Raw genomic sequence first — 961,506 nt, 5'->3', positions numbered from 1 at the left:
CCTGGACCTGCTTCTCTCTCAGATTATGGTTCTGTCTGCTCATTGTTTCTTATTGGCCAGGAATGCTGCTCAAGGTTGTTTTCTCCAGCTGCAGGTTCTGGCTACGTGAGTACCCCACTTGACCACTGACCACAGTGATAGGGGTACCCAGCAGGAGATCATCTGAGGGGCACAGGACTATAAGATCAGGCTATTTATTCCCCTGGTTCCCTTCCTGTGAGGTAACCCAGGGTGAAACTCTGCTTGCTTCTTCTTGTCTCTTTGGGCCTATACATGGTGACTATTCTACTATTCCCTGGATTCCTCTTCTATTCCCTATGTTCCCCTATACCTCAAACCTCCTTAAATGACCCTATCTTCAAAAGGGTTTCCTATTGGAATGCTGACTGAGACACCCATAAAGAAGGTTTGTGGAAGGAGGAGGAATAATATCAGAAAAATCTCTAAGGTCTCCCCTCAATTTGAAAGAGAGAGAACTAACAATTATTGTATGACTTCAATAAGATCAGACACTTGGCCTACATTATCTCATTAAACCCTTAAAACTGCCTCATTAGGTAGTTGTTTTCACTTTACAGGTGAAAAAACTGTGGTTCAAAAGGGTGAAGAGAGTTACACTAGGCCAAACAGAAAATCTGCACTGTACCCCAGGCCTTTACAACTGCAATACCAAGCCTTATTCCACTGTAAGTCAGTCAGTAAATATTTACTGAATACTTATGTATGCTGTTCTAGGTACTGGGGATTCATCAGTAAAGAAAATAGATACAAATTCATGCCCTCATGAGGTTTATATTCTGGGTGGGGAAACATAATAAGGTAAATAAGTAACTAATCAATAATATTAGGTACTAAAAACTGGGGAGGAAGAAAAATAAAATATGGAAAGGAAATATAAAGTGGAGGGGAAGGGATGAAATTTAGGTAGGGTGGCTAGGGAAGGCCTTAATGAGAGGGCAACTAAAGAAATTCAGGGGAGAGCCATACAGATTGCTATAAGAAGAGACTGTGAAGCCAAAGGAAGTACTAAGGCCCCAAGGCCAGTGTGCCTGCAATGTCATGTGTTACTGAATAAAAGGAATTGTTTTTTTCCTGAGTTACTCAGAAAAAAAAAAAAGGCTCAAGTCCTTGTTTTAATTTGCCTATAGGAAGCAGCCTGAAGATTCCAAGAAACAAAGCATAGAAATCGTCATTCAACCTAAGAATAAGAGGCAGCAGCCTTCATGAACACAGGAAAATTTGAGATTCAGATAAGGGTCACTCAGCTTCACTTAACTGTGAAAGTAGGGTAATCTGTTTCTGCTTCCAACCATTCCAATTAGAATCAAGATTAAGTACACGCTTTAATTATACTAGAAAACAGCTCACCAGAATTCTCAACAGAGTGCTCTAGGAGAAATCTGAGAAAAATCTGCAATTTGGGACCCAGTTCCTTTTGAATAAAAAAATGCATTCGTTGTCACAGAATACCTACGTCACCATGTTTTATGAGGAGAAAAATATTAAGATAAAATAAGTTTTTCCTTGTTATACTAATTGCTGCTGTTTATTAAAACTACACGTTTTTTGGTGGCTGGGTGGCTCAGGTCGTTGGAGCACTGTGCTCCTAACACCAAGGTGGCTGGTTTGATTCCCACATGGTCCAGTGAGCTGCGCCCTCTACAGCTAGATTGTGAACAACAGCTCCATCTGGAGCTGGCCTGCCATGGGCAGCCATGAGTGGCCATGATCTGCCGTGAGCAGCCAGTCTGCAGCCAGCCAGCAGCCAGCGACCAGCTGGCTCAGCCAGGTAGAACACAATGCTCATAACACCAACGTGGGCCAGTGAACTGCGTCCTCCCCAATTAGACTGAGAACAATGGCCCCAATCGGAGTTTGGAGGGGGGAGGAGGAAAAGGGAAAAAAAACCAAACTACCTTTTTTCTCATTTTTAAATTTGAAAACTAATACTAATTAACAACTGTCAATCTTTTCTACTATTACCAGGAAGAGTTTGGGACAAAGAGAAAACTCTGGTCTAATATATTACATTATGTGACTTTATTTCCAGGGAAAATCAGAACTATTCCTTTCAACAGGTGAGTTTACAAAGCATTTTCTCTAGATTTGTTTCTTTTTTCCAACATAATTTTATAGTTAGCCTGAAATTGGCATGTTGCTTTTGAATTCAACCACTATCCTCTTTTATCATAGCAATTTAAAAGTTTTATTTTATTTATTTGTTTCTCTAACAAAACTGTAAGCTTCTTAGCAATAAGGATAGTATCTTAGTCATATTTGTCATCACAAAAGTCTCGCATATCAGTTAACTACAAGTAACAACTCAAAATGATTTTTAAAACAAGAAGCCTAGAAGTGGTGTTTGTAGGTTTGATTCTTTGATTTGCTTTCATTTCCTGCTCTACTGTGTACAGCAGTTTCTCTTCATGCTATCTCCCTGTCCTCAAACAATGACCACCAAAGTTCCAGGCATCACATGGAGACATGAGAATGTCCAGCAACAGAAGAGGGTCATTTCTTTATGAATCCTACCATTTAAGATGGTGGGGAAAAACGATTCTAAAAGACTTCTGCAGGTGACCCTTCATATCCTATTGTCTAGAACTATGTCACAGACCCATCTCTGAAAAAGGAAATGGTGTCACAAAAACCTGCTTAAACCAATTGTGATTTACCACCATGTAGTTGGGCTTGAAGTTGAGGCTGAGACCAGCCTTCCCTGAAGTTTATGGCCAGGAGAAGCATGAGAGAAGGACAAAATTAAAATCTACTATTAAGAAATAATGGAAAAATTGTTATTAGGCAACAGCCTATAATGTCTGCTAAATATACGTACCTAGAATATTACAGTCATTGAATAAATGTTTGTTGAATGAATGAATGGATTTCCATACAAAGAAAACATCAAGACATTTAGAAACATAGACAATTCATAAACTACGTGTTAAGTGAAAGTGAGTGTACCATTGGTCATTTGCCATTTATTTTCTCTCAGTTCCAACTTCATCCTTCATTGCCTGCTCTGTTTAAATGGAGGTAGGTCCTCCTAGCTGAACAGAAATTCTATAACTAGGGACATACAGAAGAAGCAACATTGAAACCAGTAGGAGAGTCAGAGATGTGGAACAGGCTGGTCCCACACCCACGTGTGGCAGTTAAAAATTGGGATGGATATCTCGGCTACAGAGGTCACTTCTGAGAAAAGAGGGGCCCCAGCCATACCCCAGGCTTCCCAGCCCAGGGTTCCAGTGCCAGGAAGAGAAATCCCCACAACTTCTAGCTGTGAAAACCAGCAGAGATGGTGGCTAAGTGAGACAGAGGGTGGTTAGAGTCCCAGGTATTCCTCTAAAATGGTCCACGCATGGACTTACTTGCTGACTGACTGACTCACTCAGAGATCTAGCACTAGAGCATCAGCTCAAAAGGTGCCAGGGACATATAGAGAGTAAATGAATTGTCTGGTTTCAAGGTGAGAGCTGGAGAAACAGCTTTCTTCCAGACAGAAGTGCTGCTGGAAGGCATTGTTCTTTTCCTAAGCCTCCCCCACTCCCAGCATGCAGATGTAACCCAGTGCCATATCTGAGTCTCCATCAACCTGGCTAATACTCTTCATCCCACCCTGGTGATTCCCTGAGACCTTGCCCCACCCAACTTGCAGGTCCACCGAAGCAGATTTCAGTGGGTTATTCATAAAAATGGCCTGTCTTGGCTCATGCTTCAAACTTCCCTGAAATCTCTCAAAGGTTCACAAAGCCCAAACAAGGAACATCTGGCCTAGGCATGCCCTGTACCACTTACTAGGCAGCCCCAAGCCTGAAACTAGCAGCAGTTGAACTTGGTTTGCACCTTAGTCTCTCCCAGGCACCTTCAAGTCCAGCTCGGGTTGCTTTGGAGCCGAGATGGCCATCTGCAGATTGCTTTGTGGTTCATTCTGAGTGGCCTCAATGAGGCCACACACTGCAGCTGAACTTGGTGAGGCCACTCCCAGGAAACCCTGTGGCTGGCACACCGAGTGGCTGGCTCTGGACTGCACTGGACCACCACCTTGCTGTCTCCGAGGACAACACAACCCAAGGGCAGACTGTGAAAGTACCAGATACCTGCTAAAGTGAATCCTGCTCCACAGGGTCAACCCCTGTACAACAGCTGCTCCAGTGTAGTCATTCCTAGTCCTCAAAACCAATCTGCCCGAGGGTCAATCCCTCCCATTAATGTGCAAACAGCTACCAAGCCTCAACTACAACAGGGGGGCACACACAATCCACACAAGGGACACACCTGGAGCACCCAGCTAAGGTGACCAGGGAGATTGGGCCACTGGGCCCCCAGAACACCTACTACATAAGGCCACTCTAAGACCAGGAGACATAGCATCTCTACCTAATACATAAAAACAAACACAGGGAAGCACCCAAAGAAACATGTCCCACATGAAAGAACAGAACAAAACTCCAGAAAAAGAACTAAACAAAATGGAGATAAGCAACCTATCAGAAACAGAGTTCCAAACAGTGGTTATAGGGGTGCTCAATGATCTCAGGGAGAACTTCAACAAAGAGATAGGAAACATAAAAATGGAGAAAGAAAACATAAAGAAGAACCTGTCAGAAATGAAGAATATAATAAATGAAATAAAGAATACATTAGAGGGAATCAATAGTGATAAGATGAAGCAGAGGGTCAAATCAGTGATTTGGAAGATAAGGTAGCAGAAAACACCCAATCAGAACAACAACAAAAAAGAGTCCAAAAAAATGAGGATAGTGTAAGGGACCTTGGGGACAACATCAAGAATACCAACATTCGCATCATAGGGGTACAAAGGAGAAGAAAAAGAAAAAGGAATTGAAAACCTATTTGAAGAAATAATGATGGAAAATTTCCTTAACCTGGCAAAGGAAATAGACATATAAGCAAGGACATAGACTTATAATAGGAAATAGACATGTAAGCACAGAGTCCCACACAAGATGAACTCAAACAAACCCGCACCAAGACACATCATAATTAAAATGCCAAAGCTTAAAGACAAAGAAAGAATCTTAAAAAGCAGCAAGAGAAAAGCAATTAGCTACTTATAAGGGAGCTCCCATTAGACTGTCAGATGATTTCTCAACAGAAACTTTACCGGCCAGAAGGGATTGGCATAAAATATTGAAAGTGATGAAAAGCAAGGAACTACAACTAAGATTGCTTACTCAGCAAAGTTATCATATAGAATCAAAGGGCAGATAAAGAGCTTTCCAGACAAGAAAAAGCTAAAGGAATTCATAACCACAAAACCAGTATTACAAGAAATGTTAAAGGTTGTGCTCACTTCGGCAGCACATATACAAGAAATGGTAAAGGAACTTCTTTGACAACAAGAAGAAAAAAGATAAAAAATATGAATAATAAAATGGCAATAACTATATATCTATCAACCATTACTTTAAATGTAAATGGATTAAATGCTCCAATCAAAAGATAGGGTGGCTCAATGGATAAGAAAACAAGACCCTTACGTATACTCCCTACCAGAGACTCACTTCAGATCCAAAGACACACACAGACTGAAAATTAAAGGGATGAAAAAGATATTTCATGAAAATGGAAATGAAAACAAAAAGCTGGGTTAGCAATACTTACACCAGATAAAATAGACTTTAAAATAAAAGCTATACGAAGAGACAAAGAAAGACACAGTAATCCCACTTTGGGGTAATGACCCAAAGAAACCCAAAACACTACTTCCAAGGGACATGTGTACCCACATGTTCATTGCAGCATTATTTACAGTATCCAAAATATGAAGGCAACCTGAGTGTCCATCAGTGGATCTATGGATAAAGAAGAGGTGGCACATACGTACAATGGAATACTACTCAGCTGTAAAAAAGAATGAAATCTTACCATCTGCAAAAACATGGATGGCATTGGAGGGTATTATGATGAGTGGAGTAAGTCAGCCAGAGAAAGACAAATGCGATATGATTTCACTTATATGTGGAATCTAAAGAAGAAGATAAATGAACAAACAGAAACAAACCTATAGATACAAAGAACATTTTGAGGGTTTCCCGATGGGAGGTTTGGGGGAATGCGTGAAAAGGGGGAAAGGATTAAGAAGTATAAATTGGTAGTTACAAAGTAGTCATGGGGATGTAAGGTATAGCATAAGGAATATAGTCAATAATATTGGAATAACTATGTATGATGTCAGATGGGTTCTAGATTTATCAGGATAATCACCTTGTAAGTTATATAAATGTCTAGTCACTGTGTTGTACACCTGAAACTAATATAATATTGTATAGCAACCATAATTGAAAAAAAAAAATTATTAAATAAATATATAAATAAAATAAAATGGAGCTAGGTCCTTTTTTTTTTTTTTTTAATTAGGTAGTAGGATGTTAAGCTATGTCAATAAGGGACCATGGAAAGACATTGCAAAAGAAAAGTGTTTTCCTTCCTGGTTTCTGTGGGTTCCGTTGGCAGGCTCCAGCACGAGGGGCTGCTTCTTTGGCTCCTGCAACATGTGCGGTGTCTTTATTAGTTGAGTCCTGCAGTGCAAAGTGGCAACAGAACTCAGGGGCCAATAGTTTCCCTTCCCACCATACCTTGTCCTTCCCTTGAGTAGTTCTGCTGCAGAGTGCCTCCAGTAAGACACCTCATCACGACCAGCTTTCTCAGGGAACCTAAAAGGAAGAGTTTCAGAAAGTTCCAGAGGGCAGATTTCCAGCAAGTTCCACCAGCATGGCACCACAGCAACTTCTCTGCCTTTCAGTGAGACATAGCTATGGCCTCTCCAACAAGATCTGCATCTCATCCCTGGGGAGCTACTTCTTTGGGTGCTTCATCACAGCCGCAGGGGGATTACTCCTGATTTCTGCTATTCCTATCTTCTTTAGAGTTCTCTTGGTTTCTTACTAGCCAATCCCTTGTTACTCCAATCCCCTGTGAGAGTTAATAATTCTTTATATTAAACTTTCTTTATTCAAATAACTGTGGTCTCTGTCTCTTGTGGTTTCTGTATCAGATTGGACCTTGACTGATACAGAAAATATTAGCAAAGAGTCTCAGGCCCCACTGTAAATTCAGAAATAGGATTGATAAGATCAGACTGATTCCATTTTTAGTTCAATACATAATTATCTATACCAACAGTTCTCAAACTTTGGTCTCAGGCTTACTTTGCACTCTCAAAAATTATGGAGAACCTTAAGGAGCTTTTTTTTAATGTGGATTATGTCTACAGATATTAAGAAATTAAAACAGAAAAATTTAAAACACAAGTGTACATATTCCATTAGCTATCAGAACAATGACATCATCATCAAATGTCACATGGCATCTGGAAAATTCCATCACACATTCATGAGAGAATGAAAGTGAAAAAGGCAAATTTATTTTAGTATTGTTTTTAAATAGTTTTGACCTTGAGGACCCCCTGAAAGCATCTTGGGTACCCCCAGAGGCGCCCAGATCACACTTTGAAAACCACTGATCTATGCTAACTTTATGCAAACACAATGACGAAGACCTGTGGGGGGAAAGACACAGAATATGTGGTCCTTGCTCTCTCAGAATACAGTGGAAAATACAGAATATATATTCACATAAGAGTAAAATGACGATTCAAGCCTGTATGTAATAAAATATCAATACATTCTGTTATTCAGAAAAGTGCTGTAGTTCAAATTAATATGGGCTGGAGCTCGGCAAAACAAAAATGCCTTCTCTTTTACAAAATCCACTCTCCTTATACATCAGTTATAAGGAGAAAATTAGTTTCTGTTATATACAGAGATAAGTTCCAGAACAGTATCTCTCAAAACACATCAATGATTGGTTAAGACACTGAACACAGGACAGAGCTAAGGAAAAGAAAGAAATCAATACTAAGAGCCTGGTTAATTCCACCAGTTAAAGTTTTTCCATGGCTGATCCTTAATAATATTAATAAAAGCATCTTAAGTTCTATAAAGTAATCTATGCTATGCTTTCACAATTTCTCTCTCCATAGTTTTGTCTTTTTAAATTTCTTTTTATTCTGGCCTATGGTCTCTGAATAATTTCTAATTTGTCTTGACTAAACTAAGCAGAAAGAAAATTGTTTACTTCTAGGCCAAGAAAGTTAGGGAAATAAGAATACCTCTGGACAGATCTATAGTGATGACAGCAGTTAACTGCTGGAAAACTGGACAATGAGACCTAGGGTAATAGGGGGGAAAGTGTGGTGGTGGTATATAATTAATACTCAGATTGAAGCTGGAATAAAATTGAGCCACCCTTAAGTCAGTTGTAGCATGGGATACATTCAAATCAAACTCAAATCCAACTTCAAAAAGCTTGGAAAGTTGTAAATTTTCACTAACAGTCTCATGGAAATGGCATATGGACAAAGCACAACTTCCTAAAAATCATCTTTACCTGTCTTTCTCTCTTAAGTTTTCATGAGAGCTATCCATATTGCTTCTCCCTTGTTCACCAAACTCACCCTGCTTCTCTCTTGTCCTACTCACTCACCCTTCCTTCCCCGCCGTCCTGCAGTTTACCTCCCTTTGCTGTTATTTCAAGCCCTTTCCCCCAGAGAGAGTACATGACCTCCTTCTCTTTGTTTCTGTAGCTCTTCTAGCTCTACTTGTCTTCCTCAACGCAATATAGTTCTGGGAGACAGGAAATGAAGGATACTTCCTTAATGGGGAGGAGGAAGCAGGAGGGGAAAAGACTGAATAGTCAAACTAATATTTTCATCCTTATAAAACATTCTTTCTATCAACATTCATTTATTATGTTGCCAGAAACAGAAAATGAGGTATGGCCCCTACCCTGAAACTATGGGGTTTTTCCCTGCTCTTTCTTTTGGATTTCTTTCCAAAGGGAGTGATTCCCTTACAAAAGGTAATTTTTTGCATAATGAACTGATTATTTTACAGAAGAAAAAAATGAGCTACTTAATAAAAAAAATTACCTATGGCATACTTTTACATGATTAATTTCCCTCAAGCAATTAAACTATGATTTCAATTCAGTCTTCACTGGAAAAGAGAGTAAGATGACCATGCTTTATATAATTTCTTTTGAAGCAAATAGTCACAGGTATTAGAAAAAGTTGTCTTAAGAACACCTTGCTAATAAATCACCATTGACAAAGGGCTGTTGGATTTCCCTGCATATTTAGCTACAAATGAAGGGGGGCAGGTAGCAATACAGAAGCTTCTGAACACCATAGATTTATGCTTGATAAACTGAAATTTTTTAAAATTTTGAATCAAGAGTTAGAGCACTGAAAACATACATAAACACAATTTATTAATTTCTGTCTGTATTAGTGATATATTGCTGCATAACGAATTACTCCAAAACTTACCTACTTAAAACAGCACATATATTATCTCATAGTTTCTATAAGTCAGGAATCAGGGCCTTCCAGCCCAGGGTCTCTCAAAAGTCTATAGTCAAGGTGTTGACCAAGGTCACAGTCACCTCCAGATTTAATTTGTAAATTTAAGGTAATCCCAATTTTTGAAAACTCTCAAAGGAATTTTTTATGGAATTTAACAAGCTATCTGTCAAAAGAAGAGAAAGTACATGAAAAGCAATTATAGTTTTTTTTAAAAAGAACAATGAAGAGAGACTTGCCCTACCAGACGTGAAAACATATGATAAAATTGTGATATTTAAAAGTATGGAATGAATTCAGAAATAGATAAATTAATATATATAATGAATGTCAAAGACTAACAGAACCATTTTTATGTGCAAATGTTGTTTATGATAAAGTGACATTTTACATCACAGAAGAAAAAACGAGCCACTTAATAAATTGTAGTGGGACTGACTATTTGGGATAATAAATAAATAACATTAGATCTCTGTTTATATACCCCTGTAACAGGCTTCTTTATATTGCAGGCAATCGAAGACCCAGCCCAAACTGCCTTACACAACAAAAGGTTAATTTAACTGCAAGAGCCAGATATAGAGCAGACTACAGTGTTGTTTTGACTTAGTGGCTCAATACCGACATGAATGATACTGGGGGTTCTATTATTTATTTGTTTGTTTGTTTTCTTTTTCTGTCTCTGGGTTCTGACTTTTGCAATGTCAGTTTCATCCTAAGGCTGAATGGCTGCCGAAATGCTAAGCTTCATATCTGTACACCAGATTGCCCAAAAGGAGAAAAAGCACTGTCTTTTGGTAGCTCCCTTGAAAGGAGAAACCTTCTCCCAGAGTGCTTCTACAATCTCCGTTCTTGTCTCATTGGCTTAAGCTGTCATCTTGACTGTCCCTCAGCATGCAATGATTTGGCTTATGCCTGAAAAACTGATTGGCTTACTTGAATAAATCAGTGTGGGAAGATGGATGAGAATTCCCTGTTGGGTCTAAAATAGCAGGGCCCTCTCTTAGAGACAGGAATGGTGTCAATTTCCTTGACGCCAACCCCAAATGAAAGAAATCCTTATTATACAAAAGAAAAAAGGAAGAAACAGCCTCAATGTCCACTATGACAATATATTAGAGTGAATTCCAAATGCATTCAAGATCCAAATGGTTAAAAACAAACAGGATGCTCTACATTCAAGAAAGTAGAACAGGAACTCCTCATGCCATAAGTGTGGCCTGCGCATAGTAGCTTCCTTCCAAAGAGGACAGTATTAGAACTGGGGAAGCAGAGAAATTTTCAGTAGAGAAACATGACCTCAGTCAGGTGGTCAAGGTCAACATCAACAGTGATAAGTCATATTGGTTGTATGTACCCTTGATATGATATGATGAAAAGGGTCCTTTACCTCTGTGGTTTTCCTCCTCCAAACACAAAACTTCAGTCTCATTATAAGTAAAACATCAAGCAAATCCCAACTGAGGGACATTCTATAAAACATCTGACCAGTACTCCTCAAAACTCTCAAGGTAACCATCATAAACAAGGAAAGTCTAAGAAACTGCAATAGACCCAATGAGGCTAAAGAAACATAAGATCTAAATGTAATGAGGTATTCAAAATGTATTGGGAGTCCTGGTACAGAAAAAGACATTAGGTAAAAACTTAAGGAAATATGAATAAAGTCTAGACTTTAGTTAATAACAATATCAATAATGGCTCATAAGTTGTGAAAATATACCATGCTAATATAAGACATTAATAATGGGAAATTGAGTTGGGGTATATGGAAACTCACCGTAGTAACTTCACAACTTTTTTTGTAAACCTAAAACTATTCCAAAACTAAAAGTTTATTTTTTTAAAATGTAAACACTTTTAAGATATGTTTTAGAAAAGTGTAAGATAATATTTTTTATATTCATGAGATAGAAGAAAATCTGATAAGCAAAATGCAAAACACAAAAGCAAAAAGGAAATGTTGAACAGATTTGACTACATAAGAATTAAAAACTATCTTAAGAAGACGATAACTAAAGTTAATAGGTATACAACAATGAAAATAAAAGTATCTGTAACCTGCATTTTAAAGGATTCGTATCTATAATACATAGAGAGATAAAGAAACTAATTAGGAAAAGACAGTCTAAATAGACAAATGGGTAAAACAGCTACATTGACAAAGTCCCAGAAGAAACTCAAATGATTAGCAAACATGAAAAGATGCTCAACTTCACCAAAAATCAGGAAAATGCAAATGAAGCAACAACAATGTGTTTAAGACGTCAGACTGGGAAAGAGAAGACAGCCGTAGACAGAGTATATGACTGACATTGAGAACAACTTATGTTTATAAATTTTAAAAGTGTAAAATTAAAACATGTATAGCTTCTTAGACTTCAGAAAGCCTATGAAAGACAACCTGTAAACTGTGCTGTAAAGCTTAATAGAAAACTTGGTGAGGTAGAATGAAATTTCTACCTTTGTTTAGAAAAATATCTTGTAAGTGTTTTTGCAGTTGGGAAGGTGGCACCCAAAGTCTTGTTCTAAAATGAGGCAAAGTGTAGACAAAGAAAGCTGGAATCAGAGTTGGAAATGTATATAAATTCCTAATGTCTTTGAACTTTAGGACGAGATTTAGTGAAGTGCTAAAATAGAATTAGATTTGACTTCCATACCCTTGAAAGTATTCAGGAAGACACTAAATGGCTTTAAGGTTAGGCATATTTTTAAACTTGTGTTAAATTTCTTATCTTCCCTTAAAACTTAAGTGATGGTAATTAGTAACTAGCTAATATTTATTTTAAGTTTAGGGTGTGGCTATTTTAATAGAAAAAAAAATAGAGTTGTGCAAAAGTTTAGGCTTCAAGTCAGTTTTCCACAGCTGGAGGAAGCCTAGCTTTTAGCATTTAGCCATGGCCAACCATTTACCTGGAGGCACCAAATCCTAGGCATGGTGCCTAGGAGGAAATAAATAGCCTCATATGTTTTAACTTATAAAGTCCTGGCATGCATCAAATATGGATAGGGTTAATTTAAATTTATTCCACAAATGTAAGAATATTAGCAGAAGAGGATGCCCCTTCAAGCTTCAAGAGGCAATATTACTATTACTAAAACAAAATGTCTTATAACAGGAATTCACTAACCCATGCAATCACATATAGATTGAGAATATAAACAGATTTAAGAAGGGTTTGAGTATTATTTTCATCATAGTTATCGATAGTGTTATCACAGATCATGGGTCCATCATAATCTCTTTTTATTTAAGGAGAAGGAAATTCCAGGCATACTCTAAATATGTTGAAAGTGTCATAATGGAGAATAATCACTTTTTCCCTAAAAGCCCCATTTTACTCTGAAGACTTCTTCTCCATGGTCAGTAGCATCATCCTTTTCACCACTATCATCATTACGAATACTTACTGAACACTCATTCTGTGCTAAGAGCTTTACATTAATTTTCTTATTTTTATATGTCAGATTTTTAAAATATGCAAATAACTCTGGATGCTATTACTAGTTTACACAGTGGCAGCGATCATAAAGCAAGATCCTTAGAGAACAGAACACAGAACATAAACCCTGAGAGTTGAAGGGAAGGTAGCTTAAACAGTGGAAAACAAAAATTAATTTTTCTTCCTTTACAATTTTGCTTAGAATGAGAACTATATGTATGCATAACGCTAGGATGAACCCAAGATGTTTGTTATATTGTATTTTTAATTGGCTCTTTTTCATAAAATGCCTCAAGGATAGTCATCAGAGTACCTATTGAATACAATACCTGTCAAGTGCAGAACACTTTCTTAAGTGCTATAATTACTAATTTTTTCAATTAGAAAATTATAATCTTCAGTTAAGAAAATCTGGGAAACATAGAAAGCGAGAAGCTTTGCAGCAGTTTACAAATTGTCTTTCATAGGCTTCCTGAAGTCTAAGAAGTTATACGTTTTAATTTTATGCTTTTCAAACTGAAAAGAAAGTAGCATCAACAGGTATACATTTACAACACAATTGTTTTAAACATTTTGATTAAACTTTTAATTAAATCTTTCAATTTTCAAGTAACATTTTATCATAAGCATTTTTATGTTATTAAACAGTCTTTGTAATTATCTTTATAATAAAGGTTTTATAATAATTTACTTGCTCCATTTTTAAAATTTAGGTTGTATCTAGTTTTTAACTATAATATTATACTGTATATATTTGTTAGAATTTATTTTGTGTTTTAGAAGTATTTTCTGAAATAATGTCTGTAAACAAAATTAATGGGACAAGAAGCATGGACAGTGTAAGGCTTTTGAAATGTTACTGTCAAAAATTACTTTCCAGGGGCCGGCCAGGTGGCTCAGGCTGTTGTTGCTTCGGGCGCCTAACTCCGAAGTCTGCCGGTTCGATTCCCATATGGGCCAGTGGGCTCTCAACCACGAGGTTCCTAGTTCAATTCCTCGAGTCCCACAATGGATGGTGGGCTGCGCCCCATGCAACTAAGATTGAACATGGCTCCCTGAGCTGAGCTGCCGCTGAGCTCCCAGATGACTCAGTTTGTTGCAGTGCGTCCTCTCAACCACAAGGTTGCAGGTTCGACTCCCACAAGGGATGGTGGGCTGTGCCCCCTGCAACTAGCAATGGCAACTGGACCTGGAGCTGAGCTGCGCCCTCCACAAGTAAGACTGAAAGGACAACAACTTGAAGCTGAACAGCACCCTCCACAACTAAGATTGAAAAGACAACAACTTGACTTGGGAAAAAGTCCTGGAAGCACACACTGTTCCCCAATAAAGTCCTGTTCCCCTTCCCCAATAAAAATCTTTAAAAAAAATTGCTTTCCAAAAGATAGTTTCATATACTCGCTTGGAAATATGAATTATTAAAGGCTTTTTGGATGGTAATTTTATAGTATCTTTTGAAATAAAAATGCATATAGACTTTAAACCAGCAATCCCACTTCTAGAAATATTTCCAACAAAAATAGTGTACATATATTGAAATATAGATGTAAGGGGGTTTGTTTTAGCATTGTTTGATTTAGAAAAAAAAATGAAAATAAGCTAAGGGGAAATGGTCAAATAAGTTGTGTTATGGCCATATTGTGGGAAATATAAAGCTGTTAAGAATTTATTGGCTGTAATTTATTGACATGAAAAGATCTCTTAGAGAGTTAAGTGAAGAACAAAAGCTAATACATGAACTAATCATATAACTAATACATGAGCTATTATGAACCATTTTAAAGATGTCAGCACTTCCCAAACTAATTTATAGATTTATTTCCAGTTTGCTTTCTTATTTGTTGTTATTAATTTGTTGTTAATGTATCATAAGGAATGATTTCATTTGTAAAAAATAAGTAATTATATATGTTTGAAAATACATTAAAAAATCAATGACTGATGATTGTACAACATTGTGAATGTAGTTAATACCACTGAACTGTACACTTAAAAATGGGTAAGATGGTAAATTTTATATTATGTGTATTTTACCCTAAGTAAGAAAAATCAATAGGGATTATACACCTGTAGCTGAGACTTTCAGCTGTCCCACCAAATCCATTTTCCCCTTCTTCCATAGTAATGTTATATCAAATTTAGCTGGGCAGATTTCCCAGCCTCCCTTGTGGTTAGAATTGACCATATGACTAAATTCTGGCCAATAAGGTGCAAGCAAAAGTGTTCATGGCACTTTCTGAGAATCTTCCTTAGGAAACAACTCAAATGTTTTATTGGCTAATTCTCAATAGCTTAAGACAGAAATTATTTATTTTCATTGATCTCTGTTGCAGTTGGGGCAGCTATGTTCTACATTCATTTACCCTGGGGCCCAGGACAAAAGGGCAGTAGGTCACTAGAGGAAGTTCTCTTGGAGGCAGCAGGAGTACAAGAGATCAAGCAGCCCTGTGGAGGCTTCTTAAGGCCTAGGCTTGTTACTTCCACCTACATACCACTGACCAAACCAACGCACAAGGCCAAGCTCAAAGCCAAGAGACAGGGAAGTATACTGTGCACACAACGGGGATATAAAGTACAGCATGGTGACTATACTTGATAATACAGTATTGAATATTTGAAAGCTGCTAATAGAATGGATCTTAAAAGTTCTCATCAGAAGAAAAAAACAATATTTGTAACTATGTATGGTGATGGACGTTAACTAGACTTATTTTGGTGATCCTTTCATAACATATACAAATATCAAATCATTATGTTGTACACCTAAAACTAATATAATGTTATACATCAATTATATATCAAATTTTAAATAGACGATAAATTAACAACAAATAAGAAAGCAAACTGGAAATAAACCTGTAAATTAGTTTGGGAAGTGCTGACATCTTTAAAATGGTTCATTTTCCCTAAAAGGATTACTGTGCGAACATTATTATCAATTTTATTTATGTAGACCTATCTTGTTATTCACAATCCTTTTGGATCTCCTAGATATTCAATCATTTTACCTACAATATTAAAAATGTTGTCACTTTCTAACATTTACAATTCTTATTTCTGTTTTCTGCGTTTTTATGTTGGATACAATTTCCAGAAAAAAGTTATTGGAGACAAAAAGTATAATGATGATATTTAAATTTTTTTAAAAAATCACAGTAGAGAAGTGCTCTTCTTTTATACTTTTAAAGAAGTTTGTTTGTTTGTTTGTTTTTTGAGACTGAAGAAAGAAATTGAAGAAGATACAAATAAATGGAAGCATATACTGTGCTCATGTATAGTAAGAATTAACATCGTTAAAATGTCCACATTATCTAAAGCAGTCTATAGATTCAATGTAATCCCTATTAAAATATCAATAGCATTTTTTACAGAACTAGAGCAAATAATTCTAAAATTTATATGGAGCCATAAACTATCCCAAAGAGCCATAGCAATCTTGAGAAAAAAGAACAAAGTTGGAGGTATCATGCTACCTGATTTCAAACTACACTACAAGGTCATGGTAATCAAAATAGCGTGGTACTGGCATAAAAACAGACACATAGATCAATGGAATACAACAGAGAGCCCAGAAATAAACCCACACCTTTGTGGTCATTTAATCTATGACAAAGGAGGCAAGAATACACAATGGAGTAAAGGCAATGTATTTAATAAATTGTGTTGGGAAATTGGACAGATGCATTAAAAAATATGAAACTAAACCACCTTCTTATATCATATACAAGAATAAACTCAAAATGGATTAAAGACTTAAATATAAGACCCAAACCCATAAAACTCCTAGAATAAAACATAGGCAGTAAACCTCTGATACGTTCTTAGTAATATTTTTTCTGATATGTCACCTCAGACAAGGGAAACAAAAGAAAAAAATAAACAAATGGGACTACATCAAACTAAAAAGTTTTTGCACAGCAAAGGAAACCATCAACAAAACCAAAAGAAAACCTACCAAATAGGAGAAAATATTTGCCAATAATACATCGGATAAGGGGTTAATATCCAAAATTTATAAAGAACTTACACAACTTAACATCAAAAATACTAACAATCCAATCTAAAAATGGGCAGAGGACCTGAACAGACATTTCTGAGGACATACAGGTGGCCAATGTCATTAATTATCAGAGAAATGCAAATTAAAACCACAATGAGATACCACCTCACACCTGTCAGAATGGCCATCATCAATAAATGAACAAACAGCACATGTTTGCAAGGATGTGGAGAAAAGGGAACCATCATGTACAGTTGATGGGATTGCAAATTAGTGCAGCCACTATGGAAAACAGTATGGAGATTCCTCAAAAAATTAATATGACCCTTATGACCCAGCAATTCCACTTCTGGGTATTAATCTAAAAAAATCCAAAATTTGAAAAGATATATGCACCTCTATGTTAATTGCAGTATTATTTACAAGAGCCAAGATATGGAAGCAATCTAAGTGACCATCAATAGACGACTAGATAAAGAAAAAGTAATACATATATACAATGGAATATTACTCGGCCATGAAAAAGATTGAAATTTGACCATTTGTGACAACTTGGGTGTACCTGGGAGGTATTACGCTAAGTGAAATAAGACAGACAGAGAAAGACAAATATCATATGATCTCACTTATATGTGGAATCTAAAGAACAAAATAAATGAACAAACCAGAAACAGATCCATAGATACAGAGAACAAACTGATGGTTACTACATGGGAGGGGTGTTGAGGGGCTAGGTAAAAAAGATGAAGGGACTAAGAAGTACAAATTGGTAGTTACAAGGGAGTCACAGGGATATAAAGTACAGTATGGGGAATATGGTCAATAATATTGTAAAAATTATTTGTAGTGTCAGATGGGTAGTAGACTTATTGGGGGGATCATTTCATAAATTATGTAACTGTCTAACCACTATGCTATATACCTGAAATTAATATAAAATAATATTGAATGTCAACTGTAATTGAAAATTTAAAAGGATGGGGAAAGATGAAGAGGAATGAGTTTCAAATTTCCGGGTAGAAAACAAATCAGTCATGGGGATGTAATGAAGAGCATAGGGAATATAGTCAATAATATTGTGATAGCGTGGTATGGTGTCAGATGGTCGCTGGACTTATCATGGTGATCACTTCTTTAGGTATATAAATGTTGAATAACTACACCTGAAACTAATATAATATTATATGTTAACTGTATTTTAATAAAAGTCTTTTAAAAAATAAAAATAAGTAAAGAGGTGTTTCTTTCTTAAAAGAACTAAGTATTTATCAGATGTCATTCAGCAATCATTTAGTGGTCATTAGGTGGTTTTTTAAATTATCCTTAAGATATCCTTATAACTTTCCTAATACCGAATCACTCTTAGATTCTTGGGATAAGTATGATTATTATTTTAGTGTGTAGTTAGAATTAATCTACTAACATTTATTTAGGACTTTCAAATCTAGGCTTTAAAATCTGGAAAATATTGTTTCAAATGCCCACTACTTGGTTTGTGTGTGTAAAACCCTCCTTATAATTTCTTACATTTCCATGGTCTCCTCAAACTTCAAGGTCCTGCTTTTGCTCAATTGGATCAATTGGATGGATGAGCTTGGCATGCTGTTTCTTGCTCCTTCTTTCTGTTCTGGACAATTAATCCAAATGTGGAACTTAATTGTATTCTTAGATTTTCATCAAAAACACTCACACATGGCATGTAGATGTAGTATACTTAACTAAAAGGGAAAAAACATAAAATTCCAAGTTAGGTACACCTGGTCGAAAATCCTTTAACAATTTTTGGAGCTCTAGTCTCCTGCTCCATTTTTTAGACTTCTGCTTTCTCCATTTTATTTCCCTGGCCAATCCCCCTTCACCCAGATAAAACAAAGCTTTCCCACTTTATTATACAGAGAAAATTAACTCTCTCTAATTCATACCCCCAAACTCAAGGTTTGACATCACTTTAAATACCTAACCAAACCCACCAGGGTGCTCACCACTCCAAAAACATCCTTTTGTGTACGTTAGATTTGCTGCAGCAACAACTTAAAATCTCTATAGCTTCCAAAAGAAGCATTTACTTATCGTTCATGATATTTGTCAGTGGCTATAACTGTTCTCTGGGTCTTCTCATTCTGGGAACCAGGCTGAAGGAGTAGCTGCCATCAGGAACATGCCATTCTCTGGGTAGTGGAAAAGCAAACAAGTTGGCAGAAATACACACTACCTCTTAACTCTGTTTAGAACTAATATAATACATTGTGGCATCCTCTCCTCCCCCATTGATCCAAGTCACATTGCTAACTCAGAAGATGGAGAGGGTAAATACACTTCATCTGTTCTTTTATAGAGAAGAGATTAGCTGGAAACATTAACACAATTTATCACAATGTAAGAAGAGTCACCCTCCTTATAATTAATTGTAAACAACAATTTTATTCCTTCCCTTATGCTATTAGGTTGGTGCAAAAGTAATTGCGGTTTAAATGGCTAAAAATAATTGCAAAAACTTCAATTACTTTTGTACCAATCTAATATATTCATGATTAAGATGTATGTGTAGTAGTGGTGGTTCTGGGGGTAATGAATTATAAGTGTAGGCAGAATGCACGATCTCTCTGCCCTAACCCCCACCACCTTCTGACTTGGCCCTGGGGGTAGGGGTAGCTATGTACATTTTGCAAGGGATCTTCAAGTGATTTCAATACTTCCTACCCTGAACCCTTTTGAGAAACACTAGAAAATGAGTTTTGGGAAATGCTGTTATCATATTTGGTCCCCACCATTCCTGGCATTTTAAATACAATGAGTCCTCCAATTCTCCATGTTGCAGCTAACACATAAAAGACACGCACAGGCAATAACATCAGCCTCAGATATTTGGCCAGGACTCTCCTTTTGCCAAGAGAAGATTTTTACTTTGCAAGGGTTGCAGGGATTTGCTACTTTAAATAAGGGAACTATTGGTGACATTTTTATGGGAATATATTTTGAAAACACTCAACCAAGAAGAGTGGACATAATTTTAGAGTGGGCTGAATTTGTCAACGTGGATGCACTTACCAGAAATGCTGCATTCAAAGTGCTGGCTTAAGCAGTTGGGTGTCTAATGGGGTTGGATGGATAAGACAAATCAGGCTCCAACACTGGCCCTCATTAGAGAAAGCGGAGATGCCAAAAATCCCTTGGCATATATACAGGAAGGAAATAAAGACTTCTTGAGATAGGAATGCTGGAAGAGATCCATTGTGAGTGTCCTGCTTCTATACCCATAACTGTTGCCCCAAGAAGGACTGGAATGACTATCCCTTCCTCAAGGCCTTGAGACCCGCACCGCTGAGGGAAATTCCAGCATCTTTAAAAAAAAAAAAAAAGCAGCTTCACTATTTTCTGAGTGTTGGAAATTGCTGGTGGGAAATGTTGCAATTGAAATGTGTTCCCTAGTTGCAATTAGGAAAGGAGAATCTTGGGATCATAGGGGTGTGGTTATAATAGGCAGGAATACCAGGTTGGTTATCAGATGACCTCACTCTAAGGTCTCTGGCTCTGCCTATTTAAACATAGGGTTCCCACTAAAGTCTTATGAAATTTGTGTAACTAAAATACCCTCGGTGTGATGCATAGAGATCTGACCTGAGTCAAGAAAGTAGAGAGTCATGACTCCTCATCCAATTTTCAGAGCTCAATCCACAGATCCACAACATGTTGCTTCAAGGGGAGACTAGGTACCATATTTTAACAGCAAAATTTCAGTTTTTACTGTTACTTTTTAAATGTTTAATAGGATATTTTTAAATGTTTAATAGGATAACTGTATCCTAGGATGAGAGGAATAATTAAGGTTTTTTGGAAACTTTTAGATACTTGCTCTGAGATAATATAATTTCTGGCGCACAGAAATTCACTGAGACCTATCAGAGCAAGGACATACCTAAGTCAGGTAACAAAGTTTGACCCAGTCAAACTCTAAATCCATTCATTCTGTGGATTTTATTTTCCAGTTCCTCTGTTGAATAGAATATTGTCAGCAACTGGAGAATTCCCGCTTTTTTCCCTATTATGGTAGGAAGAACCAAGTGGAGGACACTGGAGTTTCCTCTCCCTATTAAAAGAGTAAATCAAAGGCATTGTTCTATCCCTGGGGGAATTTCAGATATTAAAGCCACTGCTTGTGGTCTACCCAACAGCTGTTTTTACTTGGCCAACACAACACTTTTTTTATTTTAAAGATGTAAGACAACCACGTGCCTCTAGAAGACTGAACTACTTCCCAGTACCCAAGGGTGAGTCTTAATTAGACTAAGCCCAAATCTAAATAATTCCGTTCTCTTTGCATTAATTGGTTTAGAAATGGAAATGTAATGCCATTCTGGCCAACGATGTGTGAGGGAAAGCCTGTTAGGGGACTGAAAGTATCCCACACAGTTTTGAAGAATGACAATGGATTGCTGCAAGCATGATTACAGGCGATTCTAGTTGCAATTCTGTTTAGCATATGTATGGGGGAAAATACAATGCCTGGGACATTAGTTACAGCTACAGAGCTAGAAAGAGCTTCTTTCTACATTCTAATGAACAGAGGAAATCAGAAGCCCTTTGCTTCAACTGACAAAAAACATTTTGGTAAACAGAGCATCCCAGTGGCAATGACTTAAAATAGTCCAATAGTTCCTTTTGGATCTCTGGACTTGCCCTGGGTCCTACCCTTTTTGAGACTTGATTCTTTAGTTTATGTTAGGATTCTGTGGCTACCCCATAGCTCCTGGATAAATTCAATTTTTTGCTTAGAGTTAATTTCTATTGCTTACAAAGAGTCTTAATAGATTATATATATATATATATATATATATATATATATATATATATATATATATCTTCCTATAAAAAACTTACATATTTCTTTGACAATTGTTTTTGTGTTGCATAGAGTTTTATGAACTATTTATGAATTTTACTTTTATATGTTATTTGGATTTGTTGTATATCCACAGTTATTTTCAGCTACAAATTCCAATTTTTTAATTCTTTAGTTTTAACAAATTTCTCAATGTAATAGAAACCATGTTTGAGAAATTTTTCAGACAGGACACATAGCTTGTCTGATTCTGAGATCATATTTTATACCTGAGAATGCTGTTCTTTTGACATTACACATAAATGATGGCATTCCCACCCTCAAGGCTCTTTGGATCTTGTTTTATTGTTTTATGGTATTTGATTTTACATAGATCTGAGGCCAGTTTGATATTTTCCACTGAAAATACCATTTTTCTGTATTTATATATTTGGAAGTTTTCTCATAGTTTAATTATTTCTCTTTTGTTGTTTTTACCTTCAGAATTTCTACAAAGTTAGTCTGGACTCTTGCAGTATTGATAGAAATTCCACTTAAATTATTTATATTGGTCAGAGTTCAGTCGTAGACAACAGAATTCACACTAATCAGCTTAAGCAGAGACATACATACTAAAGAGTATTAACTTACTACAGAATGATTGAAAGACTTGTAGTAGTGGGTTGGACTTTCAGAACAACTCTGGAAGCCACAACTAAAATCTGGGTAAACAAAGCTGTCGCCGCTGCACCATAGCTGACATAAATAAACACCATGCTGCCCCTGCCATGTTCACAAAAGCTGCCAGACCAAGAAGTTGTTGCCATCATTGCTGGTCACACAGAGCTAGAGATTGACAAGACCTCCAGGCTTCTGACATAGCTGCTGCAGAGTACCAAAATGGCTCTGCCACTGTGCTGCTGGAAGAGCCACTCCATAATGCTCATAACCCCTTTCAAGTCTCCTGCAGATGTGTGTTTGGTGGACGCCACACCACATGCAGAAATCCTCACTGCAATGGCATCTGGCTAATATAGACTTTAGGTTTCCAGCCTCGGGTATACACAGAGTTATGTTAGTATGGGTCTGGATTCTTACTGAGTGAGCCAATTTTCAATATCTGTTACACTAACTAAAAGAATAAAGGGAACTTACTGACTAATGTACTTGGGAATTCCAAGGGGTAGAGCTGGCTCTAGACACGACTAGAGCCAGAAGTTCAAACCATGTTACCAGCATTCTCTGTCTTCTTGTTTTTTAGTTCTGATTTTATTAATTCAATAAACATTTATTGAGCACCTACTATATACCAGGCACTGCTGTTAGTGCTGGGGATGCCATCGTGAGCAAAACACACATAAATCTTTGCCTTCTTGACATTTTCTTCTGGGTTAGCTTTGTTCTCTAGCAAGTTCTCTGAAAATGACACCAAAAGTAGTTCCCAGTAGCTGAAAACTTATAGGTTACTTGAGATATCACAAGGTGAAAGGAATTTTCTTCTCCAGAACCCAGGTAAATTTTATAAAAGAATGATTCTAATAATTGGCTTTAATATGTGAGGCACCTACCGTGTTTCCCTGAAAATAAGACCTAGCCAGACAATCAACTCTAATGCGTCTGTTGGAGCAAAACAGACGCGTTAGAGTTGATTGTCCAGCTAGGTGTTATTTTCGGGGAAACACAGTATAAGCAATCAGGGTATGGAGGGAAATGTGTCATATGCCCACCAGATGTTGGTCAGGTTGTTCCCAAACAGAAAAGGTATGTTCTATTCCTAATCTACCCAGCATCCTACACACACACACACACACACACACACACACACACACACATTTCTGTACATTCATTTTAAAGTGTTCCTTCCTATGACAATATAAATTTCTCTTACACAAATGAATACACACTCTCTTCCTCCCCAAAAGAAGAAATTCCAAAACTCATCCAATTACCACTTTGTACTCTAAAATCCAGGACTTCAGGTCCAGATACAACTGATCATCAAGCAACCTATTGCTGAAAAAGAAATCTAACCACCCTCAACAAAGTCAATATTTCAGTACATGAGGTAAAACAGGAAACTACAAAAAAATTCTTATTTGAAAATGGAAAATCAGCTTCCAGTGGCCAACAATCTATAGCATATACCAACCTGCTGGAAGAAAGAACAAAAGCTTGCTCTGGCCACAACGTGAATTCTTGTACCTTGTCAACTCCATGCGATACGACATAGTAACCAAAGCCGGAAATCTGACAGGCTCCTGATTCTTGACCTAAACCCCCAGCCCAACGGCTTTTTCTCTTTGCCACAGACTTTGCTGTTCTGTTCATCCCCCCAAGTCCTCAGTTTAACTGTATTCTTCCTGGCTTCTGTCCCTAAATGTGACCCAGCACCCCAAGACCCATAATCTTTTTCTGGACTACAGAGAAATAGAAACCACTACAATCTAGGGGCTGTCTTTTAATAGTGGAATTACTCTTATCTTTGTCAGGCAAAAGAGTAACAGCAGGAGGTGTGTCTACGTGAGGCTAGGGAATCAAGCTGCTACCCTTGCCATCTTATCTTCCCCTGCCCTTCCCATCTCTATGTCTTTACTCTCAGTATCTTTAGCTTCAGCTTCAAGTGGACAACACCATTCTTAGACTTCTCCAAACGCACATGATTAGCTGACTCTTGAGTACCTTAAACTGCCAGTTACAGGCAGAAAGAGCCTCGCAGCAGAACCATATGCTTCTGCTTTCTGCTTGCTCCTTAAGCTAGAGTTTGCATTTTTTTAAAAATAGCTTTATTGAGATATAATTTCCATACCATACAATTCACCCATTTTAAGTATACAAATCAGTGGTTTTTTAGTATATTCACATAGTTTTGCATTCATCACCATAATCAATTTTAGAACATTTCATTGCTCCAAAAAGAGATGTCACTACCCTTAGACGTCACCTCCCAATTCTCCCATTCCTCCCAACCTCTGCCAATTACTAATCTACATTCTGCATAGATTTGCTGATTTTGGATAATTCATATAAATGCAATCACATGGTTTTGGTGATTGGCTCCTTACACTTAGCATAATGTTTTCAAGGTTCATCCATGTTGTTGTATGTGTTAGTACTTCATTTCATTTGATTGATGAATAATACTTCATTGTATGGATGTATCACAGTTTTTATACATTCATCAGTTGATGGACATTTGGGTTGTTCTCACATCTTAGCCATTATGAATAATGTTGCTTTGCTATAAACATTCACGAACAAGTTTTTATGTTGGTATATGTTTTCCTTTCTGTTAGGGTATCTAGGAATGGAATTGCTGAAGCATGTGCTAACTGCTTAACTGTTTGATGAAACCTATGATTTTCCTGATATTTTTAAAAGCATCAAAAAGTCATTAAGTTACTCCAATATCTTGACATTTTCTACAAGCTGCTAAACCAGTAGGCGCCTGAGGCACATGATCAGATTTCCAAAATACAACAGGTGACAGTCTAATTTGTGCCCACCCTATGATCCAGATGTCCACTTCTCAGGTGGGGACAGATAAGTCCTCATTACTACTTACTATACCTCAACTCAGCTGATTCTACATTTTAGAAACTGACACTTGCTATATTCTACTTCCATTCACCAAAATTTATCTTACGATTGCCAGTGAACAGAACAATTAGGTCTCATATAATTGGAGAGTGTGATTGTGAGATCTGACATCAGATACAACTGGATGCATGGGTTCAAAATCTGTAAATTAGATGCCATCTCTCTACTTTCAGCAAGATTTTTTCTACTTTGGCTTAATTCTCAGGTGGGCTTGTTCCACTCAACAGCAGAAGTGCGCCTAGAAGCTCCTGACTCGAGATTCAAAAAGGGATGCATGTTCATCCCTTCATACAGGTGCTAATTGGTCCTGCTGGGGATGGGGAGCATTCCTATTCCTGGTTCAATTTCCACATGTGAGGGAATAGGGTGGTCAGTCAGTCTGGGTTACATACTCATTCCTGCTGCAGGCATGGTGGGTCAAATGATTGAAACCCACACAAGGCGTGGGACCAGCGGTTTCTAAAAGGAAAAATATACCTGGAAGACAGAAAAGAAACAACTGTCCAACACACTTTCTATATCTATTTATTCAATCTCTCATTTTCATTTTTATTACTCTATCATTCTTTTCTGTGTTCTATGACATATTTTTCAAATTTGTCCCACAAATCATTTATTCAGTTTTCTGAAAGGTTAACTCTGTAATTAGTCTCCTATAATTTGCTTTCTGTGTAGTTTTAAAAATATCATTTATTTGTTTTAAATATTTGTCATGGGTCTCTTCTGCCCTGAATGTTTGGCCAGGAGAAGGACACTGTCTTCAGAGAGATTACTGCCTAGTAGAAGAGAATGCAAATAAACAGAAATTTACAATAAGGTGATGTGATTTAAGGTAAGCTCAGAGGCTTGGAAGTGCATAGCACAAGCATCCAATCCAACCCAGGAGGATTTCAGAGGTTTCCTAAAGGGGAGAGAATCTTTAAAGAATGAGTATTTATTGGATAGGGAATGGGGACCAAAGGAAGAAGGGGATTTCAAGTCAAGGCACAGTATGTGCAATGGCACGAAGATGCAAAAGGGCATGTCATGAGAGAGGAACACCAATTAGTCCCGTACATGCAATGTAAGGCGAGGGGCAAGACTAAAGCTGGTGAGGTACACAGGGCCCAGGTCATAAATAACACTGCAGCTGTGTGCCTGGGGGTTGGATTTTATCCTGAGAGCAATGGAAGTGTTGAAACAGAAGAGTGTCATGATCAGAGTTGCATTTTAGAACAGCAATTCTAGTGGTAATGTGGAACAGACCCTAGAGAATTCAAGAAGATTGCTGAAAATAAATGTTATTGCAGCCACAATAGTGAGAGATGGTGAGAGCCTCAGTTTGGGGTGTGTGACCTTCACAAGCCAGATGAGCTGCTGCCTTTCTATGATTAAGGCAGAAACTCATCTGGCACTTCCACAAAGATTTTCTCAGCCCTCCTGGAAAGTGATCTGCATACTTGGCTAAATCCTCATCTTTAAGCTGGTGGTTCACATGTCACCTTCTCAAAAAAGACTTTTCTGGACACATTATCTAAACAACCAAAACACCCCCCACACACATACCTACTAAAATGTGATTTCCACAAGAACAAGGACCTCATCTGTCTTATTGACCTGTGTACCCCAAAGGCCACATATAGTAAGAGCTTAAGAACATGTTTTGAGTGAATGGACTAAAGCCTTCCTTACGCTCAGGCAATGAGCAGAAGACCCTTGGGCCCAGGCCAGTGGGGAGAAAGGCTCTTATATGCTGAAGTCATGATAGAAAGGACAGAAGTCACAGTCAGAGGGGTCTCCAGGGATGGCCTTTCTCTGGGCCCCTCATCTTGCCTTCCATGTTACTACAGCTCGGGACTGAAGTCTGTGTTCATCAGTTCTTTAACTTAATCAACAATTAGCTCAAAACAGTATGAAAACCAATTTTTGTCAGAAGCTACTTTCCCCAACTACATGGAAGAATCCATCTGAATAATAAAGCAACTTGGGGGGAAAGAAGAAGAGGAGGAGATAATGAATAAGGACGGGAAGGGAGAAGAAGAAGGAAAGGGAGGAAGACGAAAAGGCAGAGCCAAGAGGTGGAAAGAGCAATAGAGAGATGGATGGTATCCAACTATATCTCGTCCCTTAGGCTTTGCTGTTGTGTGAACCAACAAGATACCTTTGGAGTTAAGCTCATTTGTATTGTTTTTTGGACTTTCAACTGAAAGAGACTTGCCTCAGTTAATAACAAATGTTATCATCTCTTTATCTGTATACCTATCTATTAATGGTTTTTGAGGAAATAGTTTACAAATTCACTTGTCCAATTCTTTTCTTTATCATTTTCTACTCTTCTAAGAGTTCTTACCCTTTCCTTCAGATTTTAAAAGAGCCAGAGGGTGGAAAAAACTTTGTAGGAGTGATTCTCACAGTTTATTTTTGTTGTGTTTCTCTCAAATCTCCTTACATGTTTATGTTAGATACTACTGTGGGTCTCATGTTATCCACAGAATCTTAAAAGGGATTATTAGCATAGCTGTGGCTTTCTCCCTTTAAAATAAACCCCATCTTACTTGGAATTTGTATTCCTCAAGGGATTATCTTTTTCCAGATACACAATACTAAATATTTTAATCAAATATGTGATCAAAAATATTTTCCATTTTACTTCTTTTATTTATTTAATGGACTCATGTTACCCATGCTTTTTGGATGAGAATTAATTTGGAATAAAAGCTCAGCTTTTATATTCCAAAATATGAGAAAATAATTTCTTGTTTCTGGGACATGTAAAATGTCCATCTAATTGTGCATTGTGTAGTATAGTCATGTATAGCTCAAGAATGGATTTTAAATTCTACATATTAATATTAAATTAAGTTAATTGTTCTCTTTAGGAAACGTCTGTCATGGTTAAGGGGTTGTGTTTTAGGGTAAGTCTTGAGCAGGTATAGAGCTCTCTTTAGGATTCTCCCACTGTTTTATCTCTCCTCTTCTCTCTATCCCCAGTGTGGTCAGATAGTCCCACATCTCTGCATATTTTAATCCCAGGGCACCAAGCTAAGGGAGTGGTTACTGCATTCACCACAAGTTCAGAGAAGTTCCTGGGTTGAAGTAGAGGTTGGTTCAGTACCAGGCATTAAGCTCTGTTCTCACTGTTAAGTGTCTCTTCCTAAGTGTCAGTCTGCCTTCTATTCTATTGCTGTTTTCCCTTCCCAGATTTGCATACCTCCTGGTTCTTACCCTCCCTCTGGGGTCTGGTCTCCATTGACTCTGTTTCATGGCTGGTCCTGACTTCCCTGCTAATGCACATTCTGGCTTCTATTGATTCACAGATTGCTGACCCTTGACTGATTTTTATTCCTTCCAAGTCTTGCAGCCAGCCACACTCATTTGTGGTCCACAATCCTGGTACCGATTCATCATATCTGCTGCCAACACTTAGACATTCAAGCTCAGCCAGAGAATCGGTAACCAAAAGAAAGACACAAACTACCAAAACTGCCTCAAGAAGAAATAGCGATTGGAATAGAACTATCACAAGTGAGAAAATTGAATCAGTAATCAAAAAAAAAAAAGTGCCCACAAAAAGATCCCATACCCAGATGTCATCACCACTGAATTCTATCAAACATTCAATGAAGAATGAATATCAATTATTCACAGACTTGTCCAAGAAACAGAAGAGGAGAGAACACTTACCAAATCATTCTATGAGGACAATTTTACCCTGATATTCAAAGCAGACAAACATATCACAAGAAAACCATCTCTTATTAATATGGATGAAGCTAGGCAAGAAAAGAAAAAATACAAAAGACATCCAGATCAGAAAGGAAAGAATAAAAGTATATTCACAGATGACATAACTTTGTATATAGAAAATCCTAAGGAATCCACTAAAAATGATTAGAACTAATAAATGAGTTCGTCAAATTTGCAGGATACAAGATCAATGTATAAAAATTAATTGAAAACAAGAAAAGAAAAAATCAATTGAATTTCTATACTTGTAATGCTCAATACAAAAGTGAAATTAAGAAGACAATCCGTTTAGGCAGCCGGATGGCTCAGTTGGTTAGAGCACAAGCTCTTAACAACAAGGTGCTGGTTCAATTCCCACATGGGATGATGGTTTGAGCTCACTGCAACTAAGATTGTGAAAATAGTTACTGGACTTGGAGCTGAGCTGCACCCTCCACAGCTAGATTGAAGGACCACGACTTGGAGCTGATGGGCCCTGGAAAAACACACTGTTCCCCAATAAAAACAAAAAACAAAAAACAATCCATTTATGATAGCATAAGAAAGAATAACATACTTAGGAATAAATAAATTAACAGAAGAATTGTAAAACTAATACTCTATAAACTAAAAATATTCCTGAAAGAAATTAAAGAAGATCTAAATAAGTGCAAAATCATTTCCATATTTATGGATCAGAAAACTTAACATTGTTAAGATGTCAATAATCTCCAAACCGATCTATAGATTCAATGCAACTCCTATCAGAATTCCAGATGACTTCTCTGTACAAATCAACAAGCTGATTCTAAAATTCATATGGAATTGACAGGGACCCAGAATAGCCAAACTATTTTGTAAAGAAAAAATAAAATTGGAGGAATCACATTCTCAATTTCAAAATGGAATAGAACTGAGGTTCTACAAAAGACACTCATCTATGGTCAACTGATTTCCAACAAGGGTGCCAAGACTTTCAATGGGAAAAGAAAAGTCTTTTCAACAAATGATGCTGGGAAAACTGGATAGCCATATGCAAAAGAATAAATTTGGACCCTTCACACCATAAACAAAAATTAACTCAAGATGGATCAAAGATATAAATGTAAGAGAAAAAAACTGAAAACTCTTAGAAGAAAACACATTGGCATATGTTCATGAACTTAGATTTAGCCATGGTTTCTTATACGTGAAACCAAAAGCAAAAACAACAAAAGAAATACATAAATTGCACATCATCAAAATAAAAACTTTAGTTGTAAAGTTTCTAGAACAACTCAAAATAAAAAAACAAGTAACTCAAGATTGGGCAAAGAATCGGAATTGGCATTTATGCAATATTGGCCAATAATACAGTTCAAAGTAAAGAAAACAATAGAAACAAAAGTGGATTAGTTGTTGCTTAAGGCGGGAGGTAGGAGTGGGGTGAAGGTGGAGTGGGTTTGGGGAATCAGGAGTGATAGCTAAAGAATAGAGGGTTTCTTCTTGAGGTGATGAAAATGTTCTAAAATTGACAGTGGTGACGGTTGCACATATCTGTGAGTGTCCTAAAAAAACATTGAATTGAATGCTTTAAAGACTAAATTGTATGGTATGTAAATTCTATCTCAATAAAGTTGTTTAAGAAAAACAATAATCAAATCTACTCAAGGGTGACTTTTCAAAACATTAAAAAGCTTTGATCATCTAGTACAGAGTCCTAAAGTTTTAGCTTCATGGATCTGTTTATTTTGCAATTAATGAAGGGTAAAGGAGCGTACTCAAAAATTGTTACTTGGGAGCTTAGAATTTCTAGTTCTGACTCTAAGCACAAGTACAACACCCATGATGTCTTTCAAAGGAGGATTTATTTCCTTATTAACAAATCAAGGGTACTGAGTTTCTACTAAAGAGAGCAGAATAAAGAAAAAAAGATTAAATGTTTTATTTGCTCAGATTATTTAGAGAAGTATGCTAGAGGATAATAGATGGGTTTAAACTTCTTTAAGAGTTACTAGCATTTCAAGTTCTTAAAAAAGGAAAATGCATTAAAGTCCATTTAAAACTTGTAAGAGTGACATCAATGACCATAAAGTACAGGCTGAAGGAGTATTTCAAGTTAAAATTTATTACTAGACCAACTACTGGCTATAAGCAATGAAACTAAATACAAAGTTATTGAGTTAGGGATAAAAGGAAAAAAATATATAAAGCCTGAGAAGGAGCTGTAACAATATCTGGACTGGAGGATAACAGAATTAATTAGCAAGCAAAACTAGAGAAAAAGAGAAATGGAGAAGAAAAAGACATTTAGAACTATTTAAACGGGGACTGGAAAGCATGATTATTTTGATCAGATCATTTTTTACTAATTTTCCCACATGTTTACCAATGGATGAATGTGCACATGGACAACCATTTTTATCACATAATAAAATATATTTTAAATAATAAAGTAGACCTGGTGGTTTTTTAAAAATGCTCTCATGTACCTGCTTCCTATGTCAGCAAAGAAAAGCTGAAAATTGAGGTTCTATACTTAATCATTTTTTGCCTAGTCTGAAGGAATAGTGGGAGGAGACGCAGTCTCTAAAAGAGAGATACCTATATTTAGTGAAAATATTAATGAAAATAGGATCATTGAATATATGTCCATTAGAGAAAAGCCAACTCAGTTTCTCTAAGAAGAAAACATGTTGACCAATCTATGAAATACTTTCAGAAGGAAAACGAATTTGTGGAGAAAGGAGAAATCATGAATTCTTGGAAAAATCTTTGAAATTTTTTTACACTAATTTGTTTCCTCACTGAGTTACCCTTGCATTATGTTGTGGTTTTTTATTATGGATAAAGAATTAATGTCATAATATATTAAGGTAACAGCAGAAACATTATTAAAGGGAGAAATGGAAATTATGTTATTTCCCAAGGAATTAATCCCAGGCCAATCTGATTTAATAGTTTATTGTGTTTTGTAAAAGAGGGGACACAGTAAAATCTCTAAATTTGAAAATGATACTAAATTTTTATAGGGAATGACATGCCAAAATGACAGGGATAAACTATGCCAAGTAAAAATGGCAGATGAATTTTATCCTAAGTTAACAAACACATTAACTGGAAAATAATCCAAGCTGTAGTTATAGATGGATTTGATTGCTAAGTCACAATGGGGCACAGGGATCTTGGCATCACTGAGGCTGTTCTTTAAAGATATGAGGTTCAAAATGGCAATACCAGGTTACTGGAAACAAAACAACTGGCGTTGTTTATTCTACCCATAAACAAGCTGCTGTTGTGACTACTCTCAGGACACTTGGTTCTGAGACCCAGAAGTGTGATTAGAAGGAGCTGGCCATCAGGATATGCTTTGCCACCTGTGCAATGGTTATCACATGGCATGAGCATGCTTACCCATAAAGACAGAATGCCAGGTTGTTCGCATCATTGGTAAGAACCCAAATGGCATTTCTTGGGCTCTGTTAGACATCAGAAAATGGAAGGACTCAGGCATTTACTACTGAGCAACTACAATGTAAAAGACACTCTCTTGGGTGCTAGGGAAGTTACACAGATAAATTTGATACGGTCCCTGCCTATTTGAGATCCAAGTCCACCAGATAAATAAGACAACTGCAATGTGAAGGAGATAGCAATTATGCCACATGAAAAATATGGATGTGAGAGAAACCAAACACAGACATTCATTTATTCATTCACTCAACTAATATTTATTGAGTACTGCTCTTCATTTATGTATTACATCAATGTTTATTTATTGTTTACTATGTACTAGCCACCATTCTAAGTGCTAAGGATATAGCAGTGCACAACACAAGGTCCCTGATCTCATGCAGTTAAGATAGATTTTTTGTTTTTAGGGGATCAAAATAAACATGATAACATCAGGTAGATAAGTGCTATGAGGAAAACAAAACAAACAAATGTGATGGAGTGGCTGGAGATTAGTGGCTTCTTTATATGGGATGTCAAAAAATATCTCTTGAGAGGTGAGAACTGTTGATGAGAATGAGATTGCCATGTGAAAAGGCAGAGGAAGAGCCTTCTAAGCAGAGGGAACAGCAAGTGCAAAAGGAGCCAGAAAAAAAGACCAGTTCAGTGAGTCTGAAGAAGTTAGACAGACAAAGCTAGGGAAAGATCTGGTTCTTCCTTTTGAGGATCTCCCAGAGTCCAATGACAGAAAGAGAACATGTTAGCAATTACGATAACTTGAGGAGTACACAGATATATGAAAGACATTGATGTTATCTCAAATGTGAAGCAGGAGTTAAAAATGATAGGTTCTGAATTATATTTTCAGAAAGAGCTAGGAATATAAACCTGAGGAAGAGAGACTATGGGCAAGGATACTACAAACAAACAAAAGTCCAGACCTAAGGCCAAGATCAGCTGCACCGTAAAGATAGAAGCAGCAGCAAGGGTGGGCTGGAGCTACTGTCCGGGGCTTAGAGGCTAAGCTTCCTACACAGCAGGATTTGAGCGCTCAATCAAGACCACCCAGTTTTCCACGGGAAACCTCTCAGGACTCACTGAGGTCTCAGAGTTTTATTCACTTGACTTAAGTTTTCATCCAATTAAAATGCAAAGAGCCCTGGGAGGAGAAACACATTATACTTAATTACCTGGCAGTGTATTATTAGTGCTCCATTTCTTAGGGTATTTACCCTTCAAGAGATCTCTTAAGAGGAAGTGGTAGCACCTTGGTATGAATTTGTGTAGATGATTATAGCTCTTCCATCTTTATAATGAAGCAGGAGATAATAATGAGGCACTTGAATCTTTTGGATCAGAACAAACTGATAGTTTTAGGGAGACAGCAGACTAGGCTATATGAACCCAGGTTCAAAGTCTATGGACTGGCTTCACTGTGAGATCTGGGGAAAATTACTTAATTATTTGTTGTCCCAGTTGCCTTATCTGAAAAAAAATGCCTGCCCAAGAGATTTGTTGTGGAGATTTAATTGGATAGTTAAAGTAAAAGTGCCTGCTTGACTTGATACATGTTTAATGGTCTTTCTGTCCCACTAAAATCTGTGGCCCAAATTCAAGGGCATGGCTGAGTATTTGGGGAAGACAAAGGGCATCCATAGGCCCTGAGGAGAAAGAACAAAGAAACGTCACGAGGAGAATCTAGTACTTGTTACTAGGCAACAGGGAGAAGATACGTGAAAAATGAAATTTAGCTTTATGCCCAAAAGGATTCTGAGTAGAAAATTACAGAACCACTGAAGTAATGAATCTCCCCCCTTCTTAAAGCAGGAAACTAACACAGACATTTATTTCAAGGGTGTTAGACTATAACAGAGCTAAAATAATTTGTTGCCAGGATTTTCATAACAAAATCCAACCATAAGAACCACCAACCCTGCTTGCCAGAATTTAAACCAAGCAACCTCACATCAATCCACAGTAAATGAGAGATTTACACAAACATTTACACTGCCTGACCTGAGATTCTAGCAAACAAACTTTAGCTATGTAAATTCCTAGGCCTCTTTAATAACACATTAGTCTAGGTTCACATCAATTGTTTCTTACCAGGAAAATGGGTTTTTAAATGGGTTTCCATTTGGAGATGGCTCAATGCCAGACTGAACACGGCTTTTTGGAGGCATTGGAACACTCAAATGTCACCAGTTACAGTCAATGCAATTTCAGCTCATGTGATTCTATTTAATGCAATTATTTAAAGAAACAAGAAGGCAGAAATAAGGATACTGGTATCAGAGGGACCGCAAAATCCATTGAAATGGCATCTACTGAAGAAGGAGTCAGGTGACCTATGTTAGGCTTTTAGTTCTATTAATAAACTAAATGTAGGACTTAATTGGATGAAGTGACAGATGTCTAATATTTTTCATTCTTATGTACACGGAACAGGTTCAAACCAGCCTAGCATAGATTCAGGCACTCACCCTCTAGATTGACCAATTTATTTTGAGGCAAGGAGGCACTCCCAAACATACCAGACTCCTTGGAAATATGTTAAGTGGTATTGATGATGGCCGAGCTGCCAAGGGTGTCAAATGCATTTAAAAGTGAGCAGAGTCCAGGCCTGCTGCCCCCTGGGTGGGGACATAGTTGATTTCAAGAGGGCACGGTTCCTTTTCAGTGGTGTATGCAGGAGGCCCCCAGACCAGGATTTCACCTGACACAGAGCATTTCAAGATAATATGAAGGATGCTGGACTTGCAGCTCCTGTCTTTGTAGAAATAGTGAGAAAGGTGTTATCATTATCAGCAGCATTGGATTTCTCTTTTTATCCTCTTTCTTTAATTTTCTTTTAGAAAAGGCAGTACAACGTCAGGTGAGACTCTCAGCTAGATTCCCTGGATTTGAACAGTGGCTCCACTACTTGCTAAATGGGTGACACTGGGCAAGTCACTTAATCTCCCTGTGCCTCAGTTTCCCCATATATATAATAGAGATAACAGTAGCACCAACCTCAAAGATTTGCTTTGAGGAATAAATAAAATATAGACTGGTTATAGAAGGCTAAGCCTGTGGTAGATAATCAATAGTTAGCTATTATTATATTTCTGTGTGGGTGATTAGAAAAATAACATGTTTACTATAAAACAATTAGTACACACAAAAAAAAATTTTAATGAAAACCACTCATTACCATCCATATTCCCACTATCCACAGGCAATCTAAACATTTTGGGAAGGAAGTATGAGGTAACAGTAGTAGAGACAGTTATCTGCCTATACAATATTTATTCTTCCTTTTTTCCTTAGTAACAGCATCCTGATTTTTTTGTAGGTAAAAATTATATTTTCTAGCTTTCTTTACAAATAAGGTTCATCATGTGACTAATTTATGGCCAATGATATGAAAATTCCCCTTACCAGTAAAATGGATAAATAAGTTGTGGAATGGAATACTATGCAATGATAAGAATGGACAAACTATAACTAACTCAACAACATGAATGAATTTCACAAATATAACGTTGAGAAAACAAATTCAGACACTACTGAGTATACCCTATATAATTCCATTCACATAAAGAACAAAAAAAGAAAACAGTCAAAATAATCCATGCTTTTAGTAATCAGGGTAGTGGTTATTTTTAAAGGGGTAAAGACTGGGGATGGAAGACATGGGGGAGGCTTCTGGGATGCTGATAATTTTCTGTTTCTCTTTTAAATATTGGGGTAACATTAATTACAAACATAAATTTCAGGTGTACAAAACTTTATAATAAGACATCTGTAATACTCTATTGTGTGCTCAATTTTCTGCTTCTTAATTTGAGTAATGACTACCTGAGTGTGTTCAGTTTGTGGAAATTCATTGAATCACACACATTTCAATTCATTGAATCACTCACACACACACACACACACACATTTCTGCATATATATTCTATTTAAATAAATTTTTTTAATATGTGAAGCTCTGATGGTAAAATTCCAAACATCAGCCATTAGGTGAAGAAAGATTGGTGGACCATCAAGTACATTAGCGATTAGAGATCCTGTACACAGAAGAGCTGAAGCTAGTGATTCAGCAATCCTGAGGAAAAGCTTTAGTCAGCAAGTTTGCTCCAGAGGGTAACCAGGAATTCAAGATGATAGTAGCTGTTTTCCCCAAAGTAAGAAACATCTATATGAAGTCAAGTAGCCTCATAAATCCAATCCAGAGTCACCATGCCCAATGCAGCATAGCTAATATTTTATGAACTCTGAAGAAGGAATTACACATATGTTATCTCATTGACTTTACAAGAGCTTTGAGAAGTAAATATTATTTTCTTCTTTTTATGGGTAAGGAAACAGAGACTCCTTGGAAAACCATGGATATTATTGGTGCCAGTCCCTAACTTATTACTAAGTCCTGTATTATTCAGGACTCTGCTTATTGCAAGTGAGAATCACCCAATTCAAACAACTTAAGAGAAAGGGAGAATTATTTTGGTTCCCATGTCTGGGAAGTGTAGGGATATAGCCAGCTTCTAACATGGCTGGATCCAGGAACTCAAGTTTTGGTCTCACCACCTCTTAGATGGCCTGCTCTGTGTGGCGGGATGTTCTCCAGCATCAGCTTTACACCCTACCAATCTGGCAATCTAGCAAAAACTAATAGTCTTTCCCAGTAGTGACAGAAAAGTCTGGAGAAGGCTCTGATCGACCAAAATAGGGTAATGTGTTCAGCCCTGGACCGATTGATGTGGCCAGGGAGAAGGACAGTTATGTTCTAACCCTTTGTGACTAGAGATTTGCCATGGAAATCACATAGAAATGAATTTCCCACAGGGAAGAGGGTTCTGTTATCCAAAGATTGGCCAAACATAGACTTCCACTATAATGCCTAAGGAAGATTTCCTGGGAATTCAAACACTGTTGACCAGTGAATGTTTAAATATCGCTATTTTCATGCAATATATGAATACCTTTCATTTGGGTGGCATTTCACAACAAAGAGCTTTGAGATGAATATTCTCATTTAAGCCTTACAACAAACACTGGGAAGAAAAATTATTTTCATTTCACAGATAAAGGAACAAGTACATGAGGTTAGTAACTTACAAGGTTATACAGCTGGTAAGTGGACCCAATTTAAAATCAGGTCAATCTTGCACAAGACCTTGTGTTCTTTTCCCCATACTTCTCAGCCCCCCAACGTACGCAATACCAACTGGCCTTTCTATACCATATTAGGTGTGGTTTTTTTTTTAGTTATTTTTATGAGTTACTTTTAAAGCATAGGTCATTGCTCAGGAATACTTCCCAATAAAGGTATACCACAATGCCTTTAAAATAATGGCAAGTCAGTGACATTGGCTATAGAGCACCTTTCTAGAAATCAAAGCCCATCTTCACATTACCTTGCAATGCAGTGGAGCATCAAGGCCACTCTTGTACTGTTACTGCCCTGCAGTGACCATCATGCAACAACCCACTAGCTTTTCTGCAAGGCCCACAGCCTGCCCACAGGACAATGCACAGGGCTGCCTCAAACTGTGTCTCCCACCTGGCCACACAGTCCCCCAGAGGGTCTGCAAGCAATGTTCCCAGGGTGTACCCACTAGCTGCGTGTTGCTGCCGCTCCCTGCTTTATCTATACCCTGTAACTTTTAGGCCATAGTGCTCAGATTTCTCAGGCATGTTGCAGAAATTCCAAATGTTATAAAGTTCTCGAAGTGTTTACTGTTGAGACTCTATCTTTTGAACTCCATCTATTTGGAATTCTGAAAATTGAGTATCCATTCTTCAGGCTCAGTAGTGGCCTTACAGCATCAACAACAAACATTCACTGAAAGTCTTATATGTCTGGGGCTCTGAGCAGCTACCCACCAAGCTCACCATGTGACAACTTAATGCAGTCTAGGAAGTTACATGCCCCCAATCCAGGTGAAAAGAGACACTGAACCATTACAGTTTTTGATAAGGTGCTCTTCCAAGGCACTAAGATGTAAGATGGCTAAGTTTCGATGAGACAAAGGTCATCAGGGGCACAACAAGCTCTCAGGTGGTAAGGCATTACTGTAGGATGTACATGAGGTGAGTAAGAACCCTGGAAAGAATTTATTGAGTGTGCACTATGTGTCAGACATTGTACAAACATTAACTATCGCAAATCATGTTCCCCAGGAAACAGACTCTGGGATGGAAGTTCAATGGGATGTGATCTCTTCACCAACACCTGAGAAGGATGAAGGACGCAGGACTGGTCAGAGGAAGAAGTGGAGTGATGATGCAGTTTCAACAGAGGCCTCAGCCAGTTCTCCTATGGGAAGCCTCCTGAGCTGATGGTCCTTCAGAGTTGTCCTAAATTGAGGTACGGGGGCAGGCCTTTGTGCCCTCCCCACACACAACTGATGTTATTACATGCCAGCTGACCCTGAGGAGAGGACATAATTTGGGGTGACTGACTCCCTTCAACTGAAGGCAGTTTCTGGAACAGGCTCAGCTGTGAATGGTCGGTCAACAGGCAACATCCTGGCAGTATGGGAGGGAGGTGGGAATTACCTTGGTCCTGAAAGGATGATCTGGGTAACATATCACAGCATCCTTTACATTATTTAACCCATGTGACAATCCTGTGATATAGTTATTATAATCATCATTTTCAAATGAGGAAACTGAGGCTCAGAGAGTTCATCTAGCCTATCTAGGTTCACATAGCCAGGATTTGAACCCAGGACAGACTGCTGAAAATACCCATATGTTTTCTACCACACCACCCTGCCTCAGGAAGGAAGCAAAAGGAAAAGCAGAGACAATGGAGGCAACCGCACCCCCTTCACAATTTTGTCAAAAACAGATTCAGAGATGCAGATAAAGTGACTAAGAGCACAGAGTCTAGAGGTATCCTGGCTGGCTTTGAATGTCACCTGTGCAGCTCACCACTTAACTTCTCTGTGCCTCAGCTTCCTCATTTGTAAAGTGGAGATAATACTAGTACGTGCCTCAAGGGTTATTATAAAGTTTAAGCAGCACTCTGCTGGGTCTATACTAAGCACCTGCTAAACGTTAACTATTATTGTAACATTCCCATTTATGGTAACTGTTTTGACAGTGCAGGAAATATTCTCTTTAGGTTTCTGCTGAGTCTTGCCTAGTATCAGATCCAAAAATGATGCCTCTCTTTGGGCATCATACACACAGCCTCATCACCAACGAAGGCTCTCGATTGCTCCATGGACCTGGATATTTTAAGAATCCCATTTTTAGATGGTCAGGGTAACTCCAGAAATCTGAAAAGGAACCAAGTGCCAACCACACCTAACCCTTCAATACATAATCCTTGAAGCCAAAAAAATAAAAATAAATAAAACAGAACTGTTAAAAGAGCTCTCTCTTCTCTGCCAAACAAAATACCTTTTATGGAAGTTAGCTTTTTAGAAATCTTGGACAGTGTATGAGTGGAGGTTGGTCAGCTCCCAAAGAAGCCTCAGTTGAGTTTTGTAATCCATATCCCACAGCCTGGGGAGGGAGATCATTAACCTTCTTGCTACAATTTTACCACTGCTTCCTCTGGATAGCAAAGCGCAGGGAGGTAAACCCTCAGTGCATGATTCTTAGGTGTGTGGCCAGTATTTTATTACCACATACCTCCCTGGAGCTACTTAATGACTCAAAGTGAATTCTGTCCTCAGCTCAGTTCTGCCCACCATGTAGCCAAATAAAAAAGCACCCAGAAGGTTAAGTTGACCACTCTTTTTAAAAAATAATTTTAAGGAGAAAATTATTTATCCAAGTATAGTGGGTTAAATGGTGCCCCTAAAATGACATGTCTACCTGGAACATATAAATGAGACTTTATGTGGAAAAAGTGTTTTGCAGATGTAATTAAGTTACGGATCTCAAGACAAGATCATCCTGAAATATCTGGGTGGGTTTTAAATCCAGTGTCAGGTGTCCTTATAAGAGAATGGCAGAGGGAGAGTTGAGATGCCCAGAGAAGGCTGGTGAAGACAGAGGGTGAGATTGCAGTTGTTATGCATCCATAGCCAAGGAACACCTGCCGCCACCAAAAGTTAGAAGAGGCAAGGGAGGATTCTCCCTTAAGGCCTTCAGCGAAGGTACAGCCCTGCCTACACTTTGATTTCAACTTCTGGTCTCCAGAACTACAAAAGAATAAAATTCTGTTCTTTTAAGCCACCAACTTGGTTGTCATGTGTTACAGCAGCCACAGGAAACTAATATACCAACTGTTTCCTGTATAACCCATAAGTATATCTGTACTATCCATAAAGATGTTTGTAAGTCTTTTATATATTCAATAAATTAAAAATACCTGTTTTAAATGACATGATTTTTATTTTTATTTTTTTAACTTTGTTTTTTATTTGGGAATATGGGGAACAGTGTGTTTTTCCAGGACCCGTCAGCTCCATGTCAAGTCATTGTTTTCAATCTAGTTGTGGAGGGCGCAGCTCATTGGCCCAAGTGGGAATTGAACCAGCAACCTTGTGTTATGAGCACTGTGCTCTAACCACTGAACAAACCGGCCGCCCCATGATTTTTATTTTAAAACACAACAGAGCAGCTATCCATTGCCCAATGAGTGTTTGCTCTACATATTTTTTCAGAATAAAGACTTAGAAGGTTTTATACCCAAACATGCACCTATGGATAGGACACGGATCCTGTATTCTTGTCCAGATTTGAGGAAGTCACTTCTGGGATTGGGCCCGTCTCCCTTACTGATCTAGAAATGTCCAGTTCTTTCCCCCTCAATAGACCCAGACCAGAGATCAAAAAATTCAAATGTCCATAGGAGCCAGGCAGGTGTATTCTTTTTTTAATTATTATTTTTTATTTAAGTACAGTTGGTATACAATCTTACATGGGTTATGCTAGCTGCAGGTGTACAATATAGTAATTCGACATTTTTATAGCTCACATTGTGATCACGCCATTAATTCTGGTGATCATCTGTCACCGTGCAAACTTAATGCGACATTATTGACTATGTTCCCCCTCCCCTTTCAATGAAGTGAACCCATAGGAGATATTCAGATCTATTGGGTACTTTGGCAAATCAGGAAGAGTATCCTTGTCTCAAGTTGCAGCTACAATTCAGCTCCAACTGCTTGCTGTCATATAGAAGTCAGGCTGAAATTTCCCAAATCTTCTGATTTTGAAGAGACACTGGAAATTTGGACTTTTTTTTTTTTTTTTTTTTACATAAAATCTCTGTTTCTCAAATGTGTGCATCTAATTTAAATTATCTTAAAACATTTTTCAGGCCAAACAAAACATGGAAGCTCAGACCTCTAGGTTTCCACTTGTGATTCAGACCACAAAGTTTCCACTTGTGATCTATAAATAAGAGCCATTTGACTCTTCCCAGAGGGTAAAAGAAATCTAGGCGTCATAACACAATGCCTGGGCTCTTTGTTGGACGCGATATGGAAAAATTCCTCTCATTCTTTGCTGATGAAACTACAGCCTTGAACATGAGATATAGTTAATTTTGTAATCAAGTTATTCTGCCACATGAAATGTTTTAATAAATTACTCTTCTAGGTAATCACTGTGCCAGTCATATGGTAAATGCTCAATGAATGGTAGCTATCATCTTTGATATGATGGGTACAAATTTTTTACTCCTCCTCTAGATAGTCCAAGAGTTGGGATGGGGTTGGACAAGTGATTCCCAGACAATGGTGGGAGTGCCCCTATTCCTCAGGCCATCATGGTGGCAGATATTAATTTACCAAGCCCATAGGATCTGTTCAAAGGCAAGTGACCTTATTCCTAGGGTACTAGGACCCTAGTACCTAGGGTACTAGGTGCCAAGCAGAGCCATAGGAAACTTCCACTTTGGTACCAAAGACAACAGCTTTTAGTGTTCAGTCTGGTCCCCAGCACTGCTGCTCCCTCCCCATCCCCATCAAAAGACTTGGAAGCAGCTGCTCTACTTGGACCTTTCCGCCCTTGGGGACACTCTGCCTCTTAGACAACCCAGCTCTAACGCCTCTAGGAGGCTAGGGTTTGGGGGGGTTGGGAGAGGAAAGGGCTTTTAATTCCCCCAAGGAACAAAAGCAGGATCACCACCCAGGCAGCTAGGAGGAGTGGGTCAATGATCAAGAGGGAGAAATTCCACCTTTTTTTCTTACAGCAGGAAACATAACAAATGAATCTCAATGGCTCAAGCTACCACATTATCATAGTAGGGAGAAGTGCTCCTTATATCCAGACTCTGGAGTCTGTGCAGGGATCAGAAATCACTGATCTCTAGCATCCATTAACAAAGCTAACAAGCCAAGTAGTGTCCAGGAAGGTCAACAGCAGAGCAAAGGCACAGGCAAGAGAGACAGAGAGGCATTTACTTTGGGAAGAACTATGAAAACACTTTCACTGGGCTACTCAAAATTTTGGTCTCCTGAGTCTAGAGGAAAGTCTCTTGGGGCCAGGGTATACAGCTTCCAGGCCTAGGACAATGACTTGCTCTCAGTGGGGCCCATTCAAGTTCATTGCTCAGTCACCTCTAAGAAGCTGTGTGAATGAGAGAAAGCCTCTATCTCTCTCTGTTTCAGCTTCTTCTCTAAAATATGACTAACACCAGCACCCCAGTTATTGTAGAGAACTGTTGTACAGATCAAAAGAGAAAAATACATGTATTAAATGTAAGCAATGTGCTTGAAAATTTGGCTTTTGAAAAATTAGAAATGCCCTTGAGTAAACTGCCAACTCTTCACAGAACAGATAAAGGAACTTTTATTTTGCCCAGAACACAAAGATCCTGGCTGTTCCATTAAAACTCTAACATAGCCTTGCAGTGTTATCTAAGAATTTGTTACACATTTCATAAACAGCTAGGATGACTCTGATTAGATAGATAACTGTGATTTAAGATTATGACATTTATTCCAAAAGGCTTTTGAAACAACATGAATTACCATATAACTAGAGGGTCAAACTAAACAGTTCTTTTAAAGTTTATATAGGCTATGTAATGACCTGTATTTTGATAACAAAGCAGTATTAGGTCAGCACTTACAGGGCAATTATAATTCTATTAACTGTGAGTCTGGAATTTAAAATAATAGACAGGCTGATGGCCTCCATACTGTCTCTGTTTTAGCTCAGGAGACTGTATAGTCTACTTTTCAAATTTCAGAGCTTACGATATTAGAACAGTGGTCTCAACTGATTTTTTAGACTTTTGATTCAGGCTCGCTTTTCTAAACTAGCAATAATACTATGTTAACAAATGCAGTCATTCCATGTTTTATGGAGAAAATAAGTTGGAAGATATTGAAATAATTGCTACCTACTATTTTTAAGTGTTTTCCAAATACTTTAAACACACATTAATAAAACAAAAGAATTATAGAACTTGAGGGGACCTAAGAGAACTAGTGGATTTTCTAATTTTACAGATAAAGAAACTGGGCCCAGAGGTCTGGATGAACTGACCTGAATAAACTGGTGTTATTACATATTACATTATAGCCAAACCTACTGCAAAAAAAAAAAAAAGCCTATTGATAGAGAATCATTTTAGAAAGATGGGTATTATAAGCTAGTGTATTTGTGAAAGCACACCCCTCCTCTTATTGTGGATAGGTTAATTGTCAGAAGGGTCTACACAATATAATTTAGGAATTGATGCATTTTGAACATACAATAGTTGAACATGGAAGTCTGTTCCCTGAGTGTATCAAGTGAAACAAAGGGAACCTAATAAGAAGGGGTCATCATGGAATACCCAGAAATGGGTGGACCTGTCCTAAGAACCAGTCTATGGTCATCCATATCCAAATCACCTAGAACAGTGGTATTCAAAGTTGTTTTGTTTGCTTGTTTGTTTGTTTGCTCACAACACCTTGAAATAATCTTTTTTTTGACTTGAAGTTTTATTTCAAAGGGAAAGTTTGTAACTTTACAGTTGAAGTGTCTGTCAGCATCACCTTCACCAAATGATCAAAGTTAACATCACTCATAATGAGACACGTCAACATCACATACTTCCTGATATAAGGCACTGAGAAGGACACAGTATCACCTTTGTGGCATTCTTGCCCAAAATCCATAACCTGAGTTTAATCCAGGAGAAACATTCAATAAACCCAAAGTAAGAGACATTTTATAAAACAACTCTTCCAAAGTATCAAACCATGAAACACAAAGATAGATTGAGGAACTGTCCCATATTGGAGGCACAAAGGATATATGCAATAAATGCAATTTGGGTTACTGGACCTGTAAAAGAATAATGGTGGGACAATAGATAATGATATGTACGTAGTATTTTTTTCAAGTTAATTTCCTGGTTTTGATAATTGTGCTATGGTCATTTCAAATCTTAACATTCAGAGAAGCTGAGTGAAGGGTATATGAGAACTATTTGTAGTATTTGAGAAACTTGTTTCTATATCTGAAATTTAAAATAATTTTTTATCACAAGTTTATGTAGTTCAAAACAAATGTGATTTCTGACATATTGTAAATATAGACATTCTAAAATAAAATGCTCACATCAAATTTAAATTTATCTAAAATATTATCAGTATCACAATGATTGGTTGGTATTATATATCACGCAGTTAAAAAAAAAAAAAAAGCCTGAACAATCCCTTCTTTGACATTTGAAAAGTTCACCTCTTTCTTTCCCTGCAATTCTTCCACAAAATTTTATCCTATTTTAATCTTTTTTATCCTGTTTAAAAGTCTTTTATTAATCACCCTATCATAATTCTCTGTAACAAAAATATTAATATAAATTGAATTTGTAAATTTCATCTTTTTGGTAACTATAATTCTCCGGTATTAAAATTATTTTTCTGATTTAACTTATCATTATAAATCCTATTAATATACAATAACATAAAGCAATATTTTATTAAAAGTCACTAAACATATGTCAATTATTCCTCAATTTAAAAACTCATGGGGCGCAGGGCAGTTGGTTAGCTTAGTTGGTTAGAGCGTGGTGCTCTTAACAACAAGGTTGCCGGTTCAATCCCCACATGTGCTGTGCCCTCCCAAACCAGATTGAAACAACTACTTGAATTGGAGCTGATGGGTCCTGGAAAAACACGCTTAAAACAAATAAAAGTTAAAAAAAAAAACAACTCACAGAACATAAAAAGTAATTTTTTACTAGAAATGTCTCTTTTTAAATGAAATTGATGGGACTTTCTTTTTTCAATTAGTTCATGATCCATGGTTTAATATGACTTATTGCTAGAACAAAACAGTGTTTCATATCACTTTTATTACTTTTTTTTCCCAAATAAATGTATACACTGAGAAATCTTGTCATATTTTAAAAGCAGTTAGTAACAAAAGGAATTTTGTTATTACAATGACAGTCAAGTTTTGGATTCTTTCTAGGTTGTATTTTGAAAAACAAAAAATGATACGTCAACTAAAATGTTTAATGATCTATCAACTAAACTAGACTCGCCTTCAGATTGGTGAAAGCATTGCTTTGGAAGCCTCTTAATTTATAAAAGTGCTTGTTACTCAGTCACTAGATCCACTCACTTTCTCTATTTCTGGAAAGTCTACCAAAAAGATTTTACTAAGGCTCATTAAATAATCATTCATTATACTTGTTACTCTTGCACTTTGAAGTATCATGTTTAATTCTTTAGACTGAGGGTCAGGAAAACAGTATCAATCTTAATTTCATTAAACTTTAGCCAATTCAATTATTTTTCAGTAAAATATTCTTTTTTTAAATTTTCAACTTTATTGAGGTATAACTGACAAATAAGAATTGTTTATATTTAAGGTGTACAACTTAATATTTTGATATATTATATGCATTGTGAAATAATGACCACAGTCCAGCTTATTAACATATCCATAAACTCACATAGTTACCATATTTTTTCCTTCCCTTCCTATCTCCTTCCCCTGTCCCTTCCCCTCTCTTTTTATTAAACATTTTTATTTTCAATTACAGTTGACATACATTATATTAGTTTTAGGTGTACGACACAGTAATTAGACATTTATATAACTTATGAGGTGATCACCCTGATAAATCCGGTATGCATCTGACACCATACATAGTTATTACAATACTACTGACTATATTCTCCATGCTGTACTCTACATCCCCATTACTATCTTGTAACTACCATTTTGTACCTCTTAATCCCCTCCTCCCTTTACTCATCCCCCCAACTCCCCTCCCATCTGGCAACCCTCAAAATGTTCTCTGTATCTATAAGTTTGTTTTTGTTTTCATTGTTCACTTATCCTGTTCTCTAGATTCCACATGTAAGTGAAATGATATGACATTTATCTTTCTCTGTCTAACTTACTTAACTCAGCACAATACCCTATAAGTCCATTCATATTGTTGCAGATGGCAAGATTTCATTCTTTTTCATGTCTGAGTAATATTCCATTGTATATGAGACATGATCAAAAGAATAAGGTGATGTTTAAATTTAAAAAAAGACGCATTGGGCAGCTGGATCCCTCAGCTGCTTAGAGCTCAAGCTCTTAACAAGAGGGCTGCCAGTTCAATTCCCACATGGGCCAGTGAGCTGTGCCCTCCACAACTAGATTGAAGACAATGAGCTGCCGCTGAGCTGCCGTGGGGTGGCTGGATGGCTCAGGTGGTTAGAACATGAGCTCTTAACAACAAGGTTGCTGGTTCAATTCGCGCATGGAATGGTGGGCTGAGCTCCCCGCAACTAAGATTGAAAACAGCAACTGGACTTGGAGCTGAGCTGTGCCCTCCACAACTAGATTGAAGGACAACAACTGATGGGCCCTGGAAAAACACACTGTTCCCCAATATTCCCCAATAAAAAAAATTAAAAATTAAATAAATCAATAAAGACACATTGCCATTAATCCCCTTCAAAATACTCCCCCTCTCTTTGAACTCACTTACCCCATCATTCTTGCCACTTTCTGAAGCAGTTCTAGAAGTCCTCTTTTGTGAGTGTATTATTTCATCCTCCATCATAACAAAGCTTTGTGTCATACATTGCTTCTGGTATGGTAATTTCTGTCAAATAAAACATTACAGTGTGTCCTCATCCACCTTATTCACTGGATCTGGCTCTGTGCAACTCCTGGCTCTTCCCCAAAGTCAAAATGACAATGAAAGGAAAATGTTTTAAATCGATTCAGGACATTGAGGCAGCCATGACAGTGCAACTAAAGTACTTCCAGAACTGCTTCAGAAAGTGGCAAGAATGATGGAATAAGTGTGTTCAAAGCAAGGGAGAGTAGTTTGAGGGGGATTAATGACAATGTGTCTTTTACTGTAATAATTTTTTTTATTTAAACATTCACCCTATCTTTTGATCACACCTCATACATGTGCCACCGCTTTACCCATTCATCTATTGATGGACACCCAGGTTGCTTCCATTTCTTGCTATCATAAATAATGCTGCAATGAACATATGGATGCACATGTCCCTTTGAAGCAGTGTTTTGGGTTTCTTCGGATAAATACCAAGAAATGGGATTACTGGTCCTTTTTTGGTCTCTTCTTATTACAGCTTTGTTTTAAAGTCTTTTCTTTTTTTTTTTTTTTTTGCCTGGTGTAAGTATTGCTACCCCAGCTTTTTGTTTTCATTTCCATTTTCATGAAATATCTTTTTCCATCCCTTTATTTTCAGTCTGTGTGTGTTTTTGGATCTCAAATGAGTCTCTTGTAAGGAGTATATGTAAGGGTCTTGTTTTCTTATCCATTTAGCTCTCCCATCTTGGCTGTAATGGGTGCATCGGTGTTACTGAAACATGAATCCTAAAATGAGAAACAGTTCCTTGGACAATATTGAAATAAATTCTGTTGCAAAAAAGAAAAACTAATATATTTGAAATGTTCTACTTTTTGTATAAAAGAAATCAATGTGGAGACCGTTTAGTCTTTTCCAAATAAATGATTCATCGGAACAAAAATGATTTTATGATTTTCCATTTCCACCATTCCTTCTATGTTTATTAATGGTAATTCTGCTATTTAGAAGAGCTTTCCCTTCTCCCTATTTATTCAGTTATCTAGTTATTTCAGTATAGAATAATGAATTATTACTGTATTCTATGGGTTACAATTTATTTCTATTATTATTTATTTTGATGCTCAAATTGTTCCAGATTTGGGTTTTGAGAGTCCCTTCAAGTTCCTTTTGACATGTCCTGATCATTTGTAAGGGCTTCCTTGCTTTGTGTCAGAACAGATGTTTCAGAACTGAGTTTGTACTTTCCTTTTCCCAGTCTTGAATCAAGGCACTCTTATAGTTTGGAAATTCATGTTCTGCATTCATGGCAGATTTTTTTGAATTATTTATTTTATAATTTCTTTTCCCTTATTTTTTTTCTGCTCTCACTTTCTTAAATTCATATTAGTAAGATGTTTGACTTTCATCTAATCCTCTAATTTTCTTTTCTCTTTAAAAAACCTTTTTTATAAAAGACATTATAAAACTGCACAAAAGTAGAGAGAATAGTAAAGCAAATCCCCATATGCCCATTACCTAGTTTCAGTGATTAACATTTTACCTTTTTAAAAAAGTATAATCCCAGATATTACATCACTTCATCCATTAATACTTCAGCATACATCTTAATAAGGGCTTTGGTTTACATAACTACACACACCATTGTCACATTAACAATATTACCAAGAAGTTCTTCATATGTAATACCCAGTCTGCGTTCACATTTCTCTGATTATTTTTTACAATGTCTACAATTGGCTTGAAGTTCAAGACAGGATTCCATCAAGGCTCACATTGCATTTGGTTGTTAGTTCTCTTAATTTGTAACATATCTTCCACCACCATCATCCTCTTTCTGTTTACATCATATATTTGTTAAAGAACCGAATCATGTGAGGCCCTCTGGTTTTCTTACCTCTCTCCAATTTCGATTTCTTTGTCTCTTTTATTCTACTTGCTCAGAGAGTTTCTCAACTTATCTTCCAATCTTTTCACTAAATATTTTTTGGGTGAAGACATTTAAATTTCATGTTTTCTCAATATTTGTTTTTCATAGCAACCTGTTCTTTTTTCATGATACACTATCTTCTCTTGTCTCCCCAAAGATATTATTTTTCGTTGTTGTTTAATTTTTTTTTCTGTCCCCCTGCATTATCTCCAGTTTCTCTGTTTTGTTGTTTTTGTTGTTGTTTTCTCTATTTATTTGAGTTAGTGTTTGTCTTGTTAGAAGTTGTCCTCAAATGTCTGGTGAGCCATGGCTATCTGTCTTCCATATTTAAAAATGAGACTCTCAAAAGCTGATTATGCATGGGCAGGTCTTGATGACTAGTGTGCTCACCATATAGTGAGTTGGCTGAGATCTACCCTTTTTTGTTGAGGGACAATAAACTATCAGTAGCTCTAGGACTTTTTAATTGAGCTGCTGAATTTCCCCCAGAGAGGAGCTCTCCGATCTCCCACCTGGGATATTTAAGTTCAGCTGCCATTACTTGAGGAGTTGTCTCACTGCCTAATATGTTGTCTTTACTTTGGACTCTTATTTTCAGCATGGCACCTCAGCTGTGCCTGACCTCTCTGGGACTAAAGCCTCTGTAGGTCAACTTCTCCAAGGGGTGAATCTCCTACCTTCTGCAGGAAGGTGGTAGGAAGAGGCTGTCCACTGGCCATTAGGGCTGGGGAGGCCATCTGGAGGTCTAATTCCTCCTCTGCAGATTTTCAACTACACCCCACTGTTTTTCAGGCCCTCTCTGCCCTGAGAGATGTCTGGTATCTTTTATTCCGGAAATTTTCAGAGGATCAGGGGAAGGAATCTACTTATTTCTTACTGACTTTCCTCCTTATAACCACTTATGTTTCAGCATTCTCTGTGAATAGTTCGCTGTTGTCCATCTGTTTTCCAGTTTCTAAATTGTTACTGTCATTTCGTGATTTCTATGGTGTCGTGTGTGTGTGTTTGTGTGTGTGTGTGTGTGTGTGTGTACTTCCAGGTTTATGCATTTTTTATTCCTTTACTATCAATTTATTGGGATTTTAAAAAGAAATGCAGGCAAACATGTATGTTGAATCTGTTGTTTTCTATAAATCCCTTGTATTTCTAAACAAACAATAACAACAACTTTATTTTGAAGTAATTGTAGGTTCACAGGAAGTTGCAATAGTAGAGAGGTTTTGTGTACACTTTACCCAGCTTCTCCCAATGGTAAAAATCTTACTTGAGTACAATATAAAATCAGGAAATTGACATTGATACTATCCACAGACCTTATTCAAATTTCACCGGTTTTATGTGCAGTCATGTGTGTGCATGTGTGTATTATTTTATGCAATTTTATCACATGTGTAGTTTCATGTAACTACCACCACATTCAAGATGCAGAACTGTTCTAGCACCACAAATCCTTCATGCTACCCCTTTATAATCATGCTCATCCCCCTCACCTTACTCCCAATTCCTAGAAATGACTAATATGGTCTCCATCTCTATAATTTTGTCCTTTACAGAGGTTATATAAATGAAATCATACAATATATAACCTGTTGACATTGGCTTACTTTTGCTTAGCATAATTCCCTTGAGATCCATCTAAGCTGTTGTGTACACCAATCGTTTTTCCTTTTTATTGCTAAGTTGTATTCCATGGTGTGGGTGGACAACAGTTTGTCTGACCAGTCACCCTACCGAAACAATTTTAATTGTTTCCAATTTCTGGCTATTACAAATAAACATATTGCTTTTCTAATAAATAAAAAAATCTAAAACATAAAATCAAAGAAGCACCACAAATGTTGAAGATGATACCATCTTTACTCTTAAAATAGAGGGGAAAGTTTGGCTGCACCATTCCAAGTCACTGGTAAGTTTTTGGTCTAAAGCCCCCTTTACTCACCATTAAACATGACCTGTGTCCTCCTGAAACCAGAGCACATCTGTGCTGGGGCACAGAGGTAAGCCTGGTCTTGGTTCAGTTAATTAACCAGTGATTTTACACCATTGGCAATTTACACCATTTGAGATGTTTGTTTAAGTCCCTAAGGCCATTCTCCGTAATAATGTGGTCAGTTACAACTGAATTATAGTTGATTTGTCCAACAAATTTCTCATTGTTAATAGGGTAGTTCAATTGTTTGAGATTTATTTAATCTCTTTTACAAAGCCTCACTCAACCACACAGAGAACAAGGTAGATGGTATTACAGTATTCATTGTGGTTTTAGGTAAAAAAAACAATTCTTTGAACATTGTGTCCCAGCATTAGAAAACTTTTTGAAGGGACTCATTTATTCACTGAGCACATAATAAGTGCTAGATACTATTTTAGGTACTGGAAAAATAACAGTGACCCCTCCCCCCAAAAAAAGATATGGTTACTGCCCTCATTAAGCTTATATTCTAATGGCGGGTACCAATTAATTAAATAGTCACAGATGAATGTGAAGTTAGAACTAGGATAAATTCTACACAGGGGAGGTACACGTGCCATGAATATAATGAGAGACTTGATCTAGTTGCTGTTGGTTGTGGGAAAAGAAGGCGAGGTCAGGAAAGGCTTCCTGAAAACATGAAAGCTCGACTGAGATTCAAAGGATGAATGGGTATTTTATCAGCAGGATTCAGAGAAGAAAACAAAGTCCATACCAAGCAGTTCAGTGGAGGGATTTAATTTAGGAGATGAATTATGAGTTACTAGGTTGTGAAGAGCAAACAGGATAGTGAGATAACTCAACAAGAAGCTGCAGCCACCTCAGGGCTGGGGCTGACATAGTATAGCACCCAGGAACCAGGGCGAGTGGTGAGAGCTGGGAACACAGATGAAGAGGCTGCCTGCAGATTCTGGAACCATAGAGGTGATATAGGCACTGCCAGGAGAAGCTTCACAAGTTGGGGAAGGAGAGTTACCCAGTTTTCTACCTTCCTCCTGCTCTTTAATTTCCTGCCAGTGCTTTCTACTGGCCAAATATAGCTAGAAGCCAATTGGAAAGTAAGCCTGGAAAAATGAAATTTGCATGGGGCAGTCCCCTACTATATGGAGCAGAAGAGAGGTGGGAAATATATCTGAGCAAATAAATGGGGCAAAGTCAGTGAGGGAAAGAGGTGGCGGGAGCAAGCAGGCGACAGCATTCTAGGCAGAGGGGTCACATGTACAGAGGCCCTACGGTTAGAAGGGACACTGTATGCTTGAGAGACATGACAGAAGGCAGAGAGCAAGATGAAGCTGAGAGAAAGGTAGGAGCAGACCATGCAGGTCCAGCAGGCCGTGTTAAATTACGGACTTTAATGGAAAAGCAATGAGATGCCAATAAAGTTTTTAAAGCAAGGAGTCATTGTAACTGACAGCTGTACTTGAAATTAAAAAGAAAAATAATTGTCAGCTATTCTGCACAGATGAGGCTACATATTAACAACAGGAAAATTTTATGAACATTAAGGACTGGTAAGACAAAACAAAGCTCCAGTGAACCCCTGGATCACCATAGTGAAAAACCAAATCAAATTGGCATATAGACGAAGAATGAGGACCACAGACTAAGATTCTCCAGATCTAACTGAAGGTCTCTGCAACACATTGAGCACTTTTGATCACCTATATGTGCAATGGAAGGGTTTCAGGAAAGAGAGAAGAAAAACATTTTTTTAATGCTTCTGTGTGCTGAGTGATACTAGGACACACACACACACACACACATTCTCTTTTAATTTTACAGTGATCCTATGAAATAGGTATTGTCTATTATCTATCTGCAAGTTACAGATGAGCAACCAGAGACTCTGCAGGAGTGTTCTAGGTCACCCAGCTAGGAAATGATGAAATCAGGATAAGAACTCAAGTCTTCCTAATTTCAAAGCCTAACTTTTTGCTGTTAATGGCAAACCCAAACCTTCTCAGATTCCAGTTTCTTAGGCAATCCATAAGTAGCATACAGGAACCATCCTTAATGCTATTCAGGTTGAGGTGATAAAATGTGGTTTCCTACATTACAGCAACGCTTCCTGCTGTACTGTTTCCCTGGGCCAGGCATGGTGGGCCTGGATACCCAAGGGGTTGCCATTTCCTTATTTAAAATGGGACAACCATAAAACTGATGGGAATGAAACATCTAAGGCCCTAATGACTCAATTCTGGTAGAAGACTGGCAATTGGCTTCTCTGAAAATGTGGTAGTGGAGATGAATCCAGGGCAAGGAGCAGGGGTGACTCCACCCTGGACAAGGCCACTAAAAAGAATACCAAATTATATAGGCTTAGACAAATTACCACAAAGAAAGCAATTATGGAGAATTTATGGCTCAAGAGGACTCTTGTGTTTGAGGGAGGCAATCTGACTAGATGATGGACAGCCGGAGACCAGAGTGAGGTGGGGGAAGCCTTTAACAGCAAAACGAACTGAGTATCCACATGCTGGGGGTGATCAGAGCGACGGCTGAATCTGGAGCTAGAGGTGGACTTGAAGTCTGAGCTGGTGGGCAAAAGCAAGAAGAGAGCCCAGTGGCTGATGAGGGGTGGTCACCAGGGCCTTCAGTATTTGAGGCTTGCTTTGAGGGTGTGGGGACAGAGCCAGGAGAGCAGTTTCCAGGCTCTCGGCCTCACGTGGAAAGGTCCTGGCTCAGGTAGTAGATGGCCGTCAACTGTGACTAGTTGGTCATCAGCTATAACCAGTTAGCCATTAGCCACTAATATAATTGCCGTGGCTGGGGTAGCAGGCGCGGATTGCAGCTAGCAAGTGGCGTTGGTTGGTTGGCAGAGAAGCGAATGGCAGATTGCAGATCGTGTTGATCCTACTTCCTGTGTCTCGCCTGGCCGCCAGAAAGACTGGGGTGCAGGAAGACCCCCTGTTGGGGTACTGACGGATGTTTGCTTTTGTGTCTTGTCCAGCCGTCATCGAAAATATAGTGGTATGACTCCCCTATCTATGGCTCCGTTGGCATTCCTTTTTGGCCTCACCATATTCTGTGTCCATCCACCGAGAGTGGGACCAGAGACCCTGTATTACACATAGCCCAGTGAGCAGGGTATGGTGCCAGCCAAAGCTCTCTGAAGGCGGTGGAGCAGTTTATACATATGAGCACTCAGTCTCAGGAATCCCATGAGGAGCAGCGTCAGGAGCAAGAAACGATCTGTCTGGGAGAAACGTGACCCCTCAGTGAATTGGTGGTCCTCTCGAGCCTCTAGACGGCACACCACCCTATTGGTCATAGTAAGCATCTCCTGCCTTTTGGTGGTCTGCTGCTGCTGTGGGCTCCTAGAGTTGTGGACATCTTGCCCCGGGGCCACCACCCACTCGGATGCCTGGTGCGGCAAGCAGGATTCCGACAAGGTAGGAATGATGTCTGACTCTGGGCAGGAGGACGTGTGGCCCCCACACAGTGTGTGGTACCCGGTGGCCACTGTTCTCAGGAGTTGGACCCCCGAGGAGGGGTGGGAAGACGTGGCTGCTTCTCCAACCAGCATAGAAAAAGCTGTGCAGCTGCCAGAGAGCTGAACCCCCATGGAGGGGTGGGAAGCCGTGGTCAGTTCTCCAACCATCATAGGCCAGAGAAGGTGAAGGTCGTTGCGGCCCTGTGAGCTGGGAAGTGCTTGCTGAGGCTGCCCACGTGCAGGACTTATAGTCCCAGGAGGAAACGCTTGCTGAGTCCCCAGTGGAGGATATGGGTGAAGTCAAGGTCATCCCTCACCCCAGGTTGGGGAGGACTTGGAGTCCTTGCCCTGTGGAGAGGGTACATATTGTGAGGCCAATGCACAGCCCTGGCAAATGACTGTGGACTATGCGGAATTGCCTTCCATCCCTGATTTGATGGACCACTTGACTGTTTGCTTAGGAATGTACCACCATGTAGTGGAACTGGCGGATGTTTACTTCCTGTGTCTCGCTGGGCCGCCAGCAAGACTGTGGTGCAGGAAGACACCTAGTTAGGGTGCAGCTGGATGGTTGCTTCCTGTGTCTCCACTGGCCACCAGTGAGAATATGTATGCTCCTTGGCTATGAGCCACTATTGTTCCAGCATGGTACTCTGAGAACCTTGGCTGTGCCCAGGAAGTAGATGGAAATCAAGGGACACCCCCCTGGGACATTACTTGAACTTAACTAAAAGCTTTTCTCGTGGGCTGCGTTCCTCACACAGGGCCCCTCACGGAAGATGCTTGTCGCTTGGATTGTGAGGCAAGACCCTGAAGGGGTGGACTGTGGGGACAGAGCCAGGAGAGCAGTTTCCAAGGTCTTGACCTCACGTGAAAAGGTGCTGGCTCAGGTAGTAGATGGCTATCAGCTGTGACTAGTTGGCCATGAGCTGTAACCAGTTAGCCATTAGCCACTAATATAACCGCTGTGGCTGCACCAGCAGGTGCTGATTGCAGCTAGCAAGTGGGGTTGGTTGGTTAGCAAAGAAGTGGATGGCAGATTGCAGATCGTGTTGATCCTACTTCCTGTGTCTCGCCTGGCCGCCAGAAAGACTGGGGTGCAGGAAGACCCCCTGTTGAGGTACTGGCGGATGTTTGCTTTTGTGTCTTGACCAGCTGCCATCGAGAATATAGTGGTATGACTTCCCTATCCATGGCTCTGTTGGTGTTCCTTTTTGGTCTCACCATATTGTGTCCACCTGCTGAGAGCGGGACCAGAGACCCCGCATTACAGAGGGATAGCAGGTGGACTCACTTGATTTATAGGGCAAGGGTTGGGCTGGACACTTCTAGGCTAAACCAGTGGTTTTCAAACTTTTTAAAGCAGTGAAACATTTTCTCCAAAAGAAATCTTAAGTGGAAATGTAAACAACCAAAACAAATAAAGTAGAGTTCCTCTTGGAGTTCTTTTTGGAAACTGGAGGCGGGGATCCAAGGTCCCGCCAGGTTGAACCTGCTTTTCTCTTCCCAGGCCTCCTGATGGTCCCACACCGAGATGTTGAAGCAAAAATTATTCACAAATTGTAGGGATGGAGTCCCAGAGACCAGTTTCCAGGCTCTTGACCTCACATGAAAAGGTGCTGGCTCGGGTAGTAGATGGCCGTCAGCTGTGATCAGATGGCCATCAGCTGTAACTAGTTGGTCATCAGCTATAACCAGTTAGCTATTAGCCTCTAATGTAACTGCCATGGCTATGCTAGCAAGCATGGATTGTGGCTAGCAAGTGCGTTTGGCGGAGAAGCAGGTGGCAGATTGCGGATTGTGTGGATCCTGCTTCCTGTATCTCCAACCCAGCTGCCAGCGAGAATATAGTGGTATGAACCCCGATCTATGGCTCCGTTCGTGTTCCTTTTCAGCCTCACCATATTCTATGTCCACCTGCTGAGAGCAAGACCAGAGACCCTGCATTACACAAATGCAGTCATAATGTTCTCTATTAAGAAGTTAGATTTGGGGGCGGCCGGAGGGTTCAGTTGGTTAGAGCATGAGCTCTGGGCATCGGGGCTGCTGGTTCAATTCCCACATGGGCCAGCGAGCTGCACCCTCCGCAACTAGAATGAAGTCAGTGTGCTGCTGCTCAGCTCCCGTGTGGCCAGGTGGCTCAGTTGGTTGGAGCGCATCCTCTCAACGACCAGGTTGCCGGTTCAACTCCCGCAAGGGATGATGGGCTGCGCCCCCTGGAACTAACAATGGCAACTGGACCTGGAGCTGAGCTTCGCCCTCCACAACTAAGATTGAAAGGACAACAACTTGACCCAGAAAAGTCCTGGAAGTACACACTGTTCCCCAATAAAGTCCTGTTCCCCTTCCCCAATAAGAGAAAAAAAAAAAAGGTTGCTGGTTCAATTCCCACATGGGATGGTGGGCTGCACCCTCTGCAACTAAAGATTGAAAACGGCAACTGGACTTGGAGCTGAGCTGTGCCCCCTACAACTAGGTTGAAGGACAACATCTTGGAGCTGATGGGCCCTGGAGAAACACATTGTTCCCCAATATTTCCCAATAAAATCTTTAAAAAAAAGATTTGAACCCCAATTCTAAGTATATAAATTAACTAGAATGTCTCAGGTCTCTGTTGGATGGGATTCAAAAAGGGAAATTTGAATTAGTATACCAATAATCGTTTTCAGTCTGCTCTCTAGGAAGTCCCCTATGGCTCCTGTAATTTAGCTGGTTAAACCTTTTCCTCGGGGCCAAACAGCTAAACTTGAGCCAGGTGGGCTTAAACGCGTGAACCAATTCAGAGATCACTGTCCAAAGATGAAAGAGAGAAGTCTGCCAGCATCTTCTGCTCATCCACATAAGTTTCCCAAGAGCAGAACTCAGCCCTCATCCTCTCTCACTGGAAATACACAGAGAGGCCCACCCACTATAACTTCAAACAGAGAGACCCTGCAGCCTTCTCAGACAAATTACACCAAAACAAGCCACAGCGAACACAACTGTCTTTACCAGTTTCATAAGGAATTGCCTGGGAACCATTCCTTTTCAGGCCTAATTATAGAGTCAGTTTTGAATTACAGAACAAGATGGTATGAAAGCCAGTGTTCAACAAGCAGAACAAACATGCAAAGATAAAATGCAGTGGGCTTTAACCCGGGGGCTGCTGCCAGCGACAGCAGAAATGGTTCTCTTTCACCAAGTCTGGGGTGCCCTGGAAAACTTCATACTTCTCCGAGGAGACAGTTCCCACCTCCCACCCCACCCCCCCACACACACCCTTTACAAAGCACTCCTGTAATAAATAAACAAACTACATTTCCCACAATTCTCTTTGCTCATGCCTGGGGCTATGTTTTAAACCACTCTGTAACTGTAAAAAAAAAAAAAGTAGAAATGTTTAAATGTGACAACCTTTTGACATACAGAGTTGACTCAGCTCATTTCAAATTTCATCTTATCATCAGTGCCCCTGGGCATGTTTTTAAAGATAAAAATACCAAACTATTAGACTATGCTAGGATCAGCAAAGCGTAACAGAATAACACTCCAATGTTTTTACAATCAGTATGTACATTATGCTTCTTTCAAACATGAGCAAGCATCAGAATCACCTGAAAGCCTTGGCAAAACACAAATTGCTGGACCTCACCCCCACAATCTCTGAGTCAACAGGTCTGGAGGGGGTTACAAAGAATGAGCATTTGTAACAGGTTCCCAGGTGAGGCCACGCTGTTGGTCCCAAATCACGTTTTAAGACTCATTGATTTAAACAATCTGCATGGCCTGTTTGGAATCTGTGGGAAAAGAAGGCACACCGTTACTGATTTCTACAAGCTTTCAACTAGCAGGATCTATGGAAATGAAGACTCGAGCCTTCCCGGGCAGTGTTGGGTCAGGATGATCCAGAAACTGACATTATCTGGTCCAACACTTTCATTTTTCCCAGAGAGAAAATTTAGGCTTAGAGAAAATCCATTTGTGCAGTCTCCCAGTGAGTCTGTGGTTGTGCTAAGACAACGAACCCAGATCTCATGGCCCTTGCCAGCTCGCAAGTGAAACGGGACAAGTGGACCTGGCAAGGAGCGGGGAAGCCAACATGCTCCTGACTAATACGGATTTCTCCATTGGTTCCTACCTTGCCATTTTCCCCTGCACTGGCAAAGGTTTAATTCCTCTCCTCAAATCCCCAACCCAGAAATTCCTTCCTTCTCTTTCTTTTGTATTTAGCTCCTTTGTAGACTAAGACAGACAGTCAAAGTTGGGCAGCCAAGTAGCCACGGCAGCCTACAATGTTGGGAGGATGAATTAATGAATACAGAGACATCTAGTCACTTTTCTATCTACCTCACCTATATACCAACAAGCAACGATAGAATCTTTAGAAACACCAACTAGATTCTAAATCAATCTGCTATTCTGTTATTATAAAGAAATCAGCCCTTAAGAAAATTGTTTGGGCACACCAATCACTCCCACCAGCCACCAGAGGTCACATAAATAGAAGTTTTCAGTAGACCTTGCTAATGCACAAACCTACCCTCTTCCTCCACAGTCCTTGGTTAGAACACATAATTCAGCAACTAGGATCCCTTAAAGAAGAAAAGAAAACACCTATAAAACTAGTCTTTTTCTAATTCAAAAGACATGGAACCCTTTAGGAGTTCAGGTCAGGGTTCACAACAATCCATTATCTGAAAACACAGATCTACAGATAAACCATTATTTTGGTAAAGATACATCTTCTAAACACCACTCAGCTGGGCACTGCATTTGTCCTTGAATTGAAAAACGGTCACATTTTATTGTCTTAGCCTTGAGCATGGTTATCAAGAGGCTTAATGTGAAAGCTGTCCAACTTGTAAATGCCTTTCATTTGGTTACCAGGGACTGCTGAAAGCACATGGGCTTATACAGGAATGAAGAAATCTGACTTCCCTATAGTTCTTAAAGGTGCGAACTAAGAGCCTCTGCAGGCCAGCCTGCCAGGCTGGGGCCACAACCACAGCTCCTGCTGGGTGTTTTGCAGCTCAGCACTGCCTGCTGCAGCTGTTGTATTGCCCAAAGAAAGTGCTGGCAGCCCCTGGAGAAAGACAGGCTTAATTCACTTACAGGAACTTTCCTGAAAGAGTCTTTTAAAAAGCATTTAAGGCAGACCAGCTGCACTTATTTTCTTTTTAAATTTCATTGCTCTGTCAGATATTCCCTTTTATGGCTTTAATACTCTTTATGTGCAAGATTAACCATCCTTTGTTGCATTATAAATTAGAACACTTTAAAACATGCTTAATGATAATTAATGATTTCTAGGTGGATTCCTTTAGATGCATAACATCTAAATATCTATGCCATAGCTCTCTCTCTCTCTCTCTGTCTGTCTCTCTCTCTCTCTCTGTCTCTCTCCATATATATATATATATATTAATATTATTATTATTATTCCAGGCAACCTAAATAGCAATATATATATATATATATATATATATATATATATATATATATATATATGGCACGGGTTGCTATTTAGGTTGCCTGGAATTTTATTAAAAGTTTTGTAAGCCATGCATACTGTTGTTGTTTTTAACAAAGCCCTTTGTGTGTGTGTGTGTGAGAGAGAGAGAGAGAGAGAGAGAGAGAGAGAGAGAGAGACATTGCTCAGATATAAACAGTAAAAGAAAGCTGATTCAAATCAGTATGTCATTCTGTTAAAAGGCTTCCAGCTGTCAACTGCTTCCACCATAAACAGGAGGTGGGAAGAATGGGATCCAGAGGGAAAAGAGATTGCACACAGGTGACACTTCATAATGGGAGACTGGGGAGGTTGGGCTGAAATCATCTTGTAGGTGAAAATTGCCAATAATCTGAATAATTCTAGGAAATACTCTCTGTGGTCCTTCACTACACTTTGAAACCATTCAGGCCGCACTCTAGTCCTAGCACGACAAAAGACCTCCCTATACCAGCAAGTAAACATGAATGCCAGATCTATCCTTAAAGGTAAATATTTGGAGTAGGCAGCTGTTTGCGTAATGTGATTTTAAGTGTCACAAGCACCCCACCCAAAAAACAGCTATGCTACAGACCCAGGTCACGGATGCTTGCAAATCTGCCATTAAGGAGTGTTTCCATCCCAAAAACTTAGGACTCATCCTTGACTCCTCACTCTCCTTCTCTGACCCCACTCAATGAATCACAAATTCCTCTTTACTCTGTCCCTTTATCTTCATTCCCTCTGACAGTATACTAGTTCAGGGCACCAGTCAATCCTGCCAGGGTGACTGTATTGACTCCTGATTTGTCTCTGTGCCTTAAGTCTGTTCTCCACACAGCAACTAATGTGATCTTTTAAGATGCAAATCTGATTATGACAATCCCCAGCTTAAAACCATTAGCTGGCTCCTCACAGCCCTCAGGATGAAGCCCAAATTCCTTAACGGGGCTTACAAGGTCCTCATGGTCCAGCCACTGCTGGCTGCTCTGGCTTCATCTTTTGCCACCGCCTTCCGTCAGCACATTTACCTCTTCTTGGTCCCTCATTCTTGATTCCAGGGCTTTGTGCACGTTGTTTCCTTTGCTTAGAACACTCTTTCCTACTTTCTACTCTTCTCTCCAAACTGAGCCTAAATTTATCCCTATTTTAGCACGTTCTTACTGTGTAAGCTTTACCCATGTCAAAATTTTTCCCAATTAGACTACGCATTGCATGAACACCGGAACAGTCACTTATTCCCTACTATATTTCCAGGACCTGGCACAGTGCTTGTTGCATAATAGTCACTAAATAAATATTTGTTAAACAGATAAGCAAATGAATTCTAATGAAGGTCTTATGTTCTATTGATATATGAATGTTGGGAATTTACACATCAGTGTGAATTAGTTCTGAAGAACCAGTGGACAATCATTATCCAAGACAGAAAGGCACTGGGAAGGAAGGAAAGAACAGAAAGTAAAGAACTGAAGAGGTTAGAATGACCCTTCATAAGTGTAAAGAAAATAGCAACCCAAAACTGGAGTTTGGTGCTTGATCTCCTCCTTGAGGCCACCACTAATGAAAGGTCAGTTCCACAGCATGAGTCGAACATCAAGGTACCTGCACACGGCCCCATGGCTTCACCCCAGGCTAGCCAGATGACCGTGCCCTCATCCAGGCCTACATCATAGAGAAGCTGCAAGGGCAAGACAAACAGGACTGGACAGACAGACTTTCATCCTGGCCAATTTGACTGAACTTGTCTAAATACAGATGGCTATGACTAACTTTTTGCTTATCACAGCCCTTCAGAGAAGTATTAAAATTTCACCAACCCATACTTTATCTATTTCTCTCTCCAACTATGCTCAGCTCATTTATCTACGTATGATCAGTGTAGAAGAAAGATAATATGTCAAATTAGTTTGTTTATTTTACTACTGACTTCAATCAATTACTCAGTGATGTTTCTGGGCAAGGGAGAAAACAACTTCTGCCTTCTATTCCGTGATTAGGGACCTTCTCCAAGGCTGAGCCACGAGCTCCTGAATGTTTTTCCCTCTGGATTCTCTCCTTGGTGAACCAGTTCTATATCGTGGCTTTTACTTTTAGATTTAGGTACTATACTAATGATTCCTAAATCTAAATAGTCACCCTGATCATACAAGCAGACCCCAGACCCACTTTTTCATGGTCTATAGGACATTTTCCTTTGAATAGCTCACCAAAAGCTCTAGCTCAACAAGTCCAAACTAAGTCATAATCTTACCCCCTCAAAAAAAGAAAAAAAATTGACCCACAGCTGCAATGTCCTTAGTTTTGCCAGTGGTACCACCGATCTCAAAGTCACATGAATACTTCACTCCTCCCACTAGAATATAAACTGCCATCTCCTCAGTGAGACCCACCTTGACTACTCGATTTAAAACTGCAACTCCATGGCCCCAGCATTCTTGATTCTCCCCCACCTGCTCCATTTGTTTGATAGCTGTGGGGACAGAGCCAGGAATGCAGTTTCCAGGCTCTCAGCCTCACATGGAAAGGTGTTGGCTCAGGTAGAAAATGGCCATCAACTGTAATTGGATGGCCATTAGCTGTGGCTAGTTGGCTGTCAGGTATAACCAGTGAGCCATTGGCCACTAATATAACTTCTGTGGCTACACTAGCAGAAAATGGGGGCTAGCAAGAAGATGGTGGCTGAGCTAGCAAGGCTGGATTGCAGTTAGCACTGTGGATTGCAGCTAGCAAGTGAGGTTGGTTGGCAAAGAGAAGTGGACGGCAGGTTGCAGATAGTATGGCTCCTGCTTCCTGTGTCTCTGACCCAGCCGCCAGTGAGAAGATAGTGGTATGACTCCCCTATCTATGGCTCCGTGGGTGTTCCTTTTTGGCCTCACCATGTCCTGTGTTCTTATGTGGGGAGTGGGACCGGAGACCCCACCTGACATCCCGCATGATAACAGCACTTATCACTTTCTATCATACTACATAATTTACTTACCTATTTATTATTTATCAGTGTGGGGACAGAGCCAGGAGTGCAGTTTCCAAGCTCTTGGCCTCACATAGAAAGGTGCTGGCTCAGGTAGTAAATGGCCATCAACTGTGATTGCATGGTCATCAGCTGTGGCTAGTTGGCCGTCAGCTGTAACAAGTGAGCCATTGGCCACTAATATAACTACTGTGGCTATACTAGCAAAAAAATGGGGGCTAGCCAGAAGATGGTGGCTGACCTAGCAAGAGCAGATTGCAGAGAGGCGGATGCTGCCAGTGAGACTATAGTGGTATGACTCCCCTACTTATGGCTCTGTGGGTGTTCCTTTTTGGCCTCACCCTATCCTGCATTCTTATGTGGGGAGCGGGAGCAGAGACCCCACCGGATGCTCCGCACGACAAATGGCACAGCGAGCAGGGTCTCCTGCATGACGCCCTGCACGACAATCAGTCTCTCCCCAAACCCCACTAGATTGTAAGCATCACTGAAAATAGGGGTTTGTGTCTGTTTTTATTCACCGATGTCATCCAGTGCCTAGAACATGGCCTAACACACAGCAGTGCTCAATAAATATTTGTTGAGTTAATTAATTCACTCCACAAGTATACATAGCAAAGAATATATTTTAAAATACCTCTCTCCTCTAACTAGAACTTAAGCTCCATAAACCAGGGGACTTTATTTTGTTCATTGTTGTGTCCCCAGAATCTAGAATAGTGCCAGTTATCACAGGTATTCAATAAAAATTTGTTGAATGAATGAATGGATAGGAACTCACTTTTAGCACCTTTTGAGGTACTTTTAGTACCAAGTACACTTTGAGTTCCTTTTAGTACCAAGTACTAAGCTAGGTGCTTGGGGATCCAAAGATAATTTAAACAACTAATTATAACACGCTGGGATGAAGATATATGATAAAGTTAGGAATAAAATGTCATGGGAGCTATCATGCAGGGTCTCAGCTCCCGCTACCCTCACAAGAACGCAGGACATGGTGAGGCCAAAAAGGAACACCCATGGAGCCATAGATAGGGGCGTCATGCCACTATATTCTTGCTGGTGGCTGGTCGAGACACAGGAAGCAGGAGCCAGATGATCTGCAACCCACCGTCTGCTTCTCTGTCAACCCACCCCACTTGCTAACTGCAATGCGAGCTTTCCAGCTTAGCCACAGCAATTACATCAGTGGCTAGTGGCTAACCGGTAACAGCTGATGGCCAACTAGTCACAGCTGATGGCCATCTACTACCTGAGCCAGCACCTTTCCATGTGAGGCCAAGAACCTGGAAACTGCTCTCCTGGTTCTGTCCCCACAGGAGCTGAGAAGTAACAACACTGATGATAATTCACAGCTGGGTGTGGGGACAGAGCCCCAGAGAACAGTTTCCAGGCTCTCCACCTCACGTAGAAAGGTGCTGGCTCGGGTAGTAGATGGCTGTCAGCTGTGGCTAGCTGGCCATCAGCTGTAACCAGTTAGCCAATTAGCCACTGATATAACTGTCGTGGCTGCGCTGGTTGGTCAGTCGAGTCGGTCAGTTGGCAGGAAAGCAGACAGCAGGTTGCAGGTCGTGTGAATCCAGCCTCCAGTGAGACTATAATAGTATGACTCCCCTACCTATGGCTCCATGGGTGTTCCTTTTTGGCCTTACCATATCCTGCGTTCTTATGTGGGGAGCGGGACTAGAGGCCCCGCAGGCCGCCTCGCATGACAAATGGCACAGTAAGCAGGGTCCCCCGCACAACACTGGGTCTTGAAGAAGTTCATCTCATCTCTATGCCCGGCAAAAGCCCTGGAAGAGATTAAACTGTAGGGTAAGGGGCAATGCTTCTCAAATGTTACTTGCATATGAATCACCTGTTAAAACACAGACTCTGGTTCAGTGGGCCTGAGGTGAGCCCTCCGATTTTACGTTTCTAACTGGGTCCCAGGTGATGCTGAGGCTGCTTGTCCTCACACCTCACAATGAATAGCAAGTACACTCAACTCAGCATCCGTTCTCTCATTGTCATTTTTTTTTTAGTAGACTCCAATTTTGTTCATGTATCTAATCCTTCTCCCAGGACTCAGAGGAAGTGATCCTAGCCCCAGCCCCAGGGTTAGACTGGGATTGAGCTCAAAGCCAATTAGTATAAGGCATTCTTCTGGCTGATTACTGGGAGAGAGTGGGGATGGGAACTAAGGATTTAGTCTATGTTTAGGGGAACGGTTTCTTTTTCCCTTCTGTTGTCCTTAAACAAGGAAATACGTGGTTTGACCGCTACAGACAGCCATCCTACAACATGAGGCCCAGCAGTCTTAAGGTGAAGCCAATGCCCAGAGCACTGGGTGGAGAGAGGGAGAGAACCTGTGTCTTTAATGATATCACTGAGCAGCTGACTGCACTTAGCCTAGAATTTATTCTACCTCTGATCTGATCTAATAACTGTATTAACTGTTTAAGTCAATTTGAGGTCAAGACCTCTTATTTGCAGCAGAAAATCATCCTAATGGTTATATATATGACTACTGTTAGGAAATAAATATTTATTGAACACTTACTATGTCCCAGGCACCATCCTAAGGAAACAAGACATATAATTCCTACCCTCATAAAGTTTAGGAGATAAAATAATTTGATAGAGTCCAAGTTAATGAGATTAACACAATTTCGTTTTATGTATTATTTATTTCCTTGGATGGAAACTACTTCTCCCTCCCTTGCTCTGCTTCTGAAGTGGTTCTTATTAATCAACTGTTGCCCTGGTACAACTGCCCTATCCTGAATCAGAGCTTTGTCTCCCCACGCTTGAAAATTGCAACAGTACCCTAATACCCCTCTCAGATCCAATATGCAAACTAGTACCCCATCAATTTTCCTGAAGCATCAAATTCATGGAACAAAACCCTCTAAGGACCCTCCTTGCTTACAGCAACGATTTTCAAGCTTGTTTTATTAAACCAAAAAACAGTTTCTTCAAAGGCAACAATTTCTTACACAAAGTCCCAGTGTGTAAAACGGATAAATGAGTGTTGTGCTGTGGAAGTAGGGAAGGGTGAGGGGCAGCCAAAGTCTCACCTGCCCTACTACCTACCACTACCCCACCCTCCATACCTCTCAACTTCACCCTCCCAACACACCCCACCCCTGAGGAGTTGTGGAGTTCAGCTGGTGCCTTCATTTCACAGTTTCACAACCACTGGTCTTGTCATAGGGTAAAATCAAACACTGTCACTTGTCATTCTATTACTATCTGCTTCTATTATCCGCCCCATTCTTGATTCACTTAGGTAAGTTTTTCCACAAAACTTCCAACACATACACTCATTCTCAAGTCTCTTCTCAGACTATTTCTTACATCAGGAATGTTGTGTGTCCACTTCCATGTAAAACTAATCCATCTTCACAAGAAATCTGACAACACAGTACATGCACTCCCTACACCCACAGAGCAGGCATTACCAATCAATCCCAATTCATCAGGGAGTCTGGTAGCTTCACAATCCTTTTCCATGCATCAGATCAGTCAACCACTATCAACCCCCCAAAAAGCAAAAAAAAAATTAAATAAGAGAATTTTTAATTAAACATTATTCTTTAAAAAAAAGTCTTTTTTTAAATCCCTGGTATATATGGTATATATAGCAAAATAATTGTTATTATTTATACTTATATCACTTAACTATAAAAGAGTTTGATGTGTCACTCCTCAGTTAGATTATAAATAACTGGAGGGTAAGGTCTATATTTTCTCTTTCTTTCTCTTGAATTCCTAACTCAATTCTAGCCACCTAGTAGCTACTCAATAAATATACACTAGATGAATGAATATTAAAGTCAATGTTAATTTCTCTTGTAAAGCATGCTTATATGATCACCACAGAGTATCAAGACATGAGGCAGTGCTATAGCCTGAAAAAGAACATAAGGAATTGAGAAACCTGAGCTCCTGTTCCATGAGCACCAATTAACCATGTGGCCATTTTGTCTTCCAGGCCTCAGTTTTCCCTCTTCTGTAAGAAGGGACTTGATTAAATGACTTCTTTCTGAGTGATGCTGTTAGGTATGGTCTTCAAGTTTGCTGGGAGAAGAAGCACTCACATTACCAGTTTGCTGTGTGGAAGTGGGGTCCATCGGAAGGATGTAGGGCCTTGTCCATGTACTTGGCTGTATTCTGGGTACCTGGACTCCCAAGCCATAGCCATACGTCAGGCTTTGTGGAGAACTATAACAATAGATGCTGACATGGAGCACGACTGACTACCTTTCTTTGTGGAAACTCATCATCAGTTTATCCTTATCCAACAGAGTCTGTCGAGTTTCACGCAAACACTGTCAAAGGCAGTTCTCCTCCTGCCTGTCCAGTTTACACATGATTGTCTTTGGCTTAGACACCAATCACTGGTCTAATCAGCTGGGGCCAAGGTGCCAGGGTTGGTTTCACTCAGGGAATACTCCAGCAACTTTATGAAGGAAAGAACTGGTTTGGGCCACTGTTTTCAGAAGAGAGGGCTACATGTATGGCACAAAACTAGTGCTCTGTAAACTCTTCTCTTTTTCCAAAATATTTTATGTTATTTAAACAAATACTGCCAATCCTCATAAAAAGCATTAAGAAATATGCATTATAAATGAAAGATTACATTATTCACTTAATAGTAATTTAATCTTTCTGCATAGTAGAAGGGTATACAGGAAGTAGACCTAGAGAAGAAGGAAACTACACAAATGCATAAAAGCAACTCTCTTAAAGACTTTCTGGGATCCAGGGACCTTAAACATAATACAGTATTCCTTCCGTACTCAAAAAAATATACATTTTAAAGAGTACACAGAGTATGAAAGTGTTTTATAAACTTCTAATGTGTAGCTAATTCAAAAACAGCCTGCAATGTATGCTAATTACAAATAGGTGGACTATTTTTCTCTCGACCTCATTGTCATGAGTGGGTGTAGCATGGTGATGAAGTTTGGACTCTGTGTGAGAAAAACCTAGAACAGAATCCTCAGCTCCACCATTTAATCGCCATTTGACGTTAAGAAACTTTCTAAACTCTCTAAGCCTGTTTATTTATTTGTAAAATGGGGATAATGATTCCCACATCATAAGATTATTATAAGGATTAAGTGAGATAATGCATTAATAAAGCCCCTCTGCTTTTATTATTAACTATGGCTATTCCTAACTCTAACCTTCCTCTTCTTCCCTACCAAAACAACATTGCTTCACATGCTCAGTTAATCAATGGTTTTACTGAAATATGCTTAGAGGTTATATAGGTTTGAGAGAGAAAGAGGAGAAAAGGGAGAGAAAAAGGAGAGAGCATGGTTGCTGGGAGACCACACCAGGCCCTCTGACGGCACATCAGGCCTGCTCAGCAGGAGCAGCAGGGGTCCCCTAGCTGACATTCCATTCCCAGGTAGCTCACAGGGCAGATCTGGTCACTGCTGGGATATGTGCGCTGTGCCCACCTGCTCCCTCATGGCAGCCTCATTCCACGCTGGCTCTCTCGGGATGACCAGAGCCCCTGCGGCCTGGGAGAGAGGCAGCTGGGAAGGGCGGGGCAGCTTTATATATTCTGTGAGAGCTTCTCAGTTGTCAGAAATCCACAGCTTTTCAAAGTAGGGCTGATCCCTACATAGAAATGTGACACTACTATGAGGCAAATAAATCACTAATAGGCAAGCTGGGAAAAAGTGGGCAGTAAAGAGGACAAAAGGTCAATCCAAGTTCTTCTCAAAAGGATTGACTTCACATGTGTTCTCCATTTCCTTATTCCATTCACCCTTCAACTCATAAGGTGATTTTTGCTCTTCCAAGGGGCTGTGCCAGGAAGAATTACAGTAGCATTCCACCCAGTTGAGCTATTGGAGTCTCCCTGGTTCTTGAAACTCTATTCTCTTGGCTTCCATGACATCATCCTCTCCTGGGCTTTCTCTTCCTTCTCCAACTCCTCCTGTCAGCCTTTTCTCCTCTACTTGACCTCTAACCATCACAGTTCCTTAGGGCATCGCTCTAAGCCCTGTCCTCTTTTTGAGCTTTCCTTCTCCCTAGGTGACCTCATCCATTTTTATGATTTGAAATATCATCTACATCCTGATGACTCCTAAATTTTTATCTCAAGCTCAGATCTCTTCTGAGCTCTACACCTATATATCCAATACCCTGGACATACAAATCTCCACTTTGATGCCTCAGAAATCTTCTGTATCTTAACTGGTCTAAAATGTAACTCCCCCAAATTGTCTCTTCCTCTCTCATTAAATACTCAGTAGTTCGTGCATACCTGAGACAGAGAAGTAATTCTTGATTCCCCCCACTTCCCTCACCAACCCCATCCAATTTATCACAAATCCCTCTCAATTCCTCCTCTACAATATTTTTTGCATCCTTCTACTGTCACCATCCTGGTCCAAGCCTTCTCTTCTGATAAACAGCTAGCTAATCTCCCTGAGCCCTCCATGTGGCAACCAGGGATCATTTAAAAACACAATAACTGGGATTATGTCACTATTCTACACAAAAGACTTCAGCAGCTTCCCATTGCATTTAATGTATCTGGCCCTGAGCAAAGAATCTTACATGCATTATCTCAATTAATGCTCACAATTCTTCAATTACCATTCTGGTTTACAAATAAGGAAACTGAGACTTGGAGAGATTAAGCAATTTGCCTCAAATGATGGAAATAGAACAAGGTGGAGTTAGGATTTGAACTCAGTCAATCAGATCCCGAAATCCAGACTCTAAAATGACTGCTATCCTGCATTTCACTTAACTCAAACTTCCTAAAAGACCCTGTGTGACCAGGTCTCTGTCCACCCCTTCATTACCATCTCCTTCATCATCTCCATTGCTATTTGTGTTCCAGCCATACCTTCCCACTTTCAGTTACTCTAATACCCTCAGCTCTTTCCTGCCTCAGGGACTTTGCACATATGATTCCCTCTGTCTACAATACTTATCCCTATGTATGGCCTAACTCCTCATCATTTGGGACTCAGCTTTACTGTTACTTTCTCACTAAGAGAGCTTTTCATAATTTGTTATCTAAATTATTTTCTTACGTTATGTTTTCTTATTGCATCCAGTACTTTTCCTTCATAGAACTTAACAAAAATAATTATATGTGTGTATATATACAATTATTTATTGTTTGTATCATCTATAAACATAAGCTCCATGAGAATAGAGACCACAATCAGTTTTTTCATCACTATATCCCCTGAACTTAGCACAGTTGTAGCTGCTTAATTAATATTAGTTAAATAAATACATTTATTTATATTTATGGGATAAATAATTTATGTACTTCAATAAGAAAAATACTACATTCTGCTGTAAATAGGTAAAAGATATTAATCGATAATTAACAAAATTGGAATAAAAAAGATGTTCATCTTATTAAGTAATCAGATAAATTGAAACAGAAATGAGATAGACTTTTTCATTGATTTCAATAGTTAAAAAGAAAAAAATAAACAAAACTGTTAACGGTGATGCTGAAATTAGCCCTTTAATATTTTGATGATGAAAGCATTAATTGGAACTTTCTGGTCAAGATGGCACAGTAGGTAAATGTTGTGCTTACCTTCTCTTAAGACCACATCAAAATTACAACTAAACTACAAAACAACACCAACAACAACAACAGAACAGTCATTGAGAATTGCCTGAAATCTGGCTGAAACAAAGCCCTACAACTAAGGACATGCAGAAGAAGCCACCTTGAGACTGGTAGGAGGAGCAGAGATGTGAAATGGGCTGGCACCACACCGATGTGTGACCATTAAAAATCAGGAGGGATATCTCAGTTGTGGAGATTCCCTCCCCCCCCCCCAGAGGAGCAAGAAGTCCCAGCCCCACCCCAGCCCAGGGTTCCAGTGCCCGGGAGAGAAGTCCCCATAATTTCTGGTTGTGAAAACCAGCAGAGATTGTGACTGAGTGAGATAGTGGATAGCTGGAGTCCCAGGTGCTCCTCTTAAAGGGACTGGGTACAGACTTACTCACTGAAAGAGTCACTTGCTCTAAGATCCAGCACTAGGGCAGCAACTGGAAAGGCAGCAGGGACATATGGTGGGGAACTAAGTTGTCTGGCTTGGGACGGGGGCTGGAGGGGCAGCTTTATCTTAGACAGAGGAGCTGGCAGAGGCCATTGTTTCTTTGTTGAGCCCTCCCTACTCCTAGCATGCAGATGCAGGTGGCCACTATATCTGAGTCTCCATCAAGCTGGCTGACACCATTTGTTCACCACACCCTGGTGATTCAAGACCCTACCCCACCCAACTTTCGAGCATAATCAAGTCGCTTCCAGTGGCTTTTACATACAAACTGCCTGCCTTAGCTCAAGCAGACTTACGTAGGGTCTCTCAAAGCTTTTGGGAACCCAGAGAAGCAACATCTAGCTTTAGCATGTCCTGTACCTCTGGCTGAGGAGCCCTAAGCCTGGCACTAGTGACAGCCAACCTTGGTTTGCAAGTTGGCCTCTTGAGGCACTTCAAGCACAGCACAGGCAGCAGCCATCTGTGATTACTTTATGGCTCCTGCCAGGTGGCCCTGGGGCACGAGCTGCAGCTGAACTTGACCTGCAGTGGATCCCCTCCAAGGTGGTCCTGGGGATGGCACCCCCAGTGGGCAGTTTCTAAACTAACTGGAGCATCACCCAGCCACCTCCAAGAATGACTCATACAAAGAGCAGATTGGGCAGGCACCAGATTCCTGCTGAGGCAGATCCTGCTCCATAGGGTCAGCCCCTGCACCACAACTCCTCCACTGTAGTCAAAACCAGTCCTCACAACAAATGAGTTTGAGGGTCAATCCCTCCCATTAATGTACAAATAGCAACCAAGGCTCAACCAGAAAAGGTCAGCACACATAACCCACACAAGGGACACAACTGGAGTGCATGGCTCAAGTGACAAGGAACACGGCACCAATGAAACCCGCAGGACACCTAGTCTACATAAGGCCATTCTACTAAGACCAGAAGAAATAGCATCCCTACCTAATACATAGAAACAAACACAGAGGGGCAGCCAAAATGGGGAGACAAAGAAATATGTCCCAAATAAAAGAACAGAACAAAGCGCCAGAAAAGGAATTAAACAAAATGGAGACAAGCAACTTACCAGACCAGAGTTCCAAACACTGGTAATAAGAATACTCAATGATCTCAGGGAGGATGGTACATATATACAATGGAATATTACTCAGCTGTAAAAAAGAAAGAAACCTTTCCATCTATGATGATATGGATGGACCTAGAGGGTACTGTGCTTAGTGTAATAAATCAGACAGTCAAAGACAAATGTCATATGATTTCACTTATAAGTGGAATCTACAGAATAAAACAAACAAACAAACAAAACAGAACAAACTCATAAATACAGAGAACATTTTGATGGTTGCCAGATGGGAGGAGTGTTGGGAGAGGGTGAAAGGGGGAACGGATTAAGAAGTACAAATTGGTTGTTACACAGTAGTCATGGGGATATAGGGTATAGCATAAGGAATATAGTCAATAATATTGTAAAGACTATATATGGTGTCAGATGGGTACTAGATCTATCAGGGTGATATATGGGGGGGTTGAGGGCAGAGTGATAAAGGTGAAAGGATTAAGAAATACAAATTGGTAGTTACAAAATAGTCCTGGGGATGTAAAGTACAGTATAAGGAATATAATAATAGTATTGTAATAACTATATATAGTGCCAGGTGGTACTAGTCGGGGAATCATTTCCCAAATTACATAAGTGTCTAACCACAATGCTATACACTTGAAACTAATATAAAATAATATTGAATGTCAACTCTAATTGAAAAAGGGGGGAAAAGCAATAATATTTTGATAGCATGGTACAGTATCAGATGGTTGCTGGACTTACCGTGGTGATCACTTCTGTAGCATAGGGAATATAATCAATAATATCGTAATAACTCTGTATAGTGCTAGATGGGCACTGTTGAATAACTATGATGTATACCTGAAACTAATATAATATTGTATGTTAGCTATATTTTAATAAAAATCTTTTTTAAAAAAGAGTTAACTGGCTTTTTTAAAAAAGAAAACCTTACCAAAAAACAATTTAACAAGTTTCAAGAATCTTAAAATATTTATATCTTTTATCCTATAATTCTACTTCATAATTCTACTTCAAGAACTGTATTGCAGGAAGATAATACAAGCATACCTTGTTTTATGGCACTTCACAGATGTTGCATTTTTTACAAATTGAAGGCAAGACCAGCAAAAAGATTACAACTCACTGTAACGCAATACTGGCTTAATTGCTGTGACCTGGAACCGAAGCAGCAATATCACCTAGGTATGCTTGTATTAAGATAGAACTTACTTTAAATAAAAATACTTTATCTCAGAATTATTTATAATAGTGAAAAGCAAGGTACAGTCAAATGTCTCACAATAAATTCTAGTATATCCACTGTATTATGCAGTCATTAAAATTATGTTTATCACAGCTTTATAAAAGCATAGGGAAATGGCAAAGCTGAAATATTGACTGCATTGGATAAAATGTGTAATTGCTTATATTATATATACCTGAATATAAAGCAACATTGACTATTACACAATCCCAAATAATCCTAATGAAAATTTTAAAACAATTGAGGTTTTAGGGGCAGGGGGCAGAAAACTTTGAGCAATGAAAGTGAAGTATTTAAATATCTTCTTATAGGATTTAATTTATTAATTTAGTTTAAAATACATATGCAAAATCACATGCGTAGAAAATATACTGATGGAAAAACTTTTTTTCCACCCTTATTTCATGAAAAAATGTTATTCAAATTCTTCAGGGGCATATCTGACATCAGTGTCTTCATTATCTCTAAAGAAATATCTACCAATTTTCCAGGCCACCTCTTCTTTACTGCTTTCTAAATTGTTTGCAACATAGTACTTTTTCACTTTTTGTAAAAAAAAAAAAATTATTACAAAAAATTCCAAACATAAACAGAAGCGTGTAGAAATCTCAACAATTATCAACACCCTTTTTCCTGGATTGTTTTTAAGGAAATCCCAGACCATCACACCATTGTATCCAAAAATATTACAATATGTATCCTAAGATAAAGATCATTTTAAAAATATAACTGCAACACTATAGTAGCACCTAAAAAATTTAATAATTCCTTTGCATCATCAAATATTTAGTAAGTGTTCAAATATCTTTGTCTCATAAAGTTGTTTAAATCAGGATCCAGTTTAGGTGCAGACATTTCATTTGGTTCATAGAGTTTTAAAATTTTCTGTTAAGCCATATGTGTCCCCCTCCTTTCTCTCTTATTTTTCCCCTTTTCATATGATGTATTTATTGATTTTTACTTTAGAGTTTCCCACATCTGGATTTTGCTCATTTCATCCCCACAGTATCACATAATACATTTCTCTGCTCCCTGTTATCTCTGGAAACTAGTAGTTAGCTCTAAAGGCTTTATCATATTCACATTCTATTTGTTTAGTGGCAAGAATATTTCACAGGTGCCACTGAGTCCTTTCCCCAGGAGGTATGTTATGCTTCATTGTCTTTTCTTTTGTGGTACTATTGCCACTGACCATCATTGCCTACATCCACTATGCCATTAGGGGTGTAAAATGGTCATGTTTAACTCTAACATTCCTTCCTCATTTATTAGCTGGAATGCTACTATAAGGAAGGTGCAATCTACAAGAAAGGCAGGATAAATGCTTGATTCTTTCTCTTTATTTGTTTTCAGAGTAATGAATTTGTTCTATAGCATCCATTAACAGTGACCTACAAGGTTTGTATGTCTGTTACTGAGTTTTGTTTTGTTTTATCTGTGATATACTACTTTTTTATTCTATGTAGGCTCCTGGTCTTGAAAATTTTATTGCAAGGTACAAATAGCCAATAATAAATTATTAGAACAGTTGAATTTTCTCAGTAGATAAGTATATTTTATTAACAGTCAGTGTTGAATTCACTTACTTTTTCATTTTGTTCACTTACTTTTTTGTAGCTAGAATTCTCATACCATGCAATTAACCAATAAAAAGTGAGCCATCCAATGGTTTTTAGCATATTCACTAATTTAGAATATTTTCATCATTTCAAAAAGAAATCCATAACCTTTAGCTATTACCCCCGTTATGTCACCACCTCCTCCCCCTAGGCAACCACTAATTTACTTTCTGTTCTACAGATTTCTCTGCTCTGGACTTACACACAAATGGAATCATTTAATATGTGGTTCTTTGTGACTGGCTTCTTTCACTTAGCATAATAGTTTCAAGGCTCATCCGTGCTGTAGCAGAAATCGGTACTTTGTTCCTTTCTGTAGTCAAATAATATTCCACTGTATGGATATACAACATCTTGTTTATCCATTCATCAGTTGATGGACATTTGGGTTGTTTCCACCTTTTGGCTATTATGAATTACACTTCTATTAACATGTACAAGTACCTGTGTGCAAGGACATATGTTTTCATTTCTCTTTGGTATAGACCTAGAAGTAGAATTGCTAGGTCATATGGAAACTCTATATTTAATCATTTGAGGAACTGCCAGACTGTTTTCCAAAGCAGCTGCACTATTTTTCATTCCCATTAACAGTGTATGAGTGTTCCAATTTCTCCATATCCTCACCAACATTTGTTATCTGACTTTTTGATTCTATCCACCCTAGTGGGTATGACACGTATCTCATTTTCTTTGATTTGGATTTCCCTGATGACAAGTCATGCCAAGCCTCTTTTCATGTGCTTATTGGCCATTTGTACATATTCCTTGGAGAAATGTCTATTCAGATCCTTTGCCAATTTTTAATTGGGTTATTTGTCATTTTATTATTGAGTTATAGGATAGTTGATTTTCGCAATGATTTTTTTTTTTTTTTTTCTTAAGGAAGGCGCAGCTCACAGTGGCCCATGCAGGGATAGAACCAGCAACCTTGGCATTATTAGCACCATGCTCTAACCAACTGAGCTAACCAGCCACCCCAGATAGTTGATTTTTAAATTTGTCATATATGTATGTATTTTAATATCCACTAATATAACTACTTCTACTTTCTTTACATAATCCTTGAAAGGATTACTTGCAAATATAACCAGTACTTACAATTGTACAGTCATGATCTCAGTGTATTAGTCAGGGTTCTCCAGAGAAACAGAAACAATAGAATATAAGAGGAGATTTATTATAAGGAATTGGCTCATGTGATTATGGAGGCAGACAAATCCCATGATTGACTGCAAGCTGGAGACCCAGAAAAGCCAGTGATATAATTAAGTTAGAGTATGAAAGACTGAGAACCAGGGAAGCCCGTCAGTTGTGTAAATCCCATTCTGAGAGCAGGAGAAGATAATACTAGAAGTCCCAACTCAAGGAGTCAGGCGGTAACAAAAGTGGTGAATCCTTCCTTCTTCCATTTTTTTCTCCTATTCAGACCCTCAAAGGATTGGACGATGCTCACCCATGTTAGGGACAGTGATCTATTTTACTGAGCCTACCAATTAAAATGCTAGTCTCATCCAAAAAACACCCTCACAGGTGCACCCAGAAACAATGCTTACTCTGGGCACCCCACGGCCAGTCAAGTTGACACATAAAATTAACCATCACAGAAATGAGTTATTGGGAGGACAGATGGCTCAGTTGGTTAGAGCCAGTGAGCTCTGCCGTCCACAACTAGAATGAAGTCAATGAGTTGCCACTGAGCTCCCAGATGGCTCAGTTGGTTAGAGTGAGTCTTCTCAACCACAAGGTTGCCGGTTGGACTCCCACAAGGGATGGTGGGCTGCGCTCCCTGCAACTAACAACAGCAACTGGACCTGGAACTGAGCTGTACCCTCCACAACTAAGATTGAAAGGACAACTTGACTTGGAAATGTCCTGGAAGTACACACTGTTCCCCAATAAAGTCCTGTTCCCCTTCCCCAATTAAAAAAAAAAAAAAGGAAAGAAATGAGTTACCAAATTAGTACTAAGTTTTTTACTAACGTAAGATTTCAGTAGGTGGCCTCAATAAACATGGAAAAGTAGCACTGAAAAATATTTTAAGCTAACATATCTTCCCAAAATAATACAGTTATAAAACAAAATAATTGAAAAAGAGCTTCCTATAATACGATAGACATTGTAAAGACCTGAACATATGGTGACTGTCTTTTCTGAGGAATACTTTTTAGGAAACCTTATCGTTTATTGGATACGTATAGCCCATATTTAACAACTGTGTTTTTAAATAAAGCTTTATCCCCATCATTGGATAATTAATCATTAGTCCCTCTCAGTTGCTGCTGGGTTGCAGGAGATTGCAATGTTAAATGGTATTACACAGAAAGTGTTACTGAAGTCTATATTCTGTCTGCAAGGGTATCCTTCTTCAATTCAGAATCCAGAGGTAATGAGTCTTTCCACCAAAAGGCATTTAAGATGTCCCTCCCATGGTTACAGTGCTCAAGAGAAACCAGTGGGACAGAAAGATTGCAGCCCCAAGGGAAGCATGAGTGCACAGCCCAGTAGAAAAGGCTTAGCCAGTGCATTCAGCAAGGGAAACAGACAACAACAGCATCACAGAGCTCCTGGTGATGCCCACACACACAGCAAGGCAGCCGGCAGCCAGCAATTTTGTGGACTGCTGGAGGGAGCACGCACCGGAAAAGGTTATCACTCGTTCTTTGGGGAAGAACTAGTGACTGGAGTTAGATTCCACCATTTATTTTCTGTAGTTTGTTGTACAAAATCTTTAAGCAAACTAGTTCTCTTTACAAAGAGTGGATTTTCAACAAATTGCTCTGTTGTCTTCCTGGAGTTGTAAATTAAAGAAACTCTCTTGGTACAGACAAGTTAAGTGGACCACAACTAATAATTAAGTTGAGATTCTGCCCTTAGGGTGATCAATATAATACAGCAACAGCCTCCCTTACAAAGTGACTAAGGCAGCTACAAGGGTGTGTTACTCACAGAAAATATTCTGAAAGGAAATATTCTTTTTTTTCTTTATTAGTTTCAGGTGTACAAAACAATGTAATAGCTAGACATTTATCATTTATATCCCTCACACAGTTATAACCCCCGTCCCCTCATCTACTACCCCTCTGATATCGCACACAGCCATTACATTTCCACTGTCTCTATTCCTAATGCTGAACTCCACTTCTTGTAACTATATATATATATATATATATATATATATATATATATATATGTATAATATATGTATAATATATATAATTATAAATATATATATAATTGTAGTTGACGTTATTATTGTTCAGCTTCAGCTTCAGGTGTACAGTGCAGTGATCAGGCATCTACATCATCCCTGAGGTGGTCTCCCTAATGATACAAGTGTCCATTGGATACCCTACAAAATCTTTACAACATTTTTTATTATATTCCCCAAATTGACTTTCATATCCCCATGGCAATCTTGTGGTTACCAATTGTGCTTTCTAATCCCTTCACCTTCTCCCTCATCCCTACCCCACCTCTCATCTAGCAACCCTCAGTTTTTCCTCTATGTCTCTGAGACTATTTCTGATTAATTCATTCATTTATTCTTTTCTTTAGATTCCACATATAAGTGAGATCATATGGTATTTGTCTTCCTTTGTCTGACTTATTTCACTTAACATAATGTTCTTTAGGTCCATCCATATTGTTGCAAATGGTAAGATTTCATTCTTCTTTATGGCTGCGTAGTACTCCATTGTATAAATGTACCACAGTTTCTTAATCCAGTCTTCTATAGATGGGTATTTCAGTTGTTTCCATGTCTTGGCTATTGTGTATAGTACTGCAATAAACATAGAGGTGCATACATTTTTTCAAATTAGAGTTTCGGATTTCTCCGGATAGACACCAAGGAGAGCAATTGCTGGGTCATAAGGTAGTTCCGTTTTCAGATTTTTGAGATACCTCTCTACTGTTTTCCATGTTGGCTGCACCAATCTGCAATCCCACCAACAGTGCACAAGTGTTCCCTTTTCTCCACATCCTCTCCAGCACTTGTTTGTTGATTTATTGGTGACAACCATTTTGACTGGGGTGAGGCGGTATCTCATTGTGGTTTTTATTTGCATTTTTCTAGTGATTAGTGAGGTTGAGCATTTTTTCATATGTCTGTTTGCCATCTGTGTCCTCTTTAGAAAAATGTCTCTTCATGTTCTCTGCCCATTTTTTAATTGGGTTGTTTGTTTTTTTGGAGTTGAGTTGAGTGAGTTTTTTATAAATTTTGGATATTAACTGAAAGGAAATATTCTAAACATTGGTTTCAGTATATTGTGAGTGGAGGTCCTTATAAAAGTAATTATACTATGCTTTTTTTATATTTTCCAAATTGTATTTAATGGGCATGTATTTTTTTAATGAAAACTAATAAAATAAACAAAAAAATAAAGACCATGGTTTAATCTTAAATGATTCATATTTGATACATTTTATATATAGTGCTATCTAACCTTGAAATATTGATAAAAATTATTCCCAGTCCAAAAAAGATGGGTTATAGAAAAATATTAACCAAGAATCTGCCTACATGACCTCATATCTGTTGAGGTTTTAGAGAGTTTAAAACCAACTGATTAGACACAAGAGTTAGACAGTTTAAGATCAAAATTTTATCTTGATTACTGGTAAAAGGGATCAGACAGAGAAAGTGGCTTTAAGTCTGTGACCACGACAGACTTACTCACACTTTGCCCCAACATTAAACTTATCTGTCACAGGAAGAGCTGGAAAACCAAAAGCTTTCCTGACAAGGCTGGACCAGGCCCTGCTAACAATACTACATGGAGAGCAGTCCAGAGAACATGCTCTCTGTAGGCGGCTGCGGCACACATGCCCAGTTCTTAGTCCGAAATACAAATCAGAGGTAGAGGGGTAGAGAGAGATCAGGAATGTTACTCAAAGGAAAGTCTTCTATAGAAAACTATGAGACCAGGGGAAAAGAAGAATCCCAACCAACCTGCAAAATAAAAATTTTTATTCAGATAACTGAGGCTATATGATCCTAAGAAATAGTTTTGACTACTTTTTAAATTAAATTAATAAAAATTTTGGTGTTAAGTAAATGCAAAAAAAAATCTGAAGAATGTCTTGTATTTTGAAAACAAATAATACCTTGTTTTTAAAATGTGCAGCAGTATATTTAATTTATTTATTTCATTTTCCATAAATTAAAAGTGTCTTGCCAATTAAATCTAAAATTAGAAAAACATTGTGCCGAGTAGAATTCTCTCTCCCTTCCCTAAATACTACTTAGCCAGAAACAAAGAAATAAAAACTTCTGAAAAATTGAGTAGAAAATTGGTTGTTTGTTTTTCAAAAGTTAATCCAGGGTATAAATCTGGTAAGGAAAGCCCAGTGTGGGGACAGAGCCCCAGAAAGTAGTTTACAGGCTCTCGGCTCATGTGGAAGGGTGCTGGCTCGGGTAGTAGATGGCCGTCAGCTGAGGGTGGTTGGCCGTCAGCTGTGGCCAGCTGGCCAATTGGCCGCTGCTGTAACTGCTGCGGCTACGGAGGAGAGCCGAGCAGAGTCGAGGAGAGTGGAGGAGAGTCGTCGGTCGGTTGGCAGAAAAACGGACAGCAGGTCGCACGTCCAGTGAACCCAGCCTCCAGTGAGACCACAGTGGTATGACTCCCCTACCTATGGCTCCGTGGGTGTTCCTTTTTGGCCTCACCATATCCTGCGTTCTTGTGTGGGGAGCGGGAGCAGAGATCCCGCCGGGTCTCCTGCACAACACCCATCCTCTTAGCTAAAGTTGCATAATCTTTATAAAGAGTCATCCCTGGAGAGTCATAACCAGGTATGCTGATTCAACACCCACACTTTCTGTGCAAGACTTCTGGCCTTCATCCAGACTCCTTGGGACAAGATGTCCACATGCGTTTGAGTGCCACCAAGGAGATGGCAGGTAAGGAGATTTTCACGTAGGTATTTAAGTGTTTGAGACTCTTGCACCACATTTGCCCACTCAAGTATTAAATTAAACCCCTTTTCACACCAAAATGTGACTGAACCTGAGAAAAAGAATCTTCCATATCAGACTCAAACGAGTATCTCTGCTTAGGAGCAAACAGATGTCCAGGAGTGAAAACTATCCTCCATGGCAATTGCCGCAGGCAGCCACAGGATGTTACCAGGGGCCTCTCTTTACTGAGAAACCTTGAGCCTCTTCCAGCCTCTGTTTCCTTATCTCAAAAATACCAAGGCTGGATTTCTAAGGCTGCATTGAAATTCTGTGATTCTTCAGTTTCTTTCCATCTAAATATTCTTAGCAATCCAATAAATTAAGATGAAAATGATCTCAGCAACTGATTACTCAGCTAAGGCCAATTTTTAAAAAAAATTGTAAGGTAGGCTCACTCACACACACACACACACACACACACACACACACACACACCAGTCACAAAGTAAGGAGCTTGAATTATTTCAATTGTTTGTTCACACAGGCCCAAATTACACAACTTTGCCCTTCATGGCTGCTATTGACATGCTAATTGTGCCAGGTTGTTTTCAGTCCTTTCCAACTGTCTTCATCTCTCTTTAAGTGGAATAGGTTTCTAAATGTGGGTCCTCAAAACAGGATGGTTGAGCTAGCACTATGTGCTCCTGGGCATGTAAGCGCTAAATGTACTGTTATGCTGAATATGTGCCTGAAAGATGGGTATATGACACAAGGACAATAACTAGTGGTTGATTGAAGGAAAATGTCCTGAAAAATTGAAAGTGAATAAATCTTTCATTAAGTGGAATCATATTTGATGTGTTGGAGGACAATTCCCTATTTAGGACTATATTTTACAAACACTGGATTTAAGTCCCAATTTATTTCTGTCACTTACTGTATGACGTTAGTCAAGGTCCTTAAACCCTTTGTCTGAGCTTTAGTTTCCCCTCTGAATAGTGTAGATAAAACACCCACCTCAAAGGGGGGTTGTGAGGATTGAAGTAGAGATTGGATGTATAAGTGCCTGGCATGGTATGTAATATGTGTATGTACAAAAGTTATTCTTATATTGAAATAATTATTTTATCATTTAAGGAATCCTTTTGAAATGCAAATAATAATCAACACTTATTTGTGTGTGTGTGTGTGTTTTTGTGTGTGTGATTTTAAAAACAGAGTCTTATAAAAAATATCCTCAGGTAAGACATATTCATTATTCTGTCCCACAGGGCACCCACCACTGAGAGAAAACATCCTCCAACCCACCCCCCCACACCCCAACACATATACACCCAGGTCTTCTCCAAGGAGCAGTTTCCTTCCCTTCCCCCATCACCCCTTACTCCCCACACCCAATGCCAACATGGTATCTCCTACCTCCTTTACTAGTGACAGAAATCAAGTACTAAAGAGACATTTTACCCCTCCATCTACTTTAGAATCGCTTTTTCAGAGACCATGAAAGGCAAAAGAACTCTTCCTGGTTCAAAGCTCTACAAAGGAGCAGCAGATTCAACACCCCATGATGGAAGCTCTCAAGGAGGCTTCATTTATTGTTTCAATTGTACTTTTATTTTCCTGCTGTGGCATAACCTGCACAAGCTCCAGAGGGACAGTTTCCTCAAAATAAAGGGAATGTTAACCCCCATCTTCCAGCTTAGTGGTGGACATGCAGGGAAGGATGCAAAGCATTTAAAAAGGCAAATAGGGAACAAGTACCATGGTTAGAGTCAGTCTCCACAACTGAGATTCAGTTTCTCGCTCTGTAACATAAGTATCGTTGTTCTCCCTGTCCCCCCTGACTACTGGGAGGACCACATGACTCTGTGGCAGCAAAGCATTATCCAAATGGAATGCATTATTATTAACCATCATGTGTGCAACAAATATTAACTGAGATCACTGTTCTAGGCTTAGAGGATACAGCATTAAATCTGCCCCTTGTGCAGCTTCCCAGTGATTGTATGATGATTTCAGTTTTGGATTAGTACTAGGTGGGAAATAAACGGAGTAATGTAATTTTACAAAAAGCAGAGGAGAGACGGGAGTGGTTCTAGGTTAGCGAGGCCTCCTGAGGATGGGGATTTTGGAGCTGAGACCTGAGCAATGGGAAGGAGACAGCCATGAGCAGATCTGCGGGAGGAGCATTCCAGGCTAGGAAGAAAATTTGCACAGGTCTTCAGCTGGAGATGACCTTGATGTGTCAGTGGAATAGGAAGACAGCCAGTGTGGCTGGAGCATGGTGAGCAAACAGGAGGGGGACAGAGATGAAGTCAGAAAATAGATGGAAGCCAGAGCATTTAGGTCACGGTAAGGATTATTTCAGAGACCTGCCAAAATGTGCACATTTCTGACAACCTGTTTAATTGCTTCAATACATAATAGGCACTTAATATTCAGATTAGTATTTAAAGATGTATTATAAATAAATAATAAACATTTAGATTAACTGATTTCCTACACATAATGCCTCGGACAAATCTGTGATTAACAGCCATCTGATTGACCAGGACTCTCAGCAACCGGCAGGTACAACGGCGTAGCCTTTTTAGGGAGGACAACAAAGCAGACTACATTCCATGGAACAGAATCCGGAGATGGGCTTTTCATCCATCTTGGCAGAAACCTCTCCTATCCTAATGTGACTCTGTGGCAGCAAAGCATTATCCAAATGGAATGCATTATTATTAACCATCATGAGTGCAACAAATATTAACTGAGATCACTGTTCTAGGCTTAGAGGATACAGCCTTAAATCCGCCCCTTGTGCAGCTTAAGTTTGCAAACTTCGTTACAATGATGTTGCTAACCTTTTTTGATATCAGAGGGATTATTCATTATGAATTTGTACCAACTGGACAGTTAACCAAATTTACTATTTGGAAGTGCTGAAAAGGCTGCGTGAAAAAGTTAGACGACCTGAACTTTTCACAAACAATTATTGGATCTTGCATCACAACAATACACAGCATTATCTGTGAGAGAGTTTTAAGCCAGTAAACAAATAAATGTATTGGAACACCCTCCCTACTCACCTGATCTGGCCCCCAATGACTTCTTTCTTTACCCAAAGATAAAAGGAAATATTGAAAGGAAGACATTTTGATGATATTCAGGACATCAAGGGTAATATGACAATAGCTCTGATAGCCATTCCAGAAAAAGAGTTCCAAAATTGCTTTGAAGGGTGGACTAGGTGCTGGTGTCAGTGCATAGCTTCCCAAGGGGAGTACTTTGAAGGTGACTGTAGTGATATTCAGCAGTGAGGCATGTAGCACTTTTTCTAGGATGAGTTCGCGAACTTAATCGTCAGATCTCACATATGTAGATTCCAGATGTCACCAACCCCTTGCCAAATACCAGGAAATGAGCCCAAGTTTAAGGCCATGTATTCTGGGTCTGAGGACTCAGAAACCAGTCCAGGAGAAGTGTGGCAGGGGAAAGACCTTTTTTTTGCCCTTTACTAGCTATGCAACCTTGAGTAAGTTAGTTACCTAATAATAATAAAAGTAAATATGTATGTAGTGTTTTCTATGGATCAAGCACTGTTCTAAGGACCTTACTTGTATTATTAACTCATTTAACCTTCAGTTTCACCATCTGTAAAGAGGGGACAATCATAGTACTTACTTCATTAGCTGGTATGTCAGGTGTAAAATTAATATACAATAAATGTTTGTCCCCTTGACCCTTTTCTCTAAAGACTAAAACAGATGCCTTCAAAAGCACTAGTAGAGATAATGTATATAAAGCCCATAGTGGGAGATCAATGTATTATAGCTGTAATGATAGCAATGTTATCAAGTCCTCCCAGTGAAGCCATGCCCTAGTTTATCTGAAAGATCAAAGCTCTGTTGAGTGACTTACAAAAACCTGCTATTTGGGGCACATCTTGCTGTGAAATTATCCTAGAAGCTGACTGACAGCCTGGCACATAGTAGATGCTCCACAAATATTCTTTCCTCTCTGAGGTTTTACTATCAGGTCAGGAACATTAAAAGGTAGCTATTTTACCTCAGAGAAGACAACTTAATATCTATCAACTGTAGAAAAAAAAAATCTGACTGTTTTGGGTGGCATTCTTCAATGTTCAAACTCATGCCTCAGCAGAGAGGTTGACAAGTAGAATGTGAGAAGGGGACATGGTGCCTCTGTCATCCATATCAGGACCAGCCTCAGAGTAAGAGGGAGTAGAAGATATAGCAAAATAGAAGAAAAGGTCAGGGGAGCTTGGCTCAGGCAGATGGGCCCAAAACAGTGAGAATAAACCCTGGTAATGATGGAAGGACTTCTCAAGCAAGATGTGCCTGTGTATTGGTGTACAAATTCTATATTCTGTCCTGGCTAGCATCATATACAACAGGCCCTAGGGGATAACAGTTGAGGGGACCCTCATAGGTTTCCCCAACCCCAGCTGGACACAGAACTCACCTTGGAAGAGGGACCTTTTGGGTCTAATATGTACATCAAGTCAAATGACAAGATTGGACTTGAGATAGGTATCAGCACCTCTATTAGCACCTATAGTAAATGAGGGTGTATTGTTTAGCCCTTAAGCTGACTCTTGTCTTAGGGAACTGAGAGCAGAGTTCAGAGATAGGACACAGATCAGAAAGATCTTTCTCAGTTCTAAAACAGGCTCTTCCCTCAAAAAATAATTATCTGAGATTTAAAAACTCAGAACAATGGTTGCCTGGGGGAGATTAACTGGGAAGGTACATGAGGGAACTTTCTGGGGACATGGAAATTTTATATCGTGATGGGGTGTAAGTTACATGGGTGGTATGTCCATTTGTCAAAATTGTACAGCTAATAGCTGTGCATTTCAATGTATATAACGCTTACCTTAAAAAGCTGTGAAAAAAATAAGAATGGCGTGGAAAGGGAGAATACAGGTATAGATGACATAGAAATGACAGCACGTGACTGGCACATGAGGGTTCATTACAGTATTTAATTTCCTTTGTATGTATTTAGAACTTACCATAATAAAAAACTACGTACGTCTTTGTCAGAAGCAGAGGAAGGTATGACCAGGGGCCAGGAAGAGTCTCCGTAGGATGAGGACCCATACACTTAAAGAGCAGCCTGTGGAATGGACCAGAAGTACCCAGGCGAGGGGAGCCCTTTGTCTCCTGCATATTCCTCTTCGAATTTAAATTTTATGTATTTTGTGTTTTGTTAATCTGATCCTTTTCTGTTGAATTTTCTAGCTATATAAGAGAGAGCTAATACTTTTATGTATTTGCACAGGCCACTGTCTCAATAGTCCAAGCACTCTAAGGGAAGGGAAAGTAGAAGGTAAATGACGTTGTTTAAACGTGACCCAGACCAGGCCTGTTCATAACCAGTGAGAGAATTCAGAAGCAAGGGACCCACAAACCCAAACTTAAATTGCTTAAGGAACTTCCACATGAAGATTACTGTATTCCCAGAAACGATTCTCGTCAAACAAAAAATTGGAGGTGGGGATCGGTTAGTGAATAGACTTCAAGTGTGGATAGATTTCTCCACCAGAGATGGGGTTGACAGAACAAGGCCTGCAAACTCATGGAAATTAGCAGTAATGAGACATAAACAGTCAAACCTCAAAATAACATCTCTGGCCTTTAAAATCAACACAGCTCTCCTGTCAGCCTGCACCTGGCCTGTCCGGCTGGGTCTGGGAGCCAGTGAGGTTTTAGGCAGCCTTTTAACAGCTGCCAAGAGCACATTACTCATGGCCGGGATGGCGGCCTTTTATGTTGCCACAAGTGGCCCAGCCGTTGTTTGGGCCGGGCGAAGTCCATTGACAGTTTTTCCCAGGGCTGGGGCTTTGCTCTCTGATTTTTCCAGCAGTGCCGGTTTGTCCAAATTTTACCAGTGTACATTGAGCAAGCCCCCCAGGCTCCTGTGCTGGTCTGCAGCCCTGCTCACTGCCTGGCCACATCCTCTGGTCCCTGGAGAGACAGGTAAAGAGGCTGAAGTTAGAACAGCAAAGGGCTCCAACCTCGCTAGACAAACTGATCTGCCTTGTCAGTGCCTGGGTTCCTAACAGTGTAAATAGCTGGTAGGTGCCAGTTGAATACAAAATACCCACCTAGAGCATACCTGTAAAATTGCAAAAAAGCTGAACTGTAATACTTGTGTTTGAAATATACCATTGAAATGTGTTGGTCAGTTGAGTTAAAAGAGTCCCATATGTACAAGTTAATAAGTTCTTTCCTGGATCGGTAGGGCCTGCTGACATTGGATTTGGGGTTAAATCCTAATGGGGTTATAGTATGTGATTATGACAAACTCATATTTATTGCAGTTATTTGTTCACCATCTATTTTCTCTTCTTTAAGGGCAGGAGTTGTGTCTGTCTTCACTACTGCTATATCTGCAGGGTCTGGCTGAGAGAAAACCCTCAAATAAATCTTTATAGAATGAAGAAATATGTTGAATCTTAAATCTTCAGGTTGCTACAGCCTATGAAGGCCTGGAGGTATCTAATAATACACTGGGTTCCTTGCAGCAGACATTGTTAACTGGGTGTCCAGAGACATCCCCAAGCCCTTTCTCGCTTTCTCTCTCCCACTATAGTGGTTAGAAAGTCTCCCTGCAGCTAAGGGTCTGGCCAATAACGCATAAGAGGGTATCTGCTGGGGTACGTCTGGGGTACCTGCTTCCTGATTAAAAAAAAAAAAAAGTTAGACAAAAGAGAACTTGCTGGTATCGCCCTTTCTCCCTTCTTTGTGATCTGCATGTAGACTGTAAAGCCAGACACCGTGACAGTCGTCTTGCAACCAGTGTGATAAGCATGGGGAGGAAAATGCAACATCCAAGGATTGTAGTGCAGAAACACAAAAATAACCTGGGTCCTTGGGCTTTCCAGAGTCACCAAAACATTCCTGGAACCACCAACACCTAGCCGCCTTATAAGTGAGACACTGTAAACATTTGTAATGTCTGAGCCACAGTTAGTCTCATTCTATTGTCTATTACCTACATTCAAAAACCAAAACTGGCACTTTTCTAACTTCCACATTTGATGAATAAGACAGAGACTGTATGTTCGTCAGCTTGTATTCCCTAGCACGTAGTTCATAACCTGCTACATAGTGAGAGGTCAGTAATTATTGAATAAATGACTGAACTAACAAATCAGGAAATGAATAAAAGGTGATTCAGGAATTCATTTCTTGAACTTCTACGATATACAAGGCACTACTGGTTGCTGAGTGAGGGGAGTTAGAATTGATTATTTAGCTAAATATTTTAGAACTGCAGTATTCATAAGGTATTGATTATAAACTATGGTGATACTTGGTTCTTGCTCTTTGATTTATACAAATTATGGTTTATCAAAGTGCATGTTGTTTGCTTATTTTCTTAATGCACACATACTCATTGGTTCTTGAAGCTTGAGGAAAAGTAATTCTTCTTCTATTGTTTATTAGTGGAATCCTGTCTATGAAATATGGAAACTATTTTTCTTCTTTGAAATTAGCTAAAATTGGTTCCACTGAGGATTGACAAACTCTGGCTGTTTGCTGACATCATTTCATTTAGAGCACTAGGATATGTACTATCCATGGGTTTTCAAAATGTTTGATGTTTAGTACTTTTAAATTAAAAAAAAATGTGGAGCCTTGATCAATGGAAAGGTTTTAAATATATCTATGCAAATTGTAATGAAGCAAAATTTGTATAGCTTACAATCAATGACCCATGTTAGAAGAAGGTCTAAAATAACAAAAAGAGCAGAAAAAATGCAAATGTTATGTTAATAAGTCTGGGGATTAAGTTTGTGGGAATTATAATAAAATTTCTCTTTCCTTTCATGCTGTTCCTTAGCAGGACCCAAGTGAAACAAGTGTAATAAGTTTTCCATCAACAGGTGGCAACACTTGTATTCTTAGCTTTTTAGAGTGAAACTTGATTGCATTTCAAAACAAATTCACTAATAAATGGTGAAGATGAATATGATATTTGTTTAAAGCAACCATATCCAGAAATAACATCTTCATGAAAACACAAAATGAGAACTATGACAGAAGAAATAATAAAAACAAGCAAACAAACGAGCCTAAAGCCTAGCACTATTTGCAAAAATGGCCCAAGAAACCCTAGGGACATATACTCAAACAAAGGTAGATTCTCTTCTTTTCAAGTTACTAGGTGTGTCAATGAATAAACAGACATTTTAATTACTCTTTTAAAAAAAGACAGATTCTCCCTGAGCTGAAACTACCTAGGGTCATGTAGTAGGAAGATGAATGATCATGCAGCTTGAGGTCTATGAACAAAATGGAATACTCTATAGCCATTAAAAATGTTAAGTCCAAACCACCAGCAAAGTCATGGAACTGAATACATGGAATAAAGTTAAGTTAAAAAAGCAGAACATGAAACTGTGAGTACATAGAGAATACAGCTTTGCAAAAACACGTGTGTATGTTGACAGTGATGGGGGAGAATTTGGAGGCATGTCAGGGGTTTTATGTTGACCAGCCAGGTCTTTTCATTTTTCTTTCCTTTGGCATTTGTTTAGATTCATGATATAAGAAGAAAGGAAAACCTTAGCACTAAAATCATCCATGGTACCTGAAAGAGTTGTCACACCCTCTTAAGGGGCTCATGGAGTCTCTTAATAGAGTTAATAATAAGGTCTAGAGAGTTCATGGCAAGAAAGCAGGGAAGCATAAGACAGGATGCTGTTGTTGCCCTGACAACTTCGAGGAGACTGTTTCCCTCCCTTGGCAGGCCTCCCACCTCTTGTTTCTTCAGACTACAGTTTGGACAGCAGGGAGAACTCTTGTCTGTTTAATAAGTTTGTGAACAAAGGCTGATTGCTTCCCTTGTCAATAAACAAACATTATCTGCTTCTGTTTCTCTGCTAAGTTGAATTTTTGCTTACCCTAACTAGTTATATGAAGACTTTCTGTACACAGGAAAAAGAAATGACAAGGTTGTGTAAGCAGGCAGCCCTGGGTAGAGCTATGAAGTCAGTACAGCTTATTTCTTGGGAATACTTGCTTATCTGTTATGTTACTTTTCCCGCTTTCCAAGCCCCAGATGGCTTATGAAACCACTATTTTCATCTTGCATCAACCTATTAAGGGACCAGTGGATTCCCCCCCCCGCCCCCCGGATTCTTTAAATTAAAAAAAAAAAAAAAAAAAAAAAAAAAAAACAAAAAAAAAACATGAGAAAGTGCACAGACAAAATGAACGAATCACTATAGACTGAATCGGGGGCATAGAGGTAGGATTTATATTTGGAAATGAGAAACTTAAATCAAACCGCATACGCAACAGTCCCTGTAAAAACCAGAATTGAGAAACAAAAAGTTTAATTTTCTAGCTCAAGGTCAAATAACTAAAAAGAGGGAAAGCTGGTATTAGAAGTTAGGTCTGCAGAAAGCAGTAGGTGCAATGAGAGACTGTAAGAATTCAGAGGAATAGGGATAAGCTGGCTTTCTCTTCCTATAGAGGTATGGAGTCTGGGACAGATTCCCCCAAAGGATGGGCCCTGTGACCATAAAATGCCTCAGGATTGTCGCTGGTGTGTGACACAGTATGATGCCAATCAGAAGGAAGAGGACGAAATTGTCTGATTTTGACAAGGCAGGGAGGGACATGGAGGAGACCAGGAGATAAACTACTCATACCAATTATCCAAAGCTGGGTTTCCTCTGGAAGGTTGTCCTGCCAAGAGCGTGGTGTTGCTAAAGCCCAAACCTTCTCCAGGGTAGCCACCAGAAGGTCCGATTGGCTAGACAGAGTGGGGACTCTCCAAGGTCATCCATCAGATTCTGATTGCATCTCTCTCTATACACCAGACTGCCACAGCTCTCCTGACAATCCCTAAGACAAAATCCTGATCCATCTTTTGGCTCATCACCCTAATTTTTGGTTCAATCATCCTAATTTTTCTGGCAGGCTTAGTGATAGTCGTTCTTTACTTCTCAGTTAAAAACTACAAAATAAGGCATCCAGACTTGTAGTATCACATGACATGAAAAGACACTTATTGGAAACTTAAAGAGAAATACATGAATATTCTGCAAAAAAAAATTCATTAGCTCTTTCATAGAACAGATTGTCAGCACAACCAGAGAGAAAACTGTATTCTGTAGCGTATGCTTCACTCACTCATTTAAATGAGGGGCACAGATTTTGAGGAAATAGTGATATAAAATCTTTAGCATTTTACAGCATACAAGACAGAGCCTTCAATGTCAAAAATCTAAGCCTAGTCAAATGCCTCTAATTATAAGGACTTTTTTTAGCCTCTCTTTCCATTTGAAATTTGTATTGTTGTTGGCCCAAACACCATTTTTTGATTGCCCTTGCTGCTTGCTGAGAATGCAACCTCTAAAGCACTCTGTCTAATCTTTGAATCAACTCAGGAAGATGGAATTACCATCCCTGGAAAACTACAGTTTAGTTTCAAGGAACTTAGTGCAGCTGCAACAGTAAGATGGAAATGTGACTGGTTTGGAGGAGGCAAGGATTAAAGGTATGGAATTAAGAAAGACTTGTTGCCCCAGTGAAGAGAATGACCACATAAATCACAGGCTAACCTTGGCTCCACTTAGCTCAGATTAAAGTATGCAGTGTCACAGCCTCCCCACAATTAGGATTTGTCATCTTGAGCATCAGGATGGAAGACACAGCTGCCAAAGAGGGGCCAGAGGGAGAACAGAGGATAAGGAGGAAATGAATAAATTTGGTGACAGTGACTACTATTTTGATAGGAACCAGAAAGTCTGCAATATTTCAAGAACCATGTATAAGGGCAAGGGCTGTTGGAAATGTGCCTTCCAACTTAAAAATGTGCCTGACCATAAGAACGCTGATAAGCATTAGAAGAGCAGCTGGAATTCTGCGGGCTGCTTGTGTTTCCTTTCTTGATATTTATTCTGAGATCACATTTGCAGCTGCTTTTATCTGCTCCTTAGAAGTTCTTGTATTTGGGGAATCATTAATTGTAAAATAAATACCTACTCGCTGACATGGAAATGTAATTTATTAGTCAGCTACAAAACTGGTTGTCTGTTAATGGAATATATTGAATCTGGAACTTTCCACTCTACTCAAGATGCCATTTATGGGGACTCAAGTTTATCGCACCTCATGTTGCCTGGGCTAAGACATTAAAAATAATGCTCTCTTCAAGAGAAAGTTTTTAAAATTATGTATCCAGCAATATGGATGGGACATGGGAAGAGTTTTTTGAATAAGAGCCAGAGCTCTGAAAGAATGACCAGAAGAGAAGAGACAGCATGCAAATACACTCGTAAGAGCAAGATGGTTGAGAAATAAGGTATAGTCTAATCTTGTTAAAATGGGCCCAACACATGTTGGGATCTGGGGCAACACAGGAAGGAGTGCAGGGCAGAGGTGAAACCATGAGGAGCCTGACCCCAGGACATGTAAGGCACAGTGTCTTAGGATACAGAAAGCTTAGGTGTGGTTCGTATCAGCTGGTCCATACCAGTGGGTAAGGTGCTGAGAGGTTCCAGGCAGCAGTCGTGGGTAGTAGTGTGGGTGTCAGAACTAAAGGGGTCATGGGACCAGAATCCAGACCAGGTTTGTAAGGGCCACAGCCAAGCAAAATGAAGTTCACGGTGTGTTCCAGTTATATACAAGGCAAAGAGTTTGAGGCTGGGTAACTAAGTAGCTATCAAGCTCGAATCATTACATCTAGATGGGCCAAGTTCTGAGAAAGTAATAAGTAAGGGTGATGATGCTTCCACTTTAGAGCTACATAAGGTCCAGGGCTCAGCCTGTGAATGTGTGATCATGTGGGCAATCCACCTTCATTCCGAATCACACTGGAGGTCAGGGCTGAGGCTCCTGGTTTCTTTCCTGTCCTAGTAAGGACTGGCTCTGTAGTGGACATATGTTGTCCGCCCCGCAGTCCTTCCTTTGGGAATGAGTTCTCTGTGATTTAATGTGATTTGGGTATTGCCCTCCCAGTGCACAAGTGAGAATGTGACTCAGGTCTGGCCAATCAGATTACATCATTCCCCCTCCCACAACACTTTATCCAAGGTAGGCATATAGCGCAAGCTGAGCAACTCTTCTATTGAAAGTCTTCTACTACTAGCATTTATTGTGTGCTTACTATGTGCCAGGGACTGTTCTAAATGCTTCAGATGCATTATCTTGTTTAATTCTCATATCAATTCAATAAGGTAAAGCTATTATTATCTCCCTTTACAGATAAAGGATTGGAGACCAAAATAGAGTAATTTGTCTAAGATCACACAGCCATGTAGTAGAAACAGAAAGAGTAACTAGGCAGTTTTTTACCAAAGCTTGGGTTATTGGTGTGCAAGGAAAGACACACTGGCTTCCTCTGGGATTGCACACTATAAGGGTTATATAAACTGGAGATACAAATGACCATCTTCCCAGGCCTCAGGGTGGGCATTGTCTTCTGCAGTAGTGGAGCATGAGGCCACATATTATAAAAAGGAGATAGAGAGAGAGAGAGAGAGGAGGGAGAGACTCTCATAATATGGCAGCTCTCATAAAAAGGCTTGAGTTCCTGGATCTAGGTGTGCCTGAAGCCATTCAATCCATGGACTTTTCAGTTACATGGGCCAGTAAATTCGCTTTATTGCTTAAGCTAGTTAGAGTTTGTTTTTTGGCATTTGCAAATAAGAGTCCTGACTAATATAGGCTTGTCTGTAGGTTCTTCAACATGCACTGGGAGAATTGGGGAAGGTGAGAGCAGAAGAAACGAGTCAGGACGTTAAAAACAGGTTGGCATTCTGTGACATGCATACAATCGTTATGGCAATCCACAGTTCCAGTTGTCCTCACATTAGCAGTGTGCACTGACTGTCCCTCTACAGATACAGCCAACTGGCCTCTGGAGAAAAGTCTAAAGTTAAAGCAATACAGGGCTATTACCTCACAGAGAAAAAATGTTGGATATGCCTTTTCAATGCCTGGGTTTACAGCACACTGAAAATAACCTGTAGCTGGTTGAACACAAAAGGGCCATACCTGTGAAACTGTGAAAAGCAGGACAATTACAATGCTTGTGCTTTGAAATACACCTACATGCCCCCTTTTAAAGGTTGGGAGATTGGGTGATTGGTTGGTTGGTTGGTCCCTCAGGAATAGCTAGGTAAAATTAATACTTGTTCCACCTCTGACTAATTAAAAGTGTCCTTTCTAGGTTCCTGGCTTGCAGAGCAGTGGGCCTTGGTGTGGTCTGGCCTTGGTATTATTATGAGTGAAGCTCTTAGAACAGTGACTAGCACGTCGTTAGTACTCATTAACCAAACACCATTCTTTCCTTCTCTTCTTGGTTTTCCAAAGATTCTTGTATAACTGGTATCACTTTTCTAATGAACAGAATCTGTGGTAGAATGAGTGGTGAAGGGTTTAACAACTGGATGAACTATTGCAAGACTCTCTAATCAATATTCCTGCACATGGACAAATGTTAGGCCCAGAACAGATTTTTAATTCAAAGAGCAAAACTGGAAAAACCGAGGCTAAGTGAATCTCCAGGGTCACGACACAGCTGAGGAATAACAACGTTGCTATTAAAAAAAACAGGTTGGTACAAATAAATTGTCCCAGCCTCTTGGTATGCATTGACAATGAATAATTAAATCCCTATACTTTTGTATTGTCTTATAATCTGATTTTTAAAATCTGAATTAATTATCACAATTTTCTCTGTCATCCAATGAACTCGCTTGAAAAGCACAAAGTGCTTTGTTAGCAAGAACCTGTAGACCTTTGTAGCTGAAAGGAACTTTAGAAATCAAATAGGGGTGGAAAAGAATGGATTAAACAGATGTCTTTACTGTAGAACTTCTTAGAGCTTTGATTGTGCTAAAATGAATTTTGATTTTCCAATAAGCTATCTAGTAGTACACAACCGCTCTCAAACATAGCTGACAATGGAACGTTCCTCGGCAAAATGATTAAAATTTTTAGGTGTCCTGAGCACCGTCTAGGAACGGATGAGTACATCTCTGAAGTCCCCACATAGGCTCACATTTTATTCTATAAATGCTAATTATTTTCCTGCTAGCTAAGGCCCAGAGTGACAGATGCTTCCTTTTTCTGCTCAGTACACCTCGCCTCCCCTCACTACTGGGGTTCCTGCTAGAACCTCCAGTTTCCAGTTCTCTACCATGCTTCGGTGTGTGAGGGAGAGGCCAGAATCTGTAGCTGCGGCCCCAGGCACCCACACTCCACTCCCAGCACTGCAGCTTTGAATCCCTCTGTGTGTAATTATAAAGTATGTGTTCAGTAATTTACTTTGTCTATTCCATGAAGTGTGTTACCAAATAATACAGCTCACAAGTAAACCCAGCTTTTCTGCTGTGAGATCTGAATTTAAAAGATTACAACCCTTTATTATTCCAGTTTAAAAAGAAACCACTACTTATGTAGCTTAAAAAAAAAAGAAAGAAAGAAACAATGATTCTCTGTCCTCTCAGAAATGCAAGCAAAATTGTAGAATTAAGACATTTACATGAACTTTGTTGTTTCTGACCACATTAAATTGCCTCATTTAGAAAGGTAGAAAATAAAATGCCTATGTTTCTTGAATTTCCAGGAACCTAGTCTGGCAGCTGGTTCACTGTTGTCTTTTAGAGTTTGAAGCAAGAAAAATTACAACCAAAGTGGTGTCAATTTGCTCTATTTATCTTGGGAATTAACTTTAAAGCTTAATTGTCAAAAACAATGACCTCTATGCTCATGAAAATCCCCCAGGAATTACAAAAGCAGACTTGAGTGGAATGTGAAAGTCATCCTGGGGTGAACTGGCCTGCATAGCGCCTGAAGAAAACCACTCAGCCCAAAACGGAAGGAGCTGACCCTTACACGTTTTCGTACTTTTCTTCTCATCACTCAGATCTGGTTCCGAACCTACTGCTTCTATCTGACCCAGGTTTCTGCTGCTGAGCTGGTCGCAGAATTGCCTGTGGATGTGTCTTGTCACAGAGACTAGGTATCTTGAAATAGCTGTGCTGGGGTCCAATTATTGACCCTATTCAGCTCCTAAAGGCCCCCGAGGAGATAGTGCAGTGGCAAAGGGATGGCTTGAAGAAGTTCTGTTTGCTTAGGAAGGCCCTTGGGCAGGGTTTTGCCTAGAAACTTGCCCTCATTCTGGCAGAATTTGGAACAAATGTCTGGCTGAAACCATATGCTATCAAATTAGTAGAACAATCATAGGATAGAGAACAATAAGCCAGAAAGCAAAAATGCATACAGCTCATAAAGCCTGCCTTATAGTAGTCCAATGCTGAGAAAAAGATACATTGTAGTCAGTGGAATAACCATCCCCACGGCACCCTACCCCAGCCTGATGAATTTTGCACATATTTAACTTAAAAAAAAAAAAAAAAAAAAAAGGAGAAGGAGGAGAAAATCATTTGAGCAAATAGTGCCGCAGCCTCTGTTGTGGTCAGTTTAAGTCCAGATACTCAGCAGATAGCATCACCATTGTATTGAGGTAACAGTGAACAGCCAGGATTGGTATGGGTTTGGGTAGCAGCCTTTAATAGGTACAGAAAACTTCGTTCACTGGCTCCACCCTAAGTCATTGCCTTATAAGAGAGGAGCCCATCAAAACAAAAACAACAATACTGAATTAGATTACATTCTACTATACACAGCAATCCTCTTTCCTAGAATCTGTTAGTGCAAGTTCAGAACCATGTACTGGGAACCATGGCTAAGTGCTTTCTTTTACTCTACAAAATGGAGCTCATTAATTGATTTAGCCTTGACTCACTCTGGGAATGTTGTTCCCTTTGACCAAAAGCACAATTTCAAGAGGGACTTTAATGGAATGGTGAGGTAAGTGGAGACTTGCACTTAGCCAACCAGAGTATCCAAATCAACCCTGGTGATCACTGGAACATCAGATACGACAACCAGCCCAACCCCATGACTGGGTCTCAGAGTGAGCTAAATAGGCCTTGGGATTGTTGGCTCCTGTTAGGAATAATGATTAACAGGAGAAAGTGGGAGAGGAAATTTGGGAATCGAGCAGAGTTTATCTTCTCAAATTGGGAGCAAGTGAGAAGCCAATGAAAAGAAAAGAGAAAATATAGGCAAGTAGGAAAAATAGCCTTTGTGATTTTATACCTGAGAAAAACAAGGTAGCATAGAGAAGCACTTGCTGGCTTCCACCGTTTACCTACTTAGTCTAAATTATTCCAAAGCAACATCTTGGATTAGTTGTTCTCAAACAATTTAAGGACGTATTACAAGCTAGTCACCTGGAAGAGATCTTTAAACATCTACGTTCCCAAATCCACCTATAGAGAAAAGTCTAGTCTACAACCAAGGAAACTGTACTTCCAGGTTTGGTAGATAGACAAAGACTGGACTTTTAAAACATTTATATAGGAACAGATAAGCAATAGGAAGCCATTACACGTTCTTAATGCATCAGAGGAAAATGATTAAACAGGTCTTTAAGGAAACAATCTGGCAGTAGAGGCAAATCACCTAGGGATCTGGTTAAAATGCAGATTCTGATTCAGTAGGTCTGGTGGTCATTTCTAACCAGCCCCCAGGTGAAGCAAAAGCTGCCAGTTGTCCCACTGTACTTTGAAAAGCTAAGTCCTGGAGATGGCTGAGGCTGGAGCTCTGATGCTCCTGGCTCTCAGTAAGACACAACAGGCTGCTGAGTTCAAGTCAACATGTTTTCCTGGAGGGAAATTCCAGTTTCAGTCTAGATGAGATTGTGAGGTATTACAGAGTCCTCTCTTGAAATCAGGAGTCCAGCTCTGGGCTGTGAAAAAGTAAGCGAGCTTGAGAAAATTACTTTCCTCCTGAGCTTCTGTGGCCACATTCGGTAAAATGACTCAACTAGATTATATTGTCTCTAAAATACTTTCTCAATCCATATTCCCAAATTCTCTAGCTCCAGCACGTAGAATGGGGTCAAACCCACATAGGTGGACTTTTCTAATTCTGCAGGTTATTAGTTACTACATTTTAAAGAATCAACATGAGTATCTTACATCCTTTTGTTATGTTTTCTGTAAAGCATATATGTCCTCCCTATACATCAATTGTATACATTACGATTTAGACATGTAATTACACCCTGAAGGAAGGAAATATGTTTGTATGTGGGGGGTTGATAAAAGAAATGCTATTGTATACAGACTGAAAAACATTATACTTTATTTTTAAAATATTGAAAGGGCTGGTATAAACAAGTCATAGCTTACAGATGTGTGTAAAAGCCGTACAAACTGTGCACATTTACTATTTGGAGGGAAAAACTTGGTTTTAAAAATTGTTTGGACTGTATGTTCTTTTCCTTTTTAGCAGGGTGGGGAGCCAAAGGAATTGAATTACAGGGTAGAATATAAAATACCTCCTTTAAGGAAATAAATGTGTAATAGGAACTATCTAGCCAGTTCTCTCAGGCATGGGAATCCCCCGGGGCTCGTGTAAATGTGTATAAGTATGTCCTCAGTGTCACTCCAGATGTTTCTGCAGGGAAAGAATCCTTTTCCCGACACACTGGCATTAACACTCTGCATGTAACTTCTATGCTCAGCCTTGCTCCAAGCCAAGCAGCATCCTGAAGGGGGACCCTAGGTGAGACTGGGGATCCATAGGCCCTTCCGCCCCTGACCCTGTATACCTGGAAGGTTATGTGTGTTGCTAAGTATCCTCCTAGGCTTGGAGGGGAGAATGGAGCATGTAAGTATTAACACAGGATAAGGCTCAGAAGCAAAGTTGACCAGGCAGAGCGGTCAGGCCAGAACAACTTTAAATAGTAATTAAGTCTCTGTACACTTATCTCAGGAGATTGTCCTTGGGCTCTAGTTGAGCAGGGTCTTCTCTGCTATGTGGGGGGTCTGCTCGTAGTTTTGACTCTGCCCCTCAGGGGCAACCTGAGCTGCACATTTTTCTTTTCTTTTTTCTGTAGCCTCCGGCTGCTGAAGATATAAAGAGGCAGATCATGGTTTCTGCAGTTGCCCTCCACCCCCCCAGGCTGCTTTACATGGTAAGAAGGCCAGGAAGAATCCAGGGCTTCCACTTTTCCTCTAGTATGTCCTGTCTCATTCTCATCCCATGTTCCAAGGGGAAAAATGAAGTTTTCCTGCAGAAGACCCACTGAAGTGGCCTGCCTGACGTGCCAGGACCCATCCCACAAAGGGAATGCTGCCATGTGGTACCTGTGGTATTCTCCACAATCAACAGCAAAATCTTCCCCAGGCATTCTCCTGACACCTCTTGTCTCCCCACCTCACCCACCTTTTTTATTCACACTCCCCACCCTAAGCAGAAAGTCACATACTAGCAGCCACGACTGAGAGTGAGTAAGCGGTGGTGATATGCTAAGTGGATCCAAAACAGAATCCTGCCGCTGCATATCGTGCTTAAAACCATAAAAGCAGCAAAGGGGACAATGAACACTACCCAGAACCAATGACAGTGAGTATGGTGCCAACACATATACGATAACATACACAGAGAATGAAGCCAGGCCTAGACATCCTGTGGCAGACACTGATCACCCCCCGTCTACATTCTCAATTCTGCTTTAGTAACAGAAGCCTGAGTTTTAGCTGGGCATGTGGCACCGGAGTAAAGACTACATCCAGCCTTCCTTGCAGGGGGGTACATCTATGTGACTAGTTTTCATTTCTGTGGAGTCTCCTTGAAGAGAAGGTTCTTGCCCTTCTTCATGCCTTCCTTCTTGAGGTTGGCTAGAATGTAGCCATCTTGGACTATAAGGTGAAAGTAATTTTTTGAAGTTGGTAGAACAATAAAATAGAAGGAGCAGAAGTTCCTGATATCCAGGGACCCAGCCGCCATATTGACTCTGGAGGGCCTATGTTTATGTGACAGATAAATAACTTCTCTATTGTTTAAACCCATGCTATTTTGGATTTTCTGATATCAGAGCTCAGTTGTATTCTAACTGATACTATTTCCTTCTGCTTAACAACTGGTATATCAATGACATCTCCAAATTAATTGCTTTGTTGTTTCATTGGAGAGTAACATCCAAAACAATAGCTTTGAAGCCTAAAACATCTATTCATCATAGATCCACTCCATGCGTTCTCTAATTGAAATAAAACAAAATAACAAGCGTACAACAAAATGTGGTACACAGTACAGAATTCCTACTTTTCAATAAACAGTGAAAATGTAGACATTTTCTCTTGATAAAAGGCAGGTGACTTCTTCTCTAGAAATACTTGTTGCAGCGACTTAATTTCTATACTCTTGACCACTGGATACTAGGCACTGGGTCAGATTTCTTCCCCTTGGCCACCTCTCCAAGTCGTTGGAAGGGTGGGAAGAATAATTTTATGCTGATGAGGTCAGCTCATGTTAATTGGTAAGAAAAAAATCATAACTACTGATAGCATTGATATGCACCCATGTCATTTAACTCTCAGAATATCCTTAATTTGCAGATTCAGAAACTGAGGCTCCAACAAGTGGCATGACTTGCCCAAGGTAATAAACTATTAATTAGGGACCTTGGATCCAGGTTTTCTGATTCATAATTGCCTATTTACTTATCTGTCTCCCCACTAGACTGTAGCTTCTTGTTCATTGTTATATCCCCAGCACCTACCACAGGACCTAACATACTAAACATCCTCAATAAATACATGTTAAATGAGTTAACAAGCCTAAAATCCCACTCTGCCGTTGCTCCCTGGCTTTGCAAGGGTTCTACAAGCCAACGCTCTTAATATATTCCAGGTCACTCCCAGGCCATATGGCCTGTCAAGAGAATGTGGTCAAGGATGAGACAGAGGGGAGCAGGAGTGGTGAACACACCCATATGACACACTTGTGTTCTCCTCCACCATCTCCTGGGCCTGGGTGGGCCCACCACGTAGGGCATTTGGAAATGTGCCTCACGGCCTGGGAGACAACTTGCGCTTTGTGTACTTTTCCAGGGAGAGGAAAAGGCAACCATGGTCTAACACATGTTAGAAATGCTGCTGCCCGGTGTCCTGACATCATAGCATCCACCCAGTATGATTCCTGGAGGCAGGCCCACTTCCAGGCATGGCTCGGGAGGGTGTAGAGGGAAAGCACATGGGAAGAGGGGTTAGGCACTGTAAAAGGAAGTATGTGGCTAAGACATGCAGTGTGATCAGGCATTATGACCCAGCACATGGGGTAAGAGAATGGGGCCTCTCAGCTTCTCATGATCTGTGTGTCTGCAGATTCATTGAGTAGTCTGTGTTTGGGTCTTAGAGGCAAAGATAATAGAACTCATCATTCCTTGTAAGACCTGGATTCTCTGAAGCCAACTGGATCTGAGCTGGTCCTACTCCAAGTTCTCCCAAGGAACAACGAGGAGGATGAGACCAGACTAACTGTCTGCCACTGCCTTTACCCCTCGTTCCAGCAAGGGTGCCAGAGGAAGGTTTTTGGTATTTTGGGTTGTTTTTTTTTTCTTCCTTTCTGTGGCTCCCTACAGAGACGGGGGTGAAAAAAAGGCTTGAGTGAGCTATGGTCACCAATCATAAGGAATCTACAGCTAAATTATCACCTGGCATGATGGAAATAACATTATTGTAAAATGTTGTCATGATACTAAGGTCTTCCAGTTGGAAAGCCAAAAGTTAAGCCGGTGCTGGCATTCATTTTCCAATAAATGAGCTGGCTTCAACACTGACTTTCTCTCCTTGACTTGTAAAAATGACCTAAAAATGTAACAGAGAGTTCAATAAATGTTTTAAAGATTTGCTATTAAGTACAAATATTGTAACAATTTTACAAAACCAGAGGAAAACAACCTTAAAATCGCAACTTCCTTGCCCTTGCCCCACCCCCCAAGTCAGGATGAAAATTCAGGGTCTCAAACAATAACACATTTGCCTAGTACCTAGTACGTAGTAGACACTCAAATATATTTGGTGACAAGGAATTCTATGTGCCTTATGAGTTGGTACCTCACACGTTTTTTAGACAGTTTGCTGACTTGGATTAGATTCAAGAATAGTATATTAATCCTCTGGGGATATTCCCGGGCAAACAGCTACAGGGATATGCATTTTCCTTTGTTAAAACTTGTATCTGCATTCAAATATTGGCCTTGGCATTTCCTGAGTGCTGGCTGCTTTGAATGTTATTATGTCAAACCATTTGCGCTGGAAAGCAAAAATCCTGTTAAGAGATATGATCACAGGTTGTAAAGAGATGATCATGTTCCTGACCATTATACATTTTATATTTTGAAAATCCCCATAAGAAAAGGTCATATTAAGACAGCAACTCTTTGTAAAAGTGGAGTTGAGTACTTTTATACAATTTACGAGTAGGGGCAACATGAAAATTCATTTTTGTTTGTATGCGTTTTGCAGTGGCTTCCCTGCTTTGGCTCACTAAAATGAAACCTTTCTTTCAGAATCTGAAACTAGATGACAAGAGGCTTCTAGTTAGACCTGATTTTTGAGGGACTCAGCTCTGCCTGCGACGCCAAGTACCCCTACTGCTCTCACTGCCCACAAGCAGAAAATCTCGCAGTGAAGAAAATGGTCCAGGGGAGGTGGCTCTTTACATGACTGAGGACAGGAGTTCAAGTCAAAGTTCTGGAGAGAAAGTACAAAGCCAAAGGTTAAGGGAGATTGATCTGGCATTAGAAAAATAGAAAGTGCAGTTTCATTTGGATTTTTAGATACTCTGGGAGGGGGAAAATAGACTCTTCTTGTACTTCCAAGCGAAAGGTAGGGGTATTTGACACAATCTTAAGGTGACAGATCCACAGGTCGAGGATCATAGCATCAAGGCCTGGGTGCACCTGACCTCGGGAAGCTGGGCAGTTCAGGGCAACAGAACGCAAGATGGGAGCCGGTGGGAGCCCGGCGCTCAGAGTACGCGAGCCGATCATGCATGTCAGTTTCCACTGTCCTTAAGAGTATCCTGTGCAGCTTCAGAGAAATCCAAGGGCACACAGGTTTCGAACTCCGGTCCAAACACGTTCCCACGGATTGTGACACTCCCTCACCCCCGCCACTCCGCGCCACGCACTCTGACCCAGTTCATAGAGGGCAGGGAGTGAGCAGTGTGTATCAAGGTGGAAGTGTACGCAGCAAACACACAGCATCCCGAGAATGTGATGAAAAGAGGAAGAGAATTAACATCAGCCTGGGCGAGAAGAAAGTTTAGTTCCCGAGAAACTATAAGATGAGGTGCGATGCTTCTGTTCAGTCCCTAATAGGAGCATTTTCTGAAATCAGATCAAATGTAGTATTAGATTATAATAATAAACAAACAAGCAACTGACCGTGAATGGGAAGGCACCCTTACTACTTTCTCTCTCTCTCTCTTCCCCTTACATTGCAACCCCACTCCTTGAAAGGAGGGGTCGCCCCCTGTTCACCTGGGGATCCCCAGCACGTCTCCAAAGATTTGGGAAGTGCCTCGGGAAGTCAGATGAATGAGAGAGCCAATGAATGAATGAATGAGCGAATGAATGAATTACCTGCCCTAAGCAGATCTTTTCGCGTGAGTTCTCTGGTGGGAAAGGAAAGGAGGAGGGAGGGAGAGAGCCGAAAAGATAAATCGCGCTTGTATGCGGTTGCCCCCAAATGTCAATATGACCTAGGTCAGTGGCTTTCAAACTTTAGCGTGCCTCAGAATCACCTGGAGGGCTTGTTCAAACACAAATCGCGGGACCCCACTCCCAGAGTGTCTGACTCAGTAGGTGGGGCCAAAGAATCTGCATTTCTAACAACTTCCAGACGTCCCTGATGTTATTGGACCACACTTTAAGAACTGCTGCTCTGGTGAGTAACTCCGGACCCATCCCAGAGAAACTCCCAGCATCCCAGAGAAACGACCTCTGCTGCGAGAATTGCAAGGCCCGGCATTTTGAAAACAGACCGCAGAGCACAGTGAGCAGAGCTGCTGAGCTGCGGCTCATTCACAGCCGTATAGGACTGGGAGCTCATTGGAAATCAAGATTTTCGTTTGAATTTTCCCAATGGTTAGGCGTTGGCAAGTTTTTGTGGGTTTTTTTTTTTTTTTAAGTTGAAAGCGTAATAAAAATAGGTTAGCAGACTCTGCCCTAGTCTTTTCTGAGGATGAGCCTTTTGGAGCGCGAGGGCTGGGACAGTTCCACACTGGGCAGGTGGAGCTGCCCCAGCGAGGCACCATCTGCTGGGCTCTCCCTCCTGGGAGGCACCTGGGTCTTGTCCTCCGCTGCCAATGTCTTCTGTAAACCCAATCTTCCTAGTCACTGATACCAACGGGCTCCGTTAGAAAAACACCTGGAATTCGAAGCTGTTCTTTGCCACGGGAGCCTAGGAGTTGACCTAGCTCTCTCTGGTGAGGCAAACGATACCTGCTCCCCTAGAGGCACTGAAGGTGAAAGCGCGCCCTGTCCTGGCGCACCCTGGGACCAGCGTCCACACCCTCTGCAGGTGGCGCGGGCCTCGGGGCCGCTGAGTCCCGCCGCCGCCCAGCACGTGCCAGAGCCAGCCCGCAGCCCGAGACCTGCTAGGGGCTGACGGTCGCTGGAGGCTTCGAGTTGGCTCTGGGCCTTGCTACTGCGGTGGCTGATGACCTCACCCGGGAAAGCCAAATTCTGACAGGACCCGGGCTTACCGGAGGGTCGCCTCCAGGCTTGCCCACCCGGCCTATGGCCACATAGTTAACCTTCAGTCCCGGTCTTCGGCCTCCACAGGCAGCTCCCCTACCGGTGACAACGTGCCCGCAAACTGGTGGCTGGAAGGCGCCCGCTACGGCATCCAGTGGAATGAAGGGGAGCGAGGGGCGCAGGCACAGGGAGAACGCCACTGGGCCTAGCACGTCCTCCTCACACTCTCCCTTTCTCCAGGGAACAGACAACCAGGCGAGGCCGGCCTCGGGCGCATGAGGCTGTAGAGCCAGGTCAGCCCCAGGAGGTGGCTGGCCGGGAATTGGACGGCTGGAGGCGGCATAGTCCTCAGGACCCCCAGCCCGCGGAATGCTCCGGAGCGATCCGCGCGCCTGGCGGCGCGCCTCTTCCCACTTTCTGGCTTAAGGAGAGCACGTCGGTTCGAGGGATCCCTTCCCAACCGGCTTTCAATTGCTGGAGTGAGGCGAGGGGTAAGGCGTGGGGAGTGGAACAGCCTCTCAGAATGCGGTCCCCTGAGAAACCTCTCCTGCCTCTTCCGCAGGAATAATGTCCGAGGCCTTGGAATCTGCTAGTATCTGGGCAGATCGGAACTGGATGGCCACGAACTCCCTGCGCTGGGGTCAGAACTAGTGTCTTTCCCTGCCCTGGGTTAGAGCTTCCCGGGACCGTGTGGTGAGTCGGCTAATCCGTTTTAGAAAAACCTGCCAGGAGAGGAGTCACTGGGTGGGGGGGGAGGGGGGGCACCGCGTGCGTTGCTCAGCAAGGCCCTAGCGGAGGGGTTAGAGCAGCCCTGACAATAGGACCAGGCCCTCTCCCAGCAACCCTGCCATGCACATGACTCATCCTCCGCAGCAAAGGGGCCCAGGTGGAGGTGAAAACGGTCCCGCGGCCAGATCGGACGCTGGCGGCCCAGCATTCACACTAGGGAGCCAGCTGTCTGAGTGACCGCCCGCAGCGCCCGCTCCACGTAGTGCTTGGCCTGTGCCTCCAGGGGGCGCTGGGGCTCTTCTCGCAGGCCGCTGAGATCCCGCCCCCGCTGCGCTTTCCCATCCCATCCCGGCGTAGCGCGCCAACTAGAACATACTTTTTCAAAAGATAAAATTCTTAGTTTTCTAGCCCCTACCTCCGCACCCTCAGTTCTGAGCCCACAACCAACGATCCTCCTCTAGGTTTTCGCGAGCCTCCTCACTGTTCCGGGACTTGAGTGCACACGCCCAGAGAATAGCTGGGTTCCCAACTCCTCCGGGCTCCAGCGAAAGCAGCAAAGAGTGCGGGAAGTTCAAATGCAAAAGGTCCCCGCCCTGCAGAGACAGGGGAAGGCCGGGGAGAAGGGAGGCGAGTCCTCAGAGGTAATGGCACTGGGATCCCTGGGAAAAGATGGGGTTTCCACAATTTGTGTCTTAAAGGGTAAACGTTTTTAGGGTATCCGCAGCGCGTGGTCAAAGTGGGAAGGCTCGGCGTCGACTCGAGGGATGTCTGTCTGACACCTGCTCGCTGCTTAACTGGCAGATCCTCCTGGGTGGGCTGGGGGTGGGGAACAGGCCTGCACCGCCGGCCCCCTCCTCCTCCTACTGCTCCGCGCTTCCTCTCGCCCGCCTTCATTCCGTTCTCAAAGGGAGTAAACTTTCGTCGGTTCGGGTTTGGGCTGCAACTGCTCGCGCGCCCCCTCGTCAGTCTGTTAGCCATTTCCCTGGAAGCTTCCTTGGTGTCGAAAGCCCAGAGCCGCGAGGACAGCAGATGACCGAGTCGGCGGCAATGTCAGAGTGAACCCGACGCGCAGCTGGCTCTTGGAGGGCATAGGGGGAGTGGGACCGCTGCGCAGAGACTCAGCGCCCGGTGCGCAGCTGGGCAGCTCTAGGTTCCGGTACGTCCCTCCTGGCACACCCAGACCCCACAATAAGCCGGGACCCTGAGGCCTATTTTCAGTGCCGCGCATTGTCGCCAGGAAAGTCCTGTAGAGGAGCCTGTTCCTGGGTGGGCCCCACAATGCCTGCGCTCTAGACGCCGGCGTGGGCAAAGGGCTTACCCGGACTGAGCGTGGAGAAACTCCAGGGCCCACCGCGGGTGGTCGCGGAGGTGGCCCGAGGGAGCCCTGCATACAGTGTGGCGCTGCGCTCAGCCTCTGGCTCTCCCTGGGCTTGGGGCGCGCACCTGCCCATTGCGGTGGCCCGGCCTGGAAGCTGCCCAGGCGCTGCTGGGCCACGCGGCTTACCCCCAAGTCGGGAGCTCGCCGACTCCTCCCTACCTTTCAAGATTCCGCAGTGCTCAGGGCCCGCATGGCCCAGACTCCATTGTGGAACTTCGGAGGCTGGGGTGGGCGAGGTAAACACGTTTATGGAAAAACCTGGCCTCGGGAGGTTTGCAGAAAGAGGGCGCAGCTCGTGGGTGGTTGGAAATTCTGTCTACTTCGCGGGAAAAGCAAGTGGTTCCGCACCACACACACACACACACACACACACACACACACACACACACACGCACGGTGGGAAGGTGTGAAGCCCGCCGCTGGGGTATTACCTCCACTTTGGTGGAAAGGAAATAAAAAGCATTGGAACACTCTTCAGGTCACCACCCCTGGAGTGTGTGTCCTGGGGATCTCAAAGAAGAGAAAGTTCCCTTCAAATCTTCCAAATTGAGAAAAGCTGCGGAAAGAATGAGGCGGTTAGAGAGAGGGGACCGCAGGCATCTCGGTAGCTGGGGCTCAGTACTGAGTACTAAAATGAAAGCACCCCTATAGAAGCCACCAGGGAAAATATTAAAAAAAAAAAAAAAGAAAGAAAAACCTGAACTCAGGCATTTTACTAGTTACACGCTGTTTGTCAAATCTACTTTGAAGCAGTTAAATACTAAAGGATATTGAACACTCGGGTCTGCGTTCCAAGCTCACTTTTTAACCTTTGCAAATTTGAGTTAGAAAGAAAGCAAAAAAGCTCTTCTATCCCTGAATTATGTTTACCAAAGGAACGAAAAATTCTGTCCACCTCGGCATAAATAAAGTGGAAGGAATTTTATCTTAATAAAATAACATCTCGTTGCTTCTGCCTGGGTCCGCAATCACTGGTTCACCTTTGGACAGTTTTTCGTTTTCTGTTTATATGTGTCCACTTCCCCGCACGATTGAGATTGTTGTCTGAGGCGACACATCCAAAACCATGTTTTGGTAGAACACTTTTGATTTTTACAGGCTGATGTCTTGGAGATCTGTGTTCCCCAAAAGCAGATTTACCCGGAGCTAAGGCAGATCTCCTCTGGCGACTCGTCTAATCTAGGACGAAGGGCATTTTGCTCAGTTTCGGTCAGGCAGATCTAATCTGGAAAGAGGACGTTTAAAATGAGTGTGTATCATTCCCTCTCTGTCACTGGGTCACCCTACTTCCAGAGTAGTTGAAGTGCGTTCTCCACTTAACTCTTACACAAGACCAAACCTTTAGAAGAACCTGGAAAACGTATCACTACACTTCAAATTCGATTAAGTTTCCTGGCGACTGAACAATGAACTCTTTTTTTTTTTGGCTGGGAATGAAGATGTACATGTTATGAGAAGCCACAATATTATTTCCCTACATTTTAAAAATGATTGTTCTTCAGTCATTCTAGATGAATTCTTTATTATTTGCCAGTATGTTACAGAAGCCTTCCTCTTTAACTAAGTTGGTTAACTACTTATGAAATGAACATTGGCTAATTAAAGCTTAAATATTGGAAGAAATTTCTCCTGGGACATTCCACGTGTCTTTGCAGTAATTACAAAATTAGTCAATTGTCACCTCTATAAACAAACTTCGTTTTAAAAACAGACGAAAGCAGACTACACATGTAGTCATAATTGAACAAAAATATATACAAAACTGTATTTTAAATTGGGGGGAGGGTGATATATGCTAGAGAATACAATCTAGAACTGATTGATTTTGCCCTACAGAGAAGATGGGTATGTTAAACGTGTTAAGATGTGGAAATTAACCCAGCGAGCGCACCAAGTAAAACTACAAAATGCCCTTTGGATTTCTCTGCGGGGTCTTCCGGAGGCAGAAGACCAGTTGTTCAGTTTCTAACAATATAAGAAAGTGGCACCGAGAAGGAAGGTGGTCACGAGCGTTCTGTTTGTGTGTGAGTTTTGAACTGAGTCACCTTCGGCTCTGTCTCTATAACTGGGAAACCTGGAGCAAACCTGTGCCTTTAAGACTCAGTTGCTATCCAAACACAAGTAAACAGAGTGGACCATTAGCGGGCGCCGGGCGGGGAGGCGGAGCCAGGGCTCAGTGGGCCCCGCGCGGCAGCGGGACGCCCGCCCGAAGGGGAGGCGGGGCCGCTACTAAAGCCCTGGACTCCCGGCTGCGAGCAGCCTGGCGAGGGACGCGGGCGGGGACGGAGCTCGGAGCGCTCGCTGCTGGAGGGTGATGGCCCTGCGAGACTGCAGGGTCCGACCTTACCCGGAGTCGGCGAGAAGCTCGCGTAGGTGCGGGATTCCTGGCGAGCGCTGAGCGGAGGCTCCAAGCACCCGGGGTCTTTACGCATTCCACGTCCACAGACTCGGACGAAGGCGAAGATCCGCTCTCGTTTTAGCGGCTTGTGGTGCTCCAGATCATGTCCGCGGCTCCCGGGACTCCGCGCGGAAAAAGAAGTTTGCGGGGCGTGGACCCAATGACCTTTCCAAGCTGTGTGCCTCACTGCCTGGACCAGGTCTGAGAGGCGCTGCCCAGGCGGACCTTTCTGCGGGAGGTGAGTGTCCGCTCTGGGAAGGGACTGCAGCCTCCTTAAGCAAGGGTGAAGGGGATTCAGGGGGCGCTCAGATTTTCTGTTCGGCGTGCCACAAGTTCAGAAATGGTGAAAAGAGATCGGATGGATGCAATCCCGGGGCATTGTTTCTCACTTTATCGGATCCCAGGCACGCCACTCCCAGCTAACACCCAACGACACACACTTTTAAGTACTGTTTTTAGTTTTGGTTTGCGACATTTAATCTAAGCATGCAGCAAGATTTGTTATAAAAGCTGATCGACGTACGCTGAGATAAAATCCCATTACCCCAGGCTGTTTCTGACCCTGCCCCGGTATTCCCGGTGCACCCGTCCGGGGGCAGCCGCGGCGGCGCAGCGCGGACAGGCCGGGACATAATGCCAGTCTAGCCAGCGCGTTTCAAGAGGGAAGTAATAGTTCAGCCCTAGGTAATTCTCCAACCGTGTGTTGGCCTTTTGATTTTCCTCCCATCCTCCAGTCCTGGAGGAGGGCAAATTTCCCCCGGGCTTATACGCTTGGATTCTTGAGAAATAGCAACAGAGGAAGGAGTTGCGGTGGGAGAAATGAGGGAGAAAAAGGTGTTTGTGGAGGGAGCGCTGCATCTGTCTCCCTACCTGTTACGTAGCAGAGAACAAAAGAGGGCTGGCGTTTCCCGGAGCGAAACGCCGCAGACAGCCACTTTCTCTGCTAAACAAACTGCAGTCCTGAGCAGAACAAGAAAATTACTCACGCAGGGGGAGCGAGGGAGCAGAGAGAAACAACCCAGATTATGCGGAAGGCGTCTTAATTTAATTAACTCCTTTGGAAGGCAGAGGCGCTGCACCGGGGCAGGAACTTCACCGCCGTTTTTCTCTGTTCACCTGATCCAGTCGGGCCATTTTAATTTTATTTTTAAACATTATCTCCTTAGATCCACTTGGTCTATAGCTTTCTGATTTATGTAGAATTCCGTTGTGGTTTAGGCTGAAATTCAGCGAGCCTATCTATCAGTCATTTCTCTCAGTCACCAACGCACAGGTTTTAGCAGATGACCCTTGACGGTATATTATTTTTAGATAATTCAGTGTAATAACATCATTACCAAAAAGCAAGACTCCTTATCAAATTACCACGTACCTTTTTTCCTCCAGTGTTTTGAAAGCTTCACTGAACTTAGCATGTACACATCTCACTTGTTGACAGCCAATGAACTAAATTTTACAAACCTTCTGTACATTCCTGGAAATTCCTGTGAAGACGACTGATGAAAGAAAACTAGCCTCAGCTCTACTGAAATATTTATGTATTTTCATTGGTTTAAATTTCTTTTCTTGCAAAATTTAAAGTAACCAATGGTCCGAAACGGCTTGCTGGAGAAATGACAGCAAACGATGAGAGCTGTTATTGCCTGAAACTGAGTGTGGGAACTACTACATGCTCAACTCCAGATAAAGCGAAAGTACTTTAGATCTTTGCATTGACTTAAAATATCTTTTGACAAACATTTCCAGCAACTCAACGGGAGAATGGAAGTCTAAACTCCCTAATTATTTATGGCAAAAGTGTTTGATGGATATTTAGGGTTGTTTTGTTTGTAAAAGGGTTTCAGAAGTCACCATTGGTCTACTGTTCTGTGAAGAAACCATTTGTCCTGCAAATTAAAATGAACATATACTATGAAACAGCACCTTTGTGCCACCAGGAAGATGAATTATAATAGAGTCATGAATTTTTGTGTTATAAACCATTGGGAGAAAAGGGGAGGAAGATGGCACTCAACTTTCGGCTAGCAGAATTAACATTTAACCTTTATGGAAGAGTTTACTTCTTGCATTTGGAATCGAAACCACAAGTTGTAGTAGTCCTTCAATTGACAACACCCCCCCACACACACACACAATCACACACAACCAAATATACACACGTAGAACATGGTGGGAGTTGTACTTGCCTCCTGTATTTATTTCTAAGAAATCTACTCTGGGAATACACCCAAATAATAATTTTGGTTTCCTCTCTATGGGGGAGGCTACTTTTTAATACTAGGGGAAAAATAATATTTTGAATCTCTGGAAAATCCTCATTATGCGAAAAGAAGGAAATAAAAGTGTAATTTATTATTTTTAATGGAGGAGGAAATAATCAGGTAGATTGCCAGGGAGGTTAATAGAATTCTTTTTTTCTACCTCTCTAGGAGAGGGTTTGAGGGATTGCCACTGAACAAAAACGAATCGTGATTTGTGATGGGAAAGTTTATTCTGAATGGAGGTTTACAGTTTCGGTTGAATGGTATGACTGAGACCCTCTGACTGTTTCACACCTCTCATTAACTCTGGGCCTAAACTCCCAGTCCGTGTGACACCAGGTAGAAGCGGTTCATTAATAAATCCCTGTCTCGGAGCCTTTCCAAATAGAGGAGGGAGGGAAGGTGTGGGCCTCATGAAGGCAGCCGGATTCTGCCTTGCTAGAGCGCTGTGTGATTAGCGCAGCGCCCTGAGTCTGCCCTCAGAGCCACTGGCAAGACAACACACTAGAGAAGAAACTTCAGGCGTAGAAAGGGGTGGGTCGGGAGGGGGAGACTGAACAAACTCTCCCATCATTCCGCAGGGTTCAAAAGCCAGGTGTAAAGGGTGATGGCTTAGACGGGCCTGCCTGTTCCTCTCCAGGGAAGGTGTTTAGCTGTGAGTCGCGCACCTGGGGGGGGGGGGGGGAGCTGCCCTCAGAGGCTAAGGCCCAGGCCCGCCAAGCTGGCAGAACCCTCTGCTATAAAGGGGCTGGCAGTGGGAGAAGGTAGGCCCACCCTGAATGCAGCTGAGGTACCCCTGGGAACCTGGGTCTGAAAGTAAACCTCTGCGTTGCCCTCCAGGCGCAGGGAAAGCGGAGCGCGTGCTGTAGACCCAGGCCCGCAGACTCCCGGATGGGTTTCTGGGTGGCAGGCGAGCCGCTGCACACATCTCTAGGAGGATAAACAAACTTCCTCCAGGCTGGCAAGGCCTCACTGTACCCGGCCGCTGGGGCTCCGCTGCTGCTCCGTCCCTTTCCCTCCCCAGGGAGCCTTTTCTACCCTCTTCTCCCGTGGCCTCCGGGGTAGAGGAGCCCCTCTTGGTGACAGGTCGGGAAGCCGCTACGGCCTCCCGAGAGCTTGGCGCTCAAGCTGGGATAAGGGGTTTCGGCCTCAGGGACATTCTCCGCCCACCCCCAACCACTCCCCGGGAGCCGAACCATCTGGAAGGGATCTTGGTCGGGAGTGGGAGGAGACGGCCCCTGGGAAGGAGGAGGGGGCGATTCCAGGTCGTACCCGGCCCCCGAGGTGTCACTTTTCTTTCCTGCGGGCCGTCACCGCTGATAAATGGGACCGAGGCAGAGGAAGGAAAAAGAAAACCACCGAGGTCAGCGCGGGGCGAGGCGGGCCCCTTCGAGGCCCGAGGGCCCAGGAGAACCAAGTACGCTCCGGGTGCGCTTCTGCACCCCAGCGTGGCCCGGGTAAAGGCGGGAAAGGCGGCAGCGCGGGCAGAGCAGCCCACGCTGGGCGCAGCGCAGGGATCTCCCGCACCGGCCCGAGTCGAACCCTTAAGCCCCGGGAGGGACCCACAACCAGTCGTTCCCCGGGGAGCTCCGAGGCGCCGCGGCGACAGAGGCTCAGGCCCGGGCCTGGAGGCGTTGGCGTCGCAGGTCGTCGCGGTGGACAGAGTTTTGCCCGACAGGGTGAGGGTGGGAGCTGGACTGGGTGCTGCCTCTGCTGGAGTGCTCCTACCCATATTTCTTTCTCCTCGGGCCTAGGTCTTCCTCTCCGTGTGTGCTGGAATCCGACCTTTCTATGGGTGCCAAGAAGGGCCGCCAGGGCATCCAGCTCGCCAGGGGACTTTTCTGCTCTGACACCCTGGCCCTGGGACTGAGCTCCGCGGCCTCACTGGGGAGGCGGGGACGGGGAGGGGAAGGAGGGAGGGCGCGCTACATTTCCCTCACCACACTTGGGGGCCCTCAAGTAGGATGTGTGTGTGTGTGTGGGGGGGGGACTTAGAAGGAAGGTGTGGTAACCCGCGCCGGCACCAAAGGTCAGGCCGAGCTGGCTTGTTGGATAATAGTCACGACTCTCCCTCTCTCCCCCTGTCATTTTTAGGGTTTCTCTTCGTGCTGTTGTCTCTCTGAGTTTTTGCCGGAGTCCCACGCCCACCCGCCTCCGAGTCCTGGAAGAAAGGGGCGGCTCCCTCAGCCCCCCAGCATCCCGGAAAATGGGGAGCAAGGCCCTACCGGCGCCCATCCCGCTCCACCCGTCGCTGCAGCTCACCAATTACTCCTTCCTGCAGGCGGTGAACACTTTCCCCGCCGCAGTGGACCACCTGCAGGGCCTGTACGGTCTCAGCGCCGTGCAGACCATGCACATGAACCACTGGACGCTGGGATACCCCAACGTGCACGAGATCACCCGCTCCACCATCACCGAGATGGCGGCGGCTCAAGGCCTCGTGGACGCGCGCTTCCCCTTTCCGGCTCTGCCCTTTACTACCCACCTCTTCCACCCCAAGCAGGGAGCCATTGCCCACGTCCTCCCAGCACTGCATAAGGACCGGCCCCGTTTTGACTTTGCCAACTTGGCAGTGGCCGCCACGCAAGAGGACCCCCCTAAGATGGGAGAGCTGACCAAGCTGAGCCCTGGGCTGGGTAGCCCAATCTCTGGCCTCAGTAAATTGACTCCGGACAGAAAGCCCTCCCGAGGGAGGTTGCCCTCCAAGACAAAAAAAGAGTTTATCTGCAAGTTTTGCGGCAGACACTTTACCAAATCCTACAACTTGCTCATCCACGAGAGGACCCACACAGATGAGAGGCCATACACGTGTGACATCTGCCACAAGGCCTTCCGGAGGCAAGATCATCTACGGGACCACAGGTGAGGTGGGGAGGGAGGTTGGCCCGGGAAGGGACGGCGAATTTGTCCAGAATACCAAAGCCTCACAGACATCCCAAGTGTCACTGAAATACCCTCGGAACTAGAATATATCCCCAAAGCCCTCCCCCGCCAGCCACAGCTAACCCCCCACGTTTACCATTTTTCCTCACCAGGCTCCTGCCGCGTTCTTGTTTGAGATGCCGGGAGGACTTTCCCTGTCTTTAGCAGTTAAATCTAATGGGTTGGCCTTAGTGCTGGGATCGGTTTCCCAGTTTCCTCCCTGTAGCCCTTGGGGTGGGGCAGGTAAAACCGAAGGACCCCCGAAGACCTTCCCACGGTGGCTGCCGTCAGACCATTTCTGGAAATCTACTTGGGCCACTTCCAATGGTTTGCCTCCCTTCCCTACCTCCCACCCCAGAGTGCACTCCAGAGCCTGACACGGTGACCTTCCTTTTAAACTTATTTAATCTTGGTCACTGAATTTAAACACAGCTCTCCACCCCCCTCTCCCTGACCTTAAAGTCTGCATCAATAAACGGCAATTGGAGAAATACTATAACATAAGTGTTTTCATCGGTAAAAACTTCCCAGGGGTGGAGGAGGGGTAGCCCTCTCCCGACTCTACTAGCTGTTCCCCAAGGTGGGACTTCTGAAGAATCCTCTGCCACTGTTCAGGGATTCGCTGAAATCAGTCCCCCGGAAACTCAGCCTTGACCTATATCCTGATTTGGCCAGTTTAAATCCCAGAGAAAACTGTAGAGGCCAAAAAGGACTCATTCGGCAGGATTTCGAGCTCCAGAATACGCCAGAGAGGGCGATCAAGTGTAGATGAAGCCGGTGTCCAGTGCATATTTTGAGTCTGTTAGTTGAGGTTAACCATAAACAGAGTTACACAGGGGAAAAAATACAATCTAAAAACATAAAAATGGGAATCATGTTTCTTTTGTCCTTTCACTACTTCGATTTCAGTAACTGTCAGAAGAAACTCGTCACTGCGGTGGTAAAGCCATTTCACTGAAACCTTATATTGATTTTCAGGTATATTCATTCCAAAGAAAAACCCTTCAAATGTCAGGAGTGTGGGAAAGGATTTTGTCAATCTAGAACTCTAGCAGTTCACAAAACTTTACATATGCAGGTAAGTTTGTTTTCTTGTTTAAAAACAGTGACTGGTTCCACTTTATCATGTTTACTCTACAAAAGGTGCTCAGTGGCAGAATCTTTCTCTTAAAAGACTGCATTAGTTTTCTAGGTAGGGAAAGCAACACTCATTTTTTTCATACATAAAATTATTCCTATTTAACATAAAACATTTTAACATTATTTTTAAAGGACAGGCCAGTCTATTCTAAATCCTGATTTTAGAATTATTATTTTTTTGATCATATCTGCCCTGCGTTTAAAGCTTTCGTGTTTGGGAGGAAATAAAGGTAATTTTGATAATGGAGGCATGGTGAAATCCCATCCGAGCTCTCTCCCAGGGGCCTCATAATTTGTAGTTTTCAGAACATTGAGGAATAGTTTAATTTTCCAGCAAAGAGGAGCCTTATTACCCGGGAGAATGTCTTTCCTTAAGAGAGGATTAGAGTTTTTCCTTCCCCCTTTTCCTGTCTATGACATGGTGATGAAATGTAAAGAGCTGGAAATCACAAAGCCCACCGCAGTGGCCACCGGCAGTTATCAGTGTAATCGGCCTCTGTGTGTGCCTGAGCGTGTGTTTTCGTGATTGGAGGATTAGGAGCACAGATTTGTTCCTGCAAGTCCCCTCTTTTGTTGTCGTGCGCGTGTTATGTTAACGCTTGTGATACCGATAAGACAGAAACTATTGAGAAGGGTGCGGTGGTGGTGTGAAGGATTAATCCTTTGCTTGCTTCACATCTGAACAGGAATCTCCACACAAATGTCCCACATGTGGAAGAACCTTTAATCAGAGAAGTAATCTGAAAACTCACCTTCTCACCCATACAGACATCAAGCCCTACAGCTGCGAGCAGTGCGGCAAAGTGTTCAGGCGAAACTGTGATCTGCGGCGGCACAGCCTGACTCACACCCCGCGGCAGGACTTCTAGAGAAGCCCAGGATCTGTCCCGTGCCGCTGCTCCCCTCCCCAGACACTTCTCCACGCCTCCCACGGTGGGGGGGTGTCCCACCCCCAACCCTTCACTGACCCAAGCTCTCCCCTTGCTGCAGCCGCACCTGCAGCTCCAGGGACTTTACTTCTCAGAGGACTGAGAACTGTAGAAAGCCACACATGTACCGGTACATCCTTTCACAAAGAGCATATGCTAGTTTCTTGTAGATATTCACAGCTCATTTTAGAGCTCTGTACATAATGTCGTGGGTCTTTGTTTTGTTGTTTTGTTTTGTTTGTTTTTGTATCTTGTTGGATGCACCTAGATATGGAAAATGGAAGTCAAATTTATCTTTAAAGACTGTATTTTCAAAATAAAACCTTTTCTTGTTTGTTTCAACACCCCTGCAAAAGTGTCTTGCTATTTAACTTCTGTTTTCCCTCTGGCTTCTGGGAGAGTGGGCTGCCTCTAAAATAGTCAATATTGAAGGGTTTTCTTTATACCTAGGTTTTGAAATAAGACTCTCACAATTCTCTTCCTGAAACTTCAGCCCTTCCCTTTTGGTGCTGTGGCAGCTGTGCTATCTTTTTGTTTTTCAAAGATATTAAAATTGATAAAACCTGAGGTTTTATCCCCTTTTGTTTATTCTAATTCCTTCAGATAAAAGCAATATAATAATCATTATTAATAACTTGCAACTCCAATGATTGACCTACTTGAAAGCATAAGGTAGGAAGAACTGTAAGGAAAAAGAAGAGAAAGGAGCTTCTCACCACCTCATTTTAAAAAAGTCCTTGACCTACTGTCAAAGTTTATGATGGGCAACTTCTCTTACCAGTAGACTTTGAACACTATGATTTAGCACAATAGACAGAGACTTTTACCCTGCCTTCAGGGGAGAAGTCTAACATCCTCCTATAGAAGAGTGCAGGTAAGTACAACCTTCAGAAGAAGATGGAGGACAAGAGGAGAAAGGAGAAATTACTTAGCTATGTTTGCACAAAATATTTCTTTCCAAGGGTGGAGATCCTTTCTTCTACAAGGTTTGGATTTCTCAGCAAAGCAAACTGAGTTAGGTCACTAGCAAGGTTTCTATCACTAGTTGGCCTTTTGTCCCTGGGAAAATTCCAGAAGTACAGGTTACTCTGTGTATAGAACTCATGGCAAATATGTAATCACCTTCTAAGGCATTTCAACCTTTCCCAAAAGGTTCCTGGGGAATATGACACTAGTATAATGACAACCCTGTGTAGGATTTAAGTGGAGAGCTATGGATGCAGATAAACAGTAATACTATGCAGAGACTGGGAAGTAAAATAAATATGAACTTAAAGTGAGAACATCAGAGGAATCCGTGACCCAGTGGCCCAGCAGGTTCCACAAACTTTATACTGAACAACGGTGAATTAAGTACTCTCGGATTTTTTTTCGTGTGGGGGGATGGCATGTTTCACCGTCAGGGTGATACTAGGCAACACGTACTGTTTGTAGCTGAGAATCCTCCAGCAGGGTAGATAGGGATTCGAGGACCAGATTCAAAATTTCTCACCAGTGCCTTGTTCACTATGACATAAAAGGAGGTTTCAAAAAGTGTTCCAGAATCACTGCTTACTCTGTTCTCAGGGCGCCTGGCTGGAAGTCACTTCTGCTTCTCACAAGACATCAGTTCTCTTCACAAACTGTCCACTCACCAGCCTGTGTATCTAATGTTCACACAAATGTATTTCCCAACATGGGATAGGCCTAAAGGCTTCACTGAGGAGAGGGCACAGGGATGTAGTGTAGTATGCCCTTGTGTGTGTGTGTGTGTGTGTGTGTGTGTGTGTGTGTGTGTTTGGTATTTAGGGGAGTGAAACTGTTTGTTTTCTTTTGTTTGTACAGAATTAACTCAGTGACCTCCCTACCCCTACTCTCTCAAGATCCTGCCCACCTTGGCACAGAAGATTTTAACACTTTAGAGCAAGGTTACACATTGACTGTCACTAGTGTTCCTCTAATCCTGTAGGCATTTTCCATGTAGTCAATCTCACTGCCCCACCCACCTCAACTGACTACAAGCTTCAATAGTTCCATTGCACAGGGTTCAGTCAAATTATCAAAGAATGACCCTTGTTCACTATCAAGCTCAGTTATATCTTTGAGTCCCTGTCACAGGGATATATAGATAGGTGTAACCAGAATACTGTTCCTCTTCATTGATTTTGGTTGAACAAATTGGAATCAGAAATGAATGAGGGAAAACAGACAAGAATGTGGAGCAAGCAGTTCCCCTTCCAATGTACACACTATTTCAAAAGTTAAAGTGAAGTTATTTATAATTTAATTATGTAGTCAATAATTTTACAAATGCTTATTATATGATTTTCATTTGCCAAGCCCTGTGCTAGGTTCCAATGATTTTCATGCATTCTCTGCCTTTCCATATCTAGTGGCACACTTTTGCCACTACTACTTAGATAATTTTTAAATCTATACTTTTAATTTTACAGCTACCTTCTATCTGCACTCTTAAATCCAGCATCCATCTAGACTCAGAAAGGACCTAGACTCTGAGTAAACTATCCACACTCTTCATGATCTCAGGTGAACTTTTGAACAGTGGGTTCCTCTCCAAGTTCTGAGTTGTTTTCTTCTTCTTTAGAATGTCCAATTATGCAGGAAATGAATCTTACGTGAGACAAACTTATGAGGCATCATAGGGAAAATGATATCTTGTATCTTATGAAAGCCATCTGCAGGGTTTTTTTGTTTTGTTTTGTTTTTTGGTTTAGAGAAGAGTCATTATTTGAGTTTTAGATTAGCCCGTGTTTTTCTTACAACCTCTACCATAGTCAACTCGTGAATCAATACTCCTGGCCAGAGACCAGGAGTGAGAAGTATCACGAGTCACAACCACAGTGCTGAAAAACTTCATGAGCAATAGTTAAGTATTGAGCTATGACTTTAATCTCATTTTGTAATCTTTGTGTGGGGTTTCAAAAACAATTTCTAAATATGAATTACATTGTAACCAATTGTTAATATAAAATTATGAGTATGGGTTAAGTCCACATAACACTGCTAATATTGACCTGCAGGTCATCGTAGTACTAGTGCTTTATAATTGTAGTAATTAAGGTTGCTATTGTGCTTAGGCACATCCTCTTTTACATGAGGAGGCCCTTCCAAAATTTGACTCTAGGATAACTAAATACTTAAAAAGTAAACAAATCTAAAATCTGAAACTATAAATAGGCCTAACTAGTGATGAAATCAAGAGGCAGTTACTGCGACTTTTTTCCTGCTGTTCATTTGTTAGATGCTAGCATGGACATTTAGACCTCTTCACTGCAATCACTGCCCCAGTACTGATTCTGGAGGGGCAGCTTATCCCTGGAAGGCAGTTGGTAAAAATTAGTTCTTGAATATTGTCAATGACAGATTAGATGCATTTGGATTAAATACAGTGCAGACTATACAGAAAATTTTAATACAAGAAGGGTATTACCATGGCATAATGTGTTGCCTTTCTTATTACCACAGTAATTTTAATATTGTTATAATAAATATAAAAAGTGGATGAAATCATATAACACATTACGACAGGAATGGCTTTGTATATGGGCGGATTGTGTTCACCACCTTTATTTGTATGTTATATTGAGACTGTATTTCCCAATTTTTCCTTCTGAAATGTAATTTGCCACTGGTAACAACCTCTGCCGCCAGCGATGAGCAATAAAGGGAGTGGAGATTCAGAATAATTCAGCTTTGATGACCTGAGATATTTCATGTTCATTCCTGTTTCTTTTCTTTACTGTTTTTTAGTCCCCAGTCAGCACCAATTATATTATTATCTAAGCTACGTAACTTTTTAAATTGAAACTATTCAAGGCAAAAACTGATAGTGAAAAACTGTAAGTAACATAAATACACCACAAGAGGAAAATTTTTAGGTAAATTATAATGCTACTTAGGATATTTTCTACTGCAAGAAACAGAAAACCTGAAAAAAAAAAGGGACTTAAACAACAGAGGATTTATTTCATTACATAAAAAAAAGTTTCAAGGTAGGGTCCAGGGATGCATAATTAATTGGAGTGACAAGATCATCCAAAACCCAGTTCTTACTTTTCTCTTCTGCCATCTTCAGTGTCTAGACTTGCTCCCTTATGGCCACAAGATGGCTGCAAAGGCTCCAACCATCATCAGCTCTAGTGCTTCCTTCTCACACACATTGCATAGGCAGAAAAGGGGGTTAGAGACTCTCCTCCATAAATCCAACCTGTAGACTTGCACTCATATATTATTGGCCAGAATTAGTTCACTTGTGTCTTCTTCAGCCAATCACTGACAAGGAGAAGAAAATTATACCATGATTGACTTAGACTAAATAAAATTCACCTTCTATGCTTGGAAATGAAGCCAACGTTCCCTGGAGCCCTTGACTGCCTGAAAACACCCGAGTCCTGTTAGCTAGGAAGAAAGTAGAACTGTCTGTTGTGAATATTAAGCAGATGTTAAAAATGAAGTTTCCATTAATAACCTTGTGTTAGGAGATGCTTATGTTATAAAAGCAAGATATTTAATGGCATATACAGTATTAGCCAAACTATATAAACAAACAAAACCTTCAAAAAACTAAGCAGAAATAAAGACTAGCAGAAAATATACCAAAATGTTAACAGCAGCTATTCGTGAGTAATAAACTATGGGTACATTTTTCTTTTCCTTTTCTTATTTTTCAACTCTTCCACAATGAGCATGTGTTACTTTTATAATGGAAAAAGTTAATAAACATTATTTTTAAAATCCAAGATAAAGCCTTAATTTCCTCAATAGTTTTGTTTTTTCATCTTGCTTTATTGCCTCTAACTAGTCTTGCCTCTCTCCATGGACATTCACATATATTTCTTCGAAACCATTCTTTTAATTTAGTTACATCTTTACTTTCTAGTTTCCTTTCTTTTTTCCTTGATTTCTAGTCAAACCTTCCTTCCCTATCTTTTTCTCTTCTCTATGTTTCCGTGTCCTGATTCTTTGTTTTCTCCCTTTTAAGAACTTCAATAAGTCTAACTCAGTGTTCCTCTAGGTGTGATCATTAGAATTATCCAGGTTACTTATTTCTGGGTCCTTCCTAATCCAGTGGGTTGATTGAAATTTCTGGTGATAAAGACTCAGGACTCTGTATTTTAAACAAACACTTCAGGTAGTTCTTATGTGTATTACAGACTGAGAACTTCTGCATTAGCCTTTGACACCATCATTCCCTTTATCTTATCCATCAGCCATTTATTATGTGCCTACCGTAATAAACATAAAACAAATCTCAACCCCCTTTTCTTTACTTATTTACCCACTGTCCTTGAAGTTGTCAAATTTCCCCCACCTTGGTTCTTACTGCTCTTCCCTTGTCTCTGCATCTACTCCCCCCCAACGCCAACCCCCCCCCACATTGTTGCTGTTCCCAAATTCCATGTTTTCTTTTCACATTAATAGACGTCTTTGGATTTAATATTTTATTTATTTGGTTTTCTTTGTTACCTTAATCCACTTACTAATTTAAAGAGGCAGGAGAAGAGAAGAGAGAGAATGTAATAATTGATTAAGATGAGGTAAAATTTTTCTTTAAAATTTTTAAATTAAAATATCATTACCAAATGATTTGTTACTTTGACTTCTATATGAAGAATATTAATTTGCTATGAACAATGCTTTATGCATTGAGGTGTGGGTGTATGCTTGTCTTAAGATCAGAGCTAAGTGAAATTGTTTTTAAGATTATTTATACTATTATCTCACTAAAATTTCACAGCAGGCTATTTTGTTTTGGAAAGAACTATGGTGTGAAGTTAGAAGATGTATTTCATTTTTTTTAAATAGTAGGACTCAGTTTTTCATCTGTAAAATGAGAATTTGTACTACATAATAATGTCTTCTCTAACTTGTAAGATTTATGGTTCTCATTGAGGTAAGCATAAATGCATTGTTAGATAAGTATTATTGACTACACAAAGGCTAGAAAATACCAAGAAATCATATCACTTCACTCCCATAAAATTTGTTATTAACTCAGTAAAAATAAATGTGTGTTTACAAATTAATCTCTAGTAGTATACTGTCATATCATCTGTTTTCCTAAAACTGTTGAAATCTTAGGGGCTTTTGAGAATATTGTGGATTGAAAGTAATGTTTTTAAATTGAAAATAAATGTATTTCTTTATTATTTTTCAGTGATAAAAACAATCATGCTTATTGTAGAAAATCCAAACAACATAAAAGTGTATAGAGTAAAAGTCTCTACTTCTCTCTCCCGCACTAATGACCCTCTTAATTCCATTCTCAGAGGTAGCCCCTATTAACACTTTGGGTATATCTTTCTAGACATTTTACTGTGGGTTTGCAAATGTAAGTGGACACTTAAAAATATGCATATACAAATAACATAATACTATAATACTATTTTGCAACTTGCTTTCCCCCCAACCCCACTTAACAATAAAACAGTATATATTGAGTCTATTTTTGCATATCAGTATAAGATAATGGAAAAAAAACTCTAAAGACTTTTAAACTTGAAGATTCATTCTTTTCTTCAGAATTAATGGAGAAATAGGAAAATCATTCTGTCACTGAATTTATTTACCAAATGCCATCTCCTTAACTGACAACCTTTAGTTCCCTATCTTCATGAGGGTAGCTGAGAGTGCCTGAGGGTTTTGAAGAGTCTTCAAAGTGTGTCATATTATGGTTCACATCAATGCACACTGATATACCTTTCTGGCAAAAAGTGAAGGATACAGTTCTTAAATCCCCTGGTGACCCATTATCCATGGATCATTGACGAGATAGAATGTAATAGCTCCTGTCTTTTTACGAAGGTAAACTTCACAGTGAAACTGTACTGTTCATGCCCTACATCTTTTGTCTAAACAAGAAAAATAATCTAGGAAAAAGAAACTACATTAAGTAGTATTACTAATATTCTTTATTATATTTTAATATTTAGTGAATGAGGAAATATCTGTTGAAGTATAGTAGCTATTTAATTGCAGAGACTGAGACTGAGACTGAGACTGAGAAACTTGTCCCAGAATCTACCTTTCCAAATAGATCATCTGAAATTCAAGGCTAAATGAATTGCCCAAGATGCAGCATTTAGAACATCAAGTTAAACTAATAGATGTTTTTCCTATTTAAGGACAATATTAAAGTAGAAGTTCAATTGATATTATGGGTCAGAATTTAACGTTTTCCATTATTTTGCTGTGGTCTAAACAGGCAGTTTTACTCTATCCTAAAAATTATTTCACTTGTGAACTGGGTCATAGTCATAAACTCTCAGAGGGACTTATTCACAGGCCTCTGCAATATTTGCCATGTGGCACTGTGTTTTGCAACATCACATAGTGACAGTGCTGTGTTGTAAATATCATAATGTGATGACAGGACATGGCCCTGTTTTTATGTGGTTCTGATCTAGGTCCATCTGAAAGCTCCTTATTTTATGCTAATCTTCTTGATTTCTATAAGGATTCTGCCCCATTTCTATCGATTTAGAGATAGAAAAGTTTAGAAATAGAAAGATGATGTCCTTGTCAACTTAATTAACACTTTATTTCCTGCCCAGGTTAAAAACATAAAAGAAGAAGAAAAATAGAAATAATTTAAACAACTATCACCATAGAAATATAGGCAACTAGATATTGTGCTCTATCTAGACTAGTGAAGTTGAAGATATATATCCCTTCTACCCAGCAAGTCCACTAGAGAAACTCAAGCATGTCTACAGAAAAAGATATGGGCAAGAATATTATCTGAAATATTATTTACAGTGGATAAAAACTCAAAAGAATATAAATATTCACTAACAGGAGAATGGATAAATACATCATGAATATTCACATAATGAAATATCAAATAGTTAAAATAAATTAGCAGTACATTTATCAGCATGGCTTAATCTCAAGCACATAACGTGAAAAAAAAGCAAGTTGCAGAATGATGAGTATATATCATTCATGTAAAGTTTGAAGATATAATATGCAGTAAAAGTATAAATTGTTCTTAAAAATAATAAACACCAAATTCTGCATAGTAGTTGCCTTTGGGGAAAAAGAGGAAATAAATTAGGGACTGGTGCATATTGGGGAGTTCAACTGTATTTATAATATTTTATTTCTTTAAGAAAAGTCTGAAACATACAGAAGTTGTTACGACTTGACAAAACTGAGTGATGCATGTAAGGGTATTTATCGTATTAGTCTCCATACTTCCTATATGCTTGAAACTTTTCATAGTAAACTTTCTTTTCAAAAAAGTATTAGATTTTAGAGCTGAAAGTGATGTCAGGAACCATCTAATATTGCATATTTAATGAGCAGCTACTCTGTGATGTTAGAGACACATTGATATACCGGAGAAACAAGATCTCTATGCCTTTGGAGCTTACATTCTACTGGAAAGAGGCCAAATGAAAAAATACGTACAAAAACAGACATTAATAAGGATAACACAGAGGATTTCGTTTCATTTGAGGAGGAAGACATGGAGGCACAGAAAAGCTAAGTGATTTTCTCAGGATGCAAGCCAATTCTAGAAACTTGCCTTCTCTCCCTGCCTTCCTACAAGTCTATTTTCCCCTGGTCACTCCCTTGCTTAATATTATTCTAATTGTTGATGGTGTTGGCACAAACACAATGACAGTGCCTCAGTTGTTTTGTAGCCATCTCTAATTGAAGATGTAAAGCAAAAGGTACAAATGTATGAAACACTAAAACCTAACTATATAAGTTTTAAAATTATTGGAATATTTTGAACATGACACTAAATTTACACAACTGTCTTAATAGATAGGTCAGCATTATCTTCATTTCATGGGCAAAGAAAGATGAACAGGGGAGCAGCAGTAGGGTGAGGCAAATTGCCTAAGCCTTTGTAGGAAATAAGAGTGACAGCTTCTGGATCAGAATTCAGAACTCTGACTAATCTAGTGCAAAATCTTGAGTACCTTTCTTTCTGATCTTTCCTTTCAGGTTAATGTGCCTCACTTCCACACATTCCTGTAAAGCAACACTACTTTTTTGAAAATTGTAAGAAAATGGCCTGTAACACTAATATCTTGTCAGAAAGACTGAGTATTCTTTCACATTCAAAGTTGCAAATTCATTGGTAAAAATGTTTAATATAAGTTTTTATGTTCACCTAAGTGAGCAAACACTTCTCTCCAGATGGTCTCAAAGAATGTTCAAGGAAATAATTTCCCAGACTGCAACTATTCTATTCAGAGCTTTGAAGACAGATTTCAGGTGAGCTTTTATTCACTGCTGGCAAGTAAAGGGAACAGAAGAAGAGAATAATTATGGTGACTTAATCCACCTAGATGGTGTATGATATCCATGCTACTTATAAAATTCTAACATTCATAAAATTTCTATTCAAGTAATTGTCTTCATTTCTATTAGAATAATTATTTTAATATTATGATAGCCAAAGGTAATTGTTTTAGCTTCTTTCCTTTTTAAGAAAAATTGTCACTTGTAGAAAAGAAGCCCTTATGGGGAAAATTATTCTGGGCAGAATTTAAATATCCAACATCAGAAGGTAGTATGGTCTAACACTATTGCTCCCCAGGAGCCTATCAGCAGACCTTATCCATGTGCACTATACACTTCCCTACAAACTGATTATAGGTTTATGTTGTAAGTGTCCAATATTGACTGGTAAAGGAACACTCCAGAATTACTTATGATCTTAATTTTCCAATGAATTCTTTCTTCCCTTGGCTGATGTGTGAAGCTAGGCTTCTAAGGACTTCTTCAGTGTCCTTATTGAGAACATCTGTAAAGAGCATCAGAATGAAGTGTTGAATTTCACCCATTTGGATTTCATTAAAGTGTCTATAGTTGTCAAGCATTTAGAAAGTCAAGACACTAAGAGTTTGGGGTTTGACCCAAAGGAAATTGGTCCTCATTTTAAGGCTAAACAGGAGAGATAACTGAGCCAAAGTTTTTTAGGGAGATTTTTTTTTTTCTAAATCATTCCTTTCAGATACATGCCCTTAAAGAATGAAAGCTTAAACAGTCCCACTTTCTAATGGTAAGTTTTCCATCTTGCCAAAGCAAAGTGTGGGTTTATTGCAGAGGTTCTTAACCCAGAGTTCATGGACTCCTAGTAGGTCCATAGGCAGACCTCAGAGAGTCCATAAACTCTGTGAAATTGTAAGCAAAATTTCATGTGCATATACACATATGTATTTGTTTTTCTGGGAAGAGGAAGCTATAGCTTTCATCAAATTTTCAGAGACATCTGTAATTCAAAAAGGTTAAGAAATGTTGGTTTATTTTCTTACATATTTAGTGATGCTGAAATTTTCAAAGTATCTGAATAAGCAGTTTTTAATTTTTCCTTTTACTAAGAGTACACAATACACATAAATGTACATAATGTTTAAAATGCTAAGGTATACTAATTTTTAAATATTAACAAATGATCAGAATTTTAGTAATTTGTGAAATCTCCATTATAACTAAATTCACCTACACATACTCTCTGACTCAACCAGTTTTAACAAAAGTAATTTGACTGATCATTTGGAATAAATAACATAAAAAGAATAATTTGGTTGAAAGTGAAAATATGTTGTATTGGCAGTACAAAGTGGTAAAAAAACAAAGCAGCTTCAAAACTTTTTATTACATTTAGTAGTAGTAATTAATAAAAATGTTTGTTAATTGATTAATTATGCTCTAATTATAGTAAAGTGGCATGAATTAATTTACATTGTGACATAAATCCACTTTGAGGAAAAATAGCAATTTCATTTAATAAAGAATACTAAGTGAAATAAATTCTGATGTGAGAAATTTACCAGGTATTTTTAAGTTTTGTAACATTTAAAATGAATACCAAATAATCTGAACATCATTACATTAATTCTAGCTGCATTTATATTTGGAACATTTGCTGAAATTTAAGAGGTCATATATATTTTTTTTATTAAATTTATTGGGGTGACAATTGTTAGTAAGATTACATAGATTTCAGGTGTACAATTCTGTATTACATCATCTATAAATCCCATTGTGTGTTCATCACCCAGAGTCAGTTCTCCTTCCATCACCATATATTCGATCTCCCTTACCCTCATCTCCCACCCCCCACCCCCACCCCCCTTACCCTCTGGCAACCACTAAACTATTATCTGTGTAAGAGGTCATATTTTAAGTTCAAATATAATATGTGATTTCTTCTCTGCATGTGACTTTAAAAAAGTGTTGTTTTAACTGGATCCTATAATTACATTTTGCTTTTAAAATAGATTTTTTAGTATACATTGAACTAAACATTTTTTCAAGGTGGTTTTTCTCATGAATCATCCACTTTAGGCTGGAATCAAAACACAAAATGCAGAAACATAGCACAAACCTTTGATTAATAGGCTATCTGCCACTTGTCTTTGTTTTTTATTGAGAAAAATATATGTTATTTACCCCTTGAATTAAACTTCAGACATCAGTCTATTTTGATTTATCTTTGCTCCTTATGCAGCAAGACTTCTTTAGCCACCTTCTTGAATTACCTATCCTCTCAGACAGTTCTTTAGCTTATTATATGTGAACCTGGCTTGTTTCCAAATTAATTTGGCTAGCCTCTTAATCTTTCCCATCCTCTCTCAAAAGCCCTGATCAGCCTTCTTGATATTCACCAAACCAAACTTAATTTCCAGGCATAGTTTCCACTCTCCTGTTCCCCTGCAGCCCCTATATATACTATACATCATTAACCTTTCTTTTTCAGATGCCTTTATTCTCTCCTCTTGTCTTTCTCTCTAACTTTGCCTGAAAATATTTTCTTCCTTTTGATCTGTTTTATAACATCCTTAAATTTAAGTGTTAGTGAAACATGGACTCCAAAAGAGTTCCTTATTTCTTTTAATGTTAAGGTTTTTTTCTGTTCCTCAGCACCAAGTTTCCCTCTTACTATTTAAATAAAGTTAAAAATCAGTAAAGGTTATATAGTATATGAATTACATCTCAACAAAACTATTATTAAAAAACAAACAATGAAGCAAAGGAAAAAAGAATAAAGTAAAAGAATTTAGGTGAAAGTGTTTTGAAAAATATAAACTGAAATATGGACCCTAGATTTATCATTATTTTAATTACTATTACATGCACTATATAGCTTTACAAATTCTGTAAAGCCTTCCCATAAACTAATAATTTAAACTCCTCTGCTAACTCACTGTCATAGAATGATTTATCCAAATACAAATTATGTAAAAGCTTCTAGCACAATGTCTGGCATATAAATAGGTGTCCAATACATATTAAATAAAAACAAAAAAAAGTTAAAGTACAATTTATAAATTCAAGTCATATCCATTAATATAGGGATTAATGACTAGAAGAACTTAACCTTTGCCTAAAATAATCAGGAGCCAATTTAAAGTTATTTTAAAATTTTTATTCTTTGATATTAGAAATAATATATGCTGCTACACAAGTATCAGGGTTGGAAATATCATATTAAAAATTCATTTTTTAGGCCTTTCTTAGAAAACTATTATTAAATAGCAATTGAAAATTGATTTCGTAGAGTGATATGATGACTGCCAATCATTATGGGGAACTCACAGTTCTGGTGACTAAAGAGTACTTATTCCAACACGGTTCTTCCCTTTGGAAACAGAGAGCAACTTTTTAAATTTTCTGTTAAAATATTCAACAGCAAATGAGTAGTTCAAGATGTTTTAGTTGCTCATGAGGTGTTTTATTATTATTTTTCTATATTAACCCCACCTCCCTCTCATGTTCTCAGAACAAATGAAGAAGGAAACATTATTTATCATAGAAGGTGAGGCCCAGAGTTGATGGGACATTGGTTGCTAGGCAGAAGAGCTAGCATATTTTCAAAGTTATGATCTTCATTATGTTTCAAGAATCGTAATGTCTTTGGATTGGAAGGAAGTTTAGAAAATGTCTTTGTTCAATGCTCATATAGCATTACTAATAGAAGAGCAGTCACTATTTTCTGAAGCTGCAGGTTCTATTGTTAGAGAACTCTGAATGTTAGAAAAGTTTTATGTTCAAAAACCCACTTCGTTGCACCTTTTAGTGATTGGTCCCAGTCCTGCCCTCTACTTTCTCTAAGCTGTAAAGTTGGGGGAGGAGGAGAATTCCTCTTATATAGACAGATGAGATATTTGAGTTGAACTTAGTAAAATGTTTAGAATTGTTAAGAAATGGTGTCACCACACAATCAGGTCCCCAGAAAAATACATTGCTTATTCTTTATTTAGATTCTACACTAGGAAGTTTTCATCTTGAGTCCAAATATGCCAGTAAATTGAGCAAACTTTCAGTCTTCCTGGGAGATCTGCCAACAATTACCAGTGAATCAGTGTTAGCACACCTCATGGGAGGAGGAAGAAGGAATTAGAAGCTTCATAGTTTTATTTCCTCCTCTGGTGGTATGGTAGGAATTAGGATTAACTGGTTAGAGCTGAAGCCTTACTGGGTATGAATCTTTTAAATCCGTGGGCCAGATTAACTGAATGATCCCAGCGTTGAGCACACAGGTTGTCAAGAGTACTTGTATCATAGTGATTTACTTAATAACTAATCTAACCTCCCCCACATCTAACGAGGAGGTTCTATTGTCCTCCTCTTGCAAGTTCTAACATGCTATATTCCTATCTTGATTAAAAAGGGCCTGAATTGCATGATAGCGTCTCAAGCTGCCAAAGGCCACAGCTTCTTCATTTAAAAAAAAGGTTGGGGGTGGTATTATTACAGATCAGGAAGCAGGACTCTTAGAGTCTACACCTGGCTGGCCCAGGTTTGATTTTTCCTCATCTATTTATTCATCCAAATAATAACTTCAAAAAAAGTAAGAAAAAAAAAATGAGTCACCCTGGTACCAAGCCTGAGATAATGTGTATCGGCTTTGATCACATGCTCTGAGGTTTGGGAAAATGAATTATTATAAACCGGGTGTCATCCTCAGCTCTTCCCTGGAAACACTTTTCTTAAATATTGCTTTTGATCATATTTTTAAAGATGTAATTAAGGATTCCTTTTCCCTAGTCATGTTTTCTCTCTTGAGTTAAAACCTTATGGAAACAATCCAATGGAATTATACAGCTATGGTTCCACTCATAGGAGCTCTTGGTAATGATTAAGGTTGCCTGGACAAAAGAATATGAAATAGGTGTTTGCCTCGTGGGTGTGTCAATGGAGGGTGGGTGTACTTTTATCTTTCTATAACCTGAGGTCCTATGAAGAACCCCAAACCATATCTGCAACCAAGAAATTCCTCTGATTGAATTTGTATTTTTCCCCCGATGCTTCTCATTCATTTGACAGCCATTCAACAAACATTTGAGTATCAACATGTGTTAGGCACTGTATTAATCCAGTATGAGAAACAAATAAAAAGTAAAACATGAATAAAGAAAAAATTATGTTATCACCCAGGTATGTGTTGGCTTCTGTGACAGCAAGTAGAAGGTTCTCTCGTCAGTGAGGAAGACTTGCTGGAGGAGGTGAATGTGATTTCAATGATGACAGCATCGAAATGACTTTCTCCAATGGAAGTACTCTATCCCAGGAATGGTCAGATAGCAATGGCAAATAGTTTTCCTTAAAGCATAATGCATGACAAAAAAGTCTTTTTAGACTCTGAGACAAAAAGGATTTTGTAGTCAAATACATGTGAAACTTCACAACGCACATTACAGTTAAAGAGACCTGATTGACAAAGTATAACCCAGCATTTCCCATACTGTCCTGACCACAACTCTCCTCTTTTTTGTTGGAGGGAGACACATTGCCTTCCTGACAGATTCTGTTAAAATTATTTACCTAAAGAGGGTAATTTCCTATGAAGAATAGATGCGGTGGGTCAATGAAATATACATTTCAACTTTTCTGTTTCACAGATAACTATTACCATAAAAATGGTTAATGAAGATGGCTTTTAAAATGGGCAAATTGGGCCACGACTTGGGAGACTCTTGCTTACTGAAGCTTATGCTGAGCCCTCAAAAAATCTGCATAGGATCCTCACCTTAGAGGTAAACAGACTGGAGCCCTGGGGCAGAATATGTTTCACATTCCTTGAAACAAGTATGAAGAAACAAATAAAAGAACTGCTATTATGAATTGTACTAAAGCCATGATCAAAAGTCTCTATACTTTGAAATACCTAATCATATTACAGGATTAAAAATACATGCATGAACACTAATCAATTTATTCATTTCTATATCTACTACCTCTTTTAATTTTGAAAACATAAATTTGTGGTTCTTTCTCAATTATACGGACAAAAGTCTCTTATTTTCAGTCTGGTAGGTCCCTTTTTCTATGTCTTGTTGTACTTAGACTATAGTCAGTTTCTGGCTTTATCCAAACTCACTTTCAGAGTGACTTTTGAGTAGAAGAAAACTTAAGGGTCTTTAAAGATTAGAGTTCATACAAGAAGTCTCATCTTTTTCTAGGAATAATGAAAAGTGTGTAACCCCTATATGAATGTGGGGCTTATTTTGTTGTGTTCTAATACGGCTCCACAGTTGAGGACATAATGGAAGGCCACCTGACAATCTCTGAAGAAAGTGGGTATCCCCTGTATCAGTAATCTGGAAGGGGGCAGTTCCTCAGACTGCTTATCAGGATGTTGGACAGTGGATTCTGGATTTGAGCGACAACTCCTGACTCCCTGTGGGATCATACCTTTTCTGGAGTTTTAAAGTGTCCTGGGGATATTGGAAAAATAACTTCTCTAGGTTTTAGGCAGGAAGGTGGTACCTCTGTAGGGGTCATAAGATGAAGTGATACAGTTTCACAGTATCTAGCTTTATGCTTCTCTCTGGGTTCACTCCTGTCTGGCTATGCCCAAGTCTTCAGTGAAGGCTTCTCGTAATATGTTAGCCTGGGCACAATTCTCAGTTGTGCACTAAGGACCTCAGGAAAGAGAATATGGAGTTCACGTTTGGGTCAAAGAGCTAAAGAAGGTACAGTAACCACTTAAGTTAACATAATGATATGTGGTTACTCTTATGGTTAATGATAATAACTATCAGATTTTGAGTACCCACTCTGTACCAGCCACTTTAAATATGCTATCTCAGCTAATCTTTACACCAGTCCTCAGATGTAGGCTCTATTTTGTCCTATTTTGTGGATGAGGAAATCGAGAGTCGGAGGTGGGATTTCAATCTAGGTTTCACTTGACTCCAGAGGTTGAACATACTCTAGTCAAGTTACTTAACTTCTCAGAACTTAAGTTTTTCTATCTGAAAACATCAATCTTCTAGGGCTGCTATAAGGATTCAATGAAATAATGTATATAAAGATCCCAGGCCATTAACTAGAAGATAACAGGTATCCCCAAAATGGTGCTTAGTCTTATGTTTTCCCTCTGCCTTTCTGGCCATTCCTTCTTAATATGCTTCAAATCTTCCCACTTCCTCTGTTGGCCAGTTAAATTGGTGTTCCCTAATTTTTTTCTTTTAACACTCTCCTTGAGTGATTTACCAAATCCGGAGCTTCAACTATTTTTATGCTGGTGACTTCTAAATCTTTACCTTCAGTCGAGATCACTGCTGAACTCCGGACCCAAATATCCATTCATCTGACATCTCTACTTGGATGTCTCACAGACACACTAAACTCAACAGGTCCCAAACTGAACACATCATCTTTTTGTTCAAATCCTGGCTTCTCTCTCTGTAAGTGGCATCATAAATGTCCAGATACCTAAGCTAGAAGCCTGGGAATCTTTCTCTATTCCTCATTCTCACTCATCCCTCACGTTCAATTAGTCATCAAGTTCTCTCAAGTCTCCTTTTTTATTATCTCTTGTATCAGTCCCTCCCCCTCACTCCCTATCCTCCCTCAATATCATTACTGCAGCTACTATCACTGCCTAACTTCAGACTCTCATCACTTCTATCAGTCATTTTTGCAATAGTCTCCCAACTGGTTTCCCTACAATCTACCCAATCCTCCTATGTGTTCTCAACATTACTGTCAAAAAATGATCTTTCAAAAAAGCAAATTGTATTATATATTTCCCACTTAAAATGTTTCAAGAGCTTCCCATAGCTTTCAGGATAAAGTTCAAATTCAGCACACAAGGACTTTCAAGATATCGCCTCCTTCCTTATTTTTCATTTTTACTATTTGTTACTTAAACTTTTCTAAAGGAAGCTATCTCTAGCCTTGGGCCTATAGGCATGTCCTTTGGATGCCTACCCATGCTCTCCCACCCCCCTCTCCCCAACTGCTTCCTTTCAAATCTTTCCTTAAAACTCAGCTTAAGAGGCACTCCTCTGGAGAGCTTTTTCTTGATCTTGACTCTGGTGTTTCTCCTTAATGCTCCCATGACACCCATGTGTTGCTACCATGTTTCCCCCAAAATAAGACCTAGCTGACAATCAGCTCTAGTACATCTTTTAGAGCAAAAATTAATATAAGACCTGGTCTTATTTTACTATAATGTAAGACTCGGTCTTTATAATATAATATAATATAATATAATATAATATAATATAATATAATATAATATAATACCGGGTCTTATGTTAATTTTTGCTCCAAAGGATGTATTAGAGCTGATTGTCTGGCTAGGTCTTATTTTCGGGGAAACACGGTATGTAACAGTACTTTTCATACTACCCATCTCTCTCACTAGTCTGTAAACTGGATCGCAAAGTTTGTTCAATATGGCATCCTTAGCACCTAACTGCCTAGCTCATAATAGGTGCAGACTGTTAGTTAATGAAGAATTCAGGAAGAGAGTTTTTAAGCCTTGGTTATGTTGTGTGTAAACCTAAAGAACTAAAGGAAAGGCGGGGCTCTAAGTTAAGGTGGCATATTGCACGAGAGTTCCTTAAACCTCATTTCTTTCTTACCCACCCAGTCCTTTCTTCTCCATTTTACAACGTGGCCAGGTTCCACCATTCACCCTAGGAACAATAAGACACAACAGCTTTTAGACACACCTGATGTAACAAGCAATTAAGACCCAGAGTATTCCATTTGGCAGCCTAGGGAGATGAGATAGAGTGATTGGGACCTACCAAGCCAATATACACCCTGACCTCTACAAACTTGAACTTCATTGCTCCTTTGTAAACCTGGACCAGAGGCTGATCTCTGAAGGGCTCTGTTTGGTTTTGTTTTCACTGGGGAAATTGGATACTTCAGAAAAAAAAATTATGTCAATTGATCTCTCCACTTTCTCTTTCTCCATTTTCAGACTTCCTTTTAAATTTTAAGCTGTGTAATGCAGGGTTTCAGCTCCCGCTCACTGCACAAGAACGCAGGATACGATGAGGCCAAAATGGAACAACAATGGAGCCATAGATAGGGGAGTCATACCACTATATTCTCCATAGTGGCTGGTCGAGACACAAAAGCAAACATCCAATACCCCAAGGAGGGTTCTTCCTGTACCCCATCTCGCTGGCGGCTGGGCGAGACACAGGAAGTAGGATCAACACGATCTGCAATCCACAATCCGCTTGGTAACCCCACTTGCTAGGCACAATCCGCACTTGCTAACCATGTCATCTGCAATCCGCGCCTGCTAGTGCAGCCACAGTAGCTATATCAGTGGCTAATAGCTAACTGGTAACCGCTGATGGCCACCCAGCCACAGCGGATGGCCATCTGATTACAGCTGATGGCCATCTAATAACCAAGCCAGCACCTTTCCACATGAGGCCGAGAGCCTGGAAACTGCTCTCTGGGACTCTGTCCCCACACTCTACCCCTCCAGCGTCTTGCCTCACAATCTACACAACAAGCATCTTCTGCAAGGGGCCCTGTGTGAGGAACCCAGCCCACGAGAAAAAGTTTCAGTCCAGTTCAAGTAATGTCCCAGGGAGTGTCCCTCGATGTCCACCTACTTTCTGGGCACAGAAAGGGTTTCTCAGGGTGCCACCAGTCTTTCTGGGCACAGCCAAACTTCCTGATCACAGCTAAGGTTCTCAGGGTACCGCGTTTTTCTGGGCATAGCCAGACTTCCTGGGGACAGCCAGAGTTTCTCAGGGTACTGTGCTGGAACAATAGGGGCTCACAGTCAAGGTGCTTACATATCCTCGATGGCAGCTAGTTGAGACACAGGAAGCAAATAACTTCCTGTACCCCAATGAGGGGTCTTCCTGCACCACAGTCTCGCTGGCAGCCAGGTGAGACACAGGAAGCAAACATCCCCCAGTTCCACTATATGGTGGTATGTTCCCAAGCAAACAGTCAAGCGGTCCATCAAATCAGGGATGGAAGGCACTGCAATGTGCACAGGTGGCATCACTTTATTCAATTCTCCATAGTCCACAATCATTCGCCAGAGCTATGTGTTGGCATCACAACGTGTGTGCTCTCCGCAGGGCGATGGCTCCAATTCCTCCCCAACCTGGCGGTGAGGGCCTCAGCAAGCACTTCCCAGCCCAGAGGGCCACAAAGACCCTCACTTTCTCCGGCCTATGCTGGTTGGAGAACTATCCATGTCTTCCCACTCCTCCATGGGGGTCCAGCTGTCTGGCAGCTACACAGCTTTTCCTGTGCTGGTGAAGAGCTGTCTACATCTTTGCACCCCTCCATGGGGGTCCAGCTCTCCAGCAGCTGCTCCTCATGGGCTTCCTGAGTGTCCATACACATAAACTGCCCCACTGCCCTTCGGAGAGCTTTGGCCAGCACCATACCCTGCTCGCTGCGCCATGTGTAATACAGAGTCTCAGCTCCCGCTCCCCACACAAGAACGCAGGACATGGTGAGGCCAAAAAGGAACACCCACGGAGCTATAGGTAGGGGAGTCATACCACTATAGTCTCACTGGTGGCTGAGTTGGAGACACAGGAAACAGGAGCCACACAATCCGCAATCTGCCGGCAGCTTCTCTGCCAACCAACCTTGCTAGCCGCAATCCCCTTGCTAACCATACTTGCTAACCGTGTAATCCACAATCCGCATTTGCTAGTGCAGCCATGGCAGCTATATCAGTGGCTAATGGCTAACCGGTAACAGCTGATGGACACTCAGCCACAGCGGATGGATATCTGATTACAGCAGATGGTCATCTAATAACCCAGCCAGCACCTTTCCACGTGAGGCTGAGAGCCTGGAAACTGCTCTCCTGGCTGTCCCCACAGCTGTTTCCCACTTCTCCTTCTCTGAATGTAATAGAGATTAAAAGAGTTAAAATGAAGAAAAGTAAATGCAATTAATTGAAAATCTAACAGAATTTTTAAAAAAGCCTCTTTTGGGGTGTGTGTGAGAGAGAGCCTCTGAGTTGGAAAAAGACCATAGGAAGCATACAGGTTACCCAATAACTTTATTTAGTGAATGATGAAAGAAGGGCAAGAGGGAGTTAGTGACTTGCCCATAGCCACTTAACCAGTTGAGAGCAAGAGCAGTATTATGGCCCCCAAGCCCCCAAATTCCAGTCTTGGCAATCTTTTGTTTCCCTTGAAGACTCTCTACTTGTTCCCACAACTAATATATTTCTGTTTATGCAAGCCCAGGTAATCGGTAAGAATATATTATATATAAGATGTATTTATATAACTTATAAAAAACATACAAGGTTAACAACAGCAGAAAGAAGCCACGAGGTCGACGCACAGGGCTCAGATGTGGCTCTACATTTTGCCCCTGGGAGAGTTAGAAAGGGTGACAGAGCCACTGTTCCTCTCCAGCCTTGCTCCAAAGAACAAACTGACTCGTAGAGGGAAAGCCGGGCCGCGTCTGCAGGGGCAGAACTGTCTGAGTAATCTGGAGGCGCACCCTTCTCCGGTACCTGGTGCGAGACAACTTCCAGGAAGTGGTCAGAAGCAAGAGTCTGCGAAAAGCTGGGCTGGCCTCACTGTCCCACGCCAGCTCTCAGCTTCCGGGCCACAGCTTCGGGGTTAAGGCGGGATGCTGGGCGCTGGTCCTCCTGGGAGGTCCCCCTGCACGTCCTGCTCGGGAGTGGGGCATTTTACAAGCCTCGATCCCTGCCTCCAGGTTCTCACCGCCCCATGCGCCCCTTCGAACAGGCAGTTCCGACCCTGTCTTTGAACTCGAGAGCCCGGGCAGTACCTGGGTCAGAGGGCAGAAGAACGTACGGTCTCGTTTTATAACCAATGTAGAACTCTCCTATGTCACGGATGAACAAGGACCTTCGACTTGGCCAACGCAGGAAAACCGCTTGTGGAGATCCATTTCCTTTCCTTGCAATTAAGAGTTTATTCGATATTTATACAGCACCTCTTGTATACCATCAGCTGTATTATGTACTACAGGTAAAAGGATGAAATTAGCTTCATATCGAGGGACAGTTTATTTCCATATAAACTAAGAAACAATTAGGTATAAGGTGGTGAGTGCTCAAATAGATCTTAGAGAGTGCAGGGGAGGGGCACTGGGGAGAAGCAGGCACGTGGAGAGCAAGAGGGGACAAGGGGAGAGACAGGAGAAGAATGGAGAGGGTTGGGGGGATGAGATGAGGGGAGAGGGGAGAAGGTTGGGGGGACAGATAGGAGAGGGAGAGGAGAGGCGCAGGGGTGAGCAGGGCGGGGTGGGGGAAGGACACAGAAGAGAAGTAGACCCTCGTGGTGGGCGGAGGTAGACGGGGATAAGAAGGGCAGGAAGTGGCCCAGCTTGGGTTCAGGTGACCTCTCCTCATTGCGCTCTTCTATTAGAAAAGCCTCTCAAGGCCCCACATACGCTCCCGACAAGCCCCCAGCCTCGCCAAGCGCGGTCTTGACACCTAGACCCCGCTCGCCGCGCGGCCTGAGAGCTGCAGCGTGCACAGGTCGCCCTCGCCAGCCCCGCCCAGTCGGCCCGACGGCCTCCCTCCCGAACCAGCGGCCGGCCTTTGGCAACGGCCTTCCTACGAGGCCCCGCGCGTGTGCGGGGATGCTCGTGCTCGCGTCTCGGGCGCCGGGAACAGCCCGGCCCGGTGAAGGAAGCCGCTGCGACGACGCTAGGCGCAGGCCCTAGACCTGGGAGAAACGCTGGAACCCTGCGGACCAGCCGGCGGGAGACAGGGCCCGGGCTGGCTTCCGTTCAGCTAATGCGTATTTGAGCTACTTCTGTGTGTTTACTCGTTAATAAGCACTTTGGGGGGGGGGGGTTCCAAACTGGAACGCGACCGGCAATGCCCCCGAGGAGGTTGCGGAAAAGTAGAGGAGATAAGGAATATGGATTGCTTGCGGCCCGCGCAGGGAGCAGGCTGTGGCGAGGGGCTGGGGGCCGGTGCAGCGCCCCTCAGCTCTGCCCTCGCGTCAGGCCGGGAGCCGTGGCGCGCGGCCCATTGAGTGTCGCGGAGCTGGTGGGAGCGCGGGTCGGATGTGGACAGCAAGCCCTCGGTGAGGCGAGTGTGTAGAGCGGCCCCCGGCGACTGGCCTGATGTCGGTGGGCGCAGCTGAGGCCACGCCCAGGCCATTGCATCCCTATCCTCGCCCTAGACGGAGCGGAGGCCTGTCGGGGTAACGGGCGCAGATGGGCATTTAGGGTCCCCGCTCCTCCTCTAGGTGGGAGTCCGGCCATCCGGCCCATCGTCTGGCCGTTGCTCCGGGTACTGGGCGGCTGGCGCCGAGGCCGCTCGTATTTTCCCGCTTTCCGCGCGGAGCCGGCGCCCGAGCGCGCACTGCGGACCCGCAGGAGGAGGGTGGCGTCTGGGCGGACCGCGGAGTCCCGGAAGGCTGCCCTTCTCGGCGCTCTCCATACCCGCTGCGAGCGGCAGGAGGCGCTGTGCGGACGAATTAAAAACGAATAAGATTTTAGGGCTGGCGGTTTCGCGTCCTAGGACAGGACTGCTTTATTGAGTGGCCGGATTCAAACCTCCTCCATCAACTCCTCCCTCTCCTCTTAAAAAAAATGTGTCTGTGTGTGTGTGTGTGTGTGTGTGTGTGTGTGGGGCTAGTCAGAAGGATGAAATGTCAAGCGAAAGGGGTTGAAAGTAGAAAGTCAAAATTTCAGATTTCGCTGTTTTAAAAGGAAGATGTAAGACAGAAATTCTTGACTTTATAAATGGCTCGCCTATTATTGCCATTTGCTGTAGCTCCTACTGATTCAAAGCATTTGGTTCAAATTCTTTTACTTAAAGGTTTATACAAGACTGTTTCTGTTAATTGCTTTATGAAAGATGACATAGTAACGGTAACAAGAAGTAGTTCCAATATATGTAACTGAAATTCCAATATAATTATACAAATACCGTATTTGTGATGGCCTTTATCAAACTATAAAAATCCTATTTTTTGAGAATATATGGTGGTCTGTAAATCATAAGTGAATCCATTGGAACTGAAGCAGTTATATGCAGAAATGAAACGTATTATTTAATTTATCATCGTACTTAAATGTAGGACCAAATTATACCAGTGATTATCTTCTGAAAACTGTCAGCAATAAAGGGAAATCCCTGATCATCCCATGTATGGCCAATTTAGACTCGAGTTCTATTTAAATGGTGGGGCTATGAAGGAATTAAATGGTGCTGCCTCAATCTGTGTGTTCAGCCTCAGAGAGATTGGCTTCCTGGTGGAATCTGACATTTTTGGACTTTGGTTTTCATAAGTGATTGATGCCATTTTGGAAATTATTCAGCAGTAATTATAAATGCAACATGATTAAAATATATGGAATATAAGGAGGCATTTTATTCTGTTAATGATTAGTCTAATATATGGAAGAACTAATTTCCAAACAAAGCTTCTATTTTAAAAGAACCTCATTTGTTTTATGGTAGTGTGATTTGGAAGTGATGCTGTTCTAGCTAACAAGTAACTATTTCAGGAGCTCAGGATATTAAACTTAAAATCTATACGAATTTTTGGGAAAAGGAGGAGTGTGTGGTTTAAACAGATGCCAGTTGTACCAAGCTAGATAGTTCTTCACAGCTTTGCTCAAATACAGTGCTTCAAGCTGATGGGCAAGCTTCTGATAATGTGATTCTACTTCTTTGAACAGGTTAACCTCAAAGTAGGTAAAAAGTAAACCCCGGTTAAATACAATAATTCTTTTTTATTTGGTAAAGAATAGGTTAGATAGGTAAGTAGTAAAATTACATAGGAAGTTAAATATATGGTAATCATATTAGCTTACCTTTGTGTAGCATTTTGTAATAAAGTGGTTTAACATACACCTATCTCATTTAATTCTCACAATAAACTTTCTGAAGTAGATGCTGTTTTGTTGGTTTTATAATTGGGGAAACAGTCTCACAGTGGTGGCCTCAAGTTCACGTAGCTAGTTCACAGCAGAGCTGGGACTCAAACCCCAGATATGGGAGATTTTATATATATGTACTTTTTAAATGGTACATTTTAAACATGTGTTTTTAAACTTTGTAATCAAAGTTTTTTTCAAATTACTCAATCTAGATTACTGGATGATCTATTTCACTTCAGTAAAGACAACATGGAGGTGTGTCAGTGATTGAAATGTAGCAAAAATTCAGTGTCAAATAGATTAACCAACACTTAAATGCCCTCTACATTAAATAGGCATAATTCTGCAATACCCCTCCTGATATTTTCATGTTTTTTTGGTTTTATATAAGTTAGAGTATTATTTTTGTTTATTATTTGGAATACATTTTTCATGAGTTCAGAGAATATGTTTATCCATCTTGTTAACAGATGTATATATATCCTCAGTATCTTGCCTGTGTTTGGAATTTAGTGGATATAATAAATACTGATAAATGAATGATGCTCGTACCCTCCTTCATTTCATCTTTTGGGAAATTCTACCCATCCTTCAAAGCCTGATTCAGATGCTACATTCTCTGTGAAATTCTCTGATCTTTCCCGCTTTTAAATTCTCATGGTGCTTTGTGTGTCTCTCGTTTATAGCATTCATCTATTCCAATTGCTTTCTATTTATGTAAATGTTTTTATCTTGCCTCCTAGAATGTAGACTTCTGTGGGTAAAGACACCTTACCTAGCATTATGCCTTGTACTGTATATTAATTAATGTTAACTAAGTGAATAAAACCAAAACTGTCTACAGTTTTGAATTTATATATGAATTTATATAACTTGATTATAAGTGTTACAGTAAAATTTATAAGCAAAATAAGTAGCGTGGGATATTGGTCATAATCATTTTCATTAGGGGTAGTCTATAATTTTTTACTTCAAGATATAAAACCAGCATTTAGCATGATATTTACTGCAACTTTTAACATTAACCATATATCTAGAGCAAACGTTATAGGGATTTTCAGTATACCTTTTTATGACTAATAGAATTCATTTACCAAATTACATACTACTTCTTCAGATTATAAATAAAAAAAATGTATGCTATAACAATACTATTGCATACATTTTTCAGAGATGACGACTGATTAACGTTTGGTGCTTTTATAGTAATTTTTTTTAACTCTAGCAATAAATTAGCAGTTTAATGGCAAGATTTTTTTTAAAAAAAAACCTGAGTCACAAGCAGCTAGTATTTTTGTTCTTTTCACCTCTAGAACACAACCTGAGGCAAAAAGAGCTTCCTAGCTTCATTTATTCTGCTTCCAAAGTTGGAAATGATTTGGTCTCAATGGGAACATATAATTTGGTCTCAGTGGAAAATTCTTGCTTTTCACACTAGTAATTTTACATATACACTACTACCAAAAATGTACTGGATAGATATACTTATTGACTGAAATGTATTCCATATCCTTGCAGAATGAGCTATAAGCCAGCTCTTCCTGATAGTATTTTATAGTAAGTTTGTTGGGACACTTGATTCCTACATGAATTCAATTTAACTCTGCCGTGCAACTGGAGTATCCAGCAACCAGTAATATCTTGATTTTCAAGTTGTATGGAAGACTTGGTGTTCCTGAACTAAGTAGATAGGTTTTGACCTAAAGAATGCAAAAGCAAAGTTGTGATATAATTTTGAAGTGGGAAGTGTGTGTGTGTGTGTAGGGGGGGATGGTGTTTCTAGTCTAAGATTTAATATATAAAGGTACAAATTGTGAGTCCTTAAAAGCAGTGGTGTAGTAGGTTTACAGCTGAAATAGTACCCCTTGCTTAAAAAGAAAGGAAAAAAGACCTATGCAGCTCAAAATTTAAAGTTGCAATCCTACAATGCATTTCTTGGTTAATTTAACTAAACGAAAGTTACTTTTAAAAGTTATTTCCTTAAACTTTGAAATGTAATATATTTTGGCCAAGTGACTTGAAATAGGAGACAGATAAAGATGACTTACTGGTTAGTGAAACACCAGTGTAAAACAGACAGCTTACTTTCCACCCCCTCTTTATTTCCCCTGGACCAGCTGTTAATGTTTAACCTTCATTTATTACTTCAAGAGTCATATTTACACTTTTCCAGCAACACTTTATCCATATGTTCTTTGGCCTTATACAATATATAAGGCTCTTTTAGGGCAACTTCCTAATCTTCACATTAAGAAAATGTCACACTCACCCCAAATAACCCTATAGAAGATGTCATCTGATATCACTTATTGACTTCCTTTCATTTTTACCAATAATAGCCTTTGCCACGTTGTACTTCCCATTTAGACAGCTAGGATGTTTCCTTTTCTTTATTCAATTGATGGGAAAAAATCTTCTAAAATTCTTCACAATTCATTTGATTTCAGATAATGAATTCAACTTCTTTAAGAGGATCATCTCAAACAAGTGATCATGTGGTTCATAAATTTCACACTGGAATGCTACTGCTTTAAAACCATGTAGGAGCTATGACAAGAAAGACCAGAATGGACTTTACCTCCTGTTTGATAACTTGCTTATTCCTAGTTTTTCTTTATGTTCCAGAGTTGAAAGAATTAACAAGTAAGCTTTAGGAAGTGTTTTTATGAACAAATCAATTTCATTATTTTGACTACTTAAGGTAATTATATACATTAGGGAAAATGTCAGGTCAATGAATATTCGAATTGCTTTGTCTAGGTTTGGTTATTGGTAGGTGATGGTTAATTCAGTGAGGTTGGAGTTAAGATTCTTGTATTTAAAATTTACTATAGTGTACTGATTATCTAATTGACCTTTAGTCATTCAATATCACCAGATTCAAGGTTTTCATCTGTAAAATAGATATAATCATATTTATCTCCTCTGAGGAATATTTAACATTTTGGTTTAACTGATGCCAGATAAGTTCCATCATAAAATAAATTTACTATATTACAACCAATTATTAGATCACATATCTTTAAAGTTGCTTAGTGATTTACAAATAATGTGTGATCTGAGTGAATGTCTTGTTCCTCTCTGATTTATTCTGTCACAAGAAGATACTAACTTTTACCAGAATCTACCACTCCTTTCAAAGTAGACCCTACTGGAAAAAAAAGTTGAATTAAAACTTCATTTTGTAAAAAAAAAAAAAATTTCCTCTTTGCATAGAATTGGGTTGTGTCATCTAAGGCAGTTCTGTGTAGTGGTATGGTGCTGATTCTCCACTATCTTACACTCCTCATTGTTAAGTCTATAGAGTCATTCCTATGAATGTCCATTTCTGGAGTCAGTGTGAATGAAACTCTGCCTGAAAATCCATATATTTAAAGCAGAAGTTATAGTGACTGTCTATATAATCTTTAGTTACTAGTAGAATTCTCTTACCAAATTATACGCTGCTTTCTCTACAGACTATAAATCATTATGGCAACTTTGACAGTTGTGAGTTGATAGCTTGTGTTAAACTAAATTACAATTTTTACATTTAAACTTATTACTTCCAATCCAATTTTGATATCCTTATCGCCTGAATCACTAATTTTGGTGCTTAATCACTGACTTGCCTTTTTTTTTGTATTAGTTTCAAATATACAAAACAATGCAATAGTTAGACATTTATCATTTATATCCCTCACAAAGTGATAACCCTTCTCCCCCCATCCACTACCCCTCTGACATGCATTTTAACATTTGTCTAAACTTTGTTCTTCTTGAGAATGTAATGCCCATGAGGGTTGGTTTTATGTATTGTAAGATTTTTTAATACCTCACAACTCCTGAGTATTATTTTGGTATGTGGTATGCACTCAGTGAAGAATTCTTCAAATAAACATGAAGTGTTTTTACTGAGTCTTGTGCAAGGCACTTTTCTAGAAATATGAAGAATTAAAAATACTATCTCTACTCCTGTGATATATGCAGTCGTAATAAGGTCCACATAATTTATTAGATCCACAGTCATCTATGTGTATTTCTGAAATCCAAAAATCCCTGAAAACTTATTTTGTTATTTTTTTGGTAATGTATTTGGCAGTAAAATCTAACCAAAAATTAACTCATTTGGCAGAAAAATCTGACTTGAACTGATGTGAAGCTATTTATAGTCTTCATTTATTCCACTTAAGAATATTCATGTTTCACTTCAGAAATATTAATGCTTTAAAATATGGTGGTGTTATGTTTTACATGGTATATGTGCTGTATTATCTTTTGAAATCTGAAAAATTCTGACTTCCAAAATACATCTAACCTTAAGGGTTTTGGGGATTGTGGATCTATACAATATACAGAAAGTTAAATGATAAAATATTTAAATAACAACTAACAATAATAGTAGAATCTCAAATCAGTAATTGGAAAACTGCCTGAAGAGTTGTGGTGTCTCTCTTGAGTGTCCCTGCAAATGAGCAGGTATTCAGTCTTGGATCTCAGGGGCCAGAGGCAGATGACTTGGCAGTATTTTCCTGACATGTTCAGGCATAAGAAGAGCCAGAGGGTCTGTGCAAACCAAGTCCTTTAGAGAGCACTGAGAATCAAAACCAGAGAAACCAAGTTCAGTCACCAATGGGTATGAGATGGCCTGAAAAAGGAACGAGAGAGACACTGGAATTGAAGGAGGAATTAAGGGTAAGGTGAGAGTCCTGGACAGTTGTCACAACCAAGGATGATAGATCTGTAACCCTATGCTACATAAGTGCATGACTTTGATGTAAAGTGTTGAGTTGGAATTGGCTGTACAGACGACTGTTGCTTGGATCTGAAAGGGGCCTTTAAAGATCTCTTACCCCTGCACCCTCCCCCGTTTTACAAGTAATCTGAAGTTCAATAATTATTTTCAAACATCTAGTTAGAGGTTGAACCACAACACAAATTCAGGTTTCATGTTGCCCATCTAGTGCTCTTTCTACCACCACAGGGAGATAGTATTTCAGTCTGGAATGGTCATGAATGACTTTCCAGAGGATATGAGATTTGAATTGAATTATCAGAGTAGTTTGCCAAAACTTAATTCCCCGTAAATCTCTGAATGTATTTTGTGTATAGTTTTTGCATTTTAAAGTATCTTGATGCCAAGGACTATCTTAATTTTTTAAATTTCTAGATTACACAGGAAGTATTTTGCACAGTGTAAAATAAAAAATAAAAAAAAGATTACAGTGGAGACAGACCAAAAATAAGTGCGTTATAATGGAAAGAATACCACCGGGAATCATAAGACCTGAGTTCTATTCATAAGACCTGAGTTCTATTCTAGCCCTGCGCAGATTATCTGGGTAGCCTTCTGCAAATCCAATGATTTGCAGACCCAGTTTCCATCTTTAAAAAGGGTAGGATTAAGTGACCTTTAAATTCTTCTATTCTGTAATTTAGCTCTGTGTCTGTATGTGCTGGGACAAAATAATTGCCATGAACACTTACTGGATTTGATTGTTTAACTAGTACAAAGGCATAGGTCATGTGGATTTAGATTTTCCAGGGACTCTCTCTAGAGACACTATATCTGGACTATGAATATATCTGGACTATTGATTCAGATAGTTTGATAAAATGAAAATACAAAATAACTTAATATCAGCAATAATCATTTAACATTCACTGTGTATACAAAGCATTGAATAAGATGTGTTCTCTGACTTGAAGTTGTTTAGGATTTAGCAAGAGTTTACTTTAAATAGTTAAATAACAAAGTAAGTAAACACAACAAGCTCTGTGGAGCTCAGATATGCCTAGCTGGAATGAATCAGCCTCTCAAAGTGTGGTATGACTGGCTATTCAACCTTTTGTTGGAACTGTTTAAATTACTTAGCATTTCATAATGTAAATATTTTGATACTGTGCACTCCTTGATTAATATGAAGGTGGTTTATCATCTTAAAAGAAAACTTGTAACTCTTACAAATCAACTCAGAGTATAATGTTTCTAATTGAACATCATCAGGGATAATATAACTATATTCCCAAACCCTGTCTTCTGAGTCCTAGGCGCTTCAGAGAAGTATCATATTCGTTTCACTTTATGTTGTATTAACTAATGGTAAAAGTATTTGGTTGGAACTGCATAGCATTGTGATTGACTGGTGAACATTTTACTAAGGGAGATCTAAATAAAGATAACATTTTTCAAAAGAAGGACATTGCTGGTGCTTGACTACCTGTTCTGTAAGACATTTATTCAGTCTTGCCAGTTAATTTAGATTAGAACATTTGAAGTTACCAGTGTGTGACCATCTTTACACAATGAACAATTTTGTGAAAGTTTCTTATAGATATTTTCCTAAACAAAGTTTTTTTCAAACTCTTGACTGGGATCCACAGATTGAAATAAATTTTACATTGTGACGCAGTACACATATACATATATAGGTAACTAAAACAAAACTTTCATGAAACATGCCTACCTTACTATGTGGGATTCACAGTGAGTTTTTAATTCTGTTCTAATCTATTTTATTCTTTTGAAGTAGTTGGTCAGAAACCCACTAAATTGACTCATGATTCTCTAAAAGGTCATAACCTGCAGTTTGGAAAGCTTGAGCTAAACTCTTTTTCTGAGGGCAGTTATTATGTCCTATTTAACTTTTATTCAGACCCAGTGTTCTGGGTCTGTGTTCAGCACATAGACGGTACTCAAATCATGCTTGTTGAATGCTTTGTTCTTGATCTAGTTTCAGAGATGTTACTGTATCAGTGAAGCTTATCTATGGCAGCTGCATGAAACTGTTGAAACAGATTAGAAAAAAATTATTAGTAATTAGAAGATGAAGGTAAAACATATACGAGAAGAGGCAAAAATCACCATACACTTAAATAAAACCACGATAACAATGTGTTGGTTCTTTAAGGTGTTATAGAATCAAGTGCTCACTTATACTTTTCTTCAGATGCCACTCTTTAAAACTCACTATTCATGTCAAAATAGTAATTCATTTAAAAATAATTTAATCTTGAAACTTACCATCTCACAACCATATAGTGACTGTCTGCTAACTGTGTGTCTGTGTGTATGTGTGTGTGTGTGTGTGTTTGAGAAGCTTAACTTTGATTAGGTGTCATTTTTCTAAAAAATAAAATCTACATCTTGTAAATTTTGCTTAATTTATTCTTTATTACCATTTTTCAAACAACGCTCTGAGCCAAATACTATTTGTGCATTATTCACTTTTTTTTGTCATCTAATAGTACAAAGTTTTTCTCCTGTAGTAATGCTTAGTTACTTTTTAAGTATGATCATTAATTAATAATTTAAAGTTTTCCATTCTTACTCATTAACAACTTTTAGAGGGGGATTTTGACAAATATTTTGGTACCTTATATGTTCAACTCAAATAAAATTCTATTGTCACAAAAATTATTAGAACAGAATTTCTGAAAGATTTCTTGGTATTTTCCAGCTGTTAACCTTTTTTCTTTGTAGCAATAATTTGTATAATAGGGTTTCTGTTTAGCCAAAGAATTAAGTTAGTTCAATAAAATTTTCTGGGATTTGATTAATCCAATAAATAAAAGACATAATTTATTAGGTCTTTTTGATTTGAACAGGGTTAAATCACATCAATAAGTCAGGTAATTTTCACAACTATTATTTTGTACTTAATGATATATTGTTTTACAATTATTCTAAAAATTAATGTTTTCTTCTCAGCCAGATACTAAGCTATTCAATGGAAACTTCTCTTTCTCCCTTTTTTTCTGTCTCCATTTTTTCTATTTCTCTTTGTATCACACAAATACTTCTGTGCTTCATACAAGGTAGAATCTCATTGAATACTTGCTGATTAACTTTAAGTGAAGTTATTTCCCAAAATATTTAGGATCAGTAAGGTTCTCTGACATTAATGTTATCTAGTAGATAATGAATTGGGGTTAGAAGCCAGAAAACTAAGTCCTTAATTGTATTTTCTTCTAATCTGTGAGTTTAATCTCTATGTTCTTTTATATTCTTATCTGTAATTTACATAGGGCTAATAATTCCTGTAATTTTTCTATTTCATAGCATAATATGAAGATTGTAGGAGAAAATTATAAGAAGGTTCTTTGAAAATTTAAAAGCACTCTACGTGTATATATGGTTAGTGTGGCCCTTCCTGCATGGTTGTGATTAAATGAATTTATGCATGTAAAATAACCAGGACAGTGCTTAACGCAGGGTAAACACTTAATAGTGGTGGCTGCTGTTAATATTATTTAACTTGCATATGTACTTATAAATTTCAATATTTTATATTTCACATTTTAAAATTTCATAGAGTCTAATAATACAATTTTTTTTGTAAATCAGTTTTTCATGCTTCTCATTTTCTGTGGTTCTCTTAACTGGACTCTACCCCCCTCCCCCAAATTTGGTCTTTTTATACCTATTTGCCATTTTATAAGTTTTTACCTATAAAATAGTTAAAATTATTAGATAATTGAAAATAAAAACTTCAAAGTAATTATTTAATTTGACAGTTATTCTATGGGATTGAATATTTGGAATTCCATATTTTGAATTATGACAATTAGAATTATTCAATATAAAATCATGTAATAAAAGGACACTTAGTTATTTGAGTAAAGCAGTTGCTTTGAATGATACCGTTTTGATTAACTATATGTTGTCCTAGATTCGATAAATAAAATTTATACTTCATTATTTTTTATAAGCAACAAATATTTTACCCAAAAGGAGAAATTTCTCCAGTTGAAGACAAAATAGTACAAAAGGAATTTAAAGTGAATAATTTAGATCTCATACAGATAATTATATTTTACTTATTTATAATATTGCTATAGCTTCCTTCATATTTTGCCCTCAAATTATTTGTTTTATTGTTTTCCATATCAAAATATGTGATCCCATTATAGTGACTAGAGCCCTCTTTCTTTAAACAGTAAAGATAATTTATGGTTTTGCAATTCAAAATTATATAAATGGGAGTTATTCAAATAGTTTAACTCTTCCTAAAATGGGGGAAAAAGTGGGTTGGTGTGTGTGTGTGCATGCACGCGTGCGATTTAATTAAGATTCTTTTTTTTTTCCCTTTCAGGAACCTTTCCCAAAATGTTAGAAGAGAAATAAAAAAACATTTGCAACTTTTGTTTCACTTGGTGAACGAGTCAGGAACTGTTTGTGCACAGTAATCCAACATCAGCTAAAGTTTTTTGGCTGTATTTTCTCAAGAGCAAGAAAAGATTTTGCTTCCAATTTCTGCACATTATTTTTTTTTATTGTTGGTTGGTTGGATTTCCTATTTAGCACGAATTTACTTTCATTCTTTTGGTCATTAATGTGCTCATTTTGGAAGAATAAGTAATTAAAACAGTTTTAAATGTGGTTTTTTTGGTGCGGGTGTATGTGATATTTTGTTGGAGCATCTACAAAAGCAATAAAAGTACTTGTCCAAACCCTCAAGATGCAGATGGTGTCATGAATGTTTTGAAGGCAGGAAACCGTACAGTCCTATTTTAAGAAATTCTATTTATTTTTAAGTCAAATAAATTTTTTCCCTCCTCTTTAAAGTACCTGACTGGCAAGAGAATTTTTATGGCATCCATTTACAGAATTTTTATGGCATCCATTTACAAAAAAAAAAAAAAAAAAATCTAATCTTCTAGTAGATTGGGGTTTGAAAACCACAGTTCTTGGAGACATAGAGATCTTGGCCTTAATTTGGAGTTAACTTATGTTTTCACCTGCTTATTTTGTGATTTCTTAAAAATGTGTTAATTTTTAATCTGTTTTTCTATTTCCCTGAATATAATTACATCATCTTCTTAACCAAGAGAATTGCTGTCTGCGCCTCAGCTCTGTATCATTAATGAAGATCTTTGACTGTATGTTGGGTTTCCTTAGTACAGGTTAGTACTTGACTTTTGGTTTGCTCAGATTCATTATCAGGATTTTTCTGACTGTACTATCAGTGCTTTATTTCTTTATTTTTCATGTGATCATTTCTGTTCTAAAATGTTTGTATTTTCCCATTTCTGTTTTCTAGTTACTTTATCTTTTATAGAAGTTCCAGTAAAAACTGACCAACCACACAAGTGAAACAAAACAAAGAAAAAGCCTTCCTACCTCCTGAAAATCTTGACTCTCTCCATATTTAGTTGCCCTTTTATTTCATGCCACAATTATTACTACTATTAAAAATTACTCGGAGAGTCTGTTAATTAATCCCACTAGGTCATGCTCTCTTTGTTCCTAGCATTTCTCAAATCTGCTCCTTCCACATCACTATCAGTATGGTTTCCAGAATCTAATAGTGATCCATCTAAAACACAAACATGAACAGATCATTTCTCCTTAAAAACTATGTAATAACTCCCCATCACCTACAGAGGAAAATTAATATTAGCATTGAATACAATGATCTAACCCTTGACTACCTCCTTGATACTCGTATTTTGGCAATCCGAGGCTACATGTAATTCCCAGAATTTACTAGTATACTGTTTTCTCAACTTTGTGCTCTGGCTTACGTTTTTCCTTGCCTAAAACTTTTTCTCTTTCTCACCTCTTCCTTGCCTTGCTAAGAAGGCTTTCATCTTTCAAACCTTCGCTTGGATATCATTACTTCCAGAAAGTCAGAAAGTCTTACTGGCTGGTCATGTGACTGTCTCTGATTTTTTTTTTTTTCCCTTTGAAGTTTTTGCTTAACTCTGTCATAGCATTGTTTATCTATTGGTATCATTCATTAGACAATGAGCTCCTTGAGGGCAGGGGACAAATTGTAGTTGGCTTTGTGAATGAAAGTATTTTAAAACTAACTGCAGAATTGAACTTTTCTTAACTCTATGTTAAAAAGTTTAATGTGCTGTGAAAGGTGCTGATAAAAAAAAATGCTATGCCAAACCAAAAGAACATTATAGGTTACTGATAGCTTTATTGATAGAAGGCAACTGATCCAAAAGCCCAAACTTCTAACTCTGTCCTATTCTAAATCTATTCATGATGAGAGATTGAGCCACAGCGTAACACCCTGAAAATTCTGAATCAAGGGAATTGTTTGCTTTGTGAAACTGTCTGACTTGGACAGCTTTGGGTATGAGTAATAAACTCTCAGATCATTTTAGAAATGATATGTTCTGTGTAGCAGGTGTATTTCCCAGTGATGCTGACAACAGAAGGAAAAATCAGCTAACTGATTCCAGCTCCAGAGCAACCTCAGTCTGTAGTCATTCTCCAAAAGCCTTTGGCAGGAGATATATTGGAATGCTCTGACTGTCCACGTTCTTGGAAAGATAGCAATAGGAAAAAAAGTTGCTTTCATCAAGCCAGTTTTCTACATTTCTACAGTTCATGAAGTTTAACCTCTCAAAGAATTTTAAAAAGACAGCAGAATTTAAACACATTCAATAAAGCATATTAATGTTAATCTCTACTTCCATCCACTTTCATAGAACTTGACTCATTCCACATATATTTTTGGGAGAAGAATTTCCCTAGAATTCATAGGAAGTAAACATTTTTAAAGCAATAAGGCTCATATACATTTTGAAAGGTACACATACACTTGTGAATTTATAACAGGAAGGATGAAAGTAAGAAATGTTTTATAGTTTATGTCAGTTAAAACAGATCTCCACTGCATTTTCACTAAATTGTTCAATTAACACTAATTATTAAGCTACTAAATTAGGAGTATACGAAGTATATGACATCTTAAAAGAATACTATCAGTGTTCTCAAGGGATCTATAATTTAGATACAAAAAAGACAATGAATGTTACTATCTCTGAATTAAGAATTTTAGTACAGGGCGGCTGGGTGGCTCAGTTTGTTACAGCGCAGTGCTCATAACACCAAAGGTTGCCGGTTTGATTCCCACATGAGCCACTGAGCTGTGCCCTCCACAACTAGACTGAAAACAACAATTTGACTTGGAGCTGATGGGTCCTGGAAAAACACACTATTCCCCAATAAAAGTTAAAAAAAAGAGAGAATTTTAGTATTGGCTAACCAGCACCTTTTGTAAGATTCTTTTATTATATTTGCTGAGACTCTCTAAAACCTGGTTAATATTTTTGGAAAACAGAGAGCCAGAAAATTTACATACTAATTACCATCTAAGAATTTCATTATTATGAAGATGTAATCAAACTATTTTGTTAAATTGAAGTCTGTATATTGGGGTTAAGAGTAGAGAGAATTACCAAAGGAAGGAATGAGGTGAATAAACTAATTTGACTTAGGAACGAGAAATGATCTAGAATATGCGCACAGATTTTTAACTAGGCTGTGTTATCATCCCCAATGACTTCAGAGTTCTGGGAAGATGGATATTAGGAAAATGAGAAGACAAGAAAAAAATTGCCTGGAAGATTTTGTTGCTGAGTGGGGAAGATGAGATTAATGGATAACCTGAGCAGTCCAGAATATTCAGAGGTGTGGTCTAACCCCACTTGTGCTTCTGTTAGATTAGAATTAAAATTATCTTTAATCATCACCCATTCTTGTTTTCAACTGGTTATTTATTCTTCCATTTTGCAGAAGATTGCTGTCTTCAACAAGTATGATATGTTTGCCATATAATATTTTAATGTTTCTTGGTAGGTGCCTAAAGAAATTTTGTTATGTGAAAAGCCAAGTATTACATTTACCTGTAGTACTCTCCTCTAGGAGGAGTCAAATAAGGAAACCCAGTAGAATGAGTTTTCGAGCACCTATAGAGGTGAGTGCCCCACCAATCTGAAACTACTAAGTTAGCCATTAAAAACTGTAGGAATGCACAACAAAGTAAATAAAAACTGATTCAAGTCTTTACTCTTAATTAAAATAAAATTCATTTAGGATTTGATTAACTTTCTTTCTGAGTCATATTAAAATTTTGGTGATGTGCTTTTACCTCTGAGCAGGCAGGTTTTATTTAGATTTTTCAAGTGGAAAAGCCAACTAAAATGTCTCAAGACATTCTTGGCACAGTTAGAAGCATGAAGTGCCAAAAAATTTCATGAGAAAAAGACAACCTGTTTTCTCAAGGTTTCTAGTCCAGCTAGGGAAATTCAAGAAAGGAGATTCTTACTCCTAGTATTATCTTTAGTTTGTGGAACAGAAACCAAAGACCAGAAGTGAAGTGGCAGAAAGCAAAGTGGTAAAAGGGTGTTGCCACCTACCTCTTTGCTTGATAAGAGAGAAAGATACAGTATGTACATATGTGTGAGAAAATCCAAGCATTATTTGTAGTTTTGAAAAATTAGAATAATTTCAATGCCTAATAGTAGGGTTAAACATAGGTTAAATAAATCCTAGAAGATATATTATACAATGGGCTAGGCTATTATGGAGGTAAGGTAATGAATACTTTTAATGACATAGAAAAATGTTCATCATATATTATTTAAAAAATTAATTTATTATGCAAACTCATTTATTATAAAATTATCCTTCAAATAAGAGAATTAAAATGTATATATTTAAAGAAAAAGATGAGTACCTATGTATCTACAATCCACTTATTAAAATGAATATATTAGTTTCTATAAATCCCGTTATGTGACACCATATGATGGTAAATGTAAGAAACAAAAGAGCATTTTAGAAAACAGTATATAAAAATGATAATAGTATGTTCAGCATAACTTTTCACTATATTTAGTGAAAAATATGTGTATAATAGAAGACAGATATATACAGTAAAATGTTAGCAGTTGTTACCTTAGGTTGATGGTGTGGGTAAATTTAATTTTTTTAATTTCTAATTTTTTGTTTCATTCTTTTTCAATGAACACTTATTGGTTTTATAATAAAACCACATAACAAATGTTTTATGTATACATGTAACTTTATTATTATTGTCTTCTTTAGTGAAAATAGTAGACTGAAAAGTCAAAAAAAATTCTCTCTTCCTTTGAGGCTGGGAAGACTATCATCAGAGACTGGAAAGTAAAAGGATTGTTTATGATTCACCATCAAACATGAGGTCTTTAAATATCATTCTTAATCAGTATAACAATATTAATTCCTTTTTGGCACAAGGTCTGTCCTAGTTGAATGGTGCAAAAGAACCATAAATATGTAAGTGCCCTACCCTGTTTCCCCGAAAATAAGATCTAGCCAGACAATCAGCTCTAATGCATCTTTTGGAGCAAAAATTAATATAAGACCCAGTATTATATTATATTATATTATATTATATTATATTATATTATATTATATTAGACTGGGTCTTATGTTACATTATATAAGACCGGGTCTTATATTATAATAAAATAAGAGCGGGTCTTATATTAATTTTTACTCCAAAAGACACATTAGAGCTGATTGTCTGGCTACGTCTTAGTTTTGGGGAAACACCGTAGGTATTCAGAGTAGACAGAGGAGATCCTCTCCACTTGCAGTGATCAAAGAGCTTATCAAAGAGGAGGACTTTCATTTGGATTTTAAGGGCTACAGAAGATTTCGATCAGCATTGTCAAACTCTTTGGCCTCAGGACCCCTTTATAATACTCTTCCAAATTATTGAAGACCTCAAAGAGCATTTGTTCATTGGGTTATATCCATATTTACCATTTATTAGAAATTAAATCAAGACAATTTAAAAATATTTACTATAAAATGAATTACATAACATAAAATTTATGAAAAATAACTATGTTCCCAAACAAAATCATTTAATGAGGAAAATGGTATTGTTTTACATTTTGCATTATATATATGGTTTAATAGAAGACAGCTGTATTTTCATATCTGCTTCTGGTGATATCATATGTCATATAGCCTCTGGAAAACTCCACTGTACACTTGTGAGAGAAAGAGAGTGAAAAGGCAAATAGCATCTTAGTATTATCATGAACATAGAATTAATGTCGTGGGCCTCCTGAGAACCATTTTGAGAATTACTGATTAAAATAGACTGAGGGCAAAATACAGGGACGGCATAACCTCAGGTGGGAAAGCATAAGGCATATTAGAGTGAACAGACCAGTCTGGTAGTTGTGAAAAATTCAAATGGTGGGAGGTGGGAAAGGTATGGCTAGAAATGTAGGTTGTGGGAATCGTATTATGTCAGTTAGAAAAATACCAGCTTTCTTAATTATGACTATAGTTACTGACCTCTAATTTTGCCTTCAGAAAGTTTCAGGGTAGGAGTGATAGAAAAGTAATGCATACTTAGTTCCAGGAAATACTAAATTATGTGCTGGCAGTATTTTTATAGATTTATTGATTGCTTTTATTAATTTAATTTATTTAGTGTCTACTACACTCCAAGCATCAAGGTAAGAACCAGTGATCCAAAGATAATAATGACAATCTCTATGGGAGATTCAGATATTAGAAGATAAGTAACAACTTTAGTTTTTAATTTTTTATTTTTCAATTACAGATGACATGCAATATTATATTAGTTTCAGGTGTACAACATAGTGATTAGACAATGATATAACTTAGGAAGTGATCACCCCAATAAGTAATACCTTCTTTAAACTGGAGGAACAAAGAGAAGGTAGCTGACTCTGGCTGGGTGGTGATGAAAAGGTTGTAAGGTAGCCAGGAAGTCTTAAATGTTGAAGACCCAAATATCAACAAGTCATATCTAACCATCGTGAGAAATACTAGAAGTATGGGGATAACAAACACAGTACTCGAGTTAATACAGTAGATCTGGGGAGATAGATAGTACCAAAGAATAATTTCCTTTACATAGGTTCTGTTTTTGAAAGTACAAGTATACAAAGTCTCGTTCCCCTGAAACCCTACAGCATCTCTCCACTGCCAGGCCTGGGAGACACCATCAATTATCTATGTCTCTCTTCTCTTCACTTGGATCACCATTTTCAGTCTTTTTGTTGTCTTTTGTGACTCAATAACTATAGAGAAAGGGAGGAAGAAATTTAGGTAACTACAACAGCTTTAAATCAAGTACAAGGAACACCTTTACTGGCCCAAATAATTATGATTAAATAAGTAAATAAATAAAGAACCTGTCTCCCAGCACCACCTGCAGGGGATGAAGAAGTCTGCAACATGATTTAATTCTTTCTTTGCCAGAATATCTTCAATGCAACATTGCTTTATTGAGTAAAGAGCCTAATTTTAGTAGCTGAGGAGAATGCAAAGATCAGTAAGAGACCATTCACCCATACTCTAAGGAACATTTTTAGAACTAGAGGATTTCGTAGTTATTAGGGTAACTTGCAAGGAACTGATTAAATCTAAGAGAATCAGGTTTCTTTGGTGAAGAATGAATAGTAAAACAGCTACTGCATTGCCTTTTTATATTCTGTATTAAGACCAAAGGTGAGTTCACAATTTTAAGTAGTGAAGTAATGAAGTCTGTTTTTGAGGCTTCACATCTGTTGAGCTTGAAACATGGTGAGAAAGGCCTGTGTTGCATACAATTTTATGTGGGCCAGTTAAGGTTGTTCCTTTCCTAATTTAAGGCCATCCGCAGACAACTGTGTTATGGAATAACTCTCTGCTGGTCATAAGAGGGATCAGATGGCAGAAGATACATAGCTTAGTATTAATCCATAAACATCTATTTGAAATAAACTGAAAGTGTATTCTAGTAAGAGCCTTTTATTTTCCTTATCAAATCATGTCCTAGAAGCTAGGAAGAATGAGATTTCCAAAAGTACCTAGCCTTTTATAAACTTGCAAACAAGTACAGAATATTTTCTAATTTCTAGCATTTAAAATAGAAGCAAAATGCACCAGATAGACAAGAAGCAAAATAAATGAAACAAGCATTCATTACAACACCCTTAGAAGAAAGAGTTCTGCTGGGTGAGTGATAAAGAATGTGAATAAAGCTGATCTGCAGGATGGCTTTCTATGTTTTTCTTTGTCTAGATTTAGAACACACACACACACACACACACACACACACACACACACACACGTAAGATTTTTAGCGGTAGCAGCCAGTCAGCTAGCACCACTGTCACCCAGCCCACAACCCCAGGCAAACGTTTACATGACTTTGGGTAGTCATGTTCTGGTGTTTTCAGTCTTTTCCACTAGATATTTTGAACTACCTAATGTGATTAAGTCCTGAATCAACACTCCCAATTATACCTCTTTCCAAAATCATACCACAAGTTATAAAAGCAATGACATGGACTGCTAAGTGTCAGAGGTAAGGGGAATCTTAGGTATCATGTAGTGCAGTATTTCTCAAAGTGTGGGTCCTCTATCTGCAGAATTTCTTGCTCATTACAAATGGAGACTCAGGCTCCACATCAAACCTAATCAATTTCAATCCCTAACGGTGGCGTCAAGAACCTACATTTTAAACAAACTCCTTAAATTGATACGTGCATTAAGGTTTTGGGAACCACACATCTAGTCAGACTGCTTCAGATGACAGATGAGGAAATAACATCAGAGAAGCCAAGTGATTTGGCCAAAGTGACAAAGCCAGTCAGAGTCAGAAACCGGACTCAGACTCAAATATTTTGACTCCCAGGTTAGACTTTTTTCAACTATTAAGTAGTTGGTATTTATTCGTAAATTCCCACTTGATCTCAATGAAAAGGGAGTTTGAGTTGTTTGTCCTTTGACATTCTCCTCAAATTTAAACAATAATTTACCATTAGTGGGTTCCCAGTACTTGCTACGTAAGCTGTTCCCTTAAATATACGGAGTATCAACTAAAGAAGCTTGTGAACAAAGGTATTTTCTTATCACCATTCCATTCCCCTTCACAATAAGACAAGCAAGAGCATTTATCAACAAGAGCATATACTCATTTTTCTCAAATTGCAAGAGACAACAATAAAAAGTAAATGGCAAACCCTGCTACTAGTGTTAAACAAGAATATCCCACCCTTCATAATAACACACCATATGGTATTTCCCTACCTTGTTCAGTATTTAACCTAACAATTTATTGCTAGGCGTCTTGGCAGCAAGCTGTGCAAGTTGAAGTGGAATCTGATTGAGGTGAGTTAATTAATGTGGTGGCAGCTTGGAATGTTGTCCAGCTGCCAGTGAGAATTATGTTTGTTTGTCTTTGGCCCAAGTGTGAAATGGTTGGCTGTTGATTTCAGAAGTGTGAGTGTACATTTTTATATCTCACACGAATGAATACATTTTTTGTATCCTACATATTTGGGGAAATGCTAAAATTTATTGGGTAATGTTATTTACCACTTGTGTGGCAGAAAGAGAAAGGTGGAATTTTGTCCCAGAGGTTGACTTTGCATCTGTAGAAAAAGCAAAAGCAGGTGGCATATAAATCTATGAGCAGGTAAATAAGCCATCCAAAATTAGCTCATCTAGGCTAATGTGTTCAGGAATAACTTTAAAAAGGAGGAAAGCAAGATTTAAATCAGAAAAGGATAACTCTTGTAATGATGAAAGAATTCTGAAAGTAAAAAACATAATGTCAAACTTTCCTTGAAAGGAATGGCTTTTGGATTCTATTAACTTACATTTAGAATTTCAATTTTCTTTTCATTAAACACAATCCTCTATAAAAGATATCGTCTTTCTGTGCAGGCTTCCTTCCTGCCTACTGATGATAGTGATTCCTGTGATGGGCTTTAGATGTTAAAGTTACCATATAGTTTGGACTGATTGTTACTGGTATGGGCAGGGGTTGTCTAACTCAAGTAGTCAATAAATGACGCTAAACCAACACAGTTCAAAGCACACTTGAAAGGTGTCAGATATTGTTCCCCTACTATTTTTTTCTACACAAAATACTAGTAATATAAAATGCCTTGACAAAAAGTTTACTTTAGTAGATTAAGGAGATGGATACTTTAAATTTTAATGTTTACACACATTTCTTTCTTTTATTCTACCATTTTGAAGAAATTTAAAATACACTAAAACTAAAGGAAATGGCAGGCAGGAGAAGTAAGAGCAAATAATATGAAAAGTTTGCAAACCTATACAACAAGTATTACCAGAAAATCTTTTTGATGATAAAAATAATTTCCTTAAATTTTGATGTGCTATGAGACTATTAACAAAACTTTAAAAAAGAAGTGTTTACACTTTGGAAGATACTAAATAAAATTAGTTTGTCAGGTGAAAATCTAGCAATAATAGTATTTTAAATATAGAAGTATACAGAAAAAACATAATGCAGTTCTTACCTCCTAAAAGCTGTTAATCTAAGGAAATATGATAATAGCTGTAAAACTTTTATTCAGATAGGTGAATAAACCTCAGTACCTGAGGTTTGTACTTCATTTTATTGGAAATTGGACAAAGGTACTTTTTTTGGTCACATGCTAAATAATAGGATATGATGATGTTTCCTTTCTCCCCAAGGCTATTTGCTATAGTTTTATTTATGATACTTTATCTATGCTAAAATTTTTAAATAATATAAGAAATTATTATAATTGTATATAAAGGTTATAGTTATCCCTGGTTACTTTATTATTTTCCTCCATTAGATATAGCAATTTAAAATTTTTATTTATTTATTGGGGTGACAATTGTTAGTAAAATTACATAGATTTCCGGTGTACAATTCTGTATTACATCATCTATAAATCCCATTGTGTGTTCACCACCCAGAGTCAGTTCTCCTTCCATCACCATATACTTGATCCCCCTTTACCCTCATCTCCCCCCCCCCGAACCCCCTTACCCTCTGGTAACCACTAAACTATTGTCTGTGTCTATGAGTTTTTGATTCTCATTTGTTTGCCTTTTTCTTTTGTTGTTTTTGGTTTATATAGCACATATCAGTGAAATCATATGGTTCTCTGCATTTCCTGTCTGACTTATTTTGCTTAGCATTATACTCTCAAGATCCATCCATGTTGTCACAAATGTTCCTATATCATCTTTTCTTACCGCCGAATAGTATTCCATTGTGTATATATGCCACAACTTCTTTATCCATTCATCTATCGAAGGACATTTTGGTTGTTTCCATGTCTTGGCCACCGTAAACAAAGCTGCAATGAACATTGGAGCACACGTGTCTTTATGTATAAACGTTTTCAGATTTTTTGGGTAGATACCCAGGAGAGGGATTGTTGGGTCATACGGTAATTCGTAATTTTTTGAGGAACCTCCACACTGCCTTCCATAACGGCTGCACTAGTCTGCATTCCCACCAACAGTGTATGAGGGTTCCTTTTTCTCCACAGCCTCTCCAACACTTGTTACTATTTGTCTTGTTGATGATAGCCATTCTGACTGGGGTGAGGTGATATCTCATTGTGGTTTTTATTTGCATTTCTCTGATGATTAGTGGTGTTGAGCATTTTTTCATATGTCTATTTGCCATTTGTATGTCCTCTTTGGAGAAATGTCTCTGCGGTCCTCTGCCCATTTTTCAATTGGGTTGTTTGTTTTTTTTGTTGTTGAGTTGCATGAGTTCCTTATATATTTTGGATATTAGCCCCTTATCGGAGGCATTGTTTCCAAAAATCTTCTCCCGTTCAGTTGGTTGCCTCTTTATTTTGTCGATGGTTTTTCTTTTGCTGTGCAGAAGCTTTTAAGTTTCATATAGTCCCATTTGTTTATTTTAGCTTTTACTTCCATTGCCTTTGGAGTCAAATTCATAAAATGCTCTTTGAACCCAAGGTCCATAAGTTTAGTATCTATGTTTTCTTCTATGCAGTTTATTGCTTCTGGTCTTATGCTTAAGTCTTTGATTCATTTTGAATTAATTTTGGTACATGGTGACAGATAGCAGTCCGGTTTCATTCTTTTGCTGGAGTCTTTAGGGTTTTCTATATATAGCATCATGTCATCTGCAAAGAGTGACAGTTTAACTTCTTCATTCCCAATTTGGATGCCTTTTATTTCTTTCTCTTGCCTGACTGCTCTGGCAAGGACTTCCAACACTATGTTGAAAAGCAGAGGTGATAGGGGCAGCCCTGTCATCTTCCTGAACGTAGACACAGGGCTTCAGTTTTTCACCATTAATTATGAGATTAGCTGAGGGTTTGTCATATATGGCCTTTATTATGTTAAGGTATTTTCCTTCTATATTTATTTTATTAAGTGTTTTAATCATAAATGGATGTTGTATCATTGTATCTTGTCAAATGCTTTTTCTGCATCAATTGATATAATCATATGATTTTTGTTCTTTATTTTGTTAAGGTGATGTATCACATTGTTGGATTTGCGGATGTTGAACCATCCTTGTGCCCCAGGGATGAACCCCACTTGGTCATGATGAATAATCTTTTTAATGAATTGTTGTATTCGATTTGCTAGAATTTTGTTTAGGATTTTTGCATCTGTATTCATCAGAGATATTGGTCTGTAGTTTTCTTTTTTTGTGTTGTCATTACCAGGTTTTGGTATCAGGATAATGTTGGCCTCATAAAATGAGATAGGAAGTGTTGTCTCTTCTTCAATTTTTTGGAAGAGTTTGAGCAGGATTGGTATTAGATCCTTTTGAAGGTTTGTTAGAATTTACTAGTGAAGCCATCTGGTTCCGGACTTTCGCTTTTGGGAAGGTTTTGGATGACTGATTCAATTGCGTTACTGGTGATCGGTCTGTTTAGATTTTCCAGTTCTTCATGGTTCAGCCTAGGAAGGCTATATGTTTGCAAGAACTTGTCCATTTTTTCTAGGTTATTGAATTTGGTGGCATATAGTCCTTCATAGTATTCTTGGATGATCCTTTGTATTTCTGTGGTGTCCGTGATAACTTCCCCTTTTTCATTTCTGATTTTGTTAATTAGTGTCTTCTCTTTTTATCTAGTGAGTCTAGCCAAGGGTTTGTCAATTTTGTTAATCTTTTCAAAGAACCAGCTCTTTGTGACATTAATTTTTTCTATTGTCTTCTTGTTCTGTATTTCATTTAGTTCTGCTCTGATTTTTGTTATTTCCTTCCTTCTGCTGACCCTGGGTTTCACTTGTTCTTCTTTTTCTAGTTCTTTAAGGTGTAACATGAGGTTATTTATTTGGGATTTTTCTTGTTTCTTGAGATAGGCGTGTAATGAGATAAATTCCCTCTTAAAACTGCTTTCGCTGCATCCCAAAAATTTGGTAGGATGTATTTTCATTGTCATTTGTTTCTAATTTCCCTCTTAAAACTGCTTTCCCTGCATCCCAAAAATTTGGTAGGATGTATTTTCATTGTCATTTGTTTCTATGTATCTTTTGATCTCTCCTCTAATTTCTTCTTTGACCTGGTCGTTCTTTAAAAGAATGTTGTTTAATCTCAATGTATTTGTGTTTTTTCCTGCTTTCCTTTTGCAGTTGATATCCAATTTCAAAGCCTTGTGATCAGAGAATATGCTTGGTATGATTTCAATCTTCTTAAATTTTCTGAGGCTGATTTTATGTCCCAATATATGGTCTATCCTTGAGAATGTTCCATGTACACTAGAAAACAATGTATAGTCTGATGTTTTAGGTTGAAGTGCTCCATATATGTCAATTATGTCCATTTCATCTAATGTGTCATTTAGGGCTGCTGTTTCGTTATTTATTTTCTGTTTGGATGATTTATCCATAGCTGTCAATGATGTATTTAAGTCCCCTAGTATAACTGTGTTTTGGTGAATTTCTCCCTTTAGTTCTGTTAGTAGTTGCTTGGTATATTTCGGTGCTCCCTGATTGGGGACATAAAGATTGATGACTGTTATGTCTTCTTGTTGTATAGTCCCCTTTATCATTATGAAATGTCCATCTTTGTCTCTTGTTACCTTTTTCACACTGAAGTCTGTTTCATCTGATATCAGTCTGGCTACACGTGATTTTCTCTGGATACCATTTGCTTGGAGTGTCAATTTCCACCCTTTCACTTTGAGTCTATGCTTGTCCTTGTAACTGAGATGTGTCTCTTGGAGACAGCATATGGTTGGGTTTAGTTTTTCGATCCAATCTGCTCCTTTGTGCCTTTTTATTGGTGAGTTCAGTCCATTTACATTTAGGGTGATTATTGATATGTGAGGATTTCCTGTCATTCTATCTTTAGTTTTCTGGTAAGGCTGTGTCTCCATTGTTTCTTTGCCTTTTTGTTGTTGTCTATTATTTCTGTGTGGTGGTATTCTATGATGTTTCCCTCTGTTTCTTCTTTCATTACAGTATATATTTCAGTTCTGGATTTTTTTTGAGTGGTTACCCTTAAGTTGATGTAAAAGAAAGTTTGATATTTAGAGTATTCCATTTTCTTCAGCACGCTTACTTTCTCCATTCCCATATTCCGGTTCAGGCCTTTACTCTCCCCCTTTTTATGTTTTGGTTGCCACAAATTGTCCCTGTTGATGGTGGTCGAATAGCCTCCTTTAGTATTTCTTGTAGGGCAGGTCGTGTATTAGAAAATTCCCTCAGCTTCTGTATGTTTGGAAAGGTCTTTATTCCTTCTTCATATCTAAAGGATATTTTTGCTGGATATATTATTCTTGGCTCATAATTTCTCTCTTTCAATAGTTTTAATATTTGGTTCCACTCCCTCCTGGCTTGTAGAGTTTCTGCTGAAAAATCTGATGATAATCTAATGGGCTTTCCTTTGTAGGTTACCGTCTTCTTTTCCCTGGCTGCCTTGAGGATTCTTTCTTTGTCGTTGATTTTAGACAGCTTCAATACAATGTGCCTTGGAGAAGGCCTGTTGGGATTGAGGTAATTAGGTGTTCTATTTGCTTCTTGGATTCGAGGATCCAGTTCTGTCCACAAGTTGGGAAGTTCTCATCGACAATTTGTTTGAATGTATTCTCTGTTCCTCTCTCTCTTTCTTCTCCTTCTGGTATGCCCATTATTCTTATATTGCTCTTTCTGATGGAGTCAGAAAGTTCTTGTAGAGTTCTTTCATTTCTTTTAAGTCTCAAGTCTCTTTCTTCTTCCATCTGTGTCATTTCCAGGTTTCTATCTTCGATGTCACTGATTCTTTCCTCCATCTGGTCAACTCTACTACCTAAGCTGGTTATTTCATTCTTAATTTCTTCTATTCAGTTCTTAATCTTCAGAAATTCTATTTGGTTCTTTTTTAAAATTTCAATCTCTTTCGTAAAATGCTCATGTTGTTCTTTGATTGTGTTTCTGAGTTCATTAAACAGCCTTTCTGTGTTTTCTTGCATCTTGTTGAGTTTTACAGAACTGCAATCTTGAATTCTCTGTCATTTACGTCACATATATCCATATCTTTAAGTTCCTTTTCTGGAGACTTTTCACTTTCTTTCTGAGCTGTCTTGTTGCCTTGGTTATTCATGGCAATTACTGATTTATTATTTCTCTTCCTAGACATCTACTGGAGTGGCTTCTGCAACAGGTTGATAGGAAGAGGTCTCTTTTGTTTTCCAGTACTAGTTGGTAGAATGTTTTATTTTCTCTCCAACTGCAGCCTTTTTCTTTCTCTCTTACTTGGTAGTGCTATGTTTTCTCTGCATTATTCCAGCTTCTCACACAATGGGTGATTCCCTAGGAGATGGGTTTCTCCTCTGTTAATAGTTCTCCTGGGTCACAAGGTGCAGTGTCTGTGTGGGTATGTGGAGAGCTTTTGAAGTTCCAAAGGTCTTCCTGCACCTGATTCAGAGCTCGTATATTTCAGCAGTTCTGTTTACTCCTGCAGGGATCCGCCCAGATAGGTGGGGCCAGGGGCAGGGTGAGTTGTGAGAGGTGGCCCAGAGCAATGGCGGCAAGCACCACCACAACCAGTCCTGTTTCCACAGCTCCCTTCCCTTTGCCAGAACTAGTTTGGCTGCGAATCTGTGTCTGTGGACCACAGTTTCAGAACTGCAAATATTCTGTTCTTTTGATCTGACACTGCTACTGTTGCGCTTCTAGCACTGGGCAGGTGGGGGCAGGGAGAGCTCTGGGAGAGTCCGGGGGGTCGGGGTGGGGTGGGGTGGGGTGCGGCTAGTCTCAGTGCCTAAGAGTTCCGTTCTCTGCGGCAGTGAGGGCTTAAACTACCGTTTTCAGCCTTCTTCCCTCAGTCTTTGCTCTGAGGTCTCTGCTGTGAACATTGGGTTCAGCTGTGTTATATGCTGTCCCCTCAGCCCTGTGGGCCATAAGTGGGGCTCAGCAGTTTGAGTTCTTCCCTCTCCCTCAGCTGCGGTAGGATGCAGCGAGCTCGGAGCACTGAGCTAGGTCTGCGTCCTGCGCGTGCGTGGCTCCGTCTCTGCACTTCTCCCTTTCCTCCTCCCCGGCTTGCGCGATTCACCCACCTGTAGGTGATTTCAGTAGTGAGACTCTTCATCTTGCCTGTCTGCTGTGCAGGGAGTCCTCTGTGGAGTTATAGTTGTTCGATTTGTTGTAAATTCCGGGGGAGATTTCCAGAGACTCACCTCAAGTCGCCATTTTGATGACGTCTCCTATGTTAGTTTCAAAAAAAACTTACCATACTGTTTTCCACAGCAGCAGCACCACTTTACATTCCTACGAGGGTTCCAGTTTCTCCATAGCCTCACCAATACTTGTTATTCTCTGTTAAAAAAAAAAAAAAATTGTAACTATCTTACTTGGTGTGAAGTGGTGTCTTATTATGGTTTTGATTTGCATCACCCTAATGACCAATGATATTGGACATCATTTTCATGTGCTTGTTGGCCATTTTATATTTTCTTTGGAGTAATGTCTAGTCAGTCCTTTGCCCACTTTTTAAATTGGGTTGTCTTTTTGTTGTTGAGTTGTAAAAGTTCTTTATTTATTCTGGACGTTAAACCCTTATCAGTCACAATTCAAATTTTATCTGCAAATATTTTCTCCGATTTTTGTGGATTATCTTTTCACTCTCTTGATACTGTTTTTTATGCATAAAAGTATAAATTTTAATGAAATCCTATCTATGTATTTTTTTCTTCTTTTTGCCTGTACTTTCAGTGTCATATTTAAGAAACCATTGTCAAATCCAAGGCCATGGAGATTTCTCTCTATGTTTTGTTCTATGATTTTAATACTTTAGTATGTGCTATGAAATAGGGGTCTAACTCCTTTAGTTTGATGAGGATACCCAGTTTTCTGAGCACTGTTTGTTGAAGAGATTATTGTTTCCCCATTTGAGTGGTCTTGGTATCTTTGTTGAAAATCTACTAGCCATACATTTGAGGGTTTATTTTTGGCCTCTCAGTTCTATTCCATTGGTCTTTATGTTTATCCTTATGACATACCACACTCTTTTGATTACTGTAGCTTTGTAGTAAGTTTTGAAATCAGGAAGTAAGAGACCTCCAACTTGTTCTTTTTCAAGATTGTTTTGGCCATTCTGGGTACCTTGAATTTTCATAAGAATTTGAGGATGGGTTTTACCATTTCTACAAAATTGCCATTGAGGTCTTGATAGGTATTATACTGATAGGTATATTGCTTTGGGTGGTATTGTCATCTTGACAGTATTAACAATATTAAACATTCCATTCATAAACACTTGTTTTTGCTTTTTACAGGGATGTAATTATTAAATCAATTGACCCTTGTATTAATATATAATGTGTACCTTTGTCTTTTGTAAAAATTTTGACTTAAAGTCTATTAGTATAGCCAAAGAAGCTCTCTTTTAGTTATTATTTGCATGGAATATCTTTTTCTATCGTTTTATTTTCAATCTTTGTTTCTGTGGATTTAAAGTGAGTCTCTTATAGACAGCTTATAGGTGAATCTTACTTTTCTTTATTATTATTTTTAACTTTTATTAAATTTATTTGGGTGACATTAGTTAATAAAATTATATAGCTTTCATTAGTACAATTGTATAATACATCATCTATATATTGCCTTGTGTGTTCACCATCCAGAGTTAGTTCTCCTTCCGTCACCATATTATTTGACCCCCTTTACCCTCTTCTACCATTTCCCCTCCCCACTTACCCTCTGGTAACCACTAAATTGTTGTCTGTGTCTATGAGTTTTTGTTTGTTTGTCTTGTTCATTTGTTGCTTTCAGTTTTGTATTCTATATATGAGTGAAATCATATGGTTCTGGACTTTTTCTGTTTGACTTATTTCACTTAGTATGATAATCTCAGGAAACATCCATGTTGTCACAAATGGCAAAAGTTCACCTTTTCTTATGGCTGAGTAATATTTCATTGTATATGTGTACCACATCTTCTCTATCCAAACATCTATTGAAGGACACTTTGGTTGTTTCCATGTGTTGGTCACTGAAGAATGCTGGCAAGACATACACTGGAGAAAAGAAAACCTCTTCAATAAATGGTGCTGGGAAAATTGGAAAGCTACATGCAAAAGAATGAAACTAGATGGCTTTCTGTCACCAAATACCAAAATTAACTCAAAATGGATCAAAGACCTAAATATAAGACCTGAAACAATAACTTGCATAGAAGAAAGCATAGGTATTACACTAGTGGATCTTGGGTTCAGGGAGGATTTTATTAATTTGACCTCAAAGGCAAAGGAAGTAAAAGCAAAAATAAATAAATGGGACTAAGTTAAACTAAAAAGCTTCTGCACAGCAAAGAAACCATCAACAAAAGAAAGAGGGAACTAACTGAATGGAGAAAATATTTGCAAACAATACCTCTGAAAAGGGGCCAATATCCAAAATATATCTTCATACAACTTAACAACAAAAAAATAAACAATTCAATTAAAAAATGGGCAGAGGATCTGAACAGACTTCTCCCAAGAAGACATACAAACGGCCAACGGTTATATGAAAAAAATGCTCCACTTCATTATCTATTAGGGAAATGTATATCAAAACCACAATGAGCTATCACCTAACGCCTGTTAAAATGGCTATTATCAATAAGACAAGTAATAACAAGTGTTGGAGAGGTTGTGGAGAAAAAGTAACCCTCATACACTGCTGGTGGGGATCTAGATTGGTATAGCCACTATGGAAAACAGTATGGAGGTTCCTCAAAAAATTAAGGATCATGCTTTTCTTATAAACCTACTCTCCCAATCTGTCTTCTAATTTGTAAATTTAATTCAGTTACATTTAAGGTTGTTACTGCTTAAGATGAACTTACTTCAGCCATTTTGTTGTTTTCTTTATGTCATATATTTTTTGTTCCTTAATTCCTCTAATACTGCCTTCATTTGTGTTTAATTAATTTTTTCTTGTATCTTTTTATTCCTTCCCATTTCTCTTTTATTATATTTTTTGTTTATTTTCTTAGTAGTTATCATGGAAATTACATTTAATATTTTAAATTTAGAACAATCTAGTTTGAATTCACATAAACACCTTCAATGACATACAAAACTTTGCTCCTATACAGCTTTGTCTCCCTGCTTTATGTTGTTACTGTCACAAATTATCTTTATTAACTGTTGCCCAATAACATATAGTTATATTGTCTCATGCATTTATCTTTTAAATCATTAAAGAAACAAAAAGAATAGTTACAAGCCAAAAATATCATAATACTAGCTTATTCATTTACCTATGTAGTTAACACCACTGCCAGTCTTTCTTGCTTCATATGGCCTTGAATTATTGTCTAGTGTCATTTCGTTTCAGCCTGAAGGAGTCCCATTAGCATTTCTTAATGGGTTGGTCTCATAGCCAAAACCCCCTCAGCTTTCATTTGCTGGGTAATGTCATTATTCCACCTTCGTTTTTTGAAGGTTAGTTTTGGCAGATATAGAATTCTTAGTTGACAGGTTTTTTTCCCTTTCAGCATTTTAAATATGTTTTCCCAAAGCCTTCAGGCCTTCATAATTTCTAATAAGAAATAGGGTGTTAATCTTACAGAGGAGCCCTTGTGCATGTCAATTCACTTTTCTCTCACTGCTTTTTCGGTCTCTCTTTGCTTTTTAACAGTTTTAATACACTGTGTCCTGGTATGAATCTATTTGAATATATCCTACTCGTAGTTTGTTGAGCTTCTTGGATGTGTAGATTCATGTCTTTTGTTAAAATTGGAATGTTTACAGTCATATTCTTTCTGTCCCATTCTCTCTCTCTCTCTTTCTGAGACTCCCACAATTATGAGATACTTACTTGTGTCCCACAATTTTTTTTTGTCTTTGTTTTTATCCCCATTATTTTTCCTTTCTGCTCCTCAGATTGGATTTCAGTTGTCCTAGCTTCAAGTTTCCTGATCTTTCTTCCACCTATTCAAGTCTGCTCTTGAACCTCTCTAGTGATTTTTTAATTATAGCTATTTACTTTTCTAGCTCCAGAATTCCTACTTGGTTTCTTTTCATAATGTCTGTCTCTGTACTGATTTTCTCTATTTATTCATATAGTATTCTCCTGCTTTTCTTTAGTTTTTGTCCACAGTTTTCTTAAGTTCTTTGAGTATATTTAAGACAGTTGATTTAAAGTCTTTGCCTAGTATGTCCCATGTCTGAGCTTTCTCAAGGATGTTTTCTTTCACTTTTTCCCCCTGTGAATGGGCCATACTTTCCTGTTTCTTTGTATACCTTGTGATTTAAAAAACAACCCCCCCAAAAAAAAACAAAACAAAACTGGACAGTTTTGAATTTTATAATTCTGGAAATTAGAACCACCCTCCTACCCTCAGTTTGCTGTGTTGTATGTTGAGGGTTGTAGTCATCCATTTTGTAGTGACTTTCCTATACTCGTTTTGCAAAGACTGTATTTCTTATTTGTGTGTGGTCTTCTAAGTCTCTGTTGCATTATCTCAGTGGTCAGCCAGTGACCTGAGAGATTAAATCCCTTGAGCCAAAAAGAAAAAAAAGCATCTCACTTTTTTCAGATTGGCTTTGAACAGAGGCAATTCTTCAATGCTTGGACAGACCATCTATAAGTCTGCCTTAGCTTTCATTGCCTGCTTCTACAGACCCTAAAGATCAGCCAGAGATGGAAGCTTAGGGTCCACTCAAATCCTTTCTGAGCATGCATCAAGCTCTGGGCATGCATGTTACATGTATCAGTATTCCATTACTTTTATTGCTAAATAGTGTTCCATTGTATGTATATACTATATTTTATTTTCATCTCTCAGTTGATGGACATGTGGATTGTTTCCACTTCTTGGCTCTTATGAATAATGCTGCTATGATATTGTGAACTCTTTCTAGGCTAGTATATGTAGATCTAACTCATTTCTATTTTAAAAAGACCTATTTAGATATACTTGATATACAATGAACTGCATATATATATTTAACATTTATGATTTGATAGGTTTTGAAATAAGTATAATTCTATGAATTCATCACAGTTAAGAAAATATACATTTTCATCACCTTCAAAAGTTTCTACATGCCTCTATAATCCTATGCAACTGTACAACCCTGTCTGCCTGTACCCACTGATCATCTTTCTGTCAGTAAATATTGATTTGCATTTTCTTGTATTTTATATTAATACAATAATATAGTATTGCTCTTTTTGTCTGGTTTCTTTCATTCAGCATAATTATTTTGATTTTCTTCCATGTAGTTACATGTATCAATATTTCCTTATTTTATTGCAGTGTAGTATTTCATTGCCTGTCTAGATCACAACTCATTTATCCATCCACCCATTGATGGATATTTGGATTTTTTTCTACCATTTTTGATATTACAAATGGTCTTGTTTGAACATTTTTGTACAAATCTTTTTGTGGACTTTTTTCATTTCTCTTTGGTATATACTTAGGAGTAGAATGTCTGGGTTGTATGGTAGGTGTATGTTTAACTTTTTAGAAAACTGCCAAACTGTTTTCAACAGTGAAAAACATGGTTAACTACTGTATCATTTTACTACTAGTAGTAGTGTTTGAGAGTTCCAGTTTTTATCAATCATTTTGTACATATATAAAAACACAAAAACAGCTATACCATTACCAAACTCGTCAAATACTAATATTTTGCCTTATTTTAAAAGAAATAAAACACTACAGATACAATTGAAGTACCTTGTATTCCCTTCCCTCATTTTATTCTTCCCTCTCTTCTTCTTTAGAGTTAATTACTATCCTGACTTTGGTATTTATCTTTGTCATAAAAGTATTTAATATGATTTCTAAATATGCATGTAGTTATCACAATATATAGCATTTCTGGGAATTTGTGTATATGCATGATGAGGTGTGATCGAAAAATACGGTGTATGTGTAAAGTAAAAAAAAATATTGCAGTAAAAGACACATTGCCATTTATCACCCTCAAAATACTCCCCCTTGCTTCAAACACACTTTTCCCATCATTCTTGCCACTTTCTGAAGCAGTTCTGGAAATCCTCTTTCGTGAGTGTCTTTAGTTGTGCTGTTGTAGCTGCCTCAATGTCCTGATTCAGGTGCATGATACACTGTAATGTTTTTGACAGAAATTGCCATACCAGAAGCAATGTGTGACACAGAGCATTGTCATGATGGAGGGTGAAATTGTTTTCCCATTTCATGTTAATGCATTTTTCGTGATCTATGATTTATGGCACACTTTAAAACACACCTTCTCTCAACCATAGCTTACACTGACTGCACCAAACAAGTTGAAACTTGTCACACACTGTTACTACGGTTTGATGCGCTGCCTTTCTGTTGGATGGCACTTGGTAGCAGTATTCACCGTATGTTTTGATCATAACAGAAAGACTCCGTGTCACACATAGCTTCTGGTATGCAATTTCTGTCAAAAACATTACAATGTGTCCTCATCCACCTTATTCACCGGATCTGGCACTGTGCAACTTCTGGCTCTTCCCGAAAGTCAAACAACCATGAAAGGTAAACGTTTTGAGTAGATTCAGGACATTGAGGCAGCCATGACAACACTAACTAAAGATCCTCATGAAAGTTGACTTCCAGAACTGCTTCAGGAAGTGGCAAGAACAATGGGATAAGTGTGTTCGAAGTGAGGGGGAAAATGGCAATGAGTCTTTTATTGTAATAATTTTTTTTCATGTGTTGGCATTATTATTTATTGTTTTAATTAAAGTTTATTAGGGTGACTTTTTTATTAGTTTCAAATAATGTACAAAACAATGTAATAGATCTTTATCATTTGTATCCCTCACAAAGTGATAAACCCTCTCCCCCAATCTACTACCCCTGTGACATCGCATACTGCCGTTACATTTCCAGTCTCTATTCCTAATGCTGTACTCCACTTCTTGTAAATATATATATATATTAAAATTATATATATATATAAAATTATAGTTGACATTTATTACTGTTCAGCTTCAGCTTCAGGTGTACACGGCCGTAATCAGGCATCTACACCATCCCTTAAGTGGTCTCCCTAATAAGACACTGTCCATCGGTGATACATTTTTTTTTTTAAAACTATTTGAAAGTTCATCTCTTTTTCTTTCTTTCCTTTTTTTAAAGATGCTTATTGGGGAAGGTGAACAGGACTTTATTGGGGAACAATGTGTACTTCCAGGACTTTTTCCAAGTCGTTTCCTTTCAATCTTAGTTGCAGGGGGCGCAGCCCACCATCCCTTGCAGGAGTCGAACAGGCAACCTTGTGGTTGAGAGGATGCGCTCCAACCGACTGAGCCATCTGGGAGCTCAGCGGCAGCTCAGCTCAAGGTGCTGTGTTTAATCTTAGTTGCAGGGGGTACAGCCCACCATCCCTTGTGGGAGTTGAGGAATCAAACTGGCAACCTTGTGGTTGAGAGCCCACTGGCCCATGTGGGAATCGAATTGGCAGCTTTCGGCGTTAGGAGCATGGAGCTCCAACCACCAGAGCCACCGGGCCGGGCCGGTAATACATTTTTAAAAATTTAAACATTTACCGTATTGTTTGATCACACCTTATATATGTAGGGAAGATGTTGAAGAAAATTTGTCTTCATTGGTTGGTGAGCTTTTGTCTATTAGCTTTTGTCTGTCCCTGTATGGGAGGTGATTTCTGTGCTGTGATCAGGAGTTGAGTAAATTCCCTCTTTGGTCTCATTCTCCCAAGCAGGGGAGATATGGGATGAGGTTGCATTTCTGTCCCCCTTTGGTCTCATTCTCCCGAGCAGGGGAGACATGAGATGATGTTTGTTGTTCTGTCCGTGTTGTGAGGTGATAGTTAGCTTAGTGTTAAAGAAATTCTTGATCAGGGGTTGAGAGAACTCCTCCTTTGTTCTATCTGTTTCACCCACATCAGAAGATGAAGTAAAGAAGTAGCTAAGTTATATCAGGATGACGTGATAGGAACGTTGCCAGGCTTTGGAAGACCTTGGGCTGATTGTCCCAAGCAAGAACAGTAAACATCGCTTAGCTGGATGAATTGGCCCTTTGGCCGGACCGGCAACATTCATTTCAGTAACTGCTGAATCCTCCTGGAACTGGCCATTCCCAAAAAGGGAGGCAGGAACAAGAAACTTGGCTTTAAGGTACATTTGAAAAAATATGTAAGACAGACCTCAGTTGGCAGTGTAATTCATTATTATTATTTCATCATTTTGTCATTTGTCATTGGTTATTTCTCATCATTCTAGCATTTTGAAGACTTCCAGCGATATGCAGCTTACAATACCAGGGGATGTCCTTACTTTCAGCCACGAACCTGGTGAGGTCTGGCTGGTTCCCGGCCTCTCTAGTGTTGTTCCCCAGGGTTAGCCTTCTTGAGAACTTGTTAGCATCTAGAAAACTTGTATGCAGCTTGCAGCTTACAACATCAGAAGACATCCTAACTTCTAACAATAAGGGCGACAACAGCAGCAAGAGTCTTCAGATTGTTAACATGTTGAAAACTTATGTGCAGCATCAGAAGACGCCTTGACTTCTAACAACAACAACAACAACAGCAGCAGCAGCATTCTTGGGAACTAACAAGCAGCTGTGTGGGAGACGCCTGACTTTCTCTCAGCTACAGACCTGACAAGGTTTTGATTTATGACTTTTTCAGTGCTGTTCTTCCCCAGTTTGATGAGCTTTTGACATCTACTGTAATAGTTACTATCCTGTACAGCTCAGTACTGCTTTTGGATACTCCTTACTGATGTTATTTGTGTATTTAGCCAAGTGATTTTTGATCAATAGTAACACATATGTTGGGATTTCTTAAACTTATGTGTACTCCTTTGATGTGACATTGGTATCAATGTATAGTTTAGTCTTAACCACTTTAATTTCTGTCATTAGCATATTCTATTGTCTTTGTCTTTTGCTATTGAAAATTGCTAAATTGATTAGATATTGATAAATTAATTGGCCGCATTCTAGCCTGTGTCCCTTCTTTTCCCCGCTCGTCATTACAGTATATCATAAATACTATATAGCATATCACATATACTTTATACTATAGCGTATACTCATATATGATATGCTATACTTACGGTTTTTTCTCAGTGTTATATATTTTTAGATTTATTAATGTTGATAAATATACAACTTTGTTCAGTTTTTCAGATTGAGTTGCAATAGTATCATAGTATCTCATAGTAGCTCATAGTATCAATTTAGAAGGTCATGAAACTATTTAGAAAAAAATAGTAACAAAATAGAACGCATCACATGTACTCAATTATAGTTTTGTGAGAGTTCTCAATGCATATACTATACAAGTATTGAGCCATGGTGTAAACTGTATTTTTAACTGTAGGTAAAACATTTGAAAGTCAGAGCTCTCTTTCATTTTAACTAATATATTTAATTATATGAATGAGGTCTGACAATTAAGTTTGTGAGCTTGTTGTAATGATGTTGCTAACCTTTTTTGATATCAGACGGATTATTCATTATAAGTTTGTACCAACTGGACAAACAGATAACCAAGTTTACTATTTGGAAGTGCTGAAAAGGATGCATGAAAAAGTTAGACGACCTGAACTTTTCGCCAACAATCATGACTCTTTCATCACGACAATGCTCACATGGCACTGTCTGTGAGGGAGTTTTTAGCCAAACAAATAACTGTATTGGAACGCCCTCCCTACTCACCTGATCTGGCCCCCAATGACTTCTTCCTTTACCCAAAGATAAATATTGGAAGGAAGACATTTTGATGACATTTAGGACATCAAGGATAATATGACGACAGCTCTGATGGCCATTCCAGAAAGAATTCCAAAATTGCTTTGAAGGGTGGATTAAGTGCTGGTGTCAGTGCATAGCTTCCCAAGGGCAGTACTTTGAAAGTGTAGTGATATTCAGCAATGAGATATGTAGCACTTTTTCTAGGATGAGTTCATGAACTTAATTTTAGTGAGAATTCCAGGGACTTTCCTGATTTTCTTTGAAAGACTTAGGTCAGTGGAAAAAGTACATTGTTTTATAGTTGGTTAGAAGTTGAATCATGTCCTCACACAGTGCTAAATGAGTTTTTCCCATCACATAGCACTTTGTATATATTTCACTTAATCATATTTTTATTTTTAAAATTTCATTAAATTTATTGGGATGACATTGGTTAGTAAAATTATACAGGTTTCAAGTGTACATTTCTATAGTACATCATCTATCTTTTACATTGTGAATTCCCGACTCCGTCAGTTCTCCTTCCATCACCATATTTTACCCCCTTCTACCACAATCCCTCTCCCCTTACCCTCTGGTAATCACTAAACTGTTGTCTGTGTCTATGACTTTTGTTTGTCTTGCTCGTTTGTTGCTTTCAGTTTTATATTCCACATGAGTGAAGTCATATGGTTCTCAACTTTTTCTGACTTATTTCGCTTAGAATGATACATTTCAAGATCTATCCTTGTTGTCGTAAATGGCAGTAGTTCACCTTTTCTTATGGCTGAGTATTATTCCATTGTATATATATGTTAATTAGTCATTTATTTCTGTCATTCCAATGAAACTGATCTCTTTCTATGTAGGCATGCCTCAGTGCATAGTATGGTATATCCCACATAGTGGACATTCAAAAAATGTCTTTGAGTTCATGAGTGAATTCAGAATACCAAACTAATATATTTAAATAACTTGAAGCAACCATGATTGTTATTGATTTCCTACCAATTGGACTTCTTATGAACTATACTATATCCAGCTTTCATAGTGAGATAATACCTATAGGACTTGGACAGATACTTGTTTACAGTTAACTCTGAAGCTACATTATAAATTTTTATGTGTTGTAACTCTTTAGGAATCTATTCAGAAATGTTTTGTGAAGCTACTTAGTATTACTCTACGTCCAGAAAACTTCCTTTATTATTCTATGATTATAATAATTAAAGCTTTTTAATTTTCTGTTTCCTGTTTTCTTTCTCATGGAGACTTGAAGTCCTAAGAGTTGGGTTGATTGACTGTGACCACAGGTAGTTCACTTTTCCATGTCTGAGTTTCCTCATCATGCCATAATTTTGTTATAAAAGGAACAAGGTATTAGGTTGATGCAAAAGTAATTGCAGTTTAAAAGGTTAAAAATAATTTCAAAAACTGCAATTACTTTTGCACCAACCTAATATAACATGCAAAGAATACTCAATGAGTAACAGTGATTGTCTAGGTAAGTATATTTTAAAATTTAATTAAACACTAATTTCATGAGTAAATTAAGTTACAATTTTAATGTTCTTGAAGATAAAAAGTTGAATAGATTAAGTTCAGCTCATGTCTATTATCTATTTACCTATGTGTTACTTAAAATAACATTTCCTATAACAGCAAAAACCTTAAATCTCAGTAATGTAAACAGCAGTTTATTTCTCAATCATGCAAAAAATTCTAATGGATATTACTAATTAGCAGCTTGTGTTCCCCTAGGCAATGATTCACAGAGTCAGCCTCCTATTTTTTTTGTCCTTGGTATCTTCTTGCTGGACCCTGGAATCCTCTGTTACATCCCATTTATCTAGTTTGATGATGGGGAAAGAGTAAAACTGTTATATGGAAGGTTTTGAGCCAGGCCTGTATCTACACTTCTACCCCACATTCAGGTGGTCAGAACTCAGTTACTTTCCAACACCTGACTGTAACAGAGCCCTAATAATAATCTAGCCATGTGCACAGGAGGAAAAGGAAAACAGATTTATTGAATAATTGTTAAATCAATTACTGCCATATAACCTATTAAGAATCACATAATATGCAACGTGCAAGGGATACAAGTTCCTGTACTTGAAGATCTCATACATACACTACACATAATAGAAAAATAAATTATAAAGGTGTCTTTTTCTACCTTTTTTAAACATTGCTCAAATATTTAAGAACTTCACCTGAGAGTTTTGATTTCTGGTCCAGTATGTAAGTAGCTTAGAAGTTATCACTCCATCTAACAAGTAAAAAGCTGAATAAAATGAAGTATCACCAACTCTTAGATTCACCAGAGAAGTGAGGTCACAGGGAAACCACTGTTCCACAAATTGGAGAGAGATGGGTGAATACAGAGAATCACAACTTAACACAGCAGAAACCTATGAGCAGAAATCTTCTAGGGAAGCAGTGTCAGGGTAGGAAAACCTAAATCGTAAATGACAAATAGCTGAAGGCTCAGTATAGACAAGTCTGACAATTAAAAACTCCAGGGAGACCCATTCATAGGGAGGTCTCCACATTTTTGTGAGTTTTACCGGCAGGAGCTCTATCAGGTCCTCACAGTGAATAGAGAAAAATTCCCTTGTGTTTCTGGCAGGGGGAGAGGAAAAGGAGCCATTTTGAAATACACCAGAGCATTCTGGTCTTCTGAACAAGGCCAGCACTCAGGAGAAACTATTTTACCAGAGTGTAACCTACCAAAGGGAAAATAAATACACTCCAGCTCCCTCTGGCCCTCAATGTTCTGGCTAATGTTTATTAAAACACCATTCTTTTTAAATTAAATTGCCACACAAATAAGACTAGGCCCTTTTTCTTTCTCTAGAAAAATAAGATTTGCTGCTCCTGTTCTAGACCACCTATGGCTTTCATACAACTTTTCTTTATAGTGAAACTTCTGAGTCATGACTTCAACCTGTTTGCTTTCCAGGTGAGGCAGATAACTAAGAAATTACTTAGATAATTTACTTATTAATTTAGTCGGTTTTAATTAAGATTGAAATTACTTGGGTTATTCCTCAAGGCTTATGAGGGGACAGTTACTCTAAATTAGCAATTAACTGCTTCTCTTTATCTTTTTAAACTTAGTTCATTAACAAAATTAAAATCTAGATACTTTGGCATCCTCACTTAGGCCTGTTTGCTTTTGCAGTTTCTAAAACTTTCAAGAAATCATAACTTGAATTGCAGTAAAGAGCTTTAGGAATTTACTTATTAAATATTTTCAATTAAATGCAATGGAAACATGGATGGGTATTTTAATAACTTTATACGTCGTCTATTCAAAATGCAGTGGTAGGTGTTTTTTTCATAGGTTACCAAACATAAGAAACACTGGTTAAAAATTAGGCAGCATGTCCTATTGAGCCATTCCTTTAAGCTTAGTTTATATTTTTCCGAGTTAGGTGTTTGAGTTTCTTGACTTTGTTACCTTGCAGGTACTAGAAGGAAAGATAATATTTCATAGATTCATTTCAGCCTAATAAAACCAAGTGACTCTTAAAACTCTGAGTTCATTCCTTATCTGCTATTTCTTTTCACTTGTCTCTAGGAGTCTCATTTCCTTCTTCCTTCCGATATTCCCACTCACTTTCCGAAATCCCATTAGTCTGCAATCCAATGGTTCTTCACAACCTTCTTTGACCATTTCTTCCGTGTCCCGTATCAGCAAATTTAGCGAAACCACTGCTTCGCTAAAGTAAAAGAACGAGAGAGCTTGTTTACACCTGTGGCCAAAACGGATTACCGTAAATTGCACAGTCGACTTCTTTCAATTTTTTTACCACAGCCACCCTTCCTCCATCAAACGAATCTCGGATCTACTTTTAAATTTGCCCCCCACCACCCGTTTCTCCTACCTTCCGCCGTATTGCTATTGCCCTGCCCACTGAACCCACGTTCCTCTTCTCAGGCCTTCCATTACCAGAGAGAAAGAATAGCTCTCTCTTTCAGGGATTTAAACACTAGAACCCGCTTTCTTCCTCCTCATCGGACCCCTGGCAGTGCGTACTTCCCAATCCGGACTCGGCATCCAGCTCCCGCGGCCTCTCTGTCTCTCTGTCTCTGTCTCTGTCTCTCTGTCTCTGTCTCTGTCTCTCTGTCTCTGTCTCTGTCTCTGTCTCTGTCTCTCTGTCTCTGTCTCTGTCTCTGTCTCTGTCTCTGTCTCTGTCTCTGTCTCTCTCGCGCGCGCGCGCGCGCCACTTCCGGATCGGGTGTCTCCACTTTACGGGTCCGCCCACCTCCCTAGGGCACTTCCTAGAGCATTTTCCTGATCACTGGCGGGGTCGTAGTGGGGATGCAGGCTAGCCCAGCGTAAGAGGTCTCCTCCTAGAAGACGTACTGAATGGATTTTCCAGCCTGAGAAGTCGGGTCATGCTGTGGAGTCGAGTTTTGGCGGTGGAGGGACAATTTGTTTTGAGCACCGAGTGGGGCACACCCGGAAGTGGAGCCATACAGAAGCTGCGCCGCCGCCGGGGGCGGGTGCCAGGTACCAGGAGGTGGAGAGGTCCGCACCTTACGCTTTGGCGTGAGTGTCATGCGAGGGTGCAGTAGGGTGGAAGATGGCTTCCTTCTGGCTCTGGTTCTATGGTGTTAGATCCTGCTGGGTTCTGGGAAGCAAGGGCCTCTTGTCTGGTGAAGCGGTGCGGCTGCCGTAGAGGAGCCGCTCGCACTTCATTCTCCTACTTCAAGGGACTCCCTATCTTCAAGTCGCCACCTCTCCTCTCACTCCTCGCCCCTCGAGTTGAGGGGAGTTGCATTGGGGAGGAAGTCACAGCTGGAGCACCGAGTCCACTCGAGTACTCTGCTTCTGGGAGGAGGCGTGCGGCCACTTTGGTGGGGACTGTTGCTTTTCGGCCTCTTGAACCCCTCCTGAAAAGTGCTTTTTCCTTCGTTGTACCACCGACTCATTACTTATAATATTTCTGTCTTTACCTCCTTCAGCTTCTGACTTTGACTCCTCTGAACCTTAAAGGATGCTGGAGTCATACGTGACTCCAATTTTAATGAGCTATGTGAATCGCTACATCAAGAACTTAAAGCCTTCAGATCTACAGCTTTCACTATGGGGTGGAGACGTGGTTCTCAGCAAGCTCGAGTTAAAGTTGGATGTGTTGGAACAGGTAAATTATATCTGTCATTGACTGGAAATATTTTCAGCTTGTTTATAAGTAAAACATTGTTTCCTACACTTTGACTTTATGCTTTAAAAACTTAATTTTTATGCTAATATATTTTGGGCTCCCCTGAAACTAGAGACCTTCCTTTACAGAATTTTTTTTTATGGTTTATTAACTGGTTTGATGGTTTGTTACAATCGGCTTCCCAAAAGTTGCCTCAGCAAATAGGAAAACCATAGAATTGTTCTTGTTGTCAGAATTGCCCAGCCTGTTTACTCAATTCTCAAGCCTTACTGAATATGCTAATTTACATTGTAAGGTTCTGTATGATACTAGAGAGTGATACATTCCTGTTCTCTGTTTTGGGGAATGGGGGAGTCCAAAAGAGACCAAGCTCTTGAGGAAAGTTCTATCTCTTAGTAGGAAAGATGACATTACCCATGGCGCCCTCAGAGTGTCAAGTAGACACAGATTGAGAATGCCAGCAAAATCCAAAACGTCTTTGTTAATCACTTCTTTTTAATTTTCTTTTAACCTGAGAATGCTCTGATGCAAATGAACTGTAACTTCAAAGTTCATATACTTATTACTTCGTTTAGTACATCATTACTAACGTGTGCCAGGCAATTCTGTTAGTCTTGAGGATAAAAAATTGTCTGTGGAAACTCAGAAGAGTCAGAGACCAACAGCTTTTTTAGGAGATAAAGAAAGACTTATCTGAGGGTGGTAGTAATCAACAATTTTTAGTTATATTTCACTGCTTCCTGTATTATTGAATAATTTAGAGTTAACATTAAGAAATAATACTCTTGGCTCCTTCCCCTTTCTTTCTCCAAGGTTAATTATTTTTATATATGTGGTATACATAGGTATACAGCTCAGTTTTTACATATGTATATACCTGTGTAACCACTATCTAGATCAAGAAATAGACTGTTTCCTACAGCCCAAATGACTCCCCTGTGCCTCTTTGTAATCAGTACCCCCACCCCTAAAACAGGTGACTGCTAGTCTGACTTCTATCAACAGAGGTAAGTATTATTTGTTCTTGAACCTTAAATAAATTGGAATTACTTGTGTCTGGCTTCTTTTGTTCAACATTAAGGCTAAGGTTAACCCATGTTGTTGCATGAGTGGTAGTTTTTTCTTTGTATTGGCTTATTGTATCCATTGTGTAAAGAGTCACAATTTACTAATTTATGTTTGTATTGATGTACATTTGGATTGTTTCTGGTTTTGGCTCTTATGAACATTCTTATATGTGTATTTTGGTGTATTATATGTGTATTTAATAAAGATATTAATTTCCATTAGGTGTATACCATGTTTAACTTTAATGGTTATTGCCAAATAGTTTTCTGGAGTGGTTGTACCAATTTACATTCTCACCAACAATGTATAAGGGTTCCAGTTACTTCACATTTTTGTTATTATTTGGTATGTTCGCTATTTTAATTTTAGCCTTTGTGGTGGGTGTGTAGTGGTATCTTGTAATTTAAAATTGCATTTCCGTAGTGATTAATGATGTTGAGCATGTACATGTGCTGTTCATTGGCTATTTGGATATCCTCTTTTGTAAAGTTTCTAATTCTTTTGCCTCTTTAAAAATAGTTGTGTCTTTTTCTTATTGATGTGTAGGAGTTCTTTATGTATTTTGGAAATGAGTACTTTGTCAGATACTTGTTTTGCAGTATCTTCTCCCAGTATGTGGCTTGTCTTTTGGCTCTGTTAAGCGATGGCCGGTTAGCTCACTTGGTCAAAGTGTGGTGCTCTTAACACCAAGGTTGCCGGTTCGATCCCAGAATGGGCCACTGTGAGCTGTGCCCTCCTTAAAAAAAAAAAAAAAAAAAGAATAAAATAAAAGTATGTAAAAAAAGTGCCTTTTGATGAATAGAGTTCATGTTATTGAAGTCTAGTTTATCAGTTTTTTTCCTTTATAGTTAGCACTTTTCATGTCTTATTTAAGAAATCTTTGCTCATTCCACGCTCGTGAAGATACTCTCCTGTTTTCTTTTAGAAGCTTTATTGTACTATATGATTCATTTAAAAATAATTTTCTGCAATTGAGAAATAGAGATCAAGATTCATTTTTTTCCATTGATAATTAATCCACACCATTTATTGAACCATTCTTTCCCTACTGAATTGTAGTCTTTGTTGTAAATCAGGTTGTCATATGTGTGGATTTATTTCTGAATTCTTTATCTGTTCAGTGACCTATTGTCTATTCTTGTGTCACTACCATATTGTTTTTCACAGTAAGTCTTGATATCTCATGGTATAATTTCTACAACTTTGTTCTTTTTTCCTTCAAGATTGTAAAAACTATTACAGGTCCTTTGCATTTCCATATACACTTTAATTTCAGCTTGTATATTTTAGAATTTCCCTCAAATAGGGAAACCCGTTGACCTTTTTAATTGAGGTTACATTGAATCAATAGATTAACTTGGGAGGAAATATTAATAACATCTTATTAACATGTACTGTCATTGTATTGAGTTTTTAACTCATGTACAGGAATTACTTTCTATATTTTAAGGTCTTTAATTTCAGCAATTATTTGAAAGTTTTCAGAGAGGTTTTGCACATATTTCATTAATTTTTATCTCTATTGGTGTTATAAGCAGCAATTTTTTAAAAAAATTTTGTTTCCTAAATATTTGTTACGAGTGTTTAGAAATACAGTTTATTTTAGTACAATTGATCTTCTATCCAGTGGCCTTTCTAACTTGTCTAATACTTTTTGGTGGGTTCTTTTGGATTATCTCTGTACACAATCATGTTGTCTGCAAATAATGACAGTTTTTCATCTCTCTTTCCAGTGCTCAGACCTTTACATTCTTTTTCTTCGTTATTGTACTGTGCAGTAGAGATCTTGAGAACATTCTTTTTTGTTCTCAACCTCAGTGGGAAAGTGTTTAATATTTTACCGTTAAGTATGTTGTTAGGTATAAATGTTCTTTATTGGTTTAAGGAAATGCTATTCTGTTCCTAGTTTTCCTATAATTTTTTAGAATCATGAATGGATGTTGACTTTTATCAGCTATTGCATTTAATGAGTTGATATCTGAGTTTTCTATTTTGTTAATGTGGTGAATTATAGTAATTGAATACACAGATGGAGTTTGCATTCCTGGAATAAACCCCACTTACGGTGTACTATCTTCTTTATATGTGATTGGATTGGATTTGTTAAATTTTTAGTTTTATTGCATCTATGTTTATAAGTGATACTGGCCTGTGATTTTCTTCTCTTGTAAAGTCCTTATCAAGCTTTGATTATCCTAAATATGTTGCCTTCATTAAATTATTTGGGGAGTATTTCCTCTTTTTATAAAGGAAGAGTTTAGTATTTCATTGTATATATGTACCTCATCTTCTTTATCCAATCTTCTATTGAAGGACACTTGGATTGTTTCCATGTCTTTATCGCTGTGAATAATGCTGCAGTGAACATAGGGGTACATATATCTTTACAAATAAATGTTTTCAAATTTTTTTCGGGTAGAAAGCCATGATAAAAGATGAAGTACTGCCATTTTCGACAACATGGATGGAACTTGAGAATATCATGCTTAACGAAATAAGTCAGATGGAAAAAGTCAGGAACCATATGATTTCAGTCATGTGGGATGTACAACTGAAAGCCGCAAACGAACAAACAAGACAAGCAAAAACTCTTAGACACAGACAGTAGTATAGTGGTTACCAGAGGGAAAGGAGGTTGGGGGTATGTAGAAGAGGGTAAAGGTGGTCAAATATACGGTGATGGAAGGAGACTTGACTTTAGATGGTGAACACGCTATGCGCTATACAGATGATGTATTACAGAATTGTATGCTTGAAACCCATATAATTTTATTAACCAATGTCACTTCAGTAAGTTTACTAAAATTTGAAAAGAAGAGTTTGCATAAGATTGGTATTATTAGTTTTTTCTTATTTGATAAAATATACATTACAAAATTTACTGTTTTAACCATTTTTGATTGTACAGTCTGGCATTTATTATATTTATATTGTGTAACCATCACTATCATCCATCTCCAGAACCTTTTCAATTTCCCATCTTGAACCTTTACACCCATTAAGTAGTAACTCCCCATTCTTTTCTCCCAGCTCATGGCAACTACCATTTTACTTTGTCTCTGACTACTCTCCGTACCTCATATAAGTGGAAACATACAATATTTATCTTTTTGTGACTCGATTATTTCAGTTAGCACAATGTCTTTAAGGTTCATCCACGTTGTAACATGTGCCAGAACTTCTTTACTTTTTAAGACTGAATAATAATAGTCCATTGTGTGTATATATGACATTTTGTTTATCCATTCATCTGTCGATGCACATTTGGATTGCTTTTACTTTTTGGCTGTCGTGAATAATGCTGCTGTGAACATGGGTGTACAAATATCTGTTTGAGTCCCTGATTTTAGGTTTTTTTTGGGTATATACCCAAAATTAGAATTGCTAGATTTTATGGTAATGGTATGCTTAACTTTTGAGGCATTGCCATACCACAGTGGCTGTACCCTTTTATATCCCTACCAGTAATGTACAAGCGTTCCAATTGCAACATATCCTCGCCAAACTTGTTATTTTTTTTTTTTATTATAGCCATCCTGAGCATTGTAAAATGTGGTTTTAATTTGCATTTGCGGTTTTAATTTGCATTTCCCTAATGATTGGTGATTTTGAGTATCTTTTCATGTGCTTATTGGCCATTTGTAGATCATCTTTGAAGAAATGTCTATTTAAGTCCTTTGCACATTTTTTTTTATTTGGGTTGTTTTTCTGTAATTGAGTTGTAGGAGCTATTTATATATTTTGGATGCGAGTTGTAGGAGTTATTTATAAATTCTGGATATCAGTCCCTTATCAGATATGTGATTTCCAAATATTTTCTTCCATTGTGGGTTGTCTTTTGACTTTGTTGATCGTGTCCTTTGGTGCATGAAAGTTTTAAATTTTGAGATCTACTTTACCAATTTTTTTCTTTTGGTGCCTGGGCTTTTGTTGTCGTATCTAAGAAATGATTGCCAAATCCAATGCCATGAAGCTTTCCCCGTATGTTTTCATCTAAGAGTTTTATAGTTTTAGCGCTTGTGTTTAGGTCTTTGATGTAGTTTGAGTTAATTTTTGTATGTGGTGTAAGCATCCAACTTCATTTGTTTTTGCATATGGAGATCCAGTTTTCTCAACATCATTTGTTAAAGACTGTCCTTTCCCTGTTGAATGGTCTTGGCATCCTTCTCTAAAATCAATTGGCTATAGATGTGAGGGTTTACTTCTGGGCTCTTAATACTCTTCCGTTGGTTTTTATGTCTTTCTTTATGTCTGAATCATGTTGTTTTGATTACTATAGCTTGTAGTAAGTTTTGAAATCAGGAAGTGTGAAATCTCCACCTTTCTTGTTTTATTAGTTTTTTAAATATTGGGTAAAATTAATCAAGTCATGTGTGTCAGGAGTTTCGTTTATTGTTGGAAAGTTTTTAATAACTGATTTAAATTCTTAAATAGATGTAGGACTATTTAGGTTTTTATATCTACTTTTGTTAGTGGTTAGTTATGTTTTCCAAGGAATTTCTCAATTTCCTCAAAATCAGGGATTAGAAACAATGGCCTGGGCATACTAGTAAAATAGTGCTGGACTTTGAGCGCAGCTATCGTCATTCATTTACATGTTGTCTATGGCTGCTTTTGCAAACTAAAACCGCAGAGTTGAGTAGCTGGGACAGAGACTGCATGGCTTGCAAAAGCCTAAAATATTTACTGTCTGGCCCTTATTGAAAAAGGTTGCCTGCCTCTTCTCCTAATTGTCATATTTAAAGCCATAAAGTTGTTTTTTTTGTTGTTGTTCAATTTAAAGTTGACTAATTTAAATAAAATATATATACGATGTGTTGTGATATCCTTTTTTTATTCCTGATATTGGTAATTTATGTTTTCCTCATCAATATTGCTAGGGTTTTATTAATTTTATTAATATTTGCAAATAATCAACTTTATTTTTCCTTCTATTGTATTTTTGCTTTCTTTGCCCTGTATTTTTTGCTCTTGTTGTCATTTCTTTCCTTCCACCTCTTTGGATTTGATTTTCTGTTGTTTTTTTCCTAGCTTTCTTAGGTGAATGCTTAGGTCATTGATGTTTTTCAACTTTTTCCTACTCAAATATATGAATTTAATGCTATAAATTTCTCTCTAATAATCTATTTAACTCTATCACAGAGTTTTATATTTTTTCATTCAGTTTGAAAAAAATTTTCTTTTTCACTTTGACTTCTTCTTTGATCTATAAGTTATTTAGAAGTGTGTAGCTTAATTTCTAGACGTTTGGGGGGAATTGCTAATTATCTTTCTGTTATTGATTTCTAATTTAATTCCACAGTGCTCAGCACAATTCTCTGTATGATTTCAATCCATTATAATGTATTACTCAGTATTTGGTCTTTTTTTGTAAATGTTGCAAATGCAATTTATTAAAAAATGTGTATTTTGCAGTTGCCATATTTTTCCATGTTAATTGCTTTAAATTGGTTAATGGACTTTTTCAGGTTTTATAAATCCAGATGGATTTGCATTGTCTGTTTGTTCTGTCTGTTACCAAGAGAAATATGTTAATGTCTGCAACTATAATTATTGTGGATCTGTCTACTTTTTTTAGTTTTGTCAATTCTCATTTTATATATCTTGAAGTTATGTTATTAAATGCATGCAAATTGAGTATTGTGATATCTTACTCTTGAATATACTTAACAGAATAACTGTGAAATGTGCCTCTCTTTCACTCTAGTAGTTCTTCTTTCCTTGAAGTATTTTTTAAATTAAATTGGGGTGGACATTGGTTAGTAAAATTGTATAGGTTTCAAGTATACAATTCTATAATACACCATCTGTATATTGCATTGTGTGTTCAACACCCAAAGTCAATTCTCGCCTTGAAGTCTTTTTAATTGTACTCTTTTTAAAAATTATTTTACTTGCTTACTTTAAAGATTACAAAATGCATATTTGACTTATTAGTGTTTACCTTAAATTAGTACTTTCACCATTTCCTGAATAATCTTACAAGAGTTTAACTGCATATAGTCTCCTCCTTCCCTACCTTTTCTTGGTATTGCGGTCCCTAGTTTTTTTAGCAATGAATTATCTCAGCATTTGTTTATTTGGGTATGACTTTATTTTGCCTTCATTTTTGAAGGCTTATTATGCTGGATATAGAATTCTTAGTTGGCAGTTATTTTCTTTTGTTATTTGAATATGTCATCTCACTACCTTCTTGCCTTTATTTTTTGTAATGAGAAGTTAGCTGTTAACTTACAAAGAGTTTCTTTGTATATGACAAGTTGCTTTTATTTTTCTGTTATCAAGATTTTCTTTTGATCCTGTCTTTTAATATTTTTACTATGATGTGTCTGGTTGTGGATTTGCTGATTCTTCTTCCAGCTCACATCTGATGTTGAACTTTTTTAGTGAATTCTTCATTTCATTTATGGTACTTTTCAACCCCCAAATTTCCCTTTGGTTCTTTTTTTGTAATTTCTATTTCATTATGAATATTTTCTGTTTGATGAAGCACCGTTGTTATATTTCATTTAATTATTTCTTTCTTTTATTTCTTTGAACATAATTATAATAGGTGTTTTGAAGTCTTTGTGTGCTAAGTCCTACATTTGAACACCCTCAGTTGGGTTCTCTTGACTACTTTGTATGCTTTTAATGTTTTGTAATTTTTTGTTGGAAACTGGACATTTTGGATATGTTATAGCAACTCTGATTTCTGATTTCCTCCCTGCAGAGGATGGTTGTTATTGCTCTGGGTTTATTTGTTTAGTGACCTGTCTGGACTGAATGTGTGGTGTCTGTTTCCCTTGCAGTGTGTAGCCTCTGATGTCTGTGCTGATTCCCCCTCCAACTCCCTTTCTCCCCCCTCCCCCCGCATTCTTTCTAGTTTTAGTACTGGCTTCCTATGGATTACCCATGGGTCACTATAACTTAGTTGTCAACCACTGATTGGTTACAGGTTGTTTAAGCAGTAAGGCTTTTGCTCTTTGGCATGGTATATATGTGTATATATTGGATAATGCTTTTAAAGTTCAGGGAGTTTACAAGTTTGATTCGTTTTTTTCAGTTACTGTGTTTACAAGGCCTCTTGGTCAATAATGAACAAGTAGCTTGTTAGGGCTCTCCATTGTCTTCTCAGTAAGCGCATCTTGGCATATGCATGTATCTTTCCAGACTACCAGGGCTATGTGAAATAATAGCAAGGCTATCTTTAGCTGTCTTGTTCTCTGGATCTTTCTTGTTAATTTTCTGGCTGGCCTGCTATTTTGTTGCATGTACCAAGTAATAATGTGACCTCACTCTAGCCTTTCCTTATTATTCCTGAGATTTTGGTTGTTTTGACAACTATGTCCAGTTTTGTCATTGCTTTTTGTGGAGAGGATTCGCCAAGCTCATAACTCAGAATTCCTGAAATTATCTTATATTCTTCTTGTTTGTGGTGGTAAAAACCACATAACATAAAATTAATCTTCTTAACTATTTTTAAATGTAGAGTAGTGTTAACTATTTGCACATTGTGGCTCAACAGATCTCTAGAACTTTTTCATCTTCCAAACCTAAACTCTGTACCCATTGGACAACTCCCTTTTCCAGCTTCTTTCAGTCTCTGACAACCACCATTCTATTTTTTGTTTCTGAGAATTTGGCTACTTTACATACCTCATACAAGTGACCTCATACATATTTGTCTTTTTGTGACTTGCCTGTTTCACTTAGCAAAATCCGTGTTGTAGCATGTAACAGAATCTACTTTTTTTTGTGTATGTATGTACCACATTTTCATTATCCATTTATCTTTTGATGGTCATTTAGGTTACTTCCACCTCTTGGGTATTGTGAATAGTGCTGTAATAAACATGGCTGTGCAAATATCTCTTTGAGAGATACTGCTTTCAGTTCTTTTTGGTATATACACAGAACTGAGGTTGCTGTATCATATGGTAATTTTATTTTTAATTTTTTGAGGACTGTGCAATACAATTTTCTATAACAGCTGCACCATTTTACATTTTCACCAGTAGTGCACAAGAGTTTCAATTTCTTTACATCCTTGCCAACACTTGTAACTTTTCCTTTTCCTTTTTTTTGATAGTGCCATCCTAATAGGTAAGAGATGATATGTCATTTTGGTTTTGATTTGTATTTCCCTGATGATTAGTGATGTTGAACATCTTTTCATATACTTGGTCATTTGTATGTGTCTTTTTTTATTTTTTATTAAAAAAAAATTTTTTTGGGGGGACTATTGGGGGAAAGTGTGTTTCTTCAGGACCCATCAGCTTCAAGTAGTTTGTGGAGGGCGCAGCTCAGCTACAAGTCCAGTCACCGTTTTCAATCTTCAGTTGCAGGGGGCGCAGCCCACTATCCATGTGGGAATTGAACCGGCAACCTTGTTGTTGAGATCTCGTGCTCTAAGCACCTGAGCCATCCGGACGCCCCTCCAGGAGCTCAGCAGCAGCTTGTTGTCTTCAATCTGGTTGTGGAGGGCGCACTCACTGGCCCATGTGGGAATTGAACCGTCAACTCTGTTGTTCAGAGCTCGCGCTCTAACCAACTGAGCCATCAGGCCGCCCTATATATGTTCTTTTGAGAAATGTCTATTCAGGTCTTTTATCCATTTTAAAATTGGATTTTTTGTTGTTGTTGAGTTGTAGTTCCTTAGATAGTCTAGATATTAACATCTTATTAGATATATAGTTTGCAAATATTTTCTCCCATTCCATAGGTTGCCTTTTTACTCTTTTGAAAATTTTTTTTTCTGTGTGGAATGCCTTAGGTTCTATGTAGTCCTATTTGTCTGTTTTTGCTTTTGTTATCTGCTGTGTTCATTTTTAAAGTATCCCTTCATTCCATGTTGGAATGTTTTCTAATAGCCTACCTAGAATTCGATTTTTGAGAGTTCTTCAACCCTCTTCTTAAATTCTTTGCTACTACCCTGTTTCCTCGAAAATAAGACCTAGCCGGACAATCAGTTCTAATGCGTCTTTTGGAGCAAAAATTAATATAAGACCCAGTGTTATATTATATTATATTATATTATATTATATTATATTATATTATATTACGTTGTACCTACTCTAACATTATAGTAAAATAAGACTAGGTCTTATAGTAAAATAAGACTAGGTCTTATATTAATTTTTGTTCCAAAAGATGCGTTAGAGCTGATTATCTGGCTAGGTCTTATTTTCAGGGAAACACGGTGATGTCCTTTGTATAGTCATAGATGTTTTGGTTTTAGGGATACATTTTCAGTGTATTTCTGAATAGTTACTAATGAATAAAATATTTTTAAGTTGTAGATTGTATTTTGAGAAGAAAATAATTTGTGGTTATCTTAGGTTAGGGATGGTCTGTCATTTTGGGGATGACCTATTATAATAATCAACATTTGCGTTTTGCCTTTTGTAAGGCATACATGTGTTCTCATTTGGTATCACAACAAGTCTATGATGAGGAAATGGAAACAGTCTTGTTTATAGTCAGATGATTAATAAGTGTTGAACTTCAACTGGATTTCCCACATGGGCAATGTGGTTCAAAATTCCATGTTGTAATATAGAGTCCAGCCTCTGGTGTCAGTGTTTTGTTAGTACCATGTTTCCCCCAAAATAAGAGTTAACCGGATAATAAGCCATAGCAGATTTTTCAGGATGACATCCCCTGAACGTAAGCTCTAATGTGTCTTTTGGAGCTAAACTTAATATAAGACCTTAATATAAGATCTAGAGATCTGTTGAGCAATATGTTCTTATTTTCGGGGAAACACGGTAGTTCAGTTGATTAGTAGCACTCTGATGGTATTAAGGTCTTGAATTTGATTCTGGTGTCTTTTAACTTCTCCCTGAGAAAATCCAGTTTGGTCTATGGACTGTAACTTTGCTAGCCATTTTACAAATTATCATTGTTACACAAATCAGGGAGTGGTAGAGGTGGAAATATTATTAGCTCATTGTCCAGATAGATGCATTTAGAAAGGCTTGCAGGGCTCATAATGGAAGTATAGATGCAGTATAATTGTGGTTAAGAGCAAGGACTTAGCATCATATTTTCCAATTTTGAGTCCTGGCTCTCGTAGATGGGTCGTGTTGGGAAGTTACTTGACCTTTTCATGCCTTATATTCAATTTTTTTTTTTTTTTAAGATTTTATCGGGGAAGGGGAACAGGACTTTATTGGGGAACAGTGTGTACTTCCAGGACTTTTTTTTCCCAAGTCAAGTTGTTGTCCCTTCAATCTTAATTGTGGAGGGTGCCGTTCAGTTTCAAGTTGGTGTCCTTTCAGTCTTAGTTGTGGAGGGCGCAGCTCAGCTCCAGGTCCAGTTGCCGTTGCTAGTTGCAGGGGGCGCAGCCCACCATCCCTTGCGGGAGTTGAGGAGTTGAACCGGCAGTCTTGTGGTTGAGAGCCCACTGGCCCATGTGGGAATCCAACCGGCAGCCTTTGGAGTTAGGAGCATGGAGCTCCAACCTCCTGAGCCACCAGGCTGGCCCATGCCTTATATTCTTTGTCTGTACGTACCTTTTGGGGTTCTTATAAGGATTGAATAGTTCCATACAGGTAAAGTTCGTAGAACAGTGTCGGTACAGAGTATATACTCAGTAAACATTGTCTTTGTTATTGACACAGAACAAAATAATCTGTACCAGTTGATTCAGTACTTGAAATTATTGTATCTATAATGTAATAATGAGAAATATTTAAAAATTGTGATATTTGATTATAATAGAGGAGTAGAAATAGATTTTTAGTATTCTACCCTTTAAGAAAACTTGTGAAAACCTACATTAAGGCCATACATCTGTAATAATAATAATAACATCTAGTCTAAGCTAAGCACATTTTACAAATTAGTTTATTCCTCAAAGATACTATTCTTATACAAATTTTACAGATAAAGAAACTGAGGCACAGATATGTTATACAAGTTGCCCACTGTCATTGGGCTATTAAGTAGCAGAGGTAGGATTTAAATCCATGTCTGCTGGCTCCAGAGTTACTATTGGTCTTAACCACTTTGCCATATTGCCTATATATAGTTAGCTATATTGCTACTATTTTGCTAAACCAAGTAGGTGGGCAATTGTTGGATGAATGAATAAGTGTAACATTTATCTTAACTTTCACAGAGTTACAATAACAAAAAAATGTTATTGAAATACAATTTAAATACACTTTATTTTTTTCTTCCTTGGTTGACTTGTAACAAAAATTTTACTGGGAGGTGAAACAAATTGGTATAAAGTGATTATAGTGACAGTTATGTTTTCATTTTAAATCTTCTTTTGAATAATAATGGAAACCAAACCAGTCAGAAAACATTTCAAATTTATGACCAAATTATATCCAGGTGCAATCTTTACTTAGGTAAAGCTTAATTTTCTTTTATTTAAGGTTGGTCAATTTTTATTTAGTCAGGTCATTCTTTTCTACTTTAACCCCCCTTTCAAGTTACCTTACAATCCTATTCTAGCTGTAGTTTAAAACACATTTTGAAGTCATATTTTTGGGTGGAGATTTTAAATAATATACTATTGTAGTTATCTCAATACTACTGCTATACACTGTGACTACTACCACCACTACCATATATGAGCCTTTGTCATGTATTAGGTATTGAATATTTTTTCCTTTCGGCAGAATAAGAAACTGAGGACTAGACAGGTTAAGTAGCTTGTTGAATATAACTTGCACAATCAGTTTTGTAGGTTACCAAGTCATTTGATACTACGTTTTGATGAACAATAATTCCCAAACTATGTATCTGTTGGAAATTTTCTTTTAAAGAATTTGAATATTAGAATGAAAAAATATTAAGCACTTACTAATTTTTATTTAATATTTTGTGTTTTAAGGAATTGAAATTACCATTCACCTTTTTAAGTGGACATATTCATGAATTGAGGATCCATGTACCATGGACGAAACTGGGTTCGGAATCAGTGGTAATTACCATCAATACAATGGAATGCATTTTGAAACTTAAAGATGGAATGCAGGTATGAAATTATTGAACCTAGTTGTTTATTTGAACCAATTTTATTGTTATTAGTGTTTGATATTTCTTTAACTTTTGGGATATGTCAACTTTCACATAAATAAATCTTAGCTTATATACTTATTTTTTTACATGGCTATTAAAGTAATAATTGAAAAAGGGTGTTCTTAAATGTGGATAAAATATCCTCAGGGATATTTTTGTACTGATTTCACTTATCTCATCATGGCCCTAATAGAGATCACGTAGATTGCTTATAACCCATATCCACTAGAAGTGGGGCCTGATTGTGTCCAACTTTCAGGTGAAGATTTTTGAATTTTTGCAAAGGAACTGCATGATATTTAATTTACATGACATTTCTAAATGAGGTGAAAATTTCTCACTTTATTTTTTTTGGAATATAGAAATATATTGAATCTGCCTTTATATACCAAATTGCATTGTTGTCTTTGAAGTTTTGGCATCAGAAACTAATTTTTTTCTGACTTATTTACTTCTTTGACTCATCTTACATTTTTTTAGTGTCTTTTTTTTTTTTTTTTTTTTTTTTTTTAAATAAAGGTGTAATATTGAACTTAAGGAGTTTCTACCTAAATTTTCTAATCTAAGAAGTGAATAAGTATGGACAGCAGCATAATTGTGATGAATTTTTTTACTTTCATCTTGGGGAAAAGTAGTGTCTCTGTCATTTCACTTTTATTACTTTTTCCTTAACCCGCATTTAACTTTCAGTTTTAAGGGAGGCTTTCTGGAGCCAGATGAATTGAGGAGAATTAGTAAGTTGATTATTTTCATAAGTACCTTAAGGCAATATTAGGGTATCCTAAATACACGTATAACTTAAATTTATGTGAGATTAACTAAGGTTATTTATAAATTGTTAAAATCATTCGCTATTTTAAGTAGATGCTTTGAGTGTCATATCAATCCACAGGGCTCAAATCTCTTCTTCCTTTTATGAAATCTTTGATTCAAACCTGTATTATCCCATTTAACTTAACTAATGTGGTTCCTGGAAGTAAGTAGACCAATGCTATATAGTACTGCCATGAAAATTTATTTTGTGAACCTTAAATATTTGGGGGATTGAGTTAGAAATCTATAGATAGTTGTATCGCAACCACGTTTTATTTTACATTTATATTTGGTAATACTTAATGGTTCTGAATAATCACCTGTTCTTGGAATTTAATTTAAAAAAAAAAGTCTGGACTTGGTTATGCCACCCATGCAGTGCTCCATATTACAAGGAAAAAAAAGATCCAGACACTAAGTAGTTTTTCAATGGGAAGGTGGAATTTTCAAGGCCAGATGTCCCCATAAGAAACACATTTTAGAAAAAGCAAATTGCAACTAATTATAGAGGTTGCAGAAAAAGATTTGTAACACATGATTTAGTGCCACCTAGAACTAATATTTGATATTGGACCATGCAGATGGCTACTGCAGGAATGATCAGATTTCCTGCTTGCATGGTATTTGAGACTTGAATTTCGTGGTGTGTACAGCAAAAGGTCAAAGTGTCATGATTGTAAACCTCTCTCACAACAACTATTTTTTACAGATGTTTAAAATTTTGAGGTAGAAAGGATTTTTGAGAATTGCAGTTGACATTTGGACAAATTATTCAGCAGTGTACACCCCTGGAGAGTAACACTTGCGTTCATGCTAGTGATTGGAATTAATTCTTTAATAAGAACATTACAGATGAAACACATTTTTAAAGTTTATTTTCCTATTTTAAGCATTGATTAGTAAAGTAGGAAATTAAGTTAAAAAATTATAAATGTATTGGTAAAACTGAATAAATTTTTTCAAGTTATTACATTGTAGAATCATAATGAAAAGACTTATTTTCTAAATAAAATTAGTTTGGGATGGTAGGTTAAATGAAAGGGGCTTTTAGCGTTATAGATACTAATCTGTTAAAAGTAATACTATTAATGTATAAGAATGTAATAAAATAGAATTTAAAAGTTAGAAATCTGAGGTTTAATTCAGAAAAGATCATAGCAAAAATATAATATTGCTAAATGTCTTGATAGAAGGCATGTTTAATTTGTAAAGTTTAATTTAATTCTGCCAGCATTTACTGATTTCCTACTCTTCAGTGAACTTCAAAAGCATTGCTAAGATTTTTATGTAATTTTCTCTGCAAAAGACAGTTAGGGAGATAATTTATAATGACTTGAGTGTGACTCTAGTGAAAATAGTTATAATATGTTGCCTTCACGTATCTTTGCAATCAGTTTTAATTATAGAGTATTTTTTCAATGAGGTGACCAAGTTGTTGTTTTAGGTTAAATAAAGGCCACCTAGATGTTCACTCTGAATTATTTTTAATACAATGATATTTCACTCAGAATATATTTACGAACTTTTAGCTCTTGACTCTGACATATCTGTTGTCAGTTCGTAGTGCAGATTTAGATCCTATAGAATTGTGACTTGTGAACTGTTGTTTTTTTCCCTTTGGACTTCACCTACAGAGTTTGATTTATGACATATATCACCAATGGTCCAGGTCTGACTTGTTTGTTTATGTAGCCAGTTTAGTCTGCTCTAGCATAATTGAATAAATACTTGTGGACTCAAAACACAGCTCAAGAATGAAAACATTACCAGTAACTCTCCTTTTGCATATTCTTGGCTTGCTCAGCCTCTGGGTGTTTCATTTGTAAAATAGGGCAAGACTTGCTACAAAAATCTTTTATTCCATGATTGTGTATGCTTTGTCTGCTCACTGTGTTTAACAAGTCTTGCGAAAAGCTTCTTCAACCTAAAGAGAGTAGTAAATTTATTTTTAAAGTACTTATTCTGGTCTTTGTACCACCTAGAAAGTAAACTAAAAATCTTTCAGCCTAATAATTATAATCATTTGCAAGGCTATTTATACAAGTAATTTATTATTCATTAAAAAAATTTTAAAAAAACCTTTTGCACCTAAACCAAAACTTTAAAATACCATTAAAAATTTGAGATAAAGAACCAAGCTTTTTGTTTATGTATGTGCTTTTAAGCCCTGGTTAATGCTTAGAGTTACAGGAAAATCTTGCCTGACCTATTTCCTTGCATGTTTTGGTGCTATGGAAATCCGATACTGGTTTAGGTAATCTAGTCTCAAAGGGAATATAGAAGTATTGAAGCCTGTTGTTGAAGCTCAAATTGGAGGAAGTGTTGGTAGGTCTATTAACAATATTTTATGCCCCCCGCCCTCTTTTTAACACTTTAATTCTCTTAAATGAGGCTGGATTAATCTAATTGATTACTGCTGTGGTTTGAATGTGTCCCCTTAAATTCATATGTTGAAATTCTAACTCCCAAAGTGGGGTCTTGGGAGATGCTGAAGTCATGAGAGTGGAGCCCTCACAAATGGGATTAGTGCCTTATAAAAGAGGCTGTAGAGAGATCCCTATTCTTTCTGTCATATGAAGGAGTGACAGCATATGAAGTTGTTAACCAAGAAGAGGGCCCTCACTAGACCATGTTGGCATCTTTGATCTTGGACTTCAGCCTCCAGAACTGTAAGGAATTTCTGTTGTTTATAGGCTACATTGTTTGTAGTAGTTTGTTAAAGCAGCCCAGTCAGACTAAAACAACTACCTTTTCAGAAATTCAAATGTGGTTCAGAAATGCTGACTTAGGCTGTGGAATTTATTGTACTGTTATTGATTCCCTTACTTTTACTGTTATAGGTTAATGATGGAGGTGAGATAATAGCGATAACATAGTCTGTAGCCTCCTTACATAAAAAGTGAGAACTAGAGTTCCCTATAATTATGGGTAATGTCTTTACTCCCAGTAAGGAACCACTTTACGTTGTGAAGGGGATGAGTACTGGTACTTTTCCTGAGTAACAGCTCAAAAAAGCTATATAATTGTTAATAACATTAATTATAATAATTTCACATTATTTTGATGTAGTGGAAGAATGTCTTACAGATAAGAGTGTGTGGCTAAATAATTTTCAGCCATTGGCTGGATTTGCTGTCTATAAATTTTAGGCCTTGGGTTTGAGTTCTTATTTCTGGTGGTATAACTCCAATGATGAAGTAGGGTTGGCAAATGGGGCATCTGACCTTTTGTGTAAAGAAGGTGAATGGAGGATTCAGCAGAGGATGAGCTAGAAGTCCCTGAGAGTGTTTAGTAAGTAATCTGCCCTGGTAATGGACCAGATAGAAGAGTGAAGAAGTTGTGCAGTCCCAAACCCAAGTAACATAGAGCAGTAGAGGATGAATAGTAGTAGCTGTAAATATCCCTTTACATCCTCAGCTGAGAGAAGGATAAACCAATAACCATGTCTGCGTGACATAACATTTTGTGCCTTGGTGAAGAAGTTTTGAATTTATGAATCTGATCTAGGGATTTGTACCAAGCAATTCTAAAAAGTGAAGTATTCAGTTAATACTCAAGTACAGCAACATTAGGTTGTTCAGAGCCCTTTCTACTTTTACTGTGTATCTTGAATTTTCCAAAATATATTTAAATTTAAAAATATCTGATATTATCTTCTAAGTCTGTTTTGAGATGTTGTATAAGGAAATAGATACCTTTGGGTTTCACTGTGAGTGCAACATTTTATTTACTTTTTTTTTTTTTTGGTTATTGGTTATATTTCTTTTTAAATTTATTTTTCCCAGCTTTATTGAGGTATAATTAACAAATTGTACGTATTTAAAGTGTATAACATGATTTAAGTATACATTGTGATAAACCAATAACTTCATTATTGTGAAAGGATTCATACCATTAAGTTGATTAATACATCCATCGTTGCAAATAGTTATCTTTTTATTCTTTCTGTTTTTGGTGAGAAGGCTACTCTCAGCAAATTTCAAGTATACAATACAGTATCAATAATTGTAGTCACCATGCTGTACATTAAATCCTCAGAATTTATTCATCTCAGAACTGAGAGTTTGTGCCCTTTGACCAATTTTGCAGATTTCCCCTAGGCCCTGGAACCCATGATTCTACTCTGTTTCTATGTGTTTGACTTTCTTTTTTTTAAAAAAGATTTCACATATAAGTAATATAATAAATATTTTTCTTTGGCTGTTTTCACTCACCATAATGCCCTCTGGGTTCATCAGTGTTGACACCAATGGCAGGATTTCTTAATCATAGCTTAATAATATTCCTCTGTGTGTGTGTGTGTGTGTGTGTGTGTGTGTGTGTGTGTGTATGTATGTATGTATGTGTGTATGAGTATATACACCACGTTTTCTTTATCCATTTTGTCCATTGCTGGATACTTACATTGTTTCCGTATCTGGGCTATTGTGAGTAATGCTGCAATGAGCATGGCAGTGCAGTTATCTCTTTGAGATAGTGATATTGTTTCCCGTACATTCATATACCCATAAGTGGGATAATATGCTGGATAATATGGTAATTCTATTTAAAAATTTTTGAGGAACCTCCATACTGTTTTCCATAATGACAGTAGCGATTTATATTATCACCAAGAGTATATAAGAGTTCCCTTTATTCAACATTTGTTATCTCTTATTTGCTAGGTTGGTGCAAAAGTAATTGTGGTTTAAAAGGTTAAAAATGATTGCAAAAACCGCAATTACTTTTGCACCTACCTAATATTTGGTAATAGCCATCCTAACAGTATGAGGTGATAGCTCACTGTTTTTTTAAAAAAAATTATCTTTTTAATTAAAATTTATTGGGGTGACAATGGTCAACAAAACTACATAGGTTTCAAGTGTACAATTCTGTAATACATCATCTATATCATGCATTATGTGTTCACCACCCAGAATCAGTTCTCCTTCCATCACCATATATCCGACTCCCTTTACCCTCTTCTACCATTTCCCCTCCCCCCTTACCCTCTGGTAACCACTGAACTGTTGTCTGTGTCTATGAGTTTTGGTTTCTTTATTTGCTTGTCTTGTTCTTTTGTTGCCTTCAGATTTGCATTTCCCTGAGGATTAGTGATGTTCAGTACCTTTTTTGGTACCTGTTGGCCATTTGTATATCTTCTAGAAAAGTGTTTAGTTAGTTCCTTTGCTCATTTTAAAGTTGGATTTTCTTTTTGCTGTTGAGTTGTATGAGTTTATTTTATATTTTTAGATACTAACTCCTTATCAAGATGGTTTACAAATATATTCCCCCATTCATAGATTAACTATTCACCTGTCAAGAAGCTTTTCCCATTTTCTTCTAGTAATTTTCAAGTTTTAGATCTTACATATAAGCTTTAATCAATTTCAAGTTAATTTTTGTGAGTGGTGTTAATATAGGAGTCCATTTTCATTATTTTTACATGTGGATATCCAGTTTTCCTAGCACCGTTTATTGAAGATGCTATTCTTTCTCTATTGTGTGTTCTTGGTGCCTTTGTCAAAGATCAGTTGACCATACACGTATGGTTTTATTTCTGGACTCTCAATTCTGTTTCTTTGATCCATGTGTCTGTTTTTATGCCAGTGACATACTGTTTTGGTTACTATAGCTTTGGAATATAGTTTGAAGTCAGGAAATGTGATGCCTCCCGCTTTGCTCTTCTTTCTAAAGATTATTTTGCTATTCGAGAGCTTTTGTGGTTCCACACAAATTTTACAATTGTTTTTCCTATTTATGTGAAAATGCCATTGAAATTTTAATAGGGATTGCATTGAAACTGTAAATAACATTGGGTTGTATGGGCAATTTAATACTCTTTCAATGCAAGAATATGAGATACCTTTCCATTACTTTGCGTCTTCTTTAACTTATTTCACCAATGTCTTACAGTTTTTAGTGTAGAGGTATTTTACCTTTTTGGTTAAATTTATTCCTGTTTTATTGTTTTTGATGCTATTGTAAATGAGAATGCTTTCTTACTATCATTTTCTGCTAGTTTGTTGTTAGTGTATAGAAATATAACTGATTATTTTAAACAAACGGGACTTGGTCAAACTAAAAAGGTTTTGCACAGCAAGGGATACCATTAACAGAATGAAAAGACATCCTGCCGAATGGAAGATATTTGCCAATGATAAAAGTGATAAAGGGTTAATATCCAAAATTTATAAAGAACTCATACAACTCAACACCAATAAAACACAATCCAATTAAAAAAGGGGCAGAGGGCATGAGTAGACATTTCTCCAAATAGGACATACAGATGGCCAATAGACATGAAAAAATGCTCACTAATCATCAGAGAAATACAGATTAAAACTACAATGAGATATCACCTCACACCCATCAGAATGGGTATCATCAATAAATCAAAAAACAAGTGTTGACGAGGATGTGTAGAAAAGGGAACCCTGGTGCACTGTTGGTGGGACTGCAGATTAGTACAGTAACTATGAAAAACAGTTCGGAAGTTCCTCAAAAAATTATAAATAGAACTACCATATGCCCCAGCAATTCCACTTCTGGGTGTCTATTTGAAGAAATCCAAAACACTAATTTGAAAAGATATATATATATATATATATTTATATATATATCTTTATAAAATATATATATATATATTTTTTATCTGTGCACCCCTATATTCACTTTAGCGCTGTTTACAATAACCAAGATATATGGCAGCAATGTAAGTGCCCATCAATAGATGATTGGATAAAGATGTGATACATATACCGTGTTTCCCCAAAAATAAGATCTAGCCGGACCATCAGCTCTAATGCATCTTTTGGAGCAAAAATTAGTATAAGACTCGGTCTTATTTTAATATAAGATCGGGTCTAATATAATACAATATAAGACCCAGTCTTAGATTATATAAGATTATATAAGACTGGGTCTAATATAATATAATATAATATAATATAATATAATATAATATAATATAATATAGTATAATACTGGGTATAATATAATACAATACCAGATATAATATAATATATAATATAATATAATATAATATAATATAATATAATATAATACCAGATCTTAACTTTTGCTTCAAAAGATGCATTAGAGCTGATGGTCCGACTAGGTCTTATTTTCGGGGAAACACGGTATACAGTGGAATATTAATCAGCCATAAAAAGAATGAAATCTTAAACATTGGTGGCAGCATGGATGGACCTAAGAGGGTAATATGCTAAGTGAAATAAATCAGTGTGAGACAAATACCATATGATCTTACTTATATGTAGAATCCAAAGAACAAAATAAACAAAACAGACTCATAGATACAGAGAACAAATTGATGGTTACCATATGGGAGGGGTTGGGGAGCTGGATGAAGGGATTAAGAAGTAAAAATTGGTAGTTACAGAACAGTCATGGGGAATTGAGGTACAGCATAGGGAATATAGTCAGTAATAGTATAATAACTATGTACAGTGCCAGGTGGGTATTAGACTTATTGGGGGATCACTTCATAAGTTATATAAATGTCTAAACACTGTGCTGTACATCTGAAACTAATATAAAATAATATTGATTGTCAACTGTAATTGAAAAATAAAAAAGAAATGCAACTGATTTGAGTGTATTTGTATTCTATAACTTTACCGAATTTGTTTATTCTAAGTTTATTTTTGTAGTTTTTAGTGTTACCTATATGTAAGATAATGTCATCTGCAAACAAAGATAATTTTACTTCTTTCCAAGTGGGATGCCTTTTAGTTCTTTTTCTTGCCTAATTGTTCTAGCTAAGACTTTCAATACTACATTGAATAAAAGTGGTGAGAGTAGACATCCTTGTCTTATTCGTGATCTTCGAGGAAAAGCTTTCAGCTTTTCACTGTTGTGTATGACATTAGCTGTGAGCTTGTTCTGTATGGCCTTTATTATGTTGAAGTACGTTCTTTATGTACCCACTTTGCTGAGAGTTTCTATCACAAATGGATGTTGAATTTTGTCACATGCTTTTTCTGTATATTGAGATGATCATGTGATTTTTATCCTTCATTTTGTTTATTTGGTGTATCACACTGATTGATTTGTATATGTTGAATCATCTTCGCATCCCTGGAATAAATCCCGCTTGGTTAAGGTATATGATCTTTTAAATGTATTGTTGAATTTGGTTTGCAAATATTTAGTTGAGGATTTTTGCATCTGTATTCATCAGGGATATTGGCCTATAATTTTCTTGTGGTGTCCTTTACTGGTTTTGGTATTATGTAATGCTGGTCATGTAAAATGAGTTTGGAAGTATCTTCTCTTCTATTTTTTTGGAAGCATTTGAGAAGGATTAGTATTAATTCTTTGAATGTTTGGTAGAATTCATCATTGAAGCCGTCTGGTCCTGGACTTTTGATTATTGGAAGATTTTTGATTACCGATTTAATCTCCTTACTAGTAATTTGTACATTTAATTTTGATTTGCCTAAAAAGTCTTTATTTTACTCTTAGTCTTCATTGATAGTTTATTTGGTTACGTCATGTTGGCAGTTATTTTCTCTCAGTACATATATATTTTTCTAGTTGTACTTGAGATCTTATTTACTTATTTATTTACTTGTCTTTGATGTTCTTTAGTTTCACAACAGTGCCTCTGGACTAAATTTCTTTTTTGTTATCCTTCTTGGGATTTATTGTATTTCCTGTATCTACAGATTTATATTTTTTATTACTTCTGAATAATTACCACTTTATATTTTTTGAATATTAACTCCTTATTCTTGCTGTTTTTGCCTTCTGAAACTCCATTTACACATATTAGACGTTCTCATTTTTATCCTTTGCATCTTAACCTTTCATGTTTTTTTATCTCTTGGTCTCTCTGTGCTGCACTATGGGTAATTTCCTTAAATCTGTTTTTTATCTAGTTCAATGAATCTCTCAGACCATGAACTTTTGTGCAACTCATAAGAGAATTTGAAATTTAATGTGATCTAGTGGTTCTCAAAGTGTGATCTGAAGACCGCCAGGGATTCCCAAGTTTTTTCAGGGTATACATAAGTTTAAAATTACTTTTATAATAATACTAAGACATGATTTACTTTTTTCCATCATCATTCTCTTATGAAGATAGAGTGGAAATTTCCAGCGGTTACTCGATGTATCATATTACAACAGATTGAAGGCAGAAGCAGATATGAAAATCCAGCTATCTTCTATTAGGCCAGATTTTTTAAAATTTAAAATAATTTTACTCTGTTTACTAATTTTCTTGTTTTGGAAAATACAACTACTTTTCATAAAACACAGAAACTTAAAATTGTATAATTTATGATTATTAGTAATGTGATGGATTTATTTAAAAATAATTATGAGAGTATATATATATATATATATATATATATATATATACATACATACATACAGAGGGTACCAAAAAAATGTATACACACTTTAAGAAAGGAAAAAAAACTATTAAAATAGTAATACTCAATATATACCGATAACAAAAGATGAATACAAGGCACGTTTGACTTCTGCAATTACACATTGCTACCATAATTCAATTCAACTTTGAAAAGTAATACATAGATAACATCTCTTAAAATGTGTATACATATTTTTAGTATCCCCGGTATATACATATATAATGTATATTTAAACTTTTTCTTCTTTTTCATTTCTCATATGGTAAATATGGGTAGATATAATCCACATTAGAAAAGGTATTTGGGGCAAGAGGGTAAAAGGTTCTGAGATCAAAACAGTTGAGGATCACTGGTGTAGAGAGGAGAGAGTAGGGAGCTACTGAATTATTTTAAGCTAGTAAGCAGCTTGATTGAATTTTAGGAAGTTGACTGGTTTTTCACAGTGGAGGAATAGATTGGAGGAGGTGATTTCAGATAATTAGGTTCCTTTTGTCATATTCTAGGAGAAAAATGATGGGACTAGATGGAACTAAGTCATTGGCTGTGGGCAGAGTGAACTGGGGACAGATTTTGGAGGGAAATGTAGAGAAGATGTTGAAGTTCTAAGATGACTGCTGGAATTTTGGTTCTGGATGATTGGAGTGGATTATGGTGCTGTTAATTTAGATGCTTTCTAGAGATTAAAGACTTGACTGGCAAGCTTGTCATATACTAACATAATTAGTAATTAGATGTCACTGAAGATTAATGTAAGTGGGCATCATTCATTGTGGGTAAGCCATGTACTAAAATTATCATTTTAGTATCATTTTATTTGAAGGAAAAGTTTAAAAGTTTATTAAGCTAATCTTTATTGAATGCTGTACAAATACAGACGATATCGTGGCTAATGAGAGAGACAGAACCTTTCTCTCCTTTTGAATGTTTTAAGGAAAAATTGACAGATCTTGAGTGGTTTATGATTTTAATTTTAGCATAGAAAATTTGTAGTGTTAGAACCATCAGAGTGTGAAAAATATTTTGCTTTAGATTTAGGTTTGTTTTTGAGATGAAATGAGTGATTTAAAAACATGATTGAAAAGGAATAAAAAACCCAAACCACAAACAGATAACTTGTAGATGGATGAAAATGAAGATAAATTTGTTTCAAACTCTGTTAGGTGCTTTAAAAGTTTGAGAACAGAAGAAATTATTTCTTGAACTTCTCCCTTTGTCTGCAGCTGCCCGGAAATAAGAAGTAGTAGAAAGATGACTCTTTTTAGTTGGCTATTTGGAAGGTAACATTGTTACAAAGACCTGTTTTTCTAAAAAATACATATATTGATTTATTCATAGAATCTTTCATTATATCATATATAAGCTTGAAATTTCTGCCACATGAAAATCAAACTTGGCATAAAGTGCATTTTTGGTTAAATAAACAAATTTTTTTTGTTTACTTAGAAAGTTATAATTCTTTTTGAATGTTTCTGAGGGGTTCCACTGCACTTGTTTTATCCTTGGAAAGATTTTTCTTTTTTGAGCTTGGGTGGTTTTATTCTCTCATAGCTCTTCTATTTTAGGAAGATGAAAAGTCACATTTAGATTGAGACAAGTAAGGAAGTCTGTTTCATGAAGGACTTTCTAAGAATGTTATGAATGAATTAAAATATGGGACTGTAGTAGAAATGCCAGCACAACTTTAATTATAGTGTTCAGTGTTGTGGACACCACAATTTATGTCTAAATGCTGCAAAAAGAACAAAAAATGGTGGTTTGAGACTTTGCAGCTTGCTGGTAGTTACAAGTTCTCTTTTCCTCTTTAGCCTTGAACCATTCCGATGTGTTATCAGGAATTAAAGATAATGAAGAGCACAGACTGCCGTTTCTGGTGTTTATTTCTGTTTGGTTCACAAGTTCTATAGGTTTCCTTTCTATCTATAAAACTCAATGGTTCTGTGATTTTTGTTTTGATGATTAGATACTACTAATTTTATTTTTTCTTGAACACGGTCATTTTGCTAAGATTTTCTTTTCGAAACTTGGATGTCTAGTATTTAGAAACTGTACTGAGTCCACATCTGAACCAAGGTGGGTTTTACTAGTCTGACCATTTCTGCCTATTAATTGGGAGTATTTTAGGGTTGTTCCGTTTTTATATAATTTTTAATATGGTTAGGTTTAAGTCTGATGTCTTTTTGTTTTCTATTGGCCTGTCTAATTTTTGTTCCTTTTTTCCTTCTTTTTCTGCCTTTTTTTTGGATCAGCTGAGTGTATTTTACCATTCAATTTTATCTTCATTATTGGTTTATTCCCTGTATCTCCTTATTTAATTTTTTAGGGTTGTTTTAGGTTGATATGTATGTTTAACTTCACCTAATTTTAACCAACATACCACTTCATGGATAATGTACTGTCCTTTAGTATGCTTACAACTTCTTATCCCCCGCCATCATTTGTGCTATTGTTCAAATTCTTAGTTCTGTACGTTACCAACCAATAATATGTTGTTTTTATTTTTATTATTGCTTTGAACAGTCAATTTCTAAGAAATTGAAAACAAGAAAGTGTCTTTGTATTTACCCACATAGTTATTTTTGGCAGTCTTCATTCTTTTATGCAGATCAAAGTTTTCATTTAGCAGCATTTTACTTCAGCTTGAAGAACTTCCTTTAATATTTTTTGTAGTCCATTTCATCTTGCTACAAATTTTTTCAGCTTTTGTTTGTTTGAAAAAGTCTTTGCTGCTTTCTTGGTTTAAAAACTCTGATTTCTGGATTTAACCTTTGGTATAATTCCTACTTGTCTGGTTATTGCTAGGGCTTTTCTCATAGCAGCTGTACCTACTTTGTATTCGAAAGAAATAGCAGAAGTTGGAATGAGAGAAAGAAGGCCAACTGTTAGAAGATGAAAGAATGTTAGTGAGAGTAATAGGAATAACTTAAAGTAATTGCTTCTGTCTACCTCAAAAATAAAATGGCCAGTTATTTTACCAGCAAAATGAGTTTATTTGGGATTAGCAGAGAATTACAATTCGGAACAAGCAAGTTATGGCAAATCATATGCAAGTCTGAGGAGACAAAGGGAAGGTAAGCTTGTATTAGGTTTTAGAAGGAAATTGGAGAGGGTTGTTTTGGACAAAAGTTCACTGGAGAAGAACAAGCGTTCGAGGTCATGGCGGTTTCTCATTGGCTGTAAGCAGTGGTTAGTGCATTGTTGATGGGGCAGGGAGGGATCTTTGTTTCCTTAAAAGCAGGAGATGAAATTCCTATGTCAAAAATGCCCTCCCTTGTCAAAATAATTCTTATTTTCCTTCTTCCTGTCGGCTATGTAGGCTACAAGGAGTGGAACGTGTGTGGAAGCTCTTCCTTAAGGAATTCTTGACTCCTTTTTAAATGAGGTTTCCTTTATTTATTTTTACACTTCCTTTTCTGAACTCTTTCAACACTTAGCTAACAAACTCTCTAATATTATTCGTCAAAAATTTTCACTTTAGATAAGCTATTTATCTCCATGAACTTTATTTTCCTCATTTGCTAAATGAGAAGGACAGTATCTTACAGGATGTTTGTGATGATTGTGAACAATATAAAGCTTCTTGAATTGCTTGTACCAGTAATAATTACTCAGAATATTTTATAGTATGACATATTTATTCACTTAAAAATATTCCTTTATAAATAATATTCTGAAGTCGAGGATTTTTCATTTTCCAATGTTACCAACTTTTATTTCCTGCATTGCATCAGGCACAGTATCCTGAATGTAGTGGGTCCTTTCTTTACCATGTACCACCTTCATTCTACTTCACCATTGTTTAAAGTATCTGTGAATTAGGTGGACACTCAAGTATGGGGTGGATGTTAGGAGATTTCAGCTATAAAATAAACAAGTGTTTTTTATTCAAACAGGAAAAAGTAAACTATTTTCCTTTTTTATTTTTACTTTTAGCAGTGCACTCATCATGATAGCTCTTTTCTAGAAGCCAACATCTCCTTCATACATAGCTAAAGTGAAATGAATCATTGTAATCTGAATACTTAAGAATTTGTAAAGTTTATGTTTTGTAATATTGTAGTATATAATTTAACTCTTTTAATCTTTATTTCGATTCTTTAAAGTCTTTAAAATTCTTTAAAATCTCAATTGGCTTCAGTAGTAATATTGAGAAATGGTACTATTGAGAAAATTCTAATGTGCTTTACTGAAAAATTATCTGAAATGCATTCTTATGTACTGAATACTTCTTGAGTTTCTCTTTTTTTTGGAATTTTACGTGATTGGAAGATGCTCTCAGTCCCCCCCCCCCAACATATTTATATATCTTTTTCCCAAGTTGCTTTTCAGTCTTATTTTCTTTATCATGTTGGCCAAATTTTAGCTTTTGTATGTTTAGAATATGCTGTTTTGATAATATGCAGCAGTTGCATATACTATTTCTTTCCAGGAAGGTTTATAGTTTTCTTTGCCTTCGGTCCTCTAGGATTTTCTTTGCCCTGTGTTCTTACTGACACTTTCCTTTCTCTTTTTAAACCTTTACTGTTTTATTAGAAGTTAGTTAAAGGGATAACTGAAGAAATGCCTTGTCTTCTTGGGATGACTTTTGCCAAGCAAAAAATTTGTGCTTTCAACCACCTCCTGAGCTGTCTTATAGATTCCTGCATAATTTAGAGATATTTGTGGTCTGATTTTTCTTGTGTTAAATGAAGGAAACACTGGGTTACAGAGCAATTTCAGGTTGAATTATTGTTTATGCTGTACATTTTTATTAAAATATATGGCTTAAAGCAGGAATCATCCAACAGTGGCCGATGGGCTTACTGCTTGTTTTTGTAAATAAAGGTTTTTTTTGAAACAGCCCCTCTTATTTGTTTACATATTGTCTGTGGCTGTTTTCATGTTTTAGTGTAGGCAGTGGCAGAACTGAGTAGTTGAGACAGAGTTTATATGGTTTATAATATTTATTGTCTGGACCTTTAGAGAAAAACTTTGCCTTCCCCTGTTTTAATACAATTTTAAGACGGCCATTTTAAAATGTCATTTTAAAATTGACATTTAATTCCATAAAAATTAAACGCATAAAATAAAAAAAAAATGATATTGTCTTTTCTAGATTGATTATTATAATAGGAATTTGCATGTTGGTGATTACTAAAAATTTAGAGAGCCTTAAGTCATTTATGTTGAGTAGACATTTTTAGTGTAAACAATATAATTATTTTGTGTGTGTGTGTAAAATCTTTATGTAGAAATAGATAATTTAGAAAAGTAAAGTATTACTTAGTTTTAAATGACCAGATAAAATACCTTAATTAAGTAATGCCCAAATAATTTGAGCCCTTAAATAAATGAAGTAATTTTCTTTATTTAGAGACATGAAGAAAATGTTATTAATGAACGGTTAAAAATTAAATTACTAGAATATATGTGTGTATGTATGTATGTGTTTGTGAGTGTGTTTTTTTTTCATGTGTAGTGTGAGGCAGATGTATGGCTCAGCAGTTCTCCCTGTACCATTTGAATGGTCTCCCTTTCCCAATGATTCATAATGCCATGTCCATCATATTTCAAGTATTCATATATACATATGTATCTGTATCTGTTTCTAGGCTCTCTTCTGTTGCATTGGTTTATTTGTTTAAATTACTATAGTTCTATAATAAATCATAATGCTGTAGGAGGGGCAATCTCTACTTTCTTTATATGTTATATGTGTATATGTAAATATTATTCATTCATATCTCTCTGAGGATCTCATACATTTATTTTAAAATCTTTTAAGGCTGATCTAGAGGATGAGTTTTATTGTGACTGAATTTCATTGATTTCTTGGCTATCCTGGCATTAGATTTATTTATGTGCCTTAGAATAGGGTGGTTTGTCAGGTATCTTGCATAGGAGGGTCACTGTCTGTTCCACCGTCTTTTCTCTCTCAGGCCCTTCTTTTGCTCATCTCTTCTTATCTAGTAGTTTTACAGTTACTTCCTCTGGTTTCTAGTCTAGAATCAGGTCTTATTTTGGCAGTTCAGGCCTCCTGCTGTGTTGATACTGGATGATATAGAGTTACTTGTCTCAGTATTTATTTGCAAGGTTTGCCTCGGACTCCCTTGCCATGCAGCTCATGATAAGTCCAGGCAGCAGTCGGCAGCAGCTCTTTTTTGGCCTCCTTTCAAGGATTGGGGGTTTTACTGCGTTACTGGTTTTAAGTGCTGAGCCTTGTTATGGGCTCCTGCCTTACATGGGCTATTTTGAGTCTTCTTTATTTCTCACCTGCCTCTGCCAGCTTTTGCAACCGGAGCATAGACGTTTCTCTTCTTCAGTCTGACTCACTGCTTTGAGCTAGTCAAATTTTCTTTTTTCACTTTATTGTTAGCATTACCCTCTCCCAATGTTTCCAGCTACCTAGTCCGCCATATTTTCGGAAGCATAAATCCTTGTTTCTTTTCATTGGAAGTCTAGTGACTTCAGTGATCACTTCTGTTTGGATGAGTCCCATATCTTTATCTAAATGATTGTTGTTTCGATCGTTACTAGTACACGTTCTTTTCCTTTGTGACCATATATGTTGGTATGATGTGCCACATATCCAAATATGAATCCACTATTTTACTTGAAAAATCAGATTGAAAAAAATCAGTTGGTTATTTCCTAGGTAGTTTCCTGTATGGTTCACGGTCAAGCATCTCTCTTTCTACCCTGCACTTTTCAAAGCTCATTAGCGAAGTTAGAGCAGATATAAAAGAGCATGTTTTATTTTCTTAGGAGACTGAGAAGATGGTTGTGTCATTGACTGAATTGGGATGTGAAGGACAGACAATTTTTTTTGATGAATGGGGGTAAGGGAGAAGGAACAGAGTTGCAGAGTTTGAGTTTTGTTTTAAACATGTTGAATTTGAGGTCCTAGCATTTAAAAAAATTCTCTACTTCCCTCATCACTTAATTTCTAAACTTTTATAATAATCTGTCAGTTGTTGGTATCTCTTCTTTTACTTTCTATCACATAACCAGAAGATTCTTTTTTCTGAATGAAGTACTTCATGTTGTTAGTCTCCCACTTATAAGTTTCATTTTTTTGCCACTATGTAGAATAAAGGTTAAGTCTTGGAAGGTAAGAGGAAATGGTAGAGACCATTTGCTCTAGTTTCTTTTTACAGCCTAATATTTCGTTGCTGTCTAATTTTACCTAAATTGGACTACTTACTCTCTTTTCAATAAGACACATGGTTTCTTCCTTCCTACGTTTCTTTGTTCAAACTCTTTTTTTTTTGCAGGGCACAGTTTTTTCAAACCTCTTGTTCTTTGAGATGGTTTCCTGACTGCTCAAGCTCACTGTGATCTCTTCCTTCTCAGAATACATGTTACTTTGTACTGTACTGTTTAGGTGGGCTTTTCTCATAGGATGGCAATAGAGAAACGTGGTTAGAATTATACTGTTTAATAACAGTGTGATTTTGAACTGTTTACTTAATCTCTTTATGCCTTAGTTTCCTCATCTTTAAATGGTGACACTCTTGCAAGGGGAATGGTGTCTAATTCATAGGGTTGTTAAGAGGATTAAGAGATAGGAATGTAATGTGATTGTTAGCAGTAGGTGACATGTTGGAAGTGTTATAAATAAAAAATTTTGTTCCTTTTGTCTCTTTTTCTCTTTCCTTGCCTTCTTCCGTCCCTTTCTCCCTGCTTTCACATCTTTCTTTCAAGTTTAGTGGTTACAGGAAGAACTTTTTGGTTAGACAAATCTGGGTGTTCATCCCAAGTCTCATTTCCTGTCTTTTTGGCTTTGGAAATTGTTAAGCCTTAATTTCCTCATCAAAATTACTTGAGACCTGGCACAGATAAGTGCTCAATAAAGGTCAATGTTGTTTCTTTGTGACATATATAATTGTTGACTAGCTTAAATTGCCCTTTAATCTTTTTATGAATATAAGTGTCATTCCTCAAGTAGGTACGTGAACTACGTGGATAAGGGCACCAACTATTTATACTACTTATTTTCTTCCAAAGTTCCTAACACATACTTTTCTTTGATCAGATAGTCCTTGTTGAGGGAAGTTATATATAAGAAAACAAAGTACAGCTTTATTAGTCTGTTCAAGCACCCAATTCACTCTAGTGAATCATGCTTAAAATTAGATGGTAGAATGTGGCTTAGACCAGAATGCTTCAGTGTATACTTTTGTTCTTCCTTAATTTCAGCCTGTTCGTCACCTTCCAAATCTCAGAGTGGATCTGGCCACTTTAATCCAATAGTTAGAAAAGAGGGGAGGAGGAGAGGTTAGCAATGTGATGTACAGCTACTGATGCGAAGGAAAGGGATGTCATAGGCAATAATAAAGAACAAATTTTCCCTAACGTGTTGCTGTGAACTGGCATAGCTTGGTTATTCTCTGCCTGGACAAGTGTCCTGGGTCAGGTGGCTGTGTGTGTAACAAGAAGCCAGGGGAGGGATGGCTAATGATTGCATCATCTGGGGAAAATGGCTCTGGTCCTATTACTGAGATAGAAGAGTGGCCCTTCTACACAGGTGTTTACAGTTAGTACAGTGATCTTTTTCATTATTAAAATGTAGGTTAGCCTGTCAGGTTAGCTAGTCCTCCTTTTGGGAGGATCAAGTTAAAGAATGCAAGGGAGTGTCCACTCTCTTCTTCTCCAGGCTGTCATAACCCTTAACCTCACCCTTGATGGGTGAGAAGATGGAAGCAGCCTCTGTGGGCTAACGTTGATGTGTTAAGAGATTGGGGCATACACAGTCCTCTTTTACTTATGTGTACTTGGCATTTTCTTAATGACTAAAATTAAGTTTATTAATATTGCTGTCAGGATAGAGGTGAGCCAGGGATTCCCATTTTTATCGTGAAAGCAAGTAAATGTGTTTTCCCTGGCTCTCTCTTGTGTTCTCCAAGTGTGTACCTCTGTTTTTGGTGACTTTATTTGGCACTGATTCCCTGAACTACAGTTTATCTTAGGCATTTTTTATTGCATCTGACAATTGTTAATGCACTTGCTACTGGCCAGGCTAGAGGTGAATGTCCCTAAGAGCTTTGTAGCAGTTCATTTCCTAGGCACTTACACTCTATTTCGGGAACTTTTGGTGACCAGAGCTGCCAGGTGAGCCTTAGTCCTTTTCTGTTTTAGGCTGAAGAGCATAAAGCACATTGTTTTTTAGTTCCACCTTCAACCCTTTCTTGCATTTTAACCTCTGTTTTTAAACAAGGGCTTGGACTGATTCATTCACCTGTTTGAAGTTTTGTCCTCAATCTTATTCATAGCACTGTGAATCTGGGAATTTGAATTGACTGGCCCTGTGAAGGCTAAGGTGAAAAGTATGGTACATGATCTGTCAGAATGAAAGTAATGGATCTATTTACATACAGTGTTTGCCACATTTTCCCTCTCTTAGGAACTTTTTGTAAGGAAATGACATTCTTGCTTGTTTCATGAGGAGCAAAGGGCAGTATTTTCAGAAATAGCTATGTGGTCCCCAAGAGAAAACATTCTTTTGCCATGAAATATACTTCCAGACATTTTGGAAAAATTGCAACCTAAATAAGAAAGATATTAACTGTAATGTGTTTGGGGTTAAAAATTATCTCAAAACATTTGAGTTAGTATATTTGAGAACAGAGTTTCTTTTATTAGAATTAGAGACTTTCAATGAAGTAAAATGTGGAATAATCTAAAGTGATGCACACTGGTTAAAAGCAGATGAACTCAAACTAATGATGGAAGTAATTCCAGTTTTAGTAGTAAATGTTGTGATTCTTGTTTTGCTTTATTTTTTATTTAGTTTAGTTGGGTCAGGATTGAATAGAAGCTAACTTGTAATTGATACAATTAAAATGTAATTGAAATGAAAACAAGTTCAAATTATCAAAAGGATTATTTTCTAATTATACTGTGTATGCAAGCATAATTTCCTAACCATAGTTAAGAAAGAAGTGTTTACACATTTGGTGATGTTTGTTTCATAGTATATATTCTTATGAGTACCACTATTAATGCTCATTTTTAAAGCACACTAAGATTTCAGGTTTATTGTAATTTTGTTTAAACAGAGTTTTTCTTTTTGAATAATAAAAACATGTAGTTTGCAGGGAAGCTTTATTCACTACGTGTCTTTTTAAAACTATTTGAAAACTCATATTTAGCCTATGTACCCTTTTTTGCTGCTAATAATTTTTTAAAAATAAAATAAAAATAACTTGTTCTTTCTTTTGCTTTGAAATGTTTGTCATCTTGTGCATGCCAGATTTATTGGACTGCAGTAGTTTTAGTGCATTTTGGCTGCAATGTTTATTATGACATCACTGTAATCTATATACAGTATGTGATTTCAGATGGTTTTAGTGTTAAATATTTTCATAATTATGCTAGTTTTGGCAGTTCACTTGGAACTTTTTCACATCTCTTTAATGAACATGTTTTACTTCTGGGCTTTTGAGACAACCATATGTTTCAAAAATTAATAGTCTGCTTTTAATGTTAACATTGTGCAGAAGTGTATGACTGCAGACATTTTTAAGGATGTAAGTTGAACTAAAAGTAATTATGGTAAAGTTTTATTCACAGTAGTAGTCTTTTAGTATTTAGAGACTATAACATCCCCCCAAATAACAGAAGATATCCTTATAAAGATTGAATAGTGAAGTTGTTTTGTGCAATGAAACACTGTAAAGTTTGTTTTGCATTAACTTAAAATGAGTGTAAGTTCATGAGAAAATTTTCTTTGTTGTTTATGATAGCAGATTTTTACTTTTTGGTTGTATTGAAGTTTCAAACAAATTTTTTCTTTTGCTAATATATCACTGGCATCTGAAGCTGTGCTATCTTGTAAAAGATTAATCTTTTATCATTGTATCATTCTCTTTGTAAGCTATTGAATAAGAATTTTTGTTTTCTAAAGGTGGTCTTACTGTTCTTATTTGCCTCTTTCTTTTACATAAATATAGGATGACCATGAGAGCTGTGGGTCTAATTCTACCAACCGTAGTACTACTGAGAACACAAAATCATCAGTAAAACCTCGAAGAATTCAGCAGGCTGCTCCCACAGATCCTGATTTACCACCAGGTAATTTCCAATGGGATTGATAAAGCCAAAATTTCAATTGCTATTAATTTGTTATAACCCTTTGTAGAACATATACTTTCAGTATTCTTTAGTGCCATAAAATATTCACACTGTGTGTGCATGTGCATTTACTGCATGAATTCAACAGATTGAGTCTAGAGCCCTCACAAATGTCTTTCATTCAAATTTTGATCTCTTTTGTAGCAGGTTGTTCCTTCAGTTTCTTTTTTACATTCTCTCCAAGCAAAAACTTGCCTCTGATTTCCCACTCATAGTCTCTTTGTTCCCCTCGCTTCTTGATAAACAGAAGAAAGACACTAGATTGTTCTGACTTTCTAGAAACTATAAAATTCACAACAGAATCACAGAATTTTGTAACTGGGAGAGACCGTCTCTTCTATTTTCTGAAATTTTGTTTACCTGGAACAGTAGTGACTTATACATAAACGTTCGTTGATAAGTATATAATGAAGAAGAAAAAAACAGTAATCATTACATGTTAGCTCTGTGGCCAAAGTGTATTGCCTTTTTATAGTTAGATGTTATAAGTCACTTCTCTTTTGATTCTATTTATCAGTCACTTCTTTTTTCCTGAGGTGAAGGTGACATTGGTATACACTTGTTTGTTTTTTTGTGCCAAAGGTTTGTAGGCTTTCTGCTGGTTTTAACCTAGTTGTTTATTATTATTATTATTATTATTATTACAATAATAATTATTATTTAAATTTTCATTGGGGAGTACTGGGGAACAGTGTGTTTCTTCAGGGACCATCAGCTTCAAGTTGTTGACCTTCAGTCTAGTTGCGGAGGGCGCAGCCCAGCTCCAAGTCCAGTCGCTGTTTTTCAATCTTAGTTGTGGGGGACACAGCTCACCATCCCACGTGGGAATTGAACCAGCAACCTTGGGTATTGAACCAGCAACCTTGTTATTCAGATCTTGTGCTCTAACCAAGTGAGCCATCCAGCTGCACCTCGGGAAGCTCAGCGGCAGCTCGTTGTCTTCAATCTAGTTGTGGAGGGTACAGCTCACTGGCCCATGTGGGAATCGGGCAACCCTGTTGTTCAGAGCTTGCCTTTAACCAATTGAGCCGTCCCGCTGCCCCCCTAGTTAATTTTTGACAGTCTTTTGACAACATTTGCATTACCTTTAAGAGGCTGAAGTAAAGTACACCATTTCGTAGCCCTCCTTACATTTGAATTGAACGTATTTAACTAGTGTTATAGTGCTGCTATTGCTGATGCTTTGTAGTCTTCAGAACTCTCTCTTCCTAACAGTCTTCGGTAATCTCTCTGGCTTCAGAATAGATTCATTTCTATAGCTGGAGAAGGTGCCAGAAGATATTTTACTACTGAACATTTCTGATTGTACTTAGAGTAATCTCATGGTTGTGGAACTTTCTAAATTTTTTCCTACTAATTAGCTCCTTGCAAAAAATCCCTGGTGTATTAAATTAACCTGTAAATTAAATTGGTTTGTTCTTACTAATTGGGCAACACCTTTACTCCTCCAAATTTCTGATTACATATCCCCTCAAAACTTTTTTTTTTAAAATTAATGTTTATTGGTGTGTCAATTGTTAGTAAAGTTACATAGATTTCAGGCGTACAATTCTGTATTATATCATCTATATATCACATTGTGTGTTCACCACCCAGAGTCAGATCTCTTTCCATCACCATATATTTGATCCCCTTTACCCTCATCTCCCACCCCTTTTCCCCCTTTCCCTCTGGTAAACACTAAACTATTGTCTGTGTCTGTGAATTTCTGTTTCTTCATTTGTCTTGTTCTTTTGTTGTTTTTGGTTTATATACCACATATCAGTGAAATCATGTGGTTGTCTACTTTTTCTGTCTGACTTATTTCGCTTAGCATTATATTCTCAAGATCCATCCATGTTGTCACAAATGTTCCTATATCATCTTTTCTTACTGCCGAATAGTATTCCATTGTGTATATATACCACAACTTCTTCATCCGTTCATCTATCAAAGGACATTTTGGTTGTTTCCATGTTTTGGCCACCGTAAATAAAACTGCAATGAACATTGGAGCACACGTGTCTTTGTGGATAAATGTTTTGAGATTTTTTTGGTAGATACCCAGGAGAGGGATTGCTGTGTCATAGGGGAATTCTATTCTTAATTTTTTGAGGAACCTTTACACTGCCTTCCATAGTGCTGCACCAGTCAGCATTCCCACCTACAGTGTATTTTTCTCCACAGCCTTTCCAACACTTGTTACTATTTGTCTTGTTGATGATAGCCATTCTAAGTGGTGTGAGATGATATCTCATTATGGTTTTTATTTGCATTTCTCTGATGATTAGTGGTGTTGAGCATTTTTTCATATGTCTATTTGCCATTTGTATGTCCTCTTTGGAGAAATGTCTCTGCGGTCCTCTGCCCATTTTTCAATTGGGTTGTTTGTTTTTTTGTTGTTGAGTTGCATGAGTTCCTTGTATATTCTGGATACTAGCCCCTTATTGGAGGCACTGTTTGCAAAAATCTTCTCCCATTCAGTTGGTGGCCTCTTTATTTTGTCAATGGTTTCTTTTGCTGTGCAGAAGCTTTTTAGTTTGATATAGTCCCATTCATTTATTTTGGCTTTTACTTCCTTTGTCTTTGGAGTCAAATTCATAAAATGCTCTTTGAACCCAAGTTCCATAAGATTAGTACCTATGTTTTTGTCTATGCAGTTTACTTTTTCAGGTCTAATGTTTAGGTCTTTGATTCATTTTGAGTTAATCTTGATACATGGTGACAGATAGCAGTCTAGTTTCATTCCTTTGCATGTGGCTTTCCAATTTTTCCAACACCATTTATTGAAGAGGCTGTCTTTTCTCCATTGTATGTTTTTGTCTTCTTTGTCAAAAATTATCTGTCCATATTTATGTGGTTTTATTTCTGGGTTCTCAGTTCTATTTCATTGGTCTGTGTGTCTGTTTTTCTGCCAATACTGTACTGTTATGATTATTGTTGCCCTGTAGTACAAGCTGAAGTCAGGGAGTGTGATACCTCCAGCATTGTTCTTTTTTCTTAGGGTTGCTTTGGCTATTCAGGATCTTCTGTGGTTCTATACAAATCTGATGATTTTTTGTTCTATTTCTTTAAAAAATGCCATTGGGATTTTGATGGGGAATGCATTAAATCTATATATTGCTTTGGATAATATGGCCATTTTAACTATGTTTATTCTTCCAATCCATGAGCATGGAATGTCTTTCCATTTCTTTGTGTCTTCTTCGATTTCTTGTAAAATTATCTTACAGTTTTCAGTTTATAGGTCTTTCACATCCTTGGTTGTGTTTATTCCTATGTATTTTTTGTTGTTGTTGCAGTTGCAATAGAAATTGTTTCTTTTTCTGAGATTTCGTTGTTAGTGTATAGGAAAGCAGTGGATTTCTGTGTGTTGATTTTGTAGCTGGCAACTTTACTGTATTCGTGTATTGTTTCTAATAGCTTTTTGGTGGATTCTTTAGGGCTTTTTATACCATGTTTCCCCAAAAAGACAACCTAACCAGAAAACAAGCCCTACCATCAGTTTTCAGGATGACATCCCCTGTAATAAGCCATACTTCATCTTTTGGAATAAAAATTAATATAAGAGCCGGTGTTATTTTCGGGTAAACACAGTATATAGCACCATGTCGTCTGCAAAAAGTGACAGTGCAACTTCTTCATTCCCATTTTGGATGCCTTTTATTTCTTTCTCTTGTCTGATTGCTCTGGCTAGGACCTCCAGTACTGTGTTGACAAGCAGAGGTGATAGGGACAGCCCTGTCATGTTCCTGAACATAGAATAAAGGGCTTCAGTTTTTCACTGTTAATTATGTTAGCTGAGGGTTTGTCATATATGGCTTTTATTATGTTAAGGTATTTTCCTTCTATATCATTTTATTAAGTGTCTTAATCATAAATGGATGTTGTATCTTGTCAAACGCTTTTTTTCCATCTGTTGATATAAACATATGATTTTTGTCCATTATTTTCTTTATATGGTGTATCACACTGTTTGATTTGTGTAAGTTAAACTGTCCTTGTGCTCCTGGAATGCACCCCACTTGGTCGTAATGTATAATCTTTTAAATGCATTGTTGCATTCGATTTGCTAGAATATTTTTAAGATTTTTGCATCTGTATTCATCAGAGATATTGGTCTGTAGTTTTCTTTTTTTGTGTTATCCTTACTAGGTTTTGGTATCAGGGTAATTTTGGCCTCATAAAATGAGTTAGAGAGTATTGTCTCTCCTTCAATTTTTTGAAAGAGTTTGAGTAGGAAGGTATTAGATCCTCTTTGAATGTTTGGTAGAATCCATTAGTAAAGGCATCTGGTCCCGGACTTTTGCTTTTGGGAAGGTTTTGGATGGATGATTCAATTTCCTTAGTGGTGATCAGTCTATTTAGATTTTCCAATTCTTTTGATTCAACCTGGGAAGACTATATGTTTCTAAGAACTTGTCCATTTCTTCTAGGTTATTGAATTTGGTGGCATATAGTCCTTCATAGTATTCTTGGATGATCCTTTGTATTTCTGTGGTGTCTGTGATAACTTCCCCTTTTTCATTTCTGATTTTGTTAATTAGTGTCTTCTCTCTTTTTATCTTAGTGAGTCTAGCTAAGGGTTTGTCAATTTTGTTAATCTTTTCAAAGAACCAACTTCTTGTCGCATTAATTTTTTCTGTTGTCTTTATTTCTCTATTTCATTTAGTTCTGCTCTGAGTTTTTTCATTTCCTTCCTTCTGCTGACTTTGGGTTTATTTGTTCTTCTTTTTCTAGTTCTTTAAAGTGTACCATGAGGTTATTTATCTGGGCTCTTTTTGTTTCTTGAGATAGACCTGTAATGATATAAATTTACCTCTTAGAACTGCTTTTGCTGCATCCACAAAATTTTGGTAGGATGTATTTTCATTGTCATTTGTTCCTATGTACCTTTTGCTCTCTCCTCTTATTTCTTCTTTGACCCAGTCGTTCTTTAAAAGCATGTTGTTGTTTAATCATCATGTATTTGTGGTTTTCCCTGCTTTCTTTTTGCAGTTCATGTCAAATTTTAAAGCCTTGTGATCAGAGAATATGCTTGGTATGATTTCAGTCTTCTTAAATTTGCTGAGGCTAGTTTTAACTCCCCAAAATAGTCTATCGTTGAGAATGTTCCATGTACACTAGAAAATAATGTATAGTTTGATGTTCTAGGATGAAATGATCTATAAATGTCAATTATGTCCATTTCATCGAGTGTGTCAATTAGGGTTGATATTTATTTATTTATTTTCTCTCTGGAGGATCTGTCCATCGCTGTCAATGATGTATTTAGGTCCCCTACTATAATTGTGTTTTGGTCAATTTCTCTCTTTAATTTTGTTAGTAGTTGGTCGGTATATTCCAGTTCTCCCTGATTGGGGGCATAAATATTGATGACTGTTGTTTCTTCTTGTTGTATAGTCCTCTTTACCATTATGAAATGTCCATCTTTGTCTCTTGTAACCTTTTTTATCCTGAAGTCTGTTTCATCTGATATCAGTATGGATATTCCTGCTTTTTCTGTATAGTATTTGGTTGCAGTGTCAATTTCTACCCTTTCACTTTGAGTCTGTGTTTGTCATTTTAGCTGAGATGTGTGTCTTGGAGGCAGCATGTGGTTGGGTTTAGTTGTTTGATCCAATCTGCTCCTCTGTGCCTTTTTATTGGTGAGTTCAGTGCATTTACATTTAGGGTGATTATTGATATATGATGATTTCCTATCATTCTTTCTTTGGTTTTCTGGTAGGAACTGTGTCTCCATTGTTTCTTTGCCTTTTTTTGCTGTCTGTTATTTCAGTATGGTGGTATTGTGTGATTTGTCTCTGTGTTTCTTCTTTTCTTATGTTACATATTTCAGTTCTGGATTTTTTCTTTTGGAGTGGTTGCCCTTAAGTTTATGTAAAAGAAAGTTTGATGTTTAGAGTATTCCATTTTCTTCAGCACACTTACTTTTCCCACATTCTGGTTCAGGCCTTTACTCTCCCCCTTTATATGTTTTTGTTGTCACAAATTATCCCTATTTATGCTGGTCAGGTGACCTCCTTCAGTATTTCTTGTAGTGCAGGTCATGTGTTAGAAAATTCCCTCAGCTTCCATATATCTGGAAAGGTCTTTATTCCTGTCTCATATCTAAAGGATATCTTTGCTGGATTTATTATTCTTTGCTCATAATTTCTCTCTCTCAATAGTTTGAATATTTGGGTCCACTCCCTCCCGGCCTATAGAGTTTATGCTGAAAAATCCCATGATAACCTAATGGGCTTTCCTTTATAGGTTCCGTCTTCTTTTCCATGGCTACCTTGAGGATTCTTTCTTTGTCGTTAATTTTTGACAGCTTCAATACAATGTGCCTTGGGGAAGGCCTGTTGGGGTTGAGGTAATTAGGTGTTCTGGTTTCTTCTTGGAGTTGAGGATTTAGTACTTTCCACAAGTTTGGGAAGTTCTCGTTGACTATTTGTTTGAATATGCTCTTTGTTCCCTTCTCCCTTTATTCTCCTTCTGTTATGCCCATTGTTCTTATATTGCTCTTTCTGATGGAGTCAGAAAGTTCTTGCAGAGTTCTTTAATTTCTTTTAAGTCTCAAGTGTCTTTCTTCCATCCGTGTCATTTCCATGTTTCTATTTTTGATGTTACTGATTCTTTCCTCCACCTGGTCAGCTCTGTTACCTAAGCTGGCTGTTTCATTCTTCATTTCTTCTATTGAGTTCTTAATCTCCAGAAATTCTATTTGGTTGTTTTCTCAGAATTTCAGTCTGTTTGGTAAAATGTTCACTTTGTTCTTTGATTGTGTTTCTGAGTTCAATAAACTGCCTTTCTGTGCTTTTTTGCATCTCGTTGAGTTTTTCAAAACTGCAATCTTGAATTCTCTGTCATTTAAGTGACATATTTCCATAGCTTTAAGTTCATTTTGTAGAGACTTTTCATTTTCTTTTTGAGCTGCCTTGTTAACTTGGTTATTCATGGCAATTAGTGAATTATTTTTCTCTTCCTAGGCATCTACAAGAATGGGTTCTGCAATAGGTTGATAGGAAGAGGTCTTTCCTTTGCTTTCCAGTAGGTGTTGGTAGAGTGCTTTATTTTCTTTCCAACTGCAGCCTCTAATTCTCTCTGACACTGTAGTGTTATATTTTCTCTGTACTTTCCAGCTTCTCAGACAATGAGGGGATTCCCTGTAAGGTGGGCTTCTCCTCTGTGAGCAGGTTGCCTGGGGCTCAGGGTACCTCATCTGTTGGTGGATTTGGAGAGCTTTTGATGTTTTGAAGCTCTTTCTGCACCGGATTGAGGGCCTGTGTGTTTCAGCAGCTCTGTTTACCCCTGCAGGGATCTGCCCAGATAGGTGAAGACAGGGGCAGGGTGGGTTCTGAGAGGTGGCCTAGAGCAATGGCAGTGACCACCAGCATAACCCACAGGTATTAATGGCAATGTGTCTTTTACTGTAATAAATTTTTTTTAAAACATTTACAGTATTGTCTGATCACACCTCATATATGTGTTTCTTTTGCCAGGTTAGGGAAGTTTTCCATTATTATTTCTTCAAATAGGTTTTCAGTTTCTTGTTCTCTCTCTTCTTCTGGTACCTCTAGATTGTGAAAGTTTGTATAGTTGATGTTGTTCCAGAGGCCCCTTGAACTTTTCTCATATTTTTGGATTCTTTTTGCTGTTCTAACTGGGTAGTTTTCTGCTACCTTATCTTCTACATCACTGATTTGATCCTCTGTTTCATCTAATCTGTTTATTCCCTGTAATGTAATCTTCATTTCCATTATTATATTCCTTATTGCTGACTAGTTCTTTTTTACGTTTTCTATCTCCATTTTTAAGTTTCTTATCACTTTGTTGAAGTTCTCCCTGAGATCATTAAGCATCCTCATAACCACTGTTTTGTAACTGCATCTGGTAGATTGCTTGTCTCCATTTTGTTTAGTTCTTTTCCTGGAGCCCTGTTCTGTTCTTTTATTTGGGACATTTTTCTTTGTCTCCCCATTTTGGCTGCCTCCCTGTGTGTGTTTTTGTGTATTAGGTAGTGCTACTGTGTCTTCTGGTCTTAACTGAGTGATTTCATTTAGTGGGTGTGCTGTGGGGCTCAGTGGAGCAGTCTTCCTGGTCACCTGAGGTGCACACTCCTTGTGTGAGTTGTGTGTGTCCTCCTCTTGTAGTTGAGCCTTAGTTGCTATTTGCATGTCAGTGGGAGGGATTGACCCTCGGGCTTATTGGTTATGACGACTGGCTGTGACCGCAGTGGAGGAGTTGTGGTGAAGGTGCTGACACTGAAGAGCGTGATTTGCCTCAGTAGGGCTCTGGTGCCTGCCCAATACCCCACTTGAGTGTATCGTCCTTGAGGGTGGCTGGGTGATGCTTTGTCTCTTTTTGAAGGTGTCCCCCTGGGAGGGAACCCACTGAAGATGAAGTTCAGCTGCAGCCCTTCCCCTTCCAGGGCCACTTGGCAGGAGCTACAAAGCAATCCGTAGATGGCTGCTGCTCATGTCATGCTTGGAAATGCCTTCAGAGGCCAAGCAGCGAACCAAGGCCCGCTTCTGCTATTGCTGGGTTTAGGACTGTTCAGCCAGAGGTGCGGGACATGCTCAAGCCAGATGCTGCTTGTCTGCATTACATGAACCTTTGAAAGGCCCTAGGAAAGTTTCCAGCATGATCCAAGGCAGGTAGTTTGTAAGAAAAAGTCGCTGGAAATGGCTTGGGTGCGGCCGAAAGTTGGGTGGGGTGGGGTCTTGAATCACCAGGGCATGGTGAACAAATGGTGTCAGCCAGCTTAATGGAGACTCAGATATGGCAGCCGCCTGGGTCTGGAGGCTGGGCATGGGAAGAGCTCAACAAAGAAACAATGGTTTCTGCCATCTCCTTTGTCTGGGATAAAGCTACCCCTCCAGCCCCCATCCTGAATCCAAACAACTCAGTGCCCCCTATATGTCCCTGTCACCTCTCTACTTGTTGTCTCTGTGCTGGAGCTCAGAGCCAGTGATTTCATCAGTGAGTAAGTCTGGGGCCATGTCTTTAAGAGGAGCAGCTGACACTGTAGCCTCTCTTTGTCTCACTCAGCCATAGTCTCCGCTGGTTCTCACAACGAGAAGTTATGGCGTCTTAAATCTCTGACACTGGAGCCCTGTGTTGGGGAAGGGCTTGGGACACCTTGCTCCTCAGGGGGGGACCTCTGCATCCGAGATATCCCTCCTGATTTTTAATGGTCACATGCGTGTGTGTGACCAGCCCGTTTTGCATCTCTGCCCCTTTTACCAGGGTCAAGGTGGTGTCTTGTGCTTGTCCTTAGTTGTAGGGCTTCAGTTGAGCAAGATTTCAGGCGATTCTGAATGATGGTTGTTTTGTAGTTTAGTTCTGATTTTGATGTGGTTGTGAGAAAAGGTATGCGCAGCATTTACCTATTGCAACATCTTGACTGGAACCCTGATGTATGCTTTTTGAATTCATGTTTTATTAAACCTTTCGACAGTGTTGACAATAAAGAATCCTGTTTTTTATTTAGCGTTTTAAAAAAGTTTTATCTAGAAATAATTTCAACCTTCCAAAAGGCAAGAACATTACTAAGAACTTCCTCTCCCTTTAACCATTTGAGCATAAGTTGTGTATATGATTCTGTATAACCTCCAGATAAATTTTATACCAAAAACTAGACCAAGATGTTTTTAGGTACTGCAACTAAGTCATCAATCATGGCACATTTCTGACTTGAGCAAGTTGGCTTTCCATTGACCACATTAGGATAAACTGATTGCAAATGTTGTCTGTTTTAACCAAAATTATTTGAACACGCCACTTAATTTAGAATATCAGAGAAATAAATAGATATACTCTTTGCCTTCTCAGATTTTATTGTTTAACAGAAAAGGTAAATATACATAAACATACACAAATGGCAGTAGTAACATAAGCCCAGGAAAAGTGGTAGAGACAGCCTGCTTAATGTTGATGTGTAGGGTGGGGGACTTTAGAGAAGAGGATATATGAGAGGGGACATTCATACTGGGTCTGCACAAGAAGGGAGAATGGACAAAGAGTATTCTAAACAGAAGAAAGAACATGAGCAAAGTCAATGAAGAGTCATAGCATTTTATCTGGCCCTATGAGCATATTTATATGTATTTGGAGGGATGGGATTTTTAAGTGGGAGAGATTTGAGTAATGATAGGAATTTCTGGAAAGATTGATTAGTAACAGGCTCAAAGAGTCATCTAATATAATGGCTCATATTCCCAGAGTGATTTTGCAGTTTCAGATGCTTGTGGAATAGACCTGGATTACTGTCACGTTATTTGAACAGATATACCCCCCAGGGGTCTCTAAATATGGAGTAATGAGAGCTGTTATTTCTGCTGTTTGACACCCTGTAGGTCACTTAGAACTAACTTGTTATGAGGAATTAAAGAGAGTATCGTTTATTCTTTTGGTTAGTCAGTGTTACTTAGTTTGGGATTTTATTTTTAATAAGGAAACAAATATAAGTAATTCTTTTTAGATCTTGATTACTTTTTTGGTGAATTGGTTTATTCATCTCCTGTTGTATGTCAGTTTTACAGTGAGAAACAGAAAAAATATTAAAAAATAGATGAAAAATGTATTAGTATAATTCTGACAGTTAAAATACATTTACAGTATTATGTTCCTATTATTTTGCATTATACAGTTTCTCCAGTTCTACTTTGAGTGTTTGTTTTTTTGTTTTGAAGGTAATAAACACTTAAGTGGTTTTTATGAATTCCCGATTGATGACAGGTTTTTCAGGAATAAGAAAACCAGTATTAGTCATGCTTGACTTCTTAGTAACAGGATTTTTATTTTTATTTTTTAACATCTGTGCTGAGTAGTAATAGCATGGGGGAATACTCATTCTACGATTGAAATTTTTGATATTTAAAATTTCCTTTTGAAACTTAATTTGTTAAATATTATTTTAGCATCTACTCTCATAAAAGTATTTATTACCTTAAATTTATTTATATTATGTATGTTAATGTTATAGCATCTGATAGATAATTGGCACTCTAAAAACTGCTAATAGTTTCCATATACCAGAAAAACTTGAACTTAGTCATTTTACATTTCTGTTCTATTTGTATCCACTGGGAGTGAATGAAGGAGTTGGTTTTTGCAAACATGTTATGGTTGAATAGACTTAAAATAAGCTTTCTCCCAGCAGGCTTTAATGTAGGTGTTAACAATGTCAGTTGCTGAAAGAAGTTGATTCTGTTTTGTCCAATGAAGTTCTGGTTTAAAGAATACAAACAGATAGATTTCATGAAATAGCTAATATTTCAGTTAGCTTTTAAATAAGTTTTATAGTGGAAATGCATTTGAGTAAAGTGAGGTTTTAAATCTTTGTCTGTCTTTTTTAATACTCTTTATGTTTAGTTTTATATTTTCAATTAAATTCCTCAATAATCTATCTATATACACATTTATTGTGTGATAAACCTCTGAGAGAAACTTCTGAGATTATGGAGTATCCCATAGTAGCATGAAATTAAAAGAAAACTTTTGGACCTTCTAGGCAAGCTGAGAAAAAGAATATTCACTATTCCTTTTGTTGCTTTGAGGGTTTTTTTTTTTTTTTTTAAATCTTATTTCTGATTCTCTTTCTTATTTCCCTGTGTTCTCATGATTGCATGCATTCTCTTTCCTTTCATACTTTTCTTTTTTCTGTCTTCTTTGTTGTGTTCTTTTCTCTCCTCTTTCTTTAACTGTCTATATTTTCTTCCTCTTTCATATTATTTTCCTGATTCTGTTTCAGTGTTATGTATTAGTGAGTGGACATAGTTGAGTCCATTATGGTGGTTATGTTGTTCCTATCTTTCTTCCTCCAAGTCTAACTTTTGAATATTTTTATGGCTATTTAAAGTAGGAAGACAAGATGACAGCTGGTTCAAAAAGAAGCTTAAAGAAGCTTAAAGAACCCATTCTTCTAATACACAGTATAATCAGCATATAGTAACAGTTTCATTTGGGAAAAATGTTTGATAAAGTAGGCAGAAACCAAAATACTTGTAGTATAAATTAATCATTGAATGGGATCTAGTATTGTTATTAAAAAGGTTTTTGCTAAATATGGTTTTTCTTAGTATGTGAACATTTTATTATATAGAACTTCTTGGTAATGGTTTTTGTTGGGCTGAATCTGCTACTTCGTAGTTGTGTTACTTTGGCAAGCCTGTTTACCTATCTGAATGTTAGTTGCCTCTCTGCAAAATACGTATGCTAAATAATACTTTTCAAATACATGAAGCTCAGTAATATTTTAAGAAAAAATTATTTATTGACAGATTTGTGGCTACTTGAATCCTTTTTCTATTTTATAGGTTATTTGCAGAGTCTGATTCGACGAGTTGTAAATAATGTAAACATTGTTATAAATAATTTCATATTAAAATATTTTAAGAAAAATTATTTATTGACAGACTTGTGGCTAATTGAATCCTTTGTCTATTTTATAGGTTATGTGCAGAGTCTGATTAGACGAGTTGTAAATAATGTAAACATCGTTATAAATAATCTCATATTAAAATATGTTGAAGATGATATTGTTCTTTCAGTCAACATCACTTCGGCAGAATGCTATACAGTAGATGAATTATGGGATCGTGCATTCATGGATATTTCTGGTGAGTAAATGTCAAGAACAATATAGATTTTTTCCATTTTTGTAAAACATTTTCTTGAATTCTAAATCTTTCTTGGGCCAACTGACTCTTTGATAAATCTATTGAAAACTTTGTCTTCAGCCTGGAAAAATGCACATATATAGAATTTAGTGTGCAGTTACAGGAGGTTAATAGACCCTCAGATTAAGAAATCCCAGACTTGTGTTTTTAATATTTCTGATTTTTATTTTTTCTTACCTATAACATGCTTATTTCAAATGTGATGTATAATATTTTACAATGCTATGGGTTATAGCAATAAAACTTAAATAATATTAAGTTAAAATTTTAAAAGATTTTGAAGGAGGAAGGGTAATATGGTTCGGTAATAGCAAAACAATCTGTCTGATTAATTTATGTTTTAGGTTTGTATATTCCAGAGCACATTTGGGATTTTTGGATAATCCTGAAGCCTTCTTGAACTATTATGTGCTGCATTCTCCCATTGCTTATCTTAAAAGAACTAAATAATAATGAATTTTAATCACTGCCATTTATTTATTACTATTTTATTTTGTTCTGCATAGCAGGTGCTGTGCTAAAACATTGAAACTAAAGCTGTGAAGAAAATATACATTGCTGCTGCTTAGTTTTGTCAGGAGAGAGATTAAATAAGCGATAACATTTGTTGACGTATGTTCTGATAGGACAAGAAATGGGTATTTTTGGAAAATATAGTAAGGAGACTATTGTGAGCACCTTTTATCTGTGACTTGCTGTGGTAGATACTTGTTAAAAGTGCCGGCAGTAGAGTCAGACCTCCTGAGTTTGAATCCTGGCCCTCCTACATAGTCTTAGATGTATGACCTGGGGTGAGTTACTTCACTTCTCTGTTTTTCAGTTTCCTCATTTGTAAAATGGGGATATAAAGGAGTTTCTTACAGAATTATTAAATACATTGATGCACTGAAAGGACTTATGTGAGTGTCCTGTACATAGTCATTGCTCAGAAAGGAGCTGCTTTTACTATTATTTACAGTCATTTTCTCTAATTGTCATAACTCCACAAAGTGGTGATATCCTTTCTCATTCATTTAGTCATATATTCATTTATTCATCTTAAGTCCTAGTTAAAGGAAAGCAAAGTGAAATCGAGTCTTAAGATTATTTAATTTGCGTAGTTATGGAATACAACTAGGAAATAGCAGAATTGGAATAGTTCTCCAAGCTTCAGTCTTCATATTTTAGAAATAAAGAATAATCCATATCTTGCAACTCTGTTGCGAAGCATAAAGAAGAGTGTATGCAAATGCCCAAGTCTTTGATTTCTGGGACATTATTATTGCCTCTGTCTCATCCTCTTTGGAAAGAAATATTCAATAAAAAGGCCAGAAGAAAAAGCTATGAAATATAGGAAGAAAACAAATAGAACAGGATAATACAGGATTAAATAAATGAGCTGACATCTTAGGGGAAGAAGTTTCATTTATAGTTTTAATATAGAGCTAATGCAGATATTACTTTGGAAAATTCTATGTAGTGAATTGAAAAGAGTCCTGAATCAGGAGTTAGGGGATCTTAGTGCAAATCTTCCCTCTACCACTAACCTAGTGGAACTGTGGGGGAGTCATTCCTAAAATGTGAATTATCATTACTGCCAACCCACCAAGTATGTTTATGAGAATTAAGTGCGATATCACACGAAAGCTCATGATGATGGTGGTGATAAAGACAGCAAAAATGGTATCTTCCATTTATTGAATGCTTGTTAACTGCTGGGCTGGTGCTGGTTTTTACATTAATTATCTTATTTTAATCCTTTAACCTTCTGAGGTAGATACTATTATTTCCTCTTTTATTAATTTTAATGTAATATTTGATATTTACAAAGGGATTTTTGTAACATGTAATTGTTATAAAACAATATAATAATTACATACCCTCCAAGTAACTAGAACATGAACCATTTGCTCTCCTTCCCCTATATGCTTTTCCCTATCCACACCCTTTAACTGCTGTATTAAATTTTATCATTCACTTTCTTTACACATGTTGTGCTATAAAACTGAATGAAGTATTGATAACATGGATCAACCTTGAAAACATTATGCTGAGTGAAAGAAGCCAGACACAACAGGCCACAAATGATAGGATTCCATTTGTATGAACTGGCAAAATAGGCAAATCTATATAGACAGAAAGTAGATTAGTGATTATTTAGGGATTGGGGACGGGTGAGGGCAATGAGGGGGGTAGAGGGATGATAGCTAAAGACTACAGAGTTTCTTTTTTGAGGTGATGAAAAGGTTCTAAAATTGATTGTGGTGATGGTTTCACAACGGTATCAGAGTACTAAATGTTACTGTTGTACATTTTAAATAGGTTAATTTTATGTCATGTGAATTTTACCTCAATAAAGAAAAGTTTTATCATGTGTGAATGTGTACATAAGTGATATATTTAGTTACATGTATTTTTGAGCTTTGTATTAATAATATTTTCTGTGTTGTCTTTTAAGGTTTGCTGTTTTCAGTTAACATACGCATTTAATATTTTCCCATATTGTTGCATGTAGTTGTAGATAACTGATTTTTATTTATGAATAATATTCTATTATTTAAATATGCCAAAACTTTATTATCTGATTTCCTGATGATGGGCATTAGGGATGTTTCCAGATTTTTGCTATTATAAACAGTATTGTTATGAACCTTGTACATATCTTTTGACATGTACTCATACGTGTAAGCATTTCTTTAGGGCATTTACTTAGGAGTGGGTTTGTTAAATGGAAGGATATGCAGTATTCACAGTTTCAAATAATGCCAAGTCTTTTTCCAGAGTGCTTATTAGGTAGACATAATTATTCCATTTTACAGATTAAATTGCAGCACGTTATCTAAAGTAAGTACTAAAACTAGAATTCATTTTGTAAGTTTTTACAAGATAATTGCTGTTATATTTAGTTTTTAAGAAAGACTAATTTTTAAAAGATTAATAATTTCCTCTCAATGAATAATAATTTTCTAGAATTTCCTAAAAATGTAACCACTTTATGTTCTTATAGTGTAATGGATAAGAATATGCCCTCTGGAGTAAGGTTGCCAGAGTTTGAATTACAACTCTGCTCTTTATGAACAGTCTAACATTAGACAGATTATTTATCTTTTCTGTGACTCAGTTTTCACATCTTTTAAACAGAGCCATGTAAATATTAGGAGATAATGGACTTAAAAGACTTAGTGTAGCATGCAACAGCAAATATTCAGTAAATTATTATTATCACAAAGAGAGGGACGGGAGCATCTAGAGGGTTTCTCTCATTTCTAGTCCTACTAATGCGATTTCTTTAATTTGTGTACATGTATATTATATCAATAACTAAATCATCTAATATATATGTAAAATGAAATACTATGGCAAGTTTGTATTTTTTCAGCTAACAGACAAATTTGAAATTTATTTGTGGATAAAACTTTTCCACACATATGCATGCATACTCTTTAGCTTTTACTTCTTAAAAAATTAAATTCAAAAAAAGAAAAGAAAATTAAAGATTGAATTAATTAGAGGTTGCCAGGATATACTCAGAAATAGTGTTATCAAAGACTGGACTAATGCATATTTTATTGTTTTGCAGAGCCCCATGGCCATAGCATGTGGGGCTGCTAATTTAAAATCACTGAGCAAAGGAACTTGAGCCTGATTATTTACCTAGGAATTGCTTGTTAGGAATAAAACTACTTGTTAGTTACAGGTTTCATTTTCTAGTTTGATACTTGACCAGTACTTGTTTCATTTTTATTCCTTTGAAAGCAAACTTTATACTGTTATTGGTAATTTCTTCATTAGTTATTATATAGAGCAGTGCTAGCCCCCTAGAATTTTCTATGATAATGGATATATTTTATATTTTTACTATCCAGTACTGTAGCCAGTAGCCACATATGGCTTTGAGCACTTGAAATGTGGCTAGTGCAACCAAGGACTGAAATTTTATTTTTGTGTAATTTTAATTTATTCATATATAAATTTAAATAGCCACATATTGCTGATGGCTACCATATTGGAAAGCATAGGTTTAGAGCATAGCAGTAAGTGTTTTCGTGTAAAATGAGAGTTAAATGAGTGACTATTACTCCAGATGTTATCTTGAATATGGTTTCTCAAGAATTTTATTTTGTTATTTAATATCTCATTGCAGATGGCAAAAGTTTTCATAAATTTTGTCTTAAATTTGTGGTCAAAAAATGGAAGGCAAGCTACTTCATTTCTTTAGCCTCATTTTGATGCTCTGTACATAAAATGGGGATTATTGTGCCTATTTTGTAAGGTTGTTGGAAAATTTAAATGATATAATAAAGGAGAAGTTCTTTGCATAGATTCTGGCATTGTATATTAAATGCTCTATTAATCTGAATTTCACTTATTTTTATAACTATTTGTACTAATAATAGTTGCCTTTTTTTCTCTAATATTCCTTTTTATTTAAAGTGTTTTTCTTTTCTTTTTAGCAACTGATCTGGTGCTGAGAAAGGTTATCAATTTTTCCGACTGTACAGTTTGTCTTGATAAACGAAATGCTAGTGGTAAAATAGAATTTTACCAGGATCCTTTATTGTACAAGTGTTCCTTCAGAACTCGTCTTCATTTTACATACGATAACCTAAATTCCAAGATGCCATCTGTTATTAAAGTACGTGTTTCTTTTTCTAGTACTTGAGTTGCATATCTCATTTTGTTTATTGGCACTTGTGCATGCAAATTATTATTTAAAAAACAAAGAAGAAATTAACCTCATAGATATATATGCCATCTTTTTTTTGTAAAAAAAGTTTTATTTATAACTTCTATGTTACATTATTTACTATGTTATATATTATATTTACAACTTTTTGTGTTATGTGTTTTAGTTGAGATATTTTGGGACTTTTTTCTTTCTTCCTATGACTATAGTTTCCTGTTTCATCTGTCAAGCTGTTTATTAGTATTTTTCTCTTAAAAACACAAATATAAAAAAGTGTATTTATGCTCACAGTGGACTGCATATCAATCTATATTAGATCTATATTTCTGTCCTTATGATTTGTTTAGCATTATCTGGTAACTGTAGTCTCTTTTCTTTCTTTGATAACTTTATGAGGCTTGATTTGCTAACTTGATAGTTTATTGTTTCAGGACATTTTAACTTTTGATGTATGCTTTGAAAATGTAATTGAAATATTAGAGTATGGGGATTTTCCAGGTAATGTTTTTTGACACATGCGAAAATTTGTTGTTCTCCAAGGAATTGATATGATTTTTCAATTCGTAGTGTGTATAGTTAGTCTGTAAGTGTAAATCTTGTGTTCTTTCATTACAGAACAGTTTTCTAAACCTTCATCCATTTGTCTGTCTGAAAAAGACTTCACACCGTGACTTGTGATTTTGTTAACTAAGTTTTATGGTGAAATGAATTTTTATTGTTGAATTACATGCCTCTGAATATTAAAATTCTAAATGGAAAAGTTGGCTCTAAGTCTTTACACTGGTATTGACTACTGTGCCTGTTTGTGGCTGTATAAATTATTTTTTTACATTTTTAAAAACATATAACAGTTTCCATTTTATGTAGCTCTAGTATACTTAAATTTATATTTATACATGAAATCCACTTATTTTTCTTTGGTAGTGCTCAGTCATGAGTGTCTTACTTTCTTCCCCACTCTGTATAGTGCACATTGGTTTTTTTAAAAATTCTGTTATTTTTCCCTTCTGTTTTTGAATTAGCTTCTTTGGCAATGGTAAGCATGGGAGAGTATTAATAGTATTGTTAATTGTCGCTGGATAATGGGCTTACTTTCCTTCGTTAGCCTTGAATCTACTAGTAAAGTTGGGGAATGTTGAGGTCAATCCAAGATGTATTTTGAAAACAAGTAATGGAAACATAGAAGCCTTACTATATAAAATAATATTATTTATTATTAGGATAAATTTAATTGTATATTCTAGGATGTAACTCAAATAAAAGAAAGTAAAATATAAGTGAACTTGAGGAAAACTTAGTGTTGGCATATAAATAAGTTTGTATTCTCAAAATTGATTAGCCATGACATTTTATTCTAATACACGTCTTAATATAAATACGCTTGTTGGCATGTGTTTTTTGAATTTGGTAATCACTAAATATGACATAACATTCTGCTCAACTGAAATAAAATGTTGAGTTTTTTATTAATACTATGTATTGTGATGTATGGTTTGCCGTTTTAAGTTAGGCTCATCATTCTTCCAATTCCTAGTCCTAGGAAATATGTATTAAGTGGATATGGTTAAAGGTCATTTATTGATCATCTCAAAGACAGGTGATTTCGAAAATGTTTCATATTCCCTAATTATTTGTTTAAACCTCTCATGTATATTTGTTTAAGTAGCTTTGAGTTTATTTATATTTTGGTTTGGCTTTTTATAATATTTTATCTTTTGTGAGAAATAAATATGTTGAATGGCTATGTCCTATTTAACATTTCTCCTATTTTTGAAAATTTACTTTTTTTTTACAATTTTCTTTCAGAGGAATGAATCTGCACGTAAAGCATTGACTACATATCTGATAAATTCCTTAGGAATGATTTCTGTAATTGCAAATATCTTATTAAGGAGTTTAAACTTTTTTATGGCCTGTGATCTGTATTGCCAAATTGTTTCAGGAAAGCTTTAACCAGTGTAAATGCTTATGAAATTTAGGGGAGTGCCTGTGTTACACTCTTGCTATCTTTAAATATGATCATGTTTTAAAAATTGCCAACTTGTTGAACAAAAAAATAATATGTATTTTAATTAACATTATTAGTTAGATTTTTTGAAAATATGTCCACTTACAGTTGTTCTTTGAAAAATCCATTCAGATTTTTTTTGTTGATTTTTTTATTGGATTAATCTTACATATTTTTGCATATATAAAGGATGCCAAAAAAATGTATACACATTTTAAGAAAGGAAAAAATTGTAGTTTTAATCAATATATACTGATAACAAAAGATGAATACAAGTCACATTTGACTTCTGCAATTACAAGAGGTGCTCAAAGTAGTTACCATCAGTGTAATTTTAATACAGTTTTTTCCTTCCTTAAAATGTGTATACATTTTTTGGCACTCTCTGTATATCATATATAAAATATATATTTTAAAGCTATGTATATGTTTGTACATTTTATATATATACACACACACGTGTGTGTGTATGTGTATGTTGATTTTTTGTCTGTCATTGATTTTGCTAAGACTGTTCATCACTGGTACTATACAATATTTAAAAGGATGTGGTAGAGAAATCTCAAATGAGGAAGAGTTTGGCAGGCCTACACAGTACGCTTCTCCCTTCCCTTCCAGCTTGTCAGGATTTTCTTACCTCTTCATGGTCTATTTAGTGTACCATTTTGAGGTCAATTTTAAGAAACCTGTACTCTTATTCAAATATGGCATTTTACACTCCTCCCCTCTACAATACAGCTTTATTTCCCTTCAAGTATAATTTTTTTGTTTTTTGCCTTTAGCCCTAAAAATATGATGATTACCATTACTTCTTTTTCATGTTTCATAGACACTCAAATACCAGTTAGTCAAAATAAACCTTCCGAGAGACTTAACTTTATGGCTTAATTGGTTATATTCCATGTTTATAAAACAGCAGGAAACCATTAAACTGAGGCTGTGTTTATATTTCATTGATGTCTATTTCTGTGAGGAGAACTTTGATTGGCTGCTATATATCCTATTTGCTAATAATTAATGTTATTTTTTTCTTATAATTGACATTATAAATTTTGTCATGTTTAAATCTCTTATTTAAAATTTGTTTGAAAAATTTTCCTGAACATATATTGCCATTAGTTTTCCATATTTGGCAATAACATTTTTATTATGTCCGTATTTCCATAGTTATAACATTAGTAATTTTTCCCTCTTTGCATATGTTTTTAGAATATATATCTATTCTTATGGTTAATAGAGCTAGAAAGTGTGATTCAAGTTTTACTAAAATGTCTTCATGAAGCTTTTATTCTTGGTTGTGAGAGAGATCTTTCTGGTTTTGAGGGGAGTACTATCATACCCTTAACATTATAGAGTGGGTAAATTAGATCCCCCTTGTCCACTGTTTCGCTTTCCATGGTTTCATTTACTTGTGGTCAACCACGGTTTGAAAATACTAAATGGAAAACTGCAGAAATAAACAGTTCATAAGTTTTAAATGCACACCGTCCTGAGTAGTGTGCTGAAATCTCACTTCACCCTGCTGTATGTGCTACCTGCCCGTTAGTCACTTAGTAGCTGTCTTGGTTGTCCAGTCTACCTGTGGTAATGCAGTGCTTGTGTTCAGGTAACCCTTATTTTAATTAATAATGGCCCCAAAGCACAAGAGTAGTGATGCTGTTTGGATATGTCAAAGAGAAGCCTTCAAGTACTTCCTTTAAGTGAAAAGATACTCATGTTTAGGAAAAAACATAGTGTATATGGGGTTTGGTACTATCCGGGATTTAAGGCATCCACTGGAGATCTTGGAACATATCCCCCATAGATAAAGGGGGACTACTTTATCTATGTATTTTGGTTACATAACTTTCTTTCTGGTGTTATCTGGAACTCTAGTGTGACTGTATCTTTTCATTATCATTTGTATTTGCATTTACATCATTTGACTTAATATAGTTTCTAAGTTTTATTGATCATAGCAAAATTTCCTAAGATTTTAGAATAAACTATTTTGGCTTAAATATTAGAAATGTTTGGGACATTACTGTTTCTCTTATGTTACTCTGTTTAAGACTTTTGACATTTTCTTACTTATGTTAAAATATATTCCCTTTGAACGTGATTTTGTTGATGTTTTTATTTTTTCAAAATATAGATTCATACCTTAGTAGAGAGTTTGAAACTTTCCATCACAGATCAACAACTGCCTATGTTTATCCGTATAATGCAACTTGGGATTGCTCTTTACTATGGAGAAATAGGCAACTTTAAAGATGGAGAAACAGAAGATTCTACCTGTCACAATAAAGATATGTTAGGAAACATTACAGGTAAATATAATAAAACTTTATTTTAGAGGTATTGTTCTTAGATAGTGTTTTTATCATTGTGAAACTTTAAAAATACATTAGACTGAGTTTTGCAGTGTTCTAGTGTGACGGGATGATTTTATTTTGGTTGTTTGACACCACTTTGACTTTTTTCTTTTCTACATGCTGAATACTATTCTGATTTTCTTTTTTCTGCAAGCTAAAAACAACTTTGATGTTTCTAATAGGTATAAGTGTTAGAATGTATATTATATAAAAGTTAAGGTAGTGCAATCTCAAGATTTCCTATAAATTATAGTATTGGTAATTTTTCTGCAAAGGCACACCAAGAGTTATTAAAACTAATTAATTGAGTTATATATACTTAATGCTTTATTATATGTAATTAATTATACTTAATTAACTATGTGCTTTACTGAGGATACCTAGTTAATTAATGGGAACACTAATTAATGAAGTATTTGCTTCATTGAAGTATACCTAGTGGATTAACTTAAGTTACTCAATTCTTTATACTTTTACTAAAGTGTAGTATATGTGAGACGTTATTGTTGGTAATGTTGGTAAATACAGGGATGAAAAGATGTGTTCTCTTTCCTTAAAATTTTAAGATATAATGGAGTGGACAGACATATGAACAGTTAAGTGTGTTGTATGGTAGAATGCTAGTATGTTTGATTAAACAGAGATATGAATATCTGAAGTAGAAAGATAATGAAAGGAATGATTGACTTGCCATTAGGCCTGAGACTCAGGAAAAATTTGGAGAAGATGATTAATTTCTGTAGATAGAGCCTTTAGCAAAGGACATTTAAAACTTAGGAATGACTAACCCAATTAAAAAATGGGAAAAAGACCTGAATAGACATTTTATCCAAACAAATGGTCAACAAACACGTGAAAAGATGCTCAGCATTATTAGTCATGAGGGGCAGTGCAAATCTAAACCACAATGAGACGCCATTTCATGGCCACTAGAATGGCTATAATCAAAAAGACTATTATAATAGCAGGTGTTGGCAAGGATATGGAGAAATTGGAACTCTTATATGTTGCTGTTGGGAATATGAAATGGTATAGCTGCTTTGGAACAATCTGTTTCTTCAAAAACTTGAACAAAGTGTTACCATATGACCCAGCAGTTCTATTCCTAGGAGAATTATAATATATGTCCACATAAAAACTTGCATGTAAATATTCATGGCAACATTATTCATAATAATAACCAAAAAGTGGAAACAGCCCAAATGTCTATCAGCTGATGAATGGATAAACAATTATGGTATATCTGTACATTGGAATATTATTCAGTTATACAAAAGAATTTTTGAAATACTGATATATGCTGCAACATGATAAATTTTGAAAACATGATTTTAAGTGAACGGAGCCAGTCAAAAAGAAACGTATGATTCCATTTATATGAAATGTACATAATAGGCAATTCCATAGAAACAGAAAGTAGATTAGTAACCAGGGTAGGGGGGTAGGGGAAGGAGGGAATGGCTAGTGACTGCTAATGGGTAGAGGTTTTCTTTATCGAGTGATGAAAATGTCCTAAAATTAGGTAGTGGTAATGGTTGTAAAACTTTGAGACTATTATATACTTTTAAAGGCCAAATTTATACAATATTTAAATTATAACTTATTAAAAATCTTATCACCTTAAAAAAAGCTTAGGGAACAACATTAATAATCATATATAGGTATAAAATAAAACAAACTTTTATTTCACAGTAGATAGTGAATGCCTGTCAGACAATGCACTCCCGAGACAGGAACAGTGTCTAATACCTAGAACAAAACCTAGCACATAAAAGGTGCCCAATTTATTTTTTTTCAACTATGCTATTATGACAAGTTTCAAATACATAGAAAAGTTGAAAGAGTATTATACAGTAGACACCCACATACTCATTATCTAGATTCTACAATGAATATTTTGTTATATTTCTTTATCATATATCTCTTTGTCTGACATCTTTGCCTTCATCAATTCAACTAACCTTTTTGATGCCTTTCAAAATTACAGACATCATCAGTACACTTCACCCCTAGACTTCAGCAGCATATCGTTAAGAGTTTATATATATTAATGACTTTTTATTCTTTTGTAGGTTAAATTTACAAAGTGTAATCCATAAATCTTAAGTATACTACTCAACATGTTTTGAGACATCCATATACCTGTGTGATGCAAAACACCCATCAAGATACAGATCATTAACATCTCAAAAAGTTCCCTCATGCCCTTTTCATTTGTTCTCTACTGTCCCTCTGCTCAGATAAACACTTTTCTGAATTTTTAAAGAAACCACAGATTAGTTTTGCTGATTGTAGAATTTTGCGTAAATGGAATCATATAGTATGTACTTTCCTTTGAAAGTGTCCTTTCATTAAGAATAATGTTTACTTAAAAAAAATTTTTATTAAGGCTATTTTTATAGAGCAGTTTTAGATTCACAGCAAAATTGATGGGTAGGTACAGAGATTTCTCATATACCTCTTGTCCCCACACATGCATAACCTCCCCCATTACCAGCATCCCGTCCAGAGTGGGACATTTGTTGCAGTTGATGAGCCTGTATTGACAGATCATCACCCAGAGTCCATAGTTTACATTACCATTCACTTGTAGTGTTGTGCATTCTGTAGGTTTGGACAAATGTATAATGGTATGTACCCATTATCATGGTATAACACATAGTATTATCACTGTCCTAAAGACAATATTTTTGGGATTCATCATTATCAGTAGTAATTTTCTTTTTATTGCTAGGTACATTGTATGAATATACCATATGAATATGCTATAGTTTAGTTAGCCATTTCCCTGTTGATGGATGCTTGGACTGTTTCTAGTTTTGGGTATTATAAATAAAGCTGCACTGGACAGTCTTCTAAGTCTGTTGTAGATATGTGCCATTCTTTTTCTTGGGTAAATACCTAAGAGTGCAGTTGTATGTTAAGTTTTTTTTCTGTTTTTTAAGAAACTACCAGACCATCTTTCCGAAGTGGTTGTGCCATTTTACATTCCCATCAGCAATGTATGACAGCTCCAGTTGCTCCACATCCTTGCCAGCATTTGGTGTTATCAGTCTTTACGTTTTTCCATTCTGATGAATGTGTTGTGGTATTTTGTTTTAATTTGCATTTGTCTGAGCAATTATTTTGAACTTTTCATTTGGTTATTTACATTAATATGTCTGTATTTCTGAAGTGTGTATTAAATATTTGACTATTTTAAACCTTTTTGGGTTTCATTACTGATTTGTAGAAGTGCTTTATATATTCTGAACTCAAGTTTTTTGTCGTATACATTGTTTAGGAATGTTTCTTTCCCAGAATGTGACTTGCTTAATTCATTTTTTAAAGATGTCTCTTGAGCAGAAGTTTTAAATATTGATGAAATGTAATTTTCAAATTTTTCCTTTATGACTATTGCTTTCTGTGATCTAAGAAGGTGACTAGGTTTCTCTTGTATGTTAAAACAAAAGGATAAAGCAACTCCACTATTTGCTTCCAAAGGAGTCTGAACTAGTTTTCTCATTTGTCTAAACCAGGGATCCTTAACCTTTTGTTGTGTGTGCTGTGGATTGCTTTGACGTGCTGGTAAAGCCTATGAACGTCTCTTCTCAGAAGGTTTTAATCATTTTGACTTTGATATGCCGTGGTGTCATTTCTTCATGTTACTTGTGGAATACATTAGAGTTTTCAGATCTGTGGGTTCATATATATTTAGAAAAATTTGGGGCTTTATTTCTTCAAGCATTTTTTTTCAGTTCCCCTCTCTTCCTTTGGGGTCTCCAGTTACATGTGTGTTAAGCAACCTGAAGTTCGACAGAGCTCCTCTGTGATGCTCTGTTAAGGTTTTTTTTTTTTCTTTTTTCCTTTGTTTTCTGTTTCATTTTTGATAGTTTCTATTTCTGTTCAAGTTTACTAATTTTCTGTATCTAATCTGCTGTTAATCCCTCTAGTTTATATTTCATCTCAGATACTGTATTTTTCATCTTTAAAAGTTCAGTTTGGATTTAAAATACATCTATCTTTCCTTGTTTATGCTTTCTTGAATATTGTATATTATTTATATAGCTGTTTTAATGTCCTTGTTTACTATTGCCGTGAACGCATCATTCCTAGGTTCTTTTGTATTGACTGACTTTTTTTCCCCTCATTTTGGGTTATATTTCCCTGCTTCTTTGCATGTCTGATAAATAATTTTTAATTGGATGCCAGACGTGAAATTTTCCTGTTGAGGGCTAGATACTTTCGTATTCTAGGAAACAGTTTAGTTACTTGGAAACCATATAATTTATTGAAGTCTTGCTTTAAAGGTTTTTTTCAATTGGATCAGAGCAGCCATTTAGCTTAAGCCTGGGTTTGTCCCACTGTTGAGACAATTACCCTTTTGAATAGTTTGCCTGATACCCTCTGAATTAAAAGTTGTTTTTTTCCCCCCCCAGGGCCTGTGGGAACACAGAGTATTCCCAATTCTGTATAAGCCTTGGAGATTGTTCCCATTGTTCTTTTCTGGTGGTTCTTTTCATGGTCTCTGTAGTTTCCTTACACGAAACTGAGTACTACTCAGCTGAAGACTGGAGTGGGACCCTCTGCAGATCTTAGGAGCTCTTTACTCAACAGGTCTTTCTCATCTGATACTCTGCCCTGCAAACTCTAGCCACCTTAGTTTCCCTGGACTAATTACTTTGTCTTATCATCTAAGGACACTGCTGAGGTCTGCTTGGATTCCTGCTTTCTTGGCGGTGACTTTAGAAACTCATTCCAGGCATTAAGCTGGGGCAATCATTGAGCTCATTTCTCGTTTCCCATCTCTCAGGACTCACTGGTCTCACTGCCTGATATCCAGTATCTGAAAACCATTATTTCATGTATTTTGTCTTTTTTGTTATATTTTTATATGTGCTTCTATGTTAACATTTTAAACAACAAAATATAGCAGGAAGTCTAATAGTTGTCATAGTTTCAAAGTAGTAATGTGTGTAAATATTTTGAGATAGCTTCACAACCACTATTTGATATAACTGTGACTTCTATAGATTTTAGAGTTGAAGGTACTACTGATGCAACTGTGATTTGTTACCTACATTCACAATTAAAAGAATGCTGCATTTTAGTTAAATAATTAATATATATTTTTCCAATGAAATTCATTTGTTCCATTGTCAAAGGACCTCCAGATTAAAATGCACTATTTCAAAGGAAAATAATATTGTAGGAAATTCTGACCAGAGTTCAAGGAGATGACTTTTTTCTTTTCTAGGCCTTAATTCATTCTTTTGACAAGGCAGTGAGCAAAGACTCAGAACTTCAAAAGCATCTTTCCTCAAAATCCCTCTTATTTTTTTTAAACTAATATTAAGTATAAATTATAGTGACTGGTTTCTCAGACCTCTGTTAGTGATGTTTCTTTTGTTTCAAAAGATCAAGCTGTGGATAGCCCTTCTTTTTTAATGGGTTAGACAAGAAAGTTCTAGGGTCGACCTCTGTGGACCCAACCTGGTCACTGCTTCCTGGGTTGAGGTGATCTGACTTCTTATAACTGCAATATTTAGTGATGATGTCCAATTTGAGATCTTATTAAGGACGGTTAATAACAGGCGTTATTATTCCCCGGTAGATATTTATATAATGTTTATGCTTAAACAGCAGGATATATGCAAACATTTTCTGTATTTGTAACTTTTATAATTTATTTTGAAGTGAAATGGCTAATGCCCCTTGGAATTATATTTTAGGTGCTCTAATTACTACTTATTAAGTCTTTTCCTTTCCAGATGAAAGAAGGAAAAGGGCCCTGTGTTGTAACCTAAGTGTAGGATGTTCCAGGAGTCTCTTGTCATAGACTAAAAAAGTAGTTTTTCTAGCCAGAAAACCTAGCAGTGGATCTGAAGGAGGAGGATATTTAACGGAATGCATGTGTTTATAGATTTATCACTGAAGGGTAGATATACTTGAATCTGCTGGAGATTGCTTATACTTTCTTTAAAAGTATTTTTTCCCTAAATTTCATGAATGTATACCTCTTTTGTTTGTATTGTTACAATAATGTTAAGAAGCTGGTGGAATTTGTCTTTACAAAGCTGGAATAAGTTAGTGTTGGAATTTAAATTCTTAGTCTGCTCGTTTGTAACCAAATAAAAGTTTTTTGCTATAGTTTTTCATCTGTAAATAGGAAAGACTAATTTATGTTACCAACTAATAGTAGAGTCACCGACACTATTATTTTTCTCAACTGCATATGAGAATAATTCATTATAACATTTGTTCATATTCTTTGGATAATTTTTTTAGGGTAAGCGGTTTGCCTAGGAACACTTCTGTCTCTTTTTTCGTTGGGTGCATCAAGGGAATCAAGACCTTTTCTTGGATCTTTTTGGTATTGTTTCTGAGAAAAGTCAGTTTTTAGCACTTTAGCCTTATTTTTGGGATGTCGGGTTTTTGTTGTTGTTTAAATTAATGAGTGAAATGCCAAAGAATGAATTTATTCTGTGTATTTATGAAATCTATTTAAAATTATCTTAAACTACTTTGCACATAACATTAATTGTGGCCTGTAAAAGAAGATTGAAACAGACAACATATAGAAACTTAAAAGTGGCAATGCTAAATTATTGGTTTCAAATAATAATTGCCAGTGTATATGATATGGTCAATCTTTACATGTAGAAAGGATATGTGACATATTTTTATAGAATTTAGCTTCCTAATTTTCCTCTTAGTGAAATCCTTTTGATTTATTTAACATGACTTTATTTTGATTGATAGATGTTGAAGGTGAAACAAGAATAGATATTCAGTATCCTGCTCAGTACAAAGGACAAGAGTTGTATTCACAGCAAGAGGATGAGCAGTCACAGGGATGGGTATCCTGGGCCTGGTCATTTGTGCCTGCAATTGTGAGTTATGATGATGGTGAGGAAGACTACCTTGGGAGTGATCCTGCAACAACCACGCATCAGCAGAAAGCACAGACTTTGAAGGATCCTATTGTTTCTATAGGATTTTACTGTACAAAGGCAACTGTGACTTTCAAAGTAGGTTTCCTTTTTTTTTTTTACTACTTTTATCTCTCTCAACTTAATGCTTAAAACTGTAATTTCTAGTAAGGATCTTGCTTAAAGTTTATTTTACAGTTTGTAGTTATAAGATACAGTTTAGCAGTCCTTACTTTATAAAGGTATATGTCACCTCATCTGAAATCTCTGAACGTTGATCTCTTCCCATCTTCTTAAGACCTACTCCATTTTCCTTGTTTTATCAGCTTCATGGAAAATTTTTCTCTCCCTACTAAATCTTTCAGTTGGCATACACGATGTCTTAATATTTCCATTAAAAAAGCAATGCACATAAAAACAAAACAAAACTCCTTTGAATTCATATACCCCTCCAGCTATTGTTTCATCTCTGTGCTTTACTTCATTACAAAATTTCTTTCAAAGAGTTGTTTGTATAGTTTCTTTCTTTCTTTCCTCACCTCTCTTTCACTCTAAGATAATCCAGTTTCTTTATCTAGGTCCTCATTTCTATTTTTTTGCAGGGTTTAACATCCTTTGACCACTTCCTCCATTAACAAATATATGTAAAATACATATTCAAAAGAGATTATACAATATGTATTTTCAATTTAAAGAATAGTAAAGTGGGCAACTTTTATTTTATGAAATATGAAATCACTAGTACTTTGGCACCTCTTACATGCTCTTCTTTAATCATATTTGTCTTCTCTGCCCCTCATATAATCCAGCCTTAATTTTAGGTTATTTATTCCTTGGCTTTTTATAATAAATAGTATTACCACACATGCAATATTCCTGAACAGTATGTAATTCATTCAATAAATATATATAAACACCATCTATGTGCTAGACACTGTTTTGACTCTAGAGGTATCACAGTGAACAGATTAGATAAAAATCCCTAGTTCTTTAAACATGAATTGTTATAAATAAGTAAAGATGTACAGTACGCCCATTGATATGGGTTATGTAGGAAAAATAGAGAGGGAAGAGTAATAGTGAATACTTCCACTAGACATGAGATTATGCAATTTAAAACTGAGTGATCAAGGATGGCCTTAATAGGAAGGGGATACTTAAGCAAAGACTATGAAAGAGGAAGTTTTGTAGATATGTGGGAATGAACGTTCTAGGAATAGCAAATGGAAAGACCCCAAAAGTTCAAGGAACAGCAAAGAGGCCAAGTGGGGCCAGAGCAGAGTGAGCTAATGTGAAAGTGTACAAAATCAGGTCAGGCGATGAGGTTGGGAGAGGTCCATAAATTATAATACCGTGTAGGTCATTTTAGGGATTTTATCATTAATTCTGAGTGCGATAGTAAGTTTTTGGACAATTTTTAGCATAGTAGTTATAGAATAATCTGAGTTATCTTTTAAATTGCATCACTCTGGTTTCTGGTGTTGAGAATAGATTATAAGAGAACAAAAGCAGAAGTAAGGGGAGTAGACAGAGAGGATGGCAGTTTTCAAGCAAGAGATGATGATGGATTAGGTTTGGACTAGGGTGGTAGCAAGTGGAGGTAGTGAAAAGTAACTGGATTTTGGATGTGTCTTAAAAGTCAAGAGGACAGGACTTCCTGATAGATTTTATTGTGAGACATAAATAAAATAAAGAGGATCCGAGGATCGCTCCTGGGCAACAATAAGGGTTGAGTTCTAATTTCCTGAGAGAGGAGGCTTGTGAGAGGATTAGGTTTGAGATAAATATCAGGAGTTTGGTTTTGGACAAGTTTAAGATGCCCATTGTATATTCAAGTATAGCTATCTGGTTGGATTTATGAATCTGGAGTTCAGATTAGAAGTTTGGTCTGGGTCTATAAATTTGAGAGTCAGGATTTTATTAAATCTGGAATCAGTATAGATAGAAAAAAGGAGCGATTCCAGGACCAAACTCTGGGACACTGTGAGGTTAAATATTTGGAAAGATGAGGAAGAAACAGTGAGCAAAACTGAAAATAAGTGACCAGTGATGTAGTAAAAAAGCAAGTAGAGTGTCTGTCTGGGAAATTAAGTACCATAAATGTTTTAAAGTGGAGGGAGCAGGTCATTTGTGAGACTAGATCATTGGATTTGGCAATGTGGAGATTGTTGGTGATCTTGACCAGAGCAGTGATTTGACACTGGTGGAATCTTAGTTGGAGTTGGTTAAAAACAAATGGGAAGACTGGTGGGATGTAAAATGGTGCAGTTGCTGTGGAACAATTTGATGATTCCTCAATAAGTTAAACATAGGATTATCATATGAGCCAGCAATTCTACTCCTAGGTATATACTCAAAAGAATTGATAATTGTACTCAAGCAAATAGATGTACATAAATATTCATAAAAGCACTATTTACAGTTGCCAAAAAGTTTAAGCAACACAAATGTCCATCAATGGATGAAGAAATAATAGCGTTTTCAGAAAATCATGGATATTCTTTTTTGATAGTACACCAACTCAATAAGTGATAATTTTAAACAAGGTTAGTTGTAGAAAGCTCTTGGAGATTTCCCGGTACATATTTAGCAAACATCTGTTGAATAAATATATCAATCCATTGATCTACCCATCCATCCATCATCCATCCATCTACGCATCTCATCTGCTTTCCATCTTCCAAAATGTTTGGAATCCTCTTTTTTTTTCTCCTCAAATTTTATTTGTTTTTGTGGGTTTATTTTTTCATGGAGACATTTTTCTGAAGGAGATAAACTCATGTGTTTAACCTTTGAAGCAGTATAACAGGTATTATTCCAGGCAACTTGTTAGGTACTGGAAATATGGCAGTGGAAAAAACAAGTTGATGCGCTCTAGTATTTTAACTTAGCTTGGATTGTTTGTTAACTGCTTGAAATAAGTTTTTTCAATCAGTAATAAAACTATACAATTTATAACTACACACAGGTAGTATATTAAAAATATGTTTTTTGGTTAGATTAAAAATATTAAAGTAAATAGACTTTAAAGAGTTTTCTAATTAAAATTTATTATTTTATAATATGACAAAAGCTGAAAAGCACAGACTAAGTTTCAACACAAGTTTAGTCAAGGATTGATTAATTTCAAAGATTTTTTTTTTTGCAAATGAAATTTGGGAAAAAATGATAAAAATACATACATTAGCTGTGCTATTTTAACACCATCGTTTATTATTTTTGAATTGTTTACTGAAATGAATTATTTTATTGTAATTTTTAATTGAAATTCAATGCTTGACCTTTCACTAAACTAAAGGAATATAGATCAGTATGCAATATTAAAAATGATAAAACAGTAAAATCTTTAAATATAATAAAAAGCCAGCTGTTGCCAACTATTGTTAGATATATTGCCAAATTTACATCATTCAAATTAGGAAGTTGTTTTTAATCTAAGTTGGTGAGGGATGTTAAGGATTGCTGGTAAAGAATTACCTTTTCTGGTGATTTTTGCCTATTTTAAATTTGAAATTATTCCGGTGTATTTCTGTTAACTTCGCTGATGAGAAGAATTGTATTAAACTGAGTCAGAACAGGCAGTTATACACTGAACTTTTTATAGATTTTCGGCAGTGTTTGTCATTAGTTAATATATATATTTTTTAGAATGTTGAAACATTTATGTTTAAGGTTTCTCTAAGGGAAATATGTTGATATTTAGGAGGAAAACATTAGAATTCATTGTTCAGCTTGGATTTGAAGAATGTGTATGGAATTAATTTGCGGTTCATATTTTGGTCAGAAAATAAGGTCATGTTTCTACATTAGCATTCTGAACAGTTGATATTAATCCAACAAAAATCATGCTAAATTAAATGTAACATTTAAAAAATAATGTTGAAAATTGTTCTTGTAATGTCTGAGTCCTTTTAATCAATTAATTGCTTTTTCTCTGCAATAATTGTAGACAGCTGAAAGGTGATCAAGTTTAAAATATTCAGTTTTACTTAAGCATTTTAGATTATAGAATTGTAGTTGAAAACAGCAACATATGTGTACCAGTTCTGGAAGCATCCAAGAAATAAGGGCTTATATAAAAAATTCATTGTTACAAAAAATGAGAAAAATTAGTTGATTCTTAGTATAAAGATGTTATCATACTTAAAATCATAACTTTTTGGTTCAGTAAATTCTATTTGACCTAAGTTATTTTTTTTTAAGTGATCTTTGACTTTACATTTAAGTTTGGAGAACATATATATATATATATATATATATATATATATATATATATATGTGTGTGTGTATATATATACACACACACACACACACACATATGGGTGTGTGTATGTGTATGTATATGTGTGTGTGTGTGTGTATATATATACACACACACACACACATATATATATATCCATTTGATGAGAATAAGAGTCGCTGAATCGTTAACAAACCTGAGCAGAATACTCATTTTTAAAAATAACATCTTTATTTTGGAATAGTTATGGATTTACAGAAAAGTTACAAAAATGGTTCAGAAAGTTCACATATACTTCTTACACAGTTCCTCTATTGTTAACCTCTTACGTTTTCACAGTACATTTGTCAAAACTAAGAAGCCAACGTTAATGCATTACTGTTGAATTCCAGACTTTAATTGAATTTCATAATGTCCTTTTTCTGTTACATGATCCAAGCCAGGATACCACGTTGCATTTAGAAAAATACCTTTAAAAAAATAATTTAAATTAGTTTTTGGATATATACAAATAATACGTTGTAAGCTTCAGGGGGGCAAGAATATTTTTTTCTTTTGTCAGCATCTAGGTTAGTACTTGTTATCTAGTAGGCACTCAGCATTTGTTGCATGATTATGAGTCTGTGAGACATACTATGAGACACATACTTTGAAAATAAACACCTGCAAACCTACTTTGATTAGAACTAGAAAGAATTTGGTGAATCTGTTTGTGTTTCTTCACAGCTTTCTTTTTGATTTCAAATAGGGGGAAATCTTGGAAATGATTGAACTAAATCTGGTTGAATATATTAGTGAATACAAAATGAATTGAGGTTAAAATATATGTAAAATTTTGGTATAATATAGAAACTATTCTATGACTGTGGGACTGTTATAGCTGTACAGCTTTCTCCTTTTTAGACAATATTAAGAAAAAGGAATAAAATAAGTGGTATTTAAATTCTCTGTGTGCGCTTAGACTAGCATATTCAACCTTTTTACCATGCATAATCTATTACAGCTGTTTTTGTTGCACCTGTTTTCCTGCTTAATAATTAAATTTCCCGAATCTTAAAATTGGCCTAGTTTCCTTCAATTCATCATAATAAGTGCAGTTTATTGCCATTTAATACTAATTTGACTTATTTAATATTCTTATGTTGTTTCTTAGCTGACTGAAATGCAAGCTGAGAGTAGTTATTACAGCCCACAGAAAGTAAAATCTAAAGAAGTGTTGTGTTGGGAACAAGAAGGAACTACAGTTGAGGTAATTTTTCAACATTGAACATACATTTGTAATGTCTTTTGAATGGTTGTTAAAGTTAATATTTAATAAATATAGACTTTTATCATAAGTGGTATGTATAAAATAAATTTATAGTTTTATATTTCTATTTTAGTGGTTAGTAGTATTGGTTGAAATAATTCATACTTTTAACAAAGATTTTACTGTAATATACTACATTAATTTTTTTCATGTAACGTGTGTGCTCATATGTATATGTGGATTAATATTTATGAAGTGCCAGTCATTGAGGATACAAAGGTTTGAGGATATGGGGACAAGGAAGAAGTTTCTTACCTTAATAGGGTTTATGATCTGAGGAGAATAAATTTGGAAAGGCCATACTCCTAAAGATGTTACGACTAGTTTAGAAATTGTACAAGGAAACTCTGTAATATTTTTATGAAATTGAAGTTCTTAGTTGTAATGTTTTTTTCCTTTTATAGGCCCTTATGATGGGAGAGCCTTTCTTTGATTGCCAGATTGGTTTTGTAGGTTGTAGAGCAATGTGCCTGAAAGGAATTATGGGTGTTAAAGATTTTGAAGAGAATATTAATAGAAGTGAAACTGTAAGTCAAAATCTTCCCTTTCCCCACTTTTTTTGGATAGAATGCAAGGATAATGAAGTGCTTATTGAAGTGTTTAACCATACCAAAAATCTGTTAGACTACATATATCTTTGGCTTGAGAGAGGAACTTTACTGTTTTCCCCTGTAAGAATTTATAGAGCTCAGGGGAATTTAGAAAGTTGGTAGTACTTAACACCTGGACAGTAGTTCCAGATACTTTCCAATTCATAAATGTTTCTTCTTTCTTGTTTATGGCAGCTACTTGGAGCTCTTTTTTGGTTTGTTAAAATGTTCTTTGCCAAAATAGGCAGTGAAAATGGAGACAGCATTCCTTGTCTTTTTACAGGACTTCAAGTTGTAGTGATTTCTATTGACTACTGAATCGGTGTTATAAAGCCAAGGTTTTATTTTCTTTAACAGTCTAATGATTTTTCCTCCTGTTCAAAAATTTTGTGTTTATTTTCAGGAAGCCTGTTTCTTTATTTGTGGTGAAAATTTGAGTATGAAAGGTTTGACATACCTTACAAATTCATTGTTTGATTACCGAAGCCCAGAAAATAATGGTACTCATGCAGAATTTATCTTGGATGCAGCTCATCATAAGGTCAGAGAATATGTATTTGAGCCAACTTGTAGACTGTGTTTGGGTGGACACTTTGTATAAATACTTGTGATTGCTATCTTTCTTCTCAAGTAATATATTCCGAATGCTATTTATTTATTGAGACATTTAGAATGTTTCTGCCTAGCTTCTACATCTAGAGAGGTTTGAGGAGTTCACAAAGATCTCTATTTTTATATAGTATACAGTCACAGTTAGTTTGTTTATCCATTCCCTACTGTTCAAATAGTCATGGAGGAAACATACTGTTTCCCCCAAAATAAGACCTAGCCGGACAATCAGCTCTAATGCGTCTTTTAGAGCAAAATTAATATAAGACCCGGTATTATATTACATTATATTTATTATATATTTATTACATTATATTTATTATATTATATATTATATTATATATTATATATTATATTATATTATATTGTATTGTATTGTATTATATAAGACTTGGTCTTATATTATAGTAAAATAAGACCAGACCCTATATTATATTATGTAAGACCCAGTCTTATATTATAGTAAAATAAGACCGGGTCTTATATTAAGTTTTGCTCCAAAAGACGCATTAGGGCTGATTGTCCGGCTAGGTCATATTTTTGGGGAAATAGGGTAGAAGTATCTCTTTTAATTTGAGTTACTTTTATGTTATGGGATTTATGGGAAGAGATGAAGAATTTCGCATATACTATGTGTATGTCTTAGTATTTTTCATATAAGATTATATTAATGTATGTTTTATGGAGTGAGTTTTAAATTCAAAAAAGTTAACTGAAGATTGGTAAAATAGAATAAATAATTTACATTTTAACTCTTTCACTACAGATTTACTTTTGTAGTTGAAAGTATTTAATTTTGACCTGCATAATTAACATACATTTAAATATTTTAGTATATCTTTAATGTTTGAACTGTTCCATATAAGTGTACTGAAATATTTAAGGATTAACTCTGTTTGAGAGTATACTTTATTACCAGACAGTTTCGTGATGTTGGTAAAGGTCAAGAGTAGACTGTCCTGCTTCATTAATCAGATTATTGATAAAGTGGTCAAAATGTCTGGTAGAATTATGGTTACCCTTTTGTGTGGTCTATAAGAGAGGTAACATTGCCTTTCTTAGAAGTGAATTCTTTGGATCACCTCTGTTTTTTTGTTTTGGTAATCCTTTGAGTTGATACACATTCTGTGTAAGGATGTGTGTCTGATTTTTGACCTATCAGGTTTTAAACTCAAAAGTCTGTTCTATACAATGTGTGTTCTGTTTGCTTTGCTTTGTTGGCAGGAGACATATACTGAGATAGCCGGAATGCAAAGGTTTGGGGCTTTCTACATGGATTATCTGTATACAATGGAGAACACTGGTGGCAAAGGTACTGGTTTCTTTCTTTTAGGTTTGCTTTTCCTTGAATAACAGAAACAAAGGCTTCTTCAGAATCTGTTGGTCATTGACTGGTTGTACTCTGTTACATTAGATTTACCTTCTGTTATTTTGCGGAATGGTTGAAGTTTAGTGTCATGTTAATTTTCTTAGATTCCTGAACCCTGGACCCTCAGGTTAAACGTCTAATGCTCTACCAACTGAGCTACCCAGGCTCCCTATTTTCTTAGATTCTTGACATTTTTAATTCTTTCTTTGTGAAATTGATTGAAAAGAGATTTTGTATAAAAAATCGAGAGTTCTCATATGTACCAAATATTAAAATTTTGGTACATCAAATTTCATATTACATTAAGTTGTCAAAAGAAGAAACATTGTTTTCCTGTATTAAATACATCTTTTTATGTATTATAGATCTTTTTATTTAAAAAAGCGTTTGTTTTAAGCAGAAAAATAGAAATAAAATTTTCTAGAAACTATGGACATGCATTTTATACTTTATTATATCTTTTATTTATATTCTAATTTTATTATGTTAACAGTCAAATTATGTTTTAGAAAATTTAACCATTTGATATTTTATGTGCATATCAGTATACAATATTGTGCTTATTATTGTAGTCTTTTTCATGTTGAAAACTAAATGAAAATAGGTTCACCATTTCTTTGGTTAATTTTTCATATTTACAAAAAGGTTTGATTAAGTTAGATACTGTGAGTGCAAAGAAGACTAAAACATTTCTCAAGAAACCAATACCTAGTGTTAGCTGTGCACTTAAGTATATGACTATAATGTGTCACGTTATGAACAGTACTATAAACAGAGTGAAGAGAGGCCCTCGTAAGAAAATGACTACCTTTGTCTGTAGGGTTGAAGACTTCACAGAGGAGTTGATCTTGAAGGATCATTAACTTTTGTTAGATGAAAACAGAAGGAAGGAGCAGTAATTTTCTGCTTCCTCCTTTTGTAATGGACTTCTAAGTGTTGGTGTTCTCTTTTATCAAATCTTGGATTCACTTCTTTCCTTAAACGCTTTCCTGAAGTAATATTCTTTTGCATGGATTTAAGTACCTTCTGTATGTTGTTGATACTCATATTTGTATTTTTAGTCCAAACATCTTATTTAAGGTTTAGAATTAAATATCCAGTGCATACTTGACATTTTCACTTCTGTGTTTCACAAGTATCTCAAAACTGAATATAACCAAAGTTGAATTATTAATATCCTTACTGCTTATTGCTTCTCCCTATTTTCTGTCTTCTTATCTTCGAAAATAGTTCTATCATCTTTTAGTTGCCTAAACCAGAAACCCAGGAACCATCATGACACATTCCTTCTTTCTTAGCATCCAGTACACCAGCATATTTTGTCAAATTTTACCTCTGGAATCTATCTTGAATTTATTCACTTCTCATAAGCACCACTGTAATCAATCTCATCCAATCTCTGGATTCTAGTAGCTTTTTCCTGGCTTCCTGCTTCCACTCCTGCCCTCCTATAATCCATAGTGCAATCAGATTGGTTTAATTCCTGTGCCTAAAATCCTCACTGCCTTTGCATTGCTTTATTTGACAATAAAATTTAAATAGTTTGTCAGATTTTGGTCTTGAATTACTTGGTGGATAGTGATAACCACTAAGGAAGACAGAGATAAGAAAAGCTTTGTAGAGGAAAAGATACATTTTGAGGTACTGGTGGACATTGAGGTGGAGATGTTTACTAGCCAATTAGATATATGAAAAGTGCAACATAGAAGTCTGTGTTCTAAGAATTTTGCAAATTGTTATAGTGTCATAGTTGCCAAATGTAAGCTGGTAGGTTTCATCTTGTTTGGTACATGTCTTATGCACAGTGCTGTGATTCAGTATCTTGTGAAGAAGTAGAGTGTGAAGTGGTCTCCTTTCATGTAAAGAAAACTTGGTGGTGAAAATTCTATTATTTGTACATATGTTGTTTCTCAGTTTTAAAAAGATAGAAACATGATTTACCATGTTTCCCCAAAAATAAGACCTAGCTGGACAATCAGCTCTACTGCGTCTTTTGGAGCAAAAATTAATAAATAATTAATAATAATAATAATAATTAATAAATAATTAATAATAAAAATAATAAAAATTAAAAATAAGGGGAAGCACGGTATATTTGCTAGGGTGCTTATATATTTTCTGTCTGAGAAGCTAGTAGTTTGTTAACTTTTGAATTTTTTGTACTTTACATTTCTGTGAATAACTAATATATAGTGTTATAGATATCTTCGTTCTTATCTTTTTAAAAACAAAATGTTAGCTCATACAAACAGAAAAGTTCTATACATTTATGTACAGAATAACAAAGAATTATAAACAACTGTGTATTTGCCGTACAAGCCAAGAAATAGGACATTGTCAGTGTCTGATAAGCCTCCTGTGTATGTTCCTTTTCTATCAGACTCTCCTCCCTCTCTCACTAGAGGAAACTGATATTCTGAGATTTGTAGGAATCACTTTCTAGCTTTTGTTTTTACCACTTACACATTTCTCAATTGGGCAAGCAAATAAATTTTTTTTGGGAAAATAATAAAATCCTACTGTTAATTTAATTTGTGAATGTTATATGTACTTTAAAAATGTGTTCCTTCATTCACTTAATCTGTTCATTTATTCCTTCCCTGCTTTTAGGTTGTTGTGTTCATGTTTGTTTCTCATTGTGAATCTGTATTCACTTACAATATAATGATGGTGATGATGTGATAATAATAGCTAATAGTTATTGAACAGTTTTAAATGATGGAAGGTGCTGTTCAAAGTGTTTAACATGTATTAGCTTATTTATTTCTCCTAGTAACCCTGTAAGGTAGATAATATTATCCCCACTTTACAGATGAGGAACACCAGTCCTTACAGGTTAAGTAAGTTTGTCAAGATCACACACCTGTTATGTGGATTGAACCCAGCTAACCTAGTTCTACAGCCTACATTCATAGCTACCATGTTTCCCTGAAAATAAGACCTAACTAGAAAATAAGCCCTAGCATGATTTTCAGTATGATATCCCCTGAACATAAGCCCTAATGCGTCTTTTGGAGCAAAAGTTAATATGAGGTCTGGTCTTATTTTTGGGGAAACACTGTATAATGCAGGCTTTCTTCTTTCTTGTATTACTTGAAAGAAGAAATCTGTAGAGTATTTAGTATTTAGAAACCTAATAAAAATATTTTGAATTTTCACAAGAGGTTAATTTTAAATAATTTAAAGAAATATTTTATCTAAAATTCTTGGTTTACTTGACATTTATTTGTTTTTATAATCTAAATTATCAAAAAGTGCTGAAATTTTATCTAAGTATCTAAATACATATGAAATTAATTTTACAAAGTTTGTAGTGAATTCTGAAAATATTTGATTCATGTGTTTTAAGTAAACTTATGATAGTATTCTAAATAATATAGGAAAGTAGTAAGTGCAGTAAGAAAAAGAGCTTGTATTATTATTTATTTTTGTTATGATAAATGACGTAGTATTATTTTGCCCATATTATAAAATGGCATATAAATTAAAATTCATTTGATAAGTTTCCTTTGCTACTGCTTTATATTGATAAGCATCTTCTGCTACTTGAAAGCAAACAATATTTAAAAAACTAAATTGAAATATTTGTTATTAATAATATAACTGTTTAAATATTTGTCATTGTTATAACTATTACCCATTTGTTTTTTTAATTTAGGGAGTTATTGCAAAAAAAAAGGTATTTTAATTTAGGAAGTTTTTTTAATTTAGGGAGTTATCTGGACCTAAAGTAGATAGCTGAAAATGTAACCTACAACAGGGAGTTTAGAAACGTGGAAAGAGATAAAATTGAAACAATTCCATTATTGGATTGAGGAAAAGAATGAGAGAGACATGGTTCATTGCCCTTTTGAATCTTGATGTCTTGGGAGGGTGTTGGTGTTCATTTAGGTGTTTGCTGCAATAGAATGATTCTTGATTCCTACATTATTCTATTTAAGGAGTAGTTTTCTAGATCCTGGGGTAGAGCTAAAATATGCTTTTTTCTTTAAAAGTATGGGTTTCATGTAGACACTCAGACTCATATGGTGTAGGTTAACTACAAGCAAACTTTAGTGAGGACTGTGGGGGAAGAGAGCAGGTGAATTTGTAGTAAGAGGACAACTCGGGATATAGTGTTTCTCACCATTGAAAGCATTTTTTTGCACACAGACAGCACAAATTCTTGGTGGAGTTGTTTTGATAGCTTGCAGATTCCTTCTCAGATAGGAAGAATAATGTTTTTATCAACAGGTAGAAGAGGCACACAGGGGCTTGTAGGTTCTGTTGCCTCTGGCTATCCTGGAGAGACTGACAAGTCCCTCGTTTTTATTATGCCAGCTGCATATTATCTTGATGCTAAATAAGAGTATCCAAACATGGAGGGGACTGAGCGACCAAATATATTGAGGGTGGACACAAATAAATACCTTACTGAAAATATATAGTGAAAAGCCAGTCACAGTTTTACATTTCAGGCAAGCTACTGGCATCTAAATTTAAACTGTATTATTATCAAGATGCATTATCTGGAAAAAAAATTGAAGGCTATAGGTTTCTATTATTTTTAGACACAATTTGATGTCTAAAAGAAGGGTCTTCTCACAAAGTGACATTTGTTCAGGCAGCCTAGTGGCCCCTACAGGACTCAGAGCAGGGCATTCTCCTTGTTTTTGAATATTGTGATTTGCAACCAGAGTTCTTCTGGTTGTCTTCAAGTTACCCCATCCTAAGAGAAATGCCTGATTTAGCTATGGATAGTAATCTTTTTCAATGTGAATATGTTATACCTAATTTCTAATGTGACTTGATATTATTTATTCATATCATAAAATAGGTATAAGAGTAATGCGACGTGTCTTATTTGATGTCACATTTAAATCTGTGTGTGGTCATTTTGCTAAGAATATACAAATAGTTCAATCACTTTGTCCTTTGTACTGAGACTAGAGATGGAATTGAACTCCTTTGTTTGAAATGAAGGAAATGTATTTTTGAAAAAGTTATTAGGAGGTGTAGCTATAGAATTTCTGTGTTTCATTGGGCTTTTCTAGATTCTAAAGGTATTAGGTACTGAAAAGCCTTCCTTTCCTATTTTTGTGTGAATAGACAAAATGGATTAAGAATGAAAAATTACCACATATTATCACTTATAATAGAGGATTTATGTATTAAAACCAAATCTCTAATATAAGGAGTGTACATAAGGGAAAATACCTGTAGATAGAGCCAAAATATTTTTTAGAAGACAGCTTTTGTTACTCTTCAATATGTGGCCTGATAAGGGATTGAGATACTTGCATTCTTCCACATGGAGCATGGCCATTATAATTTTACTCTGTAGAGGTTCAAAGCAGTTAATACCTGTTGTTCACTTCCATGGTCATCATAAAAGTCGCACGGTACCCTGTGAACATGTAGTTTTAAACAGTCTAATTTTCAGTGAAACTTCTAAGATAAAATAGTAGTAAAATGCAGCTTCCTCCAGAAGCTCCCTTTCCAGTCAACATAATAGTATTGTATATGTGCTGCTGAAGCGAGCACAACATAACAGTATTGTGTATAGAATTATTTATATAAGGAATTAGATTTTGGAAAATAATGTTCTAAGAATGACCATTTCAATTTTGTAGTGCTTCTTATAACATAAATAGATAAAAGGAATAATTTTTTTTGAATCACTTATTTTTTGATGGTAATATCTTCTCATCTGCATTGAGAAAATTCAGATTGGCAAAATTCTGTGTATGCAGCTGCTGGAGAATTGGTTTTAAAACATTAAGCTATACAGTGAAAAGATGAGAGAAAAATAATATTAAAATGTATACTTGGTATATCTGATGCTTAAAATATTAATACAGAATTTGGCTTCTTGAAGGTTCTGCAAATCAACAAGACTTTTCTTCAGGGAAAAATGAAGATTTGGGAACAGTTCAGGAGAAGTCTACCAAAAGCCTTGTTATAGGTCCTCTTGATTTTCGCTTGGATAGCAGTGCGGTACATAGAATTTTGAAAATGATTGTTTGTGCCTTGGAACATGAATATGAACCATATAGCGGGCTAAAGCCAGGTTTGTTTTTGACTTAATTTTGAATCTCTTGCCAGTTGACTTGAATGATTATATAATCCAATTTGTTATGTTTTGCTAACTTACCCTTTTTAATATATTTTGCCTATCTGATCTTCATGTATTTAGTTGTTGATTTTGAAGGATAAACTTGTGTGTGGAAGTTATGGGAGAGGTCAAGATATGGAAGTTATTTGCATAGGTACTTATTTGCCAGTATTTGTCAGTATTTTATTGTCACACCTTTTGGTACTCTTTCCAGTGAATACTCTATTTTTTTTTAATGTTTTTTCTTTTTTAAAAATTTTTTTATTGAGGAACAGTGTGGTTTTCCAGGGCCCATCAGCTCGAAGTAGTTGTCCTTCAGTCTAGTTGTGGAGGGCGCAACTCAGCTCAAAGTCCAGTCACGGTTATCAATATTAGTTATAGCGCGTGCAGCCCACCATCCCATGTGGGAATTGAACTGGCAAGCTTGTTGTTAAGAGCTTGCGCTCTAACCAACTGTGCCATCCGGCCGTCCCTGCAGTGAATACTCTTAAAATATGACCCTTTTCCCACAGTAGTGGATTCTGACGAGCAGACATGAAGATGGGCTCTAAACATATAAATTTAAGATTCAAGAAAGCTTATGGCTTACTGGTAAAAAAGAATTTACTGTGCAATGAATTTTTTCTACAGGGTATAAAGTTATGGTTATCACAGTTTCATAAAATAAAAATTCCTTTTTTATGTAATAAATTACCTTAGAATAGGACATGATAGCATGATGAGGGAGTAAAGGATAGTAAAGAACGCTGCCTATGGGGTCAGACTATAGTTTGAATTCCGACTCCCATTTATTATGGACCTTAGGAAATTTAATTAACACCAATGATTATTTTGTTTATTTCTCTTTGTTTTAATTTGTTTAATTACTGTGGAAGTAATTTGTTCAATTACTGTTAAATTGTCTTCCCAATATCCATTCTCATGTTATTTTGTAGTATACAAATTTCTGTGGTAGAAGTATTTATGATAGACGTAAAGATTACACATCCCAAGAAGTCATATGACTAGGTTCTGGCATTTGGGATGGGTGCGAACTTCATGTGAATTCTTGGGCCAAAGGAAAAGAGCATGCCATCCTTTTTTTCTTTTTCCCTTCCTTCTGCCTGGAACGCAATTATAATGGCAGGAGCTGGAGCCGCCATTTTAGACCCTAAGATGAAAACTGCATGCTGAGTATGACAGAACAATAAGATAGAAAGAAGTTAGGTCTTTGTAGGTGGTAATACCATGTCAACTCTGGATCCCTTAGACTCAGACTTAGATTGTTATGTGAAAGAGAAATAAGATTCTGTTTTTGTTGAAGCTTCTATTATTTGACTTTTATCACAGCATATTTGTGTTATCCTAAATGATACACTAATAGGACTTAACTTCCAAAGATTAGGGCGTGTAAAAGCACATAACACAGTGTGTAGTAAATGCATGACATGTTTGCGCATTTGTTTCTTGCACCTTGCTTGAATGTCTGCTCCATCCCACAGCAGTTTTATAAGTGCTGGGTTAGTATGTACATAATGGCTAAAATGAAAAACACAGACAACACCATATGTTGGGGAGGATATGAAGAAACCGGATCACTCATTCATTATAGTTGGTGGGAATGTAAAATGGTACAGCCCCTCCTGGAAACAGTGTGGCAGTTTCTTTCAAAACTAAACACTCAACTGCCATATAGCCTAGTAACTGCACTCCTGGGTATTTATCCTAGAGAAATCAAAACTTATGTTAACACACACAAGAAAACAGTACTTAATTTATTTGCTTTTCCTCATGTAGAAGTCCACACTGGTAGATACTTCAGGGGATTAGGGCAACTGTGTTCATAAGGCTGTCTCAGACCCAGAATTCCTTCTATCTTGTTATTCTAATGTCCTCTGAGATATACGTCATCTACATGGTCAATGTTGGTTCACCATTACAATGTCTAAATTTAATCAATAGGAAGGGGGGACAAGAGAAAATGGTAGGTATGTAGTTTCATTTAATGACATGGCTCTGTCCTCTGGTTGACCAAAACTTAGTAAATTGTCCCTGCACCTGGCAGCAAGGGAGGCTGGAAAATACAGTTTCAAGAAGTCCAAACACCTGACTTAAATTCAGAGGGTTTTATAGCTAGAAGAAAGAAGAGGAGAGATTGTGATTAGCAGTCTCTGCCACAGTGGAATTATGACATGTGGACGATGCATGCACGTGAGCGCACACACACACGCATGCGCGTGCACACACAGGTAAGTATATAAAACATGAATTTGTACTTGAAGTTTTTATGAATTTTTATTGAGATTTATCATCTCAAAAATGTGATTTATATAAAGAAACTGCTGCTTGCTGACTTTAGTTTAATATATAGGCAGTTTTTTTCACTTTGCGTGGTAGTTAGGGACCATAACAATGTACAAGCTGAAATCATGGAAAATGATCATGGAAAGTGGGACAAATTAGTTGTTCCACACTTTTAGATATGTTTGTCAAAACACTAAAAAATGTCTTACACTTGGTATAAATGTAAATAGAAATGGGAAAAGTAGTAAAAGAAATAGTAAAAATTTAAAGATTTTATTGGTAAAGAACTTATTAAGAGTAGTTTGAACAGTGCTTGTCTCTTTCTCATCATATAATTTACAATATGGAGAGCCTTTCCTGTGCCATGGCAAATTGTTATACTCCTAAGTTTGAATCAGATTCCTACATTTTATCCTATACACTTTCCATGTAGTGAAAACCTCTGAGAGTTCCTTTAACAGGAAGTATTTTGCTTGTATCACTTCCTCTGGCACATCTTCATTTTTTTTTTTCTTCTTCTTCTTCTTTTTTTTTTTTATCACAACCATTCTTTACACCGATAAGTTTGTCTTTACTAAGTTCTCTTAGCTGCATATGTAGAGTCTCTTCAGTGGTGCAGTGTGGATATTCCCCACGGTCAGCTGTTCTGTAACACCATTTATGTTCGACTAGAATTTCACTTTCTTTGTTGCACTTTTGTCTTTGATCGCCAATTCTTTGTTTCAATGATCCTTTTTTATAAAATGTCATGTGGTTTTATCATCAGTAAAGAAGGAGGCAATGTAACTACATTCTTTGCTATCGATGCGTAAGCTAAATATAAAAAATACCAATAACCAAACGGGACAAACTTTGAAAGAAGTGACATGATCGGTTATATAGATCATTATGCTCATCTTTTGTTTATGTAATGATTTGTGGACTGAAGAACTAGAAGTGAAGTTTGTACTTTATGAAGTTATTTATAGTTACTGTACAGTGGTAACTGATACTTGAACTGTGCTTTTCTTGAACTGGCTTTTTTAAACAAATTCATGCATATTAGAAGTGTGCTAAGCGAGAGCTGCCTGTACATTCATATATGTGAGTGCGTATGTATTAAATCTTAAGTAGTTAGCAGTTCTCCACTATTTTTGTAACTATTTTGAAGTGTAATGTACCTAAGGCTGTAGTTCTGTGAATTTTGCAGACGTAACCACATCTATGTAACTGTTCAAGAAATGGAACCTTACCAACACTCCAGAAGTCCTCTCTGTGCCCTCTTCTGGTTAATACTCTGACTCCAAGGGAAACCACTCTCCTAACATCAAACATCATAGATTTAGTTTTGTTTATTTTAGAATTCATGTAAATGGAATCACACAGTATGTATTCTTTTGTCTCTGGCTTTAGCTTACAGTATGTTTATGAGATTCATTCTCATTGCTGTATAGTGTCCCACTATATGAATATACCATAACTTTTATCCATTTTACTGTTGATTATTATTTGGTTAGGTTCCAGTTTGTGTTATTATGATATTGATGCCAAAAATTCTAGTACATGCCTTTTGTTAAACATATGTACTCATTTCTGTTGGCTATTTAAGAATGGAATCATGTAGGTAAAAGGATTGCATATGTTCACCTTCAGTAGATATTTCCAAACTGCTTTCCCAAGTGGTTGAACTGCTTTACACTCCTACCAGCAATGTAGGAGAGTTTTAGTTGCTTTTGATCAAAGATTCACAAACTATGACATACTGCCTCTTTCTGTATAGCCGGTGAGCTGATAGTGGGTTATGCACTTTAAACAGTTGGAAAAAAATACAAAGAAGAATCGTATTTTGTCATACATGAAAACTACATGAAGCATAATTTTTAGTTTCCGTTGGTAAAGTTTTATTGGAACATAGTTATGTTCATTAAGTTATATATTGTTGGTGGCTGCTTTTGTACTACAGTGGCAGAGACTGTATGGCCCAAAAAGCTTAATATATTTTCTGTATTGGTTTTTATAGAAAAAGTTTGCTGAGCTTGGTCTACCTGCTTGCTAGTACTTAGTATTCCTAGTCTTTTTTATTTTAGCCATTCCAGTAGCTCTGTAGTTCTATGACATTGTGACTTTATTTGCAGGTATCTGATGCTAATTGTGGTAACTAGCTTTTGATGTAATTTTTGGCCATTTGGATATATTATTTTTTGCTTATTCAAGGCTTTTTTGGCCATTCTTCTATTTAATTATTTGTTTATTATTTGTTTTTAGGAGGTTTAAATTTTTGTATTTTTAATATGCTATAAAAGTACAAGTCCTTTGTGGAGATACTTATATCTATCTATGTATCTATCTATGGCAGATATTTTTCCCAGTTTGTTTCTTGCTTTTACATGATCTCACTGGTGTTGTTAGGAATAGAAACTGTTATTCTTTTAACATAAGAGAATGAGAATTTCTTTAAAATATTTAAAAAAATTGGGTGGACGGGTGGCTTAGTTGGTTAGAGCGTGAGCTGTGGGCAACGGGGCTGCTGGTTCGATTCCCACATGGGCCAGCGAGCTGCACCCTCCCCAACTAGAATGAAGTTAATGAGCTGCCACTCAGCTCCCAGGTGGCCAGATGGCTCAGTTGGTTGGAGCACGGGCTCTCAAACACAGGGTTGCTGGTTCGACTCCTGCAAGGGATGGTGCGCTCCCTGCAACTAACAATGGCAACTGGACCTGGAGCTGAGCTGCACCCTCCACAACTAAGATTGAAAGGACAACAACTTGACTTGGAAAAGTCCTAGAAGTACACACTGTCCCCCAATAAAGTCCTGTTCCCCTTCCCCAATAAAATCTTTAAAAAAAAAAAGTTTTTTTAAATAAAAAATGTAAAATTTTATACAGCAAAGACATACATTTATATTCTAGAGTAGTATAATTTATATTTTTTAAAGGTAACATTATTTTACAATTGCTTTATTATTGGAAAAAATAGAATTTGACCTTAAAATTGGGGTAACCAATTAATTTTTCAATCATTGAAGAAAATTATTTTTAAAAAATATTTTTTCATTAAATTTTTATCATTTCGTTTTAGATATTAAGGATGAAAATGAAACAATATTGAGTCCAGAAGAAGTGGCATCTTTGGAGGAATATATCCCTACTCGACATACAAGTATTACTCTCCTCAAATGTACCTGCACAATTTTCATGGCTGAATTCAACTTGCTGGATCATTTGCTACCTATCATTATGGGAGAAAAGGTATATTTTGTGATTTATTACTCATTTTTCCATATATGCATATTTGTTGGTCCTATGATATTGTAAGAGGAAGGCGATTAAGTAAAAGAATATCTGCTTATATAGTTTTCCATGTGAAGATAAAGCAATGTAACTGATTGTTTTTTCTTAGAAAGTAACATATATATGTAAAAAATTTATACATGTATGTATATAAACATGTATAAAGTTTTTTTCTAATAACCTCAAGCTAAGGCTGTATAAAGAAATTGTGAAGAGCATGGGCCTAGAAGTCAGACCATATAGTAGCTATGATACCTTATGCCACCTTGCTTTATATGTCTAAGCTTAATTTTCCTTTTCTGAAAAACAAAAAAAAATTATGTTTTTCAAATGGGCTGACAGATTCAGTCAGTAAAGAAGCAACAAGCCCAGATATTTAGGTAATTTATTACTTATATAGACAGCAAAAACAAATCAATAATGGTATCAGCTTGCTGTGTCCCGTTCAGGATTACCCTGAAACCAGAGGGCCAAATGACATGCAACATACATGGTAGGGTACCCTGTTGATAAGGATTCAATTCTACACTGCAGCTAAGCAGGCTATGTAACCTATAGCTGTACTCTTAAGAGGGGTAGGTAGAAAGGCCCTTATCTCACCTGAATGAGGGATACTGATGAGAAAATGTCTCATAGCAGCCTTCCTCAAGATGAGAAGGTGAGTGAGAAACGGTCTTTTAGCAGCTCTTCACCAGACTACCTATCTTTCCCTGTTTTAAGGGTATCACAGAAGGTTCTACCAAGGCTTAGGGCTGCTGTGGTTGAGGCTTATTTTTGTGGTCTACATGGATTTGTGGAAGATTGTAAGGGTGCTGTCACAGAGCAGTTACCCTGTAGTACCTAGCTTCTAGAATTATTTTGAATATTCAGTGAGATAATGCATGTAAATCATTTTGCACATGTTAGGGACCCAGTGATTACTATTGTTATTGTATTTAATGAGGGCTTATTAGATGCTTAATATTTACTGAAGGTCAATATATAGTGTATTGCTTTCTGATTTTGCCATATACATATAAGGTATTTGTTATTTTTAATTTATTGTTTTTCGGTTATATTTCTTTTGAAGTCCATACAATAATGATAATTATAGAAGTAAAAACTATCCTAACTCTAACTGTAAATAAGAACTTATGGAAGTCTGGCAGGGAGTTGACTATGAAGCACTAGTTTCATTTTGTATATTTGCGCTCTATTGGCTATCAAACTTAATTATTGTTTTGCTAGGTAAAGAGATCACCTGTGGAAAGTTACAATGGAGAAAATTAAAATATGTCAGTATTAGACATGAACTTTAGTGGAACTATGATTAATAAGTTCAAGAAAGGGGCAAAAACGTAGAAGATTTCAAAAGAAACCTCAGTCCATAAAAAAAGAACCCAATGAAGTTCTGGAACTGAAAACTATCGTTTGAGATAGAAGTAAAAGGATGGAAAAAGATATACCATTTAAATGTTAATCAAAGGAAAGATGGTGTGGCTGTTTTAAAACCAGCAAGTGTAGTGCTTAAGGCAATAGTATTACTAGAAATAAAGAACCACTTCATAATGCTGAAAGTGTCAACTAAGATGAACAATGCAGATAATTCTCACAGATGTTATGTTGAATGAAAGCAGGCAGACATAAGTACATACTGTATGATTCCATTTATATGAACTTCAAGAACAAACAAAACTATATCTATGGTGATTGGCTACCTCTGGTGGGGGTTCAATATTGCCTGAGAAGAGACATAAAGAGCCTTCTAAGGTGCCTGAAATGTATGGTGGTTACAGATGTAGAAGTTCACCAAGCTCTACACTTAAGATTTTGTGATTTACTGTAATGTTATACCTCAGTAATCCAAAATGAATTTGCTTAAAGTAATTGTGTAAGAAGTGGTGGTTAAAAATTATGATTAATAATCTAAAAAGTAGGATTGTATGTTCAATTTAATCAATTTTAGGCAGTGCTTCTCAATAATGGCACTGTTGGTTTTTTTTAATTATAGAAGTATTATATAGCTTTTACCATCTTTGGCCAATGTCTGCTAAATGCCAGTACAGCTCCCCAATTATTATGACAATGAAAGACAGACAAAACAAAACAAAATAAAACAGTGAAACTGCTCTCCCCACATTTTTTCACATACCTCTGGATAGAAGGTCACACTGTTCCTCTTTCAGAACTACAGGTATGGCATTTTAATAGAATTAAGTTAGTTCTAGGACAGGAAGGGGTTGCTTGATATTCTGGATATCTTGAAATTTACCTGTATTTATTTGGAAGCTTAGAAAAGTTCTGTCTACAACACTGAAAATACGAAGCCTCCCGAATATATGGTGATGGAAGGAGAACTGACTCTGGGTGATGAACACACAATGGGATTTATAGATGATGTAATACAGAATTGTACACCTGAAATCTATGTAATTTTACTAACAATTGTCACCTCAATAAATTTAATTAAAAAAACCAAAAACAGAAAAAACAACTCATAGACACAGACAATAGTTTAGTGGTTACCAGAGGATCAGGGGGAGGGAGGTGGTAGATGAGGGTAAAGGGGATCAAATGTATGGTGATGGAAGGAGAACTGACTCTGGGTGGTGAACACACAATGTGATTTATAGATGATGTAATACAGAATTGTACACCTGAAATCTATGTAACTTTACTAGCAATTGTCACTCCAATAAACTTTAATTAAAATAAATAAATAAATAAATTAATTAATTTAAAAAAAAAAAAAAAGAAAATACGAAGCCTATCTTGAGATTCTTAGGACTTTATGAACTTATAGCATTTATATTGTCAGATATGAATCATAAGTTTTTCTGTTTTGCAAACTTTGTTTATTCTGAGTATCTTGAAACTGTATGGAGTAGTCTACTTAGTCCCTTAGTCATCTGAATGTGAATAAAGGGAAAGAAGATAAAAGATGGCTGGCTCTGGAATATCTAGGAAATTCTTTTGGAATGATTTGAACTTAAGAAAACATCTTCCTTGTACTGAGACATGTAGTGGCAATATTATAGTTGATTAAAATATAAAGATCTTTAGCTAAAAGGGCAGTGACAACCTTGCAATAAATGTGCATTTTTTGAAATCTGGGACATACTGAAAAATACATAGAAGGTGTTTGTATTTGGTTTTGGTGAGAGAATCCCAAAGAACAGTGTCATTTCTAGTTTGATTTGATATCATTGCAAAATGTGCCAGTCTGAAGCTTGTATAGTGGGCATTGAATGTCCGTCATTGTTCTCCTGACATACAAAGTGAACATTATTATTTTCTAGAACTCAAGTAACTTCATGAACACTACAAACTTCCAATCTCTTCGGCCTTTGCCATCTATTCGGATATTGGTGGACAAAATTAATTTGGAACATTCTGTGCCGATGTATGCTGAACGTTTGGTGCATGTGGTCAGCAACCTTACTCAGCCTTCTGATAATCTGCTTCATTATTGCTATGCACACTGCTACCTTAAGGTATGGAAAGTGAATTTTCTTGTTTATTAGTATCTGATTGGCTTTGAGAGAATTAAATAAGTCTTTTCTTTTTGAGTTGTAATTTCTTAGAATTAGTACCCCATAAAATGAAATTTAAATAAGATATGCTAGATACATTCATTATCAATATAATTGAAATGAATAAAAAATATAAGTGTACCTATGTTAGATAGTCCTTCAATTATTTGGGATTAATACCTTGATGTTTATAAGATAATAATAATTATAATTTTTGAAGATTTTTTTGTATCATTGATAATATTTATAAGCCGTGTGAAAGAGCACTTAGTTTATAAAGATGCTTTAAAAGGTTCATGATTTCTTCGAGGGGAACATTTATTTGAGACAGTGTTTTATAAGAAGGGTTTAACACATTTGTGTTTTAGTCACTTTCCTCTTATTAATATTAATTTCTTGATGTGAAAAGAAAACTTTTTAATTGCTTTAAATCAAGTTATATTAATTATTGCAGGCTTTGCTCGGCTCTTCTGTATCTTTTTTTTTTTCCAACTTCTTTTTTATTATCATTAGTTTTAGGTGCACAAAACAAAATAACAGTTAGACGTTTATCATTTATATCCCTCACACTGTGTGAACCCCCCTCCATCATCCACTATCCCTCTGACATCGCACACAGCCAATACATTTCCACTGTCTCTATTCCTAATGCTGTACTCCGCTTCTTGTAAGTATATACATATATATATGTATGTATCTCTATCTCTGTCTCTGTCTCTGTCTCTGTCTCTGTCTCTGTCTCTGTCTCTCTCTCTCTCTCTCTCTGTCTATCTATCTATATAAAAACTTGTAGTTGACATTCATTATTGTTCAGCTTCGGCTTCAGGTGTACAGTGCAGTGATCAGGCATCTACATCTTCCCTGAGGTGGTCTCCCTAACGAGACAAGTGTCCATCGGATGCCCTACAAAATCTTTACAGCATTATTGATTACATTCCCCAAATTTACTTTCGTATCTCCGTGGCAATCTTGTGGTTACTGACTGCTTTCTAAATCCCTCATCTTCCTCCTTATCCCCACCCCCTCTCCCATCTAGCAACCCTCAGTTTTCCCTCTATGTCTCCGAAACTGTTTCTGATTAGTTCATTCACTTATTCTTTTGTTTAGATTCCACATATAAGTGAGGTCATATGGTACTTGTCTTTCTCTGTCTGACTTATTTCACTTGACATAATGTTCTCTAGGTCCATCCATGTTGTTGCAAATGGTAAGATTTCTTTCTTCTTTATGGCAGCGTAATACTCCATTGTATAAATGTACCACAGTTTCTTAATCCAGTCGTCTACCAATGGGCATTTCAGTTGTTTCCATGCCTTGGCTGTTGTGTGTAGTACTGCAATAAACATAGGAGTGCATAAAGTTTTTTGAATTAGAGTTTTGGATTTCTCTGGATAGATACCTAGGAGTGGAATTGCTGGATCATAAGGTAGTTCCATTTTCAGATTTTTGAGATACCTCCATACTGTTTTCCATAGTGGCTGCACCAATCTGCAATCCCACCAACAGTGCACAAGGGTTCCCTTTTCTCCACATCCTCGCCAGCACTTGTTGTTTGTTGATTTTTTGATGATAGCCTTTTTGACTGGGGTGAGGTGGTATCTCATTGTGTTTTTTATTTGCATTTCTCTGATGGTTAGTGAGGTTGAGCATTTTTTCATGCCTGTTTGCCATCTGTGTGTCCTTTTTAGAAAAATGTCTCTTCGTGTCCTCTGCCCATTTTTTTAATTGAGTTGTTTGTTTTTTTGGAGTTGAATTGAGTGAGTTTTTTTTTTATAAATTTGTGATATTAACCCCTTATTGGATATATCATTGGCAAATATCTTTTTCCATTTAGTAGGATCCCTTTTTGTTTTATTGATGGTTTCCTTTGCTATGAAAAATCTTTTTAGTTTGATATAATCCCACGTTTATTTTTTCTCTTACTTCCCTTGCACGAGGGGATATATCACTGAAAATCTTACTCCGGGTAATGTCTGTAAAGTTTCTTCCTATATTTTCTTTTAGGAATTTTATGGTTTCAGATCTTACATTTAAGTCTTTAAGCCATTTTGAATTTATTTTTGTATATGGTGTAAGGAGGTGGTCCAGCATCACTTTTTGGTATGTGTCTGTGCAGGTTTCCCAGCACCATTTATTGAATAGAATGTCTTTACCCCACCATAAACTCTTGCTTCCCATTGTCGTAGATTAAATGGCCATATAGGCATGGATTCATTTCTGGGCTCTCTATTCTGTTCCATTGATCTATGTGTCTGGTTTTATGCCAGTACCATGCTGTTTTGATTACTGTAGACTTATAGTATAATTTGATGTCAGGTATCGTTATACTTCCCACTTGGTTCTTATTTCCAAGATTGCTGAGGCTATCCGGAGTCTTTATTGGTTCCATATAAATTTTAGGATTATATGTTCTATATCTGTGAAAAATGTCGTTGGTAGTTTGCTAGGAATTGCGTTGACTATGTATATTGCCTTAGGCAGTATGGAGATTTTAACTATATTAATTCTTCCTATCCATGAACATGGTATTTGTTTCCATCTATTTGTACCTTCTTTCGTTTCTTTCTTCAGTGTCTTATAATTTTCTGAGTACAGATCTTTTACTTCTTTGGTTAACTTTATTCCCAGGTATTTTATAGTCTTTGAAGCAATTGTAAATGGGATTTTTTTTTTTTAATTTCACCTTCTGATGTTTTATTGTTGGTATATACAAATGCAACTGATTTCTGAATGTTAATTTTGTATCCTGCTACTTTACTAAATTCATCTATCAGCTCTAATAGTTTCTTGGTGGAGTCTTTAGGGTTCTCTATATATAGTATCATGTCATCTGCATATAATGACAATTTTACTTCTTTCTTACCGATTTGGATGTCTTTTATTTCTTTTTCTGGTCTGATTGCGGTGGATAGCATATATGTAATCAAATTCCATTTCATGGACCAAAGGAAACTATACAACGTTGAATTCAAGAATAAGAATTAAACTTAGCATAATATGTTACGTTTAATATCCATGTTGTCGCAAATAACATCCATGTTGTCGCAAATAGCAAGATTTTATTGATTTTTATTGCTGAGTAATATCCCATTTATATGTGTACTACATCTTAATCCATTTGTCTATCAATGGACGCTTAAGTTGCTGCCATATCTTGGTTATTGTAAATAATGTTGCAATGAACATAGTGATGAATGTATCTTTTCGAACAAACAAAACAGAAACAAATTCATAGATACAGATAACAAATTGATGGTTGCTAGATGGGAGGAGGGTTGGTGGGATGAGAGAAGAAGGTTTTGAAAGGGATTAAGAGGTACAAATTGCCAGTTATAAAAATAGTCATAGGGATGTAAAGTACAGCATAGGGAATATAGTCAATAATATTGTAATTACTATGTATGGTGTCAGATGGGTACTAGACTTATCACGGTGATCACTTTGTAGGGTATATAAATGTCCAATCACTGTTGTACACTTGACTGAAATAATATATGTTAGCTATAACTGGGAAATAAATTTTAAAAAAGTGAAAAAAGAGCAAGTACTACTGAAAATGCATAAAATTTTGTGTAAAGTACTGTAAATTTAGGGCTTCCAAACATAGTCTTGGTTCATGTTTCTTATTTTAAAGATCTTAAATATTTTCATATTTATAAAGTAAAAACAAACCAATTTAAAGATACCAGTTTTAGATCACCTCCAAGTATATTTAAGATGCTAAAATTTGACTGATTTCAAACCATGTATTGTAGAACATGTTTTTCTAGCTGTCTGTGCAAATCCCGTTTTTAAGAGGATGGAGGAGACTCCACTCCTTTGATGGAAGAGCCATAGTATCATGTATAAAGAGGTGTGGACACAAGAGAAATGTGATTCATGGTGATCATTATAATGATCTATGGCAGTGTTTTATGTTATGTGGAGAGAAACAAAGTATTTTTGAAAGCTAGATATATAGATATTTCATACTTATGCTTTTTTATTCATTCCCACAATTAACACACTGAGGTGCATGTTTGTGTTTTTTTTTTTAAGTATTGCTACAACTTGAATATCAGATTGCAATGTTAAGAAAATTTGCCTTGTTTTTCTGAAACAGGTATACTTTTTGGTAGTTAACCAATCTTTCCAAGGTGTTCTACTTATGTAGGATTTGTTAATTTGGTAAATATTAAGTTCTTTCCATACTGCAGACACTCAGTATTAAAGATCAATAAGGCATGCTCCATCCGCAAGGAAATTGGTCATCAAAGCCATTGGTCATCAATATGGTTGTCATCCACACTGACGTAAACGTTAATTGCAATAGTTGTTTACCACTACTATTGTTAATATGTTAAAATCCCAATTAAATATTTCGGGTAATATAAAAGTTACAATGTCATCTAGATAAAGTTATGTTTTGGGAAAAGGTCTTTTACTACACATGCAGTCTAACTTGTCTTTATATTTAGTTAGTTCGATTCTCGCTATAATGGATAATTTAAATGTTCCAGGAAGTTAGGTGTTGGGCAGAGTGGAACTAGTATAATATATGTAGAAAAACTTTTCATTGGTTGGCATTATGCATATTTAATACTTAAAAAAGAAATAAAGCCTTGCTTGAGTCTTGAACATTTCATTGCATTTTTGATGCTTCTTAAGTGGCCTGGTACATTTAAAAAAATTTCAGGATTGGTAGAGTTTTAATTTGTATGACTCAGAATACTGATTTGTTATAAAGTCTATTAGCAGTTCATGTTACCTGGGATGGTTACTATAACCTTTGAAGAAATTTGCAAAGTTTAGTTTTCATTATTATAGTGGTAAAATGTCAGAGGCTTTAAATGTCTGTTTCATGTGGATGGCATTTTAGACCCTAAAATGAATTAAATTTAGACCCTAAAATTTAATTTTCAATTAAATACTCAAAGAAATGCTCAGGTTTGAATTTTGTATAGCTAATTTTGACTATATTGACTGTATGGTGAAATAGTATGTAGTTCTAGTTTTATGTAATGAAATTTATTAATTAAGAGAATTGACATGGATATGTGAAGAAAACATGGAGATGAAACTTTCACATTTCTTACCAAGTCATCTTTATTTAATTGCTTAACCCCATCCTTTGAATATATATGGTGTCAAGTTGCTAACGCATTGCAAAGCATGTGATGTCTGAAACATAATAAGTTAATGAAAGTGCCCTATACATTATAGAATGATATATAAAATTAAAGCCGCATTACTTGTATCCTGTGGTAGGTGCTTCAGAGAGATCAAGAAGGTTATAGTAGTAGCAAAACCCTTTAAATTTTTTTAGATTTGCTAATTTTTGACCTCAAGTTAAAAGTTTTTCCTGAGAATTTGGGGGAATGTTGCTTTCATACACGGTTGTGGGATTTATAAATTGGTATAATTTTGGAGAGTACTTTCTTAGGATCTAATAAGCTGAAAAACACATCTACCTTACCCATCCATTCCAATTTTCAGTCTGTACCTCACAGCAGCACCCGCAAATTTTCTCTAAAGGGTGAGATAGTAAATATTTTAGGCTTTGTTGTAAAAGAGGAAAAATTTAGGATATTATGTAGGTACTTAATAAGAAAGAACAAATTTCCATAAATTTTGAGTTCATCAAATTCAAACTGCAATACCCTTTTTTTGTAATACAATTTTGCTAATGAGAAGAATGGAATTCTCTTTTGGGGGATAACATTTCACCTCATTGGGGATCCAACTTAGTATTTTCTGTCATCAAATTGATTATAAATGTTCATATGTAAAAATTATTTAGGCTTGTAGGCAATACAAAATCAGGCAGTGAGTTTGAATTTGACCTGTGGGCTGTAGTTTGTTGACCTCTGCCCCAGTGCAATTTTTGCATATGATGCTATATATCACTAGAGGTCTATGTATATGCTCTCGTGGATAGCTCTCTGGAATGTAAGTTTTGGTGGGAATACCAGCAAGCATGATGGCATGTGTAGAATGTTGCCATTTGTGTAAATTAAGAAAACAAAATAAGACTAAAGATTGTTCATGGGTATAAAAGGGTCTGTAAAGGTATAAGAAATGGGCAGGATACATGCTGAACTCCTGAAAGTGGATTTAGGTGGTCTGGGCGTGGTTGGGGAGGGAACTAGTGGAAGGGTCATGTTTAAAATAGAGTTTAGCTATGTTGTAAGATTTTTAATTTTTTAGATAACAACTTGAGATAATTTACATACCATAAATTCGTCTTTTATAAAGAATAGAAATGAGTGATTTTTCAGGATTTTCAGAGTTAATGCAACCATCACCACGACCTAATTCCAGAACATTTTCATCACCCGAAAAAGAAACCCTTTACCCATTAGCATTCATTCCTCATTTACTCTTCCACTCCTCCCCCTTATAGCCATTTATCGACTTTGTCTCTACGTATTGTCCTAAACTGGGTATTTCAGGTAAGTGGAATCATATAACATAGTCTTTTCTGACTGTTTTTTCCTACTTAGCATTTTGTTTCCAAGGTTCTTCCATATTGTAGCATGTATTGGTACATTATTCCTTTTTTTATGGATGAATAATATTCCATTGTATGGATGCACTTTATTTTGTTTATCTCTTGATAGACATTTGTGGTGTTTCCCCTTTTTGGCTATTAGAAATATAGCTATGAACATTTATGTATAGGTATTTTTTAAAAAAATTTTCAAATTAGTTTTCAGGTGTATAAAGCAATGCAATAGTTAGACATTAAAACCTCTCATAAAGTGATAACCCACCCCCCCCAATCTGCTATCCCTCTGATAACTTATATAGCTGTTACAATACCATCGACTAACTTCCCTATGTTGTACTCCACATCCTGTGACCATATATACCTATATATTTAGTTTTAGTTGACATTCAGTATTATTCTACTTCAGCTCTTCAGGTGTACAGTGCATTGGTCAGGCATCTACACAGTTGATGACGTGATCCCCCTGATAAGTCCAGTGCCCAATTTGGACCTTACATGATCTTCACAACATTGTCCGTTATATTCCCCATACTGTATTAACTACAATTTTGTATTTCTTAATACCTTCACCTTTTCTCCCTTGCCCCCAAATCCATTCCCATCTATCATCCTGATATATCCACCTATCTGGCACCATACTTAGTTATTACAATATTGTTGACTATATTCCTTATGCTGTACCCTACGTCCCCATGACTATTGTGTAAGCGATTTTTTCTTTTTAATCCCTTCCCCTGTCACCCCTCCTTAACCCCCCTCCCATCTTAAAGAAATCCCTGTAAGATTCCTTGTAATACTGGTTTGGTGGTGATGAACTCCTTCAGCTTTTTCTTGTCTGGGAAGCTCCTTATCTGTCCTTCAATTCTAAATGATAGCTTTTCTGGGTACAGTAATCTTGGTTGTATGTTGTTGCTTTTCATCACTTGGCGTATTTCCTGCTATTCCCTTCTTGCCTGCAAAGTTTCTGTTGAGAAATCAGGTGCCAGTCTTATGGGGGCTCCCTTGTAAGTAACTAACTGCTTTTGCTGCTCTTAAGATTCTCTCTTTTTGTATTTAACCTTTGGCATTTTAATTATGATGTGTCGGTGTTGGCCTGTTTGGGTTTATATTGTTTGGGAATCTGTGCTACCTGGGCTTGTGTGTCCATTTCCTTCACCAGGTTAAGGAAGTTTTCTGACATTATTTCTTCAAATAGGTTTTCAGTTCCTTACTTTCTCTCTTCTCTTGGTACCCCTATAATGTGAATGTTGGTATGCTTAATCATGTCCTGGAGGCCCCTTAAACTCCTCAATTTTTTGGATTTTTTTTCTTTTTGCTGTTCTGATTGGGTGTTTTCTGTTGTCTTCTATATCACTGGTTGGATCCCCAGCTTCATCTAATCTGTTGATTCCCTGTAATATATTCTTCATTTCCGTTATTGTATCCTTTAGTTCTGACTGGTATTTTTCATGGTTTCTGTCTCCATTTTTATGCTTCCTATCTCTCTGTTGAAGTTCTCCCTCAGATCACTGAGCATTCTTATTACGAGTGTTTTGAACTCTGCGTCTGATAGATTGCTTATCTCCATTTTGCTTAGTTTCTTTATCTGGCGCTTTGTTCTGTTATTTTATTTGGAACATGTTTCCTTACCTCCCCATTTTGGCTGCCTCCCCATATTTGTTTCTATGTATTGGGTAGGGCTGCTTTGTCTTCTGGTCTTAGTAGAGTAGCCTTATTTAGTAGGTGTGCTGTGGGGTTCAGTGGCGCAGTCTTTCTGATCACCTAAGCCATGTACTCCAGGTGTGTCCCTTGTGTAGGTTATGTGTGCTGACCTCTTGTAGTTGAGCCTTGGTTGATAATTGCACATCAATAGGAGGGACTGACCCTTGGGCTCACTGGTTGTGAGGACTGGCCTTGACTACAGTGGAAGAGTTGTTGTGCAGGGGCTGATCCTATGGAGCAGGATCTGCCTCAGCAGGACTTTGGTGCCTGCCCAATCTGCCCCTTGGGTGTGTCGTTCTTGGGGGTGGCTGGGTGATGCTCCAACTCATTTTGAAGCTGGCCACTGGGGGCGCCAGCCTCAGTACCATGTTGGAGGGGATCTGCTGTAGATGAAGTTCAGCCACAGCCTGTGCCCTACTCGGGGCCATCTGGCGGTAGCCACAAAGAGATCCACAGATGGCTGTCACCTGTGCAGTGCTTGGAGGCTCCATGAGAGGCCAAGCCATGAGCCAAGGCCCACTGCCACTATTGCCGTGCTTAGGGCTGCTCATCCTAAAATACAGGACACGCCAGATGCTGCTTGTTTGGGTTTCGTGAACCTGTGAGTGACCCTAGGAAAGTCTGCAGCTTGAGCCACGTTTGTCCGTCTGCACGAAGAAGCCACTGGAAGCGGCCTGGGTGTGCCCGAAAGTTGAAAATGGTCTTGAATTGCCTGGGTGCTTCGAATGAATGGCGGAGAGTCAAATATGACAGCCTGCATCCTCTCACGTGGAAGGGGGAGGGCTCAGCAGTGAAACAGTGGCCTCCATCAACTCCCCAGTCCAGGAGAAAGCTACCTCTCCAACCCCCCTGTCCCAAGCTAGACATCTCAGTTCCCCACCATATGTCCCTGCCACCTCTCCAGCTGCTGCCCCAGCGCTGGAGCTCAGAACGAGTGATTCCATTTGTGGGTACGTTTGTGCACGGTCCCTTTAAGAGGAGCTCCTGGGAGTGCGCCGCCCTCAGTCTCACTTTCACTCAGTCACAATTTCCACTGGATTCCACAACCGGAAATTACGGAAACTTCTCTAGCTGGCACTGGAACCCTGGCCTGGGGTGGGCTGGGATGTCTCGTTCCTATGGGGGATCAGGGAGACCCCCACAGCCAAAATATCCCTTCAGATCTTTAATGGTTACATGGGGGTGTGGGACCAGCCCATTCCATGTCTCTGCCCCTCCTACTAGTCTGGAGGTGGCTTCTTCTATGCATCCTTAGTTGAAGGGCTTCAGTTCAGCTAGATTTTAGGCGATTCTCAATAATAATTGTTTTGTAGATTAGTTGTAATTTTGATGTGGTTGTGAGAGAAGGTAAGCACAGCATTTACCTACTGCGCCATCTTGGTTTTCTGTCTGTGTGTAGGTTTTTGTATGAACACCTGGTTTTAATTTCTCTCGGGTATATAGCTAAGTATGGAGTTACCTGGTCATTCAGTAACTCTTTATTATTTTTAGGGACTGAGAAACTTTTTTTCCAAAGGGATTGTTATGTTGTTTTACTGTTCCACTAGCAGTGAATGAGGGTTCATATTGCTCCACGTTGACACTAACACTTGTTATTTATTCTCTTTTTGATTTTAGACATCTTAGTCGTTGTGAAGTGGCATCTCACTGTGGTTTTGTTTCACATTTCCTTAATGACTGATGTTAAACATTTTTTTTTATGTGCTTATTGGCCATTTGTATATCTTTTTTTGGAGAAATATCTATTCAAGTCGTTGCTCATTTGAAAATTGAGTTACAGTGGTACCTCAGTTTTCGAATGTAATCTGTTCCGGAAGACCGTTTGAGTTCTGAAACATTTGAAAACTGAGGCATGGTTTCCCTATAGAAAGTAATGCTAAATTTAATCCGTTCCAGACCATTAAAATCAACCCCTAGAACTGCAAAGTTAACATAAATTTTACTATCTAATGATACCATAGATCCATAAAATTGATGGCGTTTGTAAACCGAAGTGGTCATCAACGGAGACATTCGAAAACCGAGATACCACTGTATTTGTCTTTTCACTGTTGAGTTGTAATCATTACTGTATTTTGAAGGATTTTGTTTTTTTTTTAATAGTATATGTGACAGAATGACAGTATTCATATTTTTAAAATTGTGGGTGATGGAAAATTCACTATTATTTATTTATTCCTCACTTAAATTATTGCGGGAAAATAATCAAGAGATAATACTTCATTTCTCTCTATAGAAAAGAACCTAAGCATCAATTTCAGTTCACAGTTGTTTTTTTGTGTGTGAACATGATACATGAACAAAAACTAGATTTCGTGGGTTTAAGGAATGAGTAGGCAATGAAAAAGAATTTTCATTCTCCAGGCTACTGTTTGAAGATATTTTTGATGGAAGGTGAGAAATAGAATTTTGCTGATGGTTAGAGGAGAAGTAGTGGTGAGAAAGATTGTTTGTTTTTTCTTTAAGAAAAAGTGGAGAATCAATCATACTTTTTTGGAGAGGAAATGGAGGGAGGAAGCAAGGCAGAGTGAAATTGTAAGCTAATGATGAGCTAAATCAAAGGAAGCATTATATTGCTGTTCTAGCAATATGTAATGTTGAAGAAGTCCTTTATCCTTTTTGGACTTCATTTTTCCCATATGTGAAATGAGTTGATTTAGTCAAATAATCAACAAGCAGTTGTGGCCGTGAAGTTCTAATTTTTAATCAGCTAGATCTGGTTCCATCCTTTTCCCCTGAAGGCTTTTTTTTTCTAAAGTGTTCATTCTTATGCTGTAGATTTCTAGTTATAATCTTTCTTTTTTGTTTTTTTAAACTTTTATTTATTTTGTTTGTGTTTTTCCAGAACCCATCAGCTCCAACTCAAGTAAGTGTTTCAATCTACTGTGTTTCCCTGAAATTTAGACGTAACTGGACAATCAGCTCTAATGCTTCTTTTGGAGCAAAAATTAATATAAGAGCCGGTCTTATTTTACTATAATATATGACCCGGTCTTATGTAATATAAATTAATTTTTTTCTAAAAGACGCATTAGAGCTGATTGTCTGGCTAGGTCTTATTTTCGGGGAAACATGGTAGTTTTAGAGGGCACAGCCCACACTGGCCCATGCGGGGATTGAACCGGCAACCCTGGTGTTCCGAGCATCATGCTCTAACCAACTGAGCTAACCGGCTGCCCCCCATAATCATTCTTTATGCAGTTTTTACAAGTTCCAGTGTATTACTATATACAGATTAACTTTTGACATAGAGATAATGCTTGATTTTTTTTTTGTCCCTTTAAGAAAGGGACATGTCTTTAGGATGTTGTGGTTATACTAATATACTGAATGTCTTATAAAAACCACAGCATAAAAATGATTTGTTTTACATCATACTTATATGTTTTCATTGTTACTTACAATTAGTGTGTGCTTTTTATATTTTTTGTCGTTTTACCATTGAAAATCCTAAGTTAGCATACCAGTCTTTTTAAAAAATGTATTAGAGATAAGTTGTTTTATGTTTTTAGTTCTGCTGTAGTTTCTTTGATAGGAGATGTTAATTCAAGAATGTTTTAAAGTGTTAAAATATAGATTGTATATTAACTTTCATTTTCTACCTCAATTTTTTTTAAGATAACACAACATGTTTAACTTTTCATTTAATGTGGTATGTAAGTCATCTTATTCAAGTTGACATTTTCATCAGCTAAAATTTCTATTAGTGGTTATAGTTACTGCTTCATACATTCTTACTGATTCAGACTATAATACTTTGTAGTATTTTTATTCTCTTTCTGAATATATGAACTATCTTTGGTGAAACAACCTTAATTTATTCTGTGCTGGTTTTCCTTTTTTCCTAGATAAGGTATTTGTAACCTTGGTCAAGATTAACTTATTAGATTATGTTGATATTGTAAATATATGTATCTTATTGCTGTAATTTAAGAGAGTTGAAAATTGGTTATTTTGAAATACTTATTTTTGATGTAGTATAATAGATAGGCCCTCTTTCATTTATGATTTATACTTGCTTGAATGTTCTGTTGGAAGCAACATGTAAATTTAGTAAAAGCTGTAAAAAAAATTACAAAATGATATGTAGTTTCCCCAAAGTCCTTTGCAGTTCTGCGAACTAACAGCAGGGGATCTCCTCTACACCTAGTTTCCTTCTGAGTACAGTTAATGATAGTGTCTGTGATTATACTGTTAGGGCATTTTATAGCCTATGAGAAAGTGGCTTAAGAGAGTTCTTTGTTGGACATAGATAATCTAATGTGATAAAACATCTCTATGTACTCTATACTTTAGAAATATTTAGAGGTTGGGAATTGTTTAATAATCATGTTTTGTGTTAAATGGTATTAATAGTTGTAAACTTCAGTGTCCTTTAAGTAATGGATCTTTCAGAGGAAATACGAAGTGCTAAAATTGCATAGTGTCCAGAAATTCTTGGTATACAGTGTTGCTCAGAACAAGTCTTCAAAGGGAATGAATGTGGAATAACTTAATTTTTAAAGTTGGTTACTTAAGTATTAGAAACATGTTTTTTTTTCCTTTTTCTTCTCAATTTAGTATTTTTTACCACTTGGCTAATAGCGGGACTTACAGGAATTAATAGGTATTTTCATTTTCCTTGATAGTAATTAGGTTGATAGTAACTTTGAAATGCAGTTTTCTCTGAAAGTATGTAATCTAACTAACATCTTATTTAAAAAAAAAAAATTTTTTTTGCTTCATGAAAACTGACTTTAGAGGGAAGGATTTGACATCCAGGGTTTTGAAACCATTGGAGGTAGCTTAATACTTTCTAAGAAGATGATCATTGGTTTATGTTTATTAAGTGAAAATATTTTGTTTTGAAAATTAGTTATTGAGAATTTTTAAACATGTTTCACTGTAGAATTGGGCAGTTACTGTTAATCCTAGAGATAGGAAAGTCAGTGCTTTATAAACCGAAGGAATAAAAAATAATAATGAAAGATAAATGTTGGAGTTAAGCTGCTTTTCCATGTTGTTGGAAAACAAATAACTCTGTTTTGTATCTGTGTGCCAGTATTTCCTGTTTGAGATGCTTATCTTTCACCTTATTGGAAGGAAGTAACTGGAGCAGAAATAATCGTATTTAGTTCTCTGCAATGTTTCGTGAAAAGTGTGATGTTATATTGATTCTTCCTATAAAGGCAAATAGTGTTCAGAAATTTCAGAGAATGCTTATAAAATTTTTGAGGGTGATCTGTTCATTTTAAATATAAATGTATGAAGAGCAATTTATGCTGTGTTCCAAATTTCCTGGGTGAAAAAACTTCAGACCTACAATTACATTCACCCACAAAAGGGAAAAGATGTAACAGTTTAGGATATATTTGGATATTCTTTTTGTGTGTGCATAATGTAAGTTGAAGGCAAAATACATTTTTAAGATTGTTCTTGTTGTAGTTAATGCTCTTTTAGGCATAAAATGATATTAATAGTAATTTGTTAATGTTAATATCTACCATGTGCACAACGCAGTTAGTTGTTTCTATTAGAAAATATGTGCATTTTAGCATTTTAGCAGGCAATAAAACACTAAATGAAAATTATGTATAGAAATAAAATGTGAAACTTAAAAGAGTTAGTCTAAAACAAAGAGTAGGGATGTGAAAGAAATACTGTATATTTAAATCTCTTAATTCTGACTATTTAATGTCAAATTGAATAAAATAAAATGTTGATGTTTCGGAAGTGGAAAAAGACATTGGAACATATTTAGTGTGCAGCTGTTGTAGAGCAAATTGAAACTGACGTATTTCATCCTGTGCTTATTAAAACTTTGTCTCTGCGAACATTTGGATCTTTCTTTTTTGTTTCAGATATTTGGTTTCCAGGCAGGACTGACTTCTTTGGATTATAGGGGATCTTACTGCTTACCTGTGCCGCTCATTCCCTCTTTCAGCACTGCTCTTTATGGTAAACTTCTGAAACTACCCACATGCTGGTAAGTATTATGTTAAATGTGGTTTATGGTAATTTTTATTTATTATCTTAAGGAGGGGAAAAAACACATTAAATCTGTCTATGTCAGGGTGTTAGTTTTATACAAAATCTTAGAAAATTATCTGAATTTATACTGTCTTTTACTGAGATACTAAAAATCTCTTTTTCATGTCTCAAGTGTGTTAGCTCATAGTAGCTTTTGTGGTAGTGATGACTGTTGTTGAGGTAATAAATAATAACTTAATCCATGTTTTAATTATAAAATGTCGCTGCTTCATACACGGATTGCAAGGGTAAATACTTTTTTTTTCCTTTTTGAGAGGATACAAGATTAAAGGAAAAGTTGCATGTTAATATTAAGGCTAATGTATTTACCACCTAAATAAAAATTTTATGTGTATTCATAGCTAGTGAGAAAAGTATACCCATGACATACATTTAAAATATTTGATGTGTTTATGTGTAATCACTGAATTTTGGAAGAAATTGATTTTAGCTCTTATTTTCAATCAGTATTGGGTTACTTTATTTGGAGGTCGTATTTCCCTAAATTCAAAGTGATTTATACCTTTCGTTTAGTTGAAAGCAAACTGTTAATATATTAAAGAAATAGTTGTTTAAATATATGAAATTATATTCTAGTGAAATAGTTCTACATTTTAAAATTTAGATTTTTTCAATTATTTGGAATATATCTTTGCTTTCTCATTCTAATTAAGAAGCTTATTTTTAGAGGATACATTTTCCATTAGTTACTTATGAAAAGCAACATACATTTCAGAAAATAAATATTAGTTTCTTTATATTAAGTATTTCATTTGCTAATACTGTTTTTTTAATAATATATAATTTTTAGAATAACGTTTGTAAAGTAAATGCTCACATTTTCAAAGAAATTTCCTATTGATGCAGAAAATTAAAAAAACCCCTGAAATTGTAGTTAATTAAATCTTGGAACTAGTTTTTCTACTCGATGAAACCATTATTAAATGATTATTCTTATTTTCTCTTGATAAGTTTAATTTTGTTCTTGTCACTCATTGTGTTGTTTAGAGATTCACTTTCAAACTATATTTGTGCATATGTAGCATGTTGCATTTGAGTCAGTTTTATATTCTGACCTATTAAGAAATATGTTGATAGCAGCTTTAATAGATATTTGTGAATACTTTTATCTCAATTATGTACTTATCATTCATAACACTGAAATTTTATTAAAAACATAGTGCAATTTACTGTAGAAAATGCTTAACTTTTTAAAATAAAAAGCCTAATGTTCCAAAATGAATTAAAACCTCATATGAAAAATATTGAATATTTAAATATGCAGGCTTAATTTAGGGACTTATAGGGCTTACTAAAATACTGGTAAATGTGATTTAAAATATTTCTCCTGACATCTAAAAGAAAATATTCCAATTAAATACTAAAAGCGTGAGATCACGGAATGCTAATATTTATTTGGATATGACTTGCTTTTTTGTAGTTAAGACCACTTCTCATTATTTCACTGATATTTTTGCTATACTTCACAGAAGTATATTGCTTTGAAATAGTTTCTTTAAATTGTTTCCCTTAATAAATAGAAAGTAAACTATAATTAATCTATTCTTAGCAACTCTATATTGAAAGTAATAAATACAAACCTCAATAAACTGAGATGTATCTTAGTTATGTGAAATGACTAAAATACCAAATAAAATATATCATATAGTGCTTGAATTAAATCAAAATCACATGAGAACTGAGAGATTTATTTAACTCATGCAGTGAGTGAGGATTTTTTTTTTAGTAAGGCACCCTGGATATGTCATTAAATGTCAACTCTGTTTGCATTCATGGTCTCTCCCTTCCTCAAGTTATACAAGCTGTTTCATTTGGATTTTTAAAATGCACATTCCAGAGTTTCTTAAAGCACATTTATGATGCTGTGTATATATTTCATTCAATAATGAGAAGAGCATATTTACAACAAGCTACAGCTTTTGAAACAAGGATATTTTATAGCATATTGAAAAGAAATTTAGTTGGTATGTTTAAGTTAGCAATGAAAATCGAGAGTTTATGTAAATTGTCAAAATAGTTTATTTTTTTGTGTTTAAAAATATTTTTAAATTGAGCCTTTAATTGTGTATGAATTTTCAGACTAATTACCATTTACTTTAATGAGGTTTGCAAATAAATTTTTAAAGATATGTGGTTAAAGTAATACTGAAAATAAGTTATTTTTCTCCGATTTAACTGTTCCTATTAATATATTTTAGCCTTAATGAGCAAGCTATTACTAAACTCCAATTTCTTAGAATTTATTTTTTTTCAAATATTTGGTTATATTTTCTTTCATTCTGTATCACATAATTTCCAAACATACAAACTTTTCAACAAAAGTTTTTCCTTATTCGTTTGTATCAGGTTACACTTAGTTCTTTTAGCTTCTTTGGACAAGATTGAAGTATGTAGGATATGGTTGGTAGGAAAGACACAGTGACCAATGACATTTAATGACAGAAATCTTGAGCAATTAATTTAAATTTTAATTTACCTCTTTTTTAAAAAAGAGGATGTTTTAAAAATGGCAGTAAAGGGTTGGTGTAAGGGCAGCAAAGTATCATAACCCTGTTATCTCTAGAAGAATTAAGCCATTGTCTCTATAGATTAGATATTATATTTAAAATTTCTAAAGTGGGTAATGTCTTTAGGCTTCTAAGATGCATTCTTGGACTTAACGTTTTTTTCAGAACAGAGAAATGGTAAGTATTTCAATTCTATTTTTAAAAATTTTAATTGCAAAATTAGTATCTTATAGAAAGTGTATATATTGTGGTATTTCATAACTGAGGTGATCCTTGGTAACCAGCAGAAAGATCAAGGAGCTGTATATTATTAGCATCCAAAAGCTTCTCTCATTCACCCTTCTCCCAAGGTTAACCACTATCCTGATTTCTTGTAGTATTGATTGGTTTTGTCTGTTCTTGGATTTACTATAAATGTAATTATACAACATGTATCATTTTTTGACTGGCTTCTGTCACTCAAAATAATATTTGTGAGATTCATTTATACTACGGAATGTAGTTTTTAGGTTGTTTGCTTTTGTCACTATACAGTATTCTATTACATGAACATTGACAATTTATATCTTCTTCTTCCACAATTTTAACTTAAAAATAAGTACCTGAAGTTTCTGTCAATTTATTTATTTATTTTATTTCTTTGATATTTTCCTTAAGAAGCTTCAGTTGTATTAGGGCACATTAGATATCATTCATTGAATTTTTTTTTTATTTTTCTATATTTTGATAGCCATTGTGCTACATGTTAGGATTGGGGAAAGAATAAAGTAGAATGCAGTGAGGGTAAAGGATATCCCCTAACTGTGAAAACTTACAGTCTTGTTGAACACTAGACACATATGAAAACAGTATCTTTAAATTACAAAATTGAGGCTTAAGCAAAATATCCTGTTTAAAGAAAATAGAAAATTTCCCTGTACAACAGTGATAGCTTCAGAGAAGTTGGGCTTTAATGGTTGAATCAGATAGATATGTAGGGGTTGAGAGTTTGGTTGGGGTGTGGAGGCTTCTAGGGGATATATTGTTAGAACAAATTCACAGTTGTCCATTGTATCTGTGAATGGATATAGTAAGGGTGGAATGTGGAAAGTTACTTTGGGTCTAGTCTTGGGCATGAATAAGGATGTCTAAGTATTTTTGTTTGTTTTTTGTTTTTTAATTTTTATTGGGGAACAGTGTATTTCTCAGGGCCCATCAGCTCCAAGTCGTTGTCCTTCAGTCTAGTTGTGGAGGGCTCAGCTCAGCTCCAAGTCCAGTCACCGTTTTCAATCTTTAGTTGCAGGAGCCGCAGCCCACCATCCCATGTGGGAATTGAACCGCAACCTTGTAGTTGAGAGCTTGCATGCTAACCAACTGAGCCATCTGGCCGCCCAAGGATGTCTAAGCTTTTTAACTTAAAAATAGTTAAACCAGTTAATCAAGTATTCATTAGCACCATTTCTTCCTGATCAGGCTTGTTCAACTGTAACAGTCTCAAGTTCACTTTCTCTTATAATTGAGGGTTCAGAAATGTGACCTTGTATGTATCTACCACATCTTCTTTATTCAGTTTTCTATGGACTATTACTTGGCCATTAGAAAAGATGAAATACTGCCTTTTGCAGTAACATGGATTTATCTTGAAATTATCATACCTAGCAAAATAAATCACACAAAAGTTGTGAACCAAATGATTTCACTCATATGTGAATTATAAAACTGAAAGCAACAAACGAACAAGACAAACAAAAACTCAGACAACAGTTTAGTGGTTACTAGAGGGTAAGGACGAAGGGAGGTGGTAGAAGAGGGTAAAGGTGGTCAAATATATGGTGATGGAAGAACTGACGCTGGGTGATGATTACACAATCTATCTTTTGATAGATGATGTATTACTGAATTGTACACTTGAAACCTATATAATTTTCCTAGCCAGTGTTACCCCAATAAATTTAATAAAAATTTTGAAAATAAAATAAAGAAACAGAAATGTGTCTGTGTGTGTGAACCCAGATGTATGGGAACCATGAGGTATTTACAAATCATGATAAAATTATGTACTAACACACCTGTCGTTCTACTTTTTCTGATAACTTCTATGTCCTCTTGAAACTTGTCCTGAGTAAAAGTAAGTAGTAACCAGGTGAATGGTCACTTGATTTAACTGGCTCTTAATTTGTTTTAATTTTGATTCTATTTTATTTGGTAGTTTTGAACTTGTCTGTAATCTAAAGACTATCAAGAACTATAACTTTTGAAGAGTTTAACAGATACATATCTTTAGAACATGTTTAAAATGAAAAGAAACTTAAGCAGGAATAGATTCCCCTGTAATGCAGAAACTTATAAAATCTTTCTACAGAAAAACAATTTGTTGTAAGTTAGTCAGCCCTGTAAATGAGAAGAGCAGAAACTATGAAGATAAACTTTAAACAACCCAAAGAATTAACCCCATAATTAGGTAGAACTATTTTAAATATGCACCTGACCACTTTTTACTTGCTCAAGCTATATGAATTTTAAGAAACACTGTGTCAAATCTAAAGGATAACCATTTCAAACAAAAGCAAAAAATAAAATAAAGAGGTGACTCAGCTCCTGGCTTTGGAGTTTAGGTTAAGATAGAGAGACTTAACGTTAAAAAGCAAGGTGATCCCACCGAATGTGAGGAAAAAACTTGCAAATCATATATATAAAACAGGAATAATATACAGAATATATAAGAATCACCTATAATTCAACAACAGAACAATCTGATTTAAAAATGGGCAAAGGCCTTGAATATATATTTCTCCAAAGGAGATATACAAATGGCTAATAAGCACTTGAAAAGATGCTCGACATCAGTAATCATGAGAGAAGGGCAAATCAAAATCATAGTAAGATACCATTGCATATTCATTAGGATAGTTATTATCAAAAAATGAAAAATAACAGTTGTTAGTAAGGATGTAGAGAAATTGGAACCCTTGTGCGTTGCTGGTGGGAATGTAAAATGGTGCAGCTTCTGTGGAAAACTGAATGACAGTCTCAAAAACTGAAACAAATAATTACCTTATGATTCAGCAATTGTACATCTAGGTATATACCCACAAGAATTGAAAGCAGGGACTGGAACAGATATTTGTACGCCCATGTTCATAGCAGCATTATTCACAATAGCTAAAAGGTGGAAACAACCCAAATGTCCACTGATGGATGAATGGATAAACAAAATGTGATACGTATACTTAAGGGAATATTATTCAACCTTTAAAATGAAATAAGAAGGGGAGCCTCCCTCTTTCTTCCCGTCCTTCCCTAATTAACATCTTTTAGGAGGAAGGAAGGCTCAGAGGAAGAAAGGGAGGGAGGGGAGAAAGGAGGGATTCTGATACATGCTACCAACATGGATGAATCTTGAAAACTTTATGCTAAGTGAAATAAGCCAAACACAGCAGGACAAATATTGAGCGATTCCACTCACATAAGATACCCGCAGTAGTCAAATTCTAGAGACAGAAAGAAAATAGTAGCTACCAGGAGCTGGAGGTAGGGAGTAATGAGGAGTTATTGTTTTAATGGATACAGAATATAAAATTTGTGGAGATGAATAGTGATGATAGCACAACAGTGAGAATACACTTAATGCAACTGAATTCTATACTTAAAAATTGTTAAAATGGTAAATTTTATGTTTGGTATATTTTACCACAATAAAATTTGAAAAAACTGTAATTTTTAAAGCAGTTTGGTACAGTTGAAGGAGCCCTGAATCAAGACAATGATGGTCAAATCGAGGCATTGCCATTAACTAACTGTACATTCTTAGGTAAATAATTTGACCTCTCTGGGCTTCAGCTTTTTCATCTTTGAAATGAGAAGACTGTAATAGATGATGTGAGAGTTTCTTTTCAGTTCAAAACAGTCCATAAAAGCACATTCCAGATGTCGGAAGAACCAAAGCTGAAAATCAGGCTGCTGCCACTCAAATAGAGGTAAGAGAATTAACATTCGAGTTAGATCTTCCCATTTTTAAGACATCCTGTTAAGGAGAATGTTAATCAGTAAGCAGACATGAAAATAAATGTAGCTTTGGAAACAAAAAGATCTATCTCCAGGAGCATTAAAAACACCCAACTCTATGTTCTTGAGGCCTCAAACTGCAGTGTATTATAAAGGACAGGGCAGTTGAGCAAACATCATTTGGAGCCCTGTGGGGTGGGTTACTTATTCTCTAGGTTTGCTAATAAATAAATATTATTGGCATTTTTTGTTAGAGTTGAAGGGCCTATTCCCCATTGAAGCTGAAAGCGTTTACTCTTGTATTATTCTGAGTTAGAGCAGAAGAATGGCTGCTTCAGTTTCCATTTCAGGATAGCAAGAGGATTACTTTATCTGCCAAAACCCAGCTATCTGGCAATGTGCCAAGTAAGGAATGGGTGCTTAAAGGAATCCCTCAATCTTATAAAGAAATAGGTATTTTCCCACATTCCTAAGAGTATGGAAATGGTTCAGATGTAAGCAATAATTATGAAAGAGAAAAAACAAAGTAAATTTTGATTCTATAAAAGAAAGACTTTAGAGCTGCCCAGCAATGAATCTGGCTGCCTCACAAAGTAGCTGTCTCCCTTTCAATAAAATACTGAAGCCATGGATAGATGAGTATAAATCAAAGCTGTCGTAGACTCAGGAATTGAGACAATGCCTATGAGCTAATGCCCTCCCTGACAAGACTGTAAGTTTTCATGGTCAGGGGATATCCTTTACCCTCACTGCATTCTACTTTATTCTTTCCCCAATCCTAACACTCAGCGCGATGGCTATCAAAACACAGATAATACCTTACCCTAAAGCTACAATTCTATGAGATCAGGATCACAATAATATATATATATACACACTATTAACTGATACTAGGGGATTTATTAGCTGCGCTCTCATAATTAGCCTCTCAGTACATGGAAATTCACTTTTACTCTATAAGGCAAGAAGTACATTGAGCCTTGAAAGATGATTCATAAAAGATTATGTATGTCTTCACTCCTCTAGGTAAGAAAGGGATCAAGGATTTTGCAATCAGCTAACCCTCCATGATAATCCTTGTTCAGCCACTGTGTGACATTAGACAAGTTACATAATTTCTCTGAGTTTTAGTTTTATAAGAGGGAATATCATCTTATCTCAGCGTTGTTATGAAAAGTTCCTTGACTCTGGGTGGTGAGCACCCAATGTGATATATAGATGATGTATTATAGACTAGTACACTTGAAACCAATATAATTTCACTAACCATTTGTTACTCCAGTGAATTTTTTTTAAAAAGTTCATTAAACTAAGTACCTAACAATGTATAAAAAAATAAAGAATTATCTTTCAGTTCTATCCATTTTTTAATAAACTGCTGAAAAGTTACCCTTTTCTTGTTCTCCGTAACTTTCTACGCCAAAGTAGTTTTTCTCTGCACTTCCAAAGTATGTTGCATATTATCTCTCTGTGAATAAGGTCACATGTCTTTTTTTAAATTAAATTTATTGGAGTGTCGTTTAGTAAAATTATATAGATTTCAAGTATACATTTCAATAATACATCATTTATATATTGCATTGTGTGTTCACCACATAGTCAGTTCTTCCATCACTATATATTTGACCCCCTTTTTCCTCTTCTACCACCTCCCTCCCCCCTTACCCTCTGGTAACCACTAAACTATTGTCTGTGTCTACGTGTTTTGTTTGTTTGTCTTACTTTCAGTTTTATAATTAACATATGAGTGAAATCATTTGGTTCTCGACTTTCTCTGACTGGCTTATTTCGCTTGGCATAAGTTCAAGATCCATTTGTGTTGTTGCAAATGACTGTATTTCATCTTTTCTTATGGCTGAGTAATATGCCATTGTATATCTGTACCACATCTTCTTTACCCAATCATCTTTTGAAGGACACTTGGGTTATTTCCATGTTTTGGCCACTGTGAAGAATGCTACAGTGAACATAGGGGTACACATATCTTAATGTTTAAATGTTTCCAGATTTTTTTTTTTTGATAGATACCCAGAAGGAGGATTGCTGGGTTGTATGGTAATTCTGTTCTTAATTTTTTTGAGGAACCTCCATATCTTTTTCCATAGTGGCTGTACCAATTTACATTCCCACCAGTAGTGTATGAGGGTTCCTTTTTCCCCATAGCTTCTCCAACACTTGTTATTATTTGTTGATAATAACCATTCTAACGGCTATGAGGTGGTGTCTCATTGTGGTTTTGATTTGCATTTCCCTAACAGTTAGTGAAGTTGAGCATTTTTTCATATACCTGTGGCCATTTGTGTGTCTTCTTAGAAGTATCTGTTCAGGTCCTCTGCCTGTTTTTAATCGGATTTTTTTGTTGTTCACTGTATGACATCTCCTGTTTTGAAATCAACATACATATTGGCTTGATTACCTTTTTGTTATTAACAGTAGTGCATATTAATTATTGGAAAGCAGGAGGGTTTTTAAAAAGTGATAATACTACTGGAATTCAGATTTATTTTTGTGAGCAATATTCATTAAACAATGCTATTGTAGGCCTAATGCTCATTGATATTGAAATTGAAATCTAAGAGAATAATGAAATAGAGCTCTTTGAGGGATTAAATGGTAAATAAATTCAGCCAAGGCACTTATTATGATTACAAGATTGTTTCTGTAATGATGGATGTTAACATCATTTTTTACAGTCTGAGTGAATGAATGTATTGTAACAAATCCAAGCAGATATGAACACTGTGTATGCTCACATAGTTAGACATTCCAGGATAGACTGGGATTCATATGTTAGTCGCTGAAAATTCAGTGTTGTTTGCTTTTTAGCTCTGTAAGATCCTCTTGAAGCTGGCATACATTGCCGGTACAAGTTTCTCCATCAATGATAGGTGAATCAAAGTATGATTCTTGCAAGTAAGATTCAAACTCATCGAAATGTATGAATGACTTCTGAAATTGTGCTCTTATTTTAATCAAAGGGCTCTACAGTTCTAGAAAATTTATAGGTCTTTTAAACAATCTTAGGGCAATTGAAAGTAAGACCTACAGCAGTCTTCATTTGTCTTTTGCTCAAAGTATGTATCCATTTTGCATCTAAACTTGAACTTTCTTAGAAAAATGCTCCTTTTGCCACATAAAGTTTTAGATTGGACACATAAGAATGTGCTGTCTTGTGACACCTTAATGGTGGGTTGATAAGTCCAGATTTTACTGCCTTAAAAGAAAATACACTTTATTTTATCTCATTTGCTCATACATTAGAGGTGATAAAGCATGATCACAATGAAAATATTCCATCTTGATCAATTTCTCATTGCATTATATGGTAAAATTTGATTTGGAAAGTTCATAGTGCAAACTGTACTCATAATAGCTTTCTCTTTTGATTTGGATTACTTATTGAAATATTTTTTTCTGCTTTTGTATTGTAATAACTCCCTTTGTGGCAAATTTGCTCAGTTTAAAAAAACGCTTCTTAAAGCAAATGGCTGGTTAGGTCTTATTAGTACTGTCTACTAAGGTGTGATATTTTTATTTGCGCTATAATCTCATGTAAGACATAAAACAGTGAACCATGTGCCCGGTGCCTCTGTGCATGATATAACCTCCTTTAGTCTTCCATCTTACGGAATTCTGTGTTGTATGGAATTGGTGTACACTTGCCCTCTTGTTAATGAAACAATTTTTCCACTATTAATCAAGCATTTGTTAGAACCTTTCTTCGTTTTGCTCATACTTTCTATTTTTATCTTATATTAACTTTTTACTTTAACTTTACTAACTTTTTAACAGGCTTAAGTCTTCTTTCATATCCTTACGGGGACAACTAAAGCAGGAAAGGATGATCAGAATAGACAGGGTGCATATTTTCTTTAATTTTGTCAACAGCATTCCTCAGTTTTATTTTTTTTTAAACTCCAGTGAGTTTTTCCAGTGAGTTTGTTTGCCTTTTTGCACACTTGAGATTTTCTTTGTTCATTCATTCAGTTCTATTCCACAGATACGTGATGAATGCCCACTGTGTACCAAACACTCTATAGGGGCCTGGCTAGAGATGCACCAATAAACAAAATAGGCAACGTATCTGCCCTCATTGCAGTGGAAAATACACATTCTATTATGTAGGGGAGTTTTAAGGAGAGAAAAATTGCTTTAAGAAGAAATGTATATTGTCTTTTAAAAATCTAATTATAAAATTGTCCTTTTAGCTGTGTTGGGTCTTCAAGGAGATGTTTACATAGTTTTTGATTCCATAACATTTTTGAATTATCAACATTCATCTGTTCAGTTTTTTTTTTTAATGATTAATGATTGAACTGAAAACTATCTAATTAGTGGAGCAGACAGTGATAGGAACTGAAATATAGGTTCCTACAGATAAATGAAAACTCATTGAATAAATCAAATATATCATTGTTTTATTTTCCAGCTTTTAAAAAACATTCTCTAGTTTTTTGTTGAATTATTTTGTAGAATGTACTTGACAATTCTTGACTTATTGTAAGGTTTTTAAAAAATTTGATTTCTCAGTTATTTTATGTAATACAATGTCCAGTATTCATAGAAGTTAACTTATATGAGAGCATTTAAAACACACACACACAGATATATATATATATATATATGTACACACACACACATATATATATATATATATATATATATATATACACACACACACACACACACACACACACATATACACATTATTTTATATTTGCAGTCTGGGTTTTTTTCTTTTTTTAAAAAATTTTCATAAATTTTATTGGGGAATATTGTGGAACAGAGTTTCTCTGGGGCTCGTAGCTCCAAGTCGTTGTCCTTCAATCCAGTGGTGTAGGGCACAGCTCAGCTCCAAGTCCAGTAGCTGTTTTCAATCTTTTAGATGCAGGGGGTGCAGACTACCATCCCATGCAGGAATTGAACCGACAACCTTGTTGTTGAGAGCTCGCGTTGTAACCAACTGAGCCATCCGGATGCCCCTCTGGCAGCTCTGCAACAGCTGATTGTCTTCAGTCTAGTAGAGGGTGCAGCTCACTGGCCCATGGGGGAATTCAGCCGTCAACCCTGTTTTTCAGAGCTTGTGCTCTAACCAACTGAGCCATCTGGCCACCCCTTGCTTTATATTCTTAATATCCATTTTCCTATTTTATAATGTTTATGTGAATAAACCTCAGAAATCTGTAAACTCTAATTAAAAGATTTTGTTATTATAAAATTTTTAATACTTGTATACATTCATGTGAAGATATGTTCTCTAATTTATAAGTTACTGAGATTAATTTTTTTGGCTGGACTTTCAGAATGTAGTATTATTACTTTGTAATTATATCTCATGTTTATTGTTACTTTTTATATTCATTGGAAATACTTATATTTGTATTTTGCATATAATTTATGTTTTAAAAATTCACGAACAAAGTTATTTCTCAACTTATATAAGTGGCATGTGAGAAATTTGTGGGGAGAGTTTTAATAATACAGAATTAATAATAATAATAGCATATGTGTGCCAGGAATAGTTCTAAGAGTCTTATGCTTTATCTTATTTAATCTTCATAGCAGCCTTAAGAGAGAGACACTGTTATAAACACTTTATGCATATTTTTGTCTTAACTTGTTAATGCTTATACGTATAATAAATAGTGAAGTTGGAATTCAGTTTTAGTTCTGCCTATCTGAATCAAGACCCTAGATTAGCAGTCCGCTCCACCACTAATGAGAGAGTATATTGCAAGTTGGAGTTAAGTTTGCATCCTTAGACATCCTTCCATATCTTTGCTAACTTGTATTTTTTTAACAAACAGCTTTATTGAGGTATACTTTATATAGCATAAAATTCACTCATTTCAAGTGTACAGTTCAATGATTTCTAGTAACTTTACTGAGTGATACAACGTTTACCATAAATCTGTTTTAGAACATTTTCATCTTCTCAGTAACATCCCTCATGCCCATTTACAGTTAATCCCTATCTTCAGCCCTAGGTAACTACTAATCTATTTTCTTTCTCCATTAATTTATTTTTTCTGGCATATAAATGGAATCATACAATCTGAGGTATCCTGTATCTGGCTTTGAATCAGCACAATGTTTTTGAGGTTTATCCTTGACATAGCATGTGTCAGTAGCTAACTTGTTTTTTATTTTACATCTCTATATTGCTTTCCTTCAGTGGGGCGGGTGGGGTGTATTCAGGCTTGCAAATAACGATCCTTACTCTTTCTTATTCAGAGATGTCTAAGTTCCAGAGTTGCACGAGAGATTTCCAAACCTATTACAGTTGCTGCTGTAACTGATTTGGGATGTTCTAAGAATGTCCTTTTGTGTCATTAGCCCCTTCTTCTATCTCAAATAGACATAAGCTTTTGCCATAATTTTTGAGATATTATGGAGATGGGAATTGTGTTTAGGCTCTTTCTTGATTTGTGATTGTTGGTTTTAAAAATTATCTAAATACAGAATTTAATTCTGTATCAGACTTGTCTGCCTTCTTTAGGAAGATAAGTAGTTGGTACTGGGTGTTCTTTTAAATTTAAGTCTTTGGTAAGTTAACTCTGAAAATGCCTAGTCTTGTCATTATAGGACTTTATCAGTTTTGTATCTGGATTAGATTTACTTTTCATACTTGTGTTTATGCTCCAGGACCTAGTTATAGAATAGATTTTCAATAAATGTTATTTAAAATGAACTGAAGTAGAATTTAATTTTATAAACATTTTTAGATCAGTTAACTTTTGAAGACATTAGAAAGAACATGTATATTTGATCATATTAATATTTAAGGAAGAAAAGGTAACTAAAGTGACCAAACTTAGTTTCCTTTTTTGTTCATCTTAATTTTTTTAATAACTGGAAGTTTAATATTCTAAAGCAAATATTTTTGTAGAATCTAGCATCTGAAGAGAAATATAAGGTAATTGTACTATTCTTGAATATCTTCAGTTTTAATTAATTGTAATACATGCACATATTCAGATATGTGAATCCTCTTAGAGTTCCTATGTCTAGATTTTAGTTTTTTTAGTATCATGATGTTCTTTCTTTTAACTGTTTTTTTTAGAATAATATTTGAAGGTGAATGCTTATTTTTTTTATACTTAATTTCTCAAAATATTCTTATTTCATTATAAAATCCCTGTGAGTAATTTAAAAAATTAAAAAAGTACTTAGAGGCATGGTTATACCTGAAAATGCTGTGTAACTGTAGCAAACTTTGATAGTACTTTAGAGTTGTTAGAATGTGGTTTATAAATTTCTCTGTAATGGTTTATTATATGAATTATACAAGTGTTTTCAGTAACAGTGTTTTCATTTTAAAATTAGACCATAATTTAACTACAGCAGAGTTCAACAATTTTGTGTGTATGATTCAGTGATTTTTAACACATATACCGTGTTTCCCTGAAAATAAGACATAGCCTGACAATCAACTCTAATGTGTCTTTTGGAGCAAAAATTAATATAAGACCGGGTCTTATATATCATATTATATAAGACCCTGTCTTATATTATAGTAAAATAGACCGGGTCTTATTTTATGTAAGACCTGGTCTTATATTATAGTAAAACAAGACCGGGTCTTATATTAATTTTTGCTCCTAAAGACGCATTAGAGCTGATTGTCCGGCTAGGTCTTATTTTTGGGGAAACACGGTATATATATATATATATATATATGTTGGTGGCTACATGTATATATATGTTTGTATATTTGATCACATATATATACTTATCATATACATATATATGTATATATATATATACAGTCATGTAGCCACCAACAAAATGAAGATTTAGAACATTTCTATTTCCCCCGTTTTTCTCTTGTTTCATTGCAGTCACTCCCTTTGTTTCCTCCTGGAGTACATCAGTTTTTGGTGAGGGCAGCTGGCGCTGGATTCCCCAGTTGTAGGGTGACTAGTGGATGACTAATTTCTTGTTTGCTAGCAATCACACTGTTCTTGCTTTGTTGTTTCATCCTTCACTCAAATCCGTCAATGATTGAGCCTCTTCACTAGGGCTTCTGGGATTTCTGTAGCCTACAGGGCTGCGAGAGACTGAGGCAGGTAGCATTTTCAGTGGTATAATAAAGGATATTATAATTAGATTTCATATACACACATTCATATACTTTTGCTTCAGTTCATTGAGCATCTTTTGCTTAGGTAAGTTTCTTTAAAAGATAGTTTAAAAACAGTAATAAAAACAGGAAAATAAAAACATAATTTAAACCTGAGATATAATAGGACTCTAATATATTTTGTGACAATTTGAGTAGTAGCCTAACGCTTAAACAAGGTTAACTTACAAGTTTTTAAAAACTTATTTTACTATTGTTCTGTGTATTGAATTTATTTATAGCCTGTATTTGTATCAAGGTGACAGTTTTACTTAAATTGCTTTTGAGGTCTGCAATAGCAGTTTGTTCATATTAGAAAGAATAATTTTATTTTTTAAGTGATATGTATTTATATTTCTTTTTTGGAAGTTGGAAAATATGGAATAGAAATGAATCTAGCTTTTATTTAAGTATGTTTTCCTACCAAATATGTCATTAAGTTTTTGTGAATTTGTCTTGATTGAATACTTTTTAATAACACTTATGTATAAAATTTTAAAGAATTCCTTGTAAGTAATCTTTATATGAATAAAAGTCAGGAATCTTGAATTTAACAATTAGCATAATTGGTTCTAAACTATATGTCTGTTTTTTAGTACTTTTAAAGTCTCTGCTTGTGCTGGTTTGGGATTTAGTTTCAACACTTTGCCACATTTAGCTAAAAATATTTAATTATGAGATTATAAATATTGTCAATCATTTTATTAATGCTTTTATATTTTACTTATAAAATACATTTAGTTATTTAGAATGTTAATGTATTATTGTTTGAAAATATTACCTGGAAAGACTGACCAATTTTTATAATTATTAATAGTCCTACCAAATTTTTTTTGTTTGTTTGTTATATTTTGGTTCTGAGTTTATAGCATTCTTAAATAAATGACCAGTTGAAAAATGTCTACTTTTTTAGTTTTTTTTTCTTAAAGAATTTGTCTGTGTTTGGAATTTAAAAGATAGTATCTTTTTATATCAAAATTTCCCCTTTGATTATATTAGTAAGGGCACGAAGATCATGCAACACATGTTAATAACCAGAGACTGTTGGTCCAATGAGAAAAAAACATTTTCTTTGATTTTGCTTTTGGAAACATTTGCTATTTTACACATGCAATTTTATGATCAGTAGAATGTGAAGTTGTATAGGCTGGTATGATGCATGGATATCCCTTATTAAAAGTTTTGAACTTAGTAAAATAGTTTGTTAAGTGGTACCCAAAGGAACATTTACAATTTATTCTTAGATTATTGCCTTTAAATTTGATTTTTGGTTATTGGAGAATGTTATTACAAGACCTGTATCTCTTTCTTTGAGAAGAATAATACTAGTTTTTTCCTTAGTGTTTAGTTTTGTCTATGTACAAAAACAGAATATTATCCAGTGACAACATTTTATTCTAGACAGTATCTTTTAAGTATGTCTGGGTTTCATTATTTTTTGGAAGCTGAAACTTAAGAGTATTTTCAAAAGAATTCTAAATTATTAGTATAACCAAGGGAAATGTCTTGTTTAAAAATCACCAAATTTAGCTTGTTGTGTTTTTAATTATTGCTTCTAAATTTATTTCTAAACTGTGTTTGATGATTTAATTTCGTTGTTTATATATTAACTTGAAATTTAAGAACAAATGATCGTTGGAGTTATGCATATTCAAAAGATCATACAGTGCATATTTAGGGGCAGAGGACAATTTCTAAGAACAGCATCATAATACTCATATATTAGATTGGTGCAAAAGTAATTGCGTTTTTTGCAATTATTTTTAATTTTTTAAACTGCAATTACTTTTGCATCAACCTAATAGCATTTGTACTTAACTAAGTCCAGTACATACAGGGATTTATTTGAACCTCACAACTGACTTTTGGAATAAACAAGTCAGGTATTGTTATCTCTATTTTGTAGATGTAGAAATGGAGGATTAGGGAAGGTGATATCGGGAATCTAGAGAGATGAAATCACAGGTTCTAGACATCTTTTAATTAGTTGGTGATAGAGTCATTAATAGCATGTTGGTAACTTATTAGCAAGTTCTCGATAATAGCTTTAATAGTATTGATTTTGATTTATAAGTTTAAAAAAATATTGCCAGGTACCTAGATGAATTTGTTAATACTTAGCATTTTTCAATTTTCAACTGATTAATGAGTCATTTATTTGTTTTAAGAATATTTTTTTAAGACACCTATCATGTTCAAACTGTTGTATTATAGGCCTTGCAATCCCTGTATGAATCAGTTGTATTTGTTTTTTCTTTCTTGATCCTCTTAAGCATTTAGATGTGTTCTTAATCACCAGCTAACTCCTGTGCCTGCAACCCAGGTTTGGGAAGATAGTTCTTGTTTTTTTTAATTATTGGGGAATGGGAACAGGACTTTATTGGGGAACGGTGTGTACTTCCAGGACTTCTCCAAGTCAAGTTGTTGTCCTTTCAACCTTAGTTGTGGAGGGCACAGCTCAGCTTCAGGTCCAGTTGCCATTGTTAGTTGCAGAGGGCGCAGCCCACAATCCCTTGCGGGAGTTGAACCAGCAACCTTGTGGTTGAGAGGACACGCTGTAACCAACTGAGCCATCCAGGAGCTCAGGGGCAGCTCAGCTCAAGGTGCCGTTTTCAATCTTAGTTGCAGGGGGCGCAGTCCACCATCCCTTTGTATGAGTTGAGGATTCGAACCAACAGCCTTGTGGTTGAGAGCCCACTGGCCCATGGTGGAATCGAACCCTCAGCCTTAGGCGTTAGGAACACAGAGCTCCAACCGCCTGAGCCACTGGGCCGGCCCTTGGAAGATAGATCTAATTGTCCTTCTTTTGCCTAAAATACTTTGCTTCTCATAGCTTTTACTTTAAATATTAAGATGTTTAAAACATTCTGCAGTGCCTTCCAGATTTGGCCTCTTCTTGGCTTTCTAGATTCTTCTGAATATCTTCCTCCCTATCCTCTCCCATCTTGTCCTATTTCAGTTTGTCTTCTTTCAGCCAAGTCTTTCACCATATAGTTTCAGTAGTCCTTAGCATAAATAATTTTTACTCACCCTCCAGATATTGGACCGATTGATCTCTTTCTAAGTCACATCCCCCTAATAATTCATGGGATATTCTTGTTTTTCACTGTACTTTTTTTTCATAGAAGTGATCTTACACTGGTTTGTGTGATTATTTAATTTCTCATTTTTCTTTTTTTTTAACTTTAAACTTCATAAGGACTATCTTTTTTTGTATGGAGGACAATTCAAAACCTTGAATCCATGGTAGGCACAAGTGAATCATTTTTGATATGCAGCTGGTAATTTCTTAAGTGATTTCAATCTTCTTTGGTTGTCAGATTGATTTAGATTGTATACTTTTTTGACAACCAAGTCTGTCTCCTCTTTACTTACGTAATACACGATACTTACATACAAGAAGAGCACAATACTTACGTAAATGTGCTCTTGGCCAAAGCAAAAACCAATGACCTTAATTATTTACTGAAATTGAACTAAATTTTTAGTGATTTTCCCTAATCAGAATTTTCAAGATTATATTTGAATATTATTAATTACATATATAAAATATATCACAGAAACACACTTTCTCTCTTTTTTTTCCTGAGTAAACATTTTTACTTAAGTAGATGAATTATCTATGTTGAACAACTTGTGCAGGAGATGATGAGATTAATGATTAGACAGCATTTGCTCCTTTTGTATTTTGTTTGTTTACTATCACCCATAGTTCTTTATAAGATTTTGGACTTTATAATAATCAACCATTCACTGTATTTTATTTTAGAGATGCACAGTTTTACTTCCCATTTTCCTTGTCTATCTGTTAACTAATATTTAAATTCAAATAATGATACTTATTTCAGAAGTTTTGAAAAATGATAAATTGTTTTCACATCAAAACAATAAAATTTGTATTTTACAGCCATTTGCAAATGCTAAAAATAATTGTAATTAAAAAGTATAGTTGAGGGATAGTGGATGGGGGAGGGGGGTTCACACAGTGTGAGGGATATAAATGATAAACGTCTAAGTTTTGCTTTGTCTTGTGCACCTGAAACTAATTAAAAATAAATAAATTAAAAAAAAAAGTATAGTAGTTAATACTAGTGGTGATGTTGAAAAAGGGGTATTCTGATATACTGCTGATTAATGTGAAACTTGACTCAGTGTAATATCAAACATGTATTAAAAAGACCAATGTAGAAGTATATATCCTGATGTTGAAAGATCTTGATGACCTCTAGATAATGTTGTTTAGTCATTCTAAGGAGGCTGTAAACATACACATGTATGTATCCATTAAAATTATATGTATATCGGGGATGGCTGGTGGCTCAGGCGGTTAGAACTCCGTGCTCCTAACTCTGAAGGCTGCCTGTTCGATTCCCATATGGGCCAGTGGGCTCTCAACCACAAGGTTGCCAGTTCAATTCCTTGAGTCCCGCAAAGGATGGTGGGCTCTGCCCCCTGCAACTAAGATTGAACATGGCACCTTGAGCTGAGCTGTCTCCTGGATGGCTTAGTTGGTTGGAGCACGGGCTCTCAACCACAAGGTTTTGCCAGTTCAATTCCTCGAGTCCTGCAAGGGATGGTGGGCTGTGCCCCTTGCAACTAGCAATGGCAACTGGACCTGGAGCTGAGCTGCGCCCTCCACAACTAAGACTGAAAGGACAACTTGAAGCTGAACGGCACCCTCCACAACTAAGATTGAAAGGACAACAGCTTAACTTGGAAAAAAGTCCTGGAAGTACACACTGTTCCCTAATAAAGTCCTGTTCCCCTTCCCCAATAAAGTCTTTAAAAAAAAATTACATGTGTATCTATGAATACATAAAATCAATAGACAGAGGTCTGTAGGTGTGTATGCTAAACTCATAAAAAGCAGTTACCTATGGGGAGTGGAGTGCGATCAGAAAGGACAGAGGAGCTAGTTTAACCTTTTCATTTTACCTACCACTTAATTAAAAACACTTTTTCTTTTTGAGTATTGATATGTAAGTTAAGGGGTCATTGTATAGAGAACTAAATACAAATTTCTTAGCTTTTTAAAGTTGAGTTAGTGAAGTTTTATACTCATTTTATTTTGGAAAAAGTGATCTAATCTTATTTTACTGTACAGGATATGAGTAATAACAAAAATACATTTTTGGAACCAATTTGTAGTTTCAAACTTTGCATTTGGGGATTCTATATAAATCTTTAGATCCAGCTGTTGCTGAGGATATTCTTTCAGTTGCTGTGAGGTGTGTTGATTTTAAAAGAATGGATGGCTGTTCTTCAAGCTTATGTATGGAAAATTTATGGTATTCCTATGAACATGAATGGATTGTATAAGTTAATTCCTTTGCATCACGTAGTAAGAAACTCTTCCACATTTTTTATTTAAAATTTTGAAGGAAGTGTTTTCTGTACAGAAATGCAGTATCAATCCAGAAATTTCACCAGCTTTGTATTATAATTTGTCAGCAGATGGTACAGAGTCTTTTAAAGTATTTGTTAATTAGAGCATATTCATTTTCAGTCTTTGCTACTACACAATCAAGACCTACTTGTTTCTGTTTCCTTAAATTTATCCTGGAGCTTGTCCAAGTTTAGTTTTAATGAGTTGTTTATCCCACTAGTTACATTAGGATTTATTTTCCCCTAGAGAGTAATGTTTCAATTGATGGTTTTTAAACCTATTCTGTAAAATGAACATATGTTCAGACTAGGACTTATGGATATGTGGAATAGACATTTGTTAAATAAATTATTTTCACCACTTAACTGTTAAAATATAGGTTTAGTGATATTTCAAAAAAAAATTAGGTAAATCCAGAAGTTACTTTTAGTATGAGTTTTATTTAGCTGGTTTATTTTAAACAAAGTTTAAATAAATTTGTAGTGGCATAAATCACAAGGAAAATTGTACTTTTATTGTGTATTTTCATTGACATTTTAATGAGCTACCCAAATAGCTTTAAAAATGTTATAAAAGCTATTGATTTTTTAAAAATTTTCTGAAGCAAATATGGTGTAATGTTAGGGTTTAATGAATTGGGTTGACGAAATAGATACATGGATATATTTCCTGTACTTGTTCACCTGTTAGAACTATATTTCAAAATTGACAAAAATAAAAGGAATAAAACCCGTCTTCATTGATATTACAGTTATAGGTACATTGTATAAGCTACCATCTATTGCCAAATCATTTTAAAATAGTTTAGTTCAAATGCTACTGGAGTACTTAACAGATGTATAATAAAATGTACTTTATTTGTAGTTGGTTACAGCTGGAAAATAAAACAAACCACAAAAACATGTCCTATGTGTATGATATAACTTACTTGTTTATTATCGAGTTCTGGCTTTTGTACAATGTGAGTTATTTCTTTTGATGTTAAATTAAATTGAGTCAGAAGGAGGGAATTGCCTCCTACCCTTGGGTATTATTAAAATGTAGAATAAATTAATCTTTTAAAATTTGCATATGTTTAAGTTTTTATTTAAGTCTATGTTATCCATTTGGGAACTATTTTATGTGACATTTGATGGCTTGAAAGTTAGAGTACCATATACAGTAGCTGAATTTGGTATGAAATAGTAAAGACCTACTTGTTAAAAGAATCCCGACTATAATTTTGCCCTGTAAATAAATATTGCTGTAGTTATAAGAACATAGCTCTTGCCACAGCATAGGACTCCTTAAATACCACAGAGTATCTGGCTGAAGCTAGAGTAGCTAGATTAATTGTACATTTTTGTATAGTACGTGTTCCAAATATCTGTTTTCTTAACTGAGTATTACTACTAATAAACTGTTTTCTTTGCTCAGGGATTTTGAGCAGAAATTTGAGAGCACAGTAGAGAACCACCTCTAAATTTTTAAACCCTTAATGAAAGAAATTAAAATTATTTAGAAAATGGCTGCAATGTTGGAAAAGTAAAAGGAACCAGTGATGATAATGAAATATAAATTTATGAATTGGATCTTATTTGTTTTTCCTGCTGTCTCTTGATATCTACTATTTTACCTGTTTGCTTTAAAGAATCTTTTGTTCAGTGTGTACGCGTATTTTCTGTTTCTTTTATTATGGCCATCCTCCTGGCTATGAAATGGCATCTCATTGTGATTTTGAATTTTATTTCCCTAATCATGTTGAGTAGTTTCATGTGCTATTGCCATTTCTGTATCATGTTTGGAGAAATGTCTATTCACATCCTAGTTAATTTTTTATTTGGGCTCTATGTCTTTTTGCTGTTAAATTGTGGGAGTTCTTTGCAAATTCTGGACACTAGACCCTTATTAGGTACAAGATTTGCAAATATTTTCTCCCATTCTATATGTTGTCTTTTCACCTACTTGATAACATCTTGTGATATATAAGTTTTTAATTTTGATGAAGTCTAATTTATTTGTTTTTCTTTTTTTTGGGTTTTGCTTTTGGAATCACATTTAAAAAACCGTTCCTTAATCCACAATCGTGAAGATTTACACTTGTATTTTTTTCTAAGGTTTTATAGATTCAGCTTTTTTATGTTTTGAGTTTATTTTGGTATATGGTGTGAGGTAGGGGTCCAACTTCATTCTTTTGTATTTGGATATCCAGTTGTGCCAAAGTCATTTGTTCAAAAGACTATTTCTCATTTATTGTTCTTGACACCCTTTTCAGAAATCAATTGATGATAGACATATGGGTTTATTTCTAGTTTGCCAATTCTAGTGCACTGATTTGTATGTCTGTCCTTGTGCCAGTATGACACTGTTTTGATTACTGTACCTTTGTAGTACGTTTTGAAATTAGGAAGTATGAGTCTTCAAACTTTGTTCTTTTTCAAGATTGTTTTGGCCATTGAGGTCCCTTGTAAGTCTATATGAATTTTAGGATTAGTTTATTCATTTATTTAAAACAAATGGGAGTTTGATATGAATTATATTGAATTTATAGATCAATTTGGCAAGTATTATCATCTTAACAATATTAAAATTCTCAATTCATAAACATGGGATATCTTAGCATTATTTAGACCCCTTTAATGTTTTTTTTTTTTAACAAATTTTATTTTTATTATTTCTCCAATAGTACTAGAACCTTAGAATCTTGAACTCCATTTACCCCCCTCTACCTTTTGTGTTAGTGGTTGTCATGCAATGCTTCATATATATATTTTAATTGGGGAAGGGGAACAGGACTTTATTGGGGAACAGTGTGTACTTCCAGGGTTTTGTCCTTTCAATCGTAGTTGTGGAGGGCACAGCTCAGCTCCAGGTCCAGTTGCCGTTGTTAGTTGCAAGGGGTGCAGCCCACCATCCCTTGCTGGAGTTGAGGCATTGAACCGGCAACCTTGTGGTTGAGAGCCCACGCTCCAACCAGCTGAGCCATCTGGCCACCCCTGAACTGAGCGGCAGCCACTGACTTCATTCTAGTTGCGGAAGGTGCAGCTCACTGGCCCGTGTGGGAATCGAACCGGTAGCCTTGTTGCCCAGAGCTCACGCTCTAACCAACTGAGCCATCTGTCTACCCCACTTGAATGTTTTTTAACAGTGCTTTGTCATTTTCATTATAAAAGTCTTGAACTTCTTTGTTAAATTATTCCTAAGTATTTTATTATTTTTGTTGCTATTGTAAATGGAATATTCTTAATTTTTCTTTTAGATTATTTATTGTGAGTATATATAGGTATAAAACTGATTTTTGTGTAATTACCTTGTGTCTTGCAACTTAGTTGAACTTATTAGCTCTAATTGTGTGTGTGTGTGTGTGTGTGTGTGTTTGTGTGTTTAGAGTTTTGAGTGTATAAGATTATGTCATCTGTGAGTAGTGAGTGATAGGTGTGGTTTTTTCCTTTAATGTCTGTAAGCCTTTTATTTTTCTTTCCTGGTTTCTTGGCTGGAAACTCTACTGCAATGCTGAATAGAAAGGGAAGAGCAGACATCCTTGTGTTACTCCTGATCATGGAGAGAAAGCTTTCAGTCTTTATCCACTAAATATGATGTTAGTTATGTTTTTTGGTAAATATCCTATACCATGTTGAGGAAGTTCCCTTTATACTTAGTGTGTTGAGCGTTTTTATTATGACAGAGTATTGGATTTTCCCAATGCTTTTTCTGTGTCATTTGAGATGAACATGCTTTCCCCCTCCTTCATTTTATAAATATAGTTTATTGCATTGATTTTCATAAGTTGAACCACTCTTATTTCCAGGACAAATTCCAGTTGTTAGGGTGATACTACTTTGAATATTCTTCTGAATTTGATTTGCTAGTATTTCACTGAGGATGTTTGCATCTGTGTTCACAAGGGATATTAGTCTTATGTTGTCTTTGTCTCCCTTTGGTATTAGGATAATACTGGCCTTATTAAAGGAATTAGGAAGGGTTTGTTTATTTTTTTTGCACTAGTTTTAAAAGGATTGGTATTTATTCTACTTTAACTGTTTGGTAGAATTCACTGGTGAAGCTTTCTGGTCCTGAACTTTTCTTTCTTGGGAGATTTCTACATCGTTTTTGAAGGATAGTTTTGCCAGAAGTATAATTATGAATTGACATTTCTTTCTTTCAGCACTTTAAGTATTTCATCCCACTATCATGTGGCCTCTATGATTTCTGTTGGGGAAGCCTTCAAAACTCAACCAGACAGTTTACAACTCTGCCTTCTTTCCTTGTTGTGTAGACCCTGAAAGTCAGCCAGGGTGGCAAGCTTAAGACTCTTCTCTGGTTTTACCTCTGCAGCTGTACAGTCCTGAGTGTGTGTACGGCCTTCTCTGTTACCAGGACAATGTTGGAGCTTTGCAGTCTTTTTATTCCTTGAAGCATCACTCCCAACTTTTTCCCCAAGATTTTGTTTAGTCTGTTTTTTGCCTCTTCTCTTATCCATTGTTCCAGGCAGCAGGAACTAATGGAATACATTTGCCTGTAAGTGTTTTCTATAAATACCCCTGGGTAGTTGTTTAGGAGAGTTCTGAATTAAAACAGATAAAGCAAGCTCTTTGAATAGGTTGTCTATGTAGCCCCCAGACAAGTCAAAACAAACAACCACAACTCCTTGTGGATAAAGTCTGTTTTGCTTTCTTTGTTACTGCTACCTATACTGGGAATGTGAGCTATTCAATACCACTTCTGAACTTGGGGGCAGGGTATACAACACGGATAAGTAGAAAATACCATAAAGCTCACTGTTTCTACTGAGACTGAGGTAGATTTTTAGTAAAAAAAGAAGAAGTTTTATGTTTGATTAAGTGTTCCCCATTTTGCTGCATGCTTTTGATTAGTTTCCATAGTTCTGAAAAAGTTAAATCTTGACAGTTTTTGACAGCTCTTTTGTTGCTTGTATGGAAGGACAGACTTTTGGTGTACCTTACTCTGCCATTTTTACTGATGTCATTCCTTTTTAGGGAGGTTTTAAGTGAAGTTTATTTCAATGCAGTGAGAAGGTAAGAAATTATTTGATAATCCAATGTCAGGACAGGGAGGAGAGGTAGTTGGATACATTAATAATGGTGATATGAGGTGTGGTTAAACAGTACAATGAATGTTTAAATAAAAAAAATCATTACAGTAAAAGACACATTGCCATTAATCCCCCTCAAAATACTCGCCCTCGCTTTGAACTCACTTATGCCATTGTTCTTACCACTTTCTGAAGCAGTTCTGAAGCAGATGATTTCACTATAGTCATCTGTGGTAGTCCTCTTTCGTGAGTGTCTTTACTTCATCCTCATTCATGACAGCACTCCATGTCACACATTGCTTCTGGTATGGCACTTTCTGTCAAATACAAACACTATGGTGTGTCCTCATCCACCTTATTCATTGGATCTGGCACTGTGTGACTTCTGGGTCTTCCCCAAAGTCAAAATGACCATGAAAGGTAAACATTTTGAATTGATTCAGAACATCTAGGCAGCTATGACAGTGCAACTAAAGACACTCATAAAAGAGGACTTCCAGAACTGCTTCAGGCAGTGTCAAGAATGATGGGATAAATGTGTTCAAACAGAGGAGGAGTATTTTGAGGGGGATTAATGGCAATGTGTCTTTTACTGTAATACACTTTTTAAAAATTTAAACATTCACCTTATTTGTTGATCACACCTGTATCTTAACACTTTTAAAATGTTATGAAATTAATTCATTTTGACATAGTTTGTGATTTCTTTAGTTCATCTTGAAATGCTGCAATTCCTTAAAAAGTTTTGATAAAAGAGTAATATAGGTTTCTCAGAAAATAACAATATAGATTTCTCAAGGGACCAAGTAAAACAAAATGGCAATTTCGTAGGGAACAAAAGGAAAGATCACATAAAAGTCATTTACTATTCTTATCTTCTAAGAGTGGCTACTATTAATAGTTCTATCCATGTTGCGGAAAAAGCGGGGAGCACCGAGAGACTCAGGCGGCATGCAGAGTTCAGGGAAAACACAGCTTTATTACGCCGGCGGGCTCAGTGGGACTGTTCCCAAATACTGAGCACTAACTGGGGTCGGGCGCTTTGTTTTATAGGGTTAGGCCTCCGGGTTGGGGGGAAATCTGGCTGGGGTGCCAGGGAGGTCTGTCCCTAGCAGCTGTGATTGCTCAACATTGTTTTGACAGGGAGACCTCTAACTATGGTGCCCAAAGGAGACCTCTCCGATAAGGGAGGAGGAGGAGGGGGATGGAGCTGGAGCTCTTAGCGGGCCCGCAGGAAAAAATCATCCCGACATATTCCCCCCCCCCCATTGATGATTGGAAGGGGAACCCTGAAAACCATCATTTAAACTGAGAGGGCGACAGCCCCGCAGGGCAAGGACGCAGGCGGTGGTTAGATGGGAGACGGCACTTTCGATGAAGTGGACAAGGGCAGCGAAGATGCATGGGCCTATGGCAGTAAGGAGGAAAATGGAGAGCAAGGGAGGAGCCAGGAAGTCCAGGACTGAGAGCCAAATCCCCAGGAGGCGAGCTCCTCACAGTGGTTCTGTATGCGATCCCCGGAGCTCACGGACCTTGGTGGCGACGATCCCAGACTGGTTTATGTAGTAGCAACATTCTTCTTGGAGGAAGAGACAGGTCCCACCCTTTTCGGCTGTGAGCAGGTCTAGGGCTCACCGGTTCAGGAGAGCGACTGTCACCAGGCTGGAGAGTTGGGTCTGGAGTGATGTGAGTGAGTCTGCGACCCGTTCCATGTCATTATTGATTTCTGAGAAAGTTTGTAGTAAAAGTCGATGGAAGTCCTAAGGCCGGAGGCACCAGCGGCGACCCCTGTAAAGATGCCAGCACCTATAAGGAAAGGGATGACAGCCGCCCAACGGGCATGATGAGAAGGGGAAATCCGAGACTGGAACTGCGAGTTAGTGTACGGGGAGGCAGAGGGGAATATAAAGGTGAGGATGCAGCCAGTGTCAGTGTCATTGGCGCCTCGGCATCTGAAAAGTAAACCACCTTCATAGGGGAAGAAAATGCCAGGAGGAGTGCAGAAGGGTAAAGGTGCAGAAAAGCTCTGGCAGCGGGGGTCGGGAGCCTGTGCACGGCCTGGGAGCAGATAACAGGCTAAGTTCGAGGCAGGAGCTAGGGGACGCCGACCGGGCCGGAGACAATGGAGGCGTTTAGCTGCCGGGTAAGGTCCTGGGTATCTGGGAGTGTGGCCCTGCAGAGGGAAGTCAGGCCGAGGCCACGGCAGCGAGGCTGGGGTGGAGCAGCCTGAGCCATCGCAGCAATCCGGGCCACCACAATGTGGAGGGCAGTGTCCTGGACTCCATTGCCATCAGAGGACCCGGCTAGGGCTAAGCAGGTCCATCAGACAGCCCTTCGGGGGAAAAGATTGCAGGGGGACTGGGCGGTCCAAGGCTCTTGTTCCGGACCCCTGGAAGCAGGGACACTTCGAGGAGAGACCCAAGGGGGAAAAGGCAAGGGAGACCTAAGAGCCAGAGGGCTGCAGGCAGGTGAGCACGAGCAGAGGAGAAACCCATAACAGAAATCCGAACAGGATGAGACCTCTCTGGGTGGGGGTCCATTCAGGCGGGGTCGCAGAGATGAGCAAAAGAGAGGCCAGAAGGGTCAGCAGTCAGAGAGCGACAATGGTTAAAGGGGGTACAAATGAGAACTGTTATTCAGGCGGTCTTCTTTTTTTGTTTTTTAAAATTTTATTAGTTTCAGGTGCACAAGACAAAGCAAAACTTAGACGTTTATCATTTATATCCCTCACACTGTGTGAACCCTCCTCCCCCTATCCATTATCCCTCTGACCTCGCACAGAGCCAGTACATTTCCACTGTCTCTATTCCTTCAGGTGGTCTTCTTAAATGTGGTCTTCAGTGGCTCGTTGGGCACTGGGTTAGAAGTCCAGGCAGGCTGGTCCGACTCTGCTCACTTGACTCAGGAGTGTTGAATCCACGGTGTGATTCTGGAGACCTTAAGAGCAGTGGGGGTGACAAGGTTTACTGTGTGGGGGCCCGTCCATATTGGGCGGAGGGGCTCACGCTTCCAATCTTTCACCCAGACCCTGTCACCTGGAAGGTGGGGATGGACAGGGGTTCCTAATGAGACAGGAGTTTTTTCTAGTAGATGTGAGTGCAGGCTCGTAAGGATCTTTTCTAGGGCAGTAAGCTGACCTGGGAGTTACCTACTACTCTGGGGCTGCCTGGGATGGATGATAGCAACGGGGGAGGCTGGCCATAGAGAATTTCAAATGGGGGAAAACTATCCTTTTGAGGAGTACACCGGGAGCGGAGGACGGCTAAGGGGAGTAGATCTGTCCATCCCAGGGAGGTTTCTTGGCATAGCTTAGACAATGTATCTTTGAGGGTACGGTTCATGCACTCTACTTTCCCTGAACTCTGAGGCCGGTAGGCCATGTGAAGCTTCCAGGAGACATTGAGGGCCGAGGCCAGAGTCCGTAGTACATCTGAGACAAGGCTGGTCTGTTGTCGCTGTGAATGGTGAGGGGAAGCCCATACCGTGGGATGATTTCGCTGAGGAGAACTTTGGTGACTTCTCTGGCTTTTCAGTTTGGGTGGGAAAGGCTTTTACCCAGCCCGAGAAGGTAAAGACTAAGACAAGAAGGGATTTTGTCCCTCGATGAGGGATCATTTCTGTGAAGTCTACCTCGATATCCTTAAAGCCTTAAAGAGGCAGATCCCGTTTGTTGGACCCCAGGTGGTGTGGTCGGTCTGGTCTTGGGATTGTGCTCAGCACAGGTAGCACAGTGCTCCATGATAGAGCGGCATAAGGCTGTGAGTCTGGCTGTATAGAAGGTTTTGGCCAGCAGCTTTTTAAGTCCAGTCTTCCCTAGGTGGGAAGTAGAATGATGTTCTGAAATGATGCAGGGAGCGAGGGCGGCCCAGATAAATACGCGGCCATCACGCAGTATCTACCAACCTTGAGGATGTCAGGTGGCTTCCTTATTCTGTGCCCAGCTGTCTTCTGCTGCGGTGTAGGTAGGGCATGGCGAGGCTGGGGTGGTGGAAGCATTGATGGCTGCATCTGTGTCCTGGGCGGCTGCCCTCGCGGCTTGATTGGCGAGGCGGTTGCCAGCAGCCGGCTCATTGTTCCTTTTCTGGTGCCCTTGGCAGTGGATGATAGCTAGGCGCTGGGATGCCCAAGCAACTTCCAATAGCTGTGGGATTTCGCCTCTTTTTGATGGTCTTCCCTTCAGACGTGAGGAGGCTACGTTGTTTAGAGATGGCCCCATGTATGTGCATGGTGGTAAAAGTGTACTTGGAGTCTGTGTAAATTTTGGCCTTTTTGTCTCTTGAAAGCTGCAGTGCCCGTATGAGAGCCCAGAGTTTGGCCCGTTGGGCTGACTACCTGGCAGGGAGTGCCTTTTCCTCTAGAACTTCCAAGGCTGTAGTTACAGCGTAGCCAGCTCTACGCAGCCTACCCTGTAGGAAACTGCTGCCATCTGTAAAGAGTATGACCTCTGCGTCCTGCAGAGGGGAGTCCTGTAGGTCCGGCTGTGTGGCATGAACCTCAGTGATGAATTTTAGGTGGTCGTGTTCTGGCTCGCCTTCGGCTGTGGGGAGGAAAGTCGCTGGGTTTAAGGCTTGAACAGTCTGGAGGCTTATGCGAGGATTTTCCAGAAGGAGTCCCTGGTATTGGGTGAGCCTGGCGTTGGAGACCTGTCGTGGACCCTGACAGTTTATCAGCGTAATTACAGAATGGGGAACCTTGACTGTGAGTTGTTTCCCGAGGGTGAGCTTGTTAGCTTCCCTGATGAGTACTGTTGCGGCTGAAGCCCGCAGGCACGGGGGCCATCCGGAAGCGACCGGGTCCAGTCTTTTGGACAGGTAAGCGATGGGTCTCATCCAGGGCCCAACTGTTTGAGTTAGGAGTCCCAATGCAGTTTTGTCTTTTTCATGGATAAATAGGCAGAAAGGCTTTTCCGTATCGGGCAGGCCTAAAGCCAGGGCTCTTCCGAGCAAGTCTCTGAGTTTCATGAAGCCTTTTTCCTGTGTCTCTCCTTATTTCCTTTTCTCTCTCGCATTACCCAAACAAAATTGGTCTCACTGTAGTTTGGGGACTGGGCAAGACCCAGGCTGTGCTCGTGGAGCGTGGGGGAAGCTGGGGTGGCCGCCGGGGGTGCTCCCGGGTCCCCAAGCCGAGCTGGGGATGAGCCTGCCAGTGGCAGCAGTTGGGCTGCGGTTTCGCCTAGGTTTGCAGCGCGGGAGCATTTGGGGCGCAGCGGGCAGTGGGGAGCCCGCGGGCTTCCTCAGAGGCAGTCGAGCAGGGAGCAAGGACCCCAGAGAGCCTGGGGAGCAGTGCCCTGGTCGCTGTTGCCCTGGTCGCTTCTTTAAGGCTCTTGGGTTTCTCCCTCCACCCCGAGGCCTGCTGAGCTTCCACCGCAGAAACGCTCTCGGTGTTGAAAAGGCAAGAGAAAGGGACAGTATTGCTCTCGGCGCACTCCCTGGGAGCCTTGTCCTCCCAGTTTGCGCCACTTGCGCCTGCGTCTTGGGGAGGGCGCCACTGTTCCGTGCTTCCCAAACACAGTGGATTGCGGCTCCCCAGAATGTTTCTCTGGCACTCAGACGTCTGTCCTCAAACATTCAGTGGAGTTTTCTTGTGTCCTCTTGGTGAATGGGCTTTGTCAGAGGGGCGTTAGGAGTTTCTTTCGGAGCCTGGGTTACGAGAATCCTGCACTGTCCCTTTTTACTAGAGTAGAACCGTACCCAAGGTGGAAGGTTCCTGGCAATTTCCAACCAGGAGTCATTGTAGGGATACTGATCCGGGTGACCAGGATTGCCGATCACCACAATATAAACGCGTTGGATGACGGCCAGGTCTAGGGTTCCCTCTGCTGTCAACTGACGTTAAAAGTGGGCCATTCTAATTCACAGAGGGTTTTTAATTTTTCTGGGGTCATGCGGACTCCATAATCTCTGCCAAAATCCTTTCTGAAATTCTTTAACATGCAGTCTAGGACTGCAGGCTTACTTTGCTTCCCTCCCATCATGTACGATGTTGCAGATGGTGGGGAGGGGGATTTACTCAGGTGCTGCCCGGCTTGCATTCCTCGTGGGAACTTAGGAGTGTTTTTGGCTATAGTGTACAGAACAATTCACAGACCAGGCCACTCCGTGGAGTGAATCACCGTTATGCCAAATGACGCTCCACGAGAATCAGGGTGAAGCTTACTCAGGTTTCCATAGCCAAGGCTACAGAAGCAAACAATCAGACACACAGTCACTCACACACCGGGTTGACACCCTCCCATGCGTGTCCCTGCCTGGGTAGGTTATAAGAACCTACTGGGAGGTGATCAGGCTCCCCTTCTGTCACATGGGACAGGACTGATTCGGACAATGGCCTCGAGGCTTACCTGGTCCGATGGGAGGATCTGGCTGGTTGTCCCTGGTCCCTCTCAGCGGGTCCAGCTGGGGAAGTGCGGGCTGCGGCTGTCCGGGGAAAGCCTGGTCTGGGGTCCGCCAAAATCGGCGGGGTGCGCCTACACCCTTCTCGGGCTTCCCGTCGCTCGGCGGCCCACCTCTCGCCCCATACTGGTGGCGCAAGGGGCCAGTGCATTTGGGTCTTCCCGGTCAGGAAACCAAAATGTTGCGGAAAAAGTGGTGAGGACCGAGAGACTCAGGCAGCATGCAAAGTTCAGGGAAAACACAGCTTTATTACGCCGGCGGGCTCAGTAGGACTGTTCCCAAACACAGCACAAACTGGGGTCGGGCTCCTTGTTTTGTAGGGTTAGGCCTCCAGGTTGGGAGGAAATCTGGCTGGGGTGCCAGGGAGGTCCGTCCCTAGCAGCTGTGATTGCTCAACATTGTTTTGACAGGGAGACCTCTAACTAAGGTGCCTGCCAGAGACACCTCTGATAAGGGAAGAGGAGGAGGGGCATGGAGCTGGAGCTTCTAGCGGGGCCCGCAGGAAAAACTGTCCTGACATCCAGAACTTTGAATCTTCAACATATAAACACATGCAGACATGGTTTTATGTGTGGGTAACCCATCACTTCCTGCCACTACATGGAACCATATGATACTGCAACTATATAACTTCTTACTCATCCATATTTCATCCTATACTTTCATGTCAGTAGATTTTTCTAGTTCCATTTTTTAATATCTGAGTAATTTTACATAAAGTTAATGTACCAGAATTTATTGAACAATGAGTTTGTTTCAAGTTTAGGCTATTTTAAATAATGCTGCAAGCACTGACATTGTGTAAATATTCTTGCAACTCATGAGAGTTCCTTTCAGATAGATTCCTAGAAGGTAAATTTGATCCTTAGAAGTTTTTCTAATCTTTGTGGTTAAAAGAATCATACATTGTTTTACGTGAATTTCACTTTTTACTGGTGTGACTTAGAGTCTTAGGTTCATGGGTCATTTCTTTTTTCATATTCTGTGTTTTTTGTTTATATCCTTGAAGCATTTTTGTGTTGAGATGTCTTTTTTTTTAAAAGAATTTATAAATTATTTCCTGAAGTGATTCATATTTATTCTTTAAGATTAAATTTAAATATAACACATTCATTTTTTTTATCCTCAGTTTTTCAGTATATCTCACAGGAGCCTTTATATAGCATTGTTTTAGCACTTACAATGTTAACCTATAATTACTTGTTTACTTGTTTGTGTCACAATTGGACTCTGAATTCTTTGAGTGTAAAATAGTGCCCTTCTCAGATCCTTGCAAAGAACTTGTAGCTTTAAATGTTAAATACAATTGGTTTTCACTACAATCATCTTTGGTAGCTTTTACAGTAGTTATTATACTTGCTTTTTAAAGAGGAAAGTAAAGCTCAGAATAGTTACGTAATTTTCTCTTCCTTAAAACATGAAACAAATAAGTGATTTAGCCAGAATTAGAACTCTGGGTTTTAAAATTTAACTTCATGTCCTACATCCAGTATCTTAAATAAAAAACTTTGAAAGTAAAGTTAAAGATAAGCAATTTAAAAATACTAGGGGTGCCAAAAAAATGTACACATTTTAAGAGATTTTTATCTATGTATTAGTTTTTGAAGTTGAATTAAATTATGGTAGCAATGTGTAGTATGATGTTTGCTCAAATGACGGCATTAATCAAATGAATGCTAGCGTCATTCATTGTATTACAATTTTAATACAGTTTTTCACTTTCTTAAAATGTTTATACATTTTTTTTGGCACCCTCTGTATAAATAAATTCAGGAAATGGAATACTACAAACCCTCATACACTGTTGGTGTGAATGCAGATTGGTGCAGCAGCTATGGAAGGTAGTTTGGGGGTTCCTCAAAAAATTAAGAATAGAATTACTAAATGACCCAGCAGTCCCTCTCCTGAGTATCTACCCAAAATATCTGAAAACATTTATCCGTAAAGATATATGTGCTCTGATGTTCACTGCAACTTTATTTACTGTTTATTGAAGAGATGTGGTATATATACACAATGGAATACTATTCTGCTATAAGAAAAGATGAAATAGTGCCATTTGCGACAACATGGATGGATCTTGAGATTATTATGCTAAGCGAAATAAGTCAGAAATAGTTGAGAATCATATGATTTCACTGATATGTGGTATATAAAACTGAAAACAACCAAAGAACAAGACAAACAAATTGAAGAAACAAAAAGTCATAGGCACAGGGCGGCTGGATGGCTCAGTTGGTTAGAGCGCGAGCTCTGAACAAAAGGGTTGCTGGTTCGATTCCTACATGGGCCAGTGAGCTACACCCTCCACCACAAGATTGAAGACAACAAGCTGCCCCTGAGCTTCTGGAGGAGCGGCCGGATAGCTCAGTTAATTAGAGCGTAAGCTCTTAACAACAAGGTAGCAGGTTCAATTCCTGCATGGGATGGTGGGCTGCACCCCCTGCAACTAAGATCAACTGGAGTTGGAGCTGAGCTGCACCCTCCACAACTAGATTGAAGGACAATGACTTGGAGTTGATGGCCCTGGAAAAATGCTGTTCTCCAATATTCCCCCTTCCCCCACCCCAAAAAAGGCACAGGCACAGAGAATAGTTTATTGGTTACTAGAGGGTAAGGAGGAAGGGGGTTGGTAGACGAGGGTAAAAGAGATCAAATATATGATAATGGAAGAAGTACTGACTCTGGGTGGTGAACACACAACATGATATATAGATGATGTATTACAGAATTGTACACTTGAAACATGTAATTTTACTAACAATTGTCACCCCAATAAACTTTAACTGAAAAAAAAAAGGAAGAAGAATGGCTGTGTAAATGCTATTCAGATATTTCTTACGCACAGAACCCTTAGAAAACCAATTGAATTAGTGAAGTACGTTGTCATCAAACTGCTAAAGCCACCCTGGCCTCCTTGTCATTGCTTGGACATGCCAGGCCCAGTTTTACCTCAGGACCTTTATATAGACTGTCCATCTGCATGAATCACTTTCCAGAGATACCCACCCACATAGTTGTCTCTTACCTCCTTCAACAAGTCCGTTCAAGTTCTTCTTGGAATAAGAGCTGTCCTTTTAATAAAATCTACCCTCTGTATATGAAAGTTCTACCCCTTCAACAGTCCCTGTTCTGTCTTCTACTTTTTCTTTCCAATCGTGTTTGTCTTTTAACTTACTTATATCATTTATTTATTTATTTATTATGTTTGTTGATTTTTATCTGCCTCACCTCTCCATTAGAATGTAAGCTTTATGAGGACACTGGGATTTTATTTTTTTTGTTTTGTTCATGGATATGTTAAGGTGACTAAAATGACTAAAATATTTCCTAAGTAGCTAGTACATGACTGCTTTAGAGTAGGCAATAAATAAATATTTGCTGATTTAATAGATTTCCTAGAGAACAGCTTCAACATGAAGCTTGAAGACAACAAGGTGTAATCTGGGATCTAAACAGTTCAAGTCACCGCAGCAACGTTACAGCTCATTTCTGTATAGACCGAGGAATTGCCAAGTGAAAACCCAATGTTGACTTTGAAGGACATTAGGTTTATGAGCTAGGTGGTCCTTGGCTGTAATAGCAATGGGTAGAAAAGGAGCCCCTTGACTTGAAAGATGACTGGTTGGCATGAAATTCTTATCAGTATCTCAGTTGTAAGGGCTATTGCTTGAAATTCCCTTATGTTCTAATGATGAGTTGTGCATACACATTAATTATTTTTAGTCAGGGAGGATAATAGAAAATAGGGGAAATTCTGGAGACATCCTGGTACCTCCATGTTACTTTATCTGAGTGAATGCCCATAGAATTTTTTTCTTTGTTTTTTTCGTGTAACTTTTAATAATCATTCTTAATATTTTGTGTGACTCATGCACTTTGTGTATAGATTTAGGTCTTTATTTTAGGCAAGATTTCTTTTGTTCGATATTTTCATATAGTATTCCTTTTCCATTTGTTTTGTTCTTTTCTCTAGGAACACTGATTATATTTTAGATTGTTCTTTTCTGTCATCTAAATCAGCGTACTTTTCTAAAATCATTTTTCAATTTTTCAAAAATTTGATTTTGTGTGACTTTCTGAATTTTAGCTACCATGTTCCGGACTATATTTTGGGTTATGTCTTCTTTGTTTAATTTCCAAATACTTGAGGATTTTACAGATACTTTCTTTTATTAATTTATGGTTTAATTTCATTGTGATCAGCACATATAATCTGTGTTATTTGAATTCTTTTAATTTTATGAAGACTTGTTTTTATGGCCTAGAAATGTAGCCTGCGTTGATGAATGTGTATTTTGCTTTTGTTGGGAGGGGTATCCTAAATGTGTCAATTAGGCTAACTTGATTGATTCTATTGTCTGTCTTTTTTTCCAGTTGTTGAGAGAGGAATGTTGAAATCTCCAATTTTTGGAGTTGTATATTTCTATTTTATTTTCAGTTCTATTTTTATTTATTTATATATTTTGAAGGTCTGTAGTGCATATAAACCTTATTAACTGTTTTATCATTATGAAATCTCCCTCTTCATTCCTGGTAATATTGCTTGTTCTGAAATCTATGTTGTTTGATATTAACACAACTCTTTTTTGATTAGATTTACATGTTGGATAAGTTTTTAAATTTTTTTTATTTTTACATTCTTTGCTTTTAACCTATATTTTAATATTTAAAGTGGTTTTCTTATTGATTGGATATAATTGGGAATTGGGACTTGGATTTTTCAATGCAATTGGGTAATCTGTGCCTTTACATGCTTAGACCTTTGATGTAATTATTTATATTTTTGATTTTGAGTGTCATCTTCCTGTTTGTTTTCTAGTTGTCCCATCTGTTTCTTGTTCCTTTTTTTTCCCTTTTTATAACTTCGTCTGGTTTGAGTATTTCTTATGATTCCATTTCTTTTCCACTATACCTCTATTTGCTCTACTTTTTTGTTTTATGGTTTTAGTTCTAAAGTTTAGAGTTTAAGTCTTTTACTTATCACAGCTACCTTCAATTAATATCATACCACTTCACACACACTGTATGAAAATCTCATAGCAGTGTATTTTCATTTCTCCCCTCCTGTCCTTTGTTCTGTTGTTGATACATGTTTTACATATGTTTTGAACCCCTCAAATACTATTTTTACCTTAAACAGTTACGTTTTTAATCTCTTTAGAAGATATTGAGAAAGAATGTTTGTTATTCTTTTTAAAAAAAATTCTCCCATGTATTTACCATCCCAGGCACTCTTCTCATTTCTTTGTGTAGATCCACAACGATTTCTATCTGGTACCTTGTTTGTTTTGCTTGAAGAATTTTCTTTAACAGTTTTTGTAGTGCAAGTATGCTTGTGAGAAATTCCCATCTTTTAGTCTGAAAATTGCTTAATTTGCATACATTTTAAAAAGACGTTTTCTCTGAATTTTGGATTTTAGGTTGACAGTTTTATATCTTTCATCATTTCAATAATGTTATTCTGTTGTTCTCTTTTGTGCATGGTTTTTGATGAGAAGTCCACTTGTAAGGGTGAAATTTGGTAAATCAATAACATCATTAGATTTAGCCAGTTTACAGTTTGACTTACCACATAGCCCACTATTTAGCCACGTGCAATTAAACCTATCTAGTTTGCAGTTAGATTCGCCCTTATATATTCGCTGTTTTCTGTTTGCTTTTCCCCTCACTGAGTAATAAAAGAACTCTGTTTTGTTCCTTTTCTCGACCCATACCTTGTTAATCCTTTTAATTAACAAAATCCTAACCTGGAAATGGCAATTTCTCAATCCTCAGGCACCCAGACGCCTGAATACACATAAAGCCCCAGGCCTCAGTGGCTAAAATCCTAGTCCAGAGTACAGAGATAACATTATCTTAAAAGAGACCAGGCCCCAGGAAGGATGTCAGTCCTTGGACCTATCTGTCTGACTCCCCCTTTCCTTTGTTCTTCTTGTGCACCTATAAAACCATCTGCCCAATCTAGGAATGGGGAGGTGGCCCTTGGACAGGAGTCTGCCATCCTCTCAGAATGCTGGCATTTGGGATAAACCTGCTTTTCTTCCCACCAGCCATGTTTCTTCATTTTTAAGTTTTTCAAGAGGCAGGTAGCCGGACCTTAGCAGGGTATCATGCTTTCATTTTTGTTTCCTTGTATGGAATGTGTTTTTCTACCTTCTGCCTGCTTTTAAGATTTTTCTCTTTAATGCTTTTTTTTAAAAAAAGCAATTTGATTATAATGTACCTTTGGTATGGTTTCAGTGTTTTCTGCTTGGGGTTTGTTGAAATTCTTAGGTCTTTGGGTATATAGTTTTCTTCAAATTTAGAAAAATTTTGGCCATTGTGTCCTTAAATATTTTTCTGTTCCACTTCTACTTCTTTCTTCTGGGATTTCAGTTCTGCTTGAGGTTGGTTGATATTGTTCCAAAGCTCATTAAGACCATTTCAGTCTTTTTTCCTCTGTGATCCTGGATCTCCTGGGACCTTCCTAAGAGACTTACGAAATGCATCTCAAAATTGTCAGCCAAGGAAACAAAAGGGGGGAAGCATTTCTCCCTATATTTCAGACTCCTCATACAGGAATACAAAATAATTCCTACTGGAGTCTCACCTGTACTGTGGCTTTAGGCAATGCCAGTGAGACTCTGCATTGAATTCGTCTCCAAAGCAGTGGCTGGAATAAGAAGTGGGGTTGAGGAGAGAGTGGGGTGATTGAGTCTATTATGGCAGCATCTTACTATCTTTTTTCCTGTCTCTTATTTTTCTGTTTTCACTTTATCTTACATATTTCATTAACCTTCACTGTCAACTTATTGCTCAACAGACATATTTAAATGTTTCCTTACTTTAAAGTTTTGCTATTTGGAATATTTAATTATGTAGGCATCTCATTCAAAGACAGAATCAGATGAATAAAGCAAGAATGAATTAGATATTGCAGGGTTGAGATTCTAGAAATAATTTTTTTGTGTTACTGTCAAGTAATAAGTAACCTGGATGTAATGTAAATACTTTATAAGTACTTATAAGAGGAATTATAGGTTGGGTGCTCTGGATCATATTGCCTGGACTCAAATTCCTATTTTTTACTTATTGTATTTGATATCTTAAATTATCTGTTTGTGTCTTATTTTCCCCATTTAAAAAATGCAATGTATAGATGATGTATTATAGAAATGTACACTTGAAAAATATAATTTTGCTCACCAATGTCACCCCAATAAATTTAATAAATAAAATGAAGATAATGATAATGCCTCTCTCAAAGAATATTATTGCAGGATTTAATCAGTTAATACGTAGATCCAAGATACTTGTAACAATGCATATCTGCTAGTAAATCCTTTTTAAGTGTTAACTAGTATTATTTTCATTATTTCTGATAATTGATTCGATTGAAAAGCATAATTACTTGAGTAGAATATGTGTGTGTATTTTTATTTTTTAGTAGTGTAAAAGTTCTGAAATAGCGAAACTTATTTGAAGTTAGTAGAATTGCGTATCTATTTGATAATTCCATTTTGAAACATCCTAAATCATTTTATATGTTGTTGCTTGTAAATGCAATTTACTATATTGTTATTCTTTCTGTTTTCTTATGCAGGACCAAAAGATCTCAGATTGCTCTAACTGAAGGTTTATTTGAACTTCCTAATCTTACAATTCAAGCTACAAGAGCACAGACTCTTCTGCTGCAAACAATATATCAAAGTTGGTCTCATATTGGAAATGTCAGCTCTTCAGCAGTGAATGAAGCTTTGATGAATGAAGTTTTCCAAACTATAGGTAAGAGCACAATATTCTTGATAAATATATGGAAAATTCTTATTAGTAGTGACTAATATTTTATCATTCAAATCCATATCTATAACATGCTCAATTTAAATTGTATAGTACTGTGAAAGTGGGTATTTATAGTTCCTGTGTAAAATACAAGATATGAGTTAAGCCATTCAGTTTCATTCCCTGCCATCAATTTCTGGATATATTTTGTATTTGCAAGAGATTATTTTTAACCAACTCCTTGTGTAGTTGAGCCTTTGGCCTTACATGGATAACTTTTGAGGGGAACAATGTATATGTTTGAAATGATAACCAAGTCAAGTATAAATACAATATGTTGGATTATGCTGGTAAAGGGGAATAAAATTGTTGATCATAATACTTTAAGAATTGGTAAGCAAATCATTCTTTTTGTTTGAAAAACAGTCTTACCATGAATGAACTACTAAAAGCGAAAAATCTGCTTTGATACCAGTATAAGAGATATTATCTTCACGTTGTTGTTCACTTTGCATATAAACAAAAAAACTTACCGAAGTTTTGTTTTTTTTCATTGTTTCAGTTTAAAATAATTGTTACTCTTTTATCAGTAACACAAAAGTAGTTTTCAAAGAAAGATATATTTTTATTTAGTACGTGTAATCATGCTTCAAATAAGAACATTGTTTTTGTCTTCTGCATTTGTCTATTAAAATAAAACTTTTTTTTTTTGGATCTTACATGATGCTCTTCAAGGTTTTAATTTTAGACCCTACTATGAGTAATATATTATAAATTCTAAAAATGCATTATAATATAGCCTTTTTATTTAATATAGCATGACTAATGTAAAATTTTGTTTTGTCTCAGGTTTTAGAATTCTATAAAGAATGAGAAGAGAAATGTTTTATTAGCCTAGAAGTTCTTGCGGCTAATGAAAGGGCTTTGAATCCCCTAAAATAGTATGCAAATTTTAGTTTGTGTATAAACACATACCTCACATATTTATGTTTTGTTTTTGAATTGATTCTCTTATTAATGTATTGAATCTATCCCTCAGACAGTCTTTTGACTTACAATTGTTTTTTCTTATATTCGCACAATTACAATTAGCTTTCTCTTGGTTGGTATTTGCCTATACTTCCATTTACATTCTTTTACTTAAAATCTGTTTTTATACTTTAGGTAGATATCTTGGAAATAACATATAACTGGATATTTTAGGTCACGTTTTATAATATGCCTTTTAGGTGGTAAATTTAATCCATTTATATTAGTGTAATTGTTCTTTTTTGACTCCATTTCTATCATCTTACTGTTTTGTTTCCTTTTGTACTGTTTTAGCTATACTACTTTAAAAAATTTGCTATTTCTTATTTTTTTCTTTCTACTTGTTTGGAATTTGTATATTTCTGTTGAATTTTTACCTTAAAAGATAACTGATGCTGCTTTGGAAAACGATTTGGTAATTCTTTAAAAAGTTAAATGTAGAGTTACTATATGACCCAGCAATTTTACTCCTAAGTATATACCCAAGAATTGAAAAATACTCACACAAAATCTTGTACATGAATATTCATAGCATTGTTTTTTTCTTTTTGTAGTAAAAATGTTTATATAAAAATAAATTTTATATATTTAAGGTGTGCAACATGATGTTTTGATATGCATGGTGAAATGATTACTACCGTCAGGCTAGTTAACATATATATCTCCTCACACATTTGTAATTTTTTTCCTGTGGTGAGAACAAGTGAAATATACTCTTAGCAAATTTCCAGTATACAATACAGTATTATTAACTGTCATTACGCTGTACATTAGATTTCTAGAACTTACTCATTCTATGCAACGGCAACTTCGTACCCTTTGATTAACATCTCTTGTTTCCCCCCATCACCTTGCCCTCGGTAACCACTCTTCTACTCTCTACTTCTATGACTTTTTTAGATTACACATGTAAAGGAGATCACAGCATTATTCTTAATAGTCAAAAGGTGGAAACAACACTAATGTCTATTAACTGTGAATGGATAAACAAAATGTCTTATATGTTTACAATGGAATATTATTCAGCATAGAAAGGAATAAAGACTGATTATGGAGTCGCATGTTATGATTCCATTTGTATGAAATGCCTAGATTAGGCAGATCAATAGAGATGGAAAGTAGATTAATGGTTGCCAGAGTGTGGGGAGAAGGAGGAATGGGGAGTGACTGCAAATGGAGCATGGTTTTCTTTGGGGGTAATGAAAATGTTTTGGATTTGATAGTAATGATGTTTTCATGCTTGTGAACATGCTAAATTCCACTTAATTATACACTTTAAAAGGGTGTTTATGTTTCATGTATTTTATCTCATTAAAAAATGTTTTAAATTGATGAATATTTATGTATTAATAGGTGAGATTATGTGCTATGGTCTGAATGTTTGCATCCCCCCAAAATTCATATGTTGAAATTCTAATGCCCCAGGTAATGGTATTAGGACTTGGGGCCTTTGAGAGGTGATTAGATTATGAGGGTGAAGTCCTTAGAAATGAAATGAATATCCTTATAAAAAGAGGTCAGAAAGAGCTTCCTTGCCCCTTTCACGATGTGAAGCCACAGTGAGAAATCAGCAGTTTACAACTGGAAGAGGTTCTCACCAGAACCTGGCCATGCTTTGTACCCTGATCTTGGGCTTCCAGCCTCTAGAATTGTGAGAAATAAATTACTATTATTTATGGACTATCCAGTTTGTGTTATTTTGTTATAGCAGCCCACACGGACTAAGACATTAGGTTATTGCTATTTACGTGGCCGTTATTTTATGTGGAGTTACTATATAAAATCTTTTCTTTTAGAGCCTTCCTCATGAGGCCTACAGTAAGGCCTTAGTTGGGAGTAGTGTTTATCACTGTGAAATTATCTAATTCATTTTTTGTTTAGTTGTCAAATTTCTGTTTCCTGTGATGTTCTCTAATATTGTCTCACAATATTAATTTTCCTTTCCTTATTTTAAAATTTCTGTTTTTGTCTCCTGGCTTAGATGCCCCCAAATTTCTGTTAATAAGTGGGTGGTGGTGTTAATTGCTTTTATAGTTTTCCTTTTTTCTAACCAAACTAATTCCCTATTTCTTTTTCTGGATTTATCAAATGGACCGACTGTGCTAAAAAAACCAAACCAAACAAAACCCATTTTATTCTGGAAATACGTTGTCCTAACAGAATGCAGGCACATGTCTTAAGATGTGGATCAGACAAGTAAACAGATTACATGATTCATAACCTGATGTCCTGTCATTGAAAGACCTAAAATTACTGGAGCTAATTTTTTACAGAGTATGGGAATTGAGGAAAATGGAATAATGTTAGGATGTTTCACCTCTTTGACAAAGAATTTTATTTTTATCAAATAAAGCAGCTATAAAACTTATAATAGATGAATTAAAAATATCACCTAAATTTTTTTTTTTAAATCCAGATTTCCAAATGCCCAGGTTTGTTATGTCTTTTTTTGCTTCCCCAAAGTCTTATTCTGTTTATTTTATTCTTAGTAGAGTACTTACAGTATTGTGTCTCCAAAATTTCTATCTTAAGACCCAGGAAGTATATATTTAAGGTGTAAAGTTTTAACATTTTATTATCTCGCATCTGTGGGCTGTCAATAGACAATAGTCAGCACTGTTAAACTTTAATATGTTTGGTTTAAGCATGTGATCCTTGCTTTGCATTACAACTAGTTCTCATTTACTACATTAATGAAGTGGTTATTCAGGCTCTATACATTCTTGGACCTTTCAGAGTTATATTTTGATAATGTATGGAGGAAGGACCATTCTTCTGTTCTGCAGTTGACTGTAAGCTGAGCACTTCTCTTCCACGTTTTGCCTCACCTTCTATCATAATTTTGTGCCTCTAGCCTCCCTTCCTACTTCTTGCTTTCTTATTGATCATTGTGAACCCACAGCATCCAGTTTTCTCCTGTCCTTCAGCCTGGTGGCTTTTCGCTCTGTCTCGACTGAACATAAAAGTCTGATTTCATAATATTGTCCTACATTATCTTTTTTCTTTGATACTTCTTTAACACAAGTCAAAAACAGTCTTTTCCTTTGGATAATCACACTATGCTTATGCTCTCCTTGGATTCAGAAAAATTAAGTTCTTTTCCACATTCATGCATTTGCCCTGGTGTTCCCCCTCCGCCTATGCCAGAAATGTTTTACCTTGGTTTCTCTCTTCCCCATTTTTTCTGTGCAATCCTTTTTCCCCCTTTGAAACAGCTTTTTTTGAGATATAATTCACACACCATTCACCATTTTCAGGTACACAATTTTAAGCTTGTAGTATATTCAGAGTTCTGTGTCTGTTACCACAATCAATTTCAGAATGTTTCCATTCCCCCAAAAAGAAGTCCCACATTCTTTAGCCATCACTCCCCAAGCTTCCCATCTCCCCCAGCCCTAGGCAAACATCTGCCTTTTGTCTCTCTGGATTTTCCTATTCTGCACATTAAATACAGTTTTTGTGAGTAAATTCTTGCATTTAGCATACTGTTTTCGGAGTTCATCCATTCTGTAGCATGTATCAATACTTCATTTCTTTTTAATGTCGAGTAATATTCCATTGTATGTATATAGTACATTTTGCTCGTCCATTAATCAATTGATGGACATTTGGGTCATTTCTACTGTTGATAGTTATAAATAATGTTATACAAGTTTTTGAGTGGACATATGCTCGTATTTCTAGGTGTAGAATTTTGGGGTCATATAGTAACTACAGTTAACCTTTTGAGGAATTGCCAGACGGTTTTCCAAAGTGATTGTACCATTGTCTATTCCCACCTGCAGTGTATGAGGGTTCCAATTTTCCCACATCCTCACCATAATTCTATTACCTGTCTTTTTGGTTCTAGCCATCTGGGTGTGAAGTAGTGTCTCATTGTGGTCTTGACTTGTGTTTCCCTCATGGCTAATGATGTTGTGCATCTTTCCTGTGTTTATTGGCTATTTATATATCTTCTGTGGAGAAAGGTCTGTAGACGTCTTTTGTTTATTTCTATTTGGCCTGTTCATCCTTTTGTTTTGAGTTGTGAGAATTCTTTATGTATGCTAAATGCAAGTCCCTTATCAGATACATGGTTTGCAAACATTTTCTGCAATTTTGTGGGTTGTCTTTTATTTTCCTGATGGTCCTTCTGTCTAATTTTTTCCTCAGTTGTATCCTCATGAACCTCTTTACATTGGACCTTGTACATTTAAAAATGGTTTGTTTCTTTTTTGTTGTTGATTCTAGTTTTTGGTCAAACTATTTTTATACCACAGAATCCTTCCTGCTCTTATTACTTAGCTTGATTCCCAAGGCCAACAGTTTCAGGGATGCTAACCTTCTAGATTCATTTCTTTCCTTTTTTTTTCTTTCTTCTTTGCTTTCTCCATGCCTATTCTGCAACATGTTCTGCTTGCAATAAGAAACTTTTATGTGTATTACATCTACCACCAAAACTTTTACTGTTTTTTGGCAGTTTTAGAAAAATCGATATATAATTGAATTCTATTTTCCATTTCATTCATTGCAGACTGTGACTTACTGGCTTTTGAAATCAAGTTCATTGGTTACTACTAAGCATTTTAAAAGAATAAAATGGGGTCAACTAGAATGCATGTAATGTAGTAAGAGAAAGTATTATGTTTATTATATTTATAAACATGAAAGACGTACATTACTAGTAAATAAAATTACTGCTATAATTTTTTTCTTAGTGAAAATAGGTATTAAACTTCTGTGTAATTGCTTCTTAAAATCTGAGTTTTGGAAACTGAGAGGACATGAATAAGAAAGGCCTGAATAACAAAAAGGAGAAAATCTAGTCTTTCCAAAGAAAGAACTGAAATACATAATTAATGACATACTTTTCAAATTTTAACGTTTCTTGGCAAGAAAATGCAGTACAGGCATATCTCATTTTATTGTGTTTCACTTTATTGTGCTCCACAGATAATTGCATTTTTTACATATTGAAGGTTTGTGGTAACCCTGTGTCGAGCACGTTTGTTGGTGCTGTTTTTCTAGCAATATTTGCTCACTTTGTGTCTATCACATTTTGATAATATTTGCAATATTTCAAACTTTTTCATCATTATTATATTTGTTAAGGTGATCTGTGATCAGTGACCCTTGATGTTACGATTTTAATTGTTTTAATTGCTTAAATAGGTCTATATATACAATAGCAAACAGCATTAGGTTATTGGATTTCATTGGGTCTTTATATGGAATTTGCAAATACTTTGTGCCTCAGTCTTCTTATCCTGAATGTTGGGTTAATAATGGTGCTTCAGTTGTGCAATATCAATTTTAATGTCAAGTGTCAAAACTATAAAATTCCTTTAGGAAGAAAAGACTTTTTTCTTTAGCAAACTGTATTATAATATGTTACAAAACTAGAAATAATTTTTGTTTGTTGAATCATTTTTTAGTTTCTATTTTGTGAATGTGTTTGTTGGAGGCCTTAAGAGAATATTTATATGAATATTAAATTACATGTTCTTTAAAGCTACAATGATGAATTTTTCTTCCTCACCTCTTGCCAAAATCAGAATAAAATTAAAAGATATTATAATAAATAATAAATTCTATGCTAATGCTTCTTAGACATTTAATTTTGTGCATTGAATTTTATTAATCGGTATGTTGCATATAGATGTTGGTGCAGTGAATATCTTACTACCTCTCTCAAGTAATGAGAATATTTTACCTTTTCAGCTATTGAAATTTAGGGGAAAGTACTGAATTGTAGTGTGGAAATCCTCTCAGTAACTAGTTAAATATCTAAAGGAAGTTCAGTTTGTTCCATTGTGTTTTAGTTAACTTTCTCATCTGTAAAATGGTGATAATATTTTATATCTACTCATAGGATTCTTGTGAGTGCCACATATAGTATTGTAGGTGGAGTTGATTTGTTGTTCTTATCCTGGATATAGAATCCCTCTGGAATCATACTTAAAGGGATATTACCTATTGATATATGAAGTTCTTAGAGAGTGAGATAACCTCTGTGTCGGTAATTTAGTGTCTTAACTGAGAAGATACAGGACAATGGAAAATTGAAAGGGTAAGGCAGGAAAGTAAAGAGAATAATGAGTAGTGAACTTGATGAGAGAAAAAATTCAAGACATTGGTTATGTCTTGTTGTTTGGACTGAATTGAATAAACTGCATTGTGCCCATTTAATGTAGCTGTTTAAAAGAGGCCACACCAGGCTCCGAGAAACCTGTGATGAACGATACGTGTATATTCTCTGTTCTGCTAGGGATTCCAAAAGGGAGTTGGTTAACAGACCTATAAATGGATATTGCAATGCAGTGGGATAATAGATATATGAACCCCTATCCTCTTACCTTCTTTTCATGTTACTGCTGTTTACTAAGTATTTTTCCTCTAGTGAGGCGCATAATGTAGGTACTGGATACCTACCACAAAAGTTACTTGAATAGTCTGATTTTACTCACCTATTTTAAGTTGATGTTTCTCATGTATTAATTTCACTGACTTCTTAATGGTAATATTGACATTGGCAGGTTATACATCCTGTGTTACACATGTGCAAATTTATGCTCAGAACAATTCAGTATTTTTCTTAAATATCATCCCACAGATATTTACCAATTAAGTGGGTTTTTGAAGCCAGGCCTTTGGACCTGTTACTATGATTAAACTACCTCTCTGGTAAATGAGACCAGAAATAGAGTATAAGATAGTTTGCTACTTCATTTGAAAATATGTAATGGAAGAATAGCAAATATAGGAAACTTAAATAATTATAAAGAATAAGTAGAGATGTTAAAGTTTGAACTAAATATGTATTATTAATTTGGATTATTGAATTTACATATTTTTGCTGTTCATGTTTCTGATGGCACTCAAATCATAGAAATTCTAACCCTAATTTATTTTCCCAGAAGATGAAATACAAAGTCACACATGGTTTGTGTTTGCTCAGAAAAACAAGGACTTGCTACCACTTTTTCCTTATTCACGTAGTTCATTGTTTTGTTGATAGCCTAGTTCCATTAATCTGGTATTTGCAGGGAAATTACTTACAGATTTTAAAATCTGTGCTGAAGGTGATCAAATGGACATTTGAATCTCTCATTTAAGTGATGTCTTAATGGTAAAATGAAAATCTACTTTCCAGAATGTAACTGTAAAAGTATTTTATGCAAGATTTCATGTGGGATACCTTAATGGTTGAATAATAAATTTTACCTCATAAAAATGAAATTCAATAATACAGTAGCTTTCTCAGCTCAGTAGCATCTGGTCTATTCTCATGAGAGCCAATATTTTCCAACTCATTAGGATCATGTCGTTCTGTATGTCGTCAACATTGACTTAGCCAAGCTACCTTTACTTACATAACCGCCAAACTATTAAATAGGTCTCTTGTGGAGTGAAGTCAAATATTCCTCTTACTTTACTTCTGCCTTAGAAGCGGGGAAGAAAATGTACATACTGTAACATTTAAACATCTGGTCTAAAACCACATCAGTGTAACTGAGCAAAGTTAGGGATTCGGTATTCTTCCCAGGTGTGCATATAAAATGGGTTTTGGAGTTGTTGACGAGTTCTTTAACCATTTAGGAAAAAGACTGAGTATAGTGATGTGCTTTTTCTTCTTCAGTTTTCAAATTACATTTTTTTACCATATCTGAAAAAAATCTCCCGTAGTTTCTAAAATACATATTTTGGAGCTGTTGTAAAATTGCCTTTCCACATAGAGGCATTGACTATAAATTTATTCTTGTCTAAAAATAAAAGTGAGTTGAGTTTGATTTGCATTAAGAACTGCCAGTAAAATACATTTTTGATATTTAAATTGGAGTAAAAGCCATTACTTTTGTGAATCTTGTGACTTTTAAAGTGCTCTTATATAAATTTTGCATCATATGAATGTTTATTGAATTTAAAGATTCTTTTTCACTTGAATTCATGTAGTTATTGAGAGCTCATATACAGTATATTGATAATTATTAAGAAATGAATAATCACATACATAATCATTCATTTTTCCGTGAGGATAAAGAATTAAGAATGTGCTAAGTGTTTTCTGAATGTGAGCACATGGGCTATTTCTGTGTTTAAGTGAATAAAGAGAAGGGGGCAGATGAATGCTCCACCAGAATCCTGTTGCTTTCATTTAGCCTCACTTGTACACATATGTTTTGGGAGTCAGCATTCCCTATCCTATGACTAATTTTCCAAAACAGAGTAGCTCATTTTACACTACAAATTCTCTGTGCCTCACCTCTAATCCTGTCACAGAATTCTTTTATTGTCCCCAGTGTTCTGAAACTTGCCTCCCGTTCAGCTATGTTCTCTTGGGGTAAACTTCGATAGCACTGTACGTTATTCTTAATGTATTTCCATCTTGGCCACCTTTGGATTTCACTGGATCAGGTCTCAGTTATTTTTGTACTGTTTATGTATACACACATCCACTCACATTTAGTGCTGTCATGTTAGACAGAGCATTCCTGAAACTGTGTTTGGAAGTTGAATGTCTGGTAGTTGAAAAATAAGCTTACATGTTCTAAGGGCTTAAAAAACAAAATGTAATGCTTAAGTGTCTTTCCTTTAGGGATTGCATTTTTGGGGCTAGGAAATTAAAGGTATATGTGAGAACTATCTTGGGTGACCAGTGACTAAGGGACAGGAGGTGGTCCTTGGTTGTAGGAGCTTCTCAGCCAGACATTTCCACTTCTTGCAAGTCTGCTGTTGCTTTGATTGTAAGGTTGGGAAACCATAGCTATAGAGGGAATTACATGACCACCTTTAGTCAGCAGATACAAAAATGACTAAGTTGACCATGTAAAAGGTAATTTTAGATATATCCACATACCATGTGCAAAAGTTCAGATTGCATGAAAGCTATAGGATTTTTCTTAACAGGCTAGTACAGTGATTTTCATGTTTATTTTAGTTGTATTGAGATATACTAGACATACCTCACTATATAAGTTTAAGGTGTATAGCATTATAACTTACATATATTGCAAAATGATTACCACAGTAAGTTTAGTTAACATCCATTTTCTCCTATTGATACAAAAAAAGAATATATTTTTTTCCCTGTGATGAGAATTTAGGATTTACTTTCTTAGCAACTTTCAAATATACAATACAGCAGTGTTAACTATGTTATACATTGTATCCCCAATACTATTTATCTTGTTTTTGTACCTATTGACCACCTTCATCTAATTAATTCCCTTGACCCCCATAATCTGCCTCTGGTAACCATAAATCTGATCTTTTTTCAATGAGATTTTTTTGTTTTAAACCCCAGATTCCACATATAAGTGAGATCAAGCAGTATTTGTCTTTCTCTGTCTGACTTATTTCACTCAGGATAATACTCTTAAGGTCCATTCATGTTGTCACAAATGGCAGAATTTTTTTTTATGACTAAATAGTATTCCATTGTGTGTGTATGAGGTGTGATCAAAGCCTATGGTGAATATTTAAATTAAAAAGATTTTATTACAGTAAAAGACACATTGCCATTAATCCCCTTCAAAATACTCCCCCTCGCTTTGAAACACTTATCCCAATGTTCTTGCCACTTTCTGAAGCAGTTCTGGAAGTCCTCATTAGTGAGTATCTTTAGTTGCACTGTCGTGGCTGCCTCAATATCCTGAATCATTCTGACTTTGGGAAAGAGCAAGAAGTTTCATGGTGGCAGATCTGGTGAATAAGGTGGATGAGGACACACCGTAATGTTTTTATTTGACAGAAATTGCCCTATACCAGAAGCCATGTGTGACCCAGAGTGTTGTCATGAATGAGGATTAAGTAAAGACACTCAGGAAAGAGGACTGCCCGAACTGCTTCCGAAAGTGGCAAGAATGATAGGATAAGTGTGTTCGAAGCAAGGGGGTGTGGTTTGAGGGGGATTAATGGCAATGTCTCTTTTACTGTAATACATTTTTAAAAATTTAAATGTTCACTGTATTTTTCAATCTCATCTCATATATACACGCATACACATGTATATACATATACACATGTGTGTGTATACACACACACTTATCAATCACATTTTCTTTCTCCATTCATCTGTTGATGGGCACTTAGGTTGTTTCCATATCTTGGCTATTGTATATAATGCTGCAGTGAGCATAGGAGTGCAGATAGCTCTTCAACATAGTGATTTTATTTTCTTCGGATGTAGAACCAGAAGCAAGGTTGCTGGATCTTATGGTAGTTCCGTTCTTAATCTTTTGAGGAACCTTCATACTGTTTTCCATATTGTCTGTACCAATTTACATTTCTACCAACATTGCTCCAAACTTTCCCTTTTCTTCACATCCTTGCCAGCATTTGTTGTCTCTTGTCTATGTGATAATAGTCATTCTAACAGGTATGAGGTGATATGTCCTCGTGGTTTTGATTTGCATTTCCCTAATGGTTAGTGCATCTTTTCATGTACCTGGGAGCCATTTGTATATCTTCTTTGGAAAAATGTCTATTCAGGTTTTTTTTTACCCATTTTAATTGGATTATTTATTTTTCTGCTATTGAGTTGTATGAGTTCTTTATATATTTTGGATATTAACCCCTTATCAGATGTATGATTTACAAATATTTTCTTTCATTCTGTAGGTTGCCTTTTCATTTTGTTGATTGTTTCTTTTGCTGTACATTAACTTTTTAGTTTGTTGTAGTCCCTCTTGTTTATTTTTTATTTTGTTGCTTGTATTTTAAGTGTCATATCCAAAAATATTGCCAAGACCCAATGTCAAGGGGCTTTCCCCCATGTTTTCTTCAAGAGTTTTATGGTTTTAAGTCTTTCATTTAAGTCTTTAATCCACTTTGACTTAATTTTTGTGAATATTGTAAGATAGGGGACTAGTTTCATTCTTTCACATGTGAATGAATATCCAGTTCTCCCAGCATCATTTATTGAAGAGACTGTCTTTCTCCAGTGAGTATTCTTGGCCCCCTTGTCAAATACTAGTTGACTGTATATTTATGGGTTTATTTTTGGGCTCATTTCTGTTTTATTGGTCTGTGCATCTGTTTTTATGCCAGGACCATATTGTTTTGATTACTTTAGCTTTGTAATACAGCTTGAAATCAGGAAGTGTGATGCCTCCCCTTTTGTTCTTTTTTTCAGGATTGCTTTGGCTGTTTAGGGTCTTTTGTGGTCACATACAAATTTTAGGATTTTTTTTCCTACTTCTGTAAAAAAAAATGCCATTGGAATTTTAATAGGGATTGCACTGAACCCATAGATGGCTTTGGGTAGTATGGACATTTTAACAATTATAGTTCTTTCAGTCCACAAACTTGGATATCTTTCCATTTATTTGTCTTCTTTGACTTTGTTCATCAATGTCTTATATTTTTCAGTGTAAAGATCTTTCACCTCCTTGGTTAAATATTTATAAATATTATGTTGGTTTGGATGCTATAAATTGGCTCATTTTCTATTATTCTTTCAGATAATTTGTTATCAGTGTATAGAAATGCTACTCATTTTTTAATGTTAATTTTGTTTCCTGCAATTTAATCATAATTCTTTGATTAGATGTAGAAGATTTTGTTGGAGTCTTTAGAATTTTCTATATATAAAATGTCATCTGCAAATAGAAATAGTTTGATATCTTTTTTTTCAATTCTGATGCCTTTTGTTTCTTTTTCTTGTCTGATTGCTGTGACTTCGCCTACCAGTATTATGTTCAAAAGGAGTGGTGAGGGTGGACACCCTTTTCTTGTTCCTGATGTTAGAGGAAAAGCTTCCAACTTTTCACCATTGAGTCTGATATTAGCTGGGGGCTTGTCATATATGGCCTTTATTATGTTGAGGAATGTTCCCTTTTATACCTAATTTGTTGAAAATGTTTATCATGAATGGATGTTGAATTTTGTCAGATGCTTTTTATTGTGTTTAGTGAGATTACCATATGATTTTTTTTCATTCTATTAATGTGATGCATCACACTTATTGATTTGTGTATTTTAAATCATTGTTTTATTTCAGGGATGAAGTCCAATTGATAATGGTGAATGATCCTTTTAATGTGCGGCTGAATTTGGTTTGCTAGAATTTTATTGAGAATATTTGCATCTATATTCCTCTGGGATATTGGTTTGTAGTTTTCTCTAGTCTCCTTATCCGATACGTCTTTAGAATGAGGGTAATGCTGGCTTTGTTAAATAAGTTGGGAGTCTTCGCTCCTCTTCGATTTTGTTGGAAGAATTTGAGAACCATGCTTTGAACCGTGGGGCCTGACAAGTCAGAAGCTGCTTCTGTCTTTTTGTGGATGGATAGATGGACGAACAAATGGATGGATAAATAGATAGTGGTGGATGCACAATGCCATACATACGTGTGCACACAGACTGCTGTGTGCAAGCATTTTAGTGAGCATGACAGCCTGCAGTAAGAGCATATGTGTGTCTGTCTATGTGGACAAAATCTTTACATTTTAAGGTTTGGAAATATTCAGGAGGAAATGCCATGTCAGCAATGAAAAAGGGATAGCCACCTTTGTATTGTGAATCTCAGCTTGTGGGAAGGGGTGTGCTTGTAACTCTGATGAGTCGTCTGTTGGGGCCTTGGTTCAGTAAAGCATGGAACAAGTTGAGTAACCAGCATTGTGTTCTTGTGTTCTGTGGGGCCTCTTGAGAAGACCACACGGACCCTGGTGGTAGGATGGGGGCTGGTTTGGGGCAGTCAGTGGTTTGAGGTTGGAAGACTTGTGGGGAGATGGCCTCATGCTCCCTTCTTCCTTTTCCCTGGAAACTCTTCATTTCTTGGATGGTGCTCCTGCCAAAACTGGATTTAACCTCCCTTTCCCCCTTATCTGGCTATTCAAGCACCTCAGGGCTCACCCTTCCTAAACTCTGTACCAAGAAGGTATGAGTGACCCCATCACTCCTCATGAATTGTCAGTGGCTTTCTATTGCCCTCAGGATAAACGTAAAAGTCTTGTGGCGTGCATTGGCGCTTTAGGACCTTGGCCCTCCACAGCCTCATTTCTCCCTCATTTCTTACCTCTGGCTGAATCAAATCCCACATACCATGCTCTTCACTTTGTCCCCATCCTCCACAAAGTGCTGATTGATTACCTCTTTTCTATATAAAATGTAGCATCAATGTTAGTGTTTAGTACTTAGCTCTATTGATTGAACGTCTTTTTGAGTTGACCAAGCTGCTATGTTCAACTGCCATTTCATTTGCTTGATGCCTGTCTGTTTTGTTGGGCCGGCCACATTCCATCTCATCAAAGACCAAGGTGATGAATTTCCCTTTCCAGGTTGCCATAGATTCTTGAGGGTTTGCCTTAATGTCAGTCTTGTGGATGTGGTATTTTTCACTAAATATTTCCAGATGTATTTAAAGACATCTACTTGCTGACTTCCCATTTTACTGTCTTTTTCTTTTAAAGGTAATTATTGATTGTATTACATTTGCCTGCTAGGATTCCTACTGCATTGTTTTTTGTAGGACAGGCATCTGATCTGACCACTAGTCTCAGAGTTTGCATTTTTTCCCATTCTCTAAATCAGGCATCAGCAAATCTGGCTCAGTGCTTGTTTTTATAAATAAAATTTTATTGGAACATAACCACAGTTGTTCCTTTAAATGCTTTCTGTGGCTGCTTTTGTCCTACAATGGCAGGGTTGAGTAGTTGCAATAGAGACTATATGGCCCACAAATCCAAAAAAGTATACTATCTGGCCCTTCACCAGAAAAATTTTGCCGACTCCTGGTATACAGTAGTCCTTTTTTATCCTTGGTTTTGTTTTCCACAGTTTCAGTGACCCACAGTCAGATGTCCAAAAATATTGAATGGAAAATTCCAGAAATAAATAATTCTTAAGTTTTAAATTGCACACTGTTCTGAGTAGTGTGATAAAATGTTGCATTGTCCCGCTCTGTCCTGCCTGGGACGTGAATCGTCCTCTGGTCCAGCATGTTCACGCTGCATACGCTATTGTATACGCTATCTGCCTTTCAGTCACTTAGTAGCTGTCTGGGTTATCAGATCAAGTGTTGTGGTAGTTACTATTTGTGTTCAAGTCACCCTTATTTTTATTTTACTTAAAAGTGACTCCAAAGCACAAGAGTAGTGATGCTGGCAATTTGGACATGCCAAAGAGAAGTAGTAAAGTGTGTCTTTTAAAGTGAAAAGGTGAATACAGTATAGTAAGATATTTTGAGAGAAAGAGACCACATTCACACAGCTTTTATTACAGTATATGGTTATAATTGCTTTATTTTATTATTAGTTATTGTTAATGTCTTACTTTACCTAACTTATAAGTTAAATTTTATCACTGAGTAAGTATGTATGTAGAGAAAAAACACATACGGGGTTTGGTACTCTCTGTGGTTTCAGGCATCTGCTGGGGGTCTTGGGACGTATAGTCTGTGGAGAAAGGACTACTGTTTTTAGTTTATAGCTTTGCATTTTTCATTTGGAACCTACTTAAAACATCCTACTTTGTGTTTTATATAGATTTTTTTAGTGCAAAAAATAGCGTATTTATTCATGTGATTTTCACTTAGTCAGATGTTAGGCCTGCAGGTTTTGGACTTTATATAATTTTTATTTTAACTCTCATTTTTTTATCACCATTTTGTTAAGGAAAAGTGTCTCATCCAAAACAGATAGGATGAAGTGATTATGGTAATTGAGACTTTTACTAGTGTTTAATCAGATACATATATAGTAAACCAGTCACCAAGTATTGTAACCTTTATTTTCGAAGTACTTTAACAATACATTCATTTCTCTCCATCTTTAGCACTTAGGTTATTTTAGGGCAACTCCATTTCTTTTTTCCTTTCCAGTATATTTCCTACCATGTACCAGAGTGAGCTTTGAAAAAGTCAGATGTGATCACATCCCTTCATTGACTTCCTATTAATTGTAGGATAAAATCCCAACTCTGCCCTGAACTCCATTAACCTTTCAGCTTCTCAAAAGAGTTGTGCTTGTTGTCTTAGGGCTTTTCTCAAGCTATTCCGTCATTCTGCATTGCTCTTGTCCCTCTATTTCACCTATTTATATCAGTTTGTCTTTCAGAGCTGAGCTCAAATGGCAGCTCCTCAGAGGATCCTTCTTTAAATAAAAAAATAGATTCCATGAGGGCAGGTGCCATGTCTCATTTAGTCCCCTGCTATATCCATAGCAGCTAGTATTTATTTTGGAGAATGTTTAAATGTTAAAGATGATAAATGTTTGTATGTCTGCTTTTTTTGGTGACCATTCAGAATGTAAATAGTTTATAAATTCTACCAATTATTAAGATCACCCTTTTTTTTCATCCTCTGACACCATCTGTAATAGAGTGGATGGGAGCTAGGAAGTCTGTGTGCTAGTGTATGAACCAAGTTAACCAAGGATGTAATTAAATTATGGGAGATAATTGTTAGTAAGAAAATACTGTGATTTAAGTTACCAGTGAAAACTTGTTAAAAAGGAATTGCTGTATGGGTTCTTGTGTTTGGTGTCCCTCAAACTCCTACATTTGGAGATTCTCTAGAAGAGCTCAGTGGACTCAGCGTGTAGTTGTACTCCCTTGCTAAGATTTATTATAGCAAGGCAGCAACGATACATGCGAGATGATAAGGGAAAAGGACACAGGTAGTTTGGAGAAATCCATACATAAGCTTCCTTATGCCTTACATATATGTATATGTATATGTATATGTATATGTATATGTATATGTATATGTATATGTATATGTATTTATTTATTTATTTTGTACAAAAGTCTAAGCATGGTAAACCATTCTTACCATTTAGAGAATGGAGGCAAGCCAAGTTCTGGACACTGCTAGGCAAAGGCCAGCTTTCCATCTTTCTAAGGATAGTAGCCTTAGGCTTGCTGTTAAGTCTTTCTTTCACAGTTCTTAAAACAATATATTACCTAACAATATCTGCTTTTTATTCTAATTAGGGGGGTGAGTGTTTTTAGCTAGATACTTTTCTACCCTGAACAAAGTTGGAGTTATGTTAGTAACTAAGAATGGGGAGTGAGTTTTAGGAAGGTGGCAACCATTCCCTTTATTTTAAGATGTTTTTCATGTCTCCCTTCAGGAAGCTTTGAATGCCTGATGGGGCAAATCATGTGTGACACTTGTTCACTGCATTTAAGTTGTATTGATATTCATTCTGTTCTTCAGATACCCCAATTTCTCTTGTGTTTCAGGGCTTTTACCTCTTTTGTATTATACTGGAGTTAGTTTTGGGGCAAATTGATACAAAATTTGCTATTTACTTTTTTTTGTCATATAAGTAAATGATCAAAACAATTATAAGGGATAAATTGGCAGGTTTATTAAAATGTAGTAGTCCTTGTGTATTACTACTACTAGTACTATAATTAACACATAAGTAATTACTGTGTGCCTAGCACTTTTTCAAGTGCTTTATATGTATTAACCCCTTTAATTCTTAGAATGCCTCTTTTCTTAGGTATACATTTATTATTCCCTTTTTCCAGATGAGGAAATAAGGCACAGAGGCATTAGTAACATGCTCAAGGACGCAGCATGTTTGAATCTTAATTACCGTATCTGGTAATGATAGTGCCTCAGAAGGTGATTTGGAGCATTAAATGAGGTAATATACTTTCAGATCTCTGGCCATGTGACTTATCACATATTAGGTATTCAATAAGTATTTTTGATTTGAATCAAATTGAGAATGTTTTTAGTTTATACTTTTCAGCTATAGTATATGGATGTTTTTATGTCCTTTATTCTCTCTCAGTAATGAAGTGTTGAATCTCAGATACAAAAGAAAACAAATATGAAACTTACGAACCTTACCATATGAACCTTACCATTATAAAATATGAGTTGATGCCTTTTGTATGCAAATCCTTCCTGAAGAAGTAGAGCAGACAAAACAAAAGCAAGTTTGTTAGCAGCTAGGATTACTTTGGGCCAAATCTGGTGATACCCATTTGTTTACTTATTGTCTGTGGCTGCTGTTGCATTGCAATGCTGAATTTGTGTAGTTGCACTAGAGAGCCTATGACTCACAAAGCTTAAACACTATCTGGCCCTTTTCATAAAATGTTTGTCTGATCCAGGACCATATCAATCCAAGAAGAGAATCCAGGTAGCTGGACCCCATTAAGTTGGAAGCCTAGGTTTCCTTTGGCTGGGCTGGTACCTGGAAGGTATATCATTTAGACTTCCTTAGGACTACTGTTAGTAGTCCAGGCGTGGTCAGGGTAGAATCCTGAGCTTTCAAAATATGTATAAACTAGGAATGGGCAAACCAAAGCTTCCAGGCCAAATTTGGCCTGTGGCCTGTTCTTGTGTAGCCCATAAGCTAACAATGTTTTTTTCTCACAATTTTAAATGGTAAAAAAGAATAATAATAAGAAGAATGTGGCCGAGATCATATGTAGCCTATAAAACATAAAATATTTGCTCTCTGGCCCTTTACAGGAAATGTTTGCTGACCTTTATAATTTCCACTGCTTTTTTTCCCTGATTGTTATCCTGGAGGTGGTCAAGGGGAGATAAACCCTTTGTTAGGACAGCTGCATTTAGTTACCATACTACCTACTGAGTTATGTGGACCAAACAAAGATGAGGGTAGTAGAGTCAGAATCTTTTTGAATTGATTTATCAGGAAGTCATTCCAGTGCTTGACATACGAGGTGGGACAATTAAGTTCGCGAACTGAACTCATCCTAGAAAAAGTGCTACATACCTAATTGCTGAATATCACTACGGTCATCTTTGAAGTACTCCCCTTTGCACCAATGCCAGCGCCTAGTCCACCCTTCAAAGCAATTTTGGAACTCTTTCTGGAATGGCCGTCAGAGTTGCCATCATATTACCCTTGATGTCCTGAATGTCATCAAAATGTCTTCCTTTCAATATTTCCTTTATCTTTGGGTAAAGAAAGAAGTCATTGGGGGCCAGATCAAATGAATAGGGAGGATGTTCCAATACAGTTATTTATTTACTGGCTGTAAACTCCCTCACAGACAGTGCCGTGGGAGCTTGTGCAATGTGGTGATGCAAGAGCCATGAATTGTTGATGAAAAGTGCAGGATTATATAACTTTTTCAGGCAGCCTTTTTAGCACTTCCAAAGAGAAAACTTGGTTAACTGTTTGTCTAGTTGGTACAAATTCATAATGAATAATCCCTCTGATACCAAAGAAGTTAGCAACATCATTGCAACAAGGATGCGAACTTAATTGTCTGACCTCATATTAGATGCTTGTGGATTAGGTAGAGAGCATGGAATTCCCATCAACTGTTCTAACTTTTGATTTGTTTGCCCTTTATAACAGGAGGTACTTTATTGTTAGCTGGTAAATGGCTTCGAAAGCCAAAAATATGTAACAGCTTAATTTTGATGGCCACATTGGTGTGTCCAGAGTTTACTGATCAGATTGAACAGGAGTAAGGGGTTAAAAGTCTGCTATGGTGAGTTTGACATGAGTAAGCTGGACAGGGATAATACCTAATGCAATGTGGCCTTCATGACCACATTATGAAATGGTTGATTTTTGGTAGTAATAGGTGGCAACAGTATGGTAACTGCATCAGAAAGATAGAATCTTTCATTTTATGCCCTATCTATGATAGTAAATGATTTGCTATGTCTGATACAGTGAAGGGTACAGGTAGCAGTGGTGGCAATCTGGGTGGTGGAGGTTGATTCCTGTTGGTCTTATCAGAGAAATAGTGGCTGCTGTGGACATCAGCATGAGTAACCCAGATGATTTGTTCAGTTGTGATTTTTTTTTTCTATAGTGTTTTTTCTTTTATAGCTTTTTTCTGTAATTTGTGACCCTGAATCTTTAGTCTTTAATTTGGCATTCTGTAGTTTTCCAAGTGGCAGATCGAACAGCTAGGCCATTGGCAACAACTCAAGGGTCAGTAAATTAAAACAAGATTTGCCAGTGGGAGTATTAGGCAGAATTATGAGAATGGCTTTGAATTCTGCCCACTGAGCTGGTTTACACATTGCTGGAACTGAGGCTGCATAGCAGCAGTAGCACAGTGGACATCATTATGTTGGAGTTTTGTTGAACCATCAATGAATTAGATCCTGGCATTTTGGGGACCTCTATGTATCAAATGCCCCATTAAGCCTACAGCTTGGCTTCAAGTAAAGGGGAGGTTAAGATTCCCCACAGGGGATAGCTGCCTTGCTTTTATGTAAATCCAAAATACAGCAAGGGCCACGCTGGGTATGCTCTTCAATTTCTATTTCCATTTAACTAGGGGTAAGGACCTTACCAAAGCTGAGTCGGTGGTGACGCCTACCTATAAGTTAAAAGTCCACAATCCCAAGTCTTGTCCATCAGTATCCTTTTCTGGGATTTTTGAACTTGGATCCAGAGAAAATGAAGTTAGCTTTTTCTGGTGGAAGAAGACTTAAAGTGTGGGGATTGGGAAGTTACTGTTTCCTGCCATGGTGAGAAATCAGGTCTGCTGAGAATCAGAGTTACCTAAATGGACAAGGGAACAGTTCTAGAGTCATTTCAGACTCTGGTACCAATTGCTTCTGAGGCCTTATCACCGTTTTTCCTTACCCCTTCTTTGTATTCTGTAAGCAAATTAATCCCAACTTTCTGTGTAAGCTATCTTAAGTTGGATTTCTGTTTCTGACCATTGTGAGTCCTAACAAATACATATCATTGTCTTATGCAAAGTATAATTACTGATGGTTTGGCGTCTTCATCAGATATATATTAATTGGTATTTAATTTTGATCCATTTCTGTTTATTTATATGATGTCATGGAGGAAGGAAAGGAAAATATGTGCACATTAAATTAGGTGTTATTTCTAAATTGGTCAGTTGTTATTCGTATAAGGTGAATCTCCAGGACTAGGAAAAAGTATAAAAGGTTAAAATGTGCTTTGGATTAAAAATAATAAAATCAGAAAGCGAAGATTTGATCAGAACAAACAAGAAAAGTTATGGGTTATACTGGGCGTCGGGAATATGAATTTGTAGCTTGAACATGAGTTGTCAGTACATCGGTAAATGAACTAACATAATTTTGGATAGATTCCAAATCTAAAGATTCACCAGGAAGAACTGAGAAACTCTTCTTAATTTTATTTTTTACTAGTAGAATTTTGAGTATGATTGTTGATGACACATTAGAAAATAATTAAAAAAATACTGAACAGGTTTCAGATAAGCTGTTTGAAAAGGAAGGAAAATGAAGAAAATTCTAAAACAAGAAGAATGTCAGTTTTTAAAAAGGCTTTAATGACTATTCTCTAAAGAATGTCTTTGAAGCTTATTCTGTTACACTGAAAACAAAACTTACACAGTTGACCCTTAACAACACAAATTTGAACTTTGCAGGTCCCTTTACACATGGATTTTTTTCAGTAGACATAGTCGGCTCTCCGTATCCCCAGTATGGGAGTAGAATCATGGTATTTTAGATCTGTGTTTGGGAATCTGTGGATACAAAATGCTTACTGTATGCATTGTTCTATGGCATTTTATATAAAGGACCCTTTGCATCCATGGGTTTGATATCTGTGGGAGGTCTTGGAACCATTCCCCTGTGGATATAGAGGGACTACTGGAGTCAAAAGTTATATGCGGAGTTTTGACTGCATGGGGTGTTGGAACCCCTAATCCCCACATCATTCAAGAGTCAACTGTATATCCAAATGACAGTTGCTCTTCTAAGTAATTATTTTGGCCAACAGTTTCCAATCCATAGACACTGTTATATTCATAGCTTTTAAAAACTTCTTTGAAATTGTTTTTGTCACCAACTTAGTAGACACATGAGGAAATCAGTACTTTACATATTTTCTTTTTCTTTTAAAGACTGAATCAGAGAGAGAAACAAAATGTAATTTTGAATATGTATCCAAAACGATGCCTTCTGTTGGAATATAAAGATTTGTTGAGATCCTGTGTTACTTTACCCTTTTCTTCACTCTGAATTGCATTTCTTTCCAATATTCAGACTTACCTCTCAAATGATAAAGATTTGTCATCATTAGGATGGTTCAGAAGAATGACTTACAGGCAGTCAGTGTAAATGAGGAGTACCAAAATGTCTTGGTCATTGAAACGCTGGTATAGTTAGCTTATGACTACACTGAAGGACAGTTCTTGGCTGTCTGCTAATTCACTGTAGCATGGAGAGGACCTTAGGGTTTAAATTTTACTCCCATGCAAACTTCTCCTCCTCAATGCCATTTACTAGTTGTGGGATCTTAGGCGTGTTGCTGAGATTCTTAAACTTTCAGTTTCTTCATTGTGAAATATGGATTATGATACATTTTTCATGGTTTTGTTGTGATAAATTGTATTCACAGTGCCTGACTTGATAATTGATGGCTACTGTTAGTTATATTGACAGCAATAATAAAACATGTCTTGGATTATTTCAGTATTTTATGAAAGGTAACAGAGTTTTGTAATTTTATAAAGGAAACAGTGAGCTAAAACTAGAAGGAATTTAGTATGATGGAAAGAAGAATTAGTGGGATTATTAAATCCCTGAAATTAGAACAGAACAGGATGACAGTTATTCATTGAATGGCATTACATTATTTATTTGTTTTCTAATGCTATTACCCTACAAAAAGCATCGTGTATTTTTCTTGTAATACCTAGCAATGCACTTATCACAGGATGTATGTTATTTAAATATGTCCATCTCCTTTGAATGGATTTTAATTTTTTTCCTGGGGCATGTAGTTTTTAATGTGTACCACAAAAGGTAGCCATTATATCATTTTTAAGTGTTCATTATTGGTGCAATATCACTGTTGGAATTGGAGATGATTTTGGAACCTTTTCTTTCATTATAGAAGTTATTTATTTTACTTCGTATTAGGAAAAAATATATCCCACATGTTATACCCGTGATTTCAGATAGTATTGCTTAAAGTAATAGTGGGGTAAAAGTTTGGTCATGAAATATATTTATTATAAAGTAAAAAATTGTGGGTAAATTTAAAGAAAAATATTAACAATATTAGCTAATTACTTCTTTAGTACTTCTATGTGCCAGCATGTTGATAAGTGTTTGATATTTATTGAATCATACAATCCTCACAAAAGTGTTGAGAGGAAGGTACTCTTATTATCCCCATTTTACACATGAGAAACTGAAGCACAGAAAGATGAACAGTTTGCCCTTAGTTATAGATCTAGTTCAGGGGTGTCCAAACTTTTTTCAACGTTTTTCACCAAGGGCCATATGCGGTAAAATACACAAACAGCCGGGCCACTCACTCGAGGTGAAGTATGTATTGCCTCACCTGGTTTATTTAAGTAAACTAAATATATTTTTGGAATTTGCTGCAGGCCAATTAAAAGTGGATCGCGGGCTGCAGTTGGCCCGCCGACTGCAGTTTGGACACCCCTGATCTAGTTAGTGGCAGAGCTGGAATATCAGTCTATGTGCTCTGACATTAGCCACTGTGAGATACTGCTGCTTTAGTAAGTAAATAAGAGTACAAATAATACAATTTTTAGGGTAATGATATTGGTACACAAATATACAAAATTTGTGGAAACTGCTCTAGATAATAAAATATTTCTAACCTATACTGAATATTTCCATATATACATATATGGAATTAAATAGAGATGCATTCAAAATATCTACCAAGGTTATTCTAAGTATAAATGAAGCATTACCATTTTATTATATCTTTAATATAATGAAATAATGCTTTATTTTAAAAAAAATCACCATTTGGTGAGGTATAACATTTTTTTTCCTACCACTTCTGCACCTGTTTCTGTGAAAAGGAAATGTTCATAGTTTATAACTAGCGAAAGTTGTTTTTTTTATGTCATTCACAACTGTACTCCAAACTGTTTGATATTTTAGTTTCAGGATTTAACTTCCTAACAAAAGTTATGTGACATCAGCAGTGAGGTGCAATGAAAGCTCTCTCAGGAATACTCTTAATAGAAAGGAAGACTTTGGGTCTGTGAGGTTGTGTGGGCTTGAATGTGATTTTTATTTGATATATGAGCTGTGACATAACTATTGCATGACTGAGATGTACTTGTAAGTGCCGTACTATGCAGATGGGTTTTTTCTTTTCTGAAACAAAGCCAGAAACAAAATCTTGAATGTGTTCATTTAGTGGGGAAAGAATACTTCATAGAAACATATGGAAACATTTCTAAGTTTTTTTCATTAAATTAGCCTTTTACTTTCTAAGCATTTTTATGATTGTTCGAGTTAATATGTCATTTGCCTCATATTTTCCAAGTTTAGTGAGACATGGAAGTCTTAAAGAACTGGGATGTTTTGAAACAACCAGATCACTTTTAGGAATGCACATTTTAGAATTCGAATGGATGATTATTAGAAAGTTAGGATTGGAATCACAGATACATTTTTCCTTAATAAGGTTAGCCATCTCTAATTATATTAACATTGTGATGGGATTTGGTGAGATGTATAGAGCACTTACTCTCTTTTTACTCATTTTCAGATTGAAAAAGCATAGGACAACATTAAAGGAAATCATAACTGGAAAAAAAAACCTACAAATATAACATGACTGTGTTGTTTTCCATGTTCCCTTCTAACACATACATAGTTTTACATGATTTGATTTATTATGTGTATATCATTTTATGCTTTCCTTTTATAATATTACATTATTGTTTTTTTCTTTTTGGTGGTCACATAATTTTGTCCTTCCCATTGTGAAAAGCATACAAAGAAAGTTTCCTTAGATTCGAAGTCCCTCTCAACCTCTCATTTTTATCTTTCTCTTTTCTGTCATAGAGAAATAACAAAATGATATATATGTTGCCTTTCCACTTAGCTTTGATGCTGAATTCTGTGTATAATTTGTAGTTTTTAAGATAAGAAATTTTGTTCTTGTTTTGTGGGTTCTTCTTTGTCTTTTATTCTTTACCTTGAGGGAGTACTGGAGTAATCTCTTCCGCCTGTGTGGCTTCAGCTACCACCCATAAACTGACAACTGCTTCATTAAATTCTCCAGCCCTGAAACTGATAAATTCATTTGGATGTACCAAAGTATCTAAAACTCACTGTATTCAAAATGAAACTTGACTCTTTTTTTCAAATCATAGCTAATGGTATCACTATTCACCCATTGTCTTATGCAAAACATCTAGGAGTCATGTTCTGTCAGTTCTTCCTCTTAAATCTTCCTGACCTCTTGCCTTTGCTTTGTGTTACTATGTCTTTATTTCCAGCTGGGATTGTTGTAGTATCTTACCAAGTGATCTCCCTGCCCTCTCTTGTTCTTTTCAAATTCTTTCTCTCTGTTGCAGTCTCAGTGATCTTTTAAAAAATGGAATTCTGATTATGTCCTTCATGATTTCCCATTTGCCTTTAAGATAAAACTGGAACTTCCTTGCATGTCAGTACAAGGTTATTTCAGGATCTCTCAGACTCATCTCTGGAAACTTTCTTCAAGCTCCTTCCTTTAGCTATTTTGAACTACTGGGCGCCCAAGCACACAGACTCTCCCATACCTCCTTGTTACATCTGCCTGGAGCAACTTTTCTACCCTCATAACCATTTCTTCCTCTTGTCTGCTTAACTACTTTTTTCCCTTTAAGACTTAACTGAAGCTTTATATCTTTTAGTTTGAGTTAGGTGAACTTCTTTTATATTCCCGGAGTATGCTGCCAGATATACATGCCTCAAAAGTGTTTTTAAAATTGTATCATTAAATATTATTCCACTGAGTTCATTTTTTGGGAATTCATTAACATTTGCGATTAGGTGATTGATAGTTGTTTATTAGATAAGCATTTTGCAACTACATACATATTAATATCTTTAAAAATTATTTTTCTACCAAAATATCCCAAGAAATACTGGATCAAAGATGGGGACACTTTTTATGAGTTTTGGGCATCATTCTTAGGGTAATGATTCTTAATGTCAGTCTTGCCCAAAATATATGTTATAGGATAGGTATAATGATTTCCAGAAATCAAGACTACTGGTACTGGTGACATTTTCTGTTTAAAGAAATTTTTTATCTTTATCAAAAAACTGACCTTGGGATATGCATTAATTTTTGCATTTAATAAACTACATGTGGATGCCAGTGGATGCCAAGCTTTATGCCAGGCACTGGGAACACAAATATAGTAAGACTCTTTACTTGGTTAATTACAAAATAGGTTTTCCAAGACCTTTGAACAGCAATATGCATAATATAATTCACATACATTTATTCTATAATTAGAGCTGCCTGTTAAATATGAAGGCAAATCAATGTTTAACCTATTAATGCCATAAGTTTAACAAGTTTTTTTATTTGTATTTGTAAGTGGCTTCATTACTTGCAAAACTGCCTTTTTCCATATTAGCATTGTATTTTTGCTTTTATCCCTTATATTAGAGGAAGATTGTTTAATTATGATTCGATTTTAATAAGTAATAAAACTGAAGTGTTTTTTGTTGGAACATAAAATTAATGGATTGCTGAATGAAGTTTAGTTTTAGTTTTTTAACTAGTTGAACTATTAATATTTATAATATAGTTTATATTTACTTATTTACTTAAACAATTGTTCAAGTATATTTCATATTTTCATATTAAAATATAAACAGAGGGTTATAATATTTCTTTGTACATGATATCCACACAAGAACTCTTTGTACTGTTGGCGGTACTGTTACACAGTTCCTTACTACAGTAAGTAAATATATTACCTCAGCCCTTAATCAGCCTACCATTGCCACTGATGACCCAATGCTTAAGCTGTAACACTATGCTGCTGACCCAGACTCTGGGGGCTTATTTTATTTTATTTTTTGATGCATTGCTGTAGGCAATTTTAAGGGTGTGGAACCAAGCCATTTTCTTCCTTGGACTCATTTCCACTTTTATTTCCTATGGGAGGCTTAGCCTTCCTTTAAAATATTAGGATTTTTAAATTGTTCACCTATTCTGTGATTACTGGGTGGAGGAATAACGCTGCCTACCCATTTTAACTCACTGAATTAAACTTAGTATGGCTTAACGATTTGTGTTAATTCTCAAAATTAAAAATTTCAAATTCATAAAATGTCTTCCTGGTAGATACTTAATTCTCTTTCTGTGTGTGTGTGTGTGTGTGTGATGGTTTTTAGTTTTATTTTATGCTTATATGCTAGGAATGTTTGGCTTGATTTTGTCCCAGGAGGGTGTAATTGAGAACTGACAGGTTATATGAAGTTGAAAAGAAATTTAATGAGTTGTAAAAACCAATGCTTCATTTTTCCTTGGTAACTAATATGTTATTTGTAAGGAAGTGTCCTAAAAGTTCAAAATGAATAGGTTCTAAATTGCCTAGCAGCTTTAAACTTTAACGTTAATAACTTCTTCTTGAAAACAAAATGAAGTTTATTCACTAAGAAGAATGAAGTTATTTTTAGAATATGTGAATGTTGGGGCCTGAATATATTGACTATTTTTATTCAACCTTACAGATAAAAACTGAAAATCTTACTTTTAAAGGTTTTTTTTTTTTTAAATTTTATTTATCTCATTTCTTTCCTTTACCAAGAAATTTAGAGAACATCTTACTTGAAAGAAGTGCATTATAAAGTGCTGGGGTTATTAACATGAGGCAGGCACAGACTGAAGGAGCTCCAACTTTAATAGGCATATAAGCACATCATTTTAATATGGTCAGTATTGCTAGATGTACCAAAGGAGTCATAGAAAAAGAGCAGTTGATTGTATTTTAATGGTTTCGTAGAGGAGGTTACATTTGAATTAAGACTTAAATGTAAATAAAGTAAAAATCTCCTAAGTGCCATGTGGTTAGGAGTTTAGGGGAGTATGTGTGGGTGTCTGTGTTTGTATTTATGTATGAATGTTAGTGAGGAATGAGGGTGGTGGTAGCAATGTCATCAGATGCTTAATATAAAATGAATGCTCTATATATAGTGTTAAAAATGACCATTTTAATTTGTAGGCGTAAGGAGTTAATTTTGAAATGCAAACAGTACTGGTCGGGTTCTCCTTGAAGCAGACACTGAGATGGAGTTAGGACTGCTAACAGTTTACTGGGGAGTAACACCTGCAAAAAGAAAAGAGTGGCAGCAGGATGGGTTAGGAGCAGTCTTCACATTGTGAAGCTACTTGACAAAGTCGCAGGCAATCCAACACGGGCCTTTGGCACAAAGGTTTTTTGAGGAGTCCTGCAGTGGGTGGAAATGGCTAAGCCCTTCTACCACCATTACTCAGGTGTTAACGGGGGGGCTTCCCTGGAAGTATGTCCTTGACTGGAAAGCTTCTTTAGGCAAACTCTAAAGGAGCTAACAGCTGGAGACTGTTAGCTACTATCACATTCCTTGAAGGTGGGCAGTGTGTCCTTTGTTCAGGGGTGATCTGTGGGGCACATCTATGTGTCTGCCTCAAGAAACCAGGGTGGGGTAGGTCTTGGGGTGATACTAACATTCATTCATTTACTCAGTCAGTAAATATCACTGGACACTTGCGCTAGGAATAATGCTGGGCATGGGAGATGTGAGCAAAGCAGATATGTTCCTGTTCTCAGGTAGGACAAGAGATCTGGAGGAAGAAGATTTCAAGCCAAGGAAACACTGGATATAAAGCCCCTGTTGGGGCAATGGCTTGGCAAAAATGAGAAAAAGAATGAAGGCTACTTTGGCTAAGGAGTTCTGAAAAAGAAACAGAAGGCGAGAGGGGGAGATGGAGAAGGAGCGGAGGAGGAGGAAGGGAAATGAGGTCAGAAAGTTTGGCTGGAGCCTCGAGCCTTGTAAGGCACAAGAAGGGCTTTGGATTTTATTATAATTGTAGTGAGAGGTCATCGGAGGGTTTTAACCAGAGGAGTGGTACAATTTGACTTACGGTTGGAAAGTTTACCCCTGCTTACCAGTTTCTACATTTAATAGTCATAATGCAAACATGTCTTGACTTCTGACATAATGATACGAGTATACTACCCTGTTTCCCCGAATATAAGACCTAACCGGACAATCAGCTCTAATGTGTCTTTTGGAGCAAAAATTAGTATAAGACCGGTCTTAATTTTTGCTCCAAAAGATGCATTAGAGATAATTGTCCAGCTAGGTCTTATTTTCGGGGAAACACGGTATGTAGTCACTTGGAGAATTCCTTTATACTGCTGGCAGTGGTATGACATCTGCAGAAAAGATGTGTGCATGTGCGCTTGTGCACACACACACCCACACACACCCCAGTTCCATTGTCAGTTTGTTTTACCCATTTCTCATTTTTCTACAGTAAATCATTAATTCTTTGTTTTAATATAACAATTCATTAATCATTAATCAATTACAAGAGCCATTTTAATTTAATTTTTAGTTGACTATACAGAGCTTTTTTTTCTTCTATTGTTAACTCTGCAAAACAAGTAAATTTCTTGGTAGGGATTTTATTTAGTTGAAACTTTTCATGAGAATGTGTTGCAAGCCTTTAAAGTTTAACTAGTCCCTCACTGGATCCATACCTCTCTCTGGTGTAGTGCAGGACAGAATTTAAAGAGCCCAGGTTTCTTGCATATAACAGAGACCCACACATTGCTGGCTTCCACAACTGCCCTTATTTTTCTTGCAATCAGAAGTTTGCCCTCTTCCCATAGGAATTTTTAGTACTCTTATCTTCCTCCGAATATTGACTTACCTAGTTGAGAATGATTTTAGTTACCTATGACTCTTGTTTAAGGCTTGTACTATTTATTGAAAATTAAGTTCCAGTTCTGAAAAGTGTCTTCTCAGTGCTAAAGTTTGAACCTTGGTCCCACCTTTTATTAACCATGTGACTTTAAGCAAGTCTATTTACTTCCTCAAGACTCAGTTTCCTTCTCTGTAGAACGGGGAAGACCTACAGTGAGAAGTCAGTGAAATAATACAAAATGTCTGTTACACCATGATTGTTCACTGTTACTTTAAGTGCAATTATTACTTTATTAGGGAAGTATGGTAATACATATTCAGTTTGGATATTCATCTAAAAGCTCTGGCCTCAGCCTTTGAAAGATTGAATAGCATAATACTTTAGTATCATTTCTGACATCCTTGAATTTGTGTGTAAAAATACTTACCATCACATCTAATAGCCTAACAGCATCAGTTTAATAAATGAGACATGCCACTTGGAGTTATTATTGTCTCAGTATTCACTTTCAATTACAGGTAAGCATTCTCTATGTAACAGAATGAGCATTTCCTTATAGGTTTTATGTGTTGAAATTTAGTTAATGTTGCAAATGTGTAGACTTACATACTACAGAAGTAACCTAGCAGCTTACAACAGGTGAGAAATTGTATACTCTACTGTCAAATTAAAACTTGGCTCTTAAGATCCTTCTTAAAAAATTATAGTGATAATTACTTTTTTACTAGAATTTATATTTATTCTTATACTCCAGAAATTCATTCTATTGTGATATTTGGTTTGGCTGCAGCTGAGTGGTATGCTGTATTTTAATATAATAATATAGGAAAGTAGTAAACTTTTATTTTTTCCTTTTATGTGCCTGACATATTTATCAGTTTACCCAAAATATACAGAATGTTGGGTAATTTTAGAAGAAAATATTTTTAACATCAAAATCTTGCATTTTCATTCCAAAAACTTTCAAAGGTTAGTTTCTATTTTGATTAATAATTCAGTAGATTGAATATTATATACAGATTTGAAAGATTTCTTAATAAGTTTCAACATGTACAACTGGAACCATTGTCAAATATTTTTTCTTAGCTAAATAATGCATTACGTTAAAGTCACATAAAAGAAAAAAACCTGAAATACCTTCCAACATAATTTATACACAGACATGTTCTATGTGTTATTTCATTCCCTTTAGGTCAATGCATGCTATATTTACTCTCAGTTCTTTCGTAAGATAGAGTTGTTAAAACCACTTACTGAGAAATAGAGGGTGATACATGAATAAAACAAAATTTTGCTGTTTTGTTTTTGTTGCAGTAGAACACTGGTAACCCCTATTAATGATTCCATTACCAATAGATGAAACAGAATGGTGTTTACTTTAGGTGGGCGATAGAGACCTTAAAGTTTAAAAGCAGTTATGCAGTATTCAAATAATACAGGACACATTTTAACAATACAAGAACCCGTTTCATTTAATTAACCATGGCCTGATATTGTGTGCATCCCACTCAGGGTAAACCACAGTCCATTAACTGGCTAATGCTTCAAAGCCCTATTGTTTTTCATCCACCTTCATTGGCCAAATGTGTTGTAGAGGCATAGTCTTAAGTTCTGGAAAACAGTTCTCATGGATTTTGCTTTAATGATAACAGTGTATAGGTCATTTGTTGATTGAGTGGCATTTCTAAAATCTGTTCTTAATGACTTTTAGGTATGAAACTGTAATGATTTTACCATGTTTGCTGAAGCAGAGAGCAGATGAATTAGAAGGGTTTATTTCTAGTTGCAATCAGCAATGACCATCATGACCTATTACATTCACCCTTTAAAATAGCCTATATTGTTAAATGAAGGAAAGTGGAAAATGGAGAAAAAGGATGGCACTTTCTATGTGATGTATATCATATTCTGGAACCTCCTAGCATTTCATAATGCTGTGTCAACTGCATTAGACATAGTGCAGTTATAAAAAAAAATCTAGATCTATAACCATACTTTTACTTTTGGAGTAAACGTGATACCTGATGGTATTTCCCCGCCCCACAGCTGTGTAGTGTTTGCTTTTATAGATACTTCTGGGATTACTTGATAAGAACTTTAAAAATTACTATGAAATTATAGGATTATAACTAGCGTTCTATCACCATTATCTTTCAATCTGCTGTCAGTGCAAGGGTAACAATTGAGGCCTTTCATGAAAATGGTGAGGGCAAGTGACCAGGATAATAGGTTTATTTAGTAAACAGGAAAACAGTTCATGAAATATATTGTCAGTGAGAAAGGAGAAATGAAAAAATAAATATTTAATGAAAGGTCATGATTAACACAGAAAAAGTGTCATGGATGTCTGGACAATAGGCAACATAATAGGGATATGGAATTAATTTAGGAAGTATTTGTTTTCTGGCTACAATATTTATTTAAACTGAGAAATGTCCTAACATTTCTCCAGCTTCATCTCATATCACGCTCACTATTATCCCCACTGGGTTTCACTCCTGTAGTTCTTGTAGAGAGTCCTAGTTCTTTCCTCAGGTTTCTGGCTCATGCCTTTCCATTGCTGGGAGCACTCCAATTCCCTCTACCCTCACTTTTTCTGGTTCTTTTCTCTTTATCTTTTACGTGTAGTCTCATTTCTCTAGATTAGGCTAGGGGCCCCTTTGTATATAATTTAAAAGCATCTTGTACTTCTATCATACCACTTATCACATTTTATTGCAATTCCTTATTTAATAATCCATTTCTCTAAATGATTTTAATAGAGTTTTTGTAGGAAAAGACCAATCTGTGGTTAGTAAGCACAAAATATATATGTTTTGAATGGATGGATGCTAGTTCCAGTGTTACCAGTTTTGAAATTTAGGAAACATTTATTAAATATTTAAATTTTACCTCGTATTGTCTAGCCTGGGGAGGTTGTGGAAGAATAATTGGCCATGAAGCAAGATTAAGTGAAAGATGATGCTTGTACTGAGTTTTGAAGGGTGTGTGAATCTGGACCTGGTAGCTGGTAAAAGCTAACTAAATTTTGGTACGAATTTTTTCTCTGTGTATTCTGGCACTATTTTCGTAGAAGTGAAGAAGGTGAAGGATGTTAGACTATAATAAAATTTATATTGGACAAAATGAAAATTTCATAAGTAATTTATATGAAAAATCTGAAAAAAAGTCTGAAATATGCAGAGGCTTTATGTAAATACTGACAGTTATTGGCCATTTTATTTTACTTTACAGTAAAATGAAAATAAAGTGATTAATTTAAACACTAACAAATTAACTGGGTATTGAAGAATAAATAGCATTATGTACAAAAACACATATGCCTTATGGTTGCATATTGCTGTTCTATAATGATTTATTTAGTCTAGTGAATGGTAACAGTATGTTTTAGATATATTCTATGGTGAAACTTGAGTACTTTAGTAAAAAATGTCACTTGGCGGTGCTGCGAAAATGCAGGTTCTCAGGTCCATTCTATTTTGTAGGTGGGACTGTTGCATCTGACCTAATAAGCATCCAGGTGATTGACCATAACTCTCCTGACCATTTATTTAGTGGCAGGACTGATACGTTTTGTATAAATCTGAAGTTCTTTTGAACAGTTACATCCATTTCGTAATGAATTTTGAATACTCTTAAGTACATTGAATGGGATATTACTTATTCGAGTGCATCAGATTTCATGTATGGATTGATGAAATCAGTCAAATTACCTTATACTTATTCTTTGGGTACCCAGCTTTGCAGAATAAATTGTGTTATAAGTGGTTTTGTTTATCATAATCTGTGGAAAAATAAAAATGGACAATATTACTGTAAATGTTTGAAATGTTAAATAGTCTAACTAATAATAATTTAACTTCATTTATACTATACAGTTTACTTTGGTATATCTGACATTCTGCCAATGCCATATCCTAAGAGTAAGTATATCTTATTCATCTCCATGGTAAACTGTCAATTTGATTTGTAAGAACAGTAAAAAAAATTATTGTAATATAATAGTATATTCCACTGACTTTGTAAGAGAATAACTTTCATTTAAATCTTGGTTATTCTTTGATTATATATTGCTTATAAAAGATACAACACTTAAGTGTTTACTTTGTTATTTGCCTTTAATTTTTGTTATTAAGTTAAAAAAGTAATACATGTTTAACATATAAACCAATTTATGGGTATATAAAGAAATATTTTTTAAAAAGTTAATTTCCTTTCCATTCCTCCTTTGTCCCCTCACTTTCTCTATGTTTACACAAATATAAACACATTTGTAGGTTTGTGTTGAGTATGTGTGTTTATTTCATTGAGATGGTATGCACATTCTAGAACCTGTCCTTTTCACTTAATACCACATATAGTTATTGTTCCAGCATAATGGTCCAAATATAACTTGCTTTTAATAGTTGCATACTACTTTATGGTATTGGAGTTCTATTATTTATTTCGTCATTCCCATTCTTAATGAACATTCAGGATGTTCACTTTTTGCCACTATTGTCAGTGGTGCAGCGATAACTTTGCATATGAATCTCCATATTTTTGTTTTTCTTTCTATAAGATGGATCTAAAATGTGGGATTGTAGGTCAGAGAGAATGTCTATTTCACCTTAATGAATTTCTTTTATAAGATATATAACATTTTTTCTTACAAAACATTTTTATTACAATAATAGGTTATAGACCATAGGAATTACTAGAAAACACATAGAATGAAATGAAAATCATCCATACCTATACCACCAAAACATATTCAGTGTGGTCAATCAGACCATAACTTTCCAATTATTATTTTCTCATCTACTTTTTTCCAATTCATTACATCAATTGTATTATAAGTAGCTAAGTTTTATTATCACTTCATGAAGAAGATTTTGCAGAGTAATTTCAAGTTCCTGTTTTGTAGATATTCTTTCCTTTAAGTCCCTTAAGTTTTAAATGTAGATTGCCTTGTTTTTCCTACTTAGAATAGCTGAAAACTTTCAATAAAAATTGTAATGCAATCTAGAAAGTACAATATTAAAGAGAAAGGAAAAATAGCTCTGAATTAGGACTGAGAAAGCTTGAGTTCTGGATGTGGCTTCTACCTGATTATTCATGGGACTTTGGTTAATCACTTCATCTCTTAGAACCTCAGTTTCTTCTACTGTTCTAAATGTGGAAAATAATGACTTAGTATTTTGAGAGAGCTGTTTATTTGCAGTTGAAGAAAAAGGAGCAAAGATATGAAATGGTCTCTTGATACATGGTTTTATTTTATGCCTTACAACCAGAAGTAATTTCAACCTTTTCCAGACTCAGTATCAAGGAATTTCTTTATGCCCCTTTGCAGGTCAATTCTGATCACCCCGATAGCCAGTTCTTGTTCTGATTTCTGTCACCATAGGTTAGTTTTGTCTGTTTTTGAAGTTCTTATAAATGCGATCATATATACTGTTTTGTGTCTGGTTTCTTTCAACAGAATGTTTATGTGCTTCATTGGCATTGTTATATGAATATACCATATATCTATGCTATACAATATTATGCTATGCTATTTAATATTAGTCATCTGTTAAAATAGGGAGGATAGGTTGATAGATTCTAAGTAAAAAGTAAGTTGCAGACAAATACGAACAGCAGCACACTACCTTTATTTTTACAAGATGGATGTGTATATTCATGCCGTGTGTGCATGCATGGATGTTATTGATGGATAGACAGGGAGGGAGGTGAGGTGGATTGATAGTTCTGTGTGGAAAAACTTTTACACATATAAAACAAGTACCAATTGTTACGTTACGTTTTAGCAAAGTGTGGGCATGGATAAGATGGAGAGTGAAGTATGTTAGGCCAACCTCTATAAACTTGAGAAAAGCCATATAATTATGGAATTATTTATTCAAATAAAAACTTTAAATATTTTTCTTTTTCCCTTGTTCCTTCTCATTTTATTCTGCTGTCTCCTGAAAATTCTTTCTAATTGTATGGGGAAATGTATCATTTAATTTAGCTCTTAGCGTTATAAAGTTTGCTCTTAACCCTCCCATAAATGAGTATTATGCCCATATAGTTTTTTGTATATGTTTGTGTGTTTGTGTGTGTGTGTAGATAGGAGGCTGTTTCTGTCTATTATAATTAACATTGCTCCCCTGAACCCCAATACATTTCCTTTAAGAGGTGTCTTAAAAGTCGTAGCAGTTATTTACTAAGTATAGTACTTTTAAGCAAGTGAGATATGATTTATTTAGGTGAATTACAAACGTTTCAATATTTAGTAGTGAATATTTTAAGCTCTTAAAATAAAGATTGATCATTTTTAGTGATTGAGGCAAACCTCCAGTGTTTATATTTGTATGTTTAAAATTATAAACAGAATTAGAATTAGTTTTGGGTATAGATTTAACTTCTAAGGAGTCAGTGAAACCAATTTGAAAAAAAATGAAGTGTGTATCTTATCTTGCTATCCTTTAGTCACTGTAGTTTATAATTAAATCCATGTGTGTTAATATCATTAGTAAATAAAATAATTACAAAAATAAAATATTAAATGATTAACAGATTACTAGCAAAAATATAAATTTTTAAAAAATGATATTATTACTATAGTGAGGTAGCCAGTCTCCAAAGATGGCCATGAACCATGTTTCTCAGTATTTATAAGGTGTGCTCAAAAGATATGGTAAATGTTTAAATAAAAAAATTTATTACAGTAAAAGAGACATTGCCATTAATCCCCCTCAAAATACTCCCCTTGCTTCAAACACATTTATCCCATCATTCTTGCCACTTTCTGAAGCAGTTCAGGCAGTCCTCTTTCATGAGTGTCTTTACTTCATCCTCATTCATGACAATGCTCTGTGTCACACATGTCTTCTGGGAATACTGCAATTTCTGTCAAATAGAAACATTACAGTGTGTCCTCATCCACCTTATTCACAGATCTGGCACCATGTGACTTCTGACTCTTCCCCAAAGTTAGATTGATACAGGACAGCGAGGTAGCCACGACTGCACAACTAAAGACACTCAGGAAAGAAGACTTCCCGAACTGCTTCAGAAAATGGCAATAACGATGGGATAAATGTGTTTGAACAGAGGGGGAGTATTTTACAGGTGATTAATAGCAATGTAATACATTTTTAAATTTAAACATTCACCGTGTTTTTTGATAACATCTCCTATATCCTTTTATCAGCTCATCACATTGAGTTTGGGTTAGCCTTGTGATGACTCACTTTTGACTAATGAGTTGTGAGGTTACATTGTAAGAAGCCATGCAGCTTCTGCCTGAGTCACTTGGAATATTTACTCTGGGTGAAGCTAGTGACCATGTAAGAAGTCCAGTGTTTCTGATACCGTCATGTTCTGAGGAAGCCTAGCCTAGCCACATAGGCTAATGTAAGGGGAGAGAGAGAGAGAAAGAGAGAGGGAGAGAGAGATAGAGATAGAGAGAGAGAGACAGAGACAGAGATTGGTGCCTGTCTGACCCCCAACTGTTCCAGTCATCTCTGCTGAGGTGTTTGAAATGGGACTGATGAAACCAGGTTGGCACTCTAGCTCAGTCAAGACTTCAGATGAGTCCAGCCCCAGTCACCACCTAAAAGCAGCTGCATGAGAGAGACCTAGGCAAGAACCACTCACATGAGTTTAGAAAATCCACAGAACTATAAGAGATAAAAATAGATTGTTGTTTTAAGCCACTAAGTTTTGGAGTAGTTCCATAGCAATAAGTAATGGGAACAGATACAGTTAACTGAAATTTGTTTCAAATATATTGTAGATATTAAATAAAGGTCAAGGTATTTTACTCATCCTCACTATTTGACACTTTTCTCATTGACAGTATTTTGTGACAAAAGATACTGATGTAAATGTTTGAGCCAGAATTGCTGAAAAAGAGTTATTCTGAGATTCAGAACCAAAACTTAGCTAGATCCAACCTGGAGCATTGAAGGCTACTAGGAAGCTTTAAAGAGCTATGAATCACACCTCAGGGACCCATCAGCAATATGGGGATCCAGGTTGAATTCCAAGTATTTTCTATTTATAGTTACATAAAAGAATACAATAGACACGAGAGAATTTATTTTAAAGGAATCTAATTAAATAATTATAAGCCTTTCGCTCCTTCCCCCTCATTTACTTTTTCTTTTCCTACTTCAGATTGAATTTTTGTGGCTCAGTTAGAATAATAGTTAATAAAGTTAGGCTTTATATAGAAGAACGGGATTTGTATCAGACAAACATAATTTTTAAGTACCTTTATACCTTCCAGACACAACATAGCATGAAGCCCCTGATGTCAGAGACCGCTAGTGTTTCTTGATTACAAACTCTTTGACCTCAGGGTCACTGAAGATTAGTATATTAGGCATAATGCATTCAAGCTCATTTTCTAAGTTATCTTTCATGTTTTGTCAACTGCCAGGTGGACTTTGAGCATTTTGGAGGAAATGTGGTTAAAGTAGTCATAATTATCAGCTGCCTGAAGTGCTTACCTGTTATTTTAAAGAATATTAATAAGGTCACTTTTAATTTGGCAGCTTTCACATGATCGCAAAATGATCATGTCTTACATTTTCATTTATTTCTCTAGTCATTTGTAGATTAATTGTATTTTCATATCATATTTGAGAACTAAATATTTGTTTACAGTCTAATATAGCATGTAACTTTTGATAGTTAAATGTTATACATACGTTTGGACACAAATACTTCCTTTGGCAAGTTCATCTTAAATGCATATGAATTGAAAAGTAGAATTATAAATATAATAAAATATAATGTACAGCTAGTAAATATTTTAAGGTATACTAATTGTGAGTTGTAAATATTATAGCCAAGGCATGCTTGCACCAACTTCCAAAAACTAAAGATGAATTCCAAAATCTTTTCACATTTTTGTTCTTAATAAATGAATTTATAGATTATTGCTTATATTTAAAATTAAAAAATAAATTCCAGTTTCTTCCAGCCATACTAACAAAAACTTAATAAGTAGGCATTGCTTTAAAAATGACACAATCCACCAGTTATTTGGTAAGACTAGCATAATCATAAATTTCCCATCCATGCTTTTTCCAAAAATACTAACCCATATTGTTCTCCCTGGACCTGTTGTAGGGATGACTAATCCAACTGCTGAGGTCTCCCTTTATGTGTTTGATGGAACACTTGGCTTGCTGGACTACAGCTGTGTGTTTATGTGCAGTGCACACCTGCAGGGGCCTGACAAATAGCTGTAGTATGCAGAGGATACAAAATTACCCTGGCAGTGCTGCAAATAAGGAAGTTTCTGTTTTGAAGTCCATATGTGTGTGTGCTTGAGATGCCAGCTGGTGTATTTATGTTGCATGCACAGATGTAAAACTGCCAACTGATTTTATACCAAATAAAGTCTAATCTTTTTATACGTACTTTGTGTCAATGTTATGAAGTAGTACATAAGAATGTTCTCACGACTTAGGTCTTTTAAAATAAAAGGTGCTATTAAAAATATGAACTCATGACACAACTAAGAAAGAGGATAGTGACATAGGTGGTGTTTTTTAACTATCATCATTGTGTAGAATTTTATAATTGCTGTATCATTATATAAATAAATAAAAGCTTGATTTATTATAAACATTAATGATGTATATCCTCTTTTGTGGCTAGTCAGTCAGGTCTATGTTTAATCCAATTTATGACTACTGAAATGTGAAAGTCAAATTTATAGTTCCTTAGCTTGAAGGTTTTGGCCTTCCATTTTTCAGTATACTTAATTTTAACAAATTGAAATGATAGTGCATTTTGGGTGGCATTTTACCAATGTATTTAAGTTTGTTCTGAAAGAAATACCAGTATTTACAGGGATAGTATTCTCCAAGACTATGGAGATTTAAACATCAAAATAAAAATTATAGAAAAGCCGTTTATTCAGAAGAACATTTGAAAGAGGCAGCTTTTTGTTTCATGTCACCTCTAACCAACTGAAGAACCCCATTTAATGTATCCATGCTGAACAAGAGTAATGATTTGATAGTTGGAAAATTGAACTTCAAATTAATACTTGCAAATTAGACTTCTCATATCTATTACTTAACCGTGGCTTATTTTCAAGTTGGGATTCCTCTTTTGGATAGTGTTTGATATAGTAGTCATTTTCTCTAAGAGCTATCATAGCTTATAAACTAATGAATTTTTTCACTATATAGTTTCCAGTGGTAATGGACATGTTTAAATTGAACTATTTTTAAAAGTATTTTACTGTATTTGAAATACATGCAAAATTACAAATTTTTCGACTTTGCACTAGGAGAATTGGTTATTTGAATGGTTATAATTTAGTTTTACCTATGATTTCTTAGTGATTTTTTTTTCACTGTGTTTGACCTGTACTGGTTTATAAATACTTATAAGTGGAGAAGAGTTCAAGTGCTTAATACAAAATCATATTAATTTTAAATAGAAAAAATTAGTGATACTATAAAATATGCTATCTAATTTTGCATTTGAAACATACTAATTGAGTATTTTACATGTGTCCATCTAAATATATTAATTGATTCTTCTTCTGGCATTGATGTAAGTTATAAGTTTGTTCTGACTTTGTGTTTGTAGAACTGCCTTATCATAGTTTATTATTTGATTATATTTGTATTGATGTTTTATATACCTTACTAATTCATTATTCATTGTTATTGATAACAAACTCATAAATATTTTTAATAATGCCTTTATTTTTACTAAGTAGCACATTTGTAGGTATGCTTTCTTTTTCTTCAACAGTAGGCATTATTTCCTCATAAAAAGATGTGCATTTTCTGTTATTTCTGGCATAATTTTACTTCAACAAATGTGGGAAGGCTTGAGCTTTTAGCATTGTTCCTTAGCCATAAAAGTATGAGTTTTGAAAAGTATGAGAACTGAGTGAAGCTTCTTAATTCATGAAGACAGCTTGATTTGGAATAAATTTTATATGATGAGACAGAAAGGTGGAATAGAAAACACGTCTTTTAATGGCTAACTTGAGGGATAGAATGGTTCTGGCAAAATGTACAATTAATCACACATCAGAGGTACACCAAGAGACCAGGAAATGCCGCAAAAAGTCAGAGTAGAAAGGGAGCATAGTACAGTTTAATGAGATCTTCCAACAGGAGACAGAGTCACAGTTGTGTGACATTAGGCTAGTTTCCTGGAGCTTTAGTTTAGTTTTTCTACCAGGGAAAGGGAATAGTAATTCTGCTTTAATCCAGTTGATGTGAGTCTTAATAAGATAATAGACATAAAGCTCTTTCTAGGGTTAGGGTGTGGACCATGTGGTAGGTATGCAATAAATGTTGACTAATTTTTTTATAACAGCAGTAGTAGCAGCAGTTTGAAATAAGTTAATTACATTGGAAATAAGAGATACTGTATATGTAAAGCTAACTCAGAAAAGAAACAGGAATTGTTGCCTTCCCTTTTTTCCCCTCAAAGAATATTTTAAAGAAAGGACCAAACCTCAAATTTTTACAGCTACAAGACAGAACCTTTTATTACTCATCTGAGAGATTATGTTCCATACACACTTGGTTATTTAGTGCCAGGGCCAACTTCTTTTTAGTAGGGTATCACTTCAAACACTGCTGCCGCCGCTGCAGGTTGCAAGCACATGATTGAAGGCTTCTAGTTCTCAGCTCATGCCCAGATGTCTTTCAATAACTATAGCCAGTAATTTCTTCAAATTGCTCACTTTATCAGCAGCACATGTCATCAATCCTGAAGTGGTTGCTCAAGTCAAACTGCAGAATCTTTAGCTTACAGACACAGCTGCAAACAGGTGAACAGGCAGAAAGTAATTTGTGCAGCTTGGTGGCTGTCAGACGAAAGACAGACAATCTGTGTTTAAAACAGATTGCAGGCCCTGTATGGGCCAGACAAAAGGGATTTCTCCAACTGCAAATAATTCCAAGGTTAACATATTTTCCTTTCTGCCATTAGGTGATTTGTTAAAATTGGAAACAATGAACATTATAAATCTACACAGAAACTGGAGACAAGATGAAAGAGAAAATCAGATCACTAAATAGGTTTACATTTGTCTTTCCAAAGAAGTACAACTGGCATTCATAAAAGCTATTTTCTCACAAATTAAGCCAAGTTATAAAATAATTCTTTGAAACTTACAAGATTATAAATGTTTCAAGTTGCATTAGAAATTACTGATATTAAAAAACAATGAAACCTGAACCAGTACAGTTTTTGTAATAAATATTTTGGTTTTTAGATAATTGTTAATTTGTGAATATTGCAATTGCTTTTTTCAGTTACTTTTAGTGTTTCCCTTGAAGCTTAATTAATGTAGATTTCAAAAGTAGCATATGCCAGATATATCATAGTTTTCTGCACATAAGGATCTGTCATGGTTACAGCACAAAAAATTCTTATGGAGAAAAAATTTTTTAAGGATTTATATATTTAAAAAAGTTATCCTCACATTTTATTTTTCTGCAATTACTGGAACATGACTCTAAACGGTATCTTAATCTATCTGTAAAATAGTCATGATTTAGAAGATTGTTCCAGAATAGCATTAAGAATGTTCATCATTTTGGCCATGAGTCTTAAAATTGATAGACAGTGTTATGAGATACTAAATCAGCAGCGTATTGCTTGTCAGTATTAGTCCATCAGAGTACTGACTCACTAAAAAACAGGAAGAAGGACTATATTACATTAGCTTTATGCATACTTCATCATGGAAAATTGTTGCAGGAGATACATACAAACCTGTTTATATATTTAAAATGTAGGGGTGCGTGTGTGTGTGTGTGTGTGTGTGTGTGTGTGTGTAGCACATGAGAAGTAAAAGATTAGTCCATTGTAATTATCTACGGGGGCTCATGTTTGTCATATAGAGAAAAACTATGAATGAATGTGACTGATTTATTCTCTCTTGTTCTCTGGGTGTCTTGTGTTTTTCTCTCATGTTTTACAATCACTTTAATGTTGTAATTATTTTTAATGGGTAATGAATCTTTTATGAACATAGTCTTCAATATCAAACTGGGATACAAGTCACAATTTTGTCACATTGTGTGACCTTGGATAAGTTACTTAACCTCTGAGATCCTTAGTTTTTCAATGGTGATAGTGCTATTTATCTAACTCATATTGTTTTTGTGATATTTCAGGAAAAATAACATACAGCATTGTGCGTTGCACATATATAAAGCTTCAATAAACTTCAGCTAGTTTCTGCTAGAAGTTAAACATCCTGAGAAGAGGGAATGAGTTTGTCTTGCTTCTGTTTCCTAAGCGTTTGTCACCATGTCTTCAATACTGTAAGAACTCGATAACTAATCAGAGTGAATTTATAATTGGTTCTGTAAATTTCAGAGTCTACTTTGCTGATTTTCTTTTGTGATAACAATCCTTCTTTGCCATATACCTTGACTTTAGAAATTGGAACAATTCTGATTTATTTTTTAAGTAGAAACAAAATGAAGGGATATGAACATTTTAATCTTATGTCAGTTTACATAACACTAAAATTGTTTAGGACTATAGTTATTTTCCTTTTTTCTTTCCATTTTTTTTTCCTTTTTAAAAAATTTTTTATTTAAGAGATGCGTTTCGCTATGTTGCCCAGGCTCGAGTGCAGTGGCTGTTCTGGCGCGATCCTACTGCTGATCAGCACTGGAGCTTTGACCTGCTCCATTTCTGACCTGGGCCAGTTCACCTCTCCTTAGGCAACCTGGTGGTCCCCCGCTCCCGGGAGGTCACCATATTGATGCTGAACTTAGTGCGGCCACCGGATCGGCATAGCGCACTGCAGCCCAGAACTCCTGGGCTCAAGCCATCCTCCTGCGTCAGCCTCTCAGTAGCTGGGACTACAGGCGCGCGCCACGGCGCCCGGCTATCGTTCTTTTTCAAATTTATTGAGGTGTAATTGATAAAACTGTAAGATTTGCCATATTGTATACTTGAAAATTACGATTTGATATATGTATACATTGTGAAAGGATTAATTAACACATTCATCACACATTTTTATATATAATTGGTGAGAACATTCAAATTATATTCCTCGCAAATTTCAGTTATACAGTATAGCATAATCAATTATAGTTACAATGTTATACATTACAGCCTCAGACCTTATTCATATTACAGCTGATAGTTTGTACCATTTTATCAACTTCTCCCTATTTCCTCCACCCTCCTCCCTGACATCCACTTCTTTACTCTGTTTGAGTTTGACTTTTTTTTTCCTTCAGATTTCACATATAAGTGATACTATGTTGTATTTCTCTTTCTCTGTCTGACTTATTTCACTTAGCATAATGTTCTCAAGGTTCATCCATGTTGTCACAAACAGCAGGATTTCTTTCTTATGGGTTAATGATATTCGTGTGTGTATACATATACATACTACATCTTCTTCATCCATTCAGCCATTGATGGACACAGGTTATGTCTGTATCTTGACATTGTAAATAATGCTGCAATGAACACAGGAGTGCAGATATGTCTTTGATCCATGTATTATTAATTTTTAATGCAAGATTATGAGCATAAACCTCTTGGTCTCCACACTGTCCCATCTTTATTCCTCTTCGTCATTCTTAGGCCAAAAATTGATAATTGCAAGAATATAATCTTAACTTTAGGTCTTGTAGGTGTCTCATATCAAAACCTCTTCGCTTCTAGAGCTGTAGTTAGAGCTTCTAAAATATGCAAGTCCTACACCAGACCCCTTATTTTGGAATCTCTGAGTGTGGGGCCTGAATGTTGGTCATTAAGAAAAACAACAAAAAAACTTTTTGTGTCGCTCTAATGTAGATACAGGTTTCAGAACTACTGCTTTAGAACAGACATTGGCAAAGTATGACGCACAGGCCAAATCTAGTCCACTGCCTGTTTTTCACTGGTACATAGCCACGGTTATTTGGTTATTTATCGAGGTATTGTCTATGTACTAGTAGTGTACTATAACAACCAAGTTGAATAAGTGCAACAGAGACCTGAGTCTCACCAAGCCTAAAGTATTTGCTGTGTGGTCATTTACAGGAAAAGTTTGCCAAACCCTGCTTTAGATTTGAGCTCTGATGATTGTAGCTTTGCCAGTTTCCTAGATTTCATGTTTGTACTTGATGTAATTTATTGGTGAATTAGCTAGAGTTTTGGATATCTTTTTATTCATGCCTAATTGAGTGTGAGCTATTGGAGGGCAGGCACTATGTTTTAATGTCTTTGAATACCTCAACACTTTTAAAGTTAATTTTGCCTAGTTGGGTCTGAGTAAGTTGTTCATTAATTGATGCTAGCAATTGGGTTTAGATTATTGCAGGAGGGTTCCAGGAAGTGCAGCGCGGCGCTTTTGCCTTGCATAGTCTGCTATTTATTTTTTACTCATTCATTTGTATAATTACAATATGTTAAAACAGATATTACAGTATTTTACAATGTTACCGGACCACAATTTTGTAATTATGGCAAGTCTCCTAATTTTTTTCATTTCTTTAATTTTCTTCAATCTTCATGACTCTCTGTCAGTTGTTTTTAAGTTTTAACTCTATGTCAGCTACAAAATAACATACCACATTTTCATCATTATTACTCTTTTGAAATTTTGCCTTCATTCCTGTTTTAGGAAGTTTTGGAATGAGTGGGATACTTACGTCTTGAAAATACATCGGGGTCTGGCAGATGTGGGGTTGATCCAATTTTAATAATAGTATGGCCCTACTTCCAGGCCCTTAATGGGTGAAAATCAGCTTAGCTTTTGTTGTTAGTGTAGTTACAATAATTTTTTAATTGTAGGTTGCTCAGGAGAGAAAACAGACACGAAGGCATTCCGTATGGGCTTCTGTTTTATTTTCTTGGAATGATGTGTTCAACTAGTTTTCAACTATGACTGCATAAATACTGTTCAAGGATTGTGTGTTAGCATTTGTATTCCAAATATAGTTAGTACACGTACATGTGTTACATGTTTATTAAGAAAGTAAGATCACCATCTTAAAAAGATTTTTTTCATTTGAGTTGTTGAATAAAGTGAGTATGTTATTTAGGGTAGGGAAAAAAATAAGGCACTGAGGCAGGTTGCTGACTGCAGTCCAAATGGCTGATCAGAGAGTCTTTATATGCATTGGTAATGTGTTGTGCAATATAAGCTGAAATATATTCCACAAGGGAGGAAAACGGAATAGGTTACATACGCTGTTCCTAAGTGCAATGAATATAAAACTCCATTACTCACTTTAGGCAGGTGCTTTTTATATGAGGCTTTAAAGAAATATAAAACTGCTGGTGAAATGATTGGTTTGTATAGACACCACTTAGCTTCTAGTGCTTTGACCAGATAAGGAGGCCAAAAGTATTCTTGCAAACATTTCTTGAATGATTCAGGATTGAAGGTTAATATTCTCCTGGTGTAATAACCTGTCAGTATAAGCATTGTATAGTATATTAAATTTGTCCCTAAGTTATGAAAAATTATTTTCAGGGACATAGGAATCATTTTTTAATTTTTCTTTAGTAATGATAAATGCCACTTTTGGAATGTAAAATAACTATTTTTAGGACAGCTTTGCAATTATTGATGAACGTCATGAAGAATTTAAAGTATATTAGTTAAAAAAAAAGTATATTAGTCCATAAAGATTTATAGTGGTCCTACCTACATATACAAGTGCCTAGATTTCTCTTCCCTTCAACTCTTAGAATAGCACTTGCTGTAGTTTAATCACTGAACACTCTTCCACAATTGAATTTTCATAAACATAAAAGGGAGATCAAAGAGTAATAAATAGGTATACAAAATTGTTTTAGGTCTTATATATGTGAATCAGTTGTTTTTCTTTTCTTCATTTACTTATTTTTTAAATTAAAGTTTATTGGGGTGACAATTGTTAGTAAAGGTACATAAATTTCTGGTATACAATTCTGTATCACATCCTCTATAAATCACATTGTGTGTTCACCACCCAGAGTCAGTTCTCCTTCCATCACCATATATTTGATCCCCTTTACCCTCATCTACCACCCTCCTTCCCCTTTACCCTCTGGTAACCACTAAATTATTGTCTGTGTCTATGAGTTTTTGTTTTTCATTTGCTTGTCTTGTTCTTTTGTTGTTTTTGGTTTACATACCACATGTGGGGACGGATCCAGGAGTGCAGTTTCCAGGATCTCCGCCTCACGTGGAAAGGTGCTGGCTCAGGTAGTAAATGGCCATCAACTGTGATTGGATGGCCATCAGCTGTGGCTAGTTGGCCATCAGCTGTAACCAGTGAGCCATTGGCCACTAATATAACTGCTGTGGCTACACTAGCAGAAAATGGGGGCTAGCTAGAAGATGGTGGCTGAGCTAGCAAGGGTGGATTGCAGTTAGCAAGTGGGGTTGGTTGTCAGAGAAGTGGACGGCAGGTTGCAGATCATGTGGCTCCTGCTTCCTGTGTCTCCAACCCAGCTGCCAGCGATAATATAGTGGTATGACTCCCCTATCTGTGGATCCATGGGTGTTCCTTTTTGGCCTCACCATATCTTGCGTTCTTATGTGGTGAGCGGGAGCTGAGAACCCGCCTGACACCCTGCACGACACCACATATCAGTGAAATTATATGGTTCTCCACTTTTTCTGTCTGACTTGTTTTGCTTAGCATTATAATTTCAAGATCCATCCATGTTGTCACAAATGTTCCTATATCATCTTTTCTTACCGCCGAATAGTATTCCATGGTGTATATATACCACAACTTCTTTATCCATTCATCTATCGAAGGACATTTTGGTTGTTTCCATGTCTTGGCCACCGTAAACAAAGCTGCAATGAACATTGGAGCACACGTGTCTTTATCTCTAAATGTTTTCAGATTTTTTGGGTAGATACCCAGGAGAGGGATTGCTGGGTCATATGGCAATTCTATTCGTAATTTTTTGAGGAACCTCCACACTGCCTTCCATAACGGCTGCACCAGTCTGCATTGCCACCGACAGTGTATGAGGGTTCCTTTTTCTCCACAGCCTCTCCAACACTTGTTACTATTTGTCTTGTTGATGATAGCCATTCTGACTGGGGTGAGGTGATACCTCATTGTGGTTTTTGTTTGCATTTCTCTGATGATTAGTGATGTTGAGCATTTTTTCATATGTCTGTTTGCCATTTGTATGTCCTTTTTGGAGAAATGTCTCTTCAGGTCCTCTGTCCATTTTTCAATAGGGTTGTTTGTTTTTTTGATGTTGAGTTGCATGAGTTCCTTATATGTTTTTGATATTAGCCCCTTATCGGAGGCGCTGTTTGCAAAAATCTTCTCCCATTCAGTTAGTTGTCTCTTTATTTTGTCGATGGTTTCTTTTGCTGTGCAGAAGTTTTTAAGTTTGACATAGTCCCTTTCATTTATTTTAGCTTTTACTTCTCTTGCCTTTGGAGTCAAATTCATAAAATGCTCTTTGAACCCAAGGTCCATAAGTTTAGTACCTATGTTTTCTTCTATGCAGTTTATTGTGTCAGGTCTTATGCTTAAGTCTTTGATCCATTTTGAATTAATTTTGGTACATGGTGACAGATAGCAGTCCAGTTTCATTCTTTTGCACGTGGCTTTCCAATTCTGCCAGCACCATTTATTGAAGAGGTTGTCTTTTCTCCATTGTATGTTTTTTGCTTCTTTGTCAAAAATTATCTGTCTATATTTATGTGGGTTTATTTCTGGGTTCTCAATTCTATTCCATCGGTCTGTGTGTCTTTTTCTGCCAATACCATGCTGTTTTGATTATTGTAGCCCTGTAGTACAAGCTAAAGTCTGGGCATGTGATACCTCCAGCATTGTTCTTTTTCCTTAGGATTGCTTTGGCTATTCAGGGTCTTTTGTGGTTCCTTAACATAATAAAGGCCATATATGACAAAACCTCAGCTAATCTCATAATTAACGGTGAAAAGCTGAAGCCCTTTGCTCTACATTCAGGAACATGACAGTGCTGTTCCCCTATCGCCTCTGCTTTTTAACATAGTGTTGAAAGTTTTCACCAGCGTAATCAAGCAAGACAAAGAAATAAAAGGCATCCTAATTGGGAATGAAGAAGTTAGATTGTCACTCTTTGCAGATGACATGATGCTATATATAGAAAACCCTAAAGACTCCACCAGAAACTATTAGAAACAATCAATGAATACAGTCAAGTTGCTGGCTACAAAATCAACGTACAAAAGTCCATTGCATTCCTATATACTAACAATGAAATCCTAGAAAAAGAAATATAAAGAAATAATTTCTTTTGCAATTGCAACAAAAAAAATAAAATACCTAGGAATAAACTTAACTAAGGATATGAAAGGCCTATATGCTGAAAACTGTAAGACATTTTTAAAAGAAATTGAAGAAGATGCAAAGAAATGGAAATACATTCTATGCTCATGGAATGGAAGCATCAACATAGTTAAAATGGCCATATTACCGAAAGCAATATACAGATTTAGTGTGATCCCCATTAAAATCCCAATGGCGTTTTTTAAAGAAATAGAACAAAAATCATCAGATTTGTTTTTCTTTTTAAACCTGCCCTAGATTGATTTCTCTCTCTCTCTCTCTCTCTCTCTCTCTCTCTCTCTCTCTGTCTCTCTCTCTCTCTCTCTCTCACTCTTTCTCTGTATTACTGAGGTGGAATGCACAAAACTTAATAAGTTTAAAGTATACAAGTCAGTGTTATTTGGTGTATTTCAATGTGATGGAACTGCCTATTTTTTCTGGTTTAAAACCTTTTTATCACTCCATAAAGACAACCCATACCCTTTAAGTAATCATTCCCTAATCCCTCCTCTGCCCCATTCCCTATTAACCTCTAATCTGCTTTCTGTTCCTGTGGGTTTGCCTATTATGGACATACCATATGAAAGGAATCATATAATAGGTGATGTTTTGGATTTGGCTTTTTTTCTCTCAGCATAGTTCTCTGGGGATCTCTCTTAAGTTATTGTGTGTATCAATAGTTTGTTTATTTTTTATTGCTTTTGTTGTTAAGTCAAGAAACTCTTTACCTTGTCCTGGATTCTAAAGATTTTGTCCTGTTTTCTGTTTTTCCTGAATGTTCGTAGTTTTACATTTACTTTTAAGTCCATGATTCATTTTGACTTATTTATAAGATGTTAGACCTAGGTTGAAGTTCATTTTGTTTTTTTTTTTGGCTATGGATGTTCACCTAGTGCAGCATTATTTGTTGAAATGGCGATCTTTCTTTCACTGAATTACATTTGTAGCTTTGTCAACAATTATTTGGCATATTTGAATGTCTATTTCTGGGTTCTCCATTCTGTTCCCTTATCTACTCGTATGTGTCTATTCGGATGAATATAACATCCGAATAGACTATACTAATACTGTATAGTCTTTACTAAAGTTGTGTAATAAGTCTTGAAATTAGGTAAATTTATTTCTCCAACTTTCTTCATGTTTGGATTTTTTTTTTTTTAGCTATTCTCATTCCTTTGCCTTTCCATAAATAGTTTAGAAAAATATTATTTATATCTACAGCATAAGATTTATTGCGTTGAGTCTTTCAGTCTGTGAACACTGTATGTCTCTTCATTTATGTAGATCTTCATTGATTTCTTTGATCAGCATTTTATAGTTTCAGCATACGAGTCCTCTACATGTTTTGTTAATTTTACTGTTTCATTTTTTCAGTGATTGTAAATGATATTGCATTTAAAATTTTTGTGTACACGTATATTCAAGCTAGTGTATAGAAATACATTGATTTTTCTATTTTTATTTTATGTCATGCAACTTTACTAAACTTACTTATTATTCCTAGAAGTTTTTAAAAAGGTTCCTTAAGCATTACACATGGTTATGGCTACTGTACAGAGGGATAGATTTTTGTTTTGTTTTTTGTTTTCCTTTCCCTTCTGTATATGTCTTATTTGTCTTTCTTGTCTTATTGTACTGGCTAGAACTTCCAGCATTATGTTGAATAAAAGCAGCGAGAGCGGACATACTTGGTTTCGTTCCAGTCTTAGTGTGAAAATATTCAGTCTTGCACCATTAAGTAGCTTTAGGTTTTTTCGTAGATATTCTTTCTCATGTTAAGGAAGTTACTCTCTACTTCTATTTCCCTGAAAGTTTTCTTGTTGTGATTAGGGGTTGAATTTTGTTAAATGCGTTTTCTTGATAGATGTCATCATGCTTTTTGTTCTTGTCTGTAAATATGGGGGATTACATTGATTTTCCAATGTTGAACTAAACATCCATTCTTGGAATAAAACTCATTTTGACACGGTATATTATTTATATTTATACACCCAAACTCATTGCTGAATTTCACTTTCTAATATTTTGTTAAGTATTTTCACATGTATATTGGTGAGGACTATTTGTATGTAGTTTCCATTTTTGTAATGTCTGTTTTGGAATGAGGGTAGCTTCATGAAATGAAATGGAAAGTGTTTCCTTTCTATCTGTGTCCTGGGAAAGATTCTGTAGAAGGGGTATTAATTCTTTTCTAAAGATTTAGTACAATTCTTCATCTGACTCTGGAGATTCACTTTTTGCGAGTATTTTTTAAGTTGACTTATTGATCCATATTATCGAAGTTGTCAAATTCTGTATACAGAATTATTAGTGGTAGTTCTTATTAACCTTTGATGTCTTCAGAGTGAAGTTATATTGTGTATCATTCCTGATAATTGGCAATTGATAGCTTCTCTTAATTTTTCTTTGTTAGTCTTGGTAGAATCTTGTCAATTTTACTGATAGTAAAAAACAATTTAAATAAATTTCATTGATTTTTGCTATCTTTATTATATCCTTCTGATTGTTTTGGGTTTATTTTGTTCTTTTTCTGCACTTTTGAGGTGAGAACTTAGATTATCGACTTGAGATCTTAATTTTTCTAATGTATGCATTTGGTGATATAAAATTCCCTCTCTGAACAGCTTTAGTTGTGTTCTGCAAATTTGCTCTGTTGTGTTTTCATTCATTTCAAGGTGTATTTTTTTTTTACTTCCCCTGAGTATTCCTCTTTGACTTGTGGAATATTTAGATCTGTTTAATTTCCAAGTATTTTAAGATTTTCCAGTGATCTTTTTCTTACTGATTTCTAATTTGAATCTATTGTGGTTAGAGAACAAACTCTATTGATTTCAATTCTTCTAAATTTGTTGAGGTTTACTTATGGACCAGAATAATATGGTCCATCTTGTTATATGTTCTGTATGCCCTTGAAAAGAATGTGTATTCTGTTGTTGTTCTACAGTATTACTGAAAAACCCAGGTTCAGCTGCTTGTCTCATGAAAGCCAAAGTCTGAGAGAAAAGGGTTGGTGGAAAGAAAGATTTATTCAAAATGCCAGCATTCTGGGAAGATGGTGGACTCCTGTCTCAAACGCCATCTTCCCCATTCCTAGATCAGCCAGAAGGTTTTATGGTCACATAAGAAGCAGAAAAACAAAGGAAAGGGGGAGTTAGGTGATTCCTGGGTGCTGATGTTTGGAAAAGTGCATCGTAGGGTCTGGTTTGTCCTGAGATAATGTTATGTTGGATCCTGTTGTAGGGGCGATTCATGCATCATTTGGTGGAAAATTGCAAGGAAGTTGCAGCCTGATTATCAGTGTCTAGAAGTCTAAGGGCTGAAACAGTTTCTTTTAAGTCCATGTTTTGGTAATTAACCAAATTAATAAGGTATGTATGTAGCCATGGGAAAACAGAGCAGTTGAATGAGGGAGGAGGGGAAGAAAACAAAGAATCGAAGACAAAAATAAACTAGACTGTTAAATATTGTAAAATATACAATATTTACATCCTTATAATTTCAAAAAGCACCTATTGGTTGATAGTGTTTTTGACATCTTCTATATCTTTGCTGATATTTTGTCTATTTCTTCTGCCAATAATTGAGAGAGGTGTTGAAGTCTCCAGCTAGAATTTTGGATTTATGTCTCTTCTTAGCAGCTATGAGTTATAGTTTTTGTAGCTATGTTGTTAGGGTCATGCACAGTTAGAATTGCTATGACTTTTGGAGTTAATATAGCCATGCCTGCTTTTTCTTTTTTCAAATTCAGATTAAATTCACATAAGACAACATTTACCAATGAGCCATTTTAAAGAGTATAGTTTAGAAATTTTTATTATATTCATTGTGCAACCATCACCACTGTCTAGTTTTAGAACATTTTGTTACCCCAAAAGAAACTCCATATCCATTTGGTAGTCACTCTCCAATTCCACTTACCCTCAGACCCTGGCAACCACTAATCTCCATACTTTATATCTCTAGGGATTTACCTATTCTCAATATTTTCTGTAAGTGGAATCATGCAATATGTGATCTTTTCTATCTGACTTATTTCAGTTAGAATGATATTTTCAAGGGTCATCCATGTTGTAGCATATATCAATATTTGGTTTCTTTTTATGGATAAATAAGGTAATATTAGTATACTATCCTTTTGTTTATCCATTCAACAGTTGGTGAACATTTGACTTTCCACTTTTTGACTATTAAGAACAATGCTGTTATGAACATTCTTGTACAAGCTTTTGTGTGGACATATGTTTTCAGTTCTCTTGTGTATTTATCTAGGAGTGGGATTGCTGGGTCATATATCTCTCTGTTTAACTTTTTAAGGAATTGCTACATTATTTTCTATATGAGCCACACCATTTTAAATTCCCACCAGCAATGTATGCGAGTTCCAATTTCTCCATATCCTTGACATTACTTACGTTTTCTCTTATTTTTAATAGCTATTCTAGTGAAGTGACACCTTACTATTTCATGTTCTGCTTTCTTTCGATTAATGTTTGTATGATCTATCTTTTTTATACTTTTACTATCAACTTGCGTACATCATATGCTTGAAGTGAGTTTCTTGTAGACAGAATATAGTTGGGTCATCTTTTTAATTCAGTCTGCCGATCTTGTTTTTAATTGCTAGATTTAGATCACTTAGGTTTAATCTATTAGTAGGTTAGGCCTTAAGTCTGCTGTTTTAGCTTTTGCTTTCTGTTTCATCTTCTGTTTTCTTTTTCTGCCTCATTGTTGGTTACTTGAGCATTATTTAGAATTCCAGTTTGATTTATGTGTAATATTTTGAGTGCATCTTGTGAAAATGTTTAGTGATTGTTTTAGGTTTACATTTTATAAATCTACCTATTAAAGTCTACTGGTATCATCCTTTTTTCAGTTCAAGTGATTTGCAGAAACCTACCTACCTTTATGTTTCTTTACCCACCCCTGTTTGTTTGTTTATTCATTTATTTTTTATTAGTTTTAGGTGTACAAAACAATGTAATAGTCAGACATTTACACTCCTCACAAAGTGATAATCCTCCTTCCCCAATCTACTACCCTTCTGACACCATATATAGCTGTTAAAATTCCATTGACTCTATTCCCTATGCTGTACTCCACATCCTGTCTCTCTCTCTCTTTCTCTCTCTCTCTCTCTCCCCCCCACCCCCCTCTAATATATATATATATAATTATAGTTCACGTTCAGTATTGTTCAGCTTCAGCTTCAGGTGTACAGCGCCGGGGTCAAGCATCTATACTGTCCATGAAGTGGTTTCCCTAATAAGACAAGTGCCTGTCTGACACCTTACAAAATCTTTACAATGTTATTGATTATATTCCCCAAACTTTCTTTTGTATCCCTGTGGCAATATTGTGACTACTAATTTGTGCTTACCTGCCCCTGTTTATAATTGTCTTAAATATTTCATTTAAGTGTATTGAGAACCACATCAGATATTATTTTTGCTTCAACATGAAAGATAGTTTAGAAAACTCAAGAATTTATCCTACTTTCGCTTATTTTCTTTTTTCCCCTAGTATTTCCAAATTCCTTATTTTATTCTTTTTGTTTAGAGAACTTACTTCAGCTGTTCTTTTAGGGTGGGTCTGCTACCTAAAAGTTCATTTCTTTTGGACTAAAAGTTCCAAACCTAAAAGTTCCACTAAGTTAAATACTTAACAAAACATTACAAATTTTCTTAGTATTCCTTCATCTGAGAATGTCTGGTTTTTCTCTTCAATCCTGAAGGATATTGTCAGCAGTTGAAAAGTGTTGTGCCACTTCCTATTGCACTTTATGGTTTCCAATGAAATATCTGCTGTCATTCGAATTGTTTTTCTTCTATGGGTAAGGTGTCATTTCTCTTTTGCTTTTTTGAAGATTTTTCCCCTCAGTCTTTAGTTTTCAGAAGTTTATCTATAATGTGTTTTGATTTCTTTGAGTACTCTGTTTGGGGTTAGCTCAATTTCTTATTCTTCAGGTTTCTGTCTTTTGCCAAATTTGGGAAGTTTTTAGCCATTATTTTCTTCACGTACTTTTTCAGCTCTACCTTTCCTTTTGGAGTCTGATGACATGAATGTTAGATCTTTTGTTTTGGTCCCACAGGTCCCTGAGATTCTGTTCTTTTTTTTTTTCTTTCCTATTTTCTCTGTTGTTCAGATTGGGTAATTTCTGTTGTTTCATTTCCCACTCAAGAGATTCTTTAATTTGTTTTTTCCATTCTGGTATTGAACCCATCCACTGAGGTTCTTTTTTCTGTTAAAATTCTATAATTTACTTTTGGTTCCTTTTTATGTCATCTCCATTGTCTTCCTCCTCTTCTCCTCTTCTCTTACTATAACTTCCTATTTCTTTACTAAGTCTATTTTCAAGCATGCTTATAATTGCTTTTAGAGTCATTTTTATGATGACTGTTTAAAAGTCTGTCATGTAGTTCTAACATATCTGCCATCTCAGTGTCATCTATTAATTGTCTTTCATTCATTTTGGGTTGTTGGTTTTGGTATGACAAGTGATTTTTAATTGAAACCTGGATATTTTGGATATTATTTTCAGACTGGATCTTATTTAAACTTTCAGTTTTATCTGACTTCATCTGATAATGCTCCAACAGTGGAAGGGGAGATGAGCCCTTGTTACTGCCAGGTGGGTGCAGAAGTCCAGGTTTTCCACTTGGCTTCAATTGCTATCCAAAGCCTGGGTGTGGACCTGTCATTTCTGGCTCAGGATGGGAATTCTGGCTGTTTAGATCTCCATTGATACCTCCCTGGCTTGGAGTTGTTGGACTGTGTCATTAGAGCTCCATCTGAGGTCTCCGCTAACACCATGGTGGTGGTTGTGTGACTTATTGTTGCTGAGGGTTGGTAGAAAGTTCTGACTCTTCACTAGGCCTCCTTTGATACCACCCCAGCTAGAAGTTTGAGGTATGCTTCCTTATTACCAGGTTGGATTGGAAGTCCAGTTTCCCTATTCAACCTTTTTGTATACTGCCTAAGTGGGGGTTTTGGGAGTTCATTGTTAGAGCATGTTGAAGATGGAAGTCTGGACTTCTCATTGACCTTTGTTGATGTTGTTCCGGGTGAGACCACAAGTTTTTCTGTGGTTTTTGGCTAGAGTAGAACAGTTATTGTCTAAAAATTTTCTCTCTTGCTGGAATGCCCCCTTCAGGTGCTTTGGCTAGGGAGAACTGGCTTTTGTTAGTACTTTTTATGTCTGTACCTGTTGGCTTTTCTGGGTTGCTGGCTTCTTCAGCTTTAAGTCTGGGATATATTAGGCAAAAATGAAACCTGTGCCTTTCTTTGAGTCCTGTGGTCCCTAACCTTTATAGCTTTCAGAGTCTTCTTATTTTTGTTTTATATATAATGTTGGGTTTTTAGCTGTACTTAGCATGAGAAATAAAGGAAAGTCTTCTCTGCCCTACTGGAAGTAGAACTAGTTTATTTCTATAATGAGTAAGAAAAAGTATCTTTTAAGAACTTTTGTTAATATATGGTGATGGAAGGAGAACTGACTCTGGGTGGTGAACCCACAATGCGATATATATAGATGATGTAATACAGAATTGTACACCTGAAACCTATGTAACTTTGCTAACACTTGTTACCCACATAAACTTTAATAAAAAAAATTGTTTCTATTTGATTAGAATGAGGATGAATGTGACCTTGAGTAGTCTTCTGTTTGTTGATGCTAATCATAAATGCATATATATATATACATATACATGTATATATATCACATACATACATAATATTTACATACATACATAGCTTAATCATACCTAAACTACGCCACATGTTGTCTTACTCTGAATCTGAATCTACTACCAGTAGCAACATTTGTTCTTTAGGGATGTGGCCTGCCCTGATCTATGAATAATTTAGAGCTCAGTTTATGTATAGATTGCATTATCATTTTTATTCTTCCTCTTCTGGTGCATATCTTTTAAATATATTTCTTAGAGTCCTGATATATTCCTTCATTTTATTTTTTTTGAATTACTTATTGGAAAGGCTTAATATTATTTGTAAATTTATATATTGTACTCTTTCATATCACTTATAAGTTTGTCTATATATACCCATATTAATAGGGTTCTTTTCTGTTTCCTCCTGATTCTACCTATAGTGATTACAGAGCATTATTTATTTTTATTTTTAAATGTGAAACCTTGTTATATGATGGTATTTAAGTCTCCAAACTTAGTGAGTCAATTTTTAGATTATATATGAACTTTTACAAAATTTCATTTCTCTACATTAATGAAAATTTCTGTGTATTATAATTTTTAATATTTTTCCATGCATAGTTTTCATATAGTTGTAACCATATTGTATATAGTATTTTATATTCCATTGTTTGATTTAACATGTGTTAATAAATATATTTTGTATACTTTTACATAAACATCAAATAACATAGGTTTTTAAAACTTTATTGGGGTGACATGGTTAATGAAATTACATAGGTTTCAAGTGTACATTCTATAATACTCATCTATATATCACATTGTGTGTTCACCACCCAGAGTCAATTCTCCTTCCATCACCATATATTTGATCCCTTTCCCCCCCTTTTAGCAACCCCCTCCCTCAATGAGATATTTCGTAATGCACCTAGCCATTCTCCTCTTCAATAACATTAAAAGTGTTTTCTGATTTTTTTGCTGATGTAATTTATACTGCTATAAGCATTTTTTCCCTTCTTTTTAGTTATTTCTTTGAGATAAATTTCTAGGACTGAATAACTTGGTGAAGAATAATAAACTTTAAAAAATAACGTATAATATGTTTTGCTTTCCCAAATCATTCCATGAATATGTAACACAACTGGTAATGAAGAGTAATGACTGTTTTAATAAAGCCTCAACAACATATAATATTGTAGATTGTACTCACAAATGATGCTTCGCTTTTCCTGTAATTCACTTTCTTTTAGTTACAGCAAAATCGATCTTTTGGCATATATCTTTTTATTACTTGTATTTCCTCTTATGTGAATTTGCTTTTGTATTCTTTACCATTTACTGATTCATGGGTTCATTTATTCATCCAACAAATATCTTTATGAAAATGAGACTTGGTAGTACATTGCCCTTGAGAGAATGGTGTCCACACTGGCCATCTGTTTGCTCTCCTGGTTGTGACATTGTGTCTAGGCAAAGACAGTAGATGAATATGAATCCTTCTTCCCAGTTCCTTCTTTTGGATAACTCCTTAGTCATAGCTCAAGTTGTATTTTCTTCAGGCTCCCCAGACTAGTTCAGACCTTCCCTTCCTTATCTTTTCATTGCACTCCATACTTCTCGTTTTTGATGTTTTTCACACTATCATGTGGGTATATATTTGTGTAGTTATTAGTTTAATACCCAGTAGTACTTCATTCACTAGATTGTGAACTTCATGAGAGAAGAGCCTGAATTGGTTTTTTAGTGCCATAACCCCAGACTGAGCTTGGTGTATGGTAGCATATAGTAAAAACTTAATGAATAAGTGAGTGAATGAATGAGACATGTGAGTCAGAGTTAGTGTGTACGTGAGGGACCAACAGTAGATGATCATGCTTAGGTGCAGACAAAAGCTTGCATCCTTAAGCCAGCATGATTGCCTTCCACAGTGAGAAGAAACAAACAGTTCAGGTAGATGCAGCAGGCCTTCGATTTTGCCAGGATCGGAGATCAGTGATTGAAGTACCAAGACTGAATCTTGGTTGCATGCCCACAGACTTCTCACGGTAAAAGAATAGCTTGTTGGAGTCAAGGTTTCATAGTGGTCAGATAAGTAGCTTGTCAGTTTTACTTTGTGGTCAGATTAAGAGTATGGTATAACGGAATGTGAATTAAACTAAGGAAAGAAGAATGATCTTGTTCTGTGTAGAGTGCATGTTGGATTTATTTTTATTTTGGTGTGCCCTTTACCTTCCCCTCCTGTCTGTCTGTCTGTCTGTCTGTCTGTCTGTCTGTCTCTCTCTCTCTCTCTCTCTCTCTCTCTCTCTCTCTCACACACACACACACACACAATTTTCCTTAATTTAAAAGATAGTTTTCCCCTTTACTTTGACCTCTTTTATTTTGTCAGTTATTTAGCATCCTTCTCCGCGTTTAAAAAAAAATAAAAAAAACTTTGTCACAATTTCCTTCTTGTGTTTACTATAAGGTGTTTTAAAATAGACTCTAGGCTTGCTGTGTGGTATTTTTAAATGCTCTCATTTCATTTTGTCCTGATGTCTACATAGTTGTTTCATTTTTTTCCCCCTTTAATTTAGTGACTAAGAGTGATGGCTTCCTCTCCCCATTCCCCCCTTTAGCTGTCAGAATATGGAGTTTAATATAATTTGACTTTTGCATAGTAGCCCTTCTTTGGCTATTTCACCTGTGGTTATTACTGAAAATTTAGTTTAATATGTTTCTTTCCTATATGTGTTTTGAAATTGCCTAATCTAAGAATCAGGCATTTCTTTTTTCCTAAGCATTTTGTTTTCATGTTTTATTCTAAGTGTTATTTTTTAAAGTTCATGTATGGGTATTATACTAAATTATAATCACTAGTAATTGGATGTTATTTTTATTTCAACCAAAAAATTTTATTTATAAGAAAAAACAAACCTATAATATTGTACCACTTTGTTATTTGTATCACAAAGAAAATTATCGTTCTTCACCTGGTATTACATCTCTAGAGGCTAGGGGAAGATATAAAAGGTTTCAAAAGTTATCCTTGCAGTAACAGTTTGTAAACAGATTTATAGTTCTTTAAAATTTTCTTCATCTTTCACTAAAGTCATTAACTGACTTTACCTAGTCCATATTATTTTCTACCATGTGTACAAAAATGTAATAACTGCTTCATTTAATTGGTGTAAGTTTTCTTTGCTTTTAAAAACAATACTGATGGTATATGGCAGTGTTGTGTCCTCTTGTAGGCTGTGTCCTCTCCTCCCACTGCAGCTGAACATTGGCTTTTAGATCTAAAAGGTACCTTGGTCATAATCAAATCCCAAAACACTCTTTTCAGATGAAGAAAGTGAGCCACAGAGGTTTCAAATCCAAGATTACATAGCTATTTGATAGCAGAGTTCATACTAGAATAAAGGCGATTAGTGTATCTTTCAGTAAATTCCCTCATTACTCATTAATGTGTGTAAACTGACTTCCTCAGTCCAAGCTTGTATTGTTTGTAGTAATAGTAACAATAATGAGAATATACTAGCTAACATTTATTGAACTCTTACATAAATGCTTTTTTAACCACTGAAATGATAAATGGAAATTTATCATTTCAGTGCTAATGATTACTTTGTAAGCTAGCCAGTGATTTATATCTGCTTTCAGGGAAACTGAAACAATGTAATTAAGTACATTTTGGGGTTCATAATGTTTTTAATATCTCTGCATACCATACAGTATTTAACCTAAAAAAATACTTGTTGCTTCCTCATCTATCATGGATGAAATCATAGGGAGGAAATAATTCACTTATAAGCTACATTTATTATAGTTAAGAAACATACAGCATAGCATGACATGACTTTTTTAATTGTCAAAGTATTATGAATGTTTATTGTATTTAACAATCAGCTTTGTTCTAAATATAAGGATTATAGCAATAGCTGTAGCACACAAAATAATGAATACATTTTGGGTTAGTGTCTTCTAACTACTATTTGCAACCATGTCCTGGATGGCCAGAACTAATTATGGGATTGAGAAAAAAAATTATGTTTCCCAGACATTCTCTCACCTGAATTGACACCTGGAAGAATAAAATATAACACACTGCAGGAGATGGCTGGAAGAATTTGACAAAAGAGTTGTTAAATCCTGTGCACTATGATTCAGACCATGGTTTCTCAACTTCAGCTCTGAACATTTTGGGCCAGATAATTCTTTTATGCCTGACAGTGTGATATACTGGTTAACCTGAAAACCTTTCCTCTACAGACATTCATGCTGAATAATATATAACCTATATAATTCTAAGTGAATTGCTGAATCTGCAAGAAAGGAAAAAAAAAGCCTAAATCAAGGAGGAAACTAAAAACCAGAGTGGTAAGCAGGCACTCAAACTTTGCTCACTTATCAATGAGCTTGCCTTTTAAACACCAAAAGGGGTGGGGACAAGAAGGGAGGAATTAAAAGTGATGTTCCATCTCCCTCAACTCATAACCTTTTAAGGACTAGTGGAAAGGTTTCAAAAATCTGCCCCATTCTTGATTCAACAAAGAAGCTTCTTTGTTTTGGGCTTGATGGGAAAGAGGGACAGTGCTTTCTGTGAGAATTTGTAATTATAGTCCTGTTATCACTCAGATTTAAATATCCTTCATGGTTTAGGAGCCATCAAGCCAGTAAGTCAACTTAATATGTGATCCTAGGTGGACTGGTTACATCTCTGGGTATGTCGTAGTAAACACAGATATTTGTTGTGACATACATACCTTCAACTCTGGCAATGTATTTGCAAAAGAAAGCCTTGTGAAATGTCAACTCAGAATCCAAAATTACCAAGAACTTGAAATAATCCACCAAGAGCAGGAATTAATATTGATTTCTAATGGCTGATGTAGAATCCTAGGATTTCAGATTAATGTAATTATCAGAAACAGTATAAAATGACATTTAAAATTATTAAAGAAGAAAAAGATAGAGTTGAAACTATGAGAGAGTTCCCAATATTGTCAATAAAGACTAGATAATTTAGAAAAGAAAAATATAATCTTTGTAGGTCAGAAGTCATCGAATGGGTTAAATAGCAGGTTAGGCACAGCCGAAGACACTATTAGTTAACTCGAAGATGGATATAAAGAAATTACCCAGAATGCAGCATTGAAAATAGAGATGAAAGTGTAAAATATAGGTCAATAGATCTGGACACTAGAATGAGACAATTCTATATATATCTAATAAGACTCTCAGAAAGAGAAACTATGAGAGAGGCAATATTTAGAGATTATTTTTTATAAACCACAAAATTGATGCAAGATGTGAATCTTCAGATTTAAGAATTATAAATCCTGAACAGGAAAGATAAACGTAAACCTCTAAGCAGATACATTATGGTGAAACTTCAGTGTGCTAGAGATGAACATAAACCTTTAAGAGCATTGCAAGAGAAAATAAATTAATGACATGATTTACTAACATTAATGTTAGTTTTTCAGTTTCCCATACTTGGTAATGAAGATGTCAAGGATAAAGAAAATTATTTGATCTTGAACATTTATTATATTTGAGGCAGTGTGCTAAGCTGTCTGGAATTCTCTTCTTTTAAGTCTATACAATCTAGTGATCCCGCCCTTTCCAGCCAAAATCAGTTACTGAATCTTGTTAGACTGCATCTGTAAGTTGTAAGTTCTTCAGTAATCTAACCAGGCTCCCTCACTTCCAAATGAAAAGATTTATTTTTCTAGTGCCTTATTCTAGTGCAGAAATGTCCAAATCCCCACACTTGTAAGCATAACATAGTAATCAAAGTTAAGTAAGTAAGCTTGAAGAGGAGCATGTTAATTCTTTCTTTTTTTTTTTTAAGGAGGGCGCAGCTCACAGTGCCCCATGCAGGGATCCAACTGGCAACCTTGGTGTTATTAGCACCAGGCTCTAACCTTCTGAGCTAACCGGCCACCCCCAGCAGGTTAATTCTTAATAATACAAAATAGCAATATACATGGTTAGTGTGAGAAAGGCATGTATGAGTGAAACTGTAATTCATAGAATTTCAGTTAGAAGCAAATTTTATTTTGTTAATCTTTATATTAAGAATTGTATCATAAACTAGGTGGCAGAATGTATTGCTTTAAACTCAGGCATCTCTTTATCATCCTGTCAGTATGAAGCTGAGTCTACTTGTTTATTTGCCATTGTTGATGTTAAAAAAAGTTAAAAATCAGAGAAGCAGATCTGTAATACAAAGTGGTCAGTAAATGTTTGTTGACTCTCTTTTTGCTAATATGGGCAGGGATCTCTGAGATGCAAGTGAGGTGGAACAATGAAAAGTAAGACTTTGTTTTTGCTCCTTGTGAATATTTAAAGTTCAAGTCTGTCATCTAAATATCACTTTGAGATTACTTTTTTTTTTTTTTTTTAAGATTTTATTAGGGAAGGGGAACAGGACTTTATTGGGGAACAGTGTGTACTTCTAGGACTTTTTTCCAAGTCAAGTTGTTGTCCTTTCGATCTTAGTTGTGGAGGGTGCTGTTCAGCTTCAAGTTGTTGTCCTTTCAGTCTTAGTTGTGGAGGGCGCAGCTCAGCTCCAGGTCCAGTTGCCTGTTGTCATTTGCAGGGGGCGCAGCCCACCATCCCTTGTGGGAGTCGAACTGGCAACCTTGTGGTTGAGAGGACGCACTCCAACCAACCGAGCCATCTGGGAGCTCAGTGGCAGCTCAGCTCAAGGTGCCGTCTTCAATTTTAGTTGCAGGGGGCGGAGCCCACCATCCCTTGTGGGACTCGAGGAATTGAACCAGCAACCTTGTGGTTGAGAGCCCACTGGCCCATGTGGGAATCGAACCGGCAGCCTTCGGAGTTAGGAGCATGGAGCTCTAACCGCCTGAGCCACCGGGCTGGCCCTGAGATTACTTTATATTTCACACTATTTAATTAGTTATAGTTCAGTGGTTATATTTTATATTCTGTTGAAAATACTAAGTTATATTTTTACCCAAATATTTTGGCTTAATTTAATCCTAGAATGTCACTTCATTTGATTTTCCATGTTAAAAACAACAAAATCATTATAAACAACAATAACAAAACAACCACTACCATTTAAAGTTTGCTGTCTCCTCCTATCTGCTTGTGTTATCAGTGGCAGCCATTTGCAATTTTTGTCACCCACTGAGTCTTGGAACTAACCAGCTTTTTTGTTGTACTTCTTTCGTTGTTCTTGCCTACCCAGCCACTTTTGTTCACTCTTCCACTTTCTTCTTTATGTGATAAATCTTCCTCTCCCTTTTTTCTTCCCCTGAAATGATTACTATAATACCAACCATTTGGAATTACTTTGCTGTTGTTATTTTGTGTAATGTTCCTTAATAACTCTGCTAAGATGGCTGCCTCTTCAATGCAAAGTTTAAAAGAATTTACCTCTTCCCTCTTTCAGAATTCACTATCCTGTGATGTTATTGTTTGTGTATGTAGCCTGAGTCCTGGTTGCTTGAGTATCCTGAATGCTCTTTTGTTTTATTTTATTAGATAATAGTTTTGCAAGGCTTGTAACAAAATGGGCAGTCCTCTTGGCCCCTATCGTCTTCACTGCTTTTTTTATAGACAATCATTTTTAGCTTATTCTTAGGTATTTACCTCTAAATTTCTAAATAAAATATTGTCATTTGTTTATCTTCCATATTTAGATATTGCTATATCTACATACTTTCTACTACCACAAATTTAGTGCCTTAAAACAACATAAATTTATTTTCTTATAGTTCTGTAGTTTAGAAGTCTGAAATTAGTGTCATATTAAAATCAGGATATCGGTATGGCTGTGTTTCTTTTTGAAGCCTGTTGAAGAGAGTCCGTTTTCTGACCTTTTCCACCTATTAGGCCACCTGCATTCCTTGGCCTGTGGCCCTCATCCACCATCTTCAAAGCCAGCAACACAGCATTTCTATGACTGTGTGTCTGTCATCATGTGTCTTTCTCTGACTCTCCTCTTCTTCCTTCTTTCATTTTTAAGGTCCCTGGTGATTACATTGGATCCAACAATAAGAATAAACTCCCTATTTCAAATCAGCTGATTAGCAGCCTTCATTCCATCTGTAACCTTAATTCTCCTTTGCCATGTAAAGTAGCATGTTCACAGGTCCTTCAATTAAGATATGGATATCTTTGGGGAGAAGGGACATTACTTTGTCTACCAAATAGGATTTGGCTTTTAGGGCCAACACTCATTTGTCTCTATCTCTGCTCTTCCTCATGAATTATCTAATATAATTATATACAATTTTTACTTAAATTTATATTCATTATTAATGTAATATGGCTGTGTATATATGAATTATGCTTCCATTTAATATTTTTTCTTATGCAACTTTCATTCTTAGCGTTAATAATTGCTTTTTTTGTTCCATTAGTGTTCAGTCTTCTTACTGTTAATTCCCCCAAACTCTTGACAGAAGCATAAGTCTTCTCTTAACATGTTCCGATACAAGAGATAGATTTAATTTTTGTAATCATTATTATTTTGGTACTCTTTCCTCCTGTTCCACTTTTATTTGCTTCTAATCCTTCTATAGAGCTGTCTTAAAGTTTCCTTTTATCATTGTCCTAGTAATTCCCTTTTCTCTTACGTTGGACCCTCTGTTTCTTGAATCACATATGTTATTCTTTCCTGATTTACTCTCTCTGTTTGGTGGATCATAATTCCCTAGTTATCTTTCCAGCAGAATAAATAAACTTTTTTCAGATCTGTCATTTCTGAATGAATCTTTATTCTAACTTTATGTTTGATTAATAGTTTGATTTGTAGGTTGGGAATCATTTTCCTACGTAATTTAAAAAGCACTGCTGTATTGTCTTCTTGTTTCTAGTATTACTATTGGGATGTTTGATTCCATTCTAATTGTATGTTGTATGTTTGCATGTTACCTATTTCTGCTTTTATGCATTTGTTTGTTTTTTATCTCAAACGCTTTTAGGAGCTTCTTTTTAGCCCTGATGTTCAGGTGGCAGGCTTTTATGTGTATGGTTTTTTGTTTGTTTGTTTTTTCATTTGTTGTGCTAGGTATATGGTATACCCTTTTAATTTGAAACTCTTATTCTTCAGTTTGGGGAAATCTTGAATTATTTCTTTGATTATTTTTTCCATTTTGTTTTAATAGTTATTTCTAGAACTTTTGGTTTTAAGATATTTGATTGTTTATGGTGATCCTTTCTTTTTATTGTCATTTCTTTCCCATTTTGAGTCTTTTGAGATTTTTTCTTTTAATTTATGGTAGATTTACTCGTTTATTTTCCAATCTTTTTGTTACTTTAAGGAGAATTAACATTATGTTTTTAATTTCTAAGAGCTGTTATTTGTTCTTTGAAAATTTTAACTAAGCATCCTGTTCTTGATGTAGTATCTTCTGTACTTTTTTTGGAAATAGTTATTATTATTACTATTATTATTATTATTATTATTATTAAGTTTTCTGTTCCTCAAATTGTCTATTTACCCCAATGTCCTTTACTCTGTGTGTGTTTTTAATCTCTACCTTTCATGTTAGTGATTTCTACCTAATAACTGATGATTCTTTATATTATAGAATAAAATACTAAATAACTAATTGGAACCTGTGTGTGAGGTTGGAGCTTGCTGACTTGTTGGTGTCACTGTAGGGGAATTGGACACTAACTCTTTTTTTGTTGTTGTTGTTGGGGGAATAATCAGTTATCATGATCTCTGGTTCCTTTTTCTTGAATTAGCTACTTTCCACAGAGAGAAATCCTTCCATTTCCTTCCCGTAGGTCTTGAGCCTGGCACTTAGAGTTCTTAGAGAGTAAAAGAAAAGGAGATCTCATTATCGAGTACATATGTACTCTATGTAGAGTTTTAGACACTCCCCATTTTTAACATGGACCCTTTGGTTTTATTGCTTAGTCCAAAGTTCTTCTGGTTTAACCTCTCCAGAGTGTATCCTTCAGTCTTTTACCAGAATGAGTGTGGGGTAGTTGCATGGCTGCATGAATTAAGGGAAAGGTGCTGTAGTCATTAGACTTTCAGTCTCCTCATCTGTTTAGCCTCATCTGCATTCCTGCTCTCTGAACTGCCTAGTTCCTTTAATTCTTATATTTCCAGGGCTTGTTGCAGATCAGCTTGCGTCATAGTTTAATTACCCACAGGCACTTTTCTCTGTTTTACTAAGTTATCTCTTTGCTACTTTTTCATCAAATATTCATCTTCCAAAATTTTGATGACAGTTTTTGCCTCTTTGGGAGCTGCACATTCAGCTCTTATGTTTCTTTTCATTTTCATTTCTTTGTTGGTTTAGGGCCCTAAATTTTTTTCTTAGCTTTTCGGTGGTGAAGGAGGGAACAGAGATAAACTTACATGTGGTTTGATTCCTTAATCTTTTAATTCTACACAGATATACAGGTGATTGTCATTAGTTCATCTTTTTAATTTGTAGATGATAATTATAGGAGGATCGTAAGTTCATCACTCAACACTGGAGAGTTGACACTGAGGGTTAAGGTCTCAGTGAGGATGGAAGAATTATGGTGGGCAAGAAAGTTGGTAGAAAAAGAATCAGTCATGGTTAACAGTTTACCATAGGTCTAAGAATATGTGTTAGAAATTTATATCTTTCAAATGAGTACTACCACGGGAAGAAATAGCAGTACATTCTTTTATATTATATTACAAAAATTTGGTAGTTTTAGATTATTTCGTTAATAGAGTGTACAATATAAAATGGTATTTCAATTCCCTTCCTCTAGTGGACTAGGACAACACTATTTGAATAAATATGTGAGTGCTTTATTAAGGCATTATTTCAAAAGTCACTGTCTTTATGATTGTCTTACTGGCTCATGTAGCTGACTACCCATCTTATCAAATATTGTACCTCCAAATTAAATTCTGTATAAAGTTCAGTTGATTTCTTAAGCGTTAAATACCTTGAACAGTATATGGTATTTTGGCCTCCACATGTTACAATAATAAATAGTAGCTTACCTTAAGCTATCCAATTACTAGATAAGTAATGCTGCCTATATACAAAGTTGTGCTTTTTTAGTTTCAGAGCTTTTGCTCTTTTTGTTTCACCAGTAGCATCCCTAACAGGAGATTTCCTTGCACAATTTCAGAAAGCAGCGTTCATGTAGAATGCAATCGAATGGTGCCCCGATGTGTAATGCCAAGACTCTTGCTCCTTTACCTGGATAGTGCTCACATTTGAGGCATTTTACAAGTTCTGGTTTGAAGATGGAATGGAATGAAACCAACTTTATTTTTTATTAAGACTTTTTTTTTAAGAGCAGTTTTTAGGTTCACAGCAAAATTGAAGGGAAGGTACAGAGAGTTCCCGTACGTCTTCTGCCCCCCACACCTGCGTAGCCTCCCTCGGTACAACAGCCCCCATCAGAATGGTGCATTTACCATAGATGAGCCTATACTGACTCATCATCATCAACCAAACTCCACAGTTGACGTTACCAAGATTGTTTGTACTAGCAACTTTGATCCATTGTTGAAGTCTATCAAGAAATAAAAATAATTTGTTTTTAAAAATCTTAGCTTGTGACATTAAGAATAAATTATAAAAAAGCTTTTCTTAAATTGTGCGTAAGGCTATTTTGTTGTTGAAACAAGATTTAAAATATTTGAGAAATGTAATGATCATAAAAATGTGAAATAAGTTCTTGGTAGTATTAGTTTAAACCAAGATGCTTTATATAGGTACGTACATCAGATTGCTATTAGATGAGGTTTTAGGCAGCTTCTTCTGATGAGTCTTATGTATAACGTGCATTAGATACTAACAAAGACCTACCATTTGTGATTCAAGGTAGACCTAAATTTTGTAAACTGTGAAAAAAAATAGTGTTATAAAATAATTTAAAAACAAACCCATTTTGGCCTCTTCATATTCATTTGCTTTTGCATCTGCCGGCAACTGATTCAGTTTTTTTGGTTCTAAACATTATCAGATCAGCAACCCTTGAGAGTAACTTTTCAGTAGCTGTTGTCTGCTAACAGCTATCTTGGTTTTTTTTCTATTTTTGCAAAATTGGCACAGAATGAGAGTTTGACTGTGGGGGCTTGAGGGCTAGGGGAGGGTATTATTCCATTTTTGTATCCCTCTCATCATCTAACATAATGATTGGAGCAGGGTAAATTATCCACTGATTATAACTTGCTGCCACTACAATGGATGTTAAATATGTAGGGTAGCTCAGCTTCCATTCTTACAGGGACAAGTGTGATCCAGGTCTTGCCACTTTCTGACTTGAACCTTGAGCAAAATCTTTATTTCTCTGAGTCTTGCTTTTCCCATAGCTAAACTAGAATAGTAATAACTACCTCTGTTTTTTGGGTTGAGTATGTGATGAATAAATAACGTAAACTAGGCATAGTACATGACACTTAGTAAGTACTCAGTGAATGGTAGGTGCTACAACTATGTTTATGTAAGTATCGTTGATATCGTATAATTTTCTGAGATACTGTTCCTTAAGTTTTTTGAGTCACAGGTTTTGGGAATCTGATAAAAATCTGATAAAATCAGAAAAATATGTCCATTCACAACAGTTTAGAATCCTGCCTTGAACATAATAGATACCACTTCAGATGGAAACAACACAGGTGGTCAATATTGGAAAATTTCAACCAATCAGTACATGATTTATATAACAGCCAAATAGAAATTAGTAAATTAATAGTTCCCTTTAAATAAGGGTTAGTATGTGAAGAGGTGTTTCTTCAGATGATGTCCTTTAACCATTTGCACGTCATGTAGCGTGTTAAACTGCATATTCCTGGGGCACATCTCAGGAAGATTCTCGGAGGATTATGGTGCTTCTTGAACACACTAAAGTTTGAGATAAAATATTTCAGAATAATGTTTAATATATTTATCATGTGAAGTTTATGATTTTCTTAATTATCCATACATAGTTGTGCTTAAAGGAGGTTCAAATATAAAGGATAGTATATATTTGATCAAAATGTGAAATAGGGAAAAGAAGGGAAATTATGTTGGTAGATATTTGTGAATATAGACAAAACGAGTGGTAAAGTCTTCTGTGATGGGATCAAATTGTATGAAACACTTTCACTAAGTATAGGAATTTGAGTAAAAATTACTTAACACCTCTAATCTTAAAATGAGGCTAATAAACATCTTTATAATAGGCCTGTTGTAAGGATTGAATGAGAAATATGCATAACACATAATTCCTTAGTAAATGTTAGTTGATTAGAGTTCTTCATCATCATTATCCTTTTATTGGTCTGCAGTATTGTCAGTATCATGTTCTTAAAGTTTCTCTGCCTGTTTAATTGCACCTACTCTTTAAGACCAAAATGAGTACGTATTTCCCCTTTGAATTAAGTTTTGTCTACCATTTATTTCATGGTAATTATTCCCTTCTGTGCTTTTATGCCCTTCTCCAAGGAGCATAGAGATGTTAACATCCACTTTTTTCATTAATTGATACAGAATCCTTTTGATTTCTTTTATCTACAGACGGGATGGCAATTTTGTTTATAAGATAATGTGTTTTGACTTAGGAGTTATTTCAGGCTATCTTGTTTCTCTCTCCTCACCCACCTGATCAAGATATTTTGAAGAGTCTGTTTACTCTGGAAGTTTCATGTTGAAATTAAATGTCTCTGCCTAAATGAAACTCAATTTATAAGTTAAATTTGTTTCAAAAATAAAAATCTTACTTTACATTCTAAAACCAAATATGATTTTTAACATCTACAGCTTGGTAAATAAATATTTGCTTAAAATATTTACTTTTATTTCTTTAGCTTGACTAATCAAGAGGTGACTACATATGTGTAGTTATGAGAGTTCAACCCATTTATTTTAAAATTGCATCCTTTCACCTCCTAAACACTAAACTATGAAACCTAATGCAAATACTGTAAGAACATCTGAGGTAGATAATTAAAGTATAATTAAATTTAAATGCCTTGGTGAAGGAGTATAAAAATTATTTAAATTCAATCGGCTAGTACATTTGCAGTTTTCTTTTATTAGGTGTGAAATCTAAGAATCCCCTGCCAACTCTTGAGGGCTCAATCCAGAATGTTGAATTGAAGTATTGCAGCACATCATTGGTCAAATGTGCCTCTGGGACCGTGGGATCAATAAAAATTTGTGCCAAAGCCCCAGGTATGTGCAGCTGGACCATGTAAAAGTTTATTGCCTGTATAGGAGAATTGGCCTTGCATTTTACAAGCAGCGTTACTGAAACAAGAATTTACTCATTGTTCCTATGAATCAGAGGTTTTAAAATATTTTATTTTACTTAAAAATTTTTATTAATTGTGCCAGAATGATACCTCTTTAATAAATTAATTTTTATTTCAAGAAAAAAGCTACAGTTTTAAGAATGGTCATGAAGGAGAGAAATTAAAGGAAAGTTTATATTTATCCTTTTTGGGAGAATAAGAGGTATAGATATATATGACACCTAAAAATTAAATTGAAATGTTAGTATAATAAAAATTAAACAGAAAACCCAGCTATTTTTCAATTTGAGGTTATAATTGACTTCACCTTCCTACCAATACTTTGTTTCATAATAGTTCCCTTAAACTACTTGTAGTTTAATTTTTTTCAGTGTAAATTTAATTTCTAGATAAATTTGAAGAGGTACAGATCCTGTCGAATATTTAAAACACCGTGTGTTCAAGCTGTTTCTTTTAATAAGCTTTTCTGAACATGCTCTTCATTCATTAGCTAAATATTAAAACTTTAAGAATTAAAAGTGCTTTTAATTTTATCAGTCGTATTTTTAAGGTATAACTAAATGTACAGCTAAAATTACCAAATAAAGTTGAAATGTTATGTTAGTAGTATTTTAAGATCAAGCATCCTCATGCTACTCCTATTTTATTTTATAAGATTTTTTTCATTAATGTTTCTGTTTAGGTGACAGTGGAAAAGAGAAGTTGATTCCATTGCTTCAAGGTCCTTCTGACACTAAAGACCTTCATAGCAGCAAGTGGCTCAATGAGAGTAGAAAGCCAGAATCTCTCTTAGCTCCAGATTTGATAGCCTTCACAGTCCAAGTTCCCCAGAATATGGACTACTGCCACAATTCTGGTAAGTACAAAGTTATCATTATTCACTTACTTTGCATTTTCTTTTCCAGTAAGGCTTTTAAAATTGGACCTTTTAAAAACATTTGTGTCCATTATACTCCCTGCAGTTGTGCTCTTTAAAATTCACATGAAGTATTTTGTATCATTTTTGATAAATGATGTGTTTATAAGCAATGATGGTTTTATTTTATATGAGAGGTAATTCGGTAGTACATATAACAATCTCAGATTCATATCAACTAAATCCAACTGAATTTTCAAACATACTATATCATGCAATACATAGAAAGGAGTAAAAGAGATTTAAAACACTGGAGAGAAAACATTTTTCATAGGATAGTAGTACTTTGTCACCCACAGTTTGCCATATAAAAATTAGGTGTTTGGGCTTTCTGTAGGGTTTTTTGTTTTGTTTTTTTGTTTTACCAAAGAGTGGATTCAGGCAGACCAGGGAACAGGGAGGGCCTGCATCTAAAAGAAGGTGTTCACCACCTCCTGGTGGTGAAGATTGGCTTGTGTTGGCGACTCAAGGTCCAGGAGGGTCTGCGGGAATTTGATCTTGGAGTTGTAGAACTGCTTTACTGCTGGTCGGTGGCAACTTCTGACTGCGATCTGCTCCACCTTCCTGATCTGGATTGCGTGGGCGCGGTAGCCCTGGGCAATGGTGCCAGTGGTGGTCAGGTCTCGGTACTCCTGGTACATGTTGTGGGTGCCGCTGCGGGAATCGTAGCGCAGCCAGATGTCGAAGTTCTGCACCCGCAGTGGGTATTTCTCAATCACCCGCCCACAGCAAACAATTTCCCCTGAAGACAGACTTCTTCATCTACTTCCGCTGACACACAGAGTACCAGAAGCGAGACTTGGTGACGACATGGTTAGCCGCGGAGATGCGTGTGCGATGGAGGGGCGGTATGCGGCACTGGGGGGCGGGCAGGCAGCATCCCACCACCTTTGTTCTTGCAGCGTGCGGATGGCCTTCAAGCGCTCTCCGCGTTCACCACCACGCACAAAAGGGGGCTCTCTGTAGTTTTGCAAAAAGGAAAAACTGTTGATGGGGAACCGAGAAAAAAAGAGGTCAAGTTCGTATTTCTTAGACTTACATTCTTTTCTAGCAGCACTTTGCCTGTAATCTATTTCATTTTATTCAACACTATAATAGCAGAGCCAAACCTCTAACGTTGAGAGGAGCCATCAGAAAGATCAATGAAAACTGGGGAAATATTAGCAGTGTGTGGTTAGTAAAGCTAAGGTGGTCAGTCAATGAGTATAGAAGTAAGATAGCTATAAACATTTCTTGAAGAGAGGAATGAATTTTTTTCTTTAGCGATAATTGGCTAATGAGGAAGTGGTTTCAAATAGTTGCCTAAGAGTAGAGCTCCATTAACATTATTTAACAGGTATTTATAGAAAATATGTTAAATATTGCACTAAGTTCAAAGTAGAAACCATGAATAGATGTGTAATTAACTGACTAGACAGACTTTATGGAGGTCAGTATTCAAAGTAGTGCACAAGTGCACATATGCAGGGACACAAAAAGCATTTGAGAGATGAATTTTTTTACATTAGAAACTGGAAATTAGTACTTTGAAAGATAAGTTTGAGGACCCACTATCAGCATGCTGTGAAAGGCAACACTTCTTAAAAGGAAGTTATCCAAATGGTGAGAACGGGTATGAAACCCTAAGGAAAAAATGTGAGGATGAGGCCAAAACCCATAGACTGCCAATGGATAAGATTTTGCTAATCTTAGGCTTTGTGGCCATATGGTCTCTCTATCTCAGCTATTCTGCTATTATAGCACAAAAATAGCCATAGACAATATGTAAATGAAGGGGGTGACTGTGTTCCAATAAAACTTTTAATTCAAAAAATCAGAAGGTGGGCCAGATTTAGTTTATGTGGTTTACCTACCCCGGTTTTAGACAGAAGAGATTGGAGTTAAAACATCATGGTTTTGTTAATGCCTATTCAGTTGTGTTCCTTTAATACACTATTTGGTAAACTCCTTTATATAATTATCCATATAGTAGTTTTTGATAGGTTTTGTTTTCAAATAATTAAATCATTGAAATTTTATTACAATGTCCAGGCTGTCTGCTCAGATTTTTGAAACCTAAGAAGGGAGTAAGCTTATTTGTATCCACCACATAGTCTTAAATTGGACCAGGGACTCTGTGTCTTTTTTTCTGCCATACATACAGTTAGAATGCATTAATGAGTCAGGATTATTTAAATAACAATCAGATCTTATAGCACTATTCATAGTTACTTTGTAGTTTAAATCCATTTCTAAGGTCACAAAAATGTATTTGCATTTCGAACCTATTCTATAGACCGAGAAGTAAACTATTATAAAAAATTATACCTATGATATTTCTAGGGTACAGTTTTACATTTTTTCTTGCTGTTAAGCAAATTCACCTAGTCTTCAATATTAATGTTATGTTTAGTGATATATTTATGAATCTATATGTAAAATTTAATGTGATCATGTATTTAGTGCTTTGAAAACATTTCTTTGGGTATGTTTTAATCCTAAAATGTAATGTATTTTTACTTAAACTACATTCACATACTTCATTTGGGGCCTTTTTAAATTAAAATTTTCCATTCACCTTGGTACTGCCATCTACATTCATGGCTTAGGTATTTATGATATGGTTATGAGAAAGCTTGTAAGTATTAATTTTTAAAGCCAGTTTTAAAGTAATATTGATTAACCTTATGTTCCTGTAGCAAGATTTAAATTGGAGGGGTGTGTGTGTGTATAAAACTGATAGTATAGACAAATTATAAATTTTAAATGAAAAAAATAAATAATTTATTAACAGTCTGTCAAGATTTTACTGAAATACAACTCTTTCAGCAAGTACTTTCCTGGCCACTGTTTATAAATAATTTTTTTTCTTCTTTTTTCTCACACATGTCCGTGCACACACATTGACACTTATTTCTTATTTCCCTACTCCTCTTTAGTTTTTCTTAGTACTTAATCAGAGTCCTCCATACTATATATATATTACAGATTTATCTTGTTGATTTTTTTCCCGGCTATTAGAATTTATGTTTCATTTGGTCAGGAGTTTCTGGCTTCTTTAGTCACTGCTGTATTCCCAGTGTCCGGAACAATATCCCACATATCCTATGCTATCAACAGATAGTTAATGAGTGAATGAGCAAGTGAGTGATGATTACGTTTGTTTTATTTATTTATTTATTTTTGGCTTTTGTGACTGGAACACCAAAGGGAAATGACACAGGAATTTTTCCTAAAGTTAAAAAAAAAAAAAAGAAGAAGAAGAAGATGCTGGGTAGTTAAACCCTTTTAGGTGAACAGTTAAAGGGAAGCAGAAGTAATCAACTGCTGTTTTTTCACAGACAGACAGATGTCCAGGTGAGGTTGTTAATGAACTTTTCCCTTTCATTTATAGAATTTGAGAGGTATTTGAATGTAGAGTAGTAAGTGATAAGCTAAGTGACTTGAGGCAAATTGTGTATTTTAAAGGAGTTTGGTGATCATTCTAACTGGCTTCTATCATGACATGACGTGTGTTAAGACAATTGCCTTTGTGCGTATACTCCCAAATTAAAGGAAGGGGATTAAAACTGGGAGCCAGCAAGTGTGGATATTATACAGAAGTCAGTTAGGAAGTGAGTTTTGAGGGAAGCTTAGTTCAGAGACAGAGACAGTTTTTTTTACCTCTGACTTCAGAATGTGAGAATGGACAAGCTTTATAAATGGGAATTAGGTATATATGTGACTGAAAGAAATATTCATGGTATAAATAGAACTCATTATAAAATTCGTTTACAATTTAAAAGTCACTTTCATATAAATTGTTTACAAAACATGACTGTTTTCAGCACAGCAAATGTTATTTGTATCTTACAGAAGAGGAAATAAAGGCCTAGAAATTGTCCAAGTACCTAGCAAGTCAGATTCTGATCTTGAACTTGGGGCTTCTAACTATATAACATTTTTCCATTGTGCTAGGCTATTTATATTTATCATATAGCCTTAGGATCCATATTGCTAAAAATTTCATCCCCCAGCTTTAAAAGTCCAACTTTAAGATCTCCATTCTTACTTCATATTAAGCATTGTCAAAAGAGCCACACTTTCATGGTGTCACAGAATTACTTTGTCTTTGAAGTCTCAGTAACTAACTCCCTTTGCATTTTTCCCTCTTTCACCCTTAACTGCATTCTCTACTTGACTAATTACAGTGAAGTAGCTGAAGCCTCTTGTGGGAGTCTAGTGTGCCAGGCTACATTCTGTATTGTTATTATTCACAGGAACCATTTAATGACTCTTCTATTTCTTACATTTGTATAGAAATTAGGGGTCAAATTGAGAAAGTAGATGTTTCTTTGTTTAGCGGTAGGAGCACTTGGGGACTAATTATGTATGTATTTATTTTAAAATGGGTTCTAAACTTTTTTTTTCTTAATCTTTTAAATATAGACTTTGGCTCTTTTTTATGTGCTATATTTTGCCTATGATTTATAGCAGGTTTTGCTTGTTAAAAAGTTCTGAGTCTTTGTTAATCCTGGTATTAATGTATAAATAAATTTTGGGTTGTCTGCTATTTAGAAATATAAAATGATCACAAAATACTGTAAGCTTAGAATTAAAGGAACTTAGTGGTCATCCATTTCAATTTCCAATTTCTAAGCCAGTGTTAGGAGTCCTTTTTATGTGTCTCCCTCTCTATGTGCTTCAGATCTCTTGGCCTTCCTTCAGTTTCTCAGTGGTGATTATACGTTGGCATGTGCTGTTTTTTCTGTCTGGGATTCTCACAACTATCCTTACTCTTTCACCTTATATACGTGTTTAATTCTAGTTTGATCTCAAGATAGCTCGACACCTCTTAAAGGAAGCCTTCCTTGATGCTGCCTTTCCCCAACTCCCGTCCCCATTTTTGATTAAGTACTTCTGTTACATTCATTTTCATAGTTCACTAGACTTTCCGTTCATAAACCCAATGTCAGTGAATATTTATATAATTGTGTGATTTGAATACTCTGTCTTCGCCATTTGGCAGTGAGTTCCATGAGGGCAGAGTTAGTCACTGGTTGCTTGTCATTTTGTCCCCAGGGCCTAACGTTACTTGACACATAGGCAGTGCTTGAGAAATCATTTGTTGAATGAATGAATAAATGAACATTTATGACAGATGGGCAATGATCTGAATGTATTAGACAGATAAATAGTAAGTTCTTAATACGATACATTGTAACCTCCTTCCCCTTTCTCTCCCTGTGTTTCTTCTTCCTCTTACTTCTCCTTCTGCATGTATCTATATTTATTGCAGAGATTATTTACGCCTATCTGTCTTTGTCAGACAGTTCTAATTGCTGTTAGATCCTCTATTCATTGGACTGAAACTTCCATTTCTTGGTCTGGTTTTAGTCTTAAAGGTGACATGAAATAATAAGCCTTAAGTATACCTGACAAAACCCATTCTTATCTTTCTTAACTTTATTTCCCTTTCTCAGTATTCATCCTCTTTCTTTGGCATTTACCGTATGACATACTCTTTTTGTTGAAACCTTAGTCTCTCATGGCTTCCAAGTGTTAAGAGACATCGCTCTATAAGTCTTTTGTGTTTTTGCATATCTTGTTCATGAAAGGACTGACCACCTTTTGTTCTGGACTGTCTCTTCAACGATGTGTGTGTATTAACAACCTTGGAAGGCAGATCTAGTGTCTTCCTTTGAAGACAATGGAAGGCATGCTACTATCATAAAAGATTTTATTCCTCAACTCAGGGTTTCTCTTACCATGCATCCCACTGCATGTGCAGGCATCCATCTGGATACATCTTTGTTGTCACTTCTGTGGCACTTGTCAACAAAGGGAACTGATGCAAATACGTTGATACTCACGCAGCTCGCTGTGCCATGAGTAATACAGTGCTTTGCCTCAGGAACTTCCTGTCTTCAGCATTCATGACACTGTGATAGGGTCAAATCTTAGGCTCAGAATTCTTGACACCAGAACAGTGTAGTGTTTTGATTCTCCTTGCTGAACCATCTTCATTTCCCTCCTCAAATGTGTTTCTTTCCTTTGTACCTTAAATATAGGTCCTTTCCCAGTTTATGTATTGGTCCTTGTCTATTTGGATGATCTAATCAAACACTCCTGTTTTCAGCAACCTACCATGTTTATATCTCTCTGTCCATTTATTTTCTTTTGAGATCCAGACTCTTAAATTTCAGCCACCTCTTGACCATATCCCTATGTATATTTAATGGTGCCTAACATTTAAAAACTAAACTCAATAAAATCCACCCCTACCCCATTTCATACTCCATTATTCACTATTTCAATGAATGGGAGTACTCCCCTCTATTGCTATCACTTTCAGCACTAGCTCAGTTGTTCTTTTTCCCCTGCATACAGTAGATGTTCCACAAAAGCTTTTTTTTTAACTGAATAGTCTAAGATAAACATAATAAATTTATTTTAGTCATTCCCCCGTATTATTTGTCTTCAGATTCATTGCCATGCTGATTACTTCCACTGCATGTTTGAAAATGTCTCTTAAAATTAAACACAGTCTTTCACATAGCACCAAGTACAGAGTGTGTCTCACAGATATATATATATAGTGAACTTTTATTTGTCTTGATTTTATGTGCTACTGGGAACCAGAGTTTTTAACATAAACTACTGTTAACACAATTTTCCATACTTTATATATCTGTATTAATTTATAAATTTACCTGAAGACCTTCACTCTTATTCCTATGAAATTTCATCTATTGATTTTGGTTTACTATTAATAAAGAAGGTGTCTTTTAAAATATCTGTTTGGCTATAGTTACTGGTATAAGTAGGATGAGATGAACATGCTACTTTTGCTGCTAATACATGAAACGCAGTATAATTATTTCTTCTGAGGTTAGAAAAACAGAATTATGTGATTATGATGTTATAAAGTAATGGAAAACAAGTGCTCTTCTTAAAATGTCATTTTAATGTATAATAGTACAGTTTAAGCTGATCTTCCTATTTCCAGTGTAATCAGTTTCAGAAATAAAGTTTTTAACTTTAGTAGATTGTCATATTAAAAGTTATTTTATATTTTCCCCATCACATACAGGCAGCTTTTGATCATTGTGATTGGAAAGGAAAGTCACAATTACAATTCTATAGTTTCTGGAAATTCATAGTTAAATTGGAGTGGGGAAGGGATAGTTCTCTTTCTTGATTAAAACATACCAGCAAATACACACACTCTTTATTTCACCATTCTGAATTGGTTGGTTAGAATATGAATTTTTTGGGAGTTTTTAATATGGAGACAGTATTTTAGATTGTAAATTCTAATTTATGGGGAATGTTTTTGTTCCAAAAACTTCTCCTTACAATGTAGAATTAAGTGAATTAGCTTGAAGTTATGTCTTTAGTATTTTTGACAGGACACATGAGTAAAAATGCTTATATATTGTAGCAATTAAAGACAATTCACATTTGTGGTTTGGGCATAAATGTGTAAAAATTATACCCATCTATCTTATTACATTTCCTCTTTCCTCCCTGAGGACTTTACTATGTACTTTATCTGTAATTGTTGCCAGTTTTCTATCATGTTCCCACTGGGCTTCTGGTGCAAAAAAATCTTATCCTCTTGATGACAGAGCTTGCCTGAATGATTTCATGCTCTGAGCATTTTTGTTCACGGGAATTAGGGGCAAAATGTAACTACAGCTGAACAGAGCGTCTATTTTTGTAATTTTGGAGTTTAGGCTCTGTTATTGAAACTAAATGAAGAGATGCAGGTGTTCTCCAGTCGAAGCCCTTTGGGAGTTTTGATGGTAGATGCTTGAAAAGAAAATGCATGTGTTTCTAGAGTCAAACAGCAGCTGTGAGACAAGGATTTATGTTTTTCTCAGAACTTTGGGATTTCAAAATGTTACATTTAATCACAAGCACAGAAAGGGGAGCAAATGTTAAAGATGTTACGCATAAAAGTAAGTTTACTGATCTTTTTACCATATGAACTAGTTTTGGGAATATAGCAACAAAGTGATGTTTAATCATAATATAAACAATTTCTAAAGGATTATGATAGTTAACCAGGACATAGCCTTTTGAGAATGTTGCATTTGTAGCACAGATAATTTTTTTTATCCTACCAATTACTTTTAAAAAATTTGTTTTTTCAATTTAGACATACATGCATGCATGTATACACAAGGAAAGGTTTGCAAAATCCATTTTGAGTATAATTATTTTTGCAAAAAGTTTAATAAATATCTTGTAATAACACAGGACAATGTTTTCAAGTATAAGAAATGTAAATTTCTACCTAGAATAGTAATTAAGGGAATTTATATACTTAAAATGTGTTTATATATATTGAAGGAGGTATATATTTAAAAATATTTTTGTTTTTCAAATCATGATGTTATTCTGTGCTGGGGTTGATTCTCAAATTCATCTTTCTTTAAGTAAAGGAACACGTTTCAGTATTTTTTTTCACCATTCTCATAATTTGCTTTTTCGTATAGTCATTTATTCATTCATCCAGAAAATATTTATTGGAAGTTTTCTGTGTGTAGAAATATAATGATGCATCAAAATCTCTACTGTAGAGAAACTTTTAATACATCGAGGAGATAGGCATATAAATACTAAGGCTGATTGAATGAATGAATTATAAGAAAACTTAATATTCTAAGTTCAAATTCATCCATTGTAAACTATATTACAATTTAAGCAAGTCAGTCTCACTGAGTATTGGTTTTTCATCTGTAAATTAAGGATATCTGATATCTGGCTAAGGTTGTTGTGTAGATTAAATAAAATACTATATCCTCCAGTACATTGTAAACTAAAACATAATGCAAACTTAAGTATTAATTACGGTATAAAATAGTGCCCTATATTATTTCTTTCATTCACAACTTAAAGTTTTTCTCTTGAGTCTTTCCCTTTCCTGCCTTGTTCTCTACATCCAACTGATCCCTATCCACTTTAAAGTTTTCTTTAACTCTCTAAACCTGTGGGTGTGCAGTTCTGAATCTAGGAGCAACAAATCCTTTACCTAGTCCAAGAATCTAACCTTCCAGATTGAAATGTCTCCTGGATGCTGTGGTGGTAGGTCAGGGACAGACTCAATAGCAACAGGAAATTGCTTTGTTTGCTCCTTTGAAAGGTCCCAGATTCTGGAAGGAAGCCAATATGAGAAATTTCTTGAGCCTTGTGGGTGACCAGTTATTGCCCTCTTTTATAGCACAAGGTCAAAATTTTTGCATTTTTTACTGCTTATATAGTAGAAGGAAACTGGTATACAGAGTAAATAAGTAGTAGCTTTATTTGTAAATAGTAAATTGCTGTATAAGAAATATTTCAGGTCATAATGGATTAAGTAAACCCACCATAAAATGTGTAATATTTTGTATATTTTATATGGATACAAAAGCTTATTATTATTATTTAAGTTTATTTTGTATTTTAGAAAATATGTCTTTAAAGTGTATTTTTATTTTTGCCTTTCCTGTCAAGATTTTGAAGTCGGCGTGTAAGTAGCTGTCATATTGGCTTGAAGAGGAGTATAAGCCTTAGTGAACCAGTAGGAGTTGATTTATAAAACACTTAGGAGTGAAATTCACATGTCTTTGCTACCTGACTCTGCCCCTAATTGTCCCATACCTCTAGAAGAAACTTGATTCCACAGATAGCTTTTGTATCCCTTTTAGTCAGTACAGAGGAATAATCCTATGTCACTGTTTCGTTTTGTAAATAAATGATGAGAATCAGTTGTCCATTATGTTGCAAGTCTGAGTAGTTTGCTGAGTGTTTTTGTTTGTTTTATTTTCACCTTCCTAAGACTTTTGCCCCAACTCCTCATCTGCTTCCTTCCCCTCTTCTCTCCACCTTTCCCAGTGGGTTACTCCCTTCTAAGCAGTACCACAGCACTTGGACCATATCACATGACAGTTATAATGGTTAATAGGATTCCTTCCCCATGAAGCTAGGAGTTTCTAAGGGCAGGGATCATAACAAGTACTTGATAGGTATTCGGTAAATAGAGGATGGCTCAAAGGAAATGATTTTTTGCCATTTGGGCATAGTTCTGTTGTCTATAAGCCTACATAGTTTTATTTCTAAATTGGTCTGTGGGGGAACAATGTAGTCTGGATTTAGCTTGTTAAAGAATTTTAAAAAAAAGTAAAATCATGACTTTCAAATAGATATAAAATGGACAAATGTTAAAGATTATTAACATCATTATAATGAGAGAACCAGGAAGATGTCACAACCAGATCAAATGAGAACTGAAGAAAAGAGACTTTTACAGATCAGTAATACTGTAATAAATTTGGAAATGGACACAAAACTAGCTTCTTCCACAGGAGGAAAGGGAGATCAATTGAACTTCAATATGACAGAATTTATTTGCATTTATATTCAAAAATTATTTTTACATTGCTATTAGTTATCTACGATTTATAGATGTAAGAAAGCTCAAAGGTAATGAAAGGTGCAGAATCCCCATAGAATCAGACTCAGCTAACCTGGAAGGGTGTACTCTAAACAGTGTAGAGCTTTTCACTGAAGCACAATGTTTTTCCTACAAGCCTTACTAAATTCCAGATGGCTAGTCTATTTTTAGCTATGGATGGTTTAAATATAGAGGCAGTTCAGAAGTAATTTTGTGAGGCAAAGATGCAGTACATGGAGGGAAAATTAAAGGGAAATAATACCACCGGCAGAGGGCAGTGATGAAGTAACAGTTTCCTTCTGTGTAAAGGAGGTATTTTTTGATTGTTGAATAATTGTGAGCTAATTCTGTAGACTGTTAACTTCAGTTTAACTTTTAAAATCTTGTCATATGAAGTTTCCTTCAGCAAGGTGCTTTGTTAATATGTACAACTTTGCAGAAAAAGACTTTTTCACTTGTTTTTGTTAATTTAGTAAATAAAATGTTCTAACCTGGTTTTAAGGTAAATAATGTACTCTAATTTATTAAAACTTTTCTTGAAAAAAAAAATATATGAAATGCTTGAATACTACTCTGTCAGACACTGCTTTAGGTCTTGAGAAAGAGTGAGAGCGAGAGCGAGAGAGCGCGCACGTGTGTGTGCATAGCCACAAGAAAGAGGAGTTCCCAGACCTTTACAGAAGTAACATTCTCGTGATTATGACATTTTTATGTTTGTGGATAATTTATTATATTGTATCTTATGAGAATTAAATGTGTTACGTAGTATTATCTAAACCATAAGAAGCCTTTTTTGAAATATAAAAATTGCATCTTATCTGATTTTTTTCCACTTAGAAGATGGAATTCTGCAGTACTGTACTGGTAAGAATATAGTAGACAAAGTTGTGCAGAACTCAATTACAGATAAATAGAGAAACAAAAGTAGAAATACACCAGGAAAATGGCCAAAGGTGGCAAAAGTACGTTACAAATGATCAAAAGCGTATGAAAAAATTTAAACTAATGAAATCAAAGAAATGGATATCAAAACAAAAATAAGGAACAATTTTTACCTGTGAAATTGGTATTTAATGAATTGTAAAACTGAAAGCTAAGATCTGCTAGGACTATGAACTCTACAGAAATCAGTTTAATATAATGTATTAAGGACTTTAAGAGTGATCATCCTTTATTATCCCTCTTCTAAGACTATATCCTAAGGGAGTAATCCAAGATGCATTTTAAGAGTAGTATTTAAAATGTAAGGGTATTCACATCAGCTTATTTATAATCATCACAAATCATCTTTGTTGTCAAATAGTAGGCAAATTATGTAATAAATTAGAGTATGTCCATAGAAGAACATCTTTGAAATTAGCCAATACAAAATACGGATCATAGGAAAATGTTCATATTAAAAGCTTGTGTGAAAAAATAGAAATATAAACCAACCTATAAAATTTAAAATTTCTCTGAATGTGTACATATCAATATATGTTTACATCTATATTCATGTATTATACTCTTAGAAAAATTACTTATTATCAATGCTTGATTGGATTATGGATCATTTCCCATTCATATTTATTGTTTTCTATGGTATTTGAAATTTTCTACAAATTTAAACACGATTTTAAAAGGTTTTCCAAAATATTTATTTTCAACTAAGTTATTTATGGATTATAATGGTTATTTTGCTCACAACTAGGAATTCTTGCACACTAGTTCTTATATGTCTTTAATATTTAAATAAAATTTTACTGAAAGCACATATGTACCCTGAAAGCCACAGTCTACAGCTTAGTTTTTAAAGATTTTTTTTGGGGGGCGGGGTCTTAGTGTATATCTGAATAAAATGCCAGATTTCATGATAACATAATTTGCATTTCTTCTCAGATGGTTTTAGTCTAGTGATAAAATGTTTAAAGTGACTTTATTTTTCTTATAATTTGTTTTCTATTTATAATTAAAATATGTCTTCAAAATATAGTTGACATTTTATTTTATCTTTAGCCAACTGTCTGGCATAGTACAAAACAGAAAACCTTCAGTGAGTTTTGATTTTAGTGAAAAGCAGACTGTTTTTAGCAAATAATCTTTGGGGGAAGAAAGGAGGTGATGAGATTGAAATCCACTGACAGGTGGTGGGCAGCCACTGAACAGAGAGGAAAGAGGGAAGAAAGAATAGGCAACATTAAACTAGCAGTTATTGGGTAAGAGTCGTTTTTAAAAATCAATTTGATATTGTTAAATCATTAATTGCCAATCATTGGCAGTTATTGTTAAATCATTACTTCCTTAAAGATTTTGTTATAGTTACTAATCCTGTTCAAAGAATACATACATGTTTTAAGGGGGGGAGACTTTCAAGATCATTTCTAGTTCAAAGAAAATAATAAAACAAATATTTTACATATGGTCAAATGTTGTCATCAGAGTCAAGCAGCTAGTGAGTGGAAGAGGTAAGACTGCCTCTTCTTGTCTGGTGTTCTTTTTATTATGTATATTTTCACTTAAATAGTACCTGTTCAGGTAACCAGGTAGTTATCTTCATTCATTCAGTACTTATTTACTTCGTGCTGGAACGTTGAGATACAAAGGTTCAAAAGAGCCTTTTACTTCTTATTAATGAGCTTATAGTTCATGGAGGGAGATACTCATAAGCAGATAACTAAATAACAGCTAAAATATTGCTGTAAAACAAGATAGTATGAGTTCACTTTGAAGGAAACCCTTTACTCAGACTTGGGATTTGGGAAAGCATTACTAGGATCAGTCATGTTCAAGATGAGACCTTAATTATAAGCTAGAGGAGAAACAGTGGGTCAGGTTTGTGGAAACTGTAAACTAGTTTTCTGCAACCGTAGGTTAGAATGGAATGGGAGCATAAGAGTTCATGCTTGATGAGATCAGCCAGCCCCATCAGATTATGAAAGGCCTTGAAAGTAATTTTAAAGGTGTCGGACTGAGTATTCAAAGGGAGCAATGGAAAATTTTTATCGTAATTATGCTTTAGAAACCATTTTAGGCAGTAGTGTGGATGAGCGTAAATGACAAGAAGCAGGGAAATTAGGAGAATGTTGCAGTGAAAAAAAAGATAATGTTAATGGAGAGAGTTACACAAGTTGTGGTATTGTAATGTGTTAGAATCAACAGGAATTGATGATTATTGAATATGATGGCTAAGGAAAAGGGAACAGTAGGCAAGCACCCAGGGTTCTGATTTGGAGAGTTGGATACACAGTGGGGTGCCCTTCATTGAGACAAGGAACAAAGGAACAAGAAGCAAGTTTTATTCAGGGTGACAGAGTCAATAGGTATAATATTAATATTTTTCTAGTTCTTCATCTGTGTCAGGTATCATTCTAGGCATTTTAAATAGAACTGAAGCAGTTTGACTCTAGAACTCATATTCTTAACCATTTCATTACACTACAGAACAAAGACTATCGAGAAATTCACACCCTAAATCATTGATTATTCAGTTCATTGAATTGTATTTAATTTTTTTATTGACAGCTAGCTGCATGCATATCACTGCTAGAGGTTGGTATAAAAAGTTATTCAGTACAGTGTCCCTTTTGAGTAGTATACATATACAGCTAATTCTAAAAACACGCTTAGCAGCTTTAACAAATGCTGTAATTGATTGGGAGAAAAATACTTCTGTCTGAAAATAGAGGGGAAAGATTTAATTTGAATGGAAGAAAGGAGCATTGAGTGATACTAGGAAAGGTTTCTCAAAGAAGGATTGATATTTAAACCAGGAATGACAGAAGACTGCATATAAGATGAAAATCTTATTGGTAAACATTGCAAATACTTTAATTTGACATTATTTGACTTAAATGTTTGGTAATCAGCATTAGTTGAAGTCCATATTTTCATAAAAGTATAAAATGTGTAATTGTTAAATGTGTTTAGTATATATTAATGATAAGGTAATTTTCCTTCTAAAGTATTTATATATTCAGATAACTATAATTAGAAAATCACATTTACAATTTTTAATTTTACAATGTGATTTGAAATACTTGTTATTACTACTTTTGTTTTCTAAGACTTTTTAAAATGAAAGTAAGTACTGAAATCATTGGATTGTATTTAATTTATGTGGTTTAGCTTGGAATTAATTATTAAGTAGAATTTAATTTTCAGCCTTAGAAAAACAAATATAGAAGTTAATAAACCTTTTTCCAAAAAAATATATTGGATTCATTGTTAACAAAGCATAGCATAAGTAATCCTCAGCCAGCCTGTGAAAGGGATGACTTAACACAACTGTTGATGCATTTGGAGTGAAACATCTTTATCAAGTTAATACAAGAAGCAGTCACGCCCTACTTGAATTACTCATTTATAATAGCCCAACAGCAGCCTGCATGTGGACTTTGAAATCCTGGGAAAATAAGATGCCTGCATACATCCAAATGTTGAAAGCTTCTACTTCTCAGCAGCTGGAAAATGTTGAGTTTTGTTGTCATCCACTAGGTTTTTGGCCTTCTGGGAGGTGTGATCAATTTAATTACTGACCAGCTTTATCCATTACTTTTAATGATTATAGCCTCTGAAGTTTTAGCTTAAAAGAGCATGTTTAGATATTGTATATCTAAAATTTATAAAAATTAAACACATAGACTTAGGTGATTTTATTTTGCTCAAATTTATCATATATAGAGCACTAAACATACAAAATAATTTAGATATAATAGAAAGTATTTATTTTCTTTAAATGCAGTCTTAAGTGTGTTTGTGTCTAAGGGTCACAAAATGTGCTCCACATATTTCTGTGCTGGAGGTAAATTTTACATATTAGATCCATTCATGTGCAAAATTAAAAAATTTTTTCTAACATACAGGCTGTGGTTTATTTTGAGTCACAATTACTTATAAACAAAGAAAATTATTTGTCCTTCATGTTTATCTTTTTTTACTACCATTTTGATGTTTAGTTCAAAGAGGATTTTTAGAAAATAGTTTGTAGTGATAGAGCACAGCTAAGAAAAGATTCATGTTATATGAAGGAAGAAATGTATCTGTAGCTTTGAGGTTGTTACTCTTGAATTCTAACTCTAACTCTGGAATCCAATCTTGGTATAAATCACTGATCTCACTTTGATTGTTTCTTAATCTGTTAAATGATTGCAGTACCAGGTACTGAATATCTTTGTGTGGGTTGTCCATTGTATAAAGACATCCCTTTAAAAACATCACCGTTCATGTCATAAACCAACTGAATTTGTTTATTAATATTATTATTTATTACAGGGATTTTCAGGCAGATGACAGTAAAATTGTAACAAAATTGCTGTATTATAAAGTATCGTAGAGATGGAACTAAAATTGAGGAAGATACTATGTGACTGATTGATAGTTTTAAGCAATATTGGAGATAATTATGTTTGACTGTTTTTGTTTTTTTAAGTTGATGTGTTAAAAATATTCATTAGTAGTGTCAACTGGCCAAATAATTCTCTAGGTAATCCACCAAAAGAATGATTTATTCAGGAAAAGAAAAAGAAATGGAACCACCAAGGAGTGCAAGCACACTCACCGCTGTACTGCCCTTCGTCTGCCCACATGGCAAAAAGGGAACCCAGCGCCTAACATGACTTCTCCTTTTATTCGCGTCCCTCCCCCGGAAGTTACACAGAGTTCAACAGGAAGTCAAGGCCAGAGAGCCCACAAATGGCCCAGCTCCGCACAGCCCCTCCAGCTTCATGGTTAAGAATCCTAAAATGCCAGTTCACTTTCATCGTAACCCCCTCTTGATCAAGATCTTTTCTCTAAAAGCATCACTGACCAACAGTCAGGTCTTCTATCCGCAGGGTTTCTAGTGTCCAGCCTTTTTGTCCCTCTGTGTCTATTCGGCCTTTTGTCCCTCGTCAGAAGGGCCTCTTCTGGGTGTCATCTCTTACATCATGGAGAAGAGTGCATGGATTGGAAAATAGCTGGTGTCCAGTGTCGACCGGCATCAGAAGCAGAACTCAAATAGGTCAAAGTTAAAATAGAATTAGAACATAGCAACCTCGCTTATGTGGCAGGCATTGACCGGGAATTCAAGTTTCTTAGAGGTCATCTGCTTTAAATCTTGAGTTTTAGTTTCAGGTCACCAGACTGTATGCTTTTCCAGTCAGGGTTTGGTGTCTTCTTCAGGTGTGACACATGTTTCCAAGAGTCTACTCCCTGCACTTTAGCAGCACAGGTTAGTCAGCAGTATCTGGTAAGGGCCCTTCCAGGTTGGCTGGAGGGAATCTGTTTTCAGGTGTCTTTTCCAATAAACAAAATGTCCATGTTGTAAAGCATGAATTTTTAGTTTTTCACTTCCCTGGAGTATATGGTGAAATGATTGTTTGACTAAAGCATGATTATTGTCGATAGAATCAATTAAGCCTTTACAATACTCAAGTATGTCATCCTTTCACCAACGGTGGATCAAGAGAGGCAGGGGCCAGATGCATAGGGCGTCCTGTAATTATCTCAAAGGGCGAGAGATTATGAGTCCCAAAAGTAGTAGATCTGAGATTTAAAAGGATTAATGCAATGCTTTTGGCCAAGGTATTTGAAAAGTTTCAATAATTTTGCCAACTGTGTCTTAATAATACCATTACTGCATTCAGCCAATCTTGAAGACTGAGGGTGGTAAACACAGTGAAAATGTAGGACTGGCCAAAAAACACAGACTGGTTTTAGCACCTGACCAGTGAAATGGATTCCTCGATCACTGTGGAGTTCAAGAGGAGTTCCCCAAGTAGGAATAATCTTTTCTAACAGCACTTTGGTTACTGAAGACGCATTAGCTTGTCTGCAAGGGAAAGCTTCAGTCCAGTGAGAAAACATGCATATCATGACTAGAACATACTTGTATCCATGAGATGGGGGAAGCTGTATGAAGTCTAGTTGCCAGACATCGAATGGTCCATTTGGCAACTTAAAATGTCCAGGGGTAGTGTGAACAGGTTTCCCTGAATTATACTTTGGACAGGTGGGACACCTGAGGTAGGCACTTTTTGCAGCCTTATTAATATTTCTCCACCAATATTGGTGCATGAAAGATACCATTTTGTCAGTTGACCAATGGATTAGTGCATGTGCTGCGGTTAAAAGTGGGAATTTCAAACTTTCTGGTAGGACTGTATTGTTATTTGGTCCAAATGAGTCTTTTTTCCTTATTAAACCAATAACTGTTGGATTTCCAGTTATGTTTTTCTTCTTCAGAAGCTGACTGTTGGGCTTCTCTGGCCAGTTTTTCGAAGTCATCAGCTGGAGAAGCTTCTCTCTGGACCATGACACAGACTTGACTGCTGCTGATGCCTTTAAGAGCAGCATTTTTAGCAGAAATGTCAGCCAGGTAATTTCCTTTGGCTTCCAGGGAATCAAATTTAGGATGTCCCAGAATCTTAATAATGGCCAAAGCACCAGGTAAAAGTATATTGTCCAGTAATTTCTGTTCATATGAACCATTCTTAATTTTATCTCCATTGGAGGTAAGGAAACCACGTTGTTTCCATAGCATTCCAAAGTCATGAGCCACTCCAAAGGCATGTCGGCTGTAGGTATAAATGTTGACAGCTTTACCTTTTGCTAACATGTAAGCTTGAGTGAGGGCATATAATTCAGCCTGCTGTGCTGAAGTGGCCAGTGGCAAAGGTGCTGCCTCGATGACTTCAGAAGGAGTCACAACAGCATAACCGGCACAGTACTTACCATTGTTGTTTCTTTAATAAAAACCATCAGTAAACCACAAGAAATTAGCTTTACCCAGAGGAGTTTTCTGCACATCGTCACGAGGAGCCAGGAGGTGGTCTGTTAATGTCAGGCAGTCATGAGGGGCTTCCTTAGTTTCAGAAGGAAGAAGAGTAGCTGGATTAAGGTTGTTACAATGTGAAAGGGTTATATGAGAAGCAGATAACAAAAGGATTTCATAGGAAGTAAGATGGCTAACTGAAAGATGCTGGGTGTGACAAGAATTCAGTAGACCTTTTACTGCATGAGGCACAAAGATAGTTAGAGGGGATCCTGTAACAATCTTTTCTGTGGCCTTAACTAGGAGGGCAGTGGCTGCAACAGCTCTGAGGCAAGGAGGGTATCCGCGAGCCACATTGTCCAGTTGTTGAGTATAATATCCTAGGGGTCTATGTTGATACCCACGTTTCTGAGTGAACACCCCGAGGGCATTTCCTTCCTTTTCATGTACAGAAAGGAAGAAGGGAATCTGATAGTTAGGATGCTCAAGAAAAGGTAGGTTTATTAAACTATCCTTCAAGGTGTTGAAGGCTACGTCACCCTGTTGTTCCCATGAAATTGGGTCAGGCTGTCATTCCTTAGTAGGACATATAGAGGGTTTGCCATAAGAGAAAGATTTGGGATTCAATTCTGGCAATAGCCGACTCGTCCAAGAAAACCTCATAATTGAAGCTTAGTCTTAGACCTTGGGAAACATAGGATGCCATGGAGCCTGGATCCAGGTGCAGACTTTGTTCCAATATCAGATGTCCTAAGTATCGAACCTGAGTTTGGGGCAAATCGTAATTTCTCTTTAGAGACCTTATGTTCCTTTAAGGCCAATAGTGTCAACAAATGGATGCTATCATACTGCAACAAAACCTGAGAAGAAGAGCCAAGAATTAAGTCATCCACATATTGTAACAAAGTAGAATCTTTAGGGAAAATTATGTCGTCCAAATCGCTCTTCACAATCTTTGAAAAATAAGAAGGGCTGTCAGTAAATCCCTGAGGCATTACAGTCCAGGTAAATTGCTTTCCTTCCCAAGTGAAAGCAAAAAGTATTGGCTGTCTTCATCAACTGGGATGCTAGAGAATGCACTGCATAAATCAATTACTGTAAAGAATTGTCCTCCAGCTGGAATGGATACCAGCAGCGTATGAGGGTCAAGAATGACAGGGTGTCGAGGGATGACAATGTGGTTTATTGCTCGGAGGTACTGGACAAACCTCCACCCCGTTCCTTTGACTTTTTCACAGGTAGAATAGGAGTGTTACAAGAACTAATGCAAGGGATAATAAGACCCTGAGTTATGCAATCTTCTATTATGGGCTTTATACCTTGGATGGCCTCCTTACTGATAGGATATTTATTAATTTTAGTCAGAGGCTTTGAAAGATCGATTTGAACCTTGATAGGAGGTGCACTGTGAATCTTGCCAATATCAGTTGGAGATTTTGCCCATAAAGAAGATGGTAGTTGGCCCAATAGGGTCCATTAATCAGTACTGTCAGATTTAGTTACTGTACCATCAGAGACAGCACAAATGAAAGATGCTGAAAGGAAGGGTTTCCAGGTGGGAATTCCCGCCTGTTCTCAGGAATATTTTTCGCTTTCCCTCTCCCAAATCCCAAGATATAAACTGTTTTCTGTTCTCCACGATGAATTGTTTCCACAAAGTGATGACCAATACTACCAACCATCTGGGTTCAAGGAGCCGAGTTTCCCTATTTCCTGACCAACTTTTCTTAGGATTTGGGAACAGAAAAGTGGAAAAAATTCCCTGGAACAGGCAGGAATTCCCACCCAGAAACCCTAGCAATAAGTAGGAAAATGTCTAAGAGATACATTGTGAGTAGTACATTTATTTCCCATTGTGGGTATTACTTACTGGGTTCAAGGAGCCGATTTTCCCGATTTCCTGACTAACATTTCTCGGGATTCGGGAATGGGAAGGCAAAAAAAATTCATGAGAACGGGTGCAGAATTCCCACCCAGAAACCCTATTGAAGGGTCATGTAATGCACCTGATTGGTGATTCTAATGGTGACCATCAAACTCTAATATTGCTCCTTTTCGATAAAAGGATATTCCAGCATGATAGTTCTCTAAGAAATCTCTGCCTAATAAATGGGAAGGGTCAGAAGAACTAAGGAGAAAATAATGTTCATGTCTTAAGGGACCTAGACAAAAGGGAATAGGTTCAGATAACGTGAATCTGTTGAGGTTTATTTAAAATCCCCATCATATGAAACGTCTTATTACTCTGAGGCAGGGGCCTGTTTATAACAGTGGGGTTGAGCACTGAGAGTGTAGCATCGGTGTCAGTAAGAACATAGTTTCCTCCCCAATTTGAAGAGAAGCCTCTCCAAGATGATTAAGGGGAAGGACTGGAAAAAAACCCCGTTTTTCCTCAGAGCCCCGTCACTGGGATTTAGGGAGGCCTGAAAGAGGTTGGTCAGAAGGCAGAGAGTGTTTTGTACACTTAAACTTAACAGCAATCCCTTTTCCAGTGTCTTCGTTCCTTGCAGTAATGGCAGAAAGTTGGAGTTCTCTGGTTTCCCACAGAATCTCCCATTTGGCTTTGTTGAAAATTAAATGTCTTGGCAATCTTATTTCCAGGTGGCCTGCCTAGCCTGTGAGAGAGCTCATCTGCCAAATTTACCAAGTCCAGGGTAGGCATTTTCTCTCACCCCATCCTGGATCTCTTAACCAGGAGGGAACGTTCTTCATTCAGCCCATTGATAAACAAAGAATTAAAAGCTGTCCATGTGTGGCCAGCATCTGAAGGAAGACCTGAGTTTCCTTAAAAACGACCTGGAATCTTTCATAATAGTCATTAACAGACTTGTCAGGCCTTTGTGAGCAATCCTGAATTTTGTTTCAATCGACGGTCTTTTGAAAAGCCTCGGGAATTGCTCGCTGTAGTTTCCTAGCAAGTTCCCAGTAATCGGAGGTTTGCTTTTCCAAATCCCTTTCAGAATGTTCCCATCTGGCAGTTCTAACCCAATGTCTGGCTTGGACTTCACCAAGCAACATATTAATTACTTGATATAAATCAGAAAGTCCAGGCTGATAAGCTTGAATAGTAATATCAAATTTTTTAGCAAACTTGTTAGAATCTTTAGTTACTGTAGGAAATTCCTTCATTATAGCTCGTAACTCATCTTTGGTCCAGGGAATGTAGGCGATGTGGGGTTTACTAGGATCCTCAGAGGGTTTAATCTTAAACGGAAAAGTACTGATAGGTTCTGAGGGAGAAGAGAGAGAAGATTCAGGAGAAGACGTAGCAGGGGGCTGAGTTGAAGGTGAAGGAGGCAGCAAGGAGGAACAACATGGTGTCGGAGTGGAGCCTGAGACAAAAGAGGAGTGGGGGAAGGACAAGGCAGTTCAGAGGAGGGAGGACACGAGGTTTCAGGCACCATTTTGTTTCTTTTCAAAATTTTAACAGTCTGTTAGCTTTGAGACTCTGTTTTATAAAAAGGTAACTTTAGATTCACAGTCTTGATCAGAGGTTGCCAAACAGGCATTCCGTTGCTCTTTCTTAGTTTCAGCGCTGTTACTGTACAATCTAGTTTTCAGAAATTCAAGTTTGGGAATATCGAAAGTTCCCCAAAGTGGCCACTGATATTTATAATTATCTATAGTCAGCTCTGCCCAATATGTGCATGAAAATTCCCTGTGTGTTTCCAGCATATATTCGGCCGGTGTCCCAGGAGGCGGGACAATTTTAGAAGGCCTTAGACATCAAAGATCTCCCCCCCCCACTTTTTTTTTAAACACTGAGGCCCAAACAATTCACAGCTCAAATAACCAACCTGCAGGTCCTTCATCTCACCTCACGCTCACTCTCTGGAACATTCTGATCACAGAACCAGACTGAAGGCTAAAGGCCAGTTCCAGGCAAATAACTAACTCTAAAGGAGTTCAGTTACTGGCTGAGCTGGGTGGCACTCCATCAGCTTTCTCAGTGAGACAACAGGATGTAATACCGGCTAAAACTGACCAATTTTAGTAGAAATACCTCATCCCCTGGGGGCGTCAGGCGAAGGCCAGTTTTCATTTCAAAGGACAGTCTGCTTTCCGAAGAAATCAAGCCAACATGCCTCGAGTACACAGACAAAGAAATAAGCCTTAAGACCTTCACACATACACACAGCAACAAACAAACAACAGCGACAAAAAAAAGTTAAAACAATTTCTGAATAAAAAATGGAGAACGCCAGACACAAAACCCGTTGGCTCGGACCCAGGAGAGGAACCCATCTGAGGCTTCTATGACAGGGAGTGAAAGTCGAGCCAAACAGCTCAGTTTGGTGCCATAGCTTCGCTCACCAGTCAGAAGCCGTCGGAGTGCCGCTCTTCTCTGGGCCCTAGGTTGGGCACTAGTAATGTCGACTGGCCAAATAATTCTCCAGTTAATCCACCAAAAGAAAACAGTTTATTCAGGAAAAGAAAAAGAAACGAAACCACCAAGGAGTGCAACCACACTCACCGCCTGACTGCTGTCCAGCTGCCCACGTGGAAAGAAAGGACCCCAGTGCCCAAAATGGCTTCTCCCTTTATTCGCGTCCCTCCCCCGGAAGTTAGAGTTCAACCGGAAGTCAAGGCTAGAGAGCCCACAAAGGGCCCAGCTCCACCCACAGTCCCTCCAGCTCCATGGTTAAGAATCCTAAAATGCCAGTTCACTTTCATCAGTATTAAAATGTGTTGGGTATCATCCTCATTGATAAACAATTGATAGTCGTATAGAGGCATTGTGTTGATGACATACTTAGAAGCTTTTACAGATATTCATAATAACTAAGCAGTAGAAAAGAATGAGTTTTTTACTTATATAGTAACTTTATGCGCAGATTAATGATATGCCTATGAACAATGTAATTTGAAAAGAGATAATGAGAAGTATATTTTTAAATGTGTTATAAAAAAGGTTAAATGATAGATTTTTATGATCACAACAGTACTGGTCTGAATTTGAAAGAAAGGAAGAATCTGGTCATAAATCATGTTAAAATAAAGGCAACTATATATATATATACTATATATATACTATTAACACTTAGCATATATAGATTTGATTCACTTGTCTTTTTTGTGACTCTCTTAATTACATATCCAGATAATACATTGGAACATAGCATTTCTGTGCCAGACCAGGTCAAGGATATGAAAAGCATATGTTATTCTAATACTCATAAATTTTTAATAAACTTGTAATTGTGTTCATAACTTTTTTTGGTAACATTTGGAAGCTTATCCAGCTATTTTTGTTTTTAAACTGATAGGTTTTTTGAAAAATTGTTGTGTTTACTGACGAGGTTTCTAAGGGTTTGCATAACAGACATCATTACTTACATGTTCTTATTGAATAATATGTAAACTCATGTGCTGATTCATTCTTTTTTCTAAAATGAAAATACCTTTTTATTCTTCTTATGTTAAAACCTTAATACAAAATTAAAACAGAACCGAAAAATATATTAAAGTATTAGGAATCATCTGACATACTATGATCTAAACACTAATGAGTATTAATGCTTTGGCAAACATCCTTTCAGGTAATTTTTATGCTTAGATATATAAATATACAATCCTACATATATGATTTCATATCATGCGTTTACTTTGCTACCTGCTTTTTCACTCATTGTTTTAAAGCCATCTCCCTATGCCAGTAAACATGCTTTTCTTTCTAATTTTACGCATAAATCATATTGTAGCATTTTATTGTATGTCTACATTGAAATTAATATAATTAAAGTCTTTTTGGTGGACATTATTTACTATTGGTAGGTAGTAGGATTTTTCTAATTTCGTATTAATGTAAAAAAATGTGCACAATTTTGTTAGCATTTATTTTTGTGAACTTTCCTAGCAAAGTAAATCATTAAAGGCAGGTTTTGGTGTATTATTTTGCACTTGAGAACCATTAAAATTTATTTTTCAAATATTAAATTAGTGATAAATAAGTATAACTACAAATTATAAAATGGCAAATGGTTAACTTGGCAGAGAATTCAAGTGAGTCTTTCATGTCTGTATCATAGTTAATACATTTTTGTTTAACAATAAGGTTTTCTTTGTTTGGAAATTCCGAGTTGTTATGCGAATAACTCAGATGTTGACATGTAAATTTGTTTTTCCTAGAAGATTTTAAAGCTTTAATTCTACTCTCGAAATTAATTCGCAAATCATTTCTTCAATTTTATTTGCCTAGCACTGTTTAGGAGAAAAGAGATTGGACTTTGGAAGCAGGCAAACCTGTTTTCTTTTTCTTTTCTGTCTTTCTTTTTTTGCAAAACAATCAGAAAACATTTATTAAACTGAAATATTAGGTTGGTGCAAAAGTCATTGCGGTTTAACAGGTTAAAAATTGTAAAAACCGCAGTTACTTTTGCACCACCCTAATATATACATCCTATTAGTAAAACAAATAAGCGAAATGCTGGTGCCATAACTAACCTGTTTCACTGGGACAGGCTAATGCTCAACACTACTTGGTGTAATTTCAAGTTTGATGAACTTTTAATTATTTTTATCTGTTTTCAACTACCTGTTTGCTTACCTGTCTTTGTGACTTGGGAAATTTACTTAAATCTCCCTAGTCTCATTTTCTCATCTTTAAAATTTGAAAAACAACTCCACTCCATTATAGGTTTTGTTTGGAGTTTAGAGGTAGTGAATGTAAAGAGCTAATACCTACTAAAGTTTTTGTAAGGCTTAAGAAAAATTATGTATGAGAGGTACTTAATGCAGTTTCAGCAAATATTTCTTTTGTTATTTCTAGTACATTTAAAAATTTTTATTTTTATTAACAGGGATTCCACATTTAATATGAATTTATGTCTTAGTTGTTTATCCTGTTGTGCTAAACTTACAGATTCTTTATCCTTATATTTAAAAAATAAATTCATAATTAACATGAGCTAAGTTGTTGGCTTTGTTGTGTTTTGATATATGATTGTGTAACTACATGCAACCTGCTCATTTAGAAGAAGCATGTGCCACAAAGAAGAGTTTTATTTATAAGATCAAACTTGCATATGTTTTGGAAATCTTTTTCCTTCTTTCTAATCCTATTTTTAAAAACCTTCCTATAGCTGTCTTATTTAGACCCTTTTAAGCAAACTCTGTGTGTGTGTGTGTGTGTGTGTGTGTGTGTCCAAGAGCCAGCACAATTTTGTCGGGCTCCCTCCAGCATAATGTCAGTTCATATATCCTTGTTTGTGAATCCCTCTCTTTTCTCCAGTTCTAAAATGCTACCTGGGCTGCTTTATCTCTGGTTATACCTAAGGGAATAGCAATGCAGCATTGTTTTGCTCTTTGATAAACAGTAGGTCACTTATTCTAAATAACTTTATGTCAACTTTTGAAAAAGAATTTTATCAGTTTTATAATATATTTCACAATAAGTGTTGGTTGTGGAGTAAATATTGTAACAGTAAATACTGCAACTGCAACATTGTAACACTGGTATGTTGGATATCTTCTGTATCCTAAATAAATGGTTTTTCAAATCTGCTTAGACCTTTCTCAACTCAGTGGCTAGTAGCTTAAAGTTGTACCCCCCTGATCAATCTGTGACCACCCTAATGCATGTTTGGTTAAGAATACAGGTTTCCTCTATGGGATGCAGCGAAAGCAGTCCTAAGAGGGAAGTTCATAGCACTGCAGGCCTACCTAAAGAAACAAGAAACATCACTAATCAACAGTTTATCTTCACACTTAAGGGATCTGGAAAAAGAACAACAAAATAAGCCCAAAGGGAGTACAAGGAAGGAGATAATAAAGATCAGAGCGGAAATAAATGAAATAGAAACCAGAAAAACAATACAAAAGATCAATGAATCCAAGAGTTGGTTCTTAGAGAAGATAAACAAAATTGACAAACCTTTAGCCAGACTCATTAAAAAAAAGAGAGAGAGGACCCAAATTAATAAAATCAGTAATGAAAGAGGAGAAGTGACAACAGACACTGCAGAGATACAAAAATCCTAAGAAATTTCTATGAGCAACTGTATGCCAACAAATTTGACAACCTGGAAGAAATGGACAATTTCCTAGATGCATACAACCTCCCAAGGCTAACTCAAGAGGAGACAGAAAACCTGAATAGACTGATTACCACCAAGGAAATTGAATCAGTAATCAACAATCTCCCAACAAACAAAAGCCCTGGACCAGATGGCTTTACAGGTGAATTTTACAGAAAAGAATTGTCACCTATTCTCCTCAAACTCTTCCAAAAATCCAGAGGAAGACTCCCAAACACAAGCCACTATCACCCTGATCCCAAAATCAGACAAAGACACCACAAAAAAGAAAACTACAGGCCGATATCGCTAATGAACATAGATGCAAAAATCCTCAACAAAATACTAGCAAACAGAATTCAGCAATATATTAAAAAGATTATACACCATGATCAAGTGGGATTCATCCCTGGTATGCAAGGGTGGTTCAACATCCAAATCAATTAATGTGATACACCACATTAACAAAATGAAAAATAAAAATCATATGATCATATCAATTAAAAGCATTTGATAAAATTCAGCAGCCATTCATGATAAAAACCCTTAAGAAAGTGGGAATAGAGGATCATATCTCAACATAATAAAGGCCATATATGATAGACCCACAGCTAACATCATACTCAATGGGGAAAAACTAAAACCATTCCCCTTAAAATCAGGAACAAGGCAAGGCTGCCCACTTTCTCCACTTCTATTCAACATAGTGCTGGAAGTTCTAGCCACAGCAATCAGACAAGAAAAAGAAATAAAAGGCATCCAAATCGGTAAGGAGGAAGTAAAACTGTCATTATATGCAGATGATATGATACTATATTTAGAGAACCCTAAAGACTCCACCAAGAAACTATTAGAGCTGATAGATGAATTTAGTAAAGTAGCAGGATACAAAATTAATATTCAGAAATCAGTTGCATTTGTATATACCAATAATAAAACATCAGAAGGAGAAATTAAAAAAGCAATTCCGTTTACAATTGCTCCAAAGACTATAAAATACCTGGGAATAAATTTAACCAAAGAAGTAAAAGATCTGTACTCAGAAAATTATAAGACACTGAAGAAAGAAATGAAAGAAGATACAAATAGATGGAAACACATACCATGTTCATGGATAGGAAGAATTAATATAGTTAAAATGTCCATACTGCCTAAGGCAATATATATATTCAACGCAATTCCTATCAAACTACCAACGACATTTTTCACAGAAATAGAACATATAATCCTAAAATTTATATGGGATAACAAAAGACCCCGGATATCTTCAACAATCTTGAGAAATAAGAACAAAGTGGGAGGTATAACAATACCTGACTTCAAATTATACTACAAGGCTACAGTAATCAAAACAGCATGGTACTGGCATAAAAACAGACCCATAGATCAATGGAACAGAATAGAGAGTCCAGAAATAAATCCATGCCTATATGGCCACTTAATCTATGACAATGGAAGCAAGAATGTGGTAAAGACAGTCTATTCAATAAATGGTGCTGGGAAACTTGGACAGACACATGCAAAAAGATGAAGCTGGATCACCTCCTTACACCACATACAAAAATAAATTCAAAATGGCTTAAAGATTTAAATGTAAGATCTGAAACCATAAAATTCCTAGAAGAAAATATAGGAAGAAACTTCACAGACATTACCGGAGTAAGATTTTTACTGATATATGAAGTAAGAGGAAAAATAAACATGTGGGATTACATCAAACTAAAAAGCTTTTTCACAGCAAAGGAAACCATCAATAAAACAAAAAGGGATCCTACTGATTGGGAAAAGATATTTGCCAATGATATATCTGATAAGGGGTTAATATCACAAATTTATAAAAACTCACTCAACTCAACTCCAAAAAACAAACAACCCAATTAAAAAATGGGCAGAGGACATGAAGAGACATTTTTCTAAAAAGGACACACAGATGGCAAACAGACATATGAAGAAATGTTCAACCTCACTAACCATTAGAGAAATGCAAATAAAAACCACAATGAGATACCACCTCACCCCAGTCAGGATGGCTATCATCAATAAATCAACAAACAACAAGTGCTGGCGTGGATGCGGAGAAAAGGGAACGCTGGTGCACTGTTGGTGGGAATGCAGATTGGTGCAGCCACTATGGAAAACAGTTTGGAGATATCTCAAAAATCTGAAAATGGAACTACCTTATGATCCAGCAATCCCACTCCTAGGTATCTATCCGGAGAAATCCAAAACTCCAATTCAAAAATCTTTATGCACTCCTATGTTTATTGCAGCACTATATACAATAGCCAAGACCTGGAAACAACCGAAATGCCCATCAGTAGATGACTGGATTAAGAAACTGTGGTACATTTATACAATGGAGTATTACGCAGCCATAAAGAAGAAAGAAATCTTACCATTTGCAACAACATGGATGGACCTAGAGAACATTATGTTAAGTGAAATAAGTCAGAAAGAGAAAGACAAATACCATATGATCTCACTTATTGGTGAAACCTAAAAAAAGAAATAAGTGAATGAATTAATCAGAAACAGTGTTGGAAAAGTGGGGGAAAAACTGGGGGTTGCTAGATGGGCGGGGGGGGGGGGATAAGGGGAAGGTGAGAGGTTTTGGGAACGTACAGAGGGATAGTGGATGGGGGGAGGGGGGTTCACACAGTGTGAGGGATATAAATGATAAATGTCTAAGTTTTGCTTTGTCTTGTGCACCTGAAACTAATTAATAAAAAAAAAAAAAAAAAAAAAAAAAAAAAAAAAAATTATCAGAAAAAAAAAAAAAAAAAAAAAAAAAAAAGAATACAGGTTTCCAGGTCTTTACTGCTTTGTTCCTTCTAGCTTAGCGTTAGTTATGAAAGGGCACTTAACTGGAAGACATGATGGGTCTCCCTATATTCTCTTGTTAGTTGTCCTTTTCCTTCACTTACTCTTTCAAGAGGGATTGCTTGCATTACTCTAGAGTTGGGGGCAGGCTTCAGCTTTGTTATTTATTGGATATTTATCACTTGTGTGCTGTGTACGTCAAGTATTCTGATCTGGGAAATGGGAGTATTAATAAATAGTAGCCTACCTCATAGGGTTATTGAAAAGATGAGCTGAATTAATATAGGTGTCATTTTTTTTTTTTTTTTTTGTAAGCTAAGCTATGTGTACCTAATGAAAATATTAGCTTTTATTGGGTACTCATTAGTGACAGGCACTGTTACAAGGGTACTGTTAATTTTATTCTCACAATAACTTTATAGAACACGTACTTACTCTATTTTTTTTTAAGTTGAAAGTAGTAATTGTTGACCCTTTAAAGGTGTAAGAGGAGGCATACCTTGAATATGAAGTCCTTGGTTTATATCTGCATCAAAAGGTTAGTGAATGAATATATGAGGTCTGACAATAGGGCTCGCAAACTCATCCTAGAAAAAGTGCTACATACCTCGTTGCTGAATGTCACTATGTCACCTTCGAAGCACTCCCCTTGGGAAGCTATGCACAGATGCCAGCGCCTAGTCCACCCTTAAAGGCAATTTTGGAACTCTTTTTCTGGAATGGTCATCAGAGCTGTTGTATTAACCCTTGATGTCCTGAATGTCATCAACCTGTCTTCCTTTCAATATTTTCTTTATCTTTGGGTAAAGAAAGAAGTCATTGGGGCCAGATCAGGTGAGTAAAGAGGGTGTTCCAATACAGTTGTTTGTTTACTGGCTAACTTTTTCACACAGCCTTTTCAGCACTTCCAAATAGTAAACTTGGTTAACTGTTTGTCCAGTTGGTACAAATTTGTAATGAATAATCCCTCATATCAAAAAATATTAGCAAACTTGTTGCAACAAGTTCGTGAACTTAATTGTCAGACCTCATACATTTGTGTTTTATGTTTAAGTAAAATGTTTAGGGTATAGAAGTATTCTTTCTTATGATTTCTCACTTTAACTGGTTATTTTCCCCTGTCAATTGAACTAGTACACTTAGAGTCAAATAAGAGAGCTTTTATATAGTTCTGTCTCTCTGTAGTTCTTCAACTGTTTCTCTAAGGGGCTCAGTCTAAGGAAGCATGACCATCAAAATTTTCTCCTGCTCTAAGGCTGCTATCAAGTTATCATCCAAGGGTTTGAAGATGCTTGTATTTTCTGCCCGTTACTTGACTCATCCTGCCATCACTCCATACTCTCTAGTTAGATTACTAGGACAATGTCTGGTAATCTCTTGTAATCCTGAGTGCTTCAGATTATCACTTCAGTATTTTGACCCAGAATACTAGTAAAAATAATACTATCTGAGAAACATGATGTAAAGGTCTTATGTTATTTAACACCAGATGAGAAAGAGAAGAGGTAAAACAATAGTCATTATTTTGCAGAACTGAAGCTAGGAACAATGGGCACATGTTTCTCATATGGTGCAGACTTCCCTGTGATTCATACTGTGCTTTAACTTTATAACTAGCTGTATTTTGTCTAAGTGATATTATCATTAAAGGAATTGAGGTGGCATTAAAAATGAAGCATGTCTCAAATATTTTAAAGGCTGGTGAATTCTAGCATCAGTGAATCCAAAAGTGAAATTCCAGTAGTAATAAGATTTTGAATCAATTGCAGAAAACGTATATACAGCAATGCTTTAGAGTTCATGTTTCTTTTGTGTGTCTACTTAGCACTGAGTGTGGCTCAGTGCCTGGAAGGAAATTTTTGCTATAAATGTCTCACTAAGGAGATCTGTTTTTCCATTTATACACATATCTACATATTTCTTAGATATGTGTATAGCCAAAAGGTGAGAAGCGATATCTACATATTTCTATTTGCGGTATTCCATAGCTTCTGAATAAATTTTGATATTTGCATACTCTTGATTTATTAGAGTAGTATTGTTTATGATACATGGCATAGTACACTGGTTATAAACATGCACTTTAAAATGAGACTGATTCCTGGCTCCACTATGTATTATCTTTGTAATCATGGGCAAGTTTTTGGGCCCCTCAATAACTTTGTTTTTTCGTTGGTAAGGTGGGAATAATAATAGTATCTATCTCATCGTGTTGTCATGAAGATTCAGTGAATTCATGTGAGTAATGCATTTGGAATAAGATTTGGCACACAGAAACGGTAGCTATTGTAGTGGCAAAAATTTGGGACTGGAACCCAAAATCAGAAATAAAGTATTTATTTTCTGGTTTATCAGAAGTCACTTTCCTATTAAGATATTCAGATTTAAGGAAAGAAGGAAGTTCATGTTAATGAAGTTCATGTTTTCTGTTGGCAAATATGATTGCTTTAAAAGAAAAACTTTTTTTCATGAATAAAGTGTTGTAGCCAGTGGCTAAAAGGAATTGATACTATGTGCCCAGCATTGGATAATTTTAATTAGTTCTGTAAAGATAAAATGTTAAATTTTTGTTATCCCCTAACATTTGTAGTGCCAATATTTTCCCTCAGCAGTAGATGAATTTTTGGTTATCTATGGAACATTTCTTTTGGATAATTAACAGACACATTAGACTCAGCACTTCCAAATTAATTTCACCGTTTTTACTCCAAGCCTGCACTTTGACCTGTATTCTCTGTATCAGTGAATGGTGGTATTTTCAGTCCAGTCAGAAATCTAAGGATTGTCCTAAACTTTGCTCTTCTTTTCCCGTCTTCCCTATTTGGGCAGTCACCAAATCCTAAGTCTTTTCTATCAAACTTTTCTGTAAGACAAATCTGATCCTTTGACTTCCTTTTAAGTATTTTTTAATGGCTCCCTCATTGCTTTCTGGATCAAGATCAGACTTCTTAGCAGGACCTTATATTGTTTACTATTTTCGTTTGGACACTATTCTCCCACTTTGTGGAACTATTTTCAGTTCCATGAACATAGTTTTTCATTTGTGTGTAGTTTTCAATGTATAGGAAGCTCCCTGGTTTTCTGCTCTCCATTCTGTTCTATTGAAACATTACCACTGATTTCAAATGGAGCATTGCTTCCATTGAAAATTTATTCATAAATTTCCTTCCCAAGACAAGTTAGGTACAGTTCTCCTCTCCATTCTGTAACCTCTTAAGAATTATTAAAGCGCCTATCAAAAATTATGATTTTTTTGTTAGTGTCTTTCACTAAATCATGTGCAACTCAAATACAGTGAGTGTTTCTTATTTATCTCTGAATGCTTAATATTCATTTTTAGGCATTCAGTTGGTATTCAATAAAAGTTGGTTGAATTAATAAATGGTTTTGAATGAGAACAGAATCTTTGGTAACAGTCACATGGTAAACTTGTCTTTAATGGGAGATAATGAGAATTAATTGCTAATTATTCTCAAGAGGCAAAAATAAGGAAATGGACTGAAATCCAATATTTTGGCCATTTGACATTAGTCATTCTTTCTCTTATTTATTTACCACTTTGGCAATAACTATTTGGTCTTGTCTGCTTTGTTGTTAATACTAGTAACTGTCAGAAAGTGCTCATCTCTCACTTACATCGTCACTTTTTAATTCTTAAATTTTTATCTTATTAATGCTTTTATTGTCTTTATTTTATCAGATGACTAGACATGTAAAAATTTTCTCCCGTATTTTGCATATTCATTGTAATAAATCTAAAGTGGGTCTGTGGAGCTGATTTAAGGGCATCTGGCGGAGGGCATGATAAAATGTCATTCACAGGATGAGAGGCCTGAGAACTGTGTGGACAGAGAAATATGTCAGTTAGGGAGTTTTTCCTTACAGTGGGTAAGAGGCTAAGAATCTGAGTGTGCTAAGGTCAGGACTATGTGGACAGGAGGTAAAAGTGATATCCAGAGTGCCTGAAGGGCCATTGTGGTAGGAGCTGTACGGTTTCATTGTTGTTTAGGGGGATCTGACTTGTTTTTTTGTTTTTAGTTTCAGGTGTACAAAACAATGCAATAGTTAGGCATTTCACCTCTCACAAAGTGATAACTCCCCTCCCCCAAGCTATTTCCTCTCTGACATTGTATATATCTATTACAATTCGATTGATTCTATTCCTTATGCTGTACTCCATATCCTGGGACTGTACTGTGTTTCCCCGAAAATAAGACCTAGCCAGACCACCAGCTCTAATATGTCTTCTGGAGCAAAAATTAATATAAGACCCAGTATTGTATTATTATATTATATTATATTATATTGTGATGTGATGTGATGTGATGTGATGTGATGTGATGTGATGTGATGTGATGTGATTGATGTGATGTGATGTGATGTGATGTGATGTGATGTGATGTGATGTGATGTGATGTGATGTGATGTGATGTTATATTATATTATATTATATTAGACCTGGTCTTATAGTAAAGTAAGACCGGGTCTTATACTAATTTTTTCTCCAAAAGAAGCATTAGAGCTGATGGTCTGGCTAGGTCTTATTTTCGGGTGAACACGGTGCATATATTAAATGATAGTTGACATAGGGGTATCTTACTTTTAAGTGAGAAGAGAATGCTGTTTGGAAGAGGCTAGCCTTGGGGAACAAGCAGTGAATTACTATTAGAAGTTGATAGAACAGGTAAATAGTGGAGTACGTTGGCACTGGGGTACTAGTTATGTTTATTGTACTGATACTACTAGGTTCAAGACTATATGTTTGTTTTTGCTTATGAATAACTGAGTTCAACTTAGGGTTTAACCAAAAGTAAGTGACTAATGTTCAGACCTATTTAGTGAATAAATGTGAGTAGTTTTCTGTGCCATTGGCGGAACAAATTAAACTTTCCCTGGTTGAGTGCTTGTACCTACACTGTAGAGTGTGGGAGGATTATCAGCTAGTTTGTCTTATTGGTTTATTGGCAGCAGAAAACTGTTAAACTCAATTTTCCCATGGAAGAGGTATCTTATTTGAAATCCCAGAACTTTTACTAAAAAATTTATGAAGTGGGATGACAGTAAATTACTCAAGAATCATCAAAGCAAGTATGTTATTAATTGACAATTTATTGACTTCATCCCCCAGGCCGGTTTAAAGAGAAGGGAGGGAGAGTTGGATTTCAAGCTATACTTTGAATGCTGTGTGAGGTCTGTTTGAGATATTTCAGTTAAGCTGTGATTAATTAACTCAATTAAATAAGTATTAGTACGAGTATAAGTACACTCTCTATGGCTCTGTCAAAGAGGTAATAATGGGTTCAGTACTGATAGAATTTTGAATCTGAATCTGGTTAACATTAAAGGGCACACAAAAATTCACCTGTCATCTTTAATCTTTTGATAAGTGGCATACATATATATATATATATATATATGTATATATATATATATATATATATATATATATATATATATATATATGTATATTTGTGTGTATTTATTTGACCACAGATAATGGGGTTAAGCTTTACATTTTCTTTTTAATTGTATTTTAAAATATTGACTTCTTGTTGGTTTGTTTTAAAAATTGTTAGATATTGTTATCCTTGGGCTTTACAGCTTGTGCAGCTATACAATTTTACTGACATACGTAGAAGCAAAGAAAGGTTTTGAAACTTTCCATACTACTTTCACTACTCCTTAAGAAAGAGGTGCTTCCAGTTTATGAAAAAGAAAATGTAATTCTCTAGCTAGAACTTTGTGTTTTTTTTCTCTTTTTTATAACCCCTACATACATAACAAGATACCGAATCCCTTTTGGTCTGTTCCCTAAGTATAATTTCATTTGTTTTTGTTACTTCTGAAAGCACCTATATGCTAATTCATGGATTCTTAGCAATTTCCCATATTTAAACATCATTGAAATTAGGAGTCCTTGTATAATTAGTAATTTATTATAATTGCTGGTAGCCTGAATTTAGGTCAAGTTCTGCCAGATAGGATATCTGTTTACTTCTGCTGCTTATTTTGTGGCACTACTATTTGTGAACACGATAAGTTAAACTTTTCTGCTTGAGAATTTGTTGGACTTCATTGGTAGTGTGAATTCAGTCTGCAAATCTACGTAAACATCAGCTTATGGTTTAAATTCTCAAAGATTGTTTTTTGTCTGTCTACCCAATGTAAACCTTAGGTCAAAAAAAGTTACCTTTCTGCTTGGTGACTTTCTTATTTTCCATTACACTGGCAGCTTGAATGTGTTAACTTTATGGAGGACTTTCTTATTAGACTGAGTGCTTGGAATTTTTGTTTAGTGATACATTAAATAATGTTCAGTTTTATAATAATAACATCTTATATATAATGAAATATAGGGGCAGTCATGTAACTAAAAAGCAACTGCATGTAGGCAACAGGAAATGGTATATAGCCTTGGAGCTACTTCACAAGTAGTGTAGAATAGACTTTGTAGGGTCATCTTTTGTGACTAAAAGTGGTAATGACTTCATGTGCTGTATTGCTTGCCTCTTGATAAGCAAGACCTCTGGAATTGTTATCCCAGGTCTGGCATCCAACACATTGTTGTTTCTTGCATAATTGTTTATTGAGCTGAACTTTAGAAAAAGGTCTAGAAAAGCTGAACCATTCAATTATTAAATAGCCAGTGACATTAGTCTTATTTTTGTGGTGAGAGATACTGGAGGAATTGTTCATTCTTAATGAGGACTTGCGAAGGGGAAAGAGTTCTTTAATTCGTTTTTTAAAGAAAATTTTGTCATGAATCCAGGTGTATATACCAAGGTACCATAAAATCCATAAACTGGTAGAGGATACTGGTTTTCTATAGATAAATATTTTTTCCAAAAAACGATCATATTTTGTGTTAGGAAAATTAGAAGATACTTTGAAATTTTAATTTACAATTAACATTTTAAACCTTAACTTTAGTTTTGAACTTATACATTAAGCTAATGCCATTGTATGCCTGCTCTAATTTACTACCTCTGCAAATTAAGCATTATTCTTGTGAATTTTCATATTGGATGGGAGTGATGTTTGGGTCTGTATACTCAATCAAAACATTATTGTTAAGTAGAAAGCATTTATAAAATAGTTGTTGTATTGATTATTCAGTCCGTGAACATACTAATATTGAATAAGAATGCTGTGGAATCAATTATCATTCTATGAACAAACATTCATTGAATTCTTATTGGGAAATATCATAAGTAAAAGAGAGATATTAATAAATAAATTTCATTGATAAAATATAGCCTCTACATGGTACTTCTAGTTTAGCTACTCCTGTCCTGCAGAGTAGATCTCATTTTAAGACAGAGAAAAGAATAAACAAATTTAAATTATAAAATTAGAAGCATGAGTTCAATGTAAGGAAATATCCTGGCATCGAAAGTAACCTATATGGAAGTCTTTATGAGTAGAGTTGAATCTTATAATTGGGATGGTCCCAATTATATTATTTTAAGGCCAAGGATACAGCCTTGTTAGTGTTACAATCAGGGTCAAAGTTATATATAGTGTTGTGGCTCTCAACACTATCAAAACGAATGGCTCTGTAGTGCTTTGATATAAAATACATAGTCAATGTACCTTTTTAGGTTGATAATGTGTAGAGAAATCAATATAATGCCATGATCATATACTAAGGGAAAAATAAGAGGAAAGTAATTTATAATAGAAATATATTTCAATATTTAGAGTGTAACTAGACTATGAGACGTGATAAAGTGCTCAGGTAAGACATTTAGTCTGCAGCATGTGTTATATTGGGACAATTATAAATCTTCCTTCCTGACATGTTTGATAAATTTGCAGTGCAAATACTCAAGTGGAAATGCTATGAATGATGTGATTTTCTGAAATTCTAAATACCCCTTGGTCAAATTCTCAATGACTTATAATTTTTCTCCTATATTCTTGGTAGTTAAATTTCTGTAACTTTTGGGGGTAATTAAAAGTGGGTGAAAAATCACTGTGTGTTCAGATGTAAAACGGAGTTAGAGTCTAGATTCAAATAATTGTAAAAATATTTTCACTCACATGAATGTCTGGCAGGATTTTTGAAAATTATGCAGGATGCAGGACCATTCCTTGTTGAACAGGACTTTTTTGAGCATTGAACAACTTTAATGTTCTTGGTTGATGCCTAATGTCAGCAGTGTCTCCTAATCATTGTGACAGCCAGAAACACTAATTTCCAAAAATGCCCCTAGAGGGTGGTACAACCCTCATACAGAATCTACTGGCTGTAGAACAAAAAGCACATGCTACAGGCAAGAGTCACAGTCTTGGATTTGCTTCTAAGTTCTTCTACTTCTTCTTTTTAATGTTTATTAAATGTATTGGGGTGACATCGCTTAGTAAAATTATATAGGTTTCTTTGTGACGTTGAGCAGGTTAGTTATCTTCTAATACCCTAATTCCTTTCTGGAAGACTGAGAAGATAATATGTTACAGAGTTGTTAAGCGGATAAAATATTATATTGTAGGTACCTGACATGTGCTTCACGGGGGATGGGACTGTGTCTCTTTCATTTATCCCTTTATTGTCCAGTACTAGTAGGCACTTAATACATCCTTGCTTACTCTTATTACTATTTAACTCCTGTGTATCACACAATATTAAAAGCATGTGAAGAAGTGATTGCTTATAATAGGTACGAAGGCTGTCATCTGTGTCTTTACTCTCGTGTTTTGGAACTTGTGTATCTTAGTTGACAATGGTAATTATGATCTTCAGTTTCCAAGAGAATAATAAATTAGAAGTATGATGATTTGCTTTCTGTTTGAAAGAGACCTGTGGGATAAGGATCTACCTCAGTGAGCACATTAATTTCCCAGAATCCTAACTTTAAAAAATATTTCTATTGTGTTGCTAATGTCAGGATGATAGTGGAGGCTGTCATGAAAGCCTAAGGACCTTCATTTTCTTGTTAATCCTGATCTTTGTTACTCAGATTTTTAAAATACAGCACTAGTAATTTCTTCCTCTTTTCCAGCTCTGGTTTTTCTTCCTCCTGTTATTTACGCCAACTAAGGTTTACGTACTGTGTTTTCTCAGTAAATATTTGCTATCTTTGTCTTGTTATTTGACTTGTTTAATCTTAGTTCAAACCATTTACTTATAGACTAAGGTGGAATAGTTACTTCTGCAGTTTTAATGAGACTAATTACTTTGAAAATGTTGGAAGGGACCTCTAGTCTTTGTTTTTAATTGCCATCCAGTTTATTTAAAAGAGGAAACATTTAATCTGTAAATGCTGCTATACATTTTATAGAATGGTGAGCCTTACAAATATTGAGGCTTTTTGCAAATAAATGTTTAGTAAAATTTTAGCTCATATAAGTTTTGGATGATTATTATGAACACAATTTTTTATGCAGTCACTTTGCTTTGATATTTACAATGTGAAAAAACTCAATTTTTCTGTTGTTTTCTTCCTTTTATTCCTCCAGGTCACCTTTGGGTTGGGCATTGCTGCTTTTGCAGATTTGCTTGTCCTTGACCTTTGGTTACTCAGAGTTTAAGTTTGGTTTTGAGCCAGTGAATGCTGAAATTTTTAAAACTAAACAAATGTTTAGCATTCTATAAAATTAGTGAAAACCTCTCTGATATTTCACGTTAGTTCAGATGGTTTTAAGTTGTTTTAAAAACTGAAGATTCTTTAATGCACAATGTTATGAATCAGCTTAAATAATTTAGATGACTATATTAGATAATGACCATGTTTTTTTCCCCTGTAAAAATGAAAAAAATTTAAATCTATTCTGAATAGCATTTATAATTTCACTTCACTTGCAAATAACATTTTTTTGTTTAGTAAGGTTATAAGACCATGTTTTTAACTCCAATTATATGAGAAACATGATATGGGATATCAGATTGAATAATTAGATTTAGGGTTCTACTAGACCACTAATGTTTTCATTTAATTAAAGATAGCAATTTATTCCTGAATGGAGACTTTTCTGAGGTTTTGAGGACCCAAGACTGTGTTGCTACTCTTTATGTTGCTCTGGATGTGTCATGTAATTTTGCGTATAAAATAAGTCTCTGAAACTTAAGAGAACAGAAGAGGAAAATAAAAGTAAAATTTTAATTTGAGGACTGATCATGGTTTTTGGTCATATTAGTCTAATGTGAATGATTACAGTGTTTGAATTTTTAATATTAATCAATTTTCTTTTAGATTTGTTTTGTTGATTAGATTGAGAGCATGAATACTCATTTAATTGCTGAATTGGGAATTTAATATGAGTGCAATCCGCATGTCTGTGTCAAAGATTTGTGTATGTTTTACTGGAGATGGGAAGCATAAATATGCAAAGCTTTAGCTATTGCAAGAGTCCTATATTGGTTCCTTTTCCTGTTTTATTTGTTATCTGCATTTACAAAGGAATTTGGATAAATTGGAATAGAGTCAAAGAAAAGGAATAATAATTATTAGGCAGGAAATGAGGACATGTGGAAAACATGCAGTAGTGGTTCTTAAACATTTTTTTCTTAATTCCTTGATAGTTCACTCTGATATGTGTTATCCTCAGCATTGTATTAAGTCACAAAGGTGATTAGCATGACCGATACAAATAGTTTTTTTTATCAGAAAAGTATAGAACAGAATCAGTATGAATTACTTTCCTCTGGGAAACTGGTACTGGAAAGTGGGAATTTGACCTGCTCTCATGTCTGCTCTCTAGATATTCATTATTTGGTTTGGGCCCTCAACTTTCCATTTTTCTGATGAGACCATTTCAGGCCTGAAAAAATAGTCATCCTCTCCTGGTCCTGATGACAGTTCTGAGAAAGTTATAATGCCGATATTTTATAGTTGCCCAATAACATTTAATGAGGAAGCTCTTAGGCAACTAATTCCAGCCCAGAGTTGAATGTTGGTTTCAAGTTTTGCTTGGATTAATTTCTGTCAGTTTTGTCAATCTAAGAGTAGTTATAGCCCAATGTGACGCTTCTTCAGATCTGTAACATGGTCAACACAGAGTGTGACGCTATCTTCAAAGCATGGGCTGTTTTTCTTAAAGACACTGCTTAGAAGATAGTTAACATGGTTTAATGATTGCCTTGAGAGCCATATACTAGTGGTGGTGGTGATCATCAGTTTAGAGGGTAGGAGCACTGGCGTGACCAATTCATATTCTGTCGTTCCTGTTGGGCAAAGGAAAAAGGAGTACAAGTGCTGTGTTTAATAGGTGCGTCTTCACTAGGTGTACACTTGTGCCACGAACTTTCCCTTTTTCTGTTTCCCTTTCATACACCCTAACTTTCTTAACTCCATGACTGTTAGGAAAGGTGAGATTTCTTACTTATGATCTCCTTAGAGAGTGTGGAGAGTTTGAACAGCAATTTTTACTAACATTGGCAATTTTTTATCTCTACAAAGGATAGAGGGAAGGAAACTAATGATTTTGAACATTTACTATTATTACTATTATTGAACATTTATTACGATTACTATTATCAGGCACTATGTTTGGTGCTTTTGACTTACATCTTTTTCAAATCAGAATAGCCCAATGAAGAAATAATTAATTGCTTTATTTTTACTTTGAGAAATCAGGTTTAAGGAGGTTATTAACTGTCTCAAAGACACATAGTTAATAAGTGGCAGAACCAGGATCTGAACCAGTATGTTTATATTTCCAAAGCTCTCTAGTGTTTTTCATACCATCTCCAATCAGGTATCTAAATGATTGAAAGTGGTTGCGGTACACAATTCAATATAACTGTGTAACTGTAAGCACAATTAGAAATTGAGTTAGACTACCAGATACAATTGAAATCAGACTGTTCTCCTCTATTAAGTTGTAGTTATAAATAATCAGCTTGTGTTCTGATTAATCTTGATTGTTTTCTGATGCAAATTCTTGCCTTTATTTTGACTTGCAACCTGCCTTAGAGTTAGTGATTTATTGAATATCTTGGAAGCAAGTCCTTGACAGGCAGTATTTTAAGGTGAAATTGCTGTGTGAGGATTTTGTTAACCTGACATTTTGTGGTTTCGCCTCATAAAACCGGCAAAGGACTCCCAGCGTGGAATGTTAATGGGGTGAAGTAATGAATGCAGGCTGGGATACAAGCAACCAGACATGAGCAATCCTATAGTTCATATTCCATGATTCTTGGGGGAGGTTTTTGTAGACAGTAGCTTTACTAAAAGATAAAAGCAGTAGGAGATCTTTTTAACTCAGCAGTTGATCAAACTCTTGTTCTGAAATTCAGGCTTAGAAGCCAAGCAGTGGGATGAACATGGGAAAGTAATTAAAGTCAAGCAAGTGGAATCTCTCATGATAATTTTTCACTTTCTCAAGCTGTTGAGGTAAATAATTATTGAGTGCCTGTTTCCTCTAACCAAATAATAGCTTTTTTCTTCCATTTAGCTTTCAAGTACTGCTAAGTATCTTACCTGTACTTGTATTTTTCAAGTACTTTCAAGTATTTTACCTGTACATCTCAATCTGTCAATAAAATAACAAATTTAATTTTAGTGTTAGTTTGCAGATTTTATTCTACTGGACCAAAGTGATATATGATATTCTTGTTTTCAGTTCAATTTGTTTTAAACCTATACTCTGCTGAACCCAAGGGTTTCTTAGAGTTGACATTGGGGTGGGGCTCTCAACGCTCATTTCTAGATTCCATAAAAGCAACTCTGCCCTTTTCTCTGATTTATTTGTTGGACTATCTTGTAAGATTTTGTTTGTAAAAAGGGTACTGTTTCTTAGAAAGTTTTAAAGACACATCTTTAGCTACTATTTAATTTAAAAGGGTGGTAGCTTGAAAATATATTTTCAAAGTTTTTGTGATCATGTATTTCAAGTGATATAGCACAAGAGGATAGATTACCTTGAATCTTTTATTATTAAGAAGCACAACGATTGCTTATAGGTTAGGGGTATTTTTTGAGATTTCTTGCCATAATATAATCAGTTTTGTAAGATTATGCCTAGTTGCAGAGATTATGGATGGTTTTAAAATAATCATTTTATATCCATTTATGATTAAAACACTTAATAAAATAGGTACAGAAGGAAAATATCTTAACATATTAAAGGCCATATATGACAAATTCTCAGCTAATCTCATAATTAACGGTGAAAGCTGAAGCCCTTAGCTCTATGTTAAGGAACACGGCAGGGCTGTCCCCTGTCACCACTGCTTTTCAACATAGTGTTGGAAGTTCTCGCCAGAGCAATCAGGCAAGACAAAGAAATTAAAGGCATCCAAATTGGGAATGAAGAAGTTGAATTGTTACTCTTTGCAGGTGACATAATGCTATATATAGAAAACCCTAAAGAGTCCACCAAAAAGCTATTAGAAACAATCAATGAATACAAAAAGTTGCCGGCCACAAAATCAACGTACAAAAGTCCATTGCATTCCTATATACTAACAATGAAATCTCAGAAAAAGAAATAATAAAAAAAAGAATTCCTTGTGTAATTGCAATAAAAAGAATAAAATACCTAGGAATAAACTTAACCAAGGATGTGAAAGACCTATATGCTGAAAGCTATAGACATTTTTAGAAGACACAAAGAAATGGAAATACATTCCGTGCTCATGGATTGGAAGAACCAACATAATTAAAATGGGTCTATTACCCAAAGCAATATACATATTTAATGCAATTCCGATCAAAATGCCATTGGCATTTTTAAAAAAGAAATAGAACAAAAAATCATCAGATTTGTATGAACCATAAAAGACCCCAAATAGCCAAAGCAATCCTAAGAAAAAAGAACAATGCTGGAGGTATCACACTTCCTGAATGTAGCTTGTACTACAGGGTGACAATAATCAGAACAGCATGGTATTGGCAGAAAAACAGACACATAGACCAATAGAATAGAATTGAGAACCCAGAAATAAACCCATATAAATATGGACAGGTAATTTTTGACAAAGAAGCAAAAAACATACAATGGAGAAAAGACAGCCTCTTCAATAAATGGTGCTGGCAGAATTGGAAAGCCACGTGCAAAAGAATGAAACTGGACTGCTGTCACCATGTACCAAAATTAATTCAAACTGGATCAAAGACTTAAGCATAAGACCTGACACAATAAACTCCATAGAAGAAAACATAGGTACTAAACTTCTGGACCTTGGGTTCAAAGAGCATTTTATGAATTTGACTCCAAAGGCAAGGGAAGTAAAAGCTAAAAGAAATTAATGGGACTATATGAAACTTAAAAGCTTTTGCACAGCAAAAGAAACCATCGACAAAATAAAGAGGCAACCAACTGAATGGGAGAAGATTTTTGCAAACAGTGCCTCTGATGAGGGGCTAATGTCCAAAATATACAAGGAACTCATGCAACTCAACAACAAAAAAACCCAATTGAAAAATGGGCAGAGGACCTGAAGAGACATTTCTCCAAAGAGGACATACCAATGGCAAATAGACATATGAAAAAATGCTCAACATCACTAATCATCAGAGAAATGCAAATAAAAACCACAATGAGATATCACCTCACCCCAGTCAGAATGGCTATCATCAACAAGACAAATAGTAACAAGTGTTGGAGAGGCTGTGGAGAAAAAGGAACCCTCATACACTGTTGGTGGCAATGCAGACTGGTGCAGCCACTGTGGAAGGCAGTGTGGAGGTTCCTCAAAAAATTACAAATAGAATTACTATATGACCCAGCAATCCCTCTCTTGGGTATCTACTCAAAACATCTGAAAACATTTATCCATAAAGACAAGTTGCTCCAGTGTTCATTGCAGCTTTGTTTACGGTGGCCAAGACATGGAAACAACCAAAATGTCCTTCGATAGATGAATGGATAAAGAAGTTGTGGAATATATATACAATGGAATACTATTCGGTGGTAAGAAAAGATGAAACAGTACCATTTGTGACAACATGGATGGCTCTTGAGATTATAATGCTAAGTGAAATAAGTCAGATAGAAAAAATAGAAAACCATATGATTTCATATGATATGTGGTATTTAAACCGAAAATAACAAAAGAACAAGACAAACAACTGAAAGAACAAAAACTCACAGACGTAGACAATAGTTTAGGGGTTATCAGAGGTAAGGGGGGAAGGGTGAGCAGTGCTTTAGAAGAGGGTAAAGGGGATTTAATATATGGTGATGGAAGAAGAACTGACTCGGTGGTGAACACACAATGGGATTTATAGATAATGTAATACAGAATTGTACACCTGAAATCTATGTAACTTTAGTAACAATTATTGCCCCAATAAACTTTAATAAAAAGAAAAAACGTAATTGTTTTATTTTGGTATTTTACTTTTAATTAAGAGTTTCTCCCCCCACCAAATGAGCTATTGAGATATCTTTTAGATAAAAGCTAAAACACTTTGATTAGTCATTTTCATTTAGGTACTGAACATGCAAATTAGTATTGTTAATCTCAAATGGCTAATGGTATATTTTAATCTGTGCCCTTCTTTTCTACTTAATTAGTCAGCAGGACATAAAATGTTTTCTAAAAGATTCTTCTAAATTTATCCCTTGTTTTTTATTTCCACTTCTCTTACTGCAGACTAGGTTGTCAGCATTAATCACAGAATGGTTTGGATATGCTTTTGCTAATTTTTCATTTTTTCATATGTCTATTTGCCATTTTGTATGTCCTCTTTGGAGAAAAGTCTCTTCAGGCCCTCTGCACATTTTTCTATTGGGTTGTTTGTTTTTTTTATTGTTGAGTTGTATGAGTTCTTGTATATTTTGGATATTAGCCCCTTATTGGAGGCGCTGTTTGCAAAAATCTTCTCCCATTCAGTTGGTTGCCTCTTCATTTTGTTGATGGTTTCTTTTGCTGTGCAGAAGAAGCTTTTTAATTTGATATAGTCCCATTAATTTATTTTAGCTTTTACTTCCCTTGCCTTTGGAGTCAAATTCATAAAATGCTCTCTGAACCCAAGGACCATAAGTTTAGTACCTATGTTTTCTTCTATGCAGTTTATTGCTTCAGGTCTTATTCTTAGGTCTTCGATCCATTTTGAGTTAATTTTGGTACGAACTTCTCCAAGTCCTGAGCCAGGGCACTGTTCACTGTTAGCTATGTGATGAAGGATGGTGTATTCTCTCACAAGTTACTTGTATCATCAACGTTGGAAATAGTGAGCGACTAGGTTCCACCAGTCCTCACAGGTTCCCCTTTGCCCTTGCTTCCCCTTACTTCCTATCATCCCTTCTTGACTTTCTGCCTTGCTGATATCAGGCAGCAGCACCAAACACAGAAGAGAAGTTGAAGAAGATTTGGCTAAAGCTGGGGTTGCTGTGGGGCTGGCTGCTGTGGGTCCCAACGAGGTTACCAGCGGATAAGCAGCAACATGCATGAACTGCGGTATCACGTCACGCCACGCTGACATTCCGAATGTGAAATGAAAATGGCTGCTACTGCTCTTCCGCCTTCCAAATCTTGCTGAAAACATCTTTTGTAGCTAATGTTAATTTTGAGCTATCTAGAGAAGAGAATTTTTAAGAAACGTAGTTCTAGGTTAGTCAAGTTGACAGATACAAGTCTGTATCTGGTTGAAATGAAAAAACTTTGAATTAAATTCCTTTTTGAATAACAATAAGCAATTATTGTCAAATATTATGTGCTACACACATCCCATGGTCTTTGCATATATTAAGTTATTTAAATGTCATAACTATCCTATGAGGTATACCTATGCTTCTTTTTTTAATTGGTGAGAAAACCTTGGCACATAGAGGCTAATTTACTTGCTTGAGGACAGGCTATAAGTAGTCAGTTATGGATACACAGTTCAATCTCAGGAAGTTTAATAGCAGTGCTCATACTTCTAACCATCCTTTAATCCAAACAAAGGAGGGGCACAGCAGTGAGGATGTGGCATAGCATTCTGCTAAGTAAACCAAGTGGTCAGTTTTAGGTAATGTAGGGCTTTTGAGGGAGGGAGTTGAGAAAGTTCAAAGTAACCCCGTGGATTGGCATTTTGTAGGGCAGTAAGTTAACTACAAAGGATTTAATGCTATTGCCATTTTATTTAATTAGTTATTTCGTGTAATAGATTAGGTTGCTCCTCAGTTAAGACCTCCTGTTCTTATTTTGTCACTTCGAGTACTTGTTGGCTTACGTTTGTATATGCCTAGAAGTTTAAGTACCCTCCTTTGAGAAGTTCAGTTCTGGATGGTTTCTAAGGTCCCATTCAGTTTGGCTGTTCTTGAATTATAGGACTTTTCTACTTGTGAAGTATTATTATCTTATAAGTTTTCATGTGAAACAATGAGTGAAATTTTAATTCTTGTCATTTTTTTGACAAGTCTAAACCCTGTATTTTTGTTTTGGGCGGAATATTCTAAAGATCATTCATTTCAATAAATATTACTTTAGCAGTTACTTTGAATTAGAGTCTGTACTATTTCCAAGTATGTGTGTTAGTAAAATGAACAACTAATTTTGAAAAGATACATATTATAAGGTATTCTGGAAGTACTGTGTGATCTATATATCTTATTTGACAAGATCCCTTAAGGAATGCTGATCTAATCTTTTTGTCCACATTTTTTTTTGCCTTGACATCCTGTGAGCGGTGTTAGTGGTTCAAGGAAATCCATCTACTTTTAGGGGAAAAACGCTGTTAGTTCCAGATTATAAATAACATTGATCTTTTTGCAGTGTTATCCAATTCTAGTTTTGAAACAACTTATTTCTGAGCCCTCAGCTACAGTGGATTACATTAAACCTAACCACTAAGCATCCTCAGTGATCTTTACCTTCCTTTTCTGTGCTGTGACATTACTCCCTTTGGGATTTCACTGAGTAGTGTCTTTCTTATCATTTTGATAGATTCTAGTAACAGATTATAACACAGAAATTCTAACAGTAAATAATTTACTAACCTTCAGTGTTTACTTAGAGCAATTTTTTTTTTGACCTTGGCTTTATTGATATTATCTGATATGGATCAGATAATTCTTTGTTGTGGGGGACTTTCTTGTACATTTTAGGATGTTTTGCAGCATTCCTAATCTGTACCCATCAGATACCTACCTGTAGTACCTTCCAAGTTGTGACAACAAAAGATATTTGTAGGCAGGGGCAAAAATTTTCCCGTTTGAGTACCACTTCTTTAGCATGTATATTTTATTCTGTAATCGATATTAACCCATTAGAGATGTCTATTTAGAAGTATTTGCTTAGGAGTTTAGAAAACAGTTTAAAATATGGACAAAATTTTTGGGGTAGTTATCTTGGGACTACTGTTTTAGAATGCATTGTACTAAAATTGTTTTTTTTTTTTTTTTAAGTTAAAGTACCCATTATCAAAATGTTTGATCGTACATATAATACTAAACAATAATAGTATTTTTCAGTTTTTTACATTCAACATGTAAGTGAAATTATGCAGTATTTGACTTTTTTTGTCCGACTTATTTCATTTAGGACAATATACTCCAGTTCCATTAATCTTGTCACAAATGGCAAGATTTCAATATTTTTTTTTTATTTCTGAGTAATATTCCATTATATACTATATGTATCTCACATCTTCTTTATCCATTCAACTATTGATGGTGGCTTCCATATTTTAGCTATTGTAAATAATGCTTCAGTGAACATAGGCATGCATATATCTTTTCAAATTAGTGATTTTGTTTTCTTCTGATAAACATCCAGGAGTAGAATTGCGGGATCATATGGTAGTTTTATTTAAAAATTTTTGAGCAACCTCCACACTGTTTTCCATAGTGGCTGTATAAGTTTACATTCCCACCAATAGTGTATGTGGGTTCTTTTTTTTTTCCACATTTTCATCAACACTTGTTATTTTTTCTCTTTTGATAATAGTACAGCTATTCTAGCAGGTGTGACGTGGTATCTCATTGTGGTTTTGATTTGCATTATTTGCATTTCCCTGGTGATTATTGATGTTGAGCATCATTTCTTTGTGCACATGGGCAATCTGTATGTCTTCTTTGGAAAAATGTCTGTTCAGGTTCTCTGCCCATTTTTAAATCAGATTGTTTTTTTGATATTTAGTTGTATGAGTTCTCTATATATTTTGGATATTAACCCCATTGGATAAATCATTTGCAAATATCTTCTCCTATTCAGTAGGTTGCGTTTTCATTTTGTTGATAGTTTTCTTTGGTGTGCCAAAACTTTTTAGTGTGATGTAGTCCCATTTTTTGTTTTTGCTTTTGTTTATTTTTGCTTTTGAGGAGACATATCCAAAAAAATATTGTTAAGACCAATGTCAAGAAGCTTACTGCCTTTGTTTTTTCTTCTAGAATTTTTATGATTTTTAGGTCTTACGTTTAAGTCTTTAATCTAGTTTGAGGTTTTTTTTTTTTTTTTTTTAAATATGGTGTAACATAGTTTTATTCTTTTGCATGTAGCTGTCTAGTTTTCTAAACATTATGTATTGAAGAAACTTTCTTTTCTCCATTGTGTATTCTTGCTTTCTTTGTCATAGATTAGTTGACTGTACATGCTTTGGTTTATTTCTGGACTCTGTTCTGTTCCATTAATTATCTTTCTGTTTTCTGCCAGTACCGTACTGTTTTGATTACTATGGTTTTGTAGTATAGTTTGAAGTCAGGGAGTGTGTTGCCTCCGGCTTTGTTTTCCTTTCTCAGTATTGCTTTGGCTAGTCATGGTTCTTTGAATTTTCATAAAAATTTTAGGTTGTTCAAAAAATTCCATTGGTATTTTGATACGGGTTTCATTGAATTTCTAGATTACTTTGAGTACTGGGGACATTTTAACAATATTCTTCCCATCCGTGTGCATGATATATCTTTACATTTATTTTTGTTGTCTTCAGTTTCTTTCTGGAAGTACTGTGTGTTCTATATGTCTTGTACTCATACGTTTCAGAGTACAGTTCTTTCACCTCCTTGCTTAAATTTATTCCTAGGTATTTTATTCTTTTTTATGCAATTGTAAATGGGATTGTTTTCTTAATTAATTTCTGATAGTTTGTTATTAGTGTATAGAAATGCCACCAATTTCTTTATATTAATTTTGTATCCTGCTACTTTACGAATTCATTTAATTTGTTCTAATAGTTTTTTTGTTTTTTTTTTTGGAGGGGGGAGTCTTTATTTAGAGTTTTCTGTATATGCCATCTGAAAATAGTGACAGTTTTACTTCTTTCCAATTTGGATGCTTTTAATTTTGTTTTCTTGCCTAATTGCTGTGTCTAGGACATCTAGTACTACAAAGAATAAAAGTGGCAAAAGTGGGCATCCTTGTCTTGCTTCTTATCTCAGAGGAAATGCTTTTAGCTTTTCACCACTGAGTATGATGTTAGCTATATGTTTTTCATATATGTTGTACGAGTGTGTCTTTGCCTCGCCTACCATCTTGATGTGGTGCTTTTATCCTTTGTTGTGGAGAACAGCAGTTCATCTGGTTTTCAGATCATTTTCAGAGGGCAATGTAGTTGTAAATTTGGTGTGTTTGTGGGAGGAGGTGAGTTCAGGATCTTCGTACAACACCAACTTGGACCTCACCTCACTAGTTTTCCATTGTCATACTATCGTTGATTTGGTATCAAAGATTTACTGGCCTTATAAAGGGAATTGGTAAAACTTTTTAAATTTTAATTCTCTGGAAGAGTTTGTAAAAGATTGGAATGATCTTTAAAAGTTTTGTGGAAGTTTTCTTACAACTGTTTGGTCCTACCCTTTCCTTCCTCATTTCTTCCTACCCTTATTACCTTGCTTTTTTCCTTTCTTCCTTTTTTCAAGAGAATCTTTGTGATTTCTTCTTTCTACCACTGTAACTTTCTCTGCCCTTCCTTCCCTCTCCCTCTCCTCATTTTTTATTTTTCATAATTTAATCTGCTGTTTATTCCTCGAATAGATTTAGGATATTCATATTGCCTACTAACTATTGAATTAGTTTTAATGCGTTAGTTTCTTAGGAACCTATCTAGAAAGTTTTATCTTATTTGACTTACCGGTATTTCAAACTTGAATGATAGTTTATCTGGGTATAAAACTCATCCTTGATAGTTATTTTCTTTTTTCATTTGAGAAGTCTGCTGTTAGTCTAATTGTCATTCCTTTCTGGTAATGTGTCTATTCTTTCTACTTGGTTTTATATCTTTTTGTTTAAAGTTATGTAATTTAACCCCATGTCATCTAGCTGTGGTTTTCATTTTATTTATATTACTTGGGAACCATTTTGCTGCCTGTAGCTGCCAATTTTTTCTTTTTCAATTGTGGAATATTCCCAACTGTTATTTTTTAAAATATTGTGCTTTCCCTCTCCTCACTTTCTAAAACTTTGTTAAAACGTGTATTGGAACTACCATTCCATCATTCTCATTTCAGTAATCCTGTTTAATAGTTTTAATGTGTTTTTTTTCCTTTTGTGTTATATTCTGAGTGATTTGTTTTTGTATTTCTGCAGGTTCACTGATTCTTGCTTTACTTGTATAATCTGCTGTTTAACTTATCCACTGTGCTTAATTTCAGTGAATATGCTTTTTAAAAATAAGTTCATTTAGAACCTATTTCAGCACTCTAGTCTTTTTTTATTGTGTTTGGTTTTTTAAGTTTTCCATTTCATCTTTTTATTCTTTAATTAATCCAGGCATCATTATATTGTAATCTACGTTTATTAATGCTGTGGTTTGAAGTTTTGGCAGGTCTGTTTCTGTGGGGTTTTTGGTTTTTATCATAGATCATGGCTTATTTTCTTATATTTTTGTAATTTTGTACTATTACATGTTTAAACATGTAGCCCATGTTTAACAGTGCATTATTTAAATGGGTATTTTGTAAAGTGTATTGAGCATGTATATGTTTTAACAGTTTTTGTTTTCATTCTACCAGGTGCCATATTTTACTAATCTAATTTCCTTTTAATGGTTTTATGCTTTTTCTGATTATGCAGACAATGTAAAATTGATCCTGAAATTCACTTGGCTTTCAAAAAATATGCTACATTTTATTTTGAAGTCTACATTTTGTAGTACATGTTGACGGCCCTTTATAATACTGTATCTTACAGGATTTCTCTTTTAATTCCTTTTTGTTTTTTGGTGAATTTCATCATGCTAAAAGGTGTAACAACTAATTTGACAAAAATACCCATAATTCCTTATTTTAAGTAATGAAATGGAAAACTACTACAAATGTAATTAAAGCTCCCTCTATATTTTTTCCTTTTCTCATTTTCCTTCTCCAAACCAAGAGTTGGTTACTATCTTGTATCTGGCATTTATTATTACTATGCATATTTTCATACTTTTGGAGTGTGTGTGTGTGTGTGTGTGTGCGCGCGCGCGCGTGCGCGCACGCGTGCGTGGATATACGCTTCACTCAGCAATGCATATATTTGTTTTTTTGGTATGATTGTAGCATTATGTAATGATATGTAATACATTATAAAAATTGATACAAATTTCTCTCCTCCCTATGACTCTTGCTATGTTATGTTGTAGATCTTCTCATAATGCGTAGACTATTTCTCCAAAATAAATTTTAGATGAAGTGGTAATTTAGTTTGGCTTTTTTAGATGTGAATTGCTATGGCCAAAAGGACATTAGAAAACATGACAAAATAGAGGTTTGAAAAGCACTTACATTTTGGAGCTTGCTTTTCTGCTGCATTTGGAATCCTGAGGTCATCATGTGTGCAGGTTTGAGATAGAATATGAGAAATTATGTCAAGAAAAGCTGAGGTGCCCTAGCCCACAGGCTATCAGCCTCCAGCTGACCTGACAACTGACTACTGATGTCAGCGTCAGCTCAGCTGAAATCAACCAAGGCTACCAGGAGAATCTTCTAGCTAGGGCCACCCCAGATGGGTAACCTGAAGAATGAAAAGCTAAATAAAAGATGATTGTTTTAAGCATCTGAATTTTGGGGTGGTATGTTAGAGAGAATAAGTTAGCTATTACTTGTATTACACAATTGACATTTTTTTTTCTCCAACTTCATTTTCTTGTTCAACTTACGATACATTTGATCTCATAGCTATGTAACTACCTCATTCATTTTCTCTGCTTAGTCCATTATATGAATATATCACAGCATTTTCATATTTTTCTTAGTAATTATTTGTCTCCATTTAAAAAATTATTACAAATAATTCTGTAATAAATATTCTTGTACATGTATCCTTATACACATGTGCAAGAATATCAATAATCTTTTAACTTTTCAGTCTAATTAAAAAAAAACTCAATTTATAAGTTAGGGAAATATTATTTAGATCATGATATAGCTTGCCTCTGTTCATTTGAGTGTATTTGGATTGACTGAACTGGTGCTATTGCTTGTACCAGACTGTTGTCATTTTATTGTTGTAATCTGCTGGCCTGGCTATGGTAAACTTGAACCATAGTACCTCTGAGGTGTCTGTCATGAGATGTCTCTATTTGTTACTAAGATTAATTTTATGGCGTTATGGTTATTTTTTTCTTCATTTTTTGAGGTATAATTAACAATTAATGGCCTTATGTTTTTAAGTTGCTAACAAAATAAACTGTATTTCTAGCCCATGTTTAACACATCCCATTTCTGATTATAGATGAAATCAAGATTGCTAAATAAAGCGATCATGAAAATAAACTTTTTTAGATGACATGCAAAAGTTATTTGTTTTACTTCTGCAATGCTAAACACCACAGACGTAATTTAGATGATGCTATTTCCCCTGTGGAACCATTTAAAACAACTTTCTATTCTAAAAGTCAAATAAGGTGAATTTGATCAGAGAACTACGCTTGGCATTAATATTTTAAAATTTTCTTTAAATGATGTAAGAATGGCTGTATAATTTTATCTTCATGGAATAATAAAGCATGATAATCATGATCTATTACTTGTAGTGAGGAAGCTCCCAAAAGATGCCTTCATTTTTCAGTTATTTATAGAATGTTCTTAAATGTAAATTATTTGTATTCCATAATTTAGAGTATGAAATGTTAATATGTAGTTTCAATATTTTGAAATGCACATAAAGTTGAATTAGAGGAGTTTTTTCATAGCATGAAGATTTTCTGCCAAATGCCCATCTTTGAAAGTTATTTTGAGAAAATTTGCAACGCTCAGAAGGTTGCCAGTTTTTCATACTTAAAATAGATTATTTTCTGCCTCATAAAAAGGAGAATAAAGTTTATTTTTAAGGGATGTGGGACACTTTTCATATTTCAAAATAGCATGCCTTATTTTTTCCCCTCTTACTACTTAGACTGATAGTTTTTTTATTGTAGAATAGTAGTTCTTTACTGTAGGTATAACTCAGTAGCTCTTGTGAATATAACACAAAATCTAGAATTCATAATGGCGAAATCAAATCCAGAAGTGTATGTATTTTATGATTAGAGTTGCCAGATAAAATCCAGGATGCCTAGTTAAATTTCATTTTCAGATAAACAACAAATAGCGTTTGGTGCAACTTATATTGAAAGAAGAAATTCTGACTGTTCACCTGAAAGTTGAATTTAGCTGGGCATCCTGTGTTTTTACTTGCTAAATCTGGTGGCCCTAAATATGATTCATTTATTGTAAAAAATATAGTTGTCAATACATACTTTTCTGTAATTGTAGAAGAAATCTCCAAGAATACACAACAGAATATTAACAGTTGTTTTTTCTGGAAGGGTGGAGGGAAGATTTGAGTTCTTTCTTTATACTTTTAGTTATGTGTCTTTTTAATGTATTGCAGCATGAATTTTTTTTTTTTATACTTCATATATTTAACAAATTTTGGATGAAGTGGTAATGATACAGTGGATCACAAAAAATAATCTGATACTAAGCCTCATAGAGCTTACAAATGTGAGGGGCACATAAATATGAAATTAAAATTATAATAGTATCCTAGAAGAAAGAATCATGTTATGAAATTATACATTAGGAAGATTTGACTTGGTTTAGAAAATCAGAGAAAGCTTTCGTGAAGAAATGAAGTTTGAGTGTAGATAGGAAGGAGTTAATGTAGGTCTATTTAGGTGAAGAGGAGAGCTCCTCTGACAGAAAGATGTGTGAGAGGTAATGTGAGGAGGAGGAACTGAAGGGGAGAGAGCAAGACGGAGAATAGTACAAGATGAAGCTGGAGAGAAGGATAGGGGCCACACTCTGCTGAGACTTGTGCTCCCTGTAAGGAGTCATATTTTCTTCCTTAAAACGTTGTGAAGCCATTGAAGGGTGCAATACTGGTGGTGTTGAAGGGATCAGATTGTGTTTTGAAAAGATCACATTGGCCGTAGCGTGGAGACTTGTGTGGTCCATACGTATTGGCATGAGAGTGGATGTTGGTAGACCAGTAGAAAGGGTATGGTAGTAGTTCCTGTGAGAGATAACTATGAGGAGTTAGGTCCTGGGAGGCTGCAGATGGAGAGGAGTACAAAATTTGAGGATTACTTGACTAGAAAGCACTCTTCTAAAATAAGGCCATTTGCCAACTAATCAATTCCTAAATCTATTCATGCTCTTGTTTATTTAGAAGTTATCCCACAATATTTGTAGCCTTTTGTTAGGTTTTTCTGTCTCCAGTTAATCAACCCTTTTCACTTATCCATTTTCCCACTGAGAGTCTGATCTTTGTTTCCTTTGTTTCAAAACCTTCTATGGACACCTGTGACCTGCAAGATTTAAATTTTTAACTTAATTAACTTAAGAGTGGCATTACCTATTTACTTTCACCATCTTTTTTAAAATTAAATTTATTGGGTGACATTGGTTAGTAAAATTACATAGTTTTCAAGTGTGCATTTCAATAATACATCATCTGTATATCACATTGTATGTTCACCATCCAGAGTCAGTTCTCCTTCCATCACCATATATTTGACCCTCTTTACTCTCTTCTACCATTCCCCCTTTCTCTTTTCTTTTCTTTTCTTCTCTTCATTTCTCTTTTCTTTCTTCAAATTTATTGTAGTGACAATGATCAACATAACTATATATATTTCAAGTGTACAGTTCTATAATACATTGACTATATATTGCAATATGTGTTCACCACCCAGATTCTGTTGTCCTTCCATCACTGTGTATTTGACGTTCTTGACCAGTTAACATTCATTCCTTTTCTTGTTCCTGAACAGCATGTGTGTGCGTGTGTGTGTTTTTAATGCCTCGGTATCTTTGAGTGTGCTCACTTTTTAGTCTGGGAAATACTGACTGAGCTTTTTAGACCCAGATCAAACATTATCTCTCTTAGAACATGGCTACTCCCTGGGAGACTTAGTAGTTTCCTCTGTCATATTTCTCTAAATTTGCATAACATCTTATTTGTAAGGTTTCAGTAAATCTTTGTTATGAGTCCTGTTTTTGATGGTGGTGATGAAAATGTCATCAAATATCTTAATATTTACAGGGAAAGAGACATATATACCTTATCACAAATCAGCGTGCTAGTATTGTAAGGGATGAAAATGTTCTTGGGAGTGTGCAAGAAGGAATGGTCTATTTTTACTGCGGATCAGTTCATCTTCCTATAGGACCTCAGCTAATCTTAACCTATTTTAATATAAGGTTATAACGCATCCATATTGTATCAAATAGATAATCCTTTTCTGTCTTCTTCCTGTGGAATCTTAGCATTCCCAAACATTTATAAAGGAAATGAAGTAAGAGCTACTAAAATGTGTTCACCTACATAGTTTAAAACTTCTGATTTAAAAATTATACTAGTAAAGTATAGGCAGTCTTCCCCATAAGCAATTTTGTTTCCAGTAATTTCAGATACATAGATGCTATAATAACAGGTTCACCATGATGTCATTACTCCTATTACTGGTAGTAGTTGGCTTTACACAAATGAAATGACCTCAATTAGTGTCTTTTCTCAAGTTCCATCACCATATTTCCAGCTTCAGTTTCTGCAGCCTTCCTACTCAGTACAAGGAGCACTTGAGTGTCATAGATAGCACCACAGAGTTTACTCCAAAGAATAGGGAGTAATAAGAAAGAGGCTAAATTTTAAAAAGATGAAAGAAAAAATTGTATATGATTGAGAAACTTGAGCTTTGACTAGCAAGTAAAAGAGAATAATAACTTTTTATGTGATTGGAGAACTGATTTTTCTTTTAAGAAATTCAGAAAGGCAAATTCTAAAAATGTTATACAATAAGCATAATTTGATTAAATGCTTTTTCTTCCAAATTCTAAGTTCTAAGGAATTTACTTAAAGGCAAAACAAGCAAACAAAAACCTTCTGTTCTTGAAAGTCACACATCTATCAGTCCTGGGAAAAAACTGGTAAAAGGGAAAAGTTGTTCTAGTGACTACACCAAGGAAAATTGCATGACAGAAGATTATATAGTAAAATATTTAATCATATGAAGTTCAAAATCTTAATGCTCTCGTCCTTTGACATTGCAAAGTGTTATATCGTAAGGCGTTGAGGGTGATTTCTTTCAGGACAAATAAATATTAATTTATTGACTGTAAAGGTAGGCATTCCTCAAGTGTAATTTCAAGTGCTCGTTTTGAGGAGCTACCTTCTTAATACAGCAGACGATCTTCCAAAAAAACCAGAATGCACAGTACTTGTTTGCTAATGGCAGCACTTATTAAGAAAAGACAGCACGAGAAGCTTTCCTGGATCTCTCTTGTCTTGACCTAAGTTTCCCCCAGGGTCTCTTTTTTCGAAGTTATTGAAAATGTTTTGTAATAAGTCCTCAGTTCCATATCTTTGAGGAACGTGCCTTAATAGTTTTGAGGAACATTTCTTTAATGTAGCAGTTAAAACAGTTACAAAAAACAAGGTAAGAACTTTGAAGAGTACATTATGTATATTGTATAATATTATCTATGATTTTATGTGATTTTTTTTTCCGTTTAAAAATATTTTGTAGTATATAGGTGTGTCACTTATAATGGATTAATATGATTATATTGATGTCGTGAGGGAGACCCTGCTCGCTGTGCCATTTTTCAGGCGGGGCGGCCTGCGGGGTCTCTGCTCCCGCTCCCCACACAAGAACGCAGGATATGGTGAGGCCAAAAAGGAACACCCACGGAGCCATAGGTAGGGGAGTCATACCACTATGGTCTCACTGGAGGCTGGGCCCACCGGACGCGTGACCTACCGTCCGCCTTTCCACCAACCGACCTACCGACTCTCCTCCACTCTCCTTGACTCTGTTCCTCCGCTCTCTTCCGCTCTCCTCGGCTCCTCGGCAATCCTCGGCTCTCCTCCGTAGCCGCAGCAGTTATACCAGCGGCCAATTGGCTAACCGGCCACAGCCCACGGCCAACCAGCCACAGCTGATGGCCATCCACCACCCGAGCCAGCACCTCTCCACGTGAGGCCGAGAGCCTGTAAACTACTTTCTGGGGCTCTGTCCCCACAATTGATCTGCAAAATTATCAGATTTATGATTAAGAAAATACCCTGTTATATTACCCTTGTTTTTGTGAGAAAATGAGATTTGACTTAAGTCATTTCAACTCACAGTTTTATTTTCTAATTTTACAACATGTCATAACTATGAAGAATTCTTATTTAGAGGAATGAAAAACAGCATCACAGATTGCTTTCTGAGACTTAGATAGTATTGGGAAATATTTGGTAAAGTTGAGAAATCAGTTTTAATTTTCACTCTTAATAATTGAAAACTAACAATTTTGTGGGAAAATCATTATTATGACTTGCTACTCCAGGCCTTTTTTTCCTTTTATATTTCAAAGTTGGTGCTTCCTAAACAATAGGATAGAATTATCCCAGGATACAAAGAAATGAAAGTTAAACTAAAATTAGATATTTCATCTGATTCTGAGAGTAGTTTTAATTTTTCATAGGTAAATTTATAGTATGCTCACATACTAGGAATTTGAATATCTTTAAATGTTTATCGCCAAACTACATAAGTAAAAATTGCCCGTTACAGTCTAGGTTATCTTTAGAGTTTTGTTACATAGGACCAATCATACTGTTTAGAAATATCTTTATTTGGGTGGATATCTTTTTAATTTCCCTTACCCCGAGTAAAAACTTTTTAAAGTAGGAAGAGAGTTTAATGTAGGCAATGTCAGTAGACTTTTGAGACAAAAATCCAACTCTGAGTATCATCTAGAATGGACTTTTAGCCTAGGCAGAGGAAAAGGAAAAGGAACAGAGCAAAGAAAGGAAAAATGTCTAGTCATGGGAGAAAGGAAGTTGGAGAGTGAGCTGTGGAAGAATGCTATCTGCAGCCCTAGAATAGAGCCTCTGAAAGAGGTCAAGGACTTTTCTCAGAAACTCCTCTCCATTGCTGTGATTTGTTGGAGAGTGTAATTTCCCTCAGGTATTTGTGGTGGGGAAAACGTGAAGAACTGCTGGATCACTTTAGCTAAATTTGGGGTCTCTGCTTCCAAGCTTGCTCAACTAGTCTTTACATCACACTCAAGGGAGTTTTTTCCCCTTCAATATAAATAAGCTTTATGTTATTCTGTAACCTTTCTTTTCACACTGAGAACAGAAAATTACAACTGCTTTTCATAATTTAAAAATTCCCTACCTACCTCTCTGATCTAATCTATGACTCTGCCTGTTTCCCACTGTGTTTTGACTACACTGTCTTTATGCTTCTGTTTAGGACTGTTGTTTTAGCTGTGCCTTGGAATGGTTGTCTTCTTGCTTTGCCGCTTGGTTGCTTCTGTGTCAGCTTACATGTCAGTTTCATAGAGAGGTCTTCATGACCACCCAATATTAAGGAATCACCCAGGCATTCTCTTTCCTATTACTGTATTATAATTCTTTGAATTATTTGTATCACTATCTGATGTTTTCTTGTTTATTTCATTTCTCTATTAACTACTGTATCTGTAGTGTCTTGAATAGTGCTTGGCATATAGTTGGAGCTTAAAAAGCATGTTTTGGGGGAAGAAATGTTATGAATCACTGCTCTAGGACTAGGTGGGCTACCCATATAACATCAATATATCTGGGCCAAGTAATACTGTCTGTAGTTTTAAGAAACCTTACGTACTTGCACTGTAAGTTTTATTGTGATGAAAGTAGACACCTAATAATAACAGTGAAAAAGAACTTTCACGTTGAAGTCTGGAAAACTGGGTTTGAATATTAGCACTTTCAGGTATAATATAAATTAGGTACAATTACTATACTACAGTGACTGCTCCTTCTTCTGTAAAGTAACTTCTTACAGGGTTGTTCTGAAATTAGTGAAGTAGAATATTTAGTTTTTCATGTAGTAATACATGGACTATTTTAGGTTCTCCCTTGCCTTCCCAAAGAAATTAAATACCTTTAGCTATTTTTTAATGACAAAGTTTTAAAAGGTATTCGTTTTATATTACAATTTTACTACGTGTATTATATAAAAACGTAACTTAAAATTAAATACCTTAGAGTATCTCTAGTATTGCTGTTGAAAACTGGTTGACTTAATAATTTCAACTTTTTCCTCATTAATTCTTTTATTCCTTATATCTTTCTTTTTTTTGTCACAATCAGCCAATTTCCTTTTGATTGATTTTTCATGTAGTTTGAAACCCAGGGTTTTATTCTTTGTTTTTCCCTTTTGAAATATTTATTATAGAAAATGTAATAAACTAGGTAGAAACATGGATATATTTATTCATTTCTAGGCTTTGAGAATTATTAAAGAATAAAGTACATTCAACTTTTCTATTTTAATTTTTTGTGTGTGTAAAAACACTACATTTGATCACGTTGATCAACTCCTGAACACAATCTGCAATTTTCTGCCTTTAAATGTTCACTAATATATTATTAAACTTCTCAGAATGCCCCTTCTTCTTCCTTCTCACTGGTTCAAACCTTATTCTCTATAAAGATTTAATTAAAATCTACTTTTTCTCTAGTGACTTTCCCAACCTGCTGTATTTGAAATGATTGTTTAGTTTTTTAAAATCTTATGTCAGCTGTTGTTTGTAATTAATCATATTTTACCCTTTTGATACTTTGTTAATTTACTCATTGGTAATTAATCATTTTACTTTTTATACTATCTTATTTTGTGATTTTTAACTGCCATCATAGTTTTCAAGTTAATAGCTGTATGTTCCCATCTATATTTCAAGCTCGTTGAGGTATCTTTCCATAGTGTCAGCTGTAACATTTTTATTTTATGTGCTTAATGAAATGTTTTATTTATTTATTTGTTTTTATTTATTTTTTTACTCCTTATTAAACAGCCTTTTATTTTAGTCCCAAAAGAAATAGTTGTGTATTTACTGAGTAGTAATATTATGAGGTGGTTAAGTGGCAGACTTATTGTAGCCACATTGCTTAGATTCAAATCCCACCTATACCACTTAATAGTTGTAGGATCCTTGGGAAAGTCTCAACCTCTCTGTGTCTCAGTTATCTCATCTGTAATAAAGAAAAATACCCTTTAGGATTGTTGTGTGGATTAACTGAGGAAATAGATGTTAAATGCTTATCACATTGTTTGGTGAATAGTTTCCACTCAGTACATACTAGCTGTCCTCATGAGTATTAGCATGATTATTTTATGGAATAGTGGAAAGAGGCTTTAAGGTCAGATAGTCCTTGCTGATTGTGTGACCTTGGACAACTTTTGTTACCTCACTAAAGCCCAGTTTTGGCATTGGTAAAATGGGGATTATTTATTTTGAGGATTAAATGTTAATTTCTGTATAAACCTCTGTGTGTGTGTGTGTGTGTGTGTGTGTGTGTGTATGTGTGTAACATACTATATGCACTGGGCACATATATGAAGTGATAGATATTCAACGGTCTAGCAACTCTCTTTTTTCTTTTTTTCTTTTTAAAGATTTTTATTAAAAAGATAGCTAACCAATTTACATTCCCACCAACAGCACATGAAGGTTCGTTTTTCTCCACAGCCTCTCCAACATTTGTTATTTGTCTGGTTGATAGCCATTGTAACAGGTGTGAGGTGATATCTTATTGTGGTGCTGATTTGCATTTCCCTAATAGCTAGTGAAGTTGAAAATTTTTTCATGTATCTGTGCAGCCGCTCTGGAAAACTATATGGAGGTTCCTGAAAAAATTAAGAATAAAATTACCATATGACCCAGCAATCCTTTTCCTGGGTATCTACCCAAAAAATCTGAAAACATTTATCTGTAAAGGTTTATGTACCCCTGTGTTCATTGCAGCAGCATTCATGGTGGCGAAGACATGGAAAGAACCAAAATGTCCTTTGATAGATGATTGGATAAAGAAAATGTGGTATATGTATACACAGTAGAATACACAGTGGAATTTGGCCATAAGAAAAGAAGAGATACTGCCATTTGTGACAACATGGATGGATCTTGAGATTAACATGTTAAACAACAGAAGTCAGACAGAAAAAGTCAAGAACCCTATGACTTCACTCATATGTGGAATATAAAACTGAAAGCATCATAGGAACAAGACAAACAAACACATTAAAAAAAACCTCATAGACATAGACAGCAGTTTAGTGGTTACCAGAGGGTAAGGGATGAGGGGGGTGGTAGAAGGAAGAAAAGGGGCTCAAATATATGGTGATGGAAGGAGAACTGACTCTGAGTGGAGAACACACAATGTGATATATAGACGATGTATTATAGAAATGTACACTTGAAACCTATGTAATTTTACTAACCATTGTCACTCCAATAAATTTGATAAAAAATGTATATAGCTAATATACAATATTAGTTTCAGGGGTATACCATAGTCATTCAACATTTATATACCTAAATAAGTGATCACCATATTAAGTCCAGCAACTGTCTGATATTATTGACTGTATTCCCTAAGCTGTATATTGCATCCCCATGACCTATTTGTTTTATACCTGGAAATTTGGACCTCTTATTTCACTTTACACTTCCCTGTTTTTAAATTTTTTCAATTACAGTTGACATGCCCTATTATTTTATATTACTTTCAGGTGTACAGAATAGTGGTTAGACATTTATATAATTTAAGAAGTGATTTCCCTGACTAGTACCCAACTGGTACTGTATGTAGTTATTACCATATCATTGACTATATTCCCTATGCTGTACTTTATATCCCCGTGACTATTTTGTAACCACCAATTTGTAGTTCTTAATTCCTTCACCTTTATCACCCTGCCTCCTAACCACCTCCCATCTGTCAACCCAACAAATCTAGTAGTACCCATCTGACACCATACATAGTTATTATCAACTATATTTCTTATGCTATACACTAAATCCCCATAACTACTTTGTAACAACTAATTTATACTTCTTAATCCCTTCTTGTTTTTCACTACACCCCCAATCCTCCTCCCATCTGGCAACCATTAAAATGTTTTCTGTATCTATGAATTTGTTTACATTTTGTTTATTTTCTTTAGATTCCACATCTAAGCGAAATCACATTGCATCTGTCTTTCTCTGTGTAACATATTCTACTCAGTACAATACCCTCCAAGTCCATACATCCCACCGCAGATGGCAAGAATCCATTCCCTTCCATGACTGAGCAATACTCGTTGTATATATGTACCACTTACTCTTTACCCATTCTTTCATCTACAGACACCCAGGCTGCCTCCACATCTTGGCCATTGTAAACAAGGCTGCAATGACCATATGGATGCACATGTCCCCATGAAGTGGCATTTTGGGTTTCTTTGGATATAGCCCCAGAAGTGGGATTACTGGGTCTTCTGTTATAGCCTTTGTTTTGAAGTCTATTTTGTCTGGTGTAAGTATTGTTACCCCCATTTCTTTTTCTTTCTTTTTTCCATTTTTTATAAAATATTTTTTTCTATCCCTTTACTTTCCATCTATGTTTGTCTTTCAATCTGAAGTGAGTCTATTGTAGGGTTTAATTTTCTGACCCATTCAGCCTACATGTGTCTTTTTGTTTTTTAATTTTATTTATTTGTTTATTTACTTATTTGTTTATTTATTTATTTATTTATTTATTTATTTATTTATTTATTTATTTTTTTAAGGAGGGTGCAGCTCACAGTGGCCCATGTGGAAATCGAACTGGCAACCCTGGTGTTAAGAGTACCACGCTTTAATTAACTGAGTTAACCGGCCATCCCCCTACATGTGTCTTTTGATTGGAGCATTTAATCCATTTACATCAAAAGTAATTGTTGATAGATTTGTAGCTATTGCCATTTTATTATTCATATATAAATAATGAATAATTATTATATATTCATTATATACATATACATATACATATATATTTATTTTTGTTAGTCTTCAAAGTCCCTCTAACATTCCTTATAATATTGGTTTGGTGATGGTGAACTCCTTTAGCTTTTTCTTGTCTGGGAAGTTCTTTATTTCTTCAGTTTGAAATGATGGTCTTGCTGCGTAGAGTAGTCTTGATTGTAGGTCTTGGCTTTTCATCATATTGAATATTTCACGTCAGTGCCTTCTGTCCTGCAAAGTTCCTGTTGAGAAATCAGCTGACAATCTTTTGGGAGCTCCCTTATAAGTAACTAGTTGTCTTTCTTTTGCTCTTTTTAGGAATCTCCTTTGTTTTTAAAGTTTGCCATTTTAATTGTAATGTGTCTAGGTGTGGCCCTGTTTGTGTTCATCTTGTTTGGGACTCTCTGCGCTTCCTGGGCTTTACATCTGTTTCCTTCACCAGGTTAGGGAAGCTTTCAGTCATTATTTCTTCAAATAGGTTCTCAGTTCTTGCTTTCTCTCTTTTTCTATGGTTTTGTCGCCCAGTGATGCAGATGTCATTATGCTTAGTGTTGTCCCAGAGGTCTGTTAAACCATCCTCATTTTTTTGGATTCTTTTTTTTTTTTTTTCTCTGCCAATTGGATGTTTTCTGCTATTTTGTATTCTAGAATACTCATTCCATCTTCTGCTTCATCTAATCTGCTGTTGATTTCTTCTAGAGCATACTTCATTTCAGTTATTGCATTCTTCACTTCTGACTGATTCTTTTTTATGGTTTCTATGTTCTTTTATATGCTTGCCATCTCTTTGTTGAAGTTCTCATTAAGTGTCTTGAGCATCGTTATATCCATTGTTTTGAACTCTGTACCTGGTAGGTTGTTTGCCTCCATTTTGTTTTATTTTTCTCCTGAGTTTTCTCCTCTTCTTTCATTTGGGATGTCTTTCTTTTTTTTGTTTCCTCATTTTGTTTGCCTCTCTGTGTTTGTTTCTGTTTGGTATATCTGCTATGTCTCCCAGTCTTGGCCAGGTGGCCTTATGTAGTAGGTGCCCTGTGGGTTCCTGGCACAGTTTCCCTGGGCACCTGCTCTGGGTGCTCCAGGAGTATCCCTTGTGTGGGTTGTATGTACTCTCCTGTTATAGTTGAGCCTTTATTGTAATTGGCATGTCAGTGGGAGGATTGACCCTCAGGCTAATTGGCTATGGGGTTTGTTCACATCCACAGTTTTATAGGCTGCTGTGTTGGAGGCTTACCCCACTGAGTGGGATTTGTTCCAGCCAGTGTGCTCTGCCTCTTGTGACCAATCTTTGGGTGTGAGGTTTGTGGGGCTAATTGGGTGTTGCTCTGCTGTGGTCTGAAGCCAACCTCCAAGTATGTTGGGTTTGAGGCCTCTAGAGAGGGGCTCTGGTGCAGGCCCAAGTCACCCACTACCTGTGACTAGTCAGGGACTACCTGGTAAGAGCTACAAAGCCTTCAGTGGTTGCTAGTTCCCCAAGCTAAACCTGGAGGTGCAGGGGAGGGGCCATGCTGTGAACCAAGGATGGCTGCTACCAGCACCGAGCCTGGGTTAGCTGTGATAAAAGCCTGGACACCCTGAAACCTGCTACCACCTACTGACCCCCTTAAGGTTCAACCATTGATAAAGCTTTGTATGGTATGTAAGTTGGGTGAGGCAGGGTCTCAGGGAGTCACTAGAATGGGAAGTGTTGTAGTTACCATTTTAATGTAGTCCTGGTTTGGTGCCAGTGCTGAGCCTAGAGCTACTCAGCAAAAGTCTCTCAGAGCACACCAAGACCAGTCGCCACCTGCCTGTGTCCCACAGATTCTTAGTTTTCCAAGAAAGTGCAAATTGGGTGAGCCTGGCTGCTCACTGAGAAAGTGCCTTGGGCATTGGGGAAGTTGGGTGGGGCCAGCTCCCAGCAGAGCTCACCAGACCAACTCAGATTTGGCTACAAACGTGGGGGGAGGGCTCAGCACAGGAAAGATTGTTCCTGTCTGTTAGCTGCTGGTGAGAAGGACTCCACACAGGGAAAATGGCAGCTTTCCTTCAGCCCTCACTGTGAAACTACACAGCTCAGTCTGTTCCCCATCCCCTGTATGCTTCTGATGTCCCCTGATTTACTGTCCCTTGTCTGGAACCCAGGGTGAATGCTTGTGAATGAGTGAGTCTGTGTGCAGGCCCTTTAAGAGGTCACCTGGATTTCCTGCAGCCTTCCATCCTACTCGGACGGTCAGAATCCCAACTGGTTTCACAGCCAGATGTTGTGGTGGCTCCTTTTCTCCAGTACCTGTACTCTGGGCTTGGAAGCCTGGTGTAGTGCTGGGGTCCCTCACTCCTCCAAGGGGAACCTCTGCAGCTGAGCTATCCCTCCCTATTCTAAACTGCCACACGGAGGTTTGGGACAACCCGTTTCACATCTCCGCCTCTCCTACCAGTCGCAATGTGGCTTCTTCTTTATACCCTTGGTTATAAAACTTCTGTTTGGCTAGACTTCAGATGGTTCTCCAGGTTGACTGGTTTATAATTTAGTTGTAATTTTAATGTGTTCATGGAAGGAAGCAGACACAGTGTTTTTCTACTTTGCAGTGTTGGATCTCTCCTCTCGTTTTCTTTATTCTGAATTGCTGTTGTATTTCTGGAGGCAGAAATATAAGAGCAATTCCCTTCGTACCATCCTCCTTCCTTTTTTCCCCTTCCCTCCCATCCACCGATCTGTATGTCCATCTGACAGGAACTAAAAGCAACTCAAGGAAGGATGACTCTATCAATTGGTTTAGTGCCTTTATAACCTGAATTGTGGGCAGCCCTAACATATTTTTGCAAGTGTCTACTCCATTCAGAATATGAGTTCATATACATAAATGAGTAAAAGTGTTAATCTGGGAAACAGATTTTGGCAGTATAAATTGGTTTCATAATAGTGGACTATTTTATTATCACTTGTACTGGTGTCCTGCCTAAGAACACTATTGGTACAGAAGTCTTGATTTGTGCATGGTGGTAGTTTATTCATTAAGTGAAATTAGTAATTTCTTATGACAGTACCTCAAAGACAGTTGCTCATAGAGTTACCACCTTTTCATGTAAAATATTATAACTATATGAGAAAAATGTAGATGCAAACCAAATGTTAATTCTAGAGGATCATAAATTCAAATTTTTTTCTACAACAAACAATAAAAAACTTCCAAAATTGTCAGTGTTTTCCTTTTTCTCTTAGACCGGAGAACTTTGGGTATCCACCCTGTGGGTTGGAGTCTCATCTTAGGTCACATCTGAAGACTATCCATGGTGGTCTATACAGCCAGTTATGAGAGGATATTAGCACCACCTTGTGGTGCCGGCTATTCCATGCCATTTGCTTTTCTGCCCTGTCATTATTATTATACAAATCTGATAATTCGGAAAGGAAAAGTAAGGAAGACCTCAATTTGGCCATTGTCTTTCCAAAGCATATATACGTTCTGATCATTGGTCTTACTATCGAACCCTTAATATTTTCACAGGATTTTCAATTTTAGATCTTGCTTATTGATTTAAGAGCTTCAAATTCTTAGTCATATATACCAAGATTGCTTTAAAAATGTAGAAATAATATTCGAGGTTATTCTGGTACATAATACTTTGAATTGTATTAAGTTATTGTAAAATAAGTTTTCCTATCTTAAAATTATTTTAGAAATAAGTATGATGTATTTGTTGAATTTTGTCTTGATTTATATTGTAACATGTAGTGTAAAAACTGATTTAAACTATGTAGTTCTTTGAAAATAACTATAAAAGACATTTTAATATTTTTTGAACTAAATTTTATAGTCATAAAATAACACTGACTTTTAAAAGCAACATTTTAGTAAAAGTCAGAATATTAATTTTCTTCCTAGGGTTTATTTTATAGTTTTCATATTTTGAATAATTAGTTCCTTAATGTTATTCTTCATTAGAACATTTTTAGATTTTTAAAAATTTGTCTGGAAAGCAAAATATATTAGTTAAATTCAGGATTACAGGTTCTATGTAGTTTCTTAAAAAATTTAGTGTTGATGATGGACAAATATAAAGGACAGAAAGCACAATAATGTGGGTATCATAATGAAGATATTTTGTATTTTAGATAATAAAGTATACTACACATGCTGAATTCTCCATGTAATTTAAAAAAGTATATCCATTTTTTAAAAAGTACTAATTTCCGAAGTTGACTGTATTGCTAAACCTTGAATATTTGTAATAAAATTAAAGAATAATTTAAGTGTAGACTTAAATAGAATTTGTTTAATTCAATACATGGGTTAATCACACCACATAGCAGTTATGTAGCAGGCAGTTTGCTCATTCTAATTGAAAAACATGGCCTGTAGCTTATGGATCAATGTACAAAGAAAGCATGCAGTAATAATACTTAATTATAAAGGAAAACCACTGTTTTTTTTAAAAACATTGTTATAAACATGACGATGTTACAAGTAAGACAATACAGATTTCTTAATTAATGTAACATATCGTTTTCCTTTTTTTGAATAACATTTTTTGTCAATAAGAATATAAATAAGGACATTAAAAATACCTATCACTTTCATTTCACAAAACAAAGGAATTGTAACATTTAAAAATAGGAAGGGCATAATTTCATAAAAACGTTTTCTAATTGTAATTTTTTCATGGATTTATTCCTACTTGAGTATGATCTTTTGGCAAGAGTAAAACGTGTTGTAGGTAGTCTGTTACATCACTTGGAAAATGAGGAACATTTTACTAGCACCAGTGACAGAAGCAAGGGAACTAACAATGGGAGTCAGTTTGAATATGTACATTTTGTTTTTAGCCACTTTCAAAGATTTTTTGGATACATTATCCCTTCTCTTAGGGACATTGGTTTTGGTTTCTATAGAGTATTTATTATTGTATCATTATCCATATCACTGTGGAAAATTATTTGCTTTTCATGGAGATCAATACTTTCAATTCTTATATTCTCTGTACTCTTATTCCAAGCAATAGTGTTTATGCCCACAGACTTTGGAGGAGATGATACTGGGATTGACTTCCTAGCTATACTAAACTTGAACAAGTTACCACCTATCACTGATCCTGTTTTCTCAACTGTAAAATGAAGATGATAATACTTGGCATATAGTAATAAGTACGTAGCAAATAATGGCTATTATCTATTATTGTCACTAGAATAAAACTTTAGAATGACCTTACCAAACAGAGTCTTACTGGAAAATCCCTTAGATGCTTGTTATTAAAGGAATGGATGGGCATTAATTGCCTCTCAGTATTGAGGCTAGGGAGCTATACCACTCATACATTGTCTCAAATCGAGGATTGGGAAAGTTTTTATGAAAATCCAGATAATAAATATTTTAGACTGTGTGGACCATAGGTCTCTGTTTCAATTACTCAACTATGGTGTTGTAGCACAAAATTTTACAGCTGTAGATGATACGTAAATGAGTGAGCATGGCTGTGTTCCAATAAAATTTTATTTATAGACACTAAAATTTGAATTTCATATAATCTTTATATCACGCAAAATTACACTTCTGATCTTTTCCAACTATTTTAAAGTATAAAAACCTTTCTTAGTTTGTGATCTTTACAAAAACAGTACGCTGATTTTGGCTAGCAAGCTGTTGTTTGCTGACCCCTTTCTTAGAGTAGAAACATTTGAGAGCAGGATAGTAGGCAATCTCCATAGCATAACATCAAGACAGCATCTTTTGTAAATGAGGGATATCAAAATTGTACTTGTGGTACAACTATAAAGTCCTCTGATTCTAAGTGAGATAGCTTTTAGAGAATAATATCCAGGAGTCAGTCTTACCTCCTTAAGTAATTAGATAAATGAGTGTTTTCGCACCGGGTGCCTAATGTGTGGAATGATCCTACTTAGATATTAGCAGTTAGGGATAGAGAGCAGTTCTCTCTCTGTGAACTATAATATCATAGTGAGATACACAAAAGGAGGAGAAGGTATGCAGAGAGAGGTCAAAGTCAGGTAGAGAGAGAATGGCTGTATGGTATCTGATAAGTTTAGATTTAATGCAGAGTGGGTTGGTTAGACAGTGTCTAAGCAGAGGAATAACTTAACTAACCTGGTTTATCAATATAAACACATGAAATCTTTAGATGTTTACATATATTCTTTTAAACTTTTATTATATTTTCAGTAAATAGAATTTGGCAAGTTAAAAAACCAAGAAAGCAGATTTAAAAAATTAATCCATCATGCAAAACAGACCACTGAATTTTTCTTTTTTTTTTTTTACATATATCCTGGTGTTTCACCCTATTTATTTTCTTTTGTATTAAATTGTATTTTAAAATTTTTGTTTAGTCATAAGAATATTCCTATTTTCAGATAGTCTTCATAACCATCATTTTAAGATTATTATTATTTAAAGATTAAAGTACTTTGTCACTTGTATACACACAGTTTACTTAACTACTCAATTTTGGAGATCTAGATCATTTCAAATATTTTCTATTATGAACAACTGTAAAATTCTTAATATTAAGCAATATCTGTATTTCTTTAGAATAGATTTTTGGAAACAGGATTGATTAATTAAAAGGTATTAATTTTCTATTACCAAGTTCATATGCAAAACTGTTATATTTATTTAAACTCCAACCAGCAATGTGTTACCAGGGTTCAGCAAACTTTTTCTGAAGGGGCCAGGTAAGTAGTTATTTTAGATTTGTGGGCCACATAATCTCTATAACAACTACTCAGTTCTGTTTTAGGGCAAAAGCAGCCAGTGACAATATGTACATAAATGGAATGGCTGTGTTCCAAAATATTTGTTAAAAGTGTTTAATAACAATATCTCACAGTCTGGAGACTGAAGCTTGTGTTATACTATCAGTTATGCCATATTTTAGCTTTGAAATTGTATGTCTAGGGGTTTTAGAATTTAAAAAATTTGACAAACTTTAAAATAGTTGTAAATCACATGCCACTCAAAGCTCCATTGTTATTTTTAAAGTAATACTATGAAATTAGTATTTTTATAATTGTGATTGGTTTTAATAGCTATAACGATGATTCATTACTTTTCAATTTTTTTGATATACTTGCTCCATATTAATCTTTGATGTTCCAGAGACTGTAATCCAGTTTGAATGCTAAGAATGGTAACGAATTAACTTTTAACAGTTGCAACCATGAATTCAATTTAATACTAGAATGCTGTGCAGAAATAAGAACTCTTTGTCTTTAAAAGCTTCTAACTTTGTCGTCTAACCTTCACATCTGTGTGATCTTTGTAACCTTGAGAAATCTGTATAAGGCTTACTATTGCTTCCTCTTCAAATTTACATGTATCTTACAGTGTTTTATGCCTGTGTTACAGAGGAAAGATGTGAAAACTAGAACCATGGTCAGGTAGAATAAAGCATTTGTATGTTACAGAGATGTGTTGGTCTTTATGATGTTCTGTGTGGTATAAAAAGAATAAGAGTCTAGATAACCATCAAGTGCTCTTACAAAAACCAGTAAGTATTTTTGGAAAGTAATAGGTAGGCTAAATTAAACATGCAGATTTATTTCTTGCCTCCACCATCAATCAGCAGGGCAAGCCAGATTAGGGAAAGAAAATGATTTTAGTTTCAGGTTACTTTGTGAAAAACATATATTGGGGATTTTTTTCCTTTGGTTGGTTTGATACATGCAGGAAAGCAATTTTGTAAGTTTTTTGTTTACGACTAGAACATGCTGATCCAAGATTCTTATATTTAAAAATCCACCTTCATTTCTGAAAAATTGAAAGAAATCAGTTGGCTAGAGAAGGGTGACTGATAGAATGAAAGGCAGTATCCTGACTTAGGAATGCTAGAAATTTATCTGATTTATGCCATGAGATCCTAGATGAAATGAGAAGTAATGATGTTAAGTATCAGAAAAATACGTGCTTGTCTGGTCTTGATAAAAAAAGCATTGGTTTTAATTTCAAGTTAAGATTTATTATTATTAATAAAAATTTTAGTATTCAAGGATTTCATAATTAAATCAAAATGTGTACTCTGTCTTCTAGTCTGTTGAATATTATGATTTTGAAAGAATCCTTTCCAGTCTTTACTGGTTACATGGAATTTAAAGACTGCAGACACTGTCTACTGTGGGTGACTGAAGATTCTTTTTCTAGTTCATTTTTAAGAATCATTATAATAGAAATTATTTATTAAGCTTCCTATTAGAATTTATAGAAAGAAATACATGCATATAATTCTTCACTCTGTGTGCTTAAAATTTTAGCCAGATGGGAATAACTTCACATAGTCAGCAAAATTAAAGTGCTAAATCAGTACAAGATAAATTTTTTAGAATTTCATCATCAGAGATGATCAGTATTGGCTTTAAATTACTTAAACTGATCTAAATATTTTATTCCAAATTATTGTACATCAATTTATATTTTATGCATCATTAATTCAAAAGGTAATTCTGTCATATTGTTTACATTGTCTTTACAATGTTCATAGCTTTAAATTATTTAATATATGCTAACACAGTTAAAATATATGTTGGAATTTTGAGCTTATTTATGAAAGAGATGAAGAAATATTTGAAATTAATAAAAGTGTCCTATTGGACAATAGAAAAGATTTTACTAAGGTATATGAGTCAATTAGTAATAAATTTTATAGTGATTATATGTTGCTTTCTAGTTTATATTTCGATTATATCAAATCTTCTAACACTAAATTCTGTTTAAATTGAAGAACTGGTTTTAAAAATTATTTTTTAGTTACAGGATCCTAGATTTGTTCGTATTGATTTGGTGCAAGATCATGGGATGGGGATTCTGAATAATGAAAATCCTGAATAAAGAACCATGACAAATTGAAAATCGATAAAAGAGAGATTTATATTATATATCTGGTAGCTTTCGAAATGGTTTTTACTTGTGGTGAATCAAGGTTTTGCTTTTGTTTCTTAAATGAACCAAAGTTTTTATTGACATTCAAAATAGATCGGAAAAAAATACTTATGTAGTTTCTTGATTTTAGAATATAAATAATATAGTAACATTATTTTTAAATCATGAAGTGGTATGTTCTACCTTGGTTTGTATAGAGCAAGTTAAATATCACTTGTATATTCACCCACATACACTCAGACATATCATTATTTTGTTTATATATTACATGTAAGCATATTTTATAAATACACGTACAGAGGATGCCAAAAAAAATGCATACGCATTTTAAGAAAGGAAAAAACTGTATGAAAATCGTAATACAATGAATGACGCTACCATTCATTTGGTTAACGCCATCTTTTGAGTGAACATCATACTACATATTGCTACTGTAATTCAAATCAACTTCAAAAAGTAATACATAGATAACGTCTCTTAAAATGTGTACAATTTTTTGCCCCCCCCACCCCGCCCTGGTACATACTCGTATAGATGTAGTACGTGAAGTTTCTGTGCAATACCAGTGTCTGCACTTTGCTTTTTTCACTTTAAATATGCTGCACTTATTTTGTGTCATTACATACATTCCTGCTTCATCGTTTGGTAGCTGAGTAGTGTTTCATTAAATAAATTGTCATTATTTGCCTGTAGATGTTGATGTTATTTACATATTTTTGTTATTATAAAACTACAAACGAACATCTTTCTGCATAGGGCTTTAAGAGTATCTACAAGTATTATTGTAGGGTTCCAAGAACTAAAATAGCTGGATCATTGAGTATGTACATTTAAAATTTTAATAGGTAATTCCAAAATGGACTACAAATTTCCATTTATTTTCAACAGAGCATGAGAGTGCTTTAGCCTTATTAGTAATAGAATTTCATTATTTAAACTTTTATTAATCTGTGTTTCAAAAATTATCTTACTGTTTACCTGGAATTTCTTTGGCTGTTAATAATGTCCAGTTGTATTTATTTTGTGATTTCTCTATTTATATGTGTTGCCCATTTTTCTGTTTGGTTGTATTTCTTCTTCATAATTATTAGGAAGTCTTCCTGTGTTATGAGTATTATCTTTGTCATGTATTTTTCTAATATCTTCTCCTACTCTGACTTTTGCCTTTAATTTTGTTTTAGTATGTTTTATCATTTAGAGGTTCTAAGCTTTTTATTGTTAAAGCTGTCTGTAATTACCTTTATGGTTTTAGGATTTTATGTCATGAATTTAAAGTTGGAGAACAAAACTTTGAAACACCACAAAGTATTAATTACTGACCGTTATGGTTTGAGGTTACCATGAAATCTCATTTGTCCATTCTGTGCCAATTGAGAAACAAGACACATGAGTCAGATAGAAGGAGGTCAGTTATTAACTTAATAACTGATAAAACTGATTAACTGTTTGATCTGGAGAGAAAAAAGAAAAACAACAGCAGGAAAAAATAAAAGAAACACACGCAATGTTGATGAAATCCAGTTCTTCTCCTTTCTCAGAAGTGCCTGAACTGTATTGGATAAATACACGCAACCGGGGTGAGTTGACTCAACTTTGAATTCATGAACAAGGAGCAGAGATGGGTCCTTAATTTTGTAAAGCAATAGCATGTGTCACTATTTCACACATTTTGCGGTTACCTGAAGCACTCATAACCTCTTTTCCATCCTGTTCTTAACTGATGACATTCTTATTTACTAAGAAAACTCAATTGAGTCAGTGGCTAAAATGAGCTCTTTAATACTTAGTATTGCAGTTGGCCAGAGAACGGAAATGTCAATGGTGGTAGGAAGTCTTAATAGCTAATTTGAATCAAAGGGTGTGCAGAATTTGGAGAGATGGAAAGAAAAAAAATACATATGTACATAAGTAGGCGTTTGATAAATATTTTTTATTTGATCTGAATTGGTCTTGATAGTAACATTTGGCAAATCAGAGGACAGTGAAGGAGTCTACCGTAAATTGAAAAATAAATGCATTGTTACACAATTTTATTTCCAATTACCACCATCTTGTTCTTTGTGCTCTAAGGGCATATATTTTACTTCTATGTGCAATATGAACCCCATGTTATACTGTTATTGTTTCTACTTGAAACATCAAGAGTGTTTTTAAAGAGATTTAAAGATGTATATGTATGTATGTGTGTGTGTGTGTATATATATATATATATATATATATGTATGTATGTATAATTGTACCTGTATATATATATTATATATAAATAAAAGTAGAATATTTTAAAGAAGTTCTCTTTATTTACCAATATATTTCTTATTTCTGGTATCCTTCATTCCTTTTTCAGAATTGAGTTTCTATCTGGTATAATTTCCTTTCATCTAAAAGCACTTTACTTATATCTTCTAATAGTGCAAGTCTTTTGGAGGCAAATTGGTTTTATTTTTATTTTGTCTTACTAAAACAAAATATTTTCAATCGATAGAGAAATCTGGGTTGTCTTTTCTTCTTTCAGCATTTTAAAAATGTCATTCCATTACTGTCTAGCCACCATTATTTCCCATGAGAAGTTATTCTTATGGTTTCTTCATATGTATTGTGTCTTCTTTTTCTCTGATTTCACTTTTTTCTATTTGATTTTCTGCAATTTGATCATGGTTTATCAAAAATATTTATCTAGATCTGGTTTCCTTTTATTTATTTTTCTTGGTGTTTGCTAAGCTTTTTCAATCTGTCAGTTGATACCACTCATCAGTTTTGGAAAGAACTTTTGAAAGAATTCTTCACCTCTGATACTGTATTTTTAAAAATTCTAATGTTTCCATTTGGCTCTTTTTAATAATTTCTGTCTCTCTTCAGCAGCTCCCTTTCAGTTCATGCATGTTTTTCACTGTGTTCTTTAAAATACTTATCTGTGTTGTTTTAAAGTCCCTGTTTGGTAATTACAATATCTGTACCACCTTTGGGACTAGTGTTATTGGCTGTTTTCTCTTTTGCTAAGTGAGTCATTTCTTCTTGTTGTACTGTGTATTTCCTAATTTATTAAATCGAATGCCAAACATTGTGTGTAAAAAGAATAACAGAGCCTATGATAAATAATGTTTATGGCCACAAACTAGGCATGCCTCTTTTTGACATGTTATTGGTGTAATTGAATTGGGTCTGGTCTTTGCTTTGTCTTCTGTAGTTGAGCTGGATCTGATTCTTGCTTTACTTATATTAAACTTACTGCAGGCTTCACAATTTTTGAGAGCAGGACCAGTATCTTTCTTTTAATATGGACTGTGATTTTCTCTTAGTTCTCTTGACCTACCCTCAGACTTCAGCATGCCTTGTTCACCTGTCCTTCCATGGGAATCTCTTTTAGTGCCTTTCCTTTTCCTACTCATCGATTGCCCTACTTGGTGCTCACTGAAAAGTTCAGAGTGCCTGTGGGATTTCTTTCAGTTCTTCTTTGCACTCACACTTCATTGAGCTCCACAGACCGGCATCTCAGTGGGGTCTTTCTCATCTCTTCAACCCTGATCCCTATCCTTCTCATGAGCGTTTGGTGGAGGCTTGTTGAAAAGAGATGACAGGTGGTGGACTTCCCTTGTGTCTAGGATTCTCAGAGATTCTAAACTATCGTGCCAGCCCCCAATAGTTTTTTAAGCATTTGTTAAAAGTTCAGTTGTTTTCTTACCAGCTTTCTTCTACTGCTGTGCCAAAAATGAAAGCTAGTATATATTCTGCTTCTCCAATGAGGAGCCTTTCACTTTTATCATTTTTGTTCATCAGGTGTCTTTGTGAACTCTGCTGTCTGATGATTGTTGAAAAGCTTTGATAGGTTCCTTGAGTTGTTCTTATTGTAATGATGGCATAGGGTTCTCTTGTGATTTTCTGTATCCTAAGAAAAGGGGAAGTAGTTGTTAATGAAATAACATGAGCTACCATACACACATACTTAAAAATCTTATGATTCATTTACACTAAATTTAATAATTACTTTGGATAAAATTGCCAGTAATTGGCAGCTCATCCATGTTCTGCCTTTTCTTAGATTCTGATTAATCTGTCTTGCCTTTATCACCCACCTTGTTTTGGAAGTATTGATTTGTCCTTTTTGTTAGCTGTTTAGCCAGAATTCTTAAAATTATTCTTGAAAGAGTAGCAAATAATTTCTTCAGAGCTATACAAATCTAAAAAGTCCTTTCTTTGCTATAGCTGCATAATAGAAAAATCATGATTTTTTGTAGCCATTTAAACTTACATGAAGATTAATATGTCTGTGTTTTTTGCCTCATTCATTGATTCAAGATAAAATGCCGGGCACTTTTTCCCAATTATAACTTGATATTTTACAAGACAATATCATTGGTTTACAAGGGCTCTATAGCTAACAAGAAGCATGTATGTTTAATTTTAATACTCTGCAACTCTGATCTTTATCCCTTATTTCATCTCTCATTTCTCAGTTTTTAGGATGTAACTGAAAATGACAGTGGTGCCTTGGTTTAACTAATTGGTGAAGCCTGAGTGCAATATGGATAAGTGAACCATTTGGCAGTGAGCAGAGAAGTAAAGCACACTTTTTTCATTAGTTGTCTCCCAGGCTAAAATTAAACAGAATAATATATTGCCAATTTTTAGTGATTTATGGGGGATCTGTTCTGAGTCAGCTCAGTATCAGATAATTGTCTGCACACTTACATGTCAGAACTTTTGTGTTACTTTTAAAGGCTATGTCTTATAAATTGAGTATAACATGAAAATAATTCTTTTTTATTTAAAAGAACATTATCTCTAAATTATAATTTTAACTAAATTGATATTAAACTAATACATTATTCTATTTTATCGCCTATTTAACATTCATGAAGTTCAAGCCTGATTGTGAGTCATTTTTGGTATAATGTAACCATATACTTATATGAACATTTAATGGTGAAGTATTTTTTAACTTGTTCAGTATAATAAATATGACTTTCAAGATTAATTTTCCTAGTGAAAATGTTTGTCACATTTCTTTTCTTTTTCTTTCTCTAAAATCCCAATTTAAAAAGTGTGCTAAGAACATATTGAGAAAGTTTTAAAACATTTACTCAACACATTTAGTTTTTGGCACATCTGAAAAGACTTTTAAAATAAGTTGCCTAATATGGAGAATGTCTGAAATTTCTTAATTTACTTTTGTCTTTTCCAGTTTGTGTACTGTTAAATATGGACACTGCTTGGTTTACATAAGATTTTTTTGGGGGTATTTTTCATCATAATTAAAGTTTTTTATATATGGTTTATACTTGAGATAGACAATAGAAAGAATAAAACTTATCCTGACATTTGTTTTACAAAACCAATTTAGTTTCTTCTTATGTTACTATCTTTTAAATATAATAGTTAGTAGGTTGAAAAGAATATATGTAATATATGTGTAAGTTTTAAAGTAAAATCATAATAATGAATACCATTTACTCTTTGCTAAGAAGTTGATTATTTGCTTTTTTATTCCCCATGGGATCTTTTTTTTCTCTCCCCATTCGTGGTGTTTTCTGATCTTTTTCTATTCAGTGTTGTATAGCTTCTTTTTTGTATGTTTAATGTTGGTTTATTTTTACTTATCCAGTTTGGATTCCTTGGGCTTCTTGGGTTTGAGGTTTTCTATCTAACAATTTTGTAAACATCTCAGCTATTATTTTGTTGTTAACAATATTACCTCTATCCCATTCCTTAGTATCACCCTCTGAAATCTAATTAGACACGTTTGGTCTTCTTACTTAGTCCTCATATCGCTTAAACGCATTTTAATAGTTTTCTTTCATTTTTTTTCTATCTCAGATGCATTTTAAATTATCTTACTGTGTTTCTTCCATTCCACTATTTTTTCTTCAACTATATTTATTCTGTTGTTTGACTTGTCCAATGAGTTTTTTTACTTCAACAATTAAATTTCTCATTTCTATGAGTTCCATTTTTCTTTCAAATCTGTTCTTTGCTGATACTTTCTCATTGTTTGTTCCTCTTCATGATTCCATACTTTTGTACTTGAAGCATTTTATACATGGCTTTTTTATGTTCTATATTCGGATATCTCTAGTGCTTGAAAAGTGTATATTTGTTGTTTGTTGATTTTTCTGAGTCTAGCTCACAGCGGCTTGCCTTCTGCAGTGCTTGCTGATTTTTTGTTATGGGAACCATTTACAAATCTTAATTTGTGACTGTTACTGACAATGAATTGGAGACTTTTTTCAAAGATAGCATTTTATTCTGCTTTTTGCTGGTGGCTATAGGGATATTCCTCAGCAAGAAAATCTAAGGCTCATCAACCTCTATTTTCTATTGTTTACAGTTTGAGAATCTTAATTACTTCCATATTCTTAAATAAATAACATGATTTTTCTTGCTCTTGATTGTTCATTTTATAGCATTATTTTTTGATATCTACTGTGGGAAATAATAATTGGCCAACTTTTGCCCTCCTTAGCTCCCATCATATATTCATGAATCATATATTCATTCTTGTGTACCCATGCTCCCAATATTGTTATATCATGGGTTTGATTGTTAATTAATTCATTTGTTTTTTTGGAATTTGTATAGTTTTATGAATGTTAGTCATGGCACAGTCATGTTGTAACCTAAGGTTAGTTATCCTTTACTGTGTAACATCTGTTTTTCCTGCATTAAACAATTTTTGTTAAGTTTTCCATGCTCCTGTCATTATTTCACTGTTGTCATCCTGGGGATTCCCATCACTTTTCTCCTGTGTCAGAGCCTTTGTCTTCTGGATCCCAGTGTTTTCTTTCTTGTTATAATTCCTTCTTTTGGTGGAACGCATTTTTTATTGTTAATCATATATTATTTGTGGTTTCATTTATACTTATGTGCTATTAATTATAAAACAAATTATATTACAGTGGGCTCATATGACAGGAAGTGGTCATAGTAATTTAAATCTAATGTAATTTCATTTCTCTGTATGGATTTTAGAAAAATGTTTTAACCTTTAAGATTGAATTACATATTCTTGAATTTAAATAAATTTCTTAAACTCTCCATTTAAATGTGTTCAACTCTTTTCTTTGAAAATGAAAGGTTTTAATAGTGTTTCATATTTGGGAGCAAGTTCTATTTCTCACCTAAAACATTTTTGGAAAGAATGAGTTGTTATAAAACAAGAACACTATTCAAATTAACTCTTGCTGCATACTGTAATACTATATTTTTGTTAGTTTGTGGAGATGAGAGTCTCTGGTGTAGTCGAGATGCTAGAATAGTTTGATAACTGGATGTAATTTTGGGAAAGTCCTATTTTGTTTCCATTAACATAATATAGCATATTTAAGCCTTTATTCTGTATACTAGTGGTATTTGAACAATCTGCTGGTATTTGAGATAACTAGATGTAATTTTGGGAAAGTCCTATTTTATTTCCGTTAACAGAATATAGCCTATTTAAGTCTTTATTCTGTACACTACTGGTATTTGAGAAATAGAAGAATTTGGGTTTTTATGAGGAATTTGTATTCTATTACAGGAAAAATGCATATTAAATTGTATTTTTCCATTGACTTCAATTATGACGCTCCTTGGCAATCATCTTGTATTTAGCTTCTCCCATCATTTCGTCCTGACATGTGTTTGAGTGAATCATTGCTCACCAGCACATATCTTGGTACATGGAGGGGGATTACTTATGTCATCTCAGCATGTCGCCTAGGAATCCATACCAATTCTGTGTCCATGGGAGAAGTAGCAGTGTGAAGTGGAACAATATACAACACAAATTTTGCTTGTTTGAAAATTATGTGCAAAGCTTTGAGAAAGGGGGAAATTTATCTTTCTCTTGCTTCTTCTTCATCCTATTTCCGTATCAGTGTACTTCACTTCTCATAGGACTTGGTATTAATACTAATTGTACTAATGCTAATTGTTTAAATAATCTGCGGTATTGTAGAACAAATGTGCTAACCTGAGAAACTATCTACCATTTACTCTGACTTGTTTTTTCTGTTCCTACTTGGTGGACGGTCCTTGTCTCAAAGCTGAAGAAGCAATTGAGAGCAAAACTGACAAATACTCCTTCCTTTATATGCCATACATTTTTGTAGAGCTAAAATTTTTACCGAAAAATATATGTAGAAATGCAAAAACTTATTTATGGTTATGCATAAATTAAATTGCACATAAATTAAAAATGGGGTATTCTGCTTTAGTTAAGTCCTATATGAACTACTTTTTATCAGAAAGGGACAAAAATATTTCAGTTAGTAGCATTGAATTGCAACTTTCCATGTTTCAACTTTGTGTTTTGTGTCAGAATGTTAGCCTGCATTTCATCTAGGCAGCTTTTCTCTCTCTTTGCTTCTGAAGGTTTAAAGCTGTAATTTATAATGATTTATTGAGTAGTTATTATAATTCCTTCTTTCAAATCATGAATTAGTTTTGTAATATAAACAAAAAAGGGAGATACTCTTCTCATGGCCAGTATAGAAATTGCTGTTTGCCTAAAAATATTAAGCTTATTATGCTTTTTAAGACAAATGCATTTTATTGACATATAATTTCATATTCCATAAAATTCATTATTTTAAAGTACATAATTTAGTGTATATTAGTATATTTGTAAGGTTATACAACAATCACAACTTTCTAAATCCAGAGCATTTTCATTACTCCCCAGATAACCATGTATCTTTTGGCAGTTATTTCTTATTCTCTCTTCCCCCTGCTTCTGGCATCCACTAATTTACTTTCCACTCTCTCTGTTTTTGCCTTCTGGCCATTTAATATAATGGAATCATACAATATGTGGTTTTCTGTGACTGGCTTATTTAACTGTTTTCAGGGTTTATCCATGTTGTAGTATATATTAGTACTTCATTCCTTTTTTGTGGATAAATAATTTTCCATTGTATGGCTATGCCACATTTTGTTTATCTGTTCAACAATTCAAAGACATTTGTGTTGTTCCCATTTTTTGGCTATTATGAAGAATGCTGCTGTGAAAATTTATGTACAGGTTTTTGCGTGGACATATGATTTCAGTTCTCTTGGTATATATCTAGGAATGGAATTATTGGGTCATATTGTATCCATGTTTTTCTTTTTGAGGAAATGCCAAACTGTTTTCACCGAAGTATTTGCACCATTTTACATTCACCAGCAATGTATAAGGGTTTGAATTCTTTCACATCCTTGTTAATGCTTGCTGTTTGTCTTTTGTATTATAGCAGTCCTGTGTGAGGTGATGTCAAGCTTATTGTTTTTTTATGAGAAATTATAACTATTTTAAAATCTTGCTTTTTAGGTGCTGTACTTCTCTGTAGTGTACAAGGACTAGCAGTTAATATCGATCCAATTTTATACACCTGGCTTATTTATCAGCCCCAGAAACGAACCAGTAGACATATGCAGCAGGTGAGGAATTTTTATAATTCTCCAAATGAATAAATCTTTTCCTTTGTCATTATTAGTTGTATATTTCTTCTATTGATTTGATTTATGAATGTAACAGAATATAAAAATTAAAAACTACAGCTCATGTCTAAAGGAGCATCTTGTAAAGGTTTTTCTTCACTTTGTTCTAATTTCATTTGAAATTTCTACTCTCTCTCCCCCCTTCCATTCTTCCTTTTATCAAATTCTTACAGAACATGAGGCAGTATCAGGGGCTACAGAAATAAAAGTCATGGTTGAAAATATCTCTCCCTCTAGAGTTATTTAGTTTATTTGGAAATATTAAGGAGTATAGTAATGCCATTCTTAGTAATTGCTATGTTAGACCTATGTACAGGAATATATGGAAACAAAAGAAAGGAATAGTTCTCGTATGCAGGTGAGGGTTTTAAAAGGAGGAGTTCACAGTTGAGCTGAGCATCATAGGAGTAAGCCAGACAGGAAAGGTTGTTTTAGGCTGACCTGTGTGAGCACAGGCAAGGAAGATGCAATAACTTGGCAAGAAAGGACATTCAGTGTTTCCAGACAGAGCCAAGTGTTCATATAGAGATTCGTAAAAATTGGAGATCAATTCATAAAATATTTTATTTGTAATGCTAAGGTTTTGAGATGTTATCCTGAAAGGTAAAGAGGAAGTATGGGGAACTGATATAAATAGATTTAAGTTTTTCAAAGTTTACTCTAATAGAATGTAGAGTATGAGTAATAGAGAAATAAACTAATGGCAGGGACCATTTGAGAAAAATTTTAGTTGTAAATTCTTTTTTTCTTATTAAGATATAATTGACATATAACATTTTATGAGTTTCAGCTGAACAACATAGTGATTTGATATTCATGTATATTGCAAAATGATCACCACGTTAAGTTTTTTTTGTTTTACCACATTAAGTTTTGTTAGCATCCATTACCTATGTAGCTACGTTTTTTCCCTTTACAATAAGAACTTTTAAGGTTTACTCTTTAAAACTTTCAAATATACAATACAGTATTATTAACTATAGTCATCATGCTGTATATTATGTCCCTTGACTTACTTATTTTATAACTGGAAATTTATAATTTTTTGATCCCATTTACCCGTTTCACCCACCCCTCACCTCTCGCCTCTGGCAACCACCCTTATGTTCTCTATATGTATGAGTTCATTTTTTTCTTTTGTTTTTTGTTGCGTTTAGATTCCACATATAAGTGAGATCACAGAGTATTTGTCTTCCTCTGTCTGACTTATTTCACTTAGCATAATGCTTTTATGTTGTTGCAAATGGCAGGATTTCCTTCCTTTTTATGGCTGATTAATATTCTATTATAAATTATTCTTATTTTATTTTTTAAATAGTTTTGGGTGTACAAAACAATATAATCATTAGACATTTATATACCTCACAAAACAATAACCAAAATAAGGCTATTATTACTCATTTGACACTGTGCATAGTTATTACAATATTATTGACTATATTCCCTATGCTGTATTTTATAGCCCTGTGACTATATTTTTAAAAATTATAGTTGATAGTATTATTTTATATTAGTTTTGGGTGTACAGCTTAATGGTTAGATATTTATATAACTTATGAAGTGATCCCCCCAATAAGTCTAGTACCCATCCGACACTATACATAATTTTTAGAATATTATTGACTGTATGTTCCATACTGTATTTTATATCCCCATGACTCTTTTGTAACTACCAATTTATACTTCTTAGTATCTTCACCTTTCTCACCCAGCCCCCAACCCCTCTCCCATCTGGCAACCATCAGTTTGTTCTCTGTGCCTATGAATCTGTTTCTGTTTGTTTGTTTTGTTATTTTGATTCCCCATATAGGTGAGATCATATGGTATTTGTCTTTCTCAGTCTTATGTACTTCATTTAGCATATACCCTTTAGGTCCATCCATGTGTTCACAAAGGCTAACATTTCACCCTTTTTATGGCAGAATAATACTCCATTGTATAAATGTAGCACAGTTTTTTATCCAGTCGTCTATTGATGGACATTTAGGTTGTTTTCATATGTTGGCTGTTGTAAATAGTGTCACAGTGAACAATACCATAGCGGTCATATATTTTTTTGAATTCGTGTTTTGGATTTCTTCAGATAAATGGGAATTGCTGGGTCATAAGGTAGTTCTATTTTTAATTTTTTGAGGAACCTCCATCCTGTTTTCCTTAGTGGCTGTACCAATTTACAATCCCACCAACATGCTCAAGGGTTACCTCTGCTCCACATCCTCACCAACCCTTGTTTTTTGTTGATTAATTGACGACAGCCATTCTAACCGATGTGAGATGATATCTTAATGTGGTTTTGATTTGCATTTCTCTGATGATTAGTGACATTGACATTTTTTCATATGTCTATTGGCCATCTGTATGTCCTCTTTGGATAAATGTCTATCCTGGTCCTCTGCCCACTTGTTAATTGGATTGTTTGTGTTTTTGGTGTTGAGTTGTATAAGTTTTTATAGATTTTGGATATTAACCTCTTATCAGATGTATCATTGGTGAATATCTTCTCATATTCAGTAGGATGTCTTTTCGATTTGTTGATGGTTTCTTTTGATGTGCAAATCTTTAATTTACTGTAGTTCCATTTGTTTATTTTTTCTTGTGTTTCCCTTGCCTGAGGCTATATGTCTGTAAAAATATTACTAAGGGTAATGTCTGAGACTTTATTGCCTATGGTTTCTTCTAAAAGTTTTATGGTTTTGGGTTTTGCATTTAAGTCTTTAATCCATTTTGAGTTTATTCTTATATATGGAGTAAGAAGGTGGTCCAGTTTCATTTTTTTGCATCTATCTGTCCAGTTTGCCCAACACTATTTCTTGAGAACAGACAGACTTTCTTTAATGTATATTCTTGCTTCCTTTGTCATAGATTAAATGACCAGGTAGGCATGGGTTTATTTCTGGGCTCTCTATTCTGTTCCATTGATCTATGATTCTGTTTTTATTCCAGTACCATGCTGTTTTGATGGCTATAGCCTTGTAGTATATTTTGATATCAGGTAGCATGCCTCCAATTTATTCTTCTTTCCTAAGACTGCTGTGGCTATTTGGGGTCTTTTATGGTTTCATATAAATTTTAGTATTATTTTTTCTAGTTCTGTGAAAAATGTCATTAGTGTTTTAATAGGGAGTGCACTGAATCTATAGCTTGCTTGTAGTATGGACATTTTAATGTTGTTAATTCTTCCTATCCATGAACGTGGTGTATGCTTTTATTTATTTGTATCTTCTTTAATTTTTGACTTCAGTGACTTACAGTTGTCTGAGTATAAATCTTTTACCTCCTTGGTTAAATTTATTCCTAGGCATTTTTTGTTGTTGATGCAGTTGTAAAAGGGATTGTTTTCTTAATTTCTCTTTCTGTTAGTTTCTTATTGGTGTATAAAAATGCTCCTGATTCTGAATACTAATTTTGTATCCTCCTACTTTACTAAATTCATTTTTCAGTTCTAATAGTTTTTTGTTGGAATCTTTGGGGTTTTCTTTATATTGTATCATGTCATTTGCAAATAATGAAAGTTTTACTTCTTCCTTTCCAGTTTGGATGTATGCCTTTTTTTCTTTTTCTTGTCTGATTTCTGTGGCTAGGACTTTCATTATGTTGAATAAAAGTAGTGAATATGGATATTCTTGTCTTCTTCCTGGTCTTAAGTAGAATGCTTTTAGCTTTTCCCTCTTGAGTATGATGTTAGCTGTGGGTTTGTAATATATGCAGCACATACACACACAAACATACACACACACATATATACACACATACAACACATACACGGAGTCTAAATAACATGCTACTAAACAATGAGTGGGTTAACAGTGAGATCAAGGAAGAAATCAGGATACCTTAAGACACAAAATGAAAACACAATGACCTAAAATCTATGGCACACAGCAAAAGCAGTCCTCAGAAGGAAATTAACAGAAATACAGGCCTACCTGAAGAAATGAGAAAAATCTCAAACGATCTAACTTTCTACCTAAAGGAACTAGAAAAAGAACAGCAAACAAAGCACACAGTGAGAAGGAAGCAAATATATGGTGATGGAAGGAGAGCTGACTCTGGGTGGTGAACACACAATGTGATATTTAGATGATGTATTACAGAATTGTACACCTGAAACCTATGTAACTTTCTACCAATTGTCACCCCAATAAACAAATTTTTAAAAAGGCCCCTCACAGGGGCAATTCCTACAAATTAAAAAGAAAATTTGTTTGGTGAAAAACTGCCAATATTCAGTAGTGGCAAAAATGTAGAAATGCTTGAACTCATATAATATTGTTGTGAGTGAAAACTGATAAATTTGGCAGTATCTAATAAAATGGAAAATAAGCATATCCTATGATGCCCAAATCCCACTTTTTGATACAACTGTGCTCTTACAGTCTCATTCATATGAGCTTAAGAAGTCATATACAAGCCAATTATTGCAATATTTATTGCAATAGTATAAAATTGGAGGCAACCTAAATGTCGGTCTGTAATGAAGCGGATAAGTGAAACATGGCATAGTCACATGATATAGTACTTAACTGTTAAAAATTATAAACTAGGTCTTAATATAGTTCCCTCAAAATTTTATTAAATGCAAAAATCAGTTTCCCAAGGATATATGCAGTATGAGAGTAGCTATATTTTTCCAAAAATGCCCTTAAGTAAATAAATTAATACATACATAATGTGTGAGTAATTAATTTGAAGGATTGTATAAATATCATAATATTGATTGACTGGGAAGAATGGACCATTGATTAGCAGTCATAGGGGATTTTAGCTTTATCTGTAATATTTTATTTCCGTCTAAAAAACAAATATAAAATGTTAATAGACAGTAATTATTGGTTATATGAGAATATGGGTGTTTTATTCTTTATAATTTCCTGTGTTTTTACATTTATTAAATTAATAAAGGAGGGAAATTTTTATAAGAACAGGGTCAGAAGGCTTTAGATATTTTGGGATAGTGGGATATTGATGGGGCAGGGATAGTATGATCTGAGGCTAGGGTACAGCTGAAATTTGGGGGAGTGTTTAGTACCAGAAGGTAGCAGAATGTAAGCAAAGCAGTAGGAGGTTTCCAAAAATAAATACTGCTTATTTTGATATTTTTGGCCGGGGTTGCCCTAGTTTCAGAAAAGTGTAGGGAATATTACCTACACTTTTCTCATGCTTTATCTAGTATCTCTACATGCCTGATGTGTTACGCCTACATTAGCAATTACTCAGCAAATATTTCTGGAGTCTTTTAAACACCATGTAGGTATTTGGAAGCTAGCTGTGTAGAAGACATCTAAGAGCCTCACTCTCTTGTTAGAGTTTTTGTTTGGCTTTTTACTGTATTTTCACCTATGTGAAAATGCACCCAGAGTTTCACCACTGAAAGATTCTTTTTGTTGTTGGATATTGCCAATGCCATGGCTTCGTTTATATCATCTTTTAACTATGATGCTTGAATTCAGTATCACACTATGCAGCACACAATTTTTCTCTAATTATTTACTACATACTAATTTTTATCCTGAACTTGGTTGTAATTTTTTAGAGTACTTGATTGCATTCCAGGTTTATAAATAATGGCCACGAAATTCAAGGGATTATGGGATCACTAAACATTCGAGCATAAAGGGGTTTTCCAATAGACTTCTCTACCCCCTTATTTTATAGGTGAGGAAGTTTAAATGAATCAAAACTTACATTATGCTGAGCATTTCTCATCTAGGTCTTAAATACTATTTCCTATTTAGATTTGTATAAATATTACCAGTTTCACTAAATACTTAATATGAAAGTAGGTACCCTGCATTATGTTTCCTACAGTGTATTTAATCTTTTCATATTCTCATTCGGCTTTCTTGTCCTGTTATTCAGCCTAAATAACGATTTGTAAAATAATTTACCTTTTCCTCTGTAGCTCATAACTTAATTATTATTACATAGTTATATAATGTTCCTGTGTTCTCATTGAAATAAAATCCAAATAATAAGTACTGTAAGTTGACTGAGACTTAAAATTGGATCCACAAAAGTGTGGTTGTTGTAGTGCTGAGGGTAATGTTAGACTCCACTGCGACCTGAGCAGCCCCCTACAGGTTCACAGTTTGATGCAGCTGTATCACAGTTATCATCTGTTGTTTCCCGAGCTGCAATTTCCTTCTCAGTTTGTGGCTAAAACCCAACATTTGATGATTGTTTTCCACCCAGTTCAACATTGATCTTTGATCCTGCAGCAAACTTAAAAATACCTATGTATTTTTTTTTTTTTTGCCAAAAATCTGACAAGATTGTATTGGGCGTCATCAGCAGTAACATCAGACTTTATTTCAGTGAATAAAGATGAAACAGCTGCTTTATTGTTCAGTTCAGCACTCATGCATTCAATATAGGATCATAATGTTTTCCAGCTTTCTCTAGCTATAGATATTTTCTATGCTTTCTAAATATGCTGTAGATAGCACTTTGTCAGACAAAGTAGAGATTTTTTAGCTATTCTTTAAAAATATATTAACATGTACATAACCAGTTTATAGAAGTGTGTCTCTAAAATATTGTTTTATGATACCTTTTTATTTTCTAGTAATCATAATTTTCAAAATTAATTTTGGTTTTGATTTGCTGTCACTGTGTTGTCTGTACTTCTTACTAAAATAGATGTTAAATTTTAATTGTTTACAACTTCTCTTGATTTTCATAGAGTATTGTAGTTTAACATTTAAATTGTGTCCATGTCCGTGTGTGTATGTGTGTGTGTGTGTGTGTGTGTGTGTGTGTGTGTGTGTCTGGGGGCGAGGGGTGTCAGGAAGAGGGAAGATGAGAGAGATTGATTGGTTATTTGATTGACTGATTAAAATAATAAAGCCTCAACCCCAACTTGTGAAGGACTTTCCTCAGTGATGCCATGTTAAACCTTCACTGCTTTAGAAACAGGAAATAATTCAGTTTTTCATTTGACTCTCTCCAGCAGCCTGTGATAGCTGTTCCTCTTGTTATGCCAATTAGCAGAAGGAAAGAGGATGAGGCATCTGTTGGAAGTGCACCCTTGGCAAAGCAACAATCATATCAGGCCTCTGAATATGCCAGCAGCCCTATAAAAACAAAAACAATAACAGGTATGTGTGAAGAACTTTAAAGGATCTGTGATTTTGCCCTACCTCTAAGCTAATAAATTATCAAGTTATCTGGGCCACATTTTCATGAATGCTGGCCAAAGACATGGACTCCTAATACAGAAACAAAGGACTTTTTTTTATCTACAGCATTACTGGTAATCAGAGTGCTAGCATTTTCTTGTGTCCCTGCCCTGAGCCTAATTTCCACAGGGTGTCATAAAGAGGAGCCTGGTAATACTTACATACAGTGGATTAAATTACGGGATAGGACTCCTCAGTTGAAGGAACCTGAACCTTTTATAATGGGTAGAAAGCATGCCTGCTGTTTTCTCTAGAGGGAGGGACTACATGTACCTTGCAAAACTGTAAGTAAACTTGCCTTTTGCTCAGAAGGAGGACAATATGTTTTTCTTCTGAGGGTGTATGCTGTACATATACCCTTGAAAACACAATTGGGAATAAAGACTCTCACTGCCTCTACTTGTAAGACATGCAAAAACGCAAGAAACCCATGGAGAATTGTCTCCCAATAGTATGCTCCTTCTTAAAATGAATTCTTGCAAATGACAGTACATCTTAATCTTTTTTCCTTTCCATCTTTCATTTCCTCAGCTATAGCATCCAGGCAAATATAAAATAAAATTCCTAACATAAACAAATTCTTTTATTTTTGGGGTGTAATTAAAAAAAATCACTTTATGATTTCATTTTAAGTCGTGTTTTCTGTTTTTCTAATATTTGTGATAATGAGTCACCAATCTTCAGGTGATTTTTTATTTTTCTTTAGATGTTCAGCTTTAATTCACATAACTCATATTACTAAACATATTGCAAAAACTTTTATTTTCAATAAATGAGAATCACTTATTGAATGTCTGTAATGGGCAAGATTCTGTTGTGATATTGAGGGTAGAATTTTTAATAAGACATGATCCATGCCGTTAAGGAATTTAAAATGATCGTATATATAAGGAAGTTCAAACTAACATTTGTGGTTTAGAGGAAAAATTATTATTTTCTTACCCCATTTCACAACAACAATAAAAATGTGAATATACATTTTTGTGCAGTTTTATACATAACTATTAGTATTCTGTGCTCTATAACTTTCCTAAAATATTATGTTGTGTTTATATTATGGAATCATTAGACTTTTAACCAGTCAGTATCCATAGCCTTTTGCTCTGTTGAAGTTTTCTGTATCAATTGACAAAATTGCATATGCTTAATTTTTGTATCATAGGAACGTTATCTGTAACTTATATTGAGTTTTTAATATAAAATTAGATATTTTTTTCTCTTAGTTACTATGCTAAGTTTTAGACTTTGGATCTCTTTCACTGGTAATTTTACGTAAAGGCTCATAAATATCACATCTTAATAAATGTCCACTAAATGTCAGTTGGTAAAAATAAATTTAATCTTATATGCATATTAAACACATATTCTAACCTCCTGCTTTACTATTTAATTCTGGTCTTTAAATAACACTTGATAATTGATTTAAATTAATTGTGAAGGATAAAGATAATAGAAAATGCTTACAATTTAAATGAAATTACATGACATAGAACTATATAGAAAATATGATTGTAGATTTTAGAATGCATTTGCTTTGCTTGGAGAAGTTTTATATATAAATTCACACCTCATATCTGTTACATATCAATTCACAAATGTAATCAGTTAATATATGAGATTTATTTTGCTTTCTTATACTTCCCCACTCTTTACAAGAAAATGTTAATTTTAAATTGAAGAAAATAATAAAAGCCAAAACTGTAATTTCCTATCATTAATTATCACTTTATATAATATGAAGACACATATAACCAACACATTGTTCTTTATTTCAAGTTATAATGTGAACTGTGGTTCTTTGCTTTTGAGTTGTGGATATTTGTCTTTAGTGATTCCCTATCTCTAGAACATGTAAGTTAGATACCCTGTTGGTATTCTCCTTATAGATAGGTAAGGATATCAGTACTTTACCAAATACAGATTCTTACACAGGCTAGCATAAGAATTCATAGTTACCAAACTAATACCAGTGCCTTGTTTTGGCACTTTGAGCATTTACAGGAGGTAAGAAGCCTTGGGTATAATATTTATTCTTTACGACTTTTGTATCTTCCCCCTTGGATGCCTGCCATTTTCACTTCTCTAGAAACCTTGGTTGTAGTGCTGTCTCTGTTCTTGAGAATGCTGTGCCGACCATATTCTTTAATTAGAATTAAGATTCAAAAATTTCTGTTTTAGTTTTAATTAGAGTATACAGTTCCTGTTCTGGTTTTAATTTAAAATAAAAATCTTGTGAATTTTTACCTACTTTTAAATGTAGTTATCACTGTTTTTATTATTTATATTGCATCATAAAATGTAATGGACTTGGTAAGGTATTCATAGCCATTTACATAGAGTTTTTGTTGTTTTTGTTTTACTTTTATTATTTTAACCTTTTAAAATTTACAGTTCAGTAGTGTTAAGTATATTCACATTGTTGTGAAATGTACATTTTAATTTTAACTGAATTTTACAGTGGAGAAATCTCAGTGTTAATTTATGTCTCAGTTCTTCCTAAAATAATTTTTTATTTTTATATTCTCAACCTAAGATCAAATGTTGGTCTTAACATTCATCCCAAACAAGTTATGTAGTACATTTGGCACATGATAACCAAGGCTTGCTGATCATGCTCTGGGCTTGATTTTGATTTTAATTAATCAATAGGAAGCAGACATCTTCTTCTTCCAGTCTCAATTAACCAATGTTAAGTAGCTGCCTGCAGTGGGAACATGTGCTTGATGGCTGGAAATGTGTTGACAGCAGAGCAACACTATTTCAGTGATACAGGCACAAAGGGCAGGCGAAGCCTGAATAAGTCATATTTCACATGAAGATAATATATTATTATAAAATTCTAAATAATCTTCTACAGAATCTGTTTATTCCTTCAAAACAAGAAAACCCCTAAAAGATATGATATCTGTTTACCCTATGTTTTGGAAATGTTATGAATATTAATTTGGGGCTCTTGACAAAAATGTCTGTAATGGAGATGGTAACTGTGAAAAAGAGGATGCTCCATAATTGATAGCTGTTTAAAAAATACTGTCCATTATCATCTTACATGTTTACATATTACTTTTTGAGTCTAAATCACAGTAACTATACCGTTAAAATAACAGAAAGCCTGTTTTTCATTGAAAGATTTTATTCATTTGTTTTCGACAGTTGACATTCAATATTATTTTATATTATCTGAGGTGTACAGAATAGTGGTTAGACAGTTATATAATTTACAAAGTGACCCCCCTGATAATCCCCATCTGGCACTGTATATAGTCATTACCACATTATTGATTATATTCCCTCTGCTGTACTTTACATCCCCATGACTATTTTGTAACTACCAAATTGTTATTTTTAATCCCTTCCCCTTTTTCACCCACCCCTTAACTGCTAACATTAGTTTGCTCTCTATAAGTCTGTTTCTGTTTTATTTATTTGTTTATTTTGTTCTTTATATTCCACACATTAATGAAATTATATGGTATTTGTCTGACTTATTTCACTTAGCATAATTCTCTGTAGGTCCATCCAAGTGTTCATAAAGGATAAGATTTCATTCTTTTTTTATGGCAAAGTAATATTTCATTGTATATATGTACCACTTCTTCTTTATCCAGTCATTTATTGATGAGCATTTAGGTTGTTTTCATATCTCGGCTATTGTAAATAGTGCCACAGTGAATATAGGGGTCATATATCTTTTTGAATTAGTGTTTTGTATTTCTTCGGATAAATGCCTAGAAGTGGAATTACTGGGTCATAAGGTAGTTCTATTTTTAATATTTTGAGGAACCTCCATAGTGTTTTCCATACTGGCTGTACCAACCTGCAATCCCACCAACAGTGTACTAGGGTTCCCTTTTCTCCGCATCCTCGTCAACAGTTGTTCGTTGATTTATTAACGATAGCCATTCTGACAGGTGTGAGGTGATATTGTGGTTTTTATTTTCATTTCTCTGATGATTAGTGACGTTGAGCATCTTTTCATATGTGCATTGGACATCTGTATGTCCTCTTTGGAGAAATGTCTACTCAGGGCCTCTGCCCATTTTTTAATTGGATTGTTTGTTTTTTTGGTATCTAGTTATATGAGTTCTTTGTAAATTTTGCATATTGACCCCTTATTGGATGTATCATTGGTGAATATCTTTTCCCATTCAGTAGGTTTCTTGTTTTGTTGATGGTTTCCTTTGATGTGCAAAACCTTTTTAGTTTGCTGTAGTCCAATTTGTTTATTTTTTCTTTTATTTCCCTTGCCTGTGAAGGTAGATCAGAAAAAAAAATATCACTAAAAGCAAACTAAAAGAGTTTACTGCCTATGTTTCTTCTGTGATTTTATGTTTTCAGGTTAGGTCTTACGTTTAAGTCTTTAATTCATTTTGAGTTCATTCTTGTATATGGAGTAAGAAGGTCGTCTAGTTTCATTTTTTGCGTTTATCCAGTTTTCGCAACACCATTTATTGAATGCACAGTCTTAACCTCATTGTATATTCTTGCCTCCTTTGTCATAGGTTCATTAACATATAGACATGAGTTTATTTCTGGGCTTTCTATTCTGCTCCATTGACCTACCTATGAGTCTATTTTTATGCCAGTACCATGCTGTTTTGATGGCTATAGCATAGTTTGATATCAGGTAGCATAATACCTCTGACTTGTTCTTCTTTCTCAAGAAGGCTGTGGCTATTTGGGGCATCCTTCCATCACCATATATTTGATCTCATTTACCCTCTTCTACCATCCCCCTCCCCCCTGACCCAGAAATTCCTTTCCTGGGTATCTACCCAAAAATCTGAAAATGTTTATCTGTAAAGATATATGTGGACATTTTAACTATATTAATTCTTCCTATCCATGAGCATGGAGTATGCCTTTATTTATTTGTATCTTCTTTACTTTCTCTCTTCAATGTCATCTTCTGAGTATATGTGTTTTACTTCCTTGGTTAAATTTATTCCTATGTATTTATTTATTTTTTTGATGCAATTGTAAATGGGATTGTTTTCTTATTTCTCTTTCTGATAGTTCCTTATTGATGTATAAAAATGCAACCGATTTCTGATTACTAATTTTGTATTTTCCTACTCGATTGAATTCATGTATCAGTTTTTAGGGTACTCTATATATACTGGGGGTGCCAAAACATGTATACACATCACTTGTATTCATCTTTTGTTATCAGTATATATTGAATGTTAACAATGTTAATACATTTTTTTCCTTTTAAAATGTGTATATATATATATTTCTGGCACCTTCTGTAGTAACAAATAATGACAGTTTTATCTCTTGCTCTCCAATTTGGATGCCTTTTGATTCTTTTTCTTGTCTGATTGCTGTGGTTAGGACTTCCAATATTTTATTGTGTAAAAATTGTGAAAGCGGATATCCTTGTCTTGTTTCTGATCTTGAAGAAAACACTTTTAGCTTTTCCCAGTTGATTATAATATTAGTTGTGGATTTTTCATATATGGCCTTTATTATGTTAACGTATGTTTCCTTATTCCCACATTACTGAGAATTTTTATCATAAATAGATGCTGAATTTTGTCAAACGCTTTTCCTGCATCCATTGATATGATCATGTGATTTTTTTCCTTGATTTTGCTTATGTGGCATATCATGATAATTGATCTTTGGATACTGAACCAACCTTGCAACCCAGGACACATCCCACTTCAACATGGCATATAATCTTTGTAATATCTTCTGAATTCGGTTTGCTAATATTTTCTTGAGAATTTTTGTATCTATGTTCTTCAAGGATATTGGCCTATAATTTTCTTTTTTTGTAATGTCTTTGTCTTGTTTTGGAATCAGGGTATTGATGGTTTTGTAAAATGTGCTTGGGAGCCTTCCCTTCTTGTAAATTTTTTGAGAAAGGTAAGTGTTAATTCAACATTGAATGTTTGGTAAAGTTCACCTGTGGAACTATCTAGTTCAGGACTTTGTTTGTTGGGAGCTTTTTGTTATTGATTAGATTTCATTAGTACTAATGCATTTATTCAGGTTTTATTGATTCAGTGTTGGAAGATTGTATGTTTCTAGGGATTTATCTTATCCAGATATCCAATTTATTGGCATATAATTATTCATAGCATTGTCTTATAATCCTTTGTATTTCTGTGGTATCAGTTGTCACTTTTCTTTTATTTCTGATTTTATTCATTTGGATTTTCTCTCTTTTTTTCTTAGTAAGTCTGATTGAAGGTTTATGAATTTTATTTATCTTGTGAAAGAACCAGCTCTGGTTTCATTGATCATTTGTATTGTTTTTGTAGACTCTATTTTGTTTATTTTCTCTCTGATCTTTATTATTGCCTTCCTTCTGCTCACTTTGGACTTTGCTGTTCTTTTTTCTAGTTCCTTTAAGTGTAAGGTTAAATTGTTTATTTGAAATTTTTCTTGATTCTTGAATTTCCCTCTCAGGACTACTTTCGCTGTGTCCCATAGATTTTGGGTCGTTGTGTTTTCATTTTCCTTTGTCTCAAGGTATCTTTTGATTTCTTCCTTGATCTCATTGTTGATCAATTCATTATTCAGTAGCATGTTATTTAGCTTCCATGTGTTTGTGTGTTTTTTAGTATGTTTCTTGTAATTGATTTTAAGTTTTATACCGTTTTTGTTGGAGAAGATGCTTAATATGATTTCAGTGTTCTTAAATTTTTTAAGACTTGTTTTGTGGCCTAACATGTGGTCTGTCTTAAAAAATGTTCCATATGCACTTGAAAAGAATGTATATTCTGTTCCTTTGGCGTGAAATGCTCTAAAAATATGAATTAAATCCATCTGGCCTAATGTGTCATTTAAGGCTGCTGTTTCCTTGTTGATTTTCGGTCTGAAAGATGTATCCATTAATGTAAATGGGATGTTAAAGTCCCCTACTATGACTGTATTACTGTCAGTCTTGCCCTTTATGTCTGTCAATATTTGTTTTATATAGTTAGTTGCTCCTTTGTAGGGTGCACAAATGTTTATAAGGGTTATATCCTCTTGTTGGATTGATTCCTGTATCATTATGAAATTTGCTTTTCTGTCTCTTATAGCCTATGTTTTAAAGTCTATTGTTCATGTAAATATTGCTTTCTTTTCCTTTTTTGTTTTGTTTTGTTTTTCATTTCCATTTGCCTGAAATATCTTTTTCCATCTTTTTGCTTTCAGTCTGTGTGTATCTTTTGATCTGAAGTGGGTCTCTTATAGACAGCATATGTGAGGATTTTGTTTTCCTATCCATTCACCACCCTATGTCTTTTGATTGGTGCCTTTAAGTCATTTACATGTAAAGTGATTATTTAAAGTGATTATTGATAAGTATGTAGTCTTTGCCATTTTATTATTCATTCAGATTTTTGTCACCCTCCCCCCAACCTTCTATTTCTTGAAGAAGTCCCTTTAAATTTCCTTGTTATATTGGTTTGGTGGAGATAAACTTCTTTAGATTTTTCTTATCTGGGAAGCTTTTTATCTGTCCTTCAATTTTAAATGATAGTGTTGTTTGGTAGATAGTGTTGTTGGGTAGAGTAGAGTTGCTTACAGTTCCTTGTTTTTCAGCACTTTGAATATTTTGTGCCAATCACTTCTGGCCTGCAAAGTTTCTGTTGAGAAATCAGCTGACGGTCTTATGGAAGCTCCTATGTAGTTAACTAACTGCCTTTGTCTTGCTGTTTTTAAGTTTCTCTGTTTGTCTTTAACTTTTTATGTTTTAATTATGGTGTGTCTTGGTGTGGGCCTCTTTAGTTTCATCTTATTTGGACCCTCTGCCCCTCCTGGACTTGTGTGTACATTTCTTTTGCCAGGTTAGGCAAGTTTTCAACCATTACTTCTTCAAATAAGTTCTTAATCTCTTGTTTTCTCTCTTCTCCTCTAGTACCCCTGTGTTGTGAATGTTGTTACACTTGATGTTGTTGCAGAGGTTCCTTAAACTGTCCTTTGTTTTTTTATTCTTTTTTCTTTTTGCTGTTCCAATTGGATGTTTTCTGCTACCTTGTCTTCCAAATCGCTGATTTGATCCTCTCCTTCATCTGATCTGCTATTGATTCCTTCTAGTGTAGTCTTCATTTCAGTTATTGTATTCTTTCTTTCTCACTGTTCTTCTTCTTATTATTGTTATTATTATTATTATGGTTTCAGTGTCCTTTATGCTTATTATCACTTTGTTGAAATACTTACCAAGTTGATTAAGCATTCTTATAATCAGTGTTTTAAACTTTGGTTGATTACCTCCATTTCATTTAGTTCTATTTCGGGAGGTTTTGCTTGTTCTTTCATTTGGGACATGTTTCTTTGTTTCCTAATTTTGGCTGCCTCTCTGTGTTTGTTTCTATGTATTAGGTAGATTTGCTGTATTTCCCAGTCTTGGCAGGGTGTCCTTATACTGTTGGGGCCAACAGTGCAGTCTCCCTAATCACCTGAGCCAGGAGCTCCAGGAGTACCACTTACGTGGGTTGTGTGTGCCCTCCTGTTGTAGTTGAGCCTTGATAGCTGCTGGCATGTCAGTCAGTGGGATTGACCGTGATGCTTATTGGCTTTGAGGCTTACTAGTATGACCACAGCATATGAGCAGCTGTGTAGTGGCTGACTCCACAGAGCAGGATTCACTCCAGCAGGCTTTGGTGCTTCTCAAGACCACCCTTTGGGTGTGCCATTTGTGGGGCCAATCAGGTGGTACTCTGTTGTGGTCTTAAGCTGGCCAGCATGTTGGTTCTGGGGCCTCTTTGGAGTGTCTCCTGTGCAGTTCAGTGTCAGCCTCTGCCTATGACTGGCCCAGGGCTTACTTGTATCAGGTCTAAGCATTCCTCAGTTGGCAGTTGCCCGTGCTGGACCTGGAGGTGGTGAGAGTGAACATGCTGATAACCGAGGCTAGCTGCCACCAGTCCTGGGCCTGGGGCATCTCAGCATATGGCACAAGGACACTTCAACTACTGTCTGCACCTGCTTGGTGCCTGAAAGGCTCACTCATTGCAAGAGCCTTGGACAATACGAGTTGTGTGAGGTGGAGTCTCAGGGATTCACCAGGATAGGGTGAGTGGTGTTCACCTGTTCAATGCAGATTCAGATTTGGTGTCAGTGGAGTCTGAGCCTGGTGCCACTCAGCAAAAGACACAGGGCTTACAGAGGCCAATTACTGCCCACATGGGGCCTGTGGACCTTTGAGAATTTTTTTGTGAAAGACTGCAGTCCCGGTCACAGCTGGCTGTGTACTGCCAAAACAGCCTCTGGAGGTGCTTCTGTTGGGTGGGGCGTGGTGTCTGGAAGTCATCAGAGTGGAGTGAGTGGTGTTCAGCAAGCTAATGCAGAGTCAGATTTGGCTCTTTGGGAGGACGGCTGAACGCCTCAACACAGGGACAATGGCAGCTGTCCGTCCAGTCCTTGCCCTGAAGTTACACAACTGTGTGTCTTCCTGAATGTCTCTGGTGCCTACTAAGCCACTGTCCCTCTACCAGAGCCTAGGGTGAGTGCCTGCAAGCACGTGAGTCTGTGTGCTGACCTTTTAAGAGGACACCTAGTTTTCTAGCAGCCCTCCATCTCACCCTGACAGAAGGAATCCCCACCGATTTTAATAAGCAGATGTTGTGGGAGCTCTTCTTAATGGCACTGGTGCTCCATGCTGGGGAAATCAGTGTGGGGCTGGGACCTCTTGCTTCTCATGGGTGAGCTCTGCAACTGAGATAACTCTGCGATTCTCAACTGCCACACATGGGTATAGGGCCAGCCCTTTTTTGTCTCTACCCCTCCTGCCTGTTTCTGCGTGGCTTTGTCTTTATATCCTTAGTTATAGGACTTCTGTTCAGCTAGACTTCAGATGGATGTCCTGGTTGATTGTTCTCTAATTTAGTTGTAAATTTGATGTGTTCATGGGAGGAGGTGAGTACAGCATTTACCTACTCTGCCATCTTGTCTCAATAGAAGGCTTTTTAATTTAACTCCTCAAATAGTACAAAAATAATAAAGATGTGATAATTAATGATGTAAATTTTAAGAGACAATGCCACAAATTAAAAGTATGGAAATTTAGCTTCTGACCTTGATGGACTAGATTTATATTCCTGCTGTAAATACCATACTGGTCAAAATGTATGAAAGAAAAAAACGTTTGTAGACATTTGACAATAGACTGTATAGGAGCATGGTCCCTTATAGAAGGGAAACAAATGAAGTTAAGCCTAGAATTGCCCTGGCTTTCCGGCTGAAGGCACATTCCAGACCACAGAGGAGACTTGGATATATCAAATTGAGGTCACCTGTCTTGCTGAATTGAAGTTTAGGAAGGCAAAAGAATATAAATATAAGGAGGCAGATGTGATTGGAAATTAGCGGACAAAGTTTCGGAAAGAGAAAGCTATATAGCAACAGAGTTCCAGAAATCAGCAATCGAGCTGTACTTGAGTATTTGCTAAATAGTAATATTTGCATGCATAGGATGAGACCCCACAAAGTTGGGTAAAGGATGGCCAAGGCGCTGTGACCTGCATGATTCCCAGAGCTCACACCAGACTGGAGGGCATTCAGGTTCCTAGTGCCATAGTACCCAGTTTCCACTAATTATTCAGAATATTCGGCAGAGAACCCAGAAAAATGTGCCTTAGTAGTGGAGCTAAACTATCCATAGAGTAAAGGCTACTGTAGACCCACCCTAAATAAGCTGTACCTTCAGGTTTTTTTGTGTTTCCCCCCCACCCCCAGTTTAATATGTTTCTTGAAAATTGAAATCCCTTCAAGGCTTTAAAAAAATCATCCTTTCCACAGGCAATAGTATAACTTGTAGGATGGTTTTAAGGAGGGTGATTTTCAATTTTTGTTAGTAATATTTGGTCCTAAATGTACTCATATATTTTGGCTTTTAAATTTTTAAGAATTTTGGATTATAAGTAAAATGAGCTACACCAATATAATTATTCAGCTAAAAGTGTTTAAGCCGTTCTTAATTTGATTAAGCTTGAATGTTGAGTAAGTATGTTCTTAATTACAGTCTGGAATTAATATTAATGTACAAGAAATATATTTTTGTGAATTTTTGTGTATTAAAAAGTCCTCACTTTAATCATGTAGTTTAACATAAAATTCCATTCTTATGTAATTGGTTAGATATCTAATTTTAATGGAAAATATTAAAGCACTATTGCGTAATGTGCAATTGATTTTATTCTCTCAAGAATAAAACGTCATTTAAAAATATTTCCCTCTGAATAGAAAAAGGTTTCAAATGAAATGAAGTATATCTTAATGAAGTACATCTAAAAAAAAAAAAAAAAAAAAAACAAGCAGAGAGTAATCCGAGTACTTAATGAAAACATATTTGTAGATTTACTAAATTGCTTTTTCCCTGTTGTACTTTGTAAGAAAAAGCCTTTCTATTTCCAAACCTAAAATTTATAGGAAAAAGTATTTACAGTGTGCAGAGCTCAAAATGATACTTAATATTCAAATTATCTTATAAGTTGTATCTACACTATTCTGGGCAATAAGCATAATTTATAAGCTGCCATTTCAAAGCTTAGTTTCCTGGACTAGCAGATGCCTGATGATTATGTAGCATATTAGCGTTAGTCTAGATGGTCATAGCCATAGAATAGAGTTTCTTAATACTTAGATTTTTTGTTTGTTTCACAAAGCATTCCTTGATCATTAGCATGATAATCTTTTATAGATATATCTGATAATTGTGCTACTCACTTGGCACTACCACATACCTGAATTTTTTGCATTATTAGGGTTCATATGAGTACCCCTCAAGTAAATCATCAGCTTATTAAGAAGTGTAATTTATATCTGTTTAAAGTATCTCCTAGTATGTCCAGCAGAATGTCTTATGGTTAGGGTTTGTTGATTAATTCCAAGAATTTGTTGAGTTTGTTAAACAAAGTAGGTTTATTGATTTTTATTTTTTAATGTACTACAATTTGTGTAACATGCACATGATGTCTTGTCTTTTTGGAACCTTAATTCTCCAGTAATTATTTCATGTTTAACTTTTTAGAAAACCTTATTTTCTGTATCCTTGGCTCATTTTTAATTTTTCTAGGACTGTAAGGTAGATTTATTTATGCATTTTTTTTTTAAATGTGTTCACATTTTAGTATTTTTATTTTGAAAGTAGAATACAGCCACTGAGACATGCTTATGAATTACAAAACGTACCGGGTACACAAACTATTTGAAAATAGTTCATATTTAGAGTAGTAGTCTTCAAACTTTTTTCTTAGAGAGTTCCTATCAGTAAAAATTTTTGAGCAAGTATCTGGAGTATATCATTTATTGATTTATGCATTAAATATGTGTATCAATATTATAAAGCATACCAGATAACTTTAATTTTATTAACATTTAAATCTTATTACTCTGATAGAATTTTAATAATACAGCAGTGACAATTTAATGAAAGTATACTGCGTTTTATATTTAAAATAAGGTTGATATATTGTTATAATAAAAGCTTCTTAATTCAGTTTATTGTAATAGCTGATTTTGGTGGCTGACATAGTTGAAAAGCCACCACACCAATATACATATGAGTAGATCCAAGAGGGAAAAGGGCATCATTGATGCACTCAGGGCATTTATTTTTCAGTCCCATCGTTTTGCAAATCTCTTGGTTGAGACCAGGCTGGTAAATTTCCATTTTTGGGGGCCGGCCCGGTGGCTCAGGCAGTTGGAGCTCCGTGCTCCTAACTCCGAAGGCTGCTGGTTTGATTCCCACATGGGCCAGTGGGCTCTCAACCACAAGGTTGCCAGTTCAACTCCTCGAGTCCTGCAAGGGATGGTGGGCTTCGCCCCCTGCAACTAAGATTGAACACAGCACCTTGAGCTGAGATGCCGCTGAGCTCCCGGATGGCTCAGTTGGTTGGAGTGCGTCCTCTCAACCACAAGGTTGCTGGTTCGACTCCCACAAGGGATGGTGGGCTGTGCCCCCTGCAACTAGAAACGGCAACTAGACCTGGAGCTGAGCTGCGCCCTCCACAACTAAGACTGAAAGGACAACAACTTGAAGCTGAACGGCACCCTCCACAACTAAGATTGTTGACTTGGAAAAAAGTACACACTGTTCCCCAATAAAGTCCTGTTCCCCATCCCCTATAAAAAAAAAATTAATTAAAAAAAATTTCCATCTTTCTCGTATCACTAAGATGTTGTTCCAAACTATTGGAAAGGTGTTGCCTTTTCCTTTTAAATAAATTAGTGGTATCTTCATATGTTTGGGTATGTGTGTTTTACAGGAATCTTATAAGTATGTATTCAAATTATATGAGGATTAGTTTAATTAAAAGTGGATAATAAAATTTGTAAATATGATTAACTGTATATATATAAATTGTAATATGTGACAATTAAGTGAAAACAAATGAAAGAGAATGAAGGGCCCTTGCCAATTCCTTATTAAATGTCTACTTTTCCTTTAGTGTACTTAATACAGTGTTTTCTGTGACCTTCTGAAACGGGAATTGGTGTCCTTCTACTTTACTAAATATTAACAATGTGTCTTTCTCATGTTTAGGTGAAAGTAAATATGAATAGATATTCTCATATTTTTCCCCAACAGCTCAGTGGATGGCTTGCAGTTTTTATGTACCACATTTTTGGAAGACAGTGCTGTATTGCTGGTATTATTTGGAAGTTTTAGGGTTTCCTAGAGAAAGTACCTCATACAGAGCCTAGGTTAGAGAGTCCCAAGAAGCCAGGTGATACTGAGAAAAGTATTGGCTAATATAGTTCAAGAAATGTTCTGGGAGCAGAGAAAAGTTTAGAGAGTGAAAACATCAATAGCATATCCAAATTTGGCAGACTAAGCAGGGATTTACCTGGATGAGGATCAGTGAATATGGCAATGGAAGCAGTGAGAGCCAGGTGATCTGAATGGGCGATGAAGTTGAATAGTTCCTGAGGAAGTAAGCCTGGGAAATCAGGAGTTAAACACCATGATATTCTAAAGCATTTTGAGGCATTTTGGAGCCTATGCAGACTATGTAACAAGAGGGCTGAGTAGGTACAACTACTAACATATTGCCTAGTTTTACTCCTAATTAATAGGTGATTTCTTTACTAGGGAAGACACATTTATAAATTAGAGAGGCTTCTGTGATTACAAGAGACAGAAACTGTATTGAAATGATTTTAAGTAAAAAAAAGAAAGAAAGAAAGAAAGAAAGGGATATTTATTGATTCACATAACCAAAAAGGCACAGATAGGTCTTTCCTTTGGAATGACTTAGAACCAGACTCCACACCAGCAGGACTGTTTTTTGTGTTGGCTTAACTTTCTCTTACTGAACATAGATTTTTTTGGCTTAGCAGGTACATAGCTGTGGCACATCTGGACTCACATACTTAACTCTCTGTGATCAAAGAGAAATAGATCGGATCTAGTATCTGCTGAAAATACACCCAGGATGATTTTGTTTGGCCTGTCTTGGATCATGTACACTCATCTTGGATAATCATTGTGTCCAGGGAAGTTAGATACTGTGATTGGCCCAGTGGCAGCCCAGGTTGGGTCATGTATCCACCTCTGTCTCCAGGGGCATGAACTGTGATACCAGAAAATGTAGGGATAGCAGAAACTTGGCTCCTGGGCATAATTTTTGAGGGTCAGTCAGCTATTCCAGTTTATGTCTATTAATTTTTTTCCATTTACAATTAGTCACTGCAGGTTTAAAATACAAAATATTGATTATATAATAGACTAAAGCACACATTTCTGTTTTGATAGGAATAAGGTAAATAAATTGTGAAAGTATTGCACATATGAACTAGGGGACAATAGGAAAAAGAATCTAGAAAAGAAAACATGGCATTCATAAGACAGATTGCAGCCTTTATGGCAGGTTTTTGTTTGTTTATGTTTCTTAACCTAAAGTTTATTTGGGGGAAAGAAATTAGGAAGTGTTTTTGTTGTGTACAATTTTGAACAATACAGTTTTGCTTTGCATAGTTTATTAATTTTGCAACTTTGTTTCATTGTAAAAAATTTTTTCTATAGATTGTCATTAATTTGAGTTATAACATGATTTACACTGTTGGGTAATTTTAAAGCTTTTTGAGAGCACATTGTGTTGATAATAAGGACATTGAAAGTTTTTCGAATATAAAGTTCTTCTTTGGAAATAAGTAAGTTATTCTAGTTTTTCCACGAACTGGCAAGAATTCAGCAAAAATTCAACCAAATTGTTTTGTATGCAGTCTCCTCCTCTCCTTTGTTGCAGTCAGAACAAGATTATAGTTTCCAGATGAAATTCTGAATGTCACATAGTGATGACATATATTTTCCTGGTTGGCTCAGCATGAGATGCAATTTTGCATGCCATGTCACGCTGACTTGCAGAATCCAAAAGCCATTATTTCCCAAGGGGCTTTCAGGAGCGATAGTATCTAATGTAGTTTGTATTTTGATGAAAAGTCTCAGGCATTATTGCAGTTTTTATGGTAAGATGCTTGAAACTTTATATGTTATCTATAGTCCAGAAATGCAAAAATACTATTCCTATGTAAATGTCACTTTTTCTTCAAGTTGTTTAAATTTATATTGCCTAATAAAGTTCCCAAAAATAATGACCAGTGTAAAATAATAGCTATAAAGTTAGGAAGTTATGATAGAAAAACCACTAGACTGGGGACTGAAAAAACCTAGGTTTTAACCCTGTTTCCATGTCAAGATAACTTCAGGCAGCCACATTTTCTTCATTTATAAAATAGTAATAAGTGTACCCCAAAAGATTTCACATATCTGAGTTTTCTTATAAGACTTAAATAAAGATATGTGAAAGTTCTATAAAATGATAAAATAGAATTTAGAACTCAGATAGAAAGTAAAGATCACATTTTTTATATGTTTGCTTTTTAAAAGATAAGGTATAGGCTTCAAGCACGGTGAAGCTTATTTCATATGTTGGCCTCAGACCTGGCAGTGTAATTTAATTTTTCTTTTCTCTGTTCGATTTTAATCATCCTAAATTTGCCTTAAAACACAGTATTTCCACTCATGCCTGCGTAATAACATTTATTTCACACTGGTCATCTTTCTGTTTTACATTTGTCTTAACTGACTTGTTTGTAATACCACTTGTTTGCCTTATTTTTTTTTCTTCTTTTTTTAAAGAGGTGTCTCATAAACAGACATGTTTGTTTAGGTACCTACAGGCCGCTCAAGCCTACCACATATCAAATCTGTGCAACTATGGACCTCTGCCCCCAGCACCGTTGACCATGTTGCTTATAGCTGAAACAGGATTTACCCTGAGTGTCTCCTTTTCCTGTCCATTCTACCTCTAAGTTATACCTTGAATCTTTTGTTTCAGTCTGTTTGTATGCAGAATCCCTAATCAGAGCCACATAATATCTTATACAGAATAATGTAAGGGTATCCTAACTAGTCTCACTGGTGTCAATTTCAAATTATCTCATCATCTGATCTCAGTTACCCTAATTCACTTTCCAGATGATAGCAAGTCATCTTATTAAAAATCTAAATTGGGTCATTTTATTCCCTGTTTAAAATGCTTTAGTGATTTCTTTCTTGCACTTAAGATAAAATCCAAACTCCCTACCATTTCCTATGTAGTTTGACCTGAGCTAGTCTTTGTTGGGGGCTTCCATTCCAGACTTTGTCATTTTCCCTTACACTCATCCGCTTTCATTTCTTCAAACACTCCATGCTTTTTCTTGCCTGGGAGCTTTAGCACATGTTGTTCTACTGTTTCCATGGCTCTTTTCATAGCTGTGTACTTTTCATACTCCAAGTCTTAGTTTAAGGGTTACCCTTTCAGGAAAGAAACCTTCCCTATTCGTTCGCTATTCAGTTTAAAGTACGTCTGTGTCACTGCTCCAAGACTCCCTACATTAACACTGCTCTTTTCTGTCCTCCAACACTTGTCATAGTTTGCCATTCTTTTTTTTTTCTGTCTTTTCATCTAGAATGTATGGCAGGGACCACAGCTGACTTGTTTACTTTTGTATTCCCAGATAACAACTATTTCTGGCATTGAGTAAATATGTATTATAGTAAATAATTATTTCATGAATGAATGAAACCTTTTCTTTCATCATTTTTATTTATTAGGGGCTTAACAGTCATATTCTTTAACCTTTTTTGCCACTCTGTCCTTTAATTGATTTAAATTGATGTTCTATAACTTTTCATATCTGTTCCCAGATTTTCCAGGGATATTTATCAAATATTTAGGAGAAGTTGGAACCTTTGGTACATTTTAAATTGGTGCATATAATCTTTCAGGGTATTCCTGCTGTAGCAGAAGTTTTGGTACGTTTTTAAATGTTGAATTATGATAATACTCCAAGTACAACCAGGATACTGAGGTAAAATTTTATCTTTAGTCAGATAATCAGTAAATATGTAACTGAATTTTTGCAATATTTTTAACTCTGTGCTAAGTGCTTAGGGAAATTGAAGGTAGTATGACATGGCGTCTATTCTGATGAACTTTATGTTCTAGCTGGAGAGAAAAAAGTACTGTGCAATGTGGTAGGCTTTATAGAACTGAAGAAAATTTAGGGAAAGGAGCCATTACTATAGACTTTAGGAATTGGAAAAGTTTTTATTGAAGAGGGGTAACTTGAGGTAGATAGGAATTGCAGGAAGTAGTCAAAAGGGGGCACTTTACTTGAATGGGAACAGCAGAGGAAGTTGAACAGATTCAATAACGTTGAACAGATTCAGAGAGGCAGACCAGTTTATACAGTGCTTTGAAAATCAGAGAGGGAACTTTCGTTTTCTATCTTAGATGCTATTCATTCTTTAATAGTATTCTATGTTTGACAGTAGTCTGTAGGGTGGATCTTAAGGAAAAAGAACCTTTGCAAAAATGTTAGTTAGTTACCCTACTTTATACTGTGATGAAAATTTCCAGCAGGTTGGTTGCCATGGAATTGGAGAAAAAAATACATATTTAGGTTATTTTTGCACCTGAAAATTGACTCTTTCCTTACCTTGTGCAAGAACTGTATTTATATTTATTTCCAGTGACACCAAAAATGATTATTAGTATTATGAATGAGTAATAGCTTCTTTACCATAGGTAAATATTTATGGTTTAGAAAAGATTGAAAGGTCATTATAAGACTATGCTTTTACAGTTATTATACTTCCTACACTATGCTAAAATATTCTAAAATAGATCTGTGCCACCTATCCATTTAGTAAATCTATTACCTCTTTTGAATGTTAAGATCCTCGAAGGCATGACACCAGTCTTATACTCGTACGTCTTTGTTTCTCTAGGTCCTAGCATAAGTAAGTACTCAGTAAAGCTTATTGAATTGAACTAAGCAGCTTTTCCATAGCTCATAAACCTTGAAAGAGGTCAGTATTTTCCTTTATCTCATTTCCAAGTGTTTTCCAGGCCACACCAGCTGGATGGAAGAATAGTATCATAATAAGCTTCACAAATCAGCGTCTGTCTTTTTCCTTGTTGTGCTGAAATTCCCTAGGTCCTTGTGAGATCTCCTACAGACTTGAGGAAATGGGGGTTGAGCGAAAGGTGGTGTGGACATAATTCCTCTTCTAATATGTCCTTTACTCCAGTATATTTGCCAGTATTATTGCCTTCAGGGACCAGCAAGGAGGGCAACGTGGCTGGAGCAGAGAGAGCACTGGGAAGAGTGATAGAAGGGAAAGTAAAAAAGACAATGGGGAAGCCAAACCCTATAAGGACTTATAAGCCATTTTAATGAGTTTGACTAGTAAAAGTGAGTAAGGTGGGAGGCCACAGAGTGGTTTTATTAGAAGAGTGATACGCTTCCTCCCTGCCCCTCTTTTGGCTATTTTAACAGTATCCATCACTCTAGGTGCTATGCTGAGAGTACACCTAGAGAAGAAAGTATAGAAACAGGTAGACCAATTGCCATGTGGCTCTTGCTATCCTGTATGCCTGTGATCATGGTGACTTGGACTAGGCTAGTATCCCTAGAGGACATAAGGTCAAATTCAAGATTTTTTTGAGCTAGAGCCAATAAAACTATGCCAATTATCTGGATATACAGTGTCAGAGAGAGGGGTCAGTTTTTGTGTGTGTTTGTTTTAATTTGGTCAGTTGGGAAGGTGGATTTGCTATTTACTGAGACTTGAAGGAATATAAAAGGAAAGGTGTGGGGGCAGAGGGAGACTCGAGTTTTGCTTTGGCTATGTTAAGCTTGAAATTCCTATTAGATAGAGATGTTAAGTAGACAGTTCGATAAATAGTCTAGAGTGTAGAGGATAGATTCAGACTGTCCCCTGGGAATTGTAACCATGTAGAGGATACTTAAAACTATGGCATTGAGTGAGATCATTCAAGACCAGGGTGTTGGTAGAGAAGAGAAATGGCCCAACGACTGAGTCCTTGGATCTGCCAACATTTACAGGTCTGGGAAATGAAGAACTAGTGAGAAAAGCAAAAAGAGCTGCCAGTGAGGTAGGAGGGGAACGTGGGGACAGCGGTGACCAGAAGGAAGTGAAGAAAATGTTTTAAGCTTGTGTATATGATCAGCTCTTTGATTCCTCTTATAGGTCCTATTAGTCTTTGTTGTCCAGTGGCTGTAAAACAACCACCACAACATCTCAGTGACTTTACATAGAATTTATTTCTTGTTTGAGAAAAATCCGTTGTTGTGTTCACAGTTTGCTAGTTCTCCAAACCGTGACTCAGGCATCTTCCTTTTAGTTACACTGCTGATTCCACTGGATGCTCTGTGTTTAGTCAGTAGATAAAGAGAAAGATAAGTGAGGAAAGCATACTAGCTCTTACTTGCCTCCAAAGCTTAAAAGCATCACTTCACTTTAGGTTACATTTTATTATTGAGATTCATTCATATGGGCTTGTCCAGATGCAAACTGGGTAATAATATAGGGTAACAAATGGACTGTTTAATGAGCACTGTTGTCTCTGACACAGAGTGACAGTGATACAAGAATTACAATCTCCAAAGAATGAAGGGGCGAGGGTGCTGTCCTCAGGATTAGATAGATTATTCCAATAAGAAGGAATGATGGCAGTGTTGTTGGATGATGAAATTCAAATTGAGGCTCTTTAAAAATTTTTTTTGTAGGGAAGGGATACAAAAATAGACTGGAAATGGCAATGAGGACCAGTGTAGCCATTTATCTCAGTTCTGGGTCTAATCCTATGCAGGGTATGGGAGAGAATACTTCAACTACTTAAGAGGACTCCACTGAAAGCAGTGTCCTCAGAATTGTTAGAACAAGAAGATAAGAGTAAGTTCAAAGAAAAGTTTTAGAAAGACACAGGAGATTTTGCTGATGATGTATCATGAGTTCTAGAGGGTAGAATGCAAGAGATTTCAGTGTTGTGTGGAATGAGAGATGGGATCTGTTGGGGGTTATACGCATCTCTTTGGGTGATAATGGGTATTCTTGGAATTTTGGGCTGCTTCTGGTGGCTGACATAAATGGAGATAAGGCACGAATGTATGAACCCTGGGGTTTGTAATGCAGAATTGCATAGCAAGGCTGTGACTGCTGGGAGCTGGAAAAATGCGGTCTTGTATAGTGTTATTCCAATTTTGTAATGTATGTTCATGTACCTGGCGTGATTCTCCATTCCATAATCAGATGTGTAAAAATGTAACTTTATTTTTCTATAGCAGAGATACAGAACTTAATTTATCTTTGATCCTCAATTCTAGTTGGGTAAGAAGTAAAGTAATGCGAAGTCAATTCAGGGTCTCCCAGATTTGGGTTTAATTTTCAGTGGAATAATACTGAGAAAACAATTGGACTTGGTGTCTGGGTTCTCTCCAGCAATGAGAGCAATATCTCTAGAAGTGGGAAACTCTAATCAGTCCCTCTTTCTCTCTCTCTGAGTATTTGAAAACAAATTTGAAGGAGTGAAACTTAAATGATACATTCAGTAAATACTTAGTGTATACTTAAAAATGACTGCAATTATATATGCCAACTTAAATCACCAGAAAAAAGAATAATGAAATTTTTAGGCCTGGAGTTTTTCTTTGGATTGCAGAACCCCCACACATTAGTTAAGAATCAGTATTTATATTTCTTGCTCTCCACTTAAAGGAAAAAGGATTAAATGCTGATCAAATAAACACATTTCATGAATTTATTTAGGTTAATATTCAGACTATGTACTGAGGTCATAATAGATCAACTTACAACTCTTGTATCAGCAATCAAACAAAATGAGAAGATTGTGGGTTATTAACAAAACAGCTCCTAATTGGTGTTCTAATTTCACTCTCTCCCTTTTCCAGTGAAAGATCCTGTGTGTTAATATCAGAATTTTCACTTTTAAATCGCAGAATTTTATTACACATCCCTGTTAGAAATTTCCACCATTATCTTAGTACTTTCAGGATACGTTGTTAGTGTGAAAGTTCCTCACAACTAAGCCTTAACTTACTTTCCAGCCCTATGTCTGGTGTGTCAGTTTCGTTTGATAGGCAGTATACTAAACTCACACTAAACTATTTGCCATTCACTTTGTGCCTCTGTGCCTTTGTTCATTTTCTTTCTGCCTGCAATTCCTTCCTTTTGATTTAAGAATTCCTTCTCAACCCAACTTTTTATCACCTCCTTTGTGAAGACTTTCCTGCCAATGCTTGATTGAATTAGTCTTTCTGTAGAATATTTGAATAGTATAGCATTTATCATACTTTATGATAATAATAGTATGTACAGTAAGTCTTCATTTAACATCATGATAGTTTCTTGGAAACTGTGACTTCAAGCGAAACAATGTATAATGGAACCAATTTTACCATAGGCTGATATAAACAAGAGTTAAATTCTTATGGCATATTTTTGGTCACAGAAACATCACCAAACTTCTAAATAAAGGCCCAGAACACTTATAATATTAAACACTTAAATAAATGTGAGCCATACATATGAGCTGTGATCAACAATACAGTGAATGTTTAAACTAAAAAAAAAAAAATTAAAATAAAAGACACATTGCCATTAACCCCTTCTTAAAATACCCCCCCTCTCTTCGAACACACATACCATCGTTCTTGCCACTTTCTGAGCAGTTCTGGAAGCCTTCCTTCCTTCCTTCTTTCCTTCCTTCCTTCCTTCCTTCCTTCCTTCCTTCCTTCCTTCCTTCCTTCCTTCCTTCCTTCTTTCTTTTCAAGTTTATTGGGATGACAATGATTAGTAAAGTTCATAGGTTTCAGCTGTACAATTCTGTATTACATCATCTATATATCACATTGTGTGTTCACCACCCAGAGTCAGTTCTCCTTCCATCACCATATATTTGATCCCTTTTACCCTCATCTACTGCCCTTCTCCCCCCTTACCCTCTGGTAACCATTAAACTATTGTCTGTGTCTGTGAGTTTTTGTTTCTTCATTTGTTTGTCTTATTCCTTTGTTGTTTCCAGTTTTATATACCACATATCAGTGAAATCATATAGTTCTCAATTTTTTCTGTGTGCTTTATTTCGCTTAGCATAGTAATCTCGAGATCCATTCATGTTATCACAAATGGCATTATTTCATCTTTTCTTATGGCAGAATAGTATTCCATTGTGTATATATACCACATCATCTTTATCCAATCATCTGTCGAAGGACACTTTGGTTGTTTCCTTGTCTTGGCCACTATAAATGAAGCTGCAATGAACATCGTAGGACATACATCTTTATGGACAAATATTTTCAGATTTTTTTGGTAGGTACCCAGGAGAGGGATTGCTAGGTCATATGGTAATTCTATTTTTAATTTTTTGAGGAACCTCCACACTGCCTTCCATAGCGGCTGTGCCAATCTGCATTCCCACCAACAGTGTATGAGGGTTCCTTTTTCTCCACAGCCTCTCCAACACTTGTTACTATTTGTCTTGTTGATGATAGCCATTCTAACTGGTGTGACATGGTATCTCATTGTGGTTTTTATTTGCATTTCTCTGATAATTAGTGATGTTGAGCATTTTTTCATTTGTCTATTGGCCGTTTGTATGTCCTCTTTGGAAAAATGTCTATTCAGATCCTCTGCCCATTTTTTAAATCAGATTGTTTATTTTCTTATTGTTGAGTTGTATGAGTTCCTCATATATTATGGATATTAGCTCTTTATCAGAGGTGTTATTTCAAAAATCTTCTCTGGTTTGGTTGGTTGCTTCTTTATTTTGTCAATGGTTTATTTTGCTGTACAGAAGCTTTTTAGTTTGATATAGCTCCATTAATTTATTTTAGCTTTTACTTTCCTTGCCTTTGGAGTCAAATTTATAATATCCTCTTTGAACCTAACGTCTAGTACCTATTTTTTCTTCTATGCAGTTTACTGTTTCACGTCTTATGTTTAGGTCTTTGATCCATTTTGAGTTAATTCTGGTACATGGTGACAGATGGCAGTCCAGTTTCATTCTTTTGCACATGCTGTCCAGTTCTCCCAGCACCATTTATTGAAGAGGTTGTCTTTTCTCCATTGTAGGTTTTGGCTCCTTTGTCAAAAGTTATCTGTCCATATTTATGTGGGTTTATTTCTGGGTTCTCAATTCTGTTCCATTGGTCTATGTGTCTGTTTTTCTGCCAGTACCATGCTGTTTTGATTATTGTAGCCCTGTAGTACAAGCCAAAGTCAGGGAGTGTGATACCTCCAGCATTGTTCTTTTTTCTTAAGATTGCTTTGGCTGTTCGGGGTCTTTTGTGGTTCCAAACAAATCTGATTTTTTGTTCTATTTCTTTAAAAAATGCCATTGGGATTTTGATGGGGATTGCATTAAATCTGTATATTGCTTTGGGTAATATGGCCATTTTAACTACATTGATTCTTCCAATCCATGAACACAAAATGTCTTTCCATCTCTTTGTGTCTTCTTCAATTTCTTTTAAAAATGTCTTATAGTATTCAGTGTATAGGTCTTTCACATCCTTGGTTAAGTTTATTCCTAGGTATTTTATTCTTTTTGTTGTAATTGCAAAAGGAATTTTTTTGTTTGTTTGTTTTTCTTAAGATTTAGCTGTTAGTATGTAGGAATGCAGTGGACTTTTGTATGTTAATTTTGTAGCCAACAATTTTGCTGTACTCTCTTATGGTTTCTAATAGCTTTTTGGTGGAGTCTTTAGGGTTTTCTATATATAGCATCATGTCATCTGCGAAAAGTGTCAATTTGGTTTCTTCATTCCCAATTCAGATGCCTTTTAATTTCTTTCTCTTCCCTTATTGCTCTGGCTAGGACTTTCTGGAAGTCCTCTTTCGTGAGTGTCTTTAGTTGTGCGGTTGCAGCCTCCTCGATGTCCTGAATCAATTCAAAATATTTACCTTTCACGGTCATTTTGACTTTGGAGAAGAGCCAGAAGTCCCACAGTACCAGATCCAGTGAATAAGGTGAATGAGGACACACCATAATGTTCTTATTTGACAGAAATGGTCGTTCCAGAAGCGGTGTGTGACCCGGAGCCTTTACGTTGTGATCAAAACATGGTGAACACTGCTGCCCTGTCCCATCCAACAGACAGGCAGGGATATTCAATACTGGAAGTTGCCCATTGAACCTTAGTAACAGTGTATGACAAGTTTCAACTTGGTTGGTTCACTCAGTCTTGTGTGAGCTACAGTTTAGAGACGGTGTGTTTTGAAGTGTGCCCTGAATCCTCCTCCATCATGACAACGCTCCATGTCACACATTGCTTCTGGTATATGGCAATTTCTGTTAAATAAAAACATTATGGTGTGTTCCAATCCACCTTATTCATTGTATCTGGCCTCGTGAGACTTCTGGCTCTTCCCCAAAGTCAAAATGATTCAGGACATTGAGGCTGCCAGGACAGTGCCACTAAAGACACCCAGGAAAGAGGACTTCCAGAACTGCTTCAAAAAGTGGTAAGAATGATGGGAAAAGTGTGTTCGAAGTGAGGGAGAGTATTTTGAAGGGGATTAATGGCAATGTGTCTTTTACTGTAATAATTTTTTTTTAATTTAAGCATTCGCCGTACTGTTTGATCACACCTCGTGTTTTTAATTTTTAAAAGAGATGACTGGCAACAAGTAAGATAATTATTTTCGAAGCTGCTTAATCAAGATCGGACCTCTGGTGATCAGAGCCTATTCCAGCCACTCAGGGCGCAAGGTGAGCACCCACCTGGACAGGATGGCCTTCCATTGTGGAGTGCATTTACATACTCACACTCACTCAGACTGGGAGTAGTAGACACACCAGTTTACCTAACGTCTTTGGGATGTTGGAGGAACCCGGAGTTCCCAAAGAAAATCCATGGAGACATGGTGAAAATGTGAAAACTCCACACAGACAATGGCTTCAGTCAGGAATCAGGTTTTTTTTCTTCATCAACATTATAATGAAGTGACATTGAACATTCGAATCAATGTTATTCTAAGACCTGCTGTATTCATTTAAATTATGTATCTCCTATAGATTGTAAGCTTTTGGAGAACAGGGATTGTGTCACATTTTCTAGCCCTTACTACAGTATCCTGGTATCTAGTAGACATTTAATAAAAATTTTGAGTTTATGAGGAACAAAATTCCTTTCCACCTTCCTTACCCTGGCTCTCTTCCCTTTTTCCTTACTTGCTTTCCAAAACATGTGATCATTCAAGTTCTAGTAGCAGTCTGACTAACCAACGTTTTCTCATTCATTTTGTGTAATCCCCTGGTTAGCTTATTTTTAGTTTCTCTCTGAACTTTCATAACTATTAAGACCAAAGTTTAGGTAAGGACTTATCTGCAGAAGGAGAAACAGTGTAAAGATGCTTTTGAAGGGCAAAAGGTAAAATATTGGTACCAATTTCATACTGCTACATGAAAGTCAGTTTCATTATTTTAGAGTTCCACTTTGACTCATTAATCTTTTTATTGAACCTTCTTCCTGAGTGTAAAATACATGGAACATAATACCAGCCTTGGCAAGATTTTCAGCTGCAAGAAAAAGAATGCCTCTTATAATCTAAAAATTCTTAATAAACTCCTCCAAGATCTTATGATATTTTCTGGAAGTGCTACAGCTCATATTCTACCCCGTGTTGTTATTTCTCTTGGTGGTAGTGTTGGTTTGGGGGACACACATTAAAAAATTCATGGAAGTTCAAAATTTTTGTTGTTGTTTATTTTGTTTTGGAACTGAGGTCAAAGTGAAAGAATGTTAATGGTCTCAGTGAATCATTGTGGTATTATAACTTGAAGGATAGATTCTAGAATCATTCATATTTTTGCTTTACTACTTGTAACAAGATGGTATTACTCAGTGATCTCTCTTTCCTTCCTTCCTTGTCTCTCCTCTTTTTGTATTTTTCATTTTTACTTTAACAGGCAGCAGAATTCCTGCCCCACTCCATAATTTCCTGGTGAGATTTAGGCAGCCTTTAATGTTTACCTATTAAAAGTTCTGGATGAGAAAACTGAAAAATAAATAGTTGAAGTGATTCTAAGGTTACGTATCTTAATATGTAGAATAAAAAGTGGTATCTAGGTTTCCTGATTGCAGGTTCATTCTTTGAGGAAACTTTTCTGTAAATATATTTATCCCACTAGTATCTGAAATTCCAACACTGAAGAGTTTTTTTAAATCTTAAAACATACATACACAACACACACACATACACACATATGCACATGCACACTCACACACATGCATGTGCACGCACACACTCACACACACACACATATATAGAGAGAAACAGATTGAGAGAGAGAGAGTCTGTTTTGTTCACCATGGTATTCCCAGTTCCTAACATATACCCTAAAACACAGTAGGTGTTCCTTAAGTAGTTTTCAATGATATCTTTTTTTCACATGTTGAAATTATGGGATATTATAATTTCCTCCCTCCCTCCCTCCCTCCCTCCCTCCCTCCCTCCCTCCCTCCCTCCCTCCTTCCCTCCCTCCCTCCCTTCCTCCCTCCCTTCCTTGCATTATTTTGTTGTGAACTGTATTTTCTGATTTTTAAACCTGTTAACATATATTCTGTTAAAAAAAAAATTCCAAAAATAATGCATGGGCAGGAGAACACATGAAGCCCATGAACAACTAACACTGTATCTAAGTCTTTTATGCTGTCTTTGTGAACAAGGCAAGGAAATGTGATATTGCATATCACTATTGTGTCGATGTCTGGTTTCTCTTCTGAGGGATTTACCCTTCTTCCTCCTTAAAATCTCTGCACAAAAACCCAGAAACTATGCCTTTCTAGGTAGTCCAGTGTTCACCACCCATTCTTTTGCTTTCTGAACTTGTACTAAAACAACTATAGACCTGCTTCATGTCCTACTGAAGCATTTTTCTTTCCCAAGCTTTTACTTCTCCTTTCTTTATCCCTTAGGAAGCCGTGATTTTTCTCATGGGCTCTTTTTAGTTGTCATCTTCTCTCTGCTTAGGACTGTTTAAAGCATGCAGCCACTCCAGGATGATCTATAACCTGAATTTGCAAGGCTTAGTCTCAGGAGAGTTTTTTAGCTTTATCTTTTAAAGTTTTTTTTTCTTTTTTTTTTAAGTAATTCAACTGTTTAAGACTGCTACCCCAGCACAATATTGTCTTGGCTATGAGTACATGGCTGAATAGCTTGGTTTCCCACGAATGTAAAGTAAAAATAAAGGTTGGCACACTCTTCTTCTTGGGGATTATTTAAAGTTCAAATGAAAATGAAATCATTAATGTATACCTTACACAAAGGTATATTTTTGAAAAAAAAAAGTCAAATGATATGTCATTAGGGGAAGATTTCAAGAAGGTAGATGAGTTTTTCTTTTTTCAAAAGATGATTGATTGATTGAACATTTACTGAGCAAGGCACCATGGTATTGCACGGTGCTACATGATATAAATAGATAAAGGAAACACAGATTGTGTTTTCGGTGATATGAATAATGTATTGGTATAAGCACTATATTGAATGAAGTGCATAAATGTAAAAATTGATGGTCAGAAATATACAATGTAGAAAAGAAAGCCTCTTCAATAAATGGTGCTGGAAAAATTGGAAAGCCACGTGCAAAAGAATGAAACAAGACTGCTATTTGTTACCATGTATCAGAAGTAACTCAAGAGTGGATCAAAGACCTAAACGTAAGACCTGAAATAATAAACTGCATAGAGGAAACATAGATAAACATGGACCTTGACTTCAGCAAGGATTTTATGAATTTGACCTCAGAGGCAAGGGATATAAAAGCAAAAATAAATAAATGGGACTATATCAAACTAAAAATCTTCTGTACATCAAGAGAAACCGTAAACAAAACAGAGAGGCAGCCAGCCGAATGGGAGAAGATATTTGTAAACAATACTTCTGATAAGGGGTTAATATCCAAAATATATGAAGAATTCATACAACTAAACAACAAAAAAAACCAAACAATCCAGTTTAAAAAATGGGCTGAAGACCTGAATAGGTGCTTCTCCCAAGAAGACAAACAGCCAACAGATATATGAAAAAAAATGCTCAACTTCACTAGCTATTAGGGAAATGTAAATCAAATCCACAGTGATATACTACCTCACACCTGTTAGAATGGCTGTTATCAACAAGACAAGTAGTAACAAGTGTTGGAGAGCTTGTGTAGAAAAAGGGACCCTCATACACTGCTGGTGGGAATGTAAATTGGTACAGCCACAATGGAAAACAGGATGGAGGTTCCTCAAAATATTAAGAGTAGAATTACCAACAATCCCTCTTCTGAGTATCTACCCAAAAAAATCTGAAAACATTATCCGTAAAGACATATGTACCCCTGTGTTCATTGCAGCAACATTCACGGTGGCCAAGACATGGAAACAATCAAGTGTCCTTCAATAGATGATTGGATAAAGAAGATGTGGTACACACATGCAATGGAATATTACTCGGCCATAAGAAAAGATTAAGTACTGCCATTTGCGACAACATGGCTTGATCTTGAAATTATCATGCTAAATGAAATATGTCAGATGGAATAAGTCGAGAACCAAATGACTTCATTCATGTTGGATATAAACTTGAAAGCAACAAACAAACAAGACAAAGAAACAACAACTCATAGACGTAGACAACAGTTTAGTAGTTACCAGAGGGTAATGGGGGTATGGGGTTGCTAGAAGAGGGAAAAGGGGGTTTTATATATGGTGATGGAAGGAGAACTGACACACACAATGTGTTATATAGATGATGTATTATAGAAATGTACACTTGAAACTTATGTAATTTTACTAATCAATGTCACCACAGTAAATTTGATAAAATTTTAAAAAATGAGTGGTCAAATATCTTATGGTTAAAGGAAAAATTACCACAGGAATTTTTTTGTTGTAACTCTCTTATTAGAAGTCATCCTCCTTTATTGACCAAATACTAAACTTGACGTACTTTTATGATAGCACCTCTAAATTTTACACAGCATATGATAAACTGAAACAAAAAGAGTTTTAATTCTGAGAAGCTGTTACCATGAGAAGTGAATTTTATTACTGTAGGTGAACAAATGTTTTTTACTCTTTGATATCATGAAGTAACCTTATCATTTTTAGAATTTTGAACTTGAAAGACATAAGCCATTTGGTATCAAATGTCAGTATTTGGTGCCATTGGTTTATATGCTAGGTTGGACCACAAAATATGGAGAATACTGCTGCCGAGTGCCGTCCAACAGAAAGGCAGGGATCTTCAATATGGGAAGTGGCACATTGAACCTTAGTAACAGTGAGTGACAAGTTTTAAATTGTTTGGTGCAGTCAGTCAGATGTGAGCTGCGGTTGAGAGAAAGTGTGTTTTAAAGTGTGCTGGAAATCATGGATCTTGAACAACACGTTAACATGAAATGGGCAAATGGTTTCATCTTCCCTCATGACAGCACTCCATGTCACACATCGCTTCTGGCACGGCAATTTCTGTCAAATAAAAACATTATATGTGTCCTCATCCACCTTATTCACCAGATCTGGCTCTGTGTGACTTCTGGGTCTTCCCCAAAGTCAAAATGACCATGAAAGGTAAACATTTTCAATCGATTCAGGATATTGAGGCAGCGACAACAGACAACTAAAAACACAAAACAGGTACTTCAGAAAGTGGCAAGAATGATGGGATAAGTGTGGCGGTGGGGTGGGGGAGTATATTGAGGGGGATTAATTGCAGTGTGTCTTTTACTGTTACAAATTTTTATTTCATTTCAACATTCGGTATATTTTATGATCACACCTCGCGTGTTACAGGATACTTAGAGATACTATTTAAACATTGACATTATTACTCAAACCCTCAAAATAAAAACAGGTTTTTGACATACTGATTGTTACCAGGTTCCAATTTCTTTAAGAAGGAAAAGGAATGCTTTGATAGAAACATTGATTGATATGTAGAGGCCAAAATTTAGTCATTTTATTGTGTGGCCTGGAGTATCTAGCTTTATTCTTCCTTAGCCAACTTTATCTAATTGGTGTTACATTAAGAAATGAGTACATAAAGATTATTTCTCACTGGACAGGTAAGATTCATAGTAGAACCCAGAATGTATCTTCAAAGTCAAACCATTAGCCACTACCATTTATTGCTATACTATACAGCTATGCTCTGCTGCTACTTTTGGAGAGACAAATATTCAAATGTTTAAAATTATACCATGAAAAATTAAATATGTTACACAGAATTATGTCAGAATTATGTGAGGTTAGTGAGGAAGGACCAAATCTAATTTGGGGAAATCAGTGACAATTTCTCAGAGGAAAAGGCATGTAAGGCAGAACTAAAACAATAGGTTCATTGTGATAGAAAAGGAGGGTAATTGTGTTTCAGATACGGTGAACTTGAAGTTCTTTTCTATACTTATAGCCAGTTGTTTTTGTTATCATTGTTCCTTATATTTATTGTACTTTTTAAATGTACGTTCTGACTGTTTTTATGTACATTATAACTTAAAATGAATAGTATTCTTGACATTTGGTATAGGTATTATTAACTTCTGACACTTCAATTTTTATGGCAGTTGCATAGTTAAAACTTACTCAAGTTGATTCCAAGTGCAGTACTTGCTCCAAGGCACAGAAATAAAGGATTAATATTGTACCAAGTTGGATGCTAAATGCCTAAGAAATAATTGTTGATATTAATTTAAGCAATAAAGTTTGGGTCTCAAAATTATTTATTGTTGAAATCAAGAACGTAATACAAAGATAGCAGACTACTGTATTAATGTCGATTTTATTTAGCTCCAGTGGGAATAAAGAACTCTTATGTTTTCTGAACTATTTGTGGTACCATGATCCTCAGTAGAAATACTATACATTTATTACATATTTGGTAGAACTAGAAGTTACTGCACAAGGTTTGAATAACAGAAGAGGGACCACAACATAGTAGCTAAAATCATAGACTTTGGAGTCAGAGTTCCCTGATTCTCATTGCTGTTTTGCTTCTTACCCGGTGGGTGACTTAGGTTGTTGCTTAACCTCTCTGTGGTCAGTTTCCATATCTGAAAATGGTGGTAGCAACAGTCTGAATACTAGTTCATTCCTCATGGGGGGTTGTGATGAGGTTAAAACTGGCTAACATTTGTAAAGCACTTAGAGCAGTAAACCTGGCTTGTCGTAGGTGTTAACAGAGGTTTTGGTTAAATAAAATATGGATCAAGATTGGCAGAATTTTGTAAATATCCTACATGTAAAATAGGAAAAAAATGTTTTTCTGTTTTTTTTTTTAAACAAACTTGTCTTCCTATTACCTTTTAGAAAATATGGATTGAAAAATTAGTATATCCAAAATAGTGTGCCTTTACACCTCTAATAGCCAGATTAAGCTGTTTAAATAGAATTTTTAACTGATAATATTTGTCATGGGTTTTTGGACAGCATTTTTAAGCCTCATCTAGATTTCAGGGCCTCCTTTAATTATTTTTTTATTAGATCATTTATTTGCAAAGATCGCGTTTACAGTAAACTTGTGGCTCTTTTGGTTAGTTGTCACTTGAAATACTGCTTCACAGTCATATAATGGAATCCATAGTACTTAGTAATGTTAGCATTTATTAGATGGATTTATTTTTAAGTTGCAGTAATGGTATTTATGTAAGACTGGTATTCTGTATTCTAGATTTTGAAAATTTGACATGAGCAGCTTTTATGGACACCTTTGGTATTCATTCTTTAAACAGTTTTAAAATGTGGCTTACATTTTTTTTTTTTTTTTTATTGGGGAAGGAAAACAGGACTTTATTGGGGAACAGTGTGTACTTCCAGGACTTTTTTCCAAGTCAAGTTGTTGTCCTTTCAGTCTTAGTTGTGGAGGGCACAGCTCAACTCCAGGTCCAGTTGCCGTTTATAGTTGCAGGGGGCGCAGCCCACCATCCCTTGCGGGACTCAAGGAATTGAACTGGCAACCTTGTGGTTTGGAACCCGCGCTCCAGCCAACTGAGCCATCCAGGAGGCAGCTCAGCTCAAAGTGCTGTGCTCAATCTTAGTTGCAGGGTGCGCTGCCCACCATCCCTTGCAGGACTTGAGGAATTGAACTCGCAACCGTGTGGTTGAGAGCCCACTGGCCCATGTGGGAATCGAACTGGCAGCCTTCGGAGTTAGGAGCACGGAGCTCTAACCGCCTGAGCCACCAGGCCGGCCCCTGGCTTACATTTTAAACATTTATTTTTTTATGGTATTTTTTGAGCACTTTTAGATTCACAGCAAAATTGAGGGGAAGGTGCAGAGATTTCCCATATGTCTCCTGCGTCCACACATGTACAGCCCCTCCTGTTATGAACATCCAAAATGATACGTTGTTCTATTTGATGAACATCATAATCACTGAAAGTTGAGAGTTTATATTAGGGTTCACTGGTGGCATACATTCAGCGCGTTTGGACAGTTTTATAATGGCAGGTATCTACCATTATAGTTCATACAGTGTAGTTTCACTACTCTAATATTCTCTATGCTCACTAACTCCTGGCAACTACTCATCTTTTTACTGTCTCTATAGTTTTGCCTTTTCCAGAATGTCATATAGTTGGAATTATACAGTATGTAGCCTTTTCAGACTGACCTCTTTCACTTAGTAATATGCATTTAAATTTCCTCCATGTGTTGCTATGGCTTGATAGCTCATTTCTTTTAAGTGATGAAATTATATCAATTTTCTGGATATACCACAGTTTATCTGTTGATTCACATGCCGTACAACACCTTGGTTGCTTCTTAGTTTTGGCAATTATGAATAAAGGAGCTGTAAACATCCATGTGCAGGTTTTTGTGTGTTGGTCTACATTTAAGTCTGTTATTCCATTTTCTTCTTGTAACTATGAGTACTAATGTACAAAAGATAGCAGTGAAGTCCAACTGAGTAGAAAGTAAATTAACATATTTTACATTAAAATAAAGTACTTTATTTAAAAATTACAGTAGGTAATTCATTGTTGTAAAACATTTAATTCAGCTCACTTCACAAGATACTGAAAATGTGCTTTTGGTCATACCTTTAATTGTTCCTAATATTTAAATGATTGAATGATCTTTATTGCAGATAATCCAATGTTAATAATTTAACCATTTCTTTTTTGATGCGCAGATGTTACTTTGCATTTTATTTCTTTCCTTCCTCCCCACTTCTTTTTTTTTCTTTTAAATAATACTGCTGATACTGAACATCCTTTATAAATTCTTTGTATGCATGCACTCTCACATGTTTTGTATTTCTGTAGCTCAATTTCTTAGAAATGGGATTGTTTTGTAGAAAAATGTGCATATTTAAATCCTAATAGATACAGATTGGCCCTGTGTTGTAATTCCACTCTATAAGTCATATTTATATTTCCAGTATATGAAACATTCTCACAAAAGGCTTCAACAATGACAAATTTTGTACACATACAAATTAATTCTTTAAAGTGTTTGCCAAGGTGACAATTGAAAAGGATATCTGCTTGTTAAGTGTCTAATGGAAATCTCAACTTGACAGTTCTAAAATTGTTTCTTTTTTTCTCAGCTCTCCTCCTATAGCTCCATTATTCCATTTGCTCAGACCTTAACCTTGAAGTCATCTTCCTTGCGTTTCTCTCTTACTATATACATCTTGTCCATCAGTAAATCCTTTGCTATGTCATTGAAATAGATACACAATTTCACCACTTCTTACTACCTCTATCGCTGCCATCATCTCTCACAAGCTGTCTTCCTGTTTGATACTTGATCCATGTAGTCACTTTTCTACATAGTAGCCAGATAAATTCTTTCAGAATATGTCCATTAATTTCATGACTGTATTTAGTTAGAATCCACTGTCATATCCCAACTCCTTCAGTGTAAAAGCTAACCTCCTTGTCATGGCCATTGTACGTCCTGTGTGCTTTTCGGTCCCTCTTGATAGCTCTGACCTCATCTACTTTTCTCATCTACTCTACTCTAGCCACTCTTACTTCTTCTATACTGTTTCTTGACAATCCTAAGCACACACCTAACTGAGGACGGTTGCATTGTTGTTCTGTTTTCCCAGAGTCTTCTGCTCCCAGATATCTCCATGGATCTCTCCCAAACTGTTTTTCTTAAACAAACATGTTTTTTTACTTTCTAATATACATAATGTGGTAGACTATGGACTATAAGTATGAGAAAAAAAGATCTATGCTCCATGCCCTTAAGGTATTGTATATTTAGTGTGAATGCAAATATATGTACCAAGTTGGGAGGAAAGGGCAAGTATGAGTAAATAAAGCAACTGTCGTTCTCATATTGGTAGTATCGTATCACTTACCTTGAAGAGCATCCTAGGATCATCAGCTTAGTAAATGTCTTGAAAAGCAAGCTCTGATTGATTTAGTTTACGCTACTTAAAATATTGCATATAAATAATATGTTAGCATTAATTTAAAATGCATAAATACATACGATGGGTCTCTTAGATATATGTTATAAATTATTAAGCTGTTTAAATTTCTGAAATTTTACATTATAAATATTGTTGAAATTCTATTATTTTAGATGAACAAAGTTTTTAGTAACATATTATATTGAATGGAATATCACATTTCATTTTCTTAATATATAAATCTACCTTTTATGTAATTGCATACTTCTTTTGATTACCATCAAAGTCAGTTTTTAGGACTGAGAGATTCTATAGCTTTTGTTATCAGGAAAATGGACATATGGGAAGACCCATTTCCTAACAATTTTGGATGCATCAGTACTATGTATTTGAATTTCCCCTTTTCAAGTAAAGTTTGTATTGATGTATTAACTTTATACTGAGAAATGGATTGATGGTTAGGTTACAGCTTAATTTCCACAAAGTGAATACATCTAGGTGTTCAATAAATAAAACATTACCATTGCTTCACAAACCCACGTACCAATCACCAATCCCTGACAAAAGTAACCAACTCACTCCTAACTTTTAACACATTTGTTTTGCTTATTTTTAAATAGTTGCAAATGTCAATAATTGTATAAGAAAAAATGATCTAATATGATATTTTATAATCTTACGTAGTTTTAATTTTAAACAAGGAAAGAATAATCTTGAAAATATTTTCTGTATATTTCCATGAATTGTAAGGTACATTGCTGTTAAATAACTAGCTATTTTTATACTTAGAATCCAGACCATTGTCAGTTCCTGTGAAAGCCATGCTGAATATATCGGAAGGCTGTAGAAGTCCTGAAGAGAGAATGAAAGAATTTATTGGAGCAGTATGGAATGCAGTAAAGAGTCTCACTCTACAGGTAAAATAAAAGGTAGAAATATCAGGGGTTTAACTTCCATGATCCTTTTTACTTTTTAGCACTTATAATATTAGTAAACATTTTCTGGTTGGTAACACTTATGAATACCATTTCTTTTGCATAATTTAGATTAAAACTATTGGCATGCTTGGCATATTAGTAACAAAATGATATGAAACACATATTACATGCTTTTTCTGATAAAGTTATAAAAATACACAAATTTTGAGATGTTTCTTGAATTAATATTAATTCATTCTACTTTTGGTTTTCTTTAAGCATTATTAATATGTTTTAAATGTTCAATGTACAAATCACATTCTTAGTACTGAGATAAAAACTTTGTTGGAATTACATTAAAAGGGTTACTTAATTATTTTCCCTACCTAATCACAAATTAAATGTAAAAGTGGTAATTATAACTATTATGAAAATTGTTATTGTTATTAACTTTTCTTCTCACTTATTTTCACTTTTAAGGACACATAATTTAATCTTATTGAATTAACCTCCTTCCAGATCATGTTTCACTTGATGAAAATGAAGAATTAAATGCTTATCTAATTTCATAGGAATTAGGTAAAAGTAACTCAGTAGTTATACATTATAAGTTTTTGTGTAGAATTTGAATTGTTTGAATAAGATATGATAGATTAGTGATACCAAAGGCAACTTTATTGCATTTTATGTGTAGCAGAGAGTAATGTCTAAGTACTGGGGCCTTCCACTTTAAGATGTAGAAAATTGCAAAAGAAAGTTGCTCTCACCTTAAGAACAAGAGCAAGGTCAATGATCAACAAGTTATACCAGGATGCTTCACCCATAGAAACTGCAAGATAATACATATGTGCTGTTTTTAGCTGCTACATTTGTGGTAATTTGTTACATGGCATAGAAAAGAAATGAGGACAGATACAGACATGTTGTGCATAAGTATAATATATTCTGATTAATGAAAACTTATCTATCAAAACACTTTTTAAAAATATATCTAAAAACATCTCCAGTTGCCTGGTATCAGTCAGTGAATGTAATTGTTTGCACTGTAAGAATACTGTGCATTTCTGCTATCTAATACAAGAGTCAATAACCTGGATATAGACAATCCTTTACAGCCTCTCTTTTCTCAGCATGTTGTTTCTAAGAAAGTTAAGAGTGGGAGAGAGAAAGTGTCTTGTCACTCTTTTGTTGTTTTAACTCTTTGCTTGCAGGAAGTATGACTTTTTCACAGACATCAGCTAATTGTCACTAACCTCAGCCGGCATAAGGCCTTTTACAATTAATATTATTCAGACAACTCCTTGTGTTGACTCGCCTGTTTTCTTTCCGTAGAGTTTCCTTTGATGCTCTGGTGGCATCAGATAGGACAGATGAAACTGCATGAATACAGGCAACATTTAGTGCTTTTACATTGTCTCAGATTGCAGAAGCAGAAATGCACAGTATTCTTACAGTGTTGCTGAACACTTATATTCATGTTAGCCTCTTTAATTTAATGATAAAACACTATCTCCTTATAGTCTCTTTCATTTTCTAGCACCCAGTCTTTGTATAAATGAACACCCATGCCCTCCCTCATGGTAGAGCTTAACTAGAACATGTGTGGTTTTGCTCCTGGTAACTATTTAGATTTATTCACTTAATTACATGTAGTTTTTATTATCATAAAATCTTTAATCTCAGGGAAGACCTGTTGTTAATAGCAATGAGAATGATAAGATGGGCAATTCTATCTCAGTTATACTTTCTCAGTTTGGTTGAACTCAATCTGTATTCTTAGCTTACAGTATGTGGTCAGAAGAAAATCACTTGAGAAGTTTTCTTTCTTGTCTTTCTACCTACTGCCCTGCTGAACTTTATGTGCTCATCTAATTTCACTGACTAAACACATTCTGTTTTTACTATTTAAATCACTAGTACAATAAGTGTTTTTTTTTGTCTGATGAATTCTACCTACTATCTTGTTACATATTATTTTAATCATGTTCTAGAAAGAGTAATATGTGGTGTGTTTACTAGTCAATAAAGGTAAAGACCAAAGTGTTTTAGTAAGTAGTTAAGAAGATGAGTAAATACTTAGAACAAATGTTTCTACTGTAATGATTATGTAAATAATAGTGAATGTATTATAGTTCAGTCTGAAGTTCTAAGTTATGGTTTGCCACCAGTAATATTTCATGGAAAAAAGAAATAATCTAAATATTATCAGATGTCTCTCCAGCACTTTACCTTATATATCATGCTTTTCTTTAGCACTTTAAGCCAGCTGTTTTCAGGAGTTGGGATTCTGGTGTCACTGAATTGTGACTAAGAACTGTGGTAGGAAAAGTGTATCTCTTTTTTCTGAGGCTTATTTAATGTATAATATATCTTCATGGACAACATCTCTCTTGAATTTTCGCTGTCTGACCTGCTACACAAAATTTGTCTTCTTTTGACTCTCGTGTCTGTAGCTTTGTCTTCTTAGTAACACATCTCCTTTCTTCTTTTGTTCAGTTTTCCTTCTCCGTTCTAGGGAAAGTGCTTTGATACCAAAATAAGCTTATATAGCATTCATTCATTGTGTGTGTGTGTGTGTGTGTGTGTGTGTGTGTGTGTGTGTGTGTATGTCCATGTACCACACACCAGCGTGCCAAAAAAAGTATACACATAACTTGTATTCATCTTTTGTTATCGGTATATATTGTTACAATTTTAATACAGTATTTTCCTTTCTTAAAATGCATATATATATTTTTGGCACCGTGTGTGTGTGTGTGTGTGTGTGTGTGTGTGCATGTCTCACACAGGAGTATATATTATACTATAGTGGGAGTATAACAGATCTCTTGAAGTTTGTGTTTTTTTTAAATCAATTGCCTTTTACTACTCTTAGTGATAGTCCTGGAGTTAAAGAAGGTAGAGTGTAATTTCAGGGATTGTGCCAAGGCCCCACTGCACCTTAATATATCCTACTTGGCTTCTGAAATGCCACATATTCTTTCTGATTAATACTATATTTTTAAAAAATCTAGTTAAAATATAAGTATTTACCTAATAATAATGTGCATGTTAACCTTTTAATGCCCTCATGTAAACTTGTTTACTTTAGAAAATAGCTGGTTACCTAATAATATATTGTGGAAGGCTCTCTTTCCCTCCGTTTATTACTCTTTCATTCATTCTCACATTCAGCATTTAATTTTTCTTGCACATCAAGCTAGATGCTGAGGAGTTGAAAGAAACATAGTAGTTCTCATGGTCTAGTAAGAAAAAGGCAAAGAGCCATTCTATGAAGCATCTTATGGAAAGCCTCTATTAGAGGGATTCCTTAGAAACCTCATAGGCTCCCAAAGAGAAATGGGAATGTCAAAGTAAATGTCATTTACTGAAAGGATGCCTAGGGCACGCACTACCTGGTACATGATGAATTCAGATGAGTGTTTACTGATTTGTAGAAGAACCAGATGACAGTACTGCATTATCTAGAGTATAATTGCTATATGGAATATTTAGGTGTTTGAAGTTTACTTTGCTCCTAAAAATTATTTCATAATGATATAAGTAGTTATATTAAAAGTACCTCATTCCCTTTTATCTATTCTGTAAAAAAATTGACCACTGTAACTGGTTGTGTAATGGGATAAGAAAGATGGTATTAGGTTACGCGATTATTTGACAGCTCTAGGAAAATCTTCCAGTTTCAGATTCCATGTGATATAAGAAATCTTTATATTTGTAAGCTCACAAGTAGACACATAAATATTATACAACATAAAATATGCTTCAGAACATTCTCCTGCCCAGGATGAAGTAACAGGGACCAGATTTTTCTTGCTGCCTGAAACAACCAAATATCGGACAAAGTATGCTAAAAAAATGGTTTCAAAACACTAGACAATGGGCCAAGTTGGCCAGTGACCCTGAGAGACTTAAGGTAAAATCAGCAGTACCTAGCGAGTGGAAATGGGGAATGCGAGCAAGGGGGTTATCTAAGTGATGGTCCAGGTGCTGGTTTTGGTGTTTGGGTGGTTTGTCATGCTGTCAATGATAGAAGTAGTACCTTTTCTGGGTTAAGGGCAAATAGGGAGTTTGAATTTACACATGTATCTGAAATGCCTGTAAGATATCCAGCTATCTATTAGACAGCAGGATATTCATATCTAGAGGTTAAGAAAGAGGTTCACATTAGAGATGCAATTTTGGGAGTCATCTACAGATGGTTAAAACCAGGAAAATTGGTTGTCATTCAAACAAGTACTTAAAGTTTAAAGAGCAATGGGCCAAGAGAATACCAATTTTAAAGATTACTACTTTAAAATTCGTATCCATCAAGGACATAGAAAGTGTCCTTGATGGAAACTATAAGGGAATGATCAGAAATGTGGTATGAAGGGTGTGTGGAGAGTTTCTAGGAGCCAGTGGTCACTCGTATCAAACACAGGATGATAACTAGGGGCTTTACTTTGCTTATCTGCCATATGAAATGGTTAGATTTAGTAATTTTTGGTTATTTTTAATTCTAACATTCTTGTGAGATTCTTTTGGTTGTTTTGCTTGTTTTATAATGATACAGTGCTTTCATTATAACCTACAATGAAGTTAATGTTGTACGTCATTATGGGTTTGTTGTAAGTAGAGATACTGATGTTCCTCTTTGTTTCTTCATTCTTTTGTATTTTTAATTGTGGTACAGTACAAATAACATAAAATTTACCATCTTAGCCATTTTTAAGTATAGAGTTTAGTCTGATGTTCCTCATTTGACTAACCTTATTGAGTATAAATTAATATATAAGTACAGAAAATACTATATGATATATCTTTGTATAGGTTATTTTGGGTGTGATCTAGGTACCTTGCTAGCCTCACCCCTAGGTCCAGTCCTGTATTATACACATTATATATTTAAATATTAATGTGTTCTGGAAAAGTTTGAAGAAAAAACTTGCTTCTGATTAAATGATTCAAGTCTGGGCCCTAAAATTCTGAGTTTTTTAAAAAGTAGTGTCTGTTTTCCAAATAGTTTTGTGAACCAAAATATAAAACAAAACCCTGAAGTCATCATCAGATAGAACAGAACATCACAACTTAAAGCTATCAAAGTGGAAGTCTGAGCAAGTAAATATGTTTGGCATCAGTGTTTCTGGAAAATTGATTTTGGAGCTAAAGTTGATACTTGCTAAACCAATGTTCTTTTTTATTTATGATTAAAAAGGCTTAAATTACATAAAAACATAAACAATATTTGTTTTTCAATGGGAAAAGGAGCTTGCACACTTCATTGTAGTGGATTATTTTATAGTGCTACGTGTAGTCTTGAACAATTTTTTTAAAATATAAGCTTGGTATGGGGGCCTCACAATTAGCAATGAGATTAGCATAAACTCTATTGTTCTTTTCAGTTTTTCTCTATCTGCTGATCAGCAAATAACTTATTTTTTATACTTCAAAAGCTACGATTTTATCCCAGAAGTACATCATTGGCAATGGCATGCAGTTGACAAAATACTCTGACCTGGAATTCACTAATAAAGGAGAACGGTGCCCTGGTGGGTTTTTGTCTTTATACTGAAGATTATGTTGCTGGCCTATGGCATTTCCTGGATGTTTTTTGTACTTTCTGATGTCTTCTAAATAGACAATGTAGTGTTAATGGAATCTATTTTCCATACCAAACATCCTTGTCTCTTTATTTTGCTAATAGTGCTCTGTTAATACTTTATGGAACTTCTTTCCATATTCCGTGTCATTTTGGTGTATCAGTCAAAGTGTCTCAAGTACCAATAAGCCAGTTGAGGTAAACCAATTGAATTGTTTCTTCCAGGAAGTTAAACATAGAATATGACCAGTGATGCTGTAATCACATTGTGTGAGACACTTGATGTCCTCATGTCCATTGATCTTCCTACCTTATCTCTAGGATAAAATGAGTAGGCATTTTAGGCTAGACAGATCAACTGTTAATCACCTCAATTGCAAAAGTAATTTTTTTACATATGCTTAAAATTTTCTACGCAGGACCATATTTTTATCTATACACATTGAGAAAGTGACAGTAATTGCAAGGTAGTTTGTCAGAAGGAAGAAGTCTGGAATACAAATGTATGAATCTTTTTATAATTCCCTGACATGTATTTATGGAAAAAGTGTGGAGATTTATAGCACTCACTCTGAAAAAGAAGACAACTAATGTTCACTTTTGAGGTTTTTAACCTAAAGACCTAAATGGGAATATTTAGATTCGTACTACATGTAAGATACTCAAAGTATTTTCATAATGCATTGAGAATTTATAAAATAGGAAAACTGTGATTTGGGTAATAGTTTGTATATTTTTTATACTGCAAATGAAATATTTTGGTGGCCTCTATATACATAGATAGCTCAACCATAAGTAACAGCATTTGTATATAAAAGGACTGTGAATATCTTTGATAAATCTGTGAGGGCTAATATATTATATGGATCTGGCATATAGTGGATATTCAGTGTGTGTTTATTGACTTTATTTATTTAGTAAAAATTTAGGTGGCAGTTAATGTGTTATATCTTCATATCAACACTGATTTCCTTCCATTGACAGATGAGGGGACTGAGGTAATGGACAGATTAAATAGCTTGTCATAGGTCCCATAGCTGGAGTTGTACCCATTTGGCTGACAAGTCAATTTTCAAATTTCCCTACCATGTTTTCTCTCTGGAATGAAATGATGAACATGAATTAAACAATTGTTTTAATTAATATCTGTATCTGATGCTAATAAAAATAATTGTTTATTTAATAATTATTTAGTACCTACTACATGCTAAGCACTGTACTATGTACTGAGACTGTAGAATGAGCAAAATTGGCAAAGTATCTGACATTGTAGAGCTGAATTCTGGTGAAAATTTGGTAAGGCTATTGGTATTTTAAAACCCTATTGTTTCAAGTTTTTTAAGCACTGGGATATGTATTTTGTCTCTTTGTTCCTCATTTCCTGCTCAGTTCATGGTAAATATTAAAGAATTCATGAATAAAAAAAGAAAAAATGAATGAAATTACACCCTGAATATTTCTTCATTTTTGTTTTTTATTTGAAACTGTTTCCTGTTCTGAGGAATAAAATACATTCATACAGAGAATATTTCATTCTGTAGAAATTTTGCAAAACATAATTTTCACTGAAGTTTCAAGTTTTAAAGAAAAAGAAGCATGTTATTTGGGAATAAGAAATAGGACCATTATTTAAAAGGACAGAAAATATGGTATAACATTTTAGAGCATTTATATATAAAGTGTTGTGTATGATGGACAGTGGGTGAAGTAAAATGGTCAGATTAATATATAAATGAAACCTGTTTTATTGTCTTCTTTTTAACTGAGTTGTAATAGAACACAGAAATTAGAGAAATCTAAGTTAACCAAACCTTACATATGGGGTACATAAATGACATGAATCTTTTCAAATTGCACATAAACTTGGAACTTCAGAAAAAATTTTTAATTGTGGTACAGTACAAATAACATAAAATTTACCATCTTAGCCATTTTTAAGTATAGAGTTTAGTCTGATGTTCCTCATTTGACTAACCTCAGAAAAAAGTATGTGACAATCGTTTATTAAAACAAGAATACTGAACAATTTCTGCTGTATTGGTTTGTCCTCAGTATGTAATAATTAGATATGTAGTCCTTGACCTAATAGGAATCAAAATAGCGGTGGTTCTACTTCAAGAATTTGTAATAATCCCTTCACTTTAGCGCATGAATGTGTTCAATATTGAAGAAAGAACACGTTGCTACCAAAACTGAAATAAGATCCTTGAAACAGAAAGGATGTTGCCACGGAAAAATGAAGTAACACTCAGTGCAGCTGTGATGCATTAATGAATAGGATATTTTTTTAAAAGATCATTTGTGTTTGGTGTGGCTCAGAGGGTCCCAACCAGATGGTTTCCATGAACATGATCTGACCCCCGGTTTGAGGACTTCTTACTGGCAGATTACTTCATTTTCTTTCCCTTGGATTGTCAGATCCTTACATTAATGCAGAATTTACTGCTGCAGATTTCTGTTTGCTTGTATAAATCATTCAACATTTTACATTAAAACCACAATTTTAGACGTACAGTTTAACAGTTATTTTAAAAGTGTAAAAAGATTTATGTGATAGCATTAGTATATAAAATAGATGTAACGTAAGTTTGAGCAATTTGGATTATGTATATGTTTTGGTTCTTATCATTAAAGCAATCCCCACAACATACATCATATTTTAGAAAGTTAATTTTTTAGTGTTATGCATCTCATGCCAATATACTGTTGATTCTTTATGTATTGCTCAGGTTGTTTAAATTTAATGAAACAATTTATTTCTGAATTATTAGGATTTTGGAATATATTGTGATTTTGGAAATTTGGGTACAATTTAAAGTTTTTTTCAGGTCCTATATGTATATATATGTGTATATGGTGGCATATCAAACCAGTTAGCTCACATTATTGAAAGCATTTTTCAAAACAGCATCAATACCTACATGAAGTGTTAAATACTGACTCTTCATAATTTGACCTTATTACCACAATGTGTATAGGAGAATATGCTCTCAGGGTACCATTTTAATTTGTGCAATTGAACACTAATAATGACTTATGTTAAATATTTAAAAACTTAAGTGTAATACATCTGAGACAATATACACTTCTATTTCAGAATAAAAAATATGTTGTGATCTTAAATCAATTAACTACTTAACATACGAGTATACATACTTAAATTATCTAAGCTGCGAGGTAAAATTCTAGAACTAAAAAATGAACTCATACTCCATGATCCAATGTATTTATTTTTGCAAAATTTTACTTAATATTTTTCTTCACTGAATTCATCAGTTTGTCCATGCATATAAATGTTGAATCAAAGATGAGTAAGTTTGCTTATTTATAAGGCTGGCAAATTATTTATTGTATCAAGGAATTCCAGACTTGTTACATATCATTATACTTTCACTAAGGAATATATTAGGCCCATGAGAAGTGATATTCTTAGTTATTTTTTAATAAAATATAGCATCTTTGCTAATATAATTGGCTAGAATATCCAAACATTTATATCAAGCAAACAAATTTTATTTTTATTACAAATTTACATAATACCTTTGTATGCGAAATATTTTATAGTAAATTAACAGGTCATATTTGTTTTCCTTAAAAATAGTGCAAGTTTGCTAGCCTAAGCAATTTACTAATCTAGTACAGAGTATTACTTTTTAAGAACCAACTAAGACTAATAGACTTTAACCTACGTTGCTTTTGAATTAAGAACTCATGATGAATTCAAGTTTTGATTTGGGCTTGCTTAATTTTGTTTTACCTCTCTAAGGGCCTAGCAACCTACATAAATACACTGGGGATAGGGAAGCATAAAAACTTCACATTAAATCACAGTTTATATAATTTAAAGTGTGATAAAAACAAGGAATAATGATCTGATTTTTGTCTCCTGAATTTTCTTCATTACCATGTATCTGTTTATAACAAATGTGATATATATCACACTAACTCAAGTATAAAGTATATACTTGAGTCTTGGTATACGTTTGTAAAATGAGAAATTATGTGATAAAAACATGTTGTATGTTAATGTTTGCCTAGAGCTATAATCCTAACATTTTAAACATTTTTAAAAAATATTTTAGTCTGTAAAGTAAAAATGGATGGGCAAAATGCACATAGAAATAGCAGTTTGTGGGTTTGTTTGGTTTTTTTTATTTCAAGTAAGAGCAATAAAATGCTAGTCAGTTCTCAGGACTTAGCTGGTGTTAACAAAATCTAATCAACTGGAAAAGGAGGAGGATTTTCTCACCTTTGTTTGCCAGTACATTTTTAACTCAATTATGTTTCTTGGAAAGAACTGTAGAAAAGCAGATATGTTTTCAACTGATGTCATTGTGCCCTTTTGATCAAATTTATAGCAAAACCCCAAACCTTTTCAAATGTTTGTTGTGTTCTTTAGTAAAAGGAGCTCATAAAGACACAAGTATGGGACATTTTCATTTTTATTTTCTTGCCTGTTTATTCTAGTAAAGATATTATTAGTGTTTGAGGGTATGTTTGCTCCCAAATTTAGTCTGATGCAAGTATTTTAATTCTGCTTTTCTTTTCTAGCTTGAAGTACAATCTTGTTGTGTGTTCATTCCAAATGGTAGCCTGCCTTCCCCAAGTACAATTGTATCTGGTGACATTCCTGGAACAGTAAGAAGTTGGTATCATGGACACACCAGCATGCCAGGAACGCTCGTCCTCTGCTTGCCTCAAATAAAGATTGTTAGTGCTGGCCACAAGAATATGGAACCTCTGCAGGAGATTCCGTTTGTCATCCCCCGACCCATCCTTGAAGAAGGTACTTTTAAAGAAATTCTTTTTATGGTTATTATATTTATATTGATATTTTTAATTGTGTTGTTTTTCTAATATCCTAGTGCATATATAAATCAGTCTTCTCCCTGAGAGAGTTACATGGTGATGAACTAAGTGATCTACAAAGTAATCTAAACAGAAAGATCTACAAAGGAAACGAACATGAACTGTGATGCTCTTCATTGACATCCACACCTTTTAATCATATTCATATATATGTATATAAACAGAGGCTATCTATAAAAGATATGCAATTAATATCATTAAAATTATAAACAGGTAAAACCAACTTGAGAAGAAAGTTGGTTTTAGATGTATACATTAGGCTGAATTAAGAATGATAAGTAGGTTGATCTTAATTTATACACTTTATTTATAAATGGTTATATATAACATAATCGAATGAATATATTTTTATCAAGCATAATATATGTCTAGATTTCTCATTTAAGCAAAATAGATAATTGTGTGATAAGTGATTCTTTCTGAAATACATACTTGATTTCTGACAGTTCAGTGTTTTAGTTGCAAATTCATACCCTTTTGAACTTTGACATCTTCATCTCAAACAATATATGAACATTGAAAAGTTTTAAGTTGCAAAGTAAATACTGTGAATCTATATTTTAATAACAAGGTTCAAATTTTTGACAGTACTGAACAGGTCAACACCTTGTTCATATTATTAGAATGTAAGTGTATAAATCCTGGTATCATTCAGATTCTATACATACTGTTATGGAAAAGCAGATACTGTCTGTGTGGTTTTTGACTGTGACTTGATGTTGATTTCTCTCTCCTTTTCTCTGTATCGAAACTTCCACTGAAATCTAGTTTTCTCAGATTTGTCAGAAGTAAGCATGATTTTAATGCCTGAAATTAATGTTGATAATGTTTAAGATTGTTAAATATGAATGCCATTGTCATAAAATCATAGAATGCTAAGGGTTAGAAGGAACTTCTTTAGAGTTTTTCTTGTGTGACGTTTGTCTCAATGCAAGGATCAATTCTCTAGCATATTGGACATATCCATTCTTTGCAGTTTGCTTTTGGTTATAGTGAGTGCTTTATTATCACAACACATATTGTGTTGTGATACCATGTCAAGGGTATGCTAGCCTTATAAAGTGAGCTGGGGCATGCTCAACTCTGGAGTAATTTTTGTAGGATTAAAATGATTCGTCCCTTGATTTTTTTGTTAAAACTCACTAATATTTGTATATCAACTCTTTGGAATATAATTTGCAATCTTAAAATTCTTCCTTTTAAGTGTGCAATTTGATAATTTTTAGTGTATATAGTATTGTGCAACTGTCACCACTGTCAGATTTTAGAACGGTTTCATCACCCCAAGAAAGAATTGGTATACTATTAAGAGTTACTCTTCATTCTTCCTTCTCCCAGTCCCAGGCAATCACTAATATGTCTATCTCTATGAATTTGTTATTCTATATATTTCATAAAGTGGAATCACATCATGTATGGTCTTTTGTGACTGATTTGTTTCACTTACTGTAATGTTTTCAAGGTTGATTCATGTTATAATGTGTCAGTCTTCATTCCATCTTATGGCTGAATTATAATCTATTTTTATGTTTATGCTACATTTTCTTTATGAATACATCAGTTGATGGACATTTAGGTTGTTTCCACCTTTTGGCTATTTTGATTAATTCTGCTATCATCACTTTATACATGTTTCTGTGTGGACATATGTTTTAATTTCTATTAGATACATTGTATGCATATCTACCTAGGAATAGAAATGTTGGATCATATGGTAATTCTATAGTTAAGCTTTTGAGGAATTGATAGAATGTTTCCTAAAATTGGCACCATTTTACAATCCCACATAAATACATGAAAGTTCTAATTTATCTATCTGTGTCAGCACTTGTTATTGACTTTCTTTTTGTTTCTAGCAATCCCATTGGGTGTAAAGGGGTATCTCATTGCCATCTTGATTTGCATTTCCCTAATGACCAGTGATGTTGAATATCTTTTAATGTGCTTCTTGGCCATTTGTAGATCTTCTTTTATTTGTTCTTACTCTATTCAAATCCTTTGCCCTTTTTTTAGTTGGGTTATTTGTCTTTTGTTAAATTATAAGAGTTCTTTTTATATTCTAAATATTAGACCCTTATTAGATTTATAGATATGTGATGTGTGTGTGTATATATATATATATATATATATATATATATATATATATATGTATATGGGTTGTCTTCATTATCAAGATTGTTTGCTTTATAACATTTTTAAATTCCATTTTTTTCCTCTGCTATATTGGAAATTATTCCTCATTATTTTTATTTTTATTTTAGACATTAATGATCTTTCCATAAAGCAAACTCGGTCCTAGAAATATTGATGCATATTTAATTTATTAAGTTATGCAGTAAATCAAGTTATTTACTGTGCTTCTAAACAACACACAGGTGTTCAAATACTTTAATTCACTACTTCTCACCAGATTAACCAGTTGTCATTAGCATATGTTTTAATTCTTTCTTTTATCGTTTAAACTTCATAAGATAAAATTTAAAAAGAATAATTACTTCTATATTGTATATAATATGTTGCATATTATTAACTAATAATTAATTATATAGATATTGCATTTATATAACTAATGTGGGGCTTGGAAAATTTATTCAGCAAAAGGCCAGATGTTAAATATTTCCAGTTTTATCAGCTATATGGTTTCTGTCCCAACTACTCCACTCTTTGTAGTACAGACACAGCGATAGATGCTATGTCAGTGAATTGACATGACTATGTTCTAATAAATCTTTATTCACAAAATCTGGTCAGCCAAATTTGGTCATGCGCCATATATGCTGACTCATGTACTAGTACCTTACTAATCATTCCTTCTCACAGCTTAGGCCTTTCTTGTGTCTTAGATAATTTTCCTTCTGCCTTTTTGTAGTGATCTGCTGTTAGCAAACTTAATTTTGTTTGAAATGAAACAAAAATTGTTTGTTGAAAATGTCTGAATTTTGCCCTACTTTTTAAAAGATATTTTGCTAGATATACAATTTCTTGATGATAGTTATTTTCTTTTGACCTATTAAAGATACTGTTGTGCTGACTCTTGTTTTTTAAATTGTTCTTTTGAGAGATCTACTGTTAGTTTCTCTTTCCTTGAAAGTATTTTGTCCTTTCTCTCTGCCAGCTTTAGAATGTTCTTAATCTCTGAGTTTTAAAGTGTTAGTATTGGTAACTTATGAGTTCTGCCATATTTTCTGAGTTTATTTCTTCAGATGTTGTCTGTGCCTCATTCTTTGTACATATATGTTAGTTTTTTTGCTTTTTAAATGTATTTTTCTTGTCTTTGTGCTTGCATATTTTTCTCTCTTTGATATGCTGGCCTCCATTCTGAGTTAGCTTTTTAATCTGATCCTCCAATTCACTAATTTTCTTTTCAGTTATATCTAATATGCTGTTGAACTTGTTTATTGAATTTTTTGAGTAAACTTTTATAGAATTCTAATATATAGTACAGAAAACTGCACAACTTTTAATGTACAACTTGATACATTTCATAAAAAAACTCCACCCATGCTACCAGGATCTGAATCCAGATCAAGAATATTACCAGCACCCAGGAGATCTTCTCTAGCTTTTTGCCATTCACTATTTCTTAAAGGCAAATTGTCCCTGCATACCAAAAACCATAGATTAGTTTTCTTATCTTAACACGTTATTTATTAAATTTTAAATTTCATGTATGATATTCTTTTCATTTTAGTTTTTTAAAAACACCTTGCTGCTTGTTCATGATTTTCAAGGTTTCCTTATATTTCTTCATATAGGAATCATTTATGTTATATTACAGTCTAATTCCTATTGACTCTTATTTCTGTGCCTCATATTTCTTGTGCATTTTTTTCAAGAGGAGCCTGAAGTTGCTTCCTGTGCATGTTTGAATTTGCTCCTGACACATTGAGAGCATTACCTGTTCGGGACCACTTAAAACTAAATTTTTGTTAGAGGTTTTTATGCCACACAAATAATAAAAATTCAAGCCACCACTTCTTATGAGGCTTGGCTTGTAGTTATGAGTATTTTTCTTCCTGTGTTCAAGGTTCACTTTTCTGGTAGAGTTTGTGATAGGGTCATGTAGAGAGGGTAAGATCTAGATACTTTTATTTCTAGTTTACCCTACCTTTACCTCACTTGCACGTGAGCTTTTTGGGTTCTCCACGTGGAATGGGCCTAAGGCTTTATCTTTAGTTAGGCTTAGTTGTGAACAAGAATGTTCAGTTTCACCAATTTTGAAATGGCTTAACACATTTTTCTTCTTACCTCTGAGTTTCTGGTTTCCCTAAGGCCCTGGCATTAATAATCCTTACTTTCTGAGAAATTTGTTAATTAATTTAAGAAGATATTGTCTGTATGTTGAGTGTGTGTAGACCAAGCTATATAAGTTTTATTCATAGTATGTGTTAATATATAAGCATTTTATAAATATATTAATCATTTTTATTTCTTTTTAACATACGGCTCATTCAGGGCACTAAATCTACCATGTTGCTGGAAATAATCCCTCAGTGATTGAAAGATGTGACAGTATTACAACCGTTTTTTCTAATGGATTTTATGACAGGATTGATATATATTGCCCCACTGTTCTTTATCTCTTCAAAACTCTTTTTAAAAATCCCTCTTATTCCTACAACTCTCTTGCCAACTTCTACTGTTTGTCCTTTTTCTTATAAAATATCTTATTCTCATCTTATTTTTCAAATACATTATAAATGTCTTAAGAACTACAGAAGTCTCCATCTATAAAGCATAAGATGTTATTATATTCTCTGATTTTTTTCCCTGGAACTGAGTTGGACAGCATTTTAGTTTATTTTGAACTTAAAAAAATATATCACATACCAATTGGAGAGGCTAGGATCAAATAGAAACATCTAAAGTCTATTTGTCATACTCCCTAGGAGAATATAGAGTGACTGTATAATCAACACTGAAACCTAAAGTAGAAACAATTTTTTTAACCGTATAGTTATTCTCATTGGGCAAACCTACCTTGAGGAAAGGAGATTATTTCAAGATATTTAAATCTTCTTTAGGTATTAAAAAACTGTAGAGACTAACTTCTTATAAGTACCATAAATTTAACTTTTTTCTTCGTTTTAAAGGGTGCTTATAAAAATGTTTGAGTATAAGGCTTTGATGCTTATGTGTAATGAACAGTTTACTCTTTATCCTTACATTTGTATATAGATGGAGAAAGAATCTGGAGGTCTACTTAATCATTTTATCAGTTTTCACCTAATCCTCCTGGTTTCAGTGTCACTCTGCATTCTCTTTTTCGAACATACTTGAGTATTAGAACCTACTGAGGATAGATACCATAAATCAATTTGATCCTTTATAGTTTACCCCTCTGGGCCTCAGTCATTTGCCATTTATCTATTATCTCTTCATCTTTAATCATTTTGTAATAATTCTTATCTGCTATCTTGTCCTACCTTGTTCTTATAGTCCTTTTTGGTTTATAATTTTTTTCTCTCACTGTCATTTTTCAGAATGTAGATAAACATTTTCAGTCATTGATGTTCAAGTAGATGCAGATTGTATCTAAATCGATACCACTTTCCCATTACATTCCTTTCTAGTCTGCTTCCCTGATACTGTTGTTGCTGTTTTTCTGTTCAGCTCGTTTTTTGTTCAGTCACTGATTGTTGGTAAGTATGGAGGATGGATTTGGGTGATCGTGTAGAGAAAGGTAGGAAAACTGGAGGGAAGGAGGTTAGTTAGATATTGCAGCCAGCTATTTTAGTTGTCTAGAAATATTACTGTCAGAGCCAGGATGATGGTGATGGGTATAGAGAGAATGGGCAGAATAGAGAAATATTTAAGAAATTAACAAAAAATTGGCAAAACTTTGTAACTGGATTAGTTACAGATAGTAAAGGAGAAGTAACTGTTTAGAATAGGTCCATGGTTCCTAACTTGGATGTTTGTGTAGATGTTTATGTAGTTAGTATTATGATTATAAATAAAGGTTTAGGTTTTTGTGTGGAAGGCGAGAAAAGATGAACGTAGATTGGGACATACTGTGAATTGCTTCTGAGACATCAGGTAATGAGCTGTTTCATATATGGGACCATCCAGAATTCAAAAGAGGGATCTTTGTTAGAAATACACAATATAGCAGGGAAAACCATGAAAAATGATGTGATCACTGAAACTCACTTTTGTAGTGACAAATAAGTAGAATCCAGATAGAATAAGGGGAACACTAATTTTTATTGGATGAGAAGGAAAGGAATAATCTATGATGGAAATTGCAAATAAAAGGTAAGGTAAATAGAGGACACCATGAGGAAATAGCATACTGGAAGACAAATGATTGGATCATTTTACTTTTTAGCAGAGATACCAAATAAGATAAAGATGTAAAGGAATTTTACAATTTTAGGTGGTTGTTTCTCTTTCACATAGTACTTTCAGAGGCAAGTCAAGTAACGGTGGCTTAAGGACTGAATAGAAAATGAAGAATTGATACAACAAATACATAATGTTTTATTTAAAATTATTTGAGCAAGAAAGCATTAAGGGATAGAGTTCACTGAAGATTTCCTACTAAAGGCAGATGTGGCACTATACACCTCGTTGTCAAACAGTTTTAAAATCTCTATTAGTCTTTTGACACTTCTGCATTTTAGAATTCTTAGCTACTCTGCCACAAGAGGTGTCTCTCCCTGGCTATGCTCTCTCCCTCTTTGATCTCCTGACAAGAGGAAATTCAAATTCCTCTCCCTTTGTCATATATTTCAGTTATTTTTGCCTGAGATCCTTTCCATGGCTTCCCATCAATCTTTGGATAATTTTAAAATCCTTAACTTGACCAAGAGAATCCTTTATGAGTTAGCCCTCCCTACCTCTCCAGCCTTACTTTCTGCCATTCTACCCTCTACTAACACTTGCCCAACCTCCACCCCTGTAGCCTTTGAATAAGCACAGCTCTGTCCTATCTCAGGGCCTTAGCATATGCTACAGATGTGACTTCCTCCTTGATCTTTTCTCCAGGTTTCCTTCTCGTCTTCCAGGTTTCAGAGTTTTTCACTCATCAGGTCCCCTTAGTCTCTGCTCTCATTGCACCTAACTCATTACTTTTATTACTGCCTTTATCCCAGTAACAATTATTTTCATTCTCTTCTGCATCACTGAATAGGATGAAAAGGACAGGAAATATATGTCTTGTACACTGTTCTGTTTCTATCATCTAGCACAATGCATGGCACAAAATAGGAGCTCACTAAATAATTACAGAGTATGCTATTCAGTAAATAGTTTTAGGTTACTAAAGGAGAAAAAAACTGAAAATGAAAATGTCAACTTCTTATTGTATTCAGGTTCACAAATAATTGAAAAAGAATTCCTGGTTATTACGATATTAAGAAAAAACCCCATCATTACAAAGTTGATCAATAGGATAAAGAAGATGGATTCTTATAGATCGGAGGCTCCGTCTATACTGAGCCTCCTAAATTTCTGAACTTCTAAAGTTCAGAATGAGGAACTGTGTGTTGAAATGTGTCATCTGATTTCAATTGCCATGGGAAAGGAGAGATGATCTCTAATATACTCGAATATAGCCAGATTCAATCTGTGTAGGGTGTTTGGGTCAAAATCAACATGTTGAGTTTCATTAGGGAGCACTTCCAGAGAAGCTTGCAGACGTAATTTGCTATATCCAGCTCACACCTCGGAGCAGATGGGTTTCTACACTGTGCCTAGCAGAGGTTTGTTTTTTCTTCTTTGAAAGAGTTGCCTGTGACTTTAATAAAATATTTTGACAGAAATGGAATATTGAGACCATTTATAAATTAAAACTTTGCTGTTGTTGGATTTAGTGAATTTTAATAGAAACTGATGTGAACATTGTTGAGTACCTAGAAAAACACAAGAGCTATTTTTCCGTGTAATTCTGGTTCACCTTAGTGGTTTATATGTATTGTTCCATTGTAGATTTTTAAAAATATCATAGTTTGATAATCATAATTTCACTTGTTCTGAAAGATGATGTACCACTGTAATAGTTTCTTTCCAGTTTTACTGAGTGTCTTTGATTTTAATCCTTAAATCGTATGTAAATGAGATTCCTTGGGGAAAAGAGGGAGCTCAAGAAAAGAGCGTCAGATTTGTTCTTGATACTGTTTTTAAATAAATCTCTTGAAAACCGTCATATATATTATAAATGAAATTAAGCTCTTGAACTGCCTCACTGTAGTTAATATAATTTCCATAGATGTTATTCTCTTCTAAGTAGCTCACATTCAGCCTGCTCCATCATTCGTTTAGCTATAGATTCTGTGACTTTTAAAGGTTGGAAAAGGAATTTTATTTTATTTATTTCCTGTTAATCAATTTTGCACTTCCTACCCCATACATACTTATTTTTTTAAAAAAAAATGGCATATCTAATGTGCTTTCATATTTTTCCTGATCACCTTTTTAAAATAAACTGTATAATTCATATTATCTTAAGATCTTGAAAATGTGTTTTTAAAATGATACCAAGGTAACATTCTCATTAAAGAAAAAAAATTTAATGGAGATGTAATTGACATATAACATTGTAAGTTTAAGGTATATAACATTGGTCTGATACATTTATATGTCACATATCTGACTAATACTTCTATCAGGTCACATAATTATCATTTCTTTTTTTTGTGTGGTGAGAACATTTAGTAACTTTCAAATATATCAGACAGTATTGTTGACTGTAATCACTATGCTGGACATTAGATCTCCAGAACATATTCATCTTGTTGCAGGTTTGCACCATTTAACATCTCCCCAATAATAATGCCAATTTCAGCTTGAAGTTATCCATTCATCTAAGTAGCCTATTTTGTTGGGGCATATATAGAGTTGTTCATAATACCGCTTTTTAGTCCTTTTTAATTTGTTTAGGGTTGTTAGTGATTAGTGATATTCCTTCTTTTAGTCCTGATTTTGGTATTGAGGGTGTTCTTTTTTTTTGAGGTTAGCTTACCAAAAGCATTGTCAATAGACCAGATTGCTGGTCTATTCATAGAACCAAGTTTTCGTATCATAGATTTTCTTCTATTCTTTGTTTTCTATTTAACTGATTTCTGCTCTAATCTTATTTCTTTTTTTCTACTTGCTTTGCTTTGGTTTCACCTTGTTTTTTTCTAGTTTCTTAAGGGATAAAACTTAGGTTACTGATTTGAGAAATTTATTCTTGCAGGATATAGGCATTTAATAGTATAAATTTCTCTTTAAACACTAACTGTATCCCAGAAATTTTGATGTTTTATTTTTATTTACTTCAAAATATTTTGTAATGTTCCTTATTATTTCTTTTCTGACTCCTGGGTTATTTAGAAGTGTGTTATTTTTCTTCCAAATATTTGAAAAAATATTTGTTGCTATTTTATAATCTAATTCCAATGTAGTCTAGAACATGTCTGATTTTAATCCTTTTAAATTTATTAAGACTTGTATTAGGTTTAGCATTTGTTGTATTTGGGAGAATTTTTCTTATGTGCTTGAATGTATATTCTGCAGTATTTGGATGCAGCATTCTATATGTGTCAGTTGAGTTCATTGATGCCGTTGTTTAACTCTTATAGCCTAACTGAGTTAAGGTCTAGTTATTCTATCAATTATTGAAAGTAGAAGATTGAAATATTCATGTATTACAGTTACCTACTTTTTTCTTTAAATTCTATCAGTGGTTGTTTTTTTTTTAAATGAGAAAGATCTCTTTTTTATTTTTTTATTAGGGAAGGAGAACAGGACTTTATTGGGGAACAGTGTGTATTTTCAGGACTTTTTCCAAGTTAGTTGTTGTCCTTTCAATCTTAGTTGTGGAGGGCACAGCACAGCTCCAGGTCCAGTTGCTGTTGCTAGTTGCAGGAGGTGCAGCCCACCATCCCTTGCAGGAGTCGAACTGGCAACCTTGTGGTTAGGAGGACAAGCTCCAACCAACTGAGCCATCCGGGAGCTCAGCGGCAGCTCAGCTCAAGGTGCCCTGTTGAATCTTAGTTGCAGGGGGTGGAGCCCACCATCCCTTATGGGAGTCGAGGAATCGAACTGGCACCCTTGTGTTTGAGAGCCCACTGACCCATGTGGGAATCAGACAGGCAGCCTTCGGCATTAGGAGCACAGAGCTCCAACAGCGTGAGCCACCGGGCCAGCCCCAAATTCTATCAGTTTTTGCTTCATATGTTTTTAGATTTGTTCTTAAATATAAGCACACACGTAATTTTCTGGCTCCCTAAAGTGTTGACCTGATTATCATTATGAACTGTGCCTTTTTGTCTCTATACTTATTGTCGTAAATCTATTTTTCTGGTATTATAGCTACTTTAACTTTTATGATTATAGCTTGATGGTACATCTTTTCAGTCCTTTCACTTAATCGTAGTTGTGTTTTTGAACGAAGGTCTTACTCATTTAGAGAGCATTTAGTTACATCTTACTTTTTTATGCAGCTTGACAATCTCTTATTCTTAAAGGAGGTGTTTAGACCATATCTATTTCATGTCATATTGACATATTTGAACTAAATTGGTTATTTGCTATATGTTTCTCTCTTGTTTTTTGTTCTCTTTTACCACCTCTTTTGTTTTAAATGTATACTTTACCATTTCATTTCCTATATTGATTTTTTTACTATGTATTTTTAAAATGGTGGCTCCAGGATTATATTATGCGTCTGAATTGATTACACTCTACTTCAAATATATTCTGACTTAATTCTAGTAAATTATAGAAAATTTTTTCTAACATAGTTTTATTCTCTACCTTCTTGTATTCACACATATGTACATCTCAATGTATCATAGCCCAACAATATGGTGTTATATTTATTGCTCTATATAATCAACTGCCTTTTAAAGTACTTAAGAGAAGTAATGAGAAATAACACATTTGTAGTCTTTTATATTAACCCACATGTTTGTCACATCCAGTGCTCTTCATTTCTTTCTGTGGGTTTTAATTACCACTTGAAGGACTTAGTATTTCTCATAAGGCTGCTTTGCTAGCGATGAATTCTCTCAGCCCTTGTTTATCTTAGAGTGTTTTTATTTCACCTTAATATTTGGAATATAGTTTTTCTGAAATACAGAAGTTTTGGTTGACATTTTGTTTTTTCCTTTCATGTGTTTGAATGTGGTATTCCCACTGCCTTTTGAATTCCATTATTTCACGTAAAAGTTCGCTTTTCAATATATTGGTTTTTCACTGTATGTGATGAGTTATTTTTCTTTTGCTAGTTTCCAGATTTTCTCTTGTTCTTTAGCTTTCCACAATTCAACTATGATATCTAGGTATTTATGTCTTAGATTTATCTTATTTGGGCTTGATTAAGCTGCTTGGATTGCATATATTAATATTATTCATCAATTTGAGTATTTTTCAGCCATTATTTCTTTAAATATTTTTCTGCCTTTTCCCTTTTCTATTTTTCTGTTCTATTTATATTAGTAGACTCAGTGTTGTTCTTGAAGTCTCTGAAGCTGTGTTAATTTTTCTTCAATATATATACTTTTTGTTTTTCAGGTTGGATAATTTCTATTGATCTGTCTTCAGATTCATTGATACTTTTCTTGTGCTATCATGAATCTGCTATTGAGCTTCTCTACTAAATTTTTCATTTCAATTATACTTGTATATTTTAAATTTTGATTTTATTCTTTTTAGTTACTTTCTCCTTATGAGATTATTTGTTGATTCATTGTTATCTTGCTTTCCTTTAATTAAATTTTTTTAGGTTTTTGAACACATTTATAATAGCTGCAATGCTGTCTTTTGTTGTGCTGCATCCAGTGTCTGTGGGTAGTCAAATTTTTATTGACTGTATTTTTTATTCCTAGAATAGGGGACACTTGCCTATTTCTTTATATGTCTAAAAATTTTAAAATATTGAGCATTTTAGGGGTGTGTGTATGTGTGTGTGTATATGTATGTGTGTATGTTTTTACTCCTGAGGGTTAGGTTGCTATTCTTTCGTATTTGTTTGCTTCTTTATATAATAACTTCCTTGGACTAAATCTGTTTCTTTCCAACTGTGTGTTCACTGATATCTCTGCTCAGTTATGTTTTGTTCTTTTTACTCTTGGTTTTATTTTAACCCTGGCTCCTTAGGTATCACTCCTGTGTCTTCTTGTCTTAGCAATCAGCCAAAATTGAACAGAGGTTGTTTCAAGTAAGTTTTTGTCCTTTACTGATGGATCTGTGTGTGTGTACTATTATACATTCAGTGTTCTGGCCATTTTCATGTCTGCCACCCTTTTACTTTTCTCTTGAGATCTTGCCCATGTCCACTGTGCATGTTTGTTACCTCAATCAGGAATATGCTCACCCCAATCACATGTACAATCTTAGACTAGTGGAGTTCTTGGCCCTCCCTGCTCAACCACTACCAAGATGATCAATTCACTAACAGCTGGGTGTGGTGGTTGCTCACCACTACAAATCAAGTGACCTCTCTTTGACCATGCATCCATGCCTTCAGTCTTCGTGGGCTGCCTCACTGAGCAAGCTGTTGGGGAGACAGGTGTGGCCACGTGCAAGACTGTTACAGACACTGACTCTTCTACCCAAAGTTCAACAGTTTTTTAAGCATAAACGTCTTTTGATTATTGTATGGCTTTCTCTGATTTTCACAGGGCTGAAATATTTTTTGTTTTGTTTTTTAAATAAGTATGTCCAGCTTTATAGTATCTTTTGGAAGGAGGATTTGTTAATCTCCTTACTTGGCCATAATTGCAAATCTCATCTGATTCCCGTTCTTTTGTGAAGCCACTCATAGTTCTACCAGTGTTCTTCATATTCAGCCTGAAAGTGGTTACATTTCATTATCTCCTTAGTGTTTGATCCATTAAAAGTCAGGCAACACAATGCATTATGACTTAATTCAAAAATAATTACCCATGTCTGCTTTATACAGAAGACGACTATTGGTGTGGTGGGCATTTAGAGTTTTAATCACTGTCCAGTATCATTTAATTATTAGGTTCTTTCTTTCCACAACTGGACTGCAAGCTCCCTGAGAGCAGTGAGTTTATATTGTTCACTGCTCTATCCTTGGATCCTAGAATTACATCAAACATAGTTTTTAACTCAGTAAATATTTGTTGAACAAATAAATCTACCTCATTGGAAGTATTCTTTACTCTGCTGCTAGGGCTAAGTAAGGCCCAGCCATTTTCATCCAGTTTTTATTCATCACTCACCCTTCCTTCCTCCCTCTTTTCCTTCCTTCCCAAATATTTATTGAGTACATACTATATGTTCTTCACTGTGTTTTTAAGGAACTTGCTTTATCAATTAGAACCTTATTGAACCCCTTTGTTGGCATATAAAAAGGCTGAAATTTCTATTCAGCTCATAAAATTAACAAAACAAGCCTCTTAGTTGCCAAATCCAATAGAAATCTTTTAATTCTTCACGTTGTTTGTTGATTTCTTCTTGAAATTTCTTCCTGTCTTCTGGATAACCACGCTCTGGTTTGTTTTCTGTGGATCATGGCCACTTCTGAATGTCCTGCACTGGCTCTTTTTCCTCTTCCCTTTACTTAAATGTAGGTGTTCTTTATATGTGTACCTTCCCTGGGTATTCTCATCTGTACCTATACCTTGGCTATCATCCTTTCACTGATGGTTTATAATCTATAAGATTGTCACATGCATGTCTTCTTTGTTCATTTCATATATGCCCAGGTATCTGTTTCACCTAGACACTGGTAATACGACACTGGTAATACAACACTGGTAATATGATAGAATCTTGTATTACAGAGCAATAGGAATTTTCAGTACTCAAAATTGCTCTATTTCTAATTTCTAATTGCTCAGTCCTAATTTTCCTTTAACACCTGTCAGCTTTAGCATGTCTTTGAAGTGGTTCACCTGAACTGCAGAGCATGAAACCACATTTGTGATAAGTTATGGATATACATGATCCCCAGAACTCAGGTTTCCTTCCATCCAGTTTCTTTCTGTATAAGGTTTTCAGGAAGTAAGACTCATTATTTCAAAGTTCAGTTAGATTTGGAACAGTGTTTGAACTGAAGAGCCCTAGGGTCATCCATGAACTTCCTACTTTTCAAAAAAATTGTTTAAATAATAATACCAAATAATATAAAAAGTGAAATTTGTCAGGGCTTTATCTTAACTGTCTTTAAATCAATAAAGTGCTAAGTGGTTTGGAAAAACAATTTCAGCCATTTTGCGTCATTTATAATTGTGAAATGCAATGTATCTATCTCCAAAGTGTTAACCCTCACAATAGGTAGTAAAATATTCCTGATTATGCTATTCCATATTTGAAATACTGCATTGTGGAACCAAAGGGAAAAAATTAAGAAGAGGAAAGCACCTCTCTTTATTAATTTCTAAAGATATTAAATGATTAAGGTTATGAAAGCAAAGAAAACAGTAGAGCATCTCCAATATTGACCAGTCATTTGTCTTCTGCTTCTGGTATTGTGAAAAATCAGTGACATGTAATACAGTGCAAGGAAATCCACACTATGTGTTTTTCTAAAGGTCACTCAGTTCTATGTTAATGTTCTCTAAGGAACCCCCCGGACCCGTTGTTGACACATGTAGCACATAGTCTCAGTGATTTTTCTTTCTTTAATCATTTTATACCAAATCTCTCTCATGTCCTCTCTCTTTCGCATTATTTCATCTCACTCATATCAAGTGTTTTGTGATAATTTTCTTGAGAGTTAATTTATTAGTATTCTTTTCTTTGTTGATAATATAGAGGGTTCCCAAATTCATACACAAATGGATTTCTCAATCTTCTTGCTTTATTTTTTTCTTGCTCTTTAGACCGTTTGTTTGAAATTTTATGAATTCTGCCAGCAATAAATAGTTTCTCTAAAATAAAATATCCATGTTGTAGTATTAGAACTTTCCAATTAAAAGAAAAATAATAATCTTGAACGTTTCAGATTAGTAGACGGTTCTGGCCTGTCATGGATATCTGAGCGTATTTTTTGGAGAGTCTCCAGAACATTATATTGCCTGTGTTATAAATAGATAATTTTGTTTCTATTTTATGCATATATATGTTTGTATGCTTGAAAGGAATACGTATGCAATTAATGATTTGTTTTCTTTTGGTAATTTTTTTTTCTTAGTGTTTAAGTTTTTGTTATTACATGTTAAGACCTCATTTTCTAGGTAGAGTGTGATTTTTGAAAAAAGAGAATATCCATGCTACATAATTGGACATCGAGTATTACCTTAAAAAATTCTTTTAAAGACTTAGAATATGATGTACCCAATTTCTGTTTATTGGTCTGAGTCCAAAGTAGAAGCAGAGACTCATATCTGAGACAGTATCAACATCATTTGGGATTTTTTCAAAGTTTAATGAATTTAAATGTGGTGCTCTTCAGCATAACCACCAGTTAGCATTTCTTGGATAACATAAGATTTGAAAAACTATTTATAGTTTATTTCCAGTTTTAAAATATGTAACCTCAAATCATTCCAAAATATTTTAAGACAAATTTGGCAAAGCCTTTATTTTGTAAATAGCATGGAATTTTGTATAGGTTTTAAAATAATTTTAGAATTAGTTACAGATTTAAAATTTTTCATTTTTTCTTGGGGGCAAAATATTTTAAGTTTTAAGGTAGGCAAAGTACCACAGTGCCGACCACATACTATTATGCAGTCTTCATTGTTTCCAGTCAAGTTGTTGTGGACTACTACGTAGCTAGATTTGTTTATTATATGTGTCTCAATTTCAGAGTTTCTTGTTGCGTCCCGCGTGATGAGGGTTGTAGGGAGCTAGGAGGGTGGCGCAGGGTTAAGAAAAGACAGTAGTCATGAATAGAGTGCAAGTGGAGGCCTAGGGACCAGCAGCCTCAAGGTCTGGGCTGTGGCACCTAATCGGGCCTGCACATTAGCTTTTATTAGTTAGGAAACCAATTCAAGCCAATCACCCTTGCCTGCAGGCAGCTGGACCTTAAGTCTCAACTTCCCCAAGGGACAAAACCAGATGCATATGAATAGATGGAGAGCACATCATTGAATCTCTTCCCTTGAAGGTTTTGGGAAGGAATGCAGCCACAGAGGCTGAGGCTTTTCTTAGCCTGAGGAAGTTGGGGGGCTGTGCCTCTATAAACCCTGTGGGTTCTCCTATTGGTCCCCACTCAGCTCCGCGTGTCTTAGGTTGCTTTCCACGCAGAAAGTCATACCCGTCATTGGCTGACCAGCCATCTTTCTGGGACCAAACAGGGAGGAATAAGGTGCAAACACAAAGGTTTAGCAAAGTCCCTGAAGGGGTCCATCTTACAGATTCTCCTTTCTTTGTGAGCAAGTACAAGGAAACAAATGGTTAGGCTGCTGCGTGGCAACAGTTTCTGATTTTAATGTTATTAACTATATTTGGTCAAGACATTTTGAAGTTCAAACTTAGGAGAATCTACCTTGTGGAATCCACTGAGTATCACCATTCATGATTCAAATGCATATTTAGATTTCTCTAATATATGTATTTATGGTATGATCCATTAGTAATTTACTTTTTCTTTTCCTCACTGAAAAATGAGGTGATACTAAAAGTACCATGTGATCCTAGTTCTGATTCAATGTGAGCATGTTTAACACTATAAAGGAAAAAAGACTTCCAGGAAATAGAACAATGCTAATAGTGCTTATTATTGGGAGTGACTGGGTGGAAAGTGGATTATGACTGATTTTTATTTTTCTCCTACATATATTTTCTAAATTGTCTTTAATGAGGTGTGAGTACGTCTCTAATTAGAAAGTGAATAAATATTTTCTTTTGTTTTAAAATAATTGAGCTACTTAAGAAGTCTACACTGTCTAGTTCATACTGACAATAGTAGTAGAATTATAAAGTCAAAAATACAAGTTATAGGAACATATTTTCCATCAAATTGGAATCCCATTAATAAATATTTATAAACATTCTAATCTGAGTACACTTTCTAATTTTTAAAATAATTTTTGTTTCAATTACAATCGCCATACAATATAATGTTAGTTTCAGGTGTACAACATAGTGATTAGACATTTATATATCTTACAAAGTGGTCATCCCGATAAATCTAGTACCCATCTGACACCATACATAGTTATTACAATATTATTGACTATATTCGCTGTGCTATACTTTACATCTCCATGAGTATTTTGTAATTACCAATTTGTACCTCTTAATACCCTCCTCTCTTCACCCATCTCCCCAACCTGACCCCATCTGGCAACCATCAAAATGATCTTTGTATCAATGAGCGTGTTTCTGTTTTGATTGCTCATTTATTTTGATCTCTAGACTCCACATATAAGTGAAATCAAATTTGCTTTTCTTAAAAAAAAAAAAAAAAATGTTTGCTTTTCTTTAACTTACTCCACTCAGCACAATTACCTTAGGTCCATCCATGCTGTTGCAGGTGGCAAGATTTCATTCTTTTTAATGGGTGAGTAATATTCTATTGTATATGTGTACCACCTCTTTTTTATCCATTTATTCATCAGTGGACACCCAGGCTGCCTCAACATCTTTGCCATTGTAAATAATGCTACAGTGAACACATGGATGCACATGTCCCTTCAAAGTAGCACTTTGGGTTTCTTCGGATGAATACGCAGAAGTGGAATTACTGGATCCTTCTTTGTCTCTTGTTACAGCCTTTGTTTTCAATTGTTTTGTCTTGTTTAAGTCTTGTTAGCCAGCTTTGCTTTTTCGTTTCCATTTCCGTGAAATATCTTTTCCATTCCTTTACTTTCAGCTTGCCAAGTGTCTTTTGATCTGAAGTGAGTCTCTTATAACCAGCATACCTAAGGTTTTTGTTTTCTAATCCTGTCAGCTACCCTATGACTTTTAATTGGAGCATTTAATCTAGTTACATTTAAAGTAATTTTTATTATAGGTTATTGCCATTTTATTTGTCATATTTTTAATCTTTTTCTTCTCCTCTTCCTTCTCCTCCTCTAAGAAGCCCCTTTAACATATCTTGTAATACTGGTTTGGTGGTGATGAACACCTTTAACTTTTCCTTGTCTGGGAAGCTCTGTATCTGTCCTGCAATTTTAAATGATAGTCTTGCTGGGTAGACTAGTCTTGCTTGCTTTTCATCACTTTGAATATTTTGTGGCAATCCCTTCTGGCCTGCAGAGTTTCTGTTGAGAAATCAGCTGACAGTCGTATGAGAGCTCCCTTGTAGGTAACTGCTTTTCTCTTGTTACTTTTAAGATTCTCTGTCTTTAACCTTTAGCATATTAATTATGATGTGTCTTGGTGTGGGCCTCTTTGGATTTCTCTTGTTTTGGACTCTCTGCATTTTCTGGACTTGTATGTCTATTTCTTTTGCCAGGTTATGGAAGTTTCTCATTGTTACTTCTTCAAATAGGTTTTCTTTCAGTTCTTTGCTCTCTCTCGTCTCCTTCTGGTACCCCTGTGATGCAAATGTCGTTATGCTTGATGTTGTCCCAGACACCCCTTAAGCTATCCTCATTTTGGGGGAATATTTTTTTCTTTTTGATGTGCTGATTGAGTGTTTTCTGCTATTTCCAAATTGCTGATTCTATTATTGGTCCATCTAATCTTTTTTTTTTTAATTGGGGAAGTGGTACAGTTCTTGATTGGGGAACAGTGTGTACTTCCAGGACTTTTTTCCAAGTCAAGTTGTTGTCCTTTCAATCTTAGTTGTGGAGGGTGCCGTTCAGCTTCAAGTTGTTGTCCTTTCAGTCTTAGTTGTGGAGGGCGCAGCTCAGCTCCAGGTCCAGTTGCCATTTTTCTAGTTGGAGGGGGCACAGCCCACCATCCCTTGAGGGAGTCGAAACTGGCAACCTTGTGGTTGAGAGGATGCGCTCCAGCCAACTGAGCCATCCGGGAGCTCAGCGGCAGCTCAGCTCAAGGTGCCGTGTTCAATTTAGTTGCAGGGGTTGCTGCCCACCATCCCTTGCGGGACTCGAGGAATTGAACTGGCAACCTTGTGGTTGAGAGCCCACACTCCAACCAACTGAGCCATCCGGGAGGCAGCTCAACTCAAGATGCCATGTTCAATTTTAGTTGCAAGGGGCAGAGCCCACTATCCCTTGCGGGACTCGAGGAATTGAACTTGCAACCTTGTGGTTGAGAGCCAGCTGGCCCATGTGGGAATTGAACCGGCAGCCTTTGGAGTTAGGAGCATGGAGTTCTAACCACCTGAGCCACCGGGCCGGCCCTCATCTAATCTACTTTTGATTCCCCCTAATGTATTCTTCATTTCAGTTACTGTATTCCCCATTTCTGACTGTTCTTTTTTATGTTTCCTATCTCTTTGTTGAAGTTCTCCCTGAGATCATTGAGCATCCTTATAATCAGTGTTTTGAACTCTGCATCTAGTAGATTGGTTTCTCCATTTTGTTTAGTTCTTTTTCTGGAGCTTTGCTCTGTACTTCTTTATCGGTGCATTTTTGGCTGCCTCCCTGTGTTTGTTTCTTTGTATTAGGTAGGGCTGCTATGTCACCCCGTCTTAGTAGAGTGGCCTTATGTAGTAGGTTTGCTGTGGGGCCCAGTGGTGCAGTCTCCCTGGTCACTCAGCCAGGTATTCCAGGTGTGTCCATTGTATAGGTTGTGTGCCCTCCTGTTGTAGTTGAGCCTTGGTTGCTGTTTGCACATCAATGGAAAGGATCGTGAGTACACTTTTAAAAATTATTTCACAAAGTACTTTTTCTATAGCCACAAAAAAATAGATGGTTTTAGCTCATAAATTTATATTAATGAATTAATTTCTGATAAGTTAATAAAAGAAAATAGTGTAAAAGAAGAAAAGAAATTTTGCTCTTAATCCTGAACTTTATGAATGCTTATATTTTTTTCACATATATTTTATTTAAAAATAACATATTATACGTATATGAGAATCACCAAGGGAAGGTACTGAACTGTATCTTGGGTCTTACCACCAGTGATTCTGTTTAAGTAGGTCTGAAGTAGAAACCAGGATTCTGTATTTCAAATAAGTACTGGCATGATTCTGGTGTAGGTGGTCCATCAGACCATTGCAGATTGTTTGTTCTTTTCCTCTTTCATTCATGCAAAGATTATTGTATTTTCTTTATTTAATACGTTCCCTGTGGTCTCTAAGGCATAGTCCACACATCCCCAGCAGGTGCACAGTACAACCCTCTAGAGTAAGGGAAGAAGTTTGAGCTTCTATTTATGTTTTTACCTCATTTCCTTCATTTTTATTTCTGTATGTTTTTATAATGTACATAATTTTTTGGTGTAGTAGTATGTTATTATACATATAAAAATACCATTAAAAAGGTAACTTTTATGTAGGATGCATACTGTTTAGCATGTTAGTCCTGTGATACTATATTCACTTTTAATGATGCATTATTACAAATTTTATATTTCAAATTTAGACAATAGCTTACTATCAAGTGACAATTAACTACATGTTTGTATGTGTGCTTCCCTACCCTCTTTTGTCCCCTTTAACAGGTGATGCTTTTCCTTGGACAATCAGCTTACATCATTTCAGTGTATATAGCCTTTTTGGAAAACAAGTGACACTTTGCCTAGTGGAACCTATGGGTTGTACCTCTACTCTAGCTGTTACATCTCAAAAACTACTTGCTGCAGGACCTGATACAAGACATTCATTTGTTGTCTGTCTCCATGTTGACCTAGAGTCACTTGAGATAAAATGCTCGAACCCCCAGGTTGGTACATTTGATTTAATTAAGGAAATTTATATAATGTGATTTAAGAACAATTGTTATCCATTTTGTTGCGGGATTTCTCTTCTATTAAGTGTCCTAAATTATTTTTAACAAGATGGTCAGGATCAGAATGGTTAGATTAAGAATTGCTTTGAGGCTTTCCAAGTTTTGTAATTTAAACTAATTTATGTAATGGTGGCAACATAAATGCATCTTTGGCTGATGGAGTGAAATCAATTGCAGATGTAATGTTTATAAACACTGATGAACTCCTTTCGCATCAGATTGGAAGAGTCTGTTGAGGTGATCAAATGTAATTTTCAGTCAGATTATCACTCAGAACTTCTGTTGCTCAACATTTAATTTTTCTTTAAAAGTACTGTTTACTATTGTAAAAAGGCATTTTGTTCATCCCATAACATTTTATTTGGTGTAGGCCAAACATGATGTATTCTAGAGTTTTATGATTTAATATTAATTGGGATCACCTAGGTTTGTACAAATTATTAACTGCATACAATTTAATACTGATTTCTTCAACCTCAAGCAGACTGTAGTATATTTTCTACCTACCTTATTATTGTTGAATACTATTTTATATTTTATTTTTAAAAGAATACTTTTTAGAGTATTATTGGATCTTACAGATCAATATTGATAAATCTACCGTATATTTATCCCAACATTAGTGGTTATAAGCCAGTTATAAAAGTGTTTTTTAAAGTGGGTGCAAATATGGCTATATTTTATAGAGCCTCCTTACAGATACCATCCTCCTTATTTCTCCTGTTCTCCCTACCTCTCTCCCCTACTGTATATTATACAATTTGCTTTAATTTATGTATGTTAATATTTGTGTATCTTGAAAAGATTAGGCCTGCTAGATGTTGGTGATGGCCTTATTATAAAAATGTATATAATTACAGTTATGACAAGGCAGCTAAATTAAACACTATTATAAGAACTGGAGGCTTGTCCTCTATTACAAGTCATATTTTTTATAAGTCATACAATATAAATATTACAGTTTAAGGGCCATTTGCCATTCTGTTATGACCCACAGTGGTATAGAAGAGAATAATTATGAAATGTCCCTTTCATAGATTATTCTCTGAATGCTATTGCTGATGATTACTGAAAAACATTTCCAAGAGGCAGGGAAAGTGTTATGGGTTGAATTTTATACTCCCTAAAAGATGGTGAATTCCTAACCCCCAGTGTTTCAGTATGTGACCTTTTCTGGTAACAGGTAGAGTTAATCAAGTTAAAATGAGGTCATTAGGGTATGCCCTGATCCATTGTGATTATAAAAAGGGGAAATTTCACACAGGAAATCAGTGTGAAAACACATGGGGAGAGAGCCATGTGAAGATGGAGGCACAGTTCGAATTGATTGAGCTGCAAGCCAAAGAACACAAGGATTGCTAGTTACCACCAGAAGCAAGGAAGAGAGGAAATGAAGGATTCTACTCAGCATCTCAGAGGGAAGATGGCCTGTTGATATTGATTAGGGACTCTAACCTCCAGAACAAGGAAACAATAACTTTCTGTTATTTTAAGCCAACAAATTTATCATACTTTTGGATGGCAGCTCTAGCAAACAGATTGTACAGAGACAGATTCACCTCCTATAGATACTTTATCGTGGAAGTTGTTAAAAAGGCAATCATAAGAGATCCAGTTCTAGCATGGAGGCAGAAGTCTACATCTCTCCATTCATCCCACTTACTATTTCTATGTATTCTGGGGGAAAAAAGGAAAAACTAACAACATAAATGAATGTTCCCAATTAGTTTTAAAATAATTGATTTGCAAAAATAACTTTAAAGCAGCTATTATCATTTTTTCTTGAGGTGTAAGGGAAAGCACATGGAATGAAAAAAGTTAAGAAGTCTCAATGGAGAAACAGAAAATATAAAAAGAATCCAATGGAATTTCAGAATTAAAAACACAATACCTGAAAGAAAGGAAAAACCATACCACATGGGTTTAGAAGTGGCCTGCATATGACAGCAGAATCACTGAACTTGAACATGAAGCATAAAAATTACTGAATTTGAAAAACAGAGAGAAAATGATATTTAAAAAATGATCAGAGCCTCAGTGGCTGTAGGAGAAAATGTTTTATATGTGTAATTGAGTTCGAGAAAGTAAAGAGAAAGATTGGGGTAGGGGGGAATAAAAGGAAAGAATTGCAGAAAATTTCCCAAATTTACAGAATTTGGCTTCTACAATTTCTTCAAATTCACCCAATTCTAAGCATGTTTATTTTTGAGGGTAGAGTCAAAGAAAACATGCTGTAACTCATTGTGATTAAAATATTGAAAACCAAAGATAAGTGTTTTTTTTTTAGAAATTTTGGGAGGAGCTACAAGAAGACATGTATAGGTTTACAATAATTTGAATTAATACAGATTTCTCATGAAAAACTATAGAAGACAGAAGACATTGAAACAAAATCCTGAAAGTGCTAATAGAAGAAAACTGTCAAGCCAGTAAAGATATGCCACAGAGACCAAAATTAAATAAAGACACTGTAGATTTAGGTAATTTGTTACTAGCAGCTCAACTCTACAAGAAACGCTAAAGGAAGTTCTTCAAGGTAAAGGAGAATGATACCAGATAAAAACTTGGATTTTCAGAAAGAATGGACAACCATCGGAAATAATAGCTTAGTAAATATTTTAAAAATTGTTTTAAAAATTTATGACTGTGGAATCCAAATGCTGTAATGTCTACTGGGGCTTTCAGTATTTATAGATATAATATAGAAGACAACCAGATCATTAAGGTTAGTGGGAGATGAGCCACAGGACCTATGTGGTTGACAGAACTATAAATTTCATGTGAAGTGGTACAATATAAACTCTGACTGGACGGTGAAAATTTTTATATATTATAATCTCCTAGAATTAACTAAAAATATGTAGAAATACAAACATATAGCCCAAAGCCAATAGATTAATTAAAATGAAATACTAAAAAACATTCAAATAATCTAAAGAAGTGAAGAAATGGTAACAGTTACAAAAACCAGAGGTAGAAACAAAAACATAAAATAAAATGATAGTGGCTGAACCAACCTTATCAATGAACACATTAAATGTTAATAATCTTAATTAGGATTGTTTACAGCAGGAGTCAGCAAATGAAAGCCCACAGGCCAAATTTGGGGAAACCTATATTTTTCAAATTGTCTAAGGTAGCTGTCATGGTATAGCTGCAGAAATAAGTGGCAGCAAGAGAGAAAAACATGGCTTACACAGCCTGTAATTTTTACTATACCCCCTTTACAGAAAAAGTTTGCTGATTCCTGGCCCAGCTACTCCTATTAAAAGACAAAAATTTATATAGTGGAGCAAAAAGCAAGACTCTGCTATATATTGCCTAAAAGAGAAACACTTGAAATTTAAAGAAACAATATAAATAAATGCATAGGAAAAAATATACCATACAAAGAGCATGAGAAGACTTGACGTGCTTATTCTATGTCAAATAAAGTAGACATAAAAAAAAGTATTATTAGAGACAAAAAGGTCATGAAACAGAAAGGGACATAATTAAAGGAAAAAAATAGATGATTCTGTTTAATCATAGGAGGAAATTTTTATGCCATTCAGGCATTTTAAAACAATTACATGAAAAATGATTGGAGATATAGAAGACATGAAAAAAATAGATAATACCACAGTTTTAGTAGGAAATTTTTGTAACACCTTTCTCAACAATTGACAAAACAACTATATAAAAATAAATAATTGGAAATATAGAAAATATGAAAAATACTATGAACTTGCCTTGATCTAATTGATGTCTGCAAAACACTATCTCCAACAACTGTGGAATGCACATTTTTTAAGGTGTACATGGTTTCATTATGTTTAAGAAGATCAAATTTAATACGGTATATTATCTAAGTACCATCAACTTATACTAGAAATCAATAATAAATTATTGGGACATTAAACTACATGCTTCAAAACTATGAATCAAAGACAAAATCACTTGGAAATAAGAAAACATTTTGGTTGAATGACAATAAAAAAAGTGGATACAGCTAAAGGAATGTTTTGAGTGAAACATGACTTTAAATACTTGTGTTACAAAGGAAGAAAGATCTTAAGTCATCCACTTAAGGTTCCACTTTAGGAAACTAAGAAAAGAAGAAGGTAAACCCAAAATAATTAAAAGGAAGAAAATATTCAAGATAAGAGCAGAGATGACTGGAACAGTAAAAAAAGAGGGAATTCAGATCACCAGTATCAGAAATGAAGGGGGAGTTTATTACCACGGAGCCTATAGCCATTAAAAGTAAAATAAAAGACTAATGAACTACTCTATGCTAAAAAATGCAACAATTTAAATGAAATAATTTTTATTTTAAAAGAACTGTACAAAATGATACAAGAAAAAACAGAAAATCTGAATACCCCTATATACCCTTTAAACAAACAGAATGTGATAACAAAAATTTTCCCATAAGAAGCTTCAGGCCCAGGTGGGTGAATTCTATCAAATAATCAAGGAAAAAAATAATAGAAATGTTTAACAGAATTTTTTCCAAAGAGAATGAAGGATTCCTTGCCCAACTTGTTTTGTGAAGCCAGAATAACCTTATTATCAAATCCTGAAAAAGATGTTACAAAAGAAGGAATTAGAAATCAATATCTCACATGAAAATAGATGTAAACATTTTTAACCAAATATTAGCAAATCAATAATATATTAAAAAAAGATAATACATAATGACCTAGTAGAATTCATTTTAGAAATGAAATTTTGGTTCAGTATTCAAAAGTCACTCAGTGTACTTCACCATTTTAATAAAACAATGAAGAAAAATCATATGATAATCTCAATAGACCCAGGAAATCACTTGACAAAATTTAACACCCATTCATGATAAAAACTCTAAACATATTACAAGTATTAGAGAACTTTTTCAAACTGATAAAGGACATATATGAGAGAGCATATATCATACTTTATGGTAAAATACTGTATTGTTTCCCACTGAGATCAGGAAAAAACCCAGAATGACTGCTTTCACCACCTATTTGTATCATATTGGATGTCCCAGCCATTGCTATCAACCAAGCAAAAGAAATAAAAGGCATAAAGATAAGAAGTAAAACTGTTGCTATTTGCATATAAAATATTTCATAGATAATTCCAAAGGAAGCTAAGAAATTATTACTAGAACTAATAAATGTATTAGTGTTGCAGGAGAGAAGATTATTATACAAAAAAGAATTGTATTTTTATGTACTACCAGCAAACAATTGAAAATTTGAGTGAAATCAGTTGTATTTACATTGGTGACAAGAAACATAAACAAATGAATAAAACAAATGGTGTCTAAGATCTCTATCCTGAAAACCACGAAGAACTGCTGAGAGAACTTAAAGAACACCTGCCTCGGGAGATATACGTGTTCATAGATTGGAAGACTCAGAGATGTTTGGCATAATCAGGTTTAATATTTTCTCTTTGAAAGACACATTAAGATAGCAGAGAGCAGACACTTGGAAAAAGTATTTGTAACACATTTATGAAACTGTTGTCCAGAATATTGAAAGAATCCTTTCTACTCGTTAACTTGAGGGCAAAGAACAGTAAATAAAATAACATGCAGACAAAGAATGGGGAAGAGATTTGAACATAAACTACATAAGATACATGCCTGGTCCGTAAGCACATGAAAGGATGCTCAATGTTGTTAATCATCAGGGAAAAACAAAAAACGTGAAGATATACCACACACACCTGTTAGATTGCCTAAAATAAAAAGATTGAGTTGTGAACCTACTGGAATGCTTTGAATACTGCTGGGAGGAATGTAAAAATTAGAACAATTTTGGAAGAAACTTGGAAATTCCTGAAAAAAAACAACACTCACCTACCATATGACCCAGCCATTCTTTCCTAATATTTTCTCAGAGAAACAAAAATATATGTCCACACAGATGTGTATACGAATATATTTGGCAGCTTGATTGTGTAGCCAAAAACTGAACACAACCCAAATGTTCATCAGTAGGTGAATAAACAAACTATGGCCTATCTATATAATGCAATATTGCTTAGCCAAAAGACAGAATTATTGATAAAATGTAACATGGATGAAAATTGCAATCATTATGCTAAAGGAGGGAAGCCAGACTGAAAAAGAGTATTTATGGTATAATTGCATTTTTGTAAAATGTTAGAATATGCAAACTACTGCATTGTGTCAGAAAACCTGGTTCAGTGTCTGGAGGCGGGGCAGGGACAGGGAGGGAGGAGGAAGTAATAGGAAGGATGGATTACAAAGAGATATGAAGAAATTTTTGGAGATAATAGAAACAAAAACTTATTATATTTAGTAGAAGGTCAATCCCTGTATGATTGACAGCTAACTGCTACTTGAAGTTGTCTCCCAGAGATCTTACGTTTTAGAGACTTTGAAAGATTGTGATAACATTGGGAGGATTGTCCTACTTCACATTTTCTGGTTATCTGTAGCCATCCAGCTGAAAATAAAATTCTGTTACCATTATTGTTTTAGCCTGGGAATGCCACTATTTTTTAAGAATTATTATTGAATTTATTGAGGTGACATTGGTTAATAAAATTATATAGGTTTGAAGTGTACATTTCTATAATATATCATCTATATGTCACATTGTGTGCTCACCACCCAGAGTCAGTTCTCCTTCCATTACCATATATTTGACGCTTTTTACCCTCTTCTACCACCCCCCTCACCCCTTACCCTTTGGTAATCACTAAACTGTTGTCTATATCTATCATTGTTTGTTTGTCTTGTTCCTTTGTTGCTTTCAGTTTTATATCCCACATATGAGTGAAATTATGCTTTTTTTCTGTCTCACTTATTTTGCTTAGCATGATAATCTCAAATTAATCTTTAAAAATTTTTTCTTTTACTTTGAGATACTCAGTAGTGTAATTTGTGTGGAATCGTATTAAATGTGATACTGTGGTTGAAAACTAGAGCTTTGCGATATCTCCTTTACATATCCACCTTGTTTGAAACTAAGCTCAGTTTTTCTTGTTGTTTAAATATATACCAGTTCTAAGCAAAGTTATCACATAAAGCAAGCTTATGTTAGGCCTGGTATTTTCTTCTTATGTCTGCTCCCTCATTTTGTCCCTTCCTCCCATCATCTGGCTCCCCGGGTCTCCTTGTGGCTGCTCCCTAAATGCTAAGGACCCCTTTTTTGAGAATTAAACTAAGGCTGAATGAACCTCATGCCCTGAGAATCCCTTTTCACTCAAAATGTAATGATTCTTTCTATTCACTTAATTCCACTTTATCATATAATTTTGCTAAGTCCTGATAAATCAGCTTTTAGTGAATTGTTACCAGCTGCTGTAACCAAAGTTGATCACAACGTTGTTAGGAAGTTTAAGTGAGATATTTATGAAAATACTTTGTAAACTCTGAAATGCTATGTGAATACCGTTTTGTTAGTTTAGATTGATTCTGATATAAAATGTGACACCCTCTTCATAAATTGGTCAGAAGATCCCTGGTAGAATGTAGCAGTATTCCTGAAAGAATAGAAAGCCACAAAACAATATAGCATTTTGAAGAATCAAGTGTACTCAAATATGTGGTAAGAAGTTAAACACTTTTGTATCCTTGTGTGCCAGATTAACTGAAATTTTAATGATAAGACATGAGACTCTAAATAAACCTCTTTAACATGACTGGTCGCTTTAGCATATGTTTCCAGACTCCCCTCTGGATTCTGTCAAAATTACAAAGGATGATTTGATTCCCACCACCCCTACCCCCAATGTGAATTCAGCGAATAGCTATTGAGTACTATATATGAGCCAGAAATAAGGGAAACAAAGATGAATAAGATAAACACACAAAGAAGGCCATGCCTGTGCACATAATCCAACTGTTGAAAGCCACAGATTAAAGAGCAAATCTTGAAAGTATCATGAGAAAAATGACGCATTGCATACAAGAGAACCAAGATTTGATTTTTAGCTTACTTCTCATAAGAAACTATGGCAGTCAGAAGAGCAATATTTTTAAATTGTGAAAAAATTTTAAAGCCTTTAATGCAGAATTCTAAATTAAAAATACAACTTTTATGAATGAAGACTAAATCAAGATATTTTCACATAAAAGAATCTATCACCAGCAGAACTGCACTACAAGAAACCCTAAAGGAAGTCCTTCATGCTGAAGGGAAATGAAACCAGATGTTTGAGCATCTTCAAATGTTTATTGGCCATTCAGTTTGCTTTTCTGTGACTTGACAGTTCATATTGTTTACATTAATTTGTATTGTCCTGATTACTAATAAGGTTAAGCAGTTTTTGAATGTTTATTGGCCAGTGAATTTGCTGTTTTATGAATTGATAATTCATATCATTTACCCAGTTTTCTGTTAAATTTCTTAGCAATTTGAAAAGCTTCCCTCATGCTCTATAAATACAAACTCTATATCTGTACTGCAGTTATTTCCCTTTAAAGTTCATGACATCTTTTGCCAAAAATGTTTCATCTTTCTTAGTGAAATCATATGTATGTGTCTCTTCTTATTTTCTGGGTGTCCTACCTTATAAAAAGAATACCGTGGGCCCCTAAAATACAAACATTCACATGCATATAGGATCCTATAGTTTCTTGTACTGTTCTTATTTTTTATTTTAAGATTTTTGACTCAAACTAAACCTCTTTCTCGTGAGTGGTTGCTTCATAACCCATCTGTTTTTGTTTTTTGTGTTTTTGTGAAGGACAGTATTTGTCTTTTGTGTGTGTGTGTGTGTGCCATGGACTTCTTTGAGAATCTGATAAAAGCTGTGAGTCTTTCCCCCAGAACAATGTAAATACCCAACAATAGCGTTGCATGTATTATCAGAAGCTTTGTGTACTTTTGATTATAGTCTGTCTATAAGCTTCTTGATTCAATTTTAGGGAAATAATTCCTACTTAAATGTGCAACATTCTTTGGTTTATCCATTAGAGTGCTATCATAAGTGTTGACCCTTGTACATTAATTTGGTTCATTATTGCTCAGATATAGAGGCCTCAGCTAGTTTATATAGTTTAAAACATAATGCCAGTTCTATAAGTAGGGCTGGCACAGAGAAAATTCATTGTCATATAAGACATTGTTTCAGGTCTCTGTATCAGCTATGAAGACCTAAACTACTATATCATTTCTTAGAACGCATTCCATTCAAGGGTCTTAGACACTATAAATACTTAATCTGGTTGAATAGTCAAAAGTTTTTTTTCCCCCCCTAGAAATGATTTCCACCAACTCTTCCTTCATTTGTTTTACCAAAGTTACCTAATTCCCTTCAATGTGTTTAGACACTAGTCTCTCAGACATTAAAAATTGTGTTCATCCCATTGTATATATCCAAAATTAAATGAGCCTATAGCATCCTCTCTTTAATATGATACAATTTCAAACTTTTTCCTCAGCCAATAAATTGATGTATTTTGTCTTCCTATAAGGCATTCCCAAGAACAAAACTATCTTTGCATTTGGGGGTTTTAAGTATGTGAAACTAGAGAAAGAATAGGTTTTGTGCTCTTTTCCTATACATTTATTCATAAGTTTATTGCTGAAAGCTATGTTTAGTTCTCACCAAGGCAATGGAATTTGGCATTACTGTCTAAGAACATAGGCATTGAGTTCAGACAAAACTGGGTTTCTATTCTTGTACCACTCACTCATTTTTAATTTCTCTGAGTCCCTGATTTTCATGTTTATCTTTTAAACTAAATTAGATAAGGATAAGTATAATGGGTAAGTGTAATGCTCCATATGAAAAGTTTTTCTTTTTTTTATTTGGCAAAACCTTTTTCTTTTGAAACCGAGTTTTAATGGTTAGTAACAACCTGCATGCCAAATCAAATAGCCTTTCTAAACTCGTATTCACTTAGAGCTGTTTACACTGTTCAAACAGATCAGTAATTGCTTATTTTTTTAATTTTTAAATTAAAGTTTATTGGGGTGACAATTGTTAGTAAAGTTACATAGATCTCAGGTGTACAATTCTGTATTACATCATCTATAAATCCCATTGTGTGTTCACCACCCAGAGTCAGTTCTCCTTCCATCACCATATATGTGATCCCTTTTATCCTCATCTTATGCCGATCTGGTGTCCGCGCTAAGTTCAGCATCAATATGGTGACCTTTCTGGAGCAGGGGACCATCAGGTTGCCTAAGGAGAGGTGAACCGGACCAGATCAGAAACGGAGCAGGTCAAGGCTCCCATGCAGATCAGTAGTTGCTTATTGAAATTGCCTTCCTCCTTGGTTTCCATTGACATTGTGTGGCCATGGTTTTTCTTCTTCCTCTCTACCTTTATGACAACTCATCTCTCAGACGTTCTGTACTAACACCTTGTAGAAAAATCCTTCCTCCCCAAAGGAATAGGACTTTTCATTGCCCCTACATTATATCTTGATAATTTGTTGCACTTGGCTTTTGCTCTTGCTATTCTTATGACTGGAATGGCTTTTTGCACCCACCCAAATCCTGTCTGGCCTTAAGAAATGTATCTCCTTGAGGCTTCTTTCAGCCTCTTCAGTCCAATTAAGTCTCCTTTCTGATTGGTCATAGATTAAATGAGAAAATGTATGTGAAATTAATTTTTAAATAATAAAATATTGCATTTTTTATATTCAGTCAGTATTTGATACTTAAGATATTATTGAGACTTAATTACTTTTATGCTCATTTTTAGTGACTTTTTAAGAATATCTTATTGGAGTATATTTAAATATAATAAACTGCAATGTTTAAATTATCTAATTTGATAAGGGTTGGTATATGTACACCCATGAAACTCCCCACAATCAAGATAATGCATAAGTCCATGTCATCCTCAAAAGTTTCTTTGTTCCCCTTTGTAGTCCCTTCTTTCACTCTTCTCCCCATCCCAGTCAACCACTGATTCTGTCATTACAGAGTGTTTTTTGTTTGCTAGGATTCTGTATAAATGGAATCATATAGTTGTATTCCATCTATTCACTTGCTCTCTTTTTTCAGTTTTTTTGCCCAGCTTCTTTTATGCAGCATAATTATTTTGGATTAATCCATGTTTTTTCATGAACTCTATAGTTTATTTCTTTTTATTGTTAAGTATCATTCTGTTGTATGGCTATACTGCAAATTGTTCATTTATTGATGAACATTTGAGATTTTTTTTCCAGTTTTGGACTATTACAAATAAAACTTCTATGAACATTCGTATACAGGTGTTTATGTAGACCTTGACTTTTATTTTTCTTGGGGAAACACGAGTGAAATGGATGGATCATGTGGTAGGTATTTGTCCTTTTCAGAAACTGCCAAACTATATCCTAAATTTTGCATTCCCATCAACAGTAAAGGAAAGTTTCATTTGCTCTACCTCCTCACCAGTACTTTATTATGGTTAAGGCTTTTTAATTTTAGACATTTTAATAGATAGCTATGAGTAGCTCATTGTGGCTTTAATTGGCATAATTTTCAGTACAGTTTAAAGAATAATAGTTGAACATTTACCTTTAATTTTTTTTTGCCTTATTTTTTAAACCTCTGAATTTGGGGAGTCTGAATTCTGGGATAGCAACTCTCTTCTTTGAAAATAAAAATGCATTTAAAGTTTATGTCTGTTTGGTTGGCATGTTAAATATACAATGTACTTGGTGACATTCATATACAATTATTTAATGGTAACAGTTAAAGAAAATCAGAAGTAGTGACAATAAAGCAGCATCAGTCCCTTAAGTAAATAAACCTTATGCCCTTAGAACCTGTTTGCATTGGTTTATGCTTTCCTTATTTGTCAATTCTAATGTTTAAGAAAAAGTAAAATAATCACTTTTATAAACTTCATTTGCAACAAAATTGTTTCTTTTTAGAGAGAACTTACTCGTGATTATGAAGGACAAAAGAATTTGAACTAAAATTTTTCTAAGAGTTTTTTTTGTAGGATCTCTAGCCATTAGATTATTTTTTTAACAAAAAGAGCCATAACCTGAGATTTGAGACTTCATCACACAAAAAGCAGGAGAAAACTGTAACCCAGTACTGTTTTATATCAAATAGGGATTGACAACAGTGTTTTTATGCATCTGTTCTGCCCACATAAGAAGCCAGCTTTATCATCTGGATGTATCCTGGGGCTGAAACTTTTTATAAATATGAGAATTTTGCTTTTTTTTTTTTTTTAATGGCAAGCAGAATATGGTATCCAGCTGTGGATTTGCTTATATATTGTGTTTGCCTTTTTTTTTCCCTGGGGCTTGTTTTATACAGTATATGGCAATATGTTGTCATACAAATTCCATGATTAATGCTTATTTATGAAATCTTGTGTAAATATCTTAGAACTTAGTCAAACAATGTGCAAGTTAAACATTTTTTCCCTGAATATTGGAATGACAAATCTGAGGGGAATAGTAGGTTGGGTGGTTTATGTTCTTTATCTATAGAAAAGTCTCATGTGTAACATTTGCCTTTTACTATTTTATGTTATATCATTCTTTTTCACTATTTTACCGGGTAAGAAATCCAGTTTCAGATATATTCCTTAGAGAAATAGAGAGAATTTAAATGTAGAAAAGAAATCATTCAGAAATAATAATTTCATACATCACTAAATAATGATATTTATTAGGATATATTTGATTTCTAATTTTAATTCTGACCTGTGTTTAAGAGGATTTTTTTGTGTTTGTTCTATTTACATATTAAAAGAAATCTATTGTTCATAACAACCTGTTATATTAGTGTTATTATAATAGCGTTATTTTCCTATAAAAATGATAAATTGCTTATAAAATATCACATGGTGAATATGTGTCAAATTTTATGTGTGAATAAATTGATTATATCTGTTTATAATCAAATCTGATAAAATGCTTAATTGTAAATTTTTTGCATTAATATTTTTCTCTATCACTAGAATCATAGTGTCATGATAACATAATTATATATCATAGATTATATAGATCATGATATAATATGATCAGTGATACATTGGTAGATTTTTGTTTCATATATTCTTATTTCCCTGGACTTTTTAAAATTTACTAACATTTAGTATTTTAGTCAGTTGTGACTAGATGTTGAAAGATTTGTTTACCCTTTTTTTTCTTCTGCTCAGGTGCAGCTCTTCTATGAGCTGACTGATACCATGAATAAGGTCTGGCATAAGATTCAGAAGAGAGGCAATCTCAGCCCTTCTTCAGCCTATGCAGAGCCCATGGCAGGGCCTGTCCCCACTTCTCCACTAAGAAGCAGTGTAGGCACAGCTCCTCCAGATACCAGCACATGCAGCCCATCTGCTGACATTGGAACTACTACTGAGGTAAGTGTTTCTGAAAAATTCTGTTACCAAATGAAGGGTAATATATACCACAGAGTTTCATATCAGGATTGAGAATGAAGATGACCTCACGTCTGTGGAAGCTGGCAGGTTCAGAAGGCTCATGAGGAGCTGGGGTAGCAGTAGCTGTGTGTTTACTGTTCCTTTTAGGTCCAAGTATTTTAATCACTTTCAGTAGGTAGTGGGATAGTTAAGGGCAGTGGGGCTTCTGTGAAATGGTGAAAACTGAGACACAGGAAAGGTATGTTTCCTCAGAAGCATGGAAACTTAGAAGCTGAGTGATGAAGGCTCATGCCCCCCCTCCCCCTACCCTCTCTGCCTCTGCTGCGTTTTCGAACCAGGCTGTTGTTTTACCTTTGGTGGTTTTCAATTCTGTCAGACCCAAAGCCCTCTCCTTCTTTCTTCTGATTATAAAAGCCTAACATCCTAATGTGCCAGTGCCCTTTCTTGAGAGCAGATATTTTATAACACCTCCTTTACTATCCTGTAATGAAAATAAAAATGATAGAACATGCATATACATATCGTTTCAAAATTATATAATATTTTAAATAAAATATAAAGGACAAAAGGAAGTAATTTAAGGTACAATAATATATATATAGTTCAATATATAAATACTCAGGCATGACTACATTAGAAAGACATAATTAAGTAGTCAAGTACATATAATTACTATGAGTGTCACGTTACAAATAGACTTGTGCAGATCTACATTAAATACTACAAGTGGTATTGTTGGTGGCATGATTTTCTGAAATAGTGGTAAACTCTTAGTAAAGTTTCAAATAAAACAAAAGTTTAATCTTCCTTTCATTTTAGTAGTTGCATTTCTGGAACTCTTAGTATATAATATAATCACATAGAAATGCCAGAAAAATTGTGTTCAGATTTAAAACAGATTCAGTTTTATGACCAAATATTATAAACAGGATTTTCACCTATATGAATGTGAGATAGTATTCATTTATCAGGACTGTCGTATTTATCATAGGACCTCTTGATTTCCCAACTTCTAACGACTAAATGCCAGTAGTGACACCCAATCATTGAGCCTATCCAAAACACCTATTACATTTCCAAGACACCCCTAGAGGGCCAAACTTTTACCTGTACTATAATAGATGGAGGTAGGGGTTATGTTTTTGTTTTGGGGTTGGCAAAGTACAGAATGAAAAAAATAAATCAAGTAAGGGGAGATGTTAATCTCTTTTTTCTTACAAATTGGTAAAGGCAAACAAACTCAGTTAAAGGGCATTTTTCTTTTTTTTTTTACTTGCTTTGAGACTTTTATACATAATTGTAATAGATCTGTTTGATCCCTACACAAGCAACTTTTTTATCCCTGCTCATTCCAAAACTTAAGAAACACAATGACCTAAGTAAAGGGATTACTTTGCCCCACTTCTCCCACCCCCCCAAATGAGACATAGGTGGAGAATCTAGGAATGTGTCCATATGAAGTCAATGGGCAAATCCTTTCTGGGGTAAAATTAGTGAATTCTTTCTTGGAGATTCTTAATGTTGATAGAACACAAAAGCTCCTGTGGTAAAGAAAACTATTTAACTTTATTGAATTTAGTAGTTTCTAAACTTATTTAACCAAAGACGCTTTTTAGCCTACTTATTAACATTGCATATAATATGCTTTGTGAAATACTTTGGTACAGTAATCAAAGCTTGAGTGATAAATTGTTAGACAAGGGTAGAACAAGTGAAATTGATAAATGAAGTTAAATCTGAGAGACATTTCAGTGGCAGAAAGGAGAGTGTTCCATTAAACAGTTGTTTGCTAAGTACTGACATTCACTAGGATGTGAAATGACCATGACTACCTATTTTGGGAGTGACTTTTTGGAAAGAAGTATTGAAAAAAACATCGTAAGTCCAGAAAGCACAGGGCTCACATGGAATGGTCACACCTGTTGGTCTTCTATCTAGAGACTGCATTCACACCAAGTAGAGTATGAGTGGTGCTATCTGGAATTGTGCAGTGACCCACCTGCACATCGTGTGCTGGAGATGAGATGTAATAGACATGAACCCATCCTGCAATTACAAAGGGATGATTAACAAATTCTTTCTATGGGATCTGTGGGTGTTTTGCGGAGGAAGTAACATTTGAGATGGATGGATCTTAAAAGATGATTAAGACATTAGTGACAGTTTTATTTTAATATATAATGAATATAATAGAGTTGAAGTATGGCGTCTTCATTAGCCAAAGTGAGGAAGTTAAGAAAGGGAGAGATTAACAAAGGGAGGTATTTTCTCAATCACTTGAAAAGAAATTAATTCTTTTTTTTAATTTTAATTAAATTTATTGGGGTGACATTGAAATTTATTCTGATTTTATTAAGTTCCTTACATGACTGCAATTAATTTAAAATTATAATTTTGGGGATTTTTTCTGATTGGGTTATAGAGATTAATAAAGGAAATGCTCCTAGTGGATATGTTAGTTTTCTGTTAGCTATGGATTTAACCTGATCTGTGTGAAAAAAATGATCTGAAAGTGAAAGAATCTTAATACAACAGATTCATTTATTAATATTCAGGAAAGACTATATAAAACAGTTTATAGAAGATAGAACAGAGATATCGGGGGGGAAGTAGCAAATATTTAAAAAATGTACCCTCTTCTCTTGTTTATGTAGTGTGGTCAAGAAAATAGGTGAGTGATTGCTAGTAGTCCGATATGGATTGAAACACACCATCGCTTGGGAAGCTTATTCCCTGAGAAATAATACACGTTAGCTGGTTGGTTTTCCATAAAGGGCTGGAAGATTTTTGTGAAGACTGTTGTGATATGACTATCATTGTTAAGGCTTTGAGCTAACTTAACTTTACAATTTTAAGGAGGTATTCATGTATTCAGTATTTCTCTTCTTGCTCTCAAGAAAATATTTTATGAAAATCAAGTTTAACTATGTATGTATCTGAGTTTAAATTTCTCTTGGAGAATTAGCCAGCAAATGATGACATCACATAATAGTCATTGTTTTCTCCTATCTGTGTGAAAGTTTCATCTGTGACTTAATCTGTTAGTTTAATTCATCTAGAATTCAAAATTTATGCCCAAGCTTTTATTTCTCATATCCCTTTGTTTATAGTGTTGCTAGAACTTTGTGTAGTGACCTTAGCAATTTTCATTCCTTTTATTTTTAATTCAAACATGGTAGGTATGTTACTGTGATCCTCTGAGTTCACATTTAAGAAATACTTTTTTAATTTCGATTAATTTGCCTGTATATTTAAATTTGTTACTTACTGAATGGAGATAAAACCTTGTTCTCTCACTGGAAAAGATGCTTAATAAATGGGGCTGGGGAGGAAAAGAGGAAAAATATATACATATATTTTGTTTTAACTCATTCAGAAGCCTTTATACCTGTTTGGACATGGCATTCCTGGAAAGCTCTAGCATCCTTTTGCTCTTCATAACTATGTTCTAATAATCTTTTGATTATAAGAAAACATTTTATGAGCAACACTGTCATGTAAGTAACAACTATTTGTATACAGATTTAAATATACAGTATATATTTTGTGGTTAGTTATAGCATTGCTTCCCTACTGTTTGCATGTCATTTGCATATATAGAGAATTATATTTATTATCTGGAGTCATCAGAAAAAGCTCTACGACATTGAAAGCTCCATTTCCCCCAGGCCTCTCCCAAAGACACTGAGGACCAAGGGAAGCCATGTCTCAGCATAGTTGTGACATCCCTCGGTATCTCAGGACACAGGAAGCTCAGGGTTATAGTACTTCTTTGATAAATATACTCTCAATATTTTTATTATTCCCCCAGTAACAGTATAGATGAATTAAATAAAATTATTGATACTATTTTATAATTTTATTCCCATTGTAAAAAAATAGTGTTATAACAGCATAGGACTATCACGTGTAATATAATTTAATTAGTGTGGCAGACTTTTCTTCATGCAACCAGGGCTAAGAGGAAAATAAAAAAAATTAAATTGAAATGGTGTCATTATTTAACCCCTAATGTATTTTAGAAAATCTATTAACAAGTTACATGGGATATAGTCAATTACTCAGCTGCTTGGTTCTGAGTAGATCCTGTGTTGTCCATCTCATTTTCTATCTGCATGTCTTTGAACCACTTTTCTTTCTTTTTTTTCTGTTTTTACCTCTTCCCCCCCCCCCCACTCTCATTAGCTCTCTTTTTTCTTTCTAGGTCCTCTCCTCAATTCTCTTTTTTATTCCAGTTTACTAAATCTCCCTTTAGCTATTTCAAATCCCCTTGGTTTCACATGGTGGGTGATACAAGCAGGAGATTAGCATGAGAGAGGCAAGAGAGGCTGGTGGTTTTTTTCTTGTTACCTCCCCACTTTGGTGCCCTATGAAGAAAGCATCCAGAAAGTCTGGTGAAGCCTCAAGTACATTGTCTCTTTTGCTAAAGAAGCAGCTCTTTTTGGTTCTAGGCCTTATGCAAAGGGCTCTTTAACTCAGGCTGTAAGCCTTGTCTCCAGTCCCTCAATGAGTGTTAAAATGCCATTGCTCAACCCCTACATCCTTACATGAGTTTGACACTTCCATTTACCACCGTGAGCCGAGTTCCAACTAATTTTTCCCTGACTTTGTGTTTCCTCTTCATTTCTGACATCTTGAGATTTGCCTTTATTTATTTCAAGTTTGACTACTGTAGTAGTCATAAAAAGATGACATTCTTAAATTGGGCAGTTTTAGGAGAGTTTAATAAAAGGACAAAGGTGTTGACTGGGAAGGGAAATCACAGGAGATAGATAGTACAGTACCTGCAGCTAGTAACAGTGGGATGTTGTTGCCACCAACTGGCTTAAAGGCAGGGAGGGAGATGTTATCAGAACAGGGTATAAATACCCTGACTTAATTCTCCTCCCTTATTCCAATCTCCTGCCACTGTACCTCATTAGCCGAAACCAACCAGAAACCAGAAGCTAAGGGCATTGGTACGTATTGTTCATATAGACTGCCCTCCTAGACACAGAAGGTGGTAACAGGTTGAGAGTAGATCTAGGCCGAAGAGAAGACATGCAGTATTTTTGTGTAGTAAAACAAATTCTTGTTGTATTTTATCCAAAATTCCTATGTTTTCCTAGTGGAAAAGAAAAATGTTATTTCAGCTTAGTCTGCTATGTTGCTTGAATAAAAATTTTTTTAACATCGAGTACTAAGAACCGGTCTTTTGAATCTTTGTTTTCTTACTCTGCCTTGTACATATTATATTAGGTTCTCAATACCATTGATTAACTTCTTTTGCTGATTTTTTTGGTAAAATATAAGTACGTAAAATTTACTGTTTTCACCATTTTTAAATGTACCATTCAGTGGTATTAAGTATATTCACAGAGTTATGTAACCATAGCTGCTATCTATTTCAAGAACTTTTTCATCATTTCAAACCAAAACTCCATAGCCATTAAAAATGACTCTCTATCCCCCCAGTCTCCCATCCCTTTCCCTGGTAACCTCTGTTGTACTTTCTGTCTCCATGAATTTGCCTATTCTGGGTACCTCATATAAGAAGAATCATACAGTATTTGTCTTTTTGTGTCTGGCTTATTTCACTTAGTGTAATGTTTTTAAGGTTCATCCATATAGTGGCATATATCAGAATTTCATTCCTTCCTATGGCTGAGTAATATGTCATTGTATATATAACATATTTTGTTATTCCATTGATCAGTTGATGGACATCTGGGTTGTTTCTACCTTTTGGCTATAATGAATAATACTATGAACATTGGTGTACAAGAGTTGGTTAACTTATAATGAAATAGTTTTGCCCTGAAGAAATTATATGCATCTTATATGACCTGGTCTGACAAACCATTTTAAAACTAATGTGATACTTATTTTACTTTTAATTTTTCTTTACCTGTTGAAATATGTTGATAATTGAGTTAGTTTATATAAAAACTGTGGGTGGAGGAAATACAGTGAATCCAGAATCTTTAAAGATACTTTATTCTGTACTGATTTTCTGACTCAGAATTATACATTTCAGTAATTTTAATGTGATTTGCATAGTACTAGCATGAATGGTCTAGAATTATAGTGACACTTAATATTATCCATTAATGTGTTCAAGCATATTTCTAAGAATTGGCAATGTGGGTACCAAGGGGTAAAAGGGGAAAAATTAGAGTAGTGTGTTTAGTTTCTATGGTAACATTTCAAAGAGAAAAATAGAATGTTAGTAATTAATTTTCTCTAAGGTGTGTTTTTTTTTCTTCCCAGGGAAACTAGCTAAATTGTGTCTGCTACTTCCCCACTCCTTGTCATAGACTCCCTTTTGTCAGCCCTACGAATTGCCTTCATGTGACTTTGCTCATTTGTCAAATCCACAAAATTATCATACCAAATTATACCAAAGATGTTTCTCTTAATTCCATCAATTTAAAGCTATATAATTGAAAGGAATTGTTGGAGAGATCATTTAGACCAGCATCCTCATTTTATGTACTAGAAAATTGAAACACAATGAATTGAAGGTAGTGTCACACAAAGTAGAGACTGGGCCAACTTATCTTAATATGACTCTAAATTAATGGAATCTATGGAAGAGACTTTGGAATCAGACAATGAGTTTTCTCTCTGCAACTTATTGTCACATTGTTTAACCTCTGTGCCATAGCTTCATCATCTGTAAAAATGGGGATGATGTTAATATCCATCTCAATATGTTAGTATAAATATTTGTTATGTACAATTTGTCCATATACCCTGTGAACATAGTATATATCCCTCTATTTATGTGTTTTTTAATTTCAATAAGATTTTAGTTTTTCTTTTAGGGGTCTTACCTCTTTTGTAATAGATGTGGCCTTTGATATATTTTGTTCAACTGAGATGATTATGTATTTGGTTTTTTTTTCTTTTAATGTGGCTAATTACATTGATTGATTTTCAAATACTAAGCTGACCTTGCAGTTCTGGAACAAACCCAACATATACATACATATTGGGCTTATTCTGTTTTCTAATTTCTAGAATTGGATACTTAGCTTAATAATGTTTGGCTTTTTTTGTTTGAAAATAAGCATCTAAGAGATAGTCCTTAGAGTTAGGGCATGAATATATGTATACATTAATACAAAGGTGTGCTCGGAAATTTAGCCTATTACTGGATTGCTGCTTTCCAGAGACAATTCTGTAGTATGTGGAAGGGGGAATAAAAATTTTGGTGTACAGAATGCTGTCTCTGCCACACTAATTGCTATCATGGACCCCAAAATAAATAATATTTTACCTCAAAAAGCATACTCATTCCATTGTATTTTCAGCTAGTAGTTAAAGTTGTCAAAAATTTGTGTTTAGGCAGATGTTCCCGAAAGTGAAGTATTATATAATTATGTTCATTAAAATCTTTATGCTATTTTGCTTATAGGACAGCCCAACAATAAAAATTGTTCTTAAAAGCACTAACATTTGATGATTTGTCTTCTTAACAAGTAAACAAAGCAAACATACATACACATACACAAATACATGCACATTCACATACTTTTTACAGGATAAATTTATAAACTGAAAGTCTTTTGGAAACTTCTAATTACAAAATGATACTGAATTTTCAGTAATTTCCATAAATATGATATAGAAAGGACAGTTATTATGGATGGCTACTGTGTTTCCCTGAAAATAAGACCTAACTGGAAAATAAGCCCCAGCATAATTTTTCAGGATGACATCCCCTGAACATAAGCCCTAATGCGTCTTTTGGAGCAAACCTTGGTATATGACCTGGTCTTATTTTCGGGAAAACACGGTATACTGTGTTGATGAAATTAAATTATTCCAACTTAGTTGTGATTTTAGGCAAACCATTTAGTGTTTTTTCATTTTTGCTTTCTTGTGTATATGAATAATATCTTTGATATCCCTTCCTCATTCACAGCACTGGTATAAGAAATAATTTTAAAACTTTAAAAAAATGTAAAATGTTGAGTGAATGCTGGAATATTAATTTACAACTCAATCTAAAGTAAAAACTGACAGATTAACCTCCAATGTGTGGAAACTTAGGTTCATGGCAAAATTTGGTTTGCATTCTTTACTGATTCAGGAATTAAAAATGCTTTTAAATCCCAGTTCTCAAAAAATTCAGCATAAAGCGATTCATTTCTTAGTGTCTAATAGTTGTTTAAAATGAGTTTGTTTTCATTTAAATTAAAAGTGAATATGAGTGGGGCTGAATGAATGAAGGTGATCAAAAGGTACAAACTTCCAGTTACAAATAAGTCCTGGGGTGTAATGTACAACATGGTGACTATAGTTAACAATACTTTATTGTATATTTGAAAGTTGCTAAGAAAGTAGACCTTAAAACTTCTCATCACAAGAAAAAGTAATTTGTAATTGTGTGGTGATGGATGTTAACTAGATTTATTGTGGTCATTATATCACCATATATACAAATATTGAATCATTATGTTAATATCTAAAACTAATATAATGTTATATGTCAATTAGATGTCAATTTCAAAACAAAAAGTGAACATTGGATTGAGCAATTGCTTGACATCAACTGCTATAGCAAAACTGTTGTCAGTTTTTCAGTTATTCAAGTGCAATTAACCTAAGAGGTAATGTACCTCAAATTATTCCAAACAACCCTTTAGAAACTACATTTAGTTTGAACTCTTTACTCAATTGCTATTTTAAGAATGTCTCATGGTAATTTTAAATCTTCTTCTGAATATAGACTTATTTAATGTTTATCTTTAACACTTAGTGAGAAATTTTTATTCAAAATATGGAAATCTTAGCATATAGGTTATCATCTAATTAATTGAATAGCTGTTGAAAGAACAAAGATAATACATAAATCAGATTATATAAGTAAAGGTTACTGTTTAGCCTTCACATATCAATCAACAAAATATTTTGTTTGTAATGCTGTTCCTATTTCTAAATAATTATATCAGAAATGTCTCTAGTTTCTCAGTTATTGACCTACTTTTTTGGCTTTTAAGATTCAAATAGTTTTATTGTATAAATATAATTTGTTAATCTGAAGTCACCTTACATTTGTTGTGCTCATTTATATCAATTATGTATTCGGGGACCACTTTGAAATTGCAGTTTTGAATTTTTTAAATTTCTAATTTATATTTACAAAGTTCATAAAAATGTTAAAACATTTACTATTTAAAGTATTGTTTTTCTTGCTGAATTGGGCCAAACTACTATTTTTAAATTATTTTGACTGTAAAGAATTTACTATAAATGAATCTAGTTTTAAAAAGCACACTCTTAACAATTGTTTGTATTAAGTAGAAGAGAAGTATTTGTTTATATGATCCTTGGATGATTTATACTTTAAACTATGAGTAATTCTTTTCATGTTGACATGTTGATAGGGAGCACCATGATTTTCAGTGAATATAGTTCTAGCTTCCTGAATATCCATCTGGGTGGTGTAGAGGGGGAAATATGAGTGAGAGGCTTAAGTACTGAGCTTAAAAACAGTTAATCATTTTTCCCACCGTTGCATTGAAATACTGAGAGCAAAGGTAGTGGAAACCACAGCAGGCCACTTGTTACTGTTGACTTAAGTACAAACAGTGGTGGAAGTGTTTAGCCCTTTGGGAAGTTTCGTGATTGAACAAGAACTCTGGAGTTATTTTGATAAGGGAGAATAGCAACGTGGCCAAAACTATGATCATCCCTGAGCTCTGAAGCAGGCCAAGGATGAAGGGCTGAAGTGTTTGCTCTTCCAGATGAACAAAGATAAATTCAGCTAGGAAAATAAACTCAGTATTTTGGTCAATTTGCAACAAAATGGTGAAAGAATTAAACTGTATATTTTAGAACTTGGCATACAGAGGTGTGGGAAAATGTTCAGCATCTCCAATTCTGGCTCAATTTTTGCTATAGAATTGGAAATAGAGCAGAAAATTAATGCATAAACATATTTAAGAATACCACACCAAATGTTGTAAATCCAAAATGAAAATTGAAACTGCGTGAGGAAGGAGAGCTAAACTTTTTCTTAGGAGTGCTTACTGATTAAATTTGAAGTCACAGTTTTCTTAGAATTCCCACTGAATATATCTAATAGTGTTAAAAATCAAGGTCTCGATTTGAGATGGTGTTTTCTGTGCAGTTTCCATTCTTGTGATTATGTTATTCTGTTTGAGGGAGAATTAATTTACGAATGTTTCTGCTCCAAGAACCTATCCTTAAAGAAAGGCATACTGAGTACATTATGTCGTCTTTTATTGAATTTGACTTTGTAAAATGCATCCTTTTCTGGGATTAGTTTGTGCTTTTCATTAGATGTGTTACTTTAGACCGCTCACCAAAACCTCGAATTTTTGTATAGCTTCTCAAATTCTAGAAATTTCAATTATAGCAGATTTAGGACCACTTGTTTTGAAGAAGCATTTATATTAAAACATCACAAACAGTGAGCTGTTTGCTTTGCTTAGTGCTATTGGATCAAGGAATGAGTATACTGTGCAGGTTTAAATCTATAATTTCCTGTCACAGTAAATCAAAGGACACTATTGCTTTGCTCTGCTTGGTGCCAAAGTATTCCAACAATAAACACTAACCTAATACATCATTCTGCCTACCAGACTAGCTTACATACTTAACTAACATTTAAATATGTATACAGAAATTTTAAACAAATGAACATGCTATAGTGTGTTGACTAGTATATATATTATTTATATTATTAGCATTATGTATTAGTATAAGCATTGATGTGATTAGCATTTGCATATAATATGGAAAAGTTACAAGTAATAATTAAATATTTTAAATTATACATTTTTTAGTTATGTTTCTTTAAGTTACAAAATGTTGCTGTTTTTTCTCAATGCAGGGAGATTCTGTACAAGCTGGTGATGATTCCCCATTCTCAGATTCTGTTACCTTGGAACAAACCACAAGTAACATCGGTGGATCCAGTGGACGTGTTAGTCTGTGGATGCAGTGGGTGCTCCCCAAAATTACTATCAAGCTCTTTGCTCCAGATCCTGAAAATAAAGGCACAGGTACAGGATTACTTTTCTTCTGTACTGAAAAGATAAAATATTAAACACTATTTTTAGAAGAAATAATAGAATTAGCTTTATTTATCATTGTCATTCAAATTAAATAAACATCATTAGATCTAATTCAAGTGATATATATTAGCAATACTAACCTATTGAATGTAATACCTAAATTTTGTCTTGTTTGTGTTAAAATTCATCCTTAAAGCCATGATGAGGTAATTTCTCCTTGGTCATATTAAGGTATTGTATCTTTGTCACTAAAAGTATTGCAAAGTTGTTGACCAGAATCAGATATAACACTTCTCAAACATTAACTGGGATCTCCTCTACCTTGAAATAGGTATACTATGTTAATTGTGAGAGCTAGATTGATATTAATTTTGTTATGCTAGAATCTTGTGTGGTTAATGAAAAGAAAGTCTCAATCACTCTGTAGATGTCAAGGATATATATGTCATTGATTGTTGTACCTATATCAATATCGATGTTTGCTTCTTATTGCAGAGCTTTGTATGGTCAGTGAACTAGAAGACCTCAGTGCTTCCATAGATGTCCAGGATGTATATACCAAAGTGAAATGTAAAATAGAAAGTTTCAATATTGATCACTATAGAAGCAGGTAAGTAATGAATTTATAGGAAAGGCTATATTTTCTTTGAACAAAATCTAAATAAGAATTTTTATATTGATTTTGTTCAGTTATTTTTTAAAAAACACTATACTTATTTGCAAAGAACGTTCTTAACAGATAAATTGGTTAATTTTACTTGTTATTCATTCGTATGTGGAATATACTGAAGTTTTGTTTTATAAAATGCTAATCTGTTCATAAATATTCACATTGCTGTATTAATTGACATAAGCTGCTTTTATTAATCATCTCACACATTTGTGAACATATGTTGTATGTTCGCTAAGATGTCTCGGACACAGGTGATGGCTTTGGTTTTTGCTGTATCCTTGTCATTCACTCCCTACAGCAGCAGAATATAGATTACATGGAGCAACCCCTCATGTCCCTTTGCTCTGGAGACTTACCTCCCAGATGATTAAAATACAGGTGGCGGATGTTCCTAGAACAATATTTTCCTTCCTAATAAGTTTCTATCAAAAGTATGATTATAAGCAAATATAGTTTGTTTATAATGAGAAATAATAGCAGTAAAATAATACATTTTACTAAACTTTTAGATATTTTCACAAAGCTATGTAGCAATTTTGTCATTATTTTTTTCCAAATAAAAATCCAAAGCTTTTTGGGAATGGGGTTTTTTTGTTTGCTTTATATACTACTACTAACCTGGAGTTTTTTGCTATTTTTAATTGCAATATAATTCACATACCATAAAACTCACACATGTTTTTTTTTTTAATTGGCTTTTAAACAACATCATATTTTCAGTTTCATAGTATTTTAGCATAGTAAGAGCCTTAAAACCCATTTTTTTCTGGATTCGTAATATTCATTAAACAATTATTTATTGAGTGCCTGTAGAAGCACATGTGTTTCTGTACCTTTATTGATGCACTATATACCCTAAAAAGTCTTTTTTGTTTAATAAGTTTCTAATTCTACATTAAAAACATTTGAATTTTTATCTTTTATCACATATCATATTGCTTATGTCAGTAATTATCAAAATCTGTCACAGCTAAAAAATTGTGTCATAATTGTGACATAATTGTGTCAAAAATTGTGTGTAAAATTAAAAATATTTTGCTGGATTCTTGAGAAAAAAATGTTTTGCTGGATATATGGACCTGTTATAATAGTATTATTTAGCAAACATATAATTGTTTTTATTTACTGTGAATTGTATTAACAGTGAATTCATTGATTTTTGATGATGGAATGTTTAGCTCTTTAGTCTCTTTTGATGGGTCTATCAAAATGATCCTTGCATGAATATTACATGAATATTATGTAGTGAATATTATTGCTGAAGTAATTTCTTGATAATGTGAATATTAGAGTCTGTGTTCTAGATCAGTGACTTTACTGTTAAATTTATGGAAGTTTTAAATATTTGGATAATTTGTTTATCTATTCAGTTAATCAAAATATTGAGTATGTATTATGTGTGAAGCACTGCACTAGGAAGTAGGGATATACTGTTAAACAAAATAGACATAAATCATGCCCTGTGGACCACATACTCTCATGGGTGAGAAATAAATAAATAACCAACAAAATAAATATACAATTTATTATTAAGACAAATGCTTCTGTGCAGAACTACCAGGGTGTAGTGCTAATGTAAATTGTTCTGTTGATTGCATTGTCAGATTGATGTTTCAGTTCAGTGTAGCGTTGTTTACGACATAACTATTTGAAATAGCTATATATGCTCAATTTTTTAACTCAGAATAATTGACGAGAACAGATAAGGTGAACTTATGTTTTCCAGGCCAGGGGAAGGTTGGCAGTCAGGACATTTTGAAGGAGTATTTCTACAGTGCAAAGAAAAACCTGTGGTGAGACTCATTTAGTAATTATGATTTTTTGAAAATATAAACTGTTTATTTTTGTTGTTTCATGCAATAGAACTAATGGTTACAAGAATTAGAGCTCAGAGTAAATTTTTTGACCTATTCTTCCAAAATTACATTACAAAATAAAACTATTTCTGTAAGCTGCTCATATTTTGTAACCATTTTCCTGTATAGCGATTAAGTACATTTTTCAAAAGGTCAAAGGTAGGATGCTTTTGTTAATATACTTTGTCATTAATGTATTATTTTGTTGACTTTTTAGAACTTTTTCCCATTCATAAGTGAGTCATGTGGATTGTCCTTTATCATAAACTAAAGGTCATATATTACACTAAAAATAATTTTTGTTTACTTCCATTAACAATGCTTTTGCAGAAGATGGTCCAGACAAAGGCCATACCTAGCAGTGGCTCAAACCTAAACTTATGCAAAGTTGAGCAGAATTAAAACTATCTAAAGTTTTTTGCTTATGGCTTTTATTGCTTTTTGTCTTTTCACTTTTCTTTGCTCCTGTCCATCACCTCAAGTCTTGGGGAAGACTGTTGGTCTCTGGGGCAATGTGGAGGTGTCTTCCTTTCCTGTACTGACAAGCTGAACAGACGCACCTTGTTGGTTCGACCCATCAGCAAGCAGGACCCTTTCAGTAATTGCTCTGGCTTCTTTCCTTCTGTAAGAAATGGTTTTTAAATTATACTACAGCACTCCCATTAACAGGAACACAGAGAAGGAATTAAACTGTCCATAGAGTCAACTCTTGATTTTCATCTTCCTCTGTACCATCTACTTTGTAAATGAACTATAATGAATTTTAAAATAAGACTGGTTTTCCACTATAATTGATTTGTTTCTGTGTTACTTGCATATGCTGTTTGTCACTCTGGTTTTGTGAATGCAAACTGATTTTACCATTAGCATAAAAACATCAAAGTCGGATGTTAAATATGTTCTTAAAATTATGCACGTGTTGAATGATCAAGAGTTGACCATACTGCTTTTGTCATTCCTTTTATGATTCTTACTTAGATTGCTTTTTTCCTCCCTATTACTATGCCATTTCCTTTTCACAACTAATTCTAAGTATCTTATTTGGTGCTTTCTTGAATCTGGACAAGGCTGTGTGACTATCGACTGGCTGGAAAATGAACACTAGACTGTACACGAGTGGCTTTTAAAAGTTTGGGACCTTGTTTTTTCTAATGGTATAATATAGCTAAATATATTGTTAAGCTGGTTATTTTATGATATGTTTAAATAAATAAAAATGCATGTAATTTAAAAATATGAAGAGCAAATTATCACAATGGTAATAGTGATTCTCTTAAGAATTTATCAAATCATTTCAAATATTATTAGATTTTTCTTAGCATGTGTAAACTACCTATTTCTTCACCCTTTTTTGTAGCTCAAAAAGAATTAAAGATGTATATCTTCAGCATTATAAGAATTAGCCAAGTATTGTGTGCCTAGATTTAGTGTTTAATATTGCGTCTGCACAGCAAATGCTAGTTTTGCTTTGAGTTTTGAATTTTCTCTGGCCTAGTCTGGAAAAAGATGCCTGTTAAGGTGGCTTTTATATCAGTGGAATTTCTGTTCAGATTTATTTTCTTCTCTTTGAGTGTTCATTAGTGTCCATTAGAAACATTCTTAATAATTTTAATACATATTCATGAAAAAACCCCAAATTATTATTAATGTCCTTTAAGTTTTTCCTTTATCAGTTCTAATTTTATTTTATTAACATTACCTTGATTATTAGTGTTAGTGTTTTCTAACTTTTCATCTTAAATAGTGTAAAATATTGATTATTACTGTATGAAAAGTTATAATTATATGATCCAAACTCTAGTTAGTATTCATTTATTTTTCCCTTTTTCCCCCTCTTATATTAAGGGAGGCAGGGATGCAGTAGTTCAGCAGACAAAACTTTCTATCACAGGAATTTACCTTTTAAGAGCACCTACATTCTACAAGTTTAAAAATATTTTTCCAAATCAAAACATTTATACATTGAAACACCCTTTATACTCTTTCCAGGATTCAAATGTTGCCATTAATGAAAAGTTGATTTGGGTTATTTAGATTAATGGTTGATTCTACCCCTCTCCAACATCCAGTTTGTATACCTAGAGACATACAGTGTGGCTGTGGCCTCTTCCATTGGGGCCAGACTACATCCACCACCCTCCATCCACTGTTGTCTGCTGTCCAGCAACATGATGATAAGATTGGTAGTACTTTTTCTTGCTTTGCTATGTTTCTCTTTATTTTGAACGTAGAAAGCAAATGGAAAGGGGAATCAGGAGGCAGTGAGAAAGTTGGGACAGTAAAAAAATGTTCTGAGACAGGCCAATTACATGAAAAATTATTATTTTCCATGTCCATTTAATGCTACTTTCCAAGGTTTTTTTAATAGTCAGAAAATTAACTTTAAAAAACTAACATATGCAAAGCAGATTTTATCTCACCTTTCTTCATTTTACAGTCCAGATTAAAAACAAAATGAACAGTGGTAGCTGAATTGCATACTTTGTGTTGTCTCACCATGTCATTAGTGTTAGGTAACAACACAGGAGGAGGAAAATGGAAGCAAAAAGGTTTACTAGTGATGGGATAACATAGGCTCAGACATATTGCTGTTTTGCTACTTCTCAGTGTTTTTCCTGTTTGGGTGAATATATTTCCTTCTTTTTCTTCTTCCTAGTTCAGTTTTTCTCTAACATTACTCTTTAGACCCTAATAGCTAAAGAACTTCATCAAGCCTTGAGAAGAGGGGTTAAGAATGTGAAGTAAATAACTCTAATTTCACATTGAATAATTTGCAAAATAGGATTTTATGTACATTATTTGGTTCGAGAAAACTTGTTGAAGAGCTATTTTTTTCACATGTTGAGAAATACAAAGTATGCACTTTACTCTAAAAGTATGCTGTTTTATTATAATTTGTTCATAGTGTGCAATTTGAATATGAAAGTTAATTGGAAAAATTTTGTTACAAATACTGAAGTTACAATGACATAATTTTCACTCTTAATCAACTGTTATATATGTATTATAAAGTATTAAACCCAAAGAATAAGAGTCGTAGAAGAGTTATGTTTTGTAAACAGTATGATAGCCACTGAAAATAGACAAGTTCTAAAGGACAGATGTTTTATTTTTGACATGTTATCATTTCCAGTAAACATGCATTAATTGATTAATGTAGTTATCACAATAGTGTGCTCATTAAGAGGTGTAGATATAATAAAAGAGATGATTTTGTGCTTTCAAATAGTTTTTTTTTAATGAAATATGTATTGTGATTTCCTTTTTCTGGAACAGACAACTGCAAAACTTCTAGATGGCTCTCATCAGCAGCATGGATTTCTCTCTTTGACATACACAAAAGCTGTAACAAAAAATGTCCGTCACAAGTTAACATCAAGAAATGAGCGAAGAAGTTTTCATAAGTTATCAGAAACTTTAACGGATGGTTCCCCTCATTTTCTTCATGAAATTCTTCTTTCAGCACAAGCTTTTGATATTGTTCTTTGTTTTCCTTTACTTAATGCCATTGCAAGTATATTTCAAGCAAAATTACTGAGGACCCAAAAAGAGAAAAGAAAATCTCCTGGTCAGCCCATGAGGACCCATACACTGACTTCACGCAATTTACCTTTGATTTATATCAACACAAGTGTAATCAGAATTTTTGTTCCAAAAACAGAAGAAATACAGCCAAATATTGAAGGTATGGTCTTCAGCATTTTTTTAAATCTGATTTTAAATAACTTTCTTCTAGAGACATTAATTTTCTTTTTTTTTTTTTAAAAAATGGTAGCTAGTTGTGGCTTGCAGTTTGGTGTTTTAACAAGAAGTGGAGCATAGCATTGGGAATAGAGACAGTGGAAATGTAATGGCTGTATGCGATATCAGAGGGGTAGTAGATGGGGGGAGGGGGTTATCACTGTGTGAGGGATATAAATGATAAATGTCTATTACATTGTTTTGTACACCTGAAACTAATTTTAAAAAAAAATCTCGTGAGAAAAAAAAAAAAAACTAAAAAGAGTAAATATGTTATAATCATTCTGCAACTAAATCTTCATGAGATATGTCAGAATACTGGGTATGTTTTTTATTCTTAGTTACTAGAGTAAGGAATGTGACATTGTTTTTCTTCATTTACTTTTGCTAGTAAATCTTATACTTTTGCTAGTTAATCTTATACTTTGTTATTTGTTTTACGTATTAAACTCAAATGCTGGGTTCTGTGTACCTAAAAATTAGTTTAAAAAATTAGCCAACACACCAAGGCTCCTATAGCTTCTTCTAGGCTTTTCGGTGCCCCCCAGAAATTAATCTAGGTTTTAAAATGAAGCGAATTGATAATCCCACTGCCTGCATCCACCAGAGTGAATTGTAAAATTTAATTTCTCCCATGCTATAAAAGAATGAAGAACTTTAAGAATTTTGAGTGAAATTGTAACACAGTGGTTAATGGTATGGACTTCAGAGTTACACAGACCTGAGTTCAAATCCCAGCTTTACCAATTATTTACCGTGAAATCTTGCACAAATTAATCTAAATTCCTGTTTAAAATGGTAATAGTAGTACCTAACTTGATAGTAGGCTTTACTGATAGCTTGCTTTCAAACAGTAACTACATAAGACTCTACATTGGTGCCAGTTGCATAGTAAGCTCTCAATAAAAGGTAGTCTTGTCAGAGTAGTTTGTTCCCTTTCTTTTAAAGGAGAATTTCTGGAAGACCCACATTTTACTACCACTTACACATCATTGCTTAGTCATATGGCTACACCCGCTGTAAGAGAGGCTGAGAAACAATCTTTACCTAGGTGGTGGTGTGCCCAGCTAATAAATTAGGACTCTGTGAATTTGACAGAGAAATGAGAATGGATATTTGAGATACAGATCATAGTTTCTGCCACATGAAAACAGCAAAACTTTTTGTTGTTTTTCTTTTAGATATTAGGAGGAAGACTTGTGTGGTCAGTGATGCTAAATAACAAAGTAAAACACCTGGCTCCATTCTCTTCTCAAAGTCTAGTCTGTCTCTTGTGCTGTCTCACATAGACAGATGATCTTAATTAGGGAAGGTATTCTGCCTAATATTATCAATAATTAGGTTTATTCAAAGTAATGGGTTTTTTAACATTTCTGATAATAAAAGAGAATATTTGCAGAATTCTGTAATTCTTAATTGCCAAGATGTCTAGAAATAAATTTGGTGTATCATACTTATGGATTCTTAATACAAAAAGGTTCTAATTTTTTTATTCTAATTTTTACTAGCGACTGCCATAAAATTGATTACTTTGGGATGTGAAATTAGAATTCCCTGCGTATACTATATTTTGACAGTACTATACAGTTGTTTTCATCTGTTCAAATAGTTTCTGGAAGCACATGAATGGTAAAGAATAGTTAGTCATTATTGAGTGATTACAAGTGACGTGAGAGACAAACCACTAAGCAGAAAAGAGGCTGCACATGTATTGCAGAGGCAGTGACCTTTATGCTTTTTCCTTATCGTTACCTTTTATTATGTGAATATCTAATGAATGTTTAAATAATATAATTTGTATTAAAGTTATAAAGGTAAAAAAGAAACCTATGATTTTACACAATATAGTTCTCTGAGAACCAGCATGAGAATCATAAAAACATTTTCTCGTAACCGTACAAGAAGAGGAACAGACATAAAAGGTTACTGAGATTTTCAAACCATTTTTTATTTTCCAACTGAAAATAGGGGAAAACACTGTTGAAACAGAAACTGTTTGGCTTTGTTATTACAGAAAATTTATCATTATTTTGGTAAAAGAGCCTGGGGTAATGCATTACATTTAAAAAATAGCATCATATTGTTTTTCCATTAAAATAAAATTACAGGTATTTTTTTATGTAGATAAAATAAGAATAAATAAAGTCTCATGATATCTCTATTATAAAAATTCTAAATTTTTTTTAACAATTAAGAATTTCTACAAATATCTCTCTGGTTGGTATATAAACATTCATTTTTCTAACTAGAGTAAATTCTTGTAATTTTCATTTAAAATAAGATATGTTAGTAAGCTTTTGTGATTTCCTGAAAATTTATTGTGGATTATATTTTATGTTCTCCATTCCATAATTTCTGATGATTTTCATTTGAATGTAAACAATCGGTAAGGCCAAAATTTCATTTAAATGTAAGAGTTATATGATATTGGAGGAGAGAGGTTAGGATGAGATAGAGAGTAATATAGGGAGAATGCTCTATGAGAAAATAGGGAAGGGTCATGCAGACAGATCAGGAAGTAAAGCAACATACCTGATTATGTTCAGGAATTACAAATGATTATCAGATTGTATGACTTAGTTGGTCTCTAAATAATAATCTCCTGTTAACTCACCCTAAGTTGAGTCCTTTTTCCTCTAATTTCTCCTATACTATTTTAATTTAAGGTTTTATACCTTATAGTCCACACCATAAAATATCAACATTGGTTACAAGTACAAATAAAAAGAAGATAAACCAAATGTGTATGCTTCATCTCTCACTAAGTTTTGAAATTGGTCCTAGAATATAAAACAATATCAGTATATTGCTTTTTCTAGATGAGCCAGTCTGGCCAAGACTTTAAATAGATGTCCAGTAGTGTTTATACTGGTAAGTCTTCCTGAAGCAGGCATAGCTATTCCCCAATTTAATCTGCATTTAAAATTTGCTTATTTGTCCCAAAATATTTTGTCTATTTGACATACTGAATGCTTCTGAAGTCTTTGGTATTTGTTAGTAAAAGGGACATTTTCACAGTGAATTGCTCATTCCTTTTTATGGCTGAATGATATTCCAGTGTATGGATGTACTATATTTTGTTTATCCATTCATCTGTCAGATACTTGGGTGGCTTCCACTTTTGGGTTAGCTATGGTGAGTAACACTGGCATACAAGGGTATATTCAAGCCCATTTTCAGTCCTTTGGGGTATATTCCTATGGGTGGAATTGCTAACTCATATGGTAATTCCATGTTTAGAATTTTGTTTTTGAGGAACCACCAATCGGCTTGGAAGCCATTTTGACTAGAGTAGGGTATGTGGTATTTCCTGAATAACGCTGCTGTGCAGGCATACTTTCAGTCAACAAGAAGAGCAATGAGCTGACTCGGTAAGCGTGGTAGCACCTGTGCACCTGAGTACCCCTGCCATGAGGCATATGTCAGAAGTTTATTTTTGGTTAACTCTGGCTTCATTTTTCTGTTAGACTCAGCAGTGATTTATTGAAACAGGTTCTGTGTTTCTTTGATTTGTGCACATGTCAGGAGGAATAAGAATCTGGCTGTTTGAAAAAAGAAGAAAAGAGAACAGTTTTATTTCGTGTGTGTGTGTTTGTGTGTGTGTGTTTTGTTTGTTGCTTTTGGCTTATTGTATTAACTAATACTGCATATCACAATTGTGTTGATGTTGTTTTAAATTTCCCATTTAGTTGCTATAACTAGGAAAATTCCTATATGATTCTAATTACAAAAATATTTGCTTTGCTATGTTATTTAAATTTTTTTCCTCGTGGTGATTGTGGTAGGATTTTTAATGTCTAATTCCAAAATTCAGATGCCTAAGTACTTCCTAAGCAGATAACTTTAAAAATGAGTATATTAAATGGGAGCCTATCATTATAGCCATCTTTGGAAAAGGCAGCGTGCCACATTCTCCGTGGACTTTGGATTAATTTTAATCCTTTGCTTATATGAACACTTTTTGCAGTGAACACATTTTTAGTGGTATCAGTGGTATTTTTCATGATTTAGATGAGTATATCTATAGAATATGTTCCTAGCAAAAGGATTGCGAGATAAAAGGGCATGTACCTTTAAAATAGTTAAGGGGTGTCAAATTGCCCTTTTAAATGGCTGAACCTGTTTATACTGTTTTCTCATTCTTTTCCTAACAGAGGTTATCAAATTTTTTGGTCTTTTGACAGTCTCATTAATGAAAAGTGCTCTCTTTTTCTGAGGAGTTGCTCCTTGATAAGGATCTTTTCCTTATCAATTTTAAGAGTTCTTTGTGTATTAGACCTTTTATCGAGCTTTCATTGTATTGCATACATTTTTTTAAATTGGGATGACAGTGGTTAGTAAAATTACATAGGTTTCAAGTGCACAATTCTGTAATGCATTATCTATATATCACATTGCGTGTTCACCACCCAGAGTCAGTTCTTCATGTGTCACCATATATTTGGCCCCATTTACCCTCTTCTACCACCCCCCTTTGTCCTCACCCTCTGGTAACCACTAAACTATTGTCTGTGTGTGAGTTTTTGTTTGTTTGTCATGTGTCTTTGTTGCTTTCAGTTTTATATCCCACATATCAGTGAAGTGATATGGTTCTTAGCTTTTTCTGTCTGATTTATTTCGCTTAGCATGATAAACTCAAGATCCATGTTGTTGCAAATGGCACTAGTTCATCTACACTGAAAATTGTAAGACATTTTTGACAGAAATTGAAGAAGACACAAAAAATTGGAAGACAGTCCTTGTTCATGGATTGGAAGAATCAACATAGTTAAAATGGCCATATTACCCAAAGTAATATACGGATTTAATACAATCCCCATCAAAATCCCAATGGCATATTTTAAAGAAATAGAACATGAAATCATCAGATTTGTACTAAACCACAAAAGACCCCGAATAGCCAAAGCAATCCTGAGAAAAAAGAACAATGCTGGAGGTATCACATTCCCTGACTTCAGCTTGTACTACAGGGCTACAATAATCAAAACAGTATGGTATTGGCAGAAAAACAGACACAAAGACCAATGGAATAGACTTGAGAAACCAGAAATAAATCCACATAAATATGGACAGATAATTTTTGACAAAGGAGCCAAAAACATGCAATGGAGAAAAGACAGCCTCTTCAATAAATGGTGCTGGGAGAATTGGATAGCCATGTGCAAAACAATGAAACTACACTGCCATCTGTCACCATGTACCAAAATTAACTTGAAATGCATCAAAGACCTAAACATAAACCTGAAACAATAAACTGCATAGAAGAAAACATAGGTACTAAACTTATGGACCTTGGGTTCAAAGAGCATTTTATGAATTTGACTCCAAAGACAAGGGAAGGAAAAGCTAAAATGAGTGAATGGGACTATATCAAACTAAAAAGCTTCCGCACAGCAAAAGAAACTATCAACAAAATAAAGAAGCAACCAACCCAGTGGGAGAAGATACTTGCAAACAACGCTTCCGATGAGGGGCTAATATCAAAAATACATAAGGAACTCATACAACTCAACAACAGAAAAAACAATCCAATTAAAAAATGGGCAGAGGACTTGAAGAGACATTTCTCCAAAGTGGACATACAAATGGCCAATAGACATATGAAAAAATGCTCAACATCACTAATCATCAGGTAAAAGCAAATAAAAACCACGAGATAGTATCTCACCCCAGTTAGAATGGCTATCATCAACAAGACAAAGAGTAATAAGTGTTGGAGAGGCTGTGGAGAAAAAGGAACCCTCATACACTGTTGGTGGGAATTCAGATTGGTGTAGCTGCTGTGGAAGGCAGTGTGGAGGGTCCTCAAAAAATTAAGAATAGAATTACCATATGAGCCAGCAATCTCTTTCCTGGGTATGTACCCAAAAAATGTGAAAACATTTATCTGTAAAGATATACATGTTCATTGTGACCAAGAAACAACCAAAGTGTCCTCTGATAGATGATTTGGTAAAGAAGATGTGATATATATGTACAATGGACTACTACTCTGCCATAAGAAAAGATGAAATAGTGCATACATCTTTTCATTTTTGGACTTTTGCCCTCTGCTTCTGTGTGTGTGTGTGTGTGTGTGTGTGTGTGTGTGTGTGTGTGTGTGTCTGTCTACGTGTCTATGTCTATATGTATATCTAAATATCTCTCTGAGATGTTGTAAGTTGCCAGAATATGTGCCTATCCATAAAATACAAATGTAAAAATGCATGACAAAGTTTTAAAGGTTTTGGCACATTATACTATGTTAGATTTTTTGATACTTTGTCTTTTATTGTTGCTGCCCTTAATTCAGATGATCACCACCCATGAATAAGAAAATTTATTGCAGAAAACTACATATGAAATTTAGCATTTAAACCATCTTAACTTGTAGACAAATTTTTAAATGTACATTTCGTATGAGTATTGAGTGTTTCTAATCTATTTTAAAAGATATGATGTGACTAAATAAGGAAAATATGCTTGAAACTATTTCTATTAGAAATAAATATTCTAATAGAATATTTAAGTAATAGTCATTTAAGTAATGACTCTAGCAAGATCTAGTAAGAGTTAAGAGCATAGTATTCTTTTTACTCCAGAATGGCTTTAAAAAGTAGTTTGCTTGAGTAATATATTTGACAAATTAATTAAATTGAAAATGTATGTATAAATTATGTCTTAATGAGTGTGGTAGCAGAGCTAAATGGTGCTATATCATACTTCTCAGCAGAAACTATTTTATAAAAAATATCTCCAAACAGTTTGCACCTATATGTTAGAAATGATTGGTAAACAAGATGCAACTGTATTTGCCATTAATATACATGACAGTCATAAGGTTACATATTTATTGAATCTTCTTTCTGTCTTCAACTGCAAATATAGCAAAAAACTAATAAAACCCTTTCCTGAAAGCTTTGTGTAGGGCTGTCATTAGTTATGGCTTTATAAGTACATTACTGCACAGTGGCAAGTTCAAATACTATTGAGACTTTAGATGTTTAACTGTATTGAGTTTGTGTTGAGAATCTTAAAGGAAAGTTGATCTCCAAAACACTTTTATTTCATGTTACAGTTAAGAAAACTTAGTTATAAGCAAGTCTTACTGTTATCTGACAATTGCATGCAAATTCTGCTCTTTATTTAAGTTTTTGGTTACTTACACAAGCTCACAATTTCAGAGTTGTTCATAGCCTTTTCTTTTCCAATACACCTCTCTTGCCCCAAGAAAAGATAAAATCTTTGAGTTACATTTCATGTTACATTGAATATAAAAGCTTTTAATAGTTCATGTGTAAAATTCAGTAATGATAAGAAAAATATATTTAATGTTGCAATATTTTATTTGAAGAAGTGGTATTGAAAGTCTGGTTTTCAACTTGAATATTGTTTGCATTATGTACAATTATTATCAAGATTCCGAATCTACAGGTGTTTGACTTCCAGCTTAAGCTATTTATTTCAGAATAGAGGGCTGTTTTTGGATCTAGTATGAGCCTTTTAGAGTTAGTAGTTCCTTATGAGGCTCAATTTTTAAAAATACAGTTAAAGCAAAGAAGGAAGGCATTCATTTTCATGTTGAAATGCTTCTAGAGGGAACATTTCCTCATATGGTCCAACTATTAAATGCAGGTGAAATAAACCAAAAAAGGGAAGCTTATTTTTTCCAACTATAAAGTAACTAAAGAAGTGACTCAAAGCACTTTCTTGTATAAATACATATTTTTGTTATTTTTTCTTGTATCTCAAAGATACGTTTTGATAAGCGAATACTTTCTATAATAAAATTGATTATTTTAGTTTAGTTTGTGGATGATTTGTATTAAGTGCTTTTTTTTTATTATAACTTCATAGTCAGTATAATCTAGTGAGAACACTTTTGGCTCTAACAGAAACAGAATTCTGCTCTTGGATCTGGCTTTGTATGTAACACCAAGTACGTCATTTTTCTTCCATATGTACCTCATTTACTGCAGTGTTTCTATTACATTTTAGACTTTCATATGGTGGGTCATATCTATAGCCTGGAAGAACAGTTAGCAAGTACACTAATTGCACTTTTGTGGTATGGTCTATTCTGAAGGCTTACTATTTATTGTTTTAATTGATGCCTTCTGCTTAATCAGAGGTTTTACCCACATGGGACTGTTTGATAAGCTTGGCGTAAAATGCAAGATCTGTGAAATGTAAACAATGTTCATAGTATAAGGACCTATAATAAAGACAGACCTCTAGTCATTTGAAAATTCTCCAGCTGCATGAGAAGTGGTTTCCTGTTAGATCTTTTTGCTGTGGCATTTAAAAGTACTGTCTGTTTGGTGGTATCCGTATGCTAATATGTATTATGATAGCTCATCTCTTTTTCTCCCTATTGCTGTTCTTCTTCCCTCCAGTCTCCTTCCATTTGCCACTCCCTTTATGTACATCTTACTCTGTTTCCTTCTTTCCCTCACCTAACATCTTTCTTCTTACTTTTTCTGATTTTGTTAATTCTGATTTTCTTTTTTAGACTAATCTAAGTCAGACCATACCAAGCGTACTGCTGAAGCAGCTGGAACTAATCTCTTAGCTTTTGCATTCTTTGAGCACCACAGTTTGGGAAATATGGATTGTATGCCTTTGCTGGCATGTTCTGTTCAGGATATTCCTGAGGTCTTGCAGCCAGTCCTTTTCTGTTCCATGATAGTTCTTTGAGAGAAATTATGAGTTTTAATATATATTTTCTTCAAAACCAGAAAGTTGTACATAGTTAACAATTTTTAAACATTTTCAAATAATTTTTAAACAGCTACTACAGTAGAATAATCTGTTGGAAATAAAGGGAGTAAAATTTAATATAAATTAATAAGGCCATCAAGAACCCTTATCCATTTCAAACAGTCCTGAGAAAAGACATTGAATTAGTTGGGGATTTATAGAAAAATTGTTGAACTATGTATGATGAGACCATATGGTAAAATATTATTTTATTCAGCATAAAAGAAAGAATCAGAATTGATACATCTTTTTACCTTTTATAGTTTTCTGAGATACTTACCTTAGTTTTAGTTTCCATTAGGAGGTAGAACTATTACATAGGTGTTAAATTACTATTTCTCAAGCAATTTCACAGTAGTAATTATTAAAATTAAAAAGTGTCTAGAATAACAAGTTGAAATGTCCTCATATATAAGCACTTGTTTTTTTTTTCCTTTCTTCAGCATTGCAGCCATTATATTTCTTTTAGATTTTGTGACATTTTACAGCTAATAACAGTGCTGTACCTTTGTGAGTGTGTTTGTTTGTGTGTTTATTATTAATCATGGGAATTGAAATGGCTTTGAGAATTTGTTACTAACTTTATGGTATCCTTTAATATATTTGTAGACAACAATGCAATGTTAAAAAGCCAAGTGCTGAAAATCACTTGGGAAAGAACTACATAAATATACTGCTTTAGTACTGCTTATATATGTTTAATATTACATGTTTTAATGTTGGCGTGGAGTTTTTTTTAATCACCATTTTAATTCTGTATAGAAAAAAAACAGTTAGTGGGATATAAAAGAAATAGCTAAGAAAAGCATCAAATTTTTTTTTTTAAGCATAATTTTTTTGTTGTCCGCATTTTGGGTTTATTTCAGTGTATCTCTACCCTTTTACTCAAAGATTTCTCCTTACACATGAAGCTATGATCCACTGTATACCTCAAACTCTGTTTCTTTTGTTACAGTTAATCAGGCAGCAAAAGAAGACACCATGGTTTTGAAGATTGGCTCGGTTGCTATGGCTCCCCAGGCTGACAATCCCCTTGGCAGATCTGTCCTCAGGAAAGATATTTACCAGTAAGTGTGTTTTCTTATGTTCAATTTTGCAACAGTTTCTTCCTGCAAAGAAGTACACTGATCAATAAAACTTGCTTAGTGTGGCCTGTAGAAATACTTTTCATTCAGGACCTTTTGATATTTAAAACCAGGTTTTTCTGATTTTCTTCAGTTGTGGGTTTTTAAATTCATTCAGACAAATCAAGTATTTCTGTGAAGTGTTGATGAATAACAGAATGTAAGTACCAAGTCACCATAAAACTGAAGAAGCGCAGTTTGGAAAATTTTAGCAGACTTTAAATTTGACCCAATCTCTACTCACATAAGAAAATGAGGTCCTCTCTAGGACTACCACATCCTACTATAGTCATGTTGTATCAAATTGAAGCATTTCTTAATTTAACTGTAAGCCATTATTTGAAATGTACGACTGTGGATGTCATATGGATCAAAGCTGTAAAGAAAAGCAAACTTCTAAGGAGAAATTTCATAGTAAACACTTTCTGTGGAAATGCCATGCTCTGGATTTTGTCACCGAGTATTTGCAAACCACACCAAGCATATATGGACAACTAAACTGGTGAACATATGTAATCAACATGATAAAAATAATATATCATTCGTACTGAAGTTGGCATGGCTGCCAGACATAAAAGTACAGTTGCAAATAAACCAAGTGAGAAAAGTCGCAGAAATACAGATGAACAAGTGTCTTAGTCTTCCCTCTGGTCTGTTTTTCAGATGTTGTAGTCTCACTCTTTTGGAAAATAAATTCCTACTGTTCTCCAATAAATGTTACTACTAGGAAAAGATTCTGATTTTTGTAATACATTTACCACCTAGAGGGTGATAGCTACTTTAAGTGGACGTGAGGATTTTATTTTTCTCAAATTTTTGATATTTGAAATGATATTTTTTTCCTTTAAATTATATATCACGCTCTCTTTCTTGTTTTTTTTTTTTTCTTCCTTTTTTTTTTGGTAGTTGGTAGTATTCATCTCTTAAATAAATTTTTATTTGCTAGCTTATATAAAATAAAGTCTTATGATGTCAGAACTGAAGGAGTCTTTAGGAATTAGTCTAATAGAAATTCCTTATTTATAGATTAGGAAGCTGAAGATCAGAAGTGTCGTTGTCTCTAGTCAAATGATAGAGCCAAGATCACAACTCACATTTTTTGATTCCTTCAGTATCTATGGAAAAGACTACAGTAGAATCCTTTCTGGATGAAAATAATTTAATTTTCTAACAGTTAGAAATTCTTTCAGGTATATTTATCTTTTCTTTTCACTTCAGAAGTATGTGGTCCTCAAAGAGGCTCCTACTTTACTTTTGGTGAAACATGTTTCATATTAAAAGACCTTATCACCATCAATAAAGAGAACTCCTGAGGTACTTCTTTTTCTCCTCTACCATGTACACTTTCTGGCTCTTCAGCAGTTATTTGGGAAGATGTGGCTTTCATATTCCTGCTGTTGTTGCTTCCTTACCTTTTTCCTTCTTGAATTTTCTTTTTTGTCTCTCTCCTTATTTACTTGGCTTGCTTTCCTCATAACTGATTTTTTTCTTACCTTCCTTCATTTTTTTACTTTTTCTATATTTTTCTTTTCTATCTTCTTTCCCTATCTCATTTTCTTCCCTGTTTCACTACTTCCCTGTTTGATTTATTTTATAGAATATAGAAATATAATGCCAAAAAGTAAAAGTAAGTGTAAAAAAGTATATTAACTCTTTAGAACATCAAGATACATAAAAATAGGTACAGAAAAATACATAGTAGGTACTTGATGTTTATGAAGTAAATGCCCTTACTTTCTTTATACAATTGACAAAACCAAGGCACACAGAATTTTTACATGTTTTGCCAAAAGTATATACTTATCTAATGACAGAGTATTTCGGAATCTATTTCTTATGCATTCCTTTCAGAATTCTTTTAGAATTCTTTTTTCTAACATTTAGTCTCTCCCTCTGATTATATTATTTAGTCATTTCACTGTCCTGCTCCCTTTCCATATGTTTTTACTTCCTCTTTCTTTTACTCTGCTCTTTGTGTTTATTCTTTTTGTCTTGAGTTTTCTAACTTCCTCAACCTGATAATTGGAATCTGTTAAATCCCACAGCTAACACAGTTGATGGTGAAAGACTGGATACTTTCCCCTTAAGATCAGGACAAGACAAGGATATCTGTTCTCACTGCTTCTATTTGGTGTTACTCGTATACTGGAGGTTCTAGCCAGGGGAGTTAGGCAAGAAATGGGGGGAAAAATGCACTCAGATTTTAAGGAAGAAATAAAACTATGACTTTCGTCAGATGACATGATGTTACATATATAGAAAATTTTAAGCAACCACTGAAAAACTATTGAGCAAATAAACAAGTTCAGCAAGATTACAAAATAAAGATCAAATATAAAACTCAATTCACAGTAACAGTGAACAATCTAAAAGTGAAATTAAGGAAACAATTTTATTTATAATAGCATCAAAAAATTGAATACTTACAAATAGATTTACGAAAAGTAGTATGAAACTTACACCCTGAAAACTACAAAACATTGTTGAAAGAAACTAAAGAAGATCTGAATACATGGAGTTGTAGCCAATGTTCATAGATCGGAATACTTAATATTGTTAGATGCCAATACTTCTCAAAATCCTCTACAGATTCAGTATAATCTCAGCTCAAATTCCAACTTACCTCCTGTGCAGAAATTGACAAGCCGATCCTAAAATTCATATGGAAATTATTGATATGGAAATTCAAGGGACACAGAATAGCCAAAACAATCTTGGAAAAGAACAACAAAGTTGGAAGACTCACACTTCCTGATTTTAAAATTTATGACAAAACAATAGTAATCAAGGCAGTGGCATACTGGCATGAGGATAGACAAATAAATCAATGAATAGAATTGAGAATCATGCTAAGCACAATAAATCAGAAAAAGTGAAGAACCATATGATTTCACTCATATGTGGGATATAAACATGAAATCAACAAACGAACAAAAACTCATAGATACAGACAACAGTTTAATGGTCAAATATATAGTGACAGAAGGAAGATTGACTTTGGGTGGCAAACACACAATGCAATATATAAATGATGTATTAGAGAATTGTGCGTTTGAAACCTATGTAATTTTACTAACCAATGTCACCCTAATAAATTTAATAAAAACAGAGATCAAGAAATAAACTGTCACGTTTACTATCAATTGCTTTTTGATGAAGGACCCAAGATAATTTATTGGTAAAGAATCATCTTTTCAACAAATGGTGCTCAGACTGTTGGATATCTATGTGAAGCTGGACCCTTAGCTGACATCATACACATAAATTAATTCAAAGTGAATCAGACACCTAATATAAGAGCTGAAATTCTGAAACTTATAGAAGAAAACATTGGAGTAAATTTTTGTGATCTTGGACAAGATAAGGGTTTCTTTAAAGTGATGCAAAAGTACAAGAGACAAAAGAAAAAATAGATAAATTGGACTTTATCAAAATTATAAACTTTTGTGCTGCAAATGAATCTGATAAGAAAGTGACAATCTACATAATGTGAGAAAATATTTTCAAATCCAGTATGTGATAAGAGAAATATAATCAAAATATGTAAAGGACTTTTACAACTCAATAATAGAAGAACAACCCAATTTTAAAAATGGGCCAAGAATTTGAAAAGATATATATTCAAAGAAGATAGAGACATGGCCAGTAAGCGCATGTGAAGATTTTTGACCCAATTAGTCAGGGAAATGCAAGTCAAAACTATACACACTAGAATTTGCTGTACTAAAAAAGATAACAGATGTGGAGAAACTGGAACCCTCATACATTTCTAGTGGGAATGTAAAATGGTGCAGCTGCTGTGCAGCAATTCTGTTCCTAGGTATGTACCCAAGAGAATTGAAAACATATATCCACATAAAAGCACATGCACCAGTGTTTGTAGCAGCAGTATACGTAATAGCCAAAAAGTAGAAACTTCCTAATGGTTCATCAACTGATAAATGGCTAATCAAAATGTGATATAGTCATACAGTAGAATAGTATTCTGCCATAGAAAATAATTAAGTATACAGCGTGGATCAACCTTGGAACATTGCAAACTGAAAGAAACCAGACACAAACAGTCAGTATTACATGATTCCTTTTACATGAAATGTCCAGAATCAACAAATTCATAGAGACGGAAAGTAGAATAGTGGTTGCTAAGAGAGGAGAGAGGAATGACTGCTAATGGGTATTGGATTTGTTTTGGGGGTGATAAAAATATTCTGAAATTAGGTAGTAGCGATGTACAATGAGATGTAGTGAGTACTTGTACAATGAATGATGTATAGTGAGCACAATGAGAATATACAAAAAAAACACCAAATTGTACACCTCAAAAAGGTAAATTTTATGGGATGTCAATTGTATCTCAGTAAAGCTGATTTTTAAATATATATGTCAAAGATTGACGTCACAAAATGCTGCAGAGGTGTCAAATTCCAGAGAGAAATACCCTTCTTATGTGAGTGGATACTGGGTGCTCTTTTCAGCTCTGGAATTGTTTGCATTGTCTGACTATAAGCAGAGGGATATTTTTGTGGGAAGAAGAAATCAAGGGAAATTTATCAGTCATGTAGGCTACAGTGACACAACGGAATCTGGAGGAGAACCAAACACATAGTCAGTCCTCCACAGTGCTTTATCAGTGTTGGTTGGGGAAGCGGAAGCTGGCCGAAAGAATTTGAGTTTCTCAGTTTCACTTCCCTTAGAAGACAAAGCCATGGTAGAGATTCACTCACTGTTCAATTTAATAGCCACTAACTACATGTGGCTATTCTCTTTTTGAAATGTGGCTAGTCCAAATTGAGATGTTTTGCAAATATCAAATATATATACAAGATTTTGATGAATTAAAAAGAAAACAAAGAAAACATCTCATTAAAATCTTTACATCGATTATACAATACATTGTGATGACAATATTTTAGATATATTGAGTTAAGTATATTATTACTATATTTTCCACTGTTTTTTTAAAACCTTTTTTCAAGGGGACTACTAACAAATTTTAATTTATATAGGTGGCTCACATTTGTGGTTTGCATTATATTTTTATTGAACAGTGCAACACTACAACAAACAGTGTAAATCTTGCCCTTGAGACATTTGAAACCACAGGTAAATTGAGCTTGAAGTTGCAAATCAAGTCCAACCTAGTTCAATTCCTGACTGGATTTAAATTATCTACCCCTTTCCCATTCTGCCTGGAAGGAATAGGTATGCCTTCTCTGGGAGAACATAACATTGACTTTTCATTCCTTAGTCTTTTATACATGCCTGATACATAGTCAAAAAATTGTAAGATATCAAAGAAGCAGGAATATTTGACCCATTATCAGGAGAAAATTTAGCTAGTAGAAAATGATCCCAGATGGCTGAGATGTTGGAATTAGTAGATAAGAATTTGAAATAACTGTTATTTCAAATATTTTAAAGGAAAATGTTGAAAGATGGAGGAATTCATAGACATGAGCTCTATTTAAAACACATTCTAAAATTGACTAATACAGTACCTAAAATTCAGGACTCATTGGATAGCCATAACAGCAGATAGACAAGCAGAAGATAGGATTAGTGAACTTAGATATTACTGAATAGAAATTATCCAAACTGAAGCACAGAGATGGAAAAAAAGAACAGAAAAGAAACAAACAAGAAAAAGAAAGCAAACTGGAAAACGTGGGGCGCTGTCAACGGTCTAACATGTGTAATGACAGTACAAGGAGTAGAAGACAGAAAGAATGGAACTAAAAGAAAAATTAAAGAAATAGCCCTTGAGACTTTTCTGAAATTAATAACAGTCATTAATCAGCAGATTCAAGAAGCTCAGTACCCTATTTTCAATCCAAACAAAGTAAGTGCAAAGAAAATTACATCTAAGAACAACACGGTCAAATTACTGAAAATCAAAGAGAAAGAAACTCCTCCCTGGTAGGCTGCGGGGGGATGCTAAGCAGGAGAGAATGCAACAGGACCTGCCTCTCCCAACACAGGTTTCAAGGTCTAGGATAGGAGAAGCCTCTATTTATAATACAGCTTGTCAATTTGATTATTAAAAAGTAATAAAGAGAAAAACCTTAAATGCAGCCAGTATAAAAAATACATATAGTCTATGAAGGAACAACAATAAGACTAAAGTAACTGAAGACCTTAAATCTGAAGAAGAGAAAACTTCTAGGGGACATGGAACCATTCTTCAAATACTAGGCCTATCGTGTCAGAAGGCATAGCTTCATTCTTTCTGAAGCTAAGAATAGACCTAGGATCATTAAATTCATGTATATTACAATAACAGCAATTAGAATTCAATAGAATGAAAATTTTTTTTTAATTAAAGTTTATTGGGGTTTCAATGTTAGTAAAGTTACATAAGTTTCAAGTGTACAATTCTGTAATACATCATCTATACATTACATTGTGTGCTCACCACCCAGAGTCAGTTGTTCTATCACCATATATTCAATCCCTTTTGATCTTTCAAATTATAAAAATCTGATAATAAATGGAGCTATTCATTAACTAGTCATTACTTAACAAATGTTTATTGGGAGCGTACTGTGCATCAGGCACTATTCTAGGAATTGGGTGTACATTAATGAATAAGACAGAGAAAAACCCCTGCATTTATGGAGCGTGCTTTTAATGAGGGGGAGAGACCATTAGAAATTAATAAATTATTCTGGTATATTAGAATATTGTTAAGTGTTAGGCAGGCAATGCAACAGGGAGAAGATAGGAATTGGGAATGAGGTGGAAAGCAAGTTCTAATCCGAGAGGACGCCTCAGGGAGAAAACAAAAGGGTCCTGAGCAGGAGTGTGCAAAAGAAGCCTGTGGCAGCTGAAGCAGTTATGTGCCAGGTGGAATGTAGTGGGCTGTGAGGTAAGAGACATTACGGAGAAGCCTTACAGACATTTGTGAGGGATTGGCTGTTATTCTGAGTGAGATGTAGTTCTGAGGGAAAATAATTTACATAGGCAGAATTTTAAAATAATGCTTTCATTGTTTACCGAGTCACTACCTGCAGAAAAAAATGAAGGGATTGCCAGCAGGAACTAAAGATACACGTTTAAAAAGAGGTAAAATACACATTTAAAAACGAAGAGAGTCATAGTTCGGTGAAACAAATGGAAGATTGCTATTGATCGCTAAAGGAGTTGTGTTAAGGATTATTTCCACTATTTGAGTTAACAGAGTATATGATACGAAGTTCTTTTGATTATTGAGTGTTGATTTTTTTCATCAAATGAGAAGTCCTCCGATGGTTTGAGCAGGGAAGTGATTTCATTTATATTTAAGCAGATAATTCAGGCCAACACGTGAAAATAGACTGCGGGCAGAGAAGGGCAAGTTTTTATGACTTGCATTGATCTTGGTAGGAGATGATGGTGGGTTGGCCTAGGGTAATGGCTGTGGTCGTGGTGAGAAGTGGTCAGATTCTGAAGATACTTTAAAGGTAAAGGCAAGAGAAGTTGCAGATCGATTATACATGGGATTTGAGACAAAAGAGATTAGGATAATTCAGTTGCGTGACCTAAGCAACTAGAAGTATGAAATTAACTGAGGGAAGGAAAACTGGGAGGATTTGGTTTGGGGGTTGGGCAGATGGAGATGAGTTTACTTTTGAAAATGTTGACTATCTCAGGAGGTAGTGAGCTACCTATCACTGATGTTGCGAAGGCTGATCAAGAAAGCCACATAGAGGGTAGCCGGTTAGCTCGGTTGGTTAGAACGTGGTGCTGATAACACCAAGGTTGCCAGTTTGATCCCTACATGGGCCACTGTGAGCTGCACCCTCCATTAAAAAAAAAAAAGAGAAAGAAAAGAAAGCAACATAGAAAACTTAGAGTGGCTTTTGATTTATGTTGGATTACACCAGTGCTTCTTAAACTTAATGTGCCTACAAATCACCTGGGGATCTTGTTAAAATGCAGGTTTTGACTTGGGAGGTGTGGGATGAAGCCCGAATTTCCACGTTGTTACCAAGGTCCTGAGTTGATTGTGTGTGACCTTGATACTGGGTGATTCTGATATGCTGCTTCAAGGACCACACTTTGTTGAGCCGATTAAAGCAGTGGTTTGCTTTGAGAGGATTTAAAAAAATATTTTAATGAATCCTAGTAATTTTTAATGCTACACATTCAAACATTGTGAAAGGCTCTATGACAAAAAGTGAGCATTTTCCTTTCTCAGACTTTCCTACTCCCTAACAAGATCACCCTCAGTACAGTCTTTAACTTCAAAATTTTCAGACTTTCAGTTGATAGCAGTTAACTTTTGGAATCTATAATTCAGAAACTTTTATTAACTTAGACTTTATGTGAATTTGTAGTTTATTACTCTCCAAAGCATCTGATCACAGCAGCACGTATATAACATATTATTTATTCAGTGTTCATGCTGTGCTGTTAGGTATATCTTCATGACCCCCTCCCTTAGCCCTCCACCCTCTTTACCTGCCTCCTCTTTGCTAGTGATCTATCTACCTAACTTACAACTGCTGATTCCTGGACAAGATGATTTCCCACTTTGCTTTCAGCTGGGATTCTCCTGTTCTATGATGTGTTCAGCCATTTCCCTGACTTACACCATAGATCTGAAGCGTAGTCTAGCCTGATAGTTTTTCCTTTATCTTACCAACCTTTTTTCTTGAGAGATGATTCACGTTCTTCTGTCAAGCTAAAAAAGAGAAGCAGAGAAACAATTAAAAGTAAAAGGTTATAAAGGCAGATGAAAAAAGAAATTACCTGTGCTGAAAGTGTTCCTTCATAGGCTGATTTAAGGAAATTAAAATAAAATAGGGATTATTATGAAGTAAAATTAAAATGTTTAAATATGTTTGTAACTTAAAGATATTAAGAATTTAATAAATTTGGTTACTCTTCTCTTATATAAATTATTTGTCTATTTTTTAGAAACTTTGTATTTACAAATGCTGGTACATCATCTCTAGCTCATTAACTGTAGTGTTTATGGTTGCTTCTATTAAAAATGGAAATAGGTCTCAATCAGGACCTTAGGCCAGTTCACAGTATAACTGCTATAGGAAAATTACACTGGATTTATATTATTTCTGCTTCCGAAGACTTTTTTAAACCTTTCAGTGATAAGTAGTTTGACTTGATTTTCATTGTGTCAAATTATTTTCTGAAAATAGATTTAATATGAGAAGTAGAATAAATAGCTCTATATCAGTCATTGGAACAGTAGGGATCTTGAGACATTTATGCTATTCCATTGCATGTATGCATACATTCATTAATTACTTTAATTAATTAATTAAATATACATTGATTTATTATTTCAGTTATTCAATAGATATTTACTGAATGCCTACCATGTACTAGACACCAATGATTGGTATATATTTTTGACTAGAATTTATGTACATCCCTTCATGGAACTAGACCTCAACAACAACATTTGAGCTAATGAAATTGCATTGTGAAATTCTGATAGATTTGATATCATAATTCATACTTTGTCTACAACACCTTCCACAATGCCCACACTGATGAAATAAGCAAAATCAGAAGATATGAACTGGCACCCTAAACTTTTTTGTGTGGTCCCATTTTTATTGTAAGAGTCCTTACAACATTCTGTCCTGCATCTTTTGAAAATTATTGTAAGATGAAAAAATGATTCCAGAAGTTCCATCCAGATTTGTAGTTTTCACAGGAAGGAATAGAGAAAAGTGTTCTTCCATTCTATTCAAATATTTTTCCTTTTAGAAATAGCCGCAGGAAGAGACCTATGAGCTCTATTTGTTTCTGAGTCTATTTAAGTAAATGCATCACTTTTTCTGTACATTTTAATGGTGTTTTTAAAATTCTTTTTATATTTCAAGTTTAAAAAATATTGTTTACAATTTAGTTTATCATTATTCAGTCAACTTGTTATCAGATTATAATATGAAAAGTTAAAATAAGAATTAAAAAATAATTTATAATTGGTAGAATGGTACTTTTTATAGCAAATCTACCTTTATTTTTAATCTATTAATAAGCCTATTCTACCATTTTATAAATAAATGGGTAGTGATGTTCCTTTTTTTTTTTTTTAATTAAATAACCCTGGTGTGGCCATAGAAAATGAAATTCCTCTTCTTACCAGGGCTTACTCTGAGTGCTAAGTCCTTCCTCTGCGACCATTGTCAATACTTAGGTTGACTCTCTTTTAGACCGTGTATGTGTCTGACAGAGAGAGAGAGAGAGAGAGAGAGAGAGAGAGAGAGAGATTTTCTTAAATAATAGGATTGTACTCTACATAGTGTTCTGCAACTTGTGTTTGTTTTAACTTAGTAATATAGTGTGGGCATCCTTCATTGTCATCATTTGCAGAAATACTTGCCTGTGTTTGAGTAGCTGTTTTAGACAGCATAGATGAAAGGACTCAGGATTATTTTTTGTTTCTAACCAACGAAATAGTCTCCATTATTAAAAAGCTTCATTAAAACTTAAAGTTTTTGTAGAATATGTTGTGACCCAGACATTCCAGACTTCAAAACATTATTATACCCAAGAAACTTTAAAAGAAAAACTGAGTTATTCCTTCAGTGAAATAGCTACTATGGTGGTCTTTAAAGAACAAACATGTCAGTACCAATAAGAAACTGAAATTATTATAGCTAAAATGTTCTTTGTTACCATGTGAATTTCAAAGGCCAAGTGATTCACAATTCACTACTGAGAGAATTAAAATACTGTAGGCATTTGGCTTTAATGTACCACTTTGAAACATTACTTGATGATAGCAGCTCTGTTCATTATCTGTCATAGTGCTCAATTTTTAACATGACAAAATCCCTGTCTTTTAACCCAGCATGCATAGTCTTCCATGGTCTGACTTCAACCTACACTTCAAATCTTACCACTAATTGCTTTCTTTCATGTGACACTTGTTCAAATTAAATATCAAATTAAATATAGTTTACCCAATAATGCTTAATATGTTTATGGATACATTTTCAACTTTCTTGAAATATAGCTTCTTCCACTTCAGCTTTTCAAGGAGTTTTTGTTATAAAAATTACATTGGTTAGGTTTGGGATCCTTTAAAAATCTTTTTCTTTTGTGTTCAGCCTTATTAATTAAAAAAAAATTCTTAAGAATCACATCTGTCTTTTAATGTCTCACTTAAATTCTCTTTTTGAAACCTTCCATAATCATTTCACTTAGAAATAATTTCCTCTTTCTTTGGCCTTTATACCAATGTCTGACCTACTTTCTACAATTGTAATAGAATAGTATTTACTAGTAGTAGCAACAGTAACATCCATTGAGAGCTTCCTTTGTGTCAAGGATTCTACTTCATGCTATCAATGCAATGCTTGCCTCACAATAACCATGAGTCAGATATTATGATTGTATGTGTTTTAGAGACAAAAAAAAAAGGAGGCTTAGACATTAAATAATTTCTCCTGGATCACACATAAAAACGTGACAGAACCAGTTTCCATTGCACATGCTCTTTACCAGTACATCTTGTTGCCTGTAACTCAGTTTCATGTAAAACAGACTGGCTTTTATTTAACTAACATATTTAACTAGTATATAATATTAAGTTTGAAACTTTTTTTGAAGTTTCACATTTATATCCCATTAAATTTTATTATTGTTTTGATGTTAGTTTCTTTTTCCTTCTTTTTTTTTTTTCTCCCAACAAAATTCTTATTGAGTGACTAAATTGACAATACCATTAGGTACCAATTTTGCATTTTCCTTAAGTTCCCTAAAACATCCCAGGTTGGATGGACTTAATAGTATAGATATTAGAGACATAATTTATAGTGAAAACTCTTATAACTATAGTGTTTGAGTTCTTTGGTCCTTCAGGGAATTACCTATGAACATACAATCTATTTTAAGAGAATTTTCAATTAAGTCGTACTTACTACTGGATTAGATCTACATAAAATGGCTCCCTAGCTAATGATTTTGATTGTCATCAAGTTTTTTCTCACATCTATTATGAACTTTGAAGTGAATCATGACCAGATATAAATATTAACCATAGATTTGTCTGATTAATAAACTCTATATTTTTGTGCATTGTATTTCATGAGATATTTTAAATCATTATAAAACAAGTATTTAAAAATTTATATTTTTACTTTAGTATAATTTAGTTATTACTCTAGTTTTATCTCAAAGTTAATGAAAGAAAAACAGATAAATTAAAACTTTTTTTTCCTTGTTATATTATTCTCTTCTTCCCAGAGTATTCTTATATATCATTATTTTTCTCTAAATTGTGTTTAAAAATACTGATTTTTAAATTTTAAAACAACTGCGTACTATTTGTTCACATGTATTTTTAGTCCACCAAAATTATATCAAAGCTTAATTCAAAGCATGTCATGAAGATTTCTAGTAACTTGGACTTTTTTTCCCTAATCATGTGCAATTGAGAAATATTGTGTTTAAGCTACATATCTGAAAATACTTACAGAATTAGATATATAAATTTGGAAGCCATTTAAGATTATATGTTGACTCCCTATTTATTGCTCTGTTGTACTGTCTAAAAATTCAAAAACTCTTTTTAAGACCTACTGTAAAAGATTTGAAAAAAACAAACCAGTAATTGTATGTAACATTCACTTCATACCTTATTCCAAAATATTTTATTTGTTAAAGGAATTTTAAAATACTCAAAACAGAACTTTTTTCTTTTGTTGTACTTTTAATTATAAAGTTTCTTAACTTTCATCTTTTACTTGAGAGAACTATATATCCTTCTTGTAATTGGACATTTGTGAACTTCTGCATACAGCTTTTGGTTCATGCCATAAATACTTGTGGGTCTTCTGATGTCCCTTCTGGGATTTTATCTGTGACTAATTTATCCCATAGCTCTTTAAAAACTTTGTCAGTTGTTGAATTTTTCTGCCATTTCTTTTTTGCAGACATTTGCTAATCCTTTTTAGTGCATTCAGTATTTAATAGACTTGATTCTAGTATTGGGTTTCAGTTTTTCTCCATACAGAATTTCATTCTCTTAAAAATTGTTTACAAGAATTATATGAAAAATCCATGGTAATTTTGGCAAAGTTTTTAATGACATATTTTATAAACGAGGCTTCTGACAGGTGTAGCCTATTTGTGGTAGTTTTAATTCATGAAATTTTAACTTTAAAAAATTACAAAAGTTAGGGGAGCTGATTCATTTTCACTCTTAGAAGACTTGCATTAGGAGCATTTTTCCCGCATTATATACAGAATTTGTTTCCCCTTTGTTTATTGCTTTTTTTATGGGCAACTTTTGCAATCGTGGTTGTTCTTCAATTCTCACAATGAGCCTGATGAGATACCACCAATCACAGGAACAGTGGAAAAAACATGCTTTATTCTTACATAGTTGATGAGACTGTTTATCTTTCATTATAAAAAATCACTTTATGGCTAATAGTTCAGTAACATAAATGTTCAACAAAAAAAAAAAGCACATTTTTTAACTGGAAGCTTGTCAAAACTAAGCAGAATTTTTTGAACTACTATATAATGTTTCTTAAGTTTTTACTACTTTAATGTATAATTGATTTACTGAGATTTTTTTTAAATCATAATTTACCAAAATCAGGAATAAAGTATCTTATTTAAGATTTTAAACAAACAGACCTTGATGTAATCCGAGATGTAGACATTTGCAGGCAACAGAATTGTTTCATACATTAAAATCTTGGCAATATCCTTTTGTAATTTTTTAACTGCTAATAGTTATCCTGACTTCTCAAAGGTTAATCTTCCCAATGTGAACTAACATTAAATTGATGTGACCCGTGAAATTCATGCTTGAGATTAACTTAATTTTTATCTTGTTTTACATGTATACTTAAACAATATACATAGACCCAAATAATAAATGAATAATGTAAGCATATGACGAATAGAAATTCATAGATGAGATTAGCATCCTTTCATAGATGAGCTTAATATCATTAACAATTACGCATGTATACTTTATAAACAATTATCTTTGGTTAAAACATGAAAATTATTCTTTTTCTGCAAATATTAGTAATAACCTTGGTTTATTCCTGATGAAGATACTGCTCAAAGTATGGCATTTCTCCTCTATATGTCTTTATGGTTTGTCTTAAACCTTGTTTAACGTCCACTTTAACTGCACTGTAGTTCTCAGATACATTGTAAAATTTAAATTCTAAAAATCTCCACAAAACTGTGCAGTTTGCCTCACAACCTTTCATTTCTTCCTAATTTTCTTTCTATCTAAATGTTCCCAAAATAACTATTGTGTTGGTTTTTGGCAAGGTATTTTTCATATCTAGTGACGTTATGTTCCTAATCCTATAATGTTTAGTCTTGGTTTCAAATAACTCCCTTTTAGCAAATCAGAGAGATTGGGATAGTAGGTATTTAGAGTAACTTGCCTAAAAGCTTTGTTTGAAAATACTACTGGCAGACTTTTAGTCCTTTTCGTGTTCTTCAGCTGATCTAGTGTGAAGGCTTTGGATTTATACTTGGCCCTCACCAAAGTAACTGCGTCTTTTGTGGCTTCCTGTAGCAGGATGTAGGTTTCCATGAATATGTTTCTATTTGCTGCCAAAAGCTACCTCAATAACAGTGTTGAAAATGACTATCAGTTCTACTGTCATAAATTTTGGAATGTGATATTAAATGTATTAACCCTTTTTTATTGATACTTTAGAAATTCATGTTGGAAAGAAGCTACAGAATAATATAGTATATTTGGATTAGCATTGCAGTTTTTATTATGAACTTGGAAAATCTATCTTATACTTCTTTCTAATACATTTCGGTTATGTAAATTATGCTGGATATGTAATATCTTATGCATTCCTGATTGTGTATTTTCATTGAGGCACTAACATTATCATGTGAAATTATTATCTAAACAACTTTGTACTTAAAGACAAATGCGAGAAATCATATTGTCCCTTAAGGTAAATCTCCAGAGTTTCTGAAATATGATGTCTGGTCACCAGAACCATTAACATATAACACAGCTCCTAAAAAATAGTGAACCATTGTGCTACTTTCTATGTGTCTGATGTAAAGGATGGATTACATTTTTTCCCCATTAATAGCAAAGATTGACTATTGTACCTAAAGAGTAGCCTGTTTATTCTTATATTTATTTATATAATCTACCCTAGTCATCATCCTAAAAGGATTAAATAGGAGAAATATATGATGGTAGGTAGGTAGGTAGGTAGATCTGTCTTTGATCAGCTTTGAGTTAAGGAGCTTGTAAATGTGAACCGCTGCAGTGTTGGCTTTGTAATTGCAATCTGAGGAAAACCCATTTTACTCTTTGTTGACTAGGGTCTGTTTTCATCCAAGTCCTTCTTATCTCCTTTATAAATATAGAAGCTAATTAAAAAGCAGGTTAGGAAGCAGGCATCTGTGCATTCATTTAATATGTATTATTAGTTGAGTATAAATACTTCTATTAATTTAATAATAAATTACCTATACACAATGTGTAAAAGCACATGCTAATCACTAATAAGGTGCTACTATTCGAAAAATCCTTGTAATTCTTACCTTAGATGAAGTAAATTATTATTTTCTAAAGTATAATTTAAACAATAACTACTAAATATGCATACTTATTTTTATGTCTTATTCTGTATTCACTGAGTTCACTGTCTTAAAATAAACAGTACAGTTTTACCTGTTTTATGTACTAGAAATATTTATCCTCTGTTTGGAGACCATGTGTCCTCTGTGCTGAAGACAGGTATTTCCTCCATCTGAAATACATTCTTGCCCATCATTTCTAACATTCAGCTTTGAGTAAAAACTAGATACCAGAATAGCATTCCACATTGACAAAGGTAATGAAAAACACTCATGTGATTTCAAAAATAGATAAACACAAAATAAGCACGTAGCAAATTTTTTCTGATTTGTACTTTTTTCATATCTTTAAAGTATTTTTATTGAGTTGTAACTTACATACAGAAAAGTGTATTAGTCATTCGTATGCAGCTCGATGAACTTTTACATGTGTACATAGCCATGTTACCAGCACCCACAAATCTTCCTCATTTCAGTCCAACCGAGTAGATTAGTTTTGACATAACTAAATGTTAAAATGAATTTTTAAGTTGTGAAAACTTTTTTTTGCAACATAATTTATCATCTGTAAGTCTGCTTGACATGGTTTCTGAGCCAATGTCAAATCTTACAATCCAAAATATAAATGATTTTGATCAGAATTAAAGCATAATTTTTAACTTCAGTTGGTTATACCTTAGTATCAAATAGTATATTTTTCCACTGTGACATTTTCCATGTAAATCATTAATGAATATAAGGAAAAATAAAAACTGTATATAAAGATTAAAAATTTTATTAATAAACATCTGTATTCAGTAGAGAAATTCATAGGGTTCACCCTAATAACTTTGATTCTAATGTGAGCTTTTTAACCAATTTCTCTGAATATTTACTGTTACAGTTATTTAGTGCAAATTGTCATATATATATGTATGTGACATTTATACATCATAGAATATATAGCTTCTCGAAAGGGAAATAATGCTTTGTGTTCCAGGATTCCAGTGTGCTCTAACTGAATCGACTGTCATCCAGGTATGGGTTTGATAAACTGACACAACAGTGAAAGGAATTCCTGTCCCATGTCAGCTTATCAAACACACTGTGGACAGCATGTCTTTGGCATTGCGTACATTCCCAGTCATTTAAGTCCTGAATAGATATCCCGAAGCTCACGTTCAGTGAAACACAACCTCAGTATTTCCAGGTGATTTTAAAGAACACCTGATAAAACTGAGGTATAGTACCACTAAACTTTAAGAATTATCCAAAAACTAGGGAAAAAATAACATACATGGAGTTAGAGAATTGCAATGTCATTTGTTCGTTTTGGTGATGGAGTAGATGTAATGAAATATACAGTAATGACTTAATATCCTGTCATTCTGATAAACAGTTTGAAATTATTCTGTAAACGTATTTATCCTATTGCATGAAACACCAAAATCAAGGTCAAGTATTTTTTTTTTTTTTATAGTATAGTTCATACCACAATAGATAACCCTCTGGGAAAGTTACATTTCAATCTGAATCTCTCACTATTTTTTTCCAACTTCATGTTATTTTATTTGAAAATATTCGTCCTCAGAAATTTAGCTGCCTTCATTTTGAATAGTGTGCCAAAATCATTTGTACATTTTCCAGGTTAAGTTTCTGTATATTAAAAAGAGATTCTTTTAATATTTATCCTTAGTGCCATAAGTATATTCTTTTTGGTGAAAAGCTAGCTTAAAAAGTGATGTAGGCCAAAACATGTTTCCTTATATAATATTTAACTTTATTTTCATATATATAATAAAATAGTAAAATCTGTAACATTTCTGGGTGAATTTGCCCAATAGCATATCACATGCAATGTGAAAACATATTTTCCAGGTTTCTTTTCTATACCTTTTTAACCCTCTGCAGAAGAAATTCCGTTATGCAGTGACAATACCTCAGCAGTGGAGCTCCAGTTCTTGTGCTGCAAGTAGAAATGTAGTGCAGCCGTGCTGAGCAGAAGTTCCTCTCCTCTTTGGAGAAAATCGCAGTTTCCAAGAGCTTTTTTAAGAAGAGACTACTTTTAAATGTGTCTGGTCACCTCAAAGGATATGTAGGGCATTTCCTGCCAGTAGGATTAGAGGAAGGAAGCACCAGGCCAAAATGTTTGATGTGTGATGTACTGTAATTCCTTTCATGTGTTCCGTGGCTTTTATATGTTGATCACTGTTCTGCTCCCAGTTGTGACCCTGGTGTGGTCCAGGGCCTTACAGTTCAACCTTCCTTAATATATACGGTCATTTACTATATCTAGCAGCACTATTATAATTAAGGATACTGTTTTTTAATAACCACCTCCCATTTTCGTTAAAGTATTTATGTTTTCATAATTGGATAATCCTCCTAGAGACTATGATTCTCATGAAAGAAATGAATCAGTGTGAGAGGCTGCTAATACTAACATTACTGTAGGTAGATGCGCTTTAGGTTTCCTCATTTTACCTCAGATACCTGGTTTTTAAATCAGAACTTGCTTCACAATCTCCTATGGGCATATAAAGTTCAGTACAGAAACTAGCTTTATAATATAGTTTCCCTGGGTGTGTGTCTTACAGGCAGTAAGTATTGACACAATCACTATCAGCAATATTATATACCTTTAATGAAACAGAGCTGATGATTCCACATATTCTTCACTATTCTAAGATCACATATTCAGAAATAGTAAAGTGCTCAAGTGCTATAGATTTCGGCTGTTTTTTAAACAAAAATGAGCAGCAGTAGCTGATTATATATAGTGGCAAAGGTTTGATAATCTAAATGTTCAACTGTAGAGGATTGGTTAATACAAAAATAGTATATATTCATGCAGTGAAATTCTAAGCAACCACCACAAGGATAATATGTGTGCCTATTAGATTAACTTGAAATGTAATTGAGGTATTTGTTAAGTGAACAAATGGGTTTTAAAACCACATGTATAGTATGATCTTATTTATGTACACGTTTACATATGAATAGCCTAGATGGTTACACACCAAATTTTCAAAGGTAGTTACCTGTCTGTAAGAAGTTGTTTCTCTTGCTTTTATTTATGGATATCTTCTAGATTTTTTAAGACTAATTTGAAGTCCGTAATTGCAGTTTTAAAAAGTAGGAAAAAATGGCAGTTTTATGTCCATTATATCTTTGTTGTCAGATATTTTAAACTTTCAGGGTTTTTCCGTATTTATTTAGAATGAAATATATGAAATTAGATTCTTTATTCTTTTATATTCATCTTTTCTATGACTTTTATATTTGTTTTTTGGATCTATTTAAACTTTTAAAACTTATTTTTAATATGATATCATTAGCTCACCTGTTAGTCATTCAGCACTAAGAAATATGTGCTCTACTATGGTGTGTGTGTGTGTTCGGGGTTATTTTGTTTATCTGAGGAACCAGTTTAATCATCTCTTCATATGCATATACGGATAATTTTAGTATTTGTTGTTTGTCTCTCTTTCAGTGCTAGTGTTGGATATAGTATATCATTCACACATTAATTTGACTAAGACTGCAGGCATGTACTAGCTGCCAGACAGGCTCTTTCTATAATATTGAAATAACAAGTTATCTTTCATCCTTATGTAATAAAAAGAGTCTTATTGTGTCATTTATTTATTTCCTCAAAAATGTTTGTGAATGCTTACTACTTACCAGCTATTTGCTAGATGTAGGTTCTATACTGGTAATAAAAATATTGTCTTTACCCTCATGGAACATAATTTAATCATCTTTGTAATTATACTTAAAGTATACTAACTGATTGATTTTTTTAATATTTCTGAAGGTAAAGACATATATGGCACATTTAAAATATAAAGGAAGAACTCATTGAATGTTTATATAGTCTTAATATATTAATGTAGCGTCTGCATTTGTTTCATCTTGTAGGAAAGTGTTTCACTAGTTTAATAAGGTGTCACCGTATTTATTGTCACCGTAGCTTAAGTCATTTTCAGCTCCTGACTTATGATCTATATACTTAACAATCAAAATAATCATGATTATATTGTAAGCATATTAGTGTACAAAATAAAAACATATTTTTAATGACTAAGACCTTTCACCAATAAGTTTTAAACAATTATTCAACTGGCTTTTTATAAAAGGTGCAATAATTTTCTGCACATTCTTTTCCATTTTTGCAACACGTTAAAATATAGATGTATATGTGTAATTCAAAAACATGTTAATGTTGAAGGAGAATTCTGTATTTTAAGATAAATGTGATTTTATTAATGCACACAAAGTGAATTAGCAGATAGTGTGAATGTTTGGGGAAGGAAGTATTTATACATAATAAAGTAAAACAAATATAATGAATAAATGTAGTAGATAATTGTTAGAGAAATTGGTGATAGAAAAGGTTCTTAGAAGTAAGTATAATAATGCCTCCTCTTAGTGGAATCAGCCACTCGTATTGAAAATATATTCTCATTCTTTTTTTTGATACCCTAAAGCAGAAAACACATCTTTATTTCTATGAACAGTTATGTTTTTTAAGGAATACTTCACAGTGTTCACAGAAAGAAATTTAAAATTTATCACAAGCTAAGTTGGGAGTCATTTTTGTAGCATCTCTTTAACAGCTGTTTGACCTCATTATTTCTCAGTTCATAAATTTGATGTTGAATGCTTTTGCCTCAACACACATGCTAAGGTGTGAAAAATATCCTTTTTTCCACTACTTTCATGTCTCAATTTTACTGGTATTTCCTAGCTCTTCCCCCACTTTGACCATGTATTTTCAAAACAAAATTCTTGAATTTAAAGAATTCATAAGTAAAATAAAATTTCATTTTATCTAAATCAATTTCTTTTGTATTCCCTTTGAGAGATACAAAAACTTTTGTTTTACTGTTTATTTTGTTACCAAAATCTAAAAACTACATTAATTGTTCTCTGAGTTTTTGCTGTGGTCTTGAGTCTCTATTTTGAATATCTGTACTTTCATGTTTTATATGTTTGTCTTTGCTATAGCTCAACATTTTCTTTTCTGTGAAAAGAAAGGTTATTTTGTTAAAATGTCATGGTATAGAATTCTGCACAACTAAAGGTTAAATATTTTTGTAGTCATTATTCTGTTTATAAAAACTGCCAAACTTACATCATTAGATTGTTTATATGTTTCCTTAATTCTCCTTTTGCCTTTTTTGTTTTAATTATAGTTGAGAAAAAGTCCAGGGATACTGTATTTAGAAACTACCCTGTATATTAATATTACTTATCTGATTTTAAGATTATAAAAGAATATTGTTTTCTGTGTCAATTAAAACTTATCTAAAATTTTATATAAACAGTATAACAATGGAATAAACAGTATAACATGTTTTGGTCACATTATGTTTTCCTGACTAACGTCAACACTATGTTATTATGGCCTGATATTTAATCCACTTTTGATATACTATTAAGAACAAGCATATCACATTTATTATCTCCATGTTTTTATATTTCTTGCCTTGTTGATACGTTAATGCCCAAAATAAATTAAAACTTCTATATTTTGGGGAATAAGATAGGGGAAAATATTTTTATATTCTTATTTTCCTGAAGAAGAAAAAATGTCTTCATATTATCAATGACATACTAGTGTTTCACTTCCTGAGTGAAATAGGTAGTGATTTATTTTCAGCTCATTAATTCCAGAATGCATGAGTAAAATACTGTATTTGGAATTCTTATCTATAGTAATATATAATATTTTAAACTTAATTATTTCTGTAAATCTGGATAGTGTTCAAACGTAGATTTAATGGAGGTCTTTCTAGAACCTCATCTCATGAGATTAAGTTTCTATAGGGAAGAGTTTTCAAAAGAAGAAAATTCCAGTGCCAAACCTTGGAAGACAGCATATGCCTTGAGAGTGTATACATTTATTATTGACAAGGATCTCCTCAGAATTTCCTTGTAGCATCATTGTTTTGAATCAGAGTGCTCTAATTCATGTCCATATAATTAATTACGTCTTAATTATAGATGTTAGATAAGGGAGATACCCTCATAGTCTTTTGAGCTATGGTGGCCAGAGGGACTCTCCATTGAAGAGTTAGAACTAGGTGATAACCTTGAAGGATATGTTGAATTGTAGCAAATATGCCAGATAGAGAGAAAGAAGGGTCAATGAAGAGAGGCAGGTAGTCTTAGAGACCTGAGCAGTCTTCTTTCTGTATCAGAGGATTGTTAAAGGGCATAATGAGAGAGTGGTGGAGAAAAGTGATTTAGATTAGATTGTGGAAGCTTTGAATTCCTGGTTAAGGAATTTGTGCTTCATTGCTTGGGTGAATGGGAAGGTCCTGCTTTTTTTTTTTTTTTTTTTAACCAAGGTTGCACTGCTTTTGGAGGATTAACACAATGCAAGCACGTAACAGATGCTTAAAGAGCACAGATTCTGGTACCTACTGCCTGGTCCCAGCCTTTCTACTCACTAGCCTACTAGACTTTGGCCAACATAAAGTACTTAACTGCCCAAATTTGCTTGTCTATAATGTATACTGCCTACCTCATGGAGCTTTTATGAGGGTTACGTGAATTAATGTAAAGAATTTAGAACTTGACTGGCACATAGTAAGTATTCAGAAATATTTACTGAATACTTATATTAGCTGTCATAATTATTATAATTGATGAATATTTTTGAAATAATTACTAGGCTATAGGATACTGATTAAATTGGGAAATGGATTCCACATCTGGTCATTACTCATGCAAAGTTAAATAAGTAAAGTATCACTGACAAACTAAGAAATCGTAATTTTTTATGTACCAGCAGAAAACCATATCCCACGTTATCCCACCTACCCAAGAGGTTTGTATCAATTTAAAATTCTCAGATATTAGTTGGTTTGTAATTTTAAGCCCGATTTAATACTAGTTAATATTTGCATAACATGTTATACTTTACAGAGTACTTTCACATTTTACCTCCTTTAATTTTCATTACAGCCCTGGGCACTACTTAGTACTGTCATTCACATTTGACAGCTGAGTAAATGAAGCTCAGGGTTGCCCAAGATTACATAGGTAGCTTGAGCTCTTTACCACGGCATCTAAGTCCACTTGGCCTTTTTACTGAAACTATATCAGAACAATATAGAGAATAAGAAAATGCATCTTATACTCTCACCGCTTCCTGTGTTCTGCAACTTGGTTTGTTAACTCTACTTTATGCATGTAAGACTCGTCACTTGGTTAATCATAATTTCATTCACAAATTTTTAATGCTATTTAACAGTCTATTGCATGATTGTGCCAGGTTATTTAATCCATCCTTCTGTTAACAGATGTATAAGTTTTGAATTTTTCTCTATCAAATGTAGTGTCAAAATGAATATTCAGCACTCTCCTTGTGCATGTTTATAATAGTTTCTGTGGAGCAGTGCTATACAAAGAACTTCCTGCGATGATGGAAATGTTTTATATCTACACTGTCCAATACAGGAGACACTAGCCAAATATGTCTATTGAGCACTGTGATTACTGTGACTAAGGCACTAAATTTTTATAATTGTATTAAATGTTAATGAACTTAATTTTCAATAGACACATACAACGAGGGGCTATTGTAATGGACAGCTAGTGTCTACTGTAATGACTCTAGGGAGTGTATATACCGGGGGTTCCAGTATATACATAATTTGTATTCATCTTTTGTTATCGGTATATATTGAGTATTACAATTTTAATACAGTTTTTTTCCTTTCTTAAAATGTGTATACATGTTTTTGGCACCCTCTGTATATAACTAGTCATGGGATTGCTAAGTCACAAGTTATGCATAACCTCTGCTCTGCCAGATGTCACCAAGTTGGTCTCCAAAGTGATTGTATCAGATTAACATCCCCAATAGCTGAGTGTGAGAGTTGCCATTGTTCTACACCCTGGCAAACACTTAGCATTAATACTGTTGTATTAGACACTACAAACAGGATTGTTTTAGGACTGGTTGTGAATGAACACCCTTAGGCCTTAGGGAAAAACATTTGCTCTCTACAACTAGAGGCAATACCTTGATGCTGTGATGCCCTAATATGATTAGATTTAGAGATATGTATCCTCTAATGTATGGTGAGAGAAGGGGATTACCCTACTATACCATGGGGAAAGCAGCAAATTTTTAAATGAAATCTTAGGCTACTACTTATTGCTGATTTGAAGATTAGAAGATTCTTGATGGTTCCTTTCCTTAAAGAAACCATCTTTATTCTGATTATTTTGTGTGTTGAGATAGTCATAATTTTAAGATCATGTATTAAAAATTTTCCTGAACTATTGCTGCATTTTTTAAAACTACTATTTTCCTTTAAAAATAAAGGGAGACTTGCTAATGATTATTGTATATAAATTTAAGACCCTTTACTTCTGGTCCCTATTCTTCTTGACCAATTTTGTAATATTTGGAGGTCTGAAGCAACTCTATACATTATAAACTATATATAATAATGTGACATTTCAATAAAAAGGAGTTGATTTGCTATATACCAAATCTAACGGGCCCTCCCCTCACCAATTTCTTGTTTTAAATTTGCTTTAGCCTATACTCTGGAAATATTGTCTTTATTAAGTTTAACTTGAAATCTCTCAGTTTTTCACCCAACTAGATATCACACGTATACATTTTAATAAAGTATAAACTTATGTTGTATTTTGAAAACCACTTCTCACGTTGCGAAATATAGAAAAGAGGCAAGAGAGAGGGCTGAATTTGTAGTCAGAAGGTGTGGTTTCCAGCAGGGACTCTGCTGTTTCCCAGCCTCCTTACCTAAAGCATCAGCACTTTGTGGATGGTGATTTACCTGAGATGATATTGGAATGCCCTTTGCAAACCATTAAACTGTATACAAATATAAAGTGGTATTATTAATATTATTACTAGTGTGTATTTTTATGTGTGTTGCATTATAAAACACTTTATAGTTTGGTAGTTGAATTGAAATCTTGTGGAACAAAAGAATGCAATAAAAGAAAAAAAGTTTAAATGATAGATTAGAGGCATACTAATAAAAATCAATTTGGTAAGAGATAAAGGGAGATTTCTTTGATAAAATTTTTATTAAAGATTTCTGAAGCACTTAGAATTAGGAATAGTTTACATGTAGTCAAGGTAATTTAGCTGCAATTTACTTTTTATAAATACTTTTATAGGGTTGTCTGTTTTTTCTTATTATAGAAGGTACTCAGAAAATTATAAAGAACCTGCTTTTTGTATTTAATAATATACTATGAACGTTTCTTTCTCTGTTATTAAATAGTCTATTAACACCTCAGTTTTAATCACTTACCAGTGTGTTTAAATACCATTAGTATTGCTGACCATTTTTAGCTGAGTAAAAGGGAACCAATTCTGAGTTCTGATTTAAATGATAATTTTTAAGGGAAGTCTTTGTAAACATAATTTTAGGAGTAGGAGATGATGAATAATGATCGATTAGTAGAGAAAGAAGGAATATTACAAACGTTAAAGAGAATTTCATAGAAATTTTCAAATAGGATATTCAAATTGGATTTGGAAATAAATAAGGAGCCTGTTAAGTACCAAAACTAATTGTTTTGAGTAAATGAAATTTTAAAAAATGAAAAAGTATGAACAAAATCTCTGAATGAGAAGGGATGCGAACACAGTTGGAATAAAGTCTGGGTAGTTCATGATTTATACAGTCGGAGTTGATTTACAACTATGTTAGGTTTTATAAGAAAAATCCTAAATCAGGAGGATTGCCAAAGATATGTTACAGAAACATGAGAAGCAAGTAGGAGGTCTGACTATCTCTTAATAAGGACAAATTATAAATATGATCTATTTATTACCATCTTTAGAAACAAAGAAATCTAAGATATGCAGGGTTTTTACTAAATTTACAGTTAGCCTTTCACAGTCACCTAGGTGGTAACTGCAGTAAATGTCACTGCTAAGTAAGACCGTCAATGGACTCTAATATGTAGAAGATACATATTTTATGTCAAGTACTTGCATGCTTTAGGAATCCATGAGGATTTTATGTAAACACACCTGTAATATATTATAACATTCTGAAAAAAAAATCTCTGATCTCATGTTGTCAATGAATTAGTATATATTATGTTATTTTTTGAATAAAGCTATGCAAATAAAATGCACTCATTTTAAAATTTAATGTTTGAACATTAATGAAAGAATAGTACTTACCTATTGCACTGTTTTATTAGTATAATAAGGAAGAGATTGCCTAGTCCTATGAAATTTTGCACCATGAGTTGTATGTTATGCTATTTAAAAATTAAAAGGCTAGGGGTGGCCGGTTAGTTCAGTTGGTTAGAGCGTGGTGCTAACACCAAGGTTGCCGGTTCGATCCCCGTGAGGGCCACTGTGAGCTGTGCCCTCCTTAAAAATAAATAAATACATACATACATACATACATACATTTTTAAAAAGGCTAGAATCACGCTTGATAATGTTTTTGATATTTTTTTTCTTTCTCAAAAGCTAGCCTAACCTTTCTAGACTTTCGTTTGTTTTTGTTGTTCTTTTCAAATGTGAAGTGTTGTCAAGCTATTTCTTTCACATGCTGTACTATTTGAACCTACATATGGAATATCGCATTTGTTCCTGTGCAAGTTCATCTGATTAATTTAAACTCTTTGTTCCAATATTTTAAGATATAGAATCCTGATTCTCTCATTCACCATATTAGCTTTACTTCCCAACTGCCATCTGAAATATTGATGAGACTGATTTTATGTGAATTCATTAAAATTAATGATAAAAGCTATTTACTTGAGCCAAATCCTCTGGCATGAATCTAGAGACCTGACTCCAAATAGATATTTTTTGGATCTGGTATTGAACCAGTTCTAAATCCATTTGACTATGTTTTAGTCAAGTCCATATTTCTCTATTAAAAATGTCTCTTAACTTAGTCATTTACACATCGTTATATCATCGAGTTCCATAACATTGATGTTGTTTTCTCATTTTTTATTATCATGGTAATACAACCAAAAAGAAAATGGGTTCAGGTTTGGCTTACTGTTTTCTTAATTCATATTACTCCAAATATACACCACTTTTTATTCTAAGCTATCAAAAACCTCCTGATAAATGAATAATCGATTTTGTTGAAGATCAATGTCATAACTAGATTTTTTACAAAATTGAAATAGTATTTTCATTTCTCCAGTATGTCACTTTTTCAGTAATTTCTCTGAGATTACACATGGATTCTTTGATCACATTAACAAATTTTTCAAAGCAGTGTATGTTCAGTTACTGCATTTCTTTCAAACATATTTCCAATGAGGTGGGAATTGTTTGGTATTGTTTGGAATACTTTTCACATTAACCATACATTGTATACCCTGTATCTTCTTAAATCATCTTGCAGATATACCCCATTTATAGTATTCGTGAGCAAATGAGGACTTACTAGCTCAAGTCTGTGACTGTTTGCTGAAGGAAAAAAAACGTTCAAAGCTCATGTTTTCCTGAAGATAGACTATGATAATCTAGTTTCTTATTTGCATAGCCAGTGAGAATATTTTGAGAATTTTCAAGCAGAAAGAGATATTTTGCATTCTAATGAAATTACCTATAATTTAGCCATCAAAAAGAAAATAATTGGTAAATACTGCTGCCATATCATTATTACTTTTACTCATATGTTGATTTATACAATCATGTAATATTTGTATAACTAGGAAAAGGTGAGTTTTATTATTGCCTCATCAAACCATTTGTTAATGTAAAATTGCTTGTTTATTTTAAAGTTTAAATTAATTAAAAAGTAATTTTAGTTTCTGGAAGGTATAAAATGTTTAGAAAATAATAATTGGATAACTTTGTTTTTGATCCTTTACTTTCATAAACCCCTTCTGTCTTTTGAGAATGTGAAATACATGATAAATGTATTATTAAATTATCACTTGCACTTGAAATAATGAGAAACTATTTTCTTCATAATGTTTTGTTTCAGCTCGAAATTATTATAGGGCCCATTTGTTTAAATTGAAGTCTCTTTATCCTCAGTGTACTTTTGGATTTTAGGGTACACAGTAAGTGAGACCACTGGATTCAGTCTGAAAGCAGGCCAGGTAGCTTCTTTCTTATCCACTGTAGTACGCAGTAACAATAAGCAGGTGTAATTTGTAGATACTAAGCAGGTTAACGTTATCCCATTTACTGCCAAAGAAAACCTATATAGCTGGATACCACTTTCCCCTTATGGAGGAAACTGATATTCACTGAGTTAGTTGACTTCTCCACAATACAGAGCTTGTAAGTGGTAGACCAGGATTTTAATATTATTGTGACATTAAAATTCATGCTCTTAAAAAAGTATTATTATACAGCCATCTCGATGACCATGGAAATCTAATGGTAGCCAACTGTCTTGACGATGTGTGCCATTCATCATAGAATGGATTAGATCAGAAAATATAAGGAGATCCTAGGAAACCTTTCTCCTTCACTGGAGATATAAGTGAGAAGTACATATATAGGCATTTGTGAATCAGTTGTGCTACTGAATGCATATGAAGCATAAAATAAAACTGAAGATAGAGCCCTGGAGTTCACCAATATTGAAGTGGCAAACAGAAGAAAATAATCTAGTAAAGGAGACTAAAGGACAGTTGAGAGAGATAGGAGCCACAAGCTCATTGAGGACAATTTCAAGAATGAGCAAAATTGTTATAATAATGGCTTCTAATATGTATTAATGATTTCTCTGAGTCAGACATTGCTTTGCATGCAATAACTCATTTGCCTCCCCTCAGTGACTTCACTTTGCAGGTGAATGAAATGAAGCACTGAGACTTTAATTTGCCCAAAGGCCCGCAGTGGTAGGTGGCAGAGTTAGACTTAAGGAGCCAGGCAGGCTCATGTGAAGTCTGGGCTCTTCACCGGCATCCCACGTGTACTGCCGTTTTGAATTGTCAAATGACCAGAAAGGGCAGGTAAGTTAATGACTGAAAGTCATCCATTGGATTTGTTAATTAGAAAATCAGATGGAGTTCTTTTCCAGGAAAATTTCAGAGAACAGGTAGGGATGACACCTGATTGTTCTTGGTTAGAGGAGAAAATAAATTGTGAGTAAATAGAAATCCTGCAGAAAAAAATAAGTTTCTGGTTAAAAGGGAATGTGAGAGAAAGGGTGTAACTAGAGGGGATGCAGGCTCTTATGCAAAGAGTCTGTCTCTCTTGTTTTACAAGAATATCTTGAACATATTTTTAGTCAAAAAGGTAAAGATGCCGAAGAGACAAAGTGATTGATTAAAGTCCCCAAGGGAAATGAAGGGAATAAAGAAGAATATTTGTTATTTATTCAACTTGCATGTATCAAAACCTACCTACCATATGCCTGTGACTAAGTACCTGAAGGTGAGAAAACGGAAACTGACCCAGCCTTCAAAGGTGAAGTGAATTAAAGATCTTGGCATTGAAAAGATGCTTCCTCTAAACAGCTTGTTGAAGGAGACAGGATAGTATTAATTTCTCTGTTTTATTAATGAAATAGCCTTAGGTTTGTTTACTGGTCCTTTTCTCTACTCCTCTCAGTTCAGCTAGCAGAGATACGATGTTTCAAATCAGAGAGATATGACTGATGCTCTAAGTCTAAATGTGGTTTTTATAAAGCATAAGGATGCTAGGTTAGATTTGAAAAAAGGTAGGAGAGAGCATACTCCTCAGCCCCAGTTTAGAGCTACTGAGTCAGATTTCTCAGCAAATGGAAACTTCACTATTTAACAAGCTCCACAGGTGATTCTTCTGAACTCTGAAGATGAGCACCTCTGCCCTAAGTCATTGGTCATGGAAATCAGCATTCAATCTCTGCCTGATGGTCAACTGTTTGTATCCCCTGCCCTGTTTTGCTCTCAAAATTACTCTCACTGTTGGAGACATGGTGATAAAAATGTAGGGATTTAATTTAATCAAGACATATAAATTTTACTTCTACATTCCGATTTTCTGGCTTGTTTAACATTTTGTAGATCTCATTTGAGTTGTAAGTAATGAGTTTTACTTCTTTACATAAAGTGAGCTCCTGAGATGTGCCTATTCAGCACTGAGCAGTAAATGGTTCAACATGAGCTGTTCCTTATGTAAACATACAAAGGCCTGACCCAGACTAAATCAATTTAAAAAGGAAAACATTAAAGCTATGTTTCCTGTTATATACTTAAAGTCGTCTTTGGTTCCTTATGATTATATTATTGACCAACTATTGCAGACTTTAGTTTATCCTCCTACACCACCTGCTGAATGATTCAAAAGGTATGGGAGATGAGTTTCGGAAGGGCAAAGCAATTACAATTATAACTCCTACATTTTAGCCAATAAAGCAGCTTTTTGTGTTAAGGGTAAGGAAGTTACAGGCATCTTGACTCACCCCCTTTCCTGATTTGAATTGCTAAAAGGTTTTAAAGACTGCAATAAGGAGGGAGAGCAAAGTCCATAGAACTTTTAGAAGTAGGTGAATTTGAGAAAAAAGTTGATTCCTACTTACGATATCAAACATTTCTAGGAAAATTTTAATTAGGAAATTAAACAACATAAAACTTTCTTTACTGTTATTTTCATTGTGTGTGTGTATATATATATATATATATATATATATTATATATATATATACACAAAATATATATAATACATATATATTTTTTAAGGCAGACAATTAGGCATTTTGGTCCACACTGAAGTCATAAAGTTCTTTTCCAATCATTAGTTCCCTGGTAAACTATCACTCTATTAGAATTCTTTGCTCTAATGACTTTGCAGTTATTTTTTGTGCTGTGCAAATGTAGTGTACTAAATCAAAACTCTCTTGAATAAAATATACTTTCATTTTTGACATTGTAGTGAGATTGTTTTTTACTTTTCACAGGCTATTTTTAAGTTATATGTTCTTTGCTTAGGGAAAACAGCATTTTAAAAGTTGAAAATGATTTCCAGCTTTTAAAAAAATGAAAATAAATTATTTTCAAATCTTATGTCTGTAACCATTTATGTATTTATACCTTATAAAAAAAGTGTAGTGTACCATGAGATGTGAAATATATCTTTCTGAAGACATCTTGCTCTAATAGTGCTTAATAAAAGTTAATGTATGGTATTTTAACGAAAACATTTTGAATGTGTTTTCCTAATTTAGTATTGGAAAACAAAGCAAAGTGCTTGAAACATTCTATTTTAGAATAACTGGAACTGGTTTTAAGTATGCATAAAACAAAATGGGCATATCTTATACTTAAAGAATAAAGATCAATGAGTATTTTAAGTTGTGGGGAAAAAATCGTACTTTTTGGATAATAAAGTAAATCGGTGTACCACTGTATATTTTCTGTGTTTAAAGAATTGAAAATAAGTCAGGGGAAGTATAATAAAAAAAACATTAGATTTTATTTTCTATTTCTGAAAAAGGTTATCCTATATTTATTTTTAATCAGAGAATAATCAAAGTAAATGTAAATTTTATAATATTGGTTAATTCTTTAAAATGTAGTTAATTTTTATATTCACCTAAACTAATAAGCCAGATGACCTACCTTTATTATTTGTAATAGTAATTTAAATTTTACACTTGGGAAACTAACTGTTTGCAGAGGAAATACATTGATGTTTTATGGATTTGATATCTCCGGAGGCTAAAAATTTGTTGCCAGTATTTAAGATGCAAGTATATTTTTAATTGACCTAAATTTTATGATAAACTGTTTCTTATCTTAAAAAGTTAAAGATTTATTGCATACTTACAAGCATGCTATTAGAAAGGTTTTAGATTGATAAAACAGGTCAAATTAGATGTAAGTAGAATTCATTGAGTTTGGTTAATTAAATTGAGGGTTATAGCTGCTTTGTTTGCTCAGCCTTTTATTTTTTTCAGAATCCTAATGTCTGCTTAATCAGGGTAAATCTCTCTTCCTCTCACTTTCCAGTCATTTCACTTTTTATGTAACATTTTATACAGAAGCTGAGGAAATAATCAAAGTAGAGTGATTTTTTTCTAACTGAGGTTTTTATGATGTGGCAAGTTCTATGCTAAGCCCTTTATGTTATCTCACTTAATTTTCATAATTAAAGCAAATTCAGGTCTGTCTTTGCTCATGACTGCGGTGCTACCACATAATTTCTATAATCTTTTTGGCAAAGGAGGAAATGTTAATTTGCTAGGCAAGCCTGACCTGTAGGCTGAACCCCATCACCCGCAAAGGATGGGCCTGGAGCAGGTCTCTGACACTTTGAGAAAAAGGCCTATCTTTGTCTTAAAGCCTTGCTGGCCTGATAGCTTTACTTCCTTCCATGCTTCTCTCCACGCCAACCATTCAGAGCCTCCTTTTCAGAATGTGTTGTTCTCTCACATCTTTGGGCCTTTGAACCTGTTGTCTCCTCTGCCTGAATACTTCCTTCCTTGTATGAAATGGGATTGGGCTTTTTTAAAATTCCTTTAAACACTGCTTCCACTTTCCTGGAGTCCCTAGATCTGTGTCAGGTGTCTCTCCTGTGTGCTTCCAATTGTATTTTATACCTAACCTTTTATATCATTAACTGTTTTGTAATTGCCTCTAAACTGTATGAGGGCAGAGACCTTTGACCCACTATCCCTAGGGTCTGGCACAGCACCTAGCATGCAGTGCCCACTAAATATCCTTTGAATGAATGAAGGAATGCAGTTAGCTCATTGGAGGACGGGCTACAGAGATAGGAGAATTTAGTTTTGACAGTCTGGGGAATAGGGAATAGGGAAGTTGGGGAATAGGGAAGAACTTGGTTGCTTCTCATCAGTTACTACACTGCTAGCAGTTTTATACTGTCAGGGTTTAGTTAAAATAGTGATTTTTAAAAGTAACACGATGGAAGATATTAGAGGATAAACTTTATATTAATCCCATGGTGAAAAGGGTAAAAAATATCTTCTAGGGACAGTGATGAGGAGAGATTTTTAGTCCATGATAAATCGTAAAATCTTTTTTTCTATAAATCTTCCTAATATCCTCTTATTATCTGTTTAATCTCCACAGCATCATAGTTATGTTTCCTTTTTTATTGCAAATATAATTTATTTGGCTTTCTATCTTTGTCTCTTAATTTTTTTCCCCTTAATTGCTGGAGGTTTGTCTATTTTTGGCTTTGTTGATCTTCTCTCTTTTTAACTATTTCTGCTCTTATTTCCTTCCCTCTATTTTTTTTTTAGTTTATTCTGCCTTTTTATGTTTACCTCATTAAGTTTGAACCTTCCTTTTTTTGATAAAACAAACATTTTAGACAAGAAATTTCCCTCTAAGTGCTACTTTAACTACATCCCACAACCTGTGATGCATAGCATTTTGTATTTAAGTATTTCTTAATTTTTATTATTAATTTTTGACCACTGAATGACTAAGAAATGGGTTTTTATTAATAAATTTCCAACAGTTTTGCAGATTTTCTTTTTGAAGAAAACATCCAAATTGTATTATGCTCAGAGGATATAGTCCATATGATTATAATTCACTGAAATGTGTATAACACCAACTTGGGTTTAGAAAATGCATGTTATGACATGTATCCATCATTATAGTATTATACAGAGTATTTCATTGTCCTAAAAATCTTCCGAGCTCATCCTATTTATCCCTTCCCCCATCTACAACTGGCAACCACTGACCTTTTTACTGTCTTCATATATTTACCTTTTCCAAAATGACATACGAGTATAGTTGAAATATACATTATGAAGCATTTTCAGATTGGCTTCTTTCACTTAGTAAATGTCTTTCAATTTCCTTTATGTTTTTTCTTGGCTTGAGAGCTCATTTCTTTGTTGTGCTGATAATATTCGTCTGGATGGACCACAGTTTATGCATTCACCTACTGAAGGACTTCTTGGTTGCTTCCAAGTTTTGGCAGTTATGAGTAAAACTGCTATTAACATCGTATGCAGGTTTTTGTGTGGAAATAAGTTTTCAGCTTCGCTGGGTAAATATCAAGGAGTGTGATTGCTGGATCATATCGTAAGAGGATGTTTAGTTTATAAGAAACCGCTGAACTATCTTCCAAAGTGACTATACCATTTTTCATCCCACCAGAAATAAGTCAGTGTTCTTTCCTGTTGCTCTACATCCTCACCAGCATTTGGTGTTGTCAGTGTTCTGGGTTTTGGCCATTCTAATAGGTGTGTAGTGGTATCTCTTTGTTTTAATATGCATTCCCCTGATGACATATGATGTGGAGCATCTTTTCATATATTTGTTTGCCATCTGTTTATCATCTATGGTCCTGCTCATATTTTGAAGATAGTTTTCAAAAAAAAGTTTAAACTGTTATTTTATTTTTCATGTGTGCTAACCCAATTTGTGAAATCTTTGTGGGCCTTCTTTTTTTTCCTGCCCCTTGTTTCTTATGTATCTTACTCAGGTGCCTTATTATCTTGTGTGAATTGTGAATTTTGTCTATTAGTCTGTCACTTCACTTGGAAATTCTTTGAGTGGAAATTCTTTGAGTTCATCTCAAGAAAATTCACTTTTACCTTTGCTTTTGCCTGTCATCTGGTGGCACTATTTACCTGGAGCAAGCCTTTCCAGATTTATATCAAATTTGGTGATATAAATTTGATATAAATTTAGGCTAGGCCACCGACTGACCAAGATATTTGCTGTAAGTCAGAATTACATGGACCTAAATAAAAAGTTTCTTCTTTAAAGACTGTGTGTTCTTACAGCTGTAGACAGGTAAGTTCTCCGCTTGAGATTTGTAAAAATTTGTGTCAGTTCAAAGTAGTGAATTGAAACACATTTACTGATTGTAATGGGAGAGGTAGTTTCTGACTTCAAAAAATTTATGCTATATTAGGAAAGACTGACAAATCATTTTGATGTTATCGTTCTTATAAGTATAGAGACTTTAAGAGCACAGATTCGGGAAGGAAGGAGTTTGGAGAACGGATGATCAGGAACTGCTGCAGAGAAACTGAAGTCTGAGCTGTGCCGTTAAGAATGAGCAGAATTACACTAATATTCCAATGAAAGGAGAGCATTCTACCAAAAGAGGGACACTCAAAATGTTACTGCCTCCCACCTGCACACTCATTCCTTTTTTGTTCGCCTTCATTAGGATAAATTGGAAGGGTTCATGGACCATTTCATGAGGTCTATTTCTAATGCAGTTCTTGGGTTCATGTAAAACTTTGGGCCACCTTTTGTTGCACACCCATTCCTAGATTGTAATATTTCTAAGTTAGAAAAGAGTAAAAGAAAACCAGTTCAGCTATTAACTTAGGAATAATTAAATCCACCCATCTCTATTTCTCTGGCTCCTACTGTGGCTTCGTGACCAATGCTTACTTTTTTCCCCTGTTACCTTATTGTAACTCCCTCTGATATCCCTCCACCTGAGCTGCTTGCTCACTTAATTTTTCAGTCATCTCCCTACTTCTCTCTTCACTTGAATTCGTTACCCTCAGCCCCCATCTTGCCTGACTCAATGCATGCCATCTCCCTCCATTCCTGAGCAACTGGCCCAGGCATCTGCCAATTTGAGTCTCAATAATCATCCACTTTCCATCAATATTTGACCAACCTCTGGGCACAGTCTCACCCACACTGCTTACTTAGCCAAGGCATAGTCTGAAGCAGATTCTTACCCTCTTTCTGTAATTCTCATGCTAGGATTCATTGCTTCTTCCCCACAACCCCCAAAGCCCCCAATTACTTACATTAGTGTTCAATTGATATAATTTATTTAATTGTATTTTTTCTAATACCTGCAATTGTAGGTTTTTTCAGTATCTATACTAGTAAAACTAATTTTATCCTCTATGTTATTTCATTTTTTTGTTTATTGAAACTTTCATAGTGGCCAAATATTATTTTCCTTTTGATAACTCACTTGGAAGCATTTGTGAACCAACAAAATTAAGTAGTTCCCAAACTCACAAAAACTTAGATTTATGTGGACCAAGAACCCTGAACCCTGTTGCCCGTTCTTACCACCCTACTGTACTGGCTTACTATTTTCATTCTAAAACCTTCAGGAAAAATTTTACCATTTACTTCCTCTAATTTCACTTTAACCTCCTGATAGTTTTATTTCTTTGCTTAGCATTGGGTCCAGTAAGATCAAAGTCCCAGCTCTGCATGGGCCAGTCGTCACTGTGTTTCTACATCAGTGAACAGTGCAGTCTTCTCAACAATTAAGTCTATGTGAATATCAAGACTCAAAAGGCAAAGAGTAGGGGAATGAAATAGGTTAACAAGGCTTCGCCACTTTTCCTAACAAGACATCAAAGGGCTGAGGAAGGTAGGTTATATTCACTGGAAAGAAGACTTGGTTTTGAGTCAGAAAATCTGGCTTTAGGTTGTAGTTTTGTCTAGGATACAAAACGAAGCATACTAGCTAGGTAACTTTGGCTAAATCTTTCAACCTCTGAATTATTTTCTCTTTAGTAAAAATAGAGATAATAGAGATTGAAATCATGTATGTGAAAGTACTTGGAAAAATAGTACGGTGCTGGGAATAACACAAGAAGTCATTATAAGGTAGATTATTGTGAGAGATAAATTTTAGATACATTTTCAAGTCATAATATGTGGTAACTTTCTAATACCTGCCTCATAGATTTGATTAACCCAGTGTATTCATTGGTGATTTAAAGAACAAAAATGATACTGGTACTATGTTAGTGAACAAAGTAAACATAGAATATTTATCTGTTTACTTTTTTCCCATTGCCTGTACAGGAGAGCCTTGAACTTAGGAATTCTTCGAGACCCTGGATCAGAAATTGAAGACAGACAATACCAAATAGACCTTCAGTCTATCAATATTGGTACTGCACAATGGGATCAACTAAAACCAGAGAAAGAAAGTGGCACAGGCGGCGTGCTAACAGAGAGTGAAAGAAATTCTCAGAATCCAGCCCTGGAGTGGAATATGGCCAGCAGGTAGGAAATGATTGAGAAATTTTCTCCACTTTCTAATATTTTATTGCCATAAGAACAGTTGCTGATATAATCTTTAGCATGCCCAACCTAAGTGTTCTGGTATTGCTTCTGCCTTTCATGACAAACATAAAGTATATTTTGTAATTGTAGCTGATGATTTTGCCTGGAAACCTGCTAGTCTTACTACTGTTAACACTGTAATTTTACAAATTTAAGATTGTGTCAGAATTTTATTTTTAAAGCTTGCTATTTGATGCAAGGTTCCTCCACTTCAGACTAAGGATACATTCACATTTTCCCTTGAAATCCATTGTATTCAAGGTCAGATTTATTTTTTTAAGTCTCTCCTTTCTGCATATAATAATAATATGATAAAAGTATCAGTGGTTCTGCATTGGTTTTTTTCGGTCCACTTTAACTAAAAGCAGCTATGTTCACAGAAGACATTTTAAAAGGAATTAGCCCTGAATGTGAGCTATAAGATTTGTAGGGAGCCACTGCCATCTTACCTGGGCTATTCATAGTTCTCATCAGAAAGGTAGAGCTGCTTGCTGGAACAAAGGTGCTGGGCATTCAAGATACTTTTATATTGTAAAAAGATATACTTTGTATATTGTAAACAATTTTTATGATTTTAAGAAAATGTTAATTATTTTTCTTTTTTTTTAATTTATAAGATTCAGTAAAATCTGTTGCTTATAACATAGCATATTAGTTTTCTTTAAAACATTGTATGCAGACTATTATATGCCTTTTGCAATGCCGATTGCTTTTTGGTTCTGCCTCTTTACCACAAAAACTATATTTATCCATGTATTGGCATTAATAGTAATAACATTAATAATAGATTATATAATGCTTATCACTTTACATAATTTCACAATAATGGTAGAGATGAGGACTGTTTTCCTAAACCCACAAAGTAGCTAAGCCCTAGACAAGATAAAAAACTTTCCTAAGACCAAATACTAAGTGGTAGTCTGTATTCCTTATAAGGTTCTTCTTTTTCAGGTCCTCACATTCTTTTCTAACTTCACTGTGCTCTATTCATAATGAGCTTCCTGAAAATAGGATTGTCAGTTGCTACCAGGCTTTTGTATGTGACCTTCTCTTTGCCTGGAACTCTCTTAGCCCACCCTTTCCATTTGCCTCATCAAGTCTCAGTAGACATCACAGTTTCCCAGAAGTCTTCCCTGAGCTCCCATGATAGAAGGTTAGGTTCCCTTTCTGTATGTTCTTATCATATCACTTAGTGTATTTAATTTAATTCTAATAGCTGTATATGAGGTCTGACAATTAAGTTAGCAAACCCATCCTAGAAGAAGTGCTACATTCCTCATTGCTAAATATCACTATGGTCACCTTTGAAATACTTCCCTTGCGAAGCTGTGCACCAATGCCAGCACCTAGTCCACTCTTCAAAGCAGTTTTGGAACACCATCCTGTCCATTGATTTATCCCTAGCACTAAGTGCTTTGATGACATAAAAGGTATAATTATCGCCCTTCATTGACAAGTGATTGAATGTGCCCCTGGGAAGGAGTGTAAATTTGAATGAAAACTCTCTCTCTTGAAGGTACAAGCAGCAATCCCTGAAGGTGGGGGTAATGAGTGTTTTGGTCCTGAATGTAGGATCTGAGTACACAGTACATATCTGAGACTCCGTTCCTGATATCCAAACATCACAGGATATCAGCCAGGATCAAGTCCCCTCATTCCTCCACTTCAGTCATTCAGGTGTAGATAGTACCAGCTTACAAAACTTAACAAATTCTATCATGGACAAAGATGAGCCTTATCTTAATCAGGAAACTTTATGACCATCTGTCCTTAACTCAGCTATATCTCTCCTATTCACTCCTTAATTCATTTAATAAACAATTTGTGTGTGTGTATGTTTTAATAATTGATTGAGTTTGAAAGTCACATAATGTAAAATCAACCATTGAAAGTGAACAATTCAGTGGCATTTTGTACATTCACGATACTGTGTAACCACCACCTCGGTCTATAACCTCTGTCTAGTTCCAAAACATTTTCTTCATCCCTAACTAAAACCCCTTCCCCATTAAGTAGTTTTTCTGCACCCCTCTCTCTCCTCATTGTCCCTGGCAACCACCAATCTGCTTTCTGTCTCTAGATTTATCTATTCTAGATGTTGCATATAAAGAGATTCATACTCGTATCATGGTTTGTGTCTGGCTCATTCACTTAACAGTGTTTTGGAGGTTTATCCACATTGTAGCATGTGTTAGTAGTTCATTCGTTTTTATTTCCGGATAATATTTTACTGTATATAAATACCATAGTTTGTTTATCCATTCATCCATTGGAATTTGGGCTCTTTTCATCGTTTGGTTCTTGTGAATAATGTTGCTATGGACATTTGTGTACAAGTTCCTGTTTGAGTATTTTTTTTCAGGTATTTGGGATATATACCTAACAGTAACATTACACGGTCATATGATGATTTTATGTTTAACTTTTTGAGGAGCTACCAAACTGTTTCACAGCAGCTGAAACATTTTGCATTCCCACCTGTAGTGCACAAGGGTTCCAATTTCTCCATATTCTCAACAACACTTATTTTTTCTTTTTTTGACTATAGCCATGCTACTGGGTATGGTTTTGATTTGCATTTCCATAACGATTAATGATGTTGAGCAACTCTTCATGTGGTTGTTGGCCATTATTATATCTTCTTCAGAAAAATGGTTATTCAAGTCCTTTGCTCATTTTTTTTTAATTTGATGAATTCTAATTGATCTTTTTTTTCCCTGTTGTTGTTCGTGCTTTTAGTGTAATACCTAAGAATCCATTGATGATTTTATTCCCATGTTTTATTCTGAGAATTTTATTGGTTTAGCTCTTGTAGTAAGGTTTTGTTCTTGTTGTGTTTTATCTATCCAACCTTATTCTTTTGCATCTGGATATCCAGTTGTCCAAGTACCAGTTGTTGAATAGACTATTGTTTCCCCATTGAATGTTCTTGGCACCCTTTTCAAAAATTAACAGACATTTCAACATTCAGTATATGCTGTAGAATGTCTTTTACCCTAGAGAAACAAGATGAAATAACTTCTAATATGTGTCTATCTCTTACAGAGCTCAGTATCTATTCAAAAAGACAAGCTAGTTAATTAACTATTAGAGTTCAGTGTGGATAGTGCTATGATAGACATAATTATAGGATACTTAGGATTATAGAAGAGCCACATTAAAATCAGGATAGACACAGTCCATGTACTTGGGACATCTCAGGCTAATAAATGTGAAAGACACATAAACAAAACAAATTAACCTAAAATTGGCATAGGTACAAAAAGAAAATTTAAAGAAAGAACTGAATGATTAACTCTATGGGTGGGTTGTCAGGGAAGGTTTCACAGAGTACAGGGCTTCTGAGTTTGTTTCCACAGAGGATGAGTGGCAGGCGAGGGGAGAGAGCATTTTGAACTAAGAAAGTGGTAGATCAAAAGGCTAAGAGTATGAAAATGTGACATGTTTTATTCACTTCTGAATACCTACCACATAATATCATGCTTGGCACATAATAGATGCTTAATAAAGATTTGAGTAAATTAATGAAACACTAAATGATTAATGATTAAGTAGAGCTAACAAATCAAGTGACTTTGAATTAGTATTTCTGATGAAGTAATTCTGATAAATGTCTTTAAATGAGACAAGAAATGTTACATCTGATATAGCTTAGTTCTGATTAATCTTGACAGAAAAACAGATCCTTGGTATAATTATACTTTTGTTTTTCATTAAGTATTACAGGTAAAAGAGATACCCAGTGAAGAATAATTTGTTCCCTCCCCTGACCAGTGTTAAATGTCAACCTTTAATTGTTTTAATTTATGCCTCCTGAGTATATTAGTAAGATTTTGTCTTTAATCATAATGCATCTATGTGTGTATGTTAGGGAGCAGGGAAGTTAAGCATAAAGAATCATCAAATTCTAAAATGTGTAGATCTCTGCTTCCAAAGTCTTAATTTTTCAGCTGGGGGGTTACATCAAGGTTCAGTCAGCTCAGCAGAACCATAAGTGTTACAGCATAAAAATTTCTTCTAGGAATAAGACCTTATCCAATTACGGAAGAAGCTGGGAAGGAAAGGTCTAAGAGAGGGAGATGGTGGATGAGAGAAATGTCACTTGATAACGTGACCTAGGTAAAAAATTTGTGGCTCCCCAGGGAATCTTGGAAGCCAGGCATGTCCAGCAGCTGGAGGGGACTCCAGGCTGGTAGAGCAATCCATGGGGGTGACTGTGTCATGGGTGAGCCTACAGTGGCTGTTGGTCAGCACAGCCAATGGTCAACAAGAAGAGCTCATCATAAAGCTTGGAAGAGTGAGGACGAGCTGGAATCTGTCAGCACCTCTGCATCGGAATTTCACTGCATTTAAAACAGTATGACTTTCAGAGTATATTGGCTACTATTTCCTTTACACCTTCCAAATCTCATACAAATTCCTCTCTAAACTCTGAACCATTCTTATTAGCAAGTTGTTACAGAACAAAGCCAGTACAAGAAGCTAAGTGAGGAGGTTTCTTGGCTTGTCCAATGGCACTTAAAAATAGAGTTAAGTGTAAAACCCTGGTTTGCTTCCTCTTTGTCAACTACTTTTCTTCTGCTCAATGCTCTGACCCCTTACATTTATACTAAAATTCATTGTTAGTTAATCACTTTTTTTCTTTTCCTCTTAGCAACCACTTTTACTACATCTGGGCTTATTTTATAATCTGAGGAAATGAAGTGCTGAGAACTAAAATAACCTGTACTGATGTCTGCCATATGCAGGTTACACATTCAAATCACTTTTGCTGTTTTTTGGGTTTTTTTTACATAGTGATATGGGGTGGGGGGTAGAAAGTTTATTTTTTAATTTCCTGAAAATACTAGTAAGACTTAATTCTCCAAGTTAATATTAATATAATTTTCTTGTTTATAGTATTGAAATATATAATTTGAATAGATTTTAAAATTATACATGAATAATAAATCATTTAGTTTTTATCGCAGTACTTTTATTTGGCCCTATCACTACCTGTGTTTGATTTCCTTGAGTAATTTATGTTTCAAACTTCATTGTCAGAGAAGTATTTGCAGCTATTCATTTGTTTAAATATTTTGATGCACATGTACCAAATTGTATATTGTATTCTGCAGGCCTTTTCCCCCCACATAAGATTTGTTAAATCATTGGTGTTTGCTTAGCAAGCTAAATTTGAATTTGGCACAGTCCTGTGCTTTACAGGACTGGTAACATTGCTTTTGGGTTGATACTAAAGTGCCTGAAGCATATATTATTGACCTTAATCCTGAGAGATTGTGACTATTCCATCTGTGTTTTGATCTTTGATTTGTATTTTGTTTGAAGTGTAGTATTACCCAAATATTCACAGGAGCCCTTGCATATTTTGATTTGTGATTAATCAAACATGAGCTTTTCCCAGAATTTACCTGAAATCGTTAATAGCAAAGTAGAATGAAGCATTTTCTTTGTTCTTATTGTTCAACCTGAAAACCATCAAAACCAGCAGAAGATCTACTTCCATACCATTAATAAGACTTTTGTCTTATTAATTTGTGAGGATGTCAACCTAATGCCTAAGCAGAATTATAGAAGTTAGTCTAATTCACATAGCTCGTAGGTTAATGCCTGGAGTGACCAAAACCTACTTGAACTGTATGATTTTTTAAAAAGAGATAATCTTTTTATTATTTTATTTTATTTATTTATTTGGTTTCCAATGTGCTATTTTTATTTTTATTTTCTTTTATTTTCTTATTGTAGTTGGTATACAATATTATGTTAGTTCCAAGTATACACATAATGATTCAACATTTGTATATGTTATGATGTGATCACCACACTAAGTCTATAATAGTGTGATAACTTTGCACAGGTAGAGAAGGCTACTAGAATTGTATGATTTTATAGTAATTCCCTTAAACTTTATTGTGGCTTTACATGAGAGTATATGATTTCTCCTTCTCTTAAGGTACCTGGGAACTGGGTATGAAGGGAAAAGTACAGAGAGGTGTGGAAACATTCAGTAGGGGACCTAATCTTTTATCTCAAGGTTCTACACTTACTCAAGAAGTTAATTTGTAAAGATATATAAAACATCTGTGATCAATGCTATGGGAACTACAACCTAAAATGAGGGTGCTTTTTAGGGTACATTTAAATAAAATGATAGTACTAATTTAGTTTGGCAGAATTAAATAATGTTAAAATTCTTTACAAAAAAAAAACCAAACAAAAAATATCCCTCCCCTAAACAAACAAAATAATAAATCCAAAACTATGGTTAATATATTTATGATGGAGATCACAAGTGCTACATTTATTATAGACTCTAAAGAAAGTCTTATGAGCATGTCTATTGAAATATCCACTTAATTCAATTTTACTGAGATGTTCAATGAATAATAGCTTTGGTTATAGTTTCCAGTTGTTTATATCTGTGGTCTGGGACTCCTGTATCTGATTCTACTCGACAACTCTTTTCCCAAGAGGAAAAAACTTCAAAGTAAACTTCATGGAGGAGGGAGAAACCAAGGGATTGCTAAAAGTTTCTCAGAGAAAATGACATTAGAAATTGTGTGTTGATGGTATAAAAATAACTACACAAAATAATCATAAGTACTAGTCCTACCTTATGATTATTTTGTGTAGTTATTTTTTCTGCTAAACTGAGCTCCATGCTTCCATCTTTGTCATTGTATTACCAGCACGTAGCTGAGGGCCTGACATGATAGTGGACTTTCAGTCCATGTTCTCAAAATTTCAGAGTAATAAATGCTATGAAAATAATATGACAGTACAATGTGATAAGGGCGACTGGGAAATAGATTAGGGCTCAGGGAAGCCTTATTCTAATACCTGAAGGCCAAGAATGAGCTCTCCATGGAAATACGCCTGGAGTGTTTCTGCCAGGAGTGTTCTGAGACCCTTGAATAGGAATGAGTTTGGCACATTTAAGGATCACACCTGGCTGGGAGGAGAGAAATAACAAATGAAGTTTTGGGTATGAAAGGACAAAATTATGAATGGTGTAGTAGGTCAGAGAAAGTTTGGATTTTATTTTAATTGCATTAGAAAGACACTGGATAGTTCTTGGGGGATAAAAAACACAATGGGTATAAACTCTGAAGTAAGTATTTGCTTTTTAAAGTTGTTAGAGACTACAAATTATCTTTATCTAAAAATAGGAGGAATTTCTACAAATGAGTATAGTTAAGCAAATTATAACTGTTTTCCAAGTAGCAGATTGTTTATAATAAATGTTTGTGAATATTAGTGTTTTTCATATTTAGGTATATTCATTATAAGGGATTATCTCACTTAATTTCCTCAACAAGTCCCAAGTATCTTCTCCTCAAGTATCTTCTTGCTGAAGCTCAGCTGTAATTCCATACCAAGAAAGTCTTCATGTTGCATAATAACTGTTCTGTGTGACCACAGACCAACTAGCCTTTTTTAATTCTATTATTTTAGAGGAATATTTTGGAAACCTTAGTACCATTTTTCCCAGTCTTTTATATTATGTGATTTTTGAAGTATGGTTCTTAAACTGCTTTAATATTTCCCACAAAGTCATACCACAATGTATGTATGGAAGGTGGGCAGAAGAACCTTAGCATAAATATGCTGAGCCCAAGAAAAATGACCACAGCCTTCCTAAACATGTATTTGCATGAGTGTGTGTGGCATATAATTATGTCTTCTTGCTTAGTAACAATTTCAGAGAACTGTACTTTTCCTTATTTACAATCTACTACTCCCAGAGCTTAACAGAATAGCTATTGTCAACACATATGATTACTTTCCTGTTATTCAATTAGCATTTCATGATTGTTGATTTTTTTTTATCCTCAGATAGAGTTTTATAAGTTTCTGTGGGCTTAATCCTCTATATTACATGATATAGGTGCAAATCACTGTACCATTTCTTTGTTTCTGTGGACAGTGTAGAGATATATTAAATTATTGTTAGAGTATATCAGAGAAATATTTCTTCCACAACCTTCCTAACCCCATATGCCATAACCCCATATGCCATAACATGCAATAGATAATTTGTTTTCTCTAGCTGATTTTAATCTCTTTTGTCTATCATAGGTGGTTACTGTTTTAGCAAGTTGTATCTAGTGGTGGATTTTATTGTATTCATGTGAACCAGGGCTCATTGTGCTTCCTAAATCTGTGTATTCCTATATTTCATCCATTCTGGAGAATTCTCAGCCATTCTCTCTTTACTATTGTCCCTTTTCCTTTCTTTCTGTTCTTTTATTTTGGATTTCCAATTTTACCTATATGTCAGAATTGCCCTTCTATGTCTCTTAACTTCTATTTTAGACTTTGTATTTTAAAATTTACTTTAGAACATTCCTGTAATTTTTTCAAATCTTAAATTCTGGTTTACTAATTTTTCTGGTTTACTGTATTTCTTAAGCAAATATAAAATGTTTTTTATCCATCTATTATGTATTTAATTTTAGTAGCTATATTTTTTATTTCTGGAAATCCTATTTAGTTGTTTTTCAAATCTGTTTTGCCTTTTTTGATAGTACTTTGGGTTTTTTTCTTGATGCTTTTTGTTCCATCCTATATGTCTTTAACAGTTGTAAACTTATTTTATTGTTCATTATCAAAAGTTCTCAATGATGAATTTGACAATAGGGTTGAATTTTCTTGGTAATAAAGAATAATTTTTTATGGAGTATATAAAATGATCTCTGATTTATTAGAGCTTATCTTCAGTGGTCTTTGTTTCTAAGAATCCTTTTTGTCAGTTTGAGGGAATGTTTTCCAGAGGTTTTGCATTTCTTTCTGATAGATGCCCCAAGGTTATCAAAGATCTGATGCTAGTTTCATGTAAATAATTCAGAATGGGTATTTTTGAACCAACATAGGTAGTATAAATTACAGCTAGAAAACATAAATGAAGGATTTCCCATTATTTTTCATTTTCCAGGGAGATCTCTATTTTTTTCTATAAGCTCTCTTGCCTAGAGAGGTAAACTTCCTGGTTCTTCCCTGTGTCTGATGGGCAGATATTTTTCTGGCCCTTTAAGAGCCCCAGATATAGATAAGTAGATGATATTAAAATCCTTGCCATCAGGGATGTAAGAATTATCCTGTGGTCTTTATTCCCTTGATTTATTGAGGTGGTTAAGACCCTGAAGTCCTTAACAATGTGAGTTAATACTTTGAGTTTTGTTTCTGTCTTTTGTTATTTTAAACCCTAGATTATTATCTAGTAAAATGTTGGCAGAAATTAATTCTTGTTGAGGTTATTTTTTCAATGTTACTATTTTCTTTAGAGTTCATCCTTCAAAATAGTTGAATCTAAAAAGACTGATTTTTAAAATGTATATCATCACCTCAAATACTAACCAGAGAAAAACACAAAAGTTTACACTATATACCAGAGAAGTTATGGTTTTATAGGACTGTTGACTTTTTAAATTTTTCTTTTTACCTCTAAAGTCATAGGTCTTTCTTATGTTATATAACTGATTTAATTCATCTCATAATGGGGAAAAACTTATGATATGGAAAAGCTTTTTTTCCATCAGTGCTTTAGTTAATGTTTGCTCTTATTTGGTTCCCTTTCATATTTCCCAGTTTAAGGTATTTTTAATAAAAGGTATATTTTAGCACTCCCCTATGATAGTATATCACATTGTTTCTCACATTGGTCATTTTATGGAATTTGAGCTATTAGGTTATAATTATGGTGTCGCTCAGGATCTCAAACTTTTCTCTGTATGCACAGATTTAATACTTTTTCCTGTTACCCTCTATTCACCAGATCTCTTAATTCTTTAAAATTGACTTTCTTGAAATCCAATACCTGTGTGTCACAGAACCAGATGATCCAATTTGCTTTTTTGGCAAGCACCATATAAAGCTCTGCTCACTGCAAAGTTCAACAAAAGATACTAGTACTCTCTAGACTACTCTGCTGCAAAAGCATGTAGGAAGACTTGAGTTTTATCTGGGCTTTTTCGCAAGACAATTTAGGCCAATCTCTGATCTCAACTTGATCATTTTATACTATAAATGAATAATAGGGACATATTTATAAGGAATATTAAATTAGTGCTTCCAAGGAACTTTTGAGGTATGGCTTGCTAGTTAAACATACAATTGTATCATTTCATAAAATGAAAACTGAGAGTATGATTCGTAGACCTGAGGATCTGTATTAGCACAAGCTTTGGTTTCTCAATATTGTTTTCCAGTTTCATCTTTCACCATATATGCAATACTTCCTTTGAAATTATTAGCAATTTTGAATGTAGTGTAGAAATACCATGCTAAATAACTAATCAAAGTGAGAATGTATAAAGAAAAATTAAAATAGAGGCCAAATACTACTCTGGTATCAACTTGCCCTCCAGGACCAATTGTGGAAATTCTGTTCCCAATGGGTGGCTTACCCTAGTCCCTGAACCTCCTTTCCTTATTAGTAATTTGAGGCTAATGATGATCCTTGCTTTACCTACTGGGTTGTTGTGAAGAAGCATGCAGTATCAAAGTCACAAAAGCCATTTCACGAACTATTTAGGGAGTAATAATCTGTGCGCTCAGATGATGGTTCTTAGAGCTTAAAAAAAGAAAGGTCAAAGATTAAAAGTATATGCTTGTGAACCTAATGAATTTGAAAAGATGGTAGTTGTAAATTAGAAAGTCAGAGATATTAAAAATAGGAAATCAAAAGTTATCACAAAGTAGTGAGATTATTGTTGGTAACAAAAGAGATACTAAGCTATTTGCAAGAACAAAAGGAATTCAAAACAATTTGTTGAAAGGTGCTAGGATGTGACTAATATGAAAGTAATTAATTACATCTGAATTTCTCAGTGATTTTTTTAAATTTGGTGTCTTTTATAACTCTGAAGTTAAGTACTGAAGTTACAGAACTATGACTATAAAATATGCCAATAGGCACTCTCAAAATAATGTGATTTTGTCATACATGTTTATAGTACAAAGACTTGTACAAATTTAATGAAAAATGTTCTTCAAATAAATGAAATGGCTAATAGTTTTGTACTTTATTTTTTTAGCATACGGCGGCATCAAGAAAGAAGAGCAATTTTGACTCCCATTTTAACAGATTTTTCTGTCCGAATAACTGGAGCACCTGCCATCATTTTCACCAAAATAATTTCTCCAGAAAATATACATACTGAGGTTAGAACTTAATTTAGGTTTCATTTTCGTCTAAATAATGGAGCAGCTCCTCTTTGTATGTTAGGATTTTCATGGTTCCAGTGCATAGACTATCAAATTAGCTTATTGTTAATAAGTTACTGTTGTGACTAATAATTATTGAGCATGTTCTAGTACTGTTCAGCTATTGTTTTTTATGTTATAACTCATTTAATCCTCATAATAATTCTATTAGTTTCTCCTTCTCTGCTCATTTTACACATGAGGAAACTGAAGCATAGAAAGGCTAACCCCAATAACCTGTCCACATTTTCATAATAATAAGTAGCCGAGCATGGTATGAACCCATCTGGTCTGGTTCCAGACCATACACAACCTCTACAACCTCTTTGTAATGAAAGCAACCGTAATCCTGACAAATAACTTAGAGTTCTCACATGGGTTACCTTACAGAAGAGTTCTACCTGGAACAGCTCATTTAGTCTTCACAGCTTCCTAATGAGATAGATATTATTAGTCTCCATAGTTTATAGATGAGGAAACTGAGATCAAAAGAAATTAAGGAATTTGATCCATGTTATTAGCCAGTTAGTGGTAGATCTGGTTTCAAGTCTGATCACTACGATATCAGTGCCTCCCTGCCTAGAGTAGAAATGTAATAAAAATGTGATTCATCATAATTTAAAAAAATTCTTCATAGAAATTTGTTATACTAAAAACTTAATAAACTTTTGAATCAAAGTTACAGACAGTTGTTATGAAAAGTTCAAACTAATTAAGTACAAGTTAAATATAATAATCCAAGCTTATAAAACTTTACATTTCTTATTTAAATAAAAAAACAAAAAACAGTATTTTTTTATATGTTCTTATCTGATGTTTTAATAGCCCTACAGGGAAAGTTAGGTTAGGCATGGTATCTTATATCCACAAAAGGTATATAACGAGTAAGTCTGCTAATATCTTACAGTTACTTAGTAACACAATTGGTTTAAAATACATGAATATATTTATTTTCATCATTTACTTGAGGAATTAAATGAGAATTCTAACTATAATGCATAAACACAGAAATCTTGTGGGGGAAATGGTTATTTAACCAATAAAAAGGGGGGTGTGGTAGATAATCATTTCCTACCTACTGTTCTTTATGGTTTTATTAAAACCTGCTCTAAGCTGTGTAGTTTGTATTTGGACCAGTCATCAGTCTCCTTTAATCCATTCCCTTGGATGACACTAATAAGGAGAAGGTTGTTTTGGACTTTTCCAAGCATTTGAACATTGTCCACATGCACTTCATGACAAGAATCAGGACTTCTGCTTATTAAGTGAGGCTTCTGGATTGTTTTTCATTTCTGTTTTCCTTCACTGAATGGTTTTCCAGTGATGAATGTTCAAGTGACTCAGTTATGCAGAACAGCACCAGTTAAGTAGTGGACATCTATCTACCAATGCTGCCAAGATTTTAGCAGTTTGAAGAAGTGAAATTAATTAGTCTAGCTATTTTTGGCTTCAGCCCTCTGTTTTGTTATAAATCATTCGGAGTGTATCCTTTGGAGAATACTCAGGCCATACCACTTGTGATTGTAATTGCCGACCTACAATTGCCTGTTTACATCTGTCGGCCCAACCAGATCGTAACCTTCTCAAGAGCAGGTTGTCCTTCAAGGCCAATGTTCTTTGTTACATTCCAAGCACTCTAGGGTAGTGCATGGTAATTAGGAGATGCTCAGTAAATATTTGTAGGTTTGAATGAATGAACAAGACTGGGCTGAGGAATTACATCATTGATTATATATTAAAATAATGATCATAGTTTGGGATATGAAAAAGCCAGATGTATACGAAATGGTGAAAAATTCTTATTGTTAGTTTGTTGCCCTATAACTAGCACATAGCCTGGCTCACAGCAGGCCCTCATAAATGTTTATTAAATTAATCCATTATACTGTGTCGAGTGGCTGTGCTCACCATTTCTGCTATTCTCATTAACAAATGAACTTGAGTCCCAGGAAAATTCATCAACATAGGGTCAAATAAGTAAGAATGATAAATTATCATCGAATGGCTATCATGTTTCTTTATCTATATTCAACCTTTTTTTTTTCTTTCAGGAGATTTTAGTGTGTGGCCATTCCTTGGAAGTGAATATAACCACAAACCTGGACTTCTTCCTAAGTGTGGCTCAAGTTCAACTCTTACATCAGTTAATAGTAGCAAATATGACTGGACTGGAACCATCAAGCAAGGCCACAGAGGTAACTATTACCTGATTTTGATTAGGCTTGCTGCAGTTATGCCAACTTTACATTTATAATAGGAAAACTAAATTAAATTAAATGCTTTCTGCTAATTATTCTATATTTAATTTTATTGAAAATGTGGTCATAAATCATTTTGGATTGGTATTCTTTAGTTTTGAAATTTGTTTGGTCTTTTTTCCTATAATTCATCATGCACCTTTGCAGTTCTGCTGTGGCCTAGCCTTAGAAAAGCCTCTGTAAAAAACATGATTTTATTACCCTGCTGCAATTTTTAAAGTACAATGCAAGAAACCTGGGATAGCTTTTACTTACTCAGATATATTAAAGGGATAGGGCCTCTTTTTGGAAATGAACTCTTAAGAGTACTATGGGAATATCTTTAGTAAGTAACTTCTAAAACGTGCGTTTGCCATGCTCAGTGAAGAATGGATACAATCATAAAAGTTGAAAGCCTGCCTAGAATTTTAATTCTGATCTGGTGTTCATTGGATGCCTGCATTGTAACCACAAAGCATGTCAGCATGAAACAAAGAAAGCTGCTTGTTAGATGCTTCTCAAGATATGTTTTCTTTGCCTTTTTTTCCATAGTTCTATGATCATATCTGTAGTTACAGTAAAACTCAAGTTAAGAAACCATTTATCTGTGAAAAGGACGTTGCTTTATTTTTGTCATGAGTTATGCAAAATGCTCTAAGTTCTGTTTATTAAAAAAGAAGGGAAGGAAGAGATATTTACTGAGAGCCACTTGATGCTGGGCAATGTGCCAGGTATTTTAATGTAAGTTAAGTACTATCTTCAAGCATGTTATCATAGCTGCCATGTGAGGTAGAGATGGGCATTATCACCATTTTACAGATTGGGATCTTGGAGCTCAGAGACAGTGAGTGACCTGCCTGAAATCACACACTTGGCTGAAAATTGTGAATGTGAGATTGGAATTTAGGTCTTTCAATTCTGTGTTCTTTCCATTCTGACATAGTTCATATACTATAAGCGTGCTGGACCTGGAGAGTTACATTAGTCTCTCAGTCTTCTTTATTTTAAAAAAACGTTTAAAAATGATAAAGCCTTTAACTTCTGTAAATGAAGATTCTCTAACTGTATCTTTTACCACCCATAATTTCTGTTTGCTCAGTATCTTTTTAAAAAGGACTATGAAGCCATATATATATATATATATATATGTATTCTTCAAAATATTGACTTTTTTACAATATAGATTAGACAATCCATAAAAATATAATTATATGACTTGAAAATAAGCAGAGCAAAAAATATCTCCCCATGGGATTTTTGATGAAGTCCTTGAAGCAAGTTAGGTTGGAAACAGCATTTTACATTCCTATATTATTTGTGCCTCTAACATTTTTATGAATCTCTAACATCAGTGACATCTCAGATTTTTGATGTGTTTTAGGAATTTATACAACTTGGCAAGTCAATTCTTAACTATTTACCTATCTTCTAATATCTATTAGTAGGATCTGATTTCAATAAATGAAGGGACACTTAGAGTTAGATTACTAATGACCCTTACCTGGATGTTGACTCATCCCTCATAGTTTCATAAATGAGCTAAGCATTGTGTTTGCTTTTTAAAAAATGTGTCTGTGGCCCTTTGTTCCTTCTTGGAGATATTTAAATACAATACACTGAAAAGTAATTAAGACTGTACATTTTATTTTATGCATATTTTACCACACTATAAAAAAATTGTACAGACTAATGAAGAAGGACAATTTGGCCCTGTCCCCCACAGCCTCACTGGGGTGTGTCTGTGAAAATGTCAGTAATAAAAAAAGACTTTCAGAGGTTCCACTCAAGATGGTGGTGTAGGTAAATGCTGTGCATACCTCCTTCCATGACCACATTAAAGTTACAACCAAATCATAGAACAACCTGGAGCACCACGTGAAAACTAGCTGAACAGAAGTCCTTTTAAGTATATAAAGAAGAAGCCACATTGAGACAGGTAGGAGGGGCAGAGATGGAAAAGGGGCTGTCCCACACCCACGTGGGGCAATTGAGAATCAGGAGGGATAATTCAGCTGTAGAGGTCTCACCTGAAAAGCTGGGAGTCCCAGTCCCACACCAGGCTCCCTAGCCCAGAGCATCAGTGCTGAGAAGAGGAGCCCCACAACATCTGGTTGTGAAAATCATTAGGGATTCCATTCATCAGGATGAGACAGATGGCTGCTGGGAACCCAGACTTCCTCTTAAAGGGCCCGCACATATACTCTCTCACTCCCAGGCACTCACTATGTGCTCTGGTGGAGGGACGGCAGCTCGGGAGGGGCCGGAGATATACAAGGAGAGACTTGAGTTGTGTGGCTTCAAGATGAGGGCTGGAGGGACAACTGTCATTGTCCCTGTGTTGAGTCATCCCCCCACAAGGCCAAATCTGAAACTGTATTAACCTGGTTAACTCTGCTAGCTCTAGCCTCCTGGCTCCCTGAGACCCTGCCCCTTCCAACTCACGTACCTCTGGAGGCTCTTATGACAGCTGAGCTTTATGGGCTCCCAGCAGGTGAGGGGCAGATCTCAGGGTGCCCTATCCCTTTTGCTGAGCTGCCCCAGGCTCAATAATAGTGGTAGCTCACCTGGATTCCCAATGTAGGTTGCTCCCATGCTCTACCAGTTCCAACACAGGCAGCTATCAACTGAGAATCACTGTAGCTCTTACCAGGTAATGCCGGGCATGGTCACAGGCAGCAGCTGACGTTGGCCTACACCGGAGCTGCTCTCAAGAGGCCACAGAATAAACACCTATTGGACAGCTTCAGATTACACCAGAGCACCACTCGATTACCTCACAAGTGGCATATTCAAAGGGTGGTCTCCACAGGTACCAGAACTCACTTGGGCAAATTCCAGTTCATGGGAACAGCCCTCGCACAGTTCTTATACTGTAGTCATGGCCTGTCCTCACAGCCAGTCAGCATGAGTGTCAGCTCCACTTACTGACAGGTCAAAAACAGTCAAAGTTCAGCTATAGAAGGAGGGCACACACAACCCACACAAGAGACATTCTTGGAGCACCCGGCTCAGATGGTCAGAGAGACTGCACCACTGGGCCCCACAGGACTAGGCCATTCTTACTACATAAGACCATTTTGCCAATACTGGGAGACATAGTCAGTCTACCTAATACATAGAAGCATACACAGGAAGGCAGCCAAAATGAGGAGATAAATATATCCCAAATGAAAGAACAGGAGAAAACTCCAGAAAAGGACCTAAACAAAATAGAGGCAAACAATCTGCCATATACACAGTCCAAAACATTGATTATAAAAATGATCCAGGATCTGAGTGAGAACTTCAACAACGAGTAAGCATAAAAAATGAAATAGAAACTGTAAAACAGAACCAGTCAGAAATAAAGAATACAATAACTGCAATGAAAATACACTAGAAAGAATCTACAGCAGATTGGATAAAGCATAAGACTGAATCAGCGATTTAGAAGACAAGGTTGCAGAAAACATCCAATTAGAACACCAGAAAGAAAAAAGAATTTTAAAAAAAGAGGATAGTTTAAGGGACCTCTGGGACAACATGAAGCAGAACGACATTCACATCATAGGTGTACCAAAGGAGAAGAGAGAAAACAAAGGATTGAGAAGCTATTTGAAAAACCTATTTGAAGGATTGAGAACCGATTTGAAGAAAATTTGCTTAACCTGGCGAAGGACATAGACATACAAGTCCAGGAAGCCCAGCGAGTCATAATTAAGATGAACCCAAAGAGGCCCACACCAAAACACATCATAATTAAAATGGCAAAGGTTAAAGACAAAGAGAAATCCTAAAAGCAGTAAGAGCAAGGCAGTTAGGTACCTACAAGGGAGCTCCCATGAGATTGTCAGCTGACTTCTCAACAAAAACTTTGCAGGCCAGAAGGGATTGGCACAGACTATTCAAAGAGTTGAAGAGCAAGGACCTGCAACCAAGACTACTCTACCCAGCAAGACTGTCATTTCAAATTGAAGGAGAGATAAAGAACTTCCCAGACAAGAAAAAGCTAATGGGGTTCATCACCACCAAACCAGCAGTACAAGAAATGTTAAAAGGACTTCATTAAGAAGAAGGCAGGTGAAAAAGAGCATCAATATGAATAATAAAATGGCAGTAGCTATGTATCTATCAGTAATCATTTTGAATGTAAATGGATTAGATGTCCCAATCAAAAGACATAGGGTACCTGAATGGATAAGGAAACAAAGCCCATATATATTCTTTCTACAAGTGATTCACTTCAAATTGAAAGACACACACACACTGAAAGTAAAGGAATTGAAAAAGATATTTTATGCAAATGGAAACAAACAAATTCTGGAGTAGCAATACTTATATCAGGCAAAATAGACTTTAAAACAAAGGCTATAATAAAAAAACAAAGAAGTACATTTCATAATGATAAAGGAATCAATCCAGTAAGATATAACCCTTGTAAATGTTTATTCATCCAACATTGGAGCACCGAAATATGTAAAGAATGTATATATTGATGGACATAAAGGCAGAGATTGGCAGTAATACAGTAATAGTAGGGGACTTTAATGCCCCATTGACATCAATGGATAGATCTTTCAGACAGAAAATCAACAAGGAAACAGCAGTCTTAAATGACACATTAGACCAGATGGATTTAATTGATATTTTTTGAGCATTTCACCCCAAAGCAGTAGAATATACGTTCTTTTCAAGTGCACAGGAACATTTTCCAAAACAGACCACATGTTAGGCCACAAAACAAGTCAATAAATTTAAGAAGAGTGAAATCATATCAAGCATCTTCTGTGACCATAAAGGTATGAAGTTAGAAGTCAATTTAAAGAAAAACACTGAAAAACACACAAACACATGGAGGCTAAATAATGTGCTACTAAACAATGAATGGGTCAACAGTGATGTCAAGGAAGACATCAAAAGATACCTTGAAACAAATGAGAATGGAAACACAACAACTCAAAAACTATGAGACACATGAAAGCAGTTCTAACAAGGAAATTCATAGTAATACAGGCCTACCTCAAGAAATAAGAAAAATCTCAATTAAACAATCTAACATTACACATAAAAGAACTAGAAAAAGAACAGCAAACACAGCCCAAATTTAGTAGAAGGAAGGCAATAACAAAGATAAGAGCAGAAATAAATGAAATAGAGTCTAAAAAAAAACAACACAAATGATCAATGAAACCAAGAGCTGTTTCTTTGAAAAGATAAACAAAGTTGACAAACCTTTAACTAGACTTATCAAGAAAAAAGTGAGAGGATCCAAGTAAATCAGAAATGAAAGAGGAGAAGTGACAGCTGACACCACAGAAATACAAAGGATTATAAGAAAATACTAAGAAAATGTATATGCCAACAAATTGGGCAGTGTGGAAGAAATTGATAAATTCCTAGAAACATACAATGTTCCAAGACTGAATCAATAAGAAACAAAAAAATCTGAACATACTGATTACTACTAATGAAATCAGATCAGTAATCAAACAACTGCAAACAAACAGAAGTCCTGGACTACATGGCTTCATCGATATATTTTACCAAACATCCGAATAATCATTAACACCGATCCTTCTAAGACTGTTCCAAAAAATTCAAGAGGAGGGAAGTCACCCAAGCTAATTTTAAGAGGTCCTCATTACCCTGATTCCACAACTAGACAAATTACAAAAAAAAAAAAAAAAAAAGACAGAAAAATATAGGCCAATATCCCAGATGAACATAGATGTGAAAATTCTCAACAAAATATTAGCAAAACGAATTCAGCAATACATTTAAAAGATCATACGTGATCAGGTGGGATTTATTCCTGGGATGCAAGTTTTGTTCACTATTTGCAAATCAGTTAATGTGGTCCACCACATAAACAATATGAAAGATAAAAATCACATGGTCATATCAATAAATGCAGAAAAATCGTTTGACAAAGAATTCATTTATGATAAAAACTCTCAGCAAAGTGGAAATGGAACTTATCTCAACATAATAAAGGCCATTTATGATAAACCCACAGCTAACATCATACTCAACAGGAAAATTGAAAAGTATTTTTCTTAAGATCAGGGACAAGACAAAGATGTCCACTTTCCACACTTTTTTTCAACATAGTGTTGGAAGTCCTAGCCACACTAGTCAGACAAGGAAAAGAAATAAAAGACATCCAAATTGGAAAGGAGGAAGAAAAATTGTCAATCTTTTCAGATGACATGATACTATATATAGAGAACCTGAAAGATTCCACCAAAAACTTTTTAGAACTGATAAACGAACTCAGTAAAGTAGCAGGATTCAAAATTAATATTCAGAAATCAGTTGCATTTTTATACATCAGTATTTAACTATCAGAAAGAGAAATTAAGAAAACAATCCCATTTACAATTCCATCCCCCCAAAATAATAAAATACCTAGAAATAAATTTAACCAAGGACATTAAAGACCTCTACATGGAAAATTATAAGACATTGAAGAAAGAAATTGAAGATACAAATAAATGGAAGCATATGTTGTGCTCATGGATAGGAAGAATTAACATCATGAAAAGGTCCATACTACCCAAAGCAATTTATAGATGCAATGCAATCTCTGTCAAAATACCAATGGCATTCTCCACAGAACTAGGACAAATACTAAAATTTATATGGAACCACAGAAGACCATAAATAGCCATAGCAATCTTGAGAAAGAAATACAAAGTTGGAGTTACCACGCTACCTGATATCAAACTGCTACAAGGCTATAGAAATCAAAACAGCATGATACTGGCATAAAAACAGACACATACACATAGATCAATGAAACAGAATAGAGAGCCTAGAAATAAACCCATGCCTATAAGATCATTTAGTCTGTGACAAAGTAAGAATATGCAATGCGGTAAAGACAGTCTATGCAATAAATGGTGTTAGGAAAACTAGACAGATATGTGCAAGAAAATGAAACTAGACCACATTCTTACACCATATACAAGAATAAAATCAAAATGGATTAAAGACCCGAAACCATAAAAATCCTAGAAGAAAATATAGGCAGTAATATAGACATTGCTTTCAGTGATATTTTTTCTGATTTGTCTCCTTGGGCAAGGGAAACGAAAACATAAACAAATAGGACTCATCAAACTAAAAAGTTTTTAACAGCAAAGGAAACCATCAACACAATGAAAAAATCTACTCAATGGGATAAGATATTCACCAGTGATACATCCAATAAGTGATTAATATCCAAAATTTACAAAGAATTTGCACAACTCAATACCAAAAAAAAGCAAAACAAAAAACAGTTCAATTAAAAAATGAGCAGAGGCCCTGAGTAGACATTTCTCCAAAGAGGTCATACAGATGGCAAGTAGACTTATGAAAAGATGCTCAGTTACAAATGATCAGATAAATGAACCAGTAAAAACCACAATGAGCTATCAACTCACACGTGTCAGAATGGCCATCATCAATAAATCAACAAATAACAAGTGTCGGTAAGGATGTGGAGAAAAGGGAACCATCATGCACTGTTGGTGGGATTGTAAATTAGGGCAGCCACTATGGAAAACATTATGTAGGTTCCTCAAAAAATTAAAAATAGAACTACCTTATGACCCAGCAATTGCACTCCTGGGTATTTATCCAAAGAAATCCAAAACACTAATTTGAAAAGTTATTTGCATCCCTGTGTTCATTGAAGCGTTATTTACAATAGTCAAGATATGGAAGCAACCTAAGGGCCCATCAATAAACGACTGGATAAAGATGAACTGGTACATATATACAATGGAGTATTACTTGGCAATAAACATGAAATCTTAACTATTTTCGACCACATGGATGGACCTAGATGTTATTATGCTGAGTGAAATAAGTCAGACAGACAAAGACAAATACCACATGATCTCACTTATAGTAGAATCTAAAGAACAACATAAATAAGCAAAATAGGAACGGACTCAGAGATAAAGACAACAAACTGATGGTTGCCAGAGGGGAGGGTGGTTGGGAGCTGGGTGAAAAGGTGAAAGGGTTAAGAAGTACAAATTGGTAGTTACAAAATAGTCCTGGAGATGTAAAGTACAGCATAGGGAATATAGTCAGTAATATTTTAATAACTATGTATGGTGTCAGCTGTGTACTGGACTAATCAGGGGGATCACTTCATAAATTATGTCAATATCTAATTACTATGCTATACACTTGAAACTTAAAATAATATTGAATGCCAACTATAATTTTGTTTTTTAAAAAAGTCTGCACAGTTCAAACCTGTATTGTTCAAGGGTCAACTGTACTGAGTTTGTCACAGAACTAATAGACTGTTAAAATCCAATTAGAGATTACTAAATATGTGTAATTTTTTAAAAAAGACCTTTAGTGAACTGGAAGGTTATTTTTCATAAATGATTAGCAGAACTCACTTCTGATAGTCTGTGAACATAAGGACTTTTTAGCTACATAGAATACGTGCTTATAATAAGTCACAATATATTTTGAAAGAGCTGGTTACTTTTAAAACAACCACATTGCTATAATTTTTTAAAGTTCTTTCTGGGAATTGAAGACATTTGAAAGATGAATGTGGCTGGATTATTGGGGAAGTAGAGGGAGGGGTATGTGTTTTTTAAAAATGTTTATCATGACATTATGAACGATTACTATTTCATAAGAATTATGGATTAATAATGGAAATCCCATTGATCAGGACTCTAGAAAGAGCCCTGTGAATTACAGACCAGTAAATGTTATGTGAGTTTAAACCCACCATCTGATGGACGGTGTTAATTTTTTCAGAAAATGTTTGACAAGGTTTCATTTGAAAGATGAATTTTAAAAATTATTCAAGAATGTGATAGAGGGATATTTGTTAGTAGAGGAAACATATCCACACTTTAAACAAAGGGGAAGAAACATGGACAAATCTTTGGAAGTAGAAGTGAAAACAACTGAAAAATCTAAGGATTTTTGCTAGAAACAACATTTAACATTAATCTTAATTATATGGACAACTAACATATGATGAAACTTTCAAGTACATAGCTGAAAGAGAAGTACTTTAGGTAATAAATGACCAGTTGATGGTTTCGACAAATTTCCTCCCAAGTTGATCAAAACCTTTCTCGTAGTTTTGCTCTGAAAAATGTAATCTAGATGGAGTGTTGCTATCGTGATTGACACAATTGGTTTACCCTTTCAAAGATTCTTTACTTAGAAGATGGTCTTGGTCCCGTGAAGGTTGAATTATATAAAAGTGAATATTAATAATATAATCATAACATTCATGTAATACAGATAAAGGAGATAGTTTAATTACATGTACCAATAAATATCAGGAAACATTTGAAAGAGAATGTGAATAAACAAAAGAATTAAAGATTTTAATTTGTGCCAGTCTATTTATTGGGTAATAATAATACACGCCATTTTTATGATAAGAAACAAAACATTATTGTAAGATTTTCTAAAGCTATTATTATGCAAGATATGATAAGGAATTGTTCAAAAACAAAACAGAAAAAAATTCTACCTTTATGTCATTTTTACTTCGTTGCAGTCACAAAAAAATACAACATAAAGAAAGATAATTTCTTTGTGTATTAGGTTAAAGTATTAGGGTGATTTAAAATGAAAAGAAGAAAACTGAGCAATCTATCTGAAATCGGTAAACTCATAAATTATGTAGATGAGATATTAAAACTAGCCTGTTAACTTGAAATAGAAATGGTTAGTTTATTTTTATAATGTAATGTTATTTTTATGAAAGTAATATATAATTTAACAATCAAATGTTGCTAAATTAAATATATCAAAATAGTATCAGTCCCCTGATACCCTCACCTCATCCTGCTTAGCCACTTTTCACCCTGTAAACCTTTTATCTCTCTATTTTTGAATAAAATGAATAGACACCTCCTGATTTACTCATTTTAATATTACCTATACACTTGTTATTTATTGTAGATGAGGATTCCATCTTTTACACTTTCTTTCTCCTCTTTCTTATGTCAGTTTGTCTATATGAATTGTTATCACTGTAAAGACTATATAAATATTATTCACTGCTTACTGTCTTGTCTTTATACTCTTTGTTTTTTCCTAATGTTAACCATTTTTACATTTTTTATTTGCTCAGTTGTTTTTTAAATCTCTACCTCTTCTTTCTTTCTACCCCACCCCACCTCCCACCAGTGATTCTACATAATGCCCAAAATTTAACTTTTCCCCCTTTGAAACTTATAAAATAATGTCATGTCTGTTTTTCCCCTTGGAACCATTTTACCTAAAGTCTTCTTTCTGCCTTTTCTATTCTGGACTGTTACTTCTCAGACCTGCTGCTCACTTGTCACAAAAGAGCCATATTAGGGAACATTGATTTTTTATTTTTATTTTTTTTTTTTTGGTTAAAGTAAAGAGAGAAATTATAGGGTATCAAGTAAGTAAGGGTTTTTTTTCCTATGAAAATAACTTAGTAAAAATTGTCAATATCTTTATCCTACCATCCCAAAATATTAACTGTTTGAATCTCTGTACAGAAAGAGTACAATAGAAAAATATTGTAATAGGGTTTATTATACATCCCTAATATAGTTTACTTAAGTGTTTTTATAGTTTGCTTTAAAATAGAATATAGTATGTTGGACTTTTTTACTATGAGTTATGATTGAGTGTATGCCCTGTGGAGTGGTGGTGGAGATTGGGTGGGGTTTTTTTGTTTGTTTGTTTTTATTATTACTATTTTAGATTGGAAATTATCTGCTTTGGAGTTGTGCTTTATTTTGTGAGTGGATATCCATGCCTTTTTAGTCGATGGTGAAAAATTCTTGTAATCATCCTTTACCAACCTGAGAGTTGCTAAGAATAACTGGAAGTAGGAACTTAAGTGAAGAAGAGGGGAAGGAAGGAACCATGAGTGGTGATATAGTACCAGATGTTTTCTGAGTGAAACTTTAGGCAAGAAGAGGGAAATGGAGGCAAATTATACGCTGTGTACACATGTGAATAGAGGCAGGTTTGAAAGCAGGAACTAGGACCCGTGTAGTAGCGGATGTTGGTGTTCTGGTCTAGCTCGATGCTTTCCATCCTGAAGTAGGCGTGAAGGGGAAAGGCCGTATCAGCGGTTACATAATTTCTATGTTTAGGGAAGAAATTGGGAATTCTGAGTGATGTAGATGTGGTGACTTTCTGTCAGTGTTGTTATAGTATTTCCCCCCCCTTTGGAGGGACCTGGATTGACTACTAGTGACCCTGCAATAAACAGAGGTTCTAATAAAATATGGATTCGTGCAGAGCCTTAAATGGACAGGAGGGCCTGTAAGGAAATACCTTAATATCTTAAAATCTACACCTGGAAAAGATATTATGTATTTTATTGCCCATCGTCTCCAAGGGATGGACTTCTTAGGTACATTGAACTATTACACTTGTCTCAATTTCAGTTAGGCCTTGTAAATGTTAAAAATAGTATAATTTTCTCTTTATAAACAAGCATATGCTTAGAGAGAAACACATCATAGTTGCCTCAAGGTAGATGCTAAACATCATGAAAACAATAAAAATTTTCATTTTCTAGCTATGCTAATGTTTATCCCATACAGATTTCTTGACTAGAAATGCAGTGAGTGCATTAAGTTTTCTTAAGGCGCTATTAAACTGTCTTACTCTTAGTGGTATTCATTGAGGACCCACTATACACCAGATACACTGGCTAAAGCAGGGGTGTCAAAACTGTGGCCCGCGGGCCAACTGCGGTCCACAATCCATTGTTAATTGGCCCCCAGCAAATACCAAAAATATATTTAGTTTACTTAAATATACCAGGTGAGTCAATACGTACTTCACCTCGAGTGAGTGGCCTGGCTGTTTGTGTATTTTACCACATATGGCCCTTGGTAAAAAACGTTGAAAAAAGTTTTGACACCCCTGGGCTACAGGCTGAGACGTATGGAAAAATAGTACACTTTGGTCTCTGCCCTCTAGGATTTTACAATCTGGTTGAGAAATAAAACATTGACAAATGAATTTATAACTAAGAACTCAGAGCGGTATGTGAAAAGTGATAAATATGCTCTATTTTTTTCCCTATGAATATAACTTAGTAAAATTGTCTATATCTTTATTCTACCATCCTAAAATATCAACTATTTGAATGTCTGCACAGAATCTGTACAGAATCTCTGTATAAGAACCATTCATAATAGGAAGAAACGACACCTAAAGGCCAGGTGGTCAGAGATTTAGCTTCATGGAGAAGTTGAAATTGAATAGACAGAAAAGAGTGACCTATTTATTTACTCAATAAAAATTGAACCCTTCCGATGTGTCAAACACTATGATAGATTTTAGGGTGACACCATCCAACAAAAGAGATAAAGTTTCTGCTTTCATATTCTAGTGCTCATACATTTAGTGAAGAAGATAGAAAATAATAAACAAAAAATTGGAGCCAGGGGCAGCTGGATGGCTCAGTTGCTTAGAGCGCGAGCTCTCAACAACAAGGTTGCCAGTTCAATTCCCGCATGGGATGATGGGCTGCGCTCCCTGCAACTAAGATTGAAAATGGCAACTGGACTTGGATCGGAGCTGCGCTCTCAGGACAATGACTTTGAGCTGGTGGGCCCTGGATAAACACACTGTTCCCCAATATTCCCCAATAAAATTAAAAAAAAAGAAATGGAGCCAGATCTATCTGCCTATCTACTATTTACCTACCTATCTATATCTGTCTCTCTATACAGGTAGTTATACACTCACACACTAGTTTTGTATATTAGTTATTTTCACTTTCCATGTGGTCACACCTGTTGCAAGAGAGGCCTAGAAAGGTAGTCTTTCTAATGCATGGCCATGTGTCCTGCTGAAAATTATTTTACTGTTATTTTACAACTGACAGCCTTGGCCAGAGACTTCAGTGTTACCTGGTAGTCAAAACTATGAAGGATGTTCCTAAGGAAGCAGCTTTGGGTCTCTTCATTATATATTCTCAATTAGAGCCTGAAGTTGTATACAATATAATATGGCAGAAAGAACATTAGCTTGCAAATTGTTCAGTGCTACTATAGGAACAAATGTTCTTTGCTTAGTGTTTCTAACCCTCTTCATCTAATAATAGAACTCCCCTACCTTTGGCTAAACAACCTTCTCTTATTCTCTGTGGTTTTGATGGGGATTCCCATTACAGGGTAGACATGAGACAGAGGCCTGGCCAATCATTGTATTCCATCCTCCTGACCCAGTTATTGATCCAGATATGGGAACATACTCAAGGAAGGACAGTATTTTATATGAAGACACTGAAAAGAGTAAACTCTTTCCTGTGGCTCATTAAGTCCAGACGTTGTTATACTGAACCTTTCTTTGACCTTGCCACACTCTTCTTCACCACTATCACATGAAGAAAACCTGTCTGTGTTAAGGAGTTGACCTCACAGAAATAAGCAAAGCTGAAAGATAGAGAGAGAAAGTCTTTGATAGCATCTGACTCCCCTGACACAGTTTTAGTCAATGAGATATAAAGAGAAGTGTTCTCCAGATTTCTAGGAAAGTCTTTGCTTTCTTTCCTGTCCTCCTTCGTGGAATAATAGCAATGAAAGTTCCCAGGCACTTGTGACCATGTGATGGCAAACAGGAAGCTAAAAGCCGTACACTAAAGAGAGTAACGTGGGCAGATAAAATGGTCCTGAGATGTGAGTGACATCATGGAGCCACTGCAACTAGCCCTGGACTTTAGGTTATGGGAAGAAAATAAGCATAAGTGGTTAAGCCACTAATAGTTGGCTTTCTATTACATAAGGCCAAGCTCACTGATACAGACACTGTTACAGTTAATAAGGTCAAGATGATAAAATCCAGGGAAAGTGCTGAGCACACAATAGAATTTGACACTGAATAAATGCTTGCACTATGAATTAATAAACAGTTCTTAATTCATAGGAATTCCTATTTCTGTTCATAGAAATAGAAAATATGTATGTAATATATACTTCAAAAGGATTAGGAGAAATCATTACTTAACTGTACGAGGTCAGACAATTAAGTTTGCAAACTCATCCTAGAAAAAGTGCTGCCTACCTCATTGCTGAATATCACTACGTCACCTTTGAAGCGTTCCCCTTGGGAAGCTATGCACCAACGCCAGTCCCTAGTCCACCCTTCAAAGCAATTTTGGAACTCTTTTTCTGGAATGGCCATGAGAGATGCCGTCGTTTTACCCTTGATGTCCTGACTCATCAAAATATCATCCTTTCAATATTTCCTTTATTTTGGGGTAAAGAAAGAAGTCATTGGGGGCCAGATCAGGTGAGTAGGGAGGGTATTCCAATACAGTTATTTGTTTACTGGCTTAAAATTCCCTCACAGACAGTGCCGGGTGAGCTGGTGCATTGTCGTGATGCAAGAGCCATGAATTGTTAGTGAAAAGTTCATATCGTCTAACTTTTTCACGCAGCCTTTTCAGCGCTTCTAAATAGTAAACTTGGTTAACTGTCCAGTTGGTACAAATTCATAATGAATAATCCCTGTGGTATCAAAAAACGTTAGCAACATCGTTGCAAGAAGTTCGCGAACGTAATTGTCAGACCCCCGTATGTTTGATGGAGACAGGTTGGGTACTTATTGTGGAAGGCTTTGAGTACTAGGCTGAAATGCTTTAAGTAAATAGGCAATAGCTGGGAGTTGAAGTTAGTTGAACTAGAGAATGACTACAACTGGTATGATTCAAGCTCAGATCCATTTTATGCTGAACCTCTCAGATGTACTCACACACTGATAGTAGGCATATAATCTTGAAGCATAAATATCATGGTTACATTTTCCTGTACTTTAATATAACAGAATATATTATATTCAAAGTAGTATTGGATTATTTCAGTTATGATTTGAAATATCTGTAGCATATAATATTACCATTTTCTCCTGCAATTTTTCTTAAAAAAAGAAAACTTTTAAAATTGACTAAATAGAAGGGTGAGAGGACTAAGATTGCCCTGAGTTATGTTCATTTGGCTGCAGTAATTACCCTGTTATTCCTGAATAGCGAGTAATCATCTTATTAAGCCTACTTACAGGGGTAGTGTATATAAGGAGTAACACATGCTCATTTTCAAATTAATGTTTTAGAGTAAATAAAACTTTTGTAACAAAATAAAAACCATATTTTAGAGGCAAAGAATAGAACCACATCATTGGGGATCTGAAGGTGGAGGTTCTTTGATCCACACACTACATATCCTGAAGAAGAATGGAGACAACTTATAAAGCTAATTGAGCATTTCTTCCTTTGCCTTCTGTCCTTCCTCCTTCTTCTCCTCCTCCACTTAACCACTTGGTTTTAGGCATTTCCTTAGCTCTCCTTCCCTTTCAGTCTCTGGTAATGACACACTTGGTAACCTGTCCCATGCATGCTTGGTACCTATTCTTATGCTCTGTGTTTGATTGCTAAAAATTGTGTTGTTTCTTTTTAAAGAATTTTTTTAGGGGGGAGGAAGGGAAACAGGACTTTATTGGGGAACAGTGTGTACTTCCAGGCCTTTTTTCCAAGTCAAGTTGTTGTCCTTTCAGTCTTAGTTGTGGAGGGTGCCATTCAACTTCAAGTTGTTGTCCTTTCAGTCTTAGTTCTTGTGGGAGTCCAACCGGCAACCTTGTGGTTGAGAGGACGCACTCCAACCAACTGAGCCATCCGGGAGCTCAGCGGCAGCTCCGCTCAAGGTGCCGTGTTCAATCTTAGTTGCAGGGGGCGCTGCCCGAGTCAAGGAATCGAACTGGCAACCTTGTGGTTGAGAGGACGCACTCCAACCAACTGAGCCATCCGGGAGCTCAGCAGCAGCTCCGCTCAAGGTGCCGTGTTCAATCTTAGCTGCAGGGGGTGGAGCCCACCATCCCTTGTGGGACTCGAGGAATTGAACTGGTAACCTTGTGGTTGAGAGCCCACTGGCCCATGTGGGAATCGAACCGGCAGCCTTCGGAGTTAGGAGCATGGAGCTCTAACCGCCTGAGCCACCAGGCCGGCCCTACAAATTGTTTTTTAAGGAACATTTCATTTTCAAAAAAATTTATGTTAGCCATCATAAAATATACAGAATTTAGTCCATGTTTCTGCAAATTTCTAAAGTAATGGGTATTTCTACCAAAGTAAAGATTTTACTTCCCCAGACTTTCAGTTATTATATACGTGTTTGACTTCTCTACAACTATCAAAAGAATTAAGAACTACATAAAGTATCCAATTGTCTATAAGCATGATAAAGTTACATTTTAAAAAATGTTACAGTCAAGCTGGTCAGAGCAGGGAGCTCCAGCTACATCTCCACCTGCAGTCAGCTCCTGTGGTCTCAAGACTACTATCCCCTCTCATCTGTCCTTCTCCCTAGGACTCCTTCATCTGTTCTTGTTTATATTTCTCCCTGTTTGCGCTAAGTTATGTCTTCTCTCTGAGTTTGAACTCTGTCTTCAGTAACTGCTCCTTTCTCACAGGTTTTTCTCAAATTTCCAATGCTGTCTTTTAAAACTATATTCCTCAGGACCTACAAAACTTGCATATAAGGAGGAAAGCTCTAGGGAAATAGGTTATAACTAATTCCTCATTATCTTTTCTGAGTGAAAACATGATAAATGATCTGGCTATCCAAAACAACTGAGGGTCTTGGTTTGCTTGGTTTCCTATCTGACAGTTTGTACTTTTCTAACAAGCAAACTTCTGGGCTTTCAGTTACTATTACATAAAAGAATCAACTTTTTAAAAATATTAACATCAGAGCCATGGGAATGTATATAATTCTCATCTAAGATTTCATACATTTTTAAATTGCTTATTTCTAGAACTTTGGCTCTTCATCAAAGGTTTTCTTCAGCAAATGACTAAAAATCCTCTCATAGAGTATAGAGGTATCTAAAATAAACACCAAAGTCTAAACCCAATAATCTTCCTTCTATACTTTTTTAGAGATTCCTGGTCAGCAAATGTTCCTTCCCCCCATTCTTTCTAAAAATTGGCCCATTCACTGATGTACCTTTGGAAGACACAAAAGTCCACTGGCAACAGTGATTTCTGTTAATGTCACAGTGTCTGTTACTGGGGTAGCTTTTCGGAATCTATATAATGCTAACTAACACTTACCAGGTACTCACTATGTGCCAGATGGTCTAAGTGTTTTATGGAGCTTAACTCCTTTGTTCCTAATAATCTCTAAGTTGGGGACTTTTTTTTTTCCAGATTGTACAGATAAGGAAACTGAATCTCAATAAAGTCCCACAATAAGTATCAAAGCCAGGCTATTTCCCCCACTCCCTGCCCTGAAAATATATTGATTAAAAGAGGTGTTGGAGGTAATTTGACCTAACTGGTATGGATGTGGGTGTTTAGAAGGAGAATGAAGCAAAAATTAATATATGAATAGAAATAGAAATATAGTTCTCATAAAATTTACATTTCCTTGTATTGCAGTGGTAAGCCATTGAAGGATCATGACATGATTAGATTCACACTTGGAGTAAGTGGCAGATGGATTGGGGAGGAAGATTACTGCAAGTTTTATCAGTAAAATCCAGATAATGAGAGCCTGAACCGAAGCACTGATTTAAGGGAAAAGGAGAAAAACCAGTAATAGGCTTACTATGCATTTGCTTGAGAGGATATGTATATAAGAAGGAAAGCCCTAGGAAAATAGATAACTAATTCATTATTATCTTTTCTGAATAAAGATAAAATAAATCGGTGATTCATCTCAGTGTACTTGTTGAAAGAAAAACAGGATCATTCTTTCCCCAGCTAGTCCAAATTGGAAGGCAAAAGTGACTCTCCTACTACGTGTTTGTTTATAGTCATCAACTATTACTTAATTCAAAGGCCACAGAATGGAATCTCCCTGCATTTCGCACCGTCTTGCTCTCTTGCCAAATTCAGTATTTCATTGATGCCCCCGACGGAAAATGTTGTAGTGGGCTATTGTCTTTTTAAAGATTCAGGAAAGGTTTATTATTTATTTTTTATTGGTTTTATTTTTAAATATGGAAAAGATAAAAATGTTTAACTATCAGTGGGAAGGATTCAATTTTAAGAGAGGTTAAACTATATTGGAATGAAAAGGAAAAATCAAGAGTGTAGCATTCCTAAAATAGTGAGAAAATAATATCCTGCAAATAAAAGACAGAGGGGCTGATATTAGGTTGAAGTACAGCTCTTTTAATGTAACAGAAGAGAAGAAAGAGAGGATGGTTACAGATAAGTAGATTTAAGAGTTTAGTAATAGGGAGTTGAGGAGGTACCCATTTGATAACTTTTTTTTACTCTATGAAATAGCGTGTAAGGATATCTGTTAAAGGAACAAGGCTTGGAAATTTGAGGTAAAGGGCATGATGTTACCTCTACATAAACTTTAATTTGTTTGCCTAGTAAAATATTGATTGGAGTCTACAAAGATACATACAAATAATAGTAAAATATAAAGATTTCTAAAAATTAAACCAGAGGAATAAAAACAACATAAATTCAGGCCACAAGTGCTGAACCTCAGATTTGACTCTTAACTTCATGGCAGCCAAAAGAGAAGGGAGATTCAGATATTAATAAATTGCTTAAAGGTTTTACTTTTTTTAGAATGTATAGATCTTTTTAAATAACTTTTTATCTTAGAATCATTTTAGATTTATAGAAAAGTTGCTAAAATAGTATAGAGTTCCCATATACCCCACACTCAGTTTTCTCTATTATTAATATCTTGCATTAGTGTGGTACATTATGATATTGATATCTAATATTAATTAAAGTCTATACTTTATTTAGAATTCTTCAGTTTTTTACTCAGAATGTTTTACTAATGTCCTTTTTCTGGTCCAGGATCTTGACAATGATACACCACATTACATTTAGTTTTATGTCTTCATAGGCTTCTCTGGACTGTGACAGCTGCTTGTATTTTCTTTGTTTTTGCTGACCTTAACAGTTTTAGGATGGAAGGTGATGGAAGGAGAACTGGCTGTGGGTGGTGAGCACACAATGTGATATATAGATGATGTATTATAGAATTGTACACTTGAAACCTATGCAGCTTTACTAACAATTGTCACCCCAATAAACTTTAATTAATTTAAAAACGAAACAGTTTTAGGAGTGCTGGTCAGATATTTTTCAGAATGTACTTTAATTTGGATTTGTACAATGTTGAGTGGGCAGTATCTACATGGATCACTTGGAATTTTTCTCTGCAGGAGATTTCTCTCTTCTCTTTTATTTAGGATATATGTTATAAATAGAGTAGTTGTACCGTTAACACTCAAAAAATTGTAAAAATCAGTTAATAGTATGGATTGCAACTATAGTTAATCCCGTATATGCTAGGCGTTTATTTAACCTCTCGGAGCTTTAGTATCTTCATCTGCTGCAAAATGAGAGATTTGGACTATGCTAGTCGGCCTTCACCTCCCTTTGCAGTCATTCATTGGGGTTTTTGATGACCTGCGGGAAAGCCCAAGACTGACCTCCAGTGGTAATCCAGGCTGCTCTCCAGGAAATAAATGCCCATTTGTTGACTTGAGATAAGTTGGAAAAACCAGATAAAAAAAAGTTAACACTCACAACAAGGCAGTTTCTAATTTATTCGTCACTTATTGATAGTTAATAACAAGTCTCAACTTCTCTATGATATGACTAGAGAAGTTTCTTTCCAGAAGTGACCTGAAAAATCTTGTCTTCTGTTTTGCTGCAATTTGAGCCACTTGGAAAGAAATGTGTTTAACTTCTCTTCTTCAATGTATAGATAACTAACTCTGGATTTAACCATTTCATAAATGTCTCTTCTGCTTAAGTGTTTTCCTCTCAATAATTAGTAGAGTTTTTTGAAGTCATTAATTTTAGTTCTCCTAAAATATTTTCTGAAGTTAACTTCCCATCTTTCTAGTCCCCCGTTAGCCCCCAAGGCTTATCTCTCCTCATAGAACCATATTCATATAAATTCTAAGAGATCTCACCCCTCCCCACATTAATCTCAGAAGATGTTTGTAAACCTTTGGAATTAGGGGGTATCCCTATAGGGGAAATTCCTCTAATATTATTTTTTAGCATTCTTCAGGAAGTGGATCTAGGTTTTCTGGTATCTGAAGTTGTTCCTTTTTAAAAGAATACAAATTACAAATACAAAATTAGGTTCAGTGCCTTGAAAAATGTCCTGTGCAAGCAAGAGATTGTGAAGCTGAAACTTACTAACTTTACAGTAAATCTCCCTCAACCAGTCTTGGATGAAAACTGACATTACCACTGTATTAGTTTCCTATTGCTGCTGTAACACATTACCACAAATTTAATAGCTTAGAACAACATAAAATTATTACCTTTCAGTTGTTCATTATCTTTTAGTTCTTTAGGTCAGAAGTTTGATACAAGTATCTAACTTGACTAAAATCAAGCTGTCAACAGGGCTCTGTTTGTTTCTGGAAGTCCTAGGACATCCTAGGAAAGAATCCATTTCCCTGCCTTTTCTAGCTGCTAGAAGCCTCCTGCATTCCATGGTCTCTTCTTAAATTTCCGCAATGGTGGATTCAGTCTTTCTTACATCACTTCTCTGTGACCTTTCTTCTATTGTTACATCTCCCTCTAACCACAGCAAGGAATAGTTTTCAGCTTTTAAGAACTCATGTAATTAGACTGGGCCCACCTGAATAATCCAGCTTAATTTCCCTATTTCAAGATCTGTAACCTTAATCTCTTCTACAAACTCCCTTTTGTCATGTAAGGTAATATGAGGTGTGGTGAATGTTTAAATAAAAAAGAAATTATTGCAGTAAAAGACACACTGCCATTAATACACCTCAAAATACTCCCCCTCACTTGAAACACATTTATCTCATCATTCTTTCCACTTTCTGAAGCAGTTCTGGAAGTCCTCTTTTGTGAGTGTCTTTAGTTGCACTGTCGTGACTGCCTTGATGTCCTGAATCATTTTTACTTTGGGGAAGAGCCAGAAGTCACACAGTGCCAGATCCGGTGAAGAAAGTGGATGTAATATTTTTATTTGACAGAAATTTCCATACCAGAAGGGATGTGTAACACGGTGCGTTGTCATGATGGAGGATGATTTATGGCACGCTTTAAAACACACCTTCTCTCAACTTAGCTCATACCCAACTGACTGCACCAAACAAGTTGAAACTTGTCACACACTGTTACTAAGGTTCAACGCACTGCTTCCCATATTGAAGATCCTGCCTTTCCATTGGATGACACTCGGCAGCAGCATTCACCATATTTGTTGATCACAACGAAAAGGCTCCATGTCACATGCTTCTGGTACAGCAATTTTTGTGAATAAAAACATTACGGTGTGTCCCCATCCACCTTATTTGCTGGATCTGGCACCGTGTGACTTCTGGCTCTTCCCCAAAGTCAAAATGGTCATGAAAGGAAAACATTTTGATCAATTCAGGACATCGAGGCAGCCACGACAGTGCAACTAAAGACACAGAAGAGAGCTTCCAGACCTGCTTCAGAAAGTGGAAAGAACTACAGGATAAGTGTACAAAGCAAGGGTGAGTATTTTGAGGGGGACTAATTGTCAATGTGTCTTTTACTGTGATACATTTTTTTATTTAAACATTCACCATATTTTTTGCTCACACCTTGTATTTCACAGGTTCTAGGGATTAGGACATGGACATCTTCAGGGGGCTATTATTCTTCCTGACACAGTCACATAGGAGTATGGTCTCTGTCTTCTACCACTTGATGATAATGACCAACGACATAGTCTTACTGACCCAAAAAGCCACCCTTAAGCTACCTAACACAGACAAATCGTGACATCTTGTTCAATATCAAACAATACAACAAAAATCCTAAGTGTTTCTGTTGGGAAAAGACATGGTACAGAGAAGAGTGTTAGAAATTGCTCATGTGTATCCAATTTGGAGGTTAGTGTTATGCCATTATAACAATTTGTCCCTGATTTAAAATAACAATTTTTATGAAAATCATATTTTCCAGAACAAAAATCATTACTGACATTATCTTAATTTTTTTTGTAAATCTCTTTACTGTATGACTCAATGGATGATAGCTAGATTCTGTATTCAGTCTGTTGCAATTTGTTGTTTTGATTAAAGTATAGAAAGATAAATCCAGCCTTACACAGCTTTGTAGTCAGAAAAGGGAGGATTTTAATAACCTTTAAGATAATTGTGAGTATTCTTTGATATACAATAAAACTTGAGATGTGGTAGTTTCTTTTTTACCTACTCAAAAAATTGTATTTTACAGAAATGTTAGGATTAATTAAAAGTCATTTGTCATTTTGAGTAGAAACAAATATATTTTTGTTATTTTGGGACATACTAGTTTTTTCTGTCTTGTTTCTCATATCTGAACCACTTTCAGTATTTCTATAATCTAAAGAAATTTAGAAGGTAAATAATCTCCATCCCCATTTTAAAATGAGAAAACATTGGAAATCAATTTTTATTTGTCTAAGGTTGCTGTTCATTTTAAGTTGAAACCTAAGCCTTCTGATTCCTCCTAATTCCAGTGTTTAGCTTTTTTACAAGCTACTTTACCAGAAAATTTACGTGAAATATCATGATGCCTTAGTAAAAATCCAAAGTGTAGGCTTAATTTGTCACATTAAATATTCCTCAGATAATCATCTTTCAAGCTTCAAAAGTGATTATATAAATACTCTTAGAAACGGATGGGGGAAATGGATGATGGCAGTCAAAGGGTACAAACATTGTATACGTGAAAGTTACTAAGAGTAGATTTTAAATGTTCTCACCACATACAAAAATTGATAACTCTGTGAGGCGATCGATGTGGTAAAACCCTATTGTGATCATCATTTCATAGTATGTACTTGCACCAAATCGTCGCATTGTACACTTTAAATTTACACATTGTTGTATGTCAATTATACTTTCATAAAGCTGAAAAATACTCAGATTAGAAATTGAAAATGAATTGTACTAACATTCTGACATTCTCAAGCTAAACTTCCCTAAGTAGTGTTCTACGGAAAAATGAATTCAATTAAGCAGATTAAAGAAATATTTTAAGAATGACATGTACCTTTAGTTATAAAATCTGATATTGCTACAAAAATACATGACTTTTTCAGGAAGCTGAATGAAGAAGTTGTATAAAAAGTTACAAATAACTTTATATAAATATAATAAGCATCAAATAAATTATGTATAGATATTTTATTAGCTGGTTGAAATCTGGTTGACTTTTGTCAGTGCTTTATTTGTGATGCAGTTTTGGCAGAAATAATACTATTGGGGAGACTTTTGAAGTGCATAATTATATATCTTAAAATTCTCAAGAATCACGTTATCAATAGTGATGATAATGTAGCAATTGATAATATTCGTTAACTTCTCACCATGTGCCAGGTACTATGTATGCTGTGTTGCTACATGCATTATCTCATTTAATTCTCAAATAGCTATGTTAGAAATATACTGGTATTCCTAAGAATAAATAGACCAAAAATGGAAAAGAAAAAGAAACCCAAATCTTTGAGTTTGGTAATCATTAACATGTATTTGTTTGCCATAGGAGTAATATCACTGACCTAAAACAGGTGTTACACTCTTAGCAGTCTTCTAAGCAATCTTCTGTTTGAAAACAGGAATTTTGTGGTGGATTTTTTTTTCTAAATTAATTTCTTAATAAAGTCAGAGCTTAGTTTCTATTTTAACACTAGTAAAATGGACTGGAAAGTCTTCTAGTCTTTAAACTTAAATCTTTTTTTTTTCTTTCCAGAATCCTGTTCTCATAGAATGGGTTTGATTAAATTTTTCCTTAAAAAATATAGATGGAGGGAAGGATAACATATGCTGTGGAAGAATTTTAGGAGTCCATATCTGAGTACTCAAAGTGATAAAATGACAATAATGTTGACAGTCACTTAATGTATACTGATTATTAGCTAAGTGCGGTAAATTATATGAGCATCATCTGTTTTTCCTATAACCCCATAAAATATAGGTACTATTCTTATTCCCATTTTTCACAAGGGCAGAAGCTTTTTTTTAAGTTATTTTCCCAAGATCGTATAATTGGTAAGTGGTGAAGCCAAGATTCCATCCCAGATTATATGTGTAAAGTACTTGCTGCCTTTGCCGTTAGGCTAGCAATCTGGATTTCTGATCCTGGCTTCACCACTTACTAATCGTGTGCTTGGGCATGTTTCTTAACTTCTTTAAACTTGGATTTTTGTATCTCTAAAATGGGAGTAAGAGTGGCAGTTCTTAGCTTTTCATGTCTTGTGGAGGAACAAAAATTTTGGTGCCTTTTTGGGGCTTGTTGTGAGGATAAATGAGAAATCAAAGGGCTCAGCACAATTCTGGGTACACAGAAGTGCTCAGTGAATGATGATGTCTGTGGCAGTGATAATAATGAAATCAAGTCTCTCGTACTGAGAACCTTATTTCCAGCCACATGGGCCTTACTGCTGTGCAGCAGCACTAAATATCCTCCTGATTGTGCCAGCTATCTCATTTCAAGCCAATGCATTATACACCATATCCAGTAGTAATTATCCTAAAGTTTTTAGGGTCATATCAACTCCTTTTTTCAAAAGCCTTCAATGTTTTCCCTTCGCCTACTGAAATTAAATAAGATCTCATCCTGATACTGAAAGCTCCAACTTATCTCTCCTGCTTTATCTTTCCTACACAGAAACCTGTTTGGTTCTCATTTGGGGTGGTGATAGAGTTGTTTGGAAATATTTTAGGTTGTCAGAGTTACTGAGGACGCACAACCTGCATTTAAAGTGTTGGGCTCAGGGATGTACCAAGTTCCTCCGTGACTGTACTAATAGTTTCATACACAAATGGTCTCACCCAAGTATGGGGGGTCAACTTGTGCTACCTCTCTATTTTCCTATTGCCATTCCTTTATCCTGCTATTTATTAGAATTTTTTGACCTCTCCTTCTAAATCTGTTGCTGTTGCCATCTTATGTAGCCTTTAAAGCCAAACTTACATTCCCAGATCACTCCAGTTTCTACCATCCTTGTACATTTTAAATATTTACTTCTTAAATCTCTTTGCACCTGTCTATAATTATTTTTAGTAAAGAATACATTTACTACCCTGCAACATGTTTGTGGACAGGCTCAAAGTCTGATTCATCTTTGAGTGTCCCAGAATGCATAGCATGTGTTAACACTTTGCAGATATTTCTAAAGGGTAGACACCCTATTTTAAATTCTTTCAGAAAGATAAATTCTTTTATTATCTTATTTATCTCAGCACTGGTGGTGCATTGTATAGTATCAGGCCAGTAATTGGTAATAAATTCATGTTTTCTAAATCAGTGTTTTCCTCTTAACAGACTGGAAGTATTTTGCGGCAATTAAAGCAATATTTATTATTTCTTTGTTTACGTATTGCATTCTTATTTGCCTATTTACTCATTCACCTATATCCCCTGCTTCACTCAATAAGACTGAAATTGTTGGCAAGAGCAGCATCTTTACTTCACTCTGTATGTGTGTCAGGCACAGACAGCATAATTCCTTTTATGTACTAGGTGCTTAATATGTTTTGTTGCATAGACTGGTTAATAGCCTGGAGCGTTAGTTAGAGGTGAAAATGTTTTCAGGCCTTCATACTGTTTGGCGATAAAGTATCATAGATGTCAAAGTACCTCAGGAGCTGCATGACAGGTTATATAAATGTAAAGCTAGGTAGATACCGTTTATTTTAACATGTTGACATCCTATCAAAAACATATATACTCTGAACAAACCATTTTTTATCCTAGAAAAAGACCCAGGAAAATATTGGCTTTGGCTTTGTGTATATGGGAGCCTCTTAGTACTTACTTAATTTTCAGTCCTCTTTAATTAAATAAACAAGAATAAATTAAATGACAAATTCAAGGGAGTACATAGATTTACACTTAGAGATTACTTGTAGCCTGTGTAGGCTAATGTGATTTCACTAGAGAAAAATAACTCCATGAAAAATCTTTTATCTTAAATTATTATTTTTTTTAAAGTGTTTCAGTATGAGAAGGAAGTCTCATGGACTAGGGTGATTTTAACCTGGGTTTATATGGGATTTGGACTTGATCCAGATTATTTAAAAATAGCTCTGCCTTACTTGATTATTTAAAACAGAACTTTATGCTTTCATTATTTGGATTAAATATAAATTTATTTTACTCTTTATCATACTGAAGTGATAATCTAAAAACAAAACAAAACAGGCAACAGCCTTTATCAACTTTCATTGTAAAATTTTTGTTTGTTAAAATCAGTATAAGGACATTTTTCAGATCTACTGAAATTTGTCTTTTATTCAATACAATATTTAGTCATTTTATTATACTAGTAATTATACTATTAGTCATCTTCTAAATGAAGTGCAAAAAGCATAGAATGGTCAGAAACGCTAGGTTCAAATCCTGGCCCAACCACTTAATGGCTTTAAAGGGAGGCCAACTGATTTCTCCGAGCCTGTTTCCTCATCTGTAAATCTGGGATAATACTCCTTAATTCTGTATCTTATTGTGAGGCCTAGATGAAATTATGTGATTAAAAAAAATGCTTAGGCTTAATTCTTAGTAGATACCCCTTGTATATTGTAGTAGTTGTGATTGCTGGAATTTGCTGCCATAGTATATATACACAATGGGATACTATTCAGCAGTAAGAAAAGATGATATAGGAACATTTGTCACAACATGATGGATCTTGAGAGTATAATGCTAAGCGAAATAAGTCAGACAGAAAAAGCAGAGAAGCATATGATTTCACTGATATGTGGTATATAAACCAAAAACAACAAAAGAACAAGACAAACAAATGAGAAACAAAAACTCATAGACACAGACAATAGTTCAGTGGTTACCAGAGAGTAAGGGGGCTGAGGGGTGGGAGATGAGGGTAAGGGGGTCAAATATATGGTGATGGAAGGAGAACTGCCTCTGGGTGGTGAACACACAATGGGATTTATAGATGATGTAATACAGAATTGTACACCTGAAATCTATGTAATTTTACTAACAATTGTCACCTCAATAAATTAAAAAAAAATTAAATCCCAAAGAAAAAAAAATTGCTTAAAACCATTGACAAAGAAGCAATTTTTAACACAGAAAAAGAGTAACCAGAGAAAAAGAGCAATGGAGATAGCAGTGACAGCAGACTTTTGGAAATGCATGCCAAAAACTTAGTGGAACAGCATTTTTGAAGTACACAAAAACAAAAGTTATCTACCTAGAATTCTATCTCCTGACAAAATAAGTTTTAAAAAACTGAGGAAAAATAATGTTTTTGTTGTTTTTTTCAAACATACACAAGCACAAATAATTCGTCTCCAGCAGGCCTGCTCTACAAAGACTGTTAAGTTCCTTACACAGATGAAAAATGGTAACAGATCGAAAAAAAAAATCTGCATCTACACAAAAGAATGAAATCACTGGGGATGATAAATACTGGGGGTGCCAAAAAAATGTATACGCATGACTTGTATCCATCTTGTTATCGGTATATATTATTGAGTATTACAATTTTAGTACAGCTTTTTCCTTTCTTAAGATGTGTATACATTTTTTGGCACCCTCTGTATATGGGAAACCATAAAAGACTTTCCCCCTCACTTTTTAAATCTTTCAAAGATAATTGACTGCTTGAAGCTAAAATAGTAACACTGAAATAAGGGGTTTAAGAGATAAAGACACGTGTGGTCCAATGTTCATTGCAGCTTTGTTTACGGTGGCCAAGACATGGCAACAACCAAAATGTCCTTCGATAGATGAATGGATGAAGAAGTTGTGGTATATATACACAATGGAATACTATTCGGCGGTAAGATGATATAGGAACATTTGTGACAACATGGATGGATCTTGAGAGTGGAATGCTGAGCGAAATAAGTCAGACAGAAAAAGCAGAGAACCATGTGATTTCACTGATATGTGGTATATAAACCAAAAGCAACAAAAGAACAAGACAAACAAATGAGAAACAGAAACTCATAGACACAGACAATGGTTTGGTGGTTGCCAGAGGGTAAGGGGGGTGCAGGGTGGGGGATGGGAGATGAGGGTAAGGGGGATCGAATATATGGTGATGGAAGGAGAACTGACTCTGGGTGATGAACACACAATGGGATTTATAGATGATGTAATACAGAATTGTACACCTGAAATCTATGTAATTTTACTAACAATTGTCACCCCAATAAATTTAATAAAATTAAAAAAAATAAGGGGTTTATATGTGATTGTACAATTTATGACAACAATAGTACAAAAGCTGAGAGAGGAGGAATTGAAGTGTACGTTTGAAGGTTCTTAGACTATATGCAAAATGGTATAATATTACTTGAAAGCAGATTTTGGTAAGTTAAATTTTAAAAAATAATTTTAATGCAGATATACACCAACAGAAATTGAAGAGTCATAAGGTTTGATAACTTAAATTAGTAAATAAATTTGTAGTTAAGAATTGTATCTCCCCTATATCTTAAAAATAAATCCTCACTATTCGATCTATTTTAAGACTAAATATGAGGACTGATGGTATGAGATAACAAATAATATTGCTTTGAAGTAGTAAAACCTGGATTTTTTTTTTAACATATAACTTGCTTTGGATGTAACTCCTATGAGAAACCAGAGGACAATATGAGCCTGTACTTAGACATCCATCACATTGAAAGATTTATAAACAACTGTTCTGTCCTCATTGCTGTTAAGTTTTGTTGTTTTAAGACGGCAAAGTAAGTAAATAGTGCCAGTCCCCACTCAGGCAAAATTGTTAAGCAGAAAAAAAGTGTTGTCCATTCCCTCTTATCTCCCACTTTGTTGGTTACCAACTTTATACTCAGCTGTGGTGGCTGATCCGTGATCTCAGCTGTTCCATTGTGTTATTTTCCAAAGCTCTGTTCCCCACCTCCACCCCCCAAAAAAATGTACCCATCTTGGTAAGTTGCACATTGCTTTCCAAGGTAATCAATATTAGCTATAACATTAATAACATAGCTTCTTGGGCACTGCACTTTACTCCATTAGCCCCTTAGCCAACCAGCTGGGAAGGAGAAGAGGGAAAGGGCAGATGATCTACTTCTTCCTCTGAGTGATAGTTTGACAATTTTCTTAGCATTGTTTTTTATTTAATAGTGACTGATTAAAAACAAAAAGACAAACAACCAAAAAAAAACCCTTATACCAATGAGCAATAGCTAACATACCATATTTCGTTAATAATAATTCCTCATATTTGTATTTCAAAAATAATCTATATATAATCTGTCAGTTGTTCCTCAAAGCAATCCCAGGGATTTTCAGGTTTGGAACACAAATCCTAGAAAGGCAAATGACAAGATTAATCAGAGCCTGAATTAGAACTTAAGTCTGCTGACTTCTAGTTAATTACAGTCTCAAACGCACAAGTGAAAGTGTTGGGATCAGGTGACAAAGTAGTTGTCTGTATGTGGAGGACTGCTGGCAAGAACTCAAGACTTTTTAAAGCCTGACTAGAATTCATTTCTTTATAATCTCTAATGGAAATATAAGGATGTTCTTTAAGAAAGGCACTAGCAACCTCAGGCAACTTTTGCTGTTGTTGATAAACCCGACCCTGGGAATGAAGTTCAGCAGGATACCTACTTCCTATGCACTGCACCCTCTTCAACTCAGGGCCCTGCAAACAGCTCTGTGCGTGTAATCCTTTCACTGTGTTCCCTTTTAGCTATTAAAGTTTTCTTTAAAGCATTATTCTTCCGCCTGGTTTTCCCTGTGAGCTATGTCTGTGGCTACAAATAACAGAAAACCCAAAAAGTATCATACAGTAAGGAAATTTATTGCCTCTCGAAACTTGAAATCCAGAGGCGCAGGAGACTTGAGAGTTATCTCAGTCTAATACAGCTTTTCTCTTGACTTCCTCTGCTGTGCCCTCCTTGATACATTGGCTTCATCCTTAGCTTGCTTTCCTCATGGTGGCACGATGGCTATAGTCGTTCCCAGCTACATGTCTGCACTTCATGGCATCTAGTTGTTTCCCAAAGCTATCTTATATCTTCATAAGGAAGCTTTGTGCCAGAAGTGCTGAGAAAAATCCTTCCCATGAATTATTAGACCTAGTTGGGCCACATGCCCATTCCAGAATCAAGCCCTATGATTTAGGTAATTCTCTATCTGATTGGCTCAGGCCTGAATTTCTGAGCCAATTACAGGAAAGGGACCTGTTATACCCCTTGATGCTGGGGGTGGGATTAAGTTTTCTTGGGACACATAGGATGGGGTGGAAGTTTTGTGAAAAATTAGATTTCTATTAGGATGGGGGAAATTAGAATGGATGGTTGGCAGGTAACCAATACTATTGGCTTCAATTCTTTTGTTTTTGTTTCTTTTAGCTTTTCAGATCAGTATGTAATGATAAAGAGTGTGAGTTTTGGTGTAAGTCTAGCTTTCAGAAACTTGCTCTAGTATTTGGCCAGGTTTCTTAATCCACTATGGTTCACTTTCCCTGTAGGAATTTTATAAGGTTTAAAAATAATGAAGGTAAGGGACTTAGCACATAAGGACTCAATAAGTATGATTGATATTAATATTTTTGTTGATTTTTTTAAATTAAAGTTTATTGGGGTGACAATGGTTAGTAAAGTTACATAGGTTTCAAGTATACAATTCTGTAACACATCATCTGTATATCACATTGTGTGTTCACCATCCAGAGTTGGTTCTCCTTCCATCACGATATATTTGACCCTATTTACCCTCACCTGTCACCCCCTACCCCCTTATCCTCTGGTAACCGCTAAATTATTGTCTATGTCTATGAGTTTTTGTTTCTTTGTTTTATTGTCTTGTAACTTTGTTGCTTTCAGTTTTATATCCCACATATCAGTGAAGACATATGTTCTCTACTTTTTCTGTCTGACTTATTTCACATAGCATAATAATCTCGAGATCCATCCATGTTGTCACAAATGGCACTATTTCACCTTTCCTTATGACAGAGTAGTATTCTATTGTGTATATATACCACATCTTCTTTATCCAGTCATCTATTGAAGGATACTTTGGTTGTTTCCATGTCTTGGCCACCGTAAATAAAGCTGCATTGAACATCGGAGCACTTATATCATTATGGATAAATGTTTTTGATTTTTTGGGTAGATACCTAGATATTTTAAATTGTAAACTATAAGTGAAATAAAAGTGCTTTTTTTCCTGCTGAGACCATTCTGTCCCAGATAGTTATTACAACAAGTGAACAAGGAAATGTTTCTAAAAGAATCAAGGTGATAGGTATACTATAAAATAGTACATATTGTAGGGTTACTATAAAATTAATATTATAGTATAGTATGGTAGGCTTAACTATAAAATTATTTCATCTTTTTCTGTGTTTGAATATTTTTATGATGACATATTGAGAAAAGTGAATTCACAAGACTGACAGTGTTGCAATAAAAACCACTGAGGGTGATTCAGAAGAACTAGAAGCCAAAATTATCTTAAGACAGCAATAGTGTAACTCAATTGACAATTCAGGTGAATTTCTGGAATGATACTGTCTCACGCATTCCATTTCTTTATGAGGAAATGCATGGTCTGAAATTCTGGGTTTCCTGCCTTAACATTGCTCGGCATTAACCATTTTGTGTGAACAGCCTATGGCACAAAAGGATAATGAAGTACATACTTGCTCTCACTAAAGGGCTCTGGAGTTAGCCATTCAAAAATAAAGGGGTGCGAGGGAAAGTATACATAGGAGGGGAATTATGAAAGACTTCTATTGACCTGTGTTATGTGTGTGCCAGAGGCTCTGTGGTTACAAGGATGAATAAAATACCTTCCCAACCTTGAGAGAGCTCATATCTTGTGTCAAAAGACACACCCATCAGTAAATAATTATGGTACACAATAAAACTGCCATAATAACATTGGGTCTGAGAGCATAGTAGATAAATAACTACTACAGGATTCTCATAGATCTTCTAGATGCCTTCAGTTAGTTAAGAAAAAATTGTGAAAGCTTGAAATTTCCAGAGTTTTGTTGTTTGTTTGTTTAAGAACACAGGAACGTGTTCTGTGACTAACTCACTAAGATTCATAAGAAACCTAGACCTCTAAAAACTAGACACCTTCCTTCCTTTTCAGCAAAATTTTTAGTCTCTCTGCATATAGTGATATGGTTGAGAAAGATTACCTGAATACCCTTTCTTCTCCCTAAATAAGAATGGAGGGCCATCAAGAGCAGGCCAAAATTCTTACAAAATAAATTGACAATAGTCTGGTCCAAGACCTTGACTTAAATCCCCACTGCACTCTCTTTTCCCTCTCCTGCTACAGACCATCATTCTCGTCTCCCACTGGCTATATCTTAAGAGTCTGCTCTGTTCTGACTCCAACACTTTGGAATCAGTCCAGTTGACTCTTCAGTAATATATACCATGGCTCACTTGTCATTGCTGTTTCTGCTTTAACATGCTACCTCCTATTTCTTTACCAGGGCTTTTTTGTGTTTTCATTTTAATGAATGTTTTGTTGCAGAATTAATTATAGTGGAGTCAAGCCTGTGTAAGATTAAGTCATTTTTGTAACCATTGTCTAGGCAGTTTTTAGAAGGGCATGGGTAAAGAAACCCCCAGAAAGCTTCTCAAAAGCCTTTCACCAGTTTGCTCAGAGATTATTCAAATAACTTTTTTCTACATTCATTCCTTTTTGTAAGATGGTGGAATGCATGAATGAAAAAATGAATGAGCAAAAACAATAGTGATGTGTAAATTTTTTGGCAAGCTATAGACAATAATAATAACTTATAACATGGGTATAACTCTTTACAATCGATCACATTTTTCCACTTACATCATTTAATTTAATCTCACACCATCTCTATGATGTAGGTATTTCCTCCATTTTATGTTGTCATCAGTGAGATCCAAAGATATTAAGGTCCTATCACAGGAAAGTGAAGAACCAGGGTTTGAACTACAGATCTTCTGATTCTAATTCCAGAGCCATTTTATCCTGTCCAATTTGTTCTTGAACCTAGGGACAAGAAGCTACAAACACATTTGCTTTTGGCAAGTGAGAGGCAAGCAGGAACTTTTCTTAATTCTTAATTGGTAGACTAGAATTGCCAGCTACTGCAGTGAGAGAAAAGTTGGCTCTAATGAATAAAAGCTATTTTATATAAGGTCTCTAATACAATTCTAGCTGGAATAGAATGCCTAAGAAATAAATGGCAATAGATTTGTTTTGAATCTACAAATAAATGTATAATGAGGAAAATGAACTGGGATTATAATGTGAGGATCATAGCATTTCACTATATGAGGTTAATGTTCAAAATGAAACTATGGATCTTTTTATTCCTTCAAACCTACTCCACACATAGTCTTTTTTCATGTCATTGACAACTCCCATTTTTTTATAGTTATTAAAGCCCAAATTTATGAAGTCATACTCACCTCCTCTTTTTCTGTTATATGTCACATCTAATCTGTCTGGAAGCCCTGACTTAAATCCCCACTGCACTCTCTTTTCCCTCTGTTGGCTCTACCTTCAAAATATATCCAGAATTTGAGGACTCCTCACCACCGTCACTGCTTTGCGCTGGTCCAAGCCACCGTCACCTGTCACCCAGATTGCTTAGCAGGAAGCCTCCTGACTCATCTCCTTTTTGCACCCTGTTCTCCCTGCCTTATATTCTCAACACGGCAGCCAGAGTGATTCTTTTAAAACCTATACTGATTGCTTCTCTTGTCCCCTCACAAGCTTTTTTCACTGGCTCCTATTTCTCTGAGACAAAAGCTAAGATTTTATGACAACTCTCCAAGTCCTCTGAGATCGGGCCCTTCCATTCTTCTCTTACTGCACGCCTATTGCTTACTCCACTTCATCCACTCTGGCCCCCTGGCTGTTCCTTCATTATTCCTGGCATGATTCCTGCCACCAGACCTTTGCAGGGGAGGGCCTCTTTCCCATTAGCAGCTCAAGTCCTTACTCCGATATCTCCATCTAATGAGGCTTCCCATGGCCATCTGATTTAAAATTTCAGTCCTTCGTCAGAACTTTTGGTCTCCTTACCCTGCTCTTGTTTTTCTCATACGATACAGGAGTTCAGTACCAATTTGTTAAATGAATAAATGATGGATGTATTTAATGAATACCTCTAAGCAAAGAATTTATAGTTATTGAGGCAGTAATACTAGGCTCGTCCTGACGGTAATTGACCAATGTGAAGCCCTGCGTGATAAAATCGATTGAGGTGATAGAAGTGAGAGAGATCAGTGGGGCTGAACAGAATTAATCTAGTTACAAAACTCCTCAAGTAGAGACTAATGACCTTTGTGTATAGAGAGAAAGGAAAATGTATACTAAAATTGCTTGTGGCTTCCTATATATTACTAATGTAGCACTTGACATAATATGGCTTTCCCAGATCTTCAAGGAAACCAAATATTCTGCATTCATTCATTCAACAAGTGTTTTTCAATACATCTACTATGTGCCAGTCACTGGGTAACTAATTTCAGGTTGAAACTTGCAGCAACTACAAAGAGAATGCTTTAGTATCTCTGTATTTAATATATAAAAATGAAAGCTTCCCTGGTTTGTGAAGTCAGCTTGCCAACATTGCTTATATGCATTCCTTCAGCTTTTTGAAAATTAGATACTCTGCACATAAAGAGATAATGCTACTCACCTATCATTAGTAGGACAGGCACTTGGACTTGGAATTGTTCTTTTGCAATAATAATGTGCATAGTGGCTCACATTTGCAAGCGTGTTAGCCAGAGTAAGGGGTGTAATCTATGTCTATGAAACAGAAATTTTTCTGTGTGAATCTAACTTAACTGACCCAATTCTAAATTAACTAACTTACTTAGACAATCCATTATGTGGGCTCATGAGACACAGAAATTGGAAAAGGTCACTAGTGGGTTATGTCTGTCAGTTGGTGGCCAGTGCAGGTTTGATCCTAACTGTTTTTCTAATGCTCTGGCCAACCCAGTTCTTTTGGGTTAAAGCACCATTTCCCTTTTAATGTAGTAAGCACTTTTTCCCCTATAAAAGAGTCCAGTCCTTGGAACGGAAACAGCATTAGGTCTTTGTAACTTGGGTAGTTTTTAGCACTGGATTGTTTAGTTTGTAAAAATATTTGATTTAGACTGAGCTTGTGGCCTGATGATGTTTAGAACAGTGCCAAAGTGTAACTCATAGAAGATGCCAGTAAAAACCATAGTTGGAAGAGGTGAATAATGGTTGCATCATTTTCCTGGTAGGTGTAACCAGGCCTGAAAATCCATCACTGCCATTTTAAAATGTGTTCCTAAGAATAAAGTCAACTGGTATTCTGTGAACTACATTAAGCATCAAAATAAAATATCTTCCATTGCTTGAGTCACTGTCCCACCGTCTTTACATTGTTAAGGAAGCTGTGTTTCATCATTGTGTTTTATTACTAAAAACAGCAGTAATATTTTTCCCTGACTTTTAATGAGCATTTTTGTTCCAGTGAAAACCTTGAACGTAACATATTTTTCACTGTGATTTATTTGATATCAGAAGACTTCTTGTTAACAAACAAATTTTTGTAAAGTGTCTTAAAACTTTAGTTCCTAAAATAACCTTTCTTAAATAAAGCTTAAAGACTAATGGAGCGGGGGGGGGGGGAGCATATTTGGTTAAAATAAAATGAAATTTTGTGAGTAACATGCAATAATCAGGCCAACATAACAGATCAGATTTCTAGATTTAATAACGTACAAACAGAAGATTTTAGGATTCAAATGAAGTACATGAAAATGTGTTTAATTCTCCTTGAGTAGTACAGTGTACTTCTAGAAATATTGAATGTACAATTCCTTTACTCCTCTTGTGAATGAAATACACTTAAATAATTGATCAAGTATATATGTTTGTTGGCACGTATGCCTTCAGCTGTGATAGGAGAAGCAGAGGTGCAGAGTAGATGAAATCACAGAATCATGTCCTGCTCTCTTCCTTGGAGAGTATGGGTTAGGGCAGAGTGAGGAATAGACAGATATTATAGAATAGGAAATGAATTATTGGCATCTGATAGGTTAAAGTACACTGAATAGGGCATGGAAGGTGGGTAGCAAAAGCAAGTAGTGTGATCCCTATTTTTTCTTAAGCCCTTAAACTTGGAACCTCTCTTTCAAGAGAAGGAATATTCCTTCCCCTTTAGAAGGGTAGTGTGGTACTAGCGCATGCCCTCTTCACCGAGGAAGAGTGTGCACAGGCGTAATTGGAAAATAGAACTCAGGGCCCTGCCCCATGGGAAAGGCAGTAACCCATGGACACAGCTACTTTATCCACAGCAGTTCTTGGGAATATTTCTCTACAACTTCAACCACAGTTTATACTTGTTTATAAAAGAATAAAAAACAGTGTGAGTGAGAGATAAATGAAGACTAACTTTTTTACTTTTTTTCTTAGTTGGCAAACATTCCCACCAGTCTGACTGCAAGTGTATCTGTTTGATCTGATATTTGTATTGTCCTTATTTCACTTTTTTCCTTTATTTTATACCTGAGGCCAGAATCACAAAGAACACTCAAACAGAAGGAACTGGGAGGAAGCTGGATCAATAAAACCTGCAGGAAATCTAGTTTCAGACCAGGTCTGTTGTTAGAGTGACCTATAATTTATCATATAAACAGGAAACTTTTGAGAATAATAGTGAATATTATTAATAAGTAAGACAATAGGTGTGAAATAGGACTGGCTTGGGCCATCTCAGAGATGCAGTCACTTGAATGGAGGGATGGGTAGGAAGCTGCTACTGCTTCAGCCCCAAACTCCTTACTTTCTCAAAGGCTTCTGTAAAATACCAAAGGGAGACAGAAAAACAATAGAGAAAATCAAGAGAACCAAAACTTGGTTCTTTGAAAAGATCAGCAAAATTGGCAAACCCTTAGACTGATCAGGAAGATTACTTGTCTGAAATAAGAGGGGACATTAATACTGACCTTATAGAAATAAAAAGGATTAGAAGAAAATACTACCACACACCATATACAAAAATTAATACAAAATGGATGGCGACCTGGATGTAAGAGCTAAAACTATGAAACTCTTAGAAAAAGACATGGGATTAAACTTCAATAATCTTAGATTAGATTTCTTAATAATCTTAATCTTAGATTTATTAGTATGATACAAAAAGCTTAAGCAACCTAATTAATTAATTAATTAATTAATAGGACTTCATCAAAATTATGAAAGTGAAAAAAACAAGCCACAGAATGGGTGAATATTTTCAAATCACAATGTAGTAAAGGGTCTTATACTAGAATATATAAAAGAATCCTTACATGCCAATAATAAAAACACAACCAAATTCAAAAATGGGCAAAGAATCTGAATAGACGTTTCTGCAAAAATGATACACAAATGGCCAAGAAGTACATGAAAAAAACTTATCAATATCATTAACCATCAGGGAAATGCAAATCAACACCACCATGAGATATTACTTTACACCCACTTAGGATGGCCATGATCATAAAGACAAATAACAAGTGTTGGTGAAGCTGTGGAGAAATTGGAGCCTTCATATATTTTTTGGGATTGTAAAATGTCGATGCTGTTTTGGAAAACAATCTGGCAGTTCCTCAAAAGATTAAACAGAGTTAGATACAATTTCACTTCTAACTATATAACCAAGAGAAAAGAAAACATATGTCCACACAGACACTTCCACTTGAATATTTATAGCAGCATTATTCAAAAATAGCTAAAAAGTGGAAGCAACCCAATTTTCCAGCAACTAAATGAATGAATAAAGTGTAATGTATTCATACAATGGAATATTACTCAGCCATAAAAAGGGATGCAGTGTATGCATTCTAGATGCATGCTACAACATGGATGAACCTTGCAAGCATTGTGCAAAGTGAAAGAAGCCAGTCACAAAAGACCACATATTGTATGATACCCTTTATGTGAAATATCTAGAATAGGTAAATCTACAGAGACAGAAAATAGATTAGTGGTTCTAAGGAGCTGATGGGGAGAGAGAAAAGTGAGGTAGTGAAGGAGAGTGACTGCTAATGGGTATGGAGGTTTCTTTCTGAACTGATAAAAATATTCTGAAATTGATTGTGGTGATATTTGCACAACTCTAAATATACCAAAAACATTGATTGGTACACTTCAAATAATTATATGATATGTGAATTCCTATCTCAGTAAAGCAGATATTTAAAAATTATATCAAGGAGTGGTTGATCTGTGGCACATTTGAGCTTTGTGGCCCCCAAATCACATGTGTGCACATTCATGACACAACCATCCTGGGGCAACTTTGCTTTTATCTGTTTTACATACTGTGCATCCCTGTCACCCACTAACTTCATCGCCCCATAAGATTTTCTTTAAAGAAACGGTCTTGTGGCTAAAAAGTAGTTTGGAAAAAAAAATCTCTGGAAACAATGAGCTCTAAAACCTTTTCCAGCTCTAATAAGCCATGGTTCTGATGCATTGAAATGAGAATTTGAATTTGGCCGAGATTACTCTGTTTTAACTCCATGTCGACAAAAGGAAAGCTGTGAACAAAGACAGTCATTTCCCACACAGGTGTGACTTAGTGGAAACTGTGGAACTCAGCCAGGTCTTCAGTTCCCTACTGCAGTGCTCTATCTCCAAGCTGTGCTTCCTGTTCTTGAATAGAGTGATTTGCTAAAATACAGACACCTGGTCCCAGCACCTTGCAAATGGATTTTTCCTTTCAGCATTTCAAAATGCATTCATATATTGATGAAGACTTTCTCTAAGAAGCCATCTGTCTGAAATCTGCAGTAATAAAAAACCTCCCTAATCTCTGAGATATTCATAGTGGTATCTGTAGCTTTACTCTTTTCTCCTCCTTTTTCCTTATTGTTTCATTCATTCATTCACTCATTCATTCACAAAGCATGTATTAATGGATCATCTACTCTGTGCCCAGCACCAGGTGTGTAGCATTGAACAAAACTACCTAGTCCCTACAAAGAGGGATCTTGCTATCTAGTATGGAGACAGAAAATAACAACAAAAAGTTTTAAAATTTTCAAATTGTGGTAAGGGCCATGAATAAAACAAATAAGATTCTGAGACAGCAACTCTGTAGATTATGATTTTAAAATGAGCTCTGGTATTGCATTGCCAATGTCCAAATCCAAGTTCACCATCTACCAGCTGTGTGATTTTGAGCAAGTTACTTAACTTCTCTGCACCTCAGGTTTTTTTGTTGTTTTGTGGGGTTTTTGTTGTTGTTGTTCTTTTGCAATAAGCATGCCCAGCACCTCGGTTTTTATTTCTACATACAGTTTACATACATACAATGTACTAATTAAATATAAACAGATACATATTAAACACATTGCAATGGGAGTAGATGGGGATGAGAGTGGAGTACAGAAATAAAAGGTAATCAATTTATCTAGAAGAATCTTTTTTTATTAGTTTCAGGTGTATAAAGCAATGTAATAATTAGACATTTAAACCCTTCATAAAATGATAACCCACCCCCCCAAGCTACTACCCTTCTGACAACTTATATAACTTTTACAATACCATTGACTATCTTCCCTATGTTGTCCTCCACATCCCGTGACCATATATACCTGTATATTTAGTTAGAGTTGACATATAATATTATTCTACTTCAGCTTCAGGTGTATAGCGCATTTGACACAGTCTATGAAGTGATCCCCCTGGTAAGTCCAGTGCCCATCTGGCAACTTACGTGATTGTTACAACATTGTTCATTATATTCCCCATACTTTATTAACTATCAATTTATATTTTTTAATGCCTTCAGATTATATTCCCCATTGTGTATTAACTACCAGTTTGTATTTCTTAATGCCTTCACCTTTTCACCCTGCCCCCAACCCCATTCCCATCTCTCACCCTGATAGATCTAGTGCCTATTTGGAACCATACCTAGTTATTACAATATTGTTGCCTATATTCCTGATGCTGTAACCTACATCCCCATGACTACTATTTAACACGTAATTTGTTCTCAATCCCTTCCCCTTTCACCTGTCCTTAACCCCCTCCCGTCTTAAAGAAGTCCCTCTAAGATTCCTTGTAATACTGGTTTGGTGATGATGCACTTCTTCAGCTTTTTCTTGCCTGGGAAGCTCCTTATCTGTCCTTCAATTCTAAATAATAGCTTTGCTGGGTAGAGTAATCTTGGTTGTACGTTGTTGCTTTTCATCACTTGGAATATTTCCCACCACTCCCTTCTTGCCTGCAAAGTTTCTATTGAGAAATCAGCTGGCAGTCTATGGGGCTCCCTTGTAGGTAACTTAACTGCTTTTCTCTTGCTGCTTTTAATATTCTCTCTTTGTCTTTAACCTTTGGCATTTTAATTATGATGTGTCTTGGTGTGGGCCTCTCTGGGTTTATCTTGTGTGGGACTCTCTGTGCCTTTTGAGTGTGTATTCTATTTTCTTCACCAAGTTAGGGACGTTTTCTGTCATTATTTCTTCAAATAGGTTTTCAATTCCTTGCCCTCTCTCTGCTCCTGGTACCCCTATAATGCAAATGTTGGTATGCTTGTATTGTCCCAGATGCCCCTTAAACTCTCCTCAATTTTTTGTATTCTTTTTTCTTTTTGCTGTTCTGGTTGGGTGTTTTCTGCTACCTTCTACATCGCTGGTTGGATCCTCTGCTCCATCTAATCTACTGTTGATTCCCTGCTATATATTCTTCATTTCTATTATTGTATCCTTTAGTTCTGACTGGTTCTTTTTCTAATGGAAAAATGGTTTCCATCTCCATTTTTATGCTCTCTAGCTCTCTGTTGAAGTTCTCCCTGAGATCATGGAGCATTCTTATAACCAGTGTTTTGAACTCTGCGTCTGATAGATTCCTTATCTCCATTTCACTTAATTCTTTTTCTGGAGCTTTGTTCTGTTATTTCACCTGGGACATGTTTCTTTGTCTCCCCATTGTGGCTGCCTCCCTGTGTTTGTTTCTATGTATTGAGTAGGGCTGCTTTGTCTTCCGATCTTGGTAGAGTGGCCTTATGTAGTAGACATGCTGTGGGGTTCAGTGGCACAGTCTTTCTGGTTACCTGAACCACACACTCCAGGTGTGTCCCTTGTGTGGGTTGTGTGTGCCCTGCTGTTGTAGGTAGGCCTTGGTTGATAATTGCACATCAGTAGGAGGGACTGACCCTTGGGCTCACTGGTTGTGAGGACTGGCCTTGACTACAGTGGAAGAGTTGTTGTGCAGCAGCTGATCCTACAGAGCAGGATCTGCCTCAGCAGGACTCTGGTGCCTGCCCAATCCACCCCTTCGGTGTGTCATACTTGGAGGCGGCTGGGTAATGCTCCAGCTCGTTTTGAAGCTGGCCACTGGGGGCACCAGCCCCAGGACCACCTTGGAGGGGATTCACTGTAGGTCAAGTTCAGTCACAGTCCGTGCCCCACACGGGGCCACCTGGCTAGAGCCACAGTGAAATCCGCAGATGGTTGTCACCTGTGCTATGCTTGGAAGCACCTTGAAAGGGCAAGCTGCAAACCATGGCTGGCTACCACTAGTGCCATTTTAGGGCTGCTCAGCCAGAGGTATAGGACACGCTCAAGCCAAATGCTGCTTGTCTGGGTTCCGCGAACCTTAGAGCGACCCTAGGAAAGTCTGCAGCTTGAGCCAAGACTGCTGGTCTGCACGAAAAAGCCACTGAAAGCAGCCTGGATGTGCCTGAAAGTTGGTCAGGGCCAGTACTCGAATCACCAGGGCTTGACAAATGAATGCTGGAGACTCAGAAATGGCTGCTTCCTGTGTCTGGATGCCGGGAATGGGGAGGGCTCAGCAAAGAAACAATGGCCTCCACCCGCTCCCCCATCCAGGAGAAAGCCACCTCTCCAGCCCCCATCCCAAGCCAGACAACTCAGTTCTCCATTTGTCCCTGCCACCTCTCCTGCTGCTTCCCCAGTGCTGGAGATCAGAGCGAGTGATTCTGTTAGTGGGTAAGTCCACGTGCGGTCCCTTTAAGAGGAGAGCCTGTGAGTACAGCCGCAGTGTCTCACTCAGTCACAACCTCCACTGGTTTTCACAACCAGAAATTATGGGGACCTATTTCCCGAGGGCTGGAACCCTGGACTAGGGTGGGGCTGGGACCTATCGCTCCTCTGGGGGACGGGGGTCACCTCCACAGCCAAGACATCCCTCCCGGTCTGTAATGGTCACATGTGGGTGTGGGACCAGCCCGATCTGTGTCTCTGCCCCTCCTACTAGTCTGAAGGTGTCTTCTTCTGCTCATCCTTAGTTGAAAGGCTTTAGTTCAGCTTGATTTTAGGCGATTCTCAATAATGGTTGTTTTGTAGATTAGTTGTCATTTTGATGTGGTTGTGAGAGAAGGTAAGCACAGCATTTACCTACTATGCCATCTTGGTTTTCTTTCTCTGCACCTCAGTTTTTTTCAATCTTAAAATGAGGATAATAGTACCTACTTTTATAGGGTTGTTCTGAGGATTAAATGAGTTGATATAGAAAAGTGTGTAACATATACTCAGTGTACATAGAAAAGTTCCTGATGTGTTCTAAACATCAAATAAGTAGTGTTGTCTATGCACTGGTATCATTGCTGTAGAGACTACCCGGGAATCAGCTAGTTAGGTTGTCATCGTTGCCATCTTCATCCCCAGCATCACTATCATCTACATATACTTAATTCACTTCAGTTACATTCTTGGTGCACAGAATTTACAGAAATGGATGTGTTATATTTCTAGACTTAAGATTCCTTCAATCTGAGAGATAGAGCATAAGGATTTAAAGAAAATAGCAGTAGAATGTGGCCTATGCCAGATAAGGGACAAAGACAGTATGTCCTACAAGGTTATAGGGGAGAGAGAGCAGTTTTTGTGGACTTATAAAGGGAAGTTTTCATACAGGAAATGGACCCTTCAGAAGGAGGGCATTCCAGGCTGGGAGAACAGCATGAGTGACGATGTGGAGGTAGGAAGGTGATTGTGAAGTTCCAGAATGAAGAACTTAAAGAGAGGAGTAGTGACGGGTGGGTTAGAGAGGAGGTCCAAGCATATTGGTTACATTAGTTAGTAGGCAGTTGTGTGCCATGACCAGATTCTGAACCAGAGGGATCAAATAAGGTTTCTCTCATTCATCTCCTGGAGCCATTGCTTCGCATCTTGCTGTAGTTCACATCCCCATCATTGCCGTCTGGCCAGTTGCTTCCTAACCTGATGGTGCTGCCTGCAATCTCTCTGCTCTCCAGTCCTCTACTCCTGCTGCACATTGTGATCACATTAATTTTTCTCAAGTACCACTTCATCATTTATTTTCTGAGAATGTTCTTACAGTTTTCCATTGTCTATAGCAGTGTATCTCAAACATTAATATGCATCGACATTACCGGAAGTTTGTTATAAGTGCAGGTCAACAGGTCTCACCTGCAGGTAAGATACTCCTGGCATGAGGCCTGATAATCTCTGTTTTAACTACCGGCCTAGGTGATTCTGATTCAGGTGAGCAAGAGGCTCTGCTGTGAGGAAGACTGACATACAACTAAGAATTCAAGGTTCTTAACCTGCCACCTAGAATTTTGTGTTATCCTGCCTTTCCAGCCTCATCTTCTACTATTCCCATTAGTATATCTGTTGTTTGAGCCAAATGGGACCTTTCCTTTTCCATACACTTACCCATGCTCTTTTTTTGTCTTTTGTCACTTTTTGATTTATATGTTCCTCTCAGCCTCAGTGTCCTTACTGGCATTTCAACAAATCCAAATCCCAGCTTCTTTCAGTCTTGGTTCAGATGTGTCCTGAAAGCTTCTTGAGTGAATAAGTATCTCTAACTTACAAGGCAGGCTCCAAGTTTAACTGATCCTTATATCTACTCCCCCACCCACGGACCTACATGAGTACCTTGTAAATTATTCTGTTCATTTGTTCCTTCCTTAATTCATTCTTTAAATTGTTACTGCGTACCTACCGTGTACCAAGCACTGTTCTGGGTGCTGGTGATAAAAGTAGAAAAATAAAAAACACTCAAAAAGTCTCTATTTTCATGGACTTTACATTCTAGTGGGACAAATGTTTATAAGTAAATATGAAAGTGTTTTGAGAAGAGTACTCTGGCAGTGCTATTTGGGATAGATTAGGAAAGGGAAAGACCAGTGAAAGAAACTTAATTAAGGAACTCTTGTAACTAACCAATGTAAAGTGGGAGGGGCTAGCGAAAATAGAAAATACAAAGGAAAGAGCAAGAGTAATTAATAAAATGAAGGAATGACCAGCAGTATTTGGTGGGGCCAAGAAGGTATATTTAATATTTGAGCCTTTGAGAAAGAACAAATACATAAAAAGTTAACATATAGAGGTGGTATTTTGGGGGGAAAGTATTTTTAAATGCTATGGTGATCTTTTAGATGTGTGATATTGATAATGGGACACCCAAGTAGAAGTGCTCAGTAGCAGTTAGAAATACAGAGATATTGTAAGAACCCAGCCCTCTCTCCTTTTCTCCTTCTCCAACTCAGCTCATGAACATTATGTCAATTTCAGCTGTTTCCAGGCCAAAATCCTCCCAAGAACTATTCTATGTCTCCTTCATTTGATTTTCTGGGCATGTGGCATGACTCCATGTCTTGGCTCCATTTCTGTATTCTACAAGTGTTTGTCTAGAATGAGGTCTAGGCCCAACCCCAGAAAACCATCTCTAATTATAGCTCTTGAATGACTCTTAACTGATTGGAGGTTTGGCTTATTGGAGGAACTAGGAAGACATCATAATTGCACTAGAGAATCCTTTAAAATTTGGTATGGTGGGGACTGTCATCATCTCCCTATGTGAAAATCACTGGTGTCATTTATGATTCTTGGAAAACCAGGCAGTTTGGAAAGGCAGAATGTTAAAGTATTAGCGTAACACATGGACAGATGAGGAAACTGCTTGCGTAGCCTGGAAAATCATCTCTCTCCATTTTTGTGGTTGCTCAGGCCAAATAACTCAGATTATTTTTGACTTTTTCTTGCTCTTATAATACCCAGCATCCATCATCAAATATGGTGTGTGTGTGTGTGTGTGTGTGTGTGTGTGAGAGAGAGAGAGAGAGAGAGAGAGAGAGAATTCTGTTGGTTGACTTCCCCACTATAATGTAAACTTCATAAAGGCAGGACATTTTCCTGCTATATCCTTAACCAATGCCTAGAACATAGTACAGGCATACCTTGTGTTATTGCACTTTGCAGATATGCTTTCTTTCTTTCTTTTTTTTTAACAAATTGAAGGTTTATGACCCTACCTCAAAAAAATCAATCAGCACCATTTTTTTTTTTTTCAGCAGCATTTGTTCACTTCATATCTCTGTGTCACATTTTGGTAATTCTTGCAATATTTCAAACTTTTTAATTATTATTGTATTTGTTACAGTGACCTGTGTTCAGTGATCTTTGATGTCACTATTATAATTGTTTCAGAAAACTTATTCTACAAATGTCTATGTCCTGACTGTTCCACCAGTTGGCTGCTCCCTGTCTCTCTTCCTCTTCTTTGGCCTCTCTATTCCCTGACACAGGACAATATTTAAGTTACACCAATTAACCCTACAGTGGTTTCTAAGTATTCAAGTGAAAGGAAGAGTCACATGTCTCTCACTTTAAATCAAAAGCTAGAAATAATTAAGTCTAGTGAGGAAGGCATAGTAAAAGCCAAGATAGGCCAAAAGCTAGCTAGGTCTCTTGTGCCAAACACCCAAGTTGTGAATTCAAGGTGAAAGTTCTTGAAGGAATTTAAAAGTGCTACTCCAGTAAACACATGAATGAGAAAGCGAAACAACCTAATTGCTGATATGGAGAGAGTGTTAGTGGTCTGGAGAGCTCAAACCAGCCATAGCATTGCCTAAGCCAAAGCTGAATCCAGAGCAAGGCTCTAACCCTCTTAAATTCTATGAAGGCTGAGAGAGATTAGAAAGCTGAAGAAGGAGAGTTTGAAGCTAGCAAAGGTTGGTTCATGAGGTTTAAAGAAAAAAGCTGCTTCTGAAACATAAAAGTGCAAGGTGACACTCAGCCCAAAAAAATAGATGAGTTGTAATGTTTTTTCCCCCCGCTCCCTGCCCCACTCCCAATTCCAAGTCAAGCAGTTGTTTCTCAGGCTCGTTGTGTAGGACACAGCTCCCTGGTCCATGCTGGTGGTATTATGAGCCTTGCGCTCCCCCTGGCTGAGGCGGTCGGTCGCCGGTCGGCCGCTCACAGCAGCTCACGCAGCTCTTGGAGGCTGCCGGCCGCTCACGCTGCCCACGGGCTGCTGGCTGCTCACCGCAGCCCAGCTCCAGGTTGAGCCATTGTTCTCAATCTAGCTGTAGAGGGTGCAGCTCACTGGCCTGTAATTTTTAATTATTCTATAAACTGCTTCAGACCATGGGAAAAGATTAAAAGATACTCAGTTGATTTTTTAAAGGCCAGTGTACCATTAATACTCAAACCTGACAGCCTAATCTCACCTATGACTGAGTATAAATGCACAAATTCCAAATAAAATAAAATTGTACACTGTGGTCACATAAGGTTTATTTCAGCTATCCAAGCCTCAGTATCAGGAAATCTAATATAATCCACTACATCAAGAATTTGAAGATTATTTAAATGATTATAGACTATTACTAATGTTAATTTTCTTATTTTGATAATATTAGGTAAAAGAATGTCCTTCTTTTTAAAAAATATACAATGAAGTATTTAGAAATTAAAGGCAAAGACAATTTGCAAATGTCTCAGAAAACTTTAAATTATATATACAGCATGCACAGATACATATATATGTATACATACACATACATGTATACACAAAGAATGGTGAAACAAAAGTAAAGTACTAACATCTAGAAAATCTGTGTAAAGGTATATACACAGGAACTCTTTGTATTGTTTTTGCAACTTTTCTGTAAATAAAATTATTTCAAAGTAAAGTTTTTTAAATGAAAGGCGATAAATTTTATTAGTATATGCTGAAAAAGCATTTGATAGAATGTTACAGTTTTGAATATGATTTGATAACTAAGTAAAAGGAAATTATGCATCAAGAACCAATAGCAAATATTTTTTATTGTAAATACTAAAGCTATTTCTATTAAAGTCTGAAATAAGATAAGATTCAACATTGCTTTAAAAATTTAGGTGAAAGCATTTAGGCAAGAAAACTTAATAATGGATATAAATATTGGAAAATAATACTTATCTTGTTTTCCGGATATATGACTGTATTTAAGAAATCCACGAAGCTGTAGTAAAACCTGTTAGCATTAATAAGGTAATCTGATGAGGATCTAAATAAATCAGAGAAATTTACAAAAAAGTGCAAGGTGAAACAGCAAGTGCTGATGTAGAAGCTGCAGCAAGTTACCCGGAAGACCTAGCTAAGATCATTAATGAAGGTGGTTACAGTAAACAGTAGGCTTTCAGTGTAGATGAAATAGCTTTCTATTGGAAGAAAATGCCATCCAGGACTTGCATAGCTAGAGAGGAGAAGTCAGTGCCTGGCTTCAAAGAACAGGTAGACTCTCTTGTTAGGGGCTAATGCAGCTGATGACTTTAAGTTGAAGCCAATACTCATTTACCATTCTGAAAATTCAGGTCCCTAGTGAATTATGCTAAATCTAGTCTGCCTGTGCTGTATAAATGGAACAAAAAGCCTGGATCACAGCACATCTGTGTACAGTATTGTTTACTGAATATTTTTAGCCCACTTTTGAAACCTGCTCAGAAAATAAGATTCCTTTCAAAATATGCTGCTCATTGACAATGCACCTGGTCACCCAAGAGCTGTGATAGAGATGTACAGTGAGTTTAATGTTATTTTCATGCCTGCTAACACAGTATCTATTCTGCAGCCCATGGATCAAAGAGTAATTTTGACTTTAAAATCTTATTATTGAAGAAATATATTTTGAAGGTTATGGCTGCCATAGATATTGATTCCTCAGATGGATCTGGGCAAAGTAAATTGAAAACCTTCTGGGAAGGATTCCCATTCTAGATGCCATTAAGAACATGTGTGATTCATGGAAAGAGGGCAAAATATCAACATTAACAGGAGTTTTGAAGAAGTTGATTCCAACCATCACTGATGACTTTGAGAGGTTCAAGACTTCATCATTAGAGGAAGTAACTGCATATGTGGTGGAAATAGCAAGATAACTAGAATTAGAAGTAGATCCTGAAGATGTGACTGAATTACTGCAATCTCATGATCAAAGTTTCAAGGACAAGGAGTTGCTTCTTATGGATGAGCAAAGAAAGTGGTTTCTTGTGATGCAATCTACTCCTGGTGAAGATGCTGTAAAGATTGTTGAAAGGACAACAAAGGATTTTGAATATTACATAAGCTGAGTTGATAAGGCAGCAGCAAGGTTTGAGAGGATTGACCTCAATTTTGAAAGAAGTTCTGTGGGTAAGATGCCAACAGTATCACATGCTATGGAGACACTGTTGGTGAAAGGAAGAGACAATCAATGTGACAAACTTGATTGTTGTCTTATTTTAAGAAATAGAAATAAATGTTTTTCTCTAACATCTTGATTATTTTGCATTTCAAGTCCATTGCATCATTAAGGTATCGATAACATGACACACAGAGAATTACTTAGCTTTAGTTCAGTTTGGATTTCATCTGCCATCATGAAGTTAAATGGAGACCAATGAAAATTATCAACCCAAACTTCAGCAACCACCACCCTCATCAGTCATCAGTCATCACCACTGAGGCAAGCCCTTCTACAAACAAAAAGATATGACTTGCTAAAGGCTCAATTGATGGTTAGCATTTTTTTTTAGCAATGAAGTATTTTAAATTAAGATATATACATTTTTCTACACCTAATGCTATTGCACATTTTATAGACAACAGTGTAGTGTACACAAAACTTTGATATACCTGGAAAACCAAAAAGTTCGTGTGACTCACTTCATTGTGATGTTTGCTTTACTGTGGTGGTCTGGAACCAAACCATAGTATCTCCAAGGTATGCCTGGACGTGCTCAGTCACAGTTTGTTGAATGAATGATGTGAAATAAAACTTTACTCCACATTTTGTTCAATTATTTTGACATTGGCTCTTTCCTCAAGAAGCTCAAGAAATATTTTATCCCAATAAAATTATTATAACTAAAGCCCACACATTAACCATACTTGACTGAATAATAGTTACCTTAAAAATAATATCATTAAAAAATAGAAACTTTATTCTTCACCTAGTTTAGAGAGAGGTAAGCTTTAAAGGCTAAGAACTCCTCTTTAATAATCCTAATTTGGTTATACTGTTGTGAATGTTATCTTCTAAAATTTAGCATTAATAAGAGACATTCTCATAAGATCATCTAGTAAGGATATACCAGCTATGATTAAAATTTGTTTTCTAATTCATAACTTTTTAAGAAAATCTTCTCAGGAATTTTCAGATTTGGTCACTCATGTTTGTAGATGCTTGATATATGGGAAGAGATAATCTTCATTTTCTTTCTAACTTTTAAACTTATTCAAGCGATCCCACATGACCAAGAATATCCTTAAGGTGAAGGTTGGATTACCTTCATTAATGTACATAATGTTGCTTTCTTAGAACAGCAAGAATTACTTAGGACATATTAGCATATGAAAATTTGCTGATGTTGTAGGGTTAGCTGACCAGAGCTATTAGGAATATTTATCCAATTTAGAAAATACTGCACATTTACAAGGATTGAAGTGAGAAGTTGGTATGATCAAAGCAGTCTATGTGGAAGGTCATTTAGGCCCAGTTATGATTTTGTGGAGTAGAAGAGAACAGAGTTCTTGTAAAGTAAAAGAAGAATTGGCTACAGGGCATAAGCAAATGTTTCTAACATCTTGACCATATTGCATTTTAAATCCATTGCATCATTAAGGTATGGATAACATGACACACAGAGAATCAATATATAGCTTTAGTTCGGTTTGGATTTGATCTGCCACCATGAAGCTAAAGGGTGGCCAATAAAAGCTTGTAAATAACTGGCTGTATTCTGTTATGTCTTGATGAACTTCAGTAAAATAACATACACTGGTAGAGAATACTGAGATTCAGGTTTTTACTTTAACTGAAGAGAATCTGCAATTAACTGAAACAGATTTGTTTAGATTCAGTAAATAGAATATAAAATAATGAAAATTAGCTCAATATTTTTGTAAAACAACTAGATTCTGTTTGGCAGTGAAAACCAGCCACTGGATAAAGCTAATTATTTTAATTATTTTTCAACTGTACTGAATATTAGGGAAAAATTAGTTTTAAAAGCATGCTCTTGTTTCATTTCCATAAACCCAAATGGTTTCTTTGAAGAGGAATAGAATGATCAAATAGGGATTTCTATGTATTTTTATTGACAGAAATTTCTCTAAGTTCAACTATAGTTTTCTTATCAGAAAATCAGGTTCATAGTTGCAAGGCAAAGGCCCACTGGAATAGTTAATAAGCACATTCTGCTTCTGCATTGCTGCAGAAACTAAATGCAAACTTTTCTGGGACTCTTACAGAGAATGCATAGGCTCGGTAAACTTTCATCTCTTCAGGGTCAGAGCTGATTCAATCTTAGGGCAAGTTTATGAGAGTGGCTGATGTGATACAGTTGTTTCTAGTAAAATCAGACTAGCCCTAAGGAGCCAATCTAAGTCAGTCTCTGAGTAAAATTCTATGAGAAACAGACTCCAACTCAGACACAATTGTAAACCCTGATATAATGAGGACTTGCAACTGATTTAATCCTATTGAAAATCTTTAAGCAGCCACGGGACAAAATGGTTTCCACATTGACATCAGTGGAGTGAACCTTGGATTTCATCAGTATGAAGAGAAGTTACCTTGTACACACAGTAGCCACTTTTTAAGAATTAACATCATGGCCATTTCAAAGCAGGTTGTTGTTTCTCATGTAGAGGCATCTGTTTTGATTAAGATCCAAGTTCCCAGAATATGTAAAGTTTTATTTTTAAAAAAGTGAATTCATTACAAAAAGCAAACAAGTCGAAGTTAAACTCAGAAGTTAGTATAAATCAATTAGATCTAGTCTCCTTGAACAAAAATGACCAATCTATTCCAATTTCATGTCAAAGACATAGAAAAGAGAGGGAGAAAGAGATAATGAAAACTGTTTATATGTTAAGACCTTGTATACAAAATTTCGCCTGAAACTAATTTTTTTTCATGAATTTAGAAGCTCCTGAAAATAAACTTATGCTGTGAAATCATGTATGTATAAAAGGACAAACAGACACAAAAATTTAAAGGTCAACACTGCAGATGAAATCTCAATAAGTAGGATATGAACTTGTTCGGATAGGTTGACTTGTATACATTTTTTGTTGTTTGGTTTATAACATTGAAGTAGACACTGTTAATGACCTATGTATTATAATCAGTTTAGCACTAGAACTGGTCCTTTTTTGTAATTTACAACTTAAATTAGAACAATAGACCCAAACACAGGCTGCAGTAAAACACAACTTTTCCTAAACTGTGTCCATGCGTCTTTTATTGCAGTTAGCACTGGACTTGAAATGTGAATATTTGAACTGATATTTAGCAGGCAGTAGTGGTCTTATACAGTTACTTCAAAGAGCCGGAAAAGTTACTTCATGAAAGGGAAAACTTGAAACTATAGTACACTTTACCATTCTATCTGTTAAGCAGTGGTGGGTATCATTAGTTCTGCTCTTTTGCATAATTACTGCAGTATTGTGAAAACTTTTTGCCTTCCAACTGGGAACAATTATATTAAGTGGGATCTTGTATAACATTTGGCTTAGAGAAATAAAATATAAAAAGCCCTTGTTTTCTAGCACTCTGTATCTGTAGTACTCAAGTGCATACAGTGCTTATTCACGTTTGTTTTTTAAATAAAAAATAATGTGGATTGGTGACACTGAAGGAGACATTTCATATCGAAGTCAATTGATTCCTTATAATTTTTCATTTAATTTAATGTGCTTAAATAAATTTTACCTAGTACATCACTGAGTTGCAATGGTATAAAATGATAAAAGTTTTTGAAGTGTAATGCTGACACCACTGAAAATTTGAGACTGAAAAATATACTTTAGTTGTTTACTTAATTCAAGTTGAAATTAAGTATTTTTGATTGTTACAACAATTTGCTATTTACCTGAAGCTTCCAGTGTAGACTATCTCTGTGTTAAAAGCATACCACTCAAATATATAGTGATGGAAGGAGAACTGACTCTGGGTGGTGAACACACAATGGGATTTATAGATGATATAATGCAGAAATGTGCACCTGAAATCTATGTAATTTTACTAACAATTGTCACCCCAATAAATTTTTTAAAAAAAGCATACCACAACCTCTCTCAGTAGCTAGCATCACCCCGCCCCATCCCAAAAACCAAACTTCTAAAAGATACATCTAGAAGAGGATGTTAGCAAATGTTTAAACAATGAGGCACATGATTTTTTTTCAAGTTTACAAAAATTTTCCTTTGTAATTTCAGTATGTGAAACTATTAAAATACTATAACCAATTCTTTTTATTGTATTTGATTTGGTAAGGTAGACAAGATGTTTACTTCTTTGAAAACACTACTACATTTTAGCAAGGACAATAAAATTAGAATAAATGTTGTGGTGACATACAGATGTGATTGTCACTTTGATCCTGTGGTTTCACACTTGACTTTTTCATAATTTATAAGACGTTTAAAATGATTCATGACTAGTAAAAGATATTTTGACCAAGGTTAAATTATAACTGTCGCATGTTAGAAATATTACTTCACTGTGTCTCTTATATAACCATAATTATGATAAGGTAGAAAAATATGTAGATATGCTTATGTTTGGTGTATAGTTAAGATTTCCTTAAAAAGACAAGAAATTTTTTTTAAATAATGTGAATTAATATATTGGGATAGATGCTGAATTACCCTTTCTTGTCAGCCATCAAAACAAAATTTATATTTGTTTAAGTCCTTGTTAATTCTCAAGAGGTTGATTTCCACATATTTTTACTTAAATTTGAAATATCCATTTATTTGCAGCATTTTTATTAGTGAGTCTGACTTTTGATGTCTTCATAAAAAGGTTAAGTCCAAATGAAAAGTTTCAATCAATCAAGTTTATTTTTCTCCACTCCATAATGCTACTGAAGAAAATCAAATTAATGTCATTTGAAATTATTGTAATTCATTCCTTGGTACTGTCACATGTTCAGGTGTAGTTTTAGCTGCTATTCCTGTACAGACTCCGGGGTGAGCTAATAAACTTACCTATCTCAATACATTAAAAGGAAGAACTAGCTGTACTTCCCTAGCTACTACCTTTCAGCACCTTTTCCAAGGTAGCTAGTATCTGTACCATATACAACTGTGAAAGGATGGGAAAATGCGCTGAAATGATCTAAGAAGTAAACTATCAACTTGACATGTTTTCCTAGCTATTGAAAACCTTCTCATATTGAAACCCATTGATAGTGAAACTGTAGAATTCCTATGATTTAAGTACCATCTGGTTGTGCTCAGGGCTTTAAAGCTGTTATCTCTGCATAAAATTTCAGAGTCCTATACTTTTTTTCTTCACCAAACTATCCATTTTTAAGCCACAAATATTTTTCCAGCTCTTTCAGATTTTATCTAAAAGTATATTTTAACAGTATTTAAATAGTTCTTAAACAATAACAATTTATCTTGATAGATGGCATGCTGTGTTTTTTCATTTTATTTTAATTAGCCATTGTGGAACCAAATTCCCTTTTGTTTTAGTCTTTTGAATATTGTTTAATTATAGTTATCATGCCAAATATCTTAAAGGTTATTTTACCAATACAGTTTCATTTAATATAACCCATATGGAATCAATAGCCCAGTTTCCTAAAGTGAATGCTTGGAAAATCTTACATTCATATGTTAAGAGTACACATCCTTTCCTCATTAGTTGGAAAGTACAGGGATTTTGGCACAGGTTCTGTGTGGAAGCATTGTGCAGCTTTTATATGGATTTTGTTTTTAGCCTTTGATGACACTGTTTAGAATAGGAAGTATCTAATAAGTAAAGCATTTTGTCTCAAGTGCTGCCAGTGTGTTTAATATATGCCTGGAGGTCTGAAACATTATCTTCTTCACTACAGTAATATGCATTTAATTCTCTGAAAGCAGAAGGTCGAACTTTTAAAAGGGACGCAAAGTACATTTTCAAACAGAATAATTCAAAACATATGGAAGAAGGGACCAGAGTAATGTACAGTTGGTTTTTATGGTTTAATCACGATCATGTTAATGCACACCAGTAGCTAATTAAAGAAAACTTTTATTGTTCATTTTAAATGAGTTAGGTAAAGAGTGGGAGAGCTGATGTAACAGCACTGCCCAGAGATACGTGTTTCTGCTGCATTCACTAACAGCATGCAGATATTACTATTTTTGACAACTTAAATTATTATTCCCTTTGGACAGTAATAAAGCAAAAGTTATTTTCAGAGTTATTACTTTGTGAACTTTTCTTTTTCCACAAAGGAATAGTAAATTGATGCCCAAATTTAGGGCTTAGCACACAAAATTAATTATAAAACTTCTCAGTAGCAGGCCAGATACTCTTCAATATAATAGATAAATCTGCAGTAGACCGGTAACAAACCAATGGATTCTTAAATGTCTCAAAAATCACCAGCTTATTTATTTGAGTCCTACAAATAGTGTGGAAGCTTAGAAAAATCGAGGAAATCTTGGCTTTTAACCCAGTTTTAAGAATTTAGTTTTCTAGTACTGGAAAATTTGTACTTTTTTTTTTTTTTTTTCCCCCTGTAAGAGTCTGAGTCTTTCATCTCTGGGTCATTGGTTCAAATTCCATTCTGCTCAGTAGTGACTAGAATTAGTTACCATCTGACTTCTGTTCAGTAACCCGCATGACCCAGGCTGATAGCTGCCATCCTGCCCTGCTGTTTATTTATATCTCAAGATTGGGCCACTTAACATTTGCTACTAGAGTCTAATGTGGCAATCACAACACGTAATGGGGCTGGACACTAAATTTCTTTATCTTTACCTACAGGTGGTTTGTTTTGTCATGTTACCACTGATGGGGAGCTCTGAATTCCTTGTAAAGAGGAGACATTAGATTTTAAACAAAATCTGTAGATAACAATAAGAAAATATAATACTCTGTGCATAAAAAAGTCCTGTATAGTCTCATGTAGTTAATTATGGTTACCTTTTCTGATGGAGATAATAGAAATAGTTGAGTTCTTGTTTTGAATTTGCAATAGAACTCAACCTAAAGAAATTTTTCATTTATTCTGTATATAGATATTTGGTTTGTAATGCCTCAAAACATGGGCAGTAAATCCTAGACTACTTGTGTACTTGATTTTATTATTTGTTCATGTATTATTTGAGAAGTCCTAATCGGTAATGGACTTGGAGGTATATTTTACATTTTTATAATAGGGATAACTGAAAGCTTTAAAATGAATCTATCATTTTGATAATTGCCTTAATTATTTTTACTTTACTGAATTTTTAAATTAATATGTTTATTCGTGTATTCAGGCAGCACACAGTTATTAAGCTCTACTTACTATGTGACAAGCAGTATGATGGGTGCTAGGAATACGAATGGTGTTCCCTTTGATCCATAGCCTACTAGCTGTCTGACCTTGGACCTATTGATTAACCTCCCAAGCCTCAGTTTCCTTAGCTGTAAAATAGAGGTAACAGTACCCTCTTCAAAGGGTTGTAACACTTAGTAAAGAAAATGTATGTAATGTGCTAACAATGTTTGGCAAATAATAGATATACTTAGGGGTATTTTATTTTTTATCTTCAATTGCTCACAATCTCTGAGACAAAACACAGTCTATAATAATATCAGTTTCCAGAAGCAGGAAAGACTAGCACCCTCTGAAGGCTTAAAGAAGTCTACCCAAGGAGGGTGGCTCCTTTTTAACTTACCCCTTATTGATGGTGCCTACTGTGTGTGTTCAGTCCATTCACTCACTTAATGCTGCAGCAACTCTGTGTGTTGGGTATTAAAGTTCTCAGTGTCAGGATGAAGACCCAGCAGAGGCTCAGATGCTTCAAGTGTGATTGGTCCACAAGGTGGAGGACACGGATCAGGTGGAGCCCATGATTACGTCTATAAAGACCGTAAAGAGTACAGTGTATGGGGAAGTCTCTGTCCACGTATATTTACATGTTAACAGTCACATATTTCTAATCCAAAGGGCAGTTGTTTTCATTCAATATTGTATTAGAAAGTAACATGTCGTCAAACATGTATGGATCCCGTCTGCAGTAAGCCAGGCAATGCACCGCTCCTTAACAATACCCAGAAGCAAATACTATGACCCAGTCCCTTTGGCAGTGCTTCACCTGGTAAAAGGGAGGGAAACATACAGCGGCCCATTACTGAGTATTTTCTACGTGCAGGACACTGTGTTGACCTCTTTAGGTATATTAGCTCATTGAATCCTCATACTAACCCTTTGAAATAAGATTTATTATCCCCGTTTTACAGATGAAATTATGTAGCCTTAAAGAGGTTTGTAATTTATCCAAACTCATACAATTAGAAAGTGTTGAACTTGACCCCACGTTGTGTGACTCTAAAGCCTATAGATTGTTTTAACACAATCTGATACCGCCACCACATAACTTGTTAGGAGAAAATAATACATCCTAAAATAGAAGTATGAGTAAAATACTAGGATCAGCAAAAAGGAAAATAGAGAACAATTTTCAGACAAGTGTCATGTGTTCTGAGTCTTGATGGATAGCTAAATGTTTGCCAGCTACAGCAAGTTCAGAAGGGGCGCAGTGGGTCTGGAAACAGCACGGCATAGACAGAATAGTTAAAAATAATATGGACATTTGTGACAACATGGATGGATCTTGAGAGTATAATGCTAAGCGAAATAAGTCAGACAGAAAAAGCAGAGAACCATATGATTTCACTGATATGTGGTATATAAACCAGAAACAACAAAAGAACAAGACAAACAAATGAGAAACAAAAACTCATGGACACAGACAATAGTTTAGTGGTTACCAGAGGGTAAGGGGGGTGGGGGGTGGGAGATGAGGGTAAAGGGGGATCAAATATATGGTGATGGAAGGAGAACTGCCTCTGGGTGGTGAACACACAATGGGATTTATAGATGATGTAATACAGAATTGTACACCTGAAATCTATGTAATTTTACTAACAATTGTCACCCCAATAAATTAAAAAATAATGACAATAAAATGGAGAAGTTGTTTTTATTTCAAATAGTTTATGCTGGATTTTTCTAACAGCAATGTGTATGTCCCTCAACAACTTTAAAATCAGTTGAAATATTAAGAAATATTAAGCAAGAAATCTTATTTGAAAAAATTTAATGACTACATACATGGACTTAAATTATTTAACAGTCGTTTAACATTTTCACAAGCTACTTATAATAATCTGTAGCATGTTGGAAAAAATAATACTATATTTACCAGGCAAATTAAGGAAGAACATAAAAATATGATAAGTAATACCCAGTACTTGGGGAATATTTTTCCATTGCATGTGGTGATATTAATTAGTGCAGCCTTTTTTGAAAGGTGTTGGCAATATTCCATAACCTTAAACTTTTTCATACAATTTACCTAGTAATTCCACTTCTAGGAGCCTGTCCTAAGGAAATATTAGATGTTTGTCATAGATGTTCGCTATCACAATTTGAAAACTTGAATGCCCAATTACATGGAAATGCTGAACAACTTGTTCCTAACACAAAATGAAATACTATGCAGCTTTTCAAACTTAACAATTATGAAGAGTATATAAGCATGTAGAAACATTGGGTTAAAAATTTGTCTCTACAGTATGATTATAACCATAAAGGGGTGTGGAGGAAACTTTGCACAGGTAGGGAAAAAGGAATGAAAGGAAATGCACTAAAATATTACCATTGGTTATGTTTGGTGATAGGAAGGAGGTTGGGAGGATTTGGGTTTTTTTTTCAGACTTTCATTGGTTTCTTTAACGAACCTGTATTACTTCAATGAAAAAGCAAGTAAGACATCTAGGTCTCGAATAGCGTATCTCAAACGCATGGTTGGTAGACCTAAGAAAGTGGAACCAAAGAACCAAACTGAAGGCCTTGAGCTGTACTGCCAAGGTGATCCTACCTGCTGCTGTCACTAAGTTGTTTTTGTTCTCTACATAGGGTGTTACTGATGGATAATTTTGAGCATGAGTAGCCTGCAGTGCACAAAGGAAAACTCCACCTTCAAGGGCTTTAATTACTTACATTTTGCTTGGTCACTTACATTTACCCTGTTTCAAGTCCTGTTGTATAGGAAAATAAACATCATTTTGAAAGGCATACATCTATCTTAATTTAGTTTTCTTTGTCCTTTATAATTTAGGACTACTGACTTTTCCCTCTCTTTCTTACTATCCAAAAACCTATAAATCAGTTTTATAATGACATGGGTAAACAATATAAACTGCTCCTACCTAAAATATAGTTTCAACCAATAGTAATCACAATTTGGAAACAGTTTATTGTACTACTTGGAAAATCACTGTAAAGAACACTAATTCTTTAAAGAGGCATTTTTACTGTTGTACTACTTTTTATTTGTCCGAAAAAAGAAAATCAGACACTCAAAAGTATATTTTAATGTTAGAAATGTGCATTTGATACTTTTTCTCAAGTATTTCCTTGGCATTTTAATATGAATAATTTTTGAATGGGCTCCTACTTTATTTTTATGATTACTCTGTTACAAATTATAATAGCTGCATTTTTAACGTGTTTATGTAACCTCTTTTATATAGAAACACTTGGAATGTAGCTGCTTTTAAATATTTTTTTTTTGTTTTTCCTTACAGATCTCTAAACAAGAACAGAAAAAAATGGATACATTTGATGGAAGCATGGCTGAAACCTCATCTCGGTGCAGTGGTGCTCAAGATAGTGGAATTGGCAGTGACAGTGTTAAAATCAGGATAGTACAAATAGAGCAGCACAGTGGTACCAGTCAGCATCGCATCGCCCGTCCCTCACGCCAGTCATCCATTGTAAAAAATCTCAACTTCATTCCTTTTGACATATTTATTACTGCAAGTAGAATCTCACTAATGACCTACTCCTGTGCTACCTTACCCAAATCAAAAGCACAAGAACCGAAGAATAATGAAAAAACAGGCAATTGTTCATTAAATCTCCCGGAAGTTGATTCAGATGTTGCTAAGCCCAGCGAGGCATGTATTTCCACGGTAACAGCAGAAGATCTCAGAAGCAGCAGTATATCTTTTCCTTCAGGGAAAAAAGTAGGGGCCATCTCTCTTGAAAGTCTTCATGCATCCACAAGGTCTTCTGCTAGACAAGCACTTGGCATAACTATTGTTCGACAGCCAGGACGAAGAGGAACTGGTGATTTGCAGCTAGAACCATTTTTGTACTTGATTGTCTCTCAGCCTTCTTTGCTTCTGAGTTGCCACCACAGAAAGCAGCGAGTGGAAATGACCATATTTGATGCTGTGCTTAAAGGGGTAGCCTCTGATTACAAATGTACAGGTAAGAGCCTTCAACTTCACTGGAGTGCTACTAACTACTATTGCATATTAAGTTTTATTCCCAGTTTCAAGATTGATCGAACAGAAAACAGCTGGCAAACTAGACACGACTTCTTTTCTCTGCAGAGAAATATGTAAATATGGAAAGTTCACGTCCCACAGCTGAATCATGTTTAAGTAAATGTTTGAAATGTATCAAGGTTTAGCCTTCATGTCCTTACCGTGCCTCTGAATATTTTTTTTTTTAGTAGCTCAATTAAACAGGCTCTTTCTGGGGTATGGAAATCCTTAACAATTTCCAGTGATTGGGAAGCAAAGCTTTTTTTCATATTAATGGCCTATGGGTATGCTTTCTAGGTTAATGCACCTGTTTCAGTAAAAAAAAAAAGAACCTTAGAAAATTCAGTTTATTGTTTTGGTATTCTTTTGATCTAATCATACTATAACAGGATAATAGTAAATTTGTTTGAGAAGGTTTATTATCAAATTAAGATGATGTAAAGATTTTTACATATCTACAACAAACACGTTTGTTAGTGGTGTTGGCCAGCTGGCTCTTTGTGCCCCATCTATACCTGCCTTATAACCAGAGAGCATCCTGTGTTATAATAATTATATTGAACTTCTGACGCTTGTTGCCTGTTGAGACTAGGAAAGGATCAGGGATTCAGATTATAGACATAATGGCTGTTAAGTAACAAGGGCTAATGGAAACAGGTCAAGCAAGGTAGAGACCTTTTCCCTGAGATAATGTAGAATTAGAGATTTGGCCTGAAAGACTGGAGAGGGTTGCCGAGTCATATAAAACTTGGTATTGGAAGAGAGCGGTAGCAAGCTCAGGTCTAGTTCAGGCATTTTTATTGCTATCAGGTGGTCCCATCTAGCAAATGGAAGCCAGCAGTGAGAGATTTGGAGAATTGGTCCAATCTGGAAATTGGCTGGTGCGTTCTTGGCATGAAGGGGAACCATTTTACACAGGTTCCTGGAGAGTGGATGACAGGCATGAGGATCAGGGTTCAGCCCAAGAAAGTAAGGTCATAGGGGACCCTTGGTTCTTGCTGAGGCATGGTGCAAGTCCTCTGCTTCAGAAAAGAGTAACAGGCCAGTTACTAAGGAGGAGTAACCTAGGGTTACCTCCTAGACTGCCTCCTGGCTCTGTCTCCATTGGTGTGCTGGAGCTGGTTTCATACTGGCTTGCAAGAGCCAATTGTTAAATTTTTAAGAACTTTAAAAGACAGTTGTTAAACCACTGGTAGTTTAAATCGGCCATAATGAGAGTATTTATGCCACAGATACTGGCAAATACTATCAATCAGCTTTCTTACTCTGAGAGGCAGTTGTTAAACATTTACCAGCAACCATTGCCTCCCTTCCTCAAACATGTTCTCATTTACTGAGTGCCTACAGTTCAGGAGCACTGGAGATGGGAGTGGTGCTGAGGAGTGGAGTGATACAAAGACTCATGCCTATATACCTGATACCTGTTTGGGGGTCAGCTTAAAAATGGCCAAAACTGGAAGAATTAATCTTAATTCCAAGCCCCTCCTTAAGTTCTTTCAGCTGTAGTCACTTTATAGGTGGGTGACTTTAGTGGCCTCTATGAATAGTAGAGATATTTATACTAAATTCAAAGTTATCAGGGCTCATATCAAAGACGTACGGTTAAATCAGTTCCTGGGTCAAAATAATAAAATACTTTCTGTTTTAAAAAACATCCTTGTATATAGACCAACATGGAACCCAATCATGAGGCTAACTTTCTAAGAAAGGTCAAGGAAAAGTTAAAGTCATCATAAGTTAAAAATGAATGAGTAACATTATGCCTTTCTGCAGTGTTCATACATCAGGTCCTCAAATAACGTCATTTCATTCAACATCATGTTGTTATAATGTTGATGAGATATTGTAGGAACTTAACTCTTGTTTATATCAATTACCCTATGGTCAAATTGGTTTTGTTACATGTTGTTTTGCTTAAAGTCTCAGAACCTATCAACGACCTTAAGTGAGGATTTACTGTACTGTCTCTCTTGATGCTAAAATTCATCCTTTTCCATAAGGTAACTCAAGTGGTAGCCAACCAATTGCGGTTTTAGCATATATGTGCATCTCAGTGATTGCCTCATTTCAGTATGTCAGACACGCCTGAGGTTGTTACAGCAATAATGGGTTTTCTTTCTTTTTTGAGAGGACAGAAACATTCGATTGTAAAAAAATTTTAGCGTAGTGTGGCTTGTAATTGTTTATTATTTTCTATGCAAGTCATAAACCATTATTCATATACTTGAGTTCCTTTGTATGGAAATCATATGAAACAAAAAGTAAACAAATTATTTTGTTTTACTCTTTAAAAAGGCTTATATTTAAAGGATAATTTTCAAAAAGAATCATAATTTTTTATGTAAATATGAAAGAAAATGTCAAAGATTTTATTTAACTCATTAACTAATAAGGGAACCAATAAGAATGTTACAAAGCAATTCATACACAGGAGACCTCTAAAGACCCTAGTCATCTCAGAGATTTTGATTCTCTAATTCATTAGGGTCCTAAGAATGATTAGAGCCACTTGATCTTTGACTTTATTCATTGTTAAAGCATGTTGGGAGATTCTTGAAGGTAGAAATATTTTTAACATTAAATTATGAAGATTTGGTTTCATATGATATATTTAGGAGATGGCAGTGAAGACACTGAAAGCAAATACTAAAAATCCTTTGAGTATTGTTGAAATATGGTGTAATATCCCAAGGTAACTACTTTAAATTAATCTACATGGTTTTAAAAATCACACTTACCCTCCTGTCTTGTACAGTCAACTTGATGTTACTTGAGAATGAACTTCTTATCCCTATTGTGCTTTCATTTCTACATTGAGACACTCTTTCGGAATAGTCATTCATTCATTCCATTTGAACCCTGGCTATTTATCAGACATGTTCAAAATGCTAAGGAACCAGACAGAAGACTCAATTTCTGCATTCGGTTACCTCTCTTCATTTAATAATAATTATGATTAATGATGAACGTTTAGCAATATATGGATCTTCATGATATGGAGAGCTGTGCCAGAGAAGCAATTTAGAAAGCTTAGTATCATTTGTATGCGATGGTTTCAGGAACACTACTTGAATACAGAGGAATTAAATAAGACTACTCTTCAAATTAATTTTATTAATTATTTGTAGATGGAGCTTTAGCTGCATTTCAGAATAATTTTTAGTATTCTATTTATTTGTTTTTTGGCTTTATTTTTTTGCAATATATTTTGGTGGTTGCTTCTGGGGTTCCAAAATACATGCCTAATTTAGCAATAACATTTTATTACTTCAAGGAAAATATAAAAGTCTTACAATCATATATGTTTCTTTAGCCTTTCCCATTTATAATTATCATATATGCTTCGTCTGAATATATTGAAAATCCTACCAGATAAGATTTTGATCTTTGTTTCAATAATCTTACATATTTTAAAGAGAGGAAACGAGTACATTTTATATTTCCCATATATTTACCATGTCCAGAGCGTTTCTTTCATTCCTCAAGTTCTGAGTTTTCCTCTGGTACATTTTCCTTCAGCATTAGGAACGTCCTTAGCATTTCTTTTAGAGCAGACCTGCTGGCAACCAATCTTAGTTTTCTGTTATCTAAGAGTATTGTTTTCTCGCTCTCTCATATTCCTGGGGGATATTTTTGCTGGATATAGAAATCTGAGTTGCCATATCTTTTAGCACTTTAGAGATACTGTTACACATCTCCTATCCTTTGTGGTTTCTAAAGACAAATCCATGTCAATTCCTATTATTGTTTCCATATATGTAATGTGTTGTTTTCTTCTAGCTGCCTTCAAGATCTTTTTCTTTATATTTGGTTTTCTGTAGCTTGATTATGATGTGTCTGGGCTTGATTTCTTTGAATTTATTCTATTTGAGGTTCTCTGAGCTTCTCAACTCTGTAAATATTAATATATGTTTTTCTAAATTAAATTCAGGAACTTTTGGCTATTATTTTTTAAATATTTTTCTGTACCAATCTTTCTCCTCTCCTTTTAGGACTCTAGTGTTAAACTGTTTTATATTATCCCATAGATCACTGAGACTCCTTTTTCTTTTTCTTTTTCTTTTTTTCTTTTCTTTTTTCCTCTCCATTCTTCTTATGGGATAATTTCTATCAAATTTTTCAGTTCTAAAATTTCCATTTGGTTCTTTTTTGTAGTTTCTGTTTCTTTTCTGAGAACTATATTTCCATTTAAGTGTGTTTACCTTTATCTCATGAAACATAGTTACAACACCTGCTAAAGTCTTAAATACTTGTGTCACTGCCACCACAACATAGTCACTCACATATACACATGACCCACCCTTGGAGTAAAACCAGGAGAGAAAAAATAAAAATAAAAAGCAGCTGGTCTCTCTTACACTCTTGAAACCACAGGGGCATTATTTCTTAGACCAGGTTTCTGTTGGACTTTTGGCTGTTCTTGCCATCACTGTGCAGCACAATTTAGGACTCATTCTCAAGTTAACATTATAAGAGAAAAGAGGGAAAAATAAACAAAATGGGAAACTCAACACTGTATGGGTCACATCTGCAAGTTTGACTCCCTTCCCTAATCTGCATGCATTGTTCTTACTGACTTTTCAGAGTCCTCAGGTATTTGAGGTTTTTTTGTTCGTATGTTTGTTTGTTTGTTTAAAGTTTTTAATTGTAAGCAGCATGAGACTTAGGCTTCAGTGAGGTTATTCCAATTTTGGCTGGGACCAGCAATCCTACAATTTAAAATAATAAAAATGTTTTCTAGTCCATTAGCCAAGACATGGTTTCTGAGAAACTTAATACAGGATTTCCTCCAAAAGTGATACTTTAATATCTTTACATCGAGCATAGATCAGTTAAATGTATTGTAATGAATAATTATTGCTCTTAGAGAGTTGTCAGCATCAACTTGATTCCGCCCATGTCACCATTAAGCAAAGAACATGCTCAAATACTCAAAGGGCGGTAATAGTGTTTTCCCTATGTGTTCCTTAGGGATAGCCTTTCATATGTTATAAAATCGAGTTAGAAAAAGAAATACTGTGAAACTCATTTTCCCTTATGTCAATTTGCCTTCTTAGAACATGTGACTGATATAGATAGATCAGTACACACACGTGTGTTATATATACCATTTATACACTTATATATTAAAACTAAATTTATTGCAAGATACTACCTAGAATAGATGATAAATGGAATCTATAATTATACCTATACCTACATTTATTTTAGAAACCTGAAGTGAAATAAAAATGATGATAATTGCTTATAATTTTGAAGGTGATAAAATATAATCCCCAATCTGCATAATTTAATGACCTTAAATTATGCCACCCATACATGTAAATGTATATATATAGTGCCTTGTTTTACTCTCCATAATTAAAAAAAAAACAGATTCTTTACAGTATAAACTATCAACTTGAATTTCTTTTATGATTATTCATATTAATAACCTATAAATGATTTTCTTTCTAGTCCATGTAGATAATACATATGTGAGTTAAAAGGTTTCATTTTAAAACACTAAAATAGTGTGGCAATGGGTTTTTTCATGCCCTTCTCACCTGGAGCAACCTCTAACAGAAATGAGAACTTCTACCAGCACCTTTATATGTAGCAGCTGTATTATTGGCAATTCTCATTTAAATAAAGATGTATGTAGATGTTTTTAACATAATCGTATTAGATGTGTTTATAAATATTTAAAATTTGGTATTTGTTTTGTTTAAGGTAATGGAGTCCAGATTTGAAATTGCCTCATATCTTAACTATGCAGCCCAAGGCAGACTCAAAAAGTCATTTTTCTTCTTGTTTGTTTGGGTTTTTTTGTTTGTTTTTGAAGAAATGACTGTGCCATCTGGTCGATTGTAAAGGAGTTCAACCATTCTGAGGGAATTTAACCCCCATACTTCCTCAGTCCAGTCAATCCAGTATCGTATTACTCATTAATGTGTTCTAGGAACTGACAAACCAATTTGAAAACAATTGGCTCTGCCCTCTTGCATCTTCTTTATGTTATTGTAATTTTTCAAGCATCAGCTGGACGAATACAGAAATTAAAGTTGATTCAAATTTATCATACTGTAAAGGCAGGTAATAACACATTTCTATGTAGGACAGAAATATCCACAATATGATATCGCTAGTATGAGACACTTCTTGCATATTAAAGTTTTATAAATGTTACAGATACGACTTCAGGTCCAATTAAGAGGCAAACCTGGAATAGAGTTCAATAAGAACTCAAGAGGCAGTCAGTCCTGGGTCCTAACCCCAGCTCTGCTACTTACATCTGTGTGACCTTGTGCAAATTATTTAACCTCTCTAAATCTCAATTCTGTATCTACAATATGGGGATAATACTAATAGCAACCTCCTAGGGTTGCTGTGAGAATTAAACGATGTATATGAAGGGCTTCACTAAGTGTGTAGCACAAGGCTCAGTGAATGTTAATATTATTATTGTTGCTTTTGTCATCATTGTTAATATGTTTAAAAGCTCATTTTAAAATAGTGGTTGTAGTCAGCCAAGGAAAAAAAAAGCACACCATTTCAGTGCAATTATAGCTATTGTATAGTTTGAAAATTTTCAGTTACAGTAATTTACTTCTTTACCCTTTCATGAATAGGTCTGTAGAAAATGTGCCAAAGACATTTGAGTAAACCAACAGTTGGAAAATCATAAACTGGCTTCTTACACCTCATAAATCATATCTTGATTTCATTTAGTTATTGTGACTTTAAGAGAAGGATTGAATTACATGTCTCTTTAGAATTAAAGGTTTTTCTAAAGTCTCTGGAAAGGCTTAGAATTAACCTGTGACTTTAATGTCATAATGATCACAACTTGAACATTTATCTGAAAATTTAGCTGCTGGGAACATTTCTTGCTAACCAATAATGTGAAATGAAATTATTACTTTGACAGGAATCAGCAAGTAAGTAAGTCTGTTAAATGAGAGGTACTCTAGTGCATCACTCAGGGAGAATTGTGGTGAGAAAGTTAAATAAGAAGTCACCCAGCCGGAGGAAAGGGGGAAGAGGGAGGGGCTAATGTATGAGGAAGGGTATTGGAACGAAAATCAGAAATTTTTACTTTTAGTCTTGGCTCTAATGTTCTTAGCTCTTTGGTGCAAATAATTAAATTTCTTAGTGTTTTAGTTTTCTTATCTCTAAAATGGGTATAATAGTATCTGTTCTTATAGTTTAATGGTATAATTTGAGCTCCAAATGAGATAATATTTATGAAATGCCTTGGAACTATGAAATATTAAGACTTCTGTAGTTATGAGCAGTAGAAGGGAGACCTTAACAGACCTTCTTTTTTGGACATGAGGAAAAGATTAGTATCCCAGGCCTTTTGACACCCATTTTAACTAATATTTACATAAAATGAAGGAAAAATGGGAGGAATCATGTAAAGCCACTGGATTGGCTCAGTGTTACCGAACCCAGACTTGCTCAGAGCACAGAAGAGGCTTACAGTTGGGGTTAAGCTGATCTTCCTTAGATATATATGACTTCGTGTGTTTTTTTTTTATTGGACAACACCCTGTGTTTATTTGTACTGAATTTTAATCAGATGTTGTCCTGTAAAACATCTAAAACCCACATTAGAATTGAACATAAAAACAACCAAATAGGAAAGAGATCCAGAGCACCACGGAACAGCATAGAAAATAAATTAAAAGGAATTCATTAAAATGATATTTTATATATCATCTGTTGCTTAGCATCATGAAGCAGAAAGAATGCACTTTCTTCTAGCAAGATATGGAAGACTTGATTCTAAAGTAAGAGGCAGTGGACACTGGTGATCACACATCCCAGCAGCGACTTGAATCCTTTCATCTTCTAATGGGGTCTAAGTCTAGGTTTGGGTTTCAAACAAGGAAATCTCCTCTTCCCCTTCCCGTCCCATCTTACAAAATACAGAATACAGAGCATAGAGAAAAGTGTGGAGTTAGCCAAATGCCTAGATATCAACCAGGAGATGGTGGCTCTTAACTTGTGTCCAGAACAATTTAGAATTTGGTTTCTTGGTTGATTTTGCTGTGCTGACATTGAATTATTACTGTGTTTTAAGGTTCTAAGTTGTTTCACAATTTAAGTTTCATGCGTTATAGGGGCCTCATGGACTACATTTGCTTCTGTGACTATATTTAAGAAAATAAAAAGAAAAATATAGCCATTTAAACTAAGGATCATGAGAGAAATCTAGAAAAATATGAGAAATTCAGTAAGCCTGTAGCTTTGCCTTTTACATGTCCAGTAGTAAGAAGGTGACTGTTCTGATAGCGACCTCTCATTGCAGGGAGTTATACTTCCAGCCATTGAGCATAATGAAAACCAAGGACAACCATGGCCCCTTGGGAGCTTTAACAATATCAATTTCATAGATAAAGGGAAATAGATCCAGTAAAATAGATCCTCCCAAAATTCTTTCCTTTAAATTTTATTCAAGTTCTATAAAGAAATACCTTTGTATATGCTTGGCTGGGCATAAAAGGATTAAGCTAAAGGGCCATCTAGGAACATCTTGTCAATGAAGTGAGAGAGTAGGGAGTCTCTAAGCCCTCACTTACTACCCTGATTCCTGTTTAGGTAGTTTCTCCCTCCCTGCTCTGGCTAGCTGTGAACTCTGCTTGATCTTCCTGAAAAAAAGAAAGCTGTGTGAAATTGAGATCCTGATGCACTCACCATGTTTTCTTATAAATTATTTTAAAGTGTCATTTCAGTTTCTTTGTACAAAGGTTGATATACCCAGATTCCTCTGGAAAGCAGTCTCTAACTTCTAGTTTAAAAATGGAGTCTACTTTGGCTTGCAAAATATTTACTTCCTGTATGTAGGCCATATATTTATAAGGGATGGGAAAGAAGGTAAGAATATATGCATAATTTTTATAATTATCAGAACCAAAGTGCAGGGAAGTTGTCAGGTCTATAATTTCTTCTAGCCAGTAGTATTAAATAAGGGAAATAACTGTATTGACTAGCATTTCAGACCTCAATAATTATTATTTTAAAAATTAAATATAAGTAAGTTTACTAATTTTTTAAGATCAAAATTGGGTATAATTTTCACTAATAAGCAAAGCTTTTTATTTTTTACTTTTTATATTCCTCTTATTTGTAGACTAGCGATTTAAAAAAAGATTTTTCAAAATCAAAAGACTAAAAGAACTAGGAAGAGTAGACACTTGAAAGACATACCACACACACTCCTATTTTGTTTAGATTTTCTGTTTAAGAAACCAGATAGTGACTGTTTATTGAACTCCGATCGTGACATGCCCCATATAAACCATGTTACACATATTATCTAATATAATATTCTCAACAGCCCCACAATTTAGTTTGTTATCCCCAAGTTGGAAACAAAAAGTGAAACTCAGTGATGTTAAAATTAAATTTACCCAATTAAAAGAATCAGGACTTATACCCAGATCTGTCTGCTTCCGAAGTTCATATTCTTTTCATTACCCTATATTTTATCTTGGTGAAAACTGACATAAATTCCCCTATAAAGCAAAATGTGAGAAAGCTTCATGAAAGTAAGTCTGTGTTCAGTAAGTCCTGGGTCAGTGACAGACTATTTCCTAAACCTCTTCTTTGGGATCGAATCATATCACCTGCCAGTTGTCCCTCAAGAGTTCATCAGAAATCACGTAAATCCTATCTCATAAACATGACGACCCTGTGTGCCTCAGGTCAAAGAGAACCAGTCTGCCTAAGCAGCCATAGATGCCATGTTGGGTCTATGCAGTCTGGGACAGGCCGGGACTCATTAGCTATAGCAGACTTCACGATGCTTATGACTCATAATAATGGGTCATTGAAGACTGCATAAAAGTGAATAAAATACATATAGTCTGTCATTTCTTTAAAAAACAAACAAACAGTAGATCCTTCTGGACTTTCTGGAACTGATAAAATGGAAACAAAAGTAAATCTTGAGGCTATTTACAGAGCTACATCATACAAGCATTAATTTTATGCTTCTGAGGAATTTGCAATGTTTTTGTCATATACTACTGTCAGAGAAAACTCAATGTGATATGACATCAAAGCAGAAAGTTACTGAAATTTAAATCTAAAATAGTAGTTTAATAAACACATTAATTTTAATTATGCAAGGTCAGACAATTAAGTTCGTGAACTCATCCTAGTAAAAGTGCTACATAGCTGAATATCACTATGGTCACCTTTGAAGTGCTCCCCTTGGGAAGCTATGCACTGACGCCAGTGCCTAGTCCACCCTTCAAAGCAATTTTGGAACTCTTTTTCTGGAATGGCCATCAGAGCTGTGTCGTATTACCCTTGATGTCCTGAATGTCATCAAAATGTCTTCCTTTCAATATTTCTTTTATCTTCAAGTAAAGAAAGAAGTCACTGGGGGCCAGATCAGGTGAGTAGGGAGGGTGTTCCAATACAGTTATTTGTTTATTGGCTAAAAATTCCCTCACAGACAGTGCCGTGTGAGCTGGTACATTGTCGAGATACAGGAGCCATGAATCGTTGGTGAAAAGTTCAGGTCGTCTAACTTTTTCATGCATCCTTTTCAGCACTTCCAAATAGTAAACTTAGTTAACTGTTTGTCCAGTTGGTACAAATTCATAATGAATAATCCCTCTGATATCAAAAAAGGTTAGCAACAAGTTTGCGAACTTAATTGTCAGACCTAGTATATCATCAATAATTGGAACTTAAGGCATAATGTAATTTCAAAAGTTGATAAAATTGAGCATGATTTTGTTACCCAGAATTGCAAGCAACAACAGGATCATATTAATACAGCAAGAAGCTAATACCAGAAGTAAGAGGACAAACCATTTGCTTATTGAAGAAAACATGGTTAAAATTAGTACACCAAAACCCAATTAATCAGAAGTTTATTTTTCAGGGCTCATCCCCCAAATTTCAATTAATAATTTTTTTTCCAGTAAAAAAAATTTATAAGAACTCTCCACCATGGGAAAATTTTGTTTCTTTGACATTGTTCTATATTTAAATTAGCACTCATTTTCTACAGAAATGTAAAAGATAACAGTAGCATGAGAAAATTGAATCAAGAGGTCAAAAACTTATGGACTATAGTTACTTGCATCTTCCACAAACAGAACTTTACCTGGAACTGCCCTTCCTTCACCAGTCCACTTGTGAGGTGTTCTTGAGCACAACAGTGGCCAAGAGAAAGTAGAAGGAGGCATGAATTATCAACTCCATTGTAAACCTGTGGTTGATCAAAGTAACTGTTAGGGACGAGTGTGGAAGAATAATGATGTTGGTGTAGAGTCTCACTTTAATCCTCTTACTATAGATATTTAGCTTTCAGATGAACAGATTACTATAGCATTAAGCTTTTTAAAAGTCAAATTCTTTATATGGCAAGAGAAATTAAAACTTTGGTCTGTGTGATGGAACACTTAGAAGTATCTGGTGTAAAAGTAACTGGACTTCGTATTATATATATTTAGTGCTATATCAATCTTAAAATGAGGAAATTACCACTGAAATCTGTGGGGAAATGTCTTTTTATTGGGACCTAATTCAACTTAGTTGTGAAAAAGAAATATCCTGCCACATAGTAAAACAAAGCAAAGTAATAATAAAACTTACAAAATCTATAGCATTCAGCTATTCTGTAATGAACTTGGAAAACAAATTTTTGTGTCAAGGAGAAGATTGCAAAGAAAAACTATTTTCAAAGTTTCCTTTTGAGTTAGCCATAGTGAATCGTGCTATATTTTATATAATTCAAATGTTAAGCAAAGACATTCTTAACTAAATATTTGCTTAGGGTTAAAAAATAATAATAATGAGCAGCACTACAAAGAGCATTTTTATCGGATTCAGGGGAAGACCTTCCCAGCAGTTAAGTTAAATGCAGGTTTTGTGAAGAAGAGCAAAGTCATCCACAAGCACAAAGAACACAATCTAAATCAAGTCTCTATTAAATCCAATAATATCTTGATCCAACTGGGAATGGACTTCAGACTTTCTGAATCTTCTCTTTGGTTGTTTCTTGTGACATGATATGATGAAGTATTTTCTGTGGGAGGCCAGGTCAACCCAGAGGGAAAATATTATAACTTTATCAATACCAGTATCTTATTGAAGTGAGTTCTGGCTGACTTTGAACAACATGTATGGCTGTGAGAAGTTTGTCATTTTTTCTGACCTGTTTCCCACACTTTGTTACTCTCAATAAGAGATGACTTTCTCCTGTTTCTTAGGATTAGAGATAACAGCATAAATGTGCTCATCAACAGTGGGAGGAGCTTATTTTGAGAGCTTCCTGTATTCAAATAAATAGGTGTTTGCTAAGCATAGAGACGAAAGCTAGCAATGTCTGAAGGAGCTTCCAGTCATCCCTGTTTGTCACTCCATTTATATTATATTCACAGGCTCCTTTACCCCTAGTTTATCTGGTGCTTTCCCAGCAATATTGACCTTGAGGAAAGTGTAATATGTATCCTATTTTCTAGACCTGGTGATGGAATTCAGAAGTTACACTGAAGATAGTACAGAAGTCATGAGCTTCATCATCTAGCCATTAGAGTATAAGGGACTAAATAGTGACTTGCAAACCTGAGCTATTTCTCTGGGACTCTGACATCTCTCTGCTATTACTGCTGCTTCATCTAACCGCAATGATTACAGGCATATTCAAAGTAGAGAATTTAGCCAAAACTGGGGGAGTAGCCACCAGCCCTGTCATACATACATCAGCCATGCAACCTGTGTTTTCCTGAATGTCCCTAATTTCAATTATTCTGTTCTATCAGGCCTATAAATACAGCTGTACTTTTTTAACTAGTTGTATAGTAATTAAACCAATAATATCATTAAGCCAGTAATATTTTGTTGGGAAATAGTCATTGAAATTTTGGCTTCCTTGGATACATTTCCTAGACTTTTACATTTTCCTTAATTCCTAATTCCTGTTCTGCTTCCTGCTGTTGCTACTTTATTTTCTCTCTAAGTCGTATCCCCCTGATGTAGATAGCTAGGCCTTCTAACTTCTACAAAAAGAGAGGCAACATGCATAAAACCCATTTCCCCTACTTGTGAATCACTCATTCACATTATCAGAATTTGCTGTTTCACCAGTCTATACTTTGATAAAGGGTAGGACATCACATATCCTTTGAAGTGCTTTTCTCTCTCCCTTTTGTTTTAATTTTTATAAATTCTTGATATGTAGTCCTATTTTTTCAGCTCTGGATAAATTATAGGTTCATATATCAGTATGTGTTTATAATCATCATAAAGATGATCATCCTCCGCTACTTAGAAAAGATATGTGTGTGTGTGTATGTTTGTATGTATGCAAACAGGTTTCTTACATTTGAATTTATTACAATTAGTGTCCTGTTCCGTTGTTTTATTAACTTCACAAGAAATTTTGAAACTTCTATTTCAGTACATCATATTCACTTCCTTCTTTTTATTAACAGCATAGTGTTCTTTTTTAATTTATGGTGGTGACATTGGTTAAGTTTCAAATGTACAACTCTATAATACATCATCTGTATATTGCATTGTGTTCACCACTCAAAGTTTAGTCTCCTTCCATCAACATATAGTTGACCCCCTTTACCCTCTTCAACCTCCCCTTACCCCCTTTCCCTGTTGTTTGTGTCTGAGTTTTGTTTTGTTTTGTTTGTTCGTTTGTTGCTTTCTGTTTTATATCCCACATATGAGTGAAATCATATGGTTCTCGTCCTTTTCCTTCTGACTTATTTTGCTTAGCATGTTATTCTCCAGATTCATCCATGTTGTCGAAAATGGCATTATTTTGTCTTTTCTCATGGCTGAGTACTGCTCCTTATATATGTACCACCTTTATATATATGTACCATCTTTATCCAGTCATCCATGGAAGGACACTTATGTTGTTTGCATGTCTTAGCTACAGTGAATAATGCCGGAGTAGTATTCTATGTATAGTATTAATAGTATAATCATAATTTATTTTACCATTTCTCTGTCTAGTTGTATTTTTCCCATATTTTTAATATATTAAATGATGGCACAGTCAACTTATTTGGATATTTATCTATGTGTCTATAAGTATTTCTTTAAGATAGAGTCATACAGATGGCCTTTCTGATTACAAGGGCATGGATGTTGGAATTTTGGTAGATACTCATTTTCAGCCCTCTCCCCCCACCCATGCAACAATACTGTATTTACACTCTTACCCACCATACACAGGAGGATTCATTTATCCTCCTTCTCCCCCATCCAAGATCTTATCAATAGTTTTCATATATGCTAATCTGATAAATGAAATATTGTATATCTTGTTTGAATTTGTATATATGCTTGATTAATAGTGAGGCTGAGCAGATTTTTTGAATTTTTCATAAAACAGTGCTCTCCAGAAGGATTAAACAGCTAAAAGTGAAAAATAAATAAATAAGTAATCCTAAAAATGCTTCAAGAAACTACAGGAAAATATATAATCACTAGGGATAAATTCATAAAACAAAAGTTAATAGATTTTTTACCACATCTATAAGAAAAAGTATGCATGCAAAAGCAACAGGATATAATTAAATGACAACTAACATACCAAGAGGAAACATTTGCTATACATGGCAAACAAAATATTAACACCCATAATGTATAAGGAGTTCTTACAGAGTAGTAAGAAAAAGGACCCAATAGAAAAATGAATAAATATGTATTTTGTAGAAGAGGAATTTTAAATGTCCAATAAATGAAAAGATGCTTAACCTACTTTGTTTTTTACTATTAACAATACAAAATGGCTGTCTTATGTCAGTATAGCTATTCTTATTCTTTAAACAATTGTATGGATTACCACTGTTTATTTAAACATTAATCTGTTGATGAATAGCTAGGTTGTTTTCTACTTTTTGCTATGATAAACAATTCTACAGTGAGTGTGTGTGTGTGTGTGAGAGAGAGAGAGAGAGAGAGAGAGAGAGAGAAAGAGAGAGAGAAAGAGAGGATAAAGGATTCATTTGTCTTGGCCTAGCTAATAGGTGAAAAACGCTACTTATTTTAAAAGATGTTTTCATTGATTATTGCTAAAATTGAATATCTCTTAATGTTTATATTTTTAAATGTTTATATGCTGTTTGTTTTTCTTCATTTATTGCTTCTTATTCATTTTCTTCATTAGTGATTGCTTGTCTATCCACTACCCATGTCTCTATTAGTATCAATATTGATTATATGAACTCTGTGTATTAATGATATCCCTTTCCTGTCATACAGGTTTGGATATGTGATTCCTATAACTTATTTTACTTATCAACGCAAGTTTTACTTGCCAGTTTTTTACAAATCATCAATATTTCTACATCAATTGAATTCATCTCTGGCCATTATTTAGTTACATCACTTATGTGTGTTTTCTCTATTATATCATTATTCTCTCTCTAAATTGTATTTTCCTCACAATAAAGAATTACGTTTCCTCATATAGGTCTGGTACAGTACCACTTACTTTATAATAATAGCTTCTTGATGGTGGCTACCTAGGTGAGGCCCTAGAAATAGACATGCAGGTCTTAGCAGGCTATGTAGCTCCTACAAACTGATTATGGATCCTGCCAGCAGCAAACCTTTGCCATCCTTTCACCAGACTTGACCATTATATTTAAAAGAGAGACTAGTATAGTGTTACTATGTAATGGATCTACTATGCATATTCTCACTGCTTTAAATTCACTGATCATATAAAAAAGAGAAGAATGCACTAGTTTAGTGTTTGATCTTTACCACATAGATCTAACGTCACGATCAATTGCTTTCAGTGTTTTCTTTGAAATCACATAAAGGTTCATATGTGCCAAATTTCATAAGGATCACATGATAAGGTCAGGAAATACAAATTCCAAGGCAGAATTTATATGCCCAGTTCACATATGACAGTAATACTATATAACCATATGTTGAATATAATACACTGTATGTAAATGCTATTCTTGAAAGCAATCCAATCAATAAAACCTAAAATAAATAACACTTTAATAACACATTTCAAATCAACTGAAAATGGAATAGATGGACTCTATGGCAAGAACATCCCTATAAAATTGACATTCAGAGGCCATTAAAACACAGAGTAAAGCAATCTTGAAACTAAAGAAAAGCTGTGAATATTTAGAAGTTTTTAAAAAGCGTACTACATTGTATGCCAAGATACAGCAGTCGTTTTTATTTAAAGAGCTATTTCAATAAAAACTGTGGCTTGCTAAGCATTAAAAAGAAAATTCTGTTTGCCATCACCCATAGCTAAAAAATGCTTTTTAAAAATACATACAATATTAACCAGAAAAAAGTAAAAAAAGAAAAAAAATACATAGTATTTAATATAAAAAGTTAAACCAGAAAAATGTCAAGTTTTAGTTATAATTGGGACTATTAAAAGATTGACCAATTTTTATCATTAAAGGTTATGGGAAAGCTACTGAAGTTAACTTCAAAAGCCTAGCAGTAAAAAGTGATTGTAATGTCAGTAAAACTCTGAAACAGATCAAATAACCCCTAAGTAGTACTAATCCACTGCTTCTTTGAACATGTATATGCCTTTTTTTTTTTTTAACTGAAAAGGTTGCACTGTTTTCTTTAATTTGTTTCCAACATCCGGTTTAAAAAAAAAAGAAATCCAACTATTCAACTGTTAACAGTCAGCAGCTCAGAGTACATAAACTTTACCTCACTCAAAGGTGATGAGTTAAGATTTGAAATGTCTTTTCCTTTTTGGACTGGTTCTAGAAAATACAGTTTCATCATTCTACCTTGTATAGAGAGAGCTTCTCTTTCTCCAAACTAGTACTTGTGTGTTGTATGTATACAAACAAATGAATCAATGAAGGTTACATACTATAATTAACCAGTTTTTCCTCTTGTTTATCAGCTGAAACTCTTACACCAAAATGAGATGTTTGTGATCTAACTGATATTTTTAATTTCAATTTTATCACTTTAGATCCTGGAAAGACTCTGCCAGAAGCCCTTGATTACTGCACAGTTTGGCTACAGACAGTGCCTGGAGAACTAGACAGCAAAAGTGGTATTCCACCTTCCCTTGTGATGCTACAAATTAAAGATTTTCTTAATGGACCAGGTAAGAAATTCATAATTCAGATATGTGTACTTTTTTTTATGAGAGTATATTAACATGTACAGAGAGTCTGTTAGTAATCTTGATGTTCATGGCCAAAAATGAGTAGTTCAGTTATTTTCCAGAAGTGTACTCTTCTCAGGCTGCCTGTTGTGGAGATCAACAGGCAAATATTAAAATACATTAAAACTTACCTTTAGTCAGACAAAAAGTAGTTAACAATTCAAGAATAGTTGATTGCAAGCCAAAGTCCTAAGATTTTATTTCTATCTTTTCTACTAATTAACTGTGTGACAGACTGTTGATCTAATCTCCTATGCTTTCATTTCCTTACCTGTAAATGAACAGAATAAAATGGAGGGTGGATAGATGGGTGGGAGGATGAGATACATCATATACATACATAAGATAGGGTACACAGATAGATTTGGTTAGATACATAAATTCATTTATTTCAAATGCTTAGTAAAGTGATTGAAACATATTTTTGCTCAGTTTTAAATAGACACAGATATCACAATTTATTTAATATTTATTATGTCCCAAGTACTACATGTTTTACATACTCGTATAAACCCAAGGCGTAGGTGCTGTAATTATCCCTATTTTATGAATAAGGAGGCTAAGACATAGAAAAGTAGCATAAATTGCGCAAGGTCATAGTGGCAGAAAAGCCATCCAAACCCAGGCCTTTGTGACTCCACAGACCTAGAACACTCTGTACTGCACTAATTTTAACGTAGCTAAAGTGTTTCCTCTCTTCTCCTTATCCTCCTCCTTCTCTTTCTTTTTTCTGCTCTATTTCTTCTTTCATCGCTTGTTCCTCCTCCTCTTTTATTATTCTCCCCTCACCTCAGTGAGGTCTTAGCTACTTATTTATTTAACAGAAAGTACTATTATACCTTTCAGTTTTGCTTTTGTTATTTTATACTTATAGTGCTTCAGGACATACTGTGTTTCCCTGAAAATAAGACCTAGCCAGACCATTAGCTCTAATGTGTCTTTTGGAGCAAAAATTAATATAAGACCCGGTCTTACATTATATTATGTTAGATAAGACCCGGTCTTATATTATAGTAAAATAAGACCGTGTCTTATATTAATTTTTGCTCCAAAACATGCATTAGAGCTGATGATCCCGCTAGGTCTTATTTTCGGGGAAACACGGTATTAGTCATCAAAAGATTAGTTTATTCATTAAGTATTTAAAACTGTGATGCTGTACTATCTTAAGATCTCTAGCAATATTCTGAAAGGCATGAATTTTGATGAGTGAAAAATACCTCTATATGCTCCTGGTTATGTTGTATGCTGTGTAGCATGCCAGTGCACTTAATGATTCATAACTATAGATAGAGAAGGCAGCCCGTCATCATGTCTGGAATAAACAGAGCCCAAAATCAGCTACACTAGCCCGTTCAGTGGGGCCTTCTTAAGCATGTTTCTCCAGTGCTGGGATTGAAAAGTATAGAAGTATGAAGAACTATTTCTAATCATTATAAGTATCTAGACATGGTTTTAAATTTACTCCAAGGAAAGCCAGAAGCTGATGATGAAGGCTAAGGGAGTCATTAAAGTTGGAAGAAGCCTTTGGGGTGAGGTAATGGATGGATTGAGAGGAGTGTGAGTCCTAGAACTTGGTTAGTGAGTGTGAAGTACCATATTTCATTGAAATCAAGCCATCACCAATTGTAGGAAAAAATATGTACCACTAGGGAAAAAGAGAAAAATATATGCTCTTTAAACTATGATACAGTTCTTATTATGTCAGTGGCAGGACATTTCCTGACTTCAGGATTGTTCATATGTAAAAAACTGAACATGTTAGAATGGATGAAATAGGGTAAGATCATATGGTTAGTTAATGGAGATCTGACAGGGATACTTGGGTTTATCCTTTATTTCTCTTTTTTAGTGTCAGATTTCTTTTGTTTTTAGGCACAGTCTTCCACTCACTTTAGCTAGAAATTTATCTTCTAGTTTACATTTGATTGATTTGTTTGTGAAAGGTATGGGACCTGCAAATCAGTGGTAAATTGTTTTCCATATTTTCATGGCAGTCACATAACTTGAATTTTAAGAGAAGTGTCAATGAGTGAGTCATAATTCTAGAATTTAATATGACTATGTAGTAGAAATGTGATTTTAAAAATTGTTGTACTTTGTGTTTCTTATACTTTTTAAAATTGCATATATGTCATTTCTAATCTTACGTTCATTCAGTAATAGTGATAATCTAGCTGGAGAGTCAAACTTTTAAGTAAATGAATTGAAATAGTTATTTTACAGCAGCACTTCTCAAACTTAAGTGTACATTTGAAGCATCTCTGGGGAGCGTGGTAAAATGCAAATGTGATTTAATAGTTCTAGAATGTATGGATGAAATTCTACATTTCTAACAGGCTCCAAGGAGAAGTGGATGCTACTGTTCTTGATTGTTCTGGAAACTGCACTTTTTTTACCAAGGTTTATATGACTCATATGTGAAAGAAAAATTGTGTGTGGGGGGAGGGGTATGTGTGTGTCTACCAGAGGGTGTCAAAAAAATGTATACAAGTGGACACTTTAGTGAACATTGCTTAAGCAGTAATTCGCTGTCATGCAGGGACTCTGGTCCCGCTCCCCACATAAAAACGCAGGACATGGTGAGGCCAAAAAGGAACACGCATGGAACCATAGATAGGGGAGTCACACCACTATGTTCTCGCTGGCAGCTGGGTTGGAGACACAGGGAGCAAACATCCTCCAGTACCCCAACAAGGGGTCCTCCTGTACCCCAGTCTCGCTGGCTGCCAGGCGAGACATAGGAAGTAGGAGCCGCATGATGCGCAATCCTCCTTCTGCTTCTCTGCCTGCCAACCAGCTAACCGACCGACCAGCACAGCCACGGCAGTTTTATCATTGGCTAATTGGCTAACTGGTTACAGCTGACAGCCAACCACCACACCAGCCAGCACCTTTCCACGTGAGGCCACGAGCCTGGAAACTGCTCTCTGGGACTCTGTCCCCACATTCGCCATAATGAGAAGTGCCTGGACGTTGATGGTAACTACTTTGAGCACCTCTTATAATTGCAGAAGTCAAACGTGACTTGTATTCATCTTGTGTTATCGGTGTATATTGAGTATTACAATTTTAATAGTTTTTTTTTTTTACTTTCTTAAAATATGTATACATTTTTTGGCACCGTGTGTGTGCTTGTGTGTGTGTGTGTGTGTGTGTGTGTGTGTATGTGTATGCCACCAGTTATAGGTATTGAAGACCAAACTGCAGATGTTTGGGGGACACAAAAAGGGGAAATGATACAAAGAATGATAAGTGTTTTTTTAATGGTATTTTTATTATGAAAAATCAAAAACAGTGTCCAGTGAATGGTTTAAGTTCTTCAGCATCTAAGAGTCCAGTTCTTCTAAGTCTCTTTTAACCAAGAGTACTTTTCTTTCATAAATTATTTGAGGGAAGATTAGTTTGAATGATGTATCAGCTGTACGGGATACCACTGAAACACTAACCTAACATACTTGAACTGCTCCAAAATTTACTGTTGTAGACAAGAATGTCCTTACTGTAAATAATTTGTCATTTTGTAAGTAGGTGTTATTCCATAGAATAATTATATTCCCTCACTACACAGCCAATTGCCACTCTATACTGATTTAGAGAGCAATAGGAATAATAGCACAGAATCACAGCATTTCTTGCTTTAATTGTATTATTTAAATGTATTATTTTATAGCTTGTTGACAACTCAAGAAAATTACGGTTTTCTTTTTTTTTTTACATATTTTAGGTGATAGTATGCTAAATGGAATACTATTTATGCTGAGATAGGGGAATAAACGTCAGCTTAATAATATTCCCAATACCATTCCCTTTTCTTGAAAAATTAAAAAGGCTGTTTTTTAGTATTGCAAATAATGCTTCTAATTTTTATACAGTATTATCATTAAGAATCATTTGCTACCATTTGTTTTTTATCTATGTGCACATCTTATTTAAGTATCATTCCCAAAGAATGTTTTATGCTACATCTCTAAAATAGTATATTTTCATTTATTCTTTTCTTGCTCTTCAGTTGACGTTGTGGTAGCAATAAAAGTTATGGCCCTGAAGAATAGAGGAAATACTGTTTATAACTGCCTAACATTAAATTTTCTTCATAAAGGTACAGTCTTAACAGCTTTTGAATTAAGTCTTTCAAATTTATTTTTCAGGGATTTCAGGAATCTCTTTAGTGATAAAAATGCTGCTCTTTAGCACTTGTTTTTGGAAAAATAATTCAAAGTTCTTGAGCATTCCCTTTTCTCATCTGTTCACCAAATAGCACCTTAGAGCAAATGGTAGATCCCAACTTATACCTCGAAAACCCCTTCAGAGCTCTCAACCCCCACATCCTTTCTTCAGAGGCAACAATTGTACCCATTAGCAAGGTCAGTGGCTTGGAGAAACCTGGAAAACAGCAGCTACCAGAAACCCACTAGAATAATATCTCCAGCAGGTGATAGATTAGTTGGAACAAATTGGAACCATTGCAGTTCAGCAATCCTGGTTTCTTTCAAGCTGTTTTTAAAATGTCGTCATTTTAATACACAATCTCAGCTCCGCAGAACAGTCCACAGCAGGTTAATTTGAATCATATGATGTGTCACTGCCCTCAGCTGACATGAGCTCTATTCCATGTGTGAAGCCATAATAAATCCATTCCCAACCGAGGAAAATTCCCCGTGAGAAGGTGAACTAATCCAGGCCTCACACTGGCAAGCTAGCTCCTCCATAATTGAAAGCAGGGCCACCTGTTCCCTGCATAGTTAGCCTATAGAGAAAAAATTAGCATTAGATCAGATATTTCTTATATTGAAAAATCATTCATACTTCTTGCAAATGCAAGTTCAGCTGTGAACTGCTTGGTATGACATCATACAGAAATGTAGGAATGTGCCCACTTGATCTCAGTTTAAAAGTTTTGTTAACCATAGGACTTCTCAACTTTGAAATGAGAATTTTCTTTCCTTTTTTTTTTTTTAATTTAATGAGAGCTGACATGTGAGAAGAACTGGGAAGGGTGCAGATTTTTCTAATTACCTCAGGGTCATTTGCAGAAACATTTGAGCTCCCTCATATTTTTTTCATTGTTCCTTTGCAGACATATTTTTGAACACTGTCTCTGTAGCCATAAAATGACATTTAAATGACAACAAAGAAAAAAACATGCCAAAATGGGGAAACATCCCCACATCATTTATGTAATATTATAATTAGCATACCACAATTCTTCATATAATTTAGGTAACATGTTTATAGCAAACACAGTTATGGCTGCAGTTTCACATTTCTTTTTAGTATACCTGGTGTCTCTAGTTGAAACACATAGCCATTCATTTTTTTTCTTCCTCTTAATGAAATCACTTCTTTAGTCACTCCTTGTTTAACCTATTCATTAATTTATGCATTTTTCAGTTTTTCTGCTTTCATTCTAGCTTTCAATGATTTCATCTCTGGTTTCATTTGATTTTTGTTTTAAAATTTTATTTGACTTTTAATAGACTATAATAATTCCTGTTTTGAATACTGTTTTTTTCATATATTTCATGGATTAATTTACTATGTTATAAATTGCAGTGACTTTAATTTTTACTTTTAAAGAATCCAAAAAATCCTAGAATACTTTGTTTCCACGAACATCTTTGATTTGAATAAAAATGTATACTTAAATAATGTCAAATATTACTTTAAAAAACTTCTCAGATACAATAACACACCATTCAATTAGGTTTAATTATATGAATATAAAGGAGAAATTTTACATTGTTACACCCAAATACGTGTATTTTTTTTTTTTTTTAAACAGGACTTTATTGGGGAACAGTGTGTGCTTCCAGGATTTTTTTCCAAGTCAAGTTGTTGACTGTTTTCCAAGTCAAGTTGTTGTCCTTTCAATCTTAGTTGTGGAGAGTGCCGTTCAGCTTCAAGTTGTTCTTTCAGTCTTAGTTGTGGAGGGCGCAGCTCAGCCCCAGGTCCAGTTGCCGTTTTCTAGTTGCAGGGGGCGCAGCCCACCATCCCTTGTGGGAGTCGAGGAATGAAACTGGCAACCTTGTGGTTGAGAGGACACACTCCAACTGAGCCAACTGTCTTTTATGCTCAAGGTGCCATGTTCAATCTTAGTTGCAGGGGGCAGAGCGCACCATCCCTTGCGGGAGTCAAGGAATTGAACTGGGAACCTTGTGGTTGAGAGCCCACTGGCCCATGTGGGAATTGAACCGGCAGCCTTTGGAGTTAGGAGCATGGAGCTCTAACCGCCTGAGCCACCGGGCTGGCCCAAATATGTGTATTTTTGAAACATTTTTCCTTTTTGGTGAACTCTGCTTTTATGATCTTTTATTCTTGAATTTATTATTCAGTGGGGATTAATTCAGACATATCTTGAAGGTGACTGATTCAGGGGAAGCCTGAAAATCAATACCTGAAAAAGATGACCCAAATAGCCTCCTGACGTTTTCTGGAGTGGTAAATAAAGAATAAATGATAAGATTTTTAAATGGAAGAAGATTCAAAGTGAAAGAAAACATCTTAAGAAGCTAATTTAAATGTATTTCTCTTAATGTAGCTCTGATACTTAACCCTTTGCCTCTTTTCTCTTTCCAGAAATAGGGCCAACGCCCATACCCTAATCACTGGAGTCCTGTCTTTATCTTAATTCAGGTTTACAGCCTTGCTAACAGGCTATCTTCTACATTTAAGAAATGTAAACTAGTTAATAAGACTGTAGGAACCTTGGCTTTTACATTTCCTGAGTTTCATGGGTTCCAATTTGCAGCATCAGCATTACATTATTGTAGTTTATATTCCCCACGATTTATCAAAATAAAACAGTAAACTTCATATTAGGATGTCAAATAGGGAATGGACCAAAAATGTTAAAATGCAGGGAATTCTTTTGTTATTTCAACCTTAGTATTTTGGCTATAACTTTGATTTTTGGAAGATAAAATAAAAATGGATAACTTTCAACTAACTGATTTTTAATAAACTTTTTCTTATATTCAGATAATAACCTGATTTTAATATCAAATTTTCTACCATAGAATCAGTAAGCCATAATTAATTACTTTCCAACACTACAGAATGGATTATAAATCTTCTTTGAAGGTCTGGTTAACAGTGGTGCCTCTGGGAGACTGCACTTGGCTAAGTAATAGGACCCGAAGAGTCACAGAAGCTATTGTGGGGGTGCTGAGACGGTAAGAGGCCAACACAAGGTCTCCTACAGGGAAGTCAGTAGTGTGGCAATTATTTAGATTTTTATTTCATTTACTCGAATTCTGTCAGAATTCTTTCCTCTACAGAAGAGGATAAGGGTAACTGGGGAATATCTTTATAGGAACATGGACTAGGCTAAGGTAGAAGAGAAAAAGAACACTGTCTGGTTTCTCCTAACTGACTCTCCAGCTCGCTTTTGCATATAGCTCTTCCCCTAACTCTGTCGCTCTAGGCCTTCCCAAGGTCGCTGTCTTGTGCCTTCTGTTCTTATCTCACTCAGTATAAACAGTAACCTCAACTGTCTTTTATGCTAACAACTCCCAAATGCCTAGGTCTAATTTTGACTTATTAGTCAAGTATAGGACTATTAGATATGTTTACTTATTTAAAATTTAGCTTATTTGCATTAAATGAAAACATTTTTTTCCATTCTCCTCATTCACTCTTTTCTTCAGGGTAGTCTTCAAATTTATTTACCTGTGCTCAATATTGTTCCACTCCTGTCTTCTCACAATTTTACTATCACCCTGGATTCTTCCTCCTTTTTATTCCAAATCCTTTTAGTTTTTCTTATGAAATGGTCCCCCATTGTGCCTGCTACCTTCTGGATCTGGTTACTGGCAGCTCTCACTTCAGATTCTCCTTTTTTCAATAATCCTGGCCCCCCCGCCCCCCTGCCCCCACATCCCCCCTGCCCTTGCTGGATTAGCCTCCCCTGCCAAAGTCATATGGATCTTCACCACCCACCTACTTCAGTGCATCAAGTCAAAACTCCACTCAGCCTTTAAGACTCTGTAATTTAGTGTCACCTCAGCAATCCAGGCTTACTGCCACTAAGCAAGTGATTCATTTCAAATCATTTTACTTCTTTGAACCTCAGTATTTTCTTCTGTAATGTAAAAGAGTGTTCTAATACCTCTTCAAGTTCTAAAATGATGGGCGTAATCCCCAATGGAGCTCTTCATTCATTTATTTTCCCAAGTATTTATGGGCAACTACAATGTTCCAAGTGTTCTAATACTGGAAATGTAGTGGCGAGGAAAAGATAGACAATTCCTTCTCTCAGGAAATGCACACAGTCTACTAGACAAGACAAAATTTGGTTAAATAGTCGCACAAAATAATATATAATTATAAGCTAACATAAGTATCATGAAGTTCTATGGATTCATAAAAAGTAAGAGATTTAGGGACGCTTCTCTGAGTAACTGGCACTTGAGCTGAGTTCCACAGGATGAAAAGGAGTTAACCAAGCACATGGAGGGGAAGGTGGGTTTCTGGGAGAACGTGTAAAAGACCCTGTGGGGAGAGGGATCATGGCTCATTGAAGGAAATGAGTACAGGGCAGAGTGAGGGAACAGCGGTATGAAGTGAGGCTGTAGGGAGAGGCAGAGGCCTGGCCTTCCTGGCCGGAAGAAAGGATTTTAGATTTTTATCTTAAGAGCACTGCGGAACCACTGAAGAACTTTAGGCAGGATATGTATGTGGTGGGAGAGGGAAGAGAAGTGAGCGCGCGTGCGTGTGTGCGTGCGTGCGTGTGTTTTGATATGGTTATACTTGCATTTTGAAAAGATGACTCTAGTTGCAGGGTAGATGCAAGGGGCCAATTAGGAGGATATTGCAGTAGTGCTGGTGTGAGATAATGGTAAGTTGAATCATGGAATGGTGATAGAAATGGGGGAAATGAAGAATTTGGTAAATATTGGGGAGGCAAAATCCAGACAATGATAATGGAGTAGAGGGAATGGAGGGTAAGATGTAAGCATGACGTCTGGTTTTCTAACTGGATGGTGCTATAGACTGAATTATGTCGCCACAAAATTCCTATGTTGAAGACCAAATCCCCAGTGTGATGGTATTTGGAGATGGGACCTGTGGGAGCTAAATTAGGTTCAGATGAGGTCAGGAAGCTAGGGCTCTCCTGATCGGATTAGTGTACTTATAAGAAGAGATACCAGAGAGCTTGCTGTCTCTCTTTCTCTGCCAAGTGAGGACACAGTAAGAAGGCAGCCATCTGTAAGCCAGGAAGAGGGTATTCACCAGAAACCAACCATGCTGGTGCCCTGATCTTACAATTCTAGCCTCTAGAATTATGAGAAAGTACATTTCTGTGTGTAAGCTAGTCTGTGGTATTTTGTTATGGCAGCCCAAGCTGACTAAGGTGATAATCCTATTTAATGAGATAGGAAATACTTAAAGAGAACCACATTGGTTTTATTTTATTTTTTGCTTATGTTTGTACGTGGAGACTCAGGGGAAAGCCCTGAGACTGAAAATCTACCTCTGCAAGTGGAGGGCAGGGAAAGACCCAAGGAAGAGGCTGTCCACTCCAGTCTAGCTATTAATAGAGTTTATTAAAGGAAACTTACACGAGGCATGTATTTGGTGGCTGCAAGATGGAATGGATCCCCGCACCGCTTAGCTGGCACCAAAGAATTATATAGGGTAAGGCAGGGGATAGTCACAGGTGCTGGTATGTGAATGCTGCCAGGTATGGGAAATTACATACTTGACCAAGTCAGGACAACAGCCTGTTCCAGAAACCAGCACATAGCAGGAGGCAAGGAAGGGGAGCTGACTTATTTCAAAATGAATGTCAGTTATGACCAGTCTCTAACGGAGGTTTGCAGAAAGCAGCCTCCGTTCTGGCCCAGGTCCAGCTCACAGGACAAACAGCGGTCACATCATGGAACAGTCTTTCCTTCACAATATGTGAGAGTAGTGAGAGATCCGAGTTTTGCCTTGGGTATGTGGGGTTTGTGGTAATTGTGCATACGTGTCTGGAGCTCACAAGAGACACTAAGATTAGTGATAAAGGGTTAGATGTTTTGGAGTCTTTGGTATATAGGTGCTAATTCAAGCCATGGTCATGGATAAGATTGTGCAAGGAAAACAGACAGAGAAGTCGAGAAAAGAGCCTAAGACTTCACCTTGAAGATGTCCAATCAGTATTTACTGACTAGGAGGATGGGGAGCCTGGAAAGTAATCCGAGGGCTAAGAGGAAAAATTGGAGAATGTCATAATGTGAAAGAAACCAAGGGAAAAGAGTGATTCAAGAGGAAGCAGTACTCAACAGAGTCAAGTAGTGACACAGAAAGAAGAGAAACTGAAAATGTTTAATAGATTCATAGACATTGTGACTACACGTGTCTTTCCTCCTGGATTAACCTAGATGAACACTGGACTAGAATGCATTGAAGAATAAGCAGGAGGAAAAGAAATAGAAGCGGAGAGGGGAAGTAACTCTTCCAAGAAGCTTGGCTGTGAAGAATATGAAGGAGAATTTGGGCTCAGGGTTTTTTGGTTTTATTTTTATGATGAAAGAGACTTGGGTTTTCTCATGTTTAAATGTCAGCAAGAGGAATCCTGTTGAGAGAAGAGTTGGATAAACTAAAAAGAGAAAAGATAAAGGAGGGTTCCTTAGAAAGAGGGAAAGAGAAGAATCCAATATGTATGTGAAAGAACTCGTTTGAGAGAAGCGAAAGCTTCTCTATTTTACAGAACAAATTAAGGAAGGGAACAAAAATGGCGTATTTAGGTAGATAGTTTTTCAGTTTGGTAGGAAGAAATCGAGATAAATTGAATGATTTTAACTTTCTCCATGAAGGTACAAGGAAGGTAAGGTCACTTATTGAAGTTAAAGGGTGGTTTGGAGGAAAATGGTTTGAAATCATCTTTACAATATCACTTCTTCATGTGCCATACTTATTCATCTTTTTAAAATTTTTTCTTATGGAAAATTTCAAGCATACACAGAAGTAGTCAGAATAGTATGTATTATAGAACCTCCTACTTAAACGATTGTCGGCCTGTGGCCAGTATTGTTTCTTACATAACCCTCTCCACTTCCTTACTTTCTGTGTTATTTTGAGGCAAATCCCATGTATCATATCATCTGTAATATTTCAATATGTATCTCTAAAAGATAAAAACTTTTAAAAACCTAACCAATATTCTGTTATCAAACCTAAAGATAATAATTCTTCAGTTTCATCAAAAACCCAGTCAGCATTCAAATTTCCCATTATTTCATGAATATCATAATGTGTGTGCAGGCGTGGTGTTGGTGTGCATGTATATTTCTTATTTGTTTGTATGTTTGTTTGTTTTAACCAGGAACCAGATCAGGTCTATTCATTGCTAATGGTTAATACTTCTTTCAAGTTTCTTTTATCATTAGGTTTGCTCCTCTATCTTTTTTCATCTCTTACAGTTTATATATTGAAGAAACCAGCTCATTTATCCTGTCAGGTTTATCATAGTTTGGATTTTGTCTATGCCCCTGTCTTCTATGTTTCCTACATTTAACTTAGTAGTTGGGTTACTCTGATTCCGGTGTTTTGTTTTTTTGTTTTTTCACAAGACTATTCTGTAAAATGTTTTATTGTTTCATCAGGAGGCACATAGTGTCTGGAGGTCTCCTTTTGTGATGTTAACAGCCATTGATGCTCAATGACTAAATTCACTGGCGGTTGCTAACAGTAATATTTTAAATCTAGCATTCCTTTTTCATATGTTACTGGAATAGTTCTATAAACAGAAGCATTTTCTCATTTACTATTCAGTTACACAGTATTATTGTTCATCTAAGAAAAGTAGAATAAATGCTTACATCTTTCCCTTTATTTACCCATTTTCAAAAATCAGTTGGTTTTTTAGATGGGAAGAATCTTTTCACAATGTATATGTATATGTATATCAAATTACCACAACATATACTTTCAATACCTTACAATTTTATTTGTTAATTATACCTCAGTAAAGCTGGGGAATAATGAGTTGGGTGTTTTATTAGCATATTTCAGTGGTGGCCGATTAGTTGTTATTTGTTATTATTCTGAACACATTATTTGTAATGATCAAATTGTCTAATCACTGGCAGTGGTAGCCTCTGTAAATTGGTTTCTCTGTGTTGTTAATCTTTTCTCAGTCTGGAGTCCTTGCTCCCTTATCTAAAAACATCATTCAGCTGTTCCCAAATACGCTGTCTCTGCAGATGAGCATATTCCATCATTGAGAACAGAAGGGGAAAAAAGGACATAGGCACCCCAAAAGCTGCCAGAATTATTAGGGCAATGGAATGTAGTCAGCCTTCACTGATGACTACTTAGAGGGAGGGACGCTCATTTAGATGAGTTCAATTCAATATGTTCATTTTAGAAAACAAGTGCAAGTACCCTACAATCAAAACTGTTATGTTGTGATTTGGAGGAGGGGGGACAATGCAGTCACAAAAAGTCAATGCTTGCGCATAGGAATATATGCATGAGTAATGTTAGCAGTGATGAGGCCCAAATTCCAGTGATAAGCGCTGGGAACTGCTGCTGGCTGAGCAAGTTGAGGGCATGTGTCAGCCCACGTCTCGGAGCCTCCTCAGCCCGTGGGGGTCAGCTTACACCCAGTTCCACTTGGCATCCACTGTTAATTGAAACACTCATGTCTGCCACCATTGAGGTCTTCACACCTTCAATGAAAACACGATGATCTCAGGGTCTTGGGCAGCTTTCCAAGTTTTCAGCTCTCACACCTGTGAATACTAAGTCTCTACCTTCCATTGTCATCATGAATATCTTTACTCGGATATTGTAAGAAAAATCTGAATTTGAATTGCTGAATAAGAGAAAAAAATATACAATGACCTAATAATAAAAATATTTTTATTATAGTTACTATAGTGTATAAAGTCAAGCTCGATTATAGATTTCTTCTGTGTTTTGCATTTACTTCTCTAAATTGAGGCTTAGGAGTGGGAATGATTATTCTTAGATCTACACGTAGCCATGCATGTATGCACTGTGTTCCTACCAAACCTTGCTCTCTAAAAATTTTTTTGTCTTTTACAAATAAAATTCCAAAGGAAGAAGCACTTAACAAAGAAGTTTTCTTTCAAAAATGTTATGATTTGGGTATAACAAGCCATATTGAATCCATTGGGTTTTTGGTAATAGATTTCAAAATACATCATAAATGTAAGTAATATGATGACTAATGGGTCAAGTAAAGTTGGAACATTTTAAATGAGAAAATAGCTGGAACAATTTTCAGGAAACTTTTCCAGTTGATGTTTGGTCGTCCACAAGGTGTGCATTAACATAAACTTAGGGGAATCACTTCTGGGCCTTGAATTCCCTCTCTGATTTCATTATTACAATATGATTCTTTTCCTTTCACTATTAAGTCATCTCCTAGGGTGAAAGGAGCATAAAATAAGTATAATTTATTTGTATTTGTCTAATCTCCTTTTAACTCAATAGTCATTCCATCAGTCTGTTTCCTGGTAGCTGTTCAGAAAGTTTTGAAGGGTAATTAGAATGTAATAATTGACAGGCATGGGTTTACTTGGTAACTTAAAGATACAGAATGTGTTCTGAAGACAGTGAGAAATTAGATCTGGCAGAGAAATAGATGACTCAGCTGGGAGATTCTCTATTACTGCATATTCTTAAGATCTCAACTTTGAAAGCAATCCATTTATTAAAGTTCAGTCAGGATTATGACAAAATGCAAAACCATTTAAAACAAGAATCTGATAATAATTGAAATAAAATCCACATTAATCTATGCCTGGTTCTTTGTCCAGTTATATTACCAGTTCTTATAAAACATTACTCTATAGAGCACCCACTGTGTCTCTGTTGAACAAAACTTTTCTAGTTCATTTTTTAATGTTTTATCTTAATGAGGTTAATGTTTTTCATCATTTTTAAATTAAATTTATTGGAGTAAAACTGGTTGTAATGTTATATGAGTTCCAGGTGTACAAGTCTATAATACATCATCTGTGTATTGCATTGTGTGCTCACCACCCAAAGTTTAGTCTCCTTCTGTCACCATATGTTTGACAGCCTTTACTCTCTTCATCCTCCCTTTATCCCCTTCCCTGACCATATTGTTGTCTGTGTCTATGAGTTTGTTTGTTTGTTTGTTTGTTTTATTTGTTCATTTGTTGCTGTTGTATAGCCCACATACAAGTGAAATTATATGGTTCTTCTTCATTTCCATCTGCCTTATTTCACTTAGCAAGATACCCTCAATATCCATCCATGTTGTCGCACATGACAGTATTTCATCATTTTTTATGGCTAATATTCCATTGCATATACGTACCACATCTTCCTTATCCCGTATCCATTGAAGGACACTTAGGTTGTTTCCCAGGTCTTAGGTATTGTGAATAATGCTGCAGTGAGCACAGGGATACATATAGCTTTACAAATAAATGTTTTCAAATTTTTCGGGTAGATACCTAAAAGAGAGATTGCTGGGTCATACGGTAGTGCTATTCCTAATTTTTTGAGGAAATGCCATACTGTTTTCCATAGTGGCTACACCAATTTACATTTCCAATCAGCAGTGTAGAAGGGTTCCTTTTTCTCCACATCCTCTCCAACGCGCATTATTTCTTGTCTTATTGATAGTAGCTATTCTGACAAGTGTAAGGGGTTTCTCATTGTGGTTTTGATTTGCATTTTCCTTAGAGCTAGGGAAGGTAAGCATCTTTTCATATATCTGTTGGCTATCTTTATGTCTTCTTGGGAATAGTGTCTTTTCAGGTTCTGTGCCTGTTTTTTAATTGAATTGTTTCTTTCTGGTTGTTCGATTCTGTGAGTTCTTTATATATCTTAGGTATTAGCTTCGTATTGCAGATATCATTTGCAAATATTGTGTCTCATTTGGTTGGTTGCTTTTTTGTTTTGTTAATGGTTTATTTGCTGTGCAGAAACTTTGTAGTTTTCATCAATTTTTTCAAAGTATAAATAAAGACTAGTGGAAGGTGCAAGACGGTGGATTATGTAAATGCTATGCCTACTGCCTCTCAGGTTCACACCAAAATTACAAATAAATTATAGAACCATCAAACTCAAGAGTCATCTGAAGACTAGCTGAACAGAACCCTATAACTAAGGCTATAAAGAAGAGGCCACATCAAGACTGGTAGGATGGGCAGAGACACGAAGCCGGCTGATCCCAAAGCCACAGGTCATGATTGAACACTGGGAGGGACATCTTGAAGGTGGACGTTCCCTCCTTCCCCCCACCAGAAGAGGGAGCCCCACACTGGGCTCCCCAGCCTAGAAGTCCTGTGCCGGAAAGAAGAGTTCCCACAACCCCTGGCAGTGAAAATCAGTGAAGACTCTTTGGTCCCAGGGAGATGGAAAGCAGTTAGAAACCCAGACATCTTAAAGGGCCCGCATACAGACTCCCTCACTTGTACTCACCTGACCTCCGGTAGCAGGGCAGCTACTTGAGAGGCTCCAGAGACATACTGGGAAAGACTGAGTTGAGTGGCTTTGGGAGAGAGCTGGAGAGAGCAACCATTACCCCAGTGTGGAGCCTATCTCACGTGTAGCCTATCGGAGGGCATCATCTCTTGTATGTTGAATGCTCCCCCAAAGAGCCAAATCTGAGACTGCATTGGTCTGGTAAAATTTGCACATGTGTACTACCTTGGTAACACCCTGTGTCCCCACCTTGGAAAAATAGTACTGCATTGCCCAGGGCACTCTCGGCTCCTGGGCACCCGCCTTGCCCCACAAGCTGCGGAAGACTTTTGCAGCAGCAGACAGTCCACGGTGGCCTCGAGAACTTTTCAGGGTGGGCGGTGAGCCACAATCTGCACCACAGCTTCCCTTGGGTTCCTGCAGGACTGAAGCAGGTCTTGGGGACCTGCAGGACTAAGGCAAACGGCTGGCTGCAGTGTTCTCGTGGTGTTTTGTGAAGTGGTCACGGGGGCGGGGTGGGGGGGCAGTAGCACAAGAACTGTAAACTGAATCTGCATTAACCTTGTAAAAACCACTTGCCATAACTCGTGACTCCCTGAGACCCCACCCCACCCAGCTAGAGCTGCATCGCCGGAGGCACCTTCAACACCGGATCAGCAATCCTAACCTGCATACCTAAGGAGGCACTTTCAACTGCTGAGCTTCACAGGCAGCCAGCAGGTAATAACAGGCCTAGGGGTCCCTGGGCCTTATGCTAAGCTGCCCAGGCCCAGTGCTGGTGATAGCTGGCCTCAGTTCACAGCGAAGCCACCCCCACATGCCTCTATGTCCAGCACTGGCAGTATCCAACCACATATAGTTTTGTAGCTCCCACCAAGTAGGCTTGGGCTAGTCACAAGCAAGGCTGAAATTGGCCTGCATAGGAGCCCCTCTCAAAGAGACACTAGAAATAACACACCCAGAAGCCAGCCTCATACCACACCAGAACACTACATGGCTAGCCACACAGGCGGCACACCCATAGGGGAGTCTCAATAGGCACAGGAGCCCACAGAAATGGACCCCCATCTGAGGGGTCAGTCCCCACTTAACTCATACACTGTGGGCATGACCAGTCCTCACAGTCAGTCAGTCCCATCCACTGACACGCCAAAAGCAATTAAGGCTCAAACACAAGAGAATACACAACACACACAAGGGACACACAAGGGACTCCTGAAATAGATGTGCAGATGACCAGGGAGATTGTAGTCCACTGCAATCTACTGGACTACATGGGACACCTACTACATAAGGCCACCCAGCAAAGACCAAGAGACACAGGAAAGCTAATACATAGAAGCAAACACAGAGTGGCAGCCAGAATGAGGAAACAAAGAAACATACCCCAAATGAAAAAACAAGAGAAACGAGAAATAGGACTAAATGAAATGGAGGCAACCAACCATAGTTTAAAACACTGGTTATAAGAGTGCTTAAGCAACTTGGTGAGAATTTCAACAATGTGATAGTAAGCATAAAGAAGGTCATTGAAACCATAAAAAATTACCAATGAGCAATAAAGAATACATTAACTGAAATGAAGAATACACTAGAAGGAATCGACAGCAGATTGGATGAAACAGATGATAAAATCAGCGATTTAGAAGACAAGGTAGCAGAAAAAACCCAACCGGAACAACAAAAAGAAAAAAGAATTTTTAAAATGAAGACAGTTTAAGGGACCTTTCAGACAACATCAAGTGAGACAACATTTACATCATAGGAGTACCAGAAGGAGAAGAGGGGGAGCAAGGGATCGAAAACCTATTTAATGAAATAATGACTGGAAACTTCCCTAACCTGGTGAAGTATTAGGTGGTGCAAAAGTAACTGCGGTTTGAAAGGTTAAAAATAATGGTGAAAACCACAATTGCTTTTGCACAAATCTAATAAATAGACATAAAAGTCCAGGAAGTAGAGTCGCAAACAAAATGAACCCACATAGGCCCACAATGAGACACGTTATAATTAGAATGGCAAAGGTTAAAGATAAAGAGAGAATTCTCAAAGCAGCAAGACAAAGACAACTAGTTACTCACAAGGGAGCTCCCATAAGACTGTAAGCTGATTTCTCAACAGAAACTTTGCAGGTTAGACAGGAGTGGAAGGAAATATTCAAAGTGATGAAAAAGGATGGCCTTACAACCAAGACTACTTTACACAGCAAGGCTGTCATTTAAAATTGAAGGAGGGATAAAGAGCTTCCCAGATAAGAAAAAGCTAAAGGAATTCATTAGAACCAAGGCAGTATTAAAGGAATGTTAAAAGGACTTCTTTAAGCAGAAGAAAGAAGAAAACAAACAAACAAACAAAGATCAAAATAAAATGGCAGTAAATATGTACCTATCAATAATCGGTTTAAGTGGATTAAATGCTTCAATCAAAAGACATAGGGCAGCTGAATGGATAAGAAAACAAGACCCATGCATCTGTCCACAAGAGACCCTCCTCAGATCGAAAGATACACACAGATTGAAAGTAGAGGGATGAAAAAAGATATTTCACACAAATGGAAACAAGAAAAAAGGTGGGGTAGCAATATGTACATCACACAAAATAGACTTTAAAATGAAGATTATAATAAGAGCCAAGGAAAGACATTACATAATAATAAAGGGATCAATCCAACAAGAGAACATAACTATAGTGAACATTTATTCACCCAACATAGGAGCAACTAAATATATAAAATATATATTGACCAACATAAAGGCAGAGATCAACAGTAACACAATCATTGTAGGGGACTATAACACCTCACTGACACCAATACATTCTTCCAGACAGAAAATCAGCACCAAAACAGTGGACTTAAGTGACACACTAGACCAGATGAATTTAATTGATATTTTTAGAGCATTTCTCCCAAAAGCAGCAGAATAAACATTCTTTTCAGGTGCACATGGAACATTTTCCAAGGTAGACCACACATTAGGCCATAAAACAAGTCTCAATAAATTTAAAATGATTGAAATCATATCAAGCATCTTCTCTGACCACAGCGGTATAAAACTAGAAATAAGTTACCAAAAAAGAAAAAAAGGAAAACACACAAACACATGGAGGCTGAATAACATGCTATCAAATAATGAATGGATCAACAGCGAGATCAATGAAGAAATCAGAGGATACCCTGAGACAAATAAAAATGAAAACACAACAACCCAAAATCAATAGGACACAGCAAAAGCAGTCCTAAGAGGGAAATACATAGCAGTGCAGGCCTACCTCAAGAAACAAAGAAAATCTCAAATAAATTATCTAACTTTATACCTAAGGGGAATTGGAAAATGAAACCGCAGGAAAATAAACAGCCCAGAGTGAGTATGAGGAAGGAAATAATAAAGATCAGAGTGGAAATAAACAAAATCAAGTCTAAAGAAACATATAAAAGATCAATGAAACCAAGAGCTGGTTCTTTTAAAAGATTGACAAAATTGATAAACTTTGAACCATACTTACTAAGGAAAAAAGAGGAGAGGACCCAAATATATAAAATCAGAAATGAAAGAGGAGAAGTGACAAAGAGGAGAAATAAAAGAGGCGAAGGACACCACAGAAATACAAAAAAGTTCAAGAAAATACAAAGAACAAATATACACCAACAAATTGGACAATGTGGAAGAGATGGATAAATTCCTAGAAACAGACAATCTTCCAAGGCTGAATCAAGAAGAAACAGAAAATCTGAACAAACCAATTACTGCTAACGAAATGGAATCAGTAATCAACAAGCTCAATAGTTCTGGACCAGATGGCTTCACAGGTGAATTTTACCAAACATTCAAAAAGATTCTCCTCAAACTATTCCAAAAACTTCAAGACGAGGGAAGGCTCCCAACCTTATTCTATGAGGTCACCATTACCCTGATTCCAAAATCAGACAAAGACATTACAAAAAAATAACTGTAGGCCGATACCCCTAATGAACGTAGGTGCAAAACTCAACAAAATATTAGCAAACCGAATTCAGCAGTACATAAGAAAGATCATACAGCTTGATCAAGTGGAGCTCATTTCTTCTATGCAAGCGTTTATTCAGTATCCACAAATCAATTAATGTGATACACCACATAAACAAAATGAAAAATAAAAATCATATGGTCATATCAAAAGATGCAGAAAAAGCATCCATTTATGATCAAAACTCTGAGCAAAGTGGAAATAGAAGGAACATATCTCAACATAATAAAGGCCATATATGACAAACCCACGGCTAATACATACTCAATGAGGAAAATCTAAAAGCAATCCCCTTAAGATCAGGAACAAGACAAGAATGCCCACTTTCACCACTTTTGTTCAGCATAGTGTTGGAAGTCCTAGCCACAGCAATCAGATCAGAAAAAGGAAAAAAAAAAGGCATCCAGCTGGGAAAGAAATAAATAAAACTGTCGTTTGCAGATGATATGATACTTTATATGGAGAACACCAAAGATTCCACCAAAAAACTATTAGAACTGATAAATGAATTTAATAAAGCAGCAGGATACAAAATTAATATTCAGAAATCGGTTTCATTTTTATACCCCAATAATGAACTATAAGAAAGAAATTAAGAAAACAATCCCATTTACAATTGCATCAAATAAAATAAAATACTTAGGAATAAATTTAACCAAGGAAGTAAAAGACCTGTACTCAGAAAATTATAAGACACTGAAGAGAAAATTTAAAGAAGATACAAATAAGTGAAAACATATAGTAGGCTCATGGATAGGAAGAATTAATATAATTAAATTGTCCATACTACCCAAAACAATGTATAGATTCAGTGCAATCTCTATCAACATAACAGTGGCATTTTTCACAGAACTAGAACAAACAATACTAAAATTTATATGGAACCATAAAAGACCCCAAATAGCCACAGCAACCCTGAGAAAGAAGAACAAAGCAGGAGTTATCATGCTACCTGATATCAAATTATACTACAAATCCATAGTAATCAAAACAATATGGTATTGGCATAAAAACAGATACATAGATCAGTAGAACAGAATGAGAGCCCAGAAATACAAGGTGTGACAATTAAGTTCGCAAACCCATCCTAGGAAAAGTGCTACATACCACATTGCTGAATATCACTATGGTCAGCTTCAAAATACTTCCCTTAGGAAGCTATGCACCAATGCCAGCCTAGTCCACCCTGCAAAGCAATTTTGGAACTCTTTCTGGAATAGCCATCAGAGCTGTTGTCATAGTACCCTTGATGTCCTGAATGTCATCAAAATGTCTTCCTTTCAATATTTCCTTTATCTTTGGGGGCCAGATCAGATGAATAGGGAGGGTGTTCCAATACAGTTATTTGTCGACTGGCTAAAAACTCCCAGACAGTGCCATGTGAGCTGGTGCATTGTCTTGATGCAAGAGCCATGAATTGTTGGTGAAAAGTTCAGGTTGTCTAACTTTTGCACACAGCCTTTTCACCAGTTCCAAGTAGTAAACTTAGTTAACTGTTCTTCCAATTGGTACAAATTCTTAAAGAATAATCCCTCTGATATCAAAACAGTTTAGCAATATCTCCCAAGAAGACATACAAATGGCCAATAGACATAAGAAATAATGCTCAACATCACTAATCATCAGAGAAATGCAAATCAAAACCACAATGAGATATCACCTCACCCCAGTCAGAATGGCTATCATCAACAAGACAAATAATAACAAGTGTTAGGCTGTGGAGAAAAAGGAACCCTCATACACTGTTGGTGGAAATGCAGATTGATGCAGCCCCTATGGAAAGCAGTGTGGAGTTCTCAAAAAATTAAGAATAGAATTACCATGTGACCCAGCAATCCCTCTCCTAGGTATATACCCAAAAAAAAATCTGAAAACATTTATCCATAAAAATATATGTACTCTGATGTTCATTGGCCATGGAAACATTGGCCATGTTTCCATGGCCAAGACATGGAAACTACCAAAGTGTCCTTCAATAGATGATTAGATAAAGAAGATGTGGTATATATACACAATCGAATATTACTCTGCCATAAGAAAAGATGAAACACTGCCATTTGCAACAACATGGATGGATTTTGAGATTATTATGCTAAGCGAAATAAATCAGACAGAAAAAGTCAAGAACCATATGACTTCACTCATATGTGGGAAATAAAGCTGAAAGCAACAAAGGAACAATAGAAACAAATAAAGAAACAAAAATTCATAGACACAGACAACAGTTTAGTGGTTACCACAGGGTAAGGGGTGCAGGGGGATGGTAGATGAGGGTAAAGGGGGTTGAGTATGTGGTGATGGAAAGAAAACTGACTGGGTGGTGAGCACACAATGTGATATATACATGATATATTGCAAAATTCCACACTTGAAATTATGTAATTTTACTAACCATTGTCACCCCAGTAAATTTAATTTAAAAATATTACGCTTTCTTCATTTAATTACCTTTGTACCGTTTTCAAAAGTCATTTGATGGTGTTTTTTTGGTCACTATTTCTGGAATATGTTCTGTCCCACTGATATACATGTATATCCTTCTCCAAAACTATGCTGTCTTGATCACAATAGCTTCATAGTAAGTCTTAAAATCAGGTAGTATAAGTCCTCCAATATTATTATTTATCAAAAGAGTTTTGGCTATTCTGGTTCCTTGACTTTCCTATATACGTTTTAGAACAAGCTTCTCTGTAGCTACAATAAATACTGCTGGTATTTTTATTGGAATTGTGTTAAATCTATAGATCAATTCAGGGGAAATTGACATCTTTACTATGTTGAGTCTTTCATGAATCCATGAATATGTTATATGTATGGTATGTCTCTCCACTTACTTGGGTCTTTTTTTTTTTTTTTTTTTAAGAGTTTATTGGGGAACGGTGTGTACTTCCAGGCCTTTTTTTTTTTTTCCCAAGTCAAGTTGTTGTCCTTTCAATCTTAGTTGTGGAGGGTGCTGTTCAGCTTCAAGTTGTTGTCTTTTCAGTCTTAGTTGTGGAGGGCGCAGCTCAGCTCCAGGTCCAGTTGCCATTTTCTAGTTGCAGGGGGCACAGTCCACCATCCCTTGCGGGAGTTGAACCGGCAACCTTGTAGTTGAGTGGACACACTCCAACCAACTGAGCCATCTGGGAGCTCAGCTCAAGGTGCCGTGTTCAATCTTAGTTGCGGGGGCAGAGCCCACCATCCCTTGCGGGACTCGAGGAGTTGAACCGGCAGCCTTGTGGTTGAGAGCCCACTGGCCCATGTGGGAATCGAACCCACAGCCTTCGGAGTTAGGAGCATGGAGCTCTAACTGCCTGAGACTCCGGGCCAGCCCCTACTTGGGTCTTTTTTGATTACTAATTAGCATTCTGTCATTTTCTTCATACAGATCCTATATAAGGTGTGATCAAACAATACAGTGAATGTTTAAATTTAAAAAAATTTATTATAGTAAAAAACACATTGCCATTAATTCCCCTAAAAATATTCCCCCTTGCTTCCAATGCACTTATGCCATGTTCTTGCCACTTACTGAAGTAGTTCTGAAAGTCCTCGTTCCTGCGTGTCTTTAGTTGTGCTGTTATGGCTGCCTCAATGTCCTGAATCATTTTTACTTTGGGGAAGAGCCAAAAGTCAGATGGTGCCAGATCCAGTGAATAAGGTGGATGAGGACACACTGTAATGTTTTTATTTGACAGAAATTTCCATACCAGAAGCATGTGTGACACAGAGCCTTTCCGTTGTGATCACAAAATACAGTGAATGCTGCTGCTGACTGCCGTCCAATGGAAAGGCAGGGATCTTCGATAACAGAAGTGGCACATCGAACCTTAGTAACCGTGTGTGACAAGTTTCAACTTGTTCAGTGTAGTCAGTCAGGTGTGAGCTACAGTTGAGAGAAGGTGTGTTTTTAACGTGTGCCGTAAATCGTCTTCCATCATGACAACGCTCTGTGTCACACATCGCTTGTGAAATATGGCAACTTGGGGAGGAAAGTCATCTTTAGAATTCTGCCCAGCACAGGTAAGCAGGTAAGCAGATTAGAATGTTTTGGAGTGCTCTAGCATGAAGTGACCAAATGTTTTTCATGTTGTTTGAGGCCCAATGCTAAGTTTTAAAGATGAAAAATGTATACTCACAGATCTTCTTGATTGGTGGGAGATATAATCTCATTTAAAAGTGCTTGTATGGGGCCAGTTTTGCAGATCAATTTCTTAGAGAAAAGCTGAGCAGTATCTTGAAGATTAGGTGTTAGACAGGCAAAGAAAGGGTATGTGAGACAAAGGAGCAACATGTACAACAAAGGCTTAGTGCTTTGACAGCATGGGTTAGGGAAAGTGGGCTCTGTGAACTCTTACATTTCTGGAATTGTAAAGTGTGAGGTGGGCAATGGCTATAGAAAAGGAAAAGCAGGGCCTTTTTTTTTCCATTATAAGGAAGTTGGTTTTTTATCTCATAGATAAAGAAGAGCCATTAAGTAGTTTTTTGCAGGAGTGAGCCAATCAGGATCATATTTGAAACAAAGCATTTGGAAATTACTCTGGAGACTAGATTGACTAAACAATATTAAAGGCATGGAGGAAAGACATGGGGAATGGCTGAAATACTAAGAGAAGGGGATTAGATTCAATCAATAATTTGTAAATAAAACTGACAGAACTTAATCATTGAGTTGTACCAGCAAAAGGAATGAAATGAATAAAAAAGTCAGATTTCTAATTTGAGCCACTTGGTAGATCATAGAGCCATTAACTGGGACAGGGAATCTAGCATGTCTGAGAAGAGTTGATGGATTATTCTGGATGAATTGATTTGATGTCCCTGTGGGAATTCAATAGAAAAGAAAAATTCATGTATGTCTCCTTGATTACATCATTAAATACTAATTTAATACTTACTATAGTAGTTTAGGCACTGCAAATATTAAGATGTAGGACAGTCCTTACTAACAGTCCTTACTAACAGCTAAGCTCATTGGACTATGACAGATACCTAAGGAGGTAACTATAAAAATAACATAAATAGGTGCCTGATGATGGCATAACGTACAGGAATGGAAGCTATGGATGAGAGACACCTCACCCAGCTACAGGGGTCAAGGAGGATTTCCTGGAGGAAGTGACTGAAGGCCTAAGTCTCAAAGGACGAGTTAGGCAAGTAACCAGAGGAGTAAAAATTTTTTTCCTGTATCACTCGGACCACAGTGGTGCCTGAGATATCAGAGTCCATACTGAGGTAGTAGTCAGCAACTTAAATATATATAATTCACTCCATAGATGCTTTACCAGTGTGCAGTCAAGGAAAATGAATCTCTTAGCTTCGGTAGTTGGTTTAAGTGTTTATTTGGGCTACTTCCTGGGTCGGTCTCTAAATTGTTTCCTTGGCTACAGAAAGCACTCTGACACTTAGTCTTCATGTTATGAGTCCAGGCAAAAGCAAATAGCTTCAGGCCCCAACCTCTGAGTCTCTTTCTACTTTAGCTTTGTTTTCCTTTTCTGTTGTTGCTATCATGTGTTAAGGTTGTTCCTTTTTTTTTTTTCCATTTTGTTAAATTGTTTTCTGTGAGGCTACAGAATTTGGAAGCCCACATAGAAGGATGTGTAAGCAAAGCAAGTAAAGCATTGGCCATTTAAATAATCCAAGCACCCTAAAATATTTTGCCTACCAGCCTCTTTCAGTACCCCAAATTCTGCAAGTCAAAAATAATGTCTTTGAACAAATGCTGCTTGTCTGGATATTCCCATGCAAAAGAATGAAGTTGGACCACCTACCTCACGTAAAACACAAAAGTTAATTCAAGAGCGATCATAGACCTAAATGTAAGAGGTAAAACTATAAAACTTATAAAAGAAAACATAAGTGTAAATATTTGTGATCTTGGATTAAGCAGTGGTTTCTTCATATGACAGCAAAAGCACAGGCAAAATAATAGATATATTGGCCTTCACAAAATGATACCGCCAAAAAAACTTAAAAGACAATCTACCGAACAGGAGAAAATATTTGCAAATCCTGTATCTGATAGGGATTTATATCCAGAATATATTAAGAGCTCATACAATTCAATAGTAATAAGACAAATAGCCCAATTTAAGAATGAGCAAATGATGTAAAAAGACATTTTTCCAAGAATATATACAAATGGCCAATAAGCACATTAGAAAATGCTCAACAGCATTAGTCATTAGGGAAATACAAACCAAAATCACAATCGAATACCACTTCACACCACTAGGATGGCGGTAATCAAATATAACCTAGCAGGCTCACTCCTAGGAAGATACCTAAGGGAATTGAAAACATGTCCACACAAAAAAATTACACATGACTGTTCATAACAGCCAAAAAGTAGAAACAACCCTTGCCCATCAACTGACAATGGATAAAAAATAATGTGATATACCCATATAATGAAGCATGATTCAGGCACTACAAAGAATGAAGTACTGATGATACATGTTTAAACATGAATGAACCTTGGAAACATTACGGTAACTGAAAGAAACTAGACACAAAAGGCCAATAGTGTGTGATTCCATTTACATGAAATATCCAGAACAGGCAAATCTGTAGAGACCACAAATTAAGTTAGGGGTTGCCTGGGGCTGGAAGTGGAGAATGGATGAGGAGTGACTCTTAAGTGGTATGGGATTTTGTGTGTGTCCAGTGATGATAATATAATGTTCTGGAAGTAGATAGTAGTGATGGTTGCACAATCTTGTAAGTATACTAAAAACCATTGAATTGTACACTTTAACTAGGTAAATTATATGGTATGTGAGTTATATGTCAATAAGATGTTTTTTAAAAAGTAAGTATTTTAAGTTAGGATGTTTGTTCCTGTTTTAAAAATATGGGGAGCAGGAAATTTTTTAATATTGCAGAAGGTTAACTCAGATGTCTAACTGTTTTCAATGAACAGCTAGTTAGAAGCAGAACTCACAGAGTTTTGCTGGGCCTGATTAAAGAAACACAAGAGCAGGCACACTCAAGAGAGATGGTACTCTGAGGGAGCCTGGGTAGCCAGGAGGAAACCCGTAGGTGCTGACATCTGAGGAAGGTGAGAAGAGTTCGTCCTTCTGAAGAGAGATGGAGTCAATGAGATTATTAATAAAGAATATTAACTTTATCTGCTTAATAACTGGTATTCCTAGTATCACATAAGATTTATTATATCTTCAGGCTCCAATGACAAGAACACTTGTTAGATTCAGTTAAGCTGAATCTAACTTAACTGTACCAGTTAAGTTAGAGACTGTACCAGTCACGGGAGTAAAGACGTATGACATGCTCTGCCTTCACAGTGCTTATAGTCTTACATCTTATTAATAGTAAAAACAGAAGAAAGACGGTAAAATAAAAAGGCAAAATCAGAAATAATAAGGCTAGTTTTAATGTCCGGTGGCTAAGTGGCAGATAAGGACAACTGCTGGTATATGGTACATAGCAAATGGAGTATAGGTTTTAAGAAATTTCAGTCTACCCCTGAGGAGGTATTTGAAATTTTATCAATGCAGAATATACAGGGAAAGGTGTAGGGACTTTTCTGGTTTGCAGCAGCTCACAAAAGAGAAACAAACATTCTCTGCATATACTTGATCAGAGAATGGTAGGGGAGGCTACTTCAGTCAGTTGAACACATGTTTATTAATACCAGTATTTGCATCAGACTGTGTGTGGAATACTAGGGGAAGTTCTTTTACTTTGGAGGAAGGGATGCCGGCTGCAGTAATGAACTGGAAAGGCTGCTTCCTTTTGCCGCTGTTGGAAGGGCAGAAGTAGGGTTTCCAGGCGGGAATTCCCGCCCGTTCTCAGGAATTCTTTTCGCTTTCCCATTCCCGAATCCCGAGAAAAGTTGGTCAGGAAATCGGGAAAATTGCATCCAGGTGGTTGGTAGTATTGTCCATCACTTTGTGGAAACGATTCATCATGGAAAACAGAAAACAGTTTATATCTCAGGATTTGGGAACGGGAAAGCGAAAAAAATTCATGAGAACGGATGGGAATTCCCACCTGGAAACCCTAGGCAGTAGATGTCCATGTGTGGCCTCTACCAGGTCAGGCAGTCACATGAACTAAGACAGGAATATAGGCGTGTAAGTAGTCCAGGGCAAGGGTTCCTTCAAGTAACTACATGGAAAGAATACATGGGTGATGATGAGTAAAAGAATGACAGCATCTGGCATTCTAATGAGTCCACCCACAATCCAGGTGTTGGGAAACTTGAAGCTTGACAGGGAGGTAAAGGCTTATATTCAATAAGAGAGCTTCAGTCATTTTCTTATCTTTTCCAATTCTATAGCAGACATCAGCTTGGATATATCAAAGCCGTTGAAAGCAAACCTGAGTTTCACCAAGCTGGATCAGATAAACCATTTTTTAAAGAAGATAAAAAGTGCACACAGTGAAGAGACGTCAGCCCTGGCCGACACCATGCTGCCTAAGGATGAGCTTCCAGCCTCCAAATGTTACCGTGGGAAGATCTCTAAACCTAAAGTTCATGGTGATGGAGCACAAAAGGTTCCACTTCAAGAAAACATTTGGAGGACTGTTTCCTGCTTTCAGAAAATCTCTGTCCGTACTACTCAGATGGTGGTCTCCATGGAAACTGTCCCCCATCCCAATAAACCATGCCTTTTAGCATCTTTATCAACTCTCAGTGGGAGCCTGATTGTCAAAGCAGCACAGAAAGTACCTGGTAAGTCACCAAAACAGGGAGAGGGAGATAATGGCATGACTTGTTCACATCTGAAAATGCATCATTTTGATGATTTATATTATTTGGAGGTTAAAAGTTTTAAGGGCCATTAGCAATGGGGACATTTCTGGTTTGTGACCTTAGTTTAGAGAAAATTTTATAACAAATCCTTTGAGCTTAAGTATTTTAATGCCCTGAATAAAACAGGTCCTATCCACCTCTTCAGACGTGTTTCTACAAGAGTCTTTAAAACTACTCATTTCTAAATTTATTTTTACAGCTATAGTGGCACAACAAGAAATGGTTTTATGAACCATTCGAGTAGTGGTTCTCAAGAAATGGTCTCAGAACCAACAGCATCACCTGGGAACTTGTTAGAAATACAAATTTTCAGACCCTACCCCTGACCTGAATCAGAAACTCTGGGCGAGGAGCCCAGAGATCTGTGTTGTGAAAGCCCTGCAGGTGATGGCTGGTGCACTACATTGGGTCATTGGTACTAGCAACTGATTTAAAGAAGAGAAATTGCCTTAGTGGCAGCTGTGCTGCACAAAGTGTAACAGAAGTCAGGGTGCAACTCTGCAAGGACAGTGCCACTGAGGACTATCGGGCGGCAGCACCTGGCCGGGAAGCGCTGTGCTTCGTGCTTAGCCTGGCAGACAGGCAGGGACCCTGCAAACTGAAAGTTGATGGGTGGAGAGGTGAGAAATTAACAGGCAGTGACATCTACATTTTCCTCTTTTGTTACCATGACTAAATTGTTACGTGCTTTTTCACACTACACCTAAAAGGTGGGCTGAAGAAATGTGAGAAGGGAAATAGAAAAGACAAGGCACAGGTGGGAAATAACAGTTTTCAATCACTGAAACTGCTACTGTAAAAGTTCAGGGCACAGTGCCAGAAATTTTACTTTGAAAGTAAAAGTAGCAAAAGGGAAACATTTTTTTTTCCACTTTAATTTACAGGAAAGCATAGGGGATAAAGGGATAGTGCAGGGGATAAAAATAAATCCTGAAACGATATGCAACTTAGTTGCTTACTAAGAAAGTAATTAAGTGGCAGCTGGAAACTAACTGTAACTTAGTTAAATAGCCAGTTTGGGCACAGTAGTTTAAGAGATAAAGAAAAAGTTTTAGAGTTGAGAAGTATGAATTGTAGGCCAAAAAATAAATGATTTATTTCTTTCTCACTAGAAATATTTGTGACCAAGCCAGCTAAAAGCACTATTTTTTTAATTGTCTTAAAAGTTAGAAATGAAAAATGTAAGATCCGTGGGACATGATAGATTATGAAACACTGGGGGCTAAAATGTCTGATTTATCCACAAATAAATTGCAACCCAGACAACACTGGGCCCGTTCCCATGCCTTTCCAGTTGTACCTTAATGATACAGCAGGGAAATGTTGGAACTCAGAGTGAAAGAATTTAAATATATTGTACTCAATTCCAAGTCCTTTTCTTTTTTTCATCCTCATTCCTTGTTTTATTCATTAACTACTCATATTTTATCCACATTTAATTGTATCTGTCCTCGGTTAACATCTCTAAAATATAATTAAAATCTTCTCACTGAGCTATACAAGGTACTAGACTCATTCTGTTTTTGTAACTTGTTTTTTGCCCCTTCATACTAGAATAACTGTGTACCTTATATCTTTATGCTCTTATACAATTATGCTCTTAAATCTAGTTAAACACAAAGTGAAAACTATAGCTTTGACTAAGACATAAATTATACTACTCTAACTGTAGTTTCAGCAAATGTTCTAAAATAGTTATTTGAGTCCACAAACCAAAACAAATTGAAGTTAGACATTTAATAGGAACAATTTTATTATGAGAGCTGAACAGACACCAAATCTGTTTTCTCTACATTTCTGCTTAATGTAATGGCATGCCCAAACATTTAAGACGATAACAAAGTCAGCAAAATAATAATAAATTATAATTAAGTGAAATGAAATTGTGTCAAGTTCTAGTTATTGCTGAAGGCTGATTTCTAGGAAATTGTAATTGAGAGATTACTATATATTTTTCAAAACTTGATTTTTAAGTAAAACTTTTTAAAAGTAAAATACAATTTAAGCTTTTATTATATAGTTGAATACCTTAAAAATGCATGCTTTGCAAATTGGATGAAATTTATGCAAATATATATTCAAAGTATATTTTTGATAAGTTGTAAAAATAACCCCCTCCTAAAAAAGGAAAACCTCCTACCAGTAGTCATATTTCTTTTTGTATTTTTCAAGTGACATCATTCTGCATTCAACCAAAAATATTTATACTATATCTTTGAGCTCAACAGAGTTAATGTCAGATTTTTATAGTTTGAATCTAATACTGAAATACTTAACTGTGTCTCTGATTTTGCAGTTTATATAACTATGGCGGCATCTGCAGCAGCTGCACTTTTCAAATTCTTTGCTGAACCAAATCGAGCACAGTGACAAAAGTAGTCATCTCAGATGTGCTATTAAACAGAGAGAGAAACAGGGGCATTGCCGTGGCACAGGATAGCCATCTGCTGTACAGATGTTATTGTATAGAATGACTTACGATAAAATAATTGTAGAAAATTTTCATTAAAACCTCAACAATTTGCACTTGTTTATGCGAATCTGCATAACTCCCCAATGAGACAACACACTTGGGGTTTCTTTGGTTCTCACTCACTTTCTCTTTGATCCTTTTTGATGTGCTGACTTTAATAAACACAGTCAAAAACACTGTGCAAAAACATCATGGAAAAAACTACAAAGGAACAATTATAGCAGCAGAAACTACTCTAATCCCTAACTTACGCAAGCTATTTTTAGTGAAATATTTTTTTTAACACTCTTTATGTGACAATGTTATATAAACAGGGTAAAACAGTCCTCTCCAGATGAGTTTTAATTTAGGAGCTGAAATAGATTTGTAATGCTAGAGGAATCTTATGTTCTAAGTAATATTTAGAGAAACACAATGGGAATGTGTTGTAGGCATGTTTCTTCACTTCTGAAAGGTACAAAAATATTTGAGTTTGCCTAATGATTATATTTTTTATCATCTAATCTGTCATAAGATTATGGGATGTATATGGAAAAGGGAATAATAAAAGAGTGAAGGGGGAAAGTTAATTTTCTTCCCAAGAAAGAAATTGTCAATACATTTAAATCTGAAATGCTTTCGTATTCATTTACTGGTTTTACAACAAAATATGTACAGATTAGTCGCTGAAATGTTTTCATTGTTTGAAACAAAATGAAATGGTTAAATATTTTCTTTCCCCTTTAAAAAAACTACAAGTTTTTCTTAGTCTGCACTGTTCTGCAACCCTCAACTGTGAGAGTTTCAGGCGACTTGATTTTTTTTTTTTTAATTCCACTATGCAGATGCTAGTGTAACAGTGACTTATAATAACCGAACTTGTATTTCAGCTAGCATGCTTATGTCCTCGTGTATGTCTTCAGTAAAAGGCCCCTAAAGTTGTGATTTTAATAGACGTAATGCTTGTATTTTTAAAGTTGGTGTATAATACTGCCCAAAAAAAAGCCCTATGGTTGTGTTATCGATAACAAAATGAATCTCATTTAGAAATTATACCTTGTTTTCTGAATCATTTTAAGGCAGATAATATTTCTTCTGCTGTCCATTAAATCCATCCCATTTTATAGTATGTTCTTTTAAAAAACAACCCCCTCTCTCCCCACATACACACACAGCACAGTCTCTTTTGCCATTTGAAGTACGTCGTTTGGAGAGACCTTAAGTACGTCGCTATAAATTCTGAACTAGCAGTGTAGCACTTTCCACAGGCAGGGTGGGGAGTAAGCTGTAGTCTTTTGCTCCTCTTGTCAGAGTTAATTATGGGTGTATTAGGGCTGTATTCCTTAGAGTTTGGCAGGCAAGGGTGCACAATTCAGGCTATGAAATAGCTGTTCTTTAGGCTGCCTTGCTCTTCCCCAGGGACACATAGATTAGCAAGCTCCATGTATATTAAGGAAAAGGGGACTCGGATATGAACCAGTTAGGTGGCACAAAGTGTTGGGAGAAGAGCCTAAGTAGGGCCATTTGGGGTGGCATTTTAGTCAGAACTGGGAAAAAAGGATGCCCTTTCCAAAGGGACCAAGGGGTCTTTACATCCATGCAGAAAGCAATGAGTGGAACTCATTCTAGTCAAAGAGCTGTGGTTTAAATAACTTTCACTACCCCAGCCTCTGTCATCCAGATGTACTTATCTTTGTGTATAAACAAAAATAGGGAAAAAAGCATAACTATATTATTTTTCACATATACAAATGCCTCTTGTTCACCAAATTCAAGACCAATAAAATGTAAAGAACCTAAAGTTCCTTTTCAGATACTGAAAAGTGAAACCAAGTCATTAATTGATAAAAGTGGAGCTCCAGCTTTTCATTCCATACTTAACTGGATCTCCTGAGGAAAATCTCTTAAGGCGTTGTCATAGCCATCGGATGCTCCAGAGATGCAAGTAAGCCTAAGGGGAAATGAAGCATTAAATTAGATATGACTACCTAAAACACTGTGTTCCAACAACAGGCAATTTACAATACCCCAAAGGCTATTGTTACTTTTATAAAGAAACAGCCTTTCTTTCCAGTGCCTGAACAATAGGAAATGAATACTTTGACAGTTAAAGCCAGAGGAAAACTTAACTTTTAAACAGCTACTGAGGATTGAAGTGGAAATACAGCTTGTAGACAGCTAGACAAATCACTAACCAGCCTTAATGAATAGTGTGGGCATCAGGGTCTTGTCATTTTTGACACTATGTCCCGAGTAGCTTAAACCCAACACTCAAAGAAAGGTAGAGACCTCATTGGGTCTGTAACATATGGGATTTCATTTATCATTTTGTTATACCTCGCAAGCACAAAAGAAAGAGTAAAAGGGGATTATCTTGACAATGAAATGAGTTACTGAATCTTGTGATAATGAAAAGCAGAAGAATTCTAATTCCTTTCTATAGCCCCTGAGGTAGAGGTGCGTTTATAGTTTTGCAAAAGTGAAATGTACGCAGGCAGGACAGATGGCCCAGAGTCCGTGAAACAGGACACCCGTCATCCCAGAAGTGAGCACTACTATTAATCCTGGTCAGATTCTCTCCTATTATTTTGTAACAAGGTTCAAAGTTGCTACTGATGAACTGGCATGTCCCTCTTTTTATACTCTTAAATTACCTGTAGATTCCTGAGTTTTTCAACAGTGATGTTTTTCTGTGCATAGTGGTGGAATACTGAGACATTCCAAAAGAAAGTAGAATTTAAGAAGTTCTAAAAATTTAAAGGGAAATAAGTAGAAAATGTAAGATTTTCAATTTATTTTCAAAATAATGTCCCATGTTATTTCTCTAATATGGGGGGAAGTAAAAACCATAAATGTATAAGATACTCCCTTGTGGAGTAATTCTTTTGTGTCCTTCTTTTTAGATATCACATGCAGTAGAGAAGAAATCCCAACATACAATTTTTATTTTCCTTGCTGTCATTTTTATCATAATATATGGTTAGATAGAATTTTGAACAATAATAGCAATATTAATACTACTATCGTAGAAGTGATCTTTTTTACACCCTCAAAAAGAGAGAAAAATTTTAGAATGTTGATGTTAAAAAAAAACCCAAAAAAAACCACTAGTAGATACACACTTTTCAGGCATGTTTATACAGTTACTTATTCCTTTGTTTAGCCAAATTATGTTAATGCAGTCTTCTACATCTTTCATCTGGGATATTTAAATTTTTCTGTGATAAGAGTTTATACATTTTTAAGTGTCTGTTACGTGATTATTGTTCTTCATGTACTTTTTGTTTTAGTGCTGGTTACCATAGATGTTCCGGATGTCAATGGGAAGTCTTTGAAATACATAGGAGAGTAACTTTAGATATTTAGAAGATAACATTAGGTTGAATTTCTGACGTGCTAATTTCCAGGTTGCATAAAAAGTAAAAATCATGTAATAAGCAACCAACTGAGAAAGTCCAAGCACTCTCACGCGTTGTGTGCAGTGAACATGATGTACCTGCCCAGTCTTTCATGGAGGGAGATGAGCTCATCTCAGAGAGATAACCATCTCTGACTTTTTCTTCTGATTCATCACCGACCTGAACTCCATTTGAACCTTGTTAGACAAAAAACAAGCAGAATTCCTGGCCCAAGCTATAAAATATAATTAAGGCCTTTTGAAATGATGTGTAAAAGAACATTGCTGTACCCCCACTTATAACCACTACCACCACCGCAACCAATAAAGTTAAATCAAGCACTGCCTGTAATGGATTAAAATAATAAATGTTCCTGGATTTCAGTGTTTGAAGTACTTGAGGAAAACAGGCTCCCAGCAGCCCGGGTAGCTGAATGCGAGAGACATTTATTAATGACGAGTTCAAGGATTTGGCCTGTTTAAAATCATTACTTTCTGTTTACCGTGTGTCACGCATCTCTTGTATTTTTACACAGCCCACATGTGTCCACATGTAATCATGAAAAGCGTTTTTTTTCAAACAAAAGAATTGTTAGTTGTGTAAATATGGTTCTCTTGGGGAATTCATGTCTTCATAAAACTCTGCTCTCTTCTAATGAGAAATCCAGTACAGTTGTTACACTCTTCCAAGTATATCCACCTTCAAATCTTATCTCTAGCTAAATTAGTCTATTTCTTCCTAATGTTTTTAGTTACCAAATTCCAAACTTAATCTAGACTACTAGAAAAATGTTGCCCTTAGGTTATATATTTTAGACTTGTGTCCCACTGCACTGAACTTGGTGTCTTATGTACCATAGCAAAAAAACACAGAAAAATCAATGCTTTTTATTTCTTCTCCTAGCTTTAACAAAGGTATGGTAAAGAATTATTTCTCTAGATTTAGATACATTGTGGGGGATAAATGACCACTGATAAAAATTTCCCATGTACACATATTAAAACAGTGTTCCTTGGACAGGAGAAAAAAGGACCTTTGAAACAACAAAAATGCTATCAGCTAACATGAGGATATCTCACTGTGCAAAATGCTATTGAAGAAGAAAGTTTCCAGTCCTAGTAATTAAACACTAGAGGTCTTTTTCTTACCAACTTCTCCTCTGCCTCCTTGATAGCACCTTATAGGTTGGTGTTAGGTGAAATGGACAAGAATTATTATAGCCCCCAGCCCTGGGATTATGGAAAAAGAGGTTACAAGTGAATCTCTATCCCCCACTCTACTGAATTTGTGACAGCCTTCAGTTTTCCTGTGGTCACAGCAAATTGCCCTCTCATCCACATAAGCCAGTAGGCTGTTTGCTAGAAACATTTTTAGCACAGCAACCTGTCAGTGATGAGTGGCTGAAGATACATCTTAGGTGGTTTTTTTTCTCTCTTGATGGGCCCCTGGACTTGTAGGCTATATTGGCATAATATACTGAGTCTGTGCATGACAGCTGGGGACAGGAAAAAGCATTTATTCACAATCCTGTTACCAACTGGAAAAATGAAATTACGGAGCGCTGACAGCAGTAGTTTTTATTAAGCAACATGGTGCTGGAAAGAGGCAGACACAATCTGAATCCCAGCCCTGCTACTTACTACTGGCCGTTGACTGTGGTAAAATTTACAACTTAGCTCATTTCCAAAATGAAGGCAAAAATACTTAATTCACATGGCTGTTGAGAGGATTAGGTGACATGATGTATGCAGAGGACCCTATACATTCATGGCACAAATGTGTTAAAATCCTCAATAAACCTTGGTCTGTTTTGTATCTTCCTCTCCCACCTCAGTCATACCACGTGAACGCTAAGGCCATATAGATCATTAAATTTTAGAGCTGAAAATTATCTTCAAGATCACCCTTTTCTTTATGAAAAACACTTTTTATCCATTCCCTCATGGACCTCATGAGCCAAACTGCATTTAAGATGGCATAGCTAACATGACTATACCAACTTGACATGACTGTCGTACGCCTCTGCAGCCCTGTCTCAGACAAATCTGTGATTGCTCAGTCTCTTTGACATCCTGAAAATGGAGTGCCATTACTGTGTGGGACTCCTAAATATCAGAGAACCCTGGGTTGAGGCCCCTTGAGCTAGTCCTAACTCCCTCATTGAGTTAAGGGCGCAGAGATGAAGTGATTTGCCCAGGGATGATCTGAGGCAGAGCAGGGCCTTCAAGACATGTCTCCTGGCTTCTGGTCTTTATATTACACAAATCTTTAAAAACCTGGGTTATGTAGATCAAGACGAGTTTCTAAGCCACTGCAGTAAATTACTTAAGTCATTTTGCTTTCAACATTGTTAGAATAACTTTATACCAATTCTTCCATCCATGTCACTTACTTGGAAAAAAATTGATTCACCAGCAGTTTTCTCATGTAATTAAATTAACCAGCTACTGTATTCATCTAAGAACCTGTGGAATATATATTTGCTGTTGGTCTTTCCTCTCTGGGCAGGTTTTTATACACTTTCTACTATGCAGATCTGCCAGTCTGTTTTTTTCTTTTTAAACATAGCCACATGATCCAATCAAGTTTTATTTTTCTAATTAACTGACACAACTGTAAAAACAGTGAGCATGGTGGCAGATTGGAAGGGAAGAAAGAGGCAAAGCATATCCTCCATCACCCTTTGGTATTTTTAGTTTAGATTTTCTAGGATCTGAGAGCTTTAAAACATTTCTCAAAAAATACCTTTCCCAGACACGGTCCAAGTATAAATAGCCAACTCAGCAGACATTTTCGTCTTTCATGAGTAATTCTACCTTTATGTGAAAGAACAAAAGTACTCCTGTTTCTGCTACTTGTCATTTTTTTAAGTCCAAAGGAAGACGATTGGATTAGACGTGGGGTCCCAGCTTACCATTGAGGACAGGGTGAGGGTCCCCAGGAACTGGAAATCTCACCTGAGAGAAATCATCAGGTGCCTTGGAGAAGGGATACATGTTAGCAGGCGGACCACCGAGTTGGGCTCCCATTTCGATGGCTAGACTTTTTAGTAAAGTTGTTGGGAAACACCAGCATCCCTTTCTGCATAAAAATATCAGTATCCATGTTGGTCTCTAACAGTTTTGTTATGTTTTCCGTATATCAATCTTATCCCATATTTTAATTTGCTGTATTTTTAGATACAAATATATAGGCTTATTAAAAAATAGAACGTAATTAAATAGGATCTGATCAACGTACATATTCTGATCAAGAGGGGAAAAACGGGTTTTTTTCATCATCAAAGAACCCAAGTGCCATTTTTATGTGCTACAACACAATTAATTGAAGGAATTAGAAATGGAAAGGTTTCTAATCATCTCTTTAGGGACCATATTTACAAACATTTTCTTTTCTAGTCATCTAGTCACTTAAGGTCAGCTTTTCACGGATCATACTGATAAAAGATTTTTTCTTCCTCACTTTTTGAAGTATCATGATGTTTCACTGTTATGCAGATTGACTTGTGGATGTATCTGACATGTTTGCTAATTTTCTAGTAGCCTTAGATTACTTCCAGCTGGATAAAAAAAATACCTGGATATGCTTTGCTAGCATATGTCATCATTGAAGACTCTTTCTAATGACATACAGAAGCTTGATTTAGATTGCATTTTGCACAGTCAGCATGTGGAGGATGGAAGCCTTACTGTGGGTCTACTGGAAACTAATGAAGTAGGGCTGGCAGCACTTTGTAAACATTCTCCAAAACAAGTGACTTGCATTTATTAGCCTTCTGAAGGAGTATTTTAAAGGCCATGAAACTATTTGTTCCTTGAACTAAATTTTTACCCTCAATAAAAAGTATGTCAGTATGTAAACAAAGCAGATTATTTCTGTTTATCATACCAGTTATTTCTGAAATTACTTCTCAATGTTGCTACACCTCATTTAGTTTAATTAAATATCTGCCATTAGTTTGCCAGAGCTGAAATTAAAAATATAAACAGATTTTTGAAAGGCGCCAGTGGAAAATCAGGCAGAAGAGCATTCTGTTGAATGGAGGCAGATAGAAGAGGTTCTATCATCGGTCAAAATGACCTGATCACACAATCACTAAATGTAATGTGGGGTCTTGGATTGGATCCTGGAACAGGAAAAGGACACAGAGGAAAAACTGGTGAAATTCAAATAAGGTCTATAAATTAGGTAGTAGTATTGTATTGGCGTTAATTTACATTTTGAGAACCAAAGTATACACGAAAGTTGTTAATAGTAAGAGAAGATGGGTGAAGGATATCAAAGTTGAAGAATATCAACTTTGCTGAAAGCCTAAAATTATTGCAAAATTAACTTTCTAAAAATGACCTGATCATTGATTGCATAAATAATTTTAATAATATTCATGCTTTTAAAGTTTAAGTGATCATTTTAAATCTTACACTTTCAAAGCATATTTCTTTAATTTTTTTCCTCTTATTCTTTTGGAAATTTAGGGGGAAAATTAAAAGTATAGAAAATGTCATGCAGAACACATCAAACACACACTCACCAGGTAGAACAAATATAAACATTTTGTCATGTTTGCAATACATACATAAAGGGAAGGAGAGAGCGATAAACATCACAAAATTATTCAGCCTTTTCCAATGTCCCAATGCTAAGAAGATAGCTTTTTATAATTTTTACTTGTAGTAATTTTGTCCAACAATGCATTAGTCCATTAAGATAAAGAATAACACATGCTTTTAACTCACTTTCTGTTGCCATTTATACCAGATTTTGAATGTATAAGTATCCAACTTACACAGTCTTGGTATTCTCTGTGGCCCTGGGTTTATGTGTGTGGTTACATATAAAATAAGATTCATTCTATCCCAGGGAAGACATTTAGAATGTTTCCTGATGAAAAAGAAGAAAAAACAAAAGGGAGGGGATGGTGTCCCATAGGCCAACTTCTTAAAGTGAAAGAAAGGGGAAAAGAGAATTAATAACCCTGTTATGAGTCCCAGGGATTATTTTCATATTTTGTGGTAAAAATGTGGTTTGGTTTACCGTTTATAAAGGACCCTTTGGGAAATTCATCACTATTTATTATTAAGTTATCACCGTAATCTCTTGTTACTGGTCATTTACACCAAGATCAAAACCACTGTTTTTCTATTGTTTTGTTGTAGCTTTTCAAAAATGTAGCAGGATATGTTCAAAAGGAAATGGAGACTCTATTTTAAGCTTAAAAACTGGTACTTGTGGACCTTTCTGTGGTCCCCAAATAACTGGATCCTCTCATTGAGGAGCAAAGCCACAGCAGGGTGGTGTGTATAGTGGGCAGTTAGGCCCATGGGAATGAGTTAAATTAGTTGTATGAGTTTCAAAAGTGAACCACACCTTGTTTTCTTGTAGGTATATGGCACAAAAGAAAAGAAAGAGCACAAAAGAGACCAGCCAGGGCACATTTTCATCTATAGATCATGTGTTTTCTTAATGCACTTAGGCAGTGCCTGTTTCTGTGTCCTCACTGCCAAGATATTGCATCTTCAATTCTCAGTGCCACCTGTGTGTTAAACAAGCCTGTGATCGATCAATGCTAGAAGAGCGGAGATGTAGGCAAGTACAAACTATAAAAGGATTAGAAAAAGTAAGGGGTAAGAGTAAGGGGTAGGCTATTGGGGAAAAGAATGAAAGGGGAAAGGAAAAAAAAAAGAACAGCGACTTACACATACATACTCAATGAAATACTTGATCAGAATGAAAATTGACAGCACATAAAGTAAATTGAAAGAAGCAAAAATGAATAGGGTTTGTATGATAATAGGGAAGTGTTTGTTTTTCAACAGTTCAATTGCATAACAGAGTCAGTATTATAAATGTTGGTTGTCTTTTTTCCCCCCCAGTAGTACTCACTGAGAGCTCAAAATTTGAGGCTAACAAATTGCCAAGGAAAAATCTGATGCGAAACAAAATTGCAAATCATTCACTTTATCTTTGTATATTCGGTATATATATATATATATATATATATATATATATATATATATATATATATATATATATATATATATATATATTAGATAACCAATCAGTGTTGGTTGAGTAATGAATACCTGCATGCATAAATATCAAGTTGGAGGTGATCAAGGTTATCCACATTTTTTATGGACAGAAGCATGGGAGAAACACTTGTTTAAGAATTAAGCATGGTTACAGATACCGTCATAAGAAATTATCCTTAAAGCCATAAGAGTAGGGCTGGCCTGGTCTCTCATGTTTTGGAGCTCCGTGCTCCTAACTCCGAAGTCGTAAGTTCAATTCCCACATGGGCCAGTGAGCTGCGCCCTCTACAGCTAAGATTGTGAACAACGGCTCTTCCTGGAGCTGAGCTGCCCTGAGCTTCCACCGGCTGCTGTGGGCTGCTGTGTGCTGCCAGGAGCGTGAGTGGCCGACAGTGGGCTAGAGCTGGCGAGAGCCACCCTGAGCTGCCATGAGCAGCCGACCAGCGACCAACTGCCTCAGCCCAGAGGGGGAGGTGGGGGGGGAGCACAAGTCTCATAACACCAGCGTGGGCCAGGGAGCTGTGTCCTATACAACTAGACTGAAAAACAGCAGCTTGAATTGGTGTGGTGGGGGGAGGCAGAAAAACCATAAGAGTAGACAGTTTCACTGAAATAAGAGATTGGAGGTTGGTGGAGGTTGAGGATAGAAGACTGAGGATTAACCTTGGAAATCCCTTTAGTTAGAGAATGTATATCAGTTCATATGGTTTGGGTTATAAATGGCAGAAAATGCAACTTAAACTGGTTTAAGCAGTCTCATGTAAGTAAAAAAAAAGCTTAGGACCAGTGCTATCCTTAGGCATGGCTAATCCATTAGATCTTCTGTATTACACAGCTGCAGCCTCGGGCTCCATCCATATGGTAACTACCAACAGCTTCAGACCCTTTGTTTTCTTTAAAACTAGGAATCAAGAGGAAAGTTTACTTTCCCAAAAGTTTTGTACCTTCTTGGTTTTCATTGAATCTTATGCTCATCCCTAAACCAAATCAAACTTCAGAGAGTATCAAACATGAAAATCTAGAATATAGCAGGATCCCAGCCCTAATAGTCTACTTCCTGGAAAACTAGTCATTAGATTCTTTATTATTATTATTATTATTATTATTATTGAAATTTATTGGGGTGACAATGGTCAACAAAACCACATGGCTTTCAGGTGTACAATTCTGTATTACATCATCTATATATTGCCTTGTGTGTTTACCACCCAGAGTCAGCTCTCCTTCCATCACCATGTATTTATTTGATTCTGATATTGCTGGAACACAGCTGTGGCTCAATTGCAAGATGTCTGTATCTCAAGCACGTTGTGTCTCCTGCCTCATCATCAGTGCTCATCTGAGTCTGGCCTGCTTTCTTTCCTCTTGTTCCAGGCTCCCAAATGTTTGTCTGACTTTTAGCTTCCTAATTCTGGCCATTTTCCTGAGCTTTCAGTCCCTACTTTTATATCATTACTTTCCTGAGAATTCTAGGTCTCATTCTTCCTACCGAAGCAAAAAAAAAATAGAATTTGTGTAAAGTTGGGAAATGTTCATGGGTTTAAAAGTGTATACAGTGACACAAAAGCTGTTAACATTTCTACATTGTTTTGTAATAATTCAAATCTAGAATTTTTTCTTACATCCCTTCTCACCCCAGTCAGTAAATGCACAAACTTCTAGTTGTGTAACTTTGGGGAGTTAAGAAGAGCCTTCTAGCAATGCTACTTAGGTTCTCCTTTGAGAAGATATAGACACATTCTGAGGAATATACACATAAGGTATAATGAAATTTTTGTCATGTGGACCAGTTTTTTTAGGCAAAATCTCAGAAACTCATTTAAGACAGTACAATATTGGTATTTTGAAGTAATTCCTGCATAGTAGAAATAGCAAGATCAAAATTCTGTATGTATTAAGTTACTTCTACAAAGGAGATTTTATCATATGCTTACAAATACCTTTTTGTAAATGAAAGCTGCTATAGAATGAGAAAGGTAAATGTCATTCATCTATAAGCTCCAGACAAAATGTTGTCAGGCCTATTTTTAACAAGACTTCTAGAGATAAATAAAACCCTTTCTTTTGATAGTCTTTTCATTGATAATTACCTTTGCTTCCCCAAAGTTGTCCTTTATGTCTGTTTTAGTTCTGGCTTTAATTGTGACCAATCACTCCAAAGTGATGTTTTAGGGGTAATTAGGAATAAACACATCAGAAATGGTGCTTGGCAGGTTTCTCAATGTTTTTAGGAAGAGGTGACAAATAATGAAAGGAAGAAGGCTAGAAACCACCTGTGGTGTTGGACTAGAACCAGAGGTATCAACGTGAATTCACAATTTTTAATATATTTAGTGATAGATACAGAAATATAGATGTATGTGTATACATAAGTAGTATGCATACATAAGTTCGCGAACTCATTACAATGATGTTGCTAACCTTTTTTTTTTTATATCAGAGGAATTATTCATTATGAATTTGTACCAACTGGACAAACAGTTAACCAAGTTTACTATTTGGAAGTGCTGAAAAGGCTGTGTGAAAAAGTTAGACGACCTGAGCTTTTCTCCAACAATTCATGGCTCTTGCATCACAACAATGCACCAGCTCACACGGCACTGTCTGTAAGGGAGTTTTTAGCCAGTAAACAAATAACTGTATTGGAACACCTTCCCTACTCACTTGATCTGGTGATCTGGCCCCCAAAGATAAAGGAAATATTGAAAGGAAGACATTTTGATGATATTCAGTACATCAAGAGTAATACGATGACAGCTCTGAGGGCCATTCCAGAAAAAGAGTTCCAAAATTGCTTTGAAGGGTGGGCTAGGTGCTGGCGTCAGTGCATAGCATCCCAAGGGGAGTACTTCGAAGGTGACGTAGTGATACTCAGCAATGAGGTATGTAGTACTTTTTCTAGCATAAGTTTGCAAACTTAATTGTCTGATCTTGTATACTTCTTAACCTTCCAGGCCTAACTGGGAACAGTGACATTCTAGGGCAGTGAGTATACCTACCACTCATCCTTTGCATTATACATAACATTCTTCAACACATGAAATCAAAAGTCTTTGCAGAAATAGCTGATGGCAGAGATGGGATGGGAAAAATACAAACAAATAAAAATAAAAATGGCTGTATTATTTTTCTCAAAAGAAAAATGCCATATATATGCTTGTTGTAAAAAAAAAAATCAATGTTGGAAAATATAAAGAAGAAAGTATTTTATGTACTCTTTTCAGATTAGTGATAACAACTCTTCAAAAATCATATTTGTTGCAAATATTATTGTTTGTCTTTTTTTTTTAATTACAAGGGTTTTACATTTTTTTATGAAGTAAAATTTATAAGGTTTTCCCCTTTTCATTTCTGGCCTTTGACTCATGATTAGAAAGGCTGCAATTTTCCCTGGATAATAAAAATCTTTATCTTTTCTCCCCTTGTTACTTTTATTTTAATTGACATATATTGAAATATAATATCCTATTGATTTCAGGTGTACATCATAGTGATTCAAATGTTTATATACATTATGAAATGATCCCCACAATAAGTCTGGTCACCATACAAAGTTATTACAATACTATTCCCTGTGCTGTATATTACATCCTCATGACTAAATTATTTTAAAATTGGAAGTTTGTACCTCTTAATCCCTTCACCTACCGTGTTTCCCTGAAAATAAGACCTAGCCGGACGATCAGCTCTAATGCAGCTTTTGGAGCAAAAATTAATATAAGACCCGGTCTTATAGTAAAATAGTATAATATAATATAATATAATATAATATAATATAATATAATATAATATAATATAATATAATATAAAGGGGTGCATATATCTCTTCAAATTGTTGTTTTTATTTGTTTTGGATAAATACCTAGAAGTGGGTAGTTCTATTTTTAAATTTTTTTGAGGATCATCCACAATGTTTTCAATAGAGGCTGCATTAGTTTACATTTCCACCAACAGTATGCAAGTGTTCCTTTTTCTCCACATCCTCACCCACACTTGTTATTTTTTTGTTTTTGATAATAGCCATTCTAACAGGTGTGAGGTGATATCTCATTGTGGTTTTGATGTTTATTTCCCTGATGGTTAGTGAGGTTGAACATCTTTTCATGGGCCTGTTGGTCATCTGTATGTCTTTGGAAAAATGTCTGTTCAGTCCTCTGCCCATTTTTTAATTGGAATTTTTTTTTTAATATTAAGGTGCATAATTTTTATATAGTTTGAATATTAACCCCTTATCAGATGTATGATTTGCAAATATCTTCTCCCACTCAGTAGATTTCCTTTTCCTTTTGTTGCTGGTTTTCTGTGCTATGCAAATGCTTTTTATTTTCATATAACCTATTTGTTTATTTTTGCTTTTGTTGCCCTTATTGGAAAGACTGATCAAAAAAAACACTGCTAAAACTGATGTCAAGGAGCCTACTGCGTGTGTTTTTTGTAGGAGTTTTATGGTTTCAGGTCTTAAATTCAAGTCTTTAATTCATTTTTAATTTATTTTTATATATGTTGTACGAAAATGTTCTAATTTTATTTTTTTGTATGTAGCAGTTCAGTTTTCCCATCACCATTTATTGAAGAGACTGTTTTTTTCCCCAGGGTATATTCTTGCCTCCTCTGTCATATATTAATTGATCAAATATGTATGGCTTTATTTCTGGGCTCTCTATTCTATTCCTTTGATTTATGTGTGTTTTCAAGTCAGTACCATACACTTTTTTTTTGGGGGGGGGGAAGGGGAACAGGACTTTATTGGGGAACAGTATGTACTTCCAGGACTTTTTTCTAAGTCCAGTTGTTGTCCTTTCAATCTTAGTGTGGAGGGTGCCGTTCAACTTCAAGTTGTTGTCCTTTCAGTCTTAGTTGTGGAGGGTGCAGCTCAGCTCCACGTCCAGTTGCCATTGCTAGTTGCAGGGAGCACAGCCCACCATCCCTTGCAGGAGTCGAACTGGCAACCTTGTGGTTGAGAGGACACACTCCAACCAACTGAGCCATCCGGGAACTCAGCGGCAGCTCAGCTCAAGGTGCCGTGTTCAATTTTAGTTGCAGGGGGCAGAGCCCACCATCCCTTGCAGGACTCGAGGAATCGAACTAGCAGCCTTGTGGTTGAGAACCTGCACTCCAACCAACAACTGAGCCATCCAGGAGACAGCTCAGCTCAAGGTGCCGTGTTCAATCTTAGTTGCAGGGGGCAGAGCCCACCATCCCTTGCGGGACTCAAGGAATTGAACTGGCAACCTTGTGGTTGAGAGCCCACTGGCCCATGTGGGAATCGAACCAGCAGCCTTCGGAGTTAGGAGCACGGAGCTCTAACCACGTGAGCCACTGACCGGCCCCAATACCATACACTTTTTGACTATGAAATTTTTGTAGTAAAGTTTGAAGCCAGGGAGTATGATATCTTCAGCTTTATTCTTCTTTCTCAAGATTGTTTTGTCTCTTCAAGGTATTTTGAGGTTCCATAAAAATTTTAGGATTATTTATTTATTGTTCATTGAAAAACGCCATTGGTACTTTGATAGGGATTGTTTTGAATTTTCTATTGCCTTGGTTAGTACGGACATTTTAACAATATTAATTCTTCCAATCCATCCATGAGTCCATGAGTGCATGGTATATCAGTCCTCTTTTTTTTTTTTTTTTTGGTCATCTTCAATTACTTTCTTCATTGTCATATAGTTTCCAGAGTACAAATCTTTTACCTCTTTGTTTAAATTTATTCCTAGGTATTTTATTCCTTTTGATGCAGCTATAAATGTGTTTGTTTCCTTCATTGCTCTTTCTGATAGTTTGTTATTAATGTATAGAAATTCAACCAATTTCTTTATATTAATTTTGTATCTTGCAACTTACTGAATACATTTCTTTATTTTAACAGTTTTTTTGGTGGAGTCTTTAGGATTTTCTGTATATAATATAATGTCATCTGCAGACAGTGACAGTTTTACTTTTCTTTCCAATTTTGATACCTTTTATTCCTTTATCTTACCTGATTGCTGTGGCTAGGACTTCTAATAATATATTGAATAAAAGTGGTGAAAGTGGGCATCCTTGTCTTGTTCCTGATCTTAGAGGAAAAGCTTTTATCTTTTTACTGTTGAGTGTGATGTTAGCTGTGGGTTTGCCATTTATGGCCTTTATTATATCGTGATACATTCCCTCTATACCCACTCTGTTGAGAGTTTTTATCATAAATGGATGTTAATGTTATCCTTTTTCTGCATCTATTGAAATGATCATAGATTTGTATCCTTCATTTTGTTAATGACGTGTATGAATTTGCAGATGTCAAAGCATCTTTGCATCCCTGGAATAAATCCCACTTGGTTATGGTGTGCAATGCTTTCAATGTTTTAGTAAATTTTGTTTGCTTATATTTTGTTGAGAATTTTTGCATCTGTGTTCATCAGGGATATTGGCCTGTAATTTTATCTTTTTGTAGTGTCTTTGTCTGGTTTTGGTGTCAGGATAAATGCTGGCCTTGTAAAATGACTTTGGAAACATTTTTTTCCTCATCAAATTTTTGGAACTATTTGTGAAAGATAAGTATCAACTCTTCTTTAAATGTTTGGTAGAAGTCACCTGTGAGGCCATCTGGTCCTGGACTTTAGTTTTTTGAGAGTTTCTGAATTACTGATTCAATTTCATTACTTGTAAGCAGTCTATTCAGGTTTTCTATTTCTTCATCATTTAGTGTTGGAAGGTTGTGTGTTTCTAGGATTTTTTTCATTTCTTCTAGGTTTTCCAATTTGTTGGTGTATAATTGTAGTATTCGCTTATGATGCTTTATGTTTCTGTGATGTCAGTTGTAACTTCTTTTTTCTTTTCCGATTTTATTTATTTGGACCCTCTCTATTTTTTTTCCTGATGAGCCTGGCGTAAGGTTTATCAATTATGTTTATCTTTTCAAAGAACCAGTTCTTAGTTTCATTGATCTAGTCTATTGTTGTTTTTACTCTCTATTTCATTTATTTACACTCTGTTCTTTATTATTTCCTTTCTTCTGTGAACTTGGGTTTCATTTTTTCTTTTTCTAGTTCCTTTATGTGTAAAGTTAGATTGTTCATTTGAGATTTTTCTTGTTTCTTGAAGTAGGCCTGCATCACTATGATCTTCCTTCTTAGAATTGCTTTTGCTGCACCCCATAGATTTTGGAAAGTAGTGTTTCCATTTTCACTTGTCTGAAGATTTTTTTTTAAATTTCCTCTTTGATTTCTTCATTGACCCATTGGTCGTTCAGTACATGTTGTTTCGTCTCCCAAATGTTTGTTTTTTCCAGTTTTCTTCTTGTAACTGATCCTTAGTTTCATACCATTGTGGATGGAAAAGATGCTTGATATGATTTCAGTCTTGAATTTATTGAGACTTGTTTTGTGGCCTCACATGTGATCGATCCTGGAGAATGTTCCTTAAGCACTTGAAAAGAAGGTGTCTTCTGCTGTTTGGGGATGAAATGTTCTGTATATGTCTATTAAGTTCATTTGATATAATGTGTCTTTTAAGGCCAGTGTTTCCTTACTGATTTTCTGTTAGGTGATCTACTTATTGATATAAGTGTGGTATTAAAGACCCCTAATACTATTGTAGTACTGTCAATTTATTTCTTTATATCTGTTAATATTTGCTTTTTATAGTTTGGTACTTCTATTTTGTGTGCATATATATTTATGAATATTATATCCTTTTCTTGGATTGACCCCTTTATCATTATATAATGCCCTTCTTTGTCTTTTGTTATAGTCTTTTTTGTCAAAGTCTATTTTCTCTGAGATAGTATTGCTACCCCAGCTTTGTTTCCATTTCCCGCTACATGAAATATCTTTTTCAATCCCTTTCAGTCTGTGTGTATCTTTAAATCTGAAGTGACTGTCTTGTAGGCAGCATATAGATGTGTCTTTTTTTTTTAATCCATTCAGCCACTCTGTCTTTTGATTGGAGCATTAAATCTATTTACATTTAAAGTAATTATTGATAGATATGTACTTACTGCCATTTTATTATTTGTTTTTGGTTGTTTTTGTGGTTTTTCTCTGTTTTTTCTTCTCATGGTATCTTCCTTTGTGTTTTGATGTTTCTTCTAGTGTTATTTTTTTATTTTTATTTTTATTTTTTTTTTTGGTTCCTTTCTCTTATATGTGTCTCGGTATATTGTAAGATTTTGTTTGTTGTTACCATGAGGCTCATAAATATCGATGTATATAGCAGTCTATTTTAAGCTGACAGACATTTATGTTCTAGTGACTTCTAAAAGCACTACATTTTTACTATCCTGCCATTGTATGTTTTATGTCATATTTGACATCTTTTTATTTTATATATCCCCTAACTACTATAGTTATAGTTGATTTTACTACTTTTGTCTTTTAACTTTGGTATTGTTTTTGTAAGTGGCTGATCTGCTTTTACTATATATTTTTCATTGTCAATGAGATTTTATTAATTTATCTCTTTTCTTATTTCTAATTATGATTATTTTCTTTTCCACTTAAAGAGGAGCCTTTAACATTTCTTGTAAGTCCAATTTAGTAGTGATGAACTCCTTTAGCTTTTGCATTTCTGCAAAGTTCCTTCTCTCTCTTTCAATTCTGAAGGATAAACTTGCCATGTAGAGTATGCTTGGTTGTATGTTTTTTTCTTTCAGCATTTTAAATACATTCTACCATTCCTTTATGGCCTGCAAAATTTCAGCTGAAAATCCACAGATAGCCTTACAGAGTTCCCCATGTATGTGACTAGTTTTGTTTTTCTTGCTACCTTTATAATTCTCCTTTTTTCAGTTAAATTTATTGGGGTGACATCAGTAAGTAAAATTAGGTAGGTTTCAAGTGTACAATTCTATAATACATCATCTATATATTGCATTGTGTGTTCACCACTCAAAGTCAGTTCTCCTTTCATCACTATATATTTGATCATGTTTACCCTCTTCTGCCACCTCCTCCCCCCTTACCCTCTGATAACCACTAAACTATTGTCTGTTTCTATGAGTTTTTATTTGCTTGTTTGTCCTCTTCATTTGTTGCTTTTAGTTTTATATCCCACATATGAGTGAAAACATTGGCACTCGACTTTTTCTGTCTGGCTTATTTTGCTTAGCATGATAATTTCAAGATCTGCTCTTTATCTTTAACTTTTGCCATTTTAATTATAACATGTTAGTGTGGATCTCTTTGGGTTCATCTTGTTTGGGACTGTGTATGCTTCCTGGACTGGATTTCTGTTTCCTTCCCCAAGTTAGGAAAGTTTTCAGCCATTCTTTCTTCAAATAAGTTTTCCGCTCTTTTCTCTCTTCTCCTTCTGGGAGCCCTGTAATTTGAAGGTTGGTAAACTTGATGTTATCACAGCAGTCGCTTAAGAGATCCTCATTTTTTCAATTATTTTTTTCTTTTTGCTGTTCTAATTTGGTGATTTCTATTATTCTGTCTTCCAAATCCCTGGTCCATTTTTCTGTATCATCTAATCTGCTATTGATTCTATCTAGTGTATTTTTCATTTCAGTTACTGATTTCTTTTTTTCTCCCTGTTTTTCTTATATTTTCTCTTTTTGATGGTCTCACTTTGTTCCTCCATTCTTCTCCCATGTTTGGTGAGCATCCTTTATGACCATTAGTTTGAACTCTTTATCAGAATTACTTATCACCACTTCATTATGGTTTTTGGGAGAGGGGGTTATCTTGTTCTTTTGTTTGGAACATATTCCTTTGTCTCATTTTGTTTGACTTTCTGTGTTTGTTTCTACAAATTAGGCAAAGTAGCTACTTCTGGTCTTCAAGGAGTGGCCTTTGTGTAGAAGCAACCCCTATGTAGACTGCATGTCTACATGGCAGGCTGGCTTGGAACTGAAGTGGTGCAGACCACTTAGTTCCCCATATGCACTTTGTCCAGGTGCCTTGGCAGGATGGCTGGAGTCAGAGCAGGCATGGACAAATGGGGGGGGGGGGCCAGGGTGCTCCATGCCAAAACCACCTTGGTGGGATTGCTGGATATGGAGTGGGCACAGGTGGGATGGGGGTTCCCTGGGCGTGCCACACCCACAGGCCACCCTCACAGGACAGCTGGAGCTGGAGTGGGCTTGGGGGCTTCCAGGGTGTACCATACCCAAGCTGCCTTTGTGGGACAGCTGCAGCTGGAGCAGGTGCAGGCTGGGGAGAAGTGCCAGGGCATGCCACTTCAGGGTCACTTTGGTGGGACAGCTGGCGTAAGCTCAGACTGGGGGTGTTCCCAGGGCAGGTTGCACCAGTACCCCCTTAGCAAGATGGCTGGATTGAGTGCAGGTGAAGGGGGCCCCAGAGCATGCCACATGGGGACCATCTTAGCAGGTCTCCTGGAGCTGGGACGGGCACAGACAGCCAAGGGTACACTGGGGCAGCCTTGGCAGGCTGGCAACAGTAACTGGACTGTGCTTTTGCCCCCGCTATTAAGGTTGAAGAGGAACGTAAAAATGGCCCTCGTCCACACCTCCAGTCCCATAGAGAGAGTTCCAGCAGTTCTTTACCTGTCTGACAGATGCTCTAAGATTAGTAAATGGATTTTCTTCACATATAGTCTAGGTGCCCTTTAAGCCACTGTGTTTTCACTGTGCCTGAGGGTGGGTGAGTCTGCACACATACCCCTCAGTGATATCCCTCCCTACTGTAGGTAACTATCTTAAGGGTAGGGTTACTGTTGTTATTGTGTCTCCATCTTTCTATGTGATCTCTCTGTTGTTTGTTGCGCAAAAGCTGTTCAGTCAGTCCTCATTTCTTTTCCAGGAAGAATTGTTCTATATAGATGAATATTCAGTGTGTCTGTAGAAGGAGAGGAGTTCAGGGTCTTCTTACACTGGCATCTTGGACCCTATCAGAAACTGAAACAGCTTGTAGCCGGAAAATAATGCAGTTCTCAAAAAATGATGGGGATGTAGCAAAAGAATACAGGAACCAACTTGAAGGGGTTCCCAGTGGCCAAAGTTGGTTCAATTTAAGCAACATAGTAAATAATGATACTATAAGATTATAATCCACAAAATAAAATAAATATCCATGAGTCCATACTGATATAAATAATTGAACTAATAAATGAGGTAGAAAGGACAGCTCTTTTTATCTTACAATACTAATTAATAAATATTGGAAAATAAGAGCAATAGGAAATCAACATTATGAAGCCCCACAGTAGTAACTGTTGCATTCAAGAACCATTGATGGATGCTAACATTAATGGGTGAAGTTTACCGTAAAAAAGGATACTTGTATAATCTCCAAGTGTCTCCCCACAGATATTTATTATTTACAAATGCCAACTTTACAGTGGCAAAAGCTGGCAGACACCACCACTTTAGCCATGTAATCAGCGTTAACATTACCAGTAATAAAACATCAATATCACTTTCCCAAATATGATGCACTGAGAATAACATCATTTCTCTGGTATTCTTGCCACTAGTGAGAAAACATTAGTAAACACAAATTGAGAGATAGTCTGCAAAATAATTGGCCTGGACTATTCTTGATTATCAAGGTCATGAAAGACAAAGAAAGCTAGAGGATCTGTCATAGACTAAGAAGACTAAGACTTGACCACTAAATTCAGTGGAGATCCTAGGTTGGATCCTGGACCAGACAAAGGACATTCATGGGGAAAATGGCAAAACTTAAGATCTGTAGATTACTTAATAGTATTATATCAATGTGAATTTTATGATTTGTACTATTTATACAGTATTTGTACTATGGTTACGTAGCTGGGTGAAGGTGTATGGGAACTCTGACTTTTGCGACTTGGGTAGGTCTAATGTTATTTCAAAATTAAAAATATTTGTATGGGTTTTGTTTTTTGTTTTTTTTGTTTGTTTGTTTGTTTGTTTTTGTTTTTAGAAGAAGGGAACTTGGAATACATGACTTCTAAAATCTCTTCCATCTAGTCTTACTGTTCTACAATACAGTGATGCAAATGAAGAGTGACAGATTTAAGTACTTTTATTTTCTGTCTGTCAATTAAGAAATATATTGAGACTACTGAAAATAGGATCAGATTCTAAACTGTCAATTCAGTTCAGTGGAGTATGTCCTGAATAGCTACTGTTGTGCCCAGTACTCTACTGAGTAAGATGGTCCTTGCCTCCAAGATGATCATAGTCTGCTGGAGCTTGAAAATGATGTGGTGATCTTCCCTGTCAATCACTTAGATTACTAAGGTCTCTCTTCCTTGATGTTTTAAAATAATGCAGTTGGATAAAATAGTATGGAAATTGGTAAGTGTTGTATACCTATCCAAGAGAGTAAGAGCCACCAAGGTGGCCGCAAGATTTTTCAGTCTGGGTGCTTGATGAGATAATGGTAAGTATTAATTCAGCTAAGCAACCTAGGGGGCTTTTGGTATTAAACACTTAGTGTATGAGGGACCAATAGGGCATTCACATTAAGATGCCACCAGAAATCACTAGTAAACACAAACTCAGAGAGATTCTGCAAAAGTTGGCCTGGACTATTCAAGAGTATAAAGGGCATGAAAGACAAAGCTATAGGGTCTGCCATAGACTTAAGGAGATTGACAACTAAATTCAGTGGGGACCTTAGGTTGGATCCTGGACCAGAAAAAAGTCATTAGTGGGGAAAATGGCAAAACTTAAGATCTGTAGATTACTTAATATTATTATATCAATGTGAATTTTATGATTCCAGTATTTGTACTATGGTTACATAGCTGAGTGAAGGTATGGTGGGAACCCTCATAATTGGATATTTCATTGTAGGGTAGTATGAAGAGGGGTGTATTTGAAAATAAAGAGTATATAATTCTGACATTCCCTTAGTGTTCATTTACTGTATGATTGTATTGCATTAAGCTTGTACTTTCATAATCCGGTTATGACAAATCACTGAATAATGAATTGGTATGTTTCATTTAGCAGATATTTACTGTTGAGAAGTTTTAACTTTCAGGAAATGTAATGCAGTTAAGCCAGGAAGTTATGACTTATGTTCTAAACTCCGTTAATAAAGATGATTTTTGATATGTGGGTATTTGGTGGCCTGTTTCTATTTTCTTTATTCTCTGTTTAATTTTTATTCTTTAAATAAAGTGTAGCTTTGAACCCAGAAAAATGTGTAAATGAAGTGGAAGTCTTAATGCCACAATGTATTTGATGAAAAATTTTAAGAAATTTTCACCATTGTAATTTGTGACAAGTCTTAGCCCTAACACTTTTGTGGGCATCATGTCTTCTGTGGAAGATTAAAAGTTGTGTATCTTATTTCTGCAGTAGGAACATACAGCATATATGATGTTTTTAGGTCCACAGAATTGAAAAGTCAATGTGGGTACTGTACTTTGAAAAGTGTATACTGTCAGTCTAAGGTGTTTTTTAATCTTTCATCTCTTTTAAGGATCAAATATCCTTAGAAAAATAAGCCATGGGCATTACAAACGTGGCCTGGTGAAATTCAATATTTACAATGACAATTCAGAATATGAGCTCCTTGGGAGAAAGTTAACCCACCACTCTAACTTTGCATCCAAATATCTTAAAGTGTGCCATTGGTTTTATGAAAAGGTTTTGATCTACACTTCTAGTTTAAGTTCAAAAGAAAACCTACATTTTAAAGTGTATTCCTTTTCTGGGTATATTTACTTTGAACTACAGCATATAGTTTTTCTCATAAATCTAACCTGCCACTATCTGTTTTTAAGACTTTGTAAACTTCAAGTGGTTATGATGTGTGAAGTTTGGATTAAACTAAAATTTTTAGAAAACACATGTTATATATTTTGATTGTTTTGATTTTAACGTGGGCCAGTCAAAAACTTGAGTGTCTAGCAAAGTAATATACTATACTTTTACTGTAAGAAATCACAGAAAATTGCCCTTTCTCATCATGTTAACAATAGACAAATGAAGCAGCTGTTTTTATTCTTAATGTAGTTGTTTGAAAAACTTGCACAATTTAATGAAAATGTCTCTACTCATAAAACTTAAAATGCTCACACATGGAAAAAGTCATAATGTTTTGGCAAATATTGCTTTGTTAGGAATGTGAATAAGGTATACCTGCTTCATAACTAGAATTCTAGAGAAATGGCATAAAACTGTGGGGGAAAGCCAACTGAAAAAGAAGATTCTGACAAAGGATGAATTAATGACCTTAGAAAAGATGATTCTTGCGCAAACATATTTTTTGAAATGAAAGAATTATAATATATACCCCTCTCCATTTCTTTTTTGTTTCTTCAGGCATAATTCTTGGGTCATCATTTCTACTCAATATAAACGATTTTCTCCTTAAAACAAGTCTCAAAGAAAGAAGTCGGATTCTGATAGGACCATGTTGTGCTACTGCCAATCTGGAAGCTAAGTGGTGTAAACACAGTGGCAATCCCGGCCCAGAACAGTCCATACCAAAAATATCTATCGACTTGAGAGGAGGTCTGCTACAGGTCTGTGGGGATTGGCCACATTTTTCCCATAAGTTTTTAACTAGCCTTTGTTCCGTTTTTAACTCTTAGTAAATTTTAAATCTTGATGTGGTGAGAAAGGGTATTGTCAGATTGCTGTCTTATTAAACATTTTTAACAGCTTTATTGAGATATAATTCACAGACCATGCAATTCACCTAATTAGAGTGCACAATTCACTGTTTTTTTAGTACATCCACTGAGTTGTGTGGTCAGCACTACAATCCATTTCACTCCATTTTAGAACATTTTCACATACACACACTCCCCAAATCCTGTATCCATTTGCATTTGTTCCCCATTACCCTCTAATCCCCTCTCCAGGCACAGGCAACCACTAATCTGTTTTCTGTCTACATATCTGACTTTTCTGGACATTTCATGTAAAAATGTGGTGGTGGTTTGTGAGTGGCTTCTGTCACTTAGCACAGTGTTTTCAATGTTCATCCATGTTTTAGCAGGTGCCAGTACTTCATTCATTTTTATGGCCAAATAATATTCCACTATATGGATATACCATATTTTGATTATCCTTTCAACTGATGGACATTTGGGTTCTTTCCATGTTTGACTTAAGAATAACGCTGCTATGAACATTTGTGTACAAGCTTTTTCATGGACATATGTTTTCATTTCTCTTGGATATATGACTAGGAATGGAATTGCTGGGTAATTAAACTTTTTTCTAATATGTAGACTTTTCTAATTGCCAAGTAGTCTACCTGTGTCAATGACAGTGTCATCAGCAATATATAAGAACGTTTTCTTAATGGCAGATTCCTTAGATTAAATTATGATGCTATTGACTAACACTTGACACATTGCAACCTTTTATGCATTTCATTTAGAGCCAAGTATAGAATGTGTGAGGGTATTCAACTTATTTCTTGATAACTTTCTACTTGGGTAGATTTGAATGTATTCTTTATATGAGTTGATGTCCCCCAAATTTGACACACACAAAAAAAAAACTTGAGAAATTCACAATTACAGACAATGGAAATGACTAATTTGTTAGTAATGGAGGCTTATTATATATAAATTTCTTGTTTTCATCAAAAACTTGTGTTGCCTCAACTTATTCATCAGTTTTCTTACTGGCACAGAGCTAGATGTGGGGGGATCCTAATAACTTACTGCTTTGTACTGCTGGAAATTGTGCACATCTATCAGAAATCTTCATATATTTAACAATAAGCATGTAATTTTGTATTGTTTTATCAAGAATATTAATTGTATTAGCATTTTTTTCAAGGCAGCAGAGTAACTCCACATTAAAAACAATAAGAGCAAAACTAAAGTATATCATTTCTACATCATAAATTTACTGACTGTCTCTTAATAATTTAAAGGCTAGAGCACAGTGTTCAACTCCCCAGCTTGATTTTTCACCGACCTCTGTTTTTCCAGAGCCAACAAAAAAACAGTATTGGTAAAAACAAAAGTAGACTTAACATCATATCTCTTACCTTTACGTCTGAGCTGCCTTAAATCCAGACAGCAGAACCTAAGCCTGGGGTTCAAATTTAGCCACAGGTATAGGGTTATTCTTTTCTACCTCTGTGTATTCTTTTTTCTTTTCTGTGTTATATGGTTTTCCTAGAATTAATGGTTGCATTGCCTTTATCCAATTATTCAGAGAAATTTAATATTGAAATTTTGAGCCCTCTGAAATTATTATTACCCATTGGTCAGACTTTTATTATAGATTAATATTCTTCACATGCAGAAAGTGGGAACTTCATTCTCTCTATTAGAAGAAACACCAAGACCTTTGTTCTGAAACTCTACGGTAGCTCCTGTGCAGTTGATTCTCAGGGTGTAGAATACTGTGTGTTTGTACATTTTCACTCAACACAGAAGTTGGGAGCCTTCTGAGTTCAGATTCATTTAGCATCTTCCCTATCTTTTTCTCTTAAAAATAAAAGTGCAAAGAAAAGAACCCTATAATCAAGATGTGTTTATTTAATCTCATGACAAAATGTAGAAAGCTATTCTACAAGGTTACTATTGCTTTATTAACATTTTGGCCTAGAGGATCTCCATCGCCTTCTCTCATACTGCAAATAGATGTTCTTTTCCCTCTTAGCTAAGTTAATTAATAAACATTACCTCATATTAACATAATTTCATCATTAATTCAGCATTTAAAATTGATCATTATTCACATGGTATAATTGATTTTCTTTCTTTTTCTTAAGATTTTTTTTTTTATTGGGAGAAGGGGAACAGGACTTTATTGGGGAACAGTGTGTACTTCCAGGACTTTTTTCCAAGTCAAGTTGTCCCTTCCGTCTTAGTTGTGGAGGGCGCAGCTCAGCTCCAGGTCCAGTTGCCATTGCTAGTTGCAGGGAGCACAGCCCACCATCCCTTGCGGGAGTCGAGGAATTGAACTGGCAACCTTGTGGTTGAGAGCCTGCACTCCAACAAACTCAGCCATTCAGGAGGCAGCTCAGCTCAAGGTGCCATGTTCAATCTTAGTTGCAGGGGCGCTGCCCACCATCCCTTGCGGGACTTGAGGAATTGAACTGGCAACCTTGTGGTTGAGAGCCCCCGCGCTCCAACCAACAACTGAGCCATCTGGGAGGCAGCTCTGTTCAAGGTGCCGTGTTCAATCTTAGTTGCAGGGGGCAGAGCCCACCATCCTTTGCGGGACTCGAGCAATTGTACTGGCAACCTTGTGGTTGAGAGCCCACTGGCCCATGTGGGAATCGAACCAGCAGCCTTCAGAGTTAGGAGCATGGAACTCTAACCGCCTGAGCCACTGGGCTGGCCCGATTTTCTTGTTTTTATATATTTACTCAAGTAATAGAATTATCTCCCATAATAGGTCAATTACTTCTTAAAAATTATAGCTAAGTTATTGTCAGTAATTAAATTGAACATAATTGTAGTCATGCATTAATTCAAATATGATTGTACCTAATTATCTTCATGAAATGTTTGTATTTAAAAGCCACTAAAATTTTTCATATAATTTTAAAGGTTTTCTGGGGTCAAGAACATTTGAATTGTTTAGTTCTTCTACATGAATTACTCAATGGATACCTTAATGAGGAGGGAAATTTTGAAGTGCAAGTTTCTGAAGCAGTGCCACATATGCCCTCTCCTGTGGAAAAGAATCAAATGTCCAAAAGTGAACAAAGTTCAGATGACCTACGGACAGGTCTATTTCAGTATATACGTGATGCTGGTAAGTAACTATAGCTTCAGTGTGTGTGTGTTAGTGTTAACTGCACATTCACTAAAGGATAACACAACAAGATGACTTCAGAAGTGCATTAATATGTGCGGTACGAAAATACTATATTGCCAATCAGACTCTCTTCAGAAAAAATTCTTGCTTTTTCCTGTATCAAACAGTATAAAAATGACCAAACAGCTTCTTTATATATTTTTCTTTTATTTTCATCAATTTTTCTTGCTCTCATAAACCAGCATGTTTCCCTTCAAAAGCATACAATTAATTTTACTTTCATTTAACAGAACCTTTAAAAACGCCTGGCGTTTATGAAGTCTTGTTTTACAATGAAACCGAAGATAGCCCAGGGATGATGTTATGGAGATATCCAGAACCTCGAGTGCTCACCCTTGTACGGATAACTCCTGTGCCCTTCAACACCACCGAGGATCCAGATATTAGCACAGCAGACCTTGGTGATATGCTGCAGGTATGTAATGACTATTCATCTTAAAATAAAAACATGGTGGGAAAGTGCTCTTGAGCTACTAGGAAAGATGTTTGGAGCATACCTATTTTTTTTCCATCAATTGAGTCTATTGATGAAGAGAAATATACATATAGATGTATATACATACACAAACACACAAAGCATTTTAAAATATGAGAATAATATAATTCAGATTCATGGTACATGGTAGTTTGGAGAGTTCTCAATTCTACTCTTTGTCCTGTTGTAGGCAGGGTACATGGTCACTAACTGTAATAAGACAAACAGGTGTCATTCTGTTCACCACACATTTTTTGTGTGCCTACCATGTGCTCACAACTCTTAAGCATTTCTAGAACTGCTCCATGAAATAAAGTATGTCCACATGAAGCCAGGATGGATGACTCAGTTTTAATTTTCCAGAGTTGAAAATGGTCTTGGGGCCTGAGATAGGCTAATAGGAAAACCATCTAACTGGTGATCATATTCTGTATGATTTTGTGAAAGTTTTTTACTTGTTGGTTCCCTGAGTTTAATGTAAATGTCATTGTGGATATCACTCTATTATCGTTCTACTTATTAATATTCTGTGAATCTGAATTTCTCCCAAAATTTGTTTTTCTCTTAGTCTTCCACCTATTACCAGATTACACACCATTCACTTAGAGCCTCGGGGTCGTTCCTGATTGCTCTTTCCCTGATTCTCTGCATCTGATTCATCAACAAGTCCTATCAGTTCTACTTCCAAAATATGTCCCTATTCTATCTATTTCTCTCAGTTTCTACTGGTGCAGCCTGAGTCCTGGCTACCATCTTCTGGTCCTTACTACAGCAGCTTCTTAATTGGTCTCTATAATCCCAGTCTTACCTTCCTGTAATGCATTTTCCAAACAACTAAGGTGATCTTTTAAAAATGTAAATCAGGTCACATCATTCCCCTAAGTTAAAACATGGTGTCTTCCTCTGACACTTAGAACCAAATTCACATATCTTGCTGTGACCCACAGGACCTATGATCTGTCCCTTTTCTACCTCTCTGCCTGCATCTCATGCCAGTCTCCCCACTTCTCACTGTGCTCCAGCCACACCAGCCTCCTTTTTCTCCTTGAGCACACCACTTAAGAGACATTTCTCTTGCGTTCTTCCCATCTTTGTCAGTCAGGTATACCATCTCAAATGTCATATCCTGGTTAGCTCACTACCACTACTTTATTCTGTGTTGCTTTTTTTTTTACTTTCTTCATAGCTCTTATTGCTGTTCACAATTATCGTATGCATTTATTTATTTACTTGCTTATGGTCTTTCCATCTCTACTGTTAGAAAATAACCATATGATTTCACTCGTGTGGGATATAAAATTGAAAGCAACAAATGAACAAGACAAACAAACAGAAACTCATAGACACAGACAACAGTATAGTGGTTACCGAGGGAAAGGGGGGAGGGAGGAAGGTAGAAAAGGGTAAAGGGGGTCAAATATATGGTGACAGAATGAGATTTGACTTTGGGTGATGAACACACAATATAATATAAAGAATTGTACACTTGACACCTGTATAATTTTACTAAACAGTGTTACCCGAGTAAATTTAATTAAAAAAATAATTCTTGTATGTCTTGATCACTAATCTCCAGCCTCTGGTACATAGAGATATTCACTCATTTTTTTAATGACTGCTCTATACTTCTCAAATCAGAGTAATAATATAAATCAGAGAGGTCTAAGGTACATATTAGCATAAGTATGTTCTTATAGAATTGTTTTTTAAATTCTTGATTATAATATATTTAGTCAGATTTTCACCTTCCGAATTGATGACAATGATATGTGTCGTCATTTTGTCAAGTGAACCCAGAGTGTGCAGAACTGTCCAGTTTGCCAAGATGTTGACAGTCTCTTCTTTCTTTTTTTTTCCTTGTCGTGAGAACTTTTAAGATCTGCTTTCTTAGTATTTCTTTGATTTTTAAATCCTCAGATTTGTTTTTCATCCTGTCAAGGTCATATTCATTATTTTCTTATCTATCAGTATTCTTGGATAATTTTTGCTAAATAAAACAGCAATATCTTTGAATCCATTAGACTTGCCTAAATACAGAACATTGGTATTTTCCATCAAAAAGAAAACACTCCTATATCAAAGTTTCAGCATCATGTAAGACTTTCTGATTTGGGGGGTTCATATTTATAGATGAATGTCAATATATTTATTAACATAAATATGATAACGCTTAGTGGTTGTATTATGTCAGTTGTATTAAATAGGGCGTTTAATACTGAGATGTGGACAGAGTTGAAAGATAGGGATGCTGGCCTAAGAGGCAAGTCAAGGTGTCGCCTGCTGTAAACTGAAAAGGACAGCTTGATCCCAGTGCTGGGAAGGAACACCTAGAATCAGCCGCTGGGATGGAAGAACAGAGCAGGCCTGGCGGAAGTTTGCATTGCTGCTGAGTTCTCCACCCAGTCCTTATATAGCAGGTCCTCAAATAATATTTCATTGTAACATTGATGACATGCCATAGGAACACACCTCTTGTTTATGTCAATTCCTAGGGTAAAGTTGGTTTCATTATACATCATTTCACCGTGGTTCCAAGAACCTATGGCCCACGTTATGTGAGGATTTAACTTTTGCCCTGAGTAGGAGCAGAATTTGCCCCAAGGGTCGGGGTGAGCTTTATCTGTGGAAATAACTCTCTGGGTTGCAATCTTAGAACCATACAATTTAATTTCCTTGGAGCTTTGGCAGAAAACAGAAAACATGTTGCATGAATCACAGGTTTGATCCAGTATGATAGTTTTCCCCTGAGTACTTGCAGTGCCAGACCCTGGGCTTCGTCCTGAGATTCAGAGACAGTAAGGCAGTACCTACTCATAAGAAACTCTCTGTCTAGCAGAGAACTTTCTATGGTTGTTTGGATAGAAGAGTCTCCCTAATTTCAGCTTTCAAGGAGAACCTCTAATTGTCAGATCGTTTTCCTGCTATATGGATTATCTCTAGGTCTGTACCAGAGGCGCACCTGAAATACTGAACTCCGATCCTGCATTGCAGGGAGCTTATGAAAAGAAGGCCCTTTATCATAATGCTGTAGTGCTGATAGCGGGGACATTAAAGTCTCAACGGCTGACTCCTTTTCCCCTCCCCTTTTTGGTTTACTAGCTCAGTAACCTTAGTGATCTCCTTGAGCCTTAATTTCCTCAACAGAACTCTGGAGTTAATGTTATTTACATTTCAGAGTTGTCCTGAGAATTAAATGAAATACTATAGTTAAAACAAATACATGCCATACATATAGTGAGCTCTTAATAAATGTTAATTTCCTTCCCTCCACGCCTCCTTTAAAAGCAACTGCCAGGACCACCAAAAGAGCTTCCTAAATGGAATTCCAGCCTTCAGTCCATCTTCCTTCCAAACTGTCCCACTAAGTTCTTAAAGGACAGGTGGATTGTATCACTTCCCTGAGACAAACCTTTAGTGATTCTATCAACCTGCTAGGCTGACCTTGAGAGCCCTCCGTAACCTCTCACCCCCACCCAGCTTTGGGCTTCACTCCCTGACACATGATCTGTGCTCTCCTCGAACTGGCCTATTCAGCATTCCCCAAACCAGCTTGTGACATCCCACTTCCATCCCACTCAGTCTTCATTTGAATCTCTCCTTTCTCTGAAATCCTATTCACACTTCCAGACAGCTCACATACCATCTATTTCACGAAGCCTTTCCTGGACACCAGCTCCAAATATGATACCACCTTCCTCTCTAGTTCTCTAGCACTCATGGCACCACTTTTATGCTATTTCTTACCTTATTCCTCACGTTTTTAACTATGTGTCCATATCTTTTTTTTGTATTTTTAATTAAATTTATTGGGCTGACAATGGTTAGTAAAATTGCATAGTTTTCAAGTATACAGTTCTATAATACATTATCTATATATCATATTGTGTTCTCACCACCCAGAGTCAAAGGAGGTCAAATATATGGTGATGGAAGGAGAAATATGTGTCCATATCTTGTCTCCCTCCTAGATTATAGGTTTCCCAAGGAAATGATCATATCTAATTTGTCATTATGTCCTTTGCAGTATCCACTGCAGTGGAGGTATTCAATAAATATATTGAATGGATGAATGGATGAATGTCATATTCCTATTTTGTATTATTCAAAATTATTACATAGTTTGTCACTATTTTATGGGCTCTTGAATGAGTTTTGGTTTTACAAACTGAATTATGTCAGGATGCATTGTATTATGCTTCAGTGGTATTATCTACCATAAACACACAGTCTAATGTCATTACATTACACAGGCTCTTGGTGAGATCATTGAATGTTCTGCTAAGCCCACTGCCCCCTAGACAGAGGCTTAAATACAAAGATAAGGTAATTTCCTTGGTTGTAGTCCTAAAAACAGAAACAAGCTTAGATGACTTTTTCTTTCAGGACCATTTATTTCATAAAAAAAACTGACCTTATAGAGTTCACTTACACAGAACCCTCAAATTTGTCTCTTTATATACCTTTCTGTGATTCATAATGGGATTTATAAACAGTCTCCCCAAATGACTTTATGGAATTTATTTGGAAAACATGTCTCTAATAGTAAATCAAACTAACCACAGATTCTGAATAAAGACCCTGAAATTAATGTTCACAGAAAGCAAAAGGAGCTTATTTTGTGATCAGTTTATCATCTTGTCATGTTAAATTTTAAGTGTTAGTATATTTAGGATCTGTAAGGTAGAGTAATGCCATCAACCTAGTAGGAATGTTGTGTGGTTTAAATGAGCTTAAAAGTAGGAAATCTCTGGTACTGTGTCTGGCACATACTGAGTTTCCCTCTCTCCTCATTCTATTGTGTACACTGCCTACTGAGGATTCCATTTTGGAAGTACAGCGTTCCCAGATTGTAAAATGTTAATTCATCCTCTGTGGTAGAATTAGTAATGGGTATTTTTAATTCTCACACAGATCTGTCATCGTGCTTGTTCTTATTCTCTCAATATTGTATTATTCTTGTTCTCATATTTATTTTCATTTATGCGTTGCACTACATTTTTAGATATCTTCATTTGGTATGTGACAATAGGCCAAATTAAATATCATCTTTGCACCAAGGATCCTAAGAGCATAAAGCTTGAGCATTATAATTCAATACAAATACTAAATGGATTGGGATCACTAAAGCAATTTAAACACATGGGAAGCAAAGTCTCAGAAGTAAAGGGCAGGATAAGTTTGGCATTGATAACACGCTTTATGGGTTAAAAAGAAAGATACAAGAGCTAAAGTCAGGAATTTCTCTAATGCAAGAAATATCTAGGACGTACATAAGATTCCTGGTGTTAAAGTCAGAGGAAAAAGAAAGAAAATGTTTAGGTAATATAGGAAAAAATTAACACAGGCCGCAAAACTTGATATTAGATAAATAAACACTTAGATTCAAATCTATACCTTTAGAAAATGTGAATATAAATTAATAAATGAGATAAACATACCTGTTATTTTCTATTTCTACTCCATAACACTTCTCATCAACAAATAATTATGGAATGTCTTTTCAATATCAATATAGCGTACAACAATGTATAGACAATGAGGATATGAAGAGAAAAAAGATCTGTCACTACTCTTATAAGGTTTATAATATAATTGAAAAGAGAGGGCATAATTGCATGTGTAAACTCATAAGATAAAATATCTGAATATATATTAAGATAAACCCATACATTTATATAGAAGGAATCTGGGGAATTTGGAATTTGAGGATTCTGACATCTGAAAAGTAAATTGAATTAATTGGGAAAAGAGAATAAATTTATTATTAAAACTGTGTGATTTCATAGCACTTTCTCAGTTAAAAAGGCATTTTTAAGCTTCAGAATTTGGTGCAGAATTCTTTGTGAAAAAAAACATGACTGGAGTCCTTAAAAGATATCTTCACAAGAATAACAGGAAGAAAAAGACAAAAATCAAGCTGTGTCATTTGTTTATTTCTGGTGGAGAAGGTGAACAGTAAGCCAAAGAAATCAATGCACTTGTGCCCAATTCACTTTTGTTTATCCAGTTCAAAAGTTAGGGAAATTAATTTTTAAATTACACTAATATGATTACAGAAATCAAAGTGAAACCACATTGGAGGAATAATGAATAAAAAATTGCATACTTTGAAACCAAGGAAAATCTAAATGGTTGAGATCTGTTTTTTATTTTTTTCCGAATGTATTATGATCATCCCTGTGTTTTACACCCAGAGCTGTGCTAGGTGCTTTGCATACATAACCTCATTAAATATTATTTTATTCTGTGAGTTGAGCATTATCTCCATTTTATAAGTGGGGAAACTAAGGCCAAGAGAAATTTACTGGTCTTGAATCATAAAGCTAAAAGTAGGGAAGCCAGACTTTCATCCCTGGTCTTCCCACTTCTAAACCTATACTCTTTTTCCTATTTGTAAAGCATTGGGATAATAAGATTGTGGATGATACATTCGGGTGATAGTGAGCTGCTTTGTTGAGAAACGTGGAAAGAAGGAAAATAAAATGATCCTTTTACTTCAAGCTGTTAAATCATGAAGTAATGAATCAGACCAAAGGTATAGAAAATAACCTTAAATAAATAAAAGGAATCCTAGACACACAAGATGGTTTGGGTATTAAGATATCTACAGAAAGAATGTTTCCTTCAGGAGGAGAGTTAGTCATTTCTCTCAGCCATTTCTCTCTAGCTCTAGAAACCTAGAAGGGTTACAGAAGTATTTGTTGGCAGAAGCCCTCCTCGCAGCATCCAAAGAAATGGTACCCAAGTGTCTGGTTCACCTGGTAGCTAAATCCCCTTTATGAAGATGAATGTAGCTGCTGTCAAATCTCTGTGTCTAACATTCAAATCATCTAACCATCCATATAACCTTCTAATAGTTTGGTTCCCAATCTGTCTCTGTAGAGAGTATCATACACTGCTCAGGCTGCATCAGTATCCAGGCTCCTTGGTAATTATACATCTCAAAGTAAATTAATAACTTGGCATCTGCTTTATGTATCAGTCTCTAGTGAACTTGTTTGCGTGACTCAGCATTCCTCAGTCTAGTCAGTGCTAGGACACCCTGGACATTTTCTGAGGCTCCGAGACCAATGGCCAGATCTTGACTCACACTGAATCCATCATGCTAAGTACCCTCTTGCAGCTACCTGCCTTCCCAGCATGCTGGCCTTTCTCACTGACATCTGTTGTGCAGTGCATCACAGTTTTTCCAAACAAAATTCTACTCTCACTTCCTTAAAGAGTTGTGAGGAGTAGAGAGAACATATGTAAAGCGCCTGGCATAGTGACTTACATATGAGTAGTTAAAAGCTCCGTAAATTATTATTGTGATACTCAGTAAGTGGTAGCTGCTGTCACTATTATCATCATTGTCATCATCCTGTCAATTGATCCAAGAACCTGTATCCTACTGTGTTAGGCCAAGGAAGCCCTATTTTCTGAGAAAGACGTTTTTTGTGTGTTGCCAGTCTGTTAATGTCATAATAATTGTTAAGATGGAAGGAGAACTGACTCTGGGTGATGAACACACAATGGGATTTATAGATGAGGTAATACAGAATTGTACACCTGAAATCTATGTAATTTTACTAACAATTGTCACCCCAATAAATTTAATAAAAAAAAAAAAAAAGATTGCCGACTCTGCATGTGATTAATGGAATGCTTTCACGAACAGAGCGGCCACCGTAAGAGACACCACCTTTCCAACAGCTACACACACGGTCAGTGGCCTCTGAGGTAGTATGTCCGTGACAGCCCTCTAGGCTGCAGGTAGCAGGAACCCCTCTAAAGCTGAAGCTGGCTTAGCCAAACGTAGAGGGATCTAGTGTCAAGATACAGTGGGAAGTTCTAGACACCAAGGGCAAAGTGCAGCTGGGCCCATAGAAGCAAGGGGCCAGGAGTGGAAGTTAGGAACCCAGGGGAGTGTTTCCTGTCACTTTTCTCTGCGTCTTTCCCCACATGTGCTTAATTCTTCCTTTCTAACAGGCTAGCTTTCCCTCCAATGCTTCCTTCTCCGGCTACCCCACAGCTCCCAGAGCTTCCAGAGTCACAATTACAAGCCCAGCCTCCTGTCCAGTTCCACATTCCTGGTTGAACTAGTTTGGTATCAGGTGCTCTTGGCCCATCATCTGTGGCCGTGGGGTAGTCACACTCACCAACGTGGCTGTGCATTAGGGCTCATTGTGAGCTCTGCAGACACCACCAGTGTGCTCCACTCTATCCTCTCGCTTACTGCTCTTGTTTTTCACCCTGGCTAGCTTTGCCCAACTCCTGGGCAGTACTGGCCTCACACTCAACCGTTTCTCTCTAGTCTGACTGACTCTGAAGGTCTGCACAGTGTATTCTGCTCTTCCAAGAGGGAAGCCTTTTATATGCGGTCTGTGGTTTGAGGAAGAATTGCCGCTAGCAGAAGGTCTCTAGAAAGACTGCCTCACTTAAAAAAAATTGACTCATTTTTGCTATGGTTTTTCCAGCTTTTCCCTTTGCAAATATCTGGCAGAGCTGTGTCTCTCTGCACATCAAAGGCTGTCTGCATCTGGAGGAAAGCCTCACATCACTTTTTACATCTTATTGTCCTCCCCTTCCTTGCATCCTCCCAGATTAGGCAAGCTTCTCTGTCCTGCTGACCCATAGGAGATATTTTCTTGTCCCCAAGATGCTTAAAACCAATAGTTGTGTTTTTTTTTTTCTTTTGGTCAGTGCTTCCTTTTTAAATACAATGACAATGTAGCACATTAGCAACTTCACAGATTCTACAAATACTTCCCAATTCTAATTATGTGTGAGAACTTTACATAGAAAATAATTTCTATTTTTGAATTTGAATTTACAATGCGTGATGCTTAATGTCTGTAGCTTAGTGGTGATTTAATTGTGTTTAGTTTTCTGATAACATTTTATCTTGCATACTTATCCACAGACTGAACTAAAGCTTCATTAAACCTTATAGTTTTGTGGATTTCACTGTATTTCATAATTACAAGGAAAAATGTTCCGAGTCAGACAGTAATACTTGATATTACCCAATAAATTAAAAACTAGACTTTTGCTGCTTTAAACTTGACTTTACAAGCTTCCTGTAATTCTAAAGCACATGGACCTGATAGGCAAAGGTTGCGATATTAGCACTACAGAAACAGAATTCTTCTGAGTTACTTGCAATCTAATATGATTTGCCTCTTCCATACATAACTTGGGTGTTTCTTTTCAGCTGTGTTGGGCGGTTCACTTATAGCTGCACATATGTTTGCAGAATCCTGAGCCTTTTTATTTTATAAGCACCTCCTGCCCACTGGCAGCTGTATTAATGTGTCTTAGATGGCTTTGCTCCTATCCATCATCTTTAGGAGTGGAGCTCAAAGCCAGATATGAAATTCATTCTTGTTGAAATGCAGAAAAGAAAAAGAAGCCTTAGGGGCTTTGAGGAAGTAAGAGGCAGAGCCAGACTCTTAGGAAACAGCAGAAAGGAAGAAGTTCTACGCATCCAGTGGACACAATAATAAATGGTTTTGAATGATGGGTAACAGTGCTGGATCGACTACTAAGTGTTTTGCATCCAGAAGTCGTTGCTTCCTTTTTTGGCTAGTGAGGAGGAAACTAAAATAGTGTATTCCCTGAAAACGCTTTTAATCATTCTGTCTTCATAGTGTTGTAAAAGTATGGAAAAGGATCTAGAAATATATTAAAAAGAGTTCCACCTGAGAATTTTGAGAATAACTCAATAAATATAGATAAGAGAACCTGGGCTAGGACCATGAGAGATACAGAGGAGTGGAGGGCTCTAGTTCTGTTTTCAAGGCACCTCTAGTCTGTTCGAATGGATAACGAGAACACAAAATAAGGCAATACAACCTGTGAAGTACCTTTTTAAACAAGAGTTTATATTTGACTGGAAATATCAGGAAAAGGCTTCATGGATGAGATGGCAACTGAGAGGATCTTTGTAGGCTGACGAGGATTTCAGCAGATAAAATGAAGAAATAACCAGTATGAGCAAAACTTCACAATTGAGTAGGAGACTGAAGTTTAATCTGGGAGGTGGCAGATAATCTGGCTTGACTAGCACAGGTTGTCAAGTAAGTGAGAAGTGGAAGAGTGGTAACCTAGAGACGTGATTATTTTAGTGTCTGTCCGTTTCATTGTGGGAAAGAAGAAAGCAAGAAATTTATGGAGCGCCTGGCATGTATCAGGCACCGAATTTGTCCTTTTATATATCGTGTCTTTTCTATCCTAACTATACCCCTGTATAGTAGGTACAATTATCTCTACGTTAGTGCTAAGGTAACTGAGGTTCTGAGAAGTTGTAAAATTGTCCCAAGATCGCAAAGCAAGTAAGGAGGTAGGTAAAAGGAGGACTCAAACCTAGGTTTATGTGAATCCATAATATTTTCTTGTGTGTTGTGCTACCTTAACTACTTTTAGAGAACTGAGTTTGTTATTTCAGTTGATAAGCACTTGGAGAACCATTGGCAGTCCAGGACTTCAAGTAAATTTATCTAGTACTCTGGTGGAATGTACAATGGACTAAGAAGAAACCAAAAATGAGGAGGCCTATTGGGCTCTTAGGGGGTCTCAGAGAGGAGATGACAAAGGCTGTAAGCTGGGGGTGGGGTGGTAGAGGATATGGAGGAAAAGCAATGAATGTAGGAGACATTGTAGAGAAAGAATCTATGCTCTTGGTAACTAATATGGTAATTTAATGAGAGAGAGTAAGAGAAGTGCTAGACGACTGCTATGTTGAAGCCCAGTGGGAAATACAAGACTAAGCACAACACTTGGGAAATAAGGAGGCGCTCCCCTTAGGCCACCGTGCCCGCCCGTGTACAGACTGGATCCACTTCTGAAATCAGCTCTGTAGAGGTGAGTATTGTTCTCCCGTTATTGCAGATAAGAAAGCTAAGAATCTGGAGAGTTAAATGAGTTGCCATGTGCCTCTTCTCCTTGAAAAGTGCATGAGCACACACAAGATTTAACACACAACAGGGGTGTCCAAACTGCGGCCTGCGATCCATTTTTTGTTGGCCCGCAGCAAATTCCAAAAATATATTTAGTTTACTTAAATAAACCAGGTGAGGCAATACGTACTTCACCTCGAGTGAGTGGCCCGGCTGTTTGTGTATTTTACCGCGTATGGCCCTTGGTGAAAGACGTTGAAAAAACTTTGGACACCCCTGACATACAATTTCAAGAAGTTTATAGTTTACTGTAAACTATGTGTGAATATTCGATGAAGAATCGCAACAACACAAGAAGCTTCTGAGCCGTGTGAATTAGGATTAGGTTCAGATATGAGAGACAGAAAACACAAAATCACAGAAGCCTGACCAAAACAGAAGTTTCTCTTCCTGTCACATGTGGACAGTCTGAAGGTAGAAGATGTAGGACTGTAAGAGTCTCTGCAGTCGTGAGGGCCCCGTCCCTTCTTGCTTCCTGCTGCTCTGCGTCCCCAGCACTAGCTCTTCCTCCATAACAGTACAAGCTTCAGGCATCTTGTCGTCATTCCAGCCACATAAAGAGGAAGAGACCAAAAAAGAGTACACCTCATACCTTTAAGGATATTTCTTGGAACCCACACTCTGCACACTGTGCTGTCAACATCCCGGAGTCCAGAATTGTGTCACATGGCCACTCCTAGTTAAAGGGGAAGTTGGGCCTCATTTGCTGAGGGAGAAGGGAGGGAGAGCAATTGGGAGACGGCTTGCAGTGCCTGCTGGCGTCACAGCTGTGACTCCTGAGGACCAATCCACAGTGTCCTGTGCTCACCAGCGCGCTGGCCTGCTTCTGCTTCTTACCTCCTTGTGAAATTGATCGTTCAGCCTGTGATGCAATAAGAGAACTCGTTTGCTACTTCAATGGTCAGCGTTCTGCTGAAGCAGAACTTTTGGCAAAAACTTAAAAAGCAACTGAGACTTCTGAAATATAGGTAGGTAGGTGGGGAGGTAGGTAGGTAGACAGATAGAAAGAAAAACAAGAAATGCTAACATTCCTTCCCCTTCCAAAAAATGGTGGTGGGGGGGGGGGATCTGTCAGTCAGACGTGCTTTTAAAGTAAATGGAAAACATTTGTGAACTGGAAAAATCCCCAAGTCATATTTGTCCTGTCACTTTATTCGGTTGTAGAAATTTTATTAGCCTATTTCTCTTTTCCAATTAAATACTCTTGCATTAAAAGGGGTGAGAAGCGTTTCTTTCTGGAACTATGCTTAGCAATCAGTGTGCTTGATGTTTACTGCTCAGTATTAAAAATGTTCAGGTTGTAAAAGAAAGGCAGGATAGTAAATATGAACTAATGGTCTATGATCATCTTTTTATGAATTATTCTCCCTCAAATAGAAAAGATATTCTCCCTATGAATAGAAGTATTTTTCCCTATGAGAGTTACAGTAAAAACCATTGTTCATAAAGTATAAATTATTTCTTAAAAGCTACATTGTTGAAGAGAAAAACAAACAGAAGGAGAAGTGAAGTACAGAGAGATAATATGGCCCAGTTGTTAAGAGCACAGATTCTGGAACTAGTGTCTGGGTCCAGATCCAGGAGCTGCTGGGTGACCTCAGACAAGAGACTTTGTTTCTCTGTACTTGGCTTCCTCATCTGTCAATGAGACCTAGTAGTAGTTATACTTCTTTGAGTGGTTGGGCACAGTAAATGATTGCTGGATGTCAAAGGACACTTAGAACAGTATCTAGCACATAGTTAGTGCTTTAGAAATGTTAGTAATCATTACTGTCCTCTAAGAGCTTACCATCTCCAGGTGCCAATTTGCCTCTTGTTCTGTCCAAGATTTTGAATGTTGGAGAAAAACGGGGTTTTGATGACAAACTTCAAATTCTTTATCCTTTTATCTTTTTCATAAAGGCATTGGTCTGAAAAATCCATTTATGTCATATATTTTTAAGCATGCATGACTTCTTTTTTTTAATTCAACTCCCAGTTAGGAAAAAAAATCAATCTTGAGAACCTTACAAGTTTTGTAGCAGCATCTTCAAATGCTACATCAAAATCAAAGTTAAGTATCTTGGTTCTCTCATGCTATTAACATTTTTTCCAGATTTATTGGCATACAATTCATATACCATATAGTTCACCCATTTATGGGCTACAATTTAATGGCTCTTCATATATTCATAGAGTTGTGCAATCATCACCATTAATTTCAGAACATTTTTATCATCTCAAAAAAGCAATCTAGTATGTTTTACCTGTCACCCTCATCCCCCAGCCCTAAGCAACCATAGATTTATTTTCTGTTTCTATATATTTACCAATTCTGGACATTTCATATGAATGGAATCACATAATTTGTGGTCTTTTGTGACTGGCTGCTATCAGTTAGCATACTGTTTTCATAGTTCACCCATGTTATATCATAGATTAGTATTTCATTCCTTTTCGTTGCCAAATAATATTCCATTGTATGGTCATACCACATTTTACTTACTTACCAATCCTCAGTTGGTGGACGTTTGGGTGATAGCACTGTTTTAATCCTTACCACTTTCTGTCCTACAGACGTGACGGGAAGGACCAAAAGGTGATGATGATGATTAATAATAACTACAAGGTTTTCTTACAAGCATTAGCTCAAGGAACTTAGAATCTAAGCTTCATGAAACAAATACACTGGCAGCTGGCAGCCAGTGTTATACAGTAAGTGTTAATGCAAGTGCAGAGAAGGAAGTTAATATAGTAGGAGATGAGCTTAAAAAGTAGTCTCCACGCCAGATAGTAGAGGATTTTAAATGCTATGCTGAGATATTTGGGCTTTATTTCGTAAGCACTTTATCTGTGTAGAGAGCCATTAAGGTTATCAAGCTGAGCGACAACCAAAGCTGTCTGCAGAGGGAAGGATAAATTAGAGGTTAGTATAGGTTGGCTGCCCGGAGACCTATTCAGGGTAAAATACTCAGCAATAGTGAGAATGACTGTCGGAGTGGGAAGGAGGAAATGAATGTAACAGAGAGACATCTCGAGGTAGAATAAACAAATTCCAGTGCCTGGATGTGGACAACAATAAGAGGGGGAAATTAAATGACTCTGTGGGTCAAGCCTAGGTAACTGAGTGGATAGAACACCATTAATGGGGACTGGAAGCGTCAGAGAAAAAATGGGGTAGTCAGGATTGTGGAAGAAATACTAAGTTCTGCATTGAACACTTACAATTTAAGCGTTTACAGGACTAATCACGATGAAATGCCTACCACAAGTTTGGAAATGTAGGCTAGCAATTCAGAAAAGGGTCAGAGTTATTTAAGAAATGGTTCTGGGGAGTCATCCTCAGAGAAGTAAAATTTAAGCCATATAAATAAAATGAGAGAAGTCACTCTCGGAGAGAATGAAGTGTTCAAAGGTAAGAGAGCTGAGACAAGAACCGTGAGAAATCTCACCATGTCTAGTTAATAAATAAGAGATTAGGAAGTGTGGTGGGTCTAATAGTTTCCCCCAAAAATTCATTTCCACCCAGAACCTCAGAATATGACTTTATTTGGAAATAAGCTCTTTGCAGCTGTAATTAGTTACAGTGAGGTCATGCTAGATTAGGGTGGGCTATCACCCAATGACTGGTATTCTTAGAAGAAGGGTGAAATTTGGACAAGAGACAAAGACGCACAGGGAAAAGGCCATGTGAAGCAGAGGCAGATATTCAAATGATAGAGCCACACCTCAAGGGCACCAAGGATTGCCAGGAGCAACCAGAGCTGCAAGAGGCAAGGAAGGATTCTTCCCTGGAGCCTTCATGGAACACAGCCCTGCCGACACCTTGATTTTGTACTTCTAGTCTCCAGAACTGTGAGAGAATACATTTCTGTTGTTTTAAGCCACCAAGTCCGTGGTAATTCGGTAGAAGCCCTGGCAAACTAATACAGACATTAACAAAGGAATGGTCAGTCTTAGGAGACTACAGTGTCAGCAAGCCCAGGCACAGGGAAAATGTGAGGAAGCTCGGGGAACTCAGCAGTGTGGCGGCTGCACACAGGCAGAGTACACTGTGGACTGGGAAAGGAAAGCTGTGAATTTGACAAGTCACTGTTGACTTGTTGGACAGAAGTTCTAGTCACCAGGGCACCATGGCAGAGCCATTCCCCTGCCCACCCCTTTGGAGTCTGTGCTGAGATCACGTTGGGCTTCATTATTTGATGTCCTCACTAGATTGTAAATTCCATGAGAATATGGGCCCTGTCCATTATTCATCAATGTTTCCCTGTCATCTGGAGACTGGAACACAGTAGTTGCTCAGTAAGTATTTGTGAAAAGAATTGAAGGATGGAGAGAAGTTAGGAATTAGAAAAGAAGTTATGAATTTAGTTTACAGTTGATTCTTTGGAGGAAGTTATTGGATGGAGAGCCTATAAGTAGACAGTTGAGTGATAAGATTTATTCCATAGAGATAGAAGAAATCAGAGGCAAGATGTCACTTAAAAAGAAAGTCATGAGATGACAAAGACAAGGCCTACATGAAGGTTTGTTCTATGTCCTTATGCTGTTGCATACTAGCCGACAAACCTTCATAAATGGTAGCATGCCAAAGACAAAAAAACAAACTTGGAAAGAGACTGTGAAGTTTCGGGATTGGAAGAGGTAGTTTTTTGTTTTGTTTTTTGTTTCTTGCTGTCATTTATTGTTTTCTTACTTAGTGCCAAGCACTGTGCTAAGAACATTACATATGATTATCTCAATAATCATTACATGATTATCACAACAGCACAAAAGCTGTTATTCACGTTTTACAAATGAGGAAACTAAGACTCAGAGAGATTAAAGAACTGTCCCAAGGGCATACCACTACTAAATTTCCTAGACAGGATTCTTTCTCAGGCATGCTGATTCCAGGAATTCTTAACTACATTCTCTGCATTCTTAACTATAGGGATGGATAGTTACTCAGAGATTGATGAAAAAAATCGGTGTCATATTGAGGTAGCTTTGAGGTCATTGGGGACATCCTGTTGAAGATGTTCTTCATGAAACATACTTTCACATGTAATCAGTGTTCTCACATTTTGCCTCACCAGAGGTACGGTCCAAAGCAGCAGCCTCCAAGCATAAACTGTTTTTGAAATCACATCTTGTTTTCCATCCAAATTCTATATTCTACTTTGTAATGCATTTTTATTAGTTTTGCTATTATAAAACAAACTTTTATCTATCGCATTACCTATACTATTAATTAATGGGAGAGATCCTCTTGCATTTCATAAAATTGATCTTAAACCAAAGCATGTGACAGTTTTCTCTGTCTTAGTGTCCCAATGGTTTGAAAGCCTAGACTTAAATATATAAGTAACTGCAGATGGCAACCACTTTTTTTTTCAGTGCTTTATCAGCCACAGACTGGTGAATCACTGAGCAGAGATGCACAGAATGTTGCCAAAGCATCTAAATAATCTGTTCGTTTTAGGCTCCTATTAGAAGGAATTTTGATAAGTGTGTTTTCTTGTTAACGGTTCTCTTGTATGTTGAACAGGAGTGGGAGTTTATCCAATGTTCAGTATAGAAGACAGTCTCTTTTAAGTATCTCAAGAAAATAATATCCATCAAAGGGCATTTTCAGTGAAGAGAGATGACTGATGTGGTTGTTCTTTACTTTTGTTAGTCTCGCTCTGTGTAAGCTAAACCAAGGTTCTCAAAGGACTCGTTTTCACCACAACCAGCTTTCTTAACACAGCATTCAACTTCATTTTACTGCAGTGATCTTGAAATATGTGTAAAGTGCATTCACAGTTTTATCTTACATTTGTTGATTGAAAAATGTTTAGTTTTAGAAAAATATTTGCTATATAAGCCAACTTGGAAACATTCTCAAAAACTAATGATTTCTTACCCATGTTTTTACCCTTTATCATGACGTCTTTTTTTTTTTTTTTTGACATTCAGTATTATTTTATATTAGTTTCAGGTGTACAGCACAAGGATTAGGCATAGGCATTTATATAATTTAAGAAGTTATCCACCCAATAAATCTAGTACCCATCTGACACCATACATAGTTTTTACAATATTATTGACTATATTCCCCATACTATTTCACATCCCTGTGACTATTTTGGGACTTCCTAATGCCTTATGCCCTCTTTTTTTTTAATGAGGAAAAGTCAATTCCAAACAATTTCCAGTATCTTTTTCTCTTTAGCTAAATAATAGTACTTCTGTGTAAAATAGTAAGCTTTTAAAGTTGCTCCCCATTTCATTAAAAATTTATCTGAAAAGAATGAATACTCTAATTACTATTTTTTTTTATCTTTTTAATGTATTCTATTGGACACATTTAGAAAATTCAGAGCTAGATTTTAATATAAGGTAGTCTTAGTGATTGTTGTAGTGATTGTTGTAGTGTATTTTAGTATATTCAAAATAATTTCTAAAAAATGGTCTTGAAGAATCAGTCATATTTCCCACATTTATCCCATTGCAGATTTGGCTCCACCTAAACATAAAACCCTACACTTTAGCCCAAGCAATATCTTGATCTCTTTAAAATTTATAAACTCTGTCAAAAATCTTCACTAGTTAATTTAACATGAAGTGTGAAATAGACCTTTATATTTTATAACTGGAAGTTTGTACCTTTCTACCCCCTTCACCCATTTTGCCCACCCCACCCCCTCCCTCTAGCAACCACCAATCTGATCTCTGTACCTATGAACTGGAGTTCTGTTTTGTTTTTTTAGCTTCTACATACAAATGAGATCAAAGGGTATTTGTTTTTCTCTGACTTATTTCACTTAGCATAATGTTCTCTGGGTCTATCCATGGTGTCACAAAAGGCAAGATTTTACAGTTTTTTATGGCTGAATAAATATTCCACTCTGTGTGTGCGTGTGTGTGTGTATGTATCACATTTTCTTTATCCATTCATTTGTCAATAGACACTTAGGTTCTTTTCATATCTTGGCTACTGTAAATAATGCTGCAGTGAACATGGGGCTGCATATCTCTTTTCAAGTTTGTGTTTTCATTTCCTTCAGATAAATGCCTAGAACTGGAATTGCTAGATCACATGGTAGTTCTATTTTTACTATTTTGACGAACCTCCAAATTGTTTTCCATGGAGGCTGCACCAATTTACATTCCCACCAACAGGGCACAAGAGTTCCCTTTTCTCCACATCCTCATCAACATATGTTATTTCTTATCTTTTTCATACTAGCCATTCTAACAGGTATGAGGTGATATAAAATGATTCTTAAACTAATTTTGAAGGATTTTCAAGCAAATTTTTTAAATTTTCTTGATTGATATGTTTATTATATTGTTTCCTATCATTTGATGAATTTCAGTTGGGCGGAAATAATTGTGATGATTCTCCTTGAAAAAAATCTGTTTCTGTCCTGAAAATTTTTAAATATATCGAAGTAGAGAGACTAGTATAATAAACTACATGTGTTTCTTACACATCTTTAGTCATTATCAATATCCTGTTGTCCTCGTTACATCTACCCCTCTCACCACTTTTTGTTGATGCTACAGTTGTTTTTCTGGAGTAGTATTTTAGAAGTCCCATTATATCATTTCACCCATAAATATTTCAGTAAGCATAGCTAACAGGTAAAGAATTTTAAACATAACTTCAATATCTGTATGATAGCCAATAAAATTAGCAATAATTTCTTTTAATAGTCTATATTTAATAGTCTATTTCTATAATAGTCTATTTCCATAATAGCCTATATTTAATTCTCCCCTATTGTCTCAAAAATATTTTTTTAGAGTTGGTTTGTTTGACTCAGGATCCCACTGAGATCTACACATTACATTTGACTGATAAGGTTCTTAAGTCTCTTTCAATCTATAGCAATTTCATAATTTTTCTCCCCTATGTCATTTATGTGTTAAAGAAATAAGATCATTTGACCTGTAGCATTTCCTACATTCTGTTTTTGGGGGGCTCACCTTATCCTTAAAATACTGGTTAACACTTTCCTCTATTCCACATACTTTCTGTAATCTAGTAGTTATTATAGAAGTTTGATTAGATCTGAGTTGCTTTTTGAGGGGAGGAGGGATGGTTACTTCCCAAGTGACATAATAGTCTTCCTATTGCATCACAATGGAAGGCACATGATGTCTGCTTACTGCACTTTTAGCAACGTTAAAATTGGTCAGGTGATGTCAGTCTGATCCATCATTGTATAGTCCCTAATCCGTCGCTGCATGCCAGAAATTTTCCTTGACAGTTTACCCACATTCTTTCATTTGCCCTTCCCAAAATCTTGTGTTTCATATCATTGTAATTTAGTAGATAAAGGAACTGCAAATAGAATTTGTTCAAGATCATTAACCAGTAAGTGAACCGAGTTATGCTGATTTTAGGAGTTGTTTTCATGACAAATTAACCTAGAAAGTATTCTCATTTATATATAGAAGTCAACAAGATAGATTAAAACTAAAGACCTAACTGAATGAGAATGGCAACGTCTATAGCATTTATATTACTATCAAAAAAGCAATGTCAATGTCATATAACCTAAGTACTTCCCTTGCACCAATTGTGGACCATTGGAACCCAGCAAATAATTTATTTCAATATCCTTTAAATATCCCTTTAATGGACTGAAAATATAAGCTACCTGGTAGTTCATTTTATAGAAAGCCATGATAGCTGTCAAATAACATTTTTATAAAATGAAGATTACATCACAAAGCATTTTCTAACAGTGAAGCATGCTAAACACTCCAGTGTTGAGGAGAAAAATCTTGAAATTTCCTCTCCAAGTCTTTAAACATCATTTGTCTTCACGGTTTGGAGTTAGTCTTGTCCAGAACAGCAAGTTGGTGTCTATCTGACCTCCCAAGTCCTTTCCAGTCCTGTGATTCTCACACTAATGAATTCAAACAGAAAAGGATTATTGGGCCAAAACTAGGAGTATCTTCAGAGCCAGAATGCAGGAAAAGTTACAAAATACAGATGTCTGTCAGGGATGAGGTCCAAAGGGAGAAGCAGTCCAGAAGTTGGAAATAGATATGTTATTGTACAAAAAAAAGTTTTGAATTTGGCTTTTAGCCAGAAAAACTTTTAAAAAAAAAATACTTAGATCAAGCTATTAAACCATAATATTCAGTTGAGGTATGATAAAGTTCTGTGGTTAAGGATATATAGTTGCAAAAAAAAATCATAATTCATTATATTCAAGGAAATGCAGACCAGCTCTCAGTTCCTCAGACCTGTGCCAGATTATACCTTTTAGAGAATCTATAATCCTATAGTTTTCATTCAGGAATAAAATCATTCTGATGGTTCTAGGAATAGTCAGTGTTTGCATATCAAGAATTGTAAATGAAAATCAATCTTTAAAATATTGAATAATTATGTAACATGCCAGAAGTGTTTATACTTTTTAACCCTAAAAGTAAGCCATTTTTAATGGAAAAGTCTCTAAAATTAATGTGATTTAGCTTAATTGCTTTACTAAATTTTTAAGAATTGGTTGTATTGGAGAATATAAAAGAATTTGTTTTTTTGTGGTTTCTTACTTTTTTCAGAGTGACGTGTTCCAAGAATACTTTTTTTCCCTTGGGCAGCAGGGTCAGGGGAAGAGGATCAGAGTAAGGAACACCCAAGAAGGCTCCTGATCATACTGTGTGAATATAAAAAGTGATCTGTGGGCACAACTGCTTTGGGGTATTTTTTCTACCCTTGTCCATACTATTCATTAGTTTTCTATTTTACATTTTCTTTTCTTTCCATGGATCTCAAGAGAAAAATTTACCACATAAAGCCTCTGATGTACGCCTAAACAGCAAATTAGGTGTCTGTGGCTTTTATTCTAGTCTATGATGTGTTTGAATTTAACTAAATTGTCTAAAAAGCATTCCCCAAATTCATCTTTTCCACATTACATTTTTTCTACATGATGATTCGCTTAACAGGACGTAGGTCACCACCAAATAATGGTGGTCAGTACAGCCAGAAATTCTATCTGCAAATTCATGAAGAAAGCCAGTCTTTCCAGCCCAGGAAATTTGCCTCTCTGTAGATTTTCTAAGATGATTTTGCAAGACCTAGAGAATTATAGATACATGTGAGAGCCTTCTTTGTTCCCTTAGAGCTACCTGAAACCTGAAAACAAACCAAGTGAACAGAGCAGTGATTTGATTTGTTCAGTTGGTATGTAAATAGACATCTTTTCTAACATCCTGTAAGGGTGCATATCATAGATGTGCCTGACTCTTTTTCTTTTGTATTCCACTTTGTGGCTACAGTGTCAAAATAGTCATTTTGAGAATATGATTGTATTAGGAAACTATACAGTTTACCCACATTTGCTTTATCAGATTTTAACATACATTTTGAATTTCCAAAGAGTTTTCTGTGTTGTAAACAAAATTTAATATATGCATAATGATTAAAAAATTGATGCTTCCTGATTTTCAAGTTTATATCCAATGCATCTTACCCATTTTTAAAACCGTATATTCCACACGGTTTGTGCTAATTACATTGTCATGTCTTGTCAGTTAGGTTTGTGTGTATTTGGAATATGGCAGTATACATTTAGTTTAATGGTATGTATTTTGTATTCATTCATAATGCAATATTTCCCATGTAGGGAGGACCTTAAGTTGAATCTTGAAAAAATAAAACACATCTTATACATGTTTGAATTTATGTTACTTTTTTATGTTCATTTCTTGACACTTCCTCCTGGAAGCCTTCCCTGATATGTCTACCCAGGCTGGGAAAGTTGTCCTTTACAACACCCATATTACCCTGGGCCTATTTATATTACTGATTCCCCCTTTACTTTGGGCTTTTTGAGGGCAGAGTTTGTATGGTACTTGCTTTTGACCTATAGAGTTTGTATAATATTGCATGGTATTTATCTTTGATTACTAATCTTTGATTAGTACTATGCCTAACATACTACTTATGTTGACTGTGACTAAGTGAAAACTAAAAATGAAATAGAATAAAGTTATCTTAATGCACTGAGACTCTCTCTAAAGGTAATTGCCAAAATCAGCTCCTGCCTACATATTCATTGTAGTCTGGGCTTTACATCTTGTTGTCATGTGCTTGGTGGATCTGTGAAGCATACTTAGTGAGCAGACTAACGACAAGGAGACCTTTGAAATATTTCTGGCAAGAGGTCTGAACAAAGAGCAGCAGCTGAACAAGTAGCAGCTTATTCTACACTGGGTTTCATTAAAGAGAGATGGGGGGTTTCATATGCACAGATATGCACAAGTAACTGCAACATAAGATAGTATTTCTAAGTGCCATAAGAAGGGTTGAAGCTATGAGTGCTTTGGGAGTTGAGAAGAAAAATTACTTTTAATTTGGATGATTAGATATTAAATTAGGATTTGGTGGGATTGTTTGTTTTTCTGGGAGGATATGAAGCAAATAGTTTTGAAAATGGATGAGATTTGAAGAAGTACTGACGGAGCCAAACTGATGGCAGTGAAAGGCATATGGAGTATAAAAGTGGGAGGTTAGTCTGGGGAGATACGGAAGGGCCAGAATTGGAGCATAACTCCTTAGGAATGTAATGGAATTTGCACACAATTTCAGTTTTACCACACTGAGATTTATTCCTCTAGGACACTTATTCAGAATACCAGAGGTTAACCAAGGTTACTATTTTAAAAACAACACTGTACAGTCTGCCCCTTACTCAGGGGCTGATTAGGCAGTCTTCGTTTTTTTTAATTTTTCATACTTTTTCTTCTTTTTCCTTTTTGTTTTCTGCCTGTAAATCAATCCTCTTCCCATCATACCTCCATCAGAGTCAGAATCACGTGAACCACTCTTTCCTACTTATTAGTAGCTCTATAGAAGATTTGGCAAAAAGATAGTATGAAGTTATGGACTTATCTTTTGAGAAAATAAACTCTTCAACTGATAAATAGTTAAACCATGTTAATTAATAGTTAAACCATATTAAAGACAGATTCAAATTTACCAGAAAGGTATAGAGTAATGGGTGGGGAAAAACAATTTTTTTAAAACACTGTAAAATGTTTTGGACAATGTCCTGTATTTAATTACGTATGTATTGATTGCTTGTAAGTTCCATGAAGTCAGGAACCGTGTTTGTCTATCTTGCTGACCATTGTATTCCTTGCTTGCCATTACCACAAAAACAAATATTTGGTGAGTAAATTAAGTATAATTCATTCTTATACATATGTATGTATATATATGTATATGTATGTATGTGAGACATACAAAAATATACATTAAGTAAAGGATAGATATTGTCAAAAATTGTGACGTGTCTGAATTTTACGCCATTTGCAGGTTAACAACTTAGCCTGCCACAGCCTCATGGATATTGATAGAAAACATGGGAGCGCTAGATTAGAGATGAAGGAGAATTTATTACCTACAACAGAGTGTCTGCATATGTGTCAGTTCCCCAAGCCTCAGTTCCCTAAGCATGACATGAAGAGAGCCAGATGACTCTTGAACACATAGTGAGTTACGTGACAGGAGAGGAAACTTGAACTTGGAGAACCTGAATCTCTTATGGCAATAATCATGCCTGCCCTTCTCTTTGTAGGGAAACACTGTCTGTCTTCCACAGCTATCTGCTGTACATATATCCTTAAAAAGACAGCCTGGAACACAAACAATGCCTTTACCTCTAAGAGGTGTGGAAATGTGACAGACCAGTGGAGAATTATCTCCCAACAGATATATACTCCAAAGGGCCTCTTATCAGAGCAACACTTTTCATCTAATCAAGGGATCCGCAAACAGCTGCCTCCAGGCCAAATCCAGCCCACCACCCGTTTTTGTAAATAAAATTTTATTGGAACACAGACCTGCTCATTTAGAGACTATTTGCATGCCACTATAGGCAAAGTCAAGTATATGTAACAGAGAGCATAGAGCATGTACACAGAAAGCCTCTGATATCTACTGTCTAGCCCTTTATAGAAAAAGTTTGTTGACTCCTGATCCAGTCTAAACATTTAACTTTATGACAAGCCTTTATAAAATATGCTATGCTTGCTTTTTGTTCTAAAATATTTTCAGGTTTGTAAAAGTTACCCTGTAATTTCTACTGATTTCTCTCCAATTATTAAGGGTTACACTATCTGTACTATAGTTCTGTTTCTTTTTATAAAGGTTGTTAAGAGCGATGATCAAAGATTACTGTATTTTAACTTTTTTAATTTTAAAAAGTCATATAGCAAATGATCACAGTATAAGCATTTGTTTTATGAGCATAGCTTATTTGTCAGATTGCATATTTTTGAAACCCTGCCACAATCAGGTAACTAAAATATGAGAGTCCGTAGAATGAGATGAATGAGTTTCCAGGGTTCTAGAATCCAACAGTCCAGGCTCTATTACTTACTACCATTGAGCTCCTTGGCAAGTTGTTTAACCCTTCTGAGCTTTATGGTCTTCATCTGTAAGATGAATATACTCTTAAAACTTACAGAATTACCATTAAGATTGAATAAAACCATGTAAATCTTGGCACATAGTATGCAATTTAAGATATAAACTCTCTTTCTAAAATATAAACTTTAAAAAAGCAAATCCCATTTTTATGTATTACTTTCGAGTTGGAAAGTGCTAGGGTAATCTTATCCTATCTTCTTAATTTTTTATGGATAAGAAAATTGGGTTCAGATTGGTTAAGTGACTTCAACTCATGGTGGCAAAACTAGTTAACAACTAAATGTACATTAGAATTAAGCTTTTCCTGGTTCCCAATTAATATTCTTTACAGTACACCATATATATTTGATTGTCTCATACAAATGAATAAAATACCTGAACAATTAGAGACTTGAACACAATATTGAGTTTAGGGTTTGTAGTCTCATTAAAAGAAACTATGAAATAGTAAGGTTGCCCCTGTTCTAAGTTAATTTTCACTCAGAAGTTCTTAATATATTTTTATTATTTCTCTTTAAGGGAAAATATTATCTTGAAAGATGTCGTATTACACACCTGCATTTGCTTGAAACTTGGTAGCTTGATAAATTGATAAGATAACTGGGTCATATGTTAAGTTTGTGAAAACCAACCCAAACATACTTCCTAATAAAAGAATGTTACATATTTCCTTTAAAAAGCTAAAAAGTATTTCTCAGGGCTCTTAAATTACAATATTCTGATACCAAGGGAAAATAAAATCTGGACTTAGAGTCTTGTTTGTACTTAGAGGGCTTTCCGGACAGGAAGGCAGGCTTGATGCAATGCAGTAAGCCACAATACCAGTGGGGCATTACAGGTGAAAAATCTGCAGCTGTACCCTTTCACCACAGTGCATTACAACTGTATGCTGGAATATTTCCTGTACAGAAATAGGGTTTGGTTAACTTTGTTTCCCAAGAGTAGATCACATTAAAATGTTATAAAATCATGATTTCCTGCATTTGAATACTTGTGGTTTCTCAACTGGTTCCAATATTTTAAGGTGTTTTTTTTTTTTTTTTTCTTGGTATGACTTCTATTAGTTGAAGATGTATAGAAGCTTTCTTTTCTTTCTTCAAAATCAACTAAAAAGCAAATACATATAAAAAGAAATAATATTTTAAATTAAAACATGTTTGTATTTTATGTCATTGTTAAATGGTAGATTTATACTTTGGCATAGAAACACAAAGATTGATAAATGCCATTATCAGAATGCATTTCATTTTTAATTATTAACTATTGAAAAGTATCTCTACTCAATTGCATTTGTTATGTATGATGAATATTTCTCCTGGTGTAATTATAGATAACTGATTATAAGAAATATTCTTCGTGTTTAAAAGGAACAGTTAAGTCCAATGACAATCATAAATAGAAATCTCTTCTGTATTGTAGAAGCAAAGCTGTTTTTTGGCTTATTAGGTTTTAATGTTTATATTGCTATTGATTTATCCTAATTTCTACATACACATTGTCTCTTTCAATCACCCATCAATCCACTATTTCATGCTCAGACTTCACTTTCTGTGTTTTAACTATCCACTTACCTACGTTTTTTGCAGTCATCAATTAAAAATTCTTTAGCCTGTCTACCTCTAATCTTTTCAGTACATTCTCCACTGGGGAATATATTTGATCTTATCACCTCCTTGACCTTGTTATAAATGCAGCATATACTTTTACTTGGTTAATGAGGTCAAATAACTTTCTATTAACAAAGTAAGAGTTTCACAATGATGACACTTTCAAAAGTTATCAACTACAAATGTTCCAGTGTGAAAAGCCTTGACACCTGCCACCCCCAGGGGTGAGTGTCACAGAAAATTAAAGGAAATTAATTAATTTTAAGGCTGTTTGACGCAGAGGGTAATAGATAAACTTTTAAGCTAACTAAAAGGTTAAAAGGAAAAGATGAGGAATGAGATATCCACAGAGGCTTTAAAAACCTTGTAGGAAACTAGAAGGACACATACATGCATGTGCTGGTGCACATGTTCAAGACTGGCCTGAGAAGACCCTACCTGTCACCTCTGGCTACCTTCTGGGCTCTGCTCAAGAAGGAAGGGAAGGCTAAAGCCAAGTTGAAGGCATACCTCAATAGGCACACGGATCCCCCTCAGCAAAGACTGCGGGTCCTTACTGTTTCCAGAACTTTGAGGAAATCTCTGTCTAATCATTAACTAACCACTAAGCTCACTGAGTAGAAACTTCAGTGGCATTTAAGGAAGAAGACATACTTTTTAGAATCAGTTCATAAATGGCACTAAACAAACAACTACAACAAATAGCAATGACAAGAAGCCCTGGGGAAAGGAGAGAATCTGATTTCCATGGTTGCTGTTATTGATTAATAATACAATAATAGTAATATAGGTAATGATATTCATTAATATAATAAAGTTTTATGTCATACAAAGAAACAAAGTATGGCCCATATACAGGGGGAAAAAAGCAATCAATAGGAACTGTACCTGTTCATATTTCCAGGTATAAAACAAATAAGTCATGGGGTTGTAATGTACATAATACTGTTATAGCATAGTACGGTGTCAGATGTTTGATGGACTTATGGTGAGCACTTCTTTAGGTATATAAATCTTGAATAACTTGTGTACACCTGAAACTAGTATAATATTGTGTGTTAGCTATATTACAATAAAAATCTTTAAGAAAAATAGAAACTGTACCCAAGAAGTCTCAATGTTGACCTTACTAGACAAAGACTTTACCTATTTTAAATATGTTCAAAGAATCTAAAGAAAGCTATGTCTAAATAAATAAAGGGAGACATGAAAATGTCTCACCAAATAGAGTAAGTATATCAATAAAAAATAGAAATTATGAAGAAAAAAGAACCAAATAGAAATCCCAGAATTGCAAAATGAAATGAAATGGAAAGTCAGTAGAGGACCTCAACAGCATATGTGAGCAGGCTGGAGAAAGAATCAGTGAGCTTAAAGATAGATGACTTGAGATTATTTTGAGTCTGAAGAACAGAAAGGAAAAAAGAATGAAGATAAATGACCAGAGCTTCGTATCAATATGTGCATGGTGGGAGTCCTAGAAGGAGAAGAGGGAAAAGGGAAGAAAGAATTTTTGAAGAAATAATGGTTGAGCACTTACCAAATTTAATGAAAAATATTAGTCTCCAAATCCAGGAAGCTCAATGAATTCCAAATAGAACAAACTCAAATATTTCCATACCAAACACAATCAAACAGTCAAAAGACAACCTTGACTGCAGCTAGAGAGAAGTGACTTATCATATATAAAGGATACTCAGTAAGACTGACATCTGATTCTTCATCAGCAAAAATAGAGGCCAGAGGAGGAGAGAGAACATATTCAAAGTGCTGAATGAAGCAGACAGCTAAAGAGAAAACAATTTGCCAAATTAAGTAACTATAAATGACTGAGATGAATGGTAAAGATCAAAATGTATTCTGCATTTAGATTTCTTCCTAAGAATCCACTTTAAAGAAACTGGAACTGGTCATTGTAAATGACACATTGTGGAGTCTATTTTTCTTCTTTAATCCAAAGGTAATTAGTTAAAAGAGCATAGAGCTTATAACCCAAAGTCTGCCACTTATTAAATGTGTGATCTTGAACATATTACCTAACTTTTCTGCGCTACAGTTAACCTATCTGTAAAATGGGAGTAATATTTTCCTCCGTAAGTCAATGTATAAGAAAAATCTCTATAACTTCTAAAGGGTTTTCCCCAAGGTAGTTTCTTCCACCTAAGCTGCCATCAGTATTATTATTACTGCTACTACAAAAAGCATGGATGATGATGAAAAAGCAGCGATTCTTCCCCTTGCTGTAATCACCTGTTGACATGGTATCCTGAGAACTTTGGAAATGTGATGGGAGGGGTGATAAAGGTGATATTCTCTGCTGTAACCAGGCTTTCATAACTTAGTCCTGAATGGGAACTACAACTTTGTGCTCCCTAACCAGCCCTACACCATCAGCTACCTCTGTTCTGTTATAATCTAAAGGACAATTGAAGCAGACTGTTAGAATACATCACTTGCTAGCTCTCTTCTGTCTCTACCAGCAGCTCTTTGTTGTTGCACATAAACACAGGGAAGACACTTCCCATGTATCCTTTGCCTCAGTTGCTTAGTGGGACTGAGTGGGCAGAGGGGGAATGGCCCAGCTTCAGCAGTCCCTGCACAAAGAAATCAGAGCTATTTATCTATGAGGACAGATGGGCAGTTGCAACCCTGCTAATACTCTTGGCAGTACTATTAAGTAATAAAAACAAATTAAGTGCCAAAATATTCTTTGTACCAAAAATATTTTTAAATCACCAACACACATGCAAATCTTCCCAAATTAGCCATCAAATGGAAACAAATTGTGGAATAACATTTTAAATGCAAAAATACATGTGCTCTTACCAACTGGCAGATATACAACCTAAAATATATTCATATGCAAAGACCACATATGCTTAGAGTACAGTTTATTATGTATGGCTGGCTAATTTTTTAGGTCCTGTCAAATAATGCATAGGAAAACAAAATGTAATAAAAATATATATAATCTTGACATTCATTTGAAATGTACCATGTGTTACATGTGGAATGTTTTCCAGTGAAACCAATTTACTTGTTCCCACTTCCCATGACTCAGTACTGGATATTCAGGCTTTCTAAACTGTTTTTTGGCAACCAGACTTTCTTGGAATAGTCATCTTCCCTTCAAGTTATTCAGTGCAAGCATTAATAATAAATCCTCAGTTATAGATATATAACTAAAGATCATTCACATCACATCTTTCAAACCTAAAAGCACATGATAAAGTTGTTTTAAATAGGTCACACAAAATAGAGCCCAAAGTTACTCCTTGAGAAATATTAATTGCTACCATATGAAGCACGATTTGACTGCATTAGATTTTAATTTAATTATGTTACTACTAACCTAAAGATTAACTGGGCAATGTCAACTTCTAACTGAAAGGCAAAGGAAGATTAGTGAGCTAATGGAAAGTTTGTTAGAAGTGGGTGTGATTGCAAAATAATATGAAGGGATGGCTCAGTATATAAAACAAGACCTTTTTAGAATACAAGACTGTTAAAGAGTTAAGATTGTTATCTTTTCAGCACCTATCTTCATTCATTACTTTAAAAACTAATCGTGTACCACAAATCAGACTCTGTGCTCTGACTTTTTTGGAGAAATAGCTGCAGTTCTTTAAGAATACTTGTCAGAGAACACACAGAATGCAAGCCAGGCCTCTGGAAGGAGAAGTACGCTACTTTTGGAGCCACAGCCATTGACCCTATCCCTCCTAAGTGAGGACTCAGTTCCAACATATGCCTCGCTTCCCTCTTTCCCAATCACTGCCCAAACTATAAGATTTATCCCCTCTTGTCTAGATACTGATTTTTATTTCTTTGTCCTCTTCTTGCCAATATCCTTTCTCCTCTACTTTCTAAACCCTCCCACTGAGACCTGTGGAACACCTGCTCTGTGATTAGTGAACTCCCCTAAACCTCAACCTCTTCTCCAAGCGTTTCCATACCCCTTTACCTTAAATAAAATATTGCTGTCCCTTGGAACTCTCTGTACCCTCTGATGTGGAAGCTGTTTGTTCTCTCACATCCCTTTTACCTGAAGGTCAGGAGATGAGATATTTTCCTTGCTCAATAATGTCACTTGCCTGTACTCTTCTATCCTCTTGTAAAATCTTCTTCCTTCTTTGAGACTCACTCCATCTAATTACATCATCCTCACCCCTCTTTGTTGTTGCATCTGTTAACTTTTGGGTCACTGTCCCTCATTCTCAGAAGTCTTTGGCCATGGCTTCCAGCCTTTTTCTTCGCTGCCATCAACATCCATGTGAATGACCCAGCCAAACCCCGGCTTGATCTCCTCACTCCTGTGATGCTCTCCTCCACTCCAGCTGCTCACTCCCACATACGCCCTGGACCTTGTCATCATCCGAAAGTGCTCAGCCTCCTTTGTCATTCATTCCTGCATCCTAATCTCCCTCGCAGCCTCTCAATCTCTACAGCCCGCTTACTCAACAAGCCCCACTATAGTCATTCATTAAACTATACCTAAACCTATAGTTCTCTGCTTTCTCCCTATCCATCATCGTACTCTGTTTTCACATCCCCTTTTAACCAGTTTACATTAATTCATCTTTTAAAACATCCTCTTTTAAAATACCCTAAACTTTGTGGCTCGCTGTCCTTTCATTACATTCTCCTAACACAAAGTTTAAGGTTGGACAAACCTACAGTTATGTATCAACAGTTAAATCCCATCCCACTCTCCAGAATAGCCAACTCTATACTCGCTTTCCACTTAGATGGCTCATTGGTGCCTCTTAATTCAGTTTATCTAAAAATGAATTCATGATCTCTCTTCCTCTACCCTACTTATACCACAAACCTACTCCTCAGAGAGACATACCAATATAGCCATCCCAGTAAATGGTATTAGCATCCATAGAGTGGCTTGGGCCAGAGACCTGGGAGGCATACTTGACCCCTCCCTCTCCTCATAACTAAATCAGTCAACAAATTTTTATGTCCCAAGAATCTCCCACATACCTCTCCAGTGTCATTGACTATATGCTAAGCTGTCTACGTTACTAGCTCAGACCACTGCACAGCTTCCTAATTGGTCTTTTCACATCTGTGCTTTTTTAATCCTAGCACAGTAATCTCTGCACAGTATCCAAAAGCTTTTAAAAATATAAAAAGATTGCATTAACTTCTTGGCTTCAAACCCTTCAAAGATATCCTGTTGACATGAAGATAAAGTCCAAACTTTAATGCAGCATGAAAACTGTATTGTTTTTATTACCTACATTTCACAAATGACGGAAATGAAGCTCAGAGTCATTACAGAAGTTGTTCAAGGTCTTAGAGCAGTGATTTAAGTGGCAGAGCCAGGATTTTATACCAACAAGATTTTTTTTTTTATAATGAAGAAACAGAAAAATATAAAGATTATATCTATGTGGTTTATAAATGTGTGGCTCAATGTATATTTGTGAATGTATAATTGATTAAAATTACCTTTAAAATACTAATGGTACTCAATGTTATTAGTTTCTCTTTTGAAGTTTTGAAGACAAATATATTGGTGTTATTTTTTATTAAATTTTATTGGGGTGACAATGGTTAGTAAAGTTACATGGGTTTCAAGTGTACAACTCTGTAATACATCATCTATATATCACATTGTGTGTTCACCACCCACAGTCAGTTCTCCTTCCATAACCATGTAGACAAATATATTCTTATAGTGGGAAAAGAGGTTAATATGTGACTTTTGCAAATGTACTTATAGGCATACAATTAAATTTTTTTTCAACAGAAGTCTCATTTGGAATGAATTTATTAATTTCCCATTATTAACCAAGGAAAATAGGGTGTATAAAGGAAAATCCTGACCAACACATAACTGACATATTTGGGGATGTATTTCTTTCATAGTTTTCTATTGTTTTTCTGAATTTTCAGAGTAGCCTGGAATGTTTTAGTTGACATATGTAACCAAAGACCCAGCCTCACACAAAGCTGTGAACTAAATAAAGTTTGTTCTTTGATTGGCTTCCAAATCTCTCATTTTGAATTCTCACAATTCCTCTTTCTCCAAGCCCCAGTGTTGGTATAGCCTACTTGCATTGCCCTTAAACTGCCTAATGGCTTCCCACAATGGTTCCCAGTTAGGACTGCCTTATGTTTTGGAGCTATTCCAACCCTTGCCTTGTATATCAAAACTTACTAGGACTTTTTCCTGAAGGCCCAATTCTGCTTTCCATGTGACAGCTAATATTCGTAATTTATTATATATTAATTTTAATGGAGAATTTCTTGAGGCAGTACCAGAAACAAGCAATTTTTTTACACTTTTCTATGTAACCTCTCTACCAAGAAGATGATTTTGAACTTTACATTGTATTATTTGTATTGTAAAAAGTAGGTATATTAAACATGCTTTTTCTAAACTCATTTACCTTCTTCCACTAAGATTCTTTTTTATTAAAGCTTATTGGGGTGACAATGGTTAGTAAAGTTACATGGGTTTCAGGTACACTTCTTGGGCTTGTATATCTGTTTTCTTCACCAAGTCAGAGAAGTTTTCTGTCATTATTTCTTCAAATAGGTTTTTAATTCCTTACTCCCTCTCTCTTCACCTCTGGTACCCCCATGATGTGAATGTTGGTGTGCTTGATGTTGTCCCAGAGGCCCCATAACCTGCCTCATTTTTCTTTTTTTGATTCTTTATTTCTTTTTGCTGTTCTGGTTGGGTGTTTTCTGCTACCTTATCTTCTAAGTCACTAATTCAATCTTATGTTTCATTAAATCTACTGTTGTATTCTCTAATGTATTCTTCAGTTCTGACTGGTTCTTTTTCATGTGTTTTTTTCTCCATTTTTATGTTTTCTATCTCTTTGTTGAAGTTCTCCCTGAGATCATTGAGCATCCTTATATCCAGTGTTTTCAATTCTGCATCTGGTAGATTGCTTGTCTCCGTTTTGTTGTTTTTCTGGAGCTTTGTTCTATTCTTTCTATTGGGACATATTTGTTTGTCTCCTATTTTGGCTGCCTCCCTGTGTTTGTGTCTGTGTATTAGGTAAAGCTGCTATGTCTCCTGGTCTTAGTAGAGTGGCCTTATGTAGTAGGTGTCCTGTGGGGCCCAGTAGCACAGTCTCCCTGGTCACCTGAGCTGGGTGCTGCAGGTGTGTCTCTTGTGTGGGTTATGTGTGCCCTTCTATTGTAGTTGAGCCTTGTTTGCTGTTTTCATGTCAGTGGGAGGGATTGACCCTTGGGCTAATTGGTTGTGAGGACTGGCCTTGACTGAAGTGGAGGAGTTGTTGTGCAGGGCCTGACCCTACAGAGTAAGATTCGCTTTAACAGGGCTCTGATGCCTGCTTACTCTGCCCTTTGGGTGTGTCTTTTGTGGAGGTGGTTGGGTGGTGCTCTGGTGTGTTCTAAAGTTGGCCACCAGGTGTGACAGTTCTGGATCCTCTTGGGAGTGGCTCCGTTGCAGGCCAAGGTCAGTTGCTACCTATGCCCTGCCCAGGGCCACTTGGTATGAGCTACAAAGTGATCCACAGATGGTTGCCACTTGTGGTGGGCTTACAGGTACCTGGGAGAGGCTAAGCTACAAACCAAGGCTGGCTGCTGTTAGTGCCAAGCTTGGGGCTGCTTAGCAAGAGGTATAGGGCACACTGAGGCTAGATGTTCCTTCTTTGGGGTTTGTGAACTTTTAAGAGATTTTAGGAAAGTCCACAACATGAGCCAAGACAGGTTGTTTGTATGGAAAAGCCACTGGAAGCAGCTTGAGTGGGCCCACAAGTTAGGTGGAGTGAGGTCTTAGGGAATCACTGGGGTGGGGTGAACGGTGTTAGCCAGGTTGATGGAGACTCAGATATGGAGGCCACCTGCGTCCTCACACTGCTGGATTGCGGAAGGGCTCAATAAAGGAACAATGGCTTCTGCCAGCATTTCTGTCTGGGAGAAAGCTGCCCCTATACCCCTCACCCTGAACCCGGACAGTTCGGTTCTCTTTAAGTCCCTGGCACCTTTTGGGCTGCTGCCCCCAACACTGGAGCTTAGAGCAAGTAAGTACATCAGCTAGTAAGTCTATGTGCTGTCCCTTTAAGAGGAATTCTTGGAACTCCAGCAGCCCTCTGTCTCAGTCAACCACAATCTCCACTGGTTTTCACAGCCAGAAGTTATGGGGACTTCTTTTCCTGGCACTGGACTCCTGGACTGGGGAGCCTGGTATGGGGCTGGGACCTCTCATTCCTCAGGGGGAACCTCCACAGCTGAGATAGCCCTCCCAATTTTTAACTACCACAAGTGGGTGTGGAACCAGCCTGTTCCATGTTTCTGCCCCTCCTACCAGTCTCGACATGGTTTCTTTTGTATATCCTTAATTGTAGGACTTCTGTGCAGCTAGACTACAGATGATTCTCAATGATGGTTCTTCTGTAGTTTAATTGTAGTTTTAATGTGGTCGTGAGAGGCAAGCACGGCGTTTTCCTAATTTGCCATCTGACATTCTTATATTCTTGTACATACGTCTTATCCCACTTCCCACATCATGTCCACCTCTAGTTATGAGTGTCCTAAGTCAATGGACTGACTCACTGGCAGTCAGTGGGAGTCTAAGAAGGAGTTAAGCAATGAGATATTCCTTTATTTTTCAAGTAATATGTGTACAGCAGAAAACTATGATTACAATGTTCATGAATATCCAGGTTCAAGGTTTATTATTTTCTTCCAAGTCCAACCCATTGTTAAAAAATCTAACAAACAGAACTCTTTATTACAACCTACCTAATTCTGATAACAATACTTGAAGTGTTCTTTGAGCATACGAAGAATAAATAATTAATAGCTAACACTTCTTAAGCTTTTACTATGTGGTATTAAATGAGATGCTTTGTCTCATTTAATCCCCACAGTAATTCATGAGAGTATTTCTGTTATTATCCCCTTTTTAGAGATATGGGAACAGATGTTTAAAAAATTAATTTACCCAAGGATGCATAGCTAATGGAGCTAGTATTTGAGTCCCATTAGGTTTGACTTCAAAATTCATGCTTTCATCTTCTGTACTTTTTTGTGGAGAATTTTTCATGTGTCAGACATGGGCTGAATCTCCCAGTATGTAACTCACCCATTCATTCATTCATGAATTATTCATTCATTCATTCAGCAACATTTTTTGAACATTCACTGTATACGCTTTCCAGGTGCTGTGAAAATCCAAAGCTTAGCCAAATGGAAATCATTCCCTCAAGGAATGTGTCTACCAGGGAAGATGTTATGTATAGAAATAACTGTAACATAAGGTATACAATGATAAAAGCTAAAAAAAAAACTATTGGCATTCAGAAAACGGAGAGAATTTTTCCATCTGGAGGTGAAAAGACTAAAAGAAGGTGGTATTTTATTTGAACCATGATGGATGGAAAGGATTTAAACATGAGACAATGAGAAACTAGGGAGTCCATGGGTATTTCAGGCTGAGAGAGTATATAGAAACAAAGACCTAGAGAGGGGAAAGTTTTAAAAAAGTATGTCATAGAAAGCAAGAAAAGAGAGAATTTCAGGAAACGGTGGCTAAAAGTAGAATAGTATGGATGTATTGCTTGTCCTTATCGCTGACCAAAATATATGCCTCTGTTTCATCACACTGTTATTAGCCTCTTATGCTTAGCCATTTTACTTTCCTTTCTTCCATCAAGCATCTCTCCGCACATGTAAGCTCAAGTTCCTGTTTAAAGAAAAGAAACTTTGTTATAGATGGAGATAAAGTTATTCCCATTAAAAAATTAAGAATCATTTATTTAGGAAAGAAGGTTAAGAGTAAGTTATTCATTCAGGAAGTTTTTATTAAGATCCTATTATGTCCCCAAAACTGTTACATGCTAAGAGTATTTTTTAAAATAATGTGCCATTTTTTCCTCAAAGATCTCAGAGTCAACTAGAGACAAAGATGTAAATAAGGAATTGCAAAATGTAATGCGTTCTGTGATAGAGGACTGTTTTCAATATGAAAGTGCCATAAGAGAAGCAGTGGTCAGTTCTGAAGATGGTACATGATTAGGGATTACTTCCAAAAAGAGGAGACACATCTGATCCCACTGTTTTTTCCTAAGATAAATGGGGTCAACCCACATGTTCTATCTTTAAACTTAATTTTTTTAAGTTAGTAATATATCTTGGATGTTTTTCGTGTTAGTATATATAGCTATTCCTTATTCATTTTAGTGGTTATAATTTATTGATTACATGTTATATAAAGAGTAGAGTAACTTCAAGCTATTATATATATAATATGTATACATATATGTTATATATACATATATTTAATAGATCTTTATGTCACAGTTAATCCCCTGTTGATGGATATTTGAATTTTTCCAATTTCTTATAATACACATAGTACTGAAGTTAATACACACACGCGCTTTGGAATCTCTGTAAAACAAATTCTTAGATGAGTACTTCCAAGCACTTAATAGATGTTGCCAAATTACCCTCCAAAAATATTGGGTAGAAATGCTTTTTCCCACATCTCTACAGAAATGGGAACTGTCGGTCTTTTAAAACTACCAGAATAATAAAAATATTGCATTATTACTTTAATTTGAATTTCTTTAATTACTAGTGAAGTTGAGTATATTTTCATGTTGACAGCCTGGTTATATTTCTTCTGTGAACTAGTTGCTATCAGAGTCTGGGATTTTTACCTATGCAGGCTAATTAATTAGCCTATCATTGTTTGATGGATGCTGGCAGAAGACATAAGATTCTTGGGTCAGAAACAAAGAACATTTATTGCTCGAGGCATGGCCAGCAGCATGAACATCATGTTGGCATTGGTTTCTCTTTCTTGCCTCCAAGTCCGAAGAGGGCGATTGCAGAACAGCCCCCAATGGGATGCTATGCATGGAGTAGATAGATATGTGACACAGCTCAGGAACATGGAGCTTCTCGAATCTACCTCTTTAGAGCAAGTCTACTGTTTGTCCTGGAGAGAGACAGCCTCATCCCTTAAGGATTCTCTCTGCAAACACAGGATGCTCTACTGTGATAAAAATACCAACTGATTTTTTTTTCTCTTATGCTTTCAGTTTTTAGCCTTTAACATTTTGATCCTTTTGGAATTTACTTTCATGCAGGAATGATGTAGAGACCCAGTTTGGTTTTACCCAATGGCTAGCCAGTTCTTGCAACCTCATTTCTTCTCTTTCCCCTACGTGTTTGAGTTGGCACTTTCATCACATACTGAAATGTATCTGTGTTTACATCGTATACTATTTTTATTCTATTCTTTCATCTATTTCTATGTTACTACTCCAACCTTATCTTTTAATTACTATAACTTTATGATACACAACACCTCGTAGAATTTGTTCCCCATTTTCTCTTTTATTTAAAAACTTTCTTGGCTGTTTTCTCATATTATTCTTGAATGGGTCTTTTAAAATAAAATAGGTAAACTGGATAAATGTAAGCATTCTAGAGAAATTGTAAACTACTGTCTTTTACAACCTTAGCTCTTTGAAAAAGTCTTATTAATGTTGTAACTGATACAGGTTCAATATGGATTTCAACAAAATGGAAACATAGTATCTATTTGCAATCTCTAAAATCCTTTTTTATTTTAATATAGATTCCGTGTAGTTTGGAATATTGGGATGAACTCCAGAAGGTTTTTGTTGCATTTCGAGAATTTAGTCTGTCTGAAAGCAAAGTTTGTGAACTGCAATTGCCAGATATCAATCTTGTGAATGACCAGAAGAAACTGGTATCCTCAGATCTTTGGAGAATTATCTTGAACAGCAGTCAAAATGGAGCTGATGACCAGAGGTAACTCAGTGAAAAATGAAATAGTAACATTGTACTAGGAAGCAGTCTTTAAGTTATCTTACCTAGTGACCCCTCACTTAGCTGTAACTCAGCTGTTCAGCAGCTGCATCTGTCTGAACTACAGATGAGAACCAGGAAGCAAGACAGAAGCTGATGTTTCAAAGTCCACATAAAAATCCTGTGTTTGACTCATAATGCAGTCCTGTAAGCCCTCACTAAGAACCTCTTTCTTAAATATAAGAAGAAAAAAATTGCAGAAAGCAAACTATCCAGTCACCCTGAACCAAAAAAAAAAAAAAGAGAGAGGAAAAGAGCCATACATACCTCAATAGACTCTTAATGACACAGTAATCAATATGTGTAATGATAACCCTGAAGCATTCAAAGAAAGGCTAAATAAATTGAATTGTCTCCTTGAAAAAAGATAAATTTTGGAAATGGTTCCTTCTTAAGTGGTTTTAAAAATAACCTTGAGAGATAAATCTCCAGACATTAGAAAAATTTGGCTAACCAAAATAACTTATACTTAAAGGATTTCAAATAGCCAAAGTTTATCCAGCTTTCGAATCTATTTGGACATAATGAATCTCTTAGACTCCGGGTATTCCGAATCATGTCCCCAGAACTTCCTGTTGCACACCCCCTACAGGATATCTGGTTAGGGCCAGGTTATCCCCGTTTCCAATGTTTGCATGCTTAATACATCCACTAACTTAGAAAAATAATGGTTTCAACAACCTATTTTTCACCGCTTCTGTCCATGCTCACATAAAAGAAAAAAGAGACTACATCACAATCAGTGGAACAGGTTTCTTGGATCATATATTATATGTATTTAAAGATAAATTAAATTAAAAGATAAAGTTGGGCCTATGTCCATCACTTTCAGTGTTCCGATTCTCCTGATGAATTGGCTTTAGCAGTATCTTATTCCTTTTGTATAATCCCTTCTTTTTTTCCCCCCAAACAACATATGACACTAACACAGAGCAAAAGACTCCACCATTCCAACACCCTGCAAATCAACTGTTTTCTCTTTTTGGTTACCTTTATTTTTTGCCTATTATTGTATGACTTTACAAGGTTATAATCATAGCACACCACTTGATATTCTGATTACTACTTTATATTATATATTGTTGTGAATGCTTTTTGTCTTTTTTATTAACAATAATATATGTTCATTGAAGAACATTTGGGAAATGAAGAAAATATCACAGTGAGATAACCTCTATTAACATTTTAATCTGTAGTCCCACGATGTTTTTCATTGATTATTTTGTATGCTTAATAATAATATGTTTTATACTTTACATGTTTTATTTCTGAGTCATTTAGGCTCTTCAAAAATAATTACCTTCCTAGTATGTTACCTAGTACTGTTTCCCTGAAAATAAGACCTAGCCAGACAATCAACTCTAATGCATCTTTGGAAGCAAAAATTAATATAAGAACCGGTCTTATTTTACTATAATATAAGACTGGGTCTTGTGAGATATGATATTATATGATATGATGTGATATGATATGATATGATATAATTGATGTGATATGATACCCTGTTTCCCCAAAAATAAGACCTAGCCGGACAGTCAGCTCTAATGTGTCTTTTGGAGCAAAAATTAATATAAGACCCAGTACTATATTATGTTATATTATACCTGGTCTTATAGTAAAATAAGACCAGGTCTTATATTAATTTTTGCTTCAAAAGACGCATTAGAGCTCATTGTCAGGCTAGGTCTTATTTTCGAGGAAACACGATAATATAAAATTAGTGAAAATGTATTAAAGGAGTAGGATCTTGATTTTACCTATGTGTAATGCAACAGTGAAAAGAACGCCCATCCTGTGAGAAGTTAGTAGATGGATAGATTGTCTAATCTAAGTAGAGGTTACCTAGTCAGAAACCAGGAAACCTCAGAAAATAGAGCTATGGGCAATGAAATTTATTTTTTTTTAATCTGAGTTTCACTAATAGTATCAACTTAGAAATCATTTCTTGATTCTAATTATGAAAGAATAGATTTTCATCATTGAAAGAAACATTGTAGACAAGGTTAATGCCTCTGAATCTGAAACATTCATAAAAATTATTTTTGTGATAAGCTTAGCACTACAGAAATGTGGAACCTTTAGAGAATGGAAATTTATGCAAAGTCAGGCAATTTTTCACCAAGCTTTTGACATTGTAAACACAGATTTTTTGTCCTCACCTGGGATTTTTCAACTTACCTAATATTTCCCAAATTATCTTACTTTAAATGGTTTGATATTAACTATTTTTAGGTAGAAATTGACATTAATGAAATTAAATGTGAAGAGGTGATTTAAAACTCAATATAATAAAATGCTATTAAGACATTTCAAAATGGGCATTAAATAAATTTCATCCAGTTTCTAGAAATAAAACATTAGTACTTTGATAACATGTCAACATTTCACGCAAAAGGAAACTACTATGGTATAATTAGTTCCAGAATATTCTGTCATTAGAAACTAGAACTGGCCAAAAACTTGACACTTTTACGATTAGAGATTATCTTCTCATAAGTAATATTTTCAGTGATTTGAGAAGGACATCCATCAGACTGTTGTACATTACTAGAAGAAAGTTCATAAAAATAACTTGCATGAAACTTAATCTTTAAAAACAAAGAAGGCATGTTGTCCACAAGTGTCATAAAGTTACAACAGTGTAGTGCAGCTCAGTGGTGATGGCATCACTGTATGTATGTAAATAGAAGCACTATTTCATAGAGAATTTCAAGTTAAAAGACCTGGGTTTAAGTCCTGGCTGTATCGCCAACCAGCCGTTTGACCTTGAGAAACTGAGTCCTAAGCTGAGGACTTAAGTAATGAATAGGAACTAACCAGTCCAAAGGGTGGCAGGTAGCCTTCAACAAAGGACTGGAGACAAAAGATTCAGTCTCTTAAACCCTTGTCTATTTATCCCATATGGGCATATTATTTTTAATTCAGTCACTGTGTTTATAATAATTACATCCCATTTACTTTAATGGTTTGCTTGACCATAGGGAAATAAGTGATTGGTAATGATTATATCTTTTTTGATCTAGCATTTGAAGGAGAGTAACTTCAAGCTTAGTTTCCACAGTAGTCGTGACTTCAATTTGCTGTGCTCTGGACAGGAGGCAAGCGATACAACCTTTAAGCCCTGACCAGATACCCATTTCAGCTATTTATCTTTAATCTCTTCATGCATGTATTTGCCAACACACCCATTGCAAAGCCTAAATAAACCCCTTTTATCAGTTAGGTCCTGACAAGAAACAGATGGCACACTCAAACTAGGTGATTGAGGAGAGTTTAATAAAAGGACTATTTACAAAAGTGTGGGCAGGGTTAACCAATGGGGCTAGGAACCCTGGGGAACCGTAGCTCTCTTAGGCCTGGAGGCGCCAGGTGATAGAGCCATTACTAAAAACTCCAAGCAGGTGTTTGCAGCTGCTTTGGACAGAGGCATACAGCAATGTATGGAGACACATCCGAGAAGGAGTCAGGGAAATACAGCCCTCACCCTACTCTTCTCCTACTTTCTAATCTCCTTGGGCACCTCCCACTGGCTGAACCAGTGGACAAACCAGAGGACAGAGCAGCTCTTTGGCATAGTCCAGGGGCAAAGAAGAGGATGGGGAAGGGTAGAAAATTAATCTAGAGAACAAACAGAACATAACCAGCAAGTACCTACTCTGTTTGGAATTTACAGTTTCTCACCCAGTGACTGGCCTTAGGACGGAAATAAGGGAAACTGAAAGTGGTGGGCCCAGCTCTAGGGCTTTTGGCCACCTTGCTGGTTCCCTGGGTTTGGTATCAATTAGATGTCTTCTGATGGACCAGAACAACTTTCAACTTTGTTTACCCTCTGATCCTCACCTCAAATGGCTATCTCCAGAAATATTTGATATGTAATCATACAAAGTACAGGCAATCTTCATGTGCCACAACAATAACTGCAGATCCTGACATATAAGTTGTTTGATGATAATGCTAAGCTCTGTTCACCTGTGCCAAGTCTTTGGTGGTTTGTTGTCCATACTGCATGGTCATTTTCTCACACTGAATCATGTGAGAGCAGACTGCTTACAAGGACTTTTTATCCTCCCCCCACAAAATGCCGGTTCGTAGAAGAAGGCATCTTGAAAAGGGAAGTGGCTTAGGGTGTGTGACTATTTCTGCATGCAATGAAAATTGAAACTTGGGTGAGGTTTTGGGGATACTTTCATCTTTAGATGTGTCAAAGAAAAAGAGAGAGAGAGAGAGAGAGAGATTTTCGCCTATTCCCTAAAGACCCCCTGCCCATTCATATTTGGTAATCTTTGAGATAGTGGTCCCAGCTTTTTGTATATGTGTGTGAGGAGGAGATGCTTTTCATTCCCCAAAGCCTTGATTCTTGCATATATAGACAGTGGAGGAATCAGAGAAAGAGAATTGTGATGGTCAAGGCACTGGATCATTTCTTTTCTCTCCACTGGTTGAGCTTTATCCTACCAGAAGGTGACTATGGCCTCCAGATATTGTTCCCCTCCACTTGGCTCCCAGGAGCTACACTTTTAGGTGTACCTAAATTTACTGGGTACCATTTTTTAAAATCTTTTGACTTTTATAAACCATTCAGGCATAAATTTTGACATTTGGAACTGCTTTGTCAACTATGTTTCTAGTTATACAATGCTATAATCCATGATTTATCCATAAAATTCTTTCTGAGGGCTAAATGTATTTTTGCCTTCTCTCCGTTGGGTAGAAGGAATGCTTGTCTTACTCAAGTATCTTTTTGAAGCCCTTTACTGTTTCCTTTTATTTGGTGATTGAGCTCTATGTAGCAACCCCTCCAGGGAGTTGGTCTTTTGTCAGATAGTCCTTCTCCCAATACACATTCCCCAAAGTATTCAGTGTTCCTTCGTTCTCACCTAAAGTTCTAGGCTGATTGTTTTAACAAAGTCTCTGTGTCATGATGCTGATTCTCTGAACCTTGGGGGAGATTCTCTCTCTCTCTCTCTCTCTCTCTCTCTCTCTCTCTCTCACACACACACACACACTTTTTTACAGTCAGTACATATAAAGCAGTCCTTTACCTGAGGGCCTGTTTAAGCTTGTTTTCTAAGCCACAGATTGCAGCCCATTAGTGGGTCATGAAATCAGTTTAGCAGGTTACAGTCACTATTTTTTTTAGTAAAATAGAAAATATCAGTGTGAAAAGGACAAATATTTTTTAATTACACTTACATGAGACACCAAGAATAGTCGAATTCATAGAGACAAAGTAGATTGATGGTTGCTAAGGGATGAGGGAGAGCAGAATCAGGAATTATTGTTTAATGGATATGGAGTTTCAATTTGGAAAGATGAAAAAATTCTGGAGATGGATCGTGTTGATAGTTGCACATCAATGTGAATGTACTTAATGCCACTGAACTGTATAGTTTTAAATGGTTAATGTACTAATTTTTATGTTATGTATATCTTACTACAATTTTTCAGAAAATATCAGAGTGTATTTCAAAAAATATCAATGTATTGTATTTTCTGTAAACCTTCTAGCCCTCCTCCATTTTAATGTGTACTAGGTTACAATAAACGTGTATTCTTTTGGGTTGGAATTAAAGTATTTTAAAAATGACTGTTCTACGTAGTAGAGACCAGGTGGTAGGGCAGGCGCACACATCCTCTGTCTTCTCTCAGCCGTACAGTGCTCTCCCAAGACGGACAGGGCAATGTTTTTGCAGTAGCCAGGAGACGGTTTAGGTGAACCAGTGTTTGAGAGACAATACCACGTTGAGATGAATTTCAGTGTGATATTGTGAGATCCTTCTGAAGAGCTAATGGTAATCACCAACAGTTAATGTTAAACTGAGTGACCAGTATGGTACCTTGTTTGCCGGACACAAAAAGAGGGATGGATTTTGTTCCTATTATGGAGTGCTAGACATTATGTTAAGCATTTAGTATAGAGTATCACATTTAATACTCAAAAAGCAGTTCCCGTTATTAGACTCACTTTACAAATGAGAAAACTGACATCTGTCCAGGTGAAATAACTTGCTCAAGATTGCAATACAAGTGATAGCAGTGCAAGCATTTTCACCTAAGTTCTCTCACCCTAGGCATTCTCTTCTTAATCTCTATGCTGTATTATGCTGTATTGTGAAACCCTTAGTCCCACAGAGGAATCCACAGAAAAGCTCAAGCCTTCATCAATGAAGTCAGATCAGTGTTGAGTATCTGCAGTGCTAAAGGGGTTCACCCTGAGTGACATCCAGGGGGGAATCTTTGAAAATTATGCCTGGGTCCCCACCGTGCATCTGGTTCAATCACCATCTAGACTTACTAAAACCCTCCTGTTCAAAGAGTTGATACCTCCTCTACAGGGCACCCAGGACAGTTGATAAGTAACCCTTTGACTGAAATGAAGGTATTAATATGTAAAACTCCTGCCATGCTTTCCACTGTTTAGAATATTTCCACTATTCTAAAATTTGAATTTTCATTAGGAACATATTGATATTTGAACTAACTGCTGAATCTTGAGTTCTGTGTATTATTTGAGAGATCTTGCTCCTAGGAGCCATTTTTACTTTCCTCTCTATTTCTGCTTATTACATATCTCATAAGTTAAATTTTTCCTTTTGAGATCTGGATCAGATCAAGTCCATTGTACTTAATTAGGAAACTATGCAAATGTAGCTGCTGTAAGTGTGCCTAGCAGGTTCATCACGCTCATATTTATGACTATTTAGTTCTGTTACGCTCAGATCTTTGTAATCCCATGTAAAAGGTAAACATGGATGCGTATATGCTGCTTTCACAGTATATAATGATCAAGTTGAGTATTAAAAATAATACTACAATTGATTCAAAATACAGTTAAAGCATATTCAGATTATATATGCCATATTAACTTTATGTTTAAAAAACTTTAATTTTGATATGACTCAAATTTTTAAATAAAAGTCTAAATTTTTAAATATAGATTAACCTAGTAACCATTTTAGTCTTGATTTCAAGATTAAATGAGATAGTACTGACCACAGGACTATATTAGGAGTATCCATCTCTCTCTCTCTCTATCTTATCTATCTGTCTATCTTTTAACCATTGATGTGTGCATTTAATTTCAGAAAAGTGAAGAATTAATCAATTTTTTATAAATAAAGATTGTGGCACATACTCATGATGTTTTAGCAAACTTTTTCAGTATGTTATAGTATCTGCTTCTCTCAAGAGATAGACAAATAAATTATGGACAATCTCAAGAGTGTCAAAATTGTAGTTGGCAAGAAAAATGCTTCAGAAAACTTCAAATTCTGTACTCACTGTTTCTCATAGAAGTCTCGCCGGGGTTTTTAATGTTTGACTAACATTGTACCCTACTTCTAACAACTTCTTCAAGTAGCAAACAGAAAGAGTTCATATGTGTAGCCACATACATGTACAGCTAATACATTTTGCTCTTTCTGAATAAATAGGTTTTAATTTCACAGTGCCAATGAAATATTTTATTTGTAATTCTATAGATAAATTCCTAGAAAGCTATTTGGATTAGTGTGCCTATTTATAGAAAGTTTTAAGAGTACATTTAGCTGCATTTTTGCAGAAAGCACTTAGTCAATAATATAGGACCCCAGAGTTTATGTTTTGTTTGTATGCAATGGAGATTTACTAACATTGCAGTAAATACCACCACATCAGGAGAACCTCCTTGAAGTTAAACACTCAGTAAACATGTTGGAATGCTCCTAGCTTTCACTTTCACCAGCCTTTCCACAACCTCTTTCAAAACTCAGCTGAAGATTCACACTCTGAGAATTCCACGTGATTCACCCTGCACCATTCTGAGGTCCTCTTATGTTTTCACTCTGGCCGCGCTTCTGACTTTCCTATTCCTGAGTGGTGGTTCTGTTCTGTAATGCTTCTAAATGTCTACCTATTTTAAATTGCCAGTTAGAATGTGAGTTCTTTGAAAACCAAGGATTTATTCCTTTAGTTTTTCCTGTCATAGTTCTCCCTAGGGTACTGTAAATTATGGTGTTTCTTCTCTAGCTCCTCCTGGATTTCAGAGCCAGGCAACTATAGCTGCAGAGCAAATTTTAGATTTGGAAATAAGAGGATGGAAGACAGTGAGGGGAAATAGGACAGCCTCAATTCAGTATCCATCATTACAGAACAAACCTCTCCCCCTCCCAAGCCCCACTCCTACACTTCTGCTAGCCCTGAGGCAAGGCAAATAGGCAGCGTGTTTCCCATGGACACCAGCCGCTACCTTGTACAAAGATCTTCCTTCCTACAGATGCCTTCACTGTTCCTTTTCATCAGTGTTTACTTGCATAAAATGGTGTTAGGCAATGGGCAAGTGAAGAGAGGAACCATGCGGGGTAATAGTCCATGGGACCTTAGTTCTTCTGGCATGGTCATAGCCTATGGCACCTAGTATACTTTTCATTGGGTGTTCAATAAGGATTATTGACTAATTCATATGGGAATATGGATCTGGACAATCTGGAGAAGTAAAACAAAAGTGGAACATTGATGGTGAACTGAAAGTACTGGGTTTGTTGAACAGCAGAGTCATACTCTGAATTGTGTTGGTCTTAAACTAATATGAGAACAAATTGCGCATGAGTTATGTGACATGTAGATGGAAGAAAATTGGATTACAGGTAGGTCAATGTGGCCTGGAATTTGAGGAGGCCTTTGAAATGTTTCTGCTAATAACTCAAAGGGAATAATCAATATGAACTTAATTTTTAGAAACAACTAATTGATGTGAATAAATACAAAAGATTTGATAACATATTGACTATAGGATTATAGGTGCTAGCTTTAAAGACCTTTATAGAAAGACATTTCACTTATGTTTGGAAATTTAGGTTATTGAACTTTTTATTATTTATTTCCCATAGCTCTGCAAGTGAATCTGGTTCTCAAAGCACTTGTGACCAACTTGTAACTCCAACAGCCCTGGCTGCCTGTACCAGAGTCGACTCCTGTTTTACCCCATGGTTCGTCCCATCTCTTTGCATTTCCTTCCAGTTTGTTCACCTGGAGTTCCATCTTTGTCATCACCTTGATCAACTAGGCACAGGTACTCTTTTTTTTTTTTTAATTAAAGTTTATTGGGGTGACAATTGTTAGTAAAGTTACATAGATTTCAGGTGTACAATTCTATATTACATCATCTATAAATCCCATTGTGTGTTCACCACCCAGAGTCAGTTCTCCTTCCATCACCATATATTTGATCCCCTTTACCCTCATCTACCACCCCCCACCCCCCTTACCCTCTGATAACCACTAAACTGTTGTCTGTGTCTATGAGTTTCTGTTTCCCATTTGTCTTGTTGTTTTATTGTTTTTGGTTTATATACTACATATCAGTGAAATGATATGGTTCTCTGCTTTTTCTGTCTGACTTATTTCGCTTAGCATTACATTCTCAAGATCCATCCATGTTGTCACAAATGGTCCTATTTCATCTTTTCTTACCACCGAATAGTATTCCATTGTGTATATATACCACAACTTCTTTATCCATTCATTTATCGAAGAACATTTTGGTTGTTTCCATGTCTTGGCCACCGTAAATAAAGCTCTAATGAACATTGGAGCACACGTGTCTTTATGGATAAATGTTTTCAGACTTTTTGGGTAGATACCCAGGAGTGGGATTGCTGGGTCATACAGTAATTCTATTTTTAATTTTTTGAGGAACCTCCACACTGCCTTCCATAGCGGCTGCACTAGTCTGCATTCCCACCAACAGTGTATGAGGGTTCCTTTTTCTCCACAGCCTCTCCAACACTTGTTACTATTTGTCTTGTTGATAATAGCCATTCTGACTGGGGTGAGGTGATATCTCATTGTGGTTTTTATTTGCATTTCTCTGATGATTAATGATGTTGAACATTTTTTCATATGTCTATTTGCCATTTGTATGTCCTCTTTGGAGATATGTCTCTTCAGGTCCTCTGCCCATTTTTCAATTGGGTTGTTTGTTTTTTTTGTTGTTGAGTTGCATGAGTTCCTTGTATATTTTGGATGTTAGCCCTTTATCAGAGGCACTGTTTGCAAAAATCTTCTCCCATTCAGTTGATTGCCTCTTTATTTTGTTGATGGTTTCTTTTGCTGGGCACAGGTATTCTTACCTTAGCAACAGAACAACATCCACTTAGTACTTACTGTTTTGTCTTGAATGTTCTCCAGATACAATTCATCAGTTCTTACCTGGGTAATTGAATTTCAGGAAGTAAAAATGCTTGGAGGGTTTTCTATTCTGTGTGCTACGGTATTAGTGGTATTTCAAAGTGTTGTGATTGCTAATCATTTCACCCACCCAAATCTCCTTCTCTAATAACTACCATCCACATGATGGAAACAGCATTCATTTCCCCTAACAGTAAGCACTGGCAAAGTTATTCTGAAGTTGATGTCATATAACAGGTGTACCCCTTACTTTTGAACTATTTATGGACCTATTATGTAGGTTACCAATTGTATTGAACTGACATGATTTTGCATGCTTCCTAATGAGAAGTTCCAAGGAACTTATAAAAATTTCAGGTTTTACTGTTATTCCAATTTTGTTCTTTTTGAAAGAGATGCTTCTGGTTTTGTTCTATATCCTGAGCCATTACATTAATGGCAAATAGATTCCAAAAGTCATTGATATTACCTAATTTCAAAAGCATGTATACCTTCTACAAAAGATGGGCAAATTTTCCAATAATTTAAAGGACCAGCATTTTTACACATGTATAAGGTAGAGGATCAAATTTTCCCACATTGCAAAAGTGGCCTTCTATAAGTTTGCTAATATTGTATGTAAATAGTTATTGCTGAAAGTCTGCACCAAACCATTTCTAGTTAATACATTTTGATTCAAATATTAGACTTTTAACCTACACGCAATGGAAAATGGGGGGGAAAAAAACTAAATACAGCTATTGTCAAACATCTTGTCTTTTCAGCAAAAATGGAGTTTAGCCTGATTTTTCTACCTCTCTTTGAGTTGTGTTTTTGTTTTTGAGATTTCGTTGGTAGACACAGAGTACTTCTAAAAAAAACTCCCCTCAGACATTTACCTCCTCTTCATTTTATTTGTTGTCGTCTGTCATCAAATTTTTGTCTGTGAAAGTGAATGTAACCTTTGAACAATACGTATTTAAGAGACCTGCTGATTGAACAGACCAGTTTTGTTTGTAAATATCAAATGATGACTCATATATTGTAATATGAAGAGAATGTTTAAATTTATTAAACAGTAAATATTGAATCCAGTAACCAAAAAGTGAATCATTTAAATGTCATTTCTTTATTTCCATCGAGTATTGGCTCATCTCAGTTGCTGTTTTTCTTGTTTGTTTTCCCAACAGCTCCACCGCAATACCTACAGCCATTTGTTTCTGATAAAAATGTGCCGTCTGAACTAGAATACATGATTATTTCCTTCAAAGAACCACACTTGTATCTTCGACAGTGGAACAATAGTTCTGTCTGTCAGGAGATCCAGTTCTCAGCTCAAGCAGATTGTAAACTTCTAGAGTGCAGAAATGTTACAATGCAAAGCATGGTGAAACCCTTCAGCATCTTTGGACAGATTGCAGTTTCCAGCGATGCAGTAGAAAAGCTACTTGACGGCACCATCATAGTTGATTCTATATTTATAAACTTTGGACAACATGCAGTCCATTCTCTAAACACTGCAATACAAGCTTGGCAACAGGTATGCACATTCTAGAACAGTTTACAGTTTGTCCACATGTGATCTTTTACTAGGCACTCTATGTTATCACTTCTAATAATAATTTAAGCACAAACCAAAGTGTGAGAGAATGAAGAATTTGATGGGCACCATAATATTTGGGACCTTCTCTGCTTTGGCAAAGTGATGCATGTTATTTTTTAAAACGTTGGAGAATATGGTTCTCTACACATGCATCGGAGATCATGCCCACATTTTTGTGACTAATGTACCACATCTGTGTGGAAAGTAACATATTCCCAGAAATTTTTTCCAAGTACTCTGGCTTTAGTTTGCCAATGCTTCAACTTAGCTATGTATCAAATTGTCTAAGCATCTATTGCAGAAATGAAGAACCTGTGTGAGCCTTTCTGATAATAAGCATTCCGTCTTTTCAAAGAAGAAAAGCAGTGAAAGGAAATACGTGAGCACAAGATAGTGTTAGTCTTTCTCCTACTATCATTCTGCCATTTTGAATCACTAAAAAGTACTTGATAGTGGATTTTTTTAACTAGTTAGATGTTTGATGGATTTTTTTTTTTTTTACTTTTATCTCTTGTCAGAAGTTAGTCATATCAAAAAAGGGATGAAGTGTAAAATCTATGCTGAGTGGCATATTTCAAATAGGAAACCTGTCCGTATTCACTAGCATGAAAATAATTTCACAGAATGTTTGGATAATAATATGCTCAGCAATTTAAGAACAAGTCACTTCTGCTTCCCTTACTGATTTTCAGTATAATATTGTATTTCCATAAAATTTGTGTTGCTATTTAAGCTGAGGCATTTACCCACACTTTGTATATGTTACATGCATTTGTGCAGAGTTGGCTCCCCGAGAGAAATGGTCCTTCGTCCTGCACTGACCTCATGTGGGGACAGGAGCAATGAGGGGGAGGGAGGGGGCTTGAGTTCTCTAACTTAAGAATTTTTACGGAAATAAACTTTTCTTTATATGCATGAAGACCTATACAAGACTGAGGAATTAATTACCTAACATGGCACTACAATAGCAAAGGGAAAGAAGATAACACATCTGTTTTATATTTTAAAATTCTTTTTTAAGGGCATTCCATGGTTTTCTTGTTGCAGAGGACATGCGTAAAATAAGAGCTAGTGTGATCTAAATCTTTGCAGCTGGTTCGAATAGCGATGTGAAAAAAACCTCCATGGCTCCAATTTCTGTTTTTTGTCATATTTTGAACAATGCATTTAATAAAAAACAAACCTAGAAAATATAAAAGAGTCACTGATACAGCGTTGAAACCCGGGATGTTTTTGTCCTGGTATCAGGGCCATTATAAGAGGACTCGTGTAGCAACTACTGCAAAATGGCCTTCAGAAATATCAGTTTCCTCCCAGGGTAAAAATATTCTCTTAGACACAGCTATACATATAAATAAAATACATTGCATAAATATTTAAATGTTTTAAACCACATCAGAGTGTGAATGACTGGTTAACACAGTATCTTGAAAGGAATATTCTGAGTTGTTTTTTTTTTTTTTAAATGGAATTGTATATTTGATTAAGTAGAGCCATATGTCACGTAGCATATTGCTGACAGGTACATTCTATGAATAGTTGGTTCTGATTTATACAGGGATTTGGCAATGTTAACATGAGCCACAAGAGGATATACTTCTGTAATTGTTGCTGTAATTTTCTTGTTTCCTCCCATGTCAAGGGTACTTGCCACCAAGTTTTAATGTGGTAGGCATCTAACCCTGTGTATTCTAAATTAAATACAAGAATGTACTACTTTGAAATTATAGGACATTTGACATTGAAATGGGCTTATGAAGGGTTATGAAGTTCATTGTTTCTAAAATATTCTGAATGTGGTTTATCCCCTTTAGAGGAGAAGCTTAGTTTCCCAAGCTTGGATTTTATTGTGTATATAATGCTCATATACAGTATAATTGTTGCCAACGATAAATAGGAATTTAATAAGCAGGATAAGTAATTTGGGTTCTCCACATACCTTTTATCGTATTCATATCCAAGACAAGTCATTTGTATCCAGTGTAGATGGACCAGACAGATGAAGCATGAAACAATTTGTCCTTTCACCTTTAGGTCACAAGTTCAAGATTAACAGAAGCCTTCATCAGTGTCTGATTTCTCTGGCTGGAGATTTTTTTCTTTCTGTAAATGATTAATATTTTGTGAAACCAGATTAAGGGCCCGAAATGCTACTTGCAGTTTACTTTTTATTTTTACGTAATATTCCCACGTTTGGACAAAATACATTTGAAGCGCGTCTTATTTAAAAATCAAGGTTATACTCATGTGTCTTATACCAAAACAGATATCTCTGTTTAGTTACAAATGCCTTTGCAACACTCCAGCACAAATTTTAAATGTGAACAAGCCATCATTTAATTATAAATCTGAGTGAGCTTTCTGAAGTTTAGCCTGTATGATGTCATATAAAATGTGTACAATCTTTTTTATAATATACCAGAATTTAAAACATTCCAATAAATGCTTAAACTTGCAGTTATAGTGAACTCCATAGATGAAGGAGCAGTGGAGAAACAGTTCCCTAAGGACTTTGAGTATTCTTTAGAAAAATGTAAACAACCCTCTTGTGTTCTTTCATTTACATTTTTTCCTAAAACCCTCATCATTTATTAAAGGTCAGTTTGTAGAAATGAGGAAAGTAATATGATTTTATTTTCCACTCAAACCCCATCGGGTAACTTAACCTCTGTGTTACCAGCAGAGTGATCCCAATTCATTATGAGAACTGAATTTCAATCACAGGATGTCTATGTCAGTGGGAGTTTAGAATCATATCTCATGTTTGGCCTCTTGGACCTAAAGGAGAGAAAAATGCTTACAAGGAGAGCAGTTTGTGTTGATTATATAAAGCTAACTGGAAAAATCATCACAACTGATTATATACTATGAATCCAGTTTGATTAAAGGTTTAGCAGCCTTTAAACATGTAAAGTAGGATTAGATAGGACTAACTAGAACAGGAACAGGCAGGACACTCAGAAGAGAAAAATTCCTAGAAAATTCACCAAAATATAATAGCAGCTATCTCTGAGTGTAAAATCAGAACCTTTTACATTACAATATAGAATCTATATTTTCTAATCTGTATTTTCTAATTTTTCTACTGTGAACATTTATTACATTTGCAATTTTAAAAATTAAACTTACGTATTTGTTTCATAAGTGTTTATTGAGTACTTATGTGTCAGGCATCATGCTGAGCACTGGAGGTAAAGTTATAAATAACACAAACCTGGTTTCAGCCCTTAAGCAGCATGGAATCTAATAATAGAGACAATATTGAACCCATAATCATACAGATGATTACCCAGTCCCAGCAGAGATAAGTGCTATGAAGGTGAAATGCAGGGTATGGTGTGAGCATAAAAGAGGGGGACGTAACCTGGTCTGGAGAGGGTCTCAGAAGACTGTTGTGGTGAGGAACCTGGAGGCTGAGTAGAAAGAAGTTAGTCAGGCAGGGAGGAAGAGAGGTGTAAGCAGAGGAGAGGACAGGCACCGAGGCAGGAAGGAGTTGAACGCGTTGGGTGAATAGGAAGGGGCCAGTATAGCATGGGAGAAACTGAAGAGGGCTGGCAGAACTGCAGTGTGGTGAGCGATGGACAGAGGCTCCGTGTGCACCGGCCCGGACAGCTGGGACCCACTGGCAGTGAGGGTCTGAGCTCATAGCTCACGCTTAGAAGCCACAGCAGAGAGTATTACAGCAGACAGTTGTGGCTATAATTGCTTTGCTCTTACTTAGCCAGGCTCTTTCTGGGATTAGTGTGGCTGTCCAGCAAGGTTCCTCCCTGAGAATGAAGAGGTTTGAGGAGAATAGTTGGACGACAGAACGAGGGCTTAGCAGGGTCTGGAAGAAGGAAGTATTCAGGGCCTCTTCACCAACTGCAGCCATAGAGCACTGCCCATCCACTTTGGGGGGCCTTCTGGATGACTTGGAATGAATTCTACCTCCCAAGATAACTGTTCTGGATGACGTTTGAGGTTGGGTCTTGGTCCAGGCTGGATTCAGGTGCACTTAACCATAGGCTTCTTGGCCGCAGGCCTCATAATCACGTAAATCACTATGCTCATTATGATGTATCCCCTTTTATTCTCCGCTGAGTAAAATGGCAAAGGATGGAATGTGGCATTGTGGCTTTATTTACATCCCCAGCCCTGAAATAGAGGCCAACTGGAGAAGCATCAGTTACATATGACCTCCCATTGTCTGCAAATTGACTGACTAATTAAGATTTTTTTCTTGCATTCTCAAGTTAGTCATTTATTTAGCTATTCTTTTCATTTACCAAAAGTATGTTTATTGTTTATTAAGCCATAATCTAACCACAGTGATGAGAGTAAGAACAGAAATGCTCTTTCACTTTGCCAGTGTTTTGATATAACAGCAACCAATGGAGACGCCACTAAGTTAGAAGGAGTATCAACACTGGACCATGTTACTAATTTGTTGAGCCTTAGCAGATTAATGGAAGTACATTAGCTGATTGAAGACCGTTAGCTGAAACAGACACTAACAACTGTTTTTCAAGTAACATTATTTCTCTTGAAAACTACAACCCAGCTTACCCTGACTCTGGAGTTGATCTGTTTTGTGTGTTCAGCCTTTTAACAATAGAGGGAAAGTTGTGGTTTTATTTACATCTCTCCCTGAGCAGATTTACACATACACACACATCCACCCTCCCCCTTCAGCGATCTGGGGATGTATTACCTAAAAGGTCCTTACTTTCTGTAGGGTACAAACTGTGGCTTTGTAATTGATCTTGATTGTTGAGTTTAGAAGGCCAGGAACATGATAATTCTAGCCTCCAGTACTCTGCTCAGAACGTGCACTACCCAGTACAGCATTCTTTGTAGCATGTTAATTCATTTTAAAATGTTAAAAGTTTGAGGGATCTCTTTGTTTTTTCTTCTGTGTCTATGATTTATTTTGCAGGAGTATAAATCAAAACATATTTTTGGAACATTTAAGATCTTTTAGGTATTTTTTGTGCTTATGCTAGAAGTATAGAATATTTTGTATACCAGAGCTAATGACAGCAGATCTTTTACTGTTTCTGTATTGTAACAATCGCCACTGGGCAGACAACTGCCAAACATCTTGCAATTAATCTGATGCACGTTGGCTTTCGGATTCTTTTTCTTTCAGAACAAATGCCCTGAGGTAGAGGAGTTGGTCTTCAGCCATTTTGTGATCTGTAATGACACACAGGAGACACTGCGGTTTGGCCAGGTGGATACTGACGAAAATATTCTGCTGGCGAGTCTCCATAGTCACCAGTACAGCTGGCGCTCTCACAAATCCCCACAGGTATTTCAGAAACAGCTTTACAAACACAGCAATTGTTCAGGTTGGGGATTCATTTATTCTGTATTTGTGTGCCTGTGTCCAGTAATTTCCCTTTTTCAGTCGCCTAAGAAATCACACCATGTAGCTACATCTGACAGAATCACAGAAATGTTTGAGATGGGAGCACAGTGCTCCCATGCTCACCTTTCTCCTGTTTAGCATGGGTGCTGTTGAGGCAGCATGGTGTGGTGATTACGAAACTGAACTCGAGAGCCAGAGTACGTAGGTTTGGAGCCTGGCTCTGTGTAACCTTGCTTTACTTCCCGTGCTTCAGTTTTCTCATATGTAAAATGGGGGTGATAATAACAGTACCTGTTTCGTAGTGTTGTGAGGACTAAATAATAAATAAGTTAGTATGTATAAGGCACTAGAACAGTGCTTGATAAACTGTAAGCATTATGTGTTGGTATTATTATTCATTGTTTGTTCAGAGTTTTACTGTGTGCTAGGCATGTACTAGGCACTAGGGGTTGAAAGATAGTCCTTACCCTACAAGGACAGCTCATGATCTGTGACAAAGTGAACACAGTGACAAAATATACCCAAGGGAGCACTGAGAAAAGACATACCAAAGGATGTCTGTTTTTCAAGTAGTATAATTCCATTTTCCTGTCATTTTAGATGGGAATAATTAGAGGGATGTGCCCTAAAGGGATAATATGAGGAAGAATTAAGTACAAAGATGTGGTCTTAAATAAGTAAAAGAAATCTTAGGAAGTACTCTCAAGAATAATGTATTTCTAAAACTCTGGGTAATAAGGAAACTACTGTCTGCTTGTGATTAAAAGAAAATCATTAGATTAGAGAACAAGTTTTCCCATCTGGGACCAGCTTCTATAGACCAGCTTCAGAATATATTATACCCTCAGGCTCCCTCTTGCTTTTTTTTTTTCCTTCCAGTAGCTAGATTCTGATTTCTTACTGGCCACACTATTAGTATAAAATTTGGAAGAGTAGATACAGTGCAAATCTTCTTATTTAAGTATATTTATTTAATTCTAGTTCATTTGACAGGATATTAAAACTACAGAAATTATTCTTAATAAAAGTTCTTACAAATATTTTTCATGTGATACGGTATTGCACTCATATTTTTTTAGAATGAATGACATGCCCTTATTTTCATATTTGCCTCTTGAGAAATTTCCATGTTAAAGAGTTGTTAAGTGTTTGGTTGTTTGCCTATTATAACATAGCTAAAGGGCAGTTTGTTCAAAATTAAGTTTCTTTCTGTTGTTTTTTTCTTGTTAATAGCAAAAGTGAGAATATACACATATCTAGAACAATTTTAAAATGACCACTTATAATTCCAACCACTCAGAGACAGTCCAAGTCAATACTTGAATAGCCTTGTAGATTTTTGAAAGGTCTCCATGGTAATTGCATTCCCAGCAATGAACTAGTAGCAGCAGAAATGAAGCCTCTGAGAAGCTGCAGTGATGGGTAATCGTACACTGACTGTACCTGTCCCATTCACACACAACAAGCTACCAGCTTAGCCAGTAGGATGCAAAGCAGAGAAAGCTTACTTCCCCTCACAGTCATTTAAGTTGCATAGACTACCATGGCCCTCAGTGACCCTCAAGACTCCCTGGATATTGGAGCCAGGATGGGAAGGGTGAGCCTAAGAGCAGCTGTCTCGGGTGTGGAGGAGCAGCAGTTTTCATGTTACAGACACATGACGTACAGTGTCTGGGTGGAAGGATATCGACAGGAAAAAAGAACGACCCCTGCCAGCACTACACTTTCATATTAACACTCCTTTGCACTTTTTAAAGGTTTTTTTTAAAGGTTGTTTGTTTGTTTGTTTACTAGTTTTGGTTTCACAGTATCCCTGTGTGGTTTGTGTTATTTGTTAATGCATATTGTATAGACAAGGAGACAAATAGAAATATTGAGCTAAGATAGTGGTAGAATTAAAATCCCATATGTTTTGATTCTCAATAAAGTGTTATTTTCACACTGTTGTCAAATTCTGCTAGGTTTTGGCAGCATGATTTGTCTGTTAGAATAGCCAAGCTGTGAGGTTTTAAGAGAAGGGCTGAGAAATCACTAGTATAATACTCCACATTTAAAGCTAGACTAATAGGGGATTCTTAGTCCAAGTACAAACCCTGGCAAAGCCTTAACTGTATTTCCAAAAAGAATAAGGACCTTTCAATGACAAACTGGAGACATAAGAAAGGTATCTATTAAACTTGTTTTTCTTTTTAATTTGTAACTGCATCCTCTGGATACAAATTTTAAGATGAGCTGTAGTCATTATAATCTTAGGCTAAACTCAGATCAGATTTGTAAAAAACAGTGTCTCTTCGCTATGGCTATGTATGCTGAAGGAAGTGTTTTAGGGCCCTCTGAAGCCAGAGGTCTGAATGGGCCCAGAGGGTCTGCGTGGAATTCCTTACCCCCACAGTCACAGATTCTGCTGTTGTTCTAATGAGGGGTTACATCTGAGGATCAGAAAAACTAGCCACTTAGCTTCAAACTGCACCTGGCGGTAGTCATAGACTCACAAGTGAGCAAACTGTTCCTTTTTCCAGACTCCAAGTCATATCCTGCATTGCCCAGCAGGCTTGGTTTTAGGAACATTTGTGTCTGCATGTTATGCTACCTTGGGTGTTAGTCAATTCATAGTCTCAGGGAGGATTTCTAAAGTTCATAGAATTTAAGTCCATTAAACAATGCAGCTTATATTGCGGAGATCAAGAAAGTGGCAATGACACCTGGAAAGGTTTCCAAGAGGTCAACATATCTTAGAGCCACACAGGATGTTGCTAACAACAGCAAGTCCCAACAGGATGGGAAGAAACATGGACACAAACAATTCCAGAATCCAAAGCTGTAAAACCTTTTAGAAATGAAAAGTTATAAACTCTCCTTATAGTTTCTAACACATGCTCTGAGGCAGAATCACTTAAAATGTTGGATATCCCACAACAGTTGCTTGCCTAAACAAACAAAGGAAGAACAAAACTATTTCCTAGGGAATAATTGAACATATTCAGCTGCAGAGTCATTTATGCCACCACAAAGGGCCCTTAAATATCCCAACTCAGTAGACTTCAGATCAGGTTGGATGAGACCAGTGACCAGCAAGGGATTGGTCTTCAGAGAAGTGCTTCACATTATATAAAGTGAACGTAAGAACTGGAAATGTGAGTTTGTGGAATCTTTCCCCAGAATGTGGGCAGTATGTGCAGCTCACAGTGAAGGGAAGCTTTGTTTAATTTAGCCAAACCGGACATAGAGACACTTCCATCAACTCGTAGGATTTGCGTATAGGCTGCTCAAGTTAACTTCCTCTTCTGCTTAATAAAGAGCACTGTTGGCTAATCAACTGCTTGGAACAGGAATGCCTCTACCTTGTATGTAAGGAATTACATTTGCTATTACCCCCAAAACCCCCAGTGCACAATTTATAGATTATGCATGTTTTTAGAATTACAGAATTACAGATATCAGTGACTTAATAATCAAATCATCAAGCAAGATAAAAATAGGCTCTAGACAGAACTGTAGAAAATAGTAAAATATGGCTCCAAAATGGATATAATAGAAAGTTTCATAAGCTAGTGAAAAATGGCAGATATTTAAAAATGCAAACTAACAAGATAAGAATTAATTAAAAGGTAAGAATTAATTTTGAGAGCAGCAGAGCATCTGGGAAATAGTCATTAAAGTAATCAGATTTAATGAAGAAAATATAAGTCATACATTACATTAGTCAGAGCTTGGCAAGCTTTTTCTGTGTAGTGCCAGATAGTAAACATTTTAGGCTTTCGGGCCTTTACAGTCTGTTGCAGCTACTCAACCCTGCACGAAAGCAGCCCTAACGAATGAGCATGGTTGTGTTACAATAAAACTTTATTTATAGACAATGAAATTTGAATTTTAATAATTTTCACACATCACAAAAGATTGTTTTGCTTTTTTTCAACCATTTAAAAATGTAAAAACTATTCTTAGCTCAAAGGCTATTCAAAAATAGGCAGTGCACCAAATTCGGCCCAGAAGCCATAGTTTGGCAATCCCTGCTTATTAAGACCTCTCATTTGACAAAACTCAATAGACTGAAGGTTTGATGTTTAATTGTTTTCACTCTGATGTAAATGATAGTCCTATCACTTGAAAACTTGGTAAAATGTTTCAGAAATTAAGAAATAACAGATAATAGTTTATGTATAATACATGTATAATCAACCTGTATTCACTACATAACATTACATCGCAGTAAAATATTTTTATTATACTCATTTTGGGACTGCAGAGACAAAAGAATTTCTCCAGTTCTCATTTTGGATGTAAAAATACTTAAAAGTGATAGTATTTACGTATCATAAGGTAATTTCAGCCAGCTGTCAATTTCATTAACTAGACTGTAATTCTTATACAGTTACCACTCTTTCCCAATTCATTTATATAATGTGTGTGGATACATGTATCTAGACAAAGAGCACGTTTCTTGTTGCCACAGTCGCAATTTAGAAAATTTAAAGGCAGACTTAGGGAGGGAAGGAAATATCCTGTGTTGGTAAAAGTGTTCAAACTGATAATTTTTTTTCAGGTGTTTGCCTTTGCTATTATTTGGCACATGGCATGCATGTTAAAGTTTGTTTAGAAAGGGCAAGTGAGAAGACACTCTTAAACAATGAAGATGAAATGGAATTGATACTTCCTTTCTAGAAAGCAATTTGGTAAGAAGTATCAAAGCTAGTAAAATAGTCATAGCTTTTGAGCCAGTAAATCACCTACTAGTAATCTACTCTCAGGAAATGATTCAAATTAAAACTAAGGTTTATACATAAAAATGTTTATCACAATTTTATTTATAGTATCAAAAAATTAAAAACCAAAATGTTCACTTTTAAGGAAAGTTAAATAAAATCTGGCATATCTATTAGATGAACTATTACGGGAGCTTTAAAGTTTTATATAGAAAGGAAAAAGCGCTACCATATCATATCAGTCAGAAAAGCAGAATAAAAATTCTCTGTATACAGCACAATCTTAACACTAGAAGGACAAAGGCATAGAAAAATATGGAAGGAGACATGAAAATGTTACCAATGATTGCCTCTGAGTGGTGGCTTAAGGTGGTATTTTTCCACTTCATTACATTTGTATATACTTCTCAACTGTTTAAAATAAGGAATATGGATTATTAAATCAGAGAGAAGTTAAGTTAAAAACCCTGAAAAAACGGATAAACAGACAATGCAGTGGCAAGTATAATGATATATTAAGAATGATTATCTTTGTTTCTTCTCATATAAACTATTACAATAGGTTTTTTCAATTAATCTCTTAGGTACATCTTTACCCCTCTCCTGTCTTGCAGACTACTTCTCAAGTAATTTTTCTAAATAGTATTTTGATTATTATGCTTTCCTGTCCAAAAATCTTCACAGCCTCCTCCATCATTTATTAAATATTTCCAAATTATCTGGCATCCAAGGCCTGACTCAGTCTACTCACAAGCCCTACTGTCTGCCATTATTTCTTTCTAGCTGCTTATTTAGTCTCCCTTTCTCCCATTCACTTTTTTTTTTCTTTTAGCCTCCTTCAGTATTTCTTTTTTTTTTTTTAATTTTATTTTATTAAATTTACTGGGGTGACAATTGTTAGTAAAATTACATAGATTTCAGGTGTACAATTCTGTATTACATCATCTATAAATCCCATTGTGTGTTCATCACCCAGAGTCAGTTCTCCTTCCATCACCATATATTCGATCTCCCTTACCCTCATCTCCCACCCCCCACCCCCCACCCCCCTTACCCTCTGGCAACGACTAAACTATTATCTGTGTCTATAAGTTTCTGTTTCTCATTTGTTTGTCTTGTTCTTTTGTTGTTTTTGGTTTATATACCACATATCAGTGAAATCACATGGTTCTCTGCTTTTTCTGTCTGACTTATTTCGCTCAGCATTACTCTCTCAAGATCCATCCATGTTGTCACAAATGTTCCTATATCATCTTTTCTTACCGCCGAATAGTATTCCATTGTGTATATATACCACAACTTCTTTATCCATTCATCTATCGAAGAACATTTTGGTTGTTTCCATGTCTTGGCCACCGTAAACAAAGCTGCAATGAACATTGGAGCACACGTGTCTTTATCTCTAAATGTTTTCAGATTTTTTGGGTAGATACCCAGGAGAGGGATTGCTGGGTCATATGGCAATTCTATTCGTAATTTTTTGAGGAACCTCCACACCGCCTTCCATAACGGCTGCACCTGTCTGCATTCCCACCAACAGTGTATGAGGGTTCCTTTTTCTCCACAGCCTCTCCAACATTTGTTATTATTTGTCTTGTTGATGACAGCCATTCTGACTGGGGTGAGGTGATATCTCATTGTGGTTTTGATTTGCATTTCTCTGATTATTAGTGATGTTGAGCATTTTTTCATATGTCTATTTGCCATTTGTATGTCCTCTTTGGAGAAATGTCTCTTCAAGTCCTCTGCCCATTTTTCAATTGGGTTGTTTGTTTTTTTGTTGTTGAGTTGCATGAGTTCCTTGTATATTCTGGATACTAGCCCCTTATCGGAGGCACTGTTTGCAAAAATCTTCTCCCATTCAGTTGGTGGCCTCTTTATTTTGTCAATGTTTTCTTTTGCTGTGCAGAAGCTTTTAAGTTTCATATAGTCCCATTCATTTATTTTAGCTTTTACTTCCATTGCCTTTGGAGTCAAGTTCATGAAATGCTCTTTGAACCCAAGGTCCATAAGTTTAGTACCTATGTTTACTTCTATGCAGTTAAGACCGTCTGTATCCAAATGCAATCGATTTTACTTCCTGATTCTCTTGCTTTTCTTCCCTATTTCTTAGTGTTTTAATTCAGTCACCCATCATTTTTATCTGTCTTGAACTACTGCAATACTATTCTGATACTAATCATGTCTATAATAGTTTGTTTACTCTTCTGACAACTCCATTCACTTTTAAATATGTACTTTCTTCTAAGAAACATATTGTCTAATGAGGGTGTCAGAAGAGTAAACAAACTATTATAGACATGATTAGTATCAGAATAGTATTGCAGTAGTTCAAGACAGATAAAAATGATGGGTGACTGAATTAAAACACTAAGAAATAGGGAAGAAAAGCAAGAGAATCAGGAAGTAAAATCGATTGCATTTGGATACAGACGGTCTTAATAGGAGCTCAAAGAAAGTGTTTTCAATTCTAACATGAGGATGGTAATCTGGCGAGGCTTCCTAGCGGAAGGAATATTTGTACTGAATTTTAATGTGTAAATATAGTATTGTACATCAACTGTATGTCAATTGAAAAAGAAAATTTTTAATTAAAAAAAAAGAGGCCAATGAAGTGAGTATGGCAGTGGTGTTCTAGATAAAGGAACTAACGTCTGTGAAAGCCACAGAGGCATGAAACAACACGGCCTGGTAAGACAACTTGACTAATTTGGCTACAGTGTAGAGTACACATGTGGAACTGCAAGAGGGGAAAGCAGATGAAAGCCGTGAGAGCACTTGTACACTGTGGTAAGCAGTTTTAATGCTTTCTGGAGGCTGTGGTAGCACAAAAGCAGGAAAAACTACATACCTGGAGAGGTCCAAGTTGGCCTTCCACAGAGGCTGGGGTTGAAGGCTGAGAAGTTGTCCCAGTGGACAATAGTGGAGGAAACACACAAGACAGAACCAAGGGGATACATAAACGCACACATGCATGCTGAGCATGTCATGTTCAAGGGAATTCAGGTTTTGTTCAGAATAACTCAGGCATAGAAACTGCATGCCATGCTAAAGTGACATGTGCTAATAAACTGGCTCTTACAGTGGTGGTGGTGGGGAAGCCCTAACTTGGAGGGTTGGCTAATTAGCATGATGTAAATACTCCCACCATAACTGATTTCAAGCTGCCAATGATTTAACAATCAACTTGCAAAATTCCTGAATATTTATAATTTTTTTAATCAAACTTTATTGGGTGACAATTGTCAGTGAAGTTACATAGGTTTCAGTGTACAATTCTTTTTAACAAACAAGTTGAGCCAGTTCTAGCACACCACTGTTTGGAAGAGTTTGTTCCAAAGAGCCTGGCAGTTCATTTTGGGGAGTCATACCTGTATGTGATGGGCAGCTTTCAACTACTGAAGGGTTTTAAGTAGAGGAGTCATAGGATCACAGTTGCATTTTGGAAAGATTCTTATCGTGTAGTTTAAAAGAGTCTACAAGAGACTGAAAACACAAGCGGAGAGTAGTGTGGACACTGCTGCGTAGTCCAGGGAGAGGGAGAGACAATGGTAACTGAGCCAAGACAGAGTAGGAGCCATAGGGTGGTGTAAATGCCTAACAAACTGATCTTTCTGTGAATAATAGCTATGAATTCTAAGCAAAACACAAAACAACTACCTGAGGCCTCGGAAAACTGAACAAAGGCAGGCAGACTTTGGAGGGGAATCAAAACTTGGAGCATGTAATCTGCATAGTGTGAATTCCCCATTTTTTTGTGGCTTTGCCCTGAGGGCAACTGCAGTTGTGTCAGTGCAGGGGTGGCCCGTCATCTTTCTGACCCAAGGTACCAGAGGGAAGAGCCCAGGCAACCAAGATTGCTAGAGAGTAAGGAGAAAACCTTGAAAAAGGGAAAGCCAGAAAGTAGGAAAATTATATGTTTAAATTTGGCCCAACTACTGACCTCTGAACCATATGTACATCGAGCAAACTGAGAACAGCTTGTACCCAAGACTTAAAGAACTGAACTAATCTGAGCTGCCACTCACCCAGGTGTGAGAGTTTTCATTTTGAGTCTAAACAAATTAATTACCGTGTTTCCCCGAAAATAAGACCTAGCCGTACAATCAGCTCTAATGGGTCTTTTGGAGCAAAGATTAACAAAAGACCTGGTCTTATTTTACTCTAATATAAAATGGGGTCTTACATAATATAAGATCGGGTCTTAATTTTTGCTCCAAGAGATGCATTAGAGCTGATTGTCTGGCTAGGTCTTATTTTCGGGAAAACACAGTACCTATTAAATCAAAACCATTAACACGCTTTGGGGCAATTATAAGAGAACCCAGAGTCTCCATTCACAGTGTCCACAATATAACCCAAAATTACATGACAGATTTCAAGACTCTCAGGAAAAAAAAAAAAGTTTACTCGATTTCAAAGGAAAGGTAATTAACAGATGCCTACCCCTAGATGACCCAGAGGTTGGAATTATCAAATATTATGTATACTTTATTGCAACTATTGCAAAGGTAAAGGGATTTTACAGATACAGTTAAAGTCCCAAAACAGCTGATTTTTTAGTTAATCAAAAAAGAGATAATTCTGAGTGGGACTAATTTAATCAAGTAAAAGCCCTAAAAGAGGGACTAGCCTCTTTGTGAGGAGAGAGAGACGCCTACACTCCCGCTGGCCTTGAAGAAGCAAATCGCCTTGTTGTGACTGCCCATGAAGAGGGCCATGGGCAGGGCATAGTGGGAAGCCTGCAGGACCCAGAGCTGCTGCCAGTGCTGGTCATTAAGAAGTCAGGACCCTAATCAGAGATCCACAAGGGAATAAATTCTACAACAACGTGAGCGAGCCTGGAAGTGGATTCTTCCCAAGTCGAGGCTTGTGATTTTATTTTCTACCCTGAGCAGATGTCTCAACTAAACTATGCTTGGACTCCTGACCCACAGATGCTATAACTGTATGTTGTTTTAAGCTGCTAAATTGTGGGTAATTTGTTACTCAGCAATAGAAATACAATACAACATGTCAGAAGAAAAAAGTTAGTAAATGTGAAGATTGATCAATAGAAATTATCCAATCCAAAGGAGAGAAAAAAAGATTCAAACAGAATGAATAGAATTTCAGGGACCTGTGGGACAATTTTAAAAGGTCTAATATATGAGCAATTACAATCCAAAAATGAGAGGAGAGAGAGAAAATGGGGCCAAAAAAAATTAAAAATATAATCCCAGAAAACTTCTCAAATTTTATGAAAAGTAGAAATTTATAAACCCAAGATGCTCTGAAAACCCCAAACAGGCATTTCAAAGAAATTCACACCCAGGCACATCATAATGAAACTACTAAAAACCAAAGATAAAGAGAAAACCTTGAAAGCAGCCAGAGGAAAACTATAGGGGAAACAATTCAAAAAACTATGAACTTCTCTTTAGGTATAATCCTGGAAGCTAGAAGACAGTGAAACAAAATCTTTAAAGTGCTGAAAGTTTGGATTGGGAGAGATGTTTTTGGAAGATATTTGGGAGGTTATAACACCAAGATTTGGTTATTGATCATGGAAGAGAAGGGCCTAGTTTGACTGTGAGGTTTGGGGACAAGTTGGGAGTTGGTAGTGTTGCCATTGGGCAAGACAGTGAACTAAGTAGGAGAGTATTTTTGAGACAGAATGGGAGCACAACAGCGTGATCCTAAAATTCATTTTGGACACATTGAGTTTTAGGTTACCTTAGGAGAGCAGAAAGGATGATATATTAGAAAAAGCACAAATTTGAAGCCATAAATACTGGGTTTCGCTTCTAAGGTATGTTAGCTGTGTAAGATTGGACAGTTTCTTAATTTCTTGGTGTGTCAGTTTCGTCTTCTGCAAAATTAAGTGAATGTCACATGAGTTAACAATTATATAAAGTGCCTAGTAAAGAACTCAGCTCTCTATAACCAAAGGTTCCTTTCCCTCCTTTTTTCTTTTCCTACCAGACATCCAATGGTCGTGTAGAGTGGGCAAATTAAGTATAAGGGTCAGGAGCTCAAAAAAATAGCCTGGCCTGGAGGTGAAAATTTGGCCTATCATCAGTGCCTGTGTAGCAGTGGATATAGATAAAAATGCCAAGGGGAGAGTACTGAGAGAAGAGGACTTTATTAGTTATCTCTTGCAGTAGAACAACATGCAATGGTGGTACAGGCCTGGGATAACTATGGTAGATACTCCCGTACATAAAAGGATAAAATGAGAGACACATAGGAGTCACTGGTCCATAGAAATTCTGAAATCCAACCAGATAAATGTTGGAAGTTTCTTGATTAGTAATCACTCATACTCCTGCTTAGGAATAGCCATCCTCTTGAGTCATCCATCCTTTTCCATAAAAAGTATCCTTCATTTGCACATCAGAGTTTTCTCAGCCTGTTTTCTACCTATAGAATTTTGAAGGTTCAAAGACCTCTTTACATTTTGTACCATCTTTGTCTCTTTCAGTCTAAATTGGCAGTGTTTCTGCCATTATAATTCCTTTAACAACTTTGTGAGTGTCTTGTTAATCTTACTAAGGTTTACTACTGTAGACAAAATCACACTCTTCGAGATGATGCCTTCTCTGCTTTAGGAGCCTGCTGACACTGCTGAGGGGCATCACCCTTAAGTGTCTTAGGAGCCCTGTGGTTTAAATAGTTCACTGACACACCAATTTAGATCTTTCTGAGATCTTAACAAAGGAGTTTCTGGCTTCATCCCTAGACCCAGCTTTCCTGGCTGTGTCCTAGATTTGATCTTTGTCTGGAAGCCATTTCTTGATTTTTAGCATCCTTTGCCATCTGGAAGACTAGGAATTTTCAAAACTAGCAAGTCCTCACTCCTTGTTATCTAACAGTTCTTACTTCAGTTTATATCACTCCTCTTGGACCTTAAATATAAGCAGCAGATAGAAACCAGGAAGCACTTCAATACTGCCTGGAAATCTCCTTAGCCAGACCATGTAGTTTAATAGACACATTTTCTACTTTCCATGTTACTGGGGGTTATAGTGTTGCTAGACCCTCTGCCACTACATAACAGGATTCCTTTTCCTGAGATTTCCAATAACAGTTTCATAAATTCCTCACTGGAAGCCTCCTCCAAGGCCATCGGTTTCTACTAATATCTTTGAAGCACCTTAGACATTCATCAGCTCTCCTCAAGTCTGTCCAGTTTTTGCCCACTTGCCTGCTCTAAGCCCCTCCCACATTTTAGGATTTTGTTATACCCTGTTTCTCCGAAAATAAGACCTAGCTGGACAATCAGCTCTAATGCATCTTTTGGAGCAAAAATTAATATAAGACCCAGAGATGCATTAGAGCTGATTGTCCGACTAGGTTTATTTTCAGGGAAACACGGTAGTTGCACCCTGCTTGCAGATGACAAAATGTATATTATATACTACTGTTTAACAAATTACTACAAAATTCGAGTAGATGAAACAACAAACATTGATTATCTCGTTCCATTAGCCAGGAATTTCAGGTGAGGTTTAACTAGATGGTTCTAGTTTAGAGTCTGATAAGGCTGTAGTGAAGACATCAGCTGGAGCTGCCATCATCTAAAGGCCTGACTGGGCTGGAGGACCCATTTCCAAAGTGGCTCACTCACATGGCTCTTGACAGGAGGCCTCAGTCCTTGCTACAGGGATCTCTTATGGAGTTACTTCAGTATTCCCATGACATGGCAGTTGGCTTCCCTCCACATCAAGTGATCCAGGATAGAAGAAAACAGAAACCTCAGTGTCTTTTATGACCTAAGTTCAGAAGTAATTCGTCATTTCTGTAACAGACAAGTGGTTACACAGGTTAGCCCTATTCAGTGTTGGAGGGGGCTACGCAAAGACAAAATAACGGGAGGCAAGGATCATTGGGGCTACCTTGGAGGTGGGCTGACATAAGGACTAATAGTTTAGGGGTTAGGCTGGGGAATGGGAACCATTCAGGGGGGATGAGAGGTATGAGGAAAACAAAGACATAGCAGGACAATTAGAACATAATGGTTTTCTACAAACCAAGGAAGGAGACTATCTAGAGGGATAGAATTATCAGTGTTGTCGGATGCCATAGGAGACTCAGTGAGACTAGAACTGAAGAGACCATTGTGTTTGGCAATTAGGAGTTCATTGATGGCTCAAGGAAAGCATTTTCAGTGGCAAGATAAGGATAGACATCAGATTGCAGTGGTTTGAGAAGTGAATGGGAGGTGAGGAAGTGAAGAAAATGAGCATGGACTTATTTTTTTAATCTTGATTGGGTGTTAGCTAGACAAAGCTGCAGGGTCAAGCAAGAATTTTAAATGGGAGAAACTTAGATGCCATATTCATATGAGATAAGAAATAAATAGGAAGGATGGCATGATGTGTTAGAAGGGAAGCAGAGGAAGGAATCCAGATCACAGGTAGAAGGACTGAGCCTAGATGGGAAGAGGTTTATACCAGATATTTGTTGCTGCTTGACAAACCACCCCAAAACTTAGTAGCTTAAAAAAAAAAGTATTACTTCATGAGTCTGTTGGTCAGAAATCTAGGGGCACTCAGGAAGTTCTGCTGGTCTCAGCTGAGCTCACTCATGAGGCTGCAGTCAGCGGGTAGGCCAGCTGGTACATGTTGGTAGTTGGCAGGCTGTTTGGCCAGGGTACTCTCGTCTTGCATATGACCTCTCCAGCAGGCTAGCCCGAGCAAGAGAGCAAGAGCAGAGACTGCAAAGCCCGCTGAGCCTAAGCTCAGAACTTACACAGCATCACTTCTGTCACATTCTATTAGGCAGGGCAAGTCTCAAGTTTAGGCCAGATCCAAAGGATAAGGAACTAGATTTCGGCTTTTGATGAGAGTTGCTGAGAGAATTTGTGGCCATTTAGAACCTACCACAAATGACTCCTTCTATTTTGAGATAGGAGGGAGAGAATAAAGGTTAGTGTGAATGTAGATGAGCTTTTCATAGGTTTTGCTGAAAGTAAAAAGGAAGAAAAAAGAGTAGGAGGCTTTAAAAATGTGATTTTCCACATTATCTAACCCTGTCTCTTGCTCGTAATAGGCATTCGATAATGTTCACTGGATATATAAATGTTGAGATTTCTCATAACATTTCTGACATTTCTCAAGAACACAGATTAAAAGGCTTAATTGTTTTAACATTATGAAAATTATGAAAGTATTCTTTACAACATGTTAGATACTTTTGTGTATACTATGCAGACACACAAAAAGAGGTCCTCTGATCTCAACACGTATGCTTCCATATACTGTCACTGCCACTGGACTCTTAATTAAGAGTAGCTTCTGGTCTCTCTACCTCCATCCCGTTGGCCTCCTGATGGCCTCCAGTGAAACCTATGTTACTAGAGGAGAATGCTACAAGAGCAGATTAGCAGCATACTTCAAATGAGACCAACTTTCAGGTCCACATCCATGTCCAACTCTTCCCACTTTTGTTTAACTATGAAAACTTATTATTTTTTATCATAAACTAGAAGTGCATTGTACAATTACCAAATATTATCAATTTAAAGTTAACATCATTTCAAGTAAATTTGCCACATATTGTCTCTTTCTCTAATCATGGAAACAGATTCCCTGAAGCCTACAGTACGACCCTTATTGTTGTATAGGACGCAGCTCTCTGCAGCTAGCAATTCCATTTAGGGGGGAGAGATTGTTTGCCTCTGCTCCCCAGTGGCAGTAACAAGCTTCTTATTGTTGATGACAGTCAGATAGCTAAAATCAACAGTGAGGTAAATACTTCTCGGGACCATCTGGCAAGGTTTTTAAGCCAAATTATTCTGTAAACACTGATCCCATTTGAGTACCTGGTCCAGTCCCTATCAACTGCATTTTTATTTCAGTTTTAAGCAGTCATTGAAACAGCAAAATAGTAGACTATAGACTCCGTTTCTTCACCTTTCTCTCTTAAAATATTTTTAGTTTCATAAGATTCCAGGACACTTACATTCTCTGGAGAAGCTTATGGTGCCTTGTGAAGTCTCCAGTAGAAGTAAACGGGGCCCTAACAGTTTGGGTCATTAAGTATGTAGGGGATAGAGCATATTTGGAATTTTTTCATTGTCTTTTAGGAAATACATTTACTCTATTTGAATGCGAGGTAGAAGTTTGGGAGTGAGTTTTCTTTATCTTGTATATTTCAGAGTTTCTTTGTAAAAATGATTTGCAATATGACCACTTTAAGACTGGCAAAGTTTATCATAAGAAATGGCAAAGATAGGATTGTAATAGGGCACTGTATCCAGTCACAGAGGAGATTTCGGGAGTGTTCTACAAGCCTGCGTGAAAGGGAATGACTAGGGATTATTTCAGCTGCAAAGCACCCAGAGGATTGAGTGCTGGTGCTTCTAATGGTCTCTATGTCCCTCCTCTGGCAATAAATTTTAGATATTGAAATATAGCTTTGGAGAAAAATGTACTGAAGATTCCTTAAACTTTTTACAAGACACTCAAAGGCTTTTCACAAGCCAGTACTCTGCTAATGTGAATTCTTGATGTCTAAGCATAAAGGTCCTTTACGGAACTAATTTTAAATGTGAATTTTAATACAGAGTGCTTAGAGAAAGGGAATGCAGCTGGACCATTAAAGCATGGTATTTTGCCATTTTTAAGTAATGGGAAATACTGATTAAGAATGTTGTAAAGATTTCAGCATACATAATGTGATTGTCTTTAATCATAACCAATTACCACCACAAGTCTGTGGAACAAAAGCATTAACTCTAATAAAGACAATGGCATACCTTTTATACTGTGGCACGTTTTAATTATTTCCATGCTGAACAGGATATTGAAGAGCTTATTATCTAAAGGTCAGAATAATGCCCAAGACATGGCCAAGCCCAAGGAGTGTCAGATGCATGGAATGCTGGATGACTTCATAGTTATGAAATTATTTCATTTCTCATGATAATTCCAGACTTGCCAAGTTAGTGAATTTTAAGAACTCTGAGAACAGATTTTAAGATAAATGTGAAATAATCCATACTTTTGGAGTCCGGGACTTCCCTTCAGGCATCTGTTCATATTTGACTTGCTTGACTTACACTTGGGGATAAAATGAGTTAGGACAAGGTCTTAGATACGACGTTCTCTTACTGGGAAAGAAAACCAACTTGCACAACTTTGGCTGGCTCATGTTTCTTGTTATACAGGCACTAAGAAGCAGCAGTTGCCATGAAATACTTTATTTAACCTTTATAAAAATGATTTCTTAGTATGGCGAGGCAGTTTAGTTAAACAAAAATAAATAACTAAAAATTTTGGATTTATTTTCTATCCATCTGTTGACTTTTTTTGCTAATTAAAATTTAGGGATAACAACTAAAATTGACTAAATTACCATGATGACTAAAAATAAAGATTGCACAAAACTACATGATCTTTTTTTAGCACACATGTTGCCATGTCTTCTACTTTACGTTAAAATAAATTTTGCTGAATGATTAATGTTACATTTCAGAAATATTTAAAAGAAAGTTTTTATTCAAATTCTGGTTAGGTTTCTCTATTGTTTATATTTGTGTTTAATTAAAATTAATTTTCAAACAAACAAAACCTGATGATTTGGCTTATAAACTCAAAATATTTATCCAAATCTGAATGATTATCAAACAGTATCCCATTTCTTATCTTATTGCCTTCCATTTCTCAACTAACCTAAATTATTCTTCATTATTTCCATCCAACATACTGTTCATTCTTCGACTGAAGAAGTAGGTCCAACCAAGAGCATAACTATTGACTATCACTCTGTTAAGAAAGTGTGTCTACACAGCACCAAACTCTCCTGGCTGATCTTGCAGATCAATTAAGCAATTAAAGTTTTTATTTTAGTTAATGATTTAAAAAGAAAACGTGAATTATATTTTATAGACACCATCTTTTTCTGTGCACACACATATACGTATCAAATTTTTCTGAATTTTCACTTTTCAGCCCTTTGTGATAGTATCAAGGGTGAACAGTCTCAAAGACTGTCACACAATTCTGGACATAAGACACCTATTAGTATCACAGTTCATGTTTTTTCAGTCATGTATCATTTAAATATAGGGAAGCCCACATCCTTTAAAAACATGAAAACAAAGGACATGTAATGTTGAAATAACCTCTTTAAACAAGCCTAGATATCATGTCATACTTTTTTTACTGTATACATTTATATCTGATTTCATGATGGATAGGTTCCAAAAAAAAGTTATGCAAAAAACATTTTTAATATGAGAGAACTTGTTCATTAAATCTTTTTGCAAAAATGTTTGTAGTGTAAATTATTTTTTCCCAATTTAAATCATTTAGATTTAGATCATTTTTAGCAAAGCATACCAATTAAGCATCCCATTGTTTTATAATGTATAAATCAAAATTGCCACTACTATTCACCCTACTCTTGCTTCTTTTTAAATTTATTTTTCCTAAGTCTATGAATTTCAGCCAGAGATTGAACAGACTAATGCCTGAGTAGTGAAAAACCAAAAATGAATTTTTGAATTTAGATTTCTCTTTATAGTCATTTATGAAAAATAAGTATTTTTTTATTTTGAAAAAGATTCAATGACTTGGTTATAGATATGTTGAAACAGTGATTAAGCCTGAATGTTTGCTAGAAATGTGTGACATTTGATATCCTATTTACCCATAGAAATTAAAATGATTTATCATAAACTACATAATGAATGACACAATGCACTGTTTTAAAGTTGTGAAGATATAGATGTAAGATATCAATAACATTATTTCTTTTTTGTATTATGTGTATGTTTTCTTTTATACCTATGCCATTTATCTCATATTTCTTCATCAATTTGTGTTTTTTGCTCTGCATAATTGTAAAAGTTTTCAAGGTTTTTTTCCATAGTGGTAGTTATTCATACTTGTTCTTATTCCATCAGTTGTCCTTGCATTTATTTCTTATCTAATTCTGTTTTTATATCATCTAGTTTTTTAATCTCAGGCTGTTTTCCATATATATCAGACTGTTCTTTCCTCTCAATATTTTTCTACAGTTTTATAGAAATCATGTATTTTTGCATACTTTAGAGAACATCAAAAACTTTCCTGATATTTTTTTTTTCTGAATTCTGCAACAGTACACTACATTAATTAGTAACTTCTTCACCTCATTTTTTTAGGATGATACCCTCTTTCTTTTGCAATACTTTTTCCTAGGGCTCTGGCTTATTTTCATGTCATTTTTGCTGTTTATTAATGACTATATTAAATGGCTTGCCCTTGGTTATACTCCATTATCAGTTGAGAAATGGTGATATTTTTATTCTCATCTCTCCGGCTGCAGGGTAGGATGATAAAGTCAATTCCTATTGCACTTCCCATTTTCTAGCTGGCATTTCCTAATATTTCTCAACTATACAGAGGTGAAAGCTTCCCCCACATCCTTTCACACTTATCTGATATCCTGAATTGGCAAAATTCATGAGAAACTGTAATTTCCTTCCTTCACAGCTATTGTTTTTGTTGTTTGTTTTTCCTGACTCTTGATCTTCATCTATAATGTTTGTCTTGTGATGACCACTCATAAAATACAGTGAGGTGCTATCTGGGAGCTGCTATCTCTGAATATATAAAGACGAGGGAGATAGTGAATAGCATTATTTCAAACAGTCCAACAACTGTTAATTACTTTGTTTCAATGTCTTTAATGCTTCAAACCCTGATATTTATTAATGATTTGATGCTTTGAGGGGGAAGTGGCAATTACTGGCCTAAGAGTTTACTGCCTCTTGAGCCTCCCTTTCTGTACCACTCTCTTTCAGGCAGGTCCTCTCCCTAGCTCTCACCTCTCCTCATTCCCAAGAATCTACACACATGGCTCTTGGCTGCCAAAGAGCAAGATTTGACCTCCTAAAACAATGAGTTTTATTCCAGTATGACTCTTTCCTTTCTAAGATCAAAATTCAGTGGTTGCATTTGGATCATGATCAAAGCTATTAGAGGAATGTAAGCCGATGAGTTCATAATATAAAGTTAATTTTCCAAATTATATTGACAAGAAGTATGACAGAGGTTGTTTGCACAAATGGTTTGAAGCCATAGCTTGCTACTTTTATGGCTTGTCTTTGTTTGTAATGCAATCAGTGTGCTTTGTAGACATTAATTTTGTACAGAAAGAACCACTACAAATTAGGCTGTTGCCTGCTTTTGTTCATCAGAAATAACAGTCCTATGTATATTTTACTCTATTTCACTGCGTCTTTTTTCATGGTATTTGTTTGAGTAACTGAAATATGTCCTGTGGTTAATCTTTTAACTTCCCCAAGCACCGTACCTCTGGAGTCCTACAACAATTTTTTCCTTCCTCTCATAAAATTTTGCGTATAATTTTTCTTGTTAAATATTTGTTTCTTCCACTGTATTGTGAGAATTTTTCAATGCAAGTAATGTGTCTCATTCATCTCTATATCCACCATGTGTATGTAGTATAATTGCTTGGCTTATGGTAGATATTTAATAGAGGTAGATATTAAAAATTTTTGTTAAATTAAAAAAAATAAAACTATTGCCTTAGGAAGAAAACTTAAATAATTACATTAAACTACTTCAAGAATTATGTGAATAAGTAATATAGCAAGCCAGACCCTGTTCAAGGAGCTGTAGAGGCTACAGAGAGAAACTGAGGATTGTGTCACCTTTTTAGCAAAGTGCCAACGGCAAATGGGAAAGCTGTGACACTTACTAGGACAGATGGGGAGACTTCATGCATGAGGCTGAATTCAAGTTTTTAAATAGAAATGTACAGTTTCTTTTTACTTGAAATGCAGGCTCTGTATGCTTCCTATTAGACATTTTTTTTCCATTTTAATAACATTAATTTTTATCTGATTGCAAAATAATACATATTTTTAGTATGAAATTTGGAGATTACATAAAAGCACATAAAACACACACACAAAAAGGAAATTTAAAACACACAACCCCACAATACCAAGATAACCACTGTTAGCATGCTGGCATATTGCTAGCCATTTTTCTCCCTTAGAATATGCATATATACTTTTTGTTCATTTTACAAAAATGGAATGTATACTGAACATATCTTTTTGTAATGTGCTTTTTTCAGTTAATGTATTGCTAAATAATACTGTGAACGTTTTTTTCATGCTGTGATTTTTTTTCAATGGCTTGAGAGGATTCTACAGTAGAAGTGTGGTTAAAAATAGAGTCCCTAAGTAAGCATACGTCAATTCAAATCTCATACCTGGCCCTCCCCAGCACTCTGGCCCTGGGCAGGTCATTCAGCCTTTGTGTAACTCAGTTTGTTTCTCTTCTGTAAAGTGAAACAAAAGTATCTACCTTATAAGATTGTTTTAAGGAATAAATAAAAAAATATATTAAAAGCACTTTGCCCAGTGCTTGACACGTAGTATGTGTCTAATAAATGATAGCTGTTATTGATTTTACTATATTTTATTTGACCAATTTCCTAGTAGTGCCAAATTTTCATTATTAAAACAATGCTGGAATAAACATTCATCTAAATAAATCTTTGCACAGATCTATAATTATTACAATACAATAAATTCCTATATAGAATTGATGAGTCAGTGAGTATCTGAAACTAAGATTTTGATACAAGAATTACCTTCCAGCTACAATTTTCATTCTAACCAACATTTTGTGAGTGTGTCAGATTTCCCTCTTTTGTAAGAGTTGTTTTATGCTGATTGTACAGTATTTGTGGCCTTCATTGAATTCAGTCTTGAGGGAAAACCTATAAGTGCTCATATTTTGTGGAAGAGTAAACTCCTGACACGTGTGTAATGACAGTGATGCCTTCCTTATTTCACCTCCTGAAGGCTGGTGTATAGAGCTTCCTTCCTCTTTTACCTTTCTTCCAAAATACAAGGCATCAGAGTCCAATAGAAAATAATTCAATTTGCTTTATTTCTACTTTATCATTCTTTTAGGTGTGAGCTTCTGTTCTATAAATGTAAAAGGATATATAGGGTCCTAAGAGTTCTACTATGAATTGGGATGAACCAAGCATTAGCGATTACCTAGAACTTTTTCTACTTGGTTGTAAGCATATTTCAAATACTCCGAACATCCTGAAATTGAGCTGCCTTGAAAAAACAGTAAGAGCAACATACTCATTTTATTTTTGTTAATTTATTGGTGTGCAATGTATGATCAGTTCTACTTACGTATTCCAAACAAGTAACTTAACTTTAATCTGTTTAAAGTAAACTGTAACTTTCCAGATATTATTTTAGAGAGACAACATTTGTTTTTAATATTTTAACTTAATTTTCATTCATGATGCTCACCTAGTATATCATTTAAGGTCTACTTTATGCTCTAACATCAATATTGCAATGTTTGAATTATGGATCTGAGGTATTTGATTTTTAGTTTAATCTAGTATCATTATCCACATAAAGCAAATCACCTGTGTTGAAGGTCATTCAAAATAGGAATTGTTTCTAAATATTTTGATTTGATATTCATTTTATGATATTTTATGAACAAATATCAGCACAAAAATGTTTGAATATCTGCTTTGGGTTATTTTTCAATAATCCTGATTCATTTATTTATTCAATACTAAGTTCTTAGAGTATAGTGATAAGTTTAGAAGTTTAAAAAATAAATGTGGTGTCTAAGCTTTAATATATATTAATATACTATATAATTATGTAATAAAATATGGTATGTTAATATAGTCAGTAATTTATTTCACCTGGATTACATGTTAATTTTTTAGAACTTCTAAAATTTCTACAGAGAATACAATGGACTGGGAAATTTTTGAAGTTTTTAGGTTTTCAATTTCTTTTTAGGAATTAAAATTACATATTATTATACAGTAAATTATTATAAAATACAAAAAAATACAAATGAAGCTGAAGATAAAATTTTACTTTGTGATTATTAGGTAGAAATAATCTTGATAACAGTTTTTAAATGAATAGTGAAATAAAGTTCACAAAAAAGTATCTGATACCTTCATTTACATTTAAGACATAATTTTAAAATTTTTCTGAACTATCCTCTTTCTCTTTCTCTTCCTTGGTGTACCCTGTTTTCCTTGATTTTGTACATTTTTGTCTTGTTTTTATTGCCTCTGTAATCTGTCAATGCAGGAATTCTGCCTTTGGATATGACTGCGAGTGGTCCTGAGAGCTGGCCCCCAGTCCCCTGATCAGTAATTCAGTTTTAAGTTTTATTTGATATTGAAAAAAAGAAAAAAAATGAGTGGAAATCTGTATATACTCTTGTTTCAGGTCTTCAGTGGAAAAACTGAATTTAGTCTGGTTGCCAGCACAACACGGGCGAAAGCGGGTGAGGAGGTGGGATCTACAGGAAAAAAAAGAAAATGTAGCCTCTTGGGACCTTTCAATGAATGTGGCCACTGTACAACCTGTCTTATTGCTTAGTTTCAGTTTCCATTGAAAAGTTCAAACAAGAGTGTTTCCTATTTGATTTTTACCCCCAATGGAAAATATTAGGCACTAGCTAAGTAGGCCAAAGAGAATGAAAAGCCTGAATAGAAAATATGGTGGTGGAAGTAAGTCAGTAAGGGAAATTTAATAGAAAAGAAGGGAAAGAAATCTTTCAAATTGATAGGAGAACATAGAAATACCTTGGACTCCAGGCAAAAGGATAGTGATTGTTTTGCCAAGACCACTGCTTCTGCCCTCTCAAGTTTCCAGCCCACATTGCCTCTCATCTTGACTATTGCAATTGTCCTCCTAACTCCACACCCCACTCTTACCATCCTTTCAACACATTGCTCACTTATTCAGAAGGCTTCAGTGTCTACACAATAATTCCTGAATAAAACACCAATTCCTTAGCTTAGTAAATCAGTGCTGACCGCAATCTAGATCTGTCTGACCTTATTCCTCACTCGTGTTTCCATATTCCCTTTTCTCCATTCAGTTGAGGCTATTGACTTTTCCCCAAGAATGTCTTCTGACTTTCATATATCCCTTTGGCCTGGAAATGGATTGCCATCTTTGCTAGTTAAAATCTTACCCAAACTCTGAGACCCAATTGCTTCATGAAGCCCTTCTAATCACAGCAGCCGAGAACACGCCCTCCCTTCTCTAGACCCCTGTATCATTTTGTACCTCTCCTAATGCCTCTTGTTAGTTATTTTTGCGTGCCTTATTTTCCCTATAAGTTCTTAAGCTCCTTGTGCACTTCCTTCTCATTTCTTCCATAGTGCCTAGCATATTGCCTTACTTATAGTACCTGAGTAATAAAAAATGTATTGGATGAATGATAGAAGAAAATCTCATTAGGGTCAGGTAGTCTAACACAAATTTCAAATTTTTATGCCTGGTTTTAAAGTTCCTTTGGCATAGAAATAAAAATGGATGTATGAGTATTTGTTATTAAATGGAGACTTTTCAGCACCTGTAGTAGTGAAATTTAGCCAGTTGGTCCAACAAGAAGAGAGTTTCCCACCTTCACTTGATGTCAGTGGGTACCTGAGCTCTTGCTGTCTAGTACTCCCATCAATTAAGCAACAAAAAGGAGGTCTAAAGTAAGCTGGGCCTCCTACTGGATTCCTTTTTGTAGATTTCATCTCCAAGAAATGTAATTCCTTTCCTAATAAATTATGTACATCTAATTGCCAATGATATTTAGATGCTATTTGACAGTAGACCAAACATTACAAATATTCTACTGGTGATGCATGTGGGAGAAGTGTTATGTTTTTCTCCCACTTAACTTTTCTGTGTGAACTAAATCCAAATATAGCTGAATTTTTGTAATTCAAAGAAAATATCTATGCCAACAATTTGAAAACAAATAAATGCCAAGTGAAACCTGACAGCATATTTCTTGGTGACATTCAGTCATTTAAAACCTGTGTATACAGACTGAGCAGCTACCTAAAATGGAGCTCGTATGCAAATGTGAACACTCCTCAATTAAAATTACATTGTGTACATTAAAGTTTCTTTAGACACTATGGAATTTTCAGGAAAAATATAGCTGAGCTTGACCTTACGTACCTTGTCTTATTATTATTATTATTATTGTTTTGTCATTTCAAGCTACTAGTCTCTCCAAAGAAAACAATTTTCTTGTTTCTTTTAGTTGTGTGTGTGCCCTGAGCTTTATTCCCAATTGCTGCTACAAAAAAACTGAAGTGGTTCCAAACACCGCTATTGTTTTTCTTTTCTATTTTCTTTTTTTTTTTTCCTGTAACTAATATTTAAACATCAAAGGCACCCTGGTACTTTTATGTTGTGGAGTATATATAAGACCAAAGTTTCCCTGAGGAATTTGCTGTCCAGGATGGTTTTTGTTTTTTTGTTTCTGTTTTTGTTTTTTAGCTGTTAGCCTTTTTTTTTAAGAAGTCATCTGAATGGCAGTAGTCTTTTGATTTCACAGGATCACTGGTGGTTGTGTGTAGGAAGAACTGGAATGGGGGCATATTAAAAGCAAAGAGATGAGTTAGGAGATTATTTTTAATATTTTATTAAGATATACATATAAAAGCCCTCCCTTAATTTTCCACCAACAGTCGTATTGTGATGACCGATGACCTTGGGAAATGTTTCAATTTAAGCACTTTATGAGGGCTCCTCCTAATGCTAAAACTAAAAAACAATCTTTTCATCAAAACACTTTTATTATTATGTCAATTCCCATGAAAATCCTTAATGTACTTATTTTAAGGGTTCATTATGATAGCTCATATAGAATGTTTTCAAAATTTTATTCATTCTGTTAATTGGGAAAAGGTTTCATGCAATTAGCCCTTGGTTAGTTCTTTTTAAAAATTATATATGATACAAAGGAAAATATTAAGTTTGTGTATCATAAATGTTTTCCTAAAATGTCAGTTTTATTTCCGTATCATATAGAACATTGTTTATTTTCATTTAAACATGTATCCTAAAGAAACAGCAATTATTATGTTGTTTTGGAATACTTGTTCAGTTAAACTGATTTTCTTAGTTGCAGCTTGCTAGTAGGTATGAGTAGAAATAGAAAATATTTGATGACCATGAAAGAAAACTAAATATTATCAAAAGTGGCAATCCTATATGAGTAAATATGAATATGAATCAGGAGACTCTTTTGGTAAAAGTTACAATATATATTAGAGAAAAATAGAACAAAGACATTGTTGCTCATACATTCAAAATTTTGAAGGTATTTCTAATTTGATATATGTGATCTCATGAGGAGAGTACATTAAATGCACTGCATCCTCAAATTGCTGTTTTGTTCTTTATCAAAAGAAAAAATAAGGACTGGCAATTGAGGGTCAAAAATAATGCCACAAACCAAATTTAGCTTTAATTGCTGTCTAGCCATAAGAAGGAATAAACTATCAGCCAAGACCAAGTTTCTTTGATCTCACATTTCAACCTTCTTGTCCTCCAGATGAGTGAAATGATCTTTTCTCAAATGTTCAACAGGCCTATTACCATTTGATAGGACAATTACTTTTAAGAAGGTTTAAAATGTGATCTGGAAAACCACATTGACTCTATGTGGCATATTTGCTATTCTTAGCTTGGTTGAATAAGCTGGAAGTAGATGAATAATGCAGGTTAGAAAGAAAACAGATGCTAAATATTACAAATAGGAAGGTTTTCCAGCAAAGAAACTTTCATTTTAGGACTAGATTTTTGTTGGCACTTTTGGCATTATGACGATTATTGTTTTTCCCTCCAGCTGTTGCACATCTGTATTGAAGGTTGGGGCAATTGGCGTTGGTCAGAGCCCATCAGTGTGGACCATACCGGGACTTTTATCAGAACTATTCAGTACAAGGGTCGAACTGCTTCACTCATCATCAAGGTTCAACAACTCAGTGGAGTGCAAAAACAGGTAAGTTCCTTTGTATTTATGGCCCAGACAGCTCTTCATTATTGATGTAATTAATGGAAGGGAAAGGTAAAGACATGAAAATGATTCATAATAAAACAGAATCACAGTGGCGTGCCTGGTTAGGCCTACTGCAGCGGTACACCTGAGCCCTTAATACGCACATGTTGATGGGCCTGATGATCATGGTGATGGCTTCAGACCCCTTGTCCCACATCTTTTACAAGAGCTGCTAACGAGCAGTAAAATTTACTGATTTTAGTTTCACCTCTTCTCCCTGTCACCACCTACCTTCTGGTGGAGGTGCTAATGAGCTGTGAAATGGCCAAAAGGCCTTTACTGAGATGGAAAAGAAACAAAGGGTGGTGGAGACTGGATAATCCAACAATGGATAACCAGGAGTTGGTTCTCATTTGTGTAAGAATCATCTGGAAGAAGGTGTTGCATGCTCTCCCATGAGTGGGCCTGGGTCCCCAGCAAGCTTTCTTTCCCTAGGAGTTAATATTAACTGCAGTAAAAATTCACTGCAGTCTAACTCTTGGCATATAAAACCTCAGCTCTCAGCACATATTTTTACGTATTTTATAAAACTTCCTTTTGGCTGTTTTTGAAGTTCTAAGACTGCAAAGGGGAAAAAAAGTATCTGACACTTTTTTTGTGTTCTTAAGATGTGAAAATGTGGTTTTTAAAAGATGTTTTTCAAGCGTGGAGCATATGACAAGAGTAGAAAGAAAAAAAGGAAGTATTAAAATCTGAAAACTGGCTTCACTGCACACATGATAACTGGACTTTTCATAAGAGTTTTAACATATACATCTGCATCTGGATTGTAACAGCCTATCCAGAACTTATGTGAACTGAGGACATGATAGGAACAGCACTCAGTGCCTGGAAAAGGAAAAGGGGGGCTTTCCATGTTGAGCAGCAGGGGCTACTCCATTACTGTATGCCAGGGGGTAAATGGGAAGCAGTTGGTGAGGGAAACAACAGGACCATATCATATACATTCTTGATCCATACCTAACGACGGAGCTGGACTTCACGTTCTGTGGGCCGCACAGGTGAAACAAGAACTATAGCAGAGGAATCTCAGAAAAGAAGCATGAAGAGTCTTCCCAATCAACTGACCATTCTTCTAAATATTATATTTGTTGATTGCCTACGGTTGAACTGGGTAAAATGAAAGACACCAAGTAGTATGTGACACAGTCTTTGCTCTTAAATTGCAAGTTTTTATAAACCCAACAATGTATATAACTAACAGTAAGTGTGATGGGAATTTAGAGGTTTCATTAAGAAAATATGACTTGAGCTAGGGCTTTGGAAAGCATGTAGAACTTGAAATAAGAGAGGACATTCAAGGCGGCAGCATAGCACAAACAAAGAGATAAATACGGGACAGATGGGACTCAAAGATTCGTGAGGGGACCTGCCTGACTAGTGTGAGCTTTGAGCTGGAAAGTCAGGAGAACAAGATTTGTCACTGCCTCCCAGCTGCCCTCAGAACTCTCTTACATGGGTCTGCTCTCAACAAATATCTGCCTAATTAAAACCCAGCTGTTTCTGATACTGTCACTGATGGTCTTTGAAGAATGCCTCATCTACCTTTTCATTCACCAGTGTGCCTGAGAAATGGCCATTCAGCGTCTGTTTGAATATTCTAGATGACAAGAGGCGAAGCTCATTCCCTCACACAGTGGCTCTTTCCATTGTTGGCTACTTCCCAGCTACTAATGAAGTTTTTTTCTTACTTTTGAGCCAAAATAGGTCACCATTCGGCCAGTTTTTGCCATTCCTCAGAACGTGTGAGGTGTACACAACAATCACACAGCAGCTTGTTGTAAGGACTCCACAGGTTACCTCCCCTCTACATTACAGTCCTTCAAAAATGTGAGGGAAGCTTGAAAGTTTTCCCTTAGTTTCCTTCTGGCTAGGCTAGTGGTTCTCAAACTTAAGAGTATTGTAGTTTATAGCGAATATGGTCAGCAGTATTGTAAAAACTATGTATGGTGTCAGATGGGTGCCAGACTCAATGCAGGGATCACTTCATTAATTATATAAATGGCTAACCAATATGCTGTACACCTGAAACTAATATGAAATAATACTGAATGTCAACTATAATTTAAAAAATAGTCACAGGGATACAAAGTGCAGCATCGGGAATATAGTCAATAATACTATAATAACTATGTAGTGTCAGATGGGTAATAGACTTACTGGCGTCATCACTTTGTGAGGTACATAACTGTCTACTCACTATGTTGTTTTGTACACCTGACACTAATTTTTTAAAAAAGAGACTATATCAGAGAATCCTCCAGACAGCTTGTTAAAACATAGATTTCTGAGTTCCAGCACCCAGAGTACCAGATTCAGTAGGTCTTGAGTGTGACACGGTAATTTTCATTTCTAACAAGCTCTCAGTTGACTTTGATGCTGCTGGTCCAGGGGCCACACTTTGAGAACCATAGCTCTGGTCTAAACTTTCCCAGTTCATTCAACTGTTTTGCATATGGTTGCTAGAAAATTTACCAATTAGTGGAATGGCAGGGTCCTACCACGAAGAATTGGTTTTCATGGTACGTCTTGACGGTTAAGATCATAGGCAACAAGCTCTATGCCCCTGCGAGTGGTGTGATATTCAGCAAGTTATTTAATCTTTGCGAATCACTTCCCTCATCTGTAAAATGGGGGTAGTAATAGTGCCTTCCTCATGAAGTTAGTGTGAGGATTAAATGAGTTTGTATATGTAAAGTGCTTTTAATGTGCCTGGCCCCTGTCATAACCCCGATACACTTTAGTTACAGTACAATACTGAGATATTCCTAAGCGTGAGTAACACCAGTTGGACTTGTTTTGTGTTACTATAATAGTGCCTCATTTTTGCATAGATATTACATATTTTCAAGGACTGATATTAAATTTTAGGGATAAATTAATATACACAATGTCCCTGAACAGATGTTACAGATTGCAATAGTACACCATAAGTCAAAAAGTTTGGTCATGAAAAATACATTTTTTTAAAATTCTCATAAAATGTTACCTATCTTTTTTTTTTTCTTTATGTTTGTAAAAGACTTCCCAACACTAGTATTTATTACCTAGGTGATCTTAGGTAAATTTTGTAACCTTTCCATGCTTTACATTCCTTTTGTAAAAGAAAGCACCCAGTGAATATTAGTTCATTGTTATTATTTTTATGTTAACTATTATAAAATATTTCTGAGAACACAGAAAAGTGTAATGAAGAAAATAAAAATTACCCATAATTCTACCTTATTATTACTTTGACACATTTACTTTTTTATGCAAATATTTTTAATCAATTTGAGATCTGATTGTAATATCAGTTTTTCAAATTGCTTTTATTTAACATTATGTAATGCTCATCTTCACATGTTATGTAAAAATTCCTAAAATTTTCCTTTTAATAGTTGTATAATAATTTACCATATGGAATATTGAAATATTTTTAGACATTCTCTTGTTGTTGGATGTTTAGATAATTTCCAATTTGTCAGTATAATAAATCCTTAAATAAATATCTTTGTGTTTAAATAGATGTCCAATATTCTGAGTCTGTCCTTAATATAATTTGCTATATAATTTAATTACCTGAGCAAAGGGTATGAATGTTTTTGAGGTGCTTGATGCATATTCCCAGACTAAAAAGATGTATTTTATTCGTTAACCAAAATTCATTGTTTTGTCTCAGCAGATTCTTCTTAGGGCTACACTAATCTTTTAAATAATTAAATACATATTTGTCCCAAAACTTCTGCTGACTTTCTGAGTTCTTCAAACCATTAGCTTTTTAAAACAATCTTCATGTAAAGAGGGGTTCAAATCAGTACTAACAAAAAAATTTCCATACATTGCAAGTTTAAGGAATTCTTTTAATCATCCTCCCTGTTAATGTAAGATACCCAGATTTTAAGACATCTGGTGCCAAATCACAATTCAGGATTTTTCCAAATGTTACTTGTACTGTTGAATGTCAATAATCCTTTCTGTGGGAACTGCCTCTCACACTTTTCTCTGCTTCTACCCTATTTATAATAAATAGGTAGAGGGTGTGGGTAGAATCTAGCTAAACAGAAAAGGACTATTTGGAGAGCAATAATGAAAGCATAAACAGCCCTCACATTGCATTTACCTTTTTAAAAGGAAGCATCGCGATCGCCTCTTAAAGGAACCAGGATAGTCCATTGTAAATTCCCACTCTCATGAAAGGCACATATACAAATTTCTCTTTTGAATGTTAACATTTCTTGTAGTCAAATAATATTGAGCTCTGTGTTAGGACCACTTAAAAAACTTAGCTGCTGAGTAGTGAAAAGCAGAACACAGAAACAGCAATTTATGTAACCTAGAATGAAGCAAGTGGCAAATGATTTATACTGAACCCAGGTAATATGAAAAGCTCAGCAGACCACCATGCCAACTTCAGACCAACTGCTGTGTGTATCAAAGTTGTGAAAAACCTTTCTAGTCAGTGTTTTTTAGCCTCTCTCTCTCTCTCTCTCTCTCTCTCTCTCTCTCTCTCTCTCTCTCTCTCTCTCCCCCTTCTTGTCCCTCCCTCTCTTTCTTTCTCCCTCTCTACCCATACCACACACACACACACACACACACACACACACATGCAAAAATGTACAATGTCTTTTTCAATTGGATTTAATTTTTTATTGTCAGGGTAGATTAACCAACATTCAGGTTAGCTCTGGTTAAAGTATATCAGAGACACAGGATTAGGAAGGGAGATGAGAACCAAGCTTCCAGAAGAGATTTGTGGACTCCTGCTTCCCTTATATCTTGGCTTCTTTCCTTCTACTCCACCTGGGCCTAAAAATTGGCAATAAACCACCACTGCCTAATTACCAAGCCCCATGTGGGGAGTTGAGTGTGTGCAGCTCCCTGATGTACCTTAACCAGATTAATATGCCCCTGGACAATGCAAAATGGGTTCAAGCTCACATGAACAATAGTATTTATCTGTACCCTGCCTTTCCTGTACCCGTCTCATTTCTCCAACTGAATGAAAAGTAACCACAGAAAATTACTCAGGAACTTTGTACAGTATACAGCTAGTTGTGTACATGTATTTGCTTTCATATTTCCCTTCCCTTCATTGAAGAAAGCTTTACCACTCTAAAAACTTAGATGTATATATGTATGTATGTATGTATATATATTTGTATCTTTATACATACACTTTTAATCATGGTTAGGATATCATTTTCCAGTGCATCTGGTGCTCTGGAGTTATTCCTTAATATCACTATTCTTCTTGGCACTGATCTAATAAGAGTTCTGGAACCTGCTAAGTAAAATCATATGTGGAAATCTTCAGTACACATCTTTGTGGCTTTGAGGAAGGAGGGGAATTAGTGTGAAACCTGGAAATGTGTATTAAAGAGAAACCCTACATTAAAAAAATTAAGTAGCTGTCTTCAACTGATAAATTAATCTTGAAATTCTAACCATAATTTTCAAAATAAAGGCATTGTAAGTGTTGCCACCTTGAAGAAAAGCAGACATGGCTCTCACTGAACCCTGCGTGGGAGCAGCCATGAAGGACATCACTCCGAGGAATAGCCATTTTGGATTTTCCTTCATCTAAGTAGCTTTCCCTCCCTGGCCACTTTTGAAGGTTTTCTTTTTATCAAATTTGAAAGGCTATTTAACAGGCTTTTTAGTTGAAAATGAAACTATAAAAACCTACCAAGAGGATTTCTGTCTTTAAACAAAGTGAGTCCCAGATGGTTGCAGAGATTCTGTGGTTTCTGTGAGAGACAGCAAAATTCTCTCCTAGATCCCATGGGGCCCAAAGGTTCTGAAGCAAGAGCAGTGTGCACACATTGCCAGGCCTGGACACGTCCAGAATAAGAACACAGTTAAATACTGCCTCAGAGCTTTCAATTGTTGATTTAAATTTAGGCGATGCTATGGCATGCTAAGAGTTATCGTAAGTGTCTAGTAACCCCTAGTATAAGCTAAAGAAAAGCTTGCCTGGTAATTTAGGATGCATGGTTCAGTTGAGTTTTATGTTTGTTATTGTGAAAATATTGTTTTAAAAAACTCTAATGACCAGATTATCTAGGGGAGATGCAATAGTTAAGCGTAGCTTGGTTTTTACAGATGTATTCCTTCTGAAGAAAATTTAAAGGAATAGATAATTAGAAAATAAATGTTTAAGAAAATTGCTAAACCTCACTATTCAAATCATGTAAGTTGAAACAACAGTGACTTAATTTTTGGTCTATCAATCTAGCAGGTTTGTTTTGAGTAAAAAATAGTTAATTCATAAATAGTCATCCGTGCTTGTGTAAATAATAGTTCCTTTAAAATGATGGCTACAAAGTATTCTTAATGACAAGAAAATGTATCAGTTAGGATGCTTTGAGCTTAAAGTTACAAAATAGGCTTTTTAATCTTCATAGCAAGTTAATGAGGCAGACACTGTTACTGTTCCTATTTATCATCTCACATAACAAGAAGATGTGAGATGATAAATGTAAGCAGCTTTGGTGATGGTTAATTAAGCAATTCAACCCTGCGTCTGCTTCTCTCCATCCCCTCAGGATGCCTTCCTGGTTTCAAGGTGGCTACAAAAGGATGTATATACAGAGGGTGCGTATACACATTTTCAGAAAGGAAAAAGTATTAAAATTGTAATACTCAATATATACCGATAACAAAAGATAAATACCAATCACGTTTGACTTCTGCATTTACAAGAGGTGCTCAAAGTAGTTACCATCAGTGTCCAGACGCTTATGATTACAGCAAAATACAGCTTTGAGCAATGTTGACCAAAGTGTTCACTTGTATACATTTTTTTGGCACCCTCGGTATATATCCTCTCATGACATCTTCTGTGACAGAAAGAAGAAGGGCTTTCTCTTCTCAAATTATTTCCCTTATTTTCAAGGAGTAAAATCTTTCCCAGAGCCTTTCAGCAGTCTTTCCTTTTCATGTTCACTCCTAAACTAATCATTGGCAAAAGGAATTATTACCAGATTATTCTATACCCTTTTATGATACAGTCTTGGGGGGCCATGGGCGGTGTCCCCCTCCCTGAGTATTTTGTTGTTTTTTGAGACTTAAACCAAATCAGGGTTTTTAGCAGTAAGGGAGAAGGAGGGACCACCTATTTGGAACTATCAGGTTGATTATCAGCACAGACTCTGGGCCAGTCTTTGTAACATTGGGCAAGTTATCAACATCTCTGTGCCTACGTTTTCTCCTTGTTAAGACGAGAAGTCATACTAGCACCTATTTTATTAGGTTGCTGTGAGATTAAAAGAGTTAATTTATGAAAACGCTTTGTATTAGGGTTCTTCAGTGAAACAGAACCAGTAGAGTATGTGTGTGTGTGTGTACACATGTATTTACATATATATGTATGTATGCACGTAGAGAAGGAGATGGAGAGTTATATAATAAATCGGCTCACACAGTTATGGAGGTTGAGAAGTCCCAAGATCTGCAGTCTGCAAATTAGAACCCCAGAGGATCCAGCATGTAGTTCCAGTTCTAAAGCCAGCAAACTAGAAACCCAAGCAAAGCCGATGTTTCAGTCAGCGTCCAAGGCCAGGGAAAGGTCCAGCGCCAGCAATCAGGCAGGAGAAGTTCCCTCTTCCTCAGGCTCTTCATTCTATCGTGATCTTCAGTTGACAGGATGAAGCCCACCCATGTTAGGAAGGGCAGTCTGCTTCAGTCAGTCTACCAAGGCAAATGTTAATCTCACCCAGAAACACCCTCACAGACACACCCAGAATGTTCCAGCAAATATCTGTATACTCCATGGCCCACTCAAGTTGACACATAAAATTACCATCACATGCATAGACCTATAAATACACTATATGTATAGTAGTTATTACTGTTTTATAATCTGAAAAAAATTACAAATAAGCAAATCCCGATGTGAAAGTCCGATTTTCCCCAATCATGGTGAATATTCATGTTACAGGAGGATTTGTTTTCCAAAAGTATTCATAAGCATAAATTTTACATTACCTTTTCAACTTTAAACAATTTAAGAGATATTTCTTAATCCCTACTATGAAATATTCTCTTACCTGGATAAGAAGGATAATCCATGAGTTTCGTGGACTATTCTGTGCATTTTATAAAGGAAAAACCTGCATAAAATAAAATAAAATTAGGCTTCTGAGTTAAAAGTTGTTTGTATCATCAGTTTATACAAAGATCTCTTAGTACATAGGAGTACAATAAGCCCTTGGATATCAGCGTCAGGGAATAGATTGATTGCATGTCCTGTCAGCTATGAGAGCTGAAGTCTTCTTTTCGATCCCCATCCTTTTTTTTTTTTGAGCTAAAAGAAAGTTTTTATTGTATTTATTATAAGATTTCACACAGTATTTCTTTTTTTTCTATTTGAAATATCTTCTTTTTTTTAATTTATTGGGGTGACAATTGTTAGTAAAGTTACATAGATTTCAGGTGTACAATTCTGTATTACACCATTTATGAATCCCATTGTGTGTTCACCACCCAGAGTCAGTTCTCCTTCCATCACCATATATTTGATCCCCCTTACCCTCATCTTCCACCCCCCACCCCCCTTACCTTCTGGTAACCACTAAACTATTGTCTGTGTCTATGAGTTTTTGTTTCTCATTTGTTTGTCTTGTTCTTATGTTGTTTTTGATTTATATACCACATATCAGTGAAATCATATGCTTCTCTGCTTTTTCTGTCTCACTTATTTCGCTTAGCATTATACTCTCAAGATCCATCCATGTTGTCACAAATGTTCCTATATCATCTTTTTTTACCGCTGAATAGTATTCCATGATGTATATATACCACAACTACTTTATCCATTCATCTATCGAAGGACATTTTGGTTGTTTCCATGTCTTGGCCACCGTAAACAAAGCTGCAGTGAACATTGGAGCACACGTGTCTTTATGTATAAATGTTTTCAGATTTTTTGGGTAGATACCCAGGAGAGGGATTGCTGGGTCATATGGTAATTCTATTCGTAATTTTTTGAGGAACCTCCACACTGCCTTCCATAACGGCTGCACCAGTCTGCATTCCCACCAACAGTGTATAAGGGGTCCTTTTTCTCCACAGCCTCTCCAACACTTGTAACTATTTGTCTTATTGATGATAGCCATTCTGACTGGGGTGAGGTGATATCTCATTGTGGTTTTTATTTGCATTTCTCTGATGATTAGTGATGTTGAGCATTTTTTCATATGTCTATTTGCCATTTGTATGTCCTCTTTGGAGAAATGTCTCTTCAGGTCCTCTGCCCATTTTTCAATTGGGTTGTTTGTTTTTCTTGTTGAGTTTCATGAGTTCCTTGTATATTTTGGATATTAGCCCCTTATCAGAGGCACTGTTTGCAAAAATCTTGTCCCATTCAGTTGGTTGCCTCTTTATTTTGTCGATGGTTTATTTTGCTGTGCAGAAGCTTTTAAGTTTCATATAGTCCCATTCGTTTATTTTAGCTTTTACTTCCATTGCCTTTGGAGTCAAATTCATAAAATGCTCTTTGAACCCAAGGTCCATAAGTTTAGTACCTATGTTTTCTTCTATGCAGTTTATTGTTTCAGGTCTTATGCTTAAGTCTTTGATCCATTTTGAATTAATTTTGGTACATGGTGACAGATAGCAGTCCAGTTTCATTCTTTTGCACGTGGCTATCCAATTTTGCCAGCACCATCTATTGAAGAGGCTGTCTTTTCTCAATTGTATGTTTTAGCTTCTTTGTCAAAAATTATCTGTCTATATTTATGTGGTTTTATTTTTGGGTTCTCAATTCTGTTCCATTGGTCTATGTGTCTGTTTTTCTGCCAATACCATGCTGTTTTGATTATTGTAGCCCTGTAGTACAAGCTGAAGTCAGGGAGTGTGATACCTCCAGTATTGTTCGTTTCTCTTAAGATTGCTTTGGCTATTCGGGGTCTTTTGTAATTCCAAACAAATCTGATGATACTTTGTTCTATGTCTTTTAAAAATGCCATTGGGATTTTGATGGGGATTGCATTAAATCTGTGTATTGCTTTGGGTAATATGGCCGTTTTAACTATGTTGATTCTTCCAATCCATGAGCACGGAATGTCTTTCCATTCCTTTGTGTCTTCTTCAATGTCTTTCAAAAATGTCTTATAGTTGTAAGCATATAGGTCCTTCACATCCTTGGTTAAGTTTATTCCTAGGTATTTTATTCTCTTTGTTGACATTGCAAAAGGAATTGTTTTTTGTATTTCTTTTTCTGAGATTTCATTGTTAGTATATAGGAATGCAATGGCCTTTTGTACGTTGATTTTGTAGCCGGCAACTTTACGGTATTTGTTGATTGTTTCTAATAGCTTTTTGGTGGAGTCTTTAGGGTTTTCTATGTATAGCATCATGTCATCTGCAAAGAGTGACAATTTAACTTCTTCATTCCCAATTTGGATGCCTTTTATTTCTTTCTCTTGCCTGATTGCTCTGGCGAGGACTTCCAACACTATGTTGAAAAGCAGAGGTGATAGGGGAGAGCCCTGTCGTGTTCCTGAACGTAGAGCAAAGGGCTTCAGTTTTTCACCATTAATTATGAGATTAGCTGAGGGTTTGTCATATATGGCCTTTATTATGCTAATATATTTTCCTGCTATACTTAATTTATTAAGTGTTTTATTCATAAATGGATGTTGTATCTTGTCAAATGCTTTTTCTGCATCAATTGATATAATCACATGATTTTTATCCTTTATTTTGCTTATGTAATGTACCACATTGATGGATTTGCGGATGTTGAACCATCCTTGCGCCCCAGGGATGAACCCCACTTGGTCGTGATGAATAATCTTTTTAATGCATTGTTGTATTCGATTTGCTAGAATTTTGTTTAGGATTTTTGCATCTGTATTAATCAGAGATATTGGTCTGTAGTTTTCTTTTTTTGTGTTCTTCTTACCAGGTTTTGGTATCAGGGTAATGTTGGCCTCATAAAATGATTTAGGGAGTACTGTCTCTTCCTCAATTTTTTGGAAGAGTTTGAGCAGGATTGGTATTAGATCCTCTTTGGGGGTTTGGTAGAATTTACTAGTGAAGCCATCTGGTCAGGACTTTTGCTGTTGGGAAGGTTTTGGATGACTGATTCAATTTCGTTACTGGTGATCGGACTGTTTAGATTTTCCAGTTCTTCATGGTTCAGCCTTGGAAGGCTATATGTTTCTAAGAACTTGTCCATTTCTTCTAGGTTATTGAATTTGGTGGCATATAGTCCTTCATAGTATTCTTGGATGATCCTTTGTATTTCTATGGTGTCCGTGATAACTTTCCCTTTTTCATTTCTGATTTTGTTAATTAATGTCCTCTCTCTTTTTATCTTAGTAAGTCTAGCCAAGGGTTTGTCAATTTTGTTAATCTTTTCAAAGAACCAGCTCTTTGTCACATTAATTTTTTCTATTGTCTTTTTGTTCTCTATTTCATTTAGTTCTGCTCTGATTTTTGTTATTTCCTTTCTTCTGCTGACCTTGGGTTTCACTTGTTCTTTTTCTAGTTCTTTAATGTGTAACATGAGGTTATTTATTTGGGATTTTTCTTGTTCTTTGAGATAGGCCTTTAATGATATAAATTTCCCTATTAAAACTGCTTTCACTGCATCCCAAAAATTTTGGTAGGATGTATTTTCATTGTCATTTGTTTCTATGTATCTCTCCTCTAATTTCTTCTTTGACCCAGTTGTTCTTTAAAAGTATGTTGTTTAATCTCCATGTATTTGTGTTTTTTCTTGCTTTCTTTTTGCAGTTGATATCCAGTTTCAAAGCCTGTGATCAGAGAATATGTTGGGTGTGATTTCAATCTTGTTAAATTTGCTGAGGCTGATTTTATGTCCCAATATATGGTCTATCCTTGAGAATGTTCCATGTACACTAGAAAAGAATGTATAGTCTGATGATTTAGGATGAAGTGCTCTATATATGTCAATTATGTCCATTTCATCTAATGTGTCATTTAGGGCTGCTATTTCGTTATTTATTTTCTGTTTGGATGATCTATCCATAGCTGTCAATGATGTATTTAAGTCCCCTAGTATAATTGTGTTTTAGTCAATTTCTCCCTTTAGTTCTGTTAGTAGTTGCTTGGTATATTTCGGTGCTCCCTGATTGGGGGCATAAATATTGATGACTGTTATGTCTTCTTGTTGTATAGTCCCCTTTACCATTATGAAATGTCCATCTTTGTCTCTTATTATATTTTTCACCCTGAAGTCTGTTTCATCTGATATCATTATGGCTACACCTGATTTTCTCTGGGTACCATTTGCCTGGGTCACAGGGCGCAGTGTCCGTGTGAGTATGCGGAGAGCTTTTGAAGTTCCCAAGCTCTTCCTGCACCAGATTCAGAGCCCGTATGTTTCAGCAGTTCTATTTACTCCTGCAGGGATCCTCCCAGATAGGTCGGGCCAGGGGCAGAGTGAGTTGTGAGAGGTGGCTCAGAGCAATGGCTGCGACCACCACCACAGCCGTTCCTGCTTCCACAGCTCCCTCCCCTTTGCCGGAACTAGTTGGGCTGCGAATCTGTGTCTGCGGTCCACAGTTCTCAGAACAGCAAATATTCTGTTCTTTTGATCTGACACTGCTACTGTTTGTTCTGCTTCTAGCACCAGGCAGGTGGGGGCAGGGCTAGCTCTGGGAGGGTAGGGAGGGGACGGCTAGTCTCAGTGCCTAAGGCTTCCGTTCTCTGCTGGGCAGTGAGGGCTTAAACCACCATTTTCAGCCTTCTTCCCTCAGACTTTTCTCCGAGGTCTCTGCCATGAGCGTTGAGTTCAGCCGTGTTATATGCTGCCCCCTCAGCCCTGTGGGCCATAAACGGAGCCCTAGCAGTCGGAGTTCTTTCCCTCTCCCACAGCTGCAGTAGTTCAAGGATGCAGCGAGCTTGGGGTACCGAGCTAGGTCTGTATCCTGCGCCAGTGCAGCTCCATCTCCGCACTTCTCCCTTGCCTTCTCCCCCACTTGCACAATTCGCCCACCTTTAGGTGAATTCAGTAGTGGACCTCTTCATCTTGCCTGTCTGCTGTACAGGGAGTCCTTATTGGAATTATTGTTGTTTGATTAGTTGTCAATTCCAGGGGAGCTTTACAGAGTCTCACCTCACGCCACCATTTTGATGACGTCTCGATCCCCATCCTTTTTGACTGCTACATTATTTGATTCCATCAACCACCACCTCTTGGTCAGTCTCTTCTCCTGTGGCTTCAGCAGCACTAGTTTCTCCTGATTCACCACCACACTCCTTCACTTCTTCTTCAGCCCCTTCTCTTGCTTCTCACCCTGAGAAGCTGTCCCTGAAGTGAAGGTCAGTTGCTGGGATTGAGCCTCTACCTTCTTTTCCAGGTAAACTATCTTCTGTCTGCATACATTTGCAAGGCTTTTATTTCACAAGTCTTTTATCTTCTTCCCCACCTTCACTCTCAAGCACATGGCGAGTATTTCTAGCTGGGCGTGGACCCCACTTAGATGATCTCTATGTGTCTCTCCTTTGAATGCTGCAAACTCAACATGACCAAAGGAAAATCCCCTTTCTCCTTCTAAGCCTCATTTTCTTCTTGTACTCTCTAAATAAGCTAACGACTTCCTTTCCTTTCCGTTAAAATCAACACAGATTACTCTGATTTATTACATATTTTCAATTCGTGAAATCTGAATTGATGAAGCCTTATTTATGTATTGTCTCTTAGATTATCATCTGTGGAAGACAGATCATCTGTAGTTACTTATCTCACAGCATAGAACTAAAAGTCATTCAGCATTACATCAGTCAAGATGGACAAGCTGTGGTTCGAGAACATTTTGACTGCCTCACTGCCAAACAGAAATTGCCTTCATACATACTAGAAAACAGTGAGCTGACAGAGCTATGTGTGAAGGCCAAAGGAGATGAAGACTGGTCAAGAGACGTGTGCCTGGAATCCAAGGCCCCTGAGTATAGCATTGTCATTCAGGTATGAGAAGTCGTACAATCTAGAATAGAGCAGCTTTAAAATTAAAAATTTCTCATTATGCTGTTTATTCAGCATGACACTTTTATTATAAGGTAATACATATAAAAGAGGGGAGATCTGAAATAATATAAAGAGGTTTTGAATATTTCTGTTCAAACTGTTCCCTCCCCATCCCACAACAACACCTCTATATCCATTCCGGTAATTCTTATAGCCATGATGCTACCCTTTGAGGTGGAGGTGAGTTATATTTTGAAAAAGGTTCTGATGCACCAAGGCTTTGGTTGGGGGGTGGGAGGTAAAAGGTGTCCTCCCACTTAAGAATCTTTGTGATGATCTCTTACGTTTTATCTTTTCCTCAACCTCTACCGTCGTCACTTTCATTCCCATAAAGGACAAATCCTCTCTTTCATTCTCCCACTCAGTCGTGTATCAGTCTCTCCTCATACAAGTCCCTTCGTCTTTATGGAAAGGATTGGCCCCATTATCACACTTCACATTCACTTTGTGCCATAATGAAGTCTGTTTTTGCTTAGTAATTCTTTCTTAGGGCTTTTTTTCTGTAACTTTAAACTTTTGAATCCTCCAAACCAATGTTATATCTGGGCCTTATTTTGATTAGTTAGTAAACTAGTGTTTAATAGGACTCTTTTCTATCTCATGTGCAGGTGCCATCTTCAAACAGTTCCATTATTTATGTCTGGTGCACAGTTTTGACTTTAGAACCCAACTCTCAAGTGCAACAACGAATGGTGAGTGCTTTCTAATCCTAAAATATGGTATATGACTCTGACCTTTCCCGTTCTGAAATAAATTAAGGTCAGAGTGACCCAGGGAAAAGATTTATTACAAGTTTGTTTCAGCATCAAACAGCTGGAAGACTGCAACAAAGCAAATATGAAAGTTCTTCTGTCCTTTTATTTTTATAGATCGTGTTCAGCCCTCTTTTTATCATGAGGAGTCATCTTCCAGACCCCATTATCATACATTTGGAGAAAAGGAGTCTGGGATTGAGCGAAACACAAATTATTCCAGGAAAAGGGCAGGAAAAACCACTGCAAAACATAGAACCTGACCTTGTACATCACCTAACATTTCAAGCAAGGTACTGGAAAAATCCTTAAATTTTCCTCAGAGAAATCAGTAGAAAAGTAACCTTTCATTATTGAGGGGGAGAGGGAGGATAGTTTTTTTGTATGATTTCTTATGAGAATCTTATTTCAAAATTACACTGTCTAGCGTTCTCTTACTCTCTTCTATACTTTTAAATAAAATTAAGCCTTTTCATTAAGCTTAGAAACAAACAAAAAGGATCATCAGAAAATTTAATTGACGCATAATTTCTCTCATGGAAAAAGAGATAAATAGAGGTCTCACCTAAGCATGTTTGGGGAGGGGACAGGGACATAAGAGGAAAAGCCAGGGCCCATATCATCCAAACATTGTGTCATCAATCCCTAAATCACCGAAAATTGACTCAGTCTCACACAAAAAAAATTGGACTATAATACATTTGTAGTTATATTATTTTCAATAAATTGTAGACCAGTTTAGAAATCTAATATTTATTCTTTGTGATGATAGATTCTTTGTTTATTCTTGTTTTTTTTTCTTTCCATTTCCTAGAGAAGAAGAAGATCCTTCACATTGTGCTGTTCCCATCTCAACATCCCTCATTAAGCAAATAACCACAAGGATACACCCTGGGGGCACAGTTAACCAGATCCTTGATGAATTCTATGGGCCAGAAAAGTCCCTTCAACCCATGTGGCCCTATAATAAAAAGGATTGTGACAGGTAATGCTCTCCAGCAATCTTTTTTTACAAACATTTCTCAATAGTAAGTAATAAATGACCATTCACAAAAATGTTAGATACCAAAAAAGGTGTTTCGAAAAAAAGGTATTTGCATGTATCTGTCAGATTCTGACCTTTTATCATTGAGTAGATATATTTTGTAGATTACTTTACTCATAATCTAGAACATAATTGCCTGAGAAGTTTCTTTTTCCTGGATGCAAATTCTGCATTGCATGACTCTGCATTGTATGAAGAGGTGTCATACAGGAGCACTGTATGTCTTCAACATACTTCATGAATACTGAAGTCATTATATTTCACTGATTCTCTTCGATGTGGTATTTGGTACAGGAATGAACAGCTGAGTCAGTGGGATAGCCCAATGCAAGTGAAGCTATCAGTCTGGAAGCCACATGTTAGAACCTTGTTGATAGAACTTCTACCCTGGGCCCTGCTTATCAATCAGTCCAAGTGGGACCTCTGGCTATTTGAAGGAGAGAAGATTGTTCTACAGGTTCCTGCTGGCAAAATTATTATCCCTCCTAATTTTCAGGTATTATAACTTTTTTTAACTAATAATGAATTCTTTTCTTTCAACAACTAGCTTTTATTCCGAGGTTGCATTTATGTTCATAACAGAATAAATCAGTTATGGGAAACTGTCCTTTTAGATGCATATGTAAGGGGTACGGAATGTTCTTTGATATTCAAAGACATTTCAGATGTCTTTTTTTGCCCATCAGCAGTATTCATGCTTGAGTTATCATTAAACTTGATAACTTGTACTAGTTACATTCTGGTTTCCATTGTGTACGGGATATTTGACAAGCTTAAGAACTGGCCTACTCTGGGTATATTAATATTTAAACCATAGAGCCATAGTCTGTGCTAACCTACCCCCTAGATATTTTTGTGGCTCTTACAGAGACCTGCGAGGTGGATAAGAATTGATGATTTCTGAGCAACCATTTCTGTCATGACCCCTTTTCCTCTATACGTGGACTTGACTGTCCATAATTATGATGCCCACCCAGTTGTTGACAATAACAGTGGAATCATTACTGACACAAGGGAGAACACCTAATCGCAAAACAAAATGTGACAGGAAGGTTTTATATTCCATCACAAGAGAATTTTCTTGATAAGGCCAGCTTATTTTTAAAAGGCACATAAATCTGTAACAAAATAAAGTATAAGGAACTCCTAAATAAAAATGTTTTCCTAATAGGGAACAATTTGAAAATTCCTTTTTTTTTGAGCTCCAGTTCATAAACATCTTTATTCAGTGGCATTTTTCCTTTTCTTTTTTAATAATCAGATGATGTTACCTTACAGAATTGGAATGTGCCGACCTACATGGACCTAATGTTGCATATTATTCTTTTGTCAAATAAAATGAAGCCTTCAGTTTTTAAGCCTTTGGTATTTATAGGGTAGTTACAGTTTGGGTTTGGGTTTGGGTTTCTTTTTCCCCCTTTTATAAATATGAATCCCATCGTGAATCAAAGAAAACATTGGGGTATAAAATAACATGCATATTGCCATTACAAAACAAGAAAAAGAAAAGAAAGAAAAAACCATATGGGATATGGTTGCCTAAATGACCTATTATATAATATTTTAAAAATTCCTGTGAATTGAGGTAAAAATATCAAAGTTAAGAAAAATACTTTATAATGGAGGCATTATTTTTCCAGGAAGCTTTTCAAATCGGAATATACTGGGCAAATACAAACACTGTGCACAAGTCAGTAGCAATTAAACTGGTCCATAACCTGACATCTCCAAAGTGGAAAGATGGAGGCAATGGTGAAGTTGTATCATTGGACGAAGAAGGGTTTGTAGATGCTGAAATAAGACTTGGTGCTTTCCCAGGACATCAGAAGGTAGGATCAAAGTCTGTGTGGCTCAGGAAAACAGCATGCTGTCCCCTCAACCTGTCTAACATGAAACTACCCTTTTCTTTTTTAATCCCTTTTTGTTATTACTTGTTCTACACAATTTGTAACAGTGAAACACATGATTTCTTAGACCTCTCTGTTTTACAGGGTTTTTTCCCTTTACCAGCGATAAAAGTGTCACATAATTTATCCAATAACTGTTCTAGTTCAGAACACTCAGCAGTTACTTGATTTATCATATGTTGGGGTGGGGGGGGAATTAACTTATTCCAAAATATCCACAAATGGTTCTTGGCCTCCTTTTTTTAGAGCAAGAAGTAGAGTTACTAACATTCTGAGCACTGGATGAAAGCACAAAGGCTCCTGCAGCAAAGGGTATATTCCTGGAAAGGGCTCCCTGAGCAGAATGTGGACCAATTCTGATTTTGCCATAGAACCAATGTTCTAAGAGGCAGTTGTATTCTTGAACAGGGGATTGACACCCAAGTTTTTAAAAATATGAACACAAAAGACATACCTAATCAGTTATTAATTAAATATAAATGTGTGCTTTTCAGCACAAATCTCTCCTAAAATCTGTGAAAACCAATTAAGCTGAATAATACAGTAACACATCACATTAAACTGTATGTAGGAACGTACACTATCATATTGTACCATTTAGAGATCTCATGCTGTACTTAATATCTTCATTATTTTAGCTGTCCCAAATCAGAAAAAGAAAGAATACTTCATCAGAGTAGTATAATTCAGAATGACCTTTCTCTGAGAAAAAGTTAGATTTTGACAGGCATCTTTGAAGAACCTCTTCAGAAAAGTTAGGGTCACTTGGTGACTTTTTAAAAATAAATTTCTCTGATACAAAGAAGTTGGTCTTTCTTCAATATTCAAGGCTGGTATCCATTTCCTCAAAGTTGTCTGGGCAACACATGTTTATGCTCTGCTGGCCAAAATACTGTAACATGGGTGTAAATGGCAAAGAGCTGTAAGCATGAATCATCCAGAGTTGAATAGTTGTAAATTGAGAACTACCATCAAAACCTGGAAAAAAATGTTATGATGTACCATCAGACACCCAATGCCCCAAGTACCTCACAAAATAGTCATAGCAAGTGGTGAATAAATGTCTGTGAATGAATGAATGAGTGACTGACTGAATGAATGAATGAACTGTTGGAAAATAATACTGGTTTTTTTTTTATTCCATTATTCTTTAGCAGTGATTCTCAAAGTTTTTATTCTCAGGATCCCTTTACACTCTTAAAACTTATTGAAGATCTCCAAAAACCTTTTGTTTAAATGGTTATACCTATTGATATTTATCAATTAGAAGTTTAAAAGAAAAATATTTTAAACACAAGAATATACATACATTCCATTTGTCATGAGAGCAATGACATAATATGTTGTATAACCTCTGGGAAACTCCACTGTACACTCATGAGAGAATTTGAGTGAAAAAGACAAATAGCCTCTTAGAATTATTGTAAAAATAGTTTTGACCTTTGGGATCCCTGAAAGGATCTCAAAGACACCCCCCAAGGGTCCCTAGACCACATTTTAAGAACTGCTGTCCTGATATTACCACTTGCTAGATGGGTATCTTTAGGCAAGTATTATAGTATCTTCTCTGAGCATCAGTTCCTCATATAGCATGGTAAGACAATGAGGTGATACATGCAGTGACTAAGAACAGCTCCGCGGAACCAGACTGCATGGTTTCCAACCCCATCTAGGCCCTCTTTGTATTTGTGATCTTGGACAAGTTACGTAACCTCTTTGTGTCTCATTTTCTTCTTTTACAAAATAGGGATAATAGTAGCTACAGCATGTGGGAGGGTTCTGTGAGTTAATATACATGAAGTACTTAAAACAAGTGGACCACAAGAAGGCAATTTATGAGGGTCAGTCATTACGTTTTCTTCATCATCATTATTAAAGTTCTCGGAACTCCTCTTGGTCCGTAATAGGCATTCCATGAGATGGCTGCTATGAAACGTGTGAGGAAGAGGAGGAGGAATGTTTAATTGAATTCTTTATGTTGAAAAAGATGGGTGGCATCTGTTTACATATAAGTGCTTTATAAATACTTTGTGAGGGAATCAGTTAAATGAGTTGAAAACAAGTCTCTCTCTGTCAGTATACAGTAGCAGCAAAAAGTAACTGGTTTGCTAAAGTGACCTGTGGTAGAGTAAATAGCCCCTTTTAGGAGCCAGGACGTTTTTGAAACTGGAAGGGGACTCTATTAAATACTCTGGAACAAAAGGTAAAATTGGTACTGTCCTGTGCAAACCAAGAGATGAAATGACCTTTTAAAAATAATCAAGAGATTTTTATATGACTTATAAGATTTTAAAAATTATTCTTTCCTCAATTGTCTTGCAGTTATGTCAGTTCTGCATCTCCTCCATGGTACAGCAGGGTATACAAATTATTCAGATTGAAGACAAGACTACAATAATCAATAATACACCATATCAAATATTTTATAAACCACAGTTATGTGTCTCCAAACCCCATTCTGGAAAGGAGGTAAGCAATTCATAATGTGATGGGTTTGTCTTAAGTTTCGATAAATTACAATAAATAGGATCAACTTTTTTTAACCTAGAACAAATAAAAAGCTAACACTGCATATAGGTGAAGAGAATTCCTTTATTGTTGCTTTAATTAAAACCATGCATGTCCTGGTCGGCTCTTCCAAGGTTAATGAGCAGCAACCCTACAGAGCTGCAGATCCGGACACACTGCCGGGTTAGTGCTGCCTGCGTCCCATCTGCTCAGAGGCTGCATCACACTCTTCTAGCTCTGAACCAAACCCCCCCCCAGCAGGGACGCGGCCCTCAGGACTGGCTCCCATGTCTCGTGGGAAAGAACATCTGCCTCCCAGGCCGCCTGCCTGAAGGAGCTGTGCGGGCCAAAGGCTTGGCCCCAGCTGAGCCACGGATCTGGGAGCGCTGGGCGCTGTGTCCACAAGGAGCAGACATGTGAAAATGTTAATATCTCGATGGCAGAATGTGCAGAAGATAAATCCAAGAAGGATTTTTGATTCAGTTCTTTATACAATTAAAATGAAGTTATATTTAGAGAGCAAGACATTTTCAAAGAACTTAAAAGCAGAATATGCTACGTGGTGTGCTTTTGTTTTATGATATTGCAACTATCATAGGTCAGGTCTTTCCACACTGACATTTCTTCATTCAAAAACGCACATAATTGCATGTTCCTAGCAGGTTTTTTGTGGAGGTTAAATGAGGTAATATGCTTACAAAGGCTAGGCATTCGGAGAGGATAGTTGGCAGCAGCGGCCGTGGCAACCCTGGCATCACCATGAGCTCCTCGTTGGTCTTGGCCTCCTGGAGAGAAGGGAAGGCCCACTTCTGCCCTGCAGTGAGGAGTGTTCTCTTTTCACCCCAGCCCTGCTTCAGGCAGAGGTGGGGATTTTTTAAAGACATGATAACCCCTAGCCTCTCAGGCAGAACGCGTGGGACAGTGGGCTGGGGGACACCGAACAGGACGCAGGAAGCCTGGCTTCTGGCTGAGTTTTGCCACTCACTGGCTTTGTGATTTTGGACAAATCTGCAGCTCTGTGGAAAACAGCATTCTTAGCTGTGAAAGAGGAGACTCAAATTATCTCTAAAGGTCCTTTTTAAGTTTAAAATTCTGAGACTCTCTAATGAGCCAGAAACCATGTGGAATTCCAGCTGAGGGTTAGGATCAGGTTCCTACTCCCTCAGGATGAGCTTTCAACAAAATTTGTCTTCTGAGCTCCCAATTCACGGTTCTGTATCTCATTCAGATCCCTTCTTCCCAAGCCCCACCCCCAGGGTGCCACACCCTTTCAGGTCAGCCCTACCTGTCCAAGAGGACTCCCTCCCCAACACCTGGCATTTCTACTCCTACGGCATCTGGATTTTTGCAATACCTAGGGGACATTGAGAACTTTGCATCACCTTTTAAATTACCCAGCTCTATCATGTTTCATTATGCCTAGAAAAGCAGACCATACTCTCACTGATAGTAATTGTCTCATTAGGGCTTTCTCATGGGGACAGGATTTCTAATATTCCCATGCCTCCCCCCCACCCCATACTTGGCCACCTCCCGATTATACATGGTTATCGTTTCTGAGAACCTGTGCTTTAAAAAGCTTAATCTCTCTGTATTACTGTAGTAAATATGCTTTCTCTGCATTGCCTTTTCTTTTTTTAGTATTTTCACGCTCCAGACAGTGCTCCTTTCAGCATTTGCCCGGGCAGTGAGCGGCCTCCTGTGAGATACAGCTCCCTTCCTTGCTGGGACTTAATGCCTGACATCAGTCAGTCAGTGCTGGATGCATCTCTGCTTCAGAAACAGATCTCACTGGCCTTTTCTCCCACCGGTGGTGCCGACAGCTCCCAGTGCTGGAGCCTCCCAGCTGTAGTTCGACCAGAGTTTCCCCGACAGAGTGTGGCAGTGCCCTTTGGGGATTGTAAGGAGAATGGATTCTGTACCAGGTATTTTACATATATGTGAATGCCTTTCTTTGCTATCACTGTAGCTGTTCGTGAAGGTACCAAGAGAGACAGAACAGTTGCAGTGCTCAGCGTAGGGAAAACTAGGTTTCACTTTCATTTTTAATGGTTTCTAGACATTATATATAATAGGGCAAATGTTGTGATCACATGTGCGTTGCCCCAGGGTACTCCTGATGAGATTTGTCCCTTATGCAGCTTACCCTGGGAGGAAGTCCTGGTGTTTGTACCATAGAATGACAGCAGTACATCATAATGAAAAGATTGCCTTCTTTTATGACTTCTCAGCCTCTGTCAAATGATGAGAAATACGGGTTAAAATATGAGAGAGTCAAGTTGGAAAACCATTTTCTTTTCCTATATTTTACTTTTACTTCAAAATAAAATTTGTCTCAAGAAGTCATTAAGAGAGATCACTGAGATATACACAAGTCACAGAAGACTCTGTTCTGTGGTCTTGCACAAAAGTTACTCCAATTACCGATTACCAGTTATGCAAATAACGACAGAATCAACCCAGAGACATGTAATGGTTTATTCATACTGGACTTTTATGTTGTGGTTCTTTTACATGCAGTACGTCCTCCCTGTAGCTGTCAGGAATAACTTATCTATGGTATATGTACAAAGTACAAAAGAAAACATACTGTGACCTTATGAGAAGTACATTATTCTTGTGATTACGAATTTATAGACTGAGATTTTAGCCTTCCTACCTTTGTTACTACTAGAGATTTCTAGTAGTAACATTTTAAAAGAGAACTTCCTAACTCCTGTTACCCATAATAGTAAGGCCCTGTTCCCTCCACACATCCCTCCTTCTTTCATGACATTCACAGACATCCCTGATTTTATAAACACTTTTCACCCCAACTCTGGAGAGCAGTGGTTATCCTTATATTCTGGTTGGAGAAGTTAAGTGTGATGAGTTTAAGGAAGTATTTTTGAAAGTGACGTGAACCCATGCCTAGAAAACAAAATTTATTTTTAAAACTAAAAGACAAACTTGTAAATTTTTATTTAGAAATTGTTTAAAATTCTAAGAATTATAAGACATGATTTCATTAAAATAACTTAATCATATCCTTAAATATTAAGCTAGAGATTAGATGAAAAGTACCCATCTCTTAGTTCTGGCCCCCAGCTTTCTTGGCTATCAGAAAGAAACTTCTCTGAGGTTGGCTTGCCCCACTCTTTCAAAATTAGACTACGAAAAGAACTTTGGTGTTAATCTAAGGACTGTACCCTGAAAACGAATTCATTTCCTACTGCCTATCTTCTCCTTTCTCTCCTCCCTTCAGTCCAACAGTGCACATTTGGTGGTGTTATTAATGTGACTTCCCTAAGTGCTAGTGGACAATTGACTTAGGCATTTCAAATACAATCTTCGGGAAGGACTCATACTGAACAGGATAAATGGCAAATGGGCAATTCTTTAGTGCATTCTTAGCCCCTTTTAAAAATTAGCATAAATTGAAGACCACATTTGGCATATATCTAGTTTCTTCGATTAATTTGAAACGTCAATCCATGTAATTTAAACTTCAGAGAGTTTTTTCTTCCTTCTTTGATACGAAATATTAGTTGGTAGTCTACAGATCTAAATCAGAAAATTTCTCTCGCTCCATTGAGGGCAGCCTATGCCCACTCAGCAGTCCTTCTAATGCCAAATAATACACCTTTGTTCTTGGTAATCAAAATGGAGATCCTGTAAATTATGATTAATTGTGAAAATGAACAACAAACATTATGAGCCTACCTACCTTAAAGAAAAAGAGGGAGAGAGAGAGAACAAGTACCCAAATTCTCTAGCAGTCCTTCTAAAAGCACATCAGTGCCTCCTTCGCCAAAATTTACGAAGCACTTTTGAGGAAGAAGGCACCCTATCTGAAGAGTTTAATGCATTGAGGGAAACAGTGCAGAAGGGAAGATTAGCACAAAGTTAGCTGCAATTCTCTCTGGATGGTAGAACTTAAGATTTTTTTCTCAAATAATTTTTCACAGTTTAAAAATATTATGTGATAAATATATGTTAATGTTTTCAGGAAAAAAATTAGTAAACCTGTGATTAGTATATGACAGTTAATAGATGAAAGGATGGCCTCCTTTCTCTGGAAAACATTTCCTCTCATTTTAAAAGAGAAGGTGTTATAGAGTTCTGAATATTGCAAATTTAAATAAATTGTACCAGGAAGGAAAGCATTCATTTCTTTCTAACCCACTTCTGACATTTGATCTGATTCCATTTTAGGGCTATTGCACTGACGTATCAAGAACACTTGGGAGTCACTTACTTAACCCTCTCAGAAGACCCTAGTCCTCGAATAATTTTCCACAACAGATGTCCAGTGACAATACTTATAAAGGAAAATATTAAAGGTATATTGAATAGCATCAATTATAAATAATACAAAACCTATCTTTTTCTGGAGGATTTTGACTTAGTAGTTATCTGTGATCCTGTGAAGAATGTTTAAATAAAAATAGTATTCATCCCTCTCTGAGTTTTTCTTGCCACGCTGTTTAATACGCATCTTGTCTTCAAGGCCTAAGTCTGCATATGTCATTTTTTTTTTTTTTAGATATTCCGAAGTTTGAGGTTTATTGCAGAAGAATTCCTTCTGAGTGCTCAATTCATCATGAGCTGTATCACCAGATTTCTAGTTATCCAGACTGCAAGACCAAAGACTTACTTCCTAGCCTCCTTTTGAAAGTAGAATTGCTTGGTGAAATAACGACTGAGTGGAGTGATGCCATTGACATCAACAGCCAGGGAACACAGGTCAGTGAGCCACGTGTGTCCCTGCCAAGGCTGAGAGGAAAGTGCCTGTCCAAGGTTTCGAAGGTTGTCTATTTTTAAGCGTAGTTTTCTAAATGCTGAACTTCCTGTGTCTGTGTGAGGATGCGTGTGTATCTATTTTTATATCCTCATTATGTTATAAATTCTCAAATACAAGCATGTATCTGCTAAGTGTACTATACAACTTTGCCAGAGAGGAGCTCTTAGTAAAAGCAAGCCCACCTAGGATCTAATACAAGGTCAAAAATGAAATAAAATTGTTGGACTTCTCTACATACGTAGAAGGTAGTCCAACAGGCCAGATTTTAGGACAGTCATAATGCTGACCTTACATTAATTCCCTCTTTTGAAAGTTTACTAATTTTAAAATACACGTATTTGTCCTAGATGTACATAAAAATCTGTAAATGTAAGTACACCTTTAAAAATCTGAACAGATAAAATGTCCTGATTTGTCTCTGTCTTACTCTGGATGTCAGTGATACTATTTTTGTTGAAAATGGCACATGAACCTAGCACTTCATTTATGCTGTGCTTAAGAATTACCATTTTTAATATATAATTCAGTGGCATTAAATACATTTATCATGTTGTACAGCCATCACTACTATTTCATCATCCCTAACCAAAACTATGTACCCATTAAGCAATAACACCCCATTCTCCCCTCCACTCCGCCCCTGGTAGCCTGTGTTGTACTTTCTGTCTCTGAATTTGCCTATTCTAGGCACTTCATACAAGTAGAATCAAACAATATTTGTCCTTTCATGTCTGGAACTTACATTAATAGTAATAATTATCGTTTAACAATCGTTAACCTGTATGCCAGGCATTGTGCTAAGCACTTCACATTCGCTCTTATCTAACCTTTACAAGATAGGACTATCAGCTTCATGTTACAGAAGTGAAAACTGACATCTCCAGAAGTAACATGGCCTGATTCCCACGTGCTGTAAGAGAAGGGCCTGGGATTTGCTCCAGATCTGCCTGACTCCACAGCATGTGCTCTGAGCCACTGCGCTATGGATGCTGCATCCTTACCTGGGGTTCCTCCCTTCTTCCCCCATTCTACTGGAACATTCTTTCTCATCTCTCAAGAGATTCTCTCTCTTCACACCTGTGACATCTCCCCAACCCCAGGACCCTCTATATGCTCATCGAACATTTGTGACATTTGTAACTTTAAATGATTTCTTGCTAAGCCAAGATTCCAGACAGTCAGATTCCTGCCTTATTGATACCTGTCAGCACAGTGAGATCTTAATAAACATCAAATGAATAAATGATAACTGAATTAAGGAATGAGAAGATGAGGTTACCAAGAAAGATCATATAAAGGAGAAAAAGGGGGTCCCAGGCATAACCTTGGGAGATTCCACATGTGAGGATAGTGCAGCAAAGGAGACTGAGAAGGGAGAAGCAGAGTAGCAGGCAGAGAACCTGGGCAGGGTACACACAGGAAAGCTCCCTGAAGGGAAAGTTTACAGGGTGCAGGATGGTGGAAAGAGGCAAGTAAGACAACAATTAAATTGCAAGTTCAGAGTGAATGGAAGAGAGGGGCTGGAGGAACAATTGAAAATTGTTCTTTCAAGGAGTATGGCCATGAAGCAAATGTGATCAGTGGGGAGGAAGCTCTTTATCTGCTGTCGGAGAGGAATCGGTCAGTCAAACAGAAGTGGAAAACGTGAGCTAGGAGTGTCCCAGGGAGAAAATCCAAGGCCAGGAAGTGGAATTCTACTTGAACAAAAGGGCCATGTCCTCTTATATGACGGTGGAAAACAGGTCGGGATGGGAACAGGTGTAGGTGGAGATATTTGGAGGGATGGGGCCCGGACAATGGAGTGAATTGATAGTGGCCTGAAGCTGATTGTGAAGTGTGAAATGAATCATCTGTAAGAGAGAGATGGAAAGGGGTGGGGGCCTGGGGATAGCAGTAGCTGTGGACGCGGCTGCAGGACATGCCAGGAACAGGTGCAAGAATGGCCAAGCAGCCTGTGGGGCACACTCACCTTGGAGACCTGCATTTGCAGTGGCCCCAAAATACCCAGAGGTGTGATTTCCTTCCTCAGTGTTTGTTTGATGAACAATGAAAATCTGCTGAATCTCTACAGCCTACGGGAGACATTTCTGGTCTCATTAATTTACAGAATAAATACTGCAGCCTACTCAAGGGTCCCTGAATTCCCCTGTATCAGTTTGAAGATTTTTTGACACCTTGCTTATATATGGCTAGGGACTTCTTTACAATAGGCCTTCTGCCTGCCAAACCTTATTTTGGGGATTCCCATTCCCTCTAAATTTCCTCAAACCTTTGTAGTCAGGGATACTTCAAAGCTAAGAGGAGGTACTCTCTCCCACCCACACCCTTATCATCCCTGGTCTGAGGACCCAGCAAAGTGTCATGTTCCCATTCATCTTTGCAGAGCTGTGTGCCATATGTCCTGCAGACCATGGTTTACTTCCTATTCTGCAGGAAGATTCGTTTCAGACCCTCACCGACATCTCCTCAATAATCCACCAGGGAATATAAATCACTGGGGAGAGAAGGGAGCTGTGTCCTCTGATGAAAGGAAGCAGCTCTTATGTAGGAGTGAGTTTGTCTCCCAGAAGCCTTTCTTCAGCCTTGGTTCTGAGGCACGTGATGTGAATTTCAAAGCTAACCTAAAAGAGCAGAATTAAAACACCATAAAATCCTCATTATACTACAAGGAAGAGAGCTCTTTCAGTTTTTGTCAGTCGTAGATGATGCCCCCTGCCTTGGTTTTGTAAATAGAACAGTGTCATGTTGTATAATTTTGAAATGGAATATGGGAGGGAATATGCGGAAAATAACTTTATAATCACACAAAGAAGTATTCTTTCCATCACGAGTTATCGGGAAGACCTGATAGCATGCAGGCCCCACAATTCTGATTGTGAGGTTGGTGTGGGTTTTCTGGGGTTGTGTCCCTGGCTCACACCTGGTTAGAAGACAGCTCAGCCAGAGTCCTGAAAGTGGCAACTGGTGCTCTTATCCATAATGCGACAGTGGGTGCTAGCCTGACTTCAGGGGGAAAAAATTTTGGATTCCCAATAAATAAGTAAAGGCATAAAAAATTATTACATTAGTAATTTTGATATTATCAGGGAAATAGTTTAGAATCCTATCATAGTATGTAGCATTTCAATTTCTAATAGAAACCTTATGCAACATCCTTTTGAAAAATTCAAAATTCAAAAAGGGAACAAAGAGAACATAGTAGTAACCGTTTAACTAATACAAACATTGTGAAGCATGTTTTAGTCAATCAATCAACAAATACTGATTTCCAATATGTACTGGCCATTATAACTTGGTGCTGGGGCTACATAAAAAAGAGTGAACAAAAGTGGAATACAGCGCCTGCCCTCAAGGAGCTTACCTGTGGAGAAGGTAGATATAATAATAAGCGAGAAGCACGTAAGTACAGTTGTGCTGTTAGAGTGTACAGCAGACTAGTTGGAGAGGCCAAGGAATGTGTGTCTGGGAAAGATGCCTGCATCTGTGTCTTCAAGGAGGAACAGGCATGTAGACAAGAGCGTGAGAGATGTTCCTGGACAGAAAGAGAACGTGTGAAGCTTTGGTGCTCAGAGAGAGCGCGTGGTCCTTCTCAGGGATCTAAATGCCAGTGTGGCTGCAGTGCACGATTAAGGTAGAGGGGGAGGGAGAGGAGGCTGGTGAGGCATTCAGGGCCAAACCAGGCAAGGTCCTGTATCGTCAGCCTAGGATTTTGGTTTTTATCATAAGAGCCATGGGAAGTCATTGAACTGTTTATGAAAAGCAATTTCTGAGTTATTGAAATAGCAAAGCAGAATGAGCGCTTTGAACCCCAAAAAGCTGATTAAGATGAGCCCTTTCCAGGTGACTGCTCTTCTAAAAAGTTCAGTAAATTCTCATGATTTCGGACCCGTAGAAGTGTGTAGTGGGGTCAGTGTCCTTGCTATTTTCCTGTCGCTTGTTGTGTAGGTGTGGGGGAGGGGGAAACAGCAGTCCTTCATGTTTATATAGCTCTGTACCATTTACAAAGCGCTTTCACATCCACAGTCTCCATTCTTTCATTCATTTATTCCACAGCTTTTATTGAGGACCTACCAAAAACCAAACCCTTTGCCCTGAAGAAGGCATAATTCCTGCCTTCAAGGACCTGGGTAACTAAGTTAATGCAGTCATGTGTCCGAAGTCCTAAGATAGCCTTTGAACACCACAGAAAGTCTAAGATAGAGCAATAATTTTTATGGGTTTTGGGTGGGGGAGTTGTTCTTTGTTTTTGCTTTTTAATGATGAGAGTTTTCAGCTAGTTGGTTTATAAGTAACTACGCAGGATCAGGCTGGAACCTGGGTCTGCTCGCATGTGGTCTCGTCTTGCTTTCCTACACCAAGCTCAGGTCACTGTCTGCCCTTCGGAGTCCTGCCCTGGCTACAGATGTTGCTACCTGAAAGCTCAGGAAAGCACAGGCTAGAAGAGCTTTTCTAATTTCCCCTTTTAGTGTGTGCAAGAGTCCCTTCCATGACTTCACGTCTCCGAATCCTCTCAGGGTCGTAAGTGTGGCTTACGCCAGCAGTGACTGTAAGAATGGTTCTGCTTGTACCAAGCTGAAAACTGTCCCTCTTACCATCCATTCATTCATCCTCGTTTTGCCCTCAGGGGCATCGCAGATTATTTACTTCCCCTTTAACAGCAACACTACAATTATTTGAAGGCAGCTCTGACATCTTCTCTAAATGTTCCCTTATCCGAGCCAAACATTTCTGGTTCCTTGAATCATTCCTTCAGTAAATGTGATTTCCAGACCTATCACCACAGTTACCCTCGTCTGGACACACCAGTGTGTTATGTTCCCTTTTAAAAATCTGGCAGCTGGTGTTACACACAGTATTCCAAGTGTGGTCTAACCAGTTATTACCTCCCTATGCTTCCATTAATAAAGTAGAAGATTGAGGTAGCTTTTTATTAACGATCCCAGACTGTTTATTATTATTGAACTTGTGGTCAGCCATATCCCCCAGGTCTTTATCATATGATTTGCTGTACAGTTGACTTTTTGAACCCAGTGACGGGACTTCACATTTATCCCCAATAAATTAAATTTTGTTGCCATTAGCCTAGTCCAGCTTGTTGAAGTTACTTTAAAAAAAGTTATGATGTTGTCATCCAACATACTAAGTATAGTAGCTTTATGTCATCTGTAGATGTGATAAACATGCGTTCTACGTGTTTAATAAATACGTTGAACGGGGCAAGTCCAAGGTCTGCATGCTGTAGTGAATCACTAGATACTGCGCCAATGCGTGGGCTAACACACCAAGCTCACTGTCATCTAGCCCACGGTTCTTAAATAAGAAAATGCGTCTAAAAGCACTTTTAAAACTATACTGTATAAGATGTTTCATATCTCACAAGAACACCATGGGACGCTTTGGCAAGTGCCTCGATGAACTAGGATTTAAATGTGGGATCAGTCCGTTTGGTGCAGATCAGACGGAGATAGCCCTGAGCACTGATGCTTAAAGAGCTCAGTCAGAGTCATGGTCAGAGATATCTTTAGCCTCCATTCAGGAATTTTTAATAGAAAAGAAGTCAATCCAAGTGAGTGTCTGATTGTTAAAATGGGTAGTGCAGATATTATGGCTTCTTGTTTACTTCATTCACCTTCCCCACACCCCATATCAGGGCCACAGCAGATATCAACAAGTTGGTACCCACTTCTGAACATCTGCCAAGTGCCCTGGTCTGCACTCTTCTGTTTGTTTAGTATCTTCTGGTTGAGTCACAAATGCTTCCAAAGATACTTAGGAGTAGGGATTTCCCTAAAATATTTTTCAGTAAGTATACAGGAGGAAGAATTATACCTAGAATATCTACTACTTTCTTTTCATCCTTATCCAGCCTTTTCTACCTTGATCATCTTAGAAATCTCACTTATTTTCCTCTCTGGGAGACCTAATACATCCCATAGCTCTAGCTACTATCACCCAGTGACTCCCAGATAACTACCTCTGGCCCCCACATCCTTCCCAAGCTCCAAACACATATTTCCAACTACCCACCAGACATCTCTGCCTGAAAGACCTAGTTTAACTCAGCTGCAGTGCTGGGATGCTTTATATCTACCTACCTCTGCTTATTATCCCTGGATTGTCACATATAGCCTATGGGGGAGGGGGAGAGGAGAGATAGACTTTCAAGAATATTTCAGTTGTTTCCTATGTGTCACCTAGTAACTTATTTAATCAGTAAAATCAAACTGGTGTAATTTTTCAAAATATTGTTTGTTGGCTATAAATGAATCATTAAAATAAATATAACCATATATATAGAAAAGTGCACATTATATTAAAGAGTTTCTTGTTTGTAATTGTAGTGAAAGACAATGTACTAAGTGGAAGACAGGACCTAGACTTCAAATAGTATTCTTATAACCCACGTATGTAAGAGAAAGTCTGTGTGCTCTAACACTGATACAAATGGCAAAACACAGAATGTCCCCCAAATGTTTTGTACTTAAAGCAGCACCTCTCTTACTATATGTTGCCTCTAGCCTTCCATACACACCCCCACGCTACCAGTGTGATGTGAAAAAAGTAAAAAATAACTAAATGACAGCATTGATCAGAACTGGCTGGCTGATTCGGCAATAACAAACAACTGAAAAAAAAAAATCCCCTTGGCCATCAATCATTTAGTAATTCATTCTTTTTCCCACACTCAGAATGGACAGACCTCCCCAGGGTTCTAATCAGTCACCACAGCCCACTGGGAATCCAATGCTCTGTTAGTCTGTTCCTCCTTCCTTTCTGGAGACTTACGAATGCATCTGCTCTCCCTTTCCCTGCCATTTTACAGGGCAGAATAGCAGTAACAGTCCCTCCAAATCAAAAAGACGGAGAATGAGAGACGTAGAGCAGCCTCTCGTCCGTAACAATTCTGAAACTTTTCTGGGCACACATTGTGGGCTCCATACCCTGGAAGCAAGGAAGTCTTGGAGCCCTGTTTCTGCTCTTGGAAGAGCTCCCTTCCCATTATTCTCCCAGACCTTGTATCTGCCCTGAAATCTTCCTTGGCCAAAATTGAAGCTTGTGTTGAGTCTCGAGTAATCGCAGTCTCTTTTAGTGTAGGTTCATGAGTTTTTGGTCAGGAGTAATTTCTCAAAAACTCAGTAGACGTCTTATCTATCTGATTCCAGAGAATTCCACGTGTCAGTAACCACATCTGTGGCACTTTTTAAGACATATATCTGTACTATCTTGCTTCCTTACCTCTCTCTGGATTTAAGAGAACTTCTCTGAAAATTTTATACTCTTAATCTAAATGTTTTCCTCTCAGTGTATTAGCCATCATGGTTTCTGTATAAGCTGTCACTTTACCAATTAAGAAATTTTAATAGGGAGTGTATGCATATACATAGCCCTAAGGCTGAGTATTAATCTACCTTCATGTTCAAAGACAGAAACTCTTGCTGTTTGGAGTTTAAAAGCATTTCTAACTTTGCAAGGCCCTGAATTTCTGGAATCTCTGTGTTGTCTTTCATTTTTATTGCAAACTGGCCAATTCTTTCCTGCGCTCATCTCTTCTTCATAATGCATTGCCATCACAATGACATCAGTTCCAGGTGAAGTAATGAGGACTGCAGAGTCCGGGAGTTTGGGACCTGCAAGCCAGACATGGTAGAGCACTGAGTCGGGAATGGGCACGTCCCTGCTGTTAGCTGGGAATGCTTCTCTGGCCCCTCATTTCAGCTGCTGAGCTGGGGCCTTCAGACTGAGAACTCCCCAAGCCACCGCGTTGCAGCTCTGATCTTGATGCTTATTCCTGCCAGTTCAGGAGGCCAGTAAATCATTTTTCTGACACTCGGGAGCCAGGTTTCTTAGAAATTAATGTGCATACAACTCTCCTGGAGATCTTCTTAATATTCCAGCTCTGATGAACTAGGTCGTCAGTGAAGCCTGAGATTCCACATTTCTAACCAGCTCTTTGATGGGTGGTCCCTCTTTGGACCAGATGCTGCTGGTCTGAGGACCACACTTTAAGTAGCAACGCTCTGGGTGCTCTTTCCTTCTTTATAGCCCGCCTGCAACTGCCCACACTGATGGGTGTAGTGAATACTGTTGGTGCCTCGCCTACATGCTCACCCCACAGCCTCTGTCTGCTGTACTGCTCATGGCTTACACCTGCAACATGTAGAGAATTTCCACTGGATGCTAGAGCCGTATCTCCAGTGATCTGAGCTACACGTGCCTGGGAGTTCTCCACCTCCCAAAGTAGGGCATAGCCAATGGCTGACTCATGTGGGAATGTAAAAGCCCACTTCCTGTATTCTGATGTGGTGCAGACTTGAAAAGTGTTACCCTCTAGAGCTCCCAATGGGATCAGGCTGAGTTTGGAACTTCACCTGAAACCCCACCCTCATTTGGCTTCTCCTTCCTGATCATGCCTCCCCTCTGCCTTTCCTGGTTCCCCTGGGGACACTTCCTTAAATAAATTGCTTCTCCATGAAAAAAAATAATAACACATTGCCAGACCCAGCCAATGGTAACCAACACATACTGCTAATGTTTTGTTTTCAAACCTCATCTTCTAGAGCTACAAATCTACTAGGTTTATGATCTACTTCCCAAGTAATATCAGACAAAAGTTTTACTAAATGTCTTGCCACTTCATAACATGAACCCCCATTTTTGTAGCCTTCAGTATGAATTTCTACTTTAATTAAGCCAAAGACTCATATTTTTATTTTTTGCTAGAACCCTGCTTCTATCACCACTATCTGTATTAGTGAAGTCAGGATAGGTTATGCTGCCTGTCATAATTCTAGAATTTACTTCTTGCTCATGCTGTGTGCCTAGTGTTTGTCATTTGAGGGCTCTATTTTACAAATTCACTAAAGGACCCAGGCTGATGGGTCCATCATCTTCCATCTTCCCCATTCTGACAAACCATCCCAAAACTGGGAGGCTTGAAAGAACAGTGATTAACTTCTCATGATTCCGAGTTTGGTTGGGTGGTTTCTGTAGGATGAGCCTGGGATCTCTGATGCAGCTGCATTCAGCTGGAGGGTTGGCTGAGGGATGAGTTCAGCTGGGAAGTCTGGCCATCTCTCTCACCTCGTGGTCTTTTCTCCTTAGGAAGGCTAGACCAGGCTTCATCACGTGGTGGCAACAGTGCAAACCCCAGTAAGCAAGTTTTGTCAAACTTCTTCTTGCCTCGTGTTTGCTGATCCCCCATTAGCTGAAGAAAGTCACATGGCCAAACTTAGTGTCAGTATGGAAAGGGACAAAGGCATGGAACTGGTATTTAAGTCCTTGATTGTGTAACACTCGACCACAACCATCTAGAGCAGCAGTCAGCAAACTTTTTCTTTACGGTCTAGATAGTAAATATTTTAGGCTTTGCAGGCCATACAGTCTTTGTCACAATTTCTCAACCCTGCTATTAGAGACACTATGTGAATAAATTAGCATAGCTATGTTTCAATAAAACTTGATTTACAGTAACAGGCAGCATATCAGATTTGGCCCACCTCTGATCTGAAACGTAAAGCCTTTATTCAGTCTCGGAGGCAGGGGAAGAAGGCTGGCTCTTTTATGCTTTGGCTCAGAAATAACACATGTCAGTTCTGTCTTTAACCCATTGGCCAGTACTCGTCACATGGCCATACCTAACTGCAAGAGGGCGAGGTGTATAATCCTGCTCTATGCCTGGACAGAGAGGGCGGCTCGGCCTGGGTTGACATTAGAAGTCTCTGTCACAGAAGTCACATTGAGGTGATGTCCATTCAGATCTTTATTGAGTACCAGGCACTGCTTATAAGCACTGAAGAAAATGGGCACAGAACCATTGTCCTCATCCACTTATACAGGAACCATGATGGCTAATACACTGAGAGGAAGAAGCATTTCAGACATCTCTGCTCTGGAACTGTTAGTTATTTATTATCTCATTATTCGTGCACTTGGCTTTTTCACAAACTGAGCTGTGAGCTACTTGATTAGATCTTCTCGATGCCTAATACAGTTACTGACTCATTGTAAGAACTCTTTAAGTATCAAATAATCGATTGAATGACTGGATAATCAAACCATCAGACCAAAGAAAGGTTTTATTTTAAACTTCTGGGGGACCTGTTTATAGGTGCCTGATTTCTCTGGCACTAAGTTACCTAACACCCTAGTCCCCAGAACTGCGCCGACCAAAGGCTTGGCATCGAGAGCTGTTTCTCTCCATGTGAAAAGAGACAAGGATAGGCTCCAAGAATTAAAGTCTGTATTTCTTCCATTCTAATGATAAGTGACAGGAACACCCAGCAAAACTATATGAAGAGAAAGAAGTATCCTCAAAGTTTAGGTTAATTTGCTTGCTTTCAAAGTCCCTTGCACAGTTAACAGAAACCATCAACTTGCCTTATTTTTACCATCTTAGAAAATACAAGTATTCTCATTTCATAGTATCTGAAGATTACTCTTTCCCTCTTCTGGTCCCCTCCTTCCCTCCTTTGAGGGGTGGTAGTTCTGGTTTTTCACACTCTGCCGAAACCCTGGGGTAATGCACTAAAGTTATGGACAGTCATTGAGAAAAAAGAACATAGATGGAAGCACGGGCCTTAAAAAGGTTTGTGCCAAATGAATAATCCCATGCCTGTAAGCCTGAAAAAATAATTGACTTACTTTACATATCATATAAAATAATGCTTTTATAAATGTGTTTTTCAAAGAATGCCTGTTTGTTCTAGATTCGTGAGCTGAGCCATTATTAAGTTGGTTATATTCCAAATTTTATCATTGTCAAGTTCAGTTCTTACCTTGGAACAAATAGGGCAAATTCAGGATAGTCTTTTGAAACAAATATTTTTGCAAAGCAATCCATTGGGAAACACATCCATAGAGAATACAAATTGACTCAATTCCTGCCCTCAAGAGTTGACAATCTAGTGATTAATTAAGGTATGTAAACATGTGACTGTAATACAAGCAATACTGTTTGTGATCGAATAGAAATAGGATCAAAGTACTATGGGAATGCAGGTATAGGTATCACGCAGAGGAAAGGAATAGAAAAATTGGAGCATACATTCATGAAATAAAGTGTCCTTAAGCTGTATGTGCAAAGATACATAGGACTTTGAAAGTACCTTATGGGGAAAAGTATATTCTAGGCACAGGGAGGGCCGAGGGGCAGGCAGGGGCCGGGGCCTAAGAGGCACTAGTGGGGGAGCCAGTGGCGCCAGAAGCTCTCATGACCACTGGGCTGCAGGAGATGAGGAGAGGAAGGAGGCAGAGACAACATCCAGGTGCCCTGAATGCTGAAGATGGTCAGGATTTCTGAAGGAGGAGCTATTGTACGAGAGGAAAAAACCCAGTGACCTTGAAGTCAGTTCCAAATTTGAATCTATGACTCTCTCCTGTGGTTCTGTGTACACTCTTTCTGCTAACGCTTCGTTTGGTCAAAATTAGAGTACATTCATTACATGGCAAGCAGGCACCTAGCTGTGTGCCTTTATCCAGAAGTTTTCAGTCTGTCTTACTTTGCTGTCCTAACAGCAGTAAGGGCCCAGACTTGGACTGAACTGACGTTGCAAATCATCAGAATCCATGTTCCCAAACATTAGGAGCTTCTTGCCCCTGATTCAGGTAATGCTGGCTGTGAACATGATGTTCTTGGGGTTGTTTTTCAAATAGTTCTGCTCTGCTTTCAAATATTTATCCATTTAAGCAACACTGGTATTTGTGGCTGAAAGGACATCTGTTCTGCGGGCCTGGCACCTGGCTTCTGAGCTAGAACTTTTTAAGTCTTAGTCCACCTTCTCACAGCAGAAAAATTAATTTGGACTCCGAGCAGATGGCATTATCTAACGTTGTTGTTACAAGTGTTACATGGGAAGGACCTTGGGTGGATGATGACATGCCTTATTGGTAGGTTTGGGGGTAGGTTTTTGTGTCCCCAGCACAGAAGAGCTTCCTCATGGTAGTAAGTCAACAGCCAAGAGCCTGACAGTTTTGTGCATATTGCATGTCAAGTCCTGAGTTTTAGAGGTTTTTTTCTTTTTCCCAGAGATTCACACGCACGCATAAGCTCACCCATGGCTGGGCTCCAGCCCTTACAGAGTTATTTGCCAATTCCAAAGAAGCAGAGAATGAAGACACTCCTGCCCTGGCATCCATCTTTTTTTCCTTTTTTTCTATGAACCTTACAGGTGGATATTGAAAATTCTGAATCTGATCTTTCTTTCTTTCTTTCTTTTTTTTTTTTTTTCATTTCAAGTCAGCTGAATAGCCTGTACACCTGGATACAAAGAAATATAACCAGAAAGTGTTTGTGATATTGAATCAGAACTTGAGACATTTAAAGTCAGCCATTTCAGTAGTGTTTCTTATTTCCTTTTAATCAGGTTTTGAATATTCTTTTTGCAGGTTGTGTTCCTGACTGGCTTTGGCTATGTATATGTGGACATTGTCCATCAGTGCGGCACGCTCTTCATCACTGTGGCCCCAGAAGGAAAAGCAGGACCTATTTTAACCAATACCAACAGGTTGGTTTAATTATTATCCCAGTAGCAGTGTACTAAGCTTCCCATTAGGAAGTTGTAAACCTATTATTTACCATTCTTTGTCAACCCTATAGGTACATTAAAGCTTTTGGTAAATGACTGTGTAATCCATCAGGATATAGTTAACATTAAATCATACCTAAAACAGGTAGCAATCTATCATCTTACTTGGGTACCCCTTCCACTTCTTGTATGATAAGTTTAACAAACTGATTTACAAACTAAGCATGCACCTTAAAATTATACATTATCATTAGCATGAAATACAAATTAATACTTGTGTATCCACATGGCAACCTAGTAATTAGTAATTAGACTTAGCAGTTAGAGCTGCATCAAAAATAAATTCACCTCTTAGAGCCAATTTCCCCCCTTGAACCTGAATGTTGCCATCAGGGTTTGCAAACATTAACCAAGAAGTTAATATCCTTAATGTAAAAGAACTCATATACTGCAGTAGGTATAATATTAAGATAGATTCTCCTTCCAAAAATAAAGTAAGAACAAAAGACATAAACAGAAAATTCTAGGGAGAGGAAATACAAGTAATCAAAGAAATGCACATTTGAATAAGATATTACTTATCAAATTAACAATTATATTCCATCATGTACAGTACTAGTGGAAGTGTAAATTGTTACCATTTTCTGGAATATGTATTAAGAGCTTTAAAATCCCTTTGGCTTGGAAATTCCAAATTTAAGAGTCCTAAGAATTAAAGCAATAATTAGAGAAGCAGGCAAAGACATATGCAGAGAGATATTTATCACATTGCCAATTATAATGGCAAAATATTTAGAGTACAAATGCCCATCAGTAGGGGAATAGATGATACATAAATGCACCATAAATGGTATAGCCACAGAAAACAGGCTTAGAGGATTTTAGTGGAATAGAAAAATTCATATGATAAGCATAAAATAGAGAAAACAAAATATAAAATTGAATGTATAAATATGACCCTAGTTATGTGTCTCGTGTACATCTGTACACATAAATACATATGCACACACATTCTCTCTCAGAGAAAGAGAGAGAGAGAGAGAGAGAGAGAGAGAGAGAGAAAACATTCCTAGAAATAAGCCTGAAAAGAAAAGAATCACAATTGTTAATAGATATGGGGTTATAAGTGATTATTTAGTAATTTTCTGTATTTTGATTTTTCTACTAAGAATTTATTTTATAATCAGAAAAAGTGATTTATTATTATTAATAATTTAACATTTATATTAAATAATGATACCAACTTTTATACATTAATTTAAGCCTCTCTTTAAAAAAGTTACTTTTCATATATGGTTAGGAGCTCATTAATTTGGACACTGCCAAATTAGTATTAATTTGAATTTATAGTATTTCAAACAAGAGTGGGTAGAATGTTTTCTTTGTCCAGAAGTATCTGTGAAAACCAAAATTAATAGTATAGGGGCAGCCAGATGGCTCACTTGCTTAGAGCATGAGCTCTCAAAAACAAGGTTGCCAGTTCAAAAACAGCAACTGGACTTGGAGCTGCACCCTCCACAACTAGATTGAAGGACAACAACTTGGAGCTGATGGACCCTGGGGAAACATACTGTTCCCCAATATTCCCCAAGTAAAAAAAATATATAATAGTATAACAAAATTGGAGACTAAATTTTAAGTTGCATAACACAGAATTTCAAGTCTATAGAACAATTTCAGAAACATTTTATCTAGGGCATTGGTAGGGCACTATTAATGACAATAGCAGCAGTCCATACATTGGGTCAGTGGTTGAAATAGGAAAGGCACAGGTATTTATTTACTTGTGCTTCCTTAATTCATTTATTCAACAAATATTTTTCAAGTGCTTACTGGATGCCAGGTGCTGTTTTAGGGATAGCAATACATCAGTGAATAAAAACACCAAAATCTCTTCTCTTGGGGAAATCACGTTCTCATAGCTGAGGAAGAGGAGGACAAAGAATAAACATAATAAAAAAATGTTATGGTAATCATAAATCTAAAGTTATTTTACTATGATAAAATGTAAAGACGGTTGGCATTCTGCAGGTATAGAAACAGAGCCTAGTGAGAAAGACTAGGAGTGCCAGGGCGTAAGGATAGAGAGAGCATAGTTTTAAAAAACTGGTGCAAGTTAAGCATCACCAAAAAGTTGGCATTTGAGCAAAGACCTGAAAGCAGCACGGGGATTACTAGTGTGATTATTGGGGGGAAGAGCTTTCCAGACAGAGAATGCAGCCAGTTCAAAGGTCTGAAGCAGTGTGCTTGGCATGTTGGAGAAGCAGAGAAGAGGCCAGTGCAGGCCCAGTGGACTGGGTGGCCATGCAAGTAGCCATGCCTGAGCGCAGAGAGGCGCAGTCTAGAAGGAGGGGACACAGGTAGGGCTCAGCTGTAATCCTGAATAAAGTGGGGAAGGCATTAGAGCATTTTGAGTAGAGAAGTTACGTGATCAGACCTAAATTTTTAGAAGATGGTTTAGCTGATTTGTCGACACAGACTGTACAGAAGCCAGGGTGGAAGCTGGGAGACCACACAGGATCATTACAGTTATTCACACTAGAGATGCTGATGGCTTTCCACCACAGTGGTATCACTGGAAGTGGTAAGAAATGGTCAGTCTCTGGATATCCTTTTAAGGGAAAGCCCATGGGATTTCCCTGATGCTTTGGAGAAGGGTTGAAAATAGTAGATCAAGGAGGAGCCCAAAATTTTTGGTCTAAGCAACTGGTAGAATGTGGTTGTCATTAACTGAGGTGGGAAAGACTATATGTAGGTTTGGGGGTAGGAGCAAGAGTTTGTGACAAGTGGAGTGTCTTTTGGACATACAGTGACTCTGTGGATAGGCAGTTACATATATAAGATGGGAGTTCAGGGAGGTTCACGGCTAACTGTGTGACTTTGGAAATCGTCAGCATTTAGATGACTTCTCAACCATGAGATTGAACAAGATCTCCAAGGGGAGTGAGTGGAGATGGAGAAGACGTAGGGCTTGGTCTTGGGCACCTTAACTTTCTGGGCGGAAAGGAGGGAGTCACATAGGTGTCTGAGGATTAGGGACCAGAGGTGGAAGGTCCTAGAGAAGACACGTAAAGTACTTCCAGCAGGAGTTATTGACAATGTCAGTGTCACTGTAGGTCAAGTGAGCCAGACTGAAAGTCTATCATTTGATTTAGCCATGCAGAAGTCACTGGTGGCCTTGAGGAGAGTTGCTTTGTTACCCTGGTCAGGGGCAGAAGCCTGTGTGGAGCAAGTTAAAAGAGAATGGAAGGAGAGGAATGGCAGACAATGTGTATAGAAAATGCTTTGGAGTTTTTATGTACGAGGGATCATAAAAATGAGTGGTAGCTAGAGGAGGTAGGATTTACAAGAGGTTTTTTAAGACAGGAGGAAAAAACAGCGTGTTTATAAGCTGCTAATAATGATGAAAATGAGCGATGACCTTGAGGAGGTGAGAGCAGAGTGATTTAGTGCACATAGAGAAGCTGAGCTCTAGAAACGGTGGGGAGAGCAGAGCGCACAGGCCAAGATGCTAGTGGATGGGCCCTTGTGGTGGGAGTTCATGGTGAGTTTTCTTCTGTTTGCTTTACCTTTTCAATTTAAGGAGTCTTGGTTATTTTCTTTCTGCCTTGTGATGATGATGATAGAGGATTCGTGCACAAAGACTAGAGGGATTTAGGAGTAAAAATCCAGTGTTGATATGAGCAACATAGAGAAACATGACAAGAAACATGACATGAATAGTCCCATTGGGAGCTGTTCCCGATACTGTTAGAGCATGACTGACTCTGTCCAGACACCATGGACTGAAAGTTGACTTCTTGTTTGTTCCTTATGAGAATCTGCTGGGACCTCAGGAGGTGTTTAATAAGGCACTATCACTGAAAAGACAACCAGGAGCAGACTGTTGTTTTCCTTTTCTTGTCTCCTCTAGAACTCCGGAGAAGATCGTGACGTTTAAAATGTTCATTGCTCAGTTGAGCCTGGCAGTGTTTGATGAGCTTACACACCACAAAGCATCATGTGAACTTCTGAGACTCACGCTGGACAACGTTTTTCTCCACGTGGCCCCAGCGGCTGGCCACGTCTCTGGGGAGGAGCCCAGCACGGCACTGTGTCAGCTGCACTGCGTGGAGGCCTACTGTGGGGACCTGCAGTTGGACAACCAGCTGTATAACAAGTCCAATTTCCACTTTGCTGTCTTGGTCTGCCAGGGAGAGAAGACAGAACCGACTCAGTGTTCCAAAATGCAGAGTCTTCCTCTATCCAGCGAAGATTTGGAAGAATACAAGAAAAACTGTTTTATCAAGCTTTGCCTCACCTTAACTGAGAGCGAGAGCTTCTTTGACATTAACGAGTGCAGTTTTGAAGTGAAGCCTGCTCGGTTGTACGTGGAGGATACGTTTGTGTACTACATCAAAACACTGTTTGAGACCTACCTTCCTAACAGCAACCTGGATGGTCCCCCCACCAGACTCTCAAGCGGCAAACAGGTGTTGCCCTTGCAGGTCAGACAGCACGCCAGGGCCTTGGTGAATCCTGTGAAGTTACGGAAACTGGTGATACAGCCAGTGAACCTCCTCGTCAGTATCCATGCTTCCCTCAAGCTGTACATAGCTTCCGACCATACTCCGCTCTCCTTCTCCATGTTTGAAAGAGGCCCGGTCTTCACCACAGCCAGGCAGCTTGTGCAAGCCCTGGCCATGCACTACGCCGCTGGGGCTCTTTTCAGAGCAGGTGAGGACACAAGCTGAGGGTCTGCTGGAACCTGGGCAAAAGGGATGCTTTGGGGTAGTATCCTACCAACTTCCAGACAGAGGGCGGCACTATGGGGAGAGGTGAAAGCATGGGCTTTGCAATCAGACAGCAGTGGGTTGAAATCTAGATTCTGCCACCGCTCGCTCTAAGGCCTTGGGCAAATTAATGCACCTCCCCAAGTCTCATTTTCCTCATCTATAAGATGGGTTAAGATTTTTGAGAGGATAAAATGAAAGTCTATAAAGTGTCCTGAATTTTGCTTGGCACTTAATAAACACTGAAGCAATAATAGCTGTTATATTCACTGTTACATAACTTATAATTGTAATTCCATTTAGCTAACAGTCTTCTGGCTCATTGCAGGTATAAGGCCCTATGTGAGCGCACTGGTGCAGCCAGGAAAAGCAGCCAGGCCCTCAGCCTCTGGGCCCTAAAGGAATCTAGTTCTAGGTTGTTAGCTTTCTTCATTACAGCCCTTCAGGAATAGCTGTAGGTGAGAAATTCAGAGGATTTGTTTGCTCCTAAGATGCATAAAGAGCCTTCTACCTCCCCAGCACAGCCCTGCCTGTCTAGACAGAAGACAGAGAAGGCTGTTGGTGTCTCAGCCTCCACACACCTGAGCTGGAGAAGTCTGCAGGGGCTGGTTTGGAAATGTGTACAAAATGTTGTGTGGGGAGCGGATGGTGCACGGAAGTTTGAGTGTTGGGGACCAAGTTGTCTCAGCATCCTCTGTAACAACCACCTTCAAAGTACACATTCCTGACCGAAATTCAATGTAAAGCAGTTGCATTTTGATAATCTGTCTCCTCATGTTCCCATGAATTCAAGCAACAAATACTAGCCAGAGTTGGTTGAGGGCCCTCTTAGGGAAAAAAACACAGAAGTCTTACTTTCTGAAAGCAAGGAAGGAGAGAACCTTTGTGACATTGTACTTGCTGAATGTGGTCCTGTAGAAGATTAACGTTGAAGCAGTCAGTGACCCATGCTGTTGCCATACTGGTAACATTACATTTTCTCCATAATGAAATTCATAGAGTTAACAGGGCTGCCCAGAACTCTTAACTGAAAATGACAAGATCAGGGAAGGGCCCTGCCCAAACTGTTGTTTTGATAGCTTGCACAACAATAAAGACATATTTCCCTCCTGCTGAGAAATCATTTTAAAATAAGCAGTTAACATTTCAAATTTGGTAGATGGGTATATTTATAAAAAAATTCCAGAAACTTACCCTTTCAGGAAGTTTTGCTTTTAACATGAAAAGCAGGCGTGTAGATTACTCAGCTACGATCTGGGTCCTGGGAAAGAGTAAGCCTCCCGACATGTCACCACATAACGCGGAGGTAAGGGGAGCACCCATCTATGTAATGAGCTGGCAGAGAAACACCAACTGCAACACCAAGGAGCCATGTCCCTGCAGCCTGTGTGCTAAAAATGATCTCTCTTTGTTTTGTGTTTTTCATGAGCTTTCACAAGAACATTCTGTTTGGATTTTTTGTAACCCACCTAAAAATCCTCTAAACTGTAGTCCCAACCTCATTACATGCTGAGAAAAGATTCTGATACAGAGGGCCAAGTTTTCAGAGCCTGTTGGGAATTCTGTCACTAAAAACTTACAGTCTGAAGATTATCTGGCAGAAAGCAGTAATTGAAAGAGTTGGAAATGGGAAGATGGTAGGAGGTTACTAACCCCCAGGTAGAAGAGTCTGAAAAGGAATGTACTAACATTCTTGTAAAAGAAGGGGGAGGGCTGGCCTGGGGGTGGACGGGTTGTGTCAACATCTCCCACCGGTCAGGGTTCACCCGTTGCACGGGATGAGAAGGTTCCTGAGTGGGGTGGTCGAAATACCCTGATCTCATCTCCAGGGCAGTTTGCGGGTTCACCTTGAAGAGGTTTTAAAAATAAAGAAACAGTAATTAAAAATGAGTAACTAAGCCTATTTAAAGGGAAGAATGTGGGCTTTATCATTTCCTGGGCCCTCTCTACCCCCAAGTCTCAGTTTGACAGAAAGCCAGACAGACACCCTTCTCAACAAAATTCCCAAGCAATAAGCTAGGGATATATTTGCTTTGGGTGGAAAATAGTTAAAGAAGGAGTGCCCTGGGATACTTTCTGCCCTTTTCTGGCCAGTTCAGGTGTCACTAAGAAGTAGATCTGGTCCACAAAGAGCCCCCCATCAGGCAGTGGCCCTAATCTTTGTGTTCCCCCGGGGCGCTAGATGGCAGGCTGGGTGTCTCTGCTCACTCTGTGCCCCTGCACTGGCCTCCAGGGGCCCATTGTAAAGGGATCTTTGCTTGGCAATAGCTCCTCTTCCTTATTTCAATGTGGAATCTTTGGAGAGAAGGGGAATTAAGATGTCTCTAGCCCAACCTTCTGCCTCCAGGCAGAAGCTTACAGCTCTTCCAGGCTAAAGGGTATGTGCCGTTTCTTTACCTCCAGAGAGGGCCCTCCAAGGAAACGTATTCCACAGCCGTCCATGGAACCCTGCTTATTCGCTGTTGCAGCCTGGGCTCCCAGAAAGTGGGGGAAGGGGTTTTGGAGTCAGGTAAACCTGGGCTGGGAACACAGCCCATGTGTCTAAACATCAGGGAGAGGATGAGCAATTGACTTCGTCTCTGAGCCAGTTTCGCCTTTTCCTGCTTGCCTGGGAGATGGTGGAGTCAGGGTAATTCCATGTCTGATTCTTCTCTGTTCCCTGTGCCTATATACTTCCTGACCCCAGGGAGAGGCTCAGTCATTAGCTAATCCGAATTTATGTAAAGGGAAGTAATAGTACTTTTCTGGTACTGTTGCCTGTGAGAATCAAATAAGCTAAATGCCTGACACCCGTAGATTCTCTCATTTATAATCTTCATCTTCTGGAAATTATACTCTCTTTTAACCTAAACCCTAGTGTTATCTTCCTGTGTTCCCCAGAACAATTTGAGAATGTCCCTCTCTACAATGGCTGCGCTAGGTCCCCTTAGGGCTCTGGCTGGGCTTTGCACCCACATCTTCCCCACTCTCTGGGATCAGTGACTGACTGGGGACCTGTCACAGCCCGTCCTCCAAGAACTTAACGTGCTGATGAGGAGAATTGACTCCCATTCGCGTTCTGTCCCAGGGCCTCCCCATCAGAGCCCTCTCAGCTATGGGCTAGGCTTGTCAGTGGGTTCCCAGAGAAAGTCGTCTGTTCACAATGCTCCTCTCCTTAGCCCTTGGCCCTTGCCTGCACCCCCAGACCTCTGGCGAGAGCCCCAAGCCCCCACCCCAGGGAGGAAGGCAAAGGCAAGCCACTGCCTGAGTCCACACCACAGCCACGTTCCCACGAGGCAGCGCGCACAGCAGTCAGGCCCCTGAGCAGGCCAGCTCCTGGCAAGCCCCAGCTCAAATAGGAAACCAGATCCAAAGGTCCCCCCCAGGGACATTCCCAGGGAACACTCCTCTCTCTCTGACCTCATCAGTATGTCCATGTCACCGAGTTTACACAACTGGAACTAGGGTCGAAGGGGAGACATTTCTCTGGCTCCAGCTCCGCTCCAAAGGGAAGCACTCAGCGTGGTAGGATTGGGAAAGATTCAGAAGAACTCCTCCATCCTTGTCAGAACTTTGCATCCCCTTTGTAACACCCCATTTAGCATGTGGCCTCCTCCCCTGACCATGCCTCTCCTCCTTGTCCCAGTGTCTCTGCTGCCCCAAGGAGCTTGTACAGATGACATCCCAGGCTGCAGACACCTGCAACCTGAGGGACCGCCTCTCCTTGGGTGGGTGGGAGTGTGTATCCTCTGCACACGGGTCCCTGTCAGTGGGACTATGGGAGACTCGGCTGGGAAGTCATATTAAAGTTATTTGTGAGGCTGCCAAAAGGATCACTTTGATTTATAAAGTATGAAAGTTTGCCACATCTGAATTCACAGTGAATGAGTTATTTCCCATATTTTGCTCCAAAGGAGCTTATTACATTCTCAATTCTAGTGTGAAAAATGAATTGCAGGGAAAATGGGTCACTTTTCCCCATTATAGAAAGTGCTGTATTTAAGGTTTCAGTAACCCGTTCCCTTTGGTCCCTTCCAGGCTGGGTGGTTGGATCCCTGGAAATCCTCGGCAGCCCGGCCAGTCTGGTGCGAAGCATCGGCAACGGGATCTCTGACTTCTTCAGGCTCCCGTACGAGGGGCTGACCCGGGGCCCAGGAGCCTTTGTGAGTGGAGTTTCCAGAGGGACCACATCATTTGTAAAGCACATTTCCAAAGGTAGCTATTGTGGTTCCTTGTAATAATGCCTATTTTCATTCCTTCCTGTCTTCTTTTCTCATTTTTAAAGAACGTGTTAAAGTTTTAAATGCGTTAAGTTTGCCTCTCGCTTTGTTTGGCGTGTTAGCTTGCTGTGAAATGTTGGATGTGTAACAAAGCTCATGTATAACGTCTTATGTTTTAAACAGATCATTGCTTGCCTGTGTAGTGTGTGAAAATGTTTCAGAAACTTCAGAATTTTAAACCTCCCATTGGGAAAACAAGGATTGGCTCAACTGTTATTCCATGTGATAAATACAGAAATATTAAAGGTGTTCAGGACTTCTGCTAAACATCAGAAATCCTACACTGTGTTGCCTCATCATAGTTTTTTTTTTTTAATGTAGATACAGTTGTCATAACTTTTGTAAGGATATGGATACATTTTGACATGGAAACCGATCTGGAGTCAAACTGCCAACTTTTCTCTAGCAGGCCACGTAAACAGTGCCATCTTGTGGCCCAGATGGGTCATCAGGCACAGAAGCCACACTGCTGCCCTACATGTACAAGGAGAATGTTTTCGTTTCACCGTGTGTTTGCTTGACGATATTTTGGTCAGGTTGGCAGTGACTCGGGAACTAACAAGGGCCATCTGAGTCCCCCTTTCTTCTCAGCAGGAGGCAGGGAAAACAGTGCAAAAAGCTTCTATAAGACGCTTTTCACTGTCAACAGTGCTGCAACTCTGTTACAAGAGGACAGGTTATAGAAGTCTCTAGAAGGCCGCAAAAGAAGACGTGTGCTTGAAATATGAGAACCCATGATCCGGGGCGGGGGACGGGGCAGGGTACAGGGGGTAGTGCTGGCAAGAGGACAACAGGAGCAGTAAACCCAATTCCCTGGACAATGACAGGACCACTCCCCTGGGCCCGCCATCCAGGAGGCCTGTGAGCTGAGCTACAGGAACTCACAGATGAGTCACAGGTGGATTTCTTACTCCTCACACTTAAATCTTTGAGGTTCTGTTGTTTTTGTTTTAAAATAGGACAGCCAACACCTGCTAAACTGAACCCCATCAGTAATTTTAGTGTGCTGACGCACTGAATGTTGTTTTACACTTGTTCTCTCTCTCTCTTAGCAAAATCCATTTGGTTTGATGGGGTGTGCACGCGCGCACATGGATTTTTTTTCTTTTCAGATTACTGGTAAAGATGCAGCTGCAAAAACATCTTCCATTTCTTCTTGAAACTAGACATCCATAACAGATGAGCTAATACATTAGCTTCCAAAATGTGTCTATTGATATCTTTCAGTTTTGCTCATTGAGATCTATGCTAAAGGGGATTATGAATGTTTTGAGCAAGATGCTAAAATAGCCCTTTCTTAGGAAACAAACAGATGGAATCATGGCTTTTACATGATTTACTCCCTTTATTGTCCTCACTTTTTTCAGTTAACATCCTGAACATAAAAATGGCACATATTCTCTATGGCGCAATAATTATTTCCTCAGAATGTCAAATGATAAAGCTTACAGACTGTCTCCCTTTAGTATGACTGAAGTAGTAAGAAGGTAATAATTTTTAGTTCTAAAGTGGAAATATTTCTTTACAGTCTGTCTAAAATTCAGCAACTAACTTTAACCTTTAAATTCAGAGCAGGCAAATTTTAACCTTCAAACCTGGGCCTTAATGAGGACTTCAAAACTAACTGTTTCAGCCAAGCCTTGACTATCAAAAGATAGTGAATGATAGTTTCATATGAAACTCTAGGCATTTCTCTGATAACAGAGATTCTCATCCAATCCTTTTTGAGGAGCGCCATCACCCTCATAAGCAAGTGTTAATCTTAATCTCATTTTCTTAAGGCCATTGCTTCAAACTGCCCATGAGGTGGCCGCCCTCACTCACCATCCAGGCACGTCCTGAAGACACAGATGTGCTTCTCCCATCGCTGTCTCCTCTCCCACAGCCCTTCAGGGACCACTCCACTGGGGTCCACCATGTATGTGACCACATGTTCTTGTGCCCTCAGGTACCCTCACCTCCATCACCAACCTGGCCACGAGCCTGGCCCGGAACATGGACCGGCTCTCGCTTGATGAGGAGCATTACAACCGGCAGGAGGAATGGCGGCGGCAGCTTCCGGAGAGCCTGGGCGAGGGGCTCCAACAAGGCCTGTCCCGGCTGGGCATCAGCCTGCTCGGTAAGAGGTTGCCGGGACCATGGCTCACGTCTGCCCTCTGGCTCTGCCAGCTGTCCAAGGGGTGCCGCTCCCAGGACTCGGGGTGGTGGTGAAGTGCAGATTCTTTGTGTAGAAAAAGCTGAGCTCAGAGAGGATATGGCAGTTGGGCCGGCTCCTGCCTGGAGTCTGTGACGCTCTGGAACAGGACCCCGGCCAACACCGTGGTGCGGCCACCGCAGGTGCCCTCCTGTCCCATCCGAGGCTCACCTGTGCCAACGCTGGCGCCGCCTTCCTTCGCCTCTAGTATGGCACGTGTCTCTGGCCTCCTTGCAGTTCTCCCATTGGAGGCCCCCTGAGCACGGGGGTGTCAGCACAAGGACAGCAGCACACAGCTGTTTGCTTGTTAACGTAACAGGCCAACCTGGAACACTGGCCTCTCACTACCACAGAGACTGCAGACGCCTGCTTCTGTGTGAGAAGCACTTGAGCAGCTTGCAACTGTCATGTAAGCTTCAGTGAGGAGCCTGCTTTTTCCTTTTGTTTTTTTTAGAGTGCCTGACTCAGGGTAATTATCGTTTGTTGAGCAGCCAGATGGTATAGTTAGAGGTGAAGATTACTATGGATATTTCCAAATATTGCAAATGTTTGAAAAATAAGTTGCTTTGGAAAAATCTATAAAAAGGACGCTTCAGAGCTGAACTTTTGCAGAGCAAGATTTTCAAGGATATCTTTTGTTTATTTGTTTGCAAAGGAATTTAAAACTGTGTTGCTTGGCAGCAGGCCTGCCTAGCATCTGAAGGAGTGTGCATCTCACAGAGATCAAAGTGCCCCAAAGCAGAGGGAACAAAGGTCAGAAAAGATGAGCTTGAAAGGATTTGTCCTCTCTCAGTCTGCAGTTCCAAACATAGCCTCTCAACTCACCACGCAGCCAGCTGAGGCTCTGAGAGGAAGTAGTAAGATGTTACAAGTGCAGGTTAAGTTACTAGAAATTATTTAAGTCATAACATTGAGTGTGTGGGGCACTGTCATTTGATAATGCATGGAAAAGGGGAGGCTAACGGCCTGGGGATGGAAGTGCTGGGTAAAGGAGCAGCCCCGAAGCAGTGGGACTGCTGTGCAGAAGGGGGTTGTGGTCAGGGGACGGGGGCACAGCCCAGGCTAAGGTGTCCAGGCCCCTTCACAAAGACCTCAGGCAAGTCCTTATGTTCTCTGTACCTGGGTTTCTCTTTTGTAAATTAGGACTGGAGACACCATTATTAAGAGTCCTGCTGGTCAGCCGGGTGCCAGGCACAGGGCCGGAGTTTGGTAATCAGCACCCGTCACACTACATTATGGTAGTAAAGGTACCTACCGTAAGCGTTGCCGAATTGCAAAGAGTTTCACGTGAGCAATGGCAGGAGCCTTTCTGCTTTAGTTTCACTCCAATGGGTTAAGTCGTTGTAACCACGGGAAGTAACAATGAGGTGATCTTGGGGGCCTCAGGTCATTGTTTGGGGTTGCGGGACCTCTTTTTGCTAAGAATTGTGGGCTTCTGTGTGTTCTGCTCTGGGCAGAAGCGCTTCCTTCCCTCTCTCCAAGCTCTTCTTGGAGCTTGGAGCTTACAGGGGCGCACAGAGGAGGCCTGAGCCGGCTGGCTTGTGACTGTTTCCACGCTGACTGACCTGTTCTCCTCCCACCCAGAAGCCCATCCCCGCCACCCAGTTTCCACTATGTGAAATTGTGCCTGATGGTAGAAATGAATCATCTGAGAAGCCAGGGTTTTGCCTTTGTGATGTCGCCTTCAGGGCTCAGCTCCTGTTGTTAACCAGGGTAGAAAGTCGTAAAGCTTTGATCTTTGCTGTAGTCGTACTGTGGTGTGCATCCTCCTCCGTGCAAGAGAATCATTTCATCTGAGGAAACTGCAGCAGGCTCACAGAGTCGTTCTACATCTCTGGTATTCTGTTGGTTAAAAGTAATTGTGGTTTAAAAGGTTAAAAATAATTGCAAAATCCGCAATTACTTTTGCACCAACCTAATAATTTCCAAAAACTTAGGAGTTCTGGGGGTGACGTAAATCCTCCTCACTGTACGCCAGTTGTACCTGCAGGCGCTGGCTGCCCCTGGGCCCCAGCACGATGCCTCTATCTGTGCTCCTCAGACATTTTCGTTCACAGTGCACATCTCATGTTTGGCTCAAACCTGCTTCCTTTCCTCTAAGAGTTTAAGAACTCTGTAGCACACACAATCAGTGCATTATCTCAGAACCTTCCGTCCCAGAACTACCTGATGTGTGGCAGGAAGAAGAGTCAGGAAGTCCCCACACCTGGGAAAAGTATAGATTTGTCTCCATTTAATCCAGTACCAGAAATGGTGTTTAAAAGTGCCAAATGCATTAAGTGTCTAATTGACGCTGGAGCTATTATCATATAATAGTTTGAAACCCATGGTTAGTGAAATCAAAATGCTGGTTCCTCGGTTTCTTCCTTTACAAGACAGAAACATTAATGACCCAGTTAGTAGAAACACATTTAAAGAACACATCAGGGTTGACAGAGTATTTTCACATGTGTCGTGTTATTTGATCTTCAAACCCTAGGCACGAGTGAGGTTAACTGACTGCCCAGGTCAGTCCTCTGGCTAGGACGAGAGCCTGGCCTTTCTACGTGCCATCCACCACGGAGGGCGCCAAGCTGGAAACAATCAGGATGTGGGGAGACTGAACAATTGAAAGTTCCAGGGTGGGGAAAACACATTTCCCCCAAATGTTTATGGGTTGGGGGGCCTTCCTGATGCTGCTTCGCCCTCATGGAGACACTGTGGAGTGTTATGAGGCCCTTGAAAAATCAAAGGAAGTCTTTCGCTGCCATCCCCAGCCACATCGCCTCAGGTCAGCGAGGAAGTGTCAGTTGGCAGAGAGATGCCGCTGAGGCTCTTGGATGAGCTCCACCACAGTTTTCGGAAAACAATGGCTTCTGGAACAATTCTGTGTAGCCTGCAGAATTGGCATTAGGCTTGCCCACATTTACCAGATCCATTTCCCGTACACCCCACTTTCTACTACACCCTGGAGTCTGTGTTGAGAGAGAATGTGAGCTCCGTGTCACAGTTCCACTCCACGTTCCCTCCCAAACGTGACTTCTCTCTCATGAATACCATTGGCAGGATGTCAGGACTTGCTTCTCTGACCCACACTTCTTTTGGGCTGCTGCCTGACTTATGAAGCATTGCTGGATTTCCAAGCAGCCGCACCCTCTGTCTTCACGGCCACTCTTGGGATGCCATTTGGAATCCCAACAAAATCGGCCTCTACCAGATGAATCAGGACATGTTCCCTCAAGGGAGTGAGCAAACAGCTGTGCACCCAAAACACGGCACTTAGGAGTAGCCCCTCCGATACCACTGTCAGCGGTCAGCGGATTGGTTTGCAGTTAGCAGGGAGTTGGGCAATAACAGAAGTACGTCCTTCTCAGTTTCCTAATCTGTTCTGGTCAGAACAAGCTGCACTCAAGCTGGAATACCTGATACACTGTGGGCCTCATTCGTCTCTGGAATGGTGAGCCGTGGAGTGGCATCTCAGTTTAGGCCTGCGCCTCTGCTATTGTGACTTATTTTCACAGTGCCCAAAATATAATGACACCCTGTGCTAAGGACAGCACCAAATAAGCACACAGGCAGGGACTCTCATAGCTCAGGGACAGTGTTCTCTGCCTGAGACTGGGGAGCAAGTCCCAGAACTGGTGAGGGAAGGCCATTTTAGTTCCCTTGCTTCGAAGAGAGCCCTCGTCTTCCAGCTAAAGGTTAGAAAAGGAAAGCGCTCCCCACTTTCTGCCCTGGCCAGCACACATGGAGCCCATAGGCATTCCCCTGCGAGGTGCACGCTTCCTTCCTCGCCTCACTTCATCACATCACAGCCGTCTCCATGTGGCCGCCCACCCCATGGGCCTGATGCCAACAGACAAGTTTGGGGATCAGTTTCCACTACTTAAAGCCTTAAAGCAGAGTTTGACTATATGACAGTAAATAATTTACCAGTTGCAGGATTTAGCTGGATTATACTAATAAGAGAACCTTCTGAAGGCCTACGAAAAGCTGCTCCTCCCGAGGCATGGCTGCAGGCACCATGGAATGACTGCCAGTCTCTCACTGCCTTTCTGTTCTCCGCCTCGCACCTGGTGACCAGTGAGGTGTCGGTGTGTGTGACGTGCCAGCTTTCCCCCTTCCGGGATCAGGTGCTGAGCGACGGCATGTCTGAGAGGTTCTCCTCTACCTCTCAGAATCTAACACCTTGTCATGGGGTGCAGGCTTTCCACTTTTCAGGCTGCCCAAATAGTTTATCTATCAAAGCCGTAGTAACTGAGCCTTGACTGTGGCTGGTGGCTGCAGAAAGTGGAAGATCAAAGGATAGTTTCACTGTGATACCTGTTTGCACTCAGGCAGGTAGAAGGTGGAGCCCTGTGTGCATGAGAATCACAGCCATGAAAGCCCCGTGTACAGGTTGGGCCTGGCACATTAAAGGGAGGTGGGAGAGTCTCAGCAAAGCGACCACGTGCCCCCCAACTCAGTTTTAATAGGCTTAACAGAAATCTGCATTTGAGAAAAGACGTTTTTCTCAGAAATGCAGGCAATAATATTTATTCCCGTTTTGCTACTCTTCAGCATGGAGACCTAGCAAAGAAATCAGACAATGAAATCTAAGAGCTGTATTCCTTGATGTGATGCTTTTCACTTTGACTGTCTGCTGTGAAATGATTTGAGGACCAGGCCCTGGGGATCTTCCCTCTCCCAGCACTGATGGCAGCCACTAGCTCAGTGTGCCGTTTCCATGAATACCTCCCAGCTGCTCTGCACCCGAAACTCACAGGTGGAGAGCAGACCATCAGATTCCTCACACTGAAAATGTGGGGCGAGCTCCCCAGCCCAAGTGCCAGGGTTGGGTGTCTGGGGGGCGCTGGCGCAGTGATCCCTCAGCCCTCCATAGCCAGGGCGGCCGGCACCAGCTGTGAGCAGCTTCCTCTGCTTCCTGCATCATTTCTTTAGAAAGTTTGAGAAGCACTGGTCTAGGCTGGGAAACAGACCTGTCGCCTCAGGTCATTCTTAATCTGTCAATATGTAAACTTAAGTGGCTCTGTCAAAATTTAGAGGAATGGAATCCTTGAAGAACATTCCCTTTATAATTGACCTGAAGGAACTGGCCTTTGGTTTTTCTGGATTTTGTTCAATGGAATATTGCTTGAAATTAGCAGGTCATTAACTGAGACCTGGAAATCTCTGGTTACCCAGGAGACTTTCAGTTAGTGGCATTTGGAATAATGGGATTTGACATGTACTAAATTTCTACCAGGGGGACTGTGCATTTTCATTAATCCTAGCAGGTTTGAGTTGAAAACAAAGAATTCTGTCAAGAAAAATGAAATTTTTACCTTTTGCTGAGTTAGGGAACCCCCCACTCCATCATGGGCAGAAAAAAAATCAGAACTGGTGAGGCCTTTACTAGATTTCATCATTGGCCCCTCAAAGTAAGAGTAAGGAGGACAAACCACCCCGCAGGAAAGCCATTAGAACAGATACTGGTGAGAGCAGGGTTTTGTAGCTGTTCTAAAGTGAAGAGTAAGTGGCCAAACCTCAGATGAAATGAGAGAGAAGGAGTTTGTCCAAGACGGGCAAAGGGCAGAGCTTGCTGGGGAAGAGCTGGGCTGCAACCCTGACTCCCTGCACTCAGAATCCTGCCTCAAGTACGGAACAGCTGTGTGACCTTAGGAAAAACTCCTTAACCTCTCCATGTCTCAGCGGCCTTATCTGGGAAATGAGGATAAAAACCATGCCTGACTCCTAGGATTATGAAGATCAACGATCTCATACAAGGAAAGCTCTTCACAGTCCCCAGCACATAGTAAGCACTCAGATCAGATTAGTGGTGTCCTTACGCTCAGCTGAACGGGGACGCATTCTGAGAGCTACGTCAGCAGGCCATTTGCTCATTGGGCAAACATCAGGGGCTCTTACACAAACCTGGTAGTATGTGCACCCCTAGGCCGTGTGTAGCCTGCTGCCTCTAGGCTACAGCCAGTACAGCCTGTTACTGTACAAAACAACAGGAGAATAAATCACACACAAGACAGAACGATGACAATCAAGAGACACAGTAAACACAAGGTGTCTGAGGCTGCTGCCAGTGTGACACGGCACAGTTTCACAGCAAGTTTTTTTATAAGTAGAAAGAGTACGCTCTAAAATGATGATAAAAGGTAAAATAATGATAAAAGGTCCTCAAAGAAAGTTGTTTCATTATAACATTGATGAGGTCCCCTAGGAACTTAACTCTTGTTTATATCAATTAGCCTACGGTAAAACTGGTTTCCTTAATATGTCATTTTGCTTAAAGTCACAGAACCTAACTTTGACTTTAAGTGGAGACTTACTGTATAGTAAATACATAAACCAGTGACACAGTTGTTTATTATCATTGTCAGGAATTATGTACTGTACATAATTGTACGTACGGACTTTTATACAACTGGCACGCAGTAGGTTCTTTTACACCAGCATCACCACAGACACACTGAGTAACGCCAATGCACTTCACTACAGCAGTAGGAATGCTGAAAAACTCCATTGTAATCTTAGGGGCCCACCGTCATTTATGGGCTCCATCATTCACCAAAATGTCATTATGTGGCACATGACTATAATAGAAATAATAATTACTATATCAACAATTACTCTTATTAAATAACTATTAATATATTAAGTTATTGTTCAATAATTGCTCTCATTAAAAGGGAGAACACGAAAAGGGGCTGGCCCCTTCCAGTGAGTTCCCCTCCTGACTGACTGAAAACGCGTTAGGCTGAGCAGCTTCACTCTCCTCCTAAGGAATTGTTAGTTCTCTTCCCTAAAAACCGTGTTGCCTGATTTCTGGAGAAAGGCATGTGGGTGTCACTATAGAATAGTTGACATGTTTATTAAATTCTGAGCTGAACTTCACAGATCCTGACTATGGATCAAAGCCAGTCTGAACATTGTGTTTTGATGAAGATAATAAATGTCTAACTTAAACTGCCCTCAATGTACTTAGATAATTGGTAAATAGATGTAAAGAACTTTATAATGAGGGTGGGGTTTCATTTTCAATCCACATAAAACTGTGTTCCAGATTGAAGGTTTTCTTTTGCTCAGGATTTTAAGCCTTAGCCCTTACTGGGGGCTTTTGTTGTTTTTCAGGTGCAATTGCTGGTATAGTCGATCAGCCAATGCAGAACTTCCAGAAGACCTCCGAGGCTCATGCTTCAGCAGGACACAAGGCCAAGGGTGTAATCTCGGGCGTGGGGAAAGGAATCATGGGGGTGTTCACAAAACCCATCGGAGGAGCCGCTGAGCTCGTGTCGCAGACTGGTTACGGTGAGTCGGTGGAAATCCCGTCAGACCAACTCAGACATCGCTGATTAATGTGTGTTATTATACCAAGGGTTCCCTATGATAATCTAGCCCTACACATGGCAAAGGAATGAAAAATAAAAGGAATAAACCCGTAAGTAGATAAATAGCTATCTTTCTCACCTCCTTATGCTTATCTACATGAAGAGTAGAATTGTACTAATAATAAATTATAATAAAATTACAGAACCAGGAAAATCAATGACTAATTTCAGTATATGTACGTGTCACAGAATCTTTTTACAATACATTTAATAAAATAGGCTTTAATGAAAAGTAACCAGTTAGAGATTGAGGGCAATATATAGAAAATACTGAAGCAGAGAATAGAATTATTGCTTTTTCTGGTGAGCAATTTGAAAGGAAAAATAGATTTGAGACAGAAAGCTATCTTTAAATTATAATGCATTTGTATTTGGACAATGAGAGAGAGAGGGGAACACTCGTGTGTGTGAGTGTGTACATGGCTGTGCGCACATACGCCTACAGAGCTTTACGCTTGGCATAGCGTTCTCACCTGCAGACTCCATGCTGCGTTGCAGCCAGGCCAAGTCTCCTCGCCAGTGGCAGCAGAGGCACATGACCTGCAACTGAGAGCCCTTTCCTCAGGCAGACAGTTGTAGAGAACTTTGGCTCATGGTATTACCTGCACTTGGAGGTAGAGTGCCAGGGCCTCTCCCCATGCATGCTGTGCACATGGAGCGGTGGGTGTGCGGCAAGGAAACACGTCCTCCCATGCTTATTTTCTGCATTCTTGATAGAGCACATGGAAGTGACTTTTAATAAACAGGTAACTGGAATTGTTTCCTTTTTACCCAAAATCAGTGCCGTCACTTTGGTGGTGAAGCAGGCCACCTCGCTAGTGTAGCAAACGAGGAGGGCTCTCATTTGTCAGACATGTGAACACACTGCATCTGGCCGTAAAGTCAGCAGGGGGCATTTCACCGCAGACATCCTGCACCTCAGTACATCTAACAAGAGGCAGCCAGATCAGGGCATAAAAGCTGTCTGAAAGGAAGAGATCGGCAGACGAATGCCCACACTCAGGCAACCATCGGAGAGATTCCTCTAAGAGACCACACAGACACGAACATGTGTTCCTCTTCGCTTCTCCCCTGCCTCCTCCCTCTCTATTTCTGTCTCTCCTTCTGTGAATGACATTTTCACTCACAGCGAAACTGACAAAAAGAACTTCTGCAACTTCTAAGTGGACAAAGTTTTAAATACTCCCTTATCAAATGCTTACACATTAACAAAAACAGTATTCCTTTTGCTCTGGACTCTAGTGAGGGAAAGTCAACTCATACTTCATAAATTCCTTTGGTTTTGAAAACACCATTGTGCATTTCCCAGGGCTGAGGAACTCTTATGTAAGAGCATCTCAGAACAGAGCTTCACATGGCCTTGTTGGTTTCCATCATCCTTGTAAAACTTTTATTACTGCACTGAAGGTTTTATAAACCACTAACTCTTAGTCTAATGACTGTGCCTCATTTATAAACATTTACAAGTCCTCAGAAAGCGCACATGCTGTACCATCTTTGGGTCTGGAGAGTCTCCTTGGAGGCCTACGTGGCTGCTGCTTGTGCCCTCATTTGCTGTTGGCACTGGAGAGAGCGTTTCATAAACCGGAGGCCCCACGAGCACTCAGAAATAGATATGGATTCATGTTTAACAGCTGGATTAAGTCACTTAAATACTGTCTCTAGGCAAACCATGTGCCTTTGTGTGCATCTCTGTGTGTGCTGTGTTTTTTAATTATTTGACCAGCCACAGCGTAGATACAGAAGTAGTCTAATATTAAGCAAGAACATCAACTAACATTCTTGACTTTTTTATCACATACATTGTAAATGATGGGTAAGCCATTTTCAGGACCGATGCCTCCCAGGAGTGTTATGCTTCCTCTAATTACCAGTCGATGATGGACTACAAGATTTCAGCTTGTAGCTAATGTAAAGTCACCGGGGTTAAGAGCATTGCAGTATTTAATGATTATCTGTACACTTGCTTCCAAAGATGTGACATCATTTCGGATCTGCAGCATTTTATGGGTGGCTCTAAGCAGATGACATCACTGTAGCAGGGGACTGTTTTCCAGAAAACAACTAGTAAAACTCCCTTACTTCTCTTACCACAGGTATTTTACATGGAGCTGGACTTTCTCAGCTTCCCAAACAACGCTATCAGCCAAGTGATCTACATGCTGACCAGGCTCCAAATAGCCACGTCAAATATGTCTGGTAAAATTATTGAGACACTTGCTCAACTGTACATGCGCATTGTGTGTTAACAGGGCCTGGCTTGCTCTCGAGCTAACCAGCCATACTTCCAGGGGAGCCCAAGAGGAGCCATCATTTTCAGCGTCTCAGGCAGCACAGGGGCATCGTAGAGCCAGGGAGAGGTGGCTGTCCTCAGAACTGGGTCTGCCACTCAGGATGCTCACTGGGAGGGAAGCCAGGGCCCACAAGAGGGTGTGAGATTCTCTATGGAACCAGCCTTCTAATTAGGGGTAACATCTGTAATAGGAAGAAAAGGAACTAACCAGAGCCCAGGGAAATCTTTGTCCCCAGAAGTAGCTGGGCTTTGCTGACCAGAATCAGTTTGAGAATTAAAATGACACTTACGTTTCAAGCTAAAATAATTAGATTGGTGAGGGCCCTTTGCCCTTGGGGAGCAATGTGTGGGATTGCCCAACCCTTGGTACAAACAGTGAGCACTAATATTGACCGTTTTTTCAAAGCTGGCTCCTAGCCTCACTTTTCTCTTTTAACACAGGAAAATGCTTCAGTCTCTGGGCAGACCGGAAGTCCACATGGCCCTGGAAGTGGTTCTGGTGCGGGACTCAGGCCAGGAGCATGAAGGGTGCTTGCTGCTAACGTCAGAAGTGCTCTTCGTGGTGAGTGTCAGCGAGGACACACAGCAGCAGGCCTTCCCTGTCACGGAGATCAACTGTGCCCAGGACAGCAAGCAAAGCAACCTACTCACCATGCAGCTCAAGCAGCCGAGAGTGGCCTGTGATGTGGAGGTACAGTTCAGAAAACAGGGTGACTGGGGCTGGCTTCCAGCGAAGTCGGGATGTGGGCTGATGGCTGGTACCAGGCATCTGTGAACCCACAGCCTCTGGACTGGCTGCAGAGGGGGTATGAGGCGAAGGGCTTGCAGAAGGGGGTTGGGAAGTCCCAGCCAGGTGTACCTGTGAGCCTTCAGGAGGCCCCTTCAGGAGAGGCCAGCAAGAGGCCAGGTGGGCTCACAGCCCCAGGCTAAGCTACCATATGACTTGAACAAGGCTTGGTCGTTGTGGGGCTGGGGTGCTGGGGTGCTGGAGTCGACAGGACAGGACAGTGGAGCTCCAGAATGAGCAGGTCTTACAAGGACTAGGACCAAGGCAGCAATTCCATGCAGCTGCTCCATGAGACAGGCCCCACGTGGGCCTGCACGTGGCCTGGAAGTGGCTACAGCAGGTGCGTGGTCCTGGAGAAGGCCGCCTTAGAAGTGAGGGTGTCATAAGTGAAACGGCATGGGCAGTAGGCCAGACCTTTGCAAGTTCACAAACCAGGAGGTCTGTGACTTGTGGGGTCAAAATTTCGTACACAGATCTCTGCCCCATCCACTGCTCTGTGTTCTGTGTGGCTCTGTGCTCCCTCCCCACAGGGCAGTTTCCCGTCAGTCCCACAAGGCACCTCCTGGAGATGTTGCTTACTGTCTTGGGGCAGCTCCCTGGCCACACAGCTCCTGAGATGTTCTGGCTGCTGGCTCCTGGCCACACGTTAGTTGATGTGGAATGGGTGTTCAGGCAAGGCATACTGGGTTCAGGGGTCAGGCATACTGATGAGAGTAGCACCAGCTGCCTGCAGTCCAGTCCGGGGTGAGCAGGGGCCCCACTGGGAAGCTGCTCTCTGCCCCGGCATCCCTGCTAATTGCCTGATCTACGGAGCCCTAAGAGATGACTTCAGAAACAGACATCTTTTCCCACTTGGCAAGATAGGTGTGGATCAGGGGCAGTGAGGAGCCTGCTGGCCTGACCTGGGACAGAGTGGCCCTGGGAAAGGACAGCAAACCTGTGTCTACAAGGTCCTGCCCGATTCCTTCATTATTTTCTTCCTGGTATGGAGAGCCTGTGTCTCCCTCACACCACTGTTTGGGTAAAATTATCTGAGAAGATGGAAGGCAGCCAAGCACAACAACTGAGATTTCTCTAGTTTCTTGGATCATAATCAGTCAGGCTTTAAGCTGGGGCTTGGCACTAAACTACAATGCTGCTTCGAATTGATGAGTTTCTGGGAATAAACAGAGGTCAGATGTCCAGGCTGACTTTATTAGATCTGCCAAAATCTTCTGATCTAGTTGACAATAAAGCAACAGTGATGTGGCTACAGGATTTGGCAGGAGATAGTATCATTATCTTCAAGTCCTTGGTCCTTAACAAGAAACGGCCAGGGCTCTGAAGAGGGTCTGTCACCATCATTATTCCATAGCTGCTTGGGAACAATTTCAGATCCTAAACTACTGAGATTGGAGATTCAGCTTTTGCTGTTGAACTGTCTATTGTGATCCTTCTCTCCGGCTTTTCTGTTTGAGGGTACTGCTGGGAATTAGCATAGCGGGAGGGAAACAGACCTGTTTCTCCAGGGGTTAGTGAGATGCTATCTGCAGTCACCACCCCAACAAGTTGCCAAGGCCTAATTGAGACCATGGGATCACTGAGGCAGGAGCACTGACACTGGGCAGCATGCTCTACACCAGTTGCCACTGGTGTTCAGGGGTAACAGAGGGCTGGAATGAAAGGGTGGCAAAGACAGAGGCAGGACAAAAAGCAGGAACCGCAGGGTAGCTATTAAAGACAGACAAGACAGATGCCGAGTTTACCCAGCAGCACCTGAAACTGGAAAGAAAGGCTGGCTACCTGGTATGCCTTCTGCTTCCGCTGCTTTCCCAATATCTATTCCACTTTACATCTACCCTCAGCTCTGCGTAAGAAACAAGAATTAACTGCCCAGTTCTGTGTCCAAACTCTAACCTCCCCCAGTCACCCCAAAGGAGACCTGAGCTGCAGAACAAAATACTCATTTATTTTCTGAGACAGTAAACCCTTCCTTAAACGTGTCGTAATCCCATGTATTTTTTAAATTGGGGGGGCGGGGGGTGGTGTCATTCAGTGCTGCTTGACACGACTTTTCCTCCGTTGGCGCACTCATCAGTGCATAGCAACCTAATCCAGATGTAAGCTGGGTGAAGCAGCCTACCCGCTGTTTTCCAGGGAAAACTATATAAAATCTTTATATAAAATGGCCTTTCTGGTTTTTGCTTTAGATACTAGGAAACACAGCTCCTTTGAATTTTGAAAGGAATCAATTTGTAGATGACATCATTCAGTATATTCAAATATGGCAGGATTCAGATTTTTTTAAATCAGCATTTGCTTTTCTTGGTTAAATGCAGCCATTTTTAGGGTAATAATTGCTTAATATGCCTGGCACATCATCGAAATCCCTTATGAGAGGCTCAAAATGAGTCAGAAGGTCAATTTATTCCTTGGCCAGGTTCCTTTCACAACACGGGTTTTCCTGTGCTGCTGTTCAGGAGGAGCAATTAAGACTTTGTGTATTCAAAGCTTTCCAGCTGAATTCTGACCCCATCAAATGATATCATCAGCGCTCTGGCTTTTGCCCGGTGGTGCACAGCTTTCATGTGTCAGTGAATCTTTGGGGGCCTTTATTTTTGTTCTCAAGCTTAAAAATACGAGACCCAAACTCTAACAGATCCCTACTTACTATTCTGGCAGGCCCCTTCACTTTCTACCATCCCACTGGCTTTCCGCAGCTTTTAAGACACCTTGGCCACACTGTTTCTGTGCCCTACGCAGAAACACGGAAATTCTTTACACTACTTGGAGAACTAAAACGCCCTCGTTAAAATGGTTTTAATTCTTCCAGTGGTCTTGCCAGCATTTACTAAAGAACCCGGAAAGGTCAGTGGCTACCTGATTCCCACAGATCAACGGCTTATGCACCAGCTAGTTTCAGGGTGGGAAGAATTTATAGCGACAACTGCCTTTGATGGGTATTTTCTCAGGAAATCTCACCTAAGAACTTAGGTAGTATATCTCAGTTCTATTTGAGTTCCACTGAAGATGAGCCAGACTTTTATGAACCATAAATGTACTTCGCATCCTCCTTTTTTCCATAAAAATTTCCCCTTCCTCTGCCCAGTTTTATTTTCTCTGGCTTTAAATCCTAGTATTTATAAAAACAGAGAATGTTACAGTTCAAAAGGTATTTTTTTAATGCTGTCCAAAGCCACTGGTTTGAAAGAGATGCTCTTCACTTTTCTGTCAAACTCAAAAATGTTCCGTCTGAAGAGGTTTGAGGAGACGGGCAAACAGCTTTATTTCAGAGCTTAGTTTAATGGTGATTAGATTTAAGCAGAGAACACCTTTGTTCCTGGGCTGGTTAGTAAAGAGCAGTGACAGATGTTTTAATAGTTAATGAGTAAAATGTTATCAAATCAACTTCAAACATGGGGATTTTACATAATACCAAGTGCTTATTCAAAGGAGGGTGTCTTTTTCTTCTCTCACGTAGAGCTTGTTATACTGCTGGAATTGCAGTAGTATTGCCAGTTAGAGGCAAAAAAGAAGTTTTGGATAAAATGGCTTTAACTAAATAACCTGAAAATGTATGAAATGTATGAAGGCAAAACGGATAATTGTGGAAATCTCCTTATGAGAGTTTGGCAACTAAAGAAATCTCTTATTTTTGGATCCCAGGTGGATGGAGTCCGAGAGAGACTGTCAGAGCAACAGTACAACAGACTTGTGGATTACATCACAAAGACATCTTGTCACTTGGCCCCCAGCTGTTCGTCCCTGCAGACACCATGCCCTGTGCTGGCTGTGGAACCTCTCCCCTCCACTGTGAAAACGTACCATTATATGGTGGATCCACATTTTGCTCAAGTCTTCATTAGTAAATTTACCATGGTGAAAAATAAAGCCCTGAGGAAAGGGTTCCCTTGAGGGGTTCCCTCCTCTCAGGTGTTGATTCCTCATTGTGCAATTTATTTTTGAAAAAGAAACCCAACTCTAACATCAAATATGGACACAAGGCGAACACTTTTTCTATAGTTATAGGTAATTTTCTATCCTTTTCTAAAATTAATTCAGATTCCTCTTTCTCCCTAAAACTTAAGATACTGTAACAAAATGGAGTGATACAAAACTTCCTTTCAGTGGGAACAATGATTAACACAATCATGTATGTTGTAGTCTTACCACACGTAGAAATTGCATTCCTTTTTGCTCTACAATATTTGCTAAAATGTCGACTATAATTAGGCTCTGGTAACACTCCACTCTAATGTAAAATGTGGTCAGGCCTTAAAATGGAGAAATATTAAAACTTCATTCACAGTTGCATCTGATTTTAGGCTGAGACACTGTCTTTACCTAAAACCTCCATCTGCAAAGGTTTAGATTCTTTAAATGAAATTACGTTTTTAGGTTTTATTATTTAACTTGTTGTATTTGTTACTTATATGTGATGCTATTCTTTTCAGTGAAAGCTGATGTGTATACTCCTACTTTAAAGTCTGCATTTTACTGAAATTTACCAAACATGACTATCCAGGTACATTCTGGAAAAATGTTTTTCTAGTTTGTGTTACTAAGTCAAGCTTAGAGTAAATCTTTTTTGTCTACCGATAAAAACAGACCCAAAGTGCTCAAGTGACTTTTAGTTCCATAAACTAAAATAAACACTACTAGGAATTATCTTTGACAGCCCCTTGTGGAAGGGGTTAGCAGGATTCACACTGCCCTGGTGCACTAAAGGGGCGCCAAGAACCTCAAAATTAACCTTAATGAACCAGACCAAACAGTTCATTTTGCTGAATTGACTTGCTCAACCATAAAGATATTCCCAGTGTCTGTTAGTATTACTTTGCATTTCACGACGAGTTTGGCTCAAAACAGGATTGGGTCACCAGGTATCATCTTTAATATTCAGTAAATCTCTCAAGACTCCAATTAAAACACATTTACTGAGTACATCTAAACTTGGGCCTACAACCTGTTACCTACAGTTGTGAATTCAATTTCAAATGCCCATTGATCTTTAACTGAAGTCTCACATGTTATTGACCATACGAAGTCACTGAATAATAGTTGCTTCTGGAAAGCTAGATCCAACAAGGCTACCAAACAGTGACAATAAAGCCCAAGGGTATATTTTATTGGAAAGACAGTCTCTGTCTCTTCTAAGAGCCCGCAGTATAGTAGTCATGTGGGCTCATGGATCCCTTACATCCATGGCCCAGGACCACGACCATTTGGACAATTCAGGCCAAATAAGAAAAAATGGTTCCTCCATTAGTTTGTTGTATCATACTCATTTAGGAAAGTGACAGTTTTGTCAGTTAACCTCAAGAGTAACTTTCTAAGAATGTAAATATGTATTAATTCTTACATCTTTTATAGTAATTTTGCATACTACTTCTAAGAATTGTTACATAAAATTGTTTAAAATAAAAGGAATCCTTGAATTACTGACTACATCTAAATGTGTATTATTACCAGGGGTTTTTAAAATGCTGTTTTCCACTAATACCTGGGTTTAATTCAGCTCACATTAGGAGCTCAAGGATTTCAAGTTAAAAAAGCTACAGTTTTTGTTATAAAATGACAACAGTGATTAAATTAGCTTTGGATAAAATAAATTTGATTTTTAAAGTTCTCTGCGGTATCACTTTGATCACAACAACAAAACAGTAATAAACAAGAGAAAGGCCCTAAGACCTCTTCCAAAAAGTTAGCATATTGTTAAGTCATTAGCCATTCCAGTTAAGTAACTAACACAACTAGATACATATTCCAAATTGCATGGATATGCTGTTAGCTCTTTAATAAAGTAATACTGAGTAAAGAACCTTAAATTTCAATTATCTGTTACTACCTGTTTGGAAGTTGATCCATCAAAGCTACCAAATAAGCCCAAGGGTCTGGCTCTGTCTCTTCTAAGAGCCCACAGTAATAATGCGGGCTCATGTAGACCCCTTAAATCGATGGCACAGGACCAAGAAACTACCTAGCAGTATCTCAATGAAATGGACAAAACGTCACATCAATCAAAAATGTCCTCAATTAAAGTTTTAATACGGAAATCAAGGATTCATAAGGTAAACAGTTAAAATCCCTAACCAATTCTAATGCAAGTACCCAGAATTATATCAATAACCGAGCAAAAGATTTACTGTCTACAACATTTGTTTATTTATCAAGAGAAACTATCCCTTAGCCCAAATATCCATGTTTCATAGCTCAGGAACACAGGTCAGCGACAAACTTCCATGGAAGTCAACTCAAAGACATTCTGTGGAGAAAAACACAGTGAATAAGTTAATGACAAGCATTCTCTCAGTGTGTCACCACCCCTGAGATCACCTGCGGTCTATTCCTCTAGTGGAGCCCACACTTGGCTTACTCACCTTTAGCCCGGCAGAAGCCCAGTTCAGGCAGCCTGGGCTCCAGGGCCATTCTCCAGCAAGCTCCCTGCCCAGCCTTTTCCCTTCCAGGCATTACCACACCTTACTCTGGTCTCTTGCTTTCATTTGCCAAATCGTGCTTCTTCAGTATCTCTGAAGCCCATTCCTCTTCATTCCTCTCTTACACACACACCGTTTTTATAAGCAGCAGTCCATCTAAACAATTTCTATTTCTATCTCCAAATCCATTTTTCTTTTTCTTACTGGTTTTTCAACACGATCAACTTCTTATATACAAAAGGTAAAAATCTAACATTTAAAAATCATCCTGTTAACATCTGACCATGAAATGCATACCCACTGTGGAAAATTTGAAAATTTCCAAGGTATAAGAAAACAGAAATGTCCAGATTAAGATTCCACACAGAACCATTAATATTTTCTTGATCTTTTTACCTTCAGTCTTTTTTTCTGTGCTATTTAACATAGATCATCTTTTACATTCTTAATTTTCTATTACAAAATAATCTCTTCATGTTACTTTGTGAATATCATTTCTAATGCACCAAACAGTGTGGTTATGAATAAGGCAATTTTCCAACCACTGAAAATAAAGATCTTTCTACTTTTCCTAAGTAATTCTATGGCTAATTTAGTGTATGCATCTATCTATAGTTCATATATTGACTTAAGATAAACTATAGAAACGGATTATAGAATTGAATCTTATTATTAGGCAAAAATTACTTCATCAAAATTATCCTTCAGTCTATCAGAAAACTGATCGAAGTCCAGTGCAGTAAGTCTCCCCCACTCCCCATCCCCCAGATCCTGGAAAACATACATATACCAGCTGGAATACTCATTCAGGTACAGTCTGCCTGAAAAACCAGCAGATTCACATTCCCCTGGTCACATCAAACTCACTGGGGTGTTGGAGAGAATCTAAGTCTACTTACCCCATTTCCCCGAAAATAAGACCTAGCCAGACAATCAGCTCTAATGCGTCTTTTGAAGCAAAAGTTAATATAAGACCTGGTCTTTTATGATTATTACATATCATTATATAAGACCCGGTTTTTTATGTTATGTTATGTGGTTATGTGTTTTGTTATGTCTTATGGTAGTGTGTGGTGATGAGGTGAGGTGAGGTGAAGTTCTATAGACCCAGTCTTATTTTACTATAAGACCGGGTCTTATATAGTAAAATAAGACCAGGTCTTATATTAATTTTTGCTCCAAAAGACGCATTAGAGCTGATTGTCCAGCTAAGTCTTATTTTTGGGGAAACACAGTAATATTGTTCTATATTGCTTTTTGGTTGAGCCTAAATAAAGTTCAATACACGAATGATAAGATTACCAAGTATGAATAGTTTCATCAGGTACTTGACACATGCTGTCACATCAATTTAGTGGATGACCTTTCATCAGCCCACAATCCCTTCCATCCTTTTCTAGACATAAAACCTTAATTCACACTGTCCATGAGGCATAAGGACTTTGCACCAAGTGACTTATGAACACCCAACTAACCAAAGGTGTCAAACTTTTTAAAGCACTGTTAAAAAGTGTGATTTTCCTAATGCCTATCTAGCAATTAATAATAACATGTGAAATGATTTGAACACAAAAATTAACTTTATGCCAAGCTGTTTAGGGAAGGTCTTCCCCTGCATGAAGCCAGTCTGCAAACAACAGGAGAGGTGGCTGTTTAATCCAATGCCAAAATTTCAACGTAAGATCACAAACCATACAAGCCATACACAGCCCATTCAAAGGAACAAAATACATCTTCAGAAACTGACACTGATGAAGCACATGCCTCTGATTTACTTGACAAAGACGTTAAAATAAATGTCTTAAATATGCTCAATGAGGAAAGAACTGACAACTAAATGAAATCATGAAAACAATACATGAACAGAATGAGTATCAACAAAGAAATAAAAAATTATTTTAAAAATTGAAATTTGACTGAATACAGTAACTGGGTTGCAAAATTCACTAAAGGTGTTCAACAACAGACTCAAACAGAATATTCAACAAATCTGAAAACAGTCCTTTTGAATTATTAAGTCTGAGAAGCAAAAACAAAATGAATAAAGAAAACGAGAGCTTAAAGGACTTATGGGACACCACCCAAAGACAAACATACGCATTATGGAAGTCCCAGAAGAGAAGGGGCAGAAACAATGGACAAAAACTTCCCAAATTTGAAGAAAGAAATGGTATACAAATAAAAGACGTTACTTGGCAGTAGGATGAACCCAAAAAGACCCACACCAAGACACTTCATAATCAAACTGTCAAAAACCAACGATAATGAATCTTGAAAGCAGCAAGACAAAATTGCTTCACAATCTATAAGGGAGCTTCTGGTAAGATTATCAGTGGATTTCTCAGCACAAACCTTGCAGGTCAGAAGGCTGTCAGATAACATTTAAAGTGCTCACAAAAAAAACCCGTCCACAGAGAATACTATATCCAGCCAAACTGTCCTTCAAAAATGAGACGGAAATTAAAGACATTCCCAGATAAACAAAAGCTAAAAAATAAGGAGTTCATTAATACCAGGCCTACAATGGGAGTTCTCCAAGTTGAAGTAAAAGTACACAAGCCATGTGAAAATATAGTTCTCTGGTAAAAGTAAATATATGGACAAATATAAAAGCCAATATTTTAATTGTTTCATAACTCCACTTTTAATTTTGTAAACTTTAGAAGACAAAAGCATAAAAATATCTGTTAATGGGTGCACAATATATAAATTTTTGACAATAATAAAGTTGGAGAGCAGAGTTGTTAAAAGAATTTTTGTACATAACTGAAGTTATCAGTTTGAAATAGACTGGAACAATTTTAGCACATTGTATGTAAGCTTGATGGTAACCACAAATAAAATATCCATAGAATATACACAAAACGAAATGAAAGGGATTCAAAATGTCACTTTAAAAAAAAATCAACTAAAGGAAGGTACTCGAGATCCAAATATATGCTATTTACTAGAGATTCATTTTAGCTCTATGGACACATAATTTGAAAGTGAAAGGAGACAGTCCATACAAATAGTAAAAGAAAACAAGGGTGGCTGGCTACACTATTATCAGAAAAAACAAACTAACAATAAGTGTTACGACAAAGTACAGCACTGTATAAAGATGAAAAGGGCCAATTCACCAAGAGAACAATTAAAAATACATATCCCCCAAACATCAGAACTTCTAAATATATGATGCAAACACTAACAGAACTGAAGGGAGAGATATACAGCTCTACCGTAATAGTAAGTGATGCCAATACCAGCTAGAAGAACCAGACAAGATCATTAAGAAAAGAATGTGATCTACGAGAAGACGGTATTTATGATGATCCTCAAGAATCGGAAGTTATCCAGTCGATGTTGTGGATGTTGTGGATGAGGAAGCCCAGAATCTCTTAAACTACAACAATGCAGCAGGAGATGACTGTGTTCTAGGTTCACTGAAAACCAAGGGGAAGTTATGTGAAGAAATAGCAGAAGATACAGACTGTGATGGATCACCTTTACCAAAATGAACGGCAGTGAAGAATATTGTATTGTAAAGAAAAAGTAAAAAGTGAAAGCTTAATTCAAGTCACAAGAAAGGAAGACTGATGATGATGAAATAACACGGGGAAGTGATGAACTGCCAACAGAAAAAACCTCGAAGATTCCAATAAAGATCATTCCCTTCTGACAAGTGAGAGCTTGCTGCACTCCTTACCGTCAATATGCCTCCCTCTGGTAAACACACTGGTACCAAGTTGAAATCAGTCATTTGAATGTTGTGGGGTTTACTACATCGAGGAACTCCTAAGAAACTGGAGAATCTTCAAGAATTAAAACCTTCAGATCAGTGCCTAATTGGACAAACTAAGGAAAACAGAAGAACCAATATAAAAATATACTTTCCTATGCTGCTACAAGAATGACTCTTAGAGATGAAAGTGGATATATCAACACCAGCTTCATTAAGATACCAGTGGGAAAAGAAAAGTTTGTTTATACTGCCTACCAAGGGCCTCTCCCTACAACTGTTGGCAATTTCTAGAAAGTGATTTGGGAACAAAATTCCAGTGACAGCCATGATGACCCAAGAAGGAGAAAACATCAAATGCCAGCACTACTGGCCTAACATCCTAGGCCAAAAAAAAAACAATGGTCAGCGACAGGCTTCGGCTGGCTCTTGTGACAATGCAGCAGCTGAAGGGCTTCAGTAAGGGCAATGACCCCTGAAGATATTCAGATGTGGTGTGACAGGAGGTGTGACATTTTTCATCCGAATTTCACTGCCTGGCTAGACCACAAAGCACTACCACCTCAGCCACAGAACTTGCTTTTATCTCTTGAATGAGACACATTCCCAGATTGGGCCCAATCATCACACACTGCGCACTGGCTTTGGATGTTTAGGGACCCTGATTGCACAGATGTGGTTCTAGGATTAATCGATCAAGATCTTGCATTTGACATCTCTGATTTTGTTCACTGCATATTACAAAAGCATGGAATGGTTCAAACGGATGATCAATATATTTTCTGCTACCAAGTCATCCTTTATGTCCTGACATGTCTTTAAACTGAAGAAGAGCAAAAAGAGCAGCCACAGCCTCTGAAATGACCTGAAAAGAACAGCCTTCTGGATGCCTTTCCAGTTCTCCAATTAACCTTCAATGCACCTGGCTCTCTCCATTTAAAATAAAGATCAAGGGCAGCAAGTCCATATAATGTAATTAGGCTTATTCTCCTCTACCTTAGAGGAGCATTTCTTCACAACATAATGTTAAAATGCTGTTATTTTTACAGCTACCTTAACCTGTGATAATTATTTTTTAAATTTTGACAATAAATAACGCAGATCTTAGGGAAAATTAAGGCTGCATTTGATTATAGTGGTCATTATTATAAGAATGTGCTGAATCTATTTTTAATATACCAATCTTGTTCATAGAAAAATTAATTTTCAGCATTTTAGTAGTTATTTTATAGGGGATAGTTAAAACCAGTATTTAAGCTTTAAATGACAGTAGTATTGCCATAGGAAAAAGTAGCAAATGTTTACCGTATCAATTTCTAGTGTTTTACTATATAGAATTTCCTGTAACACTCATGTATTTATATACTTTTTCACAAAAATGAGTAATCAGATTACTCATTTTCGTGAAAAAAGTGTACCTAGCTTTGTAAACAAAAATATACCTTAAAACATGGGGGAGGGGGGAGAAAATAGAGGACTTGAACCTACTACTTAGACCTAACAGATACACAACATTCCACCCAACAAAAACAACACAATGCTCAACTACATATGGAACATTCTCCAGGAAAGACCACGTTAGGCCATAAAAAGAGACTTAGATTATATATAGATTATAAAATAATCTATATAGAGATTATAAAATATTGAAATCATACAAAGTATCTTTTCTGATCACAGTGGAAGACTAAAAATAGAAATGAAAGACATTACAACTTATTTTACAGAAATAAAAAGGATTGTTAAATACTATAAACAATTGTACTATCAACCAGTTAGATAAGCTACATGAAATGAATTCCTGGAAACACACACCCTACCAAGAAATTAATCAGGCAGATGATATAAACAGACCTATATCTATCTGGTAAGGAAATTGAATCAGTAATCAAAAACCTCCCAACAAAGCAAAGCTCAGGATCAGATTGCTTCACAGGCGAATTCTACCAAACATTTAAAGAATTAACACCAATTCTCCTCAAGCTCTTCCAAAAAAACTGAAGAGGAGGGAACACTTCCAAATTTACACTATGTATTACATATTTTTACTTTCTGTGTATTAAGTTATTTTGACACCTTAGAAAACATTTCTGAGCCTGTAGATACTGCCCCTACCATGTTTTTCTGAAACTCTGTCTCCTTTAATGGACACATTTGACTGATCATCTCATTAAAGAATAAAAACATTCTACAAGGCCAGCATTATGCTGATACCGAAGCCAGACAGAACAATATCCCTGATGAATACAGATGCAATAATCCTTACCAAATACTACCCTGTTTCCCCAAAAATAAGACGTAGCCGGACAATCAGCTCTAATAAATACGTCTTTTGGAGCAAAAATTAATATAAGACCTAGTATTATATCACATCACATCATACTATGCTATATTATGTTATATTATGTTATTATATAAGACCCGGTCTTATTTTACTGTAAGACGAGGTCTTATATTAATTTTTGCTCCAAAAGACACATTAGAGCTGACGGTCCAGCTAGATCTTATTTTTCGGGGAAACACAGTAGCAAACAATTCACCTTGACCAAGTGGGCTTTACTCCTGGAATACAAGGATTCAACACAAGGATGCCCGCTCTTACAACTTCTATTCAACATAGTACTGGGAAGTCCCAGCCAAAGCAATAAGGCAAGAAAACGAAACAAAAGACATCCAAATTGTAAAAGAAGAAGTAAAACTACCTGTTTTCAGATGACCTAATCTTACATATAGAAAACCTTAAAAATTCCAAAGAAAAGAGAATAAACTAACTCAGCAAAGTTGCAGGATACAAAATCAAGAGACAAAAATCAGCTGCATTTCTACACACTAACAATGAATAATCAGACAAGAAAATTAAAACAATTCCAATTACAATAGCCACAGAAAATAAAACACTTAGGAATACACTTAACCACAAAGGCAAGACTTGTTTACTACAAAACTACAAAACATTGCTGAAAGAAATTAAAAACACAACTGAATGGAAAGATATCTTATAATCATGAACTGGAACACTTATAATTGTTAAGAGGTCCATACTACCCAATGTGATCCACATATATAATGTAATCCCTATCAAAATCCCAGTTGAATTTTGCAAAAATAGAAAAATCCATCCTAAAATTCATAAAGACTATCAAGGGACCTTAAACATCTAAAGCAATCATAAAATAGACAAAGTTAGAGACTACCACTTCCTGATTTCAAAACTTACTATAAAAAGCTAAATAATGTGGTACTGGCATAAAGAAACATAAATGAATGCAATACAATGAGCCCCCAAATAAACCCTTGCAAATACAGTAAAAAATTACCGACAAAGGTGCCAAGACCATCCCGTGGGGGAAAGGACAAACTTTTCAACGAATGCTGTTGAGAAAACCAGATATTCACATGCAAAAGAATGAAGCTGGACCCTCCTCTGACATCATACCAAACATTAACTCAATGGATCAAACACCTAAAGGTAAGAATTAAAACTATAAAACTCTTAGAAGGAAACATAAGAGAAGCTTTATGATATTGGATTCAGCAATGATTTCCTAGATGACACCAAAAGCACAGGCAACAAAAGAAAAATTACAAAATTAACTCCATCAAAATTTAAATGTCTATTCATCAAAGGACACAATCAACAGAGTGAAAAGGCAATCCACAGAATGGGAGAAAATATTTGCAAATCATATAGGATTTAAAGAACTACAACTCACCAAAAACCAATCAGATTAAAAACGGGCAAAGGACTAGAACAGACATTTCTCCAAAGAACATATACTAATGGTCAACAAGCATGAGAGAAGATGCTCAACATCATTAATCATTATGGAAATGGAAATAAAAAACACAATGAAATACCACCTCATATCTATTAGGATGGGAACTCTCAAAAAAAAAAAAAGTGCACTGCGGAACTCTTTTTGCACTGCTGGTAGAGTATAACATGCTACAGCCACTGTGTAAAAATAGTATGGCGGATACTTAAAAAATTAAACATAGAATTAGCATATGATCTAGCAACTCCACTTGAGTATTTACTCAAAAATATTGAAAGCAAGGTCTCAAAGAGATATTTACAAACGTCATAGCATCATTATTCACAATAGTCAAAAGATGGAAGCAATGAATAAACAAAATGTGGTATACACATAAACTGCAACATTTAGCCTTAAAAAGGAAATTCTGACATGCTGCAACAAGATGAATCTTGAGGACATTACTTTAAATGAAACAAGCCAGTCACAAGAAGATAAATACGATATGATGCAGAATGTGGTTGCCAGGAATAGGGAGTTGTTTAATGGGTGCAGAGTTTCAATGCTGCAAGATAAAGAGTTCTGGAGATTGGTTGTCCAACAATGTGATTATACCAGGGGTACCAGAAAAATATGAACACTTTGGTCAACGTTGCTCAAGTGATAGTTCACGGTAACCAGAAGTGTCTAGACGTTAATGGTGATGGGGAAACTAACCTAAAATGGTGGCCGGAGCGGAGAGAGAAGTCCCAGCCTAAGCCCCAGCCACTTCCACATAACCCCCTCCAAGCCACACCCCGAGCCAATCACCAGATGACACCTGCCCCTTCCCCGACTAAAGGAAGTCCCCAACCCATAAAAACCTGCTCAAAACCTTGCTAGGGCTCAGTCTTTTGGGAAGGATCCCGCTGAGCCCGCCGGCGTAATAAAGTTGACCTTCCTAACTCTCTGAGTGCCACTTGGGTTCTTCCCGGTCCTGGTATCCGGAACAATGGTAACCACTTGGAGCACCTCTTGCAATAGCATTTGTGACTTGTATTCATCTTTTGCAATCGGCTTATACTGAGTATTACAATTTTAATAGTTTTTTTCCTTAAAATGTGTATACATTTTTTTGGCACCCTCTGTACTTAATTACTGAACTATACATTTAAAAATAGTTACAATGGTAAATTTTGTGTTTTACCACAAAAAAAGTTTTTAAACAGTAACTTCAAATAATATTACCTTTACACTCCGAAATCACTTTGCACTCTGAAAGATACCAGCCTTCCGCATCTCCTCAAAATCTTTCATGGAATCATAATTTCTGTAGAAATCTGCATATGCCTTCTTCCTTGGTTCAGCCACAGCAAACTAAAAAGTAGCATACCCCATTAGGGCTTATTTTTTTAGATTATTAGAAACTTAATATGTAAAGACAACATAAACCACAATATGTGTTCATCTTTATCTTGAACCCTCTGTTTCCTAAGACAAAGGGTGAAGGCATTGACACATGCAAGGAAAGAGAACAATGTCTCAGGGAAACTACTTAGCAGGAGGGACCCTCCTTGCCTAGAGAGGTATTCCTTTTGTTGGGTGTCTGCGTGCTGGGGGGGTAGGGGGAGAGGGAGGGGTGCAGACTAGCAACAAATTTCATGTTATGTGTATTTTGCCACACACACAAAAAAATTTTTTTAAGGCAGAATGTTAAAATCTATAGAAGACAAAGGGTTAAAATGTATTCTATGGCAACAATTCTTCAAGGTGCTGTTAAACAGGCCAGAAGCCCAAAATGGCATCACTTGTACTAAATAAAGCCCAGGATACCTGACCTAAGTACTGTAGCAACCTATTCCAGAAATCATTTTAATCAACTAGTCAAGTTTTCTGGCCAAGCACCAGCAAGGTAATCTGTCACATGGGCCCTCTCCATCCCCTCCCAGAGAAAGAGGCAACATGCATGATAAAAAATCTTACCAAGTCCTGGTTTAAAAACAAACCTTTTTTAATAGCTTCCTTGCCCCACCCTTCTTTTCTATAAAAGCATTCCATTTTAGACAAAGCCGGGAGCTCCCTTCTAGTGGCTAAATGGGAAGCTGCTAATTCATGAACTGCTTAATACAGCCAATTAATCTTCAAATTTAATCAGCAGCTTTTAACAGTACCAAATAGAACTGTCTTCCTCATATCCCTCTGCTTAAATAAAACAATTACAGCCTGTGTTATAAACTGAATAGTGTCTCCCAAAATTCATGTGTTTGAAAATATGGTCTTTAAAGAGGTAATTAAACTGAGGTCTTTGGGGGTGGGTGCTAATCCACTATGAATAGTATCCTTATAAGAAAAAATTCCGTCAGAAACGGGCTAATACAGAGGACCACATGAGGACAAAGACAGCCCTCTACAAGCCAAGGAGAAAGGCCTCAGAAGAAATCAATCCTGGAGCCACCTTGATCTTGGATTTCTAGCCTCCAGAACAGAAAATAAGATAAAGTTCTGTTGTTGAAGCCACCCAGTTTGTGGTACTTTGTTATGGCAGCTCTAACACACTAATATAACTTTATTTAAAGATGGAGAACTATCTGGAGAATGCGGTACTTTCCTGTCACATGAAGTGAGTGGAGAAAGGGTCAGAGGAAGAAGCACATTAAAGAGTTTCTTTAAAAGACTCTAAATTACTTAAAAAATAGAATACATTTTAAAATTTAAAACACATTTTTGGACCATAAGGACAAAGTAACAATCAAACATACCTTATAGAAAGCTGCAACCCCCAGAGAAACAAGGACTGCTCCAACAATATGAAATCGCAGACGCTTGGCCAGAAGGCCACGCATCTGAGGTTTCGCCAAAGCACTGGAAGACATGGTAGCTATTTTCTCCCTGGTAGTCAAAATGAACAAAATTATTAGAGCTTTAATAAGATATCTAAAGAATCCTCACGCAAAATGCATTTTTAGTACCTAGGGAGGCACAGGAAGGATAGTGGACTGACTCCTACAAAGCCTAAGATGTATAATGGCTTAGCCTTGTGCGGGAGGAACAGCCTTTACCCTCAAAGTTCTTCCAGCTGTTGTAATAATCGAATAGACATGAGAGAGATTAGCAAGAGAAAATAACCAAATTTAATACATATATATGTATGGGAATCCTGCATTCATGAGAGAGTCAAAGATCTCACATACACAAGAGGTTCAGAGATAGAAAGGGGATCTAGGTATTTAAGACATTCTAAGCTAGGGAAGAGGTGATGCACCTTGGGGGCCTCAAAGGGTCATGGCAGAAATGATTAAGAGCAGATGAAAGTTTGCTCTGCCATATAGGTGGGTCAAATGATAATCTCTTATGAGCAAGGCACCTAATTCAAGTTCTTCTAGGTAGTTAAAGGGAGGGGCAGAGTTTCTCTTGAGCCTGAAGCTACAAGTGTCCTTAGCTCAAAACAATCCAGACCACAACAGCACATCTTGGGGGATGTGTTGGGAACTCCCACACCTGCTTCATCTTCCCCCCCCTCCCCCTCACATGCTGAACCACAACCCTAAATAAGGTAACTGCAGCACAATAGTATATGTTAAGTGAAAACTACAAACAAAAATCTCTACCAACTACTGAGAAGATAAGCAGTGGCTGCAGACTGACAAGTGTAAACGCACTTACAGCATTTACTCTTCTACAAACTTACTATCAACTCATTTAGTCTTGGACACAATTCTGTGAAATGTTATTTCCACTTTACTGATGAGGAAACTGGAGCACCCGAAGCGATTAAAACTCGGATGGGAACCCAGTAGTTCCCTCGAGGGCCCACCTGGTGACCACCGCGCGGCCGGCCTGAGCCCAGGGCCCCAAGGCCGCGGCGCCTGCGCCTTCCCCGCAGGAGGGGGCGGGGGGAGGCTGCTGGAAGCCCGGTCCTTCCCTCCTGCAACAAGCACCGTAACCCTTCACAAACGCTACCACACAGAGATCACCCACCGAGCGCCAGCGTTGCTGGCTGTTTGCCCTACGCTGACCCTCAGGCCTCATAACGACTAAGTAAGCCCACCTTTTTACAGGTGGAACCACTAGGGCCAGACCGGTCAAATGACCCAGCCAAGGTCACATTGACTGGGGGAAAAACACAGCAGGTACTGGGACCGAGTCGGCTGCCTCCGAAGCCTGCCAGGTTCCTCGAGGTGTCCGCAGCACACCCAGACCCCGCGGGACCCCAGCCGCCCTCCTAAGGTCGCTCAGGGGTCGCTCAGGGGTCGACGCGGGCGAGAGGTCCGAGGCTCCCCGATCGCAGAGATGCTGAGCCACGACTCAAATCCAAGGCATACAGAGAGCAGGCAGCTGGAGGCGGTAGTTATGGGAACCTCAAAGAGGGGCTCAAAGAAGACACAACTCACCCTACCTAATACCAACGTCCTTCCGGATGGAGAAATGGACGCCGCTCCGGCAGCGCGCAGGCGCACAAATAGAGGACGCGGAGGGGCGACGGTGGCCGAAAGAGTTCAAACATCCTCTGGCGCGCCTCCCGCCGTTCACAGCTGAAGTTTACCCGTGTGGTTATCTAATCTGTGTGACTTTGGATTTAGGGCTTGACCTGCTGAGTCGGTTTCCTTAATAAACTGGAAATATTAATCTTATTTATATAAAGAGTTTACATTAATTTATTAGAGAATCCAAAGATATTTAATATGTTTGGTTTTTGTGTACAGTTACAAATGCAGTAAAAATCATCCTGGGCCCATGGATTGCCAGAACCAAGTTCACAGACTGACATTTTCATTCTAACGACACTATGTGAATAACCACTTGGTTTGGACAGCCCAGCAAATGAGACAGACATAAATATATTAATACCAATCCCAAACGGTGGGTGCTACAAGGCAGACATGACCCAGGTACTGCAGAAGAAATTACCAACCTGGCAGAGCTGAGCAAATTTTGATGGAAGTATTTGAGTGGGGTTTTTAATAAAAGACAAGTGTTTTAAAGGAAGGCAACTGGAAGTTTATTGAAAGCAGTGTATAAGGGCAAGGCTCTTGTGCTTTAGGGGTGGGGGGACTTAATTGTTATTGGAATAACCTGGATTTGAAAGGTGTTATTTAAATCAAATCCCCAAGCACTGGAAGATACACTAGGACACAAAAGATACAGGGTATTGACTCAACATACATTAAATACGCATTTACTGTATAACAGGCTCTGCTACTATATAGTAGGACAGATCTGCAAGAAGGTGCATTCTTGTCAGGGAGTCTTTGTCCTCAATTCTGGGGAGTAAAACCTTTCAGCCTCACAGAAAAGTGCTCGTTAAGAGTCAAAAGTAGATTTGTATCTCAGCAACATTCCTAAGGCTTCCTATCAAGGGTTTATGCAGATAAAAATTTTCACATGGGGTTTGTCCACGTGGTAATTTGTTCCTATTAGTTTTCCATCTCCACTCCCAGGATTGGCCCAGAGAACAAGCAGTAAATTTTAAAGTTCATAGGGATTGCTATGTGTTAAATCATCAGGGACAGCTTCAGGGAAGTCATGGAAGAGATGGAAGCGGAGCTGAGTCTCAGTCTGAGAGGCGTGGAGAATCTAAGAGACAAACTTGGTCAGGAGAATGTGGCAAAGATAGACACACCGAGGGAACAGAGCCTGGCCTAGATGGAGTGCTGAGTGGTGGTTTAGGAACACTGGATGGGTAGGGAAGCACAGGGCCAATCACAAAATTTATGGTGAATGACTGAAGGTGATACATGAATGGAACCTCAATGAAAGGCATAAATAAAGAGAATGGAATATGAGAGTTCTGTTATAGAGCGTAACAGTCCTGGATTTGAGTCCCAGCTCATGACTTTCTAGCTGGAAAATATCTTAATATTTCTAAGTTAGCTTTCAACTCTCTGAAATGGTACCCATATTTTACTTTATTGGGTTGCAGTGCAAATTAAATGACATAACACATGTAAAGATAGGCATTATAAATATTCATTCCTCCCCCTCTTTGTCTGCCCTGCATTCCTTCCTTCCTTCTTTTAGTAGCAGTAGTTGATTGTCCTTCCAAGAACCAATCCTTTCCCACTTCTAGCCATGTGGTTCTAGAAGGGTCAAACCCAATTCCAGTTGGGCATATGACCCAAGAGGGGCCAAACAATGTAGCCCATTTTCTTGGTCACAGCGATTCGCTGAGGATAGGCACAGAGCCCTGACCAAACCAATGAAATTCAATCCTACAATTTCTGTTACACTATTGGGGAAAAGGCTTTCTTTCTTTCAGGGAGTATAATGAGATGGAGTAGGGGGTCTTACTGATCTGTAAGAATATGAAAACAGATAGTATTGTGTGCCTATAATGTGCCAGGTACTATTCAAATGATACAAAGAACCTGCCCGCATAGAGGAAAGAACAGACAAAAACAGAAATATATCAGATGGTGATAAGTGCAATGGAAAAAACTAGAGTAGAGTAGAGTAGGGACAAAGAAAGTTGTGTGAAGAAGTACTCATTTTATATTAGAAGTTTGAGTAAGACTCGGGAAGTCTGACTCAAGCCCATCGTCTATACTTGAGTAAAAGATGGCTCAATGGAAGGACTGGGGCTGTTCTGCATGGCCCCAAGCAATAAATTAGGATGGCTGGATGGAAGAGACCAAGAGTTAGATTTAGTTAGGTAAGTATTAACAATAGCTAGAAGTCAGTCCCCTTCAAGGTGATTCTCAACCAAAGACATATCCATTTGAGGAAGGCAAGGATCCCAGATTGGTAGAGAAACAAAGTGAAAGCCTTACTTCTGTCTTTTTACCCAGATGTTGAAAATCACCAGGTCAGTGTTTTACTTTACAATTTGTTGAAAAAATGCCACTTTTGGGATATAGACTTAAGGGAACTTCTGTCATGCCTCCTCCATTACTACTCTGCTCTCAAGTGCTTCTGAGAGGACCTGGCCCTGTCACCTGTGCTCAACCTCTCACAGGGTGTCAAGTTTGTAAAATACCTGGAAAGGTAAATTACAACACCAGGAGCTAAAAAGAATGAATGAGCCCTAAAATAAAGTAGACACTTTTTCCTAAAAAAGTGAAAAACTATTTCAATCCTTTCAACTATATGATGTATCATTGACATAGTATCAATGGAAATGGCCATGAATAATTTTCTGGATTAAGAAAATATGAGGGACTGAGAAGTTTAAAAGCAACAACAAACCTCTCTGTGAGGTAAAATAACAATTGCAGGATTTCATAAACCTTGGGGGTAGATTTATTGACTCTGTTACATATAACTTAATTCTACGTTCAAATTTACCAAATAATAAAAGATTACTAAGTCAGAGTTAGATATGGACCATCACAAAGCTTTTTATCCTGGATCCAAGGATCCAATGACATTGTTAATAACAATGTCATTAACAATGTCAATAACATTATGACATTAACAATGTCATTAACAATTGTAATATCAATTGACATTGTTAATGACCAAGCAAAAGCTGTGAGTAATCATCTGAAAATGACTTCCTGTTGTGAGAGACTAGCAGTGTTCAACACAGTTCCACATAAATTGGCTCTGCACGCACCCAGAAAGGCAGCCTCTGCTGGAGAGATCCTTACTGTCACTGATGCTGTCTTGCACAGAGCTTGGGAGGTACCAAGGACACAGTGTGGTTTAAGGAGGGAACCGCTGGGTGTTCTAAGCGCATCAGCTGCCGTGCTGTCCTGTATTTAAATAGAGTTCACTGCAGCTTATGCCAAACAACAGGGACAGTTCAGAGGAAATCTGGCTCTTTTCCCAAAGGTGGGCCCACACCTCACCCTAGGTAAGAGACAGGGTAAAAGTTTCAAATAAGCTCTTAAATCTGCTGTACTATGAACAAGCGTTTGCGTCTAAAATCTTATGTGTTAAAACAGTGCAGTCCAATATGAATAGAAAGCTAGCAGTATGGGTAATTTAAAATTTTCTAGTAGCCACATTAAAATAATCAAAAGAAGCAAGTGAAGTTAATTGTAATAATATGTTTAACCCAATATAGCCAAAATAACATTATTTCAATATAAAAATTATTAGTGAGATATTTTACATTTTTTTCATACCAAGTCTTTGAAATCTGGTGTGTATTTCTCACATGCAGCGCATCTCAATTCAGACTAGCCACATTTCAAGTTCTCAGTAGCCACATGGGACTGGATTGGACAGTACACTTAGAACATTCCAGTCATAGGCAAATGTTCAATATCTATTGCCAAATGAAAAGGCAGGCTGCAAAACTATGCTGTATGATCTAATTTTATAACATATGCATGAAAATATACGTATGTAGGTATATGCAGAAAATAATATTAAAAGAGTACACTCCAAAAACCTGTATTGTGGATCACTTTTATATTTTATTTTTCTACCTTTATGTGTTCCAAGTTTGATCATGTCTCTTTTATAGTTAGAAAAAAAAACAAATAATAAATGGGATTTTTTAAAGGAGAGGTGTATAACTGTCCTATTGCTGCTATAAATTATAATAAAAATGTAGTAGTTTAATACAACACAAATTTATTATCTTACAGTTCTGTAGTTCAGAAGTCTGAGATGAGTCTACTGGATTGAAATCAACGTGTCAGCAGGGCTGCATTCCTTCTAGGGGCTCTAGAGGAGATTCCCGTACCTCTGCTAGCTTCTAGAGGCTGCCTGCATTCCTTTATTTAAGGTCCCCTTCCTCCATTTTCAAAGCCAGTTGCACTGTCTCTCCGGTCATACTTCTGATGTCACATCTCTTTCTCTGACTTCTTTTCTGCCTCCCTCTTCTACATTCTCCTGTGTGATTAAATGGTGCCCCTTTTGGATAGTCAAGGATAATCTCCCTATTTTAATGTCAGCTGATTAGCACCCTGAATTCCACCCGCTGCCTCATTCCCTTTTGCCACCTAATATGTCATAATCCAAGGATTAGGATGCAGACATCTTTGAAGGGTCATTATTCTGGCTACCACAAGAGGTGTACTTGTGATTAGTACTTCTAAGCTATATTTCTATTTTCCTCTTAGGCACATGGTAGGGTTATACTTCTCTGATTCCGTTAAAGTTAGGACTTGCTTTGGCCAATACAACATGAGTGGAAGTAACGTGTCATTTCTGTGTAGAAGCTTTACAAACCCAGCATGTGGTTTGCCTTGTTCTCTTTGCCCTGTCTTTCTTATAATGGAAGTGTTGATTGAGATGCACCTTTGTCACCTGGGTCTGTGAGAGACTAAGATAAGCTGAGCCCTCCTACTAACCTGCATTGTCCGGGTTCAGGGAGTGAGAAATAACCAATGTGGTAGTTAATAAGTGGTTATTCCACTGAGATTCAAAGATTGTTTGGTCCTATAGACAAACAAAGCCCATCCTGACTGGTAACAAGAGGGAAAAAAAAAAGTTTGTTTTTTCTTCTCTAGGTGCATATGTGTAAATGCTGAAACAGATAAAATAAGTGGTAGAGACAGTGAGAGTGTGAGAAGGAAATGGGGACATTAAGGTAGCCCTGGAAACAAATTGTGTTCATCACCACAATTTTTCCTAAGTTGAAAACAAAATGGAAGTGTGGAGACCAGCCCTTCCAGGTTAGGGGCATCCCTGGGCCCAGCCGTGACCTCCAGGGAAGCTGTGAAGTTCTCAAGGAATTCCTGAGTTTTATAATAGAACCTGTCCACTGCTCAAGAGTCCTCCAGCTGCTGGCTAAAGGGAACTCTGGATGTTTGGACCACTCAGGGGTTGAGTACCTTAGGCATCAACTCCTTAAGACTTCTTCAGCTGATAGAGTACAATAATCTAGGGGACTCTGGACTCCCCCAAAGTTTGTATGTGGATCAGGGACAATGATTTTCTGGCCAGTCTGAGGCAGAATTGCTGCCTCACTATATTTATAAGCCCTATGTAACACCTAGTAGTTTGCAAAACATGTTCACATACGTGTTTTCATTTTGTTCTCTCAATAACCCCATGAGATGAGTAAGGATTCTTGGATTTTTTAGACAAAGAAACTGAGGGTAATAGTGGGGGGGGGAAATAGCAGAACTGGGAATAGAATCTAGAGTGGGATTCCTCCCTCACCAGGGCTATGGAGAGCACCTCTAGAGAAACAAAATTTACCTCAGTGGATACCACTCATTATTTTTCAATAATTTGTTGAATACCTATGTGTGCTCTGTGTTGCTGTCCCTAATGGCTGAGAGGAGAGTCCCAAGAAACCACTGAGGATACTCCCCAAATCAGTAGATTATTTCATAACCTTCAGTTTCTCTTCAGTTGAATAAATATATCCTCCTAGATCACACCTAGAAAGTCTAAGAGGTTATTTATTGACACTAATAGTGATAAAGTCTGTACAATAACTAAATACCAGATATTGGTGTTCATCTGACCTTTTCAGAGCCAGCAGTAATTAAAAACAATTTTCCCAGAATTGAGCTGACATTAATCACAGAAGCTGTATACAGAGATGTCCTGTTCTAATAAAGGCCTTTACGAAATGAAGCTGTTAAATGAGTCATGTTAAACCAGCTGCATTAAGAATACAGACATACCAAAAAGATCAAAGTTTACTAAATAGAAAAAAAATCAAAAGAAGAGGACTTAATTTTTTTAAAGATTTTTAAATTAAAATATAGCTAACATACAATATTATATTAGTTTCAGGGGTACACCATAGTTATTCAACATTTATATACCTAAAGAAATGATCACCACAATAAGTCCAGCAACCATCTGACACCAAACCACGCTATTACAATATTATTGACTGTATCCACTATGTTATATATTACAGCCCCATAACTTACTTGTTTTATACCTGGAAATTTAGACCTCTTATTCCTTTTCACCTTTTCCCATTTTTAAAATTTTTTCAATTACAGTTGACATTCAATATTATTTTATATTAATTTCAGGTGTACAGCATAGTGGTTAGATATTTATATAATTTAAGAAGTAACTCCCTTGACTAGTCTAGTACCCACCTGGCATTATATGTGGTTATTACCATATTATTGACTATATTCCCTATGCTTTACTTTACATCCCCATGACTATTTTGTAACTACCAATTTGTGTTTCTTAATCCCTTCCCCTTTTTCATCCACGCCCCCACCCCACGCCCTGTCTCATCTGGCAATCAAAATGTTATCTGTATCTTTGAGTTTGTTTCTGTTTTGTTTATCCTATTCTTAGATTCCACGTGTAAGTGAAATCACATTACATCTGTCTTTTTCTGTCTGACATACTCTACTCAGGAGTCTTCTAAATCGCTGATTCAATTTTCTGCTTCATATAGTCTGCTGGTGACATAAGACCACCTGGCCAAGACTGGGAAACATAGAAGACCTACCTAATACGTATAAAGAAACACAGAGAGGCAGCAAAAATGAGGAAACAAAGAAATAAATCCCCAAAGAAAGAATAGGAGAAATCTCTAGAAAAGAAGAACTAAATGAAATGGAGGCAAGCAACCTACTAGATGCAGAGTTCAAAACAATGGTTATTAGGATGCTCAAAGAACTTAGTGAGAACCTCAACAAAGAGATAGCAAGCGTTAAAAAAAGACATAGAAACCATTAAAAAGAATCAGTCAGAGTGAAGAATACAGTAACTGAAAATACTACATTTTAACTTCTGAGAGGACACAACAAAGTCAAAGACATAAATTATCATTCTAAGATAGGATATTTGATAATGAATTTTTAACTGATTTGTTAAAGAGAACCTCTGAGTAGTTACTTTGGGATCCCACTTTGAGATTTGTTGATTTTAATTTATGGATGTGGTGAACTAATTGAATCCAATAAAGATGGATGACTTTAGCATCCAGATGCTCCTCTGGGTAGACAGCCTCTGTGAGCTATCAGCTGTAAGAGAACTGCGTGGTCACCCTGACACTGGGCCACATTTAAAATTGGGGGCCCCAAACAAACCTTTTAGAAAGGACCACATCACCCATTACTACCTGAAAAATGGTAGACCTGGCCCCTTTTGTATGTCCCCCACCTCCATTTACCTTTAGCCTTCTTTGGATTACAAAAAGCCTGAATTTAAAATGTACTTGATATTCAAATTATGCATATGAAAGATGGACAAATCTATGTGTGGTGTTTCAAGCTTCATTATAAACAATAAGCTAAACCAAATCTTCCCACTATAATTCAAAAAGTATTTACTGAGCACCTACTATGATCCCCAGTCTTTGCGAGCCATTATGGGAAATAGGAAGGAATTATAAAACCCAGACCCTGTGCTTCAGTAGCTGGTAATTTCATTAAGGACAAAAGTCATCAAACCCAATACAAGAGAATAGAGTTCAGGGCCAAAACGAGATGGAAATAGTTAATGCAGAATAAAGTTTGGAAAATGTGACATAGTTCATGCATCCAACAAATGTTTGTCAACATCAAATGCATGCCAAGCACAGTTCTACATATTAGAGATATTGTGTGACAGGAAAAGACAAAATTTTGGCTTTCATGGATTTATGTTCTCACATGGGATACAGAGCACACAAATAAATGTATGCTATAAATGCTGACAGTGGTTAAGTGTTGTGAAGAAATAAAACAGTGTTGGTGGGTGCCCTTTTACATGGGGCCAGGAACACCTTCTCTGAGGAGGTGACCTCTGAGCAGAGTCCCTGCTGATGTGAGGAAGCCTCATGAAGACCTGGGAGAAGAGCGTTCTCTGCAAAGGGAATAGCAAGAATGGTGACACAAGGTTGCTATGCTCTGGAACAGCAAAAGGCAAATGGGACTAGATGTGAGTAAACATGGGGTAGAAGTCCAACCTGGCCTGGGACACTTCACTCAGGAGGTGAGATTTGAAATTGAATTAGCTTATCAGGCCGAGCTGATGGGGAGAGCATGAGAACTTATAGGTAGGTTGATTAGAGAAAAGTAAAGAGAATTTGAGTTATATTTTCTATATATCTACAGGGTTTACATTTGAGGACTCAACACTTCCTATAACACAATCTATCACTTACTCCCTTATCAACTATTTTGGGTTTTAATTACTAGTACTTTAAAAAAAACAAAAAACCTTTCTTAGATTGATGATGATAAAGGGAGCACACTGGGAGTGAATAATCCTGCCTTCCCACTAGCTTCTGTAAGCGGTGGCAATGGAGTGCCTCTTTGGAGTGCTCTAAACTCCCTTTAAAATCTTCTAAACTTAATTACTAACTTATAGGATATACAAGGGACAAAGGAACAAGTTAAACATGGATGTGGTCAGCAGAATCCACACTATGGGAACTCCACAGGATAACTTGGTTTCTTCCAAACCATTAATTGCAAGGAACAAAAATAAGGGAGAGGGTGACCAATGCAGGGAAAACCTATAGATTAAAAGGGACTTCAAGAACAAGACCAATCACTATGTGTGGAACTTATTTGGATCCCAATTCAAACAAACTGTAAAAAGGAAACACACACACACAAAAAAACCCAGAAAGATTTATGACCTGGAAGTAATTGGGAATTTGAACATTAATTGGCTATTTATGATATTAAGGAATTATTGTGAAATCTCTTTTTAGAAGTGGCAATGGCATTACAGTTTAGAAATACACATTGAAATATTTGCCAATCAAATGACATGTTAATTATTATTTGCTTCAAATTATGTCCATCAGGAAGCAGGGGTATAAAGAGAATAGATTAAAAGCATCAAGTTCAAAATTTGCATGATTCCCCACTCAAAGGGAGCTAAAATGTGATGGGAGGAAGAGAATCTGGGAAGACGAAACTAGAGCTTGGATGCTTCATGGGTAACCAAAAGGGCCTCCAGCAAATTCTAGCAGATGCTGCAAAGCAGTGCTTCTTACACTTAAATGTGCATGCAGATTCTAACTCATGAGGTCTGGATTGGGGCCTCAGAGTCTGCATTTCTAACAAGCTGTCAAGAAATGCTAGTGTTGCTGACCCACAGACTACATTCTGAATACCAAGGCTTAGAATATACTAAAAGTTCCCCTAGTTTCTTGGGAGGATAAGTTCTGAGATTGAGCTGTAGACCCCAAGGAGTCAGAGATGGAAGAGAAAGACAAAAAGTAGACTTCAAAAGCTGGTGCCAGGGCACAGTGTCAAGACTCAATGAGATTTTGCTGCACCCAATAAAGGAACCAGAGAAGACCAGTCACTCCATCCTTCCTTGAAGCCAGAATAAAAGTTGCTCCAGGGAGAAGGAAAAAGGGAGGGGGCAAACAATCAACCTGGAGAACCACTGAAGACTAGCTGAACAGAAGTCCTATAGCTAAGGATATAAAGAAATCTCATGGAGACTGGTAGAACAGAGCAGGTATAAAAACAGGCTGGCCCCATATGCACACATAGCAGTGAGAATAAGGACAGATATTTCAGTTGTGGAGTCCCCTGCTGAGGAGTCCCAGCCCCATATCAGGCTTCCCAGCCTAGAGTACCAGTGCAGGGAACAGGAGCTCTCACATCTGGCTTTGAAAATCAGGGGGGAATCTCTCTGGCAGGGTGAGACTGAGGGCTGCTGTAGACCAAGGCATCCACTTAAAAGGCCTGAACACAGACTCTCTTGCTCCCAGGCACTTACACTGGGCTCCAGTGGAGGGATGGTGGCTCGGGGATGCCAGAGAAATACTGGAAGAGACAAAATTGTATGGCTTCAGAATGAGAGCTGGAGGGGCAGCCACCATTATCCTTGTGTTGAGCCCTCCTCCTCTGTAACCAGTGCCCAGACACCATCTTTTCTATGTTGGGCCGTCCTCCCATATGGCCAAATCTGAACCTGCATTTGCTTGGTGAACACTGTTCACTCCACACAGGTGACTTCCTGGGATGCCACCCCACCCAACTCATGCACCACCTGAGACTCTTTTGGTGGCAAGCAGCCAGAGTTGGCCCACACTGCAGTCTTTCTTAGAAAATTCTCAGGGGTCCAAGGGCCACATGCAGGAGGCAGCTGACCTTGATGTGCTCTGTGCCTTTGGCTGCGTGATCACAGGCTCAACACCAGCAACAAATCTGTATCTGCATACAGCTTTATCTATATCTATATACTAGTTGCCCCACCCTGATGGCTCCTTGAGAACCCATCTTACCCAACTCAAAGCTCTTTCAGTGGTTGAGCCTTATGGGCAGCTGACAGGTGGCAGCATGCTTCAGGGTGCCTCGGTCTTTTGCTGAGCTTCCCCAGGCCTAGTACTGGTGGCAACCAGTTTATACTAGCAGTACATCCTCTCCCAGACAACTCCAGGACCAGCACACACAGTGACCAACCATGTCTTGCTTTGTAGCTCCTACTGATAGCCCCAGGCAGGTCACAGGCAGCCACTGACCTTGGCCTACATGGGAGATACTCTTAAGAGGCCACAGAACCAACACAACCACTGGCTGGCTTCAGACCACAACAGAACACCACCAATTAGCCCCATGAGTAGAACACCCAAAGGGTGGTCTTGGCAGGCACAAGAGCCCACTGGAGCAAATCCCACTTCACGGGGTCAGCCCATGCACAGCATTTCCTATGCTGTGGTCATGGCCAGTTCTCACAAATATCCTGATGGTCAATCCCACCCACTGACATGCCAACAGCAAACAAGACTCAACTACAACAGAAAGGCACACAAAGCCCATACACGTTAAACTCCTAGAGCACCTGGCTCAGGTGACCAGGGAGAGTGACCAATGGGTCCCACAGGACACCTACCACATAAAGTCACGCTGCCAAGACTGGGACATGTAGCAAATCAACCTGATACATAGAAACAAACACAGAGAGTCACCCAAAATGAGGAGACAAAGAAAAATATTCCAAATGAAAGAACAAGAGAAAACTCTGGAAAAAGAATTAAATTAAATGAAGGCAAGCAATACCAGACACAGAGTTTAAAACTCTGGTTATAAAGATGCTCAAGGAGCTTAGGGGAAAAAATGGATGATCTCAGTGAGAACTTTTAAAAAAGTAGCAGTAAGCATTAAAAAAAGACATAGAAACCATATAAGAGAACCAGTCAGAAATGAAGAACACAATAACTGAAATGAAGCATTTTCATACACTAGAGGAATCAACAGCAGATTACATAAAGCAGAGCATCAAATCAGTGATTTGGAAGACAAGGTAGCAGAAAACACCCAATCAGAAAAGCAAAAAGAAAAATGAATCCAAAAATAATGAAGATAGTTTAAGATACCTTTGGGACAACATCAAGTGAACCAACATTTGCATCATAGGGGTATCAGAAGGAGAGAGAGAGAGAGAGAGAGAGAGAGAATCTATTTGAAGAAGTCATGACTGTAAACTTCCCTAACCTGGAAAAGAAATAAAAGCCTGGGAAGTGCAGAAAGTCCCAAAAAAGATGAACTCAAAGAGACCCACACCAAGACACATCATCATTAAAATGCCAAAGGTTACAAACAAAGAGAGAATCTTAAAAACAGCAAAAGAAAAGCAGCTAGTTACCTACAAGGAAGTTTCCATAAGACTGTCAGCTGATTTCTCAACAGAAAATTTGCAGGCCAGAAAGGATTGGCACGAAGTATTCAAAGTGATGAAAAGCAAGGACCTACAACCAAGACTACTATTCTCAGCAAGGCTGTCATTTGAAATTGAAATAGAGATAAATAGCTTCCCAGACAAGAAAAAACTAAAGGAGTCCAAAACCACCAAACCAGTATTCCAAGAAATATTAAAAGGACTACTTTAAGAAGAAAATGGGAAGAAAAAAAGAAGATAAATATGAACAACAAAATGACAATAACTATATACCTATCAACAATTACTTTAAATATAAATGGATTCAATGCTTCAATCAAAAGACAGGGTATCTGAATGTATAACAAAATAAGACCCACACATATGCTGTCTACAGGAGACCCACTTCAAATTGAAGGACACACATACTGAAAGTAAAAGAATGAAAAAAGATATTACTTGCAAATGGAAAAGGAAAAAAAAGCTGGGGTAGTAATATTTATAATAGGCAAAATAGACTTTAAAACAAAAGCTATAATAAGAGGCAGAAAAGGCCATTTCACAATGATAAAGGAATCAATCCAACAAAAGAATACAACCCTTGTAAACTTTTATGCACCCAATATAGGAGCACCTAAATATATAAAGCAAATATTGACCAACATAAAAGGAGAGATCCACAGTAATACAATCATAGTAGGGGTCTTTAGCCACCCACCAAGAGTAATGGAGAGATCTTCCACACAGAAAATCAACAAGAAAACAGCAGCCTTTTATGACTCACTAGATCAGATGGATTTAATTGATATTTTTAGAGCATTTCACGCCCAAAGCAGGAGAACATGCATTCTTTTGAAGTGCACATGGAACATTTTGCAAGATAGACCACATGTTAAGCCATAAAACAATTCTCAATAAATTTAAGAAGATTGATATCATATCAAGCATCTTTTCTGACCACAATGGTATGAAACTAAAAATCAATTACAAACAAAAAGAAACAAACAAATGAAAAACAAAAAACAAAAAACCCTGAAACACACAAAAATACGTGGAGGCTAAATAACATGCTACTGAGTAATGAACGGATTACCAATGGGATCGAGGAAGAAATCAAAAGATACCTTGAGAAAAATGGAAATGAAAACACAATGACCCCAAATTTATGGTGCACAGCAAAAGCAGTCCTAAGAGGGAAATTCATAGAAATACAGGCTTACCTCAAGAAACAAGAAAAATCTCAAATAAACATCTAAACCCTACCCCTAAAGAAACTGGGAAAAGAACAGCAAACGAAGCCCAGAGTAAGTAGAAAGAAGAAAATAATAAAGGTAAAAACAGAAATAAATGAAATAGTGTAAAAAAAAAAAAAAGTACAAAAGATAAACGAAACCAAAAGTCAGTTCTTGGAAAAGATAAACAATATTGACAAACACTTAGCCAGACTCATCAAGAAAAAAAGAGAGAGAAACCAAATAAATAATATCATAAATGAAAGAGGAGTAGTGACAGCTAACACCAGAGAAGTACAAAGGATGATAAGAAACACTCAGAATAATTATATGCCAACAAATTGGACAATCTGGAAGAAATGGATAAATTCCTAGAAACACACAATCTTCCAAGACTGAATCCAGAAGAAGCAGAAATTCTGAACAGACTTCACTACTAACAAAATTTAAATAGTAATCAACAAACTCCCAACAAACAAAAGTCCTGGACCGAATGCCTTCATGGGTCAATTTTACCAAACATTCAAAGAATTAACACCTCTCCTTCTCAAATTATTTCAAAAAATTCAAGAAGAGGGTAGATTTCCAAGCTCATTCTACAAGACCATCATTAGCCAAAAGCAGACAAAGATGTTACAAAAAAAGAAAGTTATAGGCCAATATTCCAGATAAACATAGCTGCAAAAGCTCTCAACAAAATATTAGCAAACTGAGTTCAGCAATACATTACAAAGATCATACACCACGATCAAGTGGGATTTATCTCTGGGAGACAAGGTTGGTTCAATATCCATTAATCAATTAATGTACACCACATAAACAAAAGGAAAGATAAAAATCATATGATCGTATCAATGGATGCGGAAAAATCATTTAACAAAATCCTGCATCCATTTATGATAAAAACTCTCAGCAAAGTGCAAACTGAGGGAACATACTTTAACATAATAAAGGCCATATATGACAAACTTACAGCTAACAACATATTCAATGGGGAAAAGTTAAAGGTATTTTTCTTAAGATCAGAAACAAGACAAAGATGCCCACTTTCATCACTTTTATTCAATATAGTATTGGAAGTCCTAGCCACAGTAACCAGACAAGAAAAAAAAAAAAAAGCATCCAAATTGGAATGGAAGAAGTAAAACTCATTATTTGTAGATGATACTATAAATAGTGAACCCTAAAGATTCCACCAAGGGAACTATTAGAACTGATAAATGAGTTTAGTAAAGTAGCAGGATACAAAATTAATATTCAGAAATTGGTTTCATTTTTATACACCAATAATGAACTATCAGAAAGAATAATTAAGAAAACAATCCTATTTACAACTGCATTAAAAACAAAAAACAAAATAAAAAACCTAGGAATAAATTTAGCCAAAGGGGTAAAAGACCTCTACTCAGAAAATTAGTCAACATTGAAAAAAACAAACAAAACTGAAGAAAATATAAATGAATGGAAGCATATATCATGCTCATGGATATGAAGAATTACCATTGCTAAAATGTTCATACTACCCAAAGCAATCTATAGATTCAATGCAATCCCTATCAAAACACCAATGGCATTTTTCACAGAACTAGGAAAAATAATCCTAAAATTTATATTGAATCACAAAAGACCCTGAATAGCTACATCAATCTTGAGAAAAAAGAACAAAGTTGGAGGTATCGTACTACCTGATATCAAACTATGCTACAAGACTATAGTAATCAAAACAACACGGTACTGGCATAAAAACAGGCACATAGATCAATGAAACAGAATAGAGAGCCCAGAAATAAACCTACACCTATATGGTTAATTAATTTATGACAAAGGAGGCAAGAATATGTATACAATAGAGTAAAGACAGTCTATCCAATAAATGGTGTTGGGGAAACTGGACAGACACATGCAAAAAAATGAAACTAGACCTCCTTTTACACCCCTTTTTACACCTCCTTTTTAGTTTACAAGAATAAACTCAAAATGAATTAAAGAATTAAATGAAGACCTAAAGCCATAAAACTCCTAGAAGAAAACATAGGCAGTTAACACTCTGACATTGCTGTTAGTGATATTTTTTCTTATCTCTCTCCTTAGGCAAGTGAAATAAAAGAAAAAATTTAAAAGGGGGAACTACATCAAACTAAAAAGTTTTTGCACAGCCAAGGAAACCATCAAGAAAACGAAAAGACAACCTACCAAATGGGAGAATATATTTGCCAATGATTCATCTGATAAGGGATTAATATCCAAAATTTATAAAGAACACATACAACTCAACACCAAAAAAACAAAAAATCCAATTACAAAATGGGCAGAGGACCTGAGCCAACATTTCTCCAAAGAGGACATACCAATGGTCAATAGACATATAAAAAGATGCTCAACATCACTAATCATCAAATGCAAATTAAAACCACAATGAGATATCACCTCACCCCTGTGAGAATGGCTATCATCAATAAATCAACAAACAAGTGTTGGCAAGGGTGTGGAGGAAAGGGAATCTTTGTGCACCGTTGGTGGGATTGCAAATTGATACAGCCACTGTGGAAAATAGTATGGAGATTCCTCAAAAAATGAAATATCGAACTACCTTATAGAACTGCCCAGCAATTCCACTTCTGAGTATTTATCCGAAGAAATCCAAAATACTAATTCGAAAAGATATATGCACCCCTATGTTCACTGACGCATTATTTACAGTAGCCAAGATATGGAAGCAACCTAAGTGCCCATCAGTAGATGATTGGGTAAGGAAGAAGTGGTTCATGTATACAATGGAATATTACTCAGCTGTAAAAAGGAGTGAAATCTTACCATTTCCAACAACATGGATGGACCTACAAGGTCTTATGCTAATTGAAATAAGTCATACAGAGAAAGACAAACACCATATTATCTCACTTATATGTGGAATCTATAGAACAAAATAAACAAACAAACAAAATAGGAACTGACTCATAGATGTAGAGAACAAACTGATGGTTGCCAGAGCAGAAGGTGGTTGGGAGCTGGGTGAAAAGGTGAAGGGATTAAGAAGTACAAATTGGTAGTTACAAAATAGTCACGGGGATGTAAAGTACAGCATATCAATAATATTTTATCTGTAGTGCCAGGTGTGCCTAGACTAATCAGGGGGATCACTTTGTAAATTATGTAAATGTCTAACAACTATGCTGTACACCTGAAACTAATATAAAAATATTATTGAATGTCAACTGTAATTGAAAAATAAAAAAAAATAATAAAAGACATAGTTAATTTTCTAGAAAGAAAGAAAGAAAGAAAGAAAGAAAGAAAGAAAGAAAGAAAGAAAGAAAGAAAGAAAGAAAGAAAGAAAGAAAGAAAGAAAGAAAAGAAAAGAAAAGAAGGAGGAAGCATATTCTTACGGAGAATCTTGAACTGAAAAGATTGAATTTTAAATTGAGGTTGATTGAATTTGGTCACACTTTCTGTTGCTGATGAAGAAACAGGGTACAAGAGCTAACCTGAGTTGAGTAATAGAGAAAATCGCAACTTTTGCATTTTGGAGCACAGTATGTAAAATTCATATCTGATAAAATTTGTATGTGAAGTTTACATAATCTATACTATAAACTGTAAAATACATAAATTATATACTATGTAAACTTTTAAAACAAATTCTGTATAAACTTTATATCACTACAGAACATAAGCCAGGATTACTTGAGAACCAAATTTTTCATTTATGTATTTATTTATTTGTTTAACAATTTCTAGGTTTTTTGCTGTGTTCTTTTCATTTTTTAATTTTTATTTGTTATGAAAGTATAATTGACATGCAAAACTATGGTTATTTTCACGTGTACAACATTGTGATTCAACATTTATATATCTATCAAAGTGATCACCATGATAAGCCTAGTAACAATCTGTCACCATATAAAGTTATTACAATATTATTGACTATATTCCTTGTGCTGTACATTACATCCTCATGACTTACTTATTTTATAACTGTAAGTCAAATAATGTTGTTAGTGTCTAATTGAAGTCTCTGAGCCTGACTTTATAAAAAGAATTAGAGACTTTCTCCTTGACTAATCAGATGGATTGAAGGAGCATTGAAAAGGAATTAACTTCCTAATTGTATGATGTGACATATTTTAAAACTTTAAATTTGGAAAATTTCAAACATATACGAAGTTGACAGAATAGTTTAATGAAAAGACCTGTGGACAACTGTCAACACATGATGCACCTTTGTTTCATCTCAACTCCCTATCCCCTCCTCTCACTGATTGCTTTGGAGCAAATCCCAGATATCACATGATTTCATTTGTAAATATTTCATTATGTATCTCTAGAAGGTAAAGTCTATTTTATAACTATAATATCATTATCAAACCTGAAACAATGATAATCACTCACTATCATCAAATATCCAGTGTTCAGATTTCTAAATGTCTTTTTTTTTTAACTTCTTGAATCAGGGTACAAATACAGGCCAGACTTTGCAGTTGATTATGTCTTTTACATCTCTTTGCATTTATAGATCCCCTTTATCAATGTGTGTGATTTGTTTGTTTAACGCAGTGAATGTGTACCTCTTATAATCATCTTACAGTGAGTTGTCCCACAGCTCACGGAGCACTCACTCTCTCTCTGGTCAACAAATATTTCTGGCACACAAGAGGCCTGATAAATATTTGTTGAAGGAAAGAAAGGAAAAGGAAGGAAGGCAGGAAGGTTTGGGAAGCAGCAAGTGCTAGAGGGTTTACTGGGTCCACCTTCCAGTCTGAGGGATGCCTCAACAGGGATTCCTATGTAGGTTATCCCTACACACTGACCATTTCGTCCCCAGATTAAGATTGCCTTTCGATAGCCTGCAGGTCAAATTCAAACTCCTAATGAAGTGAAAGAGTAGGTTCTAGTCTGGTTCAGTCTATCTTTTCGGTTTCTTGACCTGATCATAAAGAAACTAATCCATGCTCATGATTATAAAAATCAAGTACTGCATGTGGGCTAACAATGAAAAGCCATAATCCTCTCTCTCAATATGCCCCACTGTCATCCTACTCTTCCAGAATCAATGAGTTTTACCCATTTCTTCAGCTGGTTACTGTTGGGGGAAAAATATTTTACTCTACCCTTCAAGGTTCTCCTGGCTGGTCTAATAAGCAAATTAACATGAGACAGATAAGCAGGAGAAAAGCAAACTAAAGCTTAATAACATGTATATATCCTCTATACATGGGAAAGGCCCTAAAAAACTGAGTAACTCACCAAAATGGTGGACACTGACACCTTAAATATCACCTTCAGCTAAAGACAAAAGAAGATGTTGGGTGTGGAGGGTCAGTTATGGGAGGTTACCAGGGAAAGCACAGTAAAAAGGTAAGATTGTTATACAGATTTAAGTCCCTGTCTTCTTCATTAATTGCAATTTAGATATCCTTCTCTTCCTGGTACCGAAAGGGAGACACTGTTGCAAAAGATATTTTCCACATGAATGTCATGTCCTTTTGTTACTGGAGAGCAGCCCTTCTTGGGGCGGTGCCAGGGCTTGGTTCCTATACCAGGGGTCGAACCTGGGCCATCCGGAGGGAGACTGGGAATCCTAGCTGCTACGTTGCTGGGTGTGAGCCCTCCTAAGTGCGATGTCCAGGTTCTTGGTGTCTCAAGCAAAGAATTGAATGAGACACAGAGGTAAAGTGGTGAAAGAGAAGTTTATTAGAAGAGATAGTACACTCCAAAGAGTTTGGAGCAGACCAAGCACAAAGGAGTGGCTCAAAAGGTTCAAAGGGCTCAAGGGCTCATTATTAGAAGAAAAACTACACTCCAAAGGTTTGGAGCAGGCCCCCCAGGAAAAGCAAGGCTCATAAGGGAGCTGACTGGTGAGGACTTGGAGTTTTTATTTCCTTCTCTTGTAGAATGGGCTACTTCTCTCTAATTGTGGGGCTGCTTGATTGATACTTGTGATTGGTAATGGCTAATGGTTATGGTAAACAAGGGCAAGTTTGGGCGAAGAGGGGAGATCCTTTGGGTGGTTATTTCCCGTAGACTATGCTGGATGTGCAGGAATATTACCTGATGTCCCGGAGACCCAATTCCTGTCTCTAACACCCTGCCTTATGTCCCCCTTCGAAACATGATCCCCGTAAGTCTTTATGGGAAGCTGAGGAAAAGGAGATCCCTTCTTCTGTATCTGCTTCCTGCTGAATGTGGCCGTTGTCCCTACCTATTGGGGATTCACGGGACTCTCGCCCTATCTGACCTTAGATGAGGGGAAGGGGTCTCGAGATCTGCCTGGAGGACCAGGTTGACCTCTGTGGTCGGGATGTACTGGAAGTCTTGGAGGGCTATCACTTGTATTCTAATGGGCCCTAGATGAAGAGAGACAGATTTTAGTTACTAGAGTTAAAAGTGTTGGCCCAAGTAGCAGGACTCAAAGCCATTGACACAGGGTGACTGTGTGATGAAAAATTGTTCAGTTTTATGGAGCCTGGCGTTTCTTCTGGTTTAACTGGTCATTCAGTTATTGTTCACCTGGGAGGTAGGCCTGGAAAAAAAACACTGTGCTACAATGACCATAGTCAACATACATTAATGACAAGCTTTAGGGTAATTACCTAAAGCAGGGGATAGGAGATTTCTATGATCCAGGTTAAAAACAATCTATTGTTTATGATTAAGAAACTGATTTGAAAAATGATTAAAACCAAGGGCTACGGAGCCAAAACACTAGGGAAAAGAAAACTTATAGAGTTTCTATAGTGAGAAGCCCTTTCATTTGGCCCATATCACTTTCACAAAGGCTAACTTCTATTTGTTTTTCATGTCTACTAGTTCTTAAAATTAACCAGCCTGAAATAATCAATATCCCAAGGAAGCATATTTTGGGTGACAAACTCTGGCCAGGATGTCATCATTCTACATCTATCGTTATTGATTAGTAGTCAGCAGCCCAGCAACTATGGGGCTCGTCCCGGGGTTTATGGAGAAGCAAATATGGCAAGGGGACACTTAGACTATAAATGCTGAAAGTTTGTGAGGACTATTTGAGAGTTTGGGTTTGGACAAGGCAACTCTTCACTAACCTAAAAACTCTCCGAAGATCCTTGGGGTATTTAGCTCCTGCTGCGGCCAAGAGCAATCTTCAGTCAGCAATGTCTAAACGCCTCCAGCAGCCCCATGAAAGAGCTCATCCTACCTACTAACTCTGCAGTCTTTGTTCTCTAGCTACGGTGTACTTTTACTTCTGTTAACTGGCAGCTGGAAATCAGCACTTCAGTTGGTTGCTGACTCTCCCAAGTGCTTCCTCTTAAAAATATTCATATTAAATTTGGACTTTATTCTTTCACCTCCCCTTACCTAGAATAATAGTGTTGAGGAGAAATAGAGTTTGCCACCGCAAAATATGCCTCTTTGGGATATTATGTTAAGCTTATTATTTTTAAGAAACAACAGACTCAGAAAGAACCTTTGACCTTTCCCCTGACTGCCTAAAAGAATTCAGATAGAGGCCTTTCTTGAAGAAGGGAGCTATTATCATAGATAAGTATAGTTTAATCTGAACTATTGTGTGACAGACAAGGAGGAACCTAGCTAGGTTCATTTTATCAGATCAAAGTCCTGTCTGTGTTCCACTGTTTCAAGATGACTGCACAAATATTTGTTTACTAAATATCAACTCTTTTAATCTCCACCCACCCACAGCCCCTGGTAACCATCATTCTATACTGTCTATAAATTTGACTATTAGGTACCTCATATAAGTAGAATCATAAAGTATTTGTCTTTTTGTAACTGGCTTATTTCACTTAACATAATGTCCCCAAGGTTCATCCATGTTGTAGCATTTCTTTTCTTTCTTTCCTTTTGTGGACAAAAAAAAGGGGTGCTATAATAAATCAAATTTCTAACTGGGCAGGTCATGGTAGTTAGTCACACCCTAGGCCTATAAATGTTTTTAAGTCAGCCCTGCCCATTCTTTTTGTGCATCTAGGTTAACACATTTTTGAAATGCCAGAATTAATACCCCTCAAAGGGGTTATTAACCCTCAAGAGGGCACATAATCTTATTAACTAACCTATAATCCAATTCTCACCTTGCTTTCTCCCATCTTCATGTAATCTTCCTTATGTTCCCTCCTTAATTTCAAATGCATAAAAGAAACTGCAAAACTGTCTTTCTGGGAAGCATTTGAGATTTTGCTTCCAGGCCATTGTCATCAGTTTTGGCTCAAATAAACTCTTATAAAAACTCTCTACAGGTTTGGACACTGCTTACATTTGCACTATTTTAAAAGGCCATTGTATATATTGTTAAAGAGAAAACCACAGGCCCCAAATGGAGTCACTTGTCCTAACGACCATGGTAACAAACCTAGATTTAATACCTGACCTAATTGCTGTTTGAAGGTCTCCAGAAACATAATCTTAATCAACTGGTCTGGAATTTTCTGATCAACACCAATGAAGGAATCTGTCACGTGGGCCCTTTCCATCACACCCCATAGAAAGAAGAGGCAATCTGAGTGATAAAAACGCTTGCCATTCCCTTCTCCCAAAAGATGTCCTGATCTGAAAATAATCATTTCTCTTCTTTTGCTAATAACTCCCCTTCCACATCCTTCTTATTAAAAAACTTCCTTTTGGTAAAACCAGCTGAAGCACCCTTCTAGTTGCTGGACGGAAAGCTGCCTGAGTCATGAATCTTTTAATAAAGCCAATTCGATCTTCAAATATACTTGGTTGACTTTTGTTTTTTCATAGTATATTCTACACTTTGCTTATGTTCATCTGTCAATGGACACTGAGGTTGCTTCCACCTTTTGGCTATTGTTCACAATGCTGCTAAGAATATAGGTATATAGGTATCAGTTTGAAACCCTAATTTTAATTCTTTTGTTTTCTGGGATATCTCTCTCAGATATCGATCGATCGATAGATCTGAGAGCAATAATTACAAATTTTTTTAAAGCTTTTTTTTTTCCATGAACCAACTCCTAGGGAGTAAATTTTGCTGTGTTTTGTTTTTCTTTATATTGCACATTTCTGTCTCTAAAGATTTTTGGTTGCCCATCCATATTTAAGAATGAAACAATATAAAAGCTCACACCATCAGTTTTGTGTCCATGGCAGTGCTTGCCAATGGGCAGGTGTCACTTCAGGTGAACAGACTGGGAACAGCCATTAGGCTTTGGACCTGTTAAAGAACAAACTCAACCAAGTAAATTTAAAGATTTAATTAGCTTTATTAACCAATTCATGAATTGGGCAGCATCCCATCTAGCAACTAGAATGTCATGGCATAGAATTAACCCCTGGTCGTTCTAAGAATGTAAAAGAATTTATGAGACACTACAAGAGTAAGAAAACATTTATTGAAAGTCAGAAAGAAAGAGAGTATTCTGTTTGGAACTGGCAGAAGTTTTGCCATGGCAGTCTGAGAGGGAGAGCTGCGGAGACAGAGGGGCAAGAGAGAGATACTGGCAGAAGTTTGCTGGGGCAGTCTGATGGAGACAGCTGCAGCAACGAGAAGGAATGCTGGGGTTTTATATTTTTCCATGCAGAATGTAAGGGGCTTGTCAGCTTGTGAGGAGCGGGGACTGCTGTTACAATTGTCTTCTTCTGGGAACTGTCCTGTTCCCATCTATGATGCATGTCAGCTTGCAGGGAGTTGCTGTTACTATTGGGAACTATTCTGTTCCTATCTATGATGGGTGTTTGTACGGGGTTGCCAATGCAATTGGGAACTGTCCTGTTCTCACCTATGATGGATGTAAGGTACTTGTCAACTTGCAGGTGCAGTGCTAGCCAGGAGAGATAGAGCCAAGTGGTTAATGTTTAAGCTCGCTCCTGTTAGCCCACAAGCTCACTCCTGTTAATTCTACCTGTCCCATCCTGCCAGCTCACAGGCCTGCTCCCGTTAACTCTTTATTTGTCTCATCAAAGAAGGGTGCTGTACGTGGTTGTACAAAATGGAAGGTTTTCATAGGAAGACAGCTGTGGAAGGGGAGTGATTAGCAAAAGAAAAGAAAAGATTATTTTTAAACCAAGACATTTTTGTGCAGGGGAAAGGAACAGCAGGGTTTTACCATGCAGATTGCTTCTTCTTCCAATGGCTGATGGGGCACATGTGACAGATTACCTTATTGGCATTGACCAGAAAATTCCAGACCAGTTGATTAACATTACGTTTCTCATGAAGACTGAAACTGCAATTAGGTCAGTAATCCAGGTTTGGTGTCATGGGCTCTAGCACAAATAACACCATTTTAGGCATGTGGTTTTCTCTTTTTCTCTTTAACTGACCTTATAAAACGGAATGAGGAGCACTATGTGTTGACTGAGACACTAACTCACACACTCACTGCCCAATCTCTCACAGAAAAAAAATTCCATTTCTTTTTTCTTTCTTTCTTCTTCTTTTTTTTTTGTTTTTTGTTTTATGTACTGTTTAAATTCTTCTCCCCCCAATCAGTTTACTTAGGTAAATTGACAAATAAAAATTGCCTATACTTGGGTTGTACAATGTATTTTTCATTGTTTTTTTAAGGTGTACAATGTAATAATTTAACATATGTACACATTGTGAAATAATATACAATAGGATATTATTCAGCCATAAAAAAGAAGTTCTGTTATTTGCACCAACATGGATAAACCTGGAAAACATTATCCTAAGTGAAGTACCGTATTTTGCTGTGTATAACATACACCCACGTTTTTGGCCCAAACTTTCAGGGGAAAAAAAGTTTCATTTTAATTTTTTAATACAAATTTTTATTTGTTTATATTTAGGTACTTGTTTTTTGTATGATAAAAGAATTTTAGCATTTATTTTTTAACATATGGTACAAGAAATTTTATGTAACAAACAATTACAAAACACAAGAAGAGATACAAGGTACAAGAAATTTTATGTACCAGTAACAAATTAATAATATTTACACATCATAGAAGGCCAAGAACTCTTCGTTGTTGCAAATTCATCATAAGTTCAACAAAACCAATTATTGTATTCCAGGGAATTATTTTGCATACGGATATCATTATCAATTTCTAGAGTTACACTTTTAACTCATAAGCATAAAAATAATTTAAAACATTTATATAGATACGGAATTAGTACTACCCATGTATAATGCGCATCCTTATGTTTCCCTTACAATTTGGACAACAAAGTACGAATTATACACAGCAAAATATGATGTCATATACAGAAAGACAAATACTAGCATTGCTATACAAATGATAACATTACTATGTGGAATCTAAAAAATGGTTTAATTCATAGAATCAGAGAAAAGAATGATGGTTGCTGTGGGTGGAGGAGTGGGGGAAATGGGGAGATGTTGGTCAAAATGTACAAATTTCAGTTATAAGATAAATACGTTCTGGGATCTAATGTAAAGCATGGTGACTACAGTTAATAATACTGTATCATAATGTTGAAATTTACTAAGAAAGTAGATCTTAAGTGTTCTCACCACAAAAAAAGAAAAAGAGAAAAGAGAAAAAGAATGGTATCTTTCCATTTCTTTTGAAATGAAATCAATCATTCCCTCTTCCTCACTATGATATCTCTCTCTTTTTCTGCTTGGGGAGAGTGAGGCAGTCTCTGTAGAGATGTGTGTGTGTTGAATGTTCTGCCTACAGACTTTCCAGTAACTCCTATTTCCAGCCCCATATTTTGCTGTCTCTTCAAAGATGGCACTTCTAAGTCTTCTCCAGGCTTCTGAGGTTGTATAGTCTCCTCAACTATATCACCAACCATGCATTATATTAAGTGAGGTTTCCACCTCACTGCCTCACTCGGTGCTTCCTCTGTCACCACTTTCAGTCTCCAGCAATGTGTTAAAACTTCTGATCGACTGATGCCTTCTATTTATTTTTGTAGGTTTATAACTTTATCCTTTACAGTAATTTTTAGGGTGGTGGAAGGAGAGGAGCTGAACACATGTGCTTAATCTATCATACGGAACCATAAGTCTGAAGTGAAGTTTAGAAGTCATACCATTTCCAGTGCTCTTCTTCCCTCTTGCAGATGCAGGCTCCCATCTGGGATCGTTTCCATTCTGCCCCGAGAGCTGCCTAAGTATTTCCTGCAGTGCAGGTCTACTGCCAACAAATTCTCTCAGCTTTTGTTTTTCTGAAAATGCCTATATTTGGCCATAATTTTTCTATTTAAAACTATTTTACTTTGATTTAATTTTAAGTTTACAGAAAATTGCAAAAATATTACAAAGAACTCCCAAGTACCCTTTTTAACAGGTAAAAATTAATTGTCAACATTTTGCCACATTTGCTTAATCATTCTCTCTTTCTTTCTCTCTCTGTTTCTCTCTCTGTCCCTGTGTCTGTATGTGTATATGCATTATACATGTTATAATTTTTATATCACACATAATATAATCTTGTATAATATAGCTAAAATTATACACAATATAATTTTTAACCATTTGAAAGTTTTAGATATAATGACCCATATTTAGAGAAGTAACATTGAAACAATAGTATCCTCTAATCCACAGATCCCACTCAAATTTCACTTATTGTCCTGATAATGTTCTTTATAAATCTATAATCTGATCCAAGATCACATTTTGGATTTACTTATCATGTCTTTTTAATTCCCTTCAATCTGGAAGATTATCTCTGCTTTTATCTTTCATAACTTTGGCATTTTTGCAGAGTACATGCCAGTTATTTTGCAGAATATTGCTCATTTGGATTTGTCTGATATATCCTCAGTTTTCAAGAAAGGTTTTTTTGTTTGTCAGGAATTACACAGAAGTGACGTTGTGCCCTCAGCGCATCCCATCAAGAGGCACACAGTGTCAACTCTCCTCATTACTGCTCATATTAACTTTCACTACTTGGTTAAGATGGTATATGTCCCTAAATAGCCAAAGCAATCTTGAAAATGAAAGGCAAAGTTAGAGGACTCACACCTCCCAATTACAAAGCTATAGTAATGAAAACAGTGTGTACTGCCATAAAGACAGACATATAGAGCAACACAATAGGACAGAGAGCCCAAAACAACCCTCACATATACAGTCAAATGATTTTCCACAAGGGTGCTAAGACCACTTAATGGGGAACAGACATTCTTTTTTTTTTTTTAATTTTATTTTATTAAATTTATTGGGGTGACAATTGTTAGTAAAATTACATAGATTTCAGGTGTACAATTCTGTATTACATCATCTATAAATCCCATTGTGTGTTCATCACCCAGAGTCAGTTCTCCTTCCATCACCATATATTCGATCCCCCTTACCCTCATCTCCCACCCCCCACCCCCCGCCCCCCTTACCCTCTGGCAACCACTAAACTATTGTCTGTGTCTATGAGTTTCTGTTTCTCATTTGTTTGTCTTGTTCTTTTGTTGTTTTTGGTTTATATACCACATATCAGTGAAATCAGACATTCTTTTTATATCATATATAACAAAAAGAATTAAATGGTGCTGGGGAAACTGGATATTCACGTGCAAAAAAATGAAGTTGGACCTTCCCTCATGTCATAAGCAAAAATTAACTCAAAATTAATCAAAGACCTAGAGGTAAGAGCTAAAACTATAAACTCTTACAAGAAAATATGAGAAGGTTCATGACATTGGATTTGGCAATGACATCAAAAGTACAGGCAATAAAAGAAAAACTAGATAAATTAGACTACATCAAAATTTAAAACTTGTGCATCATAGAACACAATCAACAGTGATAAGGCAACCTACAGAATAGAAGAAAATATTTTCAAATTCTATATCTGATAAGGGGTTAACAGCTAAAATTCGTAAAGAACTCCTATAACTCAACAGAAGGAAAACAAGCAACTTTAATTCAAATATGGGCTTCAGGATTTAAATAGACATTTCTCCAAGAGTATATCCAAATTCCCAATAAGCACCTGCAAAGATTCCCAGCATCACTAATCACTAGTAAAACCTTAATGAGAAAATATTTCGCACTCATTAGGATGCCTATTAAAATAAAAATGAAACAAACAAAACATAAAATAACAACTGGATGTGGAAAAATTGGAACACTTGTGTCCTGCTAGTGGGAATATAAAGTGGTGCAGACACTATGGAAAACATGGTGCTTCCTCAAAAAATTAAACATAGAATTGCCATATGATACAGTAATTCTCCTTCTGGGTATATACCAAAAAGAGTTGAAAGCAGGGTCTCGAAGAGATATTTGTGTACCCATGTTCATAACAGTATTATTCACAACAGCTAAAACATGGAAGTAACTCACGTTGCTTTCCAAGTCCATTGATGGATGAATGGATAAACAAAATGTGGTACATACTTACAATTGTGTGTTATTCAGCCTTAAAAATAAAGGAAATTCTGACACATGCTATTACACTGATGAACCTTAAAGACATTATGCTAAGTAAAATAAATTAATCACAACAAGAAAAATACTGTAGGATTCCACTAATCTGAGGTATCTAGAATCACCAGATTCATAGAGAAAAAGTAGAATGGTGGTTGCCAGGGGATGTGGGAGTGGGGAATGAGGTGTTATTCTTTAATGGGTGCAGTTTACTTTGGTAAGATGAAAAGGTGCTGGAAATAAATAGTGGTGATAGTTGCACAACAATGTGAATGTACTTAATGCCTCTGAACTGTACATTAAAAAATGTTAGAATGGTAAATTTTATGTTATGTGGATTTTACCACAATAAAGAAGATGGCACATGCCATGTTTCTCCACTGTAAATTTAACAAGTATTTTGTACTTACCACATTTGTAACTTCCTTCTCTATCATTGAAAACCTGGCTCTTGTTATTGTCAATATATTACTTGTCAATCCTCCTGTATGTAATCAGTCTCCTAAATATACAAGCCATCTCCTCAACCCTGTCACCAACGTCATGCCGCGCCAGCTGAGTTCTTGGCTCTGACAAAGGTGAAATGAAGACCTTAAATTTTAAAGGCTATTTCTACTGCACATAGAATTTCAGGTTGACAGATTCTTTTTCTCTTTCATAACTGTAAAAGATGTGATTCCATTCTGGCTTCCATTTTTTATGATAAAAAAATCAGCCACCTTTCTTATTTTTGTAATAATAATACTTCTAAGTGTATTATGTCTTTTTCCTCTGGATACTTTAAAATTTTTCTCTTTATCCTTGTTTTTTAGCAGTTTGACTATAATGTGCCTCTGTGTAGTCTTCGAAGAATTTATTCTGCCTAAGGTTCTCTGAATTTCTTGGATCTGTGGGTTGTATCTTTCATAAATTTTGGAAAAATTCAAGCTATTATACCATGAAAGATTTTTTCTACTTCATTCTCTCTCCATTATACATTTTAGATCTTTTGCTACTGTCCCACTAGCACCCTGTCCTATTTTTTCACCTTTCACTCCCTGTCCTTGAATTTGATTAGTTTCCATTAGCATGTCTTTAAGTTTCTGATCCTTTCTTCTCCAGTATCCATCTGTGGTTGAACCCATTCAGTGGTTTCATTTCAGATACTGTATTTTTCTGTTTTAGAATTTTCATTTGTTTCTTTTTAAGTTTCCCTTTCTCTGATGTAATTAACCCATCTCTTCAGCCATCTTTTGTTCCATCTTTTGCTTTAAATATTTTAGTGGCTTAAAACAACATTACTATGTCACAGTATCTGTGTGTCAGAATCTGTGAGTCTGGCTTAGCTGATGTCTCTGGGTCAAGCTCTCTCTTGAGGTTGTAGTCAAGCTGTCATCTGGGGCTGTGGTTTCATATGGAACCTCAAAAGGGAGAAAGATATTTAAATTTTAAAAACATATTTATAATTTTAAAGTCTTCTTTACTAATTCCACCTGTGAATAATCATCTGTGAATCTCTTCAACTGACCATTTTTTCTTTTTATTATGGGTCAGTTTTTCCCTGCGTCCTTACATGTCCAGTAATTTTTTCAACTTATGCTAGACATAGAAAGACTCTGGATTTTTTTTTATCTTATTCTGAAGAATGTTGAGTTTTGTTCTGGCTGAAAGTTAAAGTACTGGTGGATCACTTTGATCCTGTTGAGTTTATTTTAGGCTTTTACTGCGGGTCTATTTCAGTTTTTTCCTTAGTTCCAGGGTTTAGTCCTTACTTATATGGTATAGTCTTTACTCCTAGAGCATGGCCTCCTTGGAGTTTCAATAAGTTCTCTCCAATGTCTTCACAGGATTATGCAACGTTTGAAATCTAAGGTTGCGTTTAGCTTCTCCAGCTGTTATTTCCTGATGTGCCTTGCAGAGTCTTGCCCAACACTATGCAGCTTAGAATTTAGCCAAGGGCACAAAGGAAACCTCTATGCAGATTCCTGGTGTTACTTCTTGGGGGCTCTCTCCTTTCTATGCACCTTGTATTGCATTTACAGCCACCATAGCAGTCCCAATCTCCTATCTATTTTTCTGCTCCAATTCCCCTCAAATTGTTTAGAAAATACCCCCAGGTTGAAAGTAGAGCTCTCATTTTTTGCTTCTTTTCCTTCGCAATTGCAGCCCTGGATTGCATATTATCCAATGCCTAAAAACAGTTGCTCTGTGTATTTTGTTCTATTTAACAGTTGTTTATGGCAAGAGAGCAGATCTGATACTAATTACTCCATCATGTCCAGGACCAGAAGTCCACAAATACTTCTTAAGTTCTTATAGATCAATCCTATTTTTATATTGCAAGAATCTAAAGATAGGCAAACTTAGATCAAGTGATTTCTATTTAGTTTTCTACATGATAGGAAACATGTGTGGCCCTTATCTGTTTGCTTCCTATAACTTTAGTAATCTCAGCTTGCACTGAGGATGATCTGTAAATTCATAAAAATAGAATCAAGACTCTACTTGGATAGTATATAAGTACCATTCAGTTTTTGAAGTGCATGGGCAATTCAATAACTTCATTCTCCTTTGACCACTGGCTCTAAGACTAAATCTAGTGCAAATTAGCAGTTGCTAAACCTTAATAATCCCTTAAATAGAAGAGAAAATGTATGCACTGAATTAAGGACATTTTACATTTTGCATAAAACTATATATAGTCACAACCCAGTTGTACTGTCTATCTTTTCACTCTGCCTTCCAAGAAGTTGATTCCTTCCCAATCGTGGCAGAGACAATGTTATGTGTTCACCAAATCCCATTTTGTTTTCCTTTATGTAGGCACACTGGATTTCTATTTCTACATTTCCCAAATTCTCGTGCATTTATGTTAGGGCCATGTGACTGAATTCTGGGGAAAAGATGTGGGTGAAAGTAAGTATACTATTTCCAGGCCCAGCCATAAAACACTACCTCCCACCCACTCCCCACCCCTCCTATATTGCCTCAATCTCTCTTCCCTTTCCACAGTGACCCAGGAAGACATGCTTTTAAGATGGTCAAATCAAAACATAAAAGGAGCCTGGAAATCAGAGTCACTGCTTAAAGGAGACCATTGAAGGAAAGCTGATTGACCCAGTATGATGGTGATTGATTTAAAACAAAACGAAACAAACCTTGTCATTTTTAAAACGACTTAGATTTTAGGGTTTATTGCAATAGTATAGTCTGGCCTATCTTGACCAATGTACCAATCAAAGCATGTAATGATACTATTTTTAACAAAAAAAAAGGAAAATACATCGCATCCATATCGTTATCACCCACAAACAACAATACCACAAGCATATGCGTTACTATTTAGATGAAGACTGACTTACACACCAGCGTGCACATATACACACATATTTAAGTTGCCATGCCATTGAGCTAGCTGTCAGAGATCATTCAAAAAATAACTTCCACATTTAAAAAAGATTGATTTTCTCACCCATACTTTGAGTTGAAGTACTAATCAATTCTTACATGACCAACAATACAAAATTTAAAAAAATAAAATACAAAATTATTCTCACAAGCATTGCATTACCAAAACATATTGTAACAGAGAAAAATACTACTATGTCTTCAAAGTCAGCATCTTTAGGCCAAGTATTAAAATCTAAAACCAAAGCCAAGCATCAGATTTTAGAAAAATCAACTACTTCTAAAGAGATTATTTTATCTATCTGCCACAGAGGTATGAGAACTGCACTTATTACTTACTAGTCTGTTCCATTCCTAGGAAATAAGCAATGTTA

General features: G+C 36.2%; 3 protein-coding genes and 1 long non-coding RNA gene across 18 annotated transcripts; 2 read left to right on the top strand and 2 right to left on the bottom strand.

Annotated features, from left to right (window-relative positions):
* Positions 1-108,989: 108,989 nt before the first annotated feature.
* OSR2 (odd-skipped related transciption factor 2) lies at positions 108,990-116,726 on the top strand. Of its 2 annotated transcripts, none has more exons than XM_019757637.2 (4): positions 108,990-109,368; positions 113,486-114,253; positions 115,292-115,391; positions 116,222-116,726. In XM_019757637.2, exons 2-4 carry the CDS (start codon positions 113,598-113,600, stop codon positions 116,294-116,296), a joined length of 831 nt encoding a protein of 276 aa, XP_019613196.1. In that variant the 5' UTR covers positions 108,990-109,368; positions 113,486-113,597; the 3' UTR covers positions 116,297-116,726. The 2 variants fall into 2 exon arrangements, with proteins under 2 accessions (XP_019613196.1, XP_019613194.1); XM_019757635.2 differs by having other exon boundaries at positions 109,008-109,368; positions 116,140-116,726.
* A 59,953-nt stretch (positions 116,727-176,679) lies between these two features.
* LOC109461411 (uncharacterized) lies at positions 176,680-179,357 on the bottom strand. 2 transcript variants are annotated; one of them, XR_002139686.2, is made up of 2 exons: positions 179,179-179,357; positions 176,680-178,861 (listed from the first exon to the last, which is right to left on the bottom strand). It is a non-coding gene; the product is annotated as an uncharacterized LOC109461411 (long non-coding RNA). The 2 variants fall into 2 exon arrangements; XR_012490691.1 differs by having other exon boundaries at positions 179,027-179,345.
* A 43-nt stretch (positions 179,358-179,400) lies between these two features.
* VPS13B (vacuolar protein sorting 13 homolog B) lies at positions 179,401-917,314 on the top strand. Of its 12 annotated transcripts, none has more exons than XM_074316465.1 (62): positions 179,401-180,002; positions 180,111-180,289; positions 193,209-193,352; positions 214,524-214,644; positions 227,124-227,291; positions 231,785-231,966; positions 236,160-236,334; positions 243,121-243,389; positions 248,684-248,779; positions 249,244-249,366; positions 249,833-249,970; positions 251,263-251,350; positions 257,265-257,456; positions 262,842-263,011; positions 266,332-266,526; positions 280,597-280,721; positions 319,795-319,976; positions 390,512-390,646; positions 391,409-391,582; positions 472,836-472,945; positions 479,958-480,102; positions 515,651-515,778; positions 525,911-526,145; positions 546,656-546,876; positions 560,017-560,220; positions 571,088-571,259; positions 571,767-571,881; positions 574,283-574,424; positions 577,077-577,485; positions 587,236-587,347; positions 623,654-623,857; positions 634,954-635,080; positions 637,174-637,317; positions 696,141-696,828; positions 713,842-713,979; positions 741,743-742,138; positions 768,308-768,510; positions 771,514-771,721; positions 772,015-772,199; positions 809,793-809,989; positions 818,914-819,095; positions 821,383-821,732; positions 826,924-827,085; positions 852,512-852,667; positions 866,382-866,645; positions 867,314-867,397; positions 867,575-867,750; positions 868,272-868,442; positions 868,797-868,998; positions 870,143-870,331; positions 872,732-872,878; positions 874,559-874,842; positions 877,112-877,239; positions 877,443-877,642; positions 890,085-890,203; positions 894,138-894,940; positions 899,014-899,190; positions 901,204-901,374; positions 908,554-908,730; positions 910,907-911,009; positions 911,545-911,794; positions 915,536-917,314. In XM_074316465.1, the coding sequence occupies exons 2-62, from the start codon at positions 180,143-180,145 to the stop codon at positions 915,782-915,784; spliced, it is 12,051 nt and encodes a 4,016-aa protein (XP_074172566.1). In that variant the 5' UTR covers positions 179,401-180,002; positions 180,111-180,142; the 3' UTR covers positions 915,785-917,314. The 12 variants fall into 12 exon arrangements, 11 of the variants coding, with proteins under 11 accessions (XP_074172566.1, XP_019613205.2, XP_019613208.2 ...); XM_019757646.2 differs by having other exon boundaries at positions 179,407-179,655; positions 479,955-480,102; XM_019757649.2 differs by lacking the exon at positions 574,283-574,424 and adding an exon at positions 573,671-573,737 and having other exon boundaries at positions 179,407-179,694; positions 479,955-480,102.
* A 582-nt stretch (positions 917,315-917,896) lies between these two features.
* Positions 917,897-930,259, bottom strand: COX6C (cytochrome c oxidase subunit 6C). Of its 2 annotated transcripts, none has more exons than XM_074316470.1 (4): positions 930,158-930,259; positions 928,521-928,650; positions 927,010-927,138; positions 917,897-918,134 (listed from the first exon to the last, which is right to left on the bottom strand). In XM_074316470.1, exons 2-3 carry the CDS (start codon positions 928,632-928,634, stop codon positions 927,025-927,027), a joined length of 228 nt encoding a protein of 75 aa, XP_074172571.1. In that variant the 5' UTR covers positions 928,635-928,650; positions 930,158-930,259; the 3' UTR covers positions 917,897-918,134; positions 927,010-927,024. The 2 variants fall into 2 exon arrangements, with proteins under 2 accessions (XP_074172571.1, XP_074172572.1); XM_074316471.1 differs by lacking the exon at positions 930,158-930,259 and adding an exon at positions 929,810-930,084.
* Between the last annotated feature and the right edge of the window lie 31,247 nt (positions 930,260-961,506).

Source organism: Rhinolophus sinicus, linkage group LG12 (genome assembly GCF_036562045.2).
Source record: "Rhinolophus sinicus isolate RSC01 linkage group LG12, ASM3656204v1, whole genome shotgun sequence".
NCBI lineage: Eukaryota > Metazoa > Chordata > Mammalia > Chiroptera > Rhinolophidae > Rhinolophus > Rhinolophus sinicus.
The sequence above is the reverse complement of the archived record's forward strand: the minus strand, read 5'-3'. Positions and strand labels throughout refer to the sequence as shown.

What these genes read in the sequence shown, in the direction of transcription:
- OSR2 (XM_019757635.2), top strand. Translation starts at nt 113,598, where the DNA reads ATGGGGAGCAAGGCCCTACCGGCGCCCATCCCGCTCCACCCGTCGCTG. An exon ending in GATCATCTACGGGACCACAG is followed by an intron (nt 114,254 to 115,291) that starts GTGAGGTGGGGA and finishes ATTGATTTTCAG; the next exon opens with GTATATTCATTCCAAAGAAA. An exon ending in ACAAAACTTTACATATGCAG is followed by an intron (nt 115,392 to 116,139) that starts GTAAGTTTGTTT and finishes ACATCTGAACAG; the next exon opens with GAATCTCCACACAAATGTCC.
- VPS13B (XM_019757646.2), top strand. Translation starts at nt 180,143, where the DNA reads ATGCTGGAGTCATACGTGACTCCAATTTTAATGAGCTATGTGAATCGC. An exon ending in ATTTTAACCAATACCAACAG is followed by an intron (nt 890,204 to 894,137) that starts GTTGGTTTAATT and finishes TGTCTCCTCTAG; the next exon opens with AACTCCGGAGAAGATCGTGA. An exon ending in TGGGGCTCTTTTCAGAGCAG is followed by an intron (nt 894,941 to 899,013) that starts GTGAGGACACAA and finishes GGTCCCTTCCAG; the next exon opens with GCTGGGTGGTTGGATCCCTG.
- COX6C (XM_074316470.1), bottom strand. Translation starts at nt 928,634, where the DNA reads ATGTCTTCCAGTGCTTTGGCGAAACCTCAGATGCGTGGCCTTCTGGCC. An exon ending in GGGTTGCAGCTTTCTATAAG is followed by an intron (nt 927,139 to 928,520) that starts GTATGTTTGATT and finishes GCTACTTTTTAG; the next exon opens with TTTGCTGTGGCTGAACCAAG.